The sequence below is a fragment of the Aotus nancymaae genome, unplaced genomic scaffold (genome assembly GCF_030222135.1).
Source record: "Aotus nancymaae isolate 86718 unplaced genomic scaffold, 86718_ANA_hifiasm-v0.15.2.pri h1tg000016l, whole genome shotgun sequence".
Classification (NCBI taxonomy): Eukaryota; Metazoa; Chordata; class Mammalia; order Primates; family Aotidae; genus Aotus; species Aotus nancymaae.
Genome location: NW_026988428.1, coordinates 47,380,206 through 48,528,183, shown reverse-complemented (window position 1 = coordinate 48,528,183; position 1,147,978 = coordinate 47,380,206). Strand labels below are relative to the sequence as shown.

At 40.7% G+C, this 1,147,978-nt stretch overlaps 10 protein-coding genes, 4 non-coding genes and 4 pseudogenes across 34 annotated transcripts; 7 read left to right on the top strand and 11 right to left on the bottom strand.

The window, feature by feature from the left end:
* Nucleotides 1-143,294: 143,294 nt before the first annotated feature.
* TBC1D30 (TBC1 domain family member 30) lies at nt 143,295-241,755 on the bottom strand. 6 transcript variants are annotated; one of them, XM_012444957.3, is made up of 13 exons: nt 241,598-241,755; nt 201,482-201,751; nt 198,642-198,703; nt 198,026-198,091; nt 196,036-196,161; nt 194,214-194,399; nt 189,979-190,147; nt 187,806-187,974; nt 183,183-183,288; nt 160,244-160,356; nt 158,070-158,209; nt 153,573-153,779; nt 143,295-149,345 (listed from the first exon to the last, which is right to left on the bottom strand). In XM_012444957.3, exons 2-13 carry the CDS (start codon nt 201,633-201,635, stop codon nt 148,558-148,560), a joined length of 2,286 nt encoding a protein of 761 aa, XP_012300380.2. In that variant the 5' UTR covers nt 201,636-201,751; nt 241,598-241,755; the 3' UTR covers nt 143,295-148,557. The 6 variants fall into 6 exon arrangements, with proteins under 6 accessions (XP_012300380.2, XP_021525907.2, XP_012300382.2 ...); XM_021670231.2 differs by lacking the exon at nt 201,482-201,751 and adding an exon at nt 153,341-153,400 and having other exon boundaries at nt 145,711-149,345; XM_012444955.2 differs by lacking the exon at nt 241,598-241,755 and adding an exon at nt 153,341-153,400 and having other exon boundaries at nt 145,711-149,345; nt 201,482-201,635.
* On the top strand, nt 240,810-241,294 carry LOC135275272 (small nuclear ribonucleoprotein G-like). The gene has a single exon (XM_064376728.1). The coding sequence runs from the start codon at nt 240,810-240,812 to the stop codon at nt 241,038-241,040; it is 231 nt and encodes a 76-aa protein (XP_064232798.1). The 3' UTR covers nt 241,041-241,294.
* A 22,053-nt stretch (nt 241,756-263,808) lies between the features above and the next one.
* Nucleotides 263,809-264,288, top strand: LOC135275271 (large ribosomal subunit protein uL23-like; annotated as a pseudogene).
* Nucleotides 264,289-267,010: 2,722 nt separating this feature from the next.
* Nucleotides 267,011-267,116, top strand: LOC135275553 (small nucleolar RNA U13). The gene has a single exon (XR_010343174.1). It is a non-coding gene; the product is annotated as a small nucleolar RNA U13 (small nucleolar RNA).
* A 1,486-nt stretch (nt 267,117-268,602) lies between these two features.
* Nucleotides 268,603-311,542, top strand: GNS (glucosamine (N-acetyl)-6-sulfatase). 2 transcript variants are annotated; one of them, XM_012444922.2, is made up of 14 exons: nt 268,603-268,881; nt 274,873-274,932; nt 278,743-278,949; nt 281,028-281,093; nt 281,825-281,923; nt 283,419-283,586; nt 285,668-285,750; nt 286,823-286,941; nt 289,170-289,273; nt 296,731-296,832; nt 302,437-302,544; nt 303,535-303,645; nt 305,085-305,245; nt 308,282-311,542. In XM_012444922.2, exons 1-14 carry the CDS (start codon nt 268,690-268,692, stop codon nt 308,352-308,354), a joined length of 1,653 nt encoding a protein of 550 aa, XP_012300345.1. In that variant the 5' UTR covers nt 268,603-268,689; the 3' UTR covers nt 308,355-311,542. The 2 variants fall into 2 exon arrangements, with proteins under 2 accessions (XP_012300345.1, XP_012300344.1); XM_012444921.2 differs by having other exon boundaries at nt 268,605-268,881; nt 308,276-311,542.
* Nucleotides 311,543-324,438: 12,896 nt separating this feature from the next.
* On the bottom strand, nt 324,439-519,123 carry RASSF3 (Ras association domain family member 3). 4 transcript variants are annotated; one of them, XM_012444929.3, is made up of 6 exons: nt 518,948-519,123; nt 489,234-489,358; nt 336,349-336,456; nt 333,135-333,372; nt 330,329-330,438; nt 324,439-327,183 (listed from the first exon to the last, which is right to left on the bottom strand). In XM_012444929.3, the coding sequence occupies exons 1-6, from the start codon at nt 519,069-519,071 to the stop codon at nt 327,034-327,036; spliced, it is 855 nt and encodes a 284-aa protein (XP_012300352.2). In that variant the 5' UTR covers nt 519,072-519,123; the 3' UTR covers nt 324,439-327,033. The 4 variants fall into 4 exon arrangements, with proteins under 4 accessions (XP_012300352.2, XP_012300353.2, XP_064233374.1 ...); XM_012444930.3 differs by lacking the exons at nt 489,234-489,358; nt 518,948-519,123 and adding an exon at nt 409,294-409,540; XM_064377304.1 differs by lacking the exons at nt 489,234-489,358; nt 518,948-519,123 and adding an exon at nt 397,023-398,252.
* LOC105712012 (serine/threonine-protein kinase DCLK1-like) lies at nt 485,772-487,157 on the bottom strand (annotated as a pseudogene).
* Nucleotides 519,124-523,411: 4,288 nt separating the features above from the next.
* TBK1 (TANK binding kinase 1) lies at nt 523,412-577,858 on the bottom strand. Of its 4 annotated transcripts, XR_010343006.1 has the most exons (22): nt 577,791-577,858; nt 574,342-574,459; nt 570,333-570,473; nt 566,417-566,546; nt 563,523-563,704; nt 555,367-555,527; nt 549,477-549,587; nt 547,582-547,761; nt 545,078-545,274; nt 543,804-543,862; nt 543,300-543,391; nt 540,740-540,841; nt 538,910-538,988; nt 530,923-531,044; nt 530,752-530,828; nt 529,834-529,873; nt 529,208-529,309; nt 529,004-529,100; nt 528,492-528,598; nt 528,092-528,163; nt 525,030-525,717; nt 524,198-524,517 (listed from the first exon to the last, which is right to left on the bottom strand). XR_010343006.1 is itself a non-coding variant. In XM_064377301.1 (21 exons), exons 2-21 carry the CDS (start codon nt 574,426-574,428, stop codon nt 524,140-524,142), a joined length of 2,190 nt encoding a protein of 729 aa, XP_064233371.1. In that variant the 5' UTR covers nt 574,429-574,459; nt 577,791-577,858; the 3' UTR covers nt 523,412-524,139. The 4 variants fall into 4 exon arrangements, 3 of the variants coding, with proteins under 3 accessions (XP_064233371.1, XP_064233373.1, XP_064233372.1); XM_064377301.1 differs by lacking the exons at nt 524,198-524,517; nt 525,030-525,717 and adding an exon at nt 523,412-524,191; XM_064377303.1 differs by lacking the exons at nt 524,198-524,517; nt 525,030-525,717; nt 577,791-577,858 and adding exons at nt 523,412-524,191; nt 575,084-575,142.
* Nucleotides 577,859-581,908: 4,050 nt separating this feature from the next.
* XPOT (exportin for tRNA) lies at nt 581,909-716,363 on the bottom strand. 5 transcript variants are annotated; one of them, XM_064377295.1, is made up of 26 exons: nt 716,258-716,363; nt 638,115-638,342; nt 620,773-620,906; nt 615,598-615,680; nt 613,960-614,016; nt 612,925-612,994; nt 611,636-611,854; nt 610,510-610,694; nt 610,240-610,408; nt 609,280-609,516; nt 607,980-608,018; nt 607,784-607,846; nt 606,143-606,267; nt 605,670-605,814; nt 605,400-605,519; nt 604,943-605,037; nt 602,791-602,860; nt 600,518-600,756; nt 599,126-599,411; nt 596,994-597,183; nt 595,833-595,949; nt 595,548-595,663; nt 594,787-594,834; nt 591,250-591,321; nt 585,070-585,126; nt 581,909-582,021 (listed from the first exon to the last, which is right to left on the bottom strand). In XM_064377295.1, the coding sequence occupies exons 1-26, from the start codon at nt 716,346-716,348 to the stop codon at nt 581,995-581,997; spliced, it is 3,282 nt and encodes a 1,093-aa protein (XP_064233365.1). In that variant the 5' UTR covers nt 716,349-716,363; the 3' UTR covers nt 581,909-581,994. The 5 variants fall into 5 exon arrangements, with proteins under 5 accessions (XP_064233365.1, XP_064233369.1, XP_064233368.1 ...); XM_064377299.1 differs by lacking the exon at nt 716,258-716,363 and adding an exon at nt 708,698-708,749; XM_064377298.1 differs by lacking the exons at nt 638,115-638,342; nt 716,258-716,363 and adding an exon at nt 626,066-626,090.
* Nucleotides 636,823-738,770, top strand: CUNH12orf56 (chromosome unknown C12orf56 homolog). Of its 2 annotated transcripts, XM_021670234.2 has the most exons (13): nt 636,823-637,074; nt 662,898-663,057; nt 674,403-674,475; nt 690,791-691,199; nt 696,965-697,038; nt 702,132-702,276; nt 713,985-714,091; nt 715,315-715,404; nt 723,855-723,978; nt 726,522-726,596; nt 726,906-726,980; nt 733,157-733,335; nt 736,245-738,770. In XM_021670234.2, exons 1-13 carry the CDS (start codon nt 636,823-636,825, stop codon nt 736,348-736,350), a joined length of 1,869 nt encoding a protein of 622 aa, XP_021525909.2. In that variant the 3' UTR covers nt 736,351-738,770. The 2 variants fall into 2 exon arrangements, with proteins under 2 accessions (XP_021525909.2, XP_021525910.2); XM_021670235.2 differs by lacking the exons at nt 690,791-691,199; nt 696,965-697,038.
* LOC135275399 (cytochrome c-like) lies at nt 687,041-716,347 on the bottom strand. The gene is made up of 3 exons (XM_064377300.1): nt 716,258-716,347; nt 708,698-708,752; nt 687,041-688,326 (listed from the first exon to the last, which is right to left on the bottom strand). The coding sequence occupies exon 3, from the start codon at nt 688,245-688,247 to the stop codon at nt 687,930-687,932; it is 318 nt and encodes a 105-aa protein (XP_064233370.1). The 5' UTR covers nt 688,248-688,326; nt 708,698-708,752; nt 716,258-716,347; the 3' UTR covers nt 687,041-687,929.
* A 3,211-nt stretch (nt 738,771-741,981) lies between the features above and the next one.
* On the bottom strand, nt 741,982-744,938 carry LOC105711985 (large ribosomal subunit protein uL23-like; annotated as a pseudogene).
* A 2,835-nt stretch (nt 744,939-747,773) lies between these two features.
* LOC135275564 (U1 spliceosomal RNA) lies at nt 747,774-747,940 on the bottom strand. The gene has a single exon (XR_010343183.1). It is a non-coding gene; the product is annotated as a U1 spliceosomal RNA (small nuclear RNA).
* A 22,580-nt stretch (nt 747,941-770,520) lies between these two features.
* LOC135275444 (U5 spliceosomal RNA) lies at nt 770,521-770,634 on the top strand. Its single transcript, XR_010343077.1, has one exon. It is a non-coding gene; the product is annotated as a U5 spliceosomal RNA (small nuclear RNA).
* Nucleotides 770,635-776,191: 5,557 nt separating this feature from the next.
* On the top strand, nt 776,192-829,650 carry KICS2 (KICSTOR subunit 2). Of its 3 annotated transcripts, XR_010343005.1 has the most exons (6): nt 776,192-776,485; nt 782,066-782,351; nt 795,219-796,030; nt 797,311-797,513; nt 804,072-804,247; nt 829,343-829,650. XR_010343005.1 is itself a non-coding variant. In XM_012444909.3 (4 exons), the coding sequence occupies exons 1-4, from the start codon at nt 776,251-776,253 to the stop codon at nt 801,875-801,877; spliced, it is 1,407 nt and encodes a 468-aa protein (XP_012300332.2). In that variant the 5' UTR covers nt 776,192-776,250; the 3' UTR covers nt 801,878-803,234. The 3 variants fall into 3 exon arrangements, 2 of the variants coding, with proteins under 2 accessions (XP_012300332.2, XP_012300331.2); XM_012444909.3 differs by lacking the exons at nt 797,311-797,513; nt 804,072-804,247; nt 829,343-829,650 and adding an exon at nt 801,804-803,234; XM_012444908.2 differs by lacking the exons at nt 804,072-804,247; nt 829,343-829,650 and having other exon boundaries at nt 795,219-797,402.
* On the bottom strand, nt 790,709-790,811 carry LOC135275503 (U6 spliceosomal RNA). The gene has a single exon (XR_010343130.1). It is a non-coding gene; the product is annotated as a U6 spliceosomal RNA (small nuclear RNA).
* Nucleotides 829,191-1,142,803, bottom strand: SRGAP1 (SLIT-ROBO Rho GTPase activating protein 1). Of its 2 annotated transcripts, none has more exons than XM_012444906.3 (22): nt 1,142,517-1,142,803; nt 998,543-998,738; nt 992,510-992,672; nt 967,475-967,537; nt 931,990-932,172; nt 931,388-931,516; nt 912,070-912,291; nt 909,678-909,779; nt 896,748-896,945; nt 895,789-895,873; nt 888,710-888,737; nt 883,642-883,744; nt 879,760-879,820; nt 879,549-879,626; nt 877,427-877,561; nt 859,161-859,266; nt 856,271-856,495; nt 852,266-852,345; nt 842,664-842,844; nt 841,284-841,418; nt 840,807-841,146; nt 829,191-834,652 (listed from the first exon to the last, which is right to left on the bottom strand). In XM_012444906.3, exons 1-22 carry the CDS (start codon nt 1,142,581-1,142,583, stop codon nt 834,275-834,277), a joined length of 3,258 nt encoding a protein of 1,085 aa, XP_012300329.2. In that variant the 5' UTR covers nt 1,142,584-1,142,803; the 3' UTR covers nt 829,191-834,274. The 2 variants fall into 2 exon arrangements, with proteins under 2 accessions (XP_012300329.2, XP_012300330.2); XM_012444907.3 differs by lacking the exon at nt 883,642-883,744 and adding an exon at nt 883,098-883,131.
* LOC105712003 (heterogeneous nuclear ribonucleoprotein A1-like) lies at nt 946,493-947,714 on the bottom strand (annotated as a pseudogene).
* Nucleotides 1,142,804-1,147,978: the final 5,175 nt, after the last annotated feature.

Sequence of the window (1,147,978 nt, the reverse complement as noted above, 5' to 3'; positions counted from 1 at the left end):
CAGAATAAAGGGATGGAGAAAGATCTATCATGCAAACAAAATAAAAAGAAAACAATAAGGGTTGCTATTCTTATAAAACAGACTCAACACTAACAATAGTTTTAAAAGACAAAGAAGGGCATTACATAATGTTAAGGGGTTCCATTCAACAAGATGATTGATCTATCCTAAATATATATGCACCCAGCATTGGATCACCCAGATTCATAAAGCAAGTACTCCTAGACCTATGAAAAGACTTAGAGAGTCACACAATAATAGTGGAGAATTCAACACCCCACTGACTAGACAGTCACACAATAATAGTGGAGAATTCAACACCCCACTGACTAGACAGTCATACAATAATAGTGGAGAATTCAACACCCCACTGACAGTGTTAGACAGATCAATAAGGCAGAAAACTAACAAAGACATTCTGGACTTATATTCAACACTTGAGCAGTTGGAACTAAAAGGTATCTACAAAATACTCCACCCAGTAACCAGTGAATATATATTATTCTCAACTGCACATGGAACATACACTAAGATAGACCACATGCTCAGCCACAAAGCAAGTCTTAATCAATTAAAAAAAAATCAACATCCTATCAAATGTACTCTCAGACCACAGTGGAATAAAACTAGAAATCAATAACAAATTAATACTAAAAACCAACCAATTATATGGAAATTAAGCAGCTTGCTCCTGAATGACTTTTGGGTAAACAACAAAATAAAGATAAAAATCAAAAAAAAGTGGAGATCCAAGATGGCTGATCACTAGCAGCTCGGGCTCGTAGCTCCCAGTGAAAGCACAGAGAACGAGAGGACGCCACACGTTCAGACGAATATTTGTTGCTCACGGACCAAGAGATTCCCAGTGGAGGAGCCCCACGGGTCGCCGGGGCAACTCTTGTGGCCGGTGCGGCGGTTTTGCTGGTGCCTTAGCGTGGCAGTTCTTGGTGCAGAGTCCAGAGATTCCCGGGCAGAAAAGCACCATCAATCTTAACACCGCTGTTTTGGCCGGCACAGTGGATTGCTCAGATTTTGGCACTGGGAATCAACAAGTTGGACGTCCGCTCAGAGACCTAGTTAGAAAGTCAGTAATTACAAAGATGACAGAGGGATAAATATATAATGAAGGGAAGAAACCAGCCTAAAAAGGCAGAGAATACTCAAAATCAGAATACCTCTCCCTCTACAGGGGATCGCAATTCCTCATCAGTAACGGAACAAGGCTTAATGGAGAACGAGTGTGTTCCAATAACAGAAGCAAGTTTCAAAAGGTGGGTGATAAGAAACTTCTGTGAATTAAAAGAACTTGTTCTAACCCAATGCAAAGAAACTAAGAACCTTGAAAAAAGGTTTGATGAAATGTTAACGAGAATGGACAATTTAGAGAGGAATATAAGTGAATTGATGGAGCTGAAAAACACAACATGAGAACTTCGTGAAGCATGCACAAGTTTAAACAGTCGAATTGATCAAGCAGAAGAAAGGATATCAGAAGTCAAGGACCAGCTCAGTGAAATGAAATGAGAAGACAAGATTGGGGAAAAAAGGATAAAAAGGAATGAGCAAAGTCTCCAGGAAATATGGGACTATGTGAAAAGACTTAATTTACGTTTGATAGGTGTACCTGAATGTGACGAAGAGAATGAATCCAAGTTGGAAAATACTCTTCAGGATATCATTCAGGAAAACTTTCCCAACCTGGCAAGGCAGGGTAATATTCAACTCCAGCTAATACAGAGAACACCACAAAGATATTCTTCAAGAAGACCAACCCCAAGGCACATAATTGCCAGATTTATTAGGGTTGAAATGAAGGAGAAAATATTAAGGGCAGCCAGAGACAAAGGTCAGGTTACCCATAAAGGGAAACCTATCAGACTTACAGCAGATCTCTCAGCAGAAACCCTACAAGCCAGAAAAGAGTGGGGACCAATATTTAACATCCTTAAAGAAAAGAACTTTCAACCCAGAATTTCCTATCCAGCCAAACTAAGCTTTATAATCGAAGGAAAAATTAAATCCTTTGCGAACAAACAAGTACTTAGAGAGTTCACCACCACCGGGCCTGCTTTACAAGAGCTTCTGAAAGAAGCACTATACATATAAAGGAACAACCAATATCGGCCTTTCCAAAAATATATCAAAAAGAAAAGAACACTAACACAACGAAAAATTTACACTAACTAATGTGCAAAACAGCCAGCTAGCATCAAATGCCAGTATTAAAGTTATATATATATTCTAATTGGATAAAAAGCCAAAACCCATTGCTATGCTGCATCCAGACCCATCTCACATGCAACAATACACAAAGACTCAAAACAAAGAGAAGGAGGAAGATTTATCAACCAACCAGAGAGTAAAAATAAACAAATAAACAAAAAGCAGGAGATGCAGTTCTCGCCTCTGATAAAGTAGACTTTAAAGCGACAAAGAGCAAAAGAGGCAAAGAAGGACATTACATAATGGCAAAAGGATCAATGTAACAAGGAGAGCTAACGATTTTATAGATCAACGAGACAGAAAATTAACAAGGACATCCAGGACTTGAACTCAGACCCGGAACAAGTAAACTTAATAAACATTTATAGAACTCTGCACTTCAAATACACAAAACATACATTACCACCTCACACCTATTCCAAAAGTGACTACATAATTGGAAGTAAATCACTCCTCAGTAATCGCATAGCATTTCATAGGTTTAAATGAAATATTGGTTGGCTGCTTGTTTGTTATTTTCTTCCCTTATTCCTTCCTGTCTACATCAAGTATAATTATTGGTATAAAAGAGGTTTTCAATACCCATTACTAAACTGCATTCTAGCCTGGGCAAGAAAGCAATACTTCCATTCTCTCTCTCTCTTTCTCTTCCTTTTTCTTTCTCTTCTTCATTCTTTTTTTTCTTTCTTTCTTTCTTTCTAAAAAAAAAAATGGGTAAGAGGTTATTCAGTTGGTGGACTGTCATCTGCCTATGAATCTGGATTTAGAAAGATGATATCTTTTCCTGAGAATCTGTGGCAGACAGGAGTTAACCTAAAAGGCTTGAGGTTTAACCATAGTGCCGGCGTGGCCAGTCAAGTAGTGTGACGGCTTTTCAGGGTGTGGGCCTGCGCTGCCATGGGGGTCTCAGTTTGTCCAGGAGATGCAGGTCCTTTCACAAGGTTCCTATCAGCAGTAAGAGATGAGACACTCATTCCAACACGCATAGAGAGCTATGTCTTGCTGACCCAGACCCTGCCATTGCCATTTAGGGTCAGCAGGCTGAGGCTGAGCCAGTTTCTTAAAGGGCAGCACTGCCAGGCCAGTGCACTTGTTCCCCTTGTCACCTTGGCATCTTCCTTGGTATGAGGGTCAGAAAGGAGTCTGCATATGTGACAGCCCCACTCATAGAACTGGTACTAGTGACACAGGACTTCTTTTTTTTTTTGATGGAATCTCCAGGCTGGAGTGGCTGGAGTGCAGTGGCATGATCTCGGCTCACTGCAGACTCTACCTCCTGGGTTCAGGTCATTCTCCTGCCTCAGCCTCCTGAGTGGCTGGGATTGCAGGCACATGCCACCATGCCTGGCTAATATTTGTATTTTTGGAAGCGATGGGGTTTCACCATGTTGGTCGGGCTGGTCTCCAACTCCTGACCTCAAGCTTCCCTCCTTGGCCTCCCTAGGTGCCGGGAATATAGGCATGAGCCACCGTGCCCAGCCAACACAGGACTTCTAAGTGTCAAAGGAGGGTGAGAGTTCTCTCCCTGCACAGCCTGAGTAGGCTGAAGCATCATGAACTTTTGGCCAAATCCATACTGGGAAGAATGACCTGGATTCCAGAGTCTAGTGGCTTCACTGAACAACTGCCAGGGACACAAGATACAACAAAACTCAAGGTGGCCCACCCATTTCTTGAACTCCTGACCTCAGGTGATATGCCCACCTGGCCTACCAAAGTGCTGGGATTACAGGCATGAGCCACCGCAACTGTTATATCTACCCTGCAAGGCGTTGTTATTCCACCCATTTTACTGATGAGGAAACAAACAAACAAACAAATTATCTGAAGTTAATTAAAACAGAAACACAAATACCAAAATCTCTGGGATGCAGCAAAAGCAGCATTAAAAGGAAAATTTATAGCAATAAATGCCTACACCAAAAAGTTAGAAAGATCTCAAATTAACAATCTAATATTGCACCTAGGTGAACTACAAATATGAGAACACACTGACCCCAAAATTAGCAGAAGAAAAGAAACAACTAAAATCAGAGGAGAATTGAATGAAACTGAGACACAGACATGCATACAAAGGATCGATAAACCCAAAAGTTTGTTCTTCGAAAGAATAAACAAGATTGATAGACTGCTAGTTACGTTAACAAAGAAAAAAAGAGACGTTCCAAAAAAGCGCAATCAGAAATGACAAAGGTGACAATACAACCAGTCCCACAGAAATATAAAACATCTTTATGACACCTCTATGCACACATACTGGGAAATCTAGAAGAAATGGGTAAAATCCTAGAAGTTCACAATCTCCCAAGATTGGACCAGGAAGAAATTGAAACTCTAAACAGACCAATAATGAGTTCCAAAATTAAATCAGTAATCAAAAATCTACCAAACAAACAAACAAACAAAAAGCCCTGGATGGATGGACTCACAGCCAAATTCAACTAGATGTAAAAAGAAGAGCTGGTACCTATCTCACTGAAACTATTCCCAAGAATCAAGGAGAAGGGACTCCTCCCTAACTCATCCTATGAAGCCAGTATCATCCTGTTATCAAAATCTGGCAAAGACACAACAAAAAAAGAAAACAGGCCAATATCACTGATGAACATAAATGAACAAATCCTCAACAAAATACTAGCACTGAATCCAGCAGCACATCAAAAAGTTAATTCACCACAATCAAATAGGCGTTTTTCCTGGAATGTAAGCTTGGCTCAATATACACAAATCAGTAAATGTGATTCACCACATAAACAGAATTAAAAACAAAAGACAAACCATATGATCATCTTTATAGCTGCAGAGCAAGCTTTCAATGGGGTTGCTCTTTATAGCTGCAGAGCAAGCTTTCAAAGGGGTTTTTTACCCCTTCATGATAAAAAACCCTCAATACACTAGGCATCAAAAGAACATACCTCAAAATAATAAGAGCCATCTATGATGAACTCATAACCAACATCATACTGAATGGTTAAAAGCTGGAAGCATTCACCTTGAGAACAGGGACAAGACAAAGGATGCCCATTCTCACCACTCTTATTCAACATAGTACTGAAAATACTAACCAGAGCAATCAGGCAAGAGAGAAATATAAAAGGCATCCAAATAGTAAGAGAAGTCAAACTATCTCTCTTCACTGATAATATGATTCTATACCTAGAAAATCATAAAGAATCTGCCATAATATTCCAAGAACTTATAAAGAACTTCAGTAGTTTCAGGATACAAAATTAATGTACAAAAATCAGTAACATTTCTATACACCAATAACGTTCAAGCTGAGAGCCAAATCAAGAATGCAACCCCATTTAAAATAGCCACGCACACACGCACACACACACACACACACACACACACAAATACCTAGGAATACATCTAATAATACAAGGAGATGAATAATCTCTATAAGGAGAACTATAAAACACTGCTAAAAGAAATCAGAGATGATGCAAGCAAATGGAAAACATTCCATGTTAATGAATTGGAATAATTAATATTGTTAAAATGGCCATACTGCTGAAAGCAATCTACAGATTCAATACTATTCCTATCAAACTATCATCATTTTTCACAGAATTAGATAAAACTATTCCAAAATTTATATGGACCCAAAAAAAGAGCCTGAATAGCCAAAGCAATCCTAAGCAAAAGGAACAAAGCTGAAGGTATCACACTACCCAACCTCAAAATATACTATAATGCTACTGTAACCAAAACAGCATGATATTGAGATGAAAACAGCACATAGACCAATGGAACAGAATAGAGAACCTAGAAATGAAGCCACCCACCTACGACCATCTAATCTGCAACAAAGTCAACAAAAAAAGCAATAGGGAAAGTACTCCCTGTTCAATTAATGGTGCTGGGATAACTGGCTATACATATGCAGAAGAATGAAACTGGATCCTTACCTATCATCACATACAATCAAAATGGAGGAAAGACTTAAATGTAAGACCTCAAACTATAAAAATCCTAGAAGAAAACCTAGGTCTAATATCCAGAATCTAGAGGAGCTTAAATCAACAAACAGAAAACAAATAACCCCATTAAAAAGTGGGCAAAGGACCTCTGAACAAAAGCTTCTTTAAAAAAAAATACAAGTAACCAGCAAACAGACAAAAAATGTTTGTTGCTCAGCATCACTAATCATCAGAGAAATGCAAATCAAAACCACAGTGAGATAACATCTCACACCAGTCAGAATGGCTTTTATTAAAAAGTCAAAAAATAACAGATGTTGGTGGAACTGTAGAGAAAAGAGAAGGCTTACACACTGTTTGTGAGGATGTAAATTAGTTCAGCCACTATGGAAGCAGTTTGGAGATTTCTCAAAAAACTGAAAATTGAACTACTATTTGACCCAGCAATTCCATTACTGGGTAAATACCCAAAGGGAAAGAAATTGTTCTACCAAGAAGATACATGTACCCATATGTTCATTGCAGCATTATTCACAATAGCAAAGACATGAAATCAAACTAGGTGCCCATCAATGATGGACTGGATAAAGAAAATGTGACACATATACACCATGAAATAGTATGCAGCCATAAAAAAAATGAAATCATGTTCTTTGCAGCAACGCAGATGCATCTGGAGGCCATTATCCTAAGTGAACTAATGCAGAACAGAAAACCAAACACCATGCCCTCTCACTTATGAGTGGGAGCTAAACACTGGGTACACATGGAGATAAAGATGGGAACAATAGACACTGGGGAGTACAAGAGCAGTGAGGGAGGTGGGCAGGGTTTGAAGGACTACTGCACTTAGTGTCTGAGTGATAGTGCAATCATACTTAAACCTCAGCATCATGCAATGTACCGCAAAACAAACCTGCACATGTGCCCCCTAAATCTAAAATAAAAGTTGAAAAAAGTAAATAGTACATGAGAAAGTAATAGATGATGTAAAAAATATACAGCAAGAAAATTTTATTTAGACAAGAAAAATAAGTTCAAGTGACCTATTATATAACATGCTGACTATTGTTAATGTGTTGTCCTTGAAAAACACTAAAAAGAATACATTTTAAACGTTCTCACCATAAAAAAACAATAAGCATATGAGGTTAAGAGAGACAGCCAGGCATGGTGGCTCATGCACGTAATCCCAGCACTTTGGGAGGCCAAGGCAGGAGGATCACTTCAGGCCAGGAGTTCAACACCAGCCTAGGCAACATAGTAAGATCCCACCTCTACAAAATGAAAATAAAAATAAGCTGGGTGTGGTGGTGCATGCCTGTGGTACCAGCTATTTGGAAGGCTGAGGTGGAGGATTACTTGAGCCCAGGAGTTTGAGGCTGCGGTGAGGCTATACCATTACACTCCAGCCTGGGCCACACAGTGATACCCTATCTCTAAAGAAATAAAAACAAGAAATAGAATAAGAGAGAGAGGGAGATCAGAAATAGCAAGAGGTAAGATGGGGACGAACAGTTTGCTTCATCAAGAAGCAAAAGTTTAAAGGCATTGAGCTAACTGGGCAGTGAGTTCTTGGGCATTCTAGGCATAGAGAACAGCTGGTGCAAAGGCCCAGGGGCACAAGACTGTCTGGTGATTAGAGGAAAAGTGGGGAGTCCAATGTGGCTGGAGTGGCCTGAGCAGGAGAGGAGCAGGAGATGAGGCAAGAGAGGTAAAGTTTGGGAGTAAGCCTCAAAGGCCATCACCAGGACTAAAGCTTTTACTTTTAGCAGAATGAGAGCCTCCAAAAATAAAAGTCACATCATGTCTCCCCACTGCTTCAAAGCCTATATGGGTTCCCCATGCTGGCAAGCACAGGATTTGCTGTGATTTATGTAGCAATTTCCCTGTTGTTTTAACGTTGAGATCCTTAAAAAATATCAGTCATATCATGTCTCTCCACTGCTCAAATCCTGTGAGGGCTCCCCAGTGTTAAAACAACAGGGAAATTGCTAACTAACTCATAGAAAATCTTGTGCTTGTTCATAGTAAGAGTTTGGAAAATATTTAGAGAACAAATGAATATAATGGACTGCTATACAACCATTAAGTGTCATAACCTCAAAGAATATTCAGTGACATGGAAAAATACTCACCATATGTATTAAAGGGAAAAAAATTACATGTAAGTTATAGCCCCAATTTTGAATAGATAGGACAGATAGACAGACAGGTAGGTAACAGATAGATAGATAGATAGATAGATAGATAGATAGATAGATAGATAGATACAATAGAAAGATAATAGATACAACTACATGAAAATACCATCAAATATGCAATGGTTTTAAGTTGTGAAAATATGGGTAATTTTATAGTATTTTTTATATTTTGTATATTTCTGAATTTTTTATAATAATGTATTATCTTTATAATCAGAATGAAACAGTAACTGCAATTTTTAAATTACCATACCCACATAGTATTCTTTATGACTTCTATGGCAAAACTCAGGAACTATGTCCATCGATCAGAATTATTAGCTTCTTTCTTAGTTCCAGGGAAAAATGGAAGGTATTTGATATTCATTGGCTGAATCTAGCAGCAGGCAGCCTGCAGTTCATCAGTGTGGCTGTCACCAGTAGTTCAATAAATCCATTGGAATCACTACAGAAGAATTTCTAATGGGATCATGGAAACAATTTGACTAGTAGAAAACAAATGATTAAAAAGTCATTATGCTATCTACACAGGCAGGAGTAGAATTGCTTAATTTAACCACGAAAGTCACTACAAAAGACCAAAATAATTACAGTGTAAATGGATACCCAAAATAAGGGAATCATTTGATTTTAATGATACCTTGAGAGAAAATTATGGGTGCAGGGTAAGTTTGCCAGAACCACGTAAAACAGCTCATCAGCACCCTCATTGGACTCAATTGACTACTCATTCAAATCCAAGGCACCCGATTCCTGTCTTGGGAGCTCCTTCTTTTTATTTTCATTTTAGTGTCTAGGTCTGATGTCTTCAAATGCATGAGGCTCACTTAAAACATACTGGAGGACAGGTTTCCTATGAGATACACCTCCTTTTAAGTTCCTACAAGGCTCAATTTGTAGCAGTATTTCAGCCTTCTGTAGCCAAGAACATGTTGAACCACCAGAAAAATATAATGTGGTCCATGAGGCATATGGAGTGATGAACAAAAAAAAAAAAAAAAAAAAAAAAAAGAGTCCATAAGGGAACCAAAAGTGGATTTCAATAAAACATTTGAAAAGCTCCCAGAAACTTGCTTTCCCTCCCTAAAGGGAAGGTTCTGTGTCCACTACTTCCCAAGGAGCTGAGGGACATCCTTGTACAGTAATACCTTCAAATTCAAAGTGTCCTACCTAGCAAGGGTCATTGCAGACATAAATTATTGATCATTTATTTAATCATGTAACAGGTATTTATGGAGTTTCTACCATGTGCCAAGTTTAAAGATGAGTAAGACTACATTAACAAGTGAATAGAAGAAAAAGCAGGTAATTTGCTAGCATTCCGTGGGATACATGTGTGCAGAGGGTACTGTGGAAACACAATGAAAAAGCATCTGATTCTGGCCTGAGCCAGGGTGGGGAAGGGTGGTCAAGCCTGCCTTCTCTACAGGAAATGCTTCAAGTTAATTCCTAAACAAATTAGACAGGTGGGGAAAAAGGCATTGAGGGTGGTTTTTATAATGTTCAACAAAAACATTCCAAAAATAAGCTGGTTTTTATTGCTATTATTGTTTTGTTTTGTTTTAATGAAAACAGTTTTTTCCTCTAATAAATGCAATTCAGGGTAATAATAAAATTTTTGTGTTTCACTGCTTGGAGGTAAGAAGTATCATACTCCAAAGGTTTTAATCAGAGTTTTAGCCTACAAATAGGATCATCTCACAGTTTTTTTCAAACAGCCAGGATTCTTACAGGTGCAGTTACTTGAAACAGAAAGCAACACATTTTATATGAAATTCACTATTTTGATAAAAAGACAGTAGAGTCTCTTCTGGCAAAGGCGAGAAGTGAGTTTTGGTGCTCTTATGATTATATCACTAATAGAGATGCCTGACCAACATGGTAAAACCTTATTTCTACTAAAAATACAAAAAATTAGCTAGGCATGGTGGTGATTGCCTGTAATCCCAGCTACGTGGGGGGCTGAGGCAGGAGAATCGCTTGAACCAGGAAGCAGAGCTTGCAATGACCTGAGATCATGCCATTGCACTCCAGCCTTGGCAACAAGAGTGAAACTCCATCTGAAAAAAAAAAAAAGACCCCAGAGAGCTTTCTTAACCCTTTCCACCAACCAAGACACAGTGAGATGACAGTCACATAGGAATTAGGAAACCAGGCAGGCCTCACCAGATGCAAAATCTGCCACCACTTGAGCTAAGACACTTATGAGCCAGTCGCTGTGCTCAAAGCAGGGAATAGAGCAGTGAATAAAAACACAATTCCTATCCTCAAGAGGAGTAGAGCCTGGGCAATTTTTAAAGAAAACATTTCTTTTAATTAAAGTATAATATATATACACAAACATGCACAATGATCATATTACACAGTGAATTTTCATAAGCAGAACACACCTATGTAACCAGTCCTCAAATAAGAAAGAGAAAGCTGCCAGTACCCAGGAGTCTCTTCGCTCTTTACTAACACTGTCACCCTCTCTGGCTCCAGCCATGTTTAGCCACCCTCCTGACTTTTAACAAAGCTTAGTTTTGCTGAAAGCAGTTCGCTTTTAAAGGAGATTTAAAGTAGAAGAACTAAGTACTGGTTTTTCTAAGACAAAGTTTCTCCTCGTGGGGGCCAGGATCCCCCAAAGTTAACATGAGTTCTCTGCGCAATTACCCGATTCTTCTTCCCTGGAGGGCTGAGTTACTGATCAGTGGGTGGGAGTTTGCACTTTGCCTGTCATAGACCCGGATGATAATTCCCGTGTGAGTTCGAGCAGGGCTGCTGAGGACAGTTGCCCGCAGGGAACCCCTACTGAAATCCAGCCTCACCCCTTTTCCCAGTCCAGATGCAATATGGTGGGACTCCATGTGTCCATCTCACGCAGGAGCTGAGGGGTAGCCCTGAGGATAAGGGTTGTTTGAGTTGGAAAAGTGAGTGGAGTGACCCAGTGAGCTTTATCCATGGATCCAATGGCAACTCATGGGCTTACATGTTTTTTAGGTGTCTAAAAAGGAGCCCAGCCCCTGCTTCTTTAGCAGGAGGCCTTCAGGGATGCCTCCCCAGTTTCTCAAGGTACTGCTGCTCTGTTGGGGCTGCTCATTTATGTTGGCGGATCCCACTTCTGCCTTAGAGACTGTCAGACTACAGTTCCCTTTTATTTGTGTAACATAAAGCCCAACAGAATACAAGAAAAGTAGGTAGACATTCTCAGCTAGGCCAGCTAAAGCATTCCTTCTTATTTTTTAAGAAATTTTGAGCCACTGGAGGGCTGTTGAACCCCTCTCATCCTGAGGGCTGCCCAGGGGCGAAGTTCATTCCTTAGGGCGGTTATATAATAGTTTCTTCCCTTACCAAATCCCTTCCTCACATCCTCCTCATTTTGGCCTAGTCTTTCCTGTACTTGTCTTCTCCCTTCCTTTCTTTCTTTTTCCTCTAACTCTATTACTATTGTTAGGGGTTCTACTTTGGTCTCATCCTTGGCAATCATGTGGAGAACAGTAAGAAAGGAAGCTTTACCCCCAGAAAGAGGCAGAGAATAGAAGAGGGTACCTACAGTTAGCACGCATGGAACATGCCTTGAGCAAATAAAACCTAGAGATACATATTGGTCTATAGGAAACATTTTACATAAAGTTTTCCTTTTAAAGTGAATTTTGAGGAAGTTTCCAGAAGGAATGACTAAGAATTATGTCATGGCTGGGCACAGTGGTTCATGCCTGTAATCCCAGCAGTTTGGGAGGCCGAGGCAGGAGGATCACCTGAGGTCAAGAGTTTGAGACCAGCCTGACTAACATGGAGAAACCCCATCTCTACTAAAATACAAAATTAGCTGGGCGTGGTGGTGCATGCCTATAATCCCAGCTACTTGGGAGACTGAGGCAGGAGAAACGCTTGAACCCAGGAGGCGGAGGTTGCAGTGAGCGGAAATCATGCCATTGCACTCCAGCCTGGGTAACAAGAGCGAAACTCTGTCTCAAAAAAAAAAAAAAAGAATTATGTCAATCCGGAAGACGTAAGATAAACTTAAAGCTATAGATGATCAAATTTGAGGGCATTTCTAGAACTCAGAGCATTCTGATGGATCATCAGACCCAGCATCATTTTACAGATGAGAAAGCAGGTCCAGAGATCCTACTAGATTGCCTAAGTTTGCATAAGCAGCTGATGGCAGGAAGCCACATCTTTAGGCTCCCAAAACAGCACTCTTTCCCTCATGATTGTCCTTGTAAATTGGAAAAACACACACAGCAGCTTCATCCTAGGTGTCCTGCTCAAGTGGCAAGCTCCAGCAAGTTGAGAAATTAAGAATGACTGTTTTATTTGCAAAAGCATCCATCAGAACTTATTCCAGCCTTCAGAAAACACAATACAAAAGAACCTCTTCTTTACTACCTTAAATTAAGGGCGGTACATTTAGTGAGGTTTTCCTAACTCAGTCATTTGGGAAGTGTTGAAACTTCTCGGAGGAGTCCCATCTTTTTGTCTTCTTGTGGTTTGTTTGATATTCATTACCCTCTTTCATCCCCTATGATTCTTTTCTCTCCCTCCCCCTACTCCACCCCTCCACCCAGTTCCAGTTCCATGTTAAAGGGAACTAACACAGTCACCAAGGACTTATCATCATCATGAAGATTGGTTCCATATTGGTCTACAAAGAGGAAGGGTGAGGCTACAGCTCTTGTGTCCTTAACAAGGATGATGTGGGAGCACGACTCCTTTGGCTCTTCATTCCCCGTCCCCAGGATGAGTTTGGCTGACTTGAACCAAGAATTGCTATTCCCCTGGCTTCAGTAAAGCTTCTAGTCATGATTTTTCCATTTATTCAGCTGCATTTCAAGAGCAATGGGATTCAGAGATTTGAAAGGCTTAAAAATGTATTTTATCTGATCCCATGCCTACAAAATCATGCTTAGATTTACCTTTGAGTTCTTGCCTATTCTTACTAACTTGATTGTTCTTTTTGTGTCTACAAACTACATTTTTTTTTTCTCTCTCTCTCTCTTTCTTCTAGCTTGTTTAGTTTCTACAACGGAAGAAATCTCATCTCAGGTCCTAATTACAGTTCCAGAACTAATCTGTCATTTGTTTCCAAGATGTTTGAAGAGGTGTCTCACTCCATTCTCACCCTTCAAGCTGGCCTCTCAGAGTGTCAGCAGGGATTTCCGGAAGCCTCATCTATTAGCCATGCATTGAACTGGAATCCGAGTGTTTGCTTCTAAAGTGATGTGCTGCCACAGAGGTAGAGAGACACAAAAGGGTAATCACAGGAAACACCAGGTTAGGATGGCTCCAGCCACCCCCTCCAACACTACCCCTATGATATTGGTTCCTGAAGCATCCTGTCCTCAGCTACAACATGACAACTGTCAGTGAAGTTTTTAGTGTGTTTCTTTTAAAGAAAGAAGTGCTTTACTGTTTGCTTTCTTCCCAGGATCTTCATTGTTTGGCCAACTGTGTTTAGAGAAGCCAGGAAAGCCCGGTTGCAAGAAGGAAGATTTGTCTGGCTCTACTAATTGCTTGCCCAGTTACCGGACCATTACAGCTCATGCCAACGGCCACACTATTGAAGAGCCAGCCAGAAATGGACATGAAAGGAGAAAGGACACATAAAAGCAATTCTGCTCTAGTAAACTGCTTCATGGCATTCAAGGAGGGGAAAGGCAAACAACTCAAAGTACAACCTTAAAGTGTGCTCAGCAAGAAACAAACTGCACACTGGGGGCCTCTGGAACTTTGTTCTGATGCAAATTTCAGTTACACACTGAACTAATGACTTACTAGAGCCCAGGCGGAGTTGGAAGAAAATAAACACTCTTGCCCTATAGAGTTCAGCTCTGAAAAAGATTTATCATATATCCGATGGATTTGCCATATGTTGAGAAAGACTTACTTTAATTTCATGAATTCTTTTCCTTTTCTTATCCACACATTAAAAAATGTGTAATTGTGGTGATGGGAAAATATCTGTAACAATTTTAACATATGTGAGATTGCCCAAGAGGTGTATCATATTTAGATGGTTTCAGAATTTCCTTAATCCACCTTCTAGGAATGTGATATTTTACAGATTGTACTTTTGTACAGTACAAAGACAGCTAATTCTTAACAGAAACTTTAGAGCCATCTCTCTTTTTCCAACATGCTCCTCACATTTCTTTAGTTGTTCAAACACGGAAAAGTACCTTATCAGACACTCAGCTCCTGTTTTTTTATCCAGATCCCCTTCAGAAAGCAAGTAATCTCTAATTGAACAAATGTACAAGAGATGGGATTCAGGGCCAGAGGTCATATTAATTGACTGGGTGGGAATGGTACCTGTTCAGTTTCTCCTTGTTAGATTTGCTATAAAACTTCCATTTCAAAGATATAAAATATATATCAAATTGAAGTATCTGTGCAGGCCATTATCAGACAAATCCCTGCAATGAATTTTCAGGATGACCATTTACAGCTGCCCCCTTTACCTAAATATTAAATAAGAATGCCATTTCTTTAGGCAAAAACATCTGTGACCTATGAGCTCCTGTGTTTCTGAACGAAGTGCTGTGGTGAGCTCCCCATGTCTTATTGAATCAGGGCTCAGTCCTGAAGGAGTGTCTTCCTGCTCCGACCTAACTGATTGAGGCTCTGCCAACAGAACAAGCATAGATCTGAACGCAAACGAGAAATGTTTCACCGCAACTCAGGACTAAGTGCAATCATCATCAGGAATTTAGAACAGCAGAAGGAAGTGTAGCCCATCACTGTGTCACTAGGTAGAGTAATCCCTCAAAATTTTTTATTTAAAAAAAATAGTGCCAGGCATGGTGGCTCACACCTGTAATCCAAGCACTTTGGAGGCCAAGGCAGGCGGATCACCTGAGGTTGGGAGTTCAAGACCAGCCTGACCAACATGGTGAAACCCCGTCTTTAAAAATAATAATAAATAAATAAATAAAAATAGTAATTATTGAGTGCCTCCAATGCCAGCAAAAAGAAGTATTAGACACATCTTGGCTAAAGGAGCTAAAATTTTGATGGAAAATAAGATATATAAAAGTTACACACTATTATACGCTCCTGCTCCACTTTCATGAATGTTTTTCCTGTAGTCCCTGCTGATCCCTAACTCAATCCACTCTAGAAGTGCTGGTCTCCCTGCTGTATGCCTGTAACACCCCACCTTAGCCATTGCTGTTCCCTCTACCCAGAGCACTCTTCCCCCAGAGGTCCAGTTGGCCACCTCCTACAGATCTTTCCTGGAGCTCCCCTTTGGAATGAGGCCCACCCTAACCACTCTGTTTAAAATGGCAGCTACCCTCCAGCCCCACAGTCTCCTTCTCATTTACCCTGCCCTTCTTTCTCTTTTTTGGTAACATTTATGATCTAACACACTAGGTAATTTACTTCTTTACTACATGTATTGGTTCTTTCATTTTCCCTCTACTAGGATGTAAACTTCACAAAAGCAGGAATCTTTGTTTTGATAACTGATATATCCCAAGTACGTGCTAGGGGTTCCACAAATATCTCTTGAATCCTTAAGCAAATGGCCCAAGGAAGCAGAAGGTCACATCAGAGACAATCATGGAAGAGCGAAGAATATCTCTTAGAAGCGCTCATCCATAAGAGGTAGATGCCTCTTCCCTGCAGAGGAAAGAGTGAGCAAAGCAGAGGTCAGGCTGAAGGGCCCTATTCTCCCTCAGGGTTGAAACTCCATAAGGGAAGAGGACCAGGGGCTGTAGAAACCCCAGGAAAGGCTAACAGAGAAATCCCAGCACAGTTCTCAGGGTACAGCACAGGGAAAGAGCCCTCTGTACTCACATGCTTCTCAGGTTTCCTCATGCCCAAAGAAGAAGAAAGAGAAGGAGTGAGACACACTAAAAAATAATGCAAGTACCCAAAAAAGACTGAAGTAGACCAAAGGTGGCTATTTCAAAGAATAAAATAATTAATTAGTTTTATTCATTGATAATTTTAAGGGTTTTTCTTACCATCAGCAGGAATGAGACCTATCATAAGGAATAAAGGAAACTTAATTTTTAGCACATCTGAGTAGTAAGGTGAGAACTCCACTCCCCTGCTGCATTTGGTTCTGTCTGCTTCTACAGTTAGGCTTTGAACTACATGAAGAAAGGCCTCCTATGCTAAGAGTTCATAGCTGCAGACAGTGCCTGCAGTGTGGTGGGTTGATGGGATAGGTGGTTGATTTAATGAATGAATTCATTCCATATGAGCTCTGGAATCAAACTGCCTGAGGTCAAAGCCTTGCTGTGCCAGAAACAGTATGCACGGTGGAATCATCAAGACCATATCTTCATCCTCCTGTGGTTGGATCATTTATTGAGATACTCATTTGTATTTTATTGTCATCATATTTTTCTCTACCCCACTCTAAGCCACCCATCTTCAAGGGACTGTAACAATGTGATGGTGAGAATATTAGTAGCAATGACAGGCTATTGGGGGTACATTTTCCATTTTCTGAACACCACACGAGTTTCTTGTACACGCTGGGGAAGGTATGTGGGGCCCACCTGTCCAAGCATAAATTTCCTTCTGATCCATCATATAGAGGAGGGGGATGTATTGTTTCTAAGATTCAATTTTATGTAAATAAAGGCATGCTCTCATTGCATGCCCAGTATAAAGAATAATTTACATCATGTACTACTATTTAACAAAATTACAATTCTGGTAGCATAATGAACCCAAAGTTCCTCCAAGGACCTTTTTTATGAACGAGTCCAAATGTCTGTTGGAAGTTGAGTAAAGGGAACACTGGATTCCATCTAACCTCTTTCTGAAGCCAGCACAACATACTTCTGGGAGAAGTCTGAGAAGAGCTCATCTATCCAGAATGTTAGGAGTGCCCCTCAAGACACCCAAGGTCAGTGTTGAAGAGTCTGATGCCTATAGGATGGGCTTCTAGAGTGAACTCTCCTGTTGGGAAGTTGAGTGCTTCCCAAAAAGGTCTGTCCCTAAAGAGCAATGTTGATGACTTCTTTCACATGTATTTGTTTTTCAAACTTAAGCCTGACTCCTATAATCATGTCCCCACATATCTAAGTTTTAGCAGTTCAACTGAAAATTGTGCTAAACTTTTTGAAAAGTCATTCTCTGCACAGAAATGGATTTTCCCTTCTTCCCAGGGCTCAAATGGGCATGAAAAATTATTTTAATTATGTAAGTGCTTTACACTTGGCCTAAGACCAAACCTGGAAAATAAGTTTTCTTTCCCATCAATTAATAATTACTACAGTCTGATTCGTCTTTTAACTTACTTTCTTTTTAAAAAATTCCTCCTTGCCAATATTTTTTCCTTTAATTTTCCTATGTATGTGTTTGCACATGCAATGCCAACAAAAATGAAAACAATCCCTTCACTGTGTGAGTGCAGTGGAAGTATCATAACAACTTTTCTTCTGAGTTTTTTATTTTCTTTCTCTCTTTCCTTTGTTATCCTTCATTCATAAAGCCCTTACATGTAATTAGCAGAATACTTGTGTTTCAGAATATTGAACATAGCTGTACCTCATAAGTACAGATGAAACAGGGCATTTGGGATTTGCTGCCACAACTTCTAACGATATCCACTTGCTTTCTTTTGTCCATTTGCTTTTTGTGAACTTTTGTTCTGAAACTTGTTTTGGAACAGGAGTTTGGGATGAGGTAATCAGAAGTCTGCCCAATTAATTACAGCCCCCCTAAAAAGAATTGGATGATGGAAGGGGTGGTTTAGTGTCTCCTTCCCACTCAGCCTCATGCAGCCCCATGGTTAGAGAGCAAAGAGGACCAGAAAGTGACGGGGCAGTTCAAGAAGAACCTTGCATGGCTGTATATAAGCAGAGTTGTTTGGGGCGCTCAGTGGTAGGTGGCAGAACTTGAGACCACTTGGGGACCAAGAAAATGGGAAGCATGGAGCATTTGAAGTCAACCTGTTGGCAAGTCTATTGGTACTACATGATGATGAGAGAGCATAATGCTTCTCCAAATGACATTCTGAGCAAAAGAGAAGCATCCCTTTAGTTCCACAAAGTAGCCGTAGGGAGATGAGAGTGGGACGTATTGAGCCAGAAGCAGTTTGTATTACATATGTATTACATGTGCATGAATAGATAATAAATAAGCAGCACTTTATCCAGTGAACTTTCTCATTATCCAGAAATAATGAGAATCTATTTTGATGACAGAAACAAATTCCATTTAAAGGAAAGAAATGAAATCAGAAAGGTTTTCCCAACATACAGCAAATCCAGAACAAGATATTGAATTCATGTCAGATCTCCTATCACTCTGTTTCACTTGATGCATTATTCCACAGTTTCTCTTTCATTGGAAACATTTTTCTCCTGAATGGTCTTCCTCATTAAAGACTTCAAAAGTGCATTTCTGGGCATGCTATTAAAAAAATAGAAATAAATAAACCTGAAGAGGTATGTCTAAGGACATATATTGCAGCTTTATTTAAAGCAACAGAAAACTAGTAAATCTGAGTCTTCATGAATGGGGCATAATTTAATACAGTGGAGTATACAATTAGACCTACAGTAGTTAACCTGGGGAAAGTATCCATGATATATTTTACAATTATATATGCAAGTTGCAGAGCAATATATGTAGTTTTAGTAAAACATAAAATAACAAAAAGTTCTGCATACAGCTCCACATATTTGCATGAGAATAGAGAAAAGCATAAAAAGAATACATATCAAGCTGTCATCATCATCTCCAGTGGATAGGCATGAAGAAGGTGGACATTTGTAACTTATTTTTTGTATATATTTGTTTTGTAGGTTGCAATAGGCACACATTATTTTGGCAATTTTAAAAAAAATTGTTTTAAATGCACTATTGGCACTTCATAATGATGAGAGAGCATAATGCTTCTCCAAATGACGTTCTAAGCAGAAGAGAAGCCAAAGTAACTGCAGGCAGATGAGTGTGGGACCTATTGAGCCAGCAGTCATTTGCATTATACATGTAATAAATATGCATGAATATATAATAAATAAGGAGCACTTTATTAAAAATTGAGCCATGAAGCCGGGTATGATGGCTCACGCCTGTAATCCCAACAATTTGGGAGACCGAGGTGGGTGGATCACCTGAGATCAGGAGTTAAAGACCAGCCTGATCAACATGGAGACCGTCCATCAGTACTAAAAATGCAAAATTAGCTACTTGGGAGGCTGAAGCAGGAGAATTGCTTGAACCCGGGAGGTGGAGGTTGAGGTGAGCCAAGATCATGCCATTGTACTCCAGCCTGCGCAACAAGAGTGAAATTCTGTCTCAAAATAAATAATAAAAATGGAGCCATGATGTTAACTCCTCCAAAGTTTAATTGCCAACATGAGGTATCCTAAAAATTCACGTCTCTTTAGAATGTTAACTGTAATTCACACTGCGAATGCATTCCAATGCTAACTGCCTAGGATGAGAACTTAACATGATGAAAGCTTTTCTGTAAAATTTTCTTTTGAAAAGTTGCCATCACCAATGAAAGAGCTTGAGATACAGCGGCAGGAACATAACTAATCAGAGGCTTACTCTGTCTGTGCATTTGCTTCCTGGGTGTTTGGAATTTAGTGTTCCAAGTGGGAACTGGATTTTGTTTTTGTTTCTTTTAATAACAACTTTTATAGGGAACAAGTAAGGGTAGGCCTAGGGCAAGCTGATATTTTAAGAGAAAGGAAAAAAACCCCAGCCATTCAATGCCAACACTATGAATCAAGTAACAATGACTGGCAGTCACATTTTTGGCAAGAATTTCTTGAGCACTCCCAGTATGTCAGACATTGTGTTTGATATTGAGAATACAGAGGGATAAAGACACAGCCTGTGCCCTCAAGGAACTCACAACTGAGTGCAAGAAATGGACAGGATCTTTATTTGTCCTTGGTTAGCTCCCTTTCTCATTCTCATTAGGAACCATTTCAAATCTTCACTGGCCCAACTTCCTTTAGTTCTTTTTATCCAACTCGCCTTTTCTCCCCTCTTAGCAGATAGGCTTACTTAGTATTTAACCAAAAAAATGAGTGATCAGGCATGAGTTTCCTCAACATCTCATCCTTACTTCTTTTCATCCAGCCTCAGAGGTTAAGTCTCTCTCCTCCTGTTTAAAGCTAGCCTGCCTCTGGATCTTGATCCTTCAATGATCTCCCATCCTCTCTCCCATAGATTCAATGTGTCCTTCTCTATTAGCTCTGTCTCTTCAGCCTGTAAGTAGGTTCAAGTTTCTTCCATCCAAAAATTATCGGGTGCGGTGGCTCAAGCCCGTAATCCCAGCACTTTGGGACGCCAAAGTGGGTGGATCACAAGGTCAAGAGATCAAGACCATCCTGGCCAACATGGTGAAACCTCGTCTCTACTAAAAATACAAAAATTAGCTGGGTGTGGTGGTACGTGCCTGTAGTCCCAGCTACTCGGGAGGCTGAGGCAGGAGAATTGCTTGAACCCGGGAGGCGGAGGTTGCAGTGAGCTGAGATTGTGTCACTGCACTCCAGCCTGTTGCCTGGCTCTGAGGCAGGAGAATTGCTTGAACCCGGGAGGCGGAGGTCGAAGTGAGCTGAGATTGTGTCACTGCACTCCAGCCTGTTGCCTGGCAACAGAGTGAGACTCTATCCCAAAAAAAAAAAAAAAAGACTTACAGTTTCTGCCTTATCTCTTTTCTTCCCTTTATATTAGCTAGTATAGGCAAGGTTATGTCACAGTTAACACATAACCCTCAAAACTCAGTGATCTAACATTAAAAAGCTAGCTTCTTGCTAACTGTGCACAGGATTCTTACATGTCCATTTACCCTCCCTCAGGGACACAGGCTGATGGAGACTCTGCCACCTGGAACATCAACAGTCACATGGCAGGAGATTGGAGAATTATGCACCAGCTCTCAAATGCTTCACCTCTATTCATATTTCTGAAGTCACATGGCCCCAATTTAAAGAAGACAAATCTAGGTTTTAAAGAAGTCAAGTAACTTGCTCAAGATTACATATCCATTATGGGATGGAACTATTTCTCAAATCAGATGGCTTGATTTCAAATCCAATATACTTGCTCCAATACCACAGGGGAAAAAATTTAATTATATAACTGGGTCTTAGATCTGTTTTAATTTTTTTAAATTGACTCAACAGTTTTGCCTTAAGTGAACTGGATATGAATATAAGGTGCTTACTGACAGCAGTCAATGAAAATGTTCTTTTCCATTATAGCTCGATACATTTGCTACAATCTTAACCTAAAAAAAATAATATTGGATGAGGAGGGAGTGGCTCCAATTTTAAAGCCTACATTTGGTCCAGCCCATCTATGACGATACCTTAGCAGTGTTAAGGATAACAAAGGTGATAGTGGGAGTCTATTTAATAAAGTGTCCTGCTCTATGAATGCTTAGAGAAAGACGAAAGGAAGGAAAGTAGTGAAGAGGGAAGGGAGGATAGAGAAGAAGGAAGGCAGGAAGGGAAGGAAGGAAGAAAAGGAAAGTTTTATATCATTCACTGAGTCTAAGTTAGAGGATAAAATTTTATCACTGATAAACAACCAACACTAAATCCCACAAACTTGAAATAAGACATTCATTAGTGTGCACAGTTAACCTATACTACCTTTAAAGGGCTATAAGATTAGAACAGAATTCACAAAAGTAAGCCTATTTACTCAAAAATAAGTTGAGAAAGGATATGTAGGATTTGGCAACATAGAAGTTGGTGATGATCTTGACAGGAGCAGTTTTGGCAGCTGTTGGGAATGGAAGCTGGAAAGATGCGAGCTAAAAGAAAAATGGCAATGAGGAACAGTATGCACCTATAAGCACAACATTTCAAGTAAGTGATATTTTCAAGATCAAGAAACAGTCATTAGAGTGAATTGGCAACCAACAGAATGGAAAAAAATTTTTGCAATCTACCCTTCTGACAAAGGGCTAAGACCCAGAATCTACAAAGAACTAAAACAGATTTACAAGAAAAAAACAAACAAGCCCATTCAAAAGTGAGCAAAGGATATGAACAGACACTTTACAAAAGAAGACATACATGAGGCCAACAAACGTGAAAAAATGCTCATCATCACTGGTCATTAGAGAAATGCAAATCAAAACCACATTGAGATACCATCTCATGCCAGTTAGAATGGCGATCATTAAAAAATCTGGAGACAACAGATGCTGGAGAGGATGTGGAGAAATAGGAACACTTTTACACTGTTGGTGGGAGTGTAAATTAGTTCAACCATTGTGGAAGACAGTGTGGTGATTCCTCGAGGACCTAGAAATAGAAATTCCATTAGACCCAGCAATCCCATTACTGGGTATATATCCAGAGGATTATAAATCGTTCTATTATAAGGACACATGCACACAAATGTTCACTGCAGCACTGTTTATAATAGCAAAGACCTGGAACCAACCTAAATGCCCATCGATGATAGACTGGACAAAGAGAATGTGGCACATATTCACCATGGAATATTATGCAGCCATCAAAAACGATGAGTTCGTGTCCTTTGTAGGGACGTGGACGAACCTGGAAACCATCATTCTCAGCAAACTGACACAAGAACAGAAAATCAAACACTGCATGTTCTCACTCATAGGCAGGTGTTGAACAATGAGACACATGGACACAGGGAGGGGAGCACTACACACTGGGGTCTGTTGGGGGGAAATAGGGGAGGGACAGCGGGGGGTGGGGAGTTGGGGAGAGATAGCATGGGGAGAAATGCCAGATATAGGTGATGGGGAGGAAGGCAGCACATCACACTGCCATGTGTGTACCTATGCAACCATCTTGCATGTTCTTCCCATGTATCCCAAAACCTAAAATGCAATAAAAAGGAAAAAAAGATCAAGGACGATCATTTAACAATGTTGAAGCCTTGTGTTGGTGAGAACTTTTGTTTCTTTTTTGTTATTTATGTGTATGGGCTTGGGGGATCTTGTGTTTTGTTTTGTTTCGGGTGCCCTAAAGTCACCATTTGGTCTAATAGTGATGAAAAGTTGTCTTCGAGTTTGTCCTCTGAACAACTGAGCCTTTTATGTAATCTGTGTCCTATTCCTTTGTCCTGGAAAACATCACCTACTAATCTAATATCATAGAGATTTGTTTTTGAGCTCAAACATGGTAACCAATATAGAATTTATATAGCAACTCTTCTCTGTATCTGCAAAACCATTAACAAAGTCACTTTATCTGAGGGCCTCAGTTTTGTCACTTGGAAAAGGCCATCAATATTGGTCCTTCCAGGTTTACCTTATGTTAAATTTATTGGGTTAAAAGTTTCTGATTGTTTTGATGTCACAAAGACCAGATTCTGGTTGGCGAGCTGTACCTTTCACATCCATTCAGTTGGGGTTTTTTTCCCTGAAAGTTACCAAGGAAACCAAATACCTGGAAGTGAAGGGAATTTACTTCTCTTCACTGCATTGCCTTTTTCTTTTGCCTAATCTAGATTCCTTTTTTCTAACCTAGGCTGGTAAGAATTCAATCTATGTGAAAGAGATACTTGGTGACAGGAATCTGATAAGTCCACAAGAAGTCCATTATTTCTGGAGGAATATAAAAGTCAACAAATACCAAATCAGCAGTGATGACAGTAGCAAGCTGGATGTCACAGAGTTTTTAAAATCCAACTAAGACAGATTTCTCTGAATTCTCACTCAGGGTTTTTAATCTATAGAACAAAGAAGAATGTCCAAAAACAATTCAGGATGCTATACAATGATAATTTGCTTAATCTTGTTGGGAAATAAAAGTAAACTGCAACTGCCAATTTCCTATTGTGGATATGATGGTAACCTATCACCAGATAGATTGAGCCAAGGAAGACTGAATTTAAGAAAGATTCACTGACAATTTTTCCCAGATGCTGGCATTATAAACTGAGACAATCTTTCTGGTTGGCGATACGTATCAAAAGACTTTATAAGATTTATACATATTTAATCCAGTAATTCTATTCTGGAATTTTGTCCCAAGGAAATAAGGATGTTCACGGAAAGAAATGCTGATAATTGAAAAAATCAAAAGTCATTTTAATATGAAGCCACAAAAATGTTGATTAAATAGATTTTGATGTTATAGAATGCTATTTTTAGCCTCTTGACTTTTTTCCATGAACTCATCTCTTTGTCTTTTTGTTCTACTTTTTGGGAAGATTTTCTTAACTCTATTTTCCAATTCTTCTCATACATTTTTTGTTTTAGGTGAGATATTTTATTTCCAAAAGCTTACTCTTGTTCTCAGGTTATTTCTTTATACACAGCATCCTTGTCTTGTTTCAAAGATACAATATTTTATCTATCTCTTAAATATCAACTTTGGTGTTTGTAAAGTTTTCTTTTGCTCCCTTCATTATCTCTATTTTGTCTGTGTTCTGTTTTTTTCTTTTCTTTCTTTTTTTATACTTTAAGTTCAGGGGTACATGTGCAGATCCTGCAGGGTTGTTACACAGGTACACACATGCTATGGAAGTTTGCTGCATCCATCCCCCCGTCATCTACATTAGGTATTTCTCCTAATGTTATCCCTCGCCAATCTTCCTACCCCCTACTATCCTCTCCTAGCCACCCCACCCCTCAACAGACCCCAGTGTATGATGTTCCTCTCCCTGTGTCCATGTGTTCTCACTGTTCAACAACCACTTATGAGTGAGAACATGCAGTGTTTGGTTTTCAGTTCTTCTGTCAGTTGGCTGAGAATGATGGTTTCCAGATTCATCCATGTCCCTGCAAAGGACATGAACCCACCCTTTTATATGGCTGCATAGTATTTTATGGTGTATATGTCCCACATTTTCTTTATCTAGTCTATCATTGATGGGCATTTGGGTTGGTTCCAAGTCTTTGCTATTGCAAACAGTACCTCAATGAACATACATGTGCATGTGTCTTAATAACAGAATGTTTTATAATCCTTTGGGTAATGGGATTGCGGGGTCAAATGGTATTTCTATTTGTAGATCCTTGAGGAATTGCCACACTGTCTTCCACAATGATTGAACTAATTTACACTCACAACAAGGGTGTAAAAGCGTTCCTGTTTCTCCACATCCTCTTCAGCATCTGTCTCCAGATCTTTTAATGATCACTATTCTGAATGGCATGAGATGGTATCTCAATGTGGTTTTGATTTGCATTTCTCTAATGACTAGTGATGATGAGCATTTTTTCATATGTTTATTGGCCACTTAAATGTCTTCTTTTGAAAAGTGTCTGTTCATATCCTTCACCCACTTTTTGATGGAGTTGTTTTTTTCTTGTAAATCTGTTTTAGTTCTTTGTAGATTCTGGATATTAGCCCTTTGTCAGATGGGTAGATTGCAATTTTTTTTTTTCCATTCTGTTGGGTGCTGGTTCACTCTAATAATTGTTGCTTTTGCTGTGCAGAAGCTTTTTAGTTTAATTAGATCCCATTTGTCTATTTTGGCTTTTGTTGCCATTGCTTTTGGTGTTTTAGTCATGAAGTCCTTGCCTATTCCTGTGTCCTGAATGGTATAGCCTAGATTTTCTTCTAGGATTTTTATGGTGTTAGGTCTTATGTTTAAATCTTTAATCCATCTGGAGTTAATTTTTGTATAAGGTATAAGGAAGGAGTTCAGTTTCAACTTTCTGCACATGGCTAGCCAGTTTTCCCAACACCATTTATTAAACAGGGAATCCTTTCCCCATTGCTTTTGTCAGGTTTGTCAAAGATCAGATGGTTGTAGATGTGTGGCATTACTTCCAAGGCCTCTGTTCTGTTCCATTGGTCTAGCTCTCTGTTTTGGTACCAGTAGCATGCTATTTTGATTACTGTAGCCTTGTAGTATAGTTTGAAGTCAGGCAGCATGATGCCTCTAGCTTTGTCCTTTTTACTTAGGATTGTCTTGGCTATGTGGGCTCTTTTTTGGTTCCATATGAAGTTTAAGGTGTTTTTTCCTAGCTCTGTGAAGAACGTCAATGGCAGCTTGATGGGGATAGCATTGAATCTATAAATAAGTTTGGGCATTATGGCCATTTTTGTGATATTGATTCTTCTTAACCATGAGGATGGAATATTTTTCCATCTGTTTGTGTCCTATCTTATTTCCTTGAGCAGTGGTTTATAGTTCTCCTTGAAGACGTACTTCACATCCTTTGTTAGTTATTTTCCTAGGTATTTTATTCTCTTTGTAGCAATTGTGAATGGGAGTTCACTCCTGATCCGGCTCTTTGTTTGTCTGTTATTGGTGTATATGAATGCCTGTGATTTTTGCACATTGATTTTGTATCCTGAGACTTTGCTGAAGTTGCTTATCAGCTTAAGGAGATTTTGGACTGAGATGATGGGGTCTTCTAAATATATAATCATGTCATCTGCAAATAGAGACAATTTGACTTCCTCTTTTCCTAACTGATACCCTTTATTTCTTTTTCTTGCCTGATTGCTCTGGCTAGAACTTCCAATACTATGTTGAATAGGAATGATGAGAGATGGCATACTTGTCTAGTGCCAGTTTTCAAAGGGAATGCTTCCAGTTTTTGCCCATTCAGTATATGGGCTGTGGGTTTGTCCTAAATAGCCTTTATTATTTTGAGATACGTTCCATTAATACCTAGTTTATTGAGAGTTTTTAGTATAAAGGGCTGTTGAATTTTGTCAAAGGCCTTCTCTGCATCTATTCAGATAATCATGTGGTTTTTGTCATTGGTTCTGGTTATGTGATGGATTATGTTTATAGATTTGCGTATGTTGAACCAGCTCTTCCTCCCCAGGATGAAGCCTACTTGATTGTGATGGGTAAGCTTTTTGATGTGCTGTTGCATTCCGTTTGCCAGTACTTTATTGAAGATTTTTGCATCTATGTTCATCATGGATATTGGCAAGAAATTTTATTTTTTAGTTGTGTCTCTGCCAGGTTTTGGTATCAGGATGATGTTTGTCTCATAAAACGAGTTAGGGAGGAGTCCCTCTTTTTGTATTGTTTGGAATAGTTTCAGAAGGAATAGTACCATCTCCTCTTTGTACGTCTAGTAGAATTTGGCTGTGAACCCATCTGGACCTGGACTTTTTTTTGGTTGGTAGGCTATTAGTTACTGCCTCTACTTCAGACCTTGTTATTGGTCTATTCAGGGTTTCAACTTCTTCCTGATTTAGTCTGGGAAGGGTGTAAGTGTCCAGGAATTTATCCATTTCTTCTAGATTTACTGGTTTATGTGCATAGAGGTGTTTGTAGTAATCTCTGATGGTAGTTTGCATTTCTGTGGAATTGGTGGTGATATCCCCTTTATCATTTTTTATTGCATCTATTTGATTCTTCTCTCTTTTCTTTTTTATTAGTCTGGCTAGTGGTCTGTCTATTTTGTTCATCTTTTCAAAAAACCAGCTACTGAATTCATTGATTTTTTTGAAGGGTTTTTTTTTTTTGTGTCTCTATCTCCTTCATTCTGCTCTGATCTTAGTTATTTCTTGTCTGCTGCTAGCTTTTGAATTTGTTTGATCTTGCTCCTCTAGTTCTTTTAATTTTGATGATAGGGTGTTGATTTTAGAACTTTTCTTGCTTCTCATGGGGGCATTTAATGCTACAAATTTCCCTCTACACACAGCTTTAAATGTGTCCCAGAGATTCGAGTACTTTGTGTCTTCATTCTCATTGGTTTCGAAGAACATCTGTATTTCTGCCTTCATTTCATTATTTATCCCACAGTAATTCAGGAGCAGGTTGTTCAGTTTCCATGTCACTGTGCAGTTTTGCTTGAGTTTCTTAGTCCTGAGTTCTAATTTGATTGCATTGTGGTCTGAGAGACCAGTTGTTATGATTTCTATTCTTTTGCATTTGCTGAGGAGTAATTTACTTTCAATTATGTGGTCTATTTTACAGTAAGTGTGATGTGGTACTCAGAAGAATGCATATTCTGTGGATTTGGGTTTGAGATTTCTGTAGATGTCTATCAGGTCCACTTGGTCCAGATCTGAGTTCAAGTCCTAGATATTCTTGTTAATTTTCTGTCTCATTAATCTAATATTGACAGTGGAGGGTTAAAGTCTCCCACTATTATTGTGTGGGAGTCTAAGTCTCTTTATAGGTTGTTAAGAACTTGCTTTATGTATCTGGGTGCTCCTGTACTGGGTGCATATATATTTAGGATCATTAGCTCGTCTTGTTGCATTGATCCCTTTACCATTATGTAATGCCCTTCTTTGTCTCTTTTGATCTTTGCTGGTTTAAAGTCCGTTTTATCAGAGACTAGGATTGCAACTCCTTCTCTTTTTTTTTTTTTTTTTTTGCTCTCCATTTGCTTGGTAAATCTTCCTCCATCCCTTTATTTTGAGTCTATGTGCATCTTTGCATGTGAGATGGGTCTCCTGAATACAACACACTGATGGTTCTTGACTTTTTATCCAATTTTCCAGCCTGTGCCTTTTAATTGGGGCATTTAGCCCATGTATATTTAAGGTTAATATTGTTATGTGTGAATTTGATCCTGCCATTTTGATGCTAGCTAGTTGTTTTGCCCGTTAGTTGACGCAGTTTATTCATTGTGTCAATGGCCTTTACCATTTGGTATGTTTTCGGAGTGGCTGGTACTGGTTGTTCCTTCCATGTTTAGTGCTTCCTTCAGGAGCTCTTGTAAGGCAGGCCTGGTGGTGACAAAATCTCCCAGCAATTGCTTGTCCATAAGGATTTTATTTCTCCTTCACTTATGAAGCTTATTTTGGCTGGATATGAAATTCTGGGTTGAAAGTTCTTTCCTTTAAGGATGTTGAATGTTGGCTCCCACGCTCTTCTGGCTTGTAGGGTTTCTGCTGAGAGATCTGCTGTGAGTCTGACAAGCTTCCCCTTGTGGGTAACCCAACCTTTCTCTCTGGCTGCCCTTAGCATTTTTCCTTCATTTCAATCCTGGTGAATTTGATGATTATGTGCCTTGGGGTTGCCCTTCTTGAGGAATATCTTTGTGGTGTTCTATGTATTTTTTGGATTTGAATGTTGGCCTGCCTTGCTAGGTTGGGCAAGTTCTCCTGGATAATATCCTGAAGAGTGTTTTCCAGCTTGGATTTATTCTCCCCATCACATTCAGGTACACCGATCAAATGTAGATTAGGTCTTTTCACATCATCCCATATTTCTTGGAGGTTTTGTTTATTTCTTTTCACTCTTTTTTCTCTAACCTTGCCTTCTCATTTTATATCATTGAGTTGATCTTCAATCTCTGATATCCTTTCTTCCACTTGATTCAATTCAGCTGTTGAAACTTGTGTGCTTCACGAAGTTCTCATGCTGTGTTTTTCAGCTCCATCAAGTCGTTTATGTTCTTCTCTAAGCTGTTTATTTTAGTTAGTATTTCATCTAACCTTTTCTCAAGGTTCTTAGTTTCTTCGCATTGGGTTTGAACATGTTCCTTTAGCTCAGAGAAGTTTGTTATTACCCACCTTCTGAAGCCTCCTTTTGTCAACTCATCAAACTCTTTCTCCATCCAGTTTTGTTACCTTTCTGGTGAAGAGATGTGATCACTTGGAGGAGAGGTGTTCTAGTTTTTGGTGATTTCAGCCTTTTTGCACTGGTTTCTTCCCATCTTCATGGATTTATCTACCTTTGGTCTTTGAAGTTGGTGACTTTTGGATGTGATCTCTGAGTGGATGTCCTTTCTGTTGATATTGAAGCTATTGAAGCTATTTCTTTCTATTTTTTAGTTTTCCTTCCAACAGTCAGGCCCCTCTGCTGCAGGACTGCTGGAGGTCCATTCCAGACCCTGCTTGCCTGGGAATCACCTGCAGGGGCTGCAGAACAGCAAGGATCGCTCCCTGTTCCTTCCTCTAGTAGCTTCATCCCAGAAGGGTACCCACCAGACATCAGCCAGACCTCTTCTGTATGAGGTGTGTCTTTGGATATACGGGGGTCAAGGAGCCACTTGAAGAGGCAGTCTGTCCCTTATCAGAGCTCAAGTGTTGTGCTAGAAGCTCTGTTGCTCTCTTCAGAGCTGCTGGGCAGGCACATTTAAGTCTGCTGCAGTGGAGCTCACAACCACCCCTTTTCCCAGGTACTCTGTCCCAGGAAGTTGGGGCTTTATTTCTAAGTCCCTGATGGGCTGTTGCCTTTTTCAGAGATGCTCTGCCCAGCAAGGAGCGAGTCTAGTCACAGTTTGCCTGCAGAGGCATTGCTGAGCTGCCATGGGCTCTGCCCAGCTGCTGTGTAAACTCCTTTGCAATTTTGTTTATACAGGTAAGGTTAGAACTGCCTCAGTAATGGCAGATGCCCCTCCCCACACTGAGCTTGACTTTCCCTGGTAAAGCAAAAATTTTCTCCCATTCTGTAGGTTGCCTGTTCACTCTGATGATAGTTTCTTTTGTTGTGCAGAAGCTGTTTAGTTTAATTAGATCCCATTTGTCTATTTTGGTTTTTGTTGCCATTGCTTTTGGTGTTTTAGTCATGAAGTCTTTCCTCATGCCTATGTCCTGAATAATATTGCCTAGGTTTTCTTCTAGGATTTTGGTGGGTTTTGGTCTTATGTTTAAGTCTTTAATCCATCTGAAGTTAATTTTTGTGTGAGGTGTAAGGAAGGGATCCAGTTTCAGCTTTCTGCACATGGCTAACCAGTTTTCCCAACACCATTTATTGAATAGGGAATCCTTTCCCCATTGCTTGTTTTTGTCAGGTTTGTCAAAGATCAGATGGTTGAAGATGTGTGGTGTTATTTCTGAGGATTCTATTTTGTTCCATTTGTCTATATTGCTGTTTTGTTCCATTGGTCTATATAGCTGTTTTCTTCCATTGTCTATATACCAGTACCATGCTGTTTGGTCACTGTAGCCTTGTAGTATAGTTTGAAGTCAGGTAGCGTGATGCCTCTAGCTTTGTTCTTTTTGCTTAGAATTGTCTTGGCTATGTGGCTCTGTTTTGGTTTCATATGAAATTTAAAGTAGTTTTTTAAAATTCTGTGGAGAAAGTCAAAGGTAGCTTGATGGGGATAGCATTAAATCTATAAATTATACTTTGGGCAGTATGGCCATTTTCATATTTGTTCTTCCTAACCATGAGGATGGAATATTTTTCCATCTGTTTGTGTCCTCTCTTGTTTTCTTGAGCAATGGTTTGTATTTCTCCTTGAAGTCCTTCACATCCCTTGTAAGTTGCATTCCTAGGTATTTTATTCTCTTTGTAGCAATTGTGAATGGGAGTTCACTCGTGATTTGGCTCTCTGTTTGTCTATTATTGGTGTATAGGAATGCTTGTGATTTTTGCACATTGATTTTGTATCCTGAGACTTTGCTGAAGTTGCTTATCAGCTTAAGGAGATTCTGGGCTGAGGCAATGGGGTTTGCTAGATATACAATCACGTCATCTGCAAACAGACAATTTGACTTCCTCTTTTCTTAATTAAATATCCTTTATTTCTTTCTCTTGCCTGATTGCCCTAACCAGAACTTCTAATACTATGTTGAATAGGAGTGGTGGGAGAGGGTATCCTTGTATTGTGCCAATTTTCAAAGGGAATGCTTCCAGTTTTTGTGCAATATCTGGGCCAGAATGTACCGTTCTTCCCGGTACAGTATCTTAAGACTTCCCTCGGTTAGGGAAGAGAAATCCCTCCATCCCTTGCACTTGCTAGGTGAGGCGATGCCCCACCCTGCTTCGGATCACCCTCTGTGGGCTGTACCCACTGTCCAACCAGTCCCAGTGAGATGAACTGGGTACCTCAGTTGAAAATGCAGAAATCACCCGCCTTCTGTGTCAATCTCACGGGAGCTGCAGACCGGAGCTGTTCCTATTCAGCCATCTTGACAGTGGCCTCAACAATTTTAATATAAGTATGTTTATGGTCCTCAAAGAGATAGTGGAACTCATAATAGCTATAAAAAACAAAGAATTATAAACCAAAAGTAGCCAGAAATGGAATCAAAACAGATGAATAAGAAAAATAACAATTAGAAATAAACAGATGTAACACTTGCAGGGATTTAAGAAAGAAAGCAAGAAAAAGAATTCTAGATTCAGCCCATCAGTCAAACAACAGATACTTACTGAGCATGCCAGGCACTACTCTAGCCACTTGGAAACATCAATGAACAAAACAAGGGGTTGAAATCTCTGCTCAATATAAGCTAGAGCTTACATTCTATCAGGGAGAGAAATACAAAAGGTATATCAGGATCCCTTCTAGGAAACAGACGACACACTTAACAGGCATGAATGCACAAAATTCAATGACTGTTAGATGTAATAAAGCATCCTCCATGCTAGCAACCAGAGGAAGGAAGGCATCACCACAGAGGCTCATATGAGCAAACCACAGCATGGCAGGGAGATGAGAATTTAAAAGTTCCTACAAACTTAGGAAAAGACTGATTTTTGAAGCCCTGGTAATAAGTAGCCACCAGCCCCATTTTAAGACTGTTCAAATAATCAACAAAAACTCACTTCAGTGAACATGCTTTTTGCAAGTCAACTACTGTCAAGCCCTCATTCTGAAAGTCAGGCAAACAGGAACAGACTCACTCCAACAAACACGCCTCTGAGAGTCAACCAATCAACAGCAGCCTTGCCTACTAACAAGTTTCTACAGATAATGGTAACCCATTTGAGCCTCTGAAAATGTGCCAATCTCGAGTCCCTGACCTCAAGTTGAGCCCTATGTAAGAACAGGAGCCTTCTCTGCTTGGGGACACTGTGCTGAGCAGTCTAGTCTCCTTTGACAGAGCAAAGGGAGATGCACCAAACTCTCTTTCTTCCTTACATGTAATATTTTGACAGTGTCAGCTACAGCTGAGCTCAACTAGAAACCAGAGAGCAAGGGAGATGTGCTGATATACCTTATAGATGTCAGCTTCCCAGTGCACAGGGCAGAGTGGATAGAGTGAAAAGCAAATCTAAAGAAGTGAAAGAAATTTTGAGCACAAAAATAAACATAATAAGTAAATTATATATAAGTTAGAAGATAACAGAATAGAGAAAATGGGATTGTCAGTACTGGGGAAGGAAATAGGGAGAGATTGAAGTTTTAAATAGGGTTTCCATGATAGGTTTTATTAAGAAAGTCACATTTGAGCAAAGACTTGAAAGAAGAGAGTGACTTTGTATATTTGGGGGAACAGCAGTCAAGGCAGCAGGAACGGCCTAGGCAAAAGCCCTAAAGCAAGAGTGTGCCTGCCTGGCATGCCCATAAAACAGCACATCTGGAGCCACATGAAAGAGAGGAAGAGAAACAGAAAATGAGATGAGAGGTAAAACCAGGGACCAAATCAAATAGTTTCTCACAGACCACTGAAAGGATCTGAGCTTTGCATTAATTTTCTAGGGCAGCCGTAACAAAGTATCACTGACTGGATGGCTTAAACCACAGAAGTTATATCCTTACAGTCCTGGAGACTAGCAATCTAAGATCAAGGTGTTAGTAGACTTGGTTTCTACTGAGGCCTCTCTCCCTAGCTTACAGATGGCTGCCTTCTCGCTGCATGTTCACATGATCATTCCTAGGTCTATATGTTATCTGCATCCTAGTCTCCTCTTCTTATAAGGACACCAGTTACATTAAATTACGATCCACCCATATGGCCTCATTTCATCTTAATTACCTCTTTAAAATGCAGACAGATTCTGAAGTGCTAGGGGTTAGGACTTCAACATATGAATGTGAGGTGACAGGGCATAATTCAGCCCATACCAGGCTTTTACTTTGAATATGAAGAACCACTGGGTAGTTTTAAACAGAGGAGTGCATAATTTGATTTATGTTTTAAATGATCACTCTGTCTGCTATGTGGAGCTTAGACTGAAGTGGGGTGAGGATGAGAGTGAAAGCAGGGAAACTTGTTAGGAGGATGTTTCAATAATTCAGGTAGAAAGTGACAGTGACTAGGTCCAGAATGGGTGCAGTAGAGGAGACAGTTAAGAGTCAAATTCGGGATATATTTAGAAAGTAAAGTCAGTGGGATTGCCTGAGAGTTAGGATGCAGGATATGAGAGATGACTGGCATCAAGGATAATGCCAAGGATTTTAGCCTGAGAAACTGGAGGAATGGATCCACTAAATGGATTTTGGGAAGGCTACAGAAGGAATGGCTTTTTGGGTAAGACATAAGAGTTAATTTGAGGCATATCGACTTTGAGATGCCTACTAGACATTCAAGAGGATATGCCAATAAGCTGCTGGATATAGGTGTGGAGTTCTGGAAGGAGATCTGCGCTGGAGATATAAATACGAGAATCATTAGAACATAAGTGGCATTATAGCCATGAGACTAGATGAGATCAGCAAAGGAGTGGCTGTAGAAAGAAGAAACCGAAGGGGCTGAGTTCTGGATCACCCCAATTTTCAGGGTTACAAGAAAAGGAGGAATCTGTAAGTTAGACTGAAATGAAGCAACCAGTGAAGAACAAAGAAAACAAAGAGAATATTGGGTGCTCAAAACCAAGTGAAGAAAGTTTGTCAAGAAAAAGGAGCAACCAGTTGTGTCAAATACTGCCAAAAGTCCATGTTCAGGTCATCGTTATCTAGGCGAGACCATTTGATATTGCCCCCATACCTCCTAAATACTCTGTTAATTCCCTTATTTCTCTTTGTGTTTCAGTCTGAGTCATTTTTATTGACCTAATTCACTAACTCTTTGCTTAGTTATTTCAAGTTTATGGATGAGCCCGTCGGAAAACTTCACTTCTGTTGCTGTCGCTCATTTCTTTTCATGTATTTCCGCTGATTTTTTCTTATTGTTTTCATCTCCATGCTGAATTTAGCCATCTTTTCATGCATATTGTTCACCCCGCCTTTTAAAAATCTCTAATAGTTCCAACATTTGTGTCATATCTGAGCCTGGTACTGATGATTACTTTGTTTCTCTTAACAGGTGTTGGGGTTTTTTGTTTTTGTTTTTGTTCTTTGCCTGTTTGCCTTGTAATTTTTCTGCTGAAAGCTAGACATCTTATATAGGGTAGTAGAGACAAAGGCTACCAGTCTACTAGTCCCTACTGTTTGTGTGCCTTCTTTAGCTTCTGCAGGTTTTAGACCTGTGTGGGGGCATGCATTTTCTTCTGCAAAAGAGGGCTGACTCAATCTAGTAAGGATTTGAGCTGAGTTTGCGACTTGTTGCTACAGTTATTCTCATTGTGGCACAAGCTTTACATTTCTTAAGTAGTCTCTGATGTTTAGGGTGGTTGCTGGTTTGCTGAATGTTTTCTGAATGTCTGTTCCATACTCAGCTTTAGGTCTTCCCTTTTCACTGCATCTCAGTGCTATTATTTGTTAATTGGTATTTGTTAGCCTAGTTTGATGGTGGGATGGGGAAGGAGGGACTCTCAGTTGTTCTGCTTAATTCTCAGTCTTAGGTAGGCACTATATTCCTGGATCTCTGGTAGATAATCCTGCTCCACTCTCAGACCACGTTTTGCCCCTCCCCAGGAGAGGATTTTTGTAGTCCTTTTTCACAGTTGCAATGGTTTTCTCCAGTGCCCTAAAAGCAATCGTGTAATGACTTAAGAACTTACTCCACATGAGAGACACGGGGACAAGGAATTGTGCCTTTTCTTCAGTGGCAGCTGTTCCTCTTCCCCAGATCTGTACCGTGAGGAAGGGTTTCTCAGACCTCTCATCCTGCCTCCAATCTTTTTGTGAGCACTTGATGGGGGATGGGGTCTGTGGAGGATAGACTAAGTGGTCATGAATTTCCGTTGTGTCTGTGGCCTTCTCGCATTCTATACTCTCTAGCTAGCCCATATTCAGCCTTTAGTTCAAAATTTTAGCCAGCTTCTACTTACCAGTAGGATCTGCCCCTGTAGCCAGTGCCTGAGTCTCATTTCCCCTGGGAGGCACCGGATTTTTCTTCAGATTTAAGGTGAGCTGATTGCCTGTGACCTCTGTCCTCTGACAAGTTCAAGAAATGTTATGAATTTTCAGATTGGCATTTTTTGCTGTTGTTAAAGTGAGAATGATGCTCTTTCCAGCTTCCTACTCCCTAAGCAGAATCCAGAAGTCCTATTTTACTCTTTAATGTGTGACTTCAGGAAAGTCATTTGTTCTCTTTGGCTCTCAGTTATGAGAACAGAATGCTAGAAACTCTCTAATGCCCCTTCCAATGCACATGTTCCATGGCTTCAATAAACAAAACAGCTTCTAGAGAAGCTGCATTTTTTATCCTTACCTCATTGCTCCTTATCATAACTGCATCAGCTAACTATATAGAAAGCCAAAGATATAAGAGAATTTGAACTCAAATTCTATGTAATAATTTCTATCAGCAGTAGATTTAGAATCACAATATGTTCTGACTTCCTAGATCATCCTCTAGTCATTAGCTCCAAGAGAGCAAACCAGTTTTAATTCAATGAGTAGTTCATGGACTCTGGAACTCATTTTCCTCTTAGTTAATTGTCACTCTTAATATTTCTTTCATGCTGAACTTTGAGGTCCTTTTAACAGATTCTTGGATGGTTCCACTATTCTCTCATGTTTCCTTCCTCTCATGATCTCTGGCAAGTTTGAAAAGGCCTAGAAGTTCCTGCCAGGAAGTGTTTGTGTCTCCTTAGTTCTATTGCTCAGATAGTGGAGTGCTTTAATCTTGAGGTAGCTAGTGGGAAGGCATGAAGAATAAACTTCTCATGTGCCAAATTGACCAACTCACAGTCTCTCTGAGCCCATCATCACAAGGAGAAGTCTAAAAGGTGATCTTTCCCTCCTTGAATATTCCAACTTGAACAAAAAGTTTTTGTCCACAAACGAGTCCAGCTAGAAAACAACTTTATTCAGTTCCCAAACTGTTGACTGTTACGTGGCAATATACACATGGCATTGATGAATCCTTGGCCTGGCATTTCCTCTACATCTCATACAATTGATTACTGGATTTTACAGGCCAGAGTTGGCTACTACATAGAAGCAGCATCCTAGGCTCCAGAGAGCTTTGCCTCATGCCTGTTCAGCTTCTCTGTTACTATTTATTTTTATGTCTCACTGAAGCCCCTTGTCTTTTGTAATTGATGACTTTCCAGGCTTAATGTTTAGCCAAAGGAATTAACAGATAACCCAAAGCAATGATTTCACTGCTGTGGACTCAAAACACTGCCATTACACTAGAGAATACAGAATTTTGCGGTCTCTCTTTTCTAGATTTCATTCCAACAGAGTGTGAAATCCAGTTGTTGTTAGGTGGCAGGAAGCAGAACCGGCTCAGAGCTTGGAACAGAGCAACTGCTTGTTGGCAAAGCTTCACTACCTGGAGAACGAGGGAGCTACACACTTTCCCTTTAAAAAGGCCTCAGTGAAGAGAAGATTTATAAAATGTTTTGACACTCAATTTGTTTGCCTTTCCTCTCAATCAGTCCATTATGTGCTGAAACAATGTTTCCTTTCTTTTGATTTACATAACTTGTTTGAGATATGTAAATTTTCTAGGCCAAAATTTTGTGGCCTATTTAAGCTTTTTATTTTTTTTTTCTATGCTATCTCCACCCCTCAATTTCACTCCTCACCCTCCAAATTTAGATCTGGCAAGGTAAAGATGATGGCTCCTGAGTGGCAGAACTTCCTCTAACAACCACAGGTAACGCTTGAAAATGGAAAGAGATACAATAATCGTTGAAAGATCAGTACGCTTCGTTTCAACTTAGAATGGAGGTAGTAAATGTTTACTTCTGTCTAATCTAAAATAGGGACTCTGGAATGTACCCTCTTTCATGAGACCTTGCAACATGTGTTTATGATACAGGCAGACAGAACAGGAAGAAGAGGATCAGATCACAGACCTTTCCCAGCAGAAGTCTGGGAAATGGGCTACACCACTGGGACATCAGTTTTGAGGTACCTACTAGACTTTCCAGAGAATATGCCAATAAGCTGCTGGATATGGGTGTGGAGTTCAGGAAAAAGATTCCATGTCTTTGCTATTGTGAATAGTACCAAAATGAACATAACATGTGCATGTATCTTTGTAATAGAATGATTTATATTCCTTTGGGTATATGCCCAGTAATGGGATTGCCTACAGCTAGTTTTAAAACCATCCACAATTCAGATCATCTTCAAGGTTTTGGCAGCATGAGGTTTTTCAATGATAGAGATTATAGCATTACAGTTGGACCACTGTAATCATAGAAGCATCAGCATGTCTACTGCTAACATGGTATTTCAAGACCTATAAAACTTACAACATGCTTCAATGTGGCATGCAAAGTTAGCCACAAAGTGTGTAAATTTCCTAAAAAGACTCAATCAGTCCATTCTTAAAAAGCAAAAATGGAAATGTAAGTAAACTTTGTTTAGAATTCATTTAATTTAAAAAGGATAACCTCTATTACACAATCAGACTTGGTGAATGCAAACTTTCAGGTGAAGAAGCAAGGATTTTCCATAGGCATTCCATCAGAGAGCCACCTTAAAAAGTACATTTGTTGGACTTCTAGAAAACCCAGTTGCTTCTCAATTCAGGGTTTCCCCTTGAGAGCACTAAAAAGAGTCTTTTTATAGGCCTTTATTTTCTTTCAGGGGTCGGGGGAATATCATCATTATCCCTGATTCTTAAAGATAGTAGAGGCAGGGCCGGGCGCGGTGGCTCACGCCTGTAATCCTAGCACTTTGGGAGGCCAAGGTGGGTGGATCATGAGGTCAAGAGATTGAGACCATCCTGGTCAACATGGTGAAACCCCGTCTCTACTAAAAATACAAAAAATTAGCTGGGCACGGTGGTGCGTGCCTGTAATCCCAGCTACTCAGGAGGCTGAGGCAGGAGAATTGCCTGAACCCAGGAGGCGGAGGTTGCGGTGAGCCAAGATCGCGCCATTACACTCCAGCATGGGTAACAAGAGTGAAACTCCGTCTCAAAAAAAAAAAAAAAAAAAAAAAAAAAAAGATAGTAGAGGCACTGAATTTAATTTCCAAAAAAAATGGGAAACAAAGGCAAAAATCCTGATACCCAATGTTTCATACTAATGCTATTGAGTTATTTCTTATTCCCATCACGGAGTGGATTGAAGAATGAAAACTGAGCCTGCTGTTTTATTTTTCCTTTACATTCACGTGAAGGCAGCATTTTAACTGGTGCAGCTATAGTTGAATGAGAAGCAAATACATATCAAAGCTCACTTTCCTCATGAGTAGAAAGCTATTTAACTAACACATTTCAGCAGTGCCTTGGTGACACAGAAAGAAAAAACCCTCTGAGGATTCTGTAGGAAGTTGAGAGGTGGGGGGTGGGGGGTGTTGGGCTTCCACCTGCAGGTAGAATGAGTGTTTGCCATTTCCTCAAATTCCTTGAGACCACCCACTGGCAATGAAGGATGATGAGCGAAGCCTGAGGAATGAAGACTATCTTTCAAAAGGTGCTTCCTGGGAGATTTAAGGGACAAAAAGAAAATAATTTGTTGGTTTGTATGTCAGCTGGCAAGGCTTTGATCATTCAGATGGGACAGTTCTTCCTGGAAGGGATCAATCTCTTTTTGTTCCAAAGACTAACACCAACAGATACAAATCAAAGGAGGCATTCTTTCAATAAAGGAAACTGCAGAAAGGATGCTTAGGCTTAATTAAAATATAACCTTTTGTTTTAAGGACTTTTCTTTCCTTTTCAAAAGGGGATGCACTCTCTGAAAAAGCATATGCCAGCACTGGCAAGATAGAGTCCTTCAACAAGTAAGGATCTGTCTACATTCGGGGCACATCTTGGGGAAGCCTCGAAGGGAATCGTGCCTGGAGTCCCATCTGACTTAACTCATCATCACAGTCCTTCATCACAACATAATGAGTGTTATTACTTCCTCATGTGGCCTGTGGGCTTTGTTAATTAAAGAATGGAAAGGTAAGTAGTTCCAACCTTTTGCTTTTAATTAATCAAAAGATGTGTTTTCCATCTTCGTGTTGCTGGGCAGCAAGTAAAGTATTTAGTCTGCCTTCCAATACCCAGAAGAGTTCCATGAAAAAACCCAACTGCTGTTTTGAGATTGCGTAGACTACACAGCAGATGACTGGCTGTCTTTTTCTTTTCTTTCTAAAGTTTAAATTAATTGTATTGGCCAGTCTGCTGCCTACAACATAATAGTACTTACAGAAAAATATTTTCCCATATCATCTCATCAGTACAAATAAAGCCTTCTTAAAGAAAAGGTTTATATCTTAGAGTTTCTTGGGCTTTTACCGCAGTGGTAGGTAATTAGGAGACACTTAGCACAAGGGAAGAAGTGGAACTTCCATTTATTGAGTGCCTGCTCTGCCAAAACTGGTGCTCTTTTTGTGATGTTGTCTTGTCTTTCCGTTCATTTGACTTATTAAAACTTCTATCATTAGGGTCATTCCTCCACATTAAAACACTCTCTGCATTTTAAATAGAAATATATACCTGGAGGGAAAACACATTAATCCAGGAAAAGCATTATACCTTAGCGAAGACAGTAAGTACCTCAGGGAGTGAGCAGGGCACTAGTATATTTCCTTTTGGAGGAAAGTTAGAAAAAGCCTTAGTGCAGGGGCGGCAAATTGGTTTTCTCTAGTGTGCCAGCCCTATACAATTAGTGTTGCTGCTGCCTGGAGCTCTGCTTTGAGAATCAGACAGGAGGCAGAGTCTCAGCTCTGCAGGAAAGAGAATTGCAATTGCCTAATGATGTCAGACTTGCTGCATGCTTCAGTTGTTAAAAGGAAAACTTCACACAAATTAAATTTAACAGAATCTAATTAAACAAAGAACAATTCACGAATTGGGCAGCCCTCAGAAACTAGAACAGGTTCAGAGAAACTTTGGCCTGCAATGTGGTCATATAGCACTTATGAACAGAAAACGGAAGTGAGGTACAGAGCTCCGTTGATTACAGCAGGTATTTTCTTTATTCAGTGTTTGCCTTATGTGAACATGGTCTGATGAGTTGGCTGCCTGCGATTCATTGAAGCTCAGCTGCTGCGATTCGCTGTGACTCAGTTGTTTGTGACAATAGTATACGCCTAAGCTTGGTTTTCAGTTAGTGTTAAGTATGAAGTTAGGCTGCAGTTCATTAGTAAAACCTCAGGTATGGAGGCATTCCCAGATCAAATTTAGTTTAACGATCCTCTCAAATTTAGTTTAACAATGCCACCTCTCAAAACCTGGGTCATTGATGCCACTCTCTGTCACCATCATAAATAAACTTACTTGGACTCAGCATGAAATTCACAAGTCATGACATCACATCAGTTGAATAATTCTTTATGTTCTTGTTGATCTAGTCAAAGTGAGACCATTCAACACTCAGTGGATGGTTGCATACAAATGTTTAAGACTTGAAACGATATGGTACACCAGGGGACCTACTATGATGACTATCAGGAGGACAATACGGAAAGCCTGAGGTGTACTCCCTAACAGGAGCTTCTGTGAACCAAATCAATTTGATCCAAATCAAAGTTCAGGCAATATAGGCAGCGCAAAAGCATTTGAGTCCAGTTGGTCATAGTCTTGTTCAGGATGAGATAATCATTAAGAACTGCAGTTTGCTGATTTAAAGAAGTATCCAATGTTGTCATTATCTTGTTAACACAAGTCATAGTAATCTGGAGACTCATTAGACGGAGCTTTAAGGACTCAGGAAGCAGATGGCCATCCGAGCTCTCCAATAAATTATGCTTAGTATTGGATTTACATCCTCTTAAATACCAGTTTTGTTTCTCCAATTCAGGTACACATCACTGTTTATTAAATAGGTTATCAGGTTGGACTCAGTGGCTTATGCCTATAATTCTAGCACTTTGGGAGGCCAAGGCAGGCAGATCACTCAGGGCCAGGAGTTCAAGACCAACCTGGCCAACCCATAGCTACTAAAAATACAAAATTAGCCAGCCATGGTGATGTGTGCCTGTAATCCCAGCTACTCAGGAGACTGAGGCAGGAGAATCGCTTGAACCCAGGAGGCAAAAGCTGCAATGAGCCAAGATGGCACCACCACACTCCAGCCTTGGGCAACAGAGCAAGACCCTATCTCAAATAAATAAATAATAAATATTATCATAGATATAATTTGACATGGATCAATCTTAAGATGTTCATTTAAATTGCATAACTTAACAATTTCAGTACTGGCTGAAATAGCATAAAAATCTGCCAGAGTATTTCCTTGGCATTTAATTATTGTTCTGCTTGATGTTAGATTAGCAGCTTTATGAACCAAATGCTTCATTAGAGTTCTGGAAATTATTTCCTAGTTTAATGGTTTGATCTTAAAGTTATCAGAAACTTGTACTTTTTAGAGTCCTTTCTATGAATCCCCTTGAAGACAAAACAATTTAGGTGTATAGTTTCTCAGGAAGATACCAGAGTAAACAATTATCTCTCTGTGAATGACAAAAACATAATTTAAATGGCCATGGTTAAAGATCTAATAAGAGTTAATTACAATATGCAATTGACAAGGAAATTTGGTTATTGCTGCATACAACATTTTAAGATAATAACTAGACTTAAAACTGATAATGTTACACCAGGACTATTAGATTTTTATGGATTTCATATTAAGCACATATTAATAAAATATCCATACAAATACAACTCAAAGAAGATTTAGCATTACTTCTTTGACAATGCTTCCCATATCATTTAACATATAAAATAAGTCCAATTAGTCCAATATCTCTCTTTCTACAAGGAGAAGTTTCCAGATGGAAACTTCCAAAGGGGCCATGTGGAAAATCCCAAAATCACGGGAAAGGAGACCAGAAGTCCACCACAGACAGACAGACTGTCTCAAACCATCATCTATTCTTCCAAGAGCCCACCCATTCCTTCCCAAAAGGGATTTACTTTGAGAATATCTCTTTTCTTGACCATTTTGCCCATTCCTGGAGTGGTGGTTGAGTCAGGAACTTGCCCTTTTCTTGGTGGACCTGCTTGATTATGTGGTCCTAAGCAATTGTTACCTTGGTTGCTCATTGTAATCCCCACCTTCTGTTTTTTTTTTTTTTTTTTCATTTATCCAAGCAGGGGTAAACAGAGTATACTGGCTTGGGACTCAGTAATGCTGGGAGACAAACAAGGGCTCCCTTTGGTTTACAACCTTTGATAGTGTTATATTATAATTGAGCATTAAATAAAATACAAAATCATTGTGACTATTGTTATCCAGATTAAAAACAAAAACAAAAGCAAAGTCAAAAATGTGAGCATTAAGAATCTGTCACTACATCTTTTATCCAAATAACTTATTATTAAATTTCTAGATAATATTGACATGGTAGAATTGGGGTGGAGAAAAGCAGGAAGAGAGTTTTACGAGTCAAAGAGTATGTAGACTTCTTACCTTGTTTTGGTAATGTTTTGCAGCTAACCTTGAAAGGAAATGCTTGGGCATAACAACAGATAAGATTCTAGCCAATGAAAGGTGATGAGAAGGTTACCAGAAGCTCCTAAGAAAGATTTCTTTATTCTTTAACAAATGGTTGTACCTGCACAGGATGCCTACTTTCCACTTTTTGTGTTTTTTTAAATGCTTAGGTAAAAAGCATTTTTAAAAAACACAAAAAGTGGAACATAGTGAAATAATAATCAAAACAATAAAAACAGATATATCAGTAATTACAATAAGTATAAATGGATTAAATTGCCAGTTCAAAGATGGAAATTGTCATATTGGAATGTGTATGTATGTGCTGTTTAGAAGAGACATATCTTGTCTGTATATTAGAAGGCACAACCCATCGTCTCTACTCCTCATTATGCATGCAAATGTAGGCAAGTTTCTTAACCTTTCTGTACCTCAGTTTTCTCAGAAAATGGAAAATGGTATGTCAGTTAGAATGACTTTGCTACACATAGTAAAACATCTCCCACAGAAGAATTAAGCAATGAGAATGTTTATACTCATGCACAATTCAATGATAAGTGGCACTTCAGTTTGTCTGCTTTGTCCTCAAGCTGGCTCCTTTTCTGATCCCAAGGTCACTCCTTTTCAGGCATCCTGTGCAGGTAAAACCATTTGTTAAAGAATAAAGAAACCTTTCTCAGAAGCTTCTGGTAACCTTCTTGTCACCTTTCATTGGCTAGAATCTTCTCTGTTGTTATGCCCAAGCATTTCCTTTCAAGGATAATTGCAAAACAATGACCTTTCAGAATTGCCCCTATTGCTGAAGGATGGAACATAAGTTCTATTTGAGAGGTAAACACTAAAAAAAACAAGTGATGCTTCTATCAGCAAGAAAAAAATAAAGAGAAATAGCTGTTGTATAGGCACCCAACAATGTTACTAATGAGGATAGTATAATCTTACATTTCCCACAGAGTTGTCGTAAGGACAATATGTGAAAATTCCTAAAAAGTATCTGGCCCAAAGAAGACATTTCATAAATATTATTCTTACTTCCACTTTCCCTTTCTTTCTCTCTTTTCCTCTAATTTCAATCTGTCTTCTTTCTCTCTCCTCTATTGGCTTAAAGGATTGAAACCACAGTATGTTAACCAGCAGCCTGGGAAAAGTCCCACGGTGCTCACCTCCACCCCTCTGCTGACAAACTGTAGGTTAACCTCAAAAACCACAAGGCTAATGTCCAACTGCCTTCAGGGCACTGCCTGAAGCTTGGAGAACACTTAAATAGCATAGAAGATCTAATTAGCAGCAGCCTAGTCCTCATGAGCATTCTTTACACCACCATCCAATTATTCATCCTGTGCAGCCAATTGGGTGCAGGTTTTGGTAGCAGCAGCTTTTCTGTATTTAGTCACCATGATAATTTTTGCTTAAATATTTGGTAGGTTTGTTGTATGATTAAAGTAACTACACACTTCGATAGTTCAGTTTAAAATTAAAGCCCTGTAATTCATATGCACACACATAGTTTTGTGGAATGGCATAGTTAATACTATAAATATAGTCATTTAAAATGCTAAATGTATCAAATGACAGCAAACTAAAGAATCTTATTTCCCTTTTCCTGCTGGCTTTCTGTAAACTGACTTCACAGATTTGGGAGGTTGGTTTTGCTAAAATAATAACAAATAATAGTTAATACTATTGAAAACTCACCAGAAGCCAAGCACTTTTCTATGTGCTTTACATTTACTAATATAATTTAATTGAAAAGTATTTACTTAATTGGAATGAAGAAACTGAGACACCAAGATTAAGTAACTTACTCAGGATCTCAAGAATTTAAACTCAAGCAGTCTTACTCCTAAGCCTACTCTCTTAACCATGTTGTAATGAAAACTCTACTGTTTAAGAAACCTGGAGTAGGTTTGCTAATATTTGAACATAAAATGGACTAAATGATGAAGGTCTGAAAAAGTGTTACCCAGTCTCCCTTTTCCTCCTCTGCTCCTTACACCTGGAAAATATTTAGTGTCTACCATCCCATCATAGGCTCCTCTGTCCATCCTTCTCTTGCCCCTAGTTCTGTTTGTCATATTAAAAAAAAAAATTGATACACACACACACACACACACACTCACACACACACATACCCCAAGTACTGCCCACTTTGTAGCATCTATCCTAGAGAGAACAAAATGTTTGAGATGACCACTAGGGAAGCTATGACAGGAGATTTACATTTCAAGGACAGCTAGAAAGACACATTCATCCTATTCTTCCCCCCCTAGAAATGAGCTGATTTAGTATTTGGCCTTACTAATTTTATGAAGATAGAAGCATAGTATGGGATGAAGAGATCCTAAATTCTATTCCCGCCTCCACCATCACTCCAATGTCCCAACATTATTTCTACCATATTTTCCAACCTAGAATGTTTTCCTGCCTCCTCTCCATTCATGCCCTTCCTCAAATTTCTTACTTATATATTATGGCACAGTATTTAATTTCTCCAGGAAAATTGAAAAGATGAACCTAAATATTGTATTATATTAAGGAGTAGAAAAGAAGCAGAACTTCAAGAGCCCCTGTGAGCTTCATATCACTCTGGTCACTGATATATACAATTATAGATAATCTCAAGTAACAAAATCATGTGCTACCACATTGCCCAGCCCTAGTCCCCCAGACCTGTGTTACCACATCTTGCTTCACTCACTTAACTAAAGCAAGCAATGTTCTTAACTGTTCTGGGCAGCAACCAATTTTTCAAAAGTAGTCATCTCAATAAAATGCAAAAGAATGACCTATTCCATACTTAAAAGACACTGTTGAACTCTGGAGGTACGTAAATAGGTTTGTAGTTGCTAAGTAGAACTAAGTTGCTCTGCAGAAGAAAGGCTGGTTGAGGGGCTAAGAGAGAGTGCTGTAGATTTCAGTACAAGGAAAACTAGAACATAAAAATTAGATGATGCCCAGAGGAAGAGCAAAGATGCATTCCATTTTGACTTCAGGATTGGAGAGTTGAAAAAGAGGAAGGTCTACAGGGATTTCTTGGAGTGAAATAGTAGTGGAATGAGCCATGGAATGCCAATTGCCCTCATCCCTTACAAAATATTCAGTAAAATGAATATTGCTGGCTATTGTCTTAATAGTAAGAAACATTCTTTAAGATGATTGCAAAGAATTGTTGATACCTGTTTTCAAGCCATAAGACGGTGAAAACTTCTCAGTGACAAATGACTTATTATTACATGTATTATAATAAAAAATAATAACTTTAATCTCTTTGAAGATCTATCTTTAATTCCTTACTTGGCCTTCATTTCCTTCTATCTCCCCTACACTTTTATTCTCCTTTTTATTTTAAAATTAATTGACACATCCATTAGTTACCATTTGTGTGTGTGTGTGTGTGTGTGTGTGTGTGGTGACAACATTAAAATCTGCACTCAGTAACAATATATTATCACACTTAAAGACTATTTATTCGTAACATCTGCCCCCCCGCCACAAACATGCATGCATGCACACCCACAAGAAATGTGATCCTGACCTTCTTGAAGACAAGAACCTTTATTAATTTGAGTGTGCCCAGTCCTGAGCATTTCACCTGGAACAGGGTACACACTCAATGAATGTTAACTCAAAAATATGAAAGAAAAAAAAAACAACCACAGAACTAAAACTTTTAACTTTATACAAAGGACTTCCACAACCAGATAGAGAGAAAAATAAACTTTTATCTTATTAAAGCTTATATGGTTTGGCTGTGTCCCCACCCAAATCTCACCTTGAATTATAATAATTCCCATGTGTCAAAGGTGGGGCCAGGTGGAGATAACTGAATCATGGGTGTGGTTCCCCCATACTGTTCTTGTGGTAGTGAATACATCTCACAAGACATGATGGTTTTATAAGTGGGAGTTCCCCTGCACAAGCTCTCTCTTGCCTGCTGCCATGTAAGACGTGCCTTTGCTCCTTTTGCCTTCTGTTATAGTTATGAAACCTCCCCATCCATGTTGTACTGTGAGTCCATTAAACCTCTTTCCTTTATAAATTACCTAGTCTCGGATCTGTTTTTATTAGTAGCATGAGAACAGACTGATAAAAAGCTATTCTATTTTTGAGTTTCTCAGTTATAGCACCTTAGTCTGTGCTCTAAAGAGTAGACTATCATAGTCCATCAGAAAACTATTTTTTACTAAAGTCAGACATCTTGAGCTCTAAAACATTCAGATTTATGCTGCTGGAGAAAGAGTAAAGAAACCATGATAGAGGTATCCAGAGCAGTAGGTGCCTCATCACTGAGTTAGTTATAAATGCTTAGCCACTCATTCTTACTATGACTATTCTTCAGTCAACACTGCCAGTTTCCTGGGGTCTCTGAAAAGCACATCCTCAGTCACTTCAACTCAAAGAAGTCTGGATGCCTCCTGTGTTAGATGTGGATAGAACTACATCAAACAACAGTGATAAAGAATGTTTCTAAAGGATGTAGTCTAAACAGCTCTTAGTATTTCTGAGGAAGGACAGGAAAAAAGGAAAGTTTATTCCAGCCATTATTGTGATTGCTCAAAGATTTTCCATTTACTGTACAAATTTTAATGTGACCCTATGATATAAAACCAAATGAAAGCAGGAAACACATAATCTGAACAATTCTTTGTCAGTTCCAGAAAGGGCTTATACAAGTATACTAAAGAAGAAGCAAATAAAGTGTTAGTTGTTATTTAAAAATTACCAGAAAACCAGGTGTAATAGGACCCTAAAAAGCTTTTTGATCACACCTTGATATGGCTTGACAGCCCTTTTACTCAAGTCTCAGAGGAACAAGTGATTTTGTGTAAAAAGATTAGAAAAGATTAGTCAGAGGCAATAGCAATATAGGATGTTTTGTGAACACCACATACCATTCTAATTCAAAGGAACACAAATAGGAAAGGTAGGATAGGATTTACAAGGTCATCTTCCATTGAATTCAGAGTTTTTCTGGAAGACTATGAAAAGCTCTGTCTGCTTTAAGATGGAAGCTGATAACTGAGGGAGGAGACTTAGGAAAACAATATTGATAATAATAACAATCTCTAATGCTTATAAATTGGTGTAATGTTGGCATTACTTCTTCCTTAAACATTTGTGAGAATTCATCAGTGAAGCCATTTGACCCTAGAATTTTCTTTGTGGGAGGGTTTTACAATTTTTAATATAATTTCCTTAACAGACATAAGACTATTCAAACTTTCTACTTCTTGTCAGATTTGTTCATTTGTGTTTCTCAAGGAGTTTGTTCATTTTTATCAAAGTCATTGAATTTATTGGTGTAACACTGACTGCAATATTGCTTTTCTTACTTTAATGTCTATAGCATCTCTAGTAATGCCTCTCTTTACTTTATTATTTATTTATTTATTTATTTATTTATTTATTTATTTATTTATTTTTGATATGGAATCTTGCTCTGTCACCCGGGCTGGAGTGCAATGGTGCTATCTTGGCTCAATGCAGCCTCCACCTCCTGGGTTCGATTCTCCTGCCTCAGCCTCCCAAGTAGCTGGGATTACAAGAGCCTACCACCATGCCCAGCTAATTTTTTGTATTTTTAGTAGAGACAGTGTTTCACCATGTTGCCCAGGCTGGTCTGAAACTCCTGAGCTGAGACAATTTACCCTCCCTCCTAGGTCTCCCAAAGTGCTAGGATTACAGGCATTGAGCCACAACGCCTGCCCTAATTTTTGTATTTTTTTTTTTTTTTTGAGACAGAGTTTCACTCTTGTTACCCAGGCTGGAGTGCAATGGCGCGATCTCGGCTCACCGCAACCTCCGCCTCCTGGGTTCAGGCAATTCTCCTGCCTCAGCCTCCTGAATAGCTGGGATTACAGGCATGCGCCACTATGCACAGCTAATTTTTTGTATTTTTAGTAGAGACGGGGTTTCACCATGTTGACCAGGATGGTCTCGATCTCTTGACCTTGTGATCCACCCACCTTGGCCTCCCAAAGTGCTGGGATTACAGGCGTGAGCCACCGCGCCCGGCTAATTTTTGTATTTTTAGTAGAGACAGGATTTCACCATGTTGCCAAGCTGGCCTCAAACACCTGACCTCAGGTGATCCACTCACATTAACCTCCCAAAGTGCTGGGATTACAGGGGTGAACCACCACACCTGGCCCTTTTCACTTTTGATATTGAAATTTTATGTTTTCTCTTTTTCAAAATCATAATTTTTAAACAAATTTATGTTTCTAATTAACCAACTTTTGGCTTTGTTGTCTCTCTTCATTTTTCTGTTTCATTGATTTCTGCTCTTTATTATTCATTTCCTTCTACTTATTTTGTGCTTAATTTGCCTTTTCTTTTAGTAGCTCCTTAAGGTAGAAGAAGAGAGCATTGCTTTTAAACCATTTTTTATCCTAATACAAGCACTTAAAGCTGTAAATCTCCTTTTAAGCACTGCTTTACTATATCCTGCAAATTCTGACATGTTGTATTTTGATTATAATTGGGTTCAATATATTTTCTCCTTTTCCTTGTGATTCCTTCTGTGAAGTGTGTTGTTAAATGTACAAATATTTGGGGATTTTTCTAGATATATTTCTGTTATTGTTTTCTATTGTGTTCCAAGAACATACTCTGTGCAACTTCTGTATTCTGACCTCTACTGAGACTTCTTTTCATGGTTCAGCATGTGTTCTCTCTTGGCAAATATCTAAGCGCATTTGAAAAGAATAAGTATTCTGCAATTGTTTGGTGTAGTGTTCTATAAATGTCAATTAAGTTAAGATGATTGGATAGGGTGATTCCAATTTTCTATATTCTTTCTAAATTGTTGTCTATTTATGAATTACTGAGAGAGAAGTATATTAAGATCTCCAACTATAATTCCTGGTTTTTCTATTTCTTTATCTTTTTTTTTTTTTTTTTTTTTGAGGTGGAATTTTGCTCTTGTGCAGGCTGAAGTGCAATGGTACAGTCTTGGTACACTGCAACCTCTGCCTCCTGGGTTCAAGTGATTCTCCTGCCTAAGCCTCCCACGTTAGCTGGGATTACAGGTACCTGCCACCACACCGAGCTAATTTTTGTATTTTTAGTAGAGACGGGGTTTCGCCATGTTAGCCAGGCTGGTCTCGAATTTTTACCTCAGGTGATCCGCCCCCTTGGCCTCCCAAAGTGTTAGAATTACAGGCATAAGCCACTGTGCCTGGCCTATTTCTATCAATTTTTGCTTGACAGAATTTGAACTTCATATACATTTAGAACTATTTTCTTCTTGATGACTTTCCCTTCTATCATTATGAAATATCCTTTTACTTGGTAATACTTCTTGCTTAAAAGTCTATTTTATCTGATTAATACAAACACGTAAGTTGTCTGTCTTTAAGTTCATTTCAAGATCCTTATTTCTTTAGTATTCAACCTAATGTTAAGCCCATCTAATAATTGTTTGATTCAGACATTGTTTTTCAGTTCTAGAATTTCTATTTGGTTCTTTTTAGGAATTTGTCATTTCTCTTCTGAAATACCCAATCTTTGTATCCATTATGTCCATTTTCCCACAGCATTTAAAAATATATGTGCAATAGCTGTTTTAGCATCCTATTAATTTCAATAACTGGATTCTAAGGGTCTGTTTCTATTGACTACCTTTTCTTTTGATTATAGATCCTATTTTGTTTCTTATCATGCTTCATAATTTTTTATTATATTCCAGACGTTGTGTATAAAAGAACAGTGGTGGCTGAAGTATAACATTTAGATTGGTTGTAATTATTTCCCCCAGAGAGTGCAATCTTTTTTTCTATCTGGTAATTAGGGTGAGGAGTGATCATTCATATTTCTTTTAGAGTCGAGTAGATCTGGGTCTGGGTTTTGGTTTTAATTAAATTGAAATCACATATGATTAGCCCAACTCTCAACCTCCTAAGTCACAGCCTTTTTATGTTTTCAGGAGCTTAACTGGGAGAAGCTTGGCTACAGTCTCATATATTTTTGGTTCATCTTTGGATTCATCTCCAGGAAGGGACCTGGAATCTAACCACCACAGGAATGCATACAACTAAGCAATTCCTCTCTTCTTACCAGCCCTTCCTCCACTGCAACTTTCTTAGCAAAACCCATGGTTGGGGAGGGTTGGGGGAAGAATTGCTGAACCCAATAATCTGGTCTGGCTTCGGGAGCTTTTTCCAGACTCTAATTTATCTTGACAATCCTACTTGGTCCAAAGCCCAGCTTATTTCCCCTTCACCCTGTCAAGTTTTTCTATCAGACCTACCTACCCATAACCAGACCAAGAAGCTGCCCCAGGTTTAAAGCTGCCTTGGCTCTCTGCTCACTTATAAAGGGCTCTTTCTCTCTGGAATTCAGTTAATCAAGGCTTTCTTGTGTGAATATCACCCCTGGCTAGCTCCATAGAAAACACCTTTATTCTTAGTTTTTTGTTTGGGTTTGTTGTTGTTATTTTTGCTGTTTCTATGGGAAAGAAAATCTTTTGTGTCCTATATCCTCTCCAAAGGCAGAAACTCCCACAAAGCCTGAATTCTTAACCATTATTTTGAACTATTCTCCAAACATTTAAAAAAAATTAGAAATGGAAAATCAAATGTGTGCTAGACAGTAAAAGGAATATAATATATTCACAAGAGAAGGTTGAAGGACTAGTAAATTAATGAAGTTAAAGCAAATTGAGTTTTTACAGGTAATATTACTTCAAGCATGAAGAAAAACTACTATATTATTTTAATTTAACTATTCTAAATGTCCTTTTGCCTACCTAACATGTATCTATTCTGCCATGTGGAGCAATTCCATCTACAGCCTTCCATGGCTCTACAGAGTCATTATCTTTCCGCAATATTCTAACCACATTTAAATATGTTAACTTGTACATGACACTAATCTGCTTTTTTATGTAGAAAAAAATGGTTTTATATAAGTTTCATACCGGTTTAAATTTTTCCCTAATTAAGATTCTGGTAATGAACTTCAGTAAAAGCCTTTGGCATAGTATTAGAGACTGGCAATGTTTACATGAAAATCACTTTTTTTTTTTTAAGACATTAGGTCTCACTTTGATGCCCAAGCTAGAGTGCAGTGGTGCAATCACACTTCATACAGGCTTGACCTTCTGGGTTCCAGCAATCCTCCCACTTCAGCCTACCGAGTAGCTGGGACTACAAGTGCATGCTATCATGCCTGGCTAATTTTTCTGTTTTTGGGGTTTCACTATGTTGCCCAGGCTGATCTCAAACTCCTGAGATCAAGCAATCCACCTGCCTCATCCTTCCAAAGTGCTGGGATTATAGGCGTGAGCCACCACACCCTTCTGAAAATCACATTCTTATATCTTTATAGCCACCACCTTCTTCCAAAGGTGTATCAGTGTACTAGGACTGCCATACAAAACACCATATACTTAGTGGCTTAAACACGAATTTATTTCCTCACAATTCTGGAGACTGAAAGTCTAAATTCAAGGTTCTGGCTGATCTGACTTCTGGTGGGTGCTCTCTTCTTGGCCTGTAGACAGCTACCTTCTTCTCACTATATCCTCACATGGCCTTTCCTTGGTATGTGTGCACAGAGAGCTAACTGTCTGGTGTCTCTTCTTAAAAGGATAATAATCCTATGTGATCAGGACCCATCCTTATGATTTCATTTAACCTTAATTACTTCCTTAAAGTCTTCACCTCCAAATTCAGCCTCACTGCAGGTGAATAGAACCCCAGGGGATTCTAATGTGTGGTCAGAGTTGAGAACTACTGAATTAAATAAAGTTATGGTACATTGGAAGGATAACCTTTAGAGACTCGTGGTTTCATTAGATCTAGACAAATTCAAAGCAACAGCATCCAACAGGAAAATAAACAAACTATTAGAAACCTTTACTCGTGGAAAAGAATGAAAAGGGTTAAATAAATCCAGCACCTTCAACTCAGATATCCAGGTTCTCACATTGGGACTTACTAGACAAACAACTTGACCCATGAAAAATGAAGAAAAGTCAGGAGGGTGGGCCATGGCCCAGCTGGGAGTGTCATGGAGCCAAAGAAATCCTCACTCCCAGCCAAGGGAAGCAGTAAGTGATTGTGCAAACCCATCTGGGAAATCACACTCTTTCATGGGTCTTTGTAACCCACAGATCAGGAGATCCTCCCATGAGCCCACAGCACCAGGGCCTTGTGTCCAATATACAGAGCTATGTGGCATCTCAGCAGAGCATTTGCTCAGGCGCACACAGAACTGTGTGGGACCTCGGCAGAGCATCTTCTCAGGCACACACAGAGACCCATGAGTTTTATATTCCCAGCCCCAGGATACCCAGCAAGGTGGGAAATCCATACATACATATCCCTAGGAAGGACGGCTGAATCCAGGGAGGGAAGCAGTGTCATTTTGCAAGCCCCACTTCCATAGAACCTCACAGGTTAAGACCCACTGGTTTGGAATTCCAGCCAGCCAACAGCAACAGACTGGAATCTGTCTGAGACAGGTCCAAGTTCCCAGAAGAATAGGTGGCAACCATCTCTGCAGTTCAATAGACTCAGCCATTCCAGCCTTCTGGCTCTGGAGAATACAAATGGTCCAGAGAAGGAAGGGTCCCCCACAACACAGCACACCTTGCCAGATCATGGCCAGACTGCTTCTTTAAGTGGGACCTCAATCCATTCCTCCTCACTGGGTGGGACCTCCCTTCAGGGGCTTCAGCCACTCCCACCAGGGTCTATGGAAAAAGCACTGATCTCTCCCTGGGATGGAGCTCCCGGAGGGAGGGGCAGCCACCATCTCTGTGATTTAATCAACTCAGCCATTCCAGCCTGCTGGCTTTGGAGAATACAAACAGTCTGGATAAGGAAGGGTTCACCCCCAATGAAGCACATCTGCTCTACCAAAAAGCAGCAAGACTGATTCTTTAAGTGGATCCCTGATACTATTCCTCCTAACTGGGTGAGACTTCCCAACAGGGGTCTCCAGATACCTTCTACAGGTGCATTCAGGCCAGCAACATGTCAGTACCTCCCTGGGACAAAGCTTCCTGAGGAAGAAGCTGGCTACCTTCTTGGCATTTCTGCAGACTTCACTGGTGAAACCTCTAGGTACTGGAAAAACCAAGGTAACTAGGGTCTGGAGCAGACCCCCAGCAAACTGCAGCAGCCCTACAGTAGAATGGCCTTTTAAAAAAGAAAAACAAACAGAAAACAACATCAACAAAAAAGACCCCCAAAAAAACTTCATTCAAAGGTCAGCAACCTCAAAGATCTAAGGTAGATAAGTCAACAAAGATGAGAAAGAATCAACACAAAAACACTGAAAACTCAAAAAGCCAGAGTGTCTTTTCTCTTCTAAATGACTGCAATACCTCGCCAGCAAAGGCACTAAATTGGGCTGAGGCTGAGACAACTGAATTAACAGAAAACACACTGAAGTGCAAAGAGCAGTGATGCTATGAAGCAACCACATAAATAACTGCAAAGTAACCAGCTAGCAACATGATGACAGGATCAACTTCACATAATGATACTAACTTTAAACATAAATGAGCTAAATGCCCCAGTTAAAAGACACAGAATGGCAAGCTGGATAGTTAAGAACCATAGATATACTGCTTTAAGAGACCTATTGTACAATGCAAAGACATACTTGGGCTCAAAATAAAGGGACGGAGGAAAATTTACCAAGAAAATGGAAAAAAGAAAAAAGCAAGAGTTGTAATCCTGGTGTCTGACAAAACAGACTTTAAACCAACAAAGATCAAAAAAGACAAAGAAGGGCATCACATAGTGTTATAGGGTTCAATTTAACAAGAAGACTTAACTATCTTAAATATATATGAACCCAATATGGGAGCACCCATATTCATAAAGCAAGTTCTTAGAGATTTACAGAGACTTAGACTCCCACAGAATAACAGTAGGAGACTTATACACAGACTTGACAATATTAAACAGATCATTGAGACAGAAAATTAACAAAGATATTCAAGACCTACACTCAGCTCTGGATGAAGTGGACCCGACAGATGTCTACAGAACTCTGCACCCCAAAACAACAGAATATACATTCTTCTCATTACCACATGGCACTTACTCTATAATTGATCACCTAATTGGAAGTAAAACACTCCTGAGCAAATGCAAAAGAACTGAAATCATAACAGTCTCTCAGACAGCACAACCAAATTAGAACCAAGATTAAGAAATTCACTCAAAACCACACAACTACATGGAAATTAAACAACCTGCCCCTCAATGACTCCTGAGTAAATCATGAAATTAAGGCAGAAGTCAAGAAGTTATTTGGAACTAATGAGAACAAACAAACAGCATACCAGAATCTCTGGAACACTGCTAGAGCAGTGTTAAGAGGGAAATTTATAACCCTAAATGCCTACATCCAAAACCTAGAAAGATCTCAAATCAACAACCTAACATCACAACTAAAAGAACTAGAGAACCGAGAGCAAATGAACCCCGACACTAGCAGAAGACAAGAAATAACCAAGATCAGAGCTGAACTGAAGGAGATAGAGGCACAAAAAACCATTCAAAGAAATCAACAAATCCAGGAGCTGTTTTTGGAATAAATTAATAAAATAGATAGACCACTAGCTAGACTAATAAAGAAGAAAAGAGAGAAGAATCAAATAAACATAATCAGAAATGATAAAGGGGATATCACCATTGACCCCACAGAAATACAAACAACTATCAGAGAATACTAGAAACACCTCTATGCATATAAACTAGAAAATCTAGAAGAAATGGACACATTCTTGGACACATACACCCTCCCAAGACTGAACCAGAAAGAAATTGAATCACTGAATAGATCAGTAATGAGTTCTGAAATCGAGGCAGTAATAAATAGCCTACCAATAAAAAAAAGCCCAGGACCAGACAGATTCACAGCTGAATTCTACCAGAGGTACAAGGAAGAGCTGGTACCATTTCTGCTGAAACTATTCCCAAAAATTGAAACAGAGAGACTCCTTCTTAACTCATTCTATGAGGCCAGCATCATCTTGATACCAAAACCTGGCAGAGATACAACAAAAAAACAAAACTTCAGGCCAATATCCTTGATGAACATCTATGCAAAAATCATCAATAAAATACTGGCAAACCAATTCCAGCAGCACATCAAAAAGCTTACCCACCACGATCAAGTTGGCTTCATCCCCAGGATATAGGGTTGGTTCAACATATGCAAATCAATAAATGTGATTCATCAAATAAACAGAACTAAAGACAAAAACCGCATAATTATCTTAATAGATGCAGAAGAAGCTTTTGATAAAATTCGACATCCATTAATGTTAAAAACTCTCAATAAACAAGGTATTGAAGGAACATACCTATATCTCAAAATATTAAGAGCCATATATAACAAACCCACAGCAAATATCCTACTGAATGGGTAAAAGCTGGAAGCATTACCCTTGAAATGTGGCACAAAACAAAGATACCCTCACCATTCCTATTCAACATAATATTGGAAGTTCTGGCCAGAGCAATCAGGCAAGATAAAGAAACAAAGGCCATCCAAATAGGAAGAGAGAAACTCAAACTATCCCTATTTGTTGATGACATGATCCTATATCTAGAAAACTCAATTGTCTCAGCCCAAAAGCTTCTTAAGCTGATAAGCAACTTCAGCAAAGTCTTAGAATAGAAAATCAACGTGCAAAAATGACTAGCATTCCTATACACCAACAACAGGCAAGCAGAGAGCCAAATCATGAATCAACTCCCATTCACAATTGCTACAAAAAGAATAAAGTACCTAGGAATACAGCTAACAAGGGAAGTGAAGGACCTCTTCAAGCACTATAAACCACTGCTCAAAGAAATCAGAGAGGACACAAATGGAGAAGCATTCCATGCTCACTGATAGAAGAATCAATGCTGTGAAAATGGCCATACTCCCCAAAGTAATTTATAGATTCAATTCTATTCCTATTAAACTACCACTGACATTCTTCACAGAATTAGAAAAACCTATTTTAAAATTCATAAGGAACCAACAAGGAGCCTGAGTAACCAAGATAATCCCAAGCAAAAAATAAAGCTGGAGGCATCGCGCTACCCAACTTCAAACTGTACTACAAGGACACAGTAACCAAAACATCAAGGCACTGGTACAAGAACAGACACATAGACCAACAGAACAGAGTGAAAAAAACTCAGCCTCAGTGGCTCATACCTGTAATCTCAGCACATTGGGAAGCCAAGATGGGCAGATTACTTGAGGTCAGGAGTTTGAGACCAGCCTGGCCAACATGGTAAAATACTGTCTCTACTAAAAATACAAAAATTAGCTAGGCATGGTGGCAAGTGCCTATAATCCCAGCTACTCAGGAGGCTGAAGCAGAAGAATCATTTGAACCTGGGAGGCAGAAGTTGCAGCGAGCCGAAATCGTGCCACTGTACTCCAGCCTGAGCAACAGAGCAAGACTCTGTCTCAAAAAAAAAAACCTCAGAAACAAGAGTGCACACCTGCAACCATCTGATCTTCAACAAACCTGAGAAAACAAACAATGGGTAAAGGAGCCCCCCTATTTAGTAAATGGTGCTAGGAGAGCTGTCTAGCCATATGCAGAAAACTGAAACTAGAGACCTTCCTTATGCCATATACAAAAATTAACTCGAGGTAGGTTAAAGACTTAAATTTAAAACCCAAAACTATAAAAACCCTAGAAGAAAATCTAGGCAATATCATTCAGGACATAGGCACAGGCAAAGATTTCATGACGAGGATGCAAAAGCAATTGCAGCAAAAGCAAAAATCAACAAATGGGATATATTAAACTAAAGAGCTTCTGCACAGCAAAAGAAACTATCAACAGGATAAATAGACAACCTACAGAATGGGAGAAAATTATTGCAATCTATGCTTCTGACAGAGGTCTAATATCCAGCTCCTATAAGGAATGTAAAACAAATTTGCAAGAAAAAATACCCTTTAAAATTGAGCAAAGGACATGAACAGACACTTCTCAAAAGACATACCTGATGAGATGATCTGTGCAGCAAACCACCATGGCACATGTTTACCTATGTAACAAACCTGCACATCCTGCACATGTACTCCTGAACTTAAAAGTTGGAAATTTAAGGAAAAAAGTCTTTGTGACTAATTAAGATTTTTTTCTTCTATTTTTATTTTTGTTTTTTTTTGTTTGTTTGTTTTGTTTGTTTTTGTTTTTTTTTTTTTTGAGATATAGTCTCACTCTGTTGTCCAGGCTGGAGTGCAGTGGCACGATCTCGACACACTGCAACTTCTGCCTCCCAGATTCAAGCAATTCTCCTGCCTCAGCCTCTGAAGTTGCTGGGAATACAGGAACATACCACCATGTCTGGCTAATTTTTGTATTTTTTTAGTAGAGACGGGGTTTCGCCATGTTGGCTAGAGTGGTCTCAAACTCCTGATCTCAGGTGATCTGCCCACCTTATATCAAAGTACAGCAATTACAGGAGTGAGCCACTGTGCACAGCCTCTTCTGTTTATTAATAAAGATTTGTTTAGTCTATGATGTGTTAGGCTTTATGGAAGATACTCAGAATCCAAAAATGTAGTAATTTGACCCAATGGATTTACATAAACAGAATGAAACATAAATGGGAACTTGGAGGCATCAGAATAAAATCGCCTTTTTGGGAGATTTGCTTGGAGGCAAAAAATTCTGCTCTAATTTTCTTTTTTTGAGATGGAGTCTCATTCTGTTGTCACCTAGGCTGGAGTGCAATGGTTTGCTCTCAGCTCACCGCACCCTCGGCCTCCCAGGTTCAAGTGATTCTCCTGCCACAGCCTCCCAAGTAGCTGGGATTACAGGTGCATGCCACCACACCCAGCTAATTTTTGTATTTTTAAGTAGAGATGGGGTTTCACCATGTTGGTCAGGCTGGTCTCAAACCCCTGACCTTGTGATCTGCCTGCCTCAGCCTCCCAAAGTGCTGGGATTACAGGCATGAGCCACCGCACCTGGCTCTGCTCTAATTTTCTAAAACTAATTAAGTGGACACACCTCCTGGCAAGTAGAATCTTTCAGATCATGGGATACTCAGAGCCTCATCTGCAGTCCCAAAGTCAAAGCTTGGTGGAGAGCATGGTGGTCTGGTTTAAATAACACACTCCTCCCATGGCCTAATAATGCTGATTGCCTCTGGGGAGGGAAAATGGGAGCAGAGAAGATAAATGTGGGTTTTTTTCTTCCATTCAAACAACATTGAGCATCTACTATGTGCCTGTAGCTCTTTAAGGGCTTAATAACTGTGTGGTCTTGGGCATTTTAAACTTTTTGGACCATAGTTTATAATTAACCCATCAAGGATAATGGATATTTAGTAATTATTAATTTATTTAATACTTATAAATTATAAATTGTAAATTGCTCCAAGTATAAAATTCAGGCCTTGTTCATCTATAAAGGAAATGATGAGAAATTCAATTAGACTCCCCAGATACTCTGTGGATACTTGAGTATTTCTGAAAATTATATTTCTTCTGAGATGGAAACCAGATCCCTGACCTGCAGTCTGGTCCTTCCTCAGGGTCCTGCTCAAGGGTCAAACATCAAGTTCACTACAAAGGCAAAGGCTCCTAACATTTGTGGCACTGAGGGCTCCATGTAGCTCAAGTTTTACACATTCACATACAGAGACTATCACCCACCAGGTCCCCTGCCTATCAAGATTAGGCCATGAGCTAAAGGAGAGAGCCTCATGATGTGTGCCAGGAGGTGTGTATTTTCCTAAATGCCAAGTCCCCACCAAAGCCTGAATGCAGTCTTCAGAGTTTAGCCATTCCCTGATTCCTTCTTTGCACCAGTCAAGAAGGGTACCAAGGTCCTTATGAGACTCAGAGGACCAGAGCCAATCGCAGCCAACATGACAGCTGGTGGACAGCACTCTACACCTCCTGGCAAGTAGAATCCCCCAAACTGTGGGATACCCAGAGACTCACCTGGAGTCCCAAAGTCAAACCCTGGTGGAGAGCATGGTGGTCTGTTTAAATAATACACTCCTCCCAGGGCCTAATAACACTGGTTGCCTCTAGGGAGGGAAAATGGGAGCAGAGAGAGAAATGTAGGTTTTTTTCTTCTATTCAGACAATATTGAGCATCTACTATGTGCCTATAGCTCTTTAAGGTCCTAGAGACACTGAATGAACAAAAAACTGCAAGAACTTTTGCCCACGTGGAGCTTATTTTCTATTGGGGACCAAGACAATAAGTAACACACATTTCTAAATGTCAATGTTGATTATAAATGGTAGATGATAAATATCTATCATACAGTATTGCATTTACCTGTTTACTGATCTGTTTCTTTCACTACAATGTGAACAACTGGAGGGCAAGAATCAAACCTGTTCCTAACTCAGGGCCTTTGCACTTACAGTTCCCTCAGCCAGCACACTTGTCCCCAAGTGCAGCAATCACACAAAGCAGAGGGGACATTTGTTAACTGGCAGAATGAATGAAGGCTATGCCTAAGCCTGTGTTCCAAAAATGTTTTCAGGAGCACTTGCATACATGTGTGTACACGTGCACAAACAAATGAAACGATGAGCTATGTGGGGATAGACACAGAATAACCCCACAGTGGTCCCTCAAGAAAGATGAGAGGCATTAGGAATGTGCGGGTGGGGGCACAGGAGCAGAGTAGGGGGAGGCTTCTGCCCTGACCCTCAATGTGGAAGGGTGAGAACGAGAGATGAGGGCACAGCTTTACTCTGAAAGCCTCTCTTGCTTCCTTTGTTTCCAGTGCCATGACTTAAGGAGTGAAGAGAGAGCATGCCTCAGCAGGGTGTATACTGAGATAAGACACTGGATCTGAAACAAGTTGAATACTTGCAGGCAGGGAAGAAATGGATCGCACCAAACCAAGGTTGCTCTGGGTCTCCACACTCCCTCTAGTTCAAACCTTATTATTAAGTTGGATTCCCATTTATCCTCCTTTTCCCCCCATCCTGCTCCTGTTCTGAACATAGACTTGAGGATGACTTATGTTCCTCTCCTAGCTCAGCCCACAGAGGGCAGGACTCAGGCTGGGAACTTACTCTGGACAGCAGAGGTCTCCAAAGACTTAGTAGGAAGAACTACTTTTTATTTTCTTAGTCATTTACACACACACACAGAGAGAGAGAGAGAGAGAGAGAGAGAGAGAGAGTCATTTGTACATATTTTCAAAAAACATAGAAAATATTTTTTAAAAATCACTCATAATCTACTACCCAGGAATACCACTGTTCACATTGTAGTGTGCTTCCTTCAAGTCTTTGTTTTTACACAATTAAAGTCATTTTGAATATATAATTTGCAATTCTGCTCTTTAATATACTGTCATGAGCTTTTTCTCATACTAGTTTCAATTATTCCAAATTGCCATTGTTGTTGCTGCAGAATAATCGATCATTTATTTATCCATTCTATTGTTGGACAGTAACTTTCCTGGAAGTTTTGTGTGGTTTTGGGTTCTGTGCCAACTGAGACAAGGATCTGGGTAAAATGGAAGGTTCCAGGCCTGACAACACCCCCATACCAAAGGGAGTCCTGGCAACCATGAGAAGCAGTGTGAGGGTGGGGGCTGAGGAAATGTAGACGCCATCTTGGAGTCTTACCACGCAGAGCTTCAAGATCTGCTGGTGGAGGCTGATGCGCTGTTAAGAGACTCCGGTCAGATCTAGCACTGAACTAGGCATAGTAATAGTGTATGAAATTCTCAGTTTTGTATGATGACAAAACAGATGGCCAGGTGCAGTGGCTCATACCTGTAATCCCAGCACTTCAGGAGGCCCAGGTATTCGAGACCAGCCTGGCCAACACAGTGAAACCCCATCTCTATTAAAAATACAAAAATTAGCTGGGCGTGGTGACACACGTCGGTAATCCCAGCTACTCAGGAGGCTGAGGCAAGAGAATCGCTTCAACCTGGGAGGCGGAGGTTGCTGTGAGCCCAGATCGCGCTACTGCATGCCAGCCTGGGCAACAAGAGTGAAACTCTATCTCAGAAAAAAAGAGAAAGTGGAAGAGAAAGCAGTAAAGCAGTCATACCCTGAGGTACTCCAATTAAGGCTGTAAATATTTTACCTTTTCTACTAGTTTCATGTACTACCTCAACTTTAACTTTGGAGGCATTCTTGTATTTATGAGAACCAATTTAAACAGTACTGACTTGGGAGCACTTAAGCACCACAATGGGAGAGCCACAGTGCAGTTATTTTCTTGGTGGAATAGTGGGCCAAGGTGGCCTAAGGGTCTTCTCCCTGAGTCCTCATGGGTTGCTAAGTTGATAGTAGTGACATCTCATGCACCATTTACGTTGTTTTTATTGCATGGGTTTTTTGCTATCTTTTATTGTATTAAAAATTTGAATTAGTTAAACCTGCAGCTGTTTTTGCATAACATGTGCGTCAAGAGTAGTTTTTACAAAAAGAAGAAATAATATGAGACAGAGACTATATGTGGCCTACAAAGCCCAAAATATCTACTATCTGGCTGTTTACAGAAAATGTTTCCTGACCCTCAGTTTAAGAAATAAATAAACCTCAAATTTCAGTAGCTTTGCAAAATAAAGGGTTATTTTCTTGTCATTTAGCAGTTCAATGCAGATGTTCCCAGCCCAAAAGTGATTCATATTATCTCACTTCTGTGGCAAGCAGCAGTCATGTGGTCACATTTGGGGCATAGAGGCTGGAAAATGTAGCCTCTTGCCTGGACAATGACCCTCAAGGACACTTTCCCTCCTTTATTATATGTCAGAGCTCAGGCCTCCCCCATAGAGGGGGAAGAATGTATTTTTGGCGGACAGATAGGTCTCTCTGATAAGGTTCAATTACATACATGCGTATACACTATTAATTTTTAAAGTAAGTATGTGTTGTTAATTTCAATGTAAATTCCTTTTGTTTTTTAACCTACAAGAAGTTTGCCTGCAAGGAGTTTTTCAGAAACAAACTACTGACAGGCTTGGGAGTTTTGTGAAAACACTTAACAAAAGCACAGGAGCAGAAGATGGCTCAGTGTCTGTGGTCTTCCACTCTGTTCTGAATAAAGTCACATCTAATAGTTCTCCCACATGAGATTCTTCTCCCTTTCTAAACTGTGGGAGTAGAAAATGAAGAAGAAAATTCTCAAAATTTTTTGATGTAACTCTAATATCACTGCAACTCTGCACAATTCTTCTCTTACACAAACCACAATTATTGAAAGCATTTGACTAATGCTTGGGTACAACAATGGTGCCCTGCTTACTCAGTGACTTCTAGACCAAACAAGGTCCACTGTTCCAGAAGCAGGCAGTAGTTGGAAAAACCTTTTACTCCCCAACAGCTATAGATCATAATACCTTCATACCCGTCTGCAAACCTTCTTTCCCTACATACAGTTATGATTTAAACAGCCCTTTTATTATAGGAGGAGATCACAATAGGAGAGCCCTTCTCTGCCAGAGATGAACTAAGGCAGGGCATATGAGGGCTTGAAAATCTATTTAGTGTGCTCAAAATGTGAGGAATTAGTATTTGGATTTTTTAAGTGTAGGTGTGTGTTAGAAACCTTAGCTTGAAAAAAGCTGCATTTACACATGCCCTCAGCTGATTGCATTTTATGGCAAAGGTACAAGGGGAATAAAGAAAGCCAGGAAATTATTCCTACCCTGAATACCATGTAGTGACAAATCAGTTCTTCTCTTGAGGGATGTGAATTCAAAACACTCAGAGGGGCAACAGTCTAAACTGGTAATGAGAGAGAGAAAAAACAAAAAGTGGTCACAAGAAAAATGGAATGAGTAGAGTAGAGGCCATATGTCAGAAAAGCTTAAGCTTAAAGGATCTGTGTTCTAGAACCATTACTGGGTCTGCTTTTAGTGCTGCTATTATGTCTTGAAATGGTTGAACAACATTCTACAGAGATTTAAAAAACTGCATGAATAATTGTGTCTTGCAAATGCAAAGTTTTTCTTCTATCGTGATATACAAATTTTAACCTTGCTGTGACACCTTCCTATATCTTGTTCTATTTTTTGCTGCTATAACAGAACACCACAGAAACTGGGTAATTTAAAAAGAAAAGAGACATGGTTCTGGAGGTTGGGAAGTTCAAGATTAAGAGTCTGCATCTTGTGAGGGCCTTCTTGCTGTGTCATAACATGGGGGAAAGCACCAAATAGAGGGTTCACAAGACAGAAAAATGAGGGCTGAACTTAATTCTTTTATCAGGACCCCACTTTCACAATAACAGTACTAATCTAATTATGAAAGTAGAGCCCTCCTGACCCAGTCATCTCTCAAGTATTCCATCTCTCAACACCATCCTAATGGCAATTCAGTTTCAAAATGAGTTTGGGGATATTCAAACCATAGCACTGTGCTATTTTATTTTATTTGTTTTGATATTTACTTTTATTGAGCTAGAATTTTAATATGGTAAAATCTAAAAAAGAATGATTTTTACTAATTTTTGAATTTTATAATTGTGAAATCAATACTTTCTCATGGGAAAAAAATTAAAACTCTGGAAAAAATTATGAAGAGGAAAATAAGACTACTGATCTACCACCAACTTCTTATCATCCTTTATTTTTGTTCACCAGGAACAAACACTGCTATGAGTTTCTTGAGAAGCTTGTCGAAATGTCATCTGTGTACTGCTGTTCATTTTAATCTAACTTCCCCTAGATACTAATATAGTGGTTTGGTTGACCCAAGGATGTCCTGGTTACCTCTTGCCTTTACTTACTGTAATCTGAAGGCATCCAGTTCTCCCAGAACAGCATTTTCCACTTTGCTGACCTTCAGTAAAATTGCAACATGAACCAGTTGTCTTGGACACTCTTCTTCATTTCTCTTCATGTCCTAACATCCCATCACTCCTTAGGACACCTTGTGCCACACCCAGACATTTCCTGCCCAAGTAATAATCCATGTTTAAAAAACTATTCTGTACTCTTTACACCATCAAATCTTTCAATGAGATTAATACTAAATTGTGAGTGAATGGGCTTTCTTTATAGCAGGTTACCTTTTCTAAAGGATATTTTTATTTTATATTAAAACAACTGTCTTCCACAATGGTTGAACTAATTTACACTCCCACCAACAGTGTAAAAGTGTTCCTATTTCTCCACATCCTCTCCAGCATCTGTTGTCTCCAGATTTTTTAATGATCACCATTCTAACTGGCGTGAGATGGTATCTCAATGTAGTTTTGATTTGCATTTCTCTAATGACCAGTGATGATGAGCATTTTTTCATATGTTTGTTGGCCTCATGTATGTCTTCTTTTGTAAAGTATCTGTTCATATCCTTCGCCCACTTTTGAATGGGCTTGTTTTTTTCTTGTAAATCTGTTTTAGTTCTTTGTAAATTCTGGATATCAGCCCTTTGTCAGATGGGTAAGCTGCAAAAATTTTTTCCCATTCTGTTGGTTGCCGATTCACTCTAATGACTGTTTCTTTTGCTGTGCAGAAGCTCTGGAGTTTGATTAAGTCCCATTTGTCTATTTTGGCTTTTGTTGCCAATGCTTTTGGTGTTTTGGTCATGAAGTCCTTGCCTACGCCTATGTCCTGAATGGTTTTGCCTAGATTTTCTTCTAGGGTTTTTATGGTGTTAGGTCTTATGTTTAAGTCTTTAATCCATCTGGAGTTAATTTTAGTGTAAGGTGTCAGGAAGAGGTCCAGTTTCTGCTTTCTGCATATGGCTAGCCAGTTTTCCCAACACCACTTATTAAACAAGGAATCCTTTCCCCATTGCTTGTTTTTGTCAGGTTTGTCAAAGATTGGATGGTTATAGATATGTTGTGTTGCCTGTGACGCCTCTGTTCTGTTCCATTGGTCTATATTTCTGTTTTGGTACCAGTATCATGCTGTTTTGATTACTGTAGCCTTGTATAGTTTGATGTCCGGTAGCGTGATGCCTCCCGCTTTGTTCTTTTTGCTTAGAATTGACTTGGCTATGCGGGCTCTCTTTTGGTTCCATATGAAGTTTAAGGTGGTTTTTTCCAGTTCTGTGAAGAAGGTCTTTGGTAGCTTGATGGGGATAGCGTTGAATCTGTAAATTACTTTGGGCAGTATGGCCATTTTCATGATATTGATTCTTCTTGACCATAAACATGGAATGTTTCTCCATCTGTTTGTGTCCTCTCTTATTTCGTTGAGCAGTGGTTTGTAGTTCTCCTTGAAGAGGTCCTTTACATTCCTTGTTAGTTGTATTCCTAGGTATTTTATTCTCTTTGTAGCAATTGTGAATGGTAGTTCGTTCTTGATTTGGCTCTCTTTGAGTCTGTTATTGTTGTATAGGAATGCTTGTGATTTTTGCACATTGATTTTGTATCCTGAGAATAAACTTACAATAGTGGAATTTACAGTTTGTAGTCAACAAATATTTGTTGAGTGACTTCTTTGTGTCAAGCATGAAGTTACAGGGCAAAAAAATGTTTAGATTGGCGGAAACTAATGCCTATTATGACTAGATTCCTGAGCCTACTCCAGAAAGGCACAGCATGACTGAAATGGTTGCTGAAGAATAGAGGACAGGGGAAATGATTCAAAATAATAGTAACAGGCGTTCCATGAGTTGGAACTCGTGACTTATCTTTGTTTTTAGTTTCTATCTTGTGGAAAATATTGCTGTTTTCACTCTGTCACAGAACAGATGGAACCGTGATTTATGATTCACAGTTCATGAAGCTAATGTAATATTCTACCACTTTGTGCCCCATCATGTTTCCCACATTTGCAATATTTTTTCTCCTGGGATATTTGTTACAAAAGGGGTTCAGCCATTATAAAGTAGGGAAACTAGTGATATCACAAGGATCATTCATGTATCCAACAAATATTTATTTGGTCCCTTAATGTGCCAGGCATTGCTCTAGAGACTAAGGATCCAGTGGACAAGTCAGATAGTTCTTTGCTCTGTGAAGGAGAAAAATAATAAAAAGTAAGTAAGCAAACAAATGACAAGAGCATTTTGTAGAAGTGCTTTGAAGGAAATAAAACTGAGGTAATGTTATAAAGAGTGACTGGAGGTGGACAACATTAAACAGTGTGATTGGCCAGGCAGGGTGGCTCACGCTTGTCATCCTAGCATGCTGGAGGCCAAGGTGGACAGATCACTTGAGGTCAGGAGTTCAAGACCAGCCTCAGTAACATGGTGAAACCCTGTCTCTACTAAAAAACAATGCAAAAATTAGCTGGGCATGGTAGTGAGCACCTGTAATCGCAGTTACTCAGAAGGCTGAGACAGGAGAATCACTTGAACCCAGGAGACAGAGGTTGCAGTGAGCCAAGATTGCACCACTGCACTCCAGCCTGGGTGACAGAGTGAGACTCCATCTCAAATAAATAAATAAAGTGGTCAAGGAATGCCTCCCTCAGAGATGTCATCAAAGTCAATGCTTAAATGATGAGAAGAAACTTGTTCTTCAAAAGTCATAAGGAAGTGTGTTCCAGGTAGAGGGAACTGAAAGTACAAAGCTGGGAAGAAGTTTGGGATGCACAAATGCAGACCCAAGGCAAGTGGTTGTATTCACCAACCCATCTTTGTATCCTTCCCACCCCTGCTTTCATCCAGCTGTTGATGCTGATGCCCCTGGGGTCATAGGCCAGGATGTTGGCTTTATGTTGTTTAGCGCACCAAATAAAATACTTCCTGGCTCCAATTCAGAAGCTTTAGTGTGGCTCTGGTGGTATTCTGTTTCCCATTTCACATTACAGTTCACAAGAAGTCAACTAGCTGAGCTATCCCAAGGGAATACTAGTCTCGAAACATAGGAAACAACCCAAACATGAATGGCAAAAGATCTTCAGTAAGAGGTGGTGGTGATTTTCCTCCAATTAAATGTGTTTGTAAGGAAAAGTCTATTGTTTTCTAGGTAAATCTGATGATACAATCACAGCAAAAGCACACTATATTCATGGCAATGCATTTTATGAACTGCTATTCCAATGTCTATGTGAAGCAATAAATTATTTGAATTATAGTGCATACTCTTCACTAACACTCTAAGTCCATCATTTCTTATCTACAATTATGGAAAAAAATTTTTTTTGAAACAAGATCTCACTGTGTTACCCAGGCTGTTCTTGAACTCCTGGGACTCAAGTGATCCTCCCATCTCAGCCTTCCAAGTTGCTGGGACTACAGGCTACAATTCTGAAATTTTTTTAAAGACTTGAAAACTAAATCTTTTTCATAATGCATAATGAGGCAACTTATCCTTATCATAATTAGTGTCAATTTTCATACCCACCTAATGGCAGAGATATTAATATCTTAATTAAAAGATATTGCTGTAGCACTCACCAATGGTATTATATAATGTATAATATATCTACCATTTTACCTACATAAAATCAGAAATACAAATTCTAACCAGTGTGGCCAACATGGCAAAACCCTGTCTCTACTAAAAATACAAAAAAGCCAGGCATGGTTGCCAGTGCCTGTAATCCCAGCTACTCAGGAGGCTGAGGCAGGAGAAATTGCTTGAATCCAGGAGGTAGAGGTTGCAGTGAGCCAAGATCATGCCACTGCATTCCAACCTGGGTGATAGAGCGAGACTCCATCTCAAAAATAATAATAATTATAATAATAATCATAATTGTGAAAAACATCTGGCATAAAGTCTGCAAGAACAAACTTGTACTCATGAATCTCAGGATATTTTCATAATTTTAATCTTAATACAACCACCCTCAGTGGGTCTGCCAATATTTTAATAAGTAAATTGTCAAGAAAAACATGGCTAACTAGCAAGATAGTAAGCTAGGCTTAGCCTCTCCTACTGGTGTATATCACATCCATTCTAATTGCCCACCTGCACAAGAAAAGAACACGGTTAAGTGTACGGTATATTCATGACAACACTCTGTGAACTTTTATCCCAGTGTCTATTTGAAGCAATAAATTATTTGGGCCATAGGTATGTCCCAGTAACTGTTGTATCCCCAGCACATAGCAGTAACTGCCACATAGTAGACATTCAGCAAATATTTACTGAATAGTTGGTCCATTGTTAATACCTGGCCACAATGATGCCCACAGTGCTTGCTGTCTTAAATGACAACTACACATCAAATCCTGATGCAGTTTCTTCTGAGTTTTCTGCTGATCCAAGGTCAGGATATCCTTCAAACAGATGTTTGCCATTCCTGAGACTCGCATGACACTCCGATGGCAAAAAGAAGTTGGTTTCCTGCCAAAGCCCAATTTATACTTTCTGCAGAGTCTGTTAGTTCTTTCTGTTTTTTCTAAATAAACACTCAATTTAACAGTCCCGTGACTCTCTGATCCAAATAAATACTTTGAATCATTAACAGTCTCCATCAGCCATGCTAATGAATTTGAATTCATTTTCAGGCTCTTTCTACTCAGATCTTATCCCCTTCTTTTTTTTGCCCTCCACAACTTCTACAAAGACTTATGAGCATCATTTGATCCTCATGTTTGTTTTTCTATTGACTGAGCCAAGAGCATCAGCAGGAACTACAGCCTTCCCAGATGCTGTGGCTACAGCTACTTCCCTTTCTATCTCATTCTGCAGCAGGTCTAGGAGAGTAAAGCTCTGCTAGCACAGTCTCCCATAGACGAACCACAACAGTCACTTACTCCTTTGAGCTAAGAGGGAATGAGAGCTCTGTCTGCTATAGTCAACTTGGCTTGACAAAGAACTTAAGCTCAGCTCTGGAAGCCAGGGACTAAGGAGCCATGCAGAATACAGAGAATAAAAAGGGGTACATTTGATTGTCATGTGATCTATAAAATAACACATCTGGGTGTTTATTTAACCAACAACCAACAGATAAATTTTTAAGACACTTCAGGGCATTAGAAAACATGATTCTCACTATACAGATTCTTAAGTGAGTGAGGTTGAGAAATGTTTTCAGGTTTAACAGTAAACATCTGCTGAGTTCTTTTAATCTTATTCTTTTTTTTAAGTGCAGAAAACTTAGTAACAAAAAGCATTTTAAAAAGAAGCAATTCCTGCCTCTCAAGCTACAGACGTCTCTTTTTTTTTTCAAACAATACAATAATTTTGAGGCTAGCCTGAAAAAAGAAATGTAATGGGCCCCAAAGGGTCTCCTTGTGAATGAAAATGCTGCTAACAGGAGTTTTGTGTTGTGTGGACACTCACAGATTTCAAGAAGACCATGAAGGAAAGTTTCAACTCCTGAGGTCTCTAGACTCCCTGAGAAAGAGGAAAAGGAAAACTTGGGTTGGTGAACAGAGTGTCACACCTCAAACACTTGAACAATCTTGCCTTGTTTCCTGAACCTGAACTTATTCACAGGTTGGGGTGCTTCTCTAGAACTCTAGCAAGCTAGTTATAAAACTGAATTATCACAAGAATGTTTCACTCAAAGGTTGACAGAAAGCTCTGTCACTTAAGGAGGCAAAAAATATCGTTCCATTTTGATTTAGAAAGAACCCTTAGCCAAGCTTGGGAGGATCATGGTGCTTTCTGGAGCCATGGAAGTATAGATGAGGTGTGGAGGTGTGTAAACTTCCAGTGTTTGTGCTGTATAGGCAGGCATGAGACTAGGAAGCAGGTCACATATACAGAGCAGCAAGCTCAAAATTTGGCACAGGCTTAAGCAGATTGGAAGTAGAAACGCCAACCCAGGTTGTATAGGAAATGTGGGCAGAAGTGGTTAGAGGCCCAGGAAATTTCCTTCCAGCCTATTCCAAATGCACAGTGGCAGGAACAAGTATAGGACCTCTCTTCATATGGAAAGATAAAGAGAGTATCACACATTAGCACGCCAGGGAGGCTGGACAAGGCCACTCTGCTTTGTGGAGCTGAGCCTTATAAGAGAAACTCCTAGAAACAGAGCCCTGCTGAAGCAGCAACCACCAGTGATAGGGAAGATGGCTGGAGCCGGGGCAGACCTTCGAGGAAGCAGCAGCAGCAGCAGCCACATGGAAACGATGGGAAAGACAGAAACCAGAGGGAAGGAGCATAGCCCTCCCTGGCCACATATATGGGTAGGCTGCAATACACCAACAAGGCTAGTGGGTAGTGGGCTGGTGTAGTGGAGTGGATCACAATTCCAAGTCACAATAAGAAAAACAAGTAGGGGATTGATCCCATGTGTGACTATGGCTGATGTGACTTGAGAATAAAAAAGAGTTTCTTGAGGGAAAATGATGTTAAATCAATTTGCTACTCATAAACTGGTTTCAGAGCAGGAAGGCCATCCACACCAAAGATAAATACTGATATTTTCCACATCCCTAATTCCAAGACTATTCTTAAAATCCCATCAGCTCACCTGATATTTCTGTGGTCCCTACTGCCTACCCAATGTGACAGTCAATAGAAGCTTAGCTCCAAACCCATGCCTGTGAGGTTGGACTCCAGGAGTGATAGAGTGTATGTATCTGATGGCAACTCAAAGGGGAATATTAAGAGTGAGAAAAGGGAGATTCTCCAACCAGGGACTAATATCTTCATGCCTCTTGGATATTGCTTATCAAACGAAAAGGTAACTGACCCAAATAAAATAACCCATCCCATCTTCTCCCAGGATACTCAACTTTCATACCTGCAAATGAAGGATTCTTTAAGCATAGCCAGAGTTTGGAGGGGGTGTGTGTGTGTGTGTGTGTGTGTGTGTGTGTGTGTGTGTGTGTGTTATAAGCAGACCTGAGACTAGGAAGCAGGTCACATATGCAGAGTATCAAGCCCCAAATCTAGCACTGACTCAAGCAGATTGGAAATAGAAAGGCTAAGCCAGGGTATATAGGAACTGTGGGGAGAAGAAGTGGTTAGAGGCCCAGGGAATTTCCTTCCAGCCTATTCCAAATGTATAGTGGTATGAACAAGTATAGGGCCGCTCTTCATATAGAAAGATAAAGAGAATGTCACACACTAGCATGCCAGGGGGGCTGGACAAGGCCACTTTGCTGTGTGGGGTTGGGCCCTGTGAGAGAATCCCCTGGAGTGGGAGCTTAGACTAGACAGCCAGGGGCTTCAGGACAGGAGGAAGCAAGATGATGGAAGGCCAAGCTGGGTGCAGGAATGAATGAACATAGGAAAAGAGGCCACCAAGAAGGATGCTGAAGGATATCTTTGGCTGCAGACTGCTTCCTGAAATCCCAGGTCTATCAGCAGGTCTCATGTGTCTCAACAGGACACCTCATCAACTTATGGCTCCAGGATCCTGGGACAGAGGTCCATAGCTCAGAAGGTAATGGTTACTATGACCAAAAATTCACCATCAACAACAAAGATAAACACACACACACACAAGACCTCTTCATTGCCAATATCTTACCATTATCCAAACAACACAAACACCACCAATCTGGGCAGTCTTTGGAACACTTTTTAATTTCCATTTTACATTCCTACAACTTGGGCCATTTAAAAACAACCACCTGCTCTTGACTGTGACATGCTAGCAATATTGAGGTAATTATGGCCTCAGCTCCAGGCACCTCAGTTCCATTTCAGGGGAGTTCCTGCCACCACTCATTGTCTCCCCACAAGGAGACCTGAATGGAGAAGGGAAAGACTGAAGGCTGGGTCTCCCTCTGATCTAGAAGTTCAGACTTTAGAGAAGGGCCATGCTGTATTCTGAAGTTGCCATGTCAGTGCCCTAGTTCTTTCTGCAAACAAGCCTGACTCTTCCCTTCCATTTAAGTCTTGGCCAATTATATTTGGAATTCTAAAGGTAGAGGGACCACCTCCTGACATTTCGGAGAAACCTGCTCAGGCTATCTTCACAACTCCACTCAAACCCATCCGTGTCCCAGAAAAGGGGCTGCAAAACTGCTCTCCAAGGATTTCATACTAGAGACAGAGGCCAGCTGAGACAAATGTCCACTTTCACTGTTTCTACTCATTCAGGAACAAGCTAGGTTCAATGGCCCCCAAAGATGTTTTCCTTGCCTAAAATTCCAGAGAAAACTGAACTAAAGCAGGATTTGGCTTATTGGTTAGACACGTGTCCTATTACTCCACAGCCTTTATGCTTCAGTCTGTACCCAAGACTTGACAGCAGTCAACATTGACCAATGTGTGCCCTGGGTTACTGCGGTGGAACCAGGGACGTGTGGAACAAATGGTGCAACACAATCTCAGTCTGGGGAAAAAAAAAATGTGTGCTGCAGAAAGTCAGTGGAGGATAGCATTGTGGTAGAATTTTTTTTTTTTTTTTAGTCATTTAGTCAATAAATATTTTCTCAAACACATGCTGGGCCCTAGAGATAGCTGAACTTGACAGATAGTCCCTGCCTTCACCTATCTTAATATTAAGCTCAGGTTTGAGGATCCAGCTGATCTAACTTCAAATCCAGTGGCTTACCTTTACAGATCCTCCTCAGCTATAAAATGAGGACATAAAATTAGGTAAAGGGTTATCACAGAGGGAATGTGTTCCCTTTCTGGTTCCATGAGGGGGGTGTAGTTTTAAGGGCAAGAATTTCCCTCTCATCTCTCTCAATTTCCAGGAGATTTAATGGTTTATGTTTGAATTTCGTGCATAGGGGAAGACATTAAGAGTCAATCACCCCAGCGGAAGTTTAAAGGAACTCCTTTCATTGGCCAGAGGAACTCAGGAAGATGGGAATGTCTCCCAGGATAAATTCCCCTGCTCCTTCACCCACACCAGATTTCCAGCTCTCTGGAATCCCCTCCCACATGGCGGGAGCTCCCTTTCCCCTCTGGGATTTCCCCTCTGGAATCCCCTTCCACACTCTTTGTGGAAGTCTTTCTCTTTTTCTCCTTTCCTTCTCTTTTCTCTACCTAAATAAAATCACCTTTCTGCAACACTTCTTGGGTCCGATATTTACTTTTATGAGCATACAGCACACCTGCAGTGGTTCCATCACTTATTCTTTAAGAGATTGGAGGCCAAGAACCCACAGCATTCTCTCAGGGGAGCTGTGCCTCACCAGCACCCAAGAAAAAACCCGGTTACATCACCAGGGGTAAATCAGATCACCTGTGTGAAGTATTTAGTCCACTGCCTTGTTCTAAGTGGTGGCTATTGTTAAGATCATTATTTCATAGGTCACCGGAGCCTGATGGAAACTGTGCATTGGATATCAGAATGACCTTATCTCTATAAAGGGCCTTTGGCAGGCAACAGACCCAGAATCTCAAAGGACTGCATCCCAGCTACAGACAACACAGCCCCAGAGCTCTCAGCTGAAGCTCAGCATTCACAATCACACAAAGCCCAGAAGAACCCAAGCCCCACCACTGCTGGCAAGCCACTGCCCCAGGCAGCAATAAAGGCTCCCAGAGGCCTTTTGTCAATTGTCCCCTGAACAGAACATAAACATCTCCAGGCTGCCATTCAGTGGACATCCTGTTTACATGGTGAGTGGGGATCTTGGTTGCTTTCCCTCTTCTCTTTTTAAAGGCTGTAATTATGTTTACCCAAGTCCAGCAGTAGGTGCCAGGAGGACTGTGAGTTGATTTCCCTGGCTAACACTGTAGACGGCTGGCGGCAGCCCCACTGACCCCTGCATCCCAGGCAGAGAGCCAACCCTACACTCTCCTTACAAAGACGGCCATTCTCACTGAGCAGTTTTCTTTGCATGCATGCTGGGATGCTCTGGATAATTGGCTAGCCAATGCCAAGATACGTCAGCACTATGCACGTACCGAATAACTGCATAATGAAGGGAAAGGAAAGGTATAGAGCTCTGTAGTTAGAATACCTCCTGGGTACCATGCAGCGTACCATGAGCATTTCACATGCAAGTGGTCCATGGCTTATGATGGTTCAACTTACGATTTTTTTTACTTTATGATGATACAAAAGTGATGCACATTTAGTAGAAACCATACTTCAAGTACCCATACAACCATTCTGTTTTCACTTTCAGTATAGTATTCAATAAATTACATGAGCAATTCAACACCTTATTAGAGCAGTCTTTGTGTTGCTCTAATGATTTTGCCCAACTGTAGGCTAGTGAAAATGTTCTGAGCAAGATTAAGGTAAGTTCAGGCTAAGGTGCAACATTCAGAAGGTTAGGTATATTAAATACATTTTCAACTTATGATATTTTCCACTTATGATCAGTTTATCAGCATGTAACCCCATCATAAATTGAAGAGCATTTATATATTGTTTTAGTCAATCCCAATACAACACAAAGAGTTATGTATTGTTACCAGATTTTTAGAAATGAGGAAACTAAACATGAGGTCACTCTGCTGGTAGGTGGTAGAACTGGAATTTAAAATGGATCCAACAAACTCTGCAGTCTATATTCTTTCTAGCTCAGGTTAAAAAAAATGAGATTACATTTTATGCATGCCCAAATGAGTTGTTTTGACTCAGTGATTCCCAGGTGTTTTAATCCCTTTCCCATCCACTGTAATATATTTTCAAACATCAACCCAATGCATTTTTTTTTTAGCTGGAATCTCACTCATCACCCAAGCTGGAGTGGAACGGCACAATCTCGGCTCACTGCAATCTCTGCCTCCCAGACTCAAGCAATTCTCCTGACTTAGCCTCCTGAATAGCTGGGATTACAGGCATGCACCACCATGCCCAAGTAATTTTTGTATTTTTAGTAGAGATGGGGTTTCACCACATTGGCTAGGCTGGTTTCGTACTCCTGACGTCAGGTGATCCGCCCTCCTCAGCCTCCGGGAGTGGTGGGATTATAGGCGTGAGCCACTGCACCCAGCCAACCCAATGCATTTTAAGTAATGTAGTTTTACTTCTAGTATGGCGGTGTAAAATGCCTACAGAACAACCTGCCCACCGATAACTCCTGTAAACCCTGGATTAAATATCTTAAAAGTACCGAGGATTTGGGAATGTAAACAACAGCAGACTGTTTGTGAAGGAGACAAAATTCAAAATGTGGAAAAGTGGGCAGCATGGGGATGAGTTTCCCTTTTGTTGTTGTTGCTGCTGGGTGGTTTGGTTTGGTTTTGGCAGCTTTCGCTTGAGGGTTGGCCATAGTCATCAAGTGGCCAATGTGTGCAGCTAAAATTCTGACAGAAAGCCTGCTACCTTTTCCACGAGGGGCTACAGAGAAAGGCACATGAGTAACCACAGCCAACTGCCAACGAGGGAGAAGGGAATCTAGCAGAAGAGAGAAGAATCCAGAGAGGAGGCTCCCCAAAATTTATAAGAATCCTGCAGAAGTCCCTGACTGAGTCCTAAAACACACCCACTCAGCTCAAAGCAGGGCAGCAAAGGCTTAAATAATTGAACTGAGGTAAGAACACAGAAGGCGAGGCAGAGCTTATCATCAGAATTGTTCCAGCATAATACTCTGCTAAAACAAATGCATCACATGCTTCAGAGGAATAAAATAGAGCTCAGAGAGCAGCCCAGGCCGAAAGGGAGCAATGTACATGGAGGTATGTGTCAGTGCTCACAGCCACCAAGGTCCCAGGAAACTGTGCTCAGGACACACCTTATCTTCAGGGTCCCTATGGCCCCTCTCAACTCACGTGGACTCTGCTCGCTTCTGGTAGATGATATTCTCTCTCTAACTTCCTCTCAGGATGTTTCAGGCAACCACTAAGCTGGCCTCCAGGGATCCCTGCTTTCTGGTACTCACTCCCTGTGTAATCCCATCCCCCTTGAGTGTGGGCTGGATTTAGTGACTAGCTTCTAGCAAATAGAAATAGGCAGAAGCAGAATCGCTTCCCAGATTAGGTAATTAAAAAGATCATGACTTCTGTCTTTGTCTTTCTCTCTGTGTCTCTCTCTCTCCCTCCCCAACCCCCGCCACCGCCCCTCATTCTGCAGAAGACAAGCTGCCATATTGTGAATAGCTCTATAGAGAGGCCCATCAAGGAACCGGTGTCCCCAGCCAGTGAGCACTTGAGCCTGCCAACAGCCATATGAGTGAGGTTGGGAGCAGATCCAATCCCAGTTGAACCTTGAAATGATGCCAGCCCTGGCCAATACCTTAACTGTAGGTTTGTGAAGAACAGGAAGTCATAGCCAGAACAGGTAGATTCCTAACCCACCAAAGCTGTGAGATAATGTTTGTTTTAAACTGCTACTGGGGGTAATCTGTTATACAGAAATGGCTACCTAATACTCAGAGTGAGGACAGGTCCTAAAGGGAAAGAGGGAACAGTGTAGAAGATCCAGTGTGCAGTTAGCCAAAGCAATCTCCGGTCACGGCTATCCAACCTCTGCAGACCCCAGGTGGGCTTACTGTAACCTTATGCTACAGCTTTAGAGATCTATAAACCTGTTTCGGAGAGATTTCCCAGGACAGCGTGCATAGTTTTGTTGCAAACTGTCACTACTGACCTAGACTTGGCCTCAGGGAAAGATGGGACATTAAGAGGATGACACAATGACGGGAGAGCCAGGACAAAGTAGGATGGGGCAGGCTGTGACCCTGGTCCTCAAGAAGGAATGGCCAACAGTAATAATACTGCAACCATAATGTGACCAAGGGCAGAGAAGAATGTGGGCTGCAAAACAGTTGATGCCCAAATCCAGAGGTCCCATCCACTGCGGTCAGCAGAGGCATCATTTTGACACATAGCCAGTCCCCTGGCCTTTTTGGCTGATAATGGGGTGACACCATGCAGCCCATCAGAGTAAGAGGCTGCCAAGGTTAGGCCAGCTGTGGACCTGGGGGTATAAACAGGAAAAGAACTCCAGGAGGAACATTAATTCTATAGTGTGACCCAACATGACAGGTCTTGAGGAACCTGTGGTTTGGTGGGCCCACAGCAGCCCCAGTACTCATCCCAGACATACCACAGGAATGCTCACTGCAACAGGGCAAATCTAGGTCCTTCAGTGTTGTGGCATTGAAATTCAGAATGTATGCCTCACTGTGGTCAGGAGCTATGGTAAGATGAATAGCAGCCCCCAAATGTGTCCCTGTCCTGATCCCTAGACTTGTAAATGTTATCATACTTAGCAAAAAGGATAGGAAGATGTGATTAAGTTAAGGATGCTGAGATAGGGAGAGTATCCTGGATCATCTGGGTGGGCCTAATGTAATCACAAGGTCCTCTTGAGAGCAGAACAAGAGGACTTAGAGTCAGAGGAGGAGATATGATGGAAGCAGAGATCAGAGTGATACACTTTGAGGATGGAGGAAAGGGTCGCAAGCCAAGGAATACAAGCAGCTGCTAGACAGTGACAAAGGCAAGAAAGCGGTTTCTCCCAAGAGTCTCCAGAAGGAACCAGGCCTGCTGACACTGTAACTTTAGCCCAGTGAAACTGATTTCATGGTCCTGACCTCCAGAACTGTAATATAATAAATTCGCGTTATTTTAAGCCATGAAGTTTGTGGTAACTTGTTGCAGCAGCCACAGGAAACCAATTCAGAACCATCAGGAACTAGTCAGAAAAGAACATGGAAGTGGAGTCTCAATTCTTAAGGCTGAGCAGAATTATAGGAAATAAAAATTGTAAACCAACAAAAATTCATGTTCTAGGGAACCCACATTTGAATTACCTTCATTGTTAAAGTTGAAGGCCATGGGCCATCATTGCCTATGTCCTTATTTTATTATCTTATCTATATCAATAGTATTTGCCCAAAGAAGTTCTCAAATTTACCTTTTATTAAAGGGTATGAATGAATAAAGAATGAAACATAAAAATGAATTTGCACCATAAATGCTAACAGCTTCTTAGAGCCAATATTTTTTGCAGAGATTTTATTTGAGAAGATTTCAAATCAAGACCAATCACTTCCTTCTCCGCTAAATTGCTTTTTCTGTGATTTATAGATTAAATGTACACAGATAAGAATATAAGTGTATACAGAAAGCAGACTTTTGCCTAAGATTTGCTTTATGGCACAGGTAAACTTATAAAGAGCACTCTGTTACACATTTAACTACATAACAATTCCAGACTTGTGTAGGTCAAAAATATATCACCTGGAAGGAAAAACCTAAGCAACAGACTTAAAACTGTACATTTGTAGCTAATGTGACATGTAATATATATTTGTAGCTTATATATATGCTAATATATTTATAACTAATAGTCTTATGTAATGTGAAGAGCTCATCCAATAATGAAAATATTATTTAAAACAATTATCATAAAAATCAGGAAACATTATGGACAAATATACAGTCCATAACCAAATAATTCTTTGAAAATAAAAAATGCTGGCGGGCGAGGATCCAAGATGGCCAAATAGGAACAATTCCGGAATGCAGTTCCCAGCAGAAACAATGCAGAGGGTGAGTGCCCACAACATTTCCAAACAAATTTTCACTGCCCACAGACCAGAGATTCCCAGGCTGAAAAGTACCATGAGTTTTCAGCACGACGGTTTCAGCCAGTGCCAGGTTGGAGCACAGAAACTCACACAAATCTAGGCGGCCATTTCAACAGGTGCCTGGAATGCCCAGGAGACAGAGCCACCCATTCAACTGAAAGGGAGGGGGCAGAGACAGGGAGCCAGGCGATCTGGCTCGGTGGGTACCACCCCCACAGAACAAGCAATCTGAAACGCTCTGTATTGAGAGTTTCGCAGCAAGTGCAGCTGGACCCAGGATGGTCCAGCTCAGTGGGGAGAAGGGTGACCACCACTGCCAAGGCAGTCCTCCACTACCAAAGCAGATCACACAGCAGCTGGGCAGAGCCTGCAGCAGCTCAGCAACACCTCTGCTGGCAGACTGTGTGGGGTGGGGCATCTATGAAAAAAGGCAGCAGCATGTGAGGAACTTGTAAATAAAGCTGACCTTCCTAGGACAGAGCACCTGGGAAAAGAGGCAGTTATGAGTTCCACTGCAGCAGACTTAAAAGTACCTGCTCAGCATCTCTGCTCAGAACAATGGAGCTCCCAGCACAGCACTTGAGCTCCTATAAGGGACAAACTGTCTCCTCAAGCAGCTCCCCGACCCCCGTATACCCAAAGAGACACTTCATAAAGGAGAGCTCGGGCCAACATCTAGCAGGTACCCTTCTGGGACGAAGATAACAGGGGAAGAAACCGGCAGCAACCCCTAATGTTCTACAGCCCCTGCAAGTGATCCCCAGGCAAGCAGGGTTGGGAGTGGACCTCCAGCAGTCCTTCAGCAGAGGGGCCTGACTGTTAAAACGAAAACTAAGAAACAGAAAGAAAGAATTTCATCATCAACAAAATGGACGTCCACTTAGAGACCCCATCCAAAAGTCACAGGTAGATAAAGCCACTAAGATGGGGAAAAAAACAGCACAAAAAGGATGAAAACACCAAAAACCAGAACGCCTCTCCTCCTCCAAAGGATCACAACTCTTTACCAGCTAGGGATCGAAGATGGATGGAGAATGAATCTGATGAACTGACAGAAACAGCCTTCAGAAGGTGGGTAATAACAAACTTCTCAGAGCTCAAAGAACATGTGCTAACCCAATACAAAGAAACTAAGAACCTAGAAAAAAGGTTAGATGAGATGCTAACTGAATAAACAGCTTAGAGAAGACTATAAATGACTTGGTGGAGCTGAAAAACACAGCACAAAAACTTCACGAAGCATACACAAGTTTCAATAGCTGAATTGACCAAGCAGAAGAAAGGATATCAGATATTTAAGATGAACTCAATGATATAAAATGAGAAGGCAAGATTAGAGAAAAAAGAGTGAGAAGAAATGAACAAAGCCTCCAAGAAATATGGGATTATGTGAAAAGACCTAATCTACGTTTGATAGGTGTACATGAATGAATGTGACAGAGAGAATGAATCCAAGCTGGAAAACACTCTTCAGGATATTATCCAGGAGAATTTCCCCAGCCTAGCAAGCCAGGCCACCATTCAAGTCCAGGAAATATAGAGAACACCACAAAGATATTCCTCAAGAAGAGCAACCCCAAGGCACACAATCATCAGATTCACCAGGGTTGAAATTAAGGAAAAAATGCTAAGGACAGCCAGAGAGAAAGGTCGGGTCACCCACAAAGGGAAGCCCATCAGACTCACAGCAGATCTCTGGCAGAAACCCTACAAGCCAGAAGAGAGTGGGGGACAATATTTAACATCCTTAAAGAAAAGAACTTTCAACCTAGAATTTCATATCCAGCCAAACTAAGCTTTATAAGCAAAAGAGAAGGAAAATCCTTCATGGACAAGCAGTTGCTGAGAGATTTCGTCACGACCAGGCCTGCTTTAAAAGAGCTCCTGAAAGAAGCACTAAACAAGGAAAGGAAAAACCAGTACCAGCCACTCCAAAAACATACCAAATGGTAAAGACCATCGACACAATGAAAAAATGCATCAACTAACAGGCAAAACATCCAGCTAGCATCAAAATGGCAGGATCAAATTTACACATAACTATATTAACCTTAAATGTAAATGGGCTAAATGCCCCAATCAAAAGACACAGACTGGCAAATTGGATAAAAAGTCAACAACCGTGAGCTGTATTCAGGAAACCCATCTCATGTGCAAGGACACACATAGGCTCAAAATAAAGGGATGAAGGAAGATTTACCAAGCAAATGGAGAACAAAAAAAAGCAGGAGTTGCAATCCTAGTCTCTGATAAAATGGACTTTAAACCAACAAAGACCAAAAGAGACAAAGAAGGGCATTACATAATGGTAAAAAGATCAATGCATCAAGAAGAGCTAACGATCCTAAATATATACGCACCCAATACAGAGCACCCAGATACATAAAGCAAGTTCTTAATGACCTACAAAGAGACTTAGACTCCCACACAATAACAGTGGGAGACTTTAACACTCCACTGTCAATAGTAGACAGATCAATGAGACAGAAAAACAACAAGGATATCCAGGACTTGAACTCAGATCTGGATCAAGTAGACCTAATAGATATCTACAGAAATCTCCACCCCAAATCCACAGAATATACATTCTTCTCAGCACCACATTGCACCTACTCTATAATTGGAAGTAAATCACTCCTCAGCAAATGTAAAAGAATGGAAATCATAACAAACAGTCTCTCAGACCACAGGGCAATCAAATTAGAACTCAGAATTAAGAAACTAACTCAGAACCGCACAACTTCATGTAAACTGAACAACTGGCTCCTAAATGTCAACTGGATAAACAATGAAATGAAGGCAGAAATAAAGATGTTCTTTGACACCAACAAGAACAAAGACACAATGTACCAGAATCTCTGGGACACATTTAAAGTAGTGTCTAGAGGGAAATTTATAGCAATAAATGCCCACATGAGAAGTGAGGAAAGATCTAAAATTGACACCCTATCATCAAAATTGAAAGAGCTAGAGGAGCAAGATCAAAAAAAACTCAAAAGCTAGCAGAAGACAAGAAATAACTAAGATCAGAGCAGAACTAAAGGAGACAAAGACACAAAAACCCTTCAAAAAAATCAATAAAACCAGGAGCTTGTTTTTTGAAAAGATCAACAAATAGACCACTAGCCAGATTAATAAAAAAGAAATGGGAGAAGAATCAAATAGATGCAATAAAGAAATGATAAAGGGGATATCACCACTGATTCTACAAAAATACAAACTACAATCAGAGATTACTACAAACAACTCTATTCACATAAACCAGTAAACCTGGAAGAAACACTTGCACCCTCCCAAGACTAAACCAGGAAGAAATTGAAAACCTTGAATAGACCAATAACGAGGGCTGAAGTTGAGGCAGCAATTAATAGCCTACCAACCAAAAAAAGTCCAGGTTGAGACTGGTTCACATCTGAATTCTACCAGATGTACAAAGTGGAGCTGGTACCATTCCTTCTGAAACTATTCCAAACAATGCAAAAAGAGAGAATCCTTCCCAAATCATTTTATGAGACCAACATCATCCTGATACCAAAACCCGGCAGAGACTCAACAAAAAAAGAATACTTCAGGCCAATATCCATGATGAACATAGATACATAAATCTTCAATAAAATACTGGCAACCCAATTGCTTATCAAAAAGCTTATCCATCATGATCAAGCAGGCTTCATTCTGGGGATGCCAGGCTGGTTCAACATACGCAAGTCCATAAACGTAATCCACCACATAAACAGAACCAAAGACAAAAATCACATGATTATCTCAATAGATGCAGAGAAGGCCTTTGACAAAATTCGACAGTGCTTTATGCTAAAAACTCTCAATAAACAACATATCGAAGGAACATAAAACAATAAAAGCTATTTACAACAAACCTACAGCCAATATCATACTGAGTGGGCAAAAACTGGAAGTATTCCCTTTGAAATCTGGCACTAGACAACGATGCCCTCTCTCACCTCTCCTATTCAATATAGTATTGGAAGTTCTAGCCAGAACAATTAGGCAAGAAAAAAAAAATAAAGGGTATTCAATTAGGAGAAGAGGAAGTCAAATTGTCTCTATTTGCAGACGACATGATTGTATATCTAGAAGACCCAATCATCTCAGCCCAAAATCTCCTTAAACTGATAAGCAACTTCAGGAAAGTCTCAGGATACAAAATCAATGCTCAGAAATCACAAGCATTTCTATACACCAATAACAGATTAACAGAGAGCCAAATCGTGAACAAACTCCCATTCACAATTGCTACAAAGAGAATAAAATACCTAGGAATACAACTAACAAATGATGTAAAGGTCCTCTTCAAGGAGAACTACAAACCACTGCTCAAGGAAATAAGAGACGACACAAACAGATGGAGAAACATTCTATGCTCATGGTTAGGAATAATCAATATTGTGAAAATGGCCATACTGCCCAAAGTAATTTATAGATTCAATGCTATCCCCATCAAGCTACCAATAACTTTCTTCACAGAACTGGAAAAAACCACCTTAAACTTCATATGGAATCAAAAGAGAGCCCACATAGCCAAGACAATCCTAAGCAAAAAGAAAAAAGCCGGAGGCATCACGCTACCTGATTTCAAACTATACTACAAGGCCACAGTAATGAAAACAGCATGGTACTGGTACCAAAACAGAAGAACAAAGATATAGACCAATGGAACAGAACAGAGGCCCTGGAGGCAATGCCACACATCTGCAACCATCTGATATTTGACAAACCTGACAAAAACAAGCAATGGGGAAAGGATTCCCTGTTTAATAAATGGCGTTGGGAAAACTGGCTAGCCATGTGCAGAAAGCAGAAACTGGACCCCTTCCTGACACTTTACACTAAAATTAACTCCAGATGGATTAAAGACTTAAACATAAGACCTAACACCATAAAAACCCTAAAAGAAAACCTAGGCAAAACCATTCAAGACACAGGCATAGGCAAGACTTCATGACTAAAACACCAAAATCATTGGCAACAAAAGCCAAAATAGACAAATGGGACCTAATTAAACTCCAGAGCTTCTGTACAGCAAAAGAAACAATCATTAGAGTGAACTGGCAACCAACAGAATGGGAAAAATTTTTTGCAATCTACCCATCTGACAAAGGCCTAATATCCAGAACCTACAAATAACTAAAACAGATTTACAAGAAAAAAACAAACCCATCCAAAAGTGGGCGAAGGATATCAACAGATACTTTTCAAAAGAAGACATATATGAGGCCAAAAAACATATGAAAAAATGCTCATCCTCACTGATTGTTAGAGAAATGCAAATCAAAACCACATTGAGATACTACCTCACACCAGTTAGAATGGTGATCATTAAAAAATCTGGAGATGACAGATGCTGGAGAGGATGTGGAGAAATGGGAACACTTTTACACTGTTGGTGGGAGTGTAAACTAGTTCAACCATTGTGGAAGACAGTGTGGAGTTTCCTCAAGGACCTAGAAATAGAAATTCTATTTGACCCAGCAATCCCATTACTGGGTATATACCCAAAGGATTATAATTCATCCTATTATAAAGACACATGCACACGTATATTCATAGTGGCACTGTTTACAATAGCAAAGACCTGGAACCAACCCAAATGCCCATCGATGATAGACTGGGCAAGGAAAATGTGGCACATATACACCATGGAATACTATGCAGCCATTAGTAGGGACATGGATGAATCTGGAAACCATCATTCTCAGCAAACTGACACAAGAACAGAAAATCAAATACCGCATGTTCTCACTCATAGGCGGGTGATGAACAATGAGAACACATGGACACAGGGAGGGGAGCATCACACACTGGGGTCTGTTGGGGGGCCCAAGGGAGGAACAGTGATGGGGTGGGGAGGTCAAGGAGGGATAACATGGGGAGAAATGCCAGATGTAGGTGATGGGGGGATGGAGGCAGCAAACCACATTGCCATATGTGTACCTATGCAACAATCCTGCATGATCTGCACATGTACCCCAGAACCTAAAGTACAATAAAAAAATAAATAAAAATAAATAAATAAGAAAAGAAAAAAACCCAATTATCAAAGATAGAAAATATACAACCCTTCTAGAATTCAAAGGAAATGGTCAATTGAAACAGGAAATTACATTTTTAAAACCTCAGGTACATAGAGTTGATCATATACCTCAGTTGTGGCACGCTGTCTCATTAATTTGTGCAAGACTTATTTTCTCATTTATTTTTACCTGTGTTCATCTGCCCCACTCCCCTAACCTTCGTCATCATAGACACTTACTCTAATGTGTGCCAATGTATATGTTCTTGGACAGCTATCTGCATTAGCTTCCTGTGGCTGCTGTAACAAATGTTCTCAAACTTGGTGATTTAAAGCCATAGAAATTTATTTTCTCATAGCTCTGGAAGGCAGAAGTCTCAAAATCAAGGTGTTGACAGGGTCATACAACCTCCAGAGGCTCTAGGGGAGATTCCATTCCTTGACTCTTTCAGCTTCTGGTGTTTCCATGTGTTTCTTGGCTTGTGACTTATAAAGAATATAGTTTATAAGTTTATCTGTGCCATAAAGCTAATCCTAGCCAAAAGCCTGTTTTCTGTATACATTTGTATATTTGCTGTGTACATTCAATCCATAAATCACTCCAATCTCTGTCTTCACACATTCCTCTCCCTCTATTTTGTGTCTCTTATAATAACATTTGCCATTGGATTTTAAAGTCAGCCTAGATAATCCAGGATCATCTCATCTTGAGATTCTTACTTAATTACATCTGCAAGGACCCCTTTTACCCAAAAAATCACATTCACAAATTTGGGAATGTGGATATATCTGTTGGGGATGTGGACATACCATTCAACCCACTGCACTATTCTTAAAAGCCATGTAGTGATTTTGTGTTTGTATGTTATTTTTCTTAATAAATTGTGCTAAAAGTCTCATTCTACTTCTCATTACAGATGTTCCTTGACTTATGATGGGGCTACATCCTGATAAACCTGTTACTGTTGAAACTACTGTGAGTTGAAAATGCATTTATTATACCTAACCTAGTGAACATCACAACTTAGCCGAGAACACTTACATTAGCCCACAGTTGGGCAGAATCATCTATCACATTATATAACAAAGTGCTGAACAGCTCATATACTTTACTGAATACTGTACTGAAAGCAAAAAACACAATGATTATATTAGTACTGGAAGTATGATTTCTACTAAATGTATATCAATTTCCAATCATCAAAAAGTCAAAACATCTAAGTCAAAACATTGTATGCTGGGGATCATCTGTATTTTCACTTATCACTATGTTTTTGTGTATCCATAATATTCCTATATACCTGGTGTATATTCCATAGTATGTACCCCATCAAATTTTGTTTATTCAACTTCCTAGTGATAGATACCTAATTTCTCATCTACCTGTCTGCTACCACATAGAAAGAAACAGGGGACATAATTGATTATGGCCCTTTATGGATATGTTGCAGGCACTTCCCTGGTATATATTCCCAGGAGTTGGTTGGATGGATCATACAGGATATAAACACATCCTTGGTTTCTCTAGGTATTGATAGATTATGCCTGTACCAGTTAACTCTCACATGCATGAGTGTTCCTTTTTTTCCTAAATTCTTGCCAACACTTGGAATTATTCAGTTGTATAATATTTGCTATTCTGATGTCCATAAAGTGGTATCTTACACTTGCTCTAGTTAGTCATGTTGGTATTGGTCACATTGGTATTGTCAGTTTTTGTTGTAGATTATAATGGGTGTGCCTTCCTTGTCTTCTCTCTTTGTTCCCCTTATTTGGACAGGAATTAACTTTTCTAGTTTTTTTATACACCCTTAGCTCCGAGGCCAGATATTTGTCTGTTGGCCCTTAGCCCCATATTCACTCTCCTATATTCTCCTCTGGAAGATAGGCGAGCAGGAAGCCACACTCTCCTGACTTCCTTGACAGCTAAAGTTAAATTTGGTTCTGCCAATCTGGGGAACTGCACCTGACTGGCAAGTAGAAACAAGGTCAGGCCATTGTTTCTGACAGTACCTCAGCCGCAGCAGCAGAAGTAGGTGGCTCCTGCTCTGTGGCAGCCCTGTGGTTTCAGTGGCACTGGTGGACAATGGCTCCATGGTCCCAGGAGTGACCCCAGTGAGGGTGAACTCATCAACTCCATCCCAGGTATAGTAGCAGCTCCCTGAGCTCTGGTAGAACACTCTTTCCTCAGAGGTTAAAAAGGGGCATGGAGAAATGAGACCAATCCCTCTAGGCCATTTCAAACTTCACCTCCACTATGACACACAGCTGCAAACATCCCCAGCCAGGTGCCTCTGCCGTCCAAGAACCCCCTTTTCTTCCACCTGGGGTACGGCTCTGCTTAGAGAGCTACATCTCTCACTTAAAATCTCCTGGCCTACTGGGTGGAGGCAGTGAGAAGAGGGAGGAGAGAATTCTCAGTAGCCAGACCTTCTGCTCCGCCTCATTAGTCATTCCCAACAGCTGGGCTCCCACAGAATCTCGCTAAGGCCAGGCAGTTGCCACTGCGTTCCAGCTCCCACAGAATCCACAGGGTAGGCAGTGACCACCATCCTACTTACTCTCTTTCAATTTATCCCAAAATACCACTTTTTTCATGTCACTTCCTTGCCTAAACACCGTCCACGGGTCTCCTTATCTACATTTTTTTAAAAAAATGTCCAGCATACAAGGTCTTCTCCAATTTGCCTCTTTTTTTTCCTCAATATCTTTTTCTATCTGGCATCCTCAAATTTACTTTGCTGTTCTATCTTTAATCTTAGATAGGACTAAACCTATCTAAACCTCCACCTCCCAGGTTTAAGTGATTCTCCTGCCTCAGCCTCCTGAGTAGCTGAGATTACAGGTGTGCACCAACATGCCCAACCAATTTTTGTATTTTTAGTAGAGACAGGGTTTTACCATGTTGGTTAGGCTGGTCTCATACTCCTGACCTCATGATCTGCCTGCCTTGGCCTCCCAAAGTGCTGGGATTACAGGTGTGAGCCACCGCGCTCAGCCAGCCAGTGGTATTTTTTTTAATGGCAAAATAATTGTTCTTGGTTCAGAGAAAGAAAAAAGTATCTTTCATGTGCAAAAAGGGGGCACAATTTACCATCACTAGGACATGTGTTAAGCATTTTCACAATGTCGGAGAAAGGTTTGCAAAGAGAGTGAGCCAGACTCATTTATTCGATCTCTTTTCAGATCAAGGTTTCACATTTTCAAGATATCTTAGTGGTGTGCAGCTAAGGAACAGGCTTAGGAAGTTGACCTCGTGATGTTGACCAGATGAGCAGTATTCCAACAAACAGGAGCAAGCCTGTGGTAAACACGAAGTCACTAAAGGATGATGTAACTTGTCTAAGTGCTCCAATCTACTACCTTGAGTTTTGGCCTCAGGACCAATGTAGTAATTTGCAATTATGATCCCCCATCCTCAATCATGAAAATGTGTCAGTTCAATGGGAAGTAAAGTGTGCTTTTAAATAAAGAGGGCTAGATAAACTTGTGCATCACAAACAAAACACATGCCTACTTCCAAACAGAGAAGTAATCAAAAACGTCCAGGCAACTGGACTAGCTTTCTTTTCATGTTTCCATCATTTGTCTTCAGAACCTGAGTCATTTCTATGTTAGTTTGCCCAAGTGGCCTGGAGAACATAAGGGCTGCCAACCAGGACTCCAGCTTTAAAGGTCTGTTTATGTCTGCATGACTAACAGTGCTTAAGTGTATTCAGGAGGAAATACCAAGCTAACAAGGAAGACCACGAATCCACAAAATTTTAATTTCTAGTTTTGGGAGAAATTAACCTCCACATTCATGTTTTTATATTATGAATTTTCAAGACGACTTTAAAGTTTGCCATGGTATTTATGGTAATTTCATTACAAACCACATTTTCATCTTTTAATTTCTTTCCTATTTATAATTATACAGCTATAATTAAAAGGTATTACAATGACACACTATCCTCGCTAAAAGCCTGGCCTTTCAGACTTATTATATTCAAGATATTTCTCTAGCTTTATTTCTTTTCTCTCATTTTGGAAGAAAGGGAGGGGAGGGAAGGAAGGCAGTGGAGACTTTGGTCATTATAACCTCAAATCTTTTCATCAACTTCTCTTTGTTCCTTCAAAAAAAAATTAGGATTTTCCCAAACAGTCCCCCGACTAAATGAAATGTTTTGATGTAATAGTTTCCATGTAAGCTTCTCACCACATCTGAAGTGATGCTCATTCAGACTCACTAAGAGCATGCAAAAGACTTCAAGGACGGCTGAGACCTGGATTAAATTCTGTCTTCTAAGGCCAGTGCCAGCAACTTCTGTCCCCATGGCTCAAAGGGTCCCAGAAGCTGAACACCAAGCCTGAGGCACCTCTTACCTTTCTCTTTCAGAACATAGAAGGTACTTGTGTATGAAGACTTACCTCCATTCCAATGACTTATCACTCACAAGTCCAAGAAAATAATTTGGAGACAGGGAAACTGAGCATCTAAGGCCAAGCCTCAGCTGAGAACAGTGCAGCAAACCAATCATTAATCACTTCTTCAAAGAAAGTTGAAACTGTGCAGCCAAGCACAGTCATTGTCCTCAAGGAGGTCATACCCGAGCTAGAAGAAGGATGCACATCTACTGTTTGTTGCCAAACTGCTATTCATCTTTCCATTAGAGAATTGATGCTCTCCCAGCCATGTCACCATAATGGGACTATCCATCACTGAATGCCACCCACTTTCAAGCTGAACATGTTGAGCCAGACCAACAAAATTACTTCGAGTAAAAGAGTCCTGGGGCAATCAGCCACTGTTTTTATAATTGCTGCTATGAACATTGCCTCACACTGGGCCTAGATTAGCAGACTCCCTCTTCTCTCACTAAAGATTCTTCTTGGGATCCTTTGGTACCTTTTCATGCTTGTGACCTTCATTGAGATCATCTCAATCCACTAGAAGTTTGACTATCAGAAAAGTAGGTATCAAAAGGTCCCTCTCCACAGCAGTCTTCTGTCAAATCACAAGGAAAGGTTCTGCTTCCCTGGAGCACTTCTTCTAGGGCAAGAGGTTACAAGTTTCCTTAGATTCAGAGTGGTTTCTCACAGAAGTAACAAAATCTCAAAATTATTTGCTGTTTGCCCCTAGACCAATGCTTTGCTGTGTTAGCTCCACATTGGAATTACCTGGTGTTATGGACTGAATTGTGTCCTCCTAAAATTCGTATGTTGAAACCCTAACACCCAGTGTGACTGCATTTGGAAATAATGCCTTTAAAGAGGTAATTAAGGTAAAATGATAAGGGAGGGGCCCTGATCCAACAGAACTAGAGTCCTTTTGAGAAGAAGAAGAGACATCAGAACTCTGTCTCTCCATGCACATGGAAGAAAGACCATGTGAGCACACAGCACACAGACGGCCTCCTGCAAGCCAAGAAAAACAGCCTCGCCAGAAACCAACATGCCAGCACCTTAGTCTTGGGCTTTTATCCTCCAGAACTGTGAGAAAATAAGTTTCTGTTGCTTAAGTCACACAGTGGTATTTTGTTATTACAACCCAAGCAGACTAATACACCTGGAGAGGTCTTGAAAACTCAATGCCCAGGCCATGCCCCATACCAATTAAATCAGAACATCTGGGGGTCAGATCTAATCATCAGAATGTTTTAAATCTTCCAAGATAATCCCAACGTGCAGCCATATTTTATACACAGAGGCTACTATTAACTTTGAAATAGTAAATTTTCTTTCTCTTTCCATTTTACTTGATATTCCCTATCGTACAATAAGGATATGATATATTTTCATCTGTACTGCATGTATTTCTCTCAATTTGCTGTTTGCTTTTCTGACTTTGCCATATACATATATATAGGTATGTATATAGATGTATGCACACATACAGGAATATGAATACAAATATATAAATATATGAATGTGTGTATATATGCCTCATATACATATATGTATATATAATACAAATGTGTATACATACGCATACAAAAATACATATACCCCCTTTAGTTTTCTTTTAATAGTGGGAAGAGTGAGCAGAATTGCAACTCAACAGAGCTAACACAGCAGGTATTCTGAGTGACCCCTTGATACTATAACTCTTACATCTAGAAAGATACTGTAGGTTCATTCACAGAAGCTCTGGTTCATTTATGTGCTTAGTGTTGACTTTGTGCCAGACATTATACTAGGTGCTAGGCACTCAGTAGTGAATAAAAATATACCCAGTCCCTGCACTGATGAAACCTAGGAAAACTTGGGTAATTGTTTCCATGCACAGCAAGGTCTGTGCTCTGGAGAAAAGGATATGGTCTCCAAGAGGGTGCAACCAGGCATGTTAACAGCCTCTGGAGTCATGGCAGGCTTCTCTGAGGGCACCACGGGCATCCCTTCCTAATGTGGGGTTTTCTAAATTAAGAATGTTTTCTTCATTACAAAGCAGTTTAGAGTTGAAGGGAGGCTGGAATAACTCTAGGCTCAAAGATAGACTTCCATCACGTGTGCTTGTGGTGCAGCGTTTAGCACCATGACTCACTTTAGAACAGGCCTGATCACCATCACGCCTTAAATATGCATTCCCCACTGGTCTCTAAGGGACTCATCTGTGTCTTGGTCAACCATAGAGCCATTCACTTTTAAATTATCTATGGAGAGCCATGAAACAGAATCACTCCAACCTGATAATTTTCTGTTTGTTTCCCAGAATTCTAGGATTCTAAGAATTCCAGGATTGATTTTTGTTTTTATTTTTTTAAAAAGGATATACACTAGAGAGAATCTAATGATGTATAAATAAAATTGTCAAACCTTTGTGCACCCTGAGAGTCAGATCCTCTTTCAATTTTAACATTACTTGATAGCCTACTGTCAAGTAAACACTGCTCTATGTGCTGAGAACTGAGATCTAAAACCCTTTAAGACTTCTGCTGTTCCTGTCTATAGCAAGGAGCACATTTTCTTCACTGCTTAATCCCTATCCCCAGCCATTCCTGAAGCCCCCATGAGGACTGGCATCCATTAGACACTCAGTAATGCTGTGGAATTAATGAAAGCCACTAGGGTACCTGGGTTCCCAGATGTCCTCAAATGGGTGTCCTCAAATAGGGTTTAGGTCAGGAAGAAGTTGTCATAGGGCTCAGGACCTTGGGATTCTTTGGTGACTGGTGGTGATGTGTGTAAATGTGACCACTTCTATTTACTCCATAGAAATATTTAAGTGCCCAAACCAACAGATTGTTCACCAGCAGACGTTGACATCTCTTGGTCTAGTCATAGGGCAACGCTTTGGAAAAATTAAGAACAGAACTCAGAGCTCCTCATATTTCCTAGTAATTTCCAGTGGACTTTACATCCTGCCCTCAAAGATATTCTTTGAGGAGTTAAAATTCATAATCCAACACACCAAAGGCTGTGAACAAGATTATATAATGATGCCCCATATCCAACAAGGAGTGATGAGACCACGACTATTGGCAAATATGCATGAGATTTTCACCCAAATCATCACAGATAAATATTGTAGAATTTGTACTGTTACACACACTCACACACACACACACACACACACACACACACACCCCAAGGGCTTTGGTTTGTCTCCCAAGCCTTGTGGAGACAAACTAGCTGAAACTTGAATTTTAAGGCATGGGATTCTCATGCTACCCTAAATAGCTGACAGGGACTTGGATGTAAAGCAACAGTCAAACTGAAATGACAGCTTTCTATTGACTCAGTTCACCCCCAAATCACTCAAGTATCTTTTAAAACTATAGTGCTGAACTGACACAGAAAACAACTGCAAATATGATAGCTGATGGTCTCACCTTGGTAGTCATGGCTATTCCTCACCAAATCAGGAGAATGCTCCAATTTTCTCATCTAGTTACTGTTCAGTTTGTATTTCTCAGATATGCATGATTTCCAGTGCTTTCTTCTTTTCTTTTTTCTGTCTCTTTTAAAAGTTCTTTCTTTTCTAGAATTTAGTAAATTTCATTCTCTTTCCTTTAAAAAGTTTTTTTAATCCAAAATGGATTTTTTTTTTCTAAGGTGGCAGACTAGAGGCTGTATTAGCATGCATCTCCAACTTGGAAGTACAGAATAGTGTGTAGAGTTTCACACTGTGAATTTTTTTCCCCAAGAACCAATGCAGGAACTTAAGAGGAAAACCTAAAGAATCCACAGGTTCTTTGAAAGAAGTGGCAGGTTGCAGCCTATTCCATGAGACAGGTGAAAAACTATAAGTCTTCAGAGTGTGAGAGGGAGTGAGTCTGCCTCTAGAGTACACATCCCTACCAAAGAATCTGAAATTTTAGACCACATGAGAAGGCCTTAACTCTACCTGAACTGGAATGGATTTAGAGAGCAACATGAACTATAAAAGTGGAAGCGGCAGCAGAAAGTGCCTTGCAGGCATTACCAGTCTCCAGCATAAACCAAGGGAAGCCATTTCTGACATATCTTTTAGGGGCTATTAGGGAAGTCAGCCAATAAGCTCAGGGAGAGGTCACAGAGTGAAGAAGTTCCCAATTAAATTTTGTGGTATGATCTCAAGTGGGGAAGAACTCCTTTGACCAGAACTGTGGCAAGTGGTGAGGGGAGGCAGCAGGGAGCAGAAAGTGCACTGCAGACACAAGTGAGCACAGGAGCTGGGCACTGGCCTTGTGGGCAGGTGGGCGGGGGAAGTGTGGCCTGAAAGCTGAGTTTGCTATCTCTGTGGGGAAGCTTATAGCCTGGGGCAGGTCTCAGCTTTGTGTGCAGACTGCCTGAATCTAAACCTGCTGCTATTAATGGAGTACTGTGGGAGTTAGATCAGCTTTACCAACTCTGTGGGAGCTGGGTGAGGCTTATTGCCACTGGCCACTCTCCACTCCCTTTGCAAACTCTTCTGCACAGCAGAGGCAGATATAGTCTCCTCTGGAACATTACTCCTCTAGCCTGAAATCACCCTCAAAACCCTCAAAGGAACAGCTCCTCTGAAGGAGAGTCAGAGCTCAGACCCATCTAACCCTGCCCCCACCTAGTTGTGCCCCTCCACCTGCCATGTGGTAACACAAAGGACATAAACCTTCAGGAGTTTTATAGCCCTGACTGTTGCAAGAGAAATCAGAATACTTCCCCTAGAAAGCTTAGGGCAAACTCAAATCCCACTGCTACTACTGCAGCTGGTGCTCTTCTGCAAGTGCCACCTCCTGGCTGGAGGCCAACTGACACCCAGGAAGGAGAAATCAACTGTGTGACCTCAGTTATTACCACTGCATATGACACCCTGGCTAACCAGAGGGCCTAAGTCTGTTCACATGACAAGTTCACTAAAATTATAACCAGCATACAAGAAAGCCAGCACACTTAGCCTATCTACAATCAAGGAATCTCACAGAGTCTGCATCACTTCCCTGTCACCTCCATCAGAGCTTGTGCTAGTACCCACTGCTGGGAGACCTGAAGTCAGGTTGAATCACTGGTTCACCTGCAGACATTCCCCAGCACTAGCCCAGGGTCAGTAGCCCCACTGGGTGGCTAGACCTAGAAGAACAATAGCAATCACTGTAGTCTGGCTCTCATAAAGTCCCATTCCTAGGGGAAGAGGGAGAGCATCACATCAAGGGAATACCCCATGGGACAAAAAAATCTGAACAGCAGACCTTGAGTCCCACATCTTTCTGCTAGTGAAGAGTTTCTTATAGAAGAGACCCAGTTGCAATGCTAAGCACAGTAGGAAAAGTCTACACTTCTACCTCAATAGGCAGGCAGCCTCTGTGATCATGAAGGGTCTTAGAGAAGGGGTTCTTGTTCCCCCCAGTACACTACTGCAGACACAGCTGGGGCTTCTCACACAGGAATGCAGCATGGATGTACCTATAGATGGCCTTCCTAGAACAATTCAGGTGACCACATCTCCACAGGAGAAGCACTCCCCAGATTCAGGTTTGCATGAAAGGCAGAGTCACAACTCTTCTCCACTTGGAACATAAACATTTCTACAGATGAAAAGAGGAATTTGTCTGATCTGAATAGCTGGAACACTGGGATAGGAGTGAGGTTGGAAAACAGATAGCTTTCTTGCTGCCCTGGCATGGGAGATGAGGTAGCTCATCTGATAAAACCTCAGCACATCAAAGGCACATCAAATTGAAAACTCCCCCAGCCAACTTCATCAAGACTGGAACCTCTTCCCATCATTGGGTGTTACATCTACCCCCCTGCTTTAGCTACAACTAGTGCCTACCCAGGGATATCTCTCCACCTTGCCTGAAGCCTGAATCATCAATTCACAAAATAAAATACTGGAGGAAAATTAAACAAATAAAAGAGGTGTACAACATGGGAAAATATAGTAAGTTTCAAGAGATCCCTGCCATTCCAACCCCATGGGAGATAGTAAACTTGCCCACAAACCAAGTACATGACTACTATAACCAGCATCTGGGAAAGCCAGAGCACAAAGACTCTCTATAACTAAGGAACTCATACAGAGAGAGTCTTCACCCCTAAAAGAACCAAGAATCAAGCTAGGCCATAATCAACTATAAATATTAAAGTCATATCCTTATGGGGGAAAAAAAGAAATTAAAAAAAAAAGTAAAATCAATATCCAATTCAAGAACAATTTTCTGAGAAATAGTCTACCCAAATGAGAAGGAACCAGAAAAGTAATTCTGATAATATAACAAAACAGGGTTTCATAGTACCCCTAAAAGATCACACTAGCTCCCCAGAAATGGATGCAAACCAAGATGAAATCTTTAAAAACCAGATAAGGAATTCAGAAGGTTGATTAGTAAGCTACTCAAGGAGATACCAGAGGAAAGTGAAAACCAACATAAAGAAATGAAAAAAAAAATGCTGGCTATGAATGAAAAATTTTCCAAAGAGATAGCTATCATAAAATAAAAAATAATCAGAACTTCTGGAAATGAAAGATACACTTAGGGAAATATAAAATGCAGTGGAAAGTTTCAACAATAGACTAGAATAAGTAGAACAAAGAATTTCAGAGCTCAAAGACAAGGCTTTCTAATTAACCCAATCAGACAAAGATAATGAAGAGAGAATCAAAAGAAATGAACAAAGTCTCTAAGAATATGGGATTCTGTAAAATGACCAAACCTAAGATTAGCTGCCGTTCCAGAGGGAGAAGAAAAGTCTAAAAGTTCAGAAAACTTATTTGAGGAAATAATTGAAGAAAACTTCTCCTGGCCTTGCTAGATATCCAAATATGAGAAGCTCAAAGAACACCTGGGAAATTCATTGCAAAAAAATAATCACCAAGGCACATAGTCATCAGACTATCTGAAGTCAACATGAAAGAAAGAATTTTAAGAGCTGTGAAACAAAAGCATCAAGTAACCTACAAAGAAAATCCCATCAAACTAACGGCAGATTTTCAACAGAAACCTTACAAGTCAGAAAAGATTGGGGATCCTATCTTTAGCCTCCTTAAACAAAATAATTGTCAGCCATGAATTTTGCATTCATCAAAACTAAGCTTCAGAAATGAAGGAAAGATAAAAGTCTTTTTCAGGCAAACAAATGCTGAAGGAATTTGCCACTACCAAACAGGCACTATAAGAAATGCTAAAAGACTTCTTTTAGCATTTCTTAATCTTAATCTTAATCTTCTAAATCTTGAAACAACAGCTTGATAAGCACCAGAATAGAACCTCCTTAAAGCATAAATCTCACATAAAACAATAACACAGTGAAAAAAACAAGGTATTAAGGCAACAACTAGCATGATGAATAGAATAGTACCTCCCATCTCCATACCAACATTGAATGTGAATGGTCTAAATGCTCCACTTAAAAGATACAGAATGGCAGAACGGTTAAAAAAAATTCACCAACCAAGTATCTGCTGTCTTCAAGAGATTCAACACATAAGGACTCACATAAACTTAAGGTAAAGGGGTGGAAAAAGATATTCCACAAAAATGGAAACCAAAAACAAGCAGGAGTAGTTATTCTTGAATCAGACAAAATGGACTTTAAGAAAATAGAGTAAAAAAAGAAAAAGAAAAACATTATATCATGATAAAAGAATTAGTCCAACAGGAAAATATCACAGTCCTAAAGATATATATATATATACCTAACACTGGAGTTCCCAGATTTACAAAACAATTACTACTAGACCTAAGAAATGAGACAGACTGCAACACAATAATAGTAGGGGACTTCAATACTCCACTGACAGCACTAGACAGGTCAAGACAGAAAGTCAACAAAGAAACAATGGACTTAAACTACACAATAGAACGAATGGACTTAACATATATTACAGAACATTCTTCCCAACAACTGCAGAATATACATTCTCACGTGCTTCTCATCAGCACATGGAACATTCGCCAAGATAGACCATGTGATAGGCCACAAAACAAGTCTCAATAAATTTAAGAATATCAAAATTATATCAAGTATCTTCTCAGACACAACAGTGGAATAAAACTGGAAATCAACTCCAAAAGGAACCTTCACAATTATAAAAATACATGGAAATTAAATAATCTGCTCTTGAATGATTTGGGGGTCAACAATGAAATCAAGATGGAAATTTAAAAATTCTTTGAAATGAATAATACTGATACAACTTACCAAAACCTCTGAGATACAGCAAAAGCAGTGCTAAGAGGAAAGTTCATGGTGTTAAATGCCTACATCAAAAAGTCTGAAAGAGCACAAATTGGCAACTTAATGTCACATCTCAAGGAACTAGAGAAACAGGAACAAACTAAACCCGAACCTAGCAGAAGAAAAGAAAGAACAGAGATCAGAACAAAACTAAATGAAATTGAAACAAGCCAAAAAAAAGATATAAAAGATGAATAAAACAAAAACTAGTTCTTTGAAAAAATCAACAAAATTGATAGACCATTAGCAATATTAATCAAGAAAGGAAGAGAGAAAATCCAAATAAGCTCAATTAGAAATAAAACTGGAAAGATTGTAACTAACACCACAGAAATACAAAAGATAATTCGAGGGTATTATAAACACTTTTACACACATAAGCAAGAAAATCCAGAGGAAATGGATAAATCCTGGAAACATACAACCTTCCTAGATTAAATCAGGGAGAAATAGAAAACTCGAACAGACCAATATCAAGCAGCAAGATAGAATCAGTAATTTTAAAATTGCCAACACAAAAAAGTCCAGGACCAAATGGATTCACAGCTGAATTCTACCAGATGTGCAAAGAACTGGTACCAATCCTACTGAAACTATTCCGAAAGACATAAAAAGAAGGAATCCTCCCTAAATCATTCCATGAAGCCAATATCACCCTGATACCAAAACCAGGAAAGGATGTAACAAATAAGAAAACTATAGACTATGGTTTGACGATGAGCATAGATACAAAAATCCTCAACAAAATACTAGCTAACTGAATCCAATAGCACATCAAAAAGATAATACATCATGACCAAGTAGGTTTCATCTCAGGGATGCAGGGATGATTTAACATAAGCAAGTCAATAATGTGATACATCACATAAATAGAATTACAAACAAAAACCATATGATCATATCAATAGACCCCGAAAAAGCATTTGATAAAATTCAGCATCGCTTTATGATTAAAAAAAAAAACTCAACAAAATAGGCATAGAAAGGACTTATCTCAAAGTAATAAAAGCTATATATCAGTGGTCGCCAACCTCTTTGGCACTAGGGGCTGGTTTGTGGGAGACAATTTTTTCATGGACTGTGCAGCAGGGTGGGGTTTCAGGATGAAACTGTTCCACGTCAGATCACTAGGCATTAGTTACATTCTCATAAGGATCACGCAACCTAGGTCCTTCACATGCGCAGTTCACAAAATGGTTCATGCTCCTATGAAAATTTAATGCTGCCACTGATCTGACAGGAGGTGGAGCTCAGGTGGTAATGCCCGCTCACCAGCCACTCACCTCCTGCTTTGAGGCCCAGTTACTAACAAGCCATGGATCAGTATGGTCCATGGCCTGGGGGTTGGGGACCCCTGCCGTAAGTGACAAACCCACAGCCAATATCATACCAAATGGGGAAAAGTTGAAAGCCTCTCGCCTAACAACTGGAACAAGACAAGGATACCCACTTTCACCACTTCTATTCAACATAGTACTGAAAGGCATAGACAGAACAATCAGTCAAGAGAAAGAAATGAAGGCATCCAAATTGGAAAAGAGAAAATCAAACTGTCACTGTTCACCAATGTTATGACCATATACCTAGAAAGCTCTAGAGACTCATCCAAAAAGCTCCTAGAACTGATAAATGAATTCAGTAAAGTCTCAGGTTACAAAATCAATGTACACACATCAGTAGCACTGCTATACACCAACAATGACCAAGCTGAGAATCAAATCAAGAACTTAATCCCTTTTACAACAGCTATAGAAAATAAAATAAAATAAAATACCTAGGTATATATTTAACCAAGGAGGTGAAAGATCTCTACAAGGTAAACTACAAAACACTGCTGAAAAAAATCATAGATGACACAAACAAATGGAAACACACCCCATGCTCATGGATGAGAAGAATTAATATTGTGAAAATGATTATACTGCCCAAAGCAATCTACAGAGTCAATGCAATTCCCATCAAAATACTATCATCATTCTTCACAGAACTAGAAAAAACAATCCTAAAATCTGTGTGGAACCTAAAAAGAGCCCACATAGCCAAAGCAATACTAAACAAAAAGAACAAATCTGAAGGCATCACATTACCCAACTTCCAATTATACTACCAGGCTATAGGCTGGCTATAGTTACCAAAACAGCATGGTACTGGTATAAAACTAGGCATGTAGACCAATGGAACAGAACAGAGAACTCAGAAATAAAGCCAAATACTTACAATCAATTGATCTTCAACATAGCATTCAAAATTATAAATTGGGGGAAGGACACCCTATACGGTAAATAGTGCTGGGAAAACTGGCAAGCCACATATAGAAGAATGAAACTGGATACCCATCTTCATCTTATACAAAAATTAACTCAAGATAGATCAAAAGCTTAAATCTAAGACCTGAAACCATAAAAATTCTAGAAGATAACATTGGACAAACTCCTCTGGACATTGGCTTAGGCAAAAAAATCATGAATAAGAACCCAAAAGCAAAAGCAACAAAAACCAAAATGGATAAATGGGACCTACTGAAACTAAAAAGCTTCTGCACAGCAGAAGACATCATTAGCGAAAAAAAAAAAAAAAAAAAGACAACCCACAGAATGAGAGAAAAGATTTGCAAACTATGCATCCAACAAAAGACTAGTATCTAGAATCTACAAGGAACTCAAACAAATCAGCAAGAGAAAAACAAATAATTCCATTAAAAAGTAGACAAAGGACAAGAAGAGACATTTCTGAAAAGAAGATAATACAAGCAGCCAACAAACACATGAAAAAAAATGCTCAACATCACTAATCATTAGGGAAATGCAAATTAAAACCACAGTGAGATACCACCTTACATCTGCAAGAAGGGCCATAATTAAAAAGTCAAAAAACAATAGATGTTGGCATGGATGTGGTAAAAATGGAACCGTTTTACACTGCTTGTGGGAATTTAAATTAGTATAATCACTATGGAAAACAGGATGGAGATTTCTTAAATAACTAAAAGTAGAACTACCATTTGATCCAGCAATTCCACTACTCAAAGGAAATCTGTTCAAAAGAAAAGAAGTCATTAGAGCAAATTGTGTTGTTTATGTCTATAGCAGCACAATTGCAAAGATACAGAACCAACCTAAGTGCCCAACAACCAACAAATGGATTTTTTTAATGTATATATACATCATGGAATACTACTCAGACATAAAAAGGAACAAAATAATGTCTTTTGCAATAACTTAGATGGAGATAGAGGCCATTATTCTAAGTGCACTGAGGAATGAAAAAACAAATATCATATGTTCTCACTTATAAGTAGGAGCTAAGCTATAAGGATGCAAAGACATAAGAGTGATATAACGGACTTTGGGGACTCGGAGGGAGGGAAGATTGGGATAGGGTGAGGAATGAAAGACTACATATTGAGTACAGTGTATACTCCTCAGACGACAAATGCACTAAAATCTAAGAAATCACTAAAGAACTTATCCATGTAACCAGAAACCACCTGTACCTCCAAAACTATTGAAATTTTAAAAATCATTTGCCCTGCCAAAAAGAAAAAATCCAAAATGAATTGGGATTCATTTGGGCTCATGGGTAAGAGGAAAGAAGAGAGACAGAGAAAACACTATCTAAGAATACTCAGCCAGGTCTCACTGGAGGCAGACAGAGCTACTGGGATTGCCTGGACCAGCTGAGTGGGCTGTGGGATTCTGGATTAAGGCCAAGTACCAGAAGCACCTATGTTAGAGCAGCAGGAGGCATGTGCTCCCAAGGAGATTCTGTGTCCTGGGGGCCAGGGGAAAAGACAGCACAGGAGTGGGATTAGTTTATCCTTTGTGACTTCCTTCCACTTATCCTTTACAAAAAACTCCACCAATATCATTCAGTTGTTGTTTTTGTTTTTGTTTTTTCTTGGAGATGGAGTCTCACTCTATCACCAGCCTGGAGTGCAGTGGTGCCATTTCTGCTCACTGCAACATCTGCCTCACAGGTTCAAGCAATTCTCCTGCCTCAGCCTCCTGAGTAGCTGGGATTACAGGTGCCCACCACCACACCCAGCTAATTTTTGTAATTTTAGTAGAAACGGGGTTTAACCATGTTGACCAGGATGGTCTTGATCTTCTGACCTCATGATCTACCCACCTCGGCCTTCCAAAGTGCTGGGATTACAGGTGTGTGCCACTGTGTCTGGCCATTTTTTTTTCTTAATCTTTTTAAAATCGGGGAACTGAACACTTTCTTTTAAAAAAAGTTTTCTTCCACTCCTGTTTCCATTCACACACACAAACTAACACAAGTATACACATACACACATACACACACACACACACACACCTTAATAAGCTATCTTCATCATTAAAAGGGGTTTTGACGTGGTTTTTATCTATCATCTTTATACCCCAGCATCTAACATAATTCCAGATATATAACTGTCCAATTAACATATTCTGAATTAAACTGAAAAAATATTTGACATACTATGATTTTGTGTTTAGCTTCCAAATAGCTATTAAGAATTGAAGCCATAAGCCTAGGCAACATGGTGAAATCCCATCTCTACAAAAAAATACAAAAATAAGCTGGGTATGGTGGCACGCACCTATAGTCCAGCTACTCAGGTGGCTGAGGTAGGAGGCTCACCTGAAAACAGGGAAGCTGATGCTGCAGTGAACATGATTACACCACTGTACTTTAGCCTGGGCAACACAGTGAGACCCCGTAAATAAATAAATAAATAAATAAAAGCCATGATGTGATTTGATAAAACCCCCAAGTAAATACATCTGGCATGTACCACATAACAATGTTTCAAGCAACAACAGACTCCAAATACAACCGTGATCTTCTAAGATTGTAATACTGTATTTTTACTGTACCTTTTCTATGGTTAGATATGTTTAGACACACAAATATTTACTAATGTGTTACAACTGCCTACAGTATTGAGTACAGTAACATACTGTACAGGTTTGTAGCCTAGGAGCAAGAGGTTGTACCATATAGCCTGAGTGTGCAGTAGCCTGTACCATCTAGGTTTGTGTCTCTCTGATATTTCCACAATGACAAAATCACCTAACAACACATTTCTTAGAACATATCCTCATCATTAAGTGATACATGACTGTAACTCAGGAGCAATTAATTGCCCTATCTATACGAATACAAGTGTTAAGTATAAAAGTACACATTTGGATATGCCCTTTTTTTCTCTTGTATTCTTAGGGAAATGTGTCTTGCTTTTGAGAAATAAATGTATTTACTTTTTATTTACATGCCAATGGTTCTCATTCCCATTTTTCATTCACTTCTATTAAAAAGAGAAAAGGATGTCACTCTGCTTACTCCAGTTAGTCTGAATACCATGTTCAATATTCCATCTCTACCGTACTCACTGCCACAGTACATGGAGCTAGCATGGTTGTTATGGTCGGACAAGCAGCTTAGCAAGATGAGACTAGAGTTTGAGGCAGATGTGGCCTGAGTTCCTCTTCTTCCAGCTTCTGATGATCTGATACTATGCCACACAGTGTGCTTGTCCTATGCCAGTCTGTGCTGAGATGGGTATATCTTTGAATCAATGTTCTTTCAATTATTTTCAAATATTCTTAGTCTCTGCATGTGCAATGCAATCAAAGTTCAATTTGAGAATTATCTTTACCAACTGATTTCAATAGAAAACTACTTTTCTCCAATATCCCCTGAAATACTGGCTGCCTGCCTTATGTGTTACCCAGGCAATGGATTTTCTCTCCAAGCTGAGTATTGTGTGTCTGCCTCTTCTTTGCATTGCTGCTGTGACCTGGAGGTGGGAGAGAAAATGGGAGAAGAATGCAGGGAAGGAGAGTCATGTTCTGATTGGGGTCTGAGCTCAGTTTTTCCTTTTGTGTATTTTATGTCCTATGTCCTGCCATCAGACATTCTTCTGAGTCCAGTTGCTCAAGAGTAACCACCATCCAACCCATTCTTGCCTGCCCAATGTCAAACAGGCAATACAATGCAGGCACAATATGAGGAAATCATGCCATGTCACTGGCCCACTGATCTTGCAACATGTCGAAATAAAATTGCTTTAATAATTTCTATTACCATAATATGTTATAGTAATAGCATATTAAATATAACATTATATTCAATTATATAACAATGTATTAAATATAACATATTTAATAGTATAACAATATATTAAATATAACATATTTGATATATTACCTTATATTATTAACTATTAAATATTATAGCCATAATATTTAACAACAGGTAAGTTAACAGGTGCTGACCATTCAAAACAGTCATGTGGAGTAATTCACTGGTACAATTAACATCCTGACTGAATGTTACTTATTGGAAATGAGTTTTGCAAATTTTTTCCATTATTTTCTAAAATTTGTCCTTGGAACACCTACTGAGACTCAGTCTGCTCCAAGGTAGGAAGCAGAGCCCTACAGGGCACATAAGAAAAAGAGCACAAAGCCACCACCTTGTCAGAATTCGTAACCCACCTGCTTGTACTATACCCTATTGCTATTCTCAGCCAGTCCCGTGGGATAGTCACTCTGCCTCGGGAATGCCAGTGAGCAGGAGTGGGCAAGGAATATCTTCTGGATGATTGCCAAATCAGAGCCCTGCCCAAAGCATTCTGTTTGCACCCTTCCAACCCTGACAGGTCAGCCCTGTGGCCTTCCTTGCTCAGAGGAATATTCTTTTCTGAAAGAAAAAAAATGCTAGACCTTTCTTATGGAAGAAGCAAGGGATCATGGGGTAAGCAACTGATTTAAAAAAAAAAAGAAGTTAAGAACTGCCTCCATGGGTGCACGAGATTCAAGTATGGAAGGGCTCAAGGTCATCTGAGAGTAACTTTGCCTGCGAGTATTCAAAATGGGTCCTGATATGGAAGGGGTTCCTGGCAAAGTATTCTAGTAAATCAAACCATGAGTGTGAATCTGTTAGAGGTAGTTAGGCATGAGCAAGGCAGGAGAGGGCTCTTCTCCCCCACCCACTACAAATGTGGGGTGGTTTGGCAATTATCGCATTGCCTCTCAAAAAGGGAGAGACAAGCTCCTGATGGTCCGCACCTGTTAACACTAAAAGTGTTAACTGAATGCAGACCTCAGGGAGAAGCAGCTTCTTGAGCGTGCATGTCAAGAGACAAAACGGCGAAATATTACATTCCAGGGGCACAGGCCACCTGAAAAAGCCTCAGATGGGCATGCATGTAACTCCCAAAACAGACTGTGTGTGCTCAATTCCAAAGGGTAAGGAAAGCACTTCTCAGGTGGGAAGCCCACCCTAAGGAAAGAATCATGGGAGAGATGCGAGCCTAGAAAGTCATAGGATCAAGGTTAAAGGCCCTTCTTTTCTGTTTTTTGGTTTTGTTTCTTTGTTTTGTTTTGTTTTGTTTCTGTCTTCTTTTTCTCTCTTTGATGTTCAGGCGCCCACTTGGATCTATTCCAAGAGACCTTTCTTCTCTTTCCTGTTCTGAAGCCTTTTTAATAAACTTCCACTACTGCTCTGAAACTTGCCTCTGTCTCTTTTTCTGCTTTGCGCCCCTCAGTCGAATTCCTCCGAGGAGGTGAGGACTGAAGTTGGTATGGACCCATATGGATATGCTGCCAGTAACTCAGATCTCTTCCATCACTAACATTAATCAAGAAAGGGAAGGTAGTAACAACTGCTTATCATTTTCATGAAAGGTTCTAGATCCAAGCAAGACTTAAGAGAGTGTTCACCAATTGTTCAGGGACCAGTATAAATTGGTGGATATGAATAATAATGAGACAATTTATATTGATCAGTTAAAGAGGAAACCTAGTAATTATTAAGGCAGGCGAGGTTGTCATTTGATCTGAGCTTTCCATTCATTTGTTAATTTCACAAATAAAGAGCTCCTCTCCATACAAGAGTTAAGAGAAAGTCCCTGACTTAAAGATACACACAGATCCCCTTCCCTTTCATTCACATTCTCAGGATAATTGCTTAATTTCCTCAATGTGAGTGAGTAATTACAGAAAGGGACATAAGGCCAGGTGCTGTGACTCACACCTATAATCCCAGCATTTTGGGAGGCCGAGGTGGGAGGATCACCTGAAGTCAGGAGTTCAAGACCAACCTGTGCAAGATGGTGAAACCCCCATCTCAACTAAAAATACAAAAATTAGCCGGGCATGGTGGCACACATCTATAATCTTAGTTATTTGGGAGGCTGACGCACTAGAGTCACTTAAATCTGGGAGGCAGAGGTTGCAGTGAGCTGAGATCACACCACTGCATACCAGCCTGGGTGACAGAGTGAAACTCCATCTCAAAAAAAGAAAAAAGCATGATAATCTGATATTTTCTGTTCATAGAGAATCATGGGAACCATTATAACAAAGAAGTCAAGCATGCTGGTGTGGAGTGGACCTTGGTTTGAATACTCAGCTCTGCCCCTTACTAGCTATAGGCTCATCTTGCAAGTTACTTATCCTCATCTGTTAAAAAGGAATAATATCTGATGTTATATAAAATGTAAAAATTATTTCACACAATGTCATTCACACAGTAAATGTTTAATAATAGTTAGCAAAAACCTCAGGATATATATAAATGGCAACGTGAAATTAATACAGCAGAAACTCAGTTCACACAGATATCAACCCTTCAAACAAGCCCTGCATTGTATGAGGGTCCCACAAAAGGAGTAAGGGAAGAAAATCTTATATCGTTGGAGAGAGTGACTACCACAGACCAGCCACACTACTCACTTCACTTCAATTAACCCTCAGAATAGCCCTGTGAGGTAGATATCATCACCATTTTGCAGATGAGAAAGGTGATGCTAAGCAAAGTTGACCTGACCAAAATCACGTAGCAAGATAGGAGTCCAGGTTTTTCTTATTCCAATATAAGTGTGTTTTCCTCTTTTCCATTGGCTCTTAAAGTTTGGTCTTAAAGGAGCAGTATCAGCATCACCTGGGAACTTATTGGAAATGCAAATTCTCAGCCCCACCCTAAATGCACTGGATCAGAAACTCCAGGGTTGGGGCCCAGCCATCTGCGTTTCACACTCAAACTGACACACGATCAAGTCTGAGAACCACCACTCTATGCCATGCATTTCCTCTTCAATTAGTATCTGATCCCTTATTTTGTATTTAACAAGGAGTATGAAACAAAGCCCAGGCTCTGAATATGAATTCCGAAATAATGCGTCAAATAATCTTAAACAAGCAAATGCTTGGCCCATTCCAGTCCATAGTGCATGTGGGGAAGAAAAGTAGAAATTAATGTTGGGGCCATTTTTTATATTCTTAAACCCATGAGCTATTCTCCTTGGAGAACATTAAAGCTTTGCTGTTGTCACAACTAGTGGTGTCACTTCTCACCATTCCTGTTGATCTTGGGCAACATGATACATTTATTAAGCTCCTACTATGTGCCACTGGGAGAAGTGGAGAACAAAATCAGCAAAGCCTCCCCTCAAGGAGTATATGATCCAACTTCTCCCAGCAGTGGACTCTTGTTGGTCATTCCTAGAATCCCAAGTGCTCCCTCCTCTTCTGTCGCTCTCCCCACCAAACCTATCTACATTTAGAATGGGAAAAACTGTAACTTCTAAGCAAATAACTGTAACTCCTAACTAAGACCATTTACTCAAACTCCCCTGGATCACACACAGCCTATCCACCCAATGTAGTGTAGCTGACTGCTCTAGTCTGAATGTGCCCCTTCAAAATTCACATGTTGAAACCCTGACCCCCAAATTGATGGTAATTAGGAGGTGAGGACTTGAGGAGGTAACTGTGACTCATGCCCTTATAAAAGAGGCCCCAAAGAGACCCCTCGCCCCTTCCACCATGTAAGGACACAGCAAAAAGTTACCCTCTATGAACCAGAAAGTGAGTCCTCACTAGACAATGAATCTGCCAGTGCCTTGATCTTCCACTCCCCAGCCTCCAGAACTGTGAGAAACAGAACTATGACAAGGATCAGAGAGAAGCCAGTCAAGCTTGGAGAAACCATTTTCCAAGCAACCACTTTACCAGCAGCCCAAGAATCATTCAGAATTGTCCTGGCCATTACACTGTGTGCCTGTGGATCTCAACACGGGTGTGAAGAATCAGCTCTGCCAAGCCGGGACCCAAATCCCCCAGCATTTTAGTCCAGTGTTCTCTGAGCTTCCTGGGTGATGGTGTGATGCTGCAGTCATCAGCCTCACTAGCCAAAGGACAAATACCCTGAATTTGCTCTTTATTGACTATATGAGAACCACATTGCTTCACACTGAAAACAAGTACTATTTGAAGAATAAAAGGACTTCTAATCTATATTCCACCTGCTGCTAGCTCTGTCTTTGAAAGCCATTGCCTTCACTGAATGATTCCAGCTGGTGCTCTCCTCTGTGTTGGCTTTTATGGGCTGTAAGGACGGATACATAAGGTGTAGTTCAGTTTTTTAGGAAATGTAGAAGCTTTGCCTTCTCAACTCAACACATGCTTCTCTTTCCTTCTTCCCTCCATCCTGGAATTAATGGGGATAAATGTTACTAAAGCATCTAATTAAATGTTCTTGGACAATTGTGGTCAGTACACTGATTGACCAGGAAACAGAAATGACTTCATCTGAAAGAAGAGAACTAATTTATGTGGGAAAGAGGAGTCATCAGCTATAATATTTATGTTTTCCTGTCTCTTGTGTGAATTCATAGGCAATTTCCAGAATAAAATCCTTACATGTTTTTTTCATCAATTGAAGAATTTGGATCTCTCTTATTGGCAGAGTTTTTCCTTGTTTAAATTTCCCTCTCACCCCGCAATGTGCCGGCTACAAGTTTGTGTCATAAATCCCAGTATAAAATTCCCTGTTGCTTAACTTGCCCATAAATGTGGAGCATGTAGTCATGTTATATGATTCCTGACCTGAACATAAATTTCCTGTAGTCTAGTGGTGCCTTAAGGAGGAGCTATTATGTTCACCTGCTTGTTTTCCAGGCAATAAACCCAGAACAGGTGAAATGGGGAGGAAATTTAAATAAGATCAAAAGGTAGATTCAAAAGAAAGGACAAAGCCATCTGGAATGCCTCAGTGCTGCCAATCTCAAATATAAGACCCAGTGGAATTTTAAGTGGAATTTCTAGTCTTCCCTTCTTTTTGACCAACCAAACATCGAAAACAAAAGAAAACTAGAAATTCCACTCAAAATTCCATGGGGAATTTTAAGGAGGATGCTTATTTTTTCCAGAGGTTGGGTAAGGTACCAGCAAGTAAAAAAAATACTGATTTCTTCTAAGTTCATTGTTAGCAACCTCTTTCTCCTCTTCATCCTCCTGGCCTCCACTCTTGTTACTTTGAAAAGTGTTTGGCTTTCTCTAGCATTTTATGTTGCAGAATGATCTTAGGGTATTTGGAAGTTATTTGTTGAGTTATATGGGGAGATTTTAACTTTGGATTTCAAATTGCAGATGACAACACTGCATTGCTGAAAATAATTTTCTGATCAAGAAGTAACTGTTTCACTATGCATCCATAAGAATTAAAAATTAAAAAAAGTTGAAATAACTATTCCAGTAGGAGTGTAAATTGATACAGCATTTAATATAATTTGCTAAAATATATCAAATTATGATCATTACTTGACCCAGTAATTCTACTTGTATGAAATCATTCTTTAAAAGTATTGTACAAGGCTGGGCACAGTGGCTTACGCCTGTAATCCCAGCACTTTGGGAGGCCAAGGTGTGCGGATCATGAGGTCAGAAGATCGAGACTCTCCTGGCCAACATGGTAAAACCCTGTCTCTACTAAAAATACAAAAATTAGCTGGTGGTGCGTGTCTGTAATCCCAGCTACAAATATTAGCCAGACGTGGTGGCACATTCCTGTAATCCCAGCTACTCAGGAGGCTGAGGCAAAAGAATTTCTTGAACCCATAAGGCAGAGGTTGCAGTAAGCCAAGATCGCACCACTGCACTCCAGCCTGGCAACAGAGACTCTGTCTCAGAAAAATATATATATATTGTACAAAGACAAGCACATATATGAACAATATGAACAAGGATTTTTTTGCAGCATTGCTTAGTACAGAAGTTCGAAACAACCTAAATGTCCAGAAATAGGGGATTGGTTAAATAAATTCTACTATGTCCATAATGCAAATTATTATGCAGTCATTAAAATGATGACAGAGATTACAGGTTTGGATAAGAATGACTGTCTAGCATATGGTAACCATTTATGCGTAGTGTTCTATTATTGGAACATTAAGCATGTGGGAGTTAGTTATTCATATCCCACTGCTCACGGTCATCACCAAGATCTGACTGCAAAATTCAAAAATTTGCAAACTCAGGCATAAATGGGTTAATAAGCGAAAAAAGCAAGCTACTAAACAAGTTGTATAGCTATTATCCCTCTAAAAATTATATGCACATAAATGATTTATCAAATGTCTCCTGCAAAATTCTTTTTAACAGACCACACATACTGAAGATCAATAAGTACACATCAAGAATTTGTCATGCTAAAATACAAATATGTTTTGTCCTCCAATTATAGTGAAGTAAAATCCGCAAGTATTTCCCATTAAGATTTGAGCCTTCAAAGACTCTCCCATGTTGGGCTCATTATGCTCATGCTATTTTTGGGTCAACATGACATGCCTCTCTCTTCCATTTTGAATGTTTTAAAAAAAAAACAGGTTTTATTTGTGGCAGTTTTTAGGAACTCTGACATAAATAAGGACACACACATCCAGGACAGCTATTTACACATAGTGTTAGAAAATATTTCATTGTAGTGGCTTCTCTTGAATAGAGGCCAAAGCATGAGTTGGAATTGGCTAAAAAGAAAAAAAAAGTCTTACAAGTAAGTTTCTCTAAAACAGATTTAGTACACAGTTCTGTGAAAGAGCTTTAAACACATTTCCATACTAATTAAAAATCTAATTGGCAACATACGTCTTTATGCTATGAATATTTTGGTAAAGGAAATTCAAAGGCCAGCAATTACATACAACTCTAAAAAGCTTAATTATTCACTAAAGGAGAAAAACAAGTTTTTAAACAAACAACAAAAGCTGTAATATTAACTTCTGACATCTAATTCTCCAACTTTGGTGACTTGCTATTATAAATGATGCTATAAGCTGAAATCAAAGACAAAAACTCCTACTCTAGCCACTACTGTAACCCTCAACTCTGGTTGCCCCCTCATACAGTGACCAGCCACCAATGATTCTGACTTTATATGTCTGGAGTGGAACCCACACATCAGGATTTTGATAAAGGTTCCTAGGGGCTCTAATATATAACCATAATTTAGAAGTCCTGTATCTTTATCACTGATAGGCCTTAATTAGCAATTACTCCAACACCTGAAATGAATGAAGTGTTATCTATTTAAAGGGTCTTAAAACATCATTTAATCCAACCCTTATTTTGCAGAGGAAGACACTCAGGCCTGGCAACTTTATTATTTTCTTATTTTAGTGATAAAAAGGAGGGTGAAACCTAGTGTTTTTCAGGGGATTGTCTTCATTCCCTCTCACATTTACTCAATTCTCAACCTTGTTTTCCTCACATAGGCACAAAATTCTATAGCCACCATCTCCCTGTTCAGTGAGTGGGATTTTAAGTTCTCAGTAAAGACTAGGACAAAAGCCACCATTTGCTAAATACTTTTGTTGAACCCAGCATTAGCTCACATTACCACAACTCTATAGGATGGGTACTATCCTATCTTCATTTTATAGATAAGGAAATATATTCAAAGGACTTAAATATTTTGCCTAATGTCAGACAGCTGGAAATGGGAGAACTGAGATAGGAACCTATATCTACTCAACTTCAAGTCATCAGAAAAAAGAATGATAGAGGAGCTAAACCCTAGGTTTAGCTAAACCCACAACCCAAAATTAGAGATGAGATCTCACAAGAGCTTTTTCATATATTTCCTTGTGTACTGCCAAGACAACAGAAAGCAGAAGTATAGCAATTGGATGGGAAAACAAGAAAAGTAAAGCTCTTGATACAAGAGGTAAAGACTTCGTTGAGGAAATGTCACAAGCAATCTTCATGGGCCTTTACCTGCAAGGCAGAAGTGCTGTCAGGAGTGCTCGGCGTTCACAGGACTTGCCTTTGCCGTCATCCCCAGCCGGCCACCCAAGCAGAGCCTACGACCGATTGCCTTTGAAATGTTCTTCAGGGCTCACGCTATCCATTGCGCATGCTCCTCAATCTACGTGACACTCCCTTTCTTCCTCCTTCACCTGAGTAATTCCTGCTCGCCTTTCAGTCTTTCAACAGCAGCTCAGTCTTCTAGGACCCCCGGATCTCTGAAGACCAGATTACGTAGTCCTTTTTTGTGCAGCCATAACAGCCAATGACCCTGCCATCAAACCATGCTAGGCTGAACGTCTATTTACTTTTCTGCCTGCTACCAAAATGCCAGTTCCTTGCAGTCGGACCTGTGATCCCACATACACAGGCCAGCACAGAAGAGGCATTCAAAAAACCAATGTGGGAATAATACACAAATAAACAATAAGTGTGTATTCATTCCCGTATAGGTGGATAGAATAAAGCATGGGAATGCATTTGGAACAGAGAAAACGTTACGCTTTTCATTATACTCATAATTTTTAAAAATTATTTCCTTTATAATTCACAGTTGGCATTACAACCTCTCTAAGCAAGGGAAGTATTTTGTTCTGAAGAGTTATTTTACCCAAACTAGAGCACTCAGTGAGATGCTCCCCTCTCTTCCTACCTCACCCCTCTTCCCTGGTCAGGTCCTACAGAGGGGCTAGAACCAAAGCTCCAGAAATAAGAATGGAATTATTCTGTATCTAAAAGGAATGCACTTTTGAAGTTTCATGGACAATCCAGGAGAAAGGAGTGAGGAGATGAGAAAGAAGTCGGTAAAATGCTGAAAGCCTTCGTAGTTTGCAATGTGGTTAACTCCTATTGATACTACAGTTCAAAAAAAAGAAACAACTAAACTCATGAATTACACTTGAATTTTTTTGTTTACTTCTGTGGGCTTTTTCAGCTTTATTGAGGTATAATTAACAAACTTGTATATATCCAAGGCATACAACACGATGTTTTGATATATGTACACATTATGTAACTATTACCATGATCAAACTAATTAACATATCCATCACCTCATATAGTTACATTTCTGTTGTGGGGTGATTACTTAAGGTCAACTCTCCTGGGTAACTTCAAGTATACCATACATTATTATTAACTATACTCACTGTGCTGTACATTAGATCCTGGAACGTAGTCATCGTAGAACTGCACGTTTGTATCCTTTGACCCACATATCCCTGTTTCTCCCACCCCACCCCACCCTGCCCCTGGTAACCACCCTTCTACTCTGTTTTTATGCTGATCTCATGAATTCTGAAGTGAGTTGTTTTAACATGTTGTAGATTCAAAGTGGCAGCCTAGTTTCACACTGTAGTTGATGTGGAGCAGGATGGAAACAACCCATTAGGACAAAAGAGCGAAAAATGGTGATTTCATCAGCTTCCCAGGCCTCCTCTAAAGACCTCCTCTGCAAAGCAGTACACTCAGAAGGTGATGGACGAAATAAAGGAAGCTGCTGAAGGAGCCAACAAATAAGATGTGGCTGCAGCTAACTGCACAAGTCAGAATATCAGCTTAGAGCTTATTCAACAGGGCAAATGCAGTCAGACCTGGCAACTGTAGCTGCTTCAATATAATGGAATATCCAGGGTGCAGCCCAGCACTCAGAACAAGGGCTTCCTCTCCTAAGTCACATCAAGGCTGCCACATGGAATACACAATCCAAGGCATCGCACACGGGTGACCATAAATGCCCCTAGTTAGGGATGAGGAAAGAAAGGGCAGGACAGCTGAAACACACCCAACCATGCAGGATGGACTCAGGACTGGGGTAAGAACCCAGACTTAGGAAAAACAGAATGACAGATAATATTGGGAGGTGAACTATGTCAGGAATAGTTGAAGGAACTGGAAAAGCTTGGCCAGAGAAGTCAAGACCTGGGCTTGAGAAGGGTGTCTGGCTTAAGGGGAGAGTTAGATACTCTTTTACTATTTTTGAAAAGTTATCCCATAAGGGCAAAATGAAATGTGATCTATGTGGCACTAGAGGGCAGAGCCAAGACTAATGAGTGAAAAGTTCTAAGGAAGCAAGATGGAATTTAGACGAGGAAGTCGCCTCTAGCATCGTGACTTTCAGCGGTGACAATCCAGCCCCATAGGGAGCATTTTGGAAATTCATACAAGCTTTTGTGACTTCTAATATAGTCGTACTAGAGCATTTACATGTTAAAATACAAACATTTATTACAAATTTCTTTCCTGTTCCTTCTCCTTTGTATTACAGTTAAGGCAAAAATACTTTTAAAAGATTATCCATGTTAGTTACACTATGTATAGATTTCATCTTGGAGTAGAAAAGAAGCTGTTTCCAAATACCAAATATATATTATGAAAATGGGGCCAAAAATACATTATGAAATTGAGTTTGCCTACAATGGGAACCACAGGCAGAAAAGTGACAAACCAAAGGATCTTGGCCAAAGCTGCTATAAGCTTTTTTGTGGGGTATGTTCAGTATTCTTCAAAATTTTGAATTAGTTGCTGACATTCAATCCCTGGGAGATATGTACACATCTAGCAGGTGGGCTGCACTGCTGCTTGGCAAAAACTCACCCTGGAGAAGGTAAGACAGCTCCCTTCGGAAAGGGAATCCATGTCTCTGGCCACCCTCCTGCACCCGGGCTCACTTTACCCACTTACACCATCGGCCAGGGCCTTTAGGGACCTGAGTGTAGCTCCTGCTCTCCAACGCAAGCTCTCAGTAAATCCACATAGTGAGCACTGGGGCTGGCGTTTCTCTCTGGTGGAGACCCGATATGGGAGAGTGAGGGAAGACTGACTCATCTGCCTGGAAAGAGATCTCAACTTTACAAGGTTGTGGCTGTTTGGGGGAATCTCATAAAGCCTATTCACGCTCTCCCCAGAGAAGTACACAGCCACACAAAAGGTTGCTTATAATTTCAATAGATATTGGACCCCTTCTATCTTATTCTTATTATCTTATTGCTCAAAATTCAGATTCCAACTCTAACATTCTGTGGAGCCCAGCTGGCCAACCAAACCATACTTCCCATCCCAATTCTAATTTGGGGGATTTTTTTCTATGTGTAATCAGATAATTTTTGATAGACTCCCATAGAGATAATGACATTTAGTCTGCTCCACCGGTGGACAGTCAGGCAGCTACTGAATGCTAGTGAAATAACTGGTTCTTTGAGTCAGGCAAGTAAGTAACATCTAAAACTGCTATTCTTGGAAGCTGCCTGCTTCCCAGAGGTCTCCAGCCCGACCACAACCAATAAATAAAATCAATTGTAAGACCAGATGCCCTCCCTCTCCAGTGACTCCTTAGGCCTATAATTAAACAATGAAGACAAAGATATCAACTATGTTAGACAGCGGGCTTAAAAACATGAAATGTGGCATCATTTATTTTCTGAAATGCCTTGAAGCTAGTGCCTGGTCATATTAATATTTCATTTTTATGTTTCTCTTGCCAGTGATACCCCAGCCCTTTCCTGCTTTGCAGCATTCTCAGACTTCTTCAGAAGTCATGCATTTAAAAATATGTTTAAATACACATTCTTATAAAAACCTATCTCTCCTTGGTAAGAGGGGAGGGTTAAAAATACCCAGCATCCTCCCAAAAAATTACCAAGAAGCCTTTAATTTGGCACATGTCCTTCCTGTGATTTAAACTCATCAAACCCACAGCCGTCCCTGGATAAAATTAGAATCAGACATAACAAAAACAAGATATATAGAAGACTACTGGGAACAATCTTTAGAGATTATTTAAAAAATAATAATAAATATAGGGAGAAACTGTGCTGTAAAATCACACAACTCTAGACATACCCAGATCAATATATTAACCCAAATACTGTGGAAAGATATACCATAAAAGTTGGATAATATTTTCTTAAAACAAGGCAGTGTTTTCACAAGGCACCTTTCATCAGGCAATCTTACAACTTCAGAAAGCACTGGATAGAGAATGGGAAATATTCCCCAAATCCAATACATCTCAGTTGTGCCATTTAAAATAACTGCCAAGAAACGGGACATTCTGGGACAGAATTTTGGATAAACTACTATGTTATTATATCATTGTTTAGAAACAGAAACTCAATTATGTTACAGAATGGCCTGCTTGTTTGTGAATTACTAAATGACTTGGAAATAATAGATGAAAACTTTCTTCTCAGATCCACTCTCACTGGGATACCAGTGCTTTCTCTATTTGGCGTGCAGTACATGTCCTTCAGAGCAAATTGCTCTGGCCAGAAATGCTCATGCATTATGGCAAGGAGCAGAATTACAGCTTTTACTTTAAGCTTTGCACTATAGTGAGTTGAATACAGCTATAGAAATTCCCAGAAATGGGTCTCAGGGAGACTCTGTATTGTTGCTGTCATTGTTGACTTAAATTGCATGCCCTTTGTGTTCTCCAAAAGCCAAACTCTCATTCACCTGTAAATATGCTAGAAAGTGGGGCAATCTATCAATGAAATAATGCCCCAACTCCCAGCTGATACTAACTAATGTATGTGCTAAAACAATACAATAAAAAGAAACTCCTGATCTTGAACAAATTAAGTGAAAAGAGATATAGGAAGGATCAAGACCAGCCAATAAAGTAAATAAACTATTTCTGTCCACCAGTCAGGTTTTGAAAGAGCTCATATAAGTAAGTTTTACTACCCTTCTGGCATTAAGAAATTGAAAGCTCCTTCTGGTCTTATGGATTTTTTCTTTTTTTTTTTTTTTGAGACAGAGTCTCACTCTGTTAACCAGGCTGAAGTGCAGTGGCGCAATCTCAGTTCACTGCAACCTCTACCTCCCAGGTTCAAGCAATTCTCCCACCTCAGCCTCTTGAGTAGCTGAGATTACAGGTGCCCACCACCACATCCAGTTAATTTTTGTATTTTTAGTAGAGATAGGGTTCCACCATGTTGGCCAGGCTGATCTTGAACTCCTGACCTCAGGTGATCCACCCACCTTGGCCTCCCAAAGTGCTGAGATTACAGGCGTGAGCCACCATGCCCAGCCTGGATTTATTTTTAACAGAGTCATGAATATAACCAAGATCAGATCCCGTCTGAGTACACTGCCTCCAAGATCCAGATCTTCTGCTTCAGGATCATCATGTGAGTGTCTGCAGCAAAACCTTCCAGCCAAGTAGAAATCACACAGCACCCACCATCTAAACCCTAAGTGTTCCTGTGCAGGCCTATCCCTTGGTAGGACAAGTTGAGTAGTGGCTCTGGACCTTACATTTAAGGGGCAGGGGTTGGGGAAGCCTTAGGGTACTGTGCCATATCCTCTTTTCTGAATACCACTAACTTCCATCTCAAATTTTCTGTCTCAAGTAGGCTTTGAAAAATGAGAATAGAGTAGACTTCTTCCAAGTGGGATTTTCTAGAGTGGGTCCCATACAGGTTTTGTTACCTGAGTCCCAGACCCCAAGCCCCTGCTTTAAGGTATGGCCCTGCTTTAGGTATATTTCAGTAGTGGCTTTTCCCAGAGTTCTGAAAACTCAGGAGGTTGTGCCAGGCCCTGCAGTACCAGGACTCATTCCTCCTCCACAGATGGGGTCTTGCAGGTCTTCAAGGGGAAAGGAAACTCCAGAAAGGCACAGGATATAGATCAATATTTTGTCTCTCAGCTGAGGCCATTTTAGTATGTCCTCAGAGACTGTTTCTGAACATATTTTCTAAATCTAACATCAAACAAATTAATGCCTCAAGCCACACTTTGGGTTTCTTATTACTTGGCTTTATTTTGTTGAGGGAGTCACTCTTGTCTTTCAATAGAATTGACTGGTTCCAACAGTTAGTGACATAAATCCAGGAATGAGAGTGTCAGAGAAAAATCTATTCTGTGTCTTCTTCCTCCTCCCTTAGCCCTGGGATCATTGAGGTTGTGTTTCTATAATGTAGGAAGCTGCCTTTGATTTTTCTTTTAGAAACTGAAAAAAAAAAATTGAGGGCCGGTGTAACTTCTTGAGAAGGACAAGAAAAAGAGCCAGAATCCCAGTGGTGCCAGAAAGACTCAGGGGCACATAAACCTCGAGGTCAGTCCTGCCTAGGAGCTGAAAGAAATCATAATAAGACTTCGTCTCTTTTCATCTTCAAAGTCCTTCATAAGCTCTAAATCATGTATCCCACCACACTACTGTAATCATGCGATTTGGCAGAAGCAGGAGACCTTTTATCTCTGGAGCTCAAAGCACTCTATAAATGCCAATTAATCCTTACAGCTATCCTGGGAGGTGATGGAATATCAGCGGACCTACTTTGTACATAGAGAAGTTCCATGATTTGGTCCAACCCACACAGCAAATTGGCAGCAGAAATAAGTTGAGAACTTGATCTGGGGGTTCTACTCCTGAGACATCTAAGGCTGGAAACCAAAGTTTGTGTTAAAAGCATCTATATGGTAGCTGGCACATAGTAGATGCTTAGGTAATAATTTTTGAATGAATGAAAAAGTTGGATATTCACATTTCCAACTGCCTGTTAGCTGTGCTAACATCCCCAACTCAGGTTCAAATTTCTTACCCAAACTGGCTTTGACTCTTGGGTTTCCATTTATTCATTCTCTAACCAGAAAACCCACTATAGCAGAAGCCCTCTCCTAAGCCCAGTAGATAGAGTGAATAACACAGGCAGCAGCCATCTCTCAAGGAATTTACAACCTGAGAAAACAAGGTAGACAACAATAAAGAACACAAATAATGTTAGATAAGAAGAATGGAGTGACGTGACAGTACATAAAAGCCAGTCACTGGAGACTAAGAGGTCATCCAGTTGCCACAGCAGGTGCAGGGCAAAAGCTATTTGCCAGGGCCCAGGGTACTAAGAATTTTTTAGTATTCTGGCACCTTAAGAAAAGAAATTCTCATTTGTTTCTATTCTCCTACAATTGACAGCAAAACCTTTAAGTCAAAAAGGCCTAATCGTTTGTTTTCAGAAATAATTAGAAAGAGACAAGCTGGTGATATTGTATTCTAAGGAGTTCAGGGATGGAATAGGTGACGGCAGCTTCTGAGCTATGGGCCAGGGACAAGGCTGGTCCCCAACATCTGTCTGCACATGAGCATTGCCCCGAGGCATAATAAAAGTTCCATGCATCCCAACAGAGACTGTTTACCTCTTTTGTTTGCCAGTCTGCCCACTCATTCACTTTATATTTATTATCCACTATGCGTCAGGCTCCAAGTGTATCTCTGCCCTCAATGGCCCCACCACAAGCCAGGTCAACAATGATCCATCTCGATACTCTTTTCTTTGACATACAACATTACAACATTAACTTTTTTAGTTATAAGATGATTTTTGGCCCAGTAGTAATAAAAGGGGGTCATATACAGATAAATTGTCAGTAGCTTTTTTGTTTGTTTTTTATCCCTGTTATGGCAAATTTGTAGTTTTAAAAGTGAACTACTCAGCACCAATTGTAGTTTTTTCTTTTCAAAGCAAAAAACTAATAGAGTTTCTTTTTTAAGAGTTTTAGGTTTATGGAAAAACTGGTCAGAAAGCACAGAGCATTCCCACTGCCTCCCTTTCCCTATCTCTGCACTCTGGATCCATCCTGGAAATGTGCTTGTCTGCTTCCGTAAAGGAGCTAAGAAGATCACTAAGCACATTAACCTTATGCTTTTCAAATCCCTCTAATTTTATAAAAACAATTGTTAGAAGAACTCAGGTTACAGACAAAGCTCCTGCCTTTCTGACACAGAATTCAGAGCCAGCTGTGAACACATGAAATTCCATTCCTGCTTGCTGGACCTAAGGTGGCATTATTATAAGGGGCAAACTCCCACATCTCTCCTGGGCTCACTTCACCCCTATCCTGAGTTTAATTTAGTGGGGTTGAAGAAGAGGAAGTGGAGGAGATAACCCTCCAAGTTGGTCCTCCTGGCAATAGTACCAGCAATACCTAGGTGTCTGCAGTGCTGGTGGACCTGACTGTGAAAATGTTTCTACTTTTCTCAAGGTATACAAGACTACCCCAAAGCCCATGAGCCTTGTTTTGAGGAAGCAGCTCTGTAAAGATGGATTCTTTAGTCACGTGTTCTGTGTCTTCTACTTGCTTCTCCAAGTCACTGTAGTTTCCTTTCTGAACATAACTAAGTGGGCTTAAATTCCATCAAACCTGTCCTGCATTGTAACTGAAATTTAGCCAAGGGCAACAAAAATTTTTCTCTCAACCGTTCACAATTCTCTTTACATTCTATCATAGAATTGACAATGCAGAGTAAGCCCAAAGATAGAGAGTGAAGGAGAAAAGGAGAATTTAAAGGCTGAGCTGATCCTCAAAATTAAAGACTTGTTCTCTCTAAGTGAGGGTTCTCAGAATAGAATTCCCCTGAGCCTATCTAAGAATATGGCGATTGGCTCAGAAACTTCTAAGAAAATCAGAAACCATCCAGCACCTCAGGAATACATTCATAGATCAACTGGAAACGCTGGAAGAATCCTTTTTTAGAGATCATTTGATCTAAACTCCTGAAGATTTTGTCAATGAGGAAATTGTGGCCCAAAACAGTGAAGAGGCCAGACAGGCCTACATCATAGAGTCAGGAGAAAGCAGAAACTCAGTGTCCCAACTCTTCTCACACTTCATTATACACAGATATTGCTCCTTGCACACATGCATGCACATGTACTTAAAATCTGCTTTCTACAGAGTTTAAGTTCACTCTAATGAACTACAGACTGAAAATGAACAGGGATGCTTTGGTCAACCAAAGATATGTTCATGTCCAAAGACCCAGAAATAAGCTGGAAAAAAGTAATTGGCATTGCTGGTCCCTGGAAACTGTGTGCCCCTTTCTCTCTGACACTTTCAGGTCTGCAAGCAAAATTCTCTGTCACATACATGTGCAACTATCTATATCCCAGAGATCCTGAGGGCAGCCAGCTAAGGCTAAAAGGCCTCCATGACAGAGCAACTAAAGTCTTCTTCTCTATATACTCTCTGGGTTGAAAGCTGAGGCTGCCCACTCTGTTCTATCCAACGCCGGTTGTAAATTACGACGATAGCTACAATAGATTGGGTACCAGGTCCTGGAATAGGTGACTTTCTTTTGTCCTCACAATTACACCTATCTGTCCACTGGGAAAACTGAGACTCAATTAGGTAAACCCATGGGTCTCACTCCAAAATCTCCTGCTGCCTTCCTGGCCATGTTCTGGTCAACCAGGAGTTGGCTCTTCTCTGTTCTAAAAATGGAGAAGCAGCTATGAGGACCCCATGGAAGACCAGATCCAGAAGCCAAGCCAAACATACTGGTGTGCTTTCTGCCCCAGGAGTTGGAGGAGTCATGTCTAAGCTCTTGGACTCAAGACTCACATTATTGAACATCAGGATGGCCAGACACGGCCAGAACATTACAACTGGGTGCCCCAAATCTACAAAACTTTTCCTCCAAGTCCCAAAATTCTGTATTTTATGCAATCAGTTTCCCTCCTTCCTATGACAGTCTCATGGGCAGCACTGTGTCCTTTTCCCTGGAAAACCTCTCCTTGCCACTCCTCTTACCAGGTGAGTGACTGGTCCCTGGTGACCTTGTGTGCATTTTACAGAAGTTGTCCTCTTCACGGTATCTTTGATTTACTGTGGCAGATTGGGGGTGACGTTGTCACAGCCATAGCCATATAACTCCGGGGTGCCCCTGCTACTGAGTCTCCCACTGGGCATTGAAAATTCTCCCCTTCTGTCCATATGTTGTGCTGTACCAGTGAGAGGATGCTGGTGTTCAGATGGGGGTGAGTCCATATCTGCAGGTGGATGAGGCGATGGATTTCACATAAATGATTCTCTAATTCTCACCTAGCCATGATGGCATCTAAGCTCCAAGATCACAGCTCAGGTGGCTGAGCTGACCTTTGAACCCAAATCAGCCTGGCTCACAGCTCATCACTACCTGATGGCTGCCTCCTATTTCTGGAACTTTCTCCATTTTGGAGATACTCCTAGGACATCCCTAGACATGGCCTCCCACCTTCCCCACTCCTACTTTCCATGGTGTTTGTCATTGTTCAGTTTTCTGAGCAATGACAAACTTAAGAAATACAGAAAAATAGGGGCTTGCAGCTCATTGTAAAGGAAAGTTTAAAGCTGTGGCTTTCTGTGATCACTTGGTGTCAATAGTTACGAACCTAGAAGTAAATGTAGGCACTAAAATTAAATGACACTAGTTAACTGTTTGGTTATAAGGTAGTCATAGATCTGATCCAAAATCAGGTTGGATTTTGTTTTTGAAAATATCAAAACATTAAATATATTCTGTAATAAAATATTGAAATTAAAAAGTCAAAATTTAAAACTTTTCACTGAAATGATGGATTCCCAGGGAATCCATGGCCAGCAAAGTAAGGAATAGAGGGGAAGATCACCTTTCCTTTCTCACAGATGGGTGCTGGAGGCCCCCTGGACTTCAAGATAGGAGTTTCTGTTTATGCGCGCAGGAAGAGCACGAACTCTCAGAGCTAACATTTATTGAGTGCTTACTTTGTGCCAGACCGGTTAAGCTCATTATATGTCTTATTTATTTAACCCTCCCAGCAATCCCATGAGCTAGGTACTCTTATCTCTGCTTTTACTGATGAACAAATCAAGACCTAGAGAGGTTAAGTAATTTGACCAGGATCACACAGTTGGTAGAGAAACTCTTGTCTATGGTCAAAGCTCAAGCTGCTAACCTGAACACTATTCTGTCTCTCCCACATGCACCCCTAATGAAGAACGTAAGCACAGTCAGCCAGCCTGCCTCAGTTCTCCTCACTTTCTTTTTACCACCTCTGGTTGCTCCAGCACTGATTCTGGGCATCACACAAAAAGCCTGCGTGGGCATTCCCCACAGCGCCAACTCAGCGTTAGGCCCACGACTGTGGCTTGGAAAACACTTGTTGGCTTGTTATGAAGGCGTAAAATGCTTCAAACAATAGATGTGTGTGGTGTGTGTGTGTACTGCTGTTTGTTTCCATTTCTCTTATTGTTTCATTCCCCTTTTTATGGATCACCGAATACTGACTGGAGCAAATCCAAGCAAGTTAACTCTCTCTTATTGACAGAAGGACAAGGAAACCCCAAGTAGGCCCCCACAAGCCTTCTCCAGATACCCTGGAACCTGGTGGATTTTTGAAGAGACAAAGCTCCTACATTTCTGTTATGGGGATGAGATTTAGGGCAAAAATTATGAGAGGTAACTGATGTGGGACATCCTCTCTGGCTTGGAGCAGGTGGGCTGTGTTCCCGGCTGCTTGGCTCTTTCCTCTCTTCCTTGGCGATTTCAGACAGGCACTAAAGGAGCCCAGAGATATCTCCAGCATCCACCTGAACCCCAGCTTCGGCACCCACCTCTGTCACAAAGACACCATGCAGACAGACTTGATTGCAAAAGCATATGTTCAAACCTGATCGAACTTGCTAACTTAAAGAGGCATTAATGTCAGGAAATGAAAAGGAGATGAGCTGTATTAGTTTACCTTCGGGACCCCAGATAGTATACTTATACGGTCGCCATGAGGTAACAACGTGGAAGGGTTCCAAGGCTTGGCATGATCTAACCTGAAAGTCTATTTTCTTGTTTTCCGGTCTAGAATCCTCTCCTTGAGGGGGCTGACTGCTGTCTGCTGCTAAACGTTTCCAGCCAGGGAACTTCTAACCTCTCTCTAGAGACACTCCTGAATAAATTAGTAAGTCAGATTCTTCTCTTTCATTTCACCTCACTGCCACTGCTTACGTTCTTGGTACCAAGCTAAACAAGTCTCCACTTTGGTGGTTCACACGGAAAGGTATTTGCTGTTTGTTATCATGCTCCCTGAAGTCATTTCTGGGTCCTGGCTCTGTGTTTTTGGTTTCTTTAATCTCTCCTCATAAATCAGTCCCTCTGTTCCCTTCATCTTTTTATTGCCTTTCTCTGAACTCTCTCCAATTTGTCTACATATTTCTAGTGCCGGGTGTCTAAATATAATTTGCTGGATGAAAAGCCATATTTGGAGGGACCTCATCAATTCATCTCTTGCCCTGAATCTTTTCAAGGGGTCATGGGCATAGTTCTAGATACCAATGACCTGTCTACTCCATTAATTAATAATAAATATCTCCTAGAACAACCTGATAGTGTTGTCATGAGATTGAATGGCCCAAGCCTCCCTTAAAGAAGAGACTTTTTTTTTTCATGTCCTCTGGGATACAGTAATTAACCAACTTGGAGGGACCCACCTCATACCTTGTACATTTTTTAATGAGTGGTGTTAAAGAACGATTTCGGGGTATTTTTCACAGGCAACCACATGCTGATGGAGAAAGGTTGTTTCTAAGTTGGCCATTTAGATGGGACACACTTCCCTAGAGAAACCGTGATGTTTGTGGTTAAGCTTAACAACTAGTTCACAAAACATACTTAATAAAGTTTTAAAATGTTCACAAACTCCACTGTGGCCAAAGGTAGGGTGAAAGAGGAATTCTTACATATAGGTAATAACTGTGCAAACTGGCAAAACCTTTTGCAGGGTAGTTTGGCAACATGTATCCAAAAGTTTTATAAGTACATGCCCTCTGACCAATGGGTAACCAGTGAGGTTACTTCTAGGAAGTTATCCTTAAAAAATTGAAAAAGAGACAAAGATGTATGTACAAGATGTTTATCCAAGTATTATTTATAGCAATAGAAAAATATTGACAATAGCATACAATTTTTTTTAGAGTGATTGGGTAAATAGAATTAAAACAGGATACAAAGGTGTATGTACAAGGATATTTAGCACAGTATTATTTATAGTAGTAGGAAAAATTGGAAATAACCTAAAAATTTAACATAGGGTGATTGGTTAAACAGGTGGGTCTAGCTCCATATACATTCACACAGAATGATGCCTATGATGGCTGGGCATGGTGGCTCCTGCCTGAAATCTCAACGCTTTGGGAGGCTGAGGTGGGTGGATCACTTGATATCAGGAGTTCAAGACCTGCCTGGCCAACATGGTGAAACCTTATCTCTACTAAAAAAAAAAAAAAAAATACAAAAATTAGCTGGGCATGGTGGCGCATGCCTGTAATCCCAGCTACTTAGAAGGCTGAGGCAGGAGAATCACTTGAAACCGGGAGGCAGAGGTTGCAATGAGCTGAGATTGTACCACTGCACTCCAGCCTAAGCGACAGAGCAAGACTCTGTCTCAAAAAAGAAAGATGCCTATGGCATACTGAGTTAAAGAGCATCTGACAAAGGAGTGATAATGTGATTCCATTTTTATTTAGAAAAATCTCTAAGTTTATAAATATCCCAAAATATTCCCATAATGGTTGTCTCTAACTGGTAGGCTGAAGGTGACTGCACGTTCTACTTTGTTGTCTAATTCCAATCCAATGAGCCTGGTTACATGTAAAATTAGCAAAAACAATAAACCTTCTTTTTACTTTTTGAAAATCTAAATTAAAACCGAATCAAGGGCCAGACATGGTGGCGGCTCATGCCTGTAATCCCAGCCCTTCGGGAGACTGAGGTGGGCGGATTGCCTGAGCCAGGAGTTCCAGGTTGCAATGAGCTATGACCACTCCACTGCACTCTAGCCTGGGCGAGACCCTGTCTCAAAAAACAAAAATTAAAAAAAAAAAAAAAAAAAAACACAGAAACAAAAAAACCTAATCAGAACCTACAGGGCTTCTACTATATGAAAAAGATAAATAAGAGTCACTTTCCTGCCTCAGGTAAACATACACAGCTATATGCAGTGCTATGAGAACTCGCAGAAGCTGAAGAAGGAACCATGATTGGGCCTGGGAAGACTATGTGAGGCTTTGGAGAGGAGGTCATATTTCAGTCAGACCTTGAAGGATAAGCAAAGTAGGGAGGGGCATTCTAAGTCTACCATGCTACCTCCTGAGTATCAAATTTACTTCTTACTAAAAAGAAGAAAAACTTTCTTCCTCCCATATTGTTGGTCTATCCCTCTAGTATAAATACAGTTACAATAATTATCTCAGTAACACACAAGCATTTAATGGTTGTGTTTGTATGATTGGCAAAACAGTTAATCAATGTATATAACCAGCATTAAGCTGATTTTGCTAACAACCTATTAAAATGAAGAAAATCAGAAGATCAAAATAAATAGTTAATAGAAAATCAGTTCCAAACAGACTCCCAGTAAGGAAGTGTCCTGCTGAACCAAACATGCGACCAGCACTGAGCTAGGCACGGAAACATTCTTACAAAAGTCCCCAGACCCAGCCCTCTTCCACACTCACACCCTCACATGTGTCCAGCCTTCGTCATCGTACGCACGGGGCTGCTGCCTGTTAACTGAGTGTTGATATGTTCTCTTCAGTGACATTGTGAAATATTGACTCACAGCTGATGTTCCCACCCACTTTCTAGATACTTGGCTCTAAGACAAAATAGTCGATTGAATTGCAGATGCCAGGATGTACTCATCATCAAACGGAGGAACAATTCTCTGATGAGAGATGATGTTTGTTTCTCCACAGGTGACCTGGGAAAGCAAGGGCATGCTTGTGTGTGGACATTCACTCATATCGTATGTGCTTGGGTTGTGTGCACAGGCTACCAAAAGCCCTTTGCAAACTAAGTTCCTGGTTTACCCACAGAGCATTTTGCTGAACCTCTCTCAAAAAATAAATAAATAAATAAAATAAGAATAGAGAAACCACTAGAACCCACATTACTGCACTCTCCTCAGAATGTAGATTCAAGATCTGATATGTTGGTTGAAACACATACACACATACACACACACACACACACACACATACACACACTGACACATACAATGACAGTTGCCCAAAAAAAATTGAGATATGCTAGAAGAGAATTATCTTGAATTAAGGGAGGCCCAATGTCTATAGATAGAAAGAGCTCAACAAGTACCAGGAAATCACAACAATGCAAATGATTACCATCACAGGACTGTACACTTAAAAATGGTTAAAATGGGCCTCATGCAGCGGCTCACAACTAATCCCAACACTTTGGGAGGCCAAGGCAAGAGGATTGCTTGAGCTCAGGAGTTTGAGACCAGCCTGGGCAATATAGTGAGACCTCATCTTTTCAAAAATTAAAAAATTAGCCAGGCATGGTGGCACATGCCTGTAGTCCCAGCTATTTGAGGGGCTGAAGCAGGAGGATCGTTTGAGCCTAGGAGTTCGAGGTTGCAGTGAGCTATGATCACACCACTGCACTCCAGCCCAGGTTGACAGAGCTAGATCCTGTCTCTTAAAAAAAAATGCCCTTGGTAAGACATACTAGTGAGTAAGACTCTTTCTACTTTATCCTCTATGCTATCACCAGAGATGGAGAAAGAGCTCTTCTAAGGTATAAGGCAGACTCTTAATGCCACATAATACCACAGGATATGTGCAGCAGTTATCCCCATCCCATTCCTGGTCCTTTTCCATCCTAAAGCCTCATCTCTCCCCTGAACTTTGCCTTGTCCTTCAACTCCACCCATCTCTCATTACATGCTTTAGATGAGCCCAAGGATGATGCCGATTTGTAGGTATCAGGGACAGGGGTGAGTTTGAGGGATGGAGTGGACTGAAGAAAATAGGGCAGTGACATTCCAGAAGTCTCTAGAGAAGAGACAGAAATCCAGATGGGGATCTGGCTGAAATTGAGGAACTTGTATTATATATTTATTTGGGGTAACATTGGGTGGGTTGATGGAGATTAGGGAACTTGTGATAAAGTTGCCTACCAAGCACACTGTTTCTACTTTGAAGATTTATTTTAAATGGTGTGAGAAATTACACCAATTGTAGAGAGTTCTATTCCATCAAACTGGTTCGGCCCATGTTAGCCTCCTGCTGACTCCTAGGTCTCTCAACACTCAGTTCAGGCACTACTTTCTTTTTTTTTCTTCTTTTTTTTTTTTTTTTGAGATGGAGTCTCACTCTGTCACCCAGGCTGAAATGCAGTGGCACAATCTCAGCTCACTGCAACCTCCAGACACTACTTTCTCTTGAGGTTTTTTTTCCCTGACTCCAAGTCTCAATTACATGCCCCTCTTCTGCACTCTCATAACACTTCAGGTACACCTTGACCTAAGAACTGATCACACTCCACTCTTGCTATCCTGGTCCACCCTGACACTAGACTGCAGCTGCTTCAGGATGAGGAATGTCTTTCATTCTGCATCCTGAGCACCAAGCACTGTGTCTGGTAAGTGACAAGTGCTCAATAGTTATTTTTAAACAAATAATACAGCGAATGAGCAAAAAATTTACACTATAGGTAATTCATCTCAAAAACATGAGTAGGTACAGAGGGATAATTAGTCTGCTATTCCACACCTCCAGAAACCCTGATGATTAAGCCAGAAGAAACAGACTTTTTATATAGGAAGTTAGAGCAAACCCACATATGAATCAGTCACTGAATGAATTAATGAAGTAACAAGTTAATCTAAAACAAGGCTCAGGTAAGATGTGAGACAAAACAAAGCAAAATATATTACTTTAATTCCCTAGAGCTGAAGCACATACCAGACAGCAACATCATAGTCTCGAAATCTAAGAACGATCAGGCTAGGATTTGCCAGTCCCCGTTGAATAATAGTGGCTCCAAGAACAGACTGTGGAAGCATCTGACGTTCTTCTCCATGGACCCCTGAATATCCTTTTTTCTCATGTTTACTCCAGGGCAGCAATAGAGCCGCTGTTATTTTTTGTCTCTTGTAACTAAATTGAATTCTAATGTATACAGCTTCCTAAAGGAAATTAGTCTTGAACAATGAGCAGGAGTTGGCCAAGCACAGAAAGGTAGATAGGGTGTTATGGAAGCATAAACAATTTGAGCACAGGTTTGGAGGTGTGACTCTGCATGGTGAATACATGGAACCATGGATTTGGAGAAGTCCAGTATCCACTGCAAGGCAGAGAGAAGCAGGATATAAGCCTGGAAGACACAAGGAAAACTAAGTCTGAGATAATTCAGATGTTCTTACATTTGAAACTCAGAGTTCTGGACTGAAGGCACACGTCTGGGACTTGTTGACATAAAGATGGTATTTAAAGACATGAACCTGGAGCAGGTCACCAAGGGAGTAGATACAGATAAAGATGAGCTAGGGCTGAGCCCCAAGGCACTTCAGTATTAAGTGGATGGGAAGAAAGCAGAAACCAGTGATAAAAACTTCAGCTGAATTAAATGTAATGGAGTTTAACTGAGCAATGAATGGTTTGTGAACCAGGCAGCCTTCAGAGACAGAACTGGCTCTGAGATTCTGGGCAGCTACGTGGGGGAAGAAGATTTATGGACAGAAAAAGGAAAATGACATACAGAAAATGGAAGTGAGATACAAGAACAGCTGGACTGGTTACCGCTCTGCATTTGCCTTATTTGAACACGGTTCGAACAGTTGGCTACGTTTGATTGGCCAAGACTCGGTGATTGGCACAAGTGTAGGATACGGGTCTCTTTACACCTCCACTTGCTACGGTTCACAAGGTACAGAGAAACCTTTAGACCAAACTTCAAATATGTAAGGAGGCAGCTTTAGGCTAAACTTGATTTAACACCAGCAAAGGAGATTGAAAAGCAGGGATCGATGAGGTAGAAGGAAAACCAAGTGTGTGTCATGTCCTATAAGCTGAGTAAAAACAGTCTATCAATGAACCAAAATCTGAGTCAAAGTTTCCCTCAAATTCTACATTCCTCTTAAGAGACTTTTCCAGGAAATGTATAATCAAACTATTTGCATTCCAAATGCAGCATGCAAAATAAACATCTCTTTCATCACTGCACTTTATTGCCCATTAATTTATCACATACAGTTCTTAGGATTCAGATTCTCATCTTCATTTAATGTCTATTTTCCTACTTATGATGGTTGCAACTTAATTAAATAAACTGGAAGCTTGGGTATAATATGAATAGGGCATATATATGTAGAAATATCAAACTGACACATGTGACTAACATCTGAAATATAGTAATTACATTGTCTAATGACATTCATCTTGTCATTTATCAAAACGTGTAGTTGAGGACCAAAACTTGGGGGGGATATTTCTAACTCTAAATTTCATCATAACAAACCCCTTTAAACAATAATAGCTAATATTTAATAATAAATCTAAGTATTTTGTCAGACAATATATTAATTATTCTGTTAATTTCAAGGGTTTTGCCCAACACTTCCTGAGTTCTTGGAACCACTTGACTTATTTCTTCCAGTGATACAGATTAGCATCTAGCTGGCCAGTGTGACATTCATGGGTTATTGTAGCAAGGCGTACACTAAACCAGACTTGGAACCAGTCAATGTCTTTGTAAGAAAAGAGATGGGTGGTGTAGTTCTAGCTCATAACAGATAAATGGTTTCTCAGAAACATTTAGTCCCCCGTAAAACTGAGGCTGCCTCTTCTTTGCTTCTGATCACCCTTTTAAATCAGAAGAAGCTTCTAGAGTTTATTCCAAAAAAGGTCTTCAAGGCCATATTTCCTTCAAACAATAATTGAGCTCCAGGAACTATCAGCAGTGGAAGATGGCACATGCTTTCATATTTCCTATTTCTGATTTCCCTGATACACACTATTATTCTGCAAACTCCTTGAGCATAATCACATACCTATGTGTACCATATTTTACTAAGAGCGTGGAAATAAGTCACCATTTGAAAAAAGAAATTTATAAAGCACCACTTTTACAACATGATAAATAGAATCCTAAATCCAAGCTAAATTTCACTCATATTCCTTGGTACTGACTCAGAGTCCATAAAAATGAGTCAGATGCATCTAAAGTTCTTGAAGAACAAACAAGCACAAGCAGTCACGTTTTAGCAATTAGGATGAAGTCAGAGCAGACATACGTTTCAAATCTGTGAATGGCAGGCCCCTCAGAGTCCACTAAGACGAGAAATAAGCAAAGGGTAGACTAATTGTCCTAACTCCTAGCTAAGTGGCAGGTATGACTGCGAAGTACTCAATAGCCACTAATTGAATTAAAGGATGAACAAAGACCTAGATTTGTGGTGAAAATTTTTGTTTAAATACTACAGGATACATTGAACTAAAGAGTTTCGGCACAGCAAAGGAAACTACCAACAGAGTAAACAGACAGCCTACAGAATGGGAGAACATTTTTGCAGATTATGCATCTGACAAAGGTCTAATATCCAGCATCTATAAAGAACTTTAAAAGAAGTTTACAAGAGAAAAACAACCCCATTAAAAAGTGAACAAAGAGCATAGGCACTTTTCAGAAGAAGATATTCATGCTGCCAACAATCAAAACCACAATGAGATACCATCTCACACTAGTCAGAAGGGCTATTATTAAAAGGTCAAAAAATAACAGACGCTGGTAAGGTTGTAAGAGGAACCCTTATACAGTGTTGTTGGGAATGTAAATTAGTTCAACCATTGTGGAAAACACTGTGGCAATTCCTCAAAGACCTAAAAATAGAAATACCATTTGACAAAATAATTTGTACAACAAACCCCCATGGCACAGGTGTACCTATATAACAAACCTGTAATGTTCCCTTGAACTCAAAATAAAAGTTAAATAAAATAAATGAAGTACAGGATAGATCTCAGCTACTCAGAAGGCTGACAGGAGGATCACTTGAGCCCAGGAGTTTGACACCAGCTTGGACAATATAATGAGACCCCATCTTAAAAAATTAAATTAGGCAGGCATGGTGGCTCACACCTGTAATCCCGGCATCTTGGGAGGCCAAGGCAGGTGGATCACCTGAGGTCAGGAGTTCAAGACCAGAATGGCCAACACGGTGAAACCCCATCTCTACTAAAAATACCAAAAATCACCCAAGCATGGTGGCACTCGCCTGTAATCCCAGCTACTTGGGAGGCTGAGGCAGGAGAATCGCTTGAACCCAGAAGGCAGAGGTTGCAGTGAGCCGAGATCACCCCATTGCACTCCAGCCTGGGTGACAAGAGTGAGACTCTATCTCAAAAAATAATAATTTAATTAAATTTAAATTTAAAAATAAGCAGTGCACAGCCAGGCACAGTGGCTCAAACCTGTAATCTTAGCACTTTGGGAGGCTGAGGCAGGCAGATTGCTTAAGCTCAGGAGTCCCAGACTGGGACTGGGCAACATGGAGAAACCCTGGGTCTATAAAAAATTGTTTAAATGAGCTGGGTGTGGTGGCACATGCCTGTGGTCCCAGCTACTTGTGGGGCCGAGGCTGGAGGATGGCTTGACCCTGGGAGGCAGAGATTGCAGTGAGCCAGGATGGCATCACTGCACTCCAACCTGGGTGACAAAGTGAGACCCTGTCCCCCCCAAAAATAAAAATAAGCAGTACACAATGGAAAAAAAACTTGTTTGACACTGATCCTGAGAAAAAAGACTTGGGAATTTAAATCTACCTCAACCTCAAATGAACCAGCATTGTTACAGTATATAAAAAATTAATATAATCTTATTAGATGGAAGCTTCCAGATGGAATGCAGTAATTGTTCCTGTACTTTGCATGAACTGAACCTCATCTGGAATGTTATGTCTCATTCCAGGAAAGACACAGTAAGAACACTGACAATCCCAACTGTTTCCAGAAGATGCTCTGGATTCCTTAGCACTAGGGACTTGGCCCTAACGCCGTTCAATAAATAAGGACTGAATTGTCCCGAATCAATCCTTCATCCTTCCTTCTTATCTCCTGAATTGACAAGGCGTCTGGAAATCATGAGAAATGATTAAGAGAAGTTGAAGGGAGGCAGACTGTAGCTTAATATAGAATATTTTCTAACAGAGGTGCCCCACACTGAAATGAAACGCCCAATGAAGTAGAAATCCTAGTACAGAGAGTATTCCAGCAGGTGGATGCTTATCTGCCAAGGATGTTACCAAAGGACTGCTTGCACTAAGTGGGAGACTGAACCACATGGCCTCCAAGAGCTCTTTCAGCTCTGAGGTCCCTGAAACACATGTCAGGGTCTACAGAGGGGATCTCCATGGCCAGCTCAGGACACTGTAGGGCTGGCCTTCCTCCCTTCCCAATGTGAACCCCTACTCTATATGCTGGGAATTCCTCCAGAAGGTGACTTTACTGACCTGAGGAATTCCTTAGCATATAGAATAGGGGCTCACATTGTGGGGGTGCTGAGCTTCAGCGGCAGCTTTACCATTTGTGCAGCCTGGGATAGCGCCCGGTGGGGCTTGTTATGACAGAGTGACCTGCACTGGACACAGGTAGTGTGTATGCCCTAAATCAGACAGAGCATTTATTTTCCCTTACTTACAATAAGTCACTCTACCTGTTTTAAAAGGAAGCTGGGCCAGGCACAGTGGTTCAGGTCTGTAATCCTAGGACTTTGGGAGGCCAAAATAGATGGATTACCTGAGGTCAGGAGTTTGAGATCAGCCTGGCCAACATGGTGAAACCCTCTCTCTACTAAAAACACAAAAATTAGCTGGACATGGTGGTGCACGCCTGTAATCCCAGCTACTTGGGAGGCTAAGGCAGGAGAATCGCTTGAACCTGGGAGAATGAGGTTGTAGTGAGCCGAGATTGCGCCACTGCACTCCAGCCTGGGCAACAAAGCAAGACTGCGTCTCAAATAATAAAAATAAAAGGGAGCCGTTTTCAAAGTCATTCTTGAAATAATGATGCTTGGCTGGGAACTTTGTACCTGGGTGCCCCTTATTCAAATGCCATGTGTATATTTTTACTACTTTTTAAACTTTGCTAGATAGGAGCACGGGTGAGGGAGGTAACAATGGGACCCTTTCTGCTCTTCCTCACGCAAGCACTCTCAACAGTTAACAGTAAAATGTCCAGCATAAATTGCTAGAGCCAAAGCAGCTGGAAAATGTTTGCATGAAGCAACAGTGGCATCTAGTGGTCAGATGAAATAATCACACTCCTGCTCAGTCGAAGTGAGGGAGAAAAAAAAGTAAAACCCCAAACCGTTTTACTCCCCCTTTATACCTCTTATCCAGCGGTACCTGACGGGGAATTAGTTGAAAAATCAAAAAAGTTAGTAAAACAGAGAATCATTAAAATGGTACATGCAGAGCTCACTAAACACTTTAACCTAGAACACATATCTAACTATGCATTTATTCACCCATCATTTGAGGCAGGGCCAGGGTCTCTTTCCCGAACGCAGATCCACCAAGTGGCTGCTAGTCTCCGTTGCATAAATCAAACCACTGAACATCGTGTACAGTCTCCAGCGTTTGCTTATTATATGGTGAGAACGTTACGACACTTGTGAAACAAAATTCCCTCCACTGACTTTTATGATTTTTTTCTTCTTATAGTTGTCTCTCTCACCGTTTATTCAATGATGCTTTTTTGGTAACTAAGTTTTATCGAGACTTTCCAAAGCTTTCATCTTAGATTTTATAGGAACTGCAATTCTTTCTCTTTGTACTCATATTTCATCTGTTTATTAACTATCTGATCAAACACAAATTCTTCATAAACTGGAACAAATGAAATAGAAGGAAGATGGTTATTCAGATACAGCTTACCTATGCTCATTGTTTTCCTAAGCCAGTGGGCAGGAGTATTTCTTTTAAGATCCGATTTCCAATTGACATTTCCAACTCTCACTGCATTCATTTCAATTTCCCCCACCTCCTTTACTTATAGCCCAAACTCCCATCTCCTGTTCAACTGGAGCAGAGATTCCTTCACTCTCCCATCTCAACCTGCTGTACTCCCCCACCAGCTTCTCATTATTTCTGTTTCTGCAGCCTTCCTTCTTATCTCAAAGAAGAGGACGCTCCCAAGTGTGCATCTACCATTTGGTGTTTGCCTTTCATTCGCCCATCTATCCTGCTCTGTGGGACTTTAAACTTCTTGAGGGAAGGAACATGATTTTACTGACCTGTGACACTCCAGAGTGCTGTCCTGGCCTGAGAACGTTGCTCTTAGTGTCAATAAAATGATGTCATGGCTCACTGGAGTACCGGGGTAACACAGAGGAGAGTGGCTCGTCATGCCTTTGTGAGACCTTGAGGAGCACAGGTCGTCTACCAGGAGAAGCCAGTAATGTCGCATCCAACTCCAGCTCAGAGTTTTGTGAACTCAGTTGTAACCACGATTTTTCAGTCCCCAAATACCTTGTCAGTTCTCCCTTCACATGGCAAAACACAGTGATTTAACTAAGGAAGCCAAGGAGCAAACCCATGGTGTCTCTTACTCTTACTTTCTCTGACAGACTTTTGACCCAAAAGCGTAGCCTAACACCTTTAAAGAACCAAGGCTAATTAAGTTTGCATATTGTTAGGGCAATCAAGCGCCTTTCACTGGGCCATCAAGTGCTATTGGCAAGAAAGATAAGGCAATAGAAGAGTCAATGTAAAGCAATTAGTTAAGATAATAGAAGAAATGGAAAGGCATTATGCCAAGTTTTGCAAACCCAGGACCAAGTAAGGCTAATCTGCCTTGGGACGATAATGCCTGATCCCTGCTTTGGACTGAAATGAATATTTGGAAGTTTTTCTGCCAGCCTAGTCAAATTCAATTCTGTGTGAATATTAGTTCTTGTGAGTAATAACAGACCTCTTTAGCATCCACTTATCCTTTAACACACCATCATTTTTCCCTCAGATTAGAAACACATCGGGTTTTTTTTTTCCTCTTTAGGCTAAAACATGCCATTATTCTGAGGCCCTTTTCAGCTTTATCTAAGAGTAAAAAACAATGCCAAGTGACCCTTGCCTCTTTCATACGCCATGCCCGTTAGCTATACTCCTATTAATGGGTCTTGGCTTTCATTTTCTGCAAAACTCTGACTTGCTTATTAATAATCATGGCCCTTTTGTTCCCAAAGCAACTCAAAAGAGGAGAGACACCAGTGTGGATCACTGTATTTTAGGATCTAGTTGCCCATGTGGTGTCCACACACGAGAGGCCAGCAGTTGTTCCGGTCCAACCCTGACTCAGAGAGGGAAAGACCTTCTGAATGTCTCTAATACAATATCCTCTCCATTGCCTCCCAGATCACAATCTTCCATTACATCGCATTAGTACAGTGGGTTGCCGGGTGGGGGACAGGCTTTCAGAAGGACCACCACCAAGCGGTTAAGAGTAAGGGAGCTACGGCCACACCCCCAGGTTCAATTCCATCCTCTGCCGCTCTGCAGCTCTATGACCTTGAGAAAGTAACTTATCCTCTCCAACCTCCAGGTTCCTCCTCTATTGCAGAAGAAGGAACACTAAAGCCAGGCGTGGTGGCGTGCACCTCTAGTCTCAGCATTTTAGGAGGCCAAGGCCCTTAGGAGGATCACTTGAGCCCAGGAGTTCAAGATTACATCGAGCTATGATTGTGCCACTGCACTTCAGCCTGGGTGACAAAGTGAGACCCTGTCTTTTAAAAATAAAAGAAGAAACACTGGTACTTACTCTGAAGGGTGGATATGAGAATTAAAGCAGGCAATCCATGTAAGGCTCTTAGCACAGTGCCTGTCAAACAGGAAGCACTCAATAAATATTAATTGTTGTTATTTTGTGTTTATCTTCCTTCACTATCCCATAGAACAGTAATTCTCAAAAGTTTTGGTCTCTGAACCTCATTAGACAAACTTTAAACTTTACATAAACTCTTAAAAGTTATAAGGACCCTAAAAAACTTATACATGATATATTTTGTTATTTAGTGTATTATAAATCAAGTTAAAATATTTCAATTCTTTTAAAAATACAATAAACCCATTATCATAAATAAGATTTTATGAAAAATAACCACATTTTCCAAAACAAAAGTATTTGGTGAAAGAGCAGTATTGCTTTACATTTTTGCAAATCTCTTTCATATCTGGTTTGATAGAAGACAGCTGGGTTCTCCTATCTGCTCCTGCATTCAATCTGTTGTGATATCACACATTATGCAGCCTCTGAAAACCTTCTTGTATACTTGCAAGAAAATGAGAATGAAAAAGGCAAATCGCATTCATTGCGATGTTACTATGAAAATAGTATGACCTCTTGGACTTTATGAAAGAACCCCAGAGCAGTATCCAAATTTTCTGGTGTCAATATCAGCATGGCAGAGTCGCAAGTTCTGAATCAGCTCATTATTAAAGTTGGGTATAATTTTCCGAGACTACAACAGAATTGGATGTGAAAACAACTACGGTGACTATGCCCTGATTAACTGAAGCAGGAAAACCCTTAATCCCAACCTCACCATATACCCTCTGGTTCAGAAACTCAGGCCTGGGCCACGCAGAAGGCCAGACCTCTGTTGCTCTGCCATTTGGATGAAGCTTGTTTGTGAATAAATGCTGGAATCCAACCATTTCTCTGAATTGATGGTTAGTAACTGCTTTTTATTATTGCTTTTCTTGTTTTTGTTCTTTTTTAAATTTGTTTTAGAAGAGAGTCGATTCAAAAAAATAAAACGTTTTCTTAAGGTAATTCCTTTTTCAGAAATTATCTTTTTAAATTCTGGAAATCCAATGTTTATGACTTCAGCCTTGTTATTTGTACACTATTAAAGGTTTGGGGTTTGGGGCTTTGTGTTTCTGGCAAGTCTTTAAACAAAGGTTATTGAATAAGAACCTCTCCAAATGTTTTACTTATTCTTTTCTTTGTTGACCTTTCAAGATACACACAGTAGTGACATCACAGCCACCGTGTCTAGCAGTCACACTCTAAACTACTTACCAGGCAAACTTAAGCAATGGCTCATTCTCTGCACCTGCTAAGATGGACAGTCCCTCCTGGAGGGGATCCAGAGATTACCTGTGAGATAATTTCAAAAGAGGGTGGAACTGGGGCTCTCTGGGCTGACTGCTTTCTCAGGGAGAGGCACTGAGTACAAGGTTGTTTTTCTCTCTTCAAAGCTCTACAACACGGGCTAGTCTTCCCCTCCAACAACTATTTCTGCAAATTTGAAACATTATTGTGTCAGTCAAGACTAAACTGCTGGCACCAAAACCCAAATTGAAGAGAAGGCTTTGGGAGGGCAAGGGGTGGATATCCTCATTTATTGGAAACACTCTGCAATCATTCCACTCAACTTAGGAGTGCTATGAAAACATAGGTATAAATAAAAACAATATATGAAACAACATAAACAATACAAACAATATCATGTGTGAATTGTTGGCTGTGAAAATTATAACATAGCAACTTATTAATATGAACAGCATGCTAAGTAAAAATGTTCCTACTCTTAACTGAAGCACATTCTAATTTCTAGGTCTATCTCCTTCTGTCTCTCTAACTTATCTATACTATTTCTATACCTATATCTCTCTACATATGTAGCTCAGGAACTCTATGCTTCCTGTTTCCTCTTTCTGGAACATTCTTTCCCCCAAATAGCGGAATGAGGCCCTCTGACACTATAGCAGTCCCTACAACGGCTGTGGGCTTCCTGGCCAACTCCCTGTGATTCCCATATCAGTGCAGCTCCTATATCAATGGTATACTCCATGCACACGGAGTGGGGGTGGGATTAGGGGGTTGGGGAATACAGCAACTTGTCAATGCCAGAAGATTATTTTAAGTCACTTAATTACACTGAGCTACAGATTTTCATCAGTGAAAAAGAGAGTGGTACAAGATCTCCCCAAAGCAACTTCAACAAGAGATGAAACCAGTGCACAGAGCTCTGGCCTCTCTACCCCACCTCAATGAGGGTAGCTCTGGGATTCGTTTGTACTCTGAAAGTCCAGATAGTCACCCTAAAACATATAGGAATTTAGTATGTTAAAGGTGGCATTTTAGATGATAAAAGTGGCATTTTAAATCAATAGGGGAAAGACAGGTTAATAAATGGTGCTGGGACCACTAGGTAACTATTTGGAAAAACATGTAAAGATGGAACCTTAGTTCCCGACTTACACAAAAGTAAATTCCAAATGAGTCCGATTTAAACATGAAAAATGAAACCACAAAACCAGTAGAAGGAAAAAGTTAAAGAACTTTAAAATAATCACAAAGAAGTAGAGAGTGCCTTTCCAAATATCACACAAAACCCAGAAGCTGTACTAGAAAAGATTAATAAACATGACCAAATAAAAATGATCTTAAATTATATACATGTCAATAAAACAAAGTCAAAAGATAATTGACAAAATGAGAAAAATATTGTGACTCAGATTACAGACATAGATGTTTTTCCTAACGCATTAAAAAACTCACAAATCAGTAAGAAAAAAAGAGCAAAATGAGCAAAGGCTATGAACAAAGGACATATAAATTACTTTTAAAAATACATTGACCTTATGCATATTTTTCAAATATACACTAAGTACTCACCCAATCAGAAAAGATCAAAAAGTTTGATAAGATACTGAGTAATATGGGAATAGGAGGAATTGGGCATTTCTGATTCCAGACCTTTTTTTTTTTTTTTTTTTTTTTTTGAGACAGAGTCTTGCTCTGTCACCAGGCGCCAGACTGGAGTGCAGTGGCGCGATCTGGGCTCACTGCAACCTCTGCCTCCCGGGTTCAAGCAATTCTCCTGCCTCAGCCTCCTGAATAGCTGGGAGTACAGGCGCGCATCACCACACCCAGCTAATTTTTGTATTTTAGTTAGAGACAGGGTTTCACCCTGTTGGCCAGAATGGACTCGATATCTTGACCTCGTGATCCACCCACCTCGGCCTCCCAAAGTGCTGGGATTACAGACTTCAGCCACCGCGACAGACTGGCGGAATTGGGCACTTCTATACATTGCCAGTGGAAGTAGAAACTTATGGAACATCTGTGGAGAGCAATTTGGCAACATGTATCAAAATTTTAAATGCACATTGTTGACAAGTAATTCCATGGCTTGGAATTTATTCTTTAGCGAACTTGCTCATTTGCAACATTACATCATATGTACAAGGATAGGCATACTCCACAGATATGAAAACGGAAGCAAATAATCTAATAATAGATAAGAGAATATATTGTACACAGACCTGAAATGGAAATCTATGCAGCAGTAAAAAAGAACGAGGTAGCTCTACTTGCACTGTTCTGGAATGATCTCCACAGTACACAGTGAAAAAGGCAAGTTCAGAAGGTTATTGGGCTACTGCGAAATTGTGTGTGTGAGAATGTGCTTGAATATGCATAAAACATCTCTGAAAGGATACAAAAGAAAGGAGTAACATTGGTTTCCTGTGGGTAGAGGCACTGGGTGGACGGGACAAGGGGGGGACCTAGTTTTCCTATGTACTTTTTTGTACATGTTAAATTTTCACCATGTGCAAATGTTATCTATTTAAAAGTCTAAACAACAATTTTATAATTGTTCTGCTGTTTTGAAAACCATTGAGCTACATGATGCCTAGGATTGCCATTAAGTAATGTTTATTACTGTGATATAAGCACTTTTTATTAAATGATACCATGATTCTGCGATGTTTCGTAGTGGACAAATACACTAGTAATTCTTCTCCATAGCTATACATGCAAAAAAAATCTTTTCACCATCTGTTAAATTCTGTTTCATAGACATTTGTGGAGTTCATCACATGAGTTATATGTAGCTCAACTTTTCCCAGACCTTAGCAACGTCTTGGTCCAGATACGGTCCCTGTAGCAACAACGACTCAACACTGTTCTCAGACATATTTTGAAATGGGACCTATAAAGTCCTCCCATCCCCTTAACTGGATAAGGTTTTCTTGAAATCTCCGGGGGCGCCTCTCCTGTGTTCGCAAACAAGTGCGCTCCCAGCAGGTCCTCCCATGGCTCTGCTGAACACTGCAGGTCCCAGGAGACCCACTTTCTCACCAAGCCCTGCTGCTTCCCCGCAGACGCCACTAGGGACGCGCTAGAGCCCGCTCTGTGAGAGAGCTGCCGGTTACCTGGGGGAGGTGGAGCGAACGTCGCGCGCTGTTTCCGTTGCGCTCTGGCAGACAAATCCCACACATCCGCTGCTTGGGCTCCCAGATTTTGTGGAACTTGGCGAAACAGCTCTTCATGGTTTGCTCACAGTCACTCTGCCCTCTACCGGACTCCTCCGTGAATGCAGATGGAACCAGAAGGGTAGACAAAACTGGTGACAGTTTTCACTCAAAATCACCTCTCCCTCTGTGACAAGAAGACCAAAGAAGACTCAAAGGGCTTGAGGAAAGAACCATCTTCAGAAAACCAGAACCATGTTCCATGACTCTGTCACCTCTCAACACCATCTGTTATTATGATAGGAAGACGGGGCCAAAAGTAAGAGGGAAGCTTAGGAGAGGTTCAAGTCACTGGAAAGTAAAAAATAATCCTGATTACTGTTCCCTGACGCAGTCACCATTTTGTCCTTATAACCTGTAATCTTCACAACTCCTCTGTTCCAATTAAGAGTTTTTCAACATGAGTGATAGAAAATCCGACCAAACTGGCAAAACCCCAAAACTGGAATGTTAGCTGATATAGTAAACAGAATGAGACAAATTGGCTTCAGGCATGGCCTGATCCAGGGCTCACAGGCCCTGAAAGCAGCCTGGTTTCTTTCTGTTTCTCAGCTCTGCTTGCTCGGTGTTAACTCTTCTCCAGCAAGCTCTCCCCTCATGGTTACAGGAGGTTGCCAGCAACAGCTCCTGGGCTTTTTCCTTCCAGGTTAAATTCTGTTGCATATCCATTTATGGAGTTTGTCACATAAGTTATATGTAACCCAATTTTTCCCAAACATTTGAGACAGAGAAAGACCCTGTTTAAAAAAAAAAAAAAAATTACCAAGGGAGATTTTATTTTTTGCTTTCACATTTTAACATAGATTCCTGGAATCTCCAGGGACAGGGAGATTCCCAGGTTGAGGTACAGGAAGTTTCCTCCCAGAAAACTGTTGGCCCCATAGTGGGATTCATCCACCTCATTCCTAGTGGCCAAGGATATAACTGTTCACTTCACATTCATCATCTGTAATACAGTGCCAGTAAGCTTCACAGAGCTCTTGGGAGGAATAGGTGAGATTGCACAAAGGAGCTAGTAATAGTGCTGAGCTCAAGGGGCTCCACAAATGTTTGATGTCATGGTGGTGATGAGGATAGGTTGCACGAGGTAATGAATGAGGAAGGCGTTGGAAAATTAACCATGGGCCAAATCATGCTAAGATAAGGATTTTAGGTTTTACCCTCCTTGACCAGAGGGATGGCTCAATTAGTTTTTCATTTTAGAAAGATCATTCTGGCAGCAGTGTGTGGCCAAGCAGCAGAGAGATGGGGTGGGCAGTGGGAGGGGCCAAGATGGATGGCAGTGAGACCCGTTAGGAGACCATTATAATACAGTCATGTGCCACATCATGTTTCAGTCAATGATGGACCCCATATGCTATGGTAGTCCTGTGTGATTATAATACTGTATTTTTGCTGTACCTTTTCTAATATGTTTAGACACACAATTACCATTGTGTTACAACTGCTTGCAGTGATCATCACAGTAACTTGCTAAACAGGTTTGATGAACAATAGGCTACATCATATAGTCCAGGTGTATAGTAGGCTATAGCATCCAGGTTTGTGTGAGCACACTCTGATATTCACACAATGTCAAAATTGTCTAATGATTTCCCCATCATTACCCCGTCATTAGGCAACATACGGCTATAGTTAACTTGTTCAGTGGTTGCTAAACTTAGTTCAACATTAAAATTACTAAGGGAAGCCAGGCGTGGTGGCTCACACCTGTAATCCTAGCACTTTGGGAGGCTAAGGCAGACAAATTGCTTGAGGCCAGGAGTTCAAGACCAGCCTTGTGAACATGATGAAACACCATCTCTACTAAAAATAGAAAAATTAGCTGGGCATGGTGGTGCACACCTGTAACCCCAGTTACCTGGGAAATTGAGACAGGAGAATTGCTTGAACCAGAGAGGTGGAGGTGGCAGTGAGCCAAGATTGTGCCACGGCACTCCAGCCTGGGCAACAGAGCGAAACCCTGTCTCAAGAAGAAAAAAATTACTGAGAGATTTTTTTTAATTTTTTGCCTTGTTTCACATTTTAATATAGATTCCTGGACTCCACAGGAATAAGGAGATCCTAGGTTGAGGTATCAGGAAGTTTCCTCCCAGAAAATTGTTGGTTCCATAGGGGAATTGATCTACCTCCTTCCCAGAGATCAGCATTGATTAAAGGAAAACTAGAACTGTTATAACAAGAATGTAAACACTAAGAAACAGCCAATTTTCTGGTTCTTTAATGTTAAAAAAAAAAAAAAAAAAAAAAAAAAGACTCTTGAAGCCCCTGGGGCCCAGGCTGGAGTAACCAGATAAAGATTGCCTGGGATGGAAGGGTTGGAGAGAATGGGATTGAGTGACACTTTGTGGGAGGTCATTTGTTCTGACCAGAGCAAACCACCAGGAAGGAAGCAACCTTTGATGTGATGGCATTTGAAGGTAGCGCCACTGGGAGGTAATTAGGTTTAGATGACATCATGAGGATGGGGCCCTCATGATGGGGTTAGTGCCCTTATCAGAAGAGGAAGAGACCAGAACATACTCCCATTCTCTATCATGTGAGGACACAGCAAGAAGGCGGCCATCTGCAAACCAGGAAGAGGGCCCTTCCTCACCAGATACCAAATTTGCAAACACCTTGATCTTTGACTTCTCAGCCTCCAGAACTGTGAGAAAGAAATGTCTGTTGTTTAAGCCACCTCAGTCTATGGTACTTTGTTAGAGTAGCCTGAACTGAGTCAGACATTCAGCACTGGGAGATGGCCAGCAGGGAACTGCACAGAAGCTGACCCAGCACCTACAGTACCAGTCCCCATTCATGTGAGCACAGGCTGCCCTTGTGGAAGAACCACTCCCACAGTTCTGCTTTCAGCCACCATCCAGCAAGGGCCTCCCATCCATCGCTATATCCTGGTGGCTCTATGACTGTAGATTTGCTGACTGGACTCTGAACTGATGTGAATAACAGATCACTCCTACTTCAACAGCCCAAATACTCACTGGCCTTCGCATTTCCATCCTGGAGATGAATCATAATTCACCCAAACATTTCCCCTATTCCCAGATGTTTACATGGTTTCCAGGTTTCCATTAGTACATTTAATACTTTAATGAACATTTCACACACAAAACTTTTACTGTATCACTTCCAATTCCAAAATATCTACTATTCTTTGACAAAACCTAGTAATGGCTATTTCTTTGAGTTCAGGATACCAAGTCTCAAGCACTATTCCCTTCTCAAAAGATACAATTAAAGTTCTTTTTATGAAATATGATACAAGTTTAAAAAAAAACCTCTTAGCAAGCAAAGAATAAAAGAAAATTTTCTTAACCTAATAATAGGCACCTACCAGGAACCTCAGCAAACATCTTAATGCTTCTTTTAAGTCAGGAGTGAGATATGAGTGCTATGAATGTCCATTCTCACTGCTTCTAAAATGCTTCTATTGGCACTTCAACACTAGAAGTCATAGAAAGGGGAAAAAAAGGAAAGAGACTGCTGCCTCTTCTGGGTTGTAGAGAAGCAAGCATTCTCATTCACTGCTTGTATAACTTCAACCTTTAAGAATGGCAATTTGGAGATACATGTGTCTTAAAAATGGACATATTCTCTGACCCTGCAACTCCACTTCTATACACATATCCTAAGAAAATACTTCAGGCTATGTGCATAGATGTAACGGGATACTGTCTCCACTACTATCTACAATCAGAAACCACCTATCTGATGAGGTACTGGTTATGCGAATTCTGGCATGAACACATGATGGAATACTAGTTACTAAAAATCATGTTGCATAAGAGCGTTCACCAGAAACACAGCTTAAACTACCATGTTCAACATACCTTTTTGTAGATAATGGCACGTACACACATACATACACATACGTACTAGAAAGATCTATATCAGAATATTGATGATTCCTTATGCTGTTTGTATTTTTCCAATTTTCTAAAACCTGTTACTTTTCTAATTAGGAAAAGTAATATATTTTAAATGCTGCCTCAAATGCTGTAGGCAGTAAAGAAAGTGGCTCAGAAACAATGTAAAGAGAGATTTTATATGTGGAGATGGCAGCAGCTATATATACATCTATTCGTCCAGAATTTTTAATATCATGCAGCTGAACTGTATTCTTATTGTTCACTTAAGACAAAAAGAAATGGCAGATCTAAAGGCTGACTTTATATAAACATGCTCTCTCAGGTAAACTCTGTGCTTACTCATATTCAGGAACCAGCTATTCTGCAAATGCTGGGCAGGTCACAGGCCACCCTGCAACCCAGTGATTAGACTGGGGGAGATGGAGCTTACTGGGCTGTTTCCCTGGTTCATGTGACCCAGTGGGGGTTGGGGTTGGGGGATGAAGGAAGAAGGGAGAAGGGAATGTCACAATAGTGTTCCATGCATGCACTCAGAAAATGGCACAACAGCTACAACAATAAGAATCTTTATGCATATAGCTTTGTGATCAATACAATCCTTTAGAACAAGAGACAAACAGGAATACAATGTCCCAAACAGTTGCAGCCTATAGGCTGACATTGCTAGCTAGATCTAGATCATCTGGAGGCTTCTGTGAGAGGAACTGAGGTGCAGAGGCATCAGAATGAGTTGATTCCCGGCAAAAATGCTAAGAGGCTACAGACATTAAATCAAGAAACCACTACTTGTTAAGTACTTCTGGTGTTTGCATACAGTGTCCAATACATAGGGAAGATAGCAAGTCCATACTGGTCTTTGTACATGCTGTGTGGTAGAGGCTACTGCAGGTTTCTTTATTTTCTAAAGTAGGCAAGGCTCATAAATTGACCAATTCACATTGTGATTACTTGGTACAATGCATGCATGTTATTGGTACATAGAGTGTTTTAACAGGAATCTGCTGGATTTTCAAAATTCTAACAAGGCCATTTTTACCTCAAAGGACTATTATCCTTTCAGTTATTCATTCATTCAACAGATACTTATCCCAAACTGTGTGTCATCTCATCCATCCCCTTCTCAGGAAGACCAACCCTGGAAACAGGTGAGAAGAGAGCATTCACAGGACACAGAACGTGTTGTTGATAACTAAGTTTGTGGACAGCAGTGGTGCAATCCCAAGGATTCGTATAAGGATTTGTATATACCTCATTAACCATCTCCTTGAACCCAGACCATCAGAGAGCTAGTGAGCTGATGCAAGAGAGGGAAGAACAATTCTCCATTCAAGTCAGACATCCCTCAAAGGGAACCTGACTATTCTGACTCATTTGGGAAAGGGCAAAGAAAAGGATATGAGATGGAATCATTCTTATCTGTAAAGTTTAGCTGACAGAAGAAAATGGTGTCATTTCCTTAACTTTGGAAAAAGAAAGTGGGTCTCTGGGCCCTGAGGGTGGTATGCAAAATAAGCCCATCTCTCCACCTACACCCTTCCCAAAAAACAGGCTGTGGGTGTGGCTGCTTTTTAAGAAGCTAGATGCTAACTTCAGATGGCACAGAATTCAAGACCAAAACTGAAATAACTTATTAGTCATATTTTCTATCTTCAGTTCCTTTGGGGATAAAAATACCATGAAGAGGATAAAATAGCTTTCCTCACTGTATAGGTCATTGTTGTGTTTTCTGTTCAAAAAAAGCCCACACAACCACATTCTCTATTTTATTATAAAAATTAGTACCTCTCATAGTAAAAGCCTGCTCTAAAATTGTAGTTTTCATTTCAGAATTAACAATCCATTAGCTAAAATTAATACTGACTGCATCAACAGTATTTCTGCAAGTATCGCCAAAGGTCTTCCAGAGACAAAGATGAAGGCTGAGTCTATTCCTCTAATGATAGTGGGTAGAAGGGGATTGAGGAGTGAGCCTTTTGTTCAGCCAAATGGCAGGGGCATGAAGCATTTTTAAAATGAACTCCCTTTACAGGGTAAGGAAGTCACAGCTGGTTTTGTAAAATGCCAGCATGGGACTCCACCATCTAGAGATAGGTCCTTTGAGTCAGGAGGGAGTTTAGTGAATGGCTTCCCAGTCTTGGTTTTTACAAGCTATGTAGCCAATGCATCTGTGTACAAAGAGCACTAAACCTGCCTATTGCACTGAAGGAAATGTGGCCAAGTCACCTTGAATGCCGGGAGTACTGACCTTAAGTAACTGAAGTGCTACTTCACCTCTGTGTGGCTCATAGTTCCCATCTGCATAGTGGAGACAAGAGATGCTATCCCTGACCCACTGGGTTAGAGAGAGCTAGAAAGGGCAGGAGTGAGAGGGAGCTAGAAAGCACTGGGGCCTTCTCCAGAGAAAGGCAGTGTTTAAGTAATAAAGTACTCAACAAAGGACTCCAATCAAAAAGCACAAAATTCAAGTAACAGAGTTGCAGGTGCCGTGTTCTGGCTTCTGAGAAGAGGCCTTGTGCTTCTGCAGTGGAGAGCTGGTGGGTGAGTGAGCTGCGTGGTAGGGGATGCAGTCCGGGCTCCACGTGGAGCCCATCAAGTCATCCATGCCACTGAGGATCAAAGCTCTCCTCCAGAGGAGGAAACAAACCTCGGGGAAAGCTCAGTGGCGCAAGCAAGCTGTTCGGAGCAACTGCTTAAAGCATATCCCATGTGTGTCCTGTGCATAAGATCTTCAAGTGGGTCATCGACCGAAATTTCAACAGATGAAAAGTTTTCTTCATTTTGCAGGTAGAAATAGAAAGTTAAAGAAAGGCTATCTAGATCTTTCTCCTTTGACTTAGCATAAGATTTAAAAAACAATTTGGAGACTGGTACTGAGGGAAAACTCACACGACACAATCCCCTCCGTAAAACATGAAAAGGAAAATCAGGAAGTTTTCTGTAACGAAGAAACTGACTTTCTTTTTACAGTTTCTGTCCTAGCAAGCTGGTATGTGCATGCTTGGGTATTAGTAATACCCAGAGAACTGGAAGGTTTGGGGGTGCTGTCACAAGGGACCCTGAAGGCCCCCAGAACAGGAGGATGCGAGCGGAGTTAACAGTCTAGATATACAGTCTTTTTTAAACAGCTCACAATGAAAAACTGGGAAAACGTCACACTATAAAACCACAATATTTATTTTGCCACAAGAATCCACTTCATCAGTTAGCAAGTGGATGGGAAAACAGCCCTGTTCTAACTCCCATTATAAAACTTCCAGTTCCCATTTCTTATGGGCTGTTGCTCATATCTGAACCTATTCATTTTCACTGGACAAATAAAACTCTTTTAGAACCATTCAGCTGCAACCCTTATACTACCGTGAAAAGGTGAGTCCAGATACAAAGTTTTGGGGAGACATCATCGTTTCTTAGTGCCACTGCTTCCACCGCCGGGTTTGCTGAAGCTCCTGCTCATCTGAGGAAAGTGCACGGTCGGGGTTCTTTCTGTAGGGCCATATAATCCCAAGTTCCTGGCAGTGGCAGATTTCCGCAGGGGCTTGACGCTGGGAAAAGGGCTAAAGATGGGGGTTTTTGAGTTGCTGCCTTGGGGAGGCTTGCTGGTGGCTTTGTTTTCTTCAGGTGCACCTGGTGGCTCTGGGCAGTGCCGCTGGCAGGGCGGGTGCACCCTGGGCTCAGTTTCAGCTGCAGCATCCCTCTGGTTCAGTTCCAGGGCTCCCAACTTCACCTGAACCGCAGACACATCCACGTCAGCATCTCCGAACACCGGCTCCGGAGACTGCCCCTCGATCATCCTCCCGGTGCTGCCCTCAGGGCTGCTGCCTTCTCTTCCAGCTGTCGCTGTACAACCGGAGGGGAACACCTCTGCCGCCCCCAGGCCGTTGGTCTTGCAGGCCTCGTTCTGCTCTTCTATCAGCCCTATGGTGTCCCCACAGCACGGATGACTCTTGGTCCTGGGCATGTTCTTTTTGTGGACTCGGATGTGAGTTCGCCAGGGGGAGTTGAGCTTTGTCTTAAGGTCTTCGTAGGGGACAGGAGACATTTTCCCTCCTGTGTGACCAGGGATGTGGATGACAGCATTCTTGGCAGCTCTGTTAGTCATTTTCATCTTCTTTCCTAAAAGAAGGTGGTTTATAACTGGAGAACTGTTTACCTGAGACGGGAGAATGCTGGTCACTGGCCCTTTGTCTGAAAGAAATGTTGAAAGGTAGTATGAAGTGTACCACAGAGAAGCACATCCATCATGGAACAGAAATCACACGGAGGTCCTCCCAGCACCCCTGCATCCCTTTCCATCTATTCCCCAGCGAGGGGCAGAGTCATGTGACTGAAGACAGCAGAAACTGAATTCAACCCAAGAGCCTAGAGTACCAATTCTCTCTTCTTTAAAGAGGAAGGCACCAGGGGATGATGATTCAAAAAGGAACAGGGACTCTGACCCTTCATTCTAATTAGAGCCTGGACTCCCTAATGTTTTTTTACAGAGAGCTCTTGGCGCCACATAGCAACCTCAGAGGTTCTGTACCTAGAAAATCTTTGCATATTTAAAAAAAATAATACAACAAACACTATAACTATATGGATTATCATCTATCAGCTTCTGCGAGGTGGGAAAAGAACACACTGCGTATTATGAAGTGAGATGCAGCAGAATGACAGAAGTGATAAAAAGGTAGTGAGAATGCAGTGAAATCATACCTATCCAGCATCTAGCCCTAGAAATGAAAAACCACTCCTGCATCCTCAGTGGGCTTCGAAAGCCAACTGAAAACTGAAAAGCACCAAAAGCTTCATCCTTGGCTAGGTGCCGTGGCTCATGCTGTAATTCCAGCACTTTGGGAGGCCAAGGCAGGAGGATCACTCGAGGCCAGGAGTTCAGGACCAGCCTGGCCAACATAGTGAAACCTTGTCTCTACTAAAAATACAAAAAATCAGCCAGGTGTGGCAGCATGCACTGGTAATCTCAGCTACTTGGGAGGCTGAGGAAGGAGAATTGCTGGAACCTGGGAGGTAGAGGTTGCAGTGAACCAAGATCTCATCACTGCATTCCAGCCTGGGTAATAGAGTGAGACTCCATCTCAAAACAAACAACAAACAAAAAATCTTTGTTCTCCTAGAAGGCACTGTTGATGGCATTACTGTTGACCTCCTGTGGCTACAACCAGGCTCCTATTTCCAATGCAGCATTCAACACACATGGTCCCAGGGATGGCAACTGCAGACAGAAGCTGTACGGTGAAGGCCTCTCCCTCTGTGTGTAAGCTTCCTTCCTCCTCAATGTCCATCTCATCTGGCTGAACTAACTTCCACCCTTCTCTACTGTTGCCATTTACCACTGGTCATACCCCAATATCTACTGAAAACGTTGATAACTGTCTCCTCTTCACCACATTCCGGCTACCTCCCTCAATTATTTGCCAGTCACTGTGACTGGCTCTCCATTACGTTCTCATAGCTCCTCAACCTCCCTAGTTCCATCCCAAACCTTATCACCCAGCTCTACCTTATGTGAAAAATATTCAATTCTAATACTTCTCGTTTTTGCTCTTCCAGGTCTCAGGCTCTCAGTCTAACTATACGTGGTAATGAACCACAAAGATTTTTGTCCTTGTTCCTCAGGCTCCTCATAACCCCTCATCTGTCTTCGGCTCACTGACCCCCCCTACTCTGCCAGATGCATGGCTGACCACTTAGATCACTGTCTCATAGGCATCCCTGTCTCTTTGTCACACATTCCTAGTAAAACCCCAAACCTAGATCCATAATCCATGTTCTCTTTTCTGAAACTGAGCCCTTCAAATTCATGACCTCCTATTTCACTGAGTCCTCAATGCCAAACAATCTTTTCATTTCCCTCTCTCACTCCTTTCAATGACCTAACTAAATCTCCATTACTTTCTTTAACTTCTCACTTAATCCCATCTCCATCTTATTCTCAGCAAACAACTTTCCCCCATTTCTCCATGAAAACAAAAGCTATCAGATCTGAAGGCCCCTACTTCCCATTTTCCCTAACCTAGGAAGCTTGTACCTCAACCACCATCTTCACCACCTTCCATTAAGTCTCAGAAGCTAAGGTCTTTTTACCTCTAGTGCAAGTTCAATCTTTCCACCTGTGCTGCTAATCCTATCATATACCATCCCATTTAAAACCATGCTACTCAAACCACGGTCCCTGATATGGTTTGGCTGTGTCTCCACCCAAATCTCAACTTGTAGCTCCCATAATTCCCATGTGTTATGGTAGGGACCCGGTAAGAGATAACTGAATCATGGGGATGGGTCTTTCCCATGCTGTTCTCTTGATAGTGAATAAGTCTCACAAGATCTGATGGTTTTAAAAATGGGAGTTTCCCTGCACAAGTTCTCTCTCCTTGCCTGCCACTATCCACGTAAGATGTGACTTGTTCCTTTTTACCTTCCACCATGATTGTGAGGCCTCGCCAGCCATGTGGAACTATAAGTCCATTAAGCCTCTTATAAATTGCCTAGTCTCGGGTATGTCTTTATTAGCAGTGTGAAAACAGACTAATACAGTCCCCAAACAGCAGCACCAGTAGTGCCTAGGGGGCTTGTTAGAAATGTATAATTTCAGCTTCATTCCAAACCAACTGAAACAGAGTCTATATTTTAGCAGATCCCCAAATGATCTGTACGCACACTGAAGTTCAAGAACCAATGCTCTAGAGCTTTGCCTTTGAGCAGCAATCTCTCCCATAAAGAAAACCACATCAACCATGATCTAAAGAAGGGGTCAGCAAACTTTTCCTGCAAAGGATCAGACTGTAAAGATTTTAGCCATTATAGTGTGAAAGGAGCCTTAGACAAACCTGTAAACAAATGGGCATGTCTGTGTTCCAATAAAACTGTATTTGCAGGCCAGGCATGTTGGCTCACTCCTGTAATCCCAGCACTTTGGGAGACCAAGGTGGGCAGATCGCCTGAAGTCAGAAGTTCAAGACCAGCCTGGCCAACATGGTGAAACCCTGTCTTTACTAAAAATACAAAAATTAGCAGGGCATGGCGGTACATGCCTGCAATCCTAGCTGCTTAGGAGGCTGAGGCTCAAAAATTACTTGAACCTGGGAGGTGGAGATTGCAGTGAGCTGAGATTGTACCACGGTACTCCAGCCTGGGTGACAGAGTAAGACTCCATCTCAAAAACAAAACAAAACAAAACAAAAAACCCGTATTTACAAAAACAAGTAGTGAGCAAGATTTGCTCTACAGACCACAGTTTGCTGATGGCTGACTAGGGTACAAACTACTGGGCTGATTTGGCACCCAGTGGAGATTGTTTGCCATCACACCCAAAGACAGTGTAGGTGAAAAGGGACTGTGCACAGAATCAGAACACCTGTGTTCTAGCCCTGGCCTGACCACTCACTATAGCTATATAACCCTGGACAATTGCTAAGCCTTCCTGAATCACCATTTCCTCAACACTTGGAAGAAGACGAGACTATCTGTCCTTGCCTTCCTCATGGATTTGTTTTAAGGACAAAATGAGGAAATGTGTGTGTCAATGTTTTTGAAACTTAAAGGGAAATTGTTCATTTATTTTGTGATTGGTTTCTTAATAATTCAGGATAAAGTGAGAATTGTCAGGAAGTCAATTATTCTTCTCTGATAAATGGAAGGTAAATTCAGTTTTTGTGCAAGATCAGTCACATGCTCACATGCCTCTTAAAAAACATGTCAAATTTATATTTCAGTTAATTCTGGATAGGCATCATTTCATTAGGATATTCACTTCAAGCAAAAAAAAACCAGCCCCCAAATCAGCATATCTTAAACAATAAAGCAGATTGTTCGCTGGGATTTTGGGAATTAAAAAGAAAAAAGCTTGACAATCCTTGGAAAAGAGCATTTCCAATTCCATTATAATTATGTTCTTCTTAGTATACTCCCAAGATACTTGCCATCAGCAAGGCACAGGCTTTTTAAAGTTTCCCCACTCCCACCATTTCCTCTGATCACAACATCTGTTATATCACCTAAATGACTAGTATATCACTTAATTTACTAGTGCACAGATGACTAAATTCTAAATTCAAATGCATAAAATGTATGGGGCATTAGCTCTAAAATTTCTCCAGTCCAAGGATTGCATGGCTTTGCAACATTCTAATCATTTGTAAACCCTTCTCTACAAGCACATAGAGTAGAGATGTGTTTAATACCATCAACTGCCTGGTCCTTGGGGCCTAAAAAGAACCTGTAGTCTTTTTCTTCTTTAGAGCCTGATAAAACAAAATTTAAAATGAGATGCTAAATATGCTATTATCTCATGCCAGCTGTGTTGACGGATACTGAGTCACAGTTAGTAATTCCAAGGCCTTCCTAGCATTATTTCTTCTTCATTTTACAAGTTGAGATAGAGTTGAAATTGATTCAATTGAAGAATCACATTACCTGCCCTGATGTACACCTGATGAACCTGTTGCTGTTGCTTCTTTTTAATTCGAGAGTACTGCCGCTTCAGTGCATTGATATCTGTGGTCATGCGTTCCATCATCATACTGTTAAAAGCTGCGTGGTATTCACTTCGACAGGAATTGATTGCTCCTGGACTCAGCTCTGCAATGTTATTAGATCTCAGACTCTGCTCCTCATTTGGCTCTGCACTCGAGGGATGAGACATAAAGAGATGATCAGTGGAGGGGAACGGGAGTAAATGGAAATTGACTACACTAGAACCCAGTGCAGTATCTTAACCTCCATGAAATTCTAAACCACAAAAAAAAATGCATACTAGAGTTTGCCTAGTGCTTATTTTGATTTGCTCCTGAAAATACTTCTGCATTTTCTTATTAACCTAGCTGTGGGTCTGAAATGAAGTATGTGGTTTCAGTGTTTGATTTTGTTACCAGTTTGTTAACTATATAGACATAACATCAACTGCTTACAGACAAAAATCATTACCATTTTCTAAGATTCCATTAGAAAGATATAACTCCTAATTTCTAAAATCATTGCACAGATTTCCACACAACTATATGAGGATTTATACGGAATTGATGGTTTGTAGAGGTCAGACAGTCATTAAAAGTACATTTTTCTTACATTAAAAGTAGTTACACAATTTATAAAATTATCAAGACTTCAGAGCACTGTATCACTAGAATGAATGCTCTGTTCATTTAACAAACATTTCCTGTTCATTCTGTTGTTGTATCTGATGGGATGTCTGCTCCTATGATACCTACAACTAGCAGATTTGTCTCTTAAATAAAATTGAGAAGACCTCCAAGAAAAAGAAACAATACTGGGCAGGGGTAACCCACAGACCACACAGGCCAAAGCAGGAGAGAACAAGCTTCTCCAGCACAATTTGTAAAACTGACATGGGGGCCAAATTTAAAAAACACTGAGAGATTCCAACTCTCCTAACATCTGCTGAGAGTGTTACTCAGACAAAGTCTAAATATCTCATAAACTTACTTCTTCATTTTTTTACTATAATCATTTCTGTAAGGAGAAGAAAACTAAAAGAGAAACTGCTAATCAGAGCAAAATCAACAAGAAAGACTCATGATGAAATTTAGGAGAAAGTGATCATGTCATCCTAAAGCACAAAAATATAACGAACGAAAAACAAAGAAGAAAAATGGAACATAGACCCAGCCTACAGAAATGCAAATTCAAAACCTTTATCATTAAAATACATATTGATCCCGAAGGGGAATATCACACACCAGGGCCTGGGGGGTCAGGAGCTAGGGGAGGGATAGCAGAGGGTGGAGGGATAGCAGAGGGTGGAGGGATAGCAGAGGGTGGAGGGATTGGGGAGGGATAGCATTAGGAGAAATACCTAATGTAGATGACAGGGTGATGGGATGGAGCAAACCACCACCATGGCACGTGTATACCTATGCAACAAACCTGCATGATTTGTACATGTACCCCAGAACTTAAAGTATTAAAAAAATATATATTGATCCTATGGCTAGGAATCAAAAGCTGAAACTCAGGCAATAAGAAAGGCGGGGGAAGGCACTGCAGAAATCAAGAAGACTCTTGTTGGGTTCAGATTTTTAAAAGTCATTTTAAAAGATGAGAGAAGAGCACATACCAAAGACATACTCACAAAACAGTATGAGCCCAGCCATTAAGGAGGTTAAAACTCAAAACAAGCTGAGGCTTACAGGAAATACTCCAAAAGATCACAGCCAAAAGCTAGAAGTAGTAGCAGCTGCTGCCACTGCTCCTACCTTCCAAGCAAGAACTGAACAATTTAGGAGATAGCCCCATGACTTCAAGAAGGCAACATAAAGTTAGCAGATGCCAAAAAGAACAGAGGTGCCTGACATCTATTCTGTTTCTGTCCTCTTTCAGATGTTTCTAACCTCTTTGAACAAGAAGAATGGTCTTCAAACTAGAAGAGGTAGAATAAATATACTAAAAGAAAAGCTGCCACCCAAGACAAGAAAGAACATAGAGGACGACAAACTTTAAAACGGTACATAACGTTGATAATGCCCAGACTACAGGAAGTCTATTCTGTATAGAAAAAAAATGAAATAAAACATGGCATGTGATTCAGAGCACCACATTTTAAGAGGAACATTACCAAATTATAGGATATCTAGAGGTAAATTAACAGAATATTAGGAAGTCCAAAAAGGCCGGGCGTTGTAGTTCATGCCTCTAATCCAAGTACTTAGGGAGGCCGAGGTGGGTGGATCACCTGAGGTCAGGAGTTTGAGACTAGCCTGGCCAATGTAGTGGAACCCCACCTCTACTAAAAATACAAAATTATACAAGTGTGGTGGCGCACGCCTGTAATTCCAGCTACTTGGGAGGCTAAGGCAGGAGAATCGCTTGAACCCAGGAGGTGGAGGTTGCAGTGAGCTGAGACCTCACCCCTGCACTCCAGCCTGGACAACAAGAGTGAAACTCCATCTAAAAAAAAAAAAAAAAGGTACAGAAGTTACAGCTTAAGAGACATGCTTAAAGAAATTCTGAACTTGGGCCTTTAAGAAAGCTTTGGAGGACATGATAGCTGTCCTCAAAGATTTGAAGAAATGTCAGGTAGAAGAAGGCATAAGTAGACTTATTCTGTTTTTTTCAAAGGGAAGAATCCTCTTTTCCAGCTGGAACAATGGAATGTGTTAAAGAGAAGAAAAAGGTTCCTGCTGTGCAAGAAATCCTTAAGAAAAAGCAAAGGAATTTTGCAGAGCTGAAGATCAAGCACCTGAGAAAGAAGTTTGCCCAAAAGATGCTTCAAAAGACAAGGAGGAAGCTTATTTATGAAAAAGCTAAACACAGTCACAAAGAATACAGGCAGATGGACAGAACTGAGATTGGAATGGCTAGGATGGCAAAAAAAGCTGACAACTTCTATGTTCTTACAGAACGCAAACTGGCATTTTCCCTAAGGATCAGAGGTATCAATGGTGTGAGCCCAAAGGTCTGAAAGGTGTTGGAGCTTCTTCCCCTTTACCAGATCTTCAAAGGAATCTTTGTTAAGCTCAAGAAGGCTTGAATTAACATAGTGAGGATTGGAGAACCATACATTGCATGGGTGTACCCAAACCTAATGTAAGTAAATGAACTAATCTACAAATGTCATTATAGCAAAAGCAGTAAGAAGCAAATTGCCATTACAGATAACACTTTGCTCAGTCTCTTGGTAAATATGACATCGTCTGCATGGAGGATCTGATTCATGAGATATATACTGTTGGAAAAGGCTTCAAAGAAGCCAATAACTTCCTGTGACAACTTCCTATGACCCTTCAAATTATCCTCTTTACAAGGTGGAATGAAGAAAGAGCCCTTGTATTTTGAAGAAGGTAGAGATGCTGGCAATGGGGAAGAGTAGAGCTACAGGCTTATTAGAAGGATGAACTAAGGGGTCTACCATGATTATTTTTGTAATCTGCTCAGTTAATAAACAGCAACGCCTTCAAATAGAAAAAAACAAAGAGAAGAACAATTAGTAGAATGGGTAGGTGGAAATTATTTCTGTAACTAGAAACCATGGACTAAGGGGAAGAATCTAGCAAAGTGTCTTTTGAAATAATGTTTCTTGTCACTCAAGAAATTCAATAGAGGTGACCATAGTGTTTTGATTTAAAGGCTAATCTTATTGGAAGAGAAGTCAGTCTGGAATAAAGTAAATTAAACTCAGATGGAATATATTAAGCCTCTAGTATATGCCAGGCTCTGTGCTAAGGAACTTAGCATACAAGGTTGAATCCCATGAATGGGAGCAAAAGTCACCACAGTGAAAAAGAAATGTGTATTATGCATGTAACATGTAATACAGAGAGAACTCTTTAAGTGATAAAAAGATAAAGTAACAGAGGAGATATTTTTAGTAACAACTTTTTTTTTAGACGGAGTTTTACTCTGTCGCCCAGGCTGGAGTATAGTGGTGCAATCTGGGCTCACTGCAACCTCCGCCTCTTGGGTTCAAGTGATTCTCCTGCCTCAGCCTCCCGAGCAGCTGGGACTACAGGCGAGCGCCACCATGCCAAGCTAATTTTTGTATTTTTAGTAAAGAAGGAGTTTCACCATATTGGCCAGGCTGGTCTCGAACTCCTGACCTCATGATCCACCTGCCTCAGCCTTCCAAAGTGCTGGGTTTACAGGCATGAGCCACCACATCCAGCCTAGTAATGACTTTTTAATGTTGTTGTTGTCTTTTTTTTTATTTTAGTAGAGAGAGTCTCCCCTGTGTTGCTCAGGCTGGTCTCGAACACCTGTCTTCAAATGATCCTCCCGTCTCAGCCTCCTAAAGTGCTGGGCTTACAGGCATGACCCATCACGCCTAGCCTAATAAAGACTTTTAATAGTTGTAACCAGTTCAGAAAATTATTGAGGCATCTATAAGACACAATAATATTGCCCCTATTATAGTAAGCCAATACATCATGATATCTAAATCAGGAGCCATCTCTTTACCTTTAATCTGTTTTTGGTACTTCTGCAGTTCAGGAGCCAAGAACCCACTGAAAGGTCCAAGACATCCCACTGCATTAACAACAGCATCCTCATCATCTGGGTCATTCTCTTCATCGCTGTCTCTGACCTTACTATGGCGTCTTGGAAAACATAAAAGACAAAAAAGAAATACACAAAGAAAACCATGGTATTTTAAAACATAATAAAGTTACATGGTTTAAATACCATAAATATAATTAACATAGAATTATATATAATTAACACAGTGAAACCCCATCTCTATTAAAAATATACAAAAATTAGCTGGGCGTGGTGGTGCGCACCTGTAATTCCAGCTACTCAGGAGGCTGAGGCTGGAGAATTGCGTGAACCCAGGAGGCAGAGGTTGCAGTGAGCTGAGATCGCACCACTGCATTCCAGCCTGGGCGACGACAGAGCCAGACTCCGTCTCAAAAGAAACAAAATTATATATAATTACATGATTTATAAGAAGTTTCCCTCCCATCTCTGTCCAACTTCTGCCCATTGAAACTAGTAACCATGGTCATTTGTGGGAATCTCCCACCTAATTCCCACAGGTGACCATTGTTACTGGTTCTTTTGTATTCTTCGGTTTCTCTGTGCACAGATAAGCAAATATGACTACATGCTTTTATTTTTCTCTTCTTTTCGCATAACTATTAGCATACTATAATATGCTCTTCTGCATCTTGCCTTTATTGATATAAGAAATCTTTATGGGCTGGGCACAGTGGCTCACACCTATAATCTCAGCACTTTCGGAGGCCAAGGCAGGAGGATTGCTTGAGCCCAAGAGTTCAAGACCAGCCTGGGTAACATAGGGAGACTCTGTCTCTACAAGAAATTTAAAAATTATCCAGGCATGGTGGTGCATGGCAGTGGTCCCAGCTGCTTAGGAGACTGAGATGGGAAAATCACTTGAACCTGGAAGGTTAAGGCTGCAGTATGCCATGATCGTACCACTGCAATCTAGCCTGGGTGACAGAGCAAGGTTTAGAAAAAACAAAGAAAGAAAAGAAACCTTTCCATATTCATACACAGAGCTTCATCTTATTACAGCTGTACTGGTTGTACACAGCCCATAGTGTGAAACCAAGCTGCTAATGGTGTACACTTGAGTGGTTTCCAATATTATACTATTATAAACTCCTGGGCTCAAGCAATCCTCCTGCCTCAGCCTCCTGAGTAGCTAGGACTATAGGTTGCACTACTACACCCAGCTAATTTTTGTATTTTTTGTAGAGACAGGGTCTTGCTATGTTGCCCAGGCTGGTTTTGAACTCCTGGCCTCAAGTGATCCTCCTGCTTCAGCTTCCCAAAGTGCTGGCATTACAGGCATGAGCCACCACATCCAGCTTGGGTGGTCATTTTCTTATCAATTTCTAGGAGTTTTATATATTAGCAATATCAGTCCCTATTTTTATGGTAAGTTAAAAGTAGCCTTCCGCAGATATTTTTGAGTCTACTTATAGAGGTTTGGTTTGGTTTGGTTTGGTTTGGTTTGGTTTGGGCCACCCAGAAAATTATATTTAAAGTACTTAAATTTTTTTCCTTTTTTTTATTTTGAGTCAGTTATTAAGGCCTTCCCAATTCCAAAGAACTAAAGGAATTCTTCCACATTTTCTTATGCTAATTTTATTATTTCATCGTTTCTTCATCCATACGAAATTTATCCTGGCATATAGTATGAGGTTTGACTCTCAGTTTTGTTCCAAATTAGTTCTCATTAGCCCATCACCATTTACTAAATAGTGTAACTTTCCACCATGGATTCAATATGCCTATTTTTCATATGATAAACTCTTGTATATAGAGTTGTCAATTTCTGGTCTTCACAGTTTTTAAATTAGCTCATCTGTGTATTTGTATACAGGTTACACACTATTTTAACTATTGAGATTTTTAATACTTGATATCATTAGATAAGTTGTGGGGTCACTAAATATCTCTTCAGTTTATGTTCCAAATTCCTCTGGAAAGTACACTTTTAAAAATCTCTCTTGAGTTCAAGTCAAAACCATTTGGAAAGGGACATTCAGATTCTAAGTGTCAAATTAACAGATTTCTGGGGCTTCATAAATATTAATTTACAATAACAAATTAAGATATTAAGTCTTCCATCATGAAAACAACAAGGAATTAAAAAACCTTACCCAGAAACTGAGGTGGGTTTAACTGTGGCTGGGAACGGTGTAATGTTGTAGGTATATTTTTCCCTCAACTCTGCCAATTGCGGGAAAGGGAACGGAGCCATGGAATAAACAGTCTGAAAAACAAAAGCAAAAATGCCAAGTCTGAAACAGTAGCCTTCACCAACTCTTATCAATCCTGGAAAGACATTAAAGTTTTATGAAGTCGAGTGTGAAGAGGGAGATGCTGCTCCTTATACAGCAGGTGGAGAGATTCCACTTCAACATCCGCTTTCAAGACAGACAAAAGAAGATGATTAAACCCAACCCTGTGCGCTGTCAAATCAACCCAGCTGCAGCTAGGCATTCCAACTGGTAAACAAGGGTGGACAATCACGGGCAGTCTGATTTCCTCCTGTTATTCAATAAATGGATTAATGCAAAAATCCACAGCTTCCTATCTCTTCTGAATCAAAGAACTCACAAATCTTCCTATGTAGTGCTTACTTTTCACAGCTCTGATGATTTTTAAGCATTTAATGTCAGGTCAGACTTCTGGATAACATTAAGTCTAGTGGATGATCTTGTGATCAACTACAAGTTTTCTCCAAAGATACCACCTTTTTAAATGTGTGTGGATGAGTTCTAGGTGAAAATTGTTAGGTGTTATTTTTAAAGGAAAAAAAAAGACAAGAAAAAAGTGACAGAGTGTAAAGCCTAGGCTGTTAAAGATCTATAAATAAAAATGGGGGAAAACACCTGTGCTTCCACCAGAATTTCAAAATTGTGTATCAGTCTATCAGCAATAGAAAAGTAATTTTGTTTGTTTTATTTTTATTAAAATTTAATAGCTCCAAACATGTTTCTTCAATCCTGGTTCTTATTCACCAGAAAATATATATTAATCACATGTTCATTTCTCCCAGGAAGCCAAAGAAATATCCTGATAATGCTTTCTTAGGAAAATGTTTTAAAATGGTATTTTTTATTTCAGCAGGACTGCTTTTGTGAAGGCTTGGAAGATGTCTAATTGGGCATGTAGCAAAAGGAAAGCTGTGAAAGGAGTTTGATTGTGATGCTCTTTCATTTTATAGCTCAGTGCCACCATCATGACAGTCCCCTGCAATTTTTATTCTAAGAAGCTGTACATCTGACTGTCCCCAGATGTCATGGTATCCCTTTATACTTTACTGTACCAGCCCAAGATTCGAAACAAGTGTTGGCTAAAATTCCTTCTCTTCAATTCTCCATGCTTATTGTGCAAAGCCACACAGCTGATAGGGACTGCAAACACAATCTCTAAGCTGTCTTATCACAGACACTACAGACTTGAAGAAGGAATACAGGTTTACTAACAATAAACTGTGCCCCAAGGAAAGAAGCAGAAGTCATCTTGTGGCTCTCACTAGCCTGGAGTGTGAAATTAAACCAGTTCCCCACCTCTCTGGGCTTCCTTTTCCTCATTTAAAAAATAAAGGGTGTGAAACTCAGGATCGTGGTTACCTCTGAGAGGAGATGGGGATAAGATCAGGGAGACGCATATGAGTGTGTTTTCCTGTGGCTGTTAATTTTTATTTCTCAAGTTGGGTGGGAGGGGTATGTAAATTTCGTTGTCTTATTCTTAATACATTCTGTATGCCCAAAATACTTCATATAATTTTAAAATAATGTACTCAGAAGCACTCTCACATTCTTTGATCTCACAAAGGTATCCACCAGTTACCTCGCTGCCACTGCAGAATTCTTCCCCTCTTGCTCTTAAGGTCATGTCTTAGCTCCACATACCCTTTTGAGGGAATGCAAGAGATGTGAAATCCTCTCCTCAGCAGCCAGTTGGGAGCACAGCACCTTCTCTAAGGGGCTAGATAGGAACTGCATCGGCCTAACTACCTGACCATCAACCCCAAATGTGATCCCACAGTTGCCAAGAATCAACTCTCCGTCATGTGTTTTTTTTCTCCCCAACAGTTTAGAAATGTGTTCAGACATTTAAGAAACCCATGTCCTTTGGACTCAACTTTAAAAGATGAGATATTTGATGCTAAGAATCTCAAAATTCCTTACAAGTGAAATAAGATATCTTATTAAAGACAATAAGTAGGATGATGAGCTAAAGATTCACCTGTGTTTCATTTTGCCAGTTTTGTAACAAGGTATCAGTAAATTCCCTCATCCAGACTTGTGAAGGAAGTTCATAAGAGAGGAACATGGAAGTACATCCTCTCCCTACTTCACCCTGCCCTGTCCCAGGACTGCTAGTCTAGGCTCTGAGCAAGAACCCTCAGGGGCCACTGAGCTAAAAACACCTGACCAAAAAGAAAACTAGCTCCATTGAGCTTTCATCTTCTACTTCAAGTCCTCCTCTCTCTGTCACTGACTTTTAGTTAGTCCATCAAAGAAGAAATCAGTATTCCTGAAACAAAGTTGTTTATAGTAGTTCTTCCCAAATATTCACTCACTTATTTGAAGGCCTCATGTCTGAAGACATGTTTATTTCAGAAGCATAAGCATCCCTGGCACACCGACATGGCACTCAGGGTGCCCGACGCCTTTAGGCTTCCACCTTGGTAAGTCAGAGATTTACAACAGATTACAAGAAAGATATCTGACTAATCATCTTAGAGCCAAAATATGGCACAGTCATAGAATCACAGGGTTAAAAAAGAATCCAAACATGTTCCACCTCCCTCCCAAGCAGGAGTCCCTTCTAGAGGATCCCTAATGGCTGGCCACAAAGACACAGCTTAAGCACTTTCAGTTATGGGCACACAGTATTTTGCAGGACAGACAATTTCAATTTAATTAATCAAACATGATCCTTGTATTGAACAAGCACTTACTCCCTTGTAATTTCCACCCCATCATTGATGGAAAAAAGTGAACAGAGTGGGTGCAAAGGAAAGTTCTGCCTCTCAGTACGCAAGATCTCCCGCCAGACAACAGGAAATCAGTCACAAATGCTTTGGGTTAGGTTTCCCAACCACCTACAAACCCTAATAATAGCATCTAACTAACTTTTCTCTACACTGCCCTCAAGGAATTTACAAGAGGCAATGTCAAAAGTCCTACTGATATCCAGGTACATTATTTAATCAGCATTCTCCCAATTTCTTTAACACTATCAATAAAAAAAAAATTAAACAAACATGAAAATGACCATGGCTAGTAAGAACACAGTGATCTACAAGGGGGAAAACCCAGCATATTATTTTCAGTACGGCACTTAGAACTGAAAGAAAAGGGAAAGACTGAAAGGAGAGAATGCTTTCATCTCTTCAGCTCAAATATAAAGACCTTACATTCAGCCCACATTTTTCACCTGGTGCTATTTCAGGTTTGCTGACAGCACTAAATGTTTTTCTTTAAAGAATGAATGTAGAAAAGAGAGTGGCTTGAAATGACATTCACCATTTCTCTCCTGAACATTCTATGATGTCAAGGAAAATTAACAAGTCTATTTACTATCTGAACTACCAACATATACTTAAATAGACATTTATATTTAGGCACTGCTGAAAACACATTATATTTTGTAATTACTGATATGCTTTACAAGAAACAGGAAAACATGAGTTGCACAAAATTAGGTTTAGTTCATCTTCACGCAGATGTTTTCCTCGACAGGAGAGATGCTACTAAAATGGAATCCCATCAATCAATCCACAGCCCACAATTCTCCCTCTAGGATTCTTCTGCTTTAAGCAGCAACAAGAAGTGGTTCCTTCTCCTGATACCTAAGATTGGAAATTCCTAGAAAACAAAGATGGCATCCAACACATCTCATTCCTTCTGGCAATGTTTAAACTGTAAGTGAAAGGAGATGTTGCCTTATTCTTCTAAAGAGGATTTTGGCTTTTAGAAAGACATCTTTTGAATAGGTGGAAGCAGTGTGTTGGATGGGAGGAAAAGCATTCAGCTAGAAGTTGGGGACCCAAGTGCAGTCTTGGGTCTTCCACTAGGCAACATGAGAAACCGGCAACTTGCTCACACGCCAGCTCGTGGTTTCCTCTCTCTAAAGTGACAGAATTAGCTTAGTTGATCTTTAAGTTTCTTTTAAGCCAGTGTCTCTAAGTGTTGTCTGAAAGCCACCTGTATCAGAACCACCCATGGGCCAAATATCTGCATTTTCATACATTCCTGGGATGTTTCTTACACAGTTCAGTTTGAAAACCACAACTTTGGCTGGGTGCAGTGGCTCACACCTGTAATCCCAGCACTTTGGGAGGCCGAGAGGGCAGATCACAAGGTCAGGAGTTCGAGACCAGCCTAGCCAGCATAGTGAAACCCTGTCTCTACTAAAAATACAAAAAATTAGCTAGGCATGGTGGTGGGTGCCTGTAATCCTAGCTACTTGGGAGGGTGAGGCAGGAGAATTGCTTGAACCAGGGAGGTGGAGGTTGCGGCGAACCGAGATCACACCACTGCACTCCAGCCTGGGTGACAGTTCGAGACTCCATCTCAAAAAAAGAAAAAAAAGAAAACCACAACCTCAAGATCTAACATTCATGATTCTGTGTATTCACTGAGTAACCATTGTCTTCTTCGCACTAAGCTAGATGTACCTGAAGCCCCTAACATTAAGGAACTTGCTACTTTAAGGGAAAAAAATTAATATACTTGAAAAACAGAGCAGGTGCCGTGGCTCATGCCTGTAATCCCAATACTGTGGGAGGCTCAGGCAGTGACAGGAGTTCAAGACCAGCATGGGCAACATGGCAAAACGCCATCTCTAAAAAACATTTTTTAAAAATAAGCCAAGCATGGTGGCATGCACCTGTAGTCCCAGCTACTTGCAGGGCTGAGGAGTGAGAACTGCTTGAACCCAGTTAAAAACCAGCCTGGGCAACATAGTGAAACCCCATCTCTAAAAAATTTAAAAATTAGCCCAGCCTGGTGGCACATGCCTGTAGTTCCAGCTACTTAGGGGGGCTGAGGTGGGAGAATTGCTTGAGCCCAGGAAGTCGAGGCTGCAGTGAGCCATGCTCACGCCACTGCACTCCAGTCTGCGTGACAAAGTGAGTCTCTGTCTCAAAAAACGAAATAAACAAACAAACAAACAAAAAAGAATCTTTAGTACTGGAGGAGTACAGAGGAGCCATCGTCCATGAGTGCTGGGATAACGGAGGCTATGGGAGTGGGAGAGAGAAGAAATTGAGCAGCATCCAGGTGGGCAAACAGGATTTTTACAGATGGACCATCAGAGGGACCACAAGCCCTGTCACAGGAATGAGCATGGTCTACAGATGCCTGGGTGGGAACAGAGCTATGACCAGTGCCATAGAGTCAGTCTGTGAAACAGCGGGAACAGTTTTGGATAGGTCAGGAACGGGGCAGTCAAAGTACACCTCTAAAGCAACCTATCTGAAAACAAAACCATCCTCGTCCCCTCAGAAACTTACCCTCATCCTTCTAAGCCAGGAGATTATGAGTTGCCCTTTCTCCCCTATTACTTTTCCTTTCATCCCTGTATCCCTTTTCCATCGCCAAGTCCAGTCCATTTCACCTTGTAAGTACTGTCACTGTTCCATTCTGTTTCCACCCTTCACTGCCTCCTTGCAGGCCTTCCTGCTGTCAGATTGTCCCTTTGAAATCCATCCTTCACAGAGTTGCCCATGGAGTTGACTTAAAACACAACTCAAACCATTTTCCTCCACTCCTTAAAATCTTTCAGGTCCACAGTTCTTCTATTCCCCTTTCCAAAGGGTCCACAGAAGCCCTAAAACTCCAGCAAGTAGACTCTCTCAATTCCTGAATTACTGACCTGAAACATCAAGTCCGAGCGCCTTACAAGGCACTGGGGTCTTCCTTGAGCCAGTCCCTGAATTCCAGCCTTCTGGCAGTCCCCCTCACGCTCATGCAATATGTTATCAACAGGCCTTGACACATGCTGCTCTCTCAAACACGAATTGCATCTCTGCTCTGCAACAGAGCCTTCAACACACACAAACACACACACACAGACACACACACCCTCATACGTATGTGCACCCCTCCCCGCCTCATACACACACAGAGCCTAGCCAACTCCTATTCTTCTGTAAAGGTAAAATCAGATATGAATTCCCTCAAGGAAGCCTTTCCTGACTTATCCAACTCACTCCACTCCTGCCCCCCAGGCTGGATGAGGTCTTCTCTCTTCCTCAGCCCCCAGCCCCTCTGTACACTCGGTGCACTTCCCACACTGCTCTAGGAGACTGTGGGCTCCCGATGACAGAGCCCATGTTTTCTTCTGTGTCCCTGCACCTGGCACGTTACCTGACATTTAGAGGTCCTCAATAAATATTTGGAGAAGTTAATATAGAGTATAGAAAATGAGGCTGAAGCATTTTTTTCACTGTAGTTAGAACAAGGAAGTGCTGAAGGACTTAGAGAGCAAGGAAATGACCAAAGCAATAAGCATGGATCATTACTCTGGCAGCAAAATACCGGGCTCCTATTCCAGGCCCTAGCTCCTAGATGACATCTCTAGCCACACTCTGGGCCAAAAGGGAACCCGATGCCTTAAAGGGAAGGACCCAGCACTGGCAGGGTTCATCACCTGCTGACTAAAGATCCCTTGGACCCTGAATAACAACCAGCAACATCCAGGGAATATGCCATGGGCCCTGAGCTCTGAGACATGCTGGCTTCAGGGGAGACCCAGCATATTCCCAGCTGTGGTGGCTATGGTGAAAGGCTCATTCTGTGTTAGAGCAGAGGGAATCTAGAAAGACAGCCATAATCTACAAGTTGGGTTTAATTCAACATTGATTCAAAAACAAAAGGCAGAAAACTAACCATGGATTCTCAATAAAGGTTTATTTAATAAATTAATCCATTTGGTGGCAATGGGGGGGTAGGCAGGCAAGATGGCAGAATAGAAGCCTACACCATTCATGCCCCCTGCTGCAACACCAAATTTTAACAACTCTCTGTACACAGAGAAGCACCATAACAAGAACCAAAAATTAGGTGAATAATCACAGTATCTGGTTTGAACTTCATATCATGGAAAGAGGCATTGAGGAGGGAAGGAAAGACAGTCTCGAGTTGCAGATGCCACCCCTCTCCAATCCCCTGGCAGTGTCCATAAGACATGGAGAAAGAGTCTGTGCATGGAACAGGAGAGTGCAGTGACTGAGGGACTTTACACTGAACTCAGTGCTGCTCTGTCACAGTGCAGAGCAAAGTTGTGCTGGGCGCAGCCAGCATTCACACACAGATGGAACACTTGAACCAGACCTAGCCAGGTGGAATCACCCATCTCAACTGTTGGAACTGCCATCCCAGGCCAAAGTGTTCTGGGGTCCTAGGTAAACTTGAACAGCAGTCCAGGACACAAGGACTGCAATTCCTAGGCAACTCCCAGTGCTAGGCTGGGCTTAGAGTCAGTGAACTAGGGTGGCACATAATCTAGGGAGGCACAAGCTGTTACGGCTATGGGAAGGCTTGCACCATCCCTCCTCCAACCCCGGGCAGTGCAGCTCATAGCAATGAAAGTGACTCCTTCCTTCTGCTTAAGGAGAGGAGAATGAAGAGTAAAGAGGACTTTGTCTTACATCTTGGATACCAGCTCAGCCACAGCAGGATGGGCAACAGACAGAGCAGCAGAGTCATGAGGCCCCTATTCCAGGCCCTAGCTCCCAGATGACATTTCTGGCCACATCCTGGGCCAAAAGAGAACCCACTGTCTTAAAGAAAAGGACCCAACACTTGCAGGGTTCATCACCTGCTGACTAAAAGTCCTTGGACCCTGAATAACAACCAGCAATATCCAGGGAGTATGCCATGGGCCCTGAGCACTGAGAAATGCTGGTTTCAGGGGAGACCCAGCATATTCCCAGCTCTGGTGGCTATGGTGAAAGGCTCATTCTGTTTGAGAAAAGCAGAGGGAAAAGTAAAGGGGACTTTGTCTTGCACCCTAGGTACCAGCTCAGCCACAGTAAGGTAGAATAACAGTAGGCTCTTGGGGTCTCTGAGTCTAGGCCTAGGCTCTTGGACAGTATTTCCGGACCTGCCCTGGGCCGGTGGGAGCCCATGGCCCTGAAGCATGAGTCCCAAGCCTGGCAGCATTCACCATAAGCTGAGGGAAGAGCCCTTGGGCTATAAGCAAACATTGGTGGTGGCCCAGCAGAACCCGCTATGGACCAGTGGTGGTGGTGGCCACAGGTAGAGACTCGTCTGCCTGTGGTAAGGGGATGGAAGAGTGGGAAAAGCTTTGTATTGTAGTTTCAGTGACAGCTTGGCTGCAGTAGAATTTAACATCAGGTAAACTGCTAAGATTTTAAACTCCAATCCCAGGATCCCAGACAACATCTCTAGACACACCTGGGGCCTGGGGGGAACTCACTGCCCTGAAGGGAAGGCCCAATGCTGAGCCAGCTTCAGGTCTGACACAGCACAGTTCCAGTGGTAGTGGCCACAGGGGTGTTTGCATCATCAAACCCGTAGTTTCAGAGGGCTCAGCACAGAAAGACTCCATATGTTTCAGAGAAATTAAAGGAAAAGAATTCTTCTGCATCTTCTCAAAGACCATGGAAATGGTACCTCTAAAAGTCTGCAAAAAAAAAAACCCACAGCATTACTGGGCTTGGGGCCCAAGTCCCTTTGAAGACCTGGTGATAATTTGGATATTTATTCCCATCCAAATCTTATGTTGAATTATAATCTCCAATGTTGGAAGTGGGGCCTGGTGGGAGGTGTCTGGATCTTGAAGGCAGATCCCTCATGAATGACTTGGGTGATAAGTGAACTCTTATCACCCCTTGGTGATAAGTGAACTCTTATCACCCCTTGGTGATAAGTGAACTCTTATCACCCCTTGGTGATAGGTGAACTCTTATCACCCCTTGGTGATAGGTGAACTCTTGCTCTGAGTTCAGGTAAGATCTAGTTTAAAAGTGTGTGGCAGCTCCCCCTATTTAACTCACTCTCTCTCTCTCCTGCTCTGGCCACTTGACATGTCTGTTCCCTCTTCACCTTTTGCCATGATTAAAAGCTCCCCAGGCCTTCACAGAAGCCAAGTAGGTGCCAGGGTCATGCTGCTTACACAGTCTGGACAACCATGAGCCAATTAAACCTCTTTTCTTTATAAATTATCCAGTCTCAAGTATTTCTTTGTAGCAATGCAAGAATGGCCTAATACCTAGAAAGCCTTCCCAAGAAGAATAGGCACAAACGAGCTCAGATTGTGAAGACTAATACCTAACTCTTCAATGTCCAGACACCAGAAAACATCTACAAGCATCAACACCATCTAGAAAAACATGGGCTCACTAAATGAACTAAATAAAGCACCAGGGACTAATCCTGGAGAAACAGAAATAGATGACCTTTCAGACAAAGAATTCAAAATAGCTGTTTTCAGGAAACTCAAATAAATTCAAGATAACACAGAGAAGGAATTCAGAATGCTATCATTTAAATTTAACAAAGAGACTGAAATAATTAAGCAGAAATTGTGGACCTAAAAAATGCAATTGACACATTAAACAATGCATCAGAGTCTCTCAATAGCAGAACTGATCAAGTAGAAGAAATAATTAGTGAGCTTTAAAGACAGGTTATGTGAAAATAAAAAGAATAAAAGATAATGAAACATGCCTACAGAATCTAGAAAATAGCCTCAAATGGGCAAATTTAAGAGTTATTGGCCTTAAAGAGGAGATAGAGAAAGAAATAGGGAGAGAGTGCTTATTCAAAGAGATAATATCAAAGAACTACCCAAACCTAGAGAAGTACATCAACAATCAAGTACAAGAAGGTTATAAAACACCAACAGATTTAACCCAAAAAAGACTACCTCAAGGCATTTTACAATCCAACTCCCAAAAGTCAAGGATAAAGAAAGGATCCTAAAAGCAGTAAGGGAAAAAAAATAAGTAACTTACAATGGAGCTCCAACATGTCTGCAACAGACTTCTCAGTGGAAGCCTTACAGGCCAGGAAAAAGTAGCATAACCAGGAGAGAGTGGCATGACATATTTAAAGTGCCAAAAGAAAAAAAAACTTCTACCCTAGAATAGTATATCCAGCGAAAATATCTTTTAAGCACAAAGGAAGAAAAAAGACCTTCCCAGACAAGCAAAGGCTGATGGATTTCATCAACACTAGACCTGTCCTATAAGAAATGCTAAAGAGAGTTCTTCTATCTGAAACAAAACAATGTTAATGAGCAGGAAGAAAGCATGTAAGGGTAAAAAACTCACTGGTAATAGTAAGCACACAGAAAAACACAAGTTTAGGATAACACTGTAACTGTGGTGTGTAAACTTCTCTTGACTTAAGTAGAAAGACTAAATGATGAACAATAAAAATAACTAGAACAACTTTTTAAGGCATAAACAGTACATAAAGAGAAACAATATAAAATTAAAAAGCAGGGGGACAAAGTTAAAGTATAGAGTTTGCATTACTTTTCTTTTTGTGTGTTTGTTTACACAGTCAGTGTTAAGTTGTTATCAATTCAAAATAATAGGTTTAAGATAGTATGTGCAAATGTCATGGTAACCTCAAATCAAAAACATACAACAAATACACAAAAAATAAGAAATTAAAGCACACTACCAGAGAAAAATCATCTTCACAAAAAAGGAAGACAGGAAGGAAGGAAAAAAAGAAGAAAGAGAAGCCCACAAAAAACCAGAAAACAAGTAACAAAATGGCAGGAGTAAGGCTTTACTTATCAATAACAACACTGAATGTAAATGCACTAAATTCTCTAATCAAAAGATACAGAGTGGCTGAATGGATGAAAAAAACAAGACTCAATGATCTGTTGCCTACAAGAAACACACTTCACTTATAAAGATACACACAGACTCGGGTGGCTGGCAAGATGACTGAATAGGAACAGCTCCAGTCTTCAACTCCCAGTGAGATGAACACAGAAGGTGGGTGATTTCTGCACTTCCAGCTGAGGTACCTGGCTCATCTCATTGGGACTGCTTAGATAGTGGGTGCAGCCTATAGAGGGTGAGCTGAAGCAGGGTGGGTGTCGCTTCACCTGGGGAAGTGCAAGGGGTCAGGGAACCCCCTCCCCTACCTAAGGGAAGCCGTGAGAGACTGTGCTATGAAAAATGGTGCATTCTGGCCCAGATGCTATGCTTTTCCCGCCATCTTACAACCTGCAGACCAGGAGATTCCCTTGGGTATGTACACTACCAGGGCCCTGGGTTTCAAGCACAAAACTGGGCGGCTGTTAGGGCAGACACTGAGCTAGCTGCAGTTTTTTTTTTAAATACCCCAGTGGCACCTGGAATGCCAGCAAGACAGAACCATTCACTCCCCTGGAAAGGAGGCTGAAGGCAGAGAGCCAAGTGGTCTAGTTCAGTGGATCCCACCCCACGGAGATCAGCAAGCTAAGATCCACTGGTTTGTAATTCTCACTGCCAGCACAGCAGTCTGAAGTCAACCTGGGACACTCAAGCTTGGCGGGGAGGGGGGTGGTGTCTGCCATTACTGAGGCTTGAGGAGGTGGTTTTCCCCTCACAGTGTAAACAAAGACACCGAGAAGTTTGAACTTGGCAGAGCCAACTGCAGCTTAGCAAAGCCATTGTAGCCGGACTGCCTCTCTAGATTCCTCCTCTCTGAGCAGGGCATCTCCAAAAGAAAGGTAGAAGCCCCAGTCAGGGGCTTATAGAACTCCCTAGGACAGAGCACCTGGGGGAAGGGGCAGCTGTGGGCACAGCTTCAGCAGACTTAAACGTTCCTGCCTGCCAGCTCTGAAGAGAGAAATGGATCTCCCAGCACAGCGCTCAAGCTTGGTTAAGGGACAGACTGCCTCCTCAAGTGGGTCTCTGAACCCCATGCCTCTTGACTGGGAGATACTTCCCAGCAGGGGTCAACAGACACCTCATACAGGAGATCTCTGACTGGCATCTGGCAGGTGCCCCTCTGGGATGAAGCTTCCAGAGGAAGGAACAGGCAGCAATCTTTGCTGTTCTGCAGCCTTCACTGGTGACACCCAGGCAAACAGGGTCTGGAGTGGACCTCCAGCAAACTCCAGCAGACCTGCAGCAGAGAGGCCTGTTAGAAGGAAAAATAACAAACAGAAAGAAATGGCATCAACATCAACAAAAAGGATGTCCACACAAAAATCACATCAAAGGTCACCAACATCAAAGATCAAAGGTAGATAAATCCACGAAGATGAGGAAAAACCAGCGCAAAAAGGCTGAAAATTCCAAAATCCAGAATGCCTCTTTCTCCTCCAAAACATCACAACTCCTCACCAGCAAAAGAACAAAACTGAACGGGAAACAAGTTTGATGAATTGACAGAATTAGGCTTCAGAAGGTGGGTAATAACAAACTCTTCTGAGCTAAAGAAGCATGTTCTAACCCAATGCAAGGAAGCTAAGAACCTTGAAAAAGATTAGAAGAATTGATAACTAAAAACCAGTTTAGAGAACACAAAAGACCTGATAGAGCTGAAAAACACAGCAGGAGAACTTTGTGAAGCATACCCAAGTATCAATAGCTGAATCGATCAAGTGGAAGAAAGGATATCAGAGATTGAAGATCAACTTAATGAAATAAAGCATGAAGACAAGATTAGAGAAATAAGAATGAAAAAGAAGAAACAAAGCCTCCAAGAAATATGGGACTATGTAAAAAGACCAAACCTACGTTTGATTGGTGTACCTAAATGTGACAGAGAGAATGGAACCAAGTTGGAAAACACTCTTCAGGATATTATCCAGGAGAACTTTCCCAACCTAGCAAGGCAGACCAACATTCAAATTCAGAAAATATAGAGCCTATTACAAAGATACTCCTCAAGTAGAGCAACCCCAAGACACATAATCATCAGATTCGCCAAGATTGAAATGAAGGAATAAACGTTAAGGGCAGTTAGAGAGAATGGTCGGGTTACCCACAAAGGGAAGCCAATCAGACTAATAGCAGATCTCTCTGCAGAAACCCTACAAGCCAGAAGAGAGTGGGGGCCAATATTCAACATTCTTAAAGAAAAGAATTTTCACTCAGAATTTCATAACCAGCCAAACAAAGCTTCACAAGCAGAGGGGAAATAAAATCCTTTACAGAAAAGAAAAGACAGAAATTTTGTCATCACCAGGCCTGCCTTACAAGAGCTCCTGAAGGAGGCACACTAAACATGGAAAGGAAAAACCTGTACCAGCCACTACAAACACATACCAAATTGTAAAAACCATCAACACTATGAAGAAAGTGCATCAACTAACAAGCAAAATAACCAGCTAGCATTATAATGACAGAATCAAATTCACACATAAGAATATTAACCTTAATTAGCTGGGCATGGTGGCGCGTGCCTGTAATCCCAGCTACTCAGGAGGCTGAGGCAGGAGAATTGCCTGAACCCAGGAGGCGGAGGTTGCGGTGAGCCGAGATCGCGCCATTGCACTCCAGCCTGGGTAACAAGAGCGAAACTCCGTCTCAAAAAAAAAAAAAAAAAAAAAAAAAAAAAAAAAAAAAAAAAAAAAAAAAAAAAAAAAAGAATATTAACCTTAAATGTAAATGGGCTAGATGCCCCAATTAAAAGACACAGACTGGCGAACTGGATAAAGAGTCAAGACCTATTGGTGTGCTATATTCAGGAAACCCATCTCACGTGCAAAGATACACATAGGCTCAAAATCAGGGGATGGAGGAAGATTTACCTAGCAAATTGAAAGCAAAAAAAAAAAAAAAAAGCAGGGGTTGCAATCCTAATCTCTGATAAAACAGACTTTAATCAAAGATCAAAAAGGACAAAGAAAGGCATTACGTAATGGTAAAGGGATCGGTTCAACAAGAAGAGCTAACTATCCTAAATATATATGTACCCAATACAGGAGCACCCAGATTCATAAAACAAGATCTTAGAGACCTACAAAGAGACTTAGACTCCCACACAATAATAGTGGGAGACTTTAACACCCCACTGTCAATATTAGACAGATCAACAAGACAGAAAATTAACAAGGATATTCAGGACTTGAATTCAGATCTAGGCCAAGCAGACTAGACATCTATAGCACTCTCCATGCCAAGTCGACAGAATATATATTCTTCTCAGCATCATATCACACTTGTCATAAATTGATCACATAATTGGAAGTAAAACACTCCTCAGCAAATGCAAAAGAATGGAAATCATGGCCAGGCGCGGTGGCTCACGCCTATAATCCCAGCACTTTGGGAGGCCGAGGCGGGTGGATCATGTGGTCAAGAGATTGAGACCATCCTGGTCAACAGAGTGAAACCCTGTCTCTACTAAAACTACAAAAAATTAGCTGGGCATGGTGGCGTGTGCCTGTAATCCCAGCTACTCAGGAGGCTGAGGCAGGAGAATTGCCTGAACCCAGGAGGCGGAGGTTGTGGTGAGCCGAGATCGAGCCATTGCACTCCAGCCTGGGTAACAAGAGCAAAACTCTGTCTCAAAAAAAAAAAAAAAAAAGAATGGAAATGATAACAAACAGTCTCTCAGACCACAGTGCAATCAAATTAGAACTCATTCAAAACTCACTCAAAACCACACAACTACACAGCAACTGAACAACCTGCTCCTGAATGACTACTGGGTAAATAACAAAATTAAGGCAGAAATAAGTAAGTTCTTTGAAACCAATAAGAACAAAGACACAATGTGCCAGAATCTCTGGGACACAGCTAAAGCAGCATTTAGAGGGAAATTTATAGCACTAAATGCCCACAGGAGAAAGTGGGAAAGATCTAAAATCGACACCCTTATTCACAATTAAAAGCAAACAAATTCAAAAGCTAGCAAAAGACAAGAAATAACTAAGATCAGAGCAGAACTGAAGGAGATAGGGACATGAAAAAACATTCAAAAACTCAATGAATCCAGGAGTTGGTTTTCTGAAAAGATTAACAAAACAGACCGCTAGCCAGACTAATAAAGAAGAAAGCAGAGAAGGATCAAATAGACACACTAAAAAATGATCAAGGGGATATCACCACTGATCCCACAGAAATACAAACTACCATCAGAGAATACTAAAAACACCTCTATATAAATAAACCAGAAAAATCTAGAAGAAATAGATAAATTCCTAGACACATACACCCTCCCAAGACTAAACCAGGAAGAAGTCAAATCCCTGAAGAGACCAATAACAAGTTCTGAAATTGAGGCAGTAATAGTCTACCAACCAAAAGCAAACCACAACAAAAAGCCTAGGACCAGACGGATTCACAGCCAAATTCTACCAGAGGTACAAAGAGGAGCTGGTAATTTCAAATTCCTTTTGAAATTACTCCAACAGTACAAAAAGAGGGATTCCTCCCTAACTCATTTTATGAGGCCAGCATCATCCTGATAATAAAATCTGGCAGGGACAAAACAAAAAAAGAAAATTTCAGGCCAGTGTCCCTGATGAACATTGATGCAAAAATCCTCAATAAAATACTGGCAAATCGAATACAGCAGAACATCAAAAAGCTTACCCACCACAATCAAGTCAGTTTCACCCCTGGGATGCAAGGCTGGTTCAACATACACAAACCAATAAACATTATCCATCACATAAACAGAACCAATGACAAAATCCACATGATTATCTCAATAGATACAGAGAAGGCCTTTGATAAAGTTCAACACTGCTTCATGCTAAAAACTCTCAATAAACTAGGTACTGATGGAACATATCTCAAAATAATAAGAGCTATTTATGACAGGCCCACAGCCAATATTATACTGAATGGGCAAAAGCTGGAAGCATTCCCTTTGAAAATCAGCACAAGACAAGGATACCCTCTCTCACCACTCCTATTCAATATAGTATTGGAAGTTCTGGCCAGGGCAATCAGACAAGAGAAAGAAATAAAGGGTATTCAAGTAGGAAGAGATGAAGTCAAATTGTCTAGATTGTATATTTAGAAAACCCCATCATCTCAGCCCAAAATCTCCTTAAGCTCATAAGCAACTTCAGCAAAGTCTCAGGATACAAAATCAATGTGCAAAAAAATCACAAGCATTCCTATTCACCAACAATAGACAAACAGAGAGCCAAATCATGAGTGAACTCCCATTCACAATTGCTACAAACAGAATAAAATACCTAGGAATACAACTTAAAAGGGATGTGAAGGACCTCTTCAAGGAGAACTACAAACCACTGCTCAAGAAAATAAGAGAGGACACAAACAAATGGAAAAACATTCCATGCTCATGGATAGGAAGAATCAATATCATGAAAATGGCCATGCCACCCAAAGTAATTTGTAGATTCAATGCAATCCCCATCAAGTTACCATTGACTTTCTTCACAGAATTGAAAAAACTATTTTAAATTTCATATGGAACCAAAAAAGAGCCCACATAGACAAAACAATCCTAAGCAAAAAGAACAAAGCTGGAGGCATCATGCTACCTGACTTCAAATTATACTACAAGGCTACAGTAACCAAAACAGCATGGTACTGGTACCAAAACAGAAATATAGACCAATGGAACAGAACAGAGGCCTCAAAAATAATGCCACACATCTACAACCATCTGATCTTTGACAAATCTGACAAAAACAAGCAATGTTCAGAAAAGGATTCCCTATTAAATGGTGTTAGAAAAACTGCCGAGCCATATGCAGAAAACTGAAACTGGACCCCTTCCTTACACCTTATACAAAACTTAACTCCAGATGGATTAAAGACTTATACGTAAGACCTAAAACCATAAAAATCTTGTAAGAAAACCTCGGCAGTACCATTCAGGACATAGGCATGGACAAGGACTTCATGACTAAAACACCAAAAACAATGGCAACAAAAGCCAAAACAGACAAATGGGATCTCATTAAACTAAAGAGCTTCTACACAGCAGAAGAAACTATCATCAGAATGAACAGGCAACCTACAGAATGGGAGAAAATTTTTGCAATCTATCCATCTGACAAAGGGCTAATATCCAGAATCTACAAAGAACTTAAACAAATTTACAACAAAAAAACAAACAACCCCATCAAAAAGTGGGCAAAGGATATGAACAGACACTTCTCAAAAAAAGACATTTATGCCACCAATAAACATATTTTTAAAAGCTCATCATCACTGGTCATCAGGGTAATGCAAATCAAAACCACAATGAGATACCACCTCATGCCAGTTAGAAAGGTGATCATTAAAAAGTCAGAAAAATCTGGAGAGGATGCTGGAGAGGATGTGGAGAAACAGGAATGGTTTTATACTGTTGGTGGAAGTGTAAATTAGTTCAACCATTGTGGAAGACAGTGTGGTGACTCCTCAAGGATCTAGAACCAGAAATACCATTTGACCTAGCAATTCCGTCAGTGGGTATATACCCCAAAAATTATAAATTATTCTAGTCTAAAGACACATGCACACGAATGTTTACTGCAGCACTGCTCACAATAGCAAAGACTTGGAACCAACCCAAACGTGCATCAATGATAGACTAGATGAAGAAAATGTAGCACACATACACCATGGAATACTATTCAGCCATAAAAAAGAACGAGTTCATGTTTTTGGAGGGACATGGATGAAGCTAGAAACCACCATTCTCAGCAAACTAACACAAGAACAGAAAACTAAACATTGCATGTTCTCACTCATAAGTGGGAGTTGAACAATGAGAACACATGGACACAGGGAGGGGAACATGATACACTGGGGCCTGTTGGGGGGTGGGGGACTAGGGGAGGGATAGCATTAGGAGAAATACCTAATGTAGATGACGGGTTGATGAGTGCAGCAAACCACCATGGCATGTGTATACCTATGTAACAAACCTGCATGTTCTGCACATGTATTCCAGAACTTAAGGTAATAATAATCATCATCATCATAATAAAGATACACATAGACTGAAAATGAAGGGATAGAAAAAGTTATTCCATGCCAATGGAAAGCAAAAAAGAGCAGGAGTAGCTATACTTCTATCAGAAAAAATACATTTCAAGACAAAAACTAAGAGACAAAAAAGGTCATTATGTAACAATAAAGGAGTCAATGCAAAAGAGAATATAATGATTGTAAATATATATGCACCCAGATATAATAAAGCAAATATTATTAGAGCTAAAGAGACAGATAGACCCAAACACAATAATGGCTAGAGATTTCAATACCCTACTTTCATCATTGGACAGATCACACAGACAGAAAATCAACAAATAAAAGCATTAAACTTAATCTGCACTATAAAACAAATGGACCTAGTAGATATTCACAGAACATTTCATCTAACACCTGTAGAATACACATTCTTCTCTTCAGCACATGGATCATTCTCAAGGATAGATCATATGTTAGGTCACAAAACAAGTCTTAAAACATTCAAAAAATTGAAATAATATCAAGTATCTTCTCTGACCACAATGGAATAAACCTACAAATCAATAAGAAGAGGAAATTTGGAAACTATATAAACACATAAAAATTAAACAATATGCTCTTGAGTGACCAGTGGGTGAATAAAAAAACTAAATATGAAACTGAAAATTTTCTTGAAACAAATGATAATGAAAATACAACATACTAAAACCTATGGGGTCACAGTAAAAGAGTACTAAGAGGGAAATGTATAGCTGTAAGTGCCCACATTAAAAAAGAAAAGTGTCATATAAAAATAGAATGATCTATCTTAAAGAACTGTAGCAAGAGCAAATCAAACCCAAAATTAGTAGAAGAAATAATACAGATCAGAACAGAAATGAAACTGAATGAAAAAAATACAAAAGAAGAAATGAAAAGTTGAATTTTTGAAAAGATCAATAACATTGATACACCTGTAGCCAAACTAAGAAAAAAAAGAGAGATGACCCAAATAAACAAACTCAGAGATGAAAAAGGAGACATTACAACTGATACCACAGAAAATCAAAGGATCATTAGTGACTGCTATGAGCAACTGTATACCAATAAATTAGAACATCTAGAGAAAATGGATAAATTTCTAGACACATACAACCTACCAAGATTGAACAATGAAGGAACCCAAAACCTGAACATACCAATAACAAGTAGCAAGACTGATGCCATAATAAAAAGTCTCCCAGTAAAGAGAAAGCCTGGGACCTGATAGCTTCACTGATGAATTCTACCAAGCATTTAAAGAACTAACACCAATCCTATTCAAATTGTTTCAAAATATACAGAAGAGAATACTTCCAAACTCACTCTATGAGGCCAGTATTACACTGACACCAAAACCAGACAAATATACATTAAGAAAAGAAAACTACAGGCCAATATCTCAGATGAATATTGATGAAAAATTCTCAGTAAGATACTAGCAAGCCAAATTCAACAATACATTAAAAGGAGCATTCATTATGACCAAGTTGGATTTATCTCAGGGATGCAAGGATGGCTATCCATATGCAAATCAATGTAGTACATCATATCAACAGAAGGAAGGACAAAAACCATATGATCATTTCCACTGATGCTAAAAAAGCATTTGATAAAATTTGACATGCTTTCATGATAAAAACCTTCAAAAAAACTGGGTATAAAAGGAATATACCTCAATATAATAAAAGCCATTCACAACAAACCAAGAACTAGTATCATACTGAATGGGGAAAAACTGAAAGCCTTTCCTCTAAGATCTGGAACATGACAAGGATGCCCATTTTCACTACTGTTATTCAGCATACTACTGGAAGTCCTAGCTAGAGCAATAAGTCAAGAGAACAAAATAAAGGGCAAATAATTTAGAAAGGAAGAAGTCAAATTATCCTTGTTTGCAGATGATATAATCATATTTTTAAAAAACCTAAAGACTCCACTAAAAAACTATTAGCACTGATCAACAAATTCAGTAAAGTTTCAGAATAAAAAATCAGCATGCAAAAATCAGTAGCATCTCAATATGCAAACAGTGAACAATCTGAAAAACAAATTTTTAAATCTCATTTATAATAGCTACAAATAAAATTAACTACCTAGGAATTAAGATAACCAAAGAAGTTATAGAGTTCTACAATGACAATCATAATGAAAGGAGCTGAAGAGAAAACACACACAAAAAAGGAAAAATACTACATGTTCATGGATTGCAAGAATCAATATTGTTAAAATATCGATACTACCTAAAAGCAATCTATAGATTTGATGTAATCTCTATCAAAATACCAATGACATTCTTCACAGAAATAGAAAAACAATCCTAAAATTTATATGGAAACACAAAAGACCCAGAATAGTCAAAGCTATTCCAAGCAAAAAGAACAAACTGGAGGAATCACATTATTTGACTTCAAATTATACTACTATTATAGTAACCCAAACAGCATGTTACTGGCATAAAAACAGACACATAAACCTATGGAACAAAACAGACAGCCCAGAAACAAATTCGTGTACCTACAGTGAACTCATTATCAGCAAACGTGCCAAAAACACACATTGGGGCAAAGATAGTCTCTTCAATAAATAGTGTCAGGAAAAATAGATATCCATATACAGAAGAATAAAACTAGTCCCCTATCTCTTGCCATATACAAATATCAAATCAAAATGGATTAAAAACTCAAATCTAAGATGTTAAACTATGAAACTACTACAATAAAACACAGGAGAAACTCTCCAAAACAATGGAGTGGGCAAAAATTTCTTTGGTAATAGCTCACAAGCACAGACACCCAAAGCAAAAAGGACAAATAGGATCACATCAAGTTGAAAAGCTCCTGCACAGCAAAGAAAACAATCAACAACATGAAGAGACAACTCAAAGAGAGGAAGAAAATATTGACAAACTACTCATCTGAAAAGGGATTAATAACCAGAATATACAAGGAGCTCAAATAACTCTTAAAATCTTATTAGACATTTCTTAAAAGAAGATATACAAGTGACAAACAGGTTTATGAAAAGGTGCTCAAGGCCAGGTATGGTGGCTCATGCCTATAATACCAGCACTGTGGGAGGCCAAGCTGGGCAGGAGGATCACTCGATGTCAGGAGTTCAAGACCAGCCTGGCCAACATGGCGAAACCCCGTCTCTACTAAAAATACAAAAATTAGCCTGGTATGGTGGCATACACCTATAGTTCCAGCTACTCAAGAGGCTGAGGCATGAGAATCACTTGAACCCAGGAGAGATTACTGAACCCACAATTCAGTGAGTTGAGATTGTGCCACTACATTCCAGCCTGGGGACAAAGCGAGACTCTGTCTCAAAATAAATAAATAAATAAATAAATAAATAAATAAATAAATAAAATAAAAAGAAAACAAAGATGCTCAAAATCACTGATCAACAGAAAAATGCAAATCAAAATTACAATAAAATATTATCTCACCCCAGTTAAAATGGCTTTTAACCAAGACAGGCAGTAACAAATGCTGGCAAGGATGTGGAGAGAAAGGAACCCTTGTAGATATTTGTGGGAATGTAAATTAGTACAACCACTAGGGAAAACAAGTTGGAATTTCCTCAAAAAAAAAAAAAACTAAAATTAGAGCTACCATACAATCAAAAAATTCCACTGCTGGGTACACATTCAAAAGAAAGGAAATCGGTGTACCAAAACAGTATCTTCACGCCTACATTTGTTGCAGCACTGTTCACAGTAGCCAAGATCTGGATGCAACCTAAGTATCCATCAATCAATGAATGGATAAAGAAAATGTTGCACATACACAAAATGGAGTAGTATTCAGCCATAAAAAAGGAATGAGATTCTGTCACTTTCAACAGCATGAATGGAAACGGAGGTCATTATGTTAAGTGAAATAAGACAGGCACAGAAAGACAAACTTTGAATATTCTCACTAATTTGTGGTAGCTAAAAATTAAAACAATTGAACTGATGGAGACAGACAGTAGAAGGATGGTTTCCAGAGGCTGGAAAGAGAAGTTGATAGGGAAGTAGAGATAGTTAGTGGGTACAAAAAGTAGTTAGAATGAATAAGACCTAGTATTTGATAGCATAGCAGGTGACTACAGTCAATAGTAATGTAATTGTACATTTTAAAATAGCTTAAAAAGTATAATTGGATTGTCTGTAACACAAAGGATAAACCCTTGAGGGGATGAATATCCCACTTACCCTGATCTGATTATCATGCATTTCATGCCTGTATCAAAGTATCTCACGTACTCCATAAATATATGCACTTACTATGTACCCACAAAAATCAAAAATTAAAGAATCTGATGGATAAGTCAGTGTTAATAAATCAGCTATTTTTTCTATGCTTGCTGTCAATTTAAAAGACTTGATGAATATGATATCAAAGTACAGTAACATGCCATAAAAAATAACCAAACACTTCAAGTCTTTCACTTTAAAATTAATATATAATAACCTGAGTTGAAAATGTGGGCAAAACAAATGAATCAAAATGCTGATTAGAATAATCTTTTTTATCCTCAATAATTTCTTCCCAACAATAACTGTTTCCCCCCACCAAGTCTAAGTAGGCTGGGCACAGTGATTCATGCCTATAATCCCAGCACTTAGGGAGGCCGAAGTGGGAGGATCACTTGAGTCTAGGAGTCCCAGACTAGCCTAGGTTACATGGCAAGACTCCATCTATACAAAAAATAAAAATGAAAATTAGCTGTATGGTGGTACACGCCTGTAGTTCCAGTTACTCAGGAGGCTGAGGTGGGAGGATCACTTAAGCCCAGGAGACATAGGCTACAGTGAGCAACGATTGTGCCACTGGCACTCCAGCTGGGGTGACAGAGTGAGACAGTCTCAAAAAAGAAAAGAAAGGCTAGGAATAAAATTCAGAATAAGCACTTGGTGATTTTGTTTTTCCAGTGTATTTTTCCAGTTTATATTGTGCCTAATGATTTCTAAGCAACACAGTCTGAAGGAAAGCTACAACAAATATCCATCATTCGTTTCTTCCCTCTTATGACATAGATTCTTATCAAATTATATACAGACTCTTGGTCAATTTGAGACACTAAGTCTGATGGCTAACCAAGTACATTTCTCAAGACCGCTGCTCTGGCACTGGTTATTCCCACAGTGCCCAGGGTTCCCTGAGCCACGCTGGTCCATGTTGCCCACTCACCTGCATGAGTTCATGGCTTTGCAGAAGATCATTCTCTAGCATCTCCTGGGTAAGGCGCCCCATGGTGCTGTAGAATTCATCTGCTGTTTCACAACATTCTATTTGCCTAGATGAAGAAGGGACAGAAAATAGAACTTGTTTAGGGCATCCATGCTGTGTAACAGTACATGCTGCAGGTATAAGATGTGTTGGGCTGGGCATGGTGGCTCACGCCTATAATCCCAGCACTTTGGGAGGCTGGGGCAGGAGGATTGCTTGAGGCCAGGAGTTTGAGACCAGCTTAGGCAACGCAGCGAGACCCCACCTCTCCAAAAATTTTAAAACTTAGCTGGGTATTGTGGTGCACACCTGTGGTCCCAGCTACTCAGGAGGCTAAAGCAGGAGGATCACCTAAGCCCGGGAGCAGCGAGCCACGGCCAAGGCTGAAGTGAGCCATGACAGCCCCACTGCAATCCAGCTTGGGTGATAGAGACCCTGTCTCAAAAACAAAAGAGGGGCAGTTGCCTTTTGCCATCAAATCACTCAAGTTACCAATCAACAAATAGCAAAATCCTGATAATTGTAAAGCCCACTGTGGATGAAACATTTAAAAATACCAAAAGCAACTTTGAGGAACTCGATACAGGTAAGTCCTGTCATTCCTACTTGGCTCCCCCAGCCTCACAACCCTCACATGGTATCTTTATTGTTTCCATGAGACACAATCTACACATCAGAATACCCACACTCATTAGAAATCATAACCATGAAATTGGGTACTAAAGAACAATTATCTCCTATAAGGGACTCTGTTGGTCTTAATCTGTAAACTGATATCATTAACGTAATAGATTCAAAACCAAACCACGGTAGGAATAGAAGATGAAAATTACAAGAATTGGATCTGCATATTTCATGTCCATGGGGTGTTTTCACAAGCAGAATTTTCTGAGTTCTTCTCAGGGTGCTGCTGCTAGTTGGAGATTACACTGCTCCTTGCATTCAGTTCTACGTGTAAATAAAGAATCTGACACTTAGCTACCTGTGAGTCAGATTGGACTTCAATCTTTCTTCTAGAAAGGGGAAAAAGGATAGCCCAAAGAGTACCAGGTATTTCTATTTTATTCTATTTATGTTTTTGCGACCAAGTCTTACTCTGGCGCCCAAGGCTGGAACACAGTGGCGTGATCTTGGCCCACTGCAACATCCACCTGCTGGGTTCAAGCAATCCTCCTGCCTCAGCCTCCTAAGTAGTTGAAGCTACAGGTGCCCACCATCACGCCCTGCTGATTTTTTGTATTTTTAGTAGAGACAGGTTTTCGCCATGTTGGCCAGGCTGGTCTCAAACTCCTGACCTCCAGTGATCCACCTGCCTCAGCCTCTCAAAGTGCTGGGATTACAGGTGTGAGCCACTGCACCAAGCCTAGGTATTTTCATTTCATATGACGATGTTCTTTGTATTGTAGGGTAACTCTAGTTTCCCCACCAAACAGAAGACTTACACTTTGATATCTACTAATGTTGGGGGATTTCTGTAAACCCATCCAAAAGAAATATGATTATGGAAAAACAAGAGGTTCTGGACTGTTGTTCTAATCCCATTGCCACAATCATGTAAATAAATAAATGGAATAAACTGCTGAAGTATTACTATAAAAATGTTGAGCAGCCTGTGGGCATGAATGAAAGCTGTTTAAGTTTTCTCTGGGAGGTAAGGAAAGAAATAATGCTTGAGGTGAGTTTTGAACAATGTTTTTCAGCCTGACCAGGAAGAAAAAGCATCCCAAAGACACAGATGCAGGAGATAACAGGCCCTATCTGGGGAACTGCAAGTCGCTCCGCACAATCAGTGAGACCAGCATAGGGGGAGTGGTTGCAGGACCAGAGGAAGCCAGTGAGAGCCGAGGGAAGGGAGCTACTGAGAGCAGAGAGCAAAGGCCTCACCTGGCAGCTGAGCCGCTTCAAAGCATGAGTCACTAAAAGGCTTTAAATAGGGAGTGAGGGAACAGATGTGCCCTTGGCAAGGTCTGCCTGGAGGTGGCACGGCAAATGTGGGGTACCATGGGGAAACCAAGGAGGACACACCACAGTGGACCAGGCATGAGTAACAAACGAAGAAACCAAAACAGCAGGGGCAGAGAGAAAGGACACATAAAGAGATGCTAGTGATGGTGAGCTGATGGTCTACAATTTACATATTCCAAAATACCCTTGGGGTAAGTGAAAGGTAGAAATTCCAAGTTGCAGAAGCCAGGTGAAAGGAGAAATCTGGATAACCATATATAAGGCACATGTTACTTATGTGTACATATACTGGGGATTACCTATATGCCATATATGGTTTTTCCAACAGAAAGTTTGTAGAGAAGATTACAGGCACTAGAATCAGAATGATCCAAATTTAAAGTCCCAGTTCTGCTATTCACTGGCTGTATGACTACGAACTAGTTAATTAACCTTCCTGGGGAAATTTTCTTACTTGAAAAGGCAGGGAGAATAACCCTACCTACTCCACAAGGTTATTGGGAGAACTGAATGAGACGATGTGTTTAAACTGCCTAACACAATGGCAGGCACTGCAGGCACTTATGATGTATGTCAATTGCCTTTCCTCTCCCTTAACAAGCTGCATGCTCAAAACATACAGAATTATAATAAGCAAAAACTGAAAGAGTTAAAATTCTGTCATTCTGATTCATATATCCCCTAAACTTCAAAAATACTAGCCGTTCATTATCAGTAGATTCACATTCTTAAAAGCACAGACTCGGCCAGGCGCGGTGGCTCACGCCTGTAATCCCAGCACTTTGGGAGGCCGAGGCGGGTGGATCACGAGGTCAAGAGATCGAGACCATCCTGGTCAACAAGGTGAAACCCCGTCTCTACTAAAAATATTAAAATTAGCTGGGCATGGTGGCGCGTGCCTGTAGTCCCAGCTACTCGGGAGGCTGAGGCAGGAGAATTGCTTGAACCCAGGAGGCAGAGGTTGCGGTGAGCCGAGATCGCGCCATTGCACTCCAGCCTGGGTAACAAGAGCAAAACTCCGTCTCAAAAAAAAAAAAAAAAAAGCACAGACTCTAGAGCCAGGATGCCTAGGTTCAAATTCAAGCCATTCCACTTAGTAATTGGGTGACTTTAGACAATTAACTGAACTTCTCTGTGTCTCAATTCTCACATCTATAAAAAGGAGATGACAATAATGCATACTTTATAGGATGATGAAGAATACTTGAGTTTATACATCCATAGTAATTAGAACAGTGGCTGTTCATGAAAGCACTCAATGAATATTGGCTTTTAGTTGCAGTTAGTATTATTTCGACAGTGTGACATCCCCGGGATGATCATAGGAATAAATTCCGATCCTACAGATTAATGGATAGAGAGTAGTAAAACCAGGATCACCTCTCTACTTCCTGCTCCCTCATGAAGAACCAACACAAAGGCAATTATAGCTGACTCACCATACAGTAAAGTGCTTTCCTGTTTTAATGCTATAAACCAGCTATGCAGCAACTGGACTATCACACTCAAAGAAACTATCAAAGCTCAAAGAGCTTACAATGTATAGAGTAGGTTGGAAATACATGGCTGCAGCAAGAGGTAGTTATCCGGAGGTAATGGGAGATAAGTAAATAGCACAGCAAATCCCATACAGATGAATTTATTTGCCCAGCTGAAAAGCAATGTACAATAAAACAAAGGCAAAGGAGATAGCTAGGTGACGTTTAAAAATACACACAATAATAATTTTTTAAGTCCCTGAACTGATAGTCTTTCTCTGCAAAATTGTTTACAATGCCAGAAGTCTCCCAGGAAACAACTTACCATAAATACAAAGGCTAGTTAAAAGGTTTTTGAAATAAAACAGTGTCCATGATTTATTAGTTTTCTGACATGTTGTCTATGGGAACCCACTCAAGTCATTTATAGCTCCAGAAAAGAAAGAGTAAAAACTTCACTGCTTCTTAGCTGTAAGTTTCACCCTAATGCTTCTTCCATTACCCAAAAGGTACAATCCTTATGTAGTAGTCATAATACATCAAAGATGAGTGAAAAATACTCTATCTTTTTCAGTCCTGCTACTAATAAAGAATATAAGCAAAATCTATTTGGTAATATGTTTTGGCAGTAACAAATTTCAACAGAGAATTAGTTCTTAATGAAAGGGAAGAAGTACTATGTGTTCTACCAAGCTAGATATCTTATCTCATTTAATTTTATCGCAGCCCTGAAAGGCAGAACAAAATAAAGATTCATCAAGAATCCAAATTGCGATATTAACTAACAAATTCACCTACTCATAACCAGATCTTTCAGTTTCTCTGTCACCTAAGTTCCTTTCCCTCTTCCCAACTAGTGTCCAAAGAGATGCTGCTGACAAGGACTGAAGCAGCCAGGACACAAGCACTTGAGGAGAAGTGGGAGAATCTACAGGCCTAAAGGAGCCTGCCCCCTTCTCCAAAATAGATTGCATCTGCCAACAGTGAGCCTGCTGAGATTTCAGGAGGCTAAAGCAATTTTAAAAGTTCACAACTTTCTCTTTTCCTCACACTTAAATATCAATGCTTTACACATTATAGCACAAAAACTGCTAAAGGCCCTCTACATCACAGAGCAGGGCAGAAGGTGGAAATCACTTACTCTCCTAATTTTGCCCAGATAGCCAGCGACACCCTTAGGATGATTTCTGAACCTTCGAAGAAGACTGAATCCCAGATCTTTAAAACAGTCTGATTAGGGAGGCACGTGGCAAAGAGAGTCAGAAACCACTGCATCGTGAAGACATTTGTAAGTGGGGGCTCATATCCACCTGAAACAAAACACATTCAATTCCTTCAGAACTGATGGTTGGCAACATATGCACATATCCTTTTTTAGTCTTCCATGTCCACTCAAATTTGTTAAATTTACTGATTTCTTCATATTTCTAAACTCTTGTTCCTTCTTCCTATTTTTCCTACCATGTTTCTGGAAGAACATAGGTGTGTTTAATAAATATGAACTTCATAAAATATTTACAATACTTCAGAAATCTTAACCTAAAACTTACTTTGGCTCTACCTATTGTAGTGAGCTGAAAATTAAGGAGAAAGTTTTCCTCACCAAAAATAAAAGAAGAAAAGGATTTCAGCCTCTCAAAAGCAAAAGCCATCAGATTTTCAAAATCATATAATCCCCACTTTTATTCAAATGCTACTTTGGTAAGAATAAAATTGCTCACATAAATTATCAACTTCTTAAGTAGACCACAGTGGAGTTAAACTAGAAATCATTAACAGAAAGATAGCTGGCAAATCCCAAAATAGAGAATAAACATTACATTTTAAAATATTTTCAACTAAAGATCTGGGGTCCAACAAATTTTGAAATTTCTGAATTTACTAAAAACGTAGTACTCCCTCTTACTTTATGTGATCAGTATGTATTTTTATGAAATATGAAAATTTAGATATTTAGACTGATGCTCCCTCCAAATTACAGCCAGTATGTACAACTACTTAAAAAGAGACCTGTTTTCCTGTATTCATTGTTCTTCCTATGAACAATGGAAGTATCTTTGTTCAGAGACTAGAATCTGGGATTGTTCCTCATAGCCAAGTGCAAGACACTTGGGTAAAAACATGTAGCTCACTAAAGTGTGTCTGACTAGGGGACAGGCAAGATTGGCCTCTCCAGAAGCATTATAAAATCCGCACAGTTATACTGCAGAGCCAAGTTAAATGAGATCATTCAAGTGGCTTAGAAGGAAATGCCTAGAGACACTCAGGTGTCTCTGTGTCCGTGGCCTGTTAGGAACCAGGCCTACACAGCAGGAGGTGAGCTGCAAACAAGCAAAACTTAACCTGTATTTACAGCCACTCTCCATTGCTCACCACCTGAGCTCTACCTCCTGTCAATCAGCAGCACTATTAGATTCTCTTGGAGTGAAAGCCCTCTTGTGAACTGTGCATGTGAGGGATCTAGGTTGCACGCTCCTTATGAGAATCTAACGCCTGATGATGCATCACTGTCTCCCATCACCCCCCAGATGGGACCATCTAGTTGCAGGAAAACATGCTCAGGGCTCCCACTGATTCTATATGACGGTGAGCTGCGTAATTATTTCATTCTGTATTACAATGTAATAATCATAGAAATAAACTACACAATAAATGTAATGTGCTTGAATCATCCTGAAACCATCCCCGCAACCCTACCCTGGTCTGTGGAAAAATTGTCTTTCCTGAAACCGGTCCCTGGCGCCCAAAAGGTTGGGGACCACTGGTTTGGAGGAAACACAACAAACTCCTGACTATTCTTTACACACAGCCAGGGAAGTACAAACAGTGAGTACAAATACAGCTACTAGCTCAGACACTTCCAAAGGCTGGACAATGTCCACTAGATAGCAGAGGCTCTTAGCTACTCTTTCATAATCTCAATGGTTCAGGTAAATCCAGTTTGTACTAAATTGTACCTGTAGCTCAGTTGTAAAGACTCCTACAGGTTTGGTGCCAGCTTAGAGCAGTTTAAGTAGATAGTAAGACATGCACATGGTACTCCATCCAGAGTACATCATTTCAGTTGTTGATCTGGTACTAGTATATTAGGCCCTTGACTGACTTCCTAATTATGACCAGTTAGAGGTTCAACATATGGCCTTTTGTTATTTTCAGTTTTGTTTTCATTCTCTAAAAATCTATTTCATTGTACCAAGCTCTTACCAACAAAAATACCTGAAAATACATATTTCCATTCACAGTTTAGGCTCATTTCTACAGTGGAATCAGAGAAGTCAAATATTTTCAGAATTATAACGGGATTGAATCACTACCTCCACTTTCTTTGTTTGCAGTTCTCTGAAGAGTATCCAGGTGCTGAGATAATTCAGGCAGCTTCATTCTTAAAAGGTCTCTGAAGACAGCCATATCCACAGACAATGCCCGGAGATTATTAACAAAATAGCTTTCAGGAAGTACCTTATCAATAAGATAAATCATAATCTAAAGAAAAAAAGATAAAGTTTAAGATTGCTTTGTAAAAACTGGGATCCCAACATGTCCTAAGGAGAAAATAAGTATTCAAATACATAAAATGCTGTTAGCAAAGCACACCATCCTTAAATGCATCAGTACCAAATGTTCCAGATTTACAAGGCTCTCCTACAGCCTGTCTAGGAAGCGTGTGGCATAATCATCTAAGTAACTCAGACCCCAATTCCGCTGCTGTCTGAAATTTCTAGATGGGCTGCTGGACCTGTGTTCAGCCCGTAAGTAGCTGTGATTATGCAACCCTCAGCGTCATTCTGAGAAATGACAAAGCACAAGCTTGCGCAGCAGCCAGCAGAGCCTCAGTGCTGGCTCCTTGATGTCAATATAGTTTTACAACCTCAATATGAAAACTAACAGCAGGCCTATCATAAAACACCCCCACTGAAGTAGCTCTCAAGATTTACTCACCATCAACCTGGGCTATAGAGCAACTCATGCTGACTTCTGGTCCACTTCCTGGAAAAATGCAACTAGGCTTTGTTTGAACAAATGGTACTTTTCAAAATCTGTATTTCTTTCATAAGATTGTCATAGAGGTTCTTCAAATTACTATTTTCATTTTGATTTTTCTACTTGTATTACCTTTTCTAAAATGTCAAGAACCTCTAGAATGACCCAGCCAAACACATATGAGCTCTGTATGTCAATCCCTGCTTCTTTCCCACCGAACTCTTACCAACAAAATATAAATTCTCATTCAGTGTTTAGGTTCATTTGTACAGTGGAATCAGAGAAGTCAAATATTTTTAGAGTTATAATAGCATTGAATCACTACCTCCACTTTCTTTGTTTGCAGTACTCTGAAGAATATCCAGGTGTTAATTCAGGCGGCTTCATTCTTAAAAAGGTCTGGCATGCTCTATCCCTGACCCACTCCCTAAAAGACCAGCTCCTTCCCCAAAGCATCAGAAAAACAAAATTAAGAACAAAATCATAAATGGCTCTATATACATAACTGGCTCTATGTTGGCAGAAAATTAGCTATCTCACATTTTGAATTTCAGGATACCATAAAACTCTATTCCCCCCACCCCCAGAAAAACTCCCACCCTGCAAGAGCCCATTTTCCCCTCCTCCCCAGCTTATAATTTATACTTCTCAGGGTCATCGTTTGGAATGAGTCAGTAGGGCAGGCGCATGCTCTCAGGGAGGATCGTCTCCTTTGGTATAGGGTGACCAGACCCAGAGGGCCTTAGCCTTCTCATGTTAGGATAAAATTTACCGGGTAAATGTATCATCGTCTTGGAAATAGGAGCTCAGCAACAAGAAAAGGAGTAAATTCAGTCTTTGTGGGGAGAGGAAGCTCTGGGAGGCAGCAACTGATGGAGAGAACAGGTGTAAGCATGGTAGAGTGCCCTTGCAGGAACCTAGCACTCTATGGATCAGGATTAGAGGGATTTACAGGATCATGAATGCAGATGTAATGTGCTGACAATTATTGTACTTTTTATCTAAAGATAAGATATTTAGTACCAAGAAGGATACTTGGTTTTTACTAAGAAATTATGATCCCTCAAAATTACGTGAAAACAAGCAAAAAAAAAATTCTTCAATTATCATACTAATTCCTGCAACAGAGAAATTCTCTATCGGAAGGCATCTCAATGTCTGATATGAAGACATAGATCCAGTCTGTAATCCCAGCACTTTGGAAGGCTGAGGCAGGAGGATCACCTGAGGTCAGGAGTTTGAGACCAGCCTGGCCAACATGGTGAAACCCCGTCTCTACTAAAAGTACAATATTCACCGGGCATGCTGGCATGTACCTGTAATCCCAGCTACTCAGGAGGCTGAGCCAGGAGAATTGCTTGAACCTGGAAGGTGAAGGTCGCAGTGAGCCAAGATCATGCCACTGTACTCCAGCCTGGATGACAGAGCAAGACTGCCTCCAAAAAAAAAAAATTGAATCAGGCTAAATAATGGGAGAACTTTGAATTTTAAAAAAAAGTTAAAAATAAAAGATTTACCAAGTAAAAATATAAGCGCTAAAAAGCAGGAAAAATGGTTCACCTATTTCTAATAACTATACATTTCCTAGTAATTATGATTTGTAGAGGCCAGGCTGGAAAAATAGACGTACAATATTTTCCTCGACATCAAAAGTGTTTCTTCATGAAACCCCCCAACCTTCTTCTGCATATTAAATATCTAACCACAAGATCTACACACTCTTAAATGAGCTCCATGCAATGAGATGATGACATCATCTCATTGCATGGAGCTCATTTTCATGGGGGCAGAAATATTCAGTTTTTCATCTTTAATCCATATTTTTATGGGAGTTTTTAATTTCTACTTTCTCAAGTGTTACTGAGTCCTTTTATAATTTGATTGGCATGTACGTTTCCTTTCCTGAATGTCTCTATCCCACCCCTTAACTTAAATCACTTATTCCAATTGCTCTAGAAAACAATTCCCATTTTATAGTCATACCAATTAGATCTGAAAAAAAAAAAAACTGATGAAAGCTGACAGACTGAGTAAACAAAATTGCTTCTTAATAAAAATCTTCTTAAAGTCATGTATTTGTCACTGCCATCCTCCACCTACTCCCACCTATTTGATGAACAAGTAACTTCAAAGTTGCTTCCTTAAATACATCAATGGAAAAAGTGAGAGGCTGAAAACAGATTTAGATCACATCAGGTTGGATCTATAACTAGTCCACCATCATATGTATAAAACCAAGAAGAATATTTGTTTATTTTTCCACATCACATTAGTCAGTGATTGAGAGTATCAATAAGGTATTCACCATAGTCAAACACAGGTTGTTGGGAGTAGGGTTGCGGGAGGCAGTTCTTGAACACGAAGACAAAGTATCTTCACATACATCACAAAGCACTGCAGTCAACAGCAGTTTAAAGGTTCAAATATGAATTAACAACTCCATATTGCCTTAAGCAAACTGTCATTAGTCTCCACATTTAAAATGCTTCATTTCTCATAAGCACTCTATTTCTGGTGACTCACTGACTCACTTGCAAACCAATAAGCTTACATCACTAGTGCCCCATCTCAACATGTTTCCAAAATTTGTTTTAACTAATAAAGGTCCTAGGCATCAAAGATTAAAAGATAGTAATATAAGTCAATTCCATAATGCTTCTCCATGCAAACACCTTCCACTGACACTCACTCTCAGCCCAACTCCTCCATACATTGTTCCAAATATGAAGGAGTAAAGCAGCCTAATAAGGCAATCCAATCATAATTAAGCATAACTAGTGTGGGAGGCAGTTCTAACATGATCCCCCTGCCAGTCACACCCTTGTATGAACTCTTCCCCTTGACTATGAGCTGAACCTGGTGACTGGCTTCTAAAGAACAGAATATGGAAATATAGTGGGATGTTACTTTGGATGTTTGGCTACAAATCTGTAACTTAAGCTCTTTTGCCTTGTTCACCATCTTTTACTCTCTTGTTCACTTTGGGGGTGCCAGCCACTGGGTTGGGAGATGGAGAGACCCCACATGGCAAGGAACTATTAAAGGCCTCCAGTCAACAGCCACCAAGGGACTGGGGTCTCAGTCCAACAGCCTGTGAAGAATTAAATCTCACCAACAACCACATAAACAAACTTGAAAGCCAAAGCCCATCCCCAATTGGGCCTCCAGACAAGACTGCAACCCTAACTAACAGTTTAACTGCCACAGTGAAGTAACCTTGAGGCAGTTAAGCTGTGCCTAGATTTCTGACTCAAAGAAACTGTAAGGTAATACATGTTTGCTGTTTTAAGCAGCTAATTTGTTGAATAGCAATGAATAATTAATACAAATATTTAACTTGCCTTAAAAATATGATGTCTTATAAATGAGACTAAACACATAATCATTTGTCTCACAGTTGGCAGCTACATGAGTCTGTCACCTTACATGACTTTAACCTGGAGGAAATGCTATCATAGGTCATTACAAAGGTTTGGAAAAGGATGAAACATCAAGGAAGAGAGATTATAGTTTCAATTTCTCACTCTCAGAAGAATGTCCATTGCTTTTGTCAGAGCCTGCTACTCACTTTGAGGGCATCCCCTTCATTCCCTTCCATCACTTCCAGAATTAGTGCAGCCAGGATGTTAAAGCCTTGGCAGTACCCAACACTTTTGTTCCATCGGGCATAGGCCAGTAGCACCCGCTTCAACACAACCCTGTCCTGCTCAGCCTCTTGGCCACAGTAAGAACTACAGCCTGTGCGGTGAAGGTCCTAAAATGGAAGGGAAACAATATTTTCAAAAATAAATTCTTTCCAAAAAAATACCTTTAGTTATTTTTTGACTCAATAAAGAGTCAAATTATGAACATAAATTTTATTTTTCAAAAATGTACATGTGGCTTATACATATGAGCTAAAATGCATTTTTAGCTTTCTTTTTCTTAATATTTTGTAATACGCTGTTTAAGAGAGATTTGCAACGGGAATTTCAGTCAGGCATATTCTCAACTTAAAATGTTTCTAAGATTACCACAAAAAGCAGCCCAGAATCGACAACAATTACATTATAATTTCATATAAATTGATTGTTTGTTTTAATAATATTTCTCAGATAAAACAATAGTGATCCCAGTACATGTATGCTTGAGGCTAACATTTGTTCTTTCTACAAAAAAAGTATATTTAGCTATCAAAACTCTAAATAACATAAAGGAGTGAAATCAAAATAGCAAAAAATGTGATTATAGAGAGAAAAAATCATTCTATTCAAATTGTTTTATGAATTTATATAAGAAAGAAATATTTGCTATGCTTTAATATTTAATGAAGGCAATATCTGTTAATTTAATTACTAAGCAGTGACCACAATTTTCAAAGCTGAAGTCATTTACTGACATAGCATTCACTTCAATGAGAAAATAAAAGATCTTCTTAATAACATGATTGTTACAAAAGATGCATTGCCTTAATTCACCAGTTAGACAGAAAGGAAATATTTCAAATATGGGATACTTCATCTCTGTGAAACATATTCTAAAATTCCAAATATATAGCTGAAATGTGAATAATGCAAAGGCTTTTTAGTACACAATGTAAAATTGCATAACTTTTTTAGCATTTGTCTGAAACAGACCAAGTTAGAACAAAAAGTAGCTCATTTTAGTTAGTACTTTCTCCTTAAAAAAAAAAAAAAAAATCTCCAAACATGCCAAAACATTAGCCATCTTGAGGTGGCCAAAATTTGGATGAAACAACTTTCTTTTTAAAGCCCCAGCTTTGCATCACACTGTAATATACTCATATAAAATCAAAACCCATGTGCTAGAGCCTTATGTAAGAGGATAATACTGGAATCAGAATCAGCATCCTTGGCTTTTAGCACCAGGCTCTGTTCAGCTGTAATAATCCAGGTAGGCAAACCACAGCTGCCTACACAGCTGGCTTGAACCCACAAGCATTTGATTGGAATGGACCCACTTGTGAACTTGTCTTTAGAAAATGGCGTTAAGAAACTATCAAAGACCCTAATAAGAACCAAATGATTCTCATATGAAATATACTTAACTTTTTCAATCAGTGACTTTTACATAAAAATCCAGTTGGTAGCATTGACTCATGATAAAAGGTCCTTCCTATGGTGTGAGGAAGACTAATAAGTTGAATATGAATGAAAGCTCATTCGCTAACATTTTCTTCTTAAATGTTAGCTCATTCACTAACATTTAAATTTACGCAGACAACACATTGTCAAGGTTCCCCATGAAAAAGCTAATGAAATGAGAAGGCAGAAAATATACAGACATTCAGACCAGAAGGTAGAGATCATCTGATCCTCTGTCCAAAAAACAATTGGCTCTTAGAGTCTTTCTTCTGTATTAGGATGACAGGCCAAGTTCAGGGGTATTACCTTGACTATCTGAATTCCCATGGAGTCATCATCAGGATTACTCCTTTCATTGAAAGTGAAGCGCATGGTTTTGTCCCAGTCAATGGCTATACTGTGCAAATAATGATCTGCCAAGGTCAACCAAACCTAAAACATTACATAGACAAAGAAGAATGCCAAAGTAGAATACATAATTTCATCTTTATTAGAAAGTAGTTATTGCATTCAACAAGAAAATAAGAAGTGTCCCTAGACCAGACATCACTCCTAAGTCGAAATCTACAAGAGCCTCATTGAAATTTTTGCTTTACTGAACTGCACTATCTCAGGCCTTTTATTTACTCGTTCAATAAATATTTGTTGAGTTCCTACTATATGCCAAGCAGCAATCTAGGCACCAGGGATACTGTTAGGAAGACAAACCAAGAAGATTTTGAAATTTTATTTCTGTTCATTAAATAACCTGTATAATCTCATAAGCCTCTTTTACTTGGCTCTGAATTGCTCTCCATACTTCGGCAAGAGCCATCTGGTCACTCATGGCAAATGGGGCTTTTTTCACCATAGTGTGGCCTCTGCCTTTAAATCATCCCTCTCTCTCACACACGTACACAAAACTGACAGATGGGCTCTCATAATGAATAAGTTTTTTAAAAGAGCCACTGGATATTTTTACTCCTTTGATTATCTTATCCAAAAAAAAATCTGTTTCTGAAAGTTGTATTTCATAATGTCATTTATATATATATTTTGAGGAACCTCAGTGCTCAAATTCTAGAAATATAAAGATTAGACTCAGTTAATATCCTAAGCATGTATTTCAAGTTTTGGTATTTAAACATAATTTAGCAGGAATAACATTGATTTATATCTCCAGTCAGTCTTCTATCCTAACATTAGAAGCATATATCCAAATGTTTGCTTGATACCTTCAAATTAGATATCTAATAGGCATCTCAACAAATCCAAAACCAATCACTTGCTCCACCACCCACCCTACCTACACATACAGACAGACACACACGTCTCCTCCTGCCATCTGAGTAAACAGTAACTCTACCTCCCAATCACTCAGGCCAAAATCTTGAAGTCATCTTTTACATTCCTTTTATACCTTATATTCAATCCAATAGGAATTCATGTCAGTTCAGCCTTCAAAATACATCTAGGATCTCCATCTCCACTACCACAACCCTAATACATCTCCTGCCTGAGCTACTGCAAGTCTTCTACTCGTCTCCCTACTTCAGCCTTTGTCTCTCATATTCTCAAGTCAGTAGCCAGAGTATTCCATTCATAATAAAAAAGTCAGATCACGTCACTCCCCAGCTCAAAACTTCCCAATGCTTCCCAGCTCAAACTGACCAAAAGCCCAAGTCCTATGGTAGCCTACCAGGTTTTCCACGATCTGCCACACCCCAACCCACCACATCACCTCTATGACCCCCTCTCCTATTTCTTCCCTCTTTGTTCACTGTGCCTCAGCCTTGCCACACCCCATCTTTGCTTGAATACAACTGAAAAGTGAGGCACGAGATGCTCCCACCTGAAGGCTGAGGGGGTGCTTGCACTGGCTGTTCCCTCTGTCTGGAGGATTTCCCCACAGGTAGTTGCATGGCTGGCTTCTCATCTCCTTCAGGGGCCTACTCGAATGTCACTTTGCTATTTAAAATTCCACCTCCTTACCCCTTTTCTCCTAAACGCTCCTTATTTCTCTCTACACTTTATTTTTATCCATGGTACTTATTATCATCTGACATACTTTATATCTTATTCATTGTAAGCTCCATGAGGACAAAAACTTTGGTCTGTTTTGTTTTTTCCACTGCTGTATCCCTAGTACCTAGAACATAACTTGGCACAGAATAATCAATCAATATTTATTGCATGAATGAATAATCAAGATAGGTTTCAAATAACTAAACCTAGCATACACTTTTTGACATTCCAGAGACTTTAAAGAAGGGCAGTGATGATCCTTCCATATTCTAGTCCTATGAGTCCTCCTTACCTTTCTCCTCCATTCCTTTGGTATTCCTGTGGACAACCTGGCAACTGCCTTGAGAGCATCATACCACTAGGAACAAAGAAGAAATCTTGGGAAGTGATCACGTTGACGAAGATGAGCACTTTTCAATCTTTTTCCCTTTTCAATCTTGACATTCACAGTGTATGTTGAAATTTGCACAGCATGATGGAGAAAACAATCAAAGCTTCTTTCAGACAGACGTGATCAGTCCATGGCTATTACGGTGCCACATCCCACCCCTTGGGCACCCTTAACACATCTGTGACCCCTTTGCAGTACACATAAAATGGTTGGGAAGCTCTGGTTAATAAGCCGAAACACATTATGGGGTTCACAGTAATAGACATTATGGTACAGGTGTGAAATTTATTAATTTTAAAACTTTTTCACACATGTACCATTAATAGAAAGTGCAAAATTTTTCATTGCAAATATAAACCAGGCCACTTGTAGCTCAAAAGCTACTTTATCTGAAATACTTTTGAAGTGAGTCATCTTCATATGCATATCAAAGAACACATTATTCCCACTTTGAGAATATATCCTAATGTACCCTGTTGGTACCCCCAAAAGAAGAGTGTTTCAAAACCAAAGTTACCTGCTGAAAACCATTTTGACCTAAAGATGGCTCAAGAGTGAATTTCAACTTTGTATCAACTCCTGAAAGAAAAATACACACATAGATGTTATTTTGGGAGACTATAACAAGTTATATCAAAAATACAAGTAAAAGCTTGATTCTACTGAATCATCACAAATTTTTTAAAAGTATATATTTTTACTAAATTTTAGTCTATTTTACTAAAAGGTAAGTATATTGATTATTAAAATAGGAAAATACCCTACAGCAATAGAATATGCCTTACTACATATGATGGTGGTTTACATAGATGCCTGGAGTACCACAAAAAACAAAAACAAAAAATGACACCACAGGCTTGGAGTCACACAGTCCTCCATTCAACTTGGTTCCTAGGCTGAAACAATTTACCTAACCTATCTCAGTCTCAATTCCTTTTCTTCTTTTTAAGAGATAGAGTCTCAGTATATCACCCAGGCTGAAGTACAGTGGCTGTTCACAGGCACAATCATAGCACACTGCAGCCTTGAACTCTGGGGCTCAAGTGATCCTCCCACCTCAGCCCCCCGAACAGCTCAGATTACAGGCACATGCTATCACGCCCAGTTAATTTTTGTATTTTTGGTAGAGACAGGGTTTCATCATGTTGGCCAGGCTGGTCTCAAACTCCTGACCTCAAGCGATTCCACCTGCTCAACCTCCTAAAATGCTAGGATTACAGGCACAAGCCACTGCACCAGGCCGCATTCTTTTAAAGGAATTATTGCTCAAAAGTTTAAGGACTAAGAAATGCCAAATGTTATCAATAACATTGAGTTTTACAAATTGCAAAAGTCAAATGATGGCATTTTTGTTTCTAAGATTGTTGATTGCAGATGAGGTGTACTGAAAACTTCTCCACAACTTCCACTTCTTAGGGGTTGGTATGAATATGAGCAATCTTCAGAATCATCAGAATTTATGAAATAATAGTAAGTAATCAAGTAGACTGGTCTTTTTAAATATATATATACATGGAGTCAAGAAGCTGGAAAGAGATGTATCTGATTTTTGCAAGCCCATGACAATATGCAGATGTTCTTGGAATCCTGGAAGAGCGCTGTAAATGTATGAGCTGGGTCCTAGGTTTCCAAAGTAAGCTGTGGTAGAGAATCTCAGGCATCTAGTCAATGCCTTGATATTTCTTTTCAAAGCTTCAGGGCCATGCCATACACTGCCTGGATGGATAAGATTTTTTTCTCCGAAGGAATATTAAGTACCCCATGGATCCGCCTCTCTCTGAAGTAGTTTAAACGAAGTCCTGCCCAAAGGTAGAACAGCGGTACAATGGCCACAAGAATGTTTCCAGCCCTAGCGCACACTTTAAGGCACTCAGAAAGGAGACCTTGATGTGAGGTTGCTGTCCAGACTCGGGGTGCTGAATGGAGAAGCATATAATCATGACGTTTGCTTTATAACAAAGACCAAGAAATTCAGTCTTGCGCTGACTTACTCTTGCAGCACTAAAAGGATTCCCTGTGTGTCTGACCAAATATGCTCCTCTGACTTTTCCAGGGCACCTGCTGAGTATCATGCCGATTGCCTTCCCACAGTGAAATCCAGCGGGAGTTAGTTGGCTAAAACAACAATTATCCTCTCATGATCAAAAATGAGCAAGAGGATTTAACTGAAACTGATGATTCGCCGCTTGCATGCAAAGGCTTAAACCAGGTCACTTTCACCCCTCTTTTCTTCTAACAGAATAAGGGCAGAGAGAAGGTTTATGTTTCATCTGATAATCACAGCTGTTCTGGATTCAGAAATACAAAACACTTTTAACGTGGGAAGGAAATTTTTTAAAAAGAATTAGAAGAGGTAAAGGAAGATGGTGAATAAATACGACAGCCTCTGCAACTAGACACTTCCTAGGGGAGAAAAACAAAGAAACCACGAGGTTGGGAAAGGCAGTGCCGCATCCCCCGCCTTTGGGTTTCGGTGCCTCCATTCTCCTGCGGCTCTATAGCAGGTCCCGAAGGCGCTAGGGGGCGGGGTCCGGGGACCTTGAACCTGCCTGGAGCCCAGCCGGTGCCACTCCAGGGGACAGGTGAGCGCCACGCACCAATGAGAGTACAGCCAACACCCTCTGCAGCCACTCCTTGCTAGAAACCTCCATTCCCAGGAACCCGCGCTAGGGCCGGGCTCTTAAAATCCCAGGGAGGGATGCTGGGTGACGGAGCCGACGCGGAGTTATGCAGCCTGGAGAAGCAAGGAGCGGTAAACACAGGCTGACGGCTGGGAGGGCCTTGCCTAGCACAGCCAGGCTCGCTCCCGGACCTCACCTATGAAAAGGATCTCCTGCTGCTCCCCACCCGCACTCACAAATTACAGGCTCCTTTTCGAGCTGACCCCAGCACTCATGCGGCAGGAAAATACACCCGATTTTGCCTTTGCAGCCACTGCCTTCCCCCTCCGACCTCCAGTGTCAAACCTGTCTCTCTCCACCCACACACACCTCTCGCAAGGTCTGGCTTCCTGCGAGCCCGGAGCACAATAGGTGGTGCGGCCTCTGATAGCCCGGGCAGCCACTCGCACTTCCCCGCCACACGGAGAAGACCGAGCGCATAGGCCGCAGGGTGGGGGTTCTCGGGCAGCAGGTGGAAGCGGCAGGTTCTCAGCGCCTGGGGAGGCCGTTGCCCCAACCAGGCCCCCGTCTGCGCTCTGCCCTACCAGCTCGATCGCGCCCCGCAGGTGCCAATGCGGTGCCCAGCACCGGGTGGCACGCGGATCTTCCCCGGCCTATTTGGAGTCAGGCTAAAGCAGAAGCGCGGGCAGTCCCGGCGCTACTTTCCAGCGCCCCATCTGCAGCCCCGGGTCCTCACCCGGCTCCAGGGTGCAGAGCAGCCGGGGCGCGGTCCGGGAAATGCAGCTGCGCTTCTTGAGCACATTGCTCAGGATGGTGCCCACGCCGCCGCCCTGCCGCTTCAGGCATCTTCCTCCGCGCCTCAGAGAGCCGGTCAGCTTGTCCTGCCGCATCCGGGAGCGCCCCGGGCTCCGGCGCGACCTGCCTCGGTCCCCGCTGCCCCACCGGCTGAGCGGATGCGCTCTCAGGGTTGGGTGAGTGCGATCCGCTCTCCGCGGCTGACCGGGCCCTGGGAAAAAGGAGAGTGCGGCCGGTGCTGGAGGGTCACCGAGACTTGAGGGTCACCGCGGGAGCCGCCGAGCGCAGGGAAGCCAGTGGGCATCTGCAGTGCGGAGCCTGCAAGGCTGAGGCAGGAGATCGCAGGAGGCGGGGAGGGCGGGAGCCAGCGAGCGCGCGGGAGACAGAGGCGGCGCGCCCGCCCCCAATCCCAGCACCGCCGTGCGCAGGCGGGGAGGCCCCAGCTCCCCCACGCCCGGGAGTGACAGAGCCAGGCAGCTGGTGGGCGAGCAACTGCGTTAGGAGACCAAAAGCAGAGAGAGAGAGGTCTGCGCTTCTCCCAGATATGGGAGGGAATGGAGGGAGTAACGAGGGGCGTCAGCCTCAGGGGCAGAACACCAGCAAGGGCAAGCGTCCCCTACTCCCTCTTCCGAGCAGCCTCGGAAGGGACTGTGATCTGACCGCAGGCGGCGAAGCACACGCTTCAGCACGAATTGCGTTGAATTATTTCCTGACATCTTAGAGAGGCGCGGAAAAAATGAAGAAAAAAAAAAAAGATTGGTAAAATGGGCTTCTAGAAAAAAAGTGTTCCTTTTAAAAAGTAATAGTCCTCATCTCTCCAGCCACACTTCAGTAGTTCTGAACTACTGGCCATCGTTACGGTTAAAAAGAAGAAGAAAAGGCATTCTCAAACGTCAATATTCACTAATGGAATATTTACCATAAAAATGGATGAAAGAAAGGGTCTGGAGGGGATATAAAGATATTTGTGTTTGCTAATATTTATAAAAAGAGACACTAGCTGGATAAACCAAAAACTTGTATGGGAGAGGGAACACTGTAGAGGAAACAAGAATGGAAAACCGAGTCCTCTCTTGATGTGCCTTCTGTAGTTTTAGCTCTGGAATAGCATTATATTAATAATATTAACAAATTGAATTAAAAAAAAAAAAAAACAGGCATGATGGAGCATGCCTATAGTCCCAGCTACTTGGCAGGATGAGGTGGGAAAATTGCTTAGGCCCAAGAGTTTGAGGCCACCTTGGGCAACATAGCAAGGCCCCATGTCTTAAAAAGAAAACATAAAAATAAATTTTGAAAATACATAAAATAGACCAGGCACGGTGCTCACACTTGTGACTTTTCTTTTTTTCTTTTCTTTTCTCTTTTTTTTTTTTTAACCAGAATCATGGCTAATAGTTCGGAACTACTGAAGTCTGACTGGAGAGATGAGGAACCATTACTTTTTGAAACTGCTTGAAATAGGAAGGCTTTTTTTCTGGAAGCCTGGAAGATGCCTTGATACCAGGAGTTCAAAGCTGCAGTGAGCTATGATTGCACCCCCGAATTCCAGCCTGAGCAACAGATCTAGCCCCTGACTACAAATGAATAAATGAATGAATCATTTTTAAATTGTAAAATAAAACTCTAACAATTGAAAATTAATGGAAACCAGTCAACCCGGACTATCCCACTGATAGCATATGAACACAGAAAAAATAATTATTTTAAGTTGACATAGAACACAATATTATGACTCTACATCAACAGTGATACATATTCCCAGAGCAAATAAAAAGGCAAAGAAATCTTACATTTCATTCAGTAGTATTCTTATTAATAATATTCCTATTATTTCTTAAATTCTTATATCCACTACAGGATAAAGCACATATATAATTACGCTAACATCAAATGGAGCCAAGATGTTTTCAATGTAATAGAAAATATAAGTGTGCAACAAAAGTAAGTTTTCTTTAAAATACAGTAATATATTTATATGGGAAACACTAGTATGAACTCATTTTTTTTCTTTTCAAAAAAAATACATATGGCTAAGCACAGTGGCTCACGCCTGTAATCCCAACACTTTGGGAGGCCAAGGTGGGCGGATCACAAGGTCAGGAGTTCAAGACCAGCCTGGCCAATATGGTGAAACCTCATCTCTACCAAAAATACAAAAATTAGCCAGGCATGGTGGCAGGCACCTGTAGTCCCAGCTACTCAGAAGGCTGAGGCAGTAGAATTGCCTGAACCTGGGAGGCAGAGGTTACAGTGAGCTGAGATTGTGCCATTGCACTCCAGCCTAGGTGACAGAGCAAGACTCCGTCTCAAAAAAAAAAAAAAAAAAATACATCCATTGCATAGGTTTAGAAGGACAACTCAGCAGCAATAAACACCCTCTTCACCCAGGTTACGGTCACTAAAAACCATTCCCCACTCAAAGGAACTAAGGCTCCTTTGAGGAGTGACTGATTTCAGGTTCAGGTCAGAAAAAATACAAGAACACCCTGAAACAATTTGATTACCTCAAAAAGAAAGGAAATGCTCCACAATTAATGGGGTCACATCAAAAGGACACAACAGTCCCATAAACGGGCTCCTTCCTGTTGGCCAAAGATGAAACAATTTGAACTTGAAAAACAATGTTGCTAAGCCTGGACAACATGGTGAAACCCCATCTCTACAAAAAAAAAAAAAAAAAAAAGAGCTACAAAAATTAGCTGGGCATGATGGCATACACCTGTAGTCCCAGCTACTCAGGAGGCTGAGGTGGGAGGATCACCTGAGGCCAGGGAGGTCAAGGCTGCAATGAGCCATTATCGCACCACTGCACTCCAACCTGGGTAACAGTGAGACACGACCTCAGAAATAAAAACAAAGACAAAAAACAGTTGCTGGGTCAGGCATTGTGGCTCAGGCCTGTAATCCCAGTGCTTCAGGAGGCCAAGGTGGGACAATTGCTTGAGGCCACTAGTTCAAGACTAGTCTGGGCAAAAGAGCAAGATGCTATTTCTGCAAAAATAAAATAAATTAGCCAAGTGTGGTAGTATATGCCTGTAGTCCTAGCTAATTGAGAGGCTGAGGCAGGAGAATCATTTGAACCCAGGAATTCAAGGTTATAGTTAGCTATGATGGACCAATGCACTCCAGCCTGGGTGACAGAGCAAGACCCTGTATCAAAAGAAAAAAAAATGGCTGCTATTAATTGAAAAAATATTGAATATTTTTAAATGCCTTTATAATGATAGTCTAAACAAGCCAGAAAATGAAGGCATTTCTATGACTCTGACACACTGATTTTATAACCATTGTAATCATTACATTCCAGGCTTAGTGAAGCATCCCCAGAATTTAGGGACAATGTCAGAAATGGTGCAACCCTAAGAATGAACTGAATAAGAATCTGTTAAAAATGAGATCCATCTGCAAAAGTAAAGCAAGTTAATAAAGGACACACAAGCTATTCAGCTGTAGCTGCCTGGCAGAAGTAAAGATGCTTTAAAAAGGGCAGTACTCTTTGAAAAGGCATCACTTTAGAAAATGAAGTCATTGTTTAACCTGGTCATCACTAATTGCTTGGCTTAGATTTCCCAACCTTTTGCTGCGAGCTCAGGTACAGAAATGTATCCTCCATCAACCATCAACTTTTTATACTTTTGGCACATGTTTATATCCTTCAGCTTTCTATTAATTTTAATAAGACATTCATTGGCTGTTGCAGCCTATTTCAGCTGTACTGAGAACAATAGGAAGAGGTCTGATGTTTCCCTTTGCCCAGTATTTTAGAGGGCACAATATACCCTGGGGCTGAAGATGGTAATAAACACCCTAAGTCAAAGAGAGGGAACTGACAGGAGAGGGAAAATCCAGGAAGACAAGCTGGTAATTGCATGCGCAGTCTCATCTTCCAGACCTCTCATCTGCTCAAACCTTAGAGGGTTTTGTGTCCTATTTTAACAAGAGAGGTTATTCATGCTCAGTTTCCAGCACTAGGCAAGCCAAGAGGAGAAGCAATCAGCTCTGCTCTACAACACTGTCTCTGGAATGGAGAGGAGGATGTCCTGCCTCTGGGGCTGTGACATATGCCACTCAGGCCATCCAACTCCTTTTGGCTCTGACATCATGCTCACCAAGAAAACTTTGGATTGTCATTTGATTTCCAATATAGACTCTGCTGCAGTAGAGAGAATATACTGACCAGTTAATAGCAGTCAATACCCCTGAGTTTACTCAGCACTCAGTAACCTGAAGATACCAATTTTTGGACTGCTAAAAGGTGACATCTAGGCTCGAGGCTGTCAACTCACCCATGTATCATGACTGATAAAAAGACATCTCTTTAGATTCTTCTTTAGTTATAATACTTTTCCTACTGTAGTGACAGCAGCTTGTTGGCTTACAAAAGAAACATTCCATTTCACCTCTTTAAGATCTATTACAAGGGAAATCTAAGTCTGTTTCTAAAATAAAATTTAAGAGTTTCTGCTATTATGGCAATAAGTAGCAAAGGAATTAGACAATATTATTTTGTTTACATCGGAGAGGAAAGTCAGGAATGCCAACTTTTATAGCAAACAGATAATTAAATGAGCACTAAAACACAATACTCTAAAAGCAGCCATGGCACAGGCCTAGTATTATGTTGATTGTGTGACTCACAAATTCTTATTTCATGTCTGGAATACTGTTTTCCAAACGTGAAAGCTGTCATCTAAAGTCAACTTACAGGGAACTCAAGCCAGCATGGACTTTGCCTGAGAATCTCAAGAGCCAGGCCAATTTACCATCATTCTTTACTATATCAAGATATCTTTACTAATCAAATAATATCAGTGAATTCACATTTGGGCAAATTATACACTGCCATGGTCTAGAGTGGTTATGACTTACGCTGAATTTAGGGGAAGGCAGGCTCAATGAACACTTTGGCTTGGATGAGATAATGTTATTTGGATTGCTAAAGAAAATGAAGGCTTTGAGGAAATGCCCCAAGTGTCTCAGAGCTGATAACCTGGGGACACAGCCCACAGATGTGAGCACCCAGACTGAACAAAAAAAATTATGAACGATTTGGCATACCCTGCATCTTCAGGCCTACATTCTGGGACTGAGGTTTCCTTAAGAGCGAACTTCTCCTTTAATGGGAGAAGGAGAAAGAAGTCAGAAAGAAAAGAAAGCCCAACACAAGGAATAAAAACTACATCCCAAGGGGCTTCCAGAGGGAAGTGGGTCTAAGACTTGTGATTTCCTAATGCTGCTATCTTTCATTTAACAGCAAAGTCTTAAAATAAAAAGTGCCTACGTGCTTATCTTCAGGGACTGACAATTACCAAGAAAAAAAGCCCTGGAAGCCTGCTGTGAGACGAGGCAGACCACAGGGAGCCAGCCTGCTCTGGGGAAGTGGGCCTGACTGAACTCATCTGTACAGCTGCGGAGTTCCCTGGCAAGTGCTCATGAGCACACAGCTGAGCATTGGAGGAGATCTCACCAGACCACCAGATCTAGTGCTGTCTACCATTGGGCAGGAGATGGGGACATTTTGCACCCGTGATGATAAAAAGAGTGGGGGTCTGGTGGCATAAAAGCCACTCTTCCTCCTCTCTCCTCATTCCACAGTTTTTGAGTGTACATGAACAGCTCCTGAATAGTGAAAGTGGCATCTCCTAAATGGACAAATCTGTGCCCAGTTCTGTAAGAAGTTAACACTTTTCCTCAGACCTACCAAAAGTAGGGACTTCATAAGTAGTTTCTTCAAGGCCGAGGGCGGTGGCTCACATCTGTAATCTCAGCACTTTGGGAGGCCGAGGCAGGCAGATCACAGGGTCAGGAGTTTGAGACCAGCCTGGCCAACATGGTGAAACACTCTCTCTACTAAAAATATAAAAATTAGCCGGGTGTGGTGATGACACCTGTAATCCCAGCTACTTGGGAGGCTGAGGGAGGAGAATCGCTTGAACCTGGGAGGTGGAGATTGCAGTGAGCCAATATTGCATCAGTGCACTCCAGCCTGGTGACAGAGCGAGACTCCATCTCAAAAAAAAAAAAAAGTAGTTTCCTCATTATCCAAGGCAGAGCTCATAAACAGATTCCCCCTCATGACAGAGACACAGGGGTAGGGCAGCAGAAGGAAATTGAGGGGAAAGAAAAAACTTTACAATTATCCAACAGATCACATTACATACACTGGACATTTTCTATTCATATGATTTTCTTCTTTTAGTCATAAAAAATAATTTCTCTATTTAAATACAGGCACCTTTTAAGACAATAAGGTGTAGCTTTTGTATTTTGTTAATTTTAGAGAAAGGACTCTGTCAAGCATGGACAAAGAGGCTTTAAAATTCCAACACCAAATCACACTCAGAATGTCATATGGAAATGTACTTAAAACTGCTGCCGGATCCATGTAACCTCAGATGCATAACTAACCAGAGATTTTAAAAATCATATTATTATTCTTGTCCTAGTATTTCCTGTGAAGTGTTTCCTTGCTTCAAAATCACCGAAACTACTACTTGAGCTAGATTGATATTGACCATATAAAGACATCTTTATATTTCTTTTCTTCATTGATTTATTCATTAAAAAAATTACTACTACTTGAGCTAGATTGATATTGACCATATAAAGACATCTTTATATTTCTTTTCTTCATTGATTTATTCATTAAAAAAATTATTAATCAGATGCTGTGGGGCAAGGCACTGTACTAAGACCTATAAGAGATAAAATGATGAACACAGTACGTACTCTACCTTCAAGGAGTTTACAGTTTACTGAGTGAGTAGTGACAAGGACTGTGTGAAAGGTCCTTTAAAATACTATGTGAATAACTGGAGAGATACCATTCTGCTACCTCTTAGATATCATATATGTTGCAATGTTTTCCCAGAGCTCCATTTCATTGAGCTGCTAAATTTCGCCTGAAAACAGGCCAAGGACAAATTTCATGCATGCTTTTTTTTTTGAGACGGAGTTTTGCTCTAGGTGCTCAGGCTGAAGTGCAATGGTGCAATCTTGGCTCACCACAGCCTCCGCCTCCCAGGTTCAAGCAATTCTCCTGCCTCAGCCTCCTGAGCAGTTGGGATTACAGGCGCCCGCCACCACCCAGCTAATTTTCTATTTTTAGTAGAGACAGGGTTTCTCCATGTTGGTCAGGCTGGTCTCAAACTCCTGACCTCAGGTGATCCACCCGCCTCACCCTCCCAAAGTGCTGAGATTATATCCTCCTGTATGCTCTTCTTACAGTTGTGGTATTCACCTGTTTACTTCTACATCAGGAATACAACTGGAAGACTCACACTCATCACTGCAGAAGATGAAATCGTTGTTTAACCTGGTCATGATGAACCACTTAGCTTGGATTCCCCAACCTTACACCAAGACATTCTAAGATTCTTTTTTTTTTCTTTTGAAGCCGAGTATCGCTCTGTTGCTCAGGCTGGAATGTAGTGGTGGGATCTCGGCTCACTGCAATCTCCACCTCCCAGGTTCAAGTGATTCTCATGCCTCAGACTCTCAAGTAGCTGGAATTACAGGCACACACCACCATGCCTGGTTAATTTTTGTATTTTCAGTAGAGATGGGGTTTCACCATTTACCCAGGCTGGTCTCAAACTCCTGACCTCAAATGATCTGCCCACCTCAAACTTCCAAAGTGCTGGGATTACAGGCATAAGCCACATCCCAGGTGCTAAGATTCTTTGACCCCATTGAGGAGAGGTATGAAAGGAGAGGGTTCTCATATCTGTTGAAGTAGATTCATTTGGCTTAGAAATATGTGTCCCTAGACAGAAGAAGAGTGATGACTTTGAATGTCATATGCTTAATTTTGGTGGTGAGAAGAGAGAAGTACTGGGAAGAGGAGAGAGATTAGAATCAATAGTAATGTTGGCTTGGCAGGCCTGGAAGCCTTCACTCTCCAGGCTGAGCTCATTCAGAAGAAACGATGTAGAACATGTGGGCCAATCGGGAGACGTCTGAAGGGACGCAGGTCATCACCCCCCTTGAGACCTTCCAGGAGGCAATGCGGCAGACAAAGGTTAGAATTCCGATGCCAGTACTTGCTCCCTCTATGTCCTTGAGCAAGTTACTTAATGTCTGGGTTTCAGTTTCCTCATCTTTAGAATGAATGATATTTGAGTTACTGTGAGAATTAAATGACATAATGAAAGTCATGGCACAAAGCAGGTGCTCAATACTGTCCTTTTATCAGTGTTTGTTGTTGCTGTACTAGAGGCTAAAATGGTGCTGTGAGCAGTCATTCCAGAGGTCTTTCCAGCACAGGACCCAGGCCCTGACCCACAGAGTGAGTCTGACTCACCAGGACACCCCACTGAGGTCCTCATCGCATAATCCTCTGGTACCCTCACTCACTTGGTAGAAACTGTGAAATTAGTTTCGTGTTTGCTCCAAAGGGCTATGTTAGAACTGCTAAGTGGGAACTGTGATGAGGCAGATGTCGACAAAATTTCAGAATGCTCTGTTGGGCAGGGTGGCTCACACCTGTAGTCCCAGCCACTCGGGAAGCTGAGGCAGGAGGATCACGTGACAGCCTAGGTAGGATTTCAGGGCTGCAGTGTGCCATGATCACGCTACTGTACTCCAGCCTGGGTGACAGAGCGACACCCTGATGAAAGAAAGAAAGGAGACAGAGAGAGAGAGAGAGAGAGAGAGAGAGAGAGAGAGAGAGAGAGAGAGACAGAGGAGGAGGGGAGGGAAGGGGAGGAGGGAAAAGAAGAATGCTGTAACTGTAATATAAAATCCAGCCTCAGGAGATCATAAATGTCCTCTCCTTTGGAGTTCTCAGGCAAAGGCTGCAAGCTCAGCAGTCAGGGGTGCTGTGAAAGAATATTTAAAATGAGGTGAGGCTGGACTAGCAATACCAGTAGAGCAGATTCCAACCCTAGAATTCTCTGAGACCAATTTAACTGATATTCAGAGAGTCTTATTACTCTATTAAAATTCTCAATCCAGTATAAATGTTGGCTAACTGCAATGTTTAGACAATAGCTTGAGTTGTTATGTTGTCAGATAAACTGAAATTTAAGCAAAGAAATCCTTTTAGTGTCAGTCTTCATTAAGAATATTTCTAACATGTATTACACTCTATTGACTTAAAAAGAGTATTCTGGATCCAGGTGCTGGGGCTCACACCTGTAATTCCAGCACTTTGAGAGGCCAAGGCAGGCAGATCACCTGAGGTCAGGAGTTTGACACCAGCCTGGCCAACATGGTGAAACCCCATCTCCACTAAAAATAAAAAAAATTAGCCAGGTGTGGTGGTGCATGCCTGTAATCCCACTACTTGGAAGGCTAAGGCACAAGAATTGCTTGAACTCGAGAGACAGAGGTTGCAGTGAGCCAAGATTGCACCACTGCACACTCCAGCCTGGGCAACAGAGAGAGAGACTCCATCTCAAAAAAAAAAAAGAGTATTCTGAAGAAATCAAATTTTCATGTATTTATTCAGAATCTTAGCCTGGGCAACATGGCAAAATGCTGTCTCTACAAAAAAATAAAAAATAAAAAACTGGCCAGGCTTGGTGGCACATGGCTGTAGTCCCAGCTACTTGGGAGGATCACCTGAGCCAAGGAGGTCAAGGCTGCAGCGAGCTGTGATCATGTCACTATACTGCAGCCTTGGTGACAAAGTGAGATACTGTCTCGAAAAAATTTTTTTTTAAATCTTAAATTATCTTTAGATCGTTCTCCTTAAGAGTCCAGGACAGGTATTAGAAGTTCATGTAATTAAGCTGAGTCCAAGTCATCATCTGCAAGTTTAAAAAATATATTTATGCATGACTGTGTGTGTGCATATATAACTAAATGCTTATGAGTTTTTCATGAATTTATTTCCTTGTGATTTCTCTATGATTACATTTGTTATATTCTAGTGCAATGAGGTACTGCTACAGAAGTCTTATTTTGCAATAAATTTCCAGTTTAATTGTAAAAAAGAAAGTAGAGACTCGAGATTCTTCACAGAACCTCCTTTTGAAAATGTCTTTTTTAATAGCTAAACTTCATAATTGCTGCTTCCACATACACTTTTCTGTTACTGCTTTTTCTAGAAACACCATAAAGTAGCTGAGAATTTTATTTCTTCAAATGAAACTTATTTTCAAGGCAGTTCAAAGAACCAGAAAGAAAAAAATGTGAGCCGAAAAGTCATACTAAGCAGGTTAATTCCCACGAGTAAAACTTAGACCTGTGTAGAGAGAATTGGCATTGTATTTCAAAAGTCAATATTAAAAACTTAACTCAAAAGAAACATTTAATGGAATTATCAAATGTTTTCCCTTACTACGTTCTAAAGATAAAGGGTAACAGAACACTCAGCTGTGGTTGAATTATAGAGGAGTGAATGTAAAGGGATTTCAAATCACGTCAGAATCTACATGAAAAGGAATGCGCATGTCTCCTGAATTACATAGGTGACTGGTATTTCAGGGTAAGAGGAATTTCATGGTATGTCAGTCACTATAGGCCTCAGAATTTCAAAAGGTAGCATATCTGGTGATTTACATTCACTTTATCTTCACCATCATAAATATATTAAGAATCCATCAGTAATAGCAGGCCCTGGTAATGGTCAAATTTATGTCTTGTTTTTGAAAGTCAATCTAAAGTTTTGGTAGTAGAGAAAAACTCCTAAGGAAACAGACAGCTCTTATTAAATATACTTTCTATGTTCTCCTTCTCTTCTAAAAACAGCATAAGGATGGCTATTATACTCATGTACTTAATATAGCAGCACCAGTACCGTTAATTACCACTGTCTTTAGTCTGTGCTTACAACAGAGCATCACTTGGCAGCGCGTCAGCGTGGCCCAATGCCAGCATCAATCAGATACGCAAGCTCCTCAGGAGGACAGATGATATCTTTTTAAAAAATTACCTCGTTTCACTAAATTTTAAACCTTCCTGATACTTGAAAACTAAGTATCCACAGCGTATTTTTTAAAAATTCAAAGTAATTTTCTAGCACAGCGCCTGATACAAACTAGGTTCTCAGTAAATATTTTAATTTTATCCATGGCACATGAAGAATACCAGCTTGGGAAACTGCTGATTTGACATTTTAAAATGGTACCTTCCTAGCCAGGCGTAGAGGCTCATACCTGTCATCTCAGTACTTTGGGAGGCTGAGGCAGGTAGATCACTTGAGAACAGGAGTTTGTAAGACCAGCCTAGCCAACATGGCACAACCCCATCTCTACTAGAAATACAAAAGTTAGCCAGGCATGGTGGCGTGCACCTGTAATCCCAGGTACTCGGTGGCTGAGGCCCAAGAATCACTTGAACCCAGGAGGTGGAGATAGCAGTGGGCCAAGATCAAGCCACCTCACTCCAGCCTGGGTGACAGACCCTATCTCAAAAAAAAAAAAATTACCTTCCTTAACACCTGTGTTCCAGATGGTACACTTCTCCCCACCCCCACACCTGATTCATCCATGCCCTTGTATTATTCATAGGCAGTCTCTTTCCTCTCAATACATCATAAACTCCTCTGAACACAGGAACTAAGTCTTACTCATTGTTGTATCTCTCTCCTCCCCTGCCTGCAGCTAGCATGGGGCTCTGTATACATGTGACAGTCAGCATGAACTTTAAAAAGAAAGAAAATCTCAAGCCTGTAATCCCAGCACTTTGGGAGGCCGAGGCGGGTGGATCACGAGGTCAAGAGATCGAGACCATCCTGGTCAACATGGTGAAACCCCGTCTCTACTAATACAAAAAATTAGCTGGGCACGGTGGCGCGTGCCTGTAATCCCAGCTACTCAGGAGGCTGAGGCAGGAGAATTGCCTGAATCCAGGAGGCGGAGATTGCGGTGAGCCGAGATCGCGCCATTGCGCTCCAGCCTGGGAAACAAGAGCGAAACTCCGTCTCAAAAAAAAAAAAAAAAAAAAAAAAAAAGAAAGAAAATCATGAGCTCATCATGTCAAGAAAGAAGCCATACCATCCCACTCATTAGAAAAAGGACTTTTTATCCAACTACAAGATAAATTAGCAGATGTATTTACAAACGGTTATTTTGACTAAAATTTACACCACGCAATAAAAAATCCGCAAACACTATTCTTAGTCTCCCTGACAAGTTTCCAAAATACATGATGCTCAAATATCACATTTGCTTTACTCAACAGGTGAAAATGCTCTGGAAATTCTAGATATAATGACAGCATAGAATAGAGGCTAAAACGTACAGCTGCCTGGGTTTGAAACCTGGCTCCCAGAGTCAGTGGCTATGTAAACTTGGGTACGTTCATTGTCTCAGTTTGTTCATCCAGAAATTGGGACAGCAAAAGTGACTACTTCATAGGGGTTTTTCTTTTTTTGGTTTTTTGCTGTTTTTTGAGAAGGAGTCTTGCTCTGTCACCAGGCTGGAGTACAGTGGTGCAATCTCGGCTCACTGCCACCTCCGCCTCCCAGGTTCAAGTGATTCTCCTGCCTCAGCCTCCTGAGTAACTGGGACTACAGGCGTGCACCACCACACCCAGCTAATTTTTGTATTTTTAGTAGAGACAGGGTTTCACACCATGTTGAGCATGCTGGTCTCGAACTCCTGACCTTTGATCCACCCACCTCGGCCTCCCAAAATACTAGGATTATAGGTGTGAGCCACCTCGAATAACTTCATAGGGGTTTTTCTAAGAAGCAAATAATATAAGTTAAGCACTTAGCATAGGTTCTGGCACACAATAAGCTCTCTATATAACCTATTTTATCATTAACATATAGTATAAGGCACTTAGAATATTTTGTTTTTGGTTTTTGGCTTTTTTGAGACAGTCTCACTCTGTCACCCAGGCTGGAGTACAGTGGCACAATCTCGGCTCACTGCAACCTCTGCCTCCCAGATTCAAGTGATTCTCCTGCCTCAGGCCCAGTACTGAGTAGCTGGGACTATAGGCATGAGCCACCACACCCAACTGGTTTTTGTATTTTTAGTAGAGACAGGGTTTCACCATGTTGCTCAGGCTGGTCTCAAGTTCCTGGGCTCAAGTGATCTGCCCACCCTGGCTGCCCAAAGTGCTGGGATTACAGGCATGAGCCACCATGCCCAATCCTACAGTATTTTTAAGGATATTTAAATCTACCTTACAACATTTGTCATAGATTAACAAAAATGCCACTAGGTCACCCGAGCTTCTTTGCTCTTTAATTTTGTTACTACCCAATTAGACCTAGAAATTTAATGCAAGACCACAACAGGAAGCCCATAAAAAGAACGCTTGTTTAAATTGACAAATTGCTCCCATTTTTCATCGTCTTGATTTTTTTAACGTTACTTGACAAGAATTAGCTGCAACACAGACACGCTAACCCTTTCCTGCTCTTCATAAATTAATAAAGCCCCAGTATTCATTACCCAGTAGCTACTGGCTTTGCAAGATCACTGCAAGCAAAAAAATCAATCTTTCATAGCAGAGTTTAAGTGACCAATTTTCCTCTCAATCATTCTATTCCTCCAACATCATAGTTTTTAAATAATGCATGCAATTTTCTAAAATTTGAGTCAACCATTTTTTTTTAAGTTTACCAAGTGCAGTCCATCATTTATGAAAAAGGTCTGATCTTGAATACATTTTCATTATTTGTAATATAGATAGGTTTTACAATGTAGTCTACATTCCTACACATATTAACACCAGTTCATCCAGTTGTGGCTTGTAAATATATCCTAGAAGGAGAAACAGCTTGTCCAAAAACAATAATTTTTGTAAGTTTGTTGGTTTACTATGACTATATTTTCTTTTTTTTTTTTTAATTGTACTTTAGGTTCTGGGGTACATGTGCAGATCATGCAGGACTGTTGCATAGATACATACATGGCAAGGTGGTTTGCTGCCTCCATCCCTCCGTCACCTATATCTGGCATTTCTCCCCATGCTATCTCTCCACAACTCCCATCCCCTGCTGTCCCTCCCCTAATTCCCCCCACCAACAGACCCCAGTGTGCGATACTCCCCTCCCTGTGTCCATGTGTTCTCATTGTTCAACACCTGCCTATGAGTGAGAACATTCAGTGTTTGATTTTCTGTTCTTGTGTCAGTTTGATGGTTTCCAGATCCATGTCCCTACAAAGGACACGAACTCATAGTTTTTTATGGCTGCATAGTATTCCATGGTATATATGTGCCACATTTTCCTTGTCCAGTCTATCATTGATGGGCATTTGGGTTGGTTCCAGGTCTTTGCTATTGTAAACAGTGCCACAATGAACATACATGTGCATGTGTCTTTATAATAGAATGATTTATAGTCCTTTGGGTATATACCCAGTAATGGGATTGCTGGGTCAAATGCAATTTCTATTTCTAGATCCTTGAGGAATCACCACACTGTCTTCCACAATGTTTGAACTAATTTATACTTCCACCAACAGTGTAAAAGTGTTCCTCTCTCTCCACATCCTCTCCAGCATCTGTTGTCTCCAGATTTTTTAATGATTGCCATTCTAACTGGCATGAGATGGTATCTCACTGTGGTTTTGATTTGCATTTCTCTAATTACCAGTGATGATGAGTATTTTTTCATATGTTTATTGGCCTCATATATGTTTTCTTTTGAGAAGTGACTGTTCACATCCTTTGCCCACTTTTGAATGGGTTTGTTTTTTTCTGGTAAATGTGTTTTAGTTCTTTGTAGATTCAGGATATCAACCCCTTGTCAGATGGGTAGATTGCAAAAATTTTTTCCCATTCTGTTGGTTGTCAGTTCACTCTAATGACTGTTTCTTTTGCTGTGCAGAAGCTCTGGAGATTAATTAGATCCCATTTGTCTATTTTGGCTTTTGTTGCCAATGCTTTTGGTGTTTTAATCATGAAGTCCTCGCCTATGCCTATGTCCTGAATGGTTTTGCCTAGGTTTTCTTCTAGGGTTCTTACGGTGTTAGGTCTTATGTTTAAGTCTTTAATCCATCTGGAGTTAATTTTAGTGTAAGGTGTCACGAAGGGGTCCAGTTTCTGCTTTCTGCACTTGGCTAGCCAGTTTTCCCAACACCATTTATTAAACAGGGAATCTTTTCCCCATTGCTTGCTTTTGCATGACTATATTTTCTAATGGAGATGTGCAAATATAGGAGGAAGATAACAATAATAACAACGACTGCCATGTGCCAACTGTTTACTGTGGATCAGGCACTGGGCAGGGTGCTTTAATCATTTTATCTTGTTTAGCCCAACAAAGTATATATTATTTCCCAAGAAACAAGAAGTAAAAGGAGGGTGTATGCCTATATCAATAGGGTAATTTTTTGCTAGGCATAGGAAAAAAACAACTAAAGGAACATATAGTCATATAAGTAGTTAATTCTTGGTAGTGAGAATATGGGAAATTATTACATTTTTCATTGTACTTTTCTACTATTTTTATTCTGGAAGGAAAATAAAAACAATGAATAAATGAATGAACAAACTGACCAAGAGGTTAAGTAACTTTTCCAAGGTCATGCAATTCCAAGTGGTAAAGTTGAGATTTGAACCCAGGTCTGTCTCACTTGAAAGCCATACTCTATCTACTAGGTCAATAAAATATAATCAGATATTTTGCATCTTAGCAAGATCAAAACATTTTGGAAGTTCTGAAAGTAGACCTGTTCACAACCCCCATTTATGTTACCAACTGAATGAAATGTCCTTGATTTCCAAAAACTCCTCTTACATTATTTAGCTACTAGTACAAACAAGGTACTGGTAGAAATATCAAAGAAGTGGTAACAACAAGGTCAGCCTAGCACTGCCAGTTAACAAAAAAAAAAAAAAACTAATGATACCAGGGCAAACAGGTGAAGTTCTCAGGTGAGGACTACCAATACTGGCTGTATCTTATATGACACCATCGCTGGACATACAGGAGTCAATTAGGGCACAGAGTGGGATAGGGCTTGGTGAGCACCTCACAGGGCACTCCTTTCTGCATCAACCCACCCTATAACTCATATAGGAGCAATCTGAGCCCCCTCGATGTTTCCTTAGAAACTGCAGACATGATTTGTCCCTAAAATTAATTTGCCAAATGTAAGAAAGGAAAACAGGAAACTAGTTAGTTAGCTGAAAAAGCAACAAATTGAAGACCCTCTCCATAGAGAGAAAATGTTCAATGATGCAGACTCAGTAATTGGTCTTGAATAATTTTTGTGCCATTGTTGTGTTCCCTCTCATGCAGGCAGCAGCTGTCATAATCACTATCTGTGTTAAGATAACTTTTGAGATGATTCGAACAAAATTGTCCAAAGACTTTTTTTAAAAGCTTTAAAAATCTTGCACTATATTACACTCGCTAGAAAAAAAATCTCATTAACTACTTACTGATGTTGACATTTTGATAGAGTGAGTCAACATTTCAGATGTTCCCTTGCCATATGTCTAAGACTTGCATTACAAAATTTGGTGTGTAACTTGATTCCAAATTAACTTTGCTCAAAGGGAAATGTTTAGAATGCCTCCTCCATCCTGCCTGATGCCATCCAGGTGAGTTAGGATGACACAGAGTGAAGCTACGAGGCAGCAAATTTACCTATGGCTGACTCCTCCATGTGGGAAAATTAGATTAGGCCAGTGATGTGGGTTTACCTTCTAGGCTATGGGGTTTCTGGCTTCCTAAAAGAAGGATGCAGTTGAGCAACAAAATAGATTCATAGAGCCTAGAGGAAAAGATTATCAGGAGGGATTCCCAGGAGAAGAAAGTCAAAGGCCATTTGAAAACAATGTTGTCTAGGGTTTGATTCAATAGTTAGCCATTGCCTATTTTCTTCCACGCTACAGCTTCCCTCCATGTTACCCCGAAGCCTTCTGTAAACTGTGTTACATAGCCTTAGGTCGGTAGTACTTTCGTTTGGTTTTGTTGTTGTTGTTTTGTTTTGTTTTGTTGGGATGGTGTCTCACTCTATTACAGGTGTGAGCCACCAGACAATGATTGGGGAGGAACAGAGTAGAGCAAAGAATGAGGCAAAGAGATGGTGCTGTAAGAACAGAGAAAAACACGGAGAAGGAGAATGACCCAAAACACACCACACACGCAGTAAATCCTTCCCCCACCAATCCACCAATATGGGCTGTTGGAAGTGGGAGTTATATTTTGCTATTGGTTGTCTCAAATACCAAAAGTCACTTTTCATTTCTCCGAGACCTTGAGATCACGGGAGGTAGAGTGGGGTGGAGGGAAAGCCATATGGACGAGGGGTAAGGAAGGAGGGCTTCGTGAACTGAGCATGGGAGGGTTGCTGTCAGTGAATCCTCCCTTCTCTAAAAGAGAAGAAATAGCTGCAAAAGTGGAGATAAAGCCACTTTTGATGGAGAGGAAGAGGAGTAGATAGTGAAGAAGAAAGGGGGAAAGAAACACATTCTACCAAAGTTCCCAAACTCCATGAGATAGAGAATTAAATTATAAATCATTTTTCTGGATGGTATTAATAATAAACCATCTGGGGAAAGGATGCTTTAGCTTTTGATCCATGATTAATTAGACTGGATCTGTAGCATTATTGATCCAAAGCCACAAACAAGAGGCAGGGCATGAACTGCACATGCAGAGGGAGCTGGAGACAGTTTTAAGAAAAACATATCAAGATGAAAGCCAGAATGACTGGAACAGGCCAGAAAGCAGATAGATCGAGAAAAATGTTTCAGGATGCAAGCCGTAAAGAATTCAGATTATTAACTACTGGGTGTCTTCCAGGAGGAAAAGAAGTTATTATATGAAAAGGACACTTGGATGCATATGTTAATAGCAGTATAATTTGCAATTGCAAAAATATGGAACCAGCCTAAATGCCCATCAATCAACAAGTAGATAAAGAAAAGCAATATTCCACCATGGAATATTACTCAGCCATAAAAGGAATGAAATAATGGCATTCACAGCAACCTGGATGGAGCTGGAGACCATTATTCTAAGTGAAGTAACTCAGTAATGGAAAACCAAATATCATATGTTCTCCCTTGTAAGTAGGAGCTAAGCTATGAGGACGCAAAGGCATAAGAAAGATATAATGGACTTTGAGGACTTGGCAGAAGAATGGGAGGGGGGCAAAGGATAAAAGACTATACATTGGGTATAGTGTATACTGTTTGGGTGACAGGTACACCAAAATCTCAAAAATCACCACTAAGAACTTATTCATGTAGCTAAAACCACCTGTTCCCCAAAAACTATTTAAATAAAATTCCAAAAAAGAATTCCAGTTATTGGCCAGGTGCAGTGGCTCACGCCTGTAATCACAGCACTCTAGGAGGGCAGATCACGAGGTCAGGAGATCAAGAGCATCCTGGCCAACATGGTGTAACCCCGCCTCTACTAAAAATACAAAAATTAGCTGGGCATGGTGGCACGTGCCTGTAATTCCAGCTACTTAGGAGGCTAACCAGGAGAATCACTTGAACCCAGGAGTTGGAGGTTGCAGTGAGCCGAGATCATGCCACTGCACTCCAGCCTGGCAACAGAGGGAGATTCCAACTCAAATAAATAAAAATAATAAAAATTAAAAAAGAATTCCAGTTATTAGAAGTGTAGTTTTGTGTGGTACTGAATGGACAGCACAAAGACAGTTTAAAAACACAGAGCTATACTATGTTCCTAGTAGCTAAATAGGTGGAAGCAACCCAAATGCCCAATGATGGATGAATGGATGGATGAATGGATGAACAAAATGTGGTAATACATACAATAGGATATTACTCAGCCTTAAATATACATGTTGTAGCTTACCAATGGGGTATTAGTCAGCCTTAAATATACATGTTGTAGCATGGATATTTTACTACATCATATAATCCATGCTACAGCATGGGTGAACCTTGATGACATTATGTTAAGTGAAACAAGCCCATCCAAAAAAGGACAAATACTGAATGGGGGTTGCCAGGGGCTGGGGAGGGAGAGAATGGAAAATTACTGTTTAATGGGTACAGAGTTTCAATTTTGCAAGACGAAAAGAGTTCTGGTGGTGATGAATGCACAGCATGACTGTACCTAATGTCACTGAATTGTACACTAAAAATGGTTCAGATAGCAAAATTTCTATTATATGCATTTTACCACCATAAAAAATAAGAGATACCCTTAGGAAAGCCAGAGAGATGCAAATTGGTTGGCAATTTTTAGTATGTCTCTCTTACAGCAGTATCTTCCAAGGTATAGTTCATCTTGTGGCAGACATTTTGGAGCACCTCCCCTGTGCAAGCAATGTGCTAGACACAGAGCACTGAGACAGGCATAGCACAGTCCAGTGGGAGATGTAGACCAGGAAATAGAGTATTGCAATGCCACATGGCCAGGGTGACCCTGGAAGTAGTAAGCACCTAACTCAGATGATGTGGTCAAAAGAACTTTCCAAAGGGATGGTGCCTCAGCTGAATCCTAAAAATAGAAGTTACTATATAGACGGAGTGCAGAAAAGAGTACCAGGCAGAGGAAACAGCATGTGGCAAGAAGAATGTGATAAACTGTAAGTACTGCATGTAACTCATTCTGCTGGGAGCACAGAGTGGGAAGAAGCCATCTGAGGGAGACAGGAAGGTGGAGAGTCAAACAGCATTCAAGTTTCAACAATGAAATTTATTTTTCTGGCTGGGCATGGTGGCTCATGCTGTGAAATCACAGCACTTTCCAAGACTGAGGCGGGAGCATCACTTGAGGTCAGGAGTTTGAGACTAGCCTGGAAGACATAGGGAGACCTCAGCTCTACAAAAAAATTTTTAAATTAGACAGGGTGGCATGGGCCTGTAGACCCAGCTACTCAGGAGGCTAAGGCAGGAAGATCCCTTCCTTAAGCCAAGGAGTTCAAGGTTACAGTGAGCTATGATTATGCCACTGCATTCCAGCCTAGGCAACAGAGAAAGACTCTGTCTCTAAAAAAGTATTTTTCTGGATGGCAAGTAAACCAGTTGGGAGAAGGATGCTTTAGCTTTGATCCATGATTAGTTTGCTAAAAAGAATGTCACAGATGGCATATTAAGAAAACCAAAGGACAGTGAGTTGAGAGCAAATACAGCACCAACTACCCACGTGACCGAGAGTATCTTTTTTTTCACAGTTGTAAAATACATATAAAGTTTACCATCTTACCCCTTTTGTGTGTACATTCAGTAGTGTTAAGCACTACTCAGTGTTGTACACCCAATCTCCACAACTCTTTTCATCTTGCAAAAGTGAAATTTTATACACATTAAACAACAACTCTCCATTCCTCTCTGTATTAGTCCGTTCTCACGTTGCTATAAGAACTGCCCAATACTGGTTAATTCATAAAGGAAAGAGGTTTAAATGACTCACAGTTCAGCATGGCTGGGGAGACCTCAGGTCTCCCTGAGAATCATGGTGGAAGGAAAGGCAAACACATCCTTCTTCACATGACGGCACAAAGAAGCACCGAGCAAAAGGGGGGAAAACCTTTATAAAGCCATCAGATCTTGCAAGAACTTACTATCACAAGAACAGCATGGGGGAAACCACCCCCAAGATCCAGTCACCTCCCACTGAGTCCCTCCCTCAACACATGGGGATTCTAGGAACTACAATTCAAGATGGGCTTTGGGTGGGGACATAGGCAAACCACATCACTCTCTCTCCCTAGCCCCTGGAAACCACCATTAAACCTTCTGTCTCTAGGAATCTGACTACTCTAGGTACCTCTTATAAGTGGAGTCATACAGTATTTGTCCTTTTGTGTCTGGCTTATTTCACTCAGCATAGTGCTCTCAAGATTAATCCATGTCATAGCATGTGTCAATTTCCTTCCTTTCTAAAGCTGAATAGCATTCCACTGTATGTAGATGCTGTACCACACTTTGTTTATCGATTCATCCACTGATGGACACTTGTATTGCTTCCACCTTTTGACTTGTAACTAATGCTGCTATGAATGTGGATGTACAAATATCTCTTTGAGATTCTGCTTCGAATCATTTTGGGTATACACCCGGAAATAGACTTCCTGGATCATACGGTAATTCTACTTTTTGAGGAACCACCATACTGTTTTCCATAGCAGCTCCCCCATTTTACATTCTCATCAACAGTGCACAAGGGTTTCAATGTTTTTCCACATTCTTGCCAACATTTGTCATTTTCTGATTTTTTTTTAAATAATAGAGCTCCTAATGGATGTGAGGTGGATGTATGCATCTTATTAAACTCTGTGAGCCTTCAATCTCATCTGCAAAATGAGCCAACTGGACTAGATGATCCCCCAAGGATCTCAAATTTCATTATTCATATGAACTGAGAGGAGGATTAGGTTCATTTTCCGGGAAAACTCAGTCGTGTCATTTAATCACTCTGAGGCTCTCATTTCCTAACTATACCCAAAGCACTGACACACACTTTGGAAATGGTTTCAAGTAAAACACAGATTGAAATTCAACTGCAAGGAGCATTAACTTAATGGGAAAGTTGAAGAAAGCCTGGCCCCAGCCTTTCATGGAGAAGACACAGATGTCAATGGATGCTGAAATTGAATGGTACACACTGCCAGAGCAATTTTTAATGGTCAGACTGGAATGGCAGAGAGAAATGCTCATTCCCCCCAGGAAAGCTGTTATGTTTTCTGATAGAGGATCAATCCTCCTTACTTCCAAACACATCAACTAAAATCTTAAAAGAAGAAATGTATTATCTTTTTTCATTTTTTTTTTGGGGGGGGGACAGTCTCACTCTGTTGCCCAGGCTGGAGTGCAGTGGCAGAATCTCAACTCACTGCAACCTCCACCTCCTGAGTTTAAGTGATTCTCCTGTCTCAGCCTCCTGAGTAGCTGGGACTGCAGGCGCCCACCACCATGCCTGGACAATTTTTGTATTTTTAGTAGAGACGGGGTTTCACCATGTTGGCCAGGCTAGTCTCGAACTCCTAACCTCAGGTGATCCACCCACCTTGGCCTCCCAAAGTGCTTGGATTACAGGTGTGAGCCACTGCACCCAGTCAAGAAATGTATTTTCTCAATGAAACACACTGAAGAGGAGTCACCAGTAAGTTAACAAAACAAGCAGGAAGATGTGCAGAAAAAGCTAGCAGCACTAAAAACAGGATCCAGGGCTCCAGAACCCACAGCCCAATACTGTCTGCAAATTGAGCTTCTCCTCTAAAAGGGATGAATATTATTATCACATTTTCCCAAGAACAACAACAATCTATTAACATGGACATGTAAAGACTGCTTAGCGCCATAAAATTTGTGTCTTTTTATAGGAGTGCAGTGAACTGCAGACTTTAAGGTGGGAACTCAAACACGATAAGCCTCTTTTCTATTTTGTTTCAAAGTCTTCACAATGAAGACCCAATTGCTCTGTCACCCAGGCTGGAGTGCAATGGTGTGATCTTGGCTCACTGCAACTTCCGCCTCCCAGATTCAAGCGATTCTCCCACCTCAGCCTCCCAAGTAGCTGGGATTACAGGCCCCGCCACCACGCCCAGCTAATTTTTGTATAGTAGAGACCAGAGTTTCACCATGTTGGCCAGGCTGGTCTCGAACTTCTGACCTCAGGTGATCTGTCTGTCTCGGCCTCCCAAAGTGCTGGGATTACAGGCGTGAGCCATGCACCCGGCCAAGAGAAGCCTCTTTAATGTTCTACTAAGAATCATCATCCAACACCTGAAGACTACAAACTTCCCCACATCACAGGGTTGAGGGTTTAGCCCCGTCTACCTTTTGTGGGTGATTTTAGGAGAATTAGGGCAGAAAATGCTCAGAAAGGGCCACCAATATGGGCTGAAAAAGATCTGCCCCAAAAACCTCAAGTCGTTTCGAGAAAAATAAATTTTGTGCCCCTTTCCCACTAGTTTCTTCATTACATAACTGATTCTAGAGTCTGCACGATCTGACACATCAGAAAATCGGCGGGGATCAGAGACAAACACGGCAGGAAGAAGAGACCCAGGTACCGGATCAGGGAAAGGAGCCAGTCTGCCCTCTGCTGGCCATCCCAGGTACCAGCAGCAAAGTGTGGGGAGACCCTTCTCTCCACATGAAGCTGGAGGACCCAGATATGCCAAAAACAAAACAACGTGCCCAGTGACATTCATACACGACCAAAACTTTTTGGGAAAGATCACAGGCCAAATGGCAAACTTTAATCCTTCCTTAGTGACCATGTCCTGGCACACCCCTTTCTGCAAATGGTGTTGTGAAGGCAATACTGGACAGAAGCAAAAAAAGAGCTCTAATGGGCTAAGCATGGGATAGGATGTGCATTCATTAGCAACAATTATTTTCCAACACACAGTGTCAAAGTATATTTCTATACAGAGTCCATTAGAAACAAGTACTTGTTCGTGCCAGCACCAGATAAAAAATGTTACATTATTGTTCAATAGTATATAATCCACTGAAAGCAAAAATCATGGCAAAAACGCCAAGAAGTAGGTAGGAGAAAACCTCCTGTAGTTTGGGGAGGGAGATAAGGTTAGATGCACATTTAAGACTGCCTAAAGAAAACCTCACAATGCTGTTAAGGATGTCCTTAAGGATTACGGTGGCTCACGCCTGTAATCCCAGCACTTTGGGAGGCCGAGGCAGGTGGATCGCGAGGTCAAAAGATTGAGACCATCCTGGTCAACGTGGTGAAACCCCGTCTCTACTAAAAATACAAAAATTAGCCGGGCATGGTGGCACATGCCTGTAGTCCCAGCTACTCAGGAGTCTGAGGCAGGAGAATTGCTTGAACCTGGGAGGCGGAGGTTGTGGTGAGCGGAGATCGCGCCATTGCACTCCAGCCTGGATAACAAGAGCGAAACTCTGTCTCAAAAAAAAAAAAAAAAGTCCTCAGAATACAAGTGAATTTTCCTGTCTTTGCTATTCTCCTGCTGCCTGATACACCTGTTTTTGAACTATTTTTCAGTCTTTCTTTCTAACTAGAATGATAAACCTAATTTTCTCCATTCCCTCCTCATGTCAAGATTGTATTAACATTGTCAATTAATAAATGTCTCCTGGATAATGGCCGTACTCTCAAAATGCTTTTAATCTAGCTAGGAAGGCAGCCCACATACCCTAGTGCCCTGTGTTCAACAGGAGGTGGCACTAGGTTAACTCTAAAGCTCCCTCTAGCTCCAAAATTTGAAGATGTTACAATTCCATAAAATTCCTGCATGTTTATGAACTAAGAAGCTCCGATCTCAACAGAACCCTGTTGGTGCTCCTTCCTAATCAGTCCCTTTCCTGTTTGTCAAAGTGATGATTATAGGCTGGGTGTGGTGGCTCACACCTGTAATCCCAGCACTTTGGGAGGCTGAGGCAGGTAGATCACTTCAGGTCAGGAGTTCAAGACCAGCCTGGACAACATGGTGAACCCCCATCTCTACTAAAAATACAAAAATTTAGCCGGGCATGGTGGCAGGTGCCTGTAATCCCAGCTACTCGGGAGGCTGAGGCTGGAGAATCACTTGAACCTAGAAGGCAGAGGTTGCAGTGAGCCGAGGTTGCACCACTGCACTCCAGCCTGGGCCACAGAATGAGACTTCATCTCAAAAAAAAAAAAGTGATTATAAATATGTACTGTTGTTCATAAGCACTGAGCCTACCCTGCTGCCTCTCTTGCTTTCATAGCCAAATCACCTGCTTCATGTGTGCACGCACATGCACACACACACATGGTAACCTTGATCCAACCTCTTATCCACCCACCCATCTATTCATTCATGTCACACACATTCAGTGAGTCCCACTGTAATGAAACCGTGTAATAGATGCTGAGAAAAAGAAGATGAATGATACAGCACCTCCTCTAGAAAATCTATGGCTAATGGGCAGGGAGAGCGAAGACAGATGCATAAAGAAACAAATATGAAATGGAATTAGTGCTCTAAAAGAAGTAAGTATAGGGAATCGTGGGGTTCAGAGGAGGAAAAAGTCATCAATTCTAACAAACGGAGAGGGACAGAAGCGGCTCTGTATGAGTAGCACAGAACAAGCCTAGTTCTCATTCATCTCATCTCCAGAAAACTCTGGAATGACGCTATGACCCTTGCTGAGGAACAACTGTAATGTGGCTTCTGTCCCCACCACTTGAGTGAAACAGAAGCTCTTCTGAAATGAAACATCATTTTTAAAAGACGAAACTCCAAAGCTCTCTCACAACTTTTTCTTGCCTGACTTCTCTGTTTAACTATATGTACACATGTTCTTGACAGCTGTTCTGTGGAAGCTAACCCTGCATCTCCCTGAGACCCCGCCTCTGACCTCCCACAGCATCTTCCACGCTGCTCTCCTTGTTGGCTCTTCTCTCTCCCAGGGTTCTGCTCTCTCCAACGGGTCACTCCCTTCCCTAGCAGTCTACATGTGGTACCTGAGGGATTTCTGCTGCAGCCTCCCACACCTTAGCCAAGCCCTCGCATCCACCCAGATTTCTCCTCTTCCCATATCACACTCTCCAGTCCTACTGAATTGAATCTCCCTCCTAAATATCTCATTGCCTTCCCTCCATTCCCAGGGGGCCCTTTCCTGGGGCCCATCAACTCCACGGGCTGATTCCATTCGCCTCCCCCAATACGCCTCACATCCATTCACCCTATCCAGCCTGTCTTCACTGCTGCCAAAATGACTTCTGAAACATGAAAATCCAATCGTGACATTATTGTGCTCCGGGAGATACTGCTACAGGACACACAATCTAAACTCCAGCCTCGACTTCTGCCACTTCCCTCCAGCCTCCAGTTTTGTATCTAGCAATTGTCGATTACCAAGAGTATCCCAAAGACCTGGTGCTCCCTCAGCCTCTGTGCACTTATCTCCGCCTGGAATGTCTCCCACCCACCCCACCCCGTTCCACAGAGCACATTTCTATCAGCCTTTTCTAACCGCTCTTCCCCCACATTCCCTAGTGCTTCGCAGATTTGGATGGTTCTCACCTTTGCTCCTATTGTTCTTTGTACACACAGGACTGACCATCAGATATAGCATCTATCCCCAAGACACATTTACATATCACATTCTCAATGGAAACACAAAGGAAGAGTACTCTTCTTGCATGTTACTGGAGAAGAGAAAGCAGTCCTTTCCCAAAGAGTTTTAAAAAATTATATAATCCCTAACTATGATCATTCAATACCTGCTCCTCAAATAACCCCATCTCATCAATATTTTTCTAAGTCAGAAGTCCAGAAACCTCCATAATTGCCTTACACAGGCTAGGATGCAAATGCTGATGGTGAAGGCAACCTCTAAACCTCCCACAGTGGGAATTATTGCAATAGTAGCAAATACTACCACCAGACAGTGTTCTAAACATTTTATATACTTTAATTTACTTAATTCTCATAACAATCCTATGAAGTGAGAATTATCATCATTGCCATTTTACTGATGAGAAAACCGAAACACAGAGGGTTCAAGGACCTTGCATGAGACTGTAGAACTAGTAAGTGGCAAAACTGGGATTTGAGCCCAGGGGACACGGCTGCAGAGTCCATGTTCTCAACCAGTGTGCCTGCCTCATATCCCATCAGCTCTCCAGAGGCACATCCCCAGAAGCCCAGGCTTCTCTCACCCTTCTCCATTCCTGCTAAGAAAGGTGCCTGAAGTCAGACTCCAGCCTGACAGATGCTGGGACACAGTCTGTCCCCTGAAGAAGTGGCTCCAAGGAAAGAGGACCAAAAAGAGAAGAGGATCTGTCCACACAGAGAACACTCTGAGCTCCCTTTCCATCTTTCTACCACTCAGCCCCAGAATAACTCTCAGGCATAATTCAGCAAACTTCAAGGTTTTTTCATTTTACAATAGGAGGCCTTTCGGGTAATCTAATACCACTCTAACAAGTCCTTGTCTTGAGAATATCAAATCAGCCTTGACTTGTCTGAAATTCTCCTGTGTCAGCAACACCTCTCCTGGGCATTTTCCTCCAATGTCATAAAAATACATAATTTTATCCTGAAATAGCATAAGACTCATTGGAATGTCAGGCTGAAGCCTGGTACACTTAAAACCACCATTCGTTAGCTGATGGTATCGGAAAGATGGATTCCAAATACTTCAAAATGTCAACATGTGAGGTGTAAAAATGGGAGTAGTCAAAAAATCTATTTCAATGTACCAGGACCTCCACTAGAACAATGATTTTGTAATTTTTTATTTGCTTCTCTGATTTTATTTATTGAAAGCTCACTGAGGATACTGTATATTTATTTTCTTCTTTGCATCTTAGCACTCAGCAGGTACTCAACACAAAACTTTTGAATTTATAAACGAATATATATTATACATGTACACATTTAATATTTCAAAGTACTTTCAATTCTGCCTTCAAAACATTCCTAAGAGATGAATAGGGACAATATTATTGTCCATTTTACAGGTGAAAAAGCAGAGGCACAGAAAACCAGAATGATGGCTGACTAGAGGTGTGCAGATAAGACTTTAATGTTTGGTTTTAGATTAAGGATAAAATGCCATGCTTCTGCGCTGACTGAAATAATTCAGCAAAGATGAAAAACCTGAAGAAGGAAGAGAAACAAGAAGGGTGATTCTTTGAGTAGGGAAAAGGAGATGGATCCAGTGTACTCCAGAACAGCTGAACAGTTCATCTTACAGTTACAGGGGAATACCACCTATACATGTGGGAGTGAGAACATTCGCTTTTGATTGCCTACACTTCCTCTTTTAAAATACACAGCAAAAAATCACCAGCTGAGAGTGAGGGGAGAAAACAGGATATAAAAAGGAGGAGAGAGAGAGAGAGAAAGAGAAGAGAGAGAGAATGAACAGACTAAAGAAATACAATAGGATTGCTGGTGGCACCCAGAGTGTCTGTGAGGCTGGTGATCACATATTTAAAGAGAGTCGTCCCCACAATATGTGTTTCTGCAGTTGCAGTCAGCTAGTAGGTGCAGAGACAGAATATGCAGAGACTTGAGTTTAATCAGAGTTGGGGTTTTGCAAGGTGAAAATGACAAAGAGTAGAATAAATAAGTTAAATATGTACACAAGTGAGTCATTATGCTGATGACCATAAACTCTAAGCAGAGTTAGTAGAGAACCAAGCACTGGATGTTTCACCACTAGGTCAAATATGCTGTGCAAGGTGACAGAACAGGAAGAATAGGGATTCAAAGCAGCTTGTCTTCAGGAAGATGTCGCTATTAGGAAATAGACCAGCAGTTCCCAAACTTCTCTGCACACTAGAATAGCCCAGGGAGCTTAAAAATCACAATGCTCAGATCACACTCCATGCTAGTTAAATCAGAATGTCTGGGCTGGGGAGCTAGGCATTAATAGCTTTTTTTTTTTTTTTGAGACGGAGTTTCGTTCTTGTTACCCAGGCTGGAGTACAATGGCGCGATCTGGGCTCACCGCAACCTCCGCCTCCTGGGTTCAGGCAATTCTCCTGCCTCAGCCTCCTGAGTAGCTGGAATTACAGGCACGTGCCACCGTGCCCAGCTAATTTTTTGTATTTTTTTTAGTAGAGACGGGGTTTCACCATGTTGACCAGGATGGTCTCAATCTCTTGACCTCGTGATCCACCCGCCTCGGCCTACCAAATTAATAGCTTTTTTAAAATTTCAAGTGATTCCAATATGCAGCAAAGCTTAAGAACACTGGTATAGTCTATTTATTTGCAGAGGAGAATGGTATTTGAAGATTTATGTGAAATTCCTAAAAGCATTCAGTATAAGTTATCATCTTATATTTTGTCTTTTATATTACATTATAACATAATATTTTATATTATATTTTGCTGTTGATTAAAGATCTGACATAGGAAAAACGCAGTTGATTGTCCTACAAAATTAAAGAATCAATTCTTTTGGGGGAAAACATATTTCTGTTAGACTTGTATTTACACTTTGGATAAAAGAACTTCAAACTGTGAGGTCTTAATCTTGATATGTTGCTTGTTACTGTATTCCCAGCACCTACAATCGTGTGTGGGAAATCGTAAACACAAACTATTTGTTAAATGAATAATACATTTGAAAAATACAGTCTATAAAAATAATTTAATGTAAACACCTCTTTTTAAAATATAAAATGACAAAATATCTCCACTTCTAGAAGTATTCTCTCATAATATAACTAAATACAAAAGTGGTAACAATACATATATATATAAGATAGTTCCAACAAAGGTTCCCTTTATTTCTTTCACACAGTGTCTATCGTATGTTGTATCATTTTTAGTCTTAGAGGCTGTCTTACCCTTGTGGCAATATAGAGAACTTAAATAGTGTAATACTTCTTCTCTCACGAAAGCTTAAGAGAAAGGGCTCCCCCTGCTGGCTGTATATCTAGTTTTCTCTTGCCATTAACTGACAAGAGAAAACAAAAAACTCTTGAGTCACTAACCAGCTGAGTGAGTTTCAGCAAAGTTCAACTCTTCCAAGTTTCACTTTGCTCAACCAAAGGCTGTAGGTAAATGGAGACCATTTTTTTAATTCTCCTGTAGCTCTCAATTACCATGACTAAGATTCAGATTTTTTTTTCTACAAATCAACCACTTTATAATGAGATCATAAGAAACACAAGTAAATTATGACAAAATGAAAAAAATAACTCTTAACTTTAAGACGCTAAAGAGCTTAAAGAAAATGACAGGAAACTGTTGCTAAAATATGCTGTATCCAAGCTCAATCAATTTCTTTAATCTAGTCATAGTCTAAGTTATTTCAGGGTAGACCAGGCTGCTAATTATATATCAAAAACTTACCTAAAACGGTTATCAATATTAACAAATTTGTAATGAATTTTGCAGGCAAATTCCAAATTTAAGGTCAATCTACCCTAATCTGAATGCTAACTTCTTTTCATCTCTCAAAAGAAATGAGCTTATGAAAAAGGAAAAAACACATTTGAGGTAAGATGGAAGAATGAAAAAAAAAATGCATCTAATTTTTCTCCCCACCAAAACCACACTAAAAATACAGTAAAGATAATTTTTAAATCATAACCCACAAGGACCAGTATGAGGGGGGAAAGGAGCATGGAGAACAGCAATGAATTTTTGAAGCTGCAAAAGCAAACAAACATAAATCGACAGAGGATCCCAGAAAGTCAAATCCCAAACTAACAGGAAAACTGAAATCCAACTTATGTTACCCCACATAGTTCACAAGAGACTTGGGGACTGGCAACCAGTTCCCCAGGAGGCTGGACAAGGAATATGGGGAGAAAGTTGTTGAGAACTAGTTGGATCTCTCATTCCTCTCTTCATAAGGCTGAGCAACTACCCCTTTCCCACCCCTGCAAAAGTTTAAGAGTTTTATTTTTGAAGAGAGTTGTAACAGAGGCCTTGGACGACCAGCTGAGGGTGAGTACCTGACCTAAAACAGGGACTCAATGGCCATATGCATACTGAATGCTGAATGCAGAGACTCCCAGCTCTCTTTACCCTGCTCAGCTCCCAAAATACCAGCAGCCAGACCTTCATCCTTCAAGCAGAGGTCAGAAGACTCTTCCCTGAAGAATCTGACCAGCCCAAAAGAAAGACTTGAACATACTGACCTGAGGGGTACCACAACAAAGGACCCATCAAGATGGCACTTCAGTGAAACTCAAAGTCAATAAGCCCTGCCGGGGAGCCCAGAGTTCAAGTCAGCATGTAGACTCCTGCACCTAATTATGAGCAGACAGCCAAGGAATACCAGACATCTAAGGAAAGCTTCTAAATATAACACAGTTTTGAAAGTTCTTTCCTCCATGTATAATCTTATCTCCTCCAAATTGTTGTTTTCTGTTTGTCTGTTTTAGTCTCTATCATAATATCCTTAGAGCAACAGGCAAATATATTGCATCTGTGAAACAAGAACAGGATACCATATAAAAGAAACATTCAAATACCAACTCAAAAAGATTTCTCAGTAACAGGACAGGAAAATAAAGTTGAGGTAATCTCCAAGAAAATGAATCAAAAGGAACAAGGAGCTGGAAAGCAAGAAAGAGAGAAAACATTACAGACAGGTGCGGTGGCTCACACCTGTAATCCCCGCACTTTGGGAGGCTGAGATACAGGGATCACTTGATTGAGCCCAGGAGTTTAAGACCAGCCTGGGCAACACAGTGAAACTCTGTCTCTACAAAAAATACAAAAATTAGCCAGGTGGTGGTGGGCACCTGTGGTCCCAGCTACTCAGGAGGCTGAGGTAGGAGGATCACCTGAGCCCCAGGTCAAGGCTGCAGTAAGCCATGATTGCACCACTGCACTCCAACATGGGCAACAGAGTGAGATCTTGTCTCGAAAGAACAGAACATGACAGAATTAGTCTATAAGTTCCAAAAGACACACAATAGAACTCCAGAAAGAGGAAAAAGCAAAGGGGGAGAGAAACAACAACAAAGATAATTCAGAGGAAGTTTCCAGAACTGAATGACAAAAGTTGCCTGACTGAAAGAGCCTGTCTAGGCCCAATGACAACGACCTGAGTGAAAACAGACCCACTCCAAGCAACATGATCATTTTATTTCAGGAACACCAAGAACAAGGAGAATACTCCACAAGCTTTCAAAGGCAAAAAAATAAACAGTCCAGGATAAAGGACCAAGCATCAGAAAGGCTTCAGCCTTCTCAAGAGCAACAAGAGAAGTGAGAAGGCAATAAAGCAGGTATAGAATAGTCTATGAAAGTGCACATATATAGAATCAAGACATTTGACATTTTCACTCGTGCACAATTACCAAAAATTTACTTCGCAAGCACCCTCTCTGAAGGGGATATGGGAAACAAAAAGAATAATCAAGAAAGAAATGTAAGATCAAGGATACAACAGATCCAACACAGGAGACAAAGAGAGCCTCCACCATGAGAGTGAAGGGAACTCCCGGGATGGCAGTGCGTGAAGACAGAGCCCAGACAGTCGTGAGTGGAGCAGCATGGCTCAATCAACAGTCGGGTGACGGAAGTCAACACCAGATGCTTCCTGCTGCCGGACCATCTTTCTACCTTAAGGACAGAATGCCCAAGAGAGCTCATCCAGATTTTCATCCATACTTGGGGTTTTTGTTTGTTTATGTTTGTTTTTGTTTTTTCGAGAGGAGTCTTGCCCTGTCGTACAGGCTGGAGTGCAGTGGCATGATCTTGGCTCACTGCAACCTCTGCCTCCCAGCTTTTAAGCAATTCTCCTGCCTCAGCCTCCAGAGTAGCTGGGATTACAGGCGAATGCCCAGCTAATTTTTTTTTTTTTTTTGGTAGAGACGGGGTTTCACCAGGTTGGCCAGGCTGGTCTCAAACTCCTGACCTCCTGATCTGCCTGCCTTAGCCTCCCAAAGTGCCGGGACTGTAGGCGTGAACCACTGTGCCCAGCCTATTTTTTTTTTATTATTATTGAGAAAGGGTCTCACTCTGTCACCCAGGCTGGAGGGTGGTGGCACAATCTCAGCTCACCGCAATCTCTGCTTCCCAGGTTCATGGGATTCTCATGCCTCAGCCTCCCGAGTAGCTGGGACTACAGATGCATGACACAACGCCCAGCGAATTTTTATTTTTTGTAGCTATGACGTCTTACTATGTTGCCTAGGCTGGTCTCCAACTCGAAAGCCCAAGTGATCCTCCTGATTCAGTCTTCCAAAGTGCTAAGATTACAGGAATAAGACCCCACACCCAGAGAGCTTGCTCTTTATTTTTGATTCAGAGCTCACCAAGGCTTTGCACCTGCTCCTAGAAGTAGGTCAAAGCATATACTTCTGTGGGCATGGAGGGGAGAGCTGGAAAGGCCATAGCGACCTTTTAATCAAAAATAAAGAGCAAGCCTCTCCACCAACGTAGTTGATTGTTCACTAACTAGCCTAGGCTGGGCACAGTGGCTCACACCTGTAACCCCAGCACTTTGGGAGGCCAAGGCAGGTGGATCATTTAAGGTCAGGAGTTCGAGACCAGCCCGGCCAACACGGTGAAATTCCATATCTACTAAAATACAAAAAACAAAATTAGCTGGGCATGATGACATATACCTGTAATCCCAGCTACTGGAGGAGGCTGAAGCAAGACAACTGCTTGAACCCAGGAGACAGAGGTTGCAATGACCCAAGATTGCACCACTGCACTCCAGCCTGGGCAACAAAACAAGACTCCATCTCAAAAATAAAGAAAAAATAACTAGCCTAAAGCATAGCCTGGCAGAAGTCACAGGGCTCATTTATAACCTTGCTCTTTGACTTCCCTAGAAGGGACTCTGGTGGATTCTCAGAGGAACCTAAAACCAGGTTGGGACCCAGAGACAGTATGGTTTATCTTCTGAAAGGTTTTATCTAAGATAGCAACATTACCATTTCCCCACATAACAAGGCTTGGGCTTGCTACTCTGTTTTTCAGAACCATATATTGCTTAGGAACCTATAGAGGAAGTGGAAAAAGTATAAAGAAAAGCAAGGTAATGCTTAACACAAATGTCGGGGAGAGAGGAGATTTCAACCAGGAAAGAGCACACAGGGAGCCTTCAACATGCCAGGGATATTTGTGACTCCAGCTTGACAGGTGAATATCCACATGTATACAACTTTGTTTACTTATTCTTTAAAATATACATATTTGTATTACATTCTCTTGTTCATGATACATTCTACAATAAAAGACATTTTAAGTAGTAAGTGAATCCCTGTTTAAAATCAGTGAAATTGTTTTAACATCTTGAAAAACTAAAGGAAGACCCAAAATATTTCTAATAATTTTATGCCTACAAATGTGAAAAGTTATGGAAAATTCTGTATAATACACCAGGGATGACAAAAGAAGAAACAGAAGGTATGAATAATCCTGTAATTATTTTAGAAGCTGGATCAATAATTTAAAACTTTCTTACAGGCCCAGTACATTAGCTTATGCCTTCTAATCCCAACACTTTGGGAGGCCAAGGCAGGAGGATCATTTGACCCCAGGAGTTTGAGACCAGCCTGAGCAGCAAAGCAAGACCTTCCCCCACCACCACCCCCATGCCTCCATTTCTACAAAAAAAAAAAAAAAAAAAATACACACACACACACACACAAATTAGCCAGGTGTGGTGGCTGGGACACCTGTAGTCCCAGTTACTTGGAAGGCTGTGGGAGGATCACTTGAGCCCAGGAGGCAGAGGTTGCAGTGAACTGTAATCACACCACTGCATTCCAGCATGGGCAACACAGCAAGACCCTGTCTCAAAAAAAAAAAAAAAAAAAAAAAAAAAACCACTTGAATAAATATTCTAAGGCACTGTCTTTAAAAAATAATTTTTTCTCTTCCTTTACATTTCTCTATTTCCTATATTCCAAAGTTTCCATGGGTGTATTACATTTTTAACATTATATCATATTTTATATAATTAATTCACATGCCATAAAATGGTACAACCATCACCATCTAATTCCAGAACATTTTCACCACACCAATAAGAAACCCATACCATTAGTAGTCATTGCCCACTCCCCTACCCCCAGCCTCTAGCAACTTCTAATCTACTTTTTGTCTCTATATATTTGTCAAATGGAATCATACAATATGGTAATTTTTGTGTCTGGCTTCTTTCACTTAGAATAATGTTTTCAAGTTTATCCATGATGCAACATGAGTCAATACTTCATTCTTTTATGGCTGAAGAGTATTCAACTATATGAATAATATCACATTTGATATATCTATCCATTAACAGACATTTCAATTGTTTCTACTTTTTGGCTATTATGAATAATGCTGCTATGAACATTTATGTACAAGTTTTTGTGGGGACATATGTTTTCAATTCTCTCGGGCAGAAATCTAGGAGTGAAAATGCCAGCTGGGTCGATTACTTTCGTAATTTTAAAAACAAAGAATTGTTTTTTAGTGGAAAATGCTGAGTTCCAGTGCCATCAAACTCAAGACTACACAAATTCTTTTTCCTGTCACAGAGGACAAGGTATTGATGAAGAAAAGACAGCCATTATGAAAAGAAAAAGACTATTCACCTATTTCACAAACTATCAGTCTCTGCCAGGCATTTTAGGCATTTATCACAGTAAGATTTAATCACATGATTATCAGGATGCGAGGGTGGACACATTAATAAAGTTAGGCTGTAAGCTGTCTAAAATTTCTATAATTATCAGCAAGGCTAAAATAAAGATAATATTTCTGCATATATTCATATTTTGTTCATTTTTTTCATAGTTTTCAAGTGACAGCTAGATTTTATCACTTGATCTATAAAACCATTTCACAAATTCAACCGGCATAACTTAAACATTTACTATACCAATGCAGAAAATAGCAAAACTATTCAATGCTAATAATTAATATGACCTTCCTTCTGCTTTCAGGAAAAACAGGTTAAGCAAACCACTGAAAAATCCTAAAATCAGAATCAACCTCTTGACCAAATACTCTTTCTATTCTTCTCATTGTGCCTTGAAGCTTTTAGGTGTATTTTCCTATACACCAAGCTACATTTGTTCAATAATCCATTTGACCAAGGAAAGCTAATGTACTGATTTCATATGCAAACTATGCTGAAGCAGCACATTCTAATAAACCAGAAACTCTGTGTTTATAACTCATATTATAAATTTCTTCTTGCTCAGTTGTATTCCAATAACATTACACAGTTATCTACCTAATTGCTAAGAAAAAGTAGAACCCTTGGGCCAGGCACAGTGGCTCACGCCTGTAATCCCAGCACTTTGGGAGGCTGAGGCGGGCGGATCACACGGTCAAGAGCTCAAGACTATACTGGCCAACATGGTGAAACCCCATCTCCACTAAAAAATACAAAAATTAGCTAGGCGTGGTGGCGGGTACCTGTAGTCCCAGCTACTCAGGAGCTGAGGCAGAAGAATCACTTGAACCCAGGCGGCAGAGGTTGCAGTGAGCCAAGATTTCACCACGGCACTCCAGCCTGGTGACAAAGCAAGACTCCAACAAAAAAAAAAAAAAAAGGAAGGAAGGAAAGAAAGAGAAAGAAAAGAAAAAGTAGAACCCTCTTATGTCACAGTTTATAATGGAAAGTGTGGACTTTTGAGATACCGATCTTCAAATCCCATCTCAAATACTTATCAGCTGTGTGACATTAGCCAAATTACTTAACCTTTCTGAAACAGTTTCCTAATAAAATACGCCTAAAGCTACATACCATTTTGGAGTTGCTATGAGAAATAAAAGCAAGTTTGGCATAAAGCATGTACTCAATAAATGGTAACAGCTGCTGCCACTTTTATTATCAATTTTATTTTTAGTATTAAATTGGTTATACCATGGCTATCCTTAGATGAATGGTCAAATATAAGGAAAAAAGTATGCTCTTCTATAATACAATATTGATCTTGATTTTCTTATTCCCAGTCCAGTTTTAAAACAAGGAGATACTACTATAAGGCTTGATATAGGAAACCATAAAATCTAAGTAGCTATGTCATTTCTGTTAGAAATAAAAATGATCTAGTCACTTTAGTTCATAATCTATACTTACTTTTGATTCTTATTTCAAAATTACTATATTCCCTTTTGTGTATTAACAAGAAATAACCCATTTTAATAAAACAATAAAATGATTTTTATTCTATAGCATGTTATAAAAGGAGAAAAATCTGTCAGGCGAGATGGCTCGCACCTGTAATCCCAGCATTTTGGGAGGCTATGGAGGACAGATTGTTTGATCCCAGGAGTTCAAGACTAGCCTGGGTAACATGGTGAAACCCTGTCTCTACAAAAAATATGAAAATTAGCTGGGCATGGTGGCACCCACCTAAGTCCCAGCTACTTGGGAGGATGAAGTAAGAGGATCACTTGAAGCCGGGAAGCGGAGGTTGCAGTGAGCCAAGACTGCAGCATTGCACTCCAGCCTGGGCAACAGAGTAAGACTGTCTCCAAAAAAAAAAAAAAAGAAGAAGAAAAAGAAGACAAAAGGGAAAAGTCACTTACGCAAAAAACCGTAAGCATCAAATCTAGAGGCCAAAATGGGGATTGTCTGAACTTTTACATACTACATACAAAAAAGTAAATATGTTATTCCGTGTGATAGTGAAATTTCAATTCTTTTTTTTTAATCTCAACTCTTTAGAATTAGTTGACTTTGAGGAAAGAGGCAAAACATGAAACTACTAGAATTGGGATTTAGTCATGAAATAGCTAACCTCTGGAGCTTTAAGATGGGTAAATAACCATTTAGTCAAATTTCTGACAGTGTCTATATCAAAATACAGTATGCTATGATGAGAATAATAATTCTAATGCAGTTATTTCTCACCAAAAAAAGCATTCTGTTCCATTGAATAGGGTCTTATTAGCAAAGACAGAATTGAACTCTCAAGGAAAGGTGCCAGACAACCCCATATTCTCTGAAATGCAAAACTTTGGGGGGAATTAAAAAGACAAACTAAAATACATAGGAAGGATGCATTGACAAATTCAATGAATTACATTGACACCTTGTGGGCACCTTTTCCTCAAATGACATAAATGCCAGTCCTGCTATAAATCAAGTAAATTCAAATTCTAAATGATGATCAGTCCCTAGTAACTACCAACAGAATCCACCAATCTGTGACCCTGGACTAGCCTAATATTATTCTGTCTCCTGAACTTGCTCCATCCTCCCTTGTCCTTTCCCACATATTGAAAACCCATGCATTTACCATTCTGTGCTTTTAGCTGCTGGTACAAACTATAGTAATGAGTAGAATATAAACATAGTTGAAAGGAGAAAAATCAAAACCAAGGTACCTCATAATAGAAGGGGAAAATATTTAACTTAACACGTGTAAATCAGAATTCATGGAAAAATATCAAATACCTTATAACACATGCCAACTTTCAATAGCTACACACAAATCACACACACACACATACACCCTTCTTCCTTGTCTAGCTATGTCAGACAAGTGCTTGACTCTGTAGAAAAGCCTATTCAAAGTCAGTCTACTCAACCACATTCCTGTTTGGTATGAACTATAGTGATATTATTGTGATAATCGAGCAGCATTTTTTTTTTTTTTTGAGACAGAGTCTTACTCTGTTGCTCAGGCTGGAGTGCAGTGGCACGATCTTGGCTCACTGCAACCCCCTACTCCTGGATTCAAGTAATTCTCCTGCCTCAGCCTTCAGAGTAGCTGGGATTACAGGTATGTCACCACACCCAGCTAATTTTTGTATTTTTAGTAGAGATGGGGTTTCACCATGTTGGCCAGGCTGGTCTAAAACTTCTAACTTGATGTGATCCACCTGCCTCAGCCTCCCAAACTGCTGGGATTACAGGCATGAGCCACAGCCTGTAGCGCTGTGTTAATATCCATTATCCTGGCCTGCAGCGCTCTGTTAATATCCATTAGGTAAAACCTTCTTCAGTAAAGAGCATAAATAATACTTTAGTGATAATAAACAGTAGTACAATAGAAGTGAAGCAAGGAAATACAGAATTTTCTTTTAATAATAAACATAAGAAAATGTAAGCCATTAATTTTGTTACCGGAAACTCATGAAGCCCCAAAAATTATTTCATGAAAGCAAACACATTTTAACTTGCTAGGAGGTGTCAATTTATATATAAAATGTGACTGAGTAAAAGAGCAACAAAAAGCAACTTTCACATGCACCTGAAAAGCTGTCACAGGCATTTTACCAAAAACATCACTGTGCCTATATTTACCATACCTGAGCATACTGTTCTGCCATGCTGCATGTTAATAAAGAATGCAAAACAAAATTAGGAAAATGTTAGCAGAATAAAACATAATGCTATTGCATGGAAAATTAATTTCACAATGTTTACACCTAGTATTTAATATAAATCAGCAATTTAGCCATTTATTTTTAATTTGATTAAAAAACCACACAGCTCCCATATAGCTCTTAGTTATGATTATGCAAGAGATAGGCTTCATTTGCTAAAATATTTTGCCATCCTCAGATTTCCGAGCAAGTTGTTAAGGTCCTGTTACAAGAATCTATTTCTCTAAATCAATTATTTAATTCACCTACTGTAGCAGCACAGAGAATAAGAGAACAAGGACATGTCTTTTAGGTTATGTTTATGTAATGCTGGTTTTTGGTTTTGGGATTTTTTTGGGTTTTTTTTTTTTTTGAGAGGGAGTTTTGCTCGTCACCCAGGTTGGAGTGCAATGGCACAATCTCGGCTCACTGCAACCTCCACCTCCTGGGTTCAAGCGATTCTCCTGTCTCAGCCTCCCAAGTAGCTGGGATTACAAGCATCCGCCACCACACCCGGCTAATTTTTGTATTTTTAGTAGAGACAGGGTTTCACCATGTTGGCCGGGCTGACCTCAAACACCTGACCTCAGTTGATCCACCTGCCTCAGCCTCCCAAAGTGTTGGGATTACAGGTGTGAACCACCATGCCCGGCATGTGATGCCGTTTTAAAAATAAAATTTTACTCTGTGTGCCCGCGGAGTAGCCATCATGAGTAAAGCTCACCCTCCCGAGTTGAAAAAATTTATGGACAAGAAGTTATCATTGAAATTAAATGGTGGCAGACATGTCCAAGGAATGTTGCGGGGATTTGATCCCTTTATGAATCTTGTGATAGATGAATGTGTGGAGATGGCAACTAGCAGACAACAGAACAATATTGGAATGGTGGTAATACAAGGAAATAGTATCATCATGTTAGAAGCCTTGGAACGAGTATAAATAATGGCTGTTCAGCGGAGAAACCCATGTCCTCTCTCCATAGGGCCTATTTTACTATGATGTAAAAATTAGGTCATGTACATTTTCATATTAGACTTTTTGTTAAATAAACTTCTGTAATAGTCAAAAATGTTTTCTCAGATGTTCTGAATATAGAATATTAGCTTTCATTCCAATTTTTTCTGACATGAATTTTCCTGGTTGACATTGATTCAAAAGGGTTTTATGCATTAAAGTGGACGAATCTTGTTAAATGTGAAAAATAAAATAAAATTTTAATCATTATTCAGCATTAGGTAAAAATATTGTCAAAGTAAGTACTATCTCAAATCTAGAATAATAAGGTTATGTCTAAGGTTATAACATTAGACATGAAGTATACATTTTAACTGAAAAATAGGAAGCTGTCTTAGTTGTTCCTTGTTCTTAGGTCTGAGTGTATAAGCTGGCATTTAAAACTTTTCAATATATTCAAAAACACAAAGACTGTTGGCTCAGCTTTCCTAACACTATAGTCACATGTGGCAAAAGAAGTAACCCCTCCTTCTAGTACTTACTTCTCTTCTGTGACACAGCCTGCAAGCAGGCAGTCACAATATCACAGTTCCTCTGCACTTTATGCAGAAGTCTGTCTTTCTGCTTCAGATGCCGAAGTAACTTGGCTGACTGGATACCAATTCTGTACTTTAGCTCTCGAAGGATCGTCTTCAGTTCATTAGTGTCTATCAACAAAGAAAAATAAGAATAGAACAATTAATACCTTGAGAAGCACACAAATTCCAATGTGATACTAGTCCAAAGATAAATATCTAGAACATCCATTTAAACCAACTAATTCTAGGTTTTCACTCAAGATTACATGTTCATATTCAGCTAGGACATTCTGATCAAGTAAGTCACTCATTTATCTGCCCTGTCCATGAGAGAGATACTGTAAGGTAAATTTATCCTTAAGGCTATCTGTAACATGTAAGCAAAGGCTCCTACTTTTACCATATCCAGCTCTGGCTGCAAATTTACCTTTCATCGCCTGAAAACTGGCATGTAAATTTTGTACCACTGAAGTGTTCAGATGGTAAGCTTGCTAGAAAAGAATGGTTTTTTGTTTTGTTTTTGTTTTTTTTGAGACAGAGTTTTTGCTTCTATAACCCAGGCTGGAGTGCAATGACGTGATCTCGGCTCAGTGCAAACTCCACCTCCCAGGTTCAAATGATTCTCCTGCCTCAGCCTCCCGAGTAACTGGGATTACGGGCACCTGCCACCACGCCCAGCTAATTTTTTGTATTTTTAGTAGAGACAGGGTTTCACCATGTTGGTCAGGTTTCACTCCTGACCTCAGGTGATCCACCCACCTCGGCCTCCCAAAGTGCTGGGATTGCAGGCGTGAGCCACCACACCCTGCCAGAAAAGGTGCATGTCTGTTACGTGAATAATAAACCTAACAGCTGATTTTTAAAAAAGTCTTTAAAGTACTCATGTATGTTTATAAATCATGAGCTAAAAGTAAATAATTTTACCATATTTTGTAATGTAAATGAATGTGGCAATACTGGTTTTGTTTTAAATATCCAGTCTTCCAATAGCCTAACAACATTTCGTCTTAGAAGTACAATATTTCATCTTAGAGCCTCAGTAACTTTTCAAATATGGTAGAAAATACATTTCATGTAAACAGATTAGAATAATTCTACATTCATAAAATTAATATTCACAATAGCAGTTTTTTTATTTTTTTAAGTTCCAAGATACATGTGCAGAGTGTGCAGATTTGTTACATAGGTATACATGTGCCATGGTGCTTTACTGCACCTATCAACCCGTCACCTAGGTTTTAAGCTCCGCATGCATTAGGTATTTGTCCTAATGCTCTCCCTCCCCTTAACAGCAGTTTTTCTACAGATAAAAACAAACTTGGTCACCAGAATTGTCTACTGTCTTTATATAAACAATCATCAAGATTTGGGAGGGGGCTTTTTTTTTTTTGTCACATTTGATATCATTGGTCACTACAGCATGATCTGACAAGCAGGTGAAGTTTTCCACTCAACTTGATCCTAGCTAGCCCCTCATTAGAGATCCTCTTTTGGTTTTGGATCTACTCATTTTTAAAGGGATTTGGAGAAACTAAAGAGAATCAGAAGAGAAGAAAAGAAATGCTCAAAAGTACAAATGTACTCTAGAGGTCAAAGTCAACTTTTGGAGTCTGTAACAAAGAAATGCAGGGCTCTCATACTGGACCTCACCATGGAAAGTGCATTTGGCCTTCAGTTAAAAGGGATTGCTTTGAGATCAGCCAACTAACTCCCTGAGTGCTTTTAGGAAAGGAAGTGTGCTCCATGTCTCAAATTATGCCTAGCATACAAGATTATGCTGAGAAACAAATGGGAATGGTCTTTATAAACACTAACATAAATAACACTTTAAGAATAAGGAATTGACATGAAGAAGAGGGCAAAGGCTAGTTCTTCCTGTCCCCCTAATTTTAAACATAATAGGATATAATGAAAAGAGAACATTTAAGTTAAATGAAAATGTGATTAAATATGAGAAAAAGGACCAGAGGTTCTTCATTCCTAGATGCCTTCAGATAGAACAAATACCTTTCTTTGACTATTTCAATATTTTGGACCGGGCACAGTGGCTTATGCCTGTAATCCCAGCACTTTGGGAGGTGGAGGTGGGTGGATCAGGAGGTCAGGAGTTCGAGACCAGCCTGATCAACATGATGAAACCATGTCTCTACTAAAAATACAAAATTAGCCAGGTGTGGTGGCACATGCCTGTAATCCCAGCTACTTGGGAGGCTGAGGCAAGAGAATCACTTGAACCCAGGAGGCAGAGGTTGCAGTGAGCCGAGACTGTGCCATTTCACTCCAGCCTGAGAAACAAGAGCAAAACTCTGTCTCAAAAATAAACAAAGAACCAAATCAATATCTTCCTTCTAGAAATAAAAGGGGTAGGAATATTATCACAAAGCATTTAAATTATACTTTTCCTCCACAAAGGGTTTTTACGTTATCTCATTTCCAGTGATCCCTAAGTTGCCTACAACTCCAATTCTCTGAATTACATTTACTGTTCAACATGGGAAAAATTTTTCAGAGTTGAGGGTGGAAATGTCTTTTACAGCAACATCTGCTGGTATAGAAACCTCCTGGGGATGGAAACAGGTCTCTTTCATCTTTGAATACTCCATGGCATCAGTCATAGCCTCTTATACAGTGTTAAATAACTGAGCAAAAATAAGGACATTGTCAACTCACAATCTGTGCTCGGTGTCCTAAGAAATCCTAGGGTATATGATAAAATTATATCTAACATCTGTTGAGCACTTCACACACTCTAACTTACATAATTCTCACCACTGAGGTAGCTCTCTGAGGTAGGTGTTATTATTATTATCCCTCTTTATAAGAAAATGAGACACAGAGAGGTTAAATAGCTAGCCCAAGGTCACACACCTGGTGAGGAACTGCAGCCGGATATCAACCCAGGAATCTGACTCCAAAATGCATCGCCTTAACCACAAAAACACTGAAGAGAGTCCAGATGTCCTGAGAAAGCATTCTGGTGCCTCACCTAAAGGACCTACACATGTTAAATATATAGCTAAATAGGGGCTACAGCAAAATCCCTAGCAGGGAGAGGAGAGACTGCCCAGGCTATCAGTATTGCATGAGATTCTTACTAAATGCAGAGGAGTTATATTGGGAGGAATATTTTTTGAGCCTGAGAAAAAGATCAAATAACCTAATAAGCAGCATTCTTTAGGCAGACAGCTGTATCATCACCTGATACTTTAATCTTAGCACTCGAATGATGTTATCAATGAAGGGGAGAGTGGGTGTGTATATATGTGTGCCCACATAAGCACGCATTTGTGTGTATAGGACTAATATGATATGGCATTTTGTTCATCTTAGTAGGGTTGACTACAAGGGAAGAAAGGTTTAACAGGCAAGTAGCCATGCAGTAAGACTGAAACAGGCAAAACAGACTATTAGAGGGCTCGTGAATGATTGGTTATGCGGCCACTCATACGAAATCGACTTGCATAGTTAGTTGTACCATTACTTTTTATTTAAGCTTTAGCTTGCCAATTTTCCTTTCAAAAAGGAAATCACTAATCCCCAGAATTTCCTCGGTGAAGAAAAATGTAAAATCTTGTAAAAAGATAAATCATACTTCTTCAAAATTGATTCTGTTGGAGTCCGAAAGAACTATTGCCCTGTGGGACTTGTGGCATACACAGACACCCTGAGAACAAAATAATCCTATAAAATGAAATGGCACAGCTACAGCCAAAGTCCCAGGCAGGGGGAGGAAAGTGGAAGCCATTTGTAACAATTAGCTGGGAAAAAAATCTTCACTAGGAAGTCAAAAGAGGAAACTAAAAGCTGTTTGCATAGGTCTGAGAAAGCAGACAGATTTATTCTTTTCCTACTTTTGTTCTCTGCCCTCTCAACCAGCTAGACCAATTTATAATGAGGAGAGACTTCTCCTTCCTCCCTCCCTTGGCAACTTAGCCCAAGGACTTAGCCCACATTACCGTGAAGAAATGCTATGGTGGCTCGGCATCTGTTTTCCATAGTCACCTCATTTCGTTAATGGAGGTCTTGATATTTCTATACAAAAAGACAACTGTAATAACTGTTACCGCCTGAAAGGCAAGCTATTATGAACAGATGAGAAAAAAAAATTCTCAAGACACAAGCATCAGAGTCTCATAACAAAAAAAACACCATATTAGCCTCTCTCGCTGAAAGCCAAGGCCATTTTCTCTGGTCGACCTCTCCATGCCAACTGAAGGTACCAGCAGTTAAATTCTGTAATAAAGCCCAACACTCGAAGGCCCTCCACTAACCTGTCACCGAGAAGGAAAAAAAGAAAGAAAAAATCCTAATGAGCTGCCTGGAACCGTAGGTTCTGGCAGAAATAGAATGCACACGCTCTGCTTCGAAACTGCATTATCGAATTATTCTGCCTCACTAGTTAAACACTAAGTGGTGTGACCAGGGAAGGCGGACTTTAAAAAAAGTAAAAAGGGAAAAAGCCCTAGGACTCGCCTCGATTCTGGCGGCGCCCTCTAGGTGGCTTCAGGTATACGCATCAGAACCTCCAACCCTGTCCTAACAGCTGTTCAGGTGAAATTAGAATTTGGGCTACCTTCTCCCCTGGGGCCTCCGCGAACACACCGGGAGATAGGAGGAGGAGGAGAGGGGAAACCTGCCCACTCCATCAAATGATGCTCGATTCGATTACTCTGGAGAACTTAAGAACTAAGTATGGACTAAATCTGTGCCACGGTGGATACCAGCGTCAGATCCAAAGAGACAATGTCTGAGCGCTCGGCCGAGCAGCCCAGGTGCGTGCAGAGGGCAAGGAGAGCCCGGCTCCGGGAAGGCCCCGGGACCCCGCTCCGCCCGGCCCTCACCTTTCTGCCGCAGGTACAGCATCTGGTGCCGCTGGCTCGGCCGCTCCTGCAGCTCCTGTAGCACGCGGGAGTCGCCGGCGCCGCCGCGGCCGCCCAGGACCACGTCGGAGCCCGAGGCCTCGGTGGAGCTGTCCAGGCTGTCGCGGCGCCGCCGGCGGCCCCCGGGCCCGCGGCCCCCGCCCGCCGCCTCCTCCTCCTCGGCGCAGCTGTACAGCTCGGTGAGCAGCCCGCTCACCAGGGACGCCGTGCGGCTCGTGCGGCCGCCGCGCGCCTCGCCGGGCTCCGGGTCCTCGTCGCCGTCCCACGAGTCCCGGGAGCCCCGCGGCCGCCCCGCCGCTCCACGAGGGGGCGAGGCTGGGGGCGCTGCAGGAACCGCTTCTTCCTCCCGGCGCTCCAGCCTCGCGTCGCTGCCGCCGCCGCGGAACTCCCGCTCCGTCCCGAGCCCCGGGCGGCCCCCGCCGGTGGGAAGGACGTCCATGGCCCCCGAGGCGCCGCCGCGCCGCGCCCGCCTCTCCTCCCGCCTCGCGGCGCCGGCCAGTTCCGGGAGGAGGCGCGGCCTCGTCCTCGCCGGGGGTGTCCTCCCGGGCGCGGCGCCAGCGGGCTCCGGATCCCCGAGGCTCCCGGTCCTCCCCCGCACCGGCACCTGAGCCGCTGCCCTCCTCGCCGGACCCGCCGAGAAGGAGGCGGCCACGCCACTGCGCTACATGGGGCCACCTGCCGCCGGAGCCGGCCTCGACCCAGGGCGCTCCCCCGTGCGCGAGAAGGCGCGGGACGTGGCCAGAACACCGTCGGGAAGAAGCCGGCAGCCCGGAGAGGGAGGGCGCTGAAGCCGCCGCCACCTTCACTTTTAATCAAGCACGTGATTTAACTCAAAAAGAGGGAGACTCTTGCCTCACATTCAGCCGCCAGCTAGCAATAATGCCAGAGGGTTCTAAATACCCATCAATAGGCCCACGCCAGGAGCTCCTTCTTGACAAACTCGCAACACGATACCAGCCCTTCTCACTTTCCCACCTGATCTGAGCGCCTTAAAAAGCCTTCTTAGTTTAGTCTCTGACAATAAGCTTTCTAAAACTCTGAACACCTGGCAAAAATTTGGGAATTAATAATGCTGTGAACTTTTTTCCTCCAGTGAAAAACGAAGCACTGGATTAAAATCAACTAATTCCCTGACACAAGATGTAACCAGAGTGAGGACTTAATAAATGTTCTTGAGATGACCGAACTAATACAGTAATTGAGCTAGTTTTGGTGATGGTAAAATCAAAAACTTACAAGAGACCTTGCGAGATGTACCTTTCACTAGACCTCAGTAGAACTCGAAGGTGCCGCTCCACTGTAGATATTTTTGTGAAGTTAATAATTGGCAACATGTTTTAGCCCTTTTTGTATGTCAGGCACTGTTCTTAGAGATTTGCATGAATTATTCCACTTAATCCTCACTTTAACCCTATAAAGCAGGTAAGTGTGGTTTTATCCCCACTTTTCAGCTGAGGGAGCCGAGGCACAGAGAGGCTAAATAACGCGTCTATTCACAAAGAATAAAGTCAGCTTTTTATAAAATGTCTGGCTTTCATTATGGATGAATATATACTAATCAAATGCTATTAAATACTTGACCACGCTTCCAAAAAGGGGCAACAACACACCTGGTGAACAATAGTGGTGTTTCGTGTTTGTTCAGCACAGTTTTGTTTTCCAAGGCATTTTCATAATAGAACCTGACCTTACAGGTAGAAATCTGGTGTACCTTGACACCAGCACTGCAATAAAAGGGCCCTTTTTGAAACTGGAGTTAATATGAGATAAGCAGAAGTTGTAATTTTTCCCTTAGGTAGTCAGAATTTTAAAATTATACCAGAAATATTATTTTATGGTTTTATAACTATATTAGTGACTACTGTTACCATCTACCGTTTAAATGTATGAAATGAGAGTAGTAGAATTATTTATAATATTGCTGTTGTTTTGTTTTTTGTGGTCTCTTTCCCTATTGTCCCTGGCATTCAATGAGTCACAGGTCTTCCTTCATATGCCAAACTTTTCAATGAGCAGGACTTTCAGAGGCGTAAACACTGAAATTGGATCTCTTTTTTTAGTTGACTTCCCAGCCCTTTCTATCTCTGCCCACTAAAAAGAGATGTGATTAACTATTAGTCTTCAGCACTATTCTCATCTAGGGAATCTCTATCAGGAATTACAGATAAAGAAACTCAAGGTGAGCTGAAGGGAAAGAAGAACAAGACCAAGAAAACAATAGGTTATTGACATTCAACATTTCTAAATTAATAAGAACTTCAAAATTATTTCCCATTCCTCATCATTACCAAATCTAAAAAGAGGAAAATGGCAAACTAAATACTAACAAGGAAAGCAGGCTTAAGTTCACTGTACTTGCTGGAATGATCTTCCTCTGGATATTGGCATGACTGCTCTCACCAGAGTCTGTCTCTGCTTAAGTGTCTTCTCTGTGAATCCCTCCATGACCACCCTATTTGACATTGCAGCTCCCCATCCCCCAATTTCCTTAGTTCTCTTCCTTATTCTTTTTTTTTTTTTTTGCCTTAATACCTTCTTCCCACATACTACAGTATATAATCTGATTTATTTTGTTATCTGTCTTTTGCCACTGAAATGTAAGCTTCTGAGGGCAGGAATTTTGTCTGTTTTGTTTGTTGATATATGTCCGTCACCTAGAACAATCCCTGGCACATTGTAACTGCTCAATAAATATTTGGTTAATTAACTAATTGAATGAATACCATGAAAACCAGAGAAAAGACCAACTAATTACCTACTTTCATAAAGAAAAGTGAATTCCACTAAATATAATCCTAGAAGTGGTATTGGCAAAGGGCATCCGCTTTTCTCACCCTACATTTCTGCCACCGGGAGACTGGGAGGTCCTACGCAAGTTCTCTGAAGCTCTACATATAAGAGAGAATCACTGATGACTTGGTGCAGTGGCTCATGCCTGTAATCCCAGCACTTTGGGAGGCCAAGGTGGGCAGATCTCTTGAGACCACGAGTTTGAGAACAGCCTGAACAACATGGCGAAAACCCATCTCTACTAAAAAAATACAAAAATTAGTCAGGTGTGGTGGCACACACCTGTAATCCCAGAAACTTGGGAGGATGAGACATGAGAATCACTTGAACCTGGGAGGCAGAGTTTGCAGGGAGCCGAGATCACACCATTGCATTCCAGCCTGGGCAACAGAGCAAGACTCTTCTTTGGTTCCATAAGAATTTTAAAATAGTTTTTTCTAGTTCTGTGGAGAATGTCAATAGTAGTTTGATGGGAATAGCATTAAATCTATAAATTGCTCTGGGCAGTATAACCGGTTTAATGATATTGATTCTTCCTATCCATGAGTATGGAATGTTTTTCCATTTGTTTGTGTCATCTCTGATCTCTTTGAGCAGTGGTTTGTAGTTTTTCTTGTAGAGATTTTTTACCTCCCTAGTTAGCTGTATTCCTGGGTATTTTTTTGTGGCAATTGGGAATGGGAGTTCATTCCTGATTTGGCTCTTGGCATGACAGTTGTTTAGGAATGCTAGTGATTTTTGCACATTGATTTTGTATCCTGAGACTTTGCTGAAGTTGTTCATCAGCTTAAGAAGCTTTGGGACTGAGATGATGGGGTTTTCTAGATAGAGGATCATGTCATCTACAAACATGGATTGTTTGACTTCCTGTCTTCCTATCTGAACGCCCTTTATTTCTTTCTCTTGCCTGATTCCCCGGCCAGAACTTCCAATACTATGTTGAATAGGAGTAGTGAGAGAGGGCATTCTTGTACTGTGCCTGTTTTCAAGGGGAATGCTTCCAGCTTTTGCCCTTTCAGTATGATATTGGCTATGGGTTTGTGATATATGGCTATTTTTTTTGAAGTATGTCACTTCAATACCTAGTTTATTGAGCGTTTTTAACAGGAATGGATGTTGAATTTTATCAAGAGCTTTTTGTCTATCTGTGGAGATAATCATGTGGTTTTTACCTTTAGTTCTGTTTATGTGATGAATCACATTCATGGATTTCTGTATGTTGAATTAATCTTGCATCCCAGGGATGAAGCCTACTTGATCATAGTGAATGAGTTTTTTGATGTGCTGCTGGATTCAGTTTGCAGGTATTTTGTTGAGGATTTTTGCATCAATGTTCATCAAGGATATTGGCCTGAAGTTTTCTTGTAGTTGTTGTGTCTCTCCCAGGTTTTGGTATCAGGATAATGCTGGCCTCATAGAATGAGTTAGGGAGGAGTCCCTTCTTTTCAATTTTTGGAATAGTTTCAGTGGGAATGGTATCAGCTTTTCTTTGTACATCTGCTCAAATTCAGCTGTGATCCATCTGGTCCTGGGCTTTTTTTTGGCTGTTAGGCTATTTATTACTGCCTTAGTTTCAGAACTCATTATTAGTCTGTTCAGGGACTGAATTTCCTCCTGGTTCAATCTTGAAAGGGTGTATGTATCCAGAAATGTATTCATTTCTTCTAGATATTCTAGTTTATGTATGTAGATGTATTCTATGATGGTTGCCTATATTTCTGTGGGTTCAGTGGTAATATTCCCCTTATCATTTCTCACTATGTTTATTTGAATCTTCTCTCTTTTCTTCTTTGTTAGTCTAGCTAGCAGTCTATATTATTAATTTTTTGGAAAAAAAAAAACTAGCTCCCGGATTCATTTATCTTTTAAAAGGTTTTTCATGTCTCTATCTCCTTCATTCAGCTCTGATTTTGGTTATTTCTTGTCTTCTGCTAGCTTTGGGATTTGTTTGCTCTTAGTTCTTTTAGTTGTGATGTTAGGTTAACTTGAGATCTTTCTAACTTTTTGATGAGGATGTTTAGTGCTATAAATTTCCCTCTTAACACTGCCTTAGCTGTGTCCCAGAGATTCTAGTATGTTATATCTTTGTTCTCATTAGTTTCAAAGAACTTCTTGAGTTCTGCCTTAGTTTCATTTATTTACTCAAAAGTAATTCAGGAGCAGGTTATTCAATTTCCATGTAATTGTACAGATTTGAATGAATTTCCTAGTCTTGAGTTCTAATTTGATTGTGCTGTGGTCTGAGAGACTGTTATGATTTCAGTTCTTTTGCACTTGCTGAGAAGCATTTTACTTCTGATTATGTCATTGATTTTAGAGTAAGTATACTCTAAATACACAATGAGAAGAATGTGTATTCTGTTGTTTTCCTGTGGAGTGTTCTGTAGATATCTATCAGGTCCATTTGATCCAGTGCTGAGTTCAGGTCCTGAATATCTCTGCTAATTTTCTGTTTTGATTATCTGTCTAATAATGTGAACAGGGTGTTAAAGTCTCTCACTATTACTGTGTGGGACTCTAAGTCTCTTTGACAGTCTCTGAGAACTTGCTTTATGAATCTGGGTGTTCCTGTGTTGGGTGCATATATATTTAGAATAGTTCTTGTTGAATTGAACCCTTTACCATTATATAATGCCCTTCTTTGTCTCTTTTTATCTTTGTTGGTTTAAAGTCTTGTTTTGTCAGAAACTAGGATTGCGACCCCTGCTTTTTTCTGTTTTCCATTTGCTTGGTAAATTTTCCTCTGTACCTTTATTTTGAGCCTATGTGTGTCATTGCATATGAGATTGGTCTCTTGAAGACAGCATACCAATGGGTCATGGTTCTTTATCCAGCTTGCCATTCTGTGTCTTTTAATTGGGGCATTTAGCCCACTTACATTTAAGGTTATTATTGATATATATAAATTTGATCCTGTCATCATGATGTTAACTGGTTATTTTGCAGACTTGTTTATGTGGTTGCTTTATAGTTTCACTGCTCTGTGTACTACTGTGTGTTTTTGCAATGGTTAGTAACAGTCTTTTCTTTCCATATATATATATAAATTTTCTTTTTTGAGGCAGAGTCTTACTCTGTTGCCCAGGCTGTAGTGCAGTGGTGCGGTCTCAACTCACTGCAACCTCTGCCTCCTGGGTTCAAGCAATTCTCACGCCTCAGCCTCCCAGGTAGCTGGGATTACAAGTGCACAATATGACACCCAGCTAATTTTTGTATTTTTAGTAGAGATGAGGTTTCACCATGTTGCTCAGACTGGTCTCAAACTCCTGGCCTCAAGTAATGTGCCCATCTTGGCCTCCCAAAGTGCTAGGATTACACACATGAGCCACCATGCTCAGCCTTCTTTCCATATTTAGTGGTTCCTTCAGGTGCTCTTGTAAGGCAGATCTGGTAGTAATAAATTCCCTCAGCATTTGCTTGTCTGAAAAGGATCTTATTTCTTCTTCACTTCTGAAGCTTAGTTTGGCCAGATATGAAATAAATTCTAGATTGAAAATAAAATTCTTTTCTTTTCCTTTCTTTCTTCCTTTTCTTTTTTTTTTCTTTTTTTTTTCTTTTTTTTTTTTTGAGACAGAGGTTTGCCCTTGTTGCCCAGGCTGGAATGCAATGGCGTGATCTTGGCTCACTGCAACCTCCACCTCCCCAGTCTCGCTGCATTGCCCAGGCTGGTCTCAAACTCCTGGTAAAGTGACATTGTTTTAAAGGAAATGATGTGCCTATTGTACCAGCACTTGAGTGGCTACCAACAAAGGCTGGTTAGTATCAATTGCCTAAGCCACTTTCTTGAGTTGGTTGTCTAGTGCCTCTTTCATCATGAATGCTTTCCACTGGGCATAAGCATGTGATAAAAAGATCTTCACACTTTGTGCCTATTCCTATATGTTCATCCACGTGCCACAACCCCAGACCTCCCTTTCTCCAATCTTCCAATCTTCTTCCTTCCAGGCTCATGACCAGCCAGCTAAGGCCATTCACCACTACCAATGAGTCCATATATATTCTAACCTCAGACCACTTTTCCTTCCACACACACTAGATGGTCAGGTGCACCACTCAAAGCTCTTCCTGTTATTATGTTTTGTGTTTTTTTAAACTACTATGATTCAAAGTCAATGGTGAGTGATTGCAGCTATCATCCATTTCTACCTTGCACCTAATTATCATGCTGTTTTGTGTGTAAACCAAGTTGAGGCTTTTTCCTCTTCCTTCAGCTGGTCATACAGGCCCTTGGGCATGCACTGAGAGAGGAGGAGTGGTGTAACCATGACAAGTGATGGGACTCTGGGCTACCTATTCACGTACTTGTTTGTTGCCCTCTGGTCCTGCTTGTGCCTCTTCCCAAATGTACTGTTTTTTCTTAATGCTGGTCCTAACCCACTTAATGATGTGGTAGATCCAGGAAAACCCAACTCATGACGAATAGTTCAGAAAGTGTGGTCACTTGGTGCCTCGTGGTTAAGAGTTCCATCTCTGTCTGGGCTCAGTATACCAGGAGCTGTTTTTCAGATGGTGTGTAATTCCTGCCATAGATGTCATGACCTTGCCCCAAAACCCTATGGACCTGCCTTGTGATTTTCGTACTAGGGTTTGCACCACATTGCATCTTACACACATGGAATACCTTAGGCTCTGCTGGAATATATGGCCTAAGCAGAAGGGCTACTTGAACCACAGGTAAGACCTACCACCAAGATGGGCTTCATGGATATGTTGCCCAGAATCTCGGAACTCTCAGAAGGTCTTTACTCCTGGTTTAATGCTCTTTTATCACCATCTTCAAATGGTGAACAATTTTGCCTTTTAAATTTTGTGTTTTATAAGTGCAGTTATATGGGACAATGGCCACATGCATGAGAAGTGGAGTTTTGCCAAGATAGGAAATCCAGCAGGCAGCACCAGGCACCATGCAATTGTCACACGTGCACACCTAAGGGCAGTCATGGGCACTTCAGGGCCCCAAAGTAGCTAGGTAGGGACCAGCACCGGTTGACAGCAACAGTAGCTGAAAAGCAGCAGCAGTGGTGGCAGCAGTGGGAGAGAAAAGGGATTCTGCATAAAGCCAGCCCTGGGACCTGTTGTGGAAGTCTCGCTTGCCTGGCTGCTTCCCAAATCCCATCTTTGCAGCATTTGCACAAATCTTAATTCTCAGGCTTGAGAGCTGGGACAGAAATCACCAGAGTTCAGGCAGTACACACTATCAGTAAATTATTACAAAAAAAGCATACTCAGACATTGTAATAAACCATATCAGGGAACTATTACAATTCTTCAGAGTTTAGAGTCTCTAGTTTTGAAAATTTCTGCAACACAGCAAATCAAATATCCACAGGTTTAGAAATATAAATTTAATGATGTTTGCTTTGACAAAAAAGAACACTATTTTCATAGGGAGTTTTGGAAGAGCCAATTATTAATTAAAATTACTTTTTCATTGTAATTAGAGATACAGTGATAGAATGCATAAATAGGCACTTTGAATCATATAAAAGTTTGAAGCCATGGAGTTTCTTGAGTGACCTTCAAAAGTTACTGGAAATGTCAAAGAGAATATTACAATGTAATTGTTATGTCAGTTACAGTTTTACAATTACAAAATCACAATGTTATAATTTACATGAAAAATTAAATTCAACTTAAAACTGATTTGTAGGAAGAGTTAAATGTTTTTCAAAAAATTTTTCAGCCAGGCACAGTGGCTCACACCTGTAATCCCAGTACTTTGAGAGGCTGAAACAGGCAGATCACGAGGTCAGGAGTTTGAGTCTGGCCAACACTGTGAAACCCTGTTGCTACTAAAAATATGAAAATTAGGCCAGGCACGGTGGCTCACACCTGTAATCCCAGCACTTTGGGAAGCCAAGGCAGGTGGATCACGAGGTCAGGAGTTCAAGAATAGCCTGGCCAAGATGGTGAAACCCCATCTCTACTAAAAATAGGAAAAAAGAAATTAGCAGGGTGTGGTGATGTGCACCTGTAATCCCAGCTATTCGGGAAGCTGAGGCAGGAGAACCACTTGGACCTGGGAGGCAGAGGTTGCAGTGAGCCAAGATCGCACCATTGCACTCCAGCCTGGGCAACAGTGTGAGACTCAGTATCAAAAAAAAAAAAAAAAAAAAAAAATTCTACAGGAATCATTAGTTCTACATGTCCTAAAACTTCTTTCTTTCTTTATTTCTTTTTTGTGAGACAGGGTCCAGCTCTGTGGCCCAGGCTGGAGTGCAGTGGTACAATTACTGCTTACTGAAGCTTCAACCTCCTGGGCACAAGCAATCCTCCCATCTCAGTCTCCTGAGTAGCTGGGACTATAGGTGCTCGTAACCATGCCCGACTAATTTTTGTACTTTTTTATAGCGATGGGGTTTTGCCACGTTGCCCAGGCTGGTCTCAAACTCCTGAGCTCAGGCAATCTGCCTGCCTCGGCCTACCCAAGTGCTGGGATTACAGTTATGAGCCACCACACTTGGCCCATGTACTAAAACTTCTATTTTGAAATAATTTGTCTGAAATGTATTCCTTTGTTATACAGTCTATAAAATAGTCTTAATAGCAACAGTAACTGTTACATCAGAAGATTCTTCTCAAAATTAATGTTATCAAAAAGTATTTGCAATCTTGCATTTGCCAAGAGTCACTGACATCGCTTTCAATTATATCAATTGAAAATGAATTTGCTGAAAATATATTATGGCCTATGAATTTGCAGGCCAGGCATGGTGGCTCACACCTATAATCCCAACACTTTGTGGAGCCCAAAATGGGAGAATCACTCGAGGCCAGGAGTTTGAGATTAGCCTGAGCAATGTAGGGAGAGTTCATCTCTACAAAAATACGTAAAAATTAGCTGGGTGTGGTAGGGGGCACCAATAGCCCCAGCTACTCAGGAGGCTGAGGCAGGAAGATTGCTTGAGCCCAGGAGGTTGAAGCTGTGGTCAGCTGTGATTGCACCACTGCACTCCAGCCTGGGTGGCAAAGTGAGACCCTGTTTAAAAGAAAAAAAAATTGTATTTGCTGAAAAGCAAGTCAGAAGAAACTTACAAACAAGATAGCATATAATAAAGTTTCATTATTTATATTATATAAATTTAAGATTATATTGTTACTTATGTATCACAATAACCCCGATTACATTTTGTAAGCAATAAGATATTTTTAAAGAAAAAGTTTGGCCCAGCACATAGCTCACGCCTGTAATCCCAGCACTTTGGGAGGCCGAGGAGGGCAAATCACAAGGTCAAGAGATGAAGACCATTCTGACCAACATGGTGAACCCCTATCTCTACTAAAAATACAAAAATTAGCTGGGTGTTGGCATGTGCCTGTAGTCCCAGCTACTCAGGAGGCTGAGGCAGGAGAATCACTTGAACCCGGGAGGTGGAGGTTGCAGTGAGCCAAGATTGAGATACTGCACTCCAGCCTGGCAACAGAGCAAGACTCTGTTTCAGGAAAAAAAAAAAAAAAAAAAAAAAAGTTTTATATTTTAGTAACTTTAGTGGCACATTTTGTCTGATTTTTGAACAAAGGACCCCACATTTTTGTTTCACACTGGACCCCACAGATTATGTAGTCATCCCTGCCTGTTACAGAGCACTTTTGTGCTCCAGTCCCCATCAAAGCTGGCAGCGTTTCATATAGGGACTGGGTCAGTGTTCCTAAGTATACAATGTGTTGTGAACAGAATCCAAAGAGTTCTACCAGGCACTGTGCTTCTTTCTCAGTAGCAAGAAATGCAAAATGTAGCAGTTTGTTTGCACTTTGGAGACAATGTCATGGCACACCCCAAGACCCCTAAAAATCTTTACTGCAGTACCAAGTTTCTAAATTTTCATACAGCCTGTCTCCCACCCCCTGGAGCACGTGTATCTTATCAAGGCGTTCAGCATGCTAGTCACCTCTTGTTCATCCTGCCTGATCAGCATGATGTCATCAATGTATTGGATGAAAAAGATGTTCTGCAAGATGTCTGGGCAGTCTAGATTTGTCGGGGCTGTATTAAAACACAGAGTTAGATATTGTGACACAGAGACGAGTTAACATAACCTTGGGGCAAAACTGTAGGCATCTTTTGTTGTTCATTCGGATGAATGTGAAGTGTTTCTGAGCCTCTTTTCTGATTGGGACAGAAAAGAATGCATTCATGAAATCGATGGCTGCTTACAATTTACCTGTGGCCATACTGATCTGGTCTAGCAGAGGTATTAAATCCAGCCTGACCACAGCATCAGGACTAAGATTTGGTTGAGCTTGTGGTAGGCTATGATCATTTCCCATAATCCTTTATGCAGGGGCCAAACTGGCTACTTAAATGGAGATATTATAGGGACCACCAAGATTGGTCAATTTTGTTAATCTTTCCAAAGAATCAGCTTTTGCTTCCATTGATTTTCTCTATTTTTTTCTGTCCTCTATTCCATTAATTTCTGCTCTAATTTTTATTATTTCCTTCCTTCTACTTGATTTAGGTTTATTTTGCTTTCTTTGGTGTCTTAAAGTAGAAGGTTATTGATGAGTTTTTTTTTTAAATACAGGCATTTACAGCTGTAAATTACTCTTTAAGCTCTATGTTACCTGTTTCCCAAGTTTTAGTATCTTGTGTATTCATATTCACTCATCTCAAAGTATTTTCTAATTTCTGTTTTGATTTATTTTTTAATCCACTGATTATTTAGGAGTGTGTTATTTCATTTCCAAATATTTGTGAGCTAGCCAAATTTCTCTGGAAATCTTATCATGTTCTAATTTTATTTCATTGTGGTGAGGGAACATACTTGTATTATTTCTACCATTTTGAATGTATTGAGAGGTTTGTTTTATGGCCTAGCATATGGTCTATCCTGGAGAATATTCCACAGGCACTTGAGAAGAGTGTGAATTCTGCTCTCGTTGGGTGGAGAGTCCTGTAGATCTCTGTTAGGTCTACCTATTTTATAATGTTGTTCATGTCTTGTATTTCCTTGTTCATCTTTTGCCTAGCTACTCTATCCATTATTGAAAGTTGTTATTGAAGTTTCCTACTATTATTGAGTTGTCCATTTTTTCCTTCATTTCTATCAGTTTTTGCTTCAAGAATTTTGGCACTTTGTTAGGTTCATATGTATTTATAATTGTTATATCTTCCTGATGGAGTGACTCTTTTATCATTATAAAACGCCCTGCTTTATCTCTAATAATATTTTTGTCATAAAGCCTATTTTTCTTTATTACTAGTTTCCAGAATTTTAATTGTGATGCTTCTCAGTATGATTTTCTTTATGATTATTCTGCATGGTGTTCACTGAACTTCTTAAATCTGAGATCAGAGGTTTCTCCATATGTAGACAGCAACTATTATTTCTTTGAAAAAGTATTTCTTCCTTCTGGAATTCCAGTTATGTAAATGGTAGACCCCATGATTTTGTTTCACAGGTCACAGGGGTCCTGCTTATTTTTATTTTCATTTTTTTCTCTCTTTGCTTTATTTTGAATATTTTTCTCTTGCTGTATCTTCAAGATGACTTATCTTCCCCCATCCCCATATTTCTTAATCTTCCATTAATCCAGGTAGTGAATTTTCAGATATAGTGCTTTTCAGTTATAGTTTTATTATTTATTTATTTTTGAGACAGGGTCTCCCTCTGTCACCCAGGCTGGAGAGCAGTGGCACGATCATGGCTCACTGCAGCCTGGACCACCCAGGCTCAAGTGATACTCCCATCTCAGCCTCCTGAGTAGCTGGGACTACAGGAGCATACTACCAAGCCCACCTAATTTTGTGTACTTTTTTTTGTAAAGGTGGGGTTTTGCCAAGTTGTTGGGCTCAAGCCATCCGCCCTCCTAGGCCTCCCAAAGTGCAGGGATTACAGGTGTGTGCCACTGCACCTGGCTCAGTTATATATCTTCCATCTCTTTTCTCAATAGGCTCATGTTTTCTTTAAATACTTGAACAAGTTATAATAGGAGTTTTAACACACTCATCTATAAACTTCTTCATCTCTGTCATTTATTATGTGTTTCTACTGACAATTTTTTCTTCTGGTTATGGGTTACATTTTCCTGTTTGGAGGCCTGTGTAGTAATTTTCTTATTGGATGCAGGACATTGTGAATTTCATATTGTTGAATATCTAGGTTTTGTAGTCTTCTCTTAAAGAGTGTTGGGCCTTATTCTGGAAGACAAGTAACTTTCCTTGCAGATTAGTTTGATCTTTTGAGGATTGTACCAAAGCTTTGTTACTGTGGGTGCAGAGTACTTTTTACTCATGATAGTATTAGCTCCACATGATAGTTTGGTTTATTAGGGCATGACCTTTCCAGATTCTTAAGGAATGCTCCTGTGGGAAGTAGAAAAGTTCCCCTTTAAAGTTTCCTGTCTTGTTAAAGAATAAATGTACTAATAACTCTTTGTTAAGACCTAGTCTATGTAGCTATTAGACATGCCATGCTTACAGGCATGTTGTACATTCTATGTCCTTGTACTTTAACCAAGATATCTGTCTGGACGTGCTCACAGTCTTGTCCCACCTCTCCACTGCTTTTACCTGTTTAGAAAAGTTTTAAGTTGTTAGCCAATCGGGTTTTAGTTTAAATTCTGAGGTCTGGCTCCAGCCAACAGAGATCAGACACAGCAGTAAGGACAACCCCAAATGTGTAAAAGATAAATATGTTTGTTTTTCCTTTGTTCATTGTACTCTTGTGGCAAAATGGCTAGCAAGAGTACCCTTCCTGCAGTCCAGGAAGTAAAAATTGCGTTGCTGAAAGATCCTTTATCTCAGTGCTGATTTTTCTTTGTGGCACTGAGCATCTGTTTCCAACAATCAAGGAGGACTTTCCCCTCTGGCTGGTTAGATCTCAAACATACCCAACTCCTCTGAAAATTATTTATTTTACATTACCTTTGTCATTATTTGCCTTGCCTCCTGGTGGTGTTTCACCCTGTGAATGCATATCTCAATGTTCAGCAAAGTTTCAGAAAGACATCTGTGCAGATTTATGGAGCTTTTAAACCTATACAGCATCCTTCTCTTTGGAATTCTTCCCTGCAAACTTCCCACTGCCTCAATCTCCCTCAACCTTGATCTCTCTCCTCCCAAAGTTAGCAAGTCAACTTTGTCAGGCATGAGATCCTCTTTCCTGGTCTCTGCTTCAGAATGTGTCTCCTCCATCAGGCAAAAAATTGGAGCAATTGTTTGCTTCTCTTTAGATGTGGATCACAGTCCTTCATTATTGTCCCTTGTATAAAAGCATCTATGTTGCCCTGTTTTCTAGTTGTTTTTAGCAAGAGAATTAGTCTGGCACTGTTACTCCATCATGGCCACAGGTGGAAGTTCTGAGGTTATTAAATGTTAAGTGAAAGTTACACTTCAGAGGTCATGATGAAAAGTACCATTGTTCCTACAATGAAAATTCCACAGGAATTTTTCAACTAATAGCTGAATTGGATCCATTTTTGCTTAAACTCCTGGATGTCAAAATGAAAAAATGCCTTATTTTACTAAAACAATTTATGGAAAAAATTGAAATAATGAAAAAATATGTTTAAAAAGTGGTAAATCAAACACATAACTAAATACCAAATAATATTATATATTCTATTCTGGATATGACAACCACTGATTAGTTGGCAATTATTGGGCACTACTTTTTAATAGGAAACTCTATGAACAATTTTTAAATATTTTTAGCCAACTGAAAACATCTGAGACATTATTCAACAAAGTAAAACAAGATTGTTATTTTAACCTGTGGTTAAACAGCATTTACAATTAGTCACGTGTCAACACAGCTATTATGATGATTAGGACAAAGAGCTGCATGCTCTTTAAAAAACAACTTGGCAGCTGGGTGTGGTGGCTCACGCCTGTAATCCAGCACTTTGGGAGGCCAAGGTGGGCGGATCACCTGAGGTCAGGAGTTTGAGACCAGCCTGGCCAACATGGTGAAACTCCATCTTTAAAAAAAAAATAAAATAAATTAAAAAAAAAATAAAAAACAACTTGGCTAGGCTGGGTGCAGTGGCTCATGCCTATAATCCCAGCACTTTGAGAGGCAGAGGTGGGTGGATCAGTTGAGGTTAGGAGTTCGAGACCAGCCTGGCCAACATGGCGAAACCTCTTTTTCTACTAAAAATACCAAAATTAGCTGGGCATGGTGGCACACACCTGTAATCCCGGAAACTCAGGAGGCTGAAAGCACAAGAATTGCTTGAACCTGGGAGGTGGAGGTTGCAGTCCGTCAAGATCATGCCACTGCACTCCAGCACTCCATCTTGGGTGACAGAGTAAGACTCCGTCTGGAGGGCGGGGGGCGGGGTGGTGGGGAACGACTTGGCTGAGTATGAGCTACACACACACAACTCATTACCTTAATTTTGTTAGAGAAAAGGCTTCTCTCAAAGTACCTGAAGTTGTTAACTACTTCAATGTTTAACAATAATTGTCAATTTTATTTTCAGGTTCAACTACTATATGGAATATTTTAAACATATATGCCAACTTGGACTTTTCTGTGAAGAGTCTAATGTAATGAAATGGTCTGCCCAGTACAAAAGTGTTCAAGCTTTGCAACCTAAGTTCATGAAAATTTTAAAAGAACTCTAAAATATATTTTTGACAACTCAGAAGAGAAACCCAATCACAAATGAAATGTAAAATCTTTATTTAGGGCTGGGGTATGGTGGTTCATGCCTGTAATCCCAGCACTTTGGGAGGATAGGTGGGAGGATCACGTGAGCACAAGAGTTCAAGAACAGCCTGAGCTACATAATAAAGCTCCATCGCTATAAAAATAAAAATAAAAATCAGCTGGGTGTGATGGCACGCATCTGTAGTCCCAGCTACTCGGGAGGCTGAGGTAGTAAAATCACCTCAGCCTGAGAGGTAGCAGTTGCAGTAAGTCATGATCATGCCACTGCATTCCAGCCTGAGCAACAGAGCAAGACCCTATCTCAAAACAAACAAACAACAACAAAATCTATGAAACTTTATTTATATATTTGGTAAAACTCAAATTCAACATTTTAAAGTGCAGTTTAGGACGATATTTTGGAACATTTTAATAAAACAAGTGAGAATTACAGACTCCTGATGTACGTGTATATGGTGGATACTTTCTTCTGTCACCTTTCAAGTTATTTTATTAAAGCACTGAGATAAAATTGAGATTAAAAAAATTAAGAGGATAAGAAACCAAAGCAATAAGATGAATGAGAAAGCAAAGAGAAATTATCCTGACATTGAGAAGTGAAGAGTAACAAAAAACTGTATCAATCATAAGAAAAACAGTAATTCATTAAAAGGAAGAGAATAATCATTTCACACTGTATACATACATGAAAACATCATATTGTACACCTTAAATATACATAATTTTGTCAATTATATCTCAATAAATCTGGAAAAAAGAGGAAGAGATAACTTGCAAACGAAAGTAATAAATAAACTAGCCAGACACGGTGGCTAATGCCTGTAATCCCAGCACTTTGGTAGGCCAAGGCAAGCAGATCACAAGGTCAGGAGTTTGAGACTAGCCTGGCCAATATGGTGAAGCTCCGTCTCTACTAAAAAAACTACAAAAATCAGCTGGGTGTGGTGGTGCATGCCTGTAGTCCCAGCTACTTGAGAGGCTGAGGCAGAAGCAGCACTTGAACCCAGGAGGCAGAGGTTGCAGTGAGCAGAGATCATGCCACTGTACTCCAGCCTGGGCCACAGAGCGAGACTCCGCACCCCCCAATAAAAGTAATAAATAGGCTATTAAATTGTTTAATAATTTGTGAATTATATAAACTCATTGAAAAATATTCAAATTTCTTTCTGATTTGATCTCACACTACCACTGAGGAAGATGACATAAAACTCACAATATATGATTACAATGAATACATTTATGACAAATGAGTGACTTCAATTCAAAAACTACATATGATTAATAACTGTGTAAGAAAAGGCTGGGCACAGTGGCTCATGCCTGTAATCTTAGCACTTTGGGAGGCAGGTGGATCACCTGAGGTCAGGAGTTCCAGACCAGCCTGGCCAAGATTGTGAAACCTTGTCTCTACTAAAAATACAAAAATTAGCCCGGTGTGGTGGCTCACACCTGTAATCGCAGCTACTCAGGAGGCTGAGGCAGGAGAATTGCTTGAACCTGGGAGGCAGAGGCTGCAGTGAGCCGAGAGCACACCACTGCACTGCACTCCAGCCTGGGCAACAGAGCAAGATTTTGTCTCAAAAACTAAAATAAAGAAAATGCAGAATGTCATGAAATGCCTACGTAAAAGGATATTTGTTAAGAGTTTTCTGAAATTTGAGAAAAATACTAAACATATATATAGATATATATGTATTTATATAAAACCAACAATGAACTGTGCAGGTGAAAAATAACTTTTCTGAATTATCACTAATAAAAAGCAAAATACCGATCAAACACACTAGAGAAAAAACGAAATTATCTTTCTATTCTTTTTAGAAAATATTATAAACTATCATCATATAAAGAGATAATAAAAGATTACATAGCCAACCCTTTTAACAAGATGGCACCAAAATCGAAGAAGGAAGCTCCTGCCCTTCCTAAAGCTAAAGCCAAAGCCAAAGCCAAAGCGAAGGCTTTGAAGGCCAGGAAGGCAGTGTTGAAAGGTGTCCACAGCCACAAAAATAAAGAAGATCCACAGATCACCCACCTTCCCGCAGCCCAAGACACTGTGACTCCCAAAGCAACCCAAATATTCTCGGAAGAGCACCCTCAGGAGAAACAAGCTTGACCACTCTGCTATCATCAAGTTTCCTCAGACCACTGAGTCCAGATTGAAAAAGATAGAAGACAACACACTTGTGTTCATTGTGGATATTAAAGCCAACAAGCACCAGGTCAAACAGGCTGTGAAGAAGTTCTATGACATTGATGTGGCCAAGGTCAACACCTCGATTCGGCCTGATGGAGAAAAGAAGGCATATGTTCTATGGCTCCTGATTACGATGCTTTGGAGGTTGCCAGGAAAATTGGGATCATCTAAACTGAGTCCAGCTGGCTAATATGTATATATTTTCACCATTAAAAAAAATGTACATAGCCATATAATGTAGGGGGAAAAAGTATGAAGAAGTATGGCTGGCAGTTACTTAATTAAAATATTACTTTAAATTTTTGCATTATTTGTAATATTTTTCAACTTTAAAAAATTTACAATGTTGTGATTTGTTTTAGACTAAATACATATTCAGTTGTGTACCTACTTTTTTATCTAAAATTGTTATTCTTTTTCTCAAGGAGCCCCCACTTACCAAATGTATATAAACTTAAGGCCCCACAAGATCTGAATCTGCCCCTGTTATCCACTTTTCTCTCTACCTAATTGATCTACTGTGAGTGGGAGACCCAGTGGGAGACCCCGCAAGTGCCAAGGCAAGGGTCTGAAGCCTCAACCTGTTTCCATATAAATGTAGAGCTAGAAAAAGAATTAGAGATATAGCTCCATAGTTATTCATATATATATATAACCATATATAATCACATCGTTATTCACATATATATGCTCAATATAACCTTTTGAGTTTACTAATGATTATCGGGGTATGAAGCATGGAACTGAGGTGACATGGTGAACAAAGTGATCCTAAGGCAGGATGCTCTAAGCCCTCTGTCACGCCCGCATAAGGGCTGCCGGAGAGTGCCTCGGCTGTGCGGCAGCGCCAGCACTGGGAACGCGCCCGCTGTTTAGCTAGCTAGGGAAGGAGACGTCCAAAATGGCCGAGAGGTCTCCTTCCTGGGGAAGTTAGGAGAAAACTCGGCTTCTCCAAGCTCCAGTGCTACCACTGTCAGGTAGGCCCGCAGACATCGGCGGTTTAACTGTCTCTATGTGATGCTGTGCTTCTGTGGTCATGTTCTCTGTCCACTCTCATGCTCCGCTTCCGCACCTGGTTTCTCTTTTTCCCAAAAGATAAAAATCAGTAGTAGTGACAGAAATCTTAATGCTTTCGTTCTTTCTTGACAAGTATGAGAAAAGTGCTGACGCATGAGGTTTTCTCCTCGCCTCGGCCACTTGAAAGACCTGGGCCGCTACCTCCAAGACACGTGATTTACCTGACCCTATCACTGACCACCATTACCTCACCCTACCTACCCTGCCCCCTGCTTTGTACTCAATAATTAAGTCAGAGCGTCCAGGCACTTGAGGCCACTGCCAGACTCCACACTTTGGTTGGCAGTGGACCCCTGGGCCCAAACTCTGTTTTCTTTCTTGGTGTCTTGTATCTTTTATTTCTACAGTTTTTCGTCTCCACTCCAGCAGAGAGGGGCTCACAGGACCCTGTAGGGCTGGACCCTACAGTCTACCCTTATCCATGCTTGTCCTCTTCCAATCTGTTCTTCATGCCACAGTCTAAACGATCTTCTAAAAATTCATGTATGATTGTATTTCTCCTATATTCTTTCAGTAATTTCCAATTCGCCTTACTATAAAAACCTAAGTCCTTAAAATAGGACCTGGGTCCTCACCACCTCTCTCCCTCTGCTCTAACCACACTGGCTTCTTTTAGTTATTGCAACGCGCCGGCTCAGGACCTTTGCATATGGCATACTCTGTGCCTAGGAGACATTCTACCACCCCAACACTCCATTAACAAATTATCTCCTACTCAAACTTCAGATTTCACTCTAAGATCACTTCCTCAGGACACCTTAGACTAAGTCAGCCTCCCACCCTCTTCAATGCTAATTGCACCCTTTACTTTTCCTTCATAGGATGTCTGTCTGTGATCATATACTTCTGTGACTATTGGATTGTCCATCTCTCTGCCATTAGACTGCAAATTCCTTGAAAGAGGGACAGTGTCTCTTCAGCACTAGTGTAGCAGTGTTACCGGAACAGACCCCAAGAGAGCGTTCTTGGATCTCACGCAAGAAAGAATTCGGGACAAGACCATAAAGAGAAAGCAAGTTTATTATGAAAGTAGAGGAATAAAAGAATGGCTACTCCATAGGCAGAGCAGCTGAGGGCTACTGGTTGCCCATTTTTATGGTTATTTCTTGATGATATGCTGAACAAGGGGTGGATTATTCATGCCTCCCCTTTTTAGACCATATAGGGTAACTTCCTGACGTTCCCATTTGTAAACTGTCATGGTGCTGGTGGGAGTGTAGCAGTGAGGACTACCAGAGGTCACTCTCATCGCCATCTAGGTTTCGGTGGGTTTTAGTCGGCTTCTTTACTGCTACGTGTTTCATCAGCAAGGTCTTTATGACCTGTATCTTGTGCTGACCTCCCATCTCATCCTATGACTCAAAATGCCTAACCATCTGGGAATGCAGCCCAGCGGGTCTCAGCCTTATTTTACCCAGCCCCCATTCAAGATGGACTTGCTCTCCTTCAAATGCCTCTGACAGCAGCATCCTGAACAAAGTGTGGAACTAATTACACAATTTCTGGCCTCAAATAGTTTAACCTTGAAAAAGAAAAGAAACAATTTTACAATTTGTGGCATCAGTGTGAACGATAGCTTCTTTTTTCGTGCAAGAAAATCTTCCTGGAAGTCTTGAAACCTGAATACATAACGATTAGTTATTCTAACCAGCTTGAAAAATTAGCCTACGCCAAGGCCGTAACCAAGTGTATTCTGGTTGTCTAGGAACTGCTCTGATCATATTTCCGGCAAAATTGTTTCTTGCAGAAAAACTCTACTTCATTTCTTTAAAGTTTCTTTTGCCTTCTGTAGGCTTACTTTAAAAAAAGTATTAAGATCCTTTTGTGGTTCATTAGTGTGATGATTCGGTTTTCATGCTAATGTGTGAGTTACGACCCCTACCTCAAACCTTGTTAGGACTCCACACATTACCCCTCTGTAGTGGAAAAAAAAAAGTAATAAAACAAAGGCAATTTTTTTTAATAGCCCTATCCTTGTACACATGAGGTTTCAAAGTGTTTCCATCATCATTTTTACCTTATAGTACAGTGTCTTCACGAGTTTTTTTTTTTTTTTTTTTTTTTAATTTATCTTACTTTTAAGTTCTGGGACAGTTTTCACGAGTTTTAAGAGACTCTTCTTGGCAGACAGTTCAGCTCAGAGAAAATATTTTTACCAGCAAGGAGGTACACCCTGTTACATTGGTCTTGGAATATAACTTAACAGTTCACCTTGCCAGTAAGATCTCTGTTTTTACAGACGTTCGCAGAGGGGCAAAGTCGAATTGTTCCAGAGCGACCACAAAATACTTGGAGCTCGTATCATGGGATATTTCCCGCTAAAGATTACTTAATAATGCGATGGGGTTGGGGGTACGAGCGCAGTGGCTCACACCTTACAGGTTACATCCCAGCACTTTGGGAGGCCGACGCAGGCGGATCACAAGGTCAGGAATTTGAGATCAGCCTTACCAAAATGGTGACACCTTGTCTCTACTAAAAATACAAATATTAACCAGGTGTCGTGGCACACGCCTGTAATCTCAGCTACTCAGGAGGCTGAGGCAGGAGAATCGCTTGAATCCGGGAGGCGGAGGCTGCAGTGAGCCGGGATCACGCCACTGCACTCCAGCCTAGGCAACAGAGCAAGACTCCGTCTCAAAAATATATATATAATAAAAATAATAATAATGCGATTCGAAGACCACCTTTCAAGGTTTTTCTTCAATGCACATCCTCCAACATTTTCGAAGAGGGTGTCTAAAAAGTTACCAAGTAACATTAGGATAAAACTGTCAGGACATCCCTAAACTGTTAACTACGATGTCAGCTGAGGAAAGTAGAACATAATCAGGCTTTGGAGTTAAAAGAACTGAATTGGAAGCCAGTTCCGAATTTAATGGCTGAGCCAAATGAGAATGTTAAGACTTATCTCACAAGCTGCAGAGAAAATTAAAAATGATTAAACATCCAGACCTTGAATAAGTGCCTGTCCACTCAGGGATTAAATATGGTAGAGTCCACTTTCCCCATCAGCTGATGTTAATATCTGGTAGGTATAGTCCTCCTTTCTCTTCCCTAGTCGGTTGGTCAGTATTCGCCAATTCTTTCCTGCTTTTCATCTTCTCTTTCCTCCATTTAAATCTTTCCACCAAACGCTCAGAAACAGGTCGTACCAGAACGCAAACTGAGCCTGCGCATGAAGTACGCACGGGTCATGACCTTTTCCCGGTTTCCGCTCTTTTCCCCATTTCTCCGCCCCTTTTCCGCAGCTGCCGGCGCCTCCCTCCCGGCTGTGCCCGCCCGCGGCCCCGCCCACGCGACCGTCACGTGACCGTTCAGCGTGCTCCGCCCCTTCCCCAGCTCACGTGATCGCGCCCAGGGAGAAAACGCCTGACCCCAGCCCCCGGCCTTCAAGGCACGGCGTTTTCTTCCTTCGGCTGGTCGGCCTGTCGCCTTTCAGCTACCTGTGCGTCCCTCGTTCCCGTCCCGGGGTCCCCCCGGAGCCTGTCGGCCATGCGGCTTTTGCCTCTAGCCCCAGGTCGGCCCCGGTGGGGCAGCTCCCGCCACTTGCCCTCCTGCAGCCCAACGTTGCTGCTGCTGGTGCTGGGCGGCTGCCTGGGGGTCTCCGGGGTGGCGGCGGGAACTCGGAGGCCCAACGTGGTGCTGCTTCTCACGGACGACCAGGACGAAGTGCTCGGCGGCATGGTAACTCTTCTATTTCTGCCCCGCCCCTCCATCTCTCGGGCTGACTCCCCGGTTTCTTGCTCTCTTTCCCGGTCCCCACCCCCACTCCCCGAACTGGCTGTCTTGACCCTGGGTAGGTTTGGTTTTACCACCTGAGGCCCTTTACGCCGGTGTAAGGGACTGCAAGACTCTTTTTCCCTTCTGGACTGTGGCACATGCGTACAGCACACAGAGCTTCTAGTCTGAACTGTACTGCTGTGGAGTTTACGTTAATATCTCAAGATAAATATGTGGAGAACAGTGGAGGATGGGCTGAACCAATGAGGATCAGGTGCTGGCTAAGAGCACTCAAGCCCTGATAGTTTTTCTTTTGGATTAGAGGATCAAGACAAGTCCAGTCCCCTTTATGAGGGACCTAGGCCACCTCTGCGTTTGTGCCTGTGTACAACGTCTGTGTCTGATATCTGTAAAAATAAGCCTGAAGTGCACTGATCTGGTAGGCAGACCGTCGAACTATTGAGGGTGTGTTTTGCCTCACAAGAATCAAGAAAATTCAATTGGTCTAATTGAACACCGTGAGGTGTTCACCTGACGGTGTTCAATTAGAGACTGTCAGTGTTTCATTTTCTATCTAATGGGTGTTGTCACAAGACTTCATTTTTTTCCTCCCGAGTTAATTTTGCTTGTGTATTGCAGAATTCTGGAATGTGTGACCTTTGGAAACATCCACTCCAATCCCTTCCCCGTGGAGGCCAAGAAAGCAACTTGCCCAATACACATGAGTAGTTGAGGCAGAGTCCTCTGACCCTGGGTTCAGCATTCCTCTCTTCGCTTTAAAACCAAATGCTTTATTGCTTTATTCGTTTCAGTTCTTTTTGCTTTCAGCTGAATGCTGAGACTATGAAATACTCTAGGCAAGCCCTTCCTAACTTTGCTTGTGCAGTTAGTTACACACCCTAACTTAGTGTCCTTCAAAGCGCTGGTCCCAACCCGTGAGTGAGTTGTGAAATCAGTTTAGTGAGTAGCTACCAACATTTTTCATTTCCTCTGGAATAGAGTAGAATAGAAAATGTCCGTGTGTGTGTGTGTTACACTTGATAAAGGTAATCATGTCCATCTGTCTGTCTTCCTGAGTTGTCTATCTATATTCCTGAGTTGTAAAATAGGTTGTGCTCAAGAGCTTGAGAGTCTTTTACAGCTGATGTCTAAGATGTTTGCATTTTGACTACACACTTCTTCCTGCCATATATGCTTCATTGTCTGCTAGTTTCTAACAAGCCATGTTGACAAGAGTCTTGATTTAATTTTCCTCTTGCACTTCAGTTTTACTACTCTTCTACTATTTTGTCTGCTCACAAAATTCCTTTTTTATTTAAACAACAACAACAAACTGTCCTTGAAGAGTGTTTTGTCCAGAAAAAGCGAGTCTTCTCTAGCAGTGACTAAAGTTCTCAGTCAAAACGTCAAGCTTTTATAGCTGTTGAAAACAAAATTCATTGCTTAAATATAAGGTATTCAGAATTCAGTTTCTTCAATTCTTATCAACCACAGCTGTAGTCTGTGTGTATTTGAGGTCTATTCCTTTTAGTATGTTAATCCTATTTGCTTCGTTAAGCCAGTAGCAGTATTTTTTGTGTTTTTTTGTTTGTTTGTTTGTTTTGAGTTGGGGTCTTGCTCTGTCATCCAGCCTGGAGTGCATTGGTGCAATCGAGACTCATTGCAACCTTGAATTTCTAGTCTCAAGCAGTCCTCCTGCCGCAGCCTCCCCTAGTAGCTGGAACTACAGGCACATGCCACCACATCCAGCTAATTTTTAAATATTTTGTAGAAACAATTTTTCCGTGTTGCTCAAGCCGGTCTTGAACTCCTGGACTCGAGTAATCCACCCACCTCAACCTCCCGAAGTGTTGGGATTACCTGCATGAGCCACTGCCCCGGCCCAGATTCTTTATTTTAAGAGGTGTTTCTACTGGAGAGAGGTACCAAAATTGAGTGGAGGAGACAAGTCAAGCTTAATGTTCCCAACTCAAGAATTCTGGCTTCTCTTCTAGCCTTTTTCAGAATATTCTACCACTAATTGTCAAACAGGACTCCGAGGGGAAGAGCTAAGTCAAGAGCATTTAAGAACTTACTTGGAGCCAGAGTATTAGGATTTTTATTCTTGTGCTTCATCACAGTAGTCCTCTGCTGTGCATAGTATTCTTATCTTAAAAGGAAACTAAACCTAGAAGGTGGTTAAGTAACTTGGCTAGGGTTCATATAGCTAATACTGGACAAAGTCTGGGTAGCCAATCTCAGAGCACCATGCTTTTCTCCTATTCTAGAATACTGCGATAATAATCAGATTTCATTCCACATACCCATACCAGCATAATCACACCATAGGTCAGAGAGTCTTCAGGTGACCTTCGGGAATGCCAGTGACTTTGTGGAACTCCTTAATTTACATGTAAAACTTTGTGTGTAATGTCTTCATTTTTGTGGAAAGAGAGCTCTAACCTGAAAAAGAGTACAGATTGCTGCCGTCATTGGCAAAATAAACAGTTGTCAACCCCCACCAGACTCACTCAGGTCAAAGAATTATAGATAGCACTTATGACGTGATTTAGATTTATAGTGGAATTTTTCAGGTGTCTTGGAAATTCTCTTTTATGTAGTAGCATTGTCTTTAACATTTAATTTTATTTGTTCCAAATATCTGTGAGACTCTGTTTTTATTTTATCTTTTGCCAGGGAACTTTTCTTATCTCTTTCTTGATTTTACTTAAACATCATTATAGTGTGGAGGACACGGTATTCTTCACAGAAGCATAAGTTGCTCTTTTTAAAATTATTCACGGCCAGGCACTGCATCTAACACCTGTAATCCTAGCACTTTGGAAGGTGGATGCAGGTAGATCATGAGGTCAGGAGTCTGAGACCAGCCTGACCAGCATGGTGAAACCCCATCTCTACAAAAAATACAAAAATTAGCTGGGCTTGGTAGTGCACGCCTGTAGTCCCAGCTGCTTGGGAGCCTGAGGCAGGAGAATCGCTTGAACCTAGCAGGTGGAGGTTGCAGTGAGCCGAGATCGTGCCACTGCACTCCAGCCTGGGCAACAGAGAGAGACTCTGTCTCAAATAAAATAAAATAAAATAAATCATTTAAGAAAAGTGACATTTGGCCAAAACCTCAGGCAAGTGAGGGAAGGAGCATCACCCAGGCTGGAGTGCAGTGGCGCTATCTTGGCTCACCGCAGTCTCTGCCTCCCCGGTTCAAGCGATTCTCCTGCCTCAGCCTCCCAAGTAGCCAGGATTACAGGCACCCACCACATCCGGCTAATTTTTGTATTTCTAGTAGAGACAGGTTTTACCATATTGGCCAGGCTGATCTCGAACTCTTGACAAGTGATCCACCCACTTTGGGCCTCCCAAAGTACTAGGATTACAGGCGTGAGCCACTGCACCCAGCTGGGGAAGAATAAATATTTCATTGCTTCACTGAAAGCAAAACAATTTCCATTGTTAGCCACAGAATTATGAGAATTGTCGTTTCAGAGCAGCTGTACATGGAACCAGGAAAGTAAATGACTCTTTGGGGTTTTAATGGAAAAGATTCTCCTTGGGGTGAGCAGAGTAACATGTTTGCTCATATGACAGCATGAGACTGGCTGCTGCTTAAAGACTGTTGTATGGCCTTAACTTGACCATACAAGTTTTTTGTTAGATCTTTGCTTAGATCTTAAGTGTTCGTTTTACATTCTGATTAGCATAGAGACACGTACACATTTAGGGTACAGTATGGTTTCTTGTTTAGGACTTTTTCAGTTAAGCACAGATTATGGTTATCTTTTGTACTATTGTTAGCAGTATAAAGATTACAGTTAATACAAACTACTTTTTTTTTTTTTTTTTTTTTTTTGAGACGGGATCTCACTCTTCCCACCTAGGTGGGGAGTGCAGTGGTGCAATCATAGCTCATTGCAGCCTCGAACTTCTGGGCCCAAGCAATCCTCCCACCTCGGCCTCTCAAGTAGCTGGGACTACAGGCATGCACTACCAAGCCTAGCTAATTTTTGTATTTTTTGTAGAGGCAGAGTCTTGCTAAATTGCTCAGCCTCCTCTCGAACTCCTGGCCTCAAAGTATCCTCCTGCTTCTGCCTTCTAAAGTGCTGGGATAACAGGTGTGAGCCACCTCATTGGGCCTAAAGTCTAATCTGCTGTTCGGCTCTGCATGACTGACTCCTGCCTACCTCTCTGACCTCGTCTTACCTCACTCTCCCTTTTCCTTCCTAAGCTGCTTCTATCACTACACTGGCTTTTCTTTTCCTCCCAGGTGCCTCTCTCCTTCCTCTGGCAGCCCTCGTACCTATATACCCAGCCTGAAACAGCTTCTGAATCTTTGCATGACTGACTCCTCATCACATGGCTTTCCGTACTGAAGTTACCTTTGGAAAGAGAGGCCTTTCCTGACCACCCATCTAAAGTAGTTCCCTTTTCCTCCCACCAGCTGCAATCACGTCATCCTGGTTTATTCTCTTCATAGCACTTATCACCACCTGAAATAAATGTTTACCTGTTAGTTGTTTTAAGTCCCCAAGAGTGCTGGGCTCATGCAGCCAAGGACCATCTATCCTCTGTCCACCACTGCCTAGATTAATGCCTGGAACATGTTGTGTTTAATAAATGGTATTACACAGTTTTCCTGTAAATCAGATATTCTTTCATGGTTTTACATATTAGACAGTTTAACAATAAGTCACATACAGTCAACTCTGATGGTCCTTTTCTCCACTTACTCTTTGAATCCTCATTTCGCCTTCGAATGTCCTCATAGTAACTCAGGTTCTTTATCAAACCAGTGTTTCAGTGAGCCCAGTATTCTTTTCCTGAGGGTGGTACCCCGTGATGCTTTGAGGAGAGCATGGCTGGTGACCTTGCTTTGGAAGGTTGGCAAAGATCTTCTGCATCTCCAGCATCTTGTGGCAGCCTCTTCTGTATCTACTCATGAAATTATCAGAGCTTTTTTTGGATAAATTAGAATTCTCATCCTTTTGAGCTTATGGATTCCGTAGATTTTGTATTTATATTAAACAATGGAAAATCATTTATACATTATTGAAATTGAGGCTTCTATTTTACCTAGTTATATATTTAGATTAACGATCTTTAAGGAATTATTATACAACAAAATATACTTAAAACTGCATTCAGTATGGTCTTAGGTTTCAAAGATATTTCAGAATCGTCATGAACTGACCCGTATTACAACTGAAACAACCTCTTCAATGGTGCTTTTTGCTGTCTGGAATCTGAAGAATATTAATGTTCCTTTCATTTGTATTGAAATGACTGTCTTCATACTTTCATCCTCACTCTAGTGTGAAGTTAATTGTTCTCTGTACTTGTAAAGATCTTAGATTTTGAACAAAAGATGAAAAGCAAGGATATAAAGTTGTTTCTGAGTAGCCTTTTGCCTGATAGTGTTCTGCATACACCTGCTTACCACCTGGTTCAAGTCCTTATCCTGAAGTGCTAGTGGATCTATGCAGATGGCAATAGCTGTAGTTGAACAGTGTGCATCTGGCCTGCACCACTGAGTGTGTGAAGTTTGAATCAGTCTCTGAGCCCTGGGGCCCTGTCTGACTTTCAGAATCCAACTGTTGTCTTCTGTTTCATAGGGCGGAAGACTCCCTTTATGTCATTTCCCACATCCTACTTCTGAATATTAATTCATTGAGATAGGTCTGCCCTATCTGCCTTATCTGGGGGCTGATAACTATAAGGGCACGAAGATGTTACTGCCACCAACTGAACGTTCCCTTCCTGCAGGCATTTTGACCTCCTGTACTTTTACACAGGATGGAGCTGGCTGGAACCAAACCTGTCTCTAGAATCATACAGGACTCTATTTGACTGTTGCTTAGAGCTGACCGTTTAGAAATTAAAGATTGAGATGTAACAAAACAGGAATTCTTTGCGCCTTAATTTATTGGAATAAATTGTCTAATGGATAATTACTTACTTTTACAGACACCACTAAAGAAAACCAGAGCACTCATCGGAGAGATGGGGATGACTTTTTCCAGTGCTGTAAGTTTTACGGCTAATTCAATTTTGTTAATCTAACCATGTTTGTAGCTTGAGAAGAAACTCTGTTCTCGGGAATCTGGTATGATCTATCTATTTGGTTTTTTTTCTTTGTTAAATACTTGATCTGAAGGAAGGATTTAATATGATATAAACTCTTTTTATTGAAATATTACCTCTTATCAATTGAAGATTAACTGCAGATATTTCTAAGCCAGTCTCAGAACTAGAGAATTTTATTTTAAACTTCACCATTTGAGGTTTGAAAATGGATTGTAAAAAATCAATTAATACGTATGCTGTGTTATCTTTTCTATGGTAAAAACCCAATTAATCCTGATAACCAACTGACAAACAGCAACACACACACACACACCATAAATATAGATGCAAAGATTTAAAACAAAATATCAACAATTGATTTTCAACCATGTACATAACAAAGTGAATGGTAGTCTAGGAATGTAAGGGTAGCATACTATCAGGAAATCCCTTGAACAGTAGCATAGTGTTATGTTGAAGTGCTCAGACTCTGGAGCCAAACTACCTAGTCTGGAATACCCTCTCTCTATTGTCTAGCAGCGTGACCTTGGACAAATTATTTAAACTCTCTGGCCCTTTTCCTCCCCATTTATAAAAGGAAGTACCAAAATCTCCTTCAGAGTTGTTGTGAGGTTGAGTGAATATGTGTAGAGCACTGACTTCTTTTTTTTTTTTTTTTTTGAGACGAATTCTCACTTTGTCGCCCAGGCTGGAGTACAGTGGTGCAATTTCGACTCACTGCAACCTCCATCTCCTGGGGTCAAGCAATTCTCCTGCCTCAGCCTTCCAGGTAGCTGGTATTACAGGTGCCTACCACTATGCCCAGCTAATTTTTTATGTTTTTTGTAGAGATGGATTTGCACCATGTTAGCCAGGCTGGTCTTGAACTTCTGACCTCAAGTGATCCACCCGCCTCAGCCTCCCAAAGTGCTAGGATTACAGGTGTGAGCCACCATGCCCAGCCAACGCCTGACTTATTATAGTAAATACTACATGTTGTTGGTTATTATATGTCTATCGACATGATATAAATGATTGAAAGAAGGAAAATTGAATGTTCTTCCTAATGGATACTTGAAAGTACTCTGAAATTTTAGCATCTTTTCCTGGTAACATATTAAGCTATCGTAAGAATACTTCCTGACTATGATAAATATTTCAAAGGAATATATAAGGTGAAAGACTCAGGGCAATTGCAGTTAGGGATAAAACAAGGGCTCCATTTAATGTTATTCCGGACTGTCTAGTCATTGCCATTAAGTCTTATGGAAATCAGAGGTAAAAATATTGGAAAAATTATTTCTGCTTGTTTGGATTTTCTATCTAGGAAACAGGAGAATTACTGAAAAACATAAAACCACTAGAATTCAAGATAAAAATGAAAAAATAAAAATTAATAACTTTCTTCCATGTGATCAGTTAGAAAAATAGAAGATGGAGGACAAAGAAAATATTTCATTCATAATTATTTATTTTTCTTTCATATAAAGATAGAGACAAGATCATACTGTGTAGCCCAGGCTGGTCTGGAACTCCTGAGCTCAAGTGATCCTCCTACCTCGGCCTCCCAAAGTGCTAGGATTACAGATGTGAGCTGCCATGCCCTGCCTCATTCATAATTTATGAACTTTCTAAGAATAACTGGTTGGGGCCAGAAATGGCTATGACCTATGTAAGTTAAGTTACAAAACGATGTGAGTGGTAAGATAAAAAATATTTGATACATAGATATGCACATCATTTTACATACATTTCATTTCTTCCTTTTTTTTTGAGACAGGGTCTCATTCTATCACGCATGTTGGAGTGCAGTGTCATAGCTCACTGAAGACTTGAACTCAAACTCCTGGGCTCAGATGATTCTCCCACCTCAGCTTCCCAAGTAACTGGGACTATAGGCATGCATCACCACACTCAGCTAATTTTTTTTCACTTTTTTTTTTTTTTTTTAGAGACAAAGTCTTGCTTTGTTGCCCAGGCTGGTCTCGAACTCCTGGCCTCAAATGATCCTCTGCTTCAGCTTCCCAAATAGCTTGGATTACAGGTGTGAGCCACTGTGCTCAGCTAAGACACAATATTATATAATATATTTATTCTAGTTGTAATTCTATCAAGATTATTTTAGACTCAAGTGATTCCAAAAGTTACCTGGAATAATAAATAGAATAATTAAGGTAATTTTTTTTTGAAATTACAGTGGCTCATGCTTGTAATCCCAGCACATTGGGAGGCTGAGATCAGGTGAATTGCTTGAGCTCAGGAGTTTGGGACCAGCCTGCGCAACATGGCAAGACCCTGTATCTATAAAAATACTTAAATGGTGGTGCATGTCTGTGGTCCCATCTACTTTGGGAAGTTGGGGTGGGAGGATTGCTTAACCCTGAGGTGGCGGAGGTTACAGTGAGCTGAGATTGACCAGTATACTTCATCCTGGGTGACAGAGTAAGACTCTGTCTCCAAAAAGAAAAAAAAAAAAGAGAAATTGTTCTACCAGATGCTAAAATGTAATATTAAGATAAACTGTGTACTGACCATAAAATTGATCAAAAAACAAGAGTTAGGAGTTGCAAATTTAAATTTAAGAAGTCAAACATCTAATAAAATTAAAAGGCAAAAGTAAAAATGGGAAGTATTTGTAACATGACTGAATCCTTCCTTAACTTAAATCTTATGTAGCAAGAGGCCAGCAGCCAGGAGGAAAAAAATGAGCAAAGCATATGAACAAACCATTCACATAAACACAGTCAGTACATGTGGAGAATGTTCATCCTCACTATTATTTAAAAATGCCAAATCTAACTTGAAAGGTGGAAAAAATTGCAAATATTTAAAAAGATAATACCCAATTTTGGCATAAGCATGTGCTCGAATGGCCTTTCCCTGCTGGTGCAAGTATAAGCTAGTACTACCTTTCTATGAAGTGGCTTGGTGATTTGTACCAGTATGATTGGGTAGAATGGGGAAAATATGTTGCTGACAGTAGCTAATGGGAATATAATTACAGTAGGAAAAACTTTTTTTTTCCTGTATAAAGTGATACAGGAAATGTATAAAGCTGTGGATCAGCCTGCAAATGAACAACTGTGTCTCAATTAGATCCAAGTAGTATTATTTGTGTTTGGTTAAGACCCATCTCTCACCATGCTGTGCTCCTTGTGTATAAATAATATTTCTGGCTGGGTGCAGTGGCTCACACCTATAATCCCAGCACTTTGGGAGGCCAAAGTGGAAGGATCACTTGAATCCAGGAGTTTGAGATGAGCTTGGACAACACAGTAAGAACGTTGTCTCTATAAATAAAAAATAAATTTAAAAAATTAGCCAGGAGTGGTGGCACACTCCTATACTCCAAGCTATTTGAGAGGCTGAGGTGGGAGGATCACTTGCATCAGGAGGTCAAGGCTGCAGTGAACTGCGCTTGTGCCACTGCACTCCAACCTGGACGACAGAGTGAGATCTTGCCTCAGAAACAAAACCAAACCAAACCCTATCTCTATGGCAGATGAGACTAGAATTACTGTTATCCTACAGAATGAAATGAATTGAAAAAGAAATCTGTTTTCTCAGTTTGTTCTCTCTGCTTTAATGTCTACACTATGTGACTTAAAGCAGCCCTCATCAAGTATGTCATGTGTAGAAAAAAAAAATTCCATGAGAAACTACATATTTGAAGTTAGAGTATTAAGGAGCTTTTCTTTACTCACTTTAGCAGTGATGAGAAGTCCATCTTTCTTGTGTGACTTTGTCCTTTTTGCTTCCTTTCCTCTGTAGTATGTGCCAAGTGCTCTCTGCTGCCCCAGCAGAGCCAGTATCCTGACAGGAAAGTACCCACATAATCATCACGTTGTGAACAACACTCTAGAGGGGAACTGCAGTAGTAAGTCCTGGCAGAAGATCCAGGAACCAAACACTTTCCCAGCAATTCTCAGATCAATGTGTGGTTACCAAACCTTTTTTGCAGGGAAATATTTAAATGAGGTATGTTGAATGATCTCTTTCTTTTTTTTTTACAATAGCATTTAAAATGTGACTGTAATTCATGTTAATTTTGTTAGTAACAATATTAAAGGATTTTTTGATGTACATTGTTTTCTGTGAATCTGCCCATTAAACAAGAACAAGGAGTATGTTCATGTAAGTACATATGTACATGTTTACTTGATTTGTGTCCTTATTTTTCCTTTCAGTAGTCCCAGGAGCATGTAATTAAAAATTGTTCTAAGACTGCTGCTGTCTGATGCATCTTCCCTTTTTTCCTCAGGAATTCTGCTTGTCATGTGGCTGTCATGATATCTTTGTTTTTGCATTTCCCCATTATCAGTATCTAAGGCTGATTTCCTCTTAGAATCTTTCCTCAGATTTCTTAGAATCTTTTCTGAATTATAACAACTTAATGCTTAACTCATTTTCTAATGTGAAAAGTGGCAACTAAATGTGGAGAGATTAGTGATAAAGAGAAAGTACCCAGAGTCGGGTGTGCAGGTCATTAAAGTGTATGACCAGCAGCTGGTGCACCAGCTTCCTAGACCTGGATGGAGAGATAACTTGTGGTGAACTGTTGAGGCCAGATTCCATGGGCCCACATTCACACATTGGCCTTAGCTTTTACCCAAAGTCCAAGCTGAAAGGAAATAGTATGTTTGAGACTGTTTGGGGTTAGCTCTTAGAGTTAAACTGGGGGTTCAAGACAAAGAGAAGATGTACTTATACTCTTTATCTGTAGTTACTAGAGATCTTGATATCTGAATTTTCTGTTAATTCTCCCCTCTCCCAAGTAATTGGGGGAATCTGCAACCTTGTAAGTATGCAGGAAGATGAGTCAGTTTGAAAAGGATCATGAGAAACAGGAACTGTGGATACTGGGTCATTTGCTTGGGGCTATGGGTCATAAAGAGAACTTACACTACTTTGCATATTGAGGGTCATCCGATGTGTATATAAAATTGGGAGAGACTGTTAAAGTAGAAAGATTTTGTTTTCAGGGATTAAGTTCTGCCTTAAATCGGGTGGCATTAAACCTTGTAAAGATAAAGTGGGATAATTCTGTGGTTTCTTTATTTTATTCATCTCATCAGACAAATCAAACTCTAAAAGTGGGTTTCATTTGCAGGGCAACTGAAATACAGATTATCCCTTATCCAAAATGTTTGGGACCAGAAGTGTTTTGCATTTCGGGTGTTTTGGATTTTGGAATATTTGCATGATACTTACTGGCTGAGCAGTCCAAATCCAAAAATCTGAAGTGCTCCAGTGAACATTTCCTTTGAGTATCATATTGGCATCCAAAAAGTTTTAGATTTTCAGATTTGGGATGTTCAACATACAATAAATTGATAGCTCATAGTCTGATTATTTGGGCTGCTTAGGGTCAGTTGTACTATTCAGTCTGTGCTATCAGCCGCTCAGCATTCATCCCATGAATAGGCTATGTGGGGTAGGCTATGTGGACTTTTACTGTAGTGGGTCAGATAGTAAACATTTCGGGCATTGCAGGCCGTATATCTCTGTTGCTACTATTCAGCTCTGCCACTATAGCGTGAAAGCAGCCACAGACACTGTGTAATACAATAAAACTCTTTATCATTATTGAAATTTGAATTTTATATAATTGTCACATTTCACAAATATTATTTTGATTAACTTTTATATTTTTAAATTGTTAAAACAAATTCTTAGCTTGCTGTCCATAAAAAAGTCATCAGGCCAGATTTGGCTCACTGGCTGTAGTCTGCCAACTCCTGCTTTAGACGTTCCTAGGATTATTAGAGTTTATTTTGGACTAGTGTCTATATTTGGGGAAATTAAGCACCTACTGTGTTTCAGGCTTTGGTCTAAAAAGATTCTAGGCCAGGTGCAGTGGCCAACGCCTGTAATCCCAGCACTTTGGGAGGCCAAAGCAAGTGGATCACCTGAGGTCAGGAGTTCAAGAGCAGCCTGACCAACACAGAGAAACCCTGTCTCTACTAAAAAAAAAAAAATCCTAAAAATTTCCTATTTCTTTCTGATCTGGTCATATCTAAGGACTTGTAATTGTCCCTACTTGTCTTGCTTTTCAGTATGGAGCCCCAGATGCAGGTGGACTAGAACATGTTCCTCTGGGCTGGAGTTACTGGTATGCCTTGGTGAGTGATTATTGAAGTTAATGACAATTATATGCAGCCCTACAGATGCAGAATAATTTAGCTCTGACATTGATATTACTTGATTTGCTTTTACAATTAGTTATTTTAAAACTTTAAAGTATATTGACCTGTGACCAGGTGTAGTGGCTCATGCCTAGAATCCCAACACTTTGGGAGGCAGAGACAGGAGGATCACCTTGAGTTCAGGAGCTCGAGACCAGACTGGGCAAAATGGTGAGACCCCATCTCAACAGAAAATTTTAAAATTAGCTGGGTGTGGACACATACCTGTAGTCCCAGCTACTCGGAAGGCTGAGGCGAGAAGATCACTTGAGCCCAGGAATTTGAGGCTGCAGTGAGCTATGACTGTGCCACTGCATTCCAGTCTGGGTGACAAAGAGAGACACTGTCTCTTTAAAAAAAAAAAAAAAAAGGTCTGTTGGCTTATGAGTCACTCCTTTCTGGGATGTTTTTCCTGCATCGTACAAGGTTTAGCAAAGTAGTTTGCTTTTCTACCTGATCTACTTCTGGCTTTTAAACTAGAGCATATAATTGAAACTGCTAGTCTTTAATAAAAGCCTAGTCAAAAAAATCCAATTCAGTATTGACTCAAGTAATTATCTTTTTCATGTCTTACCACTGCTCAGAGTATAGTTTTAGCACAGCATGGATTCAGACTTCCACTTTGTGCACTGACCTCATAACAAATTTGACTTTCCTCTTTTTAATAGGAAAAGAATTCTAAGTATTATAATTACACCCTCTCTATCAACGGAAAGGCACGGAAGCATGGTGAAAACTATAGTGTGGACTACCTGACAGATGTTTTGGTGAGTTGCAGAAGCTTTGTAGCTCTGTCCTTACAGAGTTGGCTCACATTTGATTGAAGACTCTGCCTAGAAAACCCATCTTTGTTTGTGTTGGGTCATGTAAATGCACAGTAACTTGGTCTAACTGCCCAAGAGTATTTCCAGCTAATTACAAACTCCTGAGGGTATTTTCTTTGTGTATAGGCCAGGCTCAGATCTAATGCTCTTGAAATTCCAGCAACAAATCCCTTTCCAAAGGTTAATCTCTTTGACTATAGAGACTACTTTGTAGAGGTTTTACTTTGTAAGGGTTCCTACTCTTGACCCCAGTTTTATTCATAAGCTACAAGATGGCAGCTTCACAGGCCCCATTATGAGGGTGGAGGAATAGGGATATTGGATTTATTTGGGCATTGGGTATTTATATATAAAAATTACTGAAAGCAGGTGAAATTGGGACTTTCCTGTTCTGAGGCATGTCTAACGGCAGTCTTCCATAGTATTATATATTCATTCTCTCAATAGTTCAGCACCTAGTATAGTGAGTCTTCAGCAGTAAATGAAGCAAAGTCCCTGCTTCTGTGGAAGGTAATTTTATTCACACACACACACTCTCGCAGTCTTATGTGTTGCCTCATTAGATGGTCATCAGTTAGAGAAATAAGTTAGGGTATGAGGTTACTTAGATAACATTTAAGCAGAAACTGGAAGGAGGTGAAAATGAGCTGTATAGATCAGGGGGAAGAGTGCCACAGAGTCAGGGAACAGTAAGTGGGAGGGCCCTGAGGCAGGAGTGTGCCGGGCATATTTGACAAACCACAAGGAACCTGATAGTACTGGAGTGAAAGGTGGATGGAGGGACTATAGGAGATAGATATAGTCAGTGTCTTTTGAGTTAGTGTTGGGAATAAATGAAATTATTTCAGAACAATGAAAAACAACATGTATGTAGCATGCTTTCCTTTTCATAAAGTATCTCCTGATAAGCAAAGGAAAAATGTAAGTCCATGTAAATTAAAGCCCTAGTGGGATGTATTTGAATCTAATATTATTCGCTTAGCTACTTAAGTGCATAATTTATGACATCTACTTTATACATATTTTCATAAGGTTAAGGTAACTTAATCTACCTTTCCCACTGTTTTGACTCTCCTTTTACATTTTTTAAGGCATCACATGTAGATACCATAGTCTCCATTAGTGTAAGTTAATACTAAAATAGCCAAGTTACTGTTTTCCTTCTTTGTGGGAGACATGATTTCCAGGTCATATAAAATCATCAAGACCTTAATTGCCGCCTTATGTTGGTATCCTTCTCAGTTTTTAAAATGTTGCCTAAAAACCAAATATATTTGTTCCAACAATATGCTTGCAAATGGCTATGACATAAGATCATATGCTAAGATTGATTAAGAGCTAATATGACCCTGTACTGTCTGCTTACTAGGGGACATTTATCTATTAAATACTCATCTTTTAGGTAAGATAAGAGATGACAAATCTTTATATGTGTCAGGCTAATGTCTCCTTGGACTTCCTGAACTACAAATCCAACTTTGAGCCCTTCTTCATGATGATCGCCACTCCAGCGCCTCATTCACCTTGGACAGCTGCACCTCAGTACCAGAAGGCTTTCCAGAGCGTCTTTGCACCAAGAAACAAGAACTTCAACATCCATGGAACGGTAGCTTCTCCTAACCCTTGTATTCAGCCATACCCAGTATGATTAGCTGTATGATATACTTGTCAGGAAGCCTTTAAGCCATATAGTGAGTTTTTCTTCACAATCTTTTAGAAGTAATTGTACCTGTCCCTAGTAAAACAGATAGTATAAACTTGCATTGCAAGTACAGGTAAAGTTCCTGCTACCCATCCAGTGAGCAGCTACAGAGTTGACAGGAATGGTAAAGAATGCCATCTTTCCCAATTATAGGAGTATATCACTTGGGCTCTCCTGGTAACCTCTGTGCTGGATCTCCTCCCTCCTGGCATAGCTGGGACTACACCAACCTCCTGGTGGCCCTCACTAGCCTTGAGGCATGGGAAGAAGGGGTGGCACAGAGCAATATGGTTGGAAAGGGAAGTTGAATGGAAAAATGAACCAGAGCAGGTGACATAATTAAAAGCCACAACAACTCACATATTTGCCTCATGTGCCAATTACTTATACTTCCCTTGGCTTGAGGTATAGGCAGTTCCCTGGTTCAAAGACAGAAAGCCTCTATTGCTTCAGTTCTGTTACCCAGAAATTGTAATTGCTTGTTGTAGAAAGAATGAGTCCTAAACCCAGAACTGCCACTTTTCTAGCTCAGTTCTGACCATGAGCAAGATGCTTAACTTCATTTTTTTCATCTGAAATGGGAGATCTTGATCCCTTATGGAACTATTTTATGAATTCAAGTACATAGAAACAACTAGCATATTGCCTGGCACATTATAGGCATGTGCTTGTTAAATAAAAATTTTAAAGCTGAGTGAACTGGGTTTTAAATTAGAGGACCATTCTCAATCTGTGTTCCAAAAGAAGTTAATAAAAAGTTCCCGTGGTCAAGTACGTTTGGAAACTTTGAGTTAAATAAGTCACTCTGCTACAGGACTTCTCAGAGTTATTCATGATCGAATGTAAATTTCTAGCAGGAGGATATGCTATATAGCATTTCTCAAGCTTAATAATTAAAGAACACTTTGAGGACCATAGTTTGAGATATGGTGGCTTAGAGTTTTACAAATAGAGAAGAGAGAATTAATAGCATATGGGGATGTTTTTGTTTAAGAAATATGGCTCTTAGGCCAGGCATGGTGGTTCGCACCTGTAGTCCCAGCACTTTGGGAGGCTGAGGTGGGCGGATCACCTGAGGTCAGGAGTTCGAGACCAGCCTGACCAATATGGTGAAACCCCGTCTCAAAAAAAAAAAAAAAAAATGGCCCTTTTTATGTAAATAGAAGGACCCTCCGGATTTAGACTTGAAGTTTTAGGAAATTGCTGTGATAAGATTTTTTAAGGATTTAGGGTGATCGATATCTTGGCTAGGCAAAACTTAGAGGAAGGTAGACCAGGTATGGTGGCTTATGCCTGTAATCCCAGGACTTTGGGAGGCCAAGGCAAGAGGATCACTTGAGGCCAGGAGTTCAAGACCAGCCTGGCAAACATGACGAAACCCCATCTCTACTGAAATACAAAAATTAGCCAGGCATAGTGGTACATGCCTATAATCCCAGCTACTCAGTGACTGAGGCATGAACATCACGTGAACCGGGAGACAGAGGTTGCAGTGAGCTGAGATCATGCCATGCACTCCAGCTCAGGCTTTGGCTGGAGTGCAGTGGCGCGATCTCAGCTCACTGCAACCTCCGACTCTGCCTCAAAAAAGGCATCTTAGAGGAAGGTAAAGTTATTTGCCCATTTTGTAACTGTAGTAGACCAAAGGCATATGATCAGAGTTGTAAATGTAATCTCGTTTTAGCCAGTAGTTTCCCAGTGACATTCTCTAAAACATCCTTATGCTGCTAACAGAGGAGCCAAGACCTTTTATGGTTTGGGAGGTGCTGGGAAGCTGAAGAATAAGAGATTGAGTTAATCTGCAGAAATTTCTATTTTAGGAACATAGGAAGGGAGAGAAAGTCTGAAGTTGCTTAAACAGGTTCCAGTTAGTTTCTTCTTGCTTAAGTAAGAGTGAAATTATTCTATTTATTATCTACTCGAGCAATCCGATAGTTTACTATGGTGACTTGGTGTTAACATTTTCTTTTTCTTCTAAATTTTAGAACAAGCACTGGTTAATTAGGCAAGCCAAGACTCCAATGACTAATTCTTCAATACAGTTTTTGGATAATGCATTTAGGAAAAGGTAAGAGCTGCTGCTACTTAACAATCTGAGTGGTTTTAAGGACCCTACACATCAGCTCACACAGAGGGGACCACACCACATTGTTGTCTCTGAAACAAAAATGGAGGGAAGCAAGTCATTGGGAGAGAGGCTTCAGTGGGGCACCAGAAGCAGAGAGATTCCTTTACACTCAAGTGAATGAGGTGGACTTTGGACCCCAGTACTAATTAGACCATCCATTTTCAGGACTTGGCAAAAATATTGCAAACTTGAACCATGTGGTAGGATTTTTTTCTCCTAGTTTAAAGAAAAGGTCACTTGGGCGAGAGAGCCCATTGTCGTCTGTGACAAATGACCCAAAAGCTTAGACAAGATCAAAATATTTACCTTTGCCATTTGGAATTTTCAAGAAATTCTCTTAAGTCAATTTTTAAAAACCCATTACTTAGGAAGTGTTTAGACTAGGGGCAAGCAAACTTTTTCTGTAAAGGGCCAGATAGTAACTATTGATGGCTCACAAGTTGCACATTCTGTCACAACTACTCAGCTCTGCTATTGTAGCACAAAAGCAGCCCTGGATAATATGTAAATGAATGAGCGTGGTTGTGGTCCAATAAAACTTTATAAAAACAGACAGTGGGCAAGCCGTGGCCCATGAGTCATAGTTTTCCAACTCCTAGTTCAAACATATTAAGCTTTTTTGTAACACAGACCTATCTGAATTAATCTGTAGTACAGTACCGAGAATGGGCAACTGTCCCTTCTGATTGTTTCTACTCTCATCACCATTGGCAATAAAAAGTAAAGCTAACTGGTTATTTTTAAATGAGTTTATTTATTTGGAAACAATTAACGTTGGAATTACTTATGTTTTGGAATTTTCCAATCTGCTACAATGGGAAGGTCTAGGGAGTAGAAATTGGGGATTTGAGTTTTTGGGGAGAGTAGTTAGGGGTTTTGTGTTTTTTTTTGTTGTTTTTAAACAGGATGTCTTTGGTTTTTTGTTTATTTGTTTGTTTGTTTGTTTTGGCAAGATAGTGATACCTCAGTCATTGACCCTGAAGTCCCATTTCTACCTTCTGTTCACATCTAGGTGGCAAACTCTCCTCTCAGTTGATGACCTTGTGGAGAAACTGATCAAGAGATTGGAGTTCACTGGGGAGCTGAACAACACATACATCTTCTATACCTCAGACAATGGCTATCACACAGGTCAGAGGCAGGGGTAGACACTGCTGTGATCTTTGAGAACATGTCTTTCCTTTTTCACCCAATCAGCCCTGGCAGGGAGTTCTAGTCTTTCTATAACTGTGAACCTGCCAGAGGGAGGGTCTTGCCCTCAGGACCCCTCCAGTTAGAGCACCACATCATTCCCACATGGAGAAACCAGGTTTCATTATTTGCTGTTTCACATGCAAGATGACAATGGTGTTCTAGGAGTGGGAGCAGAGTGTGAGCTTGATGGGTTGGAGGCAGGCCGTATGGAAGACATTTATGACAGGAAGACCAAGAGAAGGTTGTCTTGTGAGGAAAACTCTATCTTGCCCATCATGGAATTTGTTTTTTGGGTGTTTTTGTTATTTCAAAATCTGTAGGATGAGTCAGCTCTGTGTCCTTGACTTTCATGCTTTCTACTTGGACGTTCTGTTGTTAAAAGCAGACGTTTTCTCTTTCCACATATATAAATGTCCACTTGAATGAGATTCACTTGAGACTTCCTTGCATAGGAGGAGATCACTTAGGCATTTAATACATTATTGTGGTTTTTTGTTGTTCAGACAGAATCTCGCTCTGTCGCCCAGGCCAGAGTGCAGTGGTGTGATCTTGGCTCACTGCAACCTATCACCTCCCAGATTCAAGCGATTCTCCTGCTTGAGCCTCCCGAGTAGATGGGGCCACAGGCGCACACCACCACACCCAGCTACTTTTTGTATTTTTAGTAGAAATGGGGTTTTGCTATGCTGACCAGGCTGGTCTTGAACTCCTGACCTCAGGTAATCTGCCTGCCTCGCCTCCCAAAGTGCTGGAAGTACAGACGTGAGCCACCTTGCCCGGCCTATGAATATTTTTAAACACTCAAAGTAGAGAGTAGTAAAATAGTGTCTGGCTTAGATTTTCAGCTGCATGTGGCCAGTCTTTTGAATTCTTCCTACTCTCCTTGTGTTTTTCTTTTGTTACTAGAAGGTTTTGAAGCAACTCCCATACACATGATTCCAGGCTTCAATACCTGATTAAGCATTTGACTCTGGTTATTATGTATCAAGATGCAGACGGCTGGCGCGGTGGCTCACTTCTGTAATCCCAGCATTTTTGGAGGCCGAGGCAGGTAGATCACCTGGGGTCAGGAGTTTGAAATCAGCCTGGCCAACATAACAAAACCCCATCTTTACTAAAAATACAAAAACTAGCTGGGCTTGGTGGCATGCATTTATAGTCCCAGCTACTTGGAAGGCTGAGGCAGGAGAATCACTTGAACCCCAGACACTGCACTCCAGCCTGGGTGACAGAGCGAGCCTCTGTCTCAAAAAAAAAAAAAAAAAAAAAAGATGCAGAGAAAGTCCACATACTACCTTTAGTTCTTATGTCTCCTAACTGTCATTTGCCACAAATTTATAGGGAGAAGTGGGTCTTTTGTCCATCAGCATGTCTCACATTCTGAATTTGGCTAAATGCAGTTTTATAGTGCCATGTTCATCTCTGCTCAGCATTTCCTATAGATTGGTAGTTAGATTAGGGACTTGATAGAAATTCACATTTTCAGATGACTGTGCATCCTTGCCTGCTGCTGACTTCCTATTGCATCATGTCATGAGGTCTGTGGTGTCTGGTTGCACTGTTTTGGGGGTGCTGGTGTTGATTGATGGATCAGGTGATTCAGCCTGAGCTGTTGCTATGAGCTTTTCTCTTGTTCCATTGATGATTGTTGCCAAAATCCATTATTTCCTCAGAAGTTGCAAAATGTCGATTTTGTAATTCTATCCTTTCTTTTGTATTTATTAGCTGGAATTCCTCAGGGAAGAATTTCCCCTTATCAATTATTTGGTGATCTTGAGATGCAGTTCATTCAGGAAACACAGGATAGGTGTTTTTGTTCGTTTGACAGTTTTTGGAGTAAACCTCATTCAGTTGTGATGAGGCTGAGTAGCATGCATAAATTTTTATGTATTTCTGTTTCAATACTTTCCTGTCATTATTTTTGCTCATTTTATCCTATCATAAGCCAGGGAGTCCCTTGTAGTCATTTATTTAGAGAAGATGAATTCGTCGTCTTCCTGCCTTGTAGTAACAAGAGACCCAGGCAAATTTCAGCTTTCTATTAAAACACCAGAATCAGTAGAACAAAGTTGTTTTAGTTTTTGCAATGGATTAAATGAGTGAAACATAATATGAGCAAGGCTCCTGTCTTGGCTCCACCTTTACCTTGTGTGTTTTGTTTTCAGGACAGTTTTCCTTGCCAATAGACAAGAGACAGCTGTATGAGTTTGACATCAAAGTTCCACTGTTGGTTCGAGGGCCTGGGATCAAACCAAATCAGACAAGCAAGGTAGGTGCCTGACAAGCCGGTGCTGTGGACAGGTAGGTGCTTGCCTGAAAAAATAAGGTGTTTCCTCCTGAGAGAAGATTGGTCAGGTTCCTCTTCCCACTAGGGCGAAGGCTGAGCAGCAGAAGAGCTTTTAAGTGGAAACAATGATTTCTTTTTTTTTTTTTTCCCTTAACTTGCAACTGTTCTCCATTATCTGTATTTTCACCCCATATATACATGTCCCATTAGGATGCATAGCTTTTATTTGTCTTTTGAGACTAGAGCTTTACTTCATTCTGAAGCAGTGACTCTCAACAGAAGATATGCATCAAAATTGCCCTCTGAAACTGAAGAAGAAAAATGGTACAGGCTTGGGCAGTATCCAGAAAGAGTGTGATTGACTCACTTGGTCTAGAGGGACCCAGCATCTGCCATTTTTCTTTTTTAAGTTTACAGATGATTCTGAGAGGCAGCCTGGTTTGGCACCCACTGCCTTGTAGAGCAGAGCTCCTCAGGCTTTTCTGTGTATGTGAATCCCCTGAGGATCTGGTTAAAATGCAGATTCTGCTTCTCCATTTCTGACCAGCTCCCAGGTGATGTCTGTTGCTGGCCTGACCTCGCTTTTGAATATAAGGCTATCAAAAACATGTATTCTGGGAATTAGTCTTTGCCTGTTCTGGACTCTTCCTTACAAATGCTTTGTTGCTTTCCTGGTTCTCTCTCCTAGAACTGCCATCATATGCCACACTGTTGTTGTTCCCATTTGCTTTCAGTATCTTTTTCCAAACGTGGTACCTAACACTGAGGCACTTTGTTCCTAGCGATCGTGAGGACCTTCATCTAAAACACTGTCCTCCAAAACTCAGGAGATAAGCATTGACAGGCTCTACCAGCTATGTCTTCTCTCCTTCCCAATATCACAATTTCAGCTTCAGTCCCAGTTCGGTGAGACCAAAGATGATGAACAAATATACACTTTAAGCTAAAATGAAAAAGCGGATTTTTAAATGGGCCAGACTTTCTGGGTATATTGGGTACTTTAGTTTCATTTTGGAGCTTAATGTTTACTTGTTTAAACGTCTGTTTTTCACTTATTTCCTTTTGCAATTAAAATTCTCTGGGAAGGGTGAAATGGTCTTCATAATTACCTTTTGTGTTTTTCTCTTAAGACCCACATTCCCTAGCTAGTTACTTTTCCCTACAAATTTCAGTGCCTTCTAAGCAGGCTTCGTCTGTCAAAGGAGATACGCAAGTTTGGAAGATCGTTAAATCTTAAAAGTGTTTTCCTGAGGTTGGTGTTTGGAACTGATTGAGGAGAACATGTCAGCAGTTTATGTTCTGTTTTTAGGAGCAGGGCTCCCCCAGCCCACATATAACCAGCGTAGGGAAGGAGGCTGAATGAGATCATAGTGAAATGTGTCGGCCAGCTGCCTGTGGAAAAAATGGTTCCTTTTTTCCTTTAATATTGCTATTTAAATGTTAAAAATCAGAAACTTCACCTTCTCTAAGCAATCTAAATGAAGTCTTGTTCCTAAGAAGCCATTTGAACAATATGGCTAATATTTATTGAATGTTTAGTATGTGACAGGTGCTATTCTAAGTGTATTACCTGAATCAGCTCACTCAGTCCTCACAGTTTATGAGATAGGGGTACTCTTACCCTATTTTGCAGTTGAGGAAACTGAAGCAGAAAAGATGATCACACAGTTAAAAAGTAGCAGAGCCCTACATTTGAACTGGGGCAGTCTGGCTCCAAAGTCTATATACTTAACCATTATATTATAGCTCAGTCAACAAGTTTTACCTTCTTTGCCAGCACAGTACACCAAGGAGCCTTGCATATGGCAAGGAGCAAGCAAACAAGATCAGTTCTTAAATCCCTGTGTCAGGGAGCACCAGATACTTAAGCTACAGTGGTCAGTGAAAGCCTCTGAAGCATTTGAGCAGACACGGATATTAAGAAGGATTTAGCCATGCAGAGATCCGTGGGAAGAGCGTCCTGAGCAGGACGGTAAACGCGAAGGCCCAGATGTAGGAATAAGCTAGGCTTGTTCGACAGATGGAAGGTAGCAGTTGTACTGAACTACTTGTCCTTCCTAAGTGCACCTTCTCTCTCACCTCCTGGCCTTTGAGGTTGGTGTTTGGAACTGATCGAGGAGACTGTGTCAGCAGACTGCTCCTTCTTTCTGGAATGCCCATCTTGTACCCTCTTCAGCTGGCCAACTTAATTGTCTTTTAGGGCTTTGGTTTAGGGCTCCCTCTGGGAAGTCACTTCATAACTGCTGCTCCCACATGGGGTCGATGCCCTTCTTATATGTTCCCAGCTGCCCTCACACTTGTCACACCCTATTGAGTTTATCTTTTTTAGTCTAGGGTGTTCTAGAAAAGAGGAACTATCTAAACTTAAAAGCCCCTAGCATACACTGGGGAACATCCATGTTGGTTGAATCGATTTTGCCAAGGTTGCAAAGTGGCAGAACAGGGACTGAAAAATTAAGTCTGTGCGTTCTCAGAATCCATGTGGTTTTGTTTTGTTTTGTTTTTTTGAGACAGAGTCTCTCTGTCATCCAAACTGGAGTGCAGTGGTGCGATCTCAGCTCACTGCAACCTCTGCCTTCCCAGTTCAAGCAATTCTCCTGCCTCGGCCTCCTGAGTAGCTGGGACTACAGGCACGCCACCATGCCCAGCTAACTTTTGTATTTTTAGTAAAGATCGGGTTTCACTATGTTGGCCAGGATGGTCTTGATCTCTTGACCTCATGATCTGCCTGCCTCGGCCTCCCAAAGTGCTGGGATTACAGGAGTGAGCCACCAGGCCCAGCACGAATCCATATGTTTTTACATTGCTGCATTGACAGATGTAATTTGAGAAGCATGAAATGCCCCAGCTTTCCCCTAGCACAAAGAATGTCAGAGACGCTGGGTGACGCATCATGTGTTGGCAGCTCAGTTGTCTCAGTGCCAGCCATTCTGTGTGAGTGGCACAGGGTTGTGAGTTGGGCATAATGAGCTGAGCTGAGCTGTCAACAGCCTTGACAGCCACATCAGTGCACATTTAACTGACTGGCAGACTTAGCTGTGTGTTGGCTGTATGGGAGAACTGGGGCAAGGTCGTATGTGTAGATGGCAAAGATTGGCTATTGACGTTTTCTCCTCTGACTAGTCTAGCTTTAGATTTGGTGGTAGGAGTTCTGCAAAAGGAATTATAGAAAGGAAAAGGTTAGTAGGCAAACTAAAATGATACAGCATGGTCCCGGGGAAATAGAACTGAACTGGGAGTCAGGAAGACCACCTATTGGCTTTGGACAAAATAAGCCTTGGTTCCCCTAGTTTTATGAAAGTTAGAGGATATTAAGCCTCCATTTTCGGGTGGGACCAGGTGATGCCCAGCTTCTTCCTTGTCAGGAAAGCTGGCACTGAGGGGCAAGTGCAGCTGAAGCAACCAAAATGTGAGGATTCTGAACTTTCTCATGCAGTTGCAGTGCTTTTCACTAAATGGATTTGGGATGCTTTCTGGTATGCTTGGAGCCTTTTTGATAACCCTGGAGAGATTCAACATCAGAGTTTGGGTGTCTGTTTGGAAACCTGATGTGTTCTGACAGCTCATTGCCATCTTGTTCTTTTCAGTAATTATGCAACAGTGTCATTCTTTCAGAGCAAGAATAAGTAGGTTCAATGCATGATACCCCTTGAATTAAGCCCCAGGAATTATTTTGTTTTTGTATTTTGAGACAGGGTCTCAATCTGTCACTTAGGCTGGAATGCAGTGGAACAAGCTTGGCTCACTGCATCCTCTGCCGCCTCAGGTGATCCTTCTACCTCAGCCTCCCAAGTAGCTGGGACTGTAGGTACATACCACCATGCCCAGCTAATTTTTGTTTTGTTTGTAGAGATGCAGTTTCACTATGTTGCCCAGGCTGGTCTGGAACACCTGGGCTCAAGCAGTCAACCCTCCTTGCCTCGTTATAGGCATGAACTACCATGGCCAGTCTACCCCAGGGTTTTCTAGGGACTTTCATTTGATTAGGATATTTATATACTTAAATCCTAAGAACATTCTCAACCTGAGGGAGTGTGATTTATGAAATAATTTATCATTTTGGCTGAGCGTGGTGGCTCATACCTGTAATCCTAGCAGTTTGGGAGGCCAAGGCAGGTGGATCATCTGAGGCCAAGAGTTTGAAACCAGTCTGGCCAACGTGGTGAAACCTCATCTCTACTAAAAATACAAAAATAAGTAGGTCGTGGTGGTAGGCACCTGTAATCCCAACTACTTGGGAAACTGAGGCAAGAGAATCACTTGAACCCCGGAGGCAGAGGTTGCAGTGAGCCGAGATCACACCATTGCACTCCAGCCTGGGCAAAAGAGCAAAAAAATGTGTCTCAAAAAAAAAACATTACTTTTGGTCCTGTCAAAGCCTTTTCTGCTCTAATCCATAAATGAAGTTTTGTTTGTTTGAGATAGGCACTCTGTCACCCAGGTTGGAATATGGTGGCTCAAACATGGCTCACTGCAGCCTTGGCCTCCTGAGCTCAAGTGATCCTCCTGCCTTGGCCTCCCAATGTGCGGAGATTATCAGCAAGAGCCAGTGTGCCTGGCCCATAAATGAATTTTTAAGTCTACACTAGACAAAAGCAATACTCTGAAACTAATGTTTCTCAAAGTCATCACAGTGATGGGTGAATCCATTCAAATTATTGATTATATTAAAACCAGAGGTAGGTATAATTCTTTTTAACTCTTCATTCATACTTGGCATTCACTAGAAATATCCCATCTCCTGATACAATATGCTAATTTTGAGACTGACTGCTTATTCAAGTAAAATTCTAGAAGGGGAGAGAATTTATCCATTATATTTAAGGGGGTGTGATAATTATAGATTTCTAGGGAGAAAGAGTCCTGGAATGATTTGTGCTTATGGTACTTGTGCTGAATCTTAGTGACTTTGGAGTTATACTAGAACTTATCTCTCCAGGGAGCAAAATACCATTAGAAAGAGCCTCAACTGGGTGCAGTGGTTCATGCCTATAATCCCAGCACTTTGGGGAGGCCAAGGCAGGTGAATCACTTGAGTTCAGAAGTTTGAGACCAGCCAGGGCAACAAGGCAGAAACCCCATCTCTACTAAAAATAAAAAATAGAAAAATTAGCTGGGCATCATGATGTGCACCTGTAGTCCCAGCTGCTCAGGATGCTGAGGCCAGAGGATCAGTTGAGTCTGGGAGGTCAAGGCTGCAGTGAGCCAAGATGGTGCCACAGCACTCCAGCCTGGCGACAGAGCAAGTCTCTGTCTCAAAAAAAAAAAAAAAAAAAAATTAGCCAGGGTGGTGGCACATGCCTGTAATCCCTTGAACCCGGGAGGCAGAGGTTTCGGTGAACCAAGATCGTGCCATTGCACTCCAGCCTGGACAAGAGCAAAACTCCATTTCAAAAAAACAACAAAACAAAAAGAGTTTCCCCCAGCTCCAAAAAAAAGAGCAAGTCTCCCATTATACAGGTAGTGGATGCTGCAATTTTTGGTGAGATAGCAGTCACGATTTTATATCCGTGGGTTTTTTGATGTTTTCTCTTTTCTTTTAAAAGTGCCTTGGACATCATAGTAGTATCTGAGGAATTGGCTTCACCTCATTCATGGTACAGGCATCACTGAAGATCTGTTAGTGACACTTCAGGGTCTATGGATGTCTTGTTGTCTTGATCTAATTCTGAAGATGATGTCTCCCTTTGACCTTCCTTTCCTGCTGTGATCTCTTCCATATTGACACTTAGACCTGATGACTGTTTTCCAAGCTGCTCAATTTGCCTGGGGGACTTGAAACCAGGAAAGTTATCTGTAACAGTGGATCTTGTATCCTCCCAGGAGACATGGTTTTTGTATGTGAGGTTTTTCCCCTTTTCAGTAACATATGGATTGCCTTTCTCCTAAAGTGTCTGCCCCTGAGTGGTAATTCCTGACAGCTGCAGAGTTAGACTAATTGATTGAGAGCCAGGATATTTATCACTCTGCCCTCCAAGAGCTGTCCTGGCCATCAGGAAACCTGGCCCCTGATAATAATATTCTGAAGATTTTTTTTTTTTTTTTGCCTTCCCTATCTGTACTTTTGGTTTTGTTTTTAAATTAAAAGTGGCAGGGTTGGGGTGTTTTGTTTTGTTTGATCTCTCTGTTTGGCCTCTCCTAAAATGATCTAAGTTTTCTCAACAGTCTTAAAGACTGTTATTTCCTGTCAGTAACTGATGGCTTTTCCAGTTACAAGCTGTTAACTGCTCCAGTGACTTCTTGTGTTTCATTTCTTTGTGTATAAAATGGGGGAAACACTGTGTCTGAGGACTGTGATAAGGAATAAATGAGAATAAACATCACATGCTTAGCACAGTAAATTTCCCAGTTTTTCTCACTTCCTGTTAGTTACCCCCAGTGGGTTGTTTCACTACTTGAAGATTTTTCTAGCCTGTGACCAGGTGACTTCTACGCTTGAGTTCTGTGTAGGCCTGCAGTGTCCACTTGTGGCTGTTGAGCACTTGAAATGTGGATAGTCCAAACTGAGATGTATTATTATTGTGAAACACCAGATTTCAAAGACTTGGTTCACAAAAAGTTAAATGTCATTTTTTAAAAATATTGTTTACATATTGAAATATTCAGGTATTTTTATATGGGGTTAAATAAAATATATAAAATTTTACCTGCGTTTATTTTAATGTGGTTATTGGACAATTTTTAATTACATATAGGGTCCCCTTTATATTTCTATTAGGCTACTCTGGATTAGACCCTGTAGAGGCATTGTTTACAAAAGGAAAACAGTCTGATAACCAAGGAAATAAGGCATAAATCAGGACAATGCCTTTAGTTTCTAGAATGTGTAAACATCTAAGTTTTATGCCATTAAAAAAACTTTTATTGCTACATTGTTGGAATAAATAAATTAAAAAATAAAAAATTTTCTGCAGCCTTCACAGCCTGTTGCAAACATACTTTGGCAGTGTTGTCCCTTTGAGAAGCTATAAAGAGCTGATAATTCTCATTGGTGTCAAGCATTCCATTTCTGAGGCCTTCCAAAATGTCTGGAGTTCATTTGAAGTCAAATTTAGTTAATCTGAATAATCAAGTTGTAAGATGCTTTGTGTAAAATAATCAGACCAACGTTTTTTTCATGAGTCACAACAAACTCAAAGCAATCGCAGAGGAGTTTTTAAAAAATGTTTTGCTCAATAACAGAATGGGTAGAATAAATATATAACTTCCCAGGAGGATATGCTAGTATACACGCCTTATAAGCCTTTATATTTGAAGTTATTGTAGTTATATTTGAACATATGAAACAGTAAGACTAAAGTAAGCATGGGCTCTATAAAAGGTAATAGTAAGTGCTGTTGTCTCATGGGTGGGGTGCGGGGGGAAGATAACTTTAGTATAGATAGAAAAGGAAAATGAGACCAGTTGTGTTCTAGATTGTGTTTCCTTCATTCTCATAGATGCTGGTTGCCAACATTGACTTGGGTCCTACTGTTTTGGACATTGCTGGCTACGACCTAAATAAGACACAGATGGATGGGATGTCTTTATTGCCCATTTTGGTAAGTATAAAGCCCTCAACCAGGCCTGAGCCAAGAAATTCTGGGTTGTGTAAAGACTTAAAAATTTAAATATTAAATAATACTATTAAATTTGAGAAGCAGAAAATCTTGTGGTGGGAAGGAGTTTTCTAAAAGAAAAAAGTAGACCACATGTGAAATTGAGAGCTGTTTCCTTTTGCTCTCATCTAAGAACACCAGCCATAAAGAGAGAGGTGACAGTTTGGGAACACATTTGTATCATTGTAAAAAAGAGTCATTAGTCCAAATACATGAGTTCTTAGCAAAGATTAATATACCAGTAGGAAAATGGGCAAAAGAAAAAGTGGCTAATCAACTCACAGAAGAATTAAAAATGGCTAAAACAAATGCAAAAGGATTACTTCAGTGCTAATCACAGAAATGCTTAACTGAAGGAGACCTTTTTCATCTGTGAACTGGCAAAGATTTTTTAAATACCAGTATTTCAGAAGTCTGAGAATTTGGAAACTACTTATATACTTTTCACACAAGTGCAATCAGTATAACCAATCAGGAAGCTGATTTAACAAGACATACCACTTCAGAGTACACACATCAAAAACAGACAAATTAACTTTTGCCTGTCTGGTGAGTGAAAAATGGCATTTGGTCTTACTGTGCATCTGTTTATTAATAACGTGAATTATTTTTTAATGGCTTAATTCCCATACCATCCAATTCACTCATTTAAAGTGTCCGCTGGGCGTGATGGCTCACACCTATAATCCCAGCACTTTGGGAGGCCAAGGTGGGTGGATCACCTGAGGTCAGGAGTTCGAGACCAGCCTGGCCAACATGGTAAACCTGTCTCTACTAAAAATACAAAAAACTAGCTGGTCATGGTGGCAGGCACCTGTAGTCCCAGCTACTCAGGAGGCTGAGGCAGGAGAATCGCTTGAACCAGGGAGATGGAGGTTGCAGTGAGCTGAGATAGCACCATTTCACTCCAGCCTGGGCAATGAGAGTGAGAAACTCCATCTCAAAATAAATAATTTTTTTTTTTAAAGTGTCCAATAGTTGTTGGTATATTCAGAGTTGTACAACCATCGCCATAATCTAAGAGCATTTTTATCACCCTAAACCCCCAAACACATTAGTCACTGTAATAGAACAAAACTGAAAACCCAAATGATCTAGTAGAGAATTGATTAAATTGTGGTGCAGGGAATTTACTAGATCTGTTGCTCCCATTCCCACCACAAATCTACTTTGTTTGTATAGAGTTGTCTGTTCTGAACTTTTCACATAAATTACATAATATGTGGCCTCTGGTTTTTTCACTGAGCATAATGTTTTCAAGGATCATCTCCATTGTAACGTGTATCAGTACCTTGTTCTGTTTTAGTGCCAAATAACATTCCATGTGTGAATATATCACATTTTATTTATCCATTCAGATATTTGGGCTGTTGCCACTTTTTGGCTATTACGAATAATGCAACTGTAATGTTTTTGAGATAGGGTCTTGCTCTATTGCACAGGCTGCAGTGTGGTGTTGGCCATCACAGCTCACTGCAGCCTCAGTCTCCCAGGTTCAGGGGATCCTTCCACCTCATCCTCCCTAGTATAGCTGGGGCTACAGTTGTCAGCCACCACGTCTGGCTACTTTTTTTTTTCTTTTAAATTTTTAGTAGAAGTGAGGTTTCCCTGCATTGCTCAGTCTTCCTGGTCTCAAAGGATCCTCCCTTGTTATCCAAGAAGATTTTTAAGAAAAAAATCCTCCCGCCTCAGCCTCCTGAAGTGCTGGGATTATGGGCATGAGCCAACACTTGCTATCATCTGTCTTTGTGACTATTTTATTTTAGTAGGTGTGAAGTGGTATCTCATTGTGATTTTGATTTGTATTTCCCTGCTGACTGTTCGTGTTTAGCATTTCATCATGTGTTTGTCAGCCATTTGTATATCTTCTTTGGAGATGTGTTTATATTGGGATCCTTCGCCCAGTTTTTTTTTTTTTTTAATTGTGTTGTTGATCAGGGAATCACTTTTCATTTATGCCGTTTTGTTTCTTCTCTTGAGAAATGCCTCTGCATTTTTGCCTATGATAGTCTCCTTATTTATGACTTGTCTTTTCCATATATTAAGATATGGGAGCCAGGTGCAATGGCTCATGCCTGTAATCCCAGCAATTTAGGAGGCCAAGGCAGGCAGATCTCTTGAGTCCAGAATTTCAAGACCAGCCTGTGCAACATAGCAAGACCCAATCTCTACAAAAAATACAGAAAATTAGCCAGGCATGATGGTGTGCATCTGTATTCCCAACTACTCAGAAGGCTGAGGTAGGAGGATCGCTTGAGCCAAGGAGGTGGAGGTTGTAGTGAGCAGAGATTGTACCACTGCACTCCAGGAATCAAATGTATATATTGTTTCTTTTAACAGTTAGCATCCTTTGTATATTTATAAAGATGCTTCTAAACTTTGAAGCCAGAAAACTGTTCTCCTATATTTTCTTCTAAAAGTTTTATAGCTCTGCCTCCTATACCCAAGTCCTTGATGTATCTAAAATTTATTTTCTTGTAAGGTATGAGTCAGGCATTCAATTTTTTTTTTTTTTTGCTCTAAAGATAATCAGTTGTCTTTTGTTGTCCCATGGATCTGTCTGTCTCTGTACCAATATCATTTTGTCTTATAAAGCTGTGTAACTAAATCTTTATTTGCATGGGTGCACCTCTCTGCTAATTGTTCTGGTGGGGATCCTAGCCCCTATCTTCACATAAACTTTAGAATCAGCTTTTCAGATTACCTGAGAAATGTTGGCTTTTGATTGGAATTGCATTTAACCTATAGATCAGTTATGGGAAACTTTACATCTTTTGAACTTTCTTCATATGAGTCTTTTTTTTTTTTTTTTGAGACGGAGTTTCACTCTTGTTACCCAGGCTGGAGTGCAATGGTGCAATCTCGGCTCACTGCAACCTCCACCTCCTGGGTTCAAGCAATTCTCCTGCCTCAGCCTCCTGAGTAGCTGGGACTACAGGTGTGCACCACCATGCCCAGCTAATTTTTGTATTTTTAGTAGAGACGGGGTTTCACTATGTTGACCAGGATGGTCTCGATCTCTTGACCTCATGATCCACCCCTCTCGGCCTCCCAAAGTGCTGGGATTATAGGCGTGAGCCACCGCGCCCAGCCTCATACGAGTCTTATACTGTGTACCTTATTAAGTTTCTAATTAGAAAAAAAATACTTGATTCACTTTAGGGGTAAAAATCATTATGTTTATAATTTCTCTGCACAGTTCTTGAAGTGCCACTTGAGACTTGGTTCTTTTCCTTGTTCATGTTTTGTTTCTGGACGTTATTCTGATGAAATACTGATATATTGGAACAGTTAAATAGCCATGTGTGGCTATTTATGTGAATTGACTAAAAATGAAATTCAGTTCTTCAGTTGCGCTAGCTGCACATCATGTGCTCAGTGGCCATCATATTGAACAGCAAAGATAGAGAACATTTTAGTCAGAAAGTTCTGCTGGAGTAGCAGTTGGCAGACTACAACCTGTGGGCCAAATCTAGCCCACCCCCTGTTTTTGTAAATAAAGTTGTATCAGAACATAGCCACACTTAATGTATTGTTGATGGCTGCTTTCCTGCTACCTGAGTAGATGTGACAGAGCCAGGAGCTTAAGTATTTACTCTGTGGCCTTTTACAAAAAAAAGTTTAATGACCCCTACAGACCATGAGTCTCAAACTTGGTCAGACATCAGAATCACTTGGAAACTAAAATACAAATGCCTGGGCCTCACCTCTAGAGATTCTGATTTAATTGGCATGAGATAGAATCCCTTGAGATTATTGAAGTTTCCCTGGAACTTCAAAAATCCCAAAGTTCAGGAACCACTGATCTACACTTCTCAGATGCTCTTTTCTCCTCTGGACACTTTGACATTCAAGTGTGGGATTTTGAAGCTCACTGAATTCTGACAGTTCACTCAATTCCACTTTCCAGCTTCCAGCTTCCGTGGCTCAGGTTTGGCACCGGGAGCTTTTTTTTTTTTTTTTCCTGAGACAGTCTCACTTTGTTGCACAGGCTGAAGTGCAGTGGTGCAATCTCGGCTCACCACAACCTCTGCCACCTGAGTTCAAGCAATTCTGCCTCAGCCTCCCAAGTAGCTGGGACCACAGGCGCATGCCACCACGCCTGGCTGGTTTTTTGGTATTTTTTAGTAGAGATGGGGTTTCACCACGTTGGCCAGGCTGGTCTCAACCTCCTGACCTCAGGTGAGCTGCAGCGCCAAGCCAGCATGAGCTTTTGAAGTCTCCAGTGACTCATCATTTCTGAGATCCTGAGCTGCACAGGATTGTTCCTAACGATAAGTTAGGAAATAATTCCTATCTCACCCATTCCCCACCATACTCACCCAGGTTAAGCATTCTTTAGAGCAGTGATTCTCAAACAGGCATTTCCCAGAAATGCCTGTGGGACATGCTAAAACCCAGGTTGCTGTCTACCTATGTTAGGAACTAAGAATTTGCATTTGTAAAAAGTTTCCAGGTGATGCTGCTTGTCCTGGGAGCCACACTTTAATAACCACTTTTTTTAGAGCAGTGCTGTTCAGAGGTCTTACTAAAATGCAGGCTTTGGCTTGTGAGAGCTAGAGTAGGACCTGAGATTCTGCATTTCAAACAAGCTCCCTATCAGACTTTGACCATTTTAAGCATACCTTCTAACCTGGTCTCCCTGTCTTTCTATATCTCCATTCCCTCTCTAGATTCTGCTACTAGGCTGACTTTTCTAAATCACTGCCTTGATTACGTTACCTCCCTGCTCAAAAACCACCTATTGTTTCTCATCACCTGCTGTTCTTTATAGGACAGGCCCAGGCAGCATGATATTCAGGGCCTTTTCCCGTGTGGTGCCAGCCTGCCTCTCCACCCTGTTACCTTGTCTGAAAGCTGGGTTTCAGGAAGCCACTCTACTAAATGGTCTGCTATGTTCATGCTCTTTAATCTAAAACTTGCTCCTATTCCTAGATTCTTTCTCCTTTCACCATTTGTGTCTCTCTTAAACTTGCTGCTTTCAAATGCTGCCACTTCTTTCCTTCCACACCATGAATGTACATTGAAGAGTGAGTTAATGTACTGTACCTGCATTCTGACCATCAAGAGGTGCTTTGAATCTGTTACAGTCCTTAGCACACAGGTCTATTGAATATTTGTTTCTTTATTGCCCTTGCGTCTATTAGGTTATATGTTCCTTAGTATGAGCATAAAACAGTTCTTAAATAGAGCATATGACAATATTATGTATTCTAGTCTGGACTTTTCAGCAACTTACACTGTGACTTTGTTTGATTCTTGCTTAGCTACCCTGACAAGTTCCATTCCTGACCTGATTCACAGAAGTACCCTTGGGAAGGAACTATTAAATGTTCAAAGTATTTGACCATCATTTGTAAAGGCCCTTAAGTACCAAACATACAACTCAGTAGCTTTCATATGCACCTGTTTTAGTCATTTGCTTTAGTTACTGAATGAACAGTCTAGTTACTTTTGACTCCCAAGTCCCCTTCAGCAGTCAGTTACTTTGTGATCTTTGTCATAGTCTATGTACCTCACAGAAACTCCGCTTGCTCTTCTTTCTAGAGAGGTGCCAGTAACTTGACCTGGCGATCAGATGTCCTGGTGGAATACCAAGGAGAAGGCCGTAACGTCACTGACCCAACATGCCCTTCCCTGAGTCCTGGCGTATCTGTGAGTAATGGTTGAATCGACTTAAGAAGCTTTCTCACTGACAACACGGCAAGGTGCTGGTTTCGATGTGTCAAGTAGTAAAACCTTTCATCTAACTCCTGTTCCTTTGTCACTTGACTGTGGGTGGTTAGCAGACGGACAAAAGTAAATCCAGTGATCTTGGAAATGATGCTGCCGACCTGTCATCAGAATGTGCACTGTTAATTCTTCCAATTTATGTAACAAGTGCATGTATCCACCCATGTTCTTACCTTATCAATTCCTCTTCCCCTGTTTTTCTACCCCTCCCAATAACAGTACCACTTTTGAAAATTAGGGATATTACTGGGGCATGCAGTAGAAAGATGTGGTTCCTGCCTGTAACCATGCCATTGTGAGTGCCTTGAATTGTCGGCAGCTGGGCAGGTCACAAAGAGGGTAACAGCCATGTTGGCCTCACTTTGGAGAAGGGAAAATAGGCTTCCATTTGGAGTTGATTGATTCTTCTAACACCAAAGTGTTACAGTATAATAACCAACCAAAAGTGCAATAACAATAATATGGTAGACATAAGTTAGATTTAAGTTGTACTTGGTGATAAGAACACTCAAATAACTTACCTGCATATGATTCCACAAAGCTCATTTTAATCTTTTCCTCCAACTTTTTAGGGTGACAGTTCCTGGTCATTCTTAGAAATCAGTCATTTGAGTTGATTTCTTCTCCTTGCCAACCCATACCTTTTACAGGTACTCATTATAAGTAATTCTTTTCAGTTTAGCAGACAAGGATGGCAACAATCTACAAATGGTACAACCCATATACCTTGATCAAGTTAGCCAAAGGAACAAAACCTCACATCTATGTTTGAGTTATTGGCTTCTCCATGGAAGGTTTTCTGATTGCTGTTAAATTGCATGTCTGGCATGAGCCAAGCTGATTGTTCTTCTAGGCAACTAGGTATTTGTTACTATGGAAGAACTGTCTTTAACTTTTAAAATATCCCTACAGCAATGTTTCCCAGACTGCGTATGTGAAGATGCTTATAACAACACCTATGCCTGTGTGAGGACAATGTCAGCGTTGTGGAATTTGCAGTATTGCGAGTTTGATGACCAGGAGGTAAGAGGGATTTCTGCCTGCACTTCCCCACTCCTTTCATGCTAGTGCTTTGTTGGCTGGACTTGGTGGCAGAAGAGCAATTCCAAGGCCGCTCCCTGGGGAAGAGGTTGTGTTTCTCATTTGTGATTCACTTAATTTAGGTTTCCTTCACTTGTAAGGCCATGTCTCACTTCTCTAACTGTAATCTTTCTGAATGGGGTTTTCTCCACTCCCACCACTACCCAAATTCACAGTTAAAATGCACAGTTTGTTTTCAGAATGATACATGCTTTGTCTGTTAACTTCCCTGGTAGTTTGGGGTGAAAGTGAAATACCTCAACTTCACTTGAGTTGGAGCGTTTCCTAGAAAGCTTACCAGCAACTGGTGTATTCAGAAACTCCTGTTCCCACCACAGCATAATCCAGTGCTGCTCTAATAGATTAGAGTGGGGGTCAGAGGCCCAGGAGTCCATCCATGGAAGAAGGTGGTTTTTAGCCTACACAGGTTGGTATGGATTATCTGAAGGATCCCATGGACTCCAGTCCCTTGTGGTTTCTTACTGTTTACCAGCATATGTACACCTGCCCCATCTGGCAACCCTCATCTGACCATCTGGAACAGATGCCCATCTGTGTTTCTCAGAAATGGACTCATTCTCCACTCCATTTGCAGCTTATAAGCACTTTGGACAACAAGCAAGAGAGCTTCCCTCAAACTCTGTTCCTGTTTCCTGCTCCCACATGATGTTTATCAGTTTGATAACTACTTTATAAGTAGTTATAAGTATGAGGGCAGCTGCCTGAAGCCATTATAGGCAAAATTACCTACCATCTTTCTAGCCTAACATTTGACTCCAATTTGGAGAACAGCATACAGATTATAGAGGGAACAGTACTGCCGTTCGACCTGTCTTATGTTAGAAATGATAATTAGTACTGTATCCTTCCCCAGTATATCCACAGCTACTTTTTAAAATAGGAAAGCTTAACATTTGTATAACACAGGCGAGAGTACTTTCATATCCATTCTCATTTGAAGTTTATAATTCTGTGGCAAAAATCACCTTTGAATGTTTGCTCTCACTTTAGTAACTCTATTACCAAGTCTTGTTTCTGAGACCTTGCCATGGCAGGTTCCTGCCTTCGGTTCTGTTTTAATTACAGAAGATAATGTATTTCTTCCCCATCCCCCTCTTGCCTCTGCCTGAAGGTACAGGCTGTGCAGGGGCCCCTTTTTAGCATGTGGCTGGAGACCCGAAGCAGCTGAACCCCCAGAACAGATGCTCCCTCGTCTGAAGGAAACAGTGAGCTCTTTGAGGATCTTGAGACCAGATTGAGTCTCCACGGCCATGGTTTTTTATCTTCCTCTTCCCTTCCCATTTAGAAATAAGTCACGTTAAGAGTGTTTCTCACATCTAACCCTTGCTCTTTTCTTTCCTCCATGCTTTCATTTCTTCTAGGTGTTTGTAGAAGTCTATAATCTGACTGCAGACCCAGACCAAATCACTAACATTGCTAAAAATATAGACCCAGAGCTTTTAGGAAAGATGAACTATCGGTTAATGATGCTACAGTCCTGTTCTGGGCCAACCTGTCGCACTCCAGGGGTTTTTGACCCCGGGTAAGTTTCCTTTCTCTTCATTTACTTGGCCAAGATTTTTTTCTATTAGTCATGCTGTTCTTGAAAACTAAGGGAGCCCTTTTTGCTGTGAGATGATGATGATTCTTGTGCTGTAGAGGAATACTGTGTTCTTAGTGCGTCAGCCTGTTGTGCTGGGAAAATAAGCTTTGGAAACTTTTGCTCTCCACTGCCAGTTGCTGCTTTAGCCAGTGGTACAGCCTTGCTCTCCACCAAATTTGGGGCTCTTCTTTTCCTGCTGTGATTATTGTCATGGTACCACTTGATTGCACTGGTGACACTTGGGGCTTCTTTAAGCTGCGACCCTCTGCTGCTGTTCCCTAGAGCTTCCAAGAGTATATGCCTTCATTTCATTCCTCAGAAACCCCTATTACAGAAACTTGAATGTTTGCTAAATATATTAAACACACAATGAAAACAGAAGGTATAAAGTCACATGTTGAAATATATAAGCCCACTGCAGGATATGGAGGTATAAAAGATATTTAGCTACCACCTGCTAAGTCAGATTTGTTCCCCACACTATCCCTCTTAGTAACTTCTCAGCAGTAACACTGGGTGTCAGTATACCAGGCATTTGAGCTGCCAGTGGCAGGAAGCTTGTCATTTATTTTTTTCTTGAAGGTCATGAAGTTTAAAAATCAAACTTTCACTGGGAAAGGAGTATTTTAGTTCTTACCTTCAGACTGTAGGAGAGGGAGGAATGATGTCCTAAGTTGATGGAAAGTTATCATTTAATTTTTGTTATCTTGGTGTTAAATTTTATCTTTAGTCCAAATTAGAGACAGATGAATGTGAATGAGTAGAAAAACTCGATTATAGACTATTCGTAGTTTGCTTTTAAATAATGTATATAGAGCCAAAGTGACAGATACCAGTAAACTAAGACCAGATAATATAAAAAGATAATATTTATCATTATATCACTTAAACGAAATAACTGTTTTTATATGGGTAATTCCATTAGTACAATAAAAATGGTCAAGGATTTTGACCACCTCGCTTTGATCTTTCCTCTAAGTTAGTGAAATAGATCCTAGCTTAGTACCAGTTACCTGAAACAGGAAGTTGATTCCCTAAAATAAAAGCATAAAACTTCCAGTTTCCATGTGCTGACTTCACAATTTCCAACAGTTACTTAGCTCAGAATGTTCTTTTAAACCGTATTAAGTTAGATGTCTACAGCAGTGAATGCTTTTTAACCATATACTCTTTGGCTGACTCTGGGAACTTTAAAGCCAACATCTGACTCAATTTTAAATGGAGGGTCAAGGGACTGGATCTCTTGGATGATGATGTGTGACCAAACAGTCCCTGACCACCCCACTGCTAGGACATGGACCTGCCAGGCTGGCATCTGGTTGGCCAGTACAAGGTAAATTTAGCCAGTTGTCTGCTTCTTCCAAACATCTGGCTCTAAGTGTTAGAATTCATTGAATTTCCATACAGCCCTTAGAGCCCAAACAGATAAATTTCAAATGAGGAAATTGAGCTTGGAGTTGTGATTTGCCCAAGGGCTGCCCTATAAGGAACTGAATATATTGTCTATTTCCTAAGCAAGTTCTGTGTGGTTTTTAACTGCAACGAATTGTCTTGCTCACATTTTAGAAGCTTATAACTAAAGTTGTAGATGCTGGCTTTGCTGATGTTAGCCTGAACTACTTAAACTTAACCTGATTTTCTGTTTTAAATTCCTTAGCCATGATTATGCTTTTCCTATCAAACATTTGGGCCTATTGAGTCCTCCATGGTGGGGTCATCAGACCAGATCCTGTGAGCCCAGTCTAGCCCCACCTGCTGGAGCAGAGCCTCACATATTCATTTACCTGGTTTTGGCTGCTTTGTGCTTTAGCAGCAAAGGAGAATGGGCAGGACAGAGACTGGATGGCTCCCATACCCTAAAACATTTATTATCTGGCCCTTTACAAAAAACATTGGTCAGTTGCTGTTCTAAAATGCAGTAGTCCCCACTTATCCACAGATGATCTATTCCAGGACCCACAGTGGATGCGTGAAGCCCCAAGGACAGTACCAGGCCCAGTCGCCATCAGTCAAAAGATGGTTCCGTTCATGTCTTCTGCCCACAAATTTTATGCCTTTTCCATCTTAACTAAGCTTCTGTCACACACTGTCGGCCTAACTTTTGCAGTTTAAGGTGTGGCAGCAAAACTAGCATGAATTCTTTTTTCCTTCTTCATGATTTCACAGAAGATTCATTCTTAGCCAGGCGCAGTGGCTTACACTTGTAATCCCAGCACTTTGGGAGACCAAGGCAGGAAAATCACATGAGCCCAGGAGTTCTAGACTAGCCTGGGCAACATGGTGAAACCCTGTCTCTACAAAAAAAAAAAAATACAAAAATTAACCAGATGTAGTGGTGCATGCCTATGGTCCCAGCTACTTGGGAGGCTAAGGCACGGGAATTGCTTGAGCCCGGGAGGTGGAGGTTGCAGTGAGCCAAGATTGTGCCACCACACTCCAGCCTGGGCTACAGACTGTGACTCTGTCCCCATGCCAGCATCCGCACCAAAAATGATTAATGCTCATGGTGAGGCTGCTATAGGTCTTAATTTTTCTTAAGAGCATTCACTTTTTCACTTAAAGGACGCACTTTATGGCTCCTCTTTGGCATTTCTGAATTGCCAGCACCACTACTCTTATGGTTTGGAGTCATTATTAAATAAGGGTGACTTGAACACAAGCACTGTAATAGTGCAGCAGTTGATCCACCCCTACTCCCTCAAACAAAAAAAAAAATCTTGCTGCCTCCTGACACCTTTCAAGACTAACCTACTTGTTTTTCTCTTGACTTGCACCGTGTGGCTCTGTGTGCTGACTGGGCACGGAAACATTCTGAACTTCGAGTGCTATGTTTTGTACCATAGACTTTCTCACTAGAGTCCCTTCTGGTGATGTTTCTTTTATATCCCTTCCTGCTGTCCTTTCCACTGAATAATATTCTGAGTGAGAAGCTAGCGAGAGTTAAAGTTACAGTTGGTTTTTTCTCCCCAGATACAGGTTTGACCCCCGTCTCATGTTTAGCAATCGCGGCAGTGTCAGGACTCGAAGATTTTCAAAACATCTTCTGTAGCGACCTCACACAGCCTCTTCAGTTGGATCCCTGCACGCCTCTTTCTGATGAAGTGATTGTAGTAGGTGTCTGTAGCTAGTCTTCAAGACCACACCTGGAGGAGTTTCTGGACTGGCTTTCAGTCCTGTTTGAAATAGCAACCCCATCGGCTGACTTCCTCGTGCAATGCGTTAAACTGTGAACTCTGCCCGTATGTCAGGAGTGGCCGTCTCTGGTCTCTTCCTCAGCTGATAAGGACACTCTGAGGTATTTGTTCTCACCATATTCTTTCTGTCCTGGGGCCACAATTCTTGATTATTCCCCATGTGGTTAAAGTTCTGAATTTGTAAATCCATTCAGATAAATGGCAGTACTTTAAGACAAACACACACTCCCCTACCTTTTGATATAGCTTGACCTAAAATCAAAGGACCTGTGTAGCATTTCAGATTGAGCACTTCACTATCAAAAATACTAACATCACATGGCTTGAAGAGCAACCATCAGAGCTGAATCACCCAAGTAAGAACAAGTACCATTGTTGATAGATGAGTAGAGATATATTTTTTATGATGTCCATCACAGTGTGGTTAGGTTGCAAATTCAAAACGTTACCCAAGCTCTGTTTGTTGTTTTTTTTGGTGGGAATTCTAGGCTGGTGCTGCGCTGAATTAGAGCAGCAAGCTTGTGATAAAGGCCAATTCCAGGTAGTTCTTGAAGGTGATAGCCATCTACTTTCCAGTGGCTGCCAACCACAGGGAGTGCCAGTTAACACTGGAAGGACTGAGGAAAGGTCTCTTCTCTTGAGACTCCCCTCTGAGACCTGAAAAGTAAAGTGGTGTTGGAACATCACCAGGGAAGAACTGCCAAGAGTGGTAAAGGCCTTCAGTGTCTTCTGAAGGCCTTCTGAAGACAGTGCTCTTGAACAGACAGGTGGAAGGGCTGTACCTGGGATAAAGGAAGGACGTGTCTATCTAGCAGGGAGCTTGAGTTTTGGTTCCATGCATGAAGTTGTTGACTGTTTCTGCATTTTTCTGTCATTCTGTTCATTTGTTTTAGGATGGAAAATTTTCTTGTAGTTGATGTGAAGTATCAACTACTTTACCCTACCTTCACCCCTTTAGATGGGTTCTTCCTGAGTTTTTGGAGTCTTGTGTGATTAGGGCCCCATTCAGTATTCCCCTGTCAAAAATCACATCTATTTGGGTTTCTTCACTGTTGAGAACACCTAAATTTTTTTTTAGTTGTTTTTTTTGCAGGGAGGAGGGGTGGACAGAGTCTTGCTATGTTACCCAGGCTGGAGTGTAGTGGGGCGATTTCAGCTCACTGCACCCTCAGCCTCCTGGGTTCAAGGGATTCTCCCGCCTCAGCCTCCTGAGTAGCTGGGATTACAGGCACCCACCACCACACCCAGCTAATTTTTTGTATTTTCAGTAGGGATGGGGTTTCACCATGTTGGCCAGGCCACCCACCTTGGCCTCCCAAAGTGCTGGGAGTACAGGTGTAAGCCACCCCATCTGGCCGAGAACACCTAAATTTTTAGGTTTCTTGGCTCAAAAACCAATTCCATTTCTAATGTTATCTTCACAAGAAGGCTCATTTGTAGTGAGACAGCAGGGGAGGAGGAAGAGCTGTGGTTTATAACTTATTCAACTCAGGCGATAAGCGATTTTAGCTTTATTTGAAGTCTTCTGTCCAGCTTTAAGCACTTGATAAGACATGGCTGAAAGTAGCTTTTCTATCAGAATTGCAGTTAGTCATGTTGGGTTAACAGCCATTGGATTTATTCCTTTACCTCACATGATCCCAGCAACTGTGGTGGTATCTAGGCAAGTGAAATGAACACCTCTGCTGTGAATGTTTTACAGAAGGAAATTCAAAAAAATGTTGTAACTAAAAGCAAACTACATTATCATCAGTCAACTTCCACATTAATGAAAGTTGACCATAGTTATTTCCAAATAAAAAGAAACCAACTCTTACCAGGTCTTGGACTGTGATGTCATATTATTCAGTTTTAGCACCTCTGCCACACTGCTCTTACATTCAGTTCACTGGGTGTGCTTCAGTGGTGGGATGTGGTGTGGCCCTGTCTCTACACTCTTCTAGTTTTGGTATATCTCCTATCTAGCCTTCAAATAGCTTCCAATTTTAGTTTTTTTCTTGGACTGGCTTCATTCTGAATCTGTGCTAAAATCATCTTTCTTTCATAAAGAGACCTCAGTTTATAGCCTAACAGACTACAGAATGCACTGATGTTTTCATAGTATTTAAGGGATCCACTACAAGAAGCTTGCCTTCTTCTTTTAATTGTATTCATTCATTTAGATTTTGATTTTCCATGTTAAGAAGGTGAGGTCCATGTTGGTGCCCTTTGGAGTAGAGAACCATATAAACATTAGGAATCAACAAAGGTCTTAGGAATGAATAGTTTGCCTTATACAATTTCCTGTTACAGAGCTCTCCCTCACATACAAAGTAGATAACACCTTTTGAGCATCTTTGCCGTATGGTGCTGTTACACTTTTTTTTTTTTTTTGAGACGGAGTCTCGCTGTTGTCACCCAGGCTGGAATGCAGTGGAACGATCTCAGCTCACTGCCACTTCCACCTCCTGGGTTCCAGCAGTTCTCCTGCCTCAGCCTCCCAAGTAGCTGAGATTACAGGAGCCTACCACCACACCCAGCCAATTTTTGTATTTTGTGTAGAGATGGGGTTTCACCACGTTGACCAGGCTGGTTGAACTCCTGACCTCAGGCGATCCACCTGCCTCGGCCTCCCAAAGTGCTGGGATTACAGGTGTGAGCCACTGCGCCTGGCCTGCAAACACATTTTAATTGACAACACTAGGGCTCTTGTACAAAAAAAGGATGATAGCCATGGAAGTTTCACCTTATTCTATGAGAAGTGTTCTTAAGTGTCTAAGGTTTAGTGCTTTTTTTAAAGGAAAGTTGTCCCAGGATTCATACTAAAGAAAGCAAAAGTTATTTCAACTGATCCACCAATGGAATTAGATGGGTAGAGTTGGGTTCTTGAGTTTTACCACCACTTAATTCCCACTGAATTTTGTAACTTCCTGTGTTTGCATCCTCTGTTCCCTATTCTGCCCTTGCTCTGTGTCATCTCAGTTATTTGACTTAGAAAGTGCCCTTCAAAAGGACCCTGTTTACTGCTGCACTTTTCAATGAATTAAAATTTATTTCCTTTCTAGTGGGAATGTGTCCTTTGTTGTTTTAGTTCACAAGTAGTAATTTTGACAAGATGCTTTCTTCTGATACAGTTTGTTTTAATCACTCACCTAGTACTGGAAATGGGCTGTTTGCTAGTCAGACCTTATAGTCTTTACCTGTATAGCTCTTAATACTTAGCCCCTACTGATTGATAACCCCTGAATGAAGTACCATGTAGAAAATATATCCTGATAGACCGGGTGCGGTGGCTCACGCCTATAATCCAAGCACTTTGGGAGGCCAAGGTGGGTGGATCTTGAGGTCAAGAGAGCGAGACCATCCTGGCTAACACAGTGAAACCCCATCTCTACTGAAAACACAAAAAATTAGCTGGGCAAGGTGACATACTGGCAAGGTAATCCCAGCTACTCGGGAGGCTGAGGCAGGAGAATCGCTTGATCTTAGGAGGCGGAGGTGGCAGTGAGCAGAGACTGGGCCACTGCACTCCAACCTGGGTGACAGAGCAAGACTCCATCTCAAAAAAAAAAAATGTTTTTTTGATAAATCTTTATTCATTTACAGCTTTGGAGAAAAAGTCTTATCTTGGCTGGCGTTCAAACAGACTAAGCTCACCTTCAAAGATGCTTTGCCATGTGGTCCATTGCCCAAGATGAGGAATGACTTCTTATGGGGTCAGCAAACTTCTTAAAGGGATAGACAGCCAGCCAGTATTGTAAGCTTCCAGGCCATGTAGTCTCTGTCACAGCTGTTTACCTCTGCTGTTATAACACAAAAGTAGCCATAGACAATACATAAGTGAATGTGTGGCTGTGTTCCAATAAAACTTTATTTACAAAAACAAGGACATAATTTGCCAACCCCTAGACCTTGTAGGTTGCCTCATATCTTGGCAGTTCTGAAGACCACATAGAAAAGTGTTAGATTACTATCAGAAAAACAGGTGATTTGGGCCAGGGGCAATGGCTCACGCCTTTAATCTCAGCACTTTGAGAGGCCGAGGCAGGAAGAATGCTTGATCTCTGGAGCTCAAGACCAGCTTGGGCAACATAGCAAGACTGTCACTATAAAAAGTATTTAAATTTTAAAAATGAAAAGCAGGTGACTTGGATATATCACAATTTTAAGGTTATTTATCATGGCCTGGGACTTGTACCCTTCTTGCAAGCTAATTAAGTAGGTCTGTTATTTCATGAGACTCCTGGGATAAAGACAAAGGACTTGATTACAGCACAGCAAGCCCTACAGGTACAATGCAGAGGGCCCAGACGGATGCCTGCACATGCAGTTGGGTTTTGTTAGAGAAAAAAGAATGTTAGGCTTGGGGAGCCTTCGTCCAGGCTGGAGTGCAGTGGTGCGATCTCAGCTCACTGCAACCTCCACCTCCCAGGTTCAAGCAATTCTCATGCCTCAGCCTCTCGAGCAGTTGGGATTACAGGTACACACAACCACACTTGGCTAATTTTTGTATTCTTTTTTTTTTTTTTTTTTTTTTGAGACGGAGTTTCGCTCTTGATACCCAGGCTGGAGTGCAATGGCGCGATCTCGGCTCACCGCAATCTCCGCCTCCTGGGTTCAGGCAATTCTCCTGCCTCAGCCTCCTGAGTAGCTGGGATTACAGACACGCGCCACCGTGCCCAGCTAATTTTTTGTATTAGTAGAGACGGGGTTTCACCATGTTGACCAGGATGGTCTCGATCTCTTGACCTCGTGATCCACCCGCCTCGGCCTCCCAAAGTGCTGGGATTACAGGCTTGAGCCACCGCGCCCGGCCATTTTTGTATTCTTAATAAAGACAGGGCTTCACCACGTTAGCCAGGCTGGTCTCGAACTCCTGACCTCAAGTGAGCTGCCTGCCTCAGCCTCAGCCTCAGCATCCCTAAGTGCTGGAGGTATGAGCCACTGCACCCGGCCGAGCCTGCTGTTTATAGCAAGCACTAAGTGAGGCTGCTCTTTGTTCCAGAAGACGACGTTAACTTATCACTGAAGCTGCTCGCTACAGACAACCCTAAGGAGTGGCCAGCATAAAAAGTGATCAGGAGGCCGGACATCGTGGCTCATGCTTGTAATTCCAGCACTTTGGGAGGCTGAGGTAAGCAGATCGCCTGAGGTCAGGAGTTTGAGACCAGCCTGGGCAACTTGGTGAAACCCCGTCTCTACTAAAAATACAAAAATTAGCTGGGCATGGTGGCACACACCTGTAATCTCAGCTACTTGGGAGGCTGATGCAGGAGAAGCACTTGAAACCAGGAGGCGGAGGTTGCAGTAAGCCAAGATCACACCATTGCACTCCAGCCTGGGTGACAAGAGCGAACTCCATCTCAAAAATAAAAAACAAAAAACCGCAGGACCTTGCATTCTTGGCATACAAAGCAAGGAGGTGCAAGCATGCTTGGGGTTCATAGTGGACTGCCTCTCCCAATAGCTGTCAGCTGTTCAGTAGCAGGGGATCACCTGGCTGGATGTTTCTCCTTCCTCTTCCAGAATGGCTAGAATGCTAGATCAGGCCAAGAATAGCAATTGTAGACCTAAATGCTTAAGTAAGATTTTCTTTTTAACCTGAGACCTAAGACCAAGAAACATGAGAGAAGTGGGTGCTAGGCTTCCAGATTTCAAGACAAGACATCAAGACCCGATGGAAAGGGAAAGGATAACAAGGTTAAGCATCAGGTCAGACTTAGTTTTGAGCTACCTCCTCTGGCCTTTGTCTAAGTACTAGAGAAAGGTGGAAGAGAAAGGAGAGCCCTGTGATCACTGTCCAAATATTAATAGAAAACCAAGATGGTACAGAACACCCATAAAATCACTAAATTACCATCCTAAACATTGGAAATTTGATTATATCACAGTCATGCCATCAGCAAGGAGGAGGAGAATCTTCACTTGCAGAGACTCAGAGTGAAGATAAATACAGACTCCATTACATCCATTTTTTTATAACTTATCCCAGCTATTCCCACTGAAACTGGACCCCGCCCTATAGAACCAAATTCCCTACAGAAGTAGTGTTTGTTTCATCTTCTTAATCTACCACCAATGGATTTATTTTTTGAGACAGGGTCTCGCTCTGTTGCCTAGGCTTGATGCAGTGGCGCTATCTTGGCTCACCACAACCCCCGTCTCCCAGGCTTAACTGATCCTCCCATCTCAGCCTCCCAAGTAGCTGAGACTATAGGCAGACACCACCGTGCCTGGGTAATTTCTGTATTTCTTGTAGAGATGGGGATTTGCCATGTTGCCCAGGCTGGTCTTGAACTCCTGGGCTCAAGGGATCCACCTGCGTTGGTCTCTTAAATGCTGAGATAATAGGCATGAACCACTGTGCCCAGCCACCCCCAGTGGATATAAAAGGCCGGTCATATCTGTACACTAAAGTCTGCTGATGCCAAGAGCTGACAGTCAGAGAGCCCAAAGGAGACAAGCTGAAAGCATGGTGCTGAGATCTCCACTGATGGGCTAGGAATCACTGAATAAGACAAGATTTAAATGTGGGACATGGGAGCTAGCTCCTGGAGTACAGTAAAGTAGATGACAGTTCTAAATCTTGGTCTTTGAGAGGAAGTTCATGATCACCTGCTGGTGAGACTGATACCCATATATGTCATCTTAACCTGCAGCCTCAGAAATAATGCCACACATCTATATCATCTGATCTTTGACAAACCTGACAAAAACAAGCAAGGGGGAAAGGATTCCCTATTTAATAAATGCTGTTGGGAAAACTGGCTAGCCATATGCAGAAAGCTGAAACTGGACCCCTTCCTTACATCTTACACAAAAACTAACTTCAGAGGAATTAAAGATTTAAACCTAAGACCTAACAACATAAAAACCCTAGAAGAAAACCTAGGCAGTACCATTCAGGACATAGGCATGGGTAAGGACTTCATGACTAAAACACCAAAAGCAATGGCAACAAAAGCCAAAATAGACAAATGGGACCTAATTAAACTCCAGAGCTTCTGTACAGCAAAAGAAACTATCATTAGAGTGAACCGGCAACCAACAGAATAGGAAAAAATTTTTGCAATCTACCCATCTAACAAAGCGCTAATATCCAGAATCTACAAATAATGTAAACAAATTTACAAAAAAAACCCTCAAAAACTGGGCAAAGGATATGAACAGCCGTTTCTTGAAAGAAGACATTTATGTAGTCAACAAACATATGAAAAACTCATCATTACTGGTCATTAGAGAAATGCAAATCAAAACCACATTGAGATACCATCTCATGCCAGTTAAAATGGCGATCATTAAAAAATCAGGAGACAACAGATGCTGGAGAGGATGTGGAGAAATAGGAACGCTTTTACCCTGTTGGTGGGAGTGTAAATTAGTTCAACCATTGTGGAAGACAGTGTGGCGATTCCTTAGGGATCTAGAACTAGAAATACCATTTGACCCAGCAATCCCATTACTGGGTATATACTCAAAGGATTATAAATCATTCTGTTATAAAGACACATGCACATGTATGTTTATTGCAGCATTGTTTCACAGTAGCAAAGAGTTGGAACCAACTGAAATGTCCATCAATGATAGACTCGATAAAGAAAATGGCACATACACACCATGGAATACTATGCAGTCGTAAAAAAGGATGAATTCATGTCCTTTGCAGGGACATGGATAAAGCTGGAAACCATCATTCTCAGCAAACTAACACAAGAACAGAAAACCAAACACCTCATGTTCTTACTCAAAAGTGAATGTTGAACAATGAGAACACATTGACACAGGGAGAACATCACACACTGGGGCCTGTTGGGGGGTGGGGGAGGGATAGCATTAGGAGAAATACCTGATGTAGATGATGGGGTGATGGATGCAGCAAACCACCATGGCACATGTATACCTATGTAACAAACCTGCACGTTCTGCACATGTACTCCAGAACTTAAACTATAATAATAAAATTTTAAAAAATAAAAAAAGCTAAAATTAAAACTGTCCCCCCAAAGGATTAAAAAATAGTTAACAAAAATTCTTGAATTTACAGGATAGCAGATTTTAAAAGAAAACTAGCTAACTAGATTTTGCATAGAATGAGTCTGCTTATGTCACAGCCTGAATTTCCACTGCATATTTCATACAAACTCCCCAGATTTGCACCTGTGACCCATGAGTTTGCATAAAGAAATAACTACATGTGCCCAAGGAGTTTCCAGACCTCCCTTTTCCTTTCACCAAGCACCTGCTAATCCCCGTATCCACCCCTAAACTCCTTTACATTTTTGTAGAAATGGGGCTCTATGTTTTGGGGTTTTTCCAGAGGTGGTTTGAGACATGGGCTTGCTATGTTGCCTAGATGAGTACAGTGTTGTGATCATGGCTCACTGCAGCCTCAGCCACCCAGCCTCAAGCAATCCTGCCTTAGCCTCCTGAGCAGCTGGGACTACAGGCACATGGCACCACACCCAGCTCATTTTTAAATTTTTTTTGTAGAGATGGAGGGGGTCTCACTATGTTGCCCATGTTGGCCTCAAACTCCTGGTCTCAAGTGATCCTCCCACCTCAGTCTCCCAAAGTGCTGGGATTACAAGCATGAGCCATGGTGCCCAAACTAAATATTTTCTTTTTTCTTACTTTTCTTTTTTTGGAGACAGGGTCTCAGTCTGTCTCCTAGGCTGGAGTGCAATGGCACCTGGGCTCAAATGATCCTCCTGCCTCAGCCTCCCAAGCAGCTGGGACTATAGGCATGCTACAGGCATGTGCCACCATGCCTGTGCCACCATGCCTGTCTAATCTTTTCAAATAAAATTACTGCCTGCCTTAAAGACAGCACAAGGAGAAATATTTGAGCTTGACATTCTTATCTCCTTGTGAGTCGACTTACATATAATAGAAAGCTTTTCTCAAAAACAACAAAAAACCCGGTGTGATGGTATTGGCTTCTGGTACACTGAGCAGGGAGCCCTTTTTACTGTAGGTTAGGGTAGAGCTGTTTAGTGGTAGAGGCTCAGATTGTCTCCAAAGTGGGGGAAAATATGTACATTACATACTGCAATTATAGAAATCAGCACTGGTTCCCAACTATTGTTACTAAAACCAAGTGGAAGCTTCTTTGTTGGAATGGTTGCTAAAATGTTCTCAGCACATGTTGGAAAACATTTTAATGGACTCTTGGCTGGCAGGCTCCAGTCACAAGTCCAAAGTCTTCTCTCTAGTGGGTCTCTGTAACTCCCAAAAGCTGGTGCAAGGGAGAGTCGCAGCTTGGGAGAGTGGCCCCTCAGCAGCTGCAACACGCCAAGATTCTGGCTGGGTTTCCAAGGCACCTGTTGTCCAAATCAAGCTCGTCAGTCACTTCTCCCTTGCCTCCTCTCAACACTGGGAAAGTAGGTCAGATGCACAATTGATTCTGTTCCCACTCAAGTCCCTAAGAAAGGGACTGCTGTGTGTACTTTTCCACCCAGTCCCTTTTCAGCATCTCCCAGATTAGGTGAGCAGCACGCTTACTAGGCCTGAGATCAACACGACAACTCAGTTTCCTTCCAGCAGTCTAGAGCGAGTGACTACTCATTTTGTCACCTATCAGGGCAGGCTTCAGCCTAAAGCCACCCCATCAATGCTCCCACAGAGGATGAAGCCCATGATGCAACATCTGGTCCTCTGCACAGCAGAGGATAACAATACTCTGACCTGCAATCATCCTGGCCCCTCTCCTTCGTCCTGAAATACCATCAAAGGTCCAAGGTCCTGTTTAAGAGTTCAGCCAAAGGTGAACACTGCCTGCATGAGGAGCGGCAGTAAGCTGCAGCTAGGGGTCTCTCTGTAGAGGAGCATCTTACTGTCCCAAAGCTGCTCAACTGGCTGTTTCCAGACATGTCTATGAAACATTTAGTCCCATGAATGCTGTGCCCTGCAGCTAGGAGAGATGCAAAGTGAGCTGAAGATACTGTCTAGTCTCCAAGGAGATTACTATCTATGGGAGAACTTACATGCCTCAAAACATGGACTAGAAACAAAGGTCAAAGCCCCTGCAACACACAGCCGTCTGGTTTGGATCACGCAGCATCGCTCTGTTCCTTACGTGGATATGAAAACGTGGGCATCCCTGGTCCCAGCTGCTCTGAGCATTTGGGCTCTAACTTGTCAAGGAAGAAAGAACACTTTGTGACTGTACTTATAGGAAACACAAGGCAAGGCACTAAATGATCTGGCCTACCAATTACCCTAAGAATCTTGAACGTTTTGCTTTTAACTCCATTTTCTTCCCTTAGCATGAATTTTTAAAACAAAACAAAACAAAAAAATCCTTTTCTGCTTAGAAAACTGGCACCCACAATGCTTCTAGAATGATAGATAAGCATCTATCATTGGCCCAGTAGTGAAGCAGCCACATTACTGTAGGAACAAATAGTTGGAAGGTAATACCATCTCATGCTACACCAGGAATTACAATGTACAAGATACTTGCGCATTCCCAGTCTTAGTTGGTCCTCACAGCAGCCCTATGAGGTAAGCAAACAAGTGATGCCCTCTCAAATAGGTTTGATCCAGGGCAATTGCCACTGTAATTTTTTTTTTTTTTTTTGGAGACAGAGTCTTGCTCTGTCTCCCAGGTGACACTCACTCTCGGCTCACTGCAACCTTCACCTTCCAGGTTCAAGTGATTCTCCTGCCTGTCTCTTGAGTAGCTGGGACTACAGGCATGCGCCACCGCATCCAGCTAATTTTTGTATTTTTAGTAGAGATGGACTTTTGCCATGTTGGCCAAGCTAGTCTAGAACTCCTGACCTCAATTGATCCTCCCGCCTGAGCCTCCCAAAGTGCTGGGATTACAGGTGGGAGCTACCACGCTGGCCAACGCTGTCTTTTCCTAACTGCCACCTTCATAACTTTCCATGACAAAGGAGACAGGAACGTTGTTTCTGGCCTCCCCGACACCACTACACCCTAACTGCTTATCTTCCTTAAAGCCCACTTCCTTCCCCAGCACACACAAACTCCTATAAAAATTGTATCTAGATAGGCTGAGTGCAGTGGCTCACGCCTATAATCCCAGCACTTTGGGAGGCCGAGGTGGGTGGATCACAAGGTGAGGAGTTCAAAACTATCCTGGCTAACACGATGAAACCCCGTCTCTACTAAAAATACAAAAATTAGCCGGGCATGGTGGTGGGTGCCTGTAGTCCCATCTATTCGGAAGGCTGAGACAGCAGAATTGCTTGAACCTAGGGAGGCGGAGGTTGCAGTGTGCTGACATTACGCCACTGCACTCCAACGTGGGCGACAGAGTGAGACTCTGTCTCCAAAAAAAAGTAAAAATAAAATAAATAAATTGTATCTAGATAAAGGTGATAGACCTTTAAGTTTTCTGATGGCCGGGCGTGGTGGCTCACACCTGTAATCCCAGCACTTTGGGAGGCCAAGGCAAGTAGATCTCCTGAAGTTAGCAGTTCAAGACCAGGCTAGCCAACATGGTGAAACCCTGTCTCTACTAAAAATACAAAAATTAGCTGGGTGTGGTGGTAAGCACCTGTAATCCCAGCTACTCAGGAGGCTGAGGCAGGAGAATTGCCTGCACCTGCGAGGCGGAGGTTGCAGTGAGCCAAGACTGCACTCCAGCCTGGGTGACAGAGCAAGACTCTTGTCTCAAAAACAAACAAACAAAAAGAACTGGAAGTTTTCTGAAAGCTGGTCCCCATGTTCCTCAGTTTCTATGGTTACCCTTACCTGCTCAAACATCTTTTATTGATAAGGCCTCGATATGCTCAATCAGACCTAAACAAAATTGACTATGAATGTTTTCCTTGCAAAGATCACATATGCAAGAAAAATATTGGAAATGTTCACCATCTTTAAAAGAATCTGAAGGCACCATTTACAGTTCTGAGTGAAAGGTTAGAATTTTTTTTTTTTTTGAGACGGAATCTCACTCTGTCGCCCATGCTGGAGTGTAGTGGCGTGATCTCGGCTCACTGCAACTTCTGCCTCCCAGGTTCAAGACTCTCCTGCCTCAGCCTCCTGAGTAGCTGGGATTACAGGCACACACCACCATGCCCAGCTAATTTTTGTATTTTTAGTTGAGATGGGGTTTCGCAAAATCCTGACCTCATGATCTGCCTGCCTCGGCCTCCCAAAGTGCTGGGATTACAGGTGTGAGCCACCGCACCCAGCCATAAGGCTTTAATATGAGCTGTTGCCTTCTTGCCTGCAAGAGCAGTAATTTAAGAATTCTTAGTTTTAGCAAGGCACTAAAGTTTGCTGCTTCAGAATATTTAGAATTTCAACAAATTTTATTGCACCTGTAAATGGAAAAGCCCTCTAGAGCAGAGTCCCCTAGAAAGCCACTTGAGAGATAGGAACCACAGAGGGCTTAATGAAACCCACAAAGTGGCTCAACAGCCCGCAGTACATATGCCAGCAAACACAAACCAGACAGATGCCCTTAATAATCAAGGCGCATTGTAATCAGAATGAACACTCCTGATTGAAATAACTCCCTCCCAGAAGCAAAGTCAAATTCCAACTTCTTTTGAAGTTTACAAAGAGCCCTGATGTTTTGTTGTCTGTGTGTAAGTAATATTTAAAGGTGTTCACATTTCTCAGAAAGAAGGAGAGAGGAGCTTTTGGAGTTTACTTGCTGCCAACTACAGCCTCAGCCAAACATGTGAGAACCATAATTGTCCTTTGGAAACGACTATTTAAGATCAAAGAGGTCTGTCCTCTACCCTGCTATTCTCATCTCCTAAAACAGGGAAAGATTTGTCAAAAAAAAAAATGAAAGCAAAACCAACAGGCAAAAAGAACCCACAAAAAAACCCAAACCCAGATCCAACTCGCAGATGGAATAGATTTAGCTTCAGAGTCGTTAGTATACAACCCTGCTAGTCCCCATTCCCTCCTGTTCCAGCCTTCGCCACACCCACCTTTATCTTTATACAAAACTTCTTTCTTGTACATTCAATTAAGTAGTGATTCACACCACACAAGGGTATACTTTAGACTTTTGACTACTTATCTCCATGTGTCCCTTTGCAGAGGATGAACCTTGGTTGGGGAGATGGTTTCATGAGTCCAACCTTTGCTCAAGTTTCGTGGCTTCTGTATACTCTGAAATAAGAATTGTCTTACCAATTGCAGTGAGACCACTGGGTTTGGTTACCCGCCCTGTCATTCCCCCATGCAACAGAACCTCTAAATGAAAACACAGGTCTGGGCTGGGCATGGTGGCTCTAATCCCTGCACTTTGGGAGGCCAAAGCAGGAAGATCACTTAAGCCCAGGAGTTTGAGACCAGCACAGGTAATATAGCCTGACTTCATCTTTACAAAAATGAAAAAGAAAATTTAGCTGGATGTGGTGGCAGGCACCTGTAGTCCCAGCTACTTGAGAGGCTGAGATGGAAGGATCTCTTAACCCCAGGAAGGCTGCAGTGAGTCGTGGTTGTGCTGCTACACTCCAGCCTGGGTGACAAGGCGAGACCCCATCTCAAAAAATAAAAACAAAAAGAAAACACAGGTCAGCATTTTATCCTATGTGACTTAGTATAATCACCTAAATGAAATGGTAAATGAACCAAATTGGATAAAAACACAATGACATCAACAAACCCAATGGCACCAAAACAGTTATGCTTTTGGGTAAACTGTCCATTAAAGGCAATTTAACAGACTTTTGCTCCTTTACTCAATAGGCAATTTAGCTGAGGAACTAGAGAGCACTTACAGAAAAAGATGGTAGAGAAATGGGTGGGTGGTTCCCTGGTATGCCACTCACTCACACAGCGGTCTTGAGCAAGCTGCTAAACCTCAACATGTCTGTTTCCACATCTGTGAAAAAAAAAAGGGGACATGAACAAATAGTGTGATGTCATGGGGAAGTAAATGAGTTAATACAAACTAAGCGTTTTAGAAGAATGCCTAGCACATGGTAAGTACTTTGCTGGCATTGGCTATTATAGTGTAGACCTTCACCACCATCGTTGCCCAGGCTGGAGTGCAGTGACACAATGATGGCTCACTGCAGCCCCTCGTCTCCCAGGTTCAAGCAATTCTCCTGCCTCAGCCTCCTGAGTAGCTGGGACTATAGTCGTGAGCCACCACACCTGGCTAATTTTTGTATTCTTAGTAGAGATGGGGTTGCACCAGGTTGGCCAGGCTGGTCTTGAACTCCTGGCCTCAAGTGATCAGCCGGCCTCGGCCTCCCAGAGTGCTAGGATTATAGGTGTGAGCCACTGCGCCTGCCCCCTCCTCTTTCAATAAAAACACCTAATTAGGGTCATCTGACAGTGTCTCCGAATTTGTCATCAATTGATAACTGTTGTTTCAATAAATATTCATGTGGGCTGGGTGCGGTGGCTCATGCCTGTAATCCCAGCACTCTGGGAGGCCAAAGCGGGCAGATCACCTGAGGTCAGAAGTTTGAGAACAGCCTGGCCAACATGGTGAAAAACCCATCTCTACTAAACATACAAAAATTAGCCAGCTGTGGTGATGCACACCTGTAACCCAGTTTACTCAGGAGGCTGAGGCAGGAGAATCACTCGAACCCGGAAGGTGGAGGTTGCAGTGAGCCAAGGTTGTGCCATTGTACTCCAGCCTGGGTGACAGAACAAGACTCTTTAAAAAAAAAAAAAGGCCTGCCTGTAATCCTAGAACTTTGGGAGGCTGAGGTGGCTGGATCACTTGAGGTCAGGAGTTTGAGACCATCCTGGCCAACATGGAGAAACCCCATCTCTACTAAAAATACAAACAAACAAAAAAATTAGTCAGGTGTGGTGGCAGTGGAGGTTGCAGTGAGCCAAAATCATGCCACTACACTCCAGCCTAGGCAACAGAGTGAGACTCTACCTCCCCCGCCCCACAAAAAAGGGATAAAAATTCCTGTTCTCCATGCACCTTGGGTACTAATCCAAGCAACCCCCAAACCTGATTCTTCTGAATATTTCAATAGAAAAGCAGAATTATACAGAGCCATAATTTTCTATCTCAATTATTTTTATTTACAGAGCTGCTATGGTACTTGAAAGGTCTCTACCACCTTTTACCAGCCTTGCTCCCATTTCATCAGCCCCTCCAGGGGGCAGTGTAGTGGTAAAAATACTCCCAACAGCAGACATAGAAGCTGAACACCATGGCACAAAGCCGAGGTGCAGGTGCCTACCCTATCATCACCGCGGGTTCCCCAGACATTCCATCCCATCTGTGTAAGGCAGTCCCAGTGACCAAAAAAATACAAATACTCACCTTATGTTGAAGCGGTCTGTTTCAGGGGTAGGAGACCTCAGGGCAAGCATGGCTGGAGGGAGAGACGGAGTTTTGCTCTTGTTGCCTAGACTGGTGTGCAATAGTGTGATCTTGGCTCACCACAACCTCCAACTCCCAAGTTCAAGCGATTCTCCTAACTCAGCCTCCCAAGTAGCTGGGATTACAGGCATGCGCCACCATGCCTGGCTAATTTTGTATTTTCAGTAGAGAAACAGTTTCTCCATGTTGGTCAGGATGGTCTCAAACTCCTGACCTCAGGTGATCTGCCTGCCTTGGTCTCCCAAAGTGCTGGGATTACAGGCATGAGCCACCGTGCCCAGCCTGGAGGGAGAGGATTTGTAAAGAACTGACAAGTTTCTATTTCAGTAATGGTCATGGGGTGTCCATTTTATAATTATTTAAACTGTTTGCATGTTATTTTTTTCACTTTGCCTCTCCCCTCTTTTGCATGCTTTATATACTTTTAAATGTGTATATTTCAATAATTAAAACAATTGTTTTAAATAAAATAGGAATATTCTGTGTGATCTAAGGGTTATTTTTCCCCAGAGGATAAGGACATCTGGAAGAACAAATAACCCACCCAAACCTAGGAAAAGCTGTTGCATTCCAGCATGTGTCCCTGTGTTCTGCAAAAGCAGCTCATCCCACTCCTTTGAACTTTTTAAATCTAGCATATTATCATAAATAAGCACACACAAACATCAACTAATAACTTCAATTTTTAATAATGGAAACAATTTTGCCATTCTAGAAACGTTAGGGGAGAAAAATCTTCCCTACAAAAATAAACCCATCAAAATTATAAATATTATAACATTTTTACTTATGCCATTTAAAATGCTCTCCTGCAATACTACCCCTTCATTTAACATCTTTCCTGTACCATCACATATTGAAGAGAAAACAGTATTACAGCAAAGCTTAGACAGTTTAACATAACGATTTGTACAATGATTCTTAAAAAATCTTTGGCCTTAGTGGCCTTTTTTCTTCACTTAGACATTAAAAATGCTACTGCAATTACCAGTGTTTGGGAAAAAACATCAGTCTTCAAGAACTATGAACTGACAGAATTTCAATACAGTAAGTTTCCAAATTGCAATTTGTAGTGCACATGACAGTGAGCGAGGTTCTGGATAATACAGATGAGGATGCCTAGTTAGACAATCTACTTCAAGTAAAAAAAAAAAAAATTCACAGATACCCATCAGCTACTATTTTAGGTTCTAACAGTGTCTTAATCTGAGAAACAAATGCCTCACAAAATATAAGTTTACTGGGATGAATAAGTAAAAAACCAGGTGGCTGATAACAATATACTCAAACCCAGGCCACAGTCTGAGTAGTAAAACCAGTATAAAAATCACAAAGGCATTCCCTGAACAATAAAGGTGAAGTGTTAGATGACAATGTCACTAAAACCTCATCAATGTACTAAAGAGAAGTAACATGCAAAATTAAGATGTGCCATACATATTTTATAGCTGCTAATTCTATTTTTTTTCAACTTTCCTTAAATGCTTAGGAAGATATGATTGTCTCAATAAATTGTGTGGCACAGCATAACAACTTAAGTCTGCCTCCAACAAGATGGGTATTCTCTGAAAAGTCAGAAGAGCCACCAAGAGAGAAACAGAAATGCAATAAAAGGCACAGTTCACTTAGGCAAAGAACTGAAGCACCTTGGAATTTCAAAAAGAATCCATTAGGTGTCACCAAAGTGTTAACAATTCCTTGGGAATTTATAAACAAAAAATATCTAGACTAAAAATAGAATATAAGGCCCCTCTGGAACCACTGCACACCTTTCCCTCTGTTCTCAGATTAAACTGCTGCATAAAATGAGGTTATTTAGCTTGTTTTAAGGAAGGCTTCTATTGCACCTGCAATTTCTTTGGTTGGTAATAACATGTACTTTTGTTAAAATATTTCCATAGTGAAGCCCTATTGTGTGGTTAGCTGGGTATGGACGTTCTTCCCTTTCTTGGGGCCCTCCTACTCACAGTCAAATTGTCCTTTAGAACTAAAGATTTGGTAGGATTGGGTCTTTATTCAGTAGCCCTTTTCTACATTATGTAAGAACAGATTTCAATGTAGAAAAGAAAGGGAGAGGGAGGAGAGGGAAAGGGAGGAGAGGGAAAGGGAGGAGAGGGAGGGAGACAAGGGTGGGGAGAGAAAAAGGGGAAGGAAAAGGAAAGGAGGAATAAAAGGGAAGGGAGGAGTGATTGTCACAAAAGTTTACTTGATAAATATCCTAGCTAACAATTAAGGGAAAAACAACCACCCCTACCAAAATTCCATCTCAACTTTGAAAACCACCTGTGGGGGGAAAACTATATACTGTATGTAACTTAACAAGAGTTAGCGAATGGTCACTGTCCTGCCTATGCAGAGAAGCTACACCAATGAGACCTTCCACTCCAAAGGGGCAGAAGTAGCGGGTCGGTTCCAGCTGCGTGAGGCCCACGTCTGCCCAGGACAGCAGGCTCCACCTGCCTGAGTCTCCAGTCCATCTGCTGCGGAGTTCACGGGTCCCTCTGTCTGTTCTAGCTTCTGCCTCTGGCTCTGTTCCCACATTCTACCCACCAGGAAACCAAGAGATCCTAAAATGGGTTTAATATCTCAACACTGAATGCTTTTAACTCGTTTATAGGCAACTACCCCTTTCTCCACTACACCTAACTGAAAAGCCAAGTAACCTTCCACAGCCCACAGCGCTCGTCCATGCCACATACCTTCTCCAAACTTACGCTTTCCTCTCTGTCAACCCCCAACAAAATCCTTCACAATAAATTCCTCAGAGTTCCTAGATTCCTGTGCCTTTCGATTCACATGGATAGATTCCTCTGACATTTAAAAAAAAAAGAGACAAGTAGTTTCAAAACAGGACAAGTATTCAGAAAGATAGACTCCTCGTTAAGCTTTTTTAAAAATCATCTGCACATCCATAAGCTTAACAGCATCATCACATAATTAAAATAACTAAAAGAAAATTAAAAAAAACACACCTAGAGTTCATGCTTCCAAGCACCCTCGAATGCTCCTGATGAGCCTACAGGTTCACAGCTTGCCAAGAGGTAACACTGCGGTGCTGAACAACAAGCTTGCAGAGTCCCTTACGTGGGACACTAAGGTGCAGGATGCTGTGTGACCAGGTTTGGGGAACAAAATCTACAGATTAAAAGGGGAAGACTCTAGCATACTGGGGCAAGACAGCAGCCCTCTGAGAAGAGAGGCTCTTGGTGCTGTTCTGTAGGTCGGTCCCACATGGGGCCTCGAGGGCAGGGAGCCCTGCTTTAATCAGGCTTCCACACCTCACGGAGGGCTTCTTCCAGCTTGTGTCTGTAGGCTGTGTAGCGCCTCTTCAGGTTCTGCAGCTGCTCATCTTCTTCCTTGTCCAAGATGCGCAAGAAATTCTGGAGCTCTGGCAGGCTGAAGGCTTCCCACTGTCAGGAAACACAGGAAGAAAAACTCCAGGTGTTTAAAGCTCAGTCAGACTTAGGAACGCTGACCGGGAGCTCCTGGAGGTGCAGCTGCCCTCGCCTCCCAGCACCACGCCACAGAAGGTGTGGTCTGCAAGAGCTGGGGTGCTGCCAGCCTAAGGACTCCATCCACTTCCCCCTCAGCTCACATTGATCACCTTCCTACCCTCTCCTCCCACTGTTCTTCAAGACGGTCTCCCTAAAAGCCATAGACCTCCGTATCCTTAAGTCTATTAGACACTTTCATTCCTCACCTGATTTGCCCCCAGCAGTATTAAAAACAACTCAACACTTTCCATCTTAACCTTGAGTCTTCATTGTAACTGACTTCTTTCTCACCTCGTGTAATCAATCACATCACCGCCAAACAGTTCTCCACTCAGCCTGCTTTTCTCTCTCTCTACAGCCCCTTGGTGTTAGCTACCATCATCTATTCCTGCATCGCTGGGACAGCTTCTTACCTGGCCTCCTCACTCTGCTCTTAGGCTCCCCCATCTGTTCCCCAAACAGAACATCCTTTGTAAAATGCACATCTGGCCAAGACTCTCCCCTGCTCAGAACCATCCAATGGCTTCCCTTAGTCGCTGAGGCTAGGTCTGAAAGACTCTAAACTCTCCGGCCCCATCTCTCTCTCTCACTGGGCCTCACTTTCTCCCCAAGTGGCATGTGTTCTACCCTTCTCCACTTTGCCTGGCTATGAACTACTAATCCTCCCCATCTCAGCTTAAATGCCACTTTCTCTAAGCAGCTTTCCACAACTTCCTCCTCTCTATTCCCACCCGGGACTAAGTGTATCAGAAGGCTTCAGAGAACCTGATGACAACCAAGGTTTTTAAATTACAAATTATTTGCTTTGTATCTATTTCACCTGCATCTTACCTACACTACAGCTGCCGTACTTCTCGCTATTTGGAGTTTATCTCTTGCCTTGAGGCTCTGAGCCTTGTTTCCTTAACAACACCTGGTACTTATTTAGCAGGCACAAAATAAAATCTTTTAGGCTGGGCATGGTGGCTCATGACTATAATCCCAGCACTTTGGGATGCTGAGGCAGGAGGATCACTTGAGCCCAGAAGTTCAAGACAAGAAGTTCGAGACCAGCCATGGCAATATAGTGACACCCTGTCTCTACAAAAAGTTTAAAAATTAGCTGGCTGTGGTGGCGCACTCCTATAGTCCCAGCTACTCGAGAGGCTGAGGTGGGAGGACTGCTTGAGCCCAGGAGTTTGAGGCCACAGTGAGCCATGACTGCACCACTGCACTCCAGCCTAGGTGACAGTGCAAGACCCAGTCTCTTTAAAAAGAAAAAAGAAAATAAATAAAACAAATTAAAAAAAATAAAAGCAGTGAATGTCAAGGAGGATATCTAGCATCATCTAGGAGGTTTTTTCCAAACACATCCTCCTCTCCCAAAGGGGGCCCTGGATCCTGGCTGAGAATTGCTGTCGGATGGGGTAGGGGAAAGGCTCAAGATAACCAAACGCAACTGAATATAGAAAGTAAGTAAATCCACCAAGTGGGCTCCATGGTAGAAGAATTCCTAGAGATGAATTCAGGCTGGTTATTAAAGAAAATGAGCAACATGGAGTAGGAGAGCAAAACTTCTACATTAGAATATTCTGTTAATTTTTAAATTTTTAACATTTTCTCTTTCGCCTATGTTGAAGTCTCCAAAATAAAGACATCATATAAATATCCCTCCCACCCCCTAACAGCCATGGAAAGTTTCTTCCTTCAGTTCAGTTTTCCTTAAATAACTGAGAAACGAGAACACCATACAGAGATCCAGTACAGCAATCTAGAATGATGAAACCCACTAGAAACCCAACGTAAAGTAAATTTCAAAACTAAGTGAAGGCCAGGTGCGGTGGCTCACACCTGTAATCCCAGCACTTTGGGAGGCTGAGGTGGGAGCATCGCTTGAGCCTAGGAGTTTGAGACCAGCTTAGGCAACGTAGCAAGAGATCCTATCTCTAATTACAATTAAAATAAAGTAAGACAACTAATAAAATTCTTGTCCAATGTAGTTCCAGTTGCTACTTAAAACACTAAGTACAAGAAGAATGAAACACTGACTAGACTATGCTAATGCGTCTGGCTTCAGCGGGCAGAGGGAATGCTGCCCAACTGCAAAGCCGTCAGACTTCTGCACCCCGCCTGCTCCCCAAAATGAGTCTGAATTTCTTGAAAAGCTTCAAAACACCAGAATCGAAAGAAACTTCAAAAACATCTAAAACCACTGTCTTCCTAAAACTCTCTTCACTGCATGTATACATTTCTAATAGTGACTAGAAGCCACCCTGTAAAGTGTTTAGTCCCACTTAACAGATTTTAAAACTGAAGGCTAACAGATAAGATGATTTACCCGAGGTCAGGCGCCTAATCTAACAAAGAGTAGGAAACAGAGTCGTTTTCCTAACTTTTAACCTAGAAACCCTATTCTCAACTGCACCATGTAGGACATTTCATACCACTTCCTGTTTCAGACAGAAGACTGGGGCAGGAGCTTGGATGTGCTCGAGTGTCATTTAGAGCTGACACTTGATCTGGAGGGCAGGCTCAAGTGCTCGCTTTCTTTTACTGAACTGGCTACATACAATCCTCCCTGGAGACAGCATGGCAAATGATGCACATGGAAACATAATTTCTTAATCGGCTGACTGGGCGAGGGGGAAAAAAAGATTCTAGAAAGCTAAATGTCTTCCATGGTAAAGAGATCAGATTTCCTTTTATTTCCCTTTAGAAGGGAATTAGCCTGGAGACTTTTGTTAGTAGCAAACACATGGAAAGTGTCAACTTTCAAAGTTCAGCAGGACTGGAGTATTTTGGAGGTTGGAAGGGGTGAAAATGACTCTCTGGATTGGAGATCAAGTAAAAAATATTTATTTTCTCCCACCTTTGAAAATGACAGACTAATAGAAGGTTGTGAGAGATTAACATCGTAGGCTAACTTTGGGTTCATTTCTAACGATTCAGTCTCTCTCCCTCTCCCTGCCCTCCAACTCTCTTCTCTCCCCATCCCCCACCAACAGCCAAGTCACTAGGCTACCGCAATAAAATAGGGCCAGCTGTTCTATATAGTTTAAAGCAATAGTCAACAATAACTTACCTCTCCAATTTCATGTTCACGAAGAACAAAACTAAGTGTGTCTGTTCTGGGCCCTGCTACCAAACGCAGGTAGAGTGGATGTTCCCGGTCTGAGAGCTTGCAGGCGTAGACTGGGTAAGAAACAAGCAGCGTGTTACAGAGTATTCAGCCATTCCTGAGACCACGCCCCGATTCGGATCGCCTCCTCCAGGTCAAGGTAACCATCACTTTACCCCAGCCTCTAAGTCACCAATCGGCTCATCTCATTATTTAACACCAGTAGCCCACAGTGGAATGAAATCTATTCTGTTTCTCTTCAAATATAAACTGTGCCTTGATTAAGGAAGAAATTATTTTCAAGACTAAATGTTAATAGGTATTAGCCCCCAAATATGCTTATAGTTAGCTCTGCTCTTCCTTTTAGAAAACAAGTACTCCCAGCAATTTGGGAGGCCGAGGCAGGCAGGAGTTTGAGACCAGCCTGACCAACATGGTGAAACCCCATCTCTACTAAAAATACAAAAAATTAGCTGGGCATGGTGGTGGGCGCCTGTAATCCCTGCTACTGGGGAGGCTGAGGCAAGAGAATTGCTTGAACCTGGGAGGCAGAGGCTGAAAGGCTGCAGTAAGCTGAGATCATTCAATTGCTCTCCTGCCTGGGCAACAAGAGTAAAACTCCATCTCAGAAAATAAATTAATTTTTTAAAAATGGAAAAAAAGAAAACAAGGTAAGAAACCTAAAAAAGGGTCTACAACTCCTTTAAAAACAATAAAAATAGGTCAGGCATGGTGGCTTGCACCTATAATCCCAACACTTTGGAAGGCTGAGGCAGAGGATCACTTGAGGCCAAGAGTTCAAGACTAACCAGGCAACATAGCAAGATCCAGTCTCAAAAAAAAAAATTCTAATTAGCTGAGCATAATGGTGTCCCCCCTATAGTCCTAGCTCCTCAGGAGGTTGAGGCAAGAGGATCACTTGGGCCCAAGAGTTCAAGGTTACAGTGAGCTATGATCGTGCCATTGTACTCCAGCCTAGGCAACAGAGTAAGACGCTGTCTCAAAAACAAAAACCAAGGCCGAGCATGGTGACTCACACCTGCAATTCCAGCACTTTGGGAGGCTGAGACAAGGCAGATCGTCTGAGGTCAGGGGTTTGAGACCAGCCTGGCCAAAATGGTGAAACCCCGTCTCTACTAAAAATACAAAAATTAGCTGGGCATGGTGGTAGGCGCCTGTAATCCCAGCTACTTGGGAGGCTGAGGCAGGAGATTCGCTGGAACCCAGGAGACAGAGGCTGCAGTGAGCCAAGATCATACCACTAGGCAACAGAGCAAGACTGTCTCAAAAAACAAACAAAAACCAAATAAAAAACAAAAATATACCATCCAAATAAAAAACAAAAATATACCATCCAAAGAACATAAAATCAGAGTTCTAGAAGCAAATCTCTCTCTACAGATTAATTAAGAATTAGCCATCAGAATACAAGCTCTGGTAGCTTCAAGCACAGCTATATGTCTGATGCTAGACACACACACACACACACACACACACACACACACACACACACACTCTCTCTCTCTCTCTCTCTCTCTCTCTCTCTCTCTCTCTCTCTCTCTCTCTTGACACTGCCAATAGTGTTGAAGGATTTGCCAGCCATGGGTGTAACATTTCAACAAGTCACCATTACTTTCAGATTGTACAGCTGACATCTAGGTGAGCAGACAAAGAAACTGGCAGATAAAAATGCCATCAAGCCTCTCTACATTATTATGGCACTTCTAGAAGCACTGCATTGCAGGTGCCAATTTCCCTGTAGATATAAATTTCCCCCACACCACTAAGCTTGTGGCCACTGGAGGTAGGAACCCTGGCCTGTTCATCTTTGTATTCCATGGGGTCTAGCCCCGTGGTATGTTTTTAAAAAGATGTATGCTCAGCAATTAGCTGGGTTGCATTCTGTGTAACTGAAGAACATTACTATCATGTCCAGGTTAATACAGTTTATTCTATAGCTACAGTAGGCTTTACCAGAAAATCTAAAGAAAGCTTAAATAGTTTATTGTACACACACACACACCCCGATTTCAAATTGGATGTAGGGATTCACTCTTCTCCACCACTGGTATCAATTTCTGGTCACTGCTTGACCTGGAATATCTCATTCCATTTCATTCAGTAATTTATTATTCTCTTTCTACTCCATGAATGTGGGTATGAAGTTTAGTCAGACCCTAGATCAAAATGTTATTCACTCATTTTTTTGAGCCTCTGGGGGGCAGAGTACCAAAATGTTCCAAAGTAATGGCAAGTGAGACAAGCTAAGGAAACAGGAGAGCCCAGGGCTGGGCCATTTCCATCAGTACGCTGAAATGCGCTGTGATACACAGGTGCCTCCCATCCGCAAAGCCTCAGCAAGCACAGGTCCACCAAACCCCTCCATGTACCAGTGCACATCAAATATGGAATGTGCTATTGAAAACTTCAAGCACAGAGGCACTCTTTTGTGTCCTACAGAAAATTAACATCAAAGCCACTCCTCTTAACAAAAAACAGCCCCCACTCCATCCCCCCAACACAAAATACTCTGTAACTGTCCATCATATACGGATGTTTCTAAGCTCCTCAGACCCACAACTGTCCAACTCAAAAATCTAGACAGCCAGGAAGCGCTAAGTGCATGCTAAGATCACCATGGCTTCCAGCATCGGACTCCAGGCTCTGACACAATCTACATGGATGAGACCCACCAGTCTCCCCTCTGCTAATGAGAACAACAGATGTAAGTAGAAGCACAGACCATTTTCCCTTTAAGCTGGCAGCGTACCTTGGTCTTCCCTGTGACAACGCTTATAAAGTGCAAACTTGGCAGGGCTCTCAGTCACAAGAAACTTTTTGAGCAGGGCCTCGATCACTTCCCCGACAGTGTTTGTGCTGCTGATATGAAGTGTGTTCATACAGCCATTGCTACCGGGAGAGAGTTTTCCAGAGTTTGGAGAAGGCTGTGGAGGTTTGCAGAGTTCCATCTGTACTTTAATGAAGCCAGTGTAAATCCCATTTGAATTCTGAAGCAGGGAGAGAAGCACACACTTAGCTGGGTGGATAGTGGCACTTTAGGGAGGGAGCATATGAAAACAAAACGGGAAGGTGAAACACTCCTTTGTTCTCTTCCCTTAGAGGTTTGTGGCAGAACTTCACTAAAGACTGCCCCCAACGGAATGACCTCAGAGAGCAGTTAACATACCAGGCAAAGTGCTTCCAGAGGCAAGGTCTGCAGGGCAGATGTGGTGACTCAAGAAGCCTCCTGATGTTGTGGCTGACTGCTGGCCCCAGGCTCGTGCCTCTGAAGCTACTGACAAAAGGTCGGGGCCCATTTGGAGGCCAAACCACAAAACTTACTAAAGCTTGGGGGCTATGTCTAGGCTACAGGCTCAAAGGAAACAACATCCTCAACTGATGACTATTATACACACAAAAAAGGTCACAATTAGGGCTCTGAGATACTGAAGTCATCAATGAGGGGACAGTAAGAAAACAGTCTCTTTTCATTCCTAGTGGCTATGTTCATAGACACCGAATTACCAACTTTGCTTAAACTTTTTAATGCAGCATATAAGCCATACAGCATAGGATGCATTTCAGGTCTCTTAAGCAGCATTTTAAAAACAAATTCAATCTCCTGAAGTCAGGAGGCAGAGGCTGCAGTGAGCCAAGATCGTGCCATCGTACGCCAGCCTGGGCAACAGAGTGAGACTCCGTCCCCTACAAAAAAAAAAAAAAATTCAAGCCACTATACTTCACAGTATAGATCTTAAAAACAACTATCTTCATTGACGGCAGAATTACTATTTGTTAGTTGCCAAAAACAGTAAAAAACAGTCTGGTCTTCACTTTTTTTTTTTTTTTTTGTATTCAGTATATTTGGAGCCAAGCGAAGTGGCTCACGTCTGTAATCCCAGCACTTTGGGAGGCTGAGGCGAGCAGATCACTGGAGGTCAGGAGTTCAAGACCAGCCTGGCCAACATGGTGAAACCCCATCTCTACTAAAATTAAAAAAAAAAAAAAAAAATTAGCTGGGCATGGTGGCGGGAGCCTGTAATCCCAGCTACTTGGGAAGCTGAGGCAGGAGAATCTCTTGAACCTCGAGGGGGAGGTTGCAGTGAGCCAAGATTGCGCCACTGCACTTTAGCCTGGGCAATAGAGCAAGACTCAGTCTCAAATACAAACAAACAAAACCAGCATATTTAGAAAAGATTTATTTTAGTGTTTTATTAAAACGAATTGTCAAATGTTATATATAAATAGCAGTTAAAGTAGAACATTTAAAATCACTTTTATGGTGGGTTTTCTTCCTTCCCACAAGATCAATTTTCAATCCCAATTCTCTTGTTCATTCTTTTTTTTTTTCTTTTTTTGAGACAGGGTCTCACTCTGTCGCCCAGGCTGGAGTGCAGTGGCATGAAACAGATCACTGCAGCCTCAACTTCCTGAGTTCAAGTGATCCTCCTGCCTCAGCCTCCAGTAGCTGGGGCTGCAGGTGCCCGCCACCACGTCTGGTTAATTTTTGTATTTTTAGCACAGACAGGGTTACGCCATGTTGACCAGGCTGGTCTTGAACTCCTGACCTCCAGTGATCTGCTCGCCTCAGCCTCCCAAAGTGCTGGGATTACAGGTGTGAGCCACTGTGCCCAACCTAAAATTTTTATCTTTAAAATGATATAGATATTTGTATCTGTTTTAATCTCTATGGAGAAAGAAAAAAAAAACATAGGCAGTGAAATTCTCCTTTGATGAAAAAAAGAAATCTTGCTGCTGGAATGAAGAGTTACCTTGAGATTCTCTGCCCCTCTCCCTTCTTTCTGGAGCAGTTCCACCAGGGAGGGAGTCCTTTACCAAAAGCATTTCTATCTGAAAGCTCCTCCCCAAGAATCACCGGATTCAGTAGGGCCTGTTTTAAACTGGTCACCCTGTCCTTTACCAAACTCTGTCAGTTCACAGTGAATAGACTGAGAGAGAGGGGTCCAAGTGCCCTGGAAACTGGCACCAAGGACTGACAAGCGCCATGAAGGTGGTGGACCACCCAATGGGTGGGTGAGACCTAGATGCCAGCTCAGTTTAGAGGAACATGAATACTCTAGCTTTGCCGTCAGCTCCTGTTTCCCTGTCACCAGGTCCTGAGCCTTCTCCCTCCTATACGCCCACTCTCTGCGTGCTTCAAACAGTGTGGGGCAATGCTGTGGAAGCCTGGGACGACGACATGGAGGAAACTGAGTATTAAGTACCTCGTCTTACACTAACAACTGGCAGAGAAAAATATCCTACTATATACCTCTATATTCCATTCTGTGGGCTCAAAATCCTTTCCCTGACACTTCCATATTTATTTTGTACACGACAAAAACTTAGGGGCTTCTGACACCTGTAATCCCAGCACTTTGGGAGGCCAAGGAGGGTGGATCACTTGAGCCAAGGAATTTGAGATGAGCCTGGGCAACATGGCAAAACCCCGTCTCTACAAAATATACAAAAATTAGCTGGGCATGGTAGCAAGTGCCCATGGTCACAGCTACTTGGGAGGCTAAGGTGGGAGGATCACTTGAGACTGGAGTTCGAGGCTGCAGTGAGCCATGATCGTGCCACTGCACTCCAGCCCAGGTGACAAAGCAAAATCTTGTTTCAAAAAAAAAAACTTTTCTGAGGTCTTGTTAGAATCTGAGTCACTATTTCTATATGTTAGGCAATGCTGCTAAAAATCCTTTGGGGAGGGAGGAGTGGGTCACAAAATCTTTTAAAATAAAATTATAAGCGTTTCACCTTTTTAGGGTATCCCAGCAACTGATTTTTGAGATAAAGCTACTTCAAAATACTGATTTAAATTGAAAGCCATGGAAATATTCCATTTTCCTGTTCTGTATACCTTGACTATTACACTTCTACAAATGTTATTCAGATATTTAGAAATATGATTGTAATACCAACAACTTACAACTTACATTTGTCTTGTGACAGGTGTCAACCTAAACAGTATTATGGGTACTTACCAAGGTCATCTTCAACTTGTCTGTGACTGCTAAGTTGTATTTATGAACTTTCTCTTTGATCTCCTCTTTGCTGAGGTAACTGTGGGTTTCCTTCTCTTTCTCAACATCCTAGAAGAAAAACAAGTCATGCCACATGTGAGCAATCACAGAAAAAGATGTGGACAGGCCAGGCAAGGTGGCTCATGCCTGTAATCCCAGCACTTTGGGAGGCTGAGGCAGGCGGATCACCTGAGACTGAAAGTTCAAGACCAGCCTGACCAACATGGAGAAACTCCATCTCCACTAAAAACACAAAATTAGCCGGGCAGGTGACGCATGCCTGTAATTCCAGCTACTCGGGAGGCTGAGGCAGGAGAATAGCTTGAACCCGGCAGGCGGAGGTTGCAGTGAGCTGAGCTCACACCATTGCACTCCAGCCTGGGCAACAAGAGTGAAACTCCGTCTCAAAAAAGGAGCGGGTGGTGGTGGGGGGAGTCAGGATTCTTTTTAAATTTCACACAAGGGCCAGGCATGATGGCACACGCCTGCAATCCCAGCATTTTGAGAGGCCAAGCAGGGCAAAGCTTTAGCCCTGGATACTGAGACCAGGCTGGACAACATGTTGAAACTCTATCTCTACAAAAAATACAAATATTAGCTGGACATGGTGGTGTGCACCTGTAGTCCCAGCTACTCGGGAGCCTGAGGTTGGAGGATCACCTCAGCCCAGAGGTTGAGGCTGTAGTGAGCCATAATTGTGCTGTGCTGTAGTCTGGGTGACATAGTACGACCCTGTCTCCAATAAATAAATAAATAAATAAAAATAAATTACATCCCACACAAGAACGACCTTGTGGTTCTTGCATGTTACCTTGAAACACACACTCTCCCTCTCCCCCTCACTACTTCCCCCTTTCTCTTTCAATCTCTCCAGGTTCATCCACCAATTACAGTTCTCATTCTTTTAGACTATAGTCTCCCTAGGGGATATATTAAAAAAAAAAAAAAAAACTAATTTGTCAGCAGCTAGAAGTAACACTTCATTACCAATATTATTCTGCAAAACCGTCATTGCTAAATTTCTCTTCTGCAAAAACATCATTTCCTCAGCGTGCCTGCTACAGTGGCCATTTCTATTTTAAACAACATTTAAAGACATATACCACAAGTTTCTCTGTAGCAAACTGTATTAACTCTGTTGTCTTTATAGCTTTACAACATTTATCGGCAAAAAGTACAGCAGTTAATATTAACTGGCACTACTCATGGACTCACACTAATCCCTGACCTGTCAAACTGTACACAACTACCAGAGGGTAATTCATCTTCCAAACAAATCCCCAGGCCAAGATACAATTACTCAGACTTCTCCTTCCCACCCCTGCTACCTCCCCACCCTTCCAGTCTCATGCACCTCTCTACCTCCCCATACTCTAGAGGGAGAAATATGGCTTAAATCCTCTTCTCGCTGTGAAGAATTTATCAATAATTATCTGTCTAGAGTCCCACCAGCGTATGACATTATACAGCAGCAGACGTGATCACAAATGACCAAATTACAGCGTTCTGTCACCCTGATGGAGCACCTAACTTGTACCACCTTTACCTCTCCCAACAACCTAATCATGGAGGCATTATTACGCCAGTTTCAGTAAATTAAACTGCTGGAAAAAAACGGAACTGTTCAGTGAAAGCAAATGAAAGCCTGCTAACCCTAACTCCAACCTTTACCAGGAGCTCTAAGTACTTCCACAGGGGTGTTCTCATTTAATCCTCCCAACAATGAGCTCATTCATGCTAATTAGCACCCCCATGTTACACATAAGGACAGAAGATTTACAGAGGTCAAGCAGTTTGTCCAAGGACAACCCAACTAGTTGAGAGACCAAGTTCCACTTTAATCCAAGTGCTCTAGGGTGCTCCCACTCAATCCAATCCACGGGTCTGGCGTGGGCAAACATTTAAACACTTACAGAAAGACTGCATAATCAGATTCAAAACAAACAGAGGAAGAACAGTTAAAATCTAATGATTTAGGCCTGCAAAATAAAGCCTTTGTAAACATGCCTCTTTCTGCCAGACACATCACACCATTCTCACAGCTGGATATTTTCCAGGCAGGCACTGGTTCCCATCTGCCCACTGGAAGCCAGTGTCATAAATACACCAGAGGAGCTACTACAGAACTTCCATCAGTACCACATAGAGAACGAAAGGGCTCTGGATCCAGTCAAGCCTCAAGATCTCTGACTTTAGATCTTAAGAGGGGTGTGCTGACTACAAATTATCTCGGTAACTTTTCGATGTCAGCACCATCCTGGTGAAGTCTAACGGGTCAGTATATTGGGAAATACTGGATAAATACCAGCACAAGATAATGTGTTTATTTCCTAGCATCAGGGGCAGGCTTCAAAATCCCTTGGGAGCATCCTATTAGCCAATGTAAAACCCCAAAGTAATCTTATTTTTGGTATTACTGTTTGGTCGGGGGAAAGCTGTGGATTACAATGAGCTTTCAAAACCTCCAGTGACTACTTCCAAGGAAGTGTTTTGTTTTGAGACAGGGTCTCACTTTATCACCCAGGCTAGTATGCAGGGGTGTGATCACAGCTCACTGCAGCCTTGACCTCCTGGGTTCAAGCGATCCTCCCACCTCAGTCTCCTGAATAGCTGGGATTACAGGCACGAACCACTGCACCCAGCTAATATTTTGTAGAGATTAGAGATGAGGTCTCGCTATGTTGCCCAGCTGCTCTCAAATTCCTGGGCTCAAGCAATCGTCTCGCCCTAGCCTCCTAAAGTGCTGGGATTACGGGTATGAGCCACTGCACCAAGCCCCAAAGAAGTTTTAAACATGTCTCACATCTCTGCTTGTCTTGCTCTTACCAATCCACAATTAGCTGGGTACCAGTCATAGCTGAAGAAGAAAATGAGGTAGTCTTGGCTTGTACATTCAGTTTTAACTGTCCAAAGACTCTTCAAAGCATATATTAAAAAGTATACAATAAGGGACCTACAATCTCATGGACGTGGGATAGGTGGTTGGCAGGGCAAAGGAGTGTTGCAGAAAGCGCACCACATCTGCAAGACTCCAGTCCTCAGGCTGTCACCAACTAATGCTATACCTTTCTGAGCCTGTTCCCTCATTTTCTACAAAACAAGGAACTAGAGTTCATCACCTCCTCGCAGATGCTTCCTCGCCTAGGTTGATCTGATTGCAAAGATGTGGAGGTGCTTTCACAGGTGTCACCAGGCCTAGGATAATCTGATTGAAAAGATCTGGTGCTGCTCTCACAGGTGTGACCAAGGGGGCAAAAGGGTCCCATGTGAGGAATCACCAAAGGCTCACCATTAAAAACACAGAAAGGCCAGCACGGTGGCTCATACCTGTAATCCCAGCACTTTGGGAGGCCGAGGTGGGTGGATCATGAGGTCAGGAAATCGAGACCATCCTGATTAACATGGTGAAACCCTGTCTCTACCAAAAATACAAAAAATTAGCCAGGCGTGGTGGCATGCGCCTGTAGTCCCAGCTGCGCAGGAGGCTGAGGCAGGAGAATTGCCTGAACCCGGGAGGCGGAGGCTGTGGTAAGCCAAGATTGCAACACACATACACACACACACACACACACACACACACACACACACACAGGAAATGGCTAAGCACATATACAGCAGCTTAGATGCATCCTAGGGGCTTATGACTTACATGAGAACTCTAAATGAGGAGAAAAAAGGGGTAAAGGGCATGAAAGGATAGAGTTAAGTAAAGCTGGTCAACCCTAAATTACAGGTTCTGGTGATGCTATGGGACTTAACACCCAGCCTTGGGCCCCCTGGCACAGGCAGACCCAGAAGCTTGAAGAAAATCCAAAGAGTAAGCCAGTCTGGAAAGAGAAAATTTCTCTGGATCATCCACATATAGGTAACTGAGACATCCTTATGTAACAGTTATCTTTCCTTCTCAGAGATTAAAAAATTAGGAAGTGGCCAGGCAAGGTGGCTCACACCTATAATCCCAGCACTTTGGGAGGTCAATGTGGGTGGATCACCTGAGGCCAGGAGTTTGAGACCAGCCTGCCCAACATGGTGAAACTCTGTTTCTACTAAAAATACAAAAATCAGCCGGGCGTGGTGGCAGGCGCCTGTAGCCCCAGCTACTTGGGAGGCTGGAGTAGGAGAAACGCTTGAACCAGGAAGGTGGAGGTTGCAGTGAGCTGAGATCACGCCACTGCACTCCAGCCTGGGCGACAGAGAGACTCCATCTCAAAAAAAAAAAAAATAGAACGATTGGAACGTATATCCCAGAAAAGCAGATAAAACCGAAAGGGCTCTGATTCTGCACTTTTTAAGTGAAAAATGTAGTGATTACACACGAAGGCCTCACCCTTCAGCAAACACTTGCTGAGCTCCCGCCATGCGCCAGCACCTACCTAAGTGCAAGGCAGGCAGACTAGGCAGCTCACACCGTCCTCATGGGGCTGGGTGTCTGCCCAGGTGGACAACCTGCTTCTGAAGTGGCCACCAAGTACTGTTTCTCCAGGTCTGGCAGCAAAGAAGTCATAAGCTCAGGCCTTGGAACAGAAGACACTGGTTTCATTTGGCATCAGAGAAGGACCCTTAACTCTAAAAACTTCCCAATTGTTTACTCCTTTTAAAAAGACCCTCCTGGGCCGAGCATGGTGGCTCATGCCTGTAATCCTAGCACTTTGGGAGGCCGAGGCAGGTGGATCACCAGGTCAGGAATTCAAGACCAGACTGGCCAACATGGTGAAATCCCATCTCTACTAAAAAATACAAAAATTAGCTGGGCATGGTGGCTCGTGCCCGTAATCCCAGCTACTTGGGAGGCTGAGGTAGGAGAATTGCTTGAACCGGGACCTGGGAGACGGAGGTTGCAGTGAGCCGATATCGTGCCACTGCACTCTAACCTGAGCTGCAGAGCAAGACTCTATCTCAAAAAAAAAAAAAAAGGCCCTTCTGTCCCTTCACAGAGGAGAATCCTCCCCATTCCTCCATATACACTGATTATTAATCAGAACCACAATCTCTAGGAATGCAGCTGTAAGCACAGGAAAAAGGAAGAGAAGAAAATGAAACTCAGGAGGGGCACAGTAGCTTCCACAGGTAAAGAGGTGAGAGCAAGACGGAAGGGTTAAAAGAAAATGGTGCAGCAGACGTGGACTATATACAACACCAAGTGTCAACCTTGGTCTTTGACCGTGATGGCAGGAGAGGAAGCGGCATGGGGCGCAGCCGTCTGTGGATAATGTGTCAGTTATTGTTCTTGGCAGCCAGTGAGGGCATCATGCCACGCCTGAGACCGTCTGCCTGGTGAGCTACAAGTCATCTTTTCATAAGTCAGTTTTGTTTTGTATTCTCCAAACCCTCCAGCAGTTTCTCAGAGGAAGAGTTCTTCCACAAAAAAAAGTTTCATAAATCCTAGACCCTTCCCTCATTATTTCCAGCCAGCGAGCCCTGCAGAGCTGCTCTTAGGCTCGCTTCAGTTCCTGGGTGGGGTTATGTCACTGTTTTTCAGCAGGGGACTTTCTCAGATGGGACACACCCGACCTCACAGGCACGCAGGAGACCTCATGTAGCATGGCCCAGACTCCACTCAAGAAGTGTGGTCCAATCCTGCAGGCTCACAACTCAGACTTTCTAAGAATATACCCCAACAAATCTGGGTAAAGGGTCTGAGAATTGTTTACAGTCTTCTGGTTAATTTTTCTCTGTGAAATTATATCAAATTTAAAATATGAAAACATAACAAAACACCCAAATAAACATAGTGCAATTAAGAGTGACTGTTCAGGCCGGGTGCAGTGGCTCACACATGTAATCCCAGCATTTTGGGAGGCCAAGGTGGGCAGATCACAAGGTGAGGAGTTTGAGATAAGCCTGGCCAACATGGTGAAACCCCGTCTCTACTAAAAACACAAAAATTATCTGGGTATGGTGGTGCGCACCTGTAATCCCAGCTACTCAGCAGGCTGAGGCAGGAGAATCGCTTTAACCTAGGAGGTAGAGGTTGCAGTGAGCTGAGATTGTGCCACTGCACTCCAGCCTGGACAACATAGCAAGACTCTGTACCGGCCCCACAAAAAAAAAGAGTGACTGTTCAAAACAGAGTGAAAAGATGAATGTGGCCCTATCATTCCTTCTAGTTTAGCTTAGTGACAGCCTGTCACATTCTAGCTGTGTGACCAGAGGTAAGTTACTCAACCTCTCTGGGCCGCAGTTTTCTCACTGCTATAAAATGTGCAAAACAATACCTACTTTGTACAACTGTTATGAAGATATAATACAAGCCATTATTCAACAACTATTTATTGAATGCCTATTGGTGCCAGGCTCCATGCCAAGCACTTAAAGCCCCAAGAGACAGTTGTGGACCCTGGCTTTCTGCCTGTGCTTGGCTGGCAGCCTAGTAAAGTTTGCCTTACTCCCCCCACCCCAGCCCCACAAGGAGTTTTTGGGTTTTCATATACATATATATATATATGGTATTACAGATCTCATTAAGAAATGAAATTGTTGACCTTTTACCACCCCATCTCAAAAAAAAAGAACAAATATTAATGGCACAGATGCTGTGACTGAGTGGGGGACAATATATGCACAGTGCCTGATGTCAGTGGCATGACAGATGCTCAGTAAGTGGTGCCATCACCCTGCCACTAGGAGGTCCCACAGCTCTCACAGGTGCTCTGACACCTGGTCAGGTTTGGGGTCCCACCTGTGTCAGCCGAGAAGGGTGAACTTCCCAGGCCAACAGGTGCCTTCTCCAAGTGAGGCTAGATTCCAAAATCATGAAATCCTACCATACATCTCATCATCCGTTTTGGCAATAGGCGGTCACCTGCTGATGACCAACAGACTGGGATGCCCAGTGCAGTCACAGACAGAGCAAGTTCTAGCCTAGGAATTGCACAGAGCAAAACATCAAGCACCCTTCACACGTAAAACAGCACATGTATTGGAGCAGCGGGCCCATGTTGCAAATGAAATTCAAGACTAGCTCAAACTGAATTACTGAATTGAGTCTAGGTCTTGATTCCTCTAGATGTCTTCCAATAAGGATATCAAATAAAGTACCATGGACCAGACTGAAAGAGAAAAACATTCTCTGGGAGAGACATTTCCACTGAATTCAGGGAGGGACTTATAAGCAAACCAAAGCAGGTTTGCTCTGAAGCACAGTATTAAAGTGATTTCCAAGAGCTGCAGAGCAAGCAGTGTGGGGTTTCAAAAAGAAATTTTCAGCATGTGAAGTTAGATGCTCCTAAACTACATTTTAACTGTGATTAATAGGGAACAATACTGTTCTCAGATGTCCTTTAGGTATGCAAAGTGGAGGCCCTGTGATGAATACAAAGAAAACCATCACACAGAGATAACCCTGCAAAGCCGTAGGAGGGTCTTCCAGTGGGGAGCATGTCTTGCTCAACCCTAGGGAAAGGTATGAACAGGCCCACCAGGGACAGTTTTGTATTTACATTTGATGTCTGTCCAATGTTCTTCACTTTCAGTACCAAAACCTCTAAGATATTAAAGTAGGCAGAGTCACTAAGCATGATGTCTCATGCCTATAATCTCAGCACTCTGGGAAGCTGAGGTGGGAGGGTCACCTGAGCCCAGGAGTTCGAGACCAGCCTGGCACTGTCTCTTTAAAAAAAAAAAAAAAAAAATAGAAATAGCTGGGCATGGTGGTATGCACCTACAAAAAAAATTGTTTTAAAATAATAAAGTAGGCAGAGGTGCTGAGAGAGCCCAGAAAGTTTTCTCAAATACTGATCAGCATTGTTGATATACTTCAGGGCTATCCAGCAGTATTTTCTGCAGTGGAGGCAATGTCCTGTAACTGTGCTGTCCATCAGAGCAGCCATCAGCAACATGTGGCTTCCAAGCACTGGAAATGAGAACTGAATTTTAAGCTTCATCTAATTATTGTAGTAGACACTGCAAATGTAGACTATAACATAGACAGAGGTGTAACTGAAGGACGAGGAAGGAAAAACCCACCATAAAATGATGAAAACAGGATGTTCTATAGCAATATTCTAGCCCAGGCATAGTGGCTTTGAGATTCTGTCTCCAAAAAAAAAAAAGAAAAGAAAAGAAAAGAAAAATTAGCCATGCATGGTGGTGTGCACCTGTAGTCTCAGCTACTCAGGAGGCCGAGGCAGGAGGATCACTTGAGCCCAAGAGACGGAGGTTGCAGTGAGTCAAGATGATGCCACTGTACTTTAGCCTGGGCCACACAGCAAGACTCTGTCTTAAAAAAAAAAAAAAACTTTTGGGCTGGGCACAATGGCTGACGCCTATAATCCCAGCACTTTTGGGAGGCCAAGGTGGGTAGAAACAAGACTCTCCCTCTCAAAAAAGCAAAAATAAAAATAAGTTCTACTACTGAAGGAAAGAATCAGAACAGTTGTTTCTAGGGTGCTTGGTGCTGTTTTCTTTTTTCTTTTTTTTTTTTTTTTGATGGAGTTTCACTCTGTTACCCAGGCTGGAGGGCAATGGCACAATCTCAGCTCACTGCAAACTCTGCTTCCAGGGTTCAAGCAATTCTCCTGCTTCAGCCTCCTGAGTAGCTGGGATTACAGGCACGTGCCAACACAGCCGGCTAGCTTTTGTATTTTTGTGTTTTTAGTAGAGATGGGGTTTCACCATATTGGTCAGGCTGGCCTCGAACTCCTGACCTTGTGATCCGCCCACCTCAGCCTCCCAAAGTTCTGGGATTACAGGCATGAGCCACAGTCCTGCTGTTCTTGACCTTAAAAGTACAGTGTGATGCTTGCTGTGGTGTTCTCACGGCACCAGTGTTGATAATCTGCCATGGTGCCACATCTAGAGACTCAATGCTTATCTTGGTGTATGGCCCTGGCATGATGATTCATCCTGGCCACTCTAGGGCTGGGATGTTTTCCCCCTGCCAGAGGAGAGGATTTTTTAAAAAAAATAGCAGGATACAGGGTGGGGCTCTATTTCCATTTATGTACGGATTCAGGATTTCATCTTGCCTGAATTCAGCTTGTAAGCAGGCAACTTTTTTAGTGCAGCCATATAAGATGATCACTTTGTTCAAGCTTCCAACAGCAAAGAAAAGGTTAAAGAGGGACTTAGCAGCCTCTCCCTATCCCCCAATCCTCCTTGTAGCAATAGATGCATCACTGTTATGTCAGGGAAGGAAAAGTAAGTGGAAAAACAGAGGGCAACTGGAATGAACAATGGCAATGTACACAGCACTGTGGAACAGCAGGGCACCATGTTTCCCAAAGAGTGTTCCACTGAACACCAATCCTCCAAAATGTGCTGTGGACAGAAAAAGCCCTCCTGTTCTTCCTCCTCCTTCACTCCTCTTAGAGATTCTCAATGTTCATTAGGATGCTAAAGGCTCTAAGAAATCCTGCAGTTAAGAAACCAGGCCTGGCACAGTGGCTCATGCCTGTAATCCTAGCATTTTGGGAGGCCAAGACGGGAGGATCGCTTGGGCCCAGGAGTTTGAGACCAACCTGGGCAACACTGCGAGACCCCATCTCTATTTAAAATTTAAAAATTTAAAAAATAAACCAGTTAAAGGACACAGCAAGAAAAACTTGAGGCTTTTAATGTTATGAATGTGACATTTATTAACTATGAGGAAATAAGTACTTTATAAAGGAACAAATATTTCTTCTTATTGTTCATTTAAGTAAGCAGATTCTATTCATTAGAGGATTATTGGCACACGCAATCTCCATCTGTTGAACTTGAAATTTTAAACAACTTTCTTGGTCCTCAAGGTTACTCATTAAGCAAGAAGCAGAGGAGAGTCTAGGTAGATATTTTAGACGACTTCTAAAACATGGACTACAAAAATAAATTGAAGCAGCAACCTTATAAGGCTGGAGTACTATACTAGCCTTCCTTAAATGCACTTTTAAGAAAGAAAAACAAGAGAGCGAGAGAGAAAGTGTGCACGCCGAAAACCAAAGTGTACCACCCGCTGCTGCCGGCAACCTTACCTCTCACCACTGTACTGCCCTACCAGTCAGCTCACCACTTGCACCCCACCCTGCTCCTCACCTGGTGATCCTCTGCGTTCAAGGCTCATCCCACCCAGGAAGCCATCCTACCCACAACAGCCCTCAGTTACCTACCTGCCCTCAGAACCACCATGCTACCCTCATCAATTCAGGTTTGGGATCCACAACACCTTCTATGGCTTGTTGCTTCCTGTGCATACTTTTGCTTCCCAAATACCCAACAGTGCTTTTACATTTTTGTTTGTTTGAGACAGGGTCTCCACTCTGTTGCCCAGGCTGAGGTGCAGTGGGGCCATACTGACTCACTGCAACCTTCGCCTCCCAGGCTCAAGTGATCCTCCCACAGTGTTGGGATTACAGAAATAAGCCACTGCGCCTGGCTGTTTATTTTTTACATCTTTCACTCCCAGAATACTGTGCTGGAACTACCTCAGTGCTGGATCTGCAAGAGGGCTCCATTCCTGTTCAGCTGATTCTGATCTGGTCATACAGTCACTGCTGCAAGACTGCATCTGCAATCCACCCTCTTTTGTACATCCTATCAATCTGCATGAAGCTTTCTGCTCTCTTCTCAAAACTGAATGAATCTACAGAGGCATACAAAAGGCCTTTATAATACCAGATACAAAGTTTGATGTACTTCTGTTATCCATGTGCATCATCAAAGAACAAGAATCCTTCAAAGCATGCCCCCTGAATACTCTTGCACACCCAGGGCAGCGAAAGCAGAAACAGGCCCAGCATGTTAATAAGATTAATTGCAGTTGTGATACACATTTAAAAAGCTTCATCTGGGCCTTCCATGACCTCAATTTTTAAACCCCCTGGTTACCAGCCCTCCATACCCTATATGGTTGTACTTTTAAAACCGGGTAGTGTGCCAATAGTCAAACAGTCACTCATTTGTTTGGAGCCAGAAAACAAACTTGGAGGTCGACCAGTCTCCTCTGAGTGCCCCAGCTTGAGGTCTCAACCTCAAGGCATACCAGATTACACTCAGAAATCCCAGTTTGATGTATTTTCAAAGGGAATCAATTGAGATGCTGTTTATTTCTGAAAGGTGATATATTTCACAACTGGTTTAATTTTCTTCAAATTCTAGGTAAGCTAGGTAAGAAAGGAAAGATGTGCCTCCAAGCCAAGCACATCCAAATCCACTAATCAGCTTTGACAACTGGAAAAGGAATGTGACTGCATGGGAGTCAGCACCCTTGATGCAGCCCATCCTCTTGGAAATCTGTGGGCTCTGTCTCAATGGAAGAAGCAGTGGATTTTTAGGATTTCAAAGACAGGCATATCCTCATGGACTCAGTTTTCCCTGATTATTAAAAGACAGCACTGGACTACAGTCCCTTTCAATAGTAAGTTTTCAAATATCAATACCATCTACAACGCTACATTAAACAATAAATGCAAAGTAAGCTAACTGGATAGTAAGAAAGTTATCTGAAAACATTTATAGAAGAGGATCGCCAAGAAGCCAGGAGGGAAGTGAGACTGACAAGATAATTTCGAGTAGTGACACAAACACCCACCCCAAGTTCAAGATTATATATAACATCTCACTGTTCAAGGTATCATCCAGCAACCATACACCTCCTTCAGCTAACAGCAATTAAAAGCCGTGGTCCACTAATTCAGGTTAACTGGGTTTAAAAAACCAGTTTTTAGTAAGGTCAAAGTTTGGAGGTCAAGTTTCAAGACTGCCATATCCTTTATGGAACTTTTGAACCTCAGTAATAAGGAGAGTTTCCAGAGAAAGGAAATGAACAGGCTCATTTGGAGGCGAGCCAGACAGGAAGCACAAAGCAATGAACGCCGCAGAAACCCAAGAGGAGGCAGGTGGAGCCCATCTGGGAAATTCAGCCAGTTCCAGCAGCAGGAGGAATCGAAACATCAAGGGCAGAGGCTTGCAAACAAATGGAGTAGCCACTCTGCCCGATGAAACCTAATTTGAAGGAAGAACAGAGTCTGAAGAAAATTAGACATTTTTCTAGACCAGGCCAGCCACAGTGGCTCATACCTGTAATCTCAGCACTTTGGGAGGCTGAGACAGGAGGATCGCTTGAGCCCAGGAGTTCAAGACCAGCCTGGGCAACACAGCAAGACCCTCCCCCACCGTTTCTACAAAAAATAAAAATATTAGCCAGGAGTGATTGTGCACCTATAGTTCCAGCTTCTTGGGAAGCTGAGGTGGGAGGATCGCCTGAGCCCAAAAGGTAGAGGGTACAGTAAGCATGACTCAGCCTGGGCAACAGAGCAAGCTCCTCTCTCTCAAAAATAAATAAAAGGCTGTCAAGGTGGTTCACGCCTGTAATCCCAGCACTTTGGGAGGCCGAGGTGGATGGATCACCTGAGGTCAGGAGTTCAAGACCGGCCTGGCCAACATGGCAAAACCCCATTTCTACTAAAAGTACAATAATTAGCTGGGTGTGGTGGCACATACCTGTATAGTCTCAGTCACTCAGGAAGCTGAGGCAGGAGAATCACTTGAACCCAGGAAGCGAAGGTTGCAGTGAGGTGAGATGATGTCACTGCACTCCAGCCTGGGCAACAGAGTGAGACTCAGTCTCAAAAATAAATAATAAATTAATTAATCAAATTAAAAATAAAGTAACTAAAAGAATATATTTGGACTGTTTGTAATACAAAGAAATAATAAATGCTCGAGATGATGAATACCCCATTTACCCTGATGTTATTACACATTAATATGCCTGTATCAAAAATTCTTATGTATCCCAGCCAGGCATGGTGGCTCATGCCTGTAATCCCAACACTTTAGGAGGCCGAGGCAGGCGGATCACGAGGTCAGGAGACTGAGACCAGCCTGGACAACATGGTGAAACCCCATCTCTACTAAAATACAATTAGCCAGAGCCACTGCACTCCAGCCTGGAGACAGAGTAAGACTCTGTCTCAAAAAAACCAAAAAAACTTATGTACCCCTTGAGTATATACACCTGTGTACCCACAAAAGTTAAAATTTTTAAAATAAATAAAAATAGACAAATGTGAAAGTCTGAAGAGGGCCACAGGGGATTAAACTGTTTTGTATCACTCTCGTTCCCATTAATTCCATCCACTTTCGTGCCTTGCATTCTCTTTCCTTCTGCCCTACAGGCCACTCAAGATGGCTCTTTGATAAGTCTGTTCACATCCCTTAAAAGGCATGGCTGAAATCCCAAGTGTACAAGTATTCGTGCCTCGGGCAATACATGATGGGGAACAAAGAAAGATACCCCTCTGCTGTTCTCCATTCAGAATGCCCGTACAGGCACAACTCGGGCCCATGGAGAACACCTACGCATTCAGCTCTACCTAAGCACAGTTTCTTTCAGAAGTGCAGCTCTAGGTTTTGGTTTTATCTGAGGAATCACCTTCCTCCTCCTGCCAAGGAGGTAAAAAGTCCTCTGGAGTTACTAAATAACTCCAGTTAACAGTTAGAGCAATATAAGTAACAGGTGATTAGCACTTCAAAGAGCCTCACAAAAGCAGTTTCTAGGGGTACTCTTTGCTGCAGAAATCCTCTCCCATCCTCCTGCTTGGTTGTAGACGGAGTGTGAGACACTTACATCATCATCAGAATGCCAGGAACACAGGTTGGTCGGAGTCAGAAGGCTCAGAGTAAGAAGTGAACACACACAGACCACAAGAGGCGAGGCCAGGGAGGCAGATCCCCCTGCAGGGAGAAAGCTGAGGGCCTACCTCACTGAACCCTGCTGGGGTGGCTCAGGACCAGCCCACACCCGTCCTTGAGGGTTCAGGTACTGCCTGAAACAAATACCTGACTAAGGCAAAAGAAGGTTTTCTCAACTACACCTCCCCTATTCTGCCTCCCTTTCTTTCCTGGTCTCTCATCCAAAACCAGACAGGACAAGATTAGCCAACTCAAATTCTTGGGTTGGGGCAGAGGCAGAATCCCAGCACAGAGGTGGCAGCAGCTTTCCTTGGGGAATTGTATCACCACCCATTCCAGACACCATGCCACACCCTTCACAACCTGCCTCTGAATTCTTACAATAACCCTGCAATTGGGTAATACTGTCCTCCCTATTTTGCAAACAGGAAATGGAGGCTCAGGGAGATTTAATTTGCCTGAGGACACAAAGTTAGTGGATGGCCTAGGTGAAAGCTAGGTGACGTTTCTACCCGGGTCTGTCTGATTCAAAGCCAATAAAGCCATGCAAGTGAAAGAAAGGCGGAAAGACCCGTGGAAAAGCTGAGACCCTAACGTTTGCCCACTGCCGGTTTCTGACGACTTAGCCATTTTGATAGAGTAATCAATATGGATTTTAGAAGGCAGGGGTACTAGCACAATTGGCAACTTATTAGGGAATATCTGGCCGGAACCATTGATACTTAATTTAAAAAGAAGAAAACTACATGTCCAGCACTCCAGAAATGTGAAACAAGGAGCATACAAGTGCTAACATGAAGCCTACAGAAGGGTTTTTTAATGAAAAGACATAAAAAAAAAAAAAAAAGAAAGAAACTATATCCAGTTTGACAAATAGTTTCTGCCTGATTGGTGAGATTTGGAATGGACCCCCATTTTCTCTTTCCATAAAAAAAATTTCAACATTTTTACAAAATTTTTGAAAGCTTCTCCTCGCAGGGAGCGGTGGCTCACGCCTATAATCCCAGCACTTTGGGAGGCTGAGGTGGGCGGATCACCTGAGGTCAGGAGTTCGAGACCAGCCTGACCAACATGGAGAAACTCCCTCTCTACATTTAAAAAAAAAAAAAAAACAACTTCTCCTCAGTCTGTACATTTTTGTTAATCAGAAAAAAAAAAACCATAAAATCTAGTAGGGAAAAAGGCTTTCATGTGTAAAAATAAAATAGCCCTGGAAATAAAAATAAACACAATGCAATGCAGCCCTTTGCCGGCATAACTGAATACCACTTTGATGTGCAGCTCATGGGACGGCCACCCCCAAATAAACAGCCAGACACAGAACAGAGGCACCAACGCCACAAGGCTCTCTGTCTTCCTTAATGCTGACACCAACTGCACGTACAGAAACGACACGTGGAAGCTGCTTGACAGAGCGAACCTGAGCTCCCCAGGCAAAGATATGCTGTGAAAGATATCTGTGAAATAAAAAAGCTTCTCTATCCATTAAAAAAAAAAAAAAGACAACTGATACTGCCAAGAAGTGCCAGAAGGAAAGGTGGGTTTTTAAACATCCCTCAAATCAGCTGACCAATGTATAAATAAAAGCTACCCTCCATCTGCCCTGGAAAGCAGATGGCCAGCAATTTTTTTTTTTTTTATTTACAGCAATTTACATTTTTCTTTGTTTCGCAGCAGTGTTGCTTGTATAACCTGAGGGTTCACACGCCCTCCAGCTCCTTTTCCTTCTAGGTGGCGTGAACAGGAAGCCCGAGGCCGGGAGGAAGCGTGCTCCCACTCCACCTTTCCTCAGGACCCGGGTCAGCGGCCCGGCCAGCCTCCCAACCCCCGCTGAGGTCAGTGGCTTGCAAAGGGACAGGGCAAGGAGAGTGGCAGCCCAGCTACCAAGGCTGGACTGCAAACCTGCTCAAGTAAAAGGCTGATGTGAAGCAGAGAAAAGAAAAAGATAAACTGAATTTAACATAACAAATGCGTGAGCATTACAAGTTTAAGACAGCTGTATTTCACTCAAAACTAAAGATCTAGGCAGGAAACAAGTGGCAGAAGAGTCAACACAGTCTTAAACACAGGATGTGCCCTGCCTAGAGCCACATCCTTATCGCCACGTGTGGCAAGGGGAACTGTTTCATCCAGAATATCTAAGGAAAAAACGAAGACAAGAAAGACTACATCAAATTTCACACATTCCGGCCCAATCCCTTACACAAAAAATGTGAAGGTTTCACCTTTTTTCACCCTTTCATCTAAGTCCCCAATTTCCTCCCCTAGGAACTGCTTCCTATAGGGTCCTCTCTAACGTGCATAACAAAACGGAATGCTTAAACAAGCACCTAAAGAATGTCCCAGAGAAGAAATGAGAATGTTTAGAATGGCTACTCGAGGCTAAACAGGACACATAGTTCAATGCCCTACCAAAAAAATCAATCCCAAGTGTAACCCAAGTTTTTCTAGGTGTGTGTATTATGTAAAAGTCAATTTAGGACTTGACATCCTTAGGAAAAAAATGTTTTTTTCCTCCTAAAAAAATCAAAATGAAAACAGTCAACATCCAACTCCAATCACCAAGTTTTCCGAGGTGTCAAGCCAGGGTGATTAAAAGAAAACAACGAGGCTGGACACAGTGGCTCATGCCTGTAATCCCAGCACTTTTGAAGGCCAAGGCGGGCGGATTGCTTTGAGCTCAGGAGTTCGAGATCAGCCTAGGCAACATGGTGATAACCCATCTCTACAAAAAATACAAAATTAGCCTCACATGGTGGCACAAGCCTGTAGCCCCAGCTACTTGCAGGCTGAGGCTGGAGAATCGCTTGAGCCCAGGAAGCGGAGGTTGCAGTGAACAGAGACTGTGCCACACTCCACACCAGCCTGGGTGAGACAGTGAGACCCTGTCTCAATTTAAAAAAAAAAGAAAAGAAGAAGAAGAAAAGGATTGGTAATGATTTGATAGAGGAAAGTGCCCCGGGCTGGCTGATATTTACATTGCTGATTCTGAGTGCCAAGCACTGGTTCAGGTCATTCAATAGTTGTATCTTATGTAACCCTCCCAGGAACGCCTAGGGTAGAAATTTTAACCCCATGATATATTTGCAGAAACCAAAGCTAAGAGCACATAAGTAGAAAGTGGTGAACACAGGCCTGGCCAACCTCATTACCATGCCCTTTCTACTCATACCAAAATCCTCTAGAGTCCAGGAGAAAAACCTGTTGCCAGCTATCTGTGTCACCTTGGGAAAGTACATCTTTCCAGCTGTCATTCTCTTACCTCTTAATATGGAAGGAAAACTAACAGCCTCAGTGAATCTGGAAGGAGGGAGTGAGCATGCATGCATAGCCAGTCTGGCCCTCTGTCCTATCTTGAGGGCAACATTCTGCTGCACAGCTCTGGAGATGAACCTCGGGAAGGCCACTTGCCCACAGAGATAAGCCAAATTCTGCGTATCAGCTCTATCCCTTATTAACATAAATGTAAAGTTTGGTCTCCACCGGCCTTACTCCTGCCTTTCTTCTCAACTGATTCCATTTTTTTTTTTTTTTTAAGATGGGGTTTCACCATGACGGCCAGACTAGTCTTGAACTCCTGACCTCAGGTGATCCACCACCTCGGCCTCCCAAAGTGCTAGGATTACAGGCATAAGACACCGCACCCGGCCTCAACTGATTCCAAGACACACGCAGGGGAAGGGAACAAAATTTGGTCCTCTTTGAATGACTGAAATGGGAAAATTCCTAAGACAGAAAGAACTTCTATTCATTTAAAATAGGAGCTACGACCTCCTTCCCTCAAGGGACTTGTAATAGAAAGAAAATAGGCAGGGAGGTGAGGAGTTCAAGACTACCCTGGCCAACATGGAGAAACCTGTCTCTACTAAAAATACAAAAATAATCTGGGCATTGTGGTGGCTGCCTGTAATCCCAGCTACTCGGGAGGCTGAGGCAGGAGAAACGCTTGAACGCAGGAGGCAGAGGCTGCAGTGAGCTGAGATCGTGCCACTGCACTCCAGCCTGGGCAACGGAGCAAGACTCTGTCTCAAAAAGAAAAGAAAAGAAAAAAGAAGAGAAGAGAAAAGAAAGAAAGAAAACACACACACACACACACACACACACACACACACACACACACACTCCAAGTAACCAAAACACTATTCCAGAAGTTAATAAATGGAAACTGTTAACTAGGTACACCTACTTTCACAAAATAAATGTGTTCCCCAGTTGCAGCAGAGAAATCCTATTTTTGAAAGCACAGATACTGTTTTAAAAACAAAAACAAAAAAAACCCTTAGAAATTCCCAATGCAGGGGAAAACTCATAGTGGCTGGTAACCTTCTCCACACACCCCCCTCCATTTCCTGCAGACCTGCCCCCAGCCCAGCAAAGCCTCGGTATCTGGCTCCCCCTCCCAGTAATGGGCTTCTATCACACCCTGCACTGGTCAACACTCCTGAGCCACTGTGGATCTCAACTACTTTTGCTCCCACTTTCTTGCCTTTCTGTCCTCACTTCTCAATTTTCATGTGAAAATACAAATCTCTTTGCAGACACTGCCAACAAATAACATTCTCCTTTCTTTCTGCTTAGTAAATGAACCAGTTTTGGCATTCAACAAATATTTGTTCAGCACCTAAACATTGCGCAAATAGTTGTGTGAGGCACTGGGTTACAACAGTGAACAGAGCACAGGTTCTGCCCTTCAGGGCCTAGGTGGGACATGGACAGTGGTGGGATAAGGACGGGAGCACTGCAAGGAAACCCCTTGGGAAGATCCCCTGTGGGAGGAAGTATCTAAGCTGGAAACTGCCTTGTAAAGTGTTCTGTTAGAAAGTAAAGCCATTCCTACCTTTACCTTTTAACACCTATCAAACGTGTTAACCAGAAAGATAACAAAGTTACGCCAGAACAAGAAGTCACCTAATGGAAGGCTTTGGAAAACCGGAGTACACAGCTCAAATCTGCTAATTTTAGACAAACAGAAAATACTTCAGTGAGCATGCTACTGAAGGGTATTTTTAGAGTCTGTTTCAGTTAAACACCCTGAACTCCTCAGTAGTTTAAAAAAAAAAAAAAAAAAGGCAAGCAAAGAAAACTAGTTCAAATCTATAGCAAGTAAAAAATTACCTTCCTTCTTCATGCCTAACTTCTTTCATCCTACAACAGAAAACAGACTCTCAGCATTCCATAGCTAATTCCATTCTATGCCTAACCACCGTATGTACTTAGTATTTGGGGAAGAAAGTTGACTACAGCTGTTATTTCTCATTGCTTATCTTGAGAAAACACTGAACAATGTAAAGCACATATGAGCAATAAGCAATAAGTTAAGCACAAAACAGTGTTTTTTTTTCCTTCACAATACTGCCTAAGAATGGACTTAGGCTGTGCACACTATAAACTCAGTAGTTTGGGGGACCAAGTTGAGAGGACTGCTTGAGCGCTGGGTTTCGAGACCAGCCTAGGCAACACAGGGAGACCCTATCTCTACAGAAAATTTAAAAAATCAGCCAGGTGTAGAGGCACATGTCTGTAGTCCTAGCTACTCAGGAGACAGAGGTGGGAGGATCACTTCAGCCCAGCAGGTCCAGGCTTCAGTGAGCTGTGATTGCACCACTGCATACCAGCCTGGGCAACAAAGTGAGAGATTATTAAAAAAAAAAAAAAAAAAGAATGGGCTTAAACAGCATTTCATAACCTGAGGGCAACCTGAAGCCTACCCTGGCTTCTTAAAACTTCTCTGACTGGCCCAGTCTGAGACCAAACCAAATTCTAGGGTTTGGGATGGGATCTTCCACAAAGCTCAGCTTTTACTATACACAGTGGCACCTGCTTACTTTCTGCAAAAAAAAAAAAAAAAAAAAAAAAAAAATACACTGATCTGGAGATGTAGTGTCCTGCTGCTCCCTCTTCAGATGTGTTACTATCTCAGTCTCATTCTCCTGAAAACGCCCGCAAGAAGCCAGACTGTTTGCCCCTCAACCTTGGAGTCCTGCCAGTTGGCAAGCAGAAAACAACAGGGCCCACTTTCAAATGGTCACTGCTATTACACTGTGCTATTCACATTTTCGAAGTCTTTTATTATTTTAAATACATTAAAATTTCTTTTTAAATGAAAATATATATATGTGTATATGTAACACACACACACACACACACACACACACATTTTTCTTTTTTGAGACATTCTTCGTTCATTCACCCAGGCTGTGGTGCAATGGTGCAATCTCGTCTCACTGCAACCCCCACCTCCTGGGTTCAAGCAACTCTTCTGCCTTAGACTCCTGAGTAACTGGGATTACAGGCACCCGCCATCACACTGGACTAATTTTTGTATTTTTAATAGAGACAGGTTTCACCATGCTAGCCAAGCTGGTCTCAAACTTCTGACCTTAAGTGATCCGTCCACCTCAGACTCCCAAAGTGTTAGGATTACAGGCATGAGCCACAGCGTCCAGTTTTATATTAAACATATTTAATATTTTTTGCAGGCGCAGGGTGGGTGGCAGCTGTGGGCTGAATGCAGTGCCACGCCTTCTCATTTTTTTGGTGTTCATTCCAGAGACTGACGAATGTCTAGCACAGTGCAAGGTGCTTTGGGAAGATTCAATGATAGACCCTGTCCCTGAGGAGCTCAGTGTGAGGAAATGGACAGGGTAACAGTACTGGCTGGTTTCTTTGGAATGATCCCCCATTCCAACACTTACTGTTACCACATTACATGTCAAGCACTGGGACAACATGGTCCTTCACAGGGTTTAAACCCCTCCTGTGTAGGAGGTGAGCTTTATTTTTGCAGAACCATTTCAAAACTGCAGATATGATGACACTCTACCCCCATATACTTAAAGAATCTCTTAAGAATAGGCCATTCTCATGTATAAAACAAATACCCTTATACCTAAGAAAATCAATTATAATCCCTTAATATCATCCAACATCCATTCCATATTCAGAATTTCCTACCTCTCCCAAAAATATATTTGACAGCTGTTTTTTTAATACAATCAAGGTTCTCACATTGGTTTATTATGTCTCTTTGGTCTTATTTTTCAAAAAAAATTTTTTTCTTTTTTTTTTGAAATGGAGTTTTGCTCTGTCACCCAGGCTGGAGTGCAGAGGCACGATCTTGGCTCACTCAACCTCCGCCTCCTGGGTTGAAGCGATTCTCCTGCCTCAGCCTCCCCAGTAGCTGGAATTACAGGCATGTGCCACCATATCCGGCTAATTTTTATGTTTTTCAGTAGAAACCTAAAATTTTGGGGGTTTCACCATGTTGGCCAGGCTGGTCTCGAACTCTTGACCTCATGATCTGCCAGCCACGGTCTCCCAAAATGCTGGGATTACAGGCGAGAGCCACCCTGCACAGCCACAAAATAATACAAAATTTAGCTGGGCGTGGTGGCACATGCCTGTAATCCCAGCTAAGGGGGAGGCTGAGGCAGGAGAATCACTTGAACCCAGGAGATGGAGGTTGCAGTGAGCCGAGATCACGCCACTGCACTCCAGCCTAGGCGACAAGAGCGAAACTCCATCTCAAAAAATAAATTTTTTTTTTTAAATTGAAACACTGTGAAGTCAAGAAACTTTTCTCCATATTCACAAATGTATCAACACTCAAAAAGAAAAATATAAGCACAAATATAACCCAAAAAAGTCATGTTATTAGGCTGGTGCAAAAGTAGTTGAAGTTTTCCCATTTCCTTTAATGTAAAAACTGCAATTACTTTTGCACCAACGTAATACATTCTAGAGTATGAATTTTTTACTTCCAGGTAACTGGAGTATCAAAAGGTCTAAATTGCTAAGTGATTCACTGCAAGTTACCAGCTGCCTGGAGGGCCTCAAACACCAGGCATCCAGGAAGGGGAACTGTGACAGAAATCATGCACGTCCCAGGCCAGTCTAGGGTGTCCGGTGACCAAACTGTGTGCTGTGGTTTTCTAGCCTATTTCCTTCCCTGCAAAACAGTTTACAGGCTGACCTCTCATTCCTGCAGGAACTAAGCATAATCAGCAGTAATCTGATTATTTCCCAGGTAAACTGTTCGACTTAGAAAAAAACAAAGTTAGAAACTTCCTGAGAATTTTCAGGAAGACTGTGCAAGACACTAGACCTTTAGGATTCTGTTCAATCAGAATTCAAGGGGCCCTTATGTGTTACAGTGACAGGAATGTAAGAGACATGCCTTCTGCCTGCAAAACATTGTTTCAAACAGGAAGTTCTCACTGTCATCTTTTAAAAAATTCCTGATTTTTCAACTCACGTTATCCTGACCAACAAAAAATGATTTTTTTTTAAGAGACAGGATCTTGCTGTGTTGCCCAGCTTGGAGTGCAATGACACGATCACAGCTCACTGCAGACTCCAATTCCCGGGTTCAAGCAATCTTCTCACTTCAGCTTCCCACAGGTCCACCACCCAATGCCCGGGTTTTTGTTGTTTTTTTTGGTTTTTTTGGTAGAGATGCTTTGTTTCCCAAGCTGGTCTCAAACTCCTGGCCTCAAGCCATCCTCCTTCCTCAGCCTCCTAAAGCACTGAGATTACAGATGTGAGCCAGTGTATCCAGCCAAGGAAGTGACTTTTTCTTTTCTTTTCTTTTGTGATAGGGTCTCCCTCTGTCGCCCAGGCTGGAATGCAGTAGCATGATCATGGCTCATTGCAGCCTTGGCCTCCTGGGTTCACACGATTCTTCCACCTCAACCTCCTGAGCAGCTGGGATCATAGGTGCGCTCCACCACGCCCAGTTAATGTTTTATAGAGATGGAGTTTCACCATGTTGCCCAAGCTGGTCTCAAACTCCTGAGCCTAAGCAATCTGCCTCAGCTTCCCAAAGTGCTGGGATTACAGGCATGAGCCACCGCATGGCTCCATAAAAAAGTGATCATTTAACGTAACTTTTTCCTTTCATTACTTTCTAAATCTCAGTCTCACTAAGCCTTAGTTTCTTGTCAACAAAATGAACATAAAAATACCTGCCCTTTGAGGGCCCTTGTTCAGAGTAACTGAGATAACACACATAGAACACTTCACAGTCTCTGGCTGGCTACCATCATCATTACTATTATTACTACTATTGATGAAGGGCAGACAAACCCCCAAATTGGGGCTTAGCCCAGGAAGATTCTTGGCTGCACTCAGGAAAGAGTTGAAGAGCGAGCCTGTGGTAGAAGGAAACTGCTTTACTGACACAGCAGTGTTACAGCTCTGTGACTGCTCCTGCAGAGCGCAGCTGCCCGAGACGTCTAGTGGGTTGACAACAGCAGCTCTAGGGCAGTTCTGCAGTCATATTTATGCCCATTTTTTAATTACATGCAAATTAAGGGGCAGGTTAGTCAGAAACTTCTAGAAAAAGGGTGGTAATTTCCAGGCATTGCCATGACAATGGTAAACTGACATGGCACTGGTGGGCGTGTCTTACAGAGAGGTGCTTTCACCTCTTCCCTGTTTCAGTCAGTCTTCAATCTGGTCTGGAGTCAAGTCCCGCCTCCTACCTCACTAATAGTATTTATCATCAAACTTGGTGTTTAATAATGGCAAGTTAAAAATCTAACAGTAAAAATTAATGTGTGTCAATTAAGCAATCTGACTGGAGGCATTCAAAATCAATATTAAAAGTCAACAAACCCTTTCTGTCTGATGCCAAATCAATCATTTAATTTTAGCATCTAAATTGAGCTAGATGCACATACTAATCCTTTTTGTCACATGAACCTTGCAAAATAATAACAATTGGTTCAAAAAAGAGAAAATGGAAATGGAGAGACTAATCTGCCCGTATTTTAAACAACTGGTTGTGAGAGGCACTGAGATTTTAACCCCGACCCATGCAATTCCTAGAACCTTCCATCACACTGCCTTTCTGATTTTAGACAGTGATTAAGCCCACAAAATACTATGACCAACAGAGAACTTCATAGCTTTTCATTCTGGACCTCTGGCTTTTTAGAGGTGGAGGGGTACAATTCTAACATTTTCAACAGAGACCTATTATTTAAATGACTTAGTAAGCACTATTAAACTGAGGTACAAATACTATATAGAGAACTGAAATAATTAGTAATAGCCTTCAATAGTTTTAGAAGCATAATTTTTAATACCAATAATAGGATCCATATTCCTTAAACTCAAAAGCAAGGCTAGCAGCCAAAGACCACTGCTTGTACTGAAGCAACCAGAGATGACCCCCCTCAAAATCAGAGCTATCTTCTTTAACTATCGAGTAATTTTGTGATTTGGTTTCATTTTTGTTTTTTGGAAAGTGCCTGTGCTTGGTCTTGTACATTTAAATTTAATTTTTTAAACAAAAAAGCCAGGTGGCAGGGGTGGGGCGGGGGAGATTGGGAAGGAATTTCCCTTTTAACTTTCTGAGCCCTGAAACTGATTTTATGTTTCATAACTGAGAGACTGCTTCTGTAAGTACACAGCAGCACGATGTTGGAACAGAAACCATGAGACTTAAGGAAAACTGGTTGACTTAAAACATATACCAGTTCTTCTTCCATTGTGAAAAGTAGGCTAATAACAGATTATTACCTAGAGAGGAAATAGATGATTATTCACTCTGAGATGAAAGGGTATACGATAAACTAATTACTAAATAGTTTGACAAATGGCCTGAGTAGATACTTACTGCTATACACAGGACGCTGTATAATATTTTGTAAAGCCTGTTGTTTTTGGAAGTATTTATGGTAAGCTTTCTTAAAAATTATTAGGGTAAATACTTCTGAAATGCAGCATACTTTTTTTTAAGCTTTGTCATTTCAATTACGATTTTTCATAGTAAAATTTTGGTACTGAGATGGGCATTCTCTGGGCCCTTACAATACCATTCCAAAGGCAAAGAACCATGAGTAACAACAGTCAAGCTGTGGATGAAATGACCAGGAGCAGAGAACTAAGTATGTAAATCCCAGCTTCACAGGAACTCTTCTCATACTGCTTTTCTGACTAAAATTGCTGTTTACCTGGTCTCTGACTGTTAATGCCTGACTAATTAAGTCACTGCCCTCAGTTTTCCCCTTGCCCCATCAATACGTTCTCTTGCATATATTGGCATGCTGCCATATAAAATAAAAATATTGGAGTTATTCTATATTTTATATATAGGTTTATGTATTGTTGGGGATGTTTTCATTGTGCTCTTTTTGACATAATAAAGAATTCTCTGTTGAGGCAAAAAAAAAAAAAAAAAAAAAAAAAGAGCAAGCAGTGGCTCACATCTGTAATCCCAGCACTTTGGGAGGCCTGGGCAAGCAGATCACTTGAGGTTAGGAGTTTGAGACCAGCCTCGCCAACACAGTGAAACCCCATCTCTAGTAAAAATACAAAAATTAGCCAGGTATGGTGGCACATGCATGTAGTCCCAGCTACTCAGGAGGGTGAGGTGAGAGGACCACTGGAACCCAGGAGGCAGAGGCTGCAATGAGCCGACATCATGCCACTGCACTCCAGCCTGGGCAACAGAGCAAGACACCATCTCAGAAAAAAAAAAGAAAGAAATTGTAGGTGTAAACCACATCGAATAAGCTTGCATCCTTGATTTCTATATTTTTCCCAAACTCAAATTTAGTCACTAAACCAGACATGGTCAGAGTCTGGGAAATCATTATATTCTTCCCCACCACCCTCATCAATCAGCATGCACCACACCTTTACTAGATTTCTTACCCTTTTCCTCCTTACCCTGACCATGCTTTGAGAATGTTTCTTCTTTTTGCCTATTTATGCACTAGATAATAACACAAGAAGGCCTTTGTTACGTACACATCTGAGGTTCCCACCTTAAAAATCGATTGCTCCAAAATGGCCTCAGGGAATGAAAGGGGGAGGAGAAGAAAGATCAACACTATGTGCATGCTCCAAATTTGGCACTTACGTCATTATTAATACATAATTACTGCTTCTAACACAGCACTTTTTTCCAAGAATGTGGCCCTTCCAGTTTCTATTTAAAGCTCTGAGTTGCATAATAAAGGGTACAATACAGTATATATGTGTTAATAGCTAAAATGTATTGAATGCCTAGCACTATTCTAAGCACTCTTCATGTATATCCAAAGACAGCTCCCCCAACGTCCCTTACACACACACACGCACTCTTTCCCTCTCAAACCCTAAGCCTTCTTGCTGGGGTCCTCATTCCCAGCCAGGCAAGATCCAGAATCCACCTTTTTCCACATACACCGTGCCCCAGAAACAACCAGGGAGTCCCGTTTCAACTCAGGATGGGGTCTGGTCTCCAGCAGGAGCTTAAAGACACATTTCACAGGGAAACAAGATGAAGCTACAATCACTCATTATTCTCAATATCCCTTCTCAACACACACACACACACACACACACACACACAGAGAGAGAGAGAGAGAGAGAGACAGAAACAGAGACAGACAGAGACAGAGACAGACAGACACTATGGAAGCTTTACTTGCTTCTTGGCACTGACCACTAATCTAACATATCACATATCTAGCATTTATCTTGTTTTTTGTTTCTTTGTTTGAGACAGGGTCTCACTCTGTCACCCAGGCTGGGTGCAGTGGTGCAATCACAGCTCATTGTAGCCTCAGCCTCCTGGGCTCAGATGATCCTCCCACCTCAGCCTCCTGAGTAGCTAGGACTACTGGCAAGCACCACCATGCCTGGCTAATTTTTGTACTTTTTTTGTAGATACAGGGTTTCACCATGTTGCCCAGGCTGGTCTCAAATTCCTGGACTCAAGAAATCCACATGCCTCTGCCTCCCAAAGTGTCAGGATTACAGGCGCGAGCCATCATGTCTGGCATTTATCTTACTACCTACTTCCCCCACAAGAATCTGAGCTCCACAAAGGCAGGGATTCTTTTTCTCTCCATTTTTGTTTCCAGCATATAGAGCAAGTCTTGGCACACAGTTGGTGCTTAATACACTTTTTTTTTAAGAGATAGGGGCTGGGCACAGTGGCTCATGCCTGTAATTCTAGTACTTTGGGAGGCTGAGGCGGGCAGATCACGTGAGGTCAAGAGTTTGAGACCAGCCTGGCCAACAGCGATGAAACCCCATTTCTACTAAAAATATAAAAATTAGCCAGGCATGGTGGCAGGTGCCTGTAGTCCCAGCTACTTGGGAGGCTGAGGCAGGAAAATTGCTTGAACCCAGTAGATGTAGGAGATCGCGCCACTACACTCCAGCCTGGGTGACAGAGCAAGACTGCATCTCAAAAAGAAAAAAGAGAGAAAGAGAGATGGGGTCTTGTTATGTTACCCAAGCTGCACTCAAAACTCCTGGGTCCAAATGATCCTCCATTTCAGCCTCCTGAGTAGCTAGCTAGGACTTCAATACACATTTTTGAATGAAAGAAGCAAACAGGGTTATGTGGGCATCATATCCATGGAAAGAACCCCCCCTTTTTTTTTCTAGAGACAGGGTCTTACTTTGTCACCCAAGTTGGAGTACAGTAGCAATCACAGCTTACAGCTGACTCAAATTCCTGGGCTCAAGTGATCCTCCCATCTCAGCCTGCTGAATAGCTAGAACTACAGACGCTACTCTGTGCGCAGCTCATTTTTAATTTTTTGTAGAGACAGGCAGTCTCAAACTTTTGGGCTCCAGTGATCCTCTCACCTTGGCCTCCCAAGGTGCTGGGATTACAGTCATCAGCCACCATGCCCAGCCCAGAGAAGTCAAGGCTGCAGTGAGCTGAGATCGTAACACTGCACTCCAGCCTGAGTGACAAGCATGAGATCCTGTCTCAAAAATAATATATTATGTATTTTAGAAGTCGTCTCGCTGTCACCCAGGCTGGAGTGCATTGGCGCAATCTCAGCTCACTGCAACCTCCACTTTCTGGGTTCAAGTGATTCTCCTGCCTCAGCCTCCAAGTAGGTGGGATTACAGGCATGCACCACCACACCCAGCTAATTTTTTGTATTATTAGTAGAGACAGGGTTTTGCCATGTTGGCCAGGATGGTCTCAAACTCCTGATCTCAAGAGATATGCCCGCCTCAGCCTCCCAAAGTGCTGAGATTACAGGAATGAGCCACCACGCCCAGCAATATTATTATTAGTAGTATTTGATTTTTCTAAATTTCCTTTCAAATTATATTTTATTAATAGACTGTGGCAAACCTCTCCCCTCCCAAGACTCTGATTTACTTTTATTGTAAAATTCACAGATAACCCTTGAACCAAAATAAAGCAGTCCACAAAAATGGACCCTTCTTTATTCTAAAACCAATTTCTTGGAGTGTGCTCAGACCATAACCTCAGAATTCACCACCAAAGCTAGGAATCCTGTGCTTCTAAGTTTGTCAGTTTGCTCTGACCTTGTCATTAGTAAGAAAATGAGGGCAGTACAGGTTCCATTTAGGAGAAGAATAATCTTATCAGGAAATTACTTTGTATCTCATACTGTGCTAAAAATATCACATCCTTTCACCTCTAACTCCACCTCTCTCTCACCTCCTCCCACCAAGTAAAGAATTCACTTAACAGGTGAAGGCTGCCTCTGAGAATGATCTGTCTAAAAACACAGGCAGGCCCATGGAATGTGTTTGAAACTAGTCTCTGGGCTCTTGGTCACTGACTCACTGAACTTTAACATGTCTGTTCCACAATTTGTTCTTTTTTCTGTTGCTCAGGCTGGAGTGCAGTGGCACAATCATGATTCACTGCAGACTCAAACTCTTGGGCTCAAGACATCCTCCTGCCTCAGCTTCCCAAGAAGCTGGGACTACAGGTGTGCATCACCATGCCCAGCTAAGTTTTTATTTTCTGTAGAGATGGGTGTATCCCTGTGTTGCCCAGGCTGGTCTCAAACTTCTTGGAGCTCAAGTGATCCTCCTGCCTCAGCCTCCCAAAGTGGTGGGATTACAGGCATAAGCTACCATGCCCAGCATAATTCATTCTTTTTTTTTTTTTTTGACTCAGAGTTTCACTCTTGGCTCACTGCAACCTCCATCTCCCAGGTTCAAGCAATTCTCATGCCTCAGCCTCTCAAGTGGCTAGGACTACAGGTGTATGCCACCACACCTGGCTAATTTTGTATTTTTAGTAGAGACAGGGTTTCACTATGTTGTCCAGGCTGGTCTCAAACTTCCAGCCTCAAGCGATCTGTCTGCCTCAGCCTTCCAAAGTGCCAGGGTTACAGGCATGAGCCACTGTGCCCAGTCGTAATTCCTTAATAAATTTACCTTCACTAGTTTAGACAGTGCTCCAGAAGCATGCTTTGTTTTGCGTTTGTGTTTGAGTCTCCTCCATGGCTGGCCCACCAATTCCTTAAGGACCTAGCTATGTCTCTTATGTTGCCTTGGAAAACCGCAGTCAGCAGAAAACCTCATGCTGATGGGCTCCTCAGCAAAAGCACACAGTTCCTTTGGCACCAGGACGATCTTTGTTCCATGAAGAATTTTTAGGCTATAAACAAGTCTTGTTCTTTCAGAGACACTCACTCTGGCTTTTAAAAAAAATATGTCTGCGGGTATCAAGTCTCACCCACATGTTGATTTTACTACTTTAAATTAGGTTTCCAGACATCTGACGGTCACTCTCCAAGTACTACCTAAATAGCACCACCCACACTTCTACCATAGGGGAGCACAATGCAACCCGACTATTTATTTATTTTTCGGAGACAGGGTCTCGCTCTGTCACCCAGGCTGGCGTGCAGTGGCATGACTGATGCTCACTGTAGCCTTGACTTCCGGGCTAAAGTGATCCTCCCACCTCAGACTGCACCACCATGTCTGGCTAATTTTTTTTTTTTTTTGAAGTTTTAAAGAAATGAGGTTAAGCCCAGGCCACCCAGGCTGGTCTTAAACTCTTTGAGCTAAAGTGATCCTCCCACCTGAGCCTCTCAAAGTGCAGGGAAGTGCTGGGATTACCAGCATGAACCACCACACCCGGCCCTGACAATGTTTTTCAAGCAAATGTGTCTTTGCCAAACTCACTCTGGATTAAAAGTGCCTTGGGGGCACAGTTTTATCCTGCTCCTGTGCCAAGGCACTGGCATTTCTTGAACACAGGATATGCTCCATGGGTGATTAGTGGAAGGACCAGAATGAAGGGGGCAGGCCAAGACCTGTCCTGGGCATCCTCACTGTCCCCCTCACACTCAGAAGGCAGGTGCAGAGGCAAGGCCACTGGAAAGGGTGCCTGGCCTGGTAGACAATCCAAATACCCTGGTCCCATCCTCTCTTTTCATCAAAGTGATTTTACTACTCTTACTTTTTAAATTTTTATTTTATTGGGGTTAAATATACACAACATAAAATTTGTATTTTTAATCATTTTTAAGTATATTTGACACTGAGTTCATTCACAATATTGTGGAACCATCACTATCATCCATCTCCATAACTTTTTCACCTCCCCCAGCTGAACCTCTATACTGCCCAACGTGGTGGCTTACACCTGTAATTCCAGCACTTTGGGGGTGTGTAGATCACCTGAGGTCAGGAGTTCAAGAACATCCTGGCCCACATGGCAAAACCCCATCTCTACTAAAAATACAAAAATTAGCCGGGCATGGTGGCACACATCTGTAGTCCCAGCTACAAGGGAGGCTGAGGCAGGAGAGAATCGCTTGAACATGAGAGGCAGAGGTTGCAGTGAGCTGAGATTGCACCGCTGCACTCCAGGCTGGGCGACAGAGCGAGACCCTGTCTCAAAAAAAAAAAAGAAACTATACCGTTAAACACTGACTTCCTATTTCCCTGTAACTACTATTCAACTTTGTCCCTATGAATGTGGCTACTCTAGGCACTTCATGCAATTGTAATCATATGATATTTGTCCTTTTAGTGATTGGCTTATTTCATGTAATGTCCAAGATTCATCCACATTGTTATGTGGCAGAATTTTTCTCTTAGACTACTACTTTAATGACAGCCTAAAATGGTCCAAAAATTAAGGGACCAACATTAGAAAATCCCAGATATTCCATCAGACAGGCAGGCCCATTTCTCTGGTAGGCTTTTGCCTGAGTGCACTTGGGCTTTCGGTCTGATGTGATTTTTCTTATCTCTGAGCTTACAGACCCAGGCTTGTGTAAACAGCTTTCACTGCACAAATTCAGAGCCACTCAGCATTTCTCCACCACCAGAAGATAGAAGTGCTTGCTGTTCTTAATCTTTCACTGCAACTGCTTTGAGGGATCTGGAGAACGGAAAAAGGTAGGAAATCACAACTTTGGAATCTTTTCAGCACTGCAAATTCATTAACAGCATTTTTTAAGCATCACTGATAACTCACATAACAAAGTTCACCCGTAAGTATTCAATTAAATGGTTTTACTATGTACACAAAGTTATACAACCATCTCCATTTTCACCAACCCACAAAGAAACCCTAAGCCCATTAGTAGTCACAGCCCCACGGCCCACTCCTATGATCTTAAGCTTTATAATCTAGTTGCCAGATACTCTTCTTCTATATGTCCCACAGTACATAGCAAATACTTAAGAGTCCAATAAACACATCCATTACTATCAAATGCATATATATATTTATTACAAGTAACCTCAAAAATAATTCTTTCCAGTAAACCTTATGTTCAGAAATTTTGTTATTAGGCATATCCCAATTAATCTGAGATCCAAATTAGGAAAAAAGAAGAAACTTATTACTTTTTTTCTTTTTCTTTTTTTTGAGACAGAGTCTCACTCTGTCGCCCTGGCTGAAGTGTAGTGGCACCATGTCGGTTCACTGCAACCTCTGTTTCCTAGGTTCAAGCAATTCTCCTGCCTCGGCCTCCCGAGAAGCTGGGATTACAGGCACCCAACACCACACCCAGCTAATTTTTTATTTTTAGTAAAGAGGGGGTTTCACCACGTTGGCCAGGCTGGTCTCGAGCTACTGACCTCAGGTGATCCACCTGCCTCGGTCTCCCAAAGTGCTGGGATTACAGGCATGAGCCACCATACCCGGCTGGATTTATACTATTTTTAAAACTAGATGAACATTCCTAAAATGGTAGCATTTTTTGTTGGTTTTAGTTTTTATTGCAACAATTAAAACAATTTAAAAGAAGTAACAGTGGCCAAGACATGCATTTCAAGACCAAGGATGGTGGTTCACACATGTAATCCCAACAATTTGGGAGGCCAAGGCAGGAGGATCACTTAAGGCCAGGAGTTTGAGACAGCCTGGGCAACATATTGAGACCCTGTCTTTATTTTTTGAAAAAAAAAATAAAGAAAAAAATATATATAAGATACGCATTTCAGGAGAAGGCTCTCCTTAAGACATCAGGGCTCTCCTTGCTGTCTCATGGGCAAACTACATCTGCACACCTGCCCTATGCAGATTCCTGCCTCTCTCTTATCAAAGAAAACACGTACAGGCTATTACACAACACTTTGTTATGTGTATTTTCAAAAATTCAGATATTGCATCCTCTTAAATGAAACTATGAAGACAGGATATCACAAGCCTTCAAAAAGGTAAATTATTTACTTATCATCACAAACAGCTAAATACTAAAATAAAAATTGACGAGCATTACACGGATTTGAAAACCTCTACAGATCTATACCAGTGCAGCTTAGAGGAAAACCTGTACTTCCTCCATAAAGCAGTTTTGAATTAAAGCTCTCCCCTTGCTCTCACTCCACTTTGGAGCTGATTTGTCTTGGGATAGGTACTGGTGTCATGAGTTCTTGATAGTCAGTAAATCATAGCATACATGCAAGGAACAAAGGAGAAAATAAAATCATTTACTTGGAGACGAGAGAAGGCAACCTTATCAGTGAATTCATTCTTTTAAAATTTTTATTTTATTTTATTTTATTTTATTGAGACAGCAGAGTCTCATTCTGTCACCTAGGCTGGAGTGCAATGGCATGATCTCAGCTCACTGCAACTTTTGCCTCCCAGGTTCATGGGATCCTCATGCCAAGGCCTCCTGAGTAGCTAGGATTACAGGTGCGCGCCACCACACCCAGGTAATTTTTGTATTTTAGTAGAGATGAGGTTTCGCCATGTTGGCCAGGCTGGGTTTTTTTTGTTTGTTTTTAAAGAGACAGGGTCTCACTACGTTGCCCAAGCTGGTCTCAAATCCCTGGACTCAAGTGATCCGCCCACCTCAGCCTCCCAAAATGCTGGGATTACAGACAGAAGCCATCGCACCCAGCCGCAGTCAATTAGTTCTAAGTGGAATACAGAGTTTTAACTAAAAATTTGTCAGATTATGGGGCCAGGGGTGGTGGCTCACGCCTGTAATCCCAGCACTTTGGGAGGCCGAGGCAGGCTGATCACTAGAGGTCAGGAGTTCAAGATCAGCCTGGCCAACATGGCAAAACCCCATCTCTACTAAAAATACAAAAAAAAAAAAAAATTAGCTGGGTGTGGTGGTGCGTGCTTATAATCCCAGCTATTGTGGAGGCTAAGGCAGGAGACTCACCTGAACCTGGGAGAGAGAGGCTGCAGTGAGCCTCAAAAAAATAATAAATAAATAAAAATTAGTCAGATTATGGGCAAGATTACTGTGCCAAAGTAGAAATGAGTCTTCTCAGTGCTACCAAATTAATTCTAGTCAGAATCAGAGTAGGGAGAACGAGGAGAACTGGCAAACTGACATTAAAGCAACATCATCTTTTCCAAACTGGACTTGCCTGTGCCCCATGGAGAATGGGATCCACTAACAGCCCATTAACAGCCCGCCACCAACCCAGTGATCCTTGAGGGCCAGCCTCCAAGCTGGGACCCACAGCCACCATCCCGCTGACAGCGCTCTCTAGATACACTACTGGAGAGTTGTTAAAGATACTGTTAAGGGCTGAGCGCAGCGGCTCAAGCCTGTAATCCCAGCACGTTGGGAGGCCAAGGCAGGAGAACTGCTAAAGTCCAAAAATCCAAGACTAGCCTAAGCAACATGGTAAGATCCCATCTCTACAAAAAACTTTAATTGATGAGAGAGTGCCAGCTACTAGAAAGGCTGAGGCAGGAGGATCACTTGGGCCCAGGAGGTCAAGGCTGCTGCAGGGAGCCATGTTTGCACCACTGCACTCCAGCCTAGGTAACAGAGCAAGACGTCGTCTCAAAAAACAAAAAAGATACTGTTGAGGACTGATTTGTGTCCTCCCAAAAATCATATGTTAAAGTCCTAACTCCCAGTAACTCAGAATGTGGCCGTCTCTGGAGATAGGGTCTTTACAGAGGTCACCAAGTTAAAATGTTAAAGCCATCAGGGTGATCCCCATTGCAATATAACCGGTGTCCCTATGAAAAGGGGAAATTAGGCTTCGCGTGGTGGGGTCATGCCTGTAATCCCAGCATTTTGGCAGGCTGAAGTGGGAGGATCACTTGAGGTCAGTAGTTTGAGACCAGCCTGGGCAACACAGTGAGATCCTTGTTTCTACAAAAATTAAAACATAAATAAATAAAATTAGCAAGGCCTGGTGGCACATGCCTATAGTCCCAGCTACTCAGGAGGCAGAGGCAGGAAGATCAGTTGAGCATAGGAGATCAAAGCTGCAATGATTCATAATCACATCACTGTACTCCAACCTGGGTGACACAGTGAGATCCGATCTCAAAAAAGAAGGGGAAATTTGGACGCAGACATGTACAGAAAGAAGATGACGTGGAGACACTGGGTGAAGACAATCATGTATGAACCAGTGAGAGAGGCCTGAGACAGATCCTTTCCTCCTAGCCCTCAGAAAGAAGCAACCCTGCCAACACCTTAATCCAGGACTTCTAGCCCCCAGAGCCGTAAGCAATACATTTCTGTTGTTTAAGCCACCTTGTTTGTGGTGCTTTGTCAAGGCAGTTAAGGCAAACTAATTCAGACAAGACTTTACATGTAAATAGAGTTACACTGTAAATTATATACTGAAACAAAATCAACATTTCCTAAGTTCCATACAATTAGAAAATAATAAGAGTGTGTGATTACTGTAGTAACCACAACATAATTCCATCATCTATTCAAGGAACTCTCTTAGAAGAAGATGAAGCAAAAAACAACACTGAATTAAGAGCAAGAATTCATCTCTGGATTGGACACTGCCAGAGTGTGCTCAAGCACTGGCTGAACAAATAAATTAACCCATCTGTTTCCTCTACAAGATGGAAACAATGTCTATAAAATCACAGTCCTTGAGCCAGGCCTGGTGGTAGTCTGAGCTACTCAGGAGGCCGAGGCATGAGGATCTCTGGAGCCCAGGAGTTTGAGGTAAACTTGAGCAATGAAGGACAGGACAGGACAGGACAGGACAGGACAAGAAAAGAGAGTCCAGGCAAGGTGGCTCACGCCTGTAATCCCAGCACTTTGGGAGGCTGAGGCGGGCGGATCACTTGAGGCCAGAAGTTCAAGACCAGTGTTGCCAACATGGTGAAACCCTGTCTCTACTAAAACTACAAAAATTGGCTGGGCGTGGTGGTACACATCTGTAATCCCAGCTACTTGGGAGGCTGTGATGGGAGAATCACTAGAATCCGGGAGGCGGAGGTTGCAGTGAGCCAAGATCGCACCACTGCACTCCAAAAAAAAAAAATTTTTGAAACACGTTCTTTAAAAAGAAAAAAAAGAAAAGAAGGAGGGAAGGAGGGAGGGAGGGGAAGAAGGAAAATTAGAAAAGAAAAGAGAGAAAGAAAATTGGAAAAGAAAGAGAGGGAAAAAAAAAACTTTGCAGTCCTCAGATGTGTCAAAAAAAAAAAACAAAAACAAAAACCAAGCACCTGTGATGGCCATGAAGAAAGCACTGTGCTACATCACACACTGAAAGATACATAAAGTTTATAAATGAACATTGTCTTTAAAGCAAAATAAAGCGTAATATCTATTAAGAAGATTACACTATTCAAGCAATGTAAAACTATAATGTTAATTTTGCCATTAGAACCTCAGTCCTCTAATTTATAGCCAAAATACCATCCTTCCTCATCTCTCTATTCAAACAAGGAAACAGCCGATATATTGCAAAATATGGTAATCCATAATACCTAAACACCAACTAGTCTGTTGTAAATTTCAGAATTATTGCCTTAGCACTCTAGTAATTCCAAATAAGAATATCTAGCAATTAATACATAAGAATCACCAAGCCTACAATTAAACATTAAATGGGACTGGGCGAGGTGGCTCACATCTGTTATCCCAGCACTTTGGGAGGCCAGGGCTGGAGGACTACCTGAGCCCAGTTTGAGAACAGCATGGGCAACATGGTGAAAAAATGCAAAAATCAGCCAGGCATGGTGGCATGCACCTGTCGTCCCAGCTACTCAAGAGGGTTGAGGGTGAAGGATCACCTGAGCCTGGAAAGTCGAGGTTATAGTGAGCTGTGACTGCACCCCTGCACTTCATCCTGGATGAGAGGGAGACCCTGTCTCAAAAAACAAAAACAACAACGAGCTGGGCGTGGTAGCTCATGCCTGTAATCCCAGCACTTTGGGAGGCCAAGGCAGGCAGATCACTTGGGGTCAGGAGTTCGAGACCAGCCTGGCCAACATGGCAAAACCCTGTCTCTACTAAAAATACAAAAATTAGCCAGGCGTGGTGGTGCATGCCTATAATCCCAGCTACATGGGAGGCTGAGACAGGAAAATCACTCGAACCCGGGAGGTTGGAGGTTGCAATGAGCCAAGATCAGGCCACTGCACTCCAGCTCAGGCAACAGAGTGAGACCTCGTCTCAAAAATAAACAAAAACAAACAACAACAACAACAAAGTAAGTGGGCAGCCTTAAAAATAACCTCTTAACATACGTTTAACAGATGCATCTCCAGGCATCATGATCATTATCATTTTTATTGTCTCTCCACATATCTTGGCCTTAACCTAGGTAAGCTACAAAATTTCCTGACATTTCGTTGTAACTGTTGTTTTGTTTTGTTTTGTTTTTTAAGAAACGACACGAGAGAGGCATAGCCTATTAAGACACTGATTTTTCTATTACTAGATGTGTCTGAAATGCAGTAACATACCCTTAGTAAGTTAGCTCTGTATATGGTCACATGGCACTTTCAAATACTAATCTCAAGTCTATTTATATCAAATGCAGCAAAACACATCTTGGAAACCACTTTACAAGCCTGTAAGAAATCAGTGTTAGTCACAATAGAGGCAAAAGGCAAAGAGCCAGCCATACAATCGCACATGCACAAGTCACAAAGTTTATAGGAAAGTGTGACTAAAAGTAAATACTCAGTGCAGGGGTTTTCCAATAAGCATGATATAGCTTAAACAAAAATGTGTACGAATCAGTATGAAACATCTAAGACAGCAATTCCCTTTAGTGAAAGCATTCTTTCAGGTACAGGAAAAGACCTTTTTTAAAGACTCCTAAAACTCCTTTAGAAATAAACACCTCCTGGCTGAGAACAACTCCATAGTCCCATGTTGATTAGATATTTGACTTCAGACTTATCACTGAGCTCATCACTGAGCACAGCACAGGGGTCCTGTCAAGGTCCTATGATGGCAGCACTGCTTCAGGCTTGCTTTGAGGCACTGCTTCCTCTTTGGCATGGAGATGATCAAATTTGCTTATCAAATTAGCCAATGACACCTGGGAGGGTAAGCCAGCTCACAGGCTCAAATAGGGTGAATCCAATATGGAATTAAAGGTACATTTAGAGTTTATACTGGGGATCCCCTGTCCCTGCCCCCACAAATGCATGCGTGTATCATCTACATAACAAGAGAGGAATAAATGGTCCCACTAAACAATGCTGGTGGTTAAATTTAGTGGTGCCTTATTTGAAAAGCAATACTAGCAAAGAGAAACAGTTCAGAGGGAATCATAACAAAGGCTCTGAAAACTACACAAGAGCATACTGGGGATGTTAGTGTGGGAAAAAGGAAAACTGGGAGAAAACAGTAAAAAGTGTCTTTATAATGGTAAAGAGTATCATGTACAGGGTGGGCTGGCCTTGGGCTCCAGGCAAGGCCCACACTGTGAAAGCTACTCAGGGAGACCATTTAGCTTATTTCACCAAAGAGCTTTTCTGATCCTCAAAACTGCCCAAAAATGGCTGCCCTAGAAGTTGGCAAGCTCTTTGTTCTGGAAGCGTTAAGCATGAATGCTTTGGAAACAAGATCCTTCCAAGGCATTTAACACTGATAACTTGGCTATCGAGATGGCAGAATTTTTCCTAAGTTCCCTAAGAATGTCCTAACTGGGTACCTACCCTGGGTCCATTTTCCCCACTGCTTCTTATCTGCAGATTGAGCAGAGAAAATGCACTAGAAGCCAAGGTGCTTTTTAAAAATCCAGATGGCTGCTGGGACCCCAAGAACACCAGTTAGAAGTTCCAAGGTCAGACCAGTCAGAGGGTTTTCAAGAGCTTTATGAGAAGCTGGGCTCATACCTTTACTATAATGCCAGCTCTCTAAGAGGCCAAGGCCAGGAGGATCACTTGAGGCCATGAGTTTGAGACCAGCTGGGCAACATAATGAGACCCTGTCTCTACAAAACATTTTTTTTTTTTTTTTTTTTTTTTGAGACAGAGTTTCACTCTTGTTACCCAGGCTGGAGTGCAATGGCTCAATCTCAGCTCACTGCAACCTCCGCCTCCTGGGTTCAAGCAATTCTCCTGCCTCAGCCTCCCGAGTAGCTGGGACTACAGGCGTGCGCCACCATGCCCAGCTAATTTTTGTATTTTTAGTAGAGACGGGGTTTCACCGGGTTGACCCAGGATGGTCTAGACCTCTTAACCTCGTGATCCACCTGCCTCGGCCTCCCAAAGTGCTGGGATTACAGGCGTGAGTCACCGCGCCCAGCCTTACAAAAAATTTTTTAAATCACTAGCTGGGCATGGTGGCACATACCTATAGTCCTAGGTACTCAGTAGGCTGAGGGGTGAGGGTCACCTGAGCCCAGGAGTTCGAGACTATAGTGAGCCAAGATTGTACTACTGCACTCCAGCCTGGGTGACAGAGCTAGCGCCCCTGTCTCTAAACAAAATTTTTCAATTTAAAAACAAAAAGCTTTATGAGTGATTCTGACACCCACCATTGGTTAACCCACTATGCCCTAGAGCTCTAGCCGGGAGCCTCATTTTTGTTGATAAACTAATAATCATAAGAAAGAAGCGTAATTCCATCCTTTGTAGTTACACAAACCTAGATTAAAATTCTAGCTTCTGCACTTATTAGCTAGATAAACTTGGGCCAATTACTTAACCTTGAAAGCTTTAGCTTCTTCATCTATAAAATGGGGATAGCGATGACACATATACTTTACCGGATTGTGATACAAAGTAAACAAGCTAAGGAATACAAATCACTTCCCAGACCCAGAGGAGTCCCTCAGCAAACGCTATAGTTGTTATTTTCACTAGATCTGCAAAATGTACACACAGGCATAGTCTTCCTGGGTCTTTCACCCTATTTCAACAGAAAAAAAAAAATGGAAAGGAAAGAAATGAAACACTGATCCCTTTTGAAGTATGAGGTTTCCCATAGGAATTTGCAGTGATTTTTGAATATTTCGGCATTAATGTAAGAGGGAAAATGATGAGTCTTTTATACCAGAAGAACATAAGCATAATTAGACTAGAACTTTGACAAGGTTGACTTAACAGTAGATGGGTAAGGAGGGTCCAATCAAAAATTCTTTTTGGTTGTCATTGAAGTAACTGCTACATCTCAATAAGTTGCTGAGCAAAGCTTTAGGTTGTGTATCAGCTATTTATCTTCATCCTACCCAACCTGCACTCATCAGAAACTTCCCTGAGAGTTCCTTTCTCCTATAAGTGAGGTTACTTCCTACTTGAGGACACAATTAAAAATGGAACAACTGAAGAGACTGTTAGCAACGATGTGGAGGAAACAGAACTCTCGTCCATTGCTAGTGGGCATGTATGTCAGTCTAACACAGTTGGAAAACTGGTATTATCTACTAAAGCCAAGGATACACCTACTTACAATGTAGTAATTCCACTTGTAGGTATATATATCCAAGAAAAATGAACGAGACATGTCCTACAAGAATGTTCAAAACAGCTGAATACAATCCAAATGTTCATCAAGAGAATGAATTATGATATATTCAAACAATGTAATATTGTAAAGCAATAAAGAATGACCGATACACGCAATAGCATGGATGAACCTCAATATATGGCACTGACTTGGACAAAAGATGTCAGCTGCAAAACAGTGCATACCGCATGACTTTACTTACATGACATTCAAGATGCAGCAACATTAACTTATGGTGATAAAAGTCAGACTAGTGGTTCTAGCGGAGGGCTGGGGAGATTACTGATTGTTAACAGTCACATAGGAAACTTCCAAGATAACAGAAACGTACCGCATTTCTAAATCTGGATGGTAGTTAAACATAGAGACACATTAAGTTGTACAATTAAGATCTGTGCATTTTATCACATATAAGTGATACCCCAATATTTTTAAATTCAAATAAATATCTACACAAACATTCTGTGAAGATACAACATGCCCCATTCTTAACCTCAGGAGTAAAACTATTTTGCTTTTTCTTTTGGTAAGGATAGGAAAGCAGGATAGAAGGCTAGTAATAAAAAGTTTGGCTTAATGAAACAGAATATACACCTAAAGCACACAAACTTCTCAAAATAAAAAACATTTTCAATACTTATTTTTAAATTTTTATAATTTAAAAGATAGAGACAGGGTCCTACTACGTTGCCCAGGCTGGTCTCAAACTCACGGCCTCACACCATCCTCCCGCCTCAGCCTCCCAAAGTGCCATGCCTCACCAAAGTGAAAATATTTCTTAAGAAAGGATAAATTCATCTCTCAAGCACTTTCCCCTATAAATGAGGGTGGTAAGAGAACACACCTCATAGAGTTACTATGATAATTAACTAAGATAACATAATTAAGCATCCAATACAATACATACTCATTATTTAATAATGGTTTGCCAAAATTACTTGTTCATTTTCTTCAGTTCTTTTGATCGACTCCACAAAAATTCACAACCCAGCAGGTGTTCAATATTTGTTGAAAAAATTCAGAAAATCTCAAAGCATGCAAACCATAAATAATTCCCACATTAATCCATAAGAAAGTCCTCGGGCTGTCACCAAGGCTGGGGTGCAGCAGCATGATCATGGCTCACTGCAGCCTCAACCTCCCAGGCACAAGTGATCCTCCCAAGTAGCTGGGATACTGGCACACACCACCATGCTTGGCTAATTTTTGTATTTTTTTGTAGAGATGGGTTTTGCTCATCTAAAAAATGTGTTAGGGCTTCTCACACTAACGACTAACATAGACACAAACCTCCGGGCATTCCCAGATATACTGGAAGTCACAGGATAAATATGGCGCACGTATCTGAGGACAACCTACTTAAAAGTTTACAGGAAAACCATATATATAGTTGTTGTTGTTGTTGTTGTTGTTGTTGTTGTTGTTGTTGGAGACAGGGTCTCACTCTGCTGCCTAGGCTGGAGTGTAGTGACGCAATCACAGCTCACTGCAGCCTCAACCTCCTAGGCTCAGGTAATCTTCTCACCTTAGCCTCCCAGGTAGCGGGAACTACAGGCATGTGCAACCACGTCCGGCTAATTTTTTGTAAATATGGGGTTTGTCCACATTGCCCAGGCTGGTCTTGAACTTCTGGGCTTAAGCGATCTGCCCACCTCGGCCTCCTAAAGTTCTGGAATTATAGGCATGAGTCACCTCACCTGGCCAGAAAACATTATTCATATGTAAACAGATATGATTAAGAAGACTACAGCCTTGGCTAATATAACACAGGACACTCCAGAGAAACCTCTGCTGCTCAGCTGGAGCTATGTTCTAGGCTATCACTCTTCCTGAGCCACTCAGGTACTTTTTCTCTACCTGTACCTCAGGTACCTCTCTCTACCTGTATTTCAGGAATAGTTTTAACAGTTCACGCATAGGATATTTAGAATATTTCTGGCTCTCTACCTTTAAAAAACTCTAATCAATGTGGTTCAGGCTTTTTAATGCAATTTAAACTGATGACGGTTTAAGCTATTTCCTCAATTATAAATACCACTCCATCTGGCTTACTAGCCTTGCAGAGCAAAATATTTATTTTCAGCAATGTTGATATGCAAAAGCAAAAGAACAGGAAACTGTGTTTAAGCAAAACAAAATACCACAATAAGATTAACAAACTACATATAATTTTACAGTTACCTTTAGGAAGTCGTCTTTGTATGAAAAGTGTATTTTCGATTCAGCTGTATACACACTACAGTGAATCTTTATTTTGTAAAAATAATTAGTCAATCACTGGGAAACAAATGAAACTCTGAGATAAAGAGAAAAATCAAATTGCCCTTTTTAGAATTAACTTGCCAGTAATCTCTGGGTGCTTTTACCCAAAGACCCCAGCATAAAGTTCACATGCAAAACATATTTTTCAGTTATAAAAGCAAAACAGAGAAGTTGTAGGAGGGAAAAAACACAGAAGTCAAAAGAGATTGTCCTATCACCCAGAATAGATCATTCCACTTTTTTTCTTATTCTTAAATTTAATGATACATCATACATGCTGTTTTGTTGGTTTTTTTTGGTTTATTTTTGTTTTTGTTTTTTTTAAAGAGATAGGGTCTTACTATGTTGCCCAGGCTGGAATGCAGTAGCTATTCATAAGCACAATAATCGCACACTACAGCCCTAAACTCTTTCCTGGGCTCAAACAGTCCTGCCTTAGTCTTCCATGCTGCTGGGACTACAGGTGTTTGCCACCTCACCTGGCTCTGTACATACTGTTTTAAAATTCTTTTCCACTTGAAAAATGTTATGAATATCGGTGCTTCTAACACTTTAACAGTAACAATAGCTAATCTTTATGGAGCATTTACTATGGACCAGACATGTTTAAGCATTTTACAAGGTATTAATAACTTATTTGATATTCAAAATGACCCAAGGACAGCTGTTAAACTACAGTTAACAACTGCATTAAGAAATTTGCCCAAAGTCACTTCTAAGTGGCAGCACTATTAGAATTCACTTAGTCTGGATTCAGAAGCTATACTTTTAAACCACTGCACTCTACAAATAATTTTAAATAATTGAATATCCACTGTTTCCAAACTTCTCACTATTACAAAGTTTTGATGAACCTTCTTATTATAAGAGATCTTTTCATACATCCTTGACTTTTTTTCTTAGGATAAATTTTTAGAAGTATGACTGCTAAGCCAGAAGATAAAGCGAACAATCTAAATAACCAGGTGAGCTGACAACCAGAACACATTTTAATCAGCTCATAAGGAAACTTAATGCAGTAGAAAAGATAATTTGCAACAAATAGTTATAATTAGATGGCTCCACATATAGAAATAAGAGTCACTAGGTACTTTAGAGTCACAAGGGAGGCGCTAAATAACTAAAGAAATGCTGGTATTCAACTGCTTAAATGCCCCCTTTTTTTTAAGTCAGCAACTTAAAAAAAAAAAAAAGGGAGAGAGAGAGAGAGATGGGGTCTCACCACATAGCCCAGGCTGATCTCAAACTCCTGCGGCTCAAGAAATCCTCCTGCCTCGGGCTCCCAAAGCTGGGATTACAGGCATAAACCACCGCACCCAGCTGGAATCTGTTACTTTCTCAAATCCAGTCTTGACAACTGTACAGGTCTACTAGTCTCCCACGTCCATAGGGCTTCTCATTTGTTTTCAACTTTTTTTTGTGTGTGTGTGATATGAGGTCTCACTCTGTCACCCAGGCTGGAACGCAGTGGTGCAGTCTCGGCTCACTGCAACCTCCACCTCCCAGGCTCAAGAGATCCTCCCACCTCAGCCTCCTGAGTTGCTGGGATTATGGGCACACATCACCACACTCAGCTAGTTTTTGTATTTTTAGTAGAGATGGGGTTTCATCATGTTGCCCAGGCTGGTCTCAAACTCTTGACCTCAAGGGATCTGCCTGCCTCGGCCTCCCATAGTGCTGGGACTACAGGCCTTTGTTTTCAACTTTAACATCCCCTGTTTTAAAGCTCGAAGTCACATGGAAACAACCCAAATGATGATGGACATTAAATAAGAACACCTTATTTAATGTTATGAAATAAGACTATTGAAAATGCAATGTATATATACATTAGAACATTATTTCACCTTTAAAAATAAAATCCTAGACTGGTGAGGTGGCTCATGCCTGAAATCCCAGCACTTTGGGAGACCAAAGCAGGAGGACAGCTTAACCCAGGAGTTCGAGACCAGCCTGAGCAACATAGTGAGACCCTCTCTCTACAAATAAAAATAATAATTAGCTGGGAATAGGGGCACGTGCCTCTAGTGCCAGCTACTCAGGAGGCTGAGGTGGGAGGATCACCCAGGAGGTTGAAGACACAGTGAGTCGTGATTGTGCCACTGCACTCCAGCCTGGGTAACAGAGAGAGACCCCGTCTCAAAAAATAAAGTAAAACAAAAAGGAAATCCTACCATTTGCAACAACATAGATGAACCTTGAGGACATTATGCTAAGTGAAATACAGTCACAGGGCCGGGTGTGGTGGCTCACATCTATAATCCCAGCACTTTGGGAGGCCGAGGCAGGTGGATCACCAGGTCAGAAGTTCAAGACCAGCCTGACCAACATGGTGAAACCCAGTCTCTACTAAAAATACAAAAATTAGCCAGGTGTGGTGGCGTGCACCTGTAGTCCCAGCTACTCAGGAAGCTGAGGCAGGAGAATCACTTGAACACGGGAGGCGGAGGTTGCAGTGAGCCGAGATTGCGCCACTGCATTCCAGCCTGGGCGACAGAGCAAAACTCCGTCTTGAAAAACAATAATAACAATCAGTCACAGAAGAGCAAATACTGCATAATTCCACTTCTATGTGGTTTATCTAAAATAATCAAACTTATAAAAGCTGAAAACAGAAAGGCAGTTGCCAGGGGATAAGTAGAGAGGGAAATGAGTTGTTCAATGGGAATAAAGTTGTAGTTATACAACTTTATAAGATGAATAAGCCCTAAGGATATGTGTACAACATAATGCCAATGATATGGTATCGTACACTAAAAATGTGTTGACAGGGTCAATGTCATGTTAAGTGCTCTTACCACACACACAAAAAAAGTGACACAGAAAAATTTGGAGGCAATAGATGTTTATGACCTTGAGTGTGGTGATATCACTGGTGTGTGCACATATCCAAACTCATCAAATTGTATACATTAAAGATGTACAGGTTTTTGATATATCAATTATACTCAATACAGCTGTTAAAAAAAAAATCAATTGATTAAAATAATACTAACGTGGTCCACTGAGGAGAAAAGATTCTAAGTCAAATTAGCTGAAAAGTGCAGAATATAAAAGACCCTTTGAGTCCTCACATGAATCAAATAGATGAGTTATCTACCTACATTAAATCTGCATAAACTGCAGTTTACCTGTCATGTCTTCATCATAGAATGACAAGATCTTTCATGTTGCATTCCCTCAAAAGATCTCTACGATATAATGACACATCACAGACCTTGTGGCCAAGATCCACGAGAAATGGCTCTCTTGTTGATTCCTCCCAGTAGGTAGTAAGTGTTTGGAGAAGCAACCACACCATAATAGCAAAACTGTTTTCTAATCTTACTGAAAAATGCAGTTACATAAAATTTCTAAAAACAATGTGAAAAAATATGAAGGAACTGATATTATCAGCCTAAAGCCAGTCCAACAGGTATCTTGGAAACCGCAAACTACACCTGGGCAACTTGAGCAGGAAGAATACGATAAGAAAATAGAACCTTCTTTCACTCAAAGGGAGCATTCCAGGTGATTTCAAAAAGACCTTGTCATGATTTATGCGATTCATCATCATTAAGGCACCTGTTCCTTTCTACTTGATCACTTTGAGATGTGATGGTTTAAAAAGAGAGTTTCAAATAAATTATAGAAATTTTAAAGGCCACACAAAAATGTTATTGCCTGTTCAAAAGTCTCCCCTGCCCAAGTATCCCACATTCACTGTAAGTCAAATTACAAGTGGGCACAGATATACCAAAAAAAAAAAAAAAAATACAGTTTAGGAATTTATTTTTTACGGAGTCTCTCATAATGGTCCTAGGTATTATGCAGCCAGTATTATTATTTATTATTTAAATTAAATGGAACTTTACATAAGTCACAAGTTATGAACCATTAACACAATAAATATTTTCTATTGTGTATATTCCATTTTCCCCTAAACCACAAGTATGCAAAGCTCCATTACAGCTTCAAAAATAATCAGTATACAAGTTTAAAAAAATAATTTCTTAATCCTCAAAGCTTCCCATTTGAATGAGAGAACTGAAGAATCCACCTATGGTAGTAGCCTATGAACATGCAGACAGACCCTTCCCTATGACTAAGCAGTTCCAGGCCCTGGATTGTAACACACAGCGTCCCTCACATGCAAAAGGAGATTCACAAAGATATTTATTACAGTGCCATTCGTAATAGAGAAAAATTGGAGGAAATAATAATTAAATGTGTGGCCGGGCACAGTGGCTTCTGCCTGTAATCCCAGTACTTTGGGAGGCCGAGGCAGGTGGATTACGAGGTCAGGAGTTCGAGACAAGCCTGGCCAAACCAACATAGTGAAACCCCGTCTCTACTAAAAATACAAAAATTAGCCAGGCATGGTGGTGCGCGCCTGTAGTCCCAGCTACTCAGGAGGCTGAGGCAGGAGAATCGCTGGAACCAGGGAGGCAGAGGTTACAGTGAGCCAAGATTGGGCCACTGCACTCCAGCTTGGTCAACAGAGTGACACTTCATCTCAAAAAATAAATAAAAATTAAAAAAAATAATTAAATGTCCATCAACAGGAAAATGGGCACACTATGGCATGTTCAGCAGCTCAGAAGAATGAACCAGAACAAGGACCAATCTCAAAATCAAGGCTCAACAACAGAAACAACCTACAGAAGAAAATACGCAATATGACACCACTTCTACAAGTTTTAAAAACATGTAAAATAACACTATTAATGATGAACACTTATACACATATCTGTAGTAAAAGCATAAAGTAGATGGATGGCAATGATAAAAATGAACTGGGGGAAACGACAGGGAAAGAACAAATGGGGCCAGGAATTGAGACCAAGGGCTTCAACTATGTCTGCAATGTTTTCTTTTGAGCGAGATGGTGACTAAAAGGTATTCATACTACTTTTATATAATTACTGCATGCCTGAATTACTTTAATAGTAGAAAGAAAAAAAACTCCTTTCCTAGCATTTGACCTACTTCAATAAATTAATATTTGCAACATAATAGTTCAAAAATAATTCCTATTATAATCTTGCATTCTCCAGTAGAAATATCTGATAACTACAGAAAAAGAGCAGAAAGGAACATCCTAATTTTAGAGCTAGCCTAGTCACAGACAAACACTTTGGAGTGTTTCTAGAAAGGAACTACTCAAGGGGTTGGGTATGGTGGCTCATGTCTGTAATCCCAGCACCTTGGGAGGCCAAGGTGGGTGGATTATTTGAGGCCAGGAGCTTGAGATCAGACTGGACAACAGAGTGAAACCCTGTCTCTACTAAAAATACAAAAATTAACCAGGCATGGTGGTACATGCCTGCTGTCCCAGCTACTCGGGAGGCTGAAACACAGGAATCGCTGGAACCCAGGAGGCAGAGGTTGAGGTGAGCCAAGACTGCGCCACTGTACTCCAACCTGGGCCCGGGCAACAGAGCAGAGCAGAACTCTGTCAAAAAAAAAAAAAAAAAAAAGAAAGAAAAGAAACAAACAAACAAACTACTCAGGCTGGGCGTGTAATCTCAGCACTTTAGGAGGCTGAGGTGGGCAGATCACGAGGACAGAAGTTCAAGACCAAACTAACCAACATGGTGCAAGCCCATCTCTACTAAAAATACAAAAACTAGCCAGGCATGGTGGTGCATGCCTGTAATCCCAGCTACTCGGGAGGCTGAGGCAGGAGAATCGCTTGAACCTGAGAGGTTGGAGGTTGCAGTGAGCCAAAATCGCACCACTGCACTCCAGCCTGGGCAACAGAGCAACTCCGTTTCAAAAAAAGAAAGGAAAGAAACTACTCATACTACTCACCTATCTCTGGGATAACCCCTAGAAGTCTGTAAAACTCATTATGCTTTTGAGGCAATCTAAACTTTTCAAACACACTCCAATGCTTTTTCTACAGAAAAATAAAAGACACCCACACTCAGTCAGTTTGAGCTTCTATCCTTCCAAAACTCAAATCCAAGCTTCTTCCCCCACCTTCAGGAAGTATACCCTTTTCTATTCAGGCCCCAAGGCACCTGCTGCTCAACAACAGTTGATAAAAGAATAAATCAGGGTATTATGTGAGCCTCCTTAAGTGTATTTATTTTAACCTCTTCTGGATTGCTCTATACTCATTCATACAGCTGTTACTGTTTGCAAATTGCATCATATTATATTGGTCTCCCCACATAAACTTGGGAATATATATAGGGAAGAAGCAGGAATCTTGGGTAATAACCTAATTGTATTTAGTACAAAGTTCTGTACATTGTCCACACTCAGTAATACTGCAAACATTTTAAAAATCCCAGTGTGCCAATAATGGTGTGTGTGACTTACTTTAATTTTTGGAACTCACCCAGGTCCTTTACATTTTCTTTCTGATCTGCAAGGAAAACAAGCATGCAGCAATATAGAACTCCTTCCTTACCTCTCCCTGAAACAAATTTCCAGAGCCTACTAATAACAAACTGCTTTTTAAATTATAATAAACCAGCCAAGCGCAATGGCTCATTCCTGTAATTACAGCACTTTGGGAGGCCGAGGCGGGAGGATCGCCTGAGGCCAGGAGTTCATGACCAGCCTGGCAGCATGGTGAAATCATGTCTCTAATAAAAATATAAAAATTACCCAGGCATGGTGGTGCATGCTTGTAATGGGAGCCTTGGGAGGCTGAGGCAGGAGGATTGCTTGAACCCGGGAGGTGGAGGTTGCAGTGAGCCAAGATTGCGCCACTGCACTCCAATCTGGGCAACAAGTGAGACTCCATCTCAGGAAAAAAAAAAAAAAAAAAAAAAAACAGAAGTTATAATAAACCACACAGAAATTCCCAACTTCCTTGGAATTGTGAGTAACGCTCATTATGGTCATTCCCACCCATATTATACATGCATATTTTTTTAATAACAGTGATTGTAAACACTATGTTCATAAAAAATATAGTTTCGGAATTTCAGGGTAACCCTTGACATAAAAAGGAGACACTGACTGTTTTCATAATCTGGTTCCCATCCCCCTCTCTATCCTCACCTTCTACTATTTGACTTCAGACTAGTCTGTCTAGGCTTAATTTAACCATAACTTCTGATGTCCCTTCCCATTGTCCCTTGGCCCCCTAGGCTCCACACACATGCACCAAGTCCTCATCCACTTATCTTCAATAATACAACAGTCACCCTAACTAGACTGCAGCTTCCCCTCTTCTTAGAGCACAGACCACCCATTTTTAATGTTGGTTAACCTAATTTCCAGCTACTATTTAACCTCTCTGTGCCTCTCACAGAGTTGGTGTGAGAATGAGATGAATCAGTACGGGTAAAAGGCATTTTAAGTGCACCATAAATGTGAGCCATCCTCATCAACAGCAGCCGCTCTTCACTGCTTTTACACAGACATTGACAGCAGTCACTAAATGGCTCTTTATGACTTTCCACTAAGCCATGTGCTCGAGGGCAGAAATACTAGCTTAATCCTCTTTGAATTCCCAGAGACAAGCACAGCAATGGGTATTAGGCAGACTCGTAATAAATGTGTGATACTACAAAACAGGAATACAGATCTGAGGGGTCATCAAAAATTTCAAGGAAAATGAGTATTATGAAAAAACTACGGCCAGGCACGGTGGCTCATGTCTGTAATCCCAGCATTTTGGGAGGCTGAAGCAGACAGATCACTTGAGCTGGGGAGTTCGAGACCAGCAAATACAAAAATGAGCCAGGCATGGTGGTGTGTACCAGTAGTCCTAGATACGCAGGCTGAGATGGGAAAAGGGCTTACTCCGGGAGACAGAGGTTGCAGTGAGCCAAGATTGAACCACTGTATTCCAGCCTGGATGACAGAGACAGACCTTGTCTCAAAAAACAAAAAAGAAAAAGAAAAAACTGCATGGATTTGAAAATTTTTTTTGCACCAAAATAAACTTGTACTAACTTGTCATAACATGTCTGAACGAAATCTAGTTTGAGGCACTAAAAAGGATAAACATCCGTTTGAAAAGACCCCTATCAGAGCAACATAAATTCTGCTAAATTTTTTTTTTTTGAAATGGAGTCTTGCTCTTTCATGCAGGCTGGAGTGCAATGGTGCCGTCTTGGCTCACTGCAACCTCCACCTGCCGAATTCAAGCTACTCTCGTGCCTCAGCCTCCCAAGTAGCTGAGATTACAGGTGCCCGTCACCATGTAGGCTAGAATTCTGCGAAAATTGAAGCAAAAAAAAAAAAAACATCAAATTTATGGTGAAGTTTGGGCAGAAGGGTGAAATCACTGTTGCTTTTTGAAAAGCCTATGGGGACAATGCCCCCTCCCAAAAATCAGCAGTTTTCAAGTGGATAACCCTTCAAGAATGGTCAGGCGCAGTGGCTCAGATGTAATCTCAACACACTGGCAGGCTGAGGAGGGAGGATCACTTGAGCTCAGGAGTTCAAGACCAGCCTGGACAACATACTAAGAACTAATTTCTATTAAAAAAGAAATTTCTTTTCCAAAGTAGGAAAAAAAAAAAAAAGAAAGGACATGTTAAAGATAAAGCTCACAGCAGCAAACCATCAGTGTCAATTTGCAAGAAAAAAGTTAACCTTGCTCAGGTCCTAGTTTAAGTGGACTAATGATTAACAGCAGAAACAATAGCCAACACCACAGACATCTCAACTAGTTCAGCTTACACAATTCTTGTTTGTTTGAGACAGGATCTGGCTGTCACCCAGGCTGGAATGCAGTGACTTGATACTGGCTCACTGCAAACTCTGCCTCCCAGGCTCATGCCATCTTCCCACCTCAGCCTCCCCAGTAGCTGGGACTTCAGGCGCATGTCACCATGTCCGGCTAATTTTTGTATTTTCTGTAGAGACAGGGTTTTGCCACGGTGTCTAGGGTGGTCTCCAACTCCTGAGCTCAAGTGATCCACCCACCTCAGCCTCCCAAGTGCTGAGATTACAGGCATGAGCCACCCCACCCGGTCCATATTTCTATCAGCATTTTGGTCAAATTTAATAAGTTTCTAAGAAGTGCCAAAACTTTCCCTCGTCTTCCTGTCTTCTTCTGAGCCCACCAAACTCTTCCAATTTCTGCCCATTACGCAGTTCCAAAGTCACTTCCACATTTTAAGGTATCTTTATAGCAATGCCCCTCTCCTGGTACCAATTTTCTGTATTAGTCTTTTCTGCGTTGCTATAAAGGAATACCTGAGGATAGGTAATTTACAAAGAAAAGAGGTTTATTTTGGCTCACAGTTCTGTCAGCCACACAGGGAAGATGGCATCAGCACTGCTCCGGTGAGGACCTCAGGACGCTTGCAATCATGGTGAAAGGCAAAGGGGAAGGTGTGTCACATGGTGGGAGAGGGAACAAGAGAGAGAGGAGGAGGTGCCAGGCTCTTTTTAAACAACCAGTTCTCACATGAACAGAGTAAGAACTCATCACCCAGGAGGTGGTGCTAAGCCATTCATGAGGGATCCATTCCCATAATCCAACACCTCCCACTACGCCCCAACTTCAACACTGTGGATCACATTTCAACATAAGATTTGGAGGCAACACACATCCAAACCACATCAGTATCTACTGGTGTCAAAACCAGGGAATAATTAATGCAATGTCGCCATACTCAAAACAGTATGTTTCATCTTCAAAGACTTTTCAAAAATATAACCAGCCAGTCCCTGTCAGTCCTCTGAAGTTCCATCTCAAAAGGAATAAACAAAATGACTGAAGAAACCAGATTTTAACCTGATAGGAAAAAAACAAATAGAGCCAGATCAAGATAACAGCATTTCTATTGAAACGTCTTAGATTTATTTTCTAGCTTATTCTAGATGTGCTAATTTTTAGCAGTTTGTGGAGTACCACTACATGCTGGTCATCAAAGACTTTTTTCTAAGAAAGTTAAAAATACACTTAAATGATCTGTGAAGTTTACTCTACCAGTCCATATCCACATCAAGATTTATTTTTCTCTTGTTCTTTCAAATAAATCTTAACCACTTCCAATTCAAGGACGATGATCTCAAGCTTCCATGAGATCTGAGGCCTGTACTGAGCTTCAGACCCCTAATTCTGGCTGCCAGCTGGCTGCTACACAAATGTTATGAATATGCCCTAAAACTGAGCTGTTCCCCTACCTCGCTAAACCTGTTCCTCTTCCTCCCATGCTCCCTGTTCCACAGCAGCATGGCCATCCTCTCACCCAGCCACCTTCCGTATCTCCTCCTTTTCCCTCTTCTCCTTCCTTGCCTGCCTTCACCTGTTCAATCAGGTGCCAGTGTGACAACTCAACTTCTGGAATCCTTCTCTCTCCCACTGCAATTTCCCTATTTCTAGCCCTAATTACCTTCACCCAGGTTACTGCAATCGGCTTCCAAACAATATCTCTCCCTCTCTCTCCCACCAAACTCTGCTATAAACTGCTGTGAGTTTTGAAATCATGGGTCTGACCACTTTATTTCTCCCTAAGCAGCTCCTCCTCACTCAGAAAATATTCAGCCTTCTGAGCCTGCCAACCCTCTCTCCTTTCCAGCCTAGTTTCTCACCACACCCTTGGGTGGCAACCCTTGCTGCAGCCACACACTAGTTGGTGCCATATACCCCAGCACTCCCCGCTTCTGCCCGGTGCCTGCCTGTGTGAGCTTCTTTACATGCACCACTCCCATACATGCATACCCACCTCCTCCATCAATATCCACCTGCCACCATATGAAAGGCCTAGTCACTCCATCTTGTATTATACACACATTTCCAGATTGAACTCCTCCCCAACTCAACCATGGGAGAGCCATCTTCTTTCTGAGCAGCCTTCTACTTAAGAGTCCAAAAATCATCCTTTCCAGTGCAAAGGCAAGCATCTCCTTCAATGATCCTCACTCCCCAGACACTCAGCCTTTCTTCCCATTGAAGTCCTCTCATCTAAAAATAAATAAGAAACAGGCCAGGTGCAGTGGCGCACGCCTGTAATCTCAGCACTTTGGGAGGCGAAGGCGAGCAGATAACCTGAGGTCAGGAGGTCCAGACCAGCTTGACCAACACGGCAAAATTCCATTTCTACTAAAAATACAAAAATTAGCCAGGCATGGTGGCAGACACCTGTAATCCCAGCTATCTGGGAGGCTGAGGCAGGAGAATCGCTTGAACGCAAAGACAGAAGTTGCAGTGAGCCAAGACTGCACCATTGCACTCCAGCCTGGGCGACAGAGCGAGACTATGTCTCAAAATATATGCATACGTACATACATACAATGGATGACAACACCCTTACCACTTCCCTTGCACTGTGGCCTCCTCATTTTATTACACTATCCTCTCCTTGCCAGACAAGCCTGATGCACCTCCGCTCACTCTCCCACTTCCTCTGCATTACTCACTCGCCACCCACTGCAGTGTGACTTGTGCCTCCAGTTCACTGAAGTGGCTCTCCTCAAGGTCTCCAGAGACTGCCTCATGGTTCAACCCCGGGCCTTCTTGGCTTTTCTGCAGCCCTTGTTCTTGAGGTGGTCCCGACCTCAGATCCCAGGACAACCACCCTCTTTCTGTAGTCTCTCTGACCACTCCTTGGTTCCTCTATGGACATGCCCTTCTCTGCTCACTTCTTACCTGCTGGTGCCCCCATGCTACTGTGGTGTCCTCCATACTTCTGTCTAAAAACCCCTTTTTTGCTTTACACACACAGTTCAGGTGGCTGCATCTAAGCTCATGACTTCGACAAATCCAAAAGCTCTCTCTGCAGACCAGGTCTACCTTCTTGATAAGAAACCGGAGAAACTTAGCCCACAGACATCTCAAAACACACACGCCCAGATTTACTCACTCACAATTTACTCACTGCCTGGTATATGCCATACATTCATTGCCTGAATGCATCCTCCCTCCTAAACCTGATCTTTCCTCTTATTTGCTTTCTTGGTGAGTGGCTGCATGCTAGCACCATCTTCCAAGGCACCCAAACCACAAAACCTCAACTCATCCTTGACTCCTCTTCCTCACCACCTCTATGCCCACATTCAGTGTTACTAACACCTCCCAAATCACCAGTATCTCCAACCCAGCCCCTCCTCCACTTCATCCCCACATTCATGCCTTCATTCCAATTTAATAACTGAACATCTACTGAGAACTGGCTAGAACTTATTCCCAAGTAGACATATAATCACATGTCCTGATAGTAAAAAGAACAATTCATGATTTCTAAGCAGGCTTTTTGTTTGTTTTGTTTTGTTTTAGAGACAGGGTCTCCCTCTGTCACTCTGGCTACAGTGCAGTGATGTGGCCATAGCTCACTGCAGCCTCAAACTGCTGAGCTCAAGTAATCCTCCTGCCTCAGCCTCTCAAACAGCTGGGACTACAGGCACAAAACACCATATTTGGATAATTTTTCTTTTTTCAGTAAAGACAATGAATGTCTCGCTCTGTTGCCCAGGCTGGTCTCAAACTCCTGGGCTCAAGCAATCCTCCTGCCTCAGCCTCCCAAAGTGCTGGGATTACAGGTATGACCCACCACGGCCTCTAATTTTTAACTTTAAATCTCTTTTTTGGATGACAAAAATTATACATATGGCAGCTCACATTTTCCCTTTTGATGAATGAAAAATCTTAAAATCAGTAAGTGCCTAAATGAGTGGAATGCCTATGTGTAAATTCAGAGGTACTTCAAATATTTTATAACTGAAACATTTAGGACCTGGGAATTTGGTGCTTTTATTTGCCACAAAATGCAAACAACCTTTTAGTTCACATAAACCATTTTTATACAATACTCATTCTCATAGGCCAACTTTTCAATTTAAAACAAACATAATATGTGAGCAGCTACCTAAATCAGCTATTTCTTCAGACTATCACATTACATATAGAAAATGCACCACAGAATTTCAAGAATACTAGGATCTGTTTAATAAAAAGGGCAAAAAATTATTTTTACTAGAAATTATGATTTTCATAACTAACATAATTATGATTTTTCTGGCTGGGCACAGTGGTTCACGCCTGTAATCCCAGCACTTTGGGAGGCCAAGGCAGGTGGATCATAAAGTCAAGAGATCGAGACCATCCTGGCCAACGTGGTGAAACCCCGTCTCTACTAAAAATACAAAAATTAGCTGGCATGGTGGCACGTGCCTGTAATCCCAGCTACTCGGGAGACTGAGGCAGGAGAATCACTTGAACCAGGGAGTCGGAGGTTGCACTGAGCCGAGATTGTGCCACTGCATTCCAGCCTGGTGAGAGAGCAAGAATCCATCTCAAAATAATGAGCGTCATAACTAAAATCAAAACTTTGTGTAATTATGCATTTAAGTACAGTCCTTCTAGCTATAAGAGCAGCAGTGGGGCTGGTGCAGTGGCTCATGCCTGTAATCCCAGCACTTCAGGAGGCCAAGGTAGGCAGATGACTTGAGCCCGGGAGTTTGAGACCAGCCTGGACAACACTGTGAAAGCCCGTCTCTATTAAAAATACAAAAAAAATTAGCTGGGTGTGGTGGTGCATACCTAGTCCCAGTTACTCAAGAGGCTGAGGTGGAAGGATTGCTTGAACCCATAGGCAGAAGTTGCAGTGAGCCAAGATCACGCCACTGTACTCCAGCGTGGGTGACAGAGACCTTGTCTTAAAAGAAAAATTAGCCAGGTGTGGTGGCCTGTGCCTGTGGTCCCAGCTATTGAGGAGGTTGAAGTGGAAGGATCACTTGAGCCTAGGAAGCCTGGGAGGGTCAAGGCTGTGGTGAGCTGTGTTCACACCACTGCACTCCAGCCTGGGTGACAAAGCAAGACCCTGTCTCGAAAAAAATAAAATAAAAATTAGACAACCGACTCTTGCATTTTATAATAGGATTCAACTTGCTGAAAGTTTTCTAGGAATACTTATCTATATGTGTAGACCATCTGGAATAAATGAGACACTTGAAGCAAAGGAAAAAATTAATCAGGCTGTGCGTGGTGGCTCATGCCTGTAATTACAGTACTTTGGGAGGCTGAGGCGGGCGAATCACCTGAGGTCAGAGTTCAAGACCAGCCTGGCCAACATGGCAAAACCCCATATCTACTACTAATACAAAAATTAGCCGGGCGTAGTGGTGTATGCCTGTAATCCCAGCTACTCAGGAGGCTGAGGCAGGAAGAACTGCTTGAACCCAGGAGGTGGAGGTTGCAGTGAGCCAAGATTGTGCCACTGCACTCCAGCCTGGGTGACAGAGCGAGACTCTGTATCAAAAAAAAGAAGGAAAGAAAAATTAATCTTCCAAAGGAAATGAACATACTTCCTCAATCCCAAGTGCTACACCAACCCTCAAGTACTGACTCTTCATGGAAGCATAGTGGCTAAACTATCCTTACTGTCCTACCATTCTCAGTAAGATGATTGTCATACATTCATCCTGTCCTGGTTTTGAGAAATCTGGCATTGCTGATGGGCTCTTATTAAATAGTTCTTGATACTGTATTTATAACTCCTGCAATACACAGAAGTTCAGAACAATCAAGTTTTCTTTTGGCTTACATGAAACCCATTCTTAAAAAAAGAAACCCGTTCTTGCTGACACTAGATAGGGGATGAATCAAAGATATCACCCATATCCCCCTTGATTTATTTCCCAAGACAGTCCCTCTTTTGGGAAAGAAATAGTTCTACATATTCTATTCATTTCTCAAACACCAATGACTAATCAACTAATCAATTCACTTGGGTTCTCCCCATCCAAGTAGATATGACCTAATATAGCTGTTTCTAAACTAATTCATTTGGCATCTCAATATATTTGTGAAGCCCTCTCAAGTCCTATTGCTGTTACTTTCCTTCCAGCCAGTAATTCTGTTCCACAATAAACTAACCATTTGCCACAGAGCTGGACAGGCCCTTTGAGGAAGAAACTGAAGCCAAAAATGGTTAAGTAACTCTCTCAAAGTTATCTCTGCTAGTTAATAAAAGACCAGTCCTAGGAGCTAGGTCTCCATACCCCTGGCCCAATGTACTTTTCACCTAAATGCCCTACTTCCACATGAATACAGAAGCTATTACTGTTGTTTTATTATTACTCCCTCTGAGACCAAAAGAAACCCATTTTAGTGCCTTCACCCAACTTTTCCTTGATTATATTTCTGACACAAGTGACACAAGTCTGACAAGATGAAAACCAGATGGTCAATTAACAAATATCAATGGGACTCCCTCTGTCCCCAGTGCCAGGCACCAAGCTAGCACTGAAAATATCATGGTGAACTAGAGATGTGGCCCGCCCCTGTGAAGCTCATAGACAAGATAATCTGGAAAGCTTAAAGCTAATTTAACTCAAGTCCCCTGATGCATCCAACAATAAGCTAGAATGTCATCTTCCCCCAAATCACCACAGTGCTTCAGGAACACAATCATCAATTCATTAAGTAATTTAAACTTGATGCTTAGCTATCAATTGTTCAGGTCCCCAAACACAAATCACCACTTTGCAGATAAAAATAGACATAGAAGAGATGAGGAGTAAATTCATTTTCAAAAACTATTTATCAAGTGTCAATACTACAGCAGGCTGTAGTATTTATCATCCATTTACATGAGACAAGATTAAAAGTAGGAGAAAACCATTTTTTAGTAGTCATTAAACACACCTATGATTGCTACCACACTTACAATTACATAATAATCGATAATCTAGGAATACTTTCCACATACATTATCTCATTTAACTCCTCTATAATATGTTTTTATAATTAAGAAACTGTTACTCAAGGAAGTTAACTAAGGAACCTGATCAAGTTCCTACAGCTAGTAAATAACAGATCCAAAATTAAAATAGTCTCTCAATTCTAGATCCCCAGACCTTCCTACTGAACCACACTGCTTTCATAAAATCTCCTACCAAATTGTTTTAATTAATAATGCTGGATGAGCATGGTGGCATACACCTGTAATCCTAACACTCTAGGAGGCCAAGGCAAAAGGATCATTTGAGCCCAGGAGTTCAAGACCAGCCTGGGCAACACAGCATGACCCCATTTCTACAAAAACATTTTTTAAAATCAGCCAGGCGTGGTAGTATGCACCTGTAGTTCCAGCTACTCAGGAGGCTGAGATGGGAGAATCACTGGGGCCCTGGAGTTCAAGGTGGCAGTGAGGCATGATCGCACCACTGCACTCCAGCCTGGGTGACAGGGCGAGACCCTGTCTACAAAATAAAAAATAAAATAAAACAATTCTGATACCATTAGAAATAATAAGTTAATCTTTTTCCTTTTCTTTTTCTTTTTGTGAGACAAAAGTCTCACTTTGTTGCCCAGGTTGGAGTGCAGTGGCGCGATCTTGGCTCACTGCAACCTCCACCTCCTAAGTTCAAGCAAGCACGTCAGGCTAATTTTTGTATTTTTAGTAAAGACAGAGTTTTATCATGTTAGCCCAGGCTGGTCTTGAACTTCTGACCTCAAGTGATGTGCCCACCTCGGCCTCCCAAAATGTTGGGATTATAGTCGTGAGCCACCATGCCCAGCAGAAATAAGTTAATCTTTATTAAACATGTACTTATATGCCAGGTATTGTTCAAAGCCTTTTATATGAATCAACTTGTTAATGATAATATTTATATAAAAATATATCAACATTACGGCTCAGTCAATTAAAAATTTTATAAGCTATTAAAAATCTTGACAATGGCATTTGGAATTAATAGAAAGCCAGTTTCCAACAACCAATTAATTGTGAGAAATATACAACCAAACATACAAGCGGAGGTTGTGGGTGGAGAGAGAATACGAAAACCCAGAAGGCGCATTCAGCCTGTAGGACTAGGAAGAGGTTTCCCATCGAGTTCTAAGACTCATACCAGTTTTATAGGGTACAAACAAACTCTGAAGAGTTGGCCAAGTAGATCACATGACTCACTGAGCTTTAATGCCTGCACTGGAACATAAGCAAGCCTGTTTCCTAACTGTGGAAACATCCAGCATCGCTGAAATCCTCAGAGCTGAGACAGTCACTCTGTGGAGAAAGAACAGAGCTGGGAACCCAGCCGTGCCCAGGGAACAACTAACTGGACTCTGAGGACAGCAGCAGCATCTGCCTTTGCAGTATGTTATACAGTTTGCATGTAATACCTTATTTGATTTGATCTGATGAAAATCAGAAAGAAGACAGTGACTAAGCCCCTAAACAATGAGCACAAGACCTTCTGGAGGAAAAAGGAAAGCCCCAGGAAGAAGCGGAATTCGTCACCAAGTCAAGCGAGCAGCCCTGGGCAAAACTAGCCAGGATCCCATGATCAGAGGCAGATAAGAAAGAAAAAAGGAAGTTAAAAAAAAAAGTATACAATGTGTTAACTTACACATTAACTCTTGGGCAAAAGAATCATACTTTCATATGTTTGATCATTCTCTTTCAAATAGAGTGGCTCCCTTTAAAGAAAAAAGAAGTTGGTAAAGACTCGTGATTAGGTGGCTCCAGGCTCGGTCAGCAGGCAACAGCTCCTTTCCAAAAACAAAGGCACCACAGTGATATGACATGCAACTTAAAAAATAAAAAAAAAAAATAGGGCCAGGCCAGTGGCTCACACCTGTAATCCCAGCACTTTAGGAGGATGAGGCAGGCGGATCAGGTCAAGAGACTGACACCAGCCTGGCCTGCATGGTGAAACCCCGTCTCTACTAAAAATAAAAAATTAGCTGGGCATGGTGGCACGCGCCTGTAGTCCCAGCGAGTCAGGAGGCTGAGGCAGAAGAATCGCTTGAGCCCAGAAAGTGGAGAGTGCCGTGAGCTAAGATCGCACCACTGCACTCCAGCCTGGCCACAGAGCGAGACTCCGTCTAAAACAATAAAAAAAAAAAAAAAAAAATCCTCCAGAAATTACTGGAGCTCCTTCCTGATAAATTACATTGAGATTCCCAATTCACTCTGGTTAATAAAGGCAAGGAGACAGACCTAATTTCCTGCTATTTTTCGCTCTTTGGCTGGACTATCTATTAGTTTTTAAATCTGTAAACTATTGTCAGTTCTCCATAGGTCTACTAACATCAAATGAAAAGAGGTATATGATCACAGACAGGAGGATCTTTTAAAAACAACAATTGCTAACATTTATTAATGCTTATATACTTCTAGGCATACTGCTAGTTTACAAATGAGGAAACTGAGGCTTAAAGAGCTACAACGATTTGCTGGGCATGGTGGCCCATGCCTGTAATCCCAGCAGTTTGTCAGCCACATCAGGAGGACCACTTGAGCCCAGTAGTTCGAGGTCAACCTGAGCAACATAGTGAGACCCTGTCTCTTAAAAAAGTAAAAAATAAAAATAAATTAAAAAAAAAAAAAGAGTGGCCGGGCATGGTGGCTCATGCCTATAATCCCAGCACTTTGGGAGGCTGAGGCAGGCGAATCACAAGGTCTGGATTTTGAGACCAGCCTGGCCAACCTGGTGAAACCCCATCTGTACTAAAAAAAATTACAGAAAATTAGCTGGGTGTAGTGGCAGACGCCTCTAATCCCAGCTACTCGGGAGGCTGAGGCAGGAGAATCGCTTGAACCCGGGAGGCGGAGGTTGCAGTGAGCTGAGATCACGCCACTGCACTTCAGCCCAGGCAACAGATTGAGACTGTGTCTCAAAAAAAAAAAAAAAAAGAAAGAAAGAGGTACAATGACTGCTCAAGATAACACAGTTAGCACTGATTTAAACACAGGGTGCCCTACACAGCTACCTGCAATTAATCAGTTAAGAACACACAGTTCTTCCTCTTTTTCATTATTGAGTTTTAAGTCCTCACCTCAAACAAGCAAGATCTATTGTAATGTTAATTTCAAAACTGTAACAGAACTTCCTCCTTTAGGAACGGATTGTGGGTGGATTTGCTGACATCGGTGCTAGGTTTGCCTTTATGAAAGGTACTTCTTCCAATACACAACCAGCCCAAATTCTCTTGCCCCAAATTTCACGAATACTTACTTGGGTACAGAAACCAACATGACAGCCAAAGATCAAACCCCTGCAAGACGGCAGCACCTCATTCATGCTAACTGACAGTTTCATGTCACCAAATCTGGTCACATGAAAAGCAAGAAAGCAATTTTAAAACAGAAATATCGCCAGGTGTGGTAGCTCACACCTGTAATCCCAGCACTTTGGGAGGCAAAGATGGGCAGATCACTTGAAGCCAGAAGTTTGAGACCAGTCTAACCAACATGGTGGTCTCTAATAAAACAAAATACAAAAATTAGCCGGGCATGGTGGTGGGTGCCTGTAATCCCAGCTACTCCGGAAGCTGAGGCACGAGAATCTCTTGAAACCGGGAAGCAGAAGCTGCAGTGAGCCAAGATCATGCCACTACACTCCAACCTGGGTGACAGAGTGAGACTCCACTTCAAAAAAATAAAAGAAAATAAAATAAACTTCCGAAATACCTGAAAGGGCTGTACCTTCCCCCTAAAGAACACTGGCAAGAAAAAAAACAATCCACAAGCCTGTCTGAACAAATGGAAACAGACCTCATATGGACAAACGCAATATTGTTTCTTTATACCATCTACATAATATTTACATTTTCCCATAACTAGGAAATTACTCACCACAGTCAAGTACCCCTGAATTTACCTCTGGAATGCCATGAAACCTGCATCTGCTTAAGGCCTAAACGGATAAATGTGCTAGTTACATTTTTCATCTCAGAATTCCTTTGATATTAAAGTCCAATAAAATCAACTGAATTTTAATTCCCTAAGGAATGCTAAAGTTAATTTTAGTACTGGTACTTTTCTTTCTATGTGATACATTTAATTATGCTGTTTTCTAATTTCATTAAAAAAAATTTTGTTCCTATGACTTTGCTGGCAAAATATCAAAAAACATTCCGTGAAACAAGCATTTGTAGGAAATTTTCACGATAAGCTTGTTTAAGAAATGGGGATTAAGAAGGGCTCATAATCTATCAATCACAAAACCAGAAATAACTTTTCACATCTTTTTAAAAGATTCACTTGATAAAAAGATTCTGAAAGAAGAAAAAACTTAAAGTAGGAGTTAATCAGAATAAAAGAGATTAAGCAACAATTCTCTACAAAGGCATCAACAAGCCTTAAAGTATTAAGTTGGTGCAAAAATAATGGAGATTTTTGCTACTGCAAGTAATGGCAAAAACCACAATTACTTTTGCACCAACTTAATAGATGCCAAGGCCAGATCCCTTTCTCATCACAATTTTTCAACAAAAGACAATAAGCCTGTAAGTAAACAGTATAAATTATCTTTGGTGGGTAAGGTTTCCAGCAGTTTGTCCTACCATCCTTTTTTCAATACCTAATATATTTACAAAAAAAGTTAGGTTCTTCCAAATTCTACAAGAGTGGTTGGAAAACAAGCCCTAAATTTACTGAAATTCAAAGATAAACAGGAACTTCTAGTCACCCTTTTTTAAAAAAACATGGTTAGTGGAAAACACACCACACAACTGCCCACCCTCTGAATCCCACGGGTTTATTTACAGTGATGCTTTCTTAGCAATGCCTTTCCCATGTTGTAACTACAGGAGTCATCAGTAAAATATTCTGCTGAGTTTCAGTGATGTCACCCTGAAACACATTCTGAAGTATTTCAAAATGCCTGGGCTGGGCGAGTGGCTCACACCTATAATCTTAGTGCTTTGGGAGGCCAAGGCGGGCCTGTCACCTGAGGTCAGGAGTTTGAGACCATCCAGCCAGAAAAACATGGTGAAATCCTATCTCTACTAAAAACACAAAAATTAGCCAAGCATGGTGGTGCATGCCTGTACTCCCAGCTACTTGGGAGGCTGAGGCAAGAGAATCACTTGAACCTGAGAGGTGGAGGTTGCAGTGAGCCGAGATAGTGCCATTGCACTCCAGCCTGGGCAACAAGAGCAAAACTCCTCTTGAAAAAAAAAAAAAAAAAAAAGCCTGAATATATAATATTCCTTTGGTACAAACAGTGTAAGTAAAAAAAAAATCCCCAAAGTTCAGCTGACCACAAAAAAGGAGAACCATCTACTCAGCTAAAAATGCACAGGACTCAAGCAGTGCTCTCTCAAGATTCTGTCTGCTTAACAGACAAATAGGCAAAGGTCATGCATGGCTAATTCTCACACCAGGGGAATTTACTCCGAAGTATTAAAAAATATTAAATTAACAAACGAATGTGCCAGGTGCAGTGGCTGACGCCTGTAATCCCAGCACTTTGAAAGACTGAGGCGAGTGGATCACCTGAGGTCAAGAGTTTGAGATCAGCCTGGCCAACATGTATTTTTATCTGCTAAAAATACAAAAATTAGCCAGGCATAGTGGCACATGCCTGTACTCCCAGCTACTTGGGAGGCTGAGGCAGGAGAATCACTTGAACCTGGGAAGTAGAGGGTGCAGTGAGCTCATGCCATTACACTCTAGCCTGGGCGACGAGCAAAACACAGTCTCAAAAAATAGTAATTTTAAAAACAGTAATAATAAAGAAATGCAAAGTTAAATAGCAATAATGTGCCTTTACTTACTGATGTTTTTTTCCCTCTATTTTAATGACTATATCTAATAGAGGTAAGGGTGTAATGAAACTTCAAAACAGACATAAACTGGCAACATATAACTAGAACTATAGGAAGTCACACCCTCATAATCAGTAAAATTCCATTTTTGTACAACTATCCTATAAAATTAATCCATAATGGAAAAGGTTTCCTGCAGAAGGAATCTATTAGTGCTATTTACAGTAGCAAAAATTAGAAACCTCCAAATTTTCCAATATTTGGGGAATAATGCCAATTCATTAAAATACAATGTAGACAATAAAATGACAGCTGAACTCAAGCAGCAGTATTCCATAATCCTAGGTTTAAATAAGGATTCAAATTTGTCAGCATAGTATTCCTCAAAAAATTAAAAACAGAATTACCATGATTCTATAGCAATTATTACTTGTGGTATAGATCCCAAAGTTTTAAGAAGGATCTTTAAGAAATATTTGTACACCCTTGTTCACAGCAGCATTATTCACAATAGCCAAAAAGGTGGAAGCAATCCAAATGTCTATGGAAAGATGAATGGATAAACAAAAAGTGAAATATACATACAATAGATATATTATTCAGCCTTTAAAAGGAAGGAAATTCTGACACATACTCCAACATGAATAAATCTTGAGGGTATCATGCTAAGTAAACTCAGTCAGTCATATAAAGACAATTACTGTACAAGTTCACTTATAAGTGATATCTAGACTAGTCAAATTCAGACGAACCTATATAGGCCCCCTGCGTAGGCGGGTTTCAATCTGTTTTGTTCACCACCAAATCTCTAGCACTTAGTCTAGCATCATTGTGAATATTCAACACTTGAGAAATGAATAAAAACTACCCTCCCCAATCTTACTACACACACACACACACACACACACACACACACACACACGCTCAGGCTGCACTAATTTTTTTTTTTTTTTTTGAGATGAAGTTTCACTGTGTTGCCCAGGCTGGAGTGCAGTGGCGCAATCTTGCCTCACCGAAACCTCTACCTCCCAGGTTCAAGCAATTCTGCCTCAGCCTCTGGAGTAGCTGGGATCACAGGCACATGCCACCATGCCAGGCTAATTTTTGTATTTTTAGTAGAGACAAGGTTTCCCTATGTTGGTCAAGTCGGTCTTGAACTCCTGTCCTTGTGATCTGCCTGCCTCAGCCTCCCAAAGTGCTGGGATTTACAGGCATGAGCCACCATGCCCAGCAACTTGCACTAATTTCAAGTGAACACTTTGCTGATTATATTCTAAGTCTGTTAATTCCAAGATCTTCTAAATCTATCCTTTTGGTCTCCAATTCCCAAACTCACCCTTTTTCCTCCTCTAATTATCTCACTTTGTTTAGCATCTGAAAGAAGAACCGAGTGCAATATATAATTAGTAAATTATTCTTAGCTTACTGAATCATATAGCAGTAGTTAGCAATTACAGTCCATAAAATGCATATTAAGCTTGCTGTTTTAATACTTTATGAAATATGAGCCCTATTCTCTCTGCAAACTGAAGGCACTGAGAATGCCATTAGGTCAGTTTTATCTTATTGGCTCATGTGAAAAAAAAAAGGGAAGTTCCCCACACAAAAGTTTCACAATCCCAAAATGCTGGTATGTGTGTCCCCAGAATAGGCTGAGAAGAAACTATCCCCAACAGTAAAGGGCAAGTTCCCCTTCACAAAGAAAATCTTTCCAACATACAGGGCTGGCACCCCCCCATCCATCCATTTGCAGCCACAAAAACAATAGAGATTGAAACCTCGGGCAGGGGCTGCCAGCTCTGCTTTAGCAAACAGCATTGTTCAACAAAAATATAATGCGAACCACATGCATAATTTTAAGTTTTCCAGTAGCCATGCTAAAAAATAAATAACATTGATTTTATTTAACTCAATATATTCAAAATATTATCACTTCAACACGTATAAGTGCAATTTTTTAATTATTGCAACATATTTTACATTCTTTCTTTCTAGTCTTCAAAATCTAGTGTGTATTTTTTACAGCAATCCCAATTCAGACTAGCCACATTTTGAGTGCTCAAAAACTACATGTAGCTAGTGACTACCAGCGCAGTTTTAGAGTGGTCACCTCAATCTCAGAATATATTTTCCGATTTGTTACACACGTTTTTACATATATTCAAATACTCATCATTTTTTATGGGTTCTGACATCCTTCCGAAAGCATTATCTGGCCATCTCCATTTTAAAAAAAAAAAGCAAAAGCCATTTGACTACACTACTGAAAGCCAAACCAGAACTACCTGTTTAAACTATTAAGAAAAACCTAGAATACTCAGGAGGCTGAGGCAGGAGGATCATCTGAGTCCAGGAGTTCAAGGATATAGTGCACTATTATAAGCCTGTGAATAACCACTGCATTCCAGCTTGGGCAACATAGCAAGATCCCATCTCTTTAAAAAAGAAAAAAGGAAAAAAAAAGACCTGGAAAATAAACAAAATTTGGTTGATTTGTTTACTTAATTTTGGTTACCATTTCGGTTAATCAGTGTTTGGTTAACTCAGGTTAAAGTTATTAAAAAAGCATTTGCTATCCTTAAAGATGACTACGTTTCTGTTGGAAGACAGTAATCAATAAGGAAATGTGATTGTTTTACACAGGGATGTAAAACAGGAAGGGATACACTTCCATGTCAACATTCCCATCTAAGTAGATGCATAGGGCCAGACGTGGTGGCTCACGCCTGTAATCCCAGCACTTTGGGAGGCTAAGGTGGGCAGATTACAAGGTCAGGAGTTCGAGATCAGCCTGGCCAACATGGTGAACCCCTATCTCTACTAAAAATACAAAAAATTAGCCAGGCGTGGTGGCATGCACCTGTAATCCCAGCTACTCCGGAGGGTGAGGCAGGAGAATTGCTTGAACCCAGGAGGCAGAGGTTGCGGTGTGCAGAGATCCCACCACTGTACTTCCAGCCTGGGGGACAAAGCAAGACTCCATCTCAATAAATAAATAAATAAATAAATGCATAGCTTTACCATGCTACAAAATAGGTGTGTTCCTGAAAAACTACAAACATTGCAAAGTTTCCTCAAATACACTAAAGGAGCAAGTTCCTTAGGGAAAAATTATAGAGATATTTTCATTTGCCTATTGGGTAAGCTTTTTAATAACATTACTAAATGAGGCTGGGGACTGTATTTTGTTCACCACACTAACCCCAGAGCCTAGAACAGTGTCTGGCATATAGTAGGCACTCAATAAATTGTCAACTAAGTAGATGAATGAATAAATTAGTTTTCTTAAAACAAGGGGAAAGTATATAAAGTGAATTATGCCTAACCAGTAATAACAGATATCACAAATATCATCCCATCTTAAATCACTGCTACCTGTAAGATACTGTGAAGGCTTATGGTCTAGTTTGGAAAGGGGGAGTCATTGTGTATAAAGGAAAACAGTAGCAAATACTGGGACAGCCATCCAAAATGAGCAGGCTTTCATTTGGTCAAGCACCTTAAGTGCCAAGCATTTATTTCATGTAGTAGGTAAAAAATGCTGGTCTCTGTTCTCAATAAATAAAATATAACGGCAAATTATAATTTTTGCTATGAAAGGAAAGAACAGAGGGCTTTAAGACTTTTCTGAGAAGGAGACATTTAAGTCGACATGTTAAGGAGAAAGGAGGGCAGCAACTCCAAGCCATGGTTCCGAGATGGTGATGGAGCCCGAAAGGAATTAAAGAAAAGGCTAAAAGCTGTTACATCACGGGTAAACAATAAGCGGGGCCTTGTAATAGAGGTAATGCCTGCTTGCCACGAGAATAAAACCTTCCTACTAGGCAGTGTGTGTAGTTCTTAATAGAGAGGAAGATGCAAAGAGGCTAAGTTAGCCAAGACTTGTAATATAGAAGAGAAGCTCCTTTGCATGCATTTATCATATATCCTACTGTCTTTTCACCATCCCTTCTGAAGTGGGACTGATAGCCAACGGCCTTTGGCCAAATTAGGAGTGAACCGCATGTTTGAAACTGGGGCCTTTATTTAACGACAGCTACTTATGCTTTGGAGACTTGGGGGTGGAAAATGCAAGCGCCAATGCCCAAGGGGCTAGGAGCTGGTGATCAGGTCACACTAGAAAGCATTTGGTCAGCCTCAGTTTTTTTCTCCCAGAAGAAGAATGTTAACAGTATGACATGCACTGACTGCCAAAGGAAGTCTAAAAAGAATAACCACATTATGGGATATTTTTAGCCTTTCTTTTAAAAAATGTTTTGTGTCACTGCTTTCCAAATAATTCCAAATCTTGAAAGTTAGCCAGAAAAAGAAATGGGATAAGGAGTATACTGCTCAAATATAAGGCTTTATAAGACTGGGAACTAATTTTCTTTTGAAATTCATTTAAAGGAATATGCCTTTGTGAATCTTGCTCACACAAACACAAAATTCCAATGGATTAATATTGTGTAAGAACAGAACATATCAGATATACAGACAAGGTGTGCAAATCACCTTGCACTAGGCTAAATGTCTGGTGAAAATGTTTATGTCCCATAATACAGGAATTAAAAATTAACATTTAAAAAGCTAGTATAGGTCGGGTGTGGTGGCTCATGCCTGTAATCCCAGCACTTTGGGAGGCCAAGGCAGGCAGATCACTTGAGGTCAGGAATTCAAAACCAGCCTGTGCAACATGGCAAAATCCCGTCTCTACAAAAATACAAAAAATTAGCTGGGCATGGTGGCAGGCTCCTGTGATCCCACCTACTCGGGAGGATGAAGACAGGAGAATTGCTTGAACCCAGAAGGCAAAGGTTGCAGTGAGCCAAGATCATGCGACTGCAGTCCAGCCTGGACAACAAGAGTATAACTCCGCCTCAAAAAAAAAGCTACTATAGTCAAAACACTCATGTCTTAAACCACTATTCTTTTACCCCAGTGATCTAGCTCTAAAACTTCTAATGGAAACACTAATAAAAGAGTGCAGCTCATTACTGTTGATTCTAGCAATAAGACACAACCAAATAATTGAGGCACAAAAATATTTGAATAAGAAAGAGAAAACCGGGCCGGGCATGGTGGCTCACGCCTGTAATCCTAGCACTTTGGGAGGCCGAGGTGGGTGGATCACCTGAAGTCAGGAGTTCAAAACCAGCCTGGCCATCATGGTGAAACTCCATCTTTAAAAAAAGAAAAAAGAAAGAGAAAACCAAAAGGGTGAAGGTGAGGTCTGCTATCTGCAGTCTCATGGGCTTACTTACTGAAAAATTCTTCAGTACAATTTTTCTAAGTGTGGGTTGTAGAGAAGACAATATCAAGTTTTTCAAGACTTCTTGACTATTCTAGTGTCTCATTTCCTTATTCCTATTAACTACCAAAGGCTGAACAGGAGAGGTAGCTTAGCTGAGGTCAGACACACTCCAACAGATTAATAATTTTAATCTGGAAATCTGAGTATGTCTTATATTTACAGGTAGTTTGATTTTGGTGGGAAATCGAGAAGGCAAATGATAAATTAAAGAACTGTTCAGATTTTTGGTTCTGCTGAAAACTATGATGAGGGGGATCCTTTGAAACACAGGGAATCCACAAATTATTATAAAGACTGTCATGACAATATATACAGGTCAGGGAGTTGAAATTTTAAGAAACAGCCAGGAGCAGTGGCTCATGCCTGCAATCCTAGCACTTTGGGAGGCAGAGGCAAGCAGATCACTTAAGGTCAGGAGTTCAAGACCAGCCTGCCTAGCCAACATAGCAAAACCCTGTCTCTACTAAAATAAAAATAAATAAAAAACAGCCAGGCCTGGCAGTGGGTGCCTATAATCCCAGCTACTCAGCAGGCTGAGGTACAAGAATCACTTGATATTGGGAGGCAGAAGTTGCAGTGAGCCAAGATCCCACCACTGTACTCCAGCCTGGGTGACGCAGTAAGAATCCATCTCAAAAAAAAAAAAAAAGAAAGAAATTTGTGAAACCCCGTCTCTACTAATACAAAAATACTTAGCTGGGCACGGTGGCGCATGCCTGTAATCCCAGCTACTCAGGAGGCTGAGGCAGGAGAATTGCCTGAACCCAGGAGGCGGAGGTTGCGGTGAGCCGAGATCGCGCCATTGCACTCCAGCCTGGGTATCAAGAGCGAAACTCCGTCTCAAAAAAAAAAAAAAAGAAATTTTAAGAAACTCTGAAGCTTTAGGTGTCCTTATTTGCAAAGGGAATATGGAGCTGTAAAGTTATTTTCATAGCTAAGAAGTTACCAAAGAGAGTGGAATTTGAGTCAGAAAACCTGAGCTCCAGCCTTCTTGCCATCTAGGTGTGGGCCTTAGACAATCACTAAATAATACCTCTCCCTTTCATTAGGTTAATGTTTCATATAGTTTTTGGGAGAATCATAAGTAGAGTACATTTGAAAATGGTAAAGATCCAGTTATTATCAAATCAGGAAAACATTCATTCATTCAGCTTGCATTCATTGAGCAACTACTGTATATATGGTACTGATCCAGACCCTGGGTCTACAATAAACATGACATTCAAACTGCCACAAAAGGTCATATGTTAATTCCCTTTATATCTTTTAGATAGTTTTGTTTTTGAAACAGGATCTCGCCCTGTTGCCCAGGCTGAAGTGCAGTGATGCAGTACAATCACAGCTCACTGCAACCTCTGCCTCCTGGCCTCAAGCCATCGTCCCAACTCAGTCTCCCAAGTAGCTGGGACTACAAGCGGGCACCACTATGCCTGGCTAATTTTTGCATTTTTTGGTAGAAAAGGGGTTTCACCTGGACAAAAACTAATTTTGTCCAGGCTGCTCTGGAGCTCCTGGGCTCAAGCAATTCTCCCATATCAGCCTCCCAAAGTGCAAAGTGCTGGGATTACAGGTGTGAGCTACCACACCCAGCCTAGACAGGTTTTTAACCCTTTTCTTTTTCTTTTTCTTTCTTTTTTTTTTTTGTTAACAATAAGGTTTAAAATAAGAAAGAAAATGATAGCATTTTCTTTATATCTATAAGGTTTTGTTACTGTTGGGGATAGAAAGAAGTTGGGCTATGTTCCCTTGCCTGGCAAGGGAAGAAAGAAATTTCTTGTCCACCCCCTCTCTCATGCTTTTCTCCCCATTCTGCATTTACCACAAACATCTTGCTTTCTCTGGATATTTTCAAGAATTCTAGAAAGCTCATTTTCCTGGCTTTTCTACCAGGTGGTACAGCATCCAAAAAAAAAAAAAAATCACTGTAACTCTAATAGATCCTTTTAGCAACACCTCTTTCCATCTCTCTAGAGAAAGGATAAATTTCACTACTATGCAGTATGTCAGAAGTGCTTATCTTATTCTTATCAGCATGAAAATGAAGGAAACAGCTTATTTAACCTTAGATAAAAGAAATGTTCTACATTAAGAGTGATTTGCTTTATATTTATGATGTTTTACTTCCCTAATTCACCTGTCTTACCAGGAATTTAAAACATTCACATCACTTCTTTAAATAAACCAAAACACCCACTAAAATTCATAGTTTAGAATACTTTCTCCCCCAGGCAAATAACTCCTACAGCTCAGCACCTTACATGTGTTATTCTAGAAAGGGAAAATATGTAAGCAATAAAGCTTCAAATACACATGTGAAGCTCTTCAAGCACGGAACTATGTATTCCTGTCCTGATTTCCAACACATATTTCAAAATACATATTAATGTTAGGCTAATTCTAAATGCTAAATACTACTACCCCGGGCATAACATATATGCTAGATGAAAATCACATATATGAATGCATATAACATAGAAACAATAAATGTGGTCTGACGGGTGGTTCATGCCTTTAATCACAGCACTTTGGGAGGCCCAGGCAGGCAGATCACCTGAGGCCAGGAGTTACAGACCAGGCTGGCCAACATAGTGAAACCCTGTCTGTACTAAAAATACAAAAATTAACCAGGTGGTGGTGCATGCCTGTAATCCCAGCTACTCAGGAGGCTGAGGCAGGAAAATCACTTGAACCTGGGAAGCAGAGGTGGCAGTAGGCGGAGATCATACAACTGCACTCCAGCCTGGGTGACAGAGTGAGACTCCATCTCAAAAAAAAAAAAAAAAAAAAAGAACAGGCTAAATGCATATAAACCTAGAAAAAAATGATATCTTTACTAAAGCACAAAAATATTCTCATACAATTCCAATCTGGATGCTTTGGCCCTTGTGACATCTCACCCCTGGAGAATCCAAGAACCAGCTAGTTTTCAGGAGATTGGCAGACACCCCTGGAATAAACTTCAAATTAGCATGAGTTCCTTTTCATGTCAAATGGTAAACACAACATAAATGAAAGGAGAAAAGGCAAAGTGGAGAAGGGGAAGAGAGAGGCCAAGAAAGAGTAAAGCAAAATGGAAAAGGCACAAGGAAATGCAATCTCTCTATAAACCGGGGAGGGGGTGGGGGGAGGTATTTCCAACTTCCAAACTTCACAGCAAGCTCATGGTCTTAGAACACACTCTGCTGAAAGTAAGAGATCCCACTCAAAGTGGCTCGCAAATAGTGGGGCCTTAAGCCTTAGAAACAATAAAAGATGGACAACTATGGCACCAGGAATTGACTGGAGATTAACTGCTGTTATTAAATAAGGGCACTTGACTTCAGCTTACCCTTCACCGTCTCCTCTCCTCCTCCGATTTGGGACTTAAAGAGCCTGAAAAGACTACTAGAACTTCCGAATCTTAGAAAGATTTTTACTTCAGAAAGTCACTAAACTTAAGAGGTCTGGCAAGACCACCCTGACAGATTGCACCCTCCCACATCCACCAAAAAAAGTCATCATCCGGTCCCTTCTTGCTTCTAGTCTCTTGGTCTCGATCTGATATTAATAGAAATGTTTGCCGAACGCCTGTTTTCTAAAAGCAACATATTTGTTCCATTACAATCTTCCGTAATCTGATGTGAGCGTGTCCGAGTTGGCCGGCTCCCAGGGCCAGGAGGCCGCGGGTTCTAGCACCGACCTCCTCAGTCCAGCCGACGTGCCTCGTTTCGGGAAGGCCCCCCTAAAAAACACGGCCGCGGCTGGCGAAACCGGCACAAGTTCCCGTCCCATCCTTTCCCAACTCGTGCTTCCCACGGCGTGCTGCCTCCAAAAAAGGAAGAAACCGGCCGAAAGGTTAGCTGTCGCCGGCTAGTACCGGAGCTTGTTTGCAAAACATCTGGGCACCAAAAAACCTAGTTTTACAGGAAACGCACAACCCTGAGTCCCGCAACCGAGATTTAGTGAGCGCCTACTGTGTCAAGGCCCGCGGTGCTCTCGGACACCCACCCTACCGGGGCGTCCGGGCAAGGAAGGAGGGAGCCAGGTCACCCGGCCACCCCTGGATATCACACGTTGCCCCCAGCCACTCCAGGGGCCACAGGCCAGTGAGTAGACTAATAGGAAGGACAGGCGCGCGGACCCGACCGTTGACCCAGCGGGGACGCGAAGAGGAAAGACGGGGAGTGACCCTGGGACGCCTCTTGGCTCCGGGACTGCTCCCCGCAGGCGGCGGCCCGAGGCGGGGCTGCAGAGGCCATCTGGCGCAGAAGGCAGGAGCCGGCCCTCAGCCTCCCCGCCCTTCCTCCGCCTTCCCTCGCCCACATGCACAAACTCCAGGCACGTTCCCGGGATCCGAAAAGGCAGCGGCCACTTCTCTGCCCGCTCCTACTTCCCGGCGAGCATCCCCCGCGCGCCCCGCAAAGACACGTGGAGTCTGGGGGCGCCCGCCGAGCGCCACTCACTTGCTGGCCGGAGCGGGGCTTGCCCTGGGGCGCTCTCCTGAAGAAGGAGGTCCTGGCGGTGAAGAAGAAGTCCTCGGCGTCCTCCTCCAGGCTGCTGTAGCCGCTGCTCATGCTGCCGGTCCTGTAGCGCGCGGGCAGACTCCCCGGGGCGCAGGCGGCCAGGCAGGGGGTGCCGCGCCCGCCCGCCGCGCGAGGTTCCCGGCGCGCGGTCCCGGGCCGTCCTGCAGCAGCTGCAGCCGCCGCTCAACCGGGCTGCCCGGCCCCTCCTGCCGCCTCCCCGCCGGGCTCCAGGCGCTGCCCGGCCGCGGTGCGCCCGCAACCCCGCCTCCCCGGACCCCGCCTCTCTGGACCCCGCCCCGGACGGGTTGCCGGTCGAGCTCCTCCCCGCGCGGCCCCGACGCTCCCCGCCCGGCCGCAGGTTGGGGCAACCCGGGCCCTCCCTTTCCAGGCGCGCGGGTTTCTCCCGGCAGCTTCGCAGAACCCGGAAAGCAGGGCGCGAGGGCTGCGTCTCGTGGGACTGTGCTCGGGTCGCTTCCTCAACCTCCCGGAAACTGCAAATTCCTCGGCGAGCTATCCGCCCGCCCCCAGCCCCGCTAGCACGAGTTTCGGAGAGGGCGGGGGCAGAGCGGGGAACTTTCTTGCTGTCCACGCCCCGCTCGCCCCCTCCCAGGGTTCTTTGGGAGTGGGTGGGGGTTGCCTGGCTGAGGGGCGGGTTGCCTGGCCGAGGGGCCCCCAGGGCCTAAGGCTTCCTGCAGCCGCAACGCCCCGCCCTGAACCCCAGCAGCTCGCCCCTCCTGGAGGATTTCAAGTTAACAGAGATGGGTGGGGAAATTAACAACTGGGTTGAGTTTATTCGAATGAAAACATCCTTTCTAGTCATTCATTTGAGCTTCCGTCTTACCCTTTTGCCCTTCTTTCTAGCTAGGGCTCACTTCCAAATAAGATTGTTATCTTAGGCGCACTCAGTGCAACTGAGGGGTGAACTAGTTCTATAGTTACCGAGCAATCGAGTGCTTATTAATTAAATGTGCTTTGTAAAATCCCCGCCACGGTCAGCCTTGTAGGGTCACCCACAAGGCATGGTTTAAATGGTGAGGATAAGGAGATCAGGGAATTCTATTCACCCACGTACAAAAAAGAAAGTTTCCATGTTTTCTAAATTCCTTCCCGTCAGCTAATCCTCTTTTAAAAGCCACCTGTGGGTAACGGCCTTTTACACCTTGGTGTTATTGCACTGATTTAAATCATTCTAATTTCAAATCTTGACTGAAAGATTCTTTTGAAGATGCAAGCCCTGCTATGGTTAATGAGCTTCAGAAGAGGTTTCATTAGGAGGGAAAGAGAGACGTTAGAAAAGAGAAAACGTCCACCCATTATAGTCAAACTAGCCAAACCTTCTTACATTTTCTCCTTCAATCCTCCGAGCAACTCTGTAAGGTAGGTAGTACTATTTTATGCCGGTGTTACCCCTAGAGCAGCAGCTGAGACTTAAGAGAGGAAAAGGCGAGTGGATCACGAGGTCAAGAGATCGAGACCATCCCGGTCAACATGGTGAAACCCTGTCTCTACTAATATAAAAAAATTAGCTGGGCATGGTGGCGCGTGCCTGTAATCCCAGCTACTCAGGAAGCTGAGGCAGGAGAATTGCCTGAACCCAGGAGGCGGAGGTTGCGGTGAGCCGAGACCGCGCCATTGCACTCCAGCTTGGGTAACAAGAGCGAAACTCCGTCTCAAAAAAAAAAAAAAAAAAAAAAAAAAAAGAGAGAGAGGAAAGTGGCTGCAGGTGGCAGGACTCAGACCGTTCTGCTCTGCGTTCTGATGATCTGAACGTGGTCACATACCCTACAGGGTTCTCTGCTTGGTCCGGGTCAGCCATGCACTTTTGTGGACTACAGGAAGAAGAATTGGACCAGAAAATGACGGGAAGGAGAGAAAAATTGGCTCATGAGTCATCCTTCTGTCCCCAGGCTGAAAGAAGGCTTCCAAACCTGCTCCACCTTCAGGCTCACACATCCAGCTTATAAAATAGTATATTACCCCCACGTGATTCACAACTCCTCCAGAAGGCGGGTTCTTTGCGTTACAGCCAATTTTAAAGGTCCCACAACATTAAAGTCGTCTTCTCAGCCACACAGCTACTGGTTCTAACTCCATATAGTTTCACCCAGCTTAAGCGGATCCCTCTGTGTGCCATGCACATACGTAATGTAGGAGAATAGGACTTTACGACAAACTTTTCTTATTTGGTTTCTCTTATTTCATTATTCAGACATAATATTTTATTAGAGCAGCTCTTATTAATATTCCAATTTAAGAGTAATGTGCAGGTTAAGGAATCAAATTATTCATTTTATTGTGGGTAGAAAGGGGAAAATAATTTTACCCAGAACAAATTGAAGTTTATGAATACTTTGAGGAAAAATGCGTTAAAATGCTTTATTGGCCGGGCGCTGTGGCTCATGCCTGTAATCCCAGCACTTTGGGAGGCCAATGCAGGTGGATAAACTGAGGGGTTCGAGATCAGCTTGGCCAAGGTGGTGAAACCCCGTCTCTACTAAAAATACAAAAATTAGCTGGGCGTAGTAGTGCACACCTGTAATCCCAGCTACTTGAGAGGCTGAGGCAAGAGAATCGCTTGAACCCGGAGGGGCGGAGGTTGCAGTGAGCCGAGATGGCGCCATTGCACTCCAGCCTGGGAGACAAGAGTAAAACTTCGTCTCAATCATTCAATCAATCAATCAATAAAACGCTTTATGATGCACCACACCATAAAAATTATCTTTTTAATTGTATTATTTTTAAGCTCCAAAGGACTGAATTAATTTGTGTATCATCTGTCAGCATACCATCAGAAGCAGTTATAATAAAAAGGCATGATTGAGTGGAACACAGGGAGGGGTGGCTGGGGGAAGCTGAGGCGAAGGATCACTTGAACTTAGGAGTTCCTGTCCAGCGTGATCAACATAGTGAGACCTATTCTCTAAAAAATTGAATCTTTTTTTTTTTAAAGGTGTAATTAGGCCAGGCATGGTGGTTTACACCTGTAATCCTAGCACTTTGGAAGGCCAAGTTGGGAGGATTGCTTGAAGCCAGGAATTCAAGACCAGCCTGGGTAACAAAATGAGACCCTGTCTCTACAAAAACCAAAACCAAAAAAAATTAGCCAACCTGGTGTCACATGCCGGTGGTCCCAGCTAATCAGGAGGTTAGGTGGGAGGATCACTTGAGCCCAGAAGTTTGAGGCAACAATGAACTATGATCTCACCACTGCATTCCAGCCTGGGTAACAGAGTAAGAGTCTCTCTTTCTCTCCAAAAAAAAAAAAAAAAATCCATGATCAAATAATGAAATAGAAGCACTGCTTTTAAACAACAAAAAACAAAAAAACATAAAGGGAAGGACCAGGCAAGGTAGCTCATGCCTGTAACCCTGGCACTTTGGGAGGCTGAGGCTGGCAGATCACTTGAGGTCAAGAGTACAAGACCAGCCTGACCAACATGGTGAAAACCCATCTCTACTAAAAATATAAATAAATTAGCCAGACATGGTGGCACATGCCTGTAGTCCCAGCTACTCGGGAGGCTGAGGCAGGAGAATCACTTGAACCCGGGAGGAAGAGATTACAGTGAGCTGAGATGATGCCACTGCACTCCATCCTGGGTGACAGAGGGAGACTCCATCTCAAAAAAATGGAAGAAAGGGAGGGAGGGAGAAAGAGAGGGAAGGATTGTCATTTGTTTCCTAAAAGCAAAATAAAAATATTTCTATATTTTTCTGGTAGTATTTTTTTTTAGACAGGGTCTCACTTTGTTGCCCAGGCTGGAGTGCAGTGGTGCCATGTTGGCTCACTGCAGCTTCAACCTCCCAAGCTCAAGCAATTCTCCCACCTCAGTTTCCCCAGTAGCTGGAACTACAGGCATGTGCCACCAGCCCTGGCTAATTTTTACATTTTTTTTTTTTTGTAGAGGCAAGATCTTACTCTGTTGCCCAGGTTGGTCTTCATGAACTCCTGGGCTCAAGTGATCCTCCCACCTTGGCCTCCAAAAGGGTTGGGATAACAGGTATGAGCCACCACATCTAACCCAATAGCATTTTTAATTAAAATATTATAAATTTAAAATTTAGCTCATGAAAATTTTATCTGTAAAAATTCAGAATGTAATGTTAAGCAACTAGACATTTTTAACATTTCAAATACAGGGAAGGGGTGGAATAAATAAAATTAAATGTATGCAACCAAGTTCAAGTTTTGTTTTGTTGTTGTTGTTGTTGTTTGGTTTTTGTTTGTTTGTTTGTTTTTGAGAGGTAGTCTCACTCTGTCGCCCAGGCAGGAGTACAGTGGTGGGATCTCAGCTCACTGCAACCTCTGCCTCCCAGGTTTAAGTGATTCTACCACCTCAGCCTCTCAAGTGGCTGGGATTACAGGTGTGCACTAACACACCTGGCCAATTTTTGTATTTTTAATAGTGACAGGGTTTCACCATGTTGGTCAGGCTGGTCTCAAACTCCTGACCTCAAGTGATCTGCCCACCTCGACCTCCCAAAGTGCTAGGATTATAGACATGAGCCACCACACCTGGCTTATGCATGGAATATTTCTTAATTTTTTTTAAGAGACAGGGTGTTGCTCTGTTGCCCGGGCTGGAGTGCAATGGTCTCATCACAGCTCACTGAAGCCTCCCCCTACCAGGCTCAAGAGATCCTGCCACCTCAGCCTCCTGAGTAGCTGGGACTACAGGCACACACCACCACACCAGCTAATTTTTTTGTAGACGGGGTCCCTCCATATTGCCCGGGCTGGTCTCGAACTCCTGGGCTCTAGCAATCAACCCACCTCAGCCTCCCATAGTGCTGGGGTAACAGGCCATGACTGGTCATATTCTTAATTTTAGAGTAAAAGAAACTGAAAGGTAGATGGTAATTGAAATTTGTTAAACAACTACATTTTAATACTATGAGGAACTTCATCGATAGATCATGTAGTTAGAGCAGGGGCCCTCAGACTTAAAGCTTCTGAACACTTAAGTCATGGTAGTAAAGCAGACTCTCACCAACAATTTTGCAGAAAATATTTTGTTCTGAAATAGCAATAACTACTAGAATAGTTTCTGTTTTTTTAATTTTTTATTATATATTTTGTAAGACAGGGTCTCAGTCTGTCACCTAGGCTAAGTGCAGTAGGGGGATCACAGCTCACCACAGTTTCAACTTCCCACATTCAATTGATCCTTCCACCTCTGCCTCCTGAGTAGCTGGGACTACAGGTGTGTGCCACCATGCCCAGCTGATTTATTTATTTATTTATTGAGACGGGGGTCTCCCCGTGTTGCCCAGGCTGATTTCAAGCTCCTGGACTCAAGCCGTCCTCCCACTTTGGCCTCCCAAAGTGTTGGGATTACAGCATGAGCCACTGAGCTCAGCCTAGAATAGTTTCAATAAGGCCTAGATGGATAAAAATCGAGTATGATCCTGTTTTGGGCACTACGGAAGGTTACAATGGCATTAAGAGGAGATTGAAGAAAGGAGAAAGCAATATAGCATCTCTATATCTAAAACTTGATTTCCCATAGTAATTAAAACAGAAAAAGACAGAAATCAATTTAAGCTTGAGAAACAAAATATAGTAACAATAATTTATAACTTTAAGTTATAGCTTTATAAATTAAAAAAAAAATTCCAAAACCACTGGAGTCTAAGATGTTCATTGGTAATTTCCACTTAATCTTATTATCTACATACAGTTCACAGTTAAAAATTCATTGTTAATTATTTCAGCCATTCTCCAAAGATACATATATGGTGAATGAAAGTAGTAGAGAGTTCTAGCTTCCCTCAGATGAGGAAGAATACAAATGAAAACCAAACTTTAACTTTTGGGTTTTTTTGGCAAAGATACGGGACTCCTAAAGGGCATTTGAAACTGAAACTTAATTAGGCAGGTTGTTCCTCAAATAGTTGGGAAATTTACCCAATAAACACACAAACTGCTCAGTATGTTTAATGAGTTTGCTCATTAAATTACTAGTTTATTCACGTCCAATGAAAGAAAGCCCATGAGGGGAAGAAACATAAAATGCAGTTGGTGGTGGGGTGTGTGTGTGTTTGTGCTTGTTTTGAGATGGTGTTTCCCATGCTGCCCAGGCTGGTCTGGAGCTCCTGGACTTAAGCAATCCTGCCTCCACCTCCAAAGGTGCTGGGATGACAGATGAATGCCACTGTGCCTGGCTAATTTTTTTTTTAACTTCTGAGATATTTTTTCTAGAAAAAGGACCCCTCAGATAAGAAAAAAAGATTAATTCATTGAACATTTATTGAGCTCTTACTGTGTATCAGGCACTATTCTCAGCGCTGTTAAACTCATTTAATCCTCCTAACACTTCTCATCTTTCCCTGGAAGCATGGCATAGACATTACAATTCCCAGTGGCAAGGCAGCCTGAGCTCCCATGTTCACCCTCCTAATCACTGCACTACACAGCCTTTGGGCCAACCTAGGGTGAGAGAAGTGTCAGATCGCCTCAGAAGAAAACACAAGGGTTCCCACCCAAAAATGATTTGCAGTGAAATGATTTGAATTGTGTTATTAGAGAGCCTGGGTGAGGTGGCTCACGCCTGTAATACCAGCACTTTGGGAGGCAGAGACAGCTGGATCATGAGGTCAGGAGTTCAAGACCAGCCTGGCCAAGATGGTGAAACCCCGTCTCTACTAAAAAACAAAAACAAAAACAAACAAACCAAAAAAACTACAAAAATTAGCCAGGCACTGTGGCAGATGCCTGTAATCCCAGTTACTCAGGAAGCTGAGGCAGGAGAACTGCTTCAACCCAGGTGGCAGAGATTGCAGTGAGCGGAGATCACGCCACTGCACTCCAGCCTGGGTGATAGAGTGAGACTCCATCTCAAAAAAAAAAAAGAGTGTGTGACAGATATTGCATTTGAGGTTTTTAAATGAGAGAAAAGATTATTTTTATTCAATTGACTGGGCTTTTGAACTTTCCAACACTGATTTTGATCAGTCCTTCCAATTAATTTGTGTTCCCTACTCCCATGCTTCTGCTAAGGGCTTTTAGCCATCTACCCCTTAGTTTGAATACAGGTAGGGAGAACCTGAACTTTTTTTGCCATGGGACATTCACCATGATATGACCCGTTCACAGTGACATTATCTCTTATAGGGGCTTCTAGAAGCAGAGCTGTGGCTGGGAGATTAATGCTGTCCTCAAAGGGAGGAGTCACCACCACTTGTCAAGTCATGTCCTCTCTGCAGGCATGTGCATTTTGTAAACTGGGAAGAATAAACAGACATTTTCTGACATTTTTGCTTGAGATTGAACTAATCTCAGCGCATCAAGAGATAGAGAGGGGAACAGAAATCAATACAACGTGGCTAAATAGGGACTGTTTGTCAGAAACACAAGGCAGAGATCTGGTGACCATATCTGACTTTGAAATCTGTGTCTTATGACAACAGCTTTAGGAAAATAGAATGCTTTTTTGTTCAAGAAAGGTGTTCAGAGAGAAATTGAGCCTTCTTTTTTTTTTTTTTTTTTTTTTGAGACGGACTCTCACCGTGTCACCAGGCTGGAGTGCAGTGGCATGATCTCGGCTCACTGCAACCTCTGACTCCTGGGTTCAAGTGACTCTCCTGCCTCAGCCTCTCGAGTAGTTGGGATTACAGGTGCATGCCACCACGCCCAGCATTTTTTTTTTTTTTTTTTTGTATTTTTAGTAGAGACAGGGTTCCACCGTGTTAGCCAGGATGGTCTTGATCGCCTGACCTCGTGATCCTCCCACCTCGGCCTCCCAAAGTGCTGGTATTACAGGCAGTAAGCCACCACGCTGTCTTTATAAATACAAATGGAGACCTAATAGTGCCCTCAGAATTTCTATGGAGGCCGATGTGGCAGCCTAAGCTGGGCTGCATAAATTGTCCATATCAAAGGAGAATTGCTGATGGAGATAGTTCAGCAATTGTTCTCCCTTGTTCCCTGCTGTGCTATATCCATGTAATAACTATAGCTACATTCACTCTTTCACTACATTAAGTACTGAGATCTTATTATATACATAGCACCATGGAAACTGGGTAAGACATAAAAGAAGAGTTAGATAGGTTTCTGCCCTTCAAAACATTATAAATTAGTTGATGAAAAAAATATTCCCCACAGTGCAATTATGTAATGATAACAGACTGTGATTAGCCAATCAAGTGAAGAATGTGTCAGAATATAAGACAAACATGAGAAGAATGTGATACAATTTGGTCAAGGGCCAGGCAGGGTGGCTCACGCCTGTAATCCCAGCACTTTAAGGGGCCAAGGTGGGTGGGTCACTTGAGGTCAGGAGTTGTTAACCATCTTGGCCAACATGGGAAACCCCATCTCTACTAAAAATACAAAAAAATTAGCTGGGCGTGGTGGCTTCGCCTGTAATCCCAGCTACTCAGGAGGCTGAGGAAGGAGAATTGCTTGAACCCGGGAGGAAGAGGTTGTAGTGAGCTGAGATTGCACCACTACACTCCAGCCTGGGCAAAAGAATGAGACTCCGTCTCAAAACAAAATAAATAGGCCGGGTGCAGTGGCTCATGCCTGTAATCCCAGCACTTTGGGAGGCTGAAGCAGGCAGATCACCTGAGGTCTGGAGTTGGAGACCAGCCTGGCCAATGTGGTGAAACCCCATTATCTACTAAAAATACAAAAATTAGCTGGGTGTGGTGGTGCATGCCCGTAATCCCAGCTACTCAGGGGGCTGAGGCAAGAGAATTGCTTAAACCCAGGAGGTAGAGGTTGCAGTGAGCCAAGATTGTGCCACTGCACTCCAGCCTGGGTGACAGAGCAAGACTCCATCTCAGGGGGTGGAAAATAAATAAATAATAAAATGGAGAAAAAGTGACCAGATAGGTGAAGGCCAACATGTTAAAAAAAAAATACACTGAGGAGTTAAGACTTTATCAGCAGGGAATTTAGGAACTAGCAGAGTCAGGGCATGACATGAAGAAAAGGGTGTTGGGGCACGGGGTGAGGGTGGAGGGCTGTGTTGTAACAACAACTGGGGAGGATCAGACAAACAAGCTCTGACCATAGTTTGTGAAACTTCCTGTGGTTTAGCGAGGGACACGTGGAGTGCAGAGAATGAACACTTCTTGGGCACTGGGAAATTTAACTCCAAATCCTTGAACATCACTGGCTCCATGCTTGTACAGCCTGCAGAACTGGGAGCCAAATAAACCTCTTTTCTTTACGAATTTTGCAATCTCAGGTTTCCTTTATAGCAACACAAAACAGACTGACACAGGAGCCAAGGGAGCGCTTTCCTCTTGGCCCTCTGAAGGTTTGCTGAAAAATCAACTCGCATAAGGTAGATTAACTGAAGAAAAGACATACAAGTTTATTTAACATGCATACACAAGAGGCTTCAGAATGAAGACTCAAAGGTACAAGAGAAAATATCCATTTTATGCTTGGGTTCAATGAAGTATAGACAGCATGTAAAAATATAATTGGACAAAAATGGTCTGATCAAATGCTAATAGACTGAGTGGGGAAATCCAGCAAGGCCTGTCTGCCTAGATTCTTCCTGGCCTCTCTGAGCATGCATTTCTTTCTTCTGGGTTTGGGGCAGGACCCTCATGGGGGTCTTATGACCTACAGTCAAACAAGGTAGGTCAGGTGATTTCTTTAAGGACAGCTTTTACACAGAAAGGCAGAGGGAAAGTTTGAGTAATATTTTTAGGTTTTATGTCTGATTTTGAAGAAAAGGGATTCTACTTTCTATGACTCACCTTGGGGAAAAGAGATTCTAGTTTCTATGGCTAGTCTTGAGAGAGAATGGGATTGAAAGAAAAGAGGACAGGAAAAGATCAGAGAAAAACTTTTGCTTCTGAGGCTGCTTCTGAAACCCTCATTTTGGGGTATTGTTTTATGAGCCCTAATAGTTCAAAAACAATCAAACAAATTCATTCCTCCACTAAACTCGCAAGGTTCATGTGATGTGGGTAGTGTAGGAGATGAAGAAACTTTTCCCTCCACCCTCTTAGGTTCTGTACATGGAGGCCTACAAATTAGACTGGCAAAAGACAGAGATGTATTACATACGCATATGGGAACTTCACAGAAAAGGAATGAAAGCACTAAGATGCAAACATTCCCCGGAGTTTATATGTCATGTAATAAGTTCTGCAGAAGGTGGTTTGGGACTTCCAGGTGCAGGGAGAAGTAGGTTTGGGGAACATAACTAGGAAATGTATGGTGGATAAGGGTTGCTTTGTATGATTTGTATGAAGAAGCTGGGCGCAGTGACCCATACCTGTAATCCCAGCACTTTGGGAAGCTCAGGCAGGCGGATCACTTGAGGTCAGGACTTCAAGACCAGCCTGACCAACATGGTGAAACCCTGTCTCTACTAAAAATACAAAAATTAGTCATGGCATGCACCTGTAGTCCCAGCTACTCAGGAGGCTGACGCAGGAGAATCACTTGAACTGGGGAGGCAGAGGTTGCAGTGAGCCAAGATCACGCCACTGCACCCCAGCCCAGGTGACAGAGGGAGACTGTCTCAAACAAACAACAACAACAACAAAGATTTCTTATGAAAATTCTTCTCAGATGGTAAGAGTTATGTTTGTGTGTATGTAGTGTGTGTGTGTGTGTGTGTGTGTGCCTGTGAGTCATTCTCCTCTTCCTGGTACAGAAGAGGACAACTTTACAAACAGAAATTTCTGCCAAACATGGTGGTACCTGCCTACAGTCCCAGCTAATTGGGAGGCTAAGGTGGGATGATCATTTGAGCCCAGGAGTTCAAGACCAGCCTGGGTAATATAGCAAAACCTACCACCCTACCAAGGTGGTAAAGACATTTTTTTGTAAAGAAATTTCTTTCTTTTTTTGAGCTACTCCATCTCAAAAAAAGAAAGAAATTTCCTTTACAAGTGTAAATTTTCTTTGCAAAAGGGAAGGGTATGCTGTGTTTCTAGAGCTTTCCCTGAGTCTGCTGTTTCTCAGTTGCCTTCAGCACAAAATATTCACTTTACCAAAGTGGCATCTTTTGGAGTGCTATACTCTGACTCCTTTACAGCAGCATATTGGAAATAGCAAGACTACCAAAAAGTCTTTTAGAGGCTACCACATTATTTTTTGCTTCCTTAACCTACTGCTTGCCCCATGACCCCTCAAATAAAAAGGAGCAATCCTCTTCAGCTTTGCTACAGGATTTCAAAATTTTATCTTAGAAGTTCCATGAGGGCCGGGCGCGGTGGCTCAAGCCTGTAATCCCAGCACTTTGGGAGGCCGAGGCGGGTGGATCACGAGGTCAAGAGATCGAGACCATCCTGGTCAACATGGTGAAACCCCGTCTCTACTAATACAAAAAATTAGCTGGGCACGGTGGCGCGTGCCTGTAATCCCAGCTACTCAGGAGGCTGAGGCAGGAGAATTGCCTGAACCCAGGAGGCGGAGATTGCGGTGAGCCGAGATCGCGCCATTGCGCTCCAGCCTGGGTATCAAGAGCGAAACTCCGTCTCAAAAAAAAAAAAAAAAAAAAAAAAAAGAAGTTCCTTTAACAGAAATAAGTTAATTTATATTAGTTGTAACAATGTGTCCTCACCTCCCCAGCTAGAATATGCATTTGGCCTATATAATCTGTTTGTTTAAAACACAAAAGAGAATTATGAGATAGATGTTGAAATAAGCTGTTTACATTAAATCATGGATGTAGCAGCTAACCAAACACAACTTCAGCTGGGCGCGGCTCACGCCTGTAATCCCTGCACTTTGGGAGGCCGAAGCTGGTGGAATATTTGAGGCCAGGAGTTCAAGACCAGCCTGGGCAATATGGCAAAACCCCATCTCTACTAAAAATGCAAAACTTAGCCAGGTATGGTGTTATGTGCCTGTAGTCCCAACTACTTGGGAGGCTGAGGCAGGAGAATTGTTTGTACCTGGGAGGCAGAGATTGTGGTGAGCTGAGATGGCTCCACTGCACTCCAATCCGGGTAACAGAGTGAGACTCTGTCTCCAAAACAAAACATAATTTCATGGCAAAATAGAATGCAATAAGCAGAGTCAAAAGGCAAATGACAGGAACTATCTTGATTGTGGAATTTGTCAAAACTTCTTGCACTGTGCTCTAAAAAGGGTGAATGTAATGTGTATGTAGATTATACTTCTACCTTAATTTTTTAAATGAGGTAATGGTAATTAACAAATGAGGAAAAGGTACTTGCAAATTTTTTTTTTTTTTTTTTTTTGAGACGGAGTTTCGCTTTTGTTACCCAGGCTGGAGTGCAATGGCGCGATCTCAGCTCACCGCAACCTCCGCCTCCCGGGTTCAGGCAATTCTCCTGCCTCAGCCTCCTGAGTAGCTGGGACTACAGGCACGCGCCACCGTGCCCAGCTAATTTTTTTGTATTTTTTAGTAGAGACGGGGTTTCACCATGTTGACCAGGATGGTCTCGATCTCTTGACCTCGTGATTCACCCGCCTCGGCCTCCCAAAGTGCTGGGATTACAGGCGTGAGCCACCGCGCCCGGCGTGGTACTTGTAAATTTTATCATAAAGAGCATATATCTATAATCTGTAAAACATTCCCAAACATCAAGAAGAGCAAACACCAGCCGTGCACAGCGACTCATGCCTGTAATGTCACTACTTTGGGAGAACGAAGCAAGAGGATCACTTGAAGCCAGGAGTTCAAGACTCACAAGACCTTGTCTCTACAAAATAAATAAATAAATAAATGAATAAAATAAAAATCAGCCAGGTATCATGGCATGTGCCTGCAGTCCTAGTTATTTGAAAGGCTGAGGCAGGAGACTCCCTTGAGCACAGAAGTTCAAAGCTGCAGTGAGCTATGATTGTACCACTGCACTTCAGCCTGGCCAACAGAGCAACACCCTATTTCAAAACAGAAAAAATTGGTAAAAACACAAAAGTTAGACAATTTTCTTACTGAGGTTGCAGAAAAGCAGGCATTCTCACATATGGTTATTTGGAATGCAAAATGGTACAATTCCAAGACAGGCTAACCCTGTAGTATCTAGCAAAATTACACATGCATTTTCTTTAATGGGAAACAATATCAAAGACACACTGAAAAAAATACAAATGCCTCATGATCAAGGTTAAGACTGTATCATTATTTATAGTAACAAAAAAGGAAACAAGCTAAATATCCATCAATTGGGCAAATTGGCTAATGGAATATTATGTAGCCATTAAAAAGAAATCTGGACACTCTCAGTACACTGATATGGAATAACCTCCAGGATAAATCATTTAAAAAGAATAGTGTGGAACAGTGTTCATAGTATGCTGGCTATTTAGAAAAAAAAAATTTTTTTTAAAGAAGCAACAGAATAGCTGATGGGGTGGCTCGTGCCTGTAATCCCAGCACTCTGGGAAACTGAGGTGGGCAGATCACTTGAGCCCAGGAGTTTAAGACCAGCCTGGGCATCATGGCAAAACCTCCTCTTTACAAAAAATACAAAAATTAGCTAGGCATGTGGCATATGCCTGTAGTCCCAGCTACTCAGGAGGTTGAAGTGGGAGGATCACTTGGGTCTGGGAAGCAGAGGTTTCAGTGAGCCAAGATCGTGCCATTGCACTCTAGCCTAGGCAACACAGTGAAACCCTGTCTCAATAAATAAATAAATAAATAACACAAAAAAAACAAAAACAAAGAAAAACCCGAAGGAATAATAAAAATTAGTTATTTGTAGGGTGATAGAGGGAACCAGATGAGAATACACAATGGAAGCACAAGTTATGTGGCTATATCTAGGTTTACAGTTTTGATTTTGAAACTCTATGAATGTTTACATAACTAAAAATCTAAGTTTAATCAAAAGGGGGAAAAAGTTACTCCTAAGTTGAAAACAAAATAAATGAACCTACTGAATATTTAGAGGCACACACACAAAAATTGCTCTGAATGTTTTTAAAAATACAGTATTTTGACTGTTAACACCTTACTGTGATATATTCTAAGTATAAAATATCCTCAAATACTCTTTTTTTTTTTTGAATAAAGACAGGGTTTCACCATGTTGGTCAGGCTGGTCTTGAACCCCCAACCTCAGGTGATCCGCCTGCCTTGGCTTCCAAAGTGCTTGGATTATAGGCGTGAGTCACCATGCCCGGCCGAAATATCCTCAAGTACTCTTAAACTGTGTATTATATTGGTATTGTTATTTTGAAACAATTATAGGTATAATGTATGATAAAGTAGCTAAGTGATAATGGTGTCATTGTTTTCTAGGCTCATTTTTTTAGAAATTTATCTTGAAATATGTATTGATGAAAAGACATGATGTCTGGGGTTTGCTTGAGTAAAAGGAAGAAAAAAGAATGGACAAAGCAAATGTGGCAAAATCTTGACAACTGCTAAATGTGCATGATTGGATTGTGGGATTTTCTTATATCATTCTTTCCCAGGCTGCCTTTTATAAGAAGTCTTTAAAGAAGCATCAGTCCATTTTTAATAACTCTACCAGAATACAATCACTGCCCCCTCATGTCATTTAACACAAATTCAGGTGGGACCAGAATTAACGTGAAGAAACCTCTTAGCATCCTTTCATCTTCAAAGCTCTTCAAAAACTCTTAAAGATAAGGTTTCACTGTGTCATTGAGAAGTATTTCAGTTAATAGCTATATTTCTACATGGAGAAATTAGATAACAGGAGTACAATAATAATAGCTTGCTGTGTCTTGATTGTTGCTCTTTTAAATGCTCACAGCAGTTTCTCACCTAGTTATCTCACTGTTACCTAAAGGGTCTGTAATTACTGCCACTTCACAGATGAGAAACAGAGTCTTAGAGAAGTTAAGTGATGGGTCCATGATCACAGCTGAACTGCTACTGAGACCCCGGTTTCCTATCAGCCAGGTACTAGTGAATAGTTCGTAGCTGGCTACCAACTATCATATACAGACCACAGAGGAAGTTAACGTCAAGAGATGAGATTAGAATTCATATTTTAGCTTTTACTCCAGCACTCTGGTTAAGTACTATACATATTAGAAAGATCACCTTTAAACCCTAAATGTTACATGTAATAAATAGTCTAGAACTAGTTAAAAATGTGTGCATTCACATATGTGTGTTGTGTGTGTGTGTGTTCATCTCTCTCCCTTGTCAACACTACTATAAAATGAAGGATGTCTCTTCCTGTATATTTGAAAGTCAGGTTTATGGGCTCATGTTTACAAAATAATCATGTAGAACACAGTGGTTATTTAATGTTTTTATCGTCTTGGCCTCATTCCTTCCTATAGAGAAGGATTGAGCTAATAAGTTAATATTCATCTAATAGTTACTGAACGCATTGTTAGAGGGCAAGCCTAAGTCTTGAACACCTTCTTTTATTTTTTTTAGACAGGGTCTCCCTTTGTCACCCAGGCCGGAGTGCAGTGGCTCCACCTCGGCTCATTACAGCCTTGACCTCCCGGGCTCAAGCAATCCTCTCACCTGAACCTCCTGAATAGCTGGGACTACCACATCTGGTTAATTTTTGTACTTTTTTTTTTTTCTTTTGAGATAAGAGTTTTGCCATGTTGCCCATGCTAGTCTCAAACTCTTTTCTTTTTTTTTTTTTTTTTTTTTAAGACAGAGTCTTGTTCTGTTGCCCAGGCTGGAGTGCAGTGGTGTTATCTTGGCTCACTGCAACCTCTGTCTCCCAGGTTCAAGAGATTCTCGTGCCTCAGCCTCCCAAGTAGCTGGGATTACAGGCACACACCACCATGCCTGGCTAATTTTTTGTATTTTTTGTGGAGACAAGGTTTCACCATGCTGCCCAGGCTGGTCTTGAAGTCCTGACCTTGTGATCTACCCAACTCGGCCTCCCAAAGTGCTGAGATTATAGGTGTGAGCCACCAAGCTTGGGCCTTGTTTTTTTTTTGAAACAGAGTCTTGCTCTGTCGCCCAGGCTGGAGTGGAGTGGCATGATCTCGGCTAACTGCAACCTCTGTCTGCTGGGTTCAAGTGATTCTCCTGCCTCAGCCTCCCCAGTAGCTGGGGTTACAGGCATGTGCCACCATGCCTGGCTAATTTTTGTGTTTTTAGTAGATAACGGGTTTCACCACGTGGGCCAGGCTGGTCTCAAACTCCTGACCTCATGTTATCCACCCTCCTCAGCCTCCCAAAGTGCTAGGATTACAGGCGTGAGCCACCACACCCAGCCGGGTCTCAAACTCGAGCTCAAGTGATCCTCCTGCCTTGGCCTCAAAAGTACTGGGATTACAGGCATGAGCCACTGCACTCGGCCAAACACCTTTTCTTTATGGAAAAAAAAAAGTTGTTTATTTTGAACAGCACAGGTAAGTGTTTTAAAATTATGCTCATGCTTGGAAGCAATATTGGCACGTGGAAGGCTATCGTTAGTCTTTAATTGTGGAGAGTCATCTTTAATTATTTGATTATGCTGACATTTTTATTTTATTTTATTTTTTGAGATGGAGTTTTGCTCTTGTTGCCCAGACTGGAGTACAATGGCATGATTTCGGCTCACTGCAACCTCCGCCTCCCAGGTTCAAGCAATTTGCCTGCCTCAGCATTCTGAATAGCTGGGAGTACAGGCATGTGCTACCACACCCGGCTAATTTTGTATTTTTAGTAGAGATGGAGTTTCTCCATGTTGGTCAGGCTGGTCTCAAACTCCTGACCTCAAGTGATTCACCCGCCTCAGCCTCCCAAAGTGCTGAAATTACAGGCGTGAGCTGCCATGCCCGGCCCATTTTATTTTTTGAAACAGAGTCTTTCTCTGTTGCCCCAGCTGGAATGCAGTGGCACAATCTCGGCTCACTGCAGCCTCCGCCTCCCAATTTCAAGCCTCCGCTCCCCAGTAGCTGGGATTACAGGTATGCGCCACCATACCTGGCTAATTTTTAGTAGAGATGGGGTTTCACCATGTTGACCAGGCTGATCTCGAACTCCTGACCTCAAGGGATCCACCTGCCACAGCCTCCCAAAGTGCTGGGATCACAGGCGTGAGCTACTGCACCTGGCCTATGCTGACATTTTTTTTTTTTCTTATGCTGACATTTTTCATGTGAAAAGAGAATTGCCTTCTGCCTTAAATTCCCAAGTGGCTCCTAGTTCTTTGATTTATGTAGCATATTTGGTGTTATTTGAATACTTTGCTTTATTTTTCAAAAGGCAGTGTTTCCTTCAGGTTTTCTTATAATTTGGGTCATGACAGCTTTTGCAAATTAGAAACAAAAAGAAGTCATGTGAAAAATTATAGAAATTAGAAGATATGCATTTTGACTCCATTAAAAAGATTCAACCACATTAAATGTTACATAAGAGCAGGGCGCAGTGGCTCACGCCTGTAATCCCAGCACTTTGGGAGGACGAGGCAGGCAGATCACCTGAGGTCAGGAGTTCAAGACCAGCCTGACCAATGTGGAGAAACCCCATCTCTACTAAAAATACAAAAAACATTAACCGGGCGTGGTGGCGCATGCCTGTAATCCCAGCTACTCAGGAGGCTAAGGCAAGATGATCACTTGAACCTGGGAGGCAGAGGTTGTGGTGAGCCAATATCACACCATTGCACTCCAGCCTGGGCAACAAGAGCGAAACTACATCTCAAAATAAATAAATAAATGTTACATAAAGAGGGTCTTTGCATGTTTATATTATATAGACATTAAAGTCATCTTTCTAAAAAGAAATTCCCACTTAAGTAGATTGAAAAAATCATCTTATTTAAAACCATTTAATATGGAGAAATGTTCATGATTTAATATTAGGTCAAAAACTAGAACACAAAACTAAATATACAGTGTGATCCCAATGTTATTTAAAAATAACTAATGCATAGAAAAAAGGCCAGATGGAAATATAGCATATTGTTCAAAATACAATTTTAGCCTAGTGGAAGTATGTGTTGTTTAAACATTTTAAAAATGCTTTTCTACATTTAATGAAATTTTAATAATAGATACCTTTTATTTATTATATACATTTATCATAAGAAAAAAGATATCTTTTTTTTTCTTTTTGTGTAGAACACGGTCTTGCTTATTGCCCAGAGTCTCAAACTCCTGGGCTTGAGCTGTCCTCCCGCCTCTGCTTCCCTAAGTGCCGGGATTACAGGCGTGAGCCACTGCGCTCAGCAGAAAAAAAGATATTTTAAAGGCTTCTATGCTAGTTTTTAATTAATAGTAATAAATATTATTAACAGTGTTTATGTATAGCTCTCAGCAACCCTGTGTCATGCAGAAACGGCCTACAAAATGTACAGTTGACTAGACAACTCAAGAATTCAATTTTCTAATCTTTCATTCATCACTGCAGCAAAAGGCAAAACGTTTTAGGAGGCTGAGGTGGGAGGATCACTTGAGCCAAGCAGGTGGAGGTTGCAATGAGCTGAGATAGTGTCACTGCACTCCAGCCTGGGTAACAGAGTGAGACCCTATCTCAAAAGGAGGGGGATGTAAAGAACGATTCTCTATGACATTACTCCTTCTTATTCTCATTAACCATTTGAGCAAAACTTGGAAGAAGTTGCTCTTTCCTGATGAACTAATTTAGTACATAAATGTACTTTGATAAATATAGAAACCTAAAGATGCAGCTAGGGGGTGGTGTTCATTTAGTTAATACCATCAAACTACCAAATAGTATAATCATCTCGGAAAAAATCGTGGGTTGAGATACCATTGTCTATGTTGCGGTATTTTTAACTAGGACAAAAATAGAAGCGCTACAGTTTCTGTTTTCTTCAAACAGTTTCTTGCTGGAAGTGGTTGGAATCATAAAAAACAACCAGGGCCTTGCATCCCAGTATAGAAGCCACAACTGTGGAAGCTCAACAGCGGGGCATACGCCCACAAAATACCACCCTCTGCACTGGACGCATATGTCCCCGACCTCGCAAGTGAAAAGGAGAGGAAGACTGCGACACCTCCAGGCTTCAGACACATGAATCCTGTGGATAGTGACTCACTCTTAAAACCAATGTCTTTTAAATTAGATGATGTAGTTTACATTCCACTTGGAAATACTCTGGCCAGGCAGCAAAACAGCCAAACAAGTTTGTTCTCAAACTATTAACAATTTTTTTTCTTAGGGAAAAAGAAAAATTTAAGAACCACGTACACATGCAACTACTACTACTTCACAAATTAAAAAGTGAGGAGAGGAATATGGAAAATAGATTTTAAAGAGCATATCAATTTGAAGATAGAGCATTTGACTTATTAGCTGAGTGGTTTGGGGTAAATTATTTTTCTTTTCTTTTTCTTTTTTTTTTTTTTTTGAGATGGAGTCTTGCTCTATTGTCCAAGCTGGAGTGCAGTGGCACAATCTCGGCTCATTGCAACGTCGCCTCCTGGGTTCAAGCGATTCTCCTTCCTCAGCCTCCTGAGTGGCTGGGATTACAGGCACATGCCACCACACCAGGCTAATTTTTGTATTTTTAGTAGGGAAGGGTTTTCGCCATGTTGGCCAGGCTGGTCTCGATCTCCTGACCTCAGGTGATCCACCCACCTCGGCCTCCCAAAGTTCTGGGGTTAGAGGTGTGAGCCACCATGCCCGGCCTATTTTACTTTTCTTGATCTTAGTTTTCTCATCTACAAAATGAGATAATAAAAATAATACTTTTAATATAAATCAGTGACTATCTCTGGAGAATGAATTTATGGGGGATTTTTATTTCCTAGTTATTTTATTTTATTTTATTTTCTTGAAAAGGAGTCTTGCTCTGTCACCTGGGCTGGAGTGCAGTAGCACAATCTCAGTACACTGCAACCTCTGCCTCCCAGGTTCAAATGATTCTCATGCCTCAGCCTCCTAAGTAGCTGGGACTACAGGTGCACACAACCACAGCCAGCTAGTTTTTTTTTTTTTTTTTTTTTTTTGAGACAGAGTCTCACTCTGTCACCCCGGCTGGAGTGCAGTGATGCAATCTCAGCTCACTGTCACCTCTACCTCCTGGTTTCAAGCAATTCTCCTGCCTCAGCCTTTCAAGTAGCTGGGATTACAGGCGCCCATCACCATACCCAGCTAATTTTTGTATTTTTAGTGAGACAGGATTTCGCCATGTTGGCCAGGATGGTCTCGAACTCCTGACCTCAGGTGATCCCCTGCCCTGGCCTCCCAAAGTGCTGGGATTACAGGTGTGAACCACCACACATAGCCCACCACGCATGGTCTACTTTCTAGTTTTTTAAGAGAATGAAAATGCTTAGTTTAGGAGATTCTAAAGAGAACCAAGTGACACTATGAATGTAAATGGTTTTGTAGATACTCTCTACTATAACAATTGTTAAAGACTTGGCCAGGTGCAGGGGCTCATGCCTATAATCCTAGTACTTTGGGAGGCCAAGGCGGGAGGATCGCTTGAGCCCAGGAGTTTGACACCAGCCTCGACAACATGGTAAGACCTTGTCTCTACAAAAAAAGTAAACAAACTGGGTGCAATGGCTCACACCTGTAATCCTAGCACGTTCGGATGCTGAGGCCGGTGGATCATGAGGTCAGGGGTTCAAGACCAGCCTGACCAACATGGTGAAATCCCATCTCTAATTTAAAAAATACAAAAATTAGCCTGGTGTGGTGGCATACACCTGTAATCCCAGTTACTTGGGAGGCTGAGGCAGGGGAATTGCTTGAACCCAGGATGCAGAGGTTGCAGTGAGCCGAGAGCACACCACTGCACTACAGCCTGGGCGACAGAGTGAGATTCTGTCTCAAAAAAAGAAAAAAAAAAGTAAACAATTAACCAGGCTTGCTGGCACATGCCTATAGTCCCAGCAACTTGGGAAGCTGAGGTAGGAGGATTGCTTTAGCCTGGGAGATCGAGGCTGGAATAAGCTATGATTATGCCACTGCACTCCAGCCTGGGTAACAGAACAAGACCCTGTCTAAAAAAAACAAAAAAAACAAAACAACAGCAACAACAACAACAACAAAAACTGTCTAGCAAAACGCAGTAAGAGTAGATGAACCAGTGCAGAAAGAAACTTCTTATTTTCCCCCTTCTTCACTCATTGGCATCTGAGTTAGGAGCTATTGTGTCAAATTATAGTGCTGAAAACGATGCACTGTATCCCCAAAGTTTTCTCCCTAGCCTGGTGCCCAATCAGGGAGAGAAATCTTTACGGTCTTGGAGTTTTCAGTGATTGCCCAAGAAATCCCCATTGGTATCCCCAGGTTGGCAGCCTCCCTCCTGCTGCAGTATCTCAGTTCAAAGAATCCTGTGCCTTTCCAAGCTGCTCTTGAGAGTAACATTGCAACAGGTGTAAGGCGAGTTGCTGTGCTTCAGCCAATCAAACCTCCCTCTCCCCAGAAATTTGCTAAGGGTTGGATGCTTCTCATCAGAAATCTATTCTCTGTGAGGCCTCTCCCTAACCAGTCCTCACCTCCACCTCCCAAGGGTGACGGTTATGTCTTTTTTAGATACTGTGGCTGAATGTATTTGTATGCATGTATTTTCTTTGGAATTCATAGGAAAGATCAGTCATGAAGATGTAGGATATCTGAAGGAAGAGAAAGGAAGTCAGAAGTAAAGCACTGACTTTCTTTTGCTTTTTTTTTTTAACCCTGGATCAACCGACTTCCTTCCTTCCTTCCTTCTTTCCTTTTTTGAGACTGAGTTTCACTCTTGTTCCCCAGGCTGGAGTGCAATGGCACAAACTCGGCTCACTGCAATCTCTGCCTTCCAGGTTGAAGCGATTCTCCTGCCTCAGTGTCCTGTGTAGGTAGGATTACATGCATGCACCACCTCACCCAGCTAATTTTGTATTTTTAGTAGCGAGAGGATTTCACCGTATTGGCCAGGCTGGTCTTGAACTCCCGACCTCAGGTGATCTGCCCGCCTTGGCTTCCGAAAGTGCTGCGATTACAGGCGTGAGCCACTGTACCCAGCCTGCCTGGACCTCTTTCATAGAAAGCAGCAAGACCTTTGAGGGTATGAAAAGTGGGTGAGAGAGACAAAAAGGGGTATGGAAAACAGGGGAGATAGGAGATCTCCAGGACAAACTTTACCTTATCATTTTGCCTGACTCTGGCTCCATAAATGAAAAGTCCCTCTTCCCCTCTGGGCAAAAGAGAGAATCAGCATAATTAAATGTTCAAAGTTTGTTAGATGTTAGGTGCCTGCATTTCAGCTGAGGAAGGAGCTGTTCCATGAAGAGGAGATTTCTCTGTTTAGAACTGCCCTGCAAAAATCAAGCTGGCATCAAAGCCTGATCTTTTTAACTCTGTTTCTGTCTAAGTTTTGCCGCAGCTCATAAGTTATAATCAGAGGAAGGAAACGCCTGAGAGATCTGAAGGTTTTAATTGTTGTTGAGTGCAGATGGTTTGGATTACCGCACGGGAATGGAGCTCAAGGTCAGTGCCTGTAATCAGCTGCCTGAATGTATGATTTTAGTTGGACGGCACCATTTCTGGGTAAGAGCCGTGCAGCTACATTTAAGCAGCATTAGTGCCTGGAACACTGGCTGACAGATTAAAAAGTAAGTTTATCAGAAATTGATACCACAAATAAACCCACCATATTTTTCATGTAAAATAAGATCTTGCCAGTGAGCTTTAAAATAAAACAGGAAGTGGACATGATTGGAGGACAAGAAGTCAAGCAAACTCCACTACCAAGATCCTTTTAGTTGAATGCAGTAAAGATTGTTAGGGTAGAGGAGTTGGATGGAAACTGAGGCAGAGAGGTTGCAATGTACGCCTGGTGCCAGCAAAAAATCATGTGGATGACTGAAACATGGATGTTTTGTTTTGTTTTTGAGATGGAGTCTTGCTCTGTCACCCAAGCTGCAGTGCAATGGAGCAATCTCGGCTCACTGCAACCTCCGCTTCCTGGGTTCAATCAATTCTCCTGCCTTAGCCTCCCAAGTAGCTGGAACTACAGGCACAAGCCACCTTCCTTGGCTAATTTTTTTTTTTGAGATGGAGTTCCACTCTTGTTATCCAGGCTGGAGTGCAACGGCGCAGTCTCTGCTCACTACAACCTTCACCTTCTGGGTTCAAGCGATTCTCCTGCCTCAGCCTTCCAAGTAGCCGGGATTACAGGCTTCCACCACAATGCCTGGCTAATTTTTGTATTTTTAGTAGAGACAGGGTTTCACCATGTTGGCTAGGCTGGTCTCCAACTCCTGACCTCAGGTGATCCGCCCACCTCGGCCTCCTAAAGTGCTAGGATTATTGGCTTGAGCCACCATGCCCAGCCTGAAATGTTGGTTTTGTATGAAACACAAACCTGATTTCCCCTGTCTGACATAGAACACTTGAGCTTTTTACCCCATTAACAGTGAGAAAAAAGGGAGATTCTTTTTAATACCAGAAAGAGCCTAAACAAAGCAGCGGCATTAACTGTGTCAGAGGGTGGAGATCATTTTGTTCCTACTCTGGAACACAGACCCAATACTTTGTGCCATGTGAGGGGTCCTCAGGTACCTCCCATTGCCTTGAGTAGAAAGTGGGGCGGAGGTGGGGTAGATGAGATCCCTGCGGGGGCGGAGAACTGCTTGTCTTGCAAGAGAACAAAAGGTAGAGGGCTCTCTCTGAAATATGCACTTCCAGATCCAGGGTTTATGCTGCTGTGCACAAAGATTGATCAAGCACTTCAAAATGAGTAAGTAGTGTCTCAAAGCTCTTTCTACACTTCCAGCCTGCTCATGTGAGGAATGAGAAAATAAATGGACATACACCCTGGCCAAAAGTGTGGGAAAATCAATAGTAGTGGCACAACAGAACGCTGGCTCAAGCTTCAGTGCCTTTCGTGAAGTGCAAAGCCCCCAACAGCTAGAAACTATGAAAGACTCCAGCTCTGATTCTTCCTTCAAAGAAGCACACTGCAGGGTACTGGTTCCTAAGGCAGCTCAAGGGTGAGTGTTCAGAGGAAAATTGCTTCAGAATGAATCTTTTTCTAACTCCATACCTTCTTTCCTCCATTCTGAGATGCACCCCTCACATACTCCTCAAAGTCCCATCTCCGGGAGTCTCTGCGGCATAATGGGTTGTGACTGATGAGACTGTTTCCAATCTGAATGTCTTGGAGACAGAAAAAGATTCAGTTACCTAAAGAGTCCTTCAGGCTCTAAATTATCTTCTATGATGAAAATCTTAAAACTTTTCAAAGTAAAATAGGCACAATGATTTATTTAGAAATTACCTAAAGAAAGATGAGGATAGTTAATCTTTTTGGCAGGAGGCATTTTCGCTAGCTGAGCAGGCTGGGGCTGTCAGTAAAGTTTCTGAGTAAACAAGGAAAACTTGGTAAATTTCAGAGAGCTGGGCAGGGTGGTGGCAATGTGCTGAAAGATCTAGAAGAACAGGCCTTCGTGATTTTACAGTAGACCCCGATCTTCTGGTTGGGGGATCTTTGACCTGTTTATTTTTCTGTCTCCTACAATTAAAAATGTCATGGTCAGCTGGGCGCGGTGGCTCTCTCCTGTAACCCCAGGTCTTTGGGAGGCCAAGGTGAGAGGATTGCTTCTGCCTAGGAGTTTGAGACCAGCCTGGGCAACCACATCTCTACAAAAAATGCAAAAATTGGCCGAGCATGGTGGGGCGTGCCTGTGGTCCCAGCTACTCCAGAGACTGAGGTGGATGGAAGGATCTGCTTGAGCCTGGAAGGTCAAGGCTGAAAGGAGACGAGATTGTGCCACTGCACTCAGCCTGAGCAACAGAGTGAGAGCTTGTCTCAAAAAAACAAAAACAAAAACAAACAAAAAAAGGTCATAATCTCTTTTGAAAGGTTTTCAGATTTAAAAAAAAAAAAGAAGAAGAAACATCCTTTGACAATGAGGTCTTCATTATGTATAACTCTTAAAATTTGCCTATAATTGCCGGGCACAGTGGTTTGTGCCTGTAATCTCAGCACTTTGGGAGGCTGAGGTGGGCAGATCACAAGGTCAGAAGATCAAGACCATCCTGGCCAACATGGTGAAACGCCGTCTCTACTAAAAAAATATAAAAATCAGCTGGGTGTGGTGGTGTGCACTTGTAGTCCTAGCTATTCAGGAGGCTGAGGCAAGAGAATCACTTGAACCAGGGAGGTGGAGGTTTCAGTGAGCCAAGATCTCACCATTGCACTCCAGCCTGGTGACAGAGCGAGACGCCATCTTAAAATAAAAGTTGCCTATAACTTTAAAAACATTCTTGTTTTCATCACTACTTTTTCCCTGGGCTCAAGCAATCCTCCCACCTCACCCTTCCTAGTAGCTAGAACCACAGGCATACACCACCACACCTGGCTAATTTTTTTTTTTTTTTTTTTTTTTTTGGTAGAGATGGGGTTTCACCATGTTGCACAGGCTGGTCTCAAACTCCTGGGCTCAAGTGAGCTGCCTACCTTGGCCTCCCAAAGGGCTGGGCTTACAGGTTTGAAAAGTATGACTACTTTCAAGTTGTATTATATTTTGTTTCAAAAGAGCACTTTACTTGTAACCACTGCTGCAAAAAACTAACCTGATGTTTTAAGGTGCTCAGCTAGGTCCCTTATAAGCTATGTGTACAGTTCTAATAAATTCTTCTCTGATCGAAAGCCCTGCCAGCAGTCAGAATTGTCCATAGACCCCTGGGAAATCTATAGAGACAGTCACCTGTCAGTGGGCTCAGTGTAGGCAGAAGGACTATCATCAAGTTCTTAACAAAAAAATTTACTGGGTGCGGTGGCTCATACCTGTAATCTCAGCATTTTGGGAGGCTGAGGTGGGCAGATAACAAGGTCAGGTGATCGAGACCATCCTGGTCAACATGGTGAAACTCCATCTATACTAAAAATATAAAAATTAGCTGGGCATGGTGGCATGTGCTTGTAATCCTGCTACTTGAGAGGCTGAGGCAGAAGAATAGCTTGAACCAGGGACTTGGAGATTGCAATGAGCCGAGATCGTATCACTGCACTCCAGACTGGTGACAGAGCACGACTCCACCTCAAAAAAAAAAAAGATTTCAAAAACTGGATGAGTGCTTAGATTGAATCAGTGTTTATAAGCACCCTCTCTCTCCTTTTTTTAACCATAAGTAATATTAAACACATTTTTGCATTGTGACTCAATACATAGGTTTTACATATATATATTAATATATATGATGTATACATGTGTAAGTAGATATAAATATATATATGTTACAGGTTGAATGAGTTGAATCCCTACCCCCAAAGATATGTTGAAGTCCTAACCCCTGGTACCTGTGGATGTGACTATTTCGAAATAGGATCTTTGCAGATAAGATGCGATCAGTAGGACGAACCCTAATCCAGTCCAACTGATATCCTTATAGGAAGAGGGAAATTTGGACACAGACACACACAGACAAGAGAATACCATGTGACAAAGGCAGAGACTGGAATGATACAGCTGCAAGCCAGGGATGCCAAGGATTGCAGGTGAAGAGTCAAGGAAGGATTCTACTCAGGGGTGCACGGCCTTACTGACACCTTGATTTGGGCTTCTAGATTCCAGAATCATGAGAGGATAAATTTCTGTATGTGTGGGTTTTTTTGCCCTAAAAAAGAGACAAGGTCTCACTCTAGCCCCCAGGATAGAATGCAGTGTCATGATCATATCTCACTGCAGCCTCGATCTCCTGGACTCAAGGCATCTTCCCAGCCCACCCTCCCAGGAAGCTGGGGCTACAGGCATGAGTCACTGTGCTGGCTCTGTTGTTTTAAGCCACTGAGTTTGTGGAATTTTGTTGTCACAGTTCTAGAAAATGAATATAATAATGAAAATGAAAATTTGCTAACTGATACTTTTACCTTTACCATGTGCAATGTTTTTTAATTCTTTTTTTTTTTTTTGAGAAGGAGTTTCACTCTTGTTGCCCAAGTTGGAGTGCAATGACGCAATCTCTGCTCACTGCAACCTCTGTCTCCCGGGTTCAAGAGATTCTCCAGCCTCAGCCTCCCAAGTAGTTGGGATTGCAGGTGCCCACCACCACACACGGCTAATTTTTGGTATTTTTAGTAGAAACGCCACCACACCCGGCTAATTTTTTTTATTTTTATTTTTACCACGTTAGCCAGGCTGGTCTGGAACTCCTGACCTCAGTTGGCCACCTGCCTCAGCCTCCCAAAGTGCTGGGATTACAGGTGTGAGCCACCGTGCTAGGCTTTTATTCTTTTTTTAAGCTTGTCATAACTCAGTTCACTGGTTTCATAATCTACTAATGGGTTGTAATCCAAAGTGTGAATAATATACCAGAAATAACCTTGAAGGTTCTTTCCAAACTTGAGCATGTGTAATTCTATGGTACCCAAATGGGGCATAGATCAGAAGAATTAGAACACAAAAAAGGCTGGACGCAGTGCTGATTAAAGGCGCATGCCTATAATCCTAGCACTTCAGTAGGCCGAGGTGGGAGGATCACTTGAAGTCAGGAGTTCGAGATCAGCCTGGCCAACATAGTAAGACCCTGTCTGTTCTAAACATACAAAAATTATCCTGGCATGGTGGTGCATGCCTGTCATCCCAGCTACTCAGGAGGCTGAGGGAGGAGAATCTGTTGAACCCAGGAGACAGAGGTTGCAGTGAGTTGAGATTGTGCCACTGCTATCCAGCCTGGGCAACAGAGCAATACTCTGTCTAAACATACACACACACACACACACACACACACACAAACACACACACACACACACACACACACAGATCTAGTTTTGTACACTACTTAATCTTTACCCTATAATCTCTTGTAGTTTCTGGAAAAAGAAATATTTTAATATTAGATGACACAAAGCGATAGCATTAATAAAAAGTTGTCCCCATCTTACTAAAAATACAAAAATTAGCCGGGTGTGGTGGTGGGCACCTGTAATCTCAGCTACTCAGGAGTCTGAGACAGGAGAGTCACTTGAACCCAGGAGGCGGAGGTTGCAGTGAACTTAGATTGCGCCATTGCACTCCAGCCTTGGCCACAAAGAGCGAAACTACGTCTCAAAAAAAAAAGTTGTTTATTACAGAATTTGCTTATTGCTAATAAGTCCCTTCCCCTAAATAATAGATATTAAATCATTTAATTGTAACTTAAATACGATGATTTCCATGCCTTGATTACTTGACAATTCCCAATCTATTAGAAACTCTTTTGAAGCTGAATAAAGGTACAGACTTTTTTTTTTTTTTTTGAGATGGAGTTTCACACTTGTTGCCCAGGCTGGAGTGTAATGGCGTGATCTCAGCTCACTGCAACCTCTGCCTCCCAGGTTCAAGCAATTCTCTTGCGTCAGCCTCCCGAGTAGCTTCAATTACAGTCATATGTCACCACTCCCAGTTAATTTTTTGAGACAGGGTTTCATCATGTTGGTTAGGCTGGTTTGGAACTCCTAATCTCAGGTGATCCACTCAGCTCGGCCTCCCAAAGTGGTGGGATTACAGGCATAAGCCACCACTCCCAGCCACAAAGACATGATTTTGTAGAGTTTATGAATTGCGAGCTGGCTGAGGGAGGCACTTGCTTCCCAGTGTGGCTGATGCCTGGGCAGCAGTGTAGGAGAGTAGTCAAGAGCATCAATTTTTGTCAGGCAGCCCGTCAGGGTCAGGTGGATTTACTTTTATGACCTTAGGTACTTATTTAACCTCTCCTGCCTTCAATTTAATTATCTATTACTGTCTTGTTTTCTTTTTGTAAAGACAGAAATCTTACTATGTTGCCTGGGCTGGTCTCAAATTCCTGGCCTCAAGCAATCCTCCCACCTCAGTGTTCAGAGAAGCAGGGGACTACAGGTGTGCCCTATCATGCCTGACTAAATTTATTTTTTTATGTTTTGTAGAGACAGAGTCTTGCTATATACTGCCTAGGCTGGTCTCAAACTCCTGACCTCAAGCAGTCCTCCTGCCTTGGCCTCCCAAAGCGCTGGGATTATAGGCAGGAGCCACCACATCTGGCCTAATTGTCTCTTAAAATAATAACAATAACCTCTGCCTCCCTGGGGTGTTGTTGGAATTAAATGCATTAATGTTTATAAAGCATTTAGCATAGTGCCTGTCACATTGTAAACCCTCAATAAATTTTAGATGTTTTTATCATTACCCTACTGTAAGTTCCTTGAAGGCAGAAACCATGATTTAGACATCTTTGCATATACTCATAACTCTGAACACAGTCTCTTGTCCACAATAGGTGCCCAATAACAAATGTCGGTTGCAGGAATTCAATGTCTGACAACACAACAGCACTCTTACTGTTTTTCTGTTTTTGTTTTGAGACAGTCTTGCTCTGTGCCCCAGGCTGGAGAGCAGTAGTGTGATCGTGGCTCACTGCCACCTCTGCCTCCTGGGATCAAGAGATTCTTGTGTGTCAACCTCCTCAGTAGCTGGGATTACAGGTGCCAACCACCAAGCCCAGCTAATTTTTGTATTTCTAGTGCAGATGGGGTTTCCCCATGTTGGCCAGGCTGGTCTCAAACTCCTGACCCCAGGTGATCCCCCTATTTTGGCCTCCCAAAGTGCTGGGATTACAGGCGTGAGCCACCACATCCAGCCACTCCTACTGTTTTATCTTCTTCACAAACAACACTGATTTCATAGGGAAAGCCAATCACCTGAACAGTAAATGCACTTCATTAATCTTTCAACATTATAGCACTAAATGGCAGCAGCAAGTGGAATTGCTCCCAGCTTCAAAGATGGGAAAAGCTTAAAGGACATGCATGAGTTTCATCATCAGTCTGTCAACAGGGCTAGAAATAGAAGCCAGAATTCCTGCCATCAGAACCCTTATGGGGCAGGCTAATCTCCTTTTAAGAACCTCAGCAGAGTTTAACAATCTATAATATATTTTGGGGAAAAAAAGGCTTTCCGTTCTTTTTTTAGTTTATCATTCATAGAAAGATTATGCAACAATTTTAGGAATCATTCTGGGAAAACTTGCTACCCTAGGCAACTATTTTTTGTTTTTTGTAAAACATCCTTTCATCCGTGGCCAGATGTACTCATATTTCCCGTAGTTGTTATTATAGCATGCAGGCCACTGGGCCTCCTGCTTCCTTTACTTTGTATAATATCATACTCTTCCATGTTCCTATACTTCAGCATCAAGTTTTGGTTTTGGTTTTGGTTTTGGTTTTTTCTGAGACAGGGTCTCACTCCATTGCCCAGGCTGGAGTGCAGTGGCTCAGTCATGGCTCACTGTAGTCTCAACCTCCCAGGCTCAGGTGATCCTCCCACCTCAGCCTCCCGGGTAGCTGGGACTACAAGCGTGGGCCACCATACCCGGCTAATTTTTGTATTTTTTGTAGAGGTGAGGTTTCTACATGTTGCCCAGGCCGGTCTCAAACTCTTGGGCTCAAGTGATCCGCCCACCTCAGGTGCCCAAAGTGCTGGGATAATAGGTGGGAGTCACCGCCCCCAGCCAAGATAATTTTTAATGGCTGCTTCTTAAACCACTGTATGATTATCCTGCCATCTACCAAGCCACTGACCCACTTTCAGTCATTTAAATTAGTTTATAGGAATTATTTAAGCTTTCGCAAAAAGTATACATGTCAAATTGACTCCCTAGACATTAAACTAACTTACAAATAAGGAAAAGTTTACCAGCCCACCAATTATTTTCTATTTGCCTACTTCTCACAGGCAAAACAATTAAATCAATATTTTCACTGACTGAGCATACTACATTACTTGGAAGATTGAATTTCTTCCTAAAGTAATGAAAGACAATGGACATAGACAGAAGGGGGTGATTCATAGCCTCAGTTTCTCATAGGTATGCAGTTTTCTCTCCAGAGCCATTCCACCCTCATATATATATATATATATATATATATATATATGGCCTTTCCACCCTTCAATATTATATATATATATATGTTTTCTATTTTTGGAGATGGAGTTTCACTCTTGTCACTCAGGCTGGATCTCAGCTCACTGCAACCTTTGCCTCCTGGGTTCAAGCACTCAGCTAATTTTTGTATTTTTAGTAGAGACAGGGTTTTACCATGTTGGCCAGGCTGGTCTTGAACTCCTGACCTCAGGTGATCCACCCGCTTCGGCCTCCCAGAGTGCTGGGATTACAGGCGTGAGCCACCACATCTGGCCTCCTATGTATCAATAGCAGCTTTGCAGCTTTGGTGAGATAGAGCTCAGCTCAGAATATTGTTGATTAGTCTAAGGGGACTGTTTTGGAAAAAACGTAGAATGTGCCCTGAGGGTATTAGGAAATGAGAGGTAGTGGTTTTCTGGCATTAAGCGCTTGGGGAGCCAGGGATGGAGTGGGACATTATTCGTGCACAATAAATAATTGTCTTCTCTGCCAGGTGCAGTGGCTCACCGGTAATCCCAGCACTTAGGGAGGCCAAGGTGGGCAGATCACTTGAGGTCAGGACTTTGAGACCAGCCTGGCCAACATGGTGAAATCGCGTCTCTACTAAAAATACAAAATTAGCTGGGCGTGGTGGCTCACGCCTGTAATCCCAGCTACTCGGGAGTCTGAGGCAGGAGAATCGCTTGAACCCAGGAGGCAAAGGTTATAGTAAGCCAAGATAGGATGATTGCACTCCAGCCTAGGAAACAAGAGTGAAACTCCATCTCAAAATAAATAAATAAAATTGTCTTTTCAAAATGCAACAGTGGGCAGAGGCATAACTAATTGATCATGACCAGTTCCGGACTTCTCGGTTCCTTCTTTACTCCGACTGCTTCACTTGAGTAGTCTTAAAAAAAAAAAAAAAAAAAGCAACAGCACCCTGAAAAATACTTGTCCAAAATCAGTCCAGATATTGGGATTGCCTGTGCCACAGGGATAGGTTGAAGTGTGCAGTCTTTTTTGTTTTTTGAGATGGAGTCTTGCTGTGTCCCCCAGGCTGGAGTGCAGTGGTGCGATCTCGTCTCACTGCAACCTCCGCTTCCCAGGTTCAAGTGATTCCCCTGCCTCAGCCTCCCGAGTACCTAGGACTACAGGTGTGAGCCACGCCTGGCTTATTTTTTGTATTTTTTAGTAGAGACGGGGTTTCAGCTGTTAGCCAGGATGGTCTCGCTCTCCTGACCTCATGATCTGCCCGCCTTGGCTTCCCAAAGTGCTGAGATCACAGGCGTGAGCCACTGCGCCCGGCTGAAGTGTGCAGTCTTTTTTTTTTGAGACAGAGTCTTGCTCTGTCTCCCAGGCTGGAGTGCAGCAGTGGTGTGATCTTGTCTCTCTGCAACCTCCACTTCCAGGTTCAAGCGATTCTTCTGCTTCAGCCTCCCAAGTAGCTGGGACTACAGGAGGGCCCATCACTATGCCTGGCTAATTTTTGTATTTTTAGTAGAGACAGGGTTTCAATATATTGACGAGGCTGGTCTTTAACTCCTGACCTTGTGATCCGCCTGCCTTGGCCTCAAAAAGCGCTGGGATTATAGGCGTGAACCACCGCGCTCGGCCTCTGTCAAACAATTTTTCAAAGTAATTTACAACCCCACCAGAGTTCCAGTTGCTGCATATGCTTATCATCATTTGATGTTTTCAGTCTTTTTAACTTTAGTCATTCTGGCATGTCTTGATATCTCTTTTTGATTTTAATTTGGAATTTCTTGATCTGCATTTCCTGGCTAATATTGTTGAGCACGTTTTAGTGTATTTGTGATGTGCACACTTGTTCATCTCTTTTCCCTATCTGTCTGTGGAGCTGTTTTCTCTTTTTCTAATTAAGTTATAGGAGTTCATTGTATGTGCTGGATAAAAGACACTGTTAGCTGTATGTGTTGTTTCCACTCTGAGACGTGCCTTTTCACTCTCTTAATGGTGCTAGTTGATGACCTGACAGTCCTAATTTTAATTTAGTCTAATAATTCAGGGATTGGCAAACGTTTTCTGAAAGGGGCCAGATAGTAAATATTTTAGACTCTGTAGGCCATACAATCTCTGACACAATTATTAAATGCTTCCAGAGTGTGAAAGTAGCCATAGATAAAATGCAAATGAATGGACATAACTGCCTTCCAATAAAACTTTATTTACAAAATAGGTGGCCAGATTTGACCTGAGGGCTGTAGTTTGGCAATCCCTGGTCTATGTATCAGTTATTTCCTTTGTAATTAGTGGTTTTTGTGTCCTGTTTAATAAATCTTTTACTATCCCTGAGATCTTAGTCTCTTGTGATATCCTCTACAATCTTTGTTTTAGTTTTCACATTTAGATTTACATATAATCCAATTGGAGTTGATTTTTTATGTATGCAGTAAGATAGGGGTCAAGACTCTTCCTTCCGTCCATAGATATTCAACTGTTCCAGAAGCATTTATTTAAAAGGCCATTCAAGGGCACTACATTTCTCATAAATTAAGCATCCATAAATGTGTCAATCTGTTTCCAGGCTCTCAGTTCTGTTCCTTTGGTTTATTTATTTTTGAGCCAAAATCACAGCCTTAATTATATTGGTTTAATTTTTCTGTGAAAAAAATTCTCCCATTTTTGTCTTCTCCAAGATTGCTTTAGCTATTCTTGGCCCTTTGTGTTTCCAAATATATTTTGGAATCAATTTATAAAATTTCACAAAAAGATCCGTTGAGGGCTGGGCACAGTGGCTCATGCCTGTAATCTCAGCATTTTCAGAGGCCAAGGCGGGAAGATCACCTGAGGTCGGGAGTTTGAGACCAGCCTGACCAACATGGAGAAACCCCATCTCTACTAAAAATACAAAATTAGCTGAGTGTGGTGGCTGGCGCCTATAATCCCAGCTACTCAGGAGGCTGAGGCAGGAGAATTGCTTGAACCTGGTGGGTGGAGGTTGCCGTAAGCTGAGATCCTACCTTTGCACTCCAGCCTGGGCAACAATAGCAAAACTCCATCTCAAGAAAAAAAAAAAAAAAAAGATCTGTTGGGAATTCTTTGGGGAATGTACTGGGAAGACAAATTTGGGGACAATTGACATATTTACATTTACAATTGAATACTGACCTATTGAGTCTTTCAATCATCAATATGATGTAACTCCTGTGTTTTCTTTTTTCTTTTTCCAAGGCCATCAATCATGGGTGACAGATTATTAATCATCCTTACACTGAAGTGTCCCAGAGTCAAATAAGCCTCATTTGGATTTCTCTCCTTTTTAAAAAAAATCTTTAGTTTTTCATAATAGTCTTCTATACAGAGATGTTTAAAATCTTTCATTTGGTTTATTCCTAGATATTTCATTAAAAAAAAAAAGACAGAGACACGGTCTCCTTGTTGCCGGGCTGGAGTGCAGTGACTATCCTCAGGCATGCTCATTGTATACTACAGTCTTGAACTCCTGGCATTAAGTGATCCTCCTGCCTTAGCCTCCTGAGTAGCTAGGACTACAAGCATGCACACCATGCCCAATGGTATTTGATTACTTTGGATGCCATTATAGATGTTATATTTAAAAATTTCAGTTTACAATTATTTTTGTAATTGGTATATAGAACTGGTATATAGAACATACAATTGGTTTATGTGTGTTGATTTGAATTCAGTGACCTATATAAAATTCCTTATTAATTCTAAAAATTGATCTGAAGTTTCTTTAGGATTTTCTATGTATGTAATTATGTTGTCTGCAAATAATGACAGCTTTCTTTCTTTTTTCCATCCTTATTCCTGTTATTTCTTTTTCTTGCCTTATTGCGCATGGCTAAGGTATCCATATGAAGTCAAATAAAAGTGGTAGCAGTCAAACCTAGGAAGTTTCCAGTCTCAGAGGAAAGCTTTTAACATTTCATCATTAAGTTGATACTTGCTGAAGGTATTTTTGTAGATAACCTGTATCAATTAGCTTTTGTTGGATAACAAAAGAACCACAAAGCCAGTGACATATAGCAATAGATACTTATTTCTTACACATATGTGGCAATCAGGTGGTCTGGGCTAGGCTTAGCTAGAACACTCTGCTGGTCTTGGCTGAGCTCATGCATGCATCTGCGGCTCTGCTAAGAGCTCTGTTCTCAGCTGGGCTTGACTGAGTACCTAAGATGGAGAACCCGTGTTCTACGTGTTTCATATCTTCTTCCTGGGGCCAGAAGGAGCAGCTTGGGCAGGTTCTTCTCATGGTAAAGAGTAGAACAAAAGAGCAAACCCCAGTAGGTAAGTTCATTTCAAATTTCTACTTACATCACATCTGCTAATGTTCCATTGGCCAAAGCAAGTCACGTGCCTGAGTCCAGGGTCAAGGGTAACTTTGCCCATGATTGAGGGCATTGCAAAATTATATGGCAGAAGGTGTGAAACAGGAGGGGTGAAGAAGTGCAATCTACTATATGTCTTTATCAGAATAAGAACAATTCTTCCCATTTCTAATTTGCTAAGGATTTTTATCATCAGTGGATATTAAATTTTGTCAATTTTTTTTTTTTCAGATGGAGTCTCGCTCTGTCACCCAGGTTGGAGTGCAGTGGTATGATCTCACCTCACTGCAACCTCTGTCTCTTGGGTTCAAGCCATTCTCCTGCCTCAGGTTCCCAAGTAGCTGGGATTATAGGCACCAGCCACCATGCCCAGCTAATTTTTGTATTTTTTTAGTAGAGGCGGGGTTTCACCATGTTGACTAGGTTGGTCCTGAACTCCTGAACTCAGGTGATCCACAGGCCTTGGCCTCCTAAAATGCTAGAATTACAGGTGTGAGCCACCACACCCAGCCCAAATATTTTTTTAATCTATTGAAATGATCATATTTTTCTTCTTTGTACTATTAATATGACAAATTGCATGGATTGATTTTGCATATTAAAGTAACCTTGCTGTGGTGGGCAGCCTGCAGGGTGACCTATGATCCCTGACTCCTGTTGTTTACACCCTGTCTAATCCCTACTTTTGAGTGGGGGATAGATCTAGTGACTTGCTCCTAAGGAATAGAAAATAGCCATGGCGATATGAAAAGTCATTGCTGAGATTAGGTTACAAAGACTTAAACTTCAATCTTTCTCAGCCCTTCCTGCAGGGAAAGCAAGCTGCCATGTTGTGAAGGCTACTTTGGAGAGGCCCAAATAGCAAGGAACTGTCTCTGTTCAACAGCCAATGAGGACCTGAGTCCAATAAATACACATAACTGAGCTTGGAAGTGGATCCTTCTCTAATCAAGCCTGGGGCATTAAATGAATTTATAAGTGGAGGTAAAGCATGTAGAACAGTTTTGGCACCTAGTAAAAGCTTAATACAATTTAGCAACACTACCTCTGAGTTTGCCTTTTCTTATCTGTTAAATGGGGACAATATGATTTTTCCATAGGATTGTTGTAAACATGAAATGAAATGTATTAGTAAGCACTTAATTAATAGTCACTATTGTTATCTTTTTTTTTTGAGACGGAGTTTCGCTCTTGTTACCCAGGCTGGAGTGCAATGGCGCAATCTCGGCTCACCACAACCTCCACCTCCTGGGTTCAGGCAATTCTCCTGCCTCAGCCTCCTGAGTAGCTGGGATTACAGGCACGCACCACCGTGCCCAGCTAATTTTTTGTATTTTTAGTAGAGACGGGGTTTCACCATGTTGACCAGGATGGTCTTGATCTCTTGACCTCGTGATCACCCGCCTTGGCCTCCCAAAGTGCTGGGATTACAGGCGTGAGCCACCGCGCCCGGCCACTGTTGTTATCTTAACTGGCTAAACTGCTGTTTAGATGAAAGGTGTTTGTTTTTAAGACAGGATCTCATTCTATCACCCAGGCTGGAGTGCAGTGGCCTGATAATAGCTCACTGCAGCCTCGACCCCCCAGGCTCAGGTGATCCTCCCACTTCAGCCTCAGCTAGGACTACAGAGGCATGACACCATGCCCAGCTAACTGGGTCTCACTAAGTTGCTCAAACTGGTCTGAAATGATCCTCCCACCTCATCCTCCCAAAGTGGTAAAATTACAGGTATAAGCCACCACACCTGGCAAGATGAAGCTTTATAAAAATAGAAATTGCATTTTGGGCTGGGTACAGTGGCTCATGCTTATAATCCCAGTGCTTTGGGAGGCTCAGACTGTAAGGTTGGCCGCGTCGTGGAGAGTTCGGACACGCCTTCCTCCCCTCGCCGGGAGCTCGGACATGCCCCCTCCCCTCGCCGGGAGCTCAGACACGCCTCCTTCCATCCGGGTCCCACTCCCCTCCATTTTGTCCCACCCACCTTGGCCACAGCCAATCGGAGGCCTCCACTCCCTATAAAACCCCGTGCCTGAGAGGAGTCCACGTGACTTCTCCGGCCCTTCCTGTCCGGACCGCAGAACCTCGTCCGGGAGCCTGAATAAATTCCCTTGCATTGGATTATTTGCGTTCTGGCCTCAGTTTCTCCGTTTCATCTTGGGCGAAAACAGACCTTACAGATGGCGAGCCAGCCAGGAGGGAGTTGTAAGACCCCTCCCCGGGGAAACTGACTCCTCCACGCAGAGCCGGACCGGGAAGCTGCTGTTTGTTTCACCACAAGGTAAGACTTCTGGTACCCACTACCTCACCTGCTGCTTTCAGGGAGTCCCTGTCAGGAAACCGCTGTGCAGCGTCAGGGATTCCCACCGCCGCGGGGTCCGTGACCCCCGGCTTCCCTGCTGCGGGGTCCGTGACCCCCAGCTTCCCTCCCCACGGGTCCGTGACCCCGGCAGGCCTCCCGCCGCAAGTCCGTGGCTCCGGCTTCCCTCCCTTCCTTCCCCACGGGTCCGTGACCCCAGGAGGCCTCCCGCCGCGAGTCCGTGAGGACTCCGGCTTCCTTCGCCACGAGTCCGTGACTCCAGTTTAGGACCTGAGTGTAAGAGGAGACGTCCCTACACTCTTGTTCTCTCCCCGTGAGGGGTATATTTAGGGTCAGGAATTTGAGGGAGACGTCCCCACTTTCCTGAACCCTCACCAGCAACCGAGGTGTGGGTACTCAGAAGCCCTGTTTAAGCAGCCCTGCCTCACGGCAGAGCCAAACCCCCAGCTCATACCAAATTTGTTGTTGTAAATTAGCCCATTTGGCATAAAAGGCTCCCGTTTTCTAAAAAAAACTGTATTTTCGGACTTTTTTTTCTTTTTATGTCTCTCTTAGCTTTCTCTCTTTCTCCCTTTCAAAATGGTGGCTGTACCACGCCCTTAAGATGGTGGCCGCTTTACACTTTTAATTCTATCCTGTGCCTCGCCCTTAGGTGGTGGCCGCCTAACACTTTTAGTCCTATCCTGTGCCTCGCCCTTAAGGTGGTGGCCGCCTTATACTTTTAGTCTTATCCTGTGCCACGCCCTTAAGATGGTGGCCGCTTTACACTTTTAATTCTATCCTGTGCCTCGCCCTTAAGGTGGTGGCCGCCTTACACTTTTAGTCCTATCCTGTGCCTCGCCCTAAGACACTTTTAATCCTATCCTTCTTTCTTTCTGCCTAATTCCAATGCAAGTGAGTGAGTGAGTTTATGTGTAGTCCCACAGCGTAACAGCTGTGGGGCTTGTGTGGGCCTCAACCCGCAGTTCCACAGGGACGTGACCAGGAAAGCATCAGCCTGGCCTCCCATCTTGGGGGCACCCACCCTTTGTTTGTCAGTCTTGCATGTAGTACTGTGTTTATTGTAGCCATGTGGCACATAGCCCTGGCCATGTCTTTTCTTGGTTTTTGCCTAATTATGATTATTATAAATGTGCAGGCTTTCTGGTATCTTCGTTCCCAACCCAACCTCTGTTCCTCTTGCACCACCACCAAGGTACTTCTAGCCAAAGAAACCTCCTCTCTGCCCTTAGCCCCTCCACCTTCCTCTTCTTTTTCTGACCCTAATGCGCCTGAGGAGCTCTCCTTTCCACTGGCCCGACCCAATGATCCTCCACCTTATGATAAACCTCAAACCCCTTCAGCTCCTCCACCTCCTGATTACAACCTGGCCTCACCTGTTAGTGCTCACACCCGCTCACATGGTGCTCCCAACGACAAGGCCTCCCTCCTTTGCCCCCCTCCGTGAGGTGGCCGGAGCAGAGGGCATTGTCCGAGTGCATGTTCCCTTCTCCCTCTCTGACCTATCGGCCATTGAGAAACGTCTAGGTTCTTTTTCCACCAACCCTACTGCTTACACCAAGGAATTCCGTTACCTTACTCAGGCATATGATTTAACCTGGCATGACACGTTTGTCATCCTATCCTCCACCCTCACCCCAGACGAGCGTGACCGGATTTTTACAGCAGCCCGGGAACACGCTAATCAGGAACATCTTACTGATAACCAGATGCCAGTAGGTGCGGCAGCGGTCCCAGAGGCCGACCCTAATTGGGACTATCAGGACGGTCGAGATGGCCGCCGCCGCCGAGACCAGATGCTACGGTGCCTCCTGGCGGGCATGCAAAACGCAGCCCAAAAGGTAGTCAACTATGATAAGTTAAGGGAAATAACTCAGGAACCTGATGAAAACCCAGCCATCTTCCTTGACCGCTTAACTAACGCTATGATCCTCCATACACGGCTGGATCCGGCCTCCTCAGTAGGAGCTGCGGTCCTAGCCACCCACTTTATCTCCCAGTCAGCGGCTGATATAAGGAGGAAACTTAAAAAAGCTGAGGAGGGCCCCCAGACTCCCATGCGAGACCTGGTAAACATGGCATTTAAAGTTTTTAATGGCCGAGAGGATAAAGCTGAGGCCACCCGACAGGCCCACTTAAGGCGAAAGGTTGGCCTCCAAACCCAAGCTCTTGTAGCAGCCCTGAGGCTGGCAGCACACCGAACATCTGGTGAGGGAGGTCCAGCGAAACGCTTCCGAAATGTTTTAAGGGTCCCACCCGGGTCCTGTTATAAATGTGGTCGAGAAGGCATTGGGCCCGGGAGTGCCCCCGTCCTCGACCACCCCCTGGACCTTGCCCAAATTGCAAACAGACTGGACACTGGAAGGTTGATTGCCCATCCCGGACCAAAGGCCCACTCCCCGCACCTCTATGTGAGGAGCAGGCCGGTCCACAGGAAGCAATCCCTTCACCTGAATTTCTTGGCCTTCTGGATGACTGATGCAGCCCGGACTCGAGGACCCCCCATCACCCTTGCCGAGCCCAGGGTAACACTGCAGGTAGCGGGTAAGTCCATTTCCTTCTTAGTGGACACGGGGGCTACCTACTCTGTATTACCTTCCTACTAAGGTCCTAGCATACCTTCCCAGGTCTCGGTCATGGGAGTTGATGGAAGGCTTTCCTATCCCAACCAAACCCCTCCCCTAACCTGTCTCCTCAAGGGACACCCCTTCTCTCACTCCTTTTTAATCATACCCTCATGCCCAGTTCCCTTGCTAGGACGAGATATTCTCCAGATTGTAGGGGCCACCCTCCAACTCACTAATCTCACATACATGAAGTCAAACCCCTCACATACACACCTCCTACTGTCTCTTCTAACGGAGGCTACACCCTGTCCAAACCCTACGACCCAACTCCCTATCCCTCCGGATGTAGTCACTCCCTTGGTGTGGGATACTTCCAAGCCTGTAGTGGCAAGACATCACACACCAGTTAAAATACTTCTCAAAAATGCTACTCGTTTTCCCTCACGTCCTCAGTTTCCTATTTCAAAGACCCACTGTCAGGGCCTGAAGCCTATCATCGCTCGACTCCTAGCCCAGGGACTCCTTATTCCTACCAGTTCCCCTTGTAACACTCCTATATTACCAGTCCAAAAACCGTCCGGCGACTATCGCTTAGTTCAGGACCTACGCCTTATCAACGAGGCAGTAGTACCCCTGCACCCGGTAGTCCCCAACCCATATACTTTGTTATCTAACATTCCCTCCAATACCTCCCACTTCACAGTTCTGGACCTCAAGGATACCTTCTTTACCATCCCTCTACACCCTGAGTCGTATTTTCTCTTTGCTTTCACCTGGACTGATCCAGACACTAATCTGTCACAACAGCTTACCTGGACAGTTTTGCCCCAAGGATTCAGAGACAGTCCCCATATTTTTGGGCAGGCCTTAGCAACTGACCTCAGCTCCTGCCCTCTCCAACCCAGTTTCCTCCTACAATATGTGGATGACCTTTTACTCTGTAGTCCTTCCCTCTCCCTGTCTCAACAGCATACAGCCACTCTTCTTAACTTTCTGGGATCTAAAGGATACTGAGTATCCCCTTCCAAGGCGCAGTTGTCAGCCACCTCAATAGTTTACTTAGGCATACGCCTCACCCCTACAACCAAGAGCCTAACGACAGACAGGAAAAAGGCACTCCTTTCACTACAGCCTCCAGAGACAGCAGACCAAATTCTCTCCTTTTTAGGGTTTGTAGGATTTTTCCACCATTGGATACCTAATTTTGCCTCCCTGGCTAAACCTCTGTATGTAGCGGCTAAAGACACACCCACAGGACCCCTCTCCCACCCTGGGGTAGTAAAACAGGCTTTTAAAACCCTACAAACTGCCTTGTCCATGTCACCTCCACTCCAATTACCCGATCTGAACCGCCCCTTCCATTTGTTCACTGATGCAAGACAGGGAATCGCAGTTGGAGTCTTAACCCAGCCCCTAGGCCCTGTATATCGTCCAGTAGCCTATTTATCAAAGCAACTTGACCCCACAGTCAGGGGGTGGCAGCCTTGCCTGCAGGCTTTGGGAGCAGCAACAGAACTCACTAAGGAATCCCTAAAACTTACTTTAGGCCAGCCCATCTCGGTATTTTCTCCCCATCGGCTCACTGACCTTCTCTCCCATAAGTCTCTCGCACACCTAGGACCTTCCCGGTTACAAGAGTTTCATTTACTTTTCATTGAAAATCCTTCAGTTAGTCTTCATCCTTCTTCTCCACTCAACCCTACTACTTTACTTCCCCTTCCATCCCACTCCCCTTCCCCAATTCATTCCTGTCCTGAACTAATAGAGGCATTTGCTAAACCATGAGAGGGTCTATCTAGCCTTCCACTCCCCAGCCCCAACTTTACCTTATATGTAGATGGGAGTTCAGTAATAACGGCCGAGGGACGGCGAAAAGCAGCCTATGCTGTAGTTACAGATTCAGCCACCCTCGAGGCACGCCAACTCCCTGATGGGACAACATCCCAAAAGGCAGAGCTCATTGCCTTAACCCGAGCTCTCACACTAGCAAAAGGGAAATGGGCAAATATCTATACAGACTCCAAGTATGCTTTCCTTATTACTCATTGTCACTCTGCCCTTTGGAAAGACCGAGGATTCCTTACCATAAAGGGGACCCCCATAGTCAATGCCACCCATATCTCAAACCTCTTGCAGGCTCTGTTACTCCCCAAAGAGGTTGCTGTCATCCACTGTCAGGGGCACCGGACCCAGCAGGATCCCATTTCTCGGGGCAATGCAAGGGCAGATGCGGTAGTGAAGGCTCTAACCAGTACCAGGCCAGCTCCCACTCCGGTCCTGTTCCTTACCACAGCCACGTTGCCGGTGTACTCGCCATCGGAAAGACAGGACCTTATGTTAAGTGGTGGAACCAAGTCTGACCAGGGCTGGATCTTCCTAAATAATAAGATCGCCCTTCCACGGGAACAGGCTCCTAAAATTATTGCCGAAATCCACCAATCCTTACATATAGGGCCCAAAGCGTTACACCGCTTTGTGCAACCCCTCTTTTATTCACCAGGTTTGCAACAGACAATTGAGCAGGTACACAAAACATGCGTTACTTGCTCTAAGGTCTCATCTCAGGGAAGCTTGAGACTGCAGTTTCCCACCCACCAAATGCGTGGCAATCTGCCGGCTCAGGATTGGCAAATTGATTTCACCCATATGCCCACTCACAAAAAACTTCGCTACCTCCTAACCTTTGTAGATACCTTTTCAGGTTGGATTGAAGCCTTCCCTATCTCTCGTGAAACAGCAGATATGGTAGCATCCATTCTTATTCAAGAGATCATCCCCCGCTTTGGCCTACCTGCCACCATCCAGTCAGACAACGGTCCAGCATTCATAGCCCAGGTAGTCCAGCTGGTCGTCAAGTCTCTCAACATCTCCTGGAAACTACACATCCCCTACCACCCTCAGTCATCGGCCAGCCCCTACTATGCCTGGCAGTTCTACTTGCAGGAATCCTGGAAACAAGGCCCCACCACTAGAACCCAATACAGCGCTACCAGCTCATATGTGAGAAGTTGGACGTGTCCGACTCTTCAGTCGAGGTGCCAGCCGACTGACCTGTCCCCCTTACTTCGCCCCTATTCAGCAGGAAGTAGTCAGAAAGAGCGGCGCCCTCTATCTATCATCAAAAGGTCGGAATGTAAGGTTGGCCGCGTCGTGGAGAGTTTGGACACGCCTCCTCCCCTCGCCGGGAGCTCAGACATGCCTTCCTCCCCTCGCCGGGAGCTCAGACATGCCCCCTCCCCTCGCCGGGAGCTCAGACACGCCTCCTTCCATCCAGGTCCCACTCCCCTCCATTTTGTCCCACCCACCTTGGCCACAGCCAATCGGATGCCTCCACTCCCTATAAAACCCCGTGCCTGAGAGGAGTCCGTGTGACTTCTCCGGCCCTTCCTGTCCGGACCGCAGAACCTCGTCCGGGAGCCTGAATAAATTCCCTTGCATTGGATTATTTGCATGCTGGCCTCAGTTTCTCCGTTTCATCTTCGGCGAAAACAGACCTTACACAGGCAAGAAGATCACTTGAGGTCAGGAGTTTGAGACCAGTCTAGGTGACAGAGGGAGACACTGTCTCTTAAAAAATTTTTAAAAAGAAATTGCATTTTATTGACCTTTGAATTCTCTAATGTAACAAAAATAGACATTCAATTAATGGTTTGGAATTGACACATTCAATCTGTCTTTATGTACGTGAAACAAAAAAAAAAACAAGCTTCATAGACTTGGACAAGTTGGAAATGTAACCTCTGTTTCTTCTTCTATTAAGTGAAGGCACTAGACGTACTCTCTGTGATTTCTGCAAGCTTCATTCGTACATTCATTCACTCTTTCATTTATTTAGTAAATAGTTATTGGGCCTCAACCATATTCTAAGCTCTATGCTTGGTGCTGGGATTCAGTGATGTACAGATGTGGCTTCTGTTCTCATAAAGTTTACCATCTGTATTCTAATCTGCTGAGGCTGCCATGATAAAATACCATACATTAGGTGGCTTGAACAACAGAAATTTCTTGCCTCCCAGCTCTGGAAGCTGGAAGTCCAGGATCAGGGTACCAGCATGGTCAAGTTCTGGGAAGGGTTATCCTCCTGGCTTGCAGAAGGCCATCTTCTCACTGTATCTTTACATGGCAGACAAAGAGGGAGACAGAGCATGCCAGTAACAGCAAGCTCTCTGGTGTCTCGTCTCACAAGGGCACTAATCCCATCATGAAGGCCCCAGTCTCATGACCTCATCTAAATCAAATTATCTCCCAAAGATTTATCTCCCGAATTATCTACATTGGGTGTTAGGGTTTCAACATATAAATTTTGGGGGGACAGGATTCAGCCCATAGCATAGTCTAATAAGACATAAATAATCACACACACACACACATACAGAAACACACACACACATACACACACAAATCTACAATTACAAACTGTGATTGGTGCTGTGAAGGCAGGGTTCATGGAGCCATGGGAGAAATTAACTAGGGAACTAGGCCTAATTCCAGGTAAGGAGAAGCTTATGAATGTCATAACCTATGAATTCTAGGCTTGGTGAAAGGCCCTTTGTCCTCCAGCTATCAGAAAGAAGAGAATAAAGTAAGTCATTCTGGTACCAGCAGAATCACAAAATCACTGTTTGCCCCCACCGTCTATACCAGCAAGCCTTGCTTTGTGTATGCAACCACTCATAGCTGGACATAGCCAAGCACTTGGGAACCTGGGAAGAGAGAGGAGACACGATATGGACAGAATTTCTCTCCCCATTTAAATGTATGCATTGGAACAGCACAAAAAAAGTGTCACGAATCTCTCCACAGAACTTTTATGATAGAGAGATAATTGCTGGAAATTACTGTATGGGGCTGTTAACAGCAGATCAGAAGAGGCTGCCAAGCTTGGCTTCCTCTCTCCCCCATGGCAGCCAAAAAACACAGGTGTCTTAAAGAAAAAATAAAGTACAAAGGAGAGTGGTGAATGAAGATCAGGAAGCTGATGTGTGCTGAAGCCTCAGCCCAGCCCAGAGCATCTCCAGACAGATCTCACTGAACCTACATTCTCCTCTGCGGCCGGGTCATAACAAGGCTCCTTGACTGTGCTCACTGGTGTGGGTTTGAGGATTATGCTCTCATTTCTTGTGGCCAGGTAGCCTCATGATTCTCTAAAGCCCATGTCCTGAAAAAGTGACAGCCCATCTTCTTTGTCCAAGGATTGCAGGGCCTGGCTTCTGCAGTGTGTCATTATAATGCACAGAGCCAGACAAGTTTGGAAACAAACTGTCATTCTATTTTTTTTTTTTTTTGAGATGGAGTTTCACTCTTGTTGCCCAGGCTGGAGTGCAGTGACACAATCTTGGCTCACTGCAGCCTCCGCCTCCTGGGTTCAAGCGAGTCTCCTGCCTCAGCCTCCTGAGTAGCTGGGATTATAGGCATGCCCCACCACACCCGGCTAATTTTGTATTTTTAGTAGAGATGGAGTTTCACCATGTTGTTCTGGCTGGTTGCGAACTCCTGACCTCAAGTAATCCACCTGTCTCAGCCTCCCAAAGTGTTGGGATTACAGGCTTGAGCCACCACACCCCTCCCAAACCGCCATTCTTCACAACATTTTCCAGGGGCCACTTCTCAAGTAGGTTACTGTCTAGGAGGCTGATTTTCAGATACTTCCTGTCTCACACTCAACCTGCTTTCCTCAATTCTTTTTGTTTTATTTTCTGAGACGGGGTCTCACTCTGTTGTCCAGGTTAAAGTGCAGTGGTGCAATCTCGGCTCACTGCACCTTGTACCTCCGGGGCTCAAGTGATCCTTCTGCCTCAGCATCCTGAGTAGCTGCGACTACAGGCATACACTACCACGCCCAGCTAATTTTTGTATTTTTTGTGGAGACGGGTTTTTGCCATGAAGCCCAGGCTGGTCTTGAGCTCTTAAACTCAAGGGATCCACCTGCCTTAGCCTCCCAAAGTGCTGGGATTACAAGTGTGAGCCACTGTGCCCAGCCCTGCTCCTCAATTTTTATAAACCCTTCCTATGACAGGTTATTTCTCTCTGGAATTCAAAATACCATACAACTGAGTCTTCCCTCAGAGTGTCCCATGAAGTGTGCTTTATCTCCAAAGAGCTCACTCTGGCGTAGGCCTTTATGGAGCCAGGAAGTTTCTCTAGGTACAAATATTTACATGTTTCAGGAAAATGCTTCCAGACAAAGTCACTGCCAATCCCTTGAAACCATCTTGATTGTTTGGCTTCTAAGGAGCTGGGTAGCAGGCAGAGTCTCAAGGACATAACCTTGAGCAAGATTTTGCACTTTTTTTTTTTTTGAGACGGAGTTTCACTCTTGTTGCCCAGGCTAGAGTGCAATGGCATGGTCTCAGCTCACTGCAACCTCCAACTTCCGGGTTCAAGCAATTCTCTTGTCTCAGACTCCTGAGTAGCTGGGATTACAAGCACCCATGACCACGCCCAGCTAATTTTTGTATTTTTAGTAGAGACGAGGTTTTACCATGTTGGCCAGGCTGGTCTCGAACTCCTGATCTCAGGTGATCCACCCATCTTGGCCTCCCAAAGTGCTGGGATTACAGCCATGAGCCACCACGCCCAGCCTCTAGACACCTTTTAACCCAAAATCTGGCTTGCCAGATAACTTGAGTCCCCCAAGGTTAAGAATCATCTCCAGTTCATCCTCTGGAGCAGGGTAGGACACTTCACGGAGCCACACTGAGATGACAGAACTCTCACATTTTCAGTGCTACCCAAGAACCTCGTGAGAAATACCACAACTGACGTTAATACAAAAGCAGCTTAGATTCTTGTGAGGGTTTTTTCATATACGATAGCGGGGATGGGGTGGGGGAAATGCAGGCAGCTAAACAGCTCTTAGAAAGACAATTTTTCCCTTTGTTTTTGACAGCTGGATAGAAGTATATTTCGATTTTCTAGTCAGCAAGTTAAGCCAGCTGCACACACAGTGCCTTGACAAAGAGGCCAGTATGAAAAGATATTCAAATGCAAAACGCATTTCAGAGGCAGCCTTCTCCTCAAATTGCGTGGTCACAGGGAGAATTCATAAATCAGATATGAGGTCAAGTGTTGGTGTTGAGTTCAGCTCTGTTTGTCCCTTGATATTATTATGATGATACCCAGATGAGAAATATAAAGAGAGAAGGCCAAGTGAAAACATCTGTCCTCCTAATCCATCAGCTGGGAAACCTCAGTTTTAGGACAGCACCAAAATAAGCATTCCAAGAGAAGAAATCTGTATAATCAGCATCGGTCCACTTTCTAATTAAATCAGTCATTTACAAAGACACGCCCTTTGCTTGGGGTTCAGGTTTCAAAGAAAATAGTACATCCAGAAATCTGTTCTCTAAAGCTTGTGCACTTTATAGGCCGAAGTCTGAGAGAGCCAAGGTCAAAGCTGAACCAGCCAAGGCCGAAAGTAGAGCAAGCCACAGTTGTTCACAAGCTTAACGGGTGAAGAGAAGAAAGTCAAATACATTATAGGCAGACCCTGTATTTTTGGTGGGCAGTTTGTCCTCTAAAGATGTATTTTTTAGTTGCTTACTTGAAAAGACCTAGAGATACATTTCCTCCTAAGAACAGTGATGTTAAGACACTTGTATTCTTGGATCAGCCCACGGAATTCCATTTGGGACAGTGTAACTAAAAATCATCTCTGGTCACCCTAAGATCCCCCAGGGTGACAGTGATGAGATGGAGCTGGGAGGAACCAGTTATAAGTCATGGCAACGTTTGGGAGAGATTTTAGCAGCCAGGTGGGAAGGGGCCAACGCCACAGGTGTGCAGTTTGTGCATTGCACAAAGCAGCTGGCTGGAGGCCAAGAAGAGGCTGAAATCCAGCCTGCCCTCCGACAGCCAAGCTGGGACTGCAGGGCAGGGCTGTGTCAACCGGAGTGGGGACTTTTTTCTAACTTGTGCAAAGAACTCTGGCCCAGATAAGTTCTAGAAGTTCCCATACTTACAGCAAACGATGGCTTTCCTAGAGGGGTATCAGTAGGGGAGAGGCAAGAGAGAAGCCACCATTAACACACACATTTGTATGTCTGGGTCCCTGAGCACTTGAGTGGGTTTACACACGTCCTGACCAAAATCTCTTCTTGCAGCCAAGCTTAGTCCTCTTCAAATCTTATACTACTTTAAGACTCCCTAATTGACATGGCTACTTCAGTGAGAGGTTGGCAATTAAAAGTGAGCTCAGAAAAGGCTCATTACACCTTAGGTCTGGGGTTGGTGGGTGAATGAAAACAAGATACCTCTGGAAATTTTCAGTAGAACAGAACCCCACTAAACAGACTGAGGAGTGCCTGACTACAGCTCCTGCTGTGGTGGAGTCCAGAGGCTGTTCTGGATACAGAGGATAGGGAAGGAGTTGCCACCACATGGTGTGAGGACAGGGAGCTGCAGGAAACGGCCCCACCCAACCTGAATGAGGATGAATGATCCTTACCAAGGCCTCTGTTGTAATAGAAGAAAAGCAAGCAAGCAAATGGTTCAAATAGATGATTTTCTGATATATATGTATGTTTTACCACACATACACACACGTTTAAAAAAATCAAACAAGCAGCTGGGCGTGGTGGCTCACGCCTGTAATCTCAGCACTTTGGGAGGCCGAGGCAGATGGATCACCTGAGGTCAGGAGTTCGAGACCAGCTGACCAACATGGTGAAACCCCATCTCCACTAAAAATATAAAAATTAGCTATGCGTGGTGGCCCTTGCCTGTAATCCCAGCTGCTTGGGAGGCTGAGGCAGGAGAATCACTTGAACCCAGGAGGCAGAGGTTGCAGTGAGCCAAGATCGCGCCGTCGCATTCCAGCCTGGGCAACAGAATGAGTCTACGTCTCAAAAAAAAAAAAAAAAAAAAAGCAACCACAGAAGCAAACACAGACTCCATGGACACATGCATGCCTCAGGATGTGAGAAGAAAAGTGTGGGGTGTCTAAGCAAACACTCTTCTATCCAGCCTCCAACTCGAGTTAGAGGCAAGAGCGGCAGCTTCACCCTGCCTAGTTGAAAGGCTGCGTCTCCCCGGCAGCAGGGACAGATGTGGACACCCCAGAGCCTGCCAGTGCACGCTCTGCAGAGGCAGCTCCGGTATGTGGAGCCACATCTCCCAGGCCAGCAGCTCCATCAGTGGGACTTGTGAGACTCTATCAGGGAACGGACGTTAGCCTTGCAGTTCCAAAGTGTATCACTCAGGGCATGTCACCTGTTGTAGAGAATCCCCAAATCCTAGTCTTCATGCCATAGCCCCTGTGGCTGAGCAGTCACTCAGGGTCAGGTTCCTTCCACCCCATGGCTGCATCACCGTTAGCTTCCCAAAGATGCCTCTGATCAGCCGGCGGAGAGGAGAGAACAATGGTTGTGCATGAGGAGTTTGGGGGCCAGGGCTGAGAGTGGCCAGCAGCATTTCCACTCATGTTTCATTGGCTGGACCCCAGTCACTGGCCACACTTAACACAAGGGAGACTGGGGAAAAGAATGTAGCTGTGTGCCCAGGAAGCAGAGAAGATGGGTATGGCGTTTGTTTGTGACCCCCAGGTAGGAGATTCCTTCTGTTTCTTTGTATCTGCACTTGCTCAGGCAAGAGAGTGCTGCTCTAACTGTGACTGATAAAGGCAGGGCCAGGAACCAGGGTGTAACTCTCACTGTCTTATTTCAGGCAAAATGTCTCCCAGGTCCTCCCGTGGGCATTGCTGTGGTCACTCACGCCTTTGTCTCCCAGCCTGGTTCCTGCAACAGGTTTCCTCTAACCAGGCCTCTTTTGAAATTGATCTGCCCCAACAGTTGCAAACCCCAGCTGCTCCTTTACTTCCTCTGCCAGTAGCAAGAGAATCAATTATCCCTGCCCTCAGTGAACTGTGGCGTTTGCTGATCTGCCAAAGGATAGGATTCGAGGTCTCAGCCTTGCGCATAAAGCTATACTTGATCTGGACCTAATAGAGTCGACGATTGCTTTTTGCCCTTGGTCCCCACCTGGCAACAACAAAAACATCACCTCAGAGTTTTAGGAATGTAGAAACCCCACCCCTCAGGGGAGACAGGGACAGGCATGCATAATAACTTCCATTTGTGTAGAATGGTGAGAAAGGCAAATGCTGACCATCCTCAAGGCTGAGTCTCACCGTGGCTTCTCACAGTAAAAGCCTGTGGTTGCTTAGTCTCTACCTATGAGAATTCCTGAGCATCTCTCCGTGGAACCCTCGATGCATATTCATTTTAGACTTCTCAGCGTTGCCATTTTAGGATTTCTTCATTACCATCTCTGTCCCCTGCCTTTTCACCTCTACTCTTGGTAATTTTGACAATGGGTCTCATGACTGAGCAGAACTGAGGCTCTGTCTCCCCTTTCAGGACCTTTTCAGGCACCCAGATCTGTTTAATATACTTACTGAGTGCCCACTAGATGCAAGGCCCGGCTGGACACTAAATTCTGAGGCCAGTAGCCTTGCTTCCAATGCGTTCTGCTTTGGAATGTGTTTTTCAAATGCTTTGTAACAGTGCCATGCAAATGGATTCAATGATAAAATTAAAAAATGTAAAATAAGATGGTTTGCATTCCTTAGGGAATAAGAGCAGAAATGTCTAGGATGGCAAGCATTCTTAGAAAAGCTTCTCTCCTCTCCTATTCTAAATACAGTTCTGTCAGCAAGACTTTTTTTTAGATGGAGCCTCGGTCTGTCTCCTAGGCTGGAGTGCAGTGGCACAATCTCGGCTCACCACAACCTCCGCCTCCGGGATTCAAGTGATTCTCCTGCCTCAGCCTCCCGAGTAACTGGGACTACAGGCGCCTGCCACCATACCCAGCTCATTTTGTGTTTTTAGTAGAGATGGGGTCTCACCATGTTGGCCAGGCTGGTCTCAAACTCCTGACCTCAAGTGATCCTCCTGCCTCAGCCTCCCAAAGTGCTGGGATTACAGGCGTGAGCTACCATGCCTGGCCAAAAGACTCTTCTATTCTTTTTTTCTTTTTCTTTTTTTTTTTTTTTTGATGGGGAGTCTCACTCTATTACCCAGGCTGGAGTGCAGTGGCCGATCTCGCTTCACTGTAACCTTCGCCTCCTGAGTTCAAGCAATTGAGCTTGCATGAGCCACCATGCCCGGCCAACTCTTCTGTCCTTTAGGTATCAGTCATTGGTGCAAAAAGAAATCCTCCCCGCAGTGCCCTCCTAACGCAGTCTCCAAGTTGAAGACAGAAATTTTTCTCTATTCATTGACAAGGCTTTTTTTTTTTCTGGTTCTCTAGATATTTGTAGTCTACCTTCTACTACTTATGTATGCCAGTTTAGTTTGAGATTATTAAACATATATTCCAGGCCAGGCACAGTGGCTCACACCTGTAATCACAGCACTTTGGGAGGCTGAGGTGGGTGGATCACCTGAGATCAGGAGTTTGAGACTAGCCTGACAAACATGGAGATCCCGTCTCTACTAAAAAAAAGTATTAAATTAGCCAGGCATGGTGGCACACGCCTGTGATCCCAGCTACTCAGGAGGCTGAGGCAGGAGAATCACTTGAACCCAGGAGCTGGAGGTTGTGGTGAGCCAATATCACGCCACTGCACTCCAGCCTGGGCAACAAGAGTGAAACTTTGTCTCAAAAAAAAAAAAAAGAAAAGAAAAAAATATATATACCCCAAAAGTAGGCTGGGCACAGTGGCTCACACCTGTAATCTTAGCATTTTGGGATACTGAGGTGAGTGGATCACTTGAGATCAGGAGTTTGAGATCAGCCTGGCCAAAGTGGTGAAACCCTATCTCTGCTAAAAATAAAAAAATTAGGCCGGGCGTGATGGCTCACCCCTGTAATCCCAGCACTATTGGAGGCCGAGGCAGGTAGATCACCTTGAGGTCAGGAGTTCAAGACCAGCCTGGCCAACATGGCAAAACCCTGTCCTTACTAAAAATACAAAATTTCGCCGGGCATGGTGGCATGTGCCTCTAATCACAGCTACTAGGGGGTGCTGAGGCAGGAGAATCGCTTGAACCTGGGAGGCGGAGGTTGTAGTGAGCCGAGATTGTGCCATTGCACTCCAGGCTGGGCAACAGAGTGAGACTCGCTCTCAGAAAAAGAAAGTTAAGACATAACCACATTGTTTTCTTCAAGCTACCATCAGAGAAACGTGTGTTTCTCTGTTGGAGATGGTAGCTTGTAGAAATGTGTTAGGGAGAGGAGGCCTTTACTGAATTTAAGGGGCTAATGAAAAAGAATCAGTCCCCAATCCAATAAAGTTAATACAGTAGTTATCAGAGGGCAAGGGACCGTCGGCTTTTTGTTTATAAAGATTCTCTTTTGCAATTATGCAGACTCCATTGCCAAGCAGCAAATACTGTCTATCAGTTGAGAGCTGAAGTCAATACTTAAAACTGACAGGGTATAGAACAACAAACCCCAACATTTGGGATACTGTATATTGAAAGCCAAAAGATAGAAGTCAATGAATTGGCAATGACATTAGCTATCAGGGGACCATGTACATCAAAGGTACTGTTCATTCACGTAATACACATGTTGTTAAGAACCCACTCTATGCCCAGCTGGGGTGGGTGCTAGGGATGCAGCCATGAGCAAAACAGACATCGCCCCTTCTCTGATGAAACTTACATTCTAGATGGAGGAGAGAAGAAATAAAATGATGTTGCATAATGGTAAGTGATATGAAGAAATTAAACAGAGCAGGTAATATGCTAGAGGATGTGGTGGTGTGGAGGCTGCTTTAGTTTTCGTGGTCAAGGAAAGCCTCATTGAGAGATGACATTTGAATTGAGACCTGAATCAAGGAGCCAGTTGAGAGAGAACGTGGGAGAATATTCCAGGCAGAATGAACAGCAACAGACCTCAGGACTGAGCTTGGCATATTTAAGGGACAGAGCAAGAGTCAGCAGAGCTGGTGGTGTATAGTGACCGAGCAAGGCAGGGGCATGGGCCAAGATCAGCAAACTGGCAGGGGAGATCATGAGGGCCTTTGAAGGCTTGGTAAAGCATGTAGATTTCATTTTAGGGAAGTAGGGGTTTTAATATCAGACGTAATCTGATTTATATTTAAGAAAATAGGCTGGGCGTGGTGGCTGATGCCTCTAATCCCAGCACCTTGGGAGGCTGAGGCAGGTGGATCACATGAGGTCAGAAGTTCGAGACCAGGCTGGCCAACATGGTAAAACCCCGTCTCTACTAAAAATACAAAAATTAACCGGCCGTGGTGGTGGGCACCTGTAGTCCCAGCTACTCGGGAGGCTGAGGCAGGAGAATTGCTTGAACCCAGGATGCGGAGGTTGCAGTGAGCCGAGATTGCACCATTGCACTCCAGCCTGGGTAACAAGAGGGAACAAAACTGTGAAACTCAGTCACAAAAAAAAAAAAAAGAAAAAGAGAAAATATTTTGGCCGGGCATGGTGGCTCACACTGTAATCCCAAGACTTTGGAAGGCCAAGATGGGTGGATCACCTGTGGTCAGGAGGTTGAGACAAGCCTGGCAAACATGGTGAAATCCCATCTCTACTAAAAATACAAAAAAAATTAGCTGGGCGTGATGACAGGTGCCTGTAATCTCAGCTACTTGGGAGACTAAGGCAGGATAATCACTTGAACCTGGGAGGCGGAGGTTGCAGTGAGCTGAGATCAGGCCATTGCACTCCAGCCTGGGAAACAAGAACAAAACCCCATCTCAAAAAAAAAAAAGAGAAAGAAAGAAAATATATTCTGGGTGCTGTATTGTAAAGGAAGCAGAGAACATAGATAGCCTTCTATCTATGTTCTCTGCTTCCTTTACAACACAGTATGAGTGAGATGATGGTGGCTTGGACATGCAGTAGCTGTGGGCATAGAGAGAAGTAGATAGACATTGATTAGATTTTGGAGACAGAGACAACTGAATTTGCTTATGGATTGGATTTGAGGTGTAAGAAAAAGAGAAGAATTGGGCTGGGCACAGTGGCTCATACCTGTAATCCCAGCACTTTGTGAGGCCAGGGTAAGAGGATCACTTGAGCCCAGGAGTTCAAAACCAGCATGAGGAACAAAGCGGGAACCTGTCTCTACAAAATATTTTTTTAAAAAACATTAAGGTGTGGTGGCATACACCTGTAGTCCTAGCTACTTGGGAGGCTGATATGAGAGGATGACTTCAGCCCAGGAGGTCAAGGCTGCAGTGAGCCATGATCGTGCCATTGCACTCCAGCCTAAGCAACAGAGAGACCCTACCTCAAAAATAATATAAATAAAATTTAAAGCCCCAGAAGAATAGAGGAAGGTTCTCCAGTTTTTAGCTTGAACAACTAGCTGCAGAGGAACATCATCTTTTAGAAGGGGAAGATGGGAATAGAGACATGGAAGAGCAGCTGGGAACAGGATGGAAAGCAATGGTTTGGTGCTGAAGTGCATTTCATTCACTCATATGAAGAAACTAGGAAGGCAATTTGAACTACGACCAAATCGCCTACAATGGGTCTCCTAACCAGGATGTCTAAGGAGCTTATATATGCAAGATAAATGCTGTGGGCACTTGGGTGCAGTGGCTTACGCTTGTAATCCCAGCACTTTGGGAGGCTGAGGCAGGCAGACCGCTTGAGGTGAGGAATTTGAAACCAGGCTGGCCAACATGGCGAAACCCTGTGCCTACCAAAAATACAAAAATTAGCCGGGCATGGTGGCATGCACCTGTGGTCCCAGCTACTCAGAAGACAGGCAAGAGAATCTCTTGAACCCAGGAGGCAGAGGTTGCAGAGAGCCAAGACTGTGCCACTGCGTTCCAGTGTGGGCAACACAGCAAGACTCCGTCTCAAAAATAAATAAATAAAATAAAAATAAATGCTATGGGCCATGCATGGTGGCTCACGCCTGTAATCTCAGTACTTGGGGAGGCTGAGGTGGGTGGATCACTTGAGGTCAAGACTTTGAGACCAACCTGGCCAACATGGTGAAACTCCGTCTCTACTAAAAATACAAAAATTAGCCGGGCATGGTGGTGCTGGCCTGTAATCCCAGCTACTTGAGAGGCTGAGACACTAATTGTTTGAATCCAGAAGGCGGAGGTTGCAGTGAGCTGAGATCATGCAACTGCACTCCAGCCTGGATGACAGAGCGAGACTCCATCTCAAAACAAACAAACAAAAAACAAGATAAATGCTAGAGGTGCAGAGTACTCTCTGAAGTAGGAAGGGTTGCGGCTCCCTGAGGCATTTTTTGTTTTCATGGCTGTCTTGATGTTTTGGAAGCGCATTATACAGGGGTATCTGGATATTAAATCTGACTTTGAGATCAATGAGCTGTTCAGTGGTACTACTTGGGACTTTATTGCCTCCAGGGAGCTTTTAGAAATGAGGTGGTGGGGCAGCAATTTGGTTTGTCATGATGCAGGAGGTGGCGGGGGAGGGACTACTGGCATCTAGTCCCTGGGGCCAGAAATGCCAAATGTGCAGCAATGCGTGGAATATCTTCACACAAATTAAAAAGGTCCAATCAAAAATGCATGTGCCTTGGGAAAGTTTATTTTAAATTTCCAAGTGTCTCTTCCTTCCTCATTAAAATGAAGACATCACATGAAATCATCTCTGAGGTTAGATCTGGCTTCCTTATTCTATGACTCACAAGACACAGACTCACAAGATACAATAGTGATATAAGTAGGCTTCAGGGGAGCTGGTGGGAGGCTATGGCCATGGACATGGATCCCTCAGCTCTCCTGCTGCGGAGAGCATAATCGACTGATGGACACAGCAGCAGACCCCTGGACCCACCCCCATCTCATTTACAGAACACACTTTCTACAAGCTGCTAGCCAATGACTGAGCAAGCGGGGCACACTAATACAGACCCATTCTGCACTAATACAGACTCTTTTAATGAGGAACTTTGGCTCAAGGATGCCCCATCAACCAGGCTGAGCAGTTCTTGTGACTGTAGCCTGGGAGTCTCCTATCAGATTCTCCCTCCTTCCCAACTTCCCTCACAGAGGTCAGACCTGCATTGCATCTGAAGGCTCTCCCTGCCTATTCCGGCTCCCTCTTCTTTAACCTGCACAAGTGTTCCCCATGGAGTTTCCTGGACATCCAATCCGATCTTAGCTTCTGCTTCCCAAAGAACTCAAACTAACCCAAGTAATGCCAGGAGTGGTCTGAGAAAACAAGGGTAAGATGGGGTTTGGAGACGGGTTCCCTTTCTGCCCAGTAGACTAAGAGGATGCTACCCTGAATGGTACGTGGGGCATGGATAGTCCCTGACACAAGGTGGTGGTGCAACTGCTAAAGATTTCATCATTGGTGATTTGGGAAGATGTCCTGGTGGAGGAGAATGCAGTGCAGGTGCAGAGATCCAGGCACTGGAGAGCTATGGTGGTGGGGGAATGATAGCTACAGGGAGGGCAGAGTTGACTGATTACTGCTAAGTTGTATTGACATCCTACCAAGTGACAACAAGCGATAGAGGCTGTGAGAGCTAGAGAACCTGTTTGGTAGCTTAAAAAAGGGTCCTCCACTCCTGCAGTGGAAGAATTGCCACAGCTGAGCAACAGACTGAGGATCTGATAGTCCTAGAGCTCCAGAGACACCTGAATGCTGAGCTAAAGCAAGTCAGTTACGCTCAGGTCAGGGTCCTGTTTGGAGGAATCCGGGACTCTGAAACATAGGATGGGAGCATCTGAATGCATGCCCCTCAGGATGTTGACTTGGAAGAGCCCTCTGAACCCTCCAGGCCTGCCGGGCTGGCCCCTCATTTCATAGTAAGAGCTAGTACTTTCACAGGCTGGCTTCAGGGGACCTGGTGGGAGGTTGTAGCCATTAAAATGCATCCCTCTCCAGAAAGGGAACAGGTTGCTCTCTCAGGAGCTGCTCCCAATTCCTCTACTATCTCCCAAGCCAATAACCAAACTTGGTATAATCAAGACAGGGGTGTGCTGGGCCTGATAGAGAAAAAAGATTATCTATCTAAGGACCTGTAAGAATAGCAGGAACCAGGGGAAAACTTTGGAATCAGATTCGAGAGTACTTGGTCAAGGAGGCCAGAAAATAAGACTAGAAAAGCACGACTTCCTTCACTAGGGGACAATTCTGGGGGGAACACAGGCCCCTGATAAGGACCACAGAGGATGAGTGAAACTCACTGCTAAAGTGGCTCTTAGAAGCCTGCTGCAATGTTAGGCAATGCTGAGCAAAGTGGAAATGCTTGAGTTGCCCTGGCAGATGGCAGAGAAAAGAATGAAGCAGCTGAGGAAAATTGACCCACAAGGACCCAGAGGACACGCTGTTCACCAACGCCTTCAGGACTTGAGAGGGGCACCAGTATCACTAAGCAGTGGTGGCCCTCCTCTGCAAGTCAGGGCCAATGGCGGAAGTGGCAGCGGCAGAGCTAGACTCATTAATATCCATGGGAATATGAGGCCCTAGAGTAATAGAGGTCAGGTGGTGGCACGTAAGTGTCAGAAGCCAGGCAGCCACAATCACCAGAATGACTGGCAAGATCGGGCTGCAGCCAGAGGGCCTGACTGAAGGGAGCTGTGAGACAGTAGAGCATGCTGTCCCTAGGGGTAAGAGTGATGGGTAGCGCAGAGGGTGCAGCATACTATCGACACTAGAAAAAGGCAGGAAGGGAGGGGCAGGAGGCTGAGGGAGATCGCTACAATCAAAAGCCACATCCCTTCAATGTTCCCATACTCACAAGATACAATAGTGATATAAGTAGGCTTCAGGGGACCTGGTGGGAGGCTATGGCCATGGAAATGGATCCCTCAGCTAGTTTGCAAATCTGCAGCTCATCGACTGAAGAGGTGGCCAGGTCCCTAGGGAGACAGAGCCTGCCACACCGCAGCAAATATCTACTATAATAATCCTTACAGCCATTCCTCAGAGAGATCTCTGGCCATTTACTCAGGTGATAAAACAGAGAAAGGGGAATGCCTAGTCATTTCAAGGATTATCGGACATAGGGTCTAAATTGATTTGATTCCTTGATTTATGCCAGCTCTTTCCTTTTCTTTTCTTTCTTTCTTGCTTTTTTTTTTTTTTGAGACGGAGTCTCGCTCTATCATCCAAACTGGAGTTTAGTGGCGCAATTTTGGCTCACTGCAATCTCCACCTCCTGGGTTCAAGTGATTCTCCTGCCTCAGTCTCCTGAGGAGCTGGGATTACAGGCATGTGCCATCATGTCCGACTAATTTTTGTATTTTTAGTAGAGATGGAGTTTCACCATATTGGCCAGGCTGGTCTCAAATTCCTGACCTCATGATCCATCTGCCTCGGCCTCCCAAAGTGCTGGGATTACAGGCATGAGCCACTGCGCCCGGCCATGCCAGCCCTTTTCTCACATTTTACTGGGCTCTGGCGGAGAGAATGCTTGAATATGGTTACTACGTAACCACACCCCCAGAACTGCTGACTATGAACTGGCTTCTGTCAGATCCACCAAGTCATAAAGTAGGAATAGAGGTATGTGGCTGGACATACAGGAACGGCCATGGAGTATGACAATTTTTGTGTCACATGTTAACAACTACCAGACAGCATCTCCCATGGAAAAGGTACTGATCAGCCAAGTAGGCAAAATGACTTAGCCGGGTGACCTTAGCCAATCTTCATCATCAGCCACCTCACAACAGGCATAATGGGGACATGAATGGAACAGCCATGGTGGCGGAAATGGAGTCTGTGCATCATCCCGATGCATGAACTCTCACTTACCAAGGCCGGTTTAGCTACTGCTGACTTTGAATGTCCAGCTGTCAGCAAAACGGACTAACAACAGGCCCTCGATTTGGCACTATTCCTTGAGCAAGACAACTGGTCGCTTTATGGCAAGCCTACTACATTGGGCACCCTTCATCCTGGAGGGCCAGTGGTTGATTCTTAAAGGGATAGATATACATTCTGAGTATAAATTTGGCTTTCTGCCCAAAAATCCTCAGCCAGCATCACTATCCAGGGTCTTATACAATGCCTGTTCCATAGGCATGAAATCACTTATGACAAAGCATCTGACCAGGGGACCCGCTTATAACAAAGGAGGTGCAGGAGTGGGCCCATGACCATGGGATCTACTGGTCATATCATGCATCGCACCATCCAGAAGCAGCTGGATGCAACAGCATGGCTTCTAAAGAAAACTCAAGTACCAGCTCAGAGGCAGCACTATGCAAATATGGAGTGGCGTCTTCAGGATGAGGACTGTGCATTAAATCAGAGATGTCTATGTGGTGCTGTGTTCCCCAAAGAAGGAATAAATGGGTCTGGGAACCCAGGGAATGGAAGCAGGAGTGGCCTTACCTACCATCACTCACAATGACCCACTGGGGGATTTTGTGCTTCCCATCCCTACAACTCTGGGCTCTGCAGAATTGGAGATCCAAAGTGGGTACACTTTTGCCAGGGAACACTGAATCGCAAGCTGCAGTTATTGCCAGGGTATTATGAACTCCTGTGAGACCAGCAAATGAGAAAGAGTCACCACTGTGGCAGGAGTAATTGACTCTCCTCAGCAGGAAGAAGTAGGGCTGTGCTTACACATGGGGTCAGGAAAGAATTTATGTGGAGCCTATGTGACCCAGTTGGGCACCTCCTGGCACTCCCTTGCCCCACTGTAACTGTGTATGGACATACATAGCAAACCCCAGTCTCAAAACAGCAAGACTGTCAGGAACTCAGGCTCTCAGGAGTGACAGTTTGGGTCATATAACAAGGTAAGCACTGAGAACTGCCAAGGTGAGAACCTAAGGTGAAGGGAATTTAAAACGGGCAGAGAAAGCTGGGCACGGTGGCTCACGCCTGTAATCCCAGCACTTTGGGAGGCCAAGGTGGGTGGGTCACCTGAGGTCAGGAGGTCGAGACCAGCCTGGCCAACATAGCAAAACCCCATCTGTACTAAAAATACAGAAATTACCCAGGTATGCTGGCGTGTGCCTGTAATCACAGCTACTGGGGGGCTGAGGCAGGAGGATCGCTTGAACCTGGGAGGCAGAGGTTTCAGTGAGCCAAGATTGCACCACTGTGCTCCAGCCTAGGCGACAGAGCAAGACTTGTCTCAAAAAAAAGTGGGGGGCAGGGATGGAAAGAGAAAATGAACATGAGACCAACTGGAGCTATAGGGCTTTCCCTCCGGAAGAGAAGAGGAGCTCCCCAGTCTGCATGGAAAAGTCGATCTGTGTGACACAGGGGTGAACTGTGGCAACATGAGTCTCCACTGCTCAACTCTTGTGCTGTGGGGAGCATGACTGACTGACAGCCCCAGCTGCAGACCCCTGGATTCACTTTCTTGAAGACCACCCTGCCTACAGGTTGCCCCCAGCCTGACTGAGCAAGGAGAGGATACTCATGTAGGCCCATTCCTGCAAGACTCCTTTAATGGGCAACTTTTATAGAGAACTCCCCATTTGGCCAGATGCAGGATTACACGCCTGTAATCCCAGCACTTTGAGAGGCCAAGGTGGGAGGATCTTGCGCTCAGGAATTCAAGACCAGCCTGGGCAACATGGCGAGACCCCATCTCTACAAAAAAATACCAAAAAAGTAGCTGGGTGTGGTGTGCATGCCTGTAGTCCCAGGCACTGAAGAGGCCGAGGTGAGACCTGAGCACTAGAGGCTGAGGCTGCAGTGAGCCGTGATCGCAGCCACTGCACTCCAGCCCGGGTAACAGAGTGAGATCCTTTCCACTCCCTCACCCAAATAAAGAACTCCCGACTCAAGGTTTTTTAGAACTGTGCTGCACCCTCAGACTCTTCCCACCCAATCTCTCACCTTCCCCTCTCTCATCACAGGTGTAATCTCTGCGTGCTGTGGGAAGGTTCTTCTCACTTTCTCTGGCTCCCTCCCCTTTATCCTTCACAGACATTCCCACTGTAAATCTCTCTCATGTCCAATCCCATCTTGGATTGTGCTTCTTTGATGACCCAAACTATGCAGAGGTGTATCCTGAAGCCTCATTAATCTACGTTAAGGGGAAGACTTTTTTTTTTTTTTTTTAAATAGAGTTAGGATCTCTATGTTGCCCAGCTGATCTCAAACTCCTGCTTCAAATGATCCTCCCATCTTGGCCTCCCAAAGTGCTGGGATTACAGACATGAGCCACCACACCTGGCCAAGGTAGAGGCTTTCTATCGTAAAACAAAGACACTGTTCCATCAGAGTTTCTTAAAAGGTATGCCTTTCTTGTTTAAGACATTAAGATTCTAGCTAGGCACAGTGGTGTACACCTGCGTACTTAGAAGGCTGGGGTGAAAGGATCCCTTAAGCCCAGGAGTTCATGTCCAGCCTGGGCAACATAGCAAGACTCCATTTCTAGAATCAATTTTTTTTTTTTTTTTTGACAGAGTCTGACTCTGTTACCCACTGGAGTGCAGTGGTGTGATCTTGGCTCACTGCAACCTCTGCCTCTCAGGTTCAAGTGATTCTCCCACCTCAGCCTCCCGAGTAGCAGGGATTACAGGTGTGCGCCACCACGCCCAGCTGATTTTTGTATTTTTAGTAGAGATGAGGTTTCTCCATGTTGGTCAGGCTGGTCTCCAACTCCCAACCTCAGGTGATCTGCCTGCCTCAGCCTCCCAAAGTGCTGACATTACAGGCGTGAGCCACCACACCTGGCCTAAAAAAATTTTTTTTGAACCCAAAATGGCAAGATCCAGAATTTTCCAGTTTTCAATTACAGCAGGTATTATATCAAAATGCATTATTCAATCTTCTGGCCAAGATGGTCGAATAGAAACAGCTCTAGTCTGCAGCTCCTAGTGAGAGCAATCCAGAAATTGAGTGATCTTCACATTTCCAACGGAGACACCACATACAGGAGAGCTCTGGCTGACATCTGGTGGGTACCCTTATGGGATGAAGCTACCAGAGAAAGGAACAGGCAGCAATCTTTTCTGTTCTATAGACCCTGTAGGTGATTTCCAGGCAAGCAGGGTCTGGAGTGGACTTCCAGCAGACCTGCAGCAGAGGGACCTGACTGTTAGAAGGAAAACTAAAAAACAGAAAGAAATAGCTTCATCATCAACAGAAATGATGTCCACTCAGAGACCCCATCCAAAAGTCAACAACTTCAAAGACCAAAGGTAGAAAAATCCACCAAGATGGGAGGAAACCAGTGCAAAAAGGCTGAAATTGCCAAAAACCAGAACGCCTCTTCTCCAAGGGATCACAACTCCTCACCAGCAAGGGAACAAAACTGGATAGAGAATGAGTCTGATAAATTGACAGAAGCAGGCTTCAGAAGGTAGGTAATAACAAACTTCACTGAGCTAAAGGAGCACGTTCTAACCCAATGCAAGGAAACTAAGAACCTTGAAAAAATGTTAGATGAAATGCTAACCAGAATAACTAGCAAAGAGAAGAACATAAACGACTTGATGGAGCTGTGAAACACAGCATGAGAACTTCATGAAGCATACACAAGTTTCAAGAGCTGAATCAATCAAGTGGAAGAAAGGATATCAAAGACTGAAGATCAACTCAATGAAATAAAGTGAGAAGGCAAGATTAGAGAAAAAAGAGTGAAAAGAAATGAATAAAGCCTCCAAGAAAGATGGGATTATGTGAAAAGACCAAATCTATGATCAGTGTACCTGAATGTGATGGGGAGAATGAAACCAAGTTGGAAAACATTCTTCAGGATATGATCCAGGAGAATTTGCCCAATCTAGCAAGTCAGGCCAACATTCAAATTCAGGAAATACAGAGAACACTGCAAAGATATTCCTCAAGAAAGGCAACCCCAAGGCACATAATTGTCAGATTCACCAGGGATGAAATGAAGGAAAAAAATGCTAAAGGCAGCCAGAGAGAAAGGTCAGGTTACCCACAAAGCAAAGCCCATCAGACTCACAGCAGATCTCTCAGCAGAAACTCTACAAGCCAGAAGAGAGGGGGGGCCGATATTCAACATCCTTAAAGAAAAGAATTTTCAACACGGAATTTCATATCCAGCCAAACTAAGCTTCATAAGTGAAGAAGAAATAAAATCTTCTGCAGACAAGCAACTGCTGAGAGATTTTGGCACCACCAGGCCAGCTTTACAAGAGCTCCTGAAGGAAACATTAAACATGGAAAGGAACAACCAGTACCAGCCACCGCAAAAGCATACCAAATTGTAAAGACCATCAATACTATGAAGAAACTGCATAAACTAATGGGCAAAACAACCAGCTAGCATCAAAATGGCAGGATCAAATTCACACATAACAATATTAACCTTAAATGTAAATGGGCTAAACGCCCCTAGTAAAAGACACAGACTGGCAAACTGGATAAAGAGTCAAGAGCCATCAGTGTGCTGTATTTAGGAGACCCATCTCATGTGAAAAGATACATATAGGCTCAAAATAAAGATTTACCAAGCAAACAGAGAGAAAGAAAAAAGCAGGGGTTGCAATCCTAGTCTCTAATAAAACAGACTTTAAACCAACAAAGATCAAAAGAGACAAAGACAGGTAAATAGTAGTAAAGGGATAAATGCAACAGGAAGAGCTAACGATCCTAAATATATATGCACTCAATACAGGAGCACCCAGATACATAAAGCAAGTTCTTCAAGATCTACAAAGAGACTTAGATTCCCACACAATAATAGTGGGAGACTTTAACACTCCACTGTCATTATTAGATAGATCAATGAGACAGAAAATTAACAAGGAAATCCAGGACTTGAACTCAGATCTGAACAAAGCAGACCTGATAGACATCTACAGAACTCTTCACCCCAAATCCACAGAATATACATTCTTCTCAGCACCACATCACACTTACTCTAAAACTGACCACATAATTGGAAGTAAATCACTCCTCAGCAAATGCAAAAGAACAGAAATCATAACAAACAGTGTCTCAGATGACAGGGCAATCAAATTAGAACTCAGGATTAAAAAACTTACTCAAAACCACACAAGTACATGGAAACTCAACAACCTGCTCCTGAATGACTACTGGATAAATAATGAAATGAAATGAAGACAGAAATAAAGATGTTCTTCGAAAACAATGAGAACAAACACACAACGTACCAGAATCTCTGGGACACATTTAAAGCAGTGTCTAGAGGGAAATTTATAGCACTAAATGCCCACATGAGAAGGAAGGAAAGATCAAAACTGACACCCTGATGTCACGATTAAAAGAACTAACTAGAGGAGCAAGATCAAACAAATTCAAAAGCTAGCAGAAGACAAGAAATAACTAAGATCAGAGCAGAACTGAAGGAGACAAAGACACAAAAAGTACTTTAAAAAATCAATAAATCTAGGAGCTGGTTTTCTTGAAAAAATCAACAAAATAGATAGACCACTAGCCAGACTAATAAAAAAGAAGAGAGAGAAGAATTGAATAGATGCAATAAAAAATGATACAGGGGATGTCACCACCGATTCCACAGAAATACAAACTACCATCAGAGATTACTACAAACACCTCTATGCACATAAACCATAAATCTATAAGAAATGGACAAATTCCTGGACACTTACACCATTCCAAGAATAAACCAGGAAGAAGTTGAATAACTGAATAGACCAATAACAAGGTCTGAAGTTGAGGAAGCAATTAATAGCCTACCAACCAAAAAAAGTCCAGGACCAGACGGGTTCACAGCTGAATTCTACTAGAGATACCAAGCGGTACCTGGTATCATTCCTTCTGAAACTATTCCAAACAATACAAAAAGAGGGAATCCTCCCTAACTCATTTTATAAGACCAACATCATCTTGATACTAAAACCTGGCAGAGACACAACTAAAAAAGAAAATTTCAGGCCCATATCTATGATGAACACTGATGTGAAAATCTTCAATAAAATACTGGCAATCAGGCAAGAAAAAGAAATAAAGGGTATTCAATTAGGAAAAAAGGAAGTCAAATTGTCTCTACTTACAGATGACATGATTGTATATTTACAAGACCCCATCATCTCAGCCCAAAATCTACTTAAGCTGATAAGCAACTTCAGCAAAGTCTCAGGATACAAAATCAATGTGTGAAAATCACAAGCATTCCTATATGCCACTAACAGACAAATAGAGAGCCAAATCATGAGTGAACTCCCATTCACAATTGCTACAAAGAGAATAAAATACCTAGGAATACAACTAACAAGGGATGTGAACAACCTCTTCAAGGAGAACTGTAAACTAGTGCTCAAGGAAATAAGAGAGGACACAAACAGATGGAAAAACATTCCATACTCATGGTTAGGAAGAATCAATATTGTGAAAATGGCTATACTGAATTTATAGATTCAATGCTATCCCCATTCAAGCTACCATTGACTTTCTTCACAGAACTGGAAAAACCACCTTAAACTTCATATGGAACCAAAAGAGAGCCCACATAGTCAATACAATCCTAAGCAAACAAACAAACAAATAACAACAGCAACAAAATAACAAAGCTGGAGGCATCATGCTACCTGACTTCAAACTATTCTACAAGGCTACAGTAATCAAAGCAGCATAGTGCTGGTACCAAAACAGAGATATAGACCAATGGAAAAGAACAGCGGCCTCAGAAGTAACAAGACACATCTACCTACAACCATCGGATCTTTGACACACCTGACAAAAACAAGTAATGGGGAAAGCCTTCCCTATTTAATAAATGGTATTGGGAAAACTGGCTAGCCATATGCAGAAAGCTGAAACTGGATCCCTTCCTTACACCTTATACAAAAATTAACTTCAGAGGAATTAAAGATTTAAACATACGACCTAACACCATAAAAACCCTAGAAGAAAACCTAGGCAATTCCATTCACGACATAGGCATAGGCAAGGACTTCATGACTAAAACACCAAAAGCAATGGCAACAAAAGCCAAAATAGACAAATGGGATTTAATGAAACTTCAGAGCTTCTGTACAGCAAAACAAACTATCATTAGAGTGAACCAGCAACCAACAGAATGCAATCTACCCATCTAACAAAGGGCTAACAACCAGAACCTATAAAGAACTTAACCAAATTTACAAGAAAAAAACAACCCCATCAAAAAGTGGGCGAAGGATATGAACAGACACTTTTCTAAAGAAGACATTTATGCAGCCAACAAGCATATGAAAAAATGCTCATCATCACTGGTCATTAGCGAAATGCAAATCAAAACCACATTGAGATACCATCTCATGCCAGTTAGAATGGTGACCATTAAAAAATCTGGAGACAACAGATGCTGGAGAGGATGTGGAGAAATAGGAATGCTTTTACACTGTTGGTGGGAGTGTAAATTAGTTCAACCATTGTGGAAGACAGTGTAGCAATTCCTCAGGGATCTAGAACTAGAAATACCATTTGATCCAGCAATCCTATTACTGGGAATATACCCAAAGGATTGTAAATCATTCTGTTATAAAGACACATGCACATGTATGTTTATTGTGGCACTGTTCACAATAGCAAAGACTTTGAACCAACCCAAATACCCATTAAAGATAGACTAGATAAAGAAAATGTGGCACATATACACCATAGAATACTATGCAGTTATAAAAAAAGGATGATTTAATGTCCTTTGCAGGGACATGATGAAGCTGGAAACCATCATTCTCAGCAAACTGACACAAGAACAGAAAACCAAACACTGTATGTTCTCACTCATAAGTGGGTGTTGAACAGTGAGAACACATGGACACAGGGAGGGGAACATCACACACTGGGACCTGTCGGCGGGTAGGAGGCTAGGGGAGGGATAGCAGCGGGTGGGGGAATTGAGGATGGATAGCATTAGGAGAAATACCTAATGTAGATGATGAGGGAATAGATGCAGCAAACCACCATGGCATATGTATACCTGTGTAACAAGCCTGCATGTTCTGCACATGTACCTTAGAACTTAAAGTATAATTTTAAAATTTTTTTTATCATTTATCCAACAAATATTAATTGAGCCTCCACTATGTGCCAGGGACTGAGAATATAATGGTGAAGGAGGCTAAGTCCTGCTGCCCAAGCTTATAACCTCGTGGGAGAGATAGAAAATAAACAAGTAAAAAATGTACAGAAGTCATTTCAAACATGTTATAACTGCCCTGAGAGTTGGGATCACTGTCATGTCATATCTAGCTCTCCTTGGGGGCAAAGTTCCTTGAATTGTCTGTATTCTTTACATTAAAACACATTTCAATCTACTAAATTTGCTCTTGTCAAGATTAATCTATGCATTTGCTAAGCCCAATGCTCATCTGAATTTTGACAGCACTGACCCTGAATCTTTGTTTTCATCACATTTTAAGAGGAACTGTGACCCAGAGAAGAGCAAGATAGTCATGGGTCTGAAAAGAGAAGAATGTATTCTATTTTGTTCTTCAAATCAGAAACTGGGCCAATGGGCTAAAAAACTACAGGGAGACATAAATGTGTTCCGTATCAAAAAGTGCATAGTCCTAACCATGTCCCAGACAATTTTTTTTTTTTTTTTGAGACAGGATCTCACTCTGTCACCCAGGCTGGAGTGCAGTAGTACAATCACACCTCACTTCAGCCTTGACCTCCCAGGCTCAGGGGATCCTCCCACCTCAGCATCCCGAGTAGCTAAGATTACTGGCACATGTCACCATGCCAGGCTAATTTTTGTATTTTTACTTGAGATGAGGTTTTGCCATGTTGGCCAGGCTTGTCTCGAACTCATGACCTCAAGTGATTCACCTGCCTGGGTCTCCCAAAGTGCTGGGATTACAGGTGTGAGCCACTTTTGAAAATAAGGATGGAATTGGCTGGGTGCAGTGGCTCATGCCTGTAATCCCAGCACTTTGGGAGGCTGAGGCAGGTGGATCACCTGATGTCAGGAGTTTGAGACCAGCCTGGCAACTTGGTGAAACCCTGTCACTACTAAAAATACAAAAATTAGCCAGGCATGTTGGCAGATCCCTATAATCCCAGCTACTTGGGAGGCTGAGGCAGAAGAATCACCTCAGGTGGAGGGAGGTGGAGGTTGCAGTGAGCGGAGGTCACACCACTACACTCCAGCCTGGGCAACAAGAGTGAAACTCCATCTCAAAAACAAAAAAAATAGAAAAGAAGGATGGAATCGACCCAAATGCCCATCAACTATAGACTGAATAAAGAAAATGTGGTACATATATGCTATGGAATGGAATACTATGCAGCCATGAAAAGGAATGAGATCATGTCTTTTGCAGGGACGTGGATGGAGCTGGAAGTCATTTTCCTCAGCAAACTAACTCGGGAACAGAAAACCAAACACCGAATGTTTTCACTTATAAGTGGAAGCTGAAAGTGAGAACACATGGACACAGGGAGGGGAACAACACACTGGAGGCTGTCAGGGGGTCAGGTAGCAGGAGGGACACCCTTAGGAAAAATAGCTAGTGCATGCTGGGCTTAATACCTAGGTGATGGGTTGATTGGTGCAGCAAACCACCACGGCACACATTTACCCACATAACATCCTGCACATGTACTCCAAAAATAAAAATAAAAATTAAATTTTAAAAAAAAGGAAGTAGAAAATAAGGACAGTGGAATCCAGGGTTCAAATCTCTCCCCGAAGGTCTCGTGGACCTCAGGTCTCAGCTTTCTTTCTCCCCTTTTCCTTTCTCTCTTTCCTCCTTCCCTTTCTAGCCAAGTGCCCTGGCTTCCCAAAGTAAATTTTCCCGTATCCTTTAAAAAACAGAACATAAAGAAAATGTTGCTGCTTGCTCAGAGTCACATTACAATATTTAAATGAAACCAATTCTAAGGCCCCCTAAATTGAGGGTCCGGGTGTGACCGCATTGTTTTTGTTCTTGGACTGACCAACACCAGGGGTTTTCTGATGGCTGTTGGGAGGCCGTTCACTCTTGTGCAAGGCGGGTGGACGTTGCTGTGCACATCTGATAATCTATTTGAAGATAATATCTCTCAGTCTCACAGAAAAACGGAAAATATTTTGGAAAACATTTCGTAGTTGTAAAACAAGCTGTGGACCTTTGGCAATTTGCTTAGCCTCTGTTTAATTCAAGCCTCCTGTTAACCACAAGCACGCTTGCAAAGCATGTGTCTATGCCAAGTTCCATGCTAAACGGACAAATACGATTGTTGTATTAAAAATATATGTATTAGTTTATATCAATTGAAATTTCCTACCAAACACCGGGCTAAGTACTTTTCTATGCATTGTCTAATTAAATCTCCACAGCAATGCTATGAAATAGACATTATTACATTCACTACATACATTTTTTTTTCTTTTTTTGAGACAGGGTCTTACTCTGTCTCCCAGATTGGAATGCAGTGGCATGATCATAGCTCACTGTGGCCTCGACCTCCCAGGTTCAAGTGATCCTCCCACCTCAGCCTCCTGAGTAGCTGGGACTACAGGCACACACCCCCATGTCCACCTAATGTTTGGCATATTTTGTAGAGTCAGGGTTTCACCATGTTGCCCAGGCTGGTCTCAAACTCCTGGGCTCAAGTGATCCACTTGCCTCGGCCTCCCAAAGTGCTGGGATTACAGGAGTGAGCCTATTACATAAATTTTGTATGTTAAAGTGCCCGCCTATTCTATACATTTTATGGATGAGGTTAAGAGACTTAACCAAGTCTAAATACATGGCTGTATGCCTTGAGCCTCCTTGCTCTTAATCTGTGCATAGGTACTTTGCACATGTCTCGTACTTTGCTATGAAAGTAAGTCTAGTGGCCGGGAGCGGTGGCTCATGCCTATAATCCCAGCACTTTGGGAGGCCGAGGCGGGTGAATCACAAGGTCAAGAGATCGAGACCATCCTGGTCAACATGGTGAAACCCCGTCTCCACTAAAAATACAAAAATTAGCTGGGCATGGTAGCGCACGCCTGTAGTCCCAGCTACTCGGGAGGCTGAGGCAGGAGAATTGCTTGAACCCAGGAGGTGGAGGTTGTGGTGAGCCAAGATCATGCCATTGCACTCCAGCCTGGGTAAGTCTAGTGACCATCTTCTCGAGTTATGGAGATTCCTAATATCTTTCTCTGGTCTCTGCCTCCACTTCTGAATTTGCGTAAGGGTGAAACTGAGATCAAGTAACCATCTAGGGCAAGCTTGAGGGAAAAGGAGTCATAGAAACAGTAGCCTAAGAAATGTATGGGGGCAGATGGGGTGTTTCAGGATGAAGTATTCCCTTAGCAATGAGCAGGCAAGATTGGAACATTTTTGGACTTTATGGACATGAGCATCAGCTCTTTCTCATTTATTTATTTATTTATTTATTGCAGGTGGAGTCTCCCTCCCTCGCCCAGGCTGGATTGCAGTGCTGAGAACCTGCTTCACTGCAACCTCCTCCTCCTGGGCTCAAGCAATTCTCCCACCTTAGCCTCCCAAGTAGCTGGTATTACAGGCACCCATCACCATGCCCAGCCTCCTTTTTCTTTTCTTTTTTGTTTTGGTGATGGATTCTTGCTCTGTTGCCAGACTGGAGTGCAGTGCCACAGTCTTGGCTCACTGCAACCTCCGCCTCCTGGGTTCAAGCGATTCTCCTGCTTCAGTCTTCTGAGTAGCTTGGATTACAGGTGTGCACTACCACACCTGGATAATTTTGGTATTTTTAGTAGAGATGGGGTTTTGTCATGTCAGCCAGGCTGGTCTCGAGCTCCTGACCTCAGGTGATCCACCCACCTTGGCCTCCCACAGTGCTGGGATTACAGGCATGAGCCATCATACCTGGCCATCTCTTTTTTCTTTTCTTTTCTTCTTTTCATTTTCTTTTTTTCTTTTCTTCTCTTTTCTTTCCCTCCCCTCCCCTCCCCTCTCCTCCTCTCACCTCTCCTCATCTCTCTCTTCTCTTCTCCCCTTCTTTCCCCCTTCTCTTGTTTCCTTTCCCTTTCTGTTTTTCCCTTACATCTTAAATTTATTGAGGAAAAATTTACACGAAATACAATTCATTCTTCTTTCTTTCTTTCCTCATTTTTAAAGCAAGGATTTATCTCCTCTGGATTCTCAGCAGGAAAAGAGAAAAAAGAGGGCAGGAAGATCTTTAATGGAGTTGGGAAGACGGGGCTGAGCCTCTAGATGAAATATCTGCGTTATTTCTTCTTTTGTAAAATCTCTTAACTTCGGTAAACCTTAATCTCCTCCCTCATCAGTAAAAGTGGGAATAATAATATCTTGATAGACTTGTGGAAAGTATGAAATGAAAGAATATCTGACAGACACAAAGAAGCTTAATGCATGTTAACAATAAATGATATCGATATGATGATGTCTAAACCTTGGGACAGTGCAGGGAGTGCTCAGAAACACAAGCAGTCGTTAGATGTATGTTTTGTTTTGAATCCGTGGATAAGACACCGCCATATAGGAGTCAGTGCTAGAGCTCCCTCTAGTGGCTTTGCTGTCACAAACACAACCAACTACTGTATCCTACCTACCTCTGCTTACCGGGCCTTGCTGCAGGTGCCTTCATCAGAAAGTTTGACCATTGACTCCTAATGATTAAAAACAATTCCCCAGGTGTGAAGTTGAACTGTATGAAATTAGCTGGTATTGAACCTTTATTGACAGAAATGGCAACTTTATGTCATTGAATCTAATAATTGCTGCTATCACTAAACATCTGAGTGTGTAAAGTGCTAAATCAGTTACGAAGGAAACAACATACAGCAAAGGAAGCAAAGTGCACAATGACTTTAAGAATGATTTTGTGGCCTCTAGGATCTTTTTTTTTTTTTTTTTGAGACGAAGTCTTGCTCTGTTGCCAGGACGGAGTGCCGTTGCACGATCTCGGCTCACTGCAACTTCTGCCTCCCAGGTTCAAGCAATTCTCCTGCCTCAGACTCGCAAGTAGCTGGGATGTGCGCCACCGTACCCAGCTAATTTTTGTATTTTTAGTAGAGATGGGGTTTCACTATATTGGCCAGCATGGTCTCCATCACTTGACCTTGTGATCCGCCCACCTCAGCCTCACAAATTGCTGGGATTACAGGTGTGAGCCACCATGCCTGGCGGACCTTTTTATTAGCTTTCAAAATTTAAAAATATTTTTTAGAGATACGGTCTTGCTATTGTCCAGGCAGTTCTCAAATTTCTGGGTTCAAGTGATCCTCCCAGAGTGTTGGGATTACAGGTCAGAGCCACTGCACCAGGCCTTCTGTAGGACCTAGAACTGGCAGCAGAATGGTCTGTCTCCCCACATTTAGTTAAACCCCTCAGGGATTTTAATATTAGTGCTGTTTTCCTTATTTCCGATGTCCCTTCTGTCACCTTCGCCCTATGTCCCCACCTTACCCCAATTAGACATTCAAGTGTTGCTGGGCTACCGTGCCTCCCTTTTCGGGGAGTTCACTCAGACCTTCTGGGAAAGGATTCATTCTCAGGGCCTTGAGGACAATTGATTGTGAAGTCCACACCCTCTGCAAAGACCAGATCGAGGGCTCACAAATATTACTAACCTCTGAGTCTTAACTTCATTAATTACAATTTGAAAATTGGAACAGGTCAAACAACTTAATCATTCCCTCACCCTGCCCACCAAACCTTAAGATACTAAGCCCTTTCCAATGGAATTTTAAAATGGATTTAAAATTTAAAGATGTTAGATGGAATACATTACTCAAGAGACTATGGGTGAATCTCTATAGTGAGGTAAGCTTGCTTGTGAACTGCTGGCAAGGGTGTAAACTGGTACAAACTTCCTGTTAAAGAGTTTGGCAGTAAGCATCTGTCAGGTCTCCATATGCAAGCCTGGAGCCTGAAAGTCTGAAGTCCTGTCTGCCTCTGCTGATCATCTCCCCCCATCCCCGCATTCCCCCATTCACCATTGTCCCTAATTGCCCAGGGGAGCTTCCCTGGACAAGCCCCTCACCCAACCCTGCCATCTTAACTGTTATTATGATAATGTGAATACTCCTCACCCTACCCTACCATCTTAATTACTCGTATCCCACCTGCCATTGTAACTGAACTTACAGTAATGTATACTCCTTGCCCCTACCCCCACCACTGTAACTGACCTTACTCTGTAACTTTCCACTGCCCACCCCAAACCTGTAAAACCAACCCCTATCCCACCGCCCTTTGCTAACGTCTTAGCCCACCTGTACCCAGGTGAATAAACAGCCATGTTGCTCACACAAAGCCTGTTTGGGGGGTCTCCTCATTCAACGCACTCGTTTTTAATAGTATCCAGGGCTATTAAAGCTCTTCACTGATAAATCCTCCCCATATTTGTATTAAGGAAACAAGAAGAAATATAGGGGAAAAAAAATTTTTTTTTTGAGACAGAGTTTTACTCTTGTTGCCCAGGCTGGAGTGCAATGGCACGACCTTGGCTCACCGCAACCTCCGCCTCCTGGGTTCAAGTGATTCTCCTGCCTTAACCTCCTGAGTAGCTGGGATTACAGACATGTGCCACCACGCCTGGCTAATTTTGTATTTTTAGTAGAGACGGGGTTTTGCCATGTTGGTCAGGCTGGTCTCAAACTCCTGACCTCAGGTGATCCGCCCGCCTCAGCCTCCCAAAGTGCTGGGATTACAGGCATGAGCAACCATGCCTGGACGGAAAAGATTTTCATACAAAGATGTTGTAGCTTCATTTTCAACAGTAAGAAACAGCACCAAAAGAAGTAAAATTGTTGGCCGGGTGCTGTGGCTCCTGGCACTTTGGGAGGCCAAGGCAGGAGTATAGCTTGAGCCCAGGAGTTTGAGACCAGCCTGACCAACACGGTGAGACCCCCATCTCTAAAAAATATAAAAATAAAAAATAAATAAAATAAACTAGCTGGGCATGATGGTCCCTGCCTGTGGTTCAGTTACTTGGGAGGCTGAGGATCCCTTGAGCCCAGGAGGTAAAGATTACAGTGAGCTGTGATCTCACCACTGCACTCCAGCCTGGGCGACAGAGTGAGACCCTGTCTCAAAATAGATAAATAAAATACAATTAAAAAATTTTAAAAGATAAGAAGAATTGCTAAATCCAATATGAAGTATAAATATTACACCTTAGATCTCATGTTTTCAGAGAATATAGTGTGACAAGGAACATGGTCACATTGTAAGGAAGGCTGAGGACATATCTATGTATCTACCCAAATACTGACTTCCAGTTTTATGAAGAAATACGTATGAACAACGGACACTGAAAAAAGAGAGGAATGAAAAACACTAAAATACTAAGGGCAATTATCTCTGGGTGGTGAGATTATAAGCAATTTTAATGTCTTTCTTAAACCTTTTTACGTTTTCCATGGTTTCTATAATAAGCATACATTCTTTTCTCCCCCCACCGCCGCATGATTTTCATAATCACAAAAAGGTATGCAATGCAACAGCAATTTAATCCTGAATCAAGGTTGTAGGGGGGGAAGAAATTTGATTTGAAAAGTCAGTCAAATTTGAGTTTCATCTTCTTCATAGTATTGAATTTAGAAACTGAATACCAGGTTTCATCAAACTCTAAAGCTGATAAATAACTAAATATGTTTTAAAATATTTTATAGTTGAAAAGTGCTCTCCAGCAATTGACCTCTCTCCCTCCCTCCTTTCTCCCTCTTTCTCTTTCTTTCTCTTTCTTTCTTTCCTTCTCTTTTTTTCTCTTTCTCTCTTTCACAGAGTCTCAATTTCAGTTCACTGCAACCTCCACCTCCCAGGTTCAAGCAATTCTCCTGCCTCAGCCTCCTGAGTAACTGGGACTACAGGTGCATGCCATCACGCCCAGCTTTTTAGTAGAGACGGCGTTTCACCTTGTTGGCCAGGATGGTCTCCAGCTCTTGACCTCGTGATCCATGCGCCTCGGCCTCCCAAAGTGCTGGGGATTACAGGTGTGAGCCATCATGCCTGGCCTCCTTTTTTTTTTTTTTTTTTGAGACTAAGTCTCATTCTGTCACCCAGCCTGGAAGACACTGGCGTGATTTCAGCTCACTACAACCTGAGTAGCAGGGATTACAGGTGTGTGCCACCACACTAGGCTCATTTTTGTATTTTTAGTAGACATGGTCTCAAATTCCTGGGCTCAAGCAATCCACATGCCTCGGCTTCCCAAAGTGCTGGGATTACAGGGGTGAGCCACCACACCTGGCCCCAACAATCTTTCAGTGTTCTCTCCATATCAAAAGGCGGGAGCAAACTAAGAGTGAGGGACTATTTTTTTGGTTCTTGGCAAAATTCTATAGCTTCTAGGAGATTCTGCTTGAACAGTTCTTTTCAAGGACCAAATTGAAACCTCTCTGAAGTTTATCGCTCTATTAGGGCTTGAAGCCAACCACACTGGGGAGTATAATTGGGTTGAGAGAGCTCCTAACATAATCAGCTGATACACATTTCCTAAAGGCGAAAATCCTGGGTCTTGAGATATTGCCAAGATTTAGAATTCTGTTAATGACTTGAGAACCATTGCATTTATCATTCAGCACCTTTAAAGCCAATAAGAAAAAAAGCTAAGTGCAGTATCAAATCAATTCACAAGAGTAGACTGATTTGATAGACTATTAAAACAATGTATTATAGCACCACACGTTGGGTATGCAAAAATATTCAGGAAATAATTTAATGCTTATGATCCCTTATGAGGTACATATCAATATCACCTACATGTATACACAGGAAATTATGTGCTAGAGTGGCATTCTTTCTTCTTCTTCTTTGAGGCAGGGTCTCACTCTGTCACCCAGGCAGGAGTGTCATGGTGACGAAGGACCCCCAAGCATCTAAGACCACCTCCCCCTTGACCTCCACACTGCATTTCAATATAAGAAAAGGCTGGCTAACTGGCACCTCGTAAATTACCCTCCTATCGACAGCAGGTGTGGTATGGGGAATCTCTCCGGAAGACATCGTTTTTACTTAAACAAGATCAAACCCCACCCCATTCCTCCTCCATCAACCAAGACCCTTTCATATGTGATTTCTAAAACTGTAAACCCAAGACCCTTTCACTTGTAATTTCTAAGACGGTAAACCTAAGATTCTTTCATGTGTAATATCTAGAGTGTAAGCCTATATAAAGGCAGAGCTTCTCTTAGTTAGGCAAGCTTGGCGGTTAGACAAATTGTTGCCTCGTTCCTGGGCCATAACAAAACCTCTTCCTTCCTAGTTCAGTGTCCGAGAGGTCTGTTCCTCGCGACCGATCCCGCTTCAGTGGTGTGATCATGCAGCCTCAACCTCCCGGGCTTAAGAGATCTTCCTGCCTCATTTAAAAATTTTTTGTAGAGATGAGGTCTCACTATATTGCTGCGTCTGGTCTCAAACTCCTGGGCTCAAGTGATCTTCCCACCTTGGCCTCCCAAAGTGCCAGGATTACAGGCATGAGCCATTGTGGCCTGCCAAGAGGAGCATTCTTAAATGAGGGGATTGTCACTCTAATCTAGAATATTTTTTTTTCCAGAGGGTTAACAAGTGCTATATTAGATACTGCAGATCCTAGCTTGACTGATGAAAACATTCATTGCTTCTAAGTTTAAAAAAAAAAAAATTGCAAATTGGCCTTAACCCTTTGAGGACTCTATTAGCAGCAAATAACCATCTTCGCAAACACCATGTGTCATCTCATTCAGTAAAGGGAAACCGCTACAAAGATACCTGAAAACACTTTCAGTTCTGCCATTCAAGCATTGAGTGCTAGATAGATGAGATGAAACTGTTTTACACAAATTTGGGGGAAAAAATCTCAGAGTCTCAAAGGGTTAAGCTAGGACTTTGAGTAAAAGGGTCTTATTAAAAGGGCGAGTTAGGGGAGCGAACAGTCTTGGAGGAGCTTGGGGAGTAGTCTTCCGATTCCGAGTTGAGTTCGGGAGGAGCTGGCTGCCCCTTGTACCGGCTCCTCACGTCCTGGTTGCGTCTTCGTCGGAAAACCTGCCTCTCCTTATCAAGAGCGGTGGTTGCTATGAAACTCCAGCTGCTGTGCTATTCGGCTTGGGGCCTTTGTTGAAATGCTTCTTTATCTTTCCAGCTACTGACAGCTGATGTTCATTTTCTGGGAGGCCATCATCATTAACCCAGGGATGCTCAAGGACTTGAACAGCAGAAAATCGCTGATCTACATCAACCAGCAGCATCATGGTAATGAGCTCCTTTGCAGAATCGGAAACATTATCCCAATATGGAGAAGGAAAGTCCACTTGCCCCATCAAAATCTGATCAAAAAGCACCTCCTGGTCATCACCACTTCCATGGAATGGAGGGAAACCACATAGCAGGATGTAAGTGATTACACCAGCTGCTCAGATGTCCACCTTGAGGCCATATCCAATCTCTGCAATGATTTCTGGAGCCTCGTAGGTTGGGGTGCCACAGACTGTGTACAGGGGCCCGTCTACAATGGTGGCCAGTCCAAAGTCACCCAGCTTCAGTGATTTGCTGCCATCTTGGTGCTCATACACCAGCAGGTTCTCTGGCTTGATATCCTGGTGGACGATGTTCAGGCTATGCAGGTATTTGATGGCGCTGGCTAGGTTGTACAGCATCCCACTGGCATCTCTCTCGGTGTATTTGTTAGTGGAAGTAATGGCATCAAAAATGTCTCCCCCCTTTACTAATTCCATGACAAGGTACAGTTCAGTTGGCACATCCATCTCCTCAATCAGAAGAACGATATTGGGATGCTTCATCTTTCTTTAAATAGATATTTCGTTCTGGATCATGTGCTCTTTGCCTCGACATTTGCTTTACTTGATAATTTTCAAAGCATACTCTCTAGCAGTCGATCTTTCTACACATTCCTTGACCACAGCAAAATTTCCATCCCCTATTGTTCTTCCGACTTTATATCGTTCTGTGATCGTAGCTGGAATCTGGAAGCCTTCCTCCAACACTTCTCCAGGGCCGTCGTTCTCATCCATTGAGCTGCAGACTTTGGTGGATGCAAGTGAAGTACAGGAGCCGCCATGCTGAGAGCTCCTCTGCTTCCACAGGCTTCCTGGGCTGGTGGGTGATGGGCTTGGTGACTTGCCTGAGCGCAGATTAGAGGGCTGACTACCAGGGGTTCCATTAACGTCTATGAGTTCTAACATGGACACAGTCTTAGTGTTGGACCTGACAACAGCAAGGGCGGAATCCCTTCTCAGCACTAAGCCAAGCACCCGCGGAAACGGGAAACGGTTGGATGAGTTTTCTTAATCTAGAATAATTTTATGCTCAGCCTGTTGGGAAGCCTTCTTTCACATGATCTGTATAATCCTGTCTATCAAACCAAATCTGGAGTTCCCCAAGACATCAATGTCTGAATCTTAAATTCTATAATTTTATAAGAATTGAACTAAAAAAAATCAAAATACTTTATCATTTTCTAAAATTTTTAGAGCCACATCAGAGAGCTCAGGATTACTTTTGCAAAATCATTATAAGAAAATAATATAAGTTACTCAAATGTCAGTAGTTCAGGTACCTTTTGAGAAACGTGGCAAAGCATTTGTTTAAACCTTACACTTGAACTCTACATTTTTTTTTCCAAGCCAAACAAGCGTATATTTGTTCTCCCTGGAGCTTCTCATAATACCTCTATTATCCCTGCTGCTCTCTCCAAAGTTATCCTATTAAATTACACGCTGCATCCCCACTCCAAGCTTTTCTTCCTGACATGGAGGCATTTTCTTAAGTTAATTTTGAGGCTGGTACAACTTTGCAGAAACTCCAATCAGCTCCAGTTGTAAACTTCACATCAGATACTACTTAAAATGAAGCCATCAGTCTGCCAGAAAAGCCATTATTCATGCCCTCTACAGATTCCCCATTAGCTTCCTGTGTCCCTGCCAAGTGTAATTGAGTTGAATGGGAATTTAGCATATGTGAACCACACACGCTGAACAAACTCTTCAAAACAGCTATTACTGTTCTGATCAAGAGTTAACTTTGTTAGGGAAACACAAGTGGCAAAACCATGTATTTGCTCTTTTGTACTCAGCATTGGTCAGCGGGTAGTGGAGAATCAGCCTCTTGGCCCAAACTAAAAAACAGCTTCATTCACATATGCAGGAAGGATGAATACTGCTGCCCAATTTTGGTAATTCTATCCACACATGCCAGTGAGCTCCCAGAAGCTGATGAGATGCTCAGATAATTTAATGCAAGTGCCCCCAAGCCTTTGAAAAAATAACCTACATTTTTTTTTTTTTTTGAGACAGGGTCTCACTGTGTTGCCCAGGCTGAAGTGCGGTGGTGTGATCACAGCTCACTGCAGCCTTAACCTTGCCCACTCAAGTGATTCTGCCAGCACAGCCTCCCAAGTAGTTGGGACCACAGGTGCAGACCACCATGCCCCACTAAGTTTTGTATTTTGAAGAGAAGAGGTTTTGCCATGTTGCCCAGGCTTGTCTTGAACCCTTGGCCTTAAGTAATCCACCCACCTCAGCCTCCCAAAGTGTTGGGATTACAGGCATGAGCCACTATGCTTGGCCAAAAGAAAATAGCCTACCTCTTTTGTCTTTTTTTTTTTTTTTGAGATGGAGTCTCATTCTGTTGCCCAGGCTGGAGTGCAGTGGTGGGATCTAGGCTCATTGCAACCTCTGCCTGCCAGGTTCAAGCAATTCTCTTGCCTCAGCCTCCCGAGTAGCTGAGACTATAGGCATGTGCCACTACGCCTGGCTAATTTTTTGTATTTTTAGTAGAGATGGGGTTTCACCATGTTAGCCAGGATGGCCTCCACCTCTGGGGCTTATGTGATCCTCCTGCCTCAGCCTCCTGAGTAGCTGGGACCACAGGCGCATGCCACCATACCTAATTTATTTTTATTTTTATTTTTTGTAGAGCTGGGGGTCTCACCATGTTGCCCACTTGGCTCGAACTCCTACACGCTCAGGTTCTTTATCAGATTAAAAAAAAATTGACACACACATTTACATTTCACGTCCTATTTTCTGCAGCAGGAAGTATGTCTGTCAACAAGATTGCATCCTGAATGTGACATCAAGCAGATGAAAGCCTCATATCTTATGACAAATCTGTCAGATAAAACTGATATACTCTATCTTCTTGTTTTAAAAATTATAACCCAAGGTTAAGCTTCAGATACAACAGGAGGTAAGGAGCGAAGCAATGGCAATGAATGAACCTGAGTTCCATCCTCTGAAGATACATACGTAAGCCATGGAGATAAAAAAGACTGTTCTATGGGGTATGAGTGATGGGACTGACCGAAACGCGTGATGCCAACAAGCACCAATAGTGCCTACCTGACTGTTGTTTTTGCTTGAATGTCTTACTTCAGAAGTCAGTATGCAGCTTGATACTTTCCCATTTTGTGGGTAATCCAGATGCACCAGGTCTCGGCAGTGAGCATGACATATGTATTTACCCTCTGAAAGAGAAAGCACATTAGGTTCCCGGTTAGATCTACGCTGTTCTCTGTTCTTCTGACAGGCTGAGAAAAATGTAACCGCCTCCTCTACTCAAAAAGCCAGCATCCAACCTGGAGTAATAAAAATGAATTTGTGTAGGGCCCATCTGTTCACAATGCAGAGCCATTTAAACCTAGACTATCTTGGCCTCCTCTGAAATTCAATCACAGTATCACAGAATATCTTTCACAAAGACAGGAGATTAAGCTACGATACATTTTTTTTATTTTTGCAATTTTTAAATTAAGACAACATTGGCTGGGCGCAGTGGCTCATGCCTGTAATCCCAGCACTTTGGGAGGGCAAGGCGAGCAGATTAATTGAGCCCAGGAGTTCAAGACCAGCCTGGGCAACATGGCAAAACCCTGACTCTGTTAAAAATACAAAAATCAGCCAGATATGGGGGTGGGTGCCTATAGTCTTAGCTACTTGGGAAGCTGAGGCAGGAGAATCACTTGAACCTGGGAGGTAGAGGTTCCCATGTGTAATCCCAAGGTTCTGGGATTATAGGCGTGAACCACCACATTGGCCTTACTTAGAAAAAAAAATTTCCAGCCTGGGGAACACGGCAAGACCTCATCTCTACAAAAAAATCTAAAAATTAGCCAGGCGTGGTGGCACACACCTATAGTCCTAGCTACTCCAGAGGCTGAGTTGGGAGGATTGCTTGAGCCCAGGAGGTTGGGGCTGCAGTGAGCTGTGTTCAACTACTGCACTCCAGCCTGGGCAACAGAGTGGGACCCTGTCACTAAACGCAGTGGTGCAATCATAGCTTACTGCAGCCTTGACCTTCTAGGCTCAAGTGATCCTCCTAACCCAAAGTGTTGAGATTATAGGCAAGAGCCACCATGCACAGCCTCACCTATCAAATATTCAAAATTCATATGTGTTGTAGCACATACCAGCTCTTCATTTCTTTTTACAGCTGAATAATAGTCCATTATCTGAATGTCACGCACTTTGTTTATTCTCTCATCTGTTGACGGCCATTTAGGCTGTTTCACTTTTTTTTTTTTTTTGGCTGTTATAAATAATAGCAAAACATTCATGGACAACTTTTTGTGTGAACATAATGTTTTCCATTTTCTTGGGTATATACCTTGGAGTGGGATTGCTGGGTCACATAGTAATTCTAAGTTTAACTTTTTGAGGAACCACCAAACTGTTTTCAAAGTAAATATTTTAAAAACATTTCTCTTAGCCACATTATAACACATAAATAAGAGCTGCCACAATTTTATTCACCAGCAAGTAGATTTCTCTCATCAAGAGTCTAGCAAGAGTCTAGTAATGGAACCCACTCAAGACAGGTCTAACATAATGACATTCTTAAGGAGCCTTCCTAGGAAGGAACTCCAATTGGCTTCAGTTGTAAACTTCGTATCAGATACTACTTAAAATGAAGCCATCAGTCTGCCAACTATCTTATCAGGCATGAGCCACCGTGCCCTGTCCCAATTTTAAAAAATATATACATAGAAAAAGGATAAGGATATGTGCCAATGATCAATTCCAATTATGTTTGGTTAAGATTACAGAGATTTTATGTTTTGTGGGTTTTTTTTGTGTTTTCTACAGAGCTCATGTAATTATTTTCTAATCAGAACAATATTATTTATAAAGCATAATAGTCATGATGGTGAGAATATTATAATTGTGAGAAATGGCATAGTCCTTAACTAAAAGGGTGGCAATTAGGGATGAAGATGGAAAGTCAAATTTGAAAGATGTCTTAAAAACTAGTGTTATGGGCTGAGTTGCGTGCCTCTAAATTTCAGATGTTGAAGTCCTAACCACCAGCATATCAACATGTGGCTGTATTTGGAGACAGAGCATTTAAAGAGGTAGTTAATGTGAAATGAGGTTATGTGGATGGGCCCTAATCTAATACAACTAGTGCTCTTACAAGAAGAGGAGACTAAGGCTGGCCACTGCAATCCCAACCCTTTGGGATGCTGATGTGGGAGAACTGCTTGAGGCCAGGAGTTTGAGACCAGCCTGGGAAACACAGGGAGAGATCCCATCTCTACAAAAAAAATAAAAAAATATTAGCTTAGCGTGAGGTCACACATCAGTAGTCCCAGCTATTTGGAAGGCTGATGTGGGAGGATTGCTTCAGCCTGGGATATTGAGGCTGCTGTGTACTGTGATCATGCCACTGTATTCCAGTCTGGGAGACAGAGTAATCTTGTCTCAAAAAAAAGAGGAGGAGACTAGGACACAGACAACACACAGGCCAAGACCAAGAGAAGGCCACGTGAGGACACAGCAAGAAGGTGGCCATCTGCAAGCCAAGAGCAGAGGTCTCAGAAGACACCGAATCTGCAGACATGTTGATCTGGGATTTCCAGCCTCCAGAACTAGGAGAAGATGATTTTCCGTTGTTTAAACCACCCCGTCTGTGGTACTTTGTTATGGCAGCCCTAGAAAATGAAGACAGCTAGTATTGTCAGGATTTTGATAAGGGAAGGGAGGACTCTAAGATAACTTCCAGGTTGCTTTTCTCAAGGTAAAGACACAGATGGGAAGGATTAAAGATTGAGTTCTGGGCAGTTTGAGCTTCAGATGTCAGTGGAACTGAGCAGAGATGTTGAGCAAGAAGTTGGAGCGTGAGTCTCAGGAGGGAGAGCTGAGACGGGGCTGGGAGATTGGGAGTCACTCAGCTTATTAAGTTGTATGGGAAGTCGAGGGTGTGACTAAGAGCTGTCTGAGAGAGGGTGACCTGTTCTTGGAAAGAGCACAGTTTGTGGGTCAAACAGACTGGCTTTGAATTCTGTCTCTACCTCTTTTTAGCTGTGAGACTTTGCCCCCATTACTATCCTACTCAGAACCTCAACTTACCGTTTATGAGACAGAGGGGATAGCAGGGCCTCTTTTGAGCCTTAAATGATGTACCATGGACCGGGCGCGGTGGCTCAAGCCTGTAATCCCAGCACTTTGGGAGGCCGAGGCGGTTGGATCATGAGGTCAAGAGATCGAGACCATCCTGGTCGACATGGTGAAACCCCGTCTCTACTAATACAAAAAATTAGCTGGGCACGGTGGCGCGTGCCTGTAGTCCCAGCTACTCAGGAGGCTGAGGCAGGAGAATTGCCTGAACCCAGGAGGCGGAGATTGCGGTGAGCCGAGATCGCGCCATTGCACTCTAGCCTGGATAACAAGAGCGAAACTCCGTCTCAAAAAAAAAAAAAAAAAAAAAAAAGATGTACCATGTTAAGTTCTAGAATGTTCTGAAGTTGGAGTTCACAAAAAGTGGAAGCTATTTCTATTTTAGTAAGAACTAGGACAAGGAGAGAATGCTGATCCTGAAGAGGTCCTCAGAGGAAGGTGAGCATTGAGGAGAACTGAGAAGGAAAATTCAGAGAGACGGGGGAGAAACAGGCAAGAGTGCGGGGGAAGGAAGTAAAGATCCAAGATGGCTTCAAGAAAACAACAGGTCGGCAACGTGATGTGCCGTAGAGACGTCGAGTAGACAAGCATGGAACACAGCACGGGTGACCGGGCCGTCAGGAAGTCTAGGGGCAAAGAGAACTCGCCTTGAAATAAATGAGAGGTAAGCGAGTGCGTTTGTAGGTGTAGGCCATTTCTTCAAAAAGTTTAACTGCGTTCTGCCAGGCAGTTGGGGGAGCAATAGGACTGGATCCTTCCTACAAAGAACAGAGATGTGACCACCAGCGATGTATTTTATTATTCCGTAAAACATAGACGTGATATCGAAAGGAAAAGGGCACTGAATCCCTCACCTGTCTGCTCGTCTTCTGTTGTCTACCCCAAAATAGAACTAGAACTGAAATCCTGTAGAACTCCTTATTTAAATTCAAATAGAATGGGATCTATGATTCATTTCAATTCCTTATTCCATATGCTTCTCCTTTGAAGACTACGCATCATTTTTTCTTTTTAAGTCCCAAGACTCTCCCTTCTTACTTGGGAAACAGAATAAAGTTATTATGTTATTATTTATGTGTGTCTGTGTGGTAATAAACCCAACACAGACAAACTGAATTAGAGAGCTGTGTGCTGGTCAACAGTATTCTAAGAGGGAATTCACTAACAATTCAGGAAACATTTATTCTTTTGATGCATTTTTGTTTCTCCATCATAATTATTTTTATCTCTACAATGTCAAGCCTACAGCAGGCCCACTATTTTCTTCTATTAAAAGCCTACTTTAAAAAAGTGAAAACAGGTGGGGCATGGTGGCTCACACCTGTAATCCCAGAACTTTGGGCGAGCAGATTACCTGAGCTTGGGAGTTCGAGATCAGCCTGACCAACATGGTGAAATCCTGTCTCTACTAAAAATACAAAATTACCCAGGCGTAGTGGTGCATGCTTGTAATCCCAACTACTTGGGAGGCTGAGGCAGGAGAATCACTTGAACCCAGGAGGCAGAGGTTGCAGTGAGCTGAGATGACGCCATTGGACTCCAGCCTCAGCAAGAAGAGTGAAACTCCATCTCAAAAAATAAAGTGAAAACAAAACCCATGCATGGCCAGGCACAGTGGCTCATGCCTGTAATTCCAGTACTTTGGGAGGTCAAGGTGAGAGGATTGCTTGAGCCCAGGAGTTTGAGACAAGCCTGGGCAACATGGAGGAACCCTGTCTCTACTAAAAAAATACAAAACATTAGCTGGTGTGGTGGCGTGTGCCTATAGTTTCAGCTACTCAGGAGGCTGAGGTGGGAAGATCACTCGAGTCTGGGAAGTTGAGGCTGTAGTGAGCCATGGTCGCACCACTGCACTCCAGCCTGGGTAACAGAGCAAGACTGTGTCTCCAAAAAAGAAAAAAAGGGGAGATATTTATCCCTTATTGTAAATGTTGTTTGTTTTGTTTTTCTTAGACACAGAGTCTCACTCCATCAGCTAAGCGGGAGTGCAGTGGCATGATTGCAGCCTTGAACTCCTGGCATGAGCCACAATGCTTGCCCATAACCGTAGTTAATAGAATGGAATACTCTTATATGGAACACCATTTTACAGGATTAGCACCGATTTATAAGACTAAAAGGAACTTTGGACTGCCATCTACTGAATGTCATCTACATTAAAAGGTACTCTTTTTTTTTTTTTTTTTTTTTTGAGACGGAGTTTTGCTCTTGTTACCCAGGCTGGAGTGCAATGGCGCAATCTGGGCTCACCGCAACCTCCGCCTCCAGGGTTCAGGCAATTCTCCTGCCTCAGCCTCCTGAGTAGCTGGGATTACAGGCACGCGCCACCATGCCCAGCTAATTTTTTGTATTTTTAGTAGAGACGGGGTTTCACCATGTTGAGCAGGATGGTCTCGATCTCTTGACCTCGTGATCCGCCCGCCTCGGCCTCCCAAAGTGCTGGGATTACAGGCGTGAGCCACCGCGCCCGGCCGGTACTCTTTTTTTAAATATATAAATATCTCGGAAATGGTCATACATCTTATCATCAATGGCACAACATGCTGAAATTGACAGCACTTTCCTTTCTTAGTGGTACATAAAGTGATGGTGTATGTCCCAATAGACGGTGCCTTAGAGATGAGGAAATATGGTAATGCTGTGCCTTACTGCCAGGCAAGCTATTCTAGAAATACAACTACTTACTGGTGTGGTAAGAGCCTCTAGATAACAGTAGTAAGATGGTCACGTGGCAAACACACAGCCTGGCAACATTTTCCATAGCTTAGCGTGAGGCAGGCACCTTACCACCCACACTAAGAAACAGGCAGGTCATGGCTTAAGATCAGGTAGATTTCCTCTCTGAGTCCATTCCACCCCTTCCCACCCTAAAAACACACACGGTCTCTCTCTGTCTAGTCTCACTTTCTCTCATACACACACATACACCTCTCCTTGTGAGCTCCCTCCTTTCTACTCCCAACCTTGCAGAGGTCCTTACTAGCCTTGGGGTTGGTCATTTATCAGCCACTGGTGAGAGTAAAGTGGGGAATCCCCTCTTTTACTTAATATTTATTTTCTTTTATTATTTTATTTTTGAGACAGGGTCTCAGTCTGTCACCCAGGCTAGAGTGCAGTGGCACGATCATGGCTCACTGCAGCCTCAAATTCCTGGGATCAAGCGATCTTCCTGCCTCAGGCTCCGTGGTAGCTGGGACCTTAAGTGCACACCACCATGCCTGGCTAGGGTTTGTTGTTGTTGTAGGGATTGGGTCTCCCTGTGTTGCCCAGGCTGTCTTTTCTTTTATTTTTTTGGAGACAGAGTTTGCTCTGTTGCCCAGGCTGGTTGTACAGTGGTACCGTGGTAGCTCCCTGCAGTCTTGAACTCCTGGGCTCAAGCAATCTTCCTGCCTCAGCCTTCCAACTGGCTGAGACTACAGATGCCCATCACCACATCCAGCTAATTAAAACAACATTTTTTTTTTAGAGATGGGGTCTTGCTATGTTCCCCAGGCTGGTCTCAAACTCAACAGCTCAAGTAATCCTCCCACCTCAGCCTCCCAAAGTGCTGAGATTACAGGCGTGAGCCACGTTGCCCCACCTTGATATTTAATTCCTGTTACGGTTTTATTTAGATTTTGTCAATAATAAAGATCTACCCATTTCCCGAAGCCGCAGGAAGCCCCAGGCTCTACCAAGCATTTTATAGGTGCTCTGCTGTTACCTGGGCACCTCCCACAATTCTCCTTCCAGGACTGCAAACCTGTATGCATTTTCTGTTGCTTCCTGAGAAAGACCTGGGAGCCATGGCTTTATCCTGAAAGTTCTTGAGTCTTTTTAGGAAGAATCTGAACTGCAAAACACATGTCCTTGATATTTATAACTGATCAAAATAACGCTGGCGTTAAGGTTACATCTGTTGGAAAATGAAACCTCCTGAGCTGTCCTGTAATAGAAAGAAGCTGCAGAGCCCTGTTTCTCCATCCTTTGTTTAACTCATGCAAAATTTGAAAGCACATTTGTCTACAAGAAATAAAGCTTACTTGTGAAATGGCTTATAAACAAACTCAGATGACAAGAAACCAAAATAGCAGGCCTGGCTGAAGCACTGATCCCTAGCTCTGAAAGCCAGCCGGGTCTTTCTGAAACATCAAAGGCACAAACAATTGAACCAACATGGGGACTGATTCTGCCCAGCAGCCCTGGTGCCCTCAGACCATCCAAAGCAAGCGTAACCTACCAGGTATGTGGGTTTTCTTCACCTGAAAGTTGATTTTGCCCGAGAGCTTATAAATCGCAGTTCCCATCTCCGAGCTTGGCCCTGCTGTGCAGCAGAGCACAGAGAGACAGCTGATGGTGACAGGCTGAGCCGTCCAGGCCTGGCTGACCTGCGTGACTCAGAGCCCACCAGGGAGCAGGCCCTCAGCCTCTCTTCATTCCCTGGCTTCATGTATTTTTCCAAGTGCCCATCAGCATGCTCAGCAACCCTGCTCACAGGGACTGTCAAACATTCACACCTGTGTCTGTAAGTCAAGTTAGAAGAGGCTGAGGGAGTATCTCCGAGACCGTAGTGTTGAATGGAGGTACCTGGGGAGGTGGTTAAGGCCTCTGGACCCAGACACTTTAGATGAGCTGTGTGACCTTTGCCAATGTATTTAACCTCTCTGTCCCTCCATTTGTTCTGTAAAATGAGGAAAATAATAGTTCCCATCTCACTGAGTTTGTTGTTGCTGTTGTTTTTGAGACAGTGTCTCCCTCTGTTGCCCAGGCTGGAGTGCAGTGGCATGATCTCAGCTCGCTGCAATCTTGACCTCCTAGGCTGAAGCAATCCTCCTATCTCAGCCTCCCAAGTAGCTGGGACCACAGGCAAGTGCCACCATGCCTGCCTACTTAAAAAACTTTTTTCAGACCCAGTGCAGTGGCTCACACCTGTAATCCCAGTGCTTTGGGAGGCCAAAGACCATACTGGACAACAGAAACCCTGTCTCTACTAAAATTACAAAAATTAGCTGGATGTGGTGGCACGCGCTTGTAGTCCCAGCTACTTGGGAGGCTGAGGCAGGAGAATCACTTGAACCCAGAAGGTGGATGTTGCAGTGAGCCGAGATTACACCACTGCACTCCAGCCTGGCAACAGAGCAAGACTCTGTCTTGAAAAAACAAAAAAAAGGCTGGATACAGTGGTGCATGCCTGTAATCTCAACACTTTGGGAGGCCGAGGCGGGTGGATCACAAAGTCAAGAGATTGAGACCAGCCAGGCTCGGTGGCTCATGCCTGTAATCCCAGCACTTTGGGAGGCCGAGGTGGGCGGACCACGAGGTCAGGAGATCGAGACCATCCTGGCCAACATGGTGAAACCCCGTCTCTACTAAAAATACAAAAAAAATTAGCTGGGCGTGGTGGCGCACCCCTGTAGTCCCAGCTACTCAGGAGACTGAGGCAGAAGAACAGCTTGAACCCAGAAGGCGGAGGTTGCAGTGAGCCGAGATTGCGCCACTGCACTCCAGCCTGGTGACAGAGCAAGACTCCATCTCAAAAAAAATATATTTTTTTTTTTTGGTAGAGATGAGGTCTTCCTGTGTTGCCCAGGTTGGTCTTGAACCCCTGGGCTTAAGCGATTCTCCCACCTTGGCCTCCCATAGTGCTAGAATTACAGACATGAGCCACCATGTCTAGCCCTCACTGAGTTGTGGTAAGTATGAAAAGTGCTTAGAATGTTACCCAGCACCATAGTAAGTGCTCTAAGAGGGTGAACCATTGACAGAAACCCTGGATGTTTCTTGTTCAGAAAATTTCCATTTATGAGCAGGGCTGCCGATATTTCCAAGAATACTAGGAAACTCCACTTCACATGATAGGTTAGATCACGATTCCCAGTGTTTGGAGGGAAGGCCTACTACAATGATAGTTAAGCATTAAGAGGGGAGGAGAGGCTGCTCTTTAACCAGGCATGTAAATAGGGCTGTTTTCTATTTGAACCTGCAGCCAGCAATCCATCCCCACAGAAGGCAGAGCCGCTCAGTGTCGTCCTTGCTTTGTGCTCAAACGCTTTCAAAGCATTCTCTCCCAGATGGCTGCCTTGTTAAAGGTTAGAAACCTACAGGTAGCTGTCTTTTCTTTCCCTGATCTCTCGCTTTTGTCGGCTATGAGGCATTTTTATCCCTTGGTGAAACCTTCTGAGGAAGACTGCATTGTTTTACTTTTCTGGTGTCCTGAGGCAGAGGAGAGTTGATTTCACCAAAGCCAGATGGTGTAGAGGGGAGGCCGTCAGGATTGGGTGCAAACCCTTCAGCAGCACAAAAATAGCATTTCTTATTTCTCAGCTGGCTCTGTCACTTACAAGCCCTGTGATCCGGGTTCTCACTTTTCACATCTCTAAAACAAAGGGGCGTTCCTAGAAGACCTCTAAGGTCCCTGTAAATTCTCTGCTTTCCTCTGAGGCCCTGAAATGTGTGTTTGCACCCCCTAGGGAGGAGAGAGGCCGTGGAATCACACAAAGCCACAGGCTAAACATGGCTCATCTTTCTAGAAAGGCAACATTATTTTTTATAGTAAAACAAAACTGGGGTGATTATGGAATGCAATTCAAAGTTCCCAAGGTTTTTAAAGAAAAAAGTGAGGGGCCGGGCGCGGTGGCTCAAGCCTGTAATCCCAGCACTTTGGGAGGCCGAGGTGGGTGGATCACGAGGTCAAGAGATTGAGACCATGCTGGTCAACATGGTGAAACCCCGTCTCTACTAAAAATACAAAAAATTAGCTGGGCATGGTGGCGTGTGCCTGTAATCCCAGCTACTCAGAAGGCTGAGGCAGGAGAATTGCCTGAACCCAGGAAGCGGAGGTTGCGGTGAGCCGAGATTGCGCCATTGCACTCCAGCCTGGGTAACAAGAGCAAAACTCCGTCTCAAAAGAAAAAAAAAAAAAAATACTAAGAAAAAAGTGAGATTAAAAAAATGTTCATTTTGGAAAAAATAGCGGTGATGGTGGCACAACACTGTGATTAACATTAATGTCACTGAATTGTAAAATTAAACGTGGCTAACATGGCAAATTTTATGTTATATATATATATATTTTTTAACCACAATAAAGAAAATTAAAAAGCCATGTTCAGGTAGACTAGAGAGTCTAGAAATAAACTCACACGTCCTTGGTCAACTGATTTTCAACAAAGGTAAAAAGGTAATTCAGTGGAAAAAGGATAATCCCCTTAAAAATGGTGCTGGGACAATTAGATATTCATATCCTTTTTGCATATTATTTAATCAACTTTGGTCCACACCCTGCACCATATATAAGGGTTAATTCAAAGTAGGTGCTAAGGCTAAATGTAAAACCTAAAGCTATACAATTTCTAGAAGAAAACATAGGAGGAAATTATTGTGATTTTGGGTTAGGCAAAGATTTTCCAGATAAGATGCCAAAAGTACAATTCATAGAAGAAAAAATTGATAAGCTAGACATCATCGAAATTAGGAACTTCTCTTCAAAGGATACAATTAAGAGAACAAAAAGACAAGACACTGAAAGTAAATATTTGCAGATCACATGTCTGATAGAGGAATATATCGAGAATCTAAAATTGGAAAGCAAGCAACCAAGTTAACAAATGGGCAAAATACGTATACAGACTTCACAAAAAAAAAAAAAAAATACAGACGGCAGGCCGGGCGCGGATTAAATGGACTTACAGCAAACGTCTATGCCTAGGTCTTAGAAATGCTGATTGGTCAGGCTTGGATACGTGTCCACCCATGGATCAGCTGCAAGTAAGGAATAAATGTCTCTCCAAGGAAAAGCAGGTATCTACTACATCTTCCATATTAACCCCTTAAAAACACTAATAATTAGCTTAATATGGTGCTAGTTTTATTTCCTGAAGACTTGATTTTTGGAAAGTAGTTGCATTTGTATTAAAGATACTTAGAATTGTGGACTCACATGATTAGAAAGAGCATCTAAGGTTTGACTACTCAGTTTAACAAGTTTTCTGTCTCCTAATATATTGAAGCTGTGGTTAAAAGCTACTTGTAGGCCAAGCGTGGTGGCTCATGCCTGTAATCCCAGCACTTTCGGAGGCCGAGGTGGGTGGATCACCTGAGGTCAGGAGTTTAGCCTGACTGACATGGTGAAACCCTGTCTCTACTAAAAAAATACAAAATTATCTGGGTGTGATGGTGGGCGCCTGTAATCCCAGCTACTCTGCAGAATCACTTGAACCTGGGAGGCATAGGTTGCAGTGAGCTGAGATTGTGCCACTGCACTCCAGCTTAGGCAACAAGAGTGAAACTCAGTCTCAAAAAAAAAAAAAAACTACTTGTATTTCATGGCATATGATCATTCAGTCTAGGGAAAGGCACCGTGAAGTAAAAATAAAAGCTACCTCTGCTGTATTAAGCATTTTCTCTAGTTAGTACTTAATTTTTTCAGCAGTCTATGAGAATGTTACAGATGAGGGAACTGAGGCTCCGAAAGGCTGAGTAACCAGCCCAAGGTCAAGCTTGTGAGTGGTGAGGAGGGTTAGAACCCAGGCCCATCTGATGCTAAAGCTTGTTCTCTCAGCTGCTGTCATCCTCTGCAGACTCCTGTCTCCAGCATCATCAGTCACCTCGAGTCACAGCTGTGGGGCGCCTGGCACGTGGCACTGAGAGGGCTGGACCTTTTCAGCTTCACCTGCCCTGGGCACCATTATCCAGCGTCCACCCAGGGGCTGGAAGGGGTGAAATGAGGTGAACCTGTGCTTTCAAGGGCCTTTTCTGCTTAATGCTAAAGGGAGGTTTCTTTGTAGCCAATTTAATACATAAGGTTTCTTTCAGTTTCCTAACGTATGTTCCTTTTTCAGTACTTTCCAATGTGCCTTTGAAGAGCACTGTAAAACCAGCAGGTTGATGTGGACTTAAGAGCCTTGGCCTAATTAGAAACAATTCTGAATTTCTGTATTTCTGGCTTTTCCAGCAACTCCCTGTGTGACCTTTGAAAATCCACTTAACCTCTGAGCCTCAGTTGCCGGAACTGAAGTTGGATGAGATCAATGTTTCCTGACAGTGATTGACATACCATGGTGGTACCTAAAATCCACCTTTTGAAATTTCGGTAGTTATGTATCAACCTCTTTTCTTTCTTTTTTAAAGTTCTTTTTAAGACAGGGTCTTGTGTTCTGTCTCCCAGGCTGGTATGCAGTGGTGAGATCATGGCTCACTGCAGTCTCCACCTCCTGGACTCAAGCGATCCTCCCACCTCAGCCTCCTGAGTAGCTGCAACTACAGGTGTGCATCAACATGCCCCACTAATTTTTTAACGTTATGTGTGTGTGTGTGTGTGTGTGTGTGTGTGCTGGAAAGACAAGAATGTCACTATGCTCCTAGGCTGGTCTCAAACTCCTGGGTGGCAAGCAGTTTTCCTGCCTTGGCCTCCCAAATTGCTGGGATTACAGGCGTGAGCCACCACACCTGGCCTGTATCATTTTTTTAAAAAAAATTTGAATTTATTTATTTATTTATTTTGAGACAGAGTCTCGCTTTGTCACCCAGGCTGGAGTACAGTGGCTTGATCTCAGCTCACTGCAACCTCAGACTCCCAAGTTCAAGTGATACTTGTGTCTCAGCCTCTCAAGTAGCGGGGATTACAGGTGTGTGCCACCACGCTCAGCTAATATTTGTATTTTTAGTACAGACAGGGTATCGCCATGTTGGCCAGGCTGGTCTCGAACTCCTGGCCTCAAGTGATTTGCCCACCTTGGCCTCCCAAAATGCTGGGATTACAGGCATGAGCCACCATCCCCAGTTGCCTGTATTAATTTTAATGTTTTAAAAATAAAATAGTATATCAAAAAATTCCCCAGGTATCACTTTTTAGGATGATGCTAAAAAAAAAAAGAGGGTAAGGTACTCCATAAAAAAATAAGTAAATACTAGTAGAGACTTTTGCAAGTATGGCAAAAATTGTGAAGATAAATGACATTTGGGAAACACTGGATTGGGCAGGAAATGAGAGCTATGATTTATTGCACACTTACTGTGTGCCATATTAGTGCACTTTATATGCATTAATTAATTTAATTCTTAAAACAATCCCAAGGAATAGGTACTGTCGTTATCTTCTGTCTTTTATAGAAGAGGACCCTGGGGCACTGAAGGGTTAAGCTGCTTTCTAACAGTCATCTGCCAGCACTTGGCAGGACCAGGTGCTGATCTCAAGCTTGTTCTTAGTACGGGTCTCTGCTGGTAACCTTGATTGAGTGCAAAGGACTCGCTAGGACCCAATGATATAATTCTGCAACTCAGCATTTCTCAGAGGAGGGCAGCATGAGCTTCAGCTGGATAACTTGTTAAAATGTAGATTCACTAAATCCCCACATTCATTGCACCACAATTCACAGTAGCCAAGATAGAGAATCAACCTAGCTGTCTATGGACAGATGAATTAATCAAGAGCATGTGGTATATGTACATGATGGAATACTATTCGGCCTTAAAAACAAGGATTCTGCCATTTGTGATTGTGTAACTAAACCTGGAGAACGTTCACTGCAATAAGCCAGGCACAGAAAGACAGTTACCACATGTTCTCACTTCTATGTGAAATTTAACAAAGTTGAACTTAGGGCCAGGCACAGTGGTTACGCCTGTAATCCTAGGACTTTGGGAGGCTAAGGTGAGAGGATCACTTGAGGCCAGGAGTTCAAGACCAGACTGTGAAACATAGTGAGATCCTGTCTCTACAAAAAGTTTTAAAAAGTTATCCAAAGGCCAGGCGCAGTGGCTCACACCTGTAATCCCAGCATGCTGGGAGGCCAAGGCAGGCAAGATCATGAGGCCAAGAGATCGAGACTATCCTGGCCAACGTGGTGAAACCCTGTCTCTACTAAAAATACAAAAATTAGCTGGGTGTGGTGGTGTGCGCCTGTAGTCCCAGCTGCTCGGGAGGCTGAGGCAGAAGAATCGCTTGAACCCAGGAGGTGGAGGTTGCAGTGAGCTGAGATTACGCCACTGCACTCCAGCCAGGGCAACAAGAGTGAAAACTCCATCTCAAAAAGAAAAAAAGGTATCCAGGCAACATGAGATGTGCCTATAGTCCCAGTTACTTAGTAGGCTGAGGTGGGAGGATTGCTTGAGTCCAGAAGTTTGAGGCTGCAGTGACCTATGATCGCACCACTACACTACAACCTGGGCAACAGAGCAAGACCGTGTCTCTGAAAAAAAAAATAAAATAAATTTTTTTTTTTAAGTTTTAAACTCACAGAAGCAGAAAGTAGAATGGTGGTTACCAAAGCCTGGGGGTTGGGAGAGATGCTGGTCAAAGGACACAAAATTTCACCCAGACAGAAGGAATAAGTTTGAGAGCTCTATTGTACCACATAGTGACTATAGTTAATAACAACATATCTTAAACTTGAAAATTGCCAAATGAGATATTGTTCTCACCACAAAAAAGTATGTGAGATAATGCATAAATTAATGAGTTGATTTAGCCATTCTGCAATAAATACATATTTTAAAACATCATGTTGTGTACCATAAATACACATATATATAATTTTTATCTGTCAATTAAAAATAGGAAGTAAATAAAAATGTAGATACATAGTCCCTTCTCCAGGAATCCTAGCCCTTACATTGCCCGGCTGTGGGAAAGCAGTTTTAATAATCACCGCAGATAGTTCTGAAGTGGGTGGACCTGCAGTCTCATGCTGAGAAATGAAGGCAATTAAGAATTCTGAGTTCTATTTGGGAGATGAGCTCACCTTATGTATCAACTTCACTACAGACATCTCTCTCTTGTTCACCTGGCTTGTCACTCCCAGCTGAGGCTCTCTGCAGCCTTTGGGACGGAGGTAATGTGCTGATGGTGTGCCTCTTTCAATACTTTCTTTCACATGCATCCTCCTAGCAGTGAGGAATCAAATGGCCTTTATTCTCAAGTCTGTTCTGACAGTAGATCTGTAGGCTTCTGATCACACTACCAGTGATACAAGAAACTCCAAAGCAGAGAGCAAGAAAAAAAGCAGACTTTGAAAATGAAATGTAGAAGCAAATGAATTCTGGGTCTGCAGGAATTTCGCCCACGCTCACCACTGCCACCTACCAGCCCATCTTCCCGTTCTGCAGCCAAGGCTCATTATGATCATAAGTGGGCCAAGGAGACGGAACTGAAAAAGGCTGAAAATGAGGTGGGAGAATGTGTATGACTGTTCACATGAGACAATGAGGAGAAGAGCTGCCTGGCCCCAGTCATGGCTTTGCCAGTCAGGCCTGCTAGAAGGTGAAGGGGGGAAAAAAGGGGAAAAATAAGTGAGGATCTTTCATAGCATCTAAAAAGAAGGAAGTGGTCTTCTAGTTATAGGCTCCCTCAGACCCACAATCTTGAAAACAGATTTTAAAACATTCACAAATATCTGCAATTCAGAGTAGAAAATGGCAATGAGCATCACAAAAGTAGTTCAAATATTTTCTTTTTCTTTTTTTTTTTTCTCTTGAGACGGAGTCTCACTCTGTCACCTAGGCTGGAGTGCAATGGTGCGATCTTTGTTCACTGCAACCGCGGCTTCCCAGGTTCAAATGATTTTCCTGCCTCAGCCTCCCGAGTAGCTGGGATTACAGACACACGCTACCATGGCTGGCTAATTTTTGTACTTTTAGTAGAGATGGGGTTTTGCCATGTTGGCCAGGCTGGTCTCTAACTCCTGACCTCAGGTGATCCTCCCACCTTGGCTTCCCAGAGTGCTGGGATTATAGGCATGAGCCACCACGTCCAGCCACTACAAATATTTTCCAAGAGGTATAGGGCAAGTTTGATGAGCAAATGAAAGAAAATATTTTCACAACTCTAAGGCCTGATGTCTAACAACTGGATAAAGAGGATGAAGCTGGAACATGAAGTCTCCAGCTTACCATAATTCTCACCATTTCTGGTTTTTCTTATACTCAACTCCTTTTATTCATTTAAGTTATGCTGGGGTTCCTACAAGCATAAGAGTTTGCAGTCCTTGGTTCCAAGCATGATATGAATGCTAATACAGTTGCTGCAGAGAATGTGATGAGACTGGCCATGTGGGCCAGACTGGCATGGGCCTTGAATCTATGCAAAGGAGTTTGCACATTAAAAGTCAGTGGTTCTAGGCCGGGCGCGGTGGCTCAAGCCTGTAATCCCAGCACTTTGGGAGGCCGAGGCGGGTGGATCACGAGGTCAAGAGATCGAGACCATCCTGGTCAACATGGTGAAACCCCGTCTCTACTAATACAAAAAAAATTAGCTGGGCACGGTGGCGCGTGCCTGTAATCCCAGCTACTCAGGAGGCTGAGGCAGGAGAATTGCCTGAACCCAGGAGGCGGAGGTTGTGGTGAGCCGAGATCGCGCCATTGCACTCCAGCCTGGGTATCAAGAGCGAAACTCCGTCTCAAAAAAAAAAAAAAAAAAAAAAGTCAGTGGTTCTTGGCTGGGTGTAGTGGCTCACGCCTGTTAATACCAGCACTTTGGGAGGCTGAGGCGGGTGGATCACGAGGTCAGGAGATCGAGACCATCCTGGCTAACACAGTGAAACCCCATGTCTACTAAAAAATACAAAAAATTAGCTGGGCGTGGTGGCGCATGCCTATAGTCCCAGCTACTCGGGAGGCTGAGGCAGGGGAATCACTTGAACCTGGGAAGTGGAGGTTGTAGTGAGCCGAGATTGCACCACTGTACTCTAGCCTGGTGACAGAGCAAGACTTCAAGTTAAAAAAAAAAAAGTCAGTGGTTCTCAACTGGAGGGTAGGCCCCTTTTTAGACCCGGGCACCTTGACATCACTGAGTATAAGAAGAGTTCTTCTTTTTGGGGTATGTTTTACGTGAGAATGTCGTGGAGGTAGAACAACAGCTGAGAGCCAAAGCTGTAGGCAGTAGGGAGCCACGAAACAGTGTGACTTGGGAATGACGTGCGCACACTTGCACTTTGGAAACACCACTCTGGGGAAGCTTGGAGGACAGAGGGAAGAGGGATGATTAAGAGAAAGTGCAGGCCGGGCGTGGTGGCTCATGCCTGTAATCCCAGCACTTTGGGAGGCCAAGGCTAATGGATCACTTGAGGTCGGGAGTTCTAGACCAGCCTGGCCAACATGGTGAAACCCTGATTCTGCTAAAAAAGATACAATAATTGCCAGGCGTGGTGACGCACGCCTGTAGTCCTAGCTACTCGGGAGGCTGAGGCAGAAGAATTGCTTGAACCCAGGAGGAGAAGGCTGCAGTGAGGCGAGATTGTGCTACTGCACTCCGGCCTGGGCAACAGGGCAGGACTCTGTCTCAAAAAAAAAAAAAAAAAAGAGTATAGCTAGCAAGTGGTGATGGCAGTCTCGGTGGGATTTGGGAGACTTCTCTCTACCACCAGCTTTGCCATTCCTGCCTGAATTAGTCACCCCGGTGAGCTCAGGAACTGGGGTGTGGGGCAGGAGATCAAACTGAGGTGATGAAGGCCTCTTTATTGAAAACATTGGTCCCTTGCTGGGTGCAGTGGCACATGCCTATAATCCCAGCTACTTGGGAAGCTGAGGTAGGCAGGTCGCTTGAGCCTGGAAATTTGAGGCCACAGGGCACTGTGATCATACCTGTGAATAGCCACTGCACCCCAGCTTGGGCAATATAGCAAGACCCTGTCTCAAAAAAAGAAAAAAAATTTAAATTGAAAACATTTGTTCCTCATGCATTTTTTGTCCCTTTCCTCCAGTTACAGGAGGAGGGAGGGTAGGACAAAGGGTTTAAAGAGTCCTGGTTTCTGTTCTTAGTCTGCAAGTGACTCTGGATCATATGCAAATCCAGGAGCTGGTCTTCACAGAGAGCTCCTGATGAAGGCTGCTGGACCTGGTGGGGTAAGGAGGGAGCACTTTGGAACCTCAGGTGACATCGTTATCCACAAAGTAATGCCTGTACAGGGCAGCTTATTTTTTCTATTTTATTTTATTTTTTTTGAGACAGAGTCTTGCTCTGTCACCCAGGCTGGAGTGCAGAGGTGTGCTCTCAGCTCACTGCCACTTCTGCCTCCTGGTTCAAGTGATTCTCCTGCCTCAGTTTCCCGAGTAGCTGGGACTACAGGTGTCTGCCACCATTTTTGTATTTTTTGTAGAGACACAGTTTCACCACGTTGGCCAGGCTGATCTTGAACTCCTGACATCAGATGATTCACCCGCCTCGGCCTCCCAGTGTTGGGATTACAGGCATGAGGCACCACGCCCAGCCAGAAGCTTATTTTTTCAAGCGAATCAACAGAGAAAGCAATCCAGAGAAAGAACAGAGCAGCAGTTAAAAAAAATAAATGGGTATCTTTTGCCCTGGCACGAATCAGCACTCTTTCCTACCCCTCCAGCCCTGTGCCTGATGTTTTGGTTTTGGGGGATGTAGTTGGTCGAGAAGCAACATTCTTTTTCTGGATTTCCAGAGGGGCCCAGAAGCCCAGAGCAGTGGGAGAGGAATGGAAATGAAGATACCTTTTCCCCACCTTTCCCCCAGGAGCCTGATGATAAGTATTAGTTCTATATATGTTTTGTTGCATCTTAAACCCCTACAGGGACAGAGAAATTTCTGTCCTCCCAGCCTCTTTAGCTGAAACCAAGTAGCTGAATGGCTATGGCAATAGCCAAGAGGATAATTCAGGTGGGTGAGACTTCCAGTCTTTTAATTTCTTGCGTTGACACTCCTGGTACACAAGTTTTACAGTCTTTACTATGAATCAACTCTCAATCCTCTTAGTAAAAAATCTAAGAAGGCAGATCATTCAAACAATTTGGTAGCTGCAATCCTAAAATGGCTTTTGACAAGAGACTTGGTAGGTGCTTGTGTGTATGTGTGGGGAATATTTGTGTTCTTTTGTGCACATGCTGGGATGACTGGGAGGAGGAGGGAGGGTAGGACAAAGGGTTAAACATTTTTAACCACATATTTCATCATCAGCACTAGGCATGCCCTAGCATGCTACAGAACAGTGAAAAAGGGGTCCCTGCTGATTTCTCCCCACATCTCCCCAGCAGGAGCTGGGAGGAAAATAATAGATTTGACATCTGGAGAAGTTCTGTGGCAATTTGTTTTCTATTTTATATGCTCTCAAAAAAAGAAAGAAAAGAATAGTTTTGAGCCCAGAGACGATCCACCCAGCAACATAGACTTTTTGGTACTTTCAAAGATGTTCATTCTCCTTTGACTGAGCTTTCCAGATCTGTCTGGAAAACCATGTCATAGAAAACAGTTCATTTCCAAAGGCACCTGCTTTCATGCCTCCTAGTGTTCCAAAAAAGTTTGCTTTGCCTAAAGAACTTAAGAACTTCAAGTGTGAAACTAAAAATTTGAAGCTTCACAAGTTATGCATTGCATAGTTTCACAGACTCCCTTCTCCTGTTGAGATGAATCAACCAAGCCAGCAGAAGGGCTGTGTTCCCAGCATTTGGGAGAAGAGACCCCAGAGGGTGCTGAAGGTGGGAAGAAAGCTCAGACTCGGGCATCGCTGAAACTAAAATTTACTTCTTCTGACTATGCCTCTTACAAGCTGTGTGACCTGGGCAAATTGTTTACCCTCTTTAAGCTCCTGAAACCCCTCCTTTGGCTAAAATAAAGAGGGGTGGGGAATAATAATACTCACAATGTTTCAGTGTAGAATACACACATAGAGCAGCCATCCAATAAATGGCACTGATGGCCACAATGGAGCTTCGGAAAACAGCGACGTAGACACAGGGAAGAAGGAAAGCATTACCCACAATCCTGGTACCTGTGGAGACTATTCTTTCTTCCTTGTGCATGTGTTATACCACCCATGTGGCATTCTTCAGCATTATATAATCCAGTGAAGACTTTCAAAATTAAGAGACAGATTTCTCTTATAAGCTTTATCAGTGAATTAAAAAAAAGAAAAAAAAAGGACACACTCATGAAGGGATGTGGTCCAGAGAAGGAGGGAATGAAAGAACAGAAAATCTGACACTGAGAGCCTAATCTCAGCCTCACAGGAGGAATTTTGGGCCTCTTTCTCCTGCCACTGCCTAAGGAGTGGGGATGGATTTCTCCATCAAATAATATCACCTACCTGTCCACTTTAGTAGCACACCTGCCACAAGGGCATGATTGAGCATCAGTACAGGGGAGGGCTGGGGTGGGGGTAGTCTCAAATATCAGAGGCATTGCTTGGGTGGGCCAGCTGTGGGAGTGGCACTGGGCCCAGGTCTGGGTGAGGTGGGGTCACAAATCTCTGCACACTTTCAGACCATAACAGGGAGCTCGTGCACTGAGGTACCGCAGTCTCCACACCCTTTTGCAGATGACCAGTCTCCACACCCTTCTGCAGATGACCCCACAACCATTTCAGCTTAGTGCCATGAGTGTGGCTTAGTCCATTCACCTTCTCTGTCTGCAGCTCTCTTTCATCAGAAGGCTACATCTGGAGCCTGTGGGGATGCTGTTTAACCACTTGACGCTTTCACTTATTCTAAATAAAGGCCGTCTCTAGCTTTTTTGGGGTCATAGACATTTAAAGTCCATCTATTTTAAGACTTTAATATAGACTCCCCACCTCTAATTTCAAACTGATTGAAATTAGAGGTGGGAAGGAGAAATCCATCCCCACTCCTTAGGCAGTGGCAGGAGAAAGAGGCCCAAAATTCCTCCTGTGAGGCTGAGATTAGGCTCTCAATGTCAGATTTTCTGTTCTTTTGATTTTCTGTTCTTTTGATCCTTCTTTTTTTCTAATGTCCTTCTTTCCATTATGACCTCAATACTTCTTTTTTAGCTAGCACAAATAGTAACAGAAATCCAAAGAACTGAAACACCAAATTCATATTTAACACACAGGTTTCTAGGTTTTTCTAGGTTTCCAGTCTGTGAACCTACAACATATATGTGCGTATATATATACATGTGTGTATGTATATTCAAGAAAGCTACTAATTTCTGATTCTTTAAAGCAAATGTGTGTGTGTGTGTGTTCACTTAGATTCATTTCCTTGAGGTAAAGTTTACATACAATAAAATGCAGATTTTCAGTTGGGTCAATTTTGATGCACATGTAAATCACATCCCAATAAAAATGTAACGTAATGACATATCGAAAGCCCTCCCCAGTCTGTCCTCCTCTCTTCTGTCCAGGCAACCTCTGATCTGATTTCTATCATCCTAAGAGCATATATATACATATACATATATATATAATTATATTATAATAATATATATTATATATGGAATATATATATTATATATATGCTCTTGGGATGAGAGAAATATATATTATATATTATATTATATATATTCCATATATATTAAAATATTATTATAATTCCATATATTATATTCCATATATATAATTATATATATATATATGGAATTCCCAAGATAAAGGCTCAAACAGGACTGGAAAACAAACTGTCCACATTGGAACAAGGGAAAGGAGGAAATCAAGGAAAAAAGAGGGATCTAGGGTGGAGGTGGGGGTGGCTGTGGAGGTAGGGGTGTAGATGTGCTCAGCTATCTAAAATGTTTTATTAGGCCGGGCACAGTGGCTCATGCCTGTAATCCCAGCACTTTGGGAGGCTGAGGCGGGCAGATCACCGAGGTCAGGAGTTCAAGACTATCCTGGCTAACATGGTGAAACTCTGTCTCTACTAAAACTACAAAAATTATCTGGGCGTGTTGGCAGACGCCTATAATCCCAGCTACTCGGGAGGCTGAGGCAGGAGAATCGCTTGAACCCAGGAGACAGAGGTTGTAGTGAGCTAAGATCACTTCATTGCACTCCTGCTTGGGCGATGAAGCAAGACTCTCTCTCAAAGAAAAATAAATAAATAAAAATAAAAAACAAAATGAATAAAGTGTTTTATTATGTGAAAAATTGTATTGGGAAGCTATTGGAAACATGAAAAGAATAAGAGATAAAGAAAACAAAATTTCTAAAAATACAACAATGATAAGGTAGTACAAATTAGTTTGGACTGAGAAAATTCAACTCTCTTACTGTTCTGATTGGGAAGACAGAGACAGATGATAATGCTAATATTTATTTCTCTCAGGGACACACGTGGCAGCTGTAAAGTGTAATAATGATCCCCTAAGGAATCCCTAAAACCATGCGCTATGACAAACTTTGCTAATTAAAATAAACATCAGCAGCAATGAAACATCCCAATCTTGCCTGGAAGATCTAAGTCACTCTGACACAAAAAAGGCAGCCTTGATTTCCAAGCCAGGTGCAGAATTCTGTGTGATTTCTAAGGAAACAGGAGCCTGGGTCCCCTCCGTAGTCCACTGATGTTGACCACTTCCCACACAGCCTTCCTTTGCACCTATCGAAACACTACTTCATGGCTGGGCGTGGTGGCTCACACCTGTAATCCCAGCATTTTGGGAGGCTGAGGTGGGCAGATCACCTGAGGTCGGGAGTTTGAAACCAGCCTGACCAACATGGAGAAAACCTATCTCTACTAAAAATACAAAGTTAGCCGGGCATGGTGGCGCATGCCTGTAACCCCAGTTACCTGGGAGGCTGAGGCAGGAGAATTGCTTGAAGCCAGGAGGTGGAGGTTGTGGTGAGCCGAGATCATACCATTGCACTCCAGCTTCGGCAACAAGACAAAATTCTGTCTCAAAAAAAGAAAAAGAAAAAGAAAGAAACACTGCTTCATTTAAATTTAACCTAAATTCCACCCTTCTTCCAAATCCTAGAATAGCTCTGTAATTTCCTTTGATGAGCTACCGCACAGTTCCTCTTGTGTGAGGTCTCTTCACGGTTGCATGGTCTGCAGGTTTGTCTCCAGGGGGCTTAGGCTGATTGGACTGTAACAATGGAGGTTCTTGAGATTTGAGCCTTGCTGCGGCAACTGGGAGGGGGGCCTTGCCTCAGTAATAATGCGCATATCTGAGACCCCCAAAGTTCCACCTGCCCAAGGCCTCTCTGTCTCCAGCTGCATAGGATTTGCAATGAATCTGGAGGCTGATCAGAATCTCTTCTGGCCTTTCACTGCCAACAGTGAAAGATATTATGTATCTCCTGAGATTTGAGAGTTCTAATCAGACTGTGGTATCTTCTAGTGAAATCTGGCTTTTTTTTTTTTTTTTTTTTGAGATAGAGTTCTGATCTTGTCACCCAGACTGGAGTGCAGTGGCGTGATCTCAGCTCACTGCAACCTTCGCCTCCTGGGTTTAAGGGATTCTCCTGTGTCAGCCTCTCAAGTAGCTGAGATTACAGGTCCCCACCACCACGACTGGCTAATTTTTGTGTGTGTATTTTTAGTAGAGACGGGGTTCGCCATGTTGGCCAGGCTGATCTCGAACTCCTGACCTCAGGTGATCCGCCCACCTCAGTCTCTGAAAGTGCTGGGATTATAGGCGTGAGCCACTGTGCCCAGCCTGAAATGTCTTTTAACATCTCTTGTCTTTTAGCTGCTTGTCCAAATGTGTTATATGTTGTTTGTCTCTGAGAACATTTCTCAGCCCTGTCTATGCTTGAACAATTTGCTTCAGGAGAGCTTCTGTTTACACATTCATTTTACCTTCTGGGAGGCTGCTGATTCTTGGGTCAGCAGTTGGGACAGCTGCACTTTAGAGATGAGGGCAGAAACCCTTAGAAGCAATGTCTTTATTTTTGACCAACCATCAACCAATTTCTCATGAGATTGTCATTGTCTTCCAATAAACTTATGCTACCTCCTGATATAACTTTACTGAGGACAATTTAAAGTTGTGGTGACCACTTGGAGGAACAATGATATGAGTAAGATTGCTCATTAGAGTGGTGCCTCAGAATAAAAGGGGCTAGATTGTCCGCCTTAAGCAGACAGAATTTTATTTAATGTAGAATACAACTCCCCATCCTTTGCTTTTATATTTCAGGGACTAACAACTATTGATTTTTTTGTTTTACAATGGCTTGATAATATTGTCAAGGGTCTGAGTTATCGTTAAAGCGTTGCTAAGAAGTCTGTGTGTGAAAATACTTTTTCTGCATCTAAACTTTCTCCTCTCTCCTTGCAGAGGAAAAGTATATAGGCTTTTACAGTGATAGTTTCATATTTATTTCAAGCTGGCTCCCTCTCACTTAAGAGACAGAAAGTTTGCCTTTTTTTTTTTTCCCCAGAGATGGGGCCCTCACCATGTTGCTCAGGCTGGACTTGAACTTCTGGCCTCAAGTGACCCTTCTGCCTCCTGGGTAGTTAGGACTAAAGGCATGTGCCACTGTGCCCAGCTGATCATTTGCTTTTACAGGCCACTAAGTGTAGAACAGATTTTGTGATGTCATCTTTTCCATTAGCCTTTCTATTGCCCCACTGATGCACAGAGAATACGTTCTACTAGGAGGTTATGGCCTACCCTCCAACAGACAAGACACTTGAGTATCCACACTAGAGTGTTCCTCTGCCAGTTCTTCCACAGTGGCTGTCTCTATCAGGGCTTCTGTTCTGCAGAGGTGTCCTTGAGAAAGCCATACAATGCTGGAGACAAATGGGGTGCTAATGAGCAGCCCTCCTCCTTTCTCTTCTTCCCTGTGGAGGCAGGTGGGTTTCTATGTTTTCCAGATGTGCTTACATCTGTCTCCTTACAAGAAGCAATAGATTTTCATTCAGTCATCAAATCTCATTAAGCTAACTGCTAAAACCTGGGGCAGGAAGGGTTGAAAAGAAGAACCATAGAAGATCTTCCAGCTCTGATTTTCTGACCATCCTGAGAGTTTAGTTATCTTGTAAGTCATGATGAAAAGAAGCTGAAAAAATATTTAAAAAAATGAATTAATAGGATAGGCTTTTGTCTTCAAGGACATGTCCTGGAAACAATGTTGGAAACAATGTTTGATTGGGCATTAGTAATGATTTGGAAAAGAAATGAAGAGCTAGGCTGTGAAAGTGATGTCCTTGTCACAGAAATTAAATGACCAGGATGACTGCTGGGAACTTCAAAGTGCCCTGGAGCAAGTTACACTGAAAAGGAGGCCAGTTTCCATATGCAGGAGCCAAAAATTTAGGGCTCATCCTATATATGGAGAGTCTAAATCTCTTTTTTTTTTTTTTTTGAGATGAAGTCTTGCTTTATCACCCAGGCTAAAGTGCAGTGGCATGGTCTTGGCTTACTGCAGCCTCCACCTCCTGGGTTCCAGCACACAGGGGTTCTTCACAGTCAGGGTGGTGGGAAAAATTGTAAAATACACACAAACTTTTTTGTGTGTATTTTTCCAGCACACAGTCAGGGTGGTGGGAAAAATTGTAAAATACACACAAACTTTTTTGGAAAACTGGAAGGTTTTTGCAAAAACCTCGGAATAGGATTTAGCTGAAGGCAGCCAGATTCTGTTATTCGGTGCCTGAAAGCTTACAGTAGGTACAAAGGAATGTAAGGGAGTTTATCTAAAGAGCTTGTTTACTATATGGTCCTAAGACTTTAGGATTATCCTTGAATAACCACGGGCACATGACTGCTCTCTACTGGGGGAATCAACAATGTTATTACCCACAAATGGTGCTTGCTTAAAGGCCTTGAAACCAGGCCTTTAACCATTATCCACAAGTGTGTTGACTCAAAGCCTTTGTCATTAAATCTATACTGAATAAATGCCTGGAGTGCCAGCTGGTCAGGGCCATGGCTGCTAACTCTTTACCAGACCCTTCTTGGTATCTATGAGTGGCCCAGCTGCCTAGCCTGCTCTTTCACTGGATATCTGTGTTTGAGTGCATTTGTTCATCCATTGCTCGGTCAGGATCTGACAGATGGACCCAGCACCAGCGATTCTCCTGCCTCCCTTTGAGGTAGGTAGGATTACAGGTGTGCACCACTATGTCCAGCTGATTTTTGTATTTTTAGTAGAGATGGGGTTTTACCAGCTCTCCTATTTGTTTTTTTAAAAGAGCATGTATGCATCTGGTATGCAAACTCCTTAAACAGGGTTTAACAGAAGGTGTCAGATATTATGACAATTAACAATGCCAGTCCTGTTTCTGCAGATGAATGACATGGTAACAAGCTATCTGACATCAAGAAACCTTCCTTCATGCTGCTCTTCAGCAACTCTGCAGCCACTTTGTATTACTGTATCTTAGTTTCATGGCATTTACGAAACTGGAAGGAAACTTTAAGAACAAGTTCAATCTCCACATTTTACAGATGAGAAACCTCACATCAGAGAGATCTAAGTGACTTGCTCAAAGTCACATAGCTCTCAGTAGCACAAGCCAGGTTTGACTCTGAAGTCCCACAAGCTCTCAAAGTAGCACAGCTCTCAGTAGCCAGGTCTGACTCTGAAGTCCCTTGATCTTCCCAGCAGCCTACAGTGCTCTTGAGCTGTTTTTTATATATAGCTTGGGTTCCTCAACTAGATTAGAAATGGCTCCAAGCCATGGAATGTGGGCTTTTCACATACGCCCCTCCCATTCTCCTCCTTCAAGACCACAGATTGCCACGGTGTGTAAAATATGTACTGAATTCAGATTTACGACTTTCCTTCAATATTTCTTCCTAAACCATGCCTTGGTGTAACTTGTCTTCTAAGGGGAGACAGAGAAGAACTGAAGGAGTGTCAGTAAATAGTGTTGTTACAGGGGTAAAGCCATTTGGGAGCCTTCACTTAATTAGTATTAAAATACCATGTGCTGGTTTTGTCCTTAGACAAATTATGTTTTCAAGTGGGGTTAATCAGGATGAAGGTACTTAAGGAAACTTTGACATACTTCTGTCAACATTTAGATGACTTGAAGATATCGATGAGTGACAATTTAATCCTAAAGACGTTGGTAGCTACAATCCATTAATCTACACAGAAGGGTGGAGCAAGGATCCCCAGGGATTAGCAGATTTCTAAGAATAAATTCATTCTGTTTTAACTCAAAATTCCATATGGCTGTCTTCATAAGTCAATTCAGTAAAGCAAATAGTTATTGATTGCCCACATATAAAACATTATGTTAAACACTAAAGATAGAAGAAAAGATATTTCTTGCTGTTGAGGGGATATAATCCTATAAAGCATGTATTTAAATAATCCCATTATAACAGAGTAGTATTTCAACAAAACCTTTTTTTTTTTTTGAGACAGAATTTTACTCTGTTGCCCAGGCTGCAGTGCAGTGGCATGATCTCAGCTCACTGCAACTTTTGCCTCCCAGCTTCAAGCAATTCTCCTGCCTCAGTCTCCTGAGTAGCTGAGATTACAGGTGCCCGCCACCATACCTGGCTAATTTTTGTATTTTTAGTAGAGACAGGGTTTCACCACATTGGCCAGGCTGGTCTTGAGCTCCTGACCTCAAGCGATCCACCCACCTCGGCCTGGCAAAATTCTGGAATCTAAGGCATGAGCCACTACACTTGGCCTCAACAAAAAAGTTTCTGTCATAATTGTGTGTAAGTAAAAAGATTGTTGGAATCAGGCTATCAATCTTCAAACTAATGAGAAAACAAGCTTTACTTAGGAAAAATAGATAACCAAACTTTTAGGTATAGATTATCCACTGATGAAGGCTGTAAGTAAAATATTCAGTGAGGGCTTGTATGTTCACATTCTGATATTTACTCACATTGCACTACGGTGTGATAAAAAGAGCAGCAGACCAAGAATTAGATCATCTGGGACAAAGCTCTGGTGCCCATGTAATAGTTTTGGGAGGTTAAGGTATTTAACCTTTTGAAGGCGGATTGCTCATCTTTATTTTATTTTTATTTTTATTTATTTATTTTTTTTGAGATGGAGTTTCGCTCTTGATACCCAGGCTGGAGTGCAATGGCGCGATCTCGGCTCACCGCAACCTCCGCCTCCCGGGTTCAGGTAATTCTCCTGCCTCAGCCTCCTGAGTAGCTGGGATTACAGACACGCGCCACCGTGCCCAGCTAATTTTTTTGTATTAGTAGAGACGGGGTTTCACCATGTTGACCAGGATGGTCTCGATCTCTTGACCTCGTGATCCACCCGCCTCGGCCTCCCAAAGTGCTGGGATTACAGGCTTGAGCCACCGCACCCGGCCTTTATTTTTATTTTTTGAGACAGAGTCTTGCTCTGTTGCCCAGGTCCATCTCCTGGGCTCAAGCTGTTCTCCTGCCTCAGCCTCCCAAGTAGCTGGGATTACAGGCGCCTACCGCATCTAGCTAAATTTTATATTTTTAGTAGAGACGGGGTTCCACTGTGTTGGCCAGGCTGGTCTTGAACTCCTGACCTCAAGTGATCCACCCACCTTGGCCTCCCAAAGTGCTGGGATTACAGGCATGAGCCACTTTGCTCATCTTTAAAATGAAGCAATTGGTGAAGATGATTTTTCTAAGTTCTCTTGGGGCTCTAACATCCCAAATTATAGTAATCCATATCTGAAGAATGGTACATATAAACAGAGAGACAAACTATTAAGTTAAATTCTCTCTTTTGACAGTGAGAATGAAAAAAATATTAACTCAAGGAAAAATAGATGATTGAAATGTCCTAGGCCTTGTATTTTATAAAATTGTTTTAAATGAATTACATGTTTTTAAATACATTTCTTAATCACATACCTACCTTGGTGATTATAGATCATAGTCACTTTTTTTTTTGAGACAGAGTTTCGCTCTTGTTGCTCAAGCTGGAGTACAATGGCTTGATCTCAGCTCACTGCAACCTCCACCTCCTGGGTTCAAGCGATTCTCCTGCCTCGGTCTCCTGAGTAGCTAGGATAACAGGTGCCGGCCACCACACCTGGCTAATTTTTCTTTATTTTTAGTAGAGACGGGGTTTCACCATGTTGATTAGGCTGGTCTCCAACTCTTGACCTCAGGTGATCCACCCGCCTCGGCCTCCCAAAGTGCTGAGATTACAGGCATGAGCCACTAAGCCCAGCCGTCACTTCTGTTTTTAAAGGAGGATGTGGCACTGGATAATCTAGCACATCATCAGATTATGTTATGTTTGATAATGTATCAAACACATAATACATCATATGTAACTGTTAAGCACCTGCATAAGATGCTGAGCTACATGAGTGTGAAAGAAACAGAATTAGAATTTTGATTCACTTGCAAGATGAAACATTATGAAGTGAGAGAATTGGCTTTCAGTAGTCTAAGTAGTACAACCAATACTGCAGAGGATGAAGGTGAAAGCTGGGCTCCTGCAGGAACTTGAGATACCAGCCTTGGAGGGGTCATCCACTCCCTTTAACCCCCTCTCCTCTGACCTTTGCATATTCCAGTCAGGCAGGACTGGACAGAAAAGGCCGAGCTTTATGTTGTAGCAAATATAAGATGCTTTAAATTCTCACATTAATAAATACCTGACTAATATGCTGCATAAACTGACCCACATAGAAGAGATATAAGGTCCACTGATCTTTTTAGTTTTCTATGGAAAAAAGGGAAACTTGTGACTTATTTTTTCTTTTCTGTTTATTCTGTTTTAGTACTAGTGCAAGTTAGGAGTCCCTGAGAATAAGAGCTGCTTTTGTTGTTTCTAAATACTAAACATTCTCCATCTCTCTCTAGTCAACTTTTTGGAATCGAAATGCCTAAAAAGCATACAATTGGATTGTAAGAACGTTCATGCTTTTAATACTTCACTGTCAAAATGCTTAATTCCATTTTCTCTCAATTTTCCCTCCAGATGACCAAGTGGAATAATACCTTTTAAAGGCTTCAAGACTTTTCTTTCCCACTCTTCCCCGCCCACTTGAGGGAGCCTCCATTTTAGTAACAGAAAAAAAATGCATTTGAAATAAGGCATTAGCCTGAGGTAACTTACCCCCACCTTGGCTCCAGAGCAGCTTGGATTTCCGATTCTTTGAGCAGGTCAGTGATTTGGGGAACCAGTAAAAGAGCCGAGCTATTCTTCTGAAGGTCTCGTGAAAGTCACTTCTTATGGCCATAGCAAGATCCAGGAGTGTTCCAGAACGACTCTACCGAGAGCATGGATGAGGAGCACAGTAACACCCACATATGACACTTTAGCTGTGAACTGCCTTTCAGCCAATATGTCTGGGGACCACCTGTTAGCCCTAAATCCCCTTCCTCTGTCATTCTTTTGGCTTGTCCTTTAGACCTTGGCCCTCGTAACTAGAAACTGTATTAATAGATGTTCTTTCTAAAGAAAGAGTTTTAAGCTTTCTTAAGAGAAGCTCTAACCTAATACAACACTTGGTAGTTTTCAAGCATGGACCTCCTGACCTCTTTCATAAAAACACAATTATTTTCATAGAGGAGTGAAAAAAAAAGAGCAGTATCAACTAATTCAACTTCCAACAGAATTGTCAGTGATAATTTGCAGGACTTAGTGGTGATGGACAAGCAATCTCCTAAAGCTGTAGCCTTGATCCTATTTGTTTTGTGCATTTTTACTGGGAAAATGAAACCTTTTTTTTTTTTTGAGACGGAGTCTCACTCTATCGCCCAGGTTGGAGTACAGTGGTGTGATCTTGGCACACTGCAACCTCTGCCTCCTGGCTTCAAGCGATTCTCCTGTCTCAGCCTCTTGAGTAGCTGGGATTATAGGCGCCTGCCATCATGCCTGGCTAATTTTTTGTATTTTTAGTAGAGACAAGGTTTCACCATGTTAGGATGGTCTCGATCTCCTGACCTCATGATCCACCTGCCTCAGCCTCCCAAAGTGCTGGGATTACAGGCATGAGCCACCATGCCCAGCAAAATGAAACCTATTTTAAACTTTGGCAGGAATTTATTCTAGGAAAAAAATTGATTTTTTTTCTGCCTCCTGCCCCAGCCTCCCCAAATTGATTCTTATGAGTCAAAAAAAAAAAAAAATGTGTAAAAAGTGCCAGGCATGGTGCTGAGAGCCCAGGAGTTCAAGACTAGCTTAGGCAACAAAGTGAGATGCTATCTCTACCCAAAAAAAAAAAAAAAAAAAAAAAAATTGCTGGGCATGGTGGCATGTACCTGTGGTCCTAGCTACTCAGAAGGCTGAGGTGGGAGGACTGCTAGAATCCAGGGGAAGCTGCAGTGAGCTATGACTGCACCACTGCTCTCCAGTCCTGGTGAAAGAGCAAAACCCTATTTAAAAAAAAAAAAAAGTGCAAAAGAACATTTTCCCCAGGGTCCTATTTTGATCTTTAACCATTTATGGAATAATTCTCCAGAACTTCTAACATTATTGAATCCATTTCAGTATTTCAGCAGACATCAATACCTAGCTGTCTACCATGTAACTCGTACTGAGGTTCCCATCATCACTCCTGAAACTATGTCTAACAGTTGGTCCTTGTGCATTCTGTTTATGTCAAAAGAAATAAATTTATTCATATATTCATTTAGGAGCTTATTTAGTCACTTAAACAGCCTGATGTAATATTTGGACTTGCTTTTATATTCCATAGCAAATTTTTGGAGCTGATTTAATCTGTAAAGAGAAACAAGGGATATTATTATATTGCTAGTTTTTATTTCCAGATCAGATGTTTTTGTTTTCTATTCCATTTTCAGTATTTCTTAGGAATCTGGACTTTGAATCTTCTTATAAGTGACAAGTGGGGAGCAAGTCTAACTAAAACGACAGTGTAAGAGTTTTTCAGATACTTTAGACTTCTTTAAAGTGGGATGTGGGGTGGAGAATCCAACTAAAACAGTACTGTAAAGATTTCTTTAAATGTTTTTCTTTTCAACTGTGTCTGCTCCAGGACTTCTGAGTTTCAAAAATTTGAGTAATTGTAAATTTTCTGCAGCACTTCCTCAAAGAGAAAGCACAACATATAAAATGCGTCTGAGTGAGGTGAAATTAGAAACAAAAGACTAGCTCTTGGTCAGGCGCAGTGGCTCATGCCTGTAATCCCAGCACTTTGGGAGGCTGAGGCAGGCGGATAACCTGAGGTCAAGAGTCTGAGACCAGCCTGACCAACATGGTGAAACCCTGTATCTGATAAAAATACAAAACTTAGCTGGGCATAGTGGCGGGCACCTGTAATCTCAGTTACTTGGGAGGATGAGGCAGGGGAATCACTTGAACCCAGGAGGTTAAGGCTGCAGTGAACCAAGAGTGTGCCACTGCACTCCAGCCTGGGCGACAAGAGTGAAACTCCATCTCAAAACACACACACACACACACACACACACACACACACACACACACACACACACACACCCCTAGCTCTGGTGGTGGCTGTAATCTGAAAGGGGAATAAATTGTTGTTGACATTTCAGTTGAGAGTCCATTATTCCTATCAATAGTCCCTTCTTAATTCTAAACAATGTATCTCTTACTTTTAACACAGACCACCACAAAAGGTAAACATTATTGCAAAAAAAAAATGACCACCAACAACAAAAACACCAAAGAAATAAAAACAATCTAAACCAAAACAATCATAAAAAGTTCAGGATTACTGTAATTTTGTTCTGAATAATTTATTGATAAAGACACATTTGTAAAGAAATGTTGATTTATTTTTAATATCTAAGAAGCATTTCTTTTGACATGATGAAATCAGGTCTATAAGCCAAGACATGGTGTAATCAGGTCTATATGCCAATAATTTGGTAATCTACAAAGTAATGGCAGCTGGAATTTTTTTTTTTTTTTTTCTTTGAGATGGAGTCTCACTCTGTTGCCCAGGCTGGAGTGCAGTGGTTGGTGTGATCTCGGCTCACTGCAACCTCTGCCTCCTGGGTTCTAGCAATTCTCCTGCCTCAGCCTCTTGAGTAGCTGGGATTACAGGCTTGTGCCACCACAGCCGGCTACATTTTTTATTTTTAGTAGAGACGGGGTTTTACCATGTTGGCCAGGCTGGTCTCAAACTCCTGACCTCAGGTGATCCACCTGCCTCGGCCTCCCAAAGTATTGGGATTACAGGCGTGTGCCACCACACCCGGCTAATTTTTTATTTTTAGTAGAGATAGGGTTTTACCATGTTGGCCAGGCTGGTCTCGAACTCCTGACCTCAGGTAATCCACCTGCCTTGGCCTCCCAGAGTGCTGGGATTACAGGTGTGAGCCACTGCACCTGGTCTATATATACTATTTTTATATCAGTAATTACCATCTTTTGGAAACATGTTCTAATATTGAAAAAATGTTACTAAACTGAAGATGTAACTTATTTTAAAGCTAATTTCATTTAAACAGTCACTGAAAATTAGCAGACTGGTATCACCATTCATTTATTTAAAATGTTTTGACAAATAAATGTTTTCAATGAGGAGGCATTTTTGAGGGTAAAATATTCAAAGCAAGAATGCTTCTTTTCCATGTCACTGTAATGGGGGAATAAAATAATAAATCTTAAAAAATACTACTGTGGAATAGGTATATTCCTATCAATACTATTAATAAAAGTACCATCTCCACATAAAGGTTCTATTTATTGGTGTTCTTTGCTAGAGGTGCTGAAATAAAAACTAAATTGGCAAATTTATTAAATAATCACCTAACTTGAGTAAAATTTTACCTAATATTCAGTGATATAAACATTTAAACTATATAAGATACCCATATTAGATGGTCGAATGGAAAATTAAAATAAAGAGGGACTACATACTTCCTTGCCCCACACATTCTCAGACTAAACAGGTATCTGACAATGGATAACTGTATTCATATAAATAAAGGCATTCGCCCTTGATTTCTGTTATATGTACATGTGACGCTTAAAATGCTTTGCTACAATAATGCATCATAATCTCACATTAAATCCTCATCTTTTCATATCTTAAGATTGATTAAGTTACTGATGTTCTTGGTAAACAAATACATTTCTCTTTAGGATATGTTATTTTATGATTTGCAGGTTGTGTGTAATCATTCTTCACCAGTCTGAAAAGTCAGAAACCACAAACCAAAAGAAAGAATAATTCTGTTGGATGTAATAATTTCTTGCAAAGTACAATCCCTTAGTCTAGAACACTGAGAAGATTTTTCAAAGAAAATGTTCCTTTTTGTCTGGGCACAATAGCTCACACCTCTAATCCCAGCACTTTGGGAGGCTGAGGCGGGCAGATAATTTGAGGCCAGGAGTTTGAGACTAGCCTGGCCAGCATGGTGAAACCTTGTCTCTACTAAAAATACAAAAATTAGCCAGGCATGGTGGTGCGTACCTGTAATCCCAGCTACTTGGGAGGCGGAGGTTGCAATAAGCAGAGACACAGTAATTCTCCCTACATCCAATATTCTGAGAGTAGTTTATGATTACCATCTATAATGTTACTTTCAAAAGATAACTTTTGTTTCACAAACTGGATACACAGAAACACATGAACTCTTTACATTAAAATTGAGAAATTTATTTTTTTTCCATGAAATAGTAAGCAGAATTAAAGTAAAGAAATATACAGCTTAAAACAGTTGAAATGACCTTAGAATTTTAATGACAATTATACATTTATGGCCAAAGGAAAAAATGAATAGTTTTTAATAATGAATTCACTTTAAAAGTTTTGCTTAATAATTCATCTGAAATTACATGGATACAAGGATAACTAGGATCCGGGCACCTCGTAAAATAAAATAATGCCACTTTATCCTTCTCAAAAAAATTGTTATCCCAGTATAACAGTGGTTCGGTTCTGCTCCCCACTCACAGTAGCTACCATTCTACCACTTACAAACATGTCAACTCAGTCTTCCTGATATGTAAGGATGCCTATTTCAGTTCCATTAAAAATATTTCCAGTAGGCAGTCAGAGAAAATGACTTATTTAGCCCCACTCAGAGTAAAGGATCGGTATGTCAACACATTGTTCGGTCATGGCTTTCTTCTCGTACTCACTGAGGTCAAATTTCCTCATATAATTATAAATGTTAAAAGATAAAATTACATCTTCACAGCAGCCAAAAATTTATATATTTTTTATGTATTTACAATATTATACATATTTACATGACCACATCAAATACTGGACTGTAGAAACAAGTGACCATCTATAAAGGCATTCATTTAATGCCCAAGCATTATTTTCTTATGCAAACAAACTTTTTCAAACTTCTATTAGAAAGCTAAAGACAGTCAACATTGTGGAGGCCACCATCCATGGTTAAAGAGCCAAACCTAAAACACATACAAAGAGAGAAAAGGTAATCTCAAAAGATTCATTTATGTTTAAAGGCCATATTAAAATACTTTTCAGAGGAATAAATAGCTATTTATTTCTAAAGAGTTTAAGCAATTATGATTTGTTCTATTTCTTACTGGAACAGCATGGTACATCATAAATGCATGAGAAACCGATATGATGTAATCAAGAAAGTGTTAGTAAGAACTGGATAATTTCTTTCTGGTGGGGTGGGATTTGTTTTTATTTTTATTTATTTATTTATTTAGAGACAGAGTTCTGCTCTTGTTGCCCAGGCTGGAGTGCAATGGCACGATCTTGGCTCACTGCAACCTCCATCTCCCGGGTTCAAACGATTCTCCTGCCTCAGCCTCCCAAGGAGCTGGGACTACAGGTACACACCACCACGCCCGCTAATTTTTTTGTATTTATAGTAATTTTTGTATTAATAGTAGAGACAGGGTTTCTGCATGTTGGTCAGGCTGGTCTCCAACTCCTGACCTCAGGTGATCCACCCGCCTCAGCCTCCTAAAGTGCTTGGATTACAGGTGTGAGCTACCACGCCCAGCTGGGATTTGTAAACTAAGATAGAGTTGGGGCCGGCGTGGTTGCTCATGCCTGTAATCCCAGCACTTTGGGAGACCGAGGCAGGTGGATCACTTGAGGTCAGGAGTTTGAGACCAGCCTGGTCAATATGGCAGAACACCTTCTCTACTAAAAATACAAAAATTAGCCAGTGTGGTGGCACACGCCTATAGTCCCAGCTACTCAGGAGGCCGAGGCAAGAGAATTGCTTGAACCCTGGAGGCAGAGGTTGCAGTGAGCCAAGATCACGTCACTGCACTCCAGCCTGGGTGACAGAGTGAGGCTTTGTCTCAAACAAACAAACAAAAAAAAAGACATTGAGTGTGACATATCCAAGAGATGAGGACAAATGGTACCTTGCTAGAATAGAATGTTATTTTGGAGAGCAGTGGGAAGTAAAGGATGAACAGGCTGGAACCAGACTATTATACTCTTTGAATGGAAGTATGAATTTAGACTTGACTTTTTAGGTAACAGGAGTTTAGAAACTTCTGAGCCAAAGAAGTCGTACAATTACATCAGTATTCTGAAAGATGATTTTGGCTGTAATGCCCATGACAGATGGGAAGAGCTCAGGGTTAAGAAAAAACTAGGTTATTACCATACATCACATATGAAAGGGAAAGGAGATCTGAATGAGGGTGATGAGGGGAAGGATGGAAGCCAACTTGTTGAGAGGGAGTAAAGAACATTAGGAGTCTACAACAATTTATGTTTAAGGGAGTAAGAGAAAGGTGGTACCTCAGAATAGGATAAGGAGACAGAGGGAAAACTGAGTTGGGACAGATGATTTTAGATATGAAAAAAAATTTGAAGTGATAGTGGGTTATCCACATGGAAACAGTAGAATAATACTCTGAACAAAATCTGGCTTCCATTACTAGTTTTGGCATTTAAGATTATGCCATGTTATATCACCCATATCTTGTCAAGAAACCTGCAAATAAAACACAGGAGGAACTGACTTACTAAATGTGGTTTAGGAAGTTGGAATTTTATTCCACAAGGCATAAGTACATAAATATAAAAGTGTGTTAAAAGCACATCTTTGGCCGGGTGTGGTGGCTCAAGCCTGTAATCCCAGCACTTTGGGAGGTGAAAGCGAGTGCCACGAGGTCAAGAGATCGAGACCATCCTGGCCAACATGGTGAAACCCCAACTCTACTAAAATTACAGAAATTAGCTCTGCGTGGTGGCGCACACCTGTAGTCCCAGCTACGTGGGAGACTGAGACAGGAGAATTGCTTGAACCCAGGAGGTGGAGGCTGCAAAGATCCCATCACTGCACTCCAGCCTGGTGATAGAGCAAGACTTCATCTCCAAAAAAAAATAAAGCATATCTTTACAGTCTCTTCTACTAGCTGATCTTTAAGCCTAAAAGGATTTAGCTAAAGTTGTGAAGAAACTGTAAATTGGATACTACAAAAAGTTAATTACTACAAACAAGAAACGTATTTTTTAAAATTAACAAACAATTCCCACCAAAAATAAAAATTGAACAAACATATTAAATGATGTTTGACATCACCATAAACCACAGAAATATAAATTAAAATAAGATCTCGGTTTTTACTAAACAAATTGGGGAACATTTAAAAAACTGATAACGTTCAATGTTGCCAAAGGCCTTGTCTGTTTAGGACTATAACAAACACCCTTTTAAGGAACAAAATTGGCCAGGTGCAGTGGCTCATGCCTATAATTTCAGCACTTTGGGAGGCTGAGGCAGGTGGATTACCTGAGGTCACAAGTTCGAGACCAGCTGGCCAACATGGTGAAACCCCGTCTCTACTAAAAATACAAAAATTAGCCAGCGTGGTGGCAGGCACCTGTAGTCTCGGCTACTAGGGAGACTGAGGCAGGCGAATCACTTGAACCCGAGAGGCAGAGGTTATAGTGAGCTGAGATTGCATCATTGCACTCCAGCCTGGGCAACAGCAAACCTCCGTCTCAAAAAAAAAAAAAAAGAGAAGAGAACAAAATTATTAAAACCCACCAAAATTTAAATTGGCATACTCTCTGACCCAGAAATTCCATATCTAGAAACATTTAAAACTGGTTCCTCAGAAATTCTCATGCAAATACAAGAAGATATATACACAAGATGCTCACTGAAGCACGGTCTGTAACTGTGAAAAATCAGAAACTTAAATGCCCAACAAATACACAAGGACAGGAGGCTGCGTTCTAGCTCTAGCTAATCTTCTCAGGGTATAAATTTAATACCTGTGGAACATGGATAGACTATCCAAGGTTGAAATGTACATTCCATGAGACAGTACAGTGGGAAAGTGCCCTGCAAGGGTACAAATGTGAGATATATATATATCTCACATTTATGTGGTACTAATATATACATATATATATATATATATTTGTTTGAGACAGAGTCTTGCTCTGTCTCCCAGGCTGGAGTGCAATGGCATGATCTTGGCTCACTGCAACCTCCACCTCCCAGATTCACGCGATTCTCGTGCCTCAGCCTCCCCAGTAGCTGGGGTTACAAGTGTGCACCAACACACTTGGCTAATTTTTTGTATTTTTGGTAGAGACAGGGTTTTGCCATGTTGCCTAGGCTGGTCTTGAACTCCTGAGCTCAGGTAATCTGCCTGCCTCAGCCTCCCCAAGTGCTAGGATTACAGGTGTGAGCCTCTGTGCCTGGCCAAATGTGAAATATTTTTATTAGCATTACAAGGGTTTGAGAACTTACAGAAAAGCACCTAAGGGCTTGAAAAAGAAAGGGTTCCATTACAGAGCCAAATATGACTTAATTTCTCTGAGGAATCAGGATAAGGAAAACAGCCATCCAAATATTGCTTTATTGGCTCTGTATGTTTTTAAAAATCTCTTTTGGCCTTATCTATTAGGATTTTGCAGATAATAAGAAGACACATAGCTCCTCAAAGTACTGCATTTACCTATGGCTTTCCCCTGCAAGGAGGTGTGCAGCGGACTCTGTAAGCTACTCAGCATCAGAGTGCTGGTGTCTTAACAAGAAACTCTGATTCCCCAAATTGAAAATTATGATTCCAATGAATACATTATAAAAAATAATGTAAATAGAGTTTGGTCTTTACAAACTGATTCAAATAAGCAAGTAATTCAATTAACCAGTTCTTCTATAAAATGGAACCAATCAACCATTAAAAGGCATCAAAAATTCACAATCATACTGAGAGAGAAAAACAATGAGTTCTGACTTTATGACCCTTTACCATTGCTGAATCTATTCACACAGGAAGATATAAGTAGAGATGTGTATGAACTCAATTGCACAGAAAATCAGAATAGTTATTTTTGCCATTACTCACCTTTCTAAAATGTGGTTATTTTCAGCAAGTTCTTTAACCACTCCTTGCATCTCTTCCTTTAGTTTCTTCATACTATATAAAATAAACAAGCACCTTTGCTTAAAAAAAGTATGCAAATGTTTTAGAATGATGTTTATGTTTCAGTTTTCTAAATTTAGTCAATAAATAACCTTATTAAACACTGTATTACAACAAACATCAAACATTTCAAAATTAAAAAAAGTATGCAAATGTTTTAGAATGATGTTTATGTTTCAGTTTTCTAAATTTAGTCAATAAATAACCTTATTAAACACTGTATTACAACAAACATCAAACATTTCAAAATGTAAGAGCAAGAGCACAAACTGCAATAGAAACAAATGGAAACACTACAGTTACCAAATGATGAGTTTCTTACCCAAGAGTCATTTCTACTAATGTGTTAGAACTTGGATAAATTGGGGTCATGGTATGTTTGATTCCACTGGAAGCTGCAAACATTTTCTGAGGCAAAGTTTCTTGTAACTAAAACATCAAAAAAAGAAAAAGAAAACACATTAATCACAGAACAAAAGTACTTACTACAGATCTGACATCAAGTGTTGGAGCTTTTAATAAGTCCTTTACAAAAATTTTAAATTTTGATTTCAAAACTATCAATGATACAATACTTAATCAACACCCTTGTAAGAAACTTTTCTTACAGATGATAAAAGGATGGTTTATCAGCTGTTTTTAGTTGTAAAACATCTACACTCTTAAAACTTGGCTCAAAATACATATTAAAAATTTGTGGGTGGAACCAAATGTAGGCACATTCTATCCCATTTTTCCCTTGTCAATCACTATCAGTTATAAACTGAAAAGAATTTAAATTTTTCCTAATGAGAAAAATGCTTTTGTCTAGATACTTTTGATAGCTATACTTACCTCATTAGTATAGTCTTGATACTTTGATACTTCTTCTTCAATATCAAAACACTGATTAGTCAGAGATAATAACTGTTTCCTAAGATGAAGCATCTTTCTGAAAATCAAAAAGAATCCATTGATAGGCAGTCTAGCGAAACATTCTCACTTCAAATGTACATTTCTATTGTGCAGTCAACCACTCATCACTCCACGTTTACTCACCTCATCCATTCTTCTGACTTATTCAAAAATGCCTCGTACTTTTTAACACACTCATCTGTAAAGTGTGTCATAGCTTTTGTTGCATGGTAATACAGTTTTTGCCTGTAATTTAGAAATAATCAAAAAGGCTTAAGCCAATGTCACTGTTTCTACTTTCAATATTTCTAAATTTTCAAATATATGAAATGTTATCTGTTTCCTATAATGATTGTTGTGGCTTTAGAATATTTACAGTATTCTAAGATAGACATTATAGCAGCAAGAAGAGAAAGAGAAGGTTCAAAATGGATATTAAAGAAAATGCCTATTGAATGAGGTTAAAGTTAAGACGGTGGTTAAGTCTGCCTTCGCCTATGTGCTCTATTATCTGTCCTTCTGTAATGAGAGTACAGGAGGCAGAAGGTGACTGAGTGGAATGGTAACGTTTGTCCCTGCTCCTTCTCCCATTGTGGTAACTTCCCAATTAAAGAGCAAATGTATAACCTTCAAAAATGTGTACATATTGTAACAATCCTGTAAAATCAAGATTAAAATGTATTTTTAATTATAATTAATTTCAACTTTAAGAAGAATCATATTAATAAAGATTACCAAAAATAATTATTAAACATAATCTGGATACTTACTTATCAAATTTGTGGATTTGTTCTTCATTATAAGCTAGTCCTAGAAATAAGGAAATATATTACTGTTGTTAATGTAGAATCATAACATCATACACAATATATTTTATTTTGAGACTATTGCTTCAAAATGGCTAAGAATTTGAAGCAGATGTCATAGATTTGTGGCTTATGGGCTACTTATGGCCCACAGATGCTTTTATTTGGTCTGTAAATAACAATGTAAAAAACAATTAACTGTCAACATTTAAAAATCAAGATATTTCTAACAAAAACTTTGTATTTCTAGCTTTTTGTTTCGTTTTGAGACGGAGTCTTGCTCTGTTGCCCAGGATAGAGTGCAATGGCACTATCTTGGCTCACCACAACCTCTGCCTCCCAGGTTCAAGCGATTCTCCTGCCTCAGCCTCCTGAGTAGCTGGGATTACAGGCATGCGCCACCACGCCTGGCTAATTTTGTTTTAGTAAAGATGGGGTTTCGTCATTTTGGTTAGGCTGGTCTCGAACTCCTGAACTCAGGTGATCTGCCCGCCTCAGCCTCCCAAAGTGCTGGGATTACAGGCATGAACCACCGCTCCCGGCATTTCTAGCTTTTTTTGAGAAATGGGAAGACTGGGCAATACCTCTGGTGAATCTGAGTAGTGGCTCTCCCCGGTAGATGAGTCCCCACTGGCCAATCTCATTTCTTTCTGTAACCTGCCTAGCCTTTAGAGGTTCTGGAGTTCATGACCCTGATTTAAAGTATTCAAAAGGTTGATTTTAAGAACAGTTTTTTAGCACAATCAATCTTTTTCCTGACAGAATCACATCTCTGAAACAGCTTAAGAAGCCACCCTTAAAGATATACCAACTTAATTTAACTGAATTACAACTAATTACTGAGTGATTTATTAAATTAAAAAAATAGCAAATTTTACTTACTACGTTCTGCTTTGTCTTTTTTGAACTGATAGTAAATCTCTGTCATGCAATTTAACAGGACTTGTAGTTTTTCTACACTATTTAAGGAAGAAAAACTCATATAAATTAACTGAGTCAATGTGAAAAAGAACATTTATAAGAGCAGAAACTACGCATAAAGCTATAACCTACTTTCTGTCTTTTGGATGAGTGCCTTCTTGATGTGCCCATGCATCTGCCAGCAATCCGCCTTGAGATAGTCTGCTGTCAATATCCTGAAGACTGGTGTCTATTGTTCCCTGAGAACTGGAAAGCTAAATAAAACCAAAGGTTGAGATCCAGATTGCCAAAAGCTTTTTTTGAGAAACAATCATCGCAGTGTCAACAAAGTCTAAAGTCTGAACCACATTTCTTTTGTAGATTACTTCAATTCAAAGGCACAGTAATTATTTCCATTTTTAAATACAAAAGAGTTTCTTAGGTTGATTTCCACCAGAGGTACAATATGATTATAAAACGTGAGACCAGCATTAATACATCTTATAAAACATTTCATTCAGTAAATACCCTTCTAAAACAACATGCAAAATACTTCAATCTTGTTTCCTTATCTGTAAAAAGTGTTTAAGTCTCCATTTCATACCCTGTTGTGAAAATTCAACAGAACCACTAGAACAGTCCCAAGCATAAACTATGTAGGTAGCAAGATGTGTGTTCTTCTTGTTTAGAGGCCAAACCAAAGCAACTACTCTTAAAAACAGAAAATGAAAAGAAACTTCATCTAAGATTCTGTTCATTTTAAGCTTAGTAAATTTATCACTTGCCTGCCACAGAAATGCATACAGTATTTGTAAAACTTGTTAAGAAAGGATGAGGCTAGACTAAAGGATAAATACGTCCAAATATTTTAAAGGTCCTGATACACACTACCGCCTTTCAAATAATGTTGTCAGTAGCAGCTGACATTGCCACTAGCAACAAACAACGGTGCCCTTTAAACCACACTCTTGTCAGCGCTGGCATTATAATTTTTTAAGCCTTGATAATCTGAAAGATAAAAACAGTATCTTACTGTTATAACATGCAAGTTTTTCTTACTATTGGATTTGAGCATTTTTTCAAGATTTTTAACTCAGTAACACTTAAAGTCTGTATATACCTGAATCAAAAGTTTCAGCAGATAAATTTTCTTCATTTATAAATTGTCTCTAAATGTTCTTTGCTCATCTATTTTTTACAAATTAACTATTTTCCTTATCAATTTGTATGAGTTAGTTTTATAAAAAATGCTTTATCACATTTTCCCAACTTATTTGCTTTCTAAGATTTTTTAAACATACCGAGATCTTAAATGGTTGTTTTATTTTTGAAACAGGGTCTCACTCTGTCACCCAGGCTGGAGTGCAGTGGGGCAATCTCAGCTCACTGCAACCTCTGCATCCCGAGTTCAAGCCATCCTCTTACCTCAAGCCTCCCAAGTAGCTATGACTAGAGGTGTGTGCCATCACACCTTGCTAATTTTTGCTTTTTTTTTTTTTTTTTGGTAGAGATGGGGTTTCACCATGTTGCCCAGGCTGGTCTTGAACTCTTGAGCTCAACCAATCTACCCCCACCATGGCCTCCCAAAGCACTGGGATTAGAGGTGTGAGCCACTGTGCCCAGCTTAAATTTTTATATGATCAAATATATACCTTGGTTTTTATGCTTTATGTCTTTTTTAACATTAATGTTTAGAATGTGTTAAATTATACATCCAATATATGGGAATTAGTTTATGGAAAAAGTTATTTCTTACAGCATTACATAGAAGAGTGAAAAGCAAACTGAAGGACCAACAGTAAAGGAATAAGACGACTGTAATAAATCCACTTGCTGCAATATCGTATCATTAAAAAAGTGGTGTTATCAAAAAAACCCTGGGAAATGCCTACACTATAATGTTATACAAAAAGTTAAAAATAACAACCATATGTTTGTAGAGTAACAATCATTTAATAATACATATAAAAGAAAACCAAAACAGTGGTTGCCCAAATTTTAGCAGCATGAGAATCACCTGGAAGCTTATTTAAAAAGGCCTTTGCGACCTAGAAATAGAAATTCCATTTGACCCAGCAATCCCATTACTGGGTATATATGCAAAGGATTATAAATAGTTCTAGTATAAGGACACATGCACATGAATGTTCATTGCAGCACAGTTTACAATAGCAAAGACCTGGAACCAACCCAAATGCCCATCGATGATAGACTGGACAGGGAAAATGTGGCACATATATACCATGGAATACTATGCAACCATCAAAAACGATGAGTTCGTGTCCTTTGTAGGGATATGGATGATGGAAACCATCATTCTCAACAAACTGACACAAGAACAGAAAATCAAACACTACATGTTCTCACTCATAGATGGGTGTTGAAAAATGAGAACACATGGACACAGGGAGGGGAGCATCACATACTGGGGTCTGTCGGGGGGAAACAGGGGAGGGACAGCAGGGGGTGGGGAGTTGCGGAGAGATAGCATGGGGAGAAATGCCAGATACAGGTGATGGGGAGGAAGGCAGGACATCACACTGCCATGTGTGTACCTATGCAACAATCTTGCATGTTCTACACATGTACCCCTAAACCTAAAACGCAATTGAAAAAAAAAGAAAAAAAAACAAATAAATAAAAAGGCCTTTGCTGGGTTCTACCATCAGAGCTGCTGAATCAACATACCCAAGGTGGGGTACCAAAATATGCATTTCTAATAAGTTCCCGTGTGAGGCTGATGCTGCTGGCCCAGGAGCCACTCTTCTTTACTTATTTTTTGAGACAGAGTCTTACTCTGTCACCCAGGCTAGAGTACAGTGGCGTGATTTCAGCTCACAGCAACCTCTATCTCCCCGGTTCAAGTGATTCTGTTGCCTCAGCCTCCCCAATAGCTGGGATTACAAGCATTCGCCACTACGCCTAGCTAATTTTTGTATTTTTAGTAGACAGGGTTTCACCATGTTGGCCAGGCTGGTCTCGAACTCCTGGCCTCAACTGATCCACTCACCTCAGCCTCCCAAAGTTCTGGGATTACAGGCATGAGCCACGACACCTGGTGGCCCAGCAGCCACTCAGAAGCACTGCTGCAGGGCTATGGACAAAACTTTTAAGAATCATTTTTTTGGGTGCAGAATATATGTGGTATTTTTTCTACTTATAAATTTTACTTTTGTGGTGGGAAAAATTTCTTTTTTTCTTTTTGAGATGGAGTCTTGCTGTTACCAGGCTGGAGTGCAGTGGCGCAATCTCAGCTCACTGCAACCTCCCCTCCTGGGTTCAAGAGATCCTTCCGCCTCAGTCTCCTGAGTAGCTGGGACCACAGGCGTATGCCACCATGCCTGGCTCATTTTTTTTGTATTTTTAGTAGAGAAGGGGTTTCACCATGTTGGCCAGGATGGTCTTAATCTCTTGATCTTGTGAGCTGCCCACCTTGGCCTCCCAAAGTGCTGGGATTAAGGCGTGAGCCACCGCACCTGGCCCTCTTGTTTTTTTTGAGACAGAGTCTCACTCTGTTGACAGGCTGGTGTGCAATGGCGCAATCTCAGCAGCTCACTGCAACCTCTACCTCCCGGGTTCAAGCGATTCTCCTGCCTCAGTCTCCTGAGTAGCTAGGATTACAGGCACGTGCCACCATGCCCAGTTACTTTTTTATTTTTGTATTTTTAGTAGAGATGGGGTTTCACCATGTTGGTCAGGCTGGTCTCGAACTCCTGACTTTGTGATCCACCCACCTCGTCCTCCCAAAGTGTTGGGATTACAGGTGTGAGCCACTGCACCTGGCCAGAAAAATTTCTTTAAGGTCTCACTAGGAAAGGAGTTACAACAACTCAACAGGTTATGAGAAAAAATGAAATCTAGGGAAAAGTAATTGGCTTGAAGTGAAAAGTCCTAATGTCATAAGACTCCATTACCTCAAGCTATTTAGTTATCTATGCTTTCTCATAAGAAATCTTAATCTCACAGAAATGTCATAAAAATGGAAAAAATTTTGAGATCCCCAAAAGAAAACATATAATTATGATTGAAAGTGCTCAAATGATGCTGGTCCTGGAAATAAATGTCTACTAGGCCTATGAGCTGGTAAATCATGTTCTAAGGTGAAAACAAAGAATATAAAACACTCAAAACACCAAAAGCATTGGCAACAAAAGCCAAAATAGACAAATGGGACCTAATCAAACTCCACAGCTTCTGCATGGCAAAAGAAACAGTCATTAGAGTCAATCGGCAACCAACAGAATGGGAAATAATTTTTGCAGCTTACCCATCTCTGTAAATCCAGAATTTACAAAGAACTAAAACAGATTTACAAGAAAAAAACAAACAAGTCCATTCAAAAGTCGGCGAAGGATATGAACAGATACTTTACAAAAGAAGACATACATGAGGCCAACAAACATGAAAAAATGCTCATCATCACTGGTCATTAGAGAAATGCAAATCAAAACTACATTGAGATATCATCTCACGCCAGTTAGAATGGCGATCATTAAAAAATCTGGAGACAACAGATGCTGGAGAGGATGTGAAGAAATAGGAACACTTTTACACTGTTGGTGGGAGTGTAAGTTAGTTCAACCATTGTGGAAGACAGTATGGCGATTCCTCAAGGACCTAGAAATAGAAATTCCATTTGACCCAGCAATCCCATTACTGGGTATATATCCAAACGATTATAAATCATTCTACTATAAGGACACATGCACACGAATGTTCATTGCAGCACTGTTTACAATAGCAAAGACCTGGAACCAACCCAAATGCCCATCGATGATAGACTGGACAGGGAAAATGTGGCACATATACACCATGGAATATTATGCAGCCATCAAAAACGATGAGTTTGCATCCTTTGTAGGGACGTGGATGAACCTGGAAACCATCATTCTCACTCATAGGTGAGTGTTGAACAATGAGAACACATGGACACAGGGAGGGGAGCACTACATACTGGGGTCTGTAGGGGGGAAATAGGGGAGGGACAGTGGGGGGTGGGGAGTTGGGGAGAGATAGCATGGGGAGAAATGCCACATATAGATGAAGGGGAGGAAGGCAGCAAATCACACTGCCACGTATGCACCTATGCAACAATCTTGCATGTTCTTCACATGTACCCCAAAACCTAAAATGCAATTAAAAAAACAACAAAAAAAAAACACTGACAGCAGATGACTGCCTATATTTAAATGCAGACAAATACTGAGAAAGACTATTTTGTGCTTTCCGACTTTTAATCACTTTATTCTATAGCTATGTTTTTCAAACTTTCTTGACCACAGCTCATAGTAAGAAATTCACTGTTTTAACTTAGTAACATTTAAAGTGTATATATACCTGAATCAAAAGTTTCATCAACAGCCAGGTACAGTGGCTTACACCTGTAATCCCCAGCACTTTGGGAGGCCAAGGTGGGCAGATCACAAGGTCAGGAGTTTGAGACCAGCCTGGCCAATATGGTGAAACCGTCTCTACTAAAAATACAAAAATTAGCCAGGCACGGTGGTGGGTGCCTGTAGTCCCAGCTACTTGGAAGGCTGGGGCAGGAGAATTGCTTGAACCTGGAAGGTAGAGGTTGCAGTGAGCTGAGATCACACCACTGCACTCCAGCCTGGGTGACAGAGACTCCACCTCAGAAATGAAAAAAAGTTTCACGAACAATAATTTCCTTATTATATGTGAGGCATTCTGACATTTTCTATTCTGTTCCATTTAAAAACACATTGCTGATTACAATGCACTCAACTTCATAACCTACTAGTTGTTCATTACTCATATTTTGGAAACCATTGTTTGAGATCTAAAACTGAGGAAAAGAAACAACTAAACATCAGCCTAAGCTGGAAAGAGAAAAAGATATCATATCAAATTCCTTCCATTCATTCATTCATTCATTCACTCATTTATTCATCTATTTGAGACAAGGTCTCGATGTGTTGCCCAGGCTGGAGTACAGTGGCTATTCACAGGCGTGATCCCACTATTGATCAGCACGGGAGTTTTGACCTGCTCCATTTCTGACCTGGGCCGGTTCACCCCTCCTTAGGCAACCTGGTGGTCCCCCGCTCCCGGGAGGTCACCATATTAATGCTGAACTTGGTGTGGACACCGATTGGCATAGCACACTACAGCCCAGAACTCCTAGGCTCAAGCTATCCTCCCACCTCAACCTCCCGAGTAGCTGGGACTACAGGCATGTGCCACCGTGCCCAGCAAGTTCCTTTCACTTTTCATTTAATATCCATTTTATGAAAGAATACTTCAAATGCTAAAGCTTGCAAAGTTACAATACATTTATTTATTTATTTATTTTGAGACAGAGTCTTGGCTCTATTACCCAGGCTGGAGTGCAGTGACATAATCTTGGCTCACTGTAACCTTTGCCTCCTGGGCTCAAGTGGTCATCCTGTTTCAGCCTCCCAAGTAGCTAGGACTACAGGTATACACCACCATGCCTGGCTAATTGTTTCATATTTTTTTGTAGAGATGGGGTTTCGTCATGATGCCCAGGCTGGTCTTGAACTCCTGGATTCAAGTGATTCATCCAACTTAGCCTCCCAAAATGCTGGGATTACAGATGTGAGCCACCACATGCAGCCAAGAGTACAGTATTTTTATTTATCTCATTTAATTGGTACAACAGCTCATAAGACAGGCAGGGTAAGAAATTGCTGATTTTAGATAAAAAGAAACAAAGGATGCAAAAAATTAAAGGCCTTTCTTAAATAGCCAGCCATGAATAGGCAGGTAAATAGGGGCAGGTCTGGGATTAGTAATCAGCTGTCACTGATTACTAATATATATATCTGTGAACTTCTGTAATATTTTTTTTTGAGACAGAGTTTTTGCTCTTGTTGCCCAGGCTGTAATGCAACAGCGTGACCTTGGCTTACTGCAACCTCTGCCTCCTGTGTTTAAGTGATTCTCCTGCCAGGCTCTTAAGTAGATGGGATTACAGGCATGCACCACCACGCCTGGCTAATTTTTGTATTTTTCATAGAAACAGGGTTTCTCCATGTTGGTCAGGCTGGTCTTGAACTCCCAACCTCAGGTGATCCGCCCGCCTTGGCCTCCCAAAGTGCTGGGATTACAGGCGTGAGCCACCATGCCCAGCCTATAATACATTTTAATAAGAGATTCAGAGACTCCCTGAAATTCTGTATTTTACAGCAGAGATGTGTGTCCTAATTCCTTTTTCTAGCTATAGAAACGATTGCCTCCCTGAGGATCTCAAATCTTTCTTTCCTTAAATTTTTATTTTAGAAAAAAGTCTGGTAATATTTTCCTAATTTAAATCTCTCTCTCTCTTTTTTTTTTGAGACTGTTTTACTCTTGTCACCCAGGCTGGAGTGTGATGCCACAATTTTGGCTCACTGCAACTTCTGCCTCCTGGGTTCAAGCAATTCTCCTGCTTCAGCCTCCCAAGTAGCTGGGATTATAGGCGCCCACCATGCCCAGCTAATTTTTGTATTTTTAGTAGAGATGAGGTTTCACCATGTTGGCCAGGCTGGTCTTGAACTCCTGACCTCAGGTGATCCACCTGCCTCGGCTTCCCAAAGTGTTGGGATTACAGGTGGGAGCCACTGTGCCTGGCCTAATTTAAATCTATTTCTAAACAAGCTTAAGCACTTTACATTCAACTGCATGTTAAATTACATTTATGAACTTGCTTTAACTGCCACAGCAGCAACACAAAAGCATTATGGATTTATAAACAAAGAGAGAGAGAGAGTGAGACAGAGAGAGGTTTAAATGACAGTAGGCATTTGGATATGTTACAAAAAATTTCAAGGCAGTAAGAGTATTTAATAACACTCTTAAAAGAAGTTTCTAAAGATGGGAAAATACTCTTTCTCTGCAGTGAGAAACATAATCTCTGTAAGAAAGTTTATTTATTTAAACTATTTATTTTATAGACAAGATGTCACTCTGTTGCCCAGGCTAGGGTGCAGTGGCACTGTCATAACTCGCTGCAGCCTTTAACGCCTCAGCTCAATGATCCTCCTGCCTCAGCCTCCTGAGTAGCTGCGACTATAGGTGTGTACCACCATGCCTAGCTCATAAGAAAGCTTAAATTTAATAGTGCCAGCAAAGGAATAGGTTATGAGCTTACAATTTTCATAATTTTGTAAATACTTACTCTCAACAATTTGGTGTGTATGTCTGAAATTTCACCTAACTCTGCCGCTTCTAGGTTGATCTTCATCAACTTTTCGTAACTGTATGAAAAGTCACAAGAGAAAATTAAATGAGTATAATGAATACATAGTTTTAAAAAGATGTTTTATAGGCCAGGTGTGGTGGCTCACACCTGTAATTCCAGTACTTTGGGAGGCCGAGGTGGGTGGATCACAAGGTCAGGAGTTCGAGACTAGCCAGATCAACATGGTGAAATACCGTCTCTACTAAAAATACAAAAATTAGCCAGGCATGGTGGTGCGTGCCTGTAATCCCAGCTACTCAGGAGGCTGAGACAGGAGAATTGCTTGAACCCAGGAGGCAGAGGCTGCAGTGAGCTGAGATCGCACCACTGCACTCCAGCCTGGGTGACAGAGCGAAAACTCCACCTCAAAAAAAAGAAGTTTTATAAATAATATTTGAGCTTTTATCATAACCATTTAAAAATAAAAAAATGATTCAAAGTCTACCAGCAGATTGTTAAAAAAAAAACCCTGATGCCGGCTGGGCATGGTGGCTCACACCTATAATCCTGGCACTTTGGGAGGCTAAGGAGGGCAGATCACGAGGTTAGGAGATCGAGACTAGCCTGGCTAACATTGGTGAAACCCCGTCTCTATTAAAAATACAAAAAAATTAGCTGGGCGTAGTGATGCATGCCTGTAGTCACAGCTACTCGGGAAGTTGAGGCAAGAGAATCACTTGATCCTGGGAGGTGAAGGTTGGCAGTGAGCTGAGATTTTGCCATTGCACTCCAGCCTAGGCAACAGAGTGAGACTTGATCTCAAAAAGCAAAACAAAAAACAAAACAAAAAAAAACAAAAAACTGATGCCTTCCTGAAGAAGGAATTTTATCTGCTTCTATTTTAAACTTGCAGATTAAAGGATAAAACAGAAAAGACAAATTAATTTCAAACAGTCTTGTGAGGATAATAGTAAAAATACTACATTTCATAATTAATGGAGGTCGATAGTGAATACTAATTTCATTTACTATATTTCCTCTGCAGTACAAATAGTATATTCTAGAAAGAGGGAAGTTTAAAATATCATTCTGTTTCAATACACATTCTCAGGAATAAAATTAACAAGTAAGAATAAACTAAAACCAATTCCTAAAATTCTAAAAATACTACTAACAGGCTGTTCTAGAATACCTCTTCCTATTTCCTTTGTTGATTACAGGTTTCATATTTTCTTATTCAGAGTTTCTGTTTTGCAAGATAGAAATAAGATGTTTTTCCCGCTACCTTTTGCTAGCTAATGGCTGGGAGGAAATGCCACTAAAGAGATGGTATTCATTTCTTACCAAGAAAATCGGCACTTTTGGCTTTGTGATGATGAAGTAATCACTAATCTAAGGTTGATTTTTTTTTTTTTTTGATACAGAGTCTCACTCTGTCACCCAGGCTGGAGTTCAGTGGCGTGATCTCAGCTCACTGCAACCTCTGCCTCCCAGGGTCAAGCAATTCTCCTGCCTCAGTCTCCCAAGTAGCTGGGACTACTACAGGCGCATGCCACCACGCCCAGCTAGTTTTTTGTATTTTTAGTAGAGATAGGGTTTCACCATGTTAGCCAGGACAGTCTTGATCTCCTGACCTCATGGATCCACCCGCCTTGGCCTCCCAAAGTGCTGGGATTATAGGCGTGAGCCACTGTGCCTGGCCAAGGCTAATCTTTAATATAAACCCTCGCAGAGCATGTGATATTGTACCAAAAATAACTAAATCAATTAACAGAAATGGAACATTTAATAATTTAGCCCTTAATAGTAAGGAAGTAGTCTACTCACACTTTCACAGTTTTTTCAATGTTTCTGACACAGAAATCCAATGTGATCACAACTTCTGTCTTTTTGTGAACAGTTTCATTGTAATCATCTTTAACTAATTCACTAAAAAAAGAAAATTATTCCCATTAGTTTATCTAAGGAGTTATTTTTTTCTTATGTATCACTAATTATACTGCAGTACTACTGTTCAAAAACATTTTATAACAATATTCTTGATATTAGTCAATTCACACATTTTGAGATACTATAATTAAAAGCATTTTTATGACTATATGTGTATATATATATATGTATATATCTAGGGAACTTATATTTTCACAAACCATTACTATTTAGTTTAACAGTTTAGAAACCTAAGGTATTAAAATTACATTAAAAAGTAAAAACTAATCTACAATTACACAAATAGTTTGTAGAGTATTACAGTTTATACCACCAGAATTAATGTTTACGACTCATAGCAGACTACTGTCTGACTTATAAACCAATTACAGGTTGAATATCCCTTATATGAAATGCTTGGGACCAGAAGTGTTTCAGATTTTGGAATACTTGCATATATACATACTGGTTAAGGTTAAGCATCTCTAATCTGAGAATCCAAAATGCTCCAATGAGTATTTCCTTTAAGCATTAACTTTGAGCAAAAAGTTTCAAATTTTGGAATTTTTTTATAAGGGATGCTCAACTTGTGATGTAATCTCTGAAGAAGGATGACAGAGTAAACAATATATAATTGAAGGACTTTTGATCTACATCAGGAATCAACAAACTAAGACCTGAGGCCTGCTTTTGTATGGTCCAAGAGCTAACATGACACTTTTTTTAAAGATTGCAGAAACAAAGAAGAGACCACATGCAGTCCACAAAGTCGAAAATATTAGACTGCCAACAGTAGTTTACATTAAAACTATTTTCTCATAACTTACTGAACTATAAACTAACAAGTAAAAGAAAGTTTCATGGATCAGCGATTAAGGGTAGACAAGAGAGAAAATGAAAACTGTTAGTACACAGAACTTTTTCCAGAAACCAGTAAAAACAAGGAAGCTTCTTAGTAGAAATATAAAAACATAGGCTTAGGAACCAGATATGTGAACATAGTGAAAAATATAAATACAAATTTATGGGTTTCATATAATGCTAACAGAAAAAACAAGGAGCCTAATAAAAGAGCGATGAAATGCTTCATGTCCATTTTTGCAAGAAGGGGTGGGTATGAGGTAGGCATAAACTGTTAAAAGTATTACAGTCCAAGGGCACATACATAGTGATAAGAGTGCAGAAAACAAACTTCTCAGAATCTGTAGGCCACAAGGCCATTACGATGTGTGTGCAAAATTCAAAAGCTTTGAATGATGTGTAGAAATAAGCATAATTCCCAAAGAGATCAATTAATTTCCATTTTTATCAGATGGAAGGATGCCATCTATAAATCATGAAAAGTAAAAAAAAAAAAAAAAGGTAAAAATTATATCCATCTTACATTTCTTAGAGTCATTTTTAGGAAGAGACTACTTAAACTAGATGATCAGTTAACTATATTAAGCGATCTAGTGTTAAAAAATTAGCTTTTAAATTGCTTGTTAGATTACATATTCATATTGTATGATTTCATTTATATGAAATGTCTAGAATAGGCAAATGTATAGAAACAGTATATTAGTGGTTGCCTAGGGCAGGGCTGTGTTGGCAGAAATGGAGAGCGAATACTAATGGATGCAGAGTTACTTTCTGGGGTGATGAAAATGTTCTAAAATTAGTGATGATGGCTGCACAACTCTGGACATACTAAAAACCACTGAACTGTATGCTTAAACGGGTGAATTATATAGTTTATGAATTCTATCTCAATGCTGTGAAGGTTGGGTGTAGTGGTTCACACCTGTAACCCCAGCTGTGTGGGGCTGACTGCTTGAGCCCAAGAGTTTGAGACCAGCCTGGGCAACGTAACTAGACCCCATCTCTACAAAAAAAAAAAAAAAAAAAAAATTAGCTGGGCTTCGTGGAGTATGCCTGTAGTCTCAGGTACTTGGGAGGCTGAGGCGGTAGGATCACTTGAGCCCAGGAGTTTCTGGCTGCAGTGGTCTGTGATTGTGCCACTGCACTCTAGCCTGGGTGACAGTGAGACCCTGTCTCAAAAAGAAAGAAAAATGCTGTGATGAAAAAGAACTGTGTATTTCATTTGGGAAAATGATAGGAAATGAAGGAAGACTTTGAGGACTTAAATGCGAGAAAGTACAGACTGTACTGGATTATAACAAGCCAAAGCCTTCTAACATAGCGAAGTGAAACTGAGTCAAGGTCCTAGGAAAAGAAATGCATTTGTCGTCACATCCTATAGCGTGGTATAAGTTTTAAAATTCAGATATACTATTTGTACAAGGTTATTGTAGGACTCATGAAAAAATAGCTGCTAAATGTTTTATAAGCTAAATGTGAAACAAATGTATAATAATAAAAATCAAGCACCTAACTTAACCAGTCTGAAGAGAGAAAATATCAATGATGGACGAGGTCTACATGAAAACCAATTTTCAAATTTCAATCTACTACTTACATCAGCCATCGTACCCCCTTTCGCATTAATTCCTGATAAAGCAGTAAGGTACTGGCAATTCTGCAGGCATAACACACAACCCCTGTTATTGCCTAATGAAGAAATAAAATGTCAATATTTGATGCTAATTGTGGTATAGGGTAAGAAAAACTTCTACACAAAATTATTCAAGCTTATACATTTTCATCAGGTTAATTAAAAACACAATAAACCACCAATTTCTAAAAGTTAAAAACAGATATAACTATAATAAATATGTCATCCTTAACATTATCTGAACACGCACTGTCTCAATGGAGAGAATGTTCTTATATAATAAATTCAAGAAAGGATAAAAAGTAAAAAAGAAAGACCATAAAATAACTTGGAAAGGGTATCAATTTAAGTGAACAACTTCCTAAGTCATACGGGCATACATGAAGACTCAATACAGGTTATTGCTTCTACTATTGATAGGATACATTAAATTGAGATGCTTACATAGTAATTCAATTAAATACTAACCTTAGCCATGCTAGCATCCCCATCTAAATCATATCGTGGATGAACTTTAGGGAGGGAAACTGAAATACGAAGTAAAATAAAATGAGAAAGAAAACTTTTTGAAAAAATCACTTTATCCTTTATATAGCAAATAGAATGTCTAAATTAAATATTAGTGGCAAAATCTTTAATGTACTTTTCAAACAATAATGCTCATTCTCTAACAAATTACCTCTAATATTTCTAAGAAGTTTAATTTTTTCCTTAAATATATTCCAATACAATGAGTTCAATGCTTCTCTTTAAATCTACATCAACTCCCAACCTTCAAATAGAAATGTAAAATTCTGGGTGATTCATTTTTTCTTTACCAGTAGAATGAATAATTTAAAAGATTCTAAAAATGCAGATCTATTTTTTCTTAGACTCTAAAGCTTTGCACAATGTTGTATACATACTGGACACAAAAAAATGTTTGCTGAAATTTATGATATAAAAGGCAATTTTGAGTGTTAGTAAAACACTTTTTTTTTTTTTTGAGACGGAGTCTGGCTCTGTTACCCAGGCTGGAATGCAGTGACACAATCTCAGCTCATTGCAACCTTCACCTCCTAGGTTCAAGCGATTATCCTGCCTCAGCCTCCCAAGTAGCTGAGATTACAGGCACCTGCCATTTTTGTATTTTCAGTAAAGACAGGATTTCACAGTGTTAGCAAGACTGATCTCGAACTCCTGACCTCATGATCCACCAGCCTCAGCCTCCCAAAGTGCTGGGATTACAGGCGTGAGCCACTGAACCCGGCCAATGAAACACTTTTAAAAGAGAGTTACAGTGAAATGTATGACAAATGATTTTATCATTTTATGAAACAAAATATTTGAAGTCAAATGACGTCTACAAGGCTTTTCGATTTTACTATTACTGTCTTTCAACTATAGTAACATAAAATTTTAATATTTATAAAAGCTCTATATTAATGTCACCATCAACTTCATAAAGATGACAATCATTTCTACAATCACAGATTTTGTGGATTTTTTTGTTTTTGAGATAGGGTTCCACTCTGTCTCCCAGGCTGGAATGCAGTGGTGCAATCTTGGCTTACTGCAACCTCTGCCTTCTGGGCTAAAGCGATCCTCCGACCTCAGCCTCCCATGTAGCTGGGACTACAGGTGCAAGCCACCGTGCTGGCTAATTTTTGTTTTATTTTTTGTAGAGATGAGCTCTCAATATGTTGCCTAGGCTGCTTGTAATTTTTTGATGGCCAGTAAGAACAAGAAAAACCCTAACTTACTTTTTTCATATATTAATCCTATGGTATTCAAAGGTTCCCGGCTTACTACAAAGATGGGATTTTCCTCAGTAGTTTTAGGGAAATGCTGTGCTAGTCTTCCAGGCTCTAAGACTAAGCGTCGTCCTTCATAGATAAGTTCTTGATTTGAAGAAATAATTTTGGTTTGTTTATACACCAGTTCATGAAATATAGTAGCACTGTGTGAGAAAAAATCAAAAGGACACTGTAACTGGGGATAAAGTGAGAGGCAAAATCTTTTTAAAGTGCAACAATATTCATTTCTAACACATATTCCTAAGATCATAACCAGTTTATATAAACTTGCTTTGTTAATGTGGATACTACAAACTCCCTTCCATATAACCTGTCCATACAGTAAGCAATTCTAAAGTATTGTTATGTTTGGATACCTATGTAATATATAGGATTCTTAATATTTTCTTTTCTGTGTGTGTGTGTGTGTGTGTGTGTGTGTGTGTGTGACAGAGTATTTTCTTTCCTGTGTGTATGTGTGTGTGTGTGTTTGTGTATGTGAGACAGAGTCTCACTCTGTCGCCCAGTTTGGAGTACAGTGGCGCAATCTCGGCTCACTGCGGCCTCCGCCTCGTGGGTTCAAGCGATTATTGTGCCTCTGCCTCCTAAGTAGCTGGGATTACAGGCACGTACCACCACACCCAGCTGATTTTTGTACTTTTAGTAGAAACCATGCTGGCCAGTCTGGTTTCGAATTCCTGGCCTCAAAGTGATCCACGTGCCTTGGCCTCCCAAAGTGCTAATATTACAGGCGCGAACCATCGCACCTGGCCAAGATTCTTAATATTTTCAAATAGAGAACCAACGTAGCAGAGATGTTTAGAGTACTGACTTGAATCAGATACCTGGGTTCAAATCTTAGCTCTTCCACTAACTTGCTATATAACCATAAGTGACTTAACTCTTATGCACCATTTCCTCAACAGTAAAATGGAAATAATAACAGTACCTACTTCACAGAATTGTTGTGAGGAATAAATGGCTTAAATATGTAAAGAACCAAGAACAGCACTTGTCATGTGACTATATGTTCGTTAAATAAATTAACAAAATGAAGTATTTTCAAAATGATGCTTTAGGGGAAAGATAGCCTCCCCATGAATAGATCAATGACATCAAAAGAAATGTTTCAGCAGCAATATTGTAATTTGGCTCTACAAGTCTCCATTGGGTGACCTTTTGAAAATTTTTTGTTTCTAATTTTTGTATGTACATAGGAAATGTATATATTTATGGAGTACATGAGATGTTTTATTACAGGCATGCAATATGTAATAATCACATCATGGAGAATGTGGTATCCATCCAGTCAAGCATTTATCTTTTGTGTTACAGACAATCATATTATACTCTTTTTAGCTTTTTAAAAATTTATAATTGTTATTATTAACTATAGTCATATCGGGTGAGCTTTTTAAAAAACATTTTGACATCACTATAGATTCACATGCAGTTCTAAGAAACAATGAAGACAGACACCATATATTCTTCCCCTAGCTTTCCCCAATGGTAACATCTTGCATATAGCAAAGTGTCACACCAGCTATTAACACTGATTCACTCAACTTACTCAAATTTCCCCAGTTTTACATGCAAGTGTATGTATGTATACAGTCATGCATTGCTTAACGATGGGAATTAGTTCTGAAAAATGCATCATCGTGTGAACATCATAAAGTATATTTACAGAAAACTACATGCTATGCCTTCTACATACCTAGGCTATATGTTATCTAGCCTATGGCTCCTAGGCTACAAACCTGTACAGCACGTTACTGTACTCAATACTGTAAGCAGCTGTAACACAATTACTAACAGTATTTGTATATGTGAACATATGTAAACATAGAAAAGATACAGTAAAAATATGGTATTATAATCTTATGGAACCACTGTCATATATATGGTCCATCATTGACCGTTATATGCAATTTTATCACATGGGTAGTTTTTCTTAAATCACATGGGTGTGTTTTTGTTTACATAAAACAAACACTAGCTATTTTTCCAGCACCAGGTACTTTAACCATTATTATGGTTAATAATAATAACCAAATTATTTGCATATGGTTATCATATGCAAGTAATAACCAAGTTAACTATATTTAAGACTTAGGCTTTGATATTTTAAACATGGGAGGATAGTGCACTTAGTAAAACCTGGCTCATTTATTGGTAGATGCCATTTGTGGCTATGTGATTATGTAACTTGAAAGAAGGCACTGCAATGAAAGTAGTCTTGTAAAACTTACAGTTTAAGAACAAGCTAATTTAACCACAAATTTTAGAATATCAATCCTTTTACTCCAAAAATAAGTGAAAAGGAATTTAGTAAGCACTTAAATATAATTTTCTATGTGGGAAGTGTGGGTGCTTTTGGTGAGGCTGAGGCATCTTTTCTATTTCTTTTCCTACCTTAGGAAAATATATAACAGAATATATTGCTATAAGAAGAAAACAGAGATACTTACGTATTATAGCTATGAATATAAATCTTATGAGCTGTCATTTGTTGTAGTGAAAAAACATGAATTATCATTCGGTGAAGTATATCACTAGTTTCTGCAAAAAACTGGTCAAAACCCCAACACTTTTCCTGATCTGCTTCAAGGATGTTTGCAAGAACAGGAGTAAGTAGAACCTGAAGACCCCTAAAATGGTATTGAAAAGTTATTGAAGAGTGAATATATCATATTCTGTCTAGGTTAAAAAATCATAATATTTACCAGCAAATTAAAGGAACTGTCATTATTATCATATTAGATTAATTTAAAAAATTTTAAATCTGTCAACCTTCACTTAATATCACTCATCAATGAATCAGAGATTACAGCTTTTTATTCTTCTAGAAATAGGGTCTTGTTATGCTGCCCAGGCTGAAGTGCTGTGGCTATTCACAGACACTTTATGCATTGCAGTCTCAAACTCCAGGGCTCTAGTATGCTGTCTCAGCTTCCTGAGTAGCTGGGATTATAGGTGTATGACACTATGCCAAGCTCATTACATTTTTGGTAGTTGCTTTCACTGCTGATTTGTAGTACTTGAAGTTCTTACTAGTTAAAACAAGTGGTCATTTCCTGAGCCCTTTACATTTTATCAGTTTGCCCGAGATCCTCAAAATGAGTATATACTAAATCAAAATTTAACACAAATCACAATTATAATGTTACATTTCTGCTCTCCAACACAATGAATTTCTCTTGGTAATCTAGTCGCATGACAATTTTATTTTGGAAACCTTTTTAAACAACAAACACAAAAAACTGTTACAACAGTGGTTTTTGAAAATGATTTCAGCATTGGAACTCTTGGTTTAAATGAATTTTCACAGAACCCAATATATAAAATGCTAAATGATATTTTATTCGTTTGTTTTATATATTTATTTAGTTAAAAGTCATACAAAAAGCACCCACAACTTACAATAGGTGTTAAGCCAGTAACTCACCCAATTATGGATTATATAACTACCATACTCAGGAAAAATGGAAGTTAATTCAGTAATCACAAATTCTAAATTCTTTCTTTGTGGTAACAGAATTCTTTTTTTTTTTTTTGAGACAGAGTCTGGCTCTGTTGCCCAGGCTGGAGTGCAGTGGCACAATTTCGGCTCACTGCAACCGCCACCTCCCGGGTTCAAGTGATTCTCCTGCCTCAGCCTCCCAAGTAGCTGTGACTACAGGCGTGCGCCACCATTCCCAGCTAATTTTTGTATTTTTAGTAGAGATGGGGTTTCACCGTGTTAGCCAGGATGGTCTCGATCTCCTGACCCTGTGATCCACCCACGTCGGCCTCCCAAAATGCTGGGATTACAGGCGTGAGCCACTGCGTCCAGCCACACGAATTCTTAAATGACAATATAATTTGTTTGAGTTCTGCTTGCGCCATTAAACAACACCCATATGGACATTTGAAATGCTAAAAAGTACAAAAAGACTATTATTTCTCACCCTTTGAATAATTTGAATTTTTTTAAAAATGAGGGTAATACTAAATCTCTTCACTGTTTGCTTTTTACAACTCCAGTTGAGAAATTTACTCATATCCAAACCACTATTTGTTATCCATCAATATGGAGGTCATTACAAAAAATACTAAAGTCCTGAGCAGGATCCCCACACTGGGAAGAATTCCAAGACCAGTGATTACCAATCTCAAAAATGTATGCCCTGTATCCTAACGCAGATCAGGGGAAATTATTTGTATAGTCACAAAGACAAAAACCATTTATCAAGGCATATGCTTTGACAATATCAAATTAAAATAAAATCAAAGTATACTTCAGTATTTGAGTACCTATGGTTTTAGGCAAGAAATATTTCAAACATCAAAGTGCAAAAGAAAGAATTAGGTACACCATACTCACCGAGAAAGACTGCAAGAAACAGGCATGTCTCCACTCCAGTCAATTGGTCCATTTTCTGCTTTCTGTACTCCAGATATTGCACCAGAAGGCTTTCCTGTAATTATTTTATACCTTGGAGGAATAAAAGCAGAATAAAATATGCAGTTCATTTTTGCATGACTTATTAATGGGCTTTGCAAAAGTATTTCCTCAATTGCACCTACAATTATCTACTAGATGAAACTTTGTGACTGATGTTCACAGGATCCATAAAACAATCAAAATACTTTGAATCTGACTGACTGAAGAATAGTGGTTGTATGGTTATTTTATATATGCCATAATCAATTTTCATCTGAGATCTCAGAGTGCTTTATAACAGCATCTTGATGTTCACAACAAAAATATTAATTTTCCATCTGAAAAAACCGAGCAAACACAAAATAAGTTATGTCACAGAATGTCTCTAGACCATGAAAAAAAAAGCATCTAATCCCTCTTACCCATATTATCCAAAGGCACAACTAAAGTGTAAAGTTTCTGCAGAATGAATAGCATTCTTTAAAACAAAAAAGATAAAACTATACAGAGCACAGTATCAGATTCTTTGCACACTGGAACACACACATTTGCACATTTTGGAAAAAGCACATTTGTTCAATGTTAAAGTAAATGTGCTCTGAGCAAATCAATATTAAAAAAAAATATAGAATAAACCACTACAATGGATTTAGACCATTTGCTCCTACCTCAGCAGAGGCAGCCATGATTTCTGCCTGAAGAGATTTTTCAAAGAGGAAATTAATATGAAAAATAAGGTGTGTTCATGTGAGAACTATCTAAGGAGTAAGTGCACATATGTGAGATTAATGCAAAAGAGAAGTGAATAAATGGCAAAATTCTTAAAGGAATGCTTACAAGTTTTAAAAAAGTTCAATTTTGATAAGATCCATATATAAATACATTCCTAACATGCAAATGAGATGCTGAGGAATCAGCACTGCCATAATGTTGGATGAATACATCCTTCATTAGTAAAGTAAAACAATTATTATAACTGAGTACTTCAATCACCTCTAAACATTCTTTAGCATCAATGTTCATTAAAAGTTGAGTTTCTGTGCTAATAAAGTAAAATTCTTCTAACAGTATATCTGCCCACATGGGTGTCAGACAAAATTATCCGGTATTCCTAGCTACTTAAGAGTTACATGATTCCTTTATTAGGAAGCAACACACACTTTTATTTAAACCATTTTTAGGGCAGCAAGAAATGCTGACATTGCTTTAAATGCTGATACTATCTATGATAATAAAACTATAATTAACTGTTAGGCACAATTTATGTGTAATGAGAAAAACACAAATTATCAGTTTTTGTTAAGGAAGAGATTTTGTTAAAAGGGCAATGCTATAAAGCAGGCTCAACAGGATGCTATACCAAAATCGTCAGTACAGTTAAATAGATGTCTTCTTCCCATAAATATGTACACTGTCCTTGCTGGAAAACATTCAGATACCCAAGTTTTAGCAAAAGTCATTGTACCATCTGAATTTGTTTTACTTCCTCCAACCAACAAAGGAAAAACATCTTTCTCCCTCAATTTTTTTTAGAAGAGATTAAATACTTACATTTTTTACAGTTGTGACTATTACTTTAAGTCATGTTTGCTTCATAAAAGATAGGGCCAGGCTGAGTGTGGTGGCTCACGCGTGTAATCCCACCACTTTGGAGGCCGAGGGGGGACAGATCACTTGAGGCCAGGAGTTCAAGACCAGCCTGGCCAACATGGTGAAACGCCATCTCTACTAAAAATACAAAAATTAGCTGGGTGTGGTGGCATGTGCCTGTAGTCTCAGCTACTTGGGAGGCTGATGCAGGAGAATTGCTTGAACCTGGGAGGCAGAGGTTGCAGTGAGCTGAGATTGGGCCACCGCACTCCAGCCTGGGCAACAGAGTGAGACTCTGTCTCAAAAAACAAACAAACAAAGCAAAACAAAAAACCAAACCAAACAAAACAAAAGGTAGGGTCAAATATATAAAAGTCTGAGAAATATGTTAAGACCTAAAAGAATGACTGGACAGGTTAGGCTGTCAGTGGTTGTTGTCCATTCACTAAACTCAGTATTCTTTACATCATAGTTTTATGTGTATGTGGTTTGGCTTTCTCATGAAACAAGGTTATTCACAAACGTCTTTTAAAATAAAAAGAAGTGTGGCTAATTATGGATTATTTTTATAATTAATTTCACATCTAGAAATCCATCTCTCTTTTCCTTGGCTTACAAGATATGAGTTTATACACACAGTAACTATTTTCTAATAATTATGGCACTACACTTCAACAAATTAGGCACAGTAGGAACATATCTTAGAATATTAAGAGCCATCTATGACAAACCCATAGTCAACATCATTCTGAATGGGCAATTCCCTAAGAACTGGAACAAGACAAGAAGGCCCACTCTCATCACTCCTACTCAATATAGTACTGAACGTCCCAGCCAGAGCAATCAGGCAAGAGAAAAATAAGAGGCATTCAAATAGGAAAAGACATAGTCAAATTTTCTCTTCACTGACAATATGATTCTAAACCTAGAAAACCCTAAAGATTTTGCCAAAAGACTCCTAGACCTGATAAACAACTTCAGCCAAGTCCCAGGATACAAAAAAATATATATAACAGGGCCGGGTGCGGTGGCTCATGCCTGTAATCCCAGCACTTTGGGAGGCCGAGGCGGGTGGATCACGAGGTCAAGAGATCGAGACCATCCTGGTCAACAAGATAAAACCCCGTCTATACTAAAAATACAAAAAAAAATTAGCTGGGCATGGTGGCACGTGACTGTAATCCCAGCTACTCAAGAGGCTGAGGCAGGAGAATTGCCTGAACCCAGGAGGCGGAGGTTGTGGTGAGCCAAGATTGCACCATTGCACTCCAGCCTGGGTAACAAGAGCGAAACGCCGTCTCAAAAAAAAAAAAAAAAGAAAAAAAAAAAAATATATATATATAACTATCAGCAGCATTTCTATACACCAATAAGGTTCAAGCTGAGAACCAAATCAAGAATGCAATTCCATTTACAATAGCCACACAGACACAAAAATATCTAGAAATACACTTAACTGAGGAGTTGAAAGATCGCTACAAAAACTACAAAACACCGCTGAAAGAAATCATAAATGACACAACAAATGCAAAAGCATTTCATGCTCATGGCTGTGATAAACCCATAGCCAACATCATTCTGAATGGGCAATCACCCTAAGAACTGGAACAAGACAAGGAGGGACACTCTCGCCACCCCTACTCAACATAGTACTAGAAAGAAGTCTCAGCCAGGGCAATCAGGCAACATCAATATCATTAAAATATCTATATTGCCCAGAGCAATCTACAGAATCAATGCTATTACTATCAAACTATCAATGTTATTTTTCACAGAATTAGAAAAAATTATTCTAAATTCATATGGAACAAAAACAGAGCCTGAATAGCCAAGGCAATCTGCAAGGCTACAGTAACCAAAAGAGCACGGTACTGGTACAAAAACAGATACATAGACTGATGGAACAGAATAGAGACTCCTGAAATAAAGCCACACATCTACAACCAACATATCTTTGACAAAGTTGACAAAAATAAGCAATGGGGAAAGGATACCCTATTCGATAAATGGTGCTGGGAAAACTGGCTAACCATATGCAGGAGAATAAAACTAGACCCCTATCTCTTACCATATAAAAAAATTAACTCAAGATGGAATAAAGACTTAGATGTAAGAGCTCAAACTACAAAAATTCTAGAAAGAGATATAGGACATACTCTTCTATACACTGTCTTAAGAAAAGAATTCATGATGAAGACCCCAAAATCAAATGCAACAAAATAAAAAATAGACAAATGAAACTTAATTAAACTAAAGAGCTTTGGCACAGCAAAAAGAACTCTCTTTTTATTTTATTTTATTTATTTATTTATTTTAGAGATAGGGTTTCTCCATGTTGGTCAGGTTGGTCTTGAACTCCTGACCTCAGGTGATCCGCCCGCCTCGGCCTCCCAAAGTGCTGGGATTACAGGCGTGAGCCACCACGCCCAGCCCTAAAAGGAACTCTCAACAGAATAAACAGACAACCTATAGAATGAAAGAAATTATTTGTAAACTATGCATTTGAGAAAGGACTAATACCAGAATCTATATGAATCAACAAGAAAAAAACAAAGAACCCCATTAAAGTGAGCAAAGGACATGAACATACTCTCCTCAAAAGAAGACTATACAAGCTGCCAATAAACATGAAAAAATATTCAACACCACTAATCAGAGAGATGCAAATCAAAACCGCAATGAGATACCATCTCATGCCAGTCAGAATGGCTCCTAAAAAGTCAAAAAATAACCGTGGTGATGTTATGCAGAAAAGGGAATAATTATACACCATTGGTGGGAATGCAAATTAGTTTAGCCCCTATGAAAAGCGGCTTGGAGATCTCAAATAACTAAAAATAGAACTCATTTGACCCAGCAATCCCATTATTGGGTATATAACCAAAGAAAAATAAGTCATTCTACCAAAAAAGACATACACACAGCAGTATCCACAATAGCAAACACAAAGAATCAACGTAGGTGCCCATTAATGACAGAATGGATAACAAAAATATGGTACATATACACCACAGAATAGTATGCAGCCATAAAAAAGAATGAAATCATATCCTTTGAAGCAACACAGAAGAAGTGGGAGACCTTTATCTTAAGTGACAATATTCTAAACCTAGAAAATCAAATACTGTTATGCTCTCACTTACAAGTGGGAGCTAAATCTTGGGTTCACACAGATGTAAAGATGGAAACTAAACAGACACAAAGAACTCTAAAAGGAGGGAGGGAGGGAGATGAGAGCCGAACACTTTTTATTAGATGCTATGTGCACCACCTGGGTGATGGGATCAATAGAAGCCCAAACCTCAGCACCACACAATATACCCTTTTAACTAAACCTTCACATATACCATCTGAATCTAAAATAAAAATGGAAATTTAAAAAAAAATTGTGATAATACATAAATGTATATACATTATACTAGTAAAATATATTGTGTCTGGCACAAATCTGCAACAATGAAAAAAAAAGTTTAATGTAACATTACTGCCAAAAATTTTTTTTTTTTTTTTTTTTGAGACATAGAGTCTCACTCTGTCACCAGGCGCCAGGCTGGAGTGCAGTGGCACAATCTCAGCTCACTACAACCTCCGCCTCCCAGGTTCAGGCAATTCTCCTACCTCAGCCTCCTGAGTAGCTGGGACTACAGGCGCATGCCACCACTCCCAGCTAATTTTTTTTGTATTTTTAGTAGAGATGGGGTTTCACCATGTTGGTCAGGATGGTCTTGAACTCCTGGGCTCAAGCGATCGTCCCCCGTCAGCCTCCCAAAGTGCTGGGATTACAGGCATGAGCCACCATGCCTGGTCTAAAACGTTTTTTTAAATGGTCAAAGAAATCAGTTCACTTTAGGGTAAGACTGATGCTCATTTTAGATCTGGTAATGATTGTGATACTCCACAGAACTACATTATTTTTTTCAGTTGTATAGGAGAAAAGTGCTGACAAGCACACAGAGTGAAATAAACAGTGTGCTAAAATGAAGTCTAGAAAGCAGTACATTTTTAATGATGGGCAAAAGACTGAATACCATTTAGACTGTGTATTTAAGATATTTAAACATGATATGGAAAATTATGCGTACTTTATAAGGCTGCATTCTTTTAAAAAACCAGTTAGCTTAAAATATCAGAAATGATTGTTAAACCAATTTTCATTAGCATAAACCACTAACAATATGATGAACCAAGATAGACATAATTTTTTAAATGCTTCTCTGATTTTAGATTGGAAACCACTTACATCACTTCTTTATTCCTACGAGGCCCTTCAAAGGGTCTAAATGGCAGTGATCCAGTAGCTGCATGGTAAAATGTTACCCCAATGCTCCAAAGATCAACTGTCGCTCCATACTTCTTCTGATGATCTTTCCTTAGCACTGCTCTCTCATACATATCAGGGTGCTAAGATTAAAAAAAGAAAGATGAAAAATCTATGAACTTGTGACTAATTTTATTATATAAACAAATGGATACTCAATAATGCTTAGAAATTCTATTTTGTTTTCCTAACAACTTCACTTCCCCAATCTGAAAAGACTATTTCACATCTTCCCCTCCCTCCTCAAACCTCCACCACTACCTCCTTTGATCCTCAATTTTGATGGCCTCAATTCATAACTTAATGTGGAAATAGAAGCAATCAGACCAGCACTCCCTTATGCCCTTTACTAAATAAAAACTACCTGAATCTGTGTCTTGTTCTCTCTTTTTTTTTTTTTTTTTTTGAGATGGGGTGGAGTGCAGTGACTTGATCTCGGCTCACTGTAACCACCGCCTCCTGGGTTCAAGAGATTCTCCTGCCTCAGTCTCCTGAGTAGCTGGGACTACAGGTGCCTACCATGATGCCTGGCTGATTTTTATATTTTTAGTAGAGATAGGGTTTCACCATGTTGGCCAAGCTGGTCTCGAACTCCCGACCTCAAGTGATCCACCTGCCTTGGCCTCCCAATGTGCTGCGATTACAGGTGTGAGCCACTGTGCCTGGTCAATCTGTGTCCGTTTTCCAGGCCAACTTTCCAGTCACAATTGAACTGCGCCTATACACGGCCAACTTTTCCATCTGTGCTGTGGAACCCATCATACCGTCTTGCCAATTCCAGAACTCAATTCTTGTAATTATCCCACTTATTTTATGCATCAATGTTTCCTTCTGTTTTGATTCATTACTTTCTGCTTACAAACATGCTTTAGTATCTCCCATTTTAAAAGATACCTAAATTGACCACAAAACTCCTTCAACAATAACCCAATTCTCCACTTCCCACCACAGCAAAACTTCTCAATACAGCTGTCCATGCTTATTATAACTGCCTTATTCCCTCATCTCTCATTCAGGCCTAATGCATTAAATATCATCTGTATGCTTTACTTCCAAAACTATCTCAGGCCCTGAGCTTCAGATTCATATATCCTACTGTTCTCTGATGTCTAAAACACAACTCAAACTTAACATATCCAAAATTGACTCTTGGTCTTCCCACTTAAACTTGTTTCCTTCTAATCTCTAAGTAAACAGTACCACCACCTATCTAGCTGCTCACACCCAAAACCAACCAGGCAGCCTTGATTTCTATGCCTTATCCCTCAAATGCAATCTGTCAGGGTAAGCCCATTTAATTTAATGAAATTAAATTCTCTAGAATCAATTCAGAGGACTAGCTTGACTGGGTTCACTGGGGATCTAGTGACATTAAACACACATCCTTACACACAGGAGATACTACGCCAGGCTTGTCCAAGCTGCAGCCTGTGGGACGCATGTAGCCCAGGACAGCTTTGAATGCAGCCCAACACAAATTCATAAATTTTCTTAAAATACTGAGGGTTTTTTTGCGATTTTTTTTAAAGCTCATCAGCAATCGTTATTGTATTTTATGTATGGCCCAAGACAATTCTTCCAATGTGGCCCAGGAAAGCGAAAAGATTGGACCCCCTGCACTATATCATAGTCACTGAGAACAGATGGAGCTTCTAAGAAATTGTTTAGAGGCTTACAGAACCTGACAGAGATTCTGATGGACATTTTGTTTTGCAGAGAATAACGAGAATAACCAGTGGTCACACACAGCATGGCTTCCTCCCATCTGCCTTCATGAAAGTTATACACTGGCAACTTGAAGATTTCTGGAAGATAAATCTTAAAAAAATGTACTTATGGAGCAAAGTAGAGTTACCACCTAAATAACCCCTTACCAAAACAATTCCTTATGACATTGTGGGATTTGGCTATGGCCCAGGGGACTGGGAACCAGTGCAGGAAACGCTGCTGGGAGAGGCTTCTAAATGATGCAGTCTGTGAATCTCATTCCCAACTGATCACAATCTCTGGATTTTTGGGGGTGAGGTGGGGTGGGGAGGGGATAGAGACTGGGGCAGAAGAAAGACTCTTTTGAGAAATACACTTTAGTGAGGAATCAGAATGCATACAAGTATAAGACCTGGGTACCGAAATGAGTGTCCAAACATATGTCTACCAGATATATGTTATCTCAGTGGCTTTACTGGTTCTGTAGCACACCACATAAAGTGATTATTCTCCAAAGAAGTGACACTGCCAAACCTTTGACTTAGCAGCCGGTACTTAGTGTGTAAATGGTGTCGTGAACAGGCCAAAAGTACCTGGATATGCCTGACGCCTTCCAGAATATAAAGCCTCCTGGGAAGAAGAGACATGGTGATTCCAGGAGACAAAGAGGGACCTCTCACAAGGTGCAATAATATACTGCCTAACTGGTATAGCTGGAAGCTATTCCCTGGGAGTGACTAACTTGGGATGGCTTGACACATGCTGGTCTGATACATTTGTGCCCACTGGCTCTCTCCTGATGTGCTACTGGCTTGGTGTCTAGGCCTGGGCTATTGCATCTGGAAAAAGAGCAGAAGGATAAAGCTACTCCAAGGTTTTCAGGATTATATTACTGAGATTATATCCATCATATTAAAAGCAGTAGAAGAGAAAGTATGGTGGCTCATGCCCTGTAATCCCAGCTCTTTGGGAGGTCAAGGTGGGTAGATCACTTGAGGTCAGGAGTTTGAGACCAGCCTGGCCAACATGGTGAAACCTCATCTCTACTAAAAATATAAAAATTAGCTGGGTGTAGTTGCACATGTCGGCAATCCCAGCTACTTGAGAAGCTGAGGCATGAGAACTGCTTGAACCCAGGAGGCAGAGGTTGCAGTGAACTGAGATGGCACCACTACACTCTAGCCTGGGGAATAGAGTAAGACTGTCTCAAAAAAAACAAACAAACACAAAAAACACAAAAAATTAGCCAGGTGGGGTGGTGAGCGCCTGTAACCCCAGCTACTCAGGAGTCTGGCACACAAGAATCATCTGAACCTGGGAGATGGAGGTTGCAGTGTGCTGAGATAATGCCACTGCACTCCAGCCTGGGTGACAGATTGAGACTCTGTCACGGTAAGGAACAAAAAACAGAAGAATGTTTTCTTTGGACTTTAACATACAAAAGAGAGAGGATTTAACACCTGGGTTGGGAATTCCTGGGAACTTCAAAATGAGAGAGGTTTTCAATTAAATATGGAATACCGCTAGGCTGCTGAGCTTTAGCCTATTATTTATCTCATTATATAACTTCTGGTGCACTGTATTTGATTATTTCCCACTCTGAAATAGGAAATAAATAGACTAAATTTCAGCCTAGAGTACAGCACGGACTTGGAGTTAATTTATTTAATGTTTTGCTCTTTCCAATTTAAAAGTCTTAGAGGCAAAAGCTAAACTGTGGTCCTAGAAGGTTACATGAAAGATTAATAGTTGGTATTGGAGGGGCAACCTCATGAAGGCTGGTATAAGACTGCTGTTTGCTTGTTATGGTAATCATAATAATTGGGAAAGGCTAGTGGTATTTAGTGGGCAGAGACCAAACACTGAAGGACATACTGCAGTATATGTGACAGTTCTGAAAAATGATCCTCCTATGTATAGCCTGAATGACTCTGGAATATCCTGCCAGATAGTTGTGCAGGTGAGAAATCTATTTTTAACTCCATTCTATATATAACAAAGTATTTTTGTACAGTTTTCCCAAGAATGTAACTATATTCAAATCTACTTTGTTTAGTTAGAAAATTTACCCAAAATTGTTCACTACTTTGGAAAATCATGTCAACAACAATACTACCATTTGGGATATGATTCACTAATACAACATGAGTTATCACAGCACCTGTATTCAAAGTGGTATTACATACAAGTGCAAGCATATATGACTACTTCATTTGTTTGCTCACGAGGCTGTTTCTAAATTTTTACGTATTAAATATCTATTATTTTATTATAAAATATTTTCCTCTACATTATTATTAAGATATGCTATTTTAATTAGGTATGCAGGTTTATATTATCTAGGAATTTCAGGATATTAAAGGGAACACTGCAAAATAGTTATTATAAAAGGGGGTGTTGGTCTGACAGGGTTTAAACTACTAGCCTATCTGATCTCGCCGGCCCCCGATCACTTTAATTCTGACTCCTTCCACTTGCCTCTTTACTCACTAAATTCCAGCAAAATTGCCATATTTTTTGTTTCTCCAACTCCTGAGGCCATTCTTGTCTCCAAGCCTTTGCAGCTGATTTCTCTGGGCCTGATGGAACCAGACTGAAGTCCAAGAACATTCTTAGAGCAGTGAACCCTGGGGCAAGCAGTGCCCTCCTGGGAATGGCAGTGTCCTAAGCACTCATCTACTGCAGCTTTGGCCATGACAGGTGTGAGCCCCAGAGACAAGGAGCTGGGGGTGGTGAGCTAGCTTTTAGAAATAGGCTGTTCTTACAGAAAGAGGGGTTGGTGAAAAAGAGTATTGGGTGAGAGAAACAGAGAGAGAGAAACCGAATTTTTGAACAAGTTATCTTATCTAGTAATTGAATTTGAAGGACATGGGCTTGAGCTTGCTATTGGAAAGGAGGCTGTCTGGGAGAACATGGTTTTGAGCTATTTATTGGAGGCTCACTGCTCTAAGAAAAAAGGGAAGGCGAATGTCTGAGCTGGGGAAAGTGAAGGAAACAGGAAGATGCCTTGAACCAAAACTCCAGTGTGAATTCAGCAGCATTGCTTCTTGAAGCAGAAAGCACGGTCTAGCCAAAGGTAACTGAGAAGACCACCAATAGCGAAAGGAGAATGAAGATGCTTGTATGTTGACTCAGTCACATGTTGAGGCCCAAGAAGAGACAAAAGGAAAACAGCAAAAGCACAAATGCCATGTAGGATGGAGAAAGGAGCAGGAAGGAGGTGATTTCTTCTTGTCTAACTCTGCTTGGTATTCTCGGCAGGCTAAGATGAAAGTCCCTGCTCTTGTGGAGCTTACATTCTCATGGAGAATTCAGGATATCAAGCCTACTCATCAGAAATGTTTGAGTCCAGCTGGGCACGGTGGCTCACGTCTGTAATCCCAGCATTTTGGGAGGTCGAGGTGGGTGGATCACAAGGTCAGGGGTTTGAGACCAGCCTGGCCAAGATGGTGAAACCCTGTCTCTACTAAAGATACAAAAAAATTAGCTAGGCACAGTGGCGGGCGCCTGTAGTCCCAGCTACTCAGGGGGATGAAGCAGGAGAATCACCTGAACCCGGGAGGTGGAGGTTGCAGTGAGCAGAGACCACCCCACTGCACTCCAACCTGGGCAACAGAGCGAGACTGCCTCAAAAAAATAAAAAGAAATGTTTGAGTCCTCTCTCTGTTCCAGCCAAGAGTCTCAGGAAGCTTGAAGATGAATTCATTATAACTATATTTCCTATACCATCTATGTTCTATGACACATTCTCCAGATCCACAATGACAGAGAGTTCACTGTATCACAAAGCAGTTCATATGTCACAACTCAGATAGCCAGAGGACCCCATAGGCGTCTTGGGCCCTCAACAACACAGGTCTATGTAGGGAAGAGGAGGCCAGACTGATGCCACTGGTTTCAGTAGTACACAGTGAGCAGAGATAGAGCGAACTGCCAAGGAGTATGACGACTGGTGGTTGAGTTTCTTTACTGCAGGGGGAGGTAGCTTCCACAGAGCCAGGGAATGGCCACAGAACAGCAGTCAGAACGGTGTGCCTGGCTTGCTGCTTTTTATCATTTCAGTGTCAGTTCATTCAGTCCTTAAAGGAGGCTTTCCCAGGCTATCTTTCTCCTGCTAGTCAAGGTAATCTTATTACCTTGTTGTCTTTGCTAAACTTTAATCATCTAAATTTACTTTACTTGTTGTCTTTTTTTCCCTACCAGAATGTGGGTTCCATAAGAGCAGGAAAACTATGTATCTGGTTCACCATAGAAGTCTGAGCACCGAGAACCGTATCTGGTATATAGTAGGCACTTCATAAATATTTGGGCAATGAATGAATAAAATCTATTTTTAGGTACCTTTTTTTTTTCTAAGATGGAGTGTTTCTCTGTCACCCAGGCTAGAGTGCAGTGGTGCTATCTCGGCTCACTGCAACCTCCACCTCCCGAGTTCAAATAATTATTCTGCCTCAGCCTCCCAAGTAGCTGGGATTACAGGCACACACCAACGCACCCAGCTAATTTTTGTATTTTTAGTAGAGATGGGGTTTCACCATGTTGCCCAGGCTGGTCTCAAACTCCTGACCTCGTGACCGCCTGCCTTGGCCTCCCAAGGTGCTGGGATTACAGGTGTGAGCCACTGCACCTGGCCGGGTACCTTTTTTAAAAAAAATTAAGAGAAAGGGTCTTGCTTTGTAGCCCAGGCGAGACTGCAGTGGTACAATTGCAGCTTATTGCTGCCTCAAATTCCTGGGCTCAAGAGATCCTTCTGCCTCAGCCTCCTGAGTAGCGGGGACTACAGGTGTGTGCCACCATGCCTGGCTAATTTTGTAATTTTCTGCAGAGATGGGATCTTGTTATTGTGCCCAGACTGGTCTTGAACTCCTGGGCTCAAGTAATCCTTCTGCCTCAGCCTCCCAAAGTGATGGAATTATAGGCATGAGCCACTGCGCCTGACCCATTCTTAAGTACTCTTATCTGAAAGATCATCACATATATCTACAGATCGATTTGGGGATACCAATTGTTAGGATAACAATGTAAGATACTTAGTTCAGCCAGGCACAGTGGCTCATTCCTGTAATCCTAGCACTTTGGGAGACCAAGGCGGGTGGATCACGAGGTCAAGAGATTGAGACCATCCTGGCCAACATGGTGAAACCCCATCTCTAACAAAAATACAAAAATTAGCTGGGGGTGTTGGCATGTCCCCGTAGTCCCAACTACTTGGGAGGCTGAGGCAGGAGAATCACTTAAACCTGGGAAACGGAGGTTGCAGTGAGCCAAGATCACACCATTGCACTCCAGCCTGGCGACAGAACAAGACTCTGTCTCAAAAAAAAAAAAATTGGATACTTAGTTCATGCCAGACTTAGAATAATCTGAATAAAGCTATAGAGGCTGGTAGACATCTTTCATCTTATAAAATTACAACAGCACGGCCGGGCGCAGTAGCTCATACCTATAATCCCAGCACTCTGGGAGGCCGAAGTGGGTGGATCACCAGGTCAAGAGATCGAGACCGTCCTGGCCAACATGGTGAAACCTCATCTCCACTAAAAATACAAAAATTAGCTGGGTGTGGTGGCACATGCCTGGAGTCCTAGCTACTTGGGAGGCTGAGGCAGAAGAATCACTTGAACCTGGGAGGTGGAAGCTGCAGTGAGCCAAGATCATGCCATTGCACTCCAGCCTGGCGAGAGTGAGACTCTGTCTCAAAAAAAAAAAAAATTACAACAGCACAATCCAAATGCAAAAAAGTCCTGTGACTTTTAAGACAAAACCCAGAGACATGAACAATTAATGAGTGATATGTATTAAACTTCCTGATCACATGTTAAAAGTATTTACTTTTAAGTACATTTTCTTAAATGTTTCAAATATTTACTGACTTTACAAAAACACACCTATATAAACTTTTTCAACCACAGAACTTTTCTAGCTTTCTAAATTTCAAGTTAGGTCCTCTCAGGGGCATTTTGTGTGTGTGTTTCTAACAATGGTCCTTCTGGTCATTCAATAACCAACTCTCCCAAATAGAATTTTCTGTTTCATAAATATAATGAATATATAAGAAACAGTATTATGACAAGCCTGTCATATATTAACTGCTCATCAAAAAAGGGACCCTTTTAATATAGATCCATAGCATCAGTAAAACTAAAGAATTTAAGGGTGCTATAAAGCTTCCAAGAATTTTTAACAGAAAAATAATAGCACCCTTAAAAATGAGTACCTAGTTCCCGCGTTACATATTCATTAGAATAGAAAATTTAATTTTTGTCATAAAAATTATGACATTTTATAGCAAATTGGCTGACCAATTACCCAATTATAATTACAATATATCAAGCTTCTTTAAATAAAAATATTAGTGATGCATGACTTACCAAATATTCTTCTGTGCCATAGAGAGAAACAAACTGCTCATCATCTTCTAATTCTCTAGCTGCACCAAAATCCGTGAGCTTGTATACAGACTGTCCATCTTCCCCTATAACACGCATGATATTTCCTGGCTTGATGTCACGGTGCACTATGCCATTCTCTCGCAGATGATTCATTCCACCCACTTCAACAATATAAAACAAAAGAAGTCATAATGTAGATATTTATGTGTATGTGTGCATGTCCCAAATTCATTGATATAGTCACTCAACCTAATGTAAGTTTTTCCATAATTTGGTTCATTTTACTCAAATAACAGAGTATGTTTTAGTTATAAGAAGTTTTAGAATGATAAAAATTAATGTGGTCTAAGGAAGAATCCAATGTCACTTAAGTGCTACCAGGAAAATGTAACAAGAGTCTTAAGCGTATGATTTCTTGAATTACTTTGGTTATGTATGTGTGGGTGATCTGTTTAAACAAAAATAATAAAGATTCCCAAGAAGGATACCAATCTTTCACCAGAGTTTAACATTTCTTTATCTTGAGAAAAAAATTCCCTAAAAAGTAAACTGGATTCAATATGTATAATAGCAAAAAAGAACCAGAAAGATGGCAAAGTGTCAAACTTGTTTCCATAAAAATGTATTCTCATATGCTTGGCACTATTTCAAAAAGCCCATTTTCTTTTCTTTTTCTTAAGGGCAAAGTTGTCTACTTTGCTGAAATTAAGCTATTTTGTCTAACTAACAGGCAGTATCACTGAGTGATAACTTCAAACATTTGCTTGATGGCTGACAGATGAATGTTCAAATTCAAAATACGTAAAAGGTTTAGGAGTATCAATGTATAATCATTAAAACTCAGGACTATCAACACACTTAGGAAGATATCATATCTATAATTTCTATTTGATTAACAGGCTGTAGCATACTAGTAATATTAATTCTGTTTCTCTCTCATTGTAACCTCACCTAAATAATCACTCTGCTTCCAGGGTCAAGTTCAAGAATTCCCACCAACCTTTTACCTTATCATTTGACTTTTCCCATTCTTAAACTATTTGATTCATTTCTTTCAAGAAGTTATTTCCTTTGACTGTAATATTTTTAAAGAATAGGTTTACTGAGATATAATTAACAAATAACATTCATCTTTTTTAGGTGTACAATTCACTTTTTTAGTATAGTCACAGAGTTGTACAAATATCACCACTAGTTTCAGAATACTTTTGTCACACCAAAAACACACTTCATACCCAACTCTATCTTCCGCTAATCCCCCAACAACCACTAATCTGCTTTCTGTCTCTACGGATTTGTCTATTCTCGACACATAAATGAAATCATATAATATTGAAGCCTTTGTGTCTGGCTTCTTTTACTTAGCATAATGTTTTCAAGTTCATCCATGTTGTAGCATATATAACTACTTCCTATCTTTTTATTTTTTTGAGACAGAGTCTCGCACTGTTGCCCAGGTTGTAGTGCAATGGCGCGATCTCGGCTCACTGCAATCTCTGCCTCCTGGATTCAAGGAATTTTCCTGCCTCAGCCTCCCAAGTAGCTGGGACTCCAGGTGTGCACTACCACACCCAGCTAATTTTTTTTTGTATTTTTAGTAGAGATGGGGTTTCACCATGCTGGCCAGGATGGTCTTGATCTCCTGACCTCGTGATCCGCCAGCCTCAGCCTCCCAAAGTGCTGGGATTACAGGCATGAGCCACTGCACCCAGCCTACTTCATATCTTGTTGTAAACAAATAATATTCATTCCATTGTATGGACATACTACATTTTTGTTTATCTATTCATCAGTTGATGGACATTGGGCTGTTCCCATGGTGTTTTTTTTTTTTTTTTTTTTTTTTTGCTATTATGAACAATGCTGCTAAATATACTGGAGTACAAGTTTTTATATGGATATGTTAATTCTTTGGGGTATATACATAGCAGTGGAATTGCTGGGTTATTTAGTCAAAAGTTAAATAATTATATATTTAACTTTTTGAGGAACTTCTAGACTGTTTTCCAAAATGGCTGTATCATTTTATGATCCTATCAGCAATGTATGAGGGTTCCAATTTCTCCATATTCTTACCAACACTTGTTGTTTGTCTTCATTTTTTTTTTTTTTTTGAGACAGGGTCTTGTTCTATTGCCCAGGCTGAAGTGCGGTGGCACAATCATTGCTCACAGCAGCCTCAATATCCTGGGCTAAAACGATCCTCCCACCACAACCTCCCAAGTAGCTGAAACTACAGGTGCATGCCACCATGCTTGGCTACTTTTTATTTTACTTTTTGTAGGGACAGGGTCTCACTATGTTGCTCAGGCTGATCCTGAACTCCTGGATTTAAGCAATCTGCCTGCCTCCGCCTCCCAAAGTGCTGGGATTACAAGTGTGAACACCATGGTTGGCCCTGTTTGTCTTTTTGATATTAGTCATTTCTGTTGGTATAAAGTGGTTATTTCATTGTGGTTTTGATGAGCATTTCCCTAATGACCAATAATGTTGAGCATTTTTTAATGTACTTGTTAGCCACTTGTGTATCTTCTTTGGAGAAATGTCTATGTGACATTTGCCCATTTCTAAATTGGGTTGTTTAGCTTTTTATTGTTGAGTTGTCTGGATAAATATTCCTTGTGAGGTGTATGACTTACAAACATTTTTTTCTCATTCTATGGGCTGTCTTTTCACTTACCTGATGTCCTTTGAAGCACAAAAAAGTTTAATGTTGATGAAGTCCAATTTATGTATTTATTTTTGGTATCTGTGCTTTTGGTGTCATGTCTAAGGAAGCACTGCATAAAGGTCTTCAGTTTTGAATGCAAGTTTTTTTTTAATTCTATGTTATTAAATTTTATATATAAATGAAATCATATAAATAAACATACCCACATCTCTCAAAACAATTAAAAATTCAGATTCTGGTAGTCCATAGGCATTAGATGGCTCTTCTAAAACAGTGTATAAACTTCCACATGGACAAAATTCCATAATAAGTACTTTATGTCTTGTTGTTGTCTGAAAACAAAAATCATTGATTGGGAATGAACATAAAAAATAAATTTTGATTATATGCCAGTATTTATCTGATTTCATTTAAATGCAGGATTTGCTACAATGATGAAGGCACTTTGCTTCACCTGAGATTCAATATCTGTTGACCATACACATATAAGAATTAACATCTTCCAAATTCCTATTAAGAAGTTGGATTTGTTTTAGAAGACAAACCACGGTAAAAACTAGCTAAACTTGAACTACAAAATCACTAGTACAATGTTACAATGGTTCTGTTAAAATTATCTTAAATTTTTTTTTTTTTTGAGACAGAGTCTCATTCTGTCACCTAGGCTGGAATGCAATGGTGCGATCTTGGCTCACTGTAACCTCCACTGCCAAGGTTCAAGTGATTTTTCCGCCTCAGCCTCCCAAGTAGCTGGGACTATGGGCATGCACCCGCAGGCCTGCCTAATTTTTCTTTTCCTTGTTCTTTTTTTAGATGGAGTCTCGCTCTGTCACCCAGGCTGGAATGCAGTGGCACAATCTCAGCTCACTGCAACCTCTGCCTCCCAGGTTCAAGCATTTCTCCTGTCTCAGCCTCCCAAGGGGCTGGGACTACAGGCGCATGCCACCATGCCGGGCTAATTTTTTGTATTTTTAGTAGAGACAAGATTTCACTGTGTTAGCCAGGATGGTCTCAATCTCCTGACCTAGTGATCTGCCTGCTTCAGCCTCCCAAAGTGCTGGGATTACAGGTGAGAGCCACCACGCCTGGCCCATCAAATTATATATACACAATGATTATGTATGCTAATTTCAGAACCTGAAAATGTGAATGAGTCTTAAAATCTACTATTCATGTGCAACTTTTTATCCTTTCTTTCCTTTTAATTTTTTTACATATCCCCAAAACACTTTTATAAAATATTTTAAATTACTCTCTGGCAGTCATTTTAAAAAAGAAAGAGAAATAATTGTAACAGAAAAAAAAAAGCCGTTGCTTTTTTTTTTTTTTTTTTTTGAGATGGAGTCTTGCTCTGTCACCAGGCTAGAGTACAGTGGTGCTATCTCGGCTCATTGCAACCTCCGCCTCCTGGGTTCAAGTGATTCCCCTGCCTCAGCCTCCCAAGTAGCCGGGACTACAGGCGCATGCCACTATGCCCAGCTAATTTTTTCTATTTTTAGTAGAGACAGGTTTTCACTATGTTGGCCAGGATGGTCTCGGTCTCCTGACCTTGTGAGCCACCTGCCTCGGCCTCCCAAAGTGCTGGGATTACAGGTGTGAGCCACCACACCTGGCTCAAAAAATGCTGCTTTTTTAAAAAAAGAGATAATTAATTAATTAATTTTTAATTATTATTTTTTTAGAAACAGGATTTCACCATGTTGGCCAGGATAGTCTCAATCTCCTGACCTTGTGATCTGCCTGCCTCGGCTTCCCAAAGTGCTGGGATTACAGGGGTGAGCCACCTCACCAGGCCAAAATGTTGCTTTTAAATGATGAAATACACATAATTCCATTACCTGGAGATAATGAATTAATATGTTGGCGTACTTCCTTTCAGTCTTTTGTCTGTGGATCAAATAATGTCATAGATACATAATGCTGTCTGTATATCACACTGTATATAGTAAGATCATACTACAGATATATTTTTAATCCTGATTCTTCTCATGTAACATCATATATAAGGTGTTCCAAGAAGATTAAAATTTTGGTAAATATCTCTTTTCATTACCACTTAACTATTTGGCAGTAAAAAATTAACTTTACCCAAAGAGAAGTCAGGCTTTGCCCTTGGCTACTGGAAAGTGATCTCTGGTTCCTGAAATGTCCCATCTGAAAGAACAAGACTTCTGTCTTTGTTCCTCTGGGGGCTTTGGCCACTGGATAGTCTAACAGCGTGATTCATGATGGCAACTTCAGAACACACCATATCAGCTCTGCCCTCCAGAGGAAATGGAGTCTAAAGGAATTATCCCAAACCTCTGGAAGAGGCTGGGGACTAAAGGTCAGCAATACAGGCAATAAGTGATCCAGTCTCAGTAAAAACCCTGGATACCAAAGGCTTGAGTGAGCTTCCCTAACTGGCAATACTCCATGCATACTGTGACAACACATCAATGCTGAGAGAGTGATATATCCCTCAGGACAAAGAAGCTTCAAGTTTGAAACCCTCCCACATTCCATGCTTTGTGTCTCCTCTGGCTGGTTCTCTAATTTGTATCCTTTTGCTACCAAAAAAACCCTGTAATCATTAAGTATAGCATTTTCCTGAGTTTTGTGAGTCATTCTACATTCCAGCAAATTACCAAGTCTGAGTGTCATGGGCAATCCCCATATTTGTAGCTGGCTGGTATGATGTAAGGGTAGTCTTGTGGGAACTTCTCTCTGACTGTGTAGTTTGCCAAACTCCTTTGCAATGGATACGAGAAGTCTTGAGCAGGAAGGCTATGCTCTTAACCTTGAGTTTGGCTAACTTCAGGTAACTATCTGCCACACATTCTAATTTATTCTATGTATTTAACCATTCTTTATTATAAACAGGCACCAATTCACATCTTTATGGATGAAATTGTATTTCTGATTACTTCCTAATAAACACTAAAAATAAAATCACTAGGATAAAGAGTATAAACTACATTTTTCCCAAAGATTTTACTGACTGCTCATATTTAAAGGGATTAATATAATTTCTATTTCCACTATTTCTAGATTACTTTTCCTAATGACATTCTTACTTTCACTATTTCCCCTTAAAAAAATCAATTATCTTATAATTGGATTTCATATCTTAAAACTCCAGTACTCTTGAAATTTTTATTCTTTTACAAAATAAAAAATTTTTATTCTTTTAAAAGTTTGATTTTTTCTTTTTGTAATTATGTTGATTTAACTTGTTACCTTTCTTTTGCTAACAGTAATACTGGTAACCATATTCAATACACTTTTTTTCTTTCCTTTTTTTTTTTTTTTTGAGATAGGGTCTCACTCCATCACCCAGGCTGGAGTACAGTGGTGCAATATGGTTACCATAGCCTTGACCTCTCAGGCTCAGGTAATCCTTCCACCTCAGCCTCCTGAGTAGCTGGAACTACAGGCGCACATTCCACATACAGCTAATATCTGTATTTTTTTACAGAGACAGTGTTTCGCCATGTTGCCCAGACTGTTCTCTCATTCCTGAATGACAGTGATCCTCCAGCCCTGGCCTCCCAAAGCGCTGGATTATAGGCATAAGCCACACTGCACCTGGCCCCCTTTTATTTTTTATTTTTTATTTTTATTTTTTTTTTTTATTTTTTTTTTTTTTTTGAGACGGAGTCTCGCTCTTGTTACCCAGGCTGGAGTGCAATGGCGCGATCTCGGCTCACCGCAACCTCCGCCTCCTGGGTTCAGGCAATTCTCCTGCCTCAGCCTCCTGAGTAGCTGGGATTACAGGCACGCGCCACCGTGCCCAGCTAATTTTTTTGTATTAATAGAGACGGGGTTTCACAATGTTGACCAGGATGGTCTCGATCTCTCGACCTTGTGATCCACCCGCCTCGGCCTCCCAAAGTGCTGGGATTACAGGCTTGAGCCACCGCGCCCGGCCTTATTTTTTATACTACTGTTTCTGATTCCATTTTTATGATACTTTATTTTTATTGTTCTATTTATTCAAGAATCCTTTAGGATAAAGTAATTGGTTGTACAAACCGTAATTTTCAACAGCTTTAGAAAATCAATTTTTTAATATTAGATTCTATCTCTTGACTCATAACTACAAGAAATATAAGATTAACTGAAGTTTTATTACTTACCTCCTCTTCAATAGCAAATAATTTGACAATATTTTTGTGATTGAGTTTTTTCAACACTTCAAATTCTCTCATTTGAACATCCACTGGACGAAGGAAGCTTATGTTATTAAATACTTTGATAGCAAATAAATCACCAGTTTTCTTAAAAAAAAAAAGAAAGAAATGTTTTATTTATTCATAATATTATAAAAGAGATTAAAAGGTAGCATTAGGACTAGCTACAGCAATTTATTTTCTTATAGAACATCATTTTAGGCACAGGGAATCTGTACTGAGACCCTGACTTTTCTAAAAAATTAAAATGAATCAATTAACTACTCAACATTTCTTTCAAATTATACCTTTTGGAATTTAGAAAAGGCTATTTTCTTTCATATTATAAATAACGCTTCCATGAGGATATACTAGTGGCAAAAATAATCACACATCAGAAGATAAAAGCTATAATAGTATCAAAAGCAAAACCTTTTAGATACGGAATAGAAAGTGAAACTCATGAGGGCTTCTCCAAAGCCTAATAATTTTAAACTAATCAAAGCAGGACAGAGAGACTGAACACTATATTCCACCTATGAGATTTTTATTAAGAATATCAAAGTAATACAATTAACTTTTCAGAAATATTTTGTAGCTAAGACAATGTGGAGGAGGGGAGTAGGAGGAGCAGGAGTTGCAGAGTGAGGCTATAGTAGACTTCCTGTTTGGATTCTACCCTGCTGCCCTGGGTTATCTTCTGCAACTCTACCTAGATGACCAGGGCAGGCTGTTCCTTCACAGACCCTCTCTAGAAGATTAAAGGCATTTATTTCTTCTTCTCTACTGATGTACTACAGCATCCCACTCTCACTCTTTCACGACCTACTGAAGTAGATCACACACAGAATTACAAAGCACAGCTGTAGTTGGGAGGGAATCTTAGAGATTCAAAACACATACTTACATTTCAGGTAAACATCATATTCACGTGTTCTTACTAACCCTTCCTTTAAGACTCTTTTGCAGACCCTCCCACTTCCTTTCAATCACTCTAAAGGGCAAGCCTCTCCCTGGTGCCCAGTTCAGATCTTGAATTTAGCCTTACATTTTCCCCCATTTATCCAAGGTTGAAGTTCCCTACAGCAAGCAGGAAAATCCTTTTCTCTTTGAGCCTGGGGTTCAAGCACCACATTCCTAAAGACATTTCATGGCTTCTCTGTTAGGACCTCTGTACTGTTCCTGCTTTGGAGCCCTCTTTATACCTTCCACAGATTCACCACTAAGTGCTATCATCCTCCTCTCACTCCAGAATTGCATGATCCTTTTCTTAAGGCCATTTAACTGCTTCATAATCCTATGTGATTCCCCTGACCCTGGTCATGCCAAATATACAAACTGATGTATATTCTTTCCAGAGGAAAAGGAAAGATAGAGTCAACTACCATTTTCAGACATATGAAAAGAGAAGAATTCATAGTTCAGTTCCACTGTATTTCCCTTTGTTCAGCAAGGGTAAAGACTGCCAAATCTATGTATCACCCAAGAGATTTTTCTTAAGCTGAGACAGGCCTCAAACTCAGTCTAAAACTAAGAGAATCCTAGCAAAAGAGCAAGCAGGAAAAATAATACAATGTTGCACTGTACTTACTGTGCTCATGGTCATTATTTTCCAAACTTGTGTAGACTACATCATGCCGGTGGGATTATCAGGATACAGGTGGAAACGTACCATTTTCCCTTTATTCACCTACACAGTCACCTATTATTCACTAAGTTAAAGTGTATACAAATAACAGAGATCCATATACATCTATATCTACATATATCTCCATATGTGCAGATCAACACATCCTTCAACTCTCTTCCCTTCAACTTCACCATGGTAATCACACACATATACACATACTCACATTCATACATTAGTAGCTAAAAGCAGTTTAATGAAAAAGAGATTCAGTGGGTAATACACTTTGAATAACAAGAAATAAATGTAAGAATTTGGTCATTCTAAGCAATAATATAAAAGGGCTAATATCATGGTAAAAATCCTTTAAATAGTTAAGCGGAAACGGGATTTTTTGGAGAATATAGTCCTTAGCACTTGAAATTGCTGTCATTAAGAACAAATATTCTCAAAGCACACCCCTAGGAAAACTGTTGGGGACTAAATACTAGACTGTACCTTGGCAATCTTTTTCGTGTGTGTGTGTGTATTTTTAGTAGAAACAGGGTTTTGCCATGTTGCCCAGGCTGGTCTCAAAACTCCTGGACACAAGCAATCCACCTGCTTCAGCCTCCTATAGTGCTGGGATTATAGGTGTGAGCACCACACCCGACTTGTCAATCTTTTAATTAATTCTTATACTTCTGAAATCCTCATTTTTGATTTCCACACTATAATGGGTAAAGTACATCTCTGTTTCCTTTGAAGAACTTCAGGTTATCTTGGAGTAATGTAATCAGTCCTCATTCATTCACTTATTACTTCATTCAGCTAACATTTACAGAGTGCATATTATGTGTAGGCACTAACGTGAAGGACACTGAGTATCTAAGTAAGGAAAGAGGACCACAATATGTGATATATCATCTAGTGCCAGGCCCTTTCAATGTGTCTCACCCAGTCTCTATCACTATTGACTATCTCTCATCCCATCAGCTTCCAATTTACTTCCTTTCTAATCCATCTTGCTACTAAACTCGAAACTGTGTCCAGGGACTGCACATTAGCTACAGTTATATTCACTAGGTCTGCCATAGTGCCTGACATATACCAAGTGATTATTAAAGTTCGTTAATTTGGACTACAGGAAGATAAGCTGATCAGATGTGTTCTCAATGCTAAATTCTTAGTCACTGGTCATTTTCTCCTTGGCATAAAATAAAAGCAGTTTCTAGGATGGGATACCCAGGATTGATCAAAAGTAATCTGAATAAGAATCCAGAGCTTGTGGACCATTCTAGATGCAGGGGAGGGAAGCTAAAAGCTGTCTGTATGGTACTTCTGATTCATTCTCTACGAGCCATAAAGGGTGTTTATAGTCAATATTCTCTCCCCAGAGGAAACAGCCCTTCTCCATGCATGCTTATCTCATCATCACTGACAGAACTGACTGGTAGTCTCAAGAATACAGGAAAAGAGGAAGCAATCCCTCTCTACTAAAACATTTTGGGCCCTAGTTCTGAAGGTAAGGGTTTAGGAAGCTCCAAACATCACTTAGCTCAAAACAAATCCATAAGACTGAAAAATTAGTTATTACTTGTGTTATAAAAGAACTTTGTACTCCATTTTTCCAGCTTCTTTCCCAGAATAGACTGTTTTTCCAGCTTCCTTCCCAGAATAGAAAGTTTAATTATCTTCAATTTCCTCATTTTAAATTATTTTAACTATATTTAATTTCATCCTCCGTATTGAATCTGACACAAAATCCTTTTTGGTTCTTGAAGTGCCTCTGGGAATAATCTTTTTATTCTATTCCCACTTCCACTATCAGGTTCTGATTACCTCAGACCAAAATATAGTCTTTTCAACCTGGGATCCTTGTTGAGAATCTCATTTTACTCCAATCTACTTTGCAGGATGCTGTTTTAGTGGGGGCACCTACCCTTATCAGAGCATAAACAGAAACACCTGTGAGTTCCCCTCCAACTACACATCTGCCTCCCTACCATAGAAAATGCCACATCAAATGCTACCCCAAATCACTACACTGAACTTCTGTCAGCGAAATCACTCTCTACTATAGGGAAGCTAGGCTGGGGAAAGCATCAAAAGGCACAAAACTAATCTTTCCCAGTCCATTTTCAACCAATCTGTTTTCCCCTACTCACTGACACTTAACCTCTGCCACCATTGGGTAGATACGTTCACTGCCTGACATAGCTATGCCTTAAATAATCATAGAAATCATTAAAACAATTTCTTCAGACAAAGGAATCAAAATCACCAAGTCACACATTTTAGTGTAAGCATGCATCTTAGAACAAAATACATACAGTGATAAAAGGCCTTCAAAGTTTTCTCTGTACCAACCTTATGTCTTCCACGAAAGACATTTGCAGTAGCTCCTTGGCCTAAAATATCAGATAAAAGCCACAGATGATTAGAAGTGCTCTGCATCTTGACTGGATCAGGCGATTCTCTTGTTATACTAAGAGGAAAAAAAAAAAGATTTACAAATCTGTTTTAAGGGAATAATACAGCTAAGAAACAAATGTTAGTTGTTTTTAGTTTCAAGTAAGATCACCCATTATCTGTTGCTAAATTGAAGTGTATAAACAGTTCAATATAAAAATCTAAGTTTCAAAGTATTTTCAAGTCATAAATTGCTAACTGATACGGTATGAACTAGTCAAAATATGAACCATTATGACTCAAGTTAGATTTTCCTCTGGAGAGACAGATCTGAATGTTCAGTTCTAGCCAAGGTAGATTTTACTTTCAACTTTTTAATATCACTTTCTGTGCTTAAATTTTTGGTGTTACCTTGTCCGTTTTTATTGGTCTAAAATTATGCAGGGATGACTAAAATCTGACATAACGGTATCAATGGATTGTTAAGAGTAACTTTAAGTTGAAGATTAAAGCAAGATGCCATTTTCTCCATGACTTTCATTTTGTTTACATTTCTTCCCTTTACGTTAGTATATACTACGTATACGATAATAAAATATAATAATATGACAAAAAAAAAAAATCTAAGTTTCAGCTGGGAGCAGTGGCTCATGCCTATTATAATCCCAGCACTTTGTTGAGGCTGAGGCAGGAGGATCACCTGAGGTCAGAAGTTTGAGACCACCCTCGCCAACATGGCAAAACTCCGTTTCCACAAAAAGTACAAAAATTAGCCAGGCATGGTGGCAGGTATCTGTAATTCCAGCTACTCCGGAGGCTGAGGCAGGAGAATCACTTGAATCCGGAAGTGGAGGATGCAGTGAGCCGAGATCGTGCCATCCCATTCCACCCCATTCTAGCCTGGGAGACAGAGCAAGACTCATCTCAAACAAACAAACAAACAAAACTAAGTTTCTAGCAATATTCAAGGCTAAAATGCTGTGTGGGCTTTAAAAAAAACATTAACCAATAACATACATTCAATTTAATTCACTTATCACAGGTCTGAAAGAAACATCTATTTCTCTTCTAATTTAGTCTTTGTCAGAGAATGATATTGTTACTTACCTCCTTCAAACGTTTTGAAAGATTAATCTATGACATAGTGTTTTTTGTTTGTTTTTCTTAAGATGGAGTATCATACTACTGCCCAGGCTGGAGTGCAGTGGTGTGATCTCCACCTCCACAACCCCCACCTCCCAGGTTCAAGCGATTCTCCTGCCTCAGTCTCCCAAGTACCTGGGATTATAGGCACCCACCAGTACACCCGGCTAGCTTTTTGTACTTTTAGTAGAGACGAGGTTTCAATATGTTGGCCAGGCTGGTCTTGAACTCCCGACCTCATGATCCGATTGCCTCGGCCTCCCAAAGTGCTGGGATTACAGGCATGAGCCACTGCACCTGGCTTAAAGTGTTTTAAGATAAAGAAAAGTAATAATGTAAAATAAAACAAATACAGAAAAAATTACTTTGTTTCCTTTAGGGCAGGGAAACACTAAAGAAAACAAATGTTGCCATGGCATAATATTTCCATAAGCTAAAATTTACTTACACAGAACATGACAAGCATAAAGGAAAGGTACAAAAATTATTATTCCTGAAAAGGTATGAACTCTTCTGAAATCAATTTAAGGATGGTTTCTCCAACCTCCAAGTATAAATATGTAAACATACCAAGTAGTCTATATTACCAAGTCTTTAATACTGAAAAGCTATGGCTCCATCAAGGTATACAAAGTATCCAAGTTCCACCTTGGACTAAAATCCATGTATGCTAACATAGCACAAACAATAGCCCCATCATGCCCCTTTAAACCTGCTGTACTGTCATATCAAAACATGGATTTTAATTTCCCTCCACAGTAAGTTAAAGAAAAAGTAGTATGCTAGACTAGGTATTCTGTGATAAATTAATGACCACCAATATTCCAAGTTGGGTTAGGAATATACAGAATGGTCAGGGGGTCTCAATTTTACCAATCACTGACACAGTAGGATTTTTTAATATAATTTTTCTACCCATCTAATTCAGATAAATTTTATATATGACTACTAGAAATAAGCAATAAAAATAAGATGCCTTTTTCACAAATAAGGAATATACATTTGTCAGTTATTACATTTCACTCACAACACAGTAATAAGCGTCTCAATCATCGAATGAAAAACCTTCCCTAATCAATGTAACTTTGCTTTTTCAGAAAACTGTAAATGACAAACAGTACCATTAGGTACTTATGTGTATGTACCTTCAGGATAATAAGAAAAATATTTATCAGCTAAGATATCTGTTCTCTATGCAGACACAAAACTGGTTTCTATTTAACAGTCATCACAGGGGAAATGTCTTTTGAAACTATCTTCCGATAACTCCACAACATGCTAAAACATGACTCAGCACACCCACAAGGTGCTGGCCATATAAATCTTCCCAAATTTTTGACAAGCATATAAGCAGGCACTCAACAAGTATGTCGATGATGCCATCTTCATTCTACTTCCTTATACCATACCGTCCAAAACGAAAGTTACTATTTGTTGTGGGATTAAAAACAGGTTTGATGACATGGCCTATAGACAAAGTTCCAGGATTTCCAAACTCTACCCCTATGTGAATCACACACTGAGGGTTCCAGAGTAGAAAAGGCCAGTCTTTGGTTATACATTTGGCAATTGCCTGGGAGTTGTTTTGAGGCCACCTACTAAAAATACCTGGGATAGAGATTACAAATTAAACCCATAAGCCAGGTAGACGAGGAGCAATGAAACGTCTGGGAATTCGTATTTTATCGGCATATATTTAAAACATCTTATGCTTCTGGTTTCCGGTGTGAGTCAATCTCTGCTGAATGAACATAACTAAAACTCTAAGAAAACGTCTCTTTTTAATCCTCTGAAAAAATCAATCCATTTTAAAACTGCTAGTAGTGTCGACGCTCTGAAAGAGGGCAGAAAACAGCGAGTCTAACTCCAAAGGAAAAAGGTGTCCCTGCCTCCCCGGGCAGCCAGGGCCCAGGCCAGGTAACGGAGTTGTCCTCTTTGTGCCCAGCGCCGCCGGACGGGATGCAGGTCGAGGGCCGGCCGCGCGCCGAGGAGCGGGGATGCAGGGGACAGGGCCCGCGCGACCATTCCACCGCCTGCGGCCGCCCCTGACACACCCCCCCGAGGCAGTGTCCGCACAGTCGGGGTCCTGGACCGCTTGGCCTCGGGTCGCGCGGGGCTTCTCAGTGCGCCCGCCCCCGCCCCCGCTCTGACTCAGCATCCCAGCCTCCCACAGGGGGCGGGAGCTCTCCCCGCCCGGCGGCGCAGGCCCGACCGACCGCGCCTCGCGCCGCCTTGGTCCCTCCGCCCGCGGCCGTCTCACTTACCCAGCCAGGTCTCCGCCGCGCCACCCCCGGCGGGCTCCCGCGGCCTCCTCGAGCCCCAGGACACTTCCGGCTTCGCAAGCCCTGGCCGGGGGCCACGTGACCGACGGCCGGCGCGTGGGTGCGGGTGCGCGTGCGCACGCCTGTGGCCCGTCCGGTAGACACCACAGCAGCGGCGGCGATAGCTAAGTCGGCTTCCCGGGCCACGGTAATGAGCGGGTGCCTGGAGACACACCCGGTCCAATGTTCCCCTCGCCCCCGCTTACGCTGAGGGTGAAGCTGAGGCGCCCTGAGTAGTGAACACAATAATCGGGATTCCCGCAACTGCAAATCCCGCCCCTCCCCAAGCGCCGGCGGATAGTGGGGCGCGGACCGACGCTAAACTAGGGATTACATCCCAGGATTTACAGGTGTGCAGAACGTGGGACCAGTGAGGGGCAGACACAGGAGGCCGGCCCAGCCGGGAGGGGTGGATTCTACGTTTTAAGGGCCACTTTGGCTGCCGTGGAGCCAGACTGTCTTCTCACAGTAGTTCAAACTTACTTATTTTCCCATCACCCAGAAAGACGTTAAATTCTTAATGTAAATATGTTCATTTAATTCCCTCTCGGCATTTTGGAAAATTGCTGTATTGGAGTATCTAACTAAGCTTAAGAAATTAAGAACTAGGCCGGGCGCGGTGGCTCACGCCTGTAATCCCAGCACTTTGGGAGGCCGAGGCGGGCAGATCACCTGAAGTCGAGTCAAGACCAGCCTGACCAACATGGTGAAACCGTCTCTAAAAAAAAAAGAACTTAAGTGCTAAAATTAGGTCCTGCAATATTCGTGCACTCAAGATCTCAATCAGCTATTCACAATAAGGAATAGCTTTCTGAAGGGGCCCCTTCTGCCCACGGACGGCAAAACAGGCCTTTCTCAGCATAAGGAGGGGACCGCGGCTAATGTAAAGACCGCTGCTAATATAGAGCTAAATTTCTGAGTGGAAGGGAAGAGGAAGATGGGTGTTTTCCAGGGGAGTACTACAGCAAACACTACAGCAAAAATGAATGGGAAGTCATGCAGAGTGGCTAAGAGCAGAGGCTTTAGAATGGAATAGACCTAGGGCTGCAGTCCTGGCTGCCAATTACTGACTGTAAAGCAAGTTTCTTACCTCTCTAAGCCTCAGTTTTATCAAATGGAGACAACAAAAGTCCACTCTAATGAGTTCTTAGAAAGGAAGTTACTTTATTAGAATTTTAAACAATGTATAAGTAATGGAATCATTCTAACAACACATCTATTCACTGCTTACAATTCCAACCAATTTCAGTTCTCTGATATCTAATGACAAGAACGAAGACCTGTTAAAGTTCCTTCCACCAGTAAAACCCACAGCTCAAACGCCCTCACATGTTTACCACATTAAAAATACTACAGTGTTTTCTTAAAAGGTCAACCACCTGGGAACCAATTAACATTAGCATTAAGATTTAAATAAACTATTAGGCACAGGGCTAGATCAGGCATCATAAAACCCTGTGGTTCCCTAGTCATGTAACACAAATCCCCAAATATTTTAGCCTGTAACAGTTTGTCCTTCCTCTCTTGAGACAATTATTTGGGTACTTGCTTTTGGAAGTACGGTAATTCATGGTAGACGTTTCCTAACTGTGATGGTGTCCTAGGTAACTTCAGAGAATGAAGATATAAATTATTCATGATTATATAACAGGAAGAGTTTAATTTCTATTACTCAATTTCCATGGCCTGATTTTTCTTAGCTCTATAAACACATGTAAATCTTCTGCAGAGCTTTAAAGAGCTAGAGAAAACACCTCTCCATATATGGAACTGATAGGATAGTATAGGCCAGGCGCAGTGGCTTAAGCCTGTAATTCCAACAGGCCAGTGGGAGGATCGCTAGTGGCCAGGAGTTTGAGACCAGCCTGGGTAATATAGCGAATCCCTGTCTCTACCAAAAAAAAAAAAAAAAAAAAGCTGAGTGTGATGGTGCACACCTGTAATCCCAGCTAATCCGGAGGCTGAGGCAGGAGGATTGCTAGAGTGTGGGAGTTAGAAGTTACAGTGAGCTATGATGTCACCACTGTACTCCAGCTTGGGTGACAGAGTGAGACCCTGTCTCAAAAAAAATAAGTATAGTGATACACTATTAATTCCATATATGCTAATGTGACATAGCATCCATATTAGCTACTATCAAGTCTTCGTGTGCCAGCTACTATAAATCTTTTCATGTTTAATTCACTGAATTCATGATGAGTTATGAGGTAGCTACCACTATTTCCCCTATTTTACAAACAGGGAAACTGAGGCTGGGAGACATTATTTAACTTGCCCAAGGTTCTAAAACCAGTTACTGGCAGAACTGGTATTTGAACGTACTTAATCTATTTCTGGAACCCTGTGCTATATAAACTCTTACCCACTATGCTATGCTATTCATTAGTATCTGTTTAATAATTACTACTATTGCAGTAGCTGCAATTATCACTCCTATAGTACAGGGGGGAACCTATCAAAGAAACACTCAGCTTACACTTACCTATTTCTGAAAACATTTTAATTAAAGTATAATGTGCATTTCACTGATCTATTTTTATAAATGTCAATTTAGTTAAGTACTTCTGTTACATGATGTAAGAAAAATGTTTGAAATGTCTTCTGGGATTAATCCAGAACAAAATACATGTGCAAAATTTAGAATATAACTTTATGGAGTTTATAGGCCACTGAAGCCCATCCATGAAACCCTTAGGAGGCACAAATGGACAAAGGGCAAAACAAACCCTCCCTGAAAATCTTAATTGGGCTTTTAGAATTTAAACTTAAATATTTAAATGCCTATGTGAATTCTGCTGCTCAGTTTTGTCCCTTCTCTCTTCTTAATTTTCCAATGATACTACTGAAAAATAGTATTTTTTTTTTTTTGCTTTTTCAAGTAGCCATGAATTTACAAACAAAATAAACACAGTTTCTCTAGTAGCTATCATTTACAAACATAATAAACACATATGTATACTGTGTTCTAAGTAGATCCAATAAGAGTGAGAAAACAAATTGCGGTTTTAAAAAAAAATTTATTTATTTTCTCCTTCACCCCTCTCCAAATTGGGATTTTAAATTTTTTTTTTTGAGACAGAGTTACTCTGTTGCCCAGGCTGGAGTACAGTAGCACAATCTCAGCTCACTGCAACCTCCGCCTCCTAGGTTCAAGCGATTCTCCTGCCTCAGCCTCCTGAGTAGCTGGGATTACAAGTATGTGTACTACCACACCTGGCTTATTTTTGTATTTTTAGTAGAGATGGCATTTCACCATGTTGGCCAGGCTAGTCTCAAACTCCCGACCTCAAGTGATCCGCTTGTCTTGGCCTCCCAAAGTGCTGGGATTTCAGGTGTGAGCCACCGTGCCTAGCCTGGAATTTTAAGTTTTATCAACGGATTCACGTAGGCTTTTTTTCTAGTACATTTAAAAAAAGACTCTCATGTAACAACTAAATTGCATGTTACCTTTGAGGAGCAAGGTTTAATGAAATAAAGCATCCATACACTAATATTTGCAAACCTTAAAATGGGAAATTAGGGAGAGATTGATGAGAAAATAAAACTAAAATATTTATAATAATTCCAGAAAAGACTTGGTAGATTTCACTACGTAAAATTTATTTTATATATGTATATATATATATAAAAAGTATAACACTGGAGCCTAAAACCATTCTCTTTTGTAGAATACATATTGGCATTGAAACAGTTTAAAGAAATGAAATGGCTATCTACAAAAAGTTAGTTTTGATTGTTGTATTTCCCCCATACTTTATGTGTCTTCACACATAAAGAAAATTAAAATTTTCAAACATTTTATATTCAGCAATTTTTTTAAAAGTATACTTTTCCACTGCTATGGTCTTTATAAAGGACTTGACTTAAAATTTCAAAAAGAATTAAGGTTCTAGGATAACTCTGTGTCTTTTAAGATCATCTTTATACAGAACAATTTGAACCGGCATGCAGGCAACTTCTTTTGTTGTTACATACCTGTATTAGGAAAATTACACCCATTTTACAGAAAAATCCCAAAACATATAATGCAATAATAAGCTTGAAACAATGTTAAAAAGACCAGTGTGAATGGCACACAAAAACTGCTTCTTTATAAATTATTAACTGGAATTCCTGATCATGAAGTAGGCACAGGGAAATCCAGTCCTTAGGGCTTTGCTCTCTGGAAGAACACCTGTAAACAAAGTATTAATGCAATCAGTGCTTATGTCAGAAGGTATCACTTTCACCTGAAGAATGGTTCCAAGTTTCTGAATGCTAGCAGTGTTCTTTTGTAACAAACAATAGACATTTAGAACATTTTGCATGCCTCAGATATCCATATGTAATCTAAGGTAAGAAACTTCTGTTCTGGAGAATTTGGTTAAGTCTAGATATAACTTATGCTGACATCACCCAATTGGGGAAGTAGGGAAAATATGGTATTATCTGTATGCTATGGAAATCAAGGGGTCAGAAGAAAACATGCTCTTGACACCTTTTTACTGATACTATTTCAAAATTAACACTGGTAAATTAAATAATTGAGGAGGAAACAAGTCAAAGCTAAACATAGCAGTTCTAACCCTGTAAAGAATTTACTATTTATTTGATGATTCAAAAGTACTTCCAAGTCAAACTTTGAGACTACAAAAGAGTTGGCTAGAGGCTGTGCTAGGCATGGCCTAGTACTACACACTGCCATCCATAGCAGGTGAGGTTAGCACCAAACACAATTCAGTATGCTCAGTAAGGACAATGATATGGTTTGACTCTGTGTCCCAACTCAAATCTTATCTTGTAGCTCCCATAATTCCCACGTGTTGTGGGAAGGACCCAGTGAGAGATGATTGAATCATGGGGGTGGGTCCTTCCCATGCTGTTCTCCTGAGTAGTAAATGGGTCTCATGAGATCTGACGGTATTAAAAATGGGAGTCTCCCTGCATAAAAACTCTCTTTGCCTGCTACCATCCATGTAAGATGTGACTTGCTGCTCCCTGCCTTCCGCCACGATTGTGAGGCCTCCCCTGCCATGTGGAACTGTAAGTCCAATAAACCTCTTTATTTTGTAAATTGCCTAGTCTCAGGTATGTCTTTATCAGCAGCGTAAAAATGGACTAATACAGACAAGAACAGTATTGATGGTGCCCTAGCACCTAGGAGATTCATTTAACAGATAATCTACTGACTATGTGCAGCAAAAAGGATGATCACTATATAAGCAAAAGAAAGTAAGGAGGCCATGCTTAAGGCAAACCTAGAAAAATAGGTATAGTTCATACAGAAGTTGGGCTGCTAGTAAGGCAGGATTTTTGAAGAACTACAAGAACAGTAAAGACCATTTCTGCAAGAAAAAGCAGAAAGAGAGTCTCAGGTCAGAATATGGAAAAAAAAAAAAAATTAAGTGCTAAAATGAGAAACATTAATTTGTTTAGGAAGCTTATGAGGAAGGTAAATAAATATCAAAGGACTGTTTGAGTTTTCAAACTCATCAGCCTGGCTAGAACAAGTGAAGAGAGAACAGAGTTGGATAATATCAGCCTACACTAGAGCAGCAGCAGAGACAGGAGAGAGAGGAGGAGGAAAGAAGCCACAAGATCTGAGGATCAATCAGGTGTGAAGAGAGGAGTGAGCACAAAAGAATGAAGTTCATTTTTTTCCAGCTAGAATCATAATGCTAACACTGAGATAATGAGATCAGTAAGATAATGCCATCACTAAAGAGAAGTTGGGCTCAGAAGGAAGACTTTTTATAAATGCTATGAAGATGAATAACCGTATCTGGAGCACAAGCCTTCTACAGGGTACCTAGATCTACTGTTACAGACACCTCTAATAGATAGAGGATTGAGCCCTTTAATTCAGTTTGATTGATCAGTTATTTAACAGGGATTACTCCCATAGGCACCCGGCTTTTATGGGAGGACAGTGAAGGAGAGGGTTCCCAATGATTAAAAAAAATAATAATAATAAGCCCTCAATATTCTTCCACACAAACTCTCTGAGATGTTGAAGCTGACAAACTTTTGTCTACTACTACTTTGTAATAGACAGACTATAAGAAAAAACTGACAAGGGAAGATGTTAGAACCACAGTCAAAGGATGGCACACTAAAATTACTGCACAAAGCCCTTTGACTTATATATTCTACTGAATGCCTTGGCCAAAAGAACCAGGTGATACACTAAGTTACCTGCTGCCAAATTTAATATAGTGCTTTGTCTTCAAATTATTTAAGTGAAGATAATAAAAAATAAACAACTCGGGCTGGGCGCAGTGGCTCACGCCTATAATCCCAGCACTTTGGGAGGCCGAGGCGGGTGGATTATGAGGTCAAGAGATCGAGACCATCTTGGTCAATATGGTGAAACCCCGTCTCTACTAAAAAATACAAAAAATTAGCTGGGCATGGTGATGCATGCCTGTAATCCCAGCTACTCAGGAGGCTGAGGCAAGAGAATTGCCTGAACCCAGGAGGCGGAGATTGCAGTGAGCCAAGATCGTGCCATTGCACTCCAGCCTGGGTAAAAAGAGCGAAACTCCGTCTCAAAAAACAAACAAACAAACAAACAACTCATCTTGTCACAATGTAACTTTATTTCTAGATCATAAGCTCCTCATGGGGAGGGAAAATTACTCATAGTTCTGTTTGCAACCACTACTATAGTACTTGGTACCTAAAAAGCAGTCATGATGTATGAAATGAATGACTACCTAGGTAAGACCAAGACAGTTTTATCTCATGAACTTAATTATAACTATGAATACCAAATAAACATATGACACTTTTTGTTGATTTACAGAGTTAAAAAAAAAAGTCAGTGATTTCATAAATGTAAAAGGAGGCTTGATGGACCAAATCTGAGGAGTCTCCTTTTTGTCTGTTTTACAATTCGAATGTTTCAAAATAGGATAAAGGCAAATATCTGATACTTCTGTTTTTATATTTTTAGCTCCTTCTTTTCAACTTAATATGGATAACTGTTCTTGAACATTTCTTATTCTCCTAATCCCTGTAGTTTCTATTTAATTACATCATAAAAATATAAAAGGAAACTGGCATTTTCTTACCAATATATCAAAGGGTGTACATTCAGTGTGCTTACCTAACGTTTTATGATCTTTTGCAAGAGCTTAAAAAGGACTTCACATAAACATCTGTAATTGCAGATACTTATTCTCTCTTGGCTCTCAAACATTACCTAATTATATGAAGATATGTGAGTTTCACAAATACTTACCTTTAAGTAATTTTTAAAAACTTTAGCATCAGGCTGCTGAAGCGCTTGACAAAACTCCTGGGGGGCCAGAAAAACAGAGCAGAACAAGAACAAATGTATTTGTATTAAATCCATTGTAATTCATATCCACAGTTTAGTTTTTTTTTTTTTTAAAAGACAGAGTTTCGCTCTTGTTGCCCATGCTGGAGTGCAATGGCGCTATCTCAACTCACTGCAACATCTGCCTTCCTGGTTTCAAGTGATTCTCCTGCCTCAGCCTCCCAAGTAGCTGGAATTAAAGGCATGCACCATCACACCTGGCTAATTTTTTTTTTTTTTTGTATTTAGTAGAGACGGGGTTTCACCATGTTGGTCAGGCTGGTCTCAAACTCCTGACCTCAGGTGATCCGCCTGCCTCAGCCTCCCAAAGAGCTGAGATTATAGGTGTGCACCACCGTGTCCAGCCCACAGTTTGTTTGTTTGTTTTAAAGAGATGGTCTTACTCTGTCATCTAGGCTGGAGTACAGTGGTATGATCATAGCTCACGGTAGCCTCCAAATCCTAGGCTCAAGGCACACTCCCACCTCAGCCTCCCAAGAAGCTAGAATTACAGCCATAAGTCACTGTGCCTGGCTCCTTTTTTAAAAAAAAGTTGTAGCTAAAAATACTTGAAACTTACCATCTTAACCACTTTTACATGTACAGTACAGTAGTATTAACTACATGCACACTGTTGTTCAACAGGTTTCTAGAATGTCTGCATCTTGCAAAACAAGCTTGCTTTCTGCCCCTTAACTGAAGAACGCTCCATTTTCCCCTACTGTAGCCCCTGGGAACCACCATTCTACCTTCTGCTTTGGCAAGTCTCAAACAAATAGAATCATAAAGCATTGTCTTTTAATAACTGCCTTATTTCATTTAGCATAATGTCCTCTAGGTTCAACCACATTATAGCATATGACAGGATTATTTTATAAATAAGGCTTAGTATTCTATTGTATGTATATACCATATCTTATTTGTCATTTATCTGTCAAAGGAACTTAAGGTTGCTTCAAATTCATAGTATTCTTATTATAACTTATCAAGATCAACTCAACAGTACCTCACCACAAGAGGTTTATAGCATTTTCAAATGCTATAAACATTAATACTTGTCAAACAGGCTGCTTTCACTTTTGAGAACAGAGCACTCTTAGACAAGGTGGACTCATGCCTGAGAAGAGTGAGTGGGACAAAAACTACATTGCTATGGCTGCTCACATCTAGTAAGAGGGATAACCAAGCAGAGCTAGACCAAAAGAGAATTTTAAGAGAAAATTCCACAAAAAGTGTTGTCGGACATAAGGCATATGAAAAAGGGAAAACTGAGGTTGCTTATCTTTCACAATAGAATTGCTAAATAGAAAAATAATTTTGCCTCATTTAGCAATCAGGAAGAAAATTAGCTGTAAAGGGAATGGTCTAGTTCTACTTTTTTTTTGAGACGGAGTTTCGCTCTTGTTACCCAGGCAGGAGTGCAATGGCGCAATCTCGGCTCACCGCAACCTTCGCCTCCTGGGTTCAGGCAATTCTCCTGCCTCAGCCTCCTGAGTAGCTGGGATTACAGGCACGCGCCACTGTGCCCAGCTAATTTTTTGTATTTTTAGTAGAGAAGGAGTTTCACTGTGTTGACCAGGATGGTCTCGATCTCTTGACCTCGTGATCCACCCACCTCTGCCTCCCAAAGTGCTGGGATTACAGGCGTGAGCCACCGCGCCCAGCCTAGTTCTACTTTTGATGAGCACTAAGATCATGAGAATAATTAGTAATTTATTATTTTCATTAAAATATTAGTTTATGCCAGGCACAGTGGCTCACGCCTGTAATCCCAGCACTTTGGGAGGCTGAGGTGGGCAGATTACAAGGTCAGGAGTTCGAGACCAGCCTGGCCAACATAGTGAAACAAAAATTAGCCTGGCACGGTAGTTTGCATCTGTAGTCCCAGCTACTTGGGAGGCTGAGGTGGGAGAATTGCTTAAACCCAGGAGGCAGAGGTTGCAGTGAGCCAAGATTATACTACTGCACACCAGCCTGGTTGACAGAGTGAAGACCCTGTCTCAAAACAAAAACAAAAACAAGAAACACCATTGAAAGATAGCTGTGTTCACGGACTGAAGACTTAACACTGTTAAAATGTCCTCACTACCGAAAGCAATCTGCCAAGAAGTGATGTCTGCTGCTCTCTTGCCTCTCTTTGGTGTTTGGCTGCCACACCTGTGAAGGGGCCCTTCCCCGTTTGCAGTACCCAGACCACGGTGATGTAGTAGTGTTCAGGGACATGGTGAAGGTCATAACAGTGAATTATAACACATATGGGTTTCTGGGCGAAGGTGCCAGGAAATTTGCATTTTCCAACATACCTCAGATCCAATTAAAAAAAACCCTTGGATGCAGATCATGATGTTTAAGAACACAATATCATCACCTTTCCTACAATTCTATTTATATTATAAAGAGCAGGTCCTGGTGGATACAGAGATCAAGGTGAGTAAGGAGATGATGGAACACACCAAAAAAATCATTGGGAAGAATGACATCATGCTCAAGACCAAAAGGAGCAGGAGAAAAAGCAGCTCTCTCACCCAGTTCATTTGGCTTTCAAAGTATTTTTTCTGGGACTCTGCTGGTAAAGTGAAAGGGCAGGTGTCCTACCTGGGCCTAGTGGCATTACCCAAGGAGAAGACAGGGAAGTAGACAGCAACACTGAAAGCCAGTGCCCAGGACTAAGGTCCAAGGCCACCGTGGGCTACAGTAATTGATATGGGGTTACCCAGGCTACAGAAAAGCCCCTAGTTCTGGCCAGGCACACAGACTCACGCCCGTAATCCCAGCACTTTGGGAGGCTGAGGTAGGTGGATCACTTGAGGTCAGGAGTTCGGGACCAGCCTGGCCAACATGGTGAAACCCATCTCTACTAAAAATACAAAAATTAGGCAGGCAGTGGGCGCCTGTAATCCCAGCTACTTGGGAGGCTGAGGTGGGAGAATTGCTTGAACCTGGGAGGTGGGCATTGCAGTGAACTGAGATCGTGTCATTGTACTCCGGAAATGTCTTTGGAATAAAAGGCTCCCCCTTTTACACATGTATGTAAAATGACACAGGGGAAATAGTATATAAAGCTAAGCTGCTAAACCAATATTCCTGTTCCATCAGGTCAAAAAAATGCTTCTTGATGGCCAGGCAAGGTGGCTCACACCTGTAATCCCGGCACTTTAGGAGGCCAAGGTGGGTTGGGAGGATCATCTAAGGTCAGGAGTTCGAGACCAGCCTGGCAAAACCCCGCCTCTACTTAAAAAAAAAATTAGCTAGGCATGGTTGTGCGTGCCTGTAATCCCAGCTACTAGGGAAGCTGAACCACAAGAATCGCTTGAACCTGGGAGGCATAGGTTGCATGCAGTGAGCCAAGATCATGCCACTGCACTCTAGCCCAGGCAATGAAGCAAGACTCCATCTCAAAAAAATAAAAATAAATTTAAAAAATTTTTTAAAGCTTCTTAATCATTCCAGAAACAAAAAACAAAGCAATGTACAGATTCAAGGCAATCCGTATAAAAGTTCCAAGAGCATATTTTATAGTAATAGAAAAACAACAATAGAATTTACATGGAATCACAAAAGGCCTGGAACAGCCAAAAACAATCTGGAGAAAGAGCAAAGCTGGATATACCACACTTCCTGATTTCAAAATATAAAATTACAGTATGAAAACAGTATGGTACTAGCAAAGGACAGACATATATCCTGGCTACTTGGGAGGCAGAGGCAGAAGGATTCCTAGAGTCCAGGAGTTTGTGGTTGCAGTGAGCTATCATGGTGCCACCATGCTCTAGTCCAAACAACAGTGAGACCCTGTCTATTTTAAGACAGACATATACACCAATGGAACAAAATAGAATCTGAAAATCAACTCCTGCATACAGTCAACTGATCTTCAACAAAGGTACTAAGAATACACAAAGGGGAAACAATAATCTCTTCAACAAATGGTGCTGGTGAAGCTGGATTATCTATATGCAAAAGAAAATGAAACCTTATCTTACACCATACACAAATATCAACTCAAAATGTTTTAAACATTTTATATGTAAGTCCCCAAATTGCAAAACTAGAAGAAAACAGGAAAAGCTTTATGACACTGGTCTTGGAAATGATTTCATTGATATCATGAAAAGCTACATTAGTGGAGCTACATCGAACTAAGAAGCTACTGCACCATAAAGTAAGCAATCAACAGAGCAAAAAGGCAACCTCTGGAATAGCTAAAGAATGGGAGAAAATATCACGCCTGTAATCCCAGCACTTTGGGAGGCCGAGGCGGGTGGATCACGAGGTCAAGAGATCGAGACCATCCTGGTCAACAAGATGAAACCCCGTCTCTACTAAAAATACAAAAAATTAGCTGGGCATGGTGGCGCGTGCCTGTAATCCCAGCTACTCAGGAGGCTGAGGCAGGAGAATTGCCTGAACCCAGGAGGCGGAGGTTGCGGTGAGCCGAGATCGCGCCATTGCACTCCAGCCTGGGTAACAAGAGCGAAACTCCGTCTCAAAAAAAAAAAAAAAAAAAGAATGGGAGAAAATAACTGCAAACCATTTATCTGATGAGGGGTTAATTTCTAGTATATTAAAAACTCCTTTAATTCAATAGCAAAAAACCTAATAACTTGACTAGAAAATGGGCTCAAGACTTGAATAGACTTCTTCAAATACGAATAGCCAACAGGTATATGAAAAGATTATGAAAAGATGCTCAAACATCACTAATCATCAGGGAAATGTAAATCAAAACCACAATGAGATATCACCTCACACCTCTTAGAATGGCTATTAAAAAAAAAAAAAAGTGTCGATGAGGATGTGGAAAAATTGGAACCCTGCTACACAACTGATGGAAAAGCAAAATGGTATACAGCCACTACAGAAAACAGTAAGAAGTTTCTTCAAAAAATTAAAAATAGAACTACCATGTGATCCAGCAAACCCACTTGTTGGTATTTATCTAAAAGAATTAGAATCAGCATCTCAAAGACATATAAGCACTCCCATGTTCATTGTAGCACTTACTCAAATAGCCAAGATGTGAAAATATCCCAAATGAATCTACCAGTGGATTAACGAACAAAGAAAATGTGATATATACATACAATGGCATATTATTCAGCCTTAAAAAATTGGGAAATCCTGCCATATGTAACAACATGGATGACCCTAAAGGACATTGTGTGAAATAGCCAACCACGAAAAGAGAAATAACTGTATGATTCCACTTATATGAGGTATCCAAAGTAGTCAAATTCACAGAATCAGAGTAAAATGGTGGTTTCCAGGAAATGGGTGCTGGGGGAAATGGGAATTGCTAATCAACAGGTATAAAGTCTCAGTTATACAAGGTGAATATGTTCTAGAGATCTACCTATGTTTTATAGGTACAACACTGTCCCTATAATTAACAATACTGTGTTGTGCACTTAAAAATAGTTAAGATGGTATATATCTCATGTAAGTGTTCTTATAACAAAATAAACAAAACAAAAACTATTGATGAAGAAACAAATTTTGAAATATACATAAGAGATTATAATTCTAGTTTTAGATACTTCATTAACTCCATGTACTACTGGATAAGAAATCTGAAAAATTATATGCCAAGAAACAGTATTATACAAATGACTTCTTAAAAGTATAAGGTAACTTTCTAGACACTTTCCTTAAAATAGTTTCAGATTTACAGATGAAGCACTGATAAGCTTGGCATATATACAATGAACTACCTGGCACAAAGCTTCAGAACTCTGCTGTAGTCCCCTTTGGCAGTCTGGAAAAGCCTATTAGACTCCTTTTAGGATATTTCTTTAAAAAAATGTGTAAAACATACTACATGGGATTACAACAGAAGCCAATTATACTGAATAATGGTTATCAGACTATTTAAAGCATGGTAGAACAGTAAGGACTTATGAACTTGTTCAGTAACAAGGTGTAGTGACATTACTTAGTAACTCATAATTTCAAAATGGTGATAAGCATAAACAGTATTTTGAGATACTGGTAACAACTTATGTAATATGAAAGTATTTGTCATTTCTACTGGTGACAGTGTCACAGGCAATGCTGCTACTACTGTGATCTCTCGTCTATACAACGGTAGGAAACAGCTCTTACCTGGATTATTTCTGGAGCTACTTGCAAGGAGGGCAGGTATTCTTGTTGAAGATACTGAACACATTCTGGGCCCTGAAGATTAAAAGATACTTAGAACTATTTTCTTGCTTGTCATTAATAAGCTTAAAAAGAATTGGAAAACTACATGTACCCTTTAAAAGTAACATAGTTTATGCTTAATAACACAAACTCGAGAACCAGACTGCCTTGGTTTGAAGTCTGGCTCTGGCAACTTTCTAGTAACTTGGACAAGTTACTTAACCTCTCTGAGTATCAGCTTTTCCATCTGAAAAATAAGGTTATTGGCCGGGCACAGTGGCTCATGCCTGCAATCCCAGCACTTTGGGAGGCCAAAGCGGGTGGATCACTTTAGGTCAGGAGTTCAAGACCAGCATGGCCAACATGGTGAAACACCATCTCTACTAAAAATACAAAAAAATTAACCGGGTATCGTGGTGCATGCCTGTAATCCCAGCTACTCAGGAGGCTGAGGCAGGAGAACTGCTTGAACCCAGGAGGCGCAGGCTGCAGAGAGCTGAGATTGCACCACTGTACTCCAGCCTGGGTGACAGAGTGAGAGACTCCAGCTCAAAAAAAAAAAAAAAAAAAAAATCATTCCATCTCTCCTCAATGTACTCTTCCTTGCACTGACACCTGGATTTCCTGTTTATATCAGTGCTCCTGAATCAAAGGATTTGTTTCCTCCTCCACCTTGGATCTAGGTCATAGTTTAATGACCCATCAGAGGAAACCTGTCTTTAATTGAGAAGCAGAAACCCTGCACTGTTTCCCAGATCCCGCCTACTTTCCTTCTCATCTTTTTCTTGTGTCTACCCTGTCTATGCTTGCTTCCTATGCATTGTTCATCACCTTGTAACCTCACTGTTATCACTCTAAAAGAGTGTAGTTTTGTTTTGAATCAGGAAAAGTAAACTTGTACCTCAAGTCAGTCAAAAGAATGAGAAAATAGAACAATGAAGCAAAACTTTTTTTTTTTTTGGTTTTTGAAACAAAACACTTTAAAATATAGTATTGTCTGACTCAATTCTGTGTGTTTAAATTAACACTTCTATGGGTACAACAAATACTGCTCAACTAGAAATACCATCCTTACTATTTCTTTTCATCCTTCATCCACATCCACCTTGACTGTCTAGCATCCAAACAATGCCATCCAATCTCCTGAGACTCTCTTCCCTTATCTTTGGTAATACTCCTACCTCTGGTTCTGCTTTTTTGTTTTGTTTTTTTGAGACAGAGTCTCACTCTGTTGCCCGAGCTTGAGTACAGTGGCCCAATCACAGCTCACTGCAACCTCACCTCCTGGGTTCAAGCAATTCTTGTGCCTCAGCCTGCCAAATAGCTGGGATTACAGGTGTGCATCACCACTCCCGGCTATCTGGTTCTCTTTCTACCTTTCTGTTGACTCTCGCTTGAGCCAAGTTTCTTTCTGTTCTGGTCTTAGAAAGTCTTAGTCATTCCTATGGCTTTACAGACTGACTTACACTGAGGACTCCAAAATCAGTATTTAGTTCTAACTGCTTCAGACCCATTGTTCGGAACATTTTCCCTCTTAAATTACAAACCCACTGCCTACTGACTTCCCAACTTTACACATGTAACACAAGACTTTTAACGTAGTCTCATCTTATTTTTAGCTATCACTTCTGCCTCTATTCTTTAGCTAAACAGGATTAACTCTATAACGGCCCACCAAATCCACTATGTGACATCTGTTCTTTGTACACCAACTTAACTTTGCCCAGAATGCCAGCTTCCTGTTAGTCCCATCAATCTACATTTATCTTAAGGGCCATCAAAAATATCACTTCTTTCCTATAGCTTGCTTAGACTGCCCCCTCAGGCAAGATTGCCTGTTCAGCTTTAGTTCCACAGTATTTTATATGCCTCCACTAAAGTACTTAACCCACTGGAGTTTTTTACGTGTTGGTCTCCCTTGATTCTGAGATCCCTAATATCAGGGGACGCTTTGTGCATCTTTATGCAGTTACTCTGCCATCCCTAAACACACACCTACCCTACCCTAGCACATAGCAAGTGTAGAATAAATGCTGCTAAATTGAAAACACTTCCAGTCTCTATCAGAATCAAAAAATCAAGTTCAAATGAGTGCACAGCCTGAATGGAGAACACTGAGTAAAAGTTCATGTTCTTTTTAGGAGCTGAGCGGAACTACTGCTGTTTAGCTGGCTGTAGCTATGTGGCAATACCAGTCCTGTGCTGGCATTTTATGGCTTTGAGAGAAGTTGGAGGCAGGAATTTTCAGTTAAAAAAAAGTATCTGAGAGTTTAAAATGCTGGCAACCAATTCCAGTTATTTACAAATACCCAGAATCAGCTGAGCATGGTGTAATACCAGCACTTTGGGAAGCCAAGGCAGGAGGATCATTTGAGCCCAGGAGTTCAAGACCAGCCTAGGCACAATGGTGAGAACCCATCTCTACAAAACCACAAAATTAGTCGGGTGTGGTGACGAGTGCCTGTAGTCTCAGCTGTTCAGGAGGCTGAGGTGGAAAGAGCCAGGAGGCTGAGGTGGGAAGAGCCAGGAGGCTGAGGTGGGAAGAGCCAGGAGGTTGAGATTGCAGTGAGCCGAGATCATGCCACTGCACTCCAGCCTGGGCAACAAAGGGAGACCCTGTCACAAAAAATAAAGTAAAATACATATTTAAAAAATAACCAAGGCTGAACACAGCGGATCACGCCTGTAATTCCAGCATTTTGGAAGGCCAACGCAGGTGGATGACTTGAGGTCAGGAGTTCAAGACAGCCTGGCCAACATCGTGAAACCCCATCCCTACAAAAAATATAAAAATTAGCCAACCTGAGTGACAGAGTGAGAATATGTCTCAAAAAATAAAAATAAAAAATAGGCTGGGAGCAGTGGCTCACGCCTGTAATCCCAGCACTTTGGGATGCTGAGGCAGGTGAATCACTTGAGGTCAAGAGTTCGAGACCAGCCTGGCCAACATGGTGAAACCCCGTCCCAACTAAAAATATAAAATTTAGCTGGGCATGATGGCAGGCGCCTGTAATCCCAGCTACTCGGGAGGATGAAGCAGGAGAACTGCTTGAACCTGAGAGGCAGAGGTTGCAGTGAGTCAAGACTGTGCCACTGCATTCTAGCCTGGGCAACAAGAGCGAAACTCAGTCTCAAAAAAATAAACAAAAATAAAAATAAATTAAAAATCTAGTATTGAGGAAGCCTACAAGATCATGAAAACTGAATCTTTAAATTCTGGCTAAGATTTTTCACATCCTTAGTCAACCCAAAACATGTTACCCAAAACATGAAAGACACTAAAAGGATACTGCTACTTTCATTCATCCTCTTCCCCACATCCAAAAAAGTCAAAACAATAGTTAAGTTTTACACAGTGTATTGATAACGAAGCGCAATTTAAAAAAAAAAAAAAATTTTTTTTTAAAAGGAATTTTACACAAGATACATCTTTCAAGAACCAAGATAATAATACCACATGCGAGATGACAATGAAGGGGCATGGACTACAAGGCTTACCCGTTTGAGATGAATTGTTTTCAGTGTCACTGCACACTCAGATAAAGCCTGTGAAAAACAAGTTTAAGAATTTTCATGTACTCAATTCTTGTTTAGTGATCCAGCTCTTTACTACCCTGGCCACTGCCAGGGAAATTCAAATAAATGAGAAATATTTAACTCCAGAAAAGGGATAGAAGAAAGAAAGATAACAGGCAGGTGGACTAAGTGGGTTGAATTTAAAAAAAGAAAAAAAAAAAACAGAAAAATACAAACTGTTGTTTTAATGTAGTCAATTACAATTATGAAATCTAGCTTTTACTAGGTTGTGGGAAAGTGAGAAAGCAGAAACTGACATTAAGTATTGTGAAAATGAGAACTGGGGAAACTATCATACAAGGAGGATCAAGTTGCCATTCTGTGCTCTTAATGATTATAGAAAACCACTAAGTGCAAGTTTTAGAATTAAAGTAGTAGTAGGAAACTAATACTCCAGCTTGAAAGAATGTTTGTGTCATATGCCCTTTTATGGTCCTAGAAAAAGTCACATGTTGAAGCAGCTGATAATTTGTAAAATTCAGCTGCAGCATTGGGATTGAGTAAGAATCCATAGAAAATCCAGAAGGTGTCAATTTTTAAAAAAATGAACCTGATCTGAAATCACTAAAAAAAAAAAAAAAAAAAAAAATCGATGAAACATAATATAATCAACCTGGCATTAAAGAAGAAATTGGGAATATATGAGATCTACACAAGGTAAACAAAGATTCCTAGGTGCTTACCAATACTGTTTGTGCATCTGCCAGGTCAAAGGTTTGTTTTAAAGGTGCTAGGAAACATGCGGGGACAATGTGCTTATAAACAAAATCAGCAAATCCCACTGGTCCATCTTTACCTCCTGTCAAGAGAATTCAAATTTTCATCTTATATATAAAAGTAAGTCAATTAATTCATTACCAGGGAAAACCAACTCCCAGTTTCTCTGTTAGGGCTAGGGTTCCATTTCATCTCTAAAAGTTTTATGAAAGAGTGTGGGAAATGAAGGTTAAAAAATAAAATTATCTTACCCCAGAGCTCTACCAACTTTGAGAGGATGATAAAACATGTTTTCTGTGCAATTGGATCTGGATATTCAACTGCTCCTTGGATAACAGTAACAAGCACTCTTTCTACATTCTCTGCACCTGAGGAGAAAAACCTTACTTTAATTTCCAAAAATAACTAGGAAAGCAACCTTAAGTTCTTTTTCATACACATTAACAAATAAAAAAGTCATTTACAGGTGGGACAGGAAGAATCAAGAGGGAAAAAAGCATTTACAGAGTTGCAAAATTCCTTAATTTTTATTAACTGGGCACCTATGTATTAAACACTGAAAACTAGGCCGGGCATGGTGGCTCATGCCTGTAATCCAAGCACTTTGGAGGCCAAGGCAGGCAGATCACCTGAGGTCAGGAGTTCAAGACCAGCCTGACCAACATGGTGAAACCCCGTCTTTGTTAAATAAATTTAAATAAATAAACACACACACTGAAAACTCAGCTGGGCACGGTGGCTCCCACCTGTAATTCCAGCATTTTGCAAGGCCAAGGTGGGCAGTTCACTTTAGCCCAGGAGTTTGACATCAGCCTGGGCAATATGGTGAGATCCAGTCTCTACAAAAAATAAAATTAGCCCAGCATTGTGCCAAGCGCCAGTGGTCCTGGCTACTCAGGAGTCAGAGATGGGAGGATAGGCCAGGAGGTCAAGGTTGCAGTGAGTCATGATCACACTATTGCACTCCAGCCTCGGCAACAGAGACCCTATCTCACAAATAAAATAAAATGCTGAAAAATCAGATTGCCCCTGATATCTTGTTCCCTAAATTTCCTATACAGAATTCTGTACACTAATCTATACAGTTCCATTTATTTTATATTTCAAAATGGCTAATTTGCCATAAAGAATCAATTGTCAGGTCAATTCTGGCAAACAGCCATGGTATTTATATTGCTAAAGAACCAAATTTAAAAATGCTGCATAAAGAGAAAAACAGAATACAAATTAATTTTAAGGTGCTTTACATAAAAGTGAATAATTCCCAGCCTGAAAACAATGAACTGCCTTTCCATGGGCTGACAAACTTGAAAAATTCTGTATTTACTTACTTCAGTTTGCTCTTGCTCATATAGATGTACAACAATGACACAGACTTAAGCAGAAAAATTAGATACAGCATGCGTCCCCACCTTGATTTGCTATAACTTCGCTCATCCCACTGCCAGTGACTGTTTGCAGGAAAGCAAAGTAACTCCTCCGCAACATCTGCTTCTCTAAAGCAGCAGACTGGTCATTTTCTTCCGCTGGCCGGAGCAGAACTTCAAAAATTGCATGTAGCAGGGGCATGAACATCTGTTGTAAAAATGGGGACACCTGTATCTGAAGAGAAACAACATTACTTCAGAAATTAGTAACAATATTAATATGCAACTTACAAAAAACTATTTTACATAAAGCCTTTCTTTTCTATTTAGGATGTATATGTACATAATTCAGTTAGCAAATATCAATTTTAAGATAAAATCTACATAACATAAACATCACTAGGCTGGATGCAGTGGCTCACACCTGTAATCCCAGCACTCTGGGAGGCTGAGGTGGGTGGATCACCTGAGGTCATTTGAGGCCAGCCTGGCCAACATGGTGAAACCCCATCTCTACTAAAAATACAAAAATAAGCCAGGCGTGGTGGCGCATGCCTGTAGTCCCAGTCCTAGCTACTCAGGAGGCTATGGCAGGAGAATCGCTTGAACCCAGGAAGTGGAGGTTGTAGTGAGCCGAGATCACATCACTGCCCTGTAGCCTGGGAGACAGAGAAAAACTCCATTTCAAGGGGGAAAAATAAAAAATAAAAAATATTACTAACAGCCTCAAGATCATTAAATTTAAACTCTTTCCTACAGCTTAAGATTTAGGTTAAAATAATAGGTAGTCGGACATATTTCACAATAAAATATTGCCATGGAATATTTTCAAATTTAAATTCTCAAAAAATGAATTGTTTTGCTTAATCAATTTATTTGATTAAACTCTTAGGGTTTTTTTTTTTGAACAAAGGTAAAAAACATCGTTTAATAGCACCTTCTCAATACTTGCTTACAAAGTAACTGTTGGGTTTTATATACTCTTGGGCAAATCCCTTAACTTCTCTCCGTGCCTCAGTTTTCCTCAACTATAACATATAATGCCTATCTTCTAGGGTAGGTATGAAGATCAAATGAGTAAATGTACAAAAAATGCTTAAAACAGATTTTGAACATAGAAAATACTATGTAAATGGCCAGGTGCGGTGGCTGACGCTGTAATCCTAGCACTTACGGAGGCAGAGGCGGGAGGATCACTTGAGGTCAGAGGTTTGAAAACCAGCCCGGCCAACATGGGGAAACCCCGTGTCTAATAAAAATACAAAAAATTAGCCTGGTGTGCTGGTGTGGTGCACGCACCTATAGTCCTAGCTACTCAGGAGGCTGAGGCACAAGAATCGCTTGAACCTGGGAGGTGGAGGCTGCAGTGAGTCATGACTGTGCCACTGCACTCCAACCTGTGTGACAGAGCGAGACTGTCTCCATAAAAAAAAAAGAAAAAAGGAAGTACTATGTAAGCATTAACTACTTTTATTAGACAGCTTAAAAGTCCTTCAGAAAACTGACTTTAATACATTGAATTACTTTTAAACTCCTAAAGACTGTCTCAACCACGGGTACCCAAACTATGGTGCTTCTTATTTCTTTAGACATTTATTACTCAATGCTGTTTTTATATGCTCTTCCAGAACAGCAGGCTAGTTGTTTTCTTCTGCTACACAGAGCAGACAGGGTCTGTTTATATTCAAACATCTATTAAGCATGACCTATGTATCAGGGAGTGTACACAGTGTGCCAGACACCATGGATAATAAAAATACATATGATCCACGAAGCTCTCAAGTAATTCATTATTTAAAAAAAAAAAAGGCCAGGCACGGTGGCTCACGCCTATAATCCCAGCACTTTGGGAGGCTGAGACCACCCTGGCTAACATGGTGAAACCCTGTCTCTACTAGAAATACAAAAATTAGCTGGGTATGGTGGCGCATGCCTGTAGTCTCAACTTCTCGGGAGGCTGAGGCGGGAGAATCGCTTGAACCTGGGAGGTAGAGGTTGCAGTGAGCCAAGATCGTGCCACTGCATTCCAGGCTCGGCGACAGAGTGAGACTTTGTCTCAAAAAAAAAAAAAGAAAGAAAGAAAGAAACTCAAGGGCAAAATCCAAAACATGTCTGAAGATAAACACAGTTGATCTTTAAGTCAAGAGATTTTTCAGTGCTCTGAAGGTTTGCAGTACCTTGAATTTGGCCGTAATCTGGTTGATAAGAGGAATGAACTCCTGGAGGTCTTTTGCTTCACAATCTTTGAGCATATGCTCTGAAGCAGATGGGATGAACGGAAGAACTTCTTCCTCCAGGCAAATAATCATTCGATGAAGGAAAGTACGGACTCCACTTCTGAGAATATCCTTTTGTAAGGGACAACTGAGGGCTGGCAAGAATGTCTGTAAACAGTCCAGATAAACTTCGGAACAGCCACATTGTTTCACAGTCTGCTTGTTGCTGAAAGCTTTACTGGTTCGACTATATAAGCAAAAATCAGGCAATCAGATGTAACTTTATTCTTTAAAAGTGCTATGGGGTATTCAAAAGCAATGCACAACAAATTACAAAATTAACAAAACTAACCAGACCTTTTTTTTCCCAAAGCACAATTACTTCCATCTTTAGCTAATATGGCTATCAGTAAACTACTGCTTCCAATTAATTATCTTTCCAGAACAGAAGAGCACAAATTAATTTAAATGAATGACATGTAGTTAATATAATCCTTCTAATGTGAATCTATCTAAATGTTTTATTAAAATCCTATTAACTAGACTGGGCACCGTGGCTCACCTTGTAATCCCAGCACTTTGGGAGGCTGAGACAGGCATATCACTTGAGGCCAGGAGTTTGAGACTAGCCTGGACAACATGGTGAAAACCCATCTTTACTAAAAACAAAAAGTAGCTGGGTGTGATACGTGATAAACAAACAAACAAAATCCTATTGAGAAAATGGACAGGAAAGAGAAAATAAATCCACCTATTATGACTAGGCTGTACTAGATAATCTGCAAACTACCTATTTAAATTTAGAAAACCATCTTCAGAATTAAGCTATTTATACAACCTCTCTAGTATCTAACTCTTGTTCTTAAGTATATTATAGAACCATTTAACTTCTAATTAGCAATCATTACAACTTTCATGCTGTTGTTTATTGTTTGTCAACAAAAAGTATGGTTAGATGGGGGGAAGAAAGCTGCTTGGGTGGTCTTCAGGACACAATGCAACTAAAGAGAAGCCTCAGGCTCTTCTCTTTAAGGTAACCAAGACTAACCAAAGAGGTCCCATCCCAATGTATCTTTGGTACATTAACACTTTAGCTAATCCCCTTAAACACACAACCTATTTATATCAAAGAAGTCAGAGGAGTTAAAGATTTACAGTTGTCAAGGCAAAAATGCAAATGGTATGTAATCTAACCCCTTCTTCAACTAAACCTAATTTACTGGATTTGGAAGTCAAAGACTTAGACAATTCTCTGGACAATCCAAGGAAACACAAATATGTGTGCTCACCAAACAAGTGGTTCTGTCTGTGTAGATACATGTACATTACAATTTTAACTGTGATTACGCTTACCTGGCAAATCCAACAGCATGGTTGAGACAGTCTGCTAGAGAGGTTTGCCTTTCTTCATCTTGTGCCAGCATCAACTTTTCTAACAGAATTTTAAACTTCTCCATTAGTGGAGTCAACAGATTCCTCATTAAGGCTTGTTTCCTTTCTGCTGGATATTCACTATTAACAATCAGAACTCCAGCTGTCTCATAAATAAAAAGTTGATCATCGCTGCTCAGTAAGGACTGGTGGCCATTCTCCTAGAATGCAATTTAGTCTTACTAAAAGTTTTTGAGTTCCTCTCATTTAATGAGAAAAAGTGCTTTAGGAACAAACAGTAAATGTAATCTATCACAGCAACTCACAGATGAAATACTTATAAAGACAAATTATCTCCCAGGATCATAGAATGAAAAGAAAACTGAATTAGAGGTCAACAGATCATGGTTCCAATTCCAGTCCTGACAAGACTCTACAAATGATCATGTAAGATAATTATTAAAGTTAACTTTCTAACTTGTTTCCTTTTGTAAAGATCTTATTTATAAGATTGTTATGAGGCTAGGCTGCATGTGGTGGCTCATGCCTATAATCCTAATACTTTGAGATGCCGAGGCGGGCAGATCACTTGAGGTCAGGAGTTCGTGACCAGCCTGGCCAACATGGTAAAACCCCATCTCTACTAAAAATACAAAAATTAGCCAGGCGTGGTGGTGGACCTGTAGTCCTAGCTACTCGGGAGGCTGAGGCAGAACAATTGCTTGAACCTGGGAGGTGGAGGTTGGAGTGAGCCAAGACCATGTCACTACACTCTAGCCTGGATAACAGAGCTGAGGATGTCTCAAAAAAAAAAAAAAAAACAAACAAAAAAACTAGAGTATTACACTTTGTTTAAATAATTAAGTAACAAATACATAGTAAAGCATTATTTTGCATATGTCTGTGAGGGTGTTTCCAGAAAAGATTATTAAGTCCAAGTGAACTAGGTGGGGAGGACCTGCCCTCAGTGTTGGCGGGCACCACCTAACTGACCAGTTCTCTGAAAGAACAAATACAAAAGTTGAATTGGTCTCTCTCTGAAAGCTGGACAGACTTTTCTGCTGCTGCCCTGAACATCACAAATTTGACTCCACAAAAGTACAGTATCACAGCATTAACTTTGCGTGTTAAGCACCGTGCATGTATATAAGAAGATCCTTTCTGTATATCTGCATCTATGAAACACAAAATTTGTTGTGATCTCGGTTCTTTGAGTGATTGCAAATGTTGTGGTGACCCACTGCCATTTTTTTTTTTATCAATTTCCTCAAGACTTAGGCTGTCTGTCATGGTTATTTCAGATGAGTGCAGTTACAAAGCTGAGTGGCACACAATTGCTAACCACAGTGATATGCGCTTACACATTTTGCTTTCTGATCTATTTCTTTATTAATAGTTTGTCTGCTCCTGTTTTACCCATGTAACTGTCATTTTTATAACTGTTTATGCTTACAAAAGCATATATTATTATTGCCTATTTTATTGTGTAAAGTGGCCAATGAAGTGCTGTCATGTTTTTACATGTTTCTCACATACATTCCCTTTTAAAAATGTGAAGCAATGTCTTCAAAATAATTTTTTTTTTTTGAGATGGAATCTCGCTGTCACCTAGGCTAGAGTACAATGGCATGATCTTGGCTCACTGCAACTTCTGTCAAATAAATTTTTAAAATTACTTTTTCCAGGATTATATTTTCAAGATTTTGATCTTTCAGAATTGTGATTTTTAGGATTTCAGTATTTTAAAGCTTCGATTATGACCCAATCCCAACACCAAGATATTCAGATCGACTAGCACTTAAATTTTGTTTTACCCTAAGCCTAAGATGACACAGAAAACCTTCAATCTAACAATAGCAGCTGCTAAGAATGGCTAATTATAGAACTAAACAGAATTCATTTAGAACTTGAATTTTTTCTTTTTCTTAATTTTTCTTTACAAAAATTTTTTAATATACTCTTCATCGTAACAGCAAACTCATCTTTAATAAATTTTTTCTTCTCCATTAAATGCTTCAACATTTTAACAATATACCCCATGCTGCCAAATTGGATCGGTCAACACTTGATTCCTTTCTATGTTTTGTTTACTATACCAACAGAATTTTGGTAAACAGAACTAATATTTGCACATACATCTCCCTCCACCACCAGTTTTTTGTTTTTGTTTTTTTAATGCCCACAAAGACAAAAATAATGGCATGGGTGGCTTCAATGATTTTTGGGTAAAATATCTTAAAGAGACAGATACTTACAGGTGGAGAAAGCTCTAATAAATCTTGTATTCTATTCAAAATATCCTCAATGAAAGGATTCATTTGCTTACTGAAAAACAGCAAGAAAATCACAATTAAGAGCAGTGCTCAAAACAGTGCTAAAGTACCAAAACCCCCCTTTAAGACAGAACTAAAAGTTCAGTTGTAGGCTAGTCACATCTGATTAAGATTAGCTATGGTTAATTTTTAAAAATTACCTTTATCTGTTCTGTAGTGATAAGACTGTCAAAATGACTTTCAATCTTATAAGCCTAATAAGGAGTAGTTTTCATTCCCCAAAAATGATACTAGTAAAGAATACAGGCCAGGTGCAGTGGCTCATTTCTGTAATCCCAACACTTTGCGAGGCCAAGGCAGGAAGGTTGAGCTGAGGAATTTGAGACCAGCCTAGGCAACATGGTAAGACCTTGATCTACAAAAAATACAAAAATTAGCTGCCTAGGCTGGGAATGGTGGCTCATGCCTGTAATCCTAGCACTCTGGGAGGCTGAGGCAGGCAGATCATAAGGTCAGGAGTTCAAGACCAGCCTGACCAACATGGTGAAACCCCATCTCTACTGAAAATACAAAAATTAGCCAGGCATTGTGGTACACGCCTATAATCCCAGCTACTCAGGAGGCTGAGGCAGAATTGCTTGAACCCGGGAGGCAGAGGTCACAGTAAGCTGAGACTGCGCCACTGCACTCCCAGCCTGAGCGACAAGGTGACTCAGTCTCAACAACAACAAAAAAATTAGTTGGCCATCATCACACGCCTGTAGTCCCAGGTGCTTGGGAGGCTAAGGTGGGAAGATCACTTGAGCCTGAGGAGGTTGACGTTGCAGTGAACAGGAATCAAGCCACTGCACTCCAGCCTGGGCAACAGAGTGAGACCCTGTCTCAAAAAAATAAACAAACAAAAAACAAAAACTTTTAGTATAGAACTAAGTAATTGGCTGATGAGCAGGAAAGAAGTGGCAACATAAAAGGGGGCTGGGCATGGTGGCTCATACCTATAATCCCAGCACTTTGGGAGGCTGAAGAGGTTGGATCATTTGAGGTCAGGAGCTCAAGACCAGCCTGACCATCATGGTGAAACCCCCATCTCTACTAAAAATACAAAAAATTAACTGGGTATGGTGGTAGGCACCTGTAATCCCAGCTAACTGGGAGGCTGAGGCAGGAGAATTGCTTCAACCCAGGAACCAGAGGTTGCAGTGAGCCAAGATTGTGCCATTGTACTTCAGCCTGGGAAACAAGAGTGAAACTCCATCTCAAAAATAAAAACAGGGACATCTACCTGACAAACCATGACTTGGAACAGGAAGAACAATAGGCTCTTGGAAAATAATTTTTATGTCTATTTATTTTCATTTCCATCTTCATTTTTTTTTTTTTGAGAGAATTTCACTCTTGTTGCCCAGGCTGGAGTGCAATGGCACGATTTTGGCTCACTGCAAAATCTGCCTCCCGGGTTCAAGTAATTCTCCTGCCTCAGCCTCCCAAGTAGCTAGGATTATAGGCGCCCATCACCATGCCCGGCTAATTTCCTGTATTTTTAGTAGAGAGGGAGTTTCACCATGTTGGCCAGGCTAGTCTCAAATTCCTGACCTCAGGTGATCCACCCGCCTCGGCCTCCCAAAGCACTGGGATTACAGGCGTGGGCCACCTTTTGTGCCAGGCCTCCATCTTCATTTTAAATTCAGGGGATACATATGAAGGTTTGTGCTTCCATTGATCCAATCCCATCACCCAGATGTTGAACACAGTACCCAACAGGAAGTTTTTCAGCACTTGCCCCACTCCCTCCCTCATTTTGGAGTCCCAAGTGTCTTTTGTTCCCAGCTTTATGCCTGTGTGTACACAAGATTTAGCTCCCATTTATAAATGAGAACATGTCACTTTGGTTTTTTGTTTCTGCATTAATCTGCTTAGGATAAAGGCCTCCAGCTGCATCCATGTTGCTGCAAAAGACATGATTTTGTTTTCTGTTATGGCTGTTTAGTATTTCATGGTGTATGTGTACTATATTTTCTTTATCTAATCCACCATTGATGGGCACCTAGGTTGATTCCATGTCTTTACTATTGTTTTACAGCTATTCAGTAACTTAAAAAATAACTAAACATAATAGCTGCAATTTTATACTTACTTAAGAGATTTGACAAATCTAGAAAACAGGTAGGCCGTCCTGCTCCGAACTTTTGCACTGGAATGCCGCAGACCTCTGTGATCTAAGAAAGCCATCTAAAGAAAGAGGCACTTTTACTATTTCTGCCCTTTTTCAAGACTTTTGTTGATATTGTCATGCTACATTTTTGTTCACACCAAATTTTACTTCTTAGCTCCTAAAAGGCAGGGACCAGGAATATAAAAGTAATTCTAAACTAGACACAAACAGACCCTTGAGAACTTGTTTAAGATGACTAATTGGGCAGAAACTATCCATCTAAAAGAAATGGAGGAGGGATTACTTTCAGTATGTGCCAAGCGTTTCTGAGAGTTTTTGACTATGAAAAAAGTTACAGACAGAAAAATACAATACTATCAACTCATTAGCTGAAATCCATAGAAAGTAACAAAAACCTAGAGTAAAAATGTATACTTACTAATACACATGGAATGTGCTGAGGTTCAACTGTGAAAAACTTTTCATATCTAACAATAGTTTCAAAGAACTCCAACGTCACAGATGTATGCTGATAGGAACTGACTCCAGATGTTACCAGCTAGAGCAGGAAAAAGTTAAGAAACCTCTTATTTATTGCATCTAAATGCCCCAGTATTAACATATACCAAGCTCTAACAAGTAACTTCCATTAGCTTATACTGAAAACAGAAAATTTATGTTCAAAATAAATTATCTTCAGTATACTTACAGTTCGCATCATATCCTGCAAAGCACTAGCTTTTGAAACATCACCTGAGAAGTGGGCACCATGAGATACTGGAAGAGCTTCTGCCAACATATACAGCAATCTTATCGCTACTTCAACTTCCATAAACCGTGTAGTCTGCCAATTCCTACCAAGGTATAATATGTCAATGAGATCTGAAGGTAAATTTTTCATACAGCAAATTATCCACAGGGTAAGACACCAACAAAAGCCTTTTTAATAATTAAAAAGTCACGGCAATTGTTAATTTTCTCAGGCAACATAATATATATCACAAAAGTAGGAAGGATCAAGATAAATCAAGAAGACAAGTGCATTGTTTCCAGAGATACACATAAGATCTCAATAAGTAACATGAATTAATAAGAGCAAAAGAAGTAAGCTTGTTTATTTTGACCCATATCAAAAAGCGAACGAAAGTAGTAAGCTTGTTACAAAAGCAATGACAAACTTACTGCAGGGTAGAACTAAAAACTCTACGAACAGAGGCCAGAAGTAACTCCGGTGAAACTTGAGCAAGCCTGTCCAACAGTAACTTCAGTTGTTTTCTATATTCTACAAACATGGCTTCATCTTCCCCCTATGATACAGGTTGAAATCCTCATTTAAAAAACTTAAAAGACCTTAAAATTCATGAAAATATCCAGTTCTGTATTCTTCTGCATTTACACATTTCATACTTTTAATTGCTGTCATTATTTACATAGGAAAATTTATTATGCGTAGCTCCCCTCTGCCTCATAAATAAGTATTCCTGCACACAGCTATAGGTCTCAAAAGCCTAAAGCCAGAAATAGTCTAAGAAGGTTAAAGACAATAGTCTAGCACCAGAATGGGCTTTGAGATCTTTGCACTTTATTTATTCTTCTAAGTCAATATCCATTGTACAAAATGGTAATAATATGGTATAACTGGAGATATTAAATGTTAGGAGCCTGGCACATCCCAAGTGCGCAGTGTGTTCATCATCACCACCATTATCCTTTTACAACCCTAAGTTTTTGAATGCCTGTGGTAGGGAATACAACACTTTAGAACATAACTTAGCAGTAAATACCATGACTGAATACCTAGAAAGCACCAATGGCCCTTGTGTTTGATGGGAAGCCGACCCCCTCACAATTCTGAAAAAGACTTTTAACTGGAACAAGTCTAGAGTGCCTCATTTCCACTCTGCCAGTACACTCTTGTGACCGGAGTTCACCATTCTAACAAAATATAAAGTGAAGTATGATCACTAACATTAATATTTTACTATGTTCAATGCTACAAAGCACTTGTAAAAGGGCTGTTAATGGGTCAGACGTGACGGCTGAAGCCTGTAATCACAGCACTGGGAGGCTGAGGCAGGCAGATCACTTGAGGTTAGGAGTTTGAGAACCACTTGGCCAACATGGTAAAACCCCATCTCTGCTAAAAATACAAGAATTAGCTGGCATGATGGCACATGCCTTAATCCCAGTTACTCAGGTGGCTGAGGCACAAGAATCACTTGAACCCAGGAGGCAGAGGTTTCAGTGAGCTAAGATGGCACCACTGCATCCCAGCCTGGGTGACAAAGTGAAACTTTGTCTCAAAGAAAAAAAAAAGGAGGTGTTGTTGTTAATGGATAAAATATCAAAACTGAAGAGGCTTTTATTAATTTCACCCAAGGTTGGTGTCAATATAAACAAACTAATTTTTCGAGAACTTCATGTTTTAAAGGGCCCCAAAACAATATAAACTTGAATTTTTTTTTTTTTTTTTGAGAGAGTCTTACTGTCACCCAGGCTAGAGTGCAGTGGCACCATCTCAACTCACTGCAACCCCTGCCTCCTGTGTTCAAGCAATTCTCCTGCCTCAGCCTCCTGAGTAGCTGGGATTACAGGTGTGCACTGCCACGCCTGGCTAATTTTCATATTTTTTAGTAGAAACGGGGTTTCACCATACTGGACAGGCTGGTCTCAAACTCCTGACCCTGTGGTCCGCCCACCTTGGTCTCCCAAAGTGCTGGGATTACAAGAGTGAGCCACCGCACTCAGTCAAAACTTGAAATATTAATTTTATATAAGTAAACAATAAAATTAAAACTCCTTTCTCAACAAAAAAATTCTTACCTCATTTTCAAAGTTATATTCTTCATCATAAGTCAATTTTTTCATAACGGCCAACATGATTGCCTAAGAATAAAATTGAGAAGAAAAGAGTTGTCAGTCTCCTTCTAATTTGATATAATTTGAAATTAAGCTACAATTCAAGGCAAATTACAAAGAATCTGTCAGTGGTTTAAAAGAAGCATAAAGTCAATTTTACCTCTACATTAGCTTTTTGCTGATCCGAGAGCACTGTAAGCTGTTAAAAAGAAAGCAGTAATTTATTAGGTTTCCTAAAGTTATACCTGCATATCAGAACATTTTTCTAATCAATCAAGACTTTTTTTTGAGACAAGGTCTTGCTCTACTGCCAGGCTGGAGTGCAGTGGTGCAGTCATGGCTCACTACAACCTCCAATTCACTGGCTCAAGTGATCCTCCCACATCAGCTTCCCAAGTTAGCTGGGAGCACAGGCATGTCCCACCACATTTGGCTGGTTTTCATTTTGTCATCTCTACTAGATGGAGTCTCTCTATGTGGCCCAGGCTGGTCTCAAACTCCTGGGCACAAACGATCCTCCCACCTCAGCCTTAAGAAGTGCTGCGATTACAGGTGAGAGCCATCATGCCCGGCCTCTAATCAACTAAGATATTAAAACATGCACACAACTTTTTTGCAGGGCAGTTTAGCAGTAGCTGCCTATATTTAAAATGTACCTAACCTTACCTAAGATCAAGTAATGCCACTTTTAGTAAGTAACTTGACATGTAGACAAAAACACATAGATGACTTTGATTTTTAAAGACACCTACCACATATTCTGCAAAGAAGATTTTTAAACAAAGCAAAACAAGCCTAGAAAACCATTAAGAGATGTACGATGGGGTTACCAATAGTGATCATACCCTTCCACACTGCATATAATTTCTTAAAATATATGTAAAGATACATGTTATGTTTATTACAATAAAACAGAAACTAAAGTCATTTGGAAAGGTATTTTAAGCTTAACTTGATTCAATTAATTCAATGCAAATATACAGAAATGGTTCTTTCATCTAATATCATATTGATAAGTTATTAACTCTTTTAATTGCTAAATGCTATAATATAGAAACTAACACCACCTACAAGTTCTTTCTGGAAGTGGGGAAAACTTCAATTGTAAAAAATTTTTTATAAGAAATGAATGATGTATATGCAAATTAAGGTAACAAACCATGCTTATGAAAATTTCAACTATATTCACGAGTAAATACAGGTTCAAAACAAAAAAATAACCTAAATCTATAACTAACTCTGAAGCTGGTTAGTCCACTGAATTTAGAACCTGAACCTATTTTCTGGCCAAGTTTTTTTTTTTTTTTTAATAAGATGGATATACATTAATATTTAACAGTAAATATCTTTAGGTAGTAGAATTATGGATATTTTCTTATTTTTAATTTTTCTACATTTCCCACTTCTCCATCGCTCCTTTGTATTATGTACTGAGTAAAAAGAATAAAACAAAAACTTACCTGTTTCAAAATATGAAGATAATCATAACAAAATCCAATAATATTAGAAGAAATATCATCATCCTCATGAATTAGTAGCTGCAACATCAGTGCCACTTTTGTTTCAATAGCTTGTAATGCTTCTTGAGCATTCTTAATATCCCCATTCTTAATTAATTTACTCCAACTAACTATCAATGACTGTCCCATTCCATTTACCAGCTTAGAAAATCTGGCCAGGAAGTCAACATCTTCTTCCTACAAGCAATCAAGACATATCTCCGTTTAAAACCACCTACACCAAATCATAAGAGAAAACAACTGAACTTTAATATGAATCAATTGCCAATTACAGGATTCAATTTTAAAATAACATTACATATTTAATAATTCCAGGCCGGGTACAGTAGCTCATGCCTATAATCCCAGCACTTTGGGAGGCTGAGGCAGGTGAATCACCTGAGGTCAGGAGCTTGAGACCAGTCTAACGCGGTGAAACCTCGTCTCTACCAAAAATACAAAAAATTGGCCAGGTGTAGTGGCGTGCGCCTATAATCCCAGCTACTCGGGAGGCTGAGACAGGAGAATCACTTGAACCCAGGAGGCAGAGGGTGCAGTGAGCTGAGATCGTGCCACTGTACTCCAGCCTGGATAACAGAGTAAGACTCCATCTTAAAAAAAAAAAAAAAAACAACAATTCCGCTATGAACAAGTTGTGTCAGCATCTCCTGGGAGTTCGTAAGAAATGTGCAACTGCAGGCGCCACCCAAGACTTTCAAATTTAAGAACTGGTATAATCTGTTCTCCAAGGAGAATGCTACTAAGAACATTTTGGCTAGATGCAGTGGTTTATATTATAATCTCAAGGAGAGTTTATAACATTTAGAAAAAATAGAAAAAACTATTATTATATTTAACTTAGTATCTATCCCAGTTTGTTCTAACAACTTTATATATAATTTTATGTATAAATTTACCAACCTGGTCAATGCTGAAAAACCCAGCAGACTGTAATACTTGACACAAAGATTCTACTAGTTTCATTTTATCAACAGGGTCCATGCCTTTATTTACAACTTCAAATAAACAGTCACATGCTTCTTCCCGTAGAACTTCTATTGACATATGACCTAGCAGCATATTTATAAACCTGGTAATGAGACAATAAAATTGTTGTAACATTTTCAAAGTCATGAGTTTTAAATATGGTATTTTACAAGTTTATACTACAAAAATTATAGGCATACTTACCTATCATTGGCTATAAGAGATAAGTCTATCCAAGAGACATAAGCCCCAACTACTTCAAGGCACTGACATGTCACTTCAGAATTAGTATACTGATAATTTTGTAATATTTGGTACCATGATTCCACCAGATTTGGAATGCACTGTTCCCTCATGGTATCTTTTATGAGAGTATTCCTACGAGCCTCCTAAAATACAAAACACCAAATGCACAAAGTAGATTACCTTGCAAAATAACGTTTGATATCTGTATATACGTGCACAGAGTAATTTCCTCCATATCAAACTTTTGGACTTGTTAACACATTCCCTACCGGTATTTCCTATTTACCAGCTCTAAGATCATATCCTGTGATTCTTTGTATTTCCTCTTTCTGTTCTATTCCTCAGTGCCAGAGTTAATTTCCTATTAAACACAAACTATAAATAAGCATTGCTTAGAAATCTTAAGCATATGTTAAGTTATTTCTCAATATAGTAACATAGTACTTATACTATGTGATGAAAAATACAGAAGCAGCAGCATTGACAATTCATAAGCAATGCTTCTTCCTTGCTCACGGACTATATAGCAGTATTAAATAGAGACTACTTTTCTCAACAGATTCATACAAGAAAATCAACTTGTATATGTCACTACAGCATTTGCTAGTTAAAAATTTAGGCCGGGCACGGTGGCTCATGCCTATAATCCCAGCACTTTGGGAGGCCGAGGCAGGCAGATCACCTGAGGTCAGGAGTTTAAGACCAGCCTGGCGAAACCCTGTGTCTACAAAAAATACAAAACTTAGAAGGGCGTGGTGGCATGTGTCTGTAGTCCCAGCTACTCAGGAGGCTGAGGGAGGGGAATCACCTGAACCTGTGAGGCAGAGGTTGCAATGAGCCAAGACTGAGCCACTGCACTCCAGCCTGGACAACAGAACAAGACTCCATCTCAAAAAAAAAAAAAAAAAAAAAAAAATTCAACATAACACTTTAACTTCAATATACATCTGGAAAAAAAATAACCAAGACTGAGTTCCTTCATGAAATAAAATCCAAAACATTAGATAAAACTTTTCTGCTCCTTTTATGTGCCCATTATCTCCTACAAAACTTAAATATAAAAAATTCATGGTTAGTTACTTGCCTCTGATGTATGTACTACATCACGATCCACCAACTCTGAATCAATAGCCATGAGGATTCGCAGGTACAGATCTACTCCCCTTGGATTTAGGTCCACTACTGAGAGAATGTCAAAAAAAAACTTGGGCCATTTAGTGAGATATTCTGTAGCAAAAAGCAAGGCAAAGACTTGGGCTGCTTTATTTCGTATAAAGGTCTTCTCTGGTTGAGGATTCAGCATCTGACAAAGAAATAGTCCATAAAATTAAATGTAAATTGAAAAGACCCAGAATCACTTTTATCATTAAAAGGCAAACCTTCATCAAACGTCAACATGGCCCATATAAACTAGCTAACAAATATGCTTCAAAATATTTTGATAATTATGATTTTTCAAAATATTTTGATAATTATGATTATCAAAATCATCAAAAGTATTTAAGTGATTGGCTAGTTGAAGAACAATTAAATAAACCATTAAAGGCTGTAATGATTACTCCTCATTCTTACACTTTAACAGAGAAGTTTCATGTGCAGTTTTAATAGCTCCTATAATTTATCCTAAGGAAAAAAAATTGTTTTTCTTCTATCTACTTGCTCTTTAAGGAAAATTAAAAACTCTAGCTACACAATTGCTTTATGTGTTAAGATTAGCTAAAATTAACTGAAAAGAACCCAACTGGCCCTTTATAAGGGGCTCTTATGGAGAGGCTGTCCAGGAGGGCTCACCTTTAAGAGCCAAAGAGAGGCCGGGCACCGTGGCTCACGCCTGTAATCCAAGCACTTTGGAGGCCAAGATGGGTGGATCACCTGAGGTCCCTGAGGTCGGGAGTTCAAGACCAGCCTGACCAACATGGTGAAACCCCGACTTTATTAAAAAAAAAAAAAAAAGAGCCAAAGAGAAAAGCAGCGTTTGTCAAGTAGTTAAAAACAACATTTTAAAATTAAAGTTTCCACAATGTGTCATGGAAACTATGATCATTTCACATTGATATAATATTAAATTACTGCTAAGTTCCCACTTAGCCATGATCTTTAAAGCCAGCACTTTTTTAAAAAGCTATGAAATTGGCCGGGCGTGGTGGCTCACGCCTGTAATCTGAGCACTTTGGAGGCCAAGGCGGGCGGATCACCTGAGGTCGGGAGTTCAAGACCAGCCTGACCAACATGGTGAAACCCTGTCTTTAAAAAAAAAAAAAAAAAAGCTATGAAATCAAACGGCAGAAAAACGATCAAAATTTTTTAGGTAAAGTTGCAAACTCTTGCAAAAATAAGTTTTAACATCTAGTACTAATAAAATTACTATTTTACCTGAGCTTGCAGCCATGATATGAGCGTCTCCCTAATTAGTTGTTGTTGAACAGTGGTTAGTTCCGAATATCTGTTTAAAATAGAGAAGAAAAAGAATAACGGCTATATTTGGTGTCTATGGTTGTGAAATGTAACAGCCTCATATATTTAAAAGGGAAAATTTGTATAGCTCTCAATTATCTAAAGTTTCCTAACATAAACTGATAGTGCCACTTATCATTGCTTTAAACATAAGGAAGAGAGTGGCAGGTAAGGTATCAATATCAATCTTTGTTTGTGATTCTATTCATGTTATAACAAATGACAGCTACATAATTTTTTGGAAGAAGATATATCCATGTTTTACTGGTCTATAGAATAAACCAGTAGGTGAACTAGGAATCCTCTCAGTAGTGATTTGTTATTTTGCTTAATTAGTAAGTCAGATTCGGAACACAAGTGCCCATTCAGCATTTAACTCTAACAGAGAGTTGTCATGTAGAAAAACAGGCTTTGTTTTCCCAGATATTTACTTTTGCAGAAAAGCTGGAAATCTAGATTTTTCTGTGAAATGTCTGCATTTTCATTTTTATTTTTTGAGACAGGGTCTTGTTGTGTTGCCCAGGCTCAAGTGCAGTGGCTTGATCCCAGCTTGCTGCAACCTCCACCTCCCGAGTTCAAGTAATTCTTGTACCTAAGCCTCCTGAGTAGCTGGAATTACAGGTGTGTACCACCACATCTAGCTAATTTTTGTATTTTTAGCACAGATGGGGTTTCACTATGTTGGCTAGGCTCATCTCAAACTCCTGACTCAAGTGATCCACCTGCCTTGGCCTCCCAATATGCTGGGATTACAGGCGTAAGCCACCATACATGGCCAACTCAGTACTTTTAAAATACTTTGGGATACATCAAAACATATCTATAACCTGAATATAACATATATACTGTCAATTTACAATCTGTATTATGGTTTCCTTCAAGAAAAAACTTTAAATTAAAAAAATGAACCTTTCCCCACAAATCTCGGAGTCAAAACAGTGAGAAAAGCCTTACTTGTATTTAACTTGATGTTCCAGTACTTGAAAGCAGAAAAACTTTACATGATCATCACTAAAAAAGAAAAAAGAAAATGAGATAAGCAGAATATGAACTGAAGGAAAAAAAATTAAAGGCAAAATAGTAATGAATAACACAGCAGAAAAGTTTCTTAAACTAGACTTTTGGTTTGTTTCATGCTTACTGGTCTCAAATATGACAAGCAAAATAACCAAAATATTAAGATGCACCTTGAACACAGTGCTTTGTAAGCAGCAAAGCATCCCCCTAAATTCCAGATATTATGATTCCTGGAACAACCCTTTCATTTTACAATAACAGGTTAGGTATAAAATGACAAATGGCAGAACAGCCAGAGTCTGAGTGAAAGTAGAGATGGTCATCCAAGTCCTACTTAAAATTCAACCCTAGTAGTTTTTTGTAGCCAAATCCAAAACAAGCAGGGCCACATGGACTATCAGTCCAGCTTCAAAGTTTCATACAGGAAACTAAATTACAAATATGGTACCCTTGCTTATAAGATGTGGGCAAAAATTAACATCCACCAATTACCCACTTCCAACCGTCTTTCCAGGGGAAAGGCAGAGTTGCAGTAAGCCAGCTATAAGCACTGACAAAGATCCTTTAGAGACCAACAATCTGCCAATGAAATGAGTATAAGAGAGTTCCTATTTCTGTAAAAAGTCTGTTGCATACTTTAGAAAGATTTCATAGAAAGCCACACTGCAGAAGGAAAAGATCTTGTACATATTTGACATGGCCTATATAACCAGAAGACTTGAGAGGCAGGGGGCAAATATTTTTAAAATGTACGAATCTGCACTCATTGTACACACCCATGCTAGAAATTACAGAGGATGGGTTATAGGTGTGACCAATCTAAGAGTAAAGTGACTGCTAGTAGCATACAAAGACTGTGGTCCAATATCAAAAGATTGGTCACTGAATGATTATATACCTTAAGTTAAAATTAAGATACATACCACTGGGCTGGGCGTGGTGGCTCACGTCTGTAATCCCAGCACTTTGGGAGGCCAAGGTAGACAGATCACGAGGTCAAGAGTTCAAGACCAGCCTGACCAACATGGTGAAACTAAACTATTTTCAGTCTCTACTAAAAATACAAATATTAGCCAGGCGTGGTGGTGAGTACCTGTAATCACAGCTACTGGGGAAGCTGAGGCAGGAGAACCGCTTGAACCCAGGAGGCAGAGGTTGCTGTGAGCCAAGGTCACGCCATTGAACTCCAGCCTGGGTGACAGAGCGAGACTCCGTCTCAAAAAAAAAAAAAGATATTTATCATTTACAATAACCTTCTTTACCAACATTTTAGGAAAGCAGTTATCACTCACAATCATAAGGTAACAAGTTTTTACTGTACTTTATTCCAGCTGGGATCTGGTGACAGGTACACAATATATGGCAAAGGATGGTTTTACTGAAATGGTCAAACTGTTGGTTTACTACTTTTCTCATTTCCACATGGAATGACTATATGTTAACGTCTTTGCAAAAAAAAAAAAAAAAACATAAAATGTTTTTATGAAAACACTTTCCAAATACAGGTAAATTTAACAGTCCTATTACATCCACAGAAATTTAAACTAAGAGTCATAAAAATTTTGTTTTAATTACCTGTAGGTCCGCTGGGCTAGTGCTTCTGCACATACCTGCCAGGCATCTGGGGAAATCTTTAACTGTTCAAAATAAGCCAGGGCCTATAAAATTGTGAAACAAAAAAATGCATTCAGAATAAACAATCTCAATGCCCTACTAATACTAAACAAAATATTCTGAGAGTTGCAAACCTAATAACAAATCAGTAAACTTAATAGAAAAACAGCTAAAATATTAAATGCAGGCTTACAAACATTTGCAACTTAGGGGTCATTCCTAAAAATAGGTTAAACAAACATAAATTCCATCAGTTAGATAATCAAACCTGTTTTCTTACAGCAGCAACACAAAAATGTCCCACAGACTTCATTGAGTTATGATGAAGAATGAGAGCCAAGTGCTTTGTCAAGTGCCATACTACTGAGAAACTGTAGAGGATGGGTTATGGGTGTGATCATTTTATAATATGCAATTATAATAACATGGCATGTGAAGGGCACTTTTCCTATTTAATAGCACATCTGCTAAGGGGTGATTTTAAAAGATAAAACACACTGTGTACCTTATCTGACCTACTGTTACACAGAAGAGTATTTCAAGTCTTTAATTATATCATGTAAGTTCCCTAAAGAGATTAAAATTGGAATACAAGTTCACGATATGAATTTTGAAAAATATTAAATAACTGAAAGGGTCAAAGCTTGAAGAAGTTTCTTATCTCTATGCTTAAGAATTCAGGGCCTTGTAATGAGAAGTAACAGTAACAACAAAGACTAAGAGTATTCTAGAATGGATACAGCACCAAGTCCATATGCTCTCTACCCAACTGTTGGGAAACCAGGAGTTACTTTAGGCACTCTTCCCATCAGCATGTTGCATCAGATGCAGGTTTCACACATGGCAATGGACAAATAGTAGTGAACATTTTGTGAAAAGTACCTCAAACAGACAAGAAAATCGCACATAAATTGGAAACACTGCTAGATGATTTGACAGCAATTATGTACTGATACAAAACCTGACATAAGGTAAAAGGAACATTAGCATTAGAGGAACCTAATTTCAACTGGTGAATATTTTAAAAACAGTGGTGTCTCCCACTAGTGATGAAATCAATTTCTGAGTCCTAAACAATAATTTAAAAAATGAAATAGAGAATATTAGATATTCCATACTGTACCTAGCAAGAATATTATTTTCTGTAACTTATTTATGTGTACATATACATATAAATATATATACACACTGGGTCGTCGAGATATAAAATTATTTTTTTCTTTGGGTTAGAGATCAAAGCCTGTCATCCTAGCACTTTGGGAGGCCGAGGTGGGTGGATCACCTGAGGTCAGGAGTTCAAGACCAGCCTGGCCATCATGGTGAAACCCCATCTTGAGAAAAAAAAAAAGAGATCAAAGCCACTGTATTTATATTTAGACGACAGTTTCCTATACTATGCAATTGCATGAATAAGGGACTGGGTTTTCATACATGGTCTAAATGGCTGCTCCTACTGACAGAAGACCAGGTAAATGAAGGTGATTAGATGAAGATCATCAAATATAATATTAAATAGGTAGTGTAACAAAAAAATACATTTGGACTTTGCAGTGGGTTGCTGCCACAGAGCTCTTAGAGTTTCCTGAGTGACAGGACTGTCTTTTGTCATTTATAATGAGCCTCTTTAGGACAGGCACAGCAGTTCACACCTATAATCCCAACATTCTGGGAGGCCAAGATGAGAGGATCACTTGAGGCCAGCAGTTCAAGACCAGCCTGAGCAATGTAGTGGACCCATCTCTACAAAAAAATTTTAAAAATTAGCCAGGAGCAGTGACATGCACCTGTAGTTCCAACTGCTTGGGAAGCTGAAGTGAAAGGATGACTGAGACTGCAAGGTCAACAGAGTTTATATTAATGAGGTAACTTGATGTAGGAACACTAGATAGCCTAAAGATAGGGCTGGGTACCAGAAAGAGCAAGTAATTAGAGGGTTGGAACTTTTAGCCCTAACCACCAACCTCTGGGAAGGGGAGAGGGAACTGAAGATCAAATTCTATAAAAACTCTTGAAGTTCCAGGTTGGTGAATACACTGAGATGCTGAGAGGGTAGTGTTCCTAGAGAGGGCACAAAATCTCTATGCCCCTTCCTCTATACTTTGCCCTATGCACTGCTTCCATGTGGCTGCTCACAAGGTGTATCCTTTATAATAAATCAGTACAAGTAAGTGAACTGTTTTTCTAAGTTCTGTGGGCTTCTCCGACAAATAATCAAACCAAGGAGGGAGTTGTAGGAGCAGAAATATGAGAGGTTCTAGACTCAATTGGTGTCTTAAGTGGGGGTGGTTTGTAAGACTGAACCCTTAACTTGTGGAATGTGATGCTAACTCCTGGTAGTGTCAGAAGTGAACTGATCTGTAGGACACTCAATGGGTGTCCTCAGAATCAGAGAGTTGGTTGTTGGTATTGGAAAACAGCCCAGAGTAAATAATGGGTCTCTTTAGAAGTTAAAACTATAAGAACACAGGCAGCTATAAAAGATACTACCAGTTGATATTCTTGTATCAGTGAATTGATGAGAAAAGAAAAATTAAAAAATTAAAAAAAAAAAAAAGACTTAGTTGCTTCTAACAGCAGTCCATGAAACCTAGGGTTTCCTTTAGGAATATCTCAGAGGTTAGCCAGGCATGGTGGTGCGCGCCTGTAGTCCCAGCTACTCGGGAGGCTGAGGCAGGAGAATCGCTTGAACCCAGGAGGCGGAGGTTGCAGTGAGCCGAGATCGAGCCATTGTACTCCAGCCTGGGTAACAAGAGCGAAACTCCATCTCAAAAAAAAAAAAAAAACTCAGAGGCCAGAGGACAAGGTAGAGGTTAATCATGTATGTTGCATTACCACCTAATATTTCACTTACAAAAGAGGGGAGAGGTGGTTTCAGCTGCTAGAATTGCCATGACATACCATTTTCTTTTAATAATAGCAGGTTTAAGCCAAAGACAAGCATTTTATTTTATTTTTATTTTTACTTTTGTTTTGAGACGGAATTTTGTTCTTGTTGCCCAGGCTAGAGTACAATGGCGCGGCCTCGGCTTGCTGCAACCTCCACCTCCTGGGTTCAAGCAATTCCCCTGCCTCAGACTCCCGAGTAGCTGGGATTACAGGCATGAGCCACCACGCCCAGCTAATTTTGTATTTTTAGTAGAGACGGGTTTCTCCATGTTGGTCCGGCTGGTCTCAACTCAAACTCCCAACCTCAGGTGATCCGCCTGCTTTGGCCTCCCAAAGTGCTGAGATTACCACACCTGGCCAAGTGTTGTATTTTAGGAAAGATAACCTGAAAGCTTTTCAGTTTTAAACCAAAGCCTCTGTATTCTAAATGTATGCATTACTAACAATTTAAAAAAAACAAAATTCTACAACATTGATGAACAAGTCCTAGCTTTCATCACCTAGTTCTACCTCATACCTTTTTTCTAATGGTTTATTGACTCTATGTGACAAGTCAGTTCAATTTTATTGCCCATGTAAAAAAGAGAATTACAGATAGACAACTGAGCAACTGGGGTTGGCAGACAGTCATTCTGCTCACCACCAAACTGAATTAAGTTTCCACTACTCCCGAACTGGCAACAAAAGGGCTTTGAGAATTCACTTTTCTTAAGATTTCTTTCCTTTTCATTCGAATAAATTGTTATTCAGATTGGCCAAATGGGATATCAAATTATGCCTGGACCTGGATGCTTAAAACATGTCTGTAACAGAACCCATTTTTATTGATAAAAAGCACAACTTCTGTATTAAAGCCACTAATAATGTATTGGTTTTACTTTTCTGAAAAAGAAATCATGGCACATAGTAAAAAAACTGGATGCTTTGAAAAAATCTCCCAGAAAAAAAAAACAACAACAACTACTGGATGCTGGAACTTAAGAAATAAAAGATTTCAAGAGGCACATAAAATTAACAACAAAGGCCATCTAACAACTAAACATATAGTCAAAGGCTTTTAACTATAAGCATGCAATACCAAGCTAGACTACAGGTAAAGATCTATAATGCTTCAACTGTGTTTGAAGGCTGGTAATATAAAACTCTACGGCAAGAAAGATTTGTTTACACACAGAAGACATGGATTTTAAATGTCTTTTGATGTTCTTACTTGTTAGATAGGTATCTTGTAATTAGCTTGATACTTACAGTATCTGCAGGGCTACTTATTTAGTAGCAGAGACATACACATGGTACCATATTAGAAACTAGTTGGGATTTTTTTTTCCTGCTTTAAAAGGTGTTTTTCTTAAAATATGAAAAACTACTACAATATTCAGTGAGATTATTAACTTCATTTAGCTAATTTATAAAAAGTATTCTTTTCTATAAAAAGTATAAAGAAAATGCCTTTCCCTTCCACTTACCATATACTTCAGAACGCCCACGTCTTTAAAAAAATTATAGGCTCATTCTTTATACTCTCTCATTCAGCTATAGTCATGATTATAGTTGTAGGCTACATTATATTTAATTGTTTACATTTATCCAACTATCCCAGCACTTGATAATGGATACTTGTCATGTAATCATTTTATTTAAGACATAGCCTATCATAACTGCTTATTTATGTCTGCCTAGACCAAATAACAAGAACGTTAAATATCACTAATGTGGCTGGGGAGGGTGGCCATGCCTATAATTCCAGCATTTTAGGAGGCCAAGGTGGGCAGATCACTTCAGCTGAGGAGTTCAAGACCAGCCTGGGCAAGATGGTGAAACCCCAGCTCTACAAAAAAATTTAAAATTTAAAATAATAATAAAAATAATTAAGGCAAGCATTAAACAGCTTGTATACACAAAGCCAAGCAATGAAAAAAATAAAATACGCATGTCTGCTGCTATGGAGAGTCCCTCAAACAAATCCTTTGCATTACAACTTTTAAATTATTAGAAATAATGACTGATGATGCATAAAGATCTGCCTTCAATCTCATGTGATTTTAATACTCTTGTTTGGCCAAGTAAACAGAAAATAAATCACAACACTCAATGTTTCTGTATTCAAAATATATTCAAATAGCTCAAATTTTTTTTGTTTCTGTTCATTGCTACCCAAATTAGACCTTTGTCAGGTGCATTTTTATTCAAGTCCTCTAATACAAATCTGTGGTGACATGCTTTAAAAAATGATTCAGCAGAGTAACTTACCCTTTGTCTAAAGTCTGAATCAGCATTTGGATTTAGCCCTAATAGAGCCTGTTCATCCATCCTTGCTGCTATACGTGGAGTTTTCTGGTTACAATAGGCGTGCCCTCTGATCCCACAGAAGAATTTATAAACATCTGCCACAGAAAAAAAAAGTGGAAAGAAAACATTACTTGATGAACAAATAAATGCTTATCCCAAATAACAGAAGTGGATAAAATCATGCAAAGAAGCTTAAGTGTTTAAAAAACTTCTTTTGAAACTTATCTAAATTGCAACTGAAAGTTAGAGCCTAATTCTCAGAAAAATGGGCCCTGCTAACTACTCCACTAATGTGTAATTTCTAAAAATCTAAAGTATGGGATTAAGGTCCTCAAACTTTATTCTTCAAGATCTTCTTAATAAGGTATAGAAAGTAATCATTTTCTACTTTAAATAGAAGTACCTAATTTATGTAGTGTTTTACTTATCTCCAGTGCTTAAAAATGCAATTGTACAACTGCAGTAAGTATAAAAATGACAAATCCAGACTAAACAGTTTAAGTATAATAATTTGCCTACTTCCAGATACCGATATCACAAACCTTTTTTAAAACATCAGAATGGCTGACCTCAGAGTTCAATATCCTTTGAAGTGTTTACAAAGTACTATAAGAGAAGTCTAACGAAAGAAACAAAGTAACGAAAAACCAGTCATTTAGCTTTTCAGCAATGGACTAGTTTTGCATTTTACAGATCTCTGCTCTTGCCAGCCAATTTTAGAAATTTCAAAAAAATGTTTTTCAATAGTAGATACAAAAATCCACAAATGGGCCTGGTGCAGTAGCTTGCACCTGTAATCCCAGTGCTTTGGGAGGCCGAGGCGGGAAGATCACTTAAGGTCAGGAGTTCAAGCCAGCCTGGCCAACATGGTGAAACCTATTCTCTACTAAAAATAAAAAATTCAGCCAGGCATGGTGGTGCACCCCTGTAATCCCAGCTATTCAGGAGGCTGAGGCAGGAGAGTCACTTGAACCTGGGAGGCAGAGGTTGCAGTGAGCCAAGATTGCGCCATTGCACTACAGTCTGGGCAACAGAGCAAGACTCCATCTGGGTTGTGGGGAGGGAGATCCACAAATGATTTAACACGGACACTCTTAAGATTTTTTTTTAATCTCTGAGAAGTAATCCACTTCTTCATAACATAGGTTCTAACATTTTAAAATAATAAGCCCCAAAAAGCATCCTAGTTTTTGATAGAATGTATATTCACTTGAGCTAACATGGAACAAACTCTAAATGATATGAAAACGATATTTATTCTCTCAAGACCTCAAAGGTATGGAGACTGGCTATTACTACTTCCATTAATGACTGTGGGGGGCCAGGTATGGTGGCTCAAGCTCGTAGTCCCAGCACTTTGAGAGGCCGAGGCAGGCGGATCAACTGAGGTCAGGAGTTCAAGACCAGTCTGGCCAACATGGTGAAACCCCATCTCTACTAAAAATACAAAAAAAATTAACTGGGCAATGTGGCACACACCTGTAATCCCAGCTACTTGGATGGCTCAGGCAGGAGAACTGCTTGAACCCAGGAGGCAGAGGTTGCAGTGAGCTGAGATCAAGCCACTGCACTCCAGCCTGGGCGACAGAGGGAGACTCTGTCTTAAAAATAAATAAATAAATAAAAGGTTGTGAGGCTTTTTTTTTATTATCATAACCAAAGAAGCCAAAAGACTAATTGGGTTGCGGGTAGGGGAGAAAAGCCTTTTGGGAACAGTGAAGTCAGGATCAGAACCAGGTTACAGGATACCTACAACACATTTTTCTGTTTTCCCCTGAGCCTGTCTGAATCAAATGATAAATCAGGATATGGACTCAGAGCTCTGAAGACAGCTCAGCCCTTTCTCTTAGGGTTCATATCATATTTGTAGACTTCAAGGCAGTGAAACTCCCCACTGCCCTCAGATTATGATTCACTTTTGAATGACTCCTCACTATTCCGTATCCCAAGTCAGCAAGGCCAGTGCTAGTGAACCACATGGCAGTTCTCCAATGCTTTTCTACCTTTCATCTTTGCACACTGCTCTTTTTTCTTGTTACTAGGTTAACCCCTGCTGTCCTTTGAAATTATACTTAGAAGCCATCTCTTTCAAGAACATTTCTTTGACCCCTATGGTCCCACTCTCCCAAACTGGATTACATGCCCCTGCCAGCTTACTGGTTTTCTCTCTCTCTCTTTTTTTTTTTTTTTTTTTTGAGACAGTCTCACTCTGTTGCCCAAGCTGGAGTGCAGCGGTGCGATCTTGGCTCATTGCAGCCTCCGGCTCCTGGGTTCAAGTGATTCTTCTGCCTCAGCCTCCCAAGTAGCTGGGATTACAGGGGTTAGCCACCACACCAGCTAATTTTTGCATTTTTTTTAGTAGAGATGAGGTTTCACCATGTTGTCCAGGCTGGTACGGAACCCCTGACCTCAGGTGCTCTGCCCACCTCGGCCTTCCAAAGTCCTAGGATTACAGGTGTGAGCCACCATGCCCGGCCATCTCTCATAATCTTAAAGGGCAAGGACTGTCTTGACTATTCATCACTATGTCCCTAGGACAAAGCAGAACATAGGCTTTGGATTTGAAAGACCTGGTTTGTATCCCCATCTTGTCATTTTTAAATTGGGGCCACTTGGACAACTTACAAAACCTGAGACAGCCTTTTCTATGACATGGGAAAAAGACCATCTGCCTCATAAAGTTGTAAAGGCTTCAAAGAGATAAGGTATGCAGAGTATGCCTGGCTCATAGTGGGCCCTCAATAAGAGGCAGGAACATGGGGGATGAAAACTACTTGGAACATTCTATTTTTTGTTTGTTTCTTTTTTATTTACTTATTTATTTTTTAATAGAGACGAGGATTCTCCATGTTGGTCTGAAACTCCGGACCTCAGGTGAGCCGCCCGCCTCGGCCTCCCAAAGTGTTGGGATTACAGGCGTGAGCCACCGCGCCCAGTCTGGAGCATTCTTACTAGTAGATCAGCAGATTATGAGGTCACGAGCTCGAAAACATCTTGGCTAACAGGGTGAAACCCCGTCTCTACTAAAAATACAAAAAGTTAGTTGGGCGTGGTGGCACGTGCCTGTAATCCCAGCTACTCTTAGAGGCTCAGGCAGGACAATCTCTTGAACCCGGGAGGCGGAGATTGCAGTGAGCAGAGATTGCGCCATTGCACTCCAGCCTGGGCAACAGAGGGAGTCTCCATCTCAAAACAAAACACAAAAACCTCAAAGAAAGGTACTGGTTCCCTTCACCCCCTCAATGTTAGGAAAATATGATGTCCATTCCCCTGAAAAATGCCCAGAGGAAAAAAACAATTTCGGAGTTTCTAAGAATCCCAGATTGGGAAGTCCAATAGAAGCCTCCTTGAATTTGCTATGGCTTTTTTAAAAAAAACCGCTTAAACCAGGCGCGGTGGCTCACGCCTGTAATCCCAGCACTTTGGGATGCCTAGGTGGTCGGATCACGAGGTCAAGAGACAGACACCATCCTGGCCAACAAGGTGAAACCCCACCTCTACTAAAAACACAAAAATTAGCTGGGCGAGATGGCGCGCCTACAGTCCCAGCTACTCGGGAGGATGAGGCAGGAGAATTGCTTGAACCCAGGAGGCGGAGGTTGCAGTGAGCTGAGATCGTGCCACTGCACTCCAGCCTGGTGACAGAGTGAGACTTTGTCTCAAAAAAAAAGAAAGAAAAAAGAAAAAACTACTTAAGCTTGGTCAAGTAACTCTGAAGCTATCAGGAGAAAAATTAAGTTGTCCTAAGGAAAATATAGCCAGTAAACCTAAGGAAACAAACTAGTTAACAGTTGTTACTATAGAAGAATCTCCCACAGAGAAGGCACTTGGACAATCAATGTGCAGTGAAATATGGCAAACTACCTACGTATGTTCAAACAAGTAAAAAGTTACACCCCGTGTGAAAAAGGACGGCCTTCCCAGTAAAAGATTGTGCGTAACATGTAATATTCTATCTAACATGACATAGCTATGCAGGTTTAAACATTTGTTTCAGGCCGGGCGCGGTGGCTCACGCCTGTAATCCTAGCACTTTGGGAGGCCTAGGCAGGCGGATCACTTGGGGTCAGGAGTTGGAAACCAGCCTAGCCAAAATGGTGAAATCCCGTCTTTAAGGGCGGGGGGGGGGGGGGGGGGGGTGTAGGAATCAGCCAGGTGTGGTGGCACGCGCCTGTAATTGAGCTACTTCGGAGGCTGAGGCAGGAGAATCACTTGAACCTGGGAGAGAGAGGTTGCAGTGAGCCGAGATAGCACCACTGCACTGGGAGACAACAAGCATGCATCTTGCCACGGTTCTGGAGGGAAGGCGAGCAACATACTTAAAATATTAAGCCTTCGATTAAAAAATAAATTAAGCCTTAACTCTTCTTGGATAGCCATTAAGAATTAAACAATATGGAAAAACTCCTCCACACCTTCTGAAGCCTGTTTCAAAGACTACGGCTGACTCTTTCCAGCCTTTTAACACCATGCTGACAAGTCGGTTTAATAAAACTTAACTCTCCCCCAAACCCCGCCCGCCACAACTAATTAGCACTTTCAAAAAGTACTTGTTTTTCTGGTTACAGGGAAACCTCATGCTTCTCTAGTCCTGCAGGATACAGAGGAAGGTTTGAGAAGAAATGGAGTGTCCGCGCTGGCCAATTACTACACAGAAATAACACTTTTCCCCCTTTTTGTCCCGGGGTGGGGGAGAATCAAGTTTGAGGTCTCCACAGTTGATAAGGCGCTACAACTATGACTAACGGGCTTGAGGGCCACAGGCGATACCGACCCTCCTCGTCCAGCCTTGTCCCCATCCCTCCCCCGGATCCCTCCCCTAAAGGAAGCCTCGTGGCAATTCGAGTGATGAAACACCAGGCAACAAGCGGCCACGCATTCGCGACGCGCTCCTCGGCGGCGGCCCCGGATCGTACCCACCCCCACCCGGTCTGCCCAGCCTGGGGCGCACCGCCATGGAGGGTCTCAAGTCCGCACCCTCCCCGGCGTCGGGGCTGCCCCGGGCCGGTCATCCCGGGCCAACTTCCTCGAAGCCTCTCACGGACCAAGCCTGGTCTCGGTCCCGCCGCCCCCGAGCCCCGAGTCACCTTCCCTATCACTCCATCCCGCCTCCCAGCCTGCACTCCCGATGGTCGGCCAGCGGAGCGGCGCCGCACGCAGGGAGCTGGGAGAGTGGCCCTCGTCCTTGTCGCCGTGGTCCTCCGCCACGGCCGCAGCGCCAACGACGGAGACGGAGCTGGCCGGGGCCGCGCACCTCTCGTCGCTCCGCGTCCCCTGGCACCTTCTCTTGCCTGGCGCCGTACAAGCAGGCAGACAGGCAGGCAAGCAAGCAAGCGGGCGGGGTCGGCGCCCCAGGAAGGGAAAAAGCGCGAGGGCCCGCTAACGCCGCCGCCGTCGCCGCTGAGTCAGCGCAAAGCGCGCTCCCCGCGTCGGTGCCGCGCGGGCGGGCGCCAGCGCCAGTAGTCTCATGGAGAGTGCGGGCTGCAGCCCGCGGGCTGGGGTCGGAGGCCTACAACTCCCAGCATGCAGCGAGCGGGCGGTGCTTCCGGGCGGCGAGGGGCACACGCGCTCCCTGGCGCTCGCCGGAAGGCGTGGTCGCCGGACCCTGAGGTGCATGCCGGGATGAGGCTTCCGGCCCACAGGTCCCTACCCGGCTCGTAAATGCCACGCGGTATCTGTGCCGTGTCAGATCTCAAGCGTCAGGTTCGCCGGGTGCATTCCACAAAGGCTTCTAGTAGTTAGCGTACGGATTCGCAAATCGGGATGATGTGGTTCTAACCACGTGTGAGTCAGTTTAATTGCTTGTCTAGGGCCCCAAGTGTCCCGAGTCCAGCAGCGTGAAGATCTGCTGATGAGTGCTAACGGTTTTTCAAAAAATTTTGAGTTTTATTTTATTTATTTATTTTTTTGATTTGTAGTCTGTCCTTGTCGCCTAGGCTGGAGTGCAAAAGGCGCGATCTTGGCTCCGCCTCCGGGGTTCAAGCAATTCTCCTACTTCAGCCTCCCGAGTAGCTGGGACTACAGGTGCCCGCCACCACGCCTAGCTAATTTTTGTATTTTTCGTAGAGACGAAGTTTCCCCATGTTGGCCAGGCTGGTCTCGAACTCCTGACCATAGGTGATCCACCTGCCTCGGCCTCCCAAAGTGCTGCGATTACAGGCATGAGCTACCATGCCCGTCCCAAATTTATTTTAAACAGACTAAAATTTTGTCCGTGAAAAGGAGAGCATTCTTAGGAAGTCCAACTCATAGGTTCTTTCGATACCACTAAATGTCACTTCATTTATTTGGTCATATCTTTACCAATTTATTAATGCAACATAGAGGCAGTGTAGGCTCAGGATGCCTCAACTTGACTGCTGTGAGGTTTGAGTTAATACATCTGTTTGACACACAATATGTGCTCAATATTTACATTTCATTGTTGATTATTCAATATGTACTAAATACAGACTAGGTTGCAGTCACAGACTACAAACAAAACTTGGGGGAGAAGGAGGAATGGGAAGAGCAGTAGAATAAAACTGTTACAATTTAACAGCCACATTTATTTATTTAGCTGGACAAGACACTACACCAGGCATTTCCTATATAAAATACCTTTAGCCGGGCGCGGTGGCTGATGCCTATAATCCCAGCACTTTGGGAGGCCGAGGCGGGTGGATCACGAGGTCAAGAGATCGAGACCATCCTGGCCAACATGGTGAAACCCCGTCTCTACTAAAAATACAAAAATTACTTGGGCATGGTGGCGCACGCCTATAGTCCCAGCTACTTGGGAGGCTGAGGCGGGAGAATTGCTTGAACCCAGGAGGCGGAGGTTGCGGTGAGCCGATATTGCGCCATTGCACTCCAGCCTGGGTAACAAGAGCGAAACTCCGTCTCAAAATAAATAAAAAAATAAATAAATGAAATACCTTCAATGACTGTTGCATCATGTTTCTAATTTACGTGTTTAAAATGTCAGGCTAGTGGCTACAAGATGTTTCTAAAGGAGAACTGGGTTTTGTTTATTTATGTATTTATTTTATTATTATATTTTGAGACAGAGTCTCGCTCTGTCACCAGGCACCAGGCTGGAGTGCAGTGGCGTGATCTAGGCTCTGCAACCTCTGCTCACTGAACCCCCTCCGGGGTTCAAGCAATTCTCCTACTTCAGCCTCCCAAGTAGCTGGGACTACAGGCGAGCGCCACCACGCCCAGCTAATTTTTGTATTTTAGTAGAGATGGGTTTCACTATGTTGGCCAGGATGGTCTGGGTCTCTTGAGCTCATGATCTGCCTGCTTCGGCCTCCTAAAGTGCTGGGATTACAGGCGTGAGCCACTGTGCCCGGCCTATTTATTTTTTTTAGAGACAAGGTCTGGCTCTGTTACCCAATCTGGAGTGCAGTGGTTAATAGTTCACTGCAGCCTTGACCTCCTGGGCTCAAGCAATCCTCCTGACTCAGCCACCCAAGGAGCTGGGACTACAGGTGCACTCCAGCATATTTGGCTATTTTTGTTTGTTTTTATAGAGATGGGGACTTGCTGTGTTGCCCAGTCTGATCTCTAACTCCCAGGCTCAAATGAACCTCCCACCTCAGCTTCCCAGTTTTGGAATTATGGGTGTGAGTCCCTGTATCAGGCCTTAATTTTCTTCACATTGCTTTCAGTTGGCTTCCTAATGGAATGGGTTACTTCTTGTTGTTCTGGCATGCAAATTTTCTTTGGATTGTAATCCTTACATGCATTATATTTCTACTATTCAAATTATTAATGCTATGTATCTCTTGTTTTACTTCTGAGAAAACCAAAGTCACGGTACTCTCAAGACTAGAGATAATTCAACAAAGCCTGTGAATCTCCCTCATTTGGAATTTCTGTGGGCCCAATAGGTTTTCCACTGCCAGGGCACTGCTGCTGAAGCTATATATATCAAACCACCCTCCCTAAAACCTCAGTGACCTTCTCCAAAGAGGATGGCACGTGAGACTCAAGCTGGATTGATGGTGGAATCTGGATGCTAAAGAAACTCCATCTTGGGTACTAATGTGCTATGTTGGCTTCTGATTAACCCTGTTCCCGGAAGGCCTCTAAGATTTCAAGTTTTGTGAGAGCACATACTGTAAATCCTGCCCTTAGGTCAAAACAGCCTTGATGGTATTGTACTTCAGTTGTCCTACACTTCCTGACGTGGGTTGGCTGTGTCCCTACCCAAATCTCATCTTGAATTGTAATTCCCATAATCCCCTTATGTCGTGGGAGGGACCAGGTGGAGATAATTGAATCATGGGGTGTTGGGGACCAGCCCAACCCCCTACGTGGGTGCCCTTAGTCCTGGTAGTAACGAGGGATTGAGAAAAGGAAATACAGAGACAAAAGGGTAGAAGTTACAGCATGGGTCCAGGGGACCAACGCAGGCGTGGTAACTGCATTGGCCCCAAGCTCTGGGCTCCAAACACTTTTATTATGTGCACAATCTCATTGATCTTATGGGAGTGGAAAGGAAGGGTAAAGGAGTAGGTAAGATAGCCAGGTGGAGAGCACTTGAGATCCTTCTAAGACATGCTAAACTAGCACTCTGAGCATTTAACAGCACTTGAGAACCTTCTAAGGAAGGCATGCTAAACTAGTACTCTATCACAGATTGTTATCAGGGTGCAGCTGCATCAGAAGTATATCGGATTAGGAACCACCTGGTCTGACCACACCCAGTGCACCAAGGTGCTTTTATCGCCCAAGCATTGAGGACATAGAGCAATTAAAATCTCTCCATATTCTGAGAACCTAGGCAGAGCCTGAGGTGTTCCATGATCTCTGCCCTGCAGGGTTTTTGTCTTCCTTGCCAGCTCCCATCTGCAAGGACCCTCCTGGATCTTGTGAGCAGAGGTCTCCTCCCTTCTCAGAGATCTTTGCATAAGCCCTCTATACGAGGCCCTTATACAGTCTCCATGTTGAGAAGGCATTCGTGGGACCAGAGCAGTATTCCCCGCTCTGCAACCACCCTGAGGTGTTCCCCGGCGTTACCGCACTCTCAGATGGTCTTTACCTTAGGCCTCCTATTGCCACTTGATTTCTAATTAACTGCACCAATAATATAGTTTAGTTCAGTGTATAAACTTCAGTGCACTGTGAGACAATCAAGCTTATAATTATTTAGCTAGAATTAACATAGGTCTTCCCCTGGCCATCTTGACCTGCAATTGGGGTGGTTTCCCCCATCCTGTTCTCATGATAGTGAATTCTCTTGAGATCTGGTGGTTTTATAAGGGGCTTCCCCCTTCACTGGGCATTCATTCTTCTCCCTCCTGCCACCATGTGAAGAAAGACATGTTTGCTTCCCGTTATGCTGTGATTGTTTCCTGAGGCCTCCCCAGTCTTGAGGAACTGTGAGTCAATTAAATTTCTTTCCTTTATATATTACCCAGTCCCAGGCAGTTCTTTATAGCAGTGTGAGAACAGACTAATACAGATCCCTTCTGAATTACATATACCCTTTCCATATGGTATATAACCCCTGGGTCTGGGGGTTAATGGTGAGGGGATCCACCATCTTGTTTCACTGCTGCTGGAGACACAGACATGACTTCTATTCACAAGTTGCTATTAAATGTTTCTAAGAAAAAAAAAATCTCAGGGTAGGAATTCTGTCCTACCTATTTCAATGTATCTTCAGAGTCTAACACAGTGCCAGCCTGGTAGTTACAACACAATAAATAAATCATTGCATAAATGCTTATGTTAGCTGTGATGGTCAACTATGGAGTATAAAGGCCCAATACTAATGTTGGGCTGAGTGCCTCTGCAGTCTGTATGTTCAGCATATTCTGGGCCTCATCCTAAATAATATGGCAATTCAATCTATTATATTATAGCTGTCCTTACTTGCTATTTTGTTTGTAAATTCATTTTGTGGTTACTTCATATGTTGAATGTCATACAAAGCCTATCTTCAGTTTATCTACAGTGTATCTAGTAACACTGGCCCTTTCCTTTATGGTAGTTGAAATACCTACAATTGTAAAAATCTCTTTCAATGTTGTAAACTTGTATTATTTTAGAACAAAGAGGCCAGGTGCAGTGGCTCATGCCTGTAATCCCAGCACTTTGGCCAATGCAGGCGGATCACAAGGTCAGGAGTTTGAGACCAGTCTGGCCAACATAGTGAAACTCTGTCTCTACTAAAAATACAAAAAAAATTAGCCGAGCATAGTGGCATACGCCTGTAGTCCCAGCTACTCAGGAAGCTGAAGCAGGAGAATTGCTTGAACCCAGGAAGTGGAGGTTGCAGTGAGTTGAGATAGCGCCACTGTACTCCAGCCTGGGAGACAGAGTGAGATTCCATCTCAAAAAAAAAAAAAAAAAAAAAAAAGCCAGGTATGGTGGCTCACACCTATAATCCCAACACTTTGGGAGGCCAAGGCAGGTGGATCACGAGGTCAGGAGTTCAAGGCCAGCCTGGCCAACATAGTGAAATCTCATCTGTACTAAAAATACAAAAATTACTGGGCATGGTGACTCATGCCTGTATTCCCAGCTACTCGGGAGGCAGAGGCAGGAGAATCACTTGAATCTGGGAGATGGAGGTTGCAGTGAGCCAAGACCATGACACTGCAGTCCAAAAAAAAAAAAAATTCTCCACAGTGACCATGTATTACTTTCTTTTTAAAAAATTATTATTATTTAATTTAATTATTTATTTATTTTTTCATCAGGGACACCTCAGCAGAAGCGAGTACTTTTATAATCAGAAAAAAAAAATCTGTTTTTTTTGAAACAGAGTTTCACTCTTTTGCCCAGGGTGGAGTGCAGTGGCACGATCTCAGCTTACTGCAACCTCCGCTTCCTGGGTTCAAGTGATTCTCCTGCCTCAGCCTCCCCAGTAGCTGGGACTACAGGCATGTGCCACCATGCCTGGCTAATTTTTGTATTTTTAGTAGAGATAGGGTTTCACCATGTTGCCTAGGCTGGTCCTGAACTCCTGACCTCATGTGATCTACCCGCCTCAGCCTCCCAAAGTGCTGAGATTACAGTTGTGAGCCACCATGCCCAGTCGAACTTATTCTTTAAACACTTATATAGCGTTTACTCCATTCCAGGTTCCTCTTCTAGGTAGTTTTGAAACTTTTTAAATCCTCATAGTAACCCTTTGGGAGTTGGCACTATTATCCCCATTTCACAGATAGGGAAACTGAGGCATAGGTCATTCAACTACTGAATAGGAGAGCTGGAATTTGAGCCCAGGTCATCTGGCTCTACATTTCTATGCTCAAAACTACTGTCCTTTTGAATTATTTGAATTGACCATCCCTGGACCAAAGACCATTGTTCTGATGAAAATCCAGGAGACTGCCTTTGAGGATTAGCCCAGGTAAGTAATGTCCCATTCCTTTTGATAATTTATCAAGAAACATCTATTAAGTGCTTGATTGCAGGATTTTCTTTGCCAAATGCTTCTTGAGTTTGGATGTACTTACAAGATAAGGAGTGAGTACCTATTTTTGGTGCATTTGGGTTAACCATGTAAAACAGGGGTATCCAATCTTTTGGCTTCCCTGGGCCACATTGGAAGAAGAAGAATTGTCTTGGGCCACATATAAAATACACTAACACTAGCCGGGCGCAGTGGCTCACTCCTGTAATCTCAGCACTTTGGGAGGCCGAGGCGGGCAGATCACCTGAGGTCGGGGGTTCAAGATCAGCCTGACCAACATGGAGAAATCCTGTCTCTAAAGAAAAAAAAAAAAAAAAAAATATATATATATATATATATATACTAACACTAATGATAGCTTATGAGCTAAACAAAAATCGCAAAAAAATCTCATCATGTTTTAAGAAGTTTATGAATTTGTGTTGGGCCACATTTAAAGCCTTCCTGGGCTGCATGTGGCCCATGGGCCATGGGTTGATGTAAAGCTTACCAAAAGATAAGGGAATGTGAATGCTTCTTTTTTTTTTTTTGACCCCGCCCCACCCCCTGTGAATGCTTCATATGTCTATAGTGCTCATAGAGTTCATAATTCATCACATTTGATCCCCACATTTTACAGATAATGAAACTGAGGCTCGGAAAGGTTGTGACTTTCCAAAAGTCTGATAGATAACAGAGTTAGTGCTCTAATCTAGTTCTCCTGACTCCAAATCTTTTTTTTTTTAAAGAAAGAAAGAACGAAAAAGAATAAAGAAGAGGAGGAAAAAGGAAGAGAAAGAGAGAGAGAGAATGGGAGTATTGCTTTCCTGCCCAGGCCAGAATGCAGTCCAGCAATGGGTATTGAAAACCTCCTCTATACCAACAATTATACTTGATGTAAACAGGAAGGAATAAGGGAAGAAAACAACAAATGAGCAGCCAACCAATATTTCATTTAAACCTATGAAATGCTGTGCGATTACTGAGGAGTGATTTACTTCCAATTATGTAGTCACTTATGGAATAGGTGTGAGGTGGTAATGTATGTTTTATGTATTTGAAGTGGAGAGTTCTATAAATGTTTATTAAGTTTACTTGTTCCGGGTCTGAGTTCAAGTCCTGGATGTCCTTGTTAATTTTCTGTCTCGTTGATCTATAAAATCGTTAGCTCTTCTTGTTACATTGATCCTTTTGCCATCATGTAATGTCCTTCTTTGCCTCTTTTGCTCTTTGTTGCTTTAAAGTCTACTTTATCAGAGGCGAGAATTGCATCTGCTGCTTTTTATTTATTTGTTTATTTTTACTCTCTGATTGGTTGATAAATCTTCCTCCTTCTCTTTGTTTTGAGTTTTTGTGTATCGTTGCATGTGAGATGGGTCTGGATGCAGCATACCAATGGGTTTTGGCTTTTTATCCGATTAGAATATATATAACTTTAATACTGACATTTGATGCTAGCTGGCTGTTTTGCCCATTAGTTAGTGTAAATTTTTCGTTGTGTTAGTGTTCTTTTCTTTTTGATATATTTTTGGAAAGGCCGATATTGGTTGTTCCTTTATATGTATAGTGCTTCTTTCAGAAGCTCTTATAACGCAGGCCTGGTGGTGGTGAACTCTCTAAGTACTTGTTTGTTTGCAAAGGATTTAATTTTTCCTTCGATTATAAAGCTTAGTTTGGCTGGATAGGAAATTCTGGGTTGAAAGTTCTTTTCTTTAAGGATGTTAAATATTGGTCCCCACTCTTTTCTGGCTTGTAGGGTTTCTGCTGAGAGATCTGCTGTAAGTCTGATAGGTTTCCCTTTATGGGTAACCTGACCTTTCTCTCTGACTGCCCTTAGTATTTTCTCCTTCATTTCAACCCTAATAAATCTGGCAATTATGTGCCTTGGGGTTGGTCTTCTTGAAGAATATCTTTGTGGTGTTCTCTGTATTACCTGGAGTTGAATATTACCCTGTCTTGCCAGGTTGGGAAAGTTTTCCTGAATGATATCCTGAAGAGTATTTTCCAACTTGGATTCATTCTCTTCATCACATTCAGGTACACCTATCAAACGTAAATTAGGTCTTTTCACATAGTCCCATATTTCCTGGAGACTTTGCTCATTCCTTTTCATCCTTTTTTCTCCAATCTTGTCTTCTCATTTCATTTCACTGAGCTGGTTCTCGACTTCTGATATCCTTTCTTCTACTTGATCAATTCGACTGTTTAAACTTGTGCATGCTTCGCGAAGTTCTCGTGTTGTGTTTTTCAGCTCCATCAATTCACTTATATTCCTCTCTAAATTGTCCATTCTCGTTAACATTTTGTCAAACCTTTTTTCAAGGTTCTTAGTTTCTTTGCATTGGGTTAGAACAAGTTCTTTTAATTCACAGAAGTTTCTTATCACCCACGTTTTGAAACCTGCTTCTGTTATTGGAACACACTCGTTCTCCATTAAGTCTTGTTCCGTTACTGATGAGGAATTGCGATCCCCTGTAGAGGGAGAGGCATTCTGATTTTGAGTATTCTCTGCCTTTTTACGCTGATTTCTTCCCTTCATTATATATTTATCCGTCTGTTGTCTTTGTAATTACCGACTTTCTAACTAGGTCTCTGAGCAGACGTCCAACTTATTGATTCCCAGCGCCGAAACCTGAGCAATCCACTGCGCCGGCCAAAACAGCGGTGTTAAGATTGATGGTGCTTTTCTGCCCAGGAATCTCCGGACTCTGCACCAAAAACTGGCGTGCTAAGGCGCCAGCAAAACCGCCGCACCGGCCACAAGAGTCACCCTGGCGACCCGTGGGGCTCCTCTGCTGGGAATCTCCTGGTCCGTGAGCAACAAATATTCGTCTGAAAGTGTGGCGTCCTCGTTCTCTGCATTTTCACTGGGAACTACGAGCCTGAGCTGCTAGTGATCAGCCATCTTGGATCTTTATTTTCATTTCTCTCTCCTGACTCCAAATCTAATGATGCAATAGAAATTTTACTGTTACCTTGGCAACTGCTGTGTACAGTGCCTGGAAACCATCTATTGCCTTCTCTGTGTGCCACAAAGTTAAACTGAAGTGACCTTAACCACCAATCTCCCAGTCAAATTCCCTTCTTTCTGTGCTGGGCGTGGTGGCTGATGCCTATAATCCCAGTGCTTTGGGAGGCCGAGGCGGGCGGATCACCTGAGGTCAGGAGTTTGAGACCAGCCTGGCCAATATGGTGAAGCCCCGTCTCTACTAAAAATACAAAAATTAGCCAGTCGTGGTGGTACACACCTGTAGTCCCAGCTACTTGGGAGGCTAAGGAAGAAGAATCTCTGGAACCCGGAAGGTGGAGGTTGCAGTGAGCAGAGACTGTGCCACTGCACTGCAGCCTGCGCGACAGGAGTGAGACTCTATCTCAGAAAGAAAAAAAAAAAAAAGGCCAGGTGCTGTAGCTCACACCTGTAATCCCAGCACTTTGGGAGGCCAGGGTGGGCGGATCACGAGGTGAAGAGATCGAGACCATCCTGGCCAACATGGTGAAACCCCGTCCCTACTAAAAATACAAAAAATTATCTGGGCGTGGTAGCACGCGCCTGTAGTCCCAGCTACTTGGGAGGCTGAGGCAGGAGAATTGCTTGAACCCGAAAGCCGGAGGCTGCAGTGAGCCAAGATGGCACCACTGCACTCCAGCCTGGCAACAGAGCGAGCCTCTGTCTTAAAGAAAAATCCCTTTCTCGGGCCGGGCGCGATGGCTCACGCCTGTAATCCCCAGCACTTTGGGAGGCCGAGGCGGGTGGAACACGAGGTCAAGAGATCAAGACCATCCTGGTCAACATGGTGAAACCCCGTCTCTACTAAAAATACAAAAAATTAGCTGGGCATGGTGGCGTGTGCTTGTAATCCCAGCTACTCAGGAGGCTGAGGCAGGAGAATTGCCTGAACCCAGGAGGCGGAGGTAGCGGGGAGCCGAGATCGCGCCATTGCACTCCAGCCTGGGTAACAAGAGCGAAACTCTGTCTCAAAAAAAAAAAAAAAAAAAAAAAAATCCCTTTCTCTCTGGTTGGAGAAAGAAGACTTACGTTTACACTCCGACAAAATCAGAAAGTTGTGCCAGACCATGTTATAATCAAAAGTTAAATCTGTGTGATTGGTCTTAATAGGTTTCTAGGGTAGTTAAAAATAAATCGGTAAGTTCAACTCTTTGAAGTTTCTAACAGGAAACCAGATTGAAACTGGGTTCTATAACCAATAACGTTTGTATGGAATGGTGTGATCCGCAATAGAGTAGGCAGTGATGGGGGCTGGTATAAAGGTCGGGAGGGAGAGACCCTAAAAATCCACCGCCCTTCAGCCGCAGGGGGCTTCATGGTGATTAGCCCGAGGTGTCCATCAACTAGGGCCTGAAGGACCAGCCTCTTGCTCCGCCCATCGCTGTCTGAGGTTAGGACAAAGATCGGGAGGCGAGACAGCGCAGGGGAGGGCGCTCCAGGGAAGCCGACCAGGGGTCGATTTCTTCAGTTGCGGGTCGCTCCCCGCGCCCAGGAGATGAGACGACGCGAGGCTGGCGGCTTTGTGGCGCGCGGGTTCCAGCGCGGGGGAGGGGAGAGCGGGGGAGCAGGGGTCCCCGCGCCCCTACACTCCGCCCGGCTGCGAGCGCCGCGCATGGCCAGCCTCTTGCCGTCAGGCTTCTCGGCGCGCACGAACAACCGCCTGGATGTGTTCCTGCGGCGGCATTTGCCGCCAGAGGTCTACGACGCCGTCCGCGCCTACGAGCAGTGCATAGTGGTGTCCAACTCGGAGAACCACACCCTCAAGTACGTGGTGCTCAGTGACCGGTTCATTTACCTGACAGAGAATCCGCCCAAATCCATCCGGCGGGTCGTGGCTCTGCGGGACGTCGTGGCTATTGACCTGGTGAGCGGCGCGGGTGGGCAGGCGGTCTGGAGAGTGTAGTGAAAACCCCCGGCTGGGGCCCCCAAACCCAGCCCTCCTGCGCGCAGGGAGAAGGGAGACCTGCCCCATCCCGCCCTCGACTCCCATACTCTTATTTGAGAACGAGGAACACAGGGAAACTGTGGATTGTTGTGAGCACTCCCAATACAGACACCTTTCCCATGCTCCTCGGGTCTGCCTGTCCACCCGTTCTCCCGCCTCCCCTACCCCACGTAGGTTTGAGAACCAAGCCTCTTATCAAAAATACGCTTTAAAATTGTTCCTTTGTTAACAAAGCACCTAGTCAGTGTCAGGCACTGTGCTAGACTGGAAAGATGCAAAAAAACGAAAGAGGGCCCCTTCCTAGAAGCAGTTGCTGGAGGGCTAGAAAGCCAACACCCGTGCAAATAAATGCTGTGTGTAAGTGCTGTTATGTCTCATTTGCTTTTTTGTCCCAGATGCTTAGAGCATGTTAGGTGCTCAATAAGAATAAATTCATGAGGCCGGGCACTATGGCTCAAGCCTGTAATCCAAACACTTTGGAAGGCCAAGGTGGATGGATCGATCACCTGAGGTCAGGAATTCGAGACCAGCCTGCCCAATGTAGTGAAATGTCGTCTGTACCACAAATACAAAAATTAGCCAGCTGTGGCGATGTGCATCTATAATCCCAACTACTTGGGAGGCTGAGGCACAAGAATCGCTTGAACCTGGGAGGTGGAGGTTGCAGTAAGCCAAGATCGCGCCACTACACTCCAGCCTGGGCAACAGAGTGAGACACTGTCCCTCCCCCGCCTCCCCCAAAAGAATAAAAGCATGAATAAAAAATATGTTAATGAGACACGGACAGGACGCTGGGCAATCTCAGGCGGCTCACTCCAGTCAAACGGGGCAGGACCTGCTGGGAAACATCTTGGAAGGAAGGGCGTCAACGCTGGGAGCTGGGCCTGAAAGATGTCAGGCCTGGCGCAGCCTGTCCTGGGTTTTCGTGCTGTACCCCTTTCCTCCTGTAATAGATTTACCTTGTAAACCAGCAACAGACTGGAAGCACGGTCTCCTGTCCAATTGCTGCTTTCCCCGCCTGGCTCCCTTTGTCTGAGCTGCTCTCCAGGTGTGTTCTTTGTTTTTCCACTGGGGACAGGTGTCTAGCCTCGTTTCTTCATGCCCTCGACTGAGCCCCAAGGGAGAGGTTGGCGAGAAGCTTGATGGAGCTGTTTTGCTGAGAGAGTCATGGCTTGTTTTGAACGAGTCTGTAAAAAAAGAATAAAATTTAATGAAAAAAAAAAAGATTTTTTTCTACTCGGAATACCTTTGTGAACTATCACTGTGCCAATTTATTTTCTTCATTGTTGAGAAAAAGTTCGGGGTAAATAAAACATTGTGTTTCCTCACTACCATTGTTTCCATTCTCTCTCTCTCTTTTTTTTTTTTTTTTTTTTTTGAGACAGAGTCTTGCTCTGTCACCAGGCGCCAGGCTGGAGTGCAGTGGCGGGATCTCGGCTCACTACAACCTCTGCCTCCCGGATTCAAGCAATTCTCCTGCCTCAGCCTCCTGAGTAGCTGGGACTACAGACACAACGCCCAGCTAACTTTTGTATTTTTAGTGGAGACGGGGTTTCACCATGTTGGCCAGGATGGTCTTGATCTCTTGACCTTGTGATCCGCCTGCCTTGGCCTCCCAAAGTGCTGGGTTTACAGGCGTGAGCCACAGTGCCTGGCCTGTTTCCATTCTCTTGAACTAAAACAATTTTTTTGGAGACAGTCTCTCTCTGTCTGGAGTGCAGTGGCACCATCACGGCTCACTGCTGCCTCAACCTCCAGGGCTCAAATGAATCCCACTTCAGCCTCCCAAGTAGCTGGGACTATAGGATCATACCATTACAGCTGGCTAATTTTTCTCATTTTTTTTTTGGAGAGCCAGGGTCTCGCTATGTTGCCCAAGCTAGTCTCAAACTCCTGGGCTCAAGCGATCCACTACAGACATGAGCCACCGCACCTGCCTTGAACTAAATTTTTTTTAAATTTAAATTTAATTTACTAAAGGTTTTTAAAAACTTTAGACTGGGCAAGGTGGGTCACGCCTGTAATCCCAGAATTTTGGGAGGCCAAGTCGAGGGGATCATGGGAGCCTAAGAGTTAGAGACTTGGGCAATCTAGCAAGATGCTGTCTCTACAAAAATAAAAATAAATAGCTGTGTACGATGGTGCATGCCTGTAGTCCAAGCTACTTCATAGAGTGAAGTGAGGATACTTTGAGTTAAGGAGTTCAAGGCTGCAGTAAGCCATGATCTCACCACTGCACTTCAGCCTGGGTGACAGAGCTAGACTGTCTCTAAACAAACAAAAAACTTTAGATGGGTCCAGGTGTGGTGGCTCACGCCTGTAATTCCAGCACTTTGGGAGGCCAAGGCAGGTGAACCACCTGAGGTCAGAAGTTCAAGACTAGCCTGGTCAACATGGTGAAACCCTGTCTCTACTAAAAATACGAAAGTTAGCTGGGCGTGGTGGTGCCTGCCTGTAATCCCAGCTGCTCGATAGGCTGAGGCAGGAGAATCACTTGAGGCAGGGAGGCAGAGGTTGCAGTGAGCCAAGATTACACCATTGCACTCCAGCTTGGGCAATAAGAGCAAAACTCCATCTCAAAAACAAAAACAAAAAACTTTAAATGCTCAGCTTTTTCTATTGTCTTTACTGCAAACATTTATTATTTTGACCAAAAAAAAATCATGACTAGAATTTTGTTACTCTCCTCCGAAAGAGACATTTATATATGTCAACAGTGTTCTATATCTCTTGGGGTTTGTTTGGTTGGTTGGTTTTGTTTTTGGAGACAGGGTCTTGCTCTGTTGCCCAGGCTGAAGTGCAGTAGCCTGATCTCAGCTCACTGCAACCTCTGCCTCCCTGGCTCAAGTGATTCTTCTGCCTCAGCCTTCTGAGTAGCTGAGACCACAGGCCCAGGCCACCATGCCCGGCTAATTTTTCTATTTTCTTTAGAGATAGGTTTTTGCCATGTTGCCTAGGCTGCTGGGCTCAAGCGATCCACCAGCCTTGGCCTTCCAAAGTGTTGGCATTACAAGCATGAGCCACTGCTTCCGGCTTGTTATTTTATTATTATTATTATTTGCAACCTGTGAGAATCTAAAAAGTACTGTAAAGCTCCTTAGGCCCTGAGCCAAGAATCCTATGAAAAAGGATACCAATTTATTTGTTCATGCTTTATGTACAAGATTTACCTTTCAGGCATAAAAAATGCGTAATGTCTATAAATGTCTTGAAGAAATCTAAGCTTTCAACATTGCTGGTAACTTGAATGTCTATCTTACACAATATAGTTCAACTTTAGAAGTTGTGATAGGCAGAATAATTAAACCTCAAAGATAACCACAGGCTAAATCCCCGGAACCCATGACTATGTTACATTACATGAAAAAGGAGAATTAAGGTTGCAGATGGAATTAAAGTTGCTAATTGGTCCGGGCGCGGTGGCTCATGCCTATAATCCCAGCACTTTGGGAGGCCGAGGCAGGTGGATCACGAGGTCAAGAGATTGAGACCATCCTGGCCAACATGGTGAAACCCCGTCTCTACTAAAAATACAAAAATTAGCTGGGCATGGTGGCGCATGCCTGTAGTCCCAGCTACTCAGGAGGCTAAGGCAGGAGAATTGCTTGAACCCAGGAAGCGGAGGTTGCGGTGAGCCGAGATCACGCCATTGCACTCCAGCCTGGGTAACAAGAGCGAAACTCCATCTCAAAAATAAATAAATAAATAAATAAATAAAGTTGCTAATCATTTGTCCTTAAAATAGGAAAATTAATTTGGATTATCTGGGTGGGCTCAATGTGAAGACATCTTTTTGGATAGAGTCTTGCTGTGTTGCCCAGGCTGCAGTGCAGTGGTGCAATCTCAGCTTACTGAACCTCTGCCTCCTGGATTCAAGCAATTCTCTCACCTCAGCCTCCCTAGTTGGGACTACAGGCACTTGCCACCATGCCCAGCTAATTTTTGTATTGGCCAGGCTGGTCTCGAACTCTTGTCCTCAGGTGATCCACCTGCCTCGGCCTGCCAAAGTTTGGGGATCACAGGTATGAGCTACTTAGCCCAGCCATAAAGACATCTTTAAAGGTGGAAGAGTCCGGGCAAGGTGGTTCACACCTGTAATCCCAGGACTTTGGGAGGCTGAGGTGGGCGGATCACGAGGTCAGGAGTTCAAGACCAGCCTGGCTAACATGGTGAGACCCCCATCTCTACTGAAAATATAAAAAATGTCCGGGCATGGTAGCACACACCTGTAATCCCAGCTACTCAGGAAGCTGAGACAGGAGAATTGCTTGAACCTGGGAGGAGGAAGTTGCAGTGAGACAAGATCACGCCATTGCACTCCAGCCTGGACAACAGAGTGACACTCTGTCTCAATATATATATATATATTTATCATTTACAATCACCTTCTTTGCCATTTTATTATCGAAATAATAAAAAAAATTTTTTTAAGTGGAAAGAGAGGGGCAGAAGAGTCAGTGGCAGATTGATGCAGCATGAGAAAAACTTGACTAGCCATTGTTAATTTTGAAGGTGGAAGAAGATCTTTAGCCAAGGAATGTAGGTGGCCTGTAGAAGCTAGAAAAGGCAAGGAAATGGATTTTCCCTTAGAGTTCCCAGAAAGTCCTGCCAACACATTAATTTAATTTATTTAGTAGAGATCCTAGCACTTTGGGAGGCTGCCATGGGGGTTTTGCCATGTTTCTCAGGCTGGTCTGGAACTCCTGTCCTCAAATGATCCTCCTACCTCAAGAGGATTCTAAAGTTTGTAATTGCCCAGTGGATTCACCTTGCCCACTGCCTAAACAGAACCAATTTATTAAGACAGGGGAATCGCACTAGAGAAAGAATAATTCATGTAGAGCAGAGCAGGCTGTGCAGTAGTCTTGAGTTTTATTGTTGTTACTCAAATCAGTCTCCTTGAGCATTCAGGGATCAGAGTTTTTAAGGACAACTTGGTGAGTGTGGGGTGGGAAGCCAGGGAGCCAGAAGTGCTGATTGTTTAGGTAGGAGATGAAATCATAGGGAATTGAAGCAGTCCTCCTATACTGAGTCAGTTCCTGGGTGGGGGCCACAAGATCAGATGAGCCAGTTAATCGACCTGAGTGGTACCAGCTGATACATCAAGTTTAGGATCTGCAAAATATCTCAAGTACTGATGTTAGGATGAATAAAGTCCTTTATGCCTCTGAGCCCCAGCCTTCCTTGTTCCATGTTAGGCCAGATTAACTCTAGTTCCTGACATATGTCACAGTTAGCTCAGGGAGGAAAAAGCCCTTACAAATAATACAGATAAAAATTCTATTCCCCTCACAAAGGAAAAAATAATTAGACTAGGCACATTGGCTCATGCTGTAATCCCAGAACTTTGGGAGGTCAAGGTGAGTGGATCACCTAAGATCAGGAGTTCAAGACCAACCTGGCCAACATGGTGATGGTGAAACCCCATCTCTACTAAAAATACAAAAAAAATAGCTGGGTGCAGTGGTGTGCACCTGTAATCCCAGCTCTTAGGAGGCTGAGGCAGGAGAATGGCTTGAACCCAGGAGGTGGAGGTTTCAGTGAGCCAAGATCACGCCCCTGCCCTCCAGCATGGGCGACAGAGTGAGACTTTGATTCAAAAAAAAAAAAAAATTCAAGGTAACAGCAACAAAAAGTTAGACCAGACTCTACACATGTTTGTCTTGAAGAAGGGTACAAGTGAGATTTCCCTTCCAGCAAAAATGAGCTTAAAGTGCACTTGAGATCTCAGTACATGTTTGATGTGGTTCATTTCCTCAAAAAAATGAGTTTCCAAGTTACTTGGGCAGAGATTTTATAAAAGGCTGACATTTTCTTTAAAAGTTACTTTTGAAAGAGTTCACTAGAGTTCTGCTGTTGGGTGCATCAGAATACTATTTAAGCCCTTCTAAGGTTAGACGCTTTTTTATTTTTATTTTTTGAGCAGGAGTCTCACTTTCTTGCCCAAGCTGGAGTGTGGTGATGTGACCTCAGCTCACTGCAACTTCTGCTTTCTGAGTTCAAGCGATTCTCCTGCCTCAGCCTCCCAAGTAGCTGGGATTACAGGCACTCACCACCACACCCAGCTAATTTTTGTATTTTTAGTAGAAGCAGGGTTTCACCATGTTGGCCAGGCTGGTCTCAAACTCCTGACTTCAGGTGATCCACCCACCTTGGACTCCCAAAGTGTTGGGATTACAGGCATGAGCCACCATGCCCAGCCAGTTAGACATGTTTTTAAGTGTGAGAACAAATACACAGAGCAGTCTATAAATTTCCTATGGATCACTGTCGTTCAAAGCCATCCCGTCCCCTTCAGGAAAGAAAATCTGTCAACTCCAGCAGCCCTTGCCTCTCTTTCTCCTTATCCTTGCACCCCTCCCCACCACCCCTTCCTCTCTAGGTATCCCAAGCTCTATGAGGCCTCTTGAACATGCAACAAATGATCAAATGCACCTTTTACAGCCTGGCCTGTTTGCTTGCCATGGATAGTTTTGTCTTTCTTCAAGGCAATTGAGATCATCACTTTTTTTTTTTTTTTTTTAGAGAGTTTCGCTCTTGTTGCCCAGGCTGGAGTGCAACGGTGTGATCTGGGCTCACCGCAACCTCCGCCTCCCAGGTTCAAGCTATTCTCCTGTCTCAGCCTTCTGAGTAGCTGGGATTACAGGCATGTGCTGCCACACCCAGCTTTTTTTTTTTTTAAAGATGGGGTTTCGCCGGGCGCGGTGGCTCAAGCCTGTAATCCCAGCACTTTGGGAGGCCGAGGCGGGTGGATCACGAGGTCAAGAGATCGAGACCATCCTGGTCAACATGGTGAAACCCCGTCTCTACTAATACAAAAAATTAGCTGGGCACGGTGGCGCGTGCCTGTAATCCCAGCTACTCAGGAGGCTGAGGCAGGAGAATTGCCTGAACCCAGGAGGCGGAGACTGCGGTGAGCCGAGATCGCGCCATTGCGCTCCAGCCTGGGTATCAAGAGCGAAACTCCGTCTCAAAAAAAAAAAAAAAAAAAAAAAAAAAAAAGATGGGGTTTCACCATATTGGTCAGGCTGGTCTCCAACTCCTGACCGCAGGTGATCCGCCCACCTCAGCCTCCCAAAGTGCTGGGATTACAGGTGTGAGCCACCGCGCCCGGCTCCACACCCAGCTAATTTTGTATTTTCAGTAGAAACAAGATTTCTCCATGTTGGTCAGGCTGATCTCAAACTCCTGACCTCATATGATCTGCCCACCTTGGCCTCCCAAAGTGCTGGGATTACAGGCATAAGCCACCGTGCCTAGCCAAGATCATCACATTTTTAATCACTTGTTTAATCCTTGGTGACATTATTGAACACCTACTACTTGCTATGCAGTCTAAAAAATAATAATACAATCCTTTTCTAAAGGAGACAGTCACTGGAACATAATAGTTGAAAATAGTAGAATCTCCAATAAAGATATTTCTAGGATACTATAATAACGGCCGGGTGCAGTGGCTCTTGCCTGTAATCCCAGCACTTTGGGAGGCCAAGGCAGGTGGATCACCTGAGGTCTGGAGTTCGAGACCCAGTCTGACCAACATGGAGAAACCCCATCTCTATTTTTTAAAAAATGCTATGATACCACAAAATACTGTCTTCTGATTTTGATCGGAAAGAGGAAGGGGTCGTAAACAGAATAGATTAAGGAGGTAGAACAGTGTAAGGTGCCTAAGAGCACAGCCTCTGAAGTCAGATTGCTGGTCTTCAAATCCCAGTCCTGCCAAAACCTTGGAAAAACTACTTAACTTCTCTCTGTCACAGTTCCTTCATCTATGAAATTGAGAAAATAATAAGAACTACCTCTTAAGGTTGTTGTGAAGATCAGTTGAGATCATTCATGTGAGACATTTAGCACAGTTGAATAGGTCAGAACAAGCAGTCAATCCTAGTTGTTATTACTTTGCAGAAATTTGAAGGACGAATGCTATTTTTCCAGGCATGCATTTTGAACCTACGTCTATTATAGCAGTTAACTCAGTGCCTTATAATTAGCTGGATTCATTTTTGTCTTCACCCAATATCTTAGTCATCTTTGTAAACCAGGCCTAGCAAATATCAGTTCAATGTATACTGGTTGAATGGGTAAAGGCATAATGAAGGACAAAGCTCCTATTTGGTTGATTTGCAGTTGTAGACTTTTTTTTTAATCAAGTTTTTTTTCTTTCTTTCTTTCTTTTTTTTGCATTTTATCAGCACATTTACCTATATTATGAAGGGGGGAAGAGAAGTGTCCATCACATGAAAAATAAATATTTGGGCCAGGCACTGTGGTTCATGCCTGTAATCTTAGCATGTTGGGAGGCCAAGGGGGCAGATCACGAGGTCAGGAGTTCAAGACCAGCCTGGCCAACATGGTGAAATCCCATCTCCTACTAAAAATACAAAAATTAGCTGGGCATAGTGGTGCACATCTATAATCCCAGCTACTCAGGAGGCTAAGATGGGAGAACCCCTTGAACCCGGGAGGTGGAGATTGCAGTGAGCCGAGATCATGCCACTGCATTCCAGCCTTGGAGATGTCTCAAAAAAATTTTTTTTTTGGTTCTCTCAATTATAATCAGGAAAATGCAATTAAGCAAAAGAGATACTATTTGGTTTTTCTTGGACTTTTTTTTTTTTGAGACTCTGTTCTCCATGCTGGATTGCAATAGTAAGATCTCAGCTCACTGCAGCCTAGACTTCCCATGCTCAGGTGATCCTCCAACCTCAGCCTCCTGAGTAGCTGGGATTACAAGCACAGTCCACCATGCTCAGCTATTTTTTGTAGAGATGGGGTTTTGCTATATTTCCCAGGCTGGTCTCAAACTCCTGGACTCAAGTGATCTGCCCGCCTTGGCCTCCCAAAGTGCTGGGATTACAGGAGTGAGCCATCACGCCCAATCAAAACCTAGAAACTTTTTTTTTTTTTTTAAAGACAGGGTTTCACCATGTTGGCCAGGCTGGTCTTGAACTCCTGACCTCAGGTGATCTGCCCACCTCGGCCTCCCAAAGTGCTGAGATTACAGGCGTGAGCCACCGCGCCCAGCCAAAAAATTTTTTTTATGTTTTGAGATGGAGTCTTGCTCTGTTGCCCAGGCTGGAGTGCAATGGCATGATCTCAGCTCACCACAATCTCCACCTCCTGGGTTCAAGTGATTCTCCTGCCTCAGCCTCCCGAGTAGCTATGACTACAGGTGCGCACCACCATGGCGGATCATGAGATCAAGAGATTGAGACCATCCTAGCCAACATGGTGAAACCCCATCTCTTCTAAAAATACACAAATTAGCAGGGCGTGGTGGCACATGCCTGTAGTCTCAGCTATTCAGGAGGCTGAGGAAGGAGAATTGCTTGAACTCAGAGGTGGAGGTTGCAGTGAGCTGAGATCACGTCACTGCACTCTAGCCTGGTGACACAGCGAGACTCCGTCTCAAAAAAAAGAAGTTTTTAGGTTTTGCAATAGAGACAACATAATTACATTAGTATGCAAATTCCACGTTCCTGGGCATTAGCTATTGAGGGAGGAGGGGATGAAGTAGTCATGCCAGCAATAGTCATAGATTCTAAAAATAGCTCATCTACCCAGACTTCCCTAGGGATTGCTACAGTAAGGCCCAGGTAGAACATAATGGAAAAAAAGACCACCTGGTAGAGATGGCAATGAGGTTTTTAATTATGACAATTTGCCAAGTTCCAAATGTAAAAATAGTTTCTACTTAGGACTAAGCTTATGTACAATGTGAATGCGGTTTAATTTGGAAAAAAGCTACTCAGAATGTTTCCATATATTGAACACTTTTAGTAGATTTTCATGAGAGAACATGAACAAGAAGATAAAAAAATAAAGTTTAACCCCCCCACAAAATGTATCGGTAGATTCAATCCTTTGGGTTTACCACTGGTTGGTCCTCTTTTAGATTTTTTAAAAATACTCTTGGAAGTGATAATTCATTAAATTGCAATATTAATTGCAATAAGTAATTTATTACTTGCTTTCCTTCCTTTAATGCAGACTGGAGAGTTAGGGCTTGCTGTGCAGAGAAGTTGGTTCCTGAAAGGACCATAGAAGCTGAAAGATGTCTCACAATTTAGCACTTGCTGGGCCTTAACCTTCACTACATAATGTTCCATTGAGTAAAGTGATCTTTAAATTGTTTTCCAGTTGATCTCCAAACTTTTCTTTACATTGTGCACTTCCATTAAATGGATATTCGATTTTGTTTTCTTTATTTTTTTCAAGACAGGGTCTTGTGCTGTTGCCCAAGCAATTTTTCATATGTTTTGTAGAGACAGAGTTTTGCCATATTGCCTAGGCTGTTCTCAAACTCCTGGGCTCAAGCTATCTGTCCGCCTCAATATTAGATTTAACATGGAGTATTCCACCAATGTTTTGAATTATCAGGGACCAAAAACATAAAAGTGAATAAAAAATGATACCTGTTTTTGAGTAACTCATAACTTAGGGCAGGAGGCAAGCAAATGAGGAAGAAGAAAAACAGTTGTAAGCAGATAATGATAATGAAATGTGAGAACTGATATAATAAGCAGAATATTGTGAGAATCCAGAAGAGAGACTGACATATTCTGTTGAAGGCATGATACAGGTAAAGTTTCATCCAGGAAGTAAAAAGCTTGGTCTTAAGAATGATTAAAAGTTTCTAGGCAGAGAAAAATGGAAAGCATGTTCCAGAAGGAGGGAAAAGCATGTGCTTGATCAGCTTTCTTTTTTTTTTTTCCTGGCCCACGTAGAGGAGGGGCTCAAAGAGCCCCAGCCACCTGGGCTGATCAGCTTTCTACAATATGTCTAAACTCAAATAGAAACTTAGTAGAGCCAAGCTGGGCATGGTGGCTTATGCCTGTAATCCCAGCACTTGGGAGGTGGAGGCAGGTGGATCACCTGAGGTCAGGAGTTCAAGACCGGCCTGGCCAACATGGTGAAACTCTGTCTCTACTAAAAATACAAAAATTAGCTGGCATGTGCCTGTAATCCCAGGCGAATTGCTTGAACCTGGAGGCAGTGGTTGCAGTGAGCCAACATCATGCCATTGCACTTCAGCCTGAGCAATAAGAGCAAAACTCTCAAAAATACCTAAAAAAAATTGCATGGTGGCATGTGCCTGTAATCCCAGCTACTTGGGAAGCTGAGGCAGGAGAATTGCTAAGATTCTTTTTTTTTTTTTTTTTTTTAAAGATGGGGTTTCACCATGATGGGCAGACTGGTTTGAACTCTTGACCTCAGGTGATCCACCCACCTCGGCCTCCTAAAGTGCTAGGATTACAGGTGTGAGCCACCGCGCGCGGCTTAAATGAAGTAGTTTTTTTTGAGACAGAGTTTCGCTCTTGTTACCCAGGCTGGAGTGCAATGGCGAGATCTTGGCTCACCGCAACCTCAGCCTTCTGGGTTCAAGCAATTCTCCTGCCTCAGCCTACTGAGTAGCTGGGATTACAGGCGTGCGCCACCATGCCCAGCTGATTTTTGTATTTTTAGTAGAGACGAGGTTTCACCTCATGACATCATCTCTAAGATGTTAATCAGGATGGTCTCGATCTCTTGACCTCATGATCCACCTGCCTCGGCCTCCCAAAGTGCTGGGATTATAGGCCTGAGCCACAGTGCCCGGCCGTGAGAATTGCTAAGATTCTAAAAGCGTCAAGATCATTAAATTCGAACCATTTCCTACAGCTTAAGATTTAGGATAAAATAATAGGTAGTCAGACATATTTCACAATAAAACATTGCCATGGAATACTTTCAAATTTAAATTATCAAAAAATGAACTGTTTTGCTAAACTCCAAATCAGTTTATATGATTAAACTCTTAGGGTTTTTTTTTTTTTTTTTTAACAAAGGTAAAAAACATAGTTTAATAGCATGTTCTCAATAATTGTTCATAAATGAACTATTGGGTTTTATATACTCTTGGACAAATCCCTTAACTTCTCTATGCCTCAGTTTCTTCAACTATAACATACTTATCTTCTAGGGTAGGTATGAAGATCAAATGAGTAGACGTACAAAAACTGCTTAGACCGGGCGTGATGGCTCACGCCTGTAATCTGAGCACTTTGGAGGCCAAGGCAGGCGGATCACCTGAGGTCGGGAGTTCAAGACCAGCCTGACCAACATGGTGAAACCCCGTCTTTGTTTTTTAAAAAATTTTTTAAAAAATGCTTAAAACAGATTTTAAACATAGAAAGTACTATGTAAACGGCCAGGCATGGTAGCTCATGCCTGTAATGCTAGCACTATGGAGGCCGAGGTGGGAGGATCACTTGAGGTCAGTAGTTTGAGACCAGCCTGGCCACCATAGTGAAACTCCGTCTCTACGAAAATACAAAAATTAGCCGGGTGTGATGGCGCATGCAACAGAGCAAGACTCTATCTCAAAAAAAAAAAAAAAAGAAAGAAAATCATTGCCAAGACCAATATCATGACACTTTCCCCCTGTATTTTTATTATTATTATTATTTAATTTCAGATGGAGTCTCGCTCTGTCACCCAGGCTGGAGTGCAGTGGCACGATCTCGGCTCACTGCAACCTCCACTGCCCTGGGTTCAAGCAATTCTCCTGTCTAAGCCTCCCAAGTAGCTGGGATTACAGGTGCACACCACCATGCCCAGCTAATTTTTGTATTTTTTGTAGAGTCCAGGTTTCAACATGTTGTCCAGGCTGGTCTCAAACTCCTGATCTCAGGTGATCTGCATGCCTCCCACTCCCAAAATGCTGGGATTACAGGCTTGAGCCATCATGCCCAGCCACTTTCTGGATTTTCTTATAGGACTTTTACAGTTTCAGTTATTAACATTTAAGTCTTTAATCCATTTTGAGTTGATTTTTGTGTATAGTATAAGATATTCTTGGCTGGGCGTGGTGACTTACACCTGCAATCCCAGCACTTTGGTAGGTGGAGGCGGGTGGATCACAAGGTCACGAGTTCAAAACCAGCCTGGCCAAGACAGTGAAACCATGTCTCTACTAAACATAAAAAAAATCAGCTGGGTGTAGTGGCACGGGGCTGTAATCCCAGCTACTAGGGAGGCTGAGGCAGAAGAATTGCTTGAACTTGTGTGGCAGAGGTTGCAGTGAGCTGAGATCGAGCCACTGTAGGACAATTGCTTAAACCCAGAGTGAGCCACCATGCCCAGCCAGCCTCTTATTTTGTAACGATCTAGTTCGGATTATTATCAGCTTGATTTCAATAATATATAAAAATTTTTGCTTCTTTATAGCTCTGTTCTGTCCCTTTCCTTCGTGCTATTATTGTCACACAGAGTACATTTTATACATTGTGTCCCCATCAATACAGATTTACAAGTACTGCTTAGTGGTCTTTTAATTAGATAGGAGATAAAAAGAGTTACAAACAAAAAATATGTTTTAAGGCTGGGCACAGTGGCTCACGCCTGTGATCCTAGCACTTTGGGAGGCCGAGGCGGGTGGATCACTTGCAGTCAGGAGTTGGAGAACAGCCTGGCCAACATGGTGAAACCCCGTCTCTACTAAAAATACAAAAATTAGCTGGGCATGGTGAGCGTGCGCCTGTAATCCCAGCTACTTGGAAAGCTGAGGCAGGAGAATCACTTGAACTTAGGAGGTGGAGGTTGTAGTAAGCGGAGACTGTGCCATTGTACTCCAGCCTAGACAACAAGAGTGAAACTCAGTCTAAAAATATATATGTATATATTCAAATGAGTCTGCCCTCCAATGCTGTATAGATCAGGAGTTCTACGAGTATAATGACTGGTCCTCACATTGGCTCAAGAAATAAGGGCAGTACTTATTAGTCTCTAAATTCTTACCCAGCTTTGTTACTTTAACAATAAATACCCCAAACATGAAAGAGGACCATGTTAACCTCTGTGACCTGCATGGACACTCCAGATGAGTTCCTGGAAAATCTAAAGTAACTGGAAGAGGGAAGAAATGATCAACCCCTGTGGCACCTACTTAACTTTAAGACATTCTGTATTGTTTCCTATTCCGGTCTCAATAGACAAGGCCATAGGATTTTGTAACTGACCTTGGCCAACCTCGTGACGCCACACCCTATGACCCCCTCCCAGCTTGCAAACCTGTGACCCCTCTCGGCTTGCAAAAAACAGCTTTAAAGTAACTTCTGTAACTTTCCACTGTTTGCTCCAAACTTATAAAACCAACTCCTATCCCACCGCCCTTCGCTGATGCCCTTTTTGGCCTCAGCCTACCTGCACCCAGGTGAATAGACAGCCATGTTGCTCACACAAAGCCTGTTTAGGGGGTTCTCTTCATTCAGAGCATATTTTTTTTTTTGTTTTTTTTTGAGACGGAGTTTCGCTCCTCTTACCCAGGCTGGAGTGCAGTGGCACGATCTTGGTTCACCACAACCTCTGTCTCCTGGGTTCAGGCAATTCTCCTGCCTCAGCCTCCTGAGTAGCTGGGATTACAGGCACGCACCACCATGCCCAGCTAATTTTTTGTATTTTTAGTAGAGACGGGGTTTCACCATGTTGACCAGGATGGTCTCGATCACTTGATCTCGTGATCCACCCTCCTCGGCCTCCCAAAGTGCTGGGATTACAGGCGTGAGCCACCGTGCCCGGCCCAGAGCACATGTTTTAACAGTGATGATGTACTTAATAATAGGGAATAATAGAATGAATTGGCCCATAAGAATTTAATTAGAATAATTCATTCCTGTTAGATGAGATTGCTGTCTGCCTGATGGCTTTCCTTTAGAACACTTTAATATGGTCCACTCATAATTCTGATTTCCAAGTGATTTTAATCCTGACCTGTGTGCATTCTTTTGTGTTAAATTCATTTTTTAGGCTTTCATAGTCTGAGGTCTTCTTTCATGTTTCAATCTCTCTTTGATGTTAGGCCTTTGACAGGAAACTCCATAGGTGGATGATTCATGAGAATCCATGAGAAATGAAGAAATTTGACACCACATAAACAAAATGGGTCAATTCAGTAATTAGGAAATTTGGAATTTTTGTGGGTTGTGTGACATTTGTTTTAGTAAGTATGTTTGTGTAGTAGGGTATCTCTTCTTAGGCTGCGCATGGTGACTCATGCCTGTAATCTTGAAGAGGGAGACCCAGGCATCTCAGATCAACTTCCCCTTTTCATTCCTAAGACTGTAAACTGAAACCTTTTCATTCCTAAGACTGTAAATTGAAACCTTTTCATATGTCATTCCTGAGACTGTAAACCAAAACCCTTTTCATATGTAATTCCTGAGACTGTAAACAGAGACTCTTTCATATGTAATTCCTAAAACTGTAAACTGAAACCCTTTTCATATGTAATTCCTGAGACTGTAAACTGAGACCCTTTTCATATGTTAAGCTAGAAACCTAAGATTCTTCCACGTGTAACGTCTAAAGTATAAGCCTATATAAAGGCAGAACCTTCCTTTGTGAGGGGAGCTTCCCTGTTAGGCAACTATGCCACCTTGCTCCCGGCCGAATAAACCCTCCTTCCTCCTGTATTTGGTGTCCGAGAGATCCGTTTCCCCCGGCCGCTCCTGCTACAGTCTCAGCACTTTGGGATGCTGAGGTGGGAATATCACTTGAACCAAGCAGGTTGAGGCTGCAGTAGCCATGATTGTGCTATTGTATCCCAGCCTGAACAAAAGAGCAAGACCTTGTTTCAAAAAAAAAAAAAAAAAATGCCAGGCACAGTGGCTCATGCCTGTAATCTCAGCACTTTGGGAGGCTGAGGCCAGTGGATCACCTGAGGTCAGGAGTTTGAGACCAGCCTGGCCAACATGGTGAAACCCCGTCTCTACTAAAAATACAAAAATTAGCTGGGCATGGTGAGCGTGCGCCTGTAATCCCAGCTATTCAGGAGGCTGAGGCTTGAGAATCACTGGAACCTGGGAGGCGGAGGACCATGTGGAACTGAGTCTGGTAAACCTCTTTCTTTTGTAAATTGCCCAGACTCGGGTATGTCTTCATCATCAGCATGAAAACTGACTAGTCCAGTAAATTGGTACCAGTAGAGTGGGACGCTGCTGAAAAGATACCTGAAAATGTGAAAGCAACTTTGGAGCTGGGTAACAGGCAGAGGTTGGAACAGTTTGGAGGGCTCAGCAGAAGACAGGAAAATGTGGGAAAGTTTGGAACTTCCTAGAGACTTGTTGAATGGCTTTGACCAAAATGCTGATAATGATATGGACAGTGAAATACAGGCTGAGGTGGTCTCAGCTAAAAGGACTCACAGGATTCAGAAACATTGTTATATTCACAGCGACACTTACTACAGCGAAAGGATACACATTAAAGTTAGTAAAGAGAAAGGTGCATGAGATGAAATCCAAGAGAACTAGGTGCAAGCTGCCAGGTGTCCCTTTTCAGTGGAGCAGCACAGATCTGCTTACTTCTCCCAGCAACATAAGACAACATATACAAAGTGTTGCTAACCAGGGAAGCTCACCTGAACTTTGGTGTTCCGTTACTCTCATAGGCATGCAGGGCCTGCATAAGTGAGTGTGTGACTTCAGTTACTCAGAGGCCAATTTATCTATCCTTTTAGCCTTACAGATTGAAAAAAGGTGCACCTTGCTAGGGAGCCAGCTTAGTTTTTTTTTTTTTTTTGAGACGGAGTCTTGCTCTGTCACCAGGTGGGAGTGCAGTGGCACAATCTCGGCTTACTGCAACCTCCGCCTCCTGGGTTCAAGCAATTCTTCCGCCTCAGCCTCCAGAGTACCTGGGACTACAGGCGCGTGCCACCACACCCGGCTAATTTTTGTATTTTTAGTAGAGATGGGGTTTCATCATGGCTAGGATGGTCTCGATCTCTTGACCTCGTGATCTGCCCACCTCGGCCTCCCAAAGTGCTGGGATTACAGGCGTGAGCCACCATGCCCGGCCGTGCCAGCATAGTTTTTTCCTTCATACAGGTAACATGGTTGTCTTAGAGTTTTCTCAGTGCCCAGATTTTACTGCGAGAACAGTAGTTGGTGCATCATTTGGTTCCAAACCACTTGGGGGTTATACATTTAGCACTGTCAGAGGTGTTTAAACTAGAACAATTCTATCTTGAAATAGGGGCTGGGTAAAATGAGGCCGAGCTACTGGGCTGCATTCCCAGTAGGTTAAGGCATTTTAATTCACAGGATAGGATAGGAGGTCGACATAAGATACAGGTCGTAGCCGGGCGCAGTGGCTCACGCCTGTAATCCCAGCACTTTGGGAGGCTGAGGTGGGCGGATCACCTGAGGTCAGGAGTTCGAGACCAGCCTGACCAATATGGTGAAACCCTATCTTTAAAAAAAAAAAAAAAAAAAAAGATACAGGTCATAAAGACCTTGCTGATAAAACAGGTTGCAGTAAAGAAGCCAGCCAAGGTCAGGCGCCGTGCCTTATGCCTGTAATCCCAGCACTTTAGGAGGTCGAGGCGGGAGAATCACCTGAGGTCAGGAGTTTGAGACCAGCCTGGCCAACATGGCAAAACCCCGTCTCTACTAAAGAATACAAAAAACTCTTTCTTGTGCCCGATACATGAACCCTCTCTTGAGTTCTGGATTGGGACTGCTTTCTGGTAACAGCACCTTCCAAAGCAAGTTAGGCCAAATATTAGAAAATGCTATAATTTACAAGGTATGAGAACCTTAGAGACCATTTGCAACTAACTCCAACTTCCCCAGCCCCAGTTTCTAATGAGAAAAGACAGCTAGTTGCTATTACTAGAAAGGGGTCCTGATCCAAATTCCAAGAGAGGGTTTTTGGATGTCGCACAAGAAAGAATTCAAGGCGAGACCACAGAGTAAAGTGAAAGCAAGTTTATTAAGAAAGTAAAGGAATAAGAGAATGGCTATTCCATAGGCTGAGCAGCCCCCAGGGCTGCTGGTTGCCCATTTTTATGGTTATTTCTTGATTGTATGCTAAACAAAAGGTGGATTTTTCATGTCTCCTTTATTTAGACTATGTAGGGTAACTTTCCTGAGGTTGCCATGGCATTTGTAAGCTGTCATGGCATTGGTGGGTGTGTAGCAGTGAGGATGACCATTGATCACTCTCATCACCATCTTGGTTTGGTAGGTTTTAATTGACTTCTTTACTGTAACCTGTTTTATCCGCAAGGTCTTTATGACCTGTATCTTGTGCTGAGCTCCTATCTCATCCTGTGACTTATTATAGAATGCCTTAACCTCCTAGGAATCCGGCCCAGCAGGTCTCAGCCTCATTTTACCCAGCCCCTATTCAAGATGGAGTTGATCTGGTTCAATTACCTCAAACATTACCATTTATATTAGTGGGATATACAAGTACAGTTCTGGGCCAATAATAACTTTTTTTTTTTTTTCCCTGAGACGGAGTCTCACTTTGTCTACCAGGCTGGAGTGGAGTGGTGCGATCTTGGCTCACTGCAATCTCTGACTCCCAGGTTCAAGCGATTCTCCTGCCTCAGCCTCCCAAGTAGCTGGGATAACAGGCACGTGCCACCATACCTGGCTAATTTTTGCATTTTTAGTACAGACCAGTTTCACCATGTTGGCCAGCCTGGTGTCAAACTCCCAACTTCAGGTGATCCGCCCACCTCAGCTTCCCAAACTGCTGGGATTACAGGTGTGACACCATGCCCGGCCCCCAAAAATAATTGTATGCAATCAAACTTAAAAGAGTTGATTTATCAAATATACATAAATAGGGTAATTTCATTGTTATACCAAAGATTTTTTGTTAGCAATTCTTAGGAAAAAAAATGTATGTGTCTTGATTCGGACTTTTAAAATTATTTTCAGATGTATATTACTTAAATATTATTGCCTGTGCTAAAAAGGGTCTGGAGAAAGGCAGTTTTTTCAACTTTCATAAACAGTCCTAAAAACATAAATTCGATATTATACGAAACATGAAAACTCTTAACTTATTTTCAACTTCAATAAGCTAAATATCCATCCAAAATAGAATTTTACTCACCATACTTTGAGCTTATTGTAGGACAGTTAGAACATTTTAAACAAAATTATTCTATAGGATCATTACAATATTCTTCCTATCTACCTATCATCTATCTATCTATCTATCTATCTATTTTTTTCACATTTTGGGATTAAATGGAGGCTTTGGTTTTTGAATTTTCTTTTCCTTTCTTTCTTTCTTTTTTTTTTTTTCAGACAGAGTCTTGCTCTGTCGTCCAGGCTAGAGTGCAATGGCATGATCTCGGCTCACTACAACCTCTGTCTCCCGGGTTCAAGCGATTCTTCTGCCTCAGCCTCCTGAGTAGCTGGATGACAGGTGCCTGCCACCACACCCAGCTTATTTTTGTATTTTTTGTAGAGATGGGGTTTTACCATGTTGGCCAGGTTGGTCTCAAACCCCTGGCCTCAAGCAATCCGACCACCTCAGCCTCCCAAAGTTCTAGGATCATAGGCGTGAGCCACCGTACCCAGCCAGTTAATTTTCTTATTTTTTGAGATAGAGACTTGCTCTGTCACCAGGCTGTGTAGTGCAGTGGTGTGACCTTGGCTCACTGTAACCTCCACCTCCTAATTTTGTATTTTTATTACAGATGGGGTTTCACTGTCAGGCTGGTCTTGAACTCCTAACCTCATGATCCGCCCATCTCGGCCTCTCAAAGTGCTGGGATTACAGGCGTGAACCACCGTACCCAGCCTGGTTTTTGAATTTTCTAAAAATGTCTCTGACGTAAATTCAGAAATTTTCCATTAACATAATACTGTCTCTAAACTAAATTGCTAGCAAGGTATTGAATTCAGCTTTGTCCCTCTTAAGAGCTTCTTTTCACTGGGCGAGGTGGCTCACACCTGTAATCCCAGCACTTTGGGAGGCCAAGGCAGGCGGATCACCAACTTGGTGAAACCCCATCTCTACCAAAAATACAAAAAATTAGCCAGATGTGTTGATGGGTGCCTATAATCCCAGCTACTCAGGAGGGTGAGGCAGGGAGATTTGCTTGAACCCGGGAAGAGGAGGTTGCAATGAGCCAAAATCATGCCACTGTACTCCAGCCTGGGCTACAGAACCAGACTCCATCTTAAAAAAAAAAAAAAAAGAGCCTCTTTCAGGCACTGAGAACATGTTCATTGGATTAAGCTTTTATATAGTGCTCACAGCGGAAAAGCTTTCAGAAAACTCTTTACCCCCCATAGATGTGTAAATTAGGCTTGCTTAGCTCCTGAGTGGTCCTCTCTGGCTTTACAAACATGCTGTGATCTTTGCAAAGAGACATTTATTTAAACAGATTTTTATTTTTGAAAAATTTCTTATTTCTAAAAGTATAAGGGAGGAATAAATCTTTTCCTTTTACTCATCTTAGGTTCGTTGCCTTGGGACCCTTGTAACAAAAGATAGATTAACAAGAAAAAAACATACAAATTTATTTAAGTTTTATGTGACATGGGAGCCTTCATAAGGAAATGAAGATCTGAAGAAGTGGTTAAACCTGAATGTTTTTATGCTTGGTTTATGAAGACAGGAAAGTCATGGAGAAATATAATAGGGCAAAGTAAAAATATGAGCTCAGTGTACCAAATTGGAGAAACTTGGGCCTGTTTGTTCAGATACTTTATCCTTTCCTCTGAATATAGGGAGGGTACCTTTCACATGAGGGGTTCCTGACTGGCCTTAAAAGAAGGTTAGACAATTATTCCTAGATTTTATGATCTGCTTAAGAGAAAGGTCAAAAAGTGCTTCCTGTACATGTCATTCCTCAAATTCCTTCAGCTTAAAATATTAAGTCTGGCGAAGTGCCCTATTTTGGGGTAGTATGTCCCAAATTCCATCAAAAGCAAAGAAAAAAGAAAAAGAGGAAGAAACCACCTTTCTTTAACACTTTGCCCTTTTTACTCAAGTCCACATTGAATTAAGTGTTTCTGTTAATGTTTTATTCTGTCTACAATTTTGTGACTGAGCTTATGATTTTTTTTTTTTGAGACATAGTCTCACTATGTCACCCAGGCTAGAGTGCAGTGGTGCAATCTCAGCTCATCACAACCTCCCCTTCCTGAGTTCAAGCAATTCTCCTGCCTCAGCCTCCTGAGTAGCTGGGATTACAGTTGTGCACCACCACATCCAGTTAATTTTTGTATTTTTAGTAGAGACAGGGTTTTATCACGTTGACCAGGCTGATCTCAAACTCCTGACCTCAGGTAATCAGTCTGCCTCAGCCTTCTAAAATGCTGGGATTACAGGCTTGAGCCACTGCACCCAGTCGAGATTATAATTTTTAAATGAACCACTAAGAGAGAAAGGGGGACATGAGAAATCGTAGTACTTTTGGTACATAATCTTTTGGTTCTACCACTACTCATAATTATTTTTATGACATCTGTCATCATCCTTCCTTTTACATACACAAATATGTCCTCTTGTTTGAGTGACAACCATGAGTGTAATCTCATATCACCTTACAGTGATGGAGGCTTTGTACAGTATGTAGCAGTGGTTTTCTTTTCTTTCTTCTTTTTTTTTTTTTTTGAGATGGAGTCTCCCTCTGTCACCCAGGCTGGAGTGCAGTGGCTCAATCTTGGCTCACTGCAACCTCCATCTCCAGATTCAAGTGATTCTCGTGCCCTAGCCTCCCGAGTAGCTGGGGTTACAGGCGCACCACACCATCATGCCCGGCTAATGTTAACATTTTTAGTGGAGATGGGGGTCTCATCATGTTGGCCAGGTTGGTCTCAAACTCCTGACCTCAAATGATCCACCCGCCTGGGTCCCCAAAAGTGTTGGGATTATGGGCATGAGCCACTGTGCTGGGCCTGAGATCTCATCTCTACAAAAAAAGTAAAAATAATTAGCTGAGCCTGGTAGCACATGCCTGTAGTTCAAGCTACTCAGGAAGCTGAGGTGCGAGGATCACTTGAGCCTGGGAGGCAGAAGTTGCAGTGACCTGAGATTGCACTAATGCACTCCAGCCCTATCTACAGAGCTTGACCCTGTCTCAAAAAAAAAAAAAAAAAAAAAAAAATTAATGACTGATAATACATATTCCAGTTGTCTAATATCATAAGGGAAAGCACCATGAAGACTGATACACAGGCAACGAAAGCATTGACAAATCTCCCATAAAGCAATTTCTGAAATATTTATGATATTACTACAAGGTTCTTTGAACTGGCTGCACCATAGGCCATACCCTAAGTCGAGCCATGGCAACTCCCGTGACCGGCACGTACACCTCTGGATGGCCTCCCGGAATTAGAAAATCTGAAGTAACTGGAAGACCATGAATTGGGGAAGAAGGATCAACCCCAGCAGCACCTAATTAACTTTGAGACGTTCTTCTATTGTTCCTTATTCCTGCCTTAACAGATAAGGCAACTGGACTTTGTAACTGACCTTGGTCAACCTTGTGACTCTAGACCCTACAACCCCCTCCCAGCTTGCAAAAACCACCCTAAATTGTAACTTCTGTAACTTTCCACTGCCTACCCCAAACCTATAAAACAACTCCTAATCCCACTGCCCGCTACTGACTCTCTTTTTGGACTCAGCCCGACTGCACCCAGGTGAATAAACAGTCATGTTGCTCACACAAAGCCTGTTTGAGGGGTCTCTTCATTCATTATGCGTGTTTTAACAATTACAACTTACTCAAGAACTTACCTATACAAATTTAAGCTAAGGAACACTGAACATCTTTTTGGACTTGACAATTCTTACCATGAAACAGTAGTAAATAGACCAAATTATTTCCAGCCTCCTCTTTCCATAAGTTAAAAGACCAAGCTTTTTTCTTTTTTTCCCTTCCCTGGTTTTTTTTTTTTTTTTTTTTAGAGATGGAATCTCGCTCTGTCACCTAGGCTGGAGTGCAATGGCACAGTCTAAGCTCACTGCTATCTCCACCTTCTGGGTACAAGTGATTCTCCTGCCTCTGCCTCCCAAGTAGCTGGGACTATGGGCACGCGCCACCACACCCAGCTAATTTTTGCATGTATATATTTTTTGAGACAGAGTCTTGCTCTGTCGCCTAGGCTGAAATGCAGTGGCGCAATCTCGGCTCACTGCAACTTCCGCCTCCCGGGTTCAAGTGATTCTCCTTCATCAGCCTCCCTAGTAGCTGGGATTACAGGCGCCTGCCACCATGCCTGGCTGATTTTTTGTATTTTTAGTAGAGATGGGACTTCACCGTGTTGGTCAGGCTGGTCTCGAACTACTGACCTTGTGATCCGTCCTCCTTGGCCTCCCAAAGTGCTGGGATTACAGGTATGAGCCACCGTGCCTGGCCAAAAAACCAAGATTTTGTGGTATTTTTCTTTTTTAGGAAGCCGCTGAGAAATCTCAAAGATGTTTTAAATGTAAAATATATCCTATGATTTTAATATATTTCTTTCTTAGAATCTTATCTGTGGAAGGTGAAAATCAAGTGTTTATTAAAGGAGATTTTGACTTTTGTTTAAGAGAGAATCATGAGTGCCTGAGAAATAATACCTGTTTACCTAGTTAGTCAAAGTGACAATAAAACATTTAGTAATAGACATGGAAAGCAATATGCTTGAAAAGAACCTCTTTCACAAGCATAGGAACTTTGTAAATGAGTACATTCATTAACATGACCAAAATATATAATCTTTCTGTAAAATATAAAAATAAGCTTAAGTGTATGTATTAATTTTTTTTGAGACAGAGTCTCACCCTGTTGCCCAGGCTGGAGCACAGTGGCACAATGTCGGCTCACTGCAACCTCTGCCTCCCAGGTTCAAGTGATTCTCCTGCCTCAGACTCCCGAGTAGCTGGAATTACAGGTGCGTGCCAGCAAGCCTGGCTGATTTTTTGTTTCTTTAGTAGAGACAGGGTTTCACCATGTTGGTCAGGCTGGTCCCGAACTGCTGACCTCAGGTGATCCAACTGCCTCAGCATCCCAAAGTACTGGGATTACAGGCAGGAGCCACCACACCCAGCCTACTCTCACCTTTTCAAAAAGAGATGGGGTCTTGCTATGTTGCCCAGACTAGGTTATAGTGGTTATTCACAGAGAAGTGCACTGCACAGATCATAGCACACTATAGACGCAAACTCCTGGGCTCTAGTGATTCCCCTGCCTCAGCCTGTCTCACTCTTAGCTTTTCAATCAAATACTACTGCTGCTTGTTATAGAAAGCGAAGTAGGCTGTTACGGAGAAGATTTAAATGTCCTATTTATTTATTGAGACCTTTTCCCTTTTTAATCAAGAATAGAGAACAGAGCATGTTGGAGAGAACATTTCCAATAGTTCAAACCTAGATGTTTGCCTTCACAGAATCTCTGTAGACTGTTACCTATAAATGGACATAGTCTCCTTCATAGAAAAATCTTAGTGTAAAATCAATTAATTATACATTTTTGAGACCTTTATGAAAAACTTATTTTAAAAATGGAATTAGACTGGGCACAGTGGCTCCTGCCTATAATCCCAGCACTTTGGGAGCCCAAGGCAGGCAGAACACCTGAGGTCAGGAGTTTAAGACCAGAATGTTCAACATAGTGAAACCCCATCTCTACAAAAATACAAAAATTAGCTGGGCATAATGGCAGGTACCTGTAATCCCAGCTACTCAGGAGGCTGAGGCACAAGAATTGCTTGAACCCAGGAGGCAGAGATTGCAGTGAGCAGAGATTGTGCCACTGCACCCCAGCCTGGGCGACAGAAGGAGACTCTGTCTCAAAAAAATAAATAAAATAAAATGGAAGTGGAGAGGGATATATTTTTGAAGCAAGAGTGCCAGAGGGAAACAGACCTCTCTAACACAGCACTGGGAAGGAAGAGGTGATTTATTTGGCTCGGAGCAAGATAGCATAGTTGCCTAACAGCCAAGCTTGTCTAACAAATGAAATCTCTGCCTTTATAAAGGCTCACAATTCTAGATATTACAGGTGAAAGCCTCTTGGGTTTACAGCTCTAGAATTTACATGTGAAAGGGTCTTACGCTTACTACTCTAGAATTTACATGTGAAACAGTCCTGGGTCGTGGAGTAGGTGGGGTACAGTGACTTAGGTGGGGGTTTGATTGTGTTTAAGTAAAAACAATGCCTTCCAGAAAGATTCCTCCATACCATGTCTGTGATCTATAGGAGGGTGATTAAAGGTGGTGCCTGGTCTGCCAGCCTTTACTTCCCCTATTGAAATGCAATGTGGAAGTCAAGGGGGAGGTGGTCTTAAATGCTTAAGGGTGATTAAAGGTCTCCTTCCTCATTTTGACAAATACTGTAACAAAATGCTGTTGCTATTTATATAGCAATTCTATAGTGTAAATAGTTTCTTGGGTTCTGTTGCTGAGCACATTTTAGAAAGTACTAAAACAAATAGAGAAATAATTGGGAAACCTAACAACAAGAAAAGGAAGATGTCCCAGTGGAGAAAATGAAGGGAAAAAAACAAAAACAAACAAACAAAACTCAGTTTAAACTTGCCCTTGGGCCAGGTGCAGTGGCTCCTGTCTGTAATTCCAGCACTTTGGGAGGCTGAGGCGGGTGGATCACCTGAGGTCAGGAGTTCGAGACCAGCCTGGCCAACATGGTGAAACCCTGACTCTACTAAAAATACAAAAATTAGCCAGGTGTGGTGGCTCATGCCTGTAATCATAGCTACTCAGGAGGCTGAGGTAGGAGAATCACTTGAACCCAGGAGGCGGAGATTGCAATTAGCCGAGATCATGCCAGTGCACTCCAGCCTGGGTGACAGGTCAAGACTCTGTTTTCAAATACACACACACACACACACACACACACACACACACACTTATCCTTGGCTTTGGGGGATTTATTACACCAAAATAGGTAAACAGTTGTATTTGTCTTCAATAAGGTGAATTAATTTTTTTTCCAGATTGATGATTACCCAGAATTTTTGAGTGCATCAGATAGAGAAATCAGCCAACACATTCGTATCATCTATTCTTCAACTGTTTTGAAAAAAGAGTGCAAAAAGTCAAAAGGTGTCAAGAAATTCCTATTTCCATTTCATCATACTAAAGCTAACAAGAAAGGTAGGTACTTCCAGTCTATGTCTGGATCTAAGACCAAAAAAAAGGCACATAACATAATTCTTAAAATTGACGCAGGATTATTTTGCTCCCTAGTTCAGGTAATATCCAGGTTCTTATCACACAGCCAGGAAAATTTATGCATGTGGACACATTGAAAGATGTGGATTCAGGCCAGATGTGGTGACTCATGCCTGTAATCTCAGCACTTTGGGAGGCCGAGGCGGGCAGATCACCTGAGATCAGGAGTTCAAGACCAGCCTGGCCAGCATGGTGAAACCCTGTCTCTTCTAAAAATACAAAAATTAGCTGGGTGTGGTGGCATGCACCTGTGGTCCCAGCTACTCGGGAGACTGAGGTGGAAGAATTGCTTGAACCCAGGAGGCAGAGGTTGCAGTGAGCCGAGACTGTGCCACTGCACTCCAGCCTGGTGACAGAGCAAGACTCTGTCTCAAAAAAAAAAAAAAAAAAGAAAAAAAAAGATGTGGATTCATGAAAAGTAAAGAGAGTGGGATTTATTAAAAGAAAGCTCTCAGTGAAAAAAAAAAAGGGGTCTGGCTAACTGGCTCCCACCTCATAGACTGATTATCAGTACATCACACACAAGAGCTGAAGAGGCCAGGCTCATCCTCCCTGCATAAGGCTCTAATTCCTGGTGGCTCTACCCTACTCTCCCAGTGGGCATGTGGGCCCCCCATCCATTTTTTTTGTCTGTAGAGATGGGGTTTCACCATGTTGGCCAGGCTGGTTTTGAACTCCTGACATTGTGATTTGCCTACCTTGGCCTCCCAAAGTGCTGGGATTACAGGCGTGAGCCACCACACCCCGCCTCAAAACAATCCTTTAACACTAGGCAAAAATTTACATATTGATAACATCTGCATTTTACCAATAATCTTTAAGGCTGTTCTTATCCCTCAAAGATTAAAGTTATGTGAACTAAAAGGTACCACAGCTTTTATCTTCCCTTTAAAACATATTTGATCTAAGTGCTTATCCTTCTTTAAGTCAATAAGAGCTCTATTTTAGACATCACACACATAAAACATATATAACTAGACAGACAGGCAGAAGAAGATCCAGTAGCTATAAGATTTTCATTCACCAATCTTCTAATTGGATTATTGGCCTCTGGGTGGAGCCCTTTAAGGGTAATGCTACAAAAGAATGTAGCTTCTAGGGCCTAGTGAACAGGTATGGCTTGAAGACAAAAACAGATTTTGAGAGGGATCTACCTGCTTCTAATCCTTGGGGTTTCATGAGGAAAACAGAGGAGTCTCCCAAAATGGAATTTGTGGCACCTTTTCTGCTTTTCCCAAGGAGTCCTATGTCATCAGATGAGGTCAGGCTCATCCCTCCTGCACAAGCTGTGATTTCAGAGGTGGCTCCGCCCTACTCTCCCAGTGCACAGGCAGGCCTTCAGTCCATTGCAGGCATGTCCAGACAAGGCCCTGAACAGGTTCCCTTATCTTCCTCCTGCATCTATCAGAATAACATAAAAAAGATGTTTCCTTACAAGATAAAACTGATAGTGTTGCTTACACTGAAGATGAGCTGACTAATCCATTATTAGCAGCACCGTGTCTGGGCACACTTTGCCATGAATAAGGGTATGTAGAAAGAAGGAAGGAAAGGAAAGAAAGGAAAGACAAGAAAGAACTATGTTCCCTAAATATTGATTTAAAAAAATGTAACTAGGGCCAGGCACGGTGGCTCACACCTGTAATCCCAGCACTTTGGGAGTCCAAGGTGGGTGGATCATGAGGTCAGGAGTTCAAGACCAGCCTGACCAACATTTTGAAACCCCATCTCTACTAAAAATACAAAAAAATTAGCAGGACATCCCTGAAGGACAGTGGTGAGGGGAAATCTTCCCAGTGGGCAGAATTTCGAGCAGTGCACCTGGTTGTACACTTTGCATGGAAGGAGAAATGGCCAGATGTACAATTGTATACTGATTCATGGGCTGCAGCCAATGGTTTGGTGGATAGTCAGGGACTTCCAGAAGCTTCCAGAAGAAACATTATTGGAAAATTGGTGACAAAAAAATTTAGGGAAGAGGTATGTAGATAGATCCCTCTATGTGGTCAAAAACTGTGAAGATATTTGTATCCCAGGTGAGTTCTCACCAATGGGTGACCTCAGCGGAGGAGGATTTTGATAATCAAGTGGATAGGATGATCCATTCTGTGGACACCACTAAGCCTCTTTCTCCAGCTACTCCTGTCATCACCCAATGGGCCCATGAACGAGTGGCCATGGTGGCAGGGATGGAGGTTACTCATGGGCTCAGAAACATGGACTTCCACTCACCAAGGCTGATCTGACTGTGGCTACTGCTGAGGGCTCAATTTGCCCACAGCAGAGACCAACACTGAGCCCTCGATATGGCACCCTTCCTCGGGGTAATCAGCCAGCTACCTGGTGGCAGGTTGATTATATTAAGCCTCTTCCATCATGGAAAGGGCAGAGGTAAGTGTCTCATTGAAAGAGACACTTACTCTGGATGTGGGTTTGCCTATGCTGCATGCAATGCTTCTGCCAAGACTACCATCTGTGGACTCACGGAATGCCTTATCCACCATCATGGTATTCCACACAGCATCACCTCTGACCAAGGCACTCATTTTATGGGTAAAGAAGTGTGACAGTGGGCTCATGCTCATGGGATTCACTGGTCTTACCATGTTCTCCATCATCCTGAAGCAGCTGGATTGATAGAATGGTGAAATGGCCTTTTGAAGTCACAATTACAACACCAACTAGGTGTCAATACTTTTCAGGGCTGGGGCAAAGTTCTCCAGAAGGCCATGTACACTCTGAATCAGCATCTAATATAGGTTACTGTTTCTCCCATAGTCAGGATTCGTGGGTCCAGGAATTAAGGGGTGAAATGGAAGTGGCACCACTCACCATCATTCCTAGTGATCCACTAGCAAGACCCTGTCTTGGGATCATGTGAGTTAATACTTAATAAACTCCCCTTTATACATATATATATTCCATTAATTCTGTCTCTCTAGAGAATCCTGACTAATACAGGTGTGGTGGCTCACACTTGTAATCTCCGCACTTTGAAGGGCTAAGTGGGGACAATAGCTTGAGTGCAGGAGTTTGAGACCAGCCTGGGAAATGCAGCAAAACCACGTTTCTTCAAAAAATACGAAAATTACCTGGGTGTGGTGGTGCATGCCTGTAGTTTCAGCTACTCAGGAGGCTGAGGTGGGAGAATCACTTGAGCCTGGGAGGTCAATGCTATAGTGAGCTATGATCATACCACTGCACTCCAGCCTGGGTGACATAGCAAGACCTTGTCTGAAAAACAAACAAACAAGCAAAACCCCCCCCCAAAAAAACCCTTAAATGATGGGGTTTGGAGAGCTCCCAAGTTGGTGACCACATTAAGTTCTTAGGACAGTGGTGTACCAAGAGAGGGCATGGAGGCTTTGCACTTGCTTAACGTATCTCTTCTGTTTGGTTATTCCTTATTATAAACCTCTATAATAAACTGGTAATCGTAAGTGAAGCACTTTCCTGAGTTCTAAGAGCTGTTTTTGCAAACTATCAAACCTGAGGAGGGGCTTGTGGCAAAGGGGAGGAAAGTCTTTTCCCCTACCTTCTTAGGTTTTGTGACTGTGCCTGAGGATTAAACTGAGAAAAGACAGGTTAACAGGAGATAAGCATACACATTTTATTTGATGTTAACATTTTTACACGGCAAGGGAAACTTCATAAGAGTGAAATGAAGACCCAAAGAAGCAGACAGGCCTGAGAGCTTATATACTATGTTAACAAAAGATGATAAATTGTACAGCTATAACAAGATAAGGCAAAGGGTCTTGGCCTATGCATAGTGAACTGGGGGAAAATGACTAGGAAATGTGTAGTGAAAATTAATGGAAGATAAGATTTATTTTAGTATTTGTGCAGATTCATCTCAGTGTCCATGCCTCACTTCTGTTGATGAGAATGTTCTCCTCTTCCTGATGCAAATAGATTGCCTTTATCATGGGAAATGAATGTCCTGTTTTATTATTATTATTATTTTTAAGACAAAATTTTGCTTTTTCACCCAGGCTGGGGTGCAGTGGCATGATCTCAACACACGGCAACCTCCACCTCTCAGGTTCAAGTAATTCTTGTGCCTCAGCTCCTCAATACTGAGATTACAGGCATGCACCACCACACCTGGCTGATTTTTGTATTTTTAGTAGATATGGGGTTTTCGCCATGTTGGCCAAGCTGGTTTCAAACTGCTGGCCTCAAGTCATCTGCCTGCTTCAGCCTTCCAAAGTGCTGGGATTATAGGTGTACTGAGCCACTGTGCATGGTCTATGTCCTGTTTTAAGGTTGAAAGGTGTAGATCAGAGAGCCCTTCCTACATCTGCTGTCTCTCAAGCACCTTCAGGTCAAAATAATCAATATGCCAAAGTGGCATATTTTGGGTGGCATGTTCTGATTCACTTCATGGGGATCCCCTGATTTATAAGTCGTTTATTCAGAAATACATGTGGAAACCTGGGAGTTGCAACTGGCATCTGAAGTTACAGCAGTCTTGTGGGACTGAATCCTTAACCTGTGGCAAGGGCAGTCTGTGCTAATGCCAAGTAGTGAATGCAGAATGGAATTGAATTGTAGTACTCTCAGTTAGTATCTAGAGCATTTTAGAGAATTGGCTTTGGGTGAAAGGAAAAACAAATTCACATATTGGTGTCAGAAGTGAGACATATCTGTATATCTATATCTATATAGACATATTGATATTTGAGCCTTTTAAGGTATCTGTCCCTGTAATTGGGAGTTGGTGAAAAGCATAGAAAAAGAACATGGACTTTGCATTTCACTAAGCCCAGGTTTGAATCCTGTTTCTCACATTTCCTGGATGTGTGACCTTCAGCAAGTCACTTAACCTTTGTGAGTCTCAGTTTGCTCATCCCCATTACTAGCTTCACAGAGTTGTTGTGTTACATGAAATAAGGTGGGCAGGGCAGGGTACACAGCTGGGGTGGCTGATTTAATGGAGTCAGCCCTTAAGACTGAATCTTTAGCATAGAAGGAAAAGAGAAGGATGAAGATCCATAGAGCTGGATAGGCTCTTCTACTTCTGGCATCCAGCTTGTGTGGCTAGACCAGACCATTCAGCTCACTCAACATCCACTAGACCTTATTCCAAGTCAGACTTAGAGTTACGATGTGTGAGAAAACTGTGTGGTGTTTGTACACTTTCATGGATGAGCACCTTTCCATGCTGACACACTGTGGCATGGAAACTGTTTGTAGAAGTTGTAATTAGCAGGTTTATCAAATCCCTGGTTGCTCACTAGGTCTCCTGTCACACTAATTAGGGTATCTAACTGGTGTTGGTTGCCTTAAATGCATATTTATCCTTGTCCATAAGCATAATTATTCTTGGCTTTTTTTTTCCTTCAATGTGTACAGGAAAATAAAAACACATATGAAAATAATGTAGTAAAACAGGACTGTTTAATTCCTAGAAACTTTGCAAGTGATATTAAAATTAGTGAAGAGTTTGTCCTGTGCTTATGTGCAGGGCTATTCATAGAATAACACTTGCCTGTGAGTAGAGAACACCTGTTCTCTACTTTCATTCCCAAAGGTACCATCTGACACTTGGGTATGGGGGCTTTACAAAACTGCCACTGTCACAAGGAGCCCCAGCTACATTACAAGATAGAAAACACTCCCATTTTCCATTATGCCAACAGTGATGCTGTGCTTTCTGTTCTCCTTCCAGCGGCTTGTTCCCTGAGTCAGGTATTGCTATATATCTAGGATAGGACCTAGTGGTTCACCTCAGAGACATTCCGCCATATGTGTCCTAAAGCAAGAGACAGGCCCAAACCTACCCGACCATCTATTTGACAATAGTCATTGCTGGACTCTTTAATATGTTAGTAATGATGATGTCATGCCTAGAGCAGCAGCACACAATAACTACTGAGCAGTTAAATAATTATTAGGACTAACTCCAAACCTCTTGGGTAAAAGCCTAGGGGATATTTTTATCATATGATACAATTGCCCATGATCCAATCAATTCTGTTATCTGAACAAAGGAAGCTCAACAATGGAAATCATTTCTAGTAAAAATACTGAGTTAAAATGATCACACTTTTAACAGGATTCTTAATTAGATCCAACTTTTCTGAATATATGGAGGAAAAGATGCTTTTCTCTTTAGTATACATATGTTCTTATATGGGCCACAATTAGCACTTTGAATTTCCAAGGTTGATCTCAAACTTCTGGCCTCAAGCAATCCTCCTGCCTCAGTCTCCTGAAGTGCTTGGATTACAGGTGTGAGCCACCATGCCCTGCCTGAATTGTACTTTTTACATTTAGATGAAAGAGGATGGTTATTAAACTCTAAGTGAACAATGCAGATGGGAAAAGAGTGACAGGAGTGAACTGTATTAGTGGCAAACATCTTTTTTTTTTTTTTGAGATGAAGTCTCACTCTGTCACCCAGGCTGGGGTGCACTGGCATGATCTCTCTGCCTCCCAGGTTCAAGAAATTCTCCCTGCCTTAGTCTCCTGAGTAGCTGGGATTACAGGTGCCCACCATCATGCCCAGGTAATTTTTGTAGTTTTAGTAGAGATGGGGTTTCACCATGTTGGCCAGACTGGTCTCAAACTGCTGACCTCAGGTGATCCACCCACCTCAGCCTCCCAAAGTGCTGGGATTACAGGTGTGAGCCACCATGTCTGGTCACAAAAGCTCTTGAATGGCTTGGGTTATTAACTTCAGTTTCAGGTACATTCTAGAACAGCATTACCCAACAGAATTTTTGGCAATGATGGCAATGTTCTGTATCTTGTCTACTCATGTCTAAATACAGTAGCCATTTGGCTACCTGTGGCCATTGGGCTTTTCAAATGTGGCTAGTGTTGCTGAATAACTGAATTTAAATTAAATTTAAATTTAAATAGACACAGGTAACTAATGTTTTCAAATATTCGCTGCAGCTCTAGAAAAACAGAAAAGACCTTAAAGGATTCAGTGTATATTTTGAAATATTGGCATAAAATTAAATAGACGAATTCCCCAACCAAAGTGAAACATAATTTAATGAAATCTAAACTGAACCAAAGTTTAGTCATATCATGAAAGCCTTTAAGGTCTTTTCTGTTATTCTAGAGTCGCAGTGAATATTGGCTTTCCATATTCGTGAGTTCCACATTAATAGATTCAGCCAACAGAAGATTGAAATCATACTAAAAAAAAAACTAAATCTGTGCTGTATATGTACAGAGTTTTTTCTTGTCATTATTCCCTAAACAATACAGTATAACTAGTTACATGACATTTTGTTGTATTTAGTATTATAAATAATCTAGAGATTATTTGAAGTATATGGGAGGATATGCATAGGTTGTATGAAAATACTATGCCATTTTCTATCAGGCACTTAAGTATACTCAGATGTTGGTTTCCAAGGGAGATCCTAGAACCAATTTCCCGTAGATACTGAGAGACGACTGTGTGTGTATAATTTTTAAAAATAAATGTAAAACCTAGATATTTTATAAAACCGATGATGTAGGGCAAAAGTAAAAGCACAAGAAACTGATGAGTTTCTCAGGTTTCATGATAGTTTTTACATATAGAAGCTTGACAATCTTCCCCACAGGAATGGGACTATATGAATATAATTGAACCTCTTGGAATAGAGAAAGCAGATATATTACTTTTGTAGTGTCCCTTCTAAAAAATGTTCCTCAGCTGGCCAGTACCACCAAGTATTCCATGAGATGTGCATTGTGCTAAATGACTGAAGGAATTTATACCCAAACCACTGAAGAAGTGTGTCAACTGCTACATGCACACTAGAGAATTCAGCAGCCAATGACTCTGCACTCAGGCTCTCTTGTCATCATTCCCTTACACCTGCCAGACTATGGTCCTTGGTGTCTAGGAGACCACACTTTCCCCCAAATGCAGAAACAGATTGAACTGTACTTTATTTCTGAGTGGAGAGTACAGATGATCCTGATTCTCCAGACCATGGTTACAAAGTGAAATTTAAAGGTAACATAGGCCGGGCATGGTGGCTCACACTTGGAATCCCAGCATGTTGGGAGGCCAAGGTGGGCAGATCACTTGAGGTCAGGAGTTTGAGACCAGCCTGGTCAACGTGGTGAAAACCTGTCTCTATTAAAAATACAAAAATTAGCCAGGTGTGGTGGCGCATGCCTGTAATCTCAGCTACTCAGGAGGCTGAGACGGGAGGATCATTTGACCCCAGGAGGTAGAGGCAGTAGTGAGCCGAGATTGTGCCACTGTGCTGCAGCCTGGGTGACAGACAGAGACTCTGTCTCAAAAAATAATAATAATAATAAATAATAAAATAAAGCAAACAGAGAAAGAGGCAGGGATGTGGACACTAAAGTTATTTTTTCTCAACTTTCTAATGACCTCACACAAAAAAGAGAGAATTCAAGTTTGGTTAGTGAATCTGGACTGAATTAAGTTTAAGAGACAATTTAAGACTGTTACAGGATGATTGTGCAGGTAACTCCAGCATCCTAATAGATAAGCCTTGGTGATCTTGTCCTCTTTTCCAGCATGCCAGCAGTGTCATGCTCTATATTTCCTGCTCTCCTCCAAGCTGCGTGCTCCCTGGGTTGGTATTACTACATCACCAGATTCCAGTGGTTTACCTCCTAGACATTCTGTAATTTGTGATCTGAAGCAGGAGATAGGCTCAAACCTGTCTGATTGATGAGTCATAAGTGCTTCCATTTAATTCCAGCAATATGCAAAGGCATTATTTACATCACATTTAGTACCATTATTTGTGAAATGCCTACTTTTACAAGTGATTGTGATAGTTGGGATCTTAAAGTTTCTTGAACTCCCGACTTCAGGTGATCCGCCCACCTTGGCCTCCAAAGTGCTTGGATTACAGGCGTGAGCCACCATGCCTGGCCCTGTCTTAGAGTTTCTTAACTCGCAAATAGAAAAAACTGATTCTGCCTATCTTAATGTCAAGGGGAATTTGTTGGAAGATTTTGGAGTCTCTTAGGGAATCAAAAGGGAAACAAAAGAGGCAAATAGTGGGAAAACAGAAAGCCAGGGGCCTGTTTTGGCACCTGAGCAGCCTGGCCAGAACCTCCAGCTGAGTCCAGCCAGCTCCAAAGACTTCTAGCCCTGTCTCTCAAGAACTAATGTCACAAAGAATAAAAAAAGAAAAAAACAAAACAAAACAAAAGAACTAATGTCACAAATCCAGGGCAAGACATTGATTGACCCAGACTGGGTCAGCAGTCCACCTCTAGACCTATCAGCCATGGCTAGGGCAGGAGCGGATCTAGGTTTTACAGGGACTAAAACTCATACAATTTGTAGAGCACAACTTGAAATAGTTAAGATGTCTGTTTTACATTGTACAAATACTGTTGGGAAAAGCAGCAAAGGAGAAAGGACTTACAGGGTGCCTCCATAAATTGGTTATGAGTAACACATAAACAAGGAACAACAAACTGTGGAAGGCTGCAGGAGGCCTCTGAGGAGCATGGCCTCTCCATGCCTCATGTTCTGGTGCAGGGTGACCTGGGCTCTGTTACCATAATCATTGTGCTCAAGGATGTAAAACCCCTTCGTAGCACTATGACATAGCCAGACTTGTAGACTCCTTGTAAGGCCTATGTTCCCTCAGCTGTACATAGATAATCAGCTAAAAATAACCATGTTCTTGTTTTGTGAAACTCCCAGACTGCCACTGTTATCAATCCTTAGGTTGCCACACCAGTTCTGGCTCACTGATTCACTTCTGGCTCGCTAATTCACTCCACCATCACTCCACCCCTACCCTATAGATCAAAGTGATTGTAATCAATAAATAGGGTGGATGATGAGAGCTCAGGGCCTTCACTGTATCCTCTAAAGTAATAAAGCAATGGCCCCCTGGTCCCACTTTCTCTCTTAATCTATCTTTTCACCACTGAACACGGGGGTACCGAACATGAGGGTGATATAGGGTAGTTCCCTACAAATACAATGCCCGCAGCACTACAAAAAATCAGGACAGAAGAAATCACAAATACAAAGTGCCTACAACCACTGTCAAGAGAGGAAGTGAGACAGAAGGATAATTGAAGTAGGAAGAAGAGCTTGTGGTCTTAAATAGTTATGGCTGAGAAGGTGGATTATTCTCTTTGCAATTCTCATAAAAATATTTGGTCATGTGAACACATTTTTAGGGTCTCTCCTAAGACTTTGGAAGGAACTCACTCATGCAATGAGGGCCACTGAAATTTTTTTTTTTTTGAGACAGAGTCTCACTCTTTTGCCTAGGCTGAAGTTCAGCGGCTCAATCTTGGGTCACTGCAACCTCCACTTCCAGGGTTCAAGTGATTCTCCTGCCTCAGCCTCCTGAGTAGCTCCAACTACAGGCCTGAGCTACCATGCCTGGCTATTTTTGTGTTTTTAGTTGAGACAGGGTTGCATCATGTTGGCCAGGCTGGTCTTGAACTCCTGGCCTCAAGTGAAAAAAGGGAGAGCCTGGAAAGACAGAATAACAGCAGACCACTGTCTTATCCTGCACCTGCTGCTATAACAAAATACCTTAGAGTAGGTAGTTTATAAAAACAAAAATTTGTTTCTCACAGTTCTTGAGGCTGGAAGTCCAAGATCCAGTCACCAAAAGACTCAGTGTCTGGTGAGGGCTGCTCTCTACTTCAGAAATGGCAACTTCTTCCTGCATCCTCACATGGCAGAAGGAACAAATGTTATGTCCTCACATGGTGGGAGAGGCAGAAGGACTAGGGCACTCCCTCCAACCTTTTATAAGGGTACTAATCCCATTTATGAGGGCAGAGTCCTAGTGACTTAATCACTCCCCAAAAGGCCCTACTTTTTAAATTTTATTTTTATTATTTATTTTTGAGACAGGGTCTTGCTCTGTTACCCAGACTAGAGTGCAGTGGTATGATCATAGCTCACTGCAGCCTCAACCACCTAGGTTCAAGCAATCCTCCATCCTTAGCCCCACAAGTAGCTGGGACTACAGGTGCACACGACCACACTCAGCTAATATTTCTATTTTTTGTAGAGATAACATCTCACTATGTTGCCCAGGCTGGTCTTGAACTCTTGAACTCCCACCTCAGCCTAAAATATTGGGATTACAAGTGTGAGCCACTGTGCTTGGTCGAGGACATGTTCATGTCAAGGCCAAAGTTCTTTTTGCTCCATCATGCTACCCAACTTACAATTTTGGACTTACAATTTTTGTGAGGATTTATGAACATTCAATCATGTGACTAGGTCTTCTTCATAATCTCAAATTATTTAATTAATGACCAAATGACAATTTTTTTTTAAGTCAAGGAAGAAAAGAATGGCCCTGCCTTTTGGAGAAGCAAAGAGCCCAGAAGTCTGAATGAATCTCCTCCCAGGTGAGATTGTTGTTTGGAATATGTGTTTAACTTGCTAACCAAAACATTTTTACATTACAACTTGTTTTTCTTAATGTTTTTTCTCTACTAATGGCTTTGGACTAAGTACTATTAATCTCATATGTGCAATAATGAAGAAGGTATTTTTGAGAGAACTTTTTCTCAATTCAAATCAGTTAAATAAGATTTCTAATTTTCTATATATTACTGAATATATAGATGTCACAATATAGATAAATCACTAAAATTAAATTCAAAAACGTCTGTTGACCTCTGGTTCTGTGTAGGGCACTATGTTAGGTCCTATGATGGATACAAAGATGAGTAAGTCATAGATCCTGTCCTTGAGAAGCCGATTCTAACCAAAATATACAGCGTTTGCACAGATAAAGAAAATATACAGTCCACATGCTAAGTGTCCTGAATGTCTGAGCAATTTGCAAAGAGACTTACGGAGGGGACAGATTATATTCAGTTGTGGGGAGAAGTCAAGATGCCAGGTGACAGCTGGTAAAGGAATAGGGCGCATGGAGATGGGGACACTGCCGTTGGAGGAACAGTGGAAAAGGAGATCCAGGCAGGAAAGAAATAGAGCATGTGTTAGCCCCATGTGATTGAAATAGGACCTGAAAGTGAAATTGAGTCCATCCTTTGGAGGGTCTTAAAAGTCCATATGAAGACTTTACATTTAATTTCACAGGATATGAGAAAACTATTGAAAGTTTTGACCAAGAGAATGATATAAAAGCATTACTACAGAAAAATAATCCAGCGGTTGTGCTTAAAATGGATTGAAGTGGGGAAAGACCAGAGACTGGTGGAAAGTCATTAGAATGTGAACTGGGCTAGTGGTAGCAAGAATAAAGAAAAAGGGACAGATGGAAGAGGCACTTCATAGGCAGAATCCACAATACTAACATTTGATTGAAATAGGAGAGATGGAAAGAGAAGCTACTGTGGTTTCCAGCTGGAGTGATGAATAATGATGCCCTTCAAAGAAATAAGGATGTCAGAAGGGATCACACCCATGTACTGGTTTAAACAGATTAAGCCTGAGATCCTAGTGGGCCTCATCTGGTGGAAAAGTTCATCTGGCAGTTGAAATTTTAGTCTGGAAGGTGGGAAAGAAGCCTGGGTAAATTTAAAAAGAACAAAAAGGAGTTTCTATTTTTTTTTTTTTGAGACTGAGTCTCGTTCTGTCACCCAGGCTGGAGTACAGTGGTGTGATCTCTGCTCACTGAAACATCTGCCTCCCAGGTTCAAGCAATTTTCCTGCTTCAGCCTCCCAAGTAGCTGTGATTACAGGTGCCCACCATCACACCTGTCTAATTTTTTGTATTTTTAGTAAAGACAAGGCTTTGGCATGTTGGCCAGGCTGGTCTTGAACCCCTGACCTCAAGTGAGTTGCCCACCTCAGCCTCCCAAAGTGTTGGGATTATAGGTATAAGCCACTGCGCCTGGACAAAAAAAAAAAAAGGAGTTTCTTAAGTTGTATAAGTTAAAGTGTAATAGTGTTACACACTTTCTCTATTTAGATATTAGAAGGAACAGGGGAGTGTAGGATTCTAGGAGCTGCCAGTCAAGAGATATAGAGGCATAGAGAAAATTAATATGAATTGGATCCTTGAAAGACAGTTCATAGCAAGGGGAAATATCCAGATTAGAAAAGCATTGCAAAATGCTGTGGAGAAAAAGTGAAATCCTAACTGGGGATATTCACAAACTCATGGTGGGTCATGGTGCATTGCTTAGCTTGCTGGGGGCGGGGCGGGGGTCTTTCCTCACTGCACTTTCCGTCATTCTCACCCTCTCTCACAATGTGAACAAGAGGACCTATGAGATCTCTTTTAAACTTAATTTTCATTATTATTATTCTTTTCTTACAAAAAAAAAAAAAAAAACTTTAGGAAGTTTCTTTTTCCTAAACACATTACCAATTTGCTTTGTAGAATTTTGACCTTATGGCCAATTATTCCAGATAAGATAATTGTTGGACAGTAACTAATTTTCTTAAAGGTTCTTAAGTTCAAGATTAAGGAGTTAGCTATAGTGTTCCTATGTTCCTGTCAGAGTTCTCAAGGCTTTGAAGGTTGGTTCTGATCATATTTGAAGCTAAACATAAAAAAAAAACTTACTAGGCAGGGCACGGTGGCTCATACTTGTAATTCCAGCACTTTAGGAGGCCAGAGCAGGTGACTCATGAGGTCAGGAATTCAAGATCAGCCTGGCTAAGATGGTGAAACCTTGCCTCTACTAAAAATACAAAAATAGCCAGGCACGGTGGCGGGCGCCTATAATCTGAGCTACCCGGGAGGCTGAGGCAGAGAATTGCTTGAACCCGGGAGACATAGGTTGCAGGGCACCACTGCACTCCAGCCTGGGCAACAGAGTGAGACTCTGTTTCAAAAAAAAAAAACAAAAAACAACTTACTAAAGCATTGCAAACCATTGCTTAAAATGCACATTGAGACCCCTTTTTAATGCTGGCATTGGAGAAGGGACCAACAGCAAGCTGAATTCCTTTCACCATATTTTTCAAGGGGTGCGACTGGCATTTTGTATGGTATCATTTGTGCTTGTGAAGAATGGTGCCACCATTGTGAAACTTCAGCTAACCTGGCTTTTGACCACTAAGTGCCAGTATTACTCCCCATTTATTGTGGCAACTAAAAAACACCAGCTCACATTTTCTTTTTTTTAAATTTTACTCATGTTAAGCTCTGAGATACATGGGCAGGATGTGCAGATTCGCTGCATAGGTAAACACGTGCCATGGTCACCATGCATTTTCATGGGACTACCCTGGCTACTTCCAGTTCTCAACACACTTGTCCAATGGTCAAGATTTGTTTCCATTTCTCCCATTCTGTGCTCTTTCTCCCTTCTCTGTGCTGTCTTCTCTATAGCCTTTCCTAGTATCTTAGTCTGTTTTATGTTGCATATAACAGAATATCTGAAACTGGCTAATTTATAAGGAAAAGAATGTATTTCTTACAGTTATGAAGGTTGAGAAGGCCAAGGTCAAGGAGTTGTATCTGCTGAGAGCCTTCCTGCTGGTGGGGACACTTAGCAGAGTTCCTAGGCTTCGCAGGACATCACATGGCAAGAGGACTGAACATGCAAGCTCAAGTCTGTCTTCCTCTTCTTAAAAAGCCAGTTCCATTTCCACAATAACACATTAACACATTAACCTACTTATCCATGAATTGATTAACCTATTTATGAGGCAGAGCCCTCAGGACCCAATCACCTCTTAAAGGCCCCACCTCTCAATTGCACCTTACTGGGGATTAAATTTCAACATAAGTTTTGGAGCGGACAAATATTCAAACCATACCACCTAGCAAGCATCCTTGCTCTCCCCGTAAATTTTATGTTTGGGTTTTTACTGACACTACATTGTGATAATTTCTTTCTTTCTTTTTTTCCTTTTTTTTGAGACAGTCTATCTGTTGCTCAGGCTGGAGTGCAGTGGCACAATCTTGGCTTACCACAACCTCTGCCTCTCGGGTTCAAGAAATTCTCCTGCCATAGCCTTCTGAGTAGCTGTGATTATAGGCCCCTGCCACTACGCCTGGCTAATTTTTTTTTGTATTTTTAGTAAAGATGGGGTTTCATCATGTTTGTCAGGCTGGTCTCAAACTCCTGGTCTTATAATCTGCCCACCTCAGACTTTCAAAGCGCTGGAATTATAGGCATGAGCCACTGCCCTGGGCACACTGTGATAATTTAATAATACAGATTTAAAATGGTTACTCCTTTGGTGGGATTTCCATTTTAGCAGGCATGAAAGCCAGCAGCTCCAGGAAAGAAGCTCTATTTGTAGAATTTTGTTGTAAGAGCTTTATTGAGGTATGACTGACACATAGTAAACTGTAGTACATATATGTTTTATCATATATATCTCCCCATGAAACCACTATCACAATCAGTATGTATCACTCCCTCCTCTCTACACTGTGCCCTGGAGACTTTTTTCAAGGCGGGAAACTGGGGCAATCATTAGGTTTCACCTTGATTATTTCCCATCTATCGGGGCTCATTGGCTTTCATTGCCTGGTGTCTAGTGTCTTGAAATCTATTTTTGCATATATTTTGTCCAATTTTTGGTTGTTACAGGTGGGAGGGTATACATGGTCCCTATTACTCTATCTTGGCTGGAGACAGAATAAAACTAGTAATTTTAGGTTTATGCTGATATATATAGAAGAGGATTTGGACTGGTGCTAGATCCTTCCTGGAGTCAGTGATGTTTCCGGAATTCCTATAAAAGAGATTTTGGGGGCAGCAACAGGGGAGATTAGGGAATTCATTTATCTAGACTGTATGTTTATGTGGACTAGATTGAAACTCTTTTCCTTAGCAGGCACAGATACATTGTTTTTATGTGGCATAGATATTTATTTGTGGTGGCTCATTCAGGGGAAGACTATTGGAGATCCTAGAAAGTGGGGACACTGATGCCCCCCTTCTTTTGGCTTCTGCCTTTGGGAGCCTACTGTTTCAGGCCAACTCATCAATTTCAGTTCCAGACTATATTAACAAAGATAATCCTGAAGTTCAGGAGGACCTGGATTATCAAAGATTCTTGTATGTGTACTATTCTGCCTTTTACAAAAAGACAAAACCACATACTTTTTTTTTTTTTTTTGAGACAGAGTTTCGCTCTTGTTACCCAGGCTGGAGTGCAATGGCGCGATCTCGGCTCACCGCAACCTCCGCCTCCTGGGTTCAAGCAGTTCTCCTGCCTCAGCCTCCTGAGTAGCTGGGATTACAGGCACGCGGCACCATGCCCAGCTAATTTTTTGTATTTTTAGTAGAGACGGGGTTTCACCATGTTGACCAGGATGGTCTTGATCTCTTGACCTCGTGATCCACCTGCCTCGGCCTCCCAAAGTGCTGGGATTACAGGTGTGAGCCACTGTGCCCGGCAAAACCACATAATTTTAACAAAGTTAAGTATCCCATACAAGGTTAGTTAGATAAGTCAATTGAATATGAGATCTCATTTTCCCCCAGCGGTCCTTCTGTGTAAAGTTAAATATACTGTAGGGGCTTGAATTTACTTATCGGAAAGTTAGAATCTGGGACACTCATTGCTGCTGCTTCCTTTTTTTTTTCTTTTTTTCTTTTTCCTTTTTTTATTTTGAGACAGGATCTTGCTCTGTTGCCTAGGTTGGAGTACAGTGGCATGATTATGGCTCACTGAAGCTTTGACCTCCCAGGTAGCTGGAATTACAGGCGTGCACCACTATGTCTAGCTCCGCTGTTGCTGCTTGAAGTGGTGTTACTGCTTTGAGATTAGTCTACACTCCTAACACATGCTGACTGGGTGATGTAAAGAGTTAGCCTAGATCTTCTGGGGTGTAGAAATAAAGCTGACCTGGAATAATGACAAAAATCCATGTTTATTTCAATCCTGGCTGTGTGTCTGTGTATCAGAATCTCTCAAGGGCTCATGGAGAGTACAGACTCTTAGGCTCTACTCCAGGCTGCTGAATCCTCAGCTTTAGGGACAGGGTTCAGTCATCTGTTTTTGATAGCTCCCTAGATGATTCTGTCAGCTAGCTATCAAGATTTGGGAATTGCTGGCCTAAATAATCTACAATGACATCAATCTTCCCCTGGATTATTGGAAATCCCCAGTTCATAATATGTCTCTAATTCACCCATCAGCTTCTATCTCCCCTGCCAAAACCTCACTATCATCTCTCATCACTTCTGCAACACCTCTAACGACGCTCTCCACATCCCTTCTCAGCACCTCTCTGCCTCTGCCTGAATCCATTATTCACCTTAAAGCCAAAATGATCTTTTCCAAATATCCCTTTCTTGCTTAAAACTTTTCAGTGGTATTCCATCGCACAGCAAATACACCTTTTACCACGTCTAGACATCCCTGCAAGACCTGGCCATTGCTTACCACTCCAGCTTCATCTCTTACCACTTCTCTTACTCATCACAATAGCTACAGCACTGCAAACTCTTTCCAGCTCAGCCCTTTGAACTTCTTTCCCCTCTTAACATTGCTTTTCACATGGCTCACTCTTTCTTATCCTTCAGGTCTTAGCTTAAATGTCCCCATCCCAGAGAAGTCTTGCTTGATCACCTAGTTTGAAGTATGTCACCTGTCAACAAACACATACAGGTTTTCTTTTTTCTTTCTTTCTTTTTTTTTTTTCACACACAGGTTTTCTTTATCAGACAGCTCTGTTGACGTCATTGCACTTTTTTAAGTTATAAGTCTTGGCTGTTGTGAACAGTGCCACAATAAACATATGTGTGCATAGATTGGATAAAGAAAATGTGGCACATATATACCATGGAATACTATGCAGACATAAAAAAAGGATGAGTTCATGTCCTTTGCAGGGACATGGATGAAGCTGGAAATCATTATTCTCAACAAACTAACACAAGAACAGAAAACCAAACACCACATGTTCTCACTCATAAGTGGTTGTTGAACAATAAGAACACATGGACACAGGGAGGGGAACATCACACACCGGGGCCTGTCAGGGGGTGGAGGGCTAGGAGAGGGATAGCAGGGAGTAGGGGCACTGGGGAGGGATAGCATTAGGAGAAATACCTAATGTAGATGACCTGGTGATGGATGCAGCAAACCACTATGACACGTGTATACCTACGTAACAAACCTGCACATTCTGCACATGTATGCCAGAACTTAAAGTATAATTAATAAATTAAAAAAATAAGTTATAACTACATGTTCATTGCTTATTGTTTGTCTTCCTGCTAGAATGCAAACTCCATGAGAGCTGGGACCTAGATATTCTTGTGCACTGGTATATTTCTAGTGTTGGCCCAGTGCTTGGCACATACTAGGTGCTTAATATTTGTTGAATGAATAATCATATTCTTTACAATCTAGCCTGGCTTACATAATATTGGCTTGTGGGAGTGCGATTTGTTCTAAATCCATGTAATAATAAACCATGTTTGGATAGAGTTGACGTATTTCCATTATTACCCTGAAAAATGTGACTTATGAGCTTCTGGGAGGAGGGCTCTGCCCTATAGCAGGGTGCTGAGTGAAATTTTTACCATGGTCTTTGTACTTGGAAGGATTGAGGGAGGGGCAGTTCTAGGAATAGACATCCACATCCTCCCAGACTCAAGTCTTCATTTCAGCATGTAATTCCCCACATTTCCAGGACACTTTGACGTTCCATTGTTTTCCTCCAATTCAGAAAAATAAAACAGGTTTTTAGTTAATGTTTGCAGCTGGGTGCGATGGCTTATGCCTATAATACCAGCACTTTGGGAGGCCAAGGTGGGTAGATTGTTTGAGCCTAGGAGGTCAAGACCAGCCTGGGCAACATGCTGAAACCCCATCTTTTAAAAATAAAAAAAAAGAAAGAAAAAAAAAGGAAAAAATTAGCTGGGCTGGTGGCATGTGCCTCTAGTTCCAGCTACTCATACCACTGCACTCCAGCCTGGGTGACAGAGTAAGACCCTGTCTTGGCAAAAAAAAAAAATTAATGGGGTTTGCAGTAGTTGCTTTAGGTTACTGTGGAGGTTAGAACTCTGTTAAAAGTGAGAGAAATGCATTTTAGATTTAAAAAGGGAATTTATTGTAATTACTGGGTTAACTCATGATATTCAGTATTCATTCGACAGATATATATATATATAGAAATGGAAATAAATATATAGGCATAGATCTATCAGTCTAATCTGGCATATTTGAATTGCTGGGCTCTATGTTATATTCTAGCTGTATTAATACAATGGTGAGCAAACTCAGTAAAGTTTAGAAGTGGAATCCGGGGAACGTAGGAATGCTAAGAATGGAATTTAGACACAGCTGGAACTGGGGGCTTGAGTGTCCCAGGACTTGGTCTCTGTCTCCTTCTCTGACATTTGTGTGTCAATTGCATCTTCTCTCCCTGAATACTACACACTTCATGGGGCAGCAAACGAGTCATCGACTCTCATAAATTCACATTTTACAGCTTTCACCACCAGACAAAGGCTAACTCACACACTTTCTTATCACAAATTTTTAAATCCTGAAGAAAGTCTCTGATTGCCCAGCTTGAATAAATGACACACTGCTGAAAAATATTCACCATAGTCGACAGATCGGAGTCTAAAAACATGGCAGCTTCCATGTGCTCTGTGTGTAGAGGGAAGGAGTAGTTTCCAAACAAAAAGGGTGAAGAGGGAGCTGGGTCTACTGTCCCATAGTTTTCTAGCACTGTAATCTTTGTAATTAAACCTTTGAGTCAGATGTTTAAACATAAGGCACTCTGGGATAGGAAACACTAATTAGAGGACTAAAGGACGTATTAGAGGACTAAAGGACTAAAACACCTCCTATGTGCCATGTTTTAGGCCTAATGATGAGAAGCTGCAGGTCACAAGAAGGATGTTTTTACCTTGGGATATCAGACTTACATAAGTACGGTCACTTTTCAGGGTAATAGCAAACAACAGGCCTTTAAATACCTGAGGGATGAAAAATAATCTACAAATGATTTCTGATAATGAGATTCAGTATTTAGGTTTCTCTCTCTGTAGTGTAGCTCTTTATTAGGGGGTAGTTCTACGTTTTCATAGGGATTTTACAGGAGAAAACCTAGTAGGCATTTCACCAAAATGATCTCTTAGGAAAGGAGTATTTTGTGGTCTACTTTAAAAAAAAAAGACTGCTATTGCTTGAGAGTGTGAAAAACATAGAGGAACACTGAGACCAATAGGGATGACCCGGAGTAATGTATATATAAATTTAATTGAGTTCACCTTGAATAATACAAAAGGAAAAGAAATAATGACAATGCTTAGCTTTCAGTCTAGGTCTGCTAAGCCCAAACCTACCAGGGTAGATTTTGATCTGAGTTTACATCTATCTGTATCCTCCACTAATATTTACCTAACGAAAGTTTGAGGAGCAGGGTGATTCATGCCTGTAATTTCAGCACTTTGGGAGGCTGAGGCAAGAGGATTGCTTGAGCCCAGGAGACCAACATCAGCGTGGGCAACATGGCGAAACCCGGTCTCTACAAAAAAATACAAAAATTAGCCAGGCGTGGTGGTGCGTGCTTGTGGTCCCAGCTTCTTGGGAGACTGAGCTGAGAGATTCACTTAAGCCTGGAAGGTTGAGGCTGCAGTGAGCCAAGACTGCACCACTGAACTCCAGAGCACCCAGAGCGCCCAAAGCACCCAAGATTGCTCTGGGCAACAGAGCAAGATCCTGTCTTAAAAAAAAGTTTGAAAGCAGATTTATTAACCACAGTACATGGCAAGAAGAGGATGAGCTCTTCTGGAAAATCAATCTTAATAAACAGAATTAAAGTTGACCAACTTGGCATTTTTATGAAATTAAAATGTGCTGCACTAAATTGTACATCATTAGCAAAATGGAAGAAAAAAAAAAAAAAACTCCAAGAAAGTGAAGCTTATGTTTTTCTCTAACAAGAAGCATTTCTCAGCAGAAAGCAGAAAAAGGGGGTGGAGTTACTCCTCTCCTAGTAGATAATCATGCAGGCTCTGGAGCTATACTGGCTGACTTCAAATCCTGATTCTACCTTAAGCTAGCTATTTAATCTTTCCAGGCTTGACTCTTCTCATAGGTGGAAGGGCTCATAATAGTACCTATTCCATAGGCATGATATGTAAGGGCTAAATCATGTACATATAAGGTGCTTAAACTCTGTGTGGCACATAGTGAGTCTATATTATTATAAAACATAGCTCTTTTGTTATTGCTGATGATCAGGAAGTCAATCGCAGAATAATCACTATTCAGCATCCTCAGAATCTTTGATCAAGTCCCTAGAGGGCTTTCCTCTTTTTCTACTCTCACTAGTAATACTGTATTATTTTAAAAATAAAAATGCTGTTGTGCAATAATATGGCTTGAGGTACTAGTCTTAATTTTCTAAGAATTTGTTATACAATAGGTTACTCTAGTTCTATTATAGGACCAAGTCCTGTGTTTATGTAAATATACTATGAATGTAAATGCATGAATCCAGGATGTTTAGAAACTCAATAGAAAAGATTCAAAGGCTCCAATATTTGTTCTGAGTCTTTTTTTTTCTTTTTTGAGACGGAGTTTTTCTCTTGTTGCCAGGCTGTGGTGCAATAGCACGACCTTGGATCACCACAACCTCCACCTTCTGGGTTCAAGTAATTCTCCTGCCTCAGCCTCCCAGGTAGCTGGGATTACAGGTGCATGCCACTATGCCCTGCTAATTTTGTATTTTCAGTAGAGACGGGGTTTCTCCATGTTGATCAGGGTGGTCTCGAACTCCTGACCTCAGGTGATCCTCCCACCTTGGCCTCCCAAAATGCTGGAATTACAGGCGTGAACCACCATGCCCAGCCTTGTTCTAAGTCTTTATTTCTTGATTTTTTCAAAATAAACTGAAATTTTTTTTTTTTTTGAGACGGAGTTTCGTTCTTGTTACCCAGGCTGGAGTGCAATGGCGCGAACCGAGAATATTAAATAGATATACTCTCTCTCTCTCTTTTTTTCCAGACAGGGTCTCACTTTGTCACTCAGACTGGAATGCAGTGGCACAATTTCTGCTCACTGCAGCCTCAACCTTCTGGGCTCAAGCAATCTTCCCACCACAGTCCCCCAGGTAGCTGGGATTCCTGGTCTCAAGTGATCCGCCCACCTCGGCCTCCCAAAGTGCTGGCATTACAGGTGTGGGGCATGGCTCCCAGACAAGAGACAGGGTTTTGCCACGTTGCCCAGGCTGGTCTCGAACTCCTGAGCTCAAGAGATCTGCCCACTTCGGCCTCCCAAAGTGCTAGGATTACAGGTGTGAGCCACCACGCCCAGTGATATATTCTCTTATATCTTAATATAATTTTCTCAGTTTATTATTATTAACAAATATTTATAAAAATACAAAAAAATCATTGAGCAGAGGTAGAATCAATATACTTTCTTCTTCTCCTCTTCAGTCTCCTCCATCTTTTTATTCCTATCTTCCTCTTCCTTTTTGCCCCTCCCTGCCTCCCTTTATATGCCTGTTTGAAAATTTTAATTGGCTATATAGTCAGCAGCAGAATTGTTCTGTACATTCTATATATTAATCTGTCTGTTGGTTTTAAACATTACAAATATCACCTCCTATTTTGTTATCTACCTATTAGCTTTGTCTATGTGGCATTTTTACTGAATATAATTTTAATTTTGATATTAATAAAATTAATCAAGAAGGTTTTGATTCAGATCAAGCTGGAGTAAGCACACTTTCCTCTACCTTTCCTACTGAATGCAAGTAAAAATCCTGAATGGAATACATACAACAATCGATTGTCTGATTTTTAAAAAAATTAATCTTCTCCATAGAATTTAAGTAAGACCCAGAATCACATAACATAATATTCAAAATGTCCCAGCGGGGTCCAGTGGCTCATGCCTGTAATCTCAGCACTTTGGGAGGCTGAGGCGGGTGGATCACCTGAGGTCAGGAGTTCGAGACCAGCCTGACCAACATGGAGAAATCCCTATCTCTACTAAAAATACAAAATTAGCTGGGCATGGTAGGGCATGCCTGTAATTCCAGCTACTTGGGAGGCTGAGGCTGAATAGCTTGAACCTGGGAGGCAGAGTTTGTGGTGAGCCGAGATCGTGCCACTGCACTCCAGTCTGGGAAACCAGAGCAAAACTCCGTCTCAGAAAAAAAAAAGTCCCAGATGCAACAAAAATTCCTTGACATTTGAAGAGCCAGGAAGATTTCAACATTTTATGAAGGACAAAACAACAGATAACAATCCCAAGATGACACAGATGTTCGAATTACAAAATACTTTTTTTTTTTTAAAAAAAGAAATGGGGCCTCACTATGTTGACCAGGTTGGTCTTGAACTCCTGACCTCAAGTGATCCTCCCACCTTGGTCTCCCAAAGTGTTAGGATTACAGGCATGAACCACCATGCCTGACCCAACCAAAGACTTTTTTTTTTTTTGAGACGGAGTTTCGCTCGTTACCCATGCTGGAGTGCAATGGCGCGATCTCGGCTCACTGCAACCTCCGCCTCCTGGGTTCAGGCAATTCTCCTGCCTCAGCCTCCTCCCAACCAAAGACTTTAAGGCAACTATTATAACTAGGCTCCAAGAAATAAGTATGAACCCCTTTGAAGCGAATGGAAAGACAGAAAGTCTCAGCAGAGAAATAGAAGACATAAAAAAGGGACTCAATGGAAAGTTTAGAATGAAAAAACACTACAATAATTGAAATTTTAGAAATTCACTGAATGGATTAATAACTGGAATGGAGATGACAGAGGAAAGTCATTGAATTTGAAGATAGATGAATACAAATTGTCTAGTCTGAACAAAAGAGAATAAAAATCGAAGGAAAAGACAAACAATCTCAGGGTACTGTGTGGCAATATAAAAAGATCTAGTATTCACATTTTCAGAGTCTCAGAAGGAGAGGAAAAAAAATGTAGTGCAGAAAAAATAGCCAGGCACAGTGGCTCATGCCTGTAATCCTAGCACTTTGGGAGGCCTAGGCAGGAGAACTGCTTGAGCCCAGGAGTTCAAAGACAGCGTAGGCAACATAGTGAGACTGTCTTTTTTTTTTTTTTTTTCATGATCTGTGGTTTTCTTTTTAATTATCTTAAGTCTTATGATCACACATCATTTTTAAATTTGTGTATATCTCCTCTACTTTAATCTTTTTAAGTTGGCAAAAGCACCATTCCCAATCACAAATACACAGCAGTTGTACAGTTTCGTTTCTGAATGGCTGTTTAAAGACAATCCTAAATTATAACTTAGTTCGACTTAGATTGTAAAGAATCCAAGAGTGAAGTTTAATTGGCTACTATTTTAAAAGCACGTGACCTTATAGATCATCTATAAAATGTGTGAAGTGTCAAATAATTTTTGATATTACACATAAATCACACAAAATGCCTTTCAATAAGTAAAAGGAACCATTTTAAATACAAGGAATTCTAATTAGATTGGCATAGTTAAGGCCAAAAATATAGCCATTGCTGTCCATTTATCTTCAACCCTTGCCTTTAAGAAGCAAATGAACACAAAACACAGGTGAATCTTGCTTGGTTCTGAGACAGTGAAGGAATTTCCCCTATATTTAAATATATTCACATAACCAGTTATATAAATCTAAATATAAAACCAATCTCCAGTAAGTTTGAAGATGGCACTCACCATCTTTGCGAAAAGTTTAACATTACTAACGAAGTCTAATCATATCTTTAGAAGGGGTAAACAGTGATAGAATTTACTAAATTGGAATTACTATTAAAATCCAAAAACTGAACATATTCATTTAACCACAAGCCAGTCTTAGTTTTAAATCAGGACTGCCCAACAAAATATTCTGTCAGTCATTCATGATGTAAATTCTGGTGTATGAGATCTATTAAAGTATGGTACACATAAAAAAGTCATGAGACATTTGTTTCATAATAAATAAGGTAGTGGTCAATTATTACTCATTAGTAGCTTTTTTGAGATAAGCTATTAAGTCTTCCCTTTCTCCCTTCTTCTTAATGCCGACAAAGATCATTTTTGTTCCAGGGATATACTTCTTGGGATTCTCCAAATATTCCATCAGTGTATCCTCTCCCCAAATGATGCCTTTGTTCTTATTGGCTTCAGTGTAAGTGAATCCAGAGGCCTGACCTGTCTTCCGCCCAAAGATACCATGGAGATTAGGCCCAGTCTTGTGCTTGCCTCCCTTTTCCACAGTGTGACATTGGGAACACTTCTGAATAAAAATCCTCTTGCCTTTCTCAACATCACCCATATTTAATTCTTTTTCATCGTTAGCCCAACAAAGGTTACCGCTCAGAAGCCTGACGTTCCACTCTCTCGAGACTCTGTCTCTTAAAAAATTATAATAATAATTAATTAAGTGTAAAAAAAATTAATGAAAAGAAAGTATTTGAAGGAATAATGACAGAAAATTCTCCAAATTTGGCAAAAGACATAAACTTACAGGTTCAAGAAACTCTGTGAATCCCAAAAAAGATAAACTCCAAAAATTCCACACCCAACCACATCATGATCAAACTGATGAAAATAATAAAGAAAATTAAAAGATACTTAGAACTTAATGACTATACCTATCAAAGTGCATGCAACTGAGCTAAAACAGACTTTAGAGGTCTGCTCTAAAGCTATATTTACAGCTTTTACTCTATTCACCAAGAAATAAGAGAAGTTAAAAAATAAATGAGTTAAATAGTCCACTTAAGAAATTGTAGGCTGGGAAGGGTGCAGTGGCTCACCTGTAATCCCAGCACTTTGGGAGGCTGAGACATGGGGATTGCTTGAACCCAGGAGTTTGAGACCAGCCCTGGCAACATAGTGAGACCCCATCCTTACAAAAAATTTTTAAGTTTATAAAAATAAAAGAGAGATTTCAAGCTGGGAATAGTGGCTCATGCCTGTGACCCTAGCAATTTGGGAAACTGAGGCAGAAGAATTACTTGAGGACAGGAGTTTGAGAACAGCCTGGGTAACATAGTGAGAACCCCCCATCTCTACAAAACAAAGTGGCTTTCCACTATTTTGGAGGTTCTAATCTTGTGGGAGAGAGAAGATAATGTAAAAGGATAAATTTCCCCCCAAAACTATTGAAATTAAAAAAAAACAAAACAAAAAACCATCAACTCAAGGCAATATAGGGTAATAGTAATAGTTTGCACATATTGTTTCCAGTTTTGCAAACTCATTGCATGTATCCTCACAGAAACCTTATGAGATGGGTGCTATTATTGTACTATTATTATAATAATAATAATTATTTTTTAAAGTTGGCGTTTCACCATGTTGGTCAGGCTGGTCTTGAACTCGCAACCTCAGGTGATCCGCCCGCCTTGGCCTCCAAAGTGCTTGGATTACAGGCGTGAGCCACCACGCCTGGCCTATTGTATTATTTTAAAATTAGGAAATCAAGTCCTAGTTCCATTAAGATGTCAAAAGACAAAATGGGCACAGATTTAGTTTTATTTGTGATTCTAGAATTGGGAGAAGTGGTCTGAAAAGCTGAGAAAAGGAGGTTGACTTTATAGGCAGAGAAAGGCTGAAGAAAGCTGAAACAGGACGAAAATTGGATTGCTCGTTTCAAAGTTACTGTTCTTATAGTGTTAAAACAGAGGACACTACTTCATTATTGACTTAGGTTGAGTGGAATCTTGTTTTTCTGGAAAACTGGTCAGTTTCCAAGTTCAGTTTGATTAGTGGTACTAAGCACAAGGGACTCCCTTCTATTTTGGTCTGTTCTGCTGGGGCCTCATGCAGGAGGCTAGTTGAAAACAATGGCCTCTCATAAACTTTGTTTAACAAAGGTCACATAACTATTAAGTGGCAGAGACAGGATTAGAATTTAGGTCTCACCATACTCTGCAACTTCTTAGCTTCTCTAACTTGTTTCCTTGTGTACCAAAGTAAAGAAAGGTCATGGTGAGCTGGAGAGAATAGGGAAGGTAAAGGACACAGCATTGATTCTGAAAAAAAGTGCTGATGCTATTGGGAAAATGTGAAGAGTATTAGCAGTAGAGTAATTAAAGAAAACACCATTAAAAAAAATCTCAGGCCAGGCACAGTGGCGCAGGCCTGTAATCCCAGCACTTTGGGAGGTGGAGCTGGAGGTGGGCAGATCACTTGAGCCCAGGAGTTTGAGACCAGCCTGGGCAATATAGTGCGACCCCATCACTACAAAAAAAATACAAAAATTAGCTGGGCGTAGTGCCAATGCCTGTAGTCACAGCTACTCAGGAGGCTGAGGTGGGAGGATCACTTGAGCCTGGGAGGTGGAGGTTATGGTGAGCTGAGATAACACCACTGTACTACAGCCTGGGTGACAGAGTGAGACCCTGTCTCAAACAAACAAACAAACAAACAAACAAAACCCTCTCTTCATATTCCTATTTGAATAGTTTTTTCTTTATAGGATCCATTAGCAATGTACAATTAAAGGACAATCAGGTTTCAAAACTAGAATGAAAAACTCCTTTCAGTGGAAATATCAGGGCTCCATGAAGGACAGGCACAATACTTTCAACATAGAAAGTGCTTCAATATATGAAATAAAATGTATTTCAGAAATGTAGTTTATTTTTGAAAACAGAAAAGTATACTAAAAGATTACAGTATCGTATCTCCTCTAGTCAATGGGTTATTACCAGCGAAGTTATATGACTTCCTTGCTTTAACAAGCATTCCTTTTTATGGAAAACATTTGCGTTCAGAGGCTTAAACTACTGCAGTTGGGCCAACAGTTTCTCTTTGTTGCTAACTGTGAAATTCTGCAGATCATGTTTAACACTAAATTCTACCTGACAGGGATCACCAGGAGAGCAGTACACCTTCCAAGGACTCGACTCTCTATCCTCGTTCAGACCTCAAAAAGCTGTCCCTTCATGGCCAAGGTGCCTTTCGACCTCTACCTTCCCCCTCCAGGAGGAGCTCTCAGTCTGCAGCAGCTACTGGCAAGGCTGTCAGCGAGGCATCGTGCACAACAAACACAAAGGAACCCCAGGGACTTCCAGATCACAACGACTCCATAAGTGAAATTCCTTTCAAGTGCAATGGGAACGGAAATGAGTTTTACTTAGGAAATTCCCTCCTAGATTCCCCTTCACAGAGCAACTCAAACCTAGAAAAAAAGGAGTCAGAACTTCATTTGTATGTTATTTCCATAACCTCATCAATATTTCTGCACTTAAAAAGTTCGTGGAACAATTATATTATAGTAAGTGTCCTTCTAAGTTAACCTTGACCTGAATTTTTATTTTTTTATTTTTCAGAGCAAACAAGCCCTCTCTCCTTTACCTCCCATTTTGGAAATTTAGCCTTGGAATTTAATAATATTGTGAAAAACAAAATGTGCTGGACAATTAAGGAGATGATTTTATTTAGGCAATTGCAATAGGAAAAAATATTCATTAATGAGCAGCTTGTGGCCGGGCATGGTGGCTCATGCCTGTAATCCCAGCACTTTGGGAGGCGGAGGTGGGCAGATCACTTGAGGTAAGAAGTTCGAGATCAGCCTGGCCAAGATGGTGAAACCTTGTCTCTACTAACAAATAGAGAAATTAGCCGAGTGTGGTGGCACACGCCTATAATCCCAGCTATTTGGGAGGCTGACACACGAGAATCGCTTGAACTCTAGAGGCGGAGGTTGCAGTTAGTTGAGATTGTGCCACTGCACTCCAGAGCGACAGAGGGAGACTCTGCACACCGCCCCCACCCCCGCCCGCCCGCCGCCAAAACAAAACAAAACAAAAACAAACAAAAATCTCTGGGGTTTTGAGAGGCAAGTAAGTAAGGTAAGTCATGGAAGTCATGAAGAAGGAGGGAGACAGGTCTTATCTTGGAATATGTGTGAGCAGGTGTTCTTTTGCAGTTGCTGGGGTGACAAAGACCTCAGGTAAGTTTCAACGTTGTCAGTTTGTTTCTGTATTGCTTGGTTGCGCTATTGAAAGTGGGTTGATGGAGGAGACCTTGTTACAGGATCAGATAAATTTATCTAGAGATCACTATTCTAAGTCCTTATTTTATAAATGAGGAAACTGAAACACAAAATTTTTAAGTGATTTACTCAAGATTATATAACTTTAGGGGTAGAGTCAGAACTCCCATTTAGGGACCTTTTTATCAGACAGTTTTACTAGATGGTTTATAAAACAAGTAATTATTAAAAGAGTAATACAATCCCTTTATCTTCAGTAATATAATTTTTATTAGTGATCTTTCAACATAATAATAATAATAATAATTATAAAGGGCTATTTCAGTTAGAAGAAACTAGGCCAGGGTTTTATAAGTGGCTAAAAAGTATGAAAGATTACAAGACAACTATTAATTTTTTTCTCACACCACTGTTTGGAAGACTTCAAATATTTAAAATTCCTTTCTAAATTTTTAAATAGCTTTCTTCAAATTAAAAATGTAAACAAATTAAAAATAGAGAAAAACTCTGGTCTATTAAAAAAAAAGATCTCATATATTCTAATAGAAAAGCCAAAACTTAATTTACTTAAAAAAACTATGTAAATACTTCAAAATAAGTGTTTATGTATCCCTGAATTGCCCAGCTTCAGGTCTTAGCAGTACTTTTTAATTTTGCAGCAGAGGCATGGTTGGAGCAGTCAGACTGGCCAACTCATTACCTGCTAAGCTATAAATAGTCTTTGCAATAAAAAATGCAATAACAATAACTAATATCTATTGTTATTTTCCTACTAGATAATAACAATAGAACAGAGCCTGATGCTTCATGTATATTAACTTATTTAATTTGTACAACAACCCTATGAGGTAGGACGGTTATTCCCATTTTATAGATGAGGAAATTGAGGCACTGAGAAATTAAATAATATGTGCAACTGTCACATAACTAGTGTAGAGCTGAATCCAGGTAGTCTGATTTTTTTTTCCTATGGCCATTAAATAAATGTGGGTAGAGGAGGACTATCAGTTGGTAGATACTATCATTGAAAATTAAGTTCTCTTAGCCAGGTATGGTGGCATGCACCTATAGTACTAGTTACTCCAGAGGCTGAGATGGGAGGATGGTTTGAGCCCAGGAGTTGGAAACTCTGCTGCACACTACTGCACTCCAGCCTGGGCAATAAGCAAGACCTCATCTCTAAAATAAAAACTAAGGCCAAGTGTGGTGGCTCATGCCTATAATCCCAGCACTTTGTGAGGCTGAAGTGGATAGATTGCCTGAGCTTAGGAGTTCAAGACCAGCCTGGACAACATGGTGAGATCCCATCTCTACAAAAAATTCAAAAAATTAGCCAGGCATGTGGTGTGTGTGTACTCGGGAGTCTGAGACAGGAGGATTACTTGAGCCTGAGAGATGGAGGTTGCAGTGAGCCAAGACTGTGCCACTTGTACTCCAGCCTGGGTGATAGAGTGAGACTCTGTCTTAAAATATATATATAAAATAAAATTTTAAAGAAGTAAAAAAAAAAATTACAATAATGTTCTATCCCTTCCTTGAAAGATGGAAAATGAACAAGCAAATATTTCACATGTAAGTGAGGAATCAAGTTAGAATTCATTCTACTAAGAAGCTACTAGTTCAGTATAAATGCTTTTTTTTTCAGATGGAGATTTGCTTTTGTTGCCCAGGCTGGAGTGCAGTGGTGCGATCTTGGCTCTCTGGAACCTCTGCCTCCCGGTTCAAGTAATTCTCCTGCCTCAGACTCCCGAGAAGCTGGGATTACATGCACCTGCCACCATGCCCGGCTAATATTTGTATTTTTAGTAGAGACGGGGTTTCATCATGTTGGTCAGGCTGCTCTCGAACTTCACAGTGATCTGCCCGCCTCAGCCTCCCAAAATGTTGGGATTATAGCCATGAGCCACCGCACCCAGTTTATAAATACTTTTAAAACCTGTGGCTTTATTTGGTGACACTATTGGTTTTTTTTTTTTTAAATTTAATTCCACCTTTGCAGAGACATTGTTCAATTTTTTTTACCAGGTTGGTCACCTTTGGTTAGTATTGTGATGTACTGACAAATTTTAGGGAGTTGAGAAAAAATTCAGTCCTAAATCAGTGAGAATTATTTTGGGTAATTGATCTTTTGTGCCTTGAAATCTGGGATGTTCTTTCATACTAAAGTAGAGAAATGTTTCTGAGAAAATGAATTAGACATTTTTTGTTTTTTGAGATGGAGTCTTGCTCTGTAGTCTAGGCTGAAATGCAATGGCATGATCTCAGTTCACTTCAACTTCTGCTTCCTGGGTGATTCTCCTGCCTCAGCCTCCCGAGTAGCTAGGATTACAAACATGCACCACCACTCCTGGCTAATTTTTGGTAGCGACAGCATTTTGCCATGTTGGCCAGGCTGGTCTTGAACTCCTGACCTCAGGTGATCTGCCCGCCTCGGCCTCCCAAAGTGCTAGGATTACAGGCATGAGCCACTGTGCCCGGCCAAACTAGACATTTTAACTTTCTCTGTACTTTTAGATAGAATTAACCCAAACCAGCTAATTAGAAATTATCAGCACTCATCCTGATTTTAAGGGTTTCCGAAGAGTTGAGCCTCCTTCAGTAATCTGTTTTACCTGTAACTTTCACCAAAAATTATTACATCTGGGTTGTTTAGCACCTTAAATTCTGTAAAGATGAAATGTGTTAATTCTTTGCCTTGTGCATATTGTGAAGATAACTGCTACAAAGTTAAATATGGGATACCCGAAATTAAAATTCTGGATTTAAGGAAAGTGTAAATATTTGCAAAGGGAAGAAAGTCTGCCTTTAAAAAAAACAACATAGAACAATGACAAAAGTAGTAAGAAAAAGCACATATCTCCCCTGCCACCATCCACCCACTATACCACTCTGATATTAAGAATAAGACAGGTTGGGTGGCTCAAGGCAGGTGGATCACCTGAGGTCAGGAGTTTGAGGCCAGCCTGGCCAACATGGTGAAACCCCATCTCTACTAAAAATACAAAAATTAGCTGGGCATGGTGGTGGGCACCTGTAATCCCAGTTACTCAGGAAGCTGAGGCAGGAGAATTGCTTGAACCTGGGATGGGGAGGTTGCAGTTAGCTGAGATTACACTATTGCACTCCAGCCTGGGTGACAAGAGTAAAACTCCGACTCAAAAAAAAAAAAAAAAAAGAAAAAAAAAGAGAATAAGACAGGGTTAAGTTTGTTAAATTAGCAACGTTTCAGAAATTCCTTCTGACCTGCCTGGTTAAGCTTCAGCATAAATAAAAGATTATTTTGAGAAATTGCTGAACACTATATGACTATTTTGAGGACCCAGAATAAATGAGAAATGGCAACACTAAAGATTTAACGAAAAATAACTCCATTAATAAGGAAAGAGTTAACAAAAGTGTTCTATATCTATGCTATGGAATACTAAATAATCATTAAAAGGATTGATAGTGGCTGGATGCGGTGGCTTATGCCTGTAATCTTAGCACTTTGTGAGGCTCAAGAAGGGGGATCGCTTGAGGCCAGGAGTTCAAGACCAGCCGGTCTTGAATTTCAACATAGCAAGATCCCATTTCTACTAAAAAATAAAAAGTAAAAAATTGGCCAGACATGGTAGAACATGTCTGTAATCCTGGCTATTCAGGAGGCTGAGGCAGGAGGACTACTTGAGCCCAGGAGTTTGAGGCTACAGTGAGGTATGATCATGCCACTGTACTCCAACCTGGGTGACAGAGTGAGACCCTGTCTCTTAAAAAAAAATTAAGGCTGGGTGTGGTGGCTCATGCCTGTAATCCCAGCACTTTGGGAGGCTAAGGTGGGAGGATCACAAGGTCAAGAGATTGAGACCAGCCTGACCAACATGGTGAAACGCTGTCTCTACTAAATATACAAAAATTAGCTGACCGTCGTGGCGGGCACCTGTAATCCCAGCTACTCGGAAGGCTGAGGAAAGAGAATCGCTTGAACCTGGGAGGCAGAGGTTGCAGTGAGCTGAGATCGTGCCATTGCACTCCAGCCTGGGCAACAAGAGTGAAACTCCATCTCAAAAAAGAAAAAAAAAATTGAAGTAAATCAGGTAAATCTATATACACAGACATGAAAAACCATCTACTCTATATTAAGTGAAAACAAATCAAGTTCTAGATTAATGTATGTGATATAATTTCTCTAGGATTAAATATATATTATAAAAATATATAAATACTATAAATGTATGTGTTTATAATTCATGTGTCTTTATATGCCTGGAAGGACCTAAACCAAACTGATAATAGATTTTTTTTTTTTTTTTGAGATGGAGTCTTGCTCTGCCACCCAGGCTGTAGTGCCGTGGTGCAGTCTCGACTCACTGCAACCTCTGCATCCCAGGCTTGTGCAATTTTTCTGCTTCAGCCTCCCAAGTAACTGAGATTACAGGTGGCTAATTTACATATTTTTAGTAGAGACCATTTCACTGTGTTGGCTAGGCTGGTCTTGAACTCCTGACCTTGTGATCCACCCGCCTTGGCCTCTCAAAGTGTTGGGATCACAGGCATGAGCCATTGTGTCTGGCCAACAGATACTTTAAAAAATGTTAGACACAAAGTCTTGCTCTGTTGCTCAGGCTGGAGTGTAGTGGCACAATCATAGCTCACTGCAGCCTCCAACCCCTGGACTCATGTGATCCACCTGTCTCAGCCTCTGAAGTAACTGTGATTATAGGTGCGAGCTACAACACCTGGCTCCATGATCAGACACTTTGAATAGTGGAATGGAAAGGGTAGGGAAAAACAGAGAACTTTTATCTTTTACTTTATGCATTTCTAAACTGTGTGATTTTGATAAATAATTTCATTTTATAATAAGCAAGTGTTATATTTAAAACTTTTAAAAAGCTAAGTAAGAAAAAAATTTTCCTGTGGTATTATTAAGCCCTAGAATGAGTTTTATAAACAAACTGTGTACTATAGGGGGGATTAAAGAATAGATACATAATATTGACTAAAGATGGGGGAATTGATTATCAGTAAATAAAAATTCTAACAATTTCTACTTTTTCCTCTTTCAGAAAGCTACCCTTTTACAAGACCCCCTCTATTTTAGTGAGTTCAGTCCTGCTATTGGAAGTCCAAAGCCATATAGGTAAGAAGTGATGATATATGATAGCGTTGCATGGGGAATTTTTCCTTCCTCTTTGCCTCTCCGTTGTTTTATTTATTTATTTGAGACTGAGTCTTGCTCTGTCACCCAGGCTGGAGTGCAGTGGCACAATCCCGGCTCACTGCAACCTCTACCTCCTGTGCTCAAGAGATTCTCCTGCCTCAGCCTCCTGAGTAGCTAGGACTCCAAGCACCCACCACCACACTCGGCTAATTTTTGTATTTTTTAGTAGAGACAGGAGTTTTGCCACTTTAGCCAGTTCGGTTAGATTGGTCTGATCTCAGGTGAGCCGCCCTACTCGGCCTCCCAAAATGCTGGGATTACAGGTGTGAGCCACCGTGCCCAGCCCTCTTTGCCTCTCCTAATTGTTGTATGTGTGGCTATCACAATTATACCTCCACCTCATCTGCCTGCCCTGACAGTTAAGTCTACAAACACAAATATCCACTGGACATCTTTTGTATGTCTCACAGGAACCTTAAAGTCAACATATTCACAAGAGAACTCAGCATCTTCCCTCTAGAACCTGACTTTCCTTCTGTGTTTCCTAACACAGGGAATGGTGTCTTTATCCCCAGATCACCTAAGCAAGAGTCCCAGATGTCACCCTTGCCTCCTCTCTCCCCTTCATCGTTTCCCACATCCAATCAGTCACAGCATGTCTTATTTACTGTGCCTTTAGTATCTCTGGATAACATCCACTTCTTTCCATGGCCACTTGCTCAGGCTCCATTATCTCAGTTCTGGGCTCCTACAGTATTTTCCTAGCTGATCTCTCTGCCTTCACTCTTGCTCCTCTCCAGCCCCATTCTCCACTACAGCAGAGGAATATTTCTGAAACACAAATGTGATCATGTAACTCCTCCCAGGAAGCCTTTGAATGGCTTCCCATTGTCCTTAGGTGAAAGTCTAAACAGTGTACAAAAATATGTATGACATCTCTTTTATCTTTCTGTCCTCAACTGATGTGTTCATCCTCGTTCCTTCCCTAAGCTCCTGCTCCAAATGAACTTGTCACAATTCTCAGAAAGTTCCCTGTTCTCTTCCCTCTGGGGCTTATCATAATGGCCCCTGTTCTGGAACACTACTCTGCTCTTCTTCCTCTTCCTGAATAACTTCCAACTCATCAAATCTCAGCTTATTTATCATTTTCTCTGAAAATCTTTCTTGATACTCCAGAACTAAGTTAGGAGGGACTCCTCTATAATGTCCTATGCTCACATATTTTTTTATTTTTATTTTTTAGATGGAGTCTTGCTCTGTTGCTCAGGTTGGAGCACAGTGGCATGATCTTGGCTCACTGTAACCTCTGCCTCCTGGGTTCAAGCAATTCTCCTGCCTCAGCCTCCCAAATAGCTGGGATTATAGGTGCCCACCACCATGCCCAGCTAATTTTTGTATTTTTAGTAGAGACGGGGTTTCACCATGTTGGCCAGGATGGTCTCAAACTCCTGACCTCATCATCCTCCAGCCTCAGCCTCCCAAAGTGCTGGGATTGCAGGTGTGAGCCACCACACCTGGCCTGCTCACACATCCTGTAGCACTTACCAGTCTGTATTATGATTGCTTGTTCATTATTTGGTGCCCTATTACGCATTATGTTCCTTAAAGGCAGGGACCCTAGAATGAATGGATAAATAAGATAGAGACTGCGAACAGATCATAAAAGGACCTATATGCAAGGCTAAGGAGTTTGCATTTTATCCAGACTTCAGAGTTCTGCTATGTTCTGATCACAGGTAGGCTGTATACTGTAGTACTTACTTGTGATGTGAATCTCTCTTTCATTAGATTGTGAGCCCCTGGAAGGCAAAGACTATGTCTTGTTACTCTTAGTCTTTTTCTTACTGAAAACAGTGCTTTGCACGTAGTAAGCACTTAGTGAATTGACAGTGTTAGCAATTTTGATGTTATGTAGGTCATGGGCAAATTTCGTGACATTTCTGATAGTGAGGTATATTGGAGAGTCATGTAAATGAGCTGAGAGTGAGTTAATTTTAAAAGATGTATATTCATTCCCCACTAAAAGGAACGAACGTTCCTTAGAGGACATTCTAGGTCTGGGGCAGGACGTACACAAAATAAGTCTGAAACAGTTTGTTCCAGAAAGAAAGGACAGGGCCCTAAGTAAAGGGCACAGGAACCCACATAAAGGAGCTCCCAGTAGTCAAAGATGGGACAACTTGAGTATCAGAAAAAAATAAGAAATGAGGCCAGGTGCAGTAGTTCTCACCTATAATCCTAGCACTTTAAGAGGCCGAGGTGGGTGGATCACCTAAGGTCAGGAGTTCGAGACTAGGATTACAGGTATGTGCCACCATGCCCAGCTAATTTTTTGTATTTTTAGTAGAGACAGGGTTTCTCCATGTTGGTCAGACTGGTCTCGAACTCCCAACCTCAAGTGATCTGCCCACTTGGGCCTCCCAAAGTGTCTTTTTTAAAAGGTTTTATGGATAGCTTAAAATTTCTACAGGTTTTCATATGTTTACTTTAAAAAAAGTATGTTTTCATTTTAGTGTTTTACTTATAGTGGTTTTAAAACTAATTGTATGATAAGACAGACTCAAATTTTGTGTATGTGTGGCTTGAAATTTATTCCTGAAGGCAAGAAGGATGAGTTCTACCACTCTCTTGACTCAGGAAAAGCGTATTTCTTACAAAGTTAATTCCTGAAGGCAACATACTTAAAATGCAGTGATTTCAAATGCACTGTGAAGGATGCCGTGATACACAAGACATAGTCTTTACCTGCAAGGCATCTTCAATTTAAAAGGAATAAATATCCTCTAGGTTTTCAATATAGAAACTGTGTCACAGATGGGACGGTTCTGCAGGTTGACCATTGTGAAAATCATACACAGCACTTCTGAGATAATATAGGAAGAGCCTTTCCAGCATTTTGCAAATTTGGGGTATTATTTATAGTAAATGCCTGGAAAGATGAAAAAATACAGGAAAAATGGAGCTTATTAGATTAAGTATCTTTCCTGCGGCTGGGTGAAGTGGCTTATGCTTGTAATCCCAGCACTTTCAGAGGCCAAGGTGAGCAGATCACTTGAGGTCAGGAGTTCGAGACCAGCCTGGCCAACATGGCAAAATCTTGTCGCTACTAAAAGTACAAAAATCGGCTGGGCATGGCGTGTACGCACTTGTAGTCCCAGCTACTCGGGAGGCATGAGAATCGCTTGAACCCAGCCTGGGTGAAAGAGCGAGACTGTTTCAAAACAAACAAGCAAACAAACCCAAAACCTTCCTGCAACATTATTTTGCTGAATTTATGTTTTCTTTCTGTCTCTTTCTTTCTCTTTCTTTCTTCTTTCTTTCCTTCTTTCTTTCTCTTTCATTCTTTCTTTCTCTCCTTCCTTCCTTTTCTTTCTTTTTCTTCCTTCCTTTTCTTTCTATCTCTCTTTCTTTCTCTTTCTCACTTTCTCTCTTTCTTTCTTTCTTTTCATTTTTTGAGATGGAGTCTCGTTTTGTTGCCCAGGCTGGAGTGCAGTGGCACGATCTCGGCTCACTGCAACCTCCACCTCCCAGGTTCCAGCAATTCTCCTGCCTCAGCCTCCTGAGTAGCTAGGATTACAGGTGTGTGCTACCATGTCCGGCTAAGTTTTGTATTTTTAGTAGACTCAAGCTTTTACCATTTTGGTCAGCCTGGTCTCGAACTCCTGACCTCGTGATCTGCCCGCTTCGGCCTCCCAAAGTGCTGAGATTACAGACGTGAGCCACTGTGCCCGGCCAAATTTATGTTTTCTATCTGATGAAAATAGAGTATCTATTAACATTAGTATAGATTTTCCTCTTATTCCTAAGTTGAATAATGGAGTCTTCTGGCATTCGACTTCTTATTTAAATTAGTCAATTGAAGTTTGTTATCTATGTATAAGCAAATATTTTCTGAATCCTCAAAGAAATTGTTATTATTCATAACTTATCTGCAGTAATATAGAATGTGTACCCTAACTTGAATTTATGTTGTATATGAGACCTCAATTTATGTATGAATTGTTTTTTAGTCTGAAGAGGTTAGTGTGCTGTTTTCTGTGAAAATTTTTTTGGCCATAAAAAAATTAGTTTGGCATTACTATCTATTATCCTAGTTGGCAAAGGATTAAAAAGTTTATTTTTATTTGGATCTTAGCAAATTGCTGACTATGAATGAAAAAACAGGAAAATCATTTTCAAAATAATTCTGCTGATATTGTATCTTATTTGAGCTTTTGCTTTTCTAAGCTCTTTTGTAAAAACTACATTTCTGTTGTTGGAGTTCTCAGAGAGTAGAAGGATTTTATAGTTATTTTTAAAATGAAATATGATGGTAATTAGATGTGGATAGGAAAGCAGGATCTCAAACTTATTCCTGTTTTATGAGACCATTTATCAAACAGTGTGTACGAAGGACATGGATTAACTAAAGTATCAAAACAGCGCATTTGGCCAGGTGCAGTGGCTCACACCTGTAATCGCAGCACTTTGGGAGGCTGAGGTGGGTGGATCACCTGAGATTAGGAGTTCAACTAGCCTAGCCAACAGAGTGAAACCTCATCTCTACTAAAAATACAAAAAATTACCTGGGCGTGGTGGTGCACGCCTGTAAATCCCAGCTATGTACGTACGTGGCTGAGGCAGGAGAATCACTTGAACTCAGGAGGCGCAGGTTGTGGTGAGCCAAGATCACCCCACTGCACTTCAGCCTGGGTGACAGAGTGAGATACCATCTCAAAAAAAAAACAAAACAAAAAACCCAGCATATTTGGGTAGGTACTATCATTATTCCTATTTTACACATGAGGAAATGGAGGCACAGAGAAGCCATGTAACTTGCTCATGATAATGACCTAACTGAGTAGCAGCAAGTCTAGGATTCTGACCTCAGTCTTCATGCTCATGATCATCATGTTCCTTGCCTCTCTGCTTGCCATTATTGAATTCATAATGATCAGTTTCCTTCCAGCATCTCCACTAGTAAAGAGACCATTTTTTTTCAGAATGCTTAGTTTTTGGGTTAATAAGATCGACTCATTGATTGGACACAGGAGAACATTTTTTACATGGAAAATTTTCTTGTGTTTCTGTAGGTCTGAGGAGAAAATTAAGCACTTCAGTCAACTTAAATCTGAGCTTTTTCTTAAAGACAATTCTTTGAGGAGGATACTTTCTTTAATTATGGAACTTAAAGTAGCAGCGCAGAAAAACTTCATTCTGAAAAGACTTTTCTGGAAGGTAAGTGTTTTGTTTTATTTTTAATCTTTAAAGCTTGTGTCATCTGGTCACCAAATATAAGCATAAATTAAAATATAAATAAGTATTGTCTTGTATTCTGATGCTGTATTTTTAAATGTTGACAAAATTTATTGCAGTGATGCCTTAATGCTGGATAATTTGTGATGTAATCAGTAATGTATATGAGGTTGGGGGGAGTATGTTGGGAGTGTTAGCAAAAAGTAGCTCACATGGGTTGGGTTGGCAGAGCCAAAGGAGAGATATTAGAAGGAACATTTTTGGCATGCAAGATATATATAGACAGTGAGATGGGAAAGTAGATTTTAAGAAGGTTTTGTTTTTTAATTTTTTTGTGATGGAGTCTCACTCTTGTCGCCCATGCTGGAGTGCAATGGCGTGACCTTGGCTCACTGCAACCTCCACCTCCCAGGTTCAAGCCATTCTCCTCCCTCAGCCTCCCAAGTAGCTTGGATTACAGGCACCTGCCACCACGCCTGGCTAATTTTTTGTGTTTTTAGTAGAGATGGGGTTTCACCATGTTGGCCAGGCTGGTCTCGAACTCCTGACCTCAGGTGATTCACTGTGTTGGCCTCCCCAAATTTTGGATACAGGGGTGAGCCACTGCACCCTGCCTGTTTATTTATTTTTAAAATAGAGACAGAAGCTTACTGTGTTGCCCAGGCTGGTCTCAAACTCCTGGGCTCAAGTAATCCTGCCTTGGCTTCCTAAAGTGCTGGGATTACAGGCATGAGCCCCTGTACCTGGCTGATTTAAAAATGTTTTATTGTGCAGTGTCCCCTACTGTAAAAATATAATTAAAAATTATTTTTTAGTATAGGACTGGTATTTTTTAAAATGTGACTTCTGGGGAGGTAAGGCAACCTTATTCTCACTCAGTAAATTACAGATGCATCATTTTCAGGTTCAGGTGAAAGTGTTAAGAAGCCCAGGTGAGTAACCTGGTGTGGCGCTAATGAGGCCTAGGTGAGAGGGTGAGCCCTGCCTAGGGCTGGGCTCATGTTGATGGCTATATATTTTATCCTAATTCTGGCCATTGGTCACACAAGTAGCTGCCATCATTTTACTGAGCAATTGTAAAGCATGTGAACTCCCAACCATACAAGAAAGTCCTGGCCATTTATTAGCTTCTAGGTCCTTCAGATGTAGGGTGACCAACCATTTTGGTTTGCCCAGAGTAGGGTGACCAATTATTCCAGTTTGCCTGGGACTAAGAACGTTTCTGCAGTATTGGAAAGCTAAAACAGTTCCAAGCAAATCAGGACGGTGAGGGCAGATTAGCTGTAGAGAATAATGTGCCACTGGGATCATCTGTTTACAGGCATTGTATTTATTTGGCACTCCTGGAACAAGTATATCTAACCCATTCTTGATTTTTGGACTATTCAGGTGAGCTGTTTGAGGGGTATGGGGCCTAGAAGTTAAAAGATAAGGATGCCTTCTGTCCCTTTCCCCTATCCATTCATTCCTTCATCTCTTTGCCAAGTTGTTTTCCTTTCAGGGTGTGTCCTTCCAGTTTAGAACAGTACCATGAATCCCACTTGTGTCAATATTAAAGATAGCTGAGAAGCACTTTTCAAATGGCACAATCCCTCTTCAAGATGTCTAAAACAATGGTTATGTCTGTCCAGTTAGGGATTTCACATCCACATGTAATCATGTCTGCTGCTGTCGCTACCCATTCTCCACATTTTAGGTACTCAAGCTAAAGCATAATGGCCACAGTCTTTCTAATACATCCACATCCCTCAGTTTCACCATGTCCCTCTTCCAGACTGCTCTCTCTGTCATCAGTCCTCTCCTTTCTAACAGAAACGAGGTTATGATTTTGAAGGCTGTGGGTTCATTGAGTCTTTGTGCCAATCCTGTTGGCCCTAAACTATCAAGAAGGTTCCATTTCACCATTCAATTTTTGGATTTCAGGAGGCAACTGATTATATTAGGATGTACAGATTACTCATGTATACCCCATTTCCTTCCAGTCATCCCAACGTTTTCCACCAGTCTATCTCTCCCCTTCTCTGAAATCCTGCCTTTTTTCCCCCTAAGACTTTTGAGTGTCATCATGTAGTGGAGTTTTCTCAGTTCCATCTCATCTATTACCTTTTCATTGGAGACTATAGCATCAGCCAGCTCAGCCTTGGCTTTTAACTCAGTATTGCAGTCCATAGGTAGGTGAAAAGTTACTGCAAGGCTGCAGGCAATGGCAGTGGGAAGAGGCAGATGACTAGATGACTTCTGCACTTTTAGCTGTTGAAAAGTACCACTCCCACTCTGAACAACATCTGGCCTTCCCTGCAAAGAGTGTACTATACTTGAAGCAGAGCACTCACACATAAATGGCTGGGTATGGAATTGCTTGCCAACGACGTTTCTAGCCTTTCCCTTTTCCCTAACTGCGTCAGGGAAGAATTCTTATCTCTAGCTTGGTTTCCATATGAGGTTTTTCTGAGAAAGGGGCCTGGGACAAGAAGTCTTTCATGTAGCTAAGTAGGCAAGAAATCCTACTAATCCAGTTTTGTTTGAAAGTTGCTTGTCCGTATGATTTTTTAAAAGTCAAGTTTAATTTCAAATTTTTTTTTCTGAGATTACTTTGGAGTAATATTTAAAATGAGAGACTTTTTGTAACCCTTTAAAATACATAGGGAATATAACATTCCAGTGTATACAAAGAAGGCAAATTCTTTTTTTTTTTTCTTTTGAGACAGAGTCTTGCTCTATCGCCAGGCTGGAGTGCAGTGGCGCAATCTCGGCTCACTGCAACCTCCGCCTCCTGGATTCAAGCGATTCTTCCACCTCAGCCTCCCGAGTAGCTGGGACCACAGGCACGTGCCACCATGCCCAGCTATTTTTTGTATTTTTAGTAGAGACGAGGTTTCACCATGTTGGCCAGTATGGTCTCAATCTCTTGACCTCGTGATCCGCCCACCTCGGCCTCCCAAAGTGCTGGGATTACAGGCTTGAGCCACCGCGCCCAGCCAGAAGGCAAATTCTTTAATCAAATAAAGAGCATTATAAAATGAAAAAAAAAAAGAGAGAATAATGTGCCAAATTTTCTACAATATTGAGACTCAGGTAAGGATGATGTAGTGCTTCATAGTCTAAAATGGTTGTTACTGGATAGATCCTGTTAGGAATACACTATCCAAGTTTTGACTCTAGAACTTCAGAAGATTGTGGAAAATATGACCAACCAAGCTGATTATGAAGATGGAATGGAATGCATGTGGAAAGGGTAAATAAATTAGGATTATCTTCTACCCAAATAAAACTCTCCAGTTCATTCCACACACAGTATCAATTTAATCTATAACCCTGATTGTGTGGGACTGCTTGTTCCAAAGTTTCTTGTGACTTTCCTTACTAAATTAAGTAAGACTTTGGCTTTGGCATATAAGGGTCTCCACTAAGGGCCTGTGTCATAGATTTCAAATTTGGACAGGTGTGGCCTTTATTTTAGCAGGCTGGGGTTATCAGGAAGGAGATGTGTATTAGTCCATTTTCACACTGCTATAAAGATACTAGTCAAGACTGGGTAATTTATAAAGAAAGGAGGTTTACTTGACTTGTTCCTGGACCAAACCAAGGGTCGGCCTGCTTATTCTTGCAGCCCAATAACCAGATGCAGATGAACTGGGAGAAAAGGGAGTTTATTTCTGTAACCAGTAACAGGGAGAAGGCCTGGAAATTACCATCAGACCAACTCAAAATTACTAAGTTTTCCAGAGCTTATATATCTTCTAAGCTACATGTCTACGTGTAAGTGCATTCATCTAAAGACATAAATGATTAACTTCCTTTAATCTATAACTAAGATCTGAGTCCTGAAGACGTTCCTCTGGGGCCTCAGTGAATTTACTTAATCTAAATGGGTCCAGGTCTTGGGATGATCACTCTTATCTTGTCTCCTGCTAAATCATGGAGGTTTGGGGAGTTCCTTCAGATCCCCAGTTGTTTGTGGAGACCTGAGGAGTTTCTTCAGACCCCCAGTAAAACTTGTTTAATCCTAAACAGGTCCTGTTAAAAATTCCTTCATTATCTTGTTGCGTTTCAAGGCCTAGGAAAGGCCTGTTCAAAACTCTTGGTGGGCTTTTGTTACATTCCATCCTTTGTGTAAGGGCACTGCTCTATCAGCTTTTAATATTTAACATAACCACTCAGTCAGTGCTGGAACAGTTGTTATGGAGTCCTGTCTGTTCAACTGTTACAGAAACCTGGCCTACCACAGACTTAGAGTTCCACATAACTGGGAGGCCTCAGGAAACTTGCAATTATGGCAGAAGGTAAAGGGGAAGCAAGGCATCTCTTTCTTACCTGACATCAGGAGAGAGAGAACGTACAGGGGAAACTGCCATTTTTAAACCATTAGATCTTGTGAGAACTCCCTCGCTATCACAAGAACAGCATGCATGATCCAATCACCTGCCACCAGGTCCCTTCCCTGTCAGTGGGGATTAAAATTCAAGATGAGATTTGCGTGGGGACACAGAACTGAACCATATCAGGCTGCCATCTGAATAGGGTGGGCACTGGGAGAGAACAAATCCAGATGTAGATGCTCATAGAAAAGGCACAGTTCCCAAGGGTGAAAGCAATCACTAGCTAGGAGTGAGCAAAATGAAATATCAAGATATTTTAGCATGTGGGTGAATTACACACGGATGTCTGCACAAACATTTGGCACCAGGAAGATCTGCTTGTTTAGGGTGTGGGGACAGGGCTTTTATGGAATGTGAGGATATAAAGATGGTCAAAAGTAAAGCCAGTAGCTGGAAGAGAACTGAGAAAGGACTTAGAGCAATGCCCAAAGGGGACGTCCACCCAGATACACTGGACATAGACAGGGACTGGATTTAAAGTAGATGTCTAGGTAGAAGAACTGAAGTACGACCTAAGGCTTAGATTAAGAAGAAGGATGTTGATGTATATTCCTAATGGAATCAGCACCAGTGTTAGTCTGGAGGTCATTTAAGCATCTCCAGTTTTAAAATAGGCCTGATACCCGTGGCCTTGGCTGTGGAGCAAAAAAAGAAAAGAGAGAAATAGAATAAGGTTAGGGCTAACAGACCCAACCCACTACTTTATCTTCTCTCTCACTTCTGTCCTCTACAAGATCGAGCCATGTGGGATAACTTTGACACCTGTTTTCCTTAGCTCTCCTTTCTCCCTGCTGTTTACTTTCTCTAGAATATTGTTCTTTTATTTTCTCTTGTTAAAAATCATACCCGTTCATCAAGGCTCAGCTCAAATGCCATTTTCTGCCTTTCCTGTCATGCCAAATGGGTAACTTTGGTACCTTCCTCCTTTTGATCTCTGTCAATTCTGTGCCAAAGAACTTTCTTTGATGTTTTATAATCATCTACATTATTCAATACGGCAGACACTAGCCACATGTGGCTATTAAGTACTTGAATGTGGCCAGTGAATAAAAAAATAAAATGTTAATTTTATTAAATTTAAATTAATTTAAATAGCCACTTGTGGCCAGTAGCTACCAAGTTGAACAAGGTAGTTTTATGACATCTTTCAAAGCACTTTCTCTTTAACAATTAACAGACAGGTTTCATACCTAATCTGTGTGAGGCTTGGTGATAGGTATTAGAAATATAGCACGATTATGATACAGTTCCTACCCTCAAGAATTAGCACAAATATCCTCCCTTTTACTATAGTTATTGGTATATTTTTCTTATTTATCATAATATGCTATAAGCTTCTTAGGACAGGTATATGTCTTACTTACCTTCATATTCTCCCAAAGCCAAACACAATGCATGCACATTCTAGGTACTGTAAGCTATTCACATTAAATTGCAAATCTGTTTTCTTGTGAAATATGAACCTAATCCAATGTCTAAAAATAAAACTTTCATGATCTGTTTCAGACTTGAAAACACTGCAGCCATTATTTAATGTAATGTTCTTTCCTGGGCTAAAATAGATCTTCTAATTTGGTGGGCAAAAATGAAAGGCCAAAGTGAATGGAGAAGGAAATAGAAAGTCAATGGGTAGTCTCTCTATATGGGGTCTTTCTACACTTTAGTGGAGTCCCCCTTGGTCCTATCTCCAACCATGCCATCAAACCCAGTAGCCTTACGTTCTTCTGTCTAGTCCACAACCAAAATCTATCCTCAGATTCGTTTTCACAAAATTAGCATATATGACTAATTAAAGTCAACATGCTTTAAGATTTTTTTACTTAAAAGGTTATCATAGCGTTAAGGTAAAACAGTGGTTTTTCAAGTTTATGCTATATTTCTTGGAAAACATACATTCTGTGAAGCTCTCTTAGAAACCCACACTGGGTGGAGAGATTAGGGCCATTGTCTTAGTCCATTTTGTGTTGCTATAACAGAATATCACAAACTTGGTAATTTATAAAGCAAATGAATGCATTTCTCACAGTGCTGGAGGCAGGGAAGTCCAATATCAAGGTGCTGGCATCTTGTGAGGGACTTCTTGTGTCATCCATGAGAAGGCAGATGGGTAAAAGAGCATGCAAAAAAAAAAAGGCAGAAGGGGGCCAAAGTCATCTTTTTATTAGAAACCCAGTCCCACAATAATGACATTAATCATTTATGAGGGCAGAAGCCTCATGACCTAATCAACCTCTTAAAGGTCCCACCTCTTAACACGGTTGCATTGGGGATTAGTTTCTAAAACATGAACTTTGGGAGACACATTCAAACCACAACATTCTGCTCTTGGTCCCCAAAATTCATGTCTTTTTTACATACAAAATACATTTATTCCATACCAATAGCATCAAAAGTCTTAACTCATTCCAGCATCAACTCATAAGTCCAAAGTACCAATTGTCATCTAAATCAGGTATGGGTGAGACTCAAGACAGGATTCATCCTGAGGCAAATTCCTCTCCAGTTGTCAGCCTGTAAATCAAGCAAGTTATCTACTTCCAAAATATAGTGGTGGGATGGGCAGAGAATAGACATTCCCATTCTAAAAGGAAGACGTAAGAAGAGGAAAGGGCCAAGTAAGTCCAAAACCCAACAGGGAAAATAATGTTGTCTTAAAACTGGAGAATAATCTTTCACTCTTTCACTTAAGAAATGTCTAAGAAGTTTCAGATTTTCCCTACATCTGTCGTCTTTCTTTGAGCCCTCACCAGCATCACCTTCAATGCTCCAGTTATGGCAATCTAGGCTTTTTCTAGCCTGCTCCTCCAAATTCTTCGAGCCTCTATCCATTAACCAATTTCAAAGCCACTTCCATATTTTCTGGTATTCCTTATAGCAACAGTTCTACTTCTGGTACCAAAATCTGTATCAGGATTCTCCAGAGAGACAGAACTACACAGTTTTCCAACTCACATGTCAGTCTCCTCTGGAAATACCTTCACAGATATCACAGAAATAATGCTTTACCACTTCTCTAGTACTCCTAATTTAGCCAAGTTTACATCTAAAATTAACCATCACAGGTATCTTTAATTTTTGCTTCCTGTAATAGGATGTAAAATTATACATATATATAATATAATATACATATTATGGATATTAAAAATTATAGATACACCATAATATATATATTTATTATATATATATATATACATACATAGTTTTTTCCCTCCCTTTAAAAATCAACTTTATTGAGGCCTACTTTTTTAAGTGGTCTTTATTTTTTAATTTTATTGAAGGTAAACTTTTTTTTGAGATGGGGTTTCACTCTGTCACCCAGGCTGAAGTGCAGTGGTGCCATCTCTGTCACTACAACTTGCACCTCCTGGGCTCAAGTGATTGCCCCACCTCCACACTCTGAGTAGCTGAGACTACAGGTGCATACCACCATGCCGGGCTAATTTTTGTAATTTTTTTTTTTAATTTTTGTATTTTTTATAGAGAAGGGGTATCACCATGTTGCCCAGGCTGGTCTTGAACTCTATGGCTCAAATGACCCGCCCCCCTTGGCCTTCCAAAGGGCTGGGATTATAGGCCGGAGATTATAGGCTGTGAACACTTCTTCATAGGTTGACTAAATTCCAAATTTTAGAAGAAGAGACACAAGTCTATTTGTCTGTTTTGCTCAAGATGTTATCTCATTATCTAGCATACCTGCCACATAGCTGGCAATCGATAATTATGCATTCACTGAATGAATAAATGAGTAGATGAAAGAGTTCTCTATGTCTTTTTTCTAGCTTAAAACTTTTCCACCGGACACAGTGACTCATGCCTGTAACCCCAGCACTTTGGGAGGCCGAGGCGGGCACATCACCTGAGGTCAGGAGTTCAAGACCAGCCTGGCCAACATGGTAAAATCCCGTCTCTACTAAAAATACAAAAAAGTTTAGCTGGGCATGGTGGCATGCACCTGTAATCCCACCTACTTGGGAGGTTGAGACAGGAGAATCATTTGAACCCAGGAAGTGGAAGTTGCAGTGAGCCAAGATCGTGCCATTGCACTACAGCCTGGGTGACAGCAAGACTCCATCTCAAAAAAAAGAAAACATTTTTTTCTTCATATAGTTTTTCTTTCATTTTTAAATTTTTTTTGGCAAAATATACATAACATGAAATTTACTCCCTTAATCATTTTTGAGCACACATTTCAGTGGTATCAAGTTTATTCACAGTGTTGTGCAGCCATCAGCACCATCATCTCCAGAACACTCTTCATCTCACAAAACTGAAACTCTCTACCCATTAAGCAACAACTTTCCATTTCTTTTCCCCATTCCACCCCTGCAACCCACAGCCCCTGGGAATTACCATTCTACTTTCTGTCTGTGATTTTAACTATTCTAAGTACCTCATATAAGTGGAATCACATAGTATTTGTCTGTTTGTGACTGAGATTTCACCCAGCATAATGTTCTCAAGTTTAATCCATGTTGTAGCATGTATCAGAATGTCCCTTTTTCTTAAGGCTAGCTGATATTCCATTGTATGTATATACTACATTTTCCTTATCCATTCATCTGTCAGTGGACACTGTGGTTGCTTCCATGTTTTAGATGTTGTGAGTAATGCAGCTAGGAACACTGGTATGCAACATATCTCTTTAAGATGGTGCTTTCAATTCTTTTGGGTATATACCCAGAAATGGAAATGCTGGACTGGATGGTAATTCTGTATTTAAATTTTTGAGGAACCACCACACTGGTTTCCATTGTCTGTGCTATTTTCTATTCCCACCAACAGTATAGAAGGGTTCCAATTCCTCTACATCCTTGCCAACACTTGTTATTATTTATTTATTTTGAGATGGAGTATCACTCTGTTGTCCAGGCTGGAATGCAGTGGCACAATCTCGGCTCACTGCAACCTCTGCCTTCTGGGTTCAAGCCATTCTCCTGCCTCAGCCTTTCAAGTAGCTGGGATTACAGGTGCCTGCCACCACACCTGGCTAATTTTTGTATTTTTAGTAGAGACAGGGTTTCACCATGTTGGTCAGGTTGGTCTTGAACTCCTGACCTCAGGTGATCCACCTACCTCAGCCTCCCAAAGTGCTGGGATTATAGGCATGAGTCACCACACCCAGCCTATTTTGTGTGTGTGTATGTTTTTTTTTAAAATAGTAGCTATCCTAATGGGTGTGAGATATCTCAATGTAGTTTTGAGTCGCATTTCTCTAATGATTATGATGTTGAGCATCTTTCATGTGCTTATTGACCATTCATCTCTCTTCTTTGAAGAAATTATTGTGGTATAATTTACATAAAATAAAATGTATCCATATATAAAGATACAGTTTGAAGAGTCTTGACAAATGTCTATATTCATGTAACTATTAATACTATTTCAATCAAGATAGACAACGTTTCTGTCACTCCAGAAGGTCACCTTGTGCCCTTTGGCTGCCAGTTCTCTCACACTCCTGGCCTTGTGCAACTATTGATGTGCTTTCTGTCACTGTAGATGAGTTTTGCCTTTCTTAGCATTGCACTTACATGGAATTCTGCACTAAGTACTCTTGCATTTGGAGTACTCTTTTGCATTTGGCTTCTTTTGGCATATTTTTGAGATTCTTCCATGTTGTTGCAGGTAGATGGATGATATTTTATAAGTGACAATTCATGAATCAGTGAGCAGGTGGGAGGTCATAATAACAAGTGATACTTATTCTCTCTCCCTCTCTCTCTTTTTTTTTTTTTTTGTAGAGATGGGGTTTCACCATGTTGACCAGGCTGGTCTCAAACTCCTGACCTCTGGCAATTCTCCCACCTCGGCCTCCCACAGTGCTGGAATTACAGGCGTGAGCCACCTTGCCCGGCCACGCCCAGTCAAATGATACTTATTAAACACTTGTTATGTGGTTAGCACTGCTGAAGCTTTACAGATACACACTATCTTATTTAAATGTAATATCAACTCCATGAGGTGATATTATTAACCCTATTTTAAAGACAAAAAACCCGAGTGACAGGGAGTATAAGTAATTTGCCAAATGTCACACAACTACCCAGTGGCAGAGCTGAGCTGGGATTTGAGTTCAAAGAGTATAACTCTAGAGTCTGTTTGTAAAACCACCACACTATGCTAATTTATCAGGTACTGGGTAAGCTTTTTTTTTTTTTTTTTTTTTGACCGAGTCTCACTCACTGTTGCCCAGACTGGAGTGCGGTGGCGCAATCTCAGCTCACTGCAGCCTTCACCTCCCAGATTCAAGTGATTCTCTCGCCTCAGCCTCCCAAGTAGCTGGCACTACTTTGGCATTACAGGCACGTGCCATCACACCCAGCTAATTTTTGTATATTTAGTAAAGACAGGGTTTTGCCATGTTGGCCAGGCTAGTCTCAAACTCCTGACCTCAAGGGATCTGCCCACCTCAGCCTCCCAAAGTGCTGGGATAACAGGCATGAGCCACCACGCCCAGCCAAGTCCTTCCTTCTTTCAAAGCTCAAGCACTTCTGAGAGTTTCTGGTATACATCCCACTCCTCTTCCTCTTTTTCCTTTCTCCACAACATTCCCAGCCCCTTTTCATACCATATCACCTGAATAAGGGCACACATACACTTTCTAAACAAAAAGCCTAAATTGTCACTAGTAAACCAAAATCATGGGGAAAAAACGAGCAATAGAGAAATAGAAAAAAAAAAAATTACGTTTCTCATTAATGCTGACTTGCCTGATTTCAGGGGCCAGTGTTTATTTTCATGCTCGACTTCTCATGGGACTGGACAGGAACACACAAAAATGGGTTCCCCAACTCTAATTCAGTGTTTATTTTGACAGAAATGGCAATCTACATTTCCACTGTATTATCAGAAGAATTACTATTATTCTGCACGATTTCCATAAGCTAGCCTAGTGCTGTCCATTTGTTTTTGTGTTAGTAAACATTTTAAAATGAGAGCTTGCTTATTCATTATTCATTATATCCTCACAAAGGCCAAATTACTTTGGAAAGGCAGAAATTATAGGAGCCCCATTTTTCAAGGTGACTGAATGAGTTGCCTGAGATTACACACCTACTTCTGGATGCTCTACGAGGTTAATGATCAAGCCAGGCCTAAGTGGCACCTCCCAGCATCACCCCCTAGCCCTTGCTCTGATACCAGGACAGTGGTCTCCTGGTTGTAAGTTAGAAGTATGTTTCCAGTTTGGGTTATGCTAGTATTAATGGGAGATATTGTAATTCACTTCTCTAATCAAAGAACAAACTATTTCTTCATACTTAACAACAGATACCTTAATGACTGCCTTTTTTTCCCCACTTGATTTCACAGACCAGTGACCTTTTCTATTTCCTAGTAAACAAACTTCATGAGTACTTGCCTGAGCCTAGGGATAAGAATGGACTTCAAAATCAAAGCCAAAGGGTTGACGAGCTGGTGTAAGTACTAACTAGATAATCATCAATTTTTTATTTTATTTTATTTTTTTTGCTAGGGTGTTAAAGATAAATGGAGGACACTGGACAAAATATATACTATATTAATGATTAATGGCACTGCAAGTTTTTCTTCCTATGGATTTTATTTTTATTTTCATTTATTTATTTATTTTTTTTCTTGAGATGGAGTCTCACTCTGCTGCCCAGGCTGGAGTGCACTGGCATGATCTTGGCTCACTGCAACCTCCACCTCGTGGGTTCAAGCAATTCTCATGCTTCAGCCTCCCAAGCAACTGGGATTACAGGCATATGCCACCACACCTGGCTAATTTTTGTATTTTTAGTAGAAACGGGGTTTTACCATATTGGCCAGGCTGGTTTCAAACTCCTGACCTCAGGTGATACACCTGTCTCAGCCTCCCAAAGTGCTGGGATTACAGGCATGAGCCACTGTGCCTAGCCTCTTTCTGTGGATTTTAAAAAATAGCATTCATTTTGTTCTAATTTTAACAGAAGGCTGCACGAGAAACTAGTAATATTTGTTGTCTGAAAGTGGGAAAAATGGATATCTGGAGGAGAGACAACTTTCACTGTATTCTTTTTTTTTACCATTGACATTTTGAGCCAAATATTACCTCTCTGAAAATATTAAAAACTTAAACAATAATTTTATAACAGTGTGTGATTATCCTAAAAACTTTAGAAAAAACATACATACAAAAAAGAATGTAAAAATGATTTAGTACTGAAATCCAGCTATTCATTCATTCAACTTTCTTTTTTATTTTTTAGACAAGTTCTCACTCTGTCACCTGGCCTGGAGTGCAGTGGTATGATCATGGCTCACTGCAGCCTCAACCTCCCGAGTTCTGCACTCAGCTAATTTTTGTAAAGATGGGATTTCGCCATGTTGCCCAGGCTGGTCTCAAACTCTTGGGCTCAGGCCATTTGCCCATCTGGGCCTCCCAAAGTGCTGGGGTTACAGCATGAGTAATGCGTGACCCACTGTGCCCAACCAGCAAATGTTTCTGAGTGTTTACTGTGTAGCAGTCAGAGTAGGCACTTAACCAATGTTAGCAATTTGATGTACAAAATTTATTTCCTGTACTTTTTTCTATATGAATATCTGGAAGCAGTTTTGGCAAAGATTACTACTTTTGTGGAATTCTGAGCTTCTGATGAAATCATGTCATTTCCTTGCCTTTTATCATTTTATTTTCTAGGGCATGCATTGAAATTATACAGACCCTAGGACTGATGTTCAGAGAAACAGAAACTGAGTTATCACGCCTGAACACATTGGCAGCTAAGAAGTAAGATCTTTTAGAAGGCATTGGGACTTTGTAGTTGTAACCTATTAACCATTCTTGTTGAGGGTCTTCCAAAGCACATGATTCTCCAACTTCTCTGTTCACCCGCTTCCAAGTGTATTTCACTCTTTTTGTTTCTCTGCTTCCTTCTGTGATGAACAGATTAATTGGCACAGGCTGAGTTATCTCTGTCTCTCTAGATTATTAAGGGTACAAGGATTTTCTTAGCGTAATTTTTTCTTTTGTCCTAGTCTGGTGAACTTGAAAAAGACCAAATGATTCATCATACATTAAAAGCCAGGGGATCTCCACTAGAATTTCCCAGAGTATCCTTATATCCACATAACAGAAAAATTGCAAAAGCAGGAGTTATAGAAGCCTCATTTACAATACAATTGTGTGACCTTCGAGTAAGTGACTTTGGAGAGTTTATTAATATATAGGATATGCTGCTGTAATAAAGATACTCTAGGCTGGGCATGGTGGCTTATGCCTGTAATCCCAGCAATTTGGGAGACTGAGGTGGATGGATCACCTGAGGTCAAGAGTTTGTGACCAGCCTGACCAACATGGTAAAACCCTGTCTCTACTGAAATACAAAAATTAGCTGGGAGTGGTGGTGTGCACCTGTGTTCCCAGTTACTTGGGACGCTGAGGCACAAGAATCGCTTGAACCTGAGAGGCGTAGGTTGCAGTGAGCCGAGGTTGCACCACAAGAGCAAAACCCTGTCTCAAAAAAAAAAAAAGAGAGAGAGACTCTAAAATATGTGGCCCAAAGAAGACTGTAATTGAAATCTTTCTCACATAACAGTTCAGAGTAGATATTCAGGCTTCATACACAAGGTGAGCCAGGGACCTGAGTTTTTTTTCCCTTTTGTTACTCTGTTTTCTTCTATCATGTTGTCTTTATCCTTATAGTGGAAGCTGGCTGACCTTAATGACTTCATTATACCCTATGGGAAACAGAAAGAGAAGTAGAGGGCATTCCAGTTAAAAAAGAAAAAAAAAGAGAGAAGTAGAGGGCAAACAAGCTTCCTTTTCAAACAAGGCATGTAACACTTCTGCTCACATTCTCTGGGTGAGAACTTCAGGCACATGGCCACACCTAGCTGCAAGAGAGGCTGGAAATGTGTCTGTAGTTGGACAGCTATGTGCCTAACTTAGTTTTGGATGGTAAAGAGGACATCTGTTATTAAAAGGAAGAATGGAAGAATGTATAGTGGAGGACAGTAGAATACTTTGTCACAGAAACTGTGATTCTGCAGTTCTGCATACAGTCTGCTTGATTTTTAATTAATTAATTTATTTATTTATTTTGAGACGGAGTTTTGCTCTTGTTACCCAGGCTGGAGTGCAATGGTGTGATCTCGGCTCACTGCAACCTCCGCCTCCTGGGTTCAAGCAATTCTCCTGCCTCAGCCTCCTGAGTAGCTGGGATTACAGGCATGTGCCACCATGCCCAGCTAATTTTTTTTTTTTTTTTTTTTGTATTTTTAGTAGAGACGGGGTTTCACCATGTTGACCAGGATGGTCTCGATCTCTTGACCTCGTGATCCACCCGCCTCGGCCTCCCAAAGTGCTGGGATTACAGGCGTGAGCCACTGTGCCTGGCCCTATTTTTATTTTTTTTTGAGACAGTTTCACTCTTGTCACCCAAGACAAGGGTGCAATGGCACGATCTCAGCTCACTGCAACCTCTGCTTCTTGGGTTCAAGCGATTCTCCTGCCTCAGCCTCCCAAGTAGCTGGGATTACAGGTGCCCACCATGCCCACCTAATTTTGTATTTTTAGTAGAGATGGGGTTTCACCATGTTGACCAGGCTGGTCGTGAACTCCTGACCTCAGGAGATCCACCTGCCTTGGCCTCCCAAAATGTTGGAATTACAGGTGAAAGCCACCACACTCAGCCACTTGATTTTTTAAAATATGTATTTATAAACTCTAAATTATATTCTCGGGCAATGTTGTGGCTAAAATCTTAACTTTTTTCCACCTTCATCAATTGTTTATCTAAATTCACTGTATTAAAAGGTGGAGGAATGAGCCAGACATGGGCATGCATGCCTGTAATCACAATACTCAGGAGGCTGAAGGGAGAGATCACTTGAGCCTAGGTGTTCCAGGCAGCAGTAAGCTATGATCACACTACTGCACGTAGCCTGGGCAACACAGTAAGACTCTGTCTCTTAAAAAAAAAAAAAGGGTGGAGCAAATGATGAGAGCCATGGACTCTAAAACCGTCAAAACATGTAATCCCAGCACTTTGAGAGGCCAGGGTGGGAGGATCAATTGAAGCCAGGAGGTTGAGACCAGCCTGGACGACAAGGTGAGACCCCCACCTCTTGGAAAAAAATGTTGGGCATGGTGGCACATGCTTGTGGTCTCAGCTACTCAGGAGGATGAGGCAGGAAGATCAGTTGAGCCAGGAGTTCGAGACTGCAGTGAGCTATTACTGTGCTACACTGGGTGATAGAATGAGACCCTGTCTCCTGTCTCTAAAAAAAAAGGAAAAAATAAAAACAGACAAAAACACTCATACCAGGGGAAAGAATAAGAACTCTTGGTAATATTTTTCCAGCCTGTTTATTAAAGATCTTTAAAAATAAATACTAATGATAATATTCATATATATGCATATGTATTAGAGATAGAATCTTACTCCATTGCCCAGGCTGGAGTGTAGTGGCACTATCATAGCTTACTGAGGCCTCCATCTCCTGGGCTCAAGCAGTTCTCCCACCTCAGCCTCTCAAGTAGCCAGGATGACAGGCACGTGCTACCACACTCAGCTAATTTCATTAATATTTCTTTTTTTTTTTGAGACAAAGTCTCACTGTGTCATCCAGGGTGGAGTGTGCATCCTCAGCTCACTGCAACCTCCGCCTTGTGGGTTCACGTCATTTTCATGCCTCAGCCTCCCAAGTAGCTGGGATTACAGGCCTGAACCACCGTGCCCAGCCCTAATTTCATTAATTAATATTTCTTAAGCACACTTGCTATGTGCCAGGGACTGTGGACATACTATACATAGTTTTTTAGACGAAGTCTCACTCTGTCATTCAGGCTGGAGTTCAGTGGCAAGATCTTGGCTCACTGCAGCCTCGACTTCCCTGAGGCTCAGAAGATCCTCCCACCATAGCCTCTCCAGTAGCTGGGACCACAGGTATGTGCCACCATGCCCTGCTAATTTTTTTTTGTATTTTTCATAGAGATGAGGTTTTGCCATGTTGCCCAGGCTGGTCTCAAACACCTGGGCTCAAGTGATCTTCCTGCCTCTGACCCCCAAAGTTCTAGGATTACAGGCATGAACCACTGTGCTGAGCCAGCATACTATGTTTTGTAGGAGGAGTGGGCAAACATTTCTGTAAAGGGTCATATAGAAAAATAGTTTTGGCTTATCACACCATACAATCTGTGCTGCATCTACTCAGTTCTGCCATTGTAGCACAAAAGCAGCTGTAAACAGTACATGAACGAAGGGACACAGTTGTGTTCTGATAAAGCTTTCTTCACAGAAACAGGCTGTGGGCTGGATTTGGCCTGCAGGCCATAGTTTGCTGAGCCCTGCTTTACAGCAAACAAGAAAATATTCCACGCCAAGCTAGTTCTTATTTTTTTATTTTTTTGTAGACAGGGTCTCACTTGTTGCCCAGGCTGGTCTCAAACTTCTGGGCTCAAGTGATCCTCCCACCTTGGCCTCCCAGAGTGCCAAGATTACTGGCATGAGCCATCTCTCCCAGCTTGAATACTTCTTTATGTGATTGGTAGTACTGCCATTTCCCTAATCTCCAAGATGGAGATTCAACATTATTTTTGATATTTCTGTCTTTTCCCACATTGAAATTATCACTAAATCTGGTTATCTTTTTTTTCGACCTTTTTGTCCCTACCTTTCTATTTCCAAGTTGAAAAAAAATCATCCTTACTCACCTCTGTTGTATTGTTTTTATGGTTTTTTGTTTTCTTTAAAAGTATTGCTTTTAATTGTTTTGTTTTAACTTGGCATGATCACAGCAGCTCTCTTATATCAAGCCTCTTTCCTGATATTACTAATTCTTTTAATGTCCTTCGATATATATATTATATTGCTATAGTAGAGTTGGTTGTAATATTAACTTTTCTCAGCCAATTTTTATATCCCTAGGGTCAAATGATGTGACCCATAGTATTATGTAGCCCATTAAATATCTAATAAAACTGTGTTAGCTTTCTTTTTCTTTTTTTTCTTTATTTTTTCCCCAATAGCCCTACGGTCTAGCATATGATTAGTTTTCTTTTTTTAAGACAGAGTTTCACTCTGTCACCCAGGCTGGAGTGCAATGTTGCGATCTTGGCTGACTATAACCTCTGCCTCCTGGGTTCAAGCAATTCTCATGTCTCAGCCTCCTGAGTAGCTGGGATTACAGGCTTGCACCACCATGCCCTGCTAATTTTTTATTTTTAATAGAGATGGGGTTTCACCATGTTGGCCAGGCTGGTCTTGAACTTCTGACCTCAGGTGATCCACCCACCTTGGCCTCCCAAAGTGCTAGGATTATAGGCACGAGCCACCATCCCCAGCCAAAACTGTATTAGTTTTCTATTACCATATAACAAATTATTACAAACTTAGTGGCTTAAAACAACATGCATTTCTTTTTTTTTTTTTTTAGAGATGGAATCTCACTCTGTTGCCCAGGCTGGAGTGCAGTGGCATGATCTCGGCTCACTGCAACCTCTGCCGCCTGGGTTCAAGCTATTCTCCTGCCTCAGCCTCCTGAGTAGCTGGGATTACAGGTGCTTGCCACTGTGCCTGGATAATTTTTGTAGTTTTTAGTAGAGATGGGGTTTCACCGTGTTGGCCAGGCTGGTCTTGAACTCCTGACCTCATGATCCACCCGCCCTGGCCTCCCAAAAGGTTGGGATTACAGGCATGAGCCACCATGCCTGGCCACAACATGCATTTCTTATCTCACAGTGTCTGTGGATCAGAAATCTGGGCACAGCTTAACTGGATCCTTTGCCCAGGGTCTCACAAAGTTTCAGTTGAGGTGTTGGCCAGGCCATAGTCTCATCTGAGGCTTGGGACTCTCTTCCTAGCTCATTTGGATGGTTGTTGGCAGACTTAGTTTCCTTATAGCTGTGCAACTCAGGTGGCTTGTTTCTTGGCAGGAGTGTATCTCTAAGCTTAGGGAAGGCCTAAGCTCTCTTTTTTGGGGCTCACCTGATTAAAGCAAGCCTATTCTGGATCATCTCCTTTTGATTAACTCAAAAGTCAGCCAATTAGGGGCCTTTATTATATTTTCAGAATCCCTTCACCTTTCCCATTTCATATAACATAATCACAAGAGTGATAAGACAAACATATTCAGAGGTATTGCCCATACTTAAGGGGAAGAAATTTGATAAGGTATGTACCAGCAGGCTGGGAATCTTGGAAGCCACATTAGATTTCTGCCCACCACAATAACATAGACTAACTTAGAAGACTATGAATGTGGCCTTCAAAGTCTGTATTTTAAAAGATATTATAGTACATTCGAAATTCATACATTGGAAATAATAACCTAAACAATATAGTATTAAACTGTTGGGACTATTTTTAAGGCTGTGATGTCAATCCTATAAATCATCTCTGTTTACAGGATGAAACTACCATTTTGATTAAAACTTCTTCTATCTATTATTGCCCTAGTGGATTTTAAATTAAGTTGGCAGAAGGGGTGGATTTCAAATTAAATTCCATTTGGGCAAATAAAGCATTTAATCATTTCAGCATTTTCCTCTTTATTATTTTCATGAGTGGAGATTGTATTAGTTCAACACACTTTGCTGTAACTTTCTTGAAATGTGCCATATTTTTTCATATCCTAGTATTGTTAGTGTTGAATTCATATGTTATCATAGCAAGTAACCCATAATTTGAGAGTTCTTTTTCTTTGCCTTGGACATATGATACTTTGAAAATAAGCTGTCACTGGAAATAAAGGACTGTAATTAAATATAACAGTGAATGGAATGCGACTTCAAATAATATCAAGAACACTTCTAAAGGGAGTGTTCTGTTGATTTGAAAAGTGTCTTCTAAAAGTAAGATTGGCCATTTAAAATAGCCTGAATAAAACATTATTAAATACCCTGTGGGGTATATCCTGCTTTTGTGAGAAATGTACTAACTGACATGATTCTTCTTTCCAGATATAAGAACTAGACTTGCTTTTTGACTTGAAGGAAGGAAGGGCATTGTATTTTTATTAAAGTGTAGGCTAATCATGAGCTTCTAATCATGGCGATGATTTAAATGATTGTAAAAAGATTAGAAAGCCTCAGATCTTACTAAACAAGGATATTTATACTCACTGTCCTTTATTCTATTATGAAAGGAATGCTTATGGTTATGGAGAATTTTTGTGTAGTCTTATATCTGAATTATTTTACTACTCCTTCCCCTCAAATCGACTCTGACATTGTCTTCAGTCAGGCAACTGAGTTTTTAGCAGTCTGCTTTCAGCTCCTTTTCAACCATACAGGGGTTGTACTACTCAACATGAGATAGTGTTATTAACTCAGTTCATGAGGATGCACATGTAACATTTAAGTGAGTTATCAATGGATAGTACCCCACATTGGAAAGTAAAAGATCTGAGGTTTTCAACATGAAGTACGCATTTTAAGAAATGCTGGAGGCCAGGAGCAGTAGCTCACATCTGTAATCCCAGCACTTTGGGAGGCCAAGGCAGGTGAATCACCTGAGGTCGGGAGTTCGAGACCAGCCTGACCAAATTAGCCAGGCATGGTGGCATATGCCAGCTACTTGGGAGGCTGAGGCAGGAGACTCACTGGAACCTGGGAGACCGAGGTTCCAAAACAAAACAAAAAAACAGACAAAAGAAACAAAAAAAACAAAATAAAAAAAAGAAATGCTGGAGTTGGGTGTGGTGGCTTATGCCTATAATCCTAGCACTTTAGGAGGCTGAGGTGGGTAGATTGCTTTAGGCCAGGGGTTCAAGTCCAGCCTGGGCAACAAAGCAAGATCCCATCTTTATGTTAAAAATTTTTTATATTGAAAAAAAGAAATGCTGCACAGTATTAACAAAAACCAAGAAAAGGAAGCAAACTTACTGTCCAGCAATGGCTGAGTGGATAAAGAAAATGTGGTACATATACACAATGGAATATTATTCAGCCATAAAAAGGAAGTCTTGTTATTTGTGACAACATGGTAAAACTGGAGGATATTATGCTAAATGAAATAAACCAGGCACAGAAAGACAAATACGAGTTTGACTTTTGAGATCGTGCATGATCTCACTTATATATGGAATCTAAAAAAGCCAAAGTCATAGAAACAGAGAGTGTAAAATGGTGGTTGTCAGAGGCTTAGGGGTGGGGTGGAATTGGGAGATCTGGGTCAAAGGGTACAAAACTTCAGTTAGACAGGAGGAATAAGTTCAAGAGATTTATCATACAAACATGGTGACTGTAGTTAATAATAATGTCCTATATACTTGAAAACTGTTGACAACAGATTTTGTGTTCTCACTATATAAAAATAGCATGTGCGGTAATGTATATGTCAATTCACTTGATTTATAAAATACGTACACATGCTACAGGATATACACATTTCAAAACATCATGTTGTATGCGTTAAATATATACAATTTTCATTATCAATTTTAAAAAGTAAAAACTGGGAGTGGTCGCTCAGGCCTGTAATCTCAGCTACTTGGCTGAGGCAGGGGATCACTTGAGTCCAGGAGTTCAAGACCAGCCCGGGCAACATGGTAAGATCCTGTGTCAAAAAACAAAAAACAAAACAAAACAAAAAGCCCAAGCAAACAAACTTAAGAAAAGAAAAAAGAAAGGCTGCATACTGTTGCTTTGTTCCAGAGATACACAGTGGATATTAGCATATAAAGCCTCTGGCACATGCCTGTAATCTCAGCTACTTGGGAGGGTGAGACAGGAGAATTGCGCCATTGCACTCCAGCCTGGGCAACAAGAGTGAAACTCTGTTTCAAAAGAAAGAAAAGCCCATGAGAAGTCCTGTAGTAAACACATCTGATGAACTTTGTTTAACCAAGTATTTTCCTATCTCCTTTGACTACAATATCTATTTTAACTATAATACTGTCTGGAACTAGCAATGTATAAAAAGCCCCTTGGAAAATAATGCTATAATTAAAATTACCCAAATCTCCCTTAAATCCAGATTTTCTAGTCTTTCCAAGCTATGTGCACTTCTAGAACTATACTAACTCTGAGCCAGAAGACCAAGAAATTATTTTCATTTAAATTTTTTATCTCTAGACATTAATTTGCATGTCCAAGCGTCCAAAACTTCAGTCAAGGATGGTCTACAATGCTTCATTGTTTTAAACATAATTATATTCAGTGTTTGTAAACTTAGCTTCACCATTTTCTTCTCAAAACTTTGCTCATTAATTGCCTTTCACTTATTTTTTTTTCAGGGGAACACTATTGAATCTCTTGGTAATTTTAATTAGCGAGCCTCAGATTCCAAAATCTTGTCCCGTGTTTAATATCCAGTTGGTGGCTGATTCAGCTTCAGTTGAAATGTCTTTTGATGCTGAGGTGAGATGAGAATTTTGGGGGTAAACTATTATATATAGGGGTCCTGGCTTCTTTTAATGTGGACCATGTCATCACAGAATACAGACACATAATTAAATCAAAGAGTAGATCTTTTGTCATTAACCTCAAAATTTAGATAATGATTCAGTCTAAAGTAGATTTAGAGGGTCAAGAAAAAGAAAAAAATAACTATTCAGTCAATATTAATATATCCATTTTATATGTCTTAAGGTATGCATATTAAGAAAAGTATCATTCTTTATAAATTTGATAACTCTGTTTATGTCTGTCTCTATACAAAATATGATATATATGTAATTGCACAGCAGGGGTCTAATGGGTAAAAAATCACTGTCTTAGAAATTTTAGGGTTAACGCTCATACTTTACCATTTCCCTACCTATATACACAGTATAAATTATCAGCAAGAGTTACTTGTTTTTCTAAGGTTGTACCAAAACATTAGAAATATCAAACTGCCTAGAAAGCATACCTCTGATAGAATAAAACAATGTATTAGTTTATTTTGAGCCAGGCTAACAGATTTTTTTTTAAGGATGGAACATGATTTGATAGTTCTTAAATATATGGTCAGAGTTATTCTTTAGAATACTCATTCACTCAGTAATTTTTTTTTTTTTTTTTTTTGAGACAGGGTTTCACTCTGTTGCCCAGGCTGGAGTGCAGTCGCACAATCTCGGCTCACTGACTTCCCAGGCTCAAGTGATCTTCCCACCTCGGACTCCCAAGTAGCTAGAACCACAGGCACGAGGCACCACGCCTGGCTAATTTTTCTATGTTTTTGTAGAGACAGGATCTTGCCATGTTACCCAGGTTGGTTTCAAAACCCTGGGCTCAAATGATCTGCCTGCCTTGGCCTCCCAAAATGCTAGGATTACAGGCATAGGCTACCATACCCAGCCACAATCAGTAAGTATTTATTGAGCATCTATTATGAGCAAACAGTGTGCTAGGCAGTAAAGTCAAAACAGTAAGCAGGCCGGGCGCGGTGGCTCAAGCCTGTAATCCCAGCACTTTGGGAGGCCGAGGCGGGTGGATCACGAGGTCGAGAGATCAAGACCATCCTGGTCAACATGGTGAAACCCCGTCTCTACTACAATACAAAAAATTAGCTGGGCACGGTGGCGCGTGCCTGTAATCCCAGCTACTCAGGAGGCTGAGGCAGGAGAATTGCCTGAACCCAGGAGGCGGAGGTTGCGGTGAGCCGAGATCGCACCATTGCACTCCAGCCTGGGTAACAAGAGCGAAACTCCGTCTCAAAAAAAAAAAAAAAAAAAAAAACAGTAAGCAAAACAGACACAACCCCTGCCTTTATTAGTTTATACTTTGCTGGGAGAGACAGACGTTAACAATGAATATATAATTACAGACTGTATATGAAGAGTTTCCAATACCACTTTCAATGGTGGGTTAGGGGTTAAAGAGTGGGGTAGAACCAAGACTCAGATAGGCAGGGCATTAAGAAGCTAGTGCAGTAATTTAGGTAAAGAGTGATATGGGCCAGAGGGAAGCATTCCTTGACCCCCAAATGAGACTAGTACTGCAGAGCTCCCTTAACTTCCTGTACATAGCCCTTGTCTCAGTTTATAATTATGCATTTGTTTATTTGGTTGTTTGATGTTTTTTCTCCAACTAGATTTTATGTTCCATGAGGGCAGGTACAATGTCTGTGTTGTTCTCCCTTGTATCCCCAACACCTAGCACGGTGTCTGATGCATATTTGTTGAATAAATAAATGAAGAAAATAAGAAAAGGGATAGTTATTGTAAAGAGGAGTTTGGAATTCTTAAGAGAAATGAAATATCTCTAAGCCCTTTATTTATCCATACCACAGGAAGAATTTTAGTTTAATTTGGGCATAAGCGTAAATTCCCCAGAAAATCTCTCACTTCAACTCTGGGGAGCATATTTTTACATTCTTGAGAGAAAGTAGGGTTGTTGATCTGATTGATTTTGTAAATCAGGTATGTAATTTTTTGTATTAGTATTCTGTGGACCAGTCAGGAATGATGGCTTGCATCTGAATCCCAGCTACTGAGGAGGCAGATGTGGGAGAATCACTTGAGGCCAAGAGTTCCATACCGGCCTCGGCAACAAGCAAGACCCTGTCTATAAAAAAGAAAAAAGAAAAAATTACCTGGGTGTGGTGGCACATACCCGCAGTCCTCGCGACTGGGGAGATTGAGGTGGCATTGCTTGAGCTCAGGATTTGAGACCACCCTGGGCTAATAGCGAGACCTCATCTCTACAATAAATTGAAAAAATACAATTAGCCAGCATGGTAGCTTGCATCTGTAGTCCCAGCTACACAGAAAGCAGAGATGAGAGGAATGGCTTTTGCTCATGAGTTCGAGGCTGCACAGAGCCACGATCACACCATTGCACTCTCACATGGGTGACAGAATGAGACCCTGTCTCGAAAAAGAAAAAATTATTTTATAAGTGCCTAAAGGGAACCAAGGGAAATTATCATTTTCTGACTTGGTTTATGACATTGCATTGATTGTTCTTGAAAATTCTAGTTACAGAAGCTTATTCTGGAGTATACAGATACGGCTACGGCACTTTTATATGAGATACTTCTTGTCTTTCAGCAGGTACAATTTTTAAAAACTATATGTATTGTGCGACTATAAATTATATGACTATTATATATTATGATATATATATATGATTATGATATATGATTAACAATATACCAAAAATGCTTGTATTAGAGATGGTCTCCAAAACTGGTTGATTTAAATGATATGACTTTTGCTCTTAAGTTTTCATCTAGTTTATTTTCCAAAACTGATTTTAAGGATTTGATTAATCAGGATAAAAATGTATTTAAGAATGAGTATCCTTCTAGATACAACTCGAACTTTACGAATATAATTTGTTAATTTCCTTGAGTCTTTTAGGGAAATCTTGGATTGGGATCCACAAAGTTGGCTATTAGCTGGATGATGTCCTTTCTACAAAGTTGTCCTCCCATTGTAAGTATCTAGAAGTCAAAACAAAATCACCACTCAGGCCTAATTATACAGATACTCTTGTGCTTAATTAATAAAACATATTTTCCCAGTGATGTAATCAAGTTTATCAACCAGAAGCAAAGTGTAAATTTGACAGTTTATTATTATTATTATTTTGAGATGGAGTTTCACTCTTGTTGCCCAGGCTGGAGAGCAATGGTGCAATCTTGGCTCATCGCAACCTCTGCCTCATGGGTTCAAGCAATTCTCCTGCCTCAGCCTCCCAAGTAGCTGGGACTACAGGCACACGACACCACGCCTGGCTAATTTTCTATTTTTAGTAGAGACAGGGTTTCTCCATGTTGGTCAGGCTGGTGTCGAACTCCCGACCTCAGGGGATCCACCCGCCTCGACCTCCCAAAGTGCTGGGATTACAGGAGTGAACCACCATGCCCGGCAACAGTTTATTATTTAATTGAAATAAATTGTTTTTACATTTGGGACCTGAATGTTTAAGGCACTGAAATTATATCTTAAGTGGGAACTTGATTTCATGAGAAACTCTAAGATTCCCAGCACTTTGGGAGGCCGAGGTGGGTAGATCACAAGGTCAGGAGATTAAGATCATCCTGGCTAACCCAGTGAAACCCCACTGTGAAGAGCAAGACTCTGTCTCAAAAAAAAAAAAAAAAAGAAAGAAAGAAAAGAAAATAGAATATTAAATTGTTAGCTGTATAATTAGGTAAAAAGAGAAACATTTACCTTAAATAGTGAGTGTGAATCTAACACTTGGGATCCTTTGTGCACTCTGTCCCCACAGACAGCATCCTAGTTCCTATTATCACCATTTCTTTCCTTGATGCTACACTCACATGTCAATGCTCTATCTGTCTTCCCACCAGATTACAGGCTGAGGAATCCATTTGAAATAAAAATCTGATTGTCATCCCTTGCTTTAAATCTCTCAACAACTTTTCCCTCTGAATAAAGACTAAACTCCTTAACATAGCCTACAGGGCCCTGCGTGCTAGGGCTGACAGCCTCCTCTGGTCCCTCAGCCTCCCTGCTGTGTGGGTCTCTTGATCACCAGCTCTCTTCCCACCACCCCTGCCTCCCAGCTCCCCAGGACTTGCACCATTGGATCTGTCTCTCCATTGGAAATGCTTTTCTCTCCCCACTTTTTTTTTTTGAAACCAAGTCTCGCTCTGTTGCCCAGGCTGGAGTGCAATGGCACCATCTCAGCTCACTGGAACTTCTGCCACCCAGGTTCAAGCGATTCTCTTGCCTCAGCCTCCTGAGTAGCTGGGATTACAGGTGCCCGCCACCACACCGGGCTAATTTTTGTATTTTTAGTAGAGACAGGGTTTCACCATGTTGACCAGGCTGTTCTCGAACTCTTGACCTTGTGATCTGCCCACCTCCATCTCCCAAAGTGCTGGAATTATAGGCATGAGCCACCGCACCTGGCTCCCTCCCTTTTTCAACTGGTCAGTTCCTACTCATTGCTCAGGCCTCAGATCTCCTTCTTGGGCTGGGGAAGTGGAGGCTGCTTCTCTGCCTGCCATGACAGGGGAGATTCCCTGATTAGAGGCACAAATAGTGCATGGCATGGTGTCCTCTTCCTCTCCTTTACAGGCCTCATCACTGTCGCAGTTCACGTTTGTTTGTGTTATTATTTGGTTCTGCCGTGTCATGGCCATTAGTGCCCACTCATACTCTGGCTCTCTCTCTCCTTCTGGGCACATGGTGGGACTGCACTTCTCTCTCCATGTGAAATTGGGGAGGGGGGGGGTCTCTGTTGCTGCTTTGGCTAATGAAATGTGAGCAGAAGTGGCCTATGTCACTTCTGGGTAGAAGCTTTAAGAGCCAGTGTGTGCCACCGGGCATTCTCTTTTCCTTCTGCATATAGCACCCACAAGGTGGCTGCTCTGCCCGCTGATGGCTGAGAGTAACTACAGTGAGTGGAGTCCGGCAGACCCCTCCGGGACATGCAGAGAGAATGAGTAACCAGCCTTTGTTGTTTTAAGCAAAGCATTGGTATTCTGGGAGGTTTGTTACCACAGCATAATCTAGTCCATCATGACTGATACAATATCTTTCTCTTCCTACAGACTGCCAATGCTGGGAGGGTAGAAGCTATGTCTGTTGTGCTAGGCACGCAATAAATGTTCAGTAAAATATCTGCTGAATTAATTCTAGTAAAGGTTTTATCTCTTAATCTCTTCTCACCTCCTCAAACTTAAGCAGTCAGTCAACAAACGCTTAATTGGAAATCTCTTCAAAAGAGTCATGTAAACTAAATTTCCACTGCTAATGGACACGAGGTAATATGTTCTCTATTTTTTTTTTTTTTTTTTGAGACAGAGTCTCGCTGTATTGCCCAGGCTGGAGTGCAGTGGTGTCGCAATCTTGGCTCACTGCAACCTCCACCTCCCAGATTCAAGTGATTCTCCTGCCTCAACCTCCCAAGTAGCTGGGATTACAGGCACCTGTCACCATACCCGGCTAATTTTTGTATTTTTTAGTAGAGATGAGGTTTCACCATGTTGGCCAGGCTGGTCTGGAACTCCTGACCTCAACTGATCCACCCACGTCAGCTTTCCAAATTGCTGATATTACAGGTATGAGCCACTGTGCCCGACCTGTTCTCTTTCCATATGTGAACATGCATCTTTTGACCGTCAGTGGGTCCTCTGCCTTTCTCTAGAGTGATGTTGGTTCTGTCCTATGGGATCTAGACTCTCTTGTCAGATCCCTAAGACATATGTTTTATACAAAGCTGGCTGGGGTCAGAGGGTACATTTGTCAGTAGAACAGCCAGCTGCCTTATACAGAAGTTGAGCCCATGAACTTGTCTTCCTCAGTAGCACATAGGCCCCAACCAATCTCAGACCACTTCACAGAACGTTTTAAAGTTATAGACATTCACAGCAACAGAAGCTCATATATGCAAGATGCAAGAACCCTGTGTTTTCAGTGTGGTTGTCGCAGACCCTATTACATGAACTGATGTAATCTAGGGTTTTACAGACTCCATGTAACAGGGAAGTTTCTTTTTTTTTTCTTTTTCTGGATCTGTACTTGCAAACTACACAAAGAAGGAAGTTTCTTTTTATTTATGTATTACTTTTATTTCTTATGTAAGCCTTCCTGCATGGTATTTGTTTATTTATTCATTTATTTATTTGGAGACAGAGTCTTACTTTGTTGCCCAGGCTGGTGTGCAGTGGTGTGGTCTCGGCTCACTGCAACTTCCACCTCCTGGGTTCAAGTGAGTCTCCTGCCTCAGCCTCCTGAGTAGCTGGGATTACAGGCACCCACCACCATGCCCGCCTAATTTTCATATTTTTAGTAGAGATGGAGTTTCACCATGTTGGTTACACTGGTCTCGAACTCCTGAATTCAGGTGATCCTCCCACCTTGGCCTCCCAAAGTGCTGAGATTACAGGTGTGAGTCACTATGCCTGGCTGCATTTATTCATTTTTAATAATTTTTAAAAAATGAGATGGGGTCTTGCTATGTTTCCCAGGCTGATCTCCAACTCCTGGGATCAAGCAATCCTCTTGACTAAGCCTCCTGAGTAGCTGGAAATACAGGCATGTACCACTGCACTCTAGCTAAAAGGAAGTTTCTTTATCAGCCTCTAAAGTTGACTCACCAAAGGAATTGGGTTGAGTATAAATGAGGCTAGTCTGTGACCATGAAGCATGTGAGGATGAAGGGCTGGCAAAAGAAAGCTTCAATATTAACCCAGTTCTAAACAGTATGGGCAGAAACACATCATTGAGAGAAATCTGCAAGCACAGAAACAGGGATCATTGCTATGCACCTGCATGTCAGTCAGCTCTGATTATCTTACTTGGTTAGAGAAAAGTTCTAGAAAAGTTAAGAAGTCAATTTCTAAATGGGCATTTAGAAACATTGTTCTGTTCTGCTGCCTCAGACTCTCTCAGCTCAAGCTGTGTTTGTCAGACAATATCTGTTTAATCCATATATATAATGTTTTGTCAACATATGCAAATGGTCTGGAATGGGAAAAATCCACTTCCAACTACTTGCCCTATCTGTAGGGAAGGGCCAGTTGCAACATATTACAATAGAAAAGGCAATACATTTTTATTGATACTAATTTAATGGGTGTGTAGTGTGACCTGTTGATTAGAGCTTGAAAGGGCATAGCGTTCTTTTCTGTTTTTCACACAAGCCTACATTTATGGACAGTAATTTGAAAATTCCAAAACAGGCACGATGGCTCATGCCTGTTATCCCAGTTCTTTTGAAGGCTGAGGCAGGTGGATCACCTGAGGTCAGGAGTTGGAGACCAGCCTGGCCAACATGGTGAAACCCTGTCTCTACTAAAAATATTTAAAAAATAGCTGGGTGTGGTGGCGCACACCTGTAATCCCAGCTACTCAGGAAGCTGAGGCAGGAGAATCACTTCAACCCAGGAGGCGGTTCAAGCAGAGAGCCAAGGTCGCACCACTGTACTCCAGCCTGGGCAACAAAGTGAGGCTCCATCTCCAAAAAAGAAAATGGCAAAACAGAAACAAACAAATGGAAACAACCTGTGATTCAATTGTTCTTATTTTTTATTTTTCTCTCTTTTTTTTTTTTTCTGAGACAGTGTTGCTCGTTGCCCAGGCTGAAGTGTAGTAGCTGCAATCTCAGCTCACTGCAACCTCCACTTTGCAGATTGCAGCTATTCTCCTGCCTCAGCTTCCTGAGTAGCTGGGATTACAGGTGCATGCCACCACTCTCGGCTAAGTTTTTGTATTTTTAGTAGAAATGGGGTTCACCATGTTGGCCAGGCTGATCTTGATCTGGTTTTACCTGACCTCAAGTAATCTGCCTGCCTTGGTCTCCCAAAGTGCTGGAATTACAGGCGTGAGCCACCGCACCTGGCCCCATCTGAGTTTCTGTCTGAGAAATGACACTAGAAGTGCCCTTGATGAAAACCCCACTGTACAGTGGCATCAGCATCACTTGGCTTTCTTTGCTTTCTCTCTTAGAGCTGTGTTTCTCAAAATGTGTTCCTGGGGACAAAGCCATCAAAATTGTTTGTGGAAAATACTTGGAGGGTAGGGCCCAGTATTTTGTGTTCTTAGTGAATTGCTGAGGTGATTTTTATGCATATTGAAATTTGAGAACCACTGCCTTGTAGAAACTTTGTCTGAAAAGCAAAGGCAGCTTATCAATATGGGCCATTTGTTCTTACCTGTAGAAAAGAAGAAAAACTATCTTTCCTATTGGAGGAGGACATAGACCTTTCTTAGCTCTTCTATCCCCATTCCTGCTTCCAAAGTTCTCCTTCCACTTGGGAACCAAACTTCCTAGCAAATCACTATTGGTTCTAACCTTGCTTGTAGAGGGTCAACTGGTAAACCCAAATTGGTCTATGATGTCAAAAGACAAAATTGCAACAACTTTAGTTTTAAAATGTTAATTGGCGTTATTTGTGATTTTGGAATTGGGCAACACTTCATTCCATAAGAGAGAATAAGTGTTTCAATGCACTGGGAAGAAAGGTTTGCTTTATAGACAAAGAAGGGCTGAAGAAAGCAAAAGCAAAGAACAAAATGTATTAGTCATTTGTGAGACAGGGACAGGGAGACAGAGAAATAAGAAAAATAACTGATTAGTTTGTATCAGGTTTCTTCAGGCTACTTCTTTTATGTAAGGATTAAAGGAGAGGAAACTTCATTATCATGCTGATTGAAGATTTTATTTATTTTATTATTATTTTTTGAGATGGAGTTTTGCTCTTGTTGCCCAGGCTGGAGTGCAATGGCACAATCTTGGCTTACCACAACCTCTACCTCCTGGGTTCAAGTGATTCTCCTGCCTCAGCCTCCTGAGTATCTGGGATTACAGGTGCACCCCACCACACCTGGCTAATTTTTGTATTTTTAGTAGAGATAGGGTTTCACCATGTTGGTCAGGCTGGTGTCAAACTCCTGACCTCGTGATCCACCTGCCTCAGCCTCCCAAAGTGCTGGGATTACAGGCATAAGCCATGGTGCCCGGCTCCCTCCTATACTTTTTATTTGACATTGAATACCATTCCATAAGGAAGATTGCAACAGTGGTGTTTGGGTAGTGAGGGCTTCAGTCTAGATTTGTAGCGGAAGCTGCAGCTGAAATTGTTGCTTTTGTGGGTGGCACACAGCCTACATATAACTGCATTTTCCTTGTCTAGATTACTTTTGTGGCCAGTATTGTGAAACAAGTGGTGAGGGGGCTTTCAGCTTCATTTCAGCTGCTAAGTCCCTGCCAGGCTATTCTGTTGTACCAGCAATTTTACATCCTCCAGAGCTGTCTGCGGCACAGCAGGACTCTAGCTGAGTATATTAGGAATAACTACAGAGAAGAATTCAGGTAAGAAAAAAAGTCTGAATCTAATCTGCAGTAAGATTCCACTCATTTCTGAGTTCATGCCAACCTGAAACATGGTCCAATATTTAGAAGATTAGGTATTTATGGGGAATTCTATTTTTGTTTTTAATAACATTTCACTTTGATCTGTGAAAATGGTAGGATTTTGGGGACCTCCAAGAACCATTCCCATTTTTTTTAAATCCTGCCCACTACCCCCAACCATTGCCATTTGAAGTATATTCCCAGGCCAGAAAAGACAAGTGAAACATCAAACTCTCTTTGAAGAATGGTTTGTCACTCATTGTCTTTATTGTAGCTGCATCTCACAGAAGTAGTAATAATTTTAACCTGTTGTGAGTAATTAAGAGTATTAAACTTGTGGTTCATGCCTGTAATCCCAGCACTTTGGGAGGCTGAGGTGGGCAGATCACTTGAGGTCAGGAGTTCTGAGACCAGGCTGACCAACATGGCAAAACCTCATCGCTAATAAAAATACAAAAATTAGCTGGACGTGGTGGTGCACACCTGTAATCCCAGCTATTTGAGAGGCTGAGGCAGGAGAATCACTTGAACCTGGGAGGTGGAGGTTTCAGTAAGCTGAAATCAGGCCGACGCACTCCAGCCTGGGCAACAGAGGGAGACTCCGTCTCAAAAAAAAAAAAGTGTAATAAACTTCACTGAAGAGGATAATAAATTATGGATTGTGACTTACAGTTCAGTTATTGGACAGAAGCAATTGATAAAGGAGTAACAATTAATGAACATGGTTATCAGGGGTTTTGTTTGTACCCCTCTCAGTAACAGAACAGTAAGAAAGAGTAGTAGCCAGCATTGGCTTCACCTGCCAACCTGTTCTCCTGCACCTCAGGGGTTCCATTCTATTTATAGGCTGGCAAAGCTAAGTGCACTTAGCAGTGCAGCTCTGCATTGCATATTAAGGAGAAAACCCAGGTTGTCTCTGACTTACGATGAAAATGGTACAACAGACATAGTTTTGCCATTTGTTTGGATGAAAAGGATGTGGAGGCATATATTATGGCCTTAGATTGTCTTTTTTAAAAAACTTCAGCCCAATTTATAGACTTTTTTTTTTGTTTTTGAGACAGGGTCTCACTCTGTCACCCAGGCTGGAGTGTAGTGCTGTGATCTCGGCTCACTGCAACCTCCACCTCCTGGGCTCAAGTGATCCCCCTCTCCCATTTCAGCCTCCTGAGTAGCTGGGACTACAGGCATGTACCACTTCACCCAGCTAATTTTTGTATTTTTTGTAGAGGCAGAGTTTCATCATGTTGAACAGGCCGATCTCGTACTCCTGGCCTCAAGTGATCCACCTGCCTTGGGATCCCAAACTGCTAGGATTACAGATGTAAGCCACCACACCTAGCCACAGACATTTCGTCTTCCACGAGGTGTTCCATTCTAACTTCCATAAAAGGGATTTGTTTGGCTCTAAGTTGGTCCGAACAACCCAGTTCCCATCTCTTCCCTCCTGTACCTCCTCACTTAAAAAAAAAATTAAGGTAAATTTCACATAACATGAAATTTACCATTTTAAAATATACAGTTCAGCATTTTTAATATAGTTCACAATATTTTACAACCATCATAACTATCTAATTGCACACCATTTTCATCACCTCAAAAGAAACTCAGTACCCATTAAGCAATCACACCACATTTTCTCCTCTTCCCAACCCCTGAAAACCACTAATTTATTTTCTGTTGTGATGGATTTGACTGTTCTGGACATTCCATATAAATGCATCATATAATATTTGGCCTTTTGTGTCTGACTTCTTTCACTGAGCTTAATGTTTTCAAGGCTATCCACATTGTAGCATGTATCATACAACCCAATTTTTAAAACTTATATATGAACATCAAAAACCAGGACAACTGGCAAAGTGGTGTCACACTTGTAGGTGACAACAGTTAGGCAGTTGTCGGTGACAGCTGTAGTTACCCCCTTAGGTGCATCATGTACTGTTTAGTTTGCTACCACCTCCTCCCTCTCGCTTACTCTTACCCCCCTAAATTACATTACTGGTGGCCATTTAGGTTTGGATTCTTGTTTCAAACTAGTGTTTTAAACTCACTTTGCATTAGAATTACCAGAATAACTACAGGTTGAGCATCCCTAAACCACAAATTCAAAATTTACGACACTCCAAAATCCAAAATCATTTGAACACCAACATGATGCTCAAAGGAAATGCTCATTGTAGCGTTTCACATGTAGATTTCACATGTTCATATTAGGGATGCCCAGCCCTTAAGTATAATGTAGATACTCCAAAGTCTGAAAAAAATCTGAAATCCAAAACATGTCTGATCGCAATCATTTTTGATAAGAGATACTCAACCTATTAAAAAATACTGATAACCCAGTCTCACATGTAGAAATTCTGTTTTTGTTTGTCTGGGGCGGTACCAGGGCAGTGGCATTTTAAAGATAAAGCTCTCCAGGCAATTCCAATGTGCACTCAGGTTGAGAACCATTCTTTTAAGTCATCCAAGGGGATGGCTGAAGGCCTTCTCATTTTTGCCTCTTCCTCTGGCCTTTCCTAGGCTTTTACTGAGGCCGTGAGGATGACCTGTACCCTTCCCTCTTGACTTGGCCCTAGTAGTCACCACAGCTGGACACTTTCATTTCAGCTCCTCACTGTGCATTGCCTGATAAACCAAGAGGCAGGAGTCTCTGCTCATACTGTGGTGAGGACAGTCCACATGTCAGAGATTTTCTAGGTCACAAATGGGGGAGATTGGAGGGCCAAAAATGCTGACCTAGTCTTATAGCTTAGACTTCCACACACAACAACCCTAGCCAGAGTGTGAATGTACTGATGTGACCAATGTGAAAGTTCTTATTTTTAAAGCTCTCTTATTTTGTTTCTTTTTATGATTTGCAGGTACTTTATTCACATGCCAGCCTTGAAGAAAAGGCTCCCGTTGTGTTACCCCATTACTCAACCTACCACTCAACTTTTTCATGAAGTTCTGAAATTGGTTGAATAAAAACAATATATACAATGTTAATTAAAGTATAAAATGCTAATCAAGAGTCAATTTGATATTCATGAGGAACTTCTTTTGATTTGTTTAATATCTGGCTATCTCTGAGTCCTATAAACAAAGATTTTAATGGAATGTGCCAACAATACCTTTCTAAGAGAAGTTTAAAATTTTTAAAAATAAATTTGCTTTATTATAAGTGTGCAAAGATCTCTACGCCATTGGGCAAAGGACTCATTTCTTTATTAGAGTAGTTCTTCAAACTCACTCTTGCTGCAAAATAAATCACTATCCATCAAGACACAGGAAAAAGGAATGCAGGGATTTAGGAATGCTGTATTTGCTTCTCTTCAACCTTAGCAGCAAAAGCAAGAAAGTTCTCAAAATGCTCCTGACAATAGTTCTGTTGTCTTAAGCAATAGAATGCTGGGGAGTGTGGGGGCCTGAGGCACGGGCATTCAAGTTCTTCTCAAGGGTGTTTTATCTTCTCAGTTCAGGCACAGTGTTCTCAGTGAAACCATACTAGGCACAGGAGCAGGCTCTTCACCTGATTCTGTACATGGAGCCATCCAAAAACTGTGATTTCGACTAGGTTCTTAGAGTTCACTATGTCCACCATCGGCAGGGCCTGGCTCGTCCACTACATTTCTGGAATTACAGCTTGGTCTGGGCCTGGGGTCACTCACCCAAGATCTCGTCCGCCAGCCATGCCTCCAGGAAGAACACTAAAGGGTCTCTCAGTTCCTGCACCGGAAACCACCAGGGCTGATGCCAAAGTTTTAAAATCTGCTACAAAGAAACCTACATCCATCCTTACATACATAAAGGGGTGCTAAACGTTAGTTTTTCTCCAGAAAAAAAGCTTCTAAGACAAAAAACTATCAAGGGAACAGAAGCCTATGGAGAGTGAATACAGAAAATATAATCTGGTGAGTTTCACTGGTGTAATAATGGTGAGTGGCATGAAGCCACAAAACATCCTAAGATAAATTGTTGTGGGGAATATAAGCTACAAAGTGATTATTTGAGAAATACTGAGCAATAGGATGACACCCTCCTCCTCCACCTGACAAATTCTAGTGACCAAAGTATTCTTGGAAGAATGAGCAGAACACAGGCATAGCTGTACAGTCAGTTCCTCCTTTATCACAGTGAAAGAAACTTGGACTTCAACAAAATTAAGTGCATTGTGCCACTCTGTTTCAGGCATCTGTGGGCTAATTTGTGTAGTACCATAGAGTCTCTATGAAATGTAAATTGTCCATGAGCAATTATGACTTTCCCACAACCATTTAAAAACTTGTCTTCACTATATTTTATGCCATAAACTAATTTAATTCCACAAATACTTAACTTTGATATCACTGTGAGCTATTGAATTTGGATGTCTAAGAACATAGGAACTGGATTCTCCATTCAACTTACTGTGACTTGAGCGAGGATCAGAGAAAAATCTACCACCAAAGAAAGAGCTCTTAAGCCAGATTCGCCTGTGTTGGGCAGTGGAGATAATATCCACTTAGGACATTTTATTCTAGGTTCTGACAGAATCAAATGATCAGCTCTTTGACTTCAAGCAAGTCAGACCCTTTTCCAGGCTACATCTGTTTCTTTCTGGGCTTCCTCTGATATGTGGAAGGGTGGGACTAGATGTTCCCCAACTTCTCTTCCAGCTCTGGCATTCTCTGCCCGTGACAAGACATTTAACACTCTGAAATGGAGTAGTGTGTCTGCTATCTTGGCTCAGTGGATGATTTTGCACTAAGTGCAAGTAATCCTCCTTTCTTTTTACCTGGAGTTTCCCTTTCTGCTCTCACCAGCCATCACCCCATAAAGTGTCCAAGCCTTTTCCTTCATTACCCAATGAGGAGTCCATTTTCTACCTCCATCTTGTGGGCAGAGAGAGGAGCAAAATGGTGTTTCTGAGTGTCCTGGCCATTAGATGGGGGGATTATTTTCAAGAGACAGTCAATCAAACGAATATGAAAAGATTCTTGGAACACAGGCAAGTATCACCTCAAACTGGACAAAGGATGTGCTGGTGAATGATAGAACCCACAGGATGACAACGGGAGGATCAACTCAGTTCTGCCTCAGCTTCTAAGCAGTGCCCTGGATCTGGGCTAGTAGCTGTGCAGGCTCTGGTGAGGGCTTGGGGTTTCTCTACCATGGGATTTCTGCCATTCCTCTCCCACTCCTCTCTTTGCCCCAAGATCTTACTTTATTTAATCTCTGGGAGCAAAAGCTCTGTCAAAGTGTATCTGAATCTTTTCATGTGCAGCTAAACTCAGTGGTTTTTTTGGAGAGCTAATGGTGGAATATTTGTCACCCTGATTTTCTTTAGTCTACTCTGTACAACTCATGTCTATTCATTTGCACAGTTTGGGACCAGAAACTAATACTTTGAAGGATTATCCAACCACAATTCTTTTCTGCTGTGTGCTTTTTGTTTGCATTGTTGTCAAAGGCAAGAAAAATCACAGAATCATCCATCTCTATTAGTGCTCAGACACATTTAACATTTTAACTAAATACTGACCTCACCAACAAAATAATTATTTTTCAGGAAATCTAATTGTAGAAAAATCTGACTATGAAGATCACATACATAACTTTTTAAGAATCTAAGGGCTTACCAAAAAGGCAAGTACCCATGGATAGTTTTCAAGCTGTCGTCAAGATTCTAAACCCTTTGACCACCTTTTATAATACAAGTATTGCCATTTACTACCCCTACTTACTCCCACAGTCATCAGCTCTACCATTTAAAAATCTATGTAAATAGGCTGGGCACAGAGGCTCATGCCTGTAATCCCAACACTTTGGGAGGCCAAGGCGGGTGGATCACCTGAGCAACAGAGTTTGAAACCAACATGGGCAACAGAATGAAACCCTGTCTCTACTAAAATACAAAAATTAGCCAGGTGTGGTGGCACGTGCCTGTAGTTCCAGCTACTCGGGGAAGGTTGAGGCACAAGACTCACTTGAATCTGGGAGGCGGAGGTTGCATTGAGCCAAGATTGCGCCACTGTACACCAGCTTGGGCTACAGAGTGAGACCCCCATCTCAAAAAAAATGTAAGTAATATATAGAGATTATATATGATTATATATAGAATTATTTATAATTAAAAAATTTCATGTATATAATAGGGGGTATGAACACTGGTTTTGAGACCAAAATGGTTGAAATTCCAGTTCTGCACTAGTTTTGGACCTTAGGAAGTTAATATTTGTAAGCTGCAGTTAAAGCAAAGATAACATAACCTACTGCATAAGGTGTTAGGAGATTTAAATGAAAAGGTAAGCACATAGCATGGTGTCTGACAAGCAGTAAGGATTTGGGGTATTTATTGTTAAAGTGACAAAGCTGGGTAAGAATTTAGAGACTTAACAAGTACTGCCCTTATTTCTTGAACCAATCTGAGAACCAGCCACTATACTCATAGAACCCCTGATCTATAGAGCATTGGAGGGCAGACTCATTTGAATATATACATATATATTTTTAGACTGAGTTTCGCTCTTGTTGCCCAGGCTGGAGTGCAGTGGCGCAGTCTTGGCTCACTGCAATCTCCACCTCTTGAGTTCAAGTGATTCTCCTGCTTCAGCCTCCTGAGTAACTGGGATTACAGGCACGCACCACCATGCCCAGCTAATTTTTGTATTTTTAGTAGAGACGGGGTTTCACAACGTTGGCCAGGCTGGTCTCGAACTCCTGACTTCAGGCGATCTGCCAGCCTCGGCCTCCCAAAGTGCCTGGATAATAGGCATGAGCCACTGTGCCCAGCCAGTATGGTTTTTAAAAGTCAATGTGATAGCTGATCTCCAAGCATGTTCCAAACAATACCACTGCACTCTATTTGCATGTTACTCCTCACATCAAGAGGTGAAGTTTGGCCAGGTGCAGTGGCTCACACCTATAATCCCAGCACTTTGGGAGGCTGAGGTGGGCAGATCACCTGAGATCAGGAGTTAGAGGTCAGCCTGGGCAACATGGCAAAACCCCGTTGCTACTAAAAATACAAAAATTAGATTACTGTAGTGGAGCATGCCTGTAGTTCCAGCTACTCAGGAGACTGAAGCAGGATAATCCCTTGAACCTGGGAGGTGGAGGTTACAGTGAGGCAAGATCATGCCACTGTACTCTAGCCTTGGTGTGACAGGAATAAAACTCTGTCTAAAAAACAAAAAAAAGAGGTGAAGTTTGTGTCCTTCTGCTCTCATCTGGGCTGAGCCTGTGATATTCTGACCAGAAGAATGTGGAGGAAGTAAAGTTCTAGGATTTCTGACTCCAGACTTTAAGACAGTCTGGGTCTGGCAGCTTTTGTTTCCGAGCCATAATGTAGAGAGGCCTTGGAGGACGACATCAGGTGCATGGAGAGACCACACAGAAGAGCACCGGCTGCCCTTTCACAGCAAACTCGTAGGGAACCCAAGTGAGACCTGTAGGAACTGCCTATCCAATCCACAGAATTGTGAGATACAATGAAGGGCTGTGTTAAACCTCTTAAGTTTTGAAGTTTTGCATTTTGACAAATGTAAAACAGTCAATATTTTTATTTATTATTAAACAAAATTATGCATTATAGCAATGTTAGGGTAATTCCAAATTCTTCCTTCCTTCCTTTTTCTTTTTTTTGAGACAGGGTCTCACTTTGTCACCCAGGCTGGAGTGCATGGAGTGCATTAGCATGATCTCAGCTCACTGCAGCCTCAACTTCCCAGGCTCAAGCAATCCTCCCATCTCAGCCCCCTGAGTAGCTAGGACTACAAGCATGTGCCACTATGCCCAGGTAATTTTTGCATTTTTTTGTAGAGATGGGGTTTCACCATGTTGCCCAGGCTGGTCTCGAACTCCTGGAATCAAGTGATTCACCCACTTCAGCTTCTCAAAGTGCTGGGTTTCAAGTGTGAGCCACTGCACCCAGCCCGGTAATTCCAAATTAAGTAATGCACTAACATCAGTTCATTCCAAGCAATCTAAGTGTTTTTACCTGTTTATATGCTCTTCCAGCTCTTTTTACCTATATCACTGAAATCATAATACAGATTTTTTTCCTCTTGTCAATTTGAATGGATTTGATAATATTCCACTTTTTTTTTTTTTTTTTTTTGAGATGGAGTTTCGCTCTTGTTACCCAGGCTGGAGCGCAATGGCGTGATCTCGGCTCACCGCAACCTCTGCCTCCTGGGTTCAGGCAATTCTCCTGCCTCAGCCTCTGAAGTAGCTGGGATTACAGGCACACGCCACCACGCCCAGCTAATTTTTTGTATTTTCAGTAGAGACGGGGTTTCACCATGTTGACCAGGATGGCCTCGATCTCTTGACCTCATGATCCACCCACCTGGGCCTCCCAAAGTGCTGGGATTACAGGCGTGAGCCACTGCACCCCGCCCTATTCCACAGTTTTCTAGTTCCTTCGAAATGGGATTTTGTAAACTATGATGGCGCCATTGCACTCTATCCTGGGAGACAGAGTGAGACCCTGTCTAAACAATCAACCAACCAAAAAAAATGTATTTACATACGGCAGGGTCCATGTTATTCCTGTCCCTTCCTGGGAAAGAGGCCCTGGGAATCATACAACACAAACAATAGTGGAGCACATAAGAAAATCAAGCGTTGAGCCAGGTGCGGTGGCGCATACCTATAATCCCAGCATTTTGGGAGGTTGAGGAGGGTGGATCACTTGAGGTCAGGAGCTCGAGACCAACCTGGCCAACATGGTGAAACCCCATCTCTACTAAAAATACAGAAATTAGCCCAGTGTGGTAGCACGTACCTGTAATCACAACTACTCGGGAGGCTGAGGCAGGAGAATCACTTGAACCTGGAAGGCAGAGGTTGCAGTGAGCCAAGGTTGTGCCACTGCACTCCAGCCGGGGTGACAGAGTGAGACTCCATCTCAAAAACAAAACAAAACAAAAAAAGACAAGCAAGCATTGATAGAATATGATTTATACCAACTAGACTGGGATTGTTCATTCCCTCACCCCTTCCTTCTTCCAGCCAGCCTAGAAGGGACTAGGGGAAAGTTTTATAAAGCTGGGAAAAGACGAGGTCTTATGAGATTTATTGGTTATACATTGGAGAGATTTCCAGGTATGAGCAGACCTTGGATAGAAGAGGTTTTTTTTTTGTTTTTTTTTTGTGGATTTTTTTTCCATTTTATTTTTTCTGGCCTTCTTTTTCTTTTTTGTTGCCTTCTACTTAGAAGGTGACTTTGACTCTGGAGACTCTGGTGACTTTGACTTTGGAGTTATTGGCTGGGCACAGTGGCTCACACTTGTAATCCCAGCACTTTGGGAAGTTGAGGCAGGTGGATTGCTTGAATCCAAGAGTTCAAAACCAGCCTGGGCAACATAGTGAAACCCTGGAGAGCTAAGGACTATGGGTTAAGCAAGAGAGAAGAATGAAAAATTTTCTTAATATTTGCCCCAAGATTCTGAAAGAGGCAAAGAGGACCTTCAAGTTTTCTTCTAGGTGGTCCACTCCTTTGAAGGCCCTAGGAGGGTGTGGGGTTTCTGGACAGAAGGTGTGCCTATAAATAAAGACGTTAGATTTGGCTGAAGCACGAATCCTCTTCCCTTCTCTTTTCACTTTCTACTTCTGATGGTGATGGGGACAGAGTAGCAGTGACTGTGGATATGGGATTTTTCATTTGTTTTGCCAACAGGGATCGCGGGCAGAGGAAGGAGGATGTAAATCAAGTGATATAGGGCTACTATCAGTACTATTTCAAGTAAGATTTATATGGGTTTTGGTGGGTTGTCCTGCAACATCTGCCATTATTTACAACCTTGTTTCTACAGGGAAATTATTCTGTCTTCCACAGAGCTGACCTACAAATGAATTTGGAAAGGATATAAAGGAGTGGTTATTTTACTTCTATTAGCAACTATCACCACCAGAGGGCATAGTTGAATCAGGAAGAGACAGGCAAAACTTTGGTCTAACCTATGGAACAGTGATTTTCTTTCTTTTTTTTTTTTTATTGTGAAAAACGCATATGTGAGATGTACCCTCTTAACAATTTTTTTTATGGTGAAAAGACATACATATATTTAGAATTAGCTGGACTCAGTTTAGATGATCCCAGTTTTGTTGGCAACATCCAAAGCATTGTAATTAGGAGCCAGTTGAACATATGCCTTCTTCTCTCCATCAGGCCAAATCAGGGTGTTGACCTTGGCTTCATCAATGTCACAGAGCTTCTTCACAGCCTGTTTGACCTGGTGCTTATTGGCTTTAACTAAAATCCACAACGAACACAAGTGTGTTGTTGTCTTCTATCTTCATGGCAGACTCAGTGGTCAGCCGAAACTTGATGATAGCAGAGTGGTCAAGTTTGTTTCTCCTGGGGGTGCTCTTCTGAGGATATTTGGGCTGCCTCTGGAGTCGCAGTGTCTTGGGCCGCTGGAAAGTGGGTGATGTGCAGATCTTCTTTTTTTTGTGGCTGTGGAGGCTGTGGACACCTTTTGACACTGCCTTCTTGGCCTTTAAAGCCTTTGCTTTGGCTTCGGCTTTAGGAGGGGCAGGAGCTTCCTTCCTTGCTTTTGGTGCCATCTTGTGAAAAGCCCTCTTAACAAATTTTTTTTTTTTTTTTTACAAAATTTTAAGTGTACATGATTGTTACCTATGTGCACGTTGATGTACAGCATATCTCTAGAAGTGTCTCATCTTGCATGACTGAAATCCTATATCCACCAAACTGCAACTAATGTTCCCCTCTCCAAAAACACCATTCTAGTTTCTGTTTCTATGAGTTTAACTCCCTTAGATGCCTCGTGTAAGAAGAATCCTGCAGTGTTGTTGTTTTTTTGAGATGGGCTTATTTCACTTAGCATAATGTCTTCCAAATTCTTGTTGCAGCATGTGACAGGATTTCCTTCCCTTTTTAAGACCTTCATTTGTAGGTCAGCTATGTGGAAGACAGAATAATTTCTCCATAGAAACAATGTTATAAATAATGGCAGATATTACAGGACGGGCCACTAAAAAGCTGAATAACAGGCTATTGTGTGTATATACCACATTTTCTCTATCTATTTATTCACTGGTAGACATTGTTTTTTTCTACCTCTTGGCTGTTGTTGAATAACAGCAATGAACATGGGAGTACAAATATGTTTTCAAGATCCCGTTTTGAATTCTTTTGGATAAATACCAGAAATGGTATTGCTACATCATACAACAGTTCAATTTTTAATTTCTTGGAGGAACTTCCATACTGTTTTCCATATAGCTGCAGCACTTTACATTCCCACCAACAGTGTATACGTGTTCAAATTTCTCTATATCCTCATCAACACTTATTTTATGTATTTTTGGTAATGGCCATCATAACAAGTGTGAGGTGGTATCTCACTATAGTTTTGACCTGCATTTCCCTGATGATTAGTGACACTGGGGATCTTGTATGTGTGATTTTGTTTTGTTTTGTTTTTGAGACAGGGTCTTGCTTTGTCACCCAGGCTGGAGCATGGCCCACTGTAGTCTTGACCTCCTGGGCTCAAGCAGTCTATCTTAGCTTCCTGAGTAGCTGGACTACATGTGTGTGCTACCATACCTAATTAAATTTTTTTTTTTTTTTTTTTTGTAGAGAGGAGATCTTACTATGTTGCCCAGGCTGGTCTTGAACTTCTGGGCTCAAGCAATCTGCCTGCCTCAGCCTCCCAAAGTGTTGGGATTACAGGTGTGAGCCACCATTCCCAGCCACCCTACAGGCTTTCAAGTTGAAATCTAGGCCAGGCATGGTGGCTCAACCTGGAACCCCAGCACTTTGGGAGGCTGAAGTGGGAGGATCACTTGAGCCAGAAGTTTGAGACCAGCCTGGGAAACATGGAAAAACCCCCCCAAAAACAAAAAAAGCCAGATACGGTAGTGCATTTCTGTAGTCTCAGCTATTTGGGCTGGGGGCTGAGGTGGGAGGATCACTTGAGCCTGGGAAGTCGAGGCTACAGTGAGCCATGTTTGTGCCACTACACTCCAGCCGGGGCAACAGGACAAGACCTTATCTCAACAACAACAACAAAAAGAAAAAGAAAAAAAAAGAAATCTAGAGACCCCAATTTGACCTTTATGAATAGAGGATAAGGAGTTCAAAGTGTTTTAGGTATGCTGACCTGATGGCATGTTTGCCTGTGTGGGCCCTGGCTTACATCTTTTTTCCCCAGCACCTACTTTCAGTTTCAAAGGACACAAAGACAAACAGAGTGATATAAAGGACCTTGGGGATGGGGAGGGGTAGTGGGATGGGGGAGGGATAAAAGACTATATGAGTACAGTGTACACTGCTTGGGGGACAGGTGCACTAAAATCTCAAAATTCACCACGAAGGAACTCATCAATGTAACCAAAAACCACCTGTAACCAAAAAACTATTGAAAATTTTTTAAGTGTCCTCATTTGAGCAATAAAGGATAAAGCTGTACACTCTAGTTACAGCCATCCTCGCCTAGTGTTTTAAGACTAGTAAAGACCTGTGCCTTAACAGTAGGAGTTGGGAAACAAAGGGGGTCAATATCATTTACAGAACTTTGATAAAGTTCTCTCAGGAAGCATCTCTAGTCCAATATGATTGAAGCTTTGAGGGCCCTATTGAACTTCAGATATCCTGTTCAGATCTTCTTTTGCGACTCAGACCTCTGTAGTTCCCCCTACTCCCCACACTCCTAAAATACCACCTCAAAACACAGGGCATAAGAAAGGAAATAGAGTGAAAGATTTCATCACAATTAGGCTCCCCTGAGATATGAGAGCATATAAGGTCATTTTAGGATAGGAAGAACGAAACTTCTCAAAGAGTCAAATTTACTCAGAAAAGTTGGAAGGCAGGACAGCAGTTTTGGAATCACACGACATAATTTGGCTGACGTGAATAGGGATTGCTACACAACAAAATGATTCCTCAATGACACATCTCAAGATGAAATCCAGTTGCCAACGTGACTTCAAATGGTTTGGTATTAACAATAATGAAAAGATAGAATAAAATAGTGATTTTTGAGGAGACTGAGAAATATTTATCTAAAAAAATAAAGTGTTTTGAGAGAAAGTGTGTGTGTGTGTGTGTGTGTGTGTGTGTGTGGACCATATCCAAGAATGAAAGTGGCACACAAACTGAAATATGCTGAGATTGGTTTGTTGGAGCAAAACAGAGCATCTTGGCATCCTCAAGTTTTCATTCCTTCAGAGGATGACTATTATTAGCACTATTTAGTATCTATCAAGCCCCAGCTAGGGCAACTTTTCATAATGGGCAGGGAAGGAAGAGGGGAAAATGTATCATTTGTTCCCAGCATGGGCACTCAGTGTGGGGAAAATGTCTTAAAAGTTATCTGTCAGAAGGTTTAGGAGGTTTCATATGATTTTCAGAGATCTCTCTGCCTCAGAAAGAAACTGATTCAGTAAGCATCTATTCTGAGTTTGTTTGATACTTAGGGTATAGAAAAAGAAATAAAACTGGGTCTCCACTGTCAAGAACTTACATTCCAGTAAGTTAATCTTTCTAAATTATTTGAATACAACCTTTAAAATCTTTGCCATACCATCTGTATAATAATACTTACTTAATACAGATTTACTCAATGTTTTTACTCAATATTTTCTTAATATTACTCAATAATTTCCCAATATTTGTACTTACCTTAGCCTTGTCCTAAAAAATACCTGGGAAATCACAGATTCGGTGTTCTAGCTATATTGTTTTGTTTTTGTCTGTTTTTTTGAGACAGAGTCTTGCTCTGTTGCTCAGGCTGGAATTCAGTGTGACCCAATCTCGGCTCACCGCAACCTCCGCCTCCTGGATTCAAGCAATCCTCCTGCCTCAGCCTCCTGAGTAGCTGGGATTACAGTCATGCACCACCATACCCAGCTAACTTTTTTTTTTTTGTATTTTTAGTAGAGATGAGGTTTCACCATGTTGGTCAGGCTGGTCTCGAACTCCTGACCTTGTGATCTGCCCACCTCTGCTTTCCAAAGTGCTAGGATTACAGGCGTAAGCCACCGCGCCTGGCCTATAGTTTTAAATAACTTTTGTGTGGTTTTTTTTTTTTTTTTTTTTGAGGAGTCTTGCTTTGTCACCCAGGCTAGAGTATAGTGACACAATCTCGGCTCACTGCAACCTCTGCCTCCTGGGTTCAAGTGATTCTCATGCCTCAGCCTCCTGAGTAGCTAGGATTACAGGTGTGTGCCACCACACCTAGCTAATTTTTATATTTTTAGTAGAGATGGGGTTTCACTATGTTGGCCAGGCTGGTCTCAAACTCCTGACCTCAAGTGATCTACCTGCCTTGGCCTCTCAAAGTGCTGGGATTATAGGCGTGAGTTACCATCCTGGGCCCATTTTTTTCTTTTCTTTCTTTTTCATTCTTTTCTTTTGTTTTTTATTTTTTAAATTTTTATAAAGATATTAAATAAACCAGGGGAAAGCGCGAATGCAGTCCCCCACTACCACAAGTTATGCAGTCGAGTTTCCCACATTTGGGGAAATCGCAGGGGTCAGCACATCTGGAGTGCAATGGATAAGACTCGCCTTGGGAAGGCTAGGGCCTTCGTGATCATGGTATCTCCCCTGCCAGGTAAGTATTCTTTTCCTTTTTTAAAGACAGGATCTTACTCTGTTGCCCAGGCTAGAGTACAGTGGCACAATCTCAGCTTAAGGCAGCCTCAATTTGTTGGGCTCCAGCAATCTTCCCCACTTAGCCTCCTGAATAACTAGGACTACAGGCACATGCCACTATGCTTGGCTAATTAAAAAAAAATTTTTTTTTGTAGAGATGAGGTATCACTATATTGCCCAGGCTGGTCTTGAACTCCTGGGCTCAAGCAATCCTCCTGCCTCGGCCTTCTAAAAGTATTGGGATTATAGGCATGAGCCACCATGACCAGCCATATGTGCATATTTCTAATGTACTTTTAAAAATAAACACACAAAAAATTTTTAAATGTCTCTTCCTTGGATTACCTAAAGTCATCTTTGTAGCACTCTACAGGAATGACCATAATAAAGAATGCTCAAAGACGTCATCACATGAGGGACTCAGTAGCTTTCCCTGTAGGTAAATGCAGGTAATTCTGAGTATATCAAGGAGGCCTATTTAGAAGAGCTGGCATTTGAGGAGGTTTAAAAACATATCTAAGTCTGTAATATTTCAAAGAACTAAAGGAACATGACAAAATGATAAGATTTGACAAAGCTTGGTGATGAGTTCACAGATGTCTCTTTACTTCTTTGCATGCTTCAAATATTTCACAATAACAACAATTAAAGTATCTCTAGGATTTGGAAAAGAGAAAAGCATTCTAAGTAGACGAGAAAGTATGAATGCCGGGCACGGTGGCTCAGGCCTGTAATCCCAGCACTTTGGTAGATCGAGGTGGGCAGATGGCTTGAGCTCAGGAGTTCAAGATCAGCCTGGGCATCAAAGTGAGACCCCATCTCTACAAAAATACAAAAATTAGCCAGGCATGGTGGCATGCACCTATGATCCCAGCTACTCAGGAGGCTGAGGTGAGAGGATGGTTTGAGCCTGGGAAGCAGAGGTTGCAGTGAGCCGCAATCATGCTACTGCACTCCCGCCAGGGCAACAGAGCCAGATCCTGTCTCAAAAAAAAAAAAAAAAATCTGAGCAAAAGCACAGAATCCTGAAATTCAGGGCTGGGTATCTGGTCCTATTAAAGGTGAGTGCTAGAAAATAAGGCTGGAAAGGTAAGATAAGGTCAGATCACACAGGACCTAAGTGGTCCTAAGTAACTGAGAGGGCTGTGGTGGTGGGGATTCCCTGCAGATTTCTGATGAGTTAGATGATACGATCAGAGCAGGAAATTATAAATAGAACTCTAGGAGAATTTTACAGGATTGGGAGGGCCCAAAGTTGAAAGGATCTTATTAATAATGATTCAGGTGAAAATGATGATCTCCCTATGCCCCCTAACATCCTGATTTCTTCCCTTGTTCTGCTTTTATTCAAAACAAAACAAAACAAAACCCCTGAAACCATACATTTCTACAGGGAAGTCACAATTTCTCCTTCCCACGCCAGATTCTTTGTAGTCTCGTCCAATTATAGTTGTAGATAAAGGGTTGGTAAACCTTTCCTGTAATAGGCCAGATAGCAAATATTTTAGACTTTGCAGGCGATACAGACTCTGTTGCAGGTACTAAACTCTGTCATTGCAGCAAGAAAAGCAGATCCAGAAAATAGACAATGAATGGGCATGGCTGTATTCCTGTAAAACTTTATAGATACTGTTAAATTTCAGATGATTTTCATGTGTCATAAAATATATTTCTTTCATTTTTTTTCCAACAATTAAAACATGTGAAAAAGCATTCTTAGCTTTCAAGCGATATAAAAATAGGCTGCAGACTATGGAAATGCAAAATAAAACCACAGTGAGACACAGCTTCTCCCTAGGATGGCTATATAAAAAAGATGGATAAATGTTAGAAAGAATATGGAGAATGAGAACCTTCATACATTACTCCTGGGAATATAAAATGCTACAGTTGCCCCGGAAAAGTCTGGTAGCTCCTCAAACAGTTGAACATAGTTACCATATGCTCAGGCAATTCCACTTCTAGGTATGTATCAAGAGAAATGAAAACATGCCAACACAAAAACTTGTACAGGAATATTCATAGCACATTATTCATAATAGCCAAAAAGTGGAAACAACTCACATGTCCACCAACTGATGGGTGAATAAACAAAATGTAGCCTAGCCGTATAATGGACTCTTATTTGGCAATAAGAAGAAATTAAGTATTCTAGCCAAAGCAATCAGACAAGAGAAAGAAATAAAGAGCATCCAAATCAGTAAAGAGGGAGTCAAACTCTTGCTGTTTGCCAAGGATATAATCATATACCTAGAAAAACCCAAAGATTCCTCCAAAAAGCTCCTAGATTTGATAAATGAATTCAGTAAACTTTCAGGATACAAAATCAATATACTCAAATCAGTAGCCCTGCACCAACAGCAACCGAGCTAAGAATCAAGAACTTACCCCTTTTACAATAGTTGCAAAAAATAAAAATGAATAAAATAAAATACTTAGGAATATACCTAACCAAGGAGGTGTAAGACCTCTACAAGCAAAACTACAAAACACTGCCGAAAGAAATCATAGACGACACAAACAAATGGAAACACATGCCATGCTCATAGATGGGTAGAATAAATATTGTGAAAAGGACCACACTGCCAAAAGCAATCTACAAATTCAATGTAATTCCCATCAAAATATCACTATCATTCTTCACAGAATTGGAAAAAAAAATCCTAAAATTCATATGAACCCCCAAAAGAGCCCACATAGCCAAAGCAGGACTAAGCAAAAAGAACAAATCTGGAGGCATCATATTTCCCAACTCCAAACTATATTTTCTGGCTATAGTCACCAAAACAGCATGATACTGGTATAAAGATAGGCACAGAGACCAATGAAACAGCATAGAGAACCCAGAAATACAGTCCAATACTTATAGCCAACTGATTTCTAAGCAAACAAAAACATAAAGTGGGGAAAAGACACCCTATTCAACAAATGGTGCTGGGATAATTGGCAAGCTACACGTAGGAGAATGAAACTGGATCCTCATCTCTCACCTTTTACAAAATCAACTCAAGCAGCCGGATGCGGTGGCTCACACCTGTAATCCCAGCACTTTGAAAGGCTGAGGCGGGTGGATCGCTTGAGGTCAAGAGTTTGAGACCAGCCTGAACAACATGGTGAAACTCAGTCTCTATTAAAAATACAAAAATTACCCAAGCATGGTGGCACATGCCTGTAATCCCAGTTACTTGGGAGGCTGGAGACAGGAGAATCACTTGAACCCAGGAGGTGGAGGTTGCAGTGAACAGAGATCGTGCCACTGCACTCCAGCCTGGGCGACAAGAGTGAAACTCCATCTCAAAAAACAAAACAAAACAAAATAAAAAACAAAATCAACGTTAAAAGACTTAAATCTAAGACTAAACCGTAAAAGTTCTAAAAGATAACATTGGAAAAACCCTTCTAGACATTAGCTTAGGCAAAGACTTCATGACCAAGAACCAAAAGCAAATGCAACAAAAACAAAGATAAATAAAATGGAACTTAATTAAATTAAAAAGCTTCTGCACAGCAAAAGAATTAGCAGAGTAAACAGACAACAGGGGAGGGACAGCAGGGGGTGGGAAGGTGGGGAGAGATAGCATGGGGAGAAATGCCAGATATAGGTGAAGGGGAGGAAGGCAGCAAATCACACTGCCACGTGTGTACCTATGCAACAATTTTGCATGTTCTTCACATGTACCCCAAAACTTAAAATACAATAAAAAAAAAAAAAAAGAAAAACAGTGGAGATTCCCCAAAGAACTAAAAGTAGAGCTACCGTTTGATTCAGCAATCCCACTACTGGGTATCTACACAGAGGAAAAGAGGTCATTATATGAAAAAGACAATTGCACACGCATGTTTATAGTAGCAGAATTCACAACTGCAAAAATATGGAACCAGCCCAAATGTCCATCAATCAATGAGTGGATAAAATGTGATATATGTATAATGGAATACTACTCAGCCATAAAAGGAAATAAAGTAATGGCATTTGCAGCAACCTGGATGAAGTTGGAGGCCATTATTCTAAGTGAAGTAACTCAGGAATGGAAAACCAAATATCATACGTTCTCACTTATAAGTGGGAGCCAAAGTGTGAGGATGAAAAGGCGTAAGAATGATACAATGGGCCAGGTGCAGTGGCTCAAGCCTATAATCCCTGCACTTTGGGAGGCCAAGGCAGGTGAATCACCTGAGGTCAGGAGTTTCAGACCAGCCTGGCCAAAATGGTGAAACACCATCTCTACTAAAAATACAAAAATTAGCCTGGTGTGGTGGTGGGTGACTCTAATCCCAGCTACTCATGAACCCAGGAGACGGAGGTTGCAGTGAGCTGAAATCATGCCACTGCATTCTAGCCTGGGCAACAAGAGTGAAATTCCATATCAAAAAAAAAAAAAAAAAAAAGAATGATACAATGGAATATGGGGACTCAGGCGTGGGAGGTGGGGTGAGGAATGAAAGATTACATATTGGGTATAATGTACACTGCTCGGGTGATGGGTGCACTAAAATCTCAGAAATCACCACTGAAGAACTTATCCATGTAACAGAACATCACCTGTTTCCCAAAAACCTACTGAAATAAAAAACCAAAACATGAAACAAAAAAAAGTAATGAAGCACTCATGTGCTAGAACATGAATGAGTCTTGAAAACATTACGCTAAGTGAAAGAAGCCAGTCACAAAAGACCACATAATGTATGATTTCATTTATATGAAATGCCAGAATAGGCAAATCTATAAGGACAGAAAGTAGATTAGCAGTTACCCAGGGCTGGATGGGCGTGGGTTTTTGGGGGGAGGGAGTTGATGAAAATGTTATAAAATTGTAGTGATGGTTGCATGACTCAGTGAATATACTGAGTAATTTGTATAATATGTGAATTATATCTCAATCAAGCTGTTAAAAAATAAACAACAGTGGTCTGTGGGCCAAATGGTCCTGGAAGTGGTAGGTAGGTTGGCAACTTCTGTTGTAGAGATATTCATGCAGAATGCCAGATGAACTGATTCCTTTCAGAAGCCTATTAGTGGATTCAGCTATTTAAGCTTGGAAGACTCACTTAAGGAGGGCTGGAAGTTGACTGTAATCAGAAAGTCCTTTGTTCTCAGGTCTTGCTGGTGAAAGGATCTATCTTATAGATAGATGTTTGATGTAAGCAATAATGAACTCCTCACCAAGTGGTGATTTGTAATTACAGCCATGAATTCAGCTCAGGAACTCAGGTATGTTCAAACTCACTGTGTTTTCTTGTATTGGGTTCTTGCATAGCTACTCGGTTGCAAGGACCTTCACTTGGTCTCAGCCATACTTCCCAGACAAGCAATCATTTTGTCCGTCTCTCTTCTTCTAGACCATTTGGTTAGTGTCTTAGTTCACTCAAGCTGCTATCACACAATGCCATAGACTGGGTGGCCTATACACAACAAATATTTATTTCTCACAGTTTTAAGGAACTGCAAGGGAAGTTCAAGATCAAGGCACTGGCAGATTTGGTGTCTGGTGAGGGCTTGCTTCCTGGTTCATAGATAGCTGTCCTGTCACTGTATCTTCATATAGCAGAAGTGGCCAGGGAGCTCTCTGGAGTCTCTGATATAAGGGCACTAATCCCATTTGTGAGGGTTCTGCCCACATGAACTAATCACCTCTTGGAGCCACACCTCCAAATACAAGCACATTGGGGGTCACGTTTCAACATATGAATTTTGGTGAGACATAAACATTCAGTCTATAGCAGCTAGTCAGCTTAAATTCCTAACCTTCTCAGATCTGAAAAGCAAAGCTTCATCCCACTGTCCTTTTGGAGAGCTAAAGTGAGGGGCTAATGGTAGGGTTTAAATTTCCTTCTTGCAATCAGAGTCCTAGCCAAGGCAACTCCTTAGTTTTTGTACTGCACTTGGGATCTTACATGTTCATTCCACAAATACATATTTTATGCCTACTATGCATTGAGCACTATTTCAGGTGCTAGAGATATAGTAGTGAACAAGAAATAAAAATCCCTGCCTTTGTGGAGTTTATATTTTATTTTTGTTTACTTATTTATATTTTAATTTTATTTTTTTTGAGATGGAATCTTGCTCTGTTCCCTAGGCTGGAGTGCGGTGGCACGATCTCAGCTCACCACAACCTCTGCCTCCTAGGTTCAAGCGATTCTCCTGCCTCAGCCTCCCAAGTAGCTGGGATTACAGGCATGCACCACCATGCCTGGCTAATTTTTGTATTTTTAGTAGAGAGAGGGTTTCCCCATGTTGGTCAGGCCGGTCTTGAACTCCTGACCTCAGGTGATCTGCCCACTTCAGCCTCCCAAAGTGCTAGGATTACAGGTGTGAGCCACCGAGCCTGGTTGGAGTTTATATTTTAGTAAGATGAAGTTAACCCTTCTTTCATCTGCTTCTTTCCATAATGAAATACTATACTTTATCATCATGAATTAGTCTTGAATCAGAGTCCTGTGCTCCATGAAAGGCCATTTCACCACTTCCTCTAGGCAGAATATAGCCAAACTCATCCCAGACTGAACTATTAGGTCCTATGAGTTCTATCTACAGCATAGTTAAAAAACATCCCATCCACTTATCTTTTTTTTTTTCTTTTTAAGAAATGGGGATCTCACCATGTTGCACAGGCTAGACCTGAACTTTTGGCCTCATGATCCTCCTGCCTCAGCCTCCTGAGTAGCTGGGGCAGGCATGTTCCACAACTCCTGTCTCAGCAAAAGCTTTTGTATGCGTCTCCCTGAATTTTCAATTTTCCCATTGTTATTGAAATAATCAAATCTGATAATATTCTTTCCTTATTTAAGCCTTTCAATAGCTTTTCTATTTTTCTTAGTATTAACTCCAAAATACTTACCTGGCCTATGGTGGCACTGCACGTACTGGTCCCTACCTACCTCACCTGAAATCACTCAACCTGTGGCTTGCAATGTTCCCACCACATTGGTCTTCTCTCTTTATCTTAAATGTCAAGCCCCTTCACATCTCCATTTTATGTGCTGTGACCTCGTGCCTGAAACACATAAACCTCCACCAGGTTTATGTGCACTTAGGTCCACAAAACTGAGCTTTCTCCTTAAGGCTATTTCTGATCCTACCATGTTATACACTTGTAGTTATTACGATAGTTATTTATGTTCATATTTAATTAATGTTATCTCCATTAGACTATAAGCTCCATGAAGCAGGGTCATGTATTATATGTTTACCACTGTATCTCTTCACCTAACCTAGGATCTGGCTCATAGTATTGGGTTCTTTTTCTCATAGTATTGGATCTTCTTTTTCAAAATATCTGTGTGATTGAAAAGAACTCAAAAAGTGTTTTCAATCACAGACAGATATTTTGAAAGAGAAGATCAATTAGAACAAGACAACTATGAAATTACCTTAAAAAGTAAAAAAGTCGGGAGGCTGAGGCAGGAGAATTGCTTCAACCCGGGGAATTGCTTCAACCCGGGAGGCGGAGGTTGCAGTGAGCCACTGCACTCCAGCCTGGCACCTGGTGATGGAGTGAGACTCTGTCTCAAAAAAAAAAAAAAAAAAAAAAAGTAAAAAAGTATTTTATGGCTATATATTATGATACAAATTAAATTCAAATAATGGAAAAAGAGGGATATGACTAGAAAAGCAGGAAAGCAGACAGGGAGTGAGTGACAAAGAGACAAGGAGGAAACTGGCAGAATCACAGCTACATTGCAAAAGGAGGAGGGTGGGGAAAAAGAGATAATTTTATTCAAAATAAAAACTAGTGATGGCTTGACTGGCAGAGCATTTGTACTTTTAGAAGACTTGGACAATTGAAACCCAGAACTGCTACCCAGACGCTGATCAGAGTCAAGACTACCCCAAATTTTGTAACGACCAATTTTGTCTACCTCTTTATACCTTTTGTATCAAAACTTCACATTCTCCCAAATACGGTATTACAAACCTTCCTCAGGAGGGCTAGAAGTTTTAGGAAATAAAGCACATAGTAGTTTTTCTGCTTTTAAAAGGGAAGTTTCTCAGTCATTCACTTCCAGACTCAATTCTAGGATAATTTGTGTTTCATCTCCCCTCACATTATGCCACCCAGGTGGTGATAGCTAATTTTTAAAAACCTGGAAGAGAATCTTTGGTTTTATCATTAAGTGTCAGGAAGAGGGCATTTATGGAAAGAAATGTTTAATAACATACAGAAAGCAGAGTCCCAAGGGTCTGAGCAGACCTTTGCCTCAAATGTAAATGAGGGAATGCAGGGAAATGCCACCTTTTAGTATGTAGGCAAGAATGACAGGAGTGAATGTTCAGAGGAGTTAAGAATTTAATGATATAGCCATACTTAAGAAAAAGTGCTCTAAAGATCATCTCTGAGGTGCACAAGATATAAATTTTAATGATGCCTATGTCACTATAAAAAACAAGTCCACAAGGCACAAAGGGAGAGTCCTAATGAGTGCTCAATCTGTAGAAATAACTGGAAAGAAAATGTTGACGGAGGTGTATTTCCCATACAGTTCTAGAGTTTAAATAATGTCTATGTATGAAAACTCTTAGATTTTAAGAGGAATAAAAAGTAGTGTATTTTCTGGTGCTCATGGCATGCAGCACTAGCAAAACTGATTATTTCAACACTAAATTACAGAGTATTAACTATGTGCTAAGCAGTATAAAGATTAATAAGACGCAGTGCTTAGCTTTAACAAGCTTACAATACAACAAGGGGAACAAGTTAGCCACAAAAATAACTATAAGGTAGTTGATAATAAATGACCAGGAGATGCAAAGTTTTACGAGAGTTAGAAGGAGAAAAGGCTCATAATCTTACTGAGACAATCACTAACATTTCCATGAAGGAGGCAGCATTTGAGATGAGGCTTTAAAAATAGTAATATATTCACAGTCGAAAATATGAGGGAAGATCATTTCAGAGAGTGGGTACAGCAACAGCAAAGGTACAGAAGTGGGAAAGCAGGAGAGATTTTTAGGAAACTCAGTAGTTATTTTGCCAGAGTAGAAAGTGTGTATGTTTGAGAAGAGCAGTAGGAACTACTACTAGAATGGTAGGTAGGAGTCACCCAGATTGTGAAAAGCCTTTTATTCATTCATTCAACAAATATTCACTGAGCCCTTGTGCCTGGCATTGTGCTAGACTCAGTGGGCAAAACAAAAACAAAAAAATAGGAGCCAGGCATGGCAGCACACAGTTGTACTCCCAGCTACTTGGGTGGCTATGGTGGGAGGATATAGCTTGAGCCCAAGAGTGCCAGACCAGCCTGGGTAACACCGTGAGAACCCATCTCACACTCCCTGACACACACTCCTTAAAACAGATAGGGGTTTTGAATGCAACCATACCAACTATGCATTCATAGATTTCCTCAACCAGAACCCAAACATTCTTTTCCTAAATTGTCATATTTTTTGTCTGCTCCCCAACTTTTTTTTTTTTGAGACAAGGTCTTACATTGTTACCCAGGTTGGAGTGCAGTGGCATGATCTTGGCTCACTGAAGCCTCAACCTCCCAGGTTCAAGTTATCCTCCCACCTCAGCCCCCCAACTAGTGGGAGCTACAGGTGCATGCCACCATGCCCGGCTGATTTTTGTATTTTTAGTAGAGGCAGGGTTTTGCCATGTTGGCCAGGCTGGTCTTGAACTCCTGAGTTCAAGCAATCCAACTGCCTTGGCCTCCCAAAGTGCTGGAATTACAGGTGCCTGCTACTACACCTGGCCTTATCCCCCAACTTTCATGACAAGTTAGTCAAATTTATCAGTGGTGGTAGTCTGAGTACATGTGAAGAGAAATGCCTTCTCCCTGTCTCACAAGGGTTCAAAAGCAATTTTGAAGAAAGAAAGAAACACATTTGCAACCAATTATACTTTCAAGTTACATTCTAGTTTCAAGAAACTAGGTCAGATTCCTTAGCAGGTTTGGAAGGATTTAACCCATTCCTTTCCGGGAACAGTGCCTTCTATAACTTGTTCTGTCTAGAGGCTGGCCCTGCTCAGTTTATCCCAGGGAGGGTAACAACACAGTGATGATCCTGTCCCAGTGGCTGATCCACCAGACTGGCCAAATTTGAACTTGAGCAACTGGAAGCAACTGCTAAAGAATTTCAAGGACAAATTCTTGCAGCTGTTTTCAGCTTTGAACATGACTAGAATATCAATCCATAAGCTGGAGGTGGCACACCTTGAGGATCTTTGAAATTACAGGAACCCAGATCTTAAAGTGGCAAATATGGGCACGCTGACTATTAAAATAAGAGGTTGTGTCTATGTTTAAACTCTTTTAAAAAGAAATGTGAAATAACAAACATTAAAAATAGAAATGGAAGTAACTGAAATGCAGGGCAATTATATAGCTGACAATTAAAATGAAATGTAAGAATACATTAGGGAAAAGACCATAATAAAAGATTATCATTAACTCTAGGAGTTATAATAAGGAGGCTTCCCAGGCTGAGTGTTAATTGGGTATAAGGTGGAGGCAGGGGCTTAAAAAGCTTTCTCAGTTTGAAGCCCAAGTGGTGGAACTCCTTGTCCTCAGGGTTTTAACTCAGGCCTGACAGTAAATACTTCAGGAACTGCTGCCAAACTTGTCATTGTAAGTCCTCACACAAAGCTTCTGGGCTTTCAATATCCTCACCGATGAATGTGAATTTACTTGCTATTTTACTTACCACTTACATATCAGTCTTTTAGTAATACAGTGTCTCAGAGTACCTAACCACCATCCTGTTACCCTCTCAACCTGAAATCCAGGTTGGGCCAGACTAACCAGGAAAACGGCCTAGTTTTGATTCCCCCAAATGTAGAAGCCATATCCTTTTTCTTTTTCTTTTTTTTTTTTGAGACAGGATCTCACTGGAGCGCAGTGGCACCATCTATCACAGCTCACTGCAGCCTCAGACTCCTAAGCTCAAGTGATCGTCCTACCTTAGCCTCCCAGTAGCTAGAACTACAGGCGTATGCCAACATGCCCAGATAATTAAAACAATTTTTTTTTTTTTTTGTAGAGACAGGGTATCACTATGTTGCCTAGGTTGGTCTGGAACTCTTGGTCTCAAGTGATCCTCCTCCCTCAGACTCCCAAAGTGCAGGGGATTATAGGTGTAAGCTACCACACCCCTCTGGGGCCATTTTTTACAATCAAATTCTTAGTGACTCTCTCTCTCTGGCTTAGAAAGGAAGACAGAGCAGAAATATCTTTTTTTTTTTTTTTTTTTTTTTTGAGACAGTGTCTCACTCTGTTGCCCAGCCTGGAGTGTAGTGGTGCAATCATGGCTCACTGCAGTCTCAACTTCCCTGGGCTCAGGTGATCCTCCCACCTCAGACTCCTGAGTAGTTGGTACCACAGGTGTACACCACCATGCCTGGCTACCTTTTGTATTTTTTTTGTAGAGATGGGGTTTTGCTACGTTGCTCAAGCTGGTCTCGAACTCCTGTGCTCAAGTGATCTGCCAGCCTTGGCGTCCCAAAGTGCCGAGATTACAAGCATGAGCCACCGCGCCTGGCCAGAAATACCATTCATTTAATTCTGACAATAACCATACATGTTTTAGTGCCTAATATATTTCTAGCACTGTACTTGATGCTTGAGGAAGAGAAGTATCAGAGGCTAATAGCTATGGATTTAGGATCAACACAAATAAAGGGAAATAAAGAAAAAATAAAGGTATAAGATAGTAAGTACATGATTAGCTATTCATCTTTCTCCTTTATATGTACTGTGCTGAAAAGGCATTCTTGTCAAACTGCCTTGCTACCATGGTGACAGTTACTAAGAAATACACAGATGCACATATGAACAGGTTACAGAGTTCTGTTTTTGTTTTTTTTTTTTAAATATGTAGCATTTTCCCTGTCAGATGAATGATTCTTAGTATCAGTTTCCATACAGAGGTGATTCATACAATCACCTCTGTCAATTCTCCATATTCAAGTCCTTAAATAAACTGGAACAAGAGCATGAGGACCTATCTATATTGACTCTCGACAGTTAGGGGATTTTCCTGCTGCTCATAGATCAGGCATTAATTCTTCACGTGTAATTTAGGAAAGCTATGAAATGATTTGGGATTTTCTGATTCCCCTATAAGTGATGGGGGTGGGGGTGGAAAAAGAGAGAGATAAGGGGCTGGTTCCCTCTAGAACACTCCTTCCTATATCTGCCATTATCCACAGGCCAATACCTTTTTGCCTGCACTCGGCATGAAAGAAATCTTCTGCATTCAGTCACAAGAGTAGCTGCTTGGGCAGTGACCACAGCTCTGCTTTAAGGCTAAGACTCTTATCTGTGAGTACAGAAAGAGAAAAGGTTTCCAAAGGTTTTGAGTGCTGATTTCTCTGTGGCAGCTCTAAATTACATCTGAATATCATCCCCAAAGGAATTTACCATGTGACAACAAGCACAGATTCTTGTGAGAATGGATATTTCCCCTTGGACAAATTTCAGTCTCTTTCTATATATCTTTATACACACTTACCATGAGCCTGTTACGTATTGTGCAGAACACCAGACCAGGTACCATGAAAGAAAACTATAAAACAAAATTGAGATCCTATAGGAGCTTGGAATTTAGAAGGTAAGATCTTACCACATGGAAGTAATAATGATGGAATGAAAAACTAAGTGGAATTCATTTGTAGAGTTCTAGATTTTTTGAACTAGAAGTATTGTAAAGATTATTCTCTGTTTTGCAGAGGAGTAAATTGTAGCCCAGAGAGTTAGCAGTTTACTTGAGGTCACAAAGTGAATTTGTGGCAGGGCCAGAAATATATCACAGGTATCAATAACTTTGTTTATCTTATCGCATGTAACAACCATTAAGCATCAATTCTAGGCAAGGTAACATGTAACTTGAGATAATACATGAAAAATGCCTAGCACCATGTCTGGAACTATTAGCTGTCATCATTATCACAATCATCATCATCATAATGGTTAAGAGTACAAATGCTGGTATTAGCCACACCTCCATGTGAGTCCCAGTTCTTATACTTACTGTGTAACTGTGGACAAGCTACTTACCTTAAGTTTCTTCATCTATAAAATGAGAATAAAAATATCAACTTAATAGGATAATTGTGAGGACTTAATTAGGTAATAATGTATAAAATGCTTCATGTATTACCTAGCATGTTGAAACTGTTCAAATATTAGCTGTTGTATTACATTTATTAACCTATATAGATACACAGGGAGTCAAACAAAGACACGCATATAGAGTATTGGTGGAACTTCTCTTTGCTCTGACAAAAAAGGAGGCCAGTCAATTAACAACATTTACTAAGGTTTCACTGTATACAGGTGTCAGTGCACAGTCATGTGGAACAAAGAAAATAAGAGAAGAAATGCTATTTGGGATGTTATAATATATAAACTATTTATCATTCACAACAAATACACACCAATTACCTACAGTGATGAGTAAGACTGAGTTTCTGCATGCAAAGAGCCAGTCTAGTGGAAGCAGCAGCAATAAATTAGGCCATTGTGACATGGAGTGATAAACACATAGCTATGGAAGGTTATGAACGGGCATCTAATCCACTAAAGGTGGAGGTAGGGAAGGGAGTATCAGGGAAGTTTCCTCAAATGAAAGAATAAGGAGTTGGCCAAAGATGAGAAGAGCTGAATAGAGCCTAAAGCAGCAAACCTGCTGCGGTGGGTACTCTGGACTGTCTCTGGCTCTCAGCCATTCCAATCTTCTAGTGTGCTTTCTTTGTATACAGAGGTTAAAGAAGGAAAAAACACATGTCCCTCATGTCCCGTAGGTATGGTTATGCTTCTGCCAATTAGATGCACTTGGAAGGTTGACCCTAGGCTACAGTTATGTTTTATTTCTGCTAGAAAACTAGTTGTGGACACATTGGGCATTTCTGCAGCAGTATTTCAGTGTCTAGGTCCTACCCCTGTGCCTGCTGAGTAGAAGTTGTAGGGGCAGCAGTGACCATTCCTTTATCCTTTCCAATGATTTTGTAAGCTCCTGATAAACTGTATTAAATCCATTTTTGCTGAAAATAGTTTGAGTGGTTCTATTTTGTGCACCTAATACGCTATATAGTTTTCAGGGGTCAGCAAACTAGCAAACTTTTCCTGCAAAGAGACAAGAGTGTAAATATTTTAAGCTTTCCAGCCTGGGTAACAGAACCCCATATGATGTCTTCTCCTCCTTCTTCCTTTTCTTCCTTCCTTCTCCTCTTCTTTCTCATCTTTTAAAATAACCCTTTAAAAATATAAAAACCATTCTCAAACCCTGCAAGCTAGATTTAGCCAATGAGGTATAGTTTGCTGACTTTGATAGAGTGTTGATGAGATGTCAAAAGAGCATGATGAAACGTCAAAAAATTAAAATGCTGAAGGAAAATAACTCACGTTTAAAAACAAGATATACTTAATGAGGCTGGGTGCAGTGGCTCACTCCCATAATCCCAGCACTTTGGGAGGCCAAGGCGGGCAGAACACTTGAGGTCAGGAGCTCAAAACCAGTCTGGCCAACATGGTGAAACCCTATCTCTACTAAAAAAATACAAAAATTAGCCAGGCATGGTGGCATGCACTTGTAGTCCCAGCTACTTGGGAGGCGGAGGCAGGAGAATCACTTGAACCTGGGAGGTGGAGGTTGCACTGAGCTGAGATCACGCCCCTGCACTCCAGCCTGAGTGACAGAGCAAGACCCTGTCTCATGAAAAAAAAAGATATGTTTAAGATATGTTTAATGATGTTATCATACTAAGACACACACCAAATCCTGGGGTGGGATCAACAGTTGATGAAAGGAGGCAACAGAATTCAGGTAAATAAACTGTCCCTTGCCTACCCAACTTGGATGCCCAGTCCATTAAAAACATAATTTTATGATGGTTAAAAAAACCACTTAAGTGTACAGTTCAGTAGTGTTATGCATATTCACATTGTTGTGCACTAGATCTCCAGAACCTTTTCACTGTGTAAAACTGAAACTCTATATCCATTAAACAACTTCCCATTCTCCCCTTCCAGCCAGTCCCTGGTAACCACCATTCAACTCTCTGTTTCTATTAATGATTACTCTAGTTACTACATATAAGTGACATAATATTTGTCTTTTTGTGACTGGCTTATTTCACTTAGCATAATATCCTCAAGGTTCACACACGTAGTATGTAATAGGATTTCCTCCTTTTAAGGCTGAATAATATTCCATTGCATGTATGTAACATTTTTCTTCATTCATTCATTCCTTGATGGACATTTGGGCTGCTTCTGCCTCTTGGGTATTGCAAATAATGCTGTTATGAACAAGGGTGTAGGAATCTCTCTTCAAGAACTTGCTTTCAATTCTTTCAGATATATGCCCAGAAGTAGAATTATTGGTAGTTCTATTTTTAATTTTTTGATGAACCTCCATATTGTTTTCCGTAACGGCTGCACCATTTTACATTGCTACCAACAGCGTGCAAAAGTTCCAATTTCTTTACATTCATGACAATACCTGTTTTTTTTAATTTGACTAGCCTAATAGGTGTGAGGTAGTACCTAACTGTAGTTTTGATTTGCATTTCCCTAATGATTAGTAATGTTGAGTATCTGTCTTCTCTTATGCTTGTTGGCCATTAGTATATCTTCTTTACATAAAAGTCTATTCAAGTCCTCTGCTCATTTTAAAATTAGGGCTTTTTTGCTGAGTTACAGGAGTTCTTTTTTTTATGTTCCAGATATTGAGCTCTTATCAGATACAGAATTTACAAATATTTTCTCCCATTCTGTATGTTGCTTTTCACTCTGTTGATTGTTCTAGTTTAGTTTTAATCTCTGTCCATGAATGAAAGTCTAGTCTAGAGCAAATTGCTGGCAGTCTGGCCAGATCTGGAACCATCTTCTGTCCTAAAGACACTAGTGGTAATGAGTCAAAACATCTATCTTGGATACTTCAGAACTGGATATTCTGATCCTCTATAACATCCAAAAGCATTCCCTTATCTTTGAGCCAGAACCAGCCAACTCAAGGTTTCTGGAGCTGTAGAATTAGAAGCAGCCTCAAGACTGGGTAAGTGGGAGATATGGAGGTGGACTCATTAGATTCAGGTTTTCAGTATTAATTGTCTGCCACTAGAAAGCTGAAATAAAACACAATTTCAAGATCTATTTTTCAATTTACCATTGTTAATTTTTATTTCAAATGGTAGTTCAGTTCAGTTTCTTTGATGCTTCATGCTTATTCTGAGGAAATAAAACATCCCAGCCCTGGAGACCAGAATGAGTCCCAGGAAGTACATGGAGAGTTAATCCAAGGCTTGGTCTAGAATGCAACTCAGTTCACACAAAACTTGCTCCAAAAACCTTGTGGATTCTGTTCAAGTGGATGTGAACACTATGGACTGGTGCATTTACTAAAACATCCTATTTGAAGAGATAAGGTTCTGACTTATATAAAGTCTATTTCCTCTTCCAACCACTATCGCCTTTGGAAGTACACAATTGGAAAAGCTGAATAGGTTGGCTTGTCAATATTAATGAGATTTTTAAAAACCTAAAAAAAATTTATGGAAAATGACTGATTGCCTCACTGTCAAAATTCTTATTCCTGAGATTTAGCACATATGATAAAATTATTTATCCAAGATGGCTTATGGAAACAAAATTTTGGAGGGACTTATGTACATTATTTTTCTGGTTCCCACAAGAAAAGTAAAATGGGAGGGAAGGTTAGGGACAGAGCTGCACAAGGTCAAGCAGAAAATATGCTGAAAATGTAGGGTCCTAATTCTCTGACTTCTATGTTAAGTTGTTGCTATCCAAGTATTTACATACAATGATGTTTATCACTGCATACTTCAAATTATGAATGTTAGCAATAGTGGCATTTAAGTTGCCAAACACAGTAGATCAAAAAGATACTTATTTTATTCATCATATCAAGAAATCCAGAGATAGGTGGTTGCTAAAATTGGTTTAAATGTTCAGTGATCTTGTCAAAGCCAAGTATCTAATTTCTTGACTTTTCTCTCATGGATGAAAAATGGGTACAATAGCTCTGAACATCTCATTCCTTACCAAAAAGAAATAGGTAAGAGATGATACCAGTTTGGGCTGTCCCATTTTATCTGGAAGGCAAAATGTGTCCTGGAATTTCCCCGTCAACTCTCACAAAACTTGAACTTATTTCTCAATGGCTGGAACTTGTAAGTGAGGCTAAAAAACTAAATATTCCTAGATATTGTAGAGGTAGGCTACTGAGAAGGGATTTGGGAATGGGGCTTCTCTGCTAAGTTTTAGGGCTGGTTACAGTAAAAACCAGAAAATACCAAAATATCCAACAATACAAGATTAACTGAGTGTCACGTGCCATATAAATCCCAGGTGACTGTTAAAAATTGTGTTGTGGGCCAGATGCAGTGGCTTATACCTGTAATACCAGCACTTTGGGAGGCTGAGGAGGGCGGATCATATGAGACCAGGCGTATAAGACCAAGAGTTTGAGACCAGCCAGGCAACATGGCAAAACCTGATCTCTACTAAAAATACAAAAATTAGCAGGGCATGTTGGTACATGCCTGTAATCCCAGTTACTCACATACTCACATGGCCGAGCCATGAGAATTGCTTGAACCTGGGAGGCGGAGGTTGCAGTGAGCTGAGATCATGCCACTGCACTCCAGCCTGGGCAACAGAGCAAGACCCTATCTAGAAAAATACTGTTGCAGATAGTTACATGCTAAATTATCCATAAAACATTATCAACTAAACATTTAATGTAAAATAATAAGAAAATTTCAAAATTTTTAGAGCAAAATAATTATATATTTAAAAATTTTAAATGGACAGATGCAAAAAGAAAAAAAATGGAACTTGTATTCCAAAAATGTTGACTTCAGTTGGGTTTTTCAGGAAACAGACTCTGAAGTAGAGGTTTGTATGCAAGTGATTTACTGGTGAGAACTCTCAGGAATAGCACCTGTAAGGGAAGCAGGGCAAGACTCGGCAGAGAGGGAGGGTAAATTGCAGGGCAGCTGCCACAGGGGCTTTAACTTGTCTCATGGGACACTCTAAAGCTGGGATGTCCCAGATTGTGCCAATTGAGTAGATGCCTTATACCTTATACCACAACCAACCAGTCATTGGATCTGGGCTGATCCAAGGAGGGGAACGTTGGGTGAGACAGTTACCTTTACTGAAGACAGTTTTAGAGAGGAATTAAACTACGAGCCAGCAACAGCCAATATTCCTGGTAGCTGTATCTTGGGATCTGGGCAGCATACCACAGCATCCACTAGAAATGTCAACAGTGATTATCTTGGTTTAGGGATTAATATGCTTTATTTTTCTATATGCTTTATTTTCTTTCTATGCTTTATTTTTCCAAATTTTTCTATATATGCTTTATTTTTCCAAATTTTTCTATATATGCTTTATGTTTTCCAAATTTTTCACAATGAGCATAACACTGTACTAAGGATTAAATGAGTCAATCATGTAAAGCACTTAGCACAACTCCTGTAATTTACTAAATACTCAATATATTTATAAATTATTATTTTGTATTTAGAAAGAAATCTATATATATAGGTACACACATAAATTTCTTTCTAAATTCAAAATAATCATAGGTAAATTTATTGAGTACTTGACATATACATATATATCATATAAAAAGAAAACATAAATGTATACATTGTCAAAAAGAATGAAAGAGTGAAAAAGGATTTAAAATAATACATGGATCTTGCTGTTCATTTTGGTTTATCTGATCCCTGAAAGTCTTCCTTATAACAGTTTCTTTCCAGCACTGTCCCATAGAAAGTTTTGTGGTGATGACAATTTCTTTTCTTTTCTTTTCTGTTTTTTTTGAGATGGAGTCTTGCTCTGTCACCCAGGCTGGAGTGCAGTGGCATGATCTTGGCTCACTGCAACCTCCGCCTCCCAGGTTCAAGCAATCCTCATGCTTCAGCCTCCCGAGTAGCTGGGATTACAGGTGCACGCCATCACACCCCACTAATTTTTTGTATTTTTAGTAAAGACAGGGTATCACCATGTTCGTCAGGATAGTCTTGAACTCCTGACCTCATGATCCACCTGCCTCAGCCTCCCAAAGTGCTGGGATTACAGGCATGAGCCACCATGCCTGGCCGGTGATGAAAATTTCTATATCTGTGCCGTCTAATATAACAGTCACTAGCCACAGGAGGCTACTGAATGACTGAAATGTGACTAACACAACTAAGAAGTAAATTTTTAAAATTTTATTTCATTTTAAATTCATTTAAAATGTAAATAGCCACATGTTGCTAGTGGCTACCATGTCTGAAAGTGTGGCTTGGGAGCAACACTGGGCAATGGTAATTTAGAGAACAGATCTAAAATATTATTTTGCTCTTGAAGCTTGGATTAGTTTCTTACTCCGTTGCTTTGTATAATTCCCTAATCTTGATTTTAAAATCTCATTATAATTAGATATGTAGAAAAACAAAATGAGAAGAGCTAATTAAGTGTAAATAAGAGTGTGTTTATGTGCACGTGTTTTGTCGTATAAAAGGAAAAGTAATTTAGTTGAAAGTTTGATGCTGGCCAGGTACGGTGGCTCATGCCTGCAATCTCAGTACTTTGGGAGTCTGAGTGCACTGATCACTTGAGGTCAGGAATTCATAACCAGCCTGGCCAACATGGTGAAACCCCGTCTCTACTAAAAATATAAAAATTAGCTGGGTGTGGTGGAGCATGCCTATAATCCCATCTACTCAGGAAGCTGAGGCAGGAGAATGGCTTGAACCCAGGAGACAGGGGTTGCAGTGAGCCAAGATCATGCCATTGCACTCTAGCCTGGGTGACACAGCAAAACTCCGTCTCAAAAAAAAAAAAAAGAGAAAGTTAGACGTTAAAGAGCTATATAATGTAATAATGTATTGCTACTTGTGTGGTACTTTTAGCAAATGACCTGAAAAAAAAATGAAAAAGTTTGTTCTATATCAAATATTTGATTCCTTTTGGTAAGTCAAAGAAGGCTTCTCCCTGAAATAGTATCTTTCAACCACACTGTTGATATAGTTAGAAAGATAACTGCAGAAACAATTTGACATTGCCTGAAAAACAAGTGGAAATCTCTTACTACTCGGGTGGGAAGCCTGTATGTGTGTGGACAACTCACTAACAGCAGCCAGGTTTATGGAGGAAAGCTACATAAACCTTGGTTTACATCTTAGCCTTACCAATTACTGGTTCTGTGTATTTGGACAAGTTACTTACTTTTTTGGAGCCCCCATTTCTCCATAATCAAGTGGTTATAAGTACACCTACCTTGAAGACTTACAGGAAGATCAGTCATATATAAAGCACCTGGCTGGGTGTGGTGGCTCACACCTGTAATTCTAACACTTTGGGACACAGAGGCGTGAGGACTGCTTGAGCTCAGGAGTTTGAGACCAGCCTGGGCACCATAATGAGACCTCATCTCAAAGACTGAAAAAATACTATATTAAAAGATATATAGGCCGGGCGCAGTGGCTCATGCCTGTAATCCCAGCACTTTGGGAGGCCGAGGCAGGTGGATCACGAGGTCAAGAGATCGAGACCATCCTGGTCAACATGGTGAAACCCCATCTCTACTAAAAATACAAAAAATTAGCTGGGCATGGTGGTGCATGCCTGTAACCCCAGCTACTCAGGAGGCTGAGGCAGGAGAATTGCCTGAACCCAGGAGGCGGAGGTTGTGGTGAGCCGAGATTGCGCCATTGCACTCCAGCCTGGGTAACAAGAGCGAAACTCTGTCTCAAAAAAAAAAAAAAAAAAAAAAAAGATATATAAAGTACATGGCTACATCAATGACAGTTTGACTGTTAGTATTACATCCAGAAAATTGATCAGAAAATGGGAAGTAAGCCCAAATAATATCAACTTTAGCTAGTAATTAATTGGCATAGTCATAAACTGTAAAATCACTTTTGGTATATGTTACTTTGTATATACTGACCATAAATAAAATTTCACTTAAGCCAGTACAGTGGCTCATGCCTGTAATCTCAGAACTTTGGAAGGCTGAGGTAGGAGGACTGCTTGAGGCCAGGAACTCAAGACAAGCCTGGGCAACATAGCAAGACTCCAGAGCTATAAAATAAATTTTAAAAATTAGCCAGGCACAATGACATGTGCCTACAGTCCTAGCTACTGAGGAGACTGAGGCAGGATCAGGATCCCTTGTGCCCAGGAGTGAGGCTGCAGTGAGCTATGATTACAGCACTGCATTCCAGCCTGGGTGACAGAGCGAGACCTTGTCTCTAAAAACGTTTTCAATGTAGTCCATTGTTTATTGAATAAATGAAAGAATGAATGCCTTGCTTTGTTCTTAAAGTACTTTTGTCCCCAAAATGGGTTGTTATAACTAAAATGTTTTTTTCACTGGCATTGTCACTAGGGTTATTTTCAAAGACCTGTAAAGAACAATACCAAATCAATGGTCTTGAGCAGCATTGTTTTTCTAATGTAAGATAAATTTTGCCTGAAATTAAGAAACAGCTTCTTGAGTAATACAATATTACTTAAAGAGCAGCTTAAGGCTTCCATCCTTTGATATTTTTAGGAAGACAGATAATTCTCTATGCTGAAAATGTCATCATCTGTGAGAGCCAGCCTCTAGGATAACCTCCAGTGGTCCTTGCTTCCTAGCATTCAGGCCCTTCACTAGCCTCCTGCTCAAATTCAATCAAGGGTGGCCCTGAATATGGCAGAGGTGATGTGTGAATTCTGAGGCTAAGTGATAAAAGGCATTGCAGCTCCTGCTTTGGTCTCTGAACCACTAGCTCAAGGATAAGCCAGTTACCACACTGTGAGGACACTCAAGTAGTCCTGTGGAGAGCTCTGTGGCCAATAGCTCATGCCAAGCTGCCAAGAATGTGAGAGAGTCACTGTGCAAGGGGATTCTCCAGTTCTAGTTAAGACTTTAGATGACCACAGACCTTGCCAACATCTGACTGCAACTTTATAAAAGACTGACATAGAAGTGAAGTGATCCGTTTTTGAATTCCCAACTCACAGAAATTGTGAGAGATAATAAATGATTTTTATTGTTTTAAGCCACTATGTTTTGAGGTTATCCATTATGCAGAGATAGATATCTAATATATCACCAATAACAAATAATGAGCCAGGTGCGGTGGCTCATGCCTGTAATCTCAGCACTTTGGAAGGCCAAGGCAGGAAGATCACTTGTGTCCAGGAGTTTGAGACCAGCCTGGGCAACACAGCAAGACCTTGCCTCTAAAAAAATAAAAATAAACAAATAGTTATTGCTGCTATACAAAATATCCTGCTCATGGGCTGAACCATTCCAAGTAACTTCTCACTTTATAACTTTAATGTTTTAACAGCTTGACATGTCATTAACACCATGTATTTTCTTATACCATTCTTAAGAGACAAGAAGAATCAGTCAATTAAATATTTAATGAACATCTGTTAAGTTCAAGGTAGCACTATAATTTCTAGAAACATACAACTTACCAAGACTGAATCACAAAGAAACAGGAAATCAGAATAGACTAATTATGAGTAAGGAGATTGATGCAGTAACCAAAAACTTCCCAATAGAGAAAAGCCCAGCAATATTCTGGCTTGTTTTCAGGTCGTATAAATTTTCACCTTTTACTCAAGATTCCTGTGGAGAGGAAAGACTCGAGTTTTTAACTAATTTTTTGAGATCTTCCTTTGGCAGGGCTAGTAAAAAACAAAAAAGAAAAGCCCAGACCAGATAGCTTCATGGGTGAATTCTACCAAGCATTTAAAATTGAAGAGAAAGGAACACTTCCAAACTCATCTTTTAAGGCCAGCATTAACCCCACATCAAATCCTGATAAAGATACTACAAGAAAAGAAAATTATAGGCCAATCAACAAAATATTAGCAAACTAAATTCAACACCACATTAAAAGTATCATACACTAAGATCAAGTAGGATTTATTCCTGAGATGCAAGGATAATTTAACATATGCAAATCAACAAATGTGATATTCCACATTAACAAAACAAAGTATAAAAATCATATGATCAATTCAGTAGATGCAAGAAAAAGCATTTAATAATATTCAACATCTTTCATAATAAAAACTCTCAATAAATTAGTTAAGAAGGAATACATCAAAGTAATTAGGCAAGAAAAAGAAATACAAGTCATCCAAATCAGAAAAGAAGTTAAATTTTCTCTGCATATGACATAATCTTATATATAGAAAACCCAGCTGGGCACAGTGGCTCATGACCGTGATTTCAGTGCTTTGGAAAGTCAAGGCAGGAGGATCGCTTGAGCTTAAGAGTTCTAGATCAGCCTAGGCAACATAGCAACATTTGTCTCCACGAAAAATAAAAAAAAAATTAGCTGAGTGTGGTGGCATGGGCCTGTAGTCCCAGCCATTTCAAAGGCTGAGGATCGCCTGAGTCCAGGGGGTCAAAGCTGCAGTGAGCTGTGATTATGTCACTGTACTCTAACCTGGGTGACAGAGTGAGACCCTGTCTCCAAATAAAAACAAAGAAAGAAAAAGAAAAAGAAAAAAAAAAGCCCTACAGGAGAATTGCTTGAACCTGGGAGGTGGAGGTTGCAGTGAGCCAAGACTGTGCCACTGCACTCCAGACTGGGTAACAAAGCAAGATTCTGTCTCAAAAAAAAAAAAAAAAAAAAAAGCCCTGAAGATTCCACCAGAAACTATTAGAACTAATAAACCAATTTAGTAAAGTTGCAGGATACAAAATCAACAAATGAAAATTGATTGCATTTCTATACACTAACAATAAACCACCTAAAAAGAAATTAAGAAAACATCTCATTTATAATAGCATCAAAAACAATACAATACTTAGGAATAAATTTAACCAAGGAAGTGAAAAATTTGTATGCTAAAAGCTATGTCACTGATGAAAGAAAATGAAGACACAAATAAATTGAAAGATATGCTCACAGACTGGAAGAATTAGTGTCGTTAAAATGTCTATATTCTCAAAGCAATCTAGATTCAATGTGATCCCTATCAAATATCCAATGGCATTTTTTTTCACAGAAATAATCACAAAATTCATATGGAACCATAAAAGACCTCAAATAATCACGGAAATCTTGAGAAAGAACAAAGCTAGAGATATCATGATCCCTGATTTCAAATTATATTACAGAGCTATACTAATCAAAACAGTATGGTACTGGCATTAAAAACAGACACAAAGGCCAATATAAAAGAATACAGAGATTAAAAAAAAAAACTCACGTATAAATGGCCAACTAATCTTTGACATGGTCACCAAGAATATACAATAGGTAAAGGACAGTGTTTTCAGTAAATAATGTTGGGAAAACTAGGTATCTAAGGTATCTACCTGCAAAAGGGTAAAATTATACCCTTACCTTACACCCTCCACAAAATTAAATTAAAATGGGTTAAAGACGTAAATATCAGACCTGAAATTATAAAACTCCTAGAAAAAAAATATAGGGGAAAGTCACTTGACATTGGTCTTGGCAATGATTTTTCAGATATGCACCCCAAAGTACAGGCAACAGAAGCAAAAATAAACAAGGTGGACTACATCAAACTAAAAATCTTCTGCAAAGCCAAGGAAACAGTTAACAAAATGAAAGGGTAACCTATGCAATGGGAGAAAATATTTGCAAACCATATATCTGGTAAGGAGTTAATATCCAAAATATGTAATGAACTCATACAACTCAATAGCAGGAAAACAAATAGCCCAATTAAGAATTGGGGAAAGGATGCGAATAGACAGTTTTCCAAAGCAGACATAAAAATGGCCAACAGATACATTAAAACAATCTCAACATAACTAATCATCAGGAAAATACAAGTCAAAACCATAAGATATCATCTCACACCTGTGAGAATGGCTATTATCAAAAAATGGCCAGGTGGGTTGGCTCATGCCTATAATCCTGGTACTTTGGGAGGCTGAGATGGGAGGACCGCTTGAGACCAAAAGTTTGAGACCAGCCTGGGCAACACAGCAAGACTGTCTCTATTAAAAAAAAAAAATACAAGCAATAACAAGTGTTGCTGAGGGTGTAGAGAAACAGGAACCCTTGTACACTGCTGGTGGTAATATAAATTGATATAGCCATTATGGAAAAATAGTATGAGGTTCCTCAAAAAATTAAAAATAGAACTATCATATGATCCAGCAACTCCACTTCTGCCTTTATGTCCAAAGGATTATTCACAATAGTGTCTGTCAATGAATGAAGAGATAAACAAAATGTTTTATATACAGACGATGTAATACTTAACCCATAAAAAGGAAGGAAATCCTGCCATTTGTGACAACATGGATAAACCTGGAGGATGTTACATTAAGTGAAATAAGTCAGACACAGAAAGACTAATATTGTATGATCTCACTTATATGAGGAATCTAAAAAGGTTGAACTCATAGAAGCAGAGAGTAGAATCATGACTGCCAGGGTCTAGGGGGTGGGGAAAATGGAGAGATGTTTATTGCACATTTATCAGCACTTAACATGTATTTTTGGGAGTGAACCTATGAGAACACAAAGGCATAAGCATGATATAATGGACTTTGGGGACTCGCAGGGAATGGTGAGAGGGGGGTGAGAGATAACAGACTTCACATTGAGTATACTGTACACTGCTCAGGTGACAGGTGCACCAAAACTCTCAGAAATTAGCACTAAAGAACTTATTTATGTAATCAAAAACCACCTGTACCCCAAAAACTGTTGAAATAAATTTAAATAAAAGTTTCTTTTGCTAGTTTCGTAGATGAAAAACAGAATATAGCTTATTTTGCATTTCTTTACTAGTGAGGTTGAGCATTAAAAAATAAATTGAGTTTTATCTTTCTTTTGGGACTTATATATTCATGTCCTTTTATTTTTACCGATAAGAGATCTTGATATGTTAAGTACATTAAACCTTTGTCTGTCATATATTACAGATATTTTTCCCCAGGATGGCATGCTTTCTTTTATTATACTTTAAGTTCTGGGATACATGTGCAGAACATGCAGGTTTGTTATATAGGTATACATGTGCCATGGTGGTCTGCTGCATCCATCAACCCATCATCTACGTTAGGTATTTTATACAGTCAAATCAATCTCGTTCTTTTTAAGTTCTTCCAATTCTTTTATATTTAGAAGGTTATTCTCTATCTTTAGATCAGTCACTTGTATTTTTTCTGGTTTCTGGTTTTGTGTTTTACACTTGTTTTTTTCTTCAGGAAACAAGGTGACAGACCATTTTTCCCATGGTTAATCATGTCTCCACTATTAATTGAATGGGTTTCTTCCCCCACTAATTTATAATGCCACCTTCATTATCTAAGGAATTCTTATATTATGTGGGTATGAGTTTATGAGTTTTGTAATCTCTTTCATTGTCTATTGGTTTTGATGATACTACACTTTTTTTGATTACTTCTGTTTCTTCATCAAGAATCATCACACTCTCCTCCAGGAAGCCTCCTTAATTCTTCCAAAAAGATATGATAGCTCCCTTCACTGTCTTTCACCTTTGTCATGTTTAAAAATCTGCCTTGAAGCTGGATGCAGTGGCTCACGCCTGTAATTCCAGCACTTTGGAAGCTCGAGGCGGGCAGATCATTTGAGGTCAGGAGTTCAAGACCAGCCTCGCCAACGTGGTGAATTCCTGTCTCTATTAAAAATACAAAAAATTAGCCGGATGTGATGGCACTAACCTGTAATCCCAGCTACTCGGGAGGCTGAGGCAGAAGAATCACTTGAGCCTGGGAGGCAGAGGTTGCAGTGAGGTGAGGTTGCACCATTGCACTCCAACCTGCGGGACAGAGTGAAACCCTATCAAAAAAAAGAAATCTTCCTTGTATCATTGTTAACAGTGTTGATCTTATCCAATTACATTCTTAAGTATAGGGAACAGGTGCACAATATCTATTCGTTAAAATCATGGGATGGCCTTTAAAAGGTAGTGATGATGGCAGAACAGCTCGTTTGAGAAAAAACAAAAACAGGCAGTTCTCTCATTTGTTCAGCAAACATGGCTGAGCTGTCCAATATGTAAAGATAACTGAAAGTAAACCCTAGCATGCCCCAGGGATCTCACCACTTGGGGAAAGAGACATCTAAATATATGTGATTAAATAGTGTGACTAAGAAGCATAACATAAGCATGTACAAGGAAGAATAAAGGAAAAAACTAGTGAGTAGCGGGTAGTGTTTCAAAGTAGTAAACATACATATGAGCTGGGTTCATGAAGTTTCTTCAATGTCAAAGGAACTTGTAATTAATCTAAATGACAACGTGCACAATTTACATTAATTTAGGCTTCATTCTGGCCAGGTGTGGTGGCTCACACCTGTAATCCCAGCACTTTGGAAGGCTGAGGTTGGCAGATTGCTTGAGCTAGGAGTTTGAGACCAGCTTGGCCAACATGGTGAAACCCCTTTTCTATTAAAAATAGCAAAATTAGCCAGGTGTGGTGGCGCTGGCCTGTAATCCCAGCTACTAGGGAGGCTGAGGTAGGAAAATCGTTTGAATCCGGGAGGTGGAGGCTGCAGAGAACCGAGATCTCACCACTGCACTCCAGCCTGGGCGACAGAGCAAGACTCCGTCTCAAAAAAAAAAAAAAAGGAAACTTTTTAAAGGAAGATTAATGTAGTTTGGGCCAGGGGCTCTGTTTGTTAGCTGCTGGGCTAACACAGACCCGGGAAGACTAGAACGGGATACAGGTGAGAGTTAACCGATGGTGTGTGACATGATGAAAACTAGGCAATGGGGAAGAGATCAACCTTCACCTGTCAGTCTTCTAATCTCAACAAATCACTTCCCTGAGTTGGTGAGGAAGCTGTCAGGGCTGAGTAGGGTGCCTGCTGTGAGTGTGAGCACAACCCCAGGGACTTCCCCATCTCCCAGCCGGCCCTGAGAGGCGCCTCGCGAGCCCAGGCCAGATGTTCTGGCCAGAGCAGACGTCACGTTTGCGTGACGTCACCAGCGCTGACGAACCTCATAGGGAGGGGCCTGTCAGCTCACCTCAGAGCGCAGGCAGTTCCTTACAGCAGCGAATTGGCCGCCTCCTATTCTACCCCGAGGGTCTGAATAGTCAGAGCTGCAGGAGCCGAAGCGCCGAAGAAGCTCAGGAACCGCTACCTCCCTCTTTCCTTGGCCCTTACCCTTTCGTCTTCTCTAAGGCCCAGGAGCCGTCTCGGCGGCGGCGCGCTCACGAGCCCGCCGCTGGAGGCGGCCACGCGCACGCACGTTTGTGCGTAAGCCCGTTCCCTCAGAACCCGGAAGTGCGAGGCCGAGGAGAGCCACGTGGGTCGAGCTGGGGCGCAGCTCGCATGGGGGAGTCTATCCCGCTGGCCGCCCCGGTCCCGGTGGAACAGGCGGTGCTGGAGACGTTCTTCTCTCACCTGGGTATCTTCTCTTACGACAAGGCTAAGGACAATGTGGAGAAAGAACGAGAGGCCAACAAGAGCGCGGGGGGCAGCTGGCTGTCGCTGCTGGCGGCCTTGGCGCACCTGGCCGCGGCCGAGAAGGTCTATCACAGCCTCACCTACCTGGGGCAGAAACTAGGTACCTCCGCCCCGCCCCCTGAGACCCTTGAGGAGGAAGGAAAGGGGGTATATTCCCCAGTCGGCAGTGGCTTGGGTTTCCTGTCTCCGTGTCACTTCTAGTCGCAGGCTCGACTCGGCATTCCCAGGTCTCCTCCCACCGTTCCTTTCCTCCCCGCCCACTGGCCTGCGCTGCTGATAGATTGGCGGACTGGGTAGATGCTCTTTGCAGGGCTGTGACCCAAACCCAAGGGTTTGCCCTTTTGCTTCGTGCATGGATTGGTGCCATAAATGAGAAGTTAACCAAACTATGTCTTCATTCTTCTAATTAGTGACTGCAGCCAGAGAAGCAAAACTTTGCAAAACAATCTAATTCTATTACTGAACACTACCTATTGTGTGGCCTCTTAAGATTAAGGCCCGAGAGTCACCTTTGGATTCCTACCCGTCTTCATAGTCCCCCTATACATATTTAATGACTAAAGTAGTAAACGAATACTGGACAGGAAAGGCAAGAAATGTGCCTAACACTAGCAAGAGGAGACTGAAGGGAAAAATGGTAAACACTCTTAGTACCTCAAGTACATCTTGCCTCTGAAAATAAGATTCAAGAGCTGATTCAACTGATCATCACTAGTAAAAGCAATGAGTATGAGTAGATGAGAAGGAAATAATAGATGTAAAAGGCAAGGATTATGCATACAAAATAGTATTACTGCTTAATTATGACAATAAATATAGTTGAATCTTAGGGGCTTTAGAGTCAGTACTTTGGCCTATTTTAGACTCTACAGTTTTCAGAGGCATGGGTCTAATGTGAATGAAGGACACCTATATAAAATATAGAGAATAGAAATGTAAAATTTGTGTAGATTTCATTTTGATTCTCCACCTCCTTCTTCCAACCAGCCCCCAGCTTTCCTTATATTGCCTGAAGGTGACCATGTATATCTTACTGAGCTTTCAGTAAACACTCAAGGAACAGGGCTTTCTGAGATCCTAATTGCTGTGGCAAGTATGTTGATTTATACATACTTATTTAGTATGCTAATTTATTAACAAAAACTCGTCAGATAGTTTCACCTTGTTTTTTCTCCCCTTTTTACAATGGAATTTCACACATTTGCAGTTGTGGTTAATGGTGTTATTATTATTACCCTTTCTATAGATTAGCAACTTATATATGCAGTTGTGTTTGGTAGATGATAAAGCCCAAACCAAAATACCTGCCTTTGAACTGTCAGATTGAGTTTGTATTCATATAACTTATTAAAAATGTGTATGTAAATTATAATTTACCTATAATATATATACATATATGTGATTTTTATATATGTGAAAATGGGGTGGATTCTAGCTGTAATACTGAAGGTAGGTAATATTTAGGCAGTTTTAGTTGTTTTTAGACTCCTGCACCTCAAAGAATGGTGATTGATTCAAGTCCCATGATTCTTTGCTTTTTTTTTTTTTAGCTTATCCATGGAAATTTGATGAAAGCTGTGTACTCACTCCCCAGAAAAATATATATGCACATACAATTTTGCATATAACCTGAGCCAGTTCAGCTGAATTTTCTAAAGTCTACTTATTGACTTCATTTAAAAAACTCTGCTGCTCTAGTTTTAAGTTGGATGAGCCAGGTTTTTATGTAAACAGAACTGGCTGCCCTGTGTATATAAGATCTTCACAGTCTCTGACTTGGGTTCTTAGTAAAGTAGTCCTCAGTGTGTAAATTGATTATTTCTGCTTGAACCCCAGCTGACATGGGTGAGCATGAGGGCTATGCCTTGAAACTGACCTACACGACATTTGGCAGTATGAAACATGCCCAGGCACTGTTAGGTCCCCACGTGGGCTCTCGCTTCTGAGTAAATAGTCTTAAAATGATATATTTAATGCTTCATAACTTATTTACATGTACAGTATGTTTATAAGTTCCAGAATTTAAATTTTATCTTTGCACATATATTTTTTGGTACTAGAGTGTATATGATATCAGTGTGCTTACAATATGACTTCACAATTATCAGGTTTGCTGTCTATTTTCTTAAAAACTTAAGGAGAAAATTTTGTGTTGCCATTTAAAACATTCCCATGTTCTCCAACTACGTTGCTCATTAGAGCATTTATGTAGTTTTCTTTAGAAAGCAAAACAAAAAGTTTATTCATGTTTTTAAAAAATTTAAAACAATTCTGAAAATTTTTTTAGCCTTACTAAGATATAATTGACAATAAAATTGTATATATTTAAGTTGTACAACTTGATGTTTTGATGTATACGTAAATTGTGAAATGATCACCACAATCAAGCTACTTAATATATCCATCACCTACCTTACATAGTTCTCTCCCTCCATCCCTCCCTCCCTCCCTCCCTTCTTTCGTGTATATATTGTGAGAATACTTAAGATCTACTCTCTTAGCAAATTTCAAGTAAAAAGTGAGTCTTTTTTTAACCTCTCTTACGGCTGGTGTTTATTTGAGGCCTTAGAAGTGAATCTTGATTAAAGAAGCAAGCAGGGCCTTTAGACAAAGGATAGACCTGACAGGGAGCTTTCTGTTCCTGTCTTGACCCTGTTACTAAGAGACTTTGAGTAGGGCCCTTATCTTGGGGTCTTCTCTTTCCTTTAAGAGAGAATAATACCTGTTTGGGGAAGGATCAGTGATTAAAATATGCTGACTCAATGTCTGTGGAGAATTTTAGAAGGTCATACTTTTCTTCTCTTTGTTTCATTACTGGAGAATTTCCTCAACCTCTGGTTGCCGAAATTTAGCATAGCAGAAAATGACTTAACTTGAGAACTGATGTTTAAAAATTATTATTAGCAAGAAGTTGGAGAATAAAATGTGCAAGATTTTTACACACTCCTTTAATACACTTAAAATTTCGTGATATGAGATAAACTGTTGAAATCTTGAGAAATTATGAGCACTTATAACTAGAGCCTTCTAGAAACATTCAAAATTATCATATTTTATAAATTCAAAATACTGAAAAGAGAAAGAAGTTGGATGTTTCTGATTCCTTGTTTTCCAACACGAAGAAAGGCCAGTCCCCATTGGATATTCCAAACAAAGATAGTCAACAGATAGGATTGGATTCCTGAGAGCTTTAAGAAAAGAGAACTGTTTAAAAGAAATGTGTTGATGGTCTGTCTCTTCCTTATAGTAGTTTCACTTTACATGGTTTCACATACTGGTGATTAGTGTTTATTGATAAGCTTTTAAAGGTATTCTTTGTATTTATGTAGTATTTCCATTACCCCAGATAAGGGTAATCTGATGAAGTCAGGTATCCTTTTTTTTTTCTTTTCCTCCCAGAAGTCCTAGAAACAGATGATATCCCTTTTTCAGTGGAAAGTTAAAATTTTCACCAAGGCCACCCTGTTTAACAGTGGTAGATAGCTATTCTTTTTGTAGTATTTGATGCTCCCAATTCACCACAGTTTCAGAAGCTCAATTATGTATTATTATTAGAAGTTTAAAAAAATATATCAGTTACAAGTAGAAGGGAAAGGGATTAGTATTACAGAATATATGCTTTGTTCCAGGCACATTACATACCAAATGTTACTTCATTTTGTTTTCTTAGCTTTATCACAGTTTTATGTTAAAAATGACAACTAAAGCTCATAGTGGTTCAGTAGTTTGCACATCAACATAGCCTGTAATCATGGGAGCTGGGGTTTGAAACCAAGTCTTTCAGACTTGCACAGCTTTTAGGTTTTACATAATACTTTTATTACCCTCCTAAGCTGAGAGGTTTTATCCTAGATGTGGGCACAGAGGCCTATTTATTTTGTACCTGTCACTCTACAAAATCAGCAGAATTAAACAATATGGGCATGGGAGGAAGGCAAACCCTGCAGGGTACAGTTCCATATGGGATGTTGGTGTCATGACTGGTTCATCTGTACCTATACAGATTTTGATGGTATTAGTTGGAGATGATGTGCCAGTTATTCAGTCTGTTTGGAACAAGCTTGTCTAACCTGTGGCCCTCAGGCCACATGCAGCCCAGGATGGCTTTGAATATGGCCCAACACAAATTCATAAACTTTCTTAAAACACTATGAGATTTTTTTGCATTTTTTTTTTGTTTGTTTGTTTTAGCTCATGAGCTATGGTTAGTGTTAGTATATTTTATGTGTGTCACAAGACAATTCTTCTAATGTGGCCCAGGGAAGCCAAAATATTAGACACTCCTGGTTTAGACAGTGTATTGGAAAAATACTTTTTAAAGTATCAGTAGTTTGGCTGGGGTGTCAGAAGTAAGTAGGGTAACCAACTGTTCAGGTTTGCCCAGGGTTGAGGGATTCCAGGATGTGGGACTTTGTTTTAAAACCCTATAGACTAAAGATTTCCTGAGAAGCTGGACTTCTAGTGCTAAAACCTGGAAAGTCTTGGGTAAACTAGGAAAAGTTGGTTACCCTAGTAGTAATGGAAGGAAGATTCATTTCTTGAAACTTACACCAAGCAATGAATTAAAATATATATTGTGAAATGATTTATTTATTAGGATATTTTACAAACGCCTTGATAAATAATTTTTATTCCTAATTACAGGAATATGTTGGTGTCATGATTGGACCACCTGTACCCATATAGGTTTTTAGAAAACATATTCCTGTAATTGAATATATTTTTTTTTGAAGAGAAAATTTAAACTCTTGTCCATCTCTGAGATTTTTTTTTTAAATTTTGCTAGAAATGAGTATTTTAAACCTGCCCTGTTTCTTTTCTTTTTCCTAATGTCTTGCCTCTGGCCGTCTGTTGGGTAGAGAATTGCTTCAGGAAACATCCACGAAGCTGGCTATATAATTAGAAATGTAATTGGTGATATATAAATACAGAAGTAAATGATATCTATGCTATTTGATCCTTTTTGACTATGTGAAGGTGTTTTTGGTCTTATTTTTGGCTGATTTCCTTTGGAACCCCCTAGTTATAGCAGCAGTTATTTATAATTGGTTCCTGGTCTTAATAATTCACAATGTGGTGCTTATTATTTTATAACGTATAGTGTCAGTCTTGTCAAGAGTGCTAAGATTTTCTTTATTCTCCTGGGATCCCAGTGGTCCGTTTTCTTGCATAAAGGGAATATATGTGTATGTATTCAATTTTCTGGTATGATCTAAAAGATAAGATTCAAAGGAAAATACAACTCTAAAGCAGAAACAAAAAATCGTGACTTACCAGGAATAACAGTGTTTCATAATTTGTGTTCTTTTGTTTTGAATACATTTATGTGTAAGATAGGCTTTTTAGTTCCAGCTGATATTTTTTGCTAGGTTAATTATGCTCTAAATCTGAATCCTCATTGAATTGGGTTGGGGGAGAATTGGTACATGGGCAAGCAAATCATACACAGGTCCATTGCTACAGTAATGAATTACATCAGGTATTGGCTTAGCTTATTCCTCAGGGAAATTATGAATTATAAAGGATTTATATCTCAATCATAGGAGACAGAGAATATGGTAGATGAAAAACTCACTGAGCTCAGTTGGTTTGGATTCTTTGCTTTTGGATGCTGGTAGGTGTTTGGTACTTATGGTTTCTCTTTCTTACTTGTCATGTGCTTATGTTGTTTGCCTACCAGGGAGCCAGTCTTTCTTCAGCAGGAAGGATTCCATCCGCACCATCTATACTTCCTTGCAAAATGAGCTGAAGAAGGTGGTGACTGGCCGTGGTGCCCTGGGTGGGACTGTTTCTCACGTGGAAGAACTCCTTTCCCACCTGTCAGAGCAGCTCTGCTTCTTTGTTCAGGCGCGGATGGAGATCGCAGACTTCTATGAGAAGATGTACACCCTCAGCACACAGAAGTTCATCAATGCTGAAGAGCTCGTTGGCCTTTTGGATGCTATCCTAAAAAAATACAGCTCCAGGTCAGTGTGGGGAGGAGGGAGGGAGAAAACATGGCTGTCCTACCAACCCCACACAAGCTCAGAGTTTTTCTCCACATTGTTACGAAAATCTATGATGAAATCACTGTGAAATAAATAACTGGGTTACATTTTATACGTATTCATTAATCAACAGGTATATATCAGTCTCCTTCATTCGTCTTAGTTAATACCACACTGGCTGCATACTTCTCTAAGCAATAGCGAAAGACTGAGAATGAATGAAGAATGAAGTAATCATAAAACTTGTATTATAACTGATTTTGCTGCTTAGGAAAGAGTTCACACAACAAATACTTTTTTTTTTTTTTTTTCAAGATGGAGTTTCGCTCTTGTTACCGAGGCTGGAGTGCAATGGCGCGATCTCAGCACACCGCAACCTCCACCTCCTGGGTTCAGGCAATTCTCCTGCCTCAGCCTCCTGAGTAGCTGGGATTACAGGCGTGAGCCACCGCGCCCGGCCCATACTTTCTTGTATTTCTGGTAGAGACAGGGTTTCTCCATGTTGCCCAGGCTGATCTTAAACTCCTGAGCTGAAGCAATCCATCCACCTCAGCCTCCCAAAGTGCTAGGATTACAGGTGTGAGCTACCGTGTCCAGCCTATTCTTTCTTTATGAAAGTTTTTCTTTAATTTTTGATTTTGAAATTTTTAATGCTGTAAAAAGTTACAAGGATAATATAATGAACATAGTTACCATATGATCAGCAGTTCTACTCCTAGATATATATCCAAGAAAAATGAAAATGTAGGTCCACACATAAAAACATTGACATGAATGTTCATAGCAGCATTATTTATAATAGCCAAAGGGCAGAAACAACCCAAATTTGACCAATGGATGAATGGATAAATAAATGTGGTATATCCATACATGGAATATTATTCAGCAATAAAAAGGAATGAAGTACTGACACATGCAACAACATGGGTGAACCTTGAGAACATTATGCTAAGTAAAAGAAGCTAGTCATAAAAGACCACATGGAAATCATATAATTTCCATTATGTGAAATATCCAGAATAGGCGAAGTCATAAACACAAAAAGTAGATTACAAATTCATAGTCACAGAACATGGTTGCCAGGAGTTGGAGGGGAAGGAGGAGTGATCACTGATGGGCACCAGATTGCTTTTTTGGGGACCATGAGACTTTTCTAAAAGTGGTGGTTGCACAGTTCTGCAAATATATTAAAACCATTGAATTGTTCACTTTAAAAGGATGGTACATGAAGTAAATACCAGTAAAGCTGTTACTAAAAAAACAAACAATTGTACAATGAACATACAAATATCTTTCACCTGTGTTCACAAATTGTTAACATTTTGCCACATATGCCTTATCTCTTTCTGTATATGATCGTTCTTCCCTGAGTTATTTGGAAGTAAAATGCAATCATCATGACACTTTCCTCCTACATACTCAGATTTTGTCTTCTAAGAACCATACATAATCATAACACAGTTTTGAATGAAAAAACCCAGTTTTTACACTTAGGAAATTTAACACTGATTTTCTACCATTGTATAATACATAGTCCATATTTGGATTTCCCCACTTGTCCCCAAAATGTTCTTTATAGTTGCTTGTTATTTTTTATTGTATCTCTTTGATTTTTATGATATATTCTAAATTTTCTTTTTATTTATTATTGATATATGGTATGTTCACATGGCTCAACATTTATAAAGTATAATACAATGGAAAGTCCTTTTCCTTCCCCTTAGCCACTTAGTTTCCCTCTTTAATAGGCAACTAGAGTTAGTAGGTTCTTTTTTTAAGACAGAGTCTTGCTGTGTTGCCCAGACTGGAGTGCAATGGCACGATCTTGACTCAGTGCAACCTCCGCCTCCCGGGTTCAAGCAATTCTCCTGCCTCAGCATCCTGATTAGCTGAGATTACAGGCATGCATCACCATACCTGGCTAATTTTTTTTGTATCTTTAGTAGTAGAAATGGTGTTTCACCATATTGGTCAGGCTGGTCTTGAACTCCAGACCTCAAATGATCCGCCTGCCTCAGGCTTCCAAAATATTGGGATTACAGATGTGAGCCACTGCACCCAGCCTAAAGTTAGCAAGTTCTTGCTGTCATTCCTGAGAAAGAGGCTATGCATATAAATATATACACTTACTTTTTTTAGACACTTAAAAATTTTATATTTTGGGGAATATTCTCTTTTTTTTCCCTCCAATCTGATTAGTATGTTTTCTTTTAATAAAATAGTTTTTTGAAACCCACAACTGAAGTACAGTTGAGGATATGATTCCTAAGGAGACGAGATCTCATATAGTGATTCCCAAATGCTAATGTAAAAGTGGTTTGCTGAACTCTCTGGGAAGCTTAAGAAAAATACCCATCCCTGGGCCCTTTTTCCTCTTCCCTAAGAGGGTAAAATTTAGTGGTTCTGGATTATGTGCCCAGAAACCTCTGTTTTCAAAGTTTCCTGTGATAATGATACATGGTCAGCACCAAAAAAATTTGGTAACTAAGAGAAAGATGTCAACTCCAGGATAGAACAGATATTGAACCTTATGGATGTGTGTGTTTGTGTGTGTGTGTGTGTGTGTGTGTGTGTGTGTGTGTGTGTGTGTGTATAGGTGTATATGTGTATGTGTGTATCTCCTATGAATGATTGATACTAATTGGTTTCATTTTATTAGATTTATACCCTATTATCTTTATTTATTTTGAGATGAGATCTCGTTCTGTCACCCAGGCTAGAGTTCAGTGGCACTATCTCAGCTCACTGCAGCCTAAACTGCCTGGGTTGAAGTGATCCTCCTACCTCCGCCTGCCAAGTGGCTAGGACTACAGGAGCATGTCCCCATCCCTGGATAATTATTTTATTTTTTGCAGAGACAGGGTCTTGCTATATTGCCCAGGCTGGTCTTGAACTCCCACGTGCAATCTATCTTCCTGCATTGGCCTCCCAAAGTGCTGGGATTACAGGTGTAAGCCACGCAGCCAGGCCCCATCATCTTTAAACCTTCTTTGAAATACCCCACTTCCCAGAGCCGTAGGAGTCCCTCCCTTTCCCTGCAGATTTAATTTTCAAAAGCTCTTAGGGCAGTTCTTACTTGTAACCCTCATCCTCAGTGAATATCGTTGGAGTCAGATGGAACTGGATTACAGTATGGACAAGAGATGTCTTTTTTCACCTACCATTTCCATTTTCCACTCATGCTGCCTTTCTCTAATTAATAGAGAATGACTGATCATAGACACATCCTAGTCTGAAAATGATCTAAATTAGAGGCTTTGGGTTAATGTGAACAACATAAATTCATTAAGGAATTCTGAAAAGTTAAACTTCTCTATAATGATTTTCTTTGGGAAGTGGGATTCCTTTATGTATAAACTAACATGATTTTTTGCCCTTTGCTAGGTTAATGTGTTTTTTTCTATAGACTTTTTGATTTGGCATCTGTGCTATACCAAACATTTCTCTTTTATGGTTTCAGTGTTCTAGAGAAATAATTCATATTTTGGTATTCTGCTGTATTGAAAAAGTTAATCCTCTTCCCAAAGGATCCATTTATCTTTCAGGGACTGTTTTTTTGCCCCAATGTAGCTGATCCATGTCAGAACTCTTATAACAAATTTTGTGAATAGTACTATGTTTCAAATGCTGAAATGACTTTGTATTAAAAAATTAATAAGCACGATGAATAGCATGGAATTGAAACCTCTGGCCTTGATTTGACATGTAGATCCTATGTGAGTGATTGCAATGTCTAGTCTGCTTTCACAGATGAATGGAAAATATATTTGGTTTTTCTTCTTCTGGAAGTCAGTTGTGTTCACAGTAGAATGGTGTTAAATGCTTCTTTTTTGGGTAAATATATAACATTTTTTTTTTTGAGATGGAGTTTCGCTCTCGTTGCCCAGGCTGGAGTGCAATGGCGCAATCTCGGCTCATGCAGTCTCCGCCTCCTGGGTTCAAGCGATTCTCTTGCCTTAGCCTCCCGAGTAGCTGGGATTACTGCCTGCCACCATGCCCAGCTAATTTTTGTATTTTTAATAGAGACAGGGTTTCACCATGTTGCCCGGGTTGGTCTCAAACTCCTGACCTCAGGTGATCCACCTGCCTCAGCCTCCCAAAGTGCTGGGATTATAGGTGTGAGCCACTGTGCCCGGCCAGTTTATAACATCATTAAGCATATATAAGTTCTTGTTTAGGAATCACAGTCATTTGTGATTCTACATTTCAAATTGAATTATTAACAAATTGAACTATATTAATAATATAATTATTACATAAATTTAATTGTGTGCCATTTAGCAGAAGACACATGAACTTAGCTTGTATAGGGTCAGAGTATCTCCTATTCCTTGAGTAATTTTGAGGTGCAGTAGAACTTGGGTTTTTGTTTTTGTTTTCCAAAGAAGCACCAATGGGACATTTTCTGATTCTGTAGATATTTTTACACATTTATTTATTATTTTGTGGATATAAAGGAAAATTCTGGCCAATTTTTCTGTTTCATGGTTAAAACAAATTTGGAAGATAGGTTGTAAATGCAAATTAATATTTACTCTCCTAAATCAAGACTATAATATTAAGAAATAATACTTTTAAAGAAAGAAGAGAGCCATCACTTATGCATTGTAGACCATTAGAAAAATCTCTGTGGTATGGCAATAGTAAACCATTTTGTGATTTTAATTCTTTATTAATAATTTTATAGCTAGAATTTAAAGAACATTGAAAGTTGATCTGCATATATTTCTGTTTGCATTTTAGGAATCACAGTTTCTTTATCTGAATGCTTTAATTCAGAAAATTCTCACAAAAGTCAGAACTATGGTTTATTTAGCTTTTATACCCACTTTTCATCAAAATAAGATTTTTGATGGTAAGGCTGTTAATAAGACATTTTGTTAATTGCACGTGTATAGTTCAACAAGATTAATTATTGCCCAATGAAAATTTCATAAGCAAAACTAATAGTAGTACAATTTCTGTGGAATGCACTCTCTCCTAGGCATTTGACATGCTTAGATCTTAATAGTAAAGACTCATGATCTTCCATGATACTGCCTCAGCCTATCTTTTCAGATTCATCTGCTACCTCCCATCAAATGCTCCACACTGCCGCCAAAGTCTTAGTATAAAAAAAGAAACTTCAAAGGGCTGGGTGTGGTGGCTCATATGTGTAATCCCAGCACTTTGAGAGGCCAAGGTGAGCAGATCACTTGAGGTCAGTCAGGAGTTCCAGACCAACCTGGCCAACATGGCGAAACCCCATCTCTACTAAAAAATACAAAAATTAGTCGAGTGTGGTGGCATGTGCCTATAATCCCAACTACTTGGGAGGCTGAGGCAGGAGGATCACTTGAACCCGGGAGGTAGAGGCTGCAATGAGCTGAGATCATGCCACTGTACTCCAGCCTGGGTGACAGACTCCATCTCAAAAAGAAAGAGAGAAACTTCAAAGAGAAATCATTGAAGATTTTAACCAGAAGTCCAAAAACAGCCCCATAGTCTAATACTAAATATGTTCCCCATAAGGATTCGCCATTTCCTACCTGTCTGCTTCAGCTTCAGTTATTTTTATGCGTAGAATGTCCTTTTATTGTTCTATCATGTATCAGTTTGCTATTTGCTACAATAAGTCTGCATAACAGACCTCCAAATTTATACTTGTGGGTTTGCAGGTCTACTGGATGTTGGCTGACCTGAGCAGGGTTCATGTGAGGGGCTCTGCTTAACACTGTTGGTCTCACTGGGGCTGACTTTTAACTGTGAGCTTTGGGCTTAGGTCTGCTCCATATGCATTCATTCTGAGCCCACAGTTAGAGGGGAAGTAGCTACCTAGTAGCAATGTTCAAAGTGCAAAAGTATGACCCAGCTAAACTCATTTTAAGCCTTTGCTTGCATCCGCTCTGTTAGCATCTCTGGCCAAAGCAAGTTACTTTATCCAGTCTATATTCTATGGGTAGGAAAGGAGCTGCAAAGTTACGCAACAAGGGTTGAGGAATCATGGATGGGAGAAAATTGGGGCTGGAAGATCAAGCCTCCATCTTCACATGGCAAAATCCTGCCTACTCTTTCCCCCTGCTTTTTTATTTTGGTTAAAAAAATGACAATGTCAAATTTACCATCTTTTTTTTTTTTTTTTGAGACAGGTTTGACTCTATCGCCTCGTCTGGAGTGCAGTGGCCTAATCTTAGCTCACTGCAGTCTCCACCTCCAGGGCTCAAGCGATTCTCATGCTTCAGCCTCCTGAGTAGCTGGGACTACAGATGCACATCACCATGCCTAACTAATTTTTGTATTTTTGTAGAGATGGGGTTTTGCTGAGATGCCCAGGCTGGTCTTGAACTCATGAGCTCTAATGACTCGCCCGCCTCAGCCTCCCTAAGTGCTGGGATTACAGGCATGAGCCACTGCCCCCAGCAAATTTGCCATTTTAACCTTTTTAATGTATCCAGTTCAGTAGCGTTAAGTATATTCACAGTCTTTTGTAGTAGATCTTTAGAATGTTTTCATCTCGAGACACTGAAACCCTGTACTTGAGCAGCATTTTCCCCTCTGCCAGCCCTGGGCAACCACCGTTCTGTTTTCTGTTTCCATGAGTTTGACTGCTTTAGATACCACATAGAAGTAGAATCATACAGTATTTGTCTTTTTGTGACTGGCTTATTTCAGTTACCATAATATCCTTGAGGTTCACCCATGTTGTAGCACGTGACAGGATTTCCTTCTTTTTTTAGGCTGAGTAATACTCCATTTGTGTGTATATACCACATTTTCTTTATCCATTCATTTGTCAATGGACATTTGAGTTGTTTCCACCTCTTAGCTATTTTAAGCATCATGGCTCAATTCAAATGCCATCTCCTCTGTGGCTTCCACAATCTTTTGACCAAAAGGAATTGTTCCTTCTTCTGAAATGTTATTTTATGTGTAATAAATGTATTATTTTCTACTTTGTATTCATTATAAATACTTCCTTCTGCCATGGAAGGTCCAGTAGGGCAAATCTCTGACTAATTTTTTATATCCTTAATGTATTGGTATTTAATAATTAGTAAACAAGTTGTTTTAAATGACAAGATTTACAGATTTTGTTTTGTCATGGTAAAATATGTATAACATAAAATTTATCATTTTGGGTGCAGCAAACCACCATGGCGCACATATGCCTATGTAACAAACCTGCATATTCTGCACATGTAAAAAAAAATGTATCATTTTGACCAGGCGTGGTGGCTCACACCTGTAATCCCAGAACTTTGGGGGCTAAAGCAAGAGGATTGCTTGAGGCTAGGAGTTCAAGACCACCCTGAGCAACAGAGCAAGACCCTGTGTCTACAAAAAATTTAAAAATTAGCTGGGTGTGGTGGTTTGTGCCTGTAGTCTCAGCTGCTAAGGAGGCCGCAGTGGGAGGATCCCTTGAACCTGGAAGGTTGAGGCTGCAGTGAGCTGTGCAGTGAGACCCTGCCTATAAATAAATAAATAAACAAATAAGAATATATACCTTTTGGAAAGAACTCCATGGTACAGATTTGCAAAGGAGAAAGGCAGTGTTTCTAAAATGGAGTTTTGTGTTTCATTAGAATATTGCACAAATCTATTCATTTTGTACTTTCCTCTATTCTAAGGAGAATTCCTTCCTTTCCTTCCTTCCTTCCTTCCTTCCTTCCTTTCTTTCTTTCTTCCTTCCTTCCTTTCCTTAGAGCAGATGTTCTCTGCAAATAGTTGTTAATTTATTCTGTATTAAGACTATTCAGACTCTTTCAAGCTTGCTGCCATAGCTTAGGTGGATATTTTTGGATTACAACCATTTAACAGAGCCTCCTATAATATGAGTTGTGAATAGCTGTGAGGCACATGGCAGAGTGGAAATAGGGAAATGATACATCATAATGCTAATCTCTAAGTCTTGGCAGACTAACATTAACGTGAATTTTTAGCTCTTCTTGAGGATGAAAAATAGCTTCAACATTCACATATCTTTAATAAATGTTGAGCGTTTAAGAACTTTTAGTGTATGTTATGGAAGAGCTTGTTTGGAAGGTTTGTATAGGGAATTTTTGTCCTCTTAAGCATTGGATATAAATGATGATTTCCAACTGAAAGCAGTAGAAGGATAACAATAGTGTTATTTGTACTAGAATTTTCTCTAATTTCATGTCGTTAATCCTGTGATTAACAGTCTTACTGTGCTCACAGTTTTCAGGCAAATTTTCCTAATAGCCCTGATTATAGAAGATTGTGATATTTAATGCTTATAAGTGTCAAGGGGCCTAAAGGCTAAGGTGGTAGGAGGCTTTCTTAAAATTCAAGGATTTTGAGACTTATTCTATAATGGGATTTTGCATGTGTGCATTTAAAACTTTTTAAAAAATATATAAAACAGTGTTATCCTTGTATAGGGGACATGCTAATCTTCACTGTACCATTCCAATTTAAGTATATGTGCTACTGAAGTGAGTTTTTTTTGTTTGTTTGTTTTAGACAAGGTCTTACTCTGCTGTCCACACTTGGAGTGCAGTGGTGTGATCATGGCTCACTGCAGCCTCAACCTCCCAGGCTCAAGCAATCTTCCCACTTCAGCCTCCCAACTATCTAGGACTACAGGCACACCCCACCAGGCCTGGCTATTTTTTTAAAAGTATTTGTAGAGACAGGAGTCTCACTGTATTGCTCAGGCTGGTCTTGAACTCCTGCGCTCCAAATGATCCTCCTGTCTTGGCCAAAGTGCTAAGATTACAGGTGCGAGCCACTGCTCCCAGCCTGAACTTTCTTAGTGTTCATTCCAAAATACATAATGTTTGAAAAGTCTAAATTTAGCACATGAGCTAGAAGATTTGAGATCTGGTTTATCTTTCTGATTTTTTGTGTATTTATATATGTATTTTTTTAATTCAGTTTTTTTAAGTTCTAGGGTACATGTGCAGATGGATAGGTTTGTTACATAGGTAAATGTGTGCCGTGGTGGTTTGCTGCACCTGTTAACCCATTACCTAGGTATTAAGCCCAGCATGCATTAGCTCTTTTCCCTAATGCTCTCCCCTATACCTCCCTCCCCCAACAGGCCCCAGTGTGTGGTGTTCCCCTCCCTGTGTCCATATGTTCTCATCGTTCAGCTCCCACTTATAAGTGAGAACATGCAGTGTTTAATTTTCTGTTCCTACATTAGTTTGCTGAGGATAATGGCTTCCAGTTTCATCGATGTCCCTGCAAAGGACATGATCTTGTTCCTTTTTATTGGCTGCATAGTATTCCATGGATTATGTATATTATTAGACTTAATCTCACCAATGGTTTAGCTTCTTCAGCTGGAATGATGTTAATGTAAAATGCAGACAATAGGCCGGGTGCGGTGGCTCACGCCTGTAATCCCAGCACTTTGGGAGGCCAAGGCGGGTGGATCACGAGGTCAAGAGATCAAGACCATCCTGGTCAACATGGTGAAACCCTGTCTCTACTAAAAATACAAAAAATTAGCTGGGCATGGTGGCGCGTGCCTGTAATCTCAGCTACTCAGGAGACTGAGGCAGGAGAATTGCCTGAACCCAGGAGGCGGAGGTTGCGGTGAGCCGAGATTGCGCCATTGCACTCCAGCCTGGGTAACAAGAGCGAAACTCCGTCTCAAAAAAAAATGCAGACAATAGATGAAAAACAATGTGTGTTTTTCACATGAATAATGACATTTCACATGATAATCCATTTCTGTCTTATAATGTCCAACTTAGTATGGACTCTCTTAACCATAATCCTGTTAAGTATTTAAGTGTATATATATATTTAAAAACCTAGATATACTTGAGATGATTTTTTTTCCTAATTGTTTAGTTGATAACCAGCGTTTTCCTTTTCACCAGTAGCCAAATCAGAGCTGTGTGAGAAGCGTCCATCTCATTAACAATTAAGTGATCAAACGCACTCAGGCCTGTAGATCATCTACCATAGTGCCTGGAACATATGATATGCTCAATAAATACGCGTGCTTCCCCTGCCTTTACAGTGGGCTCACTTGCTGAGGTGATTTCTGCAGCCTCTGCAGGTACTGTGAATCTTTAGGAAGAGTGTAAGGGCTTGATGTAGGCTTCTGGAGAAGGAGCATGTACCAGGCCTGGGAGACACTTTGTTTCACAGAAGAGAAACCGAGCAAGAAAGCTCTATGTGGTCTGTACAGAAAGGACTCTTCTTAGCCATTCTATTCCATTGTTATGGAACTTATTTCACCTCATAACCAGCAGGCAGAACCAATGAGGCAGAGACTTGGATTCAGATCTTTACATAGTTGGTCACCACATTGACTAAATTTCTACTTGAGTCATAATGTTCTAGAGACAAAGGAGCCAATAGAGGAGGCAGCTGTGCCGCTTGGGGAGGAGCTTAAAGCTGGGGTGGCCGTATGTTTCGGTTTCCCTGAGAAATTATATGGTCAGGCTACTAAAGTGGGAGACAGTATTAGTAAATGGGAGGATGTAACCGGGGAACCTGACCTCGTCTGGGAGTGGACAGAAAAAGCTTTTCTAGGAAAGTGACTCTGATGAGGAGACCTGAAGAATCAGGAAGGAGTACAGTATTGATGAAAATGGGTCATGCTCTCACTTGTCTAGGGCCTCTTTTTCCCATGCCTGGAAGAGAGGATAGTTCCACATCATGTTCTTTTCCCTATAAATATTACTATTACATGTGAAGTAGAATAGTGTTTTAACAACAGCAGGTAGTAATCCATGGGTTATAAAGTTAATTTAGTGAGCAGTAATCTGATTTAATATATATAGTAGAAAATATATTAAATATATATTTAATATATATTAGAAAATATCAAGAGTACATTGTATATAGTCAGTAAATATTGAAGTAAAATAATATTTCTATATATAGGTACTTGGTCACAACATGAAGTGTATTTTTTACTATAGATCATAGTCAAAAACCTTTTTTTTTGGAGACAAGGTCTCACTCTGTCAAGTGCAGCAGTGTGATCACAGCTCACTAGCCTCAACCTTGCTCAGTTGATCTTCCCACCTCAGCCCTCTGAGTTGAGTAGTTGGGGCCACAGGTGCACGCCACCACACCTGACTAATTTTTTTTTTTTTTTTTTTTTTTTGAGACGGAGTTTCGCTCTTGTTACCCGGGCTGGAGTGCAATGGCGCGATCTCGGCTCACTGCAACCTCCGCCTCCTGGGTTCAGGCAATTCTCCTGCCTCAGCCTCCTGAGTAGCTGGGATTACAGGCACGCGCCACCATGCCCAGTTAATTTTTTGTATTTTTAGGAGATGGGGTTTCACCATGTTGACCAGGATGGTCTCGATCTCTTGACCTCGTGATCCACCCGCCTCGGCCTCCCAAAGTGCTGGGATTACAGGTACTTGACTAATTTTTTAATGTTTTTTAGAGAACAGGATTTTGCCATGTTTCCCAGGCTGGTCTCATGAACTCCTGGGCTCAAGCAGTCCACTTGCCTCCACCTTCCAAAATGCTGGAATGAGCTGCTGTTACAAGCATCAAAAACTTTTATACATTTTGTCTAGGACAAGTGGAAGTAAAACTGCACTACTGTCTCTAACTCCTTGTAGTATAATTGCATTTTCAGTTATTTATTGAATATCTGGAGAAAGTGAGAAGAATAGCAATTGGCTCAAACTGGGAAGGAACTACAGTATTCAATGTCCTCTAGGCCTTTTTATGGATTTGGGGTTTTATCCTAAGTTAAATGGAAAGTGATTGAAGTGTTAGCTGTTTCTTACTTGGCCACCGTATGTTTATTTGTCTGTTTGAGACAGAGTCTCGCTCTTTCGCCCAGGCTGGAGTGCAGTGGTACGCAGCTCACTGTAACCTTGCCTCCCAGGTTCAAGCAATTCTCGTGCCTCAGCCTCCCGGTAGCTGGGATTACAGGCGCACATGCTACCATGCTTGGATAATTTTTGTGTTTTTAGTAAGAATGGGCTTTCACCGTGTTGGCCAGGCTGGACACCATTTTGTTTTTAACCATAATTAAATATGAAGGGAAATTGGGAACCAGGATTGAATAAGGGCTGTCTGATAAGTGCTGTATTTCTTTAATAAACATTTATTTTATCTACAGTGTTTTACATAAAAGTTTACAGTATGTGTTCTCATCTGCAAGATAGGTTTAATGCCTCATGGCATTACTGTGAATGTTAAATAGTTTATTTATGTCATCTACACATTCAACAGATGTTTTAGTTACTTTTTTTGTTTTACTTCTGCCTCTTTAGTACCACACTCTGAAAAGAGCATGCCTTGTTTCAATGACTGTGTTAGTCATACAATTCCCAGAATAACTAAAATATGCTCAGAAAGAATTATAGCTAATTTAGGCCAGGTGCGGTGGCTCACACCTGTAACCTAGCACTTTGGGAGGCCAAGGCGGGAAGATCACTTAGAGTTTGAAACCAGCCTGGGCAACATAAGGAGACCTTGTCTCTACAGAAAATGGAGTGTGTGCCTGTATTCTCAGCTGCTTGGGATGCTGAGATGAGAGGCTCACTTGAGCCCAGGAGCTGAGCTGCAGTGAGCCGTGATTGCAGAACTGCACTCCAGCCTGGGTGACAGAGCAAGACCCAGTCTCAAATAATAATAATAATAAAATGAATGGTAGCTAATTCAGTAATTCTGTTGAGAAGAAAGTGGCCACTACTCTCAGGCCATTTCCACAGGAGAATATGATGTTGATAAAATTTTGAAATGGTGAAATTATATCAGAACTTCAAAATAAATCAACATTTTTTCTTCCCCTGTCCTCCAACATAGTATTATTTGTTTGGCCATATTGTTGCTCTGTGATTAGAAAAATGTCAGTATGGCAAGTGGAGTACCATTTCCACTTATCTCTCTTAATTTCCCTCCCCTCTTTAGATTTCACCACCCAATCCTCAGTCCTTTGGAAAGCAGTTTCCAGCTGGAAGTTGATGTCCTGTGTCATCTCCTCAAAGCCCAGGCTCAGGTCTCAGAGTGGAAGTTCCTCCCATCTCTGGTTAACTTACACAGTGCGCACACCAAGCTGCAGACCTGGGGCCAGATCTTTGAGAAACAGCGGGAGACAAAGAAACATCTGTTTGGAGGGCAGTCTCAGAAGGCCGTGCAGCCCCCACACCTTTTCCTTTGGCTGATGAAACTCAAAAACATGCTTCTTGCCAAGTTTAGCTTTTACTTTCATGAGGCCCTGAGCCGACAAACGACTGCTTCAGAAATGAAAACGTTGACAGCAAAAGCTAACCCAGACTTTTTTGGAAAGATTTCCAGTTTCATCAGGAAATATGACGCTGCCAATGTGTCCTTAATTTTTGACAACAGGGGTTCTGAGAGTTTTCAGGGTCATGGCTATCACCACCCTCATTCCTACAGAGAGGCTCCCAAGGGTGTGGACCAGTATCCAGCCGTAGTGTCTCTGCCCAGCGACAGGCCAGTCATGCACTGGCCCAATGTCATCATGATCATGACGGACCGCACATCCGATCTGAACAGCTTGGAGAAAGTGGTCCACTTCTATGATGACAAAGTGCAGAGTACCTACTTTCTAACCCGCCCAGAACCTCACTTTACCATTGTCATCATTTTTGAGTCAAAGAAATCTGAAAGAGACTCCCACTTTATTTCCTTCCTCAATGAGCTCTCACTTGCCCTTAAGAACCCCAAAGTGTTCGCAAGTCTGAAACCTGGATCCAAAGGTTAGCAGGTGATTTGTGTGGAAGGGTTTCAAGACCAGAAACTGTTGCTTAATTGCCCTAATGATCTACAGTGGTCTGTGATTAGCGTTTACATCAGCTCATGCCTCTTTCAGAATTAAATTAAGGACAAATTCCCCCTACCTGTGTTGCACACTTTATAAGCAGTTAAGGCCAATTGAATTAAGTATCCAAAGAGTCATCTAGGAAGTGGTCCTGGGCTACCATGACCATGGTACAGCAAAGTAGTTTCAGTATTTTCCTGTATTTCTTGTAGATTGAATATTTATTGAGCTTTGAGTTTTTTCCCATATGTTTTCTGTTGTTCTAAACATTATATTCTACTGAAATTCCAAAAACTCTCTTTCCCTCCTTCCTAGAAGAGTAATAGGGATAAGATATTAAATGGTCTTTTTAGAATTAAGGACTTTATGTTTTCTGTCTCATAAATTAGCAAATGAACATGGAATTAGTAGTTTTATGATTCTGATCTATAAATTAACATTTTTGATGCCAAAATTAGGGTCTTGGTAAGAAATTTCTATCAGTTATTGAAGCTGAAGGTGAATCAGATTGGTAGCATAACATGAGGCTTTAACAGTTCAGAAGATAACCCTGACAACTTTAATAGCCATGGGTTCTTTTGGGGTGATATACACACCTAACTGCATTTGTTTTCACTTCTTGAATGTTCGAATGTTTGACTCTGTTTTAAAGTCAGCATAAGCCATCATGTGGGCTTTCTTCTTTCTGCTTGGCTTTCTGTTTATCACTTTTCTGCTGAAATGTACATGTTTGGCTCTACTCCTTGGTTATTTTTAGGCTCAAAAGCATGCAGTCGGTTTTTCAGCCACTTTTAGAGACTCATGCAACATAGCCTACTTTTATAAAATCAAAATGAAGGTCTTCATACCCTATGCTTGCTAAAAATCAATTGTGTACTTGAAAGACTTCTTCATAGTTGAGTACTTAAGTACTTCTGAACTTGGGTTTCATGCCTGCCCCCCATAAATTATGTTTAGAAGCAGCACTGCATCTTAGCACATGCTGCCTTATCCCTTTCATTCAGCAGGTGTTCATGGGAAGTGGGTGGATCAGTGAAGGCATAATGGGCTGTGAAGACCTTCATTTCTAGGTTATTGATTCAAAATAAAAAGAAGCCACAAAGAATAATTGAATTGTTACTGTTTGATGGTTCCTTCAAAGTTTGTGTGAAATGTAATGGTCACATCCGTCTTGTTTCTCATGATTGTATGGGCCATTGTTTTACTGGGTGTCCACAGCTAGCATGCCAGCCCCATCAGCAGAGACCAGAGAGCCCCTTGGAGTCCATGTAGGAAGCCTGCCCACCTTGTCTGGACTGCCTGGCAGAAGAAAGAAGAACCAGCTGGGTGTGGTGGCTCACACCTGTAATCCCAGCACTTTGGGAGGCTGAGATGTGTGGATCATTTGAGGTCAAGAGTTCGAGATCAGCCTGCCTAGCATGGTAAAACCCTGTCTCTACTAAAAATACAAAAATTAGCCAGGTGTGGTGGCAGGTGCCTGTAATCTCAGTTACTCAGGAGGCTGAGGCAGGAGAATCGCTTGAACCCAGGAGGCAGAGGATGCAGTGAGCCAAGATCATGCAACTGCACTCTAGCCTGGGTAAAAGAGCGAGTCTCTGTCTCAAAAAAAAAAAAAAAAAAAAAGAACCAAGAAACTGTTGGCTTATTTCCTATGTTCTGGGGAGAACGTGGTTTTCTTTTTCTTTTTTCTTTTTTTGTCAAGACAGGGTCTTGTTCTTTGTCCATGCTGGAGTAGAGAGGCACAATCACGATTCGCTGCAGCCTCAACCTCCAAGGCTCAAGTGATCCTCCCACATCAGCCTCCTGAGTAGCTAGGACTACAAACATAAGCCATCACACCTGGGTCTCACTATGTTGCTGAGGCTGGTCTCAAACTCCTGGACTTATATGATCCTCCTGCCTTGGCCTCCCAAAGCACTGGGATTATAAGCATGTGCCACCGCATCTGACCTCCTTTCTTTTTCTTTAAAAATGGTCATAAGCTTTGTAAAAAATCAGTTTGCTTTAAATAGAAAGTAGTGATTTACCTCTGCATTTTATTCACTCAGGTTCTATAAAAAAATCTCAGCAGATTTTACAATATTGACCTTACCTAAGAAATTGAAAGCAATTGGAGCTAAAAAGTCAAATCACTTTTCCTTGCTTTTGTGTTTTGCCAAGAAACTGAAAAATATTCCTTGATATGCATGTATTTTTTTCCTCTTAGATTAAACCACCATTAGCCTTAATGACACAGTCCCCCAAATACCTAAAAGAATAATATGCTTCAGTGGAACACTGAGAGGGATATAAGTAAAACATATATATGCTATTTAAATAACCAGTCCTCACCTAGAACATATTTGAATCATATATTTATTTTAAAACAACACAAAAAGAATTTCAAAGAACAGAAGGCAGATGTGAATATTAAGAAAATCTAAGACAACATAAATTTGCAAATTACTGTGCAGCTGTCATAGACTGTACTGGAGGAGTTTTTGAAGATTCAATATTGATACTTAAATTATTTCTTAAGCTCTTCAATAAAGAAGAGCTTAAGAAATAATTTTTCAAATTATTAAAAAAAACACATAATTTGGTTCAAGCCAAGAAACAAAGTCATTTTACTCTAAGATTTATTCTCTAAATACAGTAATGAGATTTGTAAAGTCTGTGTTTTGCTAATTAAAACAGTAAATCTGCATATTTTCTGCAGACTGCTTTCTTTGAATCTGTTTCTAAATCTCAACTTGGTAAGTTTTTATGGGTAGCTGAGAGTATGGTCAACACTGAGTTTGCCAAGGGTTCTGTCCAGGAGTTTTTCATTTAGGATGCCGTTTGGACACACGGTTTATAACTTTGTTCTCTCTGGATCCTACCTGATCTCTGGCTGTGTGACTTAAGGGAGTGGGTGAAAATAAAGCCCAATTCTTAACCAAGGAGCCAATACTCTTAATATAATTGCTTTGGATATTTGGACATACTGGGGGAAGTATGTCCAAATACTTTTTTTTTTTGACGGCAAGGTCTGTCTCCCAGGCTGGAGTACAGTGGCATGATCGTAGCTCTCTGTGGCTTTGAACTCAGGCCCAATGATCCTCTTGCCTCAGCCTCCCGAGTAGTTAGGACCACACCTGGCTTAATTTTGAAAAGTATTTTAGAGATAGAGTCCTACTGTGTTGCTCAGGCTGTTCTCAAAATCCTGGGCTCAAGTGATCCTCCCTCTTTAGCTTCCCAAGTGGGAATACAGGTGTGAGCCACTTGTCCAGCAGAAAACGCACTTTCTAGAAAGAAAATAATTGGTACTCCACTACATTTCCAGTGAATTCCCTCAGGTGATCTTTAAAGTATGTCCACTCTTTTGATCTAGCAGCAGAGTTACGATTTTGTTCGTTTGACAAATCAGCCTCTGAGCTCAACTTCCTTGTCTGTGAAATGGGGATAAGGAAATGTGGGCTGCCTTTTCAAAGGATAGTGTTGGGATGGAATGAGATCATGTGTATAAAAAGGGCTTTGGAAACTTTCTGGGATTTGAAGGCTGTATAAATAAAAGATGGACCACTCTTTCCTTAAATTTGGCACCTTTCTTGTTCTTTTCTTTCTCTTCAATTCTGTGGCAAACTCGTACCTAGTTATTACATCTGAAAGAGAACTGGTTTAGAAGAGGAGACAGATAAATGCCTAACCAACCCACTCGCTCTTCCCATTTTAGAACATTTGTGGTTTTTGTTCCCAAATTTTTATGGTTGGTTGGTAGCGTCATTTTAGTTCTCCTATATTATGATTTCTTTTTTTTTTTTTCTATCAATTACTGAGAGAGGTGGTTTGAAATCTCTAACAGTGCTTGAGGATTTGTGGTTTTCTTCCTTTATTTCTGTGTTTTTCCATCCTGTATTTTGGAGCCCTGTCATTAGGCCCATATACACTACGACTGCTTACTCCAAAGTCTGTTTTGCCCAGTGTTTTTTTGGCCCTTCCAGCTTTCTTATGCTTATTGCTCGTGTGTGTGTGTGTGTGTGTGTGTTTTCCGTATTCTCATTTTTAACTTATTTATATCTTGGTATTTGAAGTGTCTACAGTCAGAACTGAGGAGAGAAGACAGATTAAAAGGAACAACAATCTCTGCCTTTTGATGGGAATGTTTAGTTTATTTCTTCTGTAAGGTTTTTACAGTCAGGATTTTTATGATACTATCCTTGAGCTGTCATTTAGCATGTTTTTCATCTTTTTTCCCCCCTTTATATTAGAAGTTAGAGCAAGATGATTAATCAGATTCAACTTTTCTTTGTGTAGTGGTGTTGTAGATTTTATTAGGAAGCAGCTAATAACTGGCATTGTCTAGATAGATTATATCATTAGAGGTTACAAAATGGTAATATTCTAATTGTTATTCCTTTTATTATTAGTCAGAATACGTCCACAAAGAGAAACTTCACCTCTATTTAGATCTTGAAGTATAGTTCATAAGGAATGGATGGATAAATCCTTGATTCTTTTGCTTTTCTTTCTCTCTTTCTGTCTTTTCTTTTTCTTTTCTTTCTTTGTTCTTAACATATTGAGTTAGTTCCTTAGCATCTTCCAGAGACACTGAGGAGTTTTAAAAGAATTTATAAGGGTTTCTGCCTCTTAGGTTTGACCCTGAATTTGAAATAAACAGCCATTTTCTCCCTTATCACAAGATATTTTTTGGTAGATACTATGACTTTCCCTTATTTCTTCCTCATGGTTAATTTTCTCTCTTAACTACTGTTGAATATTTTCCTCCACATTTTTTTCTCTCACTCTTGCTCTATCTCTCTTCCTCCCTTTCTCTTTTCTTCTTTTCCTCTCTCTCTCCCTTCCCTCTCTCCCTCCCATCCTCTCTTACCTTTCGTTTCTCTGTCACCCAGGCTGGAGTGTAGTGGCACAATCTCCACTCACTACAACCTCTTGCCACCCAGGTTCAAGCAATTCTCCTACCTCAGCCTCCTGAGTAGCTGGGATTACAGGTGCGCGCCACCATGCCCAGCTAATTTTTGTATTTTTAGTAGAGATGGGATTTCTCTATGTTGGTCAGGCTGGTCTTGAACTGACCTAAGGTGATCTGCCCACCTAGTCCTCCCAAGTGCTGGGATTACAGGCGTGAGCCACTGTGCCCAGCTCCAACCTCTTACTTGAGTTTCTGATTTCTTTCTCATAGATTCTGCTTTAGCCACCTTTCTTCCCATGCCTGCAAAATGCAGGACATATCCCAGTAGTCTCTGACCCAGTTTGGGAAACAGCATCTGAAAGCATTCATTTTGATTGTTTTTATAACCAGTTACTTTTTTTTCAGGCAGTGAGGAAGAAATACATACAGGGGGAAAAGTCAGTGTTGATACTAATAGAGTGACCACAATTAATCCTATTCACTTCATGAACACAAGGCCTCTGGGCAGCTGCAGCCAAACATTGCTGTATGTATCTGGCAGGTTATTTGGCAGGAAAGGCTACTCAAAACTAAAATATTTTCAAGTGTATTTTTACTATGTGATTTATTATTTTTATGTAAAAGATCGCTCTTAGTGTATTTGCACTAATTAGTGTATAAAAGCATTAAATTAGCCTCTGATTTTTTTCTTCAAGTAAAAATGTAAGAAAATAGATTTTTTTTCTCCTAAGTGAGAAAGAAAAAGCCTGCCATGTGACTCCCCACGAAAGCCCTGTAGGTTGAATTTAATTTAGCAATTCCCTCTCTACTATTCTACCAGGTTCTTGTTACCAATGCAATTATTTCATGGCCTTTTGCCTGAATTATTCTAAGCTGCTTCTCCAGAGGAAATGAGTCAGAAGAAATAGGCTTGATGTGCATTTCTGCCTTTGGAGACTTCTCTTGATATGGAGTAAATCCATAAAGCTCCATTAATGCAAGTATTTTGACTTGCCTGCACATTTTTTCAATCTGCTTTTGATAACAAGGTCTGTTTCCAGGGTACTTCAAATTTAAAACCATATGATATGTGTAAAATATCGCTGCTAGAAAATGGAGAGATGCAAATGGGTCCCCCCCTTCTGTAGTCCCTCCCTAATGTCAGAATCTGGGGCTAGGGTTCTAAGTGATGATATCACTCAGAAGAGCATCACAAGAGGTGACTGCATGGGAGTGCATTCTGAAAGACAACTGCTTAGACGGGCAGCAAGAGTGGCAGGAAAACGGAGGATGGCACTTGACATTGATTTAGGAGAGGAAGATAGTCCTTGGGACTTTTGCTAACTTTGTCCCTAGAGAGTGAATTCTGCTTTTGCTGGTCCTAATCACTGCAGAGTAATTCTACAATGTAGTTGAATTTGTAAATCTAATACCTGATTTGATCTGAGATTTATAATGACTCAGCTGGTTGATCCAGCTTAGGTCTAGACTCATTTCACTTTTGTAGTGACAAGATATGACAATGTAGGACACACCCTTTACCCTCTAGGGCCATCCTGGTGTCAGTCATTTCAGGCTAGGCCACTTTTAGAGCAGCCTCTGAAGCAGAAGTAGATGGAAAGTTGTGAATGATTTCTAATATTCAACATTCATTAATTTAACATCGACTATGTTAAGGGTAGTGATTTTGCAGTTGACCAAGACCATCATGGTTATCTGCTTGGTTGGTGCTTGAAATAAGGTGATCTGGCTCCAACTACCCAGGTGTCCAGGAGCTGAGAGGGCTGTAACCAGTAGGCAGTGAATAGTCTTCAAACCTATACCCCCTACAAATTTTGGAAAAGCCGTGATATTCCGATGGATTTTTAAAAAAATATCTAAAATCATTATGTTTACCCCCAAAAGATGCATTTTATTATACATTATAAATATTGGCATTTTAAAATGTTATTTGGTCTTTTAAATGTATCCAGTGAAATCTTGGTACAGTAGAGATTTGATAGCTACTACTTTCCATCTTTAAAAATACTTTAACATGCTTTGTAACAGTTGGAAATATTATATGATTCATTTTGCTCCCTGAACTCCATTCTACTTCTTCCAAAGAATTTTATCCTAAAATGAATTTATTTTTTGCTTAAAAGTCTTATTGGTCACTTTATTAAGTACTACTCAGCATATTATAGATATAAGTGTTCTTCGTGTTACCATAGGCTCTAAGAGTTTAATGACCAAAGAACATTTTAATAAATATTAAACTTAAAAAGTTACATTGGGTCTGGTGTGGTGGCTCACGCCTGTAATCTCAGCACTTTGGGAGACCGAGGTGGTGGATCACTTGAGGTCAGGAGTTCGAGACCAGCCAACATAGTCTCGAACATGGTAAAATCCAGTCTCCACTAAAAATTCAAAAGATTAGCCAGGTGTGGTGCCAGGCACCTGTAATCCCAGCTATTCTGGAGGCTGAGGCAGGAGAATTGCTTGAACCTGGGAAGCAGAGGTTTTAGTAAGCCAAGATCACACCACTGTACTCCAGACTGGGTGACAGAGCGAGACTCTGTCTCAAAAGAAAAAAAAAGTTACATTTAGTTTAAAATACATTTTCTATGAAATGAATAGCTATAATATCTACAGTGATTTCGTTAAAGAAATTGATTGTCTGAATGTTCTTTTGTTTGTTGGACAGATATTTTTACACCTTAGGATAATACCCCATATTAAAAACTGGGAAGAGTTTGCAGTTTTACCCTATTTGCTAGCTAACAACTTAGCCTGACATAGTTTCACAGATGCTGACAGAAGACACAAGACAGTTATTCTAGTAATATCAGGAGCTGTATAACATCATTTTTGCATTTTTCATTTCTTAGGCTTCAGTTCCATCAGGGCCAATGTGGAGGGGCCAAGATGGATGTTTGCTCACATGCTTGTGAGAATTCTGATCTTAGGAAACCCAAATCTTTTCTAATGGTTTGTAAGCATGCCTTCCCTTTGCTCCAGAGGGAGACATTCCTATTCTAGCCAGTAAGTGTGTTGGTTTCCTAGAGATCCCATAACAAAGTACCAAAAATTGGATGGTTTAAAACAACAGAAGTGTATTGTGTCTCAGTTCTGCAGGCTAGAAGTTTGACGTCATGATGATGGCAGAGCCATCTTCCCACTGAAACCTGTAAAGATAGAGCAGAGCTAAGGGCAGTCGATGCCTTACTCTCAAGACCTGCAGAATATGAAAAAACCCATGGAAAATTGTCTCCTAATACACTATAGTAGACATATGGGTGAGAGGTGAGTTTATTTTTCTATTTTTATTTTTTTTTTGTCGTAAGTATTGTAAAACTTTATTTTTATTAGACTATGAAGAGACGCATCTATTATGATATAAATATGCATGATGTTGTTGATTATATTTTCAATATGGAGTTGAGTAAAAGAAAAATTGTACAATAACATGTTTTTGTTTTCTCATAGTTTATTTATTTATTTTTTAATTGTACTTTAGGTTCTGGGGTACATGTGCAGATCATGCAGGATTGCTGCATAGGTACATACATGGCAATGTGATTTGCTGCCTCCATCCCCCCATGACCTACATCTGGCATTTCTCCCCATGTCATCCCTCTCCGACCTCCCCACCACCCCCTACTGTCCCTCCCTTGGCCCCCCTCAACAGACCCCAGTGTGAGATACTCCCCTCCCTGTGTCCGTGTGTTCTCATTGTTCAACACCCGCCTATGAGTGAGAACATGCAGTGTTTGATTTTCCGTTCTTGTATCAGCTGGCTGAGAATGATGGTTTCTAGATTCATCCATGTCCCTACAAAGGACATGAACTCATCGTTTTTTATGGCGACATAGAATTCCATGGTGTATATATGCCACATTTTCTTTGTCCAGTCTATCGTTGATGGGCATTTGGGAGAGGTGAGTTTATTTTTGGTGAGAAAAAGGCAGTTATTAAGGGAGAAGGTAGAAAAAACTTAGCCTACTAAAAGCACTTTCACACATTCTTAGGAGAGTTCCTGTGGAAGTTGAGGAATCTGAAACTGATTTGCTAAAAATTGATTTTCTTAGAATGATCTCTATTCTTATATCTTTTGAAAAATATTTCCATATCTTAGGTAGTAGAATCCCAGTTTGAAGTTCACTGTTTTAAGGGATATGAGGTGCATCTGGAGTGCTGTTCTCTGGGAGTCACCACATATAGTACAGCTTTGAGGTATTGATACCATAATGCCCTCTTCTATTTTCCTGAACTTTCCAAGAAGTCTTTGCTAAAATTGTAGTTGGGCTGAGCAATGTGATCAGATAATTAAAAGAGGAGTCTTCTTTGTCTTCTTTTAGGGGAGGGCAACAGTGGCAGGAGAAAGATTGAATCCAGGAATTGCCAAAGGTGGTATGCCACAGAGCCCTGATCAGCCTATGCACAAAGAATATGGTCAGGAGGCAGATAAGTGGTGGAGGCAGCAGACAACTGGGGTGGGGTCCTGATTTCCAGAAATAGTAAGGAGAGGAATTTGTCAAGAGCCTAGAATTCCTGCAATTAAGCAGAATGGGGAGTTGATGTTTTTCTAGTGGATATTAACAAATAAATGTGACCTCATTTTATACTCCCATTGGCCAAGGTCTGGACATTCCAGTTAAAGTTTTTGACCAAATTCTATATGGCTAAATTGATGTGGAATCATTTAGTTCGACAGTAAACCATTTATACAGACGCAACAACTTATTTACATATTTTTTCCAACTAGTTTTTAAATAACAAGGTCAGCTTTTGTGAAATGTGACTATCTGGTCTAGCAATTATAGTTGTCCTTGGAAAACTTGAGAAAGTGCTTCTTATAGTATTTATTAAACATTATTTTTAGTTTGAAAACCAGCACAGATCTCCAGGAGCAATAATGTTTTATGTTATTAAAGTTGAGTCCCTGTAGTCTTGTTTGATTTTAAGAGGATGGATGAATGATATTGAGGAGAGGAAGATAAATTTTTTGTCTCTGTCCTCAGGGAATTAACTTCCAAGGAAGGGGGACCATCAGAACCTGAAATATCTAGCTTAAAAAAATTGTATATATTTGTCAAACTTTACAGGTGGGAATTGTAACAATATTGAAAAAATGTCAACTACTGAAAGCTGATAAGAAAATTCTTAGGGAAAGTATAAAATGCTTAGAGAAAATACTTTGAGGAGTTACTTGGAGTAGAGTTGGCCTTGTTACCTGCAGGGCTTTCATTTTTGCTTCCCTGGAGAAAGAATGGGGTTCGGGGGAAGAGACTGCTGGATGTAATAGAGAGAGGAGCCAAGAAGCTCAACCTGGCCTGGTGGAATTAAATAGACCCTTAGATGTACTACTGCAAAGCAGAGGGAAAATGCATAGGGGGCGGTCTCTCAGGGTGTCAGTTGTGAGGTTGTGATGTAAACCTCTCCTCTCTCCTCTTTGAAACCTTTAATAACTCCTTGAGTAAATTTTTTTTTTTTTGAGGGATCAGGAGGGGCAAGGACTCCAAAGGAGGGAGAAAGGACAGTTGACATCTAAGAGCACTATATTATTTCTTCCTCCTTCTGTTCCTTAAGTTATAGCAGGAAAGGATTAGTAACTTCTCCTTTCATTAGTCAACAAAAAAGTCTTTAAATGTATTGCCTACCGAGGGCTTGCTAATGCATATAAGATGGTGGTTATGACTTAATGTTTATCATTCATATGTATTATGATTACATAGGAAGGTGATGATGGAAGAAAGGCCAAACCTGATCAGTCTTCTAAATTTTATTGTGAAAGTGAGTGAAAGATAAGGTGCTTTGCTGGATTAGAAAGTGAAAAGGAAAAGAAGGGAAGAGCATATCAAGGAGGAGAATTAAGTGCAACTCTCTTTTCCTTTTAGCTCTTAGTTTGTGCCAGTATGATGAGGTAGAAGATAGATGTGGGGTTAGACAGTTCATAAAGAGGAAAGAAAGAAAAGTAATAAAAACAAAAAATCAGGGAAGGAGGAAGTGAACACAAGAGTGAAGAGACGCCAGGCATGGCTCATGCCTATAATTCCAGCACTTTGGAAGGCTGAGGCTGGCAGATCACTTCAGCCCAGGAGTTTGAGACCAATCTGGACAGCATGGTGAGACCTCATCTCTACAAAAAATACGAGAAAAACAAATTTTGCTGGGCTTGGTGGTATATGCCTGTTAAGTCCCAGCTACTTAGGAGGTTGAGGTGGAAAGATCACCTGAGACTGAGAGATGGAGGCTGAAGTGCGTTGAGATCATGCCACTGCACCACTCCAGCCTGAGTGACAGAGTGAGTACTGTCACACACACACACACACACACACACACACAAAGAATAGTGACAAGAGTTACTATGGCATTAGGAAATAAAGACAGTCTGCTGTTCTGGTCAGTGCCATGATAAAGTAAGTGCACAAGACCCTTTCATTGTAGTGCTTTAGGATTAAATAAGAGCAACAAAGTCCTCATTGGGGGAACCTGGTCCCTCCTTCCTGTCTTCACGGGGTACGTGAGAAGCCATTCAATTCTAACTCATTGAACCAGAATCCCTGGCACTGAGTTTATTACGCTTACCACGAAAACCACTTTGTACACACAACCTACAACAATAACAATTTTCAATGCTATTATTTCCCTATTCCATTCTGTGGGCAAAATTTTGAAATTTTCTGGTATGTTGGCCTCCTCTGCTTATTCATTATCACTTTACATACAACACATTAAAAGCATCTTTTGTCTTGATTATGTGGGGCTAACAAACGTTTAGGGAGCATTCACCATGAACTCTACTAGTCAATGCTGAAACTTCCTAGTAACATTGTTAACATTTGATATCGCTTTACTTTGTTTTTGGAGCTGGTATGTTTCTGTTAATTTTTTTTTTTTTTTTTTTTTGACTGCTTGGGGTCTGAACTCTCTAGCGAGGATCTGTATCAAGAAAGCAGCTAATTGCAAAATCTTTCCTTTGGCAGTGAAAAGATTGGGAATGAGAGTCAGTGACGACCAGCCAGTAGATGGCAACACTAAAGCAAAGCACAGCTCCTTGGCGGTGACTTTGTTTCCATCCTGGGACAACCGGCGCAGCTTGGCTTCTTTGGACAGTGGGAAGTTGAGCAGTGTAGGGGAGATAACAATGACCCTTTTTAGTGTTTAAAGTTGGGGCATTAATGACTCCTCTTGTAGAGACAGGTATTCGGGCAAGAATTGGCTCAAGAGATGAGTCAGAAACTCTTCTGTCATTTCCAGTGAATTTTAACCAAGACATTCCAAACTCCTTCCTCATCTGGTGACTGTGCAGTGAGCATCTCCTGACTCAGAACCATCCACACATGACTGTAACTGCTGCTGCTGCTGCTGCGTCGTTCCTGAGGCATTTTCTGTTTATTCTGAGACTCATGCTCCCTCCCCAAATTTTCAGACAAGAGGGCTTACCTTGCTTGGAGTGCTTAGAAGGATGAATGCAGAGTATTAACATCTTCGTGAGGGAAAAGGGAGTTTCATGCCCTTTGAGTTTCTAATGAAAGTACGTACCTCTCCCTAAATGTCCATGAACACAAACAGAATTTGCTTTTATAATTTGGGAGGTTCATGGAACTCCCCATGAGTCCGTGGGACCCCAAGATAAAAATCCCTGTCTGGGAAAAGCTCTCGATGAAGTCCAAATAGGCTATTCAGGAGATACAGTAAGTCTTGAATGTCAGTACTGTCCCAGGCAGATAAATAATTGCTGGATGTTTTCACCCGGATATCCTGTATGCAACTCAGCACTTTCCTTCCCCAAACTTGCTCCACTTGGCATCCTTAATTTTTTTCTTAGTATGACTCTTGTCCCAGTTGCCCTCTTTTCAAACGTTGGAGTCATCTTTGATTCTTCTGTTTTACTCACTGCTGAATCTTCACAGCACTCTCATATTCTTCGCAGTTTCATAGTGAGTTCTTCCTTCACTTTTGGCTATTAGTCAAGCCTGGATTAGAAATCCTGTCTCCTGCTTGGTCTCTCACCTTCTGTTTCTTTGTATTCCAGGCCTTCCTTCTTACCTTTGCTAGGGGATTCTTTGAAAACCCTGAGCTGGTTTTCTCTCTTCGGCTCTGATTAAGTAGCTCCCCAGAGTCTGCTGGAAGAAGTCCGGTTCTGACAATTAGGTTCGGCCTTTTCTTTCTTTTCTTCCGCTGTTCCCTTGCGTTACCTCAGTTTTACTCAAAATGGATACTTGGCTGGCCATGTATTTTCTTTCCTTTGCTCTGAATTTTCTTTGGAATCCTTCTAGACTAGGGGTTCTTCACATTTTTGGTACCATAAGAGATGAGATCTGTTTGGCAGCCTGCAAAGCATACACACACTTTCTCACAATGTTTTTAATGTATAAAATGATATACAGAATTATGAAGGAAACCAATGATACTGAAATACAGTTATAAAAATGTTTAAAAATCTGCTATTTTGTGTGTGTTCGTCTTTATAATACATTTAATAACAAGATATGGCATTGGTTGTAATAATTATCATGGTAGTTTATGGCCTGTATCTGCAGTGGAAGGAAATGCTAAATTTCAGTTAGACATTAGGGAAAATAAAGATGTATTTTTTCCCTATTCAAGTTCATAGACCCAAGGCTAAGGATCTTTAATCTAGATAATTGATTCTTCAACTAAAGTATGAATCAGAATCACTGAGATGCTAAACAGAGCATGCTCAGACTCATTTCTGATTTTGTAGGTTGAGGGTAAGACCCTAGATTTTGCATTTCTAAGTGTTGCTGATGCTGCAGGCCCAGGGATTGCAGTTTGAAACTTCTGATCTAGGATAGATTATCACCTCTTGCCATCTTTACCTGCCAAAACCCTGTGCCTCCTGAAAGACCCAGGGAAAGGCCACCTTTTGTATTAAGTTTGCTCTTACAACCCCAATTGGAAGAAATTTCTTCTTCTTCAAGAACCCTGTCCCAATTTTTCATCCCACTCTCATGGCATTTAACTTTCTGCCTGGAGTAAGATGGGTCTAGTCTCAACTTTGGCTTGAGCTGTCTAAGCTATTTGTGCTACTGGAAATGCTATGATATTTCAGACCTCCATGAAGGAATAAATGTCTTTTCTCTAGACTGTGAGTTGTTCTAGGGTATGAAACATGTCTTATAATTTGTGGTAGAGAAGAGGGACTAAGGAAGGGAAGAAAGAAAATTTCAATAGGGGAATTTATCTAGAAGCACAGAAATTAGTCATGAAAGAGAACATGTAGTTTATTTACATAATACCCTTCCTGGGTGCTACTGGCTGAAATGCCCTTTATCCAAATTAAAAAACATAACAAAGGGCTGGGCAGGGGAGCTCATGCCTGTAATCCCAGCATTTTGGGAGGTCATGGCGGGCAGATCATGAGGTCAAGAGTTAGAGACCAGCCTGGCCAACATGGTGAAACTCCATCTCTACTAAAAATACAAAATATCTGGACGTGGTGGCACACACCTGTAGTCTCAGCTACTTGGGAGGTTGAGGCAGAAGAATCGCTTGAACCCGGAGGCAGAGGTTGCAGTGATCCAAGATCGCGCCCCTGCACTCTAGCCTGGATGGCAGAGTGAGACTCCATCTCAGAAAAAAAAAAAAGAAAAAATTGGTTACACAGTGGACCTTCCAGAAAGTTTTCAAAAAGATTTTCATTGGCCCATGGTCATTGCACAGTATATGGCCTCATCCAGGTCCCTGGTAAGAATGTTTTATTGGTCAGAGCCCTGGGAGTGTATATGGATTTTCTGCAAAGGCTTTGATGTAGTACTCTGGAGTTATTTTTAAAGACAGGAGAAACCCACTGGAGCCTTTTGTGTGGCACAGCTTATCTATACCTGATCAAACCTCCTAATTAGTGAATATCAATCATTTGGAGTCAACCTGGGAGGAGACATAGAATTAAGTAACCGTTGAGCTGCCTGCAGGATTCTGATTTCCATCCTTGTACTGTTTCATTCACTCGAATTTTTCTTCCTTCTTCCCCTTCCGTCTTTTTTTCTTCTCTTCCTCTCTCCCTTTTTCCCCTTTCTGTCCCTTTTCCCATCCTTTCCTTTTTTTAATCCAATGACTAGGATAGCGATTATGTTGAAAGTTGGTCTATAGGGGCCTGTAGGTTTCCTACCAAATAGAAAATTCTGAGACCCTATAAAACAGATCCACAGTGAGATGTTCTCCTTTGCCAGGTAGAAATTCTATTTGTGGTATTGTTGCTTCCTATACTTTAAATCTTGTTTATTTGACAGAGACTAAGCCTTTGTGAAGTGGAAGCATTCTCTGAGCTTTCCATTCAGGCCTTCTGTCTCTGTCTTGCTGTACTTGTACGAATTGTGTGATCCGAGTTACTCTATCAAGTTTAGATAATGAATATAGAGGCAAAATAGCAATTATTAACAGTGATGATAAACATTTGCATGTAGTGCTTTTCATTTCTAAATGGCTTTGAAGAGGCCCAATACATCTGTTAACACTAGTCATTCTGCCTGTGGGATTCCTTATCTTGGGTCAGAGGGTTTCCCTTTGACTCTGTTCTAGCTGTGCAGAAAGACTCATTTTGGTAGCTATTGAAATTTTTCCCCCTATGAGGCATAGTTCTAAACTTTTAATCATTTCTCATGGATTACATCTGTTCTCTTGGTGCTAGCTGTGCATGTTTCTGTTCTCATACATGCATTTAAAATGAATTTATCCTGGTACTGTGGCTAGATAAGAAACTACTATTACTGAATTCTTTCCTAGGAGGGAGAAATGGAATTTTCTCTGGAGGTTTGTTCAGAACAGATCTTCAAATAAAACTCTGATCTTCATAGTGGTACCCTATGGGGTAATTCAGCAGATACTTTGAATGCCTTTTTCCCTAAGGCAGTGGGCTAACAATGGTAGCTAACATTTCTCCTGGGCTGGTCTAGGTGCAAATGTTCAGGTGAAAGTTGTCCTATGCACATACCTCTCTCCCTTGTCACTTTCTGAGCATTTTAGATGGATTTGCATATAGTTCTGTGTGTGTGACTAAGCTGTAAGGAACAGGTACTGGGTCATTGTCTTTTTACACTTAGTGTTGGCGTGTAAATGGTGCTCAGTCATTGTTGCGCTGAAATCCTCTTTAATCTCAAACCAAACCATGTCCCCTTTATTATCATCTCCAACCCCAAATGAAAAGATTGTTTTCCACGTAGAGATTCAAACTGAAATCATATTAAATTAATTAGGGAGCACAGTCTGAGTTAGTACATGGTTTTGTGATCTAAGGATTTATTTTTTCATAAACACTGCCACTTGGGTGTGCAGCCCTGCCCTCTTCCCTAAGATCATCGCACGTGTCTTCCCTGGCTCTTTTTGGGTCCCAGAAGCAGCTCGTGCTGTTCCCTGTGTCTTGCATGCTTCACCCTCTGTCTTACATCACCCTTTATCCCTGCATCCCTCAGGCCTCAGCTCAGTCATCACTTCCTCTGGTGCCCCAGCCCTGTTTCTGCCCAGGCCTGCTCAGTCTCCTTTGGCTGAAGGCTCTTTGGTTCTTTTCCTTCAGAGACCTGATCACCATTGTAAGTGGTTGACCATTTACTCCTGAGCAACTTCCCTCCTCTCTGTTCTATAAACTTCCTGAGGCCAGGGGCTAAGCCCATTCCTGCTGACCTTTGCATTTCTAGCCTTCACACAGTGACTGAGGGATAACAAGCACCAGTGGCCATGCCAAGGAATGCTCAGGGTTAGAGTCCCTCATAATTTCTATCATTCCACACAAAACATTTCTATTCTTGGATATGAACTATTGCCATTTTCCCACTGTCATGTAAAATGTGAATGTTAAGTCCACAAGGGCAGGGCTTCTCTGTCACTATGGATCTTAAGCATTTAGATGAGTGCTACCTAGCAGGTGCTTTGAAATATTTGTGGAATTGATAAAGGTGTCTTGAGAAATCTTGGTTTTCACTGATCTGTGATACTCAGTTGTGTGTGCTCTGCAAACCGTCTCAAGGCAAGTGCCTTCCCTCCTTTCTCTGACTCCCCACCTTCCAACTAGATTGCACTTTCAAGTCTGTTGCTTTAGCAACTCTGGCACTGCCCACTGGTAGGTTCTCAACACATATTTTATGAAAGCCCAGAGCTGGAATTTTTCAAGGAAGTTTCTCAACGGTACATACCTAGCAAAGTGTGGTCCACTAGAGAGGGGGTGGACTGGGGGGGAATAGGTTCCCCCAGGTGTCTCTGCTTTCAACGGTATGCTATGAGATTCATGAATATATATGCAGTTTGCTTTGAGCAAGTACCCAGCAAGATTATCAGCTGAAAAATATGTTTTTCTTTAAAAGCTTAACAGCGAGCCAGGTGCAGTGGCACATGCTTGTGGCCCCAGCTACTCAGGAGGCTGAGGTGGGAGGATTGCTTGAGCCCACGAGTTCAAGAACAGCCTGGGCAGCATCGGGAGTCCCCATCTATAAAATAATAATAATAGTCACCACCATCATCATCATCATCTCAACAGCTTTTTGAAAGGCTGGCATTTTTTTAAAAAGCCATTTTAAAATTGTAAATGCAGTTCGCATGCACATGTGAATAAGCGCACTTCCATATGCATGTATCCCTTCCCCCACCAACCCCGTTATTTATTTATTTATTTATTTTTGATATGGAGTCTTTCTCTGTCACTCAGGCTGGAGTGCAATGGCACAATCTCAGTGCACTGCAACCTCTGCCTCCTAGTTCAAGTTTCAGTCACTTGAACCTCCTTGGTTCAAGGACCACCACCACATCTGGCTAATTTTTGTATTATTATTATTATTTTCTTGTAGAGACAGGGTTTCACCATGTTGGTCAGGCTTGTCTCAAACTCCTGACCTCAGATGATCCACCCGCCTCAGCCTCCCAAAGTGTTGGCATTACGGGCATGAATAACTTCACCCGGTCCCCCTCTGTTATTTTACAGGAGTGTCATTCCCCACCCTCAAAGTTCCCTTGCAGTTTAGCGTGTCAGTGGCCTCATCAAACAAAGAAGATGGCTTTTTGTCACCAGTAACCATCTGGTTTTAGATGTGGCTAGTGTGCCTAGTTGCTGTAACAGAGGGGATGTCATAATTAAACTGCAAGGCATGGTGAAGGGTATGGTTGTCATACATTACCATGCTTCTGGGATAGAAAACAAATGGTCTTGCACTTAGCAGGGGCATGCAGGAATAGTTATTATACAGTTCTGGAAATTGTCTCATTCCAAAAAACATTTGATTTTAGGGAAACACATTGGAGAACTAAAACACATTGAAAAGCTAGAAATAGGTCAAAGTGATTGCACAACAGTCTTTCAGCATTGTGGTGGGGCACCTAACGGCTTTCGTTGGTCACCCAATCAGAAAGCTTGTCTTTAGACTAATGCTATTCAGCTGGTTACCATGGCAATGATGGAGTACTAGTTGTCATGGCAATGAAATGGAAATTTGGGGGACCAATTTCTTTAGAGGAGGTGGATTCATTAAGCCTTGTCTTTCTTTCTTTCCTTAAAACTTGACCATGTCAACCAATACTTTTAAAGGGTGTTCATTTTCATACTCTATACATTTTAGGATTTATGTAATCTTTTGTTATCCTTGGATCTCATGGCTTAAGTCTTTTTGACTCCGTGATTTGAGTAGACACCCCCAGCCCTACACAGTCTTTTGTGGCTCATATTAAAGAACGATGGTGCAAAAGCTACGTTTCTTTTAATCCCCCAAAAGTGTTTCTGCCAAACCACTGAATTCCTCCAAAGTTATTTTGGTGTGAAATACAATAGGTCAGAATAATTACAATGGACTAAATGATAAATGAGACTTCTACCAATGCAATAATCACCTGTTCCTCACTGAGGTGTTTATTAGAATTGTACTTTGAGGCGGATCCTTTTGAGAAGCAGCAGAAGCCTGGCTTTTTTTTTCCCTCCCTGGGCTGATGGGGGTTTTATTTCTCTTTGCTTAGAGTCCACTCTGTGTGATCATCAATGGGAAATAGATCTTGTCACATGTGACACAGACTTGAGTGACCTTTTTCTTGACTGCTCCCAAGGAATTAATTTAGTTGCTTATTTTGAGATTCTAGAAAAGAATAAGTGGACACACACACACACACACACACACACACACACACACACATATAGTTTGTTTGTTTTGAAATGGAGTTTTGCTCTTGTCACCCAGCCTGGATTGCAGTGATGCAATCTTGGCTCATTGCAACCTCTGCCTCTCAGGTTCAAGCAATTCTCCTGCCTCAGTCTCCTGAGTAGCATAACCATAACCACACCAAGCTAATTTTTGTATTTTTAGTAGAGCTGGGGTTTCACCATGTTGGTCATAATAGTGTCAAACTCCTGACCTCAGGCGATCCAGCCACCTCAGCCTCCCAAAGTGCCAGGATTACAGGCGTGAGCCACTGCGCCCAACCATAAGTGGTAATATTCTCAGTTTGGCTAAATCTGGGGATTGTTAGAGATTTTAGAAAATATATTGGATCAAATCTGAATTCATGGACCTCTACATTTTTCTGAGATAATTTCTGGCGTATTAACACGAACTCTGGAAAAGACCTTTTGGTATACTTTTATACTGCGAGTTTGCTGCTATCGAATTTTTACATGGTATTTATGACAGTAATTCTCACATTCTATAATGAAGGGAAATCCCTTGGGGGTTTAGAAGGAAACTCTAAGAGGCTTTTCTATAATCTGTAATCCCCTATTATTGCAGATACACTACTTTACATGAGATCCTTGGGAGAAGCTCAGTAGACCTTGTTGGGTTGAATACCCCCTGTATCCAAACTCAGGTTCCAATCCTGCATAACGAGGAGGCTGGGCTTTTGTCTGAGATCCTCCCCCTTTTTACTGTCTATTGCTTCCTTCCAGTGCCTATGGATTGGCCTGCTGGGGCTGCCATAACAAATTACCGCAGGCCAGGTGGCTTAGACAGCCAAAATGTATCTTCTCTCAGTTCTGGAGGCTCAGAGTTCCAGATGGGAGTGTCAGCAGATCTGGTTCCTCCTGGGGCCTCTCTCCTGGGCTTGTAGATGGTGACCTTTCCTCTGTGTCCTCACATGCCCTTTCCTCTATGTGCACACATCCCCTTCTTATAAGAACACCAGTCAGATTGGATGAGAGCCCACCTTAGCAGCCTCATTTCAACCTAATCGCCTCTTCAAAGGCCCTGTTTCTAAATACAGTCACATTCTAAGGTGCTGGGAGTTAGGGTTTCAGCATATATATTTTGGGGGGACATACTTCAGCCCATAGCAGACTGCAACACCATATTATTTTCATTGTTGTTTGTTTCCAGCAACCCCCTGGCAAAAGAAATGATAGCAAGCTTTATGAAATCATAGACCTCACCATTCTCTGCAGTGTTAGGGCACAAAAGTAATAAGGGGTGTGGTAAGGAAGCAATCTCTTAATGTTCCTGGGAGCATAAGCTGGGTTTCCTTAGCCTAGTGAGGTGGACAACATCAGAAGGGATTTGTGAGAAGTAAGGTGTTATTAAACAAGGCAGGGACAGCAGATGGGGTGAGGGGTGGGGAGCAGAAATCCACAATTTTTTAAGGCCTTTTCTTGGACTAAGAGTTCCCTTAGGGATTACAAACTAAAGGTTAAAATGCAAGATTGGAATAATTTTCGAATTTGCACAAAAGTCTAGATTGCTAGGTTCTCTTAGATGATCTGACAACAGAGCCCACATTCCGGAGCAGAAATAATTTCTTGCTAACCTCCTTGGTCTTCCTGCAGGTTCTCTGAACTTTAAGCTTTAAATAAATTCACCTTTTGCATAACCTCCTTGGGCTTTATTAAAATAGCTTCTTTGCCTTCAAAGAAGATACGGCAGATGGGCTTCAGCCAAAGGAAGTAAAGGCAGTGATCACTCTATGATGTCATGCTGGAAGGCAGGAAGTGAAGAGGTGCCCATGAAGTGAGAACTGCTCATCTTGCTTGAGGCAGACTCAGTGTGTTCAGGGCTCCCAATCAACCTGTAAGAAATAATCCATTAGAAAGGTGTTACTAGCAGTGTCCCCTGAAGGGAAGAAAGGGCACGAAGGTACCACCAGCAACTGGCTTGGTGTTCTAGTTAGGCAATCTTTTTCTTTCCTCCCTCCCTCCTTTCCTGTTTCCCTCCTCACTTCCTTTCTTCTTCCTTCTTATCTTCCTTTTTCCTTTAGTCCTCCTTTTTTCCTCCCTCCCTTCTCTTCTCCCTCCCTTACCTCCTCCCTCCCTCCCTTCCTTCCTTCCTCGAGGCAGTGTTGGGGATGGTAGATACTGGCTGCTGGGTCTGGGTCCAGGGACAGTGACAGAGGCAATGATGTGTTCTAATCATTTCTGTGGCATAACCCTAAGTGAGTTCCTAGCTAGGGGACCCTCAAGCCTAATTCTCTGGTCTTCCTGCAGGTTCTCTGAACTATTAAGCTTCAAATAAATTCACCTTTTGCGTAAATTATCCAGAGTCAGTTTCTTTTGCTTACCAAGATGAATGCTGATGCTCTTTGTGCTCTGCTCAGACGTACTGGTCACGGCCAAGAACTCTGAGATGGCCACAGGTCCCAAATTGTTATCCAGATTTTCAGAAAGCTCCAGAGCCTATCTCAGGGAGCCCCAGATGAGTCAGTCCCCAGATACATTCCATGACTCCTCATGGTAATAGCATCACTTCCTTGAATGAGGAGCTAGGTGAACAACTCTTTCCAGCAGCAAATTAAGCCCATTTCTTTTCCTTCTTTACAATGGAACATGCTATACAAGTTCAAACTAACTTTAATGGAATTTCTAGCTCTCCATGTCCAAAGTCCCATCAATAGTGTTCTCTTTTTCTTTAAGTATGAAAGCATTTACTGGAAAGAAAAAAGAATTTCTCATGTTCTCTGCTTTTCTCTTGCACGGAAAAATACAGCACCAATCTTAGATTTAATTAGAGTTAAATTATGGCCCAAGCAGGAATAGTGGTTGTTCTGAAAATCACAGACTTTTCAGAGACTCTCAGAAATCATTAATGCTATTCCCTATCCATGGATTTAAAAATTAGATTATGGAAGAAACATGAGTGGTGGGGGTGGGAGATGGTGGGGTTTGAGAGAACCCCAGAAATGGAGTAGGGAGTGGAGATTGCCAAGAAGGGTCCAGATTCCTTTCTTAGGGTGATTGGGTGTCCATCAGCTCTCCATCCGCAGTGACGTTCCATCTCTGTCCTCCATACATTAAAATAATACCTTAGTTTTTCTTTTATTGAAACATTAGAAAATTTGTTGTCAATACTAAAAAACAAAACAGAAAGGAAAAGTAAACAGTCGCCTGTGATCTTACTACTAGAAGATAATTACTGTTAATAATTTGGTGTCTGTGTTAATCTAAACTCTTGCTAGTGACAACTCAAACCACCTTGAGTTAAAGAAAACATGCATTAGCATGTAAAACTGATAAGTCTAGGGTTATATATAGTTTTAGGCTTATCTGCATTTAAGGGTTCAATGTCATAGGGGGTTTGAGTGGGAAAGTGAGATGACGTGTTTTCCTTTTTAGAAGATTATTGACTTTTTTTTTTTTAGTCTTTAACTGTCTTTCTTGCTCACCAGAGCAGACAGAATTCTTTCTTAAGTGTGGTATAAACATCCACCCTAAAAGCCTCTTCCCCGCAATGATCTAAGAAAGCTGTAGACGCTCGTGGGACTGAAACAAGCAGACTTTTGTGAGGTGCTAAAAGCTAAGTCACAATATAGATCCATAGTATGTACATTTAAAAAAAGAAAAGGAAAGGAAAAGGATGCCTACATAAACAGTGAACGTTCAGAACCACTAGGAACCCCATCTTGCTTCCAGCTGCATGCAGAAATGGAACGTTGATTGATATTATCGTCTGAGAGCAGCTGACGACCTCCCTAGCCCACCCGTTCACTGGACTCAGTGTGTGAGTGTATTTTATTCATCCGTCACGGAGTCAGAGTTTGCAGGACAGAGCCCAGCAGGTGGTGATCGACATCTCAAAATAGTTTTAATTTAGAAATGTCTAATCCTAGACAATTTAGTAATATTGATTACAGCACAATAATTGAGCACTAACTATGCACCAGGCAATGTTTAATTGCTTTCCTTTAATCCTCACCTGGGCTCAAGCAATCCTCTTATCTCCACCTCACAAAGTGCAGGGGTTACAGGCATGAGCCACTGTGCTTGGCCCTGGGTTCTTTTTCTTGCATTATAGGAAGATGACATTCCTGGCCTCCTTGCCATGTGACTCGGACATATGCAGCAGTTGTTCGTGTCTCCTCCATACCAAGACATAAAACCTCACCTCATTGCATGTGCTTTCTCTTCCTCTTCATGGTGGCCACATACTAAGATGGCAGTGACAAAAAAAATGGAAGGAGCCCAGAACCCCAAGTCACCTGCCTGACCCACACCAGGCTGTGATGTGGAGAAATACAACTCTCAGATGAGTTTGGGGGGTTTGTTACAGCAGCTAGCATCAGTTACTCTAATACAGATGTGTAAACAGATATTTGCACTATAGTGTTTTGGGCCCTGCTCCAGCTCTTCTTACAGTGTCAAACATATGGTAACCTTCATGACTGTTTGTTCAGTAAAAGATGAATCTAGAGATTGACACATTCCTTTGGTACGTGGGAGTCTGAAGGAGTGTTGAAGGGGGAGAAAGCCACCTTGCTCTATGGGAGGGCATGTGTACTATCGCTGATCTTTTCCTGTAACACCTTTTCTCCTGCCAAGAATGCCCCTTTATTTCGGAGGTGAAGCTACCATATCAAACCATCCACTTGCTGGTCCCAAAGCATGAGCAGTGCAGGCCTGGCTGTGAAGGACTGTCAGTTCAGAGAATGCTATGCCTTATTCCCCCTATCACTCTAGGAAAGAGAAGGTAATCTCTCCTAGAGAAGTATGATCTTTCTCCATTGACCCCTGGCAGTTGGTAACATTTTCATCAGCCTTCCTCCTATTAAACCGCAGTGATGCAGCAGCCCAAAGCCATAGGGAACATGGCAAATGTGATTTTTCATGTGTACTAACACTCATTGCTTGAGCCCGCTTTACTTGAGGCCCCAACCATGCACGTTAAGATAGATGGCTTATCATTCCCTGTTGTACTTGGTGTAATAGGCTAGATTAGCAGATCTAACTTATGTAAATACTCATTTATTGTATCATTTCCTTTTGGCTTTGCCTCTGACAAAACCCCTAATCTTGGGTCAGGGCACCTAGAAACATGCTCATACCTTTTCATCCTATAGGTGAGTACCCTTGGGTATCCATCACATGGAATAGGATGATAGAAAATGAGTAACATATGCAGAGATTCAGAGTATTTGCTACTAAAAGAGCAAAAACACTGGAAATGGGATAGAATACTGTATAGCTATGAAAATTGCAAATAAGTAAATTATACTAACATCTACAAATTTATTAAAAATACTCATTCAGTTCCTTCCCTCTGCCTGACATTGTTCTTCCTGCAAATGAGTCTACAAAATCAACATTAAGGAAAAAATAATCAGGATTCAATAAATTCTAAAGGATACAAAAAAGAACAAAATGTCTTTAAAAATTTATATTTCAAGTGTGTGGAGCAATAAAGAGGCAGGATAATGGTAGTTAAATGTGGGGCTCTGTAGGCAATCGATCTAGGTCCAGACACTGGCTCAACTTTTGTTAGCTGTGTGATTTCACAAGGGATAATTTCTTTAAACCTCAGCTTTTGTTTGTTTGTTTTAATCTGAAAAATGGGGATAATAATGATTCCTGAGCTTGTTAAATATTTTTAACAAATAACATGGCAAAACTCCATCTCTACAAAAAGTACAAAATTTAGCTGGATGTGGTGGCATGCACCTGTAATCCCAGCTACTGGGGAGACTGAGGTGGGAGGATCACTTGAGCCTGGGAGGTAGAGGTTGCAGTGAACCAAGATCACACCCCTGCACTCCAGCCTGGGTGACAGAGTAAGACTGAAAAAAAGAGGAAAGAAAGAGAGAAAGAGGAAGAGAGAGGGAGAGAGAGAGGAAGAGTGAGAGAAAGAAAGAGGGAGGGAGGGAGGAAGGAAGAAAGGAAGGAAAAGAAAATATTTAGCAAATGTTAGCTATTTTTATTATCATCATATTTGTGTTAACAGATGCACACTACAAATGCCAATCACTTCTTCTCTGGGTACCAATCATATTACATGCTCCTGGTTTTCCTCCTCCGCCCTGGCTGCTCCTTCTGTCTTCTCTGCCAGCTCCTCACTCCACCCAAGCTCTCCAAGTTGGGCTCTCCAGGGCTTGGTTATGTGCTCTGCTCCTTCCTTTCTCCTTCTCTTTCCAAGAGATCTCCTCCAGTTCCATAGCTTTAAATATCAAATTTACATATTCTGGCCAGAAATCCCCCTAAGCTTCAAGTCCATCTGCCTCCTAGACTTCTCCACTTGGAAGTCTAATACCCATCTTAACTAAGTTCAAACCTGAATTCTTGGTTGCAGGTCCTGGCCAACTTCTTCCTTTCCTGTCTTTCTTTCTAAGTAAATATCAATATATTCCACGCATTTGCTCAAACAAATAAAACCTAGGAGCCACTGTTGATTCTTTCCTTTCTTTATTCCCATATTTAATTTATTAGCAAATCTTGTTGACTTTAACTCTCAAATGAACCCCCAATTCATCTCTTCCTCTCCTTCCCCAGCTATCTAGTCCCAACCACCCTCATCTCCTCCTGTTGCTCCTTAATTGTGATCTCTCAATTCCCTCTTGCCATTCCCTCCCAAGCTCCTCTCCACTTCTGGGTCCCCAAACTCGATTACAACATTTACAGTGATTTTTAAAATTGTGGTTAAAAAACATACATAGTATAAAATTTACCATCTTAACATTTTTAATGTGATGTCATTTGTATGCATATTGTTGTACAACAGATCTTTAAAACTTTTTATCTTGCAAAACTGAAACCCTGTAACCACCGAACAACAGTTTCTGTCTTCTTCCTCATCCCAATCCCTGGCAATCACCATTCAGCTTTCTGTTTATGAGTTTGGCTACTTTAGAGATCTCACAGTAGAATCATGCAATGTTTGTCCTTTATTGATTGGCTTATTTCACTTAGCATAGTAGCCTTAAGGTTCATCCATACTATGGCATATGACAGGAATTCCTTCTTTTTTAAGGCTGAATAATATTCTATTTTATGTGTATACTACATTTTCTTGACCTATTCATTTATTATTGGGTTGCTTCTCTCTCTTGGCTATTGTGAATAAAGCTACAGGGTGTGCAAATATCTCTTCTGTTTTCAATTCTTTTGGGTATGTACTCAGAGTGGGCTTGGTGGATCATATGAGGAATTTTATTTTTAATGTTTTGAGGAAATTCCATACTGTTTTCCTTAGTGGCTGTACCATTTTACATTCCCACCAACAGTGCACAAGGGTGCCAGTTTCTCCACACCCTCGCCAAGGCTTGGTTACTTTCTGGGGTTTGTTTGTTTGATCATAAGAGTGGCCATTTTAATGGGTGTGAGGTGATATCTTATTGTGGTTTGGAGGAGTGATCTTTTAACGATATAGATGTTATATTCCTGCTTGGAACCTTCCAATGGCTTTCCTTGAACTTAGAATGACATCTAAGTACCTTGATATATATATTTTTTAGATGGAGTCTCACTGTCACCCAGGCAGTCACGCAGTGGTGCGAATTTGGGTCATTGCACCTCCGTCTCCCGGGTTCAAGTTATTCGCCAGCTTTAGCTTCCCAAGTAGCTGGGATTACAGGTGTGCAGCAAGCATGGATAATTTTAAGTACTTTACTTTGGTCTCCAAAATCTGATGTCTGTCCATGCTCTGGCCTTTATTTTAATCTCCAGGGCTTCTTGCTTATGGTGGTATAGTTGCAGCATGGCCCTGTGTTCTCATGTGCAGTTCCTTTTGCTTGGGTCTTTCTCTTCCTTTTCACATGGCTGGTTCCTTCCCATTATTCAGATCTTAGCTCAAATGCTACTACATCCAAGGTGGCATTCAAGCTGTCCCATCTAAAGTCCTTCTCCCAGACACTCCAAATTCTGTCACCCTGTTTGTTTACTTGTGCTTTTTAAAGCAGTTATTAACAACTGAAATTATTTTGCCAATTTATCTGTTGGCTTATTTAGTGCTTTTTTTTTTAAAAAAAAAAATCATACCAGGAAGCACACTCCATGAAACCAGGAACCCTGTGTGTCTCATTCACAGCTAGATCCCCAGAAGGGAGCCTGATTCAATGAAAGTAAAGTGTAACAGAACAATTAATGCCAGCTGAGAGCTTTGGGGAAAGCTTTGTGAAAGATGCAACCTTTTTGTTAGGTTTGGAACGATGAATCTGATTTCAACAGGCAGTTATCAGGATGAAATAGGGGCCATTTTAGGCTGAGAAATGGCATGAAGTATGTGGAGAAAGCATGCAGCATCGCATTTTCAAGAAAAGTAGCCTGGTGTGGCTGAAACTCTAGGTTCTGAAGAGGAGGTGGTGGCAGGAAGGCTGAAATGGCAGGCTGAGGTCAAAGCAGCAGACATTGAATTCATTTCAGTTCCGTCAATTTGCTATTTAGTTAGTGATGCGTGAGGCTTGAAGATACAAAGATGAATAAGACACAGTAGTATGCCATCCTGCAGCAGTGGGGAGCCGCTTATGGCTTTAGAGCAGGGTAATGACCTGAGCACCTTACAGAGGTCAGAATGCAGCAGTGGTTACGAGCGTAGCCTCTGGCACCAGATGGCTTGGAATCAAATCCTGCTCTGTCACTATCTACCTCTGTGACCAGGGCAACTGTTTAACCCCTGAGGCTTAATTTTCTTATGTGTAAAGATGATGATCATAACTGTGGCTTTCTTGGCTTTCTTGTGAGGATTAACATTTGTATAGCATGGAGTCTGGTTCTCAATACATGTTGGCTATTAATGTTTAACATGTTGAAGAAAACAATGTCAGTACATGGTACATTTTCAATGATTGTTAGGTTTCTTATTTTGTTTTTAAGAAAGATGATTTATTGGCAGCAGTGTAGATAATCATTTCTAGGAGGAGACAGTGGGCCTAGGCACACCACCTTGGAAACTACAGCAATAGTTGTGGCAAGGGGAATGGCGCACAGAATTAAGTTAGAGCAGAGATAAGTGGTGGAACAGATTGGAGGATGTGGAGGGGCTGCAGAATATATTTTGGAATGAAAGTAAGTAGATTTAATTTTGGGGTCTGTTGAGCTTAAGGTGCCTGAGGAAAATCTCTGTTTTCTGATGTTCAGCTGAAACAATAGAGTCATTTCAGCAGGGCAAGGTGGCTCACGCCTGTAATCCCAGCACTTTGGGAGGCTGAGGCAGGTAGATCACGAGGTCAGGAGTTCGAGACCAGCCTGGCCAACATGGTGAAACCCCATGAAATGGTGAAATCTACTAAAAATACAAAAATTAGCTGGGTGCGGTGGCGGACATCTATAATCCCAGCTGCTTGGGAGACCAAAGCAGGATAATTGCTTGAACCCGGGAAGCAGAGGTTTCAGTGAGCCAAGATTGTGTCACTGCACTCCAGCCTGGGTGACAGAGCAAGACTCCGTCTCGGGTGGGGTGGGGGGAAGAGACATCTGAAGTTTAGAACATACAGGTGAGTGAAATAGAGATTTGTACTGTGGAAGTGTGGTATGTGCGTTAACAGATGGCTGAGAATTTGCACTGAGCTTGTCATTCACCTACTACACTGGTAAAGAAACAAATGACGGTGTTTTATACTTGTGTACTGTTATGCATTCCTGGCAGGGATGTAAATTTGTACAACCTTCTGGAAAACAATTTGGCAATATTTGTCATGAGCCTTATAGATACTTGTACCCTTTGACCCAGTGATTTCACTTATTGGAGTCAACGCTAACTTTATGATCCAAACACAGATACTATTATACATAGAGCTGCTCACCACAACATAACATTCAATTGAAAAAACAAAACCTTCAAACAGGCTCACTTAGTGATAGGCAAATGATTAAATAATGATGTGTTCATACGCTAGAATATTATACAGCTATTAAAAAATCATGTTGACTGAGACTCCTAGTGTGAATTGCTATAAGGGAGAAAAACCCAACAAGGATACACAATTATACACAGAGTATCAGTTTGACTCTGCTAAAAAATAAGATAGTATAAGGATTAGAAGACAAGATACTAAAATGTTTGTATTTTTTTTTTGTTTGCGAAATGGAGGCATGGGTTGGTAATTTGTTGAAGTCTGGTAACTGAGTTTGAATTAGGACTATATAATAGATTTTTGGCTTACTTAAAATTTCCTTCTTTTCCTAATGCATCTGCTAATATTTAGTTACTAACACAGTAATAATCTGACTCACAGACCAATATTCAAATGGCAGTTTCTATTTTCTATTACAAATTTTTTTTTTTTTTTTTTTTGAGACATCATCTCACTCTTCTACTGAGGTTGGAGTGCAGTGGTGCAATCATAGCTCACTGCAGCCTCAAACATCTGGGCTTGAGCAATATTCCTGCTTTAGCCTCCTAAGTACCTAGGGCTACAGGCATGTACTACTATGTCTGGCTAATTTCTGTATTTCTTTGGTAGAGATGGGATCTCAAACACAAAAAATGCAAAAATTCATATTTTTTGTGTTGAGTTCATTGCCCAGACTGGTCTTGAACTCCTGGCCTCAATTGATCCTCCTGCCTTAGTCTCTCTCTCTCTCTTTTTTTTTTTTGAGTTGGAGTTTCACTCTTGCTGCAAGGCTGGAGTGCAATGGTGTGATCTTGGCTCACTGCAACCTCCGCCTCCTGGGTTCAAGCGATTCTCCTGCCTCAGCTTCCAGACTAGCTGGGATTACAGGAATGTGCCACATAACTTTAGTAGAGATGGGGCTAATTTTGTATTTTTAGTAGAGATGGGTTTCTCCATGTTGGTCAGGCTGGCCTTGAACTCCCCACCTCAGGTGATCCGCCCGCCTCAGCCTTCCAAAGTGCTGGGATTACAGGCATGAGCCACCATTTTTTTGGTTTTAATGGATGCAGTCCATGGAAAGCCTAGACTCTCAAACCTCATTTTCGAGTTAATGTCATACCATTGTACAATTTTGAATATGCCACCGGACTACTGAAGATGTTTCCTTCTCCCTTGGCTTATTGACATCATCATTAACTTGCATTTAGAGGGACATGATTTTTATATAAGGGATTCCTTGGATATGTCAAAGAGAAGATTAGTACAATACACCATCATTGAGAGGGTAATTCATCAAAAATCCTAACTTTAGCTGCACAGCCGAGCAGCTAAAAGAAATCCAATGACCGTTGGAAGCACCCCTGATAGAGAGGTGTTGGGTGTGAAGGATGCATCCATAAGTCACCAGAATTGGATTGCAAATATCCTAGAGCTGGCGATCTCCTGGATCATGCTGCCATAACTGTCTTCAAGATATTAATACTGAACAAGGCATGTTGTTTCAGGACTGCAGGAGGAGCAATCTCTCTTCCCAACCCCTCCCCACCCCTCACCCACACACGTACACATGCACAAAAGCACGTTTTGATACCCAGCTCAGTTCCATTTCTCTTGCTGAGACTGACCTTGATAGAAAAATTATTTTGTTTTTATTTTTTATTATAGAAGGCAAGTTTTCTATTTACTATATAGAAACAGATAAAAGGCTACTGAAGAATTGATGAACTTCACTGTGATTATTATTGAGCCAAAATAGTAAAGTTTAAATACTTATTTACTTATACTATAGTATAAGTAAGCCAAAAATCTGGTCCTAATTCAAACTCAGTTACTAAACTTCAATAAATTGGCAACCCATGCCTCAGTCTCCCAATATTTTCCCAGGTGGATCACTTCAGGACAGGAGTTTGAGACAACATGGTGAAACCCTGTCTTCACTAAAAATACAAAAATTAGCTGGGTGTTGTGGCAGGCGCCTGTAATATGGCCTGTGGGTAAAATTTGCCATCATTTCAGGCTTTTAGGACGTTTTTGACACTCTAGGTCAAACTTGGGGAATTTTCCTTTTTAGGAGTCCCAACTGCTCAAGGCAGAATCCAGAAAACTCCCTTGCCCTGCCTTTGTAAGAATAGGGTGCAAGTATATGAAGTGTGGGAGCTGACGACCAGTCACACTCACAATGGGACTCTGGTTCGTGAGTGAGAGATGGGGAGGCAGACACAATTTTCTCAACAGGAGATGGTTGTGGCAGGCTGAGGAGCTTAGATTGAGGGTAGCAGGATGATGGAGTCTTTCCTGGAACACCTCTGCAGTCTGATTTGGGCATTTGTTCCTGGTGGGATAGCCTCTAAATCCAACTCTCTGGTCCTAAAGTGGACATTGAAGAGAAAGCATCCAGCATCAGGTAGGAGAACATGACTTGATAAGCATCAAGTAAAGCTTCAACTCGTTTCAGTGTTGTGTATGAATATTTCCAGCCTCTATATGGGACAGTGCTTTTTGGAAAGAAAGAAAAGTGACTATCCTTGCCTTCCAGTAGGCCTTCCGGTCAATGGCTTAGTTCAACATTATTCCATCAGTTTGGGAAATAACTCCTTTGACAGATGGGTCCCCCACCCCCCATCCATTTCTCCATGTTTAAAGATATCTGTATACACGACCCAAAGTTTAATCAGGAAATACTAAAATAAATACAATATTGAGCATATTCATGTAATGGAATTCTACATAGCAGTAAAAATGGAAAAACAACTGTTTTACTAACAATGACGACTCTTACAAACATACATTTCAACAAAAGAAGCCAGACACAAAATCTGCATACTGCATGAACCCATTTATAGATAGCTAAGAAGACAGGTAAAACCACACTGGTGTGAACTATCAGGATACTGATTACATTCATAGAGGCATGAGCACAGTAGCTTCTGGGATGCTGATAATGTGGTATTTCTTAATCTGGGTGGTGGATACATCAGTGTGTCAGCTTGTGAGAATTGTTACACTAATTTGTGCACTTTTCTCTTTGTATTTTGCACTTTAATAAAAGTGTTTTTCCGGCCGGGCGCGGTGGCTCAAGCCTGTAATCCCAGCACTTTGGGAGGCCGAGGCGGGTGGATCACTAGGTCAAGAGATCGAGACCATCCTGGTCAACATGGGGAAACCCCGTCTCTACTAATACAAAAAATTAGCTGGGCATGGTGGCGCGTGCCTGTAATCCCAGCTACTCAGGAGGCTGAGGCAGGAGAATTGCCTGAACCCAGGAGGCGGAGGTTGCGGTGAGCCGAGATCACGTCACTGCACTCCAGCCTGGGTAACGAGAGCGAAACTCCGTCTCAAAAAAAAAAAAAAAAAAAAGTGTTTTTCCTTGATTTGCATGTTTTTTAAACTCTAAAAAAACGTTTAAAACTTTACATCTCTTATTAATATTCAATCTGGTACATAACATATTATTTTACAAAGCTATCTACTACATACTTTTAGACCTTTAGTTATCTTTTTTTATATTTAAAGAAAAATACCTGGCTGGACGCAGTGGCTCACACCTGTAATCCCAGAACTTGGGAGGCTGAGGCAGGTAGATCACTTCAGGTCAGGAGTTCAAGACCAGCCTGGACAACATGGTGAAACTCCATCTCTACTAAAAATACAAAAGTTACCTGGGTGTGGTGGCGGGTGCCTGTAATTCCAGCTACTCAGGAGGCTGAGGCAGGAGAATCACTTGACTCCGGGAGGCAGAGGTTGCAGTGAGCCGAGATTGTGCCACTGCACTACAGCCTGGGTGACGACAGAGTGAGACTCCAGCTCAAAAAAAAAAAAAAGAAAAGAAAAGAAAAGAAAGAAAAAAGAAAAATACCAATACATGGGTAGTTCTAAGCACAGAAAAATAAACTAAGGCTTATTTTTCAATTTATTCAAATGAAACCAAAGATGGGCTTGCCGCAGTTAACTATACCAGAGTCTCTCTCAAAGGAAAGATTTAACTCTGGTGTATGTTTAGGAAGCTGGTATGCTCTCAGCTTCTCAGTTAAGACTCTCCCAAGACTCTTTTCTCGACTACACATGAGCCCCCAAACCATGACTAAAAAACCACGGCTTCATGGGCAGGGCTCTGTGCAGGACACCCTATTTCCAAATGAACAAGAAATGAAAGTGAGATAAAAAATTATTTTAAAGCTAAAAGTTTCACATTATTTATTGCAAGCTAGCTCTCAGGAGGAAGGTAGTGATGAGAAAAAGGAAAGGAACGAAGACACCGTGGAGATGCATATCAAACTGGAAGCAGACAAAGGCGGCCAGAACTATCTTATTTATTATAAAGATACACTGTGAAGAACAAACCTGACTCTATACTGAAGCCTGTAATGGTACATGCCAAAATGTACAGTACTATACATAAAAGTGCATTGTCACAACAGATTAACAAAACTTTTTTTTTCTTTCCAGAACTGTAAAAGCATCCCCCTTTATTTTCACCTCAGAGAGGAGGGAATGAAATGGTGAGAGGCAGTACAGAGCACGATGCTGTCAGCAGCATGTGAGTGGGGACAGATGCAGAGGGATGGGAGGACACAGGGCGAGAAAGGCACAATCACGTCTACAAGGAAAACGAGACAGTCTGAGGACCGACAGGGCTGCGAGATGGACACTACTGAGCACCGAGGCACAGGACGGCGGGGATGGAGAAAAAGGTGGGGGAGAGGGCGGAAGCTTCAAAACACTAGAGTGGCAGCAGGAATTGGGAGGAGGAGGTGGGGGTGGGGCACAGAGCTGGGCAACAGTACAAGAGCAAGGCTAAAACTCCTCTAAAATAGAAAGGCACTTTCACATGTACATACTACAGATGTACATTGACACAATTAGGTAACAGTCACAAGCAGGAAGCTACCGGTACTGCAACTGATCAAACCAACAGGAAAGGACAATACTGACTTAATTATGTGGGCAGGAGTTACCCTTCAGTACCTAGATCAACAGCAGTCTCTCCTGTTACACAGCCACTTACTCTACTTTAAATATCTATAATAACCATCACTACACACTGAACTTGGATGAATGCTCTAAAGGGGGCATTCACAAATGCACGGTTCATATATTTTCTTTTACTAAAGTTTCTAAGATAAGCATTATGGAACCCAATACAATTATTTAAACATACAAAATTCCCTACGCAATTTAAAGACATAGGTATCCATCTTGATTATACCACATAGACTTTTTTTTTTTTTAAAGAAAGTATACTAGGGTGAGTGAAAGCTCAATTCCAGTTTGCTTTATGGATCTGACAAAACTTTGCCGAAGTCACCCTGCACCAAGGTGACACTCCAGCCCAGCTGGAGCTTGTGTTCTCAGCTCGGGAGGTGGGTGGCAGATGGTCTGGAGTAGGAAGCTCTATGTAGGCATGGGTAGCGCCTTCAGTTCTAAGCGGCTCTGTGTCTCAGGGTTTCTGTGGTGGGTAATTGAAAACAAGACTGAGTCCCAAGCACATTTCCTGCACGCATGGCCTCTCATGGCTGTGGTCAGTAATAGAGCATCATCCCAAGTCTGAATCCTCTAACCCCCTTCAAGAGACTCATAGGCTCTTTAACTTTGGAGTTCCAAGGCTGCTGAGATGAAAGTTTCTCAGTGTGTAGACTCCAGAGCTGTGTCATTCCTAAAGGTTAAGGACACCACTACCAACCCACTCCCCTTTTCCTTTGATTAAATTATAAATCCATTTTTTTTTGGGGGGGAGGTGAATGGCAAAAGTTAGAAAACCCTTAACTGATACAATTTGACTCTTGAAGCTCTATATCCACTGATAACTGTTCACAGTCACTGCAGCAGATTGTGGGACTCTGTGATAAATAATTCTTTGGGTGGCTTGAGGGGCACCAAAGCCAGATTGTGTTGTATGAAGATGTGCAAAGCTGTTGAATGGTGTTGACACTGAATATGAACATGGAGCGCTACAAAGTGCCACTCAGAGGTTCTAACAGTTCACATAACACCCATTAGAAAGTTTCTCTCTATCCCAAAACCCACTCCCCAAACCCCAACCCAGTCCAAAAGGCTGCCTTGGTGAATCTCCTTCAGTGAGTTCTGTGGATTGGATGTGAACACACAGTTATATCAGCTGTGAATACATATTCTTGTGTAAGTGGAGTCAGGTAATCTTTGTAGAACCATCATTTACCCACCATCAAAATGACCCCCTCCCCAACTTGCACATGAAGCCCGATAAGTTCCTTGAAACTGGGAGCGGAACACCTCAAGGCCTCATTTTCCTTTTCTCTCCTTTCCCTGTGGCTTCCCACCTCCCCTGAATGCTGCCTCTGTGGCTATGAAGCAGGCTGTGTACCAGGTGAACCTTCTCAGCTGCAGTGGCTCTTAATGAGCTTTACTGAGCATGGCTCTGGATTCTTTGTGAAGTGGCCACCTTGTCTTATCTCTGGAATCTGAAGACATTTACTAAACCAAACAAGGAGAGGTGAGTCTTTACTGAGTCTTCACTCACTCAGGTTATATCCTTCACTTGGAATTGAAAAAAAAAAAAGCCTCAAGGTGACAATAGGAGTATAGGGAAATAAGATGGAGACAGGTAAAGTGAGTGAGTGATGGGAGAGTATTAGGAGCTGTTTCCTGAAAGAAGGCACAGCCTCTGAGGCTCTGCAGCAGCACAACCTCTGTAGCCAAGACAGCAGATTCCTGATGGGGAGCACAGAAAGGCAATCCTCATTTCATCATGGGTGGACACACCAGAGAGAGTAGCCATGGCAGAGGATGACCAGATAGAAAGCTGAATAAATGAGCAGGCAGGCAGAAGATCTGAAAAGCTAAGGCTGGAGCTCATAAAAGACATCATTGAAAATGATAAATTCAAAGACACCTCTGCCCCTTTGATGCCCTTTGTTAACATCTTACTCTTCCATCAAACAAAGAATATGGTTTTTAAGAATTTTTACTATTTTAAAGAAGTGGGGGAATGGCTGGGCATGGTGGCTCACACATGTAATCCCAGCACTTTGGGAGGCTGAGGCAGGTGGATCGCCTGAGGTCGGGAGTTCAAGGCCAGCCTGGCCAACATGGTGAAACCCTGTCTCTAGCTGGGCATGGTGGCAGCGCCTGTAATCCCAGCTACTCAGGAGGCTGAGACAGGAGAATTTCTTGAATCCAGGAGGCGGAGGTAGCAGTGAAATGAAATTGCACCACTGTACTCCAGCCTCAGGGACAGAGTGAGACTCTGCCTAAAAAAAAAAAAAAAAATTGGGGGATTATTTAGGAAAGTTTAAACTTCCTAAGGAGGATTGTTTAAAAGGGACAGTGCTATTCAAAGCTCAGTCCCAGCTGGATCATGGTGTCCAAAGGTGCTGAAGGACCTTGAAAGCTCAGGAGAAATGGGGAGGGGCTGGACGAGGTGCTGACCTGGACAATTTTTTCAAAATGGGTAAAAAGGATAGCTCTAAAAGTTTAGAGTTCTAAAAGTTTATCGTATCTAGAAATACATGGAAAAAAACCACTATTCATTTGTGGAATTAGGCTATAGGCAAGCAACCAGCAGTGTGACTTTGAAAGGTAACAATATCTCATCAATTTAATCTCTTCCTACAATAGAATGACTAGATTGGCAAACTGAGGTAGAGATCAAAGTAATGATCTGGTTTTTAGTATAGATCCTGATTCACTTCTCCTCGATGCAGTCACCCATGGGCCGACGAAGTAAAATCTACACTGTGTAACTCTTAGGTGCGTGTGCAATTGGCTGCCAGTTTGAAGCAAAATCAAGAAGGAAATAACAGTGGGCCAGAGGGATTAGTTATGGGAAATACATTTTTCTCAACAACAACAACAACAACAATCTTTATCAGTAACTTCAATGATAGAGTAGATAAAATGCTCATAGGTCTACAGGTGACATCAGCTGCTGCTGGTAGGAGAATGGAATTCAAAGCAAATTTTCTTAAAATGGGGGAAAATATAGCGTAAATATGGGCTCAAAAAAATTGTCTGTGTGCTAGGATGCCAGAGAAAGAGGGTCCCTAAGTGAGAGTTCAGTTGATTATGGGAGTTATATAGAGACCACGTACAAAAACAAAAAACAAAACAGAAGGGAAAAGAGAATGAGAGAAAGAAGCCGTGGTTCTGAGGTACACAGTTGGGTGAGAACCACACGGTGATCTTCTGCCGAGAGCCCTGCATGGCTCTTACGCAGAGCCAGTTTGGGGTTGGCTCAAAGACAAATGGAGAGGACAGTTGGGATTTCAAATTTAGGATCATCAGGCCTGCGTAGCTTTTGTTTTTTGAAGACACAGGGACTCACTATGCTGCCCAGGCTGGACTCAAACTGCTAGGCTCAAAGCCATCCTCCTGTGTAAACCACCTGAGTAGCTGGGACTAAAGGTGTACCACCACGCCCGGGATTTGCAGCATGTTTAAAGGAACCTAGGTGATTCAGTCAAAAGAGAACACTGCATGAACCAAGGCCTCGTACTTCTTGCTTTCATTTCCTCAGAGGAGAACACAGGGATTTAGGGGAGATAGAAACATTTTCTAGGCAGTTATTGAACAACTGATCTTTGGAGGAGTTTGTGGAGTAGTGTAACTAAAAGTCTTTAAAATCAAATCCTTTTAGTCATAAGTGTAGGGGAAGGACTTGGAAATCTCCGGGACCTAATCATGTTCGCAAAAGGAGTGACATTAATAGCTTTGGAGATGGTGTCTTCCCCTCCTTTCCCAGGTTAAGTTCAAGCAATAACAGCAGAGGTTCTACCCGCTTCCACTGAATCTTTAAGCTGGACCCGGGGAAATGACTGTTAGGAAAGAGGCAAGCATCCAACCCACTCGAGCTGTGGGCTGACAGTGGCGCTGGGATCGTCCCATGCAGACAACTGCAAATCTGCATGAGCTAAATCCCGCTCCACATGGAATCGAAGGTGCTCACTGTCAGCTACCACACAATGCATTATAACCTTTCAGCCATTACCCCGAGTGCCACAGACCAACACTGGCTATGCTCCAATGAGGTGTGGAATTCGGGTTCTCCTGCCTTCAGGTCCCAACATTTCTGACTCACCTGGGCTATACTAAACCTGAAGCACTGTGCAATGTGGAGAGCGGTGTTGCCTTCATTACAAGTGGTGCAGCATTGGATTTTCAAGTAAGTCTAAGTGTTTCTATTGTCCTTAAAATGACATATGTCCAGTTATTTAAAAAAATTACAAAATACAAATGCCCGCATTAATTTAGCTAGTCTCAGACATTACAGTCGACAACATAGAAAAGCCAAAAGATCTCCAGTTATAAGCACAAAACTAAGGAAAGTTAGGGATCAGTGACTTCTGTCACTAATTCGTTTTCTTTTTTAAGTCACCTCCCTTCATGGCCTTGCTCAGCTGGTTTTTACATTGTGCAAGACTTGTCTGTTGGACCCTGGGAAGGTGGGGCAGGTCCTATGGTAGGATTTGTTTTTGGAAGAACAGCAGGTTTTGGCCGAAGGGCTGGAGGCTTCAGCTGCACACCCATTCTGGGTGCCACCATAGGCTTGAAAGTACTCATTGTGTCACTGGAGGAGCTAGTGCTACGTCGAATCTGAGGCTCGGAGCTCCTGAGGGCAACGTTGTGCAAAGGGCTCAGAGATTCCGTGGAAGTGGCAGGGGTGGGAGAGTTTTTCACTTGTTCCAGGGTATCCAGCACCACATCAGGGGCATGCTTCGCTGTGCTCTGTCTCTCCAGTTCTCGGAGTTCATTCAAAGCTGTATTCATCGTTTCTTCAATATCCTATTGAAGAATAATCAGAAAGACAGAAAGCATAGACTGATAATGAATATTATTGTATAGAAACTCAGACACAATTTCAAAGTAAACAGCCCAGCAGAGAGTATATTTTAACTCCATAGTCTGCATAATATATAAACCTAATGCCATCTCTCACAATTGTTTTGATTCTTGATTCAGGAGACTGAGATACAATGGCTCATGGAGCCATGCATCAAACATTGGACTTCCTAAGGCCCTAGGTAGCCTTCTAATGGTCTCTGCCTTGCAGGCTGACTTCAAAGAAATTTTTTTTTTGAGGCAGGGTCTCACTCTGTCAGCCAGGCAGAGTGCAGTGGTGTGAATAGGCTTACTGCAGCCTCAAACTCCTAGGCTCATGTGATCCTCCCACCTCAGCCTCTTGAGTAGCTGGGACCACAGGTGTGTGCTACCACACCTGGGTAATTTTTAAACTTTTTGTAGAGACGAGGTCTTGCTAGTTGCCCAGGTTGGTCTTGAACTCTTGGGCTCAAGTAATCTTCCTGCCTCTGCCTCCTAAAGTACTGGGATTATAGGTGTAAACCACCATGACTGCATGCTGACTTCTCATATAAAATTCTATTTCAATTTATGATAAAAGTTTATGAAAACTTTTGAAAAGTTTTTCAACTTTTTTTTCCCCTGAGACAGAGTCTTGCTCTGTCACCCAGGCTAGAGTACAGTGGTGCAATCTTGGCTCACTGCAACCTCTGCTTCCCGGGTTCAAGCAATTCTCCTGCTTCAGCCTCCCAAGTAGCTGGGATTACAGGTGCCTGCCACCACGCCTGGCTAATTTTTGTATTTTTAGTAGAGACGGGATTTCACCGTGTTGGCCAGGCTGGTCTCGAACTCCTGACCTCATGATCTGCCCACCTTGGCCTCCTAAAGTGTTGGGATTACAGGCATGATTCACCACACCTGGCCAAGTTTCTCAGTTTTTATGATAAAAGCTTAAAATTAGATACTGCAATAATTTCTCAAGAAATAAATATAATAGGAATAAAAAAATCTGCTTCATTTATTCATTCAACAAATTTTTGTGCACTTACTATACACTTGGCTAATTCCAAGAAGTTCTTGGAAATTCAGCTTAAGTCTTCCCCAATACAATTTTCCAGTGGATTTCAATGAAAGTGGTACTGTCTCATAAAGGGCATTTTTGTAATATGGTGTATGGTGTGATTTTTAATGTCACAGCAACAAAGTTGCATTATCGGCAGTTGGTGGGCAGGGCCAGACATATTAGGTATCTTGCAAGTGCCTTGGTGAGTTTACATGCAACAAATTTTCCTGCATCTTGTTCAACTTTTGAATGTCCTCCAGACATTTATATCGATGAAAATTCTCTTCTTAATAACCTGTCTAGAACCTAACTCTTTTTCTAACATATAAACACAAAATATTTTTGATGGCATTAAATTTTTTAGGAATGTTATTCTTTGTTTTAGGAAAGTTATTTTTGTTTTGATTGGAACAGTATGACCAAGGGTTGTTCACCATTTTGGAGAAATGCTATCACATTGGAAGCTCTTTTCATGGAATTTGAGTTAACTTAATTAATACTCCTATATCAACATGTATTTTTAATTATTGCATTTATGGAAACTACCACGTAGGCAAAACATTTCACTACTTCATTTGTCTTCTAGTGTAGTCAATAATTAACTGCAATACATTTAATTGTTTTAATATCAATTTCCCTTTATTTTTATTTTATATTCTATTTAGAGCTTTATATATATTTTTCAAAATAGATATATTATCAATCAATTTATTTCAGATGGACAGGCGTGGTGGCACATGCCCAACTCCTCACAGGGCTGAGGCAGGGGAATCACTTGAACCCAGGAGGCAGAGGTTGCAGTGAGCCAAGATGGCACCACTGCATGCCAGCCTGGGCGACAGTGTCTCAAAAAAAAAAAAAGGTGAATTTATTTCAGATATTAAAAGTGGGGTGGGGGGGAGTTACAATAAATTTGTTTCAAAAAGGTGGAGTGTGCCCCATTAATGAAAGCATAAACAAAATACAGTATATTCATACAAAGGAATATCATTCAGCCTTAAAGAGGAAGTAAGTCCTATCACATGCTACAGCATGTGTAAACCTTGAGGGCATTACGCTAAATGAAATAAGCCAGTCACAAAAAATACAAATATTGAATGATTCCACTTATATGTAGTATCTAAAGGAGTCAAATTCATAGAAACAAAAAGTAGAATGGTGGTTGCCAGGGACTGGAGGAGGGAGAAATAGGAGTTGTTTAATACGTACCGAGTTTTGGTTTTGTAAGACGAAAACATTCTGAAGAGATGTTTCACAACAATGTGAATATACTTTGCTGAACTATACATTTAAAAATGGTTAAGATGGTAAATTGTATTTTGTTTTTATTATTATTATTTTAAACCACAATTAAAAAAGAAAAAGGAGGCTGAGTGTAGTGGCTCATGCCTGTAATCTCAGCACTTTGGGAGGCCAAGGCGGGTGGATCTCAAGGTCAGGATTTCAAGACCAGACTGGCTAACATGGTGAAACCCCGTCTCTACTAAAAAATACAAAAATTAGCTGGGCATGGTGGCTTATGCCTGTAATCCCAGCTACTTGGGAGGCTGAGGCAGGAGAATTGCTTGAACCGGGACCCAAGAGGTGGAGGTTGCAGTGAGCCAAGATTGCGATACTGCACTCCAGCCTGGGCTACAGAGTGAGACTCCATCTCAAAAAAAAAAAAAAAAAGAAAAAGGGCAGACTGTTGTTTGAGCTAGAGTGGAGAACCCCTGCCCTGGTCTGACTGAAATGTCTCTTCCCTACATATTCCCAGGGCTTCTCCCACTCAGCTGGAGCATAACCCTCATGGCATGGTTTAATGGTTAACTGATTTCCCTATTCATTTCCTTGACTAGACTGAATGTGAGCACTTTGACGCTGTGGCTACTGGTTAACTTTGTTTGCATAAAAGCTAGTGTGAGACCTGGCTTACAGTAAATGCTCAATAAAGATTTTCTAAAGGAATAATCTAATATTAAATCACAGTCTCCAATAATGAATAAACCAAGACATGATGATTATGTATGGATGTGGTAGTCTTTTAAAAAATCTCTGTCAGGTATTCCATTAATTTGTTTAATAAAATAATTTGTATTTTTTTGAACACCATAATGGTATGCTCACTTGTCCATGGGAAAATCTGAAGGCTAGAGATGGCAAGATAAAAAATAAATCTGGAAGCCATTTTATGAGGGTGACATCACTTTTCAAGTTATTACTTTCATATGTGATTTCCGTTTGTGGCTAGACATACGGATTTTTTGCTTTTTTACAAGTATTTACTTCAGAGGCATGTGGAGAGCCCAGTTATCTGTTGAGTTTTTGTTTTTATAATTTACTTTTTTTTTTTTTGAGGCAAAGCCTCACTGTCACCTAGGCTGGAGTACAATACTGCAGTCTTGGCTCACTGAAACCTCTGCTTCCTGGGTTCAAGTGATTCTTGTGCCTCAGCCACCCGAGTAGCTTGGATTACAGGTGCCTGCCATCACACTCAGCTAATTTTTAAAAATTTTTAGTAGAGACAGGGTATCACTACATTGGCCAGGCTGGTCTCGAACTCCTGACTTCAAGTAATCCATGAGCCTCAGCCTCCCAAAGTGCTAGAAGTACAGGCATGAGCCACCGTGCCTGGCCTGTTTTTATGATTTACAATTTAAAAAATTTCCTGATTCTTGAAGTCAAAGGGTTAACAGAGCTTTATATGCCTTCCCACCTCTAAGCACCTAAATCCCTGTCTCTCTAACCCAAATTATGTTTTACCTGCTTGTTATAAGCAGTGATATTATGAGTTTTTCAAATCATTAAATTCAATTATAGTAAAATATTGCTGGTTGTAAATATGCCTGAAAGGAGCCTTGCATAGCACTTTAAACAGAAAAAAATAAAACTGTCAAAGCCTTTTTGATTTTTGCTGTGAAGTTGCTGTACACTTAAAATTGGTATAATTTTTAAAAAACACATTAAATTTCTCAATCTAATCTGCTATCCAAAATTCTTTTTAGTTAGGAACTCAAAATAGCTCGGACATTTGTCATATCAGGGCATGTTCCTTGGGTGCTTTTTTATTACAAATAATCCATCTTTAATACTTTTCCATGTTTCATTCATTTTACATTCACTCTTTTTTGAAATCTACTTAGTTTTTAAACTTTAGAGATAGCTGGAAGCTGTTTTAGATTATTCAAATGGTAAACCCTGAATCTATTCACCTCTTTTGTCGCTGGCTATAAACATAAATATATATATATTTAGAGATAGGGTCTTGCTCTCTCACACTGGCTGGAGTGCAGTGGTGCAATCACACCTTATTGCAGCCTCCAACTCCTGGGCTCAAGCAATCTTCTTGCCTCAGCTTCCAAAGTACCTGGGATTGCAGGCACGCACCACCACTCTTAGTGTGATGGTTAATACTGAGTGTCAACTTGGATTGAAGGATGCAAAGTATTACTCCTGGGTGTATTTGTGAGGGTGTTGCCAAAGGAGATTAATATTTGAGTCAGTGGGCTGGGGAAGGCAGACCTACCCCTAATCTGGATGGGCACCATCTAATCAACTGCCAGTGAATATAAAGCAGGCAGAAGAACGTGAAAATGTTAGAATGGCCTAGCCTTCCAGCCTACATCTTTCTCCCATACTGGATGCTTCCTGCCCTCAAACATCGGACTCCAAGTTCTTCAATTTTGGAACTCAAACTGGCTCTCCTTGCTCCTCAGCCTGCAGATGGTCTACTATGGGACCCTGTGATTGTGTGAGTTAATACTTAATAAATTCTCCTTTATATGTGTGTGTGTGTGTGTGTGTGTGTGTGTGTGTGTGTATTCCATTAATTCTGTCTCTCTAGAGAACGCTAATATACCTAGCTAATTAATTTTTTGTTGTTGTTGTTGAGATAGGGTTTTGTTATATTGCCCAGGCTTGTCTCAAACTCTTGAGCTCAAGCAATCCTCTTGCCTCAGCCTCCGAAAGTGTTGGGATTACAGGTATAAGCTACCCACCAGGCCTATAAACATATTTTCTTATGGCCTAACGCTATAAAAGGAGCCAGAACCAGAGGGCAAAATGGTGGAATGATGGGCAAATTCATTCATATTGTTTCCCTTTTACTTTGTTAATTTTAATCATTAGAAGAAAACTACAGATTCCCTTTCTGCAGTCACTGCTGGGAAGTGAAGACCTGAATGTGTTCAGAAAGTATGTAACATCCAGACTTGTTCTTCAAATGTCTATCTGTTATTGATCACATTATGTATTAGGTCTTGCATCTTTTCTAAGTTGAAAGTGCCATCTTTAACATATACAGTAGGGTTTTGTACTATCTGTGGTTTCAGGCATCCACTGGGGGTCTTGAAACATATGCCCTGCCGATGAGGACAGACTACTGTTTTAAGATTTTTCTGTTTCTGGGCTCTCCATTCTGTTTCATCCACCTGTCTGTTTTACTAGCTTTAGAATGCATTTAGGATCTGGTAGGGCCACTGCTTCCTCAGTCTTTTCCAAAATATATATTTTTTTGAGGTGGAGTTTCACTCTTCTTGCCCAGGCTGGAGTGCAATGGTGTGATCTTGGCTCACTGAAACCTCTGCCTCCCAGGTTCAAACGATTCTCCTGCCTCAGCCTCCTGAGTATCTGGAATTACAGGCACGCACCACCACGCCTGGCTAATTTTGTATTTTTAGTAGAGACGGCATTTCTCCATGTTGGTCAAGCTGGTCTTGAACTCCCGACCTCAGGTGATCTGCCCACCTCGGCCTCCCAAAGTGCTAGGATTATAGGCGTGAGCCACTGTGCCCAGCCTTCCAAAGTTTTTCTGGCTATTCACAATGATAGGTTTGAATGTCCTGGGTCCTATGTTTCTGTCATGTTTCTGTTTACATCACTATGAACCTTAGGGCCCTTCCAGTAACAAATTGTTCAAAAAGATGCACAGCCAGGCCCTAAGTTAAAGAATGAGCTGGTTTTGTTTCTGTTTTCTTTAGTTGGTTCTATATAGAAATATGGCTACATAAAGTAAATCCTTCACACTTCCTATATCACACCTGGGTACTTAAAATGTAATATGTAATTAAAAGCATAATTACATAAAGACAACTGTACCTGAGCAATTGTCTCTGGGTCCAGTGGCTTATGGTCATTGAAGCCCGTGTATTGCCCTGATGACGTGGACCTTCTAATTGGAGGGCTGTCGTTCTTCTTGAGGGAGTCGTGCCGGCTGATGTTGGTCAGGCTGCCATGGCCAGGCCTGCGCCTCCGCTCAGGACTGTCATTGTTGAGGCCACGGTTCTGTAGCAGGCCCCGGGGGTGACTGGCCAGGCTCGGGGACCCCAGGTCAACTGAGGAGTTGGAAAGGGCATGTGGAGGGTGGAGTGGGCAATGGCTATCACTGGTCCTGCCAGGACGCCTTACTGGAGGGGGTGGCTCTCCTCTTTTTCTTTGCCTAGACATTCACAGAAACAGGGAGAAAACAGAAGAGCTTATCACACTAGGCGGTACTGCAAGGCTGAGGGTGCAGTGGCTACTCATGGCCCTGAGAGGAGTGGAGGTTTAGGGGCCTGATTCCCAGGCTTCACTTACCTGGCTAAATAGCCGTCAGGATGACGGTCTGTCGGGGAGTTCATGTCCTTGGATGAGGACTTGTCTTCCGTGACTGGCCCACTGCTGGCCTCACTGTCGGCTTTTTGGCTTAGAGTGTCTGAAAACGTATCATCCCTGAAACAGTAAGAATCATGAATGAGGGTCTTTTGCTAGATGAGCGGAGACAAAAATTTACATGATAGCATTTGTATATGAAAGTCCTTCTTTTATTAAAATAACTTTTTTCTTTTCATTATAAAAGCAATACAATTTCATTACAGGTAAATCGGCAATTTCAGTTATATAAAAAAGAGGGAAATAATCCCCCATAACATAACATCCAGAGAAAACTACTGTTAGAATTTTAAGAAATATCCTTCCCCACCTTCTATGCTATGCCTGGGATACATATCTGTGAGTGTGCACACACATATGTGTGGCATTTATACTGCAGTCACATGTTGCTTAATAATGAGGATGTGTTCTGAGAAATGCGTTGTCAAGCAATCTCGTCATCATGGGAACATCACAGAGGGCAGTTACGCAAACCCAGATGCACACCTAGGCCATATGGTAGAGCCTATTGCTCCCGGGCTACAAACCTGCACAGCATGTTACTGTACTGAATACTACAGGCACTTGTAACACAATCGTGTAAACAAGTATCTGTGTATCTAAACATGTCTAAATATAGAAAAGTACAGTAAAAATAGGATATTAAATCCTATGGGACCACCATCATATATGTGGACCACTGATGCTCAAAATGTCATGGGGTGGTACATGACTGTATCACTCTTTATGCAAATTTATTTTATACAGAAATATATTTATATGTAGATATTTCAGAGATATATATATATCACTACATGTTGGTATATACACACATTTCATGGCTTCTGAGATACACATTTTAACATTTCTGAAATTAGGCCTTTACTTTTGAAATTAGAGTTTTCTCCTCAGCCAAAAAAAAAAAAAAAAAAAAAGCATAGTGATGATTCCCTCCGGCTTTAGGTCAGTGTCCTTCCTCTGGGGAATCTGGAATTGAAACGGTAAACAGACATCAAGAGACGACCACTGCTGTTTTTGGAATTACCAATGTCACTTCAGCACTTAACACCATTCTCTGCACAGGTTATTTTTCTATGAATCTGAACGCTTCAGAAGATGTCTCCCCGTAGATCTTGCTCCAAACCTCCTGGTCCTGATTTATTGTTAGCAAAGAGCCACTGGCAAGGTGAAGAACTGTGCCCAGCTCTGAAGTTTTATCTCTGTAATCCCTTCTGCTCCTTTCTCACAAGACCAAGGTCAGTTTAAGAACAATGGCTGGAGTTCTCTATTGGAAGCACTCAGGCAATCAAAGTTGAGACTACTCACATATCCTGCACCACTATATACTGGTGAGGCACCAGCCCGTCAATCCCGTTGTGCCTGCCTTCCCACCAGTCCTCAGATGCGCGGTGATACAGCAGCAGAGAGGCACCCTTCTTGAAGGATAGTTCTCTGGCAGACCGCCCAACATAGTCAAACTTGGCTATTGCTTCTATTGGCTCACATTCTACAAAGAACACACCAGAAAACAGCGAGAAACAGGGTTATTAGGAAGGCATGGTATCCTATCTGTGAGGGCTGTATGACGCTTTAAATAATCAAGACCATTTTAATATCCACACTGAACAGAGTCATCAACAATCATCAAGGCAGGAGAAAACAGAGGCTGTTTAAAAAGATATAGAAAAACATTCTCTTGCTGTCATCAGTTTTGCAGGCAAAGAAAAACTGAATATTGGAGCTTCATTTCCGCAGCCTCTTTCTAGAGATATAATGACAGTTAAATAAGAAACACTTTAAACTTTGCAATAAGACATATAAAATCTCTCCTTGAGTTGTAATATCCTCCACAGTTGCTTCAATATGATTTTGACATTGATGGATGACATTGATGGAATGTCCTTGTAACATGTTAATACCATTTATAACATGAAAAAAAATCATCTCAGAATATTAGGAAGTTTATGCTTTACCAGCTTATTAAAAAAAAATCAGCTGGGCGCAGTGGCTCACGCCTGTAATCCCAGTCTGAGGCCGGCGGATCATGAGGTCAGGAGTTTGAGACCAGTCTGGCCAACATGGCGAAACCCCGTCTCTACTAACAATACAAAAAATTAGCTGCACATGATGTGTAACTGTAATCCCAGCTACTTGGGAGGCTGAGGCAGGAGAATTGCTTGAACCTCGGAGGTTGAGGTTGCAGTGAACTGAGATTGTGCTACTGCACTCCAGCCTGAGCAACAGAGTGAGACTCCGTCTTAAAAAAAAATCAAGTAAAATCACAATACATAGTATGTGAATACATTTAATTTCCACATATGCTCTTTGGCAGCATCAAATCTTCAAGCTAATACTTAAGGTAATCCTAATTTTTTTCTCTGGTATCAGTAACAAATTTTGGATCTTAACCATGAAACAAGCATACCTTACATTGCCCTCTATCCTAGTGAAATAAACAGATTCAAAATTTTTATTTTTCTTGAGATCAAAAGATATTTAAGGGAATGATGGCGAGTGATAAAAGCCAATCTCAAAAGGTTACATGCCATATAATTCCATTTATATAGCATTCTTCAAATGACATAATTATGGAGATGGAGAATATATTAATGGCTGCCAGAGGTTGGGGCTGGGGAGGCGATAGAGGGAAGTGGCCATGGCTATAAAGGATAGCACAAGGGTTCCTTGTAAGGGAACCGTTTGTTATCTTGACTACGGGTTGTAGTCACACAAAGCTATACATGTGATAAAACTGTACAGAAGTAAACACACACACAAAGATGATGGCAGATGTAAAGATGGCAACTGGTGAAATGTAAAACTGGTGAAAGGAGTGCATGTAAAACTGGTGAAACATTTATATGGTGAATGGTTTATAACATTGTCAGTTTCCTGCTTGTGAAATAATATTACAATTTTGTAAGATATCACCATTGACAGAAACTGGCAGAAGGTATACGAGATCTCTCTATATTGTTTTTTATAACAGCTTGTGAATTTACAATGATTTCAAAATAATAAGTTAGAAAAAAAAAAGATATCAAATGCTAGGCTTAGAATTGGAATTCAGCTCTGATATAATTCTGACCACAAATATTGAAGGCAAACAGGAGGACAAACTGCTGCTTGCACTGAAAGAGGTATTTCTTTGTGATTTATCTTATTCCAAGAAGCTCTTCAATTTGAGGCCATATGATCTTTTCTCCCCTCTCCCACAAATACCTCATCCTTAGCCCTGTAATCAACAAAGGTGAGTAAACTTCTCTTCAATAATAAACAGAACAAAAAGGGGCCAAGGCAAAGGGCATCAGCTTATAGGAATATGCCTATACAATGAACAATACATCATTTGCTAAAAACTGAGCATGTATTTGTTTCCAAATACTTTAGATATATGTGTACACAGAAGAGATTAAAAACTGCCTATCTCAAAAATTCCCCAGGAAGTTGTCTTCTATTTCCCCTTGGTAGCAAACTTTCCCATTTAAAGAGTTTATCCTTCCCAAAGTTTACTGCAATAGCCATTGCACTTGTAATAACTGCAAGAGAAATTCTTAGACAGCTGGGCTTCTTTCTCATTTGATAAATTCAAAATTCTCAGGGACATATAAGGCAAAACCATAAAAACCAGCAAACATATTGAAAAGGTGATAAAGTGAGACCCTGTCTCAAAAAAACAAAAAATAGCATGTCTTCATTCTTTCATGGGATGTTTATTTCTTTTTCAGAGGGATAACTAGGGCACATATTTGGGCATCTGTCATCTCAGGTCAACCAGAATTTATTCTTTAAGTTTTGAACTGTAATAAGCTCATTCCTTTTCAATGTAAAGTTATAGTCCCTCCTCTATGAAGTAGACACATAGATGTTTAATAAAGTTGCTATTTATGTTGTTTTCATAAAATATGATTTGGGGGAATATTAGAGTATGAACATATAATCTAAAAGTTATATTCAATTGTTACAGGATTTAAACGAGCAACAGGATTATCAGACTCTTCTTATTTAGTCAAATGTGGACAGGTTATGACAGCATGACCAGATAAATCAGCAGAACATTTTATTGGCAATCTTAGTACATCAACCAGTAATTCTCAGCAATTTCATTATTTTTACTCTTTCTACTCCCATGAGAGCCATTTCACAGTCAAGTGTCAATCAATAAGCTATTTACACACATCTTAGTCTGGTCATTGCAGAGCAAATCAATCTCAGGGCACTGTAAACTATGCCTCTTTCATACAGAGAGCCTCACAGTACTTTAAGGTCCTGCAGAGACTTCATAGAATGCTGCTACTGCTGCTATCAATAACAATAATAGTGAGAGTGCAACATGATCACTTAGTTTTCCTGCATGGGTAATATAATTTTGTGCAAAAGGGAAGACAATTCAGTACAGCTGATTTCCTGACTGCCTGGTGCTGTCAAGTCTTATATTTCCATTTTTTGTAATGTTATATAAAATGTGATCATACTTTCTCTTTGGGACCTTGCTGTTGCTGACATTTTCCCTCCTAGATCTGTTACCCACTGTCCTTGCGGAGAATGGTTTTGTTCTGTGACAGCCTGTCTTTCAGAAACAAAAGCTGCTCTCTCTAGTGATACCATGACAAAGAAAAAATACAATATCTGGGCAATGAAAGGATAATTGATTCTCTAGTTAATTCAGTTACAGGACTTTGGAGGTTGGCTGTGGGTAAGAATATCTGTTTTTTGTAAGCAATGTTTTTCTTTTCAGAAAAATCAGGTGATTTCTGCTGATTTATCTGGTTATCCTGTCATAACCTGTCCACATTTGAATAAATAAGCAGAGTCTGATAATCCTGTTGCTTGTTTCAAAAAAATAATAAAAATGTTATCTAAACACAGAGCACTCGGCAAAGCTCTCTTATAGTCAAGAGGTAAAAGGCAGATGGCATGATGGCGAGATTCATGTTTGGGAATAGAGATGGCTGGGCTTTGTCCTGGCTTTTCTGGCTACTGGGGAAAGCAGGGAAACACCTAAGAGAAGGCAGAGTGAAAAAGAAATAAACCATGCAAAGAAAGAAAGAAACCCAAAAGAAAGGATGGTGGCAGAGGTAGGACTCAGACTTTCAAAAGCAACATCACAGGCTGGGCATGGTTGCTCACGCCTGTAATCCCAGTACTTTGGGAGGCCAAGAAAGGAGGACTGCTTGAGGCCAGGAGTTCAAAACCCACCCTGGCCAACAGAGTAAGGCCCAGTCTCTAAAGAAAAAAAAAAAAAGTAACATCACAGAAATAGAAGGATATCTTGTAACTTAAGTTCAAAAAATGTCAACTGATTTTACTTTTAAAGACACGAAGAAGGCAGGGTGTGGGTGGCTCATGCCTCTAGTACCAGCACTTTGGATCTCAGGAGGATCACTGGTGCTCAGGAGGATCATCTAAGCCCAGGAGTTTGAGATCAGCCTGTGCAACATAGGAAAACCCTATCTCTACAAAAAATACAAAAATTAGCGAGGCATGGTGATGCATGCCTGTGGTTCCAGCTACTCAGGAGGCTGAGTTGGGAGGACTGCTTGGCCCCAGGAGGTTGAGGCTGCAGTGAGCCAAGATTGTGCTACTGTACTCCAGCCTGGGCAACAGAGTGAAACCCTGTTTCTCTCTCTCTTACACACACAAAAGACACAAAAAAACTTGCTTTTTTTTTTTTAAGCAGATAGTGGACACTAGATACTTTAATTACCCTCCTGCTAGAATTATCCAAAAATGCTGGATTAAAAAGCAAACAACCAACCTTCGTAATTACATTAATAAGCTATCAAAACAGTAAAGAATACTAAAGACCAAAATGCAACAAAAGTGAGAACCCACAGAGGTAAGCAGAATATTAGATCATGAATTGGATTTTACCTTGCGGGCATTTTTCTACCCTGGTCACCTTAAGCTTTTAAAATCTTTTTCACAGGTGATTAAGTCCAGGGCTTGCTCAGTGTTAGGAATATAAGCCTTTTGCCCTCTCCAGCCCCAGAGAATTATACCCTCAGTTTCACAGTGAACTTCACTCTAGTGTTCTAGAACTTTCTAAAACACTTCTAGTTCTAGAACATCTAGTTATAGAAATCTTTTCCCGTTTTAGCTCTGAATACCTCTCCATAGATGGTAACTATCTCCCCCATCCTCCACCCTCAGATGATTTGTGTCAAGGTTTAAGATAGATAGCAAATAATCTATCTTAAACCTTGACACGAATCAACTGAGAATCCCATCCACATTCCAGTTCTCAGGTAGGTTTGCAGTTTAAATTCACACTACTTGGGTGGTTTGAAAAACTTCAAGCTAAAAATTCAATGTTGTCAGGCTGGTTGTAACCCAGGCAGAAATACATGAAAACCCTCTCTGGAAGAATCTACCTTCCACTGAGCATAAAGTTCCAAGAAATCTATACAAAATTTACAAACACAGTGGCAAATAAGACTCAATGAGTGAGAGCCAACAAAACAAATTTGGGAAGACATATGAAAATTATCAGACACATATTCTGATAGGAAGCACTGATGAATAAACAGCAAGAGACTATAAAAAATCATCAAGCAGCAGATATAAAAGCACACTAAATACACTTGTAGAAAGAAATAATATTTAAAGGCTGGGCACTGTGCCTCACACCTGTAATCCCAGCACTTTGGCAGACTGAGGTAGGTAGATCACCTGAGATCAGGAGTTCCAGACCAGCCTGGCCAACAATGGTGAAACATCACCTCTACTAAAAATATAAAAACTAGCTGGGCATGGTGGTGCACACCTGTAATCCCAGCTACTTGGGAGGCTGAGGCAGGAGAATCACTTTAGCCTGGGAGGTGGAGGTTGCAGTGAGCCGAGATTGTGCCATTGCATTCCAGCCTGGTCAAAAAGAGCAAAACTCTGTCTCAAAAAAAAAAAAAAAGAAAAGAAAAGAAACATATTTAAAAATAAAACTTTAATGAATGGATATGCTTAAAGCAGATTAGTCACAGCTGAAAAGAATTTGTGCATATAGCTGTAGAAGTACTAGAGAAAACTGACAGCTTTAAATGTTTATATTAAAAAGTAAAAAGTGTTGAAAATGAATGCTAAGCCTTAAACTTAGGTTGGAAAATGAAAAAATCTCTACAGAGAAAGAATAAAAGTTTATTTGGAGATATTAACTAACTGGAAATATGTGTATGGACTGGAATATTGAATATTGTCAAGATATCAATTCTCTCCATATTAATATGTGTAGAATTTGTGCAAGGGCAATCAAAAATGCCAGTTGGGCTTTAGAGAGTTTTGTTTATCAGAAGAACTTGAAAAACTGAGTCTAAAATTTAAGTGGAATTGCAAAGGGCCAAGAATTATTACAAAGCAGACGTGTTGCTTTATGAACTATTAAGATTTATTAAAAGGTATCAAAATTTAGGAGAGTGATATAGGGACAGACACATAGACCAGTAGAAAGGAATAGAGCCCAGGAGGAAATTCACACAAAGAAGATACTTCATTTATGACAAAGATGTAGAGCAGTGGAGAAAGGACAATTAATGCCGAGATAATTGTGACAATTATGTATCCATATAAAGAAAAGGGGAATGGGTCTCTACCTCACATCATAACCCCAGATAAACTGCTGGTGGAATAAAGACCTATGTGTGAAAAGCGAAACCTTAAAAGATTTAAAATAATATGGGGCTGGATGCAATGTCTTATGCCTGTTATCCCAGCACTTTCAGAGGCTGAGGAGGGTGGATCACTTGAGTCAGGAGTTTGAGACCAGACTGGCCAACATGGTGAAATGCTGTCACTACTAAAAATACAAAAATTAGCCATGCCTGTAGTCCCCGCTACTCGGGAGGCTGAGGCAGGAGAATCTCTTGAAGCCAGGAGGTGGAGGTTGCAGTGAGCCAAGATCATGCCACGATATCCCAGCTTGGACGACAGAGAGACTCCATCTCAAATAAATAAATAAATAAATAAATAAATAAATAAATAAAATAAAATAAAATAAAATAAAATAATATGGCACCAAAGAAGACCTACAAACTGCACCCAGGCTGATAAATAATACATGAATGAATGAATGAATGAAAAGAATATGGCACCAAAGAAGACATACAAACAGCCAAGAGGTATATTTAAAAATGCTGAACATCACTAATCATCAGGAAAATGCAAATCAAAACCACCAATGAGGTTATCCCACCATGTTAGGAAATAAACAAAACAAAAGATAACAAGTGTTGGCTGGACGCAGTGGCTCATGCCTATAATCTCAGCACTTTGGGAGGCCAAGGCAGGTAAACGGCTTGAGCTCAGGAGTTCGAGACCAGCCTGGGGAACATGGCAAAACCCCACCTCTACAAAGAATTAGCTGGGCATGGTAAAATGTGCCTCTAGTCCCAGCTACTTGGGAGGCTGAGGTGGGAGGATCACTGGATCCTGGGAAGTCAAGGCTGCAGTGAGCCAAGATCATGCCACTGCACTCCAGCCTGAGTGACAGAGTGAGACCCTGTCTCAAAAACAAAAAACAAAAATAAAAAAAAGATAAGGATTACCAAGGATGTGGAGAAACTGAAACCTTTGTACACTGCTGGTGGAATGCAAAATGGCACAGCTGCTTTAGAAAACAGTATAGAGATTCCTCAAACACTTAAAAATACAACTATCATGTGATACAACGATCTCACTTCTGGGTATTTATCCAAAATAACTGAAATCGGGATCTTCAAGAGATATTAGCACTCCTATGCTCATTTCAGCACTATTCACAATAGCCAAGATGTAGAAACGACCTAAATGACTATGGACAGATGAACGGATAAAGAAAATATATGTAAATACAATGGCATACTATTCAGATTATAACAAAAAGGACATCCTGACATGTGACAGCATGGATGAACCTGGAGGACGTTTTGCTAAGTGAAATAAGCCAGACACAGAAAGACAAATACTACATAAGTTCACTTATAATGAGATCTCTAAAAGAGCTAAATTCATAGAATCAAAGGGTGGAATGGTGGTTGCCAGAGGCTGGGGGGAGAGGGAAATGGGAAGTTACTAACAAGTGGGAATAAAGTTTCAGTCAAGCAAGGTGAACAAGCTCTAGAGATCTGCTGTATAACACTGTACCTACGGTCAACATCAAGGTACTCTACACTTAAGTGTTCTTACCAAAATAAAATAAAAGAATATGAGAGAATTAGGTACTGTACACTTAATACCAAAATAAAGTAAGAGAATATGGGAGAATTATTTTTCATTACCTCAAGACACAGAAGGATTTCTTAAAGGAGATGCAAAGTAAAATAATCATGAAGGAAAATATTGGAAAATGTAACTACTTTAAGATCTTCTGTTTAGCAAAAGATGTAATAAGCATTTGAAAAGCAAAGCTACAGAGTAGGGGAAGATATCTGCAAAGCATATACCAAATAAAGGACCTGATACGGACCCACAAAGAACTCTTACAAATCAAATAATAAAAAAACAACTAAAACCAAACCAAGCGAACCAAACATAAAGAGCCCAGATAACTCAATAGAAAAATGGGCAAATGACTTGATAGGAATTTCAGAAAAGATACATAAACACGTTATTAACCATGTCTTTTATATTTTGTATTCTGACATCTGGGGCCTTTCTGACCTTGGAGGGACAGTCTCTTCAGGGTTAGCCAATTTCTGGAGACAGTAAACAACTAATCCACAAGCAAGCTTTTCAAACACCAACCTGCCAGTTGGAGCCAACACCCCACCACCCTGATGATCAGGCTCTCCCACTCCAGGCCACTGCTGCCCTGTTCTCAGCACCCCAGGGCCAGGTACCAGATAACTTGGAACAGCTCCTAATGTCCCAGAGCCTGCTGAAATTACTCCTACTAGCCAACCCCAAAGCTGCTTACCCTGCCATACCCATTCCTTCCTGTGGAAAGCACACCAAGGTCTTCACTTTCCCTCTGCCTCCTGACAGACCTGGTGCTTCCCCGGGTGGCCACCCATGGCGTGGCATCCCCACTTCTCTCAGGAGCTCGAAGGAGCAACCGTCTTCATAAAAATGGTTTGACAGTGTAGAGTAAAGCTGAAGACACAGTTACTCCTAGGCATATATCCTAGAGAAACTCCTGTACATTTTCAGTAGGAGACATGTTCAGAATGTTCATAACAGTGCATAGTAGCACTGTTCTTAATAGCAATGAGTAGAAAATACCTCACATATTCATCAAAATGAGATAGATACATACAATGGAATATTATAAAGTGGTAAAATAATTCAAACTGCATGCAACTGCACAGATGAACATCAGGAACATAATACTAAGTAGAAAAAACTCACGAAAAATAGATATGGTATGATCCCATTTATAAAAGATTTAAGAAAATAGAAAAGGAAACAAGAAACTGTTTAAAAACACAAACATAGTGGTTATTCCTCAGGGGGTAAGTAAGGCAGTCAGATCAGGGACATGCAAAGGAAATAATATGTCTTTTTTCTTAAGCTTGGTGGTGGTTCTACTGGTTTTCATTATAATGTGATTTTTTATACCTTACACATATTTTATAAATTTTTTTGTATCTACTAGTTTTTGTTCTTTTTTTAGACGGAGTTTGTTCTGTTGCCCAGGCTGCAGTGCAGTGGCGCTATCCTAGTTCACTGTAGCCTCACACTCCTGGGCTCATGCAATCCTCCCACCTCACCCTCCTGCGTAGCTGGGACTACAGGTGCATATCACCACGCCTGGCTAATTTTTTGTAGAGATGGGCTCTTGCTATGTTGCACAGGCTGGTGTTGAACTCCTGGGCTCAAGTGATCCTCCCACCTTGGCCTCCCAAAGTGCTGGGATTATAGGTGGGAGCCACTGCGCTTTGCCTCTAAAATTTTAATACAAGCAATTGTTTACAATAGGGATATAAAGACTGGTTTTATAATAGCATAAGGGCAGGGCATACCATCTTCGCTTGTGTGGGGCTCTGTACCAGCATCTTGGTCCACTTCCTCCAATGTACCGTGCTCACTGTATGGGCTGTCGCTGTAAAATACAAATGGAAATTCACATGAAATTAAAACAGACAAAAATTTTTTGAGACAGGGTCTTGCAATGCTGCCTAGGCTGCAGTGTAGTGGTGCGATCTTGGCTCACTGCAACCTCTGCCTCCCAGACTCAAGTGATCCTCCCACCTCAGCCTCTCAAGTAGTTGGGACAACAGGTGTGCACCACCACACCTGGCTAATTTTTAAATTTTTTGTAAAGATGAGGGTCTCATTATTTTGCCTGGGCTGGTCTCAAACTCCTGGGCTTAAGTGATCCTCCTGCTTTGGCCTCCCAAAGTGCTAGGATTACAGGCATGAGCCACCATGCCTGGCCAGAGAGAATTTTAATAATGAACAATTGCTACTATAATGAAAACTGTAAGACTCTATAAGGGCAAAAGAGTTATTGGATAGTCTGTCAACGGAATCCTGGCATCTCCATTGATTATGTTGTCCTATGGGAGTATATATTATATGCACACATTCATCTTTGACTAGGTTATTTTACAACCCTATAAAGATGAGTTCACTTGTAGAAAATGGATAGCATTGTAAGTAATTCTTATCCATAGAAATACAAATTACAAATTTTGGCAGAATATGATTATTGCCCTATGGATAGATCAGTTTTTGCAAATTCATTTTGCTATTCCTTTACTACACAGAAACTGATGGTTGAAATATACAATACATTATTGTTATTGATGTCTCTACTGGTTGTGGGATATTTACCATCTTTTCTTGACACGTGCTCATTGTATACGTGTATGAGAATCCTGATTTTATCCTCTTTTAAAACTTATCCCTTAACACTGTCACTACCTCTCCTCAAATGCATGCTGATAAATGGAATACGTGGGCCACAAATATAAACCTAATATTACTGTAAAAGCCCATTTACATTTCTGATGTTGGGGGACAAGTATAACTACTACACTATTGACTTTCTGTTTACAATGAGCAATACCCACAGAAAACACCAGTTTAGAAAGATGGACACAGTCAAGCACAGGTTGCTGGCTGCAAGATTATCACAGGACCTACACTCTGGAAAAAGTAGCCATCACAAAATGTCCCAGAATATAATACATCAAATAATATTGACTGGACATCTACAAACTTGCTCTTTTTATAAAATGAACAAGACAGCAGAGCTTACTGACGTAGCCCTAATATTTAAAAATGCTAACTAGGCCAGGCACGGTGGCTCACGCCTGTAATCCCAGCACTTTGGGAGGCTAAGGTGGGCAGATCACCTGAGGTCAGGAGCTCGAGACCAGCCTGGCCAACATGGTGAAACCGTCTCCACTAAAAATACAATAATTAGCTGGGTGTGGTGGTGGATGCCTGTAATCCCAGCTACCCGGGAGCCTGAGGCAGGAGAATTGCTTGAACCCGGTAGGCAGAGGTTACAGTGTGTAGAGATTGCATTGTGGTGTTCCAGCCTGGTGACAGAGCGATACTCCGTCTAAAAAAAAAAAGCTAACCATACCTTTGGCACTGGCCTTAAAACAAATACAACAAAGAAAAGAAAATTACATATCTCAGCAGGGTTAAGCTGCATTCATTTACCTTCCCAGAGCCAAGCTTAGTTAGTATCTTGCCCATAGTAATTACTCAAGTAAATATTTTGAACTTCATGTGTAAAGTTGGTGAATATACTACAGAACTGGAATCTAGTATATTTCATTCTTAATTTAGAAAACAGTACTTCTGGAAATGATCAACTCAGTTTTCTTAAGGCATATGACCATACTATGATTCAAGTTAAGAAAAAGTACTTTCAGTTATTTAATTATCTTTCAGCTACTCATTCCACTTCTACTTAATCTTTGGTAAGAAAATGGGAAAGAAAGGCCAGGTGCAGTGGCTCATGCCTGTAATCCCAGCACTTTGGGAGGGTGAGGTGGGTGGCAGTTACTCGAGTGAGATGGGAAAGAAAGTGTTGTGAGCAGGGTCCAGAACAAGGGATTTAGACAAACCCATTTCCACCTGTTCTTGAATCCTAGCTGCACAGGGCAGTTTCTGAGGTGGGCAGGGAGGCTGCTGAGTGGGAAGACTCACGTGTGCTTTGGAATCACACACACCTAACCTTGATTTACTACTAATCACTGGACAGGCTCTTTGGCCTTTCTTAACGTACTTGGTAGAGTGGTCATGATAAGTAAAAGAGAACACGTGCACCAAGCAGCTGACATGTAATAGGGGTTCAAGAAATTGAAGTTTCTTTCTTTCCTATTTTTAATTGATATATAATAGTTGCACATATTTTAGGGGTACATGTGATATTTTGATACCCATATACAATGTGTAATGATCAAATCTGGGTAACTGGGATATCCATCACCTCACACATTTATTTTTTCTTCATGTTGGGAACCTTACAATTCTTCTGTTTAAAATATACAATACATTATTGTTAGCTGTAATTTTCCTACTGTACTGAATACTAAACTTATTCTAATTTTTTAATTTTTTTTGAGACAGAGTCTTGCTCTGCTGCCCAGGCTGGAGTGCAGTGGCATGATCTCAGCTCATTGCAACCTCCCCTTCCCAGGTTCAAGCCATTCCTCTGATTCAGCCTCCAGAGTAGTTGGGACTATAGGCACACACCACCATGCCCAGCTAATTTTTGTTTTAGTAGAGATGAGGTTTCACCATGTTGGCCAGGCTTGTCTCGAACTCCTGACCTCAAGTGATCTGCCTGCCTCGGCCTCCAAAAGTGCTGGGATTATGGGCATGAGCCACTGTACCCAGCCTTTTTTTTTTCTTTTGTAGAGACAGGATCTTGTTTTCTTGCTCAGCCTGGAATGCAGTGGTGTGATCAGAGCTTGCTGCAGCCTCAAACTCCTGGGATCAAATGATTTTCCAGCCTCAGCTTCCCAAGTATCTGGGACTACAGGTACAAGCCACTATACCCGGCTTATTCCCTATCTGTATTTTCATAGCCCTTAACCAACGTCTCTTCATCCCCTCCATTCCCCTTCCCTTCCTAGCCTCTGGTAACCACCATTCTGCTCTCTACCTCTATGAGATCCACTTATTTTTGCTCCACATATGAGTATGAACATGTGATATTTGTCTTTCTTGCCTGGCTTATTTCACTTAACATAATGACCTTCACTGCTAGGCATACATCCAAAAGAAAGGAAATCAGTATATTCAAGAGATATCTGCATTCCCATATTTATTGCAGCATTCGTCACAATAGCCAAGATGTGAAAACAACCTAGTGGCTATCAATGACTGCATGGATTAAAGAAATTATGGTAAAACTACACAATGGAATATTATTCAGCCATTAAAAAAGAATGAGATCCTGTCATTTGTAGCAACATGGATGGAATGGGAGGCAATACTACCATGCTAAAAAATTTTATCCCAAATATATATATATATATATATATATATCCCAACAATATAATAAATTTGCTCAAAATGACCTTTACTATTATAATTAGAATTATATTCATTAGTAAGAGTGAAAATGAAAATAAATTAAGAATGAAAATACATTTGGTTGACAGGGCTCCTTTAAAACGAGAATTTAAAAATACTTTATATGAAATAAAAAACTTTGATTTAGACTGAAAAATAAAATGTCAATTCAATCTGTTATCTTTTCTTGGTTTAATGTAATGTAATGAGAAAGGGTATGTAACATCAAAACCCTTTTTCTTTAAAAAAAACCATGATAGGGTCGATTTATTTAAAAGATATAGTCCTTTGAGAAAAGAGAGGGATAAATAGGAGTTTCCATGGGTCTTAGTATTTTAAAATTTATCTCAAGTGTTACTGCTTCTTCCTTTTCTTTGAAGTTGGAAGCATTGGTGGCTTATGGGAAACTCTTTCTCTTAATTAAACTGATGGCTACGTTTCCATAATTTTTGGTGGGAGAGGAGGACTAAAACTCTTAGACTTACCAGTAGTCATCTCCAGCCATACATTTCTCATAAACAGGGCCATCCAGCTCTTTAGCATCTGGGAAAATAGTCTCATGGTGTATGATGATGGTTTTGATAATTTCATTCACATGTGCCTGGCAAGACACTTGATCCTGTATTTCTGGGACAGGCATCAATGTTGGGCCAAAGCAAATGGCCAGGTTATAAGGGTCCATCATATTCTCATCGCTGTACTGTGATAGACTACAAAAGGAAACAAGAAAGGAGTTATAAAGAACAAAAAAAAAGGATATAAATGTTTAATAATAAGCTTCTTCAACTTTAAGTTGGCTCAGCAAACTCTAAAGAAAGTGAAATGACTTAAGACCTTAACTAAGTAGAAATTGAGAGGGGATTCTAAATCCTATTCGCTTACTTAAGTAGCATTTTTCAACATCAGGAGGGGGTTTAATACAATATTCACTACGGTGGAGACCAGGATCATGTAAATGAGTTTTATTTGTAAATGTTATGGTCAGGCTCTAAATGCTCCTCAAGTAAATTTGGGATACAGAGTAAGGATTTCCATAAAGCTTTATGGATGTCTTTAAAATGGTTCTCCCACCACTCAAAAATATCTCAGATTGTTAGTTTTCTCCTATAAATCTTGGGGAAAGCCTAGAAGAGAACAAAGAACCTTTTCTTTGTAACTACTAATAGGAGCAAATAACTCCAGGCTTTATAATTTGCTTTTGGGTAAGACAATCAACAGTAGGTGACAACCAGTGTCACAAAAGCCATTATAAATACAAGAAAAGGGGAAAGGAATCCTCAATTCTCTTATTCTATGCAAAGCTTGGAAACTGTGGGGGAGATTTCCAATTGTCTAGTACCAATTTCTACATTCTACTCAATGGGTATTTGTGAAATATTTTCACAGTGACACAAAATAAGCCAGCTCTTTATTGCTATGCTCCCTGTTCTAGGGAGAATTTAGATATGTTATCTTTCAGTGTATAGAATGTCAATCTTGAAAGGAAATGTAAAATCCAGGTGAACATACGACAAATGAAAGGAGAAAAAGGAGACTCAATAACCTTTGTGAGATGACAGACACAAAGAAATTGAGATACCATATGACATGATACTTTACCATTTTTTTTGGAAATAAGAGTCTAGACAGTAGAAAATACAAAAGCACAATTTCCAGAGCTAACATGTCTTTCCCTTCTGCCATTTCTCAAACATACAATATTTCTAAAAAAAATCAGAATAACAGTAAATGATCATGTTTCAGATCATCTTGAAAACGAATGAATCTTGAAAGTGGAGATTCCGAATAAGAATGGCCTAATTTCCAAAAGACATACTTCAGCTCAGTGGAGAGAGTCACAGTTAATCTTTCTGAGTCTTTAGTGCTGGCTTGCAAACAAAAACTTGATGTAAAAATGTTATTTCCAAGTTTTGATTTTGCAGCAAAAAATTATAGCGAATCTCTCTTTTCATAATCCCCATCCCAAGCATCCTGCGCTAGAGGCTGGGCCCTTTTGTCTGCATGAAGGCAGGAGCAACCAGCCAGGGGGCCTCTGGGCAGAACCACTGGAAGCAATGCCAGCAATGCCCATGGTGCATTTGCCATGCATGATGAGTTAGGTTCAGGTTTTGAGAACTTTCTTAATTAACAGACTGCTTTCCTAGTCCATTACAGATTATTAGGTCACAGTGAATTTTGTTCAGGTGTGTTAGGATGATTTGGTAGAAATGGTATAGAGAGGGCCAATAGGAAGGCAAGGTACTCCATCCTGGGGGACGGTGGTGGTGGTGTGGGTGACAAGCAAGCCTCTGGATTTTTAAACTGCCTGGGTGAGTGTGTTTATTTAAAGGTAAAAATGTACAGAGTCTAGCCGAAACATAGTTTAAACCCATCTCTCTAGATACTGCTTATTTCCAGTGGTGATTAATGTACAAATGGGTTCCTACTGTCATTTGTGAATGTTTTAGGTACCACAGGTCAGCAGTAGAGTCTCATTCTGTATGGTTCTCTGCCAACATTTCCCTATTGTATGATACTTGGCTCTTGGGATCAAGCTGAGTGGGTATGATTCAGGACTAGTCAGTGGGATTGTAATAAATCACCATGGCTTTTGAGAACTCCAAATGTCCCATGAAACAGAGAAAAGAAAATACCTGTATTTTAGGAAAGGAAAATCCATGCTAGCATGAGAAGGCATTTCCCCAAGTTTATTCAATAAGTTGATTCCCCCTGCATTTCTTTATTTTCAACTGCTTAACTGAAATGTAAAAGCAAGGGGACTCTTAGATGGGACTTGGGGAGGCTGTTCTTATAACAGAACCCAAACAGCAGGAAGTAGCATGGCTGAAAATCAAGTGGCTGAAATTAAAAGAATAAAGTTCTTTGAAAATAATGTAGTAATTTAAAAGATTTGTTTCTTTGTTTAAGAGAACATTTTGAAGTATTTTCTTCTTGATAAGGTCTCATTACAGTGAATTTGCAGAAATTCTTTTTTGGATCTGTGTACAATTCCCATCCCTGATTTTCTTCCATCCCCGACTACAACATTAAAAATCACAAAAATTTTCTGCAATGAACAGCCAGTTTATATCATTTTGACAAAAACATTCATGACAGTTTTGGATGGAAGTTGGAAAAACACTGAATAACACTTTTTTTTTTTTTTTTAGTAATATTTAAATATTTTTGCATTTGTGGTCACAGTTTCTACATCTAAGGTAGGGCTTTCATCTATTGATGACCTTGATTTGCTGGAAAAATGCACCTTCACAGTCTATATTCAATCATTTTTCTCTTTGACTCTGCTGATAAATGGAACCCAATGTACACTTTACAGGATCCAAGAACAAAGACAGAATTCAGATGGGCCTTTTGTCAGAGCATTCAGGTACTTACTGATTGAGGAAGGCAAAGAGGTACCTCATCACTATAAGGATGGACCTGGGCAAAGTCAGGAGGAGTTTGCGGATGTGAAGCGCCCTCTCATAGAGATTATCTATTCCTACAGATAGAAGATGACATGGTCAGAGTCCTTTCACTTGCCACATTTAAAGCAGAACATTTCAGTACATGTATTACTGGTACACATCTGAATATAAGCAACACCTTGCTCTTGTGTGGGATGCAATTGTAACCAAAACAGTGAATAAATGATTAGCTTGGGTATAGCACCATTTCAGAGGGCATCTCCTCTGACACTCACCATTTTCTCTGATTTTCATGGACTTGGCTTTGAGTAATTTAGAGTCTTCTAGATTTAAAAACTATTTTTTTCCTTTGCTGCTAATTCTAAATTTTGCATCTGATATGATTTCAACTCCTCTTGCTGCAGGCTAACCAAAGTAGCTTTCTGGGGCATGGCACCCCTCCTCCAACCATTATGCATTAATTCATCACATATTTGTCTATTACTATGATCCAGGCAATGTGCCAGGTTTAGAATCTCTCTCAAAATTGCCACTGCATTTTGCTTATATGACTTTTTATCTTGTATTATACTATCTCATCAATATTAGGAGAGCCTACCAGGTTTCAATCACTAATACGTTAGCAATACAATTCCTGCCTTTACACGATGTATGCCCTGATGTTTATCCCGTCTTCCCTGTAGGATGGTGAGCTCCCTCAAGAAAGGATTACACCGTGTTATGCTACCTCTTTACCAGGAATACAAAGTATCCAAAGCATCTCAATACTAACGTGCTTGTGAACATCAGCAAAAAAGGCTACTACTACAATACATTATTTATATAATTCTTTATATATTTTAAAACACATTTTCACATTTGCTATCTAACTCAAAGGGAACAATAAACTTTGCAGTAGGCAGGGCACACACTGTCATTCCCATTTATCAGATTAGGAAAATGAGAACTGGGCAAGTGGCTTACCCAAGGCTGGCAGGCTAGAAGGGGTACAGCTGGGACTAAAACCTGTTTCCTGTTTCATAGGTCTATTTTCAGTTTCATAAGTCTGGTCGCCTTTCTTGGATCCCAAGACTACAACTTTGTAAAGTTGTACCTTGACAAAATACAACTTTGAAGATACCCAATAAGCATACATTTGAGAAAATATTTCCAAAAAAGTAGTAAGTTTGAAAACATTTCTGAAGCTTCCTATACTTTTATATCACTATATTGTTCTTAATTGCTCTTGAGATATTCATGCATCCCACTTGAAAATTCTCAGTCCACAGCCTCTGACACCATAGTCAAATCATTCTCCTTATTATTACTATTGTTTTTAAAACCTTCCACCCACAAATGTGGGTAACTCTCAGATTTCTACCTGGTTCTCCTCAATGGCAACCTCATCCAGTTTCAAGGTTACAAATACCACTTTTAAGATGATATTTTTGCTTCATTTTTCTCCCTTGAATGGGAAAGAAGTCCTGTAGTTTCCACGTCTAGATCTCTCACTGCTTATTTTCTAATTATTATTAGAAGTCTTTATTATTTCTAACTTTGACCATCAAAATACTCTTCTAACTCAGTTTCCCTTTCCGATTCGTTTTATATCAGTGGTTCTCAACCTTGACTTGGATTCACTTGAGGAGATTAAAAATGCTGATGCCTGAGATTCTTTTATGCAGCCAGGGTTGAGACCCACTGTTTTAATTACTTATTCCAAGCTCATTTCCCTGGAATCTTGAGTGCTGACCCCAGCTGTTTTCCACTTATTATCAAACTGGGCATTTTATTTCCCCTTTTGCATAGCTGAAAAGGTGTAAAAAATCTATTAGGAATATTCTTGATTAACCACGAATGAGTTGACAAAACAAGCAATAATGTATCAGGATTCCTTGGGGGCGGGGAGGGGGAACACTTCCATTCTCCCCCTTTACATATGCCAAAGTTGGAACTGTAGCTCTGTCATTTTTTAGCAAATGCAATTTCAAAAACTCTTGAACCAGAATGTAAGTAAAACATTATCATGCAATTAACATTCTTGTAACATTCTTATTCTTTCAATATAAACCTATAATTTATAATAGTGTGATCTTTTTATTTGTAAAATATTTCAAAATGGAAAAAATATAATGCTATGTACAAGGCAGATTAGGTTACATCTATTGCATACAAGCATTTTGATTAACATACTTTCCAGGTAATGGTCTTGATTTTTTTTTCTCCCTGAAAAGAGGGAATAAGATACTCAAAAAAGAAGTTATTCAACAGGTGTATAAATTCTCTCAGGCCACAGTAACTCAATACTTAAGTTATCAACATTTCCACCTAATTCAGGCCTAGTAGGATCAAGACATGTCCCAGAGTAAGCTATTTATCTCCATGACAACATCAGGTGATATGTGCAAACTACATTGTACAGAGAGGGAAGATGAAATGCCTACAGATGAAGCAATTTGCAACTTACTGAGAATTTAATAGGGGGAATTTTGTACCTTTAAATACTATTTAGACACAGCTGCATTATTCTCTCATATTAGAAATTAACTGGTTGAATGTTTATTATGTAAAATATCTGATTTTAGAAAAAGTGTAATGTTGTTGCTGCTTTAAGTTAAAGAGGACAAAGGTGATTTAGCATCCCTGTAACTAGAAAGTCTATCTCTAAATATGAAAAAGAAAAAAACCCTTCAAAAGTGAAATCATACATATTATAATTTGTTCTTAAGACAACAACAAAACTTCTCCCACTGTTTATTGAGGATCTTGGGTGTTTCAAAAGTGAAGTTTCCTAATTCTCCAAGCAAATCCTCATTTTAAAGTTAAGGTCAAGGCTAAGGTGAGAGAATTGCTTGAGCCCAGGTGTTCGAGGCTCCAGTGAGCTATGATCACACACTATACTCTAGTCTGGGCAACAGAACAACACGTCATCTCTAAAAAAATAATAATCATAAAGTTAATCTCAACTATCAGGGACAGGATTTTTGTAGCTTAAGGCTAGTTTTGAAGTCCTAGAGTTACAAACAAAAGGAGGCCAAGTGTGTGAAGATGGCCAAGAGGAGGCAACTCTGGAGTGCAGCTCCCAGCAAGTGAGATGCAGAGGGCTAGAGGACTCCACAATGCCAAGTGAGGTGCTGGGGTTCGTTTCAGCGGGACTGGTAGGACAGTGAAAACAGCCCAGGGAAGGTGAGCCGAGGCAGAATGAGAGCAGCCCAGGAAGGGTGAATCGAGACAGGGTGGGGTGCGTCCCCACCTGGAAAGTGCAGCTGGCAAGGAGGGTTGGGGACTTCACCCCTTCACCCCCTTGGTGCTCCGATACAGATCCTGTGCTTCCCTCATCCCTCCTGCAACCTAAGGTCCATGAGAGCCCCACCAACTGAGGGGTGCCGTGGGTTGTTGATGCAATGAGTGATGGCTCTGGCCCGCCTGGCACCACAAGTTGTTGGCATGAACTTGGGTGAAAGTTTGGACTAATGCCAGTGGGATGGAACTATCCATCCCACAGAAAGAGGCAGAGGTGAAAGCAGGGAATACGGCCTGGCAGGTCCCACCCAGACAAAACTGAAAAACTGAAGCCCTTGCGCTAGAGAGTTTTGCAGCGAATACACCAGTTTGACGCTGACAGGGAAGATCGAGCTTGGGGAGGGGAAGATAGAGCTTGGGGAGGGAAAGATGCCTGCCATTAGGAAGGCGGGGCTAATCTCACCTGTGTAAACAAACTCCAGGGGAAGACCACCCAGCAGCCTGACTGAATCTGAGGCAGCCCAGCAGCACCTCTACAGGTCAAAAACACCCCCCAAAAAACAAAAACAAAAACAAAAAAACCTCATACAGGAGATATGGTTCCAACCTCAACAGAAAGGACGTCCACTCAGAGATTCCTCCCGAAATCACCAACTTCAAAGATCAAAGGGAGATAAATCCATGAAGATGGGAAGAAACCAGCACAAAAAGGATGAAACCATCAAAGACCAGAACACCTCTTCTCCTCCCAGGGATCAAAACTTGTTACCACCAAGGAAACAAAACAAGACAGAGAATGAGTTTCACAAATTGACAGAAGCAGGCTTCAGAAGGTGGGTAATAACAAACTTCTCTGAGTTAAACGAACATGTTCTAACCTAAGGCAAAGAAACTAAAAACCTTGAAAAAAGGTTAGACGAAATGCTAACTAGAATAACCAGCTCAGAGGAGAACAATAAACGACTTGATGGAGCTGAAAAACACAGCACAAGAACTAAGTGAGGCATACACAAGTTTTAACAGCTGAATCGATCAATCAGAAGAAAGGATATCAGAGACTGAAGATCAAATTAATGAAATAAAATGAGAAGGCAAGATTAGAGAAAAAAGAGTGAAAAGAAATAACAAAGCCTCCAAGAACTATAGGATTATGTGAAAAGACCTAATCTACGCTTGATCGGCATACTTGAATGTGATGGGGAGAATGAATCCAAGTTGGAAAACACTCTTCAGGGTATTATCCAGGAGAACTCCCCAACCTAACAAGGCAGGCCAACATTCAAATCCAGGAAATACAGAGAACACCACAAAGATACTCCTCAAGAAGAGCAACCCTAAGGCATATAATCATCAGATTCACCAGGGTTGAAATGAAGGAAAAAATCCTAAGAGCAGCCAGACAGAAAGGTTGAGTCACCCACAAAGGAAAGACCATCAGACTCACAGCAGATCTCTTGGCAGAAACCCTACAAGCTAGAAGGGAGTGGGGGCCAATATTCAACATCCTTAAAGAAAAGAACTTTCAACCCAGAATTTCATATCTGGCCAAACTAACCTTCATAAGTGAAAGAGAAATAAAATCCTCTATAGACAAGCAGTTGCTGAGAGATTTCGTCACCACCAGACCTGTCTTACAAGAGCTCCTGAAGGAAGCACTAAACATGGAAAGGAACAACCAGTACCAGCCACTGCAAAAATGTATCCAATTGTAAAGACTAACGATGCAATGAAGAAACTGAGTCAAAACAACAGGCAAAACAAAATGGCAGGATTAAATTCAAATGTAACAATATTAACATTGAATGTAAATGGCCTAAATGCCCCAATCAAAATACACAGACTGGCAAACTGGATAAAAAGTTATGACCCACTGGTGTGCTGTATTCAGGAGACCTATCTCATGTGCAAGGACTCACATAGACTCAAAATAAAGGGATAGAAGAAGATTTACCAAGCAAATGGAGAGCAAAAGAAAGCAGGGGTAGCAATCCTACTCTCTGATAAAATGGACTTTAAACGAACAAAGATCAAAAGAGAAAAAGAAAGGCATTGCAACAAGAAGACCTAACAATAATGGTAAAAGGATCAATGCAACAAGAAGAGCTAACAATCCTAAATACATATGTACCCAATGCAGGAGCACCCAGATACATAAAGCAAGTTCTTAATGACTTACAAAGAGACTTAGACTCCCATACAATAATAGTGGGAGACTTTAACACTCCACTGTCAATATCAGACAGATCAACGAGACAGAAAGTCAACAAGGATATCCAGGACTTGAATGCAGATCTGGACCAAGTGGACCTAATAGACATTTATAGAACACTCCACCCCAAATCCACAGAATATACATTCTTCTCAGCACTACATTGTACTTACTCTAAAACTGACCACATAATTGGAAGTAAATCATTCCTCAGCAAATGCAAAAGAACGGAAATCATAACAGTCTCTCAGACCACCGTGCAATCAAATTAGAACTCAGGTTTAAGAAAAGCGCTCAAAACTGCACAATCACATGGAAACTGAACAACTTGCTCCTGAATGATGAATTGATAAACAATGAAATGAAGGCAGAAATAACAATGTTCTTTGAAACCAATGAGAACAAAGACATAATGTACCAGAATCTATGCTAAAAACTCTCAATAAACTAGGTATCAATGGAACATATCTCAAAATACTAAAAGCTATTTACAACAAACCCACAGCCAATATCATACTGAACAGGCAAAACCAAGAAGCATTCCCTTTAAAAAGTGGCACTAGACAAGGATGCCCTCTCTCTCACCACTCCTATTCAATATAGTATTGGAAGTCCTAGCCAGAGCAATTAGGCAAGAAAAAGAAATAAAGGGCATTCAATTAGGAAAAGAAGAAGTCAAATTGTCCCTATTTGCAGACATGATTGTATATTTAGAAGACCCCATCATCTCAGCCCAAAACCTCCTCGAGCTGATAAGCAACTTTGGCAGTCTCAGGATACAAAATAAATGTGCAGAAATCACAAGCATTCCTATACATCAACAACAGACAAACAGACAGCCAAATCATGAGCAAACTCCCATTTACAACTGCTACAAAGAGAATGAAATACCTAGGAATACAACTAACAAAGGATGTAAAAGACCTCTTCAAGGAGAACCACAAACCATTGATCAAGGAAATGAGAGAAGACACAAACAGATGGAAAAATATTCCATGTTCATGTTTAGGCATAGTCAATATTGTGAAATGGCCATACTGCCCAAAGTAATTTATAGATTCAATGCTATCCCCATCAAGCTACCATTGACCTTTTTTACAGAACTGTAAAAAACCACTTTAAACTTCATATGGAACCAAAAGAGAGCCTGCACAGCCAAGACAATCATAAGCAAAAAGAACAAAGCTGGAAGCATCATGCTACCTGACTTCAAACTATACTATAAGGCTACAGTAATTAAAACAGCATGGTACTGGTACCAAAACAGAGATATAGACCAATGGAACAGAACAGAGGCCTCGGAAGCAACACCATACATCTACAACCATCTGATCTTTGAAAAACTTGACAAAAACAAGGAATGGGTAAAGGATTCCCTGTTTAATACATGGCGTTGGGAAAACTGGCTAGCCATATGCAGGAAGCTGAAATGGGACCCCTTCCTTACACCTTATACAAAAATTAACTCAAGATGAATCAAAGATTTAAACATAAGACCTAATACCATAAAAACCCTAAAAGAAAACCTAGGCAACACCATTCAGGACATAGGCAGGGGCAAGGACTTCATGACTAAAAGACCAAAGCAATGGCAACAAAAGCCAAAATAAACAAATAGGACCTAATTAAACTTAAGAGCTTCTGCACAGCAAAAGAAACAATCATTAGATTGAACTGGCAACCAACAGAATGGGAAAAAACTTTTGCAATCTACCTATCTGACAAAGGGCTAATATCCAGAATCTACAAAGAACTAAAGCAGATTTACAAGAAAAAAAACAAAGTCATTCAAAAGTGGGCGAAGGAGATGAACAGACAGTTTTCAAAAGAAGACATATATGTGGCCAACAAACATATGAGAAAATGCTCATCATCACTGGTCATTAGAGAAATGCAAATCAAAACCACAGTGAGATACCCTCTTACGGCAGTTAGAACGGCGATCATTAAAAAATCTGGAGACAACGTAGATGCTGGAGAGGATGTGGAGAAAAAGGAACAGTTTTACACTGTTGGTGGGAGTATAAATTAGTTCAACCATTATGGAAGACAGTGTGTCGATTCCTCAAGGATCTAGAAATAGAAATTGCATTTGACCCAGCAATCCTATTACTGGGTATATACCCAAAGGATTATAAATCGTTCTATTATAAAGACACATGAACATATATGTTCATTGTGGCACTGTTTACAATAGCAAAGACCTGGAACCAACCCAAATGCCCATCAATGATAGACTGGACACAGAAAATGTGGCACATATACACCATGGAACACTACGCAGCCATAAAAAAATGACGAGTTCATGTCCTTTGTAGAGACATGGATGAATCTAGAAACCATCATTCTCAGCAAACTGACACAAGAACAGAAAACCAAACACCACACGTTTTCACTCATAGTCAGGTGACGAACAATAAGAACACTTGGGCACAGGGAAGGGAACAACACTCACTGGGATAGGTGGAGGGGGCATGGAGGGGAGGGGAGGAGAGGGACAGCACGGGGCGGGGAGGATGGGGAGGGAAAACACTGGGAGAAATGCCTGATGTAGTCAACGGGGTGGGGAGGGTTTGGGGGGATGGAGACAGCAAACCACCATGGCATGTATGTACCTATGCAACAATCCTGCAGGATGCAGGATGTGCACATGTACCCCAGAGCCCAAAGTACAATTAAAAAATAAAAAGGATGTAAAAAGAACCACTGTTACTATATTATTCATGTTTAATATTTGTCAAATCCCATAGATGGCAAGTCACTCTGGAGGCTACATTCTCTATAACTACAGGGCAAAGGCATTACTTCCAAGAGGTTTTGTTGTTGTTACTGTTTTTGAGACGGAGTCTCACTCTGTCACCCAGGCTGGAGTGCAGTGGGGTGATCTCAGCTCACTGCAACCTCCACCTCCTGGGTTCAAGTGATTCTGATGCCTCAGCTTCCCAGGTAACTAGGATTATGGGTGCCCACCACCATGCCTGACTAATTTTTGTATTTTTAGTAGAGATGGGGTTTTGCCACATGGTCCAGGTTGGCCTCAAACGCCTGGCCTCAAGTGATCTGCCTGCCTCAGCCTCCCGAAGTGCTGGGATTACAGCATGAATCACCATGCCCAGCCTCAAGAAGTTTGATCTTTATTCAAGATACCCTTGTTTCTATCTCTCAGTTCTACACTTAGTCCCTCTACCTCTTAAAAGCAGTTTTGAAATTTTATTTAAAAAGAATCGAGGGAACAAATATTTGTACACCAGTTTCAGAGTAGCATTATTCATAATAGCCAAAAGGTGGAGACAACCTAAATATTCACTGACAGACGAGTGGATAAGCACAATGTAGTACGTGTACACAATGGAGTATTATTCAGCCTTAAAAAGAAAGGACTTTCTGACACATGCTACAACATGAATGAGACTTGAGGACACCATGCTAAGTGAAGCCCGTCACAAAAGAACACATATTGCATGATTCCACTTATATTAGGTACCTAGAATAGGTAAATGCATAGAGACAGAAAGTAGAAGAGAGAATGCAGGACTCGGGTGGAGGTGCAGGAGGATGGGGAGTTACTGTTTGATTAGTACCAAGTTTCTGTTTGGGAAGATGAAAAAGTTCCAGAAATGGATAGTGGTGATGATTGTGAATGTACTTAATGCTGTTCACAATCATCAACACTATCCGTTTTTCATTTGCATCCCGCAGGCATGCATCTTTTATTGTGGTAACATGCATATATAGCATAAAACTTACCATGTTAATGATTTTTAAGTGTACACCGAACTGAACATAGAATTGTACACTTAATCATTAACATGGTAAATTTTATGTTATATATGCACGTTGCCACAATAAAAAATGCATGCCTGTGCGATGCAAATGAAAGATTTTAGGAGAAAAGCAATGAGGACATATGTGAAACCAAAAAGACTAAGGTTATGTGAGGCAGATGTACATTCTCTATAACTACAGTCAATATAAATCGAAGCAAAACAGAACTGCTGGCATTCCTGAGGTAGTAGCAATCTATCCATCTTGAAGGCTTGCAACTGTGATGGCTGTGAGCAGCACTCACAATTCTACCTGGCTGGCTGCTCAAAGGGCGCACGGTGTGCATCCCACAGGAGCTTTGCTCTGGTACAAACAACTCATTTACTCTCCTGAGTCCAGTTAGCGGGCAAAATTTATGGTTGCTGCTGACACACTGATGAATGTGCGTTCCTAGCTGGCTCTGAGTGTGGCAATTCATGGTCTTTCACAATTTCATGCTGGAGTGAAAGATGGGTCTTTTCTTCCCCTTAGAAAAGTTGTCAGTGAGGAAAATCAGTATTTCATTTGGATTTCTTTTAAGCTGGGCTTTGTTTCCACAATTCAAGGTCTCATGTAATTAGGTAAAAGTGGCATTCAAAGCTCCCTGGGCTAATTTATGTTCTTTTCCCAGCAATGCAAGGTTCTCATGTTAGCGTCCCAACTTCCCAGCAGGAGGGTTTGACAGCTCCATGTAAATGCATGTGAAAAATTTACCATAAAACACAAGTTACTTCAGCAAATGGCAAAAAGTTCAAATGGTCATCACTCTGAAAATACTGGTTCTTCTGTGGACTATTTGCAGAAGTATTTGTTTGCCAGAAAACAAATAATAAATCACAAGATGCAAATTTCTCCTTAGGTATGAAGATAGAGAAAGAAATTCCTTGGTGCCCACATTTAGAAACTGTTTATTTAACAGTGGGTATACAAATACTTGTGAGTTCCATGGCCTCACAACTGGCATTCAAGATGAATCTACCAGTTTCAGGACATTTTTAGGTTCACTCTAACAATGTCAAGATGTTAATCAAACCTTTGTATATAATTGTTTAATAGACTGACTTCTGTGAATTAAACCATTGATTTCTCTCCTAAATAACAGCTCTATAGAAATACATGCATAGATGAGGCTGAGCATGGTGGCTCACGCCTGTAATCCCATCACTTTGGGAGGCTGAGGTGGGCGGATCACAAGGTCAGGAGTTCAAGACCATTCTGGCCAATATGATGAAACCCTATCTCTACTAAAAATACAAAGGTTAGCCAGGCGTGGTGGTGGGTGCCTGTAGGCCCAGCTATTCGGAAGGCTGAGGGAGAAGAATTGCCTAAACCTGGGAGGCGGAGGTTATAGTGAGCCAAGATCACGCTACTGCACTCCAGCCTGGGTAACTGAGACTTCGTCTCAAAAAAACAAAACAAAACAAAAAAGAAATACATATGTAGATGTTTCCTGTTCCACTGAATTTTCATATTGAGGTTAGTAAATAAACTTGACTTTTAGACTAGAGATCTTTACCTACTCAGTTCAGATACTCAGTCTATTAAATATTTTTAAAGATAAAGGAAAATTTAATAACATTATTATAAAGCATCAAACAGAAATTTAGAATTCAGAGAGAAAACTACCATGTATGTCAATAATGCTGAAAGAAATTTTTGTAGTGAAAACATACATTAGAGCACCAGAAAAAGAGTTCAAAAGCTTTTTTCATGAAATAATCAGAAAAGGCAAATAAATGTAGGTACTAAGAGGCTCATGATAGTATTTTGGTATAATTGCAAAATCACTGGAAACAATCTAAATGTCTAAACTAGGGGATTTGTTACATAAAATAGAAATCATTATAGGGTCGCTAAAAGCTATATTTTGAAAATAATATTATTGAGTTTTTACAAAGTGGTTTATGAAGAGGCAGTACAGCATGACAAAATTTTTTACATCAGCTTGGCCAGGCACAGTGGCTCATTCCTTAATCCCAGCACTTTGGGAGAGCAAGGCAGGTGGACTGCTTGAGTCCAGGAGTTCAAGATCAGCCTGGGCAACGTGGTGAAACCCCGTCTCTACCAAAAAAATACAAAAATTAGCTGGGTGTAGTGGTGCATGCCTGTGGTCCCAGCTACTTGGGAGGCTGAGGTGGGTGTCTCGCTTTAGCCTGGAAGGCAGAGGTTGCAGTGAGCTGTGATCACGCCACTGGACAACAGAGTGAGAGCCTGTCTCAAAAACAACTTTTTTTTTTTTTTTTTTTTTACAACAGCTTTATTGGGATATAATTCATATACCATGCAATTTACCCATTTACAATTTACCAATGACTTTTAGTATACTCAGAGTTGTACAAGATCACCTCAATCAATTTCAGAACATTTTCGTCACTTCAAAAAGAAACCTCTCATCCATTAGCAGTACTTGGTACAATACAATTTTTATGAGGAGTATACAGGAGTGGTATATCCACAAAATGGATTATTATTTGGCAATAAAAAAAATGAAGTACTAATACATACTGTAACATGGATGATCCTTGAAAACATTATGCTAAGTGAAAGCCAATCACAAAGGACAATGTACTGTATAATTCTATTCATATGAAATGGCCAGAACAGGCAAATCTATAGAGACAGAAAATAGATTAGTGATTGCCTAGGGCCAGGGGTGGTGGTGGTTATGAGTAAATGGAAAGTAATTGCCAATGTTTGTTAATTGGGGTTTCTTTTGGGGGTAATAAAAATGTACTATATATTGATTGTGGTGATGGTTGCATAATTTTGTGACTAGACTAAAAACCACTGACGTACTCTTTAATGGATAAATTGTAGAGTATGAGAATTATATCTCAATAAAGCTGCTTTACAAAGTACACAGGTACTATGGAAAAACTCTGGAAAGATAGTAAAAACATTATCACTATCTCTGTGTAGAGAAATTATGATTTGTTCTTAGTTTATAATTTTTCCACAGTGATAACATGTTAATTGCATAACATAGCTTGGTCCAAAAGTAATCATGGTTTTTGCCACTCAAAGTAATGGCAAAAGCTGCAATAACTTTTGCACCAACATAAGTAATTACTTTAAAAAAGCACTGACTACCCATTTGATGATTTAAGGAATTATTGTTGCTTTTTAAGGGTATGATAATGGTATTGTGGTTATGTTGTATATTAACATGAAACGTATATTTGCTGTTGTTTGTTGTACACAAAATGTGTACATGCCCGTAGTTCTCTTTGGGTAGTGGCATTATTGGGGACAGAATTTTGTTCTCTGTGCTTTGTGTATTTTTCAAGTACTCTACAATGATTACATGTTGGTTTTGTGATAGGAAACATGATAGAAAAGGAGTTTGGCTGGGTGCATTGGCTCACTCCTGTAATCCCAGAACTTTGGGAGGCCGAGGCGGGTGGACCACCTGAGGTCAGGGGATCGAGACCACCCTGGTCAACACGATGAAACCCCATCTCTACTAAAAATACAAAAATTACCCAGGCATGGTGACAGACGCCTGTACTCCCAGCTACTCAGGAGGCTGAGGCAGAAGAATTGCTGGAACCTGGGAGGCGGAGGTTGTGGTGAGCTGAGATCGCACCACTGCACTCCAGCCTGGGTGACAGAGGGTGACTCCATCTCTAAAAAAACAGAAGAGTTCTTCATCTCCTGGAGGGACATACACACAGAGGAATGAATGATATTGTGTCAGAGGGATGATGGAATGATGGAGCGGGTATAGGTAAGACAAATTTGGCGAGAAATAAAAATTGTTCAAGCTAGGTGATTGCTTATATGGGAGTTCATTATATTATTGTTTCCTTTTGTAGGCGTTTGAAATTTTCTATAATATAAAAGTTAAAAAGAAAGTTACAAACAGGATGGATAGTACAGTTCCACTTTGGCTTTTAAAAAAGTTGTATGTGCAGATGAATATTAAAAAGCCTAAGCCAGGCATAGTGGTATACACCTATAGTCCCAGCAACTTGAGAGGCTGAGGCATGTGGGCTGCTTGAGCCCAGGAGTTTCAGTCCAACCTGGGCAACACAGCAAGACCCTGTGTGTAAAAAAAAAAAAAAAAAAAAAAAAAAAAAAATTGTGCACACAACATTGGTTCTCTTTGGGTAGTAGAATTATGAAATTTTGATAGACAATATCTTGTTTGACATGCTTTTGTGTATTTTTCTGGTACTCTACAATGACTACATGTTGGTTTTGTGATAGGAAAAAAAATTCTCCCTTAAGAAACTGTTTCCTTGTATCCAAATAGTCACTTAAATAATAACACCTAATGCAAAATGAAGTGCAAATGTTTCATCTGGGCTCACAGCCTTTTGAGGCAGCCAGAGAAAAACATGAATTACTTGAGTGGCTTTTCTAGGGCAAGTCACTTAAACTTATGCCCTAGGAAATCTCAGAGCTATGATACAGGGATATTCTAGAAGCTGCCCAGACTTTGTGGGTATGACCTGGAGCATTGACAAAACCACTTATAAAGTGGATGGTTAAAACAAAACAAAACAAAATAACTCTTGGGTGAGAAACTGAGAAACTACCAAGTTTGCCACTTCATATTTATGTTGCATTTGATTTTACCATGTCCTCATCCAGATAAGTAATTTTTAAAAAGAAATTTATAGTAAATTGGAAAACAGTGCATTAAAAAAAAAAAAAGAATGCTAAGATAAATTTCCTTTACTGCATATATTTGTTCCAAAGAACATGGTCATTCAGGGTCATAAAGCATAAACATGGCTGGATAATAACTCATCAAACACATACACACACACACACACACACACACCCCTTTCCCCAAACAATCCAAAAAGCATAAACATGGCTGGATAATAACTCATCACACACACACATACACACACACACACACACACCCCTTTCCCCAAACAATCCAAAAATAGGTAAGCAAAAAGTAGTGAGTGATCCAGAGACTTATGCAAACTCTTAAAAAAGATGAAAAGGGAAGATTTTTCTATACAAAATAACTGTCATGTGAAATTACTTTAATAGGGAAAATCAAACCCAATTACAGCAATGCTACAAGATGACAAGGGTAAAAACAATCTATCACTCAGATCTCTCTTTCCTCTAAAATTTCAAAATCTTTGTTTCTATTGTATATTAACTTAGCCTGCATTTATTTGTAAATATCTTACCTTTCCTGCTATATTTTAAGCTCTTAAATGCAAGAATCAAGTTTCTGAATCCCTAGAAAGTTTTATACATTGTAGGCAATTAATCAACTTGATTCAAATCATTGAACGTTTGCAATATTGATGAGGGGATACAATGATAAAAGATGTATTATGCTATTCTCAAGGAATTTATTGAAAATCCAGGAAAAATGCAGGAAAATCCAGGAAAAATGCATTATGGTCACATTGATAAGAAAAAATGCTTGCTTAGAGATAAATCAATAACATCCAAGAATCCTCTTTTTCTTAAGAGGTTAAATGTTGGAGGATAAGGGGTTGTTATATAAAGAGGTTTTTAGTGTCAATACGTATGTTCTTGAAAAACCTGCCATCCTGTAAAACTGCACTAAAAATAACAAGACTTAAGGAGAAAAATAGCTAGCGTTGGGCAGACTACTCAACATTTATGAAACTTTGTAACTAGATCACTAATAAAAACATTAACGATCCTAATAAAATCCAAGGAGTTTTAATCCATTGATTTTCATTAATCTATTGTTTTAATACAGGACGGAATGTCATTGTAGCTTGTTCGTTTGCACTTGAGCACTGCAGGAACCATTTACATGAAGGATATCTCCATAGATTTTTTTCTTGTAGTTTACATATTTGCTAAATCTGACTGTAATTGCGAGAAAGCTTGACACTGATTGTTACAAAACATTTAATATGCTGGGAAAAATCATGCTGGAAACAATGTAACTTGAGGATAACACTAATAATTCTAAATTTATGTGAGTTAATTATGCCAAAGAAACACACATGTAACAGAACAGACGGATTGATAAGTGGCTAATCCAGGTATTGGCGTATGTGACCAGAGTTTATAGTCAGAGTAATTGTAATAGAAGTAATGATATCAGCTGGCAACACTTACTGAGGGTTACTATGTGCCAGGCATGATGTTAAACGTTTTACATGGATTATCTCATTTATTCTTCACATAGACTCTATGAAGTAAATGAAGAAACAGCTATTTAATAAGATTAAGTATTAATATTTGTCCAAGTTTACAAAGTTGGAAAGTGGCAAAGCTAGGATTTGAACCTAGATCTTTCTGACTCTATAGCTTCAGTTATTAAAAACCACTATGAAATAATATTCTTTATCCAACAAAAGCATGAAATGATTCTATAATGGTAACTGACAATATGGCCCAATGCTCTTTATCCAACTGGTACATGTCAATGTTACAGCTGATACGATGTATGGACTTAGAAAACCACTAAGCATTGTACAACAGCACTTGTTATTTTTCTAGACTTCAGCTTTTTGGCTAGGATGTGAGGAAAATCTCTGGACATGGCCAAAGGAGAATTCCACAAGTGAGACACCTCCTTTTCATTTCTTTCCAGCTGGGTCAGAGGTTCACTGTGATGACTCAGGCTATGCAAGGGCTGTGGAATGGACATGCAGCTGTACTTCTAAATTCCAATGGGACATCAGACTGGGGTGAGCGGGAGGATTATGACTGGGGATATCTCCAACTGGAGCCAGGATGCTAGGCACTGATGCCAGACAAAGAACTTGTGGTGGAATCTTGACTTTTCAATTCATTTAATCTAAATTCTATTTAACTTAACATGCTCCAGGAATTAACTAATTCCTAACATCTGGGACTGGCCAAATGTTAGGGCTGCAAAACTGAGTAATCCATAAATCCACAGGCCCGTGGAGCTAACTGTGGCCACTTCATTGAGCATATTCTGTGCAAGGCACTCTTCTTGGCATTTTACATGTATTAGTTCACTAAATTTTCACAACCCTATTATGTAAGGATTAATGTTCTTCCTATTTTATAGGTGAGAAAACTGAGGTGCAGAGAGCTTAAGAAACCTGTATAAGGTCACATAGCTGATGAGTATGTGGCAGAGCCAGGACCTGAACTAGGCTCTTTGAATCCAGAGCCTCCATTCTTAACCTACTCCCTACACTCTTTCTCTAGTAGTAGGAGACAGAGGGGTTAAAAAAATTGTAACGTGGGAGATCAGAAAAATTATAGACATAGGTACCCAGTAGAATACTGGTAGAGGAGAAAGTGATTAATCCTGCTTGGAGTGGTAGGGAGGACAGAGTTATAGGAGGAGTGCCAATTCGGCAAAGCCTTCGTAGCAGATGTTGAATGGTTATCAGGGACAGCAGAGGAAACAGCATAGACAAGGCGATGGAGGTGGGAAATGGCCTGCCATGTGTACAGTTTGAAACATATAGTAAACATGGTAGGGTAGCAGGAGAGGGCTGTGCAGCAGTAGGAAAGATCAGAGAGAGGAAGAATTCAATTCTATGAATTGGCCATGCCATGGAGTTTGTCTTTTTTTTTTTTGAGACAGAGTCTTGCTCTGTCACGCAGACTGGAGTGCAGTGGCATGATCTCGGCTCACTGCAACCTCTGTCTGCCAGACTCAAGTGATCTTCCTGCTTCAGCCTCCCTAAGAAGCTGGGAATTCAGGTGCATTTTACCCTGCCCAGCTAATTTTTTATTTTTAGTAGAGATGGCATTTTGCCATGTTGCCTAGGCTGGTCTCGAACTACTGGCCTCAAGCAATCAGCCTACCTTAGGGAGTTTGCTTTTTTTTTTTCTTTCTTTCTTTTTTTTTTTTTTGTTTTTTTAGAGACGTGGTTTCACCATGTTGGCCAGTCTGGTCTCGAACTCCTGACCTCAGGTGATCCACCCGCCTTGGCCTCCCAAAGTGCTGGGATTACAGGTGTGAGCCACCATGCCTGGCCTGGAGTTTGCTTTTATGTGGGAAATATTAAAATAAATTTTGAAAAGGGGAGAAGGCAAGCAACTCAGTTTGTTTTTGACTCCAGGTGTAGTGTGGAGAATGGAATGATGCAGGGCCAGGGTCAGGGGGTAGGTGTTGGGAAAGGAAGGCAAAATCTAGAATTAGAGTCCATTTAAGAGATTCTAATTATCCCTAGTGAGAAAGCAACGTGATGGGAATGGGGAAGGAGGGATGAGTAGCAAGATTTTCTTTTGGAGGCCAAATCAATAGGACTTGTTGATTCAGGTGTGGGTGGGGGGACTGGAGGGAGATTTCCTTATTAAGAGTAAAAAGTTGATTATTCTGAAGCCTAAGTGTTTGATGTCAGCTCTAGACTCTTGCTGGGAACTTGGACTTAAAAGGGGCACTGCATTTTTAGATGCATGGATCCTGATTGTGGCTAATAATTAATTCATGGTATCATTATTTTCACCTTTTTTTGTATAGTATCAAAAAGCCCTCACTGAAGTAAACAGCAATGCTTTACTTTGCCAATGATTACTGGTTTCATAATATATCATACACAATCCCAGAGCAACTCTGCCTATTAGCTTGGGTTGCCCACTGACAGATAATTACCACCTGGTATTCCTGCACTGTAATAAGGATCTTTGATCTCATTTTACCCATTTCTTGAAATAACATTCAAAGATGGATAAATTACCCCACTCCTAAAACTGGCTGAGAAAACCAAGAACCAAAAGCCAAGAAAAGGTCACATTTCCCAGCTTACAACTTCCTCCTTTCCCTTAGGCGGCTGGCATCTGCCTTTCTGCTCAATTCCAGCCATGAGTGGGAAGCTCCTGGCTTTCTGGAGCCAGAGGATGTTCAGGAGGAAAGCCCACTCAGTCAAGGGCGAGGCCACAGCTGGGAGGATGACTCACACTGGATCCAAAAAGAAAACAAATGGTCTCAGAAATATGGTGGTCATGGGGTAATGGTGGGGGTAGGGGTGTGCGGAGGTGGGCCACTGCCTTTTCCAGGAAGTTGGTTAGTGAAAGAATTCTAGTAGGAAAAGATGAAAAAAATGTCCACTTACTGATACAAGAAATCAGATCATTAAATCTTTCCTTAGGAAAGAGGGGGTTTTCCAGCCCACGGAAATAGAGCTTCAGAACGCCAGCAACTGAGTTAATATCATGGTTACTCTGGTCATCAGCCAAAGGATTTTCACCTAAAAAAAAAATTTGGTGCATTTACAATGGTTTTTCTTCTCTGAACAAAAATATATTTCTATGCATACACACACATTGCTATATATACATGTATCTTTTAATTATGCTTTATGAAAGATTACATGGTACTAAAATTAAAATAATTGGTTTAGATATCCCACCCCATGATTAACCTAAAAATAGTTGGCTAAAATAAAGTTTTTAAAATCTTATGCTACTAAATAATCCCTTACAAGTTACCCAAATCTTTAAATAAAATATTGTGGGATTTATAATTTTACCCAACCCCCCCCCCTTTTTAAGTTGAAATCTGTAATCTTAGTTTGACATGAATTCAGACACTGCATCCTGTGTTTCTTACCCTACTGGGAAAAAGACACACCATAGGTCCATCTGGCTATGCTATATGGGTCAGCAAAATTTATCAGAAATGTCATAGGCTCCACTGAATTGTGAACACCTACAATTAAGTAAGTAGCTATTTCTCAAAGTGGCATGGTGGTGTTCAAAGCACATGTGAAAGCTGTTTTGAGCAGAGGGAGGCTCTAAAATCAGCTAGAGTAACTTGAAAATGTATCTTTCACGTTACCAAGGAATTTGTATAAAAAGTGGGAATTAAAAAATATATCACAAATATAAAATTATACTATTCTTTATGGTAAACAACTTTAAAATATTAGGCAACTAGTCTGGTTAGTGTTCCTCTCAGAGATAAAATCCTTAAGAAGTTCAACATAATATACAGCCTTAAATCAAACTCTATTTTTTATTTACAGTTTTATGCTTCTAAAGTTCATAAAAAGTGTGCATTGCATTTTAACATTTATTTTTGCTTCTTAGGGCACTTTATTTTTAGGGATCTGTTGTTCCCTTTTCTCTGTTCCTAAGGCAAGAAATTGCTGAACATGAATTTATCAGAATATAATAATTACTATTATTTTTGCCCACTGTGAGAAAGCCTCACCCAAGCAGATCACAAATAACAAATACCAGGAAAATTTTCAAGGAAAAATGATAGTGTATTTTGCCTGTGGTGGCTAGCACAGAACTGGATACTTTACCATATTTTAGCTATTCCTGAAGATGGCCAATGCATGAGACTTGGCACATGTGGCTGCTCTGCTCTAACCATCAAGTTTTACAGTTTTGCAGATGAGGAAACAGAGGCAAAATAGGAATTGAGTGACTAGACCCAAATCACATGATTGATTAGTAGCTGAGAGTCTGATATGATTCTAGGTCTGTGCCTAGAGATGTCAAAGGTGTGCAGCTTTGCTAATTATAATGTGCTAATTGGAATGTTCCTAACATAAGGAAATGATGTGTACTTTAGGTGATGGACACCCCAGTTACCCTGATGTGATCATTACACACAGTATGTCCGTGTTAAAACATCATCTGTATCCTATTAATACATAATACCATTAGGTACCCATAATAGTTAAAAAATAAAAAATTAAGGGAACATAAAGTATTGACATTGAAAAAAATAATATATACGGTATATGACCCAGTTTAGTAAAACTGGACAGCCAGTTATGAACAAGCATAAGGCAACCCCTAGGGTCACAGGGAAGGAGTCTGAGGATGGTGAGAAGAGGAAGGGAGGAAAGAGCTCCCAGCAAAGGGAGCAGCTGGGCAGCTGGGAGGAGCTGCCTCCCTCACCTGCTGTCTAGGCCCAGGGCTGTCCTGGCCATGCTTCTAGAACCCTTTCAGCCCCACATTTGATACACCTGGCACCAATTATCAATGTCAGTCCTCAACCGGGATGCAGAATTCATATGCTTTTCTAATTTTAATAACAAGGGCTGATAGTTTTGGTCCCATTTCTCAGCTATTCTGAATGGATTCTTACCGCTGCACCCCTAATGTATTAAATACAAAGAGAAAGGTTTTGAGGATATACAGAATAAGGGTGGCACTTCAGTTTACAGAACATGACGACTTTTTAACATGGTTTGCTTATAGGGATAGATGTGCAATTACCTCTCTCAAATGAATTTTTAATATCATTGACTTCCACCTGGGAACCAGACACTCTGAAAATCCCCTGATGCTGAAGACCTAAAGAGAAAAGAAGGGAAAGAGAATAAAAACCCTATCACATTGTCTAGGTACTCCCTTTCCCAGGGAGTAAATTTACTGAAACACTTCTAGTGATTTTTTAAAAATAAGAATTCTGTAGTTTATGGCTTACCATAGAGATTGATGAACCGAATGCAGCTTTCCACAATGAGGGGAATAACCTGTCCCGAGTCCTGGGTAAAGGGATGGAAACCAGTTAACCTCAAGGGAGAAGTATAAACCCCACATGATAAGGCTTACAGTTTAACAGGAATTAAAGAGGGTTTTTTGCAGTTCTGGAGCAAACCAAATTAAATACATTTAAGGCAATCCTCTTTCAACTTACTCTGCTGTGCCTAGAGATGTCAAAAGCTAACTCATCTCTTTTGCTTATATTAAGACTCACATACCAAAATGAATATGTGAATAACTCATTTTTAAAAGCTTATTTATACAAGTGATCAATCTTTTTTTTTTTTTTTTTTTTTTTGAGACGGAGTTTCGCTCTTGTTACCCAGGCTGGAGTGCAATGGCGCGATCTCGGCTCACCGCAACCTCTGCCTCCTGGGTTCAGGCAATTCTCCTGCCTCAGCCTCCCGAGTAGCTGGGATTACAGGCATGCACCACCACGCCCAGCTAATTTTTTGTATTTTTAGTAGAAACGGGGTTTCACCATGTTGACCAGGATGGTCTCGATCTCTTGACCTCGTGATCCACCCGCCTCGGCCTCCCAAAGTGCTGGGATTACAGGCTTGAGCCACCGTGCCCGGCCACAAGTGGGTGGGCACAATCTTTAATGGACTTAAAAAAGAACTCTGTGTATTATAATCATAGTATCTTCAGGTTGATTGGCTGTATTCACACGAAAGACAACCTTTCAGCCATCTCAGGATTCTTTGACATCCCTGAGACTACATCACCTAGATGACAGGTTATAAAAGGGCTTCCATGTCTATAATGCATAATATGAGAATTGTTACAGAGATAATTCAAGCACGTATTTATTTAGTTTGCATCAGAACTTATAGGTTTTTCATTGTTATGTTTTCATATTTTAAGAAGGAAGCAAATAAATGACACAAATGTATATCCCAGTAGATTTCATTTTTCTAGAAAGGAATATTTTTGGGCCTTCTTTCCCCGCATCTTGTAAAACAGTCATTGCCTTCTACGGAACAAATGTAAATTGCGGCAATGCTTTAAAACATGTATAGGATGACAAATGAGATGAAAAGCTGCTGAGGTCACAGTTAAATATGTACCGATGCCATGTATTCCATGAAGTTAAAGAAAGCTACTGATGACAGAATTACTTTTCATATACTTTTAAGACTCTGCTTTTTCAGGAATTAGATCTTAAAAAACAACAACAACAAAACCATGGGGCTCAAAAATGGTTGGCTAACATCAGATATTAATTCATGAGAAATTTTATTTTGAAATGCAAGAAAAAGTTGGTTATCTTAATATATTCGAATGATTCAGAATCCATTAACCTTTCCAATTAAGCAGTGGGGGAAGGATTGGGAATAATGCAGTTCAGCAATTTAAACTCTTTAGTATTCCTAGAATGGGTAATATACTTCTTGAGGGATTGTCTTATTTTAGGTTTTAAGACAATCTAATCAGCGTATAAACCAGATAATGGCTCAATTACTTCTTGAGCCTATATTAAGTTTCTCTAATTAGTTAATTGTTTTAGGAGCACAAATTTTATTAATTTCTTAAAGAAGAGTCTTAATAATAAAAACAGCTTAGTGTGGACTAGTTAGCTCAAGAACAGCAATGTAATTATATCACAACTTACTAAATATGTGAAAGGATTTTTCTTTAAGATATAAGTGTTTTAGAGGAAGTAAACTATACAAACAATTCATGGAACACTAATCTAAAAGCAACACATTTTTACATGTAAGTGATAAAAGGAGACCATTAGTTTACATCTCTGCTGAACTTAGTAAACAAAAAGAAAAGCAAAGAATAAAAGGTTATTAAAAGGAAAATGTTTGCACTAAGAAAGTTCTCAATAAAATATGTCTTAGGTTTTCATATTTTTAAAAAATGCTTTTTGTGTTTACATTTACTAATTGCTTTTTTAGAAACCTATGATCAGTATTTCATTCAGATATAATGAATTTTGTAGTCAAAAAGTAATGAGTGTATGTGATTTAATTTAATTTTATAGATTTCAGATGCTTAGGTAGAAAATGTAAGAAAATATTTTATAACAATGCGGTGCATTCCATCTATCATTCAAGCTAGTCTCTTAGTGTCAGTTTTCCCATGAGAAAAAGAGAAAAATGGTTTTGCTCTTGCAAATGTCTTCACAGTGACATTGTGAAGATTTCAAGTGATCGAGCCCTTTTTAGAAGTGGAAGGGAACCCTCAGTATTATTTCTATTACCAAAGATTCTTCAATGTGCCATCTGGGCAGTGAAGAACTTCTGTAAGTGAATTTTCCATGATAACTGGTTTATTTATTTTCTAGTGCCTCAATTTACTTTCCTTTAACTGCTCTTAATGAAAAATATTTAAAAAATATAATACATGCTTCTCTATCATCTTAAGTAGCCATTTTCGTACTGTATTATCAAATACAACAGAATTCTATGTCTGCTTCTTGCAGCTTTTCTCTATTCTCTTTCTCTGCCAGGCCTTCAGCTGAATATCTCATTGCTTTCATTTTATTGTTCCTCTCTCTCCATCTAATTTGCCCCTGCTTATAAGCCATGGGCTGGGAAACTAGATAATCAAATTTGACAATAATTTTATATTAAATTAGAGCCAATAAGGCTCTTCCGGGTTTAAGGCTTAAGGCAGTAGATTTGTAATTGCTATTTAGTTCTTCAGTGGCTTTTCACTTAACTCCAGAGTAGGGCTGATTTTTAAGGCTGCTAGAGGTTTTTAATCTATGTATTATGTATGTATGTATCTATCTGTCCATATACATGCCACATGCACATTGCTTTAATTATTAGTACACGTATTCAATAAACAGACCTAAGAAAGTAAGACACCTGTAACATATCATTAAGGGAGGTTATTAATGATGTGATTTCCTAAATGAACTTCGTTTGCAGAAACATGGCAGCCATGCCATAAAATGTGAGCTCTAAAGGAGAAAGCAAGCCCTTTTCTTTTTTGTAAAATTCACACTAGGGTCCATAATCTAGTCTTAAACGTGTATTTTATATTTAACATTGACTTTACCTAATAAAAGCCCTTGATCACACTTGATACATTTGCCAGAGACATAATGTAAAAACTAAGGGTTTAATGTACCCATTTTTTCCTCTAGGGTTTGATTTCTATAGTTTCTAAGTAAAATCTATTTATAAATCTGTCTAATTTCCAACTGCAAACATTTTTCTTTTAAAAACCTTAATCTAATTAAAGCCAAGCATGAGTGCGACTTGAAAATGATACCGACAGTGAAGGAGGCTGCACCCTCATGTCCCTCTAGCACTATACCTGATGTCTCGTGTGCGAGTTCCTTCGTCCTCGGCTAGAAGCATTATCAGAAATACAGGATGAAAAAGAAGACGAAGAGTAAACACAGCAGAGATACAAGGTATAGATCACAGGGCCTTACAATTTATTCAATATAATGAATTCCTCAAGTCATGGGAAATCAAAACTCCTGCTGTGCTTCAGAGCTAGCCTAACAAGCAGACTTTAAAAATTATTTTGTGCCATCTCATTTGCATGAGTAAAAAGACAACATTTTTATCAGGTTGCTTTTTAACTTTCTGCACAAATTATGGCTCTTAAAAAAAAAATAAAGAGGGCTTTCTTTTGTGCCCACATAATACCCATATTTATTCTCTCTTCTCAAGGCACTCAACCCAAATATTCTTTCCTCTCTGACTTCAGGAAATATTATATTGATTTTCTGGGAAAGCAAAGAGCCCCAGGACAGACTTGGACATAATGACCTGCCTCCTCTTACAAGAGGCTGAGACCATTATAGTTAAGAAGCGTGGAGATCAACCACCCAGATGGCTGGTGCCAGTACCTTGACGAATGTTTCCAAATCCCCATTAAACAACTTAGTATTATACTGTGAGCGGGGCCTGGACTTCCTGTGTTTCTGGGGCTTAGGGGGAACATTTGGAGGCCTAAGGGAAGGGAATATAATTACTGAGCATGGAAGAAATCAAACAATAAATGAAACATCTATAGGTCACATCAAAATTACAAAACACGAGAATCTTGGGTTCCTTCCCCTCCCCCAGTCACAGGGGAAAACATCCCTCCTGTTTTCCATTTATTTACTTTCACTTCTGTATCAAAAATCATATGAATTGTTTACTCACATTGCTGTTTCCCTGTATGTTGCAGCTGACATTTGTTTCTTTGCTGGTTTGTTATAAAATCATAAGCACTACCAAGTAGACTCATTAGCTATTTGGCCAAATGTTAACAAACCAGCATTCTTTTTATTTGGTTTACAAGCCACACGGTAAGATACAACTGGTCATAAAGATTAGGGCTCCAGTAGATCCCCAAATGAAGAATTAAATATAACATTTTTAGGTTCATACCTTTTTTTTTTTTTTTTTTTGAGACAATGTCTTGCTCTATTACCCAGGCTGGAGTGTAGTGGAATCGTCATGGCTCACTGCAGCCTCCACCTTCTGGGCTCAAGGGATCCTCCCACCTCAGCCCAAGTAGCTGGGACTACAGGTGCATGCCATCATGCCCAGCAAATTTTTAAATTTTTTGTAGGGATGGCATCTCCCTGTGTTTCACAGGCTGGTCTTGAACTCCTGGGCTCAAACAATCCTTCCACCTTGGCCTCCCAAAGTGCTGGGATTATAGGCATGAGCCACTTCACTCAGCCCAAAATACCAATGCAAATAACATCACATCTGTTTGATACCCCTCTAGTAGTAATGGGATTTCATTTTATGCAAAAGTAACTATTAATGGGTCACAAGTGAAAAAAATAGTTTGGGTTCACTGCTTTTTCTGATTTGGGGGACATACAGGCTTGCATGAGTTATTATTTCTTTAGAACAAACTATTCCACCATCTAAATATCTGTAGAGCATGAGGATGTACTCAGTTATGCCACTGCAGACTCTCTTCCTCTCCAGTCTGCCTGTCTGCTCTGGTGAATAAGCCATCCTCTCTGACATGTGCACATCCAGTGCAGCCTGCAGTATATTCAGAAACTCTGCATCACCTTGTCCTGTTACTGCAGAAGGGGAATCTCCTCTGCTCTCTCCCATTAGTGGAAAGAAGACCAGAATTACCTGACTCAACTTCTACTACTGTGCTGAATTAAATACAAGGAAGGAGAACCCCGAAACCTGTCTCTGGATGTTTTAATATAAAACTCCTTCTTAATTGCAAGGCTTATAGGAGGATACACACCACACTTGGAAATTGTGTAAAGCCCTTCATTAAGCTTCAGACTCTCTAGGAAAATTTATCTTTTTTAGTTCATTTAGCTTAAGTTCAGAAAGTCTGGCTCGTATAACAAATCCCAAGAAGTTACATGGAAGCCTAACTAGCTTCACAAGACACTGTCATGTATGGAAACAAATACTGGTACGGCCTTCTGTAGCTAAATTCTAAGACCTCCCAGGAGATGGGCTCATACAATGAATGGGGTGCACAGCAAGCACACCTGAAGTCCCATGGTGCTGGCGAGGTGAAAAGGAGCCTTTGCGAGTATCTAGAAGAGAATATGGAAACTTCTACCAGGCAATGTATCCTCTCCTACCACGGCTGAAATTTCTGAGATCTCTTTTATAACAATGAATTCTGTGCCATTCACAGAGGAAGGAATCTTTTTTTATTTTTTTAATTGCATTTTAGGTTTTGGGGTACATGTGAAGAACATGCAAGACTGTTGCATAGGTACACACATGGCAGTGTGATTTGCTGCCTTCCTCCCCTTCACCTGTATCTGGCATTTCTCCCCATGCTATCTCTCCCCAACTCCCCACCCTCTGCTGTCCCTCCCCTATTTCCCCCCAACAGACCCCAGTGTGTAGTGCTCCCCTCCTTGTGTCCATGTGTTTTCATTATTCAACACCCGCCTATGAGTGAGAACATGCGGTGTTTGATTTTCTGTTCTTGTGTCAGTTTGCTGAGAATGATGGTTTCCAGGTTCATCCATGTCCCTACAAAGGACGTGAACTCATCGTTTTTGATGGCTGCATAATATTCCATGGTGTATATGTGCCACATTTTCCCTGTCCAGTCTATCATTGATGGGCATTTGGGTTGGTTCCAGGTCTTTGCTATTGTAAACTGTGCTGCAATGAACATTCGTGTGCATGTGTCCTTATAGTAGAACGATTTATAATCCTTTGGATATATACCCAGTAATGGGATTGGAAGGAATCTTATAAGTGTAAAAAGAACAAAACAACCAACCACCAAAGGGTTTAATCCTATGTACTTGATTTCATCCACTCCTTTAAGTGTTTTAAAATGTGGATTTGATTGATTGATTGATTGACTGATTGTGGATTTTATTTTTATTCAGGTATGGTGAGGCCGAGGATCAGGAGACAACTATTACTGACAAGATAGTTACTCACAGTTCCCAAGAGTTGGGGACATGCCCCACTATCAGGGAGGCTGCAGAAGGAAACATCAGGGTTGGTCAGGAGGCAGAAGGGGTAAAGGAAAATGTGGGCAAGAGTCTTTATTGTGGTTTTCACTGGAGGGAATGGGAGAAGCTGGGCAAGCAGGTTTAGAATAGGCTAATTTGAATGATTCCAGTGGGTTTTGGGACATAGGGACTATCCCTAAATTGTCCCATACCTGGCCCTGGGATTAGGGAAGGGGAATAGTGGCCCTAAGTGTGAGAACCTGATGAAGGAGGTGGTTGGAGGTAGGTGCTGTGGATTACCAGGCTTGCATACAAAAGGCACACTTACAAGCCAGTCCTTACTACTGCTATGAATTGGCTAATCTTGGGTGGATTAACCAATTCTGTGTTTAATGCTTTGATATCTTGGGGCCTTGCTGACCCCTTCCAGGGTCAGAAGTCCTTCCGGGGTCAGCAAGGCCCCAAGATATCAAAGCATTAAACACAGAAACTAGAAAACATGGTTATGACAACAAGGTCCAAGAGAGCTTCACATCTGGTGATATCTGGAGAAGCTGACAAAGCTAAGGAGATTAGAATTTTGTTTGGTCACTGATTCATGAAGCAAGCCAATCTTGTAGCTGGAGCCAAAAACCTCCAATGCACTGAATCATTGTCCCCGCATGACTGGAAGATACAGGGTAATCCTGGCTAATGGAGGGATATCTTCTGAGTCTTCTATCAAAGGCCTGAAAATCACCTCTCCAAAGGATTCTCAAGTATGTTAAATGTGAACACACAAAAATTGTGAGAGGAACTTGGAATGAAAATGAACTGCCTGAGTGCTTATCCGAGTAATTTCCATGGTGGAGGTCTGATGATTCTGGCTCTGCTACGCCTACATCAAGCGAACAGAGCTAGGACCATTCAACATTCCAATGGCATGACCTATTCTGGTTCTGTGCCTAGCACATGACTTCCTGATCATTGGTTTCCAATAGAGGATGCCCACATGAGAGGAAGTACTGGTCAGGTTGATGTGAATATCTAGTCTATTTGGCAGTTTTAGCTCTCATTGCAAATTAATATATTTACATTTCTGTTTTTTAAAAAATCTTTTTTTGATTAATTATAATTGAGAAACAACAGGTAAAATAATTGATAGTGTAAGGGGATACTATAGATGAAAAACATCTCTATAAACTGCATATTACCAGGTAGAGGTAATGGTCCTCTTTTTCACTGACATGGTGAAAAAAAACCTCAGTGTTTTTTTTCTTTGGTTAGGTTTGGAAAAGTCAGGAGCTGTATCTTTCTAGTTGGTTTACCAAGAGGTACAAGGGGCTTCCTTATGAATAAGCTGCCCAGCAGTAACATTATAGATCTTTGAAAGTCAACTTGCCAATTACTGCAACAGATATACCAGGGTTCTAAATGCCTCTTATTTCAAAGAGAACTCAACTTCAAAAGTGCAAAATCTTGCTATGCTAATTAGATAATTTCTGGCTGTTGCACAAATGGTGACAGAAAAAGAAAAGTTGCCAAAACTTTCCGCAACCCAAATTGGAATCTGCTGCCCAAATGGCTCTTCCTTCTGTAGTAGCTTTACAATCCTCCCTGAATGAAGAAAGTACAACATGGGAATATGGGTTACAAGTTAAATGTTTAAAGTGAATCAAAATGGAGAATACAGAGAGAGCTCAAATCCTAAGGATATTCAATAAAGGTCTAATTTTTATTTTTATTTTTTATTTTATTGCATTTTAGGTTTTGGGGTACATGTGAAAAACATGCAAGATTATTGCATAGGTGCATATGTGGCAGTTTATTTTTTTTTTTTGAGACGGAGTCTCGTTCTGTCACCCAGGCTTGAGTGCAGTGGCGCGATCTTGCCTCACTGCAACCTCTGCCTCCGGGTTCAAGTGATTTTCCTGCCTCAGCCTCCTGAGTAGCTGGGATTACAGCCCATCACCACATCTGGCTATTTTTTTTTTTTTTTGTATTTTTAGTAGAGACAGGGTTTTACCACATTGGCCAGGCTGGTCTTGAACTCCTGACCTCAGGTGATCCAGCCCTCTCAGCCTCCCAATGTGCTGGGATTACAGACTAAGCCACTGCGCCTGGCCAGCTATAATTTTTATATGACCAAAAGAAAATAGGAATAGAAAATAATTATACTTTCTACTTATGCATAGATGTACACATCATATTTTTTTTTAATTAAACTATCAAATCAAAAGTCCTGTCACACTATTAAGAAACACTTAAAGTGTGCTGGATTAGATACACCAAGCCTGTTTAACTTAGGTTTTTGTTACTGTCTCTGCTTTACAATTCCAGAGGGAAACACTTCAGCCAGAACAAACCTAGTCTTGTGAAAAGCCCAAACATTTCATGTTGCTATGCTTTGTCAAGCCAAAACTATCTCCCGTATTTATTAACAAAATGTTAATTCTTTCAGCACTGAAATGGTTGCTTCTTGTTAAAGAGAAAAGTGAAACATGTTATAAGTTATGATAAAATATTTTCCTACCTTGTAGTCATATACTCAGCTCTATGACCTGCAGGAAAAAAATTAAAGTAAGTAAACAGAATGGAATCAGTGGAATGTATGTGCTACACTTTTGTATCACCTGCCCTTTATTTTAAAATACTGAGTTTATAATAACTTACACATTTTTTTATGATAGAAAACATAGGATAGCATATGAAGACAGATAAATAATTCAAAGTAAACGTCATAAAATCTAAACATAAAATTTAATAACTTCTATAGATTTGAGAAACATGTTTCACTTGGCAATTTGAGGCAGGTTTTGTTGGTTTTAAAATCTTTTTAAAAAATATATTTTATTGCATTTTAGGTTTTGGGGTACATGTGAAGAACATGCAAGATTGTTGCACAGGTACGTACATGGCAGTGTGGTTTGCTGCCTTCCTCCCCATCACCTATATCTGGCATTTCTCCCCCTGTTATCCCTCCCCAACTCCCCACCCTAATTTTTTTTTTTTAGAAAAGAAACAAGAATAGCTGCTCGATCGTAACTGTAGGCACAAAAATGAAATACAAATAAGACACATCCAAGATCTACATGTTAGTTATTCTCTCTATTGTGATTGATACTTGTTGGGGAGAACCATGGGTTCAAATAGAGTTGGGAAGGTTCAATTTTCCTTAGACTAAGTTGATGTTCTTTCTATAATTTGAATCAGGGGACTAGAGAGAAGTTGCAGTCTGTAATCAGAAATGACATTTGCAAATATTAAAGTACTAGGACATTAAATGATACTACATTCCATCAGCTTGTAAGCTAAAAGCCTTTCAGAGTTCTCTGTCCATCAAAACGCAAATTGCTTATACATTTGGATTTTTTGACTTGTTTTAAGGAACAGGGCTGAATTTTTGTAGTGCTCCCACAATCTGCAGTAATTTAAAGCTTGCATGTATTTATCAGTTGCTTTGTAAGTTTAGGGCAGAGTGGTGGGAAGGAATGTGGGAAAGTTGAACCATTCAGCTGGTTTGTTTGCAAAATAATGATACGGTCCTGAAACAGCTTGAAAATATACCTGGCAGGGGATGGTCACATTGCAGCACAAACAGCTAAGCCCAGCCTATCATATCATAATGCAATGATTCAGATTTCTGGAGCAAGGCCAATATAACAACGGCAAAGAAAGCTGGCTTGTTGGGAATGGCGAATCAACACTCCCAGGCTGCAGCAGAGCCTTTTACTATATTATCTGCTCTTGAATAACAAATAACATAAAGGATTTGATTAATATCTATTGATTAAAAAGGGGGAAACAGTTAAAATCTGAGACTACTTTTCTTCACATAGTGCCAGGTCACAGTAAAAGTGTTGGCAGACTGAGTTCATGGCCATGAGTTGAAATGGGATGAAGGGAAGAGGAAGAATCTGATTTTTCCTCCTCCTCCTCCTCCTCCTCCTTCTCCTTCCAGTTCTACTTATTCAAATTATAAGTCCCTTCCTTTTGCTGGCCTTCTACTACTTTGGAGGAGAAGAAAAAAGTGAAGGTGTACATAGACCTTCAGAATAATTTATAGCTATTCATGAATGGGAGCAAAGGTCTACTGGGAAGTAGAGGGGGCAGATGGTGAGATGACTGTGGTATGTGGTGCCTTATGGGATATCCTAATGGAAGTGTTCAGCAGGAAGCTGTCTATACAGGGTTAGAGTACAGAGAAAAGACAGGGCTGGAGATAAAGATGTGAGTGTCACCACCATTTAGGTTGTGTTGGGTCCATAGGAGCTACATAAGACCACCCAGTGTGAGGCGGTGGAATGTGAAAGGGTTGAGGGTAGAGAAACTGTCTGGCTTGTGCTGTATTATATTGTCATGTTGCATAATTTATTATAGCATTAAGTCTAATTAGGTATGATGCAATATATATTAGTAACAACGATAAAAACAACAATGATGTCTAATATTTATTAGACACCATTATAAGCACTTTATGTTATATATATTAACTCACAATTTTCACAATGACTTTACGAGGTAGCTTCTCTTACTATCCTTATTTACTGAAAAGACTGAGCATACAGAAAAGTGACTTGCCCAAGGTCACACTATTAGTATGAAGTGGGCGTAGCACTACTTGGGTCCAGGTTTGTTTTAATCCCAGTCCTAAGCTCCCAAGCACTATAATGTACTACCTTTAAAAATGTAAGTATTTATTTCCTGGCAAATACTTTGAAAGATCCTAGAAGAAAGGTAGGGATTATGGCTTACAATTCTGTCTGCCTCATATGGCTAAAGCCAAATACAAAATACTGAATATTTAAATAACTATAATAAATTTTATAAATATGTACATTAAATTAATAAATATCTATAAATGTAAATTTGATAACATAGGTAATCACTTTCAAGTGACTCAATGATAATGATGCCAGTAAGAATTCCTTAGAAATGAAATGTGTTATAACTTTGAAATTATGCTATTTTTGTTAAAATATCCCATATTATTCCTTAGATTTAGAAAATATGTAAAATGCTGAAAATTTTTTTGCTCCATCCATCCATAGTTAATAGTATGAGATACAAAATTAAAAACCCATAAAAGATACATTTTGAATAATGAACCAAGGGCAAGCTTTGCAAGAACTATCATTCACAACATAACTGCACTACCACATCCATCGTTTTTTCAACTAATAGTCTTGAGTGTGTCTCAACTGATGAATGAGGTTTTATTTTTTAATCAGTATCATCATTAATAGATCAATAACACACAAGCTTAGAAGACTCTCCTTCCCAGAGAAATGTGAAAGCTTCCAGCGGTCTGAGGATTAGATTTCAATCATTTTCTTTGGAAAGCTATTAATTATTAAAAACAACAGACCACTCCTTCTCCCTGTCTCTGCCCTCCCCCGCCATACAAACCATTTGGAAAGAAAAAATGACCCAGGATTAACTTGGACCATTTTTGGTGCAAACCTTTTTTTTAGCTACTTTTTTTTTTTTTTTTTGAGACAGAGTTTCACTCTTGTTACCCAGGCTGGAGTGCAATGGCGCGATCTCAGCTCACCGCAACCTCTGCCTCCTGGGTTCAGGCAATTCTCTTGCCTCAGCCTCCTGAGTAGCTGGGATTACAGGCACGTGCCACCATGCCCAGCTAATTTTTTGTATTTTTAGTAGAGACGGGGTTTCACCATGTTGACCAGGATGGTCTCGATCTCTTGACCTCGTGATCCACCTGCCTTGGCCTCCCAATTTTTTAGCTACTCTTAAATTTCATGTAAGAATTATGAAGTGAATTATTTTTCACACCTAAATGCATTTTATCTCCTACATATAGTTAATGGGGAAAACCAAAATATAGTTTAGTGGTAATCTGATATTTAAAAAAAAATAGATAAAATACTTAAAATGTGTATAGCTCAAATGAGACCCATGCATCCTGGATTTGCTCCCTAAAGAATGACTGCTGAGAACTCCTGACATTACTTTCCAGTCCTTTTTCTTCCTTAAGAATACTAACTATTGCAGTGCTTTTCTAAAAAACCATAATTATTCACAATCGTTCCCTTTTGAAAGTATACTGTACTTCTTCTCAGAAACAGACAATGAATTGTGTGAGGATAACCTATTAAATTCCTTTGTCAGAAATCTTATGTCCAGGGCAAGAAGCAATGTAATATGGAGCTCAGCTCCTAGTGTCAGATTTTCTGTGTTTAGCAAAATTGCACTATATTTACACCCCCTTAACTCCAAATGCTGCACACAAAGAAGCCAATGTGAATATTAAGGCTCATTACTGAAAAAGAAAAAACAATTCAGGTTCTCAGTTTTCTAGATGTATATCTCATTTACTGTGGTCAGTTTAACTTCTATGATTTAAAAACAAATGACATCACAAAAAGATATAATGGTGTTGCTGAGGGATGAAGAAAATGATAATGATGAGTTTGGTCTTAACAACCCATTACATTTCTATTTCAGTAGTTTTCAAAGATTTGGAATTCTGAATTTTGACAGTGCCACTTTAAGAGCCCAGTCTAGTTGCACATCACAATGTTGTAAATCAAAGAACTCACTGGGCCACTGGCAGCCTGCCAAAAATCGAGCAGTAAGGCAGGCCAAACACATGTCTGTAGTTACAGATTCCGCTGTGTACGAGCAACTGCTAAATCTTCGGGTTAGGCTCTATTTGTTTTACTATAAAGGCAGTTTTTGCAGTGGTGAGTCTAGTATACTTCAGAGAGGCGATTTCTATATACCAAGTCAAGACTGTCCTCAAAGATACCATTGAATCCTGTACTAGTACCCCTATTATGCCAAATCTAGACTCAGATTCTTCCATAAGGGCTCACCACTGGATTACTTCACCATGGGATGGGCACCATGAACTCTCCTGGTCTCCTTTAGTGTAGCCTATTAACATGAAGAGGGCTTGCATGGAAAGCCGGCAGGCTTATAATGGTTGAGTTAAACGGTGGGGCATGTCTCCCATGCTCAGCTTTTCTCTGGGCAAAGTTGCCAGTGTCAAATTCAGGCAGTGACCAGCAATTGGTGTGCTACCAAGCTTGCAAAAGGGTCAGGGCTAGGGAGCAGAGAGGTCTGCAACCAGTGGGCAGAGGCTAGTGTGCCTGCTACTGATGGATGAAAGCCATCCAGTTTCTTCTGCAACATAAATTGAGTCCTGTGAAGGTCTTACACACCTCAACACAGCTTGTGTCCTTGGAATACCAGAGCTCACTGAAAGAAATTCCAAGATAAAGAAATCCTGAGTTGGGCACGATGGCCCATGCCTGTAGTCCCAGCGCTTTGGGAGGCTAAGGTGGGCAGATCACCTGAGGTCAGGAGTTTGAGACCGGCCTGGCCAACATGGTGAGATCCCATCTCTACTAAAAATACAAAACTAGCTGGGTGTGGTGGTAAATGCCTGTAATCCCAGCTACTCAGGAGGCAAGGCTGGAGAATCACTTAAACCCGGGAGGTGGAGGTTGCAGTGAGGTGAGATTGTGCCATTGCACTCTAGCCTGGACGATGAGAGCAAAATTCTATCTCAAAAAAAAAAAAGAAAAATTCTTGCTTGCAGCTCACAACGTGTAATATAGATTTATGCAGTTCAGCAGCTAAAGGTGGAATTTGGCATGTGGATTCAATAAATTGGCTAGAATATAGCCCTATCCAAAAATAACATATAAAAGAATATTAACCATTGGGGCTTTCTCTCTAGGAGACACAAGAGAATCCATGTTGAATACGTACCATAAAAGTTTTAGAATGTGGCCCCAAGCATATTAACACGTGTCTGCATGCAGTGCCAAAAATGAATTCCCCCCCACTACTTCATACTCTCAAACACAATTTGTAAAGTGGTATCCATTCTCACAGGGTAGGACTTTTTGCCTGTAAGTGTTCACTTACACTTAGGATAACTTATGCTTTGGGGCTGGCAACTGACCTTGAGGGCAACATTTGAAATATCAGGCATTTGTGAAAAATTGAAAAAAAAAAAGCTTACATGATACTATGAGGGAAAAAGGAAAAAAAAACAGGACACAATTTTAAGAAAACTATTCAAAGATAAAAAGGCTTTTTTTTTTTTTTTTTTAAAGTTCAAACCTACAGAAGAGATAAAAGAGCAGCATAGAAAGCATCCTTATCCTCTTCACGTAGATTTTCCGGCTGTTAACGTTTGCGACATCAACTGGACCTTCTCTCTTTCTCTCTCCCTCTGTTTTTTTTGGAACCATTTGAAGGTAAGTTGCAGATATCATGACAATTTACCAAGCATTTCTTAAGAATAAGAATGTTCTTCTTCATAATACCATGATCATATCTAGGAAAATTCACACTAATTCAATAATTCCATTTGATATACAGTCTATATTTCAACTTCCCAAATCGTCTTTAAAATGTTTTTCGTAACTTTTGGTTTTTCATTCAGAATCTAATTTAATCTAGTGCGTGAAGGTTCATACATTGTATTTGGTTGTTTTATTTTGTACAGACACTTTTTAGCAGTTTAAGTGTTGCTTTTTTTTTCTTTTAGGTGAAATTAGCCTCATGGAATCCAGCATCCTAACTGTGTCAGACATGGTTCTTAGGTCACAATAACCTTTCTCCATGTGGTCATTCCCTGAGGACAATGAGTTCTTTGGCAGAAACAAGGAGATAAGGTGAGGGAAACTTTATGGGTAAGGAAGGTTCCACAATGGTAGGAGGCAAGAATTTAGGTTTAAGAGGGACAATCTCTTTTTTGACCTGAGTTACTTATACAACTCAGTCCTCTCATTTCCCACTCCCTTCCATGTTCTCTTTTACTTTTTATAACTTCTGGCAGGGTCTAGTGTGAATAAAAGATAAAGTTACAGACTATGAGGTACTTAAGACAGGGACTTTGCTTGTATTTATTTTTTTCCTTTTAAATTTCATAAAGACAAAGAGAAACATTTACACAGTCCCCTTTTGCCTATATTCCCATATCTCCCTTCCGTTTCCTCATTTGTAAAAATGGAGAAATTAATAGTGTACAGTTAAATATATGGCTCAAGAACAAAGCCTGGCACAGAGAAAGCCTTACAGGTGTTAGCTGTTACTGTTGTTTTTGTCATTATTATTAGACATAGCAATCTACTTATACTGTATGATTGCTTCTCAACTACAGCCAATGCCTACTGAAAGAAAAATATCATCCAAACTGGTTTAGCTGGTTTCCAGAGTCTAAATAGGCAATAGATAGAACAATAAATACCCATTAAAACAAATGGGTGGGGCTGGAAGGGTGCAGAAGCCTGAGAAGGGAAGGAAGAAGCGACTGGGGGGTCAGCAGGTAAGGGAGGGGCAGCGTCTCCAAACTTTTCTAAGATCCAATTTGAAGATCCCTCCCTTGGAGCTTGGTATTGACTTTCTAGCTGTCCCTAGATTTCACTACGTTTCCTCAAGGTTAGCACCACGCTTTAGAAGAAAATAGTGCTGGCAGAACTTGATTATGACATATACAGATGAAACCAAATCTAAACACAGAGTATCCTCAGCTTCCTAAAGCACAAATACACAATTCATACTCTTTCTGGAATACATACATGATACAATGTATCATCCAGGTCATCTTCTCATACATTTTGAGTAACTCACCTTCTCCAAGGGTCCTCTGCAGCAAGTCATGTTTGGCTTGAAGTTTTGTGATGAGATTACTGCCTTCTAAATATTCTCTGAGTTTCTGCAAAAGACAAGAATAATTTTTAAGTTTTAAAAATTATTCAATGTCAAGGAACTTTTCATAGATCTAAAATCCAGCCACTTTGATCTTCCAGATCCTAGAAACTTGCTACTCAAAGTGTGGTCTGCAGACCAGCAGCATCAGCCAACACTTGGGATCCTAGAAGAGATGCATACTATCAGGTCCCTTCTGTACCAGACCTCTGAAAATTAGAACTGGTACTTTAACTAGCAATCCTGGTGAAATATGAATATTAAAGTTTAAAAGTACTGTTTTTTTTTTTTAAATTTTAGAGTTGGGGTCTCACTCTCTTGCCCAGGCTGGAGTACAGTAGAGTGATCTCAGCTCACTACAACCTCTGCCTCCTGGGCTCAAGCGATCCTCCCACCTCAGCCTCCCAAGTAGCTGGGACTATAGGTGCACATCATTATGCCTGCCAGCTAAGTGTCTATCTGTCTGTCTGTCTATCTATCTATCTATCTATCTATCTATCTATCTATCTATCTATCTATCTATCTATTTGTATGTATGTATGTATGTCTGTCTGTTTTGTAGAGACAGGGTTTTGCCATGATGCCCAGGTTGGTCTCAAACTCCTGGGCTCAAATCATCCTCACACCTCAGCCTCCCAAGTGTTGAGATTACAGGCATTAAGTCACTGTGCCCAGCTAAAAGTACTGTTTTAGAGAAGTCCTCTAACTCCTAAATAACTCCTAAACTCTTTCTGAGACTGACTGAATCAGGAGCTCTGCTGGTAGACAGGAGTCTATTTTAATAAAAAGAACCCCAGATGATTCTGATGCGATTCTAGAAGCAGCCCTTGGGAATCCTAGATCTGAGCTCTGTAGAGCGGCTTGGGAAGTGGTGGGCGCACCATGAAGTAGAACTGTTCAGTTTCCTGCTGGTTGGCTCTTCGCTTGGCGATGCTGGGCTTACTCAGGTAGGTTTCAGAGACAGTGGACTTCACAGATTCTGTGGAACGACTGTGCTGGAAGCATTCAGAAACATCATAGTCCTCGATGGTGACCATATCTTGTATTGTCTGCAAGGTGGCTTCAGTCGTTTTCTTAACCTGGAAACAGAAATACATTTCTCATGTCAGTACATTATTTTATGAATCCCACAAACAGAGAAAGTCCCTGCTGTCAGGCAGAGATGAGGACACAGGTCCTGCCCCCACCAAACTGACAGTCTATTAGGAGAGAAACAAAGGGAAAAAAATAGTCCATATCACCAGTTTAAGGGAAGGATTTCTTTAAAATCATCCTAAGGAGGTTATCACTTTATATTTCAGTCCTTACAAATCTCATATATTACTGGGTAGTCTCTCAATCACTTTGTCTTAAATAACATTTTTAATTGAAGTCAAACTACATATAGAAAAATACACAGATCATAAGTGTGCAGCTTGATGAATTATCACAAAGTGAACGCACCTATGTGAATACCAATCAGACCAAGAAATAGTATATTAAAAGCGTGCTTGTGCCTCTCCCAATTACCATACACACATACCCTCTCCTCCTCAAAGTACTAATTAAGTGTATTTCTAAGATCAGATATTAGTTTTGCCCTTTCTTGCACTTACATGAATGAAATCCTACAGCATGTATTTTTGCCTTCCTTTTGCTCAACATGAGATACTCTCATTTCTTGTGAGTATATTTCATTGGTATTCATTGTAGGAATACACTGTAATTCATCCATTTTACTATCGATAGATGATTTATTTTTAGTTGCGGGCTATTTTGAATAATGCTGCTATGAACACATTTTTGTTTGGTCACACATATATGAATAGAATTGCTTCTAAACTGTTTTCCGGAATGATTGTAATTTATATTCTCACCAGCAGAGTGGAAGAATCCCTGCTATTCCACATCCTCATCAACAGTTGGTATTGCCAGTCTTTCTTTTAAATTTAAACAATTGTGTTGGGTGTGCAGTGGTATCTTACTGTGGTTTGAATATGCAATTCCCTGATACATGAGATTGAGCACATTATCATATGTTTAAGGCAATTTGGATCTCCTTCATTGAGAACACTTTGTTAAAATCTCTCACTCCATTTTCTGTTATGAATCTTTTTCTTAATGATTTGTTGATATGGATTTGAGTCTTTTTGTAGATATATGTGTTGCAAATATTTTTTCCCACTCTGTGCTGTGGTTTTCCCCTCTTTCAATAGTGTCCGGATGAACAAAGATTCTAATTTTAATGTAATGCATTTATCAATTCTCTCCTTTCTGATTAGTTTTTTGTGTCCTATTTAAGAAATATTTTCCTATCTCATAGCCAGAAAGATAGTGTTTTATGGTATCTGTTAGGAGCTTATTTATTTATTAATCTTCTGGTAGCCTTTTTTTCACCGAAGGTCATATTCCACATTTGCTTATCAAAGTGTAATATTAATTGATAGCTTTTTCCTTCTCTCACACAATATAAAGAGTTTAGAACACCTTAACTTCATTTACTCCTCCTGATTTTGTAATGTATTATAATAGACTATATGTAAATATTTATATATATTTAAATTTTAAACATTATTATTTTATATAGTCAATATTCATTCACTATCATCCATGAATTTGTTACATTCTTTGATCTCCATTGCTTATATTTTAAGGGCACCCTTTAAAAATTCTTTTTAGTATGTGTCTGTTTTGTTGACTTGACAGTGTCTTTTATTTCACCTTCATTTATTAAAGATCTTTTTCTGTGCAGCAGTTATTTTTTTTGTATATTAGATATCACTGTACTCTGTTGTGGTTTCCATGTTCCTGTTGAACGAGAAGGTTACTGTCAGTCTGTCATTGCTTTGAATAAAATCTGCTTTCTTTTTCCAGCTGCTTTTATAATTTTCTATTCATCTTTGGGTTTCTACATTTCATTGTAATATATCTAGGTAAGGATTTAAAAAAAAAATTCTGCCTGGAATTTCTTGGACTGCTTGAATTTGTGTGATGTTTTTCATAGGCTTTGGTAAATTTGCAGCTTTCATCTTTTCAAATATTGACTCTATATTCTACAATTTTTCTTTCTGGGCTGGGCACAGTGGCACTTTGGGAGGCCGAGGTAGGTGCATCTCTTGAGGTCAGGAGTTTGAGACCAGCCTGGCCAACATGGTGAAACCTCATCTTTACTACAATACAAAATAGCAGGGCGTGGTGGTGTGCGCCTGTAATCCCAACTACTTGGGAGGCTGAGACAGGAGAACTGCTTGAACCTAGGAGGGGGAGGTTGCAGTCAGCCAAGATCGTGCCACTGCACAAAAAATTTTTCTTTCTGGGAGTTCAGTTAGTATACCAGATATCACTGTGTTCTCTATATCGCTTACTAACTCTTCTGTATTTTATTATCTTTTGTTTTTTGATGGTGTATTTTTAATATTTCTTCTGATTTGTCTTCTACTTTGATGATTTATTTTTTAGCTCTCTCTGATATTAAAATCACCCACCTCTTTTTAAATTTTGGTTATTTCTCAGTGCTAGAATTCCTATGTGGCTCATTTTCAAATCTGTTATTTCACTGCTTATGATTTCCTGATGAAATCTAAGCTTGGCTTTTACCTCTTTGAATACTGTAAGCAGTTCTTTCATCATTTATTTCTGATAATCCCCATATTTGGAGTTCCTGTGGGTGTGCTTCTATTGCCTATTATTTCTTCTGGCTATCACTCATGGTCTTATCTCCTCGTCTAATGATCTTTGGTAGATATTTTTGTAGAGTTATTTGGAGTCAAAGGTGAGGTTATCCTCCAAAGATAATGTTTATTTTCCCAAACCATTAGGGGCACTAATAGTTCAGAATCTCTGGATTTTATTACTGTTCAAAATATTCAGTGCTCTTCCTTTTGGGAAGATATGGTTCCCTGTCACAGGTTTCAGGCTTGACCATGCATCTTGTCCTAGACAATGGAATTTGAAAGAATCAGTTGAGTGACCCAGTCCACCATTACAGGAAGTAGAAATCTTTTCAATTACTTTTTTTTTTTTTGAACAAAATAATGTTTGGGAAAGAAAAGTAGCAATTAGTACTAGTTTGGATGCTTAGAAGGTCATGTGATGGAATTAATATTTAAAAAAAGAAGGCAAAGAAATTTAATAGACAGTCATTATTCCTGGGGTTATACATAATGCAAAGGGTAGATACTGTTGGAAAAAAAGCATATTAAAGATCATTAAAAAATACTATAATTAATTACTTTAAGGAGATTATTATGTATCTATAGACTGAATTAAAAGAGCCACCATCCTACGCTAGTCAAATAGATTCTTGTGGCTTGTAGACAAATTTCTAATGATATTATCATGCACAAGTTTTAAAAGCACTATATTTCAAACAAATAGATGTGAAGATAGTGTACTCTGAGAAAAGTGTACTTGATGACTCCAAACATGTTTGATGACTCAAACATAATATCAGGATATATGAAGAGTCTCCATAAAATTGTAAAAATGAGAAAAAAATAGTTTTTCTAAATTAAGACACTATTTTATATAATATGTTATTTAAAATATTTATACATAACTAAGTTAATGGCTAAATATTAAAGGTAAATATTTGACTATGTTATCCACAACTCCATAAATTTTATATTTATACTTTTTAAAAAAGGAAGTCTTTACTTGTGCTGACATATAGTAATTAAAATACTATAAAGTAAATGCCATCACTTCTTTATTCAATTAATCTCTTGATATTGACAAATGTGTAAGAAAATACAGGTGAAAGAGTATACCATGTTGTCTGAGGAAGTCATAGAAGGCACCATTCATTTAATATATTTTAAGCATGTATTAAAGGGTGAGTAGGTGTTCACCAGAAAAAGGCATTCCAGGCAGAGGAAAAAGTGGGAAAAGAGAGACCCTGGCATCCTTGGGCTATAACAAGTAGCCTTTTATGAGAAGTAGGAGTGCACAGCATCTAGAGAAGATGACTAGCTAATAAAGGCACTTCCTATTGTATGATACTGAGGTTAAAATTAAAAAAACAAAAACAAAAATAAAGGCCTCCATATACCACACTTAATTGAGAATCAACAGGGAGCCACTGATACCCAGAAGGGACAATTTAGATTTACATTTTTAAAAGATCCCAGAATTGATGAACAATAAAAGGGAAAGAGACATAAAGCTGACAGAAAGCTGGAAAGTTAGTCAGGAGACCCTAGTTCCATTGAGAGATGATGAGACCTTGATCTAACAAAGTAAGAGTGGAAATGAAAATGATGGGACATATTTGAAAAACATTTAGGCAACAGCAGTAGCAGTTAATCTTTTTCAACAAATGGCTTAAATAGCAAAACTGCTGGAAAGAACTACAGCTTCTTTTGCTCTGGAAGGCGGAGCAGAACTTCCAAATACACAGAAATATTCTGCAGATACTGGTGAGGTGAAGTATAAGAATAACTTGATGTAAGGTGCGATAAGGTGCTCTGATATGTACCTAATTAAAACACAATGACAATTAAAGGAAAATAATTACAAAAAAAGCTGCTAAACAAAAAAACCCCAAAATCCATCTGAACAACCAAAAAACCCCCCAAAAATCATGAACCAAATAAATATTTGTAGTTTGTCTTCAAATACAGTCAGTTCTTTTTTTCTGTGGATTCCATATCCATGTATTCAAACATTTACAGATTCAACCAACTGTGGTTCAAAAATACTTGGGGGAAAAACAATAAAAAATAATAATGCAACAATAAAAATACCAAAAATAATCCTGTATAACTATTTACATAGCATTTACATTGCTTTAGGTATATAAGTAATCTATTTAAAGTATACATGAAAATGTGTATAGGTTATGTGAAGATACCACAGCATTTACATAAGGGACTTGAGCATCCTTGATTTTGGTACCTGTAGGAGTTCCTGGAACCAATCCCCCTTGGATGCCAAGGGACAACTGTAATCTGTAAATTTGTTGGAATTTTGCAATTAAAGTGTGCTCACTGAGTTTATGAGACAGACGGTTACATAAGAATGTTTCACTAGAACCATGTTCTTATGTATAGGAGACCAGAGAGAGCAGCATTATCAAATGCACACAAGGAATACTTATACGAAAAATCACAATCAACACCACCATTTTTCTTCTTTTTTTCAACTTCCTTCTCAGAAGCAATGGTGTCATGGTTAAATCTGGAAGTATCAGGAATAAAGGATGTGAGAGAAGCCACCAGATACGATGCTGGGACTGCATATCATCCCATGGGATGCTTGCAACAGAGAGTAATGCCAGCTTCTGACACACACAAGCCATGTTAATAAGTCTCAGGGAGGAACATAATGAGGTAAATATGAAACAGCTAATATGAGCCTTGTAACATCTCTCCATCAGCAGCAGGAAAACATGGGTAGGTTTGGTGGAAGCAGAGGCCAAAGACTTGACAAAGGATGCGTAAGAAACCTGAGGAATGCACTGCACTGAATAAACTGCCCAGGTAGCTTGAACTCTAAGCTGCGGGTCAAAACGAATGAGGGAGAAGTGACTTCTGTGGGCTTTTGTGGACTGGCTCTGTTGCCTTTGTGTTACCAGGATATTATCATCACTGGGAGAACAAGATAGCCATTTCAACGGTCTCATTCCCTGAATGCACTGTTAGTCTGCTAAGGCAAACCAGGTACTGAGTGGCTTAAACAGTGGAAATGTATTGTCTCACAGTGCTGGAGGCTAGACGTCTGAGATCACGGTGTTGGTTTGCAGGGTTGTTTCCTTCTGAGGGCTGGGAGGGAAGAATCTGTTCTGGGCCTCTCTCCTTGGCTTGGAGATGGCCATCTTCTAAGTCTCTTCCTATCATCTTCCCTCCACCTGTGTCTCTGTATCCAAATTTCCCCTCCCCTTTTTATTATAAGGACACCAGTCGTATTGACCTTACTTTAATTTGATTATTTCTGTGAAGACTCTATCTTCAAATAAGATCACATTCTTAGTCACTGGAGGCTAAGACTTTAACATATGAATTTTCAGTGTCGACACAAATCATGCCATAACGTACCCCATGTATTTTATGGCACTGTGCCTTGTGCCTTGCACCTGATGTATTCCTAGTCACCCTTTAAGATTCATCACTCATCTGTGAAGGTACCCTCATCCCTTCCTCCACCTCCCCACTGAACTACTTCCTCTTTGTCATTGCTGACCTTGAATGTATTTCAATTACAGCACTGTGTCATTTAAGATGTGCTAAAAATTAGCAGAAAGGAACACACACACACAGAGAGAGAGAGAGAGAGACAGAGAGAGAGAGAGAGAGAGAGAGAGAGAGAGAGAGAGAGAGAGAGAGACTGGGTCAATGCCATAATTAATTGGCTAAGGGTACAGAAACTCATAGCCAGCACAGGCCACAGAAGGCGAGAGCACAGGCAGAGCATCCTGCCATGGCCTTCCCTTGCTCCTTGCACCCTAACATGGGTGCAATGCTAGTAACCCTATCCTCTGTTTTGGGTAGACATTACCAGATCTGAAAAAACAGCCCAATGTTTGCTGTCCCACAACTTTTTTTTTTGTGGGGGGGCAGGCGGTGATGGGGGAATGTCACATCATCATTCCAGAATTCACACTAATAACTTATGTACTTCCATTTAAGATAATGTTTACAAATGCTGGGCTGTCTTGTCTTTGAACAAAATTCATTCTCAGCAATGATATATCAAAAGAAGAAAACATCGTCATTGCTCAGGACTCTCAGAACAAAGCCTCTGCCTTCAGCTGTGTCTCAGGAAACCTGTTTTCCTGCAGCCCACCGCTGACTCTGATTTAATGACCCATATGGGTGGACTTGACACTGAGTGTGGTCTAAGGAGCATGATCTCAAATCAATTTCTCACAAGCACTTTGCCGCACTGTTTAGAGGTTTATATTTCCACCTATGGTGGAGGCAACTTGAAGTCAGTGATAATTTATTAATCTTTATAGCTCCAGGGACTAGCATGGTGCCTGAAACACAGCAAATTATCAGAAAAAGTTCACTGAATGAACAGTGAACAGTGAAGTTATTCTTGCAAATCATGGATGCCAAAGAATGCTCAATGCATCAGAGAAAATGAGTGATTTCTCCTCTGAGAGTAATCCTGAGCTCTGCCATTTTCTTTGGAGTGCGCTATCCCAGGACTCATTTTTACACCCAGCCTAGAAATTCTCACTTCTCTTGGATCGAGGCCCTCCCTTCAGTGAGTTAAAGTTTGCTTGAAATGAAAAATATAAATGTGTGTTTACATTGAAAGACAGTTGATCCTATTTTTAATTTTGGCCAAGAAGATGATGTCACTTAAGGGACAAATAGCAGTTATTTTTTACTTAGGATTTTCCTGTTAGCTCATCAGTAGAAGGTTACAGGTAAGTCAAAGATACTTAAATCAGCAAAAATGAAGTTAAGGCCACAGAGAAGATCTAAAACAGCAATTATAATTAAGTGGTTATCAAGCTTCACATCTTATATCAAGTCTCAAAAGACCCTGAGAATTGCCCATGAGAGTTTGATCACTGATTGACATGACCTGGGATTCTGCTGAGGTGACTGGTCCGATGAGAAATTTTTCTGCCCTAGGTAGGAGGTATAACTGAAATATCTTAGTTCCTCAATTTCCCATGCCATGAAAATTGTCTCAAATGTTTGCCTAAAATCTTGCTCATTATTGTTGAAAATCTCTTGTGTAAGTAATGTATTTTTGGAACAGTCTGTGAACTACTCCTTGGCAAACTGCTGGTGAAAGACTTTAAATGGTGCTGGGAAAATTTACGTGGAGCTATCTATTCATTCAACATTGTCGCAAGTTGACTATAATTTAAGAGAGACTAGTTGTTTTATGTGGGAGAAGGTTTTACTCATAGCACAGCAGTGACATGCTGATGAAAACTTTGTTTTCTGGACCAAATATTGGGACAAATAGTCTGAAAATGGGACAATCTACAAAAAATCAACACTGTCCTAAAAAACACTAAAGGCGTAGTTGCTCTCCTTAAAGTAGTTTTTCTCTTTCTTTGGCTGTGTATACATAAAGGGAGGAGTGAGAAACTTAAAGAAATGGGAACTGTAATGAATGGGGAATTACTCCAGAGGCTAGCTTGGAAAGAATGAAGCAACAGGAATGACCCCCTAAGCAGAAATCCCTACATCAAGGTTAAATGCAAACTTTGAGAAAGCAGACAAAACAGTGCAATATTAGGTTGGAAAGTGTTTAGAAAATGTTTATAATGAGAAAGGTATAAATGATTATTTAGTTTGCTTTTGAAATGTTGCCTTTAAGAGCAATGTCGGTCCAGGTGGCTGAAATGAATAATGTAAGATGGCTGTGGCTCTCACCTATAATGCCAGCACTCTTAGAGTCCAACATGGGAGGATCACTTGAGCCCAGGAGTGCAACCAGCTTGGGGAACATAGGGAGACCCTGTCTCTACAAATAATAAAAAAGTAGCTGGGCATACTATTTTGTTTTTGAACAAAATTCATGAATAATAAAAAAAATTGAAGAATAATTCAAAATTATTATTTGTAATAATAATTCGTAGAGACACTGTCTCTACAAATAATAAAAAAGTAGATACTTGGGAGGCTGAGGCAGGAGGACTACCTGAGCCCAGGAGGTTGAGGTACAGTGACTGTGCTGCTGCACTCCAGCCTGGATGACAGTGGGGCCCTGTCTCAGAAAAAACAAAATAAAACAAAAACAAAAGTAATATTTATTAATGTTGCACTTCAAAGTTTTAATAAACAGTTAAGTAATCAAAATAAAACAATAATTGGGAACAAGGCTGTGTGGCAGCAGGCCCTGCTTTAATTCCACATGCACAACACACAGTGGGCACTAATGAATATTCACTGACTGATCAGCTGGAAGTTGGAATCGTGAGCCTGAGGTACCAAGGGTGCAAGTTTGCAGCATAATAAAACTCGAACCGCATTTTTTAAAGTTCAACAGGTAAATGTAAAGTCGTGAAGTGACAATAAATGTCACAATTCCTTATGAATCTTCATCAACCACAAATTTAACTAAGCCCTTCTCCAACCTTTTAACTTTTACTACTTCTAAGTATACTGAGGCCGTTTCCCAAGTGTGTACTGCTCTTTGTTTTAAGGCAGGTGATACAAGCTCAAATATCTTTAAGGGCCAAGCAAGCCATGAAAATGAGGTGAGTGGGCTAAGTGGAGAGCATAGCAGACAGGAAGCACACATTCTATGTCTAAGAGAAGTCAGTTATCGTCCTGTAGAAACACAGGTCTAGTGTGATCAGTTCGTCTAATCTTTAAAGAGGCTGTATATCGATAAATATATATATAGTTTTGAGACAGAGTCTTGCACTGTCACCCTGACTGGAGTATGGTGGCACAATCTCGGCTAACTGCAACTTCCACCTCCTGGGTTCAAGTGATTCTCCTGTCTCAGCCTCCCAAGTAAGTGGGACTACAGGCAGGTGCCACCATGACTAGCTAATTTTTGTATTTTTAGTAGAGATGGCGTTTTGTCATGTTGGCCAGGCTGGTCTTGAACTCCTGACCTCAAGCGATCCGCCCGCCTTGGCCTTCCAAAGTGTTGGGATTACAGGTGTGAGCCACTGTGCCCACCCTGCATATTATATTTTTATGAAAACTTAGTTTTTAAAGGACAGCAAATAACTTCCAAAACCCAAGCACTGTAGAGCAAACAAAAGTTTTCAGGCCAGGAGTGGTGGCTCACGCCTGTAATCCCAGCATCTTGGGAGGCCAAGGCAGGTGGATCGCTTGAACCCAGGAGTTAGAGACCAGCCAGGGTAATGTGGTCAAACCCAGTCTCTATGAAAAATATAAAAATCAGCCAGGCGTGGTGGTACATGCCTGCAGTCCCAGCTACTTGGGAGGCTGAGGTGGGAGGATCACCTGAGCCCACGAGATTGAGGCTGCAGTGAGCTGTGATTGTGCCTCTGTACCCTGGCCTGGGCGACAGAGTGAGACCCTGTCTCAAAAAAAAAAATTTCATGGGCCATATATGGCCTGTTGCAGATGGTGCCTACTATTTAAGGTATTCTAAGATTTGGTGAAAAGGTTCATGTTCTGCTTAGCTACACTGTCCATGCTTTTTAAAACTTGGGTGAAATTCTCAACTTTTTTTTGGAGGTGGGGGAGACAGGGTCCCATTCCATTGCCCAGGCTAGAGTGTTGTGGTGCAATCATAGTTCAATGCAGCCTCAAGCCCCTGGAGACCTTCAGTATTTATTGTACTAAACCACAGTAACAAAACTCAACTTGGCTCTCAAAGCTTCTTGTTGAATCACCTCACCTTCTCCATCGGTTCATCCCCAAAGAGAAGTGGGGTGATAACCAAACTATTCTATTCTCCCAAGACACCTTGACTATATTGAAATATCTTTTATTCCCTCTATTTTTATGGTATCTGCTGATTATCAAAAATCTAATTTAAATCTTACTTTCTTTGGGAATCCCACTCCACCACAGTAAATTTTCTTCTGTGTCCAACAAATCGTAAACCGGTAGTCATGCTCACAAGAAACATTAGAATAATCCAGTTCATTTGCTTCTTCAGCTAATGTTTAAAAATTACTTTTTAAGTTTTATTTTGCAGTCAGTAGGTTTTTAAAATTTTATTTTAATGAATTAATATTTCTAAGAGACAGGGTCCTGCTCTGTTGCCCACGCTAAAGTGCAGTGGCACCATCCCACTTCAGTGCAGCCTCGAACTCCTGAGTTCAAGCGATCTTCCCTCAGCATCCCAAGTTCTTTAGATAATTTAAAAAAATGAACCCTCACAAAGCATTGCCTGACTCTGTAAGTTTACAAGGACATTGTGCTTCTCCATATTATGCCTAAAAAGGTATACATTAAGGGTCACAAACTCAAAGGCCTATGGAGGCCATACAGGTAACACAAACAGTCCAGTGTAAGAGGACTGGGAGTTGTACGACTCTGGCGAAGCAGAATTCAAATGCCCCAGCTCTTCCATTCATGAGGCAGTGCAGGGCCAGAGTGGCCAGGCCTTTTTTTTAAAAAAACAAAACAAAACAAAAAAAAAAACAGGTCAAAACTTTGGGAGCCAAACAAAACAGATCTGGCAGCTGCCAGTTTTGACTTTGTGTATAATACACTATTTTCCTTGAGTTTAGAGAATGTTTTCCAAATAAAACAGCAGAAGGATATGCATGGAAAAACAAGGGAAGTCACTAGATGTACAAACTGTAGATAGAACAGGATCCAGTAAACTGCATTAGGTGAGTACTTTGTGAAGTCTAGCCGAAACCTAAGCCCTCAAATGCTGCCTCAAGGTGAGCAATAGCTTTCCTTTGGAAAGGCTCATTTGTGCGACTCTACAAAGAGATGACATTAGTTGCATCTTAAGTATACACATTTGAATAAGGGCTGGTTTGGTTTCACTCGGAATAATAAAAGCCGAAAATTACAATGGGATTTGACCAAATTTTACCAAAAATACGTCATTCTTTCTTAACAGAAACAAACACACAGAGCTCAAACATCCTGGTGGGATTAAAACAAAACAGGATATGAAAGTGAATTTTGATAATATACTTTATCATTGTGAGTTGTTTTTTTCTCATCTGTTCCACAATCCTTTCTTTTGGGAATTATCTGTCTTTAGAAATATAATATTTCTGTTGGAATTCTCAATTCTCCAGGTTGGCCAATTACAGAATCTCATTTCCTAGATGTAATGGTTTGTCCTGAAGTATGCATGACTTCGGCCAGGTCAGTGAAGAGCCAGTCCTACTTGAGAGACAAGGATGCTGGGATGGAGTGGGATGGCAAGCTTTAAAAGGGACCACATAGTTCTGCATCTGTCCCCAAGACACTACCAATACACATGAAGAAATCACTTCAAAGTGACAAAAAGAGAGTCCTGGTAACATCATTTGAACACAAATCCAATGACATCTGAGGATACTGCAAACATTGATAAATAGTTTACTTTTTAACTTGAGTAAGTTTGATTTGGGTTCATGTAAATTACAACTGGGAGCCTTGACTAACACAAGAAACATTTGTGGTTTATATCTTTATTTGAGGAGAATGTGGATTCAAGTAAGTTAATTTCAGAAATAGGCAGCTGAATTGTATAATTACTTCCCAGCTCAACATATATTGATAATTTATATTTTATATTCTATTTATTTAATACACTAATGCCAGCAAATAAACATTTTCTATCCTCATTCAAGTGCTATTTCAAAATATGATTTAGTTCTAATTATATCAGTAACACCATGTTCAGTACCGAAAATTTAGGCAATATAGGAAAGCATAAGAAAAAAAAAGTGAATTTTAAAAGTTAGGATTAAATTAACATGGCCCACTGTGGGCCAGGCACCACAATGGCTCATGCCTGTAATCCCAGCACTTTGGGAGGCCAAGACAGGAAGACTGCTTGAAACCAGGAGTTTGAGTCGAGCCTGGGCAACATAGTGAGGTCCTATCTCTACAAAATATTTTAAAAAATAAATTAACATGTTAATCAAAAGTTCCATGGTACAGAAAATAGTATATTTTTGGATATATATGTTGACTTTACTAACCCATGGGAACTATTTTCAGTATGAATTACAATTCAAGATAAAAGAAATTGTGTTTACATGTATATGCTGTGAGTGTCGAGTAAAATATTAATCTATGGTAGAATACAGAATCTTTGCATTTATCCCCTACAACGAGTACTACAGGAACCCTGAGAGCAGGAAATGCATGATGAAAAGGCTGCATCTTGAATATTAAATATGCCTAGGTCATGTGAGAATGCTTTCCAGTTATATTTGGATTCAGATTACTGGGGAGGCAGGATGGATGCATGCTTACCTCTTCATTCTCGATTTTGAGCGTGGTGAGGCGGGACTGCAACTGCTGGTACCTGAGCATGAGCTCTGCCTGGACTGGCTGCTGGGCACTGACCTGGCACACCTGATGGAGAATCAGAAACCACAGTTACAACAGGACACCATCAACCCGCCTCCAGAAGCATGGCTCTCTTATTTAAATGACACATGAATCACACCAATCCTCTCAAGGTTCCAATTACGTATTTACTTTTTTTTTTTTTTTTGAGACGGAGTTTCACTCTTGTTACCCAGGCTGTAGTGCAATGGCGCGATCTCGGCTCACCGCAACCTCCGCCTCCTGGGTTCAAGCAATTCTCCTGCCTCAGCCTCCCGAGTAGCTGGGACTACAGGCGTGCACCACCATGCCCAGCTAATTTTTGTATTTTTTAGTAGAGACGGGGTTTCACCTTGTTGACCAGGATGGTCTTGATCTCTTGACCTCGTGATCCACCCGCCTCGGCCTCCCAAAGTGCTGGGATTACAGGCGTGAGCCACCGTGCCCGGCCCCGCCACGTATTTACCTTTAACAGGCACATCAAAACTTCACTTGTAAATATGGAGCTGTTACATAAGCTGTAATAGCAGAATGCAGCTGCTTGGCCTGGCTGTGACTGGGAAGATGGCAGCTGCAGGAAGGACTGTGGTAAGAATGGGGCAGTTCCTGAGATGGAGCTCTGATGCTGAAATCTCACTCGTGGAATTCTGAATGACTATTGTGCAGAGGCAGAGGATGATTCAAGTGGACCATACAGACATATGTAAAGAAGGCAGAAGAGCTTAATGGTTAGGGTCTGAGCTCTTGAGTCAGACAGTTGTACTTGAATGCCAGCTCTGTCCCCTACCAGCCAGGTGACTGTGATAAGTTATAAAACCTCAGTTTCCTAATCTGTAGAATGAGGATAAGAATTCCTATATCACAGGTCTGCTCTGGGAATGATATGAGACAATGTAGACAAAGAACTTACAACAGTGCTTGGCACAGAGTAAAAACTCAGAAAATGTGAATGACTATTTTTAGCATCTTTCAAATATGGCTTCCCTAACCAATATCAGACAAATTGCGTGATTCACCATGAACTTCAAGAGGCCACTTATCTTAGGTTTTGATAGAAGATATTTGGCCATGATCTCAATTATGGGTAAGTTCAAAATTAGAGCATTATTAACACTGCACCAGAAACAATTTCTTCTTATCTGCCTTGTTTCAGAAATGCTCTTGGCTGATGGGGGTCCCTTTTATGGAGTTTCCAAAACATTAAAGAGATTACCACTGCTCCTTAGTAGAAGTGGTTACAAAAAAAAAAAGGCAAATAACTTACTTTATTAAAATAATAAAATTATTAACACCCAGCTGATGTCATTCATCTGTGATATGTTAACATACCATGCTTAATATATCCACAGCTGAAAAACTGAAACAGCAACCATTTGGTTTTGGAAAGATGGGATAAGCTACTCATCTTGCTTGTCAAAATCCATGTGCTTTTGGCTTAAAAACTTCTTACCATTTCTATCAAACACATATAAAATCCAATTAGAAATTCAGCAGGTACACTGTATGTGTGTGTATATATATATATAAACATATATATTTTATATGTCTTAATACTTGGTATTTCAGAAAAAAATAACATTAAAGAAATCTTCCATGATCTTATAATTACATCTATTTTGAAAAACAGACTGTCACCACAATAAGTTAAGATTGAGTTTTTATCTGTGAGTTTTGTTTTGTGCAGCTAAGACACCAAGTGCTATACAGCATGCTCCACTAGTTGGCTTTTTTTGCTTTCTCCTGTCCATAGACAATAATATAGACAACTGTAACTCATAATCAGTTTAAATGCATTTTTTGGTAAAAAAAAAAAAAAAGATAGCTGAATTCATATAAAGAATATAAAAGTCATAATTTCTAGTGTTTATTTTATAGCTTTGGAGCCAACTTGAGTCTTAAAAAAAATTTTTGCACATTTTTCTTTCTTCCATTTTCCTGCCATATACCATTATTTTTCTTTATGAGAATCTTTAAATCAGGATTATAAGAAGCCATCAGACAGATTCTATTGAACCTGCAAAATGTCTTCCTTTTCATTAAATTAAAATGTCTTGAGGTGGAACAAAAACTTTCTATTCTGGGACAGCTTAGTGCAAGGCAAATCTGCAGCTTTTATCTGTTTGGCCTCTGTGGGTATTTGAGTGTTTGACGTTTGCTTTAAAAGGTGGTAGCAGCTGATCTTAGTGTTATAAGAGCCTTTGCAAGGACAGGAGAGAGAAAACAACTGGGAATTATTACAACTGTTAGATTATAGCAAGTGAGGAGAAATGTAAGTGAAGAGACAATTCATTATTTAAAAAAATGATCAATTACTAACCTCATCACCCATGTGAGACTGAAACTCAAACTTCATTGGTGGACAGAATGCAGCAGGGTACATCTCCATGAATCTCTGCTTATCGCTCCTGGGCTCTAAATTATCAACTGCATTCTCGATAATGTCTAAGCCTTCATGTCTGGAGGTTTCAAGATTGTACTCCGCAGAGAGATATGTTCTTAGGGCTCTGTTCAGACTTGCATGGTAGCCAAGATCACAGCACTTAAAAAGTAAAAGAATACCACATGCAAAAATTAATGCAAAATTGATCAAAGACCAAAATGTGAGTATAGCTATGAAATTCTTAGAAGAAAACATAGGGGTAAACGTTCATGATATTGGATTAGGCACTGGTTTATTGGATATGACATCAAAAGCACAAGCAACAGATGAAAAAATAAATTAGATTCATCAAAATTGAAGACTATCCATCTCTACTAAAATACAAAAAATTAGCCGGGCGTGGTGGCATGTGCCTATAGTCCCAGCTACTCAGGAGGTTGAGGCACGAGAATCACTGGAATCTGGGAGGCAAAGGTTGCAGTGAGCCAAGATAGTGCCACTGCATTTCAGCTTGGGCTACAGAGCAAGATTTTGTGTAAAAAAGAAAAAAAAAATGTCACTATCAAGAGAGTGAAAAGAGAACCCACAGAATGGGAAGACATTTTTGCAAATCATATATCTTATTAGGTACTTACAGCTAGAATATATAAAGAACTCTTACAACTCAATAATAAAAAGACAAAGCCTAATTTTAAAATGGGCAATGAATCTGAATAGACATTTCTTCAAAGATGACATACAAATGGTCAACAAGCACATGAAGAGATTCTCAAAATCACTGGGAAATACTAATGGTAATCAGGGAAATGCAAATCAAAACCACAATGAGATACCACTTCACACCCACTAGGTTGGCTGTAATCAATAAGACAGACAATCAATAAGAGAATGTGGAGAAACTGGAACCCTCATACACTGCTGGTGGGAATGTAAAATGGTAGAGCCACTTTGGAAAACAATCTGTTAGGTCCTCAAGAAGTTAAACATATAGTTAGCATATGACTCAGCAAATCTGCTCTTAGATATATATCTAAGGGAAATGAAAACATATTTCCACCCAAAAATGTGTACACAAATGTTTATAGTATTATTAACAACAGCTAAAAGGTAAAAACAATCTAAATGTCTACAAACCAGCAAATGAAATGTGGTATAGCCATATCATTAAATATTATTCAGCCACAAAAAGGAAGGAAGAACTGATACATGCTATAATATGGGTGAACTTTGAAAATACTATTCTAGGTGAAAGAAGCAAGTCACAAAAGACCACATATGATTTCACTGACATGAAATATTCAGAAGAGACAAATCTATAAAGACAAAAAGTAGATTAGTGGTTGATGAGGGCTAGGAAGAGGGAATAAGTAAAGGTAATGGCTGAGGGGTGCAAGATTTCTTTGTTAGGTAATTAACATGTTCTAAAATTGATTGTGGTGATGGATACACAACTCTCAGTATACTGAAAGTCAGCTGTAGATTTATAATGCGTAAACTATATAGCATGTGAATTATATCTCCATTAAGCTGTTGAAAAATAAAAGAGACAAAATAAAATACCAAAAGAAAAGAATGGAAAATAGCATTCAAGTTTTATTTGTGCAATACTGAGATTGATACAATAATTTATTGAAATCTGTGTAGGCTGCAAATACACTAACTATAATATTTGGGATTTTCATATTTTATTGAAGATCAAGAATAAATTGTACTCTTTGAGAAGTGAGGAGAACAGGTTAGAATCTGCCAAAATAGTCTAGGAATGCCTTCCCTCTTACCCCTAGAATAAAATTCTTAAATAATAAATGATTGCCAAAGTCTGCTTATTGGAAGTAGAATTTCATTTAGTATTCCTAGGAATATAACAGCTTTGAGATTCTTGAATCTTCATTATCTTTAATTTGTATTTACATTTATTTTTTCATGTTGCATTTTAAGAGAATATGACTTTTAAAAAAAACTCTGAAATTAGTAATCAATTACTGACAGCTTGATTTTCAATTTGTATATAAAAGCAGTATAAATCACTTAAAGAGGAAACAAGGGACTTTAAAGTTACAAAACCAGATCCTTTCCTCATATTGTTCCAGTGAAGTTCAATCAGTTCTATTTGATTCAATTCAACACAGTAATTGGCCATGGATTAAGTGCCAGGGAATATGCTAGGCTCTAGGCACATAAAGATTGGAACGTAGTAAATAAACTATCTCCATCCTCAAGGAATTTGAACCTAAGCTCTGTTAGTTTGCTGTTAAAATAGTGGCGAAGTCACAAAGAAAGCAACGTTTGTACAAAGGATGTATCTACCAGGATGTGAACCATCGGATCTGCTTTCTGAAGGTACACATTCAATCACTGACCTGTCCCTAAAACCTATTTCATTCCACCCTTGGAATTCAATTAAATAGGTTGGTCCTTACAACTAACCTATTTAATTCTAACCTTTACCCTCCAATTTCAGAATTATTACATTTGAAATTTTAAAGTAAAGATATTCTGAAATCTTGCTATTTAAAATTTAGTATGTGGACCAGCAGCAACGGCATCACTGGGGGCTTGCTAGAAATGCAGGATCTTGGCTGGGTGCAGTGGCTCACGCCTGTAATCCCACCACTTTGGGAGGCCAAGGCAGAAGGATTGTTTGAGCCCAGAGGTTCAAGACCAGCCTGGGTAACATAGTCAGATACTGTCTCTACAAAAAAATTTAAAAATTAGCCGGGTATGGGGGCAGGTGCTGTGGTCCTAGCTACTCAGGAGAGTGAGCTGGGTGGAATCACTTGATCCTGGGAGGTAGAGGCTGCAGTGAGCTGAGATCGTGCCACTCCGCTCCAGCCTGGGCCACAAGTGGGACCCCTGTATCAAAAATAAAAATAAAAAAGGGATCCAGGGTCTCACTACTGACCTATTTCAGAATCTGAAGATTAAAAAGGATACACAGGTGATTCATATGCACATTAAAAGTCTGAGAAGCACTGCCCTAAAACAGTCATCAAGTAAAATGAGTCTGCAACCCTGTCTTTTGGGGGTGCTATTTCCCCAAACAGAAAAAAGACTTGATTAAAGACGATGATTTGAAAAAATCAGAAAGTAGCTGTGACATCATAATTACAAATACAAGCAAAATACAATTGTGAAATGCAACACTCAGTCTCATCAATATATTTCCAGTGGAATCAGCTGCACTCAAATATAGAGAGTGATTCATTTTGGTTAATTTAGAAATTCTAGTCTCAGATGAACAAAGTCCTCTTGTATTCCTCTTCCTTCTCAAAATCTATAATGGTTCTGTGCAGTGGTTTTACACACATCAGAGGGCCTGAAAAATTATTCTATCTTTCAAGAACGCCTCATTTAATGAAACATAAATTTGTAAAGGGAATGACCTTTTTTTTTTGATGTACCAGTGTTTAAAAACATCTCACTATTCTGAAAGAAGACAGATTCTACTTGATTATAATGAAGCAGATGAGACAAGCTGTTTTATTTTATGAGTATTGATCCCAACGGGACTTAAAAAATTGAAATTGATAGGAATGAAATCAGGAGAAAAGCCTCCCCCTCCCAGAAAAAAATCCAAATCTTTTAAAAGAGAAAGACAGAGAGAAGGAAAAGGCAGAAAAAAGGAAAGAAAGAAAGAAAGCAACCTAACCCCAACCAGATTGACTTGAAGCTCTGAAAAATACATACTAAATTTTCATTATTCCGAGACTTGGCTCAAAATTTTAAGTGTAGCTTCTTTGGGGAAATAAATGTGAAGACTACAGAAGCATCAGTGCATGTTTCCATAGCCAGTGCAGCCAGTTGGATTCTGCAGGTCTGGGCCCAGCGAGAGACAATTTCATTGTGGCCTCCTCCTAGGCTGGGAGGAGTGTGCATGTGGTTTAGTAACTCATCTAGGAGCCTCCCCAGGTGTCTTTGGAGCTTTGAGTGCTACCCTTAGGAGGCTTCTGTGATGAGTTTTGACAGAAAAGTTCCTTCTCTGACCCCTATGGTGCTTGTCACTCTGCGAGATCGCTTAATTGGCCTAATTTTGTTACTTCTGATAGGCAGCATTTCTACACTCTAGGCTTTTCAGGCATCTTGAACTAGAAACAAGATACAGAAAGAAGAAAATTCTTATTCAAGGTCTCCTGAGACAGCAAGGCTAGTCACTGAATCTTTTTTTTTTTTTCCTAAACTAGAAGCTGAAATGACACTGGATGTGTTAAAATTCAAGATACTTGCTTAAAAAGGTCTAGAGTAATTCTATGGAGCTTATGAATTATTAATGACAATATGAAAAGTCAGCCTCTGCACAAAGAGCTGAGTTATAGCCTAAGTGCATTTAGCGATGAAAGTACATAAGAAACCAATACAAGATTTCATGAAAACAAAGCAGTGTTGTTCTGATGGATGAAAAATGCTGAACGGATACATAAAATTATGGATTAAAATTGGGGAAGAAAAGGCTTTTAGAAGTGGAAGGGTATATGTATATTTTTAAAATATCTGAAAACCTGTCAAGAGAGATTCCAGTAGTTATTAGTCTAAATCAACACAGTAGGCTAATTTTCTTAGGCAAAAGAGTTGCAAATAGTATCAAAATGAAGATGAAATCCAAGTACAGAGGCTCCTCAATTTACGATGGGTTACATCCCAATAAACCTGTTGTTAAGTGGAAAATATTGTAAATTAAAAATGCATTTAATGCCGCAATAAACATTGTAAAGTCGAAAGCTGCAATTTGAACCACTGTTAAGTCTTGATGCTCCTCTAGTTGCAATGGGGTTACGTTTAGAAAAATCAGTCGTAAAACTGAAAAACTGTAAGTTGAACCAGTGTAAGTTGGGGACCACCTGTATGGAGGACTGTGAGAAATGCTGAGAGCTGGCCAAAATAACATGGTGACTATAATGTGTAATGTTAGGTATAACTGGATCACAGCTGTTCAGGAAGAATACCTTTTTTTTTTTTTTTTGGTGTAATTCCATGATATGAGCCCTAGTGGGGTAGAAGTTTTGCTCATAAAATGGGAGTTACCATAGTGGAACTGCATGGGAAACAAGTCTGACATTCATGTTTCAAGAACAGTAGCAGCGAAGGTCATTTGCCAGGGTTGCCCTGGAGTAACTGGAGGGTAGCCCCAGGCTCCCATGTGATTCCAGAATTCAGCAGTTGTCATGATAATGCAAAGGATAACTCTTCTGCAGAATTATTCTACCTTCACTTCTATACTGTGGCCTCTGTTGAGAGACTTCTGTGATCTCGTGTCCTGGGTCTTATCTCTGGGTTTAAATAAGTCTAGCTTTGGTTATTCTAAAGCCGGATATTGGGTATAGACTCTAACCAGTCCTTATTTTGAGGCTTTTTGCAAACTAGTGCAACCTAAGCAAAGTGAATTATAAAAACAGCTTTCACATGACCAGGGGTATCTTTCAAAGGACCAGAAATAGAAAAGTTCAGAGCTTTTACGTAGTAGTCAAATGAAGAAAGCAGATTTCTTCTGCCTAACTACCTCTTTGACCTTCTCTATTTTCCTAACCATATAGAATTTCACCCTAGAAACCACAAACATATTTTGTGAGAGATAGGCAGCTCTAGGATTGAACCAGATGTCTAAACTTTTTACAGACAACTTTTACACACCAGTTTTCATATCTGGGTTCCTGATGGAGAGAGCTAGCTGACAATTAACTCTTCTTGTTGTCTCAACAACTGCAACCAAGCATTTAGAAAAAGTTGTTTTGAGTTTTCTCTTGAGCAATGAAAAGATCAGAATGGTCCATCTGTGTGATAGGAGTGAGTACAAAGTAGGAAACAGAAGGACTGAGTTGCATATGCCTGAGCCAATGAGTTGGCCAAAAAATCATCTGCTGCCTAACACATCTCCCACCCATATACTGATGGACAATCATTTCCTTCAGGAGCTGCTACTAGACTCATTTTCCCAGGCTAAAATCTCTGTAACCAGTCTGAATCAAATAAGAGAGGAGAGAGAGCAAGCAAACCAAACCCAATTAAATACAGGCCAGATGGTAAATGCTACGCTAGAGTCAAAGGAATAGGGAGTGTTAGGGGAAAGGGTGTTGTCCTTTTATACAGGGCAGTTGAGGTGCAACATAAATGAAAAGAAGCAGTCAGTCCTGCAATGCTCTGGAAGAGTGTTCCAGACAAAAGCTGCAAAAGCCCCAGATGAGAAAAAGCTTGGTGGTTCTGAACAAAGAAGGCCAATGTACCTGATGCATGGTGAGTAAGGGAAAATTTGGAAGAGATGACACTAAATGCAGATGGGCATCAGTTCATACAGGGTCTTGGTAAATAGTCTGGATTTTATTCTAAGGACAATGGGAGGTCTTTGGAGATTATGAAATAGGAATAGACATATCTGATTTATGTTTTACTTTCTCTCTCTCTCTCTCTTTTTTTAGGTGGAGTTTCATTCTGTCACTCAGGCTGGAGTGCAATGGCATGATCTTGGCTCACTGCAACTTCCACCTCCTGGATTCAAGTGATTCTCTTGTGTCAGCCTTCTGACCAGCTGAGATTATAGGCGCCTGCCACCATGCCCGGTAATTTTTGTATTTTTATTAGAGATGGGGTTTCACTATGTTGGCCAGGCTGGTCTCAAACTCCTGTGATTTATGTTTTTTAATACTCTGGCTGCTTGGGAATAGAATGGATTTTTGGAACACATGATTGGAAGCTTAGGAAGCTATTGCAATAGTGCAGGCAAAGAATGAAGAGGCTTTATTTAGGAAACTGGGAGTACAGCTAGTGAGAAGTGGCAGGGTTTGGGACACTTAGGAGGTAAAGAAGACAGGATTTGCTGATGAATTTATATGTGTGAAACAAGATAACTGGTTTTTAGCTTGTGCTACTGGGCAGAAAGTGGCGTGATTTTCTGAGGTGGTAAAACATGACTAAAAAGAAAGTTGTTATGTGTGTGGAGGATGATAACAGTAGGGCAAATGGGTATAAAAATTTGTGTGTTTAGTGTTTCATGTGTTCAAGATGCCTATTAGACAACTGGTTAGGGATGCCCAGTAGTCAGTTGATGTACCAATCTGAAGCCCAGGAAGATGACCAAGGCTGGCGGTAAAAATCTAGGAGCCATCAGATGGTATTTAGGCCAAGGAAGCAAGAGATCATGCCTCAGCATTCAGAAGTCCAGCCAGAAAGGACAAGTGAGCACTGGAGACTGAGAAAAGAGAAGGAACAGCCCGTACTGCAGGAGGAAACCAGATCAGTGCATCTTCCTTTAACAAAGGCCCCTGGAACCTCCACTGTAAAGAACTTTAAAAGCCAACTACTTCAGTCATCCGACTCATTTCAGTTTTTAAATACCCTTTCTATCACAAAGGGATAAAACCATGCCTAAATCAGTTTACATGATTACTACAATATCCTAACCCATTTAACATGATCTCTCCATAATCTTCCTAATAGGAGTTCAGGTCTAATGGGGAATACAGCACTACAATGAGACAGGTGCTCATGGATAAATCTTAATACTGTTACATGGGGGAAATGTCAAATTAAGAAAACTCTGAACTCTGAATAAGTTGCTTTTTAATTAAACCATGTCCCAAGACACAAAATAGATAAGGTTAAAAGCTTTAACATAGCTGATTTTGCAGAAATGATAAAAAAGGATGGCATGTAATACATGATACAATCTAACTTCAATCTTATTCTTCATAAATGGCAAATAAAACACATGTGACAGATATTTCTATGAAGAAAACTGCCTGGAGTAGGGAATTATTCCTTGGCAATATTCCATAATAATAATAACAAAGATTTATCTTTCAGGCTCTTAACCAACCTGCAGATGTTTATAGGGAGAAATTGGGGACCGTGAAACTGTACTGCAAGGATGACAAATACTTTATTATTACTGGGCAGGTGCTCTGGGAGAAAGCACTGACAGAATTTTATTGTTGATGACTGAATTTCTCTGAATACATTTTGAAGGTGTGGAACTGAAGTGGAAGAGGCTACATTATCAGTAATGCAATTTTAAAACTAGTTGCTTTAAGAATTCCATATTTTCAAAGTGTTGAACCTGATGATATATCAGAGAATCCTTAAGACTTGTACTCTACTCTAATTCTTTTCTCTTGGCAAATCATAATCTTTTGGAACTCTCAGCATTCAATTACAAATATTTGTTGCCTGTATTATTTTTCTTCTGGTTGTAACACATCCTAATTCTTACAGGATAATAAGTTATAGGCTCTTTTGCACTTAATATTGGGGATAATAATTATCACAGATGTTTAGCCTATTATTTACAAAAACTACAATCTAAAAATCCTTATTTGTTGTGAAATTAACACACTGTTCCACTTCCCACTTGATTCCAAACTAGGAGATTGTTACTTTACAAACTAAAATTTACTTAGGACTTTCTTCAGTGACAGAGGAAAAGCACTCTGAACAGTCTTCTGTTTAAGTGATACTCCAGCTTAACTAACACTTGCTTCATTTCATAAATCAGGATTGGCAAACTAGAGCCTGGGAGCCAAATCCAGCCCATGACTTGGTAAGGTAAATAAAGTGTGACTGCAATACAATCACGCCCATTTGCTTACTTACTATTTATGACTACTTTTGCACTACAGTTGAATAGTTGCGACACAGACCACATGGGTTCACAAACCCTAAAATATTTACTGTCTGGTCCCTTACAGAAAAAGTTTATCCACCCTTGCTCTAAAGCATAGTGACCAATGCCAATGGCAATGTGAACACACACAGCCAGTAGGTGCTCTCTAACACTCCTCTACATTTCTGCTCCAACAATTCATCTGTATGCCTCCAAGAATAGACTGTGCAATATTTGTGCCATTTATATTTATTATAACTATAATTAACTATTAAATAAACTGATAAAATAAGTCTAAAATGTTGGAAAGACTCAGGAGTAAACAAAATTAGATGAGACAAAGGTGTAACAACTGTGCAAGATTGTGAAAATACTGTAAATGTCCAGAATACTTTTTTCTTCACACCAAAAAACCTCAAAACTAGAAATCATAGATAATACACAATGGAAGTGATTTGTGTAAAGGAAGATTACTCTGAACTTTGTACAGTAGATAAATCATTAAAAGCATATAATGCATAGTAAAAACAGAACAAAAAGATAAATCATAATATTAAAAGATTGACAGGTACAAGTATATTGGTAAGCTTTAAACATATTTAAGGCATGTATTTATCATTTTAGTAATTCCCTGCTTTTTCTTTTTTAAATATAAAATATGCCATACTTATAGGAAAGTACAAAACATGTATGTATGTATTTATTTATTTATTTATTTATTTATTTTTGAGACTGACTTTCACTCTTGTTGCCCAGGTGGAGTGCAATGGTGTGATCTTGGCTCAACACAACATCTGCCTCCAAGGTTCAAGTGATTCTCCTGCCTCAGCCTCCCAAGTAGCTGGGATTACAGGCACCTGCCAATATGCCTGGCTAATGTTTTTGTATTTTTAGTAGAGATAGGGTTTCACCATGTTGGTCAGACTGGACTTGAACTCCTGACCTCAAGTGATCTGCTTGCCTCAGCCTCCCAAAGTGCTGGGATTACAGGCGTGAGCCACCATGCCTGGCTTATGTTCCTTTTAAATAAATAAAATGTTACTGATATTTCAGAAGTTCTCCAAGTTCCCCCTTCCCAATCACTATTCCTTCCCTTCTCCCTAGACATAATTCAGTATCTGGAGTACCAAGAAGTGTCCAAACTTTGTTTGGTATACTACATTCAAATATTTTCAGCTGAAATAAAAGAATAGATACTGGTTAACAACTGAGCCATTTTCTTCACTGCATTACCATCAATATCAATAAACGTTAGAGTTCTGATATCTAATGTTTTTGATTTGGACTTGATCAAGAAGTTAATTTTTACCTACTAAGTTTATGAAGGAGTTATATTCAATGATGGAACTCATCCTAATGTTCATTCATTGATCCTAACAAGGCACAATTAAGTATGTAAGATTTACTAAAAATAATTTCAGTAGACCTCCAAAAATCATTATTTATAAATGATTAGAGATTTTCTACATTGGTAGCAATTTCTCAGAGAGAGACACAGAGAATGCACTTTAGTAATTCAAACAAATATTGATTGGTAAAGGTTATCTCAAATAGATAAAAATTGAAATTACTAAACATTTTGAAAACCATTAGATCACCTCTAAATACATAGAAAAAACCAACTTGTCTATCAAAGTGTTGAATTATTAAAATTTTTAGCTGAAGTAGTTAACAAAAGAAGATTCCATTAGTGTCAATGATATATATGTAAACTGATTAGTCTGAAGGGCTTAAAAACATTTTAAAAATTGTTATTCCCTTTTAGTTTACATTATTAATTTGTACTGTAAGAAAGAATTTTGCTGACCAAAAGTAAATTATAGCTCAGATGTTGCTGAGTTCCAAATTAGCAGATTTTTAATGTAGTAAGATCCAAATCTGAGAGGTTGTAAAATATCCATAGTTTGATGTAAGGAGGAAGACTTAACTATAAGATGTAGGAAATCAGAGTCACATCACCCAAAGACAGCAATTTAACATCACCGTTGGTGGGCTAAGTAGATATTGTGGCATGCCAGAATAAGATGTAGCAACACACTTATGATGTATTCTATTGCAAAATGCTTAACTTGAATTCAACAGGCCTTTATATAAAATTCAACTTGTAAGAATATAGAGGATAAAGAAACAGGCTAAATGACATGATAAGGAGGTAATAGACAAATCCAGAAGCTCGAGTATTCTGAGGAACAACTGTCCATGTCTTTTCAACAAAGAACTTTGATGGTTTAAAAAAAATTTAAAGGACATAATGTGTAATCCAGACCTAATGTGTAATCCTAAATCAGGTCTGGCCTAGACACATCAGCTGTGAAACATTCCTTGGGGTCACAAATGGAAATGCGGTATATAGTAGATGAGACAAAAATCTACTGAGATGGAAGGATGAAGGTCACTGATTTTATAAAGTAGGTTAGAAAGTGCTACGTAAAATATGATTTCATACCCTCATTCTGGTTTAAAAATATGTCCATATAGACAAAGAGAAAGTCTAGCTTTAACAATGATGATCTTAGGTGGTAAGAATGTGATCACTGGAAGTCCTAGATAGTGCAATCAGAGAAGAGAAAGAAATAAAGAACATACAAACTGGGAAGGAAAAAGTCAAATTATCCTTGTTTACAGATGATATGATCTTATATTTGGAAAAAGCTAAAGATTCTACCAAAAAACTATTAGAACTGATAAATTCAGCAAAGTTACAGGATACAAAATCAACATTTCTATATGCCAACAGCATACGATCTGAAAAAGAAATCAATAAAGTAATCCCATTTATAATAGCTACAAATAAAATAAATATTTAGGAATAAACGAAAGAAGTGAAAGATCTCTAAAATCAAAAGTATAAAACACCGATGCAAGAAACTGAAAACACAAAAAAATGGAAAGATATTCTATGTTCATGGATTGGGAGAACCAATATTGTTAAAATGTCCATACTTCCCAAAGCAGTCTACAGATTTGATGCAATATCTATGAAAATACCAATAACACTCTTCACAGACATAGAATAAATAATCCTAAAGTTTATATTGAACCATAAAAAACCTACAGTAGCCAAAGCCATCCTAAGCAAAAAGAAAAAATCTTGAGGAATCACATTACCTAACTTTAATTATAGTCCAAAGCTATAGTAACCAAAATTGTACTGGCATAAACATAGACCAGTGGAACAGAACAGAGAACCCAGAAATAAATTCAACTATCTACAGTAAACTCATTTTCAACAAAACTGCCAGGAACAATGATATGGTTTGGCTGTGTCCCCACCCAAATCTCATCTTGAATTGTAGTTCCCAAAATCCCCACATGTCATGGGAAGGACCCAGTGGAAGGTAACTGAATCATGGGGGCAGTTACCCTCATACTATTCTTGTGATACTGAATGAGTTCTAACAAGATCTGATTGTTTTATAAGGGGGTTTTCTTTGCTTGGCACATCTCTCTTCTGTTGCCACATGAAGAAGGATGTGTTTGCTTCCCCGTCCACCATGATTGCAAGTTTCCTGAGGCCTCCCAAGCCGTGTGGAACTGTGAGTCAATTAAATATCTTTCCTTTATAAATTATCCAGTCTTGGGCAGTTCTTTATAGCAGTGTGATAATGGACTAATACAAACATACATTGGGGAAAGGTCTCTTCAATAAATGTTCTGGGAAAGCAGGGTACTATATGCAAAAGAATGAAACTAGACCCATATCTCTTACCACATACAGAAATCAAATCAAAATGGATCAAAGACTTAAATCTAAGATCTCAAACTATGAAACTACTATAAGAAAACATTGGGGAAACTCTCCAGGAAACTGGTCTGGGCAAAGACTTCTTGAGTAACACCCTAAAAGCAGAGGCAAACAATGCAAAAATGGACAAATGGAATTACATCAAATTAAAAAGCTTCTGTGCAGCGAAAGAAACAATCAACAAGGTGAAAAGGGAATCCACAGAATGGAAGAAAATATTTGCAAGCTATTCATCTGACAAGAGATTAATAACCAGAACATACAAGGAGCTCAAACAACACAATAGGAAAAAATCTAAAATTTGTAGGCAAAAGATCTAAATAGTTCTCAAAAGAGGACACACAAATGGCAAACAGGTATATGAAAAGGTACTCAACATCACTGATCATCAGAGAGATGCAAATGAAAACTACAATGAGATATCATCTCACCCCAGTTAAAATGGCTTTTATCCAAAAGGCAGGAAACAACTAATGCTGGTAAGGATGTGGAGAAAAGGGAACTCATGTACACTGTTGGTGGGAATGTAAATTAGTACCGCCACTATAGAGAACACTAGGGAAATTCCTCGAAAAACTAAAAATAGAGTTACCACATGATCTAGCAATCCTACTGATAGGTATATACCCAAAAGAAAGAAAATCATTACATTGAAGAGAAATCTGCATTCCCATGTTTACTGCAGCACTATTCACGATAGCCAAGATTTGGAAGCAACTTCCAATTGTTTTTTTAGTAACCAAAACAAAATATTGTAAATAGTCAAGACTTGGAAGTGCCCATTAACAGATGAATGGATAATGAAAATGTGGTACATATACACAGTGGAGTTCTATTTAGCCATGAAAAAGAACAAGATCCTGTCATTTGCAACAACATGGATGAAATTGAAGGACAATATATTAAGTATTCACTTATTACAAAATATTTCATTCAAGGAATCACTTGATTTAAATGCAGAAACTTTTTGTCTTGTTTTAAATACTTCCAGCACCCTAATGAAATAAAAGAAACTTTTTCTGTTACACTACTCCTAGATTTCCTGAATAAAAGATTTCACTCAGTTTCCTGAGTAAAAATAAAAAATTTTATAACCCCAGCTTTCAAACCTAAGTCTGCCAGGTTTCTGCAAGGTATACAAAATATAAAAGAACTAATCCTATATAACTTCTTTTTTGCTTTTTTGTTTAGGGCTCATTTTGGTAGTGACTGGAGTATTTAATTAAATCCAAACTAATTTTAATATTGAAAAGTATTTCTTTAATACTTACAAGGTACTAAGCACCATTCCTAACAATGGGAATCCAGCAGTGAATAAAACGAAGGTTTCACCTTTATTGACCTTATGTATGAGTTGGGAGACAAACTATAAGTGAATTTATATTTATATACATACAAGTACATGTACACACACACACATATAAAATAAGTCATGACAATGCCATGCAGAAAAATAAAACAGAGCTATGGAGGTGCTTCTTTTGATGGGGTGTCCAGGAAAAGCCTGATACTTGAGTAGAGGAGTGAGCTGCAATGCCATGCAGCTATCTGGGAAAGGAATGTGTCACACAGAAGGACTGGCATATCTAAGGGTGCAGAGGCAGAGGTGCGTCTTGCCATCTCAAGATGCTCACAGAAAAGCAAAGGAGGCCAGGATGGCTGCAGCTGAGCGAGAGAGGAGGAAGGTGCTAGGAGACGAGGTTGGCAGAAGTCTATCACTTAGGGTCTTTTGGACAGGGAAGGGCTTTGAATTTTGTTCTATGTGTGATGGGGGCCATTGAAGGATTTTTTTGAGCAGGGAAGTGACATTACCTGGGTTACATTTTAAAGATTCATTCTGGCAGTTGAGTGAATAAAGGCATCAGGAGGAGACAAGTGAAAACAGGGAGCTATAGCAGCACTATTCACAATAGCCAAGATTTGGAAGTACCCATCAACAGACGAATGGATAATGAAAATATGGTACATATACATAGCAGAGTTCTATTTAGCCATGAAAAAGAATGAGATCCTGTCATTTGCAACAACATGGAAGTGGAGGACAAAAAGTATTAACAAAATAAGCCAGGCACGAGAGACAAACTTCACACGTTCTCACTGATTTGTGAGAGCTAAAAATTAAAACAATTGAACTTACGGAGATAGGATGGTTGTGGGGGTGGTGGGGAAGTGGGGATACTTAATGGGTACAAGAATATAGTTAGACAGAATAAATAAGAGCTAGTATTTTTCAGCACAATAGGGTGACTTCAGTTCACAGTAATTTATTGTATACTTAAAAATAACTAAAAGCATATAATTGGAATGTCTGTAACAAAAAAAAATGAAAATGCTTGAGGTGATGAATACCCCATTTACCCTGATGTGATTGTCATGCATTGCTTGCCTGTATATATCTCATGTACCTGATAAATTTATATACCTACTATATAACCATAAAAATTAAAAATTAAAATTTAAAAAGTGGTTATTTTATATCTGCTTGTAGTATTTTCTAGGTTTTTACAATACACATGTACTGCTTCTATAATAATTTCTATGGAAAACTTATGACTTTTCTTTGGTATCAATAGATGCATTCATATTGCTTCATCATAGAAAATTTGTTAGAAAAGAGACAGATACCGACATGAATGGAAGCTAAAGGGAAATTGGGGGTTTATAGAAAAAGGTCTCAACTTTAATTCTTTAACTCTTTATAATACTTTGAATTTATCAAGATACATTTACTGCCTTTCATGTCATTTCACATACATAATGCTGTGCACTAAAAATGTTGTCTTGATTTTTTCTCACTGGAGGCATTACAGCTCTTCTTGTTATTATTAGATATCTCAGTGTAAGATGTACTTTGCTAAATAAACTCACAAAGCATGAAGAATTCTAGATACCTCTGCATAATAATCAACCTGTTTCCTTTTCACCAGGAAGGGTCAAGCTTAATGGTTGTTAGGATCACCACTATATATGCAAATTGGATCCCTACAAAATAAGCAACCATTTTAGAATATACATATTCACACTCTAATTGCCTTAAAAGTGAGTCAAGGAATATAAAAATTACTTTCACTAAGAGAGTACTCAATTTCAGTTGAATATACAACAAACCAATTTCATATCATTTATTTCCAATTTCTTAAGTCATATTATTTGAGAATTGTTCATGTTTTAAATTTAAGACTGATCTTCCAAAAGTTCAACTTTTTTTTTAAATTGCATTTTAGATTTTGGGGTACATGTGAAGAACATGCAAGATTGTTGCATAGGTACACACATGGCAGTGTGATTTGCTGCCTTCCTCCCCATGACCTATATCTGGCATTTCTCCCCATGCTATCTCTCCCCAACTCCCCACCCCCCGCTGTCCCTCCCCTATTTCCCCACCGACAGACCCCAGTGTGTGATGCTCCCCTCCCTGTGTCCATGTGTTCTCACTGTTCAACACCTGTCTATGAGTGAGAACATGCGGTGTCCGACACAAAAACAGAAAATCAAACAACTTTTTTAAAAACAGAAAATCACTTGGCATATTGAACATTTACTTATTTGGTCAGAGTCAATTACATCTGGAGGGTAAAAATGTATGAGTTTGGGCCAGGTGCAGTGACTCACGCCTGTAATCCCAGCACTTTGGGAGGCCAAGGCGGGTGGATCACCTGAGGTAAGGAGTTCGAGACCAGCCTGACTAAATGGAGAAACCCCATCTCTACTAAAAATACAAACTTAGCCAGGTGTGGTGGCGCATGCCTGTAATCCAAGCTACTTGGGAGGCTGAGGCAGGAGAATCACCTGAACTGAGGAGGTGGAGGTTGTGGTGAGCTGAGATCACGCCATTGCACTCCAGCCTGGGCAACAAGAGTGAAACTCTGTCTCAAAAAAAAAAAAGAGGTATGGGTTTGAAGCCCACCTCTGATTGGCCACATAACCTTAGGCAAGTTATCTAGCTTAGTTAGATTTCAGTTTTGTTTTGTTTTTTCAGTTTCTAAAATGGAGAAAACACTATTTACCTCAGAGAGTTGTGATGATTAGATGAGATTATGCTGCCTGTTACATAGCGCACTCAATAAATATCCATGACAATGATGGTGATGACTCTCGTAATCCTGACATGCAATTCCAGTCCATATATCCCAAGAATGTTGAGGATGCTCCTTTACATCTCCACATAGATGTCTGATAGGTATCTCAGTCTTCCCAGACATAGCAAGGCTACTGTTCCCACTTCAGCCTGCTTCTCCCCTGGGGCCCCTATCTCAGTAACCCAGGAGTCATTTTTTAGGACCTCAACCTCGCAGTCATTTCTATCCTCTTTTTCACACATGGCAGCAAATTCCTATGAGCTCTATGTTCAATCTGTTTTGGTCTTACCACTTATATAGGTCTATGGCTACCACACCAGTCCAAGTCAGCATCATCTTTAGCCTGGGCAAACACTCTTGTTATAGCTCCCTGTTTTCACTCATGTCCTCTAGACTCCTTTAGTCTATTTCTCATTTAGCTACCAGAGTGAATCTTTAAAATGTAACCCAGGTGATGTCACTTCCCTGCTCAAAAAAATCCTTCAATGGCCCCCATCACACATAGAACAAAATTCAAAGCCCTTCCCTGTCCAAAAGACCCTAAGTGATAGACTTCTGCCAACCTCGTCTCCTAGCACCTTCCTCCTCTCTCGCTCAGCTGCAGCCATCCTGGCCTCCTTTGCTTTTCTGTGAGCATCTTGAGATGGCAAGACACACCTCTGCCTCTGCACCCTTAGATATGCCAGTCCTTCTGTGTGACGCATTCCTTTCCCAGATAGCTGCATGGCATTGCAGCTCACTCCTCTGCTCAAGTATCAGGCTTTTCCTGGACACCCCATCAAAAGAAGCACCTCCATAGCTCTGTTTTATTTTTCTGCATGGCATTGTCATGACTTATTTTATATGTGTGTGTGTGTGTACATGTACTTGTATGTATATAAATATAAATTCATTTATAGTTTGTCTCCCAACTCATACATAAGGTCAATAAAGGTGAAACCTTCGTTTTATTCACTGCTGGATTCCCATTGTCAGGAATGATGCTTAGTATCTTGTAGGCATTAAAGAAATACTTTTTGATACATGGAGAGTTTTTCTTGTATTAAAATTGGTTTGGATTTAGCTAAGTACTCCAATCACTACCAAAATGAGCCCTAAACAAAAAAGCAAGAAAGAAGTTACATAGGATTAGTTCTTTTATATTCTGTGTACCTGCAGAAACCTGTTTGAAAGCTGGGGTCATACAATTCTTTATTTTTACTCAGGAAACTGAGTAAAATCTTTTATTCAGGAAATCTAGGGGCAGTTTAACAGAAAAAGTTCCTTTCACTTCATTATGGTGCTGGAAGATGTAGGTATTTAAAACAATACAAAAAGTTTCTGCATTTAAAATAATCAGTGATTACCTGAATGAAATATTTTGTAATAAGTGAAAAGAGAAAGATTTCCCGGGTTTTATTTATTATTACATGGCTCTATATAAAGAAATTATGATATTATGGGATAAAATTGTTTTGAGATTAAAAGAAAAAATTCACATCAGAGGCTGGGTGAGGTGGCTGGCCAGGCAGTGGCTCAGGCCTATAATCCAGCTCTTCTGGAGGCTGAGGCAGGTGGATCACTTGAGCTTAGGAGTTCGACACTGGCCTGGGCAACATGGCAAAAGCCTATCTCTATTAAAAATACAAAAATTAGCTGATGCGGTAGCAAGCACCTGTAGTCCTAGCTACTCGGGAAGCTGAGGCACAAGAATTGAACCTGGAGGTAGAGGTTGAAGTCAGCTGAGATAGTGCCAAACAAAAAAAAAAAACAGAGGCACTTCAGAGTGTTAATAAGCTAAAAAATAACCCTCTCCCTCAACAATTATTTTGTAGAAATCCCCAACTATGGCTAAATGGTTTGGCACAGCTAAATACATGAGACTTAAATTCACCGAAAAAATGAAGTTGTTTTAACCTACTGTATGTTTAAATTATGATGGCTACTATGAGCCATAAAATATTTTATAATAAAACTGTTGATTCTAATCAATACAAAGCAGTATATGAATAAAATTCCAGCCACTAACCCTCTGAACATCGATGACTTTATCTGTGCTGTTTTTATGGCACTTGTTATCTTTTATTTGCAGGTAGTGGCATTTCTGGACATAGGATTTTTGTGTTTCATCTTTGCAGCTCCTACAGTGTTAGCACAATGACTGGGCTACTCAGTACATGTTTTCTGAATGAAAGGATGAATAAATCAGGTGGAGGGTTAAAGTTCAGGAATAATGGCAGTAAATGCTGCATACATATAATAGTGAATATATATTTGGAGAGTGCCAAATAAGCCCAATTACTGCTTTTTTATATCATATCCTATGAAAGCAATGTATAGAGATTTAGACACATCTATAAATATCATTTATGTGCACTCTATTTTGCATCCCAGTAATGATCACAACTATAATAAAGTAATCATTCATACAGTCATTTTCTTAAGTTTGTCTTCTCCACTTTAAATCCCAGAGCGTAAGGACTACATATGGCTTCTGAGAGCTTCAGCATCTCACAATAGTGGGGGCCCAATAAATATATTTTGAATAATGAATGCAGTTAGGGCTGTGCCACTACGTAACTTGCACATGACTGGGCCCCATTTTAGCTGAGTTTACCAGGCTTCTCACGGCTTCACAGAATCTAACCATTTATTTTTCAATGGTTTTAGGATACACACTTTTTCACATGCATCTTACAGTTGATAGTGTCTTAGTACCATGTATAATTTAAACAATAGTATTTTTTTCTTTCTGAGTATTACACAAAATAAGTCTTAAGAAATGATAGTATTTTCCAATCAATGAAATACAGTTACTGTTAATTTCATTTTAATATGGAAAAGACAAAAACTTTAAGTACTCACATCAATTAAATCAGAAAGATCATGTATATAATACTTGAAAACTGAGGCATTGGTGGCTTCAAGTGTTAGGAGATATTCGTTCCGTGCCTTAATTGATTTTAGCTTATTTTCCGAATATTTTGCTTGTCTCTGGAATGAAGATCCAGGCATTGAGAAAGAAAGCAAAGTCATTTTTAATCAAGACAGAGAAACATACATGAATTTTTATTAACCATAACAATTTATTCCACATATAAAAATGACCCTCAAAGTCCTCTGCCAAAAGTACATTTTGAATCTGATTTAAATAGCAAACTAAAATTACCCAGCTATGGGGAATAATAACAATGTATTTGGGCTTCAGGCCCATTTGCAATGAAATCTCCTTGTTAATATTCAAGTTCTCCACACTGTGTATTGAATACTTGGCATTCACCACTAAATGATGTCCAGCTGTTATTACATGATTTTTACATTTCTTAAACATTTCTCATTCCCATGGGAGGAAATGCATGTCATTTCACAATAATTTACAATGTTTAGATATCAGCTATTGCATCAGTGTTCTTAGTATTGTCTCCTCAAATGAAGGCAGAAGAGCTCTGCAGTATCTTTTTACTTACTTTTTCTTTCATTTTTTCAATTTTCTTTACAGAGCTTCGCCGTTGATGTCTCTCCTCTAGTCGAATATGGAACACTGGATCACCAGATCTTCCAATTTGCTTTTCCTCTTGTTTTTCAGCTTCTTTCAGCTTACTCTCTGCACTGATGCTCTCTGCATGATACATATGGTATGTTTTCATCACCTGTGGAAAAGTGACCCAAATCATTACAAGATGTCTGTCTGTAATTTACAGAGTGAATGGGAACCATTTATAGGACATATACGATATACATACCACCTTCCAAATGGCAGAGGGGAAAAGTCAGGTTGTTAGTAAAATAAGCGAATTATGGACTACTGCTTCTACATAAAGCACACAGAAATATGCAAATTCATCTACTAGGAAAAGGCACTTAGAGGACAGGAGTTGATGAGAAAATGATTTACAGAGTCTTATGCGTACTTTTCAATGTACTTGAAAAGTTCTCTTAAAAGTATTTCTGTAAAATCTCCTCTACATTATTAATTTGCAGAATAAACCATTTATTCATGGATCAATTTTAGCCCTACCCAAACCTAAATCAGTACAGTCATTATTAAAGGAATTTTATTGCATAAAATCTACCTGTCAAAGTAAAAAATGTAAATATTAAGGTTCATACACAATTTGAGTTGAAAAAAACATTGTTTTCCTGACCACAAATACTTTATGTTCAATCAAGAAAACATTTATTTTCTTTAAAAAACAAAAACAAAAATAAAAAAAACAAAGAAAAATAGGCTGGGCATGCTGGCTCATGCCTGTAATCCCAGCACTTTGTGAGGCCAAGGTGGGCAGATCACTTGAGGTCAGGAGTTCAAGACCAGCCTGGCCAACATGGTGAAACCCTGTCTCTAGTAAATACCAAAAGTCAGCCAGGTATGGTGGCACACCTGTAATCCAGCTACTCAGGAGGCTGAGGCAAGAGAGTCGCTTGAACCCGGAGGTTGCAGTGAGCTGAGATTGTGCCACTGTGCTCCAGCCTGGGTGACAGAGTAAGACTCTGTCTCAAAAAATAATAATAATAAATAAATAAAATAAAAAGCAATCAAGGATAACCACTATCAAGATTTTAGTATACAGCCTTCCAGCCTTCTTCCTATCAAAATACACACCCACACATGCATGCACACACACACATATTTCTTCCTTTAAAAATGCCATATATGCCTGGCTACTGTAGTGAGAAAAGGGGACTTAGTTAAAACTAAAGTCAGGGCAGGGCACGGTGGCTTCACACTTGAAATCTCAGCACATTTTGGAAGGCCAAGGTGGGAGGATTACTGGAGCCTAAGAGTTTGAGACCACCCTAGGCAACACAGCGGGACCCTGTCTCTATAAAAATAAAAAAAAATTAGCTGGACCTGGTGGTGCACGCCTGTAGAGCCAGCTACCTGGGAGGCTGAGGCAAGGGGATCACTTGAGCCTGGGAGGCGGAGGTTGCAGTGAGCTGAGACTGTGCCACTGTACTCCAGCCTTGGTAACAGAGTGAGACCTTGTCTCAAAAAAAAAAAATAAAATATAAATAAATAAATACATAAATAAAATAAAATGCCATATATGATTTCTCTCTTTAAAAAACTAAGCTCATCCTGTATTTATAATTTTTAGATTGTAAAGTCCTTTGCCACTTATGTATCAGAGCACATTTTCCTATATCATTAAATATTCTTCTAAACATAATTTTAAGTGCTACATAGTATTTTTCTATATGACTGTGCCATAATTTAATTCCCTATTGTTAAAAACTTTAGGATATTTCGACTATTTGCTTTAAAAAGTTGTGTTGAAAACCTTTGATGTATATCTAATTTCTTCTCTTAGAAATGACATATGTAATTTGAATTTTAATTAATTTAGGGATATATAAAACATAAAAATTTCACAAAGTAAAATTTATACAATGAATCCTCAATTATTACATATTTTGGTTATGTTATTGTTACAAAAATGTTTGTGTACAAAATTGTGTCATATTTTCTAGGACAAATTTTCAGAAATAGAATTGCAGGGTTAGAGCATATGCACATTTTTGAGACTTAGTAATATATTGCCAATTTTACACTCAGCTAATTAAAGCAAACTGATCCTTAGCATTATCTCTGAAAGTATTTCAGACAACATAGTTGTTTGATAAATACTTTCTCAAATAATAAACAAGCTATTCATTATTTTTATAATAGTATCTATGAATCTGTATGTAACCTCTGTATTCTTAGATACAAGAGAATAACAGATTTCAGAGTCACAGATTTTACCTGAAAATCATAATTTTTCCAATATAATTTCAATATGCTTTCATATGTAGTCAGATATCTGGGTGAATTAAAAAACCTGTATATTTTGAGCACAATTATGCTCCTTAAAAGAAACAACACATGTAAGGTATGATGACTCCAATGCAAAGGATGTATCAAGGAGCATAACCAAACTCGGCACCCAGTGCTAAACATTCATGGCAGAACTTTCTTATAAATGATGTCAAATTCTCTTCTGCAGAAGACAGAATTCATTTCATATGCAAATAACCACGTTATTCAGAGCCAATTTTATAACTAAGGTGTAGGAAGTTGAGAATAATGCAATGTTTTCAAGTAATGAATCTGATTTTTCTCATTTCAAGAGATGAGTTTTTAAATAGTTTGAGACCTGGAAGCATCACCGGAATAAACATATTTATTTAGGTTAACCCATATGAAATTGCTCTTTCTGTAGGTTATTAAAAAGGTGGAAAATCAGCACTTTCTTATGGTTCAACTCAACACATATTCTCAAGATGACTATTTTGAAGAGTAAGACATGGGGGTTAACGAAGAACTTTTACTTATTTTCATAAAATCTGATGATGGCTTTCCTTAAAAATGTAAGCTAGTGAATCATGTCAAAGACATTATAGAGCCAGAACAAAGTAAGGGGTAAACTACAAAGCACCGACTTTTTCTCAGCCGTGTGTAACTGGAAAGTTGTCTGTTTTTAGTAATTATTGAACCTGTCTGGGAGAAGTTTGGTTGGCTACTCCAGTTTAAAAGAAAAATAAAATAGCAGTAGGAAGCAGCTCAGCAGCTGGGAAATGAAAAGGGAGTCACCCTGCAGCTGGGCAAACAGCAAGGTCAACAAATCTACACATACCTTGCATTTACTTCTAGACTTGGCTCTGTTACTCCCTGCCTGAAGCAAACCCACACACTATTATATTTGGGTCTTGGTTCCAGTTACATCTTAAAATGAGAGGGTGTAAACACACACACACACACACACACAGCTCAGCTCTGTATTCTTGCTAATAGGAAAGAGGAAATGAGAACACGTGACTCTCAACACACTTGGATGAAAAGATACCCTAGGCCACCCCGAGTATCTGAGAAATATTTCTTTTAAATATATTATCACAAAGAAAAAGCCTGAACTTCTGATGCTTGCTTGACTTGGACACTGAGGACTAGCATAAACAGGTAATTTGCATAAACTAAGCCTTAGTATAAGAGAAAGGATACTGCGCTGACTGTCAGCAGGGTGTTCCTTAGACTAGTCTGAGTTAAAAGGAAAACATTTGAGTCTGACCTAATGCTGGAAAGAAAAGAGTGTATCTCATCATTATGTGGTTCAGCACAATAGCTGAGGATTCTCTACCTAGTTCAGTGGTGATTTCCAGAAAGCAAATTTCTTTGTTGAATTTGACTTAGGGTTTCCACTATTCACTAAAATGTTAACAGTTACAATGAATGAATTTTAAAAGTTGGGGAGATAAACACTAAACACTTTTCGAGAACTCTAATTGCAGATAATGAACGCAAGTACAAACTGCATCATTTAAAATGTAAGCTGTTGACAGAAGTCAAATGTATTTTGTACTTAAAATAAAATAACAGACAGTTCTCTTTTTCAGAGAATTAAAAAAAAAAAACTTTCATTTTTTTTTACAGGTGCATTTTGAATACATACTCAAAGAAAATAACAGCTTCTCCACCAGCTTAATGCAAACACAAGCCTTTGCATACCACATGACCTGACAGGCATATAACCATGTAAATATACTCCCATTGCATATTTTCCTGTTTGAATTCTTCTCTACTAAAACTTCATGCATAATTCTCCATTCAGGACACCTAATTTATCTTTCTTGCTCCATTTTTCCTCAACTGCTGAAAAAACAGTCAACTAGAAAGTGACCTACATCATAAATTTCTTTAGGAGATTGGGATATCCTAATGATAACTTGCAGATAAGTTAATGTTTTTGTCTTATTGACACACCCATATCATGTATCTGACACTACTCTTATAGTTTAAATCAAAATAATGAAAATACCTGTAGCAAATTTAATACTTAGTGTTAAGAAATCATTATCTATCTGAAAACTACATACATGTTGGATAAGATTAATATATTAATGCTATAGTTTCTACTTTTTGACTACTAGCTCAAAAGTTAGAAGACAGGGATCCCAGGAATGGATCTACAATTACTAGGTGTGCGGAAGTTATTTAATGCCTCTGCTCGCTTTACAAGGTTGTCATGGATGCCACATTGTGTGTCCCTGTGAGTGTGTGTTTTAATTTAAATTTTATTGAGTATTTACTAAATATGTACACAATATATACAGTATCACTAATACAGATATGTACATATATGTGTCTAATTTACTTTAGCAAGCATTATATAATGCTTACTATGTGCTAGACATAGTTTTAAGCATTTTATAAATAACATATGTAATCCTTCTAGGAAATCTTATGAGGTAGGTACCTTTATCTTTCCCTTGATGCTGATGAAAAAACTGAGGCATAGAGAGGTTATGTAACTTGTCCAAGGTCACACAGCTGGCAGAGCGATGGTGGGAACTCACGCAGCCTGGCTTCAGTTTAGATGTTTTGGATTGCTACGCCATAACCTTTGGAAAGTCTGAAGTATCATACAATTGGAAGGCCTCTTTATCTAAGGATACAGTCATTATTAGTTCTATTTAGGAATGGAAGAAAAGAGGGGATGAAAGACATTTATTCATTCAGCATGTGCTTGATGCTTACCACCCATAAGTCACTGATGGGTGTAAAAAGAAAGACTTGGTTCCCATCTTCTAAGAGTTAAAAATTTTGGAGACTAAAAAATGGGTCTTCGATATTCTGATGGGCACAGATGAAGGGAGGGCATCCAGGGTGGAAAGATGGTACAAGCAAAGTTACAGTAAAGTAACTGCGGGGAAGTGCACAGGTGAGGTGGACAGGAGCAGACCAAGATGGCAGAAAAGGGGGTCCATGGAAGAACTTGGAAGTGGATGGTTGGGTAACAAGCTGGAGGATAAGATTAATAAGTTGGCATGGGCCAGAGAGTCTTGAAACCCCCACTAAGAAGGGCATAATGTATTCTATAAGTGTTGGTGAATCCACAGTGTTGCAGACAGTATGGTTAAAGCAATGTCTTAGTAATAATATGGTAAAGATATGCAGGATGGCTTGGGGTGACCTCATTTAGTGTGGAGGAAGAAGTGATAGACAATAAGAAAAACAATCCATAATGACAGTTATAGAGCCTTTTCTCTGTTATCATTCTCTTTGACCTTTTCTTAAACTTGACATGATTCCCTCCACCATGGAGTTCAATGCCCTCAGATGGTCCCAACATCCTAAGCAGCAATTTGTGGACCACTCCTAGTCAGCTACTTATGGCTTCCTCCCCAGAATTTGTACGTTCCTGCCTCTGCAGCTTCTCCCAAGCAAGTCCCTGAGCTGCCATCTCCCAGCATCTCCTCCTTTTGACATCTGACCTATTCTCCATGGCAAGCTTAAATCTCACCAATGGTTAAGTGTTCCCTGGCGTCTCAGCCAGAGGGATCTTATTCTTATGACTGCCAAGACAAGTATTGTCTTTCAAGACAGCTCTTCATTGAGACTCTTCAGCACACAGCACTTCAGCTGTGTGTCACAGATCTCTGTGTACCACCCAGATTGTGGACTGTCCTGTAAGAACGGCCAGTGTACCAACCATGTTTATGTATCTTCAGATCCTTAAAACTGTCTCATATATAGTATGAGTAAAATAGGTGAGAATCAAATGAAGGATAAGAACCCATTTTAGAGTAAGCTTGTCCATCCATTTATTCACTTACCAAATATTTATTAAATACCTACAATGCAGCTGGGATTGTTCTTTTCTATTCCTGGCTTCCAAAATAGCACCAGCAATAAATACCTGTGATTGGACTAATGGCATGACAAATAGTTCTAAATCATTTGTGAAATATGGTTAGGCCTCTCAGAAAAGAAATGATGTGGTGGTTTGGCAGGGAAGGGAGATGAAAAACTGTATGTTAGTGACAATATTTCCTAACTCTATATAGCCTGCTGCTTCACGAAATCCATTAATCACTAAAAGTTCTTCTGAGAAACTACATTCTTTGGGTTTCTTATCAACTACCTAAAATAAAGATCAATTTTCTACAATCAGTACTCAAGAGGACTAAATTGTAGCTGAATTTCTGCAAGTGCCAGACTAACCAAACCACTGGGGTAGTATCACAACCTTGGAATCCCATGTCCATCGTTTCCTAGGAAACTCTCAGGTTTGTGGGAAAAGCAGGGCTACCAGGGCCACCTTCAGCTGAATCCCAGGAACCTAACACAGCCACAGTACCTCCCTCCAGGTTATGGCCTCTCCTTGGGCAAGCTGTCTCTCTGGCGGCTTGAGACAGGGGTAGTGGGCAGGAATTCCCTCAAAAAGAGCACTCCGGATATCGTGTGCCATGATCTTTACACCTGTAACCTCCAGTTTCCTTGCTCTTTAGTATACTGGGCCAATCCTGCTGATGAACACAGTCTCTGGAACGAAGAAGACCAGGATTTGAGTTCCAGTGCCACTGATTCCTAACTGGGCAAGTTTCCCAATGTCCCTGAGCTCCAGTTCCTCCAGGGGAAAATGAGGATTAAATGACAGAATGTAAGCACACAGCACAGTGGGTCGTTATCATTCTTGACAGTGTCTAAGGTATGATGTAGAAGTAACAATGCAGGCTTTGGGCCTCATATCCAGGCTCTAAGCAGACAGGTGCAGGCCACTGTTTCCCAAAGACAAAGCAGCTGAGAGAACTGAGGTATAATAAAAGCAGACCAACAGATGACTTTTTTGCTATTTCATGTTGAGAGCTGAGCTACCCTAAACCTCATAAAAACTAAAGTAATGTATCAGTGAGGATGGCCTCGGAGGAGACTGCAAAGACACTTACATGTTTATAAAACACTCCTGAATTCACACTTTGGAAACATTTTTGGCCTATCTACAAACATCTCTTATAATTAGCACCTTTTTCAATGTATGGTGACAATTATTCCAAAATCAAGTAGATACTAGCTCAGGTATCAGGGGGCAATGTATACTGATTTTATTTATTCATCTACCAAACAGGTACTGAGTGTCTGAATACCAGGCACTGTGCTAGGCCTTGAGACTAGAGATGGAAGACATAATTTCTCTCCAGTAGGGATGACGCGAAGGCCAGCCTACTGTTACTGCACTACAAATAAGAAGTGGATATATACAGAGGTGGGAGAGGGGCAGTTGCTGGACTTCAGGTTAGGCTGAGTGGAAATTAGGTATACAAAAATTCCCAGGCTTCTTTGTAATCAGCTAATATTTAATTCTGTAAGCCAATTTAGGGAGAGAAAAAAGTGGAGAATATATTTCATTTATATAAAGGATGTAAAGGCAGGAGAAGCCAGCCCTTAACATATTCCTACAATGGATCACTCTAATTCTCAGTTCCTATCCCATCTCCACCTCCCACTTAAGGCCTACAAGTGACACCAGCACTTTTTTTCTTGTTCCCAGCATCGGAGCTGAAAGAGTTGATGATCCCTGAGGTCACAAGTGGTCAGCAGGACTGTTAGAATGATAAACTTTCACAAATCCACCTTCTCTCTCTGGGCCAATATGGCTCTTCATAAATCAGTGAAAGCAAAGTTTACAAAACCTCAGTTATATTTGCCAAGTAGCATTTATAGGACAATTCACTTTGAGAAGCAGCATACTCATGGTTAAGAGTTCAGACTTGGCCAGGCACGGTGGCTCATGCCTGTAATCCTAGCACTTCGGGAGGCCGAGGTGAGCAGATCATGAGGTCAGGAGTTTGAGACCAGCCTGACCCACGTGGTGAACCCCATCTCTACTAAAAATACAAAAATTAGCCAGGCGTGGTGGCGTGTGCCTATAATCCCAGCTACTTAGGAGGCTGAGGCAGGAGAATCATTTGAACCCGGGAGACGGAGGTTGTAGTGAGCTGAGATTGATCCATTGCACTCCAGCTTGGGCGACAGAGTAAGACTCTGTCTCAAAAAAAAAAAAAAAGTTCAGACTCATGAAACAGACTGCCTGGGTTTGAATCCTGCTGCTGCCCTTACTTGCTTGAGGTCTTTGGCAAGTAACCTAACCTTTCTGTGCCTCCAATTCCTTAGTGTAAAATCAGAATTACAGTATTACTCACTGCCTAAGGTGGTGGAGAGGATAACATGCGTTAACACATATGAAGAGCACAGAAGAAAGAGGCTGACATACAAGTTCCCAGTACATGTTAGCTATTGATATTTGAAAAGAATGCCATAAAATAATTCATTTTTAATAACAGGTAATAATTTTTCCATGATTAGAGGGATAATTGTTTCTAATAGAGGTAAAAGGAAGAAAATCAGCAGTATTTCCATTTATGTATTACTTTGATCTTGCACTGCTATAGAGAACCACCTGAGACTGGGTAATTTATAAAGAAAAGGGGATTCATTGACTCACAGTTCTGTAGGCTGTACAGAAACCATGGCTGGGGAGGACTCAGGAAACTTATAATCATGGTGGAAGGTGAAGGGGAAGCAGGCATATCTCATGTGGCCATAGAAGGAGGAAGAGGGCAAAGGGGTAAGTGCTACATACTTTTAAACAATTAGATCTTGTGAGAACTCTATCATGAGACAGCATGAGCAGGATGGTGCTAAACCATCAGAAACCACCCCCATGATCCAATCACCTCCCATCAGGTCCCGCCTCCAACACTGGGAATTACATGAGATTTGGGTGGGGAGACAGAGCCAAACCACGCAGGTGCATATGTTAAGTATTCTAGCAAAGCTCTTTATTTTTATTGATTTATTTTGAGATGGGAGTCTTGCTCTGTAACCCAGGCTGGAATGCAGTGGCACAAGCTCAGCTCACTGCAACCTCCACCTCCTGGGTTCAAGTTTACCTCAGCCTCCAGAGTAGCTGGGATTACAGGCACTCGCCACCACGCCAGGCTGATTTTTGTATTTTTAGTGGAGATGGGGGTTTCACCATATTGACCAGGCTGGTCTCGAACTCCTCACCCCAGGTGATCCGCCCTGCTCAGCCTCCCAAAGTGCTGGGATTACAGGCATTAGCCACTGCACCTGGACACAAAGCACTTTAGAATAAGCAAACAGACCAAGGTGAACAATAGCACGAGATATGGTCTTTATGGCAAGTTTATCAAAGGAAATTGAGATACACTGTGACTGCATTGAAATGAAATCAGCATAACAGTCTGAATTTATCATCAAATTATATTTATAATCCAAACAAATGCTTTGAACAAAAGGCACTGTTTGGGACTCAGCGCCCTGCTGGCTAGGGACTGCCAAGTAACCAAATGATAGGGCAAACGAGATGCAGAGACCAAGCAAAACAAAGGGAAAAATAGAGAACACATATGCAAAGGGAGGAAACAAGGGTAAGAAAAATCACAGAAATAATCAGCTTCTGTTCAGTGTAGTGTTAACACTTTTGTTTCAGAAGTAATCACACAGAGTAGCATTTTCTTTTCCTTTTTGGGGATTTAAAAAATTTTTTATTTGTAATTGACACATAAAAATTGTACATATTTATGGGGTATAGTGTGATGTTTCCCTCTATGTATACATTGTATAATGATAAAAAATGACTAAAAAAGGTAATGTAGATAAAATGTTTGATGCAAAAATAACATTAATATTTATTATATGAAAATATGTACATTGTTAAAAAGTAAAAGCACTGGGTCGGGTGCGGTGGCTCACGCCTGTAATCCCAGCACTTTGGGAGGCCGAGGCGGGTGGATCACGAGGTCAAGAGATCGAGACCATCCTGGTCAACGTGGTGAAACCCCGTCTCTACTAAAAATACAAAAATTAGCCGGGTGTGGTGGCACGTGCCTGTTGTCCCAGCTACTCGGGAGGCTGAGGCGGAAGAATTGCTTGAACCCAGGAGGTGGAGGTTGCAGTGAGCCGAGAGTGCGCCACTGCACTCCAGCCTGGTGACAGAGCAAGACTCCGTCTCAAAAAACAACAACAAAAAAGCAAAAGCACTGATACTCATACATTTAGATGGGTCAAATAACACAGCAGAAAATTCACAGAACAGCTCAAGAAATTGTACATATTTTCTTTTTGAAAAATGTGCTCAAGATCAATAAGAAGAAACATGAGGCAGATTTTTTTTTTTTTGCTTTGAAAGCTCATGTCACTTGCTTGTAATAGGAAATCATGTCATCCAGAGTTCAAAAGTAACTGTGGGGGCTTGTGGTAGGTTGTTGGGGGCACGAGTGGGTGACATATGTGCAGAGCTAGGTCTGCGGCTCTGGTCAGGGCACTGCCCTGGGTCACTCAGTGCTGGCCAAGGCCTGCTTCATGCCTGGATGCCGGAAAAACCAGTTCTCTTCTGACCTACAAAGCAATCCAATGGTGAAGCAAACTCAGGATCTCTCTCAGCCTAGAGATCTGACGGATGAGGCAGTAATTTTAACTATTTGTAAAAAAAAAAAAAATTGTAGTATCTCATACTGACACAGCCAGGTGTGAGAGGGTCACTGGAGAAACTCCAACCAGCCTGCCCACTGGGTGGAGCCTCGGGAAGTTCACGGCCTTTGCAGTGGGAAGGAGAGGGGTCCCTCCTCTTCCTGTGTAAAACCTGAGATTCAATCTGTCAGGAAGGAAGCACTGGAGCATGGGACACTGGCCTAGCAAGAGTCCCTGTTTCCCCTTTTCTTCCTTTTCACCAAATAAAATCCTGTCTTACCATTCAAATTGCAAGCCTAAATTTTCATGGCCATGGGACAAAGAACCCCCATCTTTAGCTGAACTAAGGAAAATTCCTGTAACACCATGGCATATTGAGATTTTGCACCCAGTAAATTTACAGAGTAGCATTTTTAATGGAGAGGTCTATGAATAACGAACCTGGATTTTGTTCCTGGCTTTGCTGCAAAATAACTCTGTAACCTCAGTCTTTCGGACCCTCAGCATGAGCCTCATCTATTAGAAATGACAACATGACAACATGAGGTCTCTCTACAGGACCAAAATTAGGGAGACAATCAAATCTAACTTTATACCTCAGGCACTTTGAAAAGTGTGGGATGAAAGACAAAGTACAAAGTAGAGGCGTGATCACAGAAGGAAAAATTGATCACGTAACTTCTGGGTGCAGAAGGCTTCCTTTCAAGAGAATTTTAATGTATCTTTAAAAGGAGAATATTTGATGAAGCTCAGAGGAAACAGTGTAGAATAACATTTAGGAGTAGTATATGAAAACAGTGTCCATACTGTTATTCCAGTTTTTGTTTTCTGTTGGAGCCTTCGGTCTGCCATGCAGAGACTGTGTGACTCAGGGGCAAGGCTTTATCTAACTCCAACAAAGGAGGTGGTTGGTTGGCTTGTGTGCCCTCTCAGGCCTTTTCTAACTCTAAAATTCTATTGATATTGAATCCATGATTTCAAATATTAATCTCATAATAACTAAATTCTGTAAGAATTTATTACTTGGGGAAGCATATACAACATACTTCTCAGTGTCAGGGTAGATGGCAGATAAATTTTTTTTTTTTTTTTGAGACGGAGTTTTTTGCTCGTTAGCCAGGCTGGAGTGCAATGGCGCGATCTCGGCTCACCGCAACCTCCACCTCCCGGGTTCAGGCAATTCTCCTGCCTCAGCCGCCTGAGTAGCTGGGATTACAGGCACGTGCCACCGTGCCCAGCTAATTTTTTATATTTTTAGTAGAGACGGGGTTTCACCATGTTGACCAGGATGGTCTCGATCTCTTGACCTCGTGATCCACCCGCCTTGGCCTCCCAAAGTGCTAGGATTACAGGCGTGAGCCACTGTGCCCGGCTTTTTTTTTTTTTTTTAGACAGAGTCTTGCTCTGTCACCCAGGCTGGAGTGCAGTGGCATGAACTCAGCTCACTGCAACCTCCACCTCCCAGGCTCAAGTGATTCTCCTGCCTCAGCCTCCCAAGTAGTTGGGATTACAGGCACCCATGAACATGCCAGGCTAATTTTTCTATTTTTAGTAGAGACAGGATTTCACCATGTTGGCCAGGCTGGTCTCAGACTCCTGACCTCAAGTCCTCAAGTGATCCACCCTCCTTGGCCTCCCAAAGTGCTGGGATTACAGACATGAGCCACCGTGCCCAGCTGGCAGATAAATTTTAACTGAAAGAAAAAGCCAGTGTAACAACAAATTATACTAATTATCTCCTTCTGGTTCTGTTGACTTGAGACAGCAAGGAGTACACCACGTTATGCCAGAAATGTAGGATTCCTCCTGGAATTCTCCATGGGCTCTGAGGCCATAACTCATCTGCTTTGCTCCACAGAAATTATCGAAATGAACAATGCCCCTGTAGTCTGTCTAGCACACTGTTAAATTGATGAACCTTATACAGGGATATCTATCACTCTAGTGACTTCAATTAGCTCCCAAACTGATTATTGATCAATCATCAAGTGCTCATTAAAGAGGAAAACCCAGGAGCTACTTGGTAGGTGTGGGCTGACATACTTAGAGATATGCTACATGCTTCTATTTTTGATGGTTACATTAAGTTAAATCAGGGCATTAGTCATCGTTTTCAAAATGCTAAATTTAACAATGATTTTTAAATGTTAACATAAATTACAATTAGTTTCATAAGATTTTGTTACTTTAATGCAACTAATGAAAAAGGACCAATTTACCCTAAAGAAGATAAATTGTTTTATGCCTTATTAAAAAGAAAATGTTTCTATTTGTAATAAGAGTAAAGTGTACTTATAAATCTTAATCTGCACTTGTTCTTCTTCCAGTATTATTAGAGGCAGGTTCTAATTTAAGTGTTTGAGTCATAGATGGGGTTATTGGTTTTGTTTATCTCTAAGGAACTCCTGATCAACATTCATATTCAGCAAAAGTTTCTTAGGCCCTCTATTATGTACAACAAATAGGCCTTGTCTTATTTGACTTAATTAATGTTCTATTACTAGAAATCCAATTATGTTTTCTTCTTTATTGATTTATGCTAGTTCATTAGTTCAGAAGATTTTTTATAAACATAGTTATCATTTGGTGTTATAAAACAATATCTGCCCACTTCACAATTATCAGAGATTTCTACCTGAAATAAATGCAATTTTATCTAATCTATTCTAATTTAGCAAAAGATTATTTTCCTTTCTTGTCTCTCAAGTACTCACTGAAGTGGGGTAAAGAGAGACTGGCAAGGAATTGGAATTTTAAGAAAGCTCAGTTTAATCCCTCCCTCCCTCCCTCCCTCCTTCCCTCCCTCCCTTCCTTCTTTCTTCCTTTCTTTCTTAGCTCAGTTTAATTCTCTTTCCTTTCTTTCTCTCTCTTTTTTTAAAATTGCACTTTAGGTTCTGGGGTACATGTGCAGATTATGCAGGATTGTTGCTTAGGTATATACATGGCAATGTGGTTTGCTGCCTCCATCCCCCTGTCACCTATATCTGGCATTTCCCCCCCAATGGTTATCCCTCCCCAACCTCCCCACCTCCCACTGTCCCTCCCCTAGCCCCCAACAACAGACCCCAATGTGTGATGCTCCATCCCTGTGTCCATGTGTTCTCATTGTTCAACGCCTATGAGTGAGAACACGCAGTGTTTGATTTTCTGTTCTTGTGTCAGTTTGCTGAGAATGATGGTTTCCAGATTCATCCATGTCTCTACAAAGGACATAAACTCATTGATTTTTTTTTTCATTCAAGAGAATTAAATCGTTTATTGATTACACATGATAATGGATGATACACAAGCTTCATTCCCATCTATAATTTTATCTGGTACCATTATTCAATTTAGATATATTGCATAGGATGTGCCAACAATCATCTTTATAACCAATAATTCCATGATTTTGCTTGGGTAATCCCTTTTAATCGTGAACTTCAGGTCACAATAGTAACTATTAGCTCAACTACACCAAGGTTTCTGAAGACAATGGCTTCTTCACCCAAGCAGGTTGTATATAAATTCCAAATAGAACCTGGCATCACCCTGAAGGAATTCTAACTTCACACTGTTGGGGAAATTTACCAAGATGGCTTCAGAGTAGACTAACTTTACACAGCACATTAAAAAAAAAAGACATTTATTCAGCGTCACGATCAGACTATTACATTTAGCAATCAACAGCATGGGTGCAAAAAGAAAAAGAAAAAGAAAAAAAATCTACATTAAAACCCTTTGTTGGAATGCTTTACACTTTCCACAGAACAGAAACTAAAATAACCTGTTATACAATTAGTCACAAATACAGTCCTCGAGTTTTTTGCCCATACACATGAGTATTTGTCTAAATCATGTCTTCTTTGTAGCAGCTAGGCCCTGCCACCACTGTGCTTGGCTGAGTTCACAAATCTGTTGTAACCTGTAGCTTCCCTGTCACTTCTCTGGTTCTCCTCTCCTGCTAAGCTTTGTTTCCTAATTAAAATCTTCTGCCACTGCCATAGCTACTGCTGTTACTGGAACCGCCATAGCCACCTTGGTTTCGTGGTTTGGCAAAGTACTGGCCGCTACCACCATAGGGACCAGAGCTTCTGCCTCCAAAGTTTCCTCCCTTCATGGGTCCAAAATTTGAAGACTGATTGTTGTAACTGCCAAAATCATTGTAGCTTCCACCACCTCCAAAATTGCCTCCATCATTACCAAATCCATTATAGCCATCCCCACTGCCACCATATCCACCACCATCATGGCTGCCACCAAAGCCACCACGACCACTGAAGTTTCCTCCATGACCAAAGTTGTCGTTCCCACCGAAACCACCTCCACGACCACCACCAAAGTTTCCAGAACCACTTCGACCTCTTTGGCTGGATGAAGCACTAGCCATCTCTTGCTTTGACAGGACTTTCCTAACTTCACATTGTGGCCATTCACAGTATGGTATTTCTGAATGACAATCTTGTCCACAGAGTCATGGTCGTCAAAGGTTACAAAGGCAAAGCCCCTTTTCTTGCCACTGCCTCTGTCAGTCATGATTTCAATCACTTCAGTTTTTCCATACTGTTCAAAATAATCTCTTAGGTGATGTTCTTCAGTGTCTTCTTTAATGCCACCAACGAATATTTTTTTCAGTTAGGTGGGCACCTGGTCTTTGAGAATCTTCTCTTGAGACAGCTCTCTTTGGTTCCACAACTCTTCCGTCCACTTTGTGTGGCCTTGCATTCATGGCTGCATCCACCTCCTCCACAGTTGCATACGTGACGAACCCAAAGCCCCTGGATCGCTTGGTGTTTGGATCTCTCATTACCACACAGTCTGTGAGCGTTCCCCATTGCTCAAAATGGCTCCTCAGGCTCTCATTGGTTGTTTCAAAGCTCAACCCTCCAATGAAGAGCTTCCTCAGCTGTTCCGGCTCTTTAGGAGACTCTGACTTAGACATGATCGCAGGGAGAAGAGAGACATTAACGATGCTGCTTTGGCGGCGTGCACGGGCAGAAAGGAGCAAACTGACAAACGTATCTCAAACTCATTGATTTTTATGGCTGCATAGTATTCCATGGTTTATATGTGCCACATTTACCTTGTCCAATCTATCATCAATGGGCATTTGGGTTGGTTCCAGGTCTTTGCTATTGTAAACAGTGCCACAATGAACATATGTGTGCATGTGTCTTTATAATAGAACAATTTATAATCCTTTGGGTATATACCCAGTAATGGGATTGCTGGGTCAAATGGAATTTCTATTTCTAGGTCCTTGAGGAATGGCCACACTGTCGTCCACAATGGGTGAGCTAATTTACACTCCCACCAACAGTGTAAAAGTTTCTCTACATCCTATTTCTCCACATTCTCTCCAGCATCTGTTTCCATATTTTTTAATGATCATCATTCTAACTGGTGTGAGATGGTATCTCACTGTGGTTTTAATTTGCATTTCTCTAATGACCAGTGATGATGAGTACTTTTTCATATGTTTGTTGGCCTATATGTCTTCCTTTGAAAAGTGTCTGTTCATATCCTTCATCCACTTTTGAATGAGTTTTTTTTTTTCTTGTAAATCTGTTTTAGTTCTTTGTAGATTCTGGATATACGCCCTTTATCAGATGGGTAGACTGCAAATTTTTTTTCCCATTGTGCTGGTTGCCAGTTCACTCTAATGATTGTTTCTTTTACTGTACAGAAGCTCTGGAGTTTAATTAGATCCCATTTGTCTATTTTGGATTTTGTTGCCAATGCTTTTGGTGTTTCAGTCATGATGTCTTTGCCTATGCCTATGTCCTGAATGGTTTTGCCTAGGTTTCCTTCTAAGATTTTTATGGTTTTAGGTCTTATGTTTAAGTCTTTAATCTATCTGAGTTAATTTTAGTGTAAGGTGTCAGGAAGGGGTCCAGTTTCTGCTTTCTGTACATGGCTAGCCAGTTTTCCCAACACTATTTATTAAACAGGGAATCCTTTCCCCATTGCTTGTTTTAGTCAGATTTGTCAAAGATCAGATGGTTGTAGATGTGTGGCATTGCCTCCGAGGCCTCTGTTCTGTTCCATTGGTCTACATCTCTGTTTTGGTACCAGTACCATGCTGTTTTGATTACTATAACCTTGTAGTATAGTTTGAAGTCAGGTAGTGTGATGCCTCCAGGTTTATTCTTTCTGCTCAGGATTGTCTTGGCTATGCAGGCTCTCTTTTGGTTCCATATGAAGTTTAAGTAGGTTTCATCCAGTTCTGTGAAGAGGGTCATAGGTAGCTTGATGGGGATAGCATTGAATCTATAAATTACTATGGGCAGTATGACCATTTTCACAATATTGATTCTTCCTAACCATGAGCATCAAATGTTTCTCCATGTGTGTCCGTCCTCTCTTATTTCCTTAAGCAAGTTTGTAGTTCTCCTTGAGGAGGTCCTTTATATCCTTTGTTAGTTGTATTCCTAGGCATTTTATTCTCTTTGTAGCAATTGTGAATGGGAGTTCGCTCTTGATTTGGCGCTCCGTTAGTCTGTTATTGATGTATAGGAATGCTTGTGATTTCTGCACATTGATTTTGTATCCTGAGACTTTGCTGAAGTTGCTTATCAGTTTCAGGAGATTTTGGGCCGAGACAATGGGGTCTTCAAAATATACAATCATGTCATCTGCAAATAGAGACAATTTGACTTCCTCCTTTCCTAACTGAATACACTTTATTTCTTTTTCTTGCCCGATTGCTCAGGCTAGAACTTCCAATACTGTATTGAATAGGAGTGGTGAGAGAGGGCATCCTTGTCTAGTGCCAGATTTCAAAGGGAATGCTTCCGGTTTTTGCCCATTCAGTATGATATTGGCTGTGGGTTTGTCGTAAATAACTTTTATTATTTTGAGATATGTTCTATCGATACCTAGTTTATTGAGAGTTTTTAGCACAAAGGGCTGTTGAATTTTGTCGAAGGCCTTCTCTGCATCTATTGAGATAATCATGTGGTTTTCATCTTTGGTTCTGTTTATGTGGTTGGATTACATGTATAGACTTGTGTATGTTGAGCCAGTCTTGCATCCCTGGTATGAAGCCTACTTGACCACGATGGATAAGCTTTTTGATGTGCTGTTGCAATCAGTTTGCCAGTAGTTTATTGAAGATTTTTGCATCTATGTTCATCATGGATATTGGCCTGAAGTTTTCTTTTCAAGTCTCTGCCGGGTTTTGGTATCAGGATGATGTTGGTCTCATAAAACGATTTGGGAAGGATTCCCTCTTTATGTATTGTTTGGAATAGTTTCAGAAGTAGTGGTACCAACTCCTCTTTGTATGTCTGGTAGAATTCAGCTGTTAACCCATCTGGACCTGGACTTTTTTTGGTTGGCAGGCTATTAATTGCTGCCTCAACTTCAGCCCTTGTTATTGGTCTCTTTGGGGTTTCAACTTCCTCTTGGTTAAGGCTTGGGAGGGTGCAAGTGGCCAGGAATTTATCCATTTCTTCCAGGTTTACTGGTTTATGTGCATAGAGTTGTTTGTAGTAATCTCTGATGGTAGTTTCTATTTCTGTGGAATAGGTGGTGATATCCCCCTTATTATTTTTTATTGCATCTATTTGATTCTTCTCTCTTTTGTTTTTTATTAATCTGGCTAGCGGTCTATTTTGTTGATCTTTTCAAGAAATCACCTCCTGGATTTATTGATTTTTTGAAGTTTTTTTTGCATCTCTGTCTCCTTCAGTTCTGCTCTGATCTTAGTTATTTCTTGTCTTCTGCTATCTTTTGAGTTTTTTTATCTTGCTCCTCTACCTCTTTCAATTTTGATGATAAGGTGTTGATTTTAAATCTTTCCTTGCTTCTCATGTGGGCATTTATTGCTATATATTTCCCTCTAGACACTGCTTCAAATGTGTCCCAGAGATTCTGGTACATTGTGTCTTCGTTCTCACTGGTTTCGAAGAACATCTTTATTTCTACCTTCATTTCACTGTTTATCCAGTCGACATTCAGGAGCCAGTTGTTCAGTTTCCATGAAGTTGTGCAGTTCTGAGTTAGCTTCTTAATCCTGAGTTCTAATTTGATTGCACTCTGGTCTGAGAGACTGTTTGTTATGATTTCCATTCTTTTGCATTTGCTGAGGAGTGATTTACTTCCAATTATGTGGTCAATTTTAGAATAGGTGTAATGTGGTGCTAAGAAGTATGTATATTCTGTGTATTTGGGGTGGAGGGTTCTGTAGATATCTATTAGGTCCGCTTGGTCCAGATGTGAGTTCAAGTCCTGGATATCCTTGTTAATTTTCTGTCTCGTTGATCTGTCTAATATTGTCAGTAGAGTGTTAGTCTCCCACTATTATTGTGTGGGAGTCTAAGTCTCTTTGTAGGTCATTAATAACTTGCTTTATGTATCTGGGTGCTCCTGTATTGGGTGTGTATATATTTAGCATCATTAGCTCCTCTTGTTGCATTGATCCTTTTACCATTATGTAATGCCCTTCTTTTCTCTTTTGATCTTTGTTGGTTTAACATCCATTTTATCAGAGACTAGGATTGCAACTCCTGCTTTTTTTTGCTCTCCATTTGGTTGGTAAATCTTCCATGCCTTTATTTTGAGTCTATGTATATCCCTGCATGTGAGATGCGTTTCTTGAATACAGCACACCGATGGGTCTTGACTTTTTATCCAATTTGCCAGTCTGTGTCTTTTGATTGTGGCATTTAGCCCATTTACATTTAAGGTTAATATTGTTATATGTGAATTTTATCCTGTCATTTTGATGCTAGCTGGTTGTTTTGTCTGTTAGTTGATGCAGTTTCTTCATTGTTTCAATAGTCGTTACCATTTGGCATGTTTTTGTAGTGGCTGGTGCTGGTTGTTCCTTTCCATGGTTAGTGTTTCTTTCAGGAGCTCTTGTAAGGCAGGCCTGGTGGTGACAAAATCTCTTAGCAATTGCTTGTTGACAAAGGATTTTATTTCTCCTTTGCTTATGAAGCTTAGTTTGGCTGGATGTGAAATTCTAGGTTGAAAGTTCTTTTCTTTAAGGATGTTGTATATTGGCCCCCACTCTCTTCTGGCTTGTAGGGTTTCTGCCAAGAGATTTGTTGTAAGTCTGATAGGCTTCCCTTTGTGGGTGACCCAATCTTTCTCTCTGGCTGCCATTAGCATTTTTTCCTTCTTTTGAACCCTGGTGAATCTGATGATTATGTGTCTTGGGGTTGCTCTTCTTGAGGAATATCTTTGTGGTGTTCTCTGTATTTCCTGGATTTGAATGTTGGCCTGCCTTGCTAGGTTAAGGAAGTTCTCCTGGATAATATCCTGAAGAGTGTTTTCCAGCTTGAATTCATTGTTTCCATTACATTCAGGTACACCTATCAAACGCAGATTAGGTCTTTTCACATAATCCCATATTTCTTGGAGGCTTTGTTCATTTCTTTGCAGTCTGTTTTCTCTAATCTTGCCTTCTCATTTCATTTCATTGAGTTTATCTTCAATCTCTGATATCCTTTCTTCTGCTTGGTCAATCTGGCTACTGTAATTTGTGTATGCTTCGTGAAGTTCTTGTGTTGTGTTTTTCAGCTCCATCAAGTTGTTTATATTCTTCTCTAAGCTGTTTATTCTCATTAGCATTTCGTCAAACCTTTTTGCAAGGTTCTTAGTTTCTTTGCATTGGGTTATAACATGTTCTTTTAGCTCAGAGAAGTTTGTTATTATCCACCTTCTGAAGCCTGTGTCAGTTCATCAGGCTAATTCTCCATCCAGCTTTGTTCCCTTGCTGGTGAGGAGTTATGATCCCTTGGAGGAGAAGAGGCATTCTAGTTTTGGGTGTTTTCATCCTTTTTGCACTGGTTTCTTCCCACATTCATGGATCTATCTACCTGTGGTCTTTGTAGTTGGTTACTTTGTAGTTGGGGTTTCTGAGTGGACATCCTTTTTGTTGCTGTTGAAGCTATTTCTTTCTGTTTTTGAGTTTTCCTTCTAACAGTCAGGCCCCTCTGCTGCAGGACTGCTGAAGATCCACTACAGACCCTGTTTGCCTGGGGATCACCCATGGGGGCTGCAGAACAGTAAAGGTTGCTGCTGGTTTCTTCTTCTGTTATCTTTGTCCCAGAAGGGTACCCACCAGATGTCAGCCTGAGCTCTACTTTATGAAGTGTCTCTTTGGATATACAGGGGTTGGGGAGCTGCTTGAGGAGGCAGTCTGTCCCTTATAGGAGCTCAAGCACAGTGCTGGGAGCTCCACTGTTCCATTCAGAGCTGCTGGGCAGGTATATTTAAGTCTGTTGCAGTGGAACTCATAACTGCCTCTTTTCCCAGGTGCTCTGTCCTGGGAAGGTCAGGCTTTATTTATAAGTCCCTGATGTGCTGCTGCCTTTTTTCAGAGATGCCCTGCCCAGCATGGAGGTAGTCTATTCATAGTCTGCCATCAGAGGCATTGCTAAGCTGCCGTGGGCTCTGCCCAGCTGCTCTGTGAACTTCCTTGTGGTTTTGTTTACAGAGGAACAGTTAGAACTGCCTCAGTAATGGCGGACTGCCTCGTTAGTGGTGGACTGCCTCCATCATGGTGGACGCCCTTCCCCCCACTGAGCTGGACTGTCCTGGGTCCTGCTGCCCTTGCTGTGAAACTCTCAATCCAGAGCGTTTCTGATTGCTGGTCTTTGTGGGGGTGGGACTCACCGAGCCAGATCACCTGGCTCCCTGTTTCAGCCCTGTTTTTCAGTTGAATGGGTGGCTCTGTCTCCCAGGTGTTCCAGGCACCAGTTGAAACGGCTGCCTAGATTTGTGTGAGTTTTTGTGTGGAAACTCATGGCACCAGCTGAAGCAGCTGTGCTGGAAACTGCTGGTGCTTTTTGGCCTGGGAATCTCCTGGTCTGTGGGAAGTAAAAACTTGTTTGGAAATGCAGTGATCACTCCCCCTCTGCATTGTTCTTGCTGGGAACTGCACTCCAGAGCTGTTCCTATTTGGCCATCTTGGATCTCCCTTTCTTTCTCTTTCTTTTCTTTTCTTTCTTGAGATGGAGTCTCACTCTATTGCCCAGGCTGGAGTGCAATGGCATGATCTTGGCTCACTGCAGCCTCCGCCTGCCAGGTTCAAGTGACTTTCCTGCCTTGGCTTCCCTAGTAGCTGGGATTACAGGCATGAGCCACTACCCCAGCTAATTTTTGAATTTTTAGTGGAGATGGGGTTTCCCATGTTGGCCAGACTGGTCTCGAACTCCTGACCTCAAGTGATTGGACTGCCTTTGCCTTCCAAAGTACTGGGATTACAGGCGTAAGCCACCGTGCCCGGCCAGCTTAATTTATTTTTACATCAATGATTTGCTAACACTCTGGCAATGTCAGAGTGTATGGAGTTCCCTGCAGAGGCAATGTTTCACACGTCTGTGCTTTCCCTCACACAATCTCCTCTTTTTGAAATGCTTTTCCCATCCATTGTTTATCACTAAATTCATGTGTCAGCTTCTTCAGGAAGCCTCCTGAGTGGCTCCACGTCACCCAGAGCCATAGAGATCTCTATCCAGTCTGTCGCCCAGCACTGTACATGGACATATCTCCCTAGTCTAGCTCTCTGATGACATAGCTCTCTAGCCATGTCACTACAGGACTTACGTATCTGTTGAAAGACCCCATTCCCAGCCATGTAGTGTTTAAGATTTAGATGCATTAGAAATAATCCTATAACAATTTCAGAGCAGAAGCAACAATGCTTTTACTACTTTCCATTTATCTGATTTAGAGACACAGGACAAACGTTGAGATTTGGGACAAATGCTGAGTAACTTCATTCCACACATTCTAAGACCTTAAAGTCATAGCCCCTCTCTACATACTTGCTGGCAGCCACCTGGAAAGAAGAGAGGAGCACTGTCTTAAGAGAGAGCCCATTCCATTTCTGAACAGCTCTCATGAGCATGCTTGGGTCCAAATACTAGTTTTGCCTCATACCATGTTCCTTGGTTTACTCATTTCTAAATTGGGAATAATAATAGTGCCTGTAAGGCTGGAAAAATAAATACAAAAAAATGAACAAATGAATATATGTGAAGTCCTTGTAGTGATCACTGGCTCATAGTGAATGCTTCATGAATGCAATTACAATGAATAAAGTACCCCACTCTTCTATCCTACCTGCTATGGTCTGAACATTGTGTCCATCACAATTTCAAATGTTGAAATCCTAACTCCCCAAAGTGACGATGGGATTAGGGGGACATAACGGGGGTGATCAGTCATGGGAGCAGAGAACTCATGAATGCAATTAGTACACTTATAAAACAGGCCTTAAAGAGACCTCTTGTTCCTTCAACCACGTGAGGGCACAGCAAGAAGGTATTGTCTATGAGCCACAAAGAGGTCTCACCAGATATTGAATCTGCTGCTGCCTTGATCTTGGATGTCCCAGCTCCAGAACCAGAAAATAAATTTCTGTTGTTTATAAGCTACCCAGTTTGTGGTTTTTTAAACTAAGAAAATCTTTTCAGCTCACAATAGCTCTAGCCCAGTCAATACTCACTTGTTTATTCTCATACACCTGAGAGGCTGGGAAGCCGAGAGATGGTCTTTGTTTTATGGGTCAAAGCAACTGAACTGCAAAGAGACTTAATCACGCCCAGCAAGTCAACAGAGAAAGTCAGTGATAGAGAAGGTCATTCAGAAAGTTCTTATTTTAAAAGCGGTTTTCATACAATGTCTTCAGAGGCACTGAAATACAAGTTTAATCTACTGAAAGAAATGCCCAAGAGTTTGCACATGGAACAAATATTAACCAGGGCCACACTGAACACTGTGGCAGCAGGAGTCTTTGGTGGCAAAGGAAAAGTTTCAAGTAGTTGGCAACGTTGAAGGGGAAAGCCCATGCATAATGAAAGGCCACCAAATTGACTAGAATTTCAAAGTCACCTGCAACTTTAAATATCCAGTTCTTCTCAGGGAAATGTTTCACATGGCTTCAACATTACATGTGTGTATGAGACCTTTACATTACAAGGTTTAGTATATGAAATATTTACACTGAGGACCCAAGACACTTCAGAATCTTGAAATCATAAAAGCCCCACATCTTTAGAATTGCAGCATCGACTAAAATGGAAAGGCTCCTACGGAATCCTTTTCTTTCAGGAAAAGTGTTTGGAAATTGACACATATATTCTATGCCTCAAATCCAATACACCACACTCCTTTTATTGGAACAATAAAAAAAAAAAAGAGAGAAATAAGAGGCTTTTGTTAATTTGTACAAGAGAGTTTTTTGAGTTTGCAAATGGCTTTTGACTAGATGTCTAGCCATTTTTTGTTGCCTATGTTCTTTGCAGTCTCATTTTGGTGGCTGTTCTGAAATCACTCAACTTCTGATTTTCCCTCTTTCCCTAGATATGGCTCCAGAGGGAAATTCTATGAATGTACCTTGTGCTTTTTCCAACTTTATGCCTTGGCTCTCACTGCTCCTTTTCCTCAGATGCCTTCCCCGTGCTTCATCTCTCCTTTTACTGAAATCCTGGCTATCCTCTGAAGTCCATTTTTAGACTCAGCTCTTAACATGGACCCCCTTCTCTGGATCTCCAAATCCCTCTGCCTGAACCTATCCATGGGTACATAATAGTCTGTGTTATGTACCCATACTATATTCACCAGTAAAAAGGGAGTACAGCCTATGGGCATGGACTCTGCCTGTCTGAGACTTCCCAGCAGTGTGACCTTGGGCAAGATACTAAACATCTGTGCCTCAACTACCTCCCAGGGTTGTTGGGAAAATGTAAAGAACCAATTATATAAAGTGCTTAGAATAGTACCTGGCACAAAGGTTAGTTGCTAGTATGTCTTAACTTTAGCACATCTGCTAGACTGAAAGCCTCCTGAACTGGTACTGTCTCACTTGAAGCTCCTAGCACAGCAGCACACGCTTCACAAGAACCTACTTGCTAATTTAAATTAAAATAGAACCCGGGTTTCAGTTCCAACCTGGCCAGGAGTTAGCTCTGGGACATTAGTGAACCACCTAATCTCTCTGGGTCTTTCCAATATTCTTCCAAAATGAGGAGGCTAATTTGAACTTTTTTTTTTTTTGAGATGGAGTCTTGCTCTGAGCCCCAGACCAGAGTGCAGTGGTGCAATCTTTGCTCACCGCAACTTCCACCTCCTGGGTTCAAGCAATTCTCCTGACTCAGCCTCCTGAGTAGCTGGGGTTACAGGTGCCTGCCACCACACCTGACTAATTTTTGTATTTTTTTAGACATGTGGCTTCACCATGTTGGCCAGGATGGCCTCAGACTCTTCACCTTAGGTGATCTGCCTGCCTCAGCCTCCCAAAGTGCTGGGATTACAGGCATGAGTCACTGTGCCTGGTCCTTAATTTGAACATTTCTAAAGGTCCATTTCAGTCCCCAAATGCTATCAAACTTGGTAGGATCAAATTCACGTAATCATGTGAGTTAGAAAACCATATCAGTAAGATATGTTGAATTGGATCATCTGACACAACTGATTTAGAGCTTGATTTCTTCACGATTTTTTGCATTTCTACTGGTCAACATTTCTGGTCCAACTTCAAACAGTAAAATCCAAGAAAAATGCCTCTAATTTATTTCGGCAAGTATCACATATATTTAGCACTATAAACTGCTTAAGATGTCTGTCATTAAAGCATTCTGATCACTTAAAAATTATAATACTGTATTTCAGAACATAATAGTTTAGACAAAATACTTTGTTGAGAAGGATTCTGGATATAAAGCATTCTTTAGATTTTTTTTCTACTAAACTATACTTTCTAACACATTCTCATTTCTAAGCTAAATAATTATTTTGGGTTTCATATGGCTCATTTCTTTTTTTAAAAGACAGTCTTATTTGTGGTATATAAACATCAATCAAAATGAATTCTTAAATCTCAGAAAGGAAATGAAACTATAAGCAGGAGGTAGGAGGCAGCTAGCATCACTGATCAGCAGGATGCCCTCAAAGATGTCTACACACAAAGTTCTTATCAAACAGTTCTCCTCAGACATCCTTGAAATGGTCATTTTATTCATCCCGATCATTTTAGCAGGAAAACAAAGCCAGTTAAATTAGCTAATCTACTGTCCAAAGTCAGTGGGTGTTAAAGCCAAGATCAGAATTCAGAAGCTGCTCACAGAGAGTCACATAATCCTAATCCCTCTTTCTTTCCATCGAAGTGTCTAGCAATCACAGCCAGGGGAAGGAGATATGAAAATCCTTGTCAGCCCAAGGTCTCTAAATAGAGTGTTTTAAAAAAAGACTTCCAGGAGGCATCATGGAGAATGTGGTATTCCAAAGAGGTTTCCAGTTTGGGAGCTTTTTACATATTCCTACTCCTTATTTCCCTTTGTTCAGTGTTTTGTTTTGAGACCCAGACCTCTTTGTAGTCTGTCTCAAAAGAATGAATTTTCATTTTCACTACAGAAATATATATTTTAAATTCTTAAAAATGCCCTTGAGCTAAAATAAATATGTAACCCCCACTCCTCCCCTCTCAAGGTCAAAAACCTCTGAGGCTCAGAGAAAAATTTTCCAATATGAGGTGGCAAGTATCTTGGGCTCTCAGAATGACTTTTCAACCTTGCCTTGGGCATGTTTCTTCTTTATAGGAGGATGCATTAGCTCTTGGTCTGTGGGAGGCTCACAAAACCAGTCAACAAAGTTTCCCACTGCAGTCCTCGGAGGCTGTTTTCAATGAAGGGCTTGAAATAATAAACAGCATCTTTTCATTCTTTCTAAAAAATAATTAGCTCTTTTTATTTTAACATTTTAAAGAGACAAGTGCTTCAAAGATATGTAGAGGCCAGGTTGGATTTTGTGCTCAGGTGGCAACTCTGTTTTTAAATCGCTCCTGTCAAAGTTACTCAGCCCACCTCTGGGTTTGTACCAGGACAGCTTCCATCCTCCATTTACATTTGTTAGACACCGATATGGTTTGGTTGGGTCCCCCACCCAAATCTCACCTTGAATTGCAATAATCCCCACGTGTCAAGGGTGGGACCAAGTGGAGATAACTGAATCATGGGGGCGGTTTCCCCCATGCTGTTCTCATGATAGTGAGTTCTGAGGAGATCTGACCGTTTTGTAAGGGGCTGCCCCTTCACTCGACACTCATTCTCTCTCCTGCTGCCCTGTGAAGAGGTGCCTTCTGCCATGACTGTAAGTTTTCTGAGGACTCCCAGCCATTTGGAACTGAGTCAACTAAACTTCTTTTCTTTATAAATTACCCAGTCCTGGGTATTTCTTCATTGCAGTGTGAGAATGAACTAATACAGGCATATCGGAGTTACCACTCATTAGGAAGAAAACAAAGCCGAACGGAGCAAGACATGGATCCTCAGAAGTAACCACTGTGTATGAATGCACACCGAACAGGAGGTTTTGCATTATAACACTAAAGCTAAATGGAAGGCTACACCCAAAATGAACACATTCTAATTTTTTTTCTTTTTTTGACACTGAATCTTACTCTGTCACCCAGGCTGGAGTGCAGTAGTGTGATCATGGCTCACTGCAGTCTCAATCTCCTGGGCTCAAGTGATCTGCCCACCTCAAACCCCTGTGCAGCTGGGACTACAGGTGCACACCAACACACCTGGCTAATTTATTTATTTTTCAGTAGAGACAGTGTTTTGCCATGTTGCCCAGCCTGGTCTCGAACTCCTGGGTTCAACTGATCCTCCTACCTTGGCCTCTCAAAGTGCTGGAATTACAGACATGAATCACCACAACTGGCTTCATATCCTAATATGAAAGCCAACTGCACAAAGTCATTTGGGTTTGCCCATTCTGTAACCCATATAACAGTCTGGAAAGGTCACGTTTTTACAAGTATCTGACACAGAATGCAGTGTGAGTTTTACTGATTCTTCATCTCCGGTTTACCCTTCCTCCTGCCACCTCCTCTGTACATGCTTTTCTAAAGCAGCTGCCCAGTGAGGAACTGATGGGCCTTGAGAACAGAAGTGGGTTTAGATTTTGGATCAGTCATTTACTGTCTGTGTTATCCTGAGCTAATTATTCTGAGCCCCAGTTCCCATATGTAAGCCTGATATTAGGCACACCTGCCTCATAGTGCTGCTGCAGAAAATAAATGGGATAACGTGCTTGCCCTCATGGTAAAGGGTTGGATAAATCTTCATTTCCTCAGTTCTTTTCCTCTTGATCTAATGGAACTTGAGGATAGATTACCTCTTGACTCTGACTAGCTGTGTGTGCTGCTGATGCATAGAGAGTGTGATAATCAATTACACAGAATTAACAAATAATTTCACATGGATTTATCAGGACATCTGTATTAATCTAGATTAGAATTAGCTTACTGAGAATGGTCAACTCCTTGTTTTATAAAATGCTGAGTGTAATGCTGTAAAGCCTAGAGAAAGTAAAGAAATAGTAATAAAGGGCAAATCACGATTTTTCCACTAAAATACTGCATAATCTTTTGAGATTTTGGTAGTGGGACAGGCTTAACACTTTTTTTTTATTGCATTTTAGGTTTTGGGGTACATGTGAAGAACATGCAAGACTGTTGCATAGGTGCATATATGGCAGTGTGATTTACTGCCTCCCTCCCCTTCACCTATATCTGGCATTTCTCCCCATGCTATCTCTCCCCAACTCTCCACCCCCCGCTGTCCCTCCCCTATTTCCCCCCAACAGACCCCAGTGTGTAGTGCTCCCCTCCCTGTGTCCATGTGTTCTCATTGTTCAACACCCACCTATGAGTGAGAACATGCGGTGTTTGATTTTCTGTTCTTGTGTCAGTTTGCTGAGAATGATGGAGACCTAACACCATAAAAACCATAGAAGAAAATCTAGGCAAAACCATTCAGGACATAGGTGTAGGCAAGGACTTCATGACCAAAACACCAAAAGCATTGGCAACAAAAGCCAAAATAGACAAATGGGACCTAATCAAACTCCACAGCTTCTGCACGGCAAAAGAAACAGTCATTAGAGTGAATAGGCTTAACACTTTAAACCCGTTTCATATGAGCTCTTTACTGGGCCCATGAAGGCACATTTTGTTTTGAATGTTATCTCTAACCTTTGTGTCACCATTTTTCTCTGTTTTTGCCTTTCACTTTTCCACTTCCCCAATTACAGCCCTTAACATTTACTATTGATGCAGTTTCTAGGAAAGTTACCTTACTTTTTTTTTTTGGTACAAAAGTAATACATTTATCATAAGACAAAATCACATATATGTAAAAAATCATCTGTAATTACTGTTAAAATCATTCCTAATATCTGCTTTTACTTTGTGAGGCTGACATGAAGCTGGGTCCATCCCCATTCTACTGATGATAAGGAAAGTGATGATGACGAGAAGGCTAATGCTAACTACTAATGTTTTTTAAACATTAACTGTGTGGCAGGCGCTGTTCTGAATGCTTTACCTGTATCAACTCAGCTGTCCTTTTCCTTTTAACTCTTACACCTGCCATATGATACATTTATTTATGGCTCCTCTTTCTCCATTCACTGGAATGTAAATGCCTTGAGAGGAAGCACTTGGTCTGTTTTTATTCACAGCTATATCCCCAGCATATCTCACAGTGCCCAGCATAGCAAGCATGAAAAATGTTTCCATTTGTCTTCAGAACATTCATTCTTTTTAACAACTCTAAGAGGTATTATTTTGATCTCTATTTTACAGATGAGAAAACTAAGGCACAGAGTCACACACACCAGAAAGGGGCAGAGCTGTGATTTAAGCATTGACCCTTCCCTATTATACCCTTGTGCCTTATCAGATGCCATAATAATTAACTTTATGTGTCAACTTGACTGGGCTGTGGGGTGCCCAGATATTTGGTTAAACTTTATTCTGGGTGTGTGTGAGAGTGTTTCTGGATGAGTTTAATATATGAATCAATAGTCTGGGTAAAGCAGATTGCCCTCCCCAATCTAGGCGGGTCTTATCCAATCCACTGATGACCTGCATTGAACAAAGAGGCTGAATAAGAGATAATTCACTCTCTCTGTGTGATGGTCTTTGAGCTGGAACATTGGCCTTTTCCTGCCTTGAGACTTGGAGTTGAACTGGAACTTACACCATTGGCTTTCCTGATTCTCAGGCCTGAACTCAGACTGAAACTATACGATTAGCCCTCCTGGTTGGATCCCCAGCTTGCTCGCTGCAGATCTTGGGACTTCTCATCTTCCACAACTGTGTGAGCCAATTCATACAGTAAATCACTTTGCACATGCACACACACATACAGCCAGCCACCCACCCACCCCTTCTGTTGGTTCTGTATCTCTGGAGAACTCAGACTAATATAGGTGCCCAGAGAAGCTAAGTGATTTCCCAGTGCCACACAACTAACGATTAATGAAACTGGGATTCAGATACAAGATTGCTGACTGCCAGTCCAGCTACTTTTGTTTCATGATAGCACAACACTGTCCCTGGTTTCTTAACCCTACTCCCAAACTTGCTAATTCTATCCTTTAGCTTGCTTTCAAATGTTTAACTCAAAAAGAATGAGCAAATTAGGCTAAGAAAGGGATTCTGGGGACCCTGGTTCACCCTTTCACTTTTAACCAATGAATTCCACCTGTTACATCTTTGAAATACACGTCTAAGAAGTACAGGTTGCCATCGAGCCACATGTTCAATTTGTCACCTACATTTTGTTAAAGCAACATTAATGCCATTGATTCTAAAACTATAAATGAGCTGGAGATAAATTGCTTATGTTCTCTGTGTTGTGGGGAGGTATTAACATTTAGAGATCTTATTTAGAAAATAGTTCCCCGCAACTACAGCAAGAGATAAATGACTGTAAAGGGCAGAGGCTCTGCAGCCAGTCCTGGACTTGAGATCTCACCCTACCACTTACTGTGCACCCTAGAGCAAGTCTCTCTGAGCCTTAGTGTCCTCGTCTGTCAAATGAGGAATGATGAGAATAACTACCTCATAGAGGTGCTGTGAGGATTACATGAGATAATGCAAATAATATGCTTAGCACAATAACTAGCACAAACATAATAAGCTCACGGTAAATGTTAGCTACTCTGGCAGGCATAGCTAGTTAGCTACAAATAACTCCCTTCTCTTTCAAATTAACAGAATTCCATTAAAAAAAACTGGTTAGCAATGACCTGGCTAGCTAAAGGACTGTAATTCACAGACTTCCTTGCAGTCTGGTGGGAGCATGTTCTAAGTTCTGGCCAATGAGATGTATAGAAAGTCTTGTGTGAGCCTTTTATGGAGTCTCCTTAAGAGTCAAGGCCCTTCTTCCCTTTTTCCATTCTGATGCCATGAATGCAGATGTAATGGTTGGAGTCCTAGCAACCATTCTGAATTCTAAGGACTAATGTTAAGATGGGGTTTATCTGAACAATGCAGAAGGAGGAGCTCGGGTCTTGGATGGCTTTATGTAACCTCCATACCAGGCCTGCACTGTCAGTCTTTGGTCTTTTTTTAATGTGAGAGAGAATATAAACATTTATTTGGTTTATGCCATTATTTTGAGAACCTTTGTTCTTCAAGGCTGAACTAATCATCTTTCTTTTCTTTTCTTTTCTTTTTGAGATGGAGTCTCATTCTTGTCACCCAAGCTGGAGTGTAGTGGTGCAATCTTGGCTCACTGCAACCTCCACCTCCCGGGTTCAAGAAACTCTCCTGCCTCAGCCTCCCGAGTAGCTGGGATTACAGGTATCTACCACCATGTCTGGCTAATTTTTGTATTTTTAGTAGAGATGGGGTTTCACCATGTTGGCCAGGCTGGTCTCAAACTCCTGACCTCAGGTGATCCACCCACCTTGGCCTCCCAAAGTGCTGGGATTACAGAAATAAAACATTGCACCCAGTGAAGACTGAACTAACCTTAATCTGGCTATCCTTTGTAGTGGCCTTAGAATTCAAATAGAGGCTCAAAACCATTTAAGGCCTTTTTTTCCCAGCAAATAAAGGCAAGACTGAGCAAAAACATAGAAAGGAAGCTGCAAGTCTTCAAAGCCTTTCCTCCTTTTTCAGTAGCCACTCTAATGTCACCATCACGTCTCCTGCTTGTAAATCCAGGGCTTTGTGCCACATCCACACCACCTGTACTCTATTGTATTATATATCTATCATATCATCATATGATATCATATCTATCCCATCATCCGCACAATCTGGGCTAGTAAAACTCAGTTCATTCTAACATATAAATGACCATAAGGTATTTCTCTCTATTCTCCTTCCCGGGCATATGTATTTTATTTGAGACAAAGCCTTCGGACAAAATGTTTGAAATAATCAACAATTGCTGTGGGAACAATATTCTGGGGTAAGGAAGTCCACATATAAGGCTGTCACCCAGCACTAAGGTTGACTGTAATTTAAGTACTCCACTGGCATATGGAAGCTAGTATACTTCTCAAGTGCTCACTTTCAACCCCAAGGAGTGTCAAGCTTTGAGAACAAGTGAGTAGTGAATATTTGCCAGAAAAGACAATTAAAAAGCATCCTCAATTCCCCAAGGCTATGTATTTTATACCTGTTACTTCAGCAATCACTATTACATCATTAGTTGTACAAAATTCTATGAATCCAACTAGGTTATTTGTTGATGACCAAAATACCAGTGAGCGATTAAAAGGGGAACCTAACCCACATTCCTCCAATATTGGTCCACTGTTCAAATATGCCTCATCTTGCCTCTTTTCTAATGTAAACTGAAGAAGGATTAATAGAATGGATAGATTTTATTTGAACAAGACAGAGTTTGTCTATCTGAAGATAAAGTGCAAGAGAGACCAAATACCATCTCCTTTTAGAATAAAAAGGGAGAGACAGTGTGTGTGCATGAGTGATACAAAGTTTCTCCCCACAGAACATCAGTGACCTCTGGCCTTGCTGAACATGCTCTCTGATTAAAGTAATTTTTTTCCCAGGAGCTCAAAGTGATCTACAGATGACATAATTAAAACCTCATTACCTGTCTCCCCCATCCCTTAATTCCTCAACCAATTCTGAAAGCTTAAATGACTCTGACAGGGTCACTCCAACCCTGGTGGCCTTTGGTAGAACCTGGCTCTTTCAGGCTGAAATTGATAAGAGTTTTGAGGTGTCAGCTTGCTTACTTGAACGCTACAGAGTCTGCAAAATGTCTCGGTGCAATCAATAGGCTGGTTCTAGGAGAAATTTCATTATATATATATATTTTATATATATAGATGCTATATATATATTATATATGCTATATATATAATATATGTGCTATATATATTATATATATGTGCTATATATATTATATACATATGTGCTATATATATATACACATATCTTTCCCTGAGATAAAATTTTCAAGACATTCTATTGACTTTTCTTGTATTTGCTGGTCAAGTTCGTCTTTGCCACTGTTGCCTTTAGTACTACTAGTTTCAGACCATAATCAACAGGCTCTAATCCATGATAGTGTTAACAACCAGCAGACCTACTTTTTTAAGATATTAGGAAATGATTTGTATTTCTGAGTAAAATAAGATCTAAGTAAAAGGAACCACAAGGAAACTGCCACAAAGTCCTTAAAAGAGTTCGATAGAAAACAACGCAGAATTTCCGCTTGTTCCTCTTTGGAAGTCTCAGGTGTACAGTGGTCATTTAACTTTTAAATTATAGGGCTTCTAGAAATGGTTGCTACCTTAGGGTATCAGAAATTAACAAATCACATAAGGCATGGACTAGAAATTGGCCTTTATCATGTAAAAATCAGTTTTATTAGCTATTTGGTATATAGATGTAATCTCTTAACCTGAGGCTTTTATAGGGAGTCAAAAGTTTCTGAAGGAGGAACTAACACACAGAAACTGCCAATTCAATTTATATGTACAGAGGTAGTAAATATGCTTTATAAAAATATAGATTTATCACACTCATACAAAAATTAGAAAGTAGCTGGGCATTGTGGCTCACACCTGTAATGACAGCACTTTGGGAGACCAAGGTGGCAGGATCACGAGGTCAGGAGTTTGAGACCAGCCTGACTAACATGGTAAAACCCTGTCCCTACTAAAAATACAAAAATTAGATGGGCGTGGTGGTGGGTGCCCATAAACTCAGCTGCTGAGGAGGCTGAGGCAGGAGAATTGCTTGAACCCAGGAGGTGGAGGTTGCAGTGAGCCGAGATCACACCACTGCACTCCAGCCTGGGCAACAGAGTAAGACTCCATCTCAAAAAAAAAAAAAAAAAAATTAGAAAGTTCATTTTATAAAGAGTCATTTTATAAAAGTTTAATTTACAAGTTTCTTTAATTAGTAAGTATCAAAGGAGCATTAAAAATTTAATTCACAAAACTGTATTTTACACACATGGCTTTTTAGGAACAAATGAAATTGGTAAATCAAGAAACATGTTTTCAAGTTTCAGGCTTAGTCTGCCTATAAAAAAAATTTAGGATGGGCATGGTGGCTCATGTCTGTAATCCCAGCACTTTAGGAGACTGGGCGGGCAGACCACATGAGGCCAGGAGCTTGAGACCAGCCTGGCCAACACGGCAAAACCCCATCTCTACTAAAAATACAAAAAAATTTGCCAGGCATGCTTGTGCATGCCTGTAATCCCAGCTACTTGGGAGGCCGAGGTAGGAGAATTGTTTGAACCTGGGAGGCAGAGGTTGCAGTGACGGAGATTGTGCCACTGTACTCCAGCCTGGGTGACAGAGCAAGACTCCTTCTCAAAAGAATAAAAAATAAAAAATAAAAAAAAATCAAATAATATTGTGCAATAAAAATTCAAATATCTTTCATTAGTACAAATTACTCATTTATAAATGTTACTCATTTATTATGTTATTTTATTCTCTTAAAATAAAATATCCCCCAAAAGAAATTTGTATTTAATAACTTGATCATTAAGTTTCAAAAAATATTTACATGAGTATATTACTAATTCCAACTTGCAACATCATTAGTTTTCATTATTTTTAATAAAGTATTTTAAATTATTTAATTCCTAATGATTATATGAAGTACCCTAAATAAATGTTTAAGTCAAAAAAGCAAATTATTGCAAAAAGAGATATCTTTCAAAAGTAATTTTAAAATGTCATTAACCAAACAATCAATTGAACTAAAATGTAGAAAAAAAAGAAAGTACTAGAATAAAGCAAACTAAATTGCTCAAGTTCCACAACAGCAACATTTTTTTTTTTTGACATAGAGTCTCACTCTGTTGCCTAGGCTGGAGTGCAGTGGTGCGATCTTGGCTCAATGCAACCTCCGCCTCCTGGATTCAACCCACCTCAGCCTCCCAAATAGCTGGGATTACAGGAGGATGCCACCACGCCCAGCTAATTCTTGCATTTTTAATAGAGATGGGGTTTCACCACATTGGCCAGGCTGGTCTCAAACTCCTGACCTCAAGTGACTGATATACCTCAGCCTCCCGAAGTGCTGGGATTATACCACCCCTGGCCACAATGGCATCAATTTTAAACAAAATATTCTTGAATTCAATACATGTATAGATCACATAAGATCCAGTTAAAAACATGTCTTATGGAGACATCTATACTTTAGTTTCCCAAAGTGTGCTAATTGTGTATATACATGTGTAGATAGATAGATAGATAATTTATCTGAGTACAGTTTCTCCAAATTGAGAGGAGTGGCAAAGGAATGTAGCTGTGTACCCCTATCCACTTGTTCCTGTATTTCAACCAGATGAGGATCTATTGTCACTCTGACTTGGAATGAATACTACAATGAGCAGTGTTTTTACAAACCAGAATTCTAACCCAAGAATTCTAGAAAAGAAGAAAGACTATGTGCTTACCGTATAAAGCTCATTAAGAACCTTCATTAAATCCTCATGAAGTTGGAATGCAATCTCTTTGCTCTGTAATTAAAAAGAAGATAAGAAAGAGTATTTTAAAATTATTTACATCTTAAAAAGTCAACTGACTGAAAATACAGAAATTTATCTAACACAATATAAAGACAGCAAGGCTCTGTAATAAACATCTTCAACGCAATGGACCTTTGTATTTAAAAAACCCTAGATATGGTATACAGATGGTCCCCCAGGATAAACAGAGCAAACAAGTGACAACCTTGGGTGAATGGCTCCTCCACCATCCAAACAGACTTTAGCAAAAAGACAGAGAAAATAAGAAGGGTGACGCATCATGCTTGCTTAAAAGTTGAGCTATACAACTAAGGACCATTAAACATGAACTAGATCATCCAGTCTCCTATCTTGGTATCATCACGAAGAAATTTTACAGTGTGATTCTCAATAAGCTAACTAAGAAACCAAAGGGGATATTAACTCCCTCTGTCCAAAGTTACAATGTGACTGACTACAAGTTTAATTTTAAGAAAGCACTTTTTTTGGTTCTGGAGACAAAGTCTTGCTCTGTCACCCAGGCTGCAGTGCAGTGGCATGCTCACAGCTCACTGTTGCCTTGAACTCCTAGGTTCAAGCAATCTTCCCACCTCAGCCTCCCGAGCAGCTGAGACTACAGGGGCGTGCAATCAAGCCCAACTGGTTTATATATATTTTGTAGAGATGGGGTTTCACCATATTGCCCAGACTGGTCTCAAACTCAGTGATCTGCAGGCCTCAGTCTCCTGAAGTGCTGGGACATAGATGTAAGCCAGTGAGCATGGCAAGAAAGCACTTTCAAACCAGTAAAATGGTAAGTCCACTCAGGGTCCACAAACTTTTACCTCTGCATTTATTATTATTTTCAATGAAGACAAAAACATAGAGCGTTTCATTCTTCTATCCAGTTGGTAAAAACCAGCATTTAAAATACCCTTCCCTAGGCTAATTCTGAGAGTTTGATAGAAGAGTATTTGAATATTGTTTTCAGCAAAAGCTGTAAGTTATTTTAAAGAAAATCATATATCCAAATGACCTTTTTTTCCTGCTTTGAGTTCATTATGTAGTCAGCTACAGAAAAGGTATAGCACAGCTTAATCTACAGTTTGAGACAATAACAACAGCCGCTGGTCCATGTATGTACCTCTCACTGGACTGTCAGTCTTAGGGATAAGGGCCATATCTTTATCAGTTCTGCAACCCCTGGTGTCCTGTGTGGTGCCTGGGCAAGTGAGCACCAAGAATACAGAATTTAAAGACGGTCCCAGTCCTGGCCCAAGTACATCTGTAAAGATAAGGTCATTGGGTCAGGCCTTAACAAAAGCCAAATATGATGGATTGAAGACTCATGAAAGCTAAAATAGTGTGGGAAGATGGCATCAGAACAGTACCTGAACTTTGACGAATTAAAATTCAATAGCAGTATTTGTCACTGAATTTTCTTGGAGTATCTAAGAGAGTGCTGCTGTTTACTAAGCTATGACAGCTTCTAAAATCCCAACTTGGAGTTAGGGATTTTTATGTCTTGCTGTGTCCCTGGTATGTGAAAATGTGGGTTATGAATCACTCAAGAGTGAAAGGAAAGTCACAAGTAAAAAAATGAAGTCAACAGAAACTCATTTCATTTTCCCTGCATCTTGATTATTGAGAGGGTATATATTACAATACAAATCTCCTAAGACTTCCATTTGGTGTTATTTTAATATCAGGTTTCATTCAAGGATCTAGGCAAACCATTTAGAACTCTCTAATGGGATCAAAGGCCACTGAGCAAGTCTGCTCAGCTACCCATGTTTCAGGTAGCAAGTTTAAAAAGAAAATACGGCTGGTCATGTTGGTTCATGCCTGTAACTTTGGGAGGCCAAGATAGGCAGATCACTTGAGGCCAGGAGTTCAAGACCAGCCTGGATAACATAGTGAAACCCTGTATCTACCGAAAATACAAAAATTAGCCAGGTGTGGTGGCACACACCGGTAATCCCAGCTACTCAGGAAGCTGAGGCATGAGAATTGCTTGAGCCTAGGAGGTGGAGGTTGCAGTGAGCCGAGACTGCACCACTGCACTCCAGCCTGGGTGATAGAGTGAGATCCTGTCTCAAAAAAGAAAAAAAAAGAAGAAAATATTTCTTGGCTAAGACTTCAGAACAGTAACAACAACACAAAAAATCCCTTACGTTCAAGAAACCTTAACCCAAGAAAATATTCTGGGTCAGATAAAAGATTTAGGTTTGGGTTATATGGGTCCTCAAAGCTATCTTAGGCCAAATATCTTAGAACAATATGATTTTTTAAAATTTAACTTTTATTTTAAGTTCAGGGGCACATGTAAAGATTTGTAGTACAGGTAAACTTGTGTCATGGGAGTTCGTTGTACAGATTATTTTGCCACCCAGGTATTAAGCCTATACGCGTTATTTTTCCTGATCTTCTCCCTCCTCCCAGACTCCACCCTCCAATAGGCCCCCGTGTGTGTTGTTCCCCTCTATGTGTCCACGTGCTGACAATTCATAGTATGTTCTGTATTTTCTAAGACTTCAGATAATGAGGTAGAAGAAATCTGGCATCACAGACAGACTGTGCTCTGCCAGGCATACACTTAGATTTTCTTTTGTCTTTCCCAGAAGCCCTGAAATACATAAAGCTTGTCTTCAGGCAGTATAATATAATGCTTAGGTCTAATGACTATGGAGTTAGAATGCCTGGTCTGAAGTCTCAGGGACTTTGGATCTGCCTATGCCTCAGTTTCCTGACCTGCAAAATGAATATAGGCATTGTACTTATCTCATAAGGTTTTTGTAAGCGTTAATGATTCATGCATAGCATTTAGAATGGTTCCTAACACACAGTGAATAGGCCATAATTATCATTATTTCTTTTTCCAGACACTGTTTGTCATGGCAACTCCCTTGAGAGAAAGGCCATATCACATTGTCCTTTCTTGTGGTCTGTTTGGACCTTTATTCTATTGACTTCCCTGTAGGACGGGCCTGATTTGACTTTGTTGTCCTTCCACACTGCCCTGGCCTTTAGATTCCTTCAGATGACCCTGGATTCCAAAGAGCCCTCAAGGATTATGCTCCAGGCCTTGGGCTTTTCTTATATCCATATTCCTTTGCCATGTATGTATATTAAACCCATCTTCCTACGTTCCATTTTCTCAGGGGGTCCTACTACCAGTGCTATTAAATGAACTGATGAAACATCCCTTAGGAAATGGATAATTCCTCAAGTTCACATGATAAAGTATATGTAACTCATGAAACAGGCTCTCGAGGAAAGGGCTCCAGTGGGAATTCTAGATCTTGTGAAAAGTTGGTGTGGCGTTCCTTTCAGTAGGTAGACCCTTGGCTTTCCTCATGACACAGCACCAAAGTTTCTGCCTGTTTGTTCACTTTGAATGACAGTCCAAACCTCCTATCGTCCAATAAATAACGTAGAAATTAATGATTTTCTTCCCATCACTAGTTTGCAAAGATTGCTAAGGAACTGAACTATGCTCTGAGAAGCACTAGTTTATGTGACTAATTTGTGAAACACAAATTCACACAACCTTGTATTCACAGATGCTTGGGCCAGATAAAACATCAAGTCCTAGTCTGAATCCTGGGGACATAGTTCCTGTCCTCATGGTATGGGAACAGCAGAGGGAGCACCTCATGTTACCCCCACTTTAAATATGTTTCCAGTTTATTACAGTAACAAGAAGAAACAATCTTTTCTTCAAAATACTACTCTGGACTCTCAAAGAAGCAATCTTTAAACCAAAATGCACCTGGCATGGCCCAGTTAGCATATGCATTACTAGGCTAATGAACAGAAATTCTTTAATTAGAAAATATCTGGATTGTCAAAAGTCCATCATTACTCAGTAAGTGAGACCAGGTGTGGTGGCTCACCGCATTTTGAGAGGCCAAGGCAGGAGGATCACTTGAGCTCAGGAGTTTAAGACCAGCCTGGGCAACATAGTGAAACCTTGTCTTTATTCGGAAAAAAAAAAATATTTACTAGGTTAAATACACCTCTGGATTCTATTTCATTAAAAATTTGAAAGCAAGCTTGGCATAGTGGCTCATGCCTGTAATCCCAGCACTTTGGGAGGCTGAGGTGGGCAGATTGCCTGAACCTAAGAGTTTGAGACCACCTTGGGGAATGTGGGGAAACTCCATCTCTAGAAAAAATACAAAAGTTAGCCAGGCATGGTGGTGCACACCTGTGGTCCCAGCTATTAGGGAGGCTGAAGTGGGAGGATCTCTTGAACCAAAGAGTTTGAGGCTACAGTAAGCTGTGAGCATACACTCTAGCCCGGGTGGCAGAGTGAGACCTGGTCTCAAAAAAAAAAAAGATAATAACTACCTAAAATATTTAAAAGCAGTGAGAGCAGACCCTTGGCCCTTGAACAAGAATTGCCACATAAGAAAAATAATGTAAGTATTAAGGAAAGAAATCAATGTTTCTTTTGTGTTGGGAAAGAAGTTTTTGTTTCCCATTAATATATTCCAATAATGGTAAAACTTCTAATATTCTAATACATTTCACTAGGATTCTGGAATCGTGACCCAAGGGGAAGGAAAATGGATAGAACTTCAATTCAGTTAACATTTATTGAATGTTTCCAGCGTATAAACCCAGAGTTTAATTCCAAGCCTATTTCCAATTGTTTACTGTTTGTCATTTTGATGTTTCAGATATTTCTAACAGTCTTAAATGAACAGTCTCAAAGTTTTTAATCTCCTTCCATCATGAAAATGAACTAAGTATATTGAATATTGAAGAAATAGAGAACAGAATGATAATCCCTCCATTGTAATTTTTTAAATTTGTTTGACACAGGGTCTCTCTCTGTCACCTAGGCTGGAGTGCAGTGGCCTGAGAATCTCCCACATCAGCTTCCTAAGTAGCTGGGACTACAGGCACGCACTAACATGCCCAACTAATTTTTGTATTTTATGTAGAGAGTGGATTTCGCTATGTTGCCCAGGCTGGGCTCAAGTGATCTGCCTGCTTTGGGCTCCCAAAGTGCTGGGATTACAGGTGTGAGCCACCGCACCTGGCCCACCATTTTGATTTGATGTATTTACTTCAGGTTTGTTTATTTAAACATAGGTCTAAGTATATTTTCCTATTCTGCTTTTTTTTTTTAAGTTACAATACATTTTTACATGTAATTAAATAATTTTCAGAACCACAATTGGATTCATAACTAGTAAATGTACATTAACATTAATTTTAAGTGTACTGTTTCCAATGTTTCCACTATTCTCTACCAAGCTGTCAATCATTTATTTATTTATTCAATTTCACTAATATGTTTTAAGCACTCTGAACTATCATAAATGCTGATCAAACAGCATATATCTTGCATTTGTATTATTTGCTTAAGCCAATTCCCAGACATGAAATTATTAGCATAAATGTATGAACATTTTTAAGACTCAATACATGTTGGAAGATTATTTTTTAAAGGGGTTATAATGAAATTATAATGCTTCTAGGACAACAATGTCACTCAAATCAGAAATCTGGGGTTCCTCTAAGACTGGTTGCTTTTCCTTGAAGAAGTTACCAATCTTATCAATTCTGGCTGATCAATTTTTTTTCTATAGGTCATCAGAATTTTTAAAAAATCTAATTAGGCTTCTTCTGATTAAAATTGTTTAAAGACTTACTATATTATTTTAGGATAGAGTTCAATTTTTTTTTAACTCATCCATAACTTCTGCCTAACTAGTCTACTTCACTTTCCACAAATCCCATACCCCATCCTTCAGCCTGGTCCTGAACTGCTAAGTCTCAAGCCCCACTTTCTCAGCTCTGTGCTTTCCCCAAGCCATTTCTTCTTTCCTAGACTCTCCCTCCTTCTCTTTGCCCCATACAATCCTATGTGTAACTCTGTAAAAGCTTTCTAGTAACTTCACCTTGTCTCCCAAGGAAAGAGATTAGGTCTTTCCTGCCTTGTGATTTTATAATACATTAATTTATTACTACATCGAGGCTATATAGTACACTGGTTAAGAGTTCAGACTCTAAAGTTGAAGTGCTGGTGTTCAAACTACCTTGTTACAGTCTGTGTAAAATTAAATAATTTTGTAAGGCCTCAGATTTTCCATTGACAAAAGGAAATGCTAATAGTCTCTGTCACAGGGTTTTATTGAGATGGTCCTTATTACACTTGAAATGTTGCTAGTATGCTTGTCACATTTACTTCTTTCCTCATAAACACAGTTTTTTGAGAGCAGGGACCACATCCTAACAATCGTGTTTGCACTAATCCCAGTGCCTACTCTGGTGCTTGGCACTCTGGAGGTACAGGATCTACATCTGTTGAATGAATAGCACTGAGTAAGGCCTGGTTTCTGTGCTCCAGTTTGCAATCTCATGAAGGTGCCAGACATACCAAAACAGCTTTCTAGATGGTGTGCTATGATAAATACTACACTGGGTGGGCCCTGGCCAGGGTCCCTATTCCTAGAGGGTTGTGGTCTTACCCCTAGAACCTCCGAGAAAGGAGAGAGAGGAAGAACAAAGAGCATAGTTAATACAACCACATACACACTGAGCAATCTATCAACTGATCTATGTGGTTGGATTCAATGACCCATTCAGAAGCACTGTGGCCTTTCACAGAGGTATTTTTAAAGTAAATCTATTGTGACCAGTCAAGAAATCCTGACTGTATGCTGAGTCACCATGGGAATAAAAAAGACAGAGAAAAACAAGATTAAATATTTAATGAGAGGGTTTCAAATGATTTTAGTGTCTCATGCTCAGTCAGTTTGGGATATAAATTCTGGTTAAAGGGATCAGGTCATATTTCCACAATGTGCGTGCTTTTAAGTTTCAAAGCTCATGTTCATGTGTCTCTATAATAATACATTCCCTTAATTAATGTAAATTCTGAAGACACAGGGAACAGTGTCTTCTAAAATGCCTAATGGAGAAAGTTGGGTTGCACTTGATGTCCTAAACCAAGTTCTGGGTAATATTTACAGTGTTTCTGCGCATTTCCCTTCTATCTGTCAAAAGACATGGTTTTGTACTTATTAAAATCACAACTAAGTACAAAGCTATCTAACTATCATGGAATTAGTTTCATGATCTACTTTACCCTAAGGGGGTAAAAATCAGAATTTTTTTAGACAAAACTCCATGCCATTAGAAAACAGGAAATTAGAAGGAATCATAAATACAGAGAAACCAGAGCTTGATTTCAAATCAAGACAAAACTTAACCATAAAGGGAACTATCTGGGGCATCTCTTACAATTACTAATACAACTGCTGGACAATGTGGTATTCCACATCCAGGGGGAAAAGGTCGGCTGTTGCTATGTTCAGCCTTCAAGCAGACTATTTGAAAGTTGTGTAGTCATCATCATCAAAGTCACTCATAACCTACCCCATAGAAACAGTACTTGAACGCGCTGATTAAGTAATTCAAGACTGAGACTTAAATCCTACAGGAAATAAAGTAGATGAAACAAGTGTCTACATTTTCATTTCCTTAGCTCTTCAATAAACGCATGAAGAGTTGTTTCTCTATTCAAAATGCTGATAAATTGGAAATACCTTTTCAGTGTCACTAAATGAATAATCAATTACATATAAATTCTCAGTGGCTGATGTAAATAAATGTACTTAATTAAAATCAGAATGAGTTATAAAACTGTTTCAGACTATAATATAATTAACTACAAATATCAAAAAATAGTTCCAAACCATTTTTTAATATGCTGAACTTTACAAAAATGCAATAGCTCAGCTTTATGAACAATTTCTCACTATTACCATAATAATATGTCTTTAGTGCATGAACTGGAGCCTACTAATTTATTAGTAAAGCCAACTGGACTTCTGTGACAGTCATGATTGTGAGAGATCCAAAGCTATACTGCTCCCTGGTGTGATCAAGAGCTCACATCTACAACCCAGGTAGCTGGGATTATAAGTATATTATGTAATGAAGCAAACTAGACCACATTATATAGGAAACCCATAACCTTAGTCTTAATAACACTGTGCTAAGAAAAAATCCAGGGACTAAGCAAATCAATAAGCAGGAAATCTGCTCATTTATAATGTAAGTCATCCATTGGATTAGCAAGCAAAAGGCAGAGATTCTTTGAGATACTGAAGTAAGTTCATTCATTCACATACTCACTCATGCATTTACCCATTCATTCTACTACTTTTAAACTGAGTGTCTCCTATGTGTTTAGGAAAGAAAAGTGACCTTACAGTCTAGGAGAGAAACAGAGGTAGTCAAAACAATTTCAATCCAGTCTGATTTATGCATCTTCAAACACTTTAAGCCAAGCAAAATCTCTGTATTTATATAATCTTACTCTGGAACTATACCCACAATTTTTAAAATAAACTAATTGATCTTTAAACATTTAAACAAAATCAGAAACTCCCTTTAAAGATTGACATTTGGCTGAATAGCACCATCTCAGAACTAAAGCCAGTTAACTGGTCACCAATCTGACAACAGATATAAGTAATGGTACCATAAAGAAATAGAAAAAGAAAAATATTCTTATGGACTAAGTATCCCTTTGACAAAGAACTTGGGTTGCTGAATACAATCAGAGAAATTTTAAAAATCCTTGTGGCTAATGGGCAATTGCACGTGAAATGGCAGGCACTTCAAGGGGGAAAATCCCCAAAACCTTCAAGAAGGGCCAAACTGTTTAAATATCTGCTTAAATATATTTAACTTCTCTGAGCTGTTTCCGCTGTAAAATAGGGAAGATTACAGTATATACTCCACAGGGTTGTTAAAAGGATTAAATGAGATGCCCATGGTTACGTGCTTAACAGGGTGTCTGGCACATACCAAACATTCCATAAGTATTATCTCTTACTGTCATTATGCCATTATTAGCTCAGCATCATATCTTCGTTTTATCTTGTGAAGTCACTTTCTGTTTCTCTAAATTCAAATGTAACCGTCTATTCATATAAACTTTCAAATCAGAATGTCTTAGTTAATTCAACACAATTCAAGATTTACTCTTTAGAATACTCAACTGTGTTTGTGGTACTGTATTAGGGAAGATAAAGTGCATTCCAGAGAATACTGCAAAACTGCAACAAAGCAGAGCTCTAGATCTGAGATAGCCTTGCTCACTGCAGATTGTTAGAAAGTCTTTCTTAGGGTAAAGTAAACCTGTCTCTGCTTAAGTTCTCCCAGTTGGTCTTAACTCCTGTTAAGACCTTAACTCCCTATCTACTCTATAAGGCTACAAGAGTTAAGATCAATTGGGGGAACTTATGTATAGAGACATTACTTTACCCTAAGAAAGGTAAAGTAAACCATCTTCCATATGACAGGTCTTCAAATATTTGAAGACAGCTATTAAGTCCTAGGTGAGACTACTTCCTTTGTACTAAATATTCCTAATGTCTCTTACTGCTGAAGTGGTAGCAGTCTGGAGCCTGTTAGGAACCGGGCCACACAGCAGGAGGTGAGGGGTAGGTGAGCGGTGGGTGAGCCACTATTATAATGCCTGAGCTCTGCCCCCTGTCAGATCAGCGGCAGCATTCTATTCTCATAGGAGCATAAATCCTATTGTGAACTCTTCACCCAAGGGATCTAGGTTATGTGCTCCTGTTCAGGATCTAACACCTGACAATCTGAGGTGGAACAGTTTTATCCCAAAACTATCCCCTTGCCCTTGGAAAAATTGCCTTCCATGAAACCAGTTCTTGGTGCCAAAAAGGTTGGGAACCACTTCCTTAAATGACACAGTTTAAAGAAATCAGAGCAAATTCTCCTTGCCTCACAGATAACTGTTTATTATTCTGCAGCTAGTGATGTTAAGTACATGTTTTTTATATTTCAAGGGGTGGAGGCTAAGATCTTAGGAGGATCAGGAAGCAACACAGGCCACTCAGTGACTTGTAATCACTTGCAATTGCCCTGTTTGGTGGAGTCGGTCTAAATCCATGTCTGCATAGTTACTGTAAGTCCAAGAATCTAGAACTCGGGATTAGATTCTTTCTTTTCCCAATAAGCTAAAGATCCATCAGCTAAAGAAGTAGAAGCCTTAAGAAAATCTGAATAGTATGGACTGAATAACAATATTCTGGATTTAAATTACTAACAGGGCTTTTATAAGTCAACAGCAAAAATCTATTCAACTCATTCTTAACGTACACCAGTGAGAACTCTTTCCCCCCACCCAGGACACACTGGTGGTTGACAACAATGAGAACTTTTTGAAGGCAATGTCAAATTCTCATGCATGCCCCCCTACAATCTGCCTCTCTAGACTTCAGGCAGCTGTTACCCACTGTTTATCCTTCGTCATGCCATAGGCTACACTCCTAATACCAGCCAGCTGGGTAAGAGATGTGAGCAATTGCTCTAGGCACAGAAGTGGCCTGATGCATCTTTAAAACTCATTGCCGTTAAGGGGCCACCAGGAGCCCTATTTACCCTTATCTTTCCCTAGCTTCATTTCCTAGATATGTGCTAGGCTTGATCAGAAATCCAGAGAATTGTCCTTGCTGGTCTTTCAGTATAGAAGAATGTACTTCCCAAATTCCTCTGTAAAATCCCACCAAATTTATGAGCTTGATTAAGTGTATTTTTCTCTCTGTGAGGCCTTTCTTCCAGCCAGAATGCTTTACTCAATCCTTTGTGCTCTCATGGTCTTAGGTCCTATCTAGCTAAGAGCAGTTACCAATTTGCAATGTAACTTTTATGTCTATAATTCCTTTCCTTAGTAGATTCTAAGATCCTGTGGGGGTACCAGTTGAAGATTTGTGTCTTACTTGCTCTTGTGACCTTAGTACCCACCACTGTGCCTATCACATAAAGGTTATCAATAGAAGTTTGTTGAATGAATAAAGAAATATAATGTCTATTTTGTTTCAGGAAAAAGCTGATTTCAGTAAAGTTAAGTTTCAGAAAAAAATAAAAAGGAAAGAGAAGTATAAGTTACTATGGATTTGCCATGACTTCTTTGGTAGAGTGACTGGATCTTGTTAAATAATAAAAGTTGATTATAATAGTAGAGCTGTGCAATCTTGATCTTTAGAGCTGAAGAGTTAAACCTTTTTTTTTTTTTTAAGAGATAGGGTCTTGTTCTGTCTCCTAGGCTGCAGTGCAGTGGTACAATCATAACTCACTGCAGCCTTGAACTCTTGGGCTCAAATCAGACTCCTGCTTTAGACTCCCAAGTAGGTGGTATTACAGGTGTATACCACCATGCCCAGCTATTTTTTAATTTTTATTTTTGTAAAGATGGGGGTCTTTCTATGTTGCCCAGGCTGTTTTGAACTCCTGGTCTCAAGCAATCCTCTAGCCTTGGCCTCTCAAACTGCTGGGATTACAGGTGTGAACCAATGTGCCCAGCTAAGATAAAAATTTTATGGACATGTTTGTTCAAGCCAGCACATTATCCAGTTATGGTTCTATGTGTTCACTTGAAACTGTTAAAGTTTAAAAAGTAAAAGTGGTGCATGTGTTTATTTACTACTAATTATTTAATATTGCTGTTTTTTCTCAATCTAAATAGTTTATATAACCAGTGGTTAATTTCTTTCCTTTTTTATAGACTTCTAAGTGGATTATATAAGGTATTTAGTTGGCAAATTTTCTAGTTCCTATTTAATTGCTTCACTGACAATAATATTTTTTCCTCTGAGACTTAAAAGGTACTGAAATAAATGTGACAGCCATATTCAGTATCTCTTCTGCAAGTGTATATTTTTAGGTTGATATATTCCAAGGTATCGCAAGTGTTTCTTAATTCAAATATTTGCTATATGTGCAATCTCCCCCAATATGGCATTTCTTACAGCTGCTGAAAATCTTTTAGAATCCCTACCATGTGGTATTAAACATAGTCTTCAACTAGTAAGAAAGTTGGCTAGCAACCAGAATACTGTTCTTAGGTTGCTTTAGAATTTGTTGATCTCAACTGCAGACACCTCAACATATGGTAGGAATGTTCTCTCCTCACCAGTTTCTTTCTTAAAGCAACATCTTCTTTCTCACATGAGAATGGGTAAGGATTCAGTGTGTCTATGCCTCTTTGAAAATGAACTTTATTAAGAGCTCATCTTTTATAAATCACTGAAACAGATTAAACCTGGTACTGAACAATATTTTTTAATTCCTTTTTCATGGGACGTGAGGGACTGGGTGCCTTTGGACCTACCCCATGTTTGTTCACTGAATCTGGACTTCCAAACCCTAAGATTGGAAAACAAACCAAAGTGGAATATTTCTTTTAAAAAAACTAGGATGGAAGACTCAATTAATTTGCATTAATGTTTCTCAGCTGGGGACAATTTTGCCCCCAGAGGACACTTGGCGTGTCTGAAGACATTTTTGGTTGTCACAACCAGTGAGGTGCTGCTAGCATTTACTGGGTTGAGAATTCCACAGCCATTTGAATTAATGTTCCCCTATAAGTAATATATCATTTTTCACTGGCTGCTTTCAGTATTTTTTTCTTTGTCTTGAGTTTTCAGTTTTATTATGATGTATGTGGGTATGGACACCTTCGGGTTCATCTAGTTTGGTTTTGCTGAGCTTCTTGAATGTGTAGGTTTATGTCATTTGCCAAACTTGGGAAATTTTCTTGCAATCATTTTTCAACTAGGTTTTTTTTAATGCTCCACACTCTTTCTCCTCTCCTTCAGGACCTCTGATAACACAAATGTTAGACATTTGGGTATCATTCCCAAAGTCCCTGAGGCTCTGTTCATTTTTTTAAAGGTATTTTTTCTCTCTGTTGCTCAGACCAGATAATATCTGTTAGTCTACCTTCATGTACAGTGATTCTTCCCCCTGTTATCTTCATTCTCATAGTTAGCCTGTCTAGTGAGGTTTTTTTGTTTTAGTTACTGCATTTTTCAGTTCTCAAATTTGCATTTATACCTTTTATTTCTTTGCTAAAACTTTCTTAATCTTTACACCTTCTGAAATCTCCCCAGTACTTTCTGGTTTCTAGGGCTCCTCTTTTCATCCCTTTAACTGGAAAGTTGGGGCTTTAGTTATTCTAATCTACTAAACACTCCTTATGACTGTGTCCACATCTGGGGCCAAGTGGCAGCAGAACAGACAGAAAATAAAACAACGGGTGGTTGCTCCACCCTCTTGGATCACAGCTCCTCTGATCAGGGAGGAAAGTTTCTCTCTTTCAGAGTTGGAGGGAATTGTAGGCCTCTGTTGGTGTCACTGCTACTGCTGTTGTCATTTTGGGAATGTCTGGGGATTAGGGCATGAGGAAGTAGCGAGAAAAAAGAAAAATGAAAAATTGAAGATCATCTTTATTTTCCCTTTTCTGCTTTTTTTTTTTTGTGTGTGTCACAGCTAAAGTATTCTCCTACAACCCTGTGTTTATGTAAGTCCGATGCCTACTTCCAGGTTTCTAGCTGCCTTGCATTTAGGCAGGAGAACACTGAAGGAAAAAAACTGGAAAACTTAACGCTAATTTGATGGAATTTTAAAAATCTGGTCATCTTCACCAATCTAACAGCTACTATTTAATTTTCAGTTTTTAAACTGCTGTAGGTGTTCAGTGGTTTTAAAGATGCCTTCAATGGGAAAGGCATGGTGGAGTATACTTATCAATTCACTCAAAACCAATGTTTATCTTTCAATTTCATCTACCTTTTGGGGAGGGCACAGGTCTTTACTTAGTGTTTCATTTAGTTTTTGCTGCAGAACAAAACATCCAAATTTAGTGGCTTAAAACAACATTTTACTTAGCTCAGGATTCTGTGGGTCAGTTGGGAGATTCTTCTCTTCTGGGCTGGCCTGGGTATGTTCTTTCTTGCATTTGCAATCATCCGGGGTCAGCTGGCAACTAGATGATCTAAGATATCCTCATTATATGTGTAATATTTGGCTGGCTGTCACTTAGGAGGCCTCAGCTGCCTTCCAAGTAGTCTTGTCCCTAATCCAGCAAGCTAGCTAGGACTTGATAACATGTTACATGTCCAAAAACATCAAAAAAGCACTTTTCAAGTATCTGATTGCACTGTTCCATTGACCAAAGCAGGTTATATGGCCAAGTCCAAGGTCGGTGTGGGCAAGAAATACTTCAGGAAGTAGATAAGAGGAAAGTAGATCATTTATGCTAACTTTGCACACAATCTACCCAAACTAACAGTGTATTCAGGAAAGTACACTACATATTTAAGATTGCTCTTCAGTTGCTTTTTAAAATGAGTAACAACTTGATTGTATCTAGAATTTTAGAGTTGTAACTTTCCCTCAGTTGTTCTTGCAGGTTTTGCTCCATTGTTTTCTGAAATTTAATATTACATGTAAGACCTAATCTGTGTTCTTTTTGAGAAATAGGATGGTTTTGTGGAATGCCTGTAGAAGTCATTTAAGTTTGAAGCTTGAAAGTACTATGTGTGTGTGTGTGTGTGTATGTGTTTTCAACAACTTTGTTTGAAAACTCACATTCTATTTTCATATTGTGATATTTTCTCAAGTGGTGATTCTTTTTCATATTATATTTTTTATTTTTAATTCTCAGTTCCTCCAGAGGTTGGCTGGAATCTTTTCTACTTTTCCCAAACCTTATTATCCCAACAGACTATTCTTTCTTCTCCCTTTGCTTATTACATGCTATCACTTTTAACTTCACGAAGAAACAGATATAGAGAATCCCACAATATCCTGCCACCCACCGAAAAAACTACCTGCATCCAGAGCAACTCTTCTCTCATCTCCAAATACAGTCTATTGCCAGAGGCTAACCCCTCTGCCTGTCTTTTGGGTCCCATTATCTGCCCCCTTGGCAGAGTCTTGGATCAACAAATTACACCTGTTCTCTCCTAACGTGCCGAGCTTCCCTTTTTGTGGCTCCTTTTCCTCAACATACTACTTTTGGATTTTTTTAGAGACAAGGTGTCACTCTGTTGCCCTGGCCAGAGGGCAGTGGTGTAGTCATTGGTTACTGTAGTCTTCAACTACTGGGCTCAAGCAATCCTCCCACTTCAGCCTCTTAAGTAGTTGGGAGTACAGGTGCACACCATCATGCCCAGCTAACTTAAATATTTTTTCTGTAGAAACCAGGTCTTGCTATGTTGCCCAGGCTGTTCTTGAACTCCTGGCTTCAAGTGACCCTCCTGCCTTGGCCTCCCAAAGCGGTGGGATTACAGGCATGAGCCACCAGGCCCGGCCCTCCTCAACATTTTAAACTAGTTTGTTCTAATGTCCGTTTTTTTTTGTTTTTGTTTTTTTACATACACACACACATACACACACACACACACACACACACAGCCCTTTCTTGACCCATGTTCTTCTTCAAATACCGGCATTATCTTTCCTCCTCTTTATAGGCAAATTTCTAGATGATATTGTCCACATTTCTGTCCTAACTTGCTCGCTCAACATTTCCTATTCTGCCCAGACTCCTGTCATGGAGATTACCAACAACCTTTTGCTGCTAAGTTCAATAGATGTCATGGACCTTTGCATTTTGACAACTCCCTCCTTGCTGCATTTTCTTCACTTAGCTTTCTGGACACCTCACTGACCTGCGTTTCTTCTCACTTCTCTGGCTCATCCTTCTCAGTCACTTTATAGGATACATTTCTTCTTCTCATCCTTTAATTCCTAGTTTTTCTTAGATACTCTTCCCTCCTCACCCTATATGTTCTCCCTGGTTTACCTCAACTACTCCCAAGATTTTAATGATCTGCCAAAGGTGGAAGATTCCCAGCTGTCTAGTCATGATCTCTCTCCTGAAGATCTTGGTCTGCTTATGGGGCTTCTCTACCCAGTTATCCACAGGCACACCCAAAAGTAAACACCATGTTTTCCACAATCCCTTTCCCATCACAGCCTCTGTGCCCTGAACCTTTTCCTCTCATATGACACCTATCACCCTGACACTGCCCAAGCCTGGGTGTAACCTCTGACTGTTCCCTCTACATCTCTTTCCTCTCCCACCCAGCCAATTACCCAGGCCTACATATTCTATCTCCACCACACTACTCAAATCCACCTGCTCCTCTGTCTCTGCTGCCACAACCAAGGAAGAGCATCCTCTTCTCTCATCTGGATTAGTCCCAGGAGCTGCAAACTGAGTCTTTCTGTCTTATCACCTTTCAATCCACTCTCCACACTTTAGGCACATGGAAAGCGGATCATGTCACTACTGTGTTTAAACCTGTGAATGGCATTCCACTGCTTTTAGAATAAATCTGAAAAGTCCTCAACATGGCCTTTAATTTCAACTTTCTTATTTTTCCAATCTTCTCTCTTGCCATCTGCTCTCTCCCATTCTTTGATTTACCTATAAAGAACACCCTTTTCCTCCACGAAATCTCTCATGCATGTGGTTCTTCACACACGCTGTTTCTTCCTGGAAGAGTTTTCTGCTCCTTTCCCATCATCTCTCCAACTAACTCTTAATAACTGATTCAAACTGCAGCTTTTCTGATCTTTAAGTCACAAGAAGTAAGGGGCTTCTCCCCCTTATTGTACAATTAACATGCTGTTCTGTAATTAAGATTGTAATTGTCTGTACTCTCCCACTGTAAGATCCAAGGGGCAGGGAGAAGGCCTGTGTTGGTTACTGCTGTAGCCCCAGCATCTTGACAAATGCCTGGGACAAAGAAAGCTTCAATAAGTGCTTACTCAAGAACGAATGAATAAACTATATTATAGATTGAGAGAAACTATGTATTCCTCTTTGTTTATTCATACTTATCCCTGTAAGTATGTGCATAATTATCTCTCTAAGGAAGTCCATACTTGCTGGTATTGTCTTAAGAGTCAAATAGGAGTTTGAGCTTAATTTTGAGCGACAGTTCTTGACTAATGTTTATATATACTGGATTTCCAAATATCTAAAAGAATGATGAAAAACAATATAAATAACCCTAAGAGCAATTTTCAGTTGGGAGAGTAAGGTGGGAACCTGTGCCATGGGAACCTTGGGTGAATTTCATGGTGCCTCTGGGTGCTTAGAGCAAAGTGTGGTGCACCACGGCCCCAAGTCTACCAATCTGTGACAGAACAGAGAGGAGGCTCCAGCGATGAGTCTCATCAGTCCTCCTAAGTGACCTGTGAAGGTGAGTTACTGCCAGGACCCACTCTGATTTCTTTCTCTTGGGAAGTAGGTTGTACATTATAGTGTTGCTTAAACTTAGCCTTCCTAATACTGGGTCTTGCTGAAATGCCTTGAAACATCTGTTATGCAAATGCCACTATCTTGAGTTTCTAATACAGATGTAAATCTTTCTTCATTACTTATTCCTTCAATAAATATTTACTGAGCACCTACCCTATGCCAGTCATTGTTTCAGTGAACAACACAAAGGTCTCTTCCCTTAGGAACTTACACTGGAACGGAGGGAAGACAGAAAGTGAACAAATAAGTAAGTACATAGTATGTCACAAAGGGATAAGTGCTATAAAGCTGGGGAAGGGAGGTGGGGATGTAGACTTTTGCTCTGAGTGTGGTGAGAGCCATTAAAAGATTTGGGAGAAGGAGTGATGGGCTCTGCTTGATGTTAAAAGAATTTTTCTAGTTTTTCCTATCTATGTATTTGATTGGTCATTTAACAAATAATTTGGGAAATAAGGTGGCTGGAGCCCATGTATGATCTGCTGTCTTAGTCAGAAGTCTTCTGATTTCATGTCTTCCTATTTTAACCATCCTAATGGTGCATAATCCAAGAGTAATTTTCAACTGGACCTGGAGAACAGGCAGATTCTCCACTAATAAACAGCATTTGGGGATGAATTATTTACTGGATAGAGTTCTCCTACTCCTTTACAGAAAACACTGGTATACTCTGGACCAAATCTTTTCCTTCAGATTTCAGTTTACAAAAAATAATTGTTTCATTGTGTGTTTTATTATACAATATGTTCACTGTATAAAATCAGAAACTACAGATAAGCAAATGGAAGAAAATAAAAGTAACTTAGAGATAGCCATTTAAAACAATTTACCCTTCTAGCTTTTAATTCTAGCTAAAAATAAGTTTTCAAGTATTCCTTGACCACTATTCTCAATGTAATTAATTATGAGTTCAAGTACAGGCAGGTATTACTTAACAACAGAGACATAGTCTAAGGAATGCGTCATTAGGCAATTTAATTGTTGTGTGAACATCACAGAGTGCACTTACACAAACCCAGATGGTAAAGCCTACTATACAATAGACTATGCCTGGTCTATATGGCATAGTCTGTTGCTCCTAGTCTACAAACCTGCATAGCATGTTATTATACTCAATGACGGTGGTCCCATAAGATTAGAAGGGAGCTGCCCTACACAGGTGTATCGTTTTTTATCTTTCGTACTGTAATTGTATTGTACCCTTTCTGTGTTTAGATACTCAAATACTTACCATTGTGTTACAGTTGACTTCAGTATTTGGTACTTCCTCTTGTTACATTAAATTTAAAGCCAGGCCAATCACACATACCTCCTGTTGTTACTGAATAATAAAGACAACAATGTAACTCCAAGAATAGCAGCACCAATAATTGTTATTCATTGAGCACTTATTATGTGCTTGCCATCCTAAAAAGCAATTTATAAATACAAATTTAAAATATTTTCTAAAATATTTCAGAAAATTGTATCATTGTGAAAAATGATAGTTTAGTTTTGGCTTATTTCTTAAAAAAAAAAAAAAAAGCTAGTCATAGAGTTGATAAAACCCAAGAGAACCAGCTAGCAGGGTTAGCTTGAACTATTCCTATTTATCCAGGCCCTATCAATAATTAAGCTGCCCCCTGAGGCCACCGGAATACTATTTAATTCTTCTGCAACACTGCACTAAAATGCTTTGAAAAAGTTCTTCTTGTTATATTATTTACTACTGTTATATAAGTATGCTAAATTACATGCAGTAGCTTACTACTAATAACATAGTCAATTAATTTTTCTGTGAATATATGACTTGTCTGTAAGTGACAGCCATGATCATCATTACTCCGGAAAAGCGAATGGTAAGAATTTAATTCAAAACATGAAATTCTAACAAAATTCAAAGGTCACCCTCTGACTTCATAATTCTACTTCAAAGAATGTAGCATAAGAAAAAAAATCATAGATTTATTTTTTATAAATCTATGACTTATAAAACAACAGAAAACTAATATGGCTTTGCACATAGTAAAGTACTATGTAGGGATGAGGTAGCCTATTTCCAGACATGAGAAATGCTAATAATATATCAAAATGGCACCTTTCCAAGCCATATAGAATGAAATCTCAATTCTGTAAAATACATATGTACATATGTAAATATATGTATACACATATAAATATTGAAAATATAGAGCCTAAAACTTAACAGTAGGTAGTATTAATATGGGCAATTATTATTTATTTTTATGTTTTTAGTGTTTTCTAAATTTCCTCAGTCTATATATATTTTTATATTTAAAAAGAAATAATCTCTTTTTTTACATATATAGATTGGTAGTTTTCAGATACTTTTAACTTATGGGTCTTTTTTAAAACAAGGTCAGAGCTTTAGAGATCTGTAGTAAAGTGGTATCTTTTATTAACTTCTATTAAAACATGTTTGAATATTAACCTATTTTAAATAATGTATTTGAAACAGTTTTTTTCCTCCATAAATGTATTTGAAACAGTTTTTTTTTTCATATTGGGGTATTTAAATAGAATTTGGCTATCTTTGATTAAAGTAAAAAATAAGTATGAATCTCACTAGCAATCTCTCCTTTCTTTTAGACTGAGCCACACAATCAGCAATACCAAAAGAATTTCTGTGAGTCTGACTCTGACAACCTATGGCATTTATGACAAAGGGGGGTTATTCTCAGTGGCTTTGGGCCAGTCTCTGTTGCTTTGAGTCCCTCCCTATAACTTGGATGATTGACAGATTTCATGCCTCTTCCCAGAATATCATTCTTCAGTTTTCATAAGAAATGATTAGGACAAGAACCATAGTGTCCTATTTCTCAGAAGTTTCTGACCCTATGCACTGAGTGACATTTCTAATCACCACCGAAAAATATCAACAGAGTGCATAGCAGCTATGAACTGTCTAAGACATATGGGCAAAGACAAGAATACATGCTAGTCAGCCTGACGCTGCAATTTATACCCTTGAGCATTTTGTTTCTTTATCCCTGAAGTGTGGATATAATACCTGTTCACTGAGCAGCCGTGAGGATATGTGAGCTGATTTATGAAAGCTGTAGAGTATAGTGTTTGGCACACAGCTAAAACTCAGTAAGTGACAGCTTACAGATGTCATCATTATTGGTGAAGAAATAAGATGAATTATACTTGTACATGTATTTATGCAAACCAAGGAAAGATAAAAACATATTAATGATTTTGAAACAATCTTTGGGGAAATGATAGACTTCAAGATAATTTAAAATCCACAGAGATAACCTAACACATTCAAATGCCACCATTTTATGGTATACCTCCCAAACTACATCTATTAACGTTCTTAAAATTGGTAAATAAGACCTTGTGATTAGGTGCTTAAATAAAGTGATTATTGCAAGCTGGTTATATAGCCTGTCCTGCAACTGTGACGGCTGACATTAATTACATTTTTATGTGTAGCATATGAACTGCACATTTTCTGGCTGCAGAACCAAACCAGATGCAGAGCACTCTGTTTCAGCATGAGTAATGGAAAGAAGGAAGCAAAAGCTCATGACTGCAGAAGGCAGGGCTGGAGAACAGGGCAAGAGGCACATCAGCCCTGGTTCTTTGGGAAACAAGTGAGGGCAGAAATGAAACAAGCCTCCAAATTTCTGAACTTCTCTTAAAATAGCTAAGCAGAACTTAAAAGGGTAAAAACAGAGCACTCTCCTGTCTGAGTTTACATTGTCTAAATCTAGTAGAAGGTCTGGAATTAAATAACCGTTGTCATTGAGTGAATGAAGAAATCAATTAGGACTCAAAGGAAAGGCTCTCCATGTCAAATAGCTATGGGGGATTTAAGAGGCATGGAATCTCGGCCAGCTTGTGCATTCACTTGGATAATCCCTGATTTCCCACTAAATGTTTAAAGGTGAGGACAAAAATTTTCACTTAGCCACAAGCAATGCTGTTATAAGGACACTTATCACTGTTTGCTTACAAATATTGTTTGGAACTTCATAATAAGTGGTAAATAAAACTGATTCTCTGGATGTGTTTTTCAAATCATTTTGAAAACTCTATACTCTCCTTAGAAGATACATTTGGTATAACATCTGTTATAATCTCACATTACATAGTTATTGTAGGTATACAGAATAAGTGCTTATAATATACATAATAAAGATATTAAAGTTACCAGGACTTATTAAGTCCAGACACTAGGCTAAGTGGCTTTCCATATGTAACTCATGAATTCTCTAAACGACTATATCTACTTTATAGCTGCAGAAACTGAGGCTTACTTATTTACAAATATTCTCAAGTCCACATGGCTCCCAACAGTGGCAAAGCCAAGATTCATACCAAGAATATCTGATTTCAGAGCCTAAAAGCTGAATCACTGTTATTCTGACCAACAGGCTTCATTTAGAGTTTTAAAGGCATAAATGTAAAATTATCAGTATTTGAGTAGTTGAATATTGTTGTTTTTAAAGTGCTTCACTTTTTTTTTTAAAACTGTTGAAAACTGTCAAGTTTAGGCAACTATGTCTATAACTGGTTCTTATGTAATTAAGATTTATGTCTTGAAGCTGTTCCCTATAATGCCACATGGAATTGGGTATTTCTACAAGTGTTTTCTTGATTATTATATCAACTGGAACACAAAAAAATTCCTGAAATGACCTGCTTTAAACTCCTTATCAGACAGAATAATTTAAGTAACAGGATTTTCTGTGATTGAGTAAACTGTGTAAGATGCAGCTGTTTAAGAGGCCAAAACTATCAGGCACACAGCATTTATTTGGATCTCCATACAGACATGGGGATGTTATTGAAATATGAGGAAGTCTCAAAATCTCCCAAGGAAAACAAGCATTCTGCTCACTAATGACTCCACAGAGTTCTAAAGGCTGCTTCAGATTCACGCTAATGATTTCTTTCCATTTTGATAGAAATAGGCTTCTGACCTAGAACCATAACAATAGAAGAGCTAGAGAAGAGGAAGATTGGTGATTAAAACCCATTTACGCCTAGTATTCTACTACTGGAATGCTAAGCATGTGGGAGTAATTCATCTTACTGGTCAAGATCATTGCCAAGTTCTAATTACAAAAATTCAAAAAATTACGACCTCAGGCATGAATGGGTTAAAAAAAAAAAGGCAGAAAAACCTAGTTTTGCTTTCTAATCTAAAGGGACCTGGAATTCTTTGGACTTGGCAGATACAGATTCCGGCTTCCAGTTCTTTCAGATGACAAATGTGTGCTAGGGGTTGATCTTGCCTCTCTGTAAGCTCTGACCTCTTCCTTGTGCCCTCTGCCTCTCTTGTTCTTTATTCTTCCAGCAATAACAAAGAAGGAAAGGTGAGGTGTGGAGTCTGCTGTGTTCACTGGAGGAAGGCAGAATTTCACACCTGTAATTGTAATGATTTGTTACCCTTCCAGGTGGTCAGCAATGGCTGGGAATGAGAAAGCTATTCAGAAAGCATGGAGCATTCCCCCTACTAAATGCCAAACTAACCAGGAATCCACTATAAATAGGCAGTTTCCAAGGATGTAATTCTTTGAGAACCAGAAAATCTGGATAAGAAGAGAACTCCTAGGTAGTAAGCAAGCAGGCATGTCTGTTTTTGTCTCTGTCTCTCTCTCTCTGTGTGTGTGTGTGTGTGTATTTAGTGTGCATTCTCCAGGACATTCCTCAGGAGCCAGCAGCTCATTCCTCCAACTACTGGGAATACTGGCTGCTAGCTGTTGAAACTCACAGCTGATCCATCTCTGGGATTTTACCTTCCACCAAAGAGAGCTGCCTCACTCCAAGATTACTTAATCCCTCCCCAGAACAAAGGCCAGGTCTTCTTGCCTGACTATAAGACCACTCCAAAGGCCATCCCAGCCCCAGAGCACTCACAGGTGCAGCCTCTCCCTCTGCCCAATTTTGCCTTTCTTGCTCCCTCAAGAATGGAAAGCCTGCTTGTGAATCTCTGGAATGATCTCCCAAGATCACAAAGCAAGTAAGCAGAAGAGCTGAGATTCACAAATCCAAATCTGTTTGACTCTTAGCCCTAGGTTTCTATCAACTTTATCAAGCTCTTGACTTTGACTTACAAAATACACATCCTCACATTTTAGCAAGAAAGACAAAGTCCCTTCTTCTATGACTGTCCTTTCTAGCTTCACAACCCATCACCCACTTCCATACAATCCCTAGTCCAATCATATCAAACTCCTTTCTTTCCCTGGTCATGTTCATGCTCTCCTTCCCTGGAATAGCTCATTGTTCTTCTCTGTTTGATGAAAGCCTCCTTCTCCTACAAGTCTCACTTCAAGTGTTCCCTTTTCTGTGAAGAATTTTCTCATTCCCTAGGTAAAGTTAAGATCTCCAGCCTTCAATTTCCATTTAGCATAGTAACTGTTAATTACTGTAATGAGCTCTTTGCAGGCAAGGACATGTCTTTAACTCTGCCCCCCCACCACCAGACATTTTAAAGATGTTTTGTTGAATGGATAAATAAATGAACTCAGGAGGGGTACTGGTCCTAGAGGCCCTGTCTGAATAAGAAGCATTATATAGTACCATATGAATTTGGATAAATTGTGACCTCCTTGAGCACCAGGACTAGTTTTTTCTTCATCTTTGTAGCCTTTCCAACACCTATCATTGTAGTCTCCTGCCCATGGGAGAGGCTCAGAAAAACCTGCTGAACCAAATGAGGTCTCTGCAAAAAGAGCTCATGTACAAGAAAATTATTTCACTTTCTTGGCTCTGTCTAAATTATCTTTTTTAAACTCTACTATTCAAGACGCACAGGCTATTTCTCTTCATATCTCTTCTTAAATGATATGCTCCTTAGTTTCAATTTTTAACATTTCTCCTTTGTTTGAAATATATTTTTTTCCTATTTAATGGAGCATAAGGTGACTTAGAGCTTGCTAAATTCCCTTTCTAGGTCAGAAATCAAATCTAATGTGGATACATCAAACATGACTAAGAAATTTTCCAGCTGGCCTGCTTAACACTATGTCTTTGTTTTAAGAAGGCTCTTTCAAACATAAATATGTCATTAATCTACAGGGTGGTTTTTCTCTCCCCTACTTTCTGAAACTAATAATTACTGAGTAGAGGTACAGGTATAGGTAGAGGCATCGACATTCCTAATACAAAGCTGAGGGGGTGGGGGAAAACTCTCATCTTGCAAGCATAAAAAATAAACACTAGTTGTACTGGGCAAGTAGCTGCATTCTCTACACAGGAAATGGTCCCATTTTACTATTTGTGCTCAACAAAAATGTCCACACCACAAAAAAATTGCTGGGAGTTGGCTAAGACTCGTAACAATGATAAGAAAACTTCAAAGCCCAGTTCTTGTTTTTTAATAGATTTGGGAAGGAGGAAGCTCACTAGTGTGTAAGGGATGGAATTTTCTATGCCCTGCGAAATTTTCTTCATGTCACTCTCTCACAGCCTCTGCTGCTAGTCTGGTGAGACTAAGAGAGACTGTGTTAACATCTTCTCAAGAGAGCAGCACATATAATAATCTTGTTCTTCACAAGCTTCTCACCATGTATGAGTCCCAAGCAAAGAACTCAAGGCATTTACCCTCTGGTCTGATTTTTCATGAGTACAGGTAGTCCGTTCCTGGGCAGAGGTGCAATTTGCAGGAACATCTTACTTCAAAATTTTTGCTCACATTGTTTAGTTCACAGATTCACTGACTTATAACTCTATAATTATGCATTATACCTTTTTATTCCGTGTCTTTAAAACATTAATTCCTCTAATTTTTAATCGTTTATTCTGTGTCTCTAAAGAATTCATTCATGCACCTAATTTTTCAGATACCGTTCTCAGTCCTGGTTATAGGCAAAGCAGTTTTTGGAAAGCATGGCAGGATTTATGGAATGTACCTTTTTAAACATCCTGGTAGAATCCTCACTTATCTGCATGAACCGCATAATCACGTTGTTCAGATAGATGTCACTCAAGGTTGCATGGTCTTTGCTTTCTCTCCTTACTTGGTTCAGGAGCAAATACCAGCAGTTCACGGGAGACAACAGGTTCTGGTCTTTCCTAAGAAGTGAAGAAAAACAGAATTATCATCTATTTCAAAGCTGCCCCACTCAGATGAGTGAAGTCACCAAGGCAAACAGAGGAGCCACAACAGATGGATATTGTTGCTGTGCTTCCTGAGCTGAGCATTTCTCAGACCAGGACACTTGTCAGCCAGCAGAACAGCCTTCCAGCCTGTGGACGGCACAGAGCCAGCAATTGTCCAGGTTTGGAAGAAAACACGTGGGCCAAGAACACTGGTGAAAACCCGTATTCCTGACAAGGACCATGGGACCCTCACGTACACAGTGCTTATGCAGGCCCACAGCTTTCAACACTCCATTGAAGAAAGCGATTTATGTTTACATAAAAATGTATTGACTACTGTCTCAGACAGACTGTGGTTTTGCCCAGCATACAAAGTCTGCTTTGAATGTTCAGTCTGTTGCTGGAAAAGAAATTTGGCTAGTTATGCGTTCCATGGAACATAAATTCGAGGGTTATTTATTAATCCTCTGATACATAACCTCCAGTCTCCCAAAAACTATTCCTGGGAATCTGAACTTTATTGCATTGTCTCAAGGCTCATGAAGAGAACCATGAAGTTGCTGGCTTATGACCTGTCACATGTCCTGTTGAAACCCATTAAACTGTTTCAAATTCATAACTGCTCCTTGTTTTATTCTAGATAATAAACTAAAAGTTAATATAAACTGCATAAAAAACTTTTAAAAAATCTTAAAGAATAACTCAACAAAAACAGTGAGCAACTGAAATGATACTGCTTAAGAAAAAGTACACTTAAAACAATTTTTGCAGCCAGGCATGGTGGCTCACACCTGTAATCCTAGCACTTTGTGAAGCCGAGGTGGGTGGATTGCCTGAGATCAGGAGTTGGAGACCAGCCTGGGCAACATGGTGAAACCCCCTCTCTACTAAAAATACAAAAATTAGTTGGGTGTGGTAGTGGGCACCTGTAATCCTAGCTACTTGAGAGGCTGAGGTACAAGAATCGTTTGAACCTGGGAGGTGGAGGTTGCCGTGAGCCAATATGGCACCACTGCACTTGAGCCTGGGTGACAGGGCAAGGCTCTGTCTCAAAAAAAAATTTTTTTTTGCTTGTTCTTTAAAAATTAACTGTAAAATGGCAACATGGCAGAGAGTCCTTATCCTAATGCAGAAACAAAAGCTCCCTTTAATCAGACATGTTATCCTCCTATGATTCATGATCATTTATGACTGAATAATAATTAAGTTAGGAAAGAAATGATGAAGTCGGGTCTTTCTGCTATTACGTCTCTCAGATTCAGGATTTAATACTGCATTAAGTCAGTACCCTCTCTAGAAGAAAATGAAAGCAGAAGATGGAAGCAGGAATGGGCATGGGGAAGAAAGGCCTGATTTAGGTTCCTAGCACTTGGCACCTGTGAGGGCAGCCTCCCATTCTCCCCACTGGCACACTGAAGAATTATATCTTTCACCCTGCAACCTCCTTTTTCTTAATACCACCAGGCAAAGAGCAGTGGTTCTACAGCAGGTAACTGGGACTTCTCTACTGACAGTTTCTGTCTACCCAGACCCATATAGTAAGGTAAATGTTGCCTTATTTCTATGAACCTTCACGTAGATCTTCTTTGCTGAAGTAACCCACAAATTCTTTCAGAACATTTCATGCTTCATCATATCCTCAGGGCCTTGCGCCATAGTAAGCATTAAATAAGTGTTATTTCACTTATTGCATGAATAATTGTTATTGCCTTAGTAATAATAGTAGTACTGATATCAAAAATAATGACAGTTATCATTTACTGAGCACTTACTGTGAAAAGTAATATCCATGTCAAGATCATGGCCTCTGGAGCTGCACTGTCTAGGTTCACAAACAGAACTACCCTTTACTAGCTATGTGATCTTGGGCAAATGATCTCAACTGCTCTGTGCCTCAGTTACTTTGTAGAATGGGTAAAATAACAGTGCTTTCATAAGAACAATCTTATGATTGTTCATGAGAATCACTGGAGTTAATATATATTTTAAAATACTTACAATAATGCCATGTATATATGATAAGTGCTACACAGAGTTAGCTCTTTTATCCAGGGGCTAATATAAAGACTTCACAGACAGCAACTCTACTTAATCCTTATTACTACCATTTGAGGCAGAGATTCTTTGTATCTTGCTTTTTTTTTTTTTTTAAGACGGAGTTTTGCTCTTGTTGCCCAGGTTAGACTGCAATGGCATGATCTCGACTCTCTGCAACCTCCTCCTTCTGGGTTCAAGCGATTCTCCTGCCTCTGCCTCCCAAGTAGCTGGGATTACAGGCACCCACTACCCACACCTGGCTAATTTTTGTATTTTTAATAGAGACAGGGTTTCACCATGTTGGTCAGGCTGGTCTCGAACTCCTGATCTCAGTTTATCCACCTGCCTCAGCCTCCCAAAGTGCTGGGGTTACAGGAGTGAGCCACCGCACTTGGCCCTTTGTATCTTTTCCATCAGTGAAAGAATGGAAGCTTAGCAAGGCATACTGATTTGATAAAGACCAAACTTAGTGTTGCCCAGGCTGGAGTGCAGTGGCACAATCTCAGCTCACTGCAACCTCTGCCTCCTGGGCTCAAGCGATTCTCCTGCATCAGCTTCCTGAGCAGCTGAGACTGCAGGCGAGCGGCATGCCCAGCTAAATTTTGTATTTTCAGTAGAGACAAGGTTTCACCATATTGGCCAGGCTGGACTTGAACTCCTGACTTCAGGTTATTGACCTACCTCAGCCTCCCAAAGTGCTAGGATTACAGGCGTGAGTCACCACACCCGGCCGAGAGAGTCTTTTCTGAGTCTATGGAGGCTGAACCAAGCCTTGCTCTATGGAGTGGCATCTTTGGGTCAAAGATTGTTCTACACAATAAGTGTCCCCGAACTGAATAAGAACGAGATTCCAGAGTATAGCTTAATTAATTGGTAATGTTATCATGCTAACGATGCAACATTTGTTTGGTTAAAAGGGGAAGGAATATGCAGTGCATATCCTGGCCAATTTATCAATCATATTAAGGATTTCATCATGTTTCTCACTTAAGGGTCATAAAACCCCATTAGGTTAGGACACCAAGGATTAGAGAGGTTAAGTAACTTAACCAAAGTCACGAAGTGGAGCCAATATTCAAACCTAAATCTGGTTGACTCTTTTTTCCCAATCCTGTTTTATCCTTTTCACAGACATATTCATCTTATCTTCAGTCCCATATTTAATAATAAACTTACTCAAGTTAAAGAAAATTTCAAACTGCTTACCTTTCAAAGAAAACTACCAAATAAACCAGGAGAAAGAAAAATGCATTCATTCACCATGGGGCTAGATAAGGTATATAAACCCATCTATTATTCTCCCTTCACAGACACTAATTACCAAGTGCAAAACACAGAAGATACTCAAAAATATTTACTGAATGGGTTGAACGCAGTGGCTCATGCCTGTAATCCCAGTACTTTGGGAGGCTAAGGCAGGTGGATCACATGAGGTCAGGAGTTCGAGACCAGCCTGGCCAACATGACAAAACTCTGCCTCTACTAAAAATACAAAAATTAGCCAGGCATGGTGGTGTGCACCTGTAATCTCAGCTACTCGGGTGGCTGAGGCCTAAAAATTGCTTGAACCCAGGAGGAGGAGGTTGCAGTGAGCCGAGATCGCGCCACTGCACTCCAGCCTGGGTGACAAAGCAAGACTCCATCTCAAAAAAAAAAAAAAAAAAAAAAAAAAAAATTACAGAATAGATGAATGGGCTGTCTTCTTAATTGCAACTGCTTTTAAAAAGAAACAGTTATGTTACTATGAATGTGAGTATAGTACTGGCTCCAGCCTCTACTTCCCAGTCCTGCTCTCTGTCAAGTACATTTAACATTCATTCACCCTGGAGATCATCATTAAGATTAATTTTTATGCTGGACCAACAGTAAAGGTTAAAGTTGAGAGATGGGGGGAAGGGTGGGGAAGAGAGAGAAGAGAGAGAGTGAGAGAAAGGAAGAAAAAAGAGAGGAGAGAAAAGAGAGGAGAGAGAGAAAAAGAAACAGAGAAGACGAAAAAAACCAAACACTTGTGTTTGCTTCTGCACAAGTGTCCCAGGTGATAGCTCCCATCCTATTTTTTTATGCAGGGTCCAAGGTCGTGGAGAGGTATGAAATGAACAGAACTACAAAGCCAATGGTGAAAGAAAGGCATGCTTCTCAGCAGCTTCCAAACGGGAGCCCAGGCTGAACAGCAAGGTCTCCTTGTTGTGCCCTGTGCAGGTCAGTAGAGGGTTTTCTGTTTTACCATTTCACTGATAATAGTAGCTCTTCTGGTTCTGGGATGCAATGCAATGGGGCTGGTGGGGAGGAAACCCTCAGTTCCAAACCTTTACTTGGCACAGACCTCATCTTCTCTCCCCATGTGAAATTAAAGGGTGGATACAACTTCCACATAGGTTTTCAGTTCCCTTTTCTTTTTTTGGCCCCTGGAAATTTCCCTTACTTTCCTGTGAGTTCAGTTTTATATTTAAAATGAGGTCCATTATATATTAATAAGGATTTCTGCGAGTTTTCAGACAGACATGTTTTTCAGATTATCTGGCCGGCTGTATTTACAGAAATGAAAGCCTGCATTGTCTTTTTACTGTCTCACGAACAGGTCAACTTCTCTCTACCTGCAGTGTTGTTTCTCATGCCCCTGGAAAAGGTCTCAACTGGCCAGGAAGATCCACAGGCCCCCGGGACCTGCTCTGATTGACACCTGCAGCCATGTAGCTCATCGCCTCCCTGGTCACTCCCACTGGACTACATCTGTTCTGCAAACCTGCCGTACATCCCTTCCCTGCTGGCCCCTTGCCCACGATGTTTCCCTTGCCTGGACTATCCTCCTCTTCTCTCCTTTACTGGCCAACTTGTCCTTCAGGTCTTTGCTTCGATGCTTCTTCTTTCAGCACCTTACCTTCCCCACCTCCAACACAGAACAGATATCAGTTGGGTCTCTCCAGGGTCTCCCATGCCTTTCCCTGTTGGAGCACTTGCTTACTTCACTGGAGTTGTCTGCTTACTTGTCTCTCTCTGTCCTGAGGATTTTTTTTTTTTTTTGAGATGGAGTCTCACTCTATCACCCAGGCTGGAGTGCAGTGTTGCGGTCTCAGCTCACTGCCACCTCTGCTGCCTGGGTTCAAGCTATTCTCCTGCCTCAGCCTCCCGAGTAGCTGGGATTACAGGTGCATGCCACCTTGCCTGGCTAATTTTGGCATTTTTAGTAGAGACGAGGTTTCACCATATTGGTCATTCTGGTCTTGAACTCCTGACCTGAGGCGATCCACCGGCCTTGGCCTCTCAAAGTGCTGGGATTACAGGTGTGAGCCATCCCACCCGGCCCTATCCCCAGGATTTAAATCATAAAGTAAATTTCATTAGCAGAGCATCTTATGTGTATTTTTTAAAGCAAATAAATTATAATTAAACAATTTATGTTTGTTCATAGCATTTTCCTTAAAACTTTTGTTTTAAATCAGTGTCAATTATAATGACCATAAACACCATGGGCTGGGGGCGGGGAGCACTAAACTCAAGCAACTCTTACTGCTTATTTTCATATAAATTCACTACAGAAAATGAGAGGTCTTTGCTTGAACACAAAGCCATTTTAAATCTGTCCTACCTATAGCAAATATCAACTCTCAGGTTTCTATAGTCAAGAATTTTACAAAGACATACCTTCTCTTCTGGCATTTAAGTTATCCATAAATAGGTATGTATTGGAAAGACAAAAATGTCAAGAGATTACACTAGTTTAAAATGATAAATCGATGCCCATAAATTACAAATGTAGAGGATGAACAGCACCTTGGAAATGTGAATTAGAGTCAAGTCTCTCTTACTTGTACTGTTGATGATCCTTAGTGCTTCTTGTTTTTGCCATGAACCTTTCTGCTAACTTCTCTAGATTCCGGGAATATTCCGTCTCAATTTCAGCTTTTTTTCGGAAGAAATCTTGCAGGTCCTGAAGAAGCTGAACTCGCATCTCCGTTTGCTGCTCCAGGCATTTTTGTTGTTCTACCAGTTGAGCTCGAATTTCTAAGGAGAGAAGAGAAGTCATTGAATGGTTTAATGAAAATTAATGAGGTGTGCTGGTATGTGCAAGATATAAGTCACGAATCCATATGTATATGTATATATGTATATTTTGAGATGGAGTCTTGCTCTGTTGCCCAGGCTAGAGTGTAGTGGTGTGATCTCGGTTCACTGTAACCTCTGCCTCCCAGGTTCAAGTGATTCTCCTGCCTCAGCCTCCTGATTAGCTGAGACTACAGGCATGTAGCACCAGGTGATCCACCTGCCTTGGCCTCCCAAAGTGCTGGGATTACAGGTGTGAGCCACCACATCTGGCCATGAATCCTATTACATATTTAGCTCTTTATTGGACCTTTGTTAGAATACTGTGTCCATGTTGATTCTTTAAATAAGTTATCTGCTGACCCTTTAAAAGAACAAGAGGAGCCTCAGGAAAGAATGTAATAAATTAGAATAAATGTATGGGTTATATTTGTAATGCCACAAACGCACAAAAAGCCATGAAGGGAAAGAATTAAAGCCTTTCAGATAACAATTAATAACATCTTTGGGTAGCTGGGAACATTATAATTTTTTTTCAATAGCACTTTACCTGAATTATCCCTTTTGAGTATGAATAGCAAAGAAATAGGCATCATTTCTTCCAGGCTCTGAACCACTACACATTTGCCATGTGGCACATATAGACACTGACATCTGGTAATTTTTATATAGTGCATAATTTCTAGTTTGTAACACACATAGCTTCAGGGCATATAGGGATGCCGTGTCTAAAAACAACTTTCTTCCATAGCCAAATAATCCATTCATAACAGTGCAGTCCTCAGATTCTACTTTATTATTACGTTAACAACAAAAAGACCTCTTCAGCTGGCCTTCACCTTTTACACATTGCTCAAAATAACACCCTTATTGACATATATAACACTCAAAGAATCCTCTGATAATTTTAATACATTAGGAACATGAAGGGTGGTCATTTAGTGATTTAGCAAAATCTCAAAAGCAAAAATGTGGCATGCAAAAATATCTGTAAATGACTGTAACAAAGAAACATGTGTTTTGGAAAAGGAGATACAGTAACTAATAACTACCGACTTACTTTTGTTCTAAGACCTAAGGCTAAGCTCCAAAGACAAGAACATCATGCTGAAAAACTTCTTTATTTCATCTTCCCCAGAGTCAGTGCATTTCCCTAAAAGTGAAGTTTGAATCTAATTCAGTGGAGTTAGTAGAAATCCATGACCAAATATTGTCTCTTTAAATTTCTCACTATATTTTTTAGAGAAGGCCACATATATATACATAAACTTGACTATGTTTAATCAAGTTCATTAACAGCAAGTTAACAGCATGTTCATTAACAAAGTGGTCAAGTTCTGAATGGGGAGTCAGGAAATGTGCTTAATTTAAAAATAACTAATAATAACTCAGTGTTTGATAGTCTATGCCCTAACGAAATAAGTTTTAGTATTATCCTCCATTTTACGAAGAATAATTGAAGTTTCAGCAGTATAAATACTTTATCTATGGATTTCAGCCAGTAAGTGGTACCCCTGGAGACTGTTGACCCTGATCTATCACAGTCTGACTAATCAAACACTTCCCATCCTGTATCCACCAAACCTTCTTTTCGGGCACCTATACTGTGCCAAGCTTGTATCCTGGCAAAGAAGAAACAATAACTCATGAAACAAGATCTCTGCCCTCAATAAGGTCAGCCTCCAGGCAGTGCTGTTTCTAGGGAGTCCTGGGGGAAGACAGGGAAGAATTTCTCAAGTGTCCTTGCTCGGTTTCTCCACCTCTACATTGGAGGATCTTATTATAACTTCATGGATGTGTGCTGAACACCAGAGTTGAACATATTATTACAGGCTTTTAACTACTATGAACAGCATCTAGTTTTTAGTCAATCAAAGTAAGTGTTTTCCAATACGGTATTATAATCAGCATGTTTGCCAAACTTTGTCTTTCAAAAATACAGAGCTCTTTTTGTGTCATGAAGAAAAAGAATGTATCAAGGGTGGGGGTGTTTCCCATTCAGGGATCCCAGGAAGTCTTTTAAGATGAAGTAATTTTAGCACATCTTGCTGCACTAAGAGAAAATAAATCAAACATCTTAGGCTGTCAACTAGTTTTCTGGCTTTTTTTTTCCCTTTTTTAAGCTGACTTAGTGCCAAACAAGAAATAAAAGAACAGATTTCAAATATCATCAGAAATACACAAAAATCATGTGGGTTTTTTCTTGGTTCTCATTTTTAAATGTTCTCTTGCTTACTTCTATAAGGATTTAGGATCAAGAACTAGGGAATCATGAGAATGACTGATTTAACAATTAAATCCTCATCTTCATTTTACAAAAAGTAACTGTTACTTTGTGTCATCTGTAATTTTCAAAGGGCTATGCACAATGGCTCATGCCTATAATCTCAACACTTTGGGAGGCCAAGGCAGGTGGATTGCTTGAGCTCAAAAGTTTGAAATCAGTCTGGGCAAGATAGGGAGACCCCATTTCCGCTAAAAAAAAAAAAAAAATTAGAATTTTGCTGGTTGTGGTGGTGCATGCCTGTGATCCCAGCTACTCAGGAGGCTGAAGTGCAAGGATCGCTTGAGTCCTAGAGCTTGAGGCTGAGGTGGAGCTGTGATCACACCACTGCACTCCAACCTAGACAACACAGTGACACTCTATCTCAAATAAAAAAACAAATAAAAAAAGCCCATGGTGCACTGGGCCCCACACTATGTGAATCGTGCCATAGGACCACAGGCAGCTTCAGCTAGAGGCACCACTGTCATCATGGGAACTACAGAACATTAAAGCTGGAACTTGTGAAAGCGTAAGGGCAAGGGGTAATTCTAAGAAAAACTGTGAGCCTTATTTCTGCATAAGACGTTGTAGCTTCCTTCCTACCCCCAGATTCTTTGATAGTCTATTAAGGCTCCCCACCATTTCTAGAAGCTTTTTTAGATTAGTATTGACCTGAGTCATTATTTTCAGACTCAAGTTCATTTAGTTTAGGTAAACAAGCAATGACTGAGTTTCCATTTTGTGTTAGGCAGCATCCTAGGCACGGGAGATACGAAGGTTTGTAAGACACAGGTCCTTCCAGTTAGGAAGACAAATCCTAAACCGATCACTTACACTCTGTTCACTGCCATAACAAAGAAGTGCAACAGGAAGCTATGGAAAGAGGGGCAGGAACTGACTCGGATTGGAAGAGTGGGGAAAACATAATGCCTTGAAGGGTAAGTAGGTTACAAGATAGACGGCAGTAACCACCAAGAAAGTGAAAAGGGAGAAAGTATTCACACAGCATATATCTGATAAGGAACTTGTATATGGAATACACAAAGAATTCTTACAACTCAATAATAAAAACTAAATTTCAGTTTTAAAAATAGGCAAAGGATCTCAACAGACATTTCTCCCAAGATGATATACAAATGGCCAGTAGCATATGAAAAGTCGCTCAATATCATTAGCTTTCAGGGAGATGCAAATCAAAAGCACAATGAGGTGCCACTTCACACTCATCAGGATGGCTATAATCAAAAAGATTTAAAAAAGGTGTTGGAAGAGAATGTGGAGAAACTGGAACCCTCATACATTGCTGGTGGGAATGTAAAATGATGCAGTCCCTTTGGAAAACAGTCTGGCAGTTCTTCAAAAGATTACACTTAGAGTTACCACATGACTCAGCCATTCCACTCCTAGGTATATATTCCAGCGAAATGAAAATCTATTTTCACACAAAAACCTGCACATGAATGTGTGCAATAGCAGCACTGCTCATAATAACTGAAAGGCGAAAACAGTTCAAATGTGTATCAACTAATAATAAAGAGATAAACAAAATGTGATATAGTCATACAACGGAATACTGTTTAGCCATAAAAAGGAATGAAGTACTTATTTACAACATGCATGAACCTTGAAAATATAACTTTAATGAGTGGAAGCCACTCACAAGAAACCACAATCTAAAATTTCATTCATATGGAAGGTCCAGAATAGACTATAGACTCAGAAAGTAGATTAGGGGTTGCCTAGAATTGGGAGGGTTGGGGAAAAATGGCTGCTAATGGATGCAAAGTTTCTTTATAGGGTAATAAAATGATCCAACATTGATTGTGGCTCTGGTTACAAAACCTGTGACTATGCCAAAAACTACTGAATTGTACGCTAGAAATGGTAAATCACATGATAGGTGAAATATATCTCAAAACAGCTGTTACATACATAAAAAGATAGCTATATCACAATTCCATGAAATTTTGGTTGTTGATAATGTTTCTGATAATGATGATAATAGTAATAACAAATTCATATTTCTACACCCAGTACTTTTTGGTACTTTTTGTCAAATGTCCAACTATGGGCAAGTACTTTAAAAAGATTTCATGAAGCCAAAGGCACTTAATGGTATAGAAAAGATTTACCTAACATAATATTAGGAAAGGCTTTTCACCATGAATTCCCCATAACTGCATAAAACAGCACAACCTCTTTTAGGCAGAAAAATGTGATCTCTGAGGAGGCTGTAAGCAGTCATTACTTAAATCTAGGTCAGGACCTGCTAAATAATCATAATGGCTGTTTTAATGGAGGCTGAAATTTACTGTTTTTTAAAATGACTATTATTTCATTCTGTTCTACCAGAGAATCACTACAGAATGAATCAATACCAATAATCCAACAAGAACAATGCACAAAATGAGTGTGCTTTTCAAACTGCTGCAATTAATTTGTTAAAAAAAGGAAAAAAAATTGAAATGGTTCCTCTAAGCTATAAAAATCTGCTGACTAATACTTACCAAATAAAGTGGAATTGCCTAGAAACAGAGGAAATGAAGGAATGTCTTGCTATTGCTCTCATAAAGGGAAGCTCTAACTCTTAAAATAAATTTGTGTGAAGCCACAAACTGATACATATTTCATGGAAAGATTGATCCATACTGGGCTATTTCTCTAATATATTAGTGAATGACGACTAGGACATAAAATTGATACACTTGTGTGATACTCATGATCATCTAGCAAATAAGATAATCACATTTCTAAAGAATCACAAATCATCTCTGTTATTTCACATTCTCATTTGGTCAGAACTTCCTTATGATACCAAAAGAGTCTACATTCTCTTAAGATATATTATCTTTACCCAAAGGACAGAAGGGATTCTCCTAAATGACAGGGGAGAGCCATTGAAATGTCTTTAAGAGCAACTCAATGAGATGCTAACTGGTTCCATTGATTATTTCCATGCTCATTGCTCATGTGAATATTTATACAACCTGTTGATTAACTAAACACCAGGTGCAAATTTTGTATAAGCTTTTTTAGGCTAAAAATTTGGAGCAGGCAAAAATTCCATAAAGCTGAGCTCTGATCTTTTTTAAGTGAATGAACTGAATAAACACAGGCCATTTCTTCACTTCACTAGAAATCTGAACCCAAGATTTATGCTTCTCTTATACTCTGTACATAAATCAGGAAGCATCAGGATGGAAGCTACTTAATTCAATTTACCAAACTGAATTCCAGATCAGTAGGAGATCTAGTCACAGACTAGGTCAGAAAGGATCCAGATCAGGTCACGATGAACCCAGATTGGAGTTACAGTGTCACCTAATACAAGTCACGTGACATGGGGCAAGTCCGTCAACCTCTCATAGTTTCATTTTATAAAATAATACTTCCCATCTCACAAGACTGTGCTGAGAATTAAATGAGATGATATAAGTGAAAAGCATGTTGCAATCTGTAAACCACTGTGAAACAGATGGACATGTTATCATTACTAGCACCAGCAAGCTTTCATTTAAAAATATTTATTGAATATTTCCTTATGCCAGACTCCTTATTCATGGCCATATATAACAGACTGAAAGTCATGAGCCCCATTCTCAGTGAGAAGGCAGAGGCAACACAGACAAGTAATGAGAATGAGCAACTTTCACAGCCTCAAGGTAAGAATGTCAAGATGCAGTGAGATTCTGGGAAAGACATATTCATGGCTGGGCAAAAGGCAAGGGCACAAAGAGGTGATGCTGAGATTGACTTATCAGAAGTTTGGCTGAAGGAAGTGGGTGAGAAGGAGAGTTATAACAAGTGCTTCTCTGTTGCTGAAATTGAATTCTGAATGGGTAGGAGGTCTAGTCACAGACTAGGTCGGAAAGGACCCCATGTGGAGTCAGATTTTATTTCACAGGTCAACTTTGCAAATTGGCTTGATGATAAAAACCACCTGGCATCCTTACTAAAAATACCTGTGCCCAGGCTGGATATTTTGATCTTGTTGGTCTAGTAGGATCTCGAATGGAGGATCCTTAGAAGCATCAATAGACAAAAATTCAACAATTTTAAACAAGGATTTACAATCAAATTTACATTTCAGAAGAGAATACAAATGAATAACAAATGCAATGCTAAGCATCCTACACCTTATGAAATAGAGTTTTCTTTGTAAGTTGTATGGTTCCCCCATTTGAATGATGAATCATAGGGCAAAACAAATTAATAACAACAACAAAAACCCTCACAAGAATGAACGGTATCCATATTTTCCCCTAAGCCTCTTATTATTTTAATTATTTATGAATCACTCATTTCTGTCTTCTGGTGTGGAACTAATGATTACTTCCATTTAATCTGTTATCAGGGAGTAGAAACTGATTTCCAACTACATTGTGGAGAAATCTTAAGCACTGTGCTGCCCAGTATGTAGCCGCAGGTGTCACTGAGCACCTGCAATGTGGCTGGGCTGAACCGAAGTGTGCTGAGTGTAGAACACACATGAAATTCTAAAATCTTATTAAGAGAAAAAAATAATGTAAAATGTCTTAATCATCTGTATATTAATTCATGCTGAAGTCATAAAATTTGTATAGTTTATTATACAAAAATATTTTAAAATTAATTTCACCTATTCAATGGTTTCTTTTTATTTTTTAAAATGTAACTCCTAAAAAAAAATCTAAAATTACCCATGTGGCTTATCTCTTGCACAGCTCTCCTCCAGGATATGAGGGAATTAGCAACTAAATTTCTAGTAAGTGGAGTCTGTAATATGGAGTTCCCACCAGAACGGGTCCTTGAGGAGTTGATAGGCTTAATCAGAAGGCAAAACTTATGCCCAAGGCAAACACAGTACAGAATACGGAGTGTCTGAACACTGGTTCTAGTCAGAGGAGGTGTGACGTTGGGGAAGGAACTATTTCTTTGGAGCTCACATTTCCTCAACTGCAAAGTGGTCATTAATAACTGCCATATTCCCCTTCCAAAGGTGATGGAAGATTTTAATCAGATGAAATAGGAAAATACTTCCTCATTATGTAAAGTGCTATGTTGGCCAATTATTAAATGTGTAATAAAAAAATGAAAAATACAAGTTCTAGATGTGATGGTGTAGACTACTTAGTCTAAGGGACTTTCAGAAAGGGAAAGATCACTGGCCACTTGGGGGTCATCATCACAGATGGCTTCAGAGGGGTTGGCTCTGGACATGCAGGATTTGAGAGGCTGCACAAACGTGGGGAATGGAAATGTCATGTCTTAAATAAACTCAAAATGATATTCATGATACCCTAGAAGAGTTATTTTCTAGGAAGTTTAGGGTGGCTGAACCAAATATAACCTTCCAGGTCACTGTCTTAAGGAAAATATGACTCCCTAAGGTCTTTTTCTACTTCAGAATTACGGTATCACCAGCAATTTAAGCAAACAAAATAGTACAACAGACATCATATAAAATCAAGTTGCTTCCATTCCAAGCTCAAAATCATAAGCTATCTTAGAACTAGCATATCCAGGGGGTAAGAGAATTATAATAAAATCCTCTTTTGTATTAAAGTAAGGTAAGAAGAAAAAAATAAATAAAAAATAAAGGAAAATAAGAAACTGTTTTCTCAGTACAGTTAATCCTTATTATTTCAGATGTGAAAGTAAATTTCAAAAAATTTCTTACACATACAGGCTGTATTCATTGTTCTATCTAAGTCTTCATTATAATACATTCATTTGAAATGATGTTAACCTCAGTATTATTTTAAAATAAAAGCTTACTACAAAACTGCCAGTTTTTCATAGCTTTTGAAAGCCGAATATTATATTTTGGTGGATATAACATTTTTAAAATATGGAAAACAAATTTGCCCTTTTTTTTTTCACATGAAAGCTAGCCAGGATAAAAGGCAATAAATTAGAGTGATCAATGATTGCAGTTTAATGACATCGTTGGAAAGGGCAGTTTAAGGAAGTGCAAATCTGAATGATCCACTATTGTACTTTTATTTAGAATGCACAGGAGGCAGGTTTCATTAACTTGCCCATAACTAAGCAAGGACATTTCAGACCTTATTAGTAGACTAATTTTTACTACTAGAGAAAGGCAGTGTGTGGAAATCATTGATTTATAGAAAGTACAAAGATTTACATTTTGGAATGATTGTGTTCCTGACAAAGGTTCAAGGCATTTGTCAAACACTGACATTTTTTTCCTGATACAATTCAACATGAAGTTTCATGGAATAAACATCAAAGCTTACACAGTTTTTTTCTAAGTAAGTTTTAAGAACGAAAAACTCTTTTGGGGAAAATATTGGAAAGGAAAAAAGGAAAAAAGAGAAAAAAGAATGAACTAGTTTAAACCTTTTGTATTGAGTTAATTGCAAGTTGAGGCTTTTTCAAATTAAAGCTATTTCTCTTATTACAATAATTCCCACTTTAAAATGTCTATTAGAAAATAGTTGAGACTCCTAAGCAATTTAACATTTACATCTAATAAGAGAAGACTTATTGATTTCCTATGTTTTCAGTTTCTGTGGTAAGTACTTGATATAGTTTATCTCATTTAATTCTTACAGTAATCCTATTATGTAGTGCCTCCATTACAGAGATGATGAAATTGAAGCAGAGAGAACATTAAGTATTTTGTTCAAAGTATAATAATTAATAAATACCAGAACTTGGATTCCCATTCAGGTTTGTCTGACTCCAGAGACCATGATGCAACCTTACAATGTTCGGCAATTATACATAGTGTGTAATTATGCAAAGCAAGCTAAAGTGACCCAGGCCTGTACTTCTAGATGGTTTATTAGAATGTTTAGAATATATTAGAATGTATAACTATTAATCCAATGAGAGTTGGTAGAGCAAATAAGAGTTTAGGTGCCAAGTGTCTAGTGTCATTTGTATCATTTACTTTTTTTCTTTTTTGAGACTGAGTCTTGCTCCATCACCCAGGCTGCAATGCAGTAGCACCATCTTGGCTCACTGTAACCTCTGCTTCCTGGGTTCAAGTAATTCTCCCTGCCCCAGCCTACCAAGTAGCTGGGATTACAGGCACCTGCCACCATGCCTGGCTAATTTTTGTATGAGACGGGGTATCGCCATATTGGCCAGCCTGGTCTCGAGCTCCCAACCTCAGGTGATCCACCCACCTCGGCCTCCCAAGTGCTGGGATTACAGGTATGAGCCACCATGCCTGGTCTTCTATCATTTACTTAAAGCCGAAGGAACCCCCAAAATTCAATTTAAAAAAAAAAAACTAGCTAAATGCCTAAAACTAATTTCCTAGTATTTCCTGAATGTCATGGCTTTCTAGGAAACTATGTATTTAGGTCAACTGTTTTAGATCATTACTGTACTATTGCTATTATGTTCTAATTACCATAAAGTTTTGAACTATAATGTATTATAAGATCCTTGAATAAAAATAACGTGTTTCTAAATTTCCACATAGCACATAGTAGGTACTTAACAACTATCTCTGGTATATGTCTGTTTCAATAAGTATAAAAGTTATCAAAATGCTTAGTTATGCACCTATGGACTCAGGCACCAAATTTTGCTAATTTGAAAAATGGTTTTCCTTCCCTGCTCCCCGCAATCCACCACTGCATTACAATCTCTTCTTTATTCTTTGCTCCTTATAGCCTCTAATCCTATAAGGTTTCTCCCATAAACAGTATCTCATTTGGTCAGCAGTGGAAAAGAATTCCAGTTATATCAATTAATATCATAATATTCTAAACATCTCTGAAACAAAAGTATATTTTATATATCTACTTTTACCACATGAGAATACCTTAATCTAAAATACAGACAAAGGAAACATTAATCATTTCACTTAAATTTTCTTTATACCTCTATTAGAGATTTTTTAAGAAATAGTCTTGCTATGTTGCCCAGGCTTGTCTCTAACTCCTGAGCTCAAGCAATCCTCCCACCTCAGCCTCCCAAAGTGCTGGGATTACAGGCATGAGCCATCACACCTGGCTTCTGTTAAAGATGTTGATTGGATTTCCGTCGGCAACTTTCTTATTTTGATTTCACTATATTTCAGTAAATGAGAGCTCCAATCACCTCTGGTCCACATGGACTACGTGGACTCTGGATTAGGAGCTGAAAAAAGGAAGCCAGAGAATAGTCTAGTTTCTCATACTTCCTCAACATCCATTTTACAACTGAAAGCCGCAATTCTAAATAATAAAAGTTTTTTATTTTAGGCTTTAGGCTACAACATCCTTAAAGAGATGGCAATTATTTTTTGAGCTAAAAAAAAAAAATTGCCAGGCGTGGTGGCTCACGCCTGTAATCCCAGCACTTTGGAAGGCTGAGGCAGGTGGATTAACCGAGGTCAGGAGTTCGAGAGCAGCCTGACCAATATGGTGAAACCCTGTCTCTAAATAAATAAATAAATGAATGATCTGGGCACAGTGGCACGTGCCTGTGGTCCCAGGTACTCTGGAGGCTGAGGTGGAAGAATCTCGAGCCAAGGAGTGTCCAGACTGCAGTGAGTGAGCTAGGATGACACCACTGCACTCCAGAATTTAACAGTCTCTCTCTCTCTCTTTCTCCCTCTTTCTTTAAAAAAGAAAAAGAAAAAAAAAATTATACCGCCCCACACACATCCCTACACCCACACACACCTTATAAGATTTTTGGGGCCTTAGCAAGTACTGACCATTAACTAGCTTTAAATTGTCAGACATGTTAATTCTCTTCTTATTTTATCCCTTCAAAGTACCAAAAAAAATGTCCAATGTGACAGACAACTTGTGTTAAAAGTAAGTCTTCTATTTCATCCTCAGATATGAGCCAAACTCTATAATAGAAGTATACTTCTAGTCCTGCATAAACCTCCAGCTTTTACCTATATAATCTAAAAAAACCTGAATTCAACAATGTTCATTAAACAATGTCTAGTCAACGAGGAACAAGTAAATATAAAAATGCTTATGTTACTCATCTGACAAACATTACTGAGCATCTTCCAGGTAGTAAGCTCTGGAGATACAAAAAAATCCATTATTTCTTGACCCTGGGGCCTCCCAGGTCACCTCCTAGTCTACAGACAGGAAAACATGCAACTATTAGTTTTATAATTATTACCATTTACAATGCTAGGTAATAAGCCCTATTAAGGAAGCATGAAGAGAGTACTATGAGAACACATAGGCAGGAACAACAATCCTGCCCAGGTAAATTATAAAAGGCTCTGGAGTGACACTGGAGCTAGCAGAAAAGCAGGAATTTGGTAAGTTGTGGGTGGCTCCGAAAGGGTACTATGGGCAAAAGGAGTGGCTGAGAGTGTCTAGAGAGTTCGGGGCGTTACAAGGATGGCAGTTTGCTTTGTATCACAGGGTGGTTAGGTAGGCAGAGGCTGGGCTAATTATTGGGGGATTTTAAAGCAAATATTCTAAAATGATATGGGAAGTTATCTTGATTCAGCTCTTTGTTCATTTATTACAGGAAATGCTTCAACTTATTTAACAAGTTACAAACAAATGCAAATTATGCACATTTAGAAAAGATAGCTGTAGATTTATGTTCTAACTAATGAAATTATCAGGAAATGACATTTTCTGCCAAATCGGGAACAACAGATTTTTAACATTGTTTTATGTTAATTTTGATAAGGGAGGGGGCAGTTCCAGCTACATTCAATAGAAACCAAGGATATGGAATGGAAGGATTTGTGAGTACCATGATGCAATCCACGTTGCCTTTCAATATAAGATTTAAATTTTGAATGAAAGTACCTTAAAATTACAAATTATTTTAAACACTGATCTTCTATTCTTATTTGTTTTATGGTCTATTCAACTTGCAAATTACTTTGAAAAGTTACACTTCTTTAAAAATATATTAAAGGTTACAACAAAGCAGCACTGCGGAAATACTATGATGAAAATGCTAACATTTTGTAATCTCATACCTCTACTTCTCTGTAAGTTCTTTGTAAGGTCTCAAATATGATTAGCAATATTGCCTTTGCCACGCCCATCCCTTTACATAGCTGTTCTTATCTGGAAGAGTTTCATTTTAAAACATGATCAGATGCATAAATAGCTCTCAGTGCACTGCTGGAGAAATACTGTCCTCCTCCATCCAAATCCCCAGCACCAGATAGCTCTCACCACCTCTCCTCTAATTATGCATCTACAATGTAAATGTTGCCTTTTAATTTAAACTCTCCTCCCCAGCTCTCTGCCCACACAGTGTACTCCCTTCTGTTGAATTTCCCTGTGTCTTGGGAAAGAGGCGGAAGTAGTAAAGAGATGAAAACAGAAGACACTGGACTGATGGTCTGAGGAAAGAGGGAAGTAGGAGCAGGAAAAGGATAAAGGGAAGCATAGCTCAAGGGCAGTAAGAGAAATCTGAAAGAGGAGAATGTCAGGAGGGACAGGTGAGGAAAGGAAGCACAGTAGAAAATGAATCAAATGTAAAATAAATGATGAAGGTCTTCAGGAAGTCACCAAATCAGACAGGAGCGCCAGACGGGCTTCAAGAGAGCTTTGGTCTGCGCATGCTTGTCTTCGGGATCATAGATTGTTTAGATTTTAAAACAGGGCATTTTGCTGCTAATAAATTCCAGGTATCAGACTTCAGTCTTGGGCCAGCACAAGAATAAAATTTCAAGTCAAAACGAAAGTATCTTTTTCTTTAGAAATAAAGAGTAGGTTATTCAGTTATAAGATCCCCACCCCCACCCCCACCACTGTAAGCCCTTAGAAATGGTGCAATCAAAATTAGTCGTGAATATGTAACTTCAATTTTAATGAAATCTGCCGTCAGATTCATCCATGATCTTCTTTCACAGTTCCCTAATTCTAAGGTAGCTGTGACACCAAATAGAAATTCTTTGTATTCATTTTATTTTCATGGTTAGGTTTTCAATGCGGCTACTCTAGCTTAATTATCTTGGCACCTAAAAACAGGTAGAGTCTGTCAGAATGCTTCATGCCATCTTCCCTCTCTATAAAAACGAGCAAAATCCAAGAAGACCAAAAGCTTTCCACATCGACCCACAGTACAATTTTTTCCCCCTTTGAAGTTTAGATGTTTCTGGCGAGGATCCACACTACTCACAGGCACAGCTGATGTTCTCTTGGCTGCCGGCATTCAGAAAGCTGTCTGAATGGATGGCATTGAGCCTCTGCCACTCCATTGGACGCTTCCCCACGCACAGGTGCCAAGTAAACATGAGCGGAGGCAAGCGAGCAGTCTGCAGGGCACTTCAGGCCCCATCTCCTAGACTAGGGCTCTCCTGAATGCCAACAGCGCAGCACAGGATGAATACATTTTTTCTTCTTCCCTTTGGTTACAGAGTTGCCTGGCCAGGATTATCCTGAAGGCACAACACTCTGCCCAAATCCAATGAAACACTTTACACTGTTCAGCAGTCCCCACAGGGTTGAAACAATAGCGACTTACAGACTTAAAACCTGCCAATGAGCCTTACACATAGAGCAGGGGTCACAAACTCCAAGGCCCCCACAGGCCAGACAGGCCCCCCACATGAGAGATGTAGGCAGGGTGTAAAGTAACAAGAGACGGTAATAATGACTGTGGTTATGTGGGGCGCACGTGCTTCATCCAGCCACCAAGCTACCGATAATAACTGCTGTGCAGGAAGTAAGATGCTGTTATGCCAAATCTGATATTTTTGCTTTTTGAGAGAGAAATCAGAAATCTGAATTTTTGGGTAAAATCTCCAAAATGTTAAATAACAGCAACTAATTAAATTAAAACAAAACAAAATACTGTACAGCCAAACAAAGCACATTCTTGTGCCAGACTTTGCCTATGGCCTAGCATTTTGTAATTTCTGACACAGAGAAATTCTAAGCTTATTGGACAAAATTAATACCTTCTTTAATTGTCATAAATATAAGTGGAACAAAATTTAGATCAATAATAGTGTATGGGACCTCAAGAATGCAGCAGCAAATATAAAAGGTGTGTGGAGACCAATTACAATTATTTAAAGTAATATATTTAGTGAGTCACATTATTTTCTGGCTTTTAAGTAAATTTATTTGTAACTTGGATGCCAATGAATTGACTTATTTTAAAACTTCTCACACTAGTTTTCTTAGCATCGAAAATACTAGAACAGTTTCTCCTCCTCACCATTCCTTCCTGGGGCTCACCCTAAATCTGGAAGATGAACTGAAGTCCAGACATACTGGAACTGTTTCTCAGGATGAGCACTGTTGATGCTGACTCCAGAAACTGGGGGAAAACCTTTCTACTCTCAGTGCTGACACAAAACCTAATTCATCACTGTTGCTAACAAAGGCTTTCCAGGATAATCTGCAGTTCCAATTAACTTTTCATATCTCTTCCCTCTGGACACATGCTAGAGAAACAGAATTACAGAATCTCACATTTACAACAAGCCTTAGACATCACTCAGTCTTACACACAATCCCGTGGTCAAATTCCCCCAAGTTCATACCTGTCCAGAATGTCCCATCTTCCAAAGCAACCTGTGCTACTATCAGGCAACTCCAACCCTAGAAATGTCCTTGCCTGCAATAAGAACTCATCCACTGTTTCAACAAAAATGTATCAAATGCCAACAATATGACACATGCTAGTTGCTTTTTAAGACAGGGTCTTGTTCTGTCACCCAGGCTGAAGTGCAGTGGTGCAATCATAGCTCACTTCAGTTTCAACTTCCTGGGCTCTAGCCATCCTCTCTCTTCAGCCTCCTGAGTAACTGGAACTATAGGTGCATGCCACTACATGTGGCTAAGTTTTTTTTATTTTCAGTGGAAACGAGGCCTTACTATGTTGCCAGGCCGGGTCTTGAACTCCTGGGCTGAAGCGATTCTTCCACCCTGGCCTCCCGAAGTGTGGGAATTACAGGAGGGAGCCACCACATCCACACTGCTAGTTGCTTTTATATAATTATGAATAAGCTAGGCTACTGCCTGCCCTTCTCCCAAAGGGCTCACAGAAATAGTTTTTAAAATAAATATCAAACTTCCAGAAGGGTACTTTGTATCAGTAAGTGCACTTAAAAGACAGGATAAAGCCAACCTACCAAAAGCCCATGATATAAAGCAACTTATGAGAAGTCAATATGGAAATTTTTAGGAAAAAAAGGGTTAATTATTATGAAAACTCATATATGAGATCGCCTTCAAATTTAACCTAGCATCTCTTCCTAATCTGGGAACCAGAGGCTAAAAGGAAAACAGTCACCAAGCTCATTACCCCCTATAGAAGAGGAGCAGATTTACCTACCCATCACCTCCAGACTTGGAGTGCACAAAACCAGCTTCCAGTATCATCACCTATTTCCACTCAACAAACCTCTCCCTTCATGTTACTTGTACCCCTTCTTTTCTTATGCTATCTTTTAAACCTAAATTAAGAAAAAGATATTCTATTAAAACCATCCCCATTCCTTCCCTTACCCCCAAGTTGCCCAATTAAAAGAAATTCTAGGAAAAAAATCAGCATATGGAGTGGGAGTTTAAGTTGATGTTATAGCTAACAGCTGAGAAAACTTGATCCAATGTGAATTTGGTCATAAATTCTGTGGAAAGTTTTATTTCCCCAGCTGAGCATAAGATTTCCTTTGTTAACATAATAAGGATTTTCTTTTTCCTTTGAAAGCACAAGTTTAAGTTCTGAGTCCTGCCTTTGGTAATTTACATAATCTTAAACCTCAACTGAACTCAATCTCATTAACCTGTTGTGAAGATTACATTAGATAATGCATTGAAAAAGTTCAAATATACAGCCTCATATAGAAAATGCTCAATAAACAGTACCTATTGTTATTAGTAATATTATTATATCTATTGGTCCTAAAACATCTTCCCAAATTCCCAAGAATTTTTATATTTTTGTGATTTCTAATGTACTGTAGATTCCATTTTGGGGTAGTGATTATGCCCATGACAAATGCACTTTTGGGTGGGTGCAGTGGCTTATGCCTGTAATCCCAGCACTTTGGGAGGCCGAGGCGGGCAGATCACTTGAGATCAGAGTTCGAGACCAGCCTGGCCAACATGGTGAAACCCCCATCTCTACTAAAAGTACAAAAATTAGCTGGCGGTGATGGTGGGTGACTGTAATCCCAGCTACTTGGGAGGCTGACGCACAAGAATCACTTGAACCTGGGAGGCAGAGCTTGTAGTGAGCCAAGATTGTGCCATTGCACTCCAGCCTGGGCGACAAGAGTGAAACTCCGTCTTAAAAAAAAGAAAAAGAAAAATACACTTTTGTCTTCTCCATTATTCATACAAACATGCTAATTGTAGAACACTGGCAAAGTAGAAAGAAAGGGGGTGATCATCCATTCAGAGAACACATATGTTAACATGGTATAATTACTTTCTGTGTTTTAAAAAATTTATTTATTTTTTGTAGAGATGGGGTCTCACTATTTTGCCCAGCCAGGTCTTTAACTCCTGGCTTTAAGTGACCCTCCTGCATCATCCTAACAAAGTACTAGGATTACAGGTGTGAGCTACTGCACCCAGCCCACTGTGTTTAGTTTTTTAAATGTAAACAAGTTTTTAATTAATAAATAACCTTTTACTGCTATAAAAGTAGACATATGCATTGTAAAAAGTTAACTTTGCCTGTTGTATATCTTTTCAAACATTTTTCTAATATGCAAAGCTCTAGGTTACATTCATTTTGATTTTCCAAAAACCAACGATGTATTCATACACTATCTTTGGTGTGCAAGGTACAACTCCACTGTTCCATATAGGTAGAACTTCCAGAGCATCAATTCCCACTGTCACTGGGTGCCTCCCAAAGGCCAGGCTCTTCATTAGGTTACCTTGAATCCTTGTAACAGTCCCAAAGCATACATTCCGACATGTCTATATTGCAGATGAGAAAAGAAAGATTCAGAAAGGTTCCCTGATTAGTCCAAGGCCACAAAACGTTAAGTGACAGAGCCAGGTTTCAATGCATCTTTGTCTGGCTCTAAACCTTGATTTTTTTTTTCCCGTATAAGCCTCAGTTAAGCAAGATTACAGATTCTGTATCTGAAAACAATTAGGCAAGCTCAATGGATCCAGATCCTTACTTTGGGAACAAAGTAGTATGATTCTCATTTTACAAAAGGACAAACGTGACTCAATATTACATAGTGAACAGGGAACTGGGCCTCAAATACAGTTAAGTTGGATGAGGACACCATCATTTTAATACAGCTAGCCCTCTGCTTTGAAATGTCAAAATTTAGACTTTGCTGGAGTTTTAGATAAAATGAACACACTGTCAAGCCATCCACAAGTAACTACTGGTGAGCTGTTCATGGGATATAATTCAAAGAAGAAAACCCACAATGTAACTAGGGAGTTATATAGGCCTCAAGCGTGATGCTTTCTCTGGGGTTTATAAAGTTCTACTTCTCAGGCTACTGGAAAGGGTCAACTGACAATACTAGATGAAATTCCCAGCTCTGTCACTAAATACTTCAGTGACCTTGGGCAAGTTACTAATCCTCTCTAGGGCTCAAGTGACTTCATCCTTAAAACAGGTATAATAAGTAGTCACCTTCGTGGACTCGTAATGCCGTTGCTTAAAGGATGAGAGGATGAATGACAAAAGGCTTTGAAAACTTAAATTTCTCATTCAAATGATATCTAATAATAGTAATAACAATTATAATAATATATTGCTATAGCTAAATGTGAGCGAGTGCGTACTATGTCAGACACAATTCTATTTTGTAAGAATTAACTCATTTAAATCTATACCAATCCTATTAGGTAAGTACTATTATTATCATCTCAATTTTACAGATGAGGATTGAGGCAAAAAGAGACTAAGAACTTGCTCACAGCCGCTTGGCTGGCAGGTGAAGCTGGGTGCTGAAGGCGGGTTCCTAGAATCCTTTACTTCCTCTTTTCTCACTTCCCTAGGGGAAAAAATTCAAAACAAAATACATTCTGTTCTCTCAGAAACTTCTGCTGTTTCCAATATACAATTTTCTCAATAAAACAATCCCACTCTGACAACCTGTTGATTTAAAAAAATGATTTTGTGTATTTCAGCAATGTTCTATTTAGGCATACTGGGTGATTTAATTAAGAAAAATTTCAAAGAGTTCATGAATCTCTGAAATACTGAATGCTACTGTCTTCTTGTATTTTTTAATATTTTTTTGATTTCCAAAATATGGGGGCTAAAAATGTTGATCTCCTAGAAGTAATAGTGGTCATCAGAGGTTGGGGAGAGTAGGGAGGATGGGTGATACAGAAAGTTTGGTTAATGGGTACAAAATTACAATTAGATTGGAGGAGTAAGTTCTAGAGTTCTATAGCTCAACAGGTTAACAATAAGTTACAACTATAGTTAACAATACATTATTGTGTATTTTAAAATAGCTAGAAGAGAGAATTCTAAATGTTCCCAACATAAAGAAATGATAAACGTTTGAGGTGACAGATATGTCCATTACTGATTTTATCATTCTACACTGTACACACATATCAAAATATCTCATGTCAATTAAAAACATTAAAAAACGGAGGTTCTCATTAAAACTTTTCCCCAGTGGCCCTGAAAAATTTTACCTTGCTCTTAAAAGATGACACTGTCTTAAAATTTCAGTTCTGAGAAAAACTTAAGAAGAAAAATATGCCATGGAGATAAAATTCTAAAGTAGATAACACTCATATTTAGAAGAAGCTCATTAATCTACTAAACAATGCACTGTCTATTGATTCTTCTTTCATAACTGGTAGTTCCTGTGGAGTTATGCACTATGGCTGTTGGTGAACATATTCATTCCATGCATTTTTATTTTCTCTCCAAGGCATCATACCCAAATGATATGCCCAAACTAGAGACATATACCCTTAGAAAGTAAGCAGACAAAAATAGCATATAAGCTGTAAGTGTAATATACATACATACGGCCACATATGTAATTTTAATAATATATTTTAATTCAACATATCAAAATGCTATAATTTCAATATGTACTCAATACAAAATATTAATAATTTTATGCTTTTATGATTTCTTATAGTAAGTCTTCAAAATCTGCTGTTTATTTTACCCTGACAGCACATTCAACTTGGATTAGCCACCTTTCAAACCCTGAATAGCCACAAATGGCCAGTAGCTGCCATATTGGACAATGTAGTTCTATAGAGTAGTTGTAAGGGTATAATGAGAATTAGAAAATCAGGATGTTTTGGCTGGGTGTGGTGGCTCATGCCTGTAATTCCAGCACTTTGGGAGGCCAAGGCAGGTGGATCAGCTGAGGTCAGGAGTTCGAGACCAGCCTGCCCAATGTAGTGAACCATCGTCGCTACTAAAAATACAAAAATTGGCCTAGCATGGTGGCAGGTGTCTGTAATCCCAGCTACTCAGGAGGCTGAGGCAGGAGAATTCCTCGAACCCAGGAGGCAGAGGTTGCAGCGAGCCTAGACTGCACCACTACATTCCAGCCTGGGTGGCAGAATAAGACTGTCTCAAAAAAAAAAAAAAGAATATTTCTCATCCCCAATCACTAAAGCATTGGTCAAGGAGCACTGGTCAAGGAGAAAAGTTAGAACGAGTTGTAATTCTGCACTGTTTAAGTGTACAGTGTTTTAGCATAAAAATCTCCTTCAACTAGAATTTAAATAGCAGCCTACATTGTAAAAAGTAGACATTCTTATTGGGAAGTAGAGGACATATATCAGCATCCTAAAGTATGTAGTTTGAATGTCATTTGAAAAAGGAATATTCAATATTACAATGAAATTTTGTATTTGGAAAAAAAAAGACTATATAGATAGATATTCACACAATTGTAAATATCTAAATAATAACAATCAGCAAAATCTCAGCTAATATGGGCACCCAGTGTGACCACACAGAGAGAAGCAGTGGGAGAAAATGTGAGAAGAACACTATCAAGGGACTTGAAGTTCGGAAGAGCAGGGATAAAACTGGAGCCCAGATCATTGAATTTCCTCCTTTCCACCTTCCCTGTCTCACCTGACTGAGGTCTATCCTCAGATGTCTCGTCCCCTGAAAGGTTTCTGCAACCACTTATCTAAAACATATCCACCAGCCCCTGACCTCCATCAATCCATCCCATTACTATGGCTATTTTTCTTCATAGCACTTATCATTCCCTGACATTAGAATATACCTCTATTTATTGACTAATCAGCTCTTTCTTCCTCTGGAATATAAGCTCCATGAATCAGGGAAATTGTTTTATTCTCTGTGGAATTCCAGGACTCATACAAATCAGGGCATAAGTAGTTTTTCAGTAAATTTGTTTATTCAACAATGCTATGTACCTACCACCCACTATTAGGCATTATAATAAGTACAAAGAGGACACACTCAAGACTTGGGTAAATGGGGGCTGTGTCCTGGTGAGGAGTCCTAGGGGCCAAGGGAATAGGGGCCACATCCTGCCCCACATTTAGAGTATGTTCTACATATATGATCTGGAATTCCCCAGCCATACAGCCCAAGCCTGCTTCCAGGGCCTGCCCAGCCTCTGTTCCAGGAACACCCAAGGCCCTGCAGAGTGAGGGACAGAGCTGGGGGTGAGGAAAGAAGGGGTAAGGACTCCAGTATTCCATGTGAGGAGATGCTAGCCAATATTAGGGGCAGGTCCAGGTAGACAAGGCACAACTCCTGTCCTAAGCATGCTGTCCAACAGAACGTGCTGCAACTATGGAAATGTTTTATGCTGACACTACACAGTACAGTAGGCTCTGGCCGCATGTGGCTATTGAGCACTTGAAATGTGGTATGGCTAGAAAATGGAACTTTCAAATTTTTGTCTCTAATTTTAATTAAAGTTATATTTATCTAGGCACATGTAGCTGATGTACATGATATCTGACAGCACAAATCTAGTGAAAAAAAAAATCAATGGTTACAGGTTTGTATATGTTTCCTATTGCTGCTTTTACAAATGACCACAAACTCAGTGGCTTGAAACAACACAAATTTATTCTTTATAGTTCTAGAGGGCAGAAGTCCAGATGAGTCTTCAGAGGCAAATACTGAAGCATCAGGAAGCCTAGTGCCTTCTGGAGGCTGTTGAGAATCCAGTCCTTGCCTCTTCCAGCTTCTAGAGCCTGCTGACATTCCTTGGCCCTGGACTGAAAGCACAAACCAATCTCTGCTTCACTGTCCCATCACCACCTTCTCTCCCACTGACTCTCTCACATTCCTTTTATAAGGACCCTTGTGATTTACACTGGGATCACAGAGAAGAATCTCCCCATCTCAAGATTCTTCACCTAATAACATCTGCAAAGTCCCTTTTGCCATATAAGGTAATGTTCACAGAATCTGGGGATTAGAATGTAGACATATTTGGGGGAGTCATTATTCAGCCTACAGTTATTGAGTACCACAGAAGCTAAAAAGACTGAGAGAGCAAGAGAGAGCCGGAGAAGGATTTTCATTGAGAAAGTGGCATTAAAAAGATCACTCTGGTAGCAGAATGACGGCAGTAAGGTCAGACTGGGGGTAGTAGAACCCATGAGGAAGCTCCTTGGAAGGAAAGAGTAGAGGAGAAAAGAGAAACCTAAAACCAGCTGGCAGCAGAGGGCAAGGAGAAGAATGAACAAACACGGGAAGCACTAGGGAGGTGGAACCCACAGAACCTCCGGAGAAGAAACCTGGGTCTGAGCGGATGTTGGTGGAAAGGACAAGGAGAGTAAGAATTTCAGCATTCATCTCTCAGACTTCCAGCTGGTGATTTAGAATATCTGTGTCATTTGCCTATTGATGTCACCTGAAATGGATTCCACCAGTGGACCAAAAACGAAGGCACTTTCCACAGTATGGGTGTTCTAAAAAGTTGATCCATCATCAAGGCACTAATTAGAACTTTCATCATGAGTTTAAGGAACTGGATGCCTACATGGTACAAGGAGCCCACAGGGTCAGGTTTGTCCTTCACTTCACCTCAACGCTGAGTTTTAAAGGGTATAATGCAAAGAACTTGAAAGTTTCAAAGCCAGAAGACAAATCTGATGAATTCATCTGAGTCAAGTCTAGTGATCAAGTCTGTGAGCTTTGACATCTCACACACCTGGGTTCCAATGCGCCTTTGCCACTTTACCAGCTTTGTGACCCTTGAGGGAGCCAGTGAAGAACACTAGTTTCTTCATCTTTAAAGGAGAGATAATGACACACATTATATGGTTGCTGTAAGGGTTAAGTGATATTCTATTTCACGCCCAATACACTGTACATCCACAATAAAGGTAATTATTATTAACTGGAAGCCTTATTTAGAAGAATTATAATCAGGAAGACATACTGTTTATTACTAATAAATCTACTAAGGCTCCCCTTAACACTTAAAACAACAACAATAAAAAAACTCACATAAGTAGGGATTTCAAATCTGGAAAGAAACACATCAGAAAATCCTCATAAAATAACTATGGATAATCTAATGATATGGGTTTAAATCTTCATGATCAGTGCCAGCTGAATTGGATTTCTTGAGTTTGTATTTTAGCTTTAACCATTGCATTGGACTTCATAACTATTTTAAGGAATATAGTTAAACTTCCTCCAAGTTTAATCAGCTGTCCTGGCATCAATATTGAATTAGAAAAAAAAAAATTTAAGTGAACAGGTGTTCTCAGTTTATGAGCTAGTTATGTTCCTGAAATAATATATGTTGCAAACTAGATTTTGCAAATCAGAACTTATTTTCTCATAATAATTTCAGAAATGTGTTTCTCTGGAAAAATTCACTAACTTTTTTTTTTTTTTTTTTTAAATTTTAAATCAGTCAGACAATTAGGGTGGATGGTATCTGGTTTTCTGGCATGAATGAAGTTAAACAGATTGATTGCACCACATTAAATTTTGGGCCTTGCTAGGGTCGTGTTTTGACTAAAGTGGCAAAGTAATCCTCATCTTTTGGTAATGAAAAAACATCCCATCCTGTAATTGGTGAACTGAAGGATATTTAATCTAAAGTACAATGCATTTATTTGTATTACCTTCCTGGGGCAAGACATTCTACTTACATAAAAGACAGCAATTACCCAACTTTAATAAATGTTTTACATAAATGTGACTTTATGAATAGGCATGCCATTAATCAGACAAAGACAGAAAAAGAACACAGGGAAAATTGGAGTTTAAATATAAGAAATTACTAAAAATCAGCCTTCTGTTGATAAGGCTTATAGTAAGGTGTGGTGTACGATTTTTAGGACTCAATTTCAATTCATTGTTGAGATTTAGGTTTTCCAAAGTAACACTTGAAGAAAGCATGTAAACAACTTAAGATACAGTTTGCCTAAAGTAACACAATTTGGCCAATCAGTTTCCTATTTGCAAACCTAATTACCTAGGTACCAAATTAAATGCTAATCTTCACTGTCCACATACAGTATTTTAAAAATGATATCCTTTGTGCTCTGCTTCACCTTATTAAACATTCAGTGAACTTGCTCATAAAGTTGTCATTCAACAAGGACAATCAATCATAGTTAATGGCTACTATGAAAACCAGCCTGCAAAACCTGCTAGACAATATTGTAATTAGCATCAAGTGTTGGACGCAGACTTTTGGTAAGGAGGGCCCTAATTCCTCCATCTTCTGCAGAGTGAGAAGGGAGGCACAGGGAGTAAGCCAAAGCATCCCTGCAAGACAGCTGAGCACACTGCACAGAGTGGCACTCTGAGGATGGGGGGGACCAGAAGAACTTTCTGGGGAATCTCCAAGGTTCTGAGAAGGAATGCCACGGCCATAAGAATACCACTGGATGCCAGGGTGTTTTCTTCAAGCTGACCTTCACCTTATTCCCTATCAAGCATGTTCTCAGCCATCTCAGTAACAATTTTGGAAAAACTCAGTCCCCTTAACCTAAGGGGATACACCCATCTCAGTATATCTTTGGAGCCAGAAAAGAAGCTAGCTTCAAAGACTTCAAATAGGTACTCAAGACTGCTTTGCATCCTTTCCTAAGGCTGCTGTGCCTTGGGTGGCACTATGCCTTTCGTCCTTGTGGTCCCAGACTCAGCACCAGCAGAGGCATGCAGAATGGAGATGCAGGTCTGAGCAAGAAACCATTTCTGGGGACTTTTTTTCATCACTTGTCTCATTCGAGATTAAATCATGCACAAGGGAAGGGAAAAGCAAATCTTCCAAGAACAAAATTGCTGAGAGAAAAAAAGAACACATTAAAAAGCAATAGACAAGTAACCAAGACAAGCAGACGGGTACCGCAGGCCTGCCTCTATCGGCCCGTATGTTTCACCTCACACCCATATGCTCTCTCTCAGTTCCCATATGGTTTTTCTTTTTAAATATGAAATTCGGAGTGGGGTAGGGGCAGGAACGAGCAGCATTTTATAGAAACTTTGTTTCTCTAGAAGTTGTCACAGACACAAAGTATCCTAGAGCATCTTAGACAGAAAAGCTGAGGTCAACAGAGATCTGGCCAGGATGTGCTATGCCTGACTCTGGCTCCTTCTTTCCATCTTTTGTCCAGGGCCAGATACTTGTGGATGTCCCATCACAGGCACAGTTATGGGCTTGCGGGCCCAGCCACAGGCATTTGTTCCTATTCATGGTGGTCTCCTCCAGAAGTCTAAACCTGAGCAGATGACCTACAAATGTGAGTGTTCCAAGGAGGCTCTTCACCTGGACCAGTCAGGGTGACGGTGAGGACCCTGGCCTGTGATTCATTATCCTCAGTGATAATGTGACCTGGAAAATTCTGTGCCTTTAAATGTTATATAAATTATATATATAACCAAAAAGTAAAAATGACTCAAATGTTCACTAACTGATGCATGGATAAACGAAATGTGTGCATCCACACCACAGAATACTATTTGGAAATAAAAAGGAATGAAGTACTGGTACATGCTACAACATGGATGAACCTTCAAAATATTATGCTAAATGAATGAAGGCCGACATAAAAGGACAAATATATGATTCCCTTTATATGAAAGGTTCAGAACAGGCAAATTTATAAAGACAAAAAGTGGATTAGCGGTTGCTTAGGGCAAAATGGAGAGTGATGGCTAATGGGTGTGTTGTTTCTTGTGGGGATGATGAAAATGTTCTAAAATTGACTGATGACTGTTTCACGGCTCTGAATACACTAAAAACCATGGAATTGTACGCTGGACATGGTGAAGTGTATAGTACACAGATTATGTCTCAATAAAGCTGCCACAAGAAAATGCCTTGTTTACTGATCATCAACAAGCAAACATATCCTATCAATAACAGGAGGCTGCTCAAAACCTGAGGCCAGATGATAGGAGCTCCTTACATAGTTGTATTTGTAGATAAAACTGTTTCTTGTTACTCTTTCAGTATGTCTATTGCATATGCTTCTCTGCTATCTAGTACCCAATCATCTTGAACTATTTTTTTGTTTTCCTTTTAAAGTTAACACAAGTAAAGTTGTTTTTTTTATAGCCTTGGTTTTGACCAACCCTGATGCCTCCTTGCACAATTTATGCTTCTGCAACTTTGAAAATACGCATCTGACAGACATTCTACCTAGTGCCTATATAACAAATCAAACTTTTAATGACACTTAGGCTGGGTGCAGTGGCTCATGCCTGTATTCCCAGCACTTTGGGAGGCTGAGGCAGGTGGATTGCTTGAGCCCAGAAGTTTAAGACTGGCCTGAGCCCAGAAGTTTAAGACCAGTGATTCTGTACTATGAAAAGTACAAAATTCTTCAGGCATAGTGGTGCACACCTGCAGTCCCAACTACTTGGGATTGCACCAATACACTCCAGCCTGGGTGACAGACCTCAACCCAATCTCTCTCTCTCTCTATTTTTTTTTTTTTTTTTTTTTTTTGGAGACGGAGTTTCGCTCTTGTTACCCATGCTGGAGTGCAATGGCGCGCTCGGCTCACTGCAACCTCCGCCTCCTGGGTTCAGGCAATTCTCCTGCCTCAGCTTCCTGAGTAGCTGGGATTACAGGCACGCGCCACCATGCCCAGCTTATTTTTTGTATTTTTAGTAGAGACGGGGTTTCACCATGTTGACCAGGATAGTCTCGATCTCTTGACCTCGTGATCCACCCGCCTCGGCCTCCCAAAGTGCTGGGATTACAGGCGTGAGCCACCGCGCCCGGCCCTCTCTCTCTATATATTAAATGACACTTTAATTTTTCACAATATAAAGTGTCATTAAAAATATATAAATATATTTATTATACTTTATATAGTAAATACATATATTAAATATATATAAATATATTTATATATATATTTTTAAATGACACTTTATATTGTGAAAAATGACCTGATGTTTCAGTCCATGAAGATCTACAAATGTCACACTGGAATAGATAGCCTGGTCACCTAAAATATTCCCAGTTTGAATAAGGTCTCTCTCTGACTCTCCCATTAACCTTCATTTGGATCTCTATGAGGACCTATACTGAAGTCACTGTGGGTTGAAATTAACGCGCATGTGTCTCCTCTCCTAAACTCTGAGCTCCACAAAGACAGAAAATCCATCTTAAGCGTCTGTATATCTCCCATATCAGACACAGTGCTTGACACATAGCAATAATTCTTCAAATGCTTGATACAGCTGTGCCACTGCTATTGATGAATAATGTACAACCTGTAACTTAAAAATATAAGCTCTTTTAATCCACAAATATATTGTGGAATCTTCACAGACTAACCCTAACAAACAAAGACCTTCAATTTTATTTTACTTTTTCTGCATTTCACTTTCAGAAATGGTAAATCTGAATTTCAAAAACTGATTTAAAAAAATTTTTTTTCGAGACAGGGTTTTACTGTCACCCATGCTGCAGTGCAGTGGCACGATCATGGCTCACTGCAGCCTCGACCTCATAGGCTCAAGGTCCTTGATCCTCCTGCCTCAGCCCCTAGAGTAGCTGGGACCACAGGTGTACACCATCACACCCAGATAATTTATTTTTATTTTTTGTAGAGATGGTTCTCCCTATGTTGCCCAGGCTGGTCAAACTCCTGGGCTCAAGTGATCCTCCCTCAGCCTTCTGAAGTGCTGGGATTATAGGAATGACCTATGACACCTGGCTAAAAACTGGTAAAATTTAGTGGGGGAAAAAAAACAAACAGCTTTCGGGAAGACCAGAAGTCAGTCATTTCAACTCATTTCAGCCCTCACATCTCTATATCCCATACCTGTGAGTGTCTCCAGAGGCTAACATAATGCCTAATAAATAGTATATGGTCAATTAAAACTTACTGAATAAACCCATGCATACTGAAAACTGAGTTTCAGACTGATCATCACAAGGTGCTGCAATGTTTTTAACTTGCTAATCTATTCTACAAAGATACAGTTGACTGTTTGCACTATCAATGAATTTCGTAAAGCAGGAAAGCATCTCTTCTTCAGTCCTTGCTCCCTGAAGTTCATTTTAAATGCCAAAGCCAAAGTGACCTTTTCAAACAAAATACCACGTCACTCCTGTACTCAAGACTCCTATCACCCAGAGTAAAAGCCAAGATCGGTCTCCTAAACTGTCCTAACTGGCCTCATCCTCTCCACTCTCCACCCTCATTTCCTACTTGCCAACATGTCAGGCATGCTCTGACCTCAGAGTCTCTGCACCTGCTGTTTTCCTGTCCCAGAATGCCTCTGCTCACAACATCCCAAAGGCTTGCCTCCTCATCTCCTTAACATCTCAGCTCAGACTCACCTTCTCAGTAAGCCTTCACTAATCATATACCTAAGAATACACTAACACTTGGGCCCACGGGAACCCTCGCCCCCTTCCCTCTGCTGGATTTTTCTCCATGGCATTTATCGCCATCTGACACACTATGTATTTTACTTATTCATCTGTTTATCGTCTGTCTTCCCCCTTCTGGAATGTAATCTTATGAGGGCAGGGATATTTGATGCTTTTGTTCACTGCTCTTTCCCCAAAGCCTAGAATACTGCTCACCAGAGTAGGCACTCAATAAATATTTGCTAAATTGATTGAAGAATACATTTTTTTCTTTTTTTTTTCCTCTGTGACTCTATCCAAAGATGAAGAATACATTTTATAAAGAATGTCACCACTGATGATGCTTGGTATTCAAGAGATTGCTGGTTAATCTCCTAGTCTATAATAAATATTATTATCAAAATTTAGAAAGCATATTACATGTTTGCAAAATATTATGGCATTTTTAGTGGTTCCCCTTTCTTACAAACCTAGGTTGCCTAAGAGTATTAATCACTCGTCTATCATGCAAACAGAGCTAACAGACATCAGTGACTTATCAAAAGTGTGTTGCACAATCAGTGGCTCTGTCATAATAAACTGAAGCACATGTTCACTTTTGGACGGAGCCTTTTGAGAACACAGAGTACTTTTAGGGCAATGATTTATAATCAGAACTGTACATCTCCAAATGATTTTAAGTAAATGGGTCGAGGCGAATTAATAGTCATTAAAAGAAAAGAATTTACTCATATTCTATTTTAAACGTTTTTTTCCTATCCCAAACTCAAATGTCCACAGCAGCTCATTATTTCAATTCAAATACAACTGTTTCAGGTCCCTCTTCAAAAACTTTTTTGGTTTTTTGAAAAATTAAAAAGAGAAACTTAAGAACATCGTATTAGTCAATACAGTACCTGAAAAGCAGACTGCTTCTGGAGAAAACCAGCATTGAGGATTATCTCCCTTTCTATCAGTTGGCCTTATTTTATGTCACAGTGGAGTTTCTCTTAAAGTTACATTTTTACTTATTCAATTAAGTAGGTATTTATAATGTCCCTTATAAAGAACTCGCATGAGGAGTTAAATCTAACTAAATGAAGTATGTAAGAAGGACTACAAAAAAATGCTAAGTGTGTGAGGTAATGCATGTGTTAATTAGCTTGATTTAGCCGTTCCACAACGTATAACTATATCAAAACATCATATCGTATATCATAAATATATGCAATTTTAATTATTATTATTTTTTTTCTTAAGACAGAGTCTCGCTCTGTCACCCAGGCTGTAGTGCAGTGATGCAATCCCGGCTAACAGCAACCTCCACCTCCCAGGTTCAAGTGATTCTCCTGCCTCAGTCTCCCAAGTAGCTGTAACTACAGGCATGTGCCACCACACCAGGCTAATTTTTTGTATTTTTAGTAGAGACGGGGTTTCACCATGTTGGCCAGGTTGGTCTGGAACTCCTGACCTCAAGTGATCTGCCCACCTCGGCCTCTCAAAGTGCTGGGATTACAGGCATGCGCCACTGTGCCCAGCCTTTTATTTGTTAATTTAAAAAATTAAATATAAATTTAAAAGGCTTCAAAAGCAAATAACTTTTTAAAAGCTTAATTTAAAAAAAGGGAAGGAGAAGGAGAAAATGTACTGACAATTGTGGATACTTTGCATACATCTCCTCACTTATTCTTTAAAACAACCTTGAAGGCAGTTCTATACTAATTTTATAGATTAAAAAACCAAGCTTCCAAAAGGGTAAGTAACTTGTTAATGGTCCCACAAACTAGGAAGCAGCAAAGCTGTAATTCACACCTACACTTGTATGGTTCAACCATCTTTCTATTGCTTCAAATTTGCCTCTGCTCACACTGCACACTGCTTTTTTTCTTTTTAATGAGAAAGATGGGGGGAAATTCCATCTAACTAGGACAAAGAATAAAAGAAAATGAGAAGCTGCTAGGCCAAGAAAAGTTTTTCATGAAAGCATGTCAACAAAATGCTAAAATGTTAACTTTTCTGTGATCTTAATGTTTTGACCCTTCTTATTAAGACATCTTCCTAATAGACATACATAAAACTACAACGTTTTTACTCCTAGACAGAGCAAAAAAAAAAAGTTTCCTGCAGAGCTACTTTCAAACCACAGCTTGTTGAGCAAAACAAAACAGGAAAAAATATCTCTGCAAACTTTTATAGAAGAAACATTTAGACTGATGTATGTGAGTGCCTCTGCTACCAAGATGATGTCTGTAGTATAGCAAAGAGAATTGGTGAAATGTCTTAAATAACAAGAACAACAAAAAAATAGGTGACAGTAAAAAAAAATGTAATTTATTCTCATATATTGGGAAGACAGTCAGTGATAGTTTAGGGCTCAGAAATAAGTCAAGGATAAAGTTTCCAAATGCATTTCCACTGGTAACAACAGCACCATTGCTAGAAGTGCTGACATGGACCAGTTCCATCGTACTTTTTAAAATACTGTGATGGCAGCAAAGATGAAAGTCTGGAAAGGAATGGTTTCCTTTAACCTTATTCTTTATACCCTTCCAGACAATGGAACCATGGGCAGTGGGCGAGGTGGCCCATGCCTGTAATCCCAGCGCTTTGGGAGGCTGAGGTGGGAGGATCATTTGAGGCCAGGAGTTTCAGACCAGACTGGGCAATGTAACGAAAGCTTGTCTGTACCAAAAAAAAAAAAACCTTAAAAATTAGCTAAGTGTGGTGGTGCATGCCTGTAGTCTCAGCTACTCGGGAGGCTAAGGTAGGAGGATCACTTGAGCCTGGAGGCTGAGGCTGCAGTGAGCCAAGTACGTGCCACTACACTCCAGCCTGGGTGACAGAGTGAGATCCTGCCTCAAAAAAAAAAAAAAAAAAATCAATCAAGAAATTTAAATGAAGACCTGTGCAAAACAGAATAAGGCAGAGACTTTAAAAATTGAAAAATTTTCATCCTTCTGAGAAGATGAAAAAAATAAAGTAGAAACTTAATGAGATGATGTACCATGTCAGATTCTCTGTGTATGGTTCACCTTCTGCCTCCCAACCCCTGTCTTTTCTCCCCACTTTCCAGTATGGTCTGCTCACACTATCAGCAGCCACTTAATAAGCCAGTGGACAATCTGGTACAATGGAAAGAGTACAAGCTCTGGAGTCAGAGCTCTAAATTGGAAGCCATCCTCTGCCACTTACGATTTGTGTGACTTCAGGCAAATTACTTATTCTCTTGATGTCTAAGTTTTTATGCAGTAAAATGGGAACAATATTTGCTTTCAAAGTTGTCTTAAAGATTAAATGAAATGATACATGAAAAGTGTTTTAAAAAGTGTTAGCACCTGGCCTGGTGTGGCGGCTCATGCCTGTATTCCCAGCACTTTAGGGGACTGAGGCAGAAGGATTGCTTGAGGCCAGGAGTTCGAAACCAGCCTGGGCAACATAGTGAGACTCTGTCTCTATTTATAAATAAAAAAACAAAAAGTGTTAGCACCTGTATCTCCTTTCCTTTTCCTCCCTATTAATTTTGGTTTACTCAATACTTCCATTCAGGACTCTTTGTAAGGGCTTAATAAAGATATTTTTTATGCCCAGTACGATGGAACACAAACCGTCTGAGGCCCACTGAGCTGATCATTCTGGGACTAACTTCTATTTGGTGTGTCAAAGGCAGGATGCATCTGACTCTCATCCAGAAATCAGAAAGCAGGCTGGGACTAAATTCTATTTGGTGTGTCAAAGGCAGGATGCATCTGACTCTCATCCAGAAATCAGAAAGCAGGCTCATTGGTGTGGATGTTTTCTTTCTTGTTTCTTTTCTTCTTTTTTTTTTTTTTTAAGAGACAGGTCTCAGTCTATTGCCTGGGCTGGAGTGCAGTGTACAATCATAGCTCACTGCAGCCTCAAACTCTTGGGCGCAAGTGGGCCTCCCACCTCAGCCTCCTCAGTAGCTAAGGTGTAGGTGCACACCACACCATACCTGGCTAATTTTTTTAAATTGTTCTTTTTTGTAGAAATGGGGTCTCGCTTCGTTGCCCAGGCTAGTCTCAAACTCCTGGCTTCAAGCAATCTTCTCGCCTCGGCCTCCCCAAATGCTGGGATTACAGGCCTGAGCCACTGCACCCAGCCCTGGTTGGGGTCTTATTCACCCATCCTATTTCACTATTTTTGGTTCACTAGGGCTACGGAAAGCAGAATAGTGAAGTGCAGAGTGGGGAGGGGGATGAGTGTGCATTTAAAGTAACGAGGACACAGACGCTAAAACTGTCCTGTGTCCTAGATGATAAAAATGTTAACTAACCAAGGCCTACAAGGTCATTTTCTGCATGAGCCATAGGTGAGAAGCTGACCCCTTCCTACTCTCTATTACATATTTAAAAAGTTGGATAACTCACACTTAACCTACCCCCTCCTCCACACACACACACACACACACACACAAAATCCAAAACTGGATCCACTGAAAAAAGGTATATTTCTTCTAAGAAATAAAATGTTTTCATAATTTATATAGTTACATAAGCTTATCAGTTATTAAGTCTGAAAAGCAGATCTTCCCCTAATAGCAAGAGCTTTTAAATGAGAAAACCAGGAACGTGCTGAGGAATCTTAAGAAAGTTCATCTTCGTTCTATCAACATAAACATTCTAAAAGCCAGTCTAAAAAAATAAAAATTCAAATAAAATAGTGAGCCATGGTGGAAGAAGCTTTCTCTTTAAGTTTAATCTGTTTTTTGTAAGCAAGCTCTACAACACTTAAAAATATCTGCTAGAATTGGGACAAGAACATTGTACAAATTTTGACAGAATTGTTTTTCAGATTAGTTTCACTGCTGTGGCTGCTGGAACACATTCTTCACCTAGCATACAAGGTGAGGGCAGTAGTTAAAATAGTTCTAAATGAAGGCTGGGCACGGTGGCTTATGCCTGTAATCCCAGAACTTTGGGAGGCTGAGGTAGGTGGATCACCTGAGGTCAGGAGTTCGAGACTAGCCTGGCCAACATGGTGAAACTCTGTCTCTACTAAAAATACAAAAATTAGCCAGGTGTGGTGGCAGATGTCTGTAATCCCAGCTACTAGGGAGGCTGATGCAGGATAATTGCTTGAACCTGAGAGGCGGAGGTTGCAGTGAGCTAAGATCATGCCACTGCTCTCCAGCCTGGGCAACAGAGCAAGACTCCATCTCAAAAAAAAAAGAGAAAGAAAGGAAAAGAAAAGGAAAAAAAGGTGTAAATGGCATGAACCAGACCATTCACAAACATGAATTAAGGTACTCAGATAAGACACCTGAGATAAAGTAAGGATATGAATGAATTCTTTCCTGTTCTCTAGGACCCCACCTAATTACCAAAAAAATAAAAAACTTAAAAAAAATCAAACTGTCATACAATACATAGGTACTGACATGGCAATAAGTAGAAAATTGTTAAGAAAACACTAATATGGGGCAACTAATGAATAATGGAGGTGGGGTGGGATGGGGGACTCAGGACAGGACATACAGGTAGGCTTTTCCAGAAGAGAAGACAATGTGTAAGGAGAAAAAGTCACTGTTTGAAATGGTCAATGCCAGGCAAGGCTTCCAACACATCTCCAATGTTTCTGCTCCATTTAGAGACTGTCAACAATTCTATAGAATGCAAAGGTTTATACAGATTTTATCTCCTCGTTGAAAACTCAATGACTTTGGTTAAGATGGTGGGCTCTGGGATGAAAGGAGGGCATGGAGGGACACAGAAAGGAGTAAACCTTTCTCGGATGAACAGGATGCTGCCCCAAAGTGCCACTTCGAAAGAAAGCCACCAGCAGGTCATGAGCTGGAGAGAAGAGCCCACCTGGACACCATGTGCAGCATATTAAAGCCATCATCCTGCCAGAAAACAGAGATAGACTCTAATAATAGCAAAAAAGAAACAGCTGAGTTACAAATAGTACAAAAAGCCTGTGGTATTTACACAATTCCTTAAAGAGGGAGAAGTGAGAAAGTAAACCACACTCCTGGTGCAGGGACTTAGCAAAGAATAACTCTCCCAAAATGAGGATTACTAGTGAGCAAGGACTGTCTTCTCTGAATTTCTGGACATCTAAAAACCTCTCTCTCTGAAGATGCTTTCTAAAAAGGTAAGTGGAGGCTGGGGGCTGTCAGAAAGGAGGAATGTTATTAGGTTGAGGGCTTTAGTCCTCTCCTTCATTGAGAAGATATGTTTTTCAATAAGAAGTTTATTCACATTCTAGCCAGCTGCAAAACAGGACTGAGAGCCAAGTTCCTATTGCCAAAGTTCACTCTTCAAACCGGCAGCCTGAGGTCTGATAACCAGTTAAAATGCTCAACACAATCACTGCCTTTTGGTGGAAAACAGAGGCTGCTTTGTTTAGAGATACATTTTCAAGTTTAACTCTTCTAGAATTATGAAATTCAAAACAAGAGCTATTAGGTTCAATCAGTATCAGAGACGGGAATTTTTGTGTGTATTAGTTTGGATTCCTTTCTTATTTTTTTCTCTAAAGAGTCATTAATGGGATTCCTCTGGTAATGGTCAGAAGAGTAAGTTGCCAGTAATGGTGAGTACTCACAAACAGAAAAGCTGCTTCAAAGTTATAAAATTCCATGTATGCACTCTATCGCATTTCTACAATAAATCATACCCTTAGAAATAAAAATGTCTGATCCAAGACACTAAGTTATCCAGAGACCAATGGCAAAAAAAAGGGTGTGATTCAGTAACTGTCATATAATTAAAGGGCACTTATAAAAATGGAGGTGAGAAAATATTCTTCATTTGTACCAGAGATATATTCTCTTATTGGGTATATATATATATATTTCTGGAAAATATATAGGTTATATGTATCTATTCCTTCAGTAAACACAAGTAAAATGCCTGCCACATACAAGGCACTATACCAGGAAGGAACTATGAATACACAAAAATAGGTACAACATGGCTAGTATCCTTGGGTACTTCCAATCTTGTGGGGAATATGAAATATAAAAAAATGTAGAAAAAAATGAAACTAAGAGTCCTAAGTTATAAAAACATAGGAGAAGTGATCATATTTCTAGGGTATCAAGAAGAAAGGTAGGAATGGGATATCCCTAGACATAGTTAAGAAGCTAGTCAACTCATCAAAATTAGAAGTAATTAGGCCAAAAGTAGGATGGTGACAATGGTAACTAAAGGAGAAACGGAACCCAGGTCTTCTCCACTGTGGCTTTAACATTATAAATACTTCCATTTTATTATGTAATTCAGGGCAAAAGAAAGCTGATGATATTTTCAGTTGACATAATTCTTTATATTGCTAAGGTGATGGCTGCAGAATAAAGTAGAAAAACTGTATGATTATGTCAATAGATGGAAAAAAAGTCATTTGACAAAATTCAAATCCATTCATTAAAAAAAAAAAAAAAAAAAACTCTTAGCAAAGTAAGAATAGAAGGAAATTTCCTCATTGTGATGATGAAGATCTATGAAAAACCTATAGCTAATTCTATACTTAATGGTAAAAGACAATAAATTTACTCCGTTAGATTAGGATCTCTTCTCATTCTCACTGCTTTTTACTCAACATTGAACTAGAGGTTGTGATCAGTGCAATGAGCTAATCCTAAAACTAATGGGTAAATAGTAAAGACCTTGAACAGCCAAAACTTTTGAGAAAGATTTAAAAGTTGAAGGACTTACATACTGCCTGATTTCATGACTTATTTTAAAACTACAGAATCAATAAAGTGTGGTGGTCTCACCATAAAGAGAGGCATACAGATCAATGCAGCAGAACAGAATCTAGAAAGAGATCCACACATATATAGTCAATTGACTTTTGATAAAGGTTTAAGGGGTAAAGGGAAGTCTTTTCAACAAATAATTCTGGAGCAACAGGTATCCACATATTTAAAAAATTAAATCCTTTCCTAACATAAACCAAACTTAACTCAAAATGGGTCACAGATATAAGAGCTAAAATATAAAACTTTCAGAAGAAAACATAGGAGACAAATTTTAGTAAACTTGGGGTAGGAAAATGCAAATTAAAACCACAATAAGATACCAATACATAGTCACCAGATTGCCTAAAATTTAAGACTACAATACCAAATGTTGGTGATGAAGTAGAGCAAATGTAACTCTCATAGATGTCTGGTGAAATTGTAAAATGGTACTACCACTTTGGAAAACAGTTTGGCGGTTTCTTATAAATTTAAATAGAGACCTATCATGTCATCTGGCCACTCTACTCCTAAGTACCCAAGGGAAATGAAAGAGGACGTCCACATAATGACTTGTACACAAATGTGCATAGCACTTTTATTTGTAGTGGTTAAAAATGAAAACAATTGAAATGTTCATCAGCTAGGTCAATGGAAAAGCAATCTGTGATATATCAATCACAATGGAATATGACTCAACAATAAAAAGAAACTATATACAGCAACATGAGTGAATTTAAAAAAAAAAAAACTTTGCTAAGTAAAAGAAGCCAGACTTTACAAGACTTGCAAGAAAAAAAAATTATAAAGATAATTAAAAAAAAAATTTTTTTTAAAAGAAGCCAGACTGTCCCCCCAAAGAAAGCTTACTTACTGTATGATTCCATTTATAAAAATTCTAGAAAATACAAACTAGGCCAGGCACCATGGCTCACACCTATAATCCCAGCATTTTGGGAGGCTGAAGTGGTGGCTCACAAGGTCAGGAGTTTGAGACCAGCCTGGCCAGCACGGTGAAACCTTCTCTCTACTAAAACCAGAAAAAATTAGCTGGGCATGGTGGCTCATGCCTGTAGTCCAAGCTATTTGGGAGGCTGAGGCAGGAGAATCACTTGAACCTGGGAGGCAGAGGTTGCAGTGAGCCAAGATCACACCATTGTACTCCAGCCTGGGTGACAGAGCGAGACTCTATCTCAAAAAAGAAAAAGAAAATACAAACTAACCAGCAACAGAAAGCAGACCAGTGGTTGCCTGGGGAGAACGCAGCTGGAAGGGGCAGAGGAAGGATGACAAAGGGGCATGATAAAATTTAGGAGTGGTGGTGATAGAAATGTTCACTATCTTAGTGGTTTCATAGGTATATACATATGTCAAAACTCATCAAATTGTACAATTTAAATATGTGAAGCCATAAAACTGTAAAACAAAAAAAGAAAAAAAAGATGCCATTCATAAATCCAAATAGATATAATTACAAATAGATATAATTGCCCAAAATTAGGATGGTGACAATGGTAACATAAAGGATAAAACAAAAACCAGACCTTCCCCATTATTTTGTTGGCTTGTTTCTTGTTTATTACAAAGTGCTCCATTTCATAATGCAGTATAGGGCAAAAGAACACAGGAGATACTTTCAGTTGAATAAGTTGAATACTGTCAAGGTGACTTCTGCAAGAAACAGCTGAAGATGCTGAAAAGATCAGGGTACGTGTGGGTGAACCAAGTAGGAAGGTGTCGTAGAGGAAGCTGCAGTCCTGCCTAGATCACTGCTCTGGGACTGAAGTACTCAGTCTTCTAGCTGCCAAGAGTGCTGGCTGTGAATGGCTCACAGCTGAGTCCCTCCCCAGTAATGGTCCTTGGCTAAACAGAGCCACCTTACCTAAGATTCTGCTCCCTTGCTGGGGCCATCTCAGTTCCAGAGCTCCCCTGGAGGATTAACTCAAGCCTCAGATAGTAACAACCAAACCTATCAAAATAAGTGTGTGTGTACAATAAAGTGACAGTATCCTACAACATTTAGATATCCCTAGAGTAACAATGAGGTTAAAAACACCTTGAAGTTGTGGGTTCCATAAGCTAAGTCCTCCAAGATGTGGAGTAGTAAGAGCACTGGGGAGAAGGCTGTTAGGACTGTACCTAAATCCCAGAAAGACAAGAGAGGAAGGGAGAAAGACAGAAGCCTTTGGCTCCAAGAAGAACCATTCATTAGAATTAATGACAAGAAAGAGTTAAAAGTAAAAGTGCTGAGTCCAGATTTCTGCTGTCTTGTGGGGGAAGGGTGGGCAGAAAGAGGATGTCAAAATGATAGGAAGAGCTGTATTTGTTTTGTTTCCTGGGGCTTGGGGGATGCTTCCTGTGGGCTCTGCCAGGAAATCATCTTTTCTGCCTGGATAATTAGATTTCATGAGAAGCAGATCAGTGGCTCCCATCCATGTCACTGCACAGTCAGAGAGGGCAGGAGGCAGAGTAGCCTACCTAGGAAGTGGTGCTTGCTGCCCGGGTGGGGTGACAGCGGTCCAAGGATGAAGGAGCCAGCTGGGCACTTTGTGCCTCACTTGTGCAGCACACACCTGGGTTCCTGTCTGGCTACAAAGTGAACCTTCCCTTCCCAAAGCTGTTCTACAGAGCTTTTATGGGAGTGGTGGAATGCTTTTCCGACTGGGTTATTTCTTCTCTGCACTATCAAAGGCAACTTTGGGCCTCAGCTGTCTGTCCAGTGGCATGTTTGTGAGTGGAGCAAACCTGCTTACATAGCAAAAGCTTTCACATCTACTACTGCTCTGGTGGCCCAACTGTGCAGGAGGGGTAGAAGCACAGGGCAGTCAAAAGCCCTGGCTCTAAAGCTGATACAGACTGAATGTGTGTCCCCTCTCCAAATCTATAGGTTAAATCTTGATGCCCAATGTGACAATATTTGGAAGTGGGGTCTTTGGTAGGTGACTTGGTCATGAGGGCATTAGTGCCCCAGGGAGCTCCCTCACCCCTTTTGCCATGCAAGGTTGAGAAGATGACCAGAAAGTGGGCCCTTAATAGACACTGAATCTGCCTTGATCTTGGACTTTCCAGCCTCCAAAACTATGAGATATAAATCTCTGTTGTTTATAAGCCCCTCAATCTATGGTAGTTTGTCATTGCAGCCCAGACTAAGACAAAACCCTAGCTTTGCCACGTACTGTTGTGCAACCTTGACACATGACAAATTACTTAATCTTCTGGGCCTCAGTTTTCTCAACTATAAAATGAGGATGACAGCACCTTCCTGAAAGGAGTTGTGAGAATCTGAGGTAAGGTGCCCCCAGCACATGGTTGCTTATTACCAAATGAGACAAATGCTTGCTACCCATTCCTCGTTACTAGCTGAACTCAACCCCAGCACCTAACATGTGCATATATATCCAATTGCCAAAGGGCTACATATCTTTATCTACATTATGTTAACTCTCTGTAGTGGTATTTTTACTGAATCATAATTTAATATATGTTCTTGGATTTCTGAAGGTAGATTTTAAAAACATAGTCATTTCATACCTTTCATAGGTTTTCTCCTTATGGTTTCATATTCCAGCCATGTACTGTTGACACCTAAAAAAATCACCTAAATGTTGGTTGGCCCAGATCTCTCTGCCCAACTGCAGATCTGTATACCCCAAAGCCCACTGCATAGCTCCATTCTTGATGCCTTCAGGCAATTCCAATTTAACATATTGCAAACCAATCACCTTTGCCCACCTCCAGCCCCCATAAACTTACTCCTCTTCATTTTCTAATACCCCTAGAAAAGAAACATAGAATAGTTGTTAAAAGCCTGGACCTAAGAGTCAGTCAGCCTTACTCTTACCATTTACAAGGTATGTAATCTTGGAAAAATTATTTAACTTCCCTTCGCCTCAATTTCTTTAAGTGTAAAAAGTAGAATATTTATTGAGAGGCTGAGGCAGGAGGATCATGAGGTCAAGAGATCGAGACCTTCCTGGCCAACATGATGAAATCCCATCTCTACTAAAAATACAAAAATTAGCTGGGCGGGGTGGTGTGTGCCTTTAGTCCCAGCTACTCGGGAGGCTGAAGCAGGATAATTGCTTGAACCCGGGAGGCAGAGGTTGCAGTGAGCTGAGATTGTGACACTGCACTCCAGCCTGGAGCCTGGCGACAGTGAGACTCTGTCTCAAAAAAAAAAAAAAAAAAAAAAAGAGTAGAATATTTAACAGTACCAATAAGATCTGTAAGAATTAACATGCTAATGCCTGTATACGCTTTATGGGGGCCTGGCATAGCTAAGAGCTCAATGAATGTTATTGTTACTGTTAACTCACACCATGAGATATAAAAAGATTTCTCTTGAATGGTAGAAACTATATATTCCCTATTCACCATTGTATGATTAGCTCCTGACACAGTGCCTTGCACATATTAGATGCTCATTATGTTTTTTAACTGAGAAAAACTTTCTGCAGCTCATTATAAAATTATTACAAAGAAACTGTCAATATTTTGTTCCATGAATGACCATTAATACAGAAATATGTACTAAGAAAAAAAAAATAGTGTTTCTCCTGGCACACTAGCATGCTTCCTTCCACCAGATAATGAGTGATGTACAACTCATTGTGCTTTCCTTTCTGAAACATTTGAGAAATACACAAACTTGGAATTCATTTGTAGTGACTGGACTAAGATGAGATTTCCCAGTATCTACTACTTTGAAGAGCCCTTTTTCTTATTTTAATGCTTTCATTGAAAACTGGCTAAAATAATTTTTAGACGTGTTCATTCATTTTTTAAAAACCTATCTATTTAGTGAGGACTTTTTAATGTTAAGCATTGTGCTAACAGTAACAAATTGTTATTGTTGTTGCTGAACAAAAGCAAGCATCTGTGCTGGGAGATGGCACTGGAGAAAAATCGAATGGAAGGCAGGAGGAGGACAGAGGACAGGAAAGAGGCCAGGTCAGAGAAGAAAGAAAAAAGCAGCAGAAGCAAAGTGGACTCACTAAGTGGCAAGTGTCTATGACGGTAATAATGGCTCATTATGTTTGCGGAACAACTACAACACTGATCATAAAGTAGAAAAAACTCTTGTGAAGAGCTAGGCCAGTGGAGCCACCCCGCAGAATCACTGGGCCCAACTGGGGCTGAAGGAGAACAGCATATCAGCAGAAATCTAAAGCAATGAACAAGAAAAAAGAATATCATCTTACCTAACAAAGTGTACCAAATCTTCCAAATAATTTAAGATGCATTGCAATAAAGGATAATAAATAGATTTTAATTCACAATTATATCCCTCATTTAGACATATTGTGTATGTCATTAAATGCATATGGCTAATTTAATTACATAGAAAGTCTACATATAAGTTTTTCTGTGTATAGTTATTCTCAAGTAGGTCCATTCTGTTTATTAAAGAACTACAATAAGGTATTTTTCTTTTTCTTTTTTTTTTTAATTCCATCAATTCTGGGAGTAGAAAGTATTTTTCTTAGAGTATAAATTACCATGTTGAGGACTGCTATAATTACACTGATGCCCATAGAGAAATTTTTCAACAAGACTACCTTTCTCTCTTCATCCTTTAGTACAAATAGGGGGAGTTTTACAGAATTGACAGAGTGGTCATAAATGCACAGAATTTTAGGTTTTTCCTTCAAAGGAGTTCCCTTCAGATCATTATTAGCAAACGCTTCCTCTTATTTTAAACAGAATTCTAATACACTCAGGATCTGATTTCCAAATTTGTGGTGGAAACAAGTTAAATGTGGAAAGAGTCAAGAAGTGCCAACAAGGAAGGATAATGTGATAACACATTTCCTAAGAAAAGCAGACAGAAAAACTAAAAATATCACAGCTGGTGGGGTCAGTCCTTTCAACAGAATCCAGGCTCGTTGGCATCACTGTACCAGAGAATAGGGTTAAATTATTTTCAGCAATATTTAAGATATCAGTCAAGAAACTGCTAGAAATATGTTAGAAAAGGCTTTCCACTCAAAGGATCAAGTCTTTTTTTTTTTTCTAAGAGGCATGTTAGGAGGAGGAGCTGTTAAGTCCTTTTTCAAAACACTAAGCTACATTGAGAATTTTTCAAAAAATGTTCACACATTTTACTAAGAGACAGTTCTGGTGAAACCCAAGTGAACTGCTAAGATAAAATCCCAATTACAATTTTAGAGAAAGCCACCAGCTTTACCGCTTATATATGCAGCATATTGTATTAACTGCAGATCAAATGGATCAGAAACATTCTCAAGATACATGACTAGTTGAGCTGATGTCAAATTCAATGGACCTGACTGATATTTTTTAACCACAAAAAACTCCATCCTATTATCCAGGTCTCCAGTTAGAAGAAGATAATTAGTTCATTTTTTGGCATGATGACAAGATCTAACCGCCATTCCTTTTTTTTTTTAATTCAAACAGAAGGACAAGGGATTACAGTTAATCTTGGCAATTGTATCAAACTGCAAAAGCACAAACAGTAGGAGAGAAAACGTATTTGGGGGAAAGAAAGCTGACTAATTTAATATATATTTATCAGGCATTAATGTTACCTCAAATATCTTATTTACCACAATGAATGTATTTTTCATAGACCAGCAACACTAAATGATGCCAAAACATCACTTCCATTCAGAAACCATTAAGTTTCTGACACTCGGTCTCTAGAGAACACCCAGAAGAAACAATCACAACTCTCATCTAGAGTAAAACTGCCTTTATCAGGCCCTGGGAAGGTAATGTATAACTGTGGCAATGATAAGCGGCTGTTGTTTTCAGGCAGCCTCCACTGTCCATATGCCGATGATGCATAATTCATAGGAGATGCCACATGCCGCTTGAGGCAGGTGCCCTTGTGAGCCTTTCTGGTCACACTCTGAGGCATGTTGCCTCCAACGATGATAACCCTGGAATGTAAGAAACAAACGGAGGCACAAACAATTTCCCTAAATACTGTTTTTAAGCTGATAGTTAGCGGTCGGCTGAACACAGAATACAATTAAGAACAATTAGCCATTCAGTGGTACAACCACTGACAGTTCTCCTTGTGCCCTATAATTTAAACAAAAAGCCCAGCTTCCAGACAGAATCCTCAACTATCCTGCAAATGAAGGAAGTATAAAAACTGCTTCCTATTTCCTGGCTGACCTCAATTCTAGACAGTGTACCCCCACCCCCTTAACACATGGCCCATCCCCTTCCTCCCTTGACACAAACACTCCTTGGTCATAGCTCTTCTGCTCAGCTTTTTTTTTTTTTAAGTAGGGGAAAAGATAAGCAGTTGTACGAGAAAGACACGTTTGACATAATATCAGCCTGGGTCACAGAAAAAGGCAGGAGGGAGTGGGGGATGGAAGGAGAGAAGTTCAGTAGTAAGAAATGGGAGACAGAGGCCAGGCGCAGTGGCTCATGCCTGTAATCCCAGCATTTTGAGAGGCTGAGGCTGCGGACTGACTGAGCTCAGGAGTTTGAGACCAGCCTGGCCAACACAGTAAAACCCCATCTTTACTAAAAATACAAAAATTAGCCAGGCATGGTGGCAGGCGCCTGTAATCCCAGCTACTTGGGAGGCTGAGGCAGGAGGATCACTTACACCCGGGAGGTGGAGGTTGCAGTGAGCCGAGATTGCACCACTGCACTCCAGGCTGGGCAACAGAGAGAGACTCTGTCTCAAAAAAAAGTAAAGAAAAGAAATAAGAGACAGAAAGAAAAAGAATGCTTCATTTCTCCAAAAGAAAATGGTTAGGAGTAAAGAGAGCACACTCACAGGACTTGAGAGTTGCAGGGAATTTACAGACATTTTGATTCAGTCTCTCCATTTCACAGAAAGGAAGAAAGGTTTGGAGCCATGGCGCCACCTTCCAGGGTCATGTCAGGTGTTTATCTTAATTAGAGCTTCTCTAACTATGAGCACCTTGGGAGAAGATGCTAGCTTAACATTAGGAATAATTATTCTTCTGGGAAACAACTTGTTTTTTACTTCTTGGTTGCTGTTCACAACCTGGTGTTTAATAGATCAGGTTTCCCTTTCCACTGGAAGGAAAAACCTTCACGGGAAGCCAGGGTCCCATCTTTAACCTGCACTTCAGCACTATGGGGTGCATTTGTCTTGGTCTCATTTCTAGCTTCCCTGGATGCCTTTTTTCTTCTCCTTGCTTTCGGGTCTTCCATTTAACATTTTTGTTCTTTTGTATTGTATGAATCCTTGCAAGCTCCCTTAAGCCTTTCTGAAGAAAAAATGGTATATTATAAAGATCTTATATAACACTTGCCATTCCAAGGAACTTGACGTATTTTATTTGTTCATGTAGTCTCACGGAACTTGCTGAGGAGGGAGGTTGAGTATTACGCCTCTACTTTACATTCTCCTGTTGAGAGTTGGAGATCAATCTTGGGATTGGTGCTCTTATACTTATCTTTTCAGAACAGACTCCCTCTTAAGAATTGGTAAACTAATTGACCACTTAGTACAGAATTTTTTGTTTTTTTTAGCCAGAGTCTTGCTCTGTAGCCCACGGTGGATCCAGAATGCAGTGGCATTATCACAGATCACTGCAGCCTTAATCTCCTGGACTCAAGTGATCCTCCCGCCTCAGCCTCCCGAGTAGCTGGGACTACAGGCACAAGCCATCACACCTGGCTAATTTTTATATTTTTTGTAGGAATGGGATCTCACCATGTTGTCCAGGGTGGTCTTGAACTCCTGGACTCAAACCATTTTCCCACCTCAGCCTCCTGAAATGCTGTGATTACAGGTGTGAGTCACTGCACCTGGCCCAGATTTTATATCAAAAAAGTATATCACAATTTGCTCAAGTTAAATTGAAAAGTATACTAGCAAACCTTATGCCTTTAAGGTCGATTTTCATTCAACTTAAAGGAATTTCAGGCTGAAAAAAAAACAACAAAAAAACCCTAAAAACATTTCTCGAGAAATTTCACAAACAGTAGTAGAAGGTACTAACATAGTCAAAGTTATTGCTTCACTCTGTTTCCATATAATGCAAACAGCATGATAAACTATACCACCTCCCAGCTGTTCAACTACCTAAGGCATCATTGTTATTTGGACAATATTGCCTAGAAAGGAAGAAAAAAGAGAAGCAGGAACAGCAATCAAGTATTCTTTTTTGTTCAATTTCCTGTGAGGATGGGATTGGCTTAGGCTAAGGTAAGGGGTCTTTCTCAAACTTCAGGACACAAGCAACCAGCAAGTAAAAACCCACCATGGCTCGGCAGTAACAGGTGACAGGCGAGCACAACTGGACACCCTGGTGAGGCTGGAAGACTCCATCCGAACCAGGGCGGCATCTGCTCTTCTACCTCTACAAGGGCTTGTAAAGGTCCCTACATAATTCATGGGACTCAAGGAGAGGTGAAATGTGAACTGGCTAAAATGTAAGTATTTACATTTAGAAGCCGAGGAGGCACCAAACCAGGCTCAGCAATACAAAAACAGGCCTTTGGTGCAGCTCTGCAGCTCCCACCTCTACTCTCCTGTGCCTCTCCCTTGCTCTGGGCCCTTTAAGAAGGTAGTCTTCTCTGGCCATGTGGCCAGCTTTGGGTTTTCATCTCAGTAGAAAACGCTGAGGGTTCCTCTCCAGAGACTGTTACACGTGGCTTAGTCCACACAGATAGTGTGCCAATGTGTAAAACACTCAACTTACTTTTTGGCTGACCTGGTCACCCAGGGCTGCCTGCTGCTGTGTGGGGAGATGTTGGAGATTCCAGGCCAACTCTGCCATGGGGTGCTTCTGGGCACAGTGTGCTGTTTCCGCACGCTGTGAAGGGGCACATAATACCAGGAGAAAACAAAGACTCCTGATGTGGGTAGAAAGAATAAAGAATAAGAAAGCGCTATGGCTTTGCTTTTAGAGTGTACCCATTTTATTTGTTATTAGCAAGGGAGAGCAGTTTAAGGCAAGCTCCTAGGTGTTAATATAACACACTACACATCTTATTAAGAAGCTACAAAAGGCCGTTTATTGTTCTCATGCTAAAGGTACCTGTACACAGAGAAATCAAAATGTCAGGATTTTCCTGTCTTAGTCCTAAGGGAGATCAGTCTTTGAAGAGGGTATCAAGCTATCCAAATTCAGCATCCCTGCTTTAATTAATCTACCATATGGGGTCCAGATGTCATAGACAAGTTGCATTTGAACTAAGTAATTCATAAAATAATACATTTTATTTGCAGTATGGATAATGCTAAATGATCCACATCTAAAGAGAAATGTTCTTGGGGTTTCTGGATTTCCTTTATTTCAAGTTCTATAGTAGGTTATATATAAAATGGTACACATATAGATACAAAATTTGTCACCAAGATGAAAGAACTTTTAAAGATCTGCCTCTTTTTTTGTGTACAATTATGGGCTGTTGTCAGCAACATCACAGTTTTTCCTACTCTGTAAAAAATTAACTCTAGCCTGGAATTCTTAGGTTTCTACAATCTAATCCCAACTTAATTTTTTTGACTCAGTTATCACGACCAACCAATGTGCAACATCCACTAATCCCAACATGAGATTCATGTGCCAAATACTGAGCACATTTTCACTCTTTGCTACTTTTCTTTTCCTCCTCCTCCTCTGCTTTGGATCCCTAGCTCCTAGAATGTTACATAGGCAGAGAACAGGCATTCACTCCAGAACTGATGAATTAAGTATCACATCTCTCCACTGATGTGGAACTATCCATTCGGAAAAGGTATAACAGAAAAGAGGGAAAACAGAAATATTTGGAATTAGTAAATTTGGATTTGAGTCCCTAGGCAAGTGGTATCCTTTTAACTTCGGTTTCATCATCAGTATAGGGAATAATTATATCTTATCCACTTTGCAGAGTTGTTGTTCAGATCAAAGTCAATCGTTGATATGAACAAGTTGCAAATTGTAGAATTGCTGTATCAGTGAGAGAACTTTTGGCCTAATTAAAACTGGCCTTGAACAATAAGGAAATTAGTTATCTTGCAAACCTATAAGTAGAACACAATAAAGTAGTTCACCTAAGCCACTGGCTGAACAATGGGATTGATGACTGGTACCTTCTATGACTTCACTGTACTGTCTACACTGATCTACTGGTTCCTCTTGTGCAACAGCTCAGGGTGTCATATCAGATTGGATAAAGTCCACAGACAATGAAGGGTCATCTCTTAACATTGTCTACAAAAATTTTATCTATAAAAATTCTCAGAAGCACCTGACCACACATATCCCCTTGCTGTCCCATAGGCCAAAACTGGGCTACATATCCAACTGTAAATCAGTTTCTGATCACTGGAAAGGAGCTATCATAACTGAACAAAATTGGGGCTCTTCCAAGACACAGAGTATGCTTACTAGGGAGGCAATTAATCTCTGATGTAATAACAAGCTAAATTTGAAATAACATCATTATTATGGTATTATCTACTCTTCAAGCTCCAGCTCTAGTCCCAAATCCTCTACATATACTCACTACCCAAGCCCAAGCGACTTCACTCTCCTCTGGATTCCTGTATTTCTTACTATGCTTACGTCTCATTTGGTACTTCCCACACACTGTTGGGCCATTTCTTTTTTTAAAAAATCACTGTTATTATAACAAAATATTCATGGAAGAAAATTTAAAATAAATAAAGAAAATAAAAGTTGCTCCTACTCCTATCAGAGGAGATAACCACTATTAAATTTTTGGAATATTAGCTTCCACTTTTTACCTTTTTTCTGTTTGTGTGTGTTTATGTATGAAAGAAGAGTCTCTCTCTCTTTTTTTTTTTTTGTATAAATGTTTCTGGATTTCCCAGCTAAAATTTAAACTCACTAAGAGTTGGAATTCTCCATGCTTCATTCTAATCTTTCATAACAGTTACAGGATCTTAAGACACTTGCTGCTTTGTATTCCTGTAGATCAAAGAAACTGTAAATCATCTGCTCTATTGCTCTGGGAGATTAAGAAGAAGATTAAATATAAGCAATATCACAAAACATAGCCAATAATTTTTCAGATAGTCCTTTTTGCCAATACTTATAAGAAAGCTTATTAAACTTTCTGGCAATAAAATACCTAGTAATATACTGTTTTCTGTGAGTGTTATTTTTAGACCAGAAGTATTGTGTCATTTCCTTGATATGTAGCAATTTCATTTATACTTATAATTGAAACAATTCCACTGCTTAAAGATATGCTACCAAACTACATAGATAAAATATAATTTTAGAATACATGATTCTCAGAAAATTGACTTCATAAAAGATAAATTCACCAAAACTTTTGTGTAAATCAGTGTTTCAATACAACCAAGTCACATTTTCAAAGTGCTGGAGTAAGTGGTTATTTAAAGAAAATAGAGCATAAATATTACAATAAAATAAATAGCCTTCAAGTAATTTATCTGCCTTTTGGTCTCAGGTTTTGCCAACAGTTTTCTTAAATTAAGGCACAATTCCATATGGCATAAAGCCCCTGATAAATGTTCCACTGCTCAGACCCTCCATATGACTTCATGGGCTCATTTTTATTTTTTTAAAAAATTTACTTTTTGAATATCTACTGTGTGCCAGGCCCTGTGCCAGCCACTGGGAATTGAGTGGTGTGGAAAAACAAAGACATGCCCTGCTCTCCTGATGTTCACAGGTTGGTGGAGAGCCAGGGGCACTGCCAAGAGGGTCTATGGGAAATTAAGACCTTTTGTCCTAATGACAACCCCCAATGACAGCACATCTGATTCTCGCCACCATCTTTTTGCCTTTCTATTTTCCATCTTCACTAATTAAACAAGAACAAACATGTCTAAATTGAAACACAAGGAGTTTAGATTAAAATAGTTACTGGGAAACAATGAGGTGAGGTAGGGATATTGTAGAATCTCTTCAGGAAATGAATGAAAATATGTAGAACGACCTGAAAGTCCAGAGAAAAGGGCCAGGCAGTGGCTGAGATGCTTCCTCAAATTTCCTTTTACTCTTGTTAACTTATTGCCGTTAATATCTTTGAGGTATCCAGGGAATCCATCAGTCTACAGATATTTATGGAGCAGATAGGGAGAGGAGGGTTTGTGCTCAGATGCTGGAAAAATTAGAGATTACGGACCAATAAAGGGCCAACATAAGCTTGAAATAATAATATATGAACATAGACAAAAATATGAGTTGTTGCAAAGTGGGTTGTGCATATAGCAAACACTGGAGCTGTAAAGAGCTCTATGAGTGCAGAGGAAGGAAGGGCTCTGATGTGCCAGGATATTCCAAGGACTTAGTGGAAGTAGTGGGATAGCTGCTAGGTTTCTTAGGATAGGTGGAATGGAGCCAGGAAGAGAGATGGGGGAAGCCCATCTTATTGACTTGAGAGGCAGGGGCAGAAAGATAGACAGCTGAAGCAACATGATGGCTGGGCTATCTGAGTTTACATGCCTCGTCAAGTGCAGAGCTTCCACGTAGGCAAGAATTAACTGATGTAAGTAGGAGGAATCTCCTCCTTGTTTGTTCAGGTTAAGGTTTTCACTCTTAGGAATGTTATATCAGGACACAAGGATAATATTCCTAAGGGATTTGGACACGACTTCTCTACTTGAAGCTTTACTTTGGCATAGAGGTTATTTAAAAGTGACAAGGGTGGCTTTTTCCTTCCCACATGTGCCAGAATTACTTATATTTATAGTAAGTGGCTTGTCCTTTTCATTAACATTGCTGTGACATCGCTGATTTCAATTTTACCTTATGCAACACTAAAAACTTCCATGAATTACCATTGGTTCACTTGAAATTTGCAAGATTGCTTCATTAAACCTGAGACTAGTTATTAAAGTTGTATGAGCTCCACGGGTTTTCTCACATTAGATTCAAGTTCTGACTACTCAAGCTTTTTGTTCTAAATGGTTCACTTTTAGTGTACTTGTGCATCCCTTTAAAAAAGAAAGATAGTTCTTTTAACACTGTCCTTTAAAATAGTCCTAAAATGTAGCAAGATACTTACTGTCTTCTTTTCTACATATTCTAAGTAGCATTTATTAGATAGGATGTTTTCAATATTCAATGCTAGTTAACCTGCTTTTTGTGTTTTTGTGTGGCTATTGTTTGTTTGTTTGTTTTTGGTATGCTTCTAATCTCAGCTAGGAATCTGGGTTCATAGACATTAATTGTCCCCATGCTCCAATTTACTCAATGAAAAGTGGTTACCTATTCTCCATCCTTACATTTCCCTACCACATATAACTTAGGTAGGCAACTGTGTATTATCCCTCTACTCAGGCATTCTTTGGGTGTCAAAGAATGAATCCCTCTTGCAAAATATGCTCTTCCAAGAATGGCAAAACTACCATTCTGCCTGATAGTACATATGATTCTTTTTTTATTTTTATTTTTTTTGAGATGGAGTCTCGCTCTGTCACCAGGCCAGAGTGCAGTGGTGTGATCTCGGCTCACTGCAACCTCCGCCTCCCGGGTTCAGGCAATTCTCCTGCTTTAGCCTCCCAAGTAGCTGGGACTACAGGCGTGTGCCACCACGCCCAGCTAATTTTTGTATTTTTAGTAGAGGCAGGGTTTCACCATGTTGGCCAGGATAGTCTCGATCTCTTGACCTTGTGATCCGCCTGCCTTGGCCTCCAAAAGTGCTGGGATTACAGGTGTGAGCCACCACACCCAGCCTACATATAATTCTTTCTAGCAATAACACAGGCATATATTTGGTTGCTAAGTGATTTTTCACTTTAATCAGTCTCATATCGGAATGGAGGAAAAAATGCAAAAGGCAGTGAGCAGGGACCAAGAATGTACTCAACAGAGCACAGTACAAGTGCAACCTTAAATGCCAATGGTAAAATCAATTTCCTTGGATCTTCTGCAGACTAGCAAACTCTTAAAATTCATCAATGTGTTAGGTCCCTGTATTTCAAGGACTTTGAAATACAATCCCAAAGACTCTTTAAGAGAACTAATTTTAAAACTTTATTTACTTCTTATTATTTATTAAAAGAATTCATTCATTAAAAGAATTAGTAATAAAGATTTCTCTACAGGATAGCCATGCATAGCAGCAACAGGTGGAAATTTAATTAATTTGAAATTTAATAAATTTAAAAAAATCAAGTGAAATTAATTTGAAATTTAATTTCAAATTGTATAAGTTCTGTTGAAAAATATTCATTTCTGCATATTGTACTTCTTCGTATGGCCTTTTTTTTGCAAATCTAAAATAAGTTTAGACAATCTAAAGACAAATCTCAAAATTCTGTATGGCAAGATTAGCTCATGTGTTCGATTTGACACATTCTACTGTTTTCAAACTCAGAATCTATATATATATATTTTTTTGAGACGGAGTCTAGCTCTGTCACCCAGGCTGGAGTGCAGAGGCGCGATCTCAGCTCACTGCAACCTCTGCATCCCAGGTTCAAGCGATTCTCCTGCCTCAGCCTGCCGAGTAGCTAGTATTACAGGCACCTGCCACCATGCTCAGCTAGTATTTTTTGTATTTTTAGTAGAGATGGGGTTTCACTGTGTTGGCCAGGCTGGAGAAATTTTCTTAACATTTGCTAGTCCCTGTCTCAGTGCTTTCAGTTAAATCACACTGACAGGTAGATAATCTATCCAGACTCTTTGCACTGACAACATGCAAGGCATTCAATAATCTGTCTTTCTCTTATTTTTAGGCCTAACCCTACATCGTTCTATGTGCACTCAAAATTTCAGTCAAACCAGACCTGATCAGCAGGCTACTTTCCAGCCCTCATTTATTTGTCTATTCTCTTCCTCCCTTCTAGAAAATAATCCCCATGTGCATGTTAAAAATCTTATCCTCCTTGTTCTAAGGCAAAAGTCAAATTTCTTCTATTGTGAAAAATAGTCCTTGACTTTGAGACTTCCCCAATAAAGTATGATCTATATTTTTCTGAACACACAGCATTTGGCCTTATTCATCTTGACAAGACCCATAGCACACAGCATCATGTCTTGTCTAAGGTAGGCATAATGATATCTGCTGAATGAATAAATGAATAATTCTGGCGATTCAAGCAGAAAATCTCTCAAATAATATGTCTTGTTCATGGCATTAACACAGTGCTTCATCCATATGTAGTAGTGTGTATTCAATAAATATTTGTTAGAGAAAGGAAAGAAAACAAAAAGAAGTTCAATTTACTGCAGAATGGCAATGTAGCCAAATAGAAGTGTCAACAGTTAATTATAAGAGAACAAATTTTTTCCAGTGAAATGTTTTCAATTCATTAATGATACTTTGGCTATTACCTTCAAAGTAAAGGCAATTTTAATCCTTTAATTTTAATCCTTAAATTTAATTTTAAAAGGCAATTTAAAGATACAGAAACTTAGGCCCAGAGAAAAGAAGAAAAGCAGGGAAGGATAACTGGTCTCATTTCAAGTGTATTATCCCACTGTACTGTATCACTTCTTGCTCGTTAATGATGAATTTTTGAGTCAATCCAGACACAGTATGAATGTGAATCCTCTGCCCAAAACTACAAAAATAAAACTACCAACATTACTTCATTATTGATGAAGAAACACATTTTAACAATTATAAAAGATTCCCTTTACATGACTGGATTTTTTTCTCACTTAAAAACAAAAGGACGGGGAGGGTGGACGAATACTGGCGACACAAATGCACAGAGATTAAGCTGTTAGAATCATAAACCAGTCTATTAGCAACTCATTATCAGTAAGAGGCATGCAAGGATAAACAAAATTAGTTATATAAAAAGAAGCAAACTGGACATTTATGAGAAACTCATCTGGCCATATTCGTCTTTTAATGTAAAAATAGCTTTGCAATAACCAAAAAGTGTCTATTAGTCTATTGCCACATGCAGCTTTTTCATTCTTGATGCTTTTTGAACATTTTTCTTCTGATCCCAATGAATAAGAGATCATCTTTTCCATTAATGCAAGCCCAAACAATTCACTCACTCACTCCCCAAAAAGTGAGGTACATTTGATTTCTTTCTTCAGAAAAAAGAAATTGATGTAACCTATTTCTACATAATCGTCAAAGATACTTATTCTTCCAGGACTGCCTGCATTCATAATTAAAAAGAGAGAAAAGTGACACCTAACACTTATAGAGTTTTGAATAGAAGGGCCAAGAGCCTCATAATTTGCATTTTGGTGTAGCTTTGCCATCCTTAAAAGTTTCTATGTTTTATCATCGCAACTTGAGTAATGCTTGCTTTCCCCCTCAAGCACTTAAAATACTTAATATTTCTCTCTGATAAAAGAAAAAATGATTTGAATAAAAAGAGGACTCCCTGTGTGTGTGTGTGTGTGTGTGTGTGTGTGTGTGTGTGTGTGTTTTAGTAGAGATGAGGTTTCAACACGTTGGCCAGGCTGGTCTCAAACTCCTGACCTCAAGTGATCCACCCACCTCAGCCTCCCAAAGTGCTGGGAATACAGGCATGAGCCACTGTATCCAGCCATGGGGACTCCCATTTGAGTGTTAGGATTTTCTGTTATTTCTCTGTGAAAACAAAATGAAGCAAACATCAATAATTCTTACAAAAATCGATCTTTTAAACTAATTTACATTCCCACCAACAGTATAAAAGCATTCCTGTTTCCCCACAGCCTCACCAGCATCTATTGTTCTCTGACTTTTTAATAATTGCCATTCTGACTGGCATGAGATGGTATCTCACAGTGGTTTTGATTTGCATTTCTCTGATGATCAGTGATGTTGAGCTTTTGTAAATATGTTTGTTGGGAACATAAATGTCTTCTTTTGAGAAGTGTCTGTTCATATCCTTTGCCCACAAACCTGAACGTTCTGCATATGTATCCCGTTTTTAAGTAGAAATGAATAAAAAAAGAAAAAAATGTTTTTAACTTTGTTTTGAATTATAGTTTAGCTAACTATACAATTCCGAAAAGAATATTTTACTCTAAAAAAAAAGAAAATGGATCTTTTTAGTTTTCTCTGGAAAGGTTTGTAATACTACTAGAAATGTAGCAATTACAGTTCACCTGCTAGTGTCAAAGTTATTGGAAACTGACTACATAATTATGATACATGCCATATAGTGTTTCTCATGAAAACATAATTTAAAAAAAAAAACTCACACAAGGCCAACTGTATCAGAAACCCCAGGAATGGAACCCAGGTATTGCTGCTTTATAAAATCTCCCCAGGTGATTCTCAGATGCAGCTAAGAAGAGGAGCGCTGAGGTGCTGTCACGAAGATCAGAGTTTTTACTTTTACATTTTATTTAACAAGAACTTAAAGAGCACTAACAATCTAACTCATTTAATTCTCGTAATGACCTTATAAGGTAGACACTAACTTCATTTATATTTGACAGATGAGAAAACTGAAGCAGACACTTAGGCAATTTGCCAAAAACTCCCGGTGACAATGAACGGGAGAACCAGGATTTGCATTTGGCTCCAGACTCCAGGCTGCTGAGTACCTCACTAGCCTGATTCTCCCAGAGTAATTTACCTACGATAAAGTGCACAGATCTTAAGGTTTGGTTCAGTGAGTTTTGACAACTGTGTACACACATGTAACCAGGGATCCCCAACCCCCAGGCCATGGTTGGGTATTTGGTCTGTGGCCTGTTAGGAACCAGGCCACATAGCAGGAAGTGAGCAGCAGATGAGGCAGTGAAGCTTCATCGGTATTTTCAGCCATTCCCCATTGCTCCTGTTACTGCCTAAGCTCCGCATCCTGTCAGATCAATGGCAGCATTAAATTCTCACAGGAGGACAGACCCTATTGTGAACTGCACATGCAAGGGATCTAAGTTGTGGGCTTCTTATGAGAATCTAATGCCTGATGACCTGTAATCATCTCCTGTCACCCCCAGATGGGACTGTCTAGTCGCAGGAAAACAAGTTCAGGGCTCCCACTGATTCTACATTATGGTGAGTTGTATAATTATTTGATTATATATTACAATGTAATAATAATAATAATAATAAAGTGCACACTAACTATAATGCACTTGAATCAACCTGAAACCAATCCCACCACCAACCCCCACCCTGAGTCCATGGAAAAATTATCTTCAATGAAACCAGTCTCTGGTGCCAAAAAGATTGGGGACCACTGCATGTAACCACCACCCAAATTGAGACTGAAAACACTTTCATAGTTTTGAGTTCATCTACGTTAGGGCTTGTATGAGTAGTGTTTTCTCTCGGTCTCAACTGAGAAACAGGCCGTGGCGGTATAGATATACAGAATGTGCAGATCCAGTCACCTGTTGGAGAACATTTGAGTTGTTTCCAATTTTGGCTATTGTGAATAAGGCTGCTATGAACATTTTTCTCCAAGTCTTTTCGAGGATATATGTTTTAATTTCTCTTGGTTAAACGCATAGGAATGAAATTTCTGGATCATAGGGTAGGTATATATATTTACTTTATAAGAAAATGCCAAACAATTTTCCAAAGCAGTTGTACCATTTTACAATCCCATCAGCAAAGCATATCCAGATACCCACGAGTGTCTTTTGGGAGCAGCATGCTGCAATTTTCATAGTACATTCACCTAGAAGGAGGTGAAGTATAGAATTTGACAGTAACTATTTGGCTGAAAAAGGAAAAGACAGCCTCAACACCGTAATCAACACTAACAAAACGGATATTTTTCTTATAGCAGCAGAGCTTGAGTGGGTTCTTGAGAATCCTGGTTCTGTTAGACATCAAGGCAGGCAAAACAAAGGGGCAAAACCCACTATATCTACAGTATACTCCTCACTTGAAGATTCACAATACATTCCAGCATACGGATTGCACGTTGGCTCTGAGAAGTCCTATAGTAAAAAATCAGTAAGGGAATCAGTAAACTGACGAATCACATTTAATCCAGCTGTTCTGAGGAGTCCCCAGTTCCCTAAAAATAAGAAATAAAAGGAAAATTATGGTATATTACCAACCATAAAGCATTTATAGCACTTGGGGGACACAGGTGAGAGCAACTGCCTCTGTCTGAAGAGACTGGACATGAGCCCATAAAGGAAACAGCATTTTATATGAGTCTTGCTGGACAGTAAGGTTTTAAGCTGCAGAAATGGATGGAGAAAGCTGAAGAAAGGTTTCATTCTAGGCTTAGGTTACAGTATGAACTAAAGAACAAAATGGGAAGTGTGAAAGGCATAATGAAGATTTTGACCTAACGGACTAAGCCACTGTGACTGGGTTAAGAGAAAGTGGGGTCAGACACAGGGAACCTGAAACTTCCCTGTAAACATGAGGATGCCAACTCCATCTGCTGACAGGCTGGTCTGATGGTCGGCAACAGGATAAGGGTAGCAATCAGTCAATAGATGGTTACTAAGTACCTAATCTGGGCCAGCTGGGGGCTGGGCCCGCCAGGGCTGCAGCAGGCACCAGGGGTACAGTGATAGTCTGCTCTTGTAAAGTTTGCAGTGTGGTAGGGATAGTAGGTGCTTACAAGAGCAAGTTCTAGAACTCTAAAATAGTAATGGATGACCAACCAAAGTCTTCCAAGCCATGGGAGAAGAATCTATTCAAGAATTTCAGAAGAAAATACTAACAGACGTCAAAATGACATATGTATGTGTATATATAGTAGTTGACTCCCTCTATTACTATAGAGGTAATATATTGGGGGAGGGGAGATTGGTTGTGTTGAGAGAAGAATTTAAGATATTGGAAAAATATCCAGGGAGAGATGCTTAGAAACAGAATAAAGTTCTAAATCAGAGGTTTGGTTTCATTAACACATAATATGACAAATGGAATAATTTCAGTATTAACAAGTCATATTTAAATCATAAGAAAACCATAATAATATTAGGCTCTGTAAACACACAAACAAAAAAGACATAAATGGAAGGTAGGGAATGGGAAGTGTTGATCAAAGGGTACAAAGTTTCACATTGGGAAAAGGAATAGGTTTCAAGAACTATTGCGCATGTCAGGGTGGCTACAGTCAATAATAATGTATTGCATAAATAACTGAGAATAAATTTCCAGTGTCTCACCATAAAAAATGATAGGTAATCGAGGTGATATGTTAATTAACTTTATTTAATCATTCCACATTGTACACATATATCAAAACATCACATTGTACCCCATGAATGTGTACAATTATGACTTGTTGATCAAAAATAATAATCTAAAAAAACAACAAACAGAAAGGAGAGTTGAGCCCTACCCAGAAGGCAGGCAGGGCACAGATTCAGGAGGTGAACAAGCTGGTCTACATTCAGCTGGACCACCTGCAGCTTGGATGATCGTAGCCAAAGAACTTCACCTCTCTGTGCTTTCACTTTCCTCTTCTATGAAACTGGGATGATAATTATATTTCTATCTCCTACAGGAGTATTATAAAGATTGTGTGAATAGAATAGCACAGTGCCCAACACACAGCATGGGCTCAGCAACTCTTAACTATTATTTATAACAAAAAATCCACATTTGCTTGACGTTAAGATATTAAATTAGAAGAGTAATTTTGGAATATCCAAAAAGTTTATGTAATTGATGGTGTGAGGAAGTGCTTAAACCAGTGGTAATCGGAGTGCTTAAACCAGTGGTATAATATCAAAGTACTATAAATATATATTAACCAATCATTTTTAGAACGTGAAATTAAATTGCGGATTTTAGAGAGAAAGATAAAAGGAAATTCTCTTGAAACTGGCCAAGTTGTGGTTCTCCTTGGTCCAAAGTGATTTTTCACTTGCAATAAGGGACCATCTTATTTATGCATGAAGGTTTTCATTCTAGACTTAGCTTACAGTGTGAACTAAAGAACAAAATGGGAAGTGTGAAAGGCATAATAAAAATTCTTCCCTACCAGACTGGGCCACTGTGGCTGAGTTAAGGGAATTGGGGTCAGACATAGGAAACCTACAGCTTCCTGGTATAAACATGAGGATGCCATCTCTGTTGACTGGATGGCCTGAGGGTCGGCAACAGTATAAGGGCAGCAATCAATAATTTCATACAAAAAATTATTCTTACTCCTTTTTGTCCCCCTTTATTCTTTTCTCTACTTTAGATATTAACAAGTGATATCTGTGACAGTGAAAATTAAGTAACATATGCAAATTCTCAATAAACGTTAACACTTCCCTCAATTTTTCTTTGCTGTAATACTTTCCCCAAATTTGAATTATAAAAAATACAAGAGGTGCATGATAATTTTAGCTTCTGCACTGCAGGTACATCTTCCTAACTGGCATAATTTTAATAATAAAGCTTTTTAATATATGCAAATATTAACAATTTTCCTCTAATTTAACTTAAACCCTTCATCAAAATTAAGACACTATACATTTCATTTATTTTTCCTAATGACCAGAAAGTGTAAAAGCTTAGCATTTATCTGCCCTGACGAGAGACTAAGTCACTGATGCTGAAAGCAAATAGTTTATGATAGAGTAATGTCAGCAACAGATTCACCTTGAATATGAATGCTGGTATGATCTGCACCTAAGGCAGTACAAGGCAGGCCACTTCTTCATAAGGAGCCTCTGCTACTAAATCAGGATCCAGGCAACAAATCATACTCACTTTAAATCATCTGTTCTTTAAAGCATTATGGACACATTGGATATCATCAAATGCAGTGACAGTCACCCCTCCTGTACCATGCCAAAATGATACCACTTGAGAGCCATAAATAGCCTTCAACCAGATGGCATGGTTTGGCTCAAGTTGTGATCTCATTTTTTAAAACAAAAATTTTAAATTAATTCATTTCTTAATTCAATCATTCATTTGGCAAATTCACATTGCCCCAGTACTATGTGCCAGGCACTGCTGAGACAGTACCTAAAGGTGAGAACTCTCTTGGAGACACTCATACATTTGATGTTTCACATCCTTACACAGGCTGGTTCTCAAGGAGCAAGCCACAAAGCAACCAAGTAACCCCTAAGAGAATGATCCCTCTAGGAGTTCCCCAAACTGCTCCTCCTTCAGTCCTCAATTAAAAAGGTGGCATCACCAAAAGAAAAAAGGCAGGGAAACCCCTCAACATGTAAGCAATAAAGTTCACTAGGGTATAAATTTGCTCAGGCCTGTATTCTTTTTATTGTTGGAATGATTACAAATATTCTTTTTGAAAACCATATAATAAATTAGCTATTGATATTTTTAAAAATCCTTATGCTCCTCCAAAAAATTGTTCATGTAAGGCCTAAACTAGATGATCTCTAAAATATGGACTCAAGAAAGGCAGAATAATCACAAAAAGTTAATGGAGAATCCGTTTCTGATTTACTTTATTCTTGGTCAATGGAGCACTAATTAGCCTGGGGTGAGAAGCACTTTATAGAAACCCAACTCATCTACAACTCAGACCAAAAGAAGGATGGCACCCACTTTCTCTGAGGCCTAATCAAAGAGTCTAATAACTTGAAGAACCTCTAAAGTAAAATTAATGTGGCTACAAAAATTTGAAGTCAAAGGTTTTATAGAGCTCATACTCTTCTTATTATTTTTTTTTTAGATGGGGTCTTTCTCTGTCACCTAGGTTGAAATGCAGTGGTGCAACCTTGGCTCACTGTGTCATGTGACCTCCACCTCCCAGGTTCAAGTGATTCTCCTGCCTCAGCCTCCCGAGCAGCTGGGATTACAGGCACCCACCATCACACCTAATTTTTGTATTTTTAATAGAGACATGTTGGCCAGGCTGGTCTCGAACTCCTGATTTCATGTGATCTGCCTGCCTCGGCCTCCCAAAGTGCTGGGATTACAGGTGTGAGCTACCATGCCCAGCAAGCTCATACTTTTTTGTTCACCTATCAAGTTACATAAATGTCTTATGTGGTCAATGTTCAAGTTATCAATTAATGTAGTTCCTTAAGAACCAATGATATAATCTGTAGCTTTTACTCAAGTGACTTCCTCGTGAAATTAACAAATTTTTGACAACCATCATGTATACTACATGTATAAAATGAAGAAACTTAAAGATTGTTATCAAAGTGTTTTGCTTAGTCTAATAGGAAAGAAAATTATCTTGATTATATTATGCAAACAAGGAATTTTAAAATGGGCATTTGGAAGCAGACAATTTTGATTAGAGAGAAAGAATAAGCAATCTATTAAATACCATCTTAATTATGTACTAATATAGCTATAATCTCAAACTTTTCACATAAAATCAGGTGAAATTCTTTGATATGACAGGTTAAAAAATTATGACGGAATGATTTCCTTATCCTATTCACCCCTTAAATTAAAAAGTATCAAAGTAACAAATTAATGTATAAACAAAATATTCAGAAGTCTTTATAAAATGATGTGTTAATATGGAATAATATACAGTAGCATGAATAAAATCGATCTATCTATAAAGCTGGGAGCAAGAGGGAGAGAGAGAAAGTATGTTACCAAAAAAAGTGACATCGTTTGATTCAACTTTAGGGCACTAATACATATAAGCATATAAAAGTCTGGTAGGGTATTATAAAATATTAATGGTGTTTACCTCTGAGTGATAGGATTAGCATTTTAGTTTATAGATTAGTCATCATATGATTTCTGACTTAAGTAGGTGAGTAGTACCAACAGTGAGTTCCCAGGAAGGGCAGCTGCAAATGCAATGCAGATGTCCTAGAGAAGATGCTACCAAACGTTTTCATATTATCTAGTTAGCCTGCAGGTTATAGAGCAAGTAGCAAGTCTTGAGGTGGACTTCTCCTTTTAGTAATCAAACATATCTACTCTTGTGGTTGACCACTAGTTGGATCTTTCATTCATTAAGCATTGACTGAGTCCTTCTTCTATACCAGACTCTGTTCAAATGAATATACAAAAATGAAATGGCAGTGTTTGTTCCCTCAAAGAGCTTACAGTTCATTGGGAGAGACAAACAGATGCCTCCCAATGCAACAATGCCCCAAAATATTGCAGGGTATTGCAGGAACACAGATGAGGAGCACTTGATCTAACATGGGCAACTACAAGCAGTTTGGTATGGCTGGAATGTGAAGGATGGCGTGAGAAGAGGTGAGCACTGATGCTGGAAAAGTAGGTTGGGGTAGGATCATGGAGGCCTAGTCTACCACAGTAAAGAACTAAGACTTTGATTGAATACTTGAAAAGGTTTACTTGTGAAGAGAAACTTCATTGACTCCAGGGCATTCCTAATGCAAAAAGAGTCTGCAATCTGTAAATGCTTCTGAAAGACTTACTGTTTACAATTATCCTGCTTTACATATAAACATCAGTTGAGTTAGAGTTCCTGTCCACAAATCCCTTAGGCTAGATTAGAAATCAAATTCTATAGATTAGAAATCATGTATCTTAGGCCAGGCACAGTAGCTCACGCCTATGATCCCAGCATTTTGGGAGGCCAAGGTGGGTAGATCACTTGAGGTCAGGAGTACAAGACCAGCCTGGCCAACATGGCAAAACAGCATCTCTACTAAAAATACAAAAATAAGCCCAGTGTGGTGGGGGGTGCCTGCAATCCCAACTACTCAGGAGGTTGAGGCAAGAGAATCACCAGAAGCCAGGAGGCAGAGGTTGCAGTAAGCCAAGGTCACACCACCGTACTCCAGCCTGGGCGACAGAGTGATACTCCATCTCAAAAAAAAAAAAAAAGAAAAAGAAAAAGAAATAATCCATTTTGATTTCCTTCACAATAAATAGTGGATACAGAGTAGTGATGGCTAAGGAAATACAAAATGGAACTAAGACATTTATTAAGACATTTTCCAGGAAGTTTTTGTTAAAGAGCTTATCTATCATAACCAAAAGTATTTCTTAGAAAGGCCTATAAAATCAATTCAGGTATTTGAGCAATCCTCTGACTTACAGTCCCCCGACTGATTTACTCAACAAATCTTCATTAAATGTTTTCTATGTACCAGGCATGATCACAGATTACTGCAGCCTCAGACTCCTGGGCTTAAGCAATCCTTGAAATTATATTCTTTAAGAACATGTAACAGAGAAACCTTAGTTATGGCAGGTGTGGGAGCATATGTACATGTGTATGTTAGGGGAGCAGGGATTGAGAGTGGCTTTTCCAAGGAAGTACCATTTGCGCTAAAATCTAAAGGATGATGTTAGAGTTATATTACAGGTTCAGCCTGTGCAAAGGCCCAGGAAGAGAAATGAATTTGTGCCCTCAAGAAACAGAGAGATGCCCAGAGACAAGAAAGTAGCTAGAGATGGTGCTAGAGAAATGGGCAGGAACCTGGTCATCCATGGTCTTTGGTCATATTGTAGATTTATTGTAAAGGCAATAAAAAAGCCTTTGAAGGGTTTTGAACTTGGAGGTTCAAAGTGAGCCAGCTGCAGAGCTGACAATGGATTGAAGGATTAGAACAAATGCAGTTAGGAGGCTATGACAGCACTCAAGGTGAAAACTGGTGGTAGCATATCTGGCATTAGAGTGATCATGGTGAAGATGGAAATAAATGAACATTTTCTAGAGATATTTTAGAGGTGAACTGTCAGGTGGTGGTAATGGAGTGGTACTGGTGACAATCTAGGGGAGGTATTAAAGATGACTATCAGATTTCTGGCTTGTCGAACCAGATGGATGGGCCTCCATTCACGGAGATAAGGAAAAAGTTCAAGGGTGGGACAAAAAAGCATCTGTTCAGTTTTGTACATGTTTAATTGAAGGTACTTTTGAGACATCAACAGACGGCATGTCAAGTAGGTAGCTACATATATAATGAATACATACTCTCCATATTAAAGAACCTTTTCATTTTCAAATCCCCAGTGCTACTCTTCTTTTCAAGGTCTTTCCCATTTTAGACCTACATTCTCTGTTACTCACTCCCAAACCAGGATATTATCCTTAATTCCTCTCTTTTTTTACACCTCCATCCAAACCATTTACAGGTCTCACTCACCAGCCTTACCTTTGAAATACACCACCAACACTGACAGAAGCCAGAACCATCTCTTGCCTTAACTTCTGCATATTATCTCTAGGGTCTCATTCTCATTGTCTCCTATAGTCTAATCACACAGAAGCCAACAATGCTATTTTAAAAACATTCATCAAATTATATTTGTCCCTTCTAATCACCTTTTCATGTCTTCCCATACGCTCACGATCAAGTCTAAAGTACAGTATTTACCATGGCCTCCCAGGTTCTAGGAGAACTAGCCTCTCCACTCCTTCCCAACCTCATCTCTTCAGCTCACTTCTCTCTGTTCGCAAGGGCTCTCTTGCTGCTCCGTGGACGCCTCAGGATAATTTCAGCCTCTGATATGTTGCCTTGGAACATTCTACCCATCGCAGTCATGCATGCTTTGATGTTTCACTTCATTCAGGTTTCTGCTCAAGGTGCCTCTTCAGAGGCTACATTTCAATAGTTATCAGGAAAATGTCAACAAAGACCACAATGAAATGTTATACCCACTAGACTGGCAAAATTTAAGATATTTTATAATACCACGTGCTGATAAAAAGTTGTAGCTGGAGCTCTTAATCACATGTGAGTGGGAATGTAAACTGGTGCTGCCCCTTCGGAAAATAATTTGGTAGTATCACGTGAACTTGAACATTAACATAACCTATACCCAGCAACAGGCCACAAAGAAACGCCTGTATATGTATGTTAATAGGCACACATAAAAATGTTTAGCAGCACTGTTCAAATGGCAGAAAGCTGGAAACAATCCAAATATCCACCAACAGGGCAATGAATCAATTGATTCCGCACATTCACCCAACAACACATAATTCAGCTTTTAAAATGAATGAACTACAGCTAAATGCAACAATGTCGAACAATGTTTGCTACATTATTTTTACAAATCAAAACAAACAAGCAAAATTAGCTATATAGTACTTAGCATATTTAGAAGGGATAAACATTACTTTTTTTAAAAAGGCAAGAGAAAGAAAAAAATTAGAAGTAATTGCTTCAAAAGATAGGCTGGTAGATGGGATGGGGCAGCACACAGGAAGGTGCGACAGAATTGGTAGTGCTTTCATTCCTAGGTGGTAAGTCATACGTATGATATTATTATGCTTTACAATTTTCAAACATTTTGTGTGCGTGTGTGTGTGTGTGTGTGTGTGTGTAATGTTAAGTTAAAACAATTAAAATATTGGCCAGGCATGGTGGCTCACACCTGTAATCCTAGCACGCTGGGAGGCCAACGCGGGTGGATCATTAAATATAAACATATATTAAATGTTAAGTCAAAATGAGTAAAATATTGGCCAGGCATGGTGGCTCACACCTGTAATCCCAGCACTTTGGGAAGCCAAGGCAGGTGGATCATTAATTATAAACATATATTAAATGTTAAGTTAAAATGATAAAAACATTGGCCAGGCACAGTGGCTCACACCTGTAATCGCAGCACTTTGGGAGGCCAAAGCAGGTGGATCACTTGAGCCCAGGAGTTCCAGATCAGCCTGAGCAACATGGCAAAACCCTGTCCTACAAAAAATACAGAAATTAGCCAGGTGTGATGTTGTGTGCCTGTAGTTCCAGCCTCCAGTCCCAGGAGGCTGAAGTGGGAGGATCACTCCAATCCATGAGGCGAAGGTTGCAGTGAGCCAAGATTACATTACCGCACTCCAGCCTGCACAACAGAACAAGATCCTGTCTCAAAAAAACAAGCAAACAAACAAACAAAAAAAAACACAAAAAAACAAAATACAAAACAATTAACATACCTCTTCTCTGAACTTCATTTGTTTTTGTAGCACACGTCACTCCTCAAAGAATATATACATACACACTGACTCACCCACACCTACGCACTCATTTCCTTGTTTATTTTAAGTCTCTCCCACTAGAACGTAAACTCCCTAACTGCGGAGTCTTTAACATTCTTGTCCACCACAGTATTTCTAGGCCTAGAAGAGCACCCAGTATATACAATAAATATTTATGGAATAAAGGAATAAATGGATGAACAAATGGCCTAGACAGCCCGAGTAAAGCAACAGAGCACTGGCTGGTGCAATGGCTCATGCCTGTAATCCCAGCACTTTAGGAGACCGAGGTAGGCAGATTGCTTAAGCCCAGGGGTTCAAGACCAGCCAGGGCAACATTGTGAAATCTCATCTCTACAAAAAATATAAAAATTAGCTGGCATGGTGGCACATGCCTATAGTTACACCTACTCAGGAGACTGATGTGGGAGGGTCACTTGAGCCTGGGAGGTGGAGGGTGCAGTGAACCATGATCACAACACTGAACTCCAACCTAGGTAACAGTGAGACCTTGTCTCAAAAGGAGAGAACGCAATAGAGTATAAAAGGCTTAGTTCATCAACCCTCAAGTCAGACACCTCTGGGTTCAAACTGAGGCTCTCATCAGTCTTCTTAGCTGGGTGACCTTCAGTTAGTTGCTTAACTTCACAGAGTTTCCGTTTTCTCATCTCTAAAACAGGGTAATGGAGGGAGGAGGAGTTGTGATGATTAAAAAAAGAATTCAGCACTTTGTCCAGCACAACATTATTCCTGTACAATGACAATGTAATTTCCTCATAAAAAGTGGCCTTTTATTGCTCAAGGACATAGCTTTGAGCAATTTGCATTCTTTAGGCAATTTTACTATGACTGATTTTGTCCACACCCAATTTTAAAATGTGAACCAATGGGCATCCTATAGTTGCTGCTACAGTTTGCTCAGGCTAAAGACATGTGCTGGGAAAATCTTGTAGCCACCAAACTTCCAGTGAGTATGGCGCAATATAATCTTGCATTTGTGCTAGCCACCAGCATAGGAAATCAGCAAGACGGGAATAGCAAAAATAACAACGGCCATTTATTCATGGTTTTCTGTATGATAAACAACACAAACATAACATCCCATGAGTCCCTCCCTCACAGCTAGCTTGGGAAATTGGAGTGTAGAAGAATTTCAGAAAGCAGGTTCATTATAAACTGTTTTCAAATTTGAGCCTAAGCAGGTTCTGGAGTACAGACCATATTCAAATAGTAATTAGCAATTCTTGAGAATAGGTCTGCACTATCAGCTATAATAGAGTCTTTTAAAACAAAACAGAAAGCAAGCTCTTTCACATCCTAAATGATGACTTATTTTATAGTAGTAAAACCTTGAGTGGGAATGTAAACTAGTGCTGCCCCAAACCAGGATATTCTCCTCAATTCGTCTCAGGAAAACTCAGGGACTTTGCTTCTGTGAAACCCATGTAATCCCTTTCAAAAATTATGGTAGCAACATCTATACCTCAAAAGGATCAACTGTACAGGGCTACTGACTCACATCACTCCCAACACACGCACAATAAAATGAACTTTTTGGCAAAGTGACCTACATTTTCCACCCTGGACTCTAGCCAAGACCCAGGCATCCCTCCCTCTAGATGGACCATACCCTCTTAGAGAACTCTAGGTCTTTCTGGGAGGTCTTTTCCAGTTCTGCTTAGGCTCCAGGTCCAGAGAACATCCCAGGGGTTCCAGTGACTTGGGAGAATCCCAGATTAATAGTAATTACTCATAACAACAATTATAATGCTTTATACAGTGCTTACTATGTCTCAGGGCTGTATTTATTCTTAGTGTTATATATATTTGCTCATTTAATCTGCATAACTACCCAATGGAGTAGATGTAAAGCTTGCAATATGACTAAATCTCACAAGTAAGATTCATGAAAGTGAACACATGAAATCTATATGCAATCTGACCTTGCTGAGCAAGGTGAGACCACAGTAGAAACCAGCAGCCCATGCCAAATGATCTTTGGTAGTAATGGGAAATGGTCTGTCCTCGTGGTTTTGATTGAATTGGGACACTCTCCTCTCAGATCTAAACCATAACTTCCCCAGAATTAATCAAGGAGAAATAAATGGATAGAGGGTGGAGTAGAAGAAAGAGTACTTAATTTTTGCCACATTTCACACCCTAACTACTTTTCATCATTAAGTCTAATGGCCTGCATGCAATTACCAGACTTTTCTAAAATCTCATGACTTTTACATCATCCTAGCACCTTATGCCCCTTCTCAGCTTTCAGCATAGTCACAACTTCCTCTGGAATTTCTTCCTGATTCAAATGTTCCCTGTCATCTCCCTCCAGCCCCTCTATGCTTAGAACACTCTGCACACATTTCCTACAGTATGTAATTACTGCTTTCATTTTTAGTTACTTTGTCCATCTCCTCTTTAAACTTTTAGCATCTCGAGACCATGGATAACATTTGTTTTCCCAGCATCTGGTATAGAGCTGGCTGAGCTGCTGCAGACAAGTAATAAATGTTTACAAACCCAATGAACTTAGGAAACCATGCTCCTTATAGATGGCACACAACTGCTCACCAGCCACCTAAACAATGCCCTTGTAGAATGAGCAGGCTGGGAAAATTAGAAAAGGAAGGCATCTCAAACTGGTGGGGATCTGCTTGATTTGTAATGAAGGAATTATAAAATAACCCTTTCGGGCTGGACACGGTGACTCATGCCTGTAATCTCAGCACTTTGGGAGGTCGAGGCGGGCAGATCCCTAGAGCTCAGGAGTTCGAGATCAGTCTGGGGAACATGGCGAAACCCCATATCTGGAAAAATTAGCCAGGCATGGTGGCACATGCTTTGTGGTCCCAGCTACTTGGGAGGCTGATGTAGGAGGACTGCTCTAGCCTAGGAGGCAGAGACTGCAATAAGCCATGATCACACCACTGCACTCCATCCTGGGTGACAGAGTGAAACCTCATCTCAAAAAAAAAAAAAAAAAAAAGACAACCATTTCTGAGTACTTTGCTTCCAAGCCCTAGAATTTAAACTTGCCTCTTACTCAATAAAACAAAATCCAATACTACCACGTACGACCAAAGCTTCTATTTAATCCTTGGGACTTCTCACTTCATTAATACCCAAGTTTCTGAATAGCTTTTGAAGGTTAGTGAAAGGCTGCTCAAAACGTTTTGAGCTGAGTTTCTGTTCTGAGAGTTACTTTTCCTCTTCAGGGAAAATCACATTTGGTTTTCCATTATCCTTCTAATAAATGCTGTTTAAAAGGCTGGAGGCATTGAAGGTGAAGAGAGAAAGATACATCTAGAAGTTGTTAATCAATAAGAAATTTCTCTGGACGCCAGTGTGACCTCAGCGTTTTTCACATTTCCACAGGTCTCCTTGGAGATGGTTGCTATGATCACTCACTGTCCCCGGCTAAAAATCTTCAAAATGGGGATCACTGCTTTTATTCTCTTTCGTGTCTTCTTTATTAGCTATTTTCCCTGCACACATAGTTTATTTCTCTATGAATGCAATCTGCTCATAATTTTTTTATCGAATTATATTCCATACAAATAGAATGCCCCCATTCTTTTGGTTCCTCTGGAAATACTTTTATTTGGATTATAACATTTGGCAGTCCATTAGAAATACTATTTCTACTTTTATGTTTCCTGGTTCCCTGAAAGTAAATTATTCATATGGCAGTTAGCCCTGCCTACTTCTGTTTCAAAAAACACTAATCTACACTGGAAGAAACTAAACATTGGCAATAAAACTACCCAACCTGATTGATGTTTTTCATGTTGCTTATTTAACAAGTCCTTAGCATGGAATATCTTCAGATTAATTTTTAAATGTATGCAACTTTTGTATTTTGCCTCTTTACTAAAGTTAAAGCAAATTACTTTTATTTGACTTTACCTTCATTATTCACATTTCAAATATCTAAATTATTTCATGATGGAGATTTCTTACAAATATATAAGAGGAAAAAGAACTTGAAATGCTGAGTAGATTAAAACAAAATTTAAGTATCAATTGTCCAATAAGCAGAGAAAGCTAAAATGCAATCTCCAAAAACAATCTTAACAACCTTCCAGCAAAGTTAAATGCTTTGTTGATATATATGATTTAAAAGTAAATTACAAAACAGAGCTCTTCTGGGAGTTTTCAAAGTCCTAATTACGTAGGTCAGCTGAATAGGGAACATATTTAGAAAAAAAAAAGGAAAAAAAATGTAGTAAATGAATCATAGGGAATTTTTTTAGACAGAAACTTGTAGGGTTTTCCGTTAGCTACCTTATTTTTGGAAAAGAGGACCAGCTCAGGAATAAATACTAAAATTCAAACCTGCAAAGAAACGCCTGCCTGTGCAGCAGAATTATAGTAATGTAAATCAGTGGAAACATGACACAAGGACTTTTTATGTGTGCAAGTAATTCATATAAAATGCAAATCTCATTTTGTTCACATAAAAAAAGATTTTATTATCTTCATAAAAAGATAATTCTTAATATTAAATTGTAGTAGTGGATATAGGTAAAAATCAAAAATTAATTCTTCTAGATCCATTTTATACATTTCCATAAGCTGTAAATTTATGAATCAAGTCATAATCAGGTCACTAAAAACAAAAAGGAACAGATAAGCAGCTAGAATCCATTCATTTATTCATGCAATCAACAATGCTTACTGAGCATTCATTTTGTACCAGGAACTGTGGTTGGAATTTGGAAGAGAAAAGTGACCAAGAGCTGAGTTCAACTATCCTTAAGGTGTTGTGGGAGAAACAGAACCATAAGTTAATTACAGTATGATACGCTAAGTACAATGACTGAGGGATAAAACACAGTAAAAGTCAGTCTTTAAACAGGGACAAGTGATAGATATGAAAATAGTTTTATGAGAGTCACACTGACATTGTTCTGGACACCATATTCATTCCTGTTGATACAAAAATATTGTTCACACAAGAGGGACTTTGCCCTTAGGTACTCAAAGCCTAGCATAGAGGACAGATAAGAAAAAATAATAAAATAGTGCTTCCCAAACTATCTGTAATAAAGGATCAGTTTTTTCAAATGTTAAATCCTTTTATAAAACTGTTTTAAACTAGAAAATATAAAAATAAAGATATAAAAGTGCAATCTCCAATTTTTATTATTAGATTCCAGAATCATAAAATTATTTTGTTAAATTGCTATACAATGTCTAAACATTTACCTTCAAATTTTGTGCCTATTTTATGGAAGACGGGTAATACATTTCAGTCCATAGACAAGTACTGCCATAAAATACTAGAGATGCTAAGATTAAACTATTTACACTATTGTCCCACAGGAGGAAGTGATCTATTAACGGGGACAGAGATGAAGTTCATCTAAGAAAAAGCTTTATAAAAGACTTGACCCTTGAACTGTATATGTATGTATGTGCATGTATATGACACCTAGTTGACATCTGCATGCCACCACACCTGAGTAATATATTTATAGGCGGCACAGTGACACATGCCTGTAATTCCAGCATCTTGGGAGGCCAAGTGGGGAGGATCACTTGAGTCCAAGAGTTCAAGATCAGCCTGGGCCACACGCAAAACCCTGTCTCTACAAAAGATACAAAAATTAGCTGGGCATGGTGGTGAGCACCTACAGTCCCAGCTACCAGGAGGCTGAGGTGGGAGGATCACCTGGGCCTGGGAGGTCAAGGCTGCAGTGAGCCAAGATCATGCCACTGCACTGCAGTCTGGGCAACAGAGTGAGACTCTGTCTCAAAAAAAAAAAAAAAAAAAAAAAAAAAGGAGAAGGATTTGCCAGAAAATTGATTGCAGTGAGAGGCATAAATAACAGCATTCCAGGTAGGAAGGGTAAAACTTGGAAGTAGGAAAAGCAAGAATTTCCATGTCATTGCATAATGAGAGAGAAGAGGCAGATCGAGGAGGGCCTTAGAAGCTAAACACAAGCTTTCTGTGTGGAATAGCACCCTATTTGGTGAAATTTCTAAAAGAGGACTAAGGAAAGCAGTTGATTCCCCTATTGGGTATTTAAAACGTTGTTACAAACAACTCCAGTGATACCCGCAAGTGAATTTAATCCTTCTGGGTGGAGCTCATTAAATATCACCTAAACTTCCTCTTTCTTTCCAGCTAGTGTTGCAGGCCATGAACCCTCGTCCTAGTGTTGCAGGGCTGAACTACCTCTAAAACGTTGGTCAAAAATCCCCATCATGAAAGAACTAGAGAGTTTTCACATGGGAAACAATAGGGTTTATATTTCTCTTTCTTCTTTAAAAAAATTTGTTTTCATCTTGCTATCTGTCCCTGCAGAATGGCATAGCAACAAACAGTGTGTACTCTATCTAGTGCTGATTTCTTTTTTTCTTTTAAGATGGAGTCTTGCTCTGTCCTCCAGGCTGGAGTGCAATGGCTTAATCATAGCTCACTGCAGCTTCAAATTCCTGGGCTCAAGCCATCCTCCCACCTCAGCCTCCTAAGTAGCTGGGGTTACAAGCTCATGCCACCACGCTTGGGTAATTTTTCATTTTTAATATTTTTAGAGATGGGGGTTCACTTTGCTGCCCAGGCTGATCTCGAACTCCTTGCTTCAAGTGATTCTCTTGCCTTGGTTTCTCAAAGTGCTGGGATTACAGGTGTGAGCCACTGTGGCCAGCCTAGTGCTGACTTTTTATGCTCTGTGACATTGAACGAATTACGCTTTCAGATTCCTCAACTCTGAAATAGGGATAGTGTCAGTACCTGCCTCACAGGGCTCTTGTACTATGAGGATGACATGATATAAGTAAAACACTCAGAACAGTGCCTGGCAAATAGTAGATGATCAATAAGTGTCTCTGAGTTATTTGTATCATTAAAAATATAATGGACATGGATTGGTGTATAATGTCCCCTTCTCTCCTACCTCAGGGCTATGCATCTAAGTACGCAAAAGTAGGACCAAGTAGACTCCCTAATTCCTAACCCAGCACATTATCCACTACTTCTCCAACATCATTTTAAACCTAAACATGTACCACAGGTGGAGAAAATAGAGCTAATTATAGGCTTCAGGAGTAAAATGACTAAGGAAAATCAATGGAGAAGAGCTCATTTTCTGTCCTAGTCCTACCTTAGTTATCCCTAAAATTAGAAGCCAGTAGTTTTGGGTTATTGAAAGACACTTCCTCTGTGAGAGGAAACCGGAATGAGACAAGACTGTTTAGGCACGCTTTATTTAAAACATTCAGCACCTCTTAGCAATGTAATTGGGGCGATACTTAAATATTTTAAAGTCTGAGATGGTCATCAAGAGTTCACTGAGAGTTTGACAACAACTGGGAACTACAGAATTAGCCAACGTGGTGCCACTTCACACAGAAGGCTTAGCAAGGGGATACAGTAATTCTGGGTTAGGAATGTTAACAGTTTATCTTAATTTAGCAGCTGTAGTGCTGCAGTACCCAAATCTAGCGAAGTCTTTTTCAGGGAGATCAGCTAAGGCACAGCCATCTAGACAAAACACCACCACAACTACATGGATGGGTGCACAGGCTCTTCAATATCAGCAAAAATTACAGAGATAGATGCAAGGTTGACAAAGATGCTGCCAGCACATCAGCGGAAACCTGAAGAAATCCAGAGGCCAGAGTTATGACCACTGTGCTGGGGGACACCTTAAAGTTACTGAGGTGTTTTTTATATGTATACTTTGGATTTGTTGTCAAGCATATTGTTTCTGAGACCTATTTCTTTCTCTTCTATTCTCCAAATATGTCCACATCTCTAAGCTAGAGTTGTCAGGACAAATGGAGGATTTCTTCCACCCTGCGGGAGGCCCTTTTCAGATCAGACTGGGATGACCTCACCACTGTTCCCATTTTCCAAAGGCATTGTCCCTTAAAGGCAATATATTTATTGGTTTTACCATCACCAGTAGTGAATATAAAAGCACTGGAGAAAATATTATGGTACCTATAACTCTGAGCAACAAACCTCTTCACTCCATATTTGCCTTCTTTATGCTTCCCTACCATGTCTTATAGATATTACTAAATCATTACTGTACAGTTCCATGTATTTTCCCCTCTAAAGTACCATGACTTTAATGTGTTTCAAAACACCTAGTATTACTGTAGCTGTGGAGAGACCCCATGTAGGCAGAGAGATCCCAATGCTTGCAAGATCAAAATGGGTCAGAAGAGGGTAGGAAGGAAATTTAACTACATTGCGTTACTCTTGAATGCTACATTTATTTAATAGTAAGTAGAGTTGGAAGGATAGTCAACTAAAGAAAACAGTAGATTATAGATCAGTGACCTTGAGGTAGAAATAAACCCAGAACAGAAGGTACAGGCATATTTAGTGAAAATAATTGGGCTGCCAGAGAGATTGGGGGAAACAATTTCCTACTAATAAAATCTAACAATAAAGAACACCTGCCAAGCAGAAATAATCTTGCCAAAATTATAACTCTCAAGTTGTCAAGCTGGATTTTGGACTTAACCTTGTTGAAGTCATTCAATCATTCAAACAAGCATTTGTAAAACATCAGTTGATTATGTAGCATTGCATTTGATCCCCAGGAGTAAAGAGAAACAAAAGACACAGATGCTTTCCTATAGAAATTTACACTCTGATTATTAGTTGTATGTGTCAATTCAGCTAGTCTACAGTATCCAATAATTTAATCAAACACTAATTTAGGTGTTGCTATGAAGACATTGTGTATATGTGGTTAACATCTATAATCGGTTGACTTTAAGTAAAGCAGATTACCTTCCATAATGTGGGTGGGGCTCATTCAATCAGCTGAAAGGCCTTAACAGTAAAAACTCAGGTTTCCTAAAGAGAAAAAATTCTGTCTCAAGACTGTAGCATCAACTTCTGGCCTGCCAGCATGCCCTACAGATTTTGGACTTGCTGAAATATGTCCTGTTTGCTCTGTTTCTCTAGAGAACCCTGACTAATACACACTGCTACAAGCAATTACAAGCAAATAGTAAATGACAAGAATAAATTGGTTCCAAGATGCTTTACAAAGTCATGCCCAAGAGTGCACAGACACTGAGACAATTCTGGTATATAATATAAATATGATAGCAAAGCCATGTACAAAAGACAGCAGGAACACAAACAGAGTGCCTATATTTGCCTGGGGCAATCACTGTCAGGAATATCTGAGATTTGAAAGGATACACTGGGAATCTGTTAACAGGGAAAGGAAAAAGCACATACAACTGAAAAGAAATGACAGAATGCAAAGCATATCTGTTGAAACACAAAGTCAAAGGATGGGTCAGGGACAGAGTGAGGGGCGCAGTAACAGATCAAGTAGGATGCATAGGTGGAAACAGTCATATCTGCATGTGAGAAAGATCATAAGATCCTGGAGAATAGGGCCCAAATTGTTTTATGGCCTTAAAAATTCCATAGCTGTTCAATTTATTTTTCTTGATTTCACAAACATATAAGTAAATATCACCGGATTACATTAAGATTCTTATTGTAAATATATGTAGTCAAAAAGGGAAGTAGAATGAGTTCAGCAATGTGGAAGGACACAATATTAATATACGAGACTCTATTTCTATATGCTAAAAATGAATGATTTAAAAAAAATAAAGGCAGCAATCTCGTTTACAGTAAAAAGAACAAAGAAACTCTATGCAGCAAAAAGAACAAAGAAACTAGAAAAAACTTTAACAAAAGAAGTTTAACAGCTGGGTGCAGTGGCTCACACCTGCAATCCCAGAACTTTGGGAGGCCAAGGCAGGTGGATTACTTGAGGTCAGGAGTTTGAGACCAGCCTGGCCAACATGGTGAAAGCCTGCCTCTACTAAAAATAAAAAAGTTAGCCAGGTGTGGTAGTAGGTGCCTATAATCCCAGCTACCAGGAGGCTGAGGCAGGAGAATCACTTGAACCTGGGAGGCAGAAGTTGCAATGAGCCGAGATTTCAGAGCGAGACTCCGTCTCAAAAAAAAAAGTTAAACACTTACACACTAACAACTACAAAACGTTCTTGAAAAATACTAAAGAAGATTTGAATAAATCAAAGGACCTCTGACGGTCATAGAGCAGCCAATTTAACATTTTTAAGAAGGCAATAGATTCTATGCAATCCCTATCAAAATCTCAGCTAGTGTAATATTTTGTAAACATTGACAGGTTGATTCCAAAATTCATATGGAAATATAAGCAATCCAGGATAGCAAAAAAAAAATCTTGAACGAAGTTCAAGGACTTTGAGGGCTCACATTTCAAAGCTTACTATGAAGCTTCAATAATCAAGGTAGTGTGGTACTGGCATAAGGATATACACCCGTATCAATATACATCAATGGAATAGAATTAAAAGTCCAGATATAAATTCCGGTTAACTGTTTTTTAACAGGGATAGCAAGATAATTCAATGAGGAAAGAACAGTCTTTTCAAAAAATGGTGCTGCACAACTGGATATCCACATGCAAAAAAGTGAATATGGACATCTATTTCAAAATCAACACAAATCAGAGACCTAAACATAAGGGCTAGGACCTTAAAACTCCAAGTAAATATTGATGACCCTGGGTTAGGCAATGGCTACTTAGAAATAACACCAAAACCACAGTGACAAAATAAAAAAATAGGTAAGTTGAACTTTATGAAAGTTTAAAATTGTTATGCCTCATAGGACACCATCAAGAAAGCAAAAAGATAACACACAGGATGACAGACAATATTTGCAAATCATATATCTGACAAGGGGTTTGTATCTAGAAGATATAAGAAACTCTTACAACTCAACAATAAAGACAAATAACACAATTTTAAAATGGGCACATAATTTGAATATATGTTTCTTCAAGGTAGATATACAAATGGCCATAAGTACATGAAAAGACGCTAAACATCCTTAACCATCAGGAAAGTGCAAATCAAAACCACCATGAGATATCACATCACACTCACTAGGAAGGCTGAAGTGAAAAAGTCAGACAATAACAAGTATTGGTGAGAACGTGGAGAAATTAGCACCTTCATATATTGCTGGTGGGAACACAAAATGATGCACCATTTGTGTTTCCATTTTGGAAAACAGTTCAGCAATTCCTCAAAATGCTAAACAGAACTGTGTTCACATCACTGCACTCCAGCCTGGGTAACAGAGTAAGACCCAGTCTCAAAATAAATAAAAATAATAAAAATTAAAAGTGGGTGAGTACAGTTACTAGGACACCGTTGATAAATTTTACATACCTAAACAGTGTTTCTCAAATTTGAATATTGAGTGGAGTCTTTTATATTCAAGAGCCCTGAGAAAAATTGTGAAATTTTGTATCATAATTTTAGCTTCATGATTGTTACCTGATAACAATTTGTTAACCCAAAGCAGATGTGACTGGAAATATCCAATATCCATCAACATGTAAATGGATAAATAAAATGAAAAATCCATACAATGAGATATTAATCAGCAATTAAAAGACATGAACTACTGACTTATGATGCATGTGATGAGCCTCAAAACATGCTAAGGAAGCCAGGCACAAAATACTACACGTTATTTGACTCCATATTTATATGAAATGTCTAGAAAAGGCAAATTTATTGCACACAAACTTGAAGGAAATAAAAAAGAAAAAAAGAGGCAAATTTATAGAGACGACAGTAGAGCATGGGTTGCCTAGGGCTGGGGTGGGATTGGGGATTAACTGCATATAAAGATGAGGGGGCAACTTTTAGAGGTAATGAAAATGTTTTAAATCTGGACTGCAGTGATGGCTACACAGCTGTATAAATTTACAGTCTTCTCAGTTGCTTATTCTGTATTTTCAAGGCTGCAAGCTACCATTCCTCCATGGATCTGATTGAGTCTAACCTTTGAAACATAGTGCACAGAGCACACCATCCTGATGACTCGGGCACATCTCCATAAACACTAATTATTGCATTTTGCTGTGCTATAGATCCAACATAGCACAATGGCTTACTGAGGTATGTGAGAGTGTCTCTGTTCCTCCATTAAATGGCCCCAGGCTACTGTGGCTTAACTTCTTGCTGTGTTGTTGTCCTGTCTGCTATTTCTCACTTCTGTTCATGGCTTACATTCCAAGTACCCTTTTTCTCCTTTCCAATGTACTGACGCTATTGTTCTTTGAATTAGGAAGCCGACTTATTAAACTTGCTAGTTTAGAGCTGTGTATAAATCAAGAACAAGAAGTTTTGCGTAGGAGTTTTTATATTTCCCAGTATGTAAAATGCATAAGCTTTGGCACATGCACTTGACTTTTTCAAAATACTCTGGTCCTTTACTGTGGTTCAGATAGTTGGGACCACCTGATATTACTGTGCTGGGACTCCTCTTTGCTCAGCTCTCATCAACTAAACTCAAAGAACTCAAAAAAATGACAGCTTAGTCATTAGATAACCTGAACACATGCAGCCACTACCCGCTCCTGTGCCCAAAGCAGACTTTGATAAATGATTACAACATTTTGTTTTTTTAACTGAACACAACATGCCTCAGAATTCTTTTCAGCAGCCCTTTAGGAAGACAATAATGATATTGAAATTGTCACTTAAGGTAAAACCCGGAACCACGGCCCAAAGCAGGAGCCCTCAGACATTTCTGATTAGGAACTGTAACTATTTCCTAAATTTTATAATCTAATTATATTTAAAATACATAATGCTACATAAATTTTCCTGTAAAGATATAAAGGAAACTGGTTGTACTGTTTGCCTTTAGGGAAGGATAGCAGGTAGCAGGGGTAAAATGGAAAGTTTTCACTCTGTATCTTTTTTTTGAGACAGGGTCCTGCTCTGTCACCCAGGCTGCAGTGAAGTGACATAATTGTGACTCACTGCAGCCTCAAACTCCTGGCTAACGTGATCCTCCCACCTCAGCCTCCCAAATAGCTAGGACCATAGGCTAGGCATGAGTTATCATGCCTGGCTAATTTTTTAAAAAATCATTTGTAGAGATGGGGCGGGGGGGGGTCTCCCAAAGTTGCCCACATTGGTCTTGAACTCCTGAACTCAAGCAATCCTCCCAGTTCCGCCTCCCAAAGGGCTGAGATTATAGGCATAAGCCACTGCACCCAGCCCTACTCTGTATGTTAATACCTTTTGGATTCTGAACATATGATCACGTCACTTTGTAAAAATAAATCTTTAAAACTGTATAAGTAAAGCTTACCAGGACATATCAGAAGCCAAATGACAAGGAAAGTGCTACATACAGCTAGAGAGAACAAAAGCTACTTCTTTAATCGTTTTGCTTTCCATCCTCAACACCTGACTTCCATCTCATAGTCTCTAAGACATTGCTTCAGTTCCTGCCATCGTGTTCACATTCTAATCAATAGAACAGGAAGAGACAGTAGAGCACAATAATTCTAAGGACACAACACAAGATTTGCACATATTTCTGTTCACATCACTGTGGTCAGAACCTGCTGACATGATCAAATATAAATGCAAGGGAATATGGGAAATACAGTCTTTAGAAGGTGGGCATCCAGTTAAAACTTGGGGAGTTGTATCACTAAAGGAGAAAGGAGCATTGTTGTTGGTGTATAAACAAATGTGGTAATCTCAGCCATAAATAATTAATACAAAATTCAGTGTAGGAGTTATCTCTGCTGGGGGGGGATGGGAATGCATTCCAGGGGGTTTAGGAGTATTGATAACATTTCATTTCTTAAGTCAAGTGATCACAACATAGAGTTTATTTTTTCACTGTTATTTCTATATATATATAGTATATAAAATATCCATTATGTATATTCCACAATTTAAAAAAACAGCCTGGGCACGATAGTTCAAGCCTGTTATCCCAGCACTTTGGGAGGCTGAGGGAGGCAGATCACTTGAAGTCTGGAGTTCGAGACCAGCCTGGCCAAGATGATGAAACCCTGTCCCTACTAAAAATACAAAAAAATTTAGCTGGGCATGGCACACACCAATCCCAGCTACCCGGGAGCCTGAGGCAGAATCACTTGAACCTGGGAGGTGGAGGTTGCAGAGATCATGCCACTGCACTCCAGCCTGGGCGACAGAGTGAGGCTCCATTTCCACAAAACAAAACAAAAAACAACAAAAAACACAGAGTTGTTGACGCTGAGTATGAGTGCATGTGGATTCATTGTACTAGTCTCTCTACTTGAAAGTATGCTTAAAATTTTCCCAAATAAAAAAGTTCACACACAGACACACATACTTTATATATATATATATATATATATAAAATAGTTTCATCCTAATATCATTTCAGACACACAGTACCTATTAAAAACCAACTTGGTAAAAATTATTGTTCTAAATGTTGTGTTACATTACATATAAATGAGAAATAAAGGATAGTGCTTTTCTTAAACTGTTTACAATCTAGTTGGGAGGTCAAGACTAAAATAATAGATATGATGGAATGACCAAATGAAAAGTACAGACAGAATCCAGAGAAAATAAAGATCAGTTCAGTTTAGGAAGACTGAAGTTGTTATAACCCTAGGAAATCAGCAAATGTGACAAAAATAGTAAGCCTTTAATCAAAATAATAATAAGCAAGTAAACTAATTTTAAGCAATTGGATTGTGCAGGCCTCTTCATGCAGCTGTCATTTTGTTTCAAAGTTTAGAATCAAGTTAAATGCAAACTGAGGAAATAGAAAAATAAGCTACTGTTCCACTTGCACATATTAAACTGGACTTAGTTACTTTATAACCAAATCTAGTCCATCATTTTAGGGAAGACTTTTGAACAGATGCCTCCAGTCTCTCTGAAGAGGAGGTAAAGCATGATTATGGGTAACTGTGGTTAGTCTGCTTTCTGCTTAGGTTGGATCTCCATTCCACAATTTACGAACTGTGACCCTCAAACACCTTGGAGATGAAGTTGCTTAATCTCTTTGTGCTTCAGGTTGCTCATCTAGAAAATAAGGTTAATAATAGTATCTACCTACTAGAAATACTGTGATGGTTGATACTGTTCTTAGAATAGTATCTAACACATAGTAAACATTCAATAAATCTTGTTGTTATTTGCCTTTTCCACGGCTCTTCAAAAATTAGCTGTTTCCTCTACAGTTCATTGGAGTGGGGAGGGTTATTTCAGACAAACTAGAGATCCAAACTTTTGTAAAATGTTTTTTAAAAAAAATTTTTTAATAGAGGCGAGGTTTCGCCATGTTGCCCAGGCTGGAATTGAACTCCTGAGCTCAAGCGATCTGCCCACCTCAGTCTCTCAAAGTATTGGGATTACAGGCATGAGCCACCACACTCCCCAGCCAAATTTTTGTAAAACATGTCTTGATTTTGCAAGTATGATAAAGGCCAAACAAGGCAGGTTTGCAAGCCAAGCCCAATGAGATGCCAATCCCTGGTTTAAATTTTCATAAAGAACAATGTTAGGTGACTCATTGCATAAAGATGATGTTAAACTCTGGCAACTTACAGGGCTTAAATAATTCTAACTTAGAATTCAAGATTGATTATTTCTCATATGGGGAGAAACTTGATGATGGTCCAGTTAATTTTAAAATCTCATTAATTTTTAAATGCCACCTATCAAATGCTAGAGTCTAGTTCTCTTCCTTAAACAGTTGGGAGGCCAAACTGGTTAGTAGCAGCTCCCATTAGAGCCCAAAGACAATCCAGTTGGGAGATATGACTAAAAACAAACAATATGTGCAAAACAATATGTGATTAAGGGTTAAACTGCTGTTATGTCAACGATGGACGGGCCAGAATTACGCAGCACTCAGGGTGAGCAGGAACAACTAGAAAGAAATGACACTGTGTATGGATAAAGTAAGATTTTGCTCAGCTTTAAAACACAGTAGAATTCAGATTATAGGGGAAGGAGGAACAAGCTGTAGTAAAGGCAGAAAGACAGGGGTGAGCTCAGCACATACCAAAATGAGACCAGACAATACAACTCAACAAGGAGAGTTTACATTTTGGAGAATTGGGGAAAATAAACTTGCATAAACATGGGGCAGGACTGGGAATGGCTCATTTTTCTTTACAGATTTATCCAGTGTTGAAATTATTTGCCCTGGGGTTCCTTACCTCTTAGGATGGAGAAGCAAGAACAAACCATATTAGGAAGAGTGCTTCTAAAGAGCAACTGTGAGGTTTCTCCAGGGCAAGGACCTTAATTCTATTAACCTTTGAATTCTTAGCACCTAGGATGGTAACTGGCACATAGTAAATAGGTGTTTCCAAAATGCCTGGCAAATAAATGACTGCAGCCACAAAATAGCAACCCAAACCAGCAGGTCAGGACTGTCCCTAATTAAAAAAAAAATGGGTGCACAAGTGTGGTTGAGAGATCATAATATATAAACATCCTCAAATAGATGTGTTTTATCACCTCTACTGCTCATTCCTGTTATAAATAAGCCCTTTATACATTTTTTTAGTATACATTTTTTTTTATTTAGGTTTGATAGTACAAAATCATCAACAATAATTTCTTTGTTATTTATTTTTTGAGAGTCTCGCTCTGTCGCCCAGGCTGGAGTGCAGTGGCACAATCTCAGCTCACTGCGAGCCTTTGCCTTGGGTTCAAGCGATTCTATGCCTCAGACTCCCAAGTTGCTGGGACTACAGGTGCATGCCACCACACCTGACTAATTTTTTGTGTTTTTAGTAGAGACAAGGTTTTGCCATGTTGTCTAGGCTAGTCGCAAACTCCTGGCCTCATCTGATCCTCCCGCCTCATCCTCCCAAAGTACTAAGATTACAGATGTGAGCTACCACACCCAGTCCTATTTTTAATTAGAGAAAAAGCAAAGGCAGTTCATAACTGCAAAGCTGTTGTCATCAACATCACTTATTTACCAAACTAAAGGTAGAATAGTCCACTGGAGGCATCAGGAAATCACTATCAGTTTAGACTACAATTTATTACATGCTCTCCCGGTAACCTGCCTCCTAACCCCCAAAATAAAATAAGCAAACCCCATTAAGAGCTCTATCAAGCTTCTAGAAAGGTTGTTGACACTAACATCTCCTCTGTATTGAGTTCACTGCCTCATATTTATTAATGAGTTATTTCTAAAGGCAGACACACTGGAGCAAAGATACCTTAAATTTATTATATAAAGAGTCACTTAATAGCTTCTATTTAAACTCTTACAAACATACATAATACAGAGATTTTAAAAATCATGTGTACACACTATTAAGTTTAGCCAAATCACCAGGCACAGTGGCTCACGCCTTTAATCTCAGCACTTTGGGAGGCCAAGGTGGGCAGATCACCTGAGGTTGGGAGTTCAAGACCAGCTTGACCAACATGGAGTAACCCCGTCTCTACTAAAAATATAAAAATTAGCCAGGCATGATGGTGCATGCCTATAATCCCAGCTACTCGGGAGAACTGCTTTAACCTGGTAGGCGGAGGTTGCGGTTGAAACTCCGTCTCAACAACAACAACGACAAAAAGTTTTTCCTAATGCTACCCCCTTATATATTTTAAGTTCAGCCAAAGGTTTCCCTGTACATAATGAACTATAACCTAATTGGATGTGAAAACAATCTGTAATCTACTCTTGTGCCAATCACCAAATTTTGGCCAATTAAAGCTGGCCAACTGTTCAAACCATGTTCCAATAAGGCAAACACGGAGCTGCAACCAATCTGGCTGGCTCTCTGTCTCACTTCCAATTTCTGCAGCCACTTTTCTTTTTCTGTCCATAACTTCCACCACATGGCTGTGCTGGAGGCTCTCTGAACCTACTCTGGTTCAGTAGCTGCACGACTGGTGAATTGTTCTTTGCTCAATTAAACTCTATTAAATTTAATTGGCCTAAGGTTTTTCTTTTAACAACAAAAGTACAATTTGTAATATTTCTATCATGTAGTTAACCTGGTTCCTTTTTTTTTTTTTTTTTTTTTTTGAGACAGGATCTCACTCTGTTGCCCAGGCTAGAGTGCAATGGCACTCCACGGCTTGCGGCAGCCTCAACCTCCTAAGCTCAGGTTGTCCTCCTACCTCAGCCTCTGGAGTTTATGCTGGAGGTGGCTGGAGGTATATGCCACCACACCCAGCTAATTTTTGTATTTTTTGTAGAGACAAGGTTTCACTATGTTGCCCTGGCTGGTTTCAAATTCCTGAGCTTCAGCGATCTGTCCGCCTCCACCTCCCAAAGTCCTGGGAGTGTTGGGATTACAGGTGTGAGCCACCATGCCCAGCCTGGTTCTAATTTTGAAAAGGTAAACTTCATTCTTGAGGATGTTTTAAGGTATGGCATATCATACTTTAGTACTTTTTAATGTAGTCATGGTAACTCAGCTGGTTCTAAGTAAGTTGGCAAAAACAATAGTGAAATGTAACCAATGACATGTGGTCAACGAGGTAAGAAATGAAACATACGTCAGACCTTTTCCAATGGACTAAACGGGTCCAATTTAAAACGAAAAAAGTCAAACACCTGAGGTTTCCTTAGCATTCCTCTTACCAAAAGGTATCTATGCATTCAAACTTACTTAACCGTTTTCTGTCTTTTTGAAAATTTAAAACAATATCTAACAGTGGCGAAGATACAATCGAGATTAACTAAAATAATGTCAATATACATTTAATAGCTTATAACCAATGCTTTGAGTCTTGATTTATACTCTCGTTTCAAATTATTCCAGATTGAATAATTCTGGACTGTTTGTAGAGTTTCCTTCAGTTTTGTAATATTTATGTAATGCAAATCTCCTAAAAAGTCTCGGCAACACATTCAGTTTAAAACCTGGAATGATTTAAATTTTAAGTAAATTTCCCATATTGGAACAGAAACAGAAGTGCCCAATGAAGTGTTCATTTTATCTGACGGTTACATTTTAAAATTATCAGAAAGGAATACATTAAGTGTCCAAGGAAAATGTTTTCATTCAAGATAATATGACTGTTCAGAATGAACACAGAATGCATAATTCTCTTATAACTTAGAAATGGGATGTCCTGAGCTGACTGTATTATATTATATTAGGAACCAACTTCTCAGCCATATTGGTATCCACATTTCTGAATGAATTAAAAGCCTTCCAACAAGCTTCCTTTCCATCACAGGAAATCCTGTTGGGAGTACCCGCTGCAAGTATGCGTCATGCTCACAGCTTTTCATTTTGCATGCTTTGGAAGACCAACATTAGCTGTATTTCACAGGAATTTCTTCCTTTTCTCCCCCAGTAGTTTGCAGGATAAACTGGTTAGATACAAAGTCAGCATAAATTGAGCTTTACTTTCTTATCACAGTGAAGCAGCTGTGTTACGAGTGTGAGACACCTCCAGTCATGTACCCAAACCTTTCTTATTCTCAGTGTTTGAAACAGAGTCAGCTTCAACTGAGTGAGTCTTTTGTGCCTTCTTGTTCTCTGATTTCTGTATTCACATCCAGAAATACCTTTGAAAAACATCAAGGAAAAAAAATCTATCTCCCTCCCCGAAATCCAAAGGATAACCAAAATAAAATACCCAGAAAGACTTGGATTAGTTAACTGTGTTCTCAAATTGAATTTGAGCTTCTGAATAAAGACACATGAAAATGCAATTAAATTAAATCTAATGCAGAAACATTTTACTAAGTTGAGAAGCACCACAATTCTAATAGGAATGTGGAAAATTATGCTATTTTAAGACACATCTGAAATAGCAGACAAGGTAAATTGAGGTTGTTACCCAAGGAACTCTTGAGCGCACGTGAAAGAGTTACTGCCTAAATAGAAGGCTAACTGAATTCCTTTTAGAGGAATTTTTTTCACCTCTTGCCGTAGACTATACACAAATTTCACTGACGAACATGAAAATATCCCTTTGTGCCAAAGAAAAGTCATTGCAATAATGCAAGAGTAAGAAAGTTGAAAGTACAGCTGACACGTCCAAATGTTATTCTCATAAGCATTGCTCTAGTTGCTCTGGTTCTCATAATACTATTATTCCTACATTTGGCCACACATGTTCTTATGCTAACATATTAAGCTAATTTCCAAACAAAAGCAATTATTTCAATATCTATTCCCACAGAAACCATATCAAATAGCACCTATGTTCTGGCAATAGGTGTCAGATGATAAGATCTTTATTTAAAAACAGAAAATCTATCAAAATGGACATTCAAGGGTTCCATTTGTACCACAAAAGGTTAATAACTTAAGACAATGACTTCTTCCTAAATGTTAACTAAGATTCAATTTATGTCTATTGTATAAAGAGAGGTCCTTGAGATCTGCCCTTCTCGTTGTCATGCTCCAAAATACTTACACTCATCTCCCTTGTGTAGCCCATGCAGAGGTTCACATGTCTTCTTTGGGAGCAAGGTTCTCTGATCAAATAACTTTGATCGAATACGTCTTTGGGAGCAAGGCTCTCTGATCAAATACTTACTTCGCCCTGGGAATGAAACCCAGGGCGAAGTAAGTATTTTCTAAATGTACTTTGGTCACAGAACTAAGCTTTCCCAAATTTATTTGGCTATGGGACCTTCTTTCCAAGTAATTCCAAATTAATGACTTACAGCGTTAGCATTCTTGGGAAGACACTGGGAAATGTTGCCTTAAAGAAAAGATAGTAAATTGATGGACCATGGGCCAGCATCTGCCCACAAACATATTCTGTCTGGTATACATAGAGTTTTAAATAAAAATTAAGCCAATATAAATATTTGACATTTGGAGATTTCATATAAACATCATTTACTAATACTCCATTCCCACATGATTGTAACTGGCTAAATGAAGCTTGGCAATGGATTTACACCACTTAGGGTACACATTCTCCAGTCTAATGAAATCCTTTCTATTCTCTGTAATCTCTTACCCACAGTCTGCTTTCTGCCTATGTACTACCTGCCTGCCTCTCTTAGGCATTTATTTGCCTTTGAGACCCTGCGCAGAGGATAAGGGAACATGGAGAAAGAACCACATACTAGTTTCCCTGAGCTGTTCAACAATAGGTAAGAAAGTGTCTCTCTAGTAAACCTCAAAACTTTGGCTGTCACACATTCTGTCTTTCGGTGCTCAAGATCTGTGTCTGGACTTTATACTCCTACCAGATAATTCATCAAATTATTAATACATCATCATCCTATTATTATTAACAAGAACACTTTATAGGGAACTTACTAAGTTCTAGGCACTGGGCTAAGTACCTAGGTAATAGATCATTTAGCCCCCACAGAACTTTATGGCACATGTCCTTTTATTTAAATCCCCCTCCCTCCCACTTATGGATGATAAAATAAGGTTAGACTTGCCAAGATCACACTATGACTAGTGGCAGAGCTGCCAGAACAAGCTGATTGTCTCCAGAGCCCACAGTCATAGCCATGATACTACACTGAGTCTTACAAGAAAATCTGACTGAGTGAAGAGCAAACCTGCACAGGAAGTTTGGCAGAAGACAATGTTTTGCTGTATAATACACTAAAGAATAAAGGCACAGCTGATTACAGGGTGCAGAATGCTCCCACAGGGCAAATGAATTTGAGACACGATAGGCAAAGATCATCAAGTATTAATATGTTTTAGTTGCTCACCAAGTGAACAACAACCCCAACTTCTATTTTTGTCTGTGTAGTCACTTTAGGCATAACAGGAAGCATTTTATAGACATTGTAGGAGATGTAACCTCATTTTACCCAAAGGAAATGAGAGGTTTCTAGGTTAAAGGACCTGCCTGAGACCTTACAGCTTACAGAACAAGGCGAGTCATGAATGTGGAGTTCAAATTCAGGTCTTTCACTTCCAGATCTAGACTCATTATAAGTGACTCTGGCATAAATAGGGATAGATCCGTGTTGTCTAATAGCCATTTCTATGATGATAGCAATGTTATACATCTGCTCTGTTCAGTACATATCCAAATTTGATTGTGTAGCCAGAGAACTAAATTTTTAATTATTTTTAAATAACACAAATTCTAATTTAAGTGGTTAAATGTGGCTAATTACTACTGCATTGGATGGCAGAGGGCTAAATGTTCCATAAACCTTTTCAACCACACTTCCAGCATATGTACCAAGAAATATATTTTGCATGAATGCTTGATAACTGCCATATGGAATAAGCTATTGATCAGAAGGAGCCAAAGAAGGCTCTGAACACTAAATTTTATATTAAGCTACCAAGCCATATCTTAAAACACAGCAGAGTGCCTTGAACACAGCAAATGCTCAACAAATGTTTACTCCAGTAAACAAACGAAGGTGCCAGGCACGGTGGCTCACACCTTAATCCCAGCACTTTGGGAGGCCAAGGTGGGCAGATCACCTGAGGTCAGCAGTTTGAGACCAGCCTGGCCAACATGGTGAAACCCCATCTCTTCTTACAAATACAAAAATTCACAGGATGTGATGGCGGTAGACACCTGTAGTCCAAGCTACTCAGGAGGCTGAGGCAGAAGAATCACTTGAACCCAGGAGGCAGAGATTACAGTGAGCCAAGATTGTGCTACTGCACTCTAGCCTGGGCGATAGAGCAAGACTCAGTCTCCAAAAACAAATAAACAAAACATGAAGGCTTTTGTTTCTTACCATGCAAAAGAATTCTACAATAATGTCAGATGTACGTAGAATAACAAAGCTCTGACAAATGGTGGATATTAAAATGCATTAAAATGTTCAGATCTAATAAAAGTAAAGTGTAGAAGACTTAGTGATGCGGGGATTTGTCCAAGTCAGATAGAGAGGGACTCTGGACAAGTCACTTGGCCTCTCTAGTTTCAGTTTTCTTTTCTGTAGAATGAGAGGATTGGACCACTGGTTCCTAGGCATTTTCAGCTGTCAAATTCTGGCTGTCAGGCATGTCTGGGACACTCAATAAGCCTTTTCTATTTGATAACTATAGCTGAGGACAGCTTAAAAATATAAAATCAGATCCAGAAACTTAATTTATTCTTTCCCCTGAAACCCTTGCCACCTTGCAGTGTTATTAATAAAGAACAGTACATTCCAGTCTCTTCTTAGCCAGGGATGGCCCCAGCTGCCTGACACATATAATGACTACTAAGCCCTACATTTGCAAAGCCTGGCTTTCTTATGATAATGGACCCAGTGCAGTTCTCAGATCTTCACTTTCTTTATTCATTTACTAAAGCTGAAAAGACTCCTCCATTTAAGCCCAAAAATGACAACCTGCTTTTAGTTGACATATAACTCAGATTTTCCAATCAACTAAACAATGTCTAATTGGGGAGTGGGCTGGGAAAACCAGCATAATCACCATCTAACTATAGCAGTAAAAGATTGGATTCACGTAGCAATAGCTAAGATATGTAGTACAGAATTCCAAAGATCCTAATTCGGTGCTTACATTTACTGTGCCGCTCTTCTTCCAAATACCTACATAACAGAACAGCCCAGCTCAGACGGCATGCAATCAAGGGCATAGCAAACAACTTCAAAGCCTTGGCATCACTTAGGTTAATAATATATAATCGCTACAATTTTTTTAGCACAGTACTTTTAATTAAACGCACTAGAGTCTCTACCTACCTACTTATTTTCAACCATAGGCAGCCATTTTGCACTCTGAATTGAGGCATCTAGACTGTGCCCTTTTTCAAAAAGCATGCGTCTCCTCAATGATGTTTCTCATAGTGCTGGCTTAGAGTAAAGAGACAGCCACTTTCTAAGTCCAGCTTTGGAGACAGGATTCAAAGGCAGAGTATAGCTTTAAAGAGCTACATACAGTGCTTGTCGTGGTTTTGTAAATCAGGTGCTGTAACTTACTTCCTATACTGAATCCCCATAAGAGGCAGAGAACATGGGAAAGCAAAGGGAGGGGAGAAAAAAAGGCCACTTTTAGTCTGACCGTTAAAATATACAAGCATCTCAAAAACATTTTCTTTGTAACTCCAAAAGATAGAAAACTGAGAGATGAGTATTTTCAATTCAATAATATAATTACATAGAAAGCATATGTCTAGAATATTTTTAATGATTTTCATAATGAAACTAGTAAGAATGATTCTGTGTGAACAATGATTATTACATATTTTATGACTCTTTATTATTTTTCGGGGCTGTTTTTCACTAGCCCTATTTGAGATTTAAGTGTAGTATAGAGATATGGCAGTAAGCACCAGAAAAACTGAAAACAGAACATTTAAAAATCACTGACCCTGTAGTTCAAGACTAGAGGTAGGGAAGGAGGGGATGGTTGCTTTTCATTATAAACTTATTTATCTATTTTATTTTTAAATTATGTGTATATATTACTTTAATCATAGTTTTTTTTGTTTGTTTAAGTTACATTACTGAATCTGGAAAAAGAATCATACAGTAGAATTTCTGGAATCAATATTTTTTTCTACAACCTTCACCTTTTTTTTTTTTTTTTGAGAGGGAGTCTTGCTCTGTGGCCTAGGCTGCAGTGCAGTGACACAATCTCGGCTCAATGCAGCCTCTGCCTCCTGGGTTCAAGCAAATGTCATGCCTCAGCCCCCAGAGTAGCTGGGACTACAGGCGTCTGCCACCACACCCAGCTAATTTTTGTATTTTTAGTAGAGAAGGGGTTTTATCATGTTGGCCAGGCTGGTCTCAAACTCCTGGCCTCAAGTGATCTGCCCACTTCAGTCTCCCAATGTGCTGGGATTACAGGTGTGAGCCACCATGCCTGGCCACATAATTTTTTTCATGGAGGACATAGATTTGCTCCTTTGTCAGTAGTTTTACTGAATATACTAATACACTTCAAATGTTAATGACCCATCAATAGTTTCTATCAGCTTAACAAAGCACGCCCTCCATGCCAGCTCTAAGTGAAGAGATTTACTAGGCGCCAGGAATCCAACCAGATCCTAAGTAATCCCCTCCCAGCTGTAAACCAACGGGTACTAAGAGAAATATGGGCCAGACAGAGAAGTGGTTCAGAAGGAGGTGTGATCAGCTTGGATGCAAGTCAAAATAACTTCAAGAGAAATGGCTGAGCTAATGACTGCACAATGTGGAGATGGTAGAGAAAAACGGTATGAAGGCAGGAGACTGGGTAGGTCTCTCTCTTGAAGAATAAGTACGCTGGGCACACTCGAAGCACAGGCAGTGACAGTAACAGAGCACTGCTCCATGTCAGCAGGGGAGGTGTTTCTGCAGATAACAAGAACTCAGGTGTGGCAATGAATGCCACTGGCCTTGGTAGTGAGGAGCATCTGATAAAGACATCCGAGGCTTCCATGAGTGTGGAGGAATGACCCAGAGCTATGCATGGGAATTGCAAGGAACAAGAGAGGGCAAGGTCCAGTCAGGTGGCCTGACCCCTGAAGAGGAAGGGCTTCTGTACGAGGAATAAAAAGAAGGTATCTAGAATCAGCAACATGGAACTAGGCAGGGCCTTTACCTCCTCCCAGCCTGGGAAAGCATAGAGCTTCCTTTAGAAAAGGCTACAGGAAGGCCAGGCGCAGTGGCTCAAGCCTGTAATCCCAGCACTTTGGGAGGCTGAGGTGGGTGGATCATGAGGTTGGAGTTCAAGACCAGCCTGACCAATATGGTGAAACCCCGTCTCTACTAAAGGTACAAAAATTAGCCGGGTGTGGTGACGTGCACCTATACTCCCAGCTACTCAGAAGGCTGAGGCGGGAAAATTGCCTGAACCCAGGAGGTGGAGGTTGCAGTGAGCCAAGATCACACCATTGCACTCCAGCCTGGTGACAGGGTGGGACTCCATCTCAAGAAAAAAAAAAAGAAGAAGAAGAAAAGAAAAGGCTACAGGAGATGTGTTCTCCTTTGGGCAGGGGGAACAAGACAGTGGAAACATAAAGTTTTAAAGGAATAGTCTGTAAAGAGAGTCAAGAGGTGGGGGCATTTAACTTACAACAGAACCAGTTCTCCACAGGGCCCAGCGGAAGAGGACAGGAAAGGGGCCAGGCAGAAAGCCTGTCACTGCCCGTCTCCTGGGGCCTGCAGGAACCCAGGTGAAGAGCTTTGGTTTACAGGATGGGGGCTCAGGCAGGCCTGTTCTGGGGAGCTCAGCAGGTGACATCTAGACACGATCTGCTTTCCCTCCTCATCCTAGATGCAGCTGGCCACTGCACAGGAGAGAAGTGAGTGAGGGCTGGGCGAGGGCCCACACCCCACATCTCACCTTACACGGCTCACACTACATATTCCTCTAAATAGCTTCCATTTCAGTGGTCAGCCGCCTTTCTAGCTTCCCATAGCAAAAAACCCGCAACCTTCTTAATTAACATGTTGTATTCTTTTTCCTTTACAGTGGAACCAAAATGCAAACTTGCTAGTGCCCACTGCAGCAAATGGCATGGAGGAGGGAAAAGTGACACTTTAAGGAGAAGCCTCCATTCACATGGTCCACTCACCTACACCCTCACTACCCGCTTACTCTCTCCTGCCCGTTGGCCTCTCTCCATCAACATTTGTTTCTAAAGTATAAGCACGGCTCTTCAAAAACAAACAGTTGTGCAGTTTTCTGGCAAAAACAGCACAGACTTCTTGGGATTGGGTGGGAGAGGTGTGAGCTAAGAATAATGCTGAGTTATTTTTCTCCCCTCTGGGCCAGGTGTCAGGGTCTGGATTATACCAGAAGTACCTGCAAAGTCAAGAAACATTATAAACGTGAACCTGCAGCAATCTAAAAGAGATAGAAGGGAAAGAAACCACAAACTAGTTAGGAAAAAACAACGTGTCATGGCACAAACAGATAAAGCAAATGAATGATTAACCTGTGATAAATAAATACTAAATAACCATCAGACATTCTTATACATTTTATTTCAGTTACCTGTAACTCAGAACTGTAGTACTTACCATATTTGTTCACTCAACAAATGTGTATTATGGACCGGGTACAGTGGCTCACGCCTGTAATCCCAGCACTTTGGGAGGCTGAGACATGTGGATCACCTGAGGTCAGGAGTTCAAGACCAGCCTGGCCAACATGGAGAAACCCTGTCTCTACTAAAAATACAAAAACTAGCCAGGCATGGTGGCACATGCCTGTAATCCCAGCTAACTCGGGATTACAGTAGGAGGAGAATTGCTTGAACCTGGGAGGCGAAGGTTGCAGTGAGCTGAGATCATGCCACTGCACTCCAGCCTGGGCAACAAGAGCAAAATTCCATCTCAAAAAAATACACACACACACACACACATACATATATGTATTATGTGCCTACTGTGTGCCAGGCACAAGTTATATGCTTGACTGAGACACAACTGTGTGGTGTGATACAGGCATGACATGTGCTATGTTTCAAGGTTCTTTATAGGTTTAAAAAGCCAGGCTGATGGTTATCTCTGTTATTCCCCTCCCTTTTGACTCAGTCTCAGTTAACAAGGATTTTTTGTAAAAGCCCCCTAAGGCCATTGATATTCTCTCTGTAGCATCAACTCTATTGCATTGGATTCCATTGTTTCTACACAGCATTGTAGAAAAGTTATATGGCCTCACATTTTCTAACAGCAGCAGCAGCTGCTCCTATGAGTCACTACTTAGACTGGGTAGTCACACGGATATGCTGCTTTCAAATCTACTTGAGTAGAGGAAGGAGAATGGGGATCACCCAGGCCAGAAGCTATAGCCTCCTCGTCTCTCCACCTCCCAACACAGAATTCTGAAAGGAGTTGAAAGCTCTCCTGTAGGCTTGGTATGTTGAGTCAGCAGGGCATTATGTGTGAACCTTCAGGGATGGCAAATGTGGCTTTGTCCCTATCACCAAATCACTCACTCATCCTTCCATAAAATGCATGGAGCATTGAACCCCCACTATGTGCTTGGCCCTGCCCTGAGCACTGGGGTCACAGGGGTGAGGAGCTTGCAGATGGATACTGTTCCCATGTGTGCTTTCAGGTGATGGGCTTTCCAGGCAGAAGGAACAGCATGTGCAGAGGATGAGGTGTGGCCTCAAGGGCTACAGAAAATGAAGTTCATGAAGTGGAAAGAAGCAGCTATGGGTAGGGTTAAGGGTGTGAGTTTCTCTGGGACCAGGCCTGCACCCCCACTGATCCTCTCCACTCACAGTCTATTCTGGCTGCCAGGTGCAACCTTGGTTTGGGGCGGATCCCTGCCCAATATTCGCTCTGTTGTGTTGTGGCCCAGTTGTGGCAGCTTGGGATGTTACAGAGAAACTGTCATGCCATGAGCCATACTTTTGGCCAACCTGTGATACGATGCATTATTTTGTGCAGAATTATCTGATGATGTGAACCCAAGTCTTGACCTCCTTGAATATTAGCAGAAGGTGGTCCTACATGCTGAGATCGCTGGTGTGTTAACAATTCCCTTAGCTTAGGCAGAATTTCTCAGTAGGCAGAAACAAACAAGCAAAAATCCTTTCTACACAGAGAAATGAGAACATGCCATTAGAGCTCAGCACTAATTCTAGTAAAAGTAAAGCTCTCATCAGCTTTTACCCCATGATGGAAGAAGATACAAGCCTAGAATGCCAGATTCTTGAACATGTCCAATGATGTGATCTGGTGCATCTCAGGTTTGTAACAAACCAATTTGGGAAAGAAAACTCGCCATGTACAGATTAAGATGAGCTGATGTCTGATACTGTAAGAAAGAGCTAATCTCTATAAGCAGAAACTGAATTCATAAAGACACAAGTGGAAAAAAATACAATAAGCTTAATACTATTAAGGGCAAAAGGAAAAAAAAAACTCAGGATTTTCATACAGAACTCTAGAGTCTCTACGGAAGGTCAGATGAGGACTGGAAGAAGCTATGTGAAAGGTTAAAGACCTGGCAGCTCCCCTCGGAGAAGAGAACGCAGGTGGTAACTGAGAGACAGGCAACAGAGACCAGGTGGATGAGCAGCAAGAGGAGCGGGGAGGAAACCAACCGATGCTGCCGGGTCGTGTGCATCTCAACACCCAGAAGAGAGTGAAAAATCAACTCTATGCCAACATTTGTAAAACAGAGGACACAAAAGCTGACCTGACAGATCATCTTAACAAGCTTTAGACTGACGCAACCTCAACTGAAAGTGCAGTTCACAATCTTCAGGACAGGGGAAAGGAAATGAGTGAACGGTGTCAGAAAGAAATGGAGCTTCTCAGGATATTACCTGTCAAGGCAGATCATGACTTGGAACAAGAGGAGAAAAGTTCTGAAGCAAAAGACAAGAAGATCCATGAGGATGAAGAGCTGGAGACCTTAAAAAGCAATTCAAAGCCCTTGAGGAAAGGCTGGAAGGAAGGATTTCTTCTTATCATCTTAGATTCTGTTCCTTGAACTAACAGCACATGATTCCTGGGGGACAGTGTGGGAGGCTGGACAAAACCTTTTCATCTCAAGGGTGGAGGCTGCAGACCTAAGACAATTCAAACAGCCATGCACCTCGAGTTTCTAGAAGTGATGATCCATCTGATGATCCAAGTGACACAGGTGTCAGGGAGCAAATGGCCCCTGGAAAATAGTTCACATCTTCGTAGACAGGAGGCTCTCACACTCTTCCCCCTCAGACTTGCTTCTTGGCTGCCAAGCTTTTTCCTTCTTCCTCCTTTGTTATACCCAGTGTCTCCAGTGGATCCAAATGGGGAATTTACGGCCAGTGGGTTCAGAAAGCATGGGAAACCCTCTCCTTTGGAAGGTGTGAATAACTGCTGTCCCCCACCATCAATCCCCCATGAGCTGGCTTCCCATCAAGGGGTTCCTGTGCTTATCCTTCCTTATAAGTCAGATTTTCCCTGGACACCCCTATGCAGAAAATGGAAGTGAGCTGCCTTCTGAGGTCACTGAGCCTCCACATGACCCCAGTGGTCAAAATCCTTAAATCTGGCCATGCACAGTGTGGCTCACGCCTATAATCCCAGCACTTTGGGAGGCCGAGGCAGGTGGATCACCTGAGGTCAGGAGTTCAAGACCTGGCCAACACGGTAGCCAACATGGTGAAACTGTGTCTCTATTAAAAATACAAAAATAAGCTGGGCGTGGTGGTGGATGCCTGTAATCCCAGCTACTTGGGAGGCTGAGGCAGGAGAATTGCATGAACCCAGGAAGCAGAGGTTGTAGTGAGCTGAGATCACGCCACTGCACTCCAGCCTGGGCGACAGAGCCAGACTCCGTCTCAAAAAAAAAAAAAAAAAATCCTTAAATCCTTCAGAGGGGGCATTTGCTTCTTATGCCTTTTTCTGAAGTTGTTTCTGAATTATTTAAATTCAGTAACAAAAAAATTCCCTTTTAAATGTGTTTTGGCCGGACATGCCTATAATCCCTGCACTTTGGGAGGCCAAGGCGGAGGATGACTTGACCACAGGAGTCTGAGACCAGCCTGCGCAACACAGCAAAACCCCATATCTACAAAAAAATACCAAAATTAGCTGGGTGCATGCCTGTAGTCCTAGCTAATTGGGAGGCTGAAGTGGGTGGATCACCTGAGCCTGGGAAGATCAGGGTGGACTGAGCTGAGATAGTGCCACTGCACTCCAGCCTGGGTGACTGAGTGAGACTCTGTCTTGAAAAAATAAAAATAAATAAGTATATAAAATGTTTCATTTTTAAATAAAAAATTTAAAAAAGATTTTCACTTTGGCTCAAATTACCATTTCATGTAAATTTCAGACTGTTTTTAATGAAGAGATCATTTAAATTATTTTCGTTGCCCAGGCATGGTGGCTCATGCCTCTAATCCCAGCACTTTGGGAGACCGAAGTGGGTGGATCACTTGAGTTTCGGAGTTCAAGACCAGCCTGGCCAACACGGTGAAACCTCATCTGTACTAAAAATTCAAAAAATTAGCCAGGTGTGGTGGCGCATGCCTATAGCCCCAGCTACTCAAGAGACTGAGGCAGGAGAATCTCTTGAACCTGGGAGGCAGAGGTGGCACAGAGCTGAGATTGCGCCACTGTACTCCAGCCTGGCTGAGAGTGAGACTCTGTCTCCAAAGGACAAAAAATTATTTTCATTATATTATATTTTATAGAAAATGTAAGATGCAAATTTTAATCTGATGAGCCAGACAGATTTCCTAAACAACATATTATCCATGATCAGTTGGGATATCAGGATATTTGAAATAGCAAAATGCTCTTCTTCCCATCAATAATTCTACATAGCACAATAGCAGGAGAAAAATGAAAGCTGGTCTTTGTGATTATGATTTTGTGTGTGTGGTATATCTGTGTGTGCAGGCATTCATCCATGGTTCCTGGCTCATAACTCCCATAGCCCTTGGTGTAGTCATTTGTTATAATCTTGGGGCATCAGGTCTCAGGAGCAGACCTCAGAAAACAGAATATCTCTCTCTCTGAACTTTTTTGGTTTTTCTTTTACCTGCCCAGGCAGGACTCTAATCGGATTGTGGGTCAAGAGACCCTCATTCCTGAGAGGGTCTTGCTCCATACCTTCAAGGAAAGAATGCTGCTGTACAGAGAGGCCAAGAAGAATTAAAACAGACTGGATTCCCCTATTCAGTCTGTTAGTCTGAGATCACACCCTTTTTGTCCAATCACATTTCTACATGGTTGTCAATCATGCCTATGTAATGAAGCCTCCATAGAAACCCAAGAGGGTGTGGGGAGCTTCTGGACAGCTGAGCATGTAGAGGCTCCTGGAGGGTGATGCCCAGAGAAGGCATGGAAGCTCTGAGCACCTTACCCCATACCTCGCCCTCAGCATCTTTTTCATCTATATCCTTTGTAATATCCTTTATAATAAACCAGTAAGTGTGTTTTCCTGAGTTCTGTGAGCCACTCCAGCAAATTAATTCAAACAAAAAAGAAAAGTCATAAGAACCCCAACTTGAAGCTGGTTGGTCAGAGGTTCTGGAGGCCTCAGCTTGCTGGTGTCTGCTGCTTGTTGGTGGGGAAAAACTCTCACACATTTGGTCCCAGAGGTTTTCCGTGTTGATTGTTGTAGTGTGAGAGTAGAGGAAAAAGTCTTGAGAGTTTTTCCTAAACAGTTTCCATAACATTTGGTTTACTCAAATAAGAATGGTGGTGACCAGGCTGGGAAGGGAGTAGAGGGGAGAGGCTGGTCAATGGGCACAAAGTTACAATTGGGCAGGAGGAATAACTTCTGGTATTCTACTGTACAGTAGGGTAATTACAGTTAATAGTAAAATACTGTATATTACCAAATAGCTACAAGAGTGGCATCTGAATGTTCTCACCAAAAGAAACAATAAATACACAAGGTGCAGGGTGCACTAACAACCCTGGCGAGATCATTACACAACATAGATAGGTCCTGAAACATCAAATTGTACCCAATAAATATGTATAACTACACTGTATCAATTTAACAATATATAAAATTTAAAAAATCTCCTCAAATGATGTAGGAATCAAAACTAAATGATATTCCACTATGACATGTAGAAATCTCAGTGGCTAATGCTATTTATACTTCTTTCTTTTTGAGACAGAGTCTTGCTCTGCCACCCAGGCTGGAGTGTAAAGTGGCATGATCTCAGCTCACTACAGCCTCTGCCTCCCAGGATCAAGCAATCCTCCTACCTCAGCCTCCTGAGTAGCTGGGATTACAAGCACCCGCCACCACACCCAACTAATTTTTGTATTTTCAGTACAGACAGGGTTTTACCATGTTGGCCAGGCTGGTCTGAAACTCCCGACCTCAAGTGATCCTCCCACCTCAGCCTCCAAAAAGGCTGTGATTATACATGTGAGCCACCGCGACTGGCCTCCTCTCCATACTTCTTATTGCATGCATTCAAAAGGATTTTCCTTTAAAGGAAATGTCAAAATAGAGGTATGTCTCCTGGAATGATGAGCAAGTCTTGGGTAGGGATGTCAGTGTGAAGACATATTCCGGTACCACAGGCATTTTTACATGTCCAACAATTTTGTATATGCAAAATGTCATCTACTTTTAGTCAGAATATTTATTCAATTTTTTTTTTTCTTAGGAAGATGTTTGGTCATAAGAGCAAGAACATTTGCTATGAGATATGTGTCAGAGTCTACCATATGGAATTCTTCAAACGAACAAAAAGCAGGTTTTCTTCTTGTCACTTTCTGGGGCAAAGACTTACCTAGGTAAATCATCTTTGCTTATTGTAAAAATGTGTCCAGTTTCAAGAGACACTTTGGGGACAGCCTGGGATGGACAAAGGGAAGGGCCAACTGTAACCTATAAATAGTCCTGCTGTTCAATAAACTGAGGTGGGTTCAATTACACCGTCAATTGCCCTGCTGAGTCTTTCATGACGCTTTGAAAACTTCATGAAAATGAGGACATTCAGGGTTTAATGAGGAAAGTCCCTGTGGGCCTGACCCTAAATGGGAATAACGGGGCTGGCAGGTGGGCCTGCACGCCCTGCAAGGCAGCTGTGAGCTTGGCAGGCTGTCACCGCAATCACATGATGAACCAGATCTGCCTCTGCCCTGCGCTGCAACTGGATATCTCCTCATATGCTTCAGGGACCAGGCTGATCTCTGGGGATCCCCCGAACTGATCACAAAAGAAGTTTGTGTTGCTGACTTCTCACTGATCTTGAAAAGCTCCTTTATAAAATGCCTACAAAATGTCACATTTCGAGTTTCAAGAGAATTGTTGTTGGTTGGGTATCTAAACATAAAACCAAGAGACCCTGTTTGCTCTTAGCCATCTAGGAAGCTAGTTAATTTACAAAGCAGTTAGTTGATTTTAACCAACATTCTGTAAATAAATTCAATAAATATCCTAGCTATAATAAAACGCATATACTTAGATTCAATATGATTTTTAAAATGTCTATCATTTTGAGTGATTAGAATGAATAACTTATGTTTGGTCTTTAAAAGTTTTTAATTATGAAAACATTATAGGGCCAGCATGGTAGTTCACGCATGTTATGCCAGCACTTTGGGAGGACACGGTGGGTGGATCACCTGAGGTCAGGAATTCGAGACCAGCCTGGCCAACATGGTGAAACCCCATCTCTACCAAAAATGCAAAAAACTAGCCAGGCACGGTTGCAGGCACCTGTAATCTCAGCTACTCGGGAGGCTGAGTCAGAAGAATGAACCTGGGAGGTGGAGGTTGCAGTGAGCGGAGATTGAGCCATTGCACTCCAGCCTGGGCAACAAGAGCAAAACTCCATCTCAAAAAAAAAAAAAAAAATTACAGAAGCATTATAAACACTGGATAGTAAAGGGAAAAAGAGTCATTCTTCATTACAACATTTACTTATCTAAACATCTTACCCCAAGCTGTTACTTAATCTACACTGCTTAAAATATGTATATTTAGGTTGGTACAAAAGTAATTGCAGTTTCTGCCATACTTTTAATGTCAAAAACTGCAATAACATTTGCACCAACCTAATATTTGCTTAATTATATTCATGCCATATATACAAACTCTATATTCTAATTTTTCATTTATTCTATTACTAGTTTTCACAATAGTTTCCAACACTGCAGTCCCTGAATTAGTAAAACCTTATAGTTTATTATTTTTCTAGAGTTTTAGTAATTTATTTTAACAAGCTATATATCAACTCTCAATTTTAGGTGTTTAAAAGTTAAAGCTAACTTTTATTTCAAAGATTTTCCAGAGGAATAATTTAATGTATATATAATAGTTAAGAAGGGCAAAAATATATTAAATTAGAACTCTTCCCATATAAAAGGTTTACAAATACAAACGCAATTGGTACTCTAAAGGGTGTCGTTGCTTTCCAAAAATGTTACTACACTGACAATCTACATACATCAAGTGATGACAAAGAGTGGTAAAGGAATACTGGCACCACTGGGTGCTTTACCTGAATTATCGTATGTAATCTGCACAATACCTTAGGCCTCAGTACTATTATTACCTCCATTTTACAGAAAAGAAAAGTGAGGCTCAAGGAGGGTAAGCAACTTGAATGAGGTCATAGAGCTGGGATGGGAATCCAAACATCCTGATCCAAAGTCACTATTTAGTCAGTATGCTATTTACTCTACCGGTCTCCCAAATAATGAGTAACCACCAAAAACCTAGTCCATTACTACAGATTACCAATTTAGTTTTGATAAGATCTTTTTCCTTGCAAATTAATGTTACTATGCAGATGAAATTCCGATACCCTCTGCTATCCTCGGTGATGTTAGTCCATATACTTATCATAAAATATCCATATATGGTTTACTGTAATGCATCAATGATCTGTAAACTCCCATGCAAGTACTCTGATAGATTCCAGCCCAGTCATATGTTCACACACCATTGTGTCTACTCTAGAAAATCACTATCTATAATCTCAAGAGCTCAATGCCATTGCATTTCAACTACAGTAAGGTGTGGCCCTGACAGTTTCCAGAAAGTCGATGTGACAGCTTTGAAAGTGGTAGCACTGTTGCTGGCTGCTTTCCTACAATACTGTAATACAATCAGCAACAAAAAATGAAAGATGAGAAAAGTAGTTGACTTCCCAAAATACACTGTGCATGTTCTCTTGGGTTATGTGCATTGAAAAATGTTGACAGCAGTGTGTTGCTGTACAGCAGCTCCCTTCTCTTCCCTCCCCCTACTCCTGATCCGGTTGTGTTTTTGAGAGGGACCCTAGCAAAGTGAAGAGCATGCAGATAAAGAAAGGCAGGCTGGTGAGAGGCCTGGAACACATCACCCGCTCATTTATTCATACATCAGTACATTTTCAAGGTACATCTAGGGTCTGCCAGGAGCCAGGGAGGCAAAAAGAGAATAAAATATTTCCTCCTGCAAAGTCCACAGTTCTGTGGAAGAGTCAGAGAAAATAATGGCAATATAATAAAATATGTGGATTCATAAAGGTAATGGGAGGTGCTGCCAGAACACAGGGCATGGAGGAGAAACTGAGGACCTGAGATTCTTATACCTACACCCTATGAGATCTGGGCTGTCAGGATCAGTGATGGAGTCACTGAGAAACCCTGCATTAGTCCATTTTCATACTGCTATGAAGAAATACCTGAAACTGGGTAATTTATAAAGAAAAAGGTTTGGCTGGGTGCAGTGGCTTATGCCTATAATACCAGCATTTTGGGAGGCTGATGAGGCGGGGGTGGATCACTTGAGGTCAGGAGTTCGAGACCAACCTGGCCAAATAGCAAAACCCTGTCTCTACTAAAAATACACAATTTAGCCAGGCAGGGTGGCATGCATCTGTAATTCCAGCTGCTGTGGGGGGCTGAAGAAGGAGAATCACTTGAACCCAAGAGGCAGAGGTTGCAGTGTGCTGAGATTGTGCCACTGCACTCTAGCCTGGGTGACAGAGTAACTCTATCTCAAAAAAAGGGGAGAGGAGAGGAGAGGAGAGGAGAGGAGGGGAGGGGAGGGGAGAAGAGGGGAGGGGAGGGGAGAGGAGGGGAGGGAGATTTAATGGACTCACAGTTCTACATGGCTAGGGAGGCTTCACAATCATGGTGGAAGGTAAAGGAGGAGCAAAGGCATGTCTTACATGGCAGCAGGCTAGAGAGTGTGTGCAGGGTAACTGCCCTTAATAAAACTATCAGATCTCATGAGACTTTTTCACTATCACAAGAACAGCAAGGAAAAACCTGCCCCCATGATTCATTTACCTCCCCCAGCTCTCTCCCACAACACATGGGGATTATGGAAGCTACAATTTAAGATGAGATTTGGGTGGGGACACAGCTAAACCATATCAACCTCCTATGGATGGGGATACTCCAGTCAAGGGCCACCCTGGTCTAGAGACAACCATTGAGTTTTATTCCCCTATGAGATCTCCAGTTACCTCAAACCAAACAATCTTACATTATGGGGAGGGAGGCTGTTGAACATGGTCTTGGGTAAGTAAATAATTTCCACTTACAGTTGGTAACTACTTTTAAAGAAGAAGAGATAAACTCATTGTCTATTAAGTGACTAATTCTATCCAAGAGTAATTGATATGAATGTTTTAAATAAATTGCCATGAACTTGCTTCCCTCTAATTTAGTGCTCCTAAAAGTGTGGCTCATGGATCAGTACTGGTCTGCCAATTGTTTATTACCAGTCCCCAAAGAAATACAGAGAAATTGAGAGTAAGCATTTAGAAAATGTATGTGTTTACTGGATCTCATTGTTAAAATGGGGGCTTTGTGTGTGTTTTTACTTCTTTTTTAATAATTCATTGTACTGTATTTTATAAAACCATCAGTTCATGACAAATTAGGAAAAAAATTAGGCCTTCACCACAGATAGTCTGAGAGGCACAACTCCAAATAATTCAGGGTATATAAGTACGCAGAGATGCGTTTTTCTTCCTTAAAAAGAACAAAGGGCAGAGTGAGGAAGCTCATACTTGTGATCCTAGCACTCTGCAAGTCCAAGGCTGGAGGATCACTTGAGCCCAAGGGTTCAAGACCAGCCTGGGCAACATGGCAAGACCTCATCTCTACTAAAAATAAAAAAATTAAAAATTAAAAATTAGCCAGGATGGTGGTGCTCACCAATAGTCCCAGCTGTTCAGGAGGCTGAGGTGGAAGGATCACTTGAGCCTGAAAGACTGAGGCTGCAGTGAGGTAGGATCACCATTCACTACAGCCTGGGTGACATAGCAAGACCCTGTTTCAAAAAAAAAGAAAAGAAAAAAACGTAAATTAACAGTAAAGTTTTTCAAAAATCATTTAGCTTTCAAAATATGATTCTCATTTAAGTTTTAAAGAACTACTGTTTATTGGGTTTATCTGTTTCAGGCATTGAGGTCTGCCTTTAAATGCATGTTCACTCAATTCTCAGCAACCCAACAAGGTTAGAATTAGCACTATGCTACAGATGAGAAGACTGATCCCTACAAAAGCTGTATCACTAGCCAAGGACTTTGCAGCTAGGAGGTGGACTGTGAAACAGACTATTCAACACTGTAAAGGCAGGACTCTGTCCAGTGTAACTCAAAATCTACTCAATTATGAGTAAAAAGGTGTAATGGTTTAATATCACAGACAAACAAGGCATTCCCTGTCATCCCTACCCTGTTCTAAAGATGTGGTCAAACTGACTAGAAAAATCAATTTCGACAGAGTCGCCCATTCAACTGATAAAAAAGGGGACTGAAAGAGGGAGACAGGCCAGGAGATTCCCAGGCAAAGAAGTGCCATGAATCTCAGCACGGCTGTTTCAGCTGGTGCAGTGGGTCGCCGCACGGGAAATCACACAGATCCCGGCGCCTTTTCAACAGGCAACTGGAACACCTGGGAGACAGTCGACCCTCCAACTAAAAAAAAAAAAAAAAAAAAAAAAAAGGGCTCTGAGGCAGGGAGCCAGGCGATCAGGCTCGGTTGGTCCCACCCCCACAAAAAAACAGCAATCTGAAATGCTCTGGATTGAGAGTTTCACAGCAAGCACACCTGAACCCGGAACGGTCCAGCTCTGTGGGGAGGGGCGTCCACCATTTCCGAGGCACTCCACCACTATGGAGGTAGTCCGCCATTGCTGAGGCAGCCCGCCATTACCGAGAGAGTCTGCCATTACAGAGGTGGGCTGCCACTGATTAGGCAGTTCTAACTACACCCATATAAACAGGACTGCAGGGAAGTTCACACAGCAGCTGGGTGGAGCCCACAGCTCAGCAAAGCCTCTGGAGGTAGACAGTGACTAGGCTGCCTCCTCGCTGAGCAGGGCAGCCCTGAAAAAAGGCAGCAGCACAACAGAAACTCATAAATAAAGCCCTACCTCCTCGGGACAGAGAACCTGGGGAAAAAAAAGGCAGGGGTGGTTATGAGTTCTGCTGCAGCAGACTTAAACGTACCTGCCCAGCAGCTCTGAATGAACAATGGAGCTCACAGCTCAGCACTTGAGCTCCTATAAAGGACACACTGTCTCCTCAAGCAGCTCCCTGACCCCCGTATATCCAAAGAGTCACCTCATAAAGGAGAGCTCAGACTGCCATGAGGCAGGTATCCTTCAGGGACAAAGATAGCAGAAGAAGAAACTAACAGCAACCCTTACTATTCTGCAGCTGCTGCAGGTGATCCCCAGGCAAGGAGGCTTGGAGGGGACCTCAGCAGTCCTACAGCAGAGGGGCCTGACTGGTAGAAGGAAAACTAAGAAACAGAAAGAAATAACTTCATCATCAGCAAACTGGATGTCCATGCAGAGACCCAATCTGAAAGTCAACAACTACAAAGACGACAGGTGGATAAATACACAAAGATGGGAAGAAACCAGCGCAAAAAGGATGAAAACACCCGAAACCAGAACACCTCTCCTCCCACAAGGGATCACAACCCCTCACCAGCAAGGGAACAAGGCTAGATGGAGAATGAGTGTGATGAAATGACAGAATCAGGCTTCAGAAGGTAGATAATAAGAAACTTCTGTGAGCTAAAAGAACATGTTCTAACCCAATGCAAAGGAACTAAGAAGCTTGAAAAAAGATTTGATGAAATGCTAACAAGAATAAATAACTTAGAGAGGAATATAAATGAACTGATGGAGCTGAAAAACACAACACGAGAACTTCGCGAAGCATACACAAGTTTCAACAGCTGAATTGACCAAGCAGAAGAAAGGATATCAGATGTCGAAGATCAACTCAATGAAATAAAATAAGAAGGCAAGATTAGAGAAAAAAGGACAAAAAGGAATGAACAAAGTCTCCAAGAAATATGGGACTATGTGAAAAGACCTAATCTATGTTTGATAGGTGTACCTGAACGTGACGGAGAATGAATCCAAGCTGGAAAATACTCTTCAGGATATTATCCAGGAAAATCTCCACAACCTAGCAAGGCAGGCCAATATTCAAGTCCAGGAAATACAGAGAACACCACAAAGATATTCCTCAAGAAGAGCAACCCCAAGGCACATAATCGTCAGATTCACCAGGGTTGAAATGAAGGAGAAAATGCTAAGGGCAGCCAGAGAGAAAGGTCAGGCTACCCACAAAGGGAAGCCCATCAGACTCACAGCAGATCTCTCAGCAGAAACCCTACAAGCCAGAAGAGAGTGGGGACCATTATTCAACATCCTTAAAGAAAAGAACTTTCAACCCAGAATTTCATATCCAGCCAAACCAAGCTTCATCAGTGAAGGAAAAATAAAATCCTTTACGAACAAGCAAGTACTCAGAGATTTCATCACCACCAGGCCTGCTTTACAAGAGCTCCTGAAAGAGGCACTACACATAGAAAGGAACAACCAGTACCAGCCACTCCAAAAACATACCACATGGTAAAGAGCATCAACAGAATGAAGAAACTGCATCACCTAACAGGCAAAACAGCCAGCTAGCATCAAAATGGCAGGATCAATTCACACATAACAATATTAACCCTAAATGTAAATGGGCTAAATGCCCCAATCAAAAGACACAGACTTGCAAATTGGATAAAAAGCCAAAACCCATAGGTGTGCTATATCCAGGAAACCCATCTCACATGCAAGGATATACAAAGGCTCAAAATAAAGGGATGGAGGAAGATTTACCAAGCAAATGGAGAGCAAAAAAAAGCAGGAGTTACAATCCTCATCTCAGATGAAATAGACTTTAAAACAACAAAGATCAAAAGAGACAAAGAAGGACATTACATAATGGTAAAAGAATCAATGCAACAAGAAGAGCTAACGATCCTAAATATATACACACCCAATACAGTAGCACCCAGACACATAAAGCAAGTTCTTAATGACTTACAAAGAGACTTAGACTCCCACACAATAATAGTGAGAGACTTTAACACCCCACTGTCAATATTAGATCAACGAGAGGAAATTAACAAGGATATCCAGGACTTGAACTCAGACCTGGAACAAGCAAACCTAATAGACATTTACAGAACTCTCCACCCCAAATCCACAGAATATACATTCTTCTAAGCACCACATCACACTTACTCTAAAATGGACCACATAATTGGAAGTAAATCACTCTTCAGCAAATGCTAAAGAACAGAAATCATAAGAAACAGTCTCTCAGACCACAGTGCAATCAAGTTAGAACTCAGAATTCAGAAACTAACTCAGAACAGCACAGCTTCATGGAAACTGTACAATGGGCTTGAATGTTGACTGGATAAACAATGAAATGAAGGCAGAAATAAAGATGTTCTTCGAAATCAACGAGAACGAAGATACAACATACCAGAATCTCTGGGATACATTTAAAGCAGTGTCTAGAGGAAAATTTATAGCAATAAATGCCCATATGAGAAGCAAGGAAAGATCTAAAATCGACACCCTATCATCAAAATTGAAAGAGCTAGAGGAGCGAGACCAAAAAATCTCAAAATCTAGCAGTACACAAGAAATAACTAAGATCAGAGCAGAACTGAAGGAGATAGAGACACAAAAGACCCTTCAAAAAATCAATAAATCCAGGAGCTGGTTTTTTGAAAAGATCAACAAAATAGACAGACCACTAGCCAGATTAATAAAAAAGAAAAGAGAGAAGAATCAAATAGATGCAATAAAAAACGATAAAGGGGATATCGCCACAGATTCCACAGAAATACAAACCATTATCAGAGATTATTACAAACAACTCTATGTACATAAACTAGTAAACCTGGAAGAAATGGATAAATTCCTGGACACTTGCATCCTCCCAAGCCTAAACCAGGAAGAAGTCGAAACCTTGAATAGACCAATAACAAGGTCTGAAGTTGAGGCAGCAATTAAGAGCCTACCACCCAAAGAAAGCCCAGACGGATTCCCAGCCGAATTCTGCCAGACGTACAAAGAGAAGCTGGTACCATTCCTTATGAAACTATTCCAAACAATCCAAAAAGAGGGAATCCTTCCCAAATCATTTTATGAGACCAATATCATCCTGATACCAAAACCTGGCAGAGACTCAGCAAGAAAAGAAAACTTCAGGCCAATATCCATGATGAACACAGATGAAAAATCTTCAATAAAATACTGGCAAGCTGATTGCAACAGCACATCAAAAAGCTTATCCACCATAATCAAGTAGGCTTCATTCCAGGGATGCAAGGCTGGTTCAACATAGGCAAGTCTATACATGTAATCCACCACATAAACAGAACCAAAGACAAAAATCACATGATTATCTCAATAGATGCAGAGAAGGCCTTTGACAAAATTCAACAGTCCTTTATGCTAAAAATCCTCAATAAACTAGGTACTGATGGAACATATCTCAAAATAATAAAAGCTATTTACGACAAACCCACAGCCAATATCATACTGAATGGGCAAAAACTGGAAGCATTCCCTTTGAAATCTGACACTAGACAAGGATGCCCTCTCTCACCACTCCTATTCAATATAGTATTGGAAGTTCTAGCCAGAGCAATCAGGCAAGAAAAAGAAATAAAGTGTATTCAAATAGGAAAGGAGGAAGTCAAATTGTCTCTATTTGCAGATGACATGATTGTATATACAGAAGACCCTAACATCTCGCCCAAAATCTCCTGAAACTGATAAGTAACTTCAGCAAAGTCTCAGGATACAAAATCAATGTGCAAAAATCACAAGCATTCCTATACACCAATAATAGACTTAAAGAGAGCCACATCAAGAATGAACTGCCATTCACAATTGCTACAAAGAGAATAAAGTACCTAGGAATACAACTAACAAAGGATGTAAAGGATCTCTTCAAGGAGAACTACAAACCACTGCTCAACGAAATAAGAGAGGACACAAACAGATGGAGAAACATTCCATTTCCATAGTTAGGAAGAATCAATATCGTGAAAATGGCCATACTGCCCAAAGTAATTTACAGATTCAACGCTATTCCCATCAAGCTACCAATGACCTTCTTCACAGAACTGGAAAGAACCACCTTAAACTTCATATGGAACCAAAAGTGAGCCTGCATAGCCAAGTCAAGTCTGAGCAAAAAAAAAAAAAAAAACAAAGCGGGAGGCATCACACTGCCGGACTTCAAACTATACTACAAGTAATCAAACTATACTACAGTAATCAAAACAGCATGGTACTGGTACTAAAACAGAGATATAGACCAATGGAACAGAACAGAGGCCTCGGAGGTAATACCACACATCTACAACCATCCGATCTTTCACAAACCTGACAAAAACAAGCAATGGGGAAAGGAGTCCCTGTTTAAGAAATGGTTTGGGAAAACTGGCTAGCCATGTGCAGAAAGCAGAAACTAGACCCCTTCCTGACACCTTACACTAAAATTGACTCCAGATGGATTAAAGACTTAAACATAAGACCTAACACCATAAAAACACTAGAAGGAAACCTAGGCAAAACCATTCAGGACATAGGCGTAGGCAAGGACTTTATGACCAAAACACCAAAAGCATTGGCAACAAAAGCCAAAATAGACAAATGGGACCTAATCAAACCCCACAGCTTCTGCACAGCAAAAAAAATAGTCATTAGAGTGAATCAGCAACCAACAGAAAGGGAAAAAATTTTTGCAATCTACCCACCTGACAAAGGGCTGATATCCAGAATCTACAAAGAACTAAAACAGATTTACAAGAAAAAAACAAACAAGCCCATTCAAAAGTGGGCAAAGGACATGACACTTTACAAAAGAAGACATAAATGAGGCCAACAAACATATGAAAAAATGCTCATCATCACTGGTCATTAGAGAAATGCAAATCAAAACTACATTGAGATACCATCTCACGCCAGTTAGAATGGTGATCATTAAAAAATCTGGAGACAACAGATGCTGAAGAGGATGTGGAGAAATAGGAACACTTTTACACTGTTGGTGGGAGTGTAAATTAGTTCAACCATTGTGGAAGACAGTGTGGCGATTCCTCAAGGACCTAGACATAGAAATTCCATTTGACCCAGTAATCCCATTACTGGGTATATATCCAAAGGATTAGAAATCGTTCTACTATAAGGACACATGCACACGAATGTTCATTGCAGCACTATTTACAATAGCAAAGACCTGGAACTAACCCAAATGCCCATTGATGATAGACTGGACAGGGAAAATGTGGCACATATACACCATGGAATACTATGCAGCCATCAAAAACGATGAGCTCGTGTCCTTTGTAGGCACATGGATGAACCTGGAAACCATGATTCTCAGCAAACTGACCCAAGAACAGAAAATCAAACACTGCATGTTCTCACTCATAAGTGGGTGTTGAAAAACGAGAACACAGGGACACAGGGAGGGGAGCATCACACACTGGGGTCTGTTGGGGGGAAATAGGGGAGGGACAGCAGGGAGTGGGGAGTTGGGGAGAGATAGCATGGGGAGAAATGCCAGATACAGGTGATGGGAAGGCAGCACATCACACTGCCATGTGTGCACCTATGCAACAATCTTGCATGTTCTTCACATGTACCCCAAAACCTAAAATGCAATTAAAAATAAATAAATAAAAATCAATTTCTGCACAGCTTCAGAAATCAAAAGCTAACAGTTTATCAGATATACATACTCTATACACACACACAGACACACACACACACACACGAATAGAGGAAGTAAATAATGAACAATTACAACTTTGGGGGAAGAATTTATCTCTGATTTAAAAAGAAGATACAAACATACTCTCAATTATCTGCCACAGAGATTAGAAAACTATGATCCATTTTTACAAAGAGAAATTTACTAGAATACAGTCATCCCATTCATTTCCATATTGTGTAAGACTAGTCTTGGCTACGACAGTAAAATAGAGAGGTCGTGACCAAAATTAAAGAGCCCATAAAGCCTCAAATATTTGCTCCCTGGCTCTTCACAGGAAAAGTTTGCCCACTGTTGCTTTATACTAATAAAGCAGGCAGCAGTACAGATAACGATATCCATAAACAAATGCCCAATCTCATTTCAGGCATTAGGATCAAGAATATGATATAGCAATACTTCTCTAATGTTGTTATCAGATAAAAAGAGACTGACCTGCATTCTTGATGTTTTTCTTTTGTCAGCTTTTTAAAGGAGGGTGTACTGTCTAGCTAATTCTCCCAAATCTAGATGGCAGAAAGGCAAAGGGTTTTAAGTAGCCCACAACATAGAGGCTCCATCATCAACTATGTAACAGCAGTATGTGCAATCATCATTGGCTCCAGGTAAACATTCCAAGCCCTTTCCACATATTTGTAAGGATTTCAGTAATCTGTCTAACAACCTTATGAAGGAGGAGCCACTGATGCCCAGCAAGATTCAGTAACCTGATTAGAAAGATGGTATCTAAGCTGAGTGCTGGATCCAGAATTTGGTCTCAACACTCTCTGACCCTAAAACCTCGCTGATGTTGACAGCAGACACCAGCACACATCTAAATTCCCCTCAAAACATAAATAAAGTTTTATATCAAAAATTTATAAAATGATAATTTAATATTTTTGGCAATCAAGATGAAGTAACCAGATAGTTGTAACACTATAACATTACTATAACATTTGAAAACAATATTCCACCCACCCAACAACTTTTTTTACTTGAATGAGTCCCTGTTGTGGTTTTAACAAAAGACAGAAAGAAAATGTGACTAAGACACATCTTAATTACAGGCTTTTTTTGGTTCTAATGTGAACTGTATTTTCCTATTAGATTATATTTTCCAGAGGAACAATGTGCATTTAAATTTTCCCAAAGGGAAAAATACTTTTCATGGGTTTATGTTTGCAAAGAAGAAAGCACTAGCAGAGAATCAATTTTCCCCAAAGTATATATATACACAAAAAATAAAAAGATTACACAATTAAAGAAGCATTCCTATACATTATTTTCTTTTTCTTTTTCCTTTTTTCTTGAGAGGGAGTTTCACTCTTGTTGCCCAAGCTGGAGTGCAATGGCCCGATCTCGGCTCACTGCAACCTCCTCCTCCCAGGTTCAAGGGATTCTCCTGCCTCAGCCTTCAGAATAGCTGGGATTACAGGTAAGCACCACCATGCCCGGCTAATTTTTTGTATTTTTAGTAGAAATGGGGTTTCACCACATTAGCCAGGCTGGTCTCAAACTCCTGACCTCAGATGATCCGCCCACCTTGGCCTCCCAAAACGCTGGGATTATGGCCATCAGTCACTGTGCCCAGCTTATTATTTTCAATTTCAATATTGTTGCAGCTTTAGAAGGGGAAGTTCAAGTCCAAAGTCTGGTTCATATTTTTTAAAAGGTACATTAATAATTTCCAAGAAGATAAGGATGCAGTCAATCAAAATGATATAAACTATATTGAGAAAATAGTTAAATCCTACCTGATCCTAAAAAGCTAAAATACTCTAGTTGGTGATTGACTTTTGTGCAAACAATAAATTATCTAAATCACATGCTTATCTCAGAAGTCAACATTAGCATACATCATTCTGTTTGTCACAGTATTTTAGCCAAAAACAATGCTTCTCCCACAAGATACAGAGTAGTGTTAAATGGTAAAACATCTTGAATTTTGTAGTATTTAAATATAATTCCTCTCCATCAGAGAGTTGTGTGCTTTTTGGAATTTGAGTTCCACAAACACTGTAATTTCACAGTTAAACATATTTCCAGGGTCATAATATTCATATTATATAATAAAGATAGTATAGGCAGCTGATAAAATGCGATTAACATTCATTTACAGCAACTTAGCAGGCTTAACCAAATGATACTTCCCATAACAGGCTACAAGGTTCTGCTTGCATTAAGCTCCCTGATTATTCTTTTCTATCCTATGATATTTGAACACTATATCTGAAATTCCAAATATCACCATCAAGTGGATTGTAAGGTCTTTCGAAGTTCAAAGGTCTAAGTTTCATGATATTAAAATTTTCCCCAAGTGTGTTTTCTGAGTTTGTACTTCTTAATTTCTTGTCTCCAAAAATGGTAGCTACTTACCATTTCTTCAGTCTTTTCAGTTTAACTCTAGAAAACTAAGACCTCTGACAAAGAATTCTTCAAACTTTTTATGTTGGTTTCGTGTAAATAAACATACTTAAAAAAAAAAAAGTGAATTACTCTGGATTTCCTCTGCTACATTTAACTTATATTCAGCAAAGCTGTCTCAGAGAGATACAATAAACATGATTGTTATGTTTTAAACAATAAACACTGCTGTCAGCACATTACTTTCATTAAGTGAATTTTATCATTTGGTTTTATAAACAGCAGCTGGTAATTCTAGCTGAGTTCCCTTATTTCTTAGTGATCAGCACATCTTGGGAAGTGACTACAACTAAGAAACTTTGTATATTGCAGAGACCTTTAAACAGATTCAAATTACGTTCTTTTATAGAATTGTAGGTTTTCATATGAACAAATACACTCCTACTGTCCCACCAAAATACCTTCCAAGCTGTTAAAAGTATCCCTATTCAGCCAGGCACAGTGGCTGATGCCTGTAATCCCAGCACTTTGGGAGGCCAAGGTGGGCGGATCACGAGATCAAGAGATCGAGACCATCCTGGCTAATGTGGTGAAACCCCGTCTCTACTAAAAATACAAAAAATTAGCTGGATGTGGTAGGACACAACTGTGGTCCCAGCTACTCAGGAGGCTAAGGCAGGAGAATCGCTTGAACCCAGGAGGTGGAGGTTGCAGTGAACTGAGATCGTACCACTGCACTCCAGCCTGGTGACAGAGTGAGACTCCATCTCTTAAAAAAAAAAGTGTCCCCATTCTTGCTTAAAGTTATAATCTTAGGACCAATCAAAAAGGATATCTAAGATAGCTTTGTCATGATCTTATTTATTGAGTTCTGTTGTAAATTTTGAAAACTATAACTTTTTAAAAAATTTTACAGAAATCTCAGTGCCATTTTTTACATAAAATAAGCCAATAAACATATTTCTGGTTCAACAACATACCATTTAACACTGTGCAATTTCATTTACATACGTTTCAACATTCATAAGAACATAAAAATTCTCAATTGGGAGCAGCTAACATTTGTACAGCTTTTTCACTGGCAACCTTCCTGCTAAAAAACTGAAGTAAAAAAAGAGAAAATATTTAGAAACCTAATCTTTGAGAGTCCAAACAAATACACACACACATACACCAAATATTGACTGAGCACTTATTATGTGCTGGGTATTAGAGCCAGCTTGTATTTGACAGATATGGTCTTTAAGGGGCAGAGGTAGGAGGATCACTTGAGCTCAGGGGTTCAAGATCAGCCTGGGCAATGCAGTGAGACCTCATCTCCACAAAACTAAAAAATTAGCTAGATGTGGTGGCAGATGCTTGTAGTCCTAGCTACTCAGGAGGCTGAGGTGGGAGGACCCTTTGAGGCCAGGAGGCTGAGGCTGCAGTGAACTATGATCATGCACTTAGCCTGGGCAACATAGCAAGATCCTATCTCAAAAAAAAATTTTTATGAAGGACCAAAGTCGATGGAGGATACAGGACAAACATTAAACAAGTAGTTACACAAATAATTAATAATTAATTATAATTAGAGTGAGTTTTTAAAAATACTTTATGTATTATAAAAGTAATTACGTCATAGCAACAGTGAAATCTCATATTTGAGAGTTCACTATAAGGCCAGACATCCTTCTAGTGCTTATATCTTCATTCATTTAATCATCAACATATTATACATTTGTTATAGAAAATTTGGAAAATAAACACACAAAGAAGAAGTTTTTAAAAAACTGTCCATCCCATTTACTCAGAAATAATAACTGTAATATATTCTGGTATATACTGTATTTTATCCATCATATTTTTCCCTGTTCATGGGATTTCTAAAAGAGTTTCTTTTTCCTTTAATACTCTTCAAAAGTCATACTTTGTAATGGTTCCATATTATTCCTACACTTTTACATACCATAATTGATTTATTTATTGGCTCTTGAATATTTATGTGGCTTGTCATTTTCTCTTTCTTTCTTTCCTTTCTTTCCCTGTCTCTTCCTTCTTTCTTTCCTCTCTCTCTCTTTCTGACAGAGTCTCACTTGGTCACCCAGGATAGAATGCAGTGGTGCAGATCTCAGCTCACCGCAACCACCACCTCTCAGACTCAAGTGATCCTCCCACCTCAGCCTCCTGAGTAGCTACATGCAACCATAGGCACACACCACCATGCCTGGCTAATTTTTGTATTTTTTGTAGAGACAGAGTTTCATCGTGTTACCAGGCTGGTCTTGAACTCCTTGGGCTCAAACAATCCTCCCAATTCAGCCTCGCAAAGTGCTGGGATTACAGGTGTGAGCCACCGCTCCCAGTCATAACTTTGATGTTTTAAAGAAAACTATGATGAGCATTCTAATGCATAATATTCATCCTCATCTCTGATTATTTCCTCTAGAAAGACTTCTAAAAGTAAGATTACAGAGCCAAATTATACTCTAGAAAGACTGTATCAATTTTCACTCCCACTCCTAGTGAGAAATTACATTTATCATACCACCCTCAACTACATAGACTATTATCCTTAAAAATTCCAACTGAGAAGTAAAATTACATCTCATTGTGTATGGTCAACCCATGCAGCAAATGTTCCTTAGCTACAAGGAACATATTGACAATATAACGTGGAACATATTTTTTTTAAAGAAGACAGTTTGGCTGGGCGTGGTGGCTCACACCTGTAATCCCAGCACTTTGGGAGGCCAAGGCAACTGAGGGCAGATCACCTGAGGTCAGGAGTTCAACACCAGCCTGGCTAACATGACAAAACTCTGTCTCTACTAAAAATACATAATTAGCCAGGCATGGTGGCACATGCCTGTAATTCTAGCTACTCGCCAGAGCCCAGGAGATGGAGGTTACAGTGAGCCGAGATTGTGCCACTGCACTCTAGCCTGGGTGACAGAGCGAGACTCCGTCTCCAAAAAAAAAGAAGAGTTTACATCAAATGGGAATTAAATTTAGAAGACTTCAAGTGGCAAACATCAGACTCTAGATTTCAGAAAAAGCCAGTAAAACTGAAGTTTCTTAATTTCCCACAAGAAGTCAGGACATTAGGATTATTTTTTCTCAGATTAAATTTGTGTCGAGAAATCTAAATGGCAAAACAGTAGAAGAAAATATAAAGATCTGGAATTTGGCATACAAAACATACTGATTGAGAAAGTGACTCAAATGAAATAAAATAAAGAGGAGCATTTTACCAGAGAGGAACTGAACATAGCAAAAACTATGTATATAAACAACTCCACCATGGAGAGAAGGAATACGCTGAATGCACCATCCTTCATTTTCCAAATTATTTACTAACATTTTCCAAAACTGTTGAGAGTCATAACTGGGGATACTTTCGCCACACTGTATCTGGCCTTGAATTCTTCCCAGCTTGTCCCTCAAGAGCCCAAGAAATTGCTAGAAAATTGATACAACAGATAATGGACTCCCTGCAAAGCTGAGCTTACTGGGGAAAAAAAATCAAAAACAGGAAATGGGAAAATTCTTCATCTTTGGAGAAATATATTTGATTAAACCTGAAGAACGAGCCTAAAACACACACATGCATGCACACACATACGTGCACACACACGTGCACACACACATGTGCATATATGGCTATCCATTGTTAGCTAAAAGTAGAGACTGTAGGACTGGTATTCTGGACTGAGTGAGTTCAGTCAGGGACCCTGGCAATATGCCCATTACCAAAGTGTTAGGGGACAAGTGAATATATGCATTCTTCAGAGGAAAACTTCTAGGTTACTCTAAAGAGCAATTATTGTTGATAAAGCATTTCCTACATTTTAATTGTTCTTATATAGAGAAGCACTCAATAGAATTCTGTACATTTGTGAAGAGAATTATTTCTTTTTCCTGAATGTATATATTTTATCTGAAATGTATTTTTCAACCTAGAAGATACAGCATGAACTCCCAATATTTATTAATAAATCTATATTCACTATATATCAATGGATACAGTGATAAGTAACATTTCCTTCAATCAACAGACAACTATTATTTCATTCTAAGTGACAGGCACTGTGTCATGTGCCAATAACAAAGAGAAAATTCAGACTGGATTTCAGTCCTCAGAAAGTTCACGGTTTGGCAGTCTAAACGTACACTTTCATTAGCTAGCAGGTGTTAAAGGGCGTTCACGTCTATCAAGATGTAAAATCCCTGAAAGTGGCAGATTTCTCAGTAAAAATAAAATACTTTTTCTCTACAGACAATATGAGAAGAGCAAAAAGATAATTTTGATTCCAACAGAACTGATCCTTCTTCTTCAAATACTTAATTCCAAAGAAATACATACGCATTTATCACATAATTGACTCCATGAAGGGAACATTCCAAATGAAAAGGAACAGTTACCCTCATTCCTTCCCACTTAGTACTAATATGGCTGCAATGCAGTCAGGTAACCCATTTCATGTCATATAAAATAAAATATTTAAAAAACAGTCAAGTTCCTTAAACTGGAAATCATTTAAATTTCTTTCTGATAATGCATCTTTTCATGATTTTTGAAATAGTCAAATTTCTCACCTTCTCAAAATCAAGATGGCATTAATGATTATTATAACTAAAATGACAAATGAAGGCCAGGGAACAGAGTAAGAGCCTGACTTTAGAAAAAAATAAAAATAATAAAATTAGCCAGGCATGGTGGTTCGTGCCTATAGTCCCAGCTACTTAGGAGGTGAAGTGGGAGTATCTCTTGAGCCTGGTAGCTCAAGGCTGCAGTGAGCTATGATTGTGCCACTGCACTCCAACCTGGGCAACAGAGTAAGACTTTGTCTCAAAAAAAAAAAGACAAATGACGGAAGTATAAAGTAATCTGCAGTGGCTTACATGATGGAACTGAACCCCCAACAGAAAATTTAACAAAGATAAACATGACATATGAAGAGTTTTTAAATTTATTAGCAAGAATTAGGAAAAGTAAGAAATTTACATTTGTTTTACTTCTAACTCTAAGCCAAGCTTTCACAACAACTTTCCAAGAGTTACCTAATTTAATCTCACAAACAGTGCTCTGATTCCTAAGTTATAGAGGACACTGTTGCCCAGGCTGGAGTGCAAGGGCATGATCTTGGCTCACTGAAACCTCCGCCTCCTGGGTTCAATCAATTCTTCTGCCTCAGCCTCCCAAGTAGCTGGGATTACAGGTGTGTGCTACCACGCCCAGTTAATTTTGTATTTTTAGTAGAGATGGGGTTTTGTCATGTTGGCCAAGCTGATCTTGAACTCCTGACCTCAAGTGATCTGCCTGCCTCAGCCTCCCAAAGTGCTGGGATTACAGGCGTGAGCCACTGCACCTGGCCTTCCTCGTTGATTTAATCAGAACAAACATATGCCTGCCCACTCTATAAGAGAATTGGGAGCATCAAGTGTTGTCTGCATACGTACAAGTGTGCTTTGGAAAACTGTACAGCACTATGTATAGTGTTACTGGTTTTATAACTTTTTAAAGGGGAGGAAATATATAAAAGTTGCAAATGGGGCAGCAAATTGTGCCTTGTAAAAGGAAGAGCTCTACCAATTCATCTGTTCAAACTTCCTTGTGAAGGGCTTGGCTGCCTACCCCTGAAAGGATTCAAGCAAAAGCCATATTACTACGTGTCTGAGATTCTGAATAGGTAGAGAGAAGTTGGATTAAATGATATTAATGTCCATTCCACTTCTAACATTTTCCAAGGCCAAGAACAGATTGAACAGAATCTTTCCCACAAGAAAGGAATACCTTTTTCCCTTTAGTACCTTTATCCTGACTTTAAGAATGTTTGGGGCCCAGGCACAGTGGCTCATGCCTGTAAACCTAACACTTTGGGAGGCCAGGGCTGTCAAACTACTTGATGTCAGAAGTTCAAGACTAGCCTGGCCAACATAGTGAAACTGCTGTCTCTACCAAAAATACAAAAAATTATCCAGGTGTGGTGGTGCTCGCTGTGTCCCAGCTACTCAGGAGGATGAGGCAGAAGAACAGGCAGAGGTCGTAGTGAGCTGAGATCACACCACTGTACTCCAGACTGGGCGTCAGAGCAAGACTCCATCTCAAAAATAAATAATAATGAAAAATAAAACTGCTTTGGATTATTCAGAAATGCAGAAAAACATATGGTTCAAAGGAGAAAGAACTTAAAATGATCACCTGCAGACGTAAAAGTGCAGGTAATCATATTTTCACCTCACCTCTTCAGTCTTTCGTGCCCCAGTGGTTTAGTTACCTCTGTATGGTGGTTCATCTCTTAGATATGCTTGAATCAGTAGTCTTCACTTCAAGCCTTTTTTTTTTTTTTTTTTTTTTTAAGACACAGGGTCTCACTCTGTTACCTAGGCTGAAGTGCAGTAGTTCAATGATAACTCACTGTAGCCTAGATCTCCTACTCACTTTAGCCTTCCTAGTACCTGAGATTACAGGTGCAAGCAACCATACCCAGCAACTCCAAACATTTTGATGATAGACCCCATAAAGAAAAAATGAGCATCATCTCAATGTGTGTCTATTTCTACATTTACAGGTTATGCATGTCTGCTAGTCTGTGAATATATTTTAGATATTACATATACAAAAAAACAGAAAAGGAGACAACTAAAAAAGATGACATTTTCTTCCAGTACAGCACTGTGTGTCTTAATCTCCACTCTGTAAACCTCATAGATCAGTCACTTCTCCCTCCCATGAGTCATCAAGTCCTCTTGATTCACCTCTCATATCTCCTTCATATCTTTCAAGGTCAAGATGAAACTGAAGGCTTCAGCATGCTACTAAAGAGTACAAGGAGACTTTTAAACTGGCCTCCTTCCACTCAGGGTTTTCAATCTATCCTTCACACTCACCTTTGACCTTATCACTTTGAATAGCTCCCTACTGTTCACAAAATCTAACGTTTATATGGCATTCAGCCAAGGCATATATAACATAATAGATGTTATCTCACTAGCTATGTCATCTCTGGTAAATTCAACTTTCCTCGGTTTTCTTTTTCTTTCTTTTTTCTTTTTTTTTTTTTGAGACATATTTTTGCTCTTGACACCCAGGTTGGAGTGCAATAGCATGATCTCCGCTCACTGCAACCTCTGCCTCTTGGGTTCAAGCGATTCTCCTGCCTCAGACTCCTATAGCTAGGATTACAGGCATGCACCACCACAACCAGGTAATTTTTTGTATTTTTAGTAGAGACTGGGTTTCACCTTGTCAGTCAGGCTGGTTTCAAACTCCTGACCTCAGGTGATCCACCTGCCTTGGCCGCCCAAAGTGCTGAGATTATAGGCATATGCCACCATGCCGGGCCAATTTTCCTGTTTTCTAATAGAGAAAATGAGATTATGGGATTTGTAGTGAGTATTTCTTGTGAGATTTAAGCAAAATAACATAAAATTGACTTACACTGCCAGGTACAAACTATATGCCCAAGAGCTATTAGCTATCATTAGCATTACCTGTCTATTCTTATCTCTTAAACTACTCTGCTCAAGGCACTTAAAACACTAAGCTCAGGATTGTTAAAAAGGAAACATTTTAGAATGCTTTGAGAAGCCTTTCCTCTACCTGGAATGCCCCTCCTTTCCTAGAGAACTAACTCCTCCTCATCCATCAAGGTCTAGCCCAGATGTCTCTCTCATGACTTTGCATTGTACTCTTGCAGGCAAAATGAATTTCTTCCTCCACAACATTTCCATAAAGTAACGTATCTCTAATACACTCTATGGCAAATTTTTGTTTACTTTTCCACCTTAAAACCAGGATACAAACCACAAAAAGACATAGACTGTGTTTCACTGTTTATTCAACAAACTCTGCCTGAGTGACTACTATAAGACAAAACAAGTGCCCCAATAAAAAACAAATCCCTGTCCTTGATGAATCTATAAAGATATTCAATAGATGTTTGTTGAATGAATGGATGAACTTATGATACTTAATTCCAGCATGACTGTAAAAGAATTTAAACCAGTGACCCAGAATCAAGTAATTCAATTATCTTAACAATATAATGGAGTCACAGTACAAGTGCATTTAATTTATTGGAGTTGAACCACATGTCTATGTTTACTTGGAAGGGAATAAAGGAGAAAGGGCAAAATCCTATTTCCCCTAACATCCTTTTCCCTCTTTCAACTAGACCATGGCCATGGGGAAGGGTGGGGCCACAGCCCATAAGCAAAGGGAAACTTATATTAATTTCTGGTTTTAGAGCTTTCATGGATGCACTTCTTGGTGACCTGGGGATTTTCAAGTGTAATTTTACAAAATGTTTTCTCCTTGTTGTCTGACTTGAGATCCTACCCCTCATGTAAGTTGTAATCACATGTAACTATTGCTAAAGCAATTTTATAAATTGCCAGTAGACCTATGGTACAAAAATAATCAAACAAAAGCTCTCATGAAACATAACAAAATGTTCTATTTAAAGAAAAACTCCCAACTTCACACTAACTTACATGAGCCATAACCTACAAAAACTTTGCACTTCGGTAGTTCTAGAGTCAGGTGTCAAATGTGATGCCTGTCCTAAGAGCTGGTGGTAACTGCAGAAAACCGAAACATGCTCGCGAAGCCCTAAGGAGGGTTACATTGCCCTGTGTTCTTTTTCCTTAGTTCAAAAGCACATGCAGATCTGCAGGGAAATTGAACCGTTAATCCTCACGGGCTCATCAGGCGCCCACTTTAGAGTTCAGCGTACCCAGGTGTGGCATGAAAAGGCGCTTTATAATTTGAGGAAGTAATAAAATATGAAAATGAAGGAAAAATGGCAAAGCAAAAAAGTAAGAAGCTACATTCATTTTCAAGAATCTTAGTTTAAATAGCCATGATTTGATATCCATTGAGAGCAACTCTAAGAAAGGTAAAAGATCTTTGGGCAATTGGGAGGAAATTAGCATTTAAATTGACTAACTTAAGTAAGTTACAAAATTGCTTGATTTTTACAGCAGTGGTTCCCAAAGTGTGGTCCTTAACCTACAGCAACAGTCTCAGGTGGTAACTTGTTAGAAATGCAAATCTGGGGTCTTGAGGTGGGGCCAGTGTCAAGTGGCTCTACCAGAATTCCTAGCACCACTCAAAGAGGACCAACAACAAAAGGTGAATGAACACTTAAATAAAATCAAGAGAAGAGATAGAAACTGAAGAGATACAATTTATTTCCCAAGAAAATCAAGATAGGAAGGCTGGGTGTGGTGACTCGCTCCTATGATCCCTAATCCCAGTACTTTGGGGGGCCAAGGTGGGCAGATTGCTTGAGCTCAGGAGTTCAAGACCAGCTTGGCCAACATGGCAAAACCTCCATCTCTATTAAAAATACAAAAATTAGCTGGTCATTTTTTAGTAGTAGTAATCCCAGCTACTCAGGAGGTTGAGGCAGGAGAACCACTTGAACTCCAAAGTGGAGGTTGCAGTGAGCTGAGACCGCACCATTGAACTCCAGCCTGGGCCACAGAGCAAGACTCTCTTAAATAAATAAATAAAATAAAGATAGGGAGAAACCTCTTCATTTGGAAACTAGCAAAGCCATGTGGTGGAAGTAACAAGGAGCTGAGGCAGTGATTCCTATTACGCACAGGAGTAGGACACTGCATTTAGCAAGAGTATTCATTCCAATTTAGGATTTTAAAAAATGTTTCTCCCCAAACTGCCTTTTCTTTCTTTTTTTTTTTTTCATTTTAAATTTATTTCTTCTCCTCAGGGCAAGTTCTACCCAAACCACCTTTTCTAATGAATATGAAGAGGTAGCTTCACCATGAGTTTCCTCAAGTAATCCACTGACGTAATAATAAAACAACAACTTTATGTTAGCACATAGTTGTTGAACAAAAAACAAAAAAATGCAGACTTTTATCTGAACTTAAAACTCTATTTATTAAGTCGAAGATGGCAATCATTCTTCCTAGTGTTTTGGAAGTTTAAACAGAATGAATGACATGCAATGTAAGTATTTAACCTCTTTTTAAGATGGCACCCTGATGCAGCGCTGCAGGATAGTTACAGCACAGGTTTGGACCCTGGTGGCTCCACCATTTAGCAGGTATGTGATCTTGGGAAAATGACCTCAAGTTTCTAAGTTTTGAGTTTCTTTTTACCTATCTGTAATGTGACACTAATATGATCTCCGTAAAAAAACACACTGTAAATGTACGCTGCTGTTACTAAGACATTAACAATAACCCCAGGCAACATTCATATTATATCTACTAGGCTGATGAAAAGTAATCTCCGTTTTTGCCATTACTTTTGCAGCAACCTAATAGTAAACTTTCATATAGGATTTCAGGCATTTTGGATTAGATTACAAATATCAGTATAAACCCAAGCTTTCTTCTGCTTCATCATTAAGGAGACAATCAAATTATAAAGACTTTAATGGCATAGTGAATACTTATAGATGAACACAGGAAAAATCAGAGTTAAGTTATGGAAGACTTATGAGAATAAGCTGACCAAGGACATTCAGTGAGTATCTATTTTGGGTGTTTTAGAAGGGTGCTGTGGTTTGAATGTGTCCCCAAAAAAGCATGTGTTAGAAACTTAATCCCCAGTGCAGTAGTGTTGGGAGGTGGGACTTTAAAGAGGTGATCAGACCATGAGGGCTTTGGCTTCCTGAATAGATTAATGCCATTATTGTTATCTCTGGAGTGGGCTCCTTATAAAAGATACATTTGGTCCCCTCTTGCCCTATCTCTTATCCTCTCTTTGCCTTTCTGCCCTGGGATGACGTAGCAAGAAGGCCCTCATCAGATGCCAGACATTCCACCTGGGACTTCCCAGCAACCAGAACTGTGAGCCAATGAATATATTTCCATTATAAATTACCTGGTCTGTGGTATTCTGTTACAGCAGCACAAAACAGACCTTAGTGTCTTAACAGGAGATATATATATATATATATATATCTCCTATCTGGAAGCAAATGGGAGGATTACACCTTTGACAGCCAGATGGAATAACTATTGGTTTTTTTAAATTTGTCTGGCAGCTTATTTATTTTTGACACGACTAGTGAACAACCAGTGCAGGTTAACGGAAGAGCAATCTATATCTATAGCAACAATACCACCACTAACAATAAAATCATAGCAATTCACTTTTCTGAAAATTATACTAAAAGTAGATCTTATCAACAGATAAGTCAAAACTAGAGACATCAAGAGAATAAAGAAGTGGTCTGATCTTTTGGAACTATTGCTATCACTTAAAAGTTAAGGAGACATTTACAGATCTTATGGTGAGAGTGGTCTCCTTACTGAAATATTACCTCTCCCCCTATTAATATTCTCCTTACTGAAATATTACCTCTCCCCCTATTAATATTCTCCTTACTGAAATATTACCTCTCCCCCTATTAATACAGTACTCCCCCACTGCACATGAATTCAGGCCTGGTACAGTGGCTCATGCCTATACTCCTAGCATTTTGGGAGGTCAAGGCTGGCATATAGCAAGGCCAGCTTGAGCAACATGGCAAAACCCTGTCCGTCTCTACAAAAAAATTAGCTGGGCTTGCTGGTGCGCTCAGCTACTTGGGAGGCTGAAGTGGGAAAATCACTTGAGCCCAGGAAGTCAAGACTGCAGTGAGCTGAGATCATGCCACTGCACTCCAGCCTGGGTAAAAGAGAAAGACCCTGTAGAAACATATAGCCAGGTGCTATGGTTCACACCTATAATCCCAGAACCGACAGGCTGAGGCAGGTGGATCACCTGAAGTCAGGAGTTAGAGACCAGGCTGGCCAACCTGGTGAGACCCCTGTCTCTACTAAAAATACAAAAAAATTGGCCAGGCGTGGTGGCTCACACCTGTAATCCAAGCACTTTGGAGGCCAAGGCAGGTGGATCACCTGAGGTCGGGAGTTCAAGACCAGCCTGACCAACATGGTGAAACCCCGTCTTTAAAAAAAAAAAAAAAAAAAAAATTAGCTGGACGTGGTGGTGTATGCCTGTAATACCAGTTACTCAAGAGGCTGAGGCAGGAGAATCACTTGAACCTGGGAGGTGGAGGTTGCAGTGAGCTGAGCTCGTGGCACTGTACTCCAGCCTGGGCAAGAGATGTCTCAAAAAAAATTAAAAATTCTATATATATATTTATTTGAAAATAAAATCTATCAGCCCTTGAGATTCTCTTAATGATGATATAAGAAATTGTAACAAAATGTCTCTTTGTAGCCAAATGTTATAGAAAGCCTAACAACACAATACTCTTTAACATTGGGCAAAGCATAGTTTCTGGTGATAAATACCTCCCTGCTTTTCTAAAACACTATTAAAATCCACATTTTTTTAGTATTTGCTTTGCAAGATTTTAATCTGTTAAGTTTGAACTTCTTTGGAGATGAGTTTTAAATTATTTAGGAAAAAAGTTGTCACTAATTAAGACCATAGCCTCTGGTAGTAGTAAATGATACTATTATAGCAATTCATTGTTACCGAGTCCTTACTACTTGCCAAAAAAGTGTTAAGCCTGGCTGGGCAAAGTGGCTCACACCTGTAATCCTAACACTTTGGGAGGCCGAGGCAGGCAAATCACGAGGTCAAGAGCCCATCCTGGCTAGCATGGTGAAACCACATCTATACTAAAAATACAAAAATTAGCTGGGCATGGTGGCACGTGCCTGTAGTCCCAGCTACTCAGGAGGCTGAGGCAGGAGAAACGCTTGAACCAGGAGGCGGAGGTTGCACTGAGGCGAGATCGTGCCACTGCACTCCAGTCTGGCGACAGAGCAAGACTCCGTCTCAAAGAAAAAAAAAGTGTTAAGCTCTTTTAGGTATAATTTCATTTAATCATTAATCTTCACGCAATCTTTTTCAAGTGATTCTCCTGCCTCAGCCTCTTGAATAACTGAGATTACAGGCATGCGCCACCACACCCTGCTAATTTTTGTATTTTTAGTAGAGATTGGGTTTCTCCATGTTGGTCAGGCTGGTTTCGAACTCCTGACCTCAGGTGATCCACCCACCTCAGCCTCCCAAAGTGCTGGGATTACAGGCATGAGCCACTGAGCCTGATCATGACGAATGAATCTTTTAAGATGAACCTACCTTATAAGATTGTTGTGAGCGCCGGGCATGGTGGCTCATGCCTGTAATCCCAGCACTTTGGGAGGCTGAGGCGGGTGGATCACCTGAGGTCAGGAGTTCGAAACCAGCCTGACCAACATGGTGAAACCCAGTCTCTACTAAAAATACAAAATTAGTCAGGCATGGTGGCACAAGCCTGTAATCCCAGCTACTTGGGAGGCTGAGGCAGGAGAATCTCTTGAACCCAGGAGGCAGAGGTTGCAGTGAGCCAAGATCGTACCATTGCACTCCAGTCTGGGCAACAAAAGTGAACTCTGACTCAAAAAAAAAAAAAAAAAATTCATTCATCATACTTGTTTTTCAGATTAAAAAATTAAGGTTCCAGACCAAGCGCAGTGGCTCACACCTGTAATCCCAGCACTTTGGGAGGCTGAGGCGGGCAAATCATGAGGTCAGGAGTTCGAGACCAGCCTGATCAACATGGTGAAACCCCGTCTCTACTAAAAATACAAAAATTAGCTGGGCATGGTGGTGCATGCCTGTAATCCCAGCTACTTGGGAGGCTGAGGCAGGAGAATCACTTGAATCCCTGGGGCAGAGGTTGCAGTGAGCCGAGATCATGCCACTGCATTGCAGCCTGGGAGACAGAGCAAGACTCTGTTTCAAAAAAAAAAAAAATTGAGGTTCCAGAGTAGCCATAATTTGAATTGGCTTTATCCAAGGTCTCACCCTCTACAGTGCTGACTCTTTAAATGAAGCTCAATCACTGAAACTGATGCAGATAAAAGTACAGAGGTGGCTATTGGTAGATGCCACCACTATTCCATTTGAAAGACAATCTTGTTTCTAAATCAAAAAAAAGAAAAACAAGTAATAGCAATAACTCTTAAAGGGATAAGGCAGCTCTTTATATGTTTATATGGAATGGTGCAGACCAGCACTACTCAGATGAAGGTCAGTGAACTATTCATTTCAGATCTACAATAAGATAAGAAGCTTAGGTCAGAATCTAAAGTATCACATCAGTAAGCACTGTTTAGTTTAACTGACATTGGTTTGTAGCAAGATTTTCTGAATAAAGAAAGCGGTGTCGAGACCAGGCGTGGTGGCCCACGCTTGTAATCCCAGAACTTTGGAAGGCCAAGGTAGGAGGATCCAAGCCCAGGAGTTCGAGACCAGCCTGGGAAACATGGCAAAATACAAAAATTAATTGGGCATAATGATGAACACTTGTAGTCCCAGCTACTCGAAAGGCTGAGGTGGGAGGATCACTTGAGTCCAGGAGATTGAGGCTGCAGTGAGCCATGAGCATGACACTGCACTCTAGCCCAGGTGACAGTGAGAGCCTGTCTCAAAAAAAAAAAAAAAAAGAAAGAAATGTCATGATTTACCTCGTCGCTTTCCTTATCTCCTCATAGATGGGTAACAAACATGTTGCTGACCAGCACAGCACTGGTCTAAGAACTATGCCTGAGTAGCACTGGTATAGATGATGTATTTTTCAGCCAAAAAAAAAAAAAGTCTACATTAACTATTCTGCAAATTATCCCATTTGTTCAATAAGTAAATAGATTAACTATTATAAATATAAATAAATACAAATGATGCCATTGGAAGGATCAGTTGGTGCAAATGTAACTGTGGTTTTTGCATTGTTGAAATTTGCTGTCTGATACTGGAACACGTTTTTACATAAATGTGGTTATGTTATACATCATTTTACTGCATGTTTCTCACTTTATGTTTTCTTGCTAATGACTTATTACTTGCTGTTTATTTTATAACTATTTTAGACAATGAAATGATGTTAGACAAAAAGCAAATTCGAGTGATTTTCTTATTGGAGTTCAAAATGGGTCAGAAAGCAGTGGAGACAACTTGCAATATCAACAAGACATTTGGCCCAGGAACTGCTTACGAACATACAGTGCAGTGGTAGGCCAAGAAGTTATGCAAAGGAGATGAGAGCCTCAAAGAGGAGGAGCATAGTGGCCGGCCATGGGAAGTTGACAATGACCAGCTGAGAGTAATCATCGAAGCTGATCCTCTTACTACTACACAAGAAGTTGCCAAAAAATTCAACGTCAACTGTTCTACGTCATTCAGCATTTGAAGCAAATCGGAAAGGTGAAAAGGCTTGATAAGTGCGTGCCTCATAAGCTGAACAAAAATAAAAGGACTCATCATTTTGAAGTGTCCGTCTTCTCTTACTCTGTGAAACAACAAACCATTTCTCGATCGGATTGTGACGTGTGACAAAAAATTTGATGCAACAACTGGCAATGATGAGCTTAGTCGATGGACTGAGAGAAGCTCCAAAGCACTTTCCAAAACCAAACTTGCACCAGAAAAGGTCATAGTCACTGTGTGGTGATCTGCTCCTGGTGTGATCCACTACAGCTTTCTGAATCCCTGCAAAACCACTACATCTCAGATGTATGCTCAGCAAATGGATGAGATACACCAAAATCTGCAATGTCTGCAGCCAGCACTGGTCAACAGGAAAGGCCCAGTTCTTGTCCACGACAATGGCCAAATGCACATTGTACAACCAAAAGTTGAAGGAATTGGGTTACAAAGTTTTGCCTCGTCCACCATGTTCACCTGACCTCTTGCCAAACAACTGTCACTTCTTCAAGCATCTCGATGACTTTTTGCAGAGAAAACACTTCCACAACCAGCAGGATGCAGAAAATGCTTTTCAAGAATTTACTGAATAATGAAGCACAGATTTTTTTTTTTTTCTTTTTGAGACTGAATCTCACTCTATCCCCCATGCTGGAGTGCAGTGGCAGGGTCTTGGCTCACTGCAACCTCTGTCTCCTGGGTTCAAGTGATTCTCCTGCCTCAGCCTCCCAAGTAGCTGAGAGTATAGGCGCCCACCACCACGTCCAGCTAATTTTAATATTTTTAGTAGAGACCAGGGTTTTGCCATGTTGGCCAGGTTGGTCTCAAACTCCTGACCTCAAGTGAACCACCTGCCTCAGCCTCTCAAAGTACTGGGATTACAGGCGTGAGCCACACTGCATTTGGCCCACGGATTTTCACTCTACCGGAATAAACAAACATATTTCTCATTGGCAAAACTGTGTTTACTGTAATGGTTCCTAATTTGATTAATAAAAATGTGTTTGAGCCTAGTTATAATGATTTAAAACTCCCGGTGTGAAACTGCAATTACTTTTGCACCAACATAATACTCTGAGCCATTAAGAGTAGTTATGTTTGGAAAGGGGAGAACTTCCATTTTTCGTCTTATCAACAAGTTCATTTTTTTATATAACCATAAAGTTATATGAGTGGAATTAAAAAAAAAAAAAGAAAATGTTTTATTTTCCCAGGCTAACAATTTTTTCTAATTCACTAAAGTTGATCCTTTATTTGGATTTCCTTTGTCTTCACCTAAGGTTATTTTCTTGTTGCAGGATCCTATCTAGATACCATATTATGTTTAGTCCCCATGTACTCCTTTGGCACCTCTTGGCTACTAAGTCTGTTGCAACCTAACATTTATTTTCATTGCTTTCAGGGGCAGAGTTTATAAAAGTGGTCATACATTCACATATTTTGAGCACTCTATGTGATAGACAGTTCAACACTTGTCTCAATAATGCTCTTAAATGGGTACTATCATTATCACTATTTTAATGGCAAGGAAAGTGAGGCAGGATGAGATTAAGCATAATCTGCCCATAGTTAAACTGCGAGAAAGTAGCTGAGATCGGAGATTTAGACCCTAGCAGTCTGACTCCTGAGGCCATGCTATAAACTACTAGGTTACATGAGATATATATAAATCTACATGAGTGTGCTTATTTCAGAGTGTCACATGGCATCTGAAAATGGGACATGGTATTACGAGATTGTGAAATACCCAAAAGATGAATAACTGCAATGATAATAAAAGTAATTTTTATTTTGTCTCACAGTGCACAAGGCTTTCTGTAAATTATTTCACAACATAATTCTGCAATTGCTGAGGAAATCTTGGAATTAGATGCTGAACAGAAAACTTGAAGTACAGTTCCTGCTTCAAAGAATATACTTATTCACAGATCAGGTATTCAGAGAATGCTGTTAAATTAAGTTTAGCCTAAAGCTGCCTCCTCATATATTTTAAGTTTAGCCTAAAGGTTTCTCCAGACATAGAAAACTGAAATCTTACTGGAAATATAAACAGATTATAACCTATTCTTGAGCCAATCACCAAGTTTTGGCCAATTAAAGGTGACCGGGTGTTCAAACTGCATTCTAATAAGGCAAATGCTGAGCTGTAACTAATTCAGCTGTTTCTGTACCTCATTTCCATTTTTTAATACATCACTTTCCCTTTTCTGTCCATAAATCTTCTTCCACCATGTGGCTGTGCTGGAATCTCTCTGAGGTTACTCTGGCTTGGGAGGCAGTCCGATTCACAAATTGTTCTTTGCTCTATTAAACTCTGTTAAATTTAAATTGTTTAAAGTTTTAATTTTAACAATACAGATAGATGTGTATAATTAAAACTCTTAGATCTAGAATAATACAGTCTGGAAATCTTTCAAATATAGATTTTTGGTGACACATTTGAGAGTTCCCATAAACACTGTCAATACAAGTGTAATCAAAGTTTAATTAAAAACAGAGCAACTGTGGCTCGGCATGGTGGCTCACGCCTCTAATCCCAGCACTTTGGGAGGCCAAGGCAGGCAGATCACTTGAGGCCAGGAGTCCGAGACCAGTCTGGCCAACATGATGAAAACTCGTCTCTACTAAAGACACAAAATTAGCCAGGCATGGTAGTACACGCCTGTTATCCCAGTTATTCAGGAGGCTGAGGCATGAGAATTGCTTGAATCGGGGAGGCAGAGGTTGCAGTGAGCCCAGGTCATGCCACTGCACTCCAGGCCTGGGCAATAAGGTGAGAAACTGTCTCAAAAAAAATAAAAAGGAGAAATTATTTGAAAAGGCACTCATTCCTTTTTTGTAATACTGTATTCAGAAAACTCTTTTCTAAGGGACACAAAAACTAACAAATTATCTTTTCTAAATTCTCAAAACCTACCTGCTTTCTGTGCCACATCATTATCAAGCAACGTTCCATCGTCTGTAAGGATGTAAATAAAACTGAACTGGTCACAGCCAAAGAAATAGGAAGCAAATTAATCAAGCCCTGGGCTCAGTGAAAACAGTTCTTGCCTTTTCTAATGCAAGTTTCTAAAAAGGTGCTCTTTTTCCCTATCTCTCCTCTAAGGATAGGGAATGGGCAGAACTCAGTCCAGCAGCCATGATCAGTCCCCTGGTGCTTGGGGATTATAATTCGACTAAATGGTACTTGAACTGTGGTCATCAATATGAGCAGAAGGGTAAGGTCATTACTTTGAAAGAAAACTTTGTGAACTGCTTTGAGAAGACATCAAAAGACAATACACAGAGCCATTACATAAGTAAAACAAGATGAGCAAAACTTTGTCTTCCTACTCCTTCTCCTTGGTAAATACTGTTCCAAAGCTGAATTCCACTGGTGAAAACATGCTAATTTCAAAGCCAGATTAAAATCTGGATATCTTAAGAAGTGAAAAAGGTCTGATTTAAGATAAGCAGACACCTATTGTTCTATCTTAATTGCTGGAGGTCTGTGAGAGGGAACTGTTTGCGTAAGCTGCACCTTCAGAATAATAAAAGTGAAGGGCAAAAGTCCATACGTCTTCCACAGACCAATTGAGAAGGGAGTCAGAAATGACAGTCCAGGAACTGTGACATTGAATGCTTTAAGAACTGCTGGAATCTTTGTAAATGCTCTTCTTGTGCCAAGTTGGCTGTGACACCAAAAAGCCTGCGGAGTGGCACCTCCCCCTCGGGGGAGGAAAAATACTGTCATAGGTCTGCACAGCCAGCCTTGGAGTAGGAAAGAATCACAGGGGATAAACTGGTAGAAGCAGCTCTACAAGGAAAGGAATGTTGCCATCTGCATACTGCAATGAAAGACCACACTGTCTAACTGCAATTCCAAGACCCCAGAGATTTCCCAACACCATCTCAGATTGTTCAGAAAAATGCGTATGTGTTCATGTTCTGCCCGTATCAGAGCCTTTCACTGATCCTCATAACATATTTTCCCCACATTTCCATATATCCTGGATTCTTCCATATGCAGACACAAACCTAAACATGGAAAACTTTAAAGTGTTCATGTAACATTTTTTTTTGCTTTCCTGTACGTGCATGTTCCTCAGTGTGTAGCTCTTGGATTATAAACATCATTCAAGATAGCAAGGACCTGAGCCAAGGAATTATCTTTATGAAATAAAAACACAGACTTATTCTTCCCATAGTAACTTGAACTATAATAAAATAGATACTGGATAAATTTAAATAATTCTAATTATTGATGAACTAAAAAAAACATGACTGGATATTGGATTTTGACTTCCTGTAGTACAGTAAATATAGACACATACCCCATATGACCCTTCTCATTGAAATTAAAATGCTGGATTATTTTCAATCTACTTTTAACCATCTCACTGAGCTTTCACATAAGCAGAGAACTTTAAGGGCCCCATAGTAAGATAAAGTCAGTACAAAATAGACCAAATGATGGTAAGTGCTCTGGAGAGACATAACAGGGGAAGGGAGATAGGACGAGCCAGAGAGATAGAGGTTTATAATCTGAAACAGCATTTAAATGTACTTTTAACCACAGTACCACTCTTGCACCCAGGCTGGAGTGCAATGGCGTGATCTCAGCTCATTGCAACCTCCACCCGCTAGGTTCAAGCAATTCTCCTGCCTCAGCCTCCCGAGTAGCTGGGATTACAGGCGTGTGCCACTACGCCTGGCTAATTTTTATATTATTAGTAGAGACAGGGTTTTACCATGTCGGCAAAGCTGGTCATGAGCTCCTGACCTCAGGTGATCCACCTGCCTTGGCCTCCCTAAGTGCTGGGATTACAAGCCTGAGCAACCTCACCCGGCCAATTTTTAAATTTTTTACGGAGACACTGTCTCACTGTGTTGCCCAGGCTGGTCTCAAATTCCTGGACTCAATCAAAATACCAATGTGTTTTCAATGGAAGGCAAACTAATTCTAAAATTTATTTGGAAGAGAAAGGAGCAAGATCACAAGATACTTCTGAAAAAGAAGAAAGAGGGAAGATTTAGATTATCAGACATAAAGACATTATAAAGCTATAGTAGTTAAGATAGTGTGATTGGTATTGGTACAAGAATAAATTAATCAACAGAACACAATGGAGTGCTTGAAAACAGAGTTGTGCATATGTGAAACTTTCATCAAAACAGAAGCAGCTAGCATATCTCTGAAAAAAGACTATTAGCAAATGGAACATAAAATTTTAAGTTCATTTATATGAAAAGAATTCAAAAAAATTCCTAGCTCACACAATATGAAAAATAAACTTCAGATAAATTAAAAACATATGTCAAAAGCAAAATTTAAAAACATTTAGAAGATGACATAGACAGGTATCTTTCTGACTTTAGCGTAGGGATTATTTAAACACCAAATATAAAATAAATAATTGATAGAAGTGAAGAAATTAAAAATGAATAACTTCTATTTATTAAGAAGATTTATTTATATATTTATTTAAATTATTTAAGACAGAGTTTCACTCTTGTTGCCCAGGCTGGAGTGCAATGGTGCAATCTTGGTTCATTGCAACCTCCGCCTCCTGTGTTCAGATGATTCTCCTGCCTCACTCTCTCAAGTAGCTGGGATTACCAGCACCCGCCACGATGCCCAGCTAGTTTTTGTATTTTTAGTAGAGATGGCGTTTCACTACATTGGCCAGGCTGTTCTCAAACTCCTGACCTCAGGTGATCACCTGCCTCAGCCTTCCAAAGCGCTGGGATTACAGGCATAAGCCACCATACCCAGCCTAGAAAATCTTTTTAAAAGTGAAAATACAAGCTACAGACTGGGGGCAGATATTTGCCATAGATATAAATGGCAACAGATTAATATCATGAACATATTAAAACAAAACAAAACTTACAAATCAGTAAGATATACACACCCACAAAAGTTAAAAATAAAAAGAAAGAAAATCATTCTGGCCAGGCACGGTAGCTCATGCCTGTAATCCCAACATTTTGGGAGGCCGAGGCTGGTGGATCACTTGAGCCCAGGTGTTCAAGACCAGCCTGGGCAACATGGTGACACCCCATCTCTACTAAAAAATACAAAAATTAGCTGGGTGTGGTGGTGCACGCCTGTAGTTCCAGCTACTTGGGAGGCTGAGGAAGAAGAATCACCTGAACCTGGGAGGTGGAGGTAGCAGCGAGCCGAGATGGCGCCACTGTACCCTAGCCTGGCTGATAGAGTGAGACTCTTGCTCAAAAAGAAAAACAAACGTTTTTCATGGTGACTGCTGTTTGTCCACCAAAATCTGTTCTTTCATGCCATGACCATCAAGTTATAATTAGAAACAGGACTATCCAGAGAAACTATATTTCCCAGCTACCCTTGCAGCAAGATGTGGCTATGTTATTAAGTTCCCACTGGTTAAACAAGTGGAAATTATCTGTACTACTAATGGCTGGGTTTGAAAACCTTGGACATGTGCTCCTTAAGGCTCATTTTCCTTCCTACAAGCTAAAACACTGAAATGCTTAAAACCTGGTTTCAAAGAGTAGACAAGTTCACTTCTCTAGGTGATGGCAGAACCACAAGATGGAAGGAACCTTAATAATTTAATGGGGCAAAGATGTCCTGGTGGCCTGGATTGGACATCTACAGGCTGTTACCTGAGAAAGAAAAAAGTCACTGTTTGTAGAGGGTTCTCTTTATTATAACAGCTTAGCCTCTACCTTAACTCATACATTGCTCAATGCCAAGAGTTTTTCAGGTTGTGGAACTCTCCTCCCCTGCTGGTAAGAGAAAGGCTTGACATTACCTGGTAAAGTTAAGCATGCACATTCCCTACGACCTAGCAAGTATACACCTAGAGAAACTCTTCAGGAGACACCTACAGTATTTTATACACTATTAATATTCACAATAACGAAAAACTATAAATAACTCAAATGTCACATAGAATGAATAAATAGCTTATAACTTTTTTTATGCACTGGAATGTTATACACCAGTGAAAGCACACAGTCTGGCGGTGAAATTACAGTTACATACATTATACATTATACAAACATTAATGTAGATTAACCTTAATAATTTGACTAAAAAATTGAAGTCATAAGAACACGTTATGAATTTTTTATTAGGGAAAATTTCAAGCATATGCAAAAATAAAGAGAATAATATAATTAACCTCACATACCCACTGATTATCAATTCATGGTCAATTGTATTTTATCTGTATCTCTACCTATTTCTTCCCTCCCCAAGATTATTTTGAAGAAAATTCCAGATGTCCTAATTTCATCCATTATTACTCAGGATGTATCTTTAAAAGATAAAGATTTGTTATACATGCCAAAACACTATTATTCCAATTTTGAAAATTTATACCAATTCCTCAATATTATTAAAAATTTAGAAAGTGTTCAAATGGCCTATATTCTTGACATATGAGTGCATCCTAATCAAAACTATAAAGAAAGCTACAAAATGATAGTAAAGCTTTACAGAAAACAAGGGAATGATTAATACTAAATTCAGAATTGTTGTTGAGTGGCAGTGGGATGAAGGGAGATTTACTAGGAAAGGAACATTCCATGGGGGTTTCTAAGGCACTGGTAATGTTCTGTTTCCTAACCTGGGTGGCTAGTACCGAGGTGTTCAATGCTTAATGTTATTCTTTAAATTGTAAATGATCATTTTCTGTACCTGTTTATATATATATTTCAGAAAGCAAGCAAGCAAATAAGCAAGTAAACTTGCTCTCCCAAACACACATGCTAACTAAACTCAAAGCTAGGAAAAACCAAAGTATATCAGTGAGTTGTAAACAAACAAGAAATCCTGTTATCCATGGACAAATCTGATTTTCAGAGGTTCAATCCAGAGGCTAAGCTTTGCATGGATTTACCTTGCCTACTCCCATACTCAAGGAGGGTGCAGTTGCAAGTCAGATTCTTACAGTTAGCCTAAAAATTTACCAAGGGTCAGGTATCCTGTGGCCTAAAGATACAGGAAGTACTAAGTATACTAAATAGGAAAATTAAGCAGAAATTCCTCCTCCTGTGCATTAGAACTTGTTTTGCACATACAAAATTCAGTGTATCCCTCAATATACCCATTAAGCAACGGTGACTGGCTCACCGTGGGTGCTCAAAACTATTAGCTCTGGTTATCTTTATTTATTATCTTTAATGATTTATTTATTTATCTGGTTATCTTTATCTTTAATGATTATCTTTAATTATTATTTCACCTTCCATTTTACAGTTTTTCTTAAATTATTATAAAACAATTAACCATATCATAAAATGTTGTTCAAAAACCATTGGTAAAGACTATGCAACACTGCGTGTATAAAGTTGGTTAACAATTTACCAGTAGAATTTAGTTAACCATTCCCCACTGCTGGACGTTTAGAATGTTTTCAGCTGTGTGACTTTCTGCAGAAATTATAAACCATTTGGCCAGGCACAGTGGCTGATGCCTGTAATCCCAGGACTTTGGAGGCCAAGGCAGGCAGATCACGAGGTCAAGAGATCGAGACCATCCTGGCCAACATGGTGAAACCCCATCTCTACTAAAAATGCAAAAATTAGCTGGGCGTGCTGGCACGCACCTGTTGTCCCAGCTACTCAGGAGGCTGAGGCAGGAGAATCACTTGAAACCGGGAGGCGGAGGTTGCAGTGAGCCAAGATCATGCCACTGCGCTCCAGCCTGGTGACAGAGCGAGACTCCAGCTCAAAAAAAAAAAAATTACAAACCATTGGAATTCAACTTAAAATTTTGTGGTAAAACTTGTTTGGACAACCTAGATAATTTTGAATAATCACCATGTTTATTTGCAGTATAAAGGAATTATTATTTCAAATTATTCCTCTTCTCATGTAATAAATGTTTAATGAGGCCTTGTACTAAAGGGTGTGAAAGACACACAGACAATGATTTCTAATATCAAAGTGCCTTCTAGTGAAGCAGAAGCAAATTAGCAGTCATAAGTGAAATTTTCATTCCTACATTGATTTTAAAAGCAAATATTTTTCTCAAGACTATGAGATTAAGTTAGTGACTTTATCTGATATCATAAGAATCTTTTTCACCCACAGGTAAGTAAAATCCACTGAATGAACTATAGTTTTCATTTGCCACACAGCATCACTGAACAGAGGTGGAAACAATTTAAAACAAAAGTTATTCTTAAATACATGGCAGCCCAGGGCCAGGAAGTATGTTTTTAGGCTTCGTTACTTGCACTTGGATGAAAAATAATGACACAATATAAAATCCACCTTATAATGAGCTGGGAATCTGTATGCTTTGCCTATTCTATTTCCCTTTTAAATCGCACCATGAAACTCACTCCATTTTAAAAGCACACGGCACTCTCTTAGGATAATTCAAGATTAGTCCATTTTGGAATTCATTCTGGTAAAAAGACTGGCGATTATGTATTTGAATTTCAAAAAACTTATGTAAATCAGAATGCAACAAGATACAGCAGATAGAACAGGCTGGGCGAGGTGGCGCATGCCTGTAATCCCAGCACTTTGGAAGGCCCAAGGCCCAAGCAGACAGATCACTTGAGCTTAGGAGTGAAACGAGCCTGGGCAACATGGCTAAAACCCACCTATACAAAAAAATACAAAAATTAGCCAGGCATGATGACAGGTGCATATAGTCCCAGCTACCTGGGAGGATCACCTGAGCTTGGGGAGGCCAAGGGTGCAGTGAATGGAGCCAAGATTGGGCCACTGCACTCCAGCCTAAGCAACAGGGTGAGACCCTATCTCAACAACAACAACAAAAAGATACAGTAGATAGAAAGAAAACCAACATTAAACAGATAACAATGACTAACATTTGTTAATTATAATGTGCCAAGCCTATGATAAATGTTTTCCTCAATCTCACAAAGACAACAAGGAGGCCAGGTGCAGTGGTTCACGCCTGTAATCCCAGCACTTTGGGAGGCTGAGGTGGGTGGATCACTTGAGGTCAGAAGTTTGAGACCAGCCTGGCTAACACAGTAAAACTCAGTCTCTACTAAACATACAAAAAAACTTAGCCAGGCATGGTGGTGCACACCTGTAATCCTAGCTACATGGGAGGCTGAGGTGGGAGGATCACTTGAACCTGAGAGGTGAAGGTTGCAGTGAGGCAAGATCACACACTGCATTCCAGTCTGGGTGACAGAGCAAAGCAAGACTACACCAAAAAACAAGAAAGAAAGAAAAGGAAAGGGAAAGGGAAAGGGAAGGACAGGACAACAAGGTTAAGTACTACTATTATCCCTAATTTACAGATGAAGAAACTGACTCTTAGAGGTCACACAACTAATTAGTGACAAGGCCAGACTGCTAACACCTAAGTTCCTGCTTTTTTATTATTTATTCATTTTTTAAAAATAGGGATGGTATCTCATCATGTTGACCAAGCTAGTCTCAAACTCCAAGTCTCAAGTGATCCTTCCATCTCCGCCCCACAAAGTGCTGAGATTACAGGTGTAAACCACTGTGCCTGGCCCAGAGTTCCTGGTTTTAAACACTATTTTCTGTTTCTTCCCAGTCTAAGACATCAACAGGGGAGAGTAGATAATGCTGTCAATAAATTAGAAAGTATTTCTGAGCTGACAAAAATACTTTACATAACTGTCTCTAATCCAAACTTCTTTTTTTTCTGAGACAGAGTCTTGCTCTGTCACCTAGGCAGGAGTGCAGTGGCACAATCTCAGCTCACTGCAACCCCTGCCTCCTGGATTCAAGTGGTTCTCATGCCTCAGCTTCCAGAGTAGCTGGGATTACAGACATGCACCGCCACACCCAGCTAATTTTTGTGTTTTTAGTAGAGACAGGGTTTCAACATGTTGACCAAGCTGGTCTCAAACTCCTGGACTCAAACAATCCACCCACCTCGGCCTCCCAAAGTACTAGGATTGATTACGGGCATGAGCCACCATGCCCATCCTCTAATCCAAATTTCTGCCTTCACACTGCTAAAGCATAAATAGACTTATCAGACAAACAATTTATTCCCTTTTCTTTACCTTAATTGTTAGCTGTTTGAATTGAAGTGAAAATAGGTATCATGAATGAAATTTTTTAAACTGTCTGGCCTTGGCTGGGTGTGGTGGCTCATGCCCCTAATCACAGCACTTTGGGAGGCTGAGGCAGGAGCTTAGGAGTTTGAGACCAGTCTGAGCAACACGGCAAAACCCTATCTCTACAAAAACAAGAAACCAAAAAATAGTCAGGTATGGTAGTGTGTACCTATAGTCCCAGCTACTTGAGGTGTAGAGGCAGAAAAATCACTTGAGCCAAGGAGGTCAAGGCTGCAGTGAGCCTTGTTCACCCACTGTACTCCAGCCTGGGTGACAAAGTGAGACCCCATTTTGAAGAAAAAAAAATTGTCTGGCCAATTCACAAAGACTCTAAAACCTGGAACAGACTTGAACTTGTCTGGCTCCTAAACTGGTCAACATAGCACAGGAGTAAACAAACCACTCTAGATTGTCAGAGCTGAGATTTACTTCCCTGTATTATAATCCAGCCCTCATGTGTTTCAGAAGGTCTTGCTTCACACAAAATTTTCTCCAAAACTATTATTTAATATATTCTGAAGCTCATTTAACAAATCGCGTTTTCAGGGCACCGTAAAGGCTTTGTTGCAATAGCTGCAATTAGTTTCACCAAAACATCAAGCAAATCCTATTTGTATATATCAACCATGTTGTTTTTCTAAACCTTAAAGGCCACCATGTGAAGCTGCTGCCTGGGTATTGTGGTTCTTGAAATGGTCTTGGTGAAAAAAAACAACTTGGTTAGAGATCAGTGTAATTAACTCCTGTTCACAGACTGGGGTTTCTATTCTCTTCTAGGTTCAACTATAACTCCTACCATGAATGTAAAGTCTAAATAGGTAACTGTTCTATCTCCTATGTAGATATCTAATTTGTGAGGAGTCTAAAAGTGAATTGTCACTACCGAAAAGAAAATGACCTGGGTTCTGGTCCCAGGTATGTCATCGTTAATTGTACAACTCTGTCATTAGGCTACATGCATCATGTAACGAGTGGGTTGGAGAAGAAAAGTCCCTCCCAGCTACAAAGTTTTAATTCTTAACTTAAATTGTTGCCACTTCCTATTCTAGGTTAGATTAAAGAACATAAGATGCAGACACAGGTTTCATAGTACCATAGCATGATGCAGGGCCACACCAAATTAAACTGGCATTTCTTCATGTTCCAACTGCTACCAAAATGAATTATTTGTATGTCAGGCTGCAGAGTGGTCAAAGAACAACAGATTTTCTTGGCACTCTCTGTACATATTGCATGTTGACAAACACGGTGCTATCTCTAGGAAAATACTACAAATAATAACTGTCGATTTTTAGCAACTAGCAACACGCATTATTAAAAACAAACACAGCCTCTCATCTATAAGTTTCACTTCATAAAACATGTCTTTTGAGTCTTTTTTGTTTCCACATGTGTAGCTCCGCAATATTTTTGCTGCAGAATATAAGGAGAATTACATAGATCACCAAAGTCTACAGATAATCTCAAAACCTTCTGTTAGCCAATTGTTCAATCCCTTCCACTGCTAAGCTATTTGCCAGAGATGCTAACAAATAGCATAGTCAACTGGTTTGAGTTTCATACACTTTTCCAGACATGCTTACTTTTTAATGGCCTATTCAAACAAGGGATTTATTTCTCTTAATTCTAAGTCTTTGAGAATTTGACCAAGAGGCATGAAATGTTCAATTCATTCTTTAAAATTGTTGCTTGGAGTGCCTTTTGTCCCTGATTTAAACCTACCCATTGTTTAACCACTTGTATCATTCCTGATTCTTTTCTGTCTTTTTTTTTTTGTGACGGAGTTTCGCTCTTGTTACCCAGGCTGGAGTGCAATGGCGCGATCTCGGCTCACCGCAACCTCCGCCTCCTGGGTTCAGGCAATTCTCCTGCCTCAGCCTCCTGAGTAGCTGAGATTACAGGCACATGCCACCATGCCCAGCTAATTTTTTGTATTTTTAGTAGAGACGGGGTTTCACCATGTTGACCAGGATGGTCTCGATCTCTTGACCTCGTGATCCACTCGCCTAGGCCTCCCAAAGTGCTGGGATTACAGGCGTGAGCCACTGCGCCCGGCCCTCTTTTCTGTCTTAATGATTCTGTGCTATACTTCTCTGCATGTGGTTTTGATTACTGTTTTTCTGTATTGTTTACTGTATATATTTTAATTATCCAATAACTCATTTGATACATAGTGTCCATGAACTTATGAAAAAAAGTGAAAGCCAAAATGATTCTCCCCAAAATAGAGCAGCCAAGAGAAAATTTTGAAAGCTTGAAAACTTTATGAAGCAATTAATATGAACTGATATGACATCTTCAGTTAGATTCAAAGACACCTAGGATTACAGAAATTAGTCAGGCATGGTGGTGCATGCCTGTAGTCCCAGCTACCTGGGAGGCTGAGGCATGAGAATCACTTGAACCCAGGAGGCAGGAGGCTGCAGAGAGCAGAGATTGTGCCACTGCACTCCAGCCTGGGTGACAGAGTGAGACACTGTTTCAGGAAAAAAAAAAAAAAAAAAGATACTTAGGATGAAGAGAATCCCAACTCTTTATCTTATAGATAAGAAAACCAAAACCCAGGGAGAGGCTAAGTGATTTGCCCAAAATGATACACGTAACTAGATACATTTATGATCATATACATAAAATCACAAATTATCACCAGGAACGGTTCTTTTCACAGTTAAGAATAGCCCCATGAAGTCTGTTCTCAAAACCTGTGCAGGCAGCCACAATGGCAAAATTCCATATCTGGGCCGGATGCGGTGGCTCACACCTGTAATCTCAGCATTTTGGGATGCTGAGGTAGGCAGATCACCTGAGGTCAGGAGTTCCTTCAACATGTGTTTCAACATGTTGAAACCCCGTCTTTACTAAAAATACAAAAATTAGTTGGGCATGCTGGCACGTGCAGGTAATTCCAGCTACTCTGGAGACTGAGGCAGGAGAATCACTTGAACTCAGGAGGCAAAGGTTGCAGTAAGCCCAGATCACACCACTGCACTCCAGCCTGGGTGACAGAGCGAGACGCCTTCAAAACAAACAAAATTCCGTATCTGAAGTCATTCCTTTAGATCAAAACATTATCTCAAAACTTGTGAGGCCGGGCGGATCACCTGAGGCCCAGAGTTCAAGACCAGCCTGACCAACATCTTTAGTAGGGATGGGGTTTAGTAGAGAAACCCCATCTCTCCTAAAAATACAAAATTAGCTGGGTGTGGTGGCACATGCCGGTAACCTCAGCTACTAGGGAGGCTGAGGCAGGAGAATCGTTTGAACCCGGAAGGTGGAGGTTGTAGTGAGCTGAGATAGCGCCATTTCACTCCAGCCTGGGCAACCAGAGTGAAACTTTGTCTCAAAAAAAAGAGTCTGAGATAGAGATGTTATTAGAGAAAATGGGAAAGAGTGAGAAGGGAAAATAGAGTGTTAGGTTCTAAGTTGGAAGGTTAAAAAAAATACACATAATCAAAATGACTCTTAAAATCACCCACGAAAGTCACCTATAGTGTCCAATATGTGTGTTTATTCATTGTGTTTTTCTTGGGACAGAGTCTCACTCTGTCAGCCAGTCTGGAGTGCAGTGGTGCAATCTTGGTTCACTGCAACTTCTGCTTCCCAAGTTCAAGCAATTCTCCTGACTCAGCCTCCAGAGTAGCTGGGACTACAGGTATGCATCACCAGTCCGGCTTGTATTTTTAGTAGACACAGGGTTTCACCATGTTGGTCCGGCTGGTCTCGAACTCCTGGTCTCAAGTGATCTACCCACCTTGGCCTCCCAAAGCGCTGGGATTACAGGCATGAGTTACCATGCCTAGTCTAGACTTATGTCTTAATGAGTCCCACAAGCTGGGTTTTCCTTCAGCAATAAAACAAATTTTTTTATCATCAGATAAAATTACTGGGTGTAATTTAACAAGTAGGTTGTTCCAAATACATGTTAATTCATTCATTCATTCATTCATTTATTTGACAGAGTCTCACTCTGACACTCAGGCTGGAGTGCAACGATGTGATCTTGGCTCAGTGCAACCTCCACCTCCTGGATTCAAGTGGAACCACAGGCACACTGGGACCACAAGTGCATGCCACCACACCTAGCTAATTTTTGTAATTTTTGGTAGAGACGGGCCAACCAAAATGTTGGCCAGGCTGGTCTTGAACTCCTGATCCCAAGTGATCTGCCTGCCTCAGCCTCTCGAAATGCTGGGGTTACAAGCATGAGCCACTGCACCTAGCCCCAAAACACATACCTTTAAATAACAGGCTAGCACTCTGCGAAGGTACAGAAAAACGAGAGCCTTGTCTCCCATGCTATCCTTACTAAGAGGCCTATTCTCCCTGCATTAGACAGCTGGCCACATGCACTATTTACCTGTTATTCTTCTCCCACTCTCTTCTTGATTTGCCTAGAAGTACCAAGTGAATTTGTGCCTTTTAATGCGTATATGATCTGACTCCATGATATTCCCTTATTCCCACATTTGTGTATGGATGTAGTGATCTAGGTTAGGCACTGGATGTGTAGGTTATTGCAGGAGGAGGTAAAGCCTAGACACAGGGCAGGGCAGTGCAGGTGCAGTTGAGTCCTAAAGCAGCCTAGGGACTCCTGGGTGTGTGAAGGGAGAAGGGTTAAAGGAAATTGGGAGAAGGTCACTTTCTGTGGGACAGACTTAGTTCTAAATATGATTTTCACCATGTACACAATTTTCCTTTGGTTTGAATTTGATAGACACATTGCAACGCATCCCAGTTCGCTGATTTTCAAACAAGGAACTTGATCTCAGGCAAATGACGTTAGAGCAAAGATAACGAAATCAGCATTTGGAAGTGCATTTGCCAATTAATGCTCCAGGCAGCAGAAAAAACAGACCGCCACCCCTTGAAGACCTGCCACAAAGAGCCATGTGGAAAAACTGCACAGAGAAATGGTGGTTGTGAACAAGAGTCCTGTCTTGGAATGAAAGGTTTTAGGCTGTGTTGGAGTCACTAAAAAACGAAAGGTTCATCTCATTAGAAAGTTTACCTGGCTCTAAGGAAATAATTACTTATCTGCTAACACAAGTTCCATAGCAATGAAACACATTCCTGTAAGTATAAATTATCACAATTCCAGGCAGATAAAAATCTGCGTCTCCTGAACAATGTTTAGTTTAACTTCATTATAGGGGTCAGCCTAAAGATAACCTAAGTTATCTCGCATATTGTGTTTGCTGCGGCCACAATGAGTTGGTCTGGATTCACACTGGATGATACAGGATTTCTCCACCAGGTCCTCTCACAGACTCAGGCATTTTCACAACTTGACCACACAAAAGAACACTCAGGCTGCTCCTCCCTTGCTCAAGGCAAGTACAGTGATGCCTTTCTCTGTAGCCCTTTCATAAGGCTGTGCATAGACAAACACAGGTGTGTACATAACAATCTTTATAAACTTTGCATTGAATGTGTCGAAGAACAGCAGGGACCCCAACATTCCATCCATTGTCTCAATCAGGAAAGCTACTCCTGAGACGTCAGGAAAGAGGAGAAAAAAATTCAACTAACAAATATGTTTATGAAACACTTCAGTAGCAAAACCAAATACTTGTATTGGAGAGAATATATATATATATATATATATATATTTAATCACGACGCGTGGAAAGTAAAAATAATTAATCAGCCTTAATTAGGTTTCTTTCATTAGTTGACAATGTAAACGGACTAAAACTACTACTTAAATTTTTTTTTTTTTTTTTTTTTTTTTTTTTGAGACGGAGTTTCGCTCTTGATACCCAGGCTGGAGCGCAATGGCGCGATCTCGGCTCACCGCAATCTCCGCCTCCTGGGTTCAGGCAATTCTCCTGCCTCAGCCTCCTGAGTAGCTGGGATTACAGGCACGCGCCACCGTGCCCAGCTAATTTTTTTGTATTAGTAGAGACGGGGTTTCACCATGTTGACCAGGATGGTCTCGATCTCTTGACCTCGTGATCCACCCGCCTCGGCCTCCCAAAGTGCTGGGATTACAGGCTTGAGCCACCGCGCCCGGCCTCTACTTAAATTTTTAAACCTTCATTTTACATGCAAGTGGCTTCCAGCAAATGATAAAGCAATATTCCCATGTGAGTATGAAAGATGGCACTGAATTCTGGCCCATTATAAAGGAGGAGTCAGATTCCACTAGTCACTGCTTCGTTTAACTGCCAGGCTTTTAGGGAGCTATTTAATAAAAGGGGAATTCGCCCTAATAAATTGTGAGCGGTGTAAATATCTGAAATAGCCTGCACTCAATGAGGCTGTGGACCGCTTGGTGTTCATAGACTTTACAAAAATGATTCTGTAAAAAAATTACATAGTGACAATCATACCATTTAAAAAGAATCAAGACGGAGATAATAATAGCTGGACAGGATCCCCCACTGCTGCCTGCTTCCCATTAAGTTGCCCAGTCCAGCTGAAGGTGGTTAAGTTAAAGCCAGTTCTCTCCCCACCTGAGATTCGGGCTGGCAGCTGGCTGGGGGAAGTCACCGGTTTCCAGTTCCCCGTGGGTTTGACAGAACTAGGATTGGAACTGGGAACTGGCTTGTAGGAAGCCCGGGTGGCTCATCCAGGGCTCGAGCTGTCCCCTCACCACCTTCCTCCAAAGCAGACACCAAGTTAGAAACGCAACTCCACGAGCACAATGACAAGAAGGCACACAAAAGGAGCAAAGCAGCCGCTCCCATCCTTACCTTTGACTTGACTTTCATACTCGGCTATGATCTCTTTGTCCTTCTTGAATCGGCTCGGGGTGGACATTATCCAGCTGTTCCGGGTTTGCTTTCAATGGACAAGTTCTGTTCAGTGGCCACAACCCCGCTCTCCTTGGAGAGGCAGAGTTGTACTCCCACACGCCGGGAACCCAGAGGCAGCGCCGACCCGAGGGAAGGGAGGAGGGAGAGGAGGAGGAGGAGGAGGAGGAGGGAAAAAGGAGCGAGTAGAGAGGACTAGATTAACCCGGGCGCTGGCACCATACTCTCGGAATTGAGCTCCGTCGGTGATCCCGGGGGATCCCGGGGGTCGGGGCTGGAGAGGCCGGACGCGCAGGCAAACTCCAGCGAGTGAGTGGTGGGGGACGTCTCCCTGCCCACCTCGCCGGGAGCCCGGCCACTTCCTCTACCACCGCTGGGCGGGCGCGGGACTCGCGCCGGCGCTCCACACCATTGTTCGAGACCCGCACCGAGCGCCCGGGACAGGGCCAGCGGCCGAGGGCAGGCGCCGGGAACGCGCCCAGCTCGGGCGCCACGACCCTCCCTTCCTGCCTCCAGCCGCCGGCTCCGGCGTTCAATGGTCCCGCCCGGGCCGGGGATGCTGCTGCCACGGCCGCCGCTCCTCCGCCCGCAGACACCGCCGCTACAGCCCGGCAGGCGAAAGGAAGCGCAGTCCAAACGCGAGTCCCCGCGGCTGCTGGGGAGTGAAGGCGGTGACGCTCAGACGCGCCCTGGGCACAGCTCCGGCGGAGTTTAGGTCTCCAGAGCCGGCGCCGCGAGGGGCCTCTGCCTCCCTGGCCGCGGGGCGCCGAGGCTGCCTTTCTCCGCGTCTCCCTTTCCGCTGCTGCCCCCAGGAGGCCGCTGGTGACAGGCACACTCGCACACGCACGCGGGAGCCGCGCCCCCGGCGGCCGCAAAGTTGTGGGTGCGCACACGGCTCGCGCCTCGCGGGCGCCAGGCAAGCAATCTGCGGGCGACGGCGGCCTGGGCGCAGCTCGGGGCTCCTCTGGGCGGGGCGGGACTCGCGGGAGCGGACGGCGCTCCGTGCCGTGCCCTTCTCCGCCCAAGCCCCCGCCCCGCTCCACAAGGAAACGCGGGGCTGGTCCAGGAAGATGGATGCCTCTTGTGGCCAACCGCAGCCCAGCCCCGCGCGCAGAACCCAGGAGGCCGTGGGCGGCGCCCCCCGCACCTCCCTCCGCCGACGCTCAGCTCAGCCTCTGGCCGCGGTCGCGGCTCCAGGGGCAGGAAAACCCCTTCCCGATCTGAGGGACCGCCTTCGGGCTCTGGAGGGGGCTCTGGTGGGGCTTTTGCCAGAATCTAAAGGGGAAGTCCAGAGTTGGATGTCTACATGACAGAAGGGGATGTTACTCCTAGACGGGGGACCCCGATAGAAAAACTGAACACTGAATTGTGAATGACCTGGTTGTTAATCCAAAGAACGCGAAACTCTTCAATCGAGACTGAGGAAAACACCCACCTTGAACTCCATATCCTCTGTTCTTACAAGTGCTAGGCAGGCTAGGATGGTGGGAAAGCGATGGCATGGGAACAGGTCACACTTAGAGTGTTGTTAGCTTATTTATTTACTAAACTCCAGATTTTCCCATTTTACCAGTTTTTTCCCCTGGCGTCATTTTTTTCCGTTTCAAGATCCAACATAGGATACCACATTGCATTTAGTACTTTAACGGTTGGGGTTTTGTTTTGATTTGGTTTGGGGGGGGGTTTAGAGATGGAGTCTCACTCTCGCCCAGGCTGGAGTGCAATGGCATGATCTCAACTCACTGCAGCCTCCACCTCCCGGGTTCAAGCAATTCTCCTGCCTCAACCTCCCAAGTAGCTGCGACTACAGGCACCTGCTACCATGCCTGGCTAATTTTTGTTTTTTTAGTAGAGACAGGGTTTTTGCCATGTTGGCCAGGCTGGTCTTGAACTCCTGACCTTAAGTGATCTGCCCACCTCAGCCTCCCAAAGTGGTAGGATTACAGGTATGAGCCTCGGCGCCTGGCCATGTTTTTCACAGATATGTTTTACAAGATCTATCGTATGTAGTCTCTTTTTATTTTGTTTGTTTGTTTTTAGTACAGATGGGGGTCTCCCTATGCTGTCCAGGCTGGTCTCAAACTCTACTGTCTTTTTGAACAATAAAACGAAGAATTTACCTTGCCATCCTCGCATGGTTCAGGTATTGGATTTAAGTACTTTAAATCCATCTTTGCCAGCCTTGTAAAAATTTTTTATTGTTTTTATTTTTTGTAGAGATGAGGCCTTGCTATATTGCCCAGGCTGGTTTCAAACTCCTGGCCTCAAAAGATCCTCCAACCTCGGCCTCTCAAAGCCCGGGGATTATGGACATCAGCCACCACGCCTGGTTTTGTTAGCCTTTTTGATTCACGCTTACCTCTTGAGATATTTACTGACCCCTTTCAAATCAATTCTCAATTATTATGGGCCTGATTTATGTAAATGATGTGTTCAAAGGCATGTCCCCTATCAAGTGTTTTCCCTGCAAGATCTAAAGAAAGCAGGAACTTTTAGACTTTGATCATTTCTTCATGTATTTAGTGATCGACTTTCCTGTTCTTAACTGTGTGCCAAACACCAAGGTAGGAACTAGGGATTCAGAGATTAAGACTTCCGGAAAGGATCATACAGTCTATTGTTGTATAAATAAATAATTACAAGCAGAACAATAATGCTGTAAGAGAGAGTAATACTCCCAGTCTTGGGAGCACTGAGGATGGAAAATCCAACTGCATAAGAGGTTTGGGTGTAAAAGTTCGCAGAGGAGTGGTATTTAAGCTGGATTTAAAGGATGAATAGTAAGTAGCTGGCAACCTTAGGGAGGAAAAGGGATGCATTCCAGGGAAAAGGAAGAGTGTTATACTCCAGAGGAATTGCAAATAGAGTGACAAGATATCTTCCACTAAGATACCAGATCTCTGATAGATGGTGAAAAATAACAAAAAAAAATTTAATATATGTATATGCATGAGTCAGCTGACAGTGTGTAGATATTGTTAATTGCACTGCTTTTTTAAAATATAATTTTTAGGAAGTCTTTTTACTTTACAACAACAAAATATATGTAAAGAAAAAAATGCCAAATTTTTAAAGGTTTTTTTCATTTTACCACACAGGAGGTTATATTACGGCACACCTAGCTGCCTTTTTTTCACACAGAGCTGTCTTATGTGAGTATATGCTGAAGAGCCAGAAAGTGCAAAGCAGAGGCTGGAAAGGAAGGTTAGAGCCAGCTGGGAGAGTCCTCCTGTGCCATGCTGAGATCTTGGACACAGTTCTGCAGACAGCAGGGAGCCTTTTAAGTAGAGAAGTATCACGATCAGATTTGTGTTTTATAAAGATAACTGTTGGCAGTGTGGAAGGATGGGTTAGCCATGGAGAAAGAGGGACCAGGCAGGCAGCCCACTTAGGTGATAATCATAGTCACATCTAAATGGGATTCATATATATCCATGGTGCTGTTAGGATTTGTTTCATATTTCCACCTGGGAAGCCCAAGTTGAGAGCAGATCTTAGAAATGAATTGTTGCCTGAGTCTAGACCTAAACCAGTGTGGTACAAACAAGCCCCAGAGACAGGGTACCCAGAAGTGAATCCTAAATCTTCTGTTTCCTAAGGGATCTGGTAAAAATTACTATTTCTCTCTAGGCCCTACTTTGCAAAATGGGTTTCAAACTATCCTCACCTATAAAATTGGTTAATGCGTAAGTACTGGGGATGTTATAAGCACTTACTGAGATAAACCCTTAGAAGTACTTGTAGGCCATGATATACACCCAGTGAATGTTAGTTTTCTTTATTATTATTATCTCAGTTTTGTTCTTCTTAATAGAAAGCTATCTAAAAGTCAGAGATAGCCTGTAATCTAAACACTTTGAGGTGGGAGGCTTGCTGGAGTCCAGAAGTACAAGACCAGCCTCAGCAACACAGCAAGACCTCATTTCTACAAAGAATAAAGATCAGAGATAATATTACATCTTTAATTTTATTATGGTGTCCAATACACAATCAATAAATGTATTGAATATTAATGCCATCATTAGTAGGCCACCATTTTATTGTTGTTGAAGATGGGATATACCCAGTAAGGTAAGAATTTTGCACACATTCTCAGAAGAATCCTACGTGTGGACACCCTTGTCCTCATTTTACAAATGAGAATCTTGAGGCTCAGAAGTTTAAGTAAAAGTCTGGCCTGGCAGGGTCGGAATTCCAGTTCACATCTGCCTATTTCCAAAGTGGGTACTCTTTCCAATTGTCCATTCTGCTTTCTATGAACTTATGATTCATTTAAACTTGTGAAGCGAATTCAAATAAGTAAAATATGTGTGACTAAGTCATGGGTTTCTATTGATGGATCTCTTTTCTGATCCAACTGTTCAGTGTAATTCACAAGTCAATTAGTCTTTCCGTAATTTTCTTTTCTTTTCTTTTCTTTTTTTTTTTTTGAGACAGAGTCTCACTTGTCCAGGCTGGAGTACAGAGGCATGATCTCGGCTCACTGCAACCTCTGCCTCCTGGGTTCAAGTGATTCTCCTTCCTCAGCCTCCCGAGTAGCTGGGACTACAGGCACACACCACCACACCCGGCTAATTTTTATATGTTTAGCAGAGATGTGGTTTCACCATGTTGGCCAGGCTGGACTCAAACTCCTGGCCTCAGGTGATCTGCCCTTCTAGGCCTCCCAAAGTGCTGGGATTACAGGCATGAGCCACCACGCCCACCAGTGTTTCCATAATTTTATCTTTTCCGGTTTTCTTTATCTTTCCCATAGCTAAGAGCCCATTTCAGTTTGCAAAGTTGGGTATGGAGACTACTTGTGATTTTAAATCCAGAAAGCCAGGGTGACCCAAGTTTGGGAGACAGGCAACCCTGGTTCTGGCTCTCACACTGGTTCTCTGTGACTTTGCTCCACCTTGTGGTAGCTCTTTTCTAGCTATAAAACAAGAATGACTGCACTTGGCCCCAGAAAACCTGCCTCTCTCCTGCCACACTCCCTTTCTTTAGGGACAGGTGACAAATTTGGAGTGCCTGATGGTTGGGACCCCTCCTACATACTAATCTACTCTGTTATCTAGCGTGGTCCTTTTTAGACCACCTCCAAGTTTCCATATGCAGAAGTTAATTTACCACTTGACCATGTGCCCTGACATTAGAGTATGCATGGGGGTCACTTCAGCCACAGAATAAATCATGTGCCCTACTGCAACATCACTTTGGCCCAGTGGTAAATAATTAAAATTATTTTCTAAAAATTAACACAAATTTTAAAAAGTCAATGCCAAATTCACACAGGTTTTTTGTTTGTAGGTTTTTGTTTTTGTTTTTTTCTTGAGACAGGATCTCACTCTGTCACCCAGGCTGGAGTACAGTGGCACAATCACCTCCCAGGTTCAGGCAATCTTCCTGCCTCAGCCTCC

Excerpts from the sequence above, each read along its gene's own strand:
- TBC1D30 (XM_012444955.2), bottom strand. The coding sequence starts at position 201,635 with ATGCGGCAGGACAAGCTGACCGGCTCTCTGAGGCGCGGAGGAAGATGC. Across the intron at positions 153,780-158,069 it reads GTACCAAAAACAGATTAAAG|AGCCAAATGAGGAGCAGAGT; the intron begins GTAAAGAGATGG and ends CCTCGAGTGCAG. Across the intron at positions 149,346-153,340 it reads CAAGGACCAGGCAGTTGATG|ACAAAGGGCCAGTGACCAGC; the intron begins GTATTAAACACA and ends CATTTCTTTCAG.
- LOC135275272 (XM_064376728.1), top strand. The coding sequence starts at position 240,810 with ATGAGTAAAGCTCACCCTCCCGAGTTGAAAAAATTTATGGACAAGAAG.
- GNS (XM_012444921.2), top strand. The coding sequence starts at position 268,690 with ATGCGGCTTTTGCCTCTAGCCCCAGGTCGGCCCCGGTGGGGCAGCTCC. Across the intron at positions 285,751-286,822 it reads GATAATGCATTTAGGAAAAG|GTGGCAAACTCTCCTCTCAG; the intron begins GTAAGAGCTGCT and ends GTTCACATCTAG. Across the intron at positions 286,942-289,169 it reads AGACAATGGCTATCACACAG|GACAGTTTTCCTTGCCAATA; the intron begins GTCAGAGGCAGG and ends TTTTGTTTTCAG.
- RASSF3 (XM_012444929.3), bottom strand. The coding sequence starts at position 519,071 with ATGGCCATAAGAAGTGACTTTCACGAGACCTTCAGAAGAATAGCTCGG. Across the intron at positions 336,457-489,233 it reads CAAGCAAAAACAACAGTCAG|GATGTTGAGAAAGAGAAGGA; the intron begins GTAGGCACTATT and ends TTTTTCTTCTAG. Across the intron at positions 327,184-330,328 it reads GTGAACATGAAATTGGAGAG|TGGGAAGCCTTCAGCCTGCC; the intron begins GTAAGTTATTGT and ends GTTTCCTGACAG.
- TBK1 (XM_064377301.1), bottom strand. The coding sequence starts at position 574,428 with ATGCAGAGCACTTCTAATCATCTGTGGCTTTTATCTGATATTTTAGGC. Across the intron at positions 555,528-563,522 it reads ATGGCACAGAAGAATATTTG|CACCCTGATATGTATGAGAG; the intron begins GTAAGTCATGCA and ends TTTTAATCTTAG. Across the intron at positions 543,392-543,803 it reads GGGATGCTAGCATGGCTAAG|GCAATAACAGGGGTTGTGTG; the intron begins GTTAGTATTTAA and ends TTTCTTCATTAG.
- CUNH12orf56 (XM_021670234.2), top strand. The coding sequence starts at position 636,823 with ATGGCCAGCCTCTTGCCGTCAGGCTTCTCGGCGCGCACGAACAACCGC. Across the intron at positions 637,075-662,897 it reads ACGTCGTGGCTATTGACCTG|ATTGATGATTACCCAGAATT; the intron begins GTGAGCGGCGCG and ends TTTTTTTTCCAG. Across the intron at positions 726,981-733,156 it reads TACAAAGTTGTCCTCCCATT|ATTACTTTTGTGGCCAGTAT; the intron begins GTAAGTATCTAG and ends TTCCTTGTCTAG.
- LOC135275399 (XM_064377300.1), bottom strand. The coding sequence starts at position 688,247 with ATGGGTGATGTTGAGAAAGGCAAGAGGATTTTTATTCAGAAGTGTTCC.
- XPOT (XM_064377295.1), bottom strand. The coding sequence starts at position 716,348 with ATGAAGTCATTAAGGTCAGCCAGCTTCCACTATAAGGATAAAGACAAC. Across the intron at positions 608,019-609,279 it reads ATCTTCATATTTTGAAACAG|CTTACAGTGCTCTCGGATCA; the intron begins GTAAGTTTTTGT and ends TCTTTTTAACAG. Across the intron at positions 605,815-606,142 it reads GTTTTTAGTTCTACCCTGCA|GAATTGGCAGACTACACGGT; the intron begins GTAAGTTTGTCA and ends ATACCTTGGTAG.
- KICS2 (XM_012444909.3), top strand. The coding sequence starts at position 776,251 with ATGGGGGAGTCTATCCCGCTGGCCGCCCCGGTCCCGGTGGAACAGGCG. Across the intron at positions 776,486-782,065 it reads CTACCTGGGGCAGAAACTAG|GGAGCCAGTCTTTCTTCAGC; the intron begins GTACCTCCGCCC and ends TTTGCCTACCAG. Across the intron at positions 796,031-801,803 it reads TCTGAAACCTGGATCCAAAG|GTTCTTGTTACCAATGCAAT; the intron begins GTTAGCAGGTGA and ends CTATTCTACCAG.
- SRGAP1 (XM_012444906.3), bottom strand. The coding sequence starts at position 1,142,583 with ATGTCCACCCCGAGCCGATTCAAGAAGGACAAAGAGATCATAGCCGAG. Across the intron at positions 883,745-888,709 it reads GCTGAGTATATGACTACAAG|GCCTCCAAATGTTCCCCCTA; the intron begins GTAGGAAAATAT and ends CCCTTCCCTTAG. Across the intron at positions 842,845-852,265 it reads GCCCCACACAAGCGAAGATG|AATGTGAGCCAATAGAAGCA; the intron begins GTATGCCCTGCC and ends TGTTCTTTGTAG.